General features: G+C 42.2%; 27 protein-coding genes, 3 long non-coding RNA genes and 1 pseudogene across 71 annotated transcripts; 12 read left to right on the top strand and 19 right to left on the bottom strand.

The window, feature by feature from the left end:
• Nucleotides 1-3,961: 3,961 nt before the first annotated feature.
• Nucleotides 3,962-46,976, top strand: LOC105283486 (phospholipid-transporting ATPase ID). 8 transcript variants are annotated; one of them, XM_011346286.3, is made up of 15 exons: nucleotides 3,962-5,482; nucleotides 16,910-17,819; nucleotides 35,390-35,448; nucleotides 35,579-35,791; nucleotides 36,454-36,659; nucleotides 36,759-36,914; nucleotides 37,096-37,738; nucleotides 39,109-39,288; nucleotides 40,075-40,816; nucleotides 41,500-41,692; nucleotides 42,786-42,937; nucleotides 43,007-43,359; nucleotides 43,625-43,850; nucleotides 44,000-44,235; nucleotides 44,329-46,976. In XM_011346286.3, the coding sequence occupies exons 2-15, from the start codon at nucleotides 17,786-17,788 to the stop codon at nucleotides 44,746-44,748; spliced, it is 3,813 nt and encodes a 1,270-aa protein (XP_011344588.1). In that variant the 5' UTR covers nucleotides 3,962-5,482; nucleotides 16,910-17,785; the 3' UTR covers nucleotides 44,749-46,976. The 8 variants fall into 8 exon arrangements, with proteins under 8 accessions (XP_011344588.1, XP_026827316.1, XP_011344584.1 ...); XM_026971515.1 differs by lacking the exon at nucleotides 3,962-5,482 and adding an exon at nucleotides 32,205-32,868 and having other exon boundaries at nucleotides 17,801-17,819; XM_011346282.3 differs by lacking the exons at nucleotides 3,962-5,482; nucleotides 16,910-17,819 and adding exons at nucleotides 19,773-21,135; nucleotides 32,205-32,868.
• A 2,544-nt stretch (nucleotides 46,977-49,520) lies between these two features.
• LOC105283487 (cyclin-dependent kinase 7) lies at nucleotides 49,521-51,648 on the bottom strand. Its single transcript, XM_011346287.3, has 5 exons — nucleotides 51,423-51,648; nucleotides 51,093-51,152; nucleotides 50,909-51,017; nucleotides 50,282-50,727; nucleotides 49,521-50,222 (listed from the first exon to the last, which is right to left on the bottom strand). The coding sequence occupies exons 1-5, from the start codon at nucleotides 51,474-51,476 to the stop codon at nucleotides 49,875-49,877; spliced, it is 1,017 nt and encodes a 338-aa protein (XP_011344589.1). The 5' UTR covers nucleotides 51,477-51,648; the 3' UTR covers nucleotides 49,521-49,874.
• A 171-nt stretch (nucleotides 51,649-51,819) lies between these two features.
• LOC105283489 (pre-mRNA-splicing factor CWC22 homolog) lies at nucleotides 51,820-55,046 on the bottom strand. Its single transcript, XM_026971592.1, is given in 4 exon segments — nucleotides 51,820-52,069; nucleotides 52,071-52,313; nucleotides 52,315-54,203; nucleotides 54,285-55,046. Coding segments are annotated over 3 exon segments (2,082 nt in total). The 5' UTR covers nucleotides 54,129-54,203; nucleotides 54,285-55,046; the 3' UTR covers nucleotides 51,820-52,044.
• A 212-nt stretch (nucleotides 55,047-55,258) lies between these two features.
• LOC105283488 lies at nucleotides 55,259-56,816 on the bottom strand. The gene is made up of 2 exons (XM_011346289.3): nucleotides 56,075-56,816; nucleotides 55,259-55,962 (listed from the first exon to the last, which is right to left on the bottom strand). The coding sequence occupies exons 1-2, from the start codon at nucleotides 56,326-56,328 to the stop codon at nucleotides 55,812-55,814; spliced, it is 405 nt and encodes a 134-aa protein (XP_011344591.2). The 5' UTR covers nucleotides 56,329-56,816; the 3' UTR covers nucleotides 55,259-55,811.
• A 9,195-nt stretch (nucleotides 56,817-66,011) lies between these two features.
• LOC105283491 (endoribonuclease Dcr-1) lies at nucleotides 66,012-77,283 on the top strand. Of its 2 annotated transcripts, none has more exons than XM_011346293.3 (25): nucleotides 66,012-66,196; nucleotides 66,944-67,082; nucleotides 67,301-67,376; nucleotides 67,507-67,622; nucleotides 67,766-67,925; nucleotides 67,998-68,293; nucleotides 68,369-68,731; nucleotides 68,819-68,973; nucleotides 69,057-69,298; nucleotides 69,494-69,677; nucleotides 70,232-70,410; nucleotides 70,661-70,812; nucleotides 70,923-71,064; nucleotides 71,228-71,458; nucleotides 71,530-71,709; nucleotides 71,787-72,000; nucleotides 72,300-72,475; nucleotides 72,561-72,739; nucleotides 72,818-73,071; nucleotides 73,174-74,375; nucleotides 74,460-75,032; nucleotides 75,279-75,510; nucleotides 75,601-75,821; nucleotides 75,908-76,073; nucleotides 76,166-77,283. In XM_011346293.3, the coding sequence occupies exons 3-25, from the start codon at nucleotides 67,317-67,319 to the stop codon at nucleotides 76,414-76,416; spliced, it is 5,928 nt and encodes a 1,975-aa protein (XP_011344595.1). In that variant the 5' UTR covers nucleotides 66,012-66,196; nucleotides 66,944-67,082; nucleotides 67,301-67,316; the 3' UTR covers nucleotides 76,417-77,283. The 2 variants fall into 2 exon arrangements, with proteins under 2 accessions (XP_011344595.1, XP_011344594.1); XM_011346292.3 differs by lacking the exon at nucleotides 66,012-66,196 and adding an exon at nucleotides 66,210-66,613.
• On the bottom strand, nucleotides 76,972-80,063 carry LOC105283490 (GATOR complex protein NPRL3). The gene is made up of 7 exons (XM_011346291.3): nucleotides 79,565-80,063; nucleotides 79,193-79,464; nucleotides 79,029-79,124; nucleotides 78,730-78,948; nucleotides 78,321-78,654; nucleotides 77,960-78,136; nucleotides 76,972-77,890 (listed from the first exon to the last, which is right to left on the bottom strand). The coding sequence occupies exons 1-7, from the start codon at nucleotides 79,724-79,726 to the stop codon at nucleotides 77,519-77,521; spliced, it is 1,632 nt and encodes a 543-aa protein (XP_011344593.1). The 5' UTR covers nucleotides 79,727-80,063; the 3' UTR covers nucleotides 76,972-77,518.
• A 1,189-nt stretch (nucleotides 80,064-81,252) lies between these two features.
• Nucleotides 81,253-87,969, bottom strand: LOC105283493 (KH domain-containing, RNA-binding, signal transduction-associated protein 2). 6 transcript variants are annotated; one of them, XR_003406868.1, is made up of 11 exons: nucleotides 87,759-87,969; nucleotides 87,007-87,128; nucleotides 86,818-86,934; nucleotides 86,448-86,760; nucleotides 86,092-86,206; nucleotides 85,881-86,006; nucleotides 85,365-85,441; nucleotides 83,843-83,939; nucleotides 83,621-83,747; nucleotides 81,501-81,615; nucleotides 81,253-81,407 (listed from the first exon to the last, which is right to left on the bottom strand). XR_003406868.1 is itself a non-coding variant. In XM_026971604.1 (10 exons), exons 1-9 carry the CDS (start codon nucleotides 87,967-87,969, stop codon nucleotides 83,651-83,653), a joined length of 1,275 nt encoding a protein of 424 aa, XP_026827405.1. In that variant the 3' UTR covers nucleotides 82,195-83,373; nucleotides 83,621-83,650. The 6 variants fall into 6 exon arrangements, 3 of the variants coding, with proteins under 3 accessions (XP_026827405.1, XP_026827401.1, XP_026827408.1); XR_003406870.1 differs by lacking the exon at nucleotides 83,621-83,747; XM_026971604.1 differs by lacking the exons at nucleotides 81,253-81,407; nucleotides 81,501-81,615 and adding an exon at nucleotides 82,195-83,373.
• A 915-nt stretch (nucleotides 87,970-88,884) lies between these two features.
• Nucleotides 88,885-91,542, bottom strand: LOC105283494 (GPI mannosyltransferase 2). Of its 2 annotated transcripts, none has more exons than XM_011346295.3 (2): nucleotides 91,440-91,542; nucleotides 88,885-91,005 (listed from the first exon to the last, which is right to left on the bottom strand). In XM_011346295.3, exon 2 carries the CDS (start codon nucleotides 90,734-90,736, stop codon nucleotides 89,243-89,245), a length of 1,494 nt encoding a protein of 497 aa, XP_011344597.2. In that variant the 5' UTR covers nucleotides 90,737-91,005; nucleotides 91,440-91,542; the 3' UTR covers nucleotides 88,885-89,242. The 2 variants fall into 2 exon arrangements, with proteins under 2 accessions (XP_011344597.2, XP_011344599.2); XM_011346297.3 differs by lacking the exon at nucleotides 91,440-91,542 and adding an exon at nucleotides 91,239-91,382.
• Nucleotides 91,543-91,702: 160 nt separating this feature from the next.
• LOC105283495 (phosphatidylinositol 4-phosphate 3-kinase C2 domain-containing subunit beta) lies at nucleotides 91,703-107,253 on the bottom strand. Of its 4 annotated transcripts, none has more exons than XM_026968938.1 (25): nucleotides 105,698-107,253; nucleotides 104,767-105,008; nucleotides 104,206-104,418; nucleotides 103,853-104,090; nucleotides 103,438-103,699; nucleotides 102,987-103,207; nucleotides 102,810-102,918; nucleotides 102,529-102,690; nucleotides 102,217-102,446; nucleotides 101,985-102,084; nucleotides 101,271-101,690; nucleotides 100,977-101,178; nucleotides 100,718-100,894; nucleotides 100,283-100,543; nucleotides 99,743-99,931; nucleotides 99,416-99,641; nucleotides 99,063-99,209; nucleotides 98,728-98,976; nucleotides 98,160-98,596; nucleotides 97,893-98,049; nucleotides 96,683-96,918; nucleotides 96,267-96,467; nucleotides 93,535-93,731; nucleotides 92,840-93,087; nucleotides 91,703-92,771 (listed from the first exon to the last, which is right to left on the bottom strand). In XM_026968938.1, exons 2-25 carry the CDS (start codon nucleotides 105,006-105,008, stop codon nucleotides 92,598-92,600), a joined length of 5,298 nt encoding a protein of 1,765 aa, XP_026824739.1. In that variant the 5' UTR covers nucleotides 105,698-107,253; the 3' UTR covers nucleotides 91,703-92,597. The 4 variants fall into 4 exon arrangements, with proteins under 4 accessions (XP_026824739.1, XP_026824746.1, XP_011344603.1 ...); XM_026968945.1 differs by lacking the exon at nucleotides 105,698-107,253 and adding an exon at nucleotides 105,608-105,690; XM_011346301.2 differs by lacking the exon at nucleotides 105,698-107,253 and adding an exon at nucleotides 105,437-105,600.
• Nucleotides 107,254-107,382: 129 nt separating this feature from the next.
• On the bottom strand, nucleotides 107,383-112,983 carry LOC105283497 (probable cytochrome P450 6a13). Of its 2 annotated transcripts, XM_011346304.2 has the most exons (7): nucleotides 111,323-112,983; nucleotides 109,702-110,094; nucleotides 108,894-109,467; nucleotides 108,610-108,831; nucleotides 107,929-108,180; nucleotides 107,565-107,735; nucleotides 107,383-107,478 (listed from the first exon to the last, which is right to left on the bottom strand). In XM_011346304.2, the coding sequence occupies exons 2-6, from the start codon at nucleotides 110,047-110,049 to the stop codon at nucleotides 107,569-107,571; spliced, it is 1,563 nt and encodes a 520-aa protein (XP_011344606.1). In that variant the 5' UTR covers nucleotides 110,050-110,094; nucleotides 111,323-112,983; the 3' UTR covers nucleotides 107,383-107,478; nucleotides 107,565-107,568. The 2 variants fall into 2 exon arrangements, with proteins under 2 accessions (XP_011344606.1, XP_011344604.1); XM_011346302.2 differs by having other exon boundaries at nucleotides 107,383-107,735.
• A 1,346-nt stretch (nucleotides 112,984-114,329) lies between these two features.
• LOC105283499 lies at nucleotides 114,330-121,740 on the bottom strand. The gene is made up of 13 exons (XM_011346305.3): nucleotides 120,262-121,740; nucleotides 119,627-119,815; nucleotides 119,114-119,349; nucleotides 118,637-118,848; nucleotides 118,489-118,565; nucleotides 118,167-118,363; nucleotides 117,928-118,088; nucleotides 117,670-117,838; nucleotides 117,420-117,613; nucleotides 117,201-117,330; nucleotides 116,950-117,139; nucleotides 116,730-116,872; nucleotides 114,330-116,572 (listed from the first exon to the last, which is right to left on the bottom strand). Exons 1-13 carry the CDS (start codon nucleotides 121,466-121,468, stop codon nucleotides 114,545-114,547), a joined length of 5,133 nt encoding a protein of 1,710 aa, XP_011344607.2. The 5' UTR covers nucleotides 121,469-121,740; the 3' UTR covers nucleotides 114,330-114,544.
• A 2,884-nt stretch (nucleotides 121,741-124,624) lies between these two features.
• LOC105283500 (probable cytochrome P450 6a13) lies at nucleotides 124,625-128,888 on the top strand. The gene is made up of 7 exons (XM_011346306.3): nucleotides 124,625-124,946; nucleotides 125,346-125,512; nucleotides 126,900-127,154; nucleotides 127,245-127,416; nucleotides 127,559-127,777; nucleotides 127,956-128,207; nucleotides 128,576-128,888. Exons 1-7 carry the CDS (start codon nucleotides 124,646-124,648, stop codon nucleotides 128,761-128,763), a joined length of 1,554 nt encoding a protein of 517 aa, XP_011344608.1. The 5' UTR covers nucleotides 124,625-124,645; the 3' UTR covers nucleotides 128,764-128,888.
• Nucleotides 128,889-137,969: 9,081 nt separating this feature from the next.
• LOC105283501 (2-hydroxyacylsphingosine 1-beta-galactosyltransferase-like) lies at nucleotides 137,970-141,264 on the bottom strand. Its single transcript, XM_011346307.1, has 6 exons — nucleotides 141,129-141,264; nucleotides 140,618-141,017; nucleotides 140,233-140,552; nucleotides 139,671-139,893; nucleotides 139,219-139,438; nucleotides 137,970-139,049 (listed from the first exon to the last, which is right to left on the bottom strand). Exons 1-6 carry the CDS (start codon nucleotides 141,225-141,227, stop codon nucleotides 138,740-138,742), a joined length of 1,572 nt encoding a protein of 523 aa, XP_011344609.1. The 5' UTR covers nucleotides 141,228-141,264; the 3' UTR covers nucleotides 137,970-138,739.
• Nucleotides 141,265-169,824: 28,560 nt separating this feature from the next.
• Nucleotides 169,825-177,767, bottom strand: LOC105283502. The gene is made up of 2 exons (XR_894694.2): nucleotides 175,728-177,767; nucleotides 169,825-175,377 (listed from the first exon to the last, which is right to left on the bottom strand). It is a non-coding gene; the product is annotated as an uncharacterized LOC105283502 (long non-coding RNA).
• A 128,103-nt stretch (nucleotides 177,768-305,870) lies between these two features.
• Nucleotides 305,871-909,371, top strand: LOC105283503 (teneurin-m). 13 transcript variants are annotated; one of them, XM_026972351.1, is made up of 19 exons: nucleotides 374,217-374,320; nucleotides 395,047-395,102; nucleotides 465,564-465,650; nucleotides 602,667-602,978; nucleotides 877,497-877,679; nucleotides 882,733-882,817; nucleotides 884,644-884,807; nucleotides 885,135-885,305; nucleotides 888,524-888,813; nucleotides 888,984-889,230; nucleotides 890,070-890,444; nucleotides 891,313-891,648; nucleotides 891,953-892,160; nucleotides 893,913-893,939; nucleotides 895,696-895,912; nucleotides 896,153-896,988; nucleotides 897,154-899,462; nucleotides 899,740-900,493; nucleotides 900,808-908,896. In XM_026972351.1, exons 3-19 carry the CDS (start codon nucleotides 465,635-465,637, stop codon nucleotides 902,294-902,296), a joined length of 8,019 nt encoding a protein of 2,672 aa, XP_026828152.1. In that variant the 5' UTR covers nucleotides 374,217-374,320; nucleotides 395,047-395,102; nucleotides 465,564-465,634; the 3' UTR covers nucleotides 902,297-908,896. The 13 variants fall into 13 exon arrangements, with proteins under 13 accessions (XP_026828158.1, XP_026828159.1, XP_026828166.1 ...); XM_026972352.1 differs by lacking the exon at nucleotides 395,047-395,102 and adding an exon at nucleotides 426,173-426,200 and having other exon boundaries at nucleotides 374,237-374,320; XM_026972357.1 differs by lacking the exons at nucleotides 374,217-374,320; nucleotides 395,047-395,102 and adding an exon at nucleotides 305,871-306,899.
• On the bottom strand, nucleotides 409,765-415,934 carry LOC105283505 (sialin). Of its 2 annotated transcripts, none has more exons than XM_011346324.3 (7): nucleotides 415,004-415,934; nucleotides 414,397-414,712; nucleotides 413,141-413,423; nucleotides 412,202-412,787; nucleotides 411,746-411,878; nucleotides 410,958-411,199; nucleotides 409,765-410,455 (listed from the first exon to the last, which is right to left on the bottom strand). In XM_011346324.3, the coding sequence occupies exons 2-7, from the start codon at nucleotides 414,398-414,400 to the stop codon at nucleotides 410,267-410,269; spliced, it is 1,437 nt and encodes a 478-aa protein (XP_011344626.1). In that variant the 5' UTR covers nucleotides 414,401-414,712; nucleotides 415,004-415,934; the 3' UTR covers nucleotides 409,765-410,266. The 2 variants fall into 2 exon arrangements, with proteins under 2 accessions (XP_011344626.1, XP_026828208.1); XM_026972407.1 differs by having other exon boundaries at nucleotides 415,495-415,934.
• Nucleotides 416,030-421,990, top strand: LOC105283504 (salivary glue protein Sgs-3). Its single transcript, XM_011346323.2, has 2 exons — nucleotides 416,030-420,907; nucleotides 421,060-421,990. The coding sequence occupies exons 1-2, from the start codon at nucleotides 420,848-420,850 to the stop codon at nucleotides 421,402-421,404; spliced, it is 405 nt and encodes a 134-aa protein (XP_011344625.1). The 5' UTR covers nucleotides 416,030-420,847; the 3' UTR covers nucleotides 421,405-421,990.
• A 949-nt stretch (nucleotides 909,372-910,320) lies between the features above and the next one.
• LOC105283508 (exocyst complex component 5-like) lies at nucleotides 910,321-910,896 on the top strand. Its single transcript, XM_011346326.2, has 2 exons — nucleotides 910,321-910,437; nucleotides 910,531-910,896. Exons 1-2 carry the CDS (start codon nucleotides 910,375-910,377, stop codon nucleotides 910,735-910,737), a joined length of 270 nt encoding a protein of 89 aa, XP_011344628.1. The 5' UTR covers nucleotides 910,321-910,374; the 3' UTR covers nucleotides 910,738-910,896.
• On the bottom strand, nucleotides 910,771-914,222 carry LOC105283506. Its single transcript, XR_894695.3, has 2 exons — nucleotides 913,192-914,222; nucleotides 910,771-913,068 (listed from the first exon to the last, which is right to left on the bottom strand). It is a non-coding gene; the product is annotated as an uncharacterized LOC105283506 (long non-coding RNA).
• A 626-nt stretch (nucleotides 914,223-914,848) lies between these two features.
• On the top strand, nucleotides 914,849-918,625 carry LOC105283509 (zinc finger BED domain-containing protein 1-like). Its single transcript, XM_011346327.3, has 6 exons — nucleotides 914,849-914,994; nucleotides 915,129-916,276; nucleotides 916,749-917,182; nucleotides 917,278-917,435; nucleotides 917,523-917,832; nucleotides 918,262-918,625. Exons 2-6 carry the CDS (start codon nucleotides 915,149-915,151, stop codon nucleotides 918,263-918,265), a joined length of 2,034 nt encoding a protein of 677 aa, XP_011344629.1. The 5' UTR covers nucleotides 914,849-914,994; nucleotides 915,129-915,148; the 3' UTR covers nucleotides 918,266-918,625.
• Nucleotides 918,626-919,159: 534 nt separating this feature from the next.
• Nucleotides 919,160-922,626, top strand: LOC105283517 (annotated as a pseudogene).
• Nucleotides 922,627-923,482: 856 nt separating this feature from the next.
• LOC105278475 (protein kinase C and casein kinase substrate in neurons protein 1) lies at nucleotides 923,483-977,901 on the bottom strand. Of its 5 annotated transcripts, none has more exons than XM_011337587.3 (10): nucleotides 977,602-977,901; nucleotides 933,716-934,107; nucleotides 932,765-932,953; nucleotides 931,227-931,307; nucleotides 929,527-929,753; nucleotides 928,963-929,083; nucleotides 927,637-927,747; nucleotides 925,604-925,767; nucleotides 925,361-925,524; nucleotides 923,483-925,229 (listed from the first exon to the last, which is right to left on the bottom strand). In XM_011337587.3, the coding sequence occupies exons 2-10, from the start codon at nucleotides 934,076-934,078 to the stop codon at nucleotides 925,117-925,119; spliced, it is 1,533 nt and encodes a 510-aa protein (XP_011335889.1). In that variant the 5' UTR covers nucleotides 934,079-934,107; nucleotides 977,602-977,901; the 3' UTR covers nucleotides 923,483-925,116. The 5 variants fall into 5 exon arrangements, with proteins under 5 accessions (XP_011335889.1, XP_011335891.1, XP_011335890.1 ...); XM_011337589.3 differs by lacking the exon at nucleotides 931,227-931,307 and adding an exon at nucleotides 932,012-932,032 and having other exon boundaries at nucleotides 977,602-977,900; XM_011337588.3 differs by lacking the exon at nucleotides 977,602-977,901 and adding an exon at nucleotides 948,905-949,093.
• An 858-nt stretch (nucleotides 977,902-978,759) lies between these two features.
• LOC105278476 (RING finger protein 121) lies at nucleotides 978,760-982,125 on the top strand. The gene is made up of 7 exons (XM_011337592.3): nucleotides 978,760-978,914; nucleotides 979,362-979,396; nucleotides 979,504-979,645; nucleotides 979,721-979,875; nucleotides 979,957-980,185; nucleotides 980,348-980,583; nucleotides 980,669-982,125. Exons 1-7 carry the CDS (start codon nucleotides 978,879-978,881, stop codon nucleotides 980,787-980,789), a joined length of 954 nt encoding a protein of 317 aa, XP_011335894.1. The 5' UTR covers nucleotides 978,760-978,878; the 3' UTR covers nucleotides 980,790-982,125.
• A 952-nt stretch (nucleotides 982,126-983,077) lies between these two features.
• On the bottom strand, nucleotides 983,078-987,836 carry LOC105278477 (zinc finger Y-chromosomal protein 2). 2 transcript variants are annotated; one of them, XM_011337594.3, is made up of 4 exons: nucleotides 987,282-987,836; nucleotides 987,050-987,196; nucleotides 986,874-986,969; nucleotides 983,078-986,613 (listed from the first exon to the last, which is right to left on the bottom strand). In XM_011337594.3, exons 1-4 carry the CDS (start codon nucleotides 987,432-987,434, stop codon nucleotides 983,824-983,826), a joined length of 3,186 nt encoding a protein of 1,061 aa, XP_011335896.1. In that variant the 5' UTR covers nucleotides 987,435-987,836; the 3' UTR covers nucleotides 983,078-983,823. The 2 variants fall into 2 exon arrangements, with proteins under 2 accessions (XP_011335896.1, XP_011335895.1); XM_011337593.3 differs by having other exon boundaries at nucleotides 983,078-986,616; nucleotides 987,282-987,835.
• A 575-nt stretch (nucleotides 987,837-988,411) lies between these two features.
• On the top strand, nucleotides 988,412-991,791 carry LOC105278480 (FK506-binding protein 59). The gene is made up of 6 exons (XM_011337596.3): nucleotides 988,412-988,565; nucleotides 988,772-989,108; nucleotides 989,386-989,506; nucleotides 989,594-989,841; nucleotides 989,942-990,451; nucleotides 990,808-991,791. The coding sequence occupies exons 2-6, from the start codon at nucleotides 988,773-988,775 to the stop codon at nucleotides 990,973-990,975; spliced, it is 1,383 nt and encodes a 460-aa protein (XP_011335898.1). The 5' UTR covers nucleotides 988,412-988,565; nucleotide 988,772; the 3' UTR covers nucleotides 990,976-991,791.
• A 143-nt stretch (nucleotides 991,792-991,934) lies between these two features.
• Nucleotides 991,935-995,588, top strand: LOC105278479 (GMP reductase 1). Its single transcript, XM_011337595.3, has 6 exons — nucleotides 991,935-992,913; nucleotides 993,691-993,810; nucleotides 994,105-994,362; nucleotides 994,504-994,692; nucleotides 994,822-995,024; nucleotides 995,107-995,588. The coding sequence occupies exons 1-6, from the start codon at nucleotides 992,827-992,829 to the stop codon at nucleotides 995,300-995,302; spliced, it is 1,053 nt and encodes a 350-aa protein (XP_011335897.1). The 5' UTR covers nucleotides 991,935-992,826; the 3' UTR covers nucleotides 995,303-995,588.
• Nucleotides 995,589-997,299: 1,711 nt separating this feature from the next.
• On the bottom strand, nucleotides 997,300-1,004,691 carry LOC105278481 (far upstream element-binding protein 3). 5 transcript variants are annotated; one of them, XM_011337599.3, is made up of 14 exons: nucleotides 1,004,409-1,004,691; nucleotides 1,004,022-1,004,100; nucleotides 1,003,721-1,003,900; nucleotides 1,003,226-1,003,355; nucleotides 1,001,873-1,002,127; nucleotides 1,001,542-1,001,716; nucleotides 1,001,205-1,001,411; nucleotides 1,000,903-1,001,086; nucleotides 1,000,519-1,000,676; nucleotides 1,000,279-1,000,426; nucleotides 1,000,082-1,000,228; nucleotides 999,787-1,000,007; nucleotides 999,409-999,695; nucleotides 997,300-998,748 (listed from the first exon to the last, which is right to left on the bottom strand). In XM_011337599.3, exons 1-13 carry the CDS (start codon nucleotides 1,004,490-1,004,492, stop codon nucleotides 999,435-999,437), a joined length of 2,229 nt encoding a protein of 742 aa, XP_011335901.1. In that variant the 5' UTR covers nucleotides 1,004,493-1,004,691; the 3' UTR covers nucleotides 997,300-998,748; nucleotides 999,409-999,434. The 5 variants fall into 5 exon arrangements, with proteins under 5 accessions (XP_011335901.1, XP_011335902.1, XP_011335899.1 ...); XM_011337600.3 differs by having other exon boundaries at nucleotides 997,300-997,921; XM_011337597.3 differs by having other exon boundaries at nucleotides 997,300-998,752; nucleotides 1,004,409-1,004,690.
• Nucleotides 1,004,692-1,006,004: 1,313 nt separating this feature from the next.
• LOC105278491 (transmembrane protein 68) lies at nucleotides 1,006,005-1,009,460 on the bottom strand. Of its 2 annotated transcripts, XM_011337622.2 has the most exons (8): nucleotides 1,009,346-1,009,460; nucleotides 1,008,678-1,008,754; nucleotides 1,008,244-1,008,450; nucleotides 1,007,862-1,008,000; nucleotides 1,007,473-1,007,567; nucleotides 1,006,963-1,007,324; nucleotides 1,006,676-1,006,879; nucleotides 1,006,005-1,006,596 (listed from the first exon to the last, which is right to left on the bottom strand). In XM_011337622.2, exons 3-8 carry the CDS (start codon nucleotides 1,008,290-1,008,292, stop codon nucleotides 1,006,498-1,006,500), a joined length of 948 nt encoding a protein of 315 aa, XP_011335924.1. In that variant the 5' UTR covers nucleotides 1,008,293-1,008,450; nucleotides 1,008,678-1,008,754; nucleotides 1,009,346-1,009,460; the 3' UTR covers nucleotides 1,006,005-1,006,497. The 2 variants fall into 2 exon arrangements, with proteins under 2 accessions (XP_011335924.1, XP_011335926.1); XM_011337624.3 differs by lacking the exon at nucleotides 1,009,346-1,009,460 and having other exon boundaries at nucleotides 1,008,244-1,008,469; nucleotides 1,008,678-1,009,159.
• A 228-nt stretch (nucleotides 1,009,461-1,009,688) lies between these two features.
• LOC105278489 (ATPase family AAA domain-containing protein 2) lies at nucleotides 1,009,689-1,025,453 on the top strand. The gene is made up of 26 exons (XM_026974575.1): nucleotides 1,009,689-1,009,816; nucleotides 1,010,490-1,010,718; nucleotides 1,010,987-1,011,302; nucleotides 1,011,376-1,011,547; nucleotides 1,011,631-1,011,697; nucleotides 1,011,828-1,012,077; nucleotides 1,012,151-1,012,365; nucleotides 1,012,457-1,012,749; nucleotides 1,012,835-1,013,152; nucleotides 1,013,240-1,013,421; nucleotides 1,013,541-1,013,727; nucleotides 1,013,954-1,014,432; nucleotides 1,014,511-1,014,696; nucleotides 1,014,878-1,014,913; nucleotides 1,015,150-1,015,760; nucleotides 1,016,124-1,016,178; nucleotides 1,016,239-1,016,253; nucleotides 1,020,436-1,020,611; nucleotides 1,020,676-1,020,824; nucleotides 1,021,072-1,021,341; nucleotides 1,021,431-1,021,622; nucleotides 1,021,812-1,021,993; nucleotides 1,022,072-1,022,258; nucleotides 1,022,333-1,022,422; nucleotides 1,022,752-1,023,058; nucleotides 1,023,430-1,025,453. Exons 1-26 carry the CDS (start codon nucleotides 1,009,811-1,009,813, stop codon nucleotides 1,023,741-1,023,743), a joined length of 5,484 nt encoding a protein of 1,827 aa, XP_026830376.1. The 5' UTR covers nucleotides 1,009,689-1,009,810; the 3' UTR covers nucleotides 1,023,744-1,025,453.
• LOC113563219 lies at nucleotides 1,013,004-1,014,069 on the bottom strand. The gene is made up of 4 exons (XR_003407363.1): nucleotides 1,013,982-1,014,069; nucleotides 1,013,437-1,013,652; nucleotides 1,013,260-1,013,356; nucleotides 1,013,004-1,013,094 (listed from the first exon to the last, which is right to left on the bottom strand). It is a non-coding gene; the product is annotated as an uncharacterized LOC113563219 (long non-coding RNA).
• A 41-nt stretch (nucleotides 1,025,454-1,025,494) lies between the features above and the next one.
• On the bottom strand, nucleotides 1,025,495-1,027,512 carry LOC113563215. Its single transcript, XM_026974566.1, has one exon. The coding sequence runs from the start codon at nucleotides 1,027,318-1,027,320 to the stop codon at nucleotides 1,025,599-1,025,601; it is 1,722 nt and encodes a 573-aa protein (XP_026830367.1). The 5' UTR covers nucleotides 1,027,321-1,027,512; the 3' UTR covers nucleotides 1,025,495-1,025,598.
• Between the last annotated feature and the right edge of the window lie 3,464 nt (nucleotides 1,027,513-1,030,976).

The following is a 1,030,976-nucleotide window of genomic DNA, read 5'->3' as shown; positions in this document are numbered from 1 at the left end:
TTACGCGATGAGCTTCCAACGATGGTTGACTTACTTGATGATATCAATGAAGGTTCATTGGTGACTAATAATGACAATTGTGTCTGTTCAGACATCTACTATTATGTAACCTCATCGCTGAAGCAGACGTTCATAAAAAACTCGGGTTTCTGTCGTATAACATTAAGCATCCATCTGCAAACTTGGAATTGAATACGTGTGGTCGTATGTCAATGCAATTGACTCCTCTATACTTCGTATGTATCTCATCGATTGACCCGTTGTTACGTATGCGACAGGATAGTGTCTATCCATATTAGTAATGATATTCTGTAAATCCTACAATATAGAATATTCTATAACATAGAATATTAATAATTAATATTAGTAAGTCAGTATTTCGCGATTTCCATCTTATTTTTAAACATTCTGTCAATTAATTAGAAATTATCATGGTATTTATGCTATTTATACGATTAAACAATTGATTAATATCTATATAACTAAGAAAGACAAAATTTTCCTCATGTATGGCAAGTGTTTTTTGTTGTATATTATTTTTGTTGTATATTGTTGTTTAATAATATCCTCTATAGGCTGCGGTCCAGTTGATGTTTTATAAATGCTTCAACACTTTCAAAACACTTTCTATCCTTTTTGTTCTTTCAAATAAAAAGAAGAAAAGAAAATGTTTCAAAGTATTTCGAGCATTGGATCGCAGCCTTAATCATATACCGTTCTTTAAATTGCTTTACGTAAGCATTTACGTTTGCAAAGATATGATTGATCTGATTGAATAATATTTCCGTTGCATTTGCAATTTAATATATGCGATATACTTTATGATTACTTCTTCACTCTAAAAGAAGAACACGATAATGGAAAAATAATAGAATCAAAATTTTCAAGAGTGTTTGAAACATGTATTGATCAATAAAATAATATATAGCATACTTTGAGTGAACTTATTATACATTGGATGTATATTCTACAAAGGTCGCGATGTATACTTTTAATCAATAATTTAAAATGGAGCATATTAACAAAATTGACAATACAGTATAATAATAACTATAATCAATATAATCGAATTTCGGAAATAACTATTTTGTAATTTTGAATTTTACTTGATTTCCCTCAGCAAACTTTTAGAAATACTTTGACAAAGTTATGCTATATAATAGGGTAAGAGGTACAGTTATTGATACATTAACTCTTTTAACTTAAATTTCTCGTCACATGCACGATGCTCGTACGCAAAGTTTATATGCTCGTACAAAGTACCTTTTCGCCAACAGATTTACTGAGTTATTTTAGATTTCTGTCATTGCGTTTCGAAGCGGGCAGCAAAAACATGCACTGATCTATTCGGAGCATCGCTAGGAGTGGGTCAGTGATTGTTTTTGCTACCGCTTCGAAACGCAATGACAGAAATCTAAGACAATTCAGTAAATTTATTGGTGAAGGAGTACTTTGTACGAGCATATGAACGTTTCACACAAGAGCCATGCATGTGTCGAGAAATTTCAATTAAAAAAATTAATGTGTCAATAACTATATCCGTGTCAATGATTGTATCTCTTACCCTACATACGTATGGACACTACTTAAATTACGTGAATTTAATTTAACTTACATATATTACCTGTAAAAATTAAAAATAAAAATTTTGAAAACTTTACAAATGTGAAAAAAGTTTACTAATATTCTACGATAGAACGATACAAAATTTAAAAAAGTGCATATATTGGATCAATACACAAAAAATTTAGGTTTATAATTTATTATATTACGAAAAGTAAATATGTTTTAAAATATTAGATAATTAGATAATTCTATTCCATATAGAGCAGGAATTCCCACTTAAGTTGCAGTATCCATTATATTCTTCCTTGTTTTTTGAGATTTTTTATCTGTTTTATATTTGTATGTATTTTTATTCACCAAATTATGATCCTGAAAAATTCTATAATAAACAACTATAGAATTCTATAGAGACAATTCATATTAAAATCTCTTATTAAATATTTTAAGTTTTAGCTGTCCACTTATTTTTTTAATGTTTTTTTATCTATTAATGTCGGATTTATTTTTTGTTTCTACTGATTTTTTTCTCGGTCGCGTCGATAAATTACAATTTTCAAAGAAATATGAGGTTACAAGGTTCTTCGACTTAATTCAATTAGTGTTGTTCTTCATTGAATAGACGAAACTGTCTCGGTGATGATGTATTGTCACCTCTGATTTAACGTTTATTTTTTGACGTAAGAGTCCGAAATGAGTGTCGCGTGATTGAGCAACTCCATGGTGATGACGAAGACGACATGTTTCGTTGAATTTCCATTAGCTTCCTTTCTTTCCTTCGCCCTTGTCACGCAATTCTCTCTCATATTACTCTGCCTTTAGCGAATTATTTATGAATATTATATACCACCACTGAATAATACAAACTACGCGACGTACTCGTGTGAATATTTCTAAAGATTTAATTATCTAAAATTTGAATGAATTCGATGTTGAGCACGATTATAATATTTCTGTAATGGTTGTCTATTTCTTAGTATACTTGAAAATGAAAAGAAGATGTCAGATACTATTTTAGTTGAATGTATATTTGCTTATAAAAAGAAGAGAGAGAGAAAGAGAGAGAGAAAGGAAGGAGAAAAGAGATACAGCATTGAAAGAGTAGCTAATGCAGAAAATTGTTATTGTGGTAATTTACATATTTATAGTACTTGAGTAAACAAAATAGGCCTAACTTTGTGCACGCTGCTATATAATATTGACATCCTGTAATATTTGGGACAATAGTGAGCAAAATGTCGCGGATTGACATTTCCAGAATGTCAGTAGTGTCAGCGCATATGCTAGATATAAATGATATTTCGACACTTTTCGCTTTGACCTAGTACTGATCTTCCAGGACGCTTTTATGAACTCTAGTAATCTAATACTCTAGTGCTCGATAACTTGTTTATGTTATCGTAATTATTAATTTAATAATGTTAAAATCCTAAATTAATAAAGCAATATATTTATCTTTTACCTTATAATTAGTAACAAAATTTACAACAGTACAAAATATGTTACAATTAACTTGAAAAATAAAAAAATAAAATAAAATTGTTGGCTACTATTTGGAAAACTTAAATTCTCGAAGAACTTTTTTACCTTTAAAAAATCGGAAAATTTCCTAGGAATTCACCTAAGAAATTTTATTATAAATTCATATAAGGGAATTTTTATTAAAACTGTTTCGTTAGATACTTTGTCTCTATTTTGTTAATGGTATTGTTTGTATTGAATATTTTCATATAAAGAAAAGTGAGTTGATGTTATAAAAGTGATATTTTATATTTATTGCACTTTCGTGCATCACAAAATCCTTTAGTTATACAATTTATAAATAAAAATTTAGCTATAATATTTTATGTAACAAAAGATATCTTCTTTTTCTCTAAAGGTCTACTTTTCTGAAAAGTTTTTCATATTTCATATTTGTAATACAGACAGAGCTTTGAATTTTTTATGATTGCAAAGAAAATTCGATATCTTGTTTGTTTTATTCTTATAAATTTATTATTAGTTGATTTTTTAATGAATCTGTTTTTCTTCATAAAAATAAATTCTACGATGGCCCTCCATCAGTTACGGATTGTAATATCTCATAGCAAGGATATTGTTGCAAAAAATAAAAGACGTGGCACAATAATTAAGAGAAGCATATAATTTATACTCGTATAAAATTTAAATGTTGTATTAGATATTATTTTAAATATTGTATATTTTAGATATATTTTAAATATCGGCTACTATGTTACACATATCTACCCAATACTGGGCATCTAAAGAACATCGATTATGGGGATCATATTAAAATTACAAGTGTGTTATTTGAAAATATGATCCGCATAATCGATGATTTTTTCCTTTACAATTTCTACTTTTTATTTTTGTATTTACTTTATTTATATATTTCACATAATCCTTTTCCACTTTAAACAATAACGCATGCTTAATTATTCATATAAGTGATAATGATTATTCATTTCGATCTGATCTATTACAATTTTAATTTCTCTAATCGAATTCGCGAATTCCGACACCATTTCCTGTTGAGCGAAAACATCATACTGTGTCGCGCCGGTGTGATTTCTTCTGGGCCTCACTGTAGAACGCAATATCGCGATGCGCGCCGCCGTGACTTTCCGCATGCTCCACTCGGCTTCGCTTTAATCGCCCGCTTCAGTCGAGTACGACGCGCGCTCCTGAACGGATTGGGTTTTTGTCGCACGCGCGCGCGGCAGAACTCGAAGACTCGGGTCTTCGCCGCCACTGCCGTGTCACGTCACGAGCCGAGCTCAGTCGTGAACGAACACGCCACACGATCGACGTCGTGCGGGCGCGGTATTTACGTGACGGGATACAAGGAACGGCAGTGACAAACATCAAATCTGTGAATATTATTTTTCACAAGAATAATTTAGTCAATTATAACTCAGCGACGCTTTACTAGAAATTTTATGGTAAACGTACATTATATAATTAATATTTTCAAGACAAGAATATCAGTGGTGCATCCGAAATAAATAAATAAATACATTTTGCCGAAGCGTAACATAAATATCGGAGAATCTGTTAAATCGCTATCGACTCTGTATTTCGGGATTATATTTGCGGCACAACGATACAGAAAAAGGAAACGGAGGCCTTGAAGATATTCGAGTGCAGGATCAATTTCTTGATTGACCGGCGCTCCAAGCTCGCTCGTCTACTTTTTCCCGATCGAGCGATCGCCGCGCACGCGCAAACGTCGCGCGCGTTCAAGGTTTTTAATTGGTGCGTCCTGTGAGTAATAATATCGGTAAACTTCCCGCGAGCGTGTATCGATAATCGGCAAACACTCCTTCCTTGGCTCGCTCGATTATTGTTCACGTGAAAAATAAATTTAACAACGCGACTGCATTCGTGGCACTACATTTTGCCACGTGAACGGCGATTCCACACAGTTCGATTGAATTGTCCCCAGTTTGCATTTCATTTATCGTCTTTCCAATCAATGATTCTACTGTGACCTTTGTGATCTTGATCACTGCAAGGGCAGTTTCGATTAGCCGAGTCGAGTCAAGTCCAGAAACGGTGAAAGTTTGCACGAGCATTGGCACATGTACACACATATATCGAAAAAAGAAAGTATCGTAATTCAGACGAGGAGAGCAAGTCAGCACGGCGATATTCGAGGACGTTGAATCGCGAGCAGACGAGTAAAGTTTCTGTTAAAAATTCCAATGCGGTGCGATGCCGCCACGATGACATAGACGGCGAGCGGCGGCTCAGAAAGTCAAATTGATCCAAAACTTTTCTGGTGAATTGTGGTTACCTCTCTGTGTGCGTGCGCGAAGAGCGGGAGGAGGAAGAACGATTCCGACGATCCTCGAAGAACGAGCACGCTAAATGAAAATCTTACTATGCTAAGATATGACGACGGACAACTGTCTTCAAGGTGAGAAGAATCTGCAATCTTGTCCGCAATCTTTCGTTAGCCAGGACTGTTATTTGTTGCGAGATGTTTATTGATTTTAAATTTAACTTGTATGGGAATTGAATATTTTACGTTTCGAAGTAGTGTCAGGCGGTAGATGGATACTTTCCATTCAAATTTTGTGAGAAGCTTTCGATAAGATAAAATGATACACGGATTCTCTGCTAATTTAGGATTTTTTAAATCAAAGTACATTTTGTTATTATTAAAGTTTATATTTTGTAATTATAATTTTGTAATTAATATTAACAATTGTATATTTGGGCATTTAAATTTTCGCTTATCAAATAATTTAATCGATAATTATAATATAATTATAATTGAAATTGAGGAAATTAAAAAATGTCAGAAATTCGAACCCAACTAAAATCACTAAAAGTTTATCTGGTTGTTTAAAATAAAATCGGAAGATGTTTAAAATATCAGCGTTATTTCTTAAATAGTTAAACATTAAAATTGAAAGTATTCGAGTTAGAGAGAAAAATTTTGCGTTTGATATGAGGTGGTTTATTTAAGTAATCTTTTCCCGCGAGAATGACACTTGGAGAATATAAATAGAATAGTAAAATCTTTATCTTTCACATACGCGGTACAAACGAACAATTCGCGGTAGAAACGAAGCAAATAAAATATCGTATTGTGTAAATCGGTAATAAAATTGCAATCAGTAAATCATTAATTTGAGAAATGTTTGTTGTAATTCTCCATTTTGGAATCTTTCAAGAAGCCAATTCAGCGAACTTTTTTGACCCGTTCTACAATAAGTCGGAGTCGGATGTCGCAAATCGTTTGTCATATGTTGAATGTCGGATCAGAAATTCCGAATATGACTTGTCGTTCTACAATTAGTCGCAAGTCGTGGTTATGTATATACTATTATTATATACTATTATGTACTATTTTTAAAACACATCATTAAAATTTGACTTGACCATCTCTTGTTTCGACTGTGACAGTCGACTTGCGACAGCTCTATCCGGCAACGCAATAGGCATGCGCCCGACATCCGACTCCGGCTTGTTGCAGAACGTATTATATACTGACGTAATAACTGATAGCTGTACTGTTTAAAAATTGTCTTTATCTAGCATAATAATCTAGCAAAAATTAACTTTAACAAAATTTTGCTTGAAGCAGCTAAAACACTTAATTTAGAAAAAAAGAATTAAAAAAAGTCCGGAATTATAGGGAGAAAATTATTTGAAAATTAAATGAAGAAAATAGCGTTCCATGCATCGAATACTCCTACTTATTATTCTACACGAAACTGCACTTTTCTTTTAAAAAAACCATGTTTCATAAAGTTTTCAGCAAGACTAACGTTATGTAATAATCGTAGTCAGATCTGTTCGTAGATACGAGCTAATTTTCTCAAAAATGTTTCGCTACTGCTCGACGTAACTTGACATTGCTCTCTGGTCGCTGAACGATCAATGAATGACGTTATACTGTCGTTCGCAACGCGCAATACATCACTCTTTCTTGGACACTCGGGTCTCTTATAGATAGATATACGTATGAGAGGCGCAGGTTTACGTAAGGATCTCGAGACACGAGAGATAGCAGTTTATTAATTAGTTCGTCGTTGTTTTCCTCTTTGGTAATTACTGTGCAAGAATAATAGAGATGAAACTCGCGTGTCACGTTGTCCGTTTTTTTTCTCGAAGAAACTATATATCTGCGTAAAAATACCGATCCCTGCGGGCTGCAATCGATTAATTAACTATCTTCTTTATATCGCTGCTTTATTTATGAATTCTTAGTACACATAAGAAATAACAAAGTAATCGATTCTTTGCCAATTCTTTTAGAAAAAATCTAGATTTCATTAAAATAATTTTATTAATTAAATAACTTAAATTTATGTTATCTAATTTAATATTATAAAATTTTATGATCAAGTTTTTATGATTTAATCATAAGAATTTCGATACGGAACAATACAATACGTTTGTTAATTTTGTAAGCCTGCTGCCGAGAAACAAGATTCTCGATCCGTTCCGTGAAGATCGTACGATCAGAGCTTGGATATTTGGGGAATAGCAATCAACTCAACGAAGAGTCAACAGTGACTGGCTGAACGCCAATCGTGATCTCATCAACGCGTATGCGCATCATACGCTTACTTTTCCGATGAGCAACTTCCGTCATTTACATGATGCGTTTTCATTTTAAAAAATTCATTTAAAAAATGACAATATTAAGAAAACATATATTTTGTATATATAATTCTCCGTTTACGAGATAACTTCCACAAAGCTTCTGCTATTAAGTAGAATCTTGGGTAAATACTTTTAGTCACACACATACACACAACGGATGGTCGCATGGAACATATACTAAATTATATATACACTAATAAGCTTATAACCAATATTTTTCAAATCATCAGTTTTAAAAGTCTTTGTGTTTTGCACGTGCACATTTTTTACTTTAACCATTACCACTGCAACATTAATAAAAAAGTGTTTTAAAAAACTACATGATTGTACGATTTCATTAGCTGATATAGATTAAATTTACGAAATTATAATTTATCTTATCAAAATCACAAATCACCACTTTCACATAATTAATAGGTTTTTCATATTTTACGTTTTTTAAAAGCCGGAAGTATATTATATAATAGTTAAATAGTACGAAATGATGCATTACAATGTGACAATAAGTATATCATATCTATTGCATTATATCAAAATTAACTAAAGCTAGAAAAATCACGATTTGATACAGATCGGGAAGATACTGAATTCGTTATTCAAGATAAGAAAATAATCCAAATCAGTAAGATTAGAACGATCATTTCAAGTGTGATTTGAAATAAATTGATACTATGTTGAACAGTAATTTGTTTTTTGATACCAAAATAGAGAAAATCCAAATTAGGTAAAAAAAGGATAATGTTTCTACTCATGCACTGTCGAAAACTGTTTTCAAAGCAAGTTGGAATTTGCCGTGCGTATTTTTTCTTCGTTGTGTCCCGGGGAAGTTCGATCACGTGTAATTTACTACCGGTTCTGCAACTGGCAATTTCTAAATCCGCCGACTCGTGTTTCAGCATTCTACTTTGCGTGTCGCAGTCCGCCCAACGCGGCGAGCAAGAGTTTTCCTAAGTGTATGCCGTCTCATAGAATAGTTCATAATAATATTCTTTCATGAATATTCGCCTCGACGTGATACAGATGGACGTTGAGGAATCACGAAAATGATAATTTGAGAGCGGGTATCACGATATCCGCTTCGCGACGCCACCTGATGCTTCTTCGTACTCTACTCTCACAAGTATGAACTATTTTTGGTCGATAGTTACATAATCGGACGGCCAATCTTAATCCAGTATCATGGCCATTGCAATCGTCACGTGCATTTATGAGAAGCTGTGAATCAAAACTCATAAAAAAGCTATTTTTCTTATTTGCGATTATCACTTCAAGAAGAGAATTGTTTGCTGTCAACACAATTTCTTTTTTTATTTCGATACAAAACAGATCGACACATAAACGTGACGTATCAAGAAATATGCAGGAATGAAAATATTAATTAATGTTAGATAACGATTAGATTAATTGCCGATAAACATTAGGATGATATAGTGAATGTAATTGCATTTAATAATTTAACAAATAATTGAAAACATGTTTGTTTTGGTGGAATTATTGAAATATTGTTTATGATGTTCTTAAAACAAACTGCTATCTTTTCATAAATTTTCTGTTTATGTAAATGTTAATTCGCATTTTGTTCGGCAATCAACAATACGATTTTATGGATATGAAGAGAGAGAGAGCGAGAGGGAGGAGGGAAGAATTGCATTCGATATACTGAGTTGACCAGAAAATTTGTGTGATTGTTTTTTAGCAAAATTTAAATGTAAAACTTTGCATTAATTTTTAATACAATTCCAATGGAATGTATAATCGGGCTCTGGTTTTCGTCTAACATAAGCGAAAGATATATGAGACATATGACATATTACGTGTATATGTGCGCGCGTGTATGCGTGTGCGCTCGCAATTATTTGTATGCATTGCATGCAATTATGAAAATCACATTTTTATCATTGAGATGTAGTGAATAAATTAAGCGAAACGTGTTTGCATAAAACTGCAATACGTTAGTAAAATGGTGAAATAATATAATACAAACGATCGAAGATATATTAACAATGTTAACGAAGAGATACGTTAATGCCTCGCACAAAGTTTACGTAAGTAAAGAAACGGCGAGACAAACCGTGCATATTTATGTGAGACCTCTAGTTGAGCAAAGGCATGAATATCTTATCACCAAACCAACGGCTGGACCAACTGATTTCTTTGTAAATTCAATCCATACAAAACTTACCTTTAAAAAAAAAGATACCAAGTGCACGCGATAGTTGATTTTATGGAAAAAGTATAATACAATATCGTTTTACCATAAAAAGTGATATCAACATCTTGCCGTTATCTTGCACAATTCCTTTTTACTGGGAAGTTTTCCTCGAATATCTCAAAAATATTAGACAAATAAAAAAATGAATAATTATGCAGAAAAAGTTATATCTTGTGAATCTTTTTCATTTTGTCATATATTATGAAGAATGAAGTAATTTTCATTTAACAACTTCAAGCTTTTGATGTTAAAAACGTCTGCGATAGTAAGTAAAGGTAACAGTTAAACAGAACAGATGTTTATCTATGTATATGACGTACTGTGCGTACATTAACATAAGCACGCAAAATTTCGATTATATGTCATCGTACAATACATATCAACGTACTGACAAAACAAGAGATTTGATATCTCTAAAAAATTATTTTTTCAAAGAAATGTTTAAAAAAACATCAGGTACATGTGCTGCAAGTTATTTAGATCTGTTTTCCCCGAAAAAAAATTATATCAGAAATTTACACCAGTTGTAAAGATGTTTAATGCGAAAAATTTGGCACCGTTAAATCGAATAATATGTTAATTGTTGTTATAATGTAACTTATTAGTTATTTGATATTTTACGTGTAAACTATTTTTTTAAGTCTGGTCTTTCTTCTTTCTTTCCTCTCTCTTCTTCTTTCTATTCAGTTTAAACTAATTAATATTATTCTTGTATTATGTGCGATGAATATTTGAGATTAACAATTGAAAATCTCTTTCATCAATGCCATGATTCTTAAAATTTTCAGAAAGAAGTTGGAGATCAATAAAATTGCTAAGTTTTAATAAGATACTAATACTAATAAGAAGATACTAATTAAACACACTCAGTCATTGCAGTTGTATCATTTGTAGTTAAACAAATGCATTAACGCGTTTGGTTTCGATTATTGATTTTTATAAACAATTAAAATCTAATATCTGTTACTCTAGACTTGCTCACATTTTCTTTCACATAAGCTGATATGATGTAAGCAGCGTGAAACGAGCAGATAATATTATAGATAGAGTTGCCACGTGTATGCGAATTGCATATTGCGAGTAGGGATAAAAAAATTTTCTGCGTAGATTAAGAAGATTAGATAAGACTGTACACATATATTCATTTATATAATTCAATGTTTATATAGATATTTTAGACAAATAATTATTAAAAATTAAAAATTTTTAAAAGAATTGACATTAATGGCTTTAATTGTACAAAATCGTTTGTTTTTCATTGAAAGTTTGGATTGAAACTTTAGTAAACACTAACAGTTTACTAGCTTACTAGTCAGTTATATAACAGTTTATTTAAGGAAATCTGTAATTTTCTATACAAAATTTTGATTTTAAAAGTGATATTATTTACTAATTATTGTCAATGCAATACAATTTAACATGTGATAAAGTGAAGTGCTGCTTCGTTAGTTATTTTTGAATTCAAAAATAAGTAATTACACTCCATAGAGCGTATAAGAAATATGTAAATTTATTACATTCCCTTTCCGCTGATTTATATATCTTACTTTATTTTTTTTTGTAACTTTTCATAAATATTTTTGTATATCTCTCCAAAATCTTATTTCTTTTAAACGATGCATAAAGTTATCGAATAGATTATGCGTTGATACATATGACCTCATATCTATCTTAGTTAATTTCAAATAAGTAAATTAAGCAAATTGAATGTCTTTAAGGAGATAATAAGTAAAATGCATTGCTCTATGTCCAATAGGATAATATCGTCACAATGTATGACGCGTTCCTCATTACGCACGAACTGAACCACGAACCGATGAATAATTTAAATATAAAAAGCACTCTCATTTCTTCGATTAGGAGGAGTTGATAGCGCGCGTACGCGCGACCGAGCACGCAGAATTACTAATTTTGTAATACATCCTCATCGTGCATGTCGCGAGAGAATGGCAAGAAAACGCATTTTGATAATTCTACCAAAAGTTTCTGGCACCGCTGTCAGCAATTTTCAATCTCAGGCAGAACATATCAACTTGCCACTCCTTTTCGAATTTGTTTATTCAAAAAATTTCCGCGTATACTGCATATGTCTATCGCATTGCATCGCTATTTTGTTATTTTCATTATTGAAGAAGTTGTATCGTCATTATTGAATTGTGTCACCTAGTTTTTGGAGTAACTTATACTTACATTCTTATTCTATCTATCGAAATAGTAAACTTGTATTCGTATCTCAAGGATTTACGTTTGCCTTCGCGATAAGACTTATATTCTCAGCCGTTAAAGAATTTCTTCGCTTAAGAGATAAAATTTGTAGTTCACAGGATGACGATTAGGATATTAGCACATTGATTTCATTATCTTGATTATTTTTACGACCGGTACTGTATGTCGCGTTATGACACCTATCTGTTGGCAGACACGTATTCTTATCATCGCAGGAACATTTATGATAAGTTGAGACATGCGTGCGTAAACGCGTTTTCTAAGAATGTAAATAATTATAGCCCCAATAAGTCTCGCCTTTTTTCATACTGGCGAGCACAATTTCACAATATCTAATAACACGAGAATTTATGTATTTTTTATTATTTCGTCATATCACATTTGCATTTATTAATTTATGATGCTATTATGGGATTTCAAAAAGGAAGGTTAAAGAACTTAGGACTTTATGAGACAACGAATCAGCTTCATAACAATAAAATAATTTTCAGAATTCTTAACAATATGAACAACTTGTCTCATATATAAGTGCAAAAGTAATTGCAGTTTTTATTATTAAGTTGATAATTAAAAATTTATTTATTTTTACACTAATCTAACATATTATGTTTAGTACTATCGTTATATATATGCATATAAAACACACGTGTTAATATTGCATATACAATCACGTTTTATATTGTCTGTAGCTGTCTTCGTTCCACTTGTTTGTAAGTTCATAAATTAACAATATCTTTCTAATTTATTTAACTTATACCATGATAGTATGTCACTATTATTTCTCCATTATGATATTGATCGATGGAACCTCTAAATATTCGGCCACTTCAGCAAAGAAATGTTCCAAGTATTGATCCGAGATGGCGTGGTCCCTGCCTATTCACACGTAATGTTGTTACTTTTATTGTTCGTGAGTTGGAAAAACATTTCGTGCTATATTTATGTGTTACATACTATAATTATAGTACAGAGTTTCTTATTAGACTTATTTCACAATGTAGATTGCCAGAGAAATTTATAAATTGGCACAAAATCTACATTATATTTACAATATTTATTATGCAAAAAGTGGAACTGATTTGCGTGTTTTGAAATCCTCTTTGACAATCTTGATAAAATATGCAATTAAATTCATTGTTATGTGACGCATGAAAAAAGAAGCATCAACTTTTTATAAACAAAAAAAGTTTTAGCTTGTTTTAGTTTTAAAGTAAATGACTGATAAATGGTTACAGGTACTGAAAGGGAAGATCGATAGTGTACATTTATTCGAACCTGTTCTCACGTTCTCTTGCGTGAGATTCACGCGCGATACATCGCAAAATTGATTTTTGCCGTGTAGTTTGTTCTTTATTATTAAATCAGCATTAAAGCGGCACGCGGAATTTGTGAGACAAGCTGTATCATTCGTGTTAGCTGATTACGATAATTTCATTATCGTAATGCGAGCCAAGTTCGCACGAGCAGGATGATGAATTAAAGTCATTGATACTCGTGCATTGGCTCGCGCCTCGCAGATTCGCTCCATACGCGCGCGCGCGCATGCGCTGTTAACTCAATTATCATCGCATATGGACGATAAAGCATACGTTAAGGCCTCATTCATGCCAACGGCTAGAATCTTCACAAACGACAACGTCTCACAGATATCTCTGTATCTATCCTGTAACACGAGTGCTGCGTGCAATCAAGGTGATTGGTGCTGCTTCCCCTAAACTAAATAATTACTGAAAAAAAAGAAAGAAAATGGATCATAACAGCAGAAAGCGCTTAGAATAAGCGTATGAAAAGAAAGGAGAGAGAATACAACGCGACGAGCATTAAAATGACAAAATGTCGCGTGATAATCCTTACATGATGTGATGAAATAATCACATAATCCCATATGCTCTTACAATATTTTCGTTTTAATGTTGGATATTTTATTGTTTGCTCTTTGTCTTTCCTTTATTTTTTATTTTCTCTCTTTTTTTAAGAAAATGGATGAATAGATATTCATAATTAGAATTTTATAATATTAATCCTTACTATACTATGTTTCATCATATTCTACTACATTTTCATAATCTCTGATCACGCTGTTATATCCGAAAAAACTTGAAACTCGTGCGAAACACGAATTGTGAATTTACATGATGGACGTCCTGAACTTATACATATCTCCGAAAAGAAGCTTATGGTTCGTACGAATAAATGATTCTTTGTCGTTTTCTCGCGGACACGTCAGGCACGATAGAACTTCGTCATGAATCAAGGATACGTGAATACGTAATGAGGGTGCTAGTAGTTCGCGCGCGACTTTGCTTCGATTGGCCTATGTCATAGAGTTGGTCGTAGAGCGGTCGCTAAGTACACAGTTACGTCGATATGGCCTTGATATACGCAATTGAGAACTGGATTTCACGCGTTCTACATTCATCAGTTCACTCGTTTTTGTTTTCATGACCACTCGTCGTTAACATAATTCTTGTTCATTAAGTGGCATTAAGTTCATTAAGTATGCAATTTGGTCGCACGTGGATATTGACCCGTCTCGATTTTGTTATATTCTGTTTGATGCATGATACTATTTGTACTATTTTGTACTAAAAATAATTTTATACCCCGTGCCATTTAAAAAGAAAAAATAACTTTATATTAAGTTAGCAGCATCACGAGTTTTTCTTAAATGGAGTATAAAATGATTTTTGATAGTACATAATAGTACTAAATGAGTACAATATACAAAATAAGTAATTAAATTAAATTAAATTAAATTAAATAATCAAATTGTAAATTGCATTCGATTTTGCTGATTTAGTTCTGTTAGCTTAAGACAGCTTCTTACTCTCTGACTCTATTTGCTGACGATGACGTCCTGACTGAATTTCTCGCGATGACTACTGTTCGCTTCTCTATTTTGCACACATTCGAACAGACCATAGCCGTGACTCAAAATTGATGAGAGGTCGACTGTGTTCTCCCCTTGTAAAATAAGCCAAGTATTTGAATCCTCTATATATATCTTCCAAAATAATCCATGTTTCATGAAAATTTCAATACATTATATTTTTTGAAATGATGTTAAACAAATAAGCTCTGTATTCTGTAAGAAACGTTTTGCTCTATAAGCTCTGTAACTCTTTAGCTCTTTCTTCTTTTCGCTCGTCGTCTCTCTTGCTCTACAGTGCTACGTAGCTTATAGAGATAAAACGTACGTATTACAGAGCATTTTTACAGAATATACCCCTAAGACTTATTAATTTTTATAATATATCATACAAATCTTGGCTGAATTTACGATAATCGATTCATTTTTCGTGACTCTATTTTTGGACAATAAGAAAAAGACAAAATTATATCCACTAAATCTACACACACCGTACTGTCTAAATTTATTCAACATTCAATAATAAAAATTCGACTTTTCTTTTTTCGAAATATTTTCGAATCACGAGAATCATCTATTGTATCGGTATTTAATCGATCGTTTACTTTATTAATATCGTTTATTAAACATAGTGAAAGTGTTTGTCATAACAAGATACTTTCGATGTAATCTAATACTAGCACTTGATGTTACTCGATAACGAAATTGTTTAACAATAGTAGAGCCTGTATTGTTTATCATGTTGCAAAAAAGATAAAAGCAAACAAGCAAACGCCGGGAAAATGTAATCGAAAGAAATATTCAATAAATAACAAACGAACTCGTAAATGATAATCAATACGATTTCTGTTAATAATCTCATTACGGATGTTACAACATATTGTGATCTCATCGATATCCGGCATATAAACTACTGTGACGATACATGAAGTGTCATTTCGTTTATTAATAAGATTGTTGTAAAAACAAATAATTACATTGCTAATGGACAAAATATTTTACGTAATAATCATAAATTAAGAAGAACAACATTAGTAAAAAACATATACACAATGTAATGATCAGTCCCATCTTTGAGAAAGGAAACATTTATTCTCGATAATTAATTATGTGAATTTTATTCTAATTAGTGCTCGCGTACAAATAACACGACTTTCGTTCGCTTCTTACATATATTATTATAAATTTATGAATATAATTTTCTATATTACATGATATTAGATATTAACACTTCAGTTACTACCTTAAACTTGAATTACTCGAATTACTTTGAAGAAGCCAAAATAAAAGTAAACTTGAAGAATTTTTTTAGAAAAAGAATTATTAAATACTTTAAACTCGACTGTCCACGCAAAGTGAGGACTTGACCGCATTACCCGTCCCACGCAAAGACTATCGACTCATCGGTAGATTCTACATTGGTTCAACGACGTCTATGTTTTCGATTTTTCACGCAAAGCGAAGTCCACACTCCCTCGCCTTTTTCCCCCTCGTGCTTACAGCCCCGACGAGATCTATATTTATTACTCTATTCTGTCAGTATGACAGGTTCTTAACCTAAATAATCACGTATACAACACTGTACACAACGACTGTATATCACGACACGAGTTACTATATATCCCTAAACAAGTACAGAACCGCTGCCGTGTTTAACTGTCAATATGAAATTTTTTGGATCTAGTTTCGTATTTCTTTTTCGCCACACCATATGCCTGCTAAAATATTGGAGCTAAAAATATTACATAATATTTTTGACATATTATATGATGTATTAAATGATATTTTAAGCTCCGATGGCAGGCATGTGGTGTGGCGGAAAAGAAATGCAGATCTAATTAACTCTGCTTAAATCATATCACGTAAAGTGATTTAAACGACCAGAGTTTCAAGTATCCTCGATTCCTTTTTTATTTCAGCCTGCAGTTCCAAAATCTAACAACGCGGGAACTGATCAGTGAGACTTGGCGGCACGCGAAGGTGGTGTCCGCGGGCACCACCGAAAGCTGGGGCATCTCGAGAACGCGGAGGAAGAGGATTTGGCGGAGGAGGAGGTGGCTCACAGGCGGGAGGAAAAGTCGACGGTGACTATTCACCCCACATGGACGCCATCCCCAAAACACCTCCCGTACCCTCAACATCAAAACTGCAGTCTCTTTTGTCGCCATTATCTCGCCGCGGAATATCCGACTTGAACATTGCGGTGCCGTCACCACTGCCACCGCCGCCGTGTCGTGCCTTATGTCAACATCGTCAAGTATTCGCTAGGAGACTATCCTCACGATCCATCGTTCTCGTCGGTGACAATTTTCGCCGAGCGCGGAAAAAACGTCATCTTTACCAACGCCGTCCTTATTGTCACCTACGTGCCTCAATCCCCCTTGTTCTCCACGCTCCGAGGAATTGTCGGCACTTCGTCACTCTTTCAACGTCCTTGGAACGGAGTGTCACCCTGAATTGTCCACCGCTGCTGGCAGTGGGACGATTCTGTGCCTAAGAAGTGATCCCGCACAGCACCAAGAACAACCATCGCACCACTCAAGAGCAACGATAACGTTAACTATCCGCTGGACGGAGGGAGAATTTTTTACGCACCCTGTTTTTACACCGCGTTTTCAACTCACATTTGATACACACCAGGACTTCACGAGGACTGATCAGCGTCACACTGTTAAGGAATCGCGTCGTCGTCCAACGACCGTCATCTTTCGCGTCGGCATCGAACATATCGACAGATTCCGTCCACAAGCGCCTAACTCAGGAATACGGTGTAAGATTATTGAACTACGCAAACAATGTCACGTAGCGCTGCCACACGGCCTATGCAGGGTGAGTGATTACAAATTTTCTTTCTTTACTAAAATATGCGGATGCTTATTGCATCTTGATACACCACAACGCTATTTATTCTTTCTATTAATATTATAATATCTATTGACGTCAATGATTCTCATTATAAAAGTGATGTATAATATGATATAATAATATATCATATATACATATATACAAGGTGTATCACATATAAAATCTTACAAGAAATATTTTCTCTGAAATTATCAAGATATTAATGGTAGTGTCTTCCAAGTATACACGGCAAAACGGATAATATAATATATTTATCTAAGACTTTTAATTCAGTGAAGACACTATCTTATCTTATCATTATAACGGCGCTGCACTAATTGATTTTCTTTATAGTGCATTCAATTGATAATTCGAAGTCCTTTCATGTTATAAAAGCGTTTTCATTTTTATTCGACATACCCTATGAGAAAAATATTTCACCCGATAACAAGTAAAATGCGAAAAAGAGTTTTCACCAAGTATAAGGTTCACCTTACTATGTACATACATGTACTAAAACTTTATTTTTTCTATATATTTCTTATATATATAAATAATACATATATATATATATATATATACAGGGTGTCCCAGACCTACCGTACCACCGGTTAATGGTAGATTCCTGAGGTGATTCTGAGACGAATGTTCCTCTTGCAAAATGTCGAGGGTAGCGTAGTTTCGGCGCTACGAAGGGTTGTAGTTATCCTATCCTTGTGTAGAATTTTCCCGCGTTCAGTGACGGTGGGTCGAAGGGGTCCCTCGCATCGCGCACACTTCAATTTGAACAGCCGCGAAAAATTAAGATCAAATTGAAGTGTGCGCGATGCGAGGGACCCCTTCGACCCACCGTCACTGAACGCGGGAAAATTCTACACAAGGATAGGATAACTACAACCCTTCGTAGCGCCGAAACTACGCCATCCTCGACATTTTGCAAGAGGAACATTCGTTTCAGAATCACCTCAGAAATCTACCATTAACCGGTGGTACGGTAGGTCTGGGACACCCTGTATATAATGAATCTATATGTAAAATATGTAAAGTTTAAAAAATTTGACTAAATTAACTAATTTTACAATCGAATATATAAACAAAAAATTATGAGGCTTTAGCACATGTAATCGGTCTTGAATAATTTATCACTAGTGTGTTATCTTAATCTTATCTTCGTTTGAATCATATCCTTTTAAAGTTAGCCGATAAAATGACTCTTTTACGCAACTTTTAGCTTTCAACCTTTTTCAACCCTTGATCAGAAGGCTATATTTTCACGAGAGAGTTAGGTTTCTCCGCCCACGCATTTATTACGGCATAATCTTTTCCAATATTCAACTGCTCGTTGAATACTATTTCGTTATTTTCTCGTTAAGTGTTCTAGCAGAATGATAGCAGATGCATTAGTCACATTGTTTTATTTATTTAAAAAATAATAGAGTTAATTGCTATTTACTCATGTTTATTATTAAGAAGATAATTATTATTGAGATTAGATGTCTAAACTTTAAATTTTGTTCATCATGTTAACGTTGAGAAACATTTGAAAAAATAATATTGTGTGCCAGTAGAACACAGTGCATTCTATTGCGAAAATACAAAAATCGATCGTCATTGTTTTTGGTCAGACTGCATATTTCTTTTTGTTTTACACGTGAAAATGAAAATAATTTTAAAGAAAATAGCATCAATTTGAAAGAGATAGTCGCTGAGATTTCTCAATTACATTCATTGTAACAATCATTCGAAATCATGCATCTATTCGAAAATGAGGAATATCCGTCAAGCATCAAATTCAATGCAAACCAATCATTCATCTATTCAAACTTTTTCCATAGACTACGTAGAGAGACTAATTTTTACTTCTGTAAAAATTATTTATACACAAAAATATTAATTAATTATAAAAAATTAATTTACATAACATAATAGATAAATATAATTAATTAAATTTGATATAATTAGTATATTCTACGGAATAACTAATAATCAATTTATCACCATTTGTTTCGTTCACAACTATTGCTGTTGCAAAGCAGAATTTTATTTTTACCGACTCGCATATTCCACCGTGCCTTTGAACGGTTCGAATTTGTATTCGTACAAGTTGTGCGCGATGCGCGCAATTGCCGAGAAGTTCGATTGATCGATTTCCCTACAGCCAATCTCTCATCGCTAGCTGCGCTTCACCACCGTCAATGCAGCAGCAACCCTCTTTATCCCTGAAGCAACCATTCGACGCTCGGCATCGTCGTCATCGCCCTCGTCGTCGCCGTCGCCGTCGACATCTCGAATTTTCGCCGCGCCGCCACCGGCGTCGCAGCGTCGTGTGGCGCCGTCGTGTTGGCGACGCCTTAATATCGCGCATCTTGAGACACCGGAGCAACTGGCCTGACAGCCAACCAACAAACCAACCACCCCTGTTTTCATGTGCACCGTACTAAACCGTTCTCTTGCACTGTGTACACCTTCAACCGCCGTGATTTTTTAGCCCGCAACCGAGATGGCTGATTCGTGATCGTGATCACGATCGTTGCTGCGGCTGTCTGTGTCACGGTGGCCCGCGTGTCGTCCCGAATGTGAGTTCGCGTTATGAGTTCTAAGTATCGCCGTTTGGGCAGCCGGCCTAAGGATTGTTGCGATCGCTGATGTGCCCGGTAGTGCTCGGGGGCCGATGACGGCGGTGACAGTAATGATGGTTGATGATGGTGTAACGGTGATAATGGTGATGACAGTTGTGCGCGGATGACGATGTCGAGTGCGCAACGTGAAGTGAAAGAGGACGGAAGTGATCCGCCCAGACGCCGACTGATTTACTTGTAACTTCCCAAGTAAAAGACACCTTTTGCGGTTGGGAGAAAGAAACGAGAGGAAGCATGGGAACGGTACCTCACGAACCCTCTTGATATCAATGCGCAACAATGTAGTCAACCGCAGACACTCGTCCCGACGTGATCCGCGTCGTTGACTATCGTACATGTTTTTAATTAATCGCAGTGGATCGATGGTCGATTGTGGTGAAACGAGTGCGCGGTATGGCGTTAGTGGATACTAAAATGACGAGGATTCGCTGTTACGTTTGCCGACGTTATTGCGCCCTTAATAGTCGATCTTTACTTTAGGAACGCGAGTGGACGAAGGATTATTTCTTAGGCTATGGCTATGCTATGTAACGCTCCTAACGTTTCGGTATGCATTAGTCATGGTCCTTCCCCGCGTATACGCATAAGACAGCCAACGTTGACCTCTACGTGACAGCGATCGATCGCCGTTTAAAAGCCTCTCGGACGTTTGTATATGCTCTGTACGTCGTCGCTATGTGCAGCGAACACACGCGCGTGCGCGGCAAAGGCGCGCGCGCGTGCGTACGTGTGCGTGTGTGTACATAAATTGTCCTCTTGCCTTCTCCTGTTCTCTCTTTTCCTCTTCCTTTGCTTGAAATACTGTTTTTGGAAAATAGTAATGTAGTAGGTAAAGATCAAGCAATTGGAAGATTTATTCGAATAATAAAAATTTGCTCTAGTCGTGAAGAGATGCCGATTGAGATTCTAGTTTTGTAATCTCTGTGGAATTTAATTACAATTGGCGAGTCATTATTAGGTCTTGAAAATGAAAAATTCTTTCATTAATTTAATACGTTAATTAAATTAATAATGTCAAATCTTTATTTTTGTTCTATGTAGGTTAATTAATTCATGAATTTAATTGGAAATAAAAAATTAGGTTTAATTGTTTTAGTCAAGCAAGGAACGCCGATTAAATTTTAACTCTTCTATTATTTAAAGAGATGAAGTTTTCAGCAAAATTTGCCGATGCAAAGAATTAATTTACTTTGGTTAGTTGAGAAATATCGATTAAATCTTTCATTTTTACATCGGAGTTGTGTTTTCCTGAAATTGGAATTCTCTCTCGTCTGATATTTTTGCTTCTTCTCAGTCTCGCTTTTGCTGTTTCCCTTTCTGTATCCGAACGACGATCGTTAAAATCGACAACGTCGACGAGGGAGTATCTTCGTAGTGAAAAACGCGACAGTGAAAGGAAGTTATCTCGCAGGGATAATATAATGACGATGAAAAAAAAAGCACTGACATTGGGTATTGAAATCGAGGATCATCCCTTGTGGTCAAGAAAATCTCGGAATACAGCGAGGAGTTTAGTTTTATTTCGGGAAACGTAAGATCAACGCAATTTTTTTTTCTCGGAGAAGATGAAAAAAAGGCGAAGATAATAATGAGCGCGGGAAAGTTTATTCCATATTTCGGTTGTGCATTTAATGAAATGCAATTATATGATTCTCGACTGAGAATATTATACATGTATATAATATATAGGTCCCTATTCAAAACGCTCTAACATGATTCTGGAAATGGAAAATTAATTTGTTTTGGTTAAGCAAAAAACGCCAATTAAATTTTAACTCCTGTATTGCTTAGAGAGACGGTTTTCGGCAAAATCTATCCATGCCGGAATTAAAAAACTAATTTACTCTAGTTGATTGAGAAATATCGATTAAATCTTTCGTTTTTACATTGGAGTTATATCTTCTTGAAATTGAAATTCTGTGTCCGATTTTTCCTTTCTCTGTTTAGACTTCGCTTTTTTCCTTTTTCTATTCAAACGACGATCGTTAGAATCGGCAATGCTAACATTTGCACTTTTAAGTACGTGAAATATATTTGGTTGATTGGAAAGTCCATGTCAATCTCCTTAGTTCAAAATTCAAACGCAAAACTCTGCATTAAGAATTAATAGTTTTGCGTTATCGGAAGGTACGTGCGAGTTTTTGACAGAATCAGACGCAAAACTTTGTAATATTAATTCTTAATGAAGCGTTTTGTCTTTAAATTTTCCTAAGGAGATCGACATGAACTTTCCGGTCAATCCAATATGTGCGTTTGTCAGAATTCGTATTTAAAACCATGTTAATGAATCTATCTCATGATGAACTTAATGATACGGTATTAACTAAGTATGCGATAATCGACAATAATAGAGAATCAATTTCAAAAATCGTGCAACATACATATAATATCTATTACATGTATTATTTAATACACAGATATAATAGGTAAATAAATCTAAAATATGTTGATAAATGTATAGGGATTGCAATCCCGCGTCATTTTTTCAATCCCACGGAATTATTTTCAATCTCGCGGAATCTCGTGAAACTATATACAATTAGGGAAACAAATTTTATTTACTGGTATAATCATCTTTAATTAATATTCTAAAACAATTAATTAATAAACAATATTATAAACACAATTAATAATACCAAATAACAATTAATAAACAATATTATAAAACAATTTTAATTAACAATTTGTAGAATTTTGAAAATATGATCTCAAAAAGCAGAGTATCTATTAATTATTTCATCCCCCAGGGTGTTCCTCAAATCATTATAAATATGTCCTGCGGCGGAAAAAGCTCGTTCAGCCTCTACACTTGCGGATAATAGTCAATAAATATTCATAAGCCACGTGTAAATAGTTTCCCCTTGTGCCATCGCTTTCGGAGGCACTCATTTCTTTCTTTAAAACCTAGTTTAAAACTTTATCACTATCTTCTGACCAACCTTTTGATTCAATTACTTGAAATAGTCTTTTTGCAATTTGAACTCTAACTCTTCTTGTAAGGATAAATTAGGCTGTTGTTTGTCTTGAATATCTTGATCTTCGGAAGTAGATGCAGTATCGAACTTACTTATTGTTAGATTATTATCCCCGCGTGTATTACTGAGAACTCTTTCTAATAGATTTTTTATTTTTTTGCGTATTACAGTTTTTGTAGGCAGTATCTTTTGAATTTTTCGAATCATGTTCAAATTTATTTGGATTTTGCAAATAAATTAATGCTCCAGTTAAATCGATGCGACGTTGTCCCATCCTCTCACGAAATGCCTGTGGCTAAATGAGTGCTCAGAAGAGTAGATTGCTTATCCAATTTTTCCACTGTAAAACGAAAAGTTGTTTCTGCGCTAATCAGAGTTGAATCTCTTCTGCATATATTACTTCGAAATCCAGCTTAACTGGTTCCAGGCATAACTTTAAATCATTTATTTTGGACCACTCTTCACCGGTGAAATGTATTTCTGATTCTAAGTCAAGCAAACCTTTGCTTATGCACAATCTTAGGCTATGAAAGCGTTTTAACATGTTAAGTAGATGGTTTCAATGAGTCTTACAATTTAAAATCAATTGTCAAGCTTTTGCCGTGTTCTTCCTGCACATATTTCTGTAAATAAATGTCATTTTTTGTCGGCGATTTTTTAAAAATCTTCACAGCTTTTCGCACCTTCGTAATAAGATCTCTATAATTTGTAACTTCTTCTACAGAGGGAGGACTCAAAGTTATTAACAAGCCACCCTCTTCATCGTCGTCCTCATCCTCAGACGTATTGAACTGTATTTGTGTTTCTTTTGGTGGCTCTTAAGAGTTTCATTAGTGTTTCCTTTCTCATCGTCACACATCAATTCTTTACTGGACGACATATTTTGTTTGCACTAGTAATACTTACAATTGAAACAATACATAATATAATATATAATACGTATATTAAATAAATAATACATAAATTGAATACATAATATGCAAATTTTCGCACTTAAACAAACCAGTTGAAATATGCATGCGTTCGTTTTCTTTTTGTGCGTCGATTGTCGAATTGTTGCATCGTTGCACGCGTGAGACAGCCGCTGAAATAGTGTGAAGAGTGCAAGGGTGTGAAACAAAACGATATCACGCGCGTTTTCACTCGCGCAATTTTAGTTAGAAGACGATTAGTTTGAAAGTGTCTACTGAACAAGACACTATACCGCTGTTATCCGCTTGCTTTTATCAAGAGATACGGTAATGTCTCGCGCCTAGTACACACGCGAAGCGCGCACGGCATCAAGGCGCTCGTGGCTATTATACGCGAAGCAACTAGTTGAGCGCATCGTCAATTATGAGATCGTAGTAACGCCTGAATCGATCAAGTTCATAATAGGCTTAATCGATAGCTTAGGGTCAATTTATATAATAAAACTGTTTTTTTTTTTTATTATACCGATTCACAAACACGGCGGTTAGCATATACGTGGGTGGACTTAAGTATGCATTGCAAAACCTTTTTTCCTCTTTGACATGTTTTTGCGAGTAAGAAACATCTACTTAAGTCTGAGAATAGAAATCCGACATTCACTATGCGTGTTGCGTGTCTGACGTAAATTATTATTACGAATCGTTTATGTTTCACAAATTGCGGCTATCATTTCACAATTTACACAGAAATTTCTACTATACATTTCCTAATGATTTAATTACCTTATCTGAATTACTTAATTTACTTATTTTCAATCTTGTAAAATAATTACTTTTGCAAAAATTGCCCATTTATCTTGTTAGAAATCTTACAAGTAGAAATATATAATATATATGGGATAAAATTAAAATTTTTTTCGAAAAATCTTAATATAATTGATATTTATTTATATGAAGTTTAAAGCAACAATAATCAATATACACAATAAAAATATTTAGAACTATATATTGTCTTTAATATGATTCTTCTAAACTGGAAATATCTGATAATAATAAATTCAAACTTCTTATTATTTTATAGAACTTTTTATTAACTATAGAACTTTTAACGAGAAGCACTTTATCTACATTTGTTATTCTGTATTTTAATTTATAAAAAATTAATACAGAATATAAACCGTAATTTAAGTGAAATAAAACTTGTATTTCCAAAAATGTAGATAATAATATTCGTTATATTACTTTTGTATTTTATCAATTTGAATATTTTATTTACACTCAAATAAATTAACGGAATTTATCATAATATTGAATACTATTACGTGTAATGATCAGTGCATTAGTTGATTGTAGCGGGCATTCGCTTCTGACGGTGAGTTATGCTGCTCTTTCCTCTGCCCTTTGTTTCCAACCTTAGATTGGCTGTTTTTGCTATTACAATCCAAAATCTGAAAGCTTCGGGCAAAATTTTATAAGAAAACATTCGTTTTAGAATTTGCTTAGAAATATGACTTTTTAAAGATGAATATTTGTTCAGCCTGTATTACTATATTACTATATATACTATTACGATACATAAAAATAATAATAGTTTGACTAACGATAAAGATTTAAATATATTTAATTGGACGAATGTTTGAAACGGAATAAAAACCGCAATTTTCCTGTATATTTGTCTGATAAAAGGATCAGGAAGGCAAGTTAGATAACTAACTCGCGTGGCTTCGAGCAAACCGCATTACCGCATATAAGTAGATCAACGATAATAGTAATAATAATAATATACCGTGACTTTTGTTTCTCGCACATGGTAGCATCTCATTGTAGGTCTATATTAGTCTACGATTGCAAGATTGCGCGATAATTAAAAGAGTATAATTTGTGAGAGTTAATTTCAATCTATTCGCATTATTTGAAGCTCCAGTTTCTTGGTAGAAATGAACGTTTTTTTCCCGAGGAATACTGTTAGCAATAAATCAAACTTTACGAAATTTCTGTGCAAGATCTTTCATTGTCATGATTAATTTTCATTCGAAAACTGCAAGATTTGACCATAAGGGATGTATTGATCAGGGACGTCGCGATATAACATTGTGAATCATCCAACTGCAATTTTCTTCATCGTCGTTGTCGTCTATATTGTCGTCCATATTACTGCTTTTTTCTACTCGCGATTTCACATTAGATTTCCACGATATCTTACAGAGTGATCTCGCCGACAAGAAAGGTTATTAACACAATGCCGCGAGTTTTTGTCGCCGAAAGAAGAAAATTCACGTTTGTACCCTGGAAAATTTCTGCAAATCAAGATCCTCATAACGTGTCTGGACGAGAGCGAGAAACTGGATTTTCCGAAATCTCTCATCAGAACGGACAATCACGTTTTATCAGGTGAAAAACGCGTGTTTCATTGCAGTGGTGTACCAAGTGGGGGGTGGCGGTGACCGAACACTCGGCCCTCCTACGGAGAGAGGATGTCGATCGGGCCGCAACCGGGTCGCGACCGGAAAACGGAGAAGAAACGGCATCCAAGTGGTGGTGCTGGTGCTGGTGCTGGTGCTGGTGCTGGTGCTGGTGCTGGTGTTGGTGGAGGTGGTGGTGGTGGTGGTGGTGGAGGTGATTGTGGTGGTGGTGGTGTTGGTGGTGGTGGTGGTGGTGGTGGCGGCGGCGGTGGCGGTGGCGGTGGTGGAGGAGAAGGAGGTGGTGGAAGTGGAGGAGCAGGTGGTGAAAGAGGAGGAGGAGGAGGAGGCGGTGACTACGCGGTGGTGACCGAGCATGGTGGAAGAATTAGGATTGCAAGGTGCCAGCCGGTGACCTACTAATGCGGTCCCACAATGATTCGCGAGGACGAGACGAAGATGGGCTCCGAGTGGCAGAACTATATGAGAGGCGAAGCGCGAAACGGATGGAACGAAATCGTCTCGTCGCCGGCGTCAGCGACACGGATCAGGTGCCAGAAGGCAACAGAAGAAGAAGAGGTTGGCCTTATAGAGGATTTATAGTTTGCGTAGGATAGACGATGAGCGTCGAGGTCGACACGCTGGAACTCGAGGTCTTCGAGGTGAGTCCTCAGTCATTCTCGAGGACACGACGAACGGAAGTCTCAGAAGCGAGGTGTCGATGCCACTTTTAATGAGAGATTATGGAGCAGGGGAAAAGAAAAGATGGCTCGACGAAATATTCGGTGATATCGATTATCGAACAATTATCGGCAAGATTTGTCCGATAAGATGATTAATCCTAATCTCTTGATATTGTCATATTTCTGTTTAATGAAACCAAAAATTCTAATGCTTCTCTTTTGAAAAAAATTAAAATGACTAATGCATTGTTAAAATTGTATAATTTTTTCTAGTTTTGTATATCAAACAAATAAACACGCGTGAACATTGTTTTCAGTATTCAATGGATGAAGAAAAAATATGAATTCGTTTTTTAAAGAGATAAATTGCCTCGTACATAATGAAAAGAACCTGTCATGCAAGCGTTATTCTACGCATGATTTCATGCTGATGTAACTACATCTAGCAATAGATGTACCAATCATAGGTATTTAATCAAGGTTTAATCATAATCATACAGAGTGTCCCAGGTTTTTTTGTATAAACTTTACAGTATGTTCTATGAGCTGAAATAAGAAAAAAATGTTACATAAACGCTTTATTGAACAGTTATAGCAAAAATATAAAATATGTAAGAAGCAATTTTTCACTTAAAGTTTCACCTGAGTTATACAATTACCTTCGATCGTTTCAAATAGTAAACAAGAAGAAACAGATAAGATAAACATCATTCAAATAATAAATGCTTTTCCTGTCGAGGACATTATGGAATATGCACTGACGAGAGTACATTTAGAGGCAGCATTTTCAATTTTGTAATAATCATGTATGGTCATATGAAAATCCGTATGCTGTTCGAAAAATATATGCTTTTCAATATCAAATAAACTGTAATGTATAGATGGGCATGTACAATAACATGCTAATTGACTCCAAGTTCTTGCCAGAACGTTTGAGTGCACATACTTTTCCTAACTTTCTCAGCAATGATTTAGCGATTGCTTTGGAAAATGTAAAAATTATTATCTCGCTAACACATGAGGACACAGTTAAATGGATGCCTAGCGCATTACGAAAGACAAGTACGACAATGGACATCATCCCGAAAGGTGGATTGGTTGAGGAGGATCGATACCTTGGTCTCCAAGGTCACCAGATCTTACGCCGTTAGATTTTTATCTATAGAGCACAATGAAAAACAAAGTTTATTGAACACAAGGGATGAACTAATACAACTAATACAAAGAATTATCGATACGACGGCAGAGATGAAGCAAAATCGGAACGAAATTTCTAGGGTGATAAATTCAATATTCAATATTACATTAATATCAAGCTTTTATTGACATGGGAGGATGATACTTTGAAATACAAACTTAGGTGAAAAAGTGTTTCTTACATATTTCATATTTTTGCTATAACTTTTTAATAAAGCGTTTATGGACCTATGTAACTTTTTTTTACGTTAGCTTCTAGAACATACTGTGAAAGTTTAACGGAAAAACCTGGATAGTCTGTGTAGTCTAAAATAAAAATTGAGTATGATGCTTGTCAAATATGTATACAAACTGTGTCTCTTCAAAATTAATTAACTAAACTGTTCATCACAATACTTGTTCGGCCATATTTTTAACCTTTCGCTGTGACACGTTTTAATCAGAAAAGCTCACCAGGTATGACAAATTTTAATAGTCATTTTTAAGTGCAAATGTGCAACTTATAATTTTTAAGATATCGTGTTTTTTATTTAGATAGTTTTTGCACACTACAGCCGTTTATTTCTTTACAATGATTAAATGATTCTCAAACAAAAAATATACAAAAAATTTTAATTGTTTTCCGTATCGAATCGAGAGGAAATAGTTTTACTTTGTGAATATACAACGCCAAGGCTGAAGAATTATGTAATTTCCAACACGATGCAATAGACTTCCGTTCGCTAGCCTGCGTGCCGTTTGGCAAATAATGCGCTTTGAACGTGAACTTGTTATTACCGAACAGAGTACTGTGTTATTGAACACAGATCTTCCACAGATCTCAATTAACAAATAGGCGCGTTTCTTTCCTATCCCTACTATTAATCATGTTTTTTCTATTGCATTCCTTATTTATTCTTATCACGTCATAGTTATTTATATTAAATGGATCATTCATATGTATCCACCTAATTAAATAATCATTGTCCTAGTTAAATAAAAAATGTCCAATTCAGAAATCAATGTCCCCTATGTGTATATATATAAACGTAATTGATATATCTATATATCATATCATACTGTGATATTTACGGCAATATAATTACTCGTTAAGCACCCTCAATTGTGAAAAGCTTGCATATAGAAATCTTCACGCTAGCAAGTATGACATTAACATTATTAAAAATATTCATAACTTAAATGATTAATTATTAAAACTTAAAATATAAAATATAAAATAATGTAATATTTCTTGAGATTAATAAACACAAATTTAAAATATAACCATTTTACAGTTAATTTCTTACGGAAATTTAATTTTTTCAATTCGATTACATGAAACTATATGGAATCGCAATAAGCGTTAATTTGAACGCAACGCCGCGCACGATCGTACTGCTTATAATTCAATGAAGCTCTCGTAGACGTTTCAGTTTACGTCCATCGATGCGAAGTTTTATATAGTGGAGTATACCGGAAAAAGTCTTGATTCTCGCTTCGTCCATGACATGTTTCATACGTGCATGCCGCGATCTATACTCACGTGCGCCGTCGTAGTGCTCTTTCTCGTAACGCGTAATACTGGAGCACCGCAGATCTTCGAGGGAGGCTTATTTTATATTTTATTGATGTGAATTGGATGAAGCTCTATTTGACGAAGCGCGCAATCGATATAATCGAAGCGCGACAGTCGTAACGCGATGGTTCTTTTCTTTTAAGAGTATATCTATTTTCTTTCAAAGTATATGTACTTTCTCGATTACTTTCCTCGCTTTGTTTTATTTGCTGACATTTATTTACTGCGAGGTTGCAATACATACGTTTGTTATCGGAGATTTCGTTAAATTAACATTGATATTGATTAGTTTGGACAAAGCCAATTTAAATCTCTTTTATTAGCGATTTCTCGCTCTTATGCAATTTCATCGTAAAAGTGCGATGTCTCGCAAGATAAGGAGTTGCAGACTTTCGCGAGGCTTCTCAAAGTAGCTGATTTATATATTTAAGTGTAGTTGCAAACAAGATATGCCGAAGCAGACAGCGGCGCTTTAATCCTGTTTTATACGGAGAGCATTAAATTATAAATAGTCGGCATCGATAAATAACAGAGTCGACGTCTCTTGGAACTAATGCTGTAACTGTTTATCTCAACAAAAATTCGATATCGATAATTTTCAGTTCTTGATATACTTTTCGATTATATAAAATGTTTAATACTTTTTCATACCAATTTTTCATTAATAATGAAAAATAAATAAATCCCTTTACATTTCCTCATGAACGCTTTGTGGTCCAAATGAATTTGTCATTTTATTGTAGAACACGTAACTTTGACTCCTAAATCGTGTGTGCGTTTATTTGAATATTTCAATATCCAACTAATGCAACACAGAACGTAAATTTATATGAAGTACATTTGTTACATCATATTAAATAGACATATTGTTGAACTGACTTTGAGAACAACTAAGAGTCATTAATGCTATGTTAAGTCAAATTCAAGACAGGACTGCGAAGAGTTAATTTCCTATTTATTATGATTATTCCTCAATTAATTCCCCATTGCACATGTTAGGGTTGCACGAGACCCAAGACAAGACAATATTCGTGAAAATATTTTATTGGTCTTGAAAATTTTAATCTTGTCTTGATCTTGAGTGAATTTTTGGACCAAAATCTTGTCTTGTCTTGTCTTGTCTCGATTTTAACAATTAATCGAAATTAACAATTTTTATCTAACAATTGTTAATAAATGTTAACAATTGTATACTCAACAATTATTTACAATAATATTTAATATAATCTTTATAATATAATTGAAAATAATTATATATATTTATGTCATTTGTCTACTCTTCTCAAAACAATACATATATATGTATTTATATGTAACGTTACCCACTTGGTAGGAGACAGAAAAATAATATATCTATCCTCTTCTGCTATTCCAAGCTAGCCCAAGAGCCGAGCTCACATGTACGCGATTTTCACTTGTTATATTATACGTGTGAAGTTACAAAAGACTTCCGTTTACATTTTTCAATGACGAATTGACGCAACAGTTTTTTCGAAGAATAAATTCTAATATAAATATGCCTAAAAGAAATACTATGAAAGAGAAAGTAAATTTTCTTTTACAATTGATGGCTGGACTGCGCCAAATTTTGAATCATTACGGAGTTACTATACATTTTATAGATAACAATTGGAAGTTTCAGTCATTAACATTAGATTTTCATTACATTACACCATCAAATGGAAAGCATACTGGGAAAGATATTGCTAACTTTTAATTTAATTTTACCTTTTTTTAAAACCAAGAATCTTGACAAGATCAATAATCTTGACACCTTCGTCTTGGTATTGTCTTGATAATTAATTACAAAGTCTCGTCTTGATCTTGTCTCGGAATGTGTGACAAGACCAAGACAGTACTAAGATTAGTCTTAGTATCTCGTGCAACCCTAGTACATGTACACTCCCCGCATTTCCAATTCTGTTTGAGCGTCTCCACTAACAATCATTGCGCATTTTGAATTCAATTAACAATCGTTAATTTCCGCTAATTGTGATCGTGAAAATCGTAGGTATAACAAAAAAGCGCATTTGCCATGCCAAACGGTGTGTCCTCGACCGATCGTTTCTACCCGTCCTCGAGCTCTCGAGCTCTCAAGTGTAACGCGTGCGCTATGTCGCGCAACAATCGTAAGGTGAAGGACTGCAATGACGAGGACGAATCAGCGGATACGACGACGCATCGTGGTGCCGCGAGGATGACGACGGCAACAGCAACATCCACGAGGAGTAGCAACGAGGCTGCTGGTCGCAAATATTCGACGCAAGAGGCCGAGGAGGACGACGAAGGCGGTGGCAATAACCGCAGGAAGCGGAAAAAACGGCGGAAAACGCAACGTAGCAAGCAATTGCAGCTGCAGCAATCTTCGCAGTTGGAGCTGACGGCTAGCCAACAGCAGCGATCGCACGTAGCGTCGCTCACGCTTGCCTCCTCGTCTGACGAGGTAGTGGAAGCTGGTGAGTGCTCGAAAAGAGACTCATCCAGCAGTTTGGGTGGTGGTAGTCGTCACAACACCCTGCGCGAATCTTTGCTGACGGTGCTGGGCAAGCTGGTGATTTGGCGGGGTACCAGATACCATTCTGCTACTACCGCCACTACATCCTCCTCGTCGGCGCCGCCAAATTCGCCGCCTGCTACCGAATGCATCGGTCGTAGCACATCTTTCTTCTCTAGCGGTGAGTTCCCATGGCGATAACGAGAATCATTGAATGGCTCTGTTGCTCCTCTGATGGAAACCTAAGCGCTAGCACCTCGCATCAAAATCGAGTCGAATCAGTTCTAGCTGGCTGCGATTGTCAGTGTGCATCTCTAAATTGAGGCTTATCAAGAGACACAGTAGTGTCTCGCCCCAAGTTCACGTGCAAGCAAAGAACGACTGGCGAGTCAGATTGTACATTTACGTAATGCATATAGCTAAGCGGAACCACAATTATAATCGTAACAGTTAAATTAATTAAATGGTTAATAGATTCAATCGATAGGCAAAAGTCTTTTGTATCCTTTATGTTAGGAGAGTGTTAGTAATCTTACTGCACGTTTTATGAGAAAAGATGCTCTAAGATGTTCGTAGTAATAACTAAATTATCAATTATATGCTTGATTATATGATATATCACATGCGTGAAGCACGTATTTATTCACGTAAGCATGCAGAATATTAATTATATGTCATTGTACTAAAAAAAGATTTAATATCTTTAAAACATTATTTACAAAAAAAGAAAAGTACAATCGCGCACGCGCGCGCACACACACACACGGGGGGAAATTATAGAAAAAGTAAATGCATATATAAACAAGACCTCTTTTAAAAATGATATAACTTTATTTTATTTCATTTAATATGATTTAATATGATCAAATAAGTATCTAATTTAAACTAGACAAACATGCATATGTATGTCTATATCATTCTACATTTCCGATGACGTTATGGCAAACAATAGTACAAGTTATACGCAATAGATATGACGATCAATACTACCGACTTCGAACGTAATGCAAATTTCAGCAACTTATGTGCTTTACGTTGCTATCAAGGTTTCGCACCTTGGATATGGTCGAATGACTTATTAAAATTTACTAAACAAGAGCGCGTAGTATCCACGTGTTTCTCGCGAATATACAGAATGGTGGATGTATAAGCCTGCTACGTAAACTGATTCGATCGTTCTCGGTACTGACGAACTTCACCTCTTGCTTTGCATGAGAAACCAATGATTAATAGTTTATCCAGTTATGTGGAATTGCAGCAGGAATATAACAAGCAAGTGTAAAGCAATGCATTCGACTATAAGAACCGATTAAATTCAAAAGAGATCATCTATAGAACAAATGTTATACCTTTCATTTTCCAGTTATGAAAATTGATTGACTTGTATTCTTTTCATATGCGAAAAGATAATAAGTGACCAAATTAACATTAATTTTGATATATAAATTTTTTTTGTTTATTATGTATAATTTTTCTTGATTTAAATTCTTTATTAAATGAGACATTTATAATCTTTACATCTTATACGCATGTGCGCACGCATACGTAGAGGATGGGGCGCTTCAAACAATATAATTGAATAATTTAGTTTTAGTGATAACAAAAATACTTCAGACGAATATTGCTTGGCTTCATGACTGACTAATGTCTATATTTTAATTGAGTATTTTACAAAACTTAAAACTAGTACGTAGTTTACAAATGAGATTTCGTTCAACAAAATCTTGATTAAAAACATGTTGTCGTTTTGCTATTTCGGTAGATCTCTATATATTTTTTATTATTATTTTATTTTCTTTATTAGAAAATAAAGAAAAACATATTTTATTGTATTTACATATAAAAATGAAGCTGATCTTTCTATCTTCTTTATTCCATGCCTCCACCTTCAAAAGAATTGTTGACATCAGAATGTGTCATTCATGAAGCTAAACAATTATTCGAAGCATTTTTTTATTATTAAAAGTGAACAGATCAGTCATTTAAATACTCTTTAAGTATTTAAGAAGTCTTTTAAGTACTCTTCTCTTTTTCTCTATCTCACTCCCTTCGTCCCTTTCTGCATGCGTGCATTTATCTGACAAAATTAGTTTAATTTAATTCATCACCAAGCGTATTTTAGCGAATTTTCCATTTACGCCAATTGGATTATTTAAGATTCGTTATTGATTATATGCCTATATAATTATTTTTAAGATTTTAATAAATACAAATATTTAAATTATTTATGAATTACGCTTTGCTTATGCTGTTGTATTATAAATATATTATTATTAAGTAGTAGTCATAATCTTCTAAATTTAAGTAATTGTGTGTTACACACCTTAACACATCCATTGCATGACGGTCACTGATGACATCATAGTAATGAATGTGTGTTACAAATCGTTCACACGATTCGGTCCTTTGACCGATATCGATTATATCGATAATTTTGCCGAATCGGTTGCTAGTGGCGCATATGCCATAGTGGAGGCATTCAGATGATTCGGTTCTTTTATGGTTGAGGCTGATTCAGCAAAATTACCGATACGGTCAAAGAACCGAACCGTGTGAAAGATCTGTTAATCTAGAAAGGGTAAACAAATCAAGAACACCTTTGTATTAAGTGCAATCTAATGAGAATCATTGATTAATCATTTGTTATGTAATTATATAAAGACCGTACGTACTAAATATATTTTATTGTATTATTTTTACAGAAACAGAGAGGCGGATTCGCGCCAACAATCGTGAATACAACTCACAATTTCATTATGCGGTAAAATAGTTTCCTACGCTATTATCTGTTTTTATATACGTAACAACTGAAATGTATCTAAAAATAGATTTTGATATAAATACGTTTATTAGAAAGGGAGTAAAAGTACATAATATATTTTTACTTGTAGAATAATTACATCAAGACGTCCAAGTATTCAGTTCTGACGTTCCTTCCATTAAATTTGTTCGAGCAATTTCAACGACTCGCCAACTTTTATTTCCTATGCCTGTTAGTACTTCAGATGATCCCCGCAATATCCTCCTTGACCCCTATCACCACAGCTATACCGCTTATAGGGGTACTCACGCTCACTGCCGTCAAAGATGCCTACGACGACTTTGTAAGTATTTTATCGTCGATTTTGCTTTTGTTTCTCCTCTTACTACATTTTGAGAAAACATGTAAAAAGAAAAAGAATTACGTATTAAACCTAATATACAATTGCAGAATTTAGGTAAAAATTTTTCACAAAAATATTGTGATATATGTATACTGTAATCTTATATAGTATTTTTCAGAATAATCCCTTAGAAAAATAATACAATGATTTATTCATCCTAAAGTCTTATTACATATTTACTTTACATTCTAATACCTTATCTCTTGTTTTATTCTTAAATTTATATTGATTTTAATCTAACTTTAACTCTTCTTTAATCCTATTTTCTATTTCTTTCTCCTTGTCTACTCGCCTTATATATCCCTCGCTTTTTATGTTCTACTTGTATATATTACATCTCGTCCCGTTCTTCTTTAAATTCCGATTTTTATTCACATTTCCTCTTCTAGCTTTCTTTTTAAAATATATTTTTTTTTATGCTTTAAATACAAAAACTATACAAAAAAGGCTACATTGAAACAGAGAAGGAAGGGACTAGAATGTTATTCGCAAAATAAAACCCAGCAATAATTTAATTTGTTGTATGCAATTACAATAGTAATTAATTTAAATTATAATTAAGTAATACAAGCTATATTTAAACATATAAATTTAATTTGCAGCAACGGCATAGCAGCGATTCTCAAGTAAACAATAGAAAGTCCCGAACATTACGGGGTACTAATTTACGCGAGGAGAGATGGTCGCAGGTACAAGTGGGTGATGTAATTAGAATGGAGAATGATCAGTTTGTGGCGGCAGACGTTCTACTCCTGACAACTAGTGAGCCGAACGGCCTCTGTTACATCGAAACAGCGGAATTGGACGGGTAATAAAAACTGTTTATAAAATTGTTCTAGTTTGTGTTATTATAAACATTATATTTGTCCGATAAACTATTCTAATGACTCAAATAAAATCCCTATAGAGAGACGAATCTGAAATGTCGTCAGTGCCTGCCCGAAACTGCCGAGATGATGGATAATCACGAGTTGATCGGTCAGTTTGATGGGGAGATCGTTTGCGAAGTCCCTAATAATTTATTGAATAAATTCGATGGGACGCTCACGTGGAAAGGACACAAGTAAGATTCAATTGCACATAAGTGGAGCAAGGCGCGAGAACAGACTGCTTTAAATAAAATGCTAAAAATTATTACTAATTTTCACATCACATTATTTATAAATTGTAAATTCAATGAAAAAAACCACACACTACTTACTGTAAATTTATTATTATTACTAATTTTGTTATTATCTTGGCAGGTATCCATTGGATAACGACAAGATAATTTTACGGGGTTGCGTACTGAGGAACACGCAATGGTGCTACGGCATGGTGATCTTTGCGGGCAAGGATACCAAACTAATGCAAAACTCAGGGAAGACGAAATTTAAAAGGACCTCCATAGACAGGCTACTGAATCTTCTCATCATCGGGATCGTGTTCTTCTTGCTCTCCTTGTGCTTGTTCTGCATGGTCGGCTGCGGCATTTGGGAGAGCCTAGTGGGCCGTTATTTTCAAGTGTACCTACCATGGGACTCGCTAGTGCCGAGCGAGCCTATTACCGGCGCTACAGTGAATGCCCTACTCGTATTCTTTTCATACTCAATCGTATTGAACACAGTAGTGCCGATCAGTTTGTACGTGAGTGTCGAAGTGATACGATTCGTACAGTCATTCCTGATTAATTGGGACGAGGAAATGTATCACGCGTCCACGAAAACGCACGCGAAAGCGCGAACTACAACACTGAACGAGGAACTGGGCCAGATAGAGTATATATTCTCCGATAAAACCGGCACATTAACGCAAAATATAATGACTTTCAATAAGTGTTCCGTGGCGGGCAAGTGTTACGGCGATGTCATCGACGAGGTCACTGGCGAAGTCATCGATTTGAGCGAGGTGAGTGAGTCGCTATTCTTCGCCCGCAGCGCAAGGATCCTTGACGCTGATGATCAGGATACGTGTCCCGCTACATTCCACGTTGTCTATTATGAAATTGTGTGCATTATCCGAGACAAGTGCAACACGTTATCTATATTTATATAGTTGTGCTTTTAGCGTGAGAACAGTACTAGTGTGTCACATGCTTTTGCTGAAAATTTTTGTTACTGTAAAAAAAGGACCATATCACATTGTGAATAAAATAATTAAAAATTATATTAGATCGATATATGAAAAATTTATCATTGAATTGAAATGAAATTAGATACCTGGAATTATTTAAATGACGGATTAAAAAATTTCTTAAAATAGATCATAATTCTTGGAGAAAAAGCGTATTAGTACCGATGATGACAGTTTCGCTTCAATTTTATTATAGTGTTCCGTGTTTAATTTCATTTGTCAGTAAATGCGACAAACGTTTCGTATCAACAAAAAATTATATTCACAATATACAATTGGAATATTATGACTCTTTTCGTTACAATCACTATTATTCTAGTCTAAGTTGTATGAAGCACAATGGCTACGCAAAAAGAGAATGTTTACTAGGGAATATTTTTGCAACATTTTGATAATATATATATATAAATGTATTATATTTTGCCAAAATGTTGCAAAGATGTTTTCTAGTAAAAGTTCCTTTTTTGCATGACTATTGTGCTTTATATATATATATATATATATATAAAATAAATGGATAATCGTAATAAATAAAACGTTTTACTATTTGCTTTACTATTTTAATATTATGCGATTAGTGTTTAAATCAGTAATTCTTGCATTTTGCTGTACGCTTTTTATAAGTATAATTTGTAGAAAATATTCTTTTTTTTTGTCTGTGCGTTACGATTCTCTTCAGTAAAAATACAAAGTAATGCAAGATTATTCATACAAACATGATGTCTATTTGTTTCTCGTATATTTGCGCGAGATCTCATGTACGTCACTTACAAAAGAACATCGCAAACCCGAGCTTTTCGATTTATATGAAATTTGTAGATATATGGAGTGACTCAATACATGAATAACGATATGCATCTTTTCTTAAAAAAACCAAATTTTAATTGTGTTTTTATCACTTTGTAGTCCTCAACTTAAATTAAACTTTTCGTTGGAAATATTTTTGCCTATCTCTTGTAAGTTAGGAGTTATACGCGAAAGAGTGAAGGCGTTCTTTTAGCAAATATCTTCAGAGGGCGATAGAACACGAATAATACATACGATTATTCATGTATCGAGTCACTCCGTTAATCTACAAATTTCATCAAACTCGAGGAGTTCGGGTTCGTGGTGTTCCCTTGTTAGCATGTGTGTGCTGCATGTAGACGGACAGAGCTGTCCCAACGCTGACGATGCATTGGAAGAGCGGGCAGGAATTCGTACGCCCAATTTATACGCCATTAAACGATCCGAATGTACGTCTCCTGGAACAGGCGGACAGAGTGTCCAGTTCAACGCCGGAACCTGGCATCAATGGCAGCCCAAATATCCTGCACAAGTCTTCAGTACGCATGTTGATAATTAGCACCTCTCTCATCGTGATTTCTACACGCTATTTGTATACGCTATCGCTTTTTATCTGTTTATCACTGTACTCGCATGTATCACTTACAATGTCCACGTGACTTTACATATTTCCATTATTCCGTTCGTTATTTCATTATTCAATAAATTATTCAATAAAATAAAGCGGTGTGGACCGAGTTACTGTGGTATTGATAATTTATGAATTATATATTTGTGTCGTGTTCTTGCACATTTGTAATTAGATGCTATATAGTATGTATGATAAAGTAGATGTGTATTATGCTATTTTTCTTTCACATTTGTGTCATTACCTATTTTTTTTGCATAACTATTTTCTTATTGTTAGAGAATTTTCCTAATATTATGCAAGTTGTTATAATTAATAAAGTTAATAAGCTATGTTTAACAGTGTTTAACAAGTCCTTCATCTAATCTATTTTTACAAAGGAAAAGAGAGAGAGAGAAAAAGAGAGAACGATATCACTTATATATTGTCTCACCAAACACGGAAGCAAAATAATTATCTCTTTCAGATATTAAAAAAATATTACAAAAACATAATTTAAATGTCTTTGAAAGGCGAATGATACAATAAAAACTTTTCACATGCTCTTTTTTATAATAATAATAGACTTTGCGATCTTCGATACTAATTTAATATTAATTACAAATTAATAAGTAACTAACTCTTTCTTTCATATTAATTCTGCTGTAGCGCATGGATGAAGAACGCAATTTCTAAAAAAAATATCATCGTTTTGTAGACAATGCCACCGTTGGATTTCTCGTTTAATAAGGACTACGAGCCGGAGTTCAAGTTTTACGATCCGGCGTTGCTTGAGGCCGTGAGACGGGACAACCAGGACGTTCACAGTTTCTTCAGGCTGCTGGCAGTTTGTCACACCGTTATGCCAGAGGAGAAACACGGCAAGATCGAATACCAGGCGCAGTCACCTGATGAGGCCGCCTTGGTGTCCGCTGCGAGGAATTTTGGTTTCGTTTTTAAAGAGAGATCTCCCAATAGCATCACGATCGAAGTGATGGGAAAGAAGGAGATATACGAGCTACTCTGTATTTTGGACTTCAATAATGTGCGAAAGAGGATGTCCGTGATATTGCGAAAAGATGGACAGTTACGATTGTATTGCAAGGGCGCGGATAACGTGATCTACGAACGCCTAAAGAAAGGTAGCGAGGAAATAATGGCAAAAACATTGGATCACCTAAACAAGTTCGCAGGTGAAGGCTTGAGAACATTGTGCCTTTCCGTGAGAGATTTGGACGAGAGCTTTTTCAATAACTGGAAACAACGGCATCAGGAGGCAGCGTTGAGCCAAGAGAACAGAGACGACAAGCTGGACGCAATCTACGAAGAAATAGAGAAAGATATGTCGCTATTGGGCGCTACCGCTATCGAAGATAAGTTGCAGGATGGCGTACCACAGACTATCGCCAATCTAAGTATGGCTGGTATCAAGCTTTGGGTGTTAACCGGTGATAAACAAGGTAAACTTGAACAGAGATGCAAGTATTATATGTTTACTGTGAATGTAAAAAATTTAAAAAACGTTAGCAAACGGAGAAAATATTAAAACTATACGAATCCTAGCGTTTTTATATATTAGGAAATAGAGCGGTGATTCCAAGTAGCAAATGGTGATCTTTTGTTGAACTTTTATTGGAATAAAAAAATTTTATCGTAATATTTTAATATATTTAGAGAGGTAGTACAAGTGCTATCGAATTTAATACAGTAATTCTCACACAAGATTTATTTAAAATGACAACATTGAGACAAGACTGTGGAAAATGAGTTATTCAATACAATAAGTAAAATATTTTGAATAAAAATAATAAAATGTTTTAAAGCAAGATTGATAAAATTTTTTAATACATTTAATACATTGGTTTCCTAAGATGCTATCGCACTTATTTAATTCTTTTTTTAATTTTTTATGTTGAATATGTTTTGTTGATTATTTTTCTAATATTTTATACAATTTGATAAAATATTAAATATATTTTCTTGTAAAATACATATTTTAGCCGAGATATTACATAAGCGTTCACGTGATACGATAAAGTTGTTTAGAATTCTTTAATATTCTTTTTTTGACTACAGAAACATGTAAAAGAGCAAAATGTTTGCAGCATAAAATTTTCATCGAGATTTTTTCTCACTTTTACAGAGACTGCTATTAATATCGGGTATTCGTGTCAGTTATTAACTGACGACCTCACAGATGTCTTCGTGATAGATGGTACCACGTACGATAGCGTGGAAACGCAGTTGTTACGATATTTGGAGACCATTAAGACAGCCTCGACTCAAAAGAATCAACCGACTCTCTCCATCGTCACATTCAGGTGGGACAAGAAAAGGTCAGGCACATTGAAAGAGACGGAGTACAATATATCAACTTTCTCTGTTGTTGACTTTAACATATTAAAAAAAAGAAAAATTGTACTGAATGTGATATGCTATGTAATGCTTTCTGTGTTCATATAGCTATGCCTAAGAATCTTCTCGTACACTTAATTGTTAAACGTGTATGCGTCTTCTATCAAAGCTTGCGAATCAGAGCTTGCGAATCTCGTTTAGGCGACATTGCAAATCATTTGAAATTAAAACAAAAGTATTTAAAGGATCGAGGTGCAAAATGAAATGTTTCGAAATATTTATGTTCAGAGAATACTGAGCTAAATTTTGCTAGTAAAACGCTTGATTTGTGGCATTAAAACTTATGAATTCTATTCTTCCATTTTGTCTCTTACGAAGTTTAATTTTTTGCATGCGAGTTCAATAGTATCCATGTTTTTTATATGTAATTTAAAAAGCATTACGAAGCTGTCTGTCGTATTTCTGTCGAACGTATCATCGAGTCGAAAATATCAGAACTGGCTGCGTTCTTCTTCTTGATAGTGTAATCACGATGTGACCACATTTAGAATGTTATGCTAGATTGGCTTTCTTAAGCTACTTCAGATATCACATCGAATTAAATCGAAACTCTCTCCCCTACAATTTATTATTCTATGATTCAGTACTCGTAGCTAACTAAAATTTGATCATGATGCTTGATACTCACTCCTTCTCTTTCTGTATGCTTAATAATTAATATTATTGATAACAATAACAAACTGGTACATTGCTTGTGACACATTCTCGTATTTGCGGATATTTAAATAGAACGCACTATACCGTCTATAATTAACATGTATTATCTTTCTAACAACCAGAAGTAACTAAAGTTACTTTTAGTAAACCTTTTGAGTCTTCTCAGAACACATACACGCACACACAGAGTACAACTCTTGTTATAACTATATACAGCGTGAGCTGAGTAAAGTTTTTTTTAATCTAACAAATCAAGCAAGTATTAGGTCGTTATTTTCGACTTTAAAACCGCATAATTAAAAAACCCGAGTAATCATCAATTTGCTTAAAAGCCTTTCGTTTTCTCTTTCTGCGTAGCAGCGATACAGAGTACAATCCTAGCAGAGAGGAGCAGGACGAACACGAGATGGAAACCCCGACGGAATTCGCGGTGGTTATCAATGGGCATTCTCTGGTTCACGCGTTACATCCGCAGTTGGAACAGCTTTTCCTAGAAGTGTCGAGTCAATGTAAGTCGATATTAAGCTTTAAAGGCTTTGATTTAAATTAGATTACTTCAAACCTTGAATTTCTATCAGGTAAATCTGTAATATGTTGCCGAGTAACGCCGCTGCAAAAGGCAATGGTTGTCGAATTAATCAAGAAAAATAAGTCCGCGGTAACGTTGGCCATCGGCGACGGCGCCAATGATGTCTCGATGATAAAAACTGCTCACATCGGTGTCGGCATCAGCGGACAGGAGGGCCTGCAAGCCGTATTGGCGTCCGATTATTCAATCGGGCAGTTCAGATTTTTGGAGAGACTGCTTCTGGTTCACGGCAGATGGTCGTACTACAGAATGAGTAAATTCCTTAGATATTTTTTCTATAAGAATTTCGCGTTCACTCTCTGCCACATCTGGTTTGCCTTTTTCTGCGGATTCAGCGCACAGGTAAGACTTTCGGTGCTTTACCGATAAATATAGTATATAAAAAATAATAGAGAATGTGAATTACGCGAAAGAAAAAAAACAAATGATGTCTTTAAGGCGAATATGATTCACGATACTCCTTTGTAAGAGCTCTGTGCTCCAAAGTTGAGATTCGGGACAATGAATTGTATCTCTTTTCTGATAACGCACCGCGAATAAATGCTAAATACAACGACGCGAACATTTAAAGCTGCATAAAAAGTCATCGGCATACATTTTCTTGCAGACTGTGTTTGATCCTATGTACATTTCTGTCTACAATCTGTTTTACACTTCACTACCGGTTTTGGCTGTTGGTATTTTTGATCAGGACGTTAACGACAAGAACAGTCTGATGTATCCGAAGCTATACGCACCAGGACTGCAAAATTTACTCTTTAACAAGAAAGAATTCTGTTGGAGCGCTATACATGGGTTTTTCGCTAGTTGTGTATTATTTCTAGTACCTTATGGTAAGTATATTCTGCTTGTTTTATATCTGTTAAAAAATGATAAGAATAAACCACACGCTATAAAAATAAAAACGAAATCGTACATAATATAGAGACTATTGATTCTTTTGTAATAACGGACAAAATTGATATCTGACGTATTTCAACAGGAACGTACAGAGACGGGGTATCACCAAAGGGTTACGTACTTTCCGATCACATGCTACTAGGCAGCGTAGTGGCCACCATATTAGTCATAGTAGTGACCGTACAGATAGCCCTCGACACATCGTACTGGACGATCGTCAACCACATCATGGTGTGGGGTTCACTCATTTGGTACTTTATTCTAGATTACTTCTACAACTTCGTCATAGGCGGTAGTTACGTCGGCAGCCTTACGATGGTACGTGTGTATTTTCGTCTCTCTATTTGTATATTTTCCCATCTGAAATGACGTAAGCTGGCAGCGCTGAAAAAACTTTATTCGTACACGCAGGCGATGTCAGAAGCAACCTTTTGGTTCACGACGGTAATATCCTGTATAATCCTCGTGATACCGGTGCTGTCGTGGCGATTCTTCTTCATTGACGTCAGGCCGACGCTATCGGATAGGGTGAGACTGAAACAGCGACTGGCGCAGCTGCGTTCCCGCCAGAGCCAGGACATCCTACGTACACCGTCCACAAGACGAACGCGCCGATCCCTACGCTCCGGCTACGCGTTTGCCCACCAAGAGGGCTTCGGCAGGCTCATCACGTCCGGCAAGATCATGCGCAAGTTGCCGAACGGTGCTGACTTTAAGTTCTCCATGCCATTCACGAACAACGTTACGAAACAGGTCAATGTCGCCAGTACGTCGCCGAAGGATAATAGTGCAACCAGAAACTCGCACAGTCTGGACACTATTAATTTATAATATCTCGGATATATATGTACATATATATATATATATATATAACGATAATCGATTCAGTGCGCGGATACTGAAGTGCAAGTGTTTTCTAGTAGATTCCCCCCCCCCCCCTCGATTCACTTGATTACGAACATTTCGCTAATATATATATATATATATATATATATATATATATATATATGTATATATGTATATATATATATATTCCGGTGTATCCCATTGAAATCCTGTATACTCTAATAAAAATTGGTTCTTTCGCATTGATCGAGAGACGCAAAGTGATATTGCATACAGTATTTGAGGAGGGTCTCATGATGAGTCGTTATCTGTGATTACGTTACGTTTAATTTTAAACGTTTATTTATTCGTGAACGAACGAACGAATTTTCCCCCAAGTAATTACAATCCTCTATCTCGCGTACACAATCCGCGAACGCAACGATACATTGAAATAGACGCGAAATATAATTCTCCGTTAGAATACAGAATATTCTTAACGCAATGAATTCCAGTGGGATACATTGAGTTACATCACGCTAGAGGTAGCATATGCTATTTACGTCGCTAGGTCGTTAAGCATTTACGGAGATTTGTTACAGATTACGACTTAAATGTTATTTTACGTGTTCAATTACTATTTTTTAATTATACTTTTGCACCATTTCTGAATTACGCATACTTGATTTAACAGTTTGGTGACACTGTAATTGTATATGTAAATAATAGCATATATATATTTTATTATAATCGTATATATATTGTATGGAAAAATAGCTTATGCTACAATATAGATGCGTTTTTAAATCTTGTGAAATTTCATACACGTACAATTCTATGATCCTGTACAATTCTGAACTGTGCATTATAATATTTTGCGGACAGTATTTATTATGTATTGTCCAATGAAATTTGAAGAAATAATTATACGTTTTGGTTCCATCATAGTTTTGTACAAAACAGTATTGTAAGCAATTTCTAATGAAAAATACTACATAAAATATATATTTTTTACTTTAAATTTCTCGAAAATTAATATTATAATTTCGGAATATTTAATAATTAAATTAAGAAATGAGTTGTATTGCACTTATTTATTCATACGTCTTGTGGGTAGAGTATTAATTTATAAAATAAAGAAATTGTGAAAATATGGGATTAATTTACGTAATTTACTTAGCAGGCGTTTTTGCTCTTGTCGCGAGCCTTAAACGATAACAAAAATACATTTTCGGAATTTAGTATCGTTTGTAATTTAACTGAAATAAATTTCCGGCCAATTTTGCTGAAAATGCTGAAAAAAAAACAAAATTTAGAAACAGAGAATTGATGCAATAACAATGAAAAAAAAAAACAACAATTTGCAAGCATAATTATCGTGCACTTCCTGTGTATATAATAGAAATGTCACACATAGAAATATGTCAAAATCTTGTAATATTCTACTTTGTATTATACATAATCCTAGTATAAATATACAATGATTGTAAAAACAAAAAACACATTTATTACATAATAACACTATTAAGATATAAGAATAATAGTTATATTGAATAATTGCCTTGTAAGCCATGAATACAAGAAACGATTTAAAACATTGTATCATAGCATTGATTGTAAATATTTTAAAGAGATATATATATTAAATGTTAAGTATATACATTTTTTAAAAGAAAGTAATATATAGATAGAATGATTTAAAAAGGGAAATGCGAAGATATAATAGCTATATTGTATTACACATTGTCACGGATAAAGTTTGCCTTGGACTGATTATCAAATATATATATATAATGTATTAAAATGAAAAGAAAACCAATATTGACACGATGGAATGTATGTATTTCTACTTTTAATATTATGATAAAATCTAAGGAGAAATAATCTGTGTAAAAGTATGTTCTATACAATGAAATCATGATTTGAACACACGGAGAACACGAAAAGGATTTTTGTTGCTTCATGAATGTTGTGCCTAATCGTTAAAACTTATACGTAGAGTGTCCCGAACTCCTATGCGACTCGTTAGTTTATATACTTCGTTTCTTGTAACGAATGTTTCTTTATAACGCGTGGAATAATCGAATTTAAATAATTAACAACATTATACATGTACGCGCGCGCGCGCGCCACACACATGCACACGACTAATCAATAATTTACACAATAGTTTCTTTTGTATCGTCGTATATGCTCCTCCGAAGTTTGCAATACAAAAATGAATTTTCTCAAAATTTCTGAAGTTTTTCTTTTATTCATGATAAAACGTCGAACTTTTCATAAACAGTAGTATATTCGCAAGGAAAGTAAATTATATTGTTGATCCACAAGACTGCGTTTTTAATTCAAATGCCGATTAAACGAGAGGGTTTTATATGACATTCTATTCGCAATGTAGCCTATCGTACAGAACAGATTATATTCAATCGTTCTCGAGAGATTTTATGTGCTTTTGAAAGCTTTTACAGGCCAAGTATTTAATAAGGAAGACATTATTGAATAAATCACATGGAGAAGAGCTAAGTTTGTATTAATAGTCGCATGAAGGGACTGAAAGGATAATTTAAAGTAATATGTTCGTAAAGTGAAAAGTATTTAGGTATTGCATATTATTTCGTCGATATCAAAACCATATTATCGCTATATCTAAATATTCTACGCGTGAAAAGTAAATGATACACTTATGTAAATGAATGCATAGCTTACACTTTTCGTAAGAGTTACAAGTGCACACATTAGTTTTATATATTTTATATTATTACAAGTAGAATTTTAATTAACAATTTGTAGACGAGATTATTTTTAATGCGAAGTACATCAGTTCACCAACTACATATAGTAAAACATTTTTGCTTGCGAAATTCAATGTCAAGATTCGAAAATGATAAATTTTGTTTACATGAGTTCTGTACAAATTTCGAATATATTAAAATAATGTTTTATATAATTTCTGTTTTAGAATTCTTTTTATTAGGTGTTACACTTAGTTTTGAGGGTTGACATCCCTGATGACGTTAAAATGATGTAAATAAGTAAATTTGATTGCATTTGTTGTATGTCAAAGCACATAAATAAACAGTTGGGGAATTATTGTCATAAAATATTCATTGTTTATAAATTTATTTATAACGCGTAAAAATTATGGAGCGTGGTAAGTGAACAACAATTAATGAAAACAACCGCTGAAGCTCCACTGAACCATTATTGAAACTTTTCCTGATTCTGCTCCATCCATTAAGTGATTAAGGCCCAGTTGCACTAACGTCGCTTAACTCACTCTTCGTCTCTTTTTACAACAAGTATTGCACAATAAACGACCGCAAATAGTGAACAAAAGACGTAAAGGTTCTTTTGCACGACAAAACCAGAACACATGTCGCTAAGTCCGTGAAAGAAAGCAAAGTTATTGGATCTTGGATGGATCTTACTCCACCCCGCGTATTTTCCTGACATTACTCCATCTGATTATCACTTGTTCCTATCAATGCAGCGCACACTTGAAGATACGCACTTTCAAAATGTTGAGCAAGTCAAAAAATGGATTGCTTCAAAAGACAAATCTTTTTTTTATCGTGGAACCCACTTATTATAAGGGCCGTAACTTGCAACTGCATCTTGCATTAAAATTAATTATGCGCTTTACTTTATGAAGAACTGCTTTATTTCTGTCACGTCGAATAGTTTTTCAAACGCACAGTGTGGTGGCTCACGTACTTTCAGTCTATCTTTATTGTCCATTACATGTAGAACAAAGATATACTGAAAGCGCGCAAGCATCCAAAGCAAATCACAGTTTGAAGAAAGAAAATATGCAAAACACGTAAATGTAACGCTGAAATATTTGAACACATCTTATTATATCTCGTTTTAAATTGCACGTATGCAAGGTACGTATCATAATTTCGTCTAATTCTTCGTCATTGTTAAATTTAAGATATTTGTTAAATATAAGACATTGTTACATTTGTTGTACATTAAGGAATGTAGCAACGCATGAATGAAATTCTTTTCCTGTTTCATCGAGTTCGAACATAGCTAATTCATGTTGATATGTGTGTGCGCATTTTTAATAAATTAGTATAATAAATTACAAATTCTCTTGTATGTACCGAAGTGACTGGCTGGCCGATATACGTGTGTTGTGTGCGAAAAAGAGGGGGATGCTGGAGACACAACTTCACTAACGAGTTAGACGTTTTTAATGTAGCACATTCAAATTCGTGTTATTTGCGAAACGTGCATCAATAAGATCGTCGAATGATTGAATAGAAACGTTTTTGGATCAATATTCGATTTTTCGTAAAATATATATCTGGAATACTGTTGTAATATGTTAGTTTTTTTTAAGACAGGTCAACGAGTTTACTAATAATACGATCACGCATTAATGAATTCAAATACGCCAGAAGGAAGCATTGTGTGTGTATGTGTGTGTGCCCATATTTATCGCAAGGATTATTCTTGTGTAAAAGAAGAGACTCGTTCAACGCGAGATTGACTGATTTGCAATGAGATAGTTGCCTTTTTCGTACTACTTCGAATTAGAATAAATGCTCTATGATCTGTACCGTGTGAATATAAAATATTTCATATTAATTTATAAGTTAATAAAGTTAATTAATGCATTATAATATTGTATCTTTCAACACATGTTTTTTCCTAATCCCTACCTATTCTTAATAACTAATCATCAACAATAGTAGGATCCAAAATAGTGGGATGAAAAATGTGATATTATTATACCTTATAGTATATTAATACCAGTAATCATAATATTATTGACACTATTATGTTCATTTATTATATTATCATTATTTCTCGCGAAATTTTTTTATAAACTTGATTTAAGAAACTAAGACTTCTCAAACAATTATACGCTCGATCACACATACTTCTTCCAAGCAAGTACATATATATAATTACTATTGCGAAATTCTCGCAAAACATATGATATTTATATAAAGCAACGCGTGCTTCTCGCAATGCAATAATATCTACATTGCAGTGAACGCAACAGTATCAAAACATGAATTTCCATTTTTCTAGCTGTCTTTTCTCACAAAGTTAATGCTATTACACGCGACTTATATTTTCTAGTTTCAGTTATTTTACTCAAATTTTATCAGTCGCAATTAAAACTGCAATCTTTTCGCTAAAGAGGCACCTTCAATTGATTCTAACAATTTTCTTTTCAAACTAGGTCGTTCTTCAGGTTGACGTTTGATGGACGTGGGTAAGGGCAGCTTCGGCCCAGGTGTCGGTGCAGGTTTGTTATTAAAGTACGGCATCTGCAGCGCTTGATCGCACGTGCATCTTTCCAAGGGATTGACATTTAAGAGACTAGCGATTAAATCTAGAAGATCGTCACCGGCGGCAGTGAATATGTGCTTCAACGGCGTGCCAGGAAAAGGCTTGAACTGAATGAAATCGGGCAATTCAGTCATTCCCGCCCACGTTTCTTCCGTTGGAGTGCCTAGTGTCTAATAAAAGTAATAAAAGATTATTTCACATAGAGACATTGAATTAATATGAAAAATACCTGAAATATTCTAGTGAGCTGATCTAAATCGGATTCGCCAGGTAGAAATGGTACTCGCAGCAGAAGTTCAGCCAATATGCAACCCACTGCCCACATGTCAATCCCGGTTCCATAAAGCCTGGCACCATAGAGTAACTCGGGTGATCTGTACCACCTTGTGACCACTTGATGAGTATTAATACGGTTAGGTGATCCGAAGAATTTCGCCAAGCCGAAATCTCCGATCTTTAAAACACCCTCCGAATTCACCAACAAGTTATTCGGTTTCAAGTCTCTGTGGAGTATCCAATTGAAGTGAAGATAATCTAGACCTTGCAGCGTTTGAATCATGTAAGCTTTGATGTTGGCCGCGGTTAGCACTATATTGTTGTCTTTTATTATCACTTCCAAATCGGTATCCATAAAGTCAAATACCAATGACACGTTAGATTTATGACCAAATACATCTAAAAATCAAGAATTTAACAGTCCATTAATCTGCGATGAACCACAATAATCTTTGATATCGCAATAACTTTATTTAATTATTCCATATATTCTAAGGAAATTAATTTTTCAGTTTTACATTTCTACTTTATTAATTTATAATTTTTTAAATCAAATTTTGAATCCAAACAAAATGTATACCTAACAGTCCTATAACATTGTCGTGCTTTAACTCTTGCAAGAGTTTAATTTCTCTCAAAGCTGTTCTGTTTATACCATCCCTGGCTTCCGCGCGACTTCCTACTTTAATCTAGAGATATAAAAAATTATACATATCACCTTATGAATCATAGGAAACCTTTATATGAAGTAATAAATAACTAACCTTTTTCACAGCTACTATTTTACTTGTCTCCACATCTTTTGCTTTGTAAACTGTGGCAAACTAAAATGTAGCAGTCTATATTTATATGTGTATTCACAATAATGTAATTATAAATTATATATCGTAATCATAAATAATTATAAGCAAACATACTGATTGTGAGTATAATTATTGAATATTGACAAATTAAACATTATATAAAATATATGACACTATAAGTTAATATTTGATAATTGTTGTTAATATATAAAAATAATCACAAAAGAGATACTTTATATATTATTATAAGAAACAAGATATAAGATATTGAAAATAAGAAAAAGTCTTAACCTGTCCTTCACCTAAAAAGTCAATTTTCTCATATCTTCGTAGCTTTTCTGCCATACTGTGAGAACTTATTTAATTATGGTTTATTTCTCTTCACACCCTTTTTTGTACACAATTTCCAAATATTGCATTAATTGTGTACAAAATACAACACTCTTCAATTATACGAACATGAAGTTTGTTTTTTATTGGTGACATTCAGGAGCACATTGGCTGCATAGTGCATTCAGAAGACTCACTAGGACAACGTTACTAGATTTTCTGCTGAATCCATAGGCTTCTATACATTACTAGACTGCTAACTCGATTACCCGGGAATTTCGCAAGAGCATAGTATAACTAGTATGCACACTCTCGGTCTAAGTAAGTAAATAAAGCAATAAATGATGTACACAAAAGATAATAAATATTATATTTATTTTTTATTATTTCTTTCTTGTTGCTGAACATGTAATAAAATATTTCCAGGAAGTATGATAGATTACTTATCATTGAAATAAGAATAAAAAATTCTTTCGACAAGTCGTTAGCTTGGTCACTAATAAAATTTCATAAGAATAAAAACATTGATATACCTATATTATTCATAAATAATAATAATAATAAGTTATAACTTATATCTATCTTATTTGTCCTTTTTTGCCGTTTTACTTCTTTTTCGTTTTTGCTGTTTTCTTATGCTTTTCTTCCTTCTTCTTCTTTAATTTCGATCTCTTCTCTTTCTGTTTACTCTTCTTCTTTGTCGGAACTTTATCCTCCGATGACGATGACGATGATGAAGATTCAGTTGTGGAAGAACTAGATGAACTAGATGAGGAGACAGATTCATCGGAACTTGAAAGCTCATCTTCCTTGCTGTTGCTTAACGCTGGTACAATCGTTGGTTTCGGGTGATTTCAGGTGTTCTTTCAGGTCATCCGTCAAGCCTCCTAAACCGATTGAAGTGAAAAAGTTAATCGCGAAACGTGTATTCTTTGGATCGTCTCTGGGGAACAGACCCTCAAACGCTTTCTGCAACGTCACATCCTTTAATCGTTCATTCAATTTTGCTAAACCCATGTACTCGGATAGTTCCTGGAACAGAATCTTGATGAATATCCTGTTGGAACTAGTAATGTCCTCATTCAATTTTATATACGATAGTACGTTCCACGATATGGAATCTGTAAACAGCAGATGCGCGAAGAATTTCGACACGTTACGCAACTTGTTGGTATTGAGACGGTGTATCGTGTGATAAGAGTCTTTGAAGATCTGCTCGAAAGGCGTCACGTATATCTTGTTGATGGCGCAGAACCGGCCAGCCAGGAGGCCGAAGAACTTCTCGTACGTGCACATCTCCGCGCAACAGTCCAGAAACATGTGGCAGAGCTCGATTTCCTGACCGGGTTTCAGCTGCATCTTCATCAGCTTGTGCGCGCACTCTTCAAAGTCAAGAGACGAATGTATCGTTAGGTATATGATTTGTCGTAGAGCAGTTAGATTTGTTTCTGTGTCATCGGTTATCACGGCTGCCTTTTCTTCAGTCTGTTCTGTGTCGCTGTCTTCGTCTGAACTTTCCTCCTCGCCGTCCTCGTAATCACCCTCAGAGTCACTGTCGTCCGAACCAAGAATTTCTTTGCTCAACTTTTTGTACTTCTCCTCGTTGGCAAGGTAATCCGCCTCGAACTTAAATATGTTTAGTATGTTCTCCGCCTCCAATTTCTTCTCATCCAATCTTATCAAATGAGTAAATTGATTCTCTTCTTCCACGAGATCCAACTCTTCCAGAACAGCCTCGTGGTCCTTGAATCCGTCCTTCCTGATCTGGAACGTGACTTCGATCATGTACTGAACACGCTTGTCCAGTTGCCCTTCGTGCAGGATATTCCTCAGCATCTCGAAGATGGCCTCGATACCCTTCCGTGAGACCTCCGTCAATTTCATGCCACATTCTTTGAGGAACGCTATAGCTACCTCGACGGAATCGTCTGTCGGTGTTTCTAGTAACAGAGTCAAGATCTCCAGAGATATGATCTCGTAGGCCACCCATTGATTGATCAGATGTGCGATAAATGTTCCTGTGGAGATGCAGAGCGACTTGTCATTCCTCTTGAAGCCTCGTTTGAATAGTAAAATCAGACGTTTCAGCACCAGCTCGCCTATGTATGGGAACTTGGAGTTGATTATGGCCGTCAACGCTGCGTAAACTGGTGTGAACGTTGGTGAGGCTGCCTGTGCTTGGATGATGGATCGTGCCAGTAGGCCTTGGCCACGAACAATGTTCTCACGCAGCAGCTCTCTCGTTATGATCCCTATATTGCTGGTGTTAACTTTGTTGATGTAACCGTTGATCGATTTCTTCAGCGCTTCCCATGCGATGCGCTGATACGCCACACCTGACTTGTCCATGATCTCTGCCTGGAACATACATAATTTTGCAGGTGGGGTGTAGGCTCCACCAGTCCTCAAAGTCAGCAGGTCCACCGCTCGCTTCTGCTTGACCTGCAGTGTATCCGGCTCGCCGTAATACCTGATGCCTATCTGTTCCTCTGGTGATTTGCGCGCCTCGTGCTCATCCTCGCTGTCTCTGGAACTCCTGTGCTCGTCGCGCCTCGAACTTCGATCATCGTTGTGCCTGGATTCTCTGAGATCGTCGTCGTGTTTGCGATCTCTGCGCTTGCGAAGTTGTTCCTTGTTCTCTTCATCATCCTTTCGAGATCTCTTCATTTTGTCCTGGTATGTATAACCTCAAAAAGATCTTCAGATTTCATAGTTTCGCGTGCTTACAGCAAAATGTCCACACTGTAATTTACAAATAATTATTGTTAGTATGAAATATGCTTAGTAAGTGACTTAGATCGCAGCGGTTGAAATATTACATACGTCGTAATTATAAAGAAATCGGCTACTTGCGTTAAATCTTAGGTTAGTCTAGAGACCCTCAAGTAAGAGACACGCGAACTGTGATCGTTTGCAAGAATATGGCGGCCTTCATGACGCGCGTGGTTAGAGACCCTCAAGTAACCCTGCGGTCTGAAACTAGAGAAGGTCAAGGGAGAGTGTGGCCGATGTAGGGACTCATCGCTGATTGGCTCCGCCATATTGAGACACTTCCGCTATTTTCATATATATATAGATATACATTTGTATGTGCGCAATGGTTCTCTATGCTATTTGACAGGTAAATATTCGGTTCAATCTATTTAATATTAATGAAATATTAGAAAATTGTTTATTAAAAGATAAACAAATAAAAGGTTAACTGTAAAAGTAAACATAACTTTTATGAAATGGTATTTTATATTATTTTGACAGTTAATATTAATAATAATTATTCTAATAAGACGATGGCAATGCATATCCGTACAAAATAAGAGTTACATATGTTTTGAGAATTATAATCTGTTCGTTCCTTTATGTTACTTAAGTAAAGTACAATTGTATTTGATTTTATATTTGATTTTGTTTTTTATAAGAGTTGTTATAAGAGTTTTTTTTATAAGAGTGCATATATTTTATAAAGTATAATCTGTTACCGTGTTATTTGCATTTGTTGGAAAATATATGTAGCATATTTTAAATTAAATTTCTAAAATCTATATCTATATATATATAAGCCAAATACCACTCACTCACTCACTGACTCATCAACGTGCAGCCCGAACCACTGCACCTATTAACTTGAAATTTTAAGGGTATATTCCTACTATCACGTAAGTGCTCAATAAGGGAGGGTTTTTCGAAATTCCACCCCTAACGGGTGAGAATGTGTAAAATGTATTTTTATTTAATTTTACACATAAATATCGCGGGAAAAGCCGGGACGGGGGATTAGTTAATGAATATTTCTTAATTATAATATTATATTATTACATTATATGCTTATTATAAGTAGCTAACAAATTAACAAATAGTCAATACAAATATATGTAAGTAAAAAGAAGGATGTGAGGTTAGACAAATGTATCGTTACATTTTGATGTTACTAATAAATAAAAATACTTACCTATAGAATTTTAAACCATTCCTAGAGTGGTTCGAACAATTTGGGGCCAAACAGCCAGTCATTTTTACAAAACAATTAAGTTGCCACGTAATAAAAAGTAACATCACAAGTTTACAACCGAACAAAGCTTGGGCTCCAATATGGCGGACAAGTCAGCTATCCTTTATATAGTAGCTATACCTGCTGTGCTCACGCTGCCCATGGTCGAACGGTGGGTCGCCGTGAGCACTGATGTTATAAACGCGGGAAACCTAGCAAATTACGAAAATTAATATAATTGAGAACAATGACTTTAGCCACCGACGAGATATTAGTAACACAGGACGCGGAAATGCTTGCCGCACGGCAAAAAGCTATGCGATAGCCAATGAATTTACTTCACTTTTTCGTAGAAATGAAATAAATCATTTTTTTGTAGAAAGAATAATTGATGTACTTGATGTATTATAGTGTTGCTTTTGTGCCGATATAAGTTTCCTGCCTCCACCTGACTTCGTTGTACTTAATGCAGGTCCTATCAATTCTAACAGGAATTCAAAAGTTGCAGGCAACAATCTGTAAAAAAAGAAATAAAATTTCATAATCTAACCTAACCTAATTTATATAAAATTGCTATAAGTTGAAATTATTATGATTCCATATTTATCGAATTCGAGTAGTAACCAACCTGAAGTGCGTTTTAAATTCTTCTGCGGTGTAGTTTTGAACAATTCTTTCAATATAATTCTTCACGCGAGGTCTTATTTCCACTTTATCTCTTCGTTTATTCAAATGTAACTGTATGACTGATATAACATTTTCCTCTTCACTATCATCACTACTTACACATATATATCTCACAAATTCTATATCACTATCATCGTTTTCACAACACAATTCCGAACATTGGAACAATACAGCTTTTTGCTGAACAGCCTCCATTTTAACGAGATTTATTTCCACTTATAGAACGTGAGCAAGCTTATAGCCGGTCCGAAACAAAAGCATCTACAACGTGCTATTTGAATCGGACCGCCTGTAAGCGCCTTCAGCGTCGTGAGCGCCGTAAGCTTATTTCGGACCGCAGCCTAAAGGTGCTAATTCATGAGACGCTGAAAAGCAGCGTCGAGCGTCGTCACGTGACATTACATTGACGCTAGCGTCAGAGAAAAGAAGTCGAATGATTTCAGCTTCAAGCGTCAAGGTAGCAGAAAAAACAACGTCAATTGATTAAAACGAAAGTGAAAGAAATATGGAAAAGATAAAAAATTTTCATTATTAATTATCAAAAACGATATGTTAATTACGAAAATGATATTATACACAATAATTCAGTTCTAATGAGTGTGTTAAGAAATATACCAGTAAATACTGTAACCTAACATTCACGTGCTAATGTGACGCTGAAAAGCAGCGTTGAACGTCGACACTGGAATAGGGATGGGCGATACAGTATCGATACATCTGTGTATCGATACTTTTGATGTTAAATATCGATATTTTGTATCGATATTCTATGTTCCGATATTTGTGTGTATCGATACACAGCCTACCGGTATCGGACTTCGATACTGATTTTCGAGATTTGAGCTCGACGCTCATTTTTAGCGTCAAAAGAGATCACGTGATCAAAATTAACGCTGGGTAATAGTCAATTTTGATCACGTGATCTGTTTTGACGCTAAAAATGAGCGTCGAGCGTCAGCATGAAAAAGCTTCATTTTGAGAACCATCTAGCTTATTTAAATACGCTTAAGAAACTAATTAGAATATTACTTTGACTATATACCTATGGACTGCTAACGTTGCCATTTAGGTAATGTAAAAGACGCGATCCAAGATTTCAGCGCACCCACGTCCCAACGGCCAAGCCAAAAACTAATAGTCGTTGTACGTATACCTTTGACTGAAGCATTTGTTCTGTGGTTTCATGACGCATGTGAGATGTTATAACGTTATAAGTGACAAAGCGAAGTGCAAACAAATAAAATGGTTCGGTATTGTTGTATCAAATCATGTACGACCACACGATACAAAGCCAAAAGAGGAATACAAAAATCATCTGTGCCGTTATATACGTAAGTTTTTAGTTTTTATTCACCTAACCTTAAAAACCATTGTCTTTTGTCGACTTCCTCACAAATGTAGAATTAATATGTGTGTGTGTTTGCAATATATAATTAATATGTGTTTGGGACTCTAATTTTATATTCATATACAATTTATATGTACTATTATTACAACTGGCAATACTAGTAAACATACATGTTTACAGATTGCCAAGCAATCCTGAAATGCGAGAAAAATGGATGCAAGCCTTAACTTTAAATGGTCAGGAAAGCACTTCAAAGTTGTCAAAAACAGCAGTGATATGTGCGAAACATTTTGGAGAACAGTGTTTTGAAAAAATTGGTTTATCTTGTGTACGTCTAAAGCCACATTCAATTCCAACAATATTTTCACATACAAAAATAGAGTTAACTGACCATTATGATGAAGACAGTATGCAAGAACAATCATTGGAAATGATGGATGTGTTAAGCACACCAAAGTAAGAAAACTATTTTGTGAAGTGTTCATAGAATTAAAAAAGAAAATCATCCTTTATTTAGCTCTAATAAATTACTGAATTTTGTAGCGAATTGCCTGTTGAAACGGTAAATGTATCGCATGACACTATAGTCACGCCTTCATCCGAGATAACCTCTACTCCACAAAAAACGACTATTCGATATTCTGGTGATATTTCCGATGAGTTATTGGAAGTAATGTCCCCAACAAGATTACGAGAAGCAATTCGTTTGCTTGGAGAAGCTTGCAAAAAGAAGGATCGCAAGATCAAGCGATTGCAATCGCTTCAAAACCGACAGAAGAAAAAAATGGAATCGTTGGACGCTCTTTTATCGGATTTACGAAAAAAAGACTTACTTTCTTCGAGTACTTGTGATATTATGCAGGTATAATTGTTTTCCTCATTGAAAAGTAATTGTATGTACAGGGTGGGGAAAAATTATTGGTCAAGCTCTCGCCAGTCGATTCTACTCGTCGAGATCGCCAACATTGCATCATAAACATAGTGCCGCAAAATTAACTTTCAAGATCATTTTCAATGTCAAATTTTTTTATTAGCTTAGTCGATTCTACTCGTCGAGCTGAACAAAAGTCTCAAAGGGACCATATGCCGGAAATCAATATTTCATAGAGAAATCTTCGTTTGAAGTTTTTAGAAGCCAAAAAATTTCGTAAAATTAATTGTGATGAATGTAAAATCTGCTTAATCTACTCTTAACGCTACCTAGGAACAACGAAGTGGGCGTGGTAGATTTTTGTTCCCTTCGGGGTATCTTGGTACCCAGTAACATTTCAACGGCTATTGGTTCCTTAAAGCAACGGTCATTTGCCTCGGAGAGGAATAATATATCGCTCCATAAGACATTCGTTACTTGTGCTTAAGAAGCTTTCCATCCATATCCAGACCTTTTTCGTGATTATTAGAAGACCGCCGCTGATCTTGAATCAATTTTCAGTGTAAAATAAAAAAAACATTGTTTTAATTTTTTACCAAATTTTTTCTAAGAATAACGTTGCTGTAGCATGCCTCGATGTGGTGGCCGTGGTGGTCGTGATCGGGTGCTTCGGGATGGGCGTGACCAACGTCTAATGCTTCGAGCAATTGATCGTGCTCATGGTAATTACACACGAGCACGAGCTCTTTATGCTAGTTGGTTGCGACGCCAAGCTAATGGCAGACCATTACGTCCAGGGTCTGTGCCTGATCGTCGAGAATTTCAACGACTCGATGAACGATTACATGATCAGGAGCAAATGAATTTTACAGGTGCTGGCCATCGTAGGGCAGGTCGTCCTCGTGTGTCTTGGAGAATTGAGGAACGTGTGATTGCTCTAGCTCGAACTTATCCTGTCATGGGATCACGACGCATAGGCGCGCGAGTAGGGGTTGATCATAAAACAGTCTTGCGCATTCTCCGTGAGGAAGGCCTACGACCCTACAAAGTGCAGGTAGTGCATGAGTTACGACCTGGTGATCGCACAGCTCGTCTTCGCTTTTGTCGGTGGATGCTTCGCAAGATCCGAAGATATCGGCACTTTCTGAAAAATATAGTGTTCACTGATGAATCCAGTTTTTCCAGCACTTCCATTTTGAACTGGCAAAATGTTCGCATCTGGTGCAGACGCAATCCACACGCAATGGTCCAAAGAGTTCAGTAGGGCCGTTTTTCAGTCAATGTTTGGGCAGGGATACTCGGGAATGATTATATTGCTCCTGTGTTTCTCTCAAACCGATTGTCAAGCGTTGAGTATTTGCGGTTTCTACGTCATACTCTCCTGAATCGACTGCGACGTATGGTTCCGAGGAATGCCCGTAATCGAATTTTTTTTATGCATGACGGTGCTCCACCGCATTTCGGCAGGCAAGTCCGCGCTTTTTTACAACGAGTTTTTGGAACTCGATGGATCGGTCGTAATCCTGCGCCACACTTATGGCCCACCCATTCACCTGACCTGAACCCTCTGGACTTTTATTTCTGGGGAGCTCTGAAAGCCATTGTTTATGGGTCAAGCAGGGCTTTAAGGACAGCTCAGGATTTACAAGATCGCATTGAAGAGGCGGTTGCTACTTTAGCACGAAATCGAACTGTGCTCCGTAGAGTGCGAGATAATTTGGTGGAGAGACTCCAAGCTTGCATTGATAACGGTGGTGGTCACATTGAAGCTGGCAGACAAGCACAACTGCTCAGAGCTAGTGGGGCCGATGGGTCAGTTCTGTTTGTTCGTAGGTAGCGTCGACGACGATAAAGTGAGAGGCAAGGGGAACTCACTGTAATCAAGTCACCCCGAGGTGAGAGGCAAGGGGAACTCACTGTAATCAAGTCACCCCAAGGTGAGAGGCGAGGGGAACTCACTGTAATCAAGTCACCTCGAGGTGAGAGGCGAGGGGAACTCACTGTAATCAAGTCACCCCGAAGGGAACAGAAATCTACCACGTCCACGTCGTTGTTCCTGGGTAGCGCTAAGAGTAGATTAAGCAGATTTTTTACCTTGAAAACGAATTTTTCAGGATCATTTTTGGGGGGTGATTTTCGCTAATCATGATCAGGATATTCAGAACATGATTTTAAGAACTTTATAAGCATCAGATTTATTTTCTAACTTCATAAAAATCGATTTTTTTTAAATTTCAGGCAAAAAAACTTCAAACGAAGATTTCTCTATGAAATATTGATTTCCGGCATATGGTCCCTTTGAGACTTTTGTTCAGCTCGACGAGTAGAATCGACTAAGCCAATAAAAAATTTGACATTGAAAATGATCTTGAAAGTTAATTTTGCGGCACCATGTTTATGATGCAATGTTGGCGGTCTCGACGAGTAGAATCGACTAGCGAAAGCTTGATCAATAACTTTTCCCCACCCTGTACAGTAGACTTTCTATAATCCGGCCGTGCGCTACTCCGGCCCGTTCAATAATCCAGCGATTTCGGTAATCCAGCACCTGGTCTGATATGTGTCGGATTAGTGAGAGTTTACTGTACTTCTCATTCAATCAATCAGTAATGAAGTGTATATACTTATAATCAATCAATACTTATAATTAATAAATCAATTAATACTTATAATTAATTAAGCAATCAATAATTAATAGTATATAGTTATAATTCAATCAAGTGCAAAACAATTGTCAAATAAATTGTATATACTTAATTCCTAATATTCCTAATAGTATTCCTAATATTCGTAATGGATTTCCAGTGTTTGTCTGAAGAAAAATCAATCATTAAAGAAATCGAGAAGGGAAAAGTTGGCGGACGGTATTCTCCAGAGTTGCGGTCTTTTGCGTTAACGTTAAATTTTTATAGTCCGAAAGCGTACAATTATGTGCGAGAAGTGTATAAAAATAAATTGCCAGCTCCGTCTACGCTGCGATCTTGGTATGCTAACACTAATGGATCACCTGGATTGACACAAGAAGCTATCGATATTTTGAAGAACAAGACTGATGCTGTCGGAGATAAAAAATATATGCTACGTTGATAATGGACGAAATGGCAATAAGGAAGCAGCTTAAATGGAATCATTCCGAAAAAAAGTTTGTTGGCTACGTGGATTGTGGAACTGTAATACGAGAACCTGATGCAATGCCTTTGGCTAAAGAAGCATTGGTATATTTACTAACAGGTATCAATGAAAGGTGGAAAATACCGGTTGCGTACTTTTACGTAAATAGTGTAACTTCACAAGAACGGGCTGAAATTACTCTCCAAGTTCTCAATTTCATAGTTCCGTCAGGAGTTAATGTCATTGCATTAACATTCGATGGACTTTCGGCAAACATTAAAATGTGCACTGAATTTAATGCAGATGTGTACAACAGTAGACGATACTTCCGACATCCATCGCAAGATCACGATGTAGTAATATTTTTGGATGCTGCGCACATGCTTAAGCTGATAAGAACAGCCTGGGCCATTAAACGTGTTCTGTATGACGGCAATGGAAACCCTATAAAATGGGAGTTCATTGAAAACCTCGTCCGTCTACAAGAAAATGGTTATTTTCATTTAGCTAATAAAATAAATAATAAACACCTCCAATGGCAAACAAATAAAATGAGCGTAAAGTTAGCGGCGCAAACATTAAGTCAAAGCTGTGCGACTGCCTTAAAATTATTAATGGAGGAAGGACACCCGTACTTTTTAGAGTGCGCTACGACTGTTAAATTTTTAGAAATAGTTAATAATGCATTCGACTGCTTAAATTCTCGGAGCATGTTTTCTCACGGTTTTAAACGACCATTGAAACCAGACACGGCTTTTGACATGTTCAAGTTTTGTACCGAAGCCATACAATATTTCTCCGATTTAAAAATTCATCCTAATGCAAAACCAATAACAGAAAGTAAATCGAAGACCGGATTTTTAGGATTCATTATTGATTTGAAGAATTTGAAGAAAATATATCAAGATTATGTTGAGACAGGATATTTGAAATATATTTTGTCCTATAAATTTTCTCAAGATCATCTTGAGATATTCTTCTCAGTTATCCGAGCAATGGGGGGATACAATAATAACCCCAATTGTGTCCAATTTTCATCAGCGTACAAGTGTCTTTTACATTATAATGAAGTGAAATCATCAGCAGCAGCAAATTGTCTCCCGCTGGATAATACGCGTTTATTGACGATATCTTCAAAACCAATTAAAAAACACTGTGATTATTTAAAAGAGGAAGAAATTGAAAACGTAATGATCGATGATATACTACTTCACTTTGATGTAAATTCAACAATTCACCACGCCGTACTGAATATATCAGGTTTCGTTGAAAGGCGTGTACTGCAACAACTTTCATGCAATACGTGCATCCAACTCCTTAATAGTTGTAAAGAGGCTACTTCACATTTCATCGATCTCAAGTCTCGGAAATTTGCGTTATCCAAGAGAAGATACTTATACAATAACAAGCACTACTGAAAAAATATTTCATATTTATAGAATAGAAAATAAATTGCAAATAAAACACGCATTTCAAAGAATGACTTTGCACGTACTACGAAATATAAATGTCCAAAATCTTTTTACCAATTTTGACGCGCACGTATTAGATAATGATTTATTAGACATTCACAAATACGAAATGATAAAAACAATAGAATTTTATTTAAAAATAAAGTTATATTGGTTTGGCAAAGAATTGACACGTAACTTACATGTAAAATATGTGCGTAAAGATTTTACAAAACTTATCTTGTTCAAAGGGCAATAAGTGTAATATGTATAATAAACATGTTTTCTAGTCTCTTAAGATTACGTTTTTATTTTCTTCATTTGTTCCTTTCAAATATACTTTATTGTACTACATTCTCATGTACCTAATGCTTTATTGTAAGTAACAAAAGAATTTGAAGTTATTTTGCAATTTAACATGAAAAGAGCAACAATTTTACTGTTCAAAAAACATGTACAAAATCATATTAATAAAATGACCATGAATATTTTGTTTTATATTGTAGTATAAGAGAATGTGAATATTATATTCTTAAAACAATGGTCCATATCTCAGCTCATTTTTATGATAAATGCGTGCATTTAGTATATAGTTCACGTTACATATATTGGGTCATTAAGTATGAAACTTTACAAATAGAACATAACTTTTGCATTTTTTGGCACATGGACATGATTAATTTTCAATCGAAGTATGCGCCCATGTTATCTACACACTTCTGCCATTTTAGTGGTAGTTGGTCTATGCCTCTACTATAGAAACCAGGAGTACGGGAATCGATTAAGTCGCGGAAGGCTGTTTCGACTGCCTGTTGAGAATTGAAGAATTTTCCCACCAAGAAGTTGTCCAAATTCCGGAAGAAGTGATAGTCGGTAGGTGATAGATCTAGTGAATATGGTGGATGACGGAGAGTTTCCAATTCCAACTCCTGTAGCTTTGCCACGGTCAGTCGTGCAGTGTGCGGTCGAGCATTATCATTCAACAGGATTGGCATTGACCGATTGACCAATTTCGGTTGTTTAATAGCAAGTTGTTGCATCATTTCGTCCAGTTGCTTGCAATATACTTCAGCCGTTATCGATGTACCAGGTTTCATAAAGTTGTAGTAGATAACACCTGACCTGGACCACCAAACAGTCACCATAAGCTTCTTCTGTGTAATGTTGGGTTTCGCGTGATGTCTCGGTGGTTCATCAGCGTTCAACCACTGATGTGAGCGTTTACAATTGTCGTAGAGTATCCACTTTTCATCGCAGGTCACAATTCGATTCAAAAAAGATTCATTTTTGTGACGGGAAAGCAAAGAAAGGGAAGCCTCTAGACGTTGCGCCTGCTGCGCATCGGTCGATTCGTGCGGGACCCATTTGTCCAACTTCTTTATCTTACCAATTGCAGCTAAATGAACAATATGGTGGGTATAGAAACATTGAATATCGATGCCAATTCACGTGTACTTTGAGATGGATCGGACTCTACTACGGCTCTCAAGTGATCATTATCCACCTTCGTCTTTGGTCTTCCACGTGGCTCATTAGCGAGGCTGAAATCTCCATGTCTGAAGTTTTTGAATCAATTGCCCACTGTTGCTTTAGTAGTTGAACCTTCACCAAATACAGCGTTGATATTACGAGCTGTCTCCGACACTGTGGTTCCACGGCGGAACTCATTCATAAATCACACGAATTTTGGACTTTTCCATGGTTCTATAAAAAAGAATCCACCAATAAAACTAATGAAGATATTTGAACAAACAAATATGACATTTGAAGAGCGAACATACATCTATCACACTAACCTAACCTGATACTGACGTCTGGCGCCAAATTTGAGATAACAAATGTTAAAGATGGCGCTTTTACATTTGTAAAGTTTCATACTTAATGACCCAATATTATAGAATATCAAAAATAAATACGCGCATTTATTGATAAAAGTGAGCTGAGAATATGGACCAAAGTGCACGAAATATATGATTATTAGTTCTTGGTTTGGCCGTTGGTACCTGATGGCGCTGATATCTTGGATCGCACAATGGCTGCCCATTAGCAGTCCATAGGTATATAGTCAAAGGAATATTAAATTCTATGAATGAAAGTAACGTACATTCTGCAAGGGAAGATTAGACCGATCAGACTTTGGAAATATCACATAGTGATGGTAATAATTTTTTGTCGTTTCATGAAATAGTCGTGAATTATAATAAATCTAAACAATTTGAAATTCAGAATCAAAATGAGATGCCCGAAAATCTACGCTATTATCTGCACCAGGAAGTTATCAAAATGAAAGTCAATCCTATCGCTTTTTGGAATCACTATCCGCAATCCACGTTATCAAAAATTGCAAAGCGATATTTAACTGTTATAGCCACCTCTGTTCCTTCAGAACGTCTTTTTTCGAGAGCAGGCAATATAATGGTTGATTCTAGAAATAAACTCAGTACTTTACACCTGCAGCAACTACTTTTTTTAAATTCTCTATCACTTGAAAAGTGGAGAATCTAAAAAATAATTTCACTAATTGTATTCTTTGTATTGTGTCAGTTCGTTGTGTTTGTTGTATTCGTTCGTTGTATTACGTTTTGTTGTATTTTAATATTAAAATATATATAATAAATATTTATAATAAATATGAAATTTTGTTACTATGCATTTTGTTACTTTGCATTTTATCACTTAAAAGTGTTATACTAAATTCTCAAAATAATTTAAATTATAAAAATTATAGTGTACATAGTTTAAACAAAATAGAATTTTACTGACATCTGGAATGTATCGATACTTAGAGTATCGATATTTTTGATTCGATATTTTAGGTGTATCGATATTTCGGCTTTTGATACGTATCGATACCGTGTATCGATATTTCGGCTTTTGATACATATCGATACTGTGTATCGATATTTTGAGTTGTATCGCCCATCCTTACACTGAAACGTCGACGCTGGAAATTCGACGCTGAATCTATTGGCGCACTATTGGCGCGATTTGATCACGTGACCTGTTTTGACGCTAAAAATGAGCGTCGAGCGTCAGCATGAAAAAGCACCTTAAAAGACATGCGAACCGTTGTCACGTCGGGATTGGTTGAGGGTGCAATGCCACGTAGAGGAAAAGAAGTATAGTGGGGATAACCTATCAGAACGTTTCTCCTTCATTCCGTTCCGCTTTTATATGACTGGGGTCTCTGGCTATTACTCATAAGAGGCGCGTGTTTTTGAATAAGTCTTTGAAAATTTAAGCGTGTTAAATTACTATTTTTCCAATCATAAAGGGGCATAGGTAAGTAAACTTCTATTAACTAAAATCAGTAATCATTTTATTACGGTAAATCAAAACCTCCCGTATCCCCAGTAAACCCGATGAATGCAGGATGACTAAAAAATAAATAGGAGCTAATGTAAATTGTTACATTCATATTGTAGAGGCGTAAATAAACCACTTCTTTTTATTTATAATATTTTTAAATTAATTCATTTAACCTAGATGTAACAGTTGTGGTGTTTTACCCCTCATCTTGCTAACAATAAAGATGTTTTGTTGTTGCGTGAAAAGTTAGGTTAGGATTCAATTGCAGAGTGTGTGCAAGGACTCGAGATCGCATCGTGTTTTATTTAAACCAGTCGTGATTTGTAATACCAAAAACAAACATAGAATGGCGCAAAATAGATTAGAAAGAATCAGGCCAATAAATATTAAGTGAGCATATACATTATAATACATAATCCTCTTTGATGTAAGAATCAAATTAGTAGTAAACAACTACGGGCAAAATTGCCGTGAAATATTTTACTAACGGGAAATTTAAGCCAAATTAAATTGAAAAATTAAATGAAGATTTGAATGTGATTTGTAAACGTTTTTATATTGGTGTTGATATTTGTCTGTCTTTATTTAAGTTCACAAAAAAGAGCCTATAAAATAGATCTATAAAATAGATTTTATATGTTAGAAAATCTTTTGTCTCGTCAATATAGATATTGATTGGCTGTTTAAATTTATTAAATATCTTTCATTTATTTGTTTTAGTACTATTTGTATTTTAATATAAAATGAGTATGTGCTTAGCCTCTAGAGCTAAGAACAGATAAAATAATAAAAACAATAAAAAGATAGCAGGAAGAGAAAAGCAGAAACGTGATATATAAAAAACAAGAAGAAGAAGGAGGTAAACATTTCTATATTAATGTTTTGTTTTTGTCTATCTTAATGCACAGTAATATCTAACCTAAATAGTAAAATAGATGTGTTCTTACAAATATTTTATTGTATTGTAATAAATTAATGTAAATTATGTTTTTATAATCATATTTTCTAATAAATTATTTATATAATCATCAGAAAACTATTGAGTAAAGTAATTGTAACAATAATTCTATAATGTAGAGAAGCAGTAGATTCCATGGCATTTCCACTAAACGATCAGGTCTATACAAAGTCCTTTACTCCCAGGGAGTATCAAGTAAGTTATTTTGATATAACTAAAGTTTTAAAAGTGCAAGAAGCTATATAAAATGGTATATGAATTGTTACATCTCGTAATTATTACATGAATATATCCAGAACTAATCTTTGGGAGCAATTATTTGTAGGTGGAGCTTCTTTATGCAGCAAAGGAAAGAAACATAATTGTATGTCTGGGAAAAAATTCTGAGCAAACTTTTCTCGCTATAAAATTGATTCAAGAATTTGCTACTAACAATAGGAGGTAATTATATAAATATCAGATGTTACGAAATACGTGAGATGTTACAAGATTTGAACTTTCAGATGAAATATGTTAAATTGGTAAATTCAACATTGAAATTGGCATACAACACTTACTACATGTATTTGAATTTGTTTGTACAGATTAATAACCGAGGGTGGAAAGCGGGCAATGTACATATTGAATGATGAAGATAAATGCGTAATAATAGGAACTTACATAAAGCAATTAACTGATCTGAAAGTATTAGCATGTGATTCTGATATACTTAAGGAATTTGTTGACAGCGTCGAAAGTTCTCACGTAAGATAATCATTTACTAAGTATATCTTAAAACAATATTTTTCCCCGCATTTTATTTTATTTTATCCACAGGTATTAGTAGGAACACCAAAAGTTTATGCACAACTAATGACAGAAAGCAAGCTTTTACCGTGTCACATAAATCTAGTCATAGTGGACGAGTGCCATAAGTCTATCGAAGACAGCAATCTAAAGTTTATCCTTCGAACTTTCTTATTGTGTGACAATGTTCCTAGAATAATTGGCTTGGCAGTACCAGTGTTTAATTTGACGCAAGAACCTGGGAGATTAGGCCTAGAAATAGAAAAAGTAGAAGCTGCCTTTCAGTGCGGAGTAGAAACTGCTAATGACATCCTTTCAATAATACGGTAAATTTTATTATTTAGTAACTATAATATAACTGTTTAGTAGTTATTCTTACGCAGTAGGAATTGAAATTACAGATATAGCCCAAAACCAAGAGAATATGTTGTGGAATATGCGAAAGGAGAAAAGGGAAATTTATACGATACGCTCGAAAGTTGCGTACTGCATGCTATTGAATTTTTACGTGACCATCGATATGATCCAATGGAGATTTACACTGAGGAATTTTATGAGGACATTCAGAAAATTCCTGATCCTATACAAAAGCCATTTGAGATGCTGCAAGATTTCTTGCACATATTAGAAACTCTTGGTCCATGGTGCGCAGATCGTGCTGCTCTAGCATTATTAATTTTAACGGAAAAATTGAAAATCAAAACTCCTTATGAAAGACATTATTTATTATTAAATATGATGACAACTGTTTTTATAAAAATTCGGTAAGAATATATACTATAATAAGAATATCCACACTCTTATAATCGGGAATCGAATAATGAAATAAATATTAAACTTATAAATTTCAGTGCTCTTTGTGATAATGAATTTCAACATTTATCTGAAAAGGAGAAGATATATCAATATAGTACGCCAAAAGTTCACCGATTATTACAAATCTTAAAAACTTATACTCCTTTTTATACTAAAGAGATTAACACTCCGGAAAAAAAGATAAATGCTGGTAAAAATCTTTTATATAACGTATCAGATATATAGTAATGTATCTAAATGTGTGTCTCTTTTCAAATATGTTACATCTTGCAGATGTTGATGTTAAAAATTGTGTTACGAAAAGTGACAGAGACGCTTCTTTGTCGAGGATTGAGGAAAAACCAGCGGCACACTCTAAAAAGTTTAGAACTAATTGGAAATTTAATGATGATAATTATAAAAGGACATCTAAATCGCAACGTCATCCATGCAACACTATGGATCCTGATCTACTCTGTGGAGTAATTTTTGTGGATAAAGGATTTACAGCTAAAGTTGTATTTTATTTATTAAATGTACGTGTATATCTACATATATAGAGGATGATTTAGACACTACTCGTGCCGACTCACAAATGTGACGTCACAGGAAAAAATTTTTATTACTATGGGCACGAAAATTAATTATTAGCGATGATTCTGTTTTTCGATAATTATGAAGCATCATTTAGTTATTGATTCTAACATTAATCTTGTGACTTATATGTACAGGAAATAAGTAAGCACGATGAAGATTTGCATTTTCTATCACCTCTTTATACGATCGAAAGAAATACCGATGACATTGGTTATGCAAGAGATTTAGAAATGGAATATAGAAAGCAGGAAGAGGTCTTAAAGCGATTTAGAATTCATGAATGTAATTTATTGATTTCCACTTCGATTTTAGAAGAAGGTTTGTGTAAAAAAATTATCTTTAATATGTTATTAAGTGGTTTTAAAAAATCTACTTCAAAAATAGATTCAAAAGCAAACGAAATAGTAGTAATCTATATGAACATAATTCCATCAATTTACACACGCACATACACACATTCATTGCCATAATGGTCATCGGCAACTAACACCAAGTTTTTAAGAAATTGATTTCCATTTACTGCAATGATCACTGATAAGTGACATATGTTAATATTATAACATTTACAATATAATACTTACAGCAATATTATTTATATTTTATATATTATGCATATACAGATAATGACTTTAATAATAACAGAAAAGCATAACGAAAACAAAGTGCATTTGTATAAAAAATTTAATATTTTTATTTATTAAAATTTTACAAATGATTATGTGAAGATATTACGGTTAATCTTGATAATCTGTTTGGCATTTGGAAAAGTTAGTTAAATTGTGGCGAAAATGTGTTAAAAAATATCGCGTACCACATGTTACAATATTTATTATGTATAAATAATGTTTCTTTTTACCTTATATTTTTCACAGGTATTGACATTCCAAAATGTAATTTTGTAATGAGATATGACTTTCCTAGGAATTATCAGTCATATGTACAATGCAAGAGCAGAGCAAGAGCTATAGATGCATTGCATGTATTATTGGTACCGCAAGAAACGTCTAAGGAATTGATATGGCAATTAGCTCAATATCAGTATATAGAAAAGGTATATAACGTGCAGAACTTCATTTCAGAATTCATCTTGTAAAATTTTGTAGCCTCCTGTGAAGACAGTAATTCATTGCATCTCACTTTGCATTCGGGCTTACCTAAGTCACGATATTCCATACGTTTTATTTATTTTATTCATGAACTTCAGTGTGTACCAGTTTTATTATCAACCTTTAAATGTGGTTCATTATCTGTGCCAACTTCAATTGAAAATTGTAATGGAAGAGCATCAATCTATTTTGTAGACTTTATTATTAAAATGTTCTAATAAAGAGTTAACTGAAGAAGAAGAGAACGAAGCAGATATGTACACTGCGATGATACCACATTACAAGCCACTTGATGGTGCTGATGCTCCTAAAGTAACTTTTAATTCTGCTATCTCGTTGGTTAATAGGTAACGTACCATGATACCATTTATGTTATTAATAAGCAAACGATAAATAAGTAACGTTAGAATACCATTTAATAATTGTTGCTCTGACGAGGACACTTTAAATCGTGCAGGTATTGCGCAAAATTACCAAGTGATACTTTCACGAGATTAACACCAGAGTGGTCTATCAATACGGTAAAGATTAACGATACAGGAATGTATACTTGTTCGTTACGACTTCCCATAAATTCACCATTAAAGTATGTAGTTACGGTAAGTGTCTTTATATTTGTGTTATTATGTATGTTGCATTGCAAAATCATCCAATATCCTTTTAATGACAGTTTTATTGGTCATTGATAGTTTGAAGATAATGTTATATAAATGATTTATTGACAATATCTCATATCTTATTCTCTATTTATTTATGTTCCAGTCATACCCAATGCCAAATAGAGCGATGGCTAGGCGTATGGCTGCTTTGCAAATGTGCATTGACCTACATCAAGAAAACGAAATAGATGATAACTTGTTACCCATTGGGAAGGAAAATTTTAAAGCTAAACCCGAAGATGCTGAAGTACCTGCTCTGCCAGACGAAAGTAGAGTTGATTTTTCAGAAGCCAGACCCGGAACGACAAAGCGCCGACAATATTATTATAAAAAGGTTCTATTTTATTTCCCCAATAATATTCTCTTCTGATATGTCGTGCTTATCATTGATATTATTCTTTCCAGACAGCTGAAGCATTGATGGACTGTAGACCGATAGTTGGCACGCCATCTTATTTGTATCACATTAATATGGTACTAAGTTGCCCTTTGCCTGAGGAACAAAATACACGAGGCAGACGTATTTATCCACCTGAAGAGTCAGCTATCGGATTTGGTATACTTACATTAAAAGAAATACCCAAGGTAACAATTTCTCAGTTTCGTTTTTTAAAATTTCCTATACTTCAACCATGTATTTAATGTTTCACCCTTTTTTACAGTTGTGTCCGTTTCCTATTTATACTAGGTCGGGCGAAGTTCATGTGCAATTAAAGCTTAGTAAAGAAAGTGTAATTTTGAACGAGGTTCAGCTAGAAAAGATTGACACTTTTCTCAATTATACTTTTACAAACGTTTTAAGATTGCAAAAGTATTTAATGCTGTTCGATCCAAATGCTTCAGAAAATTCATATATAATTGTACCAGTAAAGATATGTAAGTATAAATCAATATCGAAAAGCAGATTAACATAAGTAAATTCAAAAGTTCAAACAATTTTTAAAACAAATTTTGCTTTCTTAACACAAAGACGAATATAAATTTAGAGTAAGATCTGTATATAATATATGATATATACAAAACGATATAGATTTTCACAATATTTGTTTAAAACATGTTTATTTAAGTAAGGTAATTACTACATAGAAATTGTAAACTAATATTACGATTTTTTTTATTATTTGAATCGCACTTTTGTAAAACGTAATATGAGATCGAACGTTTTTTACTCGTAGCAGATAAAGGCTCGGACGTTAGCGTAGACTGGGATTTTTTGGAGTGCATTTATCAGAATCGGAATGCAGTACCAACCAAGGTCCCAGAAGAAGAAAGGAAAACTTTTAAATTTGATTCGTCCAAGTATCACGATGCTGTGATTATGCCGTGGTACAGAAGTCAAGATCAACCACAGGTATACATAGATTTATATTTACATACGCAATAGCGTAAATTCTTCTTTATGTTACTCTTGACGAGTACTCTTTCTTTTTTTTCAGTATTTCTATGTAGCGGAAATTTGTACGAACTTGAATCCAAAGTCTTCTTTTCCCGGACACGATTATAGCACTTTCGAAGAATATTACTTGAAGAAGTACGGTATACAGATACAGAATCTAGAGCAATCGTTGTTAGATGTAGATCATACATCGGCTAGATTAAATTTTCTAACGCCTAGGTGAGGTCTGTGAAGAAGCTACGTATTAAAGCATACTTGATTCCTTAGGTAATACTTAATAAATTATTCATATTCTAGATACGTAAATCGCAAGGGTGTCGCGTTGCCAACGAGCAGTGAGGAAACGAAGCGTGCGAAAAGAGAAAACTTGGAACAGAAGCAGATTCTCGTTGCCGAGTTATGTGCTATTCATCCTTTTCCAGCGTCCTTGTGGAGACAGGCGGTCTGCCTGCCCTGTATACTGTACAGAATTAATGCTTTGTTGCTCGCTAATCAAATACGATGTCAAGTCGCACAAATGATAAACTTGGGTCAAGAAAATTTGAATTCAGGTATAATCACAATATAATCGGGATAATTTCAGTGGCAATAAAATTAAGAAAAACAATAATTATGATAAATCTCTCAAATAATTACTCAAGAATATATTTCAGATTTTGAATGGCCGGCATTAGATTTCGGGTGGAGTTTGGCGGAAGTATTAAAGAGATCAAAGGAAACGGAAAAGGCAAAGCAGACTAAAAGTGAAAATGTGCAATGCAACGCGTCTTCGAACAATGTGATCTCTAATAAATGCCAAAATATATTAGATCAGGAGAATAATAAAGAAAAGGCGTCGTTCAATGAAACTGACAAGCCAATTGAATTGGAATCTGACGGTACTGATAAAACTGATGAGGCTAACGAAGAGATCGATCAGAAAAGTAATGAATTAGAGATCGGCACCTGGTCAAATGACATGGCATGGTCAAATGATATAGCGATTGATTCCATAAACTATGATGCAGAAAATCTGAAATCGTTCCCCTTGAATGTAACGGTCTTGCCGCAAGACTTCGGTTGGAACGATATCCGGTACGGTTCACCAACATGCGAATCCGATTTCGACGGTTACGAATCGGATGACATATACAGCGATGGCTTTGCGGATACGTCCGACGAGAGTGAGGACGAAAGTAGAGGTTTAAAGATTTCCTACATGGGGGAAAATGTTGCCGAGGCAGTGGAAGATGAAAAACAGATATGCAAACAAGAGATCAACAAGAAGATCTTGGATCTTTTGGAAACGGAGAAGAACTATGACAATAATTTCTGGATGTACGCGGAAAAGGATGAGGAGGTGTTACTCATGAAGCATAAAGAAGCGCATTATGAGTTTACTAAGAAGAAGGAGCGTGACATAATGAACGATGGCACTTTCATATCTTGTGATTCTGAAATCATGATGAAAAGGAGGAACTCTCTGAGTTGTCAGATCGACAAAGAACAGCCGAACTGTAAGCACGAGGAATACACCAAAACCATTGTAAAGAAATTTATTGACGAAGTATTAAATAAGGAGCCTAGTAAATCTACTCAATCGGTAAAAAAAGAAATTAGTATGCAAAACAAAATCAGTTACTTAGATAACGAATTCTTTAGTTTCGATTATCAACCAGAATTAAAAGGCCATCCAGGGCCAAGTCCTAGTTTAATCTTGCAAGCTTTAACGATGTCTAATGCGAATGACGGCATTAATCTGGAGCGATTGGAAACGATCGGCGACTCGTTCCTTAAGTACGCTATAACGACATATTTGTATTGCACATACGATAACATCCATGAAGGAAAACTTAGTCATTTAAGGTCTAAGCAGGTAAATCAAGACCTGTTTTTTTATCAAAGATTTAAATAACACGGCTGTTTAAATATTTTATTAAATTTTGTTCATGTATTTCAGGTTAGTAATTTAAATCTATACAGACTTGGAAGACAGAAAATGCTTGGTGAGAGTATGATAGCGACTAAATTCGAACCACATGATAACTGGTTGCCTCCGTGCTATTACGTTCCCAAGGAACTTGAGCAAGCGCTAATCGAATCTGGTGTTCCTTCAACCTTGTGGAATCAGGCTGATATTCCCACTTTGCAAGCTGTAAATCCCAGTGAGATAACTCAGCTGGTTAAAGAAACTGAAGAGAAACTTGTTATCATGAAAAGCGAATTGGACAAAAACGAAAGTAGACTGTCAAATACTTTGGATAATCTTCGATGTTTCATACCTTACAATTTAATTACGCAACACAGTATCCCAGATAAAAGTATCGCGGATTGCGTGGAGGCTTTAATAGGAGCATATTTAATTGCATGCGGGCCCCGTGGCGCGCTTCTCTTTATGACTTGGCTGGGAATTCACGTTTTGCCGGCTAAAGAGATTTGCGTGGTAAGCGAAAATGAGCCAGAAGATAGAATACCTGGTAGTACGCCGTACGTTAAGGAATTTGATGAAAGCGACGAGACTACTTGGACTCAAGTGAGTAATTTATTTTTCACAAACTCTAAAAATGAGTACAAAATAGAAAAAAAAACATGGGTGCAAAATATCAAGCTTTAGAATCGCGATTCTATCCAACATGTTTGTTATCTTTCGAGCTGCAGCACATATTGAGAGTAAAAGATATTTTTCAACGTGTTATTTTAAAAACGAACGTTACTACGTTTATTTGTATAGAATGTAATTGATGCATGTACATCGTATTTCAATTGAACTTAATTTCAGATGTATTACGGAAAATTGGAAGAACCACAAAATCCGTTACTCAGATACATTCCTGATCCAGAAAACGAATTGCACATGATGCTCGATGGCTATGAAGAGTTGGAAAAAAATATAGGCTACAAATTTCGTGATAGTAGTTATCTCTTACAAGCATTTACACACGCTTCTTATCAGCCGAACAGATTAACGGATTGTTATCAACGTTTGGAATTTCTCGGTGATGCTGTGTTAGGTAAAATTTTCGTTGATTAAGCCATGAAGGTCTAATCAAGTGAGAGCATAATTTCAATAGATTGTATGAAAATTATATTTTATGTTTTAGACTATTTGATAACCAGACATTTATATGAGGATTCCCGACAGCACTCGCCGGGTGCTTTAACAGATTTAAGATCCGCTTTAGTTAATAATACGATATTCGCTTCTTTAGCCGTGAGATGTGGATTCCATAAATACTTCCGTCATCTCTCTCCTGGTCTAAGTGTGGTGATAAATCGGTTTGTTAGAATACAGGAAGAAAATGGACATTCCATTAGCGAAGAGGTACACACTGATAAACTGATTATTAAACATACGATTAAATTTTCTTCACTTATGTAACATAAGAATGAATATATTATATTTTCTAGTATTATTTAATTGGTGAAGACGAATGCGAGGAAGCTGAAGACGTAGAAGTACCAAAGGCATTGGGCGATGTTTTCGAATCATTAGCTGGTGCTATTTATTTGGACAGCGGAATGTCCCTCGATGCAGTTTGGAGCGTTTATTACGCGATAATGAAATCGGAAATTGGTAATATTATCATATAATTAAAATAACTGTTTACAATATATAATTTATTTTAAACACACATATGTATATATCTATGCATTTTATCATTTTAGAACAATTTAGCACGAATGTTCCCAAGTCACCAATCCGCGAGTTATTAGAATTAGAACCTGAAACAGCGAAATTCGGAAGACCCGAGAAACTAGCCGATGGTCGTAGAGTTCGAGTAACCGTAGATGTGTTCGGTAAAGGTTCCTTTAAAGGAATCGGACGAAATTATAGAATCGCAAAATGTACAGCAGCAAAATGCGCCTTGAAGAAATTGAAAAGCAAAATGCAAAATTATTCAAAGCCGAAACTGTGACAAAGTATGTAGTTAATAAAAAAAAGGAATGTAAGAATATATAGAAACTTTTATTTTATACATACTTCAAAATTGTTGTTTTCATAAGCATATTTATGCATTTACATTTTTTTATCTGAATGCATACTATATGTCAGTGCAACAATATAAATGATCCAGGAAAAAATCTAGGAAGATATAAATCTTAACGATCAAACTTTTATGCGCGATTAATCGCGATTAATTGCGTTGACAGTTAACAAATTGATATAACATGATGTATGATGAATAAATAATCGAACTATATTTACACGTGACTGATGTAAAATATAAAAGAGAGATAACAATGATATGATAACTTAAGATAGTTTTTTTCAGAACATTCAGTACTATACTTTCTTTCTCTTATCTCTTTGACAATAACGTTAATTAATACAATACAATTATGTTACAGAAAACGTTTTCTTTTTTTACTTATTTTTCTGATCTATTTTTCGTACGTGTGTAACATGTAATGTAGCAAAAAAAGAATATATTTTTGTTATCTTAACATGTTAGGATAGAAAAATTTCTTGATAAGTAAATAAACCATTGTTTATATGTCTCATTTTTCTGAAATATTTTACATAACATTGTCGTATCATTAACTGAAACTTCTAGTCATAGATGACTTCTAATGAAAGTCTTGATACATGTGTAATTGAAAATTAATTCAGAGATGATTCTATATAAGACCTTCGCACAAAAATAAAAAAATGGTTTCATAGTTTTGCGATCCTTTTTCGATTGTACAGAGATTGTTCTCTCTCCCTACGAAATAAGCATATTATCTAAGAGTAATCTTGTACCTTTTATGAGTGTTTCGAGAATAAATAAAATATTTTGTAATAATATGCTAACTTAAGACATTTTATTTCAGAACAATCAACGTTATATTTCCTTTGTTTTCTCTCGCGTATAAGTTTTTAATCTTAATAGTTATAAAAACACAGGTAATATTTTTACTAATTGCTTTAGGAACATCTAAACAGTCTTCTATATATCCGTACTTGTTTGCCTTTTATTTGAGAATGTTTTAAATATTTCTGAAGAGAGTTACTTTTTTTAATCATACAATCTCAAATCAAGTATTTAGTGGACTATAAAAGAGCGCTATCGCGGGATCCTCGCTCTCGGAAATAATTAATACATCTCGGAACTTGTCAAGAAGTTGTAACAGTTGCGATCTGCGAATGTTCTCCAAGTACATGATCTCCTCTAAATGATAGCTGCCATTAAAATAGCCAAGGCGACACAACCTGTCGAGTGACTTCCTGTCATCGGAAGGAATCTCGTAATCTTCCGATTGATAGTCATATAGCGCATCCTCTTTGTCCGTGAGTGATAACTCTTCTTTGATTTCGGTAGGTGTTCCTTTTGGTGTGTCATTCAAACTCCATGTACTTTCACTTCCTTCTATCGTGCTCGTGCCATGTGTCTCTTGATCCTTTATATCCTGATATAGAGCATAAAATAGAAGCGTTACATATAAGAAAGCTTAATAACAAGTTACGTTATGACGTACCAGCGATAAACGGCCATACGTTGCTGGTACATATCGCACGTACGTGTGCAACTGTATCAGCAAATGATTTTTCAACAGCCATATTATTATCTTTACTAATTGCGTTTGCTGCTGCGGTTGACTCAATGGATTTAACTTTTGGCTAATAGAAGTTGGTAGCGAGAAATCGCTGATCACCTAAGAGAACGCGAATGCAACATCCATAAAAGTTTTATCAGCCTTCACGTATGTAATCGACAGAATTTTACATGTATTACAAATCGATTATTTTCAATACAGTTATTGCAGAAGCTCTTAATTAATATGTGATATAATAACAGAATTAACAAAACTAAAATAAAAATAATTACTATGCGCATACCTGAAGTAAACAAAGTCCTGGGAATTGTTCAGAGAAAGAGTCTAACAATTGACTGGTCAAAACGGCATCGGGTGAGACAACGTAGATATTGCTCTCACATAATGGGTAAATTATCATAGCTTTTGCCCAATAAATTAAATGACCAGTTAGCTGAAACACCTGCGCGAGCGTCAGATCGGAATCTGCCGCTAAGGTTTGCAGACTTTTTAGTGGATTGTACATCTGAATTAAACGCTTAAGAGCCGGAGAGCAATCTATTTGTAGAGATTCCAATAAGTCTAACGGCTCAGTTAGTAAAAGTATTCCATGATAAGGCCTTAAACTGTTCAGACACCTGTAAACAATATCTAGTTATACATATATATGTATATACACACGCGCGCGCGCGCACATATAATATATGACAAACCTGTCTATGATTTCAGGCTCAATGAGCACACCTTTCTTATGCGATTGGTGCACTTTTTGAGGCAGACAGAAGCGCACTTGAATCCACTTGTTAATCATGATATTCACTATGCCAGTAGAGCTGAGATTACTGAATACAGATTTTAAGCCACGCGCAAGTGAGCTTCTTTGAAGGATTAATTCGTATGACGATTCGTCACAATCACTTTCGCCCTCAGATCTAAATAGATAGTGTACAACGTCTACAATATCATGTGCATTTGCGAAAGAGAACAAGAGAGAGTGATTTTATTTCTTTACCTCCCAGCAATTTCATCGTGCGTAGACACCATGATCTTTATCTCCTCCGTAAGAAAGCCACATCTTTTTTCTTCGTGTCTCAATGCTATGCCTAATCTAAACGTGTCAAAGTATCATCACATATCCCTCCTACAAATACAATATTTCTATAGAAATAGCGTTACCTTTTGCTTAAATCGTAGTAACATCGCACTATCGAATGACTTGCTTGTGCTTGTAGGGCGAACACAATATTGAAAAGCATGGAAGAATTCACTTCCTTTAGGCCCCGTGAAGGGACCAGAGTTGGATGTCCTACGAAACGAACGTCATTCACTTTTAATTCGAATTTCTGTTCACACAACTCTGGCTTTACGGCAAATAAAGTGGACAGAACTTCGTCCATTAAACCGGTCAGATTTCCATTACTTATATTTGATGTTGGAAGTGGTAGAGACTATTGAACAAAAAACAGAATTCGTAATTAAATTAATTGTACAAATAGCAAGACATGTAGATTGTAAGTATGCTGTAAGTGAAATAATAATGCAGATTACCTGCAACAAGTCTTCTGTATTGGTCAATGAATAAGGATTCTTTCGTTTAGTGTACTGATTTGAATCTTTTACATGATCTGTCACATGTGGATATCGAAACAACAATCTGTCACCCTTGCTGTCACTTTTTACTAAAATTATACTCAACGGATTGATTGCCATGTCTTGTTAATCAACTGAATCTTTTAATGAATGACAAGTTAAGATTCATTTAGAACGAACAACACCGATAAACCGATTGTGCCCAACTGTAGCTCATCATATACGGTTAGAACCAATATAGAACAACAAACAACCAAACAAATACATTCATTTTTGAGATAGTACTAAAGATCGTCAATTATGGATAGACTTTGTTAATTATAAAAGAGATCTCGGGATGTTCGAAAGAATCGAGGAGTAATTGCGTTATCGATTGTTTTCTTGTAAACTCGTTTTTTTGAAGCGCATTTGTTGACACTACTTTCACAAAATCGAACTTAAACCAAGCTTCTTCTTCTTCCAATATACTGGCACCGGATAGACTGAGCCCGTCCATACGGCCGTAAACATGAGCGCAAATAGAAGGGCATCTCAACAGCAATTAGGTCGCCATTCGAGTTAGAAGAAAAGGAGGGAAATTCAAATTTAAAGGTTGGATTCAGTATAAAAGGAGCAAAACTATGAAATTTTTTTATTTAATTTATTGTTTTATCATTAGTTTGAATGCACTCTACTTTAAAGTTTAAATGCTTATAACTTTTGGTAGATGCATTTTTTAACGAATGTCCCAGATAAAGTTTACTTGTTTTTTTTTACCATAGAATCCAAATATGTAACATTTTATATTCCATTTGCAATTATGAAGTTACTCTCACCTTCCTTCGAGGGGGTAAAGTTTTGTTTATACAGGGTGTCCCGGGTTTTAACCGACAAACTGCGGGAGCATATTCTACTAGTGGAAATAAGAAAAAATTCTTATATCGAGTTTGCTTAGAAATGCTTTATTACAAAGTTATAAACCAATATTGAAAAGAAATATGAGATAAGTAACAACGGATTTTTTCACAAAAATAAAAATTATGTACGCAATGATTTAGTGACGCATTTCAAAATGTTGTCCTTGCACATCGATACAAGCTAGACATCGACGTAGTACAGAATTTGTTACAGTACGACATTCCTGAAAATTTTGTTGCATCTCAGTAACTGAATTAGTAATTCGTTGCTTTAAATCTATCTGGTACTCTCCTGTTAGGAAATCTACGTTGATACTCTCGTACGGCAGCTCGTGCATTTCCGTCACAGAATCCGTACACGAAATGAATATCAGTGTATTCCTCATTTGAAAACACTTTTGGCATTCTGATAGTAATTGCTAGTTGACACGACGATTGAAATCTAACAGCTACTGTTGTGAAAGTAACAATCATACTGAATCGTTTCAACATAGTGAACATGAATACATGTGAATACACATAACATAAACATCTTCGACCTTCCAAATTCTACACTATGTTCCGTTGTTACTTATCTCATATTTCTTTTCAATATTGGTTTATAACTTTGTAATAAAGCATTTCTAAGCAAACTCGATATAAGAATTTTTTCTTATTTCCACTAGTAGAATATGCTCCCGCAGTTTGTCGGTTAAAACCCGGGACACCCTGTATAGGTAGAAAGAGCCCTGGAATACATGAAACTTTCTCATGAACAACTTTTTGATAAGACAAATATTTTTAGAGTTGTAATACTTTACGTGGGACACCCTCTGTGTGTGCGTGTGTGTGTATAAGTTCATATTCTATAATTATCATCCACAAATTATACTCCCAGGGATATTGCTTATCCATTTCTATGCAACCTAAAAAATAGTTAAAAAATTGTTAATTGTAATTCTACATGTATTTTTAACATTAATATATATAGCAAATTATTAAAAATAAAAAATGCTTACGTTATCATCTTTAAACTTTATTCATGATTAACTCCATCATAATTGGTGGAACCAAAAATATCTCACTCCATGGAACCAAGAACGTGATTCCGAAATATTCATAATCTTTATCTACCTATTTAAAATGTATAAACATCAATTAAAACAATGAAATATAAGGAAACATGATTTATAATATTTCTAAATTTTTATATAACAAATAATTATAATTTTGTAAAAATTGCGTTATATACATATATCACATATTTTATTATATATGTGGGTTTTATTATCCTTGCTATATTTATAAGAAATTATTTTGTAATTGATTTTTTTTATACACTTTTTATTCTATTTATTTTATTATTAATCCATATTCGACTCAAATTTCATTTTATATTTTATCTAATCGCTCAATATAACATGTTGATCTATTGAAGATATTTCAAGCATAACTGTTTTCTTAGGAAAACTTTTTGAAAACAGCGTCCTTATAAATTATTTTAATATATTACATATTATATTCATTATTTAATATGTTACAATAAATCTATGCAATAATTATCCTTATCACGTTATAATCTATCAAAGTTTTCATACGATTTCATTACATAACTGGTGGGATAAAACTGCATATAGAGATATGCAGAATTATGTTGAAGGTTTAACACTTATTGGTTGGGAAATCTATTTTGATATTTTTCTAAACAAAGCATTTCATGTAATATTATGTTATATTTATTTCAATTTACGAGAATTACATGTGTTACACAGGGTAAACATATTAATAATATTTTAATAAAGCGACAAATTAATGACAGATTTTGTTTATGCATTACACATATAATTTCAGTATAATTTTAAATATTTGTATGATTAGAATTATCAATTATAACACTAATTTATCATAATCTTGCATTTACTATGAAGTAAGTATGAATAAAACAAATCATTATTCTTAATATTTTTTTATATCCATATATCTATGTATTATGCATTTTAGTTTAATGAATAAAAATTATACATATTCAGCGGGCGATATATTATTGCGTTATATTATACCATAATAATGTTGCAATAATATAAATTTTCTTACATGACCAATTTATTGCTTAAATTATATTTTTAATTCTATATACCATTTAAAACGTTTAATTAATTGTTTTTCTCAATAAAAAAGTAGTATCAATAATTGAAACAAAATACTACTTCATTATAATATTTTAATACGAGTTTTCCAATTACATTTTGTTTGGAAGACATAAAACTATTATTGATACATTGGTCATAGAATAAAAGATTATTATTATGTGGATATTGTTAGTATTTGAATATTTTATTCAATCTATTTCCAAATATTCGCAAAAACATTTAAGTACATTTCTAAAAGATCGTTGGAAGATTATGAAGATTATGAAGATTCTAATTTATATTTAATTTGTAACATACATTTGTGTATAATATATTGAGTACACAAGTAATTTCATTTTTGATGAAATTTTATATTTTATCATTCCAGTTTTTCGCATTAAATGCGATTTTATTTTACTTCATCTTAGCTGTTCAACTAAGACACTAATTAAATCTCTCTATGGTCTACAAGTTTAAAGAAAAAAAAAAAAGAAACAGAGTTTATAGTTTGCAAAAAATTAGATCGCTAAAAAAATTATATTAAATTATAAATATATGATAAGCATATAAAATTAACAGTTAAAGGATTCAATAGGCGTTTAAATTGTATAATAAAAAAATTATTTTTTATGCATATACTTGATTATGATAGTAGCATTGGTTTCACTTATGTTTTATACGTCAATTATGTTTTAATTACACTGCATTTCTATTTATGTATTTCTGTTTATCCAGTGGCTGATTGCAAAAATTGATCTGAAAACTATCGAATTTATTATAAAAAAAGACTGAAAACGAAATTGGATTAATACGTACCGTTTAAAATTGAAATATATGAATAAAGTAAAAGAGAAAAACAAATAAAAAAGAGAGAAAAAGAATGATTAAACTATACATGGAAAGAAACTGAACAAGAAATGAAGAATTTTCTGATTGTTAAAACATGAAATTTCTATTGACATTAACTTACTCTTGTTAATTATTGTGAAATAATATTCGCGCGTCATTACCGTGATTAGCTTCCGTGCTTCCAAGGACGATTAAGGACGATTTCTTTCATTTAGAGGTTTCTGCATCGCAGGCATCATAGACCGCCGTGCATTAGGAAAGTTACTTGCCAATGGATTAGCGATAACGCTATGAAATAATAATGTAAGAAAAACATTTAGAGAAGAATATGAATATGATTATGATTAAACAAATTTAATTGATGATTTTTTGTAGATGTTTACTTGGAAGGTCGTGTATACGGAGTGGTGCGGTAGCGCGAAACTGTGCCTGACGTCGTTGTAGTCTTGTATGATTTCCAAGCGCGGCTCGACGACTCCTCTGCGAATTTCATGGAGATGCGCTTTAATTATTTTTATTTGAACAAAATATCACGATAATCTCGTGAACAGTCTACGTACTAACATCTAAACATCGCTTATTTAATATTTCGTTTAAGTGATTTTACATTTACATTATTGTTTATTACATTTTATAGTTGCAGGAATAATCAATTGCTAAATCAATTAAGAAACAAAATTTACGTTAAGTAGCATTAAGATCAAAATATTCATTACTTTAATTTGAAATATACTATGTAACAAAATTGCTATTATATATACACGTAGTAATATAATCGTTATAAAATTAAATAATAAAAATTAATAATAAAAAGTACTAATTTTAAAGGTTCTATTATATTTAATCAAAATTTTATGAACAATATAATTGTGCTCATATAATATACAACCTAAAACGCGATTATTTGTGCGCATAACATTTGTTTTATAGTAGATGTATGTAAATGTTTTAATCTTTTTTTTGGTATTTAAACTTCAAGTACATTCTCGTTTTTAAATAGTTTTTAAGAATTGACATTGAAGTTTGTAAAACGTCATACGTTATGATTTAACAATAAACATAACTTTGAAATAGTGAACATGATGAGCAATGAAATGTTATATATGCTTCTCGTATTCATCAATACCTCCACCAACCAATATCTCCAAATATTGATCTTCCCTTTAGGACACTCTATATATATACCGACAACGGCGTTTTAGGTTCTGCTTGCCCATTTATTTATGACTGAATAAATATTAAATTCTTTCATTTATCCATTTTATTCAGCGCATTTTATTCAGTGTAAATTGCCAATTTTTTATTTAATGTTTCTAGCCCCTTTTATTTATTGTACTCAATATGAGGATGTTGAAGACTATTTAGAATAACTATATATAGATTAACACAATAAATAGCACGCACTCACGTACGCGCGCGCACACACACAAATAATAGATGCCTATATAATAAAAATTAAATTAAATTAACTAGTTTAATATTTAATATTTCATTAGAGTTTTTAATACTTTTAAGCATATAAACATTATATATTTAATGCTTTTCCAATAGTCATAACTTCTTTTTAATAACGATGATTATAAGCAACAATAAAAACATGTATAAGAAATTAATTTTTGATAATATTTAAGAAATATATTAAAGTTTCAGGACTATTAATCATAAAATTGAAATATATAATAATCTTAGCATGCAGCAATAAATGCTGCACATGCAGTTTAGTAAAATTATATTACTCCGTAGAAAATAATTTGGAAGTATTCATGTAAATAGATATTTTGTATGAAACTCTCAATCCAAAACTTTATTATTTCTGAAATGAAACCTTTCTATGCCATTTTTATTGTCATAAATTTATCTTCAATCCTATAGTTTATTAAATGTATAATAAACGTAACAGTTTACCTGGATAATCCGAAGATTCGTAATAATCATGCGAGGAATGCGGCGCCGAGTCGTCCTCATATTCATACGTGGTGTACCTTAAAGAATACGTATAGATTTTGTTAAATAGATACAAATCTATTTCGTATAGCAATTAATTTTGATACACATAAATATTGTGAAAAGAAATTTTTATAACTAAATTCTTATAATATGAAATTTTCTATTATATGTATTGCACACATATATACACAACTTCACCATAAAAGAGCAAAATTAGACTTATGCAACGTGTTAAAAAAATAATAGATACAATAAATTAAATAAGTATATTGTAATTATTATATATATTTTTTTAACACATTGCATAAGAGTCCTATGTGTATACACACACACACACACACACACACACACACACACACACACACACACACACACACACACACCACCCCACACCACACCACACACACATATATTATATATATATATATATATTGCCTTCTATTTTTATAATATATTAAACATTACAATACATACCCAGAACTGCCAGATGTATAATGACGATCGCCATATCGAGCAGTACTGGACATTGATCCATGATAATCATAATCATGATGCGATCCAGCACGATTGGTCGGAGGCGGAGGCGTCGGAGTTTCGTAACTAATAAAAGAAATTTAATACTTAACAGTTTTTCCATTTTACATTAATAGAGATTTTGATACACCGATGAATAACATAAGCTCACCCGTAACTTTGATCCATAGCAGCTCTTGCACGATCCAAGATTGAGAATACCTTTGATTTGGGCGGGACAGGTCGAGAAAGTGGCCCGCGGTTTGCGGGTGGTGGTGGAAGAATAGCTGCAAAATACGAAAACGATCAGTGTCTATTGAACACAAGTACATCTCTTTTATATTTATATATTTTTATATACAAATATATTTATAAATATATTTATTTAAATGGAAGAAATATCAATCGCATCTTTTTGTATCTTGACTTGTAGCGATCGATGGTATCAGATAAAATCAATATTACACTCAACATTTTTTAATTCTCTACATTTTTCAGGTTACTTTTAATTTTGCAATTTTGACAAACCTCTAGACGTTCTAGACATCGTCGGTCTCGTAGTGGATCTAAGTATACCACTAGCAGGACCTGTAGCACCCCTCATAGAAGGTCTTCGATCATCTGAAACTGGATCATCAGAGATATTCATCTCCATTTCACGCATTTGCTCTTGACGTATGTTGTCGTTGTTATCGGGAATCAAATATTTCCGCACTTCGGCTAGCGCAAAGGCAATGCGAGCATAGGCCTCTGCTGGCGGTGCTATAGCCGTGATCTCTACATGCAAGTCGTCAGAAAGATGCGCGTATTTTGGATCCAAAGAAGCGCGACACTCTTCTTCCTAGGATTAAAAGCGTTGATTCAATAACCTATTGTTTTTAATAATAAAAGACATTACCTTTTGCCTGTCCTTCATCGACCCTCTACCCAACACTGCCATCTTGCACATTGTTTCTTCTTGCAGACGTTTCATGGAATTGCCTTTTGGCCCCAGCAATTTTCCCACAAAATTAAACTAAATAAAAAAGTTATGTAATTGAAACAATATTTTGTTTAGAATATTGCAGCGAGTCAATTTCAGATCTACCTTGGGATGTTCACGAATAGGTACCAAAACTTTGACAGAAATGCGAACTGGTTTTTCACGATAAATATCCACATATTTTGGATCTCTCAATGGTTTTCCAATAGCTTGTGTTTTTTGAATTTCTATAAAATACATATTTCTTTTTGGCACAATAAAGTAAGTAATAGTTTATTATACATTATACTTTAATTAGATACACATTCTTTATTATTTTAATCACATAGATGCATTATATATAATGCAAATTAATAGAAGCTTTTCTAATAAAAATAATTTTAAGAAAATTAGGTTATGTAAATTAGGTTGTGTAAATTCAACATAAAAAATTTCAATTATTAGAAATAAATAAAGAGATACAAATTAATTTGGATATCTAATATTAATATAAAAAAGATCAATTACAGCAAACAGTTGTTTCTCAAATTATAAATTGTTTTTAAATTATATATATGTATACAAGCAAGTATTAATTTTTTAGTAAAATTATAAAAATATTTAATATGGAAAACTAAAAAAAATAATCTCTTTTTCTATCCCTCTTCCTCTCTACCAATAATAAAAATTATTTTCTAGTAAGATTTAAGTAAAATTTTTTACTTTCTGCAGATTAAATGAAAAAATGAAAATTTTTAATATAATTTAAGTTTTATTATCGATATTCGATGCAACAATGATTCATTATATATCAATATCTTTCCATTCAACCAGTGCCGGTCTATTTTATTATCAAGTGCAATAGAAGCATCTCTTACCTTGATCGAGCAACCGGATTGAATTGGGCCATTTTTGAGTGTCGAGCTCTATTTTTTCCTGTAAAAGCTCACGCACGTATTCTCCGACCTTGTCAATTTGATGTTCCTTTACATCGGATTCCTCCAGCATCCTAGGCTTAACGTCGGCGTCCTCGTCTCTTTGATACTTGTACTCACCGTTACTCGATCTATCCATATCCATGTTCGCCATAAATTCTTATCAACTTAAGCTTTACGTTATTTTATATTTTTAACTTCTTTTCCCGACGTATATTCGTGTTCTCAGAAATTCAGTATGAGTCAAAAGTTATTCTTCAATACACGATACTACAACAATTTATATGCCTCTCCGTAAAAAGCGTCTCTAAAATTTGTAATGGCTGATTCCTGAAACGCACAAACCGCACAAAATAAGAGTTTACGGCACATCCGTGTGATCACAGGGAGATCTCAGCAGGAAACTAGAGACCTTAAGCACAGTATAAGAAAGAAATAGTAGGCTCACTCTGCCAAAAAGCGTACTAACAATTGCTCTCGCGCATGATCGAATCGCAGAACAACATGGCGGCTACATGTGTACGGTATGTACGTTCCACTTGAGGCTCGCACCGACACGAGCGTCATTCTATCTTTATTCAATATTCAGCGAGCAATAAAGACAGAAAATGACGCTCGCGTCGTGTGAGCGCCAAGCGGAACGTACCCATAGTAGCTGTAACATGCATCTGTAACCTTTATTTGTTAAAATTCGATGAATGAATTCAGTATGAACGAAACGGTTTGCGATTGGTTACACCCCAATCACGCTTGAAGCGTAGCCAATCGCGAACCCGAGCTCGCAACCTGTAGTGTAATATGGCCTTTACGAGGATCGCGTGACCGCTTTTATTATCGATAAGTATCGACCGCTTTATCGAGTACATACAATCTGTATAACAAATGATCACAATTTAAACTTATTTATGAATCATGTCTTTTATCTATTATTTTTTATCATTTTGTATTTTTATCTATTATCTTTTTATCGCTGCCCACGCGCAGTGGCAGATTCCGGTTATACAAAGCATTTAATAGCGCTATTCTGGGTTAAATATTCATTCTTTATAGAATTTATGAACACATTTGAAATTATTTAAAAGTATATTTACAGTTACAATAAAAGTATACATACACGTACAATATAACATAATATGTCCGATAGGCAATTCGTTGTCATTATAATTTGTTGTTAAATTATATTTCTTTCGTTTTTTTTTTTATGATGAATGCACGTTTTTATAATTGCGCATATGTATTCTTTTTTTTTCTTTTACAGTTGGAGTTTGAAATTTATTTCTCTCTCATCATATGCTGTCTGCATAACAAATGCTCTTTGTAACAAGTATTCGTTATTAAAACTAGTTCTTTGGATAAAGGACGGTGTAACTCTAAATTTCTTTCAACGCGGAGCACACAAAAGGCGAGCATAACGTAGGAACACAATATTAAGTCCACGGCAAGAAATTTGAAAACATAAAACATCCTACAATTGCATATCCTACAAAATAAAACAGCACAAGCTTATCCCGCAACGTATATCGTTCCTGCGATAAAAAAAATACTTTCCACTTAGAATACATATTTTCTCTGATTTCGTATTGTCGATTGGAATGGTCGATACACTCATGAGACATCGCCGAGGCACAATACCAATATATTAAAGGGCTTGCAGAAGTTAATAAACGTGTACTAACTTGTATGTGCACAAACAATAAGCAAAATATAGTCAAAAATAACCCATGTATCACAAAGACGAACATATTCAATGGGTATTTCTTCATTTTAGTAGAACTTTCACTTCTTGCCTCACTATCGAAAAATCCTAACAAAAACAATTCACTCCTATATTCCGAAACGAATTCCTTCACGTATCGCAACATAATATACAAAATTGGAAATGCTAATATAAAGTTGGGTATCTGTTTGAGCTGGTAATACCGTAGAAACCCGACGTTCCAATACGTCTTTTGGACGTACGAGTATGCCAAAGGCATACTGGCATTACACCATTCCGAGTCCTTCGCGCCTGGCAGAATTAGATTGTTCTCCATAGCGTATTGTAAAACGTGACTTGGCAGTAATGATTTATCGAGGGTGGAAGCGCAAAATTTTACATAGATGTATACTTGCAGAAGAAGAAATGGAAATATCGATATAATTATCGCGCTCAATACGTCGAAACAATTCCTTAATGTAATCAGTTTCAAAATATGTAAAACTAATTGTACACTAGGTTTTCGTCGACATTTCTCTCCCTTCGCCGACGCAAGATCGCATAAATGTTTCAAGCCGAAATATACGGGGAAACCGATATTAACGAGGCCATTTGATCTTGCCAAGGTTGACAGAGCCAATGGGAAGGAAAAGTGTAGGATAGACGTGCGTTTCATGCTTGCGAGTACGGTGTAAAATGTTAAATACGCGAACATGGATTCCGCGTACACAGCTGAGAAGAATATACTAGCCGGGTTTATACAATAAAGCAATGCTGCTTTATACGCTGTCGTGACATCTCGAAATACATATTCGGTGAGATGATAAAAGGTAACAGCTGATTTTACAAAACATACGAAATTAATGAGCACCGCGGCAACGATCATCGTACTTTGAACGTTCAATGCAGGGAGTACCCTTGACAAGATACCAGCAAGAATATGAATTGTGGCCGGATATAATGGATAAAAAGCAAGAGTATTCTCGTAGGTGTACCCATATCTCGCAACATGTAAAAAGTATTCTCCATCCCAGCGTGTGAAACCGTTAAATGAGAAAAGAATTATTCGATCCCAAAGGGAGACTTTTTCCATGGGATCCAAAACTCTTCTGAACGCGTCTGCATGATGATCAGGAGTTAACGCATTAAAAATAACTTGCAACATTAAGATTGCGAGTCTACTGACGATCGCAAACCAAAAAATCTTCGTGCTCGGAGTGTACATTGCACGTTTGTGCGTGTACGTTTACTTCCTAAAGCGCAATCTTATGAAATATATATGTACATGTCCTCCGTCGTAAGCATTTTGGAATAATCTTGCAATCATTTTGTTCACGTATATACTAGTAGTACGAGTGATTGTGATTCATATTTTTAGCTTCCTGTAGGCTCTCTTTGGGAAAGAAATACTCATCAGGATCCAAATCGGTCCTATCAATAATATCCCTTTCCAGAATGATTGTGTGGCATCATTAGTGAACGAACAGCGTAACACTGGAACAAATAATTTTTACGTGATACATATGTTTCCCATATACGCGATAATTATTAAATACAAGATACGTTTTATAATAAATTTGTGTTCTTTATTCTAATTGATTTGTTATTTAAAAAATTACTATTACTAAGAATAAAATATTACTATTACTGCAAACCTCCATTGAAATAGAATAGATATACGTATTATATAAATTTAATAAGTGTGTGTGAATTAGTTTTTAAGTTACTTTTATTTTCTACTTGAGAGAGCGATGATCAGCATAGACAAGGTTAGGACTCACAGGTTAGGAATTTTCAGGAATAAAATATTTCACACTCGTGTAACTTGCGAACAAACAATCGAATTCTGCAAGTTGTGTATATATTAATGTGAATAATAATGAAATGTATTGTAAAGTAAATATAAAATTGCAAACCAATTAACGCACACAGTGTTTAAGGATCTGATACCGGCATTCAGTTCACACCCAACCGCCGTCCAATTCATTCCGATTCACTAAACACTGCGTTAATTCAGTTTCGTAACATAAACAAAATGAACATAAACAAGATGGAAAAGATTTAAATAATAATCTGCATACATGTATAGATATGTATTTTAATTTAGGTATATATAATATATAATATAATTTCGCAATTATAATATATTGCTGTGGGAGGTATTTAAAAAATAATTTATTATACAACTTCATTAATATATTTACATAATTTTATTATTATTATGTTCATTTATCATAAGTGAGGCCATTACATAGATAGACAATTATATAAATTTTTTTCTAATAATAAAGTTATACCTTAAAAGTCCGCAAAGCATGTTCTTGCAGTATGTATTTAGTATATAAAGATTAGCTTTTAGCTAGAGGCAATTAATTGCAAACTTTTATTCGTCTTATAAAATGTTGTAAAAGAGTAACTCGATAGTTACTTACAAATGATCTTGTCACGTTCATACAATATATAAAATACATTTAGTCTATTTACAATTGGTGATTAATATAATCGATAAAAAGTGATATAAATAAATATGTATAAAATTTCTGTAAAAAAAGAGTAAATTTCCAATATAAATCTATGATGTTACATTCGTGCGGAATTTTTCTATCTTTCGTGATATTTTCGAAAATATAATTAGGTAAATATATATATAACCGTAGTATACAATTTTTAAGTTTTGTAACTCTCCAATTGTCTCCATTCCTCATGACTTATTATGCCGATTTACGGCATAGTTGGATACTCGTTAGAGTTAGGTGTATTATTTTTCTCAGCGACAGTTTTGAAAGTTTTATAGAGATTAATCCTGCTTCCTTATATATAACTTTTAGATATCACATAGTTTATATCATACCGATATTACTTCGTAAAGATACAACGTTTTGCAACGGAAATGCGCAAAACTATATAAATAATTATAATTAATTTATCATGATTAAACACGGCAATTATTGCACTTGGCCGTGCGTAATAAAGAAGATTTAATGTTGTGCGATAGCATATACTACGTTTTTTCATATTTGGGTTACTCTAATAATATGTATATGAGCATTAAGAGACTTCATTCCAGGGCAGTCTTTATACTCGTTTCATCGTACGCTACCTAATGGAAACCACTCAATCGTTTCGTTCTTCAAATCAAGACGTCCAAGTGGTAAACTTATACCACCGAGAAACTCATTTTCTTGCAAAGTATCATGATTCCATATCGTAGCTTCAAGTGTCCTCTCTCTAATTACCTCTAGAGGCATTCTATATTCCAACTAAGGCAATAAAAAATTGATTATAATATATCTTAATTATTAAGTGATTAAAACACACAAACACTCACCATTTCCATAAACGACGGATGACAATTCTTTTTTACCACTTTTGTTTTTCGTTTTGTTGCCTTTGGGGGATCAGGTTTAAGATACACCTTCACGTATGTATTTGGCTCTTGAGCGTTAGCTACTTTTGGGAGACCTCGAGCGTGATAAATCATGACTGACAAAGTGCCACGAGTGTAATGAAGAGATAACTTGATTTGACCACTTTGCACATTATCTCTAATTCTCTTTTCGGCCCACCAATTTCCAACTATTACATAAAAATAACAGCTTATTTAATGTTACTTCATATATGATAAATTTATTTACAACAATGGAGTTTGAACACTTGCTATTAAAAAATTAAATAATATATTTAATATATAATATATTGTTGTAATATTTGGAATATCATAAGTATCGAATAAAATTCTTAGTATTATAATTATTATATTAGAAAATTTATTCAGTGTCTAATTTTATTTATTCATTGATTTCATCAAATTAAAACCTTTATGCGAATAAAATTAGAAAATTATATCAAGAAGTAGTTCAAAATTATAAAAAATAATGGAGATTATTTTGAGAATTAAAGTTGTATAACTTTTTATACATAAAATTTGAATTTTGTAAGAAAAGGCATCAAATTAATATACGTGTCTAATAGATAATTACGTATAAATTTGAATATATATTGAATAAATGTAGAAACATATACCTTTAACTTTACGTAAACGAATGTCGGCATTTTGTTGATCTCGTAGCAACGGATGGAAGAAAGTATAAACCAAATCGCTTTGTGATATTTCCGGTGCCATTTTAAACAGGCTTACAAGGAATTTTTCTATATCCGCTCGTCGTTTGTCGGCCACTTGTTTGATGTTGGAACGTCCCACGCTTATACCACTTGGCAGACTATGAAACAAGCAGAAGGGATCAGACTTATTCAAAACTCGTCGATATACATCTAATAACATTTCTATTCATAAACATCTCTATTCACACCTCACTGGTGAGGGATCAATGTACATAGGGTGTCTCAGAACTCTCCAACCGCCGGTTAACAGCGTATAGTTCGGACTTAGCTGAGTAGAAAAGTCCTGTACCATTTTGTGATCTTCGCAATATTAACCGAGTTATCAATGATATTAACGAATGAGAGCGCGACTCTTTGTTAGGTGGGATGGAGAGCGCACCAGTACATAAACAGAAACGTGTGACACTGCACGAGCCGCGCTCTCATTCGTTAATATCAATCGTTAATAACTCGGTTAATATTTTGCGAAAGTCGCAAAATGGTACAGGACTTTTCTGATCAGCTATAAGTCCGAACTATACGCCATTAACTGGCGGTCGGGGAGTTCTGAGACACCCTGTATATATATATCATAGGACAGTATCATTTCATAAGTAAACAACGTAGCGTAGAGGCCAAACGACAAATAGTCGTAGTGAAACGTTAAATAGACCCATATCGCGATACCTTTACATTACAGTAGGATAACGGAGTTAAATAATATTGTCACATTTTAATTAAATTGTTTCTTTTGATATTTGCATTCAAGAAACTTGACGTGTCTTAGACTTGTCAATTAATCATTGTGTGACTAAGGCAATTGAATGCGAGATATGTCTGACTAATATTGGATAATCTGAAGATAACACATATCAAAAGGTGTGACATTGTCAGTCAAGTATTTTTCGCGTTTAAGATATTATCCAGCGCTTTGTGACACATCGCCTTTTGTTTTTGCCATATTCTTGATACACGAGAAGTTTCTTTCTGTAATAAGCTGCTCATTAGTGATTTAATCTCTTGCTCCAACTGCAATATAGCTGTGAATATATATATAATAATATAATTTAATTTTCATAAATTTAACACATTTCTCATCTGAAACAAATACGAGCGATGACATTTTCTTCGATGCTTCTCAACTGTAAGTACATTCTTTTTTGACAATAATACTTGGAAGAAAAGCAATTTATTATTTCGTAAAATATTATTTTACTTAGATTGCTTCGTACTTTGTAAGAAATATTAATATTGCGAAACAATAAAATAAAGAAATGTATTAATTTCAGGATATAAAGATTGTGCTGAACAGACATATCACGTTTTCAAAGTAGATCTAGCAAATCATAAAAAATATTCATAAGAAATTTATAATATATAAGATTAAGTTTTCATAAGAGAAGATACGAGTAAGTAATATTATATAATATATATGTTAATATTTTTATAATATGCAGAATACAATATTTTTAATATTATTAGTAAAACACAAAGTTATTATTTGTAAGTAATTTAACGTAAATAATTTCACTCTCAAACATATTGTAATTAACTTTCCGTTTACGCCCACTGGAATATTAAGATTCACCATAATACAATAATAAGCTCAGTGTCGGTCATCAGTGACCGTCATGGTAGTGAATGTATTAAGAATTCCATTAAAGACACTATTTGCGAGTTTTCACGTTACAAATTATTAATATTTTCAAAAATTATGGATTTTAAAAAATTTTGTATTAAATTTCAGCAAAAATGGGTCTAAAATGGTTTCGAGCACGTTTATCGATGGAGAAAGAAGCGTCTAAAATTCCAAAAATGACGGGTTTATATCGAAGGGTTTTATATTTTGAACCGGATGTATCAATGACACAGACAAATAAGACATCTGCTGTTCAGTCTTCAAGTATTACTGATTCAATAAGTACAAATAATGAAGGAGTACAATATAATCAATCAAGAGCAGACCTTACGAGCCAATCATCATCCTTACCAATTATTAATTCGGAAAAACATAATAATCGTGTAACTGAAAATATAGAATCATCTACATCTAGCAAAGATACAAATATAAAAGAGCAGCTGGTACCCAATGAACAATTAAATAAGACAAATAAAAATCAAAATGATAGTCCAGATATGAAATCTGCTATTTATTCGGATAACGAGATAGTGATTTAATTACGAGAAATATATGTATATATACATATACATTTATATAAAGAATTATATATCAAAATGTGTCAATGAAACATCGATTTTTTTTCTCGATTTAAATATTTTCGTTTATATATATCTGCTATCAATTAAAAATTATATATGAGAAATTAGATTTAACCTTTTAATTATACAATGTTAGATATAAATATATGTATGTGTGTGCGTGCGCACGTGTTTGCGTTTATGCAATATATGCAGTGTATATTAATAATGTACATTTTTTGTTAAACTGCGTGCATATAATAATAATAGTAGTATTATTATTACAATAATATAATTATAATTATTAATAATTTATATTATATTTACGTTAAAGTGTAAGAAAAAATTTAATTGTGAGAAAAAAATTAATAACAAAGATGAAACAAGAATAGAATTACTAACTAAATGTAACTAAAATATACATGATAGCGTATAGATGCATGTCAAATTTTTACCTGGTTACTTTGGCAAGTGGAAAATGGATGCACAATTTCTGATAAAATTCACAAAACTCTTTGTATGATCGGAATAGATATGTTGGATCTGGTTGGCTTTTCCGTTGTATTCGCAAAATATACATATAATATTTCTCTGGATCATAACGCTTTTGATATCCATGAACTTGTACACTTGTCAATTGGCCCTCCTGTTGCATCCTGTTGCAATAATTATAAATATAAAACTTATTAATCATATATGTATGTATGTATGTATGTATGTGTGCGCGCGCGCATTGCATAGTTGCTGTATTCGATATTCCATTTTTGTTAATTTATTACTATTAATAAAAAAAACTAAAGAAATTAGCGGGTTTCTTGATTTATTGTGAATTATAATTATATTCAACTATAGCATTTAATAAAAGACTTACGTGTAGGTACGCGGAATAAAAGACAACAATTCTCCGTCACTATGATCTCCGGAGAATCTGAGTTGCGCTAGATTATGCAGGAAGAAATTGAATTGCGTGAACCAACTTTTCAGTGAACTTTCTATCATACGAGCGAATGTTGCCGCCGCCTCGGGATTGGTTTGTCCAGGAAGCAGAGCTTTCTGCACATAATTAACTGCATCCATGGTCACTCCCGGAATACCAGACGAAGTCATCTGCGAAGTAGTATACTCGTTCATCCTCGCTTTTTCTAAGTGATCTTTTATCTCGATATCATGGAGTTTTCGTGCTATGACACTCTGTTTATGCAGATGACTGAGAAGATTCTTTTCAGATATTAAGTTATCCATTGCGATTTATTTTTGAATACTATAAAATTGGTAAAAATTAATCCTCGTGCTTTCCAACGCGTTACTCTACGATTAACTTTTTAATATCTGTTTATTCCCAATGTAGTAGTTCACTCTTAACATGATTGACTCAGACTGCTGCAGGACACAATATTATAAGAGCGCGAACGATAAATACTAATTAGCTACATCGTGTACGGCTAGTGCGATAGTGGTCCGCCTTGTGATAAAGTCTGTGGATAAGTTCTTCCGTTGCGGTTTTATTGTTTTCATGACTAAGTAGACCACAAAACTTCTTTTTTATTCAAATGCACAGAATTGATGTACAGTAACGCTTGCAAGATTTACTATAATATTCTAACACTTATTAATAATTATAACAATCTAAGATATATTTTACACAATTGATCTCATCTGTTAAAAACAAACAACTTTCTCAAAATAATTTATTCTTTCTATTTCATATAACATTTCGATTAAGTTAATATTATATATGTAAAATTTAAATATATTATTTTAATATAATCTCTCTCTCTTTCTTTTCTTATTTGATAAATATTTCATATATGTATCAATGTATAATATATTTTATTAGAAACAAAAACGAAAGTAATATTTTATACTTGATTTTATAATTCATTATTTTAAACAAAATTCTATAAAATATAAGCATAAAAAATACGTCATATAAAAGTTTGAGTTATTTTATGAAAATATATAAGATACACACACATGTATTGCATATGTATTTCATTAAAGTCATTAATCATGAATTGTTTTTATATGTAATGATAATCAATTAGTTTATCATGCAAATATTATATAAAAATAAAACGTACCAATCCAAAAAGATGAAGAATAAGATTTCCATGTTTTCGCACTATATTGAAAGCTTGACAGCACAGATCCACAAAGTGATGAAACTTTGCTGAAGGTTTGTCTCCTCCATTTATAACATATGCCATATCCGACGTCAGTACAAACGGTGTCCTATCTCTAATGAAGAATATAACAAACGGGATTATAAATACACTCGTATTGTTAATCAGAATAAAAGCATAGAAGTACATAACGAAATAAACTGTAATAAATAAATTGAGACTCGCCTCTTGAAGTTTCCGAACATTTGTGCGTCACCAAGGAATTTTCCAAAATCGATATGGAATAAGTGACCAGACGTTTTCAGCATAATATTGTCATTGTGTCTATCGCAGATTCCTAATATGTAAGTGGCTACGCTGTAACCGGCGCAGGATGCAGTGAAATTTTCCACTGCTCTCTCGTACTCCAGTTCCGAAGGATTATGCTTCGCTAACCACTCCGCGATCGGTCGGTCTTTGAACGATCCAGTTAATCCGAACTCAACTTGGATTTTCCGTAGTGTCTCTGCATTCGTTACCATTTCTATCATCCCACGCTTGTGGCCAGTTGGCACGCAAGCGAAAGTGACCATTTTCAGATCGAGACCTTCCTTCAACCATAATTTATCCATAATGCGCACCATTTGCAAGGTCAACATGTCCTGTTGCAAATCATCACCAACCTAGGAAAGACAAGTGCGGCAATATTACTGGAGTCTAAAGGATGTGAAAAATTTGGATTTATATAAAGGTGTAATGCAACGTATAAAAATAATTGTGCGGAATAACTCTTGCAAATTACTCGGACACATACCTTGAAGATTGCCGGATTTATGACACTGTCACAGGTAATAAAGTTAATTTTCAACGGAAGTGTGAATGACGGGAAATAGGCACATGTTTGTACATTGATACCGAATACTAACTTACTGGGGGAAAGCGGTAAACATGTGCCATCATCTTCCATTAACTGGCAATGTATATTTTGTAAGCCAGTTTTAAGTGTTTCCATTCGTAACGATTCCTTCGTAACTTTAATATTTTCAGCCACCTCATGTAAGTTCTATGTATTGTATATATAAATTATAAATGTACTATTTTATATAAAGTTATTTAAAATAAGAATTAAGATATAAAATTAGGACGTGCCTTAACCAGCAATTGTTGAGTGAGAAAACTGTTTCTCAACGCATCTCCAATAACTGCCAATAATGCTCTTAACATTAACTGCAATCTTCGGTGGTAACGGGCACAGCTGATAGCTTTGTCGTCTTCCGCGGCGGTTTCAGCAGAATTCTAAAGAACAAATGCGCTCTGTTATTTATAAGATTAATATAATTAATATTAAGTAGATAACATTAAGTAAACGTTACTTTAAATAGAGCTTTCTACTTATATAATCCATAATGCAGTTAAAATTTTTTATAATTAGCATTTATACAATATATACATAGGAATTTGTACGAATGATAATGTTATCAATATTAATAATCCACCTGTACCTGAGGACTCTGTCCCGGCAGCGTTTGATTTAGCAGCCAGTAAACGTGATGCGCTACCCTCGGTGAAAGTAAGGCACGTTCTAACAAAAATCTGGCCAATGGTGAAGCTTCATATGTCTCATGCTTCATCGCTTGTAGTAACTGAGGCAAATAGTCCACGAGCTCGTCGTTACTTAGCTCACGAATCCACCCAACTGCCATTTCTCTGACTTTCATATCTGGGAAACTAAAAATAGAAAATATATATAGTACACTTTACAAGAGTTTTCTTGAAGAAGAACGAAATAAAACATAGAGTTTTATTTATAGTTTTCCATAAAATTATACCATGGTAAGAGTAATTGTAAAGCTTGTACTGGAGGCAATGGACTCCAAACTCTGAGCGACGCGTGTAAGTCTGGTAAGCACGCCCAATCCCAGCTGTGCGCAGCTAATAATATTTTAGGTAAAGCTTCCGGTCTATCGTGCAAATAATGCCTTTTTTCCCATAAAATTTCTCTTTCGTCAATGGGCGGTCTAGAAACAATTGATTTTTGTGAAACACATATTAAATATTTCCTGCTCTACATGTCGTTTTCTTATTCCACGTTAAATCTTTTTTATAATTTAAAATTATTGGATTCACCGAAAAGTACCATACCGACTTTCTTAGCAAAATTCAAACGCACAACTCTGTATTAAGAATCGATACGAAGTTTTGCGTTATTGGAAAATTTGGCGAATTGTTTTGCAAGTGTTCAGACGCAAAATAACTTATAATATTAATTCTTAATGCAGTTTTGCACTTGAATTGTGCTAAGGAGGTCGGCATGGGATTTCCGATCGACCCAATATATATATACGGCAATGCTCGGATAATGGAGGTACCTCGAAAACGTATCTTGTTGCGTAATATCTGTTAGTAGTTCTTGCGTATTCTGATCCAGCGAATTGAAATCTAGCGATTCCACATCGTAGTCTCTTAATTCCGTTGGGAACAACACTTTTCCTCCGTAATCGGGTAATTCCAGCCCTATAATAGGATGAATATCGCCATGTGGATGAATTCCAGGCGCCGGCGCCGGACCCAATCTCTTATCCGCGATGGCTGGCCAAAGAGACAGAAAAAAACTTCCTTGGCTCATAACGCTATAAGTAAAATCAAAATACTGTAATTAAAAAATAAACGTGTGCATGTAACGTAAAGAAATGTAAAAGAACACGCGACGTAATATTTTATGAAATATCAAAGGAATAAAAAAAATATAGAAAACCAGATAAGCTGTAACGTTGTAGCAAATTACTAATCGCACATGTGCTTACCCGTCATAATCGAAGAATTGTATAGCGCCCCATCCGAGGTCTTCCTTCTGCATTGCGCTCTCCGAACTGGACGAATTGGACTCGTGCTCCGTAGGTTGCAGAGTACGACCGTAAAGAACTAGCACGAGTCTAGCCTCCCTTGGTACTTGACAAATACTTATCCCGCGAAACTCCAACCTTGCATAAATTACGCAATTTGTTTTATATTTATTTGACATTGGGGGGGGGGGATTCTTATGGACATTCTCATCATGCTCACCACGAATTAAATAAAATCCTTGGATAAAAATTCGTGCTGACCGTCATCGGCTCTGATATGACTGCATTTCCTACTGGTCTGGTTCCATGAAAGATCTGGGCTGCCACTATGTAATCGTCGTGTTTCCACGTGGTCGGTAATCTATGTAAAGCTCCAATACGCACCAAAATCGTATCGATTACTTCTGATGAGGCCAGCGTATCTATTGAGTGGAAATGTATCATGGTTAAGAGAAATCTTATGTATGCGATAGTATATAGAAGTATTTTAGATAAAGAAATTAGTCCTTTTTACTTGTCGGGAATTCTCCTTTGCTGTTTAATTGGAAATCAACTCTGAATGCATGGCAATACGTCTCGACGAGTTCTTGAACAGCATCGCGAATTTTGTGGCAATGCGAGGCGATGACGTCGGGAAACTTTTTTCTCAAGGTAACCACAGCGTAATCACCGTCCTCGTGTATGATCTCGGGTTTCTTGCAATCTATATTAGCTGTATGGGCTTGCGGCAGGAATTGGCAGCAAGCATTAACGAAATTGTCAACGGCCTCCGTGATCTCGAACGTCTCGATGTTCCCCATTAAGGCACAAACTGCTTTCACCGCTTGCACTACGCCACGCGGCTGAAGTTGAGGTAATAAGCTAGAACCGTGATTCGTCGTTGCCAATTGTAACGCCGTGTTCTCCACGCGTTCCATTTCCTTTTCGACCGTTTCTATATATGGATAAAAAAAAGATGTGCTGATATCTTATTATTTATAACGTGCCGTGTTATCAGTAATAAATTTTTCCCGGGTTGTAACAAAAGTTCATAGTGTATTTTTATATGTATATGCGTATAAATATTTACTCAACTACATTTTATTCAATTTGCCAGCCTTGCAGTAACTTTATAATTCCGTTTCCCTAGAACTTCTCATCTTTCAATCATAAAAAAAAATTAAACGAAGCCATGAACTTTTGTAACAACTCAATATATATTAGTCGATACGCGTGCGAGTAAGCGTACCTAGTAAGATAATTAATGTATCGTACGAAATGGGTTGCAAGGGTTCATTTGGTAAAATATCTTCCAATTTTAGACACTGATCACGATTATCATCCTGCAGCTGGAAAAGAAAGGATAATATATAATGAGTATTCAAGTATTAAAGGTTTATACACGCAGATTTATGCACGCATGCGCACGTATCACGTACACATGCTCGCATAAGGTAATAAAATTATTCGTGATCACTTACTGTTCGAGCAATCGATTGTTTAATTTGTGCCTTGCTCATTATAGCTAATTCGATATCTTTTTCCAGTTTAATGCACTGATGTATATACTCGTACTGTGCTAACGTTGTATTAGGCGCGAAATATTCCGCTAATCCCCATACTCTTAAACAATACTTTTCTACATTCACTGTATCTTCCTCATCTAAGGAACAAGCGACATTCAAAATAACATGCTCGACGCTGCAGCTCACTGAAACATGATATTGAAAACGATATCTGTATAATACGAAAAAATACGCAATTTTGCTTGAAAATAAATCCTGTTAATTTACCGTTGCAAGTGAAAGTGATAGATAGCGCAGGATCCTTATCATTATTAATTAATTGCGGATGTACTACTAATTTTACACTTGTACCATCCGGGTACAAGTTTTCCATTATCGGACTGATAACATATCCGATATTTGTATTAGGATCATTAAATGGAAACTCACCTAAAAAAAATTTTTAATTAATTAATACCAATGCTATTAATACGGGTATTATTAATAATTTATTAATACCGATGTACTGATTAATATATAGAAATGACAAAACGTTTCATCTCACTCACTTCGTATGGACTTTATCATTTTATGAAACGCCTTCAGATCACAATCGTGTAGGGACGATCTAGTTTTGATAACTGTCACATTTTCATACAATCGCGTTTGACGTTTTTGCTGGAAATGACAATGTGTAACGATATTATTTTATTCAAAGCGAACAGACGAATTTCTTCAAAACTTACTCGACGGTCTAACGAAGTTTTCCGCCTTTCAATAGTGTTCCATGCTGACGAGTTGCGAGGTGGTAATGGGGGCGGTGCAGCTGGCGATATAGCCGGCGATTTTGCCGATTTCTCCACCGCGGCATAAACTGGATCCGAATTGGCGCTTTCATTTGTACTATACATGTAATCAAATGGATCGAATGGATCGTATACACTGTCACCAACTGGCGATCGTGGATCTGTAAAAACGTTAATAAAAGAGGAGGCAATTTATAAAAATAAGAAAAGTAAATTTATCAGAGGAAATATTCTATCTCTATCTAAATAGAAACGCAATCTACACACACGCACGCATACACGCGCGCAAGCACACACGTACGTACGTATGCACATGAAAGAAACATTCCTAATTGTTATTACTAATTTATTAAAAACACATTAAAAACACGTTAAAACTTAATCAAGTTACCATCTTTGCGTTCTTGTATGAAATCGCTTCCACCGTCAGTCTTAATGAGTAATGGATCAAATGCCTCCAAGACACTAACTCGTACGTTTGTTTTATCGTCCATTTGCTCAAAATTACTCAAATCTATAAGATTGCTATTTGGTTTTTTCTCTATTACTTTTAACACGTTTAACTGTTCGTCGTCTACACTGAACGTCGGTATTGGTGGAGCACATATGGCAGGGGCAACGGTTGGTCTATAATTCATAGGCAAAGGAGGAATCTAAAAAAAATACAATCTTCAATATAAATTCCTCCGTGAATGTTCTCTGATGGAAAGCAGCAACATGAGTATACGTAATACAAATATATGTAATTTTAGAAAAAATTAGAATATTTAGAAAAAAGGTATTCTTTACAGAAATTGTTTTACCACCTGTGGTGCAATATCAGGTACATTGTTGCTAACGCTACTGGCTCTTGACATAATGGGACTAATCCCTGGTGTTCCCGGTGTGCATGGTGCTGTAGAGGATTGCGGTCCTGGAGAGAGAGAATGATATCTGAAATCCCTGGAATGATACGCTCCAACTGAACTGTTACTTCGAGATATTCTTGACTCTTTCTTCAACAACGATGGATGGGTCTCCCATTTAGGTTCTACCGGCACTTTTCTGCAATAGAAAATAAGATTGCAAAAGATAAAATACATTGGTAACTATATGTACGTTTTATGAAAACGTTTTCTCTTTTCTAAGTAAAATATATATGTATATTTATATATATTACGGTGGAGGTGGAGGCGGTGCTGAACAATATTCTGTTAAATTATCCTGCTTTACTGGACTGGTAAAATTGATTAAATCAGTAGAAAAATCTTGACTCGCTGCAGTAGTCGTCGAATTTCTTCTACATGGTATTGGAGGTGGCGGTGCTAATATTGCAGCATTATTTTGATTTGTATTAATGGACCCTGGTCTTGGTCGACTTCTACATTGTGACCTGCATACATACATATCATATCATAGTAAATTTTCATAAAACTAGACTTTTGTTTAAAAATTATCCCATGATTCATAATAATTATATTTATTAATATGTTCGCTATTGTCGTTAGATGAAAATCTCTATCATGGACCATGATCTTTTTTTTATTTTTGAGACTGATAAGATGGACTTTATGGAAAGGGAATAAGAGATAATCCCTGTCGTACATATGTGACGTTAGCTTCTCAAGAAATTGGCGAGGCAATGCAATTGACTCATAAGCAAATTCAAGCAATGCATGGTATCAAATATGCCATATTAAAATACAAAAAAGAAACGTGAAATAATTCAAGAAGCATTTACCTTTCTTCCTGTGAACCATTTGTCTCCGATGTGGCACTAATTGTATTGCACACATTGTTTTGTGTAAAGCCGGATTGTTGTACATTGCTAGTTTCAGAACGCAACTTCTGCAATCTAAATTTTTCTAACGCCAGGCTTTCTAAACTAAGAGCTTGGGCTCGCTCCAAGTCTTCTTGAAACTGTTTCTCATGGTCGATCACTGCAGTTCTTTGATCACAAGTATCTTTACTGTGGTGTGACATCTAGGACAAAATAACAGAACGAGCATATAATGTCAAGATTTGCCGTTATATGCAAGGGTGATGCGTCACGATTATATTAAATGAACAATACTCCAAAAGTATACAAGATGCCAGACACATACATGTACATCCAATATCCAAACTAGGAGCAGTGACAGTATGTCACAAGCGCATTCTAACCTATACTAAAGAGAGATGCGATAGAGTGAGAACGGATGAGAGGCCTATAGTCGTTCGTTGTAAGATGGGGAACCGCACAATCTCGAGGACGGCTCCGAAAGCGTGTATCGATTATCGTGAATTCGTTTACGCTACGTTCCATAAACGGACATGTGAATTATCGGACGGAATCAGGACGGATTCTCTTTCTCCCTCTTTCTCTCGGAATACAAAGGCTCTAGGACACTATAATCGTTGTATATACGTACGCCACTAACCGCGAAGCGTAACTTAACGCGCATGCAGTGATAAGAGCAGGAGCTGGCGATAACGTGCGGCGAACGCGTTTAAAGGGACGCGTTATCGCGCTTCCGCGCAGGGGATAATTCAGGGACGCGGATGCAGGATATCCAGGAGGACTTTAATCCGGCGGCTCTCACCGTGGTACCGTTTCGATGAGAATGCGTCTTAATGACGGTGCTTTCGAAACGTTACACACGCCGTTTCTCTCTCTCTCCCTCTCCCTCTACCGTTTTCCCTTCCTCCGCTTTCTTCTCTTTCGTTTTCGATTAGCGAGCGATCCACCGACGCAGCACGATGACGTACGTATCAGGAAATCAACATCCTCGCCATCATTTTCATTGGTTCTACGTGGGAAATTGCGAGCGGTATGTAATAACGTTGAGCTCAATTTCCCCTGCCGCGTGCACGGCGACGGGAAAAGGGACACGCTAAGAGAATCGACGGCTCTTACGAACGGCAGTGCACTGACAGCGTGGTCGTTGCCGCTGACCGTCGACGCACGGAACGCGCGACGAGGAAACGGCCAAAGAAACAACGCGTGAAGGCACGGCGGGGCACTGCGGCAATGCGCGCAATAGCGCGCATTGTGCCGTTGACGACGCGCCGTCAAGCGAAAAAGGCATAGCGGCCGTCGTAGATGGAAGTGCCTCAACGAGCGAGTGCGCGGAGTCCGACGCGCGGTCGTATGTACGCTGCGGTGCGTTCGTGCCGCGCTCTCCAATCAGCCGCGCTCCGGCAACGAGCCTTATTTGATTATGACCGATTCAATTTATAGTCTGCGTGGGATTATGAACAGTTAGGAGTTCCGCGCGCTTTTGTATCGTGCCATGTCGCGACGGAATACCCGTCGGCAGCGCCTTTGAGTCGTTATTATTGCTTATGGATAATTTATTTGTTCACGCTGGGAGACGATAGCGACTTGTGTTGATAGGCTTGTTAGCTTGTGTTGAGATATTGTTACAATATGATAAAAGAGTTGTTACAAAGCTTCGAAGTATAGGTACAATAAAGGAAGTAGTATGGTAATTAGTTAGGTAAATGATGAACAATATAAATTGATTTTTAAGATATAGTGTCAGCGTACTATCAAAACAATTTTCTAGTACATGTTCAGAGAACTTTGTTTTCCACTTTTTCCTTTCCTTCACCGAAAATAAATAATTTCATAATTTTTCGTACGTTTTTCGCTCCATAAAATCATAGTAGCTACTATTAAAAAAATGTCACAATTTTTTGTTGAATAAAGATTTGAGAAAAGTAAAATTAAAAAATATTTTGTTCTACATAATTTTTTGTGTGTCTGAATTATTCTACACAATTGTTTCTGGATCTGAATAGAAAAGTAAAACATCGCGAATTTTATATTATCTTCACGCATTTGTATTATAACACGTTTCGAAGTTTTTTAAAAAACAATAGCAATTATATTGATTGAGATATTGATAAAGTACAAAGTTTCAACTTTAATAATCCATTTCTTGAAGCTTTGTATGATGATCATTAACAAAGTTAAGAGCAATTAAAGTCAAAATGCTCGTTTCTTCTTCGATAGTATCTCTCGATAACTCAATAAACAATTGTAGAGAAATTGCGTTACAAGATAAATTGTAGGAAAAACTTCAAGCTGTCACTTGGAGAAGTCGAAAATGTTTTTAAATATTTTAAATACGTAACACGCCAACAAAGTAACAGGAAAATTTCTCATTTCATCCAACGCATTATTTTCTGTATATAAAAATTGCTAAAATTAAAAGAACTTGAAACAATTAAAATTAGAAATTGCTAAAATTAAAAGAACTTGAAACAATTAAAATTAGAAGTTGCTAAAATTAAAAGAAGTTGAAACTGAAAATTAATTAAAATACATATACTTACATACTTTACATATTTTCAGAGTAAAATACAAAAATTGAAATAAATTGTCGCTTGTTTTCCAAATATTTCAAGTAGAGAAATGAAAAGTTACTCCGCCTTGTGTGTGTGTGTTGTTTATACACCTCTAGCTAGACTGTACCATGCGTATTATGTGAAAATCATTAAATTAATCAACAATTTCTTGAAGAAGAGCTTGAAGAAGAATTTAAAAATATCTACATGCTTAGGGAATTCGAGTAATATTTAACCAAAAGCCCGTCTCACTTGTTGTTACAAGACTTCGTCTGCTAAACTTTATCGGCACTATCGATTTGTCACATATGTCAACTTGGTGATTCTTGAGGAACGATATTATTCCCATCTTGATTTGTAATAACGCAAAACGCATTCCTACAAGATTGCAAAAAGATATTAATATACTGGTAAAATTCGACTTATGATAATACGCCATAATTAAAAAGATTTTCTTTTCTTAACACTTTACGTACGAACAATTAAGATAAAATACAACTTATGATAATACGTTATAATTAAAAAAAGATGCGAAAAATGTTAAATATATTAAATAAGTAACGATGGATACCTATACAATTTCGCGGTCCTTCTCCAAATGGAAGATACGTGTAAGGATGCCTCGTGCGTCTATTTTCCTCTGTGAATCTCTCGGGGTTGAAAGTCGCTGGGTCGGGATAATAATTTGGATCGTGATGAAGGCCATAAATCGGTATGATCACCCGCATACCAGCTGGTAGTTCCACTTTGCTATCCGGTATCTGGTACTTGTACTCGCACTTTCGAGAAAGTAACGGAGCTGATGGATACTTCCTCAGGGTCTCTACAAATTTTATTATGCATGTTTCTACAAATCTATATATTTCTATAATTATATTATATTTAAAATGTTTACTGTTATTTTCTCATGTATTATTTTTATATAGTTACCGCTTGCAATGAAAGACACATTTCAGGAATTACGTAAGCATGCCTTTTGTAAGAAACTATTGATTAGTATAAAAGAACATGTGCGTAAAATCAAAGTGCGTAAAAACAAATACATTCTATTAAAGAGATAGTACACTTACTGTATTAATTTATACGTTCAAATCGAGGAACCACAAATCGATTATATCGATCATGTGTTCTCTGGAGCTTTTATTGTACGCGATGAATACAAGATATAATGAAAACTTAAGTTGATGTAAATTGATTTCATACTGCGTTCGGATTTCTTTCTTACCTGGTCTAACTACTACTAGACTCGTACCTAATATTACCATATCAAGATATTTCATTTCCTGCACTGCATCATAAGTTAATTTCCCATTTTGTGCATTAATGACATCATAGATCTCTTGCCTGGTCTTTTCTTGAATCTCTTGGTTCAGAGCTAATTCATAAAGGCAGAACGCGATTGTATTCGAGGACGTTTCGTAACCAGCGACGAAGAAAACAAATGCTTGTGCCGCAATAGTGTTTTCGTCCAATACTATAAATAACAGATTATTTAGCGATTAACACAAAAGGCTTTTCTTTGTCTAACTTACTTACTCTTATCTTTTGCCGCTTGCGCATCTTTATTGCTACCGATTTGCACCTTTCTAGCGTCATTATCTAAAGCGCCCTTGTTCTTCAGCTCGATCAGTAGATCCATGAAATCGTGTCGCCTAATGCAATTATTCTCCCTCTGACTGATCATTTGCGACACGACACCCTTGAAGAATCTGGTTACGCTCGGATCGATGACCTGCACGCCCAGCAATTTGTATAATTTCGGTACAGCCGTTCGCAGCATCCTCCAAAGAGTGGCCTTGTAACTTGGCTTCGAGAGCCTCTTCACCATCCTGTGAAACTCACATTCCTCGTCGGTGAGTGCGTTTATCTGTATGCCGAAGGCGCAACTGCCGATGACGTCGATAGTGAATTTCGTTGCCAGTTCCCGTACTTCGATTGCCCGATCTATGCTGCAACTCGTGTCGATGAGCTTCTGGAACTCCATGCAGCACTCCACCAGCAGGTAGAACATTCGCTTCAGCTTACCCGACGAAAACGCAGGCGTTAATTTCGATCTGAGGCTTTTCCATTCGTGCCCTTCGAGATTAAACAGATTTCCGAAAAGTGGATCCTGTGCGTGCATGATTATGGGATTAAAATGGGATTAGAATGGAATAACAAGATTTATTATATAATACGTAAAGTATATTATATATATATATTTAAATTCCAATGTTTATATTTAAAGTGATTACTTTAGGAATGGATAAGATTAGACACGGATTTAATTTTTATATTTGATACAAAATTGATATCTGAAAGAAAGAAAGTAAGAGAGAAATAAGAGGATATCACTATTCTTTACCTGAGTGTTATTCGGAATCCCACGGTTCATAAAGCATGCGAAATCTTTCACGCATATATTCTTCACCAAGTTGGGGTCCCGTAAGATCAACACAGGTGATCTCACGCGAAACACTCCAAAATATCTTTCGTTTTTAAACCACTCATACATCTCTTTAACGCCTTCTGGTTGCGACTTTCGGAACAGCAGCATGGAACCAAAGTTACCAACGAGTATAGCTGGTTTTTTGAATGGCACGCCACGGCATTTCCAAAAATCAAAAGTTCCGGTAAGATAAAAGTATAAACTTCCAAGGAAGAGCACAATCAACAAGAAAGGATCGAGAAATAGCCTTATGATGTCAAGCATTTTCAACCTCTATTTGGTGTACTATTATCTCAAAAAGCAGTTTTCCTGAAAAATAATTTATAATATAATCAATTATTTACAATTTGTTATTGTGACTATATTATTATATTATTATATTATGATTTGTTATATTGACTACATTATATTATATATTGATTATATTATATTATATTAATTAGTTATCTTTTTCCAAGCCACAAAATTACAGAATCTTTAATTAATAATATCGTAAGTTTTTATTTTTATAATTATAATTCCTAATTCCTAAATTTACTAAAATTTTAAAAACATGAATTTCAAGATGAAAGCAAAATTATTTAATTCTTGTCCTAAATTGTTTGAGTATCAAATACCGATTTAATGTTCTTGGTTTTTTATTTTAATACAAGACAGGTATGTACGTTTGGAATTTCTCTTACCGAAGTCTATTTTTAAATTTGTTTTACAAACGTGTATTTAACTATATAAAAGAACATTTAAAGGAAAGATTATACTCATGCAGTATTTGCAGCTGACAGATCTCATCACATGTGAGCTACAGTCGTATGTACACAAATGTCTGTATACTTTTAAGTTAAGTACATTTTTGAACTTGTTTCTTTTTCTTCGAGCAGAAAAGCATTTTCCACCAATCATTTACACTTTTTACTGTACATATATTTATTATGAACACACCTTGCGATAACTGTAGAAACTATATTTTATATATTTTTTTATATTTTATAGATAAATAGGATTACTTTTCTTAGAAAATAAATTAATTTTCTAATAATCTTATATAATAGTTATATACTTTTATATTCTCTTTTATTGCATCTCCAGTTTATATTTTACTTGTATTTGCTATCTTTTATTTTATTCCTTATATTTGTGCTTTTATAAAATATATAAAGCCGCTCTTTTTTGTTAAAAAATATTATATTACTTGTAATAATATATACATATGCCTTATTCTAGTTTTTATATATCAATGCAATGTTGCAAGATTTGTCACATTTAGGTAAAGTTTAGTTAAAGACAAATTTTCGCTTATTCTACTATATTCTACTATATGTATGTATAATTGAATCTGTGCTTGGGCAGTACCAATTAATTATCGGTGCACTGCATTTCTTCACTGAAAACATGTACACTTATTCACTGGTCGATCGTGTCAAAATAACTGATCGTCGCAAAATAACAAACTTTACTGTTCAAACTGGGTTGATGTAAAACACTGCAAAAGTGTCATCGAACGTGTAAGTCGAAAGTGTATACGAAGAAAGTAGCTTACATTCCGCAGCATAAGCTTGTTTGCATTGTTCACGGACTTCTAGCAGCATGCAACGATATGATGTGTAATCGTCGTCATGATCAAGGCTTCAATAAATGTCAAGAAGGTGGTGGATGGAAAAGACGGAGAATAATATGGAGAAAAAAACGACGTATATTCTACGCGCATGTCATGACGTATCGTTCTCGTCAAAAGGCCGATCTCCTACTGACTGGAAGTCATAAACGAACGCAACGCATTTATAAAGACTTTGCGTTCGCGCCAGCTTCGAGAGCCACTCGGTTTACGGCCGAATGTATAGCCGAATTGTTACCTCTTCCGCCGAGGTGTAGGATATCTTGATAAAATTTTTGTTTTTTTCTCTTTCTTTCTTCCTCTTCTCTGTCTCTTTTTCTCTCTCTTTCGTAGATAATAATTGGATAGAACAGAACTATGGTTCTTCCATATTTATTTTTACTAGTAGAGTAGCTTTTGTTTTTTCGTGAGTAATCTAACTGTCTAATATGAGCGTCATCTAAAATTGTGTGATCTAAATATGAACGTAGATTAATTGACTATTAACAGAAAGTAAGAACAGGAAAGTTTTGCTTTCATTTAGATATAATGCTAAAATTCTAAATCTAAAATGTACTAATATATGATAACAACCTTTACAGTGAGGCATAAATATAACATATAAAATTGTTCTGATTATTTATACGTCTAGCATATGACTTTTACGAAGCAATATAATGGCGTGATCTGTTAATCTAATCTTCATGAAATCAAAATTCCTTGGATATCTATAGAACATGATTAATTATATGCGAATCGCTATCTGTAAAATACGCAAGATTGGGATTATGCGCAAATAAGCACATAAGCACACACACGCACACGCGCGCGCGCGCGCGCGCACACACACACACACACATATTTCAGACTATATCATAATATAAGATTTAATAAAGTATTTACGTATTCAGCACAAGTAAATCTTGAAGTTGCATTAAGATCTAGGTACTACCACTACTCAATCTAATCCATGGATAACTTTGATTGAAATAATTAACGGTAATTTACGGAGTTGCTTACGATTGTTTCGAATATTTATTTAATTTGTATGTATAAAACTTTTGGCGAATGCTATTTTCGTTTTTAGTTTTAGTATGAAGAATCAAATACAAATGTGTATCACGCATACCATATAACGTACAAACTTCAAATAATTCATTTTTTCATGCATTTTTAAATAAAAATATGATTTTACAAAATATGTCGTACGAAATCGAAATAAAAACTTCATTTTATCTAAAGATTTAAAATATATCATACAATACAGATTCTTATAATAATTCTTTTTATAAGTGATAGTATATTTCGTGATATACCAAAAATTATAAGCTTATCTTTCTCATGCGAAAATAAAATATTACTTTATAATCTCTAATATCGTAAGATAAATACGAATCATAAATGATAAGCTATAAGTCACTGTAAAACGCTATCATGTAGTTAAACTTATATGCAAATATTGTACTATATACAAAAAACATTTATTATATGTATATGTATATGTGTATATGCAGTTGCACTTGCGTTAAGCAATATGGTATAATATTTTAACTTGATTATATAAAATTATAAATCATTTACAGATAAAATTATCTGCAGGTAAAATTGTATTATATTTTGGATAACATTTCGTAAAAATTCTTCATAATTTGTTTAAAGCAGCATACAGTTGAGAGCTATATAAAAATATCTTATCAATTATGTAATTACATACTTGATTATATTCGTAATAGCTGATAAGTAATATTAATACGTTGTATGACAATTTCGAATTAATACGAGCGCGTGCGTGCACAATCTCACAAAATTTACATTACAGACAAAATTACAGAAGAAATATATTATTACAGAAAGGGCGCTGTAGAATATTAATAATTTTATTAATATATTTTATATAATATAATTAATAATCGGTGAAGAAAGAAAAAAATAAGTAATTGTTTGCGCAATGTTATATATATCGAAGTCAAGCTTATCGTGCAAGCATCCCGTGACACAGTGGTCGATAAGTAAAGAAATCGATAAATAATTAGTCTCAATGAACTTCCGACATAAATAAAACCGAACATTTAAGAAGGATCATAAGCATAAAATACGATCGGCAGCGTGTCATTTTTTCATCGGTTTACGCAGCACGTGTACGGATTTACACGCGTGATTCAGGATGTAGAGAATGTATGAAGCCTTCGTTTACTTCCGTGTCTTGTGATAGGCATAAACGAAATAAACTACCGTAGCGGCGGTAAAAAGTAACAACAGCGTTGTAAGAAAGCACTGGAAACTACCAACATCGCCATGGCCGTAAGCGGTGATCACCACCTACAGTTCACAAATATGGTGAACGGAAGTAATCCCCATGGTGCCATAAACGCAAACATATATCACCTATCAACCTAAGCAGGCGAGCGTGCGAATAGTAAATATTATGAGCATGCACATGAGCTCTTTACAAGATTTTCTCTTGTAAGGTATTGTTACGTCCAGATACATCTCTTCGAAAAACATGTGTGTGTGTGAGGCCTACAAGATCTATCTTGTACCCAGGACAAATTAATTGTATAAATATGAATAACAATAAGAAAAAAACAACTGACATTTGTTTTATCTTAATCGTACACTGTGTCTCAAGTAACAAAGTGACGTCAGAAAACGACATAATGATGACGTCTGTGACGATGTAATGACATCATTATGTCGACTCCTGACATTATTTTGCTGCTTGGGATGTTATGTGATATGAAATTAAATATTGGAGATTCTTGATATTATAAATTATAAAATTATATAATTATAAAAATTAATATTATAATAAAATATAATATTGAAAAAAATATATATGTTCCTTTCAGAAAAGCAAATGTAAAATGTAAAAATATAGTTCCAACGAAATCTCGAATTTGTAATGTACAGAATGCAGTTTTTATAAAAAGAAAGCGGAATGAGAGAGCATGTAGAAGTATTTTCTTTAGAATTTATTAACTTATAATATATAGCGATTAATATAAATCTAATTTATTCCTTTAGATGTCTTCGTCTTCGTATCTTTCTTCTCGCAAATCAGACATTTCGTTTGAGCGCTGCAATCTGGTCATTGTCCTCCTCTATGTTTGCCTTCAAGCTTGAAGGTACCGATAATCACTCTCATACAAACGTTTAAAATAATTTTCGTCAAGTTTCCTCCTGCTCCCAGTTCCAATCTGCTTCTTCCGACTTTCGCCTGTGACCGGTTCTGTAAGTCTCGTCTTCCTCTTCTTCATCGGGCCAATTAAATTTCGCGGAATCTTCATCGGTTTCAGATTTTGAATTCTGCCTATGGTCTCCCTCAAACGTAGCTCTACTGTTTTCTATCGAAATTGAATCCATGTCGAAATCAGTGCTAGATTTCGAACTGATCTTACTATCTTCCGTATCGGAGCTTCTGCTTTGTAACATTACAATAGCTTCAACCTCCTCGGCAAACGATTGCATATCTTCAGACTGTTCGCCATTACGCTTGTGCGGCAACTCTTGCTCCTTCGATTTTGTTTCGCATTGTTGCTCCTTAGGTTCCTTTATGGTGTACGCTGACGAACCTTCCTCTTCTGACCTGGACTTCTGCATTTGCCAAGCTTTCTTAAACGGATGCTCACGTTCCTGTTGAATTAGTTTGGGCCTTTCTGGAAGGAGATACTCGGGATCCTCCTCGCTGGCTTGACTCTTCACGATAGATTCTCGCTTGAACAATCCAGCCGATGTTGGTTTGGTCAGAAGATCACCTTCTCTTTTTATGACGTTCCATCCGCTAATCGCCAATTCTTCCGGTAGCAATTTTGAGAGATCCTGTAATGATTCTCTTTTACTTTCTTTCGTTAGAATGAAGTTATAACTGTTTACGTCGTCATCTTCTTCTAGAGACGTTTTTTGACTACCACTAGTTTGAGACTGCCTTTTTGAAGTGTCCTGACTGCTATCTTCCTCGCTTTGACTATCTTCTCTAGAAGGTGGACCCTGCTCGCGGTACTCTCTTCGTCGCATGTAAATACCGTCTTCTTCAGGCTCACTAGGTTCCTGGGAGGATCCGAGTAGCGTAATCCGTGGTCCTACACTGACAGTCCACGAGTCCATATTGTCTTCACCTGAAAGATCGTCTCGCAGTAAGGCTATCCTGCCCTCCGCAGATGATCTGCGCTTCAAAGACTCTGCATCGGTTTCGCGGTTATCCGTTTCGACCAACGATTCGCGCTGCTGGGCAATTAGCTTTTCCATAAATTCTTTTCTTCGTATCCTTAACTCGTGTTCCCATTCCTCTTCGTCGCTCGTTCTTGCATCAGAACTTGAAATGCGCTCCGGCTTTAATTTTTGTTGAGGCGATAGCTCCTCCTCGCTCTCGGAAGAGATTCTTTTGGTAGCATTCATTGATCTTATGAAGGATCGTGGAGTTGCATCATATTGTTCGCTTTCCTTTTTGACAAACTCCCAAGAAGGATAATCGTCCGTTTCCTTAGCCAACGTTCTTCCTCTAGACTCCGATTTTCTAAACTGTTTTGAACCATCCTCATTTTCTCTTCGATGTCGCCATTCTTCTTCATCTTCGCTTTCTTTCGACGATAATCTCTTGTTCTCTTTAGTTTTTGACAGGGAACGCCTGTTGCGTTGAGAGGTGACATTGTATTCACGTTGACTTCTCAAAAATTCAATAGCTTCTTCTTCGGAGTCATCTGTCATATATCTCTGACTATTTATGTTTCTTCTACCGCGCTCCGTGTAATCTTTCGTATCTTTGGATAATTTTCTACCCACTATTTCGTTTCGATTTTTGCTGGAAATTTCCTCGGAATCATACGTTTCGTGATCGATGAATGACGTTCGTCTTCCATTCACTTTCTTCAATGGCATGTCCATTATCTCTTCTTCCGTATCGTGTCCCTCCAAAATAATTGCACCGTGAGTTATATCCCTCTGCCAGTCCCAGCCGGTGGACGCAACTTCATCGTCTTCGAAAACATTATTCGTTTGATTACCTGTTATTTTCACAGGGTCTGTCAGTTCAACGCTTTTACTCTCGTTTGCATTTATCTTTTTTTCTTCGAAAGTTTCGAGCGTCGAACCGTCTGTGCTTTCCATTATAACGCTCTTTATCTCCTGCATCGGAAAATCAAGAAATAATGTCAAAACGACTGACGCAACTATCACTACCATTACTTCCAGAGGATCAATCTGCGAACACAAGAATAACGTACTTATACATGAATTTATATGTTGTTATTAAAAAGATTTAGACGTATCTGATTATTTTTACTTATTATCTATTTATATCTCAAATATAATGATTTCTAATAAAAAGAGATCTTAAAAATATCTCAGCATAACTTACCGCTCTATGAAGCTGAAATTCTGTGGAATATCTTGTGGTCGCGACATTATAGAAAAATACTGCAAATTGCGATAAGTACACAGCGTATGATATCCTGCTGAAGATCACCAGCCAATGGTTGGAGAGAAATCTGTTAATCACACCTGTGGAGTAAGCAATTATTAATTACATTCGTTTCTCTTATTTGCACTTTCTAATTGTCGTTATTACTACAACAGACCTCCATGTTCTGTAAAGCAGGCAAATATTAACCAGCAAAGAGCTGCTGCCCATGACACCGGCCCGATCACTGCATAGTGAGCAGCCTCTTCAGCATCATACACGTAGTCCCGTCTGGCTTGACGCCAAGGTGAAAATAACGACCATGAACCCAAGGCCGTCGCAATCAACCAACCCAAGATCACTAACATCTGAAGTTAGGATATTGACACGATCAGACATGAAGATATAAACCAAATAGGAATTAATTACCTTGTGAATCTTGACGTTTTTCCCGGTGTAATGCAGCAATACACCGAGGCCAACACCGGAAATATATGGCGTAGCCCTGTGTAGCGGCAATGCGTAAGATAAATTAGCAGTTTTGTAAAGGCGCTTTAATCTGCAATCCAGAAGGTGTTGCTAAAGTAAGATCGCAGAATCACGAGTAGTCGAAATCTACATATTCGAAATGTACATATATGTACTCACGATATTCCGTGAAAGATGACGAAAGACAGGTAGTTGTTCACCGTCGCTATGTAACGAAGAGTAGCGGATAATAGAATGAAGAAGACCATCAAGAGGATACCAATAAGAGGTTTATATTGCAAAAAGAATACCAGCATAGGAGCCAAAAGCGATAACTGCATGTCCAAGGCCAGCTGATGCGTGTGCGTGGCGCACTGGAAAAGATTCATCATCAATCGTCTTTCTTTAAACATCACTCATGTTCACTCACCATCTCCTCAAACGGGAAGAAATTCTGCACGTACAAAAGATTCGTCCACGCATTGCACTTACAGAGTTCTGCGTTTGGTATGATAATACTGTTCCACAGCGGGCCTGAGCCGAGATGTTCCATGACGAAAGCGTACCAAAACACCACCGCGAGCAACGCTGGTGTAAGCCTGGATGTGAATAAAGAATTAAAGTCAGCTTGTTTAACTTAAAACGAGCGAAATAATAAAAAAAAGTTCTTTTTCATGAAACCACGCACCTAATAAATCTAGCGATAAAACGACAGAACCAGCGAATCTCACCGCGAGTTTTCAATTCCTGTGCCATATTGTAAGCGGTCAGAACGCCGCTTAGTAGCAAAAAGGCATCCGTATAAACTAACGATACCCGCAAAATAGAGGTGACTGGATTGTTGGCGATCTGTTGAAACAGAATTTAACCGATGGAATGGTATGTCAGAATGTTATAATCCAAAGGCAAATTTTGCTCAAGGATTACCTCAGTGAAAGAAGTGCGATTACTAAACGGTATTCGGGAAATTACTATAAGCTGATGGCCGATATAAAGAGCGATTGTAGCGAGCACTCTTATTCCGTGGATACACGTAATATCCGTAGCGCTCGCCGTTCTCTTCAATAAAGCTTTAATCGTTCTTCGCAAGGAAAATGACATGATTATTCTTTCCGAATAATTTCCTGCGAAAGAGACGCTTGTATCAGATCATTATAACTGTTGTACTACTATATCAAAATAGTCCTGCATATATATAATATAATTGGAGCTCCTTGGAGGATTAATTGAAATTTATTCAAATTATTACCTTTTCCTCGCATATCCACGAAGTAATCCCTTATAGTTGCTACGATAACGAGACAGATGATCATAGCATAAAAGTACCTACAAAATAAAATGATGATAAATATATCGATCACATTGTTTTAAATGTACGATAATAAAAAGTTACATACAAAACGCCGATCGTCTCTTTCGAGTAGATCTGAGACTTCTGTTTGACATAACACATATCAGGATCAACATTCACTGTGAATGTAATTCCAACAGTTTCATTATAATCTTTTAAAGCATTTTCTAATGTATGTTTAGCGTCCTTAGCAGAACACGCTGCGGGTAGACACAATGCCCAATTTACTGTAGTAAATTTTGGAATTAAATGACCTGGCTGAAACATTCAGTAGGTTGCTGAAAAATTTTTAATTGCGGACATTTAAATTGAAAAATATGTGATATCTTGTTAAATGTTTTAAGAAATCAGTTTATCAATACGACTTTAACAAATTTCTGATTTAAAGATTCGAAACAGATTCAGATTTAAAGATTTTTGCCTACATTTATTAATCTATCATTTACTATTTAACATTTTTGCGAAATATAGATAATGCATTATTTTCAAAAATTTTTTTCGCGACTTGAACAAAACTCCTTACGTCGTGCATATTTCCTCGTATAAAAGCGCGAGCTTGCATCAGATTAACCGGTAACTTCATGTCTGGATGAGAAGCATGCATGTCCACGGCAGCCAAGCAATATTTCCCTTGAATTCTTATCGGTTTTTTATCTACTTTAACGTGTGCCAACACACCCAAACATTGATCATAATCCCCAAGCTGATTCACGTTTCCTCGCAACAAGTTAGATGGAATCTTTGCGCTGGAGTCTAACACTGGAAACAAAATAAGTTCTTAGTTTGATAATGTCACTTTTTTAAAATTATAATCATTTAGTATACTTATAAGTATAAACAGAATATTTGATCAAAAATTTTCAGTATTTAAATAATATTTATTATTTACAAAAATTTTTAATTCTCTCTCTTTCTCTCTTTGCGTATGCGTATACGATCAATGGAATGGAAAAACATGGAATATCTCTTGATTATCCATTCTATAATATTTTTGCATTGACAAGTCAATGATAATTATATCTCTCGATCGACTCACTTTGTAGCGCCCAGAACTTGTAACCCCTCAATTGTCGCAGAAATATCTTGCCATGCTGCTGACATTCAAGACTTTCAACGTTCGTAAAATTTGGCACGAAGGTCGATACACGTAGAATTGCATCATTCAGTTCGGACAATGTAACAGACACGTCTGTACGTTTCATCGGTTTCGGCTTTGTCTCTTGCTCTAAAAAATATTTTATAATTAATTATTTTTAATATTTTCTGACGCAAATTCTATTTCGGAAATGCATTTATGCCTGCTTTCATCACACGAAAATACATATAGAATAAATAAAATATATACAACATTTACTATTAAACATTTACTATTAAACATTTACTATTAAAATATTATTTTTTAAATAAAGCTATTGAAAAAGAAGAAGAGTTTTCTTTACAAAAATAAAAAACAATTATCTATAAAAGTTATTCGAAGAAAGATAATAAGAAATCCGATAGAAATTCGGTAAAGAAGAAAAGAATTATATGGCTGTTAAATATTTTTTTAGCTGAAGTATTAGTTAATGTACTATCGCATAATATATTATCACAATATAACATTTAATTACATAGATGCACTAAAGATTTTTAGACAAATCCTTTTTATATTAATTTTCACATAATACTCACTCTCCACTTGCGAAACTGTTTTCAATGATTTTGGAATTGATTTTGTTACTTTTTTAACATCCACTTTTTCTGTTTTTGGCTGTTTTGATTGGTCCTTGGTTTTCAATGCAGGTGTTGAAGCTTCCAGTTTCATGCTCGTTTTCGATTTTTCATCTGATTTTGTTACTACTTTAGTCGCTTCAGTTTTAGATTTAGTAGTAGTTTTAATAGATTCAACTTTTGTCGCTTCAGTTTTAGATTTAGCAGTAGGTTTAATAGATTCAACTGTTTTTGTACTTTCAGATAATTTTTTGACATCTTCAACTGGTTTTTTCGTATCTGCGGTCGACTTTTTCGTAATCTCGATCGGTTGTTTCGTACTTACAATTGATTGCTTCACGCTCTCGACTGCTGGCTTTGTATCAGCTAATTTTTTATCATCTTGTTCTGATTTTTCTATGTTGTGTTTACTAAATGAAATCTTAGCTTTATCTTTATCAGCAAGTCTTACTTTCTCCAATGTTTTAGATAAACTGAGTTTCCTTACATCGTCTTCTTTATCTCCATTTTCGTCTTTTTCTTCATTATCATCCTCGTCAATTTGCAAATTCTTAATTTTATCATGTTTTTTATGTAGATCTGGTACTTTTTGTTGATCTGCCTTAATTGGAGCTTTCATTTCCTCCTCATCATCATCAACAACTTCATCTGATATCGCAGTCTTGGCTGCTTCTTTTTGTTCATAGCGCTCTTTTACTCTATCCACTTCTTCTTGAAAATCCCCTACCAATTCTCTATCTTCTTCTACCTCTTCCCCGTCTTCCATCTCTACCACCGCTTCCTCTTCGTCATCATCCACTTCTATCCTGGAACTCTTTTGCATAGATCCAGTTGCACTCTTATCTCTCCCATATTTGGTAGTCCTTTCGTTCCGAGTTCTCTCCATTCGTGTAGCTGTCGTCAGCTCAGCAGGTGGCTTCCGGCCAGCAGCGATAGTCCGCAATACTGTGTTCTCGTGCCATTTCCGGGCCAAGTACATCGGTCCCCCGGTCGCTGTAGTGGTCGTCGCCGTCTTGTCCGCGGGGCAGGTTCTGCCGTGCGCGGGGATGCAGACGGCCGGATGTGTTTGTGGCAGGACGTCGCGTATTCGGAAGCCATAGCAGGTAGCGTAGAACAGCACGACGAGTCCCAGCAGTGCGACACACTTGCCCAGAAGGGCAACAGCCATGACAGAGCAGTTTTCACATGGAAGGATCGTACACTGTACGTGGACTTGGCCCACTGTCTGTCGATGATGCTGTATTGGCCGACTGGCGCGCAGCAGTGAAAACGGCTTCTTCCACGAAGGCTACTTCAAGCGTTACCGACCCGAGGTGATCTTCCCACAACTTCTCCACTACCGGTTGTTCGAACAATTCGACTAGTCTCTTTCTCTAACACAATCACGAAAAATAGTTAGATCTATTGGCAATGTATTGCGCTGGTCGCCCTTCGACGTGGCAGACCCCGGGCCACCACGTCCACAGCCGGTCGTGCCTTCGAGGAAATTAGAACGTATGGCATCGGCCCAAGTAGCTAGGAGTTTTATTTAGCATCAGCATTTCGAGGCGGTCGAGACTATCAGCGGCCTCTTCCAAGCGCTGCTGCGACTGCTACCGAAGTCACCACGCAGTCCGGCTAATACAAATATATTATGCAAGACGTCAAGGAATACGGCGGATTCAATTTTAGGTGTGTGCGTATGTATGTATGTACAATCAACCACGTTGTATTCTTGCAAGAATAAGTTTTATTAGCACCGATATAATTTCCAGAATTTGAGATTTAGAAAATAAGGCGTAATTAAAGAAGAGTTTACGCCATTACAACTTCGCTGCGTTTCAAAATCATAACTTTATATCAATGGCAAGTTGTGATAAACGTTACTGAAAGACGTTTAAGTTGGCAATAATATCTAAGTTTTATAAATATATTTATGAGTATTGTCTGTAAAAAAGATACGTATTATATGACATGCTTGAAGATATGATAGGATATTTATGACAATATAAATCGCTTTATCTTGGCACAGATATCAGAGAAACATTTTCCAAACATTTAATCGAAAAGACTTACGTCTAAGTTTTTACTTTACATCTAAGTTTTGGTAAATTACAATCATCCCAAGTTGCAAAGTGATGTTATTTTGTCTTCTAATGTCACTTTATTACTTGGGATATACATAATATAATCTAACCGTATAAATCTTATCAATACATATTATAATAAAAACACATGTTAGTACTGATGGCTTCCGCATAGATACCGCGTTTCATGACAGCTTGGTGCCGATGTTCGAAAAAATTAATGAAATTTATTGTGTTAATGTGTTATACCTATATCTTATATTTACTTGTATCAATTCGTGCGAATTACAATATGTGTATGTGTGTATTAATATTATTATAAGAAAAATCATTACATATCCGATAAGTATCTAACATTCATAACATAACATTTATAATATATAATATAATATATAATATTCATAACATAACATTTATAATATATAATATTTCGTGTTTAATATTAAATTATACAATATTTATTATATACAATATTTATTATTCATTATATTTATCCATACTTCGATAGAATATAATTTGTTACATATGTTTTGTTATATATCTGTGTTACTCATAGAAAACATACATGTACGTAAACACATATATACAGGGTGGCCCATTTTAATTTATACAGTCGATTTTTTAAAACACTAAAAGAGATACGAAAAAATGTTTCAGACAGACATGTCACGATTTCGAGGGGGACATAAGATAATACCATTGGTTTGACCTTGAATAGTCGTTTGAAGGTCACGCGAAGATCACCTTCAATTTCTTAAATTGAAACCCCAACTTTTTATTGCAGATTCTTATTCTCCATCGAAAAGTAAGTAACTTTTGTCTGAAACATTTTTCCGAAAAATGTCATCTTATGTCCTTAAAATGTCCTCAAAACTCATCTTGAAGATCATTTTAAGGACATAAGATGACATTTTTCGGAAAAATGTTTCAGACAAAAGTTGCATGTTTTCTCGCGTAGAATCCGAATCCGTAATAAAAAAAATACCATGTCTCATTAAAAAAAATTTCAGACCGGAAGTTAGAATTTCGATAAACAATGACCCGTCTAGTTGTATCCACATTCTCTGTCGTGTATGGAGATCAACGTTCGAACAGTGTATTGTCGAATACCGATTTACGTAATCACGTTTGACATTGTCGATATTCGACAATACACTGTTCGAACGTTGATCTCCATACACGACAGAGAATGTGGATACAACTAGACGGGTCATTGTTTATCGAAATTCTAACTTCCGGTCTGAAATTTTTTTTAATGAGACATGGTATTTTTTTTATTACGGATTCGGATTCTACGCGAGAAAACATGCAACTTTTGTCTGAAACATTTTTCCGAAAAATGTTATCTTATGTCCTTAAAATGATCTTCAAGATGAGTTTTGAGGACATTTTAAGGACATAAGATGACATTTTTCGGAAAAATGTTTCAGACAAAAGTTACTTACTTTTCGATGGAGAATAAGAATCTGCAATAAAAAGTTGGGGTTTCAATTTAAGAAATTGAAGGTGATCTTTGCGTGACCTTCAAACGACTATTCAAGGTCAAACCAATGGTATCATCTTATGTCCCCCTCGAAATCGTGACATGTCTGTCTGAAACATTTTTTCGTATCTCTTTTAGTTTTTTAAAAAATCGACTGTATAAATTAAAATGGGCCACCCTGTATGTACACAATACCTTAAATGTTTCTGAAACATCCATAAACAATCCAAATATGTTGGTTGTGTGATATTATATTGTTTATTTATGTAATATAATAAGTATTACAATACTTACATATTTATTCATATGTTAATGCTATGAAAAAGTAAAAGGGACAACAGCTTTATTATTCGATTAAAAGAAAGTAGTTGTTTGAGTCCTTGACCCAAAACCCAGTTTGCATATATCGGTTATGCAAGAACATATAATTCTGCGCTTCTCGCTGCAGCCTGCAGTCATGTGCACGTATTTCGGGTATCAGGACATTTCTGGAAGAGACACACACATAACCAGGTAATATTTATTTTAATATTTTATGAAAAAAATATAAAATGAAGTATATATAATAAGTAAAGTATAATGCAATTCCAAATCTATAAAAACTTTCTATCTATATAATAATATAATAATCTATAAAAATCTATACAATAATCTACAAAACGTTATGTAATAATATAATAAAATTAGCTTCTTTTAGTAATAATTATACATGCAAATATATAATTACTAATAAAATTTTAAAAACCAATTGTTTATGTACATTTTAGATATTTCACTTCACCTGCTATTACAAAAAATGCTTTTATTGTCGCTGTTCGTCTTATTATGCATCCTATTGCTATACTACTACATGACGAGACGTTATACCTATTGGTTAGAAAGAAATGTGCCTTATCCCAAACCTTCATTGTTTTTTGGGAATAACAGAAATGTAGCAATGTTAAAGATCACTGTCGGTGAAAATCTGCAAAGAATATATAAAATGTACGAAGGCTATCCATTTGTTGGCATGTATGAGCTCGTGACACCAGTTCTTTTATTAAGAGATCTAAAATTAATTAAACATATTTTGGTGAAAGACTTCGTCTATTTCCAAAGTAAGTAGCTAAGAAATACTTTTCTTTTAATTTTTAATATTTTCCATTTTTTTTCTAGTTTTTTATGTGAAAATTTTTGTTTAAGATATTTTTTGTCATCTTTTTATTTGTATACTAAGTACATAGTGTATTAATAACTTTTTTATTAATTTATATTAATATTAATTTTTTATATTAATATTAATATTAATCAATTTATATTAATTAATTTGGCGTTCATTTACATCTATTTAATTTACTTTGCTTTCGAATGTGTACGTCTATACATATATAAATAATCTAAAGTTTTTAAGTCACGAATAATGAATTTATAAATTGTATGTTTCGTAGTAGTGATTGTATTCAAATGAATACGATTACACTTGGTGATTGCAATTATTTATTCATAGTTCTATTTAGGTCGTGGAATTGCAGCAAATGAACACGTTGATCCGCTCACTGCGAATTTAATCAATCTCAGCGGGCCACGATGGCGAAATTTGCGTACAAAACTCACACCAGCCTTTACATCTGGTAAAATTCGACATATATTTGGATTGTTTACGGATGTTTCAGAAAAATTTAAGGTATTGTGTGTATATATATATATGTTTACGTATATATATGTTTTCTATGAGTAACACAGATAGATAACAAAACATATGTAACAAAATATATTCTATCAAAGTATGGATAAATATGATATTGTATAATTTAATATTTAAAAAACGAAAGATTGAATATTAGATTCTTATCGGATTTTTAACGCACAAAATATTTACCATATTTGTTATTTATCACTTTCTCTACCTAACTGCCTGATTCCGCTTTTATAAAGCGACTATTTTTTGGAATAATAACCCAGATAGCCAAACCTGCACGAACAAATTCTGAGCAGTGTCTGCAGTAAATTTTTGATGTCAGAAAGGCAACAGAGTTTATACAGAAGTTGCTCTTTCAGATGATGTTATCAAACTGTTATCAGAAATGCAATAGTGTCTGCTGACAGGCAATGTGAGCAGATTGGCAGCAGAAACCGAGCAGAATCTGCAGCTTTTGACACAATTCAAATTTAAACAGATAGGAATATGCGGTTTCGCTCCGCACCGCTATGCGGTGCACACGTCGAGTTCTTACTCGACGTTAAGATTTAGCCTGACAGTTATATAAGTTAATATACGCGCCTTGGCATGATAATATTAATTTTTCTGAAAATTTTTGTACTTGCGGCACAGAGGCTCCCATGGACAACGTCCACGCACACCGCAAGCAATCTGAAGTTCGAAAACAAAATTCGGACTTCAGATTAGAATAAATTAACAATAAGAGAGAGATTATGCAACGAACTGTCAGAAAAACACATCAAGCCAAATGTACTTTAATTTAACCATATTGCTCACATTGTTTTTACTGGATATATATTTCATTCTTATTATTGTGTATTTCTTTTCAATTTTGCATTTCTTTCCCATTGAAAATAAAGAAAAATAGCAATTTAAATAGCAGTATGGATTAGGGATCATTTTAACAGCTGATTATGTACAGAACCTACTCAATTTCTGCTGCCAAACTGCTCTCAAGTTATATGCGCAGGCTCTGCTCTCAATCTGCTGACAATCTGCTACCAGGTTATGTGTACAGACTCTGCGCGATTTCTGTTGCCAATCTGCTCACATTACCTGTCCAGCAGGCTCTGTCGGCAGAACCCGAGCTTAATGCAGACACAAATGGCTACGGTTTTGGTTTGGGATTCTGATCGAATTTGTTACCAATCTGCGGGCATGCTGGTATCATTTTGCTATCTGGGAAGTTATACATGATACAATAAATTTTTAAGATTAATTTAATTTTTTTAATATGACAATCCTTAACATTGTAAATAATATAAATATATTTTTGTGGATTTATTTTGCTAATTCTTTATCGTTCTCAAGTTATACAGTTTACATTAAATTAATATAGCTACTGTTTTAGCAATTTGTAAATCAATGTGCGGACACTGGAGAGCCCGTTGATATTCGTGATCTTTCTGTCAAGTTTACCACTGAAGTCATAGCTACCTGTTTTTTTGGACTTGAAACTAACACGATACAAAATGGTAATTCCGAATTTCGAAAAATGTGTAAAACGGTCTTGGATCCGTCGTTAATATTGGCAATAAAGAGATGTGTGCGTGATTACATGCCCGGAGTCTTCAAATGGTTGTCAATATCTCTAAATCCTTCAGACGTAACGTATTAATACTAATATTATATTTAAATAATATGAAAGATATTTATTCAATGTATTTATAATTTATATTTGCTGTATTTTACGAAGGTAATTATCTACTTCATGAGAATAGTGAATGAAATGATTACACACAGACAGATGAACAACATAACGCGGAATGATATTATGCAAGTCTTGATGGATTTAAGATATAAGAAAATTCAGCAAGATACATTTGCAGCCCAATCGCAGGATATTTCATCTGAAGCGAATGACATAGGTATCAGAAATAATTAGATGTAAATGTGTGTCGTACTTTGCTCAAAATGTTCTTATTCTATGCAATTTTTATATCTCTCTAAATTACATTTTTACTTTGAACAATAAAGCAATTGATATTAAAATTTGAGTTGATATTTCAGTTATCGATGATAAGCTCATTGCAGCTCAGGTTTATATATTCTTCTTGGCTGGCTTCGAAACTTCATCGACAACAATGAGCTTCGCCATGTACGAATTGGCTGCTAATCCTGAAATACAAAAGAAATTATACGACGAGATACAAAGCGTTTTTGAGAAACACCGTTGCATTTCTTATGATGCTATATGCGAAATGGAATATCTTGATCGCGTTATTCGCGGTAAGTTTTGCATTAAAATACAATGTTAATAATTAAAACACAAGAGATGTTAATATTATAATTAACGAAGCCTATGCATTTTAACGAATGTTTGCAAGCATCTAACATACTTTATCGCGCATTTATAAAATAGTATAATAAAAAGACTCAACAGTCTCTAAGAATATTAAATTTTTAGAAACTCTTAGAAAATATCCGCCTGTTGCAATGACACAAAGAGTTTGCGAAGAACGGTATCAAATTCCTGACACAGATGTTATCATAGAAAAGGGTACAAAAGTTCTCGTACCTATTTATGCAATCCATCATGACCCACTTTATTACGAGAATCCAAATATATTCGATCCAGATCGATTTCTTGATGAAAACAAGAAACTTCGTAATAATTATACGTTTCTACCTTTTGGCGATGGACCACGAATTTGTATTGGTAATTCACGGATTAATTTATCTTTTTGATATTGTGTAATTCTTTCAGAAAAAAATATGCTATACTCACGCTTTATATTGGATTGTTACAAAAGTTCGTAGTGCTGTTTTATTTTTTTAATAAAAAAGAAAGAGAGTTAAGAAATTCCGGAAGGATGGATTCATGAAGTTATTGTAAAGATAGCAAATAGCAGTGGAACAGAATAGCGCGTATGTGATTGAATAAATATTTATACACATATATAACATTATCTTGGAATTTCAAGAAAAGCTACGAATTTTTGTTACAATCCGATATTATTGAAAATTTCTAAAAATAGTTTTGTACATATCTCTTACAATGTTTTATTTTTTTTTTTCATTGGACAGGAATGAGATTTGCCTATATGCAAACAAAAATAGGTCTCGTTACTCTTATAGCAAATTTTGAAGCAGAATTAAGTGAGAAAACAGTTACGCCACTACAGTTTGAACCGACCACTTTTACATTAACAAGTAAATATGATATATGGTTGAAGATTCGCCGTCGTTTACAAGATCAAGCAGGAAAATCGTAATGCATGTCGCATTAAAGATTACGTTTTGATATTTGATAAGTTAAAACAACTTCATCTCTGTATTTTAATAATCAATTTATATATAGATATTTTGTATAAATAATATTCAATAAAAAAGTATTGAAGTTTTAAATTAAAATATGATAAATATAATAAAAGTTTCAAATTAAAATATAATAAATTTTATATAGGTACTTATTTTATATATTTTATATATTATAGTTTTTAATATATCTTAATATATATACAGGGTGAGGCACCTAAAACAGGCCACCTGAATATCTCGGCTGTTATTGGTGATAGAAAAAATGTGTCAGACCAAACTTGCATGGTTTCGAGGGACACATAATTTGTTCTAAATAGTTTTTTATTAGGTGAACGCGTAGAGGTCATATGAAGGTCAACTTCGTTTTTTTAAATGGTATGATATGTTTTTTTACGTATACCATCTAGTAGAGCGTTTGAAGATGCGCACATTGATCTACAGGTTAAAATCATTCAAGGTCACTGAAGGCTAAAATTTCTAAGTGCTACAACTTTTTCATTTCTGAGTTTACAGTATTTTTAATAACAGAGAACTCTAGGCAATATAAAGTAAATTATTTTCCCTTGCAGTTTCCCTTCAGTGACCTTGAATGATTTTGACCCGTAGATCAATGTGCGCATCTTCAAACGCTCTACTAGATGGTACGTAAAAAAACATATCATACCATTTAAAAAAACGAAGTTGACCTTCATATGTCCCCTACACGTCCACCTAATAAAAAACTATTTAGAACAAATTATGTGTCCCTCGAAACCATGCAAGTTTGGTCTGACACATTTTTTTCTATCACCAATAACAGCCGAGATATTCAGGTGGCCTGTTTTAGGTGCCTCACCGTATATAATATATATGATAATAAATTTTTAAATATATATTGTATGTGCGTACGTGTGTGTGTGTGTGTGTGTGTGTGTGTGTGTGTGTGTGTGTGTGTGTGTGCGCGCATGCTAAACATATTTTTATATTTTGTGATGCAAAATAAAATAAATTATTTATATATAGTACATAACTAATATAAGGAAAGATACAACTAAATTATGTAATACTTATATGGATTTACTAATTTATAATATTTGAGAAAGATCAAAGAGAATATAAGGGAATATAATATCAAGGGAATCAATTTAAGATGGATAATTAACCACTTTAATGGCAGAAGTAAGTCATTTTGAATAAAATTAATTCATTGGTCTCTAAATTGAGATTGACTTGATGCGATTTATTATTAATTAATGCATATGAAAATGAAACTGTGATGGTAATCTATCGACTAGGAACACTAAATCTATTCTAACATTGTTGGCACTTTCTGCCACGGAAAAATCGATTAGGATTCAACTTGAAAGTTGATTCTTCATAACGCTGCTAAAAGATCGTCTTGTCAAAAAATAGCTCGGTATCAACATCGATAAATTGTTCGTATCGTTAGTAAGTAAGAGAAAATTTATTGAAAATTTAAATATGTCTTGATTAGACAGAGTAGAACTATAGCTGTGAACTGTGGCTGCGAAAGTGTATACACATCTGTGCGATTTGAAGACAAATTAATACTTTGAAATTATATCGTTAACTCTAATAGAGATATTAAGCAGCGTGAAATTATCTTAAGAAATTTAAAAAGGAAAGAAAGAGAAGATAGTATTAAAAAATAAAACTTTAATTTTATACAAGTTGCAGTTATTTTAAGATAAAAAAGTTATTTTAAGCTATTTTAGTTCAGTTTTGATAGTTATATAATAGAAGTATATAAAGGAGAGTACGAAAAAGGCAGTTTTGCCTTTACGTGAAATACGTGGCGGTTAAGATAAGTTAAAATAAAGTTAACTTACTCGAAATAAAGGATCATAAAATTAAAACTTAACTAAATGAAACACCATAATATTACACGATAAAAAATTTTACATTATTGAAGAAAAAACAAGCTGATTTATGCTTTCTTCTTTTAATTCCGTTGTGCCTATGTGACGAGTTATCTTCCGTTCCACACAAGAAACACAGTGGACACACTCGACACAAACCGCGACGAAATAACGTGCATCTCGTCGTAGAATACCTCGAGGGGAACGCAAACGTATCCTGGAAATCGGGAGTCTTCGGCAGCGGTAGTCAGGACACGTCTCGCGAGATAGAGGGAGGCTCTGTTGTCACCGTGCAGAATGTGCACTCGTGTGGACACGCATCGTCCTCGTCATCGTCGTCGCCGTCGTCGTCGTCATCATGTGCACGCGCGTGCATGGACCGGGCCGAAATCAACGACAATAGAGAAACGCGCTGGCATTCACGTTGCGCCAGGGGACGAGAAAAGCAGATAAGCAGCCATACTAACGAGACGATGCACAGAGAGATCACGTCCGGCGTGCGGCGGCCCGTTCCCGAAGAAGAAGAAGAAGGACTGCGCTTCGTAAGCGAGTGCAGAAAGGATGGAAAAGAGTTAGCTACGGGGGTGTAGCTGGGGAGGAAAGGAACGTGGAAATCGTACCACTGGAGGCGCCGCGCGCGATTCGCTTTCTCGATAAAGTAAATAAGAACGTACCGACACGTACGTCCCGTGTACGTGCGACGCAATAACAGGCGAAATATTTTCTATTGTATTCCCGTTCTGTGTTACCTCTCTTCAACTTCCCAACATCGCTTCTTTGTCGCGCGCGCCGCGTCACCGGTCGCTTCATCAACATCGACTCGCGATATCGTTGCGCGGGCCAACTGTATTACGAATTGAGAGCACGAGCAGACTACGTGCGCCAACAAGATTTTGGCTTTGTTCTCCCCACTTCAGGCAGAACATGTTCGACATTGTATTTTACGTGCGCGACTTTTGCTACACGTTTGTTTCATCAGATCATTAACTCAGTAATCCGGGTCGCATTTAGATGGCGATACAAATATTGTAGCGGTTTTATTTTTTTTGAGAATTTTATTTTTTGTTTTCAAAGGCTTCCTGCTATAAAATTAATATAGCTATGTTGTGCTATCATAAGTATGTATTTATAGTAAATATGTAGTTTGATTAATAATTATCAAGATTATGTGATCTGGCAGTGAAAATTTGCGGGATTGTGCTAAATTGTTTAAATTAAGAGATAGTTTATGAAAATAGATGATGTAGATGGATCAAGAATTATGTTCTTTAAATCTATTCGCAAAAGTTCCGATAATTATCATTCTGTAAAAGAACGCGAGAGAAAATATATTCTATTTGTTAAAGATCTATAATATTAATTTGATTTACAATAGGAGTACGTAGATGCTTTTACAAGAGGTTGTAATTCTTGCATTAATATATTCTTGCGTTTTTAATAAAATTTGTGTTTATATATAAATTTAAGGGAACTTTGAAATAAAACTGTACGTACGTTAAAATTGTCAAAAACTCATGACGTCTCGCTTATAAAGATTTATCCTTAGTATGGCAGAGACCAGTAAAGATTCGTTCGAGAGAGACATCAAAGAACGTGGAACAGTTGTAATTTGGAACCGCTGTCAAATTCTTGGCTTTATGAATGTCCGCGTAGTACAAAGCTCTTGAAGCTTAGAATTTCAAGAGGCCCGTTCCAGGCTTTCACTCATGGCTATGGTCTCGCGAAGCATCATAGTCTAAATTGGTACGAAGTGATTCGTGGTAGGTCGTACCACGAGCGTTTCAACCGTTTTGGATTCCTCGGACGTTCGAGATCACGTTGACTATGCAATTTTGTGGCTTCATACCCTAGAAAGCGCGAGAGCTGGAAACACTCGTCGAAGTCCCTGGATATTCGTACCAAGAGACACGGTGATACCTCGCGCCAAATATACGCATGAATGTTATACAAGCGACAAGACAGATCATGTATGTACCTTTACGCGAACTGATTTGAAATAAGTGAGAAAGGAGCCTTTATGTTGCCAGTAAATTAATGAGTATTAAATCCTCTTTATTTTTGACTAAGCTGGCAATTACAAATAAAATGAGTAACACTACGTTTCGACCATAAATTCAGGTTCTTTTCAAGTATTATATAAGCAGTGTCAATAAGTTATCTTCTGAAATTATAACACAAAGGAAGATAAATATTAATTAACTTAACAATCAATAGATTAAAACAATAACTTAACTTACTGGCAGAAGATGACCTATATCTTAAATTGTCACTTCAAGAATCATATTCGCACTCCATAACAGCAGCCAATCCGACATGAAGCAAATACATTTTTTTCAAATTTTTGTTAATTGTTATTATTTATTCCTTACAAGATATAAAGGTTACAAATATGCAAAATGCAATATGCAATATGCAAAAACTTTAATATAATTTATATTGGTTTATATACCACATACATGTATATATGTGAGTATGTATGTTTTTTAATTAAATGAAGATAAGGCGCCACATATTAGTTTTTAATTCCTTGTAGGATCTAGATAATGCAGAGGCGCTGCAAACATAGGTAATGAAAAACGCACGGTAGTTGATTAGCTTTGCTAATTGACGCTCGTTGAAAAAACACTATGAAACGAAGAGCCAATTAAATTTTGTTTTAAGCTAGGCAAAACAATTTGCGAAATGTACAAAATGATGAAAAATATATAGTGACTGTTTGTTCTTACTCTGTCTACAACTAGTCTCCCGAAACTTTTTCCACTTTTGCACGAGTCTTGTTTATTTAAAATTTTGTTGCTTTTTTGAAGAACCTTCCTGGATATCTTTTATAATTAATTGTCGGATTTCTGTATAAGTTTGTTTGTTAACTATCTTTACCGCAAAGTTGCTCAGTTGAGAAACAATCAGCGAATGAACCACTACACGATCATACAACAAACTAAACAAAACACAGTATAACTTCGTTCAGTAAAAAGATAGAATATCTGAATCAACAAGTGTCATTTTTAACTGAGTCAGTTGTTTCTTTTTCTGTCCCAGTCTTAAGCGAAATATTTTTGAAAAAATATATTTGAAATATAAATCTAAAGAAAATAAAAAGAGAAATCTTTTCCAAAATTGAGCCACTGAAAAATTATCTCAGTAAAAAAATATAGAATTCTTTTTATTTTTTTATTTGGAACACAAAATAGAAATGATCTCTTTTTTGTCAGTCACTGTATATAATGACCTTATATTTCATTATCTATATGCCATTCAAACATTTTTATTTAAAATTTGATTATTTAAAATTTACCTCATTTCACAAATCACGTACAGCAGATAGTAAAACATTTAATTGAATTTAGACATATCCTATATTCAAAATTGACAAAACATTGTAAATCTAAATCATATTAATGCTAAAAAAATCGCATAATAACAAGAATTATCTTTACAATAACTATCAGTATGACTCTTCGCAATTGACTGTGTTATTGATCGAGATTAATCGCTAAGTGAGATAGTCGCTGAAGTCAACCACATACATATTATTCGAGCAAGACAATTTGTGATTTATGGCACATTTATTTTTTTCACCAATGCATACGCGATTAGCGCAGCATTGTAAGCAAGTTTGAGCAACGGGATGCCGTGCAGTTGCTCGAAGGTGAGTACCGACAGCAAGAACTCTCGAGTGATGCTCGAAGGCGAGGAGCAACGTCTAACGGAGACATTTGCATACTTGGGTATTCATGCAGGGAAAGCTTTCGTCGGCACATTACAGGATCCGGGATTGTTGCACGTGAATACGCGACACTGTCTGGAAAGCGACTGTGAGAACAGCAAAGAGACGGTGGAGAGGGACATTGTTAATACGAATAGGTGATACACGTCGAATACTCGCGACTATGCGCCGCGATAGGGATTTCATGTAAGTAAATAATAATACGCATTATTTAACAATAATAGTATTAAATAATAATACGATATAATTCGAATCTTGTTTAATCTTGCATGCTATTTCGTGCGCTAAATATTTTCTCACGAATCGTACGCGGATCATGTCATGTGAACAACATTTCGAACAAGATCAAATTTGTAAGTCAATAACTTTTTGCTGCTTGACATCTTCATCTAGCATTTGATCCTCGCTCAAACATCTTCAAAGCCACTTGTTTCAACTTGATCACACGACATATTATTAATCGATTCGTCGTTGTGCTCAATGAGATGAGATGTCTTCCTTTTCTCCTCCATCGCACAGAAAAGTTGCGTCGGTCCCTTTACAGGATCGTCCTCGTCTTCGTGCCACCGAGCCGAATAATTGCTTCGATTATTTACAAGATTTCCTCGTGGCAGATTAAAGTGATATCACTCCCGTCTTCCATGACGCGATACTCCCCAGCTTTGAGAAATTTCCCGATTCCTTTTTCACGCGACCCGTTCACCGTATCTTCCTTTCTTGCGCGCTCCTTCCGCGCTCCTATAAAGCCTAATCCGATCACGGTAAAACGAGATGTCCGTTCGAGCGTAATTCCGCGATAATGGATATCGCTATTCAAAGTATCTCTCGCATTAAATGACAAGTTCTCATTTCGCGACTTTGTCAATGATAAGGATTTCGAACGCGGTCGCTACACGCTACACGCAAAAACTGGATTTAGCCAATGTTGTCTTTGATTCAGCTGAATTAGCTCAGTGCATCAATAAAAAGAGAGTGAATCAAGAGTGTCAGGAAAGTATGAATTAACTACGGAAAATATGACATCATAAAAAGCATAATGGACAAGATTTTCATGTAATTATAAGATATATGTGTCAATTCCCTTCCTCTCCCTCATTTTTCTCATCTCAATTGCATTATCCATTTTATTAATCTCAATTGCATTATCTATTTTATTAATACAAAATGCATTAATAAAATTCGATAATAAAAAAGTTATTAAAAAGTCAATAACAAAATCATTATTATTATTATTAGATTAACTTTTATTGTAAAATATAATGCACACTTTACAAAGTATTAAATACAAAACACTTAATATTACTTAATCATTACCGTAATATACAATTACAGAAATATTCTTATAATTTATTTATGTCTCATTTTTGTCAAAATTTTCAGAGTTGTTCAGTCTAATTGCCCTCGTATTCTATAATAAATAAGGATAAGAAAGTTTTATGCCCAATGAATAAATCGGATCCGTACGTAATTTTGCAGGCTTTATCGCGACTCAATGAGAGACATTGAATTATGAATGCGTCAAGCGCATGATGGGGAGACGATGCGATGAGCCGATGGTGTCAATGGAACTGTAGGATGGGCTTGTCGAAACGTGCCGCAGCGGATCCCACATCGTAGGTATTATAAGTTCAGTCGAATCCTTCGTGGGAATGAGCGGCTTGCGCCCGCGAGACTCACCTCTGCATTACTACTAGCTCGTCCTCCCCAAGTGTAATCTCTAAGCTCCTAAAAGGTATTCGCCCCTTTCAGCCCGACGACTACTCTCTCTGCTCCCTTACACTCTCTGTCTGTACTTTCTCTTCCTCTTAACACAGATCTCAGATCACTTGACGTTATCGAAGGAAACAGCGATAAGATGCTTGTAAGAAAATGCAAAATTTTTTATCATATGGGATGCGTGATCTGCAATGTTGTATTTTTATGTTCTAAGAAGTAGCTTAATCCCGCTCGATTGTAAAGGAGTCGAGAATTATATATCGAATGTAATATTTTCGTTATATGTTACAGGTATTTTTTTGACAATTCAAAGTTTGGTGCTAAAACATTACTGACATTAAAACATTAAAACATTCACTTCATCTGAAATATCTATAAATTATATAGGATATTGTACATACTACTTTATTCAAAATAAATTAGCTGTTCATGTAAATATTTTCTAATAACAAATTAATCAATAATCTGACGATATTTTTGAACAAATTGATTATTGATAAATAACTATTAAGCAGTGCGTATTGAGTTTTAGTCTACTACGCCAGTCGTGCGTTACTTCTTTATCTCTTATCGTCACATGACTGTCATTTTGTACAGATTGCATTTTGACAGTTCATATCGTATTTATATGTTGAAAAGTATCGGTTATTTTATGTAAATGTCTGTGACTTACATATATTATGATAATATATTGTCGTGAGTACAAAACACTAAAAGACTTTTTTAAATTGTAATAATAAATTAATATTATTAATTAATAAATAAATACTTGTAAATGTGTGTGTGTGAGAGAGAGAGAGAGATATTTTATGAAATATTGAAAAAGTTTTAGGTAGAGAAGTCCTTAGTTTCCAAATAGTTCTTCTAATCTATTTTTGTTACGTGTAAAAATGTCTTCCTCGTGATACGAAGATAAACGATGAAGGCACGCACAATGATTAATTTTCTTTGATAACAGCACGAACTAAAATGTGTTGATAAAACGCACGCAAAATAAATTTGAGAACGATGACTTTCAAATACTTATTTTGGTGGAAAGCTTGTGAAATCAATATTTAGTTATTCCTGATACGTTCTATGTAAGAAAGGCTGTTATTTGTTACATGTAGCTATCTCTCTTTGACATATGTTATTATTAAGTAATTACTGTTAGTTATTCGTGTATATAACGTGTCTAATAAATTATAGTAGAACTAGATGATAACACTTCGTATTATTACATGGAGAGAAGTGTAGAATGAAATTCATGTTTAATAAAAAACTTTGTTCGAAAAAGAAGATTTATTCTGGAATTTACTATAATGTTGATAAATACCATGAAATTTCAATTATCTTCGTAGTCATTGCTCGTTGATCCGCTTCTTTGATTCGCATAGAAACGTTGTACGTGGTGAACGTGTGTTCGCGCGTAAGTATGCACGCGATTCGCGTATTCGTGCATGCATATGCGGTCGCGTTTTATTACATAGAAAGGGCCGCGCTGGAACCATCAATAGTTGCGCGATCGGCGCGCAATCAAACGCGCTCGGCGATGCACATTGAATAATATTCGTATCATATCAAACGGCGAGTCATTCGCGGATACGCGGCAAAATTTTCAAGCAAATAATAGCCGATTGCGTAAAGCAATTTCGCGGCTCATTGCTATTGAAACGTACGCCTATCTCCCTTCCTCCATTCTACCGCCGTCGAAATGGACGTACCAGTAGGAATGAACAATTTTTCTGACGAATATTTTTGGATTCGAATGCAATTGTTTTCATAGCGGAAATAAATATATATTTATGTTAAAATCAGTGGATATTATTTTTATATACATTTTTATATATGTACATTGGAACCACAAAATATACTTTTATATATATACACACTAATTTTTATTAATTTATTACATGAATTATGATGCTTTAATGTATGTAATAACACATTTATATAATTGATTGTTGTAAAGAAAGCATTAATTATATATTATGCTATTGGACACTTCATAATTTCAAATAAAACGATTTTACATTACACTTTCCACTTTATTAATGTTTTTATACAAATACGCGATTAACAAGATTAGTAGAATTTTGCTAATAATTATATAAAAATGCGAAACAATGATATGGCTATATAAATTTACTTCCATTTACAAAACTTTGAAAGAGCAAGGTAATGAAATATCTAAATTAAATTTTATTATTATTAATTTCGATAGTTTTTCATTTTGATCATAGAATATTCCTATTGTCTATGAGTATATATAAAAATGAATAACATTTTTCTAAATATTATAAATTTGGTTACAGCAAATTGAGAATGAGAGATCAATAATTATAAGGTAATGAAAGAAAAGAGCTGTATTATTTGAAACAATTTGATGGATCGTATGGATACTTTAGCACATGCATACGTAACAGTATTATCATTTAAGTAGTATATATTGATTTATTAGTTGTTCAACATTGATTGCGTTATTACGAGTTCTCAATTCTATTATAAGATCATTACGTACGTTTCAGCGCCAATGTGTGAATATTCACGAGCATGAATCACAGTGCGCACCTATATATACAACATTATATTATGGAGAACTATGCTTCTTATTCAACTGTGGAATGAAAGTCTCATCTGAGTTGTGTATTATTGTTGTTTCTTTACGTTATTTATTAATTTCGTTTTTATTTTCAGCATGAGTTGCTTGCTCATTTTAAAAAATACATAACGCTTAACTGCTATAATAATGCGTATAGCGAGAATTGCTATTACGATTATAATAGCCATTATGTCTAATAATTCAACCTGATACCAGGGCATATCTCGCGACTTGTTTCGGAGGTGCGGTGCCCCTTTGTGACGTATTACATGCTCAACCCACCAAATGGCATTGTCCATCGGGTTATATGGCAGATCTTGCAACAGGTACCGCAGTTTCCGCATGTTTTCCTTGTAACTGAAGGCAAAGAGAGATTAAATTGATTAACTACACCTTCACAATTAGTATTTAATAATACGATGAAAGAATATAATACATATTTTTTGAAAGACGTCCATAAATAGAAACTCTTCGATAAAGAGTCTTTATCGCAGAGTTCTCACTCTGCGAATACATTTGAATTTACCTAGAATTTGTAATGATCTCAAATATAGTTTCTTTCAATGTCTTTCCACTGACTTCGGTGAGTTGTAACATCTTTCCTGTCCCGTAGGATTGCAGTCTTTTTATGTTTAACATTTGATCGCAGTACACAGGGAAACTAATCACGGGTACTGCGTGTTCTATCGCTTCCCCCGTACTTTGTAGTCCTCCTTGATAAATAAAAAGCCGTATATTCGGATGTGCTAAAAAATTAATTATATTCTTTTAATTCTTCATACAAAAATTCCAATTATTATTCTTGTTACTCATATTTTCGCAAACATACGTAACTTTGCTCGCGTTGAAGAATTATTATATTAATTACAATTTAATCATTATTACTTAAATTCTCGTTTGAATTTCTGTTTTATTTTTCTTCCTCTGTTACACAGAGTATCATATATAGATAAAAACTGGTATGATGATAATACGAACCTAAGATTGCCTCCTGTGGTAACCACTTCCTTATGATGACGTTGTCGGGCTTGTCCGGAAGATAATCTGATTCAAATTTCCATAATACTTTATAAGGCAATTCCGCGAAAGTTCTCAGCAGCATGTTACGTGTCTCAGCGGGCAATTGATTACTCTTTACGTTCGAACCCAGACTGAAATATATGAATCCCTCCTTCGCATCGTTCAATATATTTTCTAAGTCCTATAGAAACGTTTAACTTCATTAAAATTTACTTAGATTTAATTCAATATTGCAGCCGAAATAATAAGAGACAAAGTATATGCATAGAGAATTAATACAACAATGTATAGGGTCCCCGACCTACCGTATAACCCGAAAAGATTTAAAGTTCATTAATCAGCTTGTCAAAATTTTACGCGTTCATCAGGGACATCGCATATCAAAATGGTCGTCCACAATACTTCACTCAACTCAATAGGAATCTACCATTAACGGGTTATGCGATAGGTCTAGGACATCCTGTATAATAATAGCTACCATTTCTAGTGCTACCATTGTTAATATTATTACTATTCTTACCTGTGGCAACTGTGTTTTCTGGGCACTTAAATGACATCCTCCTATGTACACGATCCCAGGAACATTTGCGCGGGGATACAAAAAAAAAGGGTTGGCGCTTACCAAGAGTAGACTAATTTTTGAGGAAAACTGGTGGACAGGTGGCATACTATCTCCAAAGTATTTCCTGCTAATCTTCTCCTGCGAAGGAATAACCATAATTTCATATTCAATAAATTGACGAAGATAATAGTACATATTGAGGAAACGTTGCCACATGTTCATATTTCCGTCCACGCCCAAGAACAGGTCCGGTGCATAAGCCGCTGACATAGGATTCCCTGCGTCATGAGAAAGATTTAATAAAAATCCGCACATACATGTCAAAACTGGAAATTTTATTTACCAAGCTTGTAATGATGAATGGCCAATGGCGGATTCGGCGTAATTGCGATTAGTGGAGCATCAAGGCGGAACGATATCCCATAAAGTGCATCAAGATAGAGTGACTGCATGATGATCAAGTCAAACTTTTCGGTACTATTCGGCGATAAAAGTCGCTGCATGACAGGATGGGATAGCGTCCAGTCGGTGAGTTTATTATTAGTCTTATATACCTCCGATAGAACTGTCCAAATTCCGAATGTATGTTTCGAATAGAAGTTGACAGCATAAGAATCATAATAGTAATGTAAATCTATTTCAGTGTAGTTCTGAAGAGTAGAATCATTTATAGGATCCGTTGTAAAAATCATCAACTCATGACCTCTGCGCGCTAGTTCTGTGGTTAACGATCTGAAGATTATCTACAAATTCATAAATGTTAATAAAAATAAACTTTGACTACGGCAAGCAGAAATTTGTAAAGAACTTTTCTTATAGTAATTTTTGGTAATATATTTTATATATTGAAAAACCTGATGGCTGTAAGATGGATAGGGAAAAACTCCAAGAATGCGAGCAGCATCGGCAACAATCCACAGAATTGGCACTATTAGAACTAGCTTCAGCAACATTTCACCAAAATAATTCGATGTCCACTGCGGTAGTTATTTTTTAGAAATGAGAGTTTTTCAAAAGAATGTCGTCTTTAATAGTTCTCGTAGTTTATCGTCGATAAGTAGCTTTCGCATTATAATAGATAATATGAATAAATGACATGATGACATTCATTGGATATATATCATAATTTCTTGCTCATCTGTATTCATATAAGATAAGAAATAAAACACTTTATGTAAAATGGAATAGATATTCAGTAATATCAATTTCATCATTATTAACGAAAAAAGAAACCGTAATATTACAAATATGTGAAAGAGTGTGATATGTGAAATATAAATCTAAATTTTAAAATTCTATTCAATATGTGAAATTGAACTTAAATTTTAAAATTCTATTTTAGCAACACATACACATACACACATAGATGCGTGTGCGTGAAGCAAATAATGTACATAACTTTGCGTACATTTCTCATTTCTTTACTTTGAAATTTATTGAGGAATCTGATTTAATTTTGAGGGTTTTGCAAGAAATGGCTCTAGTATCAGTGTTTTCGAAGACATTCCAATGACAGCTGGTGTTTCTTAAAGTTTTGATATTAATCCATGACATTTAATCATTTACTAGCAATAGACGCAATAAAAGTCGTGTTTATATCGTCGTAAAAATGGAGCTTCCAAAAGAGCGATTTTCGACAATCGCTGCTTTTGTTTCTTAATCAGAGAAAAAGTGCGGCTGAGGATTATAGAATTCTTGTGGAAACTTATGGTGATGCTGCCCCAATTAAGACATGTAAATACTGGTTTAGACGATTCAAAATGATGATTTCGATGTGAACGACAAAGAATGTTCGAAACCAAAAAAGCTTAAAAATGCAGACTTGTAAGCATTATTGGACGAAAATCCAACACAATCCACTTCAGAACTTTTCATAGCAATAATGTTGATCGTATAATAGTTACCAAACATTTACATGATATGGGAATGAAAATCCCAAAAAATCCTCAAAATTGAATCACACTAATTGAATCTAATATGTTAGCTTTACGTAACGCATTAAGATTCAAATTTTTCTGGGACCGAGCTGTAAAACTGCTTGAAGATAGTCATTTGCATCTCAAACAAACGATATTGTGCTTTTCATGAGACAAATTCGATGAGTTCTTCCAGAACGTAACGTTTCACGTTGCCGTGATTGGCAATGACCACGTTCCTAGCTGCCCCTTTGGCATCTCATTGCCGACTGTATACAGGTTGAATCGGAAGGGTGGTAGCGAACGTTACCATTATCATAGGTGGCACGAAGCGTCATTGGCCTAATTGGCGTCGGTCGGCCGAACGTTTTGCATTCGGTGTAGCCGTGCAGTTGTGCGCAGCCACGCGTGATTTCCCTATGCACGACCATCTGCACGCATCACAAACCCCGAAAGGGTGCTCTTTCACCGGGGCCACCGCCGCCGCCACCGCCATCGATGAGGTGGGGGTCACATATCGGACGGACGATGGGTGGCGGTGGATGATAGCGGCGACGACGCCACTACCACTGGTCAGGGGGAGGGAGCGACTATACATACGATGCGACAGTAAAGAGAGGAGGGTTGGGGCACACATTGCGGCTGCTCCAAAACAAACATACGACTTGGACAGGCCGAATCGTTTCCTGGTTGGAAGCTTGCCTGGAAATCGGTTACCTAGTTCATACGCGAATGGTGCGAGTTATTGTCAGTGTTTCGCCCGACCGATGCCGCCGATCGACCGGTACCCCGTAAATTTGTGACCGGCGCAGCATTGTTAGCTGCCTGTCGCAACAACAATCGACGATCAGTCGACGACACTCAGTCTTCTACGGAAAGTCGTACATTCCAAGAGTTGGAATCTTAAATGACAATAACATAAGCTGCGTATGGCAGCTGACGCTTGACTCATAATACCAGAGTCCTAAGTTCGATCCCTGCCGGATTCGCAATCCACACTAGTGGATTTTTCCCTCTCGAAAGAGAATCACCTTGTCGCGGTGAGAGGGCCCAGCTTCGGTTGCCAAGAATTCTCCATCTATTTTTCAGGTAACCCGTTGTCACTGTGCGGATATTGCAAGTGCGAATGTGCGCCCATCTCCTTCGAGATACACCCCTATCATGGATAGAATGATCAAGATACTTCAATCTTGATCAAAGGAATTCTTTAGTACATGCATAAACGCGCGCAGTGCCCATGAGATATTGAAATTAGATTTGACTAGCTGATCGATCAGCCGATTTGCGGGATGCTACGAAGGGACATCGAGCGGACACATCGAGCCCGGCGGACGACGGTTTGGTATGTTCAGGGCTTCCCTTCCGGGCTTCAGCGAGGAGAGTTCTTCGCTCGCTCTGCGGAGGAAAGATAGCGGGCATTATCGGGGAACTAATTAAACTGGAGTATAAGAAATAAAACAAAAGGAACTGCGAGAAGGAATTCCCGTCTTCTCCGCGTAAGTAGATGGTCTCCCCCGAGCTGGCCAGGTGCTCAACCTGGATACGTCGTGCCTATCTACTTACCCTTACCTATCTTACGCCGTGTTAGGTCGAAGATGGCTCGCTGGATGGGTCGATGGAGGTGGCCTTACTATGCTTTACCTTCACTGCCTCGGCGTTGCTGACGCCGCGGCGGCCGCCGTCGCCGCCGCCGGAGGCCGGAAAGTAATTAGGCTGGAAGCGAGAGATGTGGCGGATATTGTACCACGGTGGCTGTTTCCCTCCTTGCGCCGTGCGCCTGCAGGATGGCTATGGAGTCGTTGTTATCTAACTTAAATGAACCGCGTAATAATATCGTTAGAAGCGTTTCGGTATCGCCGGCGTCCGGGCTTCTTCGTGAGAGATGGAAAGGAGGAGGGAAGGGGGGGGGGCTTCGAGATATCACAATCAAGCCATGAACGACGCTCTTTATTTTATAATGAGCGATTACAGACAACGCCTGCGATATTTAAACTCGAACGAAGTGCTGCCAGTTGCCGTATAATGATCAAGTTATTGTCGGGGAGTAGGTATGTAAATGACCGTTTCGCGACAGTTTAAACAGTGTAGACTTTGAGTTACCTCGTTCTCGATCTCTTGGTAATTCCATCGTTGCGTTTCGTATTTTCGTTTGTGTTGCCCTCTTTTTTTACGATACTGTAATTAATGTATGATGGAGACATGCATAAGATATGTAATATAAACTGATCCCTTGGACCGGAAGCGAAGATGAGCATGAAGAGTTCACGAGGAGTGCAAAAGGAGATATATTTTCAAGGAAAGGACGTTTCTGACGTTATCGAGGACGGTCTCGAGAGTGGAAATTAAACGGGACTCGGCAGGAGCAGATGAAACAATTTTTCGATGAAGGGGTGCTTCGTACGGGAGCGGAGGGGAATAAGAGGAGGAAAAGGAGGAGCAGGCTAGGAGGAGCGAAAAAGCGAGTGGGTGAGATTTCAGGAGAGGGAGAGAGGGTCGCTATCTCGACTTATTTTCACGGATCGGATTTCTCCGGGCCGGGGAGAGAGGGGGTAACGGTATCAGCGGTTTTCACGTCCCGCGGCAATTACATTAAAAGTTTCTGTAAGGGGCGCGAGAATTGAGTAGGAAGACGAAAGCAAAGAGAGAAAATGGTGAGAGCGTAGCGAGAGAAGGACGATCGGCAGTAGGAAGGAGGAGAGGAGAGAAAGGAGTGGAAATATTCGACGAGGAGCGAAGGAGTCCATTTCGCATAGAACGGCGGAGAAGAAAAGAGATGCGGATAGATCGAGCGGAGAGAGAATAAGAAATGGCCGGGACGCTCTTGCTAACGATCCACGAAGGTTTTTATCTCGTCATTCCTTAACGGTCGCCGCTGTTATTTAGTGCCTCGTCATTATAACCCCGGCCGCTACCTCGCGTTTCGCCGCCCCAATCCTCATCCCACCCGCTATAGCGTTCACCGGCACATTGAGTTCACCCCACCTACATCCACTATTAATTGTTCATTCACCCTCATCGAAGTCAACGCGCCCTTTTTTAATTCTGTCGTCGCATTCGCGCGAGCCCTGAAGTAAATTCGATATCAGAAGAATCGCACAGAGAGAAAGAGATTATGGCTTGCCTGAATATTCGACGAATCGGCGAACGTTAATTATTAAGCGGAAATAACGCTGCTTCTATTTATATCTTGAATCATCCCGATACAATCAAATTAATAATGAAAAAATTTTCGTATAATAAAAGAAAATATATAAATGATAAACATTCTCTACCCGACAGATTAAGTAAGAGAGATTTGAATAGAACAATTATACGCCTTAATTATACGTTTTTTTATATCGCAGTTATCAAATATTTTTGTGTTTAGTTGAAAACAGCCAAGCCAACTTGATATTTGCTACGATTCCATTTCAACTACTGCTCGTCGATTCTCGTTTATTCGATTTATAAAAACTTAAAAGAAAAGATAAAAAGATATATTAATACCAAGTATAGGCGTAAGTCGTTTTTTATAAAAGTTGTAATTTCAGAAGAAACTTTCTATTGCTAGTAAGGAAAATATAATAATGCTAATTACGAAAAAAGTATAGAAAAGCATTATATCCATCATAATAAAAAAGAACAGAAGCAAAAAAGTAATCAATAAATATGCGATATGAAAAGAGTTATTGTAATTACTAATTACATTATAATTCTTCATAATTATTATTTAATTATAAAAAGTATATTTTTGAAATATAATAAATAATTTTTTATTATTTAATAAATAATAGAAAAAAATTGGCGCTACTGGATTTCAAAATATAAAACAATATCAACTTATATATTATATCGGATAAAAACAAACATATACATACTAATAACTGCAATGTAAATTCTACAATTTAATATTATATTACCATATTATATTTTATATGATATAATATTACACACATTGCTACTCCATATAATGTGTTTCTCATTTAACATGTTTTTGCTATTTCCTACGATTTCAAATAGCATAAAACAACGTGTAAAATTAACAATTGTAGTACTCAATTTATTTAGTTAATAACGACGCGAGACACTGCCATGTCTCTTAATAATGAAATTGGCTTGGTCTAGCGACTCCGATTCCGATCGGAAGAGACCGCTAAGTAGAGATAAGATGTCTGGATGAGACAGCTTCCGCGACGAGTCCACGATAATCCGAGTGCTCGGGATATTTTAATCAGGCCGATATCGCGAGACAAGGATTTCACCTTGTATTTACATATCAAAATTATTGGAGCTCTCTGGGGAATTACCATCGGTGTTCCCGGAACAAAAGCAGTTCGTCGAGAATCGTCTGCGATTCTCTAATGTCCAATACGAGGTGTTCCCGGAGATATCCCGGTAGTTGGCCGATATCGGCAAGAGGAATGGGGAAATCGCTGTCAAAGGAGACGGTCTTTGCGTTTCCGTAGTGTCTCGTTCCTCGAGCTACTTTAATTACTTGGCTGTGGTGCTTTTTACCTCACGGTTTCTTTCCATTGAGTATATCTGTCGACATGGTAAATCGAACGCGACTGAATTCTAATTACACTTGGATTACAACGCGCGATTCACGAGTCCGTCAAACTCCGTGTGAGTACTCGCCGAAAATTGAAGAAAAGCCAAAACTGAGAGCGCAGATTTCGCTGTATCCATATCCGTTTCGATGGATCATCGATAATCAAGATCAAAGATTCGTCTGATAGCATCTCTTCTCCCTTCTTGCCTCGTACTCGTGGCGATTCCCCTCGATTTCCCATTGCGTTGCCACACAACTCTTTTAACCATGGTCCCTCCCTTTCCAGACCGATTAATACAACGGAACGAGGAGCGGTAATATCGCGTGGATATGAAAAATGCATTCCTTGCGGTGTAGTCGATGGCAGCAACGTTGGGAAGGGGCCAAACTTTCGAGACTTCGGTTTCAGAGCGCGAGCACGGCTTCCATGAAACGAGACGGTGTTGGCGGCGGTTGTCGGGGGTTGGCGGCATAGAAAAGAGTCGGCGGGAGGATTGGAGACGGCGGAAGACGCCGACGGACAGGGGGATGAACGTGGAACGGAGACTGTACCGCGCTGCACGACACGTCTCGTTCTTCCTCATAATAATATTTAATCCGATCCATTGCATGGTACAGCAGTTCGCTCTTACCCCAACCTCCGAAATCCTTCAAGGTTTTCTATCCGATGAAAGTCCGCGACGGTGGATTCGTCCCTTCCGTTAATACTTAGACGCTTGCCACTGTTCGAGCCGCATACATTTTGCGATTACGCGCCAACACACGCCTTATAATTTCTTCAGATTTAATAATCTACATCGTGGAACATTCAAGTAATTATTTCTCTTTGCGTTTGTGACAATGCGACTCGCACATTAACTGAATTTTACATAATTATGTTAAGCTCATCTCTTCATTTGCATTCGCATTATCACATGTTTATATGTGCCATCACGGGCAATGTACGAGATGCTAATCTCTTTTTGTATATGCAGAAACATTGCCCTAGTTTCACGAATATTTCACATCTCGAAAACGCAATTTATAAACAAATAATTTACCATGTAATATAATGTTATACATGTATATCTAATAAAATAATCCTTGAAAAGAATTAATCTTTTCTTTATTACATTAAAAGAAAATTAGATGTAAATTGTGATAAAAATATTACCGCGTAATATCTGAATATTTGGTGCTCAGTCTTGAACATTTTTCGAGACAAGATTTGAAGCTTGTATATCGTTTCAGACTTCAGAACTGGCTACACGGACTGGAAGCTCGGTGTCGCTTTACGGACCGGCGATTTCGCTTTGCTGGCTGCCTGTTGAATTCTCTACCAATTATGCAGTGTTTGTGATACGCATTTGGGTTGCATCTTTGCCTCTCAAACATGGAACACTGTCTCGGACAAAGTTGTGGCCGCGAAAGTTAGAATAGCACATGAAACACGCTCATTGTAATTGCAATTACGTCTGCAGAGACGCAACGCGAAAGACATTTGATGAATAGTTTTTCAATGTTTCAATTGTTTACGGGAAGTCAATGCACGAAATATAAATTTTTTAAAATTAAATACGCGAAGAGTCTAGCGAATATAAAGGGACGCCGAAAGTCACTTTCGTTCGATCTCGATCCAATTTGGTTCACGGATGCCTCACCTTCCGCAGACTTATCAGTAATAAATAACGATTCCAAACGTCAACCAAGAATTCGCCGTGGCCAAATTGATACCATAGATCAAGCTATGGAAAAATGGCTTTGGCGTACCAGGCTGACTTTCTCCGTTCAATAAGAGACTTTCTCGGACGCTCCCTACGACGGCGGGAACGGCCTGGAGAGCTCGATTCTTGAAATTGATACTGTCTTCTAAATTTTCAGATGATAGATTTTCTTTCCGCTGGATATTTTGCGATCGCTTTCGCGAGAAAATCTATTTTTTTTAAAACGTTATTATTTTAAAAAATTATCGCATCGTCTCCGCTATGAAATAATAATAAATCATAAATTTTTCAAATTCATAAGAGATAAGATCCACTGTATGTTTACAATTGAAAAATTATATTATTGAGATCAATATAATTATCAAGCATTAAACGATTTTTTAAATTTAATTAATTAAGCAAATTTTTATTTCAATAATAAAACTGGTTGAAATTAATTAAATTGGTACTTTTGCCTTTATGTTCTCTAAAAATTACTTTAAATTTAAATATTGCTTTGAAGCGCTATCATCAATGTTTGTAAAATCCCATACGATATGACGGAATCGATCTATATCTGTTTTTATACTATCACAATCTAAATTTTATAACAAAAGTCAATTATGATTTTTGTTGAAACACCATCAAATTAATCCGCATATCCAATAACTTTTTGAAAAAAAGATAAAAGCATGCATGAAAAATAGGGAGAAAATACTACACGCCGTTACGTCTTTTGTCTCGTGGCCAAAATTGCCAGAACGTGTGCAATTAAAACATTTCGCGATAGCGATTACATTAGTAGCCGACATCAACGTTATCGTTCGTCTCAATACAATACGAACGAACGCGGCATCGTGCGAAATAGCACCTCTGGCACTCGATGCAGCGCCGGTGTCCCGGTAAAAGCGAATTTGGGAACTCGTCCAAATGTTAGCTCATCGGTTAAATCCATGCAACGGGAGGAGGAGCAGGGGGAGGGAGGAGGAGTATTTGATATTGTGGCGCTGCATGGAGGGCGGTCGTGTTATAGGCAGAGCCGTGAGCTACCAGCAGCCAACCCCTCTGTTTACCATATAGATGACTCGTTAGCGAATGTTAAATCACTGTATTTGCCTAGTCGAGATTTATCATTCATACTGCGGGTCAATCTACCCGCTCCTCGCGATAATAAGTCAGCTTGCATTTACGTTTCCTCACTATCTGTTCTAGTTGCTTAAGATCCTTCGTAAAGTTAGATCCATGTAATGAATTGGTTTGTTAGCTTCTCGGCACTCGATTCCTGCACTTTGTCGTCTCGTGATTCGATGACGTATATTATAATAATAATATCTGATGGAATTATAGTCTAACGTGTGCGATATTCTGTATGTGTGTGTGTGTGTATAGCAAATAAATGTTAAATTCATTACATATTCGACACGTTAAACGATATGTGTGTTAAAAGAAAGTAATTTAAAACTTAATCAGATACGGGTTGTTCGGTAGATCTGTGCACAATAGTATGACGATAACGCGCAATACAGATGCACCGAACGAGCGCACGTCGGACGAACTTAAGCAGTTCAGTGAATCTGCAATGTGCGCTATCGTTGCAGCTCATTGTACTCGGCGATTGTACAGACGCCGCACCGCGTCTCTTGATTATCTTAGCCCGGCGTCTCTATCTCGATTATAAATGACCTGTTTTGTGTCTACGGCGAAATAAAAGCATGACGATAGTCAGGGTGAAGTAGCGAGGAATAAAAATTCACTGTGATTAACGTACGACGCAATTAGTCCGTGAAGTAAAAGCGAGAGCGCCTTTTTTTTCTTTTGCTTTCTCTCTTTCCGTTAGCCCCCATAAAACTGGAACTGGCTTCTGCCTGAAATTGAAATGTCGGCGTGAGTGAGCACTTATAGCTACTTCGGGCGCAAACGTCGAAGGGGGGATGAAAATGTACGTATTTGCACTGTCAGTCATATCTTTCTTTCTGCTTCTCAGATGTGTGAATAGTCTTTTTTAAAATTTTATATCCATTATAAGAAAAATTTCAATGAAATTGATGAGAATTTGCAGAGTTTATAAAAATAAAACTACCTGGCATTTAAAGAAATGTTACAGAATAAAATTGAATTGACGAGATACAGAATAGGAATGAGCAAAAAGTGAAATTCGAAGATATAATATAAACTACAACGTACATGTATTTTAAGCCAGATGGTAATACAGGTGCCAAGTACTCTTCGATAGGGTACAAACAGCATCTTGGCGGAGTAGCTTTACTCTGTCTGCATCTGCATGTTCCGTTTCTCGCCTGCTCTTGTCCATAGACGTAGTAAACAAAGCTCTAATGAAACTTCTAACGAGTCAAATCTTATTATCATTCAGAATGGAGCGAACGGGCGGAAGAGGAGATGTGCCGAGAGGTGGAGGAGTGCCCGTTTCTGCTGAAGAAAGCTAGGTTCGTTCGTTTGAGGAGTAGATAAGTTTAGTTACTTCGCGTGCATAAACACACCCCATTACTTGGAATAACAGCAGCCTCAGGTTTGGTTCAAGAGTCTCTCTCAAACCAGAGCCTCCTAGAAATATTTTGCGACGCGTCGTGTTCCCTGTTTTCAGTTGATGAAAGTCATTTTCGTAATGGCTATGAAAAGAGTTTCAATGTGGAATTATCGACAAAAAGATGAATAATCCATAAATTCCAGAGAAAAATTAAGTTTTATTAATTCCTAATTGTTAACAGTAATGTAATTATAATTATGATATTATATAATAAATATAATAATTTATATATTAATCTTTATCAATTATAATTAATAATAATTAAAATTTCTTGCTCAATTAGAAAAAACGTTTTATTTCTATTTCATCTATTTTTATAGTCACGTACCACATAGAAGAACCACGTTTTGGAGCGAGAAATCTCGAGAGGAAAATATTTATGACATACCTAACTTTTTATGCTCCACAAGGGTCCAAGGAGAACAATAGCTGAGATAGTACAAAAAGGTGAAGCTAAGAGGCAAATTGGAAAAAGTTATAGCATGAAAACCTCCCGCAAGACAGGGACAGCGCGAATCTGGTTGAGGCAAATTCGGATTACTCTCAATTAATTAAATACCAACCGACGATGGGGGAGATCATTCCTTAAAGCTATTCTCGATCTTATTGAAAGATTTCGGTTCCGCGAGATAGATTAATTAATTCCACCGATACAATGGAGTTATAACATGTTGACACCAAGCTTGACGACAATTCTATCACTCAAACACGAATATTACTTGCAAACTTTCGCATATTTCGTGTACTGATTCTAATTTATATCTAACATTACATTTGCAATCATAGCCGATGTTTACTTACAAACATGCCGATATGCAGTCTAGTATATTTTCGGACTACTTGCATATAAAAGTTAGAATGAATCAAAATAGCGAAAGCCAATAGGACAGCGAAACTGCTCAAGTTTGCCGATACACCCTCGCCAATTCCACCCATATTCCCGCTGCCGTGACTGCACGAATCACTATTGGAAAGTTACCTTACAAATTAGAGTAAATGAAATTAAAAGAAGTTTCCTCCCTGCAGCCTGAATTTTCAAGGAAGTTTGCCGTTGGAAGCAGGCTCTTGCTTTCGTCCGAGTTCTATGTATAATGAGAGGAGGGCGACAATCGTGTCGTTCTCGGCTTCTTTCGCTTCCTCCATCGTTTCTCCATGGAGTAGTATTCTTCTCCTCTTTCTTTAGCTTACTTTATCAGTTGATAAAGCAACATTAACACGATTGTGTGCATAAAGCGTAATTAAATCTAACACAAATTCTTTCGGAAAGTACAATATTTTTGATGGTCAGAATGTATTCGAAATACATATTTCTTATATATGAAATAAGATAAACACGTTTATTCTATTTCATATGTTACAATTGCACTCATTGCTAAATTATAATAATTGTTCCTATAATCCCTATAAGAAAACATTTTTAAACAAGATTGTCAATTATTTTCCAAATTTTAATGTCTACTCGAAATCTTTTTGCTTTCATGCACTTAAAAAAAATAGATATACATTAATATCAAAATAAAATAAAATTTTATAATATCAACGCCTTTATAAGAAATTTTTTTTATCGGCACAGATATTTGACATCTTCTTTTTTACTCTTTTTAAAAAATTTTTATAATAATTTCTATAATATATGCTACTCAGTCGTGAATTCCATGCAAAATTTTTGTGGAATGGATATTTCGTCGCACTTGGTGCAAGAATTCACCCGAAAAATTTCGCACGTAATTTAATCGCCGTCGATATTTTCACAGAATCAGGACAACAGTTCACGTGTCGTTATCAGCATGTGTTTCGTTTCCTAAAGCACATAACTTTGCAGCTACGTGATGCAGGAAGCAAACATGCGAGTGAACATCCTGTTTGCAAAATAAAAAAAAATGAAGAAAACAAAGCGTACGCTCGATATACACTTTCGTCGAAAATATGGTACGCAAACACGACGGAATAAAATGTAATTCCTGAGGCGCGGATATTAATTTACATGAATTTAATTAAATCTCGATTAATTTAAATGCACTCGTGTCGCGGGCGTGTCGAGATTGAACGCGGCTTTCCCAGCATTTAAAGTATTTAACGTTGACGTCAAGCGCTAATTAATATTATTTACAGGTAATTATTACGGGCACGTGAGATAATACGGATAAGTCGCTTGAATTATAATGGAGATTTGTAGGCATGACAATTGTTTTGAAAAACAAGTATCGATTTTCTACTGAGCAAATGTTATGATTCCTGACACTCAAACTACGAATTATCTATAATTAAGAACATGTCAATTATTTTATAAACACGCATGTTGCTAATGATGATAACATATAATTAAATTAATGTTCTATATTAAATTTGTGCTATATTATATGTGTGTATGGCAAATTTTTGGGAAATTATAAATTAACATTAGATTAAATGAAATAATATAAATATATATTTTTTCTATATATAAAACTCACATTTTTCTTAAATTTATACAAAAGCTATTTTATTTAAAAGATTTTAAAGATTGCTGTATATTTTGCTGTGTATTGCTGTCGTATAAAAAGGATAAAAACTTTAATATTTATTAAGATCAGATGGAATCGCCGTCGTGTTTGTATCTAATCTCCGATTGACAAAATGTGTTTCGAAAGAATGAGCATTCTATCTCACAGACTCTATCGCTTGACTTTTTAATTACGTGTCATAAATTGGTCGACACGCTCGGCCTGTTCTAGGACACTCCATTTTCTGGGTGGCCGCAAGTTCGATCTACCACCTCCGTGCTTTGAGATGAGCTCCATGGCGGTTCCTTCGTAAATTGTCTCGCTTGATAAATCGATCGACTAACGGGGCATCTCTCGTACGTGTACGTAATACCAGTCCAGAGAGCGGCGCCCGAAAGCTCCAGGGAGAACTAAGGCCCATCGTAAAAGACGCCACGTGCATAGTTGAAATTGCCCGAACGAATCTCTTTGCAAATAAAATTTTCTTCAGCGATCATTCCGCGTACGGCGCAATCTTTTATCCATGCACATAAAAAATCAAAAAGCTGAACCGCAAAAATATTTTAAAAAATTTAGTTCTAAAAATCAATAAGAGAGATATTACGATACATCTTCAATGTGTGCTTTTTCTCTTTTTGCACTTTTCATCAATCGGTTCCCTCTTTTCAAAAAAAGAGTAATTCCACGTTTGTGCTCGGAAAAGAAAGCTTTTTACAGAAATACACCTAGCTGCAAATTGTGTTAACAAATAAAACTTGTTCTTTACAAGTATCGCTAGCGGATCCGTGCGAAGCCTGTCCGACAGAAGATGATGATGCTACTTGGACCACTGGACGCGATTTCTGATGTTTGCGGTATCGCGTGGTCGGAACCATCCACAAGAATGATTCACGGGGTTTGTTTCTTGGAACAAGTGTTCGTGGCGACATCGATACTGCCGAGAGACCGACCGGAGAGAGGAGGAGCGCAGTTAGAGAGGAATGGCCCGGTGTACGCGATTGACAAATCCGGGAACTCATATGCAATAAATCGTTTGGGAGCGGCTGACTGCACGGGTTTTTTGTATTTATGGCTGTTGCCTGAGATGCAACGCGGTGGGCTTGCGAGGGGTGGAAAAAGACGGTCTCGGCCGGCGGTTGCGGAGGCAAGAAGGTTGCCAACTTTTCCTATGCATCGATATGAATATAAATAACCGGGGCTTGGCCACGTGGGGACAGGCCTGCCGTCGCACTCAATCTGCTTGGCAGTCCTCTTTGCACCCTTATATATAAATTATATCCTCTACACGTGTATGCACGTTCAGCTTCTTGCGCATCATAAGATGATTACATGCGACGTGCGACTTTAGCGAGAAGAGGATCGAGTTTTCTTTGAGTTGCACAAGTTTTTATTTATCACTATTTGCATAATATCAACTAAACTTTTTTTAGTGAAGAGAATTACTTCGAAACTTTTTGATGCGTGGAAAGATTCTATAAATAAAAATGTGTGACATTTTCTGGATTTATTATTATCGAAATAAAATTCTCTCTTTATCCTCACGATGATGGATGTTCCTTGACGATTCTAAATTTTCGACACACAATAGGCATTTTAAATCCCTGCCACTTGTGTGTGCGACGTAAGGCGACTGTTACATACCTGGTGTAATTGTCATTCGTATCTCATTGCAAACAGCCGAGACGTAGAGAATGAGAAGGGGGTTGGCGGAATGAGTAAGGGAGCCGTGGGTATCGTACCTTGGAAGCAAACACCGTCTCGCTACAATGAAACGCAATTTCCTGCTGTTGGTGCCGAGACTGAGTCGGTCGTCTCATTCGTCTTGGCTAAAAGCTTCACTCCTCACGCTTGCTGCGTTAAACAATCGTACCTGCGTAGCATTCGTTAACGAAGGCTGAGATAGGAAGGGATTTCGCCGCCGATGCCGAAGATTCAGGCTTCTGCAGTTCGTGCCTTCCATCCTCCACTTCCTCAACGTTGTAGAAGCTTAAACGAGAAAAAAAAGAAGAAACGATCATATATCGTTTCCGAAAGAGCGGAAGAGGTATCGTCGTTGCCGGACGAGAAACGACTTTGGACAAAGAGAGACCTCGGAAACGGAAAGATTTTTGAATGGAGGGCGGTTTTTCTTCGTTAAGACAGCGGTACGGAAGAGCAGTGAGATCCGGGGAGGGGCGAGACGAGGGACGAGAGAAGGCGAGAGAACCGCACGAGTAGCAGAAAGACAGGCGGTATTATTGCTTTAATCGATCAGCCCGATAATTCTATTAGCATTTGCGTTATTCAAATGGTATTTAATTTTCCACAACGTTACCTTTATTCCTCGATTTACATTTCATTCGTTCGGAATTGTCTCGTTCCTCCACCCCCCCTCCCCTTCTCCCCCAACCACTCTCCATGGTTTGACTTTTTTTTTGAGTCATTTAAAAACTGCGGCCTTTCATATCTGCATGTCGTTAACTTCTCCTCTAAACTGTGTCTGTCTTCATCCGATCGAACCGTCAAATGCGCCGATATTAAATGTATGTGTACGTAACTGGATTATTCGACATTAAGCGCCCGTCTTTTGTTGGAATATCTAATATTTTAATAACCGTCCTCTGCAAGATTTATGCAGATCGCATAAATTATTCAGACGGCGCAAACAATACGTTTTAATTGGTCTTCTTTCTTCAATGTCTTAGAAGAGAATGTCATTGTTAACTATTAAAAAGAATTAATAATATAATAGAGGTGTAAGTGTTACATGTATATAAAGACAACGCAAGAAATTTGGCGCTAGATCAACTAACATGTTAATTAACTGTCTCTTTTTCTCCTCTATATTATCTATATCTAAATTTAATTAATTAATATTTTATTTGTACTTACTGTATGATACTGATAACTGTATGACTTTTTGCATAAAATGTTGGATTGTAATATACTTATATATTCTCCCCGTTTTTTTAGTGTTTTTTAATAATAACTGTAACATGTATTCGTTATTAAAAGCACGGAACGAATATATGTTACAACTCAATACTTATTTTATTGGCTCAAATTTCTGATATCATCGTTCTGTCAAAACCAGATTCATATTATTTGCAATGCATGTACTTGGTATCCCTTTTTGCCTTTTTTAAATAAAAAAATGTAGTTTTTCCGAGATATAATAGACTTTTTAGTACATTGCGATATGCAATGACAAACATTTGATTTCTTTAGCTGTTACTTGCTATCATTAACTTTTCTATCGTCACAAGCTTGGAATGAACATCCTGCGACAACATTTCTGCATTTCGTGAAATTTGATTATTTTGACAAAATAGTTTTTTTATAGGGCATATATATAGCAAAACGATAGAAACATTTTTTTTATATATAAGAATTTCTCTCTGACTTTAAGGCTTTCACGGCTATTACTTACGTCAGTACTGATGTTTTCCGGATAGATATCGCGTTCCATGACAGCTTGGTGACTATAACGTTTCGCAGACATTGCAGTCCGCATCATCAGGACTGAGCTCCGATACTAAGCTCCCTTAGTTTGCAATAGTCCTTATATATCCACATTAATTAATCAATTAATCGATTCGATCAACATTTCTCTCTTTCGAGTTCGAGGAAAGATTCTTCTCTGAATTTTCGTTAAATTTCGGACTATCGATTAAATGCACTAAGAAATCGTTTTGCCAGTAAAACGATGCATTTTGCGTAAATATACATGATTTGTCCCGCCACTTTTTTTCTTGTGTGTAAATTTGACGCAAGTACTATACCGTGTCTCCTAATATTATTAATACTTATTATGGGAAATTATAATATGGAAAATTCTGCATATTAATTGATATTAAAAAATTATAAGGGATATTACAAAAATAACTTGCTAGATCTCATGTAGAAGACTTCAAGAATCAGGATACTCTTGCAAATTGCCTAATATCAGAGGTATCACGATCGTGGCATTTCGCACAAATCGTTTCTCTTAGCTCAAGAGACGTAACGGGGGCGAGTGAACAACGCCGGAGCCGTAGATTAATTTCGTTAAACCGCCGCGGAGATCGCGGTGGAATATCCGTCGTGAGAACGAACGTTCGGCGAAGAAGGGAAAACAGCCGGGTAGACTTCCGGCTCGCTTCGAAAAACTTTTGAGTTTAGCACGAAGGGAAAAAGGACGGGACGGCATCAGCATGGGCCGAGGGTGGATTGGGGAGACGTGGAAATTTCTAGTACCTTACCTTATCCAATCACCACGACCGGGACGTCGGTTTTCTCGCGGAGTAGCTATCGAAAACTTTCTTTAATCAAGTGTTTGATCAGCATCTCCCTTTCCCCTTTTCGCTCTCATTATCTTCGTTGGGCTGGCAATCTAGCCGCAGCGGAGCCACCCTCCGACTTGCACAGACGCGCGCCAATACACCGATTAATATTGTATTAGGCTGCTATCTGTTTGTGTGGGAACGAGCTTTTCCGTTTCCCCTAACGTACGTTCCTGTACGCGTCCGTGGCAGGAAAAGAAGAGATAGCGCAAAACGTTAGGAAGACTTCACGGGCCACATAGCGGCCCGTATTAAAGGCGGGCTCTAAAAACGACGATATAATTACATGAGGTTGCGCCTGAGCCATGATTTAGAGCGGTATAATGTATAATTCCTAGCTCGACGGTTTGCAGGCCGGGCCATCTCCCGCGTTCACGACAGCGCGGCGCCGTTAGTGTAAAGTGCAGGTGCTTTCGCTAAAGTATCGCGCCTATAAAATGAAATTAAACTTCCGGCGAATTTATCGGCCACCGCGGTATTGCGGCATACTCTTCTCTCCCTCCCGTCCTTATGTTCCCTGGCCGATTAATTCGTCTCTCGTCGTTTCCGGGAATCAAATCTTTCCTACCTGCGGTATCGCAAAGTCTGATGCTTATTCACCGGTTATCTCTCTTCGACCTCAGCTGTTCAAATAATCTTACGACCTACGAACAGACTCCGCCGCTCTGGCTGGGTCAGAGTTTAATTGGACTGGCAGATACTCTTCCCTTTATTTATTTCTCTGTATTATCATTTCGATCTTTTATCATCAATTTTAGAGTTCAACTGTGTAACGGCTACAAGGAAGTTGGTGAGCAGCAATGAGGTATACTGATCCCCCGGCGTTCATTGGAACATTTTGTTAAGTAACTCTGGCGAAATTCGATTTATTCGATAACAAAAGTTGTTCATTCCGGGCGCGGGGGCGTCCAGATCAATAGATCTGATCTACAGTGATCGTATCTTTAGAAACCGGCAGGAAGTACTATGAGATGATACAGGAAAGAGAAGGGAAACGAAAGAATGGACTGATAGAGCAGTTGCAGAATTATACGCACACTTGCGAAGGCCTTAAGCCGGTCTCTCGCCTTATCGATAATGCGTCCCTGGAAGCGGCCTGGGTTTTGTAATAAATCGAGCTCGAGGACGCAGTTAGGGGGATCAAACCGACGTCCCGGGTACTCAGGCCAGGTCCCTGTCTTTCGCCGTACCGTCGACACAAGTCGGTATAAATTTTCGAGGATTGTAACCGGCAATTCACAGGATACACATTTCTCGCGCGCTTTCTGGGGAAGTATCTCGATCAAGACATACGTTTATGCGTTTCTCAGCGGGACACATGTCTTTTATAGACGCCCATCCGAGCGGTCAATCTTATAAAGTGAATATACGGATCGCAACTTCTTCACGCGTGAGCATCGCAATTGTGGGGATATACGTTTTTCGTGCTTGATCCATTCTAAAAATTTTTGGAGAAAATCCTGGAATTTTCTTCTGAGGGAAAGAAGCTCGATAGAAAGGAACGAAGAGACTATCTTCGAGAAAATTTGAAGCTGAAAAGCGCACTATGGGGATAAAGTAAATTAGCGGAATCAAGAGCTTCTCACAAAATGCCTCGCAATAGATGATATGCTCATACGTACTTACAGAGGAGTCCGAACTCGGGAAGACTTCATTAGAATATATCGGTGTTTAGCTTTGTTCGTCTCGCTAACAAGAACCACGTCTCATGTAAGCAGGAAGTCGTACGACAGATGAATTTCCGGGACATTACATTTCATGAACAACGCCTCGATTTGGCGCATTTAACCCTGGAATCTGCTTTAGCCGAGTGAAACTTCCTCGCACGCTTCTGCTTCTATTTCCACTACAAGGCAAAACACTTGGGGAATTAGTACAATTGTTTAATGTCATGTAAAATGTTCTTAAAGTCTCATAAATTTTATCTTCTATTAAATGCAACGTCGGTAATTCGAATGTGTAATTTTGTAAAGTATATCTAAACTGTCAAACTAAAATTTTGAGAAACTGGCAGGTTTAACGTGAAGCATCCTATTTAAAATGAAATATTGTCTAAAGTATACGTAAAAGAATAAAATTATTAATGTTCAAGTTTTTTCTTTTTTGTTAGTTTCGTTCAATTAAATCGATTATCGTTGTAGATAAAGATCGTTTAAGATGTCGCGGATCCCTTGATCAGATCGCTTTTGGTGGCGATGAGTGAACTAGTTACATTTCAATACGTGCTCCTTTGGCTTGTATCATACATGTGCCGCACGAAGCGGGGATCCTCACGTGCACGTGCAGCACGTCATAATTAAATTTTGAAAACGCGCTGTGCAGCGCACCGCCGCGTTACCGTCCACTGCGGCTAACTTCGACGCTTTTCACGCCGGACCGGCTTCGTAATTCGATTTCGTCGAATTATCACTCATTCCGCAAAAAGGATAAATGCGTACGTGAGCCGAATTCAGCGTTGGCTCTCTCGCCTCTCGCTGCCTTTATCCGCAAAACGCAACGTGCATCGCGGAATGGAAAATATTGTATGTGAGCGCTATGACGCTGCGGTAAACGCTTCCGTTCTGTCGAAAATTTTCCTAGAACAAAAAACAATTATTAATCACGCGAATTTGGACAATTTAAAGTTTTATCTTGCATGCACACGCACACATACACGCATGTGTGTTGGATCAAACTGATCCAGTTTCGAGCAAATATTGAAAATCGTATGCAAAGTTCTTGCTTGAAGCAAATCTCTTCCTTTTTCCCTTAATAATTCGTGTCACTTTGATCCGTAATGGAGTCATAGTTGGCAATCAATCTTGGTACAACCGTTGTTCTCGACGCCTCGTACCTCACGAACGAAACAGGCGAGACGATTCATATTAAACGATATGAAGAAACGGCTCGGTGATTTATGCGCACAAATTGTTCTGTCACTGTGCCGCTGCGCTGGAATTTCCCCTCGGGGATGTCCGTTGTTCTTCCCTCGCCGACATCTTATTGGGTGCTCCCGCTCTCTCCAATATCCAGTGCATTAAATCGCAGTTTTTCGGGTTCCGTGCGCCGTAAGATAGTGTCGTGCGAGTCATACAAGATGTCCGTGTAACGAGATTTGCGAGCGGAGAGAAATCGCTTGCGATAAATTCTTATTTGCCGTGCGTCAATGCTTGGTTCTGCAGTCCGTCCGGTGAATGCAGATGGTAACTATGAATCGTTAATGGCATCTACCTGAATCTCCTTCTTTTCTTTGACAAGTTTCTTGTCAGCTCTGCGGTTGCCACCCACTAAGAACAGCGTTATTCGGTTTCCTCCCGAAGCACCTGCTTTTGATTCATTCAAAGACTTTGTCTCAAGTGAGTTAAAGTTTTACAAAGGACACGCAGGTAGAGTTCCTCCTTAAGAACCTCTTGTACCTCGTTCCTCCAATTCCTCCCTCTCTCGCGCTGAAAAGAAAGACGGACGATAAATCCTTATTGCTCAAAGAAAACATGTTGTTTTCGAACGTTTCTCCCCGCAGCAAAAGTCGGCGCGCAGGTCGGCAGATAATTTAATGTAATCTTATTAGGAGCGCCAAGGGTGGACTGTTTTACTTTAAATTATTTCTCGCTGCACATAAAAAATACGCTGGTTTCCCACGCGACGATTTTTTCAAGACCATCATCCCCATGGTGACATTGGAATATAGTGCCAAGTGTGGGGGTGCGCGCGACGCGAAATATCGAATATAGGAAGCACTCCTTGGTAACATCTGCGGAAACACAGGGACTGACAGGTCTCAGCCATTTAAAATGAAATTTAATATCCGCTATCTCCGCTCCTTACCTCGCGTCCATAACTCCCTTATATCGTGCGCCGACCAACGGCGCGTGCTTGCCAAATGTTTTATGCAGTTTTATGGCAAACCGAGCGCGTATTTATCGATGCGAAATCAGCCGTTGCACTTTAGCCCACTCTAAAACCGACGGATCCTCTCGAACTTTTACAAGCCTTTCTACTTAGGGGAAGTTTAAGTGGCGTTCGCGGCAATCGGACTTATAACGTAACTTAAACAGTACTTACAGAAATGAGCTTTCCCTCCCATTCGTACTTGTACAACGTATCAGCCAGTTCGCTCGCGAGATAAAATTGGTCTATCCGTTTCGAATCTCTTAAATGTAATATATGTTATAATATTATATCATTATACGTTTATAATACCTAATTCGAACCTTTGTGCTTTAGATAGACATTTAACGACACAACATTGAAAAATTTCACAAATATAACAGCATCATGTAACTTAGATAAATGTTGCGTGTCCGTGTGCACGCTTGCACGCATAGGGGTGGCTGTGCATGCGTGGACGGCCGGAAAGAAAAAAAATAAAAACGAGCTCGTTCACCGATGGATTCGGCGACGGCGGAACGGTGCGAAATCGTCGCCGATCTCGAGTAATTCAGTCGCCCGCTCCCCGCACCGCCTTCCACCCTGCGTTCCAGAATGGAGGTAATTACAGGATTTCGGCGAAATCCATGGAGCGTGGGACATTTAGAGCTGTTATAGTTTCGACGACTCGGCAGTGCGAACTGGCTGGTCGGTCCGTCAAAATGAAACACCGACGAAGGGTAGCGACGAGAGAGAAACAGCGTGACTGGTCGGGGAGAAGTGAGGGGATCGACGTGAGGGAGGGTGGCAGCGGGGACGAACAACGATGAACGAATGGCGTTATAACAAGGGCTAGTTAGCGGCAGCGCCGTATTACCCTCGCGTAGTTCTGTCGTTGCACAATGGCGACAAATTTCACGCGCTATATCATCCCCGTAGCTTCGCGCTACCCGTGGCCGCAGGAAAGACGGGTGACGGGGTGCAAAACGGAGAAGGGTGATGTCGCCGTGTTGATGGTGGTCCACATCGAGACGCGCCACTGCTTGGTTCTTGGTTCCTTGGATATTCATAATAACTGCCAATTTACGAGGCTTATTTCGGTATCTCGTCTCGCGCACAATCACGTCGGATAATCGTTGATCATCTCGGCGATGGCGATCTTATTGCTTCAACTCTGTCTTCCCGTGAATCTTACGTCGGACGTCAGGCTCAGGAATTCGCTAAATTGTTATTATAGATTCGCAGAGAATAAATGTGCAAGATAATAAAAATTTATAAGTTAATTATATGCAACACTTAATCTATTCTGCTCATGCTTTCATTGATTTGATTCTCGTCATTCAATTTCCATTGCTGTCCTTTTCTTCATGCGATTACTCTTATTGATGATTACACAATTAGCTTTAATTACCCCAGAATATACATATCAAAGCATGTCTGGAATTTATGTAGAGTTCTGTGCTCACTTCTCATATCGCATTTGAATTTGTGCCGTTCTGTCAATTACATCGATAGTCATTTTCCCAATTTTCTACTTTTGCAGCACGCGCTCGGGCTGGTGATGTAAGAACCCAGGAAGCTGACGCTCAGTCAGCCAGAAGAGGGATATTCGTCGACGACGATTTCCCAACAAGGCCCTTTTGATCGACAGGTTTGATTTCCGCGTCTGGTCGCGGCAGTTCGCGTTAACATCCGCCGCATTCGTGCCGCAGAAGTGACTCCGTTTCAGCCCGACGGGCCGAGGCCACCTCCATCTCCGTTTCCGCAGCGAGTTCGAATATCTGGCAAGGTGGCCGTGGCACGTGGCCGGCGGGAATTCGCAATTCCTCGACGTCACCGCGTTTCTTCATGGTGTACGGCCGTCAACGCGGCGGGTAATGTATTTTGTATTCAATGAGGCGGGTGGAGAACCTGTCAAGCCAATAGCGACACAACCCTCCGCCGGTTGGTACCTGCGAACCTGTATCGCGACGCGTTGCGTCTGTATATGTACCCGCGTACGCTCTCTCTCTCTCTTTCTCTTCTTGTGTATAAAACGAATGTATATCAGCTTCAGATGCTAGACGACAGAGTCCTCATCGTGTCGCGGCGCGACATGCAGTAATAACGTTTATTGATGTGTAAATACGCCTCTCAGAATTTCTGATGCCTCCATCCGCTCTCCCCATCGACCGACGAGCGATCGCGTCCGCTTCCTTTCGTGTCACGACGCGTGAGCGCGCACACGTATCGCGAAGGGACACGCGGAACACGCAACAGGCCGACGTTCGATCCATCAAGTCGCCGTCGACGGGAAGCGAGGAGATCCTCTCTTTTCTCTCTTATCTTGTCTCGGAGATTCAGCATATCTCTCATCTCCGGCGCGACGAGAAAACCGTTCGCGATCCGAGCATGGGAGTGTTATTAGGAGCCTGGAGTGTTTCAGACACTCGCGAGAAAGCGCTTTGGCATGTCTGCGCGATATGCGAAAGGTGCAAGGCGCATCTGTAACAGACCGGCGGATCCTGGAATATTTTTTATTCGTTTGGAAATTCTTGCAAGATGCGTCGCGTAAAGTAAAGAGAGAATCGGTTGAGAAGCAAAGAGATGTATTTCTTGAAGAACACCATCTTGCTAAGAAATCTAATTGAACGCGTGTGAGAGGTACGAGAGCAGAAGATATTGCCTTTCGATTCATTGCTATTCTTGATTTGCATTCAAAGAGATTTGCAACGAGGAATACAAATGTAGTCTTTCTAACTTTCATATGTATTAATCTCGTTTAAATTCTTATAAATTAATATAAAGTAATTCCGGAATACATGGCTATCGTATATATGTATATATGCATTTTTTTGATAGATGAAAACATGCCCCGTTAAATAAAAAGAGTTTAGGAAAATAGGCTAGTGTATTAGTTTAATGTTTTCTTTCATGAAACGTTGGTTTTAGAATAAAAGAAAATATATATAATCTTCACAAGAATTTGTTTAGAAATGTTAAGACCTTAGTCATCTCTCTCATATATTTGGAAGGAATGACCATAGAGTACTATTAGTTGGGCACCTTTAAAATTAATGTATAAGTAAATAAAAGGGAGAGAAGAAATGATTCTAGAGTACAAACAGATCTAAGTACATTTCTTATATTTTTTAAAAACAAATTTTGATAAAAGTTGTTAATAACGTCTTTTAGATTCTTTACTTTCTGCCTTTCACGAATAAAAAAGTTCCTTCTACTATCCGCTTTAGGTATGTATTTGTTCGGAATCTGAAAAGAAAAAGGAAATTTTGTAGAAAAATATAATAATAATAATGCCACAGATGACCAACTATTCCGGAATTGCTATGACCACCTCTCTCCCGATTATCCAAGAAGGATGACTATAGCACTTCGTAAAACATGACGAATGAAAACTGTACGATGTCAAAAAGAGTTCTACATAAATCTAAAATCTTGATTTCTGTCAGTTCAAGCCAGATATTTCTGATGCTTATGCGGAAATAGTAACGTACGAAAAAGTTTTCAGCAGGCAATAAAGTTTAAAATGGAAATATTTTCACAATTTTGATACCTTCCTGCAAAACGTTAAATCTCCGTTACAACATGACTAAAGTTGAGGGATGACACACATCTGTGTGGCCAGTAGGAAAATTAGAGCAATTGGTCATCTCTCTCGTGTAGCCATCTTTCCGAAATCTCTACAGTAAAACATTATACTAATAATGGTTTAAGAAAATAGCGTGTAGCAAGAATAATCGTCCGTAAAAAGGTATTTTTACGTTAACCCTTGCTTGAAATTTACATGTACGGGTCGTTCGCGTGAGTCTCACGGAGGTACGTTAATTATGCTTCGCGTTTCTTAGGGCTTGACTCTTGAGGGGCCGATGGTTAATACTCGAGACGAGACGGGCGGTGTTAATGCCTTATCTAGCCGCGAGGTTAATAATGTTGTAGTCGTGTGATAAATCAAGCGACGGCGAAAAGACCGCAGGGACGGGGGAATAAGGGCGAGCCCGGCCACTGTTCGCGTAAACGCGTACTTCAGGTACGTAGCTTAGCGCGGACCGACGGAAGAAGGCCCGAGACGGCGGGCAGAGTTTGTAATCTACGGCCTCGTGGGGCCAGGGGCGAATTCAGAGTATCCTGACAATTATCACCCCTCAACCTTCCTTCGTTACTTATGTTGGCCCTAGGCTGCGAGCAACGTTCTAGGTATCTTTGTGATGTCGCACTCGTCACGCTTGTGCAGTTTTCTCAAATTTTCTATATTGGTGTTGATAACAATAATTATTACGTGTCTTTAAATTATACATCGCGTTATCATTTATGTCGCAGCAAATAAATATATCCTGGAAAATCTCCGTTTCTAAACAAATCGGAATGGACTAAACGTTCGCTTTTGGATATTACATATGTGTACTCAAACGCATGTTACATCATTAATTGAAGTAAAGAAAGTAAGTGGATATTTTGCTGATAAATATATTCTAATACTTTCCGTTGCTTTTTATAGACGAGTTTCGCAACGAGTTTCTCCCGACTCGATATTATCTGTTTGTACTACGGGAATGTCAGGTGTGCTTAACTACCGACCACCAAAGGGGTGGTATAGTGGCGCGTGAAACAGCGTGGAGAAGGTCGAAACTTACCTCCCAGAGAACACCGAGAGGATATCTCGTAGGTCCCACTAGTGCATTTAGAATAACTTACGGCATCATGAGATTACAGGTCTGCAGCATAAACTCTCCTTACCCCCCCCGCCGCGTTGGAGGGCTCGCGTTGGCGTGCCGGTGCCATTAATTAAGGGCTTCTAAGGACTGGAAAGGGTGCAATCTTCCGTACGAAGACGCCGCGACGCGTTCGGGTACCGTCGACGGAAAAATTTAATCCGACGTCAACGTTCGTGCAGAAACGCGCCAATCAACCGCACGTGTTTCTGTGCTTTCGTACATCCGTGATGCAATTTTTATATCAGATTTACTCGAACGATCACGATCACTTACCCGCATTTGCGTAATCGTTTCCGGAGTGAAGGAAAAATTTAAGAGTACAGTGTGCACCGCTCACAGTCAGGATGAAAATTTTTCCCGCGGCCTCGCCCATACGTCCTCAGACGAAATATACGCCGCTGGGCTGCCGGGCTACGGACCCTTCAGTATTCAGTACACTCGATCACACAACAGTTATCAAAGGAACTCATTTGAGCGGTTGAATGGATAGAAAGGAAGTCAATCTCGGTGCGCGGAGATAAGGCAGCAGCCGGTTTCCACCCTGCGTCACCAGCCATCCGCACGTAGTGCCGCTCTCTCACGGACGATTCCCACCCCTTCGGTGGCAAGTCTGACGCCGTGAGCGGCGACCTCGCGTAGCAGCGAGTCTTATGGCGCCTTCTACACACGATCTTCCGAATCTATGGGTACGTGTCAATCCTCCCCGTATGCCATCCTCGTAGTAATCCGATGAGTTACGAGTATTTCCTTTTTTTTCCTCTGGATTACTCCTCTTTCCTCTCTCGATTGATTCACGCGCGTATTTTCCGGTTGAAGACATTTTCCTCTTGCTTGAGGAGAATGCGAGGACTTGAACAACTTGAAGAACTTGAGCGTGATCCAAAATTAGGTGCTAGTGATCACAAGTCCTCGTCGTGCACGCGAGATTTCATAGTGATTTAGTGGCATGTGACTTAGTTGAACGACATATGCTCACGTGAAACTTCGAAGAAAGCGAGCTTACATAAAGTTAAGAAAATTTTCGAATCATGTTTGCACAAAAAGAAATCACTGGATGAATTAAGTCGAATCATGATTCCCCCAAACATAGGATTACTCGAAGAGATATATAATATTTTTCTACTCTGTCCATGTCCTCAAGAAGTCGTACGCGCGTTGTCATAAATAAATTACGATGGCGGCGCCGGCTGTTACCCGAGTTGGAACCCTCGCGCGCGCGTACATGTTTATTAGATCTCTAGAACTCGACGAGACGCGGGGGTGTAACGTAATTACATGTAAATAAATGTATGGATCTAGATAGTTGCCGGTAGGAGTTTGCAGTGTACGAACTGAACATATAGGATAGGCGTAGAACCGGTCTGCGGGAACTACTTTGACTCCTTCCGGAGTCCTCTTTCTGCCTCGATAGACTTCTTCTTTCCCTGAAAGAGAGAGAGAGACAGAGACAACACCTTCCTCCCTCCATAGGGCATCGTCTTCGGCTGGATCTCTGACAACACCGCGCCGCTTCTCGAGATGGTATAATTTTCAGAAGTACGTCTCAGGGCACGGCGCAAAGTTTTTCTTTAATATATTCTTACATGCGCCCGCAGATTAGATTAAAACGGTGAATGCATAAACCCCCGCGGGTCCTGTGCCCCATGCCCTTCCGCCGCCTGTTGGTCGCGCGGAAGATGGCGAACGCGCGCGGTCGTATTTATATGATTTATTTAAGTGGCGTGAGGCTGAGAACTCGGAGCCGAAATGGAACGGGCGGGAAAAGCGGCGCGGAAGCGGAATTGGGTTGGAGGGCGACAGGTTGTATCCCGGTGCGTGGATGGGACGGAGATGGCGGCGAAACCAGCTCACTCGGAGAGGCAAATAAAAGATTATCCCACCGGTCGGTTATGATAATACCAGCGCGAAGAAGAGACGCGAAAAGAATTAAGACACGACTCTTATTGGTCCGGGAGCATCGCTGCGCGCGAGTGTACGCGGCTCAAGGGAGACCTTCATCTTCTCCGTTATCACCGTTAGCCGTTGTCCCTGTTCTCGGTATGCTTTCGTGCTAGCGATCATCGTCTTAATTTGCGGATGATAATCTCGTAATTGCAAGTTTCTTCGCAGCCTGTTCAACAACAAACCTGACTGCGCGGATCGCAAATGTTCAGGCGAATGTAATCGCGAATGTAATCGCGAATGTAATCGCTATGCAAGCTATGGAAATTATGGGAGAAGAACTGAGTTCATGATGTACGCTTTTCTGTATAGTTGTATACTGAAAATTGTCATGTCACGGGCTTTTAACAAAGAAGAGACGAGCGTCGAATGATCTTTCAGGAAAATGTCCGTTAGAGCAGAAAGCACGGGTGATCGCGATTACTCGCGCTGTCACCCAGCACGCGGCAAAATGTACTCTTTGGCACCTCCCGGCTGCAGGGACGTGTTCGCGGCTGAAATTATGCGCTCGTTTACTTCGCGCCCTGGGTATCATGCAAACAGTTACGACGCCGCGAGCCACGGCTGGGTGGTAAAATTACATTTCCAATTCATGAAACGTCAGTTATACAGGGATGGAAGGGCAGCGCTGCTCTCCCGCCTGCAAAAGAGCACACGCGTTTTCTCTCCTCTCACCATCACACACGCTTGCATAGTTGCGCGTGCTCGAAGCAAGAAAAGCCTAATCGAACGGGAAAATCGAAATTGCGAGTGACTACTGTTTTTTATCCTATAACGAAAAAGTAAGTGATTAATGCTAAAAAAACAGTTACCTACATGATATTGAATATTATTTATAAATCCTCTTAATCATTAAGAAGAACTATCAATTACATTATAGTCAAAACTATTGAGAGAGAAAGAGAGAGAGAGAGAGATGTTACGTTTAAATAAATTTAATATTTAATACTTCATTTTATTAATATTTCTATGTTATAGTTCAATTCAACTTGTAAAGTCATTATATTAAATATTAAAATTTTTAATATTAATATTTAATAGTAAAACCAAAATCGGAAAATACATATTGAGAAATTTGGAAATTATTTTTAAAAAATATACAAATATTTTAAAAATATCTGGAAATGATTTTTTATAAACAAAAATCACTGTAATTCTATATGAAATATAGTAGAATAATAATAATAAATAATATATCCATGCCAAATCGATTGATCTAACATGTCGATTCCACTCTGTAAACATATTACAAAATTAATACGAAGAAAATTATACGATATAATGAGATGATTGTCATTTTTAACATAAAAAGATCAAGAATACAAAGATGCTGATAATAATTTGCCGAGAGAAGCGATCGATTCTGTCAAATAATAAGAAACAAGCTTTCATTGTCATTTGCATTTCAAGTTCTTTATTCAAATTTTATTAAAATTCCAACAATTCTGAACAGTTTATTTATTAATTCATGAGCGTAAGATTAAAATTGCGATCATGAGACCCGCAATAATCGGATATTTTTATTGAGAAAGAAAAGAAAGATAATAAATTGTCGATAAAATGTGCAATGGATTTCTTTCTTTTTTCTTTTTTTTTAGATAAGAATACGGATTGTTTTAATAAGTCTTTAGATCGCTGTATAGGGAGTTCCAGAGAATCTCGTATCTATATCGATAACTGTCTCAGAGTAATATCGATAACTTTCACCGAAAGTAAATTATTGTCCCATCTTTCGCGTGGCCAAACGCTCTTTAATGTGAATGTTATCTCGTGTAGAAAAATAAGGGTGATCTTTTTCTTAAAGATCTCCCATTGGTATTGATAAGAACTCTGTTCATAATCAATATTCAGAGTGAGTTGAAGCGAGATAAGATTATTGTGTAAAAACAAAATATACAAGAACTCGTTATCCATAGAAATCCGTAAAAGTAGTGGAGGTAAATCGATGTTGGAGGAGAGTTCTTTCTTTAAAAGCTTTTAATAAAAAATAAATAAACTATAGCCACAATAATTGAAAGTATTGGGTCAATCAAAAAGTTTCGATTTTTGCGTCAAATTTTATTAGGTGTATATAAAACTTCCAGTCTTTTTTTCAGCGCTTGAGTATTATTATTTAAACTTCAAATAAATGTTCGCTTTTTATGTTTTTTGAAGAGTTGGCAGCGAAATTTCTAAAACGTCATATCTTATGATTTAATGATAAACATAACTTTAAAAACCAATAGTGAGCGTGCTGAAAAAAAGACTAAAAGTTTGCATACACTTAATATTTTATTGCATTCAGTGAAAATAAATTCACTTAACCAAGTAATCATCATCGTTGTCTATAATACATAAATTATTTCACAAACCAAATTTTAAATGCTATACACATCGAAGAAAAGTAACCGCAATTTGAACAAATAAATTAAACGCAATGTATCCGATTATTATTTGATTGCCTCTTTAACGTTCGATGGAATTTACGGAGTAAATCCATCGAGAGAAAAAGGGCACTAATCACGGGATCATCCAACCCAATCAACGCCAATTTGTCGCCCTACTGCGAGATTAAGTCCCCGTAAGAGAACGCAGTGTCAACCGTCCCGTGTACTGAGAAACGTCGGCCGTCGGTAGAGAGCTTGCGAACCGTTGTAATCCGTAATACAAACAAATCCTCCACGATGTCCGATGAACGTCCGGTAAATAGCCAGGCTGTACGACGACGTCCGTGATCCGTACCTACGTTTGATCGTGTCCTCACCATTAAGCGCATGTAGTAGGTGTTCGTATGGCATAATCACTGCTGCCCAGGTTAATTATAACTCCTTCTAATTGCCACTAGGTAAATTCCTCTACAAACACACCCCTCTAGTCGTCCTCGGTCTGCGGAAAAGCTGCACTCTGGCAAATCGAGCGCCTGATTAAGGCTTCCGGACTATTTCCGTGTATCGGTGGTCGACGCCGTAAAAGTTGCTCGACCATGAGATTATCGAACGTCTCGGTGATTATCCGCTATTAATTGCTACCAGAACCAGTTTTCTTTTTATATTTTGTTGTGTCAAATGTTGCTTTAGCGCGCGCATCGAGAATTTTTCGATATGTATCCAAAAACCATGTTACACACACGTGATATGCGCGCGCGTGGAGTGACACGGGGTAATTGTATTTTTCCAAAAAGTGGAACGCATTTAGGAAAAGTCGATTACAGGCTAGGTCAACTGGCGATGTTCTCGTAAAAGTAGTTTCAACTGCGGAGAGTGAGGATTAAACGGTGCGACGGAAATTTGCGAACATGTCAAACTTTTCACGGGAGTTTCAGATGTGTTTCTGCGTTCAATGTTTCTTACGTATGAAAAGGAGATACTGTATGATCTATATATCTCTCTTGACAGTATTTTGTGAAATATTAATTGCTTTCCTCAAGTAATCCAAGTCGCATCTAGATGAATCAAACTAAAACGCATACTTGTGACAGCACAATATAACTTGTCGTATATTAATTTTATAGTAGAATAGACAATCTTTAAAAAACAAAAGACGAAATTCTCCAAAACATCGAGTTATATCACCATCTAGACGCGATCCAGATTAGTTAATAATCTAATTAATGTAATTAATCTCGAAAAGGAATCTCATTTTCTATCATTACTAGATAACTAAAAGATTTCTCTTATTAGTGATCAAAATGTAACAGAAATCTTGAAAATTATGAACCTTGACATTTCGCAAATTACGAAAAGTTCGTCTAAATTTCTCTACAAGACTCTTCCAAGTTTTTGGAAAAGTACAAGACTGTAGTTAGACTAGAAGCATTAATTGTTAAACACTCTTTTTCGAACTTGCAGATATCATTGTATTCTACTAACCAAACAACCTTTTCCTTCTTTCTTTGATGATGAGAAATTGAACAACTTAACAAGATCTCGCGAAAGCTGGAAAGATGGTTTTTTTCGCTCGAAGAATTTAGCGTCGCGCTGGGATTTGCGTGCACGTAACTGTCGCCGCACGGCCGACGGCACTTGGTAAAACTGCAACGAGGTTGGCTTCACCTGCATGTCGAGAAAACGTATTGCATTCGCGTGTAACGCGTCCGGTCTGATTTATCGTGGGATGACCGTCCGGGGCCCATCGAACCGACGAACCCTTCGACGTCAGGGTAGCGTAACGCCGCCGCGACGTGCGTCCGAAATCGTCCCGTTTCCCGGCGGACAATCGTATAAGCGGTAGGGTGCCTTCCCTAATTTATGGGATCGCCGATAGAAGGAAAAGAGGGAAGAGAACGTAGAGCGTAGAGCCAGTCAACTATAAAAACGATGCGGTTTGAGTGTTTTCGGTGTTTTGCCACGTGAAACGTGACAGAACGTTGCAGAAATAAAGCAAAGTCTGCTTCGTCGAATGACAATGCTAAAATATCTCACGTCAAGGTAGCTTAATTTTGAAATTAAATACCTTGTCCTTTTAGATAATTATCGATTAAATTGATGATAAAATTACAAATACGTTAAACTATTAAATATTATAGCCATTACATTGAGTGAATCCTGGAAATGTAGATGTGGCAGTTATGAGAGAAAAAAGAGAGACAATGGACTATCACATTTAATGCAGAATCAACGCAATATTTTTCAATAAGGAACCCCAAAACGCATTAACGGCATTCCCCGTATATATATCACGGTGGTAATGATGCGCTTCGTGGCATTACCACCCCAGTGCCTGGGACGGGTTCGACGGTGGAACTTACTTGCCAACTCGAGCAAACCTTATAAATGCCATCGTAGAACCATAAACCTATGATGCACGAGTGTTGCCAACCACCATAGGGTCGAATCCTGCCGACTTTCAAAGTCTGCTCCACTCACCCCTTTCGTATTTCATGAACATATTTCATTAACAATTGGTGTAACTGAAGTAAGAAAAGACTATCAAGTTGAATTTATGAAAACTTTTCCTCATGCAGAGAAAGAAAGGAAAAAAATCTAATTGATTCAGTATTAATAAATAAATTGTGTATAAGGTATTTGTAGATAAATTCAGTATTAATAATTAATTGTGAACACGACGAAACATGTCGAAACACATCGAAATAGAGGAAGCGATCCTGTTTTAATAAATACTTTATTATTTGGACCTTTTGCCAAACGCGCAAACGTAGAGACCGTAAAATAAATTATCACTCCGAAACGGAAAGTTTTCCAGAAAAAAATCAACGGGGAAAGCGGCGCTTCCGGCAGCAGCGTAAAACCAACTGCAGGCATTCGAAAACCCATCAGTTATTTCCACGGTATTCGAAGGCACGGCAAAGTTGTGCGGCCGATTATCCGAGTTGGTGTAAAAATATCGATTCGGTGGCAAAGCGATCGTCCATCCATCGGCTACGTGCAATCGCGCGCGCGTACTCGCGTGAACACGCAACGCGACGTGTGTGCATGTGTATGTGTGTGCGCGCGCGCGCGCTCGTTGGCACGGTGAGTTCGGTATTCGCGCACAGCCAGCAGTAGAGCCCAGCCAGTAGCGCGGTTACCGCTTTGACAGTTCGCACAGTTCGAAATCCAATAAAAAGCTAATTGAATCTGTGACGCCACCTGACTTCACTAATGAAATTTCAAAGTACCAATTTCACGTTACACTGTTCCTAGCCTACCTGGCTGTGCTGGCTGTTGGCGCGCGGGACCATCGGCTGCCTGTTCAGGTACTCGATCGCCTCGCGGAAAATCCTAAATTGGAACAAAATGAGCTACGGACTAAACTCGCGCGAACGGTTTAATTATAATTCGAAGCTGATTTGCTGTTTACCGGACCGGCACGGTCTCGGATAATACTGGCACGCGATAGAACGGCGAACGATTAATCTGATTTGTGGGCAAAAATGGAGAGGCAGTCGGAGAGAATCAGTAGCAGAAACGATGGAACCGACAAATAAATGTGAAAAGCACGCTAACAGCACAAGTTAGAAGTAAAAATATCTGTTTTGAAAGGAAAGGATCGTATTATTCTTTGAAGCTGCATCAACCAGAATAGAAATTGCTGAATCAGTAGAAACCTATATATATATATATGTATTATAGTTCATTGAGATCCTTGACGATTTTCAATAAACTACTGAGAAGCAGTGAGATCTTCGTTGATAATGAGTTTCAATAAAGACACAGCGATATTTCTTTTACTTTTTATCAATATCATTCTTCTTTTATCCTATCGATTTCAAATGCATTTGTCGTTTTTCGATTAATTTGATTGCTATGCTATATTTATGATTGAGTTTGCTGTTTTTTAGTAAAGCACACTGACCCTATTTATAAGAAAATTCTTCAGCGAAAGCACCAAAAGAGCGCATTCTCTCTCTCTCTTTCTGTATATATCACATAACTGCTCTTTTATTCAAGAATATTTAATTCTCAAAAAGCCCGAATTGTTCATTGCTCTGATTTAGTAGTTAACCGTTTCTTACTCCGTGCAGAGATTTAAAGTTACCCCTCCCGTATTTAGAGTCGCGACTATGGATGGCCACCAACACCCTCGAGTATAGCAAGCGGCGCACTCGTAAAATCCAACACGTAGCGCAACTTTGTCGCGCGAGCCTTTTAACTCGTTGCATAAGCCAGTCGTCTAGAGATGCACCTCCTCCAACGCGACATAATTTTTCGAAAGTTTCGCGAATCTCGCGTTCGCATAGTACCCCCGGACTCTCTTTCCGACTCTCGCCCCGCTCGTATTTCATTCCCCGCGCGTCGCATTCGTTCGTTGTCTTCGGGGGAGGACACGGGAATAGGAAAAACTACGGGGCGTTTCGTATCGCGGGCACGTGCAGGCCGGGGTTAATTTCGGGAGACGAATGTCACTTCTTAAACTCGCCGTGTACCACCGAAAAAAAGTTTTTCAAGCATAATTGCGCCCGCTCCTCGCGCGCGACGCGACCCCGCCGCCACTGCCACCACCACCACCACCGCCGCCATCGCTTCCGCTGTCGCATAATTTCGGTCCATGCTAAAAATATCGTGACTACATGGTGTTTCTGGCGCCTCGGCGAAATGGCGCACACAATCTCCTGACTTTATGTCGTAAGAATTTTTTTTCAGAAAGAATTCTGTCTCTAGCCGTTGCAGCATTCCCGAGGGAGCAGTCGATGGATCCTTCCCTCGTGTCGCGGCGAAGAATACGTTTCTATAACGAAAAAATACAATGTGTCCTATCATAATGACGATTATTATGATGCCTTATATTTATTATATGGCTATATTTATTTATTAATGTATTTTCAGCTTTATGCGACCGTAAAATTATTTTCAATTTAGATGTTCTCTCACTATTTTGCAATCAACGCAATAGTTTATTGTTATTGATGTGTATAAAACGTTACATTAATAATTGAAAACTGACATTGTATTATTTTTCTGTAAATAATTCTCTAAATAAATTTATAAATAAATTTTACAAAAGCATCGATTTAATAGACCGGTGTAATCCATTTCACAAAGGTATCGACTTAATCAATGAGCGCAATGCATAATTACTTTTAGTCGCTGAGATTTTGAGACTGGTTGTGCATTTTGCCTGGTCTCTGCTGGATTCTTCACTCATCCATCGTGCAACGCTTACCGCTTACTATTCTTGACACGTGAATCCTTGTTTCGCGTTACCCTCTCATCCTTTGTATTAAACGCTGTGTTCTCGTGGGATATTAGGTACTGTCGTAATTGTATTAAAACCGGAACAGAGGAACCGGAAAGTTGCGGGGTACCGCTAGCCAAAACATTTCCGCTGCCATTAGATGATGAATGTAATGCTCGACCGAGCGTGCCACTTATGGTCAAGGTCCTCGTTCCTTGATCCAAGTTTCTTGCGAGTGTTTCCATTAGAACTTACTTAATTGCTTGTAAATTCTCGTTAATCTGCAGATAAAGAATAAACGCAGCGATATCTATTGTTCCTAATTCTACGAAGCGCATTTGGAAATATATTCTCTTGAATTATTGACAGCTCTTCTCAAGAGTAAATCGCTGATCCACTCTTTTAAACACAAAAGGATAAAAATTATTTCTTTTACTCAATAAGATTCATATGTAAAATATACTTTTTTTGTTAAATTTAATACAACATTCTCATAATAATTAGTGATGTGAAGTGTGTGTATCAAAGTAGTACAAAGAGCGTTTCATTAAAGAAATTAAAATCCAGATTTGTTAAAGAGAAAATCGACGTTTTTAATGACGCTATGTGGAATAGTTTAGTTGTTCTTAATATCCTAAGATTAATACCATTAAGAGCGATTATGGTTGCATTGACGTTCGCTTAACTTACTGCGCAACGATGCCCGAGACACGCTGAAGGATTCATTTGTAGCCGGGCGCCGGCGCGACGTGGACTGCGAGCGTGGAGGATGTCAAATGGCATCCCTTCAGCATCGCGGATCGTCTAAATCACCGGTAAATGAAATTAATTTATCCCAGCCAATCTGTCGCGTCGGCGTTACGCTCGTCGGTCCCAGGGTCGTATACGCGCGTACGCGATGCGTGCGACAGACAATATATTTGGCGTCCCTTCGCCCACGCCGACCTGTGGACTACGTGACACTATAATCTGGCGCCATTCGGAGGTTCATCCTGCGAGACCCTTGGATAAAGGGGCGCCGTCGTTTTCCGCGACTCGGGGATTCGATCACGCGATCCGCCAAATCGACGCGAAAAAGATCGACGCGCGGGCGAAGCCCCCGAATTTTCTTGATCCGCGAGCAAGTCTTATCGGAGCGGTGAAATGGCTAGGAAAAATTAGGCACGCAGCTACGACGTGGAATCAGTACCGAAAATTCTGCGATTCCGCGGGATTAAAAAGGAAGAGGAGTGGAGATTCATTTACACTTTGTCCGAAAATGGGGATTAGAAGGGCACGATCGGAATTTGATAGCGAACGCAACTCAATGCAGAGAGTTCTATACACGGCGGAATGGAAAGGAAAACGGATGAACGATGATAACCATCGATGAATTTAGCGTGTGAGAGGCAAAAACTGGCGACGAGCCGCGAAGCGAAACCGAGAGAACGCGGTGGCGTATACGAGGGGGATGCGTAATGAAAATTTCGCTCTGCCGCCCACGATTTGCATGTTTATAAGCAAACGACGAGCCATTTTTTTCCTGCGTATTTTTTCCCTGCAAAATACGCTCCCGCGCGTCGTCTCGCGAATAATCAATTTTGCATGCCGGAATATCCCGCAACGCTTTAATCAATCGGAATAGGCACTCGAGTCGTTTGCTGTTATTTCTAGGATTGTATTATCATACGCACAAACACTCTTGCGAATTCCTATACAATCGCTGCACAAATCATTCAATCAAATAACGCACATGTAATGAATTATCGAGTCGTGATATTAAATGCAGATTTACAACACTAACTTTTACGTTACTGCATATATATTTTTCAGATTTCTATTAACGTTTAGTTTCTGTGAAAACTTCAACCAATCATAGATTGTAATTAAAGTAGTCTAATTAAGTACGATTATAAATACGCGCACGCACACAACACACACGCACACGCACACGCACACACACACACACACACACACACACACAATGCTTTTTCTTCATTTTCTTTTTAAGATACTAGTACAACACAGGCGCACGTTATGCGCGCGCTATTTTATTTTTCACTGTTAATAATGGTTTCGAATAATAACATTCTATTATTTATTAAAAATTTTTTTCTTTTTCCGAGGAGTTCTGAAATGTTTATATTATTAATTGGCATATTGCCTAGAGTTCTCTGCTATTGAAAATACCGTAAATTCAGAAATGAAAAAGTTCTCGAGTTAAAAATTTTTGTCTTCTCAGAGGAGTTCTGAGTTGATGATATCATTATTTTTTATATTGCCTAGAGTTCTCTGCTATTGAAAATACCGTAAACTCGGAAATGAAAAAGTTCTACCCTTAGAAATTTTTTCTTTTTCCGAGCAGTTCTGAGTTGTTGAAATTATTATTTTTTATATTGCCTAGAGTTCTCTGCTATTGAAAATACCGTAAACTCAGAAACGGAAATGAAAAAGTTCTAGCCCGTAGAAAATTTTTCTTTTCCGAGAAGTTCTGAGTTGTTGAAATCATTATTTTTTATATTGTCTAGAGTTCTCTGCTATTGAAAATACCGTAAACTCGGAAATGAAAAACTTCTAACCCGTAGCCGTATTCTAAAAAAGGCGTTAAAGGTGTTATTTATTTCATCATGTTTTACCAATACAAATTTGACAGAATTGACAGCTGCCGTTTTCACGTTCCTAAGAAATAATAAATTAATATAACCGCACTGACAGCCACTATGACATTCTGACATTCGTACACAGGCGCGCGCTACGCGCGCTATAAATAAAATAAAAAAAACAATAAAAAAAAATATAATAAATAAAATTGTCAATATAACCACACTGACAGCCACTTTGACATTCGCAACACGAAGTTCAAGCCACATGAAGTTCGAGCCAAGCGAGAGAACCAATCAACATCGCGGAAAAGAGGCCTCAATATTCGATAAAAAAGAACTTCACTAAGTTAACACGCCTTTTTTAGAATAGAAGGATTCATCATTTTAATTTATACTGTCATCGTTACGTTACTTTAATTATTTAAAATTTCTGCAACACTTTTAGTAACGTGATCGAGTCTAATTTAGTTGGCAGGTTCCAAAAGATTGATCTCCGTAGCGTACATGTATTGCGTGAGGCAAGGCACTTGATCCAGATGCACGCGATCATCGACGCGGAATCGGTGGAATACTCGCGGCATAAAAATGCTCGTTCAACTAGCGGCTACAATCGTTTCTCCCCGGCGCAATCGGCCGCATTTTAGCGGTTTCGAGGTAAACATCGAGCTAAGCGATTTAATGGCCGTCATTTACATCGCTGGTCGAGAGCTGAGTAATTAAAGCCATCCAAATCCGTTTTATACCGGCGGCGGTTCTATTGAATGACCCGCGGTGGTTTGAGGCAAAGAGTGTTTGAGTTTATAGGCGGATCGTGAAGGGATTAGTAAACCGAATCCTTTTAAGGACCTTTACCATTATCTACGAAAGGTACGTCTGCCCGTTCTGACCGATCGCTGCCGATGAGCACGTTGAAGCGTGCGACTCTTTTCATCGCAAATGCGGGAATATTTACGCGTATTTGGCTTACCGAACGATTGCCGTTAAAGCGTTAATACCCTAGCAATAGAAATTACAGCTTATAGATATCATCTCTGCAACGTAAATGGTGAAAGATAAAGTAAAATTGTTTTTTTATTTTACTTCTCATTTTATTTTTTGCGACTTTTTTGCGATATAAGCAGTTTTATGTGAAAAAGTAATATTTTTAGTATTCAATAATAAAATTGCGCTCATATCGTTATGCACAATAGATAAGATAAATGTTAGAATAAATCTTTCTCTCAACATTGTAAAAAGAATTGCGTGTTAGCTTAATGTTATCTTAAATATTTTTTAAATTTTCGTAGTCTTTCAAAAAATTGTCATCTATTAAGAAAAGCTTGTTTATTATCTTCTTAAATATTATAGAACATCCAAGTCCTTTTTGCAAACTTATCTATAACAACGCAATCATACGTATTTTATCTACTTGTATTATTACTCAGGCACACGCGCGTAGTAACACGAGATTCCCTTGAAGTCCTTTAATCTGCCATGTATTCCAAACAGGTCTTTCTTTTGGATTAACTCGTCAAGATATCCAGTGGATTGTCGGAGGGTCTGCACGGGCGTTAATGGACAAATACATAACATCTCTTTCTGGGGATTCTCCGGCCGAATAGGGGGGCCAGAAGAAAGTTAAAGTTTCCTGCCCACCCTGTGCGCCGGAGGGCTTCTGGGTAACGCAGGGTGGAAGTGGTTCGAGTACGGTTTAGGAGAGAAGATAGGACTGCGTTGCCTATCTCACGGGTCATGAATAAAAACACAATGGATTCGCTGCTCGGGCAAGTGTTTCCGAATGAAACTGCACAACTAATTAAAAGTTCACACCATTACCGCGGCTAATGATGCTAAGATTGTATTATTAAGCTGACTCACCGCCGTTTCCCCGCTCCCTTCTTGCACCGGCTTGCCATCGAGCGCCCCTTCTCGTTTGATTCCGGGATTCCCGCGCGAGTTGAAAATTCATTCGCTACTTTTTTACGGCGTCGTAATTCAGCAGATACGCGATCAGATATGGATAAGCTTTTCAATTAGCGAGTATTCGCCATTTTGTGTTGAAAAGCGCCAGATCTGCATTACGTCGAATCATGTAAAAGCAAGCATTTGATACATACATTTCCGAAAAAATGTATTTACTGATCCAATTAATCAAATTTAGATTATTTTTCTTAGTCAATGTTAACATATTATTGGATTGTATTTGTCTCGTTTTGTGATGTTTTTAATATATGTTACAATCCATATTATATATTAAAACCCAAAAAATAGGACGAATATATGTTAAAACATGATTTACTGATTACTCAATTTATGCTTAACGCTTAAAGTATATGCATATGTATATATTATATTTTACAACTTAAAATCGATTTGGCAATAAAACAGATGTTCTTCTATAAAAGATTGTACAGGTGTATCCGGGACAAGAAAAATTCTTTTCAGAGAACAAAGTCAAGGTATGGAATAGAGAAACCTAGCTGTCGGATAATTTAAAAATGAAGAAATCAATCTGATCAAATTGATTTTCCTGTGATCGATTTATGTGAGCCTCAAAGTAACAATATTCAAATAAATGCACAGTATTAACACACTGGCGTAAATGTGTGTAGAGACACAATTCCGTTAGTATTAGAAATAAATCCATCCTTTCTCGCTCAAGGTGCGGAAGGGCGGCTGTGTAGACGGAGATATTGATAAATTAAAATTTAATTAAACTTTAAGAACTCGGATAAAAAGACGAGCCGTCCATCGCGCGGGTCTTTCTGCCAAGCGACTTTCTCGCGCGGTCGAAGATTATGAAAATTAGTTATCCGACGGGACGCGATGAAAATGACGCCTTACGCTAAAAGCGGTGCGACGAGAACGACGTCGACGACGGGCGGCGTCAAACGCTTCGCGACGAAAAAGAGGCGAATGTCCGGCGTCGTGAGGCTGCCGTACTTAAAAAGGAAGATTCGCGTTTAGCCGTGAGGAGGACGGGGCGCAGGGACGATGGGGGGTGAGAGCGGACGCTCGGGGGCGGAGAGGAGACGAGTCGCTTCTTAAAACAGCAAATTATTTTCCCAATTTACGAGGACGCTCGCGAGAAGGCGCGGCAAGTGCGGGATGAACGGGACAAACTTACCGAGGGGGATGAAGGTGAAAGAGGTTGGTGGAGAGAAGGCGGAGGAGGATAGAATGCTGAAGGGTAACGAACGAAGGCGCGCTTGCTAGGCATTTCGCGGTAAGAGGGCCGATTATAACGAGTGCATTAAAACTCGCAAGTCCGGATCCGTCGTTGTCGTCCTCTCCGGTGGGGGTGTGTCGTCAACTTTTAATAGAATCTTTCTCCCGCCTCTCGCGGACAATTGAACTGCAATGGCGGCCCTGGCAAAGGGCTGGGCCATGGGAAAAGGACAAAGAGAAGCGAGAGAAAAGGAAGAAGGGAGTGAGAAAAAAAGGGACAGATCGGGCGGATGAAACCGGAGGGACCGGGGGGATATGTATCTAATGTAGTTGAGACGTTTTATTAACTTGCATTTATCTTTCTCTTGCGCGCAACGCGGAGACTTGCTGGGCTGTTATTATACGCGAAAATGAGCATTGTCCGTCGGGGAAATGAAAAAGCGTTTAGAAGGGATTCTTCATAATAGGCACTGGTGAAAAATGAGAGATCGCATGCCTCTCTAGTCATATATAATTGAATGTAATTGTGGATAAACCTTGCATTGTGAGCCTTAAGGTACATAGATATTGAATGGAATAGAAAATCGAGGATGAATCAAGTAACGATGTGGGCATCGTAATTTTGGTAACAGTTTTTTTAATCGTTCGATTTGGACGAGGTCGATGAAGAAAAGGCAATACCTTTCGTTAGCTCGCAAATAAGTTTTCTCATTGAATGCGCGATCTCCGCTCAACAACTTTCGTGAATGCCCGATCGACGAATGAAAGTTTTCCCTTCGGAGTTAAAGCAACTTTGGTCTGTAACTTGTACATTGACCAAAGTCTATTTGGTAATTATATTAAACATTCGTTTAATTCGATTAATTCGTTCGCTACGAATTACCGTAATAGTTCCAATTATCAAACGCGACTGTCTTTTGTGTCGACTGTAACCCCAAATGTTAAAGCTTTCTTCTCTTATTTCGGGCAGTGCTATTAATTTCTGTTTTTGTATTATTGTATTTTGTATTATTAATTGGTTGAAATGATATAATGGCGGAGATACTAATACTATCTAGTCGTTAAAATGACATAGAACAATGTAAGTTTTATAATTGATAGTCTAGCAATAATCGCAGAATTAATTGCAGACTACTCTGCATCTCATAATTTCAATGATAATCGAGTTTTTCATTATAGAATATCGTTTCAATAGAATATTAACGTAAGAAATCGATATGACTGAATCCCTTTCTAATACTTATTAACGAAAATTAATCATCCCTCGAGGAGAAGACCGATGCATCTGTTATCGTTGAAAAGAATCGGTCGCAGCGATAAAAAATCGATACCGAGTTCCTGCGCCGTAATCAATGCAAAATCTTACCATGGAAGATCCACTCTAATTTTAACGAGACACTCGGCCTCTCATCGGACGATCTTGGTGAATTACGGAAGTAAGCATCTCGAAGAAACCAATAACTTCGCGATGGCGAACGACTGCGGAAGACGATAGCATTCTCAGGCCAGACTTCCTCCCTTCGTCCTTCGTCCCACTCATGGCCTCTTTTTTACCGCTGCGCGAAGAATCGAACTGCCTCATTACGTTAATTTCCCCGGAGATGCCTGCATTTTTCTGATTCCTTTCGTTTCGTTCGTCGTGCACTGTTGCTCTACTTTCTCCGTTCTTCTCCAACACGCTGGCAAGTATCCAAGGGAGAGATTTTTATATCGGGATGTAGAGTCGAGAATGAAACCATTTATGGCGGCTCGAAGACCCGTAGGAGGCAAGGGTCGCGGCTGTCTTTACCCGAGGGAACGTTAGGACGAACTGCCGGCGGGGGTTTCGAGAGTAGAGATGTGTTCCGGAAGAAATCGAGATAGAGATAGAGATAGGAAGATAGAGATAGGAAGATAGAGAGAGAGAGAGACAGAGGACGAAAGAGATAGTCCGGAAGAACGACGCCGGTGAGTGAAAACGAGAGACACGAAGCCCCTTAAAACGTCACAACGACGTGCTATCGGCGCGATCGAGCTAGACGAGGATTAAAGTGTTACTGCAGATTCAATCAATTTGGAAATTTTCTCACATACAACACACGCACAAAAAGTATAGCATGAAAAGATGCTTTATAATTTAATTTATTCGCTCATCTAATGTTTCATTTAATTTAAGAATGTTAATACGTAGACAATTTGTATTTTTCCATATATGCCTCTGTACTTTTGCTTGTAACAAAACAACGATTTCGCATCACAAATGAGATATGAATTATATAATTCATGTTAGCATCACCGAATATCATGGTGATCGGACAATCGACGTATTAAAAGTCTTTCTCGCCTTATTTAATAACGTCTCGGCTATGTCGAGGCAATAATTCACGGCGGATTCGCCCGAGTTCTTTTCGAGATGGAGGCGCGGGAAATTCGCTACCAAATATCCCAAGATCGCCGAGGGTCCTCTGCTCCCGAGTCTGAGTAGTGGAGAAATATTTCGGAGTGCCTTTCTTCGACGGTTAATTAATGCAGCTACATTAAGAAGGAAAGGGTGCGCCAGAGAGAGAGAGAGAGAGAGAGAGAGAGAGAGAGAGAGAGAGAGAGAGAGAACTCTCCTTCTCCCGCAGCAACTTACTCTTCCGCTAGTCGCTCCGTTCGCCGGTGCAAGGAACCCTCGGGCTATGTTATTGTGCTCAAACTGTCTAAATGCGGGGGTTAATTGGAAGCCCCCGCGTATAGTTACCCGCCAACCCTGCGATCCGTTTGGACCACTGCACAACCGTAGCCGTCCATTGGTTGCTGTTGCTGTCGTTGGACCAGCATAGCTGTAACTTCGGTTTCTTACCTACTATGAGCGTGCAAGAGCACGTGCACGAGCCAGCTAGTATCTTAGTACTTTAATACCGCGCGAGCCTCACATTCGAATATCTGTGTTCGTAATGCACCAGAACGGTGTCCTGGGAGAAAAGAATGAGGATACCGCGGGTAGAAGAGAAGGAAGAGAAGCAAACATCGTTAAGAAGGCAAATAGGCATAAGCCTTGGCTGAGGAAATTAATTGCAGCGAAGCGTTGTCTGATAGAAGTCACTTGCGCGGAATATTCGCCCACCAGGATATCGCCATGAATTCAGACATTACGTCGACGATTGTGTACGCAAATTCGATATTTCCTGCTGTAGACATTCCGCAATCTCATAACGTTTTCAATGGGAGTAACATCGTTTACGCCATGTTAAGTGATAATAAGTAATGAGCTTATACAGAGTAAATTCCAAACATTTTTCTCGCAACATCCACCTAATCGGCCTCGATCGAATTTCCAACCCCTTCTTTCTGGACCCAATTTGTCGTTTAACATCCAGTCCGCGTGCTAGCTCTACGCTGGCAATCGCACAAGATTCGCTCGCCACTTTACCCGTCCGCCACCTCGTTTAATCCCGCCATTCCGCTTCATCCCTCTCTTCTCGTTGCTGTCTGTATCCTCGATTCTCCCCTGTTTCGCCTCTTCCTCCTCTACATTTCGTACTCACCGTCCACTTCACCATCCCCGTCTCCTTCGGCCGTAGGCCGGATGCATAGCACGACACCGTCGCGCGCATGTGCTGCAGGAAGAGCGGTACGCATTGCGGTTGTAATATCGCCAAGGACGACCGTTTTGCTGGTGCAAGGATATTATACCCTAAGTTACTCCTCCCTCGTTCCGCGGTCGTCCTCCGCGTTTTCCTTTGCCCGGTGCCCTTCGTCGTTTCCTTAGGGGGAAACCGTTCGCCACGTTACGAGAAGACGAACAGCGGTCGAGAGGCGCGAAGCATTCTCCTTTTTGGCGCGGAACGGTCTTTAACGAAGGGCTCCCGGCGTCGCGACGCATCCGGGAAGGGCACGCACCGTCCCACGACGCACCGGACCGGCGACGCGAGCCGTCGATGTCGCGTGTATTGCGTGTTTGTCGTCATCCCGTGTCCCTACGTGCCCTCCTCCCATCCTTGTAAATTCATGCACGTGCAGGCCGCCGTGCGGGCCGTCGCCTCGTATTTTCGCGCTCAAGTACACGCACACGTGCGCCCAAGTACGACGACTACGAATTCCGGCTGGAATTCGGCGACGATCCTCGGTAATTTATGAGGGAGACAATTGGTACCGGGGAGGGCACCGCCGCCGGGGGTTAATGCACCGGGAGGACACCGCTGGGGCTGCGTGTATATCAGGCGACTCGTAAGGATAACGATGAGAGAGAAGAGGGAGAGGGTGTGTGTATGTGGCACGATAATACGCTCCGGGAAGATTCCACTCTTTGGCGTACGGTGAAGGGACATGGTGTAAACTTAACGGGCAATGCTTTCCATTATTTTGCAAACTGGAAGCGCGAGTCGCGCAAAATAACGGGAGCGCAACAAAGTAAATCAATTTGCAGCTGCTGCAGGCAAAATAATATAATGCAGAATTTGAATAATAATAATAATAATGAATAGAACTATAATTGGCTATTAAAAATGATCGTCAGTTGATTAAATTTGTGTACATTGTTTCACGCATGCATTATTGAAAGCGGTAAATGTATTCATTTATTATATCAATATATCAACATGTGACGTTATTAATAGTTTACATGTTTATCCTTTAAATATTGAAACTCGCGTACATGGCAAGTCGGGTCATAAAAAAATCTCTGTCTACAGTTTTATCGGTTGTTTAATATGCGAATAATAAAAATCGGTAAAAAATATCACGAGGTATCACCAATGTCCTCATTATAATCGTCGCAATTTACAGGTACCATTATAATAGCAAAGAACTCGAGAAGTGTATTCAGCATAGAATTCTGAGATTTTCTCCCTTTCTTTCTTGCTCTCTCTCTCTTCCTCTCTCCCTCTCTCTTTCTCTCTCAGAAATGTCCTGGTAGTTGAAGTTGAAATAAATTTCAAGTCCGCACCCGGTAGCTTGCAAATTTATGGTAATGTCGGATCACGAATCTCCCAAATGAATTTTATTTAAAGTTTCCTACATCCGACCGTGCTGTGGTTTGCCGGAAAAACTTTAGAATTCATAAATACAATTTGAATGATTCCCGCTATTCGGCCCAGACATTTCCGTCACAAGCGAATAGACGAGTGTAATGATGGTTAGACGCTAAGTATAAAGTGCCAGAAATTTAATAAAAAAAGTTCTGATCTAACCGTGGCGATTTTCGGATTACTCACCAAAAGTATGTTGACGGATAATGAGATGATTGATCGAGAGACGGTGTTCTTGATAATACGTTAAACTATACCTATATACAGTCCTCGCGTGGCAGAATAGAGAAAATCGATTGCAATCAAAATTTTCCTCTAATAATCGAGCGATATTATCGTGTTACCAGCATGCAATATCAATCGCATAACTATACGGTGGTTCAAGTTAGTTGGTTCGCTTCCTCTAACTTCCTAAGTTAGCTGAGGTACTTGAAACTGCGACCGACCGAAAGCGGATAATATATCGATCGGATCTTCATTGAGTTCGGGAATTTTGTGAAATCGAGACCATGTTCGAAAACATGATTTACGTTTATGGAAAATTGTTCGTGAATTTCCATGTATTTTGCGGGCTTCAAGTACCGCATGTAGCATTTTTCCACGGCGGTCGAGAGGAAAGGGGCTCGCAAAGTTCGCGTTGGCGGTCCGTCATAGCGAGAGAAACGCATACATCCGATTTCCGTCATATTCGCGCTGGACGCGCTCATATTTCGCCGACGGCCTCTCGTTGAATGCTTTTTGGGTCGAGTGGTTCCTCCTACCTGGCTGTTTTTCAGACGGCCAACTTTCTTCTTGCGTCGAAGCCTTTGACTGCGAGGGAAGCGGCCACAGTTCGTCGAGAATCCTTTTCATGCTGCTCCTCGCATAGTGGTACTCAAAAAGAAGAGATGCGCTGCATAAGTTTTCTAACGATTCGACGTTGCCTCGTTTCGTCTTTTGGTGAGGAATTCTCGCTATCCTATCAAGTGATGATTTTGCAATTCCTGAGAGGAAGAGGAAGTGCTTTTGGATGCAAATAGGAAAAAAAGGCAAGTCATGTCAGACACTCGTATACTAACCAGCCCAAAGTTTATTGAACGGATTACAGTAGTACAATATACAATAGTATAATACAGTAGTATAATACAATATATATGTAAGCTTGATTTTTAAACTAAATGCGCAAAAGATCGGTTTAAACATATTTTGTACTCACTTATGTTGACGCACATTTAATAATTGATAAAAAGTTAGAATTTTTATTTGAAATTAATTTATATACAATACATTATTTGTTATTACCTATTATTAATTATTTTTTTATGTCATAATATCTAAATATTTTAAAGAGCGAACTAGATATTCAATTTTAATATTTTATATTTTCATCTCGAGAGCTACTTTTTAAATATATTTATGTATTTTCATATATATATATATATTAATATTTCGTAGCTCGTACCTTGAGACATGATTTTGCTAGAATCGTCGACGCCAACACATGGGAACGTATTCGAACTAAAATTTCTCGCCCTGGCACGCGGCGCGCGCGCACCAAGTTCCTTGAGAGTGTCCTCAAGGGGAATAGAGGAAGACGAGAGGAGACTTGCGGGGATCTCTTATTGGGGCTGAGAAATATATGGGCGGAAATAAGCCCCCGGTATCGTCAAGATGAAAGGACGATAAAGGCAGGCCGAGTGACCGGAGGCATGCAAATTGATAGTAATAGCTAGCCTTCTCTGTCTCAGCTCTCCACACCCACCACTGCTTCCCTTCCTTTCTCCTACGTTCCTTAGAGGATTCGCCACCCTCCATCCTACTATCCCGGAATCCTCGCATGCACCGCGAATGACATTGATCATCTTGATTTACCGTCGTTTGCGTTATTATCCGCTGGAATCAAAAGCAGGCCGAAGTATTCCCTTAATCCGAATTATGGGGCTTATTTGTATTCGCGTTGCGTCGCGAGCAAAGACTGAGTAGTGGCGAAACTTGCCCTATAAATATTGCAGTCTTATGTTTATAGTGTCGCTTTTTTATGGGAAAAAATAATTTAACAGATAAGACTTAAAACATTTGTGATATAAATATCAGCAGCATTTTGCAAGTTGTTATTGCAATATTCACAATTGTAGTGGGATGTAACATACATTCGCACCGTTTTTTGGTGCTTCTAATAATATGGGTTGTAACATATATTCCTTATTAAAAATACTAAAAAAACGTGATGAATAGGTATATGTTACGATCCAATATATTAACAAGTCAGTGGATAAGTTCTTTGTTGAATTTTTGCAATTTTTTCTTTCTCGAAATAAAACAATCGATACAGCATAAATCAATTAAAATCAATTTTTCATCATTTTGTACGACTTTTTCCCATCTTTCCGGCAACATGCGAGTAGGTATCACATCGAAAAGAGTCATCCAATTTATTCATCGATAAGAACTTCTGTATCGACCTAATAATATATATGTATTTATATATTGTATATTGATCACGTATATTTCTAATACAAAGATTAACATTTTTTCTCTTAATTTATATATCTTTTGTCGTTTCCATATTGCTTCATTATAGTGCTAAAAATTTCTATGCGCTTGTTATCTACCAACCATGCAATTTTCTTCAGAAAATTTATCTTTTTCCGAGACGGGACTCGTTTAAATTCATTTTATTGCTTTTACTTGCTTTTCTTGAGATGGATCTGATTGGCCAACCAACGATGAGAAGCGTGCGAAAAGGCGAGCTACGATTGTTGACTTTGCAGTCGGCAGGAACCACGTGGGAGCAATGCGTCGAGCCTCGAAAAGAGGTTGGCAGGGGACGGTTGGCTCCCTGATTTACACCGGCAGCGGGTTTCTTCTGAATATTTAACGCGACGAGACTGAACATCACCGGTTGCGTCGCGCGGCTGATCCCGATTAAGGGAAAGTGATAAGTTACTCCGAGTTTCGTATGCGAGGGACTTTTACTCCGCCGGTTGTTTATACCCTCGCATCTCCTCCCGCACGTCGTCCGGCTTTCCCCTGGCGACGATTTCTTATTCTACGATTTTGTCGAAATCTCGGATCTTCCACGTGTCTCTTTTCACGCGACACTCCGTTGAATCTACGTAACTCTAAAAGTTTTGGAAAAATATTGCAGTAACTGTCGGGATCTTTCATTACAAATGTATTGTCTGATTTTAATAAATAACGTTTCGTGAAAACGTTCGTGAAAACATTGCACGTGACGTGTAAAAATAAAAGAAATATGCTAGCGATTGTGTTTATTATCTTTATTATCTCCATAAAGTGATCGTTACAAGAAATAAGTGCGTCGAGCGGCACTCTCGAAGATTAGAAAGAACTAACGATGCTTCGAAGTTTCCAAGAAGATGAACCCGTGAGACACTCTCTTCGTCACATACATCCATTTCGATTTACGAAAAGATACTACCGCCAGCACGTTTGTTGATCCGTGAAACTCTATAGGACGCTGATATATCGCGCTACATTGTACCCCTTGGATCGTAGCAAAGACCGTTAATCAGAGCGCCGTAATACAATCAAGCTACCGGCGCGTAATTCCGTTAGCGTGGCGCTTCATTTAAGTAAATTAAATAACGCACTTGCGCACAAACATGCCGTGCATATAATATAATGTAAAAAATGCTTATAATTGTTGCCATCGACGCGATTAATAGTATCCCAGTAGAAAATTCGCTATTGACAGAAATAAAACAAGATATACATATTTCATCGTTTGGAATAAGATGAAATCGCATGAAGAATACTAAACAGAGTCCGAGCGTAACTTGCGCTGTCCAATACATCGTCCGAAACAATTGTCCACATTCTCACACAAAACCAAGTGAAATTGTCATAAAACGATAATAGAGGCACACAGCGCCGAGCGGTTATGAATTTATAGTTTCAGTAATCACATCCTATCACTCGGCAATGTTTTGAGCAAATAGAACGTGCGGTACAATGCGCATAAGTCGTTCGTTAAACGGGCGGAGTAACGGCGCGGCGGCGTTCATTTTACCAGAATCGCGGCAAATATCAATAATTAAACGTTCCGCCGGTGGAAACAAAGCATAACGAACCGAGTTGTTTGTGAACGTTAATATTGTGCGCATATTATTTACTCATTAGCGTCATTCAATGGTACGTTACATACGTCCGACATTATCGCGATTTACATACAGTCGCAGGCGCGCTTATACGGATGCGCCGACGTTAACGAGGACGTGCTCGCGCTCACCCTCGATCCCAATCGTTCTCGCGTTCGCACCAATCAACGCGACGGCGGCGCACATCGAGGTGCAGAATAAAAACGTGGAATCACGATTAAAATCGCCGGCACAGAAAATTATGCGCGGTCCGATTCTCCCCTTATCCCACCCTGCAACCGACCCCGATGCACCGGCGCGGCACCCGTTCAAACGGACAAACGGCCAAAACCAGGCGCGTTTCGGGTACCGTTAATTTGCATAAATTCGCTGATAAAGATAACAGTCATTGTCCGTCGCGGCTAATCGATCGTTTCACGTTTCCATCGAACCGTTCGTGCTCCGTATCAAACGGATCGCCCTCCTCTCATCTACATCCCGAATCCACGAAGGGGGTTGGTAGCGCGGCTGATCGGTGGGTCGGCGAAAGAGAGAGAGAGAGAGAGACAGAGAGAGAGAGAGAGAGAGAGAGAGAGAAGGTTGGTGGTAATGCGATGCGCCCTCGCACTTGGACATAAATATTACAGCGTGTATGCTAGCAGAGAGAAAATTACGGCGCTCCGCCGGTGCGAAAATATTCGGGACCGTCCCGTGGCGAGTCGATGATTAATAAATCAAACCGTCGCACATGTCAAATAGACACGATTGTAATTTGCTGGAATTTCCGTGAATTTGCGTGTGTGTGTGTACGTACAACCAGCCAAAGAGGACGGAGCGTAGGAGAACGACGATGGCCAATGGCAAACGCACGCGCACAAATTAAAATGCGCATAATTATGTGGCAATTACGACGTTTGCCTTTCGTCACGAGATTTCCGGCGCGTTCGTTGACTAATAGAATCTGTCGGTACCTAATTTGTCAATAACATCTCCTCCTCAGTAATACAGCGAATGGAAAAGAGTGTTATCTTACCGTACGAGGTGATTGAATATCTCGATAAACTCCTTTTTTCGCCAATTTCGAATTTTACGACAGGAGATTTCAAGATTCATCTAAACAAAAAATTATAAATGCCTAAAAAGTTGTCCGATTCTTACATACATGCTGCATACATTTCGCGTATTAATATTTTATAATTTGAAAGTATTAATATTTTAAAATATTAATAATACTTGAAATTATATATCAGTGTAGTCTTAGTATTATGTTTGAAAGTATTTGTATACTTGCCGCATCATTTTAGCAAAGATTTGCCATTATCCACTCCAGCTCATTATTAAAAGTGTCACATTTGAACTTTGTCTTACATATGGCATGTACAAGCAGATTTCCGTTGCATTGAGCCTCGCGTTATGACACGCAATTGCTACCGTGCGACCGCGGATATTGTTGCATTGTTCGGTCACTGTGATTGGAATTTAAATTTTATTCATAGGCTCGTTTATATCCGGCCAGTTACGTATTCAAATCGGACGGTCTGCATTTCGGGGCTTCCGCGCGCCCATACGTACGTACCGTAGCTATAACCACCTGGCTGCCATACTCCTGATAATTTCGCCGATTTCCATCGTGATCATCTGACTGGACTGAATTCGGAAGGTGCAATTCCCGTCGATTTTACAGCGGGAATGTCTCGTCGAAAAATAACGTGCTTCGAATTGACGTGTCACGTAACCATCGAATTCTATATCGAAGCTTGCCTCGACTGATTTCTTCCGACAGTCGGGCAGAATGTTTAAGCAAAATCATACAATAATAATGAAATTTTGCTCAGATATGAAATTAAGGCTTCTATCTTTGCAGACCTGTGCTGAAACTTTTGTCATCTGATTGTCATTGCGACGAACGTACCGTGTCTAGTCGTGGGGCTGTCCCTTCGATTTTAAATTCGGCACGGAATCAGCGGAATACGCGCACGACTTACGTTCGCGAATTCGGCGGGAATCGAAAGCGGAATTATGATTATTATGGACGAACGTTTAATGATGACTATTTCGTTCCAATAGAATGGATGTGCACGTAAGATACAATACGTCGTCAGAGAGATTCTGGACATTCGTATTACCGGCTGTTCCTTTTCTTCCTTCCGATCGGCCGTTTGCTACCGTCGCCTATTGCGGCGTCGCCCGTTGCCTTATTCCAGACGAGTAAGGGTAAGTATTTGGCATGACGTCAAAGGTAGATATTAGGATTCCCGGGAGTGGCCGGCTGAAGGGGCCAAAAGAGAAGAAACGGCGGATGTAAAGAAGGAGGAGGCGGAGGAAGAGGAAGAAGAAGAAGAAGGAAAGAAGAACGGCTGTGCGGTACCCGCTCGTGCGTCACATTCGTGACCAGCCTACGGGCACCCTGATGCTTGCCATCGTCATTCTCCGTTTCTCCTCGAAGGAACTTTTATTTTTGGCACACGTTACGAGTCCTTTGTTCTATTTCCGCCGTCTATTCCAGATACAGAAACGGTGCCCCTCGATATTCCTGCATTTAGTTCGATCGGTTTGATGTCTCCTGCAGTTTTAAGTAAAAATTAAAGTTTAAATGGAGATTATTATCATTATATATATATGGATTGCTAAAATAGCGCGCGACTTATTGAAATTTAATATTGCTCGTATAATTTGTATTCGTATCATATATCGCTACATATTTAACTCTGCTTCCAAATATCTAACGCAACACGAATTAAACAGATACAAGACCTTGCCAATATTCTTTTCTTAAACTGTGCATATATATATTTCCGTGTTATTTAACGGATAATCCTGTGGTTCCCGAGCTTAAAACAAAGTCGTTATTTCGACGTCTTCGTTGTCTCGCCGTCCTCGCTCCGAGTGGCAAGCTCCGAGGGCTCCGTCGTTCCCCCGCACTCTTTACGAATTGCAAATTTTCGGCAAGTTTTCGTTAGGGAAATTCAGCCGACAGCGTTCGCCGTATACAAAGTGGCACTAGAGGATAGAGTGGATAGCTAAGAGCAGGATGGTGGAGGAAGAGAGGGGCTTCGGATACGGCGCTCCACGGTAAAAGCACAAATATTTGACGGGTAAATAGAGTGATACTTGATGCGGCGCGCTGGTTGGTGCAGGGTGCTGCTGCTATCGCTGCTACTGCTACTGCTGCCGCTACCGCCGCCGCCGCCGCTGCTGCTGTTGCTGTTGCTGCTGCTACTGCTGCCATCGCTGCTGCTGTCGCCATCGCCATTGCTGTTGCTACTGCTGCTGCTACTACTGTTACCATCATACTATGCTGCGCTGTCTATTATCGCTACTGTTGCTGCGACTTGCCAGAGCGGCGGCGGTAGCTGGAGATAGTGCTCACCGTGCTTCCTGGGGATGCTTTGGGAACCCTTCCGCATCGGCCGCCCAGTTTGCTCGCCGGCGAGATCCACCACGCCTGGGTAAATTGCAAACATTAGCTCGCAACTTGTAACTCTTGGGCGCGTTGTGGCGACCGATGCGCTGCATCCCCGACGAACGCGGAATGTCGTAGTATTTGGCGTCAACGAGTGTACGTGATCTACGCGATCGATCGACAAACCGTACGAGAACGGGGTAAATTATCGGCGCGCCTTGTGCCGCCTGAGCGGATACCGCTGAAGCGGATTTTAACTTGTGCTTTTGATTGGCGTTTTAATTAAATTTTCTAACAATCGCAAGAGATTTTAGGTATTTGAATGTAAAGACTTATATATACTGTATAAAAGTACTCTCAGACATAAATACTTACGTACTGCCACACGCGATAAATTTATATAATTCTTTTCGCTTATACATTAGCGAAATGGTATATATGAATAATCTTTCTTCTTTTGGAAAGAATATTTTAACACAATTTTACATCGATATTTTCTTACAATGATCGTTTATTATTCTATTGATACCATTATGGAGATTACAAAGCATGTTGGATATAATAACGCATTATGTTGTAAAGGATGTGCAGCGTATATAGTCATTAATCCATGATGATGTAAAAAATCCTCTCTTGAGTGATTATCCAGTATATATACGTTCACAGATCTCTGTCGCGGAGGATCTCAACCCCCGTTGTTGGAGCTTGAACTTGTCCAGGGGACGAAAGTTCGAAAAGAAATCCTCTTTGAAAGGATGGGAACGCGAATCTTGCGTGGCTCCTCTCCCGTGAGGAAAAATGACGCTCAGGGTTAGGGTAAAAAGGGCCATCACCGGAGAGCATAATGCGTTTATAATAAATCGCGGATAAGCTCTTATGGAAATTCGCTGGGAATTATTCGAACCGAGAGAATTTGTGATGGTGTAGAAGACGCGGGAATGTACTGACGAAGGTTTGTGTGGGAGCGCCAAGGATATTTGTTTTGAGATGTCGGAGCATTAAAGCACTGAGTCACACCCCTTAGAAACGCTTGTCACCCTCCTTTGCTCTTGATCTTCTGCTTTTTTTAATCGCACACGCTATAATGGCATTCTCACGCACATTGCCGTATCTGTTAATTTTTTATGATACTCTTTCTCCCTCGCATCAATATAATCGAACTTTAAATTTAAATTCAAGTAGCTTGCGCATTACAATTATTAGATTAATTTTGTAGTTTTATATATATTTAAGCAGTACGAGAAATATAAAATATTTTCAAAATATAAAATTAACTTTACGCTATTTCTGAGTAATTAGAATTAAATGTTGCATTCCATGTTGTCGACATATTAATTGTTTATTACGTGTAACTGTTTCTCTATAAAAATCCAGAGTTAGGATTTTTGTGCCATCAATTTGACTCATTATCTGCCTTTCTCGTCAGGACTACGATACCAAGACTTTGCGAGGCGGAAGAGCAACCTGCAGGGTCGACTCGACATGACTATTCGTCACCGAGGAACCCTAACGCCTACCACCTACGATAAACCGGAGCTTCGATTCCCTCCGTAGAATACCCTAGCCATTAAGCGCACAATGCCGTTGCTATTACTCTTCGCGATGTTATTGAGCGGTCCCCATTATCATCGTATAATATCGCGATATCTTTTCGCCCCGACACGGATGCTCACGCAGAACGGAAGAACTGCCAAATCGCATCGGTCCTCGTTCAGAACTCCACCTTGGAATACAGCCTGAAATACTTTTGGCAACCGGTACACCCGGGAGGTAATAGTTTTTGAAACTATTCTCACGCTTTTCTGTCGCTCCTTAATATCACTCGCCTCATTTGAGCGGTCTTTGATCCGAGATATTCGAATTAATAATCCTCACAAAAACATATTAAACTTTTACATTCAAAACATAATTCAAGATCATATCATGTATCTGAAAAGTATTGCGAAATTGTTATAAAAGGAATATATAACACTTCATAAAATTATAAAATAAAATATATAAAACTACGAAAGCAGATCAGCGATAAATTATAATACATTGCTACAATCGATTCCGTCTTGTCAAAAATCATTTTTAAATCATTCACACATCAAAATAACGAAAGGATGCTCTAGTTATGCAATTCAGTTGGTAGTAATGACAAGAGAAACCGTAAAGCTTGGAGATTCATCTCGTTTGGGAAAGTCGCGTTGGCTGCATCGCGTCGATTCGTTTGCGTGCCGGTTTAACCGGCAGACTAACGAGCCAACCTGGTTGAGGCTATCTTTTCCTCGGCTCGTCGTAGTTACAGCGGTAGTTCCACCGGTATAAGATAAACATTGCCCAATTATAAATTCCTCGCATGCAAATGCCGAACCTGCCAGCTGCGAAGCGCCTACGAGCGGAGTTCTTGCTTCCTTCCATGAGCGAGCGCTCAAGAAGCGGAAAGAGCGTGGTGGCGTGGTGAGGGACGTCGAGAAACGCCAGGCTAAACGAGAGAACGACGGAGTAAGGGTTGAGAGGGGAGGGTTGAAACGCGGAGGAGGCACGATGAGTCAAACGGAGGAACAAAGAAGGATGGACACGCGGAGAGACGGACGATAGGCGGGGGTGGATAAAGAGAACCGCCGGCAGAGACAGAGAGCGAGCGGAGAGGCAGACAGCGCGAGTTAGGGTTGCAGGACGAAAGGATGAAAAGGGAGGAGATTGGAGGCGGGTCTGATTGGCGGCGGCGTTAACTGGGAAAGCTAAGCCCCGGAGTCAGCTCGGCTGCGCTGCGTCGTCATCCGTGTGACAACTTATAATTTGATAGAAACCCGTTTCGTACCCGTGTCTGTACCGATGGTCTACCGGCTCCGCCCGTCTCCGCTTCACTTTCCGCTTTCGCCCCTTTTCCCGCGCACCTTGGCCCTCTCTCATCACTCCTCTCGCGCTCTTCTATAACACGTCCACACGTATCCACATCCGTACCCGTTATCCCGTGGCAGAGTCATCGTCCTCGTCCTCGTCCTCACCTTTATCCTCGTTGTCGTCGTCGTCGAGTGCTTACCTGTCCAAGGTGTCTACGGTTTTGTGGTGGTGGCGGGTCTTTTCCGGCAGTGAGACTGTCTCCGCCGTTGAGGACCGTCAGATTCGCTTGGATTTACGAGGAATAGTTTAATTTCGTTGATTATATCGCGATGTTTGCGCTGCGATTCAGTCAGCCCCGCAGAGTTAGCTGGTTGGCTGCCTCCGCGACGTTCACGCAATTTCACCGTCCACCATCAGCGCTGTATGCGCGCGTGCGAGAAATTATTACATAGATACAACTTCCGCGAGGCGTTATTTGCGATCGCGCGGTTTGGAATTGCGCGCGGTCGCCCGGAAAGCACGCAAAATCGTTCATTTTCGCGGAAACTTGGCGAACGCACGTGATCCACTCTTGGTTAGCTATCGCGCTAACAATTTGTGGCTACGTTGTTGTTTATATGCATTGCGTTGGCAACTGGTTCGAATATTCTTTAGCTTGAGCTGAGTGCATTGAAGGCACACTGCATTTGTCGACCCGTAAATCGCGGGTAAATGGCTTAATCGATACCCTCTCTCGTATATGAATACTCTCGCGCGCGCATTATGCGAAGCCTCGGCTGATCCGCATCCGAGCGTTTTAGCACGTGTTCCATCCTTCCGTGATAGCGAGATTTTAGCCGACGAAAGAGATGGCGAGCGAGGGAACGAGCGAGCAAGAGGGAGGTATACAGAGTGGCCGAGCTTGCTCAGCAGATTGGTATCAATGGAGACAAATTGAGTTGGCCGGTGATCGATGAAGCTCACCGGCCGTGACGCGAAGTTACGGCAGTGTGCACAATGTTTTCCCTCACTCCTCGCGCTCGCCGTCGTGTTTCCACCTCGATACGTCGCTCCTCTTTCTACATAGATATCCGTTCGGAATCGTATCTTCTGTGCCGCTGCACGCTGCAATCGTAACTATTCCCCGTCCGCTGCATTTACACGCTCCTTTGTGAATGCGACAGGCCGTAACTGTCCGCCGGAAGTCGATTATCTTTTAACGCTCGTTCGGCGATTTTTCATCCATTTGCGAATTGCGAGCGAATTGCTGACGCTATTACGCGTATGGCGAACCTAAGGGTGCGCGACGCATATGTATGTGTCTTAATCGCGTTGGTGAATTATGCGAAATTTTGCGGGACAATTGTATGCGCGAATAAAATGTTAATTTAATGCTACGCAGTAACACGCAGAGAAAATTTCTTCACTGCTCGATTCCCGTGAAAAGTTCTGCGAATATAATTCCAGCTGCAGAGGGATAATTGTCACGCGTTATCACAGCGAGACGACAAATCGCGAGTGCGACCGGATCGCGAAGTCTGCCGCGCCGGATGCGAGTCGACCGAATCGTGTCGCGCGGCGTGTGACGTGCAAGGGTGCCATCGTCTGGAATCCGGGATGATCGATGGCACGTAATAAGTAAATATGGGCTATCAGTCAACGCGGGCTGATTACAGAATGCGAGTCGAATGCACGCGCGCGCGCACACACGCACGCACGCTTACGCGTTTATGTATGCACCTCGTCTCTCCAGTTGGAGTTATCGGTATGCGAGGTAGACGATAGTGGCTATTGAGACGCGGTGTGTAAACCCAGACTACCGGCTTTTAGTTGATTAACGCACGCCCCAAACCGTGACTCCCCGCGAATCTGGAGTACAATGAAAATAGCTTTCGCCGGAAAGACGGATTACTTGAAGATTATTGACTTTCGACTCGCCCCCTCTCTCCTCCCCCTCAGCCAGCCCGTCCATCGCCCTCGCGTCCCGTCACGAGACAAGCCGGATGAAGAGAAGAAGGGATAAGACGGGGAATTTCAGATTCCTCGTCCTGGATCCGTCCAAATTCTGTGCACGGCGTTATATATTGGGTCGTCCGGAAAGTTCGTGCCGATTTTGAAGGAAAATTCAAAGGCAACATTTTTTTATGTCGATAAATATTTATTGACTTATGTATGCACCGTTTTGTTTCATAACCTTTGTCCATCTTTCACGCAACTGGAAGATTTCATTCTCCCAGAACTTCTTAGGTTTCTCGGCGAAAAACTCCTCAAGGTGGTTTTTTATGTCGATCAAAGAGTTGAAGTTCTTGCCGCTAAGAGAATTTTGCAAAGACCTAAATAAGTGAAAGTCTGAAGGTGCAATGTCTGGTGAATACGGTGGGTGAGGTAGTACATCCCAGCCAAACTTCAACAATTTTTGTCGGGTAGTCAAAGAAACATGAGGTCTGGCATTGTCCTGATGGAACACGACGCCCTTCCTATTAGCTAATTCTGGACGTTTTTCCTGAATCGCTGTCTTTAATTCGTCCAGTTGCGAGCAGTACTTATCTGCATTTATCGTTTGGTTGTGTGGTAGGAGCTCATAATATAGGATTCCTTTCCAATCCCACCAGACACAGAGCATGACTTTTTTTTGGATGAAGGCCGGCTTTCGGAGTAGTTAATGCTGGTTCATTTCGCTTACCCCAGGATCTTTTTCGTTCTACATTGTTGTAAATGATCCATTTTTCGTCACCCGTCACTAATTGCTTCAAAAATGGTACGTTTTCGTTGCGCTTGTACAGCGAGTCGCAGATGGAAATGCGATCCATTAAATTTTTTTCGGCCAAATTATGCGGAACCCATACATCATAGCGACTTACGTAACCAAGCTTCACTACATGATCGTGGACAGTGGTTTTCGATATTTTCAGTATCTCTGCTAATTCACGTGTCGTGTAGCGCGGATTATTCTCGATCAGTGTCTTGATTTGGTCATCATCAGTAGTAGAGGGTCTGCCCGAGCGTTCTTGGTCTTTAAGGTTAAAATCACCAGCTCTAAACTTAGCGAACCACTTACGTACGGTTCTTTCAGCTAAAGCGCCTTCTCCGTAAACAGAACATATCGAATTTGTTGCTTGTGAGGCATTTTTGCCTTTCCGGTAATAGAAAAGCATCAAGTGTCTAAAATGTTCTTTGTTTTCTTCCATCTTCAAAAGAGTACAAAACTGATACGAATCAATTTATCTGAAACAACTTTTTTCCTAAAGATGCGTTAAAATGTCACCTTTAAGCATATGTATATAAATCGTATGTTTTCAATAACATTGATATATTCAGACATGTTCCAACGCCATCTATTAAAAATCGGCACGAACTTTCCGGACGACCCAATATATGTATATAGTTCTTAGTAGTAGTAACGTGGAGGTTTGGAGGTACGGTCCTTTGTCTGTCGAGCAAGTGGTGTCTCCTCGACGCGAGCTCAGTCTTCGAAATCTTTTATTTCTTCGCAAACGGAGTATCGCTGACGGCCAGCTTAGTCAGCTTAGGCAAGTACGTCCGTGTAAAGGTGTACGAAATTTTGCGATATCGCACAATGCAGTATGCTCTGCGATGCAGAAGTACCTTTGGTTACATGAAATGGAATTTATTTATTGAGACATCGTCACGCGTATTAATCAGAGCAACGCTGGATCGTTAAGTCACAGAAACTCTATTCTCGCGTGCGAATTAATATCTGGTGTCACGTAAAAGTTCGTATTAGCTGTGCTATGCTGCGCGCAAAGAAGCGGTTAAGAAGGGTTCCGCGAATATTTTAAAACCGATTTCCCTTTAGGTTGTAGCACAGATTTGCTTAGCTGCGTTTATAGTGCTACGTGCATGCTGTCCGGCTATGCGAAGGCAAACAGTCATGGCACGTGTTGGTTTAATTATGGCCTGATGGCTCGATACATATCCTCTCGGTTCCGATACTTCCTGTGTGTGCATACGATGAGGAGCATCCTCCGTGTGCGTACATAGGGCGTCAATCAACATTAACTAGATCGTACAAACGTGGTATTGGCGATTACTATATGTTGTCATCGATGTCATAATGACAAGACACGCGTGATGAGCATGGCAAATCTTGAATTATAGTCATCGGAGACGAATTAATTGTGGAATCACGAGCATGCCGTTACCATCGTCAATCTTGCGTGACAGCAATTTCGAGAGAGAGAGAGAGAGAGAGAGAAGGAGAGAGAGAGGGGCAGCCATTACAGGAAAGCAGGAGAAAAGATTTTAAATCCGTGATAAAATAATAAAATGATTTATACAAGAATATGTAACGCCAAAATACTGCTTTAGAGTTTCCTGTAGATCAAATATAATTTAATTTCTTAACAAGAAATTTATCGCTGAAAACACGGTAAAAGTGCGAAGCGCGCGACTGTATCATTTTCAAAATTCGTTATGTACCGGCGATATCGCGAGCGAAAAAAAGGGAGCAGCGGGCTATCAGACCGTTTCTCCAATTGTCAATGGAGATTCCGTATTTACGAGGCATGAATTTTACAACTCGTTCACTGTAACATGATTATCCGAATTCCGGGCTCCGGCTGAGCCACCCCCGACACACGCGCAGGTCGATACGCGTATGTGCAGGTCGCTCTACTCGTTCTATTTCCCGGCATGCATAATGCACGTAGAGGCGAGTTTACATTGCCAATGGCGAATCGGAAAAGTTCCGCCAATATCAGACAGGAGACATTTTTCAGGCCGGGGCGTTTGTCGCCGTTTCTTGAAAAATGTGTTGACGAGAGCCCATTGTACCGGCTCTCAGGGAATCGCGAAAATTCTTTACGCAGCCGGTGCAACATATTTATTTATTTCGGAAAATATTTGCGGATGACGTTTCAATTGCCCGCTTGGATATAAAATAAGATTGATTCGGGCTGTAGCCGACAATTTTTACGGAACGCCTGTGCTCGCAACGCACACCCTCCAGAACTGATCTGGCCGATGAACACTGTCCAATACCATCACCCTCCGTTCGCGTGCGATCGCTTGTTTTAATTTAGTCATAAAGAATCGACTCGGCTAAACGATATATGCCAACACCTGTACCTGCCTCTCTCCCAGCTAAATCTCCCTCGACGTTATCACCCCCGCCTATATGTACCACCCTGATGCTCGCAAATACCAGAACTCCCATACCGGGATTATTGTATTCCGAGCGTGCAAAGGCGAGAACACGAGAAAAAAGAGCAAAAAACGAGCGGCAGCAGCAGAGGCTGAGGAGAAGGAAGAAGAGGAGGAGGAGATGGCGGGAGCAAGGGAACGAATAGAAACGTATTGCTGGCAGGAAATGAATTTTTACGATATTTACTTTAAAAGTTTTTTCCACCGCGGTCGTTATCCACTTCCGCGCCGCGTATTCCCGGCAACGAACCAAGATCCCTCGTCGCTCCTCACGAATACCCGGATGTTGAAACGGTTCCCAGGACAAATTGCTCGCGATCGATTGGCCCTGCTGTCTAGACAAAATAATTTACATATCAGCTCTCTGTTTCTCTCTCTGTAGCATCCACGCGTCGGAAAATAGTAATAATTTTAATATTATAAATAATTAAGATCTTATTTTATTAATAAAGTATATATTAATGTGCTTACATAACAACCTGAAAACGCAGTTAGCGACACTTGGCATTTTCTCGTCAATTAAAATTGAAATTGCTTTTCATTATTTCCACTTAAAAAAAATTAATTTCATCTTGTAACGTTAAAAAATCGGCAAACAAAGTAAAATGCAGAAAATTACGTTGAGAACCTTGAATCATAATCTGCGCGAGTGGCTCCTTCATTTATGCGGCTAATGATCGATTAAATCTTGACCAGGGTTGCAGCGCACAGTACTATTGACCATACGAATTATCCTTCACAGCGCGTATGGTCTCTGCGATGACCAGCGGAATAGCGCTGTGGAACCCGCCGTCTAATTATCGTACGTGCCTAATTTCAAGGCACCACGTTGAAATGTACTAACCGTAACTAACGTGGATCGGTAAATGCTATTAATCCGCAGCTTGACTTCTGCTAATCAGCGGTTCGCCGCACCTCGCTGAACCATCGCTTCACCGATCCTGTTCCACGACACAGAACGGAACGGCTGAAAATTTCCCCGTAGCGATCGCTAACGCGTTTTCGTTGAAGCCCGTGGATTTACCTGCGAATAATATCGATTTGCGATCAACGTGTCTGAGCAAAAGGGCGGATGACGCGTGTAATGATTTCGCGCGTACGAGTGAGGTGACGCGTACACATGAGCGTTTCTCTAAGCTTTGGGTACGAATAGCCGATAAATGAATAACGTCGTAGAACGTTAATAGCTTAACCCTTACGCGTGGTTGTACGTGACACTGACGAGATTTTCGTTCAATCGAGTTGTCATCAAAGATTTATCAATAGCGCTCCCGGTCTTGTGCCAATAACATTGCGTTCTCTCCCTCTATTGATATTGCTTCACGAATAATCATACCTTGGCGTCAATCGATTAGTAATTACCTGGATGTAATTAGGCTTGTCTAAACGCCGTTAATTTGGTGACGAGGGTCTCGTGCATAACATCCACGTTAATCTCGCATCTTGGAGTACGCGAGCAAGAGGGATAAGATCCCCCTAAACATATAACAAGAACCGCATAGACTAAGGATAATAGGACAAAACTCTATCGTGCATTATTAATTTTTTCTTTTACCCAGAAATGATAGTGAAAGATTTCGCAGGTTTAATTTGCGTGACGCGGGTTTTAATTTTCCAATGGCGGGGATGCGTAAATCTCCTCGACACAAGTTGCGAGGCTTGGCAATCCGGAAATTCGTTGGTTTCCGCCTCGTCACACGTAATTATGCGCAAGTGCTCAAAGCGCCGCCATAACTTGGTTTCTATACGCTCGTGGATTACAGAGACGCGAATTCAAACAGGAATGCAGCCGCGATGCCGTGACGCGACGAGACGGGATCAGCCTCCCGACATGCCGATAATCACCCGTGCAAGTAATGTCAATCCATGGTGCGCGCAGCGCGAGTTTCCACTTATAAACAATATCCGTTAATTTTCGCTGAATTCAATCTCGGCTCTCTCGGGTTCATCCGCTCGCTCCTATTCGGTAGCTTACCCTGTACGGCGGAACTGGAAGGTGCTTCGAGAAACGAGAAACTTCGTAACGAGGCCGGCTGCAGGTTCCAGTATATTTGACCTTCGAGAGTTTCGTCAGTTTCGAGAAGATACGATCGCTCGTAACGGCGTGGCAGCGTTTCGGTTGAGAATTTTCTACATTATTGTATCGATGAACTGTCGGTGAGAAAAAGATGTCTCCGTGCAAGTTACATGCGCGGAATCGATGGAAAATTGTGCAAGGTAGGGACGTGACGTTAATTCACGTCGATTCTGCGATAACATATGTTTCCGCTTTTATTATACCAAGAAATGCCCGTGTTTCTTGTGTCAAACTAATACTGCTATGGAATATGCTTAGCATGTTGATATTAGGTCATTAATCCGTGTCGCGTCCAGGTGGCGATTAATCATACTAAACACATATAATACTTGATATGATAGGACAATATAACTTGTATATTAATTTGATAGTTGGCAATCTTTAAGAAACAAAAACCAAAATCTCCAAAACATCGCTATAATATTTGTATCATCATCTAGACACAACCCAGATTACTTAGTTAACGACCTAATGTTTTTTCGTGTTTTAAATCTGATGACAATTTGAGGAATAAAGATTTGGAGAAATCACGAAGAATCTTTAAATAAAAGAAGAGTAAATGGATACAATTTTTCGCAGTTGCACCGTTCTTTGCAATTTATGCATCTTCTCGTAAACTTTATTTATTGCCTCATTATTTAGTATAAATGCCATTTAAACAATTCTCGAGCATTTTCGACGCAGTTTGTCACGCGAAAAATAATTACAATTTAATACGCTAGGTCATTTTACTCTCGTTAATATCCAATTCCAATCACGAGTAGAATTAATGGCGAATTAGACACGCCGGTATGTGGCGTGATCGAAATAAAGCGACGCATATATCACATCGGCATTGATGCACGATATTCACGTTGTTGTTCCTATGAAGGTAACGTGCTGGCATACATACGTGCAGCATCGCTCAGCGAAGCGCGAAATCAGTACGCTGCGCAACGATTCGTTCGCAAATTTTCATCCGTGCCAGCTCGTCGTCGTCGTCGGCGAAATATTCGTCCGCCCTGTGATTGCCGTGTCGATGATCGGTGTCCATGGTGGGCACCACCTGACGCAAAAGAATTCCAGTTATATTACCATGATAAAATACGTGGCACTTAGCCCCGCGATTCGGTTTACACTTTTGGTCTAACTCGCTGCATTACGGAGCAGGAAGCGCGGGTATCAGCTACGGGACGACAGGTTGAAAGAGCAAGGGAGAAAGAGAGCGCAAGAGAGGGTGCATGTCAGCCGTGTCAGTTCACCAGCCCCGGTATATAGAGCGGCATTACCAACTGGCCGAGTCTGATTCTCCCGGTGCACCGTCAGCGATGCATCGCCGGCTGGAAACCTCCCTAACGAACCGCATTTACATCTGAAAGGTGCGCCAATTACCCCGACTGCGTTTTACTTCATCGACATTGTACGAGTCGCCGCGCCGGGGTGAAACTACCTACTACCCTTCGACGCCGCCCTTTCCCACGTTACTCAACTATTTTCGTCTGATCGCGCTGGTTCTCTTCGATATTGTACCGGCTTTTTCTCACTCTCTCAATCCTCTTCCCATCGCTCTTCCTCTCTTTTTTCTCTTTCTCTCTCACATTTCGAGCGCCGCCGCGAGGCATCCACGTCGTGATCTGTCGACGCAATTTTGTCGCTTTCGATCAAGCGATACTAACAATAAGCAATAGACTATTTTCTATCAGCTACTACGAGCAGTAGCACAGATATGTCAAACAAGCTGCTCTCTATATAGGATAATATAGGATAAATATTGGGTTGTGTAACAAATAATTTTGGATTTTGCAATAGATGCTTTTTTAAATCAAAACAATCGCTTTCGTTCGCACAATACTAACAATAGACTATTTCCTATCAGCTACTACTGAGCGGTGGCACAGATACGTCAGACAATTTGTGACGGCTTTCTATGTAGGATGGTATAGTCTGAAATTAGATATTAGGTTGAGGTAATTTTGAATTTTGCAATAGATGCTTTTTCCAAACCAAAGTATTAATCCAGAATAACCAACACGCGACAAGTCGAGAGATAGCAGACATTGAAAATGTCAAATACAATTGTTGCATTGAATTATCCAAGCTAAATTGAATGCAACAACTATATTTGATATTTTCTGCTATTTCTCGATTTCTTGAGCGTTGCTTATTTTGGATTAATACTTTGCTTATGCCGATGCGATTTTATCAGAAAAATTCGACATTATTTATATTTTATAATATCTGAAAATTTGAAAAACCGATATTACCTAATCTAATGTATTTGTCCTGTTTAACACATTCGCGACCGGCAAAAATTAGTTCTATGTCATTTTAAAATCTATAGCTGGTTGCCGTTGTGTGTGACGTAGTTCTACGATAATTTACGAGTTATGTGCATTTACAATGACTAGAACTTTATTATTTGTTATTACATCTTTACATCTTTAGCTCTTTCAATTTTGATATTTCTATATTTATAAATTTCCAATTTTTTTAACTTGCTTCTAACATCTAAATTTTTTTGAATGTTAATTAACAAGCAGTTATAAGCATGATATGATAAAGCAATACTTTTCATATTCACTCCCATTTTAATACTAGAACCCTATGGCGTTCAGTTATAAACTTTTGGCAATTGTATGCGGCGTTCAGCTAAAACTCTCTTGTCAGAACTGCCGCGGTATGCCGGTCGCGAATGTGTTAATATGTTTAACATGATATATATCAAAAAGTTCGGTTCGATTTTCAAATCCATTTATATGTAATACAGGTTACAATGCTGATAATGTCTATATCATAGGCAATAATGCCTGATCATAGACAACGATGGTGATTATTTGGTTCATGAATCATTTATTTCTATTGAATGTAATAAAGTAAAATTTGATGCAAAAATGGGACCGAACTTTTTGAGTTCTCTCAATTTTGGAGAGAGAAACTTGATAAATCAACGAGTAACTCGAATTTATATACAAATCTTTTTTTGCTTAAAATCTTTCTGAGCATTTATCTTTGAATTTCCCTTGCTTCAGTAAATAGTGATTTTTTTTTATAAAACGACGTCATATTCCGGTTGGGTAGTTTCAACGTTCCGGTTAATTGTGATACTTCGCGTGCATGGGGTCATCGTTCTTCCATTTTCAATCTCTTTCCCAGTTGCAGGCCGACGCGAGGGTGCGGTATTCGCGGTTCTCTGCTTTCGACTTCGCGGCCTTTTTCGGGTCGGCGTGTAATTAAATTCTTTCGCGTCGCCAGGTCGTTTGACCGTTCGCTCAAACGTCGTAATTAAAGGTGCGTTCAACGATGTCGTCGAACGCGGCGATCTTGGTGCTAAAGCCTCTCAAGATACGCGACATCAATGCGGCGTGAAACCTTGAAGTATGTTGGATTAAACAAACATAATAATCACGTGTAACGGTTATGCAACAGTTATAAATTTCTCTGTATATATTTCTTTAACAGCTTGTACTATTATTTATATCTTTGGATTTGAGATCAATGTGCAGTAATAGCACATTTATTTTATTTTGTTTTATATTTATGTGTCCTCGTAGTTACATACCCCTGTAAAAATATTTCCTACAAAACTCAGTCAAAAGAAATAATGCATAATTTTATTTTGTATGTCCTCGGAATATTAATAATACATGTCTGAAATTTTTACGTATTTTTGCCGCACGTGTTATTGTCATATTATATTTATGCTCGAAAGCGTTATCATCGCGAATTGCACGGCTACCTTTGCTTCCACTCTCGACTTTAAAAAGATCTCCGGAAAACCGAGTTTTCTCGTAAAGTCATGCCAGCGACATTGATCCGCGGTGTACAATGCGTTCGTTCGGACTAGTTTGAAGAATCCCTTTGATCCCGGCACTCTTTAAATTTCTGAGCGCAGACAATACGCTCGCGTGCATATTATTAAAAGCGGACACCGCATATTCAAAGGTGCGCCTCATTTAGCGACCATTTCCCACAACGAACGCCAGTAGTTCAGCTTTACTTCTAACATTTACAACTTTTTATGCACCTCCACGTCTCCCTGTCAGGTAAAACGTGCGGTTTAGCTGTGATGCTAAAAAACCGTTTGTTATGAAAATAGGAAAATATCGAAACAGCTACTTTCTCTTCAAATGTGCCTAATCATAAGAAGTGTCCATATTTATGTGTGAATGAACACTTAGAAAATAAATATAAGAGAGAGAAAGAGAGAAAGGGAGAGAGAGAGCGAAAGAGAGAGTCTCGCTTATAAATAATATCATTATCGCATACCACACTTCGTACATTTTTACTTGCTAGTAATATATTTTCAATTCTTGCAGAAAAATAAATAAAAAATATGTAGGTAACGTCTTTAGATTCTCTAATTGCTACTTAATTTAATTTAAAATAACAGTTTGCAGTGGAATGCACTTACGCTCTCTTCTCTACGTTCGTGATGCATGTGCGAGAGTTTACGAACTACCGCACTATGTACATCGCTCTCCAGCAGAGCAATAGACACGCTCAAACGCGACAAAGAAACACAACGCGACCGCCATTGCGTCGAGCTGTGTTCCTGTGAGGAGTCAGCAATTTAGCTATTTTTGGCAGACCACAGCCTCGAGGGCACGCTTTGAACTTTGGCATGCCCTGTAATTTTCACGAGCGCAAGGCAACCGATTGGAGAACGTCGCGCGCGAAACCCACACACGTCGCGTTCGCGCGAGTTCCGTTTTCCGCAATGTGTCGTGTGAGATAATAAAAAGAATTGCACTACTTTGAGTCCCGAATCATCGAGCCAGCTGCCCAAATTTATCTCACCCATCCTCGATCAAAAACATATGGTAATCTCTCGGAATCCAAAATTTGTAACTTTCTCTCTCTCTAATCGACGTGATTTACAGCTTTCAAAAATTGAAAAGAATTTTTGAAGAAAATTATTTTGTCACAAAGTTTCAAAGCTCAAGTTAAAGTTTTATTTGGTTTTACGTAAATTCATTTTGATCATTTTTCCAACGCACGTATACGGGCGCATGCGCGTGTGAAAATCGGAAGTGCGACGAACGGACGGACATACGGATGAAACTTTTACCAGATGGCAAACAGCAACGTTGTGCGTTTACACTTTTGACGCGTTACACGCGCGCTTGCACGATGCCCGCGTGCGCGTGCTCTCCTATAACAAGGGTTGAAGAGGGTGATATTAATTTTCGCCACCGCGTCTCCCGTTCTCTTTGCGCCGTCGTGCTTCAGCGCTGCCCCTTTGTCGTTTGCTCGTTAACCGCGTCGGAGCATTTTTAATTTACGTTTGTGCGTCGGCAGGGAATGCAATCGGCAAGAGTCGCGCTTCCGCAAGGCGATATGCCGCGAAACAACTCGAGCGTTTCACCAGCTTTGCGACAAAGTCCGATGCTTGGAACGAGAAATTGCTCTTTAAATTTTGGTGAGCAGTACGTGATCATCGGCACGTCTAATATTGATATCAGACTGTGCACGAGTCAAATTGAGTTTAAAACCGTTCTAAAACTCTTTTTTATAAGATACATGTAACTAAATATTTTTTTGCAACGTGCACATACTCTAAAGCCTGCAGTATTATATGTATATAAAAACTTTTCCATTAAAAGCGCAATTATTATTATATTATATTATTACAAGACACACAATTATATACGATTATACAGAATTAAATACATTTAATGTTGTGACACATATACTCTAATTTATTTTTGTCAACCATGTCGATTTGTTGATCGGGCAAATCGCATTATCGAAAAGCAAGTTCTTTTCTTCATCCTCTCGCTCTTACTTTCGACAACGAGCTGCTTCGTTAACCCACCGCCAAGCCTGAAAATAATTTCAGCAGAGAATTTCATCAGGCGGAGGGTAAAGTAGCCCTTGTAACGTCTGGCAAGCGGCTTAACACTCGTTTAGATGTGCACGTATACGTACGGATGAACAGTTTAGTGGTTGTCGTTGACGAAATATATTACTTTCGTTATTGTCTGTCTCGAAGCAATACCAACAACGAGTATGAAGGTTGCATTCCCCTGTGAACTGTTTTAATTAATCCACAACGAATTAACAATTAAAACAGCTCTGCTGCGACGTACTGCGTTATGTATTATCCTAATTTATTTGGCTTTCGTATCTTATACCAATCGCTATCTCACAAGTTTTCAAGCCACTACGTCCTAAATATCTCTCGCTTTTCTATTCGAATATAGACGACATTCATATCTTTTTATTGTCCCGCGGGATATACTCGTATTCGATTAACGGCAATGATAATACTGCAGCGTATGGTACAAGCATGTGTAGACGCTGAATCGATACCAATAATAGCATTGTTGAAAAAAAGGGAACGATCGGACAGAATACGCCTTTTCTGCGGATTGTACAACAATGCGAATGGTCATAGGCGCGGCACATTCTTGATTTTATGGCTCTCCGTAAGCTGCAGTTTACGTGCCGCCGTTATCGAACAACGAGATCCGGCTCCGATCGTTTTACCCTCTGTTAAAGTCGATGCGGAACCTTAATATCGGCAAAATGGGATTGCTCTATCTGGCACTCTTATCTCGGCTAAGGGCATTGCGTTTTGATAATAGAACATTTGTAGTATACGACACAACAGTCCATAGATTATATTGTAAATTTGCTCGTAAGCAATGTATATTTCTTATATTGGCAGTTTCATCATGCAATCTTTTTATTGAAGAAATAATACAGAGAATTTTGTGGCAGTGCACTTGTATCTATTAAAAGTTTGCAAATGTTTATCGGACCTTTTTGTCTGTAATTCTTTAGCTGCGAAAGATGGGTAGCTCCAACCAAGTTGAATCCATTTTTTGTTAAGGAGGTTCAATATCATCGATAATAATTTCAAATGTAATGTTTGATGTAGTTTCCTACTACAATGTTGTCATGACAACAACAATCAAAATCGACAATTAATTATAATATTTTTATTCTCTGCAGCAACCGTATTATAAATACCGCGTCATGTACATTATAACTAAAGAATTAATAATAATAAAATAACACCACATCAATCAAAAGTATTTACCATTGTTATCTAGCATTTTCTATCATCTTTCAACTAACTATCCGATTCCATGTTTAAAATTCATCTTTTGAGTCACACGTGATCCGATGAATTCTCGCAAGTCCCTCAATATTTACAAGCGCAGCTTAACGTCATTTATGTCTAACAGCTTCAGCATTACCATTTGCAGAAAGAGTGCAATATATTTTTGAGCACAGCGAGCCGGGAGATTACCTCCGTTTGGTAGACCAAAGGCCGAGCGAATTAGGTATCCCGGCGTCGTTTCGCTCGAAGGGCCTGTCGTTACCCCGTCGTTCTTCCAGATCCTTAAGAGGCAACTGTTAATCCCCCACAGCACTTTGCCCTCCGGATTGATGCCTTTTAATTTGTCCTCCGGTTAAATTAAAATCGACTTAGTCTTTTCTGTCCGTCGTCCCTCCTCGCATCCTCTCATCGTCTCGCTGCGTCACTTCGACTCGACGAAACTCGCAATTCGCCGACGTAAAACGTTCTCCATCAACTTCGACGTGTACTGCGTATCGCTTCGTCTGCTTTGATCTGCTCTGATTCTGATTCCCCTATCAGTTGGCGCCGCACCACCGCCACGCCAAGCCGAACCGAGCTGTGTCTCTTCCATTCGCGTGATGAGTCTCATTTCGTTTTATCACCCTTCATCCTCTTCGAGCAAGAACTCGCGGCAACCCCCGACGCACACTTTTACGCAGGCTGTTCGGTTTGTTTGATGCGACTTTGCAGTAGAACACAGCAACTATCAGCAGAGTTGTTAGACCGGAAAAAATAGACTTGCCAATGAGAAACGCATTAGGACAAATGGAGTTCTTATTTTTCTCTGCTTTCTTCTTACGGGATACTTGAAGTTTATTGCCACTACTTTGCTTTGAATTAAAGATACTAAAAAAGAAAACAAAAAGAGAGAGTTCTAGAGTTATCAGCAGAAAAATAAAACATGTCGAATACGATTGTACGATTTAATGATAGAACCTTGTTCTAAACATACGTCAAGAGATTTAACTAGCAGAAGTAGACATTAGGGCTATCAAATAGCAGGTCGATAAAACAAAATCACGCAGAAGGGACGCTATTAGTTAAATATGTATATGTATCGCGATTATCGTTCGAATATAAGGGTGCATTCGCCGGCATCCGTATGAATGCATTTGTCTGCGATCCCGACGAAAGCACGGCAGTTCTGGCCGGCTGGCAGCAACAATAGCATGCATTAACCTTTGTGCAGTTGTAACTGCAGTTGCGAGATAGTGGCTCACTCTTTGATGGCAGGGCGGCGCAGGGTGGCAAGGGCTACTCCGGCCAGCCGGTACTCTCCAGGCATTTACAACCATTTCGCGTAATCTCAACGAATACATCCATCGGCCACTCCGGCGATGCTGAGTGGACGAGCCAATTATTGTCTCGGGTTTTCGCTCACAGCTCGCTTGAATAATGTACAGTCATCCCCACAACGAATCAGTGGATGCTAGCGAAGAATCGTTGCACTTTCTTGCTGGCAATATTTGGCATTATTAAATTGGAAATCAAATTACGTATTCTTATGTCTTATTGTTTTACTGCCGTTCTTAATTAAAAAAAAGAGATTATCTGGAGATACATTATCAGAAAATAAAATTTTATATATGACGGTTCTAAAAAAGAAATCACTTACGTTACGGAACAATTTTTAGGGTTCTGCATATAATATTCAATTGTTTATAAACTCTGCTCTTTATACATGAATCCATAAAGCGATAGAAAATTCTAAAACTTGAAAAGCGCTGTTTTTCCAAGCATTTGAAAGTTTCGAATTAGTTTAATATAATTCTGACGCTTAATTTCGTTATTGCCGTTTTTTGAGTTAACCGCGTTAAAAGTTTCGAACGCGCTTCAAATTTACTCTGCGACTGTAGTCTCACGGGGATGATGTTGCAAGCGAAAATTACAACGCGGCCGTAATCCTAAGTGGGTTTAGCCAGGTCGGAAGACCTAATACACGCGTATCGTGGAAGATCAGTAATATTCTGTAGTTCTCGATTGCGCGGGAGTCTGCGGGTGCGTTCAAGACGAATCTCGCGTAGCTTATTGGGTTAGCTTCAGGATCGATGAGTCGGAATATCGCGAAGATGGCAAATAGGGGTCTACTTTGACACCGTCCCATTAGCGCCGGATAAAAATGGGAATCGCAGATCTTGGTACCCGCGTATATGCGAAGGGTGCACGATTCTGCCGGTAATTGCGTTTCGTCCTTAGATGACGTCGGCAATTTTCAACGTCGACGCCCAACGGACGTTTCGTACCCGCTTCGGCGAAAGCCTTTTGATAGACGAGTAACGGAAATCATGACGTAATACATGGATATAAATCTATTGAAAAATTTCTTTCAATAGAATTGGAAATGAAGCTTGAAATACTGTAAAAACGATATGCAGGTATCGTATTAGATTAGATAATTCTTCGGTATCTATCGTAATAATATTATATAACATAAATTATTAGGAAAACTTGTAGTTTGTTAATTATCAAGAATATATAATAAAATTAATAAAATATAAATGTTCTTTTACGGATAATTTTTGACATAATATGGCAAGAAGAACTGCGAGATTTCCTAATTAATTGCTAATTTCGATGATGTGTCGGAAATTAAATTTCATAGTACTTAACATGGCAACTATAAAACTCTTTGGTAGACTAATCGAAGTACTTGAAGTTTCTGACGTACTCATTAATTAGCGTTGAACAGCTCTGCGTAAGTTAATTGCGAATTATGCGCTTGTGACGAAGGACCCACTTGAGAAACCTTCTGCGTAGCTATACCTTGAATCGATTAAATCCTCGTTTGCGATTATTACGGTAACGTTTGATGGCACGCGACAAAAATGTTTGCAAAATCTATAGTAGAATACGCGGAATTATATGAAATGTAAAACTAACAGTATATAATTAATGATAGCATTTATGATAAACTAAATTCTTACAACAATTTTTACGTTATTCTATTCGAATAAGTGTTCCAACTTACAAGTCGGGGAAAATGATTTATTATTAAAAGACGCGATTAACAAGTGGGGAAGTATCCCGGAAAAATCAAGTGCTGATTCTTGTATGAGACTTATTCGGCGGATGACCGAAGTGAGCCTGGGGTTGTTAAGTGCATTATGCTAACCCCGTGACGGCAGGCGACGCATTAGCGCATTAGAGGTGCCCCCGCTAAAGCGAAACGCAAAGTACGTGCGTCTGGCCGTTTGTCAAGATTGCGAGTAAGTTATTGTGCCTGTCCAACAGAGACGTCCCCGCGACGGTCCCCTCGACCTGGAGGAGAAAGGCGGCAATAAAAATTTCTCTCAGTCTTTAGATTTACTTTTCTGTAGCAAGCGCTTTTTAAACATCACGTCTTATTGCGTTTGGCAAAGTTCGCGCCCTCGTATCCCCGTATCTCCCGCACCCCGCCTTGCGGGCTTTTACGCGGTAATATCTGTTAGCTCGTAATTTTATCGACGCTTATCAGCTCCGCGGATGGTACAGGTAAAGTACATTGCATGACGTAAAAATACCGCATTCGGCGGAGAGAACGTCGAGACCGCCATAGGATCGTTCTCCTTTTTAAATTACTCGGTGGCGAGCCGCGCGCCAGGAAGGAATTCCGCGGATCTTCGAACCGTTCTTCGGGACTACTTCGATCCCGCAAGAAGTCGAGCCCGCGCGCCAAGCCCACGCTTGCAGGGATAGGAAATAAGGTGTCCGTGGAAATCTCATATGGCGGGCTCTCGCATAAAATAGGCTGAATAAATCACGTAGTCGGCGAGTCGGTGGATGCAAACGGGCCGGCGAGGAACGCCGGGGACGAAGGCAAGACAAACTTTCGCCTAGGACGGGTATGCGCTTCCGTTTCTCCTTACCCCCTTCCCACCACCAATGGTCCTCTTTCTTCCTTTGGAGCTCCGCGTAGCATCCTAACCGCCTTCGACGCCCGTAGCCCGTCGTCTGGGCGCGTTTCGCAGTTGAGCGGCGCGCCGCTCTAAGGAAACTGATATTGCCGGCGATATCCAGTTGTTTGCATTGATTCGGTCTGTCTGAGAATCCCGAAGAGCGATTCCTATCCCAGCCAGGCCTCGCATCCGCCGTACGAGAACTCGTCCCACGTTTGCGCCTGCATCCTCCTTCTTCTGAGGCGCGAAGCCCTGGCAATATCCTCCTTTCCCTCCCATCCCTTTCTCACCCTCTTCGCGCACGTGTGCATAGATTATTGAAAAGGCACTCGCTAGGGATTCATGTGATCCCGCACGCATCTTCGTTTAGAATCTTCATGGTGGATCTTCTTCCTTCGGTGGTATCTCCTCTGTCATCTTTATCACACGGAATTCCATGTCTGTAAATACGTTGGTGTCTCGATTCACAACACACAGAAAAATGCGTGCACATAGCTCGATTCTGTGCAATTTTAACAAAAAGATTTATTAATGTATTATTTCACTGTATCAAAGGTATGTGATAAAATAAATAAGACTTATGTTGTAATTCGTTACTTCTTAATTCGAAATCGGTACTTAAGAATAGCGAGTTAACGCGCAACTTGTTACGTTTCGCTAAATGTGAGCAAACGCCCATCAACTTTAACCGCAAAGAATTTGCGAGAGCTAGGTAAGCGTTGCCTCACCCCGCGAAATGGGAGAACTCTTGTGGAAACTGCTTCTGCATCAGGGAGCACCATAGGATGCGCAAGACTAGCGATGCCTATAATTCAGGCGATCTATCACCGCGAGTGACGTCACCTTCGCATAGAAGATGGGGTCGACAGAGGGGTCTTCATGCAAACTACCCTCTGCCGCCGTTCCGATGATATATCCATCGGCACCTGTTAGACGACAGCGTCTGAGCGTGCCTCGACGCCATTCCCCGTAGTCTCGCGTGGATGCGCGACTTAAGCCTCCTTACCATGAATTATCGAGTACCACTTGCTGGAAAGTTGAGGCTACGCTCACGATTGTCGACGTTGAAGCCCTACGGAGTGAGGAGCTGCATCAGATTTTCGCAGCGAGGACTATAAATTTCGGAGGGCGCGTTGTCACGCTAAGGGACATGTAACTCAGTACACTATAACTAAAACATGTCTCTCTATCCTTCTCCTCTCTCTCTCTTTGCAACATTGCTTATTTTTATCACTAATTCTGGAAAATAATTAATAAATTCTGAAATGACAATATAGGTGCATATTGTATGCAAATATATTGTATAAACATATTAAAATATTTCGTCAAACTATTTTCCATTATAATCTATGATTGTATTCTTTGATTATGATCTCTTAATTTGACGCATTGTTTGCACTTGGAGTGGTTCTTGATCCAACTTTTTTATTGAAAGAAAAATAAAAGCTCACATATATTTATAATGTTTGTGTGTAAAATTGAAATATAGAATTCTCCGTATGACAGAAATTATGCTCTAAAGCACAGATATGTAAATTAGATTTTAACGCGCGAACGATGACAAGTCGCTACTCCGATTTGAGACGGGGGATATTCTTCCACAACTTTTAGGAATATATTCATTCCCCATAGACGACGATTTCATTACAAATTCGGCGTCTGCCCCCGGAATCTTATGCGGATCACTGTGCAAAGCGTGCTTGCATGAGATGGTTGGAATATTTCTCGCTCAACTAGAAAACGATAAATTTCTCGAACGTAAGGGTGGCGCGACGCATTAGCGAACGCCTGAGGGCTCGCGCAAGGGCGGTTATTTACGAACCGCCTTTGAAGCGGAAAGCACTATATCGTAGTTGTCTCAGTGCAATTGGGTTAAGCCTAAAGCTCGGCCTAAACTCGGCTCACACTCACTCGCGACGGTCAGGTTCAAACTTCCTGTACTTTGTGTGTATTGTGTATTGCATTTCCCTTTCGACGATGTATCACAGCTAACCACACTTCCGTTCTGACGATGGACGAGCTCCGACCCTCGTTTCCGCAAGAAGTTAATTTGTTACCGTCACTTGCGGCTGATTTGCGGGCCTCTTTGGCGATCGATGACAACTTAGTTATTCTCTCTCCCTTCCGTCAGCCTTATCATATCTGATCCATGTTACATGTGCCAGCAACGCGCGAACTCCCGACTCTTGCATTTACACAAGAAGCTAATGTGTTACAGTCACTGCACCTGTTCGACTATCTTGCGACTTGCATACATTGTGAGTTGTACGTTATTATCTGTACCAGTGTTACGTTACTACTGATATCACACAGCGAGAATGTTCTCATGAATAATGAGATTTCGCCGACCCCACATTTTGACGTCGTACTTATAATCCTTTATATTTTCATGCAATTACGATAGACGTTTCAGTGAGCGTAAATGATCGAGTGCATACCCTTGTTACAGCCACTTGTACAATGTTACCATGCTAGACGGATAGAAGATATTTGATCGATTACGACGTGGAAACGAGTATCAGTTCAAATGTCACTCCCAGGAGAAGTCACAGATCATTAACCACCCTCTTAGTGGATTTCTTAGTACGGAAGTCGGAGATTCGCGCAAACTCTGACGCGGACGCGTCAAACTAATGCAGCTGTGAAATTAACATACTTTCAACATGTTCTAATATAGAATATATATATATATATATATATATATATATATATATATAATAAAAAGGTTTTATATATAGTTTATAAGTCTTTATACATATTAGGAGTGTGATTTAGTTTTGAGGGTTTTGCAACAGATGGCTGTAGTGTCAGTTTGTTCCAATTGAGCTGTTTCTGATAACTGTTGTTTCTTACAGTGTTGACATTATCCATGACATTTAGTAGCATTATAGCAATAGATGCAATAACAGTTGTGTTTATATCATCGTAAAAATGGAACTTCCGAAAGAGCATTTTCGACATGCGTTGCTTTTGTTTTTTAATCAAAAGAAAACTGCGGCTGAGAGTTATAGAATTCTTGTGGAAACTTATGGTGATTCTTCCCCATCAATTAAGACGTGTGAATACTGGTTTAGACGCTTTAAAAGTGGTGATACTGATGTGAAGGACAAAGAACGCTCGGGACAACCAAGAAAGCTTGAAAATGCAGATTTGCAAGCATTATTGGACGAAAATCCAACACAATCCACTTCAGAACTTGCCAGAGCATTAAATGTTGATCGTACAACAGTTACCAAACAGTTACATGAAATGGGAAAAATTCAGAAAGAAGGGAAATGGGTTCGACATCAATTATCGGAAAGTGCCATTGCGAACCGGTTGAACATTTGCATTTCGTTGATCGCCAGGCAAAAAAAGAAGAGTCTTTTGTCTCGGATTGTTACTGGGGATGAAAAGTGGATCTATTTTGATAACCCGAAACGCAGAAAATCATGGGTGGATCCAGGCCAACTATCAACATCCACTCCGAGACGCAATATTCACGGTTTAAAAGTAATGCTCTGTATTTGGTGGGATAGTGTACTATGAGCTGTTAAATCCGCATGAGACTGTCACGGCTGATCGTTATCGACACCAATTGTACAAGTTGAAGCAAGCATTGGACGAAAAACGACCACCAATTGCGAGTAAACGACGGAAAGTGATTCTTCTTCGTGACAACGCTCGACCTCACGTTGCGTTATCAGTGAAACAAACACTATTAGAGCTTGAATGGCAAGTCTTCTCCGGACATTGCTCCATGCGATTATTATTTGTTCCGGTCGATGCAACACGCTTTAGAGGATACACACTTTCATAATTTGGAAGAAGTGCGAAAATTCGTCGACGAATGGATCAACTGAAAAGAAGAGTGATTTTATCGTGGTGGAATCCATCTCTTGCCAGAAAGATGGGAAAAAGTTATAGAAAACGAAGGAAAATGTTTTGATTAAGGTATTCATTCATTATCATATTTAAATACATGCGTTTTTGAGCAAAAAAAACCCTCAAAACTAAATCACACCCCTAATACATATGTATATTAAATTAATGTATATTAGAAATGTAATGATGACTCTCTTCGCTCTTAAGTAACTTAATTAGGACATGAGACTTCGCAACAATTAAGATATTTAAAAATTCTATAAAAATACTAACACTTTCTATATCCTTTTTTATTTCGATCCTTATCTCATTCCTGTTTTTAATCAGATCTAAATTATAAGAAATTTTACGCGTTTTATAATCATCACTAAATAATAACGCTTTGCATTTCACGAAAATTGAGCTCTTCTATTCCCCAGCAAGTAGACGTGCTAACCGCAGAACCTACATTGAATTTTAGCGTGCGGGAGAGTACGGCTGACACCATACAGTCATTGGGTTTCGGTTAACGCACGAGATCGTGCCTGAATAATTAACGATCGTGCCCGCGCGGATAAAAGTATTCCATTATGCGACTTGTCCGCCATTCCGCACTGCGTCTCTTCGATGGTAATGGCAGTTTCTCGTTGCCAGTTATTTTCGATGCATCGCTTTGGATTTGGCGAGACCGGTAGCCTCTTTGGTCCAGCGCTTCATGCATTAAAGCCATTAAACTATTTTTTTTAATGATGTAATAACCATTGTATCGATTCATCATGCATTTCTGCCCATTTTCTCAAATTTCTTCATATAGCCGCACAAAGGAAGAGAACAGAAAGAAAGGACAAAAAAAGAGAAAGTCTTCTAATCTTATGTGTGAAGTATAGCAAATGTTTTATATTGCATTTGTATGTATACAGAGCTCAACTCATCTCGTTACTAGCATTTTAAAATACACACTTATTAATAATATTTTTTGGATTCCTTAGTAAAAAGAAATTAATTAGGTAAAATACATTCACGACTCTGTAATCGTACGCTGAATCGGAACTTTATCGCAAAAAGTAGCTGATGCCGCATGTTTGGCAGCGCTTGGGAGTGCGAATACGATCGATAACGCGGCCGCCAAAAGTTTCTGTAAACGTGGAAAATGGTTGGGCCAGCGAAGCCACCGTATCCCCCCGTGAGATTTCATTTAAATGCAGATGACCCCGCGTAAGTGCCGCCGCGTCACTCGACTTTAATATCGATGGATATCATTAGTTCGCCCACGCCGTCGACGGGAACCACGCCGCGCCGCCATCGTCCTTCCTTCCTTCCTTCCTTTCTTCCTTCCTTCCTTCCTGCAATGGATCTGCGTTATCTCGGTCCTTGAGTTGACTTTATATACGCGGCGATATTGCGGACACACGTCTACTCTGCGAGGACTTCCACGAAAATCTACTTTTGCTTCTAGACGAACGAATCACAAAAATCTAGAGTTATTAATACATTCAATTAATATATTGACGTAGTATTATCCCTCTTCCTAGTTAAAATTGGAGTTTATTATTATAATACATTCTAACGATGCTTGATTCGAAATCGCTGGTTAATTGTTAGTTTGAGATAGATACTTGGCTCATCTGTATGATGTTCAATATATTACATGTATCCCAAGTGCTATATCTTGGATGACATTCGATAAAGATGCACATGACTGGAACTTGTGACATCTTAAGAAGTAATGGATCTTGCAAAGTCGTGAGCAACGCAGTGAATCAGTCAATTGAGATCTGTCTCCAACTGCAATAGTCTTTACATTGTCACAATTATCGTACATCTATTTTCATAAAGACACATACACATAATTTTGATGTTAAAATCTTGTTTTATTAACTTATAATTTCCTTTGTGTAGAGTTTTAATAAGTGTGTTTTGTTATGATTTCAATAACGTAGAATTTAAAGTATGATAAAACAAATTTTTCAATTTTTATTCTTGTTGCAATTGTAAAACTTTGTACTCCTCAATTTCAGAAAGGATCAAGTCACGAAACCGTAGATAAACGTTATGAAAAACATTAAGAAGACAACTATTGTTGCATTATTATTTGCATAATAATAATGTCAGCATTACATGTTTTGCTGCATCATAAATATGCTTTCAGATTAGAGTACTAGCGTCGCAAGGAAGACTCCGATATTACCTGTTTAAGAAAATTAATTTGTCTCATCGTGCAGACTTATCGCTTAACAAATCATGTAGATTCAATTTGGTGGATCACGCGAGTTACATAAATGACGCAAAATAAATAGATCATAATTTAGCTTTGCACAATCATATTGACATTTTTTTATATTTGTCCGGTAGCTCTGCGGTTCATCGCGAGCGTCAAATTCCCTTAAACGCGATAAATCGCGAACGGCAATGTCACGGTCACAATGACGAAACGTAAACGTGTCTTTTAACGCCTCTCGAGAGACACAATGGTTGTCGTTGCCGGTCGATTGACCGCACTCAGCGGGGACCGGAACGTTTTACGCTGTCGCCATCGAGGTGACGGCAGTGTCATCAACGAAGACCAGACGAAGGAGTCTAGTCTAAGGGAGCGACGGGATGGGGAGTTATGTGCCGGTTAAGGGGATGCTTTCGAATCCTCAGCCTTTCGGAGTGCCCATGGAAAGACACAATAGTTTTAGCTTCGACAATCGGTTGATTGGGAAGAATTACGAGACGATTGTTCGGCACGGTGCCTTCGTTGAGTGAAGTGGATGTGCCTGGAAGCGGAAGAGAGCGCAAACCGGGCGTAGGAGGGTGCTAACGAGGACCAGAAACGTTCTGTACGACGTTCTGCAGTCGCCAGCTCAGCGTAACTCGCGGTCCTGGACCAACGTCATTTAATGCGACAGGCTCTCCTGTAAATCTATAACTCGTTCCTCTGCGGATAACGCTACACATGACTTGAACAGCAATTTGTACGTGTCCATGAAAAAAATGAGGTTTCATTATATATTATAAAATAAAATAAGAAAAAAATGACTAAACTTATGTAAAAATATTAGATGTATGCTTTTCAGGTACATAATATGTACATGCAATACAATTCAGTCATGAAAATATCTGTCTTCGTTTTTTACGATTTTCTACCATCTTTTAGGTAAATTTCGAATTCCTTTGCGAAAACAATTTTATCCCAGTCACATCTCAAAAATACTATCCAATTAAAAAGCACTACATTGATTGAAATAAGTGATAATCCGAAGGCGCCAAGTTGGGTGAATACGTCACGTGCAGAAAAATTTTCCCACTCAAGCACAAAATAATTTTGATGAATACGAAAAGCATACATATATATTTTCATTATTCATCGCGTCACTATTGTTTTTCGAAGTTATCGTTAAATCATGACATATAACATTTTACAAACTTTGATGCCAACTCTTCAAAAAAGTATAAACGTGAGAATCTAATATTTAAAGTTTGAACAATAATACTAGAACTCTAACAAAAGACTAAAACTTTTACATACACTTAATACATTTGGTTTCACGGAGCGAAAATGACAAGAAATGTGATTCCAACGTGGAAGCCAAATCCGATTGTAACTATCTACATCGCGGGTGCCTTTAATCTCAAAGATACACAGTGCCTAACATTCCACCGAATGCGAAATGTAAAGTTCTCCTGCGAAGATTGTGCAAATTTTAACGTGACAACAGCTATAACGATAGTGAGGGAAGAGTCGATTTCCGGCTGAACATCGCGTGTCGGAGGTCGGCGAAGTTATCTCTTCCCTCACTGGAAACACATGGCAGCCTTCTACTTTTATTACGTGACGTGCCTCACGACCTCGCCCATCGCCTTCGGGCGAGACGTATCGCAACGATAGGCAACGGATTTGGCGTTCCACGTGGAACTGAGACTAAGGACAACCCGGTTAGCATTACGGATCACCATAACTTAGCACAGCCGGACAATATGGACAATCAGGCTGCTTTACGCTACGTTGCTCACCGGGTCTGACTGGTTTCGGGATCCGATTCGACGGGACGAGGTGCGGTCAAGACGTGATCCGCAATCCAAGGAGGCTGCGACAGTCTCCGGCCGTCTTTTGTCCAGCGTTACGGAAACCTAGATTAGTCATGGTAAGAGGAAGCAAGCGGCAAGAGAAGAAGAAAGCTACGGTAGGATTCGAACTAAATCACGAGATCGAATCGTTCGATTTGACGAGTGTCGTTGACCCTGGAGGTCAAAAATCTCGGAGCTTAGCAAATCGGATTGAAGTTGGTGCGATCGGATTCTCAGCACGCTCCGTCACCTCAAGTGAATCGCACTTACTTGGTGCTTCGTTACGAGCGTTACGACCACCCGTTGTTCGGCGAGCCAAGTAAACTGCGACCAGCAACTGTGATCGGGAGAACATACGCGTTTATCATGCGGGACCACGCAGTTTTAATTACGCGCGAAAGAGCAGTCTAAGAGTTTTTCTGTTTTCTGCAAAACCACAATCACAAGATTACAAGAGAAAAGAGAACGAGAGTTCTGGAAAAGGTCTTTCACTATAAGCATTTTATTTTTATTTTTATTGTTTTTACCGCAATTTGAAAAATTTAATAAGAGTGTAATCCGTAATCTGACATACTTTATGATGCGCAATATGTGTTTTCATGTATCTTAGAAAACACACTCACATGTATTTATTTATTTAGTTATTTACATGTGTATAGAAATTTATTCACACACACAGAACATGTAAATAAATTTTATTTCAAGCTTTAAGAGATAATCCCCAAAAACAACATGTCGATATTAGTACCTTTCCTCTAATATAAGAGCACCTTTTTCCGCGAAAAGAAATTCCGCAGAAAGTAATAACTGAATAGCTATTTCCAGCAGCAAAGTTTGCGATGCGATAGATTATGTTCTGCTGAAACAAGCAAAAAGGAAAGGAAATGAACAGCCTCTGAGACTCCGTTCGCGGCGACGTTATTGTTAACTCACTCCGGAGGGAAACGCGCCTTGAACGCTTAAAAGAGCGATGCGACGTGTAAACGTTAATTATCGCGCCGTACGCGCGAGGCAAGGGACGAGCAATAATTATTTTCGCAGGGCGCCGCGATTAATTCAGGTGGTTACGGCGGGGACGAGGGAGCGGTCGTGGACAAGCTTAGCATACCGCACATCCCCTCGTACATAAAAGCGAAACGCGGCCTCGAGCACTCAGCTTAAATATTACGTAGCACCTAGCTCGCGGTATGTACCTCACTTATGCCACCTAAATTAATATCTGTTCGTGTCGCCGGATGACTTCTTGAATACGCTTTCAACACGCTCAGGATTAAATTTTGCCGTACGTTGGACCAATGATCGCAGCGTGTAGTAATGGCTTGGGACGAGACACACATTCGATTGCAATAAATTCCTAAAAAATTAAAACGACTCTGTTTTATCGTTGTTTATACAATAATCATGTTAACCTACGGTAACTATTTTTATCTGCAAATATTCCGTTAATTCGGAAAAGTAAGTAGCTACGTAAGACGATCTTCGAATTCGCCAGTTTGTTCGCCAATGTGCTCGGGGATTAACGGAATGGTATTCAATGGACCCGTATAAATAAATTCGAGCTATAATTGGCCCAAGTTTTTCGCATTTTCTAGTTTACGTGTAATCGAGGACACGCTAATTTGATCGTGTCTAACTCCATCGACTCTACACCTTGCATACAAAGAGTCCCGGTACACGCGCGAAACGCGATCACCCAGGCAGCTGCAGTGGGTTGCATAATTTTATTTATCGCGACTGAATATTCATACGGGTGGATAGGATTTTTCTCCCGCATCTGTGCGGTGTCGGAGAGAAAAACTTTGTAGCGTGCGCGCAACGGACGGCAATGTTTCCTTGTACGGCGCGATATATGCAATCGGACGGTCTTGCGCGCGCCCGCGCGGTAATCGTACAAATCAGCCCGCAGAATTAAATTGTCCGACTTCATTCGTGACGAATTCGCGATGCCGGATAAGCCGGTGGAAAAATGCTATCCCATTTCCACCCAACGTTCCACGTCCAACGCGACTGTATCCCTGCGACAGTAATTAATGAGCCGTCTCGTGTGTCGTAATCTGATAAACGCGGAAGAAAGATCATTTTCGCGCGCCCTTAATTAGTAAGCGCGATCGCGAGACTCCGTGTGGCAATTTGCGGAATGTGCAACAATTTGTACGATGGCTGCGCTAGTAAATTTTCGAGAGACGTTCGCCCTCCTGTCTCGAGAGAAGTTAAAACTTGAACAAGGCTACGTTTAGATTTCACCTAGGCGGCCCACGTTCTCCTGTATTTTACCTCGCGTCATTCGAAAGTAATCCATTCGGCTCGAAAGCCGCTTAGTTATATTGAAGTATTTTGTTAGCTCGCGAAAAACGTAGGAAATTCCTCGTGCGCTCGTCGGAAACTTCTCGCGAAAGTTTCCGGCGGGAATAGTTGCGATCACGCCTGGCATTTACCGAGTTTCGTTTCGCTGACGAGAAACGGCGAGCACGCGCGCTTCGGGCCTATAATCGTCCCGATAATTAGATCGACCAATCAGTCTGTTCGGCCGTCAAATAGTTTCGCGCCCATGTCAACGAACTTAAGCCTGATTATCGAGAACGTTGCTATATTGCCGACCATGGAACGGTATGCGTGATGAAGTTTATTAAGCTCGCTCCACCCATTCCGTCCATTCGAGCCGAGTGCTTCGTTTTCACCATCGACCGTTGATCGAAATTGCGTGAAACTTTCGAGTAAATTACTATCAATCAGGATTATATACACACCCACAAATTACGCTTCTCTCCGCGTGGTTTTCGCTTTTCTAATAAAAGCTTCATTCTTGTCGCGTCACACAAATGTGATAAAAATTATTAAACGATAAAATAATTCAGAGAAACATAAAAAATATAAAAGATATGCTAATTAAATAGTAGGATATACAACTGCGAGAATAATAGGACGTTCCATAAATCTGGTGCCAATTTTCTCTTAGAGGGGATTAAACTCGTCTCGCGTCAAGAACCACTAGTCGCCTGACGCGTCTGAGCCTATTTCACGGATCGTTCGTCCGTCTCATTTATTACCGCTAAATCGAATCATCTATGAGAAGGCGCAGAAGGCGTCATAGTGTATCAGCTGGCGTATTAACGCGTACCCCATCGACAACCACGTGCTGGACGATCGACTTTTAATCCCCGCGGATTGGACATTGCGCTCCAATGCGAGATTGTATCTTCATATCTTCCAGCGCTCATTCTGTGCGATTAAACACGGTCTCCGGAGAGTTTAAAGTTTTCGGGGAGGGGTGAACCTGGCATTGGCCGGGGTACCGCTCAAATTGACGGGGTTGGAACGAACAATGGTCTAAGACTCACGCTCCGGCGAGCACTAATATAAATGCAAATCGACTGTTACGTACTTCTGAATGTCTCGTAAAACAAACTTGGTGCACAGGTCAGTGCATGCACGTGAAAGGCTGAAACAATCGCGGACTCATCGAAAAGCTCGTGGCGAAACGAATCGACGTGAGAGCGGCAAAGCGAAGCGGAACTTTACGCCTCTCGATCGCAGCATCCCTAATCGTGCGCGTACTTTTCCGTTCTCAAAAGTAATTTGCAAATATGTACATAAATCGGGAGCCGCTCGATAGCGTCCTTTTGCTAAACTCTCGTGCTAAATTTGCAGGATATTTGTTGAACGAGATGCACAAAGTGGTGATCAATAATACGTATCTCGCAAGAATCTGATGATGCGAGATAGTTACGTATGTTTAGCATGAATGCGAAGGAACAAGTTACTCACGAAATTTCTCTATGATTTACGAGGGTCGATCCTGCAAAAATGAGAACGCGAAAGTCTAGGATAGCTGCTCGTAGATCACACACGCGAAGAACGCGAAAAAGAAAACGAAGAGGGCAAGACGAAAGCTGGATAAAGTGCAAGCTACAGGAAGAAAAAAAATAAGAGTAGGCGACAGCACGCAGGTTGGGGAAGAACGTCAGTTCTTGGAATTGTCTCCCGCAATAAGAAGCTTGTCGGGTTAAAAAGAAAAGTTTGTCGGTTAGGGATGAAATTGTATGGAGCAGGCGTCTATAGAAAAATTTTTCCCTAGCGTTTGTCTTCTCCGCGTTTGTTCCCTCCTGTTGCTATTTCCATTTCACTCGCCGTCGGTGTACCTTAGTTTGTATAAACAAGCGGATTTCAGAGCTTAAACGAGATACGTCAAACAGAGAGGGGTTTCTGCCTCGAAAGGTCCAACGAAAGATAACCGTACGACTAGACGCACCCTCGAGAAGATGTATGGAGTGGAGAAAAGCGCGACGGCCTCGCTGCCATTTCCGCGTGCAAGATTCGGCAAACAATGGCCGCCCGAACTTTATTTCTGCAAATTGGTCGTCGTCTGGGAACTTACATCGGATCCGGCAATCTCCTCGGGGGAGATTCGTTTCCTCATTTTTCTCGGATGTAGGATTGACTCGGAGCTCGATTGATCGACCACCGAGGGTTGCTACAGAGATGCAATATTATTCTAATAACCGAGAGTTCGTTCGTAAAATGACGTTAAGTGTCAGCATCACGTAACACGTTGCATTATTATTAATATTAATAAATATATTTTTATATACACTATGCGTTGATACATGCATCGTGTAATATATACATATTTATACGTGTTCAATATTTGATCCATCATTAGCTAACTAATGTAACGGGTGTCGTTAAGCGTGGTGGAACATTTCCCCGGTCGCCGCGACGCATCGAATTACACGATCCCATTTCCGTGACATTACAGCATGCGGCAGATGTCCGCGTACCTGCATTACGGACCACAGTGCTTTCTGACGCTGGTATTATCCTAAGCAGGCCGTCGTTAACTTCCCAGGAGAAGCACTCGGTGTACGGGACTCGTTGTTTAGGGGTAGGATGATGCGACCAGAGAATGCGACCGCGGGCCAACAATATAAGCAAACGTATGCTCCGGGGGACCGAGTGGGTCCTCCGCGGTGAGATAGTAAACAGTAACGTCTTCTCAGTTTCCACTTGGCAACACCCTCGATTTGCGAGCCGGGGCCCTTAAGGGCGGCAATGCCCGGCGCCGTTACCATTGCGGTGGACCAAATCCCGTAAACCCCATAAATAATGGCACGGCGGTACCCGCGCTCACGTGCCAGCTGCGGCGTTAGCTTTCGGTTTCGCTCTTTCACCTTCGTTCTTGGCACGTTATTTCGTCACTTAGCGGCACCATGCGTGAATTATGGTCGCCATGTACGATCCATAATTCACACACTGCGACGCACTGCTGCGAGAAAAATTAAAGAATCAGAAACACCCCGGAAGATATTGCTGATTATTGTCAAGATAATGGACCCTTCCGAAGATTCACAGAGTCACCGAAATGCCGAGCGCGCGCGCATGACGTCGCCCGTTATAATTATAATATAATATATAATGCGACGTGATCGCTCGCACATGGAAAACTTCAAAAATGGCCGCACGGCCGCGGACAAAGAGACATTTTTCGCCGCACATGGCGGCGCGGTTTAGCGTTAGCGCGACACCTGCACCGGCGATACGTTAATGTGTCAAATTGATGGACCTTTTCGTAATTAATAGGTGCGGCTCGTACGCGAAATGGGCGACAGGGAGGAGGAGCGGAGAAGAGTGGCGGTGAGACCGAGAGAGAGAGATTTGCAACGTGGCATGAACCGATTTAAAACTGGCGACCAACGGCCGGAGTGTAGGCGCCCGCTAATTGATACGAGTCCATTAATTATTACGTCATTTCCGGCGAGCCGTGTTGCGGCGCGCACACGTGCTCGTGACAAGAGTTCACGTTTGGTTCCCACGCGAAGGAGAGTATTACAGAGCGGGAGAGGGATTGAAGAGAGGAAGAGGAAGAGAAAGAGAGAGAGAGAGAGAGGTATGGAGGCGATTGGGAACAGAAAGACGCACGGACGAATCCAGATCTCACGAGGAGAGTGAAGGAAGAAAGGCAAACGAGCGCAAAACGTGGAATCAAAGAAGAACCGACGCAACGCCGAGTGTCACGAGAGACGAGAGTGCGAGAGACATCGGGATAATCCGGCGGGCGGGGAGACGTATGCGTTAATTGCGCGATAAGATTTATTCTTCTGGCGTGGCTTCGCTCTCTTAATTAAATCACTCCATCCCGCGTCTCGCGCGGGAGGCGCAATTTTCTTGTCTTTCTCGCTTGCACGCGCGTTCCACTTGCACTCTGCCTCCTTCTCCTCCTCCTCCACTTCTTCCTCTCTAGGCTACTTGTACTTTACGCACGTGATTAAATATTGATTCGTAACCGATGCGCGTCGCGCCGATGTAAGGGGCTTTACGAGGTTTCCGCCTTCATTTCATTCTCCGCGTATCACCGCAGGATTTTCGAGTATATTCTCGTTCGCCTCTCGGGTTCCCTGTCCTCCCCCCAACTCACCCCTTATCTCCTCTCTTGTCGCTCCGAGAGAGCGGATCGAATCAGAGCCTTGTCTGACGCAGCGACGACGACTATTCGAAATTAATTTTTTTCTCCTTCCTACTTTCGTTCAGAGCCTTTCGTCCGTCTCGTCGCACGAGAGTAGCGTCCTCTCATTTTCCCATCTTTCTTCTTTCCCTTGTTTATCGCTCGCCTCACCCTCTGTTTCTCTGTACTTCTCGCCGGGAAGCTCTCTTCCTATGTCCATCGTAAGTACGACCGTTGAGCGAACGCCGTTAGACATGCCATCCGGCGGATTGTAAATTTCTTTAAAAAACCAATCTCCCTCGTGATTTACGGCTAATGTTTCGCGGAGAATTGCAATTTACGCCCTGGCGCTACAGAGAAAAATATATTTTTTCCCGAAACAAATTATATTTTTTACATTGTGTTTTTGATAATAACGGCGTAACAACATTGTCGCGCCGATTAAAACGCGGAAAGAGGCGCATATCCACGCAAATGCGAACGAAGGCAACAAATAACGTTACCACCTATAATGCAAGCGGGGGAAGATTGCATTTTCGGGAATTACCGGGACAATCGTCAACAAGTTTCAAGTTGACGATGCAACGGCGCACGTGACAAGGGTGCAAATACATTTTTTATTTCGATCGAGAAATTATGCATGGGATCATAATGTATTTTCCAGTGGGCATTCGACCACATCGTGTAAAGCGTTATTATTGTTGGCGGTTTATCATTGGTCTCCCGGGCTCGCAAGTCGCGGCTTAAAACTGCATTATACGGTACTTCGCGACGGTCGTAAAGCGGTCTCCCGTCTCATGAAAGCATAGAATATTAAGCATGAAGTAAATACGCAGTATGGTTAGACGCGGGTAATAAAGTGATGACGCTATGAAAGTAAGCAGAAAATTTATATTAATGTTAGTCTCTCATCTCGAGCGAAATTTCAAGAGTCTCGCTTCGAGGCTGTCTTCCTCCACTGATTAACGTATTTCGATTTTTATTCACAATATTTTGCCTGTACACAATATTTCACTTTAATATTTTTCTCATTGTTAATTTGTCCCGTATCCGTAAATGTCAGAATTACACAAAATATGACAGCATATTGCATCGTAAACTTGTTGTTTTATCAAATATATAGAGATGCAGGCGTTCCTCTCATTCAGTTTTCTGAACCATTATATTTCTGATCGCGTCTCGAATCGAATGCAATCACGGCGCGGTAGCTGTATCAACGCTGTTATTGCCGCAGAATATGATAAGCACGGTAGCTATCGGTTTGTGGGTAATGGTAATTACGCAGAGAGCCCGGAGGCAACGAGGGAGATGGCAACAATACTCCGCGCTCCGGGGTGATGCAGAGCTATTAGCTCCGAATCTGATAGCCATAATTATGCTCGTCTCAGATCTCGTTACGTCCCGACTTGACAATCGTAATTGTTCCCGACATAGTTAATGAATTGCTGCGGATAACGTCGTTTTATTTACGAAGATGTAAAGATGAGACCACAAGACATGGAATGAAACAAATGTTCTTCCGAATTCCAAATTGTTTATCGGGTGTTCCGCAACATTCCATTATCAGTTGTGTACTTATCATTTTATGAATATCTAAAGTGTCAGAGTTAAAAGGTTGTAATGAGAGAATTTATTAAGAATTTAGTTTGATTCTTTATACATGTGTTACATTCAGTTCATGCAGCCAACAAACATTTTTTTATGGTTTTAATGGTTGAATAGTGTGTCCAATAAATAGTAGCTATCTCATCACATGCACCTGATATACATAAAATCAAGTTGGCACAAGTTTCGCGATAGGCGGTCGATTAGATGGAGAAGCAAGTTTTCCGTATCGGTCCAATTACCGGCGAAATTACAGTCGAGGCCGAATCTGCCAACTAAGAACGTTTCCCCGCAACACGACTCATATATCTAATCTAGATTATTAATTAAATCTGGCGCATAAAGCTGTTTCAGCTGGCAAACTCCGAAATATATTACCCTGAATCGCTAAATTAATGTAGCCGCAAGTCGATTGCGGGGAGACATTTCGCCCAAACGGGAATGATGTTGCAACGTCGGGGATAAAATGAGGTGTGAAACCTAACACTCCAATTATTTTGTCAATATTCTCAATATTATCTTGTTAAAAAGTCAAATATCCGTATTGTCATAAGTGCAATGAAGAATTAAAATTATCGCATCTTTTTACTTGAAAAGTTTGATGTTTATTTTTAAGATGTGTCTACATAAAAATATTACACTGCAAGGTACATTATGTGCATCGCGTTTTGTGACTTTGTAATTACCGTTCGCTCGTATTTCGCAGGCTCGCTCGTATTTCCGTATTGATTCGCGCCACGAACACATGATCGCATCTTTAATAAAATCTGCGCGTGTCGGGCGTTCATGCAGCGGCGCAGATTTTGTAGCGACTTTGAAAGGAACGCGACGAGAAGCTTTATGCGGCGGATGATGTTGCAATATGACCTCTTTTTCTCTCCACTCCAACGGGAATTCATGGTATACGAGAAAAGATAGATGCATGTATAACTCCGCACTAGCTATCGGTCTTTCACGAAGGTATCAATTCATCGTACGACCGGCAGCCGCTGCTTGTTGCCGTCATTCAAAGTTGTGTGAATATTTATTCACAGATCATGAATGGCACGTTTGCGTGTGCCGGGCAGAAGTTACGCTTCATAGTTGCGCTATGTAACGAGCTTTTTCTATATCTTGTATGCATATTTGGTATCATAAAAAGATTTATGTAATGAAATCTGTATAAAGGATGCTCGATAATAAGACAAATCCAAAGATGGTGTTGATTTTTATTAAAAATATTAAGTTAACTTTTGCTTTTAGCTTTGCTGTGTTTGCAAATGTGCACAAATAAAAACTATATGACATTAACTATATGTGGAGGATTCTAAATAAACCTAAAATCTTGATTACTGTCAAGTCAAGTATTCTTGATACTTATGCGAGAATAGTAATATGCGAAAAAATTTTCAGCAGGCAGTAAAGTTTAAAACAGAAATATTTTCACAATTATGATATTTTTCTGCAAAATATTAAAACTCCTGTTGCAACTAAAGTTCGTCACAGGCTGATAACATAGTTGTGCGGCAAATAATGAAATTATAGAAATTATAGAGAAATTAAATAGAAAAATTCAGTGGAGAAATTATAGATTGATCATCTCTCCCGTGTGGCCATCTGTCCCGGAATTACCTCAAATGTTTATACGTATTAAACATTTATATACATATAAAAATTCTTGCATTAAGAATATATAAAACCAAAGGCACTGAATTCCTTTGCACTGACAGCACTACTTGCATCACAAGAAGACTTCAGCGGCAACGGTGCACAAAAAATCGTGCAGCTGATCAACGAGCAGCGGACACCAGCTTTTAAATTGAGAGGAGCCAGTTGAATTGATAGGACGAGCAATGACACGGTTCACCTGTAATCCAAACGGGGTAGAGTGGAACGTACCGCGTTCATCTCGTCGCGAAGGGCGGAAGATCACGCAAGACCAAGAATTTCCCGACATCAATCGACCATAATCGATTGATCCTCTCTCCTTCGCTTTTTGTCATTTAACGATTCCCTCGTCCGAGACCTACATTTTTTGCACGTTTTTGCCGCGTAAAGGACGTAAGGGCACCCCACACACAGCTCGCAAGTCTCTCCACGCAACTTTCACTTTGTCTGTCCCTTTACCTTCGACGAAGGGAGGCAAAGGACTCGACAGACAGGGTGGCTATTACAATTAGTGGACATTATGAGAGGATGGGCAGCGTGCAGCGTCGCACCAACACCAATGAACTGGCTGGTACGAGCGACTGGTACGGTCTATCATTGTGGATCAGCGCGTGCGGCTTCAGCGAACCGTTCCGTTACTCCCATCCGGCCAGTTCCACCTACTGCCCTCGCGCCCACCCGCCGTTTGCCCGTTTGCACCCCTTGCTGCCCTCCCTCCTTGCGACCCCCTCGTAATTACAAGCATTCATTTCACACTAAAAGCAGCCTGCGCATAGCCTGACCGTTCGAAACGAGTCCCGCGCGAGTCGCATTTTCGCTACAGATTGCCACCCATTCGCTCTCATCCCGCTCCGCATCCCTCTCGTCCCTTGCCGAGCCGCTCGTTTCACAATGGCCTGCTGCAGCTCTTTTCCAAATTTCCACGATTACAGACTATCGCGGTCGGTCGCGGGCGAGGACGTATCGATGTGGTTATTCAGGGCCGTAGAAAGGGCTTTATCGAGTATCCGAAAAGAGTAAAATGCACGCCAAGACGTCTCTGTAACGATTTCCGATTGCTGCTAGTCTGATAGCCTTCCTAAATATAAATAATGTAGTATTTGGTCTTACTGTTGTTACACATCTTGCACATTATGCATGGTAAATATATTATTTCAACAGTGTGCAAACGTAATTTAATTATAATAACATATACATGTATGTAACATTATCATTCAAGCTGTTTGATGCATGTTAATGTCAATATTAACGTTAATCGCTATGGTACGTGCTTTCAACGCTGCTTTCATTACGTAGTAGCAGTGCTTAAAGCGCCACTGGAGACCACGTAATTTTATTGCTGCATATTATGCGGCCATGAGCGGCTGTAAAACGGTTATCACCAACGTTGCTTAGATCCCGTTTGATTGAAGTGAACTTTACGATACGGATTTTCGCAATGAACCAGCACTTAGTCGCAGCCCAAAGAACGCAGTCTTGAAGTCAAAAACATAATTGACAGTTAATGACGTATAATATTGAATTGTAACATATATTTCTCCCATTTGTTTAGTGTTTTTAACTAATATATGGTTACTACAACCTATATTATTAAAAATTTTAAAAACTAAAAACTAACACTAAAAGAACAAATAAACATATTACAATAAATATGTATCACGAGAACTGTGTTTGCTTGGAAACCTTCAGAAACAGTAGAAATTAATTCTCACAAGGCTTAACTCGATTCATTTCGTTGATTTTTTCCTACAATCAAAGTATCTTTCATACTTCGACCTTCCGTCGTCCATTCCGGCGTTTCGTTGGGTTCTCCACGAAAATAGAACGCCGCAAGAAAGTAAAGAATGAGCCAATCTCGCGTATGATCGAACATTTCGATTCGGCGAACGGAAGCATCGCGTCTATACGTTTCTGGTCCTGCTGGATATCTACGCTTTCGCGGAGAAGTTAAGGGAGGAGGAAAGGACCAGAGAAACAGGGACCAACAGCTGGTGGAAAGGAGAAAAGAGGAGAGGCGACGCGAACGCGAGAGAGCGTGTGGCATGGCGCGCAGCTCCCAACTTTTTTATTCCCTGAATATCGGACCCAATCAGACACCCTCGGCTCTCCGCGCGCGCGAATATAAATGTTCCCCATCTCGCTTATATAATCATGGGAGTGTGAAATTAACCAGCCAATTCTGCAGTCAGCCGCGAAACCCGCTCGCATCGACGGCCGAGCTCTATCTAGAATTTTTACGGCGCGGTGCCGGAATTTAAATTCGTAGCGGCGGTACTTACGGTCGACGAAACTTTCGCGAGCGACGTTGAAAATCCACATCCCGTAACATCGTGGGATAACCGGGCTCGCCTCGGTCTCTCTTTACCTTTGAATTAACGCGATCCCCGCTGGACGTTACACCGACGTAACTCTCGCAAATCTCAGCGCGCCGTCATTAGGAACTTATCGGCAAACCTGCAACTTTCGACGTTTTTGTCTCTGGTTCTCTTTCGGGCGAGTAAACGGTGGAGAGTAATTGGGATCAGCGAGGGGAAGAAGGAGGAGTGGTAAAAGCGGAGCGTGCGGGTAGCGTGCGGAAGTCGGGGTTGCGCGTCACCGTGGCGCCGTTGCGCAACGGTGCGGGGATTAAGCGAAACGGCCGTGTGGGGGGTAGTTTCTGTTTATCGCGTCATATAAATACAGAATTAATTAAAACTGCAAAGTTAATTGAATTTTTATAACCTTTTGCAGGAATACCGCCTCTCGTTGTCCACCGCCTTCGTGTTGCCCGCCATAGCCGCGCTACCGCCGTCGCCACCAACGCGGCAGGCTGCGTTAACCGGGTAGTTACCGGTTACCTCGACGCACCCTTCTCCATTTCGTTAAGTGTAATAGCTTCACGGAAGCGTTGTCCTTTTGTGGCGAGAAAAACGCATCGCGCCGACCGTCGCATACGCCGCGTTTCGCCGCCTCCTGATAAAACTGCCGCGAGTATTTGCGGTGCAACGATGCACAATCTGTAAACAAACGGTCGTTTATGCATTTTTAATAAAGTAATCTGAACGTGGTTGCATCGCGAGGGCCGATGGCACATTATCTTGACTGAATTCAGTATCTTAAGATTCGCATCATCTTCGAGATTTTCAAAATACAAAAGAGTGCACCATATCATCCTGCTATGATGCCACGTATTTGAATTATTCTCAGTGAACATAGAAAAGCTCGAAGTATCTCATCGCTGCGTTTATCGTTGCTCTCATAAGCTCTAAAATTCGTGGGAAATGTCTTTTCGATGAACCTCCTTCGCGCTCTCCTTGGCGCTCGATTTGACATCTCGTTCGCTCGTGGCAGGTCCTTGATTTCGGCAAAATGTCTTTCCCTCGGATGTTACCCGAGGCTCGAGTGTGCGAGGGAGAGGAGCACACGGTGGGAGGCAGCGGAAAGGATGCGGAACGGCGTTTTTCCACGGTGCCTCATAAGTAAACCTCATAAGTAATCTTGCCGGCGGCGCGTCTTCGATTTGAATTACCCTTCTGTTATTTCTTGCCCGTCGCCGGGCGTTATCAGAAATCCGCTCGCTCGTCGGATTAGCATGTCTGAGGTAGCGACCATCAATTTCAATATCCACTCGATAAATATTCCTTTGGATCCAGACTTCTTTCCTCTACTTACTCCGCACCGATCACCCCCCCATCCGGCCGACCTCACCCCGCCATCCCCTGCGTCCTACCCCGCGCCGTCTGGAGATCCGTGAGATTCGATGGAGCACCGAGCGAGACGTACGGCTCGATAGACGGTTGCAGACCGGCTTTAGATAATATCCTCCCTCGGTGCCTCAGCACAGGAGACACAAGACTGCAACGATATTTCGCTTCAAAAGTTCCTGAATATATTTAATATTTATATGTACATGTACATATGTAGAGGGGGAGAGAGAGAGCGAAACTTATCGCGACATATAGAACTGCTTGTTGCTATAATACATTGCATGTTCAAAAGGCGACTCGTTTTCTATCTACAGCATTAAAATTACAGCGAACGAATATAAAAGTCGCAGTCGGGTTCATCGATGAAACGATTAATCGGAAACTGTACTTTTGCACTTACATTTTTTTTAAATTCTGTATTTCTTTTTCGATGCTGCACACGAGACAAATGTGATTATCTTGCCAAGTTACCTGCTCATTGCGTATGATTAAAATGTATAAAAAAACTTTGTACAATTTTGTCTCGCGTTAAGTATAATTGCCATATTTAACATTAAATACGAGAGATCCTAAATAAAAAAATAAAATCCTCCATGTTCCTTTTATCGCATGTCTGTACGACAAGAAAGTACTTGAGAACTTGACGTTACTCGAAAATTCGTGCGTGCTCGAGTTCAAGTTTGCGCGCCGGGATCTACATGCGAAAGTAACTCTGCGGTATCATTAATGAGCGAACTGCGGCACATGGTGAAACTGGAGGTGCATGGGAGTAACGAGGAGGCGGGAGTGTGCAATGCAATGTAAGTAATACGGTAAATAAATACGACGTTACGTCGGCTGCTTACCGTTCCAACTGCGGCTTTGCTGCCGCATTCGTAGTTACATTCGCCTCGATGCACGTTCTCGCAAACAGCCCCTAATGATATACCGTGATCGCTCTCAAAAACTTAATCCGCGTGTACATTTCGCGTGCGATACCATCCTCCCCGCTTTTACTTCTGATCCCAGAAAATAGAAAGAAAACATTTTTCCCTAGCAAAAAGTTTTCATTCGCCGTTCCCGCTCGTTAACGTTCACACGAAATTCACGCTATCTCGCAAATGGATAATTAAATATGAAATTTGATCAACCAAGAGTGTGCCTGCACTAAACTTTTACATTGATTAAATTGAAAAAATTTACATATCGGATTTTGATCTCGCCGGGGCAGAATGCTTACTGTTTGCCACATGTATCGCTTCTCTCTGTCGACTCCCTCTCGACAACGTCCTTTTCTACTTGCTCTCCCTGCTAACTTTGCGGCCGAGCCATAAGTAATGAAGAAATGCTAAAGATTTTTACTCGGGGAGTTGCGCGGGCGGTATACCGGAGAGGGTAAAAAAAAGCGAAGAAAAGATAAAGATGGAAAAGAGAGATGACTCTGGGCCAGGTAATATTAATAAGTAGAAGGAAAAGTTGGTTTGATCGACCGACCCGAACGAGTCCGCCACTAGACCACATCACAGGCCGTTTGAACACCGGTCGAGGCTATTAGCATAATTACAATACTTCCGCTTTAGTCGGCACAACTTTCTGCTTATTTTAAGCCGCCGTCATAATATCGTCTACGATAGCACTGGCGAATTCATTACCTTGATGTAACCGAAAAGCCAAATCATTGCCATGAATGTTGACGTTGAAATCGTCGACTCCCTCTTTGCTCCGAACTGTTGATGTAAACGGTCGGCTTCTCTCTATACGCAAATTAATTTGAAAAAGTGCATTTTATCTGGACGGCTTCTCTATTTGCAATGTTATCGAGGTAGTACAGTGGCAGTAATTACTCGCGTGACTCCCGCATCGATTAATTAACGTTACAAGCTTGTTCAAATTTCTGCGTCCCGATGTTATAAATAATTCCTAGAGTTTACCTAACATGCGACGCGGATCTTCAACGGAGCAAAGGGTAATTGAAATTATTATTATTATCATGAACGAAATTATTATATTATACTATGCTACGCATAATAAATGTTACTTTATGATAAAACAGAAGGTTAATTGAGCGTCGCACACGATTCAATCATGCATGAGAGATTCAACGTCAAGATTTCGAATCCGCACGACCGATGTCTTGGTAGGCACAAATAAAGTTTCGTCTTTCCATTTTCGCCGCGGGAGCCGGATCGACTGCGCGCCCTGGAAATTCGAGGCGGTGGCGCACAGTCGGTGCTAGATTCGTTCCTTCCGGCGAAAAATCGTCTCTGGTTGAGACGCTATTCGCGGTAAAGAGAAGAACCGAGGCGGAGACGCGGATAAAAGTAGACGTGGGCGAAGGGGAAAGAGATGGAACCGATACCGTGCGATCCGCCTCGGAGAGATCCGTCGTTTTACCGCGACAGAGATTGTTTCGTGATCTCGAAAAAAGGATACGGTCGAAATGGATTAAACGAGGGTAACGCATCGGGGTGCAGGAAGGGTACTCGGGCACAGGGGACGCACTGCGGTATCGGTGACAGAGTTACGTTGTCGCGTGTAACGAAGTAGATTACTCAGTGTGACAGAGGACTGCAATTCTCTAAGCAAATGACATGGATCGTATAACGAACATAGCGGTTGGATATAGCACGTTTCCATTCCGGCCATACTACACGTCGCGGTGTCATGTTGCAAATATTTCCATTAAAACGCATATGCTCCACGTGCGCCGTAATTGATCCCGAGTAGCTGATCCGGGATTTAAATTCTGCGCACTTTTGCGTAAAGAAAATTGCGCAAAGCATTTGCTTGTTTAAATTGGAGAGAGAGAGAAGAAAAAGACGTGACGGGGAGGAACGGGCAGGTGCAGATTGCCTTAAATGATTTTCGGCACAACAGGCTTGAGAAGGGACCAGTGTAAATTGCCGCACTCTGATCCCGGGAGCCCGTACGTCGATTGGCCAGAAATGATTACTCGTGATTTAAGGAGCTCTTTGGAGCCGATCCCCCCCGCATTGCTCGACCAGCTACATCTATCTTACTCGGACGGTTCGGGCTATTTTATCTGCGAGAAACAGCAGCCGACGACGCGCCTAAGACGCCGTTTGTTTCCATTTCCGTTTACCTCCTTACATTCGCATGACCTGATATACACTATTTGCAATGAAAAATCCACATATAAATGCTTCGTCATAATTACAATGTATGAAAGTTGCCTTCATAAATATTATATGATATAAATATAATTACGTAACTTGCAGAAAATATTTTCTCCAAATTTTTGTTATTGTGAAATCTGTACAAATATATTTGATAAATAAACATATATTCCGCAAAAGTATATCAACTGAAGATAAAAGATCAGAATAGCTGCACAATACCTTGATTTCTGTCGAAATGACATTACATAAACTTGTTCGAACTGACAAATCAACTTTAAAAGTATTTAAAATAAAATCCCGAAGATAAATGGAAAGCTGTTCGTCGAATTGAGACTCAGTGATGCAATAATAATAATCGATTTTCGCAGGAAAAATTACAACACAAAAAAAGAATAAAAAGCAGAGATACATTTTTCGCATCGCGTCACCGTCGAAACGCGTGTGAATGCATGACATTGTATCTTCTCGGTTCGCTTGTAGCTTCAGAAAAATTTCGAGAGTAACGCAACGAGAAAGTAATTCGCCCATAACGAATCATCGGTGTGCGCTAGTCCAAAGTTAACGGGACGATTGATGGGTTAAATGCGACCAAATGCCCAAGCTGAAATCGTGTCATTCATTCGGGCGAAGCTGAAGCAGGTAGCAGCCTCTCGAGACAAGTGGTACCATCGACATGGTAACGGCCTGGTAACTGCCTCGTAAGCCGCCTAACGGAGCACCAACGGCGGTCCTAACGGCCGATCTCCGCGTGTTGGTCAGACTTAGCGCAATAGCCTCTTCATCAAGCATCACACGCCTAAATCCTTGGATCTGGAGTGACTGTCGTTCTCTCCAACTGACCGAGGCTTCGTGGAAATTCACGGGGATTATACGGCTCGCTTTCACGCGATCCTGAGCTTAGCGTCTCGCTCAACGCGCGGCAATAATCGATCTTTCGTGTCGGGGTACTTCCGCGGTGATTGGGATAATACGGAGCACCAATTATCGGTCGAAATAGCGCCGCTTGTACAGACCGATTTGTTCTGATAACCTCATTAGTCGATGATAACGCGGCTGAGAGAAGGGTACGTGCGTAAATGATGTAATTTGCTGTATTGGCGTAGTAAACGAGCGCTGCGCGATTCACGTTTTACGTTTTACGACCGTAATCCTAATTATAATATGAGCCTGTTTGGTGCGATTTTGTCTAATGAGCGGTTGACATTTAAATCGTGTGAAGAATACGGATAAAAAGTTTTGAACGATTTTGTCTTTATTTCACGTGATTACTCTTCAAGTGTCTGCGCTGCTGTACAGAGCGATAGCAGGACCCCGATATCGATGATGGGCGCGACAATGACGCTAATACATTCATTGATGTTGATGGTTCTTGGATCGGTTGGGATTACCGACGCGTTTCCCGGGTAATGCTGTTTCCTTGTTTCTCTTCCGCCTCGCTGAAGGGTGTATTGTGGTCGGGGCTATCCCATTACGAGGCCACTGTTTGATGCCGGTGGGAGAAGGATGGACATAGGTGAATGGATCACTTGCGATTCCTACGTCGATTAATTTGCATTTCGAACTCAAGTGTTCACCATGTGCTTCTAACGGTCGCAGTTACAGCAAACACTCGCTACTTAATGTATCTACTTAATAAGTGAACGTTACTCTATGCTTATGATTTAGCCACAATTTTGAGACGATTTAAATTTTATCAAATTTGTCATCGGTTTTTTGGCATAAAATTTGTTCTTTACAATAGCTAGATTCTACATTGCTCTTTACATTTATGCCAAGCATGCGTGCATTAAGCAATGATGTAAGCAATTTTAGTCCAGGAACGTGACAATGAAATCTGATTGAAGAAGAAAGCATTTTCGTAGCAAGTCATACACACACGCACGCATATACACACGCACGCATACACACACACACACACACACACACACACACACACACAACGACACCTTTTCTTTCGTCGTTTTCTCACGGGCAAATCTGGCACGGATAATCGCGAGCGTGAATGTTGGTCTCGACCATTAAATTGATATTCCATGAATCGGTGTCAGAAGCACTCGATACTGTCTGAATAGGCTTGTTTCACGTTACATTCGAGGATTGTGAGGAGTTGTCCTGCCAGCGGCGTTCCTCCATTGGATGCGAACAAACTGGCCGTCCTTTTGTCGAGGACAATGCCGGGAGCTTACGTTCGTTCAATATTTTCCGTCAACAGGCTGCACGCGCTCATCTCGTTATAAAGTCTGTTTGATCGGCAAACATCGCGGGCCCCCGATGCATGTACATGGCCTGGATAGTGCAACCAGTGCGCACACAGACACAACGCCGCCATGTGAGAAACATTCGTTTCCTAAAAAATGTTTTTGCGCTACTTCTAGCCGAATGAAACGCTTCGCTTAATTCGATTGAAAACCCTACTCGATTCCCCGCATGAATAATTTTTCGGTGGAGTTCTATTTGATCTTCTTTTTCCAAAAATTGATCTAGTATTTTTGCCTTGTGTATACGTCTTAACTTTGTTTTTCAAGCTACATTCTTCATAAATTGATTGGCTGCTATTGTACATCGAAATGCCTTTAATAAAGGAAAAACGATTAAAATGTAAAATCATGAGAAGTATGATTTGAAAACAATTATTCGTCTCATTTCCGTGAATCGATAGTTCGCGTAGTGACGCCGATACTGCTGACGAATGGAAGAGACGTCATAGCTGGAAGAAGAAATCGTTGACATCGAAATCCATTGTTGGAACGGGACAAAGGGTCCGCGGAGCGCGGATTTAAGCATTTTGGGTATTATCAAGGCCGTAAGTAATCTTGACGGTCCGTGTGCATCTGTGCCCAATATTCCGCCGGCTGTCTTGGAGTTACCCTCTCGTGCCACCCTCGTCGTGCTATCTGCCGCACGACGACAATTCACCTACGCGGAGAGAACCGATGACAAACGTTGCCATCTAAACAAAGGGCCTCGTGGCATACGCGCACCAGACACGCAATTTCCGCGCGACATGTAAATCGCCCGAAATGAATTTCTGCCAATCACGCACGTGCGCCAGCCGCGCACATTCACGGAAGGTCCCTCACTGTGAAGCGTATTTCCGAAAAAATGCATGCCCACCTAACGAAGCCTATAAAGCGATAAAAAAATATCTATATATGTATAACAGAAAAAGAGCGCCGCGTTGTTAAAACAAAATTGTGTCGTTTATGGGTATGAGCTTTTTTTTATACTCTTTCGCTTTTCCCTGGTGTTTTCCGGATTATTGTAAGGAAAAGCGTTTGTGTTGGATTGATACGCTGATCATTTTTGTTGTTACAAGCATGGCGGAGAATCGTGTAATAACCTGCTGCAAATTTTCAACGCGCGCTTTGAATAGATCCGGCAACGGTAACATATGCATCGTTTATTGTATTATTTTTTCAAATAATTGCAAAACGCGATTGCACTGTTCTGATTAAAAATTCAATCAGTCATGAAGCTTCAAATATAGCCGGCAGAGATTAATATTGACATGTGGTCCGCATAAAGATTAAATTTACTCGAACAATCGAATAAATGAGATATCTGTTTTATGCCTCACCGTAATATCCACTTTTCTGTTATATATAATATTTATGTTATACAGGCAATCCAATATTATTCCATGAAAAGAACACTGTGCTCGTTATATTTTACTCTTAACAATACATCGTTCGTATCTTTTTGCCAAATACGCAGATTCAAATATTTACATTTATTAAATATATCGCGTGTTTATATACCTTAAAGCATGAAATTAAATGTAAAAAAGATGAGATCTTCCAGATTTTTATATTAAAGATTTACAGAAATTGCTTCCTCGTATTGTAATGTAACATCTGAATCAAATTTTATTCGTACAAACTCGTATTTTCAAATCGTTTATAATTCAAAAACTGCAAATTTAATATCATACAAAATAGCATTCGTATCCAAAACTTTGCAGATAAAACCGAAAGTTAACAAGTAGAAATGCAGAGAGCAGTTCGGTGAACAGCGCTTCTGCTTATATATAACAATTTCTTCGGTTTCTGCAATTTGCAAAGAAGGAGAAGTTTTGTTCTCTGGTGACAAGGAATTAAGCAGAAGGCGCAAGCCGGGAGTGCGCCAAGGGATGCTAAGACTCTGTCTTCCACGCATTCATCCGGCTTGTCGAATCAGAATCGAGATTCGCACACGTGCCCGCTCGATGGTCCATGCATGCCTCGTCGATACCTTTATTCAGATGATTGATGTTCGCCGTCATTCGACAGACGCGACGACATAAATCAAAAGGCGCCCTTATACGCACGATCTCTTTTCTTCTCGCTTTTTTCTACCAGCTTTCCCGCCGCTCTTCTTTGCGTAAGATGCTGTCAGGCGTTATCAAATCGGCTGACAACAGAGAGAGAGAGAGAGAGAGAGAGAGAGAGAGAGAGAGAGAGAGAGAGAGAGAGAGAGGAGAGGCAGAGGGGATTAAATACCAAACGAGAGAACAGGCTTCGATTGTTGGGGTATGGCGAAAGTGGTATGAGTTGACGAGGGTGCCAGAGAGGAGGTTGTATTACCTCTCTGGAAGCATGTAGGGCTCGGGGATCCGCCTTGTACTCCCTTCGGTAATACGTCCCGTGATAGTCATTGTCGACGTATTATCCGATTATAGGCGGAAAAAGAGCACGGTGCCTTGTTAATATCGCAATCTAATTACGGTAAGAATAATTTGTTTCTTTGTAGAAACGATAATTTGTTTCTTTGCAGAAACACAATAATAGATAACAATCTGCGTGCATTAATTAAGAAAGGTATTTTTCAGCAAAAAAGGATTTTTAGCTCTGGATGGGTAAATGTGCGAATGCGAGTGGAGCCGCATCGTACTGCGTCCTGTATCCTTGTACTGTGCCTGCGGCGTGCTCGCCGAAAATGTCGGATTTGCGACGACGACATTTTCGGAATGTACCGAAAAGCGGTAAGATATGCCGGGGGAGAGCGACAAGGGAAAAAAAGTCGCTCGAACGCACATTTCTGCCTTCGCTAGGCTAGAATTTATTTTCCTACGAAGTGTCGGCAGGAAGGGCCTCCAGCTGCTGGCTGCGACATTTCGCATGTGTTATGCATATACCTACGAATATTTCCATACATAAATTTCATAGGAATGAAAGTATAGACATCCGCTTGGCTGCGTGTCGCCCACGATCGTAACGATATTTGGAAATATGAGCGAAAAATCACTCCGATGACTCGCGATATCCTTTTATTCTCACACAATAATTTCAGGTAACTTGATACACCATAGCGCCATGCGTGAGCGCAGTAGATTAAATATTAAAAACTGGAAGCATCGCGCGCGCGGTTACGAGTTACCGCAACCGAATCCCTCCGAAAATGCTGTTAAAAGCGCTTTTGCAATGCGCTTTTTAGATTACCGATTCTATTTGCACTCGTAAGCGCAGTGCTTAAAAGTGCAAAAAAGTTTTAATACGGCGAAAGCCGGCAGCGTGGTCACGTCAGCTCGGTGGCGTAACCCAATTTCCAGCGATTAAATGCAACGAGCGCGATAATGCTTGTAAATTGAGCGAATTATGCCACCGGTGCTGGCACCCGACGTAGCCTCGTCTGATTAACATGCACGTTACGCCGGGTAATGCCGTTCGACCTGACATTTGCATTGGTACGCGTCGAACAGCCTGAGATTTTAGCACGTGGATCTTGAACGGATGGGATTACATAAAGCGTGTAAACTGCTCGATCATCATCATCATTAATCTCCCTGATGTGAAGTGTAAAAGACAATCTCACTCATTTGACTAGTTATATTTCATTCTCATCAATTTATTAGTTATATTTTATTCATCATTTCGTCATATCGTCGCACTGTCACATCGCCGCCGAGATAAACGATGATTAAAATATCGTTTTACAAGAAAGCATAATAAAACAAATCACTATTGCGGATATTTAACGTGGCCGTTCCTATCCGTTCGATGCAACATATAGAATTCTTCCGGTAGCGATGAAAAGCACCGGGATGAAAGCGCCGAGGACGTCTCTTGACGTCGACGTTCGACAGATTGTTAGCACGCGTGTTCAAGCAGTCGCCCTGTTACCAATTTCCTGTGCGTTACCGGCTATAGAGATCTCGGCCAGGTGAAATCATGGTTACCTCGTGCTTTGCGGCAACGAGAAAAGAAACCAGCTCCCACCTAAGCAGCGCAGAAATCTCTGCTTGCGACAGCTACAGCTTTCCGTTCTTCCGTTTCATTCAAGCCATATTCCCGAGGTGCTCTCTCTCTCTCTCTTTCTCTCTCTGCCTCTCGCTCTCAATTTTTCCCTCTTTCTCTTATTCTCTTTCTCTCTCGTCAGCCAACGCCATAGTCAGGATTTACTATCCGTGTGCGACGTTTTCACTGTTGCGTATCGGATGCAGAGAGCCGGTAGTCTCGCACCCAACCCCTTCGTTTTGGCTCACGAGTGCGAATCCTCGAAATGCGTGGGATGAAAGGATGGGGGATAACGGGAGCGGGTTGGGGAGCGCGCCGATTCGAGGAGGAGGTGGGCAGGCGAGGAGGGATGGCGCGGATCGCAGAGGTCGGACACCACGTAAATTGCATACCCGATTGCGGTCTACTGAAGAGTGGCGCCCTCCACCATGCCACCCCCGCTGTCCCTCCTCAACCCCGGTGCCGCGACCCCAAACTGGATCTAACAAGCCAGCGACCACAGGCTAGGTTCGGCTTGCAACAGGGTCGGCACCTCTGGGGACTGCCGGCGGCTACAGCCAGTGAACTGTCCCTTGCGCCCTGGCTGCACAAACCCTCTACGTGAAAATCTTCGAACCACCCGCCCACTCTTCCTAACAAGCCCGCTTATGTCCATTCGTAAACTGCCGCGATGTACGCGAGAAACGTCGCATTATCGACGTTCTGTGCATGAATCGGAGATCGAGCAAAAATAATATCAAAAATCAGACGAGAATTTGCAGCATAGTAAAGATTCCAACAAATTGATAATATTCTCTTAATAAACCGCAACAATAGCGTCTCTTTGTCACGATGGAAATATAACAATACTAAAATCGATCAAAACTAACGAGAATGTGTGCAATATTTTAGATTTAAGAAATGTATGATTTTCTTATAAAAACTGCCGTTGCGATTGTTATTGCGATTGCAATTATCGCATGAAAATAATCGTAACACCTCTTTGTTACGATAGATGTGTAATGATACTGAAAATGATAGAAATGCCAAGTCGAGTGAGAATTCGCAGATTTCGGATTCTAAAAAATGTATGACATTTGCTTAATAAACTTTTGCTGCAATTGTTATCGCAACAATTATCACGTTCAAATAATCACGGCGTCTCTTTGTCATGATATCGTGTAATGATGTCACAGCGTCACTGCATTAGACAGAAAGTTGCGCCACCCGCTGATCCAAAGAATACGACTAGCGCCCAACGTGCACTCCAACTTCTTACAGATATGAAATAAAAGGGATTCACCGTTTAATAGGCTTCCACGTCAAGTACAAATAATACGTTCAGACAACAAAGTCGAATAAACTCCACCAATTATCACGTGAAACGGCTTGCTGCGGACAAGTTCTTTGTTAAGAAGTCCATTGTTTTCGCTTATCCCTGTCAAAATCAACGTTATACATTTTGACTTTCATATTTTTCATACTACTGCTTGCAAAAGTAATTTCTAAAAATATTGGACAGATATACATGTTAAATATTTTAGATATATTTATAGATTGAAATATTATTTATAAGCTCATGAATCTTTCCCAAGGCTGAGGCTTTGTACTTTTGCAGCATTTGGAAAGTTTTTCACGACTCGATTCGTTAATATGTATTCTATCGCGTCATATCAGGTGAGAATGGCCAAGTGGCATTGCAAACTTTAAACGACATCATTAATGCAAAACGGTAGGCTTCTCCCGATGATTTTTTGAATAGCTCTTGGCACGTTAGAACGAATCTCGTAGCTGCACCTTCGGCACGCAGCAGGGAAGGAAGGAAGTGAGAGTTTGAATAAAGCATAGCGCCGTTTCGCGAAAGCCTCCGCAAACTTTTGATAGCGACGTTAGAAAACTTTGGACGATTGTGCAAGCTGCGAGTACACTCGGAGATGTTTCATCGAATAACGCCAGTAACACGTCAAATGCGGATGCATCAAGGTAGAACAAACCTATAGGCATATTTAGAACGTCGACATTCGCCGCGTCGGTATTAGTCCTAAGACATAGCGAACTCCGATACGCTCTTTCCCGCGGATAAATCTGGTTCAGCCTAAGCTCGCTCGTGGCAATCGCAGACATCTATCCAGATGAAACACTGGCAACCGACGCGGGATAGTCATCTACTGCGGTACTTTGCGCGGGGAGGCTACGAGTTTCGGATATCGAAGAAGGAGACGCGGAGAAGGAAGAGGAGGTGAGAGTTTCTGCTTGGAGGTAAGAGGCTGAAGAGCCCATCTGGCTTCCAATCAGAGCGTTGCCACCAGCACATGTGTTCACGGCACGTTGGAGGTGGCGGCTCAATCAACGAGGGTGCATCCCTCTCCGACCTCCTTCGTCACCCCGCTCACTCCGGCAACTTTATATCACATAATCGAGCCTTGAAGCCGCCGCTCCATACCTCGTTTATCCCCCTTTCCCTTTCCTTCCCCTTCCCCTTCTTCGGTTCCTCTCCTGCTCCTCCGCCCCCGTCTTTCTTTCTTCGTTTCTTTCGGCGGGGCCGCGTCCTCTCATCCTTCAGACCGGCAGCCCTCCGTCCTCGCCACCCGCTTCCGCGTTTACGAGAGCTTTCATCCCTCTTCCTTCCGTCGATCCTTTGCTCAAGTCCGACCATCTCTCTCCTCTCTCTTTCTCTTTCGCTTTTAACGCGCATCAACGACAGTACCTAACGGCGCTAACGGTGGGATAAGTAATTGCGCGCGTCGCGCGGGGGAAAATGCATCGCCCGTTGCGAGAGAAACGGCGCGGTAACGGTGAAAAGTAATCACCTGCCGTGGCCGGGTACAGCTACCTGCATCGCATCGAGGAACACGACAGGGAGTCGGAGCTACTACTATCGACCGGAACAATCTGGCCGGCGATTAGCCTCCTCGAACGAGCCTTGGCGGGGACTATAAATCGTAATGGGGGAGCCTGATGCGTAGTCTTACGTAATTATTGGCGTCCGCCTCACGCCCGCGTTTACATCCTCACGCATTTCTTTCTTTTTTTCTTTTTTCCTTTCCTTTTCTTTTTTTCTCGTTCCTCACTCGTTTTCGGCCTGCAGAGAACTTACGGGCTCTTATTAGCGAAACGAGATATACCAGAAGTGAGAAATAATGTCGAGATGATAGCTCTTCCAGAGGTGTACTTCTTTGTTCAATGATCGCGGAGTGCAAAGAGATGGTAAGATTTTCTGTGATTTTATTTCGCACGGAAATATAATAGCTAACGATGCAAAAGATACTTTTAATTACGTACATACGTTTAGGGGATACGCAAAGCAGGCTGCTGATTCACCTGAGTTGCGCTGAATTATAGAGTTAACTTAAAAGTTACGCTATATTCGTACATAATAGCACGATTAGAGTTATTTTCATTCAGAGATTTATTTGAATGCTTGCAGTTTACGTGCGGCAGAATATCGCATGAAACGCATGGACTTTTGTTGCATCGTTTTACAAAGTCCACGCACGACGCATAACATCTGCGATGCGCGACTCAATGGAATGGAAGAGACGAATTCATGCGTAATATTTCTGAGGCGATTTCGCATGGACATCCTTTTTGAAGCACCGTTTAAGTAAATTGGATCCTCTTTTCTCATGCAGATACGATGCCCCTTTGGCCGGATTGAATTTAAACGGGTCCACTCGTGCCATGCTAATTTGCTCACGTCTGTGCTAACGCATAACGCTCTTATTTCGGGCAGCGTGCAGCGCGTCAACTTTATGGCGGTTAACTGTTTTGCATATTTACTAACGTAACACGTCGCGGGGAAACGTATGGCCAACGACTGTGCGATGCACTTTAACGTTGCTAAATGGACAGAAAATAGGAAAATGCGAACGTACGGATCATTATCGTTTACTGATTCGCTAATTGAGTTATGCGCGCAACGGAATTGCTCCGAGTAAACTTTAGTTAGAGATTAGAGTTTTAGCATTCTAATTAATTCACGCCTCTCATATGTGAGATATCCTTGTTGTTACGACGGTGCCCCATGGAAATGCAAATGATACAGGGTCGCGTGTTTGCCTTTGTAATATCCCATCAGACCACCGCGTCGCGGTGGCTTTGCATTAAGTATGGTAGATGGACGTTATTCCTCGAATGCGTCCCTCGGAAAGAAGACAACAATAGTGGGAAGAAATGCATGGCTCCTCGTTTCAGCTCCGCACAAAGAGAGGAAAGTGATCCACGCCGTTCAGGATCAACAGCTTTCTCTGTGCATGAAACGGGACACTTTGTTTAGCCGATAACGATCTTGGACGTGGCACGATTATTCGTCGCTTTGTGTGTCTCGTGACGGAAGAGGTATCCGGATGCATAATGCGCCACGTGCGTTTGAACTCTCGTAACTTGTGTTATTTCTCGCACGTCGCAAGTAATGGATTCAGCCCTTACAATTCCTTACAATCGCGACGAGCAAAACTGACTTTTTATTTGCTCGCTTCTATCTTTTTCTAAGCAATTATCAGGTTGTGCTCTGTAAATTGAATTATTAATATAGTGTATCATAAATTTAGGCATTCTTATCTTTGCTATTCCACGAATTTTAATTAATAGTTTTAATTGTAATATGCTAGTAACAACTGTAATATGCCAACTTTTACCCAATAAATTACATCCTAAAAGGTCCTTATTAACACGGGAAATTTACATATTGCTGCCCAATAAATCGAAAAGTAAGAAACTCTCTCTCTGTACTTCGCGCGGCAATAAATCTCGTGACTTGTCACAAAAATCGCTTTATCTTCCTCGGTGCGGGCTCTCGCGTCGAATTAAGTGAATGCAGTTTGTTTGCTCGTGTCGTCGGTATTTCAGGGGTGGTACAGGGTGTGAGGTACGGGGTAAAGAGCTGGCCGACGGTACCGGGTGGTGGACGGCGGGGGTGCACTGTGCATGGGCTCGCGAGATACGAGAAATAATGGCAGCACGTATACGCATGCCGCTTGTACACACGAGGCCACATTCGCCGAGAGAAACTGACCGCTGAACAGTTCCAATGGGGCCTGGTCACCACTCCGGCGGTAATAGCCCCGACAATAATCATTTATTGTTCCTCAATGGCGTCGACGCGGTGGTTGGTAGACGCCGGGTCTCGTTGGATACCAAGGAATAAAGAGAATAACTATTCTGCACCGGCAGGTGATCTTTTCCAGTCTTAGCTTTCTCGATGTTTCAAACTTGTAGAAAAATGCTTCTATTATTCGTTAGAAAAGAACATTATATACTGTTTTTTACGATTGCTTTTCGCGTATTGTCTTTATACGTTCAAGTACTTTCATCTTTTGACCTCGGTACATTAAATGTGAATTTTGGCCTCAAATAATCTTAAATAAGAGTAAGCTTTCATTAAGAGTACATTTCTCGAAAAATTGTTTTTGATCGTATCTTGTTGGGGCAATATATTTACCTAAAGAATTACAGTTAATCGTGTAGTAAACTGTATAATTTGATTTGTCATATGATCTTTATCGATGCGAGTTCTGCAACGAGATATCAAGTTCAGATCAAAGATACTGATGTTACCTTTTTATCTATCCATAAGGCTCGTCGCACTGTCGCAGATCGAATTCCGTGAACATTCACAGGATCAACGATAAACTTTAACCCCTTCACTTAATATTCTTTGCGCTTGGAAAACGACCCGTCATATCGAGTTTCTTGCGATAGTATCGTTTTGACCCGCGTTTCTCTTGATAAATAGTCTCTCTCTCTCTCCGATGAACGACCGCTACAGCGAGTATTCTGAAGTTCAAGGTGAGCATGATTCACCAAATATGGTTGAATATTCCACATTAATAATATGAAAAACATTATTAAAAATACGTTAAGTTTATTTCGAAAACTCACTTTGAAAAATAGCGCATGAAATATATTTCGATACAATCATCGATACATCGAGTGTTATAACTGGTAATTCGTTTTGTGTGCAAATAACACGTGATGCGTCTTGAGCAATGTTGATCCGCATTTTTGGTTCGCGCTACACCCCATCCCGGATGATGGATTATTAATGCAACCAAACCATTTACGTGTACATTCCCGCGCAGAAGCAAATCCGTGTGCGTATATGCACAAGGCACGGGCAATAAACACTCGATGTGCAAACGGTGTGCGCTCGACATTTGATTGGGCGAGCGGCGTAATGACGGGGTACTGTCATGCAAATCTTGTCAGCACCCCGACGCTTATGGCTGCGGGCCTATTACGCCCGTAGGCATTCACCCATCATCCTGTTTGGCAACTGTAAATCGATGATTTGAGAATCCTGGAAACTTAACACCGTCTTCGAGTCGTCGATCTATCGACGTTACATCTGCGCGATATCGCACAGAGATGCCGTTGCATCGTATCTCCGAGAGAAAATGAAGAAATCCATCCCGAAATGAGCAGTTCGGTCATCCCAGCAGAAAAGTCGATCTCATTTCATCGAAATTCTCTCCATGAATTGAGTTTCATTCGCTATTAACATATACCGTTATTCTGCAATTATTATTATTATTACCGGCATAATTACGTATAGTAGGGTGAAACGCGTTACCACGATTAAACGAATAACAATGGCTATTTTAGTTCATGGTCGAGCGACCGTCAACGATTCGATGCTTTTGTACCGCGCCGCGCATCGATTCGCTCTTTTTCATCTATTCCCCGCGTGCGCGCGCGCGCGCGCGAATCGACAAAACCCACCGGCCACCTAAAATACTGAACCATGTGGTGACCATGGCCGATGTCCAAAGTAGAGAACGGCAACGCGTTTATAAATTTTTTCCCCTCTTTTTTTCCTCACGCAGTATAGACGCATACAAAAATACACACGCGATATCGCCCCGCCACCGCGGCCGGATAGAATTTATATTTGGCTCGACGCGTTATCGTTGATTTATCGCGAGACCCAGTTTTCCACGTTTTCCTGCACCTAGATGTAACGGTATTTCCACCTGCAACGTTTTCGAAAAGAGGAAAAAATGACGACAAGTTATCGCCGCGCGAAAGCACATGTGCGCGATGATCGTCGGTTTTCAATGTATCGTGAACAATATGTGGCACGATATCGTTCTCAAATACCGTAAAACTGCAACTGGAACGACACAATACTGAGCGATACTTTTAAACCCCGACGAATGCGTCGCGTCTACACGGATTTTCTCGTAAAAATGTATTTTCACATTTACCAAGTGTACCCAATAGAGTTTCTCAAGCTTTTTTTCTTTCTCCGGAGCTCAGCGCAAATCTTGATTAGACTGTATCCCGGAACGTAAGTGAATTTATTGGTACCAGCGCCCATGCGTATCTGCAATAACAGGATCATGAGCTTATAGCTGGAGCTTAAGGGGTTCGATCAATTATTGTTCTCGCCTCCTATCTACGTCACGCCGGACTAGAGCATCGGCCTACTAACAACGGAAGCGTTCCAAACTGCACTCGCACGTGTATTTTTCATTGTTACGTTTCTGTCGATAAGCAAACTTTAGCTTCAAAGCGTAGCCGTCGGCGTTTCGTACCAAAAAAATTATTCGCAAGCAAGAAATTCGATTGTTTTTGCAAGTCTTCAGATTCAGCCATCCCTCGTAAATAAATCTTTCAATCTACTAGGAAAATTGTCGTTTGATCCTGCGTGTGTGAACCACACGAGTAAAATAAAAACGCTGTCGCGTCACAATTTTGTTCGCTTTTAAGCCGCGGTATCGTTCGATTTTGAGAACGATACAGTTTGATTGCAATACCGAGCGCATATTATGCAAGACCGTATCAGCGACAATGGCGCGGATTACCGCGTGTGAAACGTTCTATAGGAGAACCGGAATAGGATGGTTGACTATATCGTCACGACTAGGCCGCTTATCTCGATACTGTGGCATGCTAATCAACGAGCTACTACGCCTACGCTTGTGTATATAGGACAAGCGCGTTCCGGCAGTTATCTCGATTTGTCCAAATAATCCCGGAACAAATCGCCATGGCGGCGATTAACTTCCTCTTCGTTTCTATTTCATGCAGTGTCCTCCCGTCACTTCCCTCTCCTCTCCTTCCCACCCCATCCCCCATTAATTTCTGTTTCCTCCAGCTAGCGCAGCCAGCGGTATCGACAGCACAGCTGACATGAATAAAGCACCCTTTTATAAACGGATCACCCACCGAAATACTTTCATCCGGTAATTAATGCGCTCGCCTCCTCCGCGATTGATTGCGCGTTTATGCGCCACAGAGAACAATTTGCTTCGACGCTCGGGCGCGCGAAGCTGTTTACCCCATCACTTTGATTCTGTCTCAATTTGGATTCAGTAAAATCGTTCGTTCGATTCGATTCGGTTGGCAATTTCGCGTCGCGCTTTAAGACTCAAGCGACGCGGGCGACACGGTAAATCGCGACGTTTAGACGCGCGCGCGCGTGCTATTCCATCAACCGGAAATCCCCGCGAGTTATCTGTGTTCGCGCCCGCGCTGATTACGCGTCAGTCATTTAAGGTCGGGCGAGGCGACGGAAAGAAATGAAGTCGCGACAGCGGGCTGTCTAAAGACAGTGTGGCACCGCGAAAGTCCTTTACAAGAGGTTTTACCTCGCGAGGAAGCGAGCTCGGGGGAAGAGACGCAGGGAAGAGAAGAGGAGCGAGGGAGGGAAAGGGTGGGAAAAGGAATAATATCGTCCCACGACGAGATCCTTCCGGTAAACTCCCTAGTGGCGCACCTCCCGCTGCTTTTCTCGAAACGAAGAGAAAATTGGAAGAGACTGGAGGCGACTGGTTCCAACCGGCGGAGGCTAGAGGAGGCGCCGAGCAGGAAGAGATCTGCTCTCCCTGAAACGCGCGGCTCCTCGGGGACTCGCGAATGAAATTTCATTTCGGGAGCGCCGTAATCCCGGAATTGTTACTTGACTTCGTTCGCGGAACGAGAGCATGAAAGGGATCCTGTAGATTCGTCCTGTAATCGGTGAAATGCCCATCCTCTCCCCCCGTCGCTCTTCCTACTGTGCCGCGCGCTACTTACTCTTCTTCTTTAATCGACACGGGACCCTCATTGTTTCGTGCACCTGTATTTGCAATTGGCCCGGCTCGAGTTCTAAAGGGATCAGCCGTACAGCCTGATAAGGCTTTAAAGGCGTTGTAACGAATCGGAATCGATGTAATCTGTAGAGCAGATACCGATCGATGTCGTAATTTGCTAATCACGAAACAGACGAGTGTTTCACAGATTCGACATGAATAAATCAACGGCTCGAAGATAATGAAAAGTTGTTAAGGTTCTTAAGCCATCGATCTTTGCAATTACCAAACAGAATAAGTGAATGACTGGCTTAATAAGTCCGCAGCCATAAGCGAGAAAGAGATTGTCGATATTGAAAGTAATTTCACAGTTTAAATAATGTAATAACAGATGATATATTATAATTGATATCAATAGAACATTAACAGGATAAGATAATAATAGGTCGAGAGAATGTCTTTGAAAGCAATGATCACTTGAAAAATTATGTAATAATGAACGATATATTATAGATAGACATTATGACACATTATTCAGTCATCAGCACATGCGTCACGATTTTATAAAACAAGTTTCACAAATACATAATAAATCTCGCAAAGTTTACGCCGATTCGCTGCTACGGCTGATAGCGTACGCGACTGATGAAATCAGCGGAAATATACGGTATGACTATTAATTAAGGGAAAATTATAGTCGGAACATTCGGGAACTTCGACTTCTCCACCTCAGCCAATTCCCCCCCGTTAAATTGCGCTTCCTTTCTTCCTTACTGCAGAGCTATCCGAGCATCCGTTGTGATCTCTCACTCTGCTAACCTAATTTTCGGTAAGAGATTAATCGTATAATTCAACGCCGAGTGACGTGCAGACACCGTCGATAGCGCGAATGCGGGCCAAATGGTATTATAGCCGGATTCGAGGGAATCGATTTCCGTCGGTGCTCGATCGTCCCGGAGCTCAGGAAGGGACGGATAAGCGACGAGCATGGAACTTGGATCGCGAGCACCTCAAGGAACATCAATTAATCATCCATATCGCTAATATGTGAGATCGACTCGTATCACCGCGGGCGACTTAATCCATTTATATAAATTACTTCGTGATTCGAGTATTATCGAGATATCCGCGGAGATATCACAAGGATGTAGTTTCCGGCGATAAGGCATCTTCTACGTGTGATGATACTCGCAAGTCACGTGGTATTCCAAAATTCCTGACGCTTTTAGGAGCACGTGAAAAGCTCTGTGTGAAGGTCCGGAGCTTTGCTAAATCATCCGTCGCGTGATTGCCGGCGAAGACGCGGCAGGGGGAGGAATTTTTTGATATACGAGAAAAATGACACGCGCTGGATAGGAAGCAAACGGGAAAAATGAGGATTGCGACTATGGGCAGGACGCGGGAGGGCAAAGGAGAAGAGACTATAGAGTACCCCGACGCGCGATTAGATGACTTGTCAACCTACGAGAAAATTGCGTTTTACAAACTTGTTTCGAGAAAAGAATTGGAGGGAATTGCGGACGCTGGGCGGGCGGGTAGGCAGGTAAGGTAAAGGAGGGTAGAAGAGACGGGTGAGTACCACGCGTTAGGAGAGAGGACCGAGATGAGGACGACGAGGAGGAAAAAGAGAGAGAGACCTCTTCCGCGTCTTAGAACGAGGTAGTCTGAACTGAGCTTCGAGCAATGCAAAGTCGCTACTTCTGTCGCAGCTGTCCTACCCTCGTCCTCCCCCGCTCGATTCCCCCCTCCCTCCCTTGCCGTCGTCTCTACCTTACTCCTTACAAAGAGAGACACAAATTGCCTCGGAACTTAGTTTCGTCGGATATAAAGGACTTTCCGATTACGTTACCCGTATTCTCGTGATTGATTTGAGATGACGATTGCGAGAGCAACTCGACGTGACCTCTTTCCTGACGCGCTCATTCCTCGTAGGTACTGCAGGTCGTCTTACGTCACTCGGAATGGCGTGAGGGAGGTATTACTCGCCGCAACTCTCGGACCACACAAGATACAATTTCCGTCTACGTGTCCACGTACCACGCACGTCAGCGAGCATGTGATAAAACGTCGGTGAGATTTGCGTCTAGCTGGATTTGTGTCGGTTTGACAGCACGTTTGTTCATTAGCCAATTTCAAAGGGCGAAAGTGCACGGTGGATTTACTGTCGCCACATGCGAAAGACCAACTGGACACGCGTCACGAGGAAGGACTACAATATACATATGTCGGTCGGACGTTTATTTAAATAAACGAGTACAAACATCGGCCGAGAATGGCACGAGATCATCGAGGCGGAAGTAATTCGCTCGGACGTAGCAAGTATTCGTATTACGAGACTCAACGATTTCACTGAGACGGTTTCCTGCGTCAAAGTACCGATCGACGGCGATTGGCTGGTCTTTCGCAACCCCCTCGAGCTCAGTTTATATAGTTTACATACGCTGGATGAAGCAAGGCTTTGCGAACGGCGGAGATAAGCTGCGACCCGAGCGTCGCTCGGACCGTCCGCTCTTATCCCCCTTTTTTCGCCTAATATGACGATAAAGTAAGGAAAGTCCCGTGGCACCGGCGAAAAAAATGGATCTCACACGCACTGTGATTCTTTCGGATTTCACGCTTCACGAGGAGCGGGATTGCCCGCGACAGAATTTCCACCCCAATTGCTTTCCACTCTGTTCCGTAATAAATACGGGAGGATCCGCCCGTTCCTGCCGCGTGAATATGCGACAAGCAGTGAGGCAGCATTTACACGCTATTGTTATTTGACGAATAGTCATGGTTTTACATGTAAGAAATTATGGTAATTATGTACTTTAACGGACCCAGCCCCGATGACCTTGACCTTGACATATGTTGTCAAGGTCACCCTTCTGAGTGACCTTGAAGAAGGTTTAGCCGTCGCTCGTTGTTTGTTAAAAAGTTATAAACAAAGAAAGTTTAATGATTTCGCACGAATTTTTAGCTGTCCACGTGAAGCAAGAACATGATACTGACATATATTACAAAAGTTACCTTCCCGAATAACCCGCACTAGATTTTAGTCGTCGAGCGTTGTTTATGAAAAAGTTATTAACAAAAGAAATTTCGAAAATATAGTAGTTATTTTGAAAGAATATTGAATATTGAAAGACATAAACGACGAATATGTATATAAACGAAGAAAGGAAAGTCATTTAAAGCAGTGAATTGTTAATATATAGAATAGTTTCTTTTAATATAAGTACAAAGTATTCTTCACTTTAACCAAAAGCACAAACAGTTAAATACAAAGTATTCTCTGCTTTAACTTAACCTAACCTAACCTAAGCTAAAATTCCATCAAATATACTCTTTCGTAAACGTATATGGTATCGTAAAATTATGCTTTATTCATTAAACATTTTTGTTAATAACTTTTTAACAAACAACGTGCTAAGGGTGAAACCTAGTGCGGGTTATTCAGGAAGGTGACCTTTGTAATATATGTCAAACTCAAGTCCTTGCTTCGCGTGGACAGCTGAAAATTCGTGCAAAATTATTAAACTTCTTTTGTTAATAACTTTTTAATAAACAACGAGCGACGGCTAAAACCTCATCAAGGTCACTCAGGAGGGTGACCTTGACAACATATGTCAAGGTAAAGGTCATCGGGGCTGGGTCCGTTAAAGTACATAATTACCGAAATTATTATCAAATGATGTACTATGTTGTATCGCACGCGACTAGAATGTGTTCAAAGCTACAGATAAAATGTACGTATTTCTATTTTGCAGCAATTGATTGTAACATTTTCTTCGCAGATATCTTTTGAATTTAACAGTATAAAAATTTATCATATGTACAAGAAAATTTTTTATATTTTCTCGTAGTTTTTTTTCAATTTAGCGAGGATTAATTCCTTCAGAAAATTCTCTCCTCGTATACGAAACACGATTTGTTAGTTATGATTACTTAATTGTAGCATGTAGCATATAAAACCAAAGTATATAAAAAATCAATAATTTGGCAATTGTAGTATCTCATTTGGTAGTATGGAACTGTATTGTACAATATAATGTGTTGTACACGTTGATTAAGAGTGAAACGGGGAATGGTGAAGAACTAATGACTACTGATGCCAATCACGTCCTTCTCCGATTCGTTTGACTGATTTTGCCGGTGCTTGCCGGTCGGAGGAAATTTCGGCAAAACCGGCAGAGGCGTTTGATTTCCGCGTGTTTATCGGTGCAAAATGTACATACGGAAACGTCCACATGGGTGTGATAACGAGCAGAAGGCCAAAGGACTGGACGTACGTGTTTTCGAATTTTCCAGTCGACCGCGTCGATCCAAAGGGCGCGTAGCTTAATGATTCGCTCTCTCCCGGTCTTTTCCCCTATTATACTCTCTCTTACGTGTGTGGCGCGCAACATTTTCCCTCCTTCCCCGTGTCCCATGTCGTCTATCCCAATTTACGTACGGAAGTTGACCCGTAGTTTCAGGCCGCGGGATGCGGAGGGGCTGGAAGCCAGCATGGACGGAGAAAGTACCGGGGAAAATCCGAGGGAAAAATTCCTACTGAATGAAATATTTCACAGGGCCGATTGCGAGTTTGGACGTTTTTCGGTTGATCGGACGATGCACCGTGAGCACCGACGTGGAAACCTCTATCCTCTTTCCGACACACCGCGCTGCAGCCGTCACCCCTCGTAATCTCTCTCGCGCTTCCTTCCATTTTCATGGGGGGGGGGGGGGGTGAGGAGAAAAAATTCGTTGATATCGAGCCTTCATCGTATTCCTCATTGATGCCATTGATGGATGGCACTTGGTGTTTGTCTCGTATCACGTCACGTTGCGCTAATTCCATCAGCGTGATTGCAGTTTAATGTACAATCGAATTAAGTGGAGAGAATTCTGTCGATCGAGATCTTTTACCAATTTTGTAGGAAAGCATCGAGGAATCTCCGACGGTTCTTTTGTGAAAAAGAAAATGGGAATAATGGGAGGGAGACGAAGATTTTGATTTTCTGGCCACTCTTCGACGTTCCTCTATTCGCGGACGTCTTGCTCGTGTCTTCAATTGACGAATCCACTTTAATCTCACGTGTAATCACTTGGAAGGATCGCGGGTCGCTTTGCGGTCGCGCGTTTCACCGCGGGTTGATTGCGATGCCGCAAAAAACGATGGTAAGGTGTACATTGACCAAGATGTATCTCGCTTATGAAACGATCATCGATGTCATTGTGTGCGAGTCTACCGCTGGAAAGCGGCGATTCTAGCCAAACTGTTTCAATCATGAAATACCTCTTGGTATAAAGGCAAAAATTACAAGTACCAAAAAGCTTTTGCGTACAATATGTCAATATATTTTGCAACCAAGCAGATTTGTGCATTCTCGTTTATTTTTATCGTTTGGTGAATTGTTTTTTAGAAATTGTGACATCAGTCAGATGATGGATCTGGCAGGAAAAGGCAGGAAAAGAAGAAACCATTATTTGATGAAGCATCTATCACAATGAGACTAGAAGGATTCCAAGTTGTCTGAGCAATCAGACGCCCGCATGTTTGGATTACTAACCCTCTACCTCATTCTTTTCCCTCTTTCTGCTGCCATAGTTTTCTTCTTTAGTCTGAAAGACTTGTCTTCATTGATCTTTCAGGTAAAAAATTTTTACGTAATTAAGGATCGGATAGCATTAGAATTAATCCAATAATTAATTGCCAACAAAAACCTATTATTACGCAATTATGAGTAATGTCTGAACATTCAAAAAATATTTTTGCTTCATCTAGTTTAATTAATTTTCGATCAGATGTGACTCTATTCGCTTTTAGACTTTAGACATTAATAAACAAAATTGTAATCTAATAAAAAAATTTGGTACAAATACATTTTTTTAATAAGCAAATATTTAACGTAAAAATTATAGTGTAACCAAAGAGCCATTATCAATCACATTTATGCAGTTGTCAACAACTGTTAACACGGTACTTTATCAATAGCAGCAGCGTGAGATATGGAAAAAGCCCACGGGAGGGCGAAGTCAGGAGGGACTAACGACGTCCTGTCTCCGCGGGCAAACGTTCGGAATAACGCGAAAACGTGATAACTGCTACCGCGCCGGTAGAACTCGCTCGTCCGAACAAAAGTCTAATTCGCGCGGTGGCATTAGCAACGAGAGAAGCGGCGGGCGTATCTACGTCCGTAAGAGTACCTATAGCGTGCGCGCGTACGTTCTCTGAAACGACCGGGGCTTGGCTGGCCGAGGCAAAATTTACCGTGTGTCGAAGGCAGGAAGTTCCACGATCCTCCCATGCGCGATGACAAAGGACAACGGCCGGGCGATGCGCATTCGTACGGATTCTACGGGCAAAGTTTGTTGAAGCCCAGAACCAGGCTCGCTTGGCGCGATCCACGTCCACACGCGTGTAGACGCTCGCTCGCGCGCTCGCGCGAAACCACCCCCGCTTGAGAATACGCGGATATTCTATTAGGGACTTAGGCGCCGTGAGCGTGCGGATGAGGGGATGGAGAAAGAGAGATAGAGACGGCGAACAAGGGAGGTACCAGGCTGAAACGTAAGTGCGTCCTATGCGGCGGCACGAGAAAGGGATTAGTCGAACTATTCGCACGGAATTGTGGCTCGAGAGCTCGCGCGCATGCTGCTGTCCTATTGGGCTGCTTTGCGTTGCCTTCCTTCAGGAAACATCGTCACTGCAGGACGGCGGGTTCCCTCTCTGTTCGTTACGCCTTTAGTTCCTGATGGAGAGGAGTCGCGCGCGCAAGAGAGAAGAGACCGGGCAAAGTCAGAGTATACCGCGTTTGATTACGCTCCCCGATCCGATTGTACAACGCCGGCGAGTATAGATATAGGTACTTTGTACAAGTTAGCCCCTCGTCGTCCGGCGAACTCTCGATGAGAGTCATCGGGATTGCGCCGCGCCTGCTTTGGAATACATCGCGTTTGAAAAACTGCGCGCAAATAAAGCGGAAGTATATAAAGGCGGCCTTTGCCGCCTTTTCATTCGTGCGCCCGAAAGCATTTCAAAAGCCGCTCGGCGTGTCCGTACCTGAAAAAATTTCAAATAAACTTTCGGCGCGCACGTAGATTCGTGCGCCGGGTAAATTCGTAAGGGTGTAAAACGGGGGATTGATCGGGCGTCGTTCTCCGCCGCTGTAAATACGTTTGCAGATTAAGCCGCTTACACGGGGCAAACGTAATATTAGTCGCCGCTAATCTGATCATCACCACGCCGTCGGATCACAGAGTTTGTCGAGTCTTGCCGATCTGTCGACGCGGCGTGCACGGATAACTCGTGAATACGGAAAAAGTGCGCTGCCCGTTGCCCGTGTCTTCCTTGTAGCGATGTATGTCGATGATACAATCGGATTCTGCCAATAGCAGCCGCGGCAATTGCGCTGATAGCCACGAACGTTATTAGAATATTCTGGACGCGGCCCAGAAGCCGGTCCTGCGGCAAATGGATTTTCATTGAGGGGCATTGTGGGCAGTCGAAGCCGTGGGAAATCGCCAATACTTTAAGAACATTTTCATAACTTTGGTCGATCTGCTCTTGGCATCGGCGATCCAATTAACTGTCGTGCACACGAGGAAAAGAAAACCACGAAGATTATCGAGTGAAATACTCGCTGATGTTGATGGCTACCCACATGACGGCAGATCATATCAATCGAAAAGAGATTTTCCTACTAATTAGTAACAATGATTGATGACTAAGCGATCACTCTTCCCCACATTTCTGACGATTCCATTCAGCGAAATACTCCGCAGCTTTGTACGACTGCAATTACTTTGCTTCATGCGGTGAGTTGAAAGAAATATCCGTGTCTGCTAAAACTTCGCTGAAACCGCGCGATTTTCTTTCATCGAGTGGATTGCCCACGCGCGCGTGCACGTAATTCCCCGGGATTTTGCAGAAATTCGCGAATTCGTTTTCCGCAGGAGGCCGGGAAACCTTTCCGGAGCGGTCTCGAGCTGTTTTAAAATAATAATCGCTCGTTAACGCGCGTCGTGTCGATTCGCGAGCTCAATTAAATCCACGTCGCTCGAATTGACGCAGGTCGTTCGCCAGTACGTAAAACGTGTCACTCCGGCGCCAGATGAGCCGGAATAACGCGCGTCGGTCCGACGATAATTTATGTATCGTAGGGACACCCCCGTCCGCTCGCGCGCGCGCGCGCGCGAGTCCTGATCCTGGCGCAAGAGTTATAGACTAATTAAATCGGTGGCGGAACGTGTTAGCGCTTTCACCGAATGTACGCGGCTAATTACCAGTTTACGACAAACCAATGGCACGACAGGCGATTTGTCGGTTCCCTTCTAATTGCACGCATCAACGTTTGTTGTCAGCTTGTAATTCCGGTCGGCGCAGGCGCAACTGCGATTGATTAAGCGCTAACACCTCAAAACAATACAACTTCTTGCTGGTGGTGGTGAACACCGCGGCGCCCGCCGGAAACCGGTAACGGATCTCGCGATTACATTGCATCCGCACATCTCTCTCTCTGCGCACGTATTGCATGTTTGTTCGTGATAAATATTGCACAAGATCCTGCGACGTCTCGTCGTAGTCGATACATTAGACAAGAGTGGTGTAATTTAATCTTTCCCCTCGCTCCCCTCCGATTTCCGCTCATTTTTCAATTTTTGTCAAGGAATCTTCTCGACGCTACCTTTCTCTTTCAAGTTTTCTTCACCCCCTCTCGCCATTATTCTCCAGATGGGTCCCCATCGTCGATCCGTCGCATCGGCGGAGAAGCTGCGAAGGCGCGGCACAAATAACGCGTCGATTTTTCCAAAGGACAGAATTAGGAGGCACTCGGCTGGCGACGGGCCAGGCAACCAAGTTTCCGATATGCAATTCCGCTTTATTTCCGGATCGTTTGGCGCGCCCGCGCATTCGTGCGAGGGCTAATGTAATGGAAATGCTGTAAGCCCTCTGTGTTCTATGCATATTATTGTGCCACTTCCACGCCGCGTCGCAATGCTAATAATTGTTATGGCCCGATAGAGTCCAATTCTAACGGCGGTTGGCGCGAATCGGTCCCGGCCTCGCCGCGATTTGGCATTGAATAAATTGCAACTGTTTTTCCGCGTCCGTGACTCTTTTCAACTAACCAATTGGCAATACTCGGCTAGGGGATCTAGCCGCGCAATATCGATTTCGACTCGTTCGATGGGACTGGCGACTAAACTGATTCGACTTTGAAGCCCACGTTTGCGCATCGAATCGCGTTCGGTTGCCGTATTGCGATAGCCCCGGTTATCGCTGAAAGACCGATTACAATTGATTTTTTAGCTTATCTCCAACCCGAAAACGCTTTGATCCGCTGCCATTGAATTAATTTGGTTTGTCTACAGTCACATGTTCTCGTGTAATCTATTTCATCTTTTCATATGTCATTAGAGTTTACAGTCTAATTTGGGAAATTACTGTTAAATGCATACAGTGATATACGAACTAACGTTAATGCAATACTATATTACAAATTATCGAAAAGAATGAAGAAATAGATAAATTATAATTGCTTTCATTGTAGATACGCCATTGTACGTTGAGAAAAAAGTGTTTAGTATTTGCGGCTATTCTTACATAATAAAATAATCATAATTAGAAAAGGTATATTTTTATATAATTATATTTTTATATAGTTTTATATTATTAATGTCATTATAATAATAACCATATACTCTTAATGCTGCAAGCACAATATAAATTTTATATTATTGAAAATTATTATATTGAATATTATTATTGAATATTGAAAATTATCATAATTTTGAATATTTAATATAGTAAAAATTGAGATAAAAGATGGTAAAAAAAGTATCCAAAATGAATGTATAGTTGCACGATTGTAATATGTGCATAGACGGCTATAATACGTATAGTTAAAATTGCAATAAAAATTGTTATCAATATAATGAAACTTGCTGCAAATTATAGTATTAAATTATAGTAACTGGAATCATTTTTCCCTCAATGTATACATGCATATATGTGTACAAACGTCATTAATGTGCAATTTTTCAGTAAAGAGATTACGAGAAATGGAACTACTCGATTATCCCGCGAATGGATATTTCGACTGTATCAAATGCTAATTACGCCAGCTAATAACGGACGCCGCGCACGGTGAGATTTTTCGTTGAATCGCGGTACAAAATGGGACGTCTCCCTTTATTATAATCCTGTCGGGACTAACGATAACGTTCCCGTGCGAAGTGTTCTCAAGTTAGGTCGATAGCGTCGTTAGAATCTGAAACGCAAATGAGAAAGTCTCCTCCTCGCCCCGATAACGTCGAAATCCCGACAAAAATCACTCGACGATACGGCGCGGCGCGGCGCGGCATAGCGAAGGCTACGGGTTTTATTTCCACGAGGCAACGGGAGCTGCTGCCTCGCTCGCAGACGTCTCTGTAAAACCCGACCATTTCGCATCTCATGGCACCGCCATGTAAACGAGGATATTCCTCGTCGTAACAAGCTGTAACTAAATGCGTAAGGCGGCAGGCGTACACATCGCGACGTGCTGTCGGCCCGGTTTGAGCTCGGCCATTGGTTTAACGAGCACGTAAAAGTTAAAACAGTAAGTGCCTCTTAAAAGCGCTTTTCCACCGTGGTTTCAAATGGCACACATCACCGTATTTTATATCGTGTTTCCACTCGCACCACCGTTTTACCTTAAGTTTTCCCACAATATTCTATGCACAGCGATGCCTCGCCAAGTTGCGGCCGTTTAGCGTTCTTAACGTCAGTTCCTCGGCCTTCGTTGCGGAAATTAAGGAAAAACTTTCGCAAATTCCCTCCGCGCTACATGAAACGGTCAATATTGGCAAAGTGGCTTTAACGTGCAGTTTCAGCCACGCGCAGGTGGAGCCTTTCTCGCCTCGAAGACTGAATCCAAAATTATTTTATCAATCGATTAATGGATATTTTGCTCCAGTATAATTTTACCCGTGACTCTAAGGATTCCGCGTACGCGAGGCGATTCTTTGTAATTTTACGCTGAAAAATTTACTGCTCTCGGTAAGACCGATATTAGAGTCGCCGCGAGTCGTTGCGTCTGAAGGGGAAAACGAAAGTTACCAAGCGTCATCCTTGGCCTCTCGTCGGTAAATTGCAGTCGGAAAAAGGGAGAAGGTGAAGAAAAATGCTAGGAAAGGCAGGAAGTAAGATCTGGCGATGCGCCATAGCGATTTATTTATTTTTCCCCGTGCAAACTTCCTCCGCGCAAGCTTCTCGGAGAAAGCCGGGGAAAGCGCCTCGACAAACAAGGGGACAAAAACATTTTATTACGCGATTAAGCTCAACGATGACAATATTTTAAGAGGCAATAAAGACTTCGTCAAATGCAGCCTCTGTAGTTGGCGTATTAATCAATCACTGGATTGTCGTTCGCAAACGGACTTTTTAGTTTGCATAAATAACAACAACCGTCGAATTGAAGCGCTTCAACGGTATTGCAGTGTTTTTGAACGTGTTTACATGGTATCGATATAGATATTTTGTATATTTACGTGCACTTATTTTTTCGCCCTTTAAACGCAAATAATTAAAATGCAAACAGTCAGCTTTTCTCGTCTCATTATCGATGTTTCTTAATTCCAAGCAATTTTCAGGCTCGCAACGAAATCGGCGACGATAGGCACGAAACGAGCGAGCTGTAAAGACCCCGGCGTTCATGAAACATTTATGCGATCATAAAGACAGTTCATAAAGTTTATACGTGCCGATGTAGTCGCTAAGCTATCGCACTATCCCGCGACACACTGTACCACAAGGAGGCCGCATCGTATGTTGGTGGTTTTACAACTGGAAAAACTATTATCCTACCGTTTCACCAGCAACACGGACGGGACCGTGTAAGCTGGCGTTGCATTCTTCATATTCCGCTACATGTATTATTCCGAAAGACGTGACACGAGTTCACGCCTCGCACTTTCTACGATGATTAGGATCACACAATTATATCATCTGATATTCTCGCCCATACACACACGCACATACAGACACAAAATGAATGACCGTGTGCTATCTAGACGGAATAGATGTAATCAGTTATTACATCAGTTATGATCAACTCGATTTCTCGTAAAAACGAAATATGAAGAGACAAAGCGACGTTATCGTCGCCGTTTTTAGATGAAGCATGTCAAAGCGAAACAAATTGGCCCCGTAGAGCTGGTCGTTTATAGTCCATAGTATTCCAATAATATAAATCCTCTTCGTTATCGGGGCAAATTTATTGGCGTATATTATCGGACGTCGATTATCACGATAACATCGTAGCGGTACCGGCCGGGGCTTTCGTGCGTGCGAATTGTGTTCATTTGGAGCAAAAGATCCCACGTGGCCACATAATACGACTATTTATTGCAAAAATATTATTTATTGGCTGACGATTCTTTGAACGAACCGTTCGTTACTGTTGCGCCGATCGATTTTAATGGCTTTATCATTAAATTGACATCTCGTCGGGATTGACGGCGTAGAATTAGTTTTTTTCATTGTCGAAAATCAATCTTTTTCAATCTATTCATTATATTTAACCAAAGGAAATATAAATAATTAATTCAAAATATTTATCACAGTTTTCTTATATTGCACTTATTATTTTATTATATTTAGTGAAAACGCTATGTACTTTTAACATTCAGCTTTAATCTTACATCCATGCAGTGGAAAAAGATAGATACGCGCGGACGTCTGTATATCCTTTTTCAACTGCGCGAGTCTAAAAGAGCTACAAACATCGAAATTAAATGGAGCGAAAAAATCATATCGCGAAAGAAAGAAGGCAAGATGGCAGGAACGTGAAAGTATACTTAATAGAAGAGCTTTCGAAATAAATCGTCAAAAGAACTCATTTCGCCGGCGCACTAACGAACTGTGCCGAAGGAAGAGAGAAGCCGGGCAGCAAGAAAGAAATGCAGAAGTACGTGTAAACCGCGTGAAAATAAAGCCAGGGCGAATTCAGTCATTCTCTCTTGTCGCAGGGCGTAATTGGAAACAGGTCCGGAGATCGTCCTATGTATCAACAGCCCGCCGGATAACCGGGCGTTCCCTTTCGCTTATCGGATAATTACGGGGATGGGTTCTTCTAGCTGTGGATTGGAATGAAAGCTGGGTTACTGTCGGAACGGGCTTCGGACGGGGTTGGTGGCGCGGAGCGGCTGAGGAGGGGACAGTAGGGGGTCGGTGTGGGAGGTGGAAGAAGTCGTTACAAAAAGTCAAGTCGGATCAGGCCGAGGGTTGCACGATCGTGCAGGGGATGAAGGCGTTAGATTAGCGTGATCTCCAGTGATAACGTTCTGCCCCATCTTCGCTTCTTCCTGCCCTCCCTCTCACTATCCATCCACTAACTTACCACCACTGTCGGATGCGTCTCTCTCTCTCGCCCTTCTCTCTCTTTCTCTTTCTTTCTCGACATCATCTCGAGGGCGTCTGGCCGATTTCAGCGGACAGCATCTTAGCACGTTGTTACCGTGCAATTACTGACCCCCTAACGAGGAGGGTTGCGGGGATGCAACTTTTGAAAATCTCCTATTAGAAATAACGGCCCCTCAGCGAGCGTACGTGTTCCGAGCACCTTGGCAAATTGGAATCTGCGCGCAAACGCGAGGAGACCCTCGAAATGAATCGTCCGCGAATCTCGGGTTTTATCGAGAGAACAAATATGATATTAATGTTCAACCGAGAAACTACGTTTGCTTGCTTTCATCTCTGGAATTCGTGGATGAAATTATTGGTGTTGGAGAATTTATAGACATTCGTGAACTTGACATTTATGTTACGCGTTTCTAAATGCGATGCGATTTAAAATTTTCAAAATATCCACTTGAGAATATTGTGAAAAAATAAGTAAATTATGGAAAAATGAAGCACAAACATAATACATATAAAGTATAATTATTTTATTATATATTATATATATTATATTTGATTTTATGATATGTTATTATATATCGATGTTGATTGTTACATTACAAGAAAAAACACGTGCTATCAATTGAAATGGTCTTGAGAAAATAGATTGAAAATGACAACGAGACAACTGGCATGCTTTATTGGCTCTAATACAGCTAGAATCATCTACTACCGCGAGATTGCTTTCTAACAATGCAAAGCAGCGAGCAAAACAGCGGCCATGACACCATTAAAGCGTCCATTGTGGTAGGTTAATGCGGCTCGTAATCACTTCGGGATTGTTGCGCGCCTCTACCATCGAAGATCGGTGATAAAGTTTGTTTGTATCTGTCTAATTAACCGCGGCTGCATTGCCGATTACCATTTCGCGTAAAATTACCGCGCTGTGACTTTGCAGCTACCTCTAAACTTTGTTCGACGATCGTATATGTATCAGAGACATACAATAATTGGTTTTCGATACATTCAAAAGTAATCGGATTAACAAAGCTTTATTGAAAAAAGATCCAATCTTTTGGTATTAAAAGGATAACCGTTACTAGTTAAAAAAAATGTGTGATTGTACCGTTTTACGGAAATATCTATTTAATTTTAATACAATATTTTTTAATCCCAATATTCTGCTAACAAAATATCCATACTATATTTATACATATTCATCCCGCGTTTTTTAGTGTTTTTAAATATATTATATTTAAAAAACTAAAAAACTAAAAAACAAGATAGTATAGAATAATACATTTATATAATTATGATTATTGGAATAACATTATTTATAACAGTTTACAATATAAAATATTGCTTCAGTGTTGTAACTATTTTGAGAAAGATGATAATGACTCTTCTCCTCTTGGATTTGTCACAGCATAGGCTGCAACGTGACATCAATAATTCTCGACGACGATCCTTTGGTGATCGTTAAGAGGAGCGAAACCGGGCAACGTGAGGCGCGTAAACGGACGGCCGGAAAAACAGGAGGAAGATCCGGCCGAGAGAAAAATAAGAGTATGATGAGAAAAGATCCTGATAATGGTGGTCGGTTCGACGGTCAATTTAGACTTCAAAGGGTTGTCCGGTATAAAGGATATATAAGGGGAGGAGTATGGCCTCTCGTACATCCCGAAGCGGATTCCGTCCCAGGAAGAGAGGGAGAGAGGGGGAGGAGAGACAGAGACAGAGAGAGGAGAGCGATGCCTACGACCTAGGAAAGAGCAAACGCGGTCCATTATCTCCCAATAAATTTCCAAGGGAACGGCCGTCCGCTTCCTCCCGTCGTTTCACGTGCACGTGCGAATCCGGCCCGAAGTTTTAAAGTGGTTTTAAAGTGTCATCGCACACTCCCGGGAGTGGACAACGCCAGTCCACTCGGCTCATTTTATCCCTTGTATCGGTAAACTATAACGAGACAAATGGATGTAGGAGCCGGCGCTCCTGGACCTCTCTCTTCTCGCCGCCTCCTTCTTCTCGCTATTTCCTCCCCTTTTCTTTTTCTTCTTCTTCTTCTCCCGCTTCTGTCGTTTTCTCTAACACGATCAGTTTTGTCTCTCGCCTGTCTCTCACTGTCTACATAAGCTCCCTTCTCCAAGGCGAGGAGAGAGAATCAAAGTTGTAACTGCATGTGGCCCCTACGACCATTCTCTCTTCTCGCCATCCCTTATTCCCGTCCCCTCATGAACACGTACCCCAGCCGGGGAGTTGCCTCGCCTTCGTCGCGATAGATATAAATGAACTTGGTACTTTCAATCGTTTCAGGTTCTTTCCCCAGGTTTCCGCTGCGGAGTGCAGCGCGTAAAGCCGCTTAGTTCATCTTTCGGTACGCTTGCGATACTCGATACTTTACTCGAATAAATAAGTAAACGTTCCGCCATACGTTACGTTGGATGTAAGATACCCCGATGTTACTCGTACATTCCCTCGAGTGCATAATGCATTAAATGGATTCCACCGCGAGTTAACTCTCGACAAAATTTCGAGTGTCTTCTAATGCACATTTTAATGCACTCGTGGAACAAAGAAGTTTCATGAAATTCTTCAATATCCGCGAGCGTTTTATTTTATTTTCATCACGCAGAAATCCCTTGAATCAAATAATTTTTACTGTGTCCGATTTACGGCTGATGCCGTAAAAATGGCATATTGATATGTACATCGGTGTACATCGGTATATAATGCTCTCCACACGATTTTCCCGATAATATTCTATTGTATAATATAGCTTCAGCCGCGTTCTCGGCTGTCGGGGTCTACAGGTTACGCATGTTACATCGCATTGAATCGCATTGAGTGATCAAAGCAATTAGCGGGGCGACGCTGATTGAACATTCGCATCAATCAAATCACGAAACAAATTTAACGATTTCCCTTTCTGATTTCCATTCTTTGGCATACCGCGCTGGGCGCGATGACAGACCCCGGATAAATAAATGATCGATCAATATCGAAGACAATGCGCTTTTTACAGCGCGCGCCGACGTAATGAACAAACGTAATGCCAGCGTGTCGTTTGCAGCAATAATAAAAAGCAGCGACGAATAAAGCAAGAGAAAGGGATCAAGTAACAGCGATATGGTGCCGGAACGCTCTAAGAGATGGCAGTACGAGTACCGCAGGAAGAGAAACGCACGTTATCTTCAAGATATCATCTTGTAGATGAGCGCTCTCTCATTAATATATCTACAGCCACTACATAATAAATCGACTAATATGCTTTGATTATAAAAAATAACAATAATAAAAATTTTACACCCTCGCTCTGTTCGCAAAGATTCTTCTTTTCTCTTGCATTTTCTTCGGCAGCGTTTTCAGCGGTCACTATGTAAAAGCTATCAATTTTAACGAGACTACGGACCACGGTTTTATAGCTTCGCGGCTTTGAATTTCTTCGCGCGCCTGGAAACGCGCGCGAATCCCCTTTTTCCAGAATGGATCGCGTCCAATCCTATCCCGTTACAATCCTTCGGGAGATAGAACTGTATCCTCACGTATTCGCGTACCCGCGAATGCGGCCATACTGACCCCGTTCCGGGCCCTCGAGACTGACCGGTCTTACATCATCTCGAAATTTCTCGAGCGACGGGAACCGCGTTCTGTATTGCATGGGAAATCGCTCGTTCCCTCGCTCGCTCGCGTATAACATCGTCCTATCGCAGTAAAGATTTTCAATCTGCCGGTACACGTTTCAAGTTGGAAAGCTGCTTTTCCACGACCGCAAATTCTTATTTACTTTCCCGGAAACTTTCCCCGGGAAACTTTCGTCCCTCTCATCCCCGTAATAACAAGTGCTCCTCTGTATCGGGGCAAATCTGTTTACGGAAAATTAATGTCGCTCTTCTAAAGCGTGCAAACAGCGCCGTTGCGTTTAATCCCAAGTGCGAAAATGGAGTAACGCGTCGCGATTTCGCGGATTTCCGGCGCGCAATTCTTGCGCGGTTATCCCGCTGGAAAATCGTTTACTAAACACCCGCGCGCTAACCACACCGCGTGCAATCTCTTTTTTACTAACAAAGCGCGCGCAAATTGCGATAGTTGGGTGTTATTGCCGATACGTGTATATAGTCCGGTAACGGATAACACGGACAAACAGTGTAAATTCTCTCGCGCTTCATCATCGCGTAGCATCGCCCATATGTTACGATACCCAGAAAAAAAAATGAATACATATTTGGCAATTTCCAGCTTGCGGGCTTTACAGTACGAAGCCGAAAATAGCGGTGGGATAGAGAGCAAATATTTTGCTTGCAAAGCGTGAATTTCGCTTTATAGGGGGCCGCGACGGGGGGGAGGGAGGGACCGGAGACTTTTTTTTACAGTCGTATACGGCTCGTCACGGGTGCGGGGGCACATATGCCTACGAGTTTGCTTTTATTAAAAACTGAAGTCGGCCCGGCCGTGTGCGTCTCTATCATTCAAATGGACTTTAACGAATAGTCCCGCCGTCGGCTTTTGATTCGGCTAGTTCGACTAAGGGGAGGATGGAAAGAGGAACCGACGAACATCGGTAGCGCGCGTGAAATGCAAACGGGAAAAATATCACCGCCCTGCCGGGTGTGCCTCGTGCCCTCTCATGCACTCGAGGGTCGTCCTCTACCTTTGCGAGCTTTCGATCGTTCTCCACTCGAGACGAGATAAAAGCCTCCCATGGGCAGTGCAATTACGTATGCGACCGAGCACGGTAAATAATTGGCTTGCCTAACTGAGGGAATCGCCGAGCGATTCTTTGCGTGCTTCCATAAAAGCAAAAGTCCAAAAGGCGAAGGAGATTTTCGGGCACAACGGAGGGACGTTTCGGCTCGCTCCACGACGCGGAGGTCGCGAGGGGAAGGAAGCGCGACAGATGCGTCGTTGCTGCAGGCACCCCCGCGAATCGAGATGAACCTGGGGTTGTTTGCGTCCCGCCCGCACGCGAGTCTCCCTTGTCTCCCTTCGTTTTCCCTTTCTCTCATACGGGTTCGTTTCTCCCTTTCTAATACATGATGCTCTACTTCTATCCCTTCCCTTCTTCTTCCTCCCTCCGTCTCTTTATCTCCCTCATACTTTCTTTCCATCTTCGTCTCGCTTTCCCCGTGGCTGCGCCCTTCCGCAGTTCGCAGCTCCGCCAGAGCCGCGTTCGTATACGGCCGCCTAATATATGGCTCCTTGTAATTGCTCCACGATAAATTAATACGATTTCGCACGCATGTGCCGCACGATATATAGGCCCATTGTTTCGGGTGGCGGCGAGTACCCTCGAGGAACGAAAGGGTACGAGCACTTACGTACGTACCTCTGGCCCTGCCCGGGATATCTTACCCTTACCCGGGGACGCTCCTGCTCTTTTTCGTACGTCGATCTTGAGGAAGAGAAACACCTGCTCTCAGCTGCCGGCCGCGATCCGAATGTAGCGCTGAGAGATGCGGTTCACGAGAACAATGAGGCTCGCCGTGATTTATTGCCAGCTAGTAGACGTACGCCCGCGGTCAGCCGAAATTCTTGCGCGCGGCACGTTAAATAAATTTAAAGGCTTCGAAATCTTTTTCAGCGCGCGAGCGCACGCCGGACGCGCCCGCTATAACTAATATCATCAATTATGCGTTTACCCATTGGCGCGTTTACCAAGAGTCTTACGTGCGAGTGCTTCGCATGATCTCGAAGGGAAGAATCTGGCGGGGAGATATATAGGTCGTACGGGGTGGATAATATAAGATCGACGATACGTTATCCCATCGTTACACGAATACGGTAAACGTGCGCGTTAAACACGCGCGTTAAATTAGTGCCGTGAACGGATAAATAATTTTAACGACGGTTTAAGAGAATTTACATCGACGAACGGAGGGGAAACGGTAGTGCGCGGGTAATAGACAAGATGTGTGAAAATGAGCATCATTACGCGCGATGGGAAAAATGAGGGGGTGCACGTGCGTGAGCAGCGGCGATTACCGACATACGCATAGTTTAATGGTGGGTTTTAACAAAAATTATCGGCCAGATAACTTCATGCGACCAGCCGGGCGAGCATTAATTATTCTGCGCCGCTCTTCGTCGAGCTAGTAAATTGAAGGCATAAATTAAAAAATAACAGTTTAGTTGTTGTGTATCTACCCCATGTAACGTACGGACATGACGTACGCTCAGTGGTTCTATTAATACGATTATACGTACGAATTTGAATCGCGCAAACGCATTAGCGTCAACTCGCAACGAGTGACTAATTATCCTGTTGAAGAAAAGCATGAATTTCGTTATAATGATGATTATATGTATATTACATAACGCAAATTGCAAAATCAAGTATATACAATAGCAATTTTAATCGGACAGCTCACAAACTTTTTTACCTTCCCCTTTTTTTAATATTCTCTTTATTTAAAAATATTTTTTTACTTAAATAAATTTTTAAATAATAATGTGCGAAAATATAGAGAAACTATATAACAATACCATTTAATAAAATGCGTGATACAATTAATGTGTAAAATAGTGTCATTGTAAAATATCTTTATTTAGAAAAATTGCAATCACATTTGCATTTACAACTTTCCAACATTCCGTACTAGAATTCGCAGCACGGACTCTAAAGGCACCTACCCGAATTTTCTTGTCACCGTTTATCGTGGAAACCGAGTAGACGGAGCCAAATATCGTCAAGAACGATTTCGTTGGTTGGAGGATGTATTATATGTTCGCAGAGGCACGATAAAAGTAACGAATACGATAATTTAGTTCGTTAATGAACTTCCAGTTGGCAAGCCTCAGTTCTTACCCGTGAAAGGCTACAGCCAACTGTGAAGATACATTATCCCTGGAAATTGGAATACCACGAACTCCAGGACCATCACGCTGATTCTATACTGTGAAAGAGATAAAGAGATAGAGAGATAAACTCTCACGTAAAGGAGATGAGGCTGTCACGTGATCCAGTAAAGAAAGATAAGCAACAAGGAAATAAAAAGGGGAAGAATCTCTATAAGAGCAAAATCTTTTTACATGAAACACGTGAGAAAATTATTTTTCCAATATTGGAACATTCACAATAAAATAAAAAATCCATTTTCTAATATTGGAACATTTAAAATAAAAAATATAAATTTTTCACGAATTTGGACATATATCTGATTGTTTTTTATCCAATCTAAATATTTAAACGAATTATTTATCGCAATTTATTGCAATTACAGTATTCCCAAAGCAATGTATATACATTAATTATAAATATTTATTAATATACTTGTTATACCTATTTATTCATTTATCTCGAGTACACATTCTTGTACTAATAAATATTTATTAACATAAAACCAACTTAAATTCAATGAAATATTATTATCTGTTTTATAAAATTTTACTAGAAAAATACTGTATCCAGATATCACTTCAAGACAATATCTTTTACATTTTTAAATATTTTTTGCAAAATTCAAAATATATTCTATAAACTATGTTTTATTATAACATAGAAATAGCTTTCATCAATGTTCAATAGACCATGTGCGCGTTTACCACGAACACTCTACAGAAAATTATTGATTTACTCGTGCGAATGTTGTAAGCACGTGTGTACGACTTGCCACCAATAAATATCGATAATACCGCAGCATTATAGCAATAAACGCAAAATATAAATAGAAATTTAGCGCGCGGGACTGTGGTTTGGGCATCGGTGGCGCAGTAAGTGGACACTGTAAAACCGGCTTATTATAAATTGATCTAATCTATATGCATTAAAAGCGTGTTTCGATACGCATACTCGCCCACGTGGCCGCGACCAATATCGCATTTTGATAATGCGGTCGGATATTCAAATTAGGCTAGTTTATCAGATTTAACGGAGTGTCGCCATGAGGTCATCGATACGAGAATATGAAAATCCTAGACCCCCGTAATTTTCACATTTATATATTCTATTTATGTTCGTTATTATTTCTTACAGGTATCAATTTTACGAGCAGTGTTGATCCTTACATTTCTAATTAAAAACCGATGTGACCCGATTTACAAACTATACTTACAGTATTACTACTTTACTCTTGAAGCGTTTAAATTAAACATTTGCCGATGCGCGTAATGAAATCTCTCGATATTCATTGCAGAACATCAACGAAATCAGCTGTCCCTCGAATCTAGAATCTAGCACAACTTCAATTTGCACTTCTCTCGTCGTGTATCCTACGCACGCACACTTACGATGGGATAATCTCCTCTCAACAGCGTTTAACGAATATTTGCGTGAAATGTAATATAGGAATTTAATCAATGATTGCTTCCGATAAAATAAAAACATTCGCCACTTTATTTTACTACATCTCATTCGCGTCGCAATATGAAAAAATGAAAAAGAGTGCATTAATTATAAGATCCACAACAATCAAAATCTGTTAGTGCGCAAACGGTGAAGTTCAAACATATGAAATTCTTATACGCTGCACTATTTTGCCCGAATGGTAAAATTTTATAACAAAACGTCATTTCACAATATTTTCTAATGAACAAGTGTGTAATTATTTTAATGGATGTAATTTAAGTGATCGTACACAGTAGAAAAAACATTTTATATTCTTGTTAAAAATGTAACATATTCATGTGTAAATTCAACAAATTGTCATTGTGCTAATTGAACTCTACTTGTTAATGTATAATCAATTAATTCACACACACATCTAAACTAATATATAACATTATATATTTTATGTATATTTTATAAATAATATTTATAAAAATATTTTATAAATAAAATTTGTAAAAAAATATTTTATATATAATAGTGAGAATTTCATTATATAACAGCTATTATATGTATATTAAATCAATCTTTTTCATATATTAAAGACGATAACGCGCAGTACAACATTGTGAGAATAGTACAAATATAATATTTTCCTTAAGTAAAGTTTAACACATTATAAATATATTCTTACTATATTTTACATAAAATTTTCTTCCAAACATTGAAATTTTTCTATTAATTTTATGTTAAATTATTTACATAATATTGATACCATTGCTCGACATATTCCCATTGTGTTATATTAACACAAATTTTGAGTGGGTGATTTGAGACGTATGAAATATAATGAATTTAACATAAATTTTTTTGCTATGTATCTTGTAATTTTGCATCACAAAATATTAAAAATACAATATCGATAGAAAATCTCTATCTAAAAATCTATCAATGTATACGCGAGCAAAATGTAATTGCGTGGAAATTCTATACTTTTTTAAATAAAAATAACAGATGTAAAGAGTATACAAAAAAGGAAACATATGTATTGAAATCCGGAAATTAGCAAAATTGTATTTACGATTTCCCTTAATAATTTCCTCTTTTATTTTTGTGTATTTTAACCACGACGATAAAAAATGTAAAATATATATAAAAGAATAAACGTCGCAATATTTCATAATTACAATAATTGTATAATTGTATATTATGTGAACAATACATTTGCAAATTAAGCATTATTTTATTAAAATTGTTTTGTAAGTTTAATTGTACTACTTGACAAATATGTGGACAGTCTTATCTGTCACCAGCAGAAGATTACGTCTGTATAAAGTTATAAGTAAATAAAATAATCATTTATATACATTATAGGACATCATTTAATTTATTAATACGAAAATATTAAGTTTGCAGTTATTATCTTCAATTATAATTTTTTAATTATTATTTATCAAAACAGCTGCATTCTGCCATCTAAACCCAGAAGTATTTTATATTTTAGAATTACATTTTTTATAAGTTTATCAGAGAGAGAGAAAGTAATATCAATAAATAAAAAAAAATAAATAAATCTAATAAATTATACAGGGTGAGGCACCTAAAACAGGCCACCTGAATACCTCGGCTGTTATTGGTGATAGAAAAAAATGTGTCAGACCAAACTTGCATGGTTTCGAGGGACACATAATTTGTTCTAAATAATTTTTTATTAGGTGGACGCGTAGAGGTCATATGAAGGTCAACTTCGTTTTTTTAAATAGTATGATATGTTTTTTTACGTACCAACTAGTAGAGCGTTTGAAGATGCGCACATTGATCTATGGGTCAAAATCATTCAAGATCACTAAAGGCTAAAATTTCTAAGTGCTAGAACTTTTTCATTTCTGAGTTTACGGTATTTTCAATAGCAGAGAACTCTAGGCAATATAAAAAATAATGATAACAACAACTCAGAACTTCTCGGAAAAGAAAAAATTTCTAAGGGCTAGAACTTTTTCATTTCTGAATTTACGGTATTTTCAATAGCAGAGAACTTTAGGCAATATAAAAAATAATGATAACAACAACTCAGAACTTCGCGGAAAAAGAAAAAATTTCTAAGGGCTAGAACTTTTTCATTTCTGAGTTTACAGTATTTTTAATAGCAGAGAACTCTAGGTAATATAAAGTAAATTATTTTCCCTTGCAGTTTCCCTTCAGTGACCTTGAATGATTTTGACCCGTAGATCAATGTGCGCATCTTCAAACGCTCTACTAGATGGTACGTAAAAAAACATATACGATTTAAAAAAACAAAGTTGACCTTCATATGACCTCTACGCGTCCACCTAATAAAAAACTATTTAGAACAAATTATGTGTCCCTCAAAACCATGCAAGTTTGGTCTGACGCATGTTTTTCTATTACTAATAACAGCCGAGATATTCAGGTGGCCTGTTTTAGGTACCTCACCCTGTATAAACAAATCTTTTTACACTAATAATTTCTTTAGCCAGCGGACACAAAGAGATAACATCATGATGACAATCGCAAATAGGCTCCTTCCAATCTTGTCACGTCTACCTATCATATAGACCTCATGGTCGCAGGAGAACTGGTAGAGCTTATATGTACAGCGTCCAAATTGATGCGGACGACTTAGTACGCGATTTATACATCAGACGAAAAGTCCGATGAGACTCATTCTTCTTTGTAGGTATTCGTGTATTGTATAGTAAGTGACAGTATCAAACATCTTCAATTCATTCCGTAATAGGGGTATGATTCATCCTTGGTGTCTCAGATAAGATGAATCGTCACCAAAAGGATCGAGTTGACATTAGACGTGATTTTTGCTCGAGACGAAACGATAGCCAACTCTGTAGCTATCTTATTCAGCGTTCATCTCGCTTGATCTACGTTGTGATCGATCGTATTCTGTTCTATTTCCGAAATAGACAGGCTCCGACAATTTGGCAAGTACCGTTGTCCGCTAAATGGGAGATATTAATTTTTTTGGTCGGGAAACTTTATATTATAAGAATAATATTGCTTTTTATAATTAACTCGCAATAGCTATCAAAGCAATAGACATTTATCTCGATTAACACGTCATGTCACGGATAGTTTCAAATGCCACGTGATTATCACATAGTTGATTTGCATAATCAGCACATGTAATTGTAATTGTGTCTTCTCGAGCGCCGGAAGTGTTGTATCTTGTCATGTAAATTGACCATATCTTTGCGGACGAGTGTCAATAGTACTGTATTTCTGCGTGTGAATGCCATGGAGAAGCAGTCATCGATGATCACTAACAATGAGAGGATCAAGAAGAAGGGTCTAACAACCAATATATTAAAAAGATCGAACAGTTAAAAAATATAGTTTCACAAGGTGTTTCATGCGCAATGCCAAACGAACGCGGCAATTTAGGGATTGTTTACCCCCCAAATATTTATATAAAACAAAACAAAAAAATACGTGTTCCTTAATTAGCTTTCCTCTTGAAGTTTTAATAGATTTTACTTCGATCAGATCAAAACTGATTTTTTGCAGCAAGAAATTGGTCACTTTAGGGATAGTTCACCCCCTAATTTTCACTCCCCTTCCAACATACCTAGGCCGATTTTTGTCTTCTATCGAAAGATACTTTCGTACCAAAAATCATTAAAATCGCTTCACTGGTCTCAAAGATATCGCAATTTTTCCATTTTACCCCCCATTTTGGGGGGTCGTTTCACCCCCTAAATATGTTTTTCCGCCGCTAAAAAAAAATACGTGTCCCTTAGTTTTTCATGTATTATAACATATCCAAATTTCAGAAAAATCGGAGAGTGACACTTCCGTAGGTTTACTTGTAAGAGTCATCAGATGACGATTCAACTCGTGCAAGAAGTAATTGGGTGTACAGATAATTATAAATGTATGAATGTACAAATAATATATTAAGTATAAATTATATATTGTGCACATAGAAATGTATAAATGGTAAAAATTGAATTAAAATATAGAAACATTATTGCATTAATAATGTGATAGCTTTGAATTTTCTGTTGTATTTATTATTCTTACAAAAAATATTCGATTTTCTCATAATAATTGTGATTACATTTTTATCGCATATAAGTTTATAGACAATTGTTGCATTTTTCTGCTTTCCATCTTTTGTGTCGTGAAATTACATTCTGAGTACGTTCAGTTATAAATTACGCCCGTTAAATTAAATTATAATATAAATATTTTTTGTGAAGATAAAATTACGGAACGGTCTTTATATATCTTTGCAAAAATACGGTAATGTGCAATATGCAGAAATATTGCGGAATAATCTTTGTAAAGCATTGCAAAACATTGTTTTACTACTCACAAAGCAGTGAGCTGCAGTAAACGTTTTTCAGAGTTGACAATTATGCATCATCGTGCTCGCAGAATATGTCTTGATTAATATCGCGAATGCTGTAAATTTTAGTTCACGATTTTTCATTTCTTCTGTATTTCACATAGACAATGTGCAATAAAATTAAATGCAGCGGTGAAATTTATCGTACCATCAAAAGTAATGATTGAATAAATTTATAAATTACGTGAACATCTAACAAACATGTCAAAAAAGATCGTGTCACGAGTGTGAAGTGCAATTGATGGGAGATATACGACAGAAGAAGTTCAAATCAAAGTAAAGTTGTGCGAGATTTCAGAAGCATGAACTGGCCGATTTTTTGGTAAGTTAGACCGCGATAGACTCCGATGTTCTCCTATAATTTCATTACACATTATTATTGATTACTTTATTTTAATGTCTACAGGCTAAAGTAATGCTTCTGTATAGTTTATTTATACATTTATTTAGAAAGTGCATGTATTAGGATATTCATACTTCGTAAAATTATTTCTATAAAATTTGTATAATTTATTTTCGTCTTGATTAATACATAACAACTATCTTAATAAATTCAAATAATTCTTAAAATTATATCAAGATATTAAGTTTTTAAAGTTTTCTACGTAATAATATTGAAATCTTTTTGTATACGTTAGAAATCACAGAATATAAATTTGAAATGAAAAAATTAAACTTACAAATATAATTTTCGTAATTTTTCTCTAATCTTTGAAAAGCATACTGTTGAGCAGTTCTTGCTAAATTATTGCCAGGCAAGTTTCACGGAAACTTCGTAAGACAAACGAATTCAGAATTTCACGTAGCTCGCAAATACTGTGCTTACCTGCCCGCATTGATTGCAGAACTATTTCAAGTGGTAATAGTTGCTAAATATACATATAGGATTACATTTATATTTTTCTTATAAATTATTGTATATCTTTGTCACAGGCATACTAAATTTGTAAAAATAAAGTAATTAATTTCATATAAAACAAATTTATAAAACAGTTTAATTTCGGTCATTTATTTTATGTCCTAATTATTGCAAATGAAAATCCGTTAACATATTTATTTAATTTCAGCTTCATTGACATATCAAAATAAGAACATACCTAAGAACAGATGTTAAGTTATTTAAAAGAGAATGTTCCTTGTCGTAATTATGGACGACAGAATTGGGTACCTCATTCAATTATTATAATTATAAACACACACAGTCTGCTTGTTCGTACAGAACGGAATTTCAGATCTGCCTTCGGCCGCAAGAACTCAAACATCAATAACTATCAAAGCAAAGAGGAGAAAGGATAACGGGAAAACGTGTATAATATCCAATAGAGGCAGCCGATATTCGCGTAAATGATTCACCGACCGCTATCGTTCGCGCGAATAAATTCATTCGCTTCGTAGCTCAGCTCGGCAGGGGCGAAAGGGGTGGGATAGGTAGCCAGAGAGGCAGAAGAGGCCGCGCGAGAGGAATGAAAGGGATGAAAGGGAGCAGAAGTAAGCGAAAAAGAGAGATAGAGAGCAAGGGAGGAAGGGGGTGAGGCAGAGAGGGAGAGGAATTGCTGGGAAGCTCGCTCGTTTCGAGGGCAAAAGCTAACGCGAGTTACGGCACGGCGAAAAGTTCGGAGCCGAGGCTGCAGCTAAAACGATTCATGCGACGTACCGTCAAGGAATTCGCGATTTCTCGCCCGTGCACGAGGCACGCCTGTAGGGTGCACAAGGGAGAAGGTTCTATTCGGCGGGATATCGCATTAAGATAAATACGTAAGCACGCGGCCGTGTATGCCGGCGATGTGAAATGTGTAATCGTCAAAAGAAAAGTCGGCACTGGCATGCGTGTACGTATATGCATGTGAGTGTATGTGTGTGTGAGGCTCTTTGCTCTGGAGTATTATCCAGACGATTATATGGGTCTCTCTCGTACTGAGCATTTCCTCAAGTTTTCTGACGAATCTTGCAATCGAGCATGTTAACGGCTCAGCGATTCTTGAAACGAGCCGAATACAGGCGGAACGATGTTTTCTCTCATTTGTCGATCTGGCGTAAACGCAGCTCCGTAGATTTTTGAATTTAAAGTATGTGAATACATTTTACACCCGCGCTCAGCGCTTGGCATGATTTGCCTCAGGCATTTTGGATAATACTCTAAAAAAGCCTTATGTGAAACCCGTGCGCACGAAGGATGTATATTAGCCAAAAATGTTAATTAGGTTAAATATATAAACCTACCCATGTATTTAATTAAACATTTATTTTTGCTCAAAGTATAATACAAAGTATAATAATCGCAACGAGGCACAGTTAAGCATAATTCCAGAGTTAACTTCAATATTGAAAGTGAATCGAAAAGAAATTCACTTTTATTGCGTTCTAACATGTATTCGTCCCATTTATTTCTTGTCTTTAATAACGAATATATGTTACAATCCATATTATTAAAAACGCTAAAGAAACAGGACGAATGTATGTTACAACCCAATACTTCGCTCCTACCAGCATGACACAAAAAAGGATGAAAATCCTGCACGTAACGGGAAGGAATTTGTTGAGAGGTAGAGAAGTAACATTTCCCGGAATATTAATACGGTATAATCTCCATAAACACGCGTGAGAACGGAATTTTTTTTATTAACCGTACGTATCTATGAGGCGCGAATTGTGAGGTTCTCAACGGTGGGCGCATGCCTGGTTCACGTATAAGCTTTCAGAAGGGGTATCGAGGGGTTATGCCGACAAGCGACCGGCACGGTGGATTATCCGGCGAGCCGTGGTCGGATAGGATCATAAATTATGATGGGGAATTTGTTCGTTCGCTCTATAATCCCCAGTAGCGAAGTGCATGGCGAAAAAAAGAGAAACGCGTAACCGGGAATCGCGCTTTTGTCACCGTTGCGTCAAGTGGATGGCCTTTACATTTGTCTGCTCATAGTCCCCGCTTTGCGAGTAATTGAGAATCATTTGTTCGATTCATTGATCCACGCAATTTTCGGGGAATCTTTGTGCATCATTTAATCGCGTATTGGCAAGCGCGCATGTATAATACACGTTTCCGCTGTTATAAATATACGTTTTCATATTTTAAAAATCTGAGAAAAAATAGAGATAATTATAAAACGATATTTAATCTTGTTAATCCATAAAATGAAAGATTTATCTTAAATGAAAATAATGTTCAGTACCATTGACACGTAATTTGAAGTTACAAGATAAAAATATGTCGAAAGCATCGTCGCACGAAGAAATTTTTATCTCAATGAGTCACATTGGTACGTGTAAATGTATTGTGATTCGTTAAATATTATGGATTTAAATTGGATATTTCTGGTGTTCTTTTCCGACATATTTCATCACGACATTGATGAATCCGGCTTTATTGTATAATAATGCAAGCCGCGCGGACGAAAGCAATGATATATCGTAAATATTGTTCGGGAACGAATGAATCATTCGGGATTATCGTCTTGAAAATTCGTTTACAGAGTCTCCGCTGTGGAACACCGCGTAGGTAATTTTACAGAGATTGAATTGGCTTTATATCCCGAGGCTGAAATATGAGTCTGCGCTGTGTGAAATAAGAGCCGATTAGATTGAAAGAGTATCTCTTTTGATATCTTCTTATATGCGGCGTCAAAATTTTCTTGCTAACTCTTCTTCTCGACTGGTAGAATGAGTCACGCAAGAGGACGTTCGTTAAACACTTTACAAGTTCCTACACTGATGTCACTGAATGATATTCGAGGAATTTAAATTTTTCTGAAAATAACAATTTCAGTCTCTGTGGACATTTTTATTTTCATTGTCACAACACAATGTCTCATTTTCTAATAATGACTTATTTTCAATCAAAATAATCATGATGTTTGCAGAATCAATAAATAGCTGTACATAATCAAAAGTCATGTAAATATTCACCGTGATACGATTAAATGTATACAGTTCAGTACTGTTATTCATCTAGAGAATTCGAATCATTAATGTCTGAATGTGGCTTTAATAGCTACATGTACCCGAGGGATAGTTGCGTGTATGCCAGGCAAATTGAAAATGCGTGCATCATAGAGGCTTCATTAGAAATCAGAGCAACAATTGATGTTCGTCGTGTTACCGTAGATAGTCATCGATATCAGTCCTTGGTGATGTAGCTTAGTAGTAAATCGTTAATTAACGGCACCATTCGGCGTGACTGAGGGATGTACGTGGCAAAGGAAATACCGGAAATCCCACGACAAGAATCAATAGAAATAAAACAAGTGCGGTAAACTGGCGCCGCACTGTTTTACGCAGTGCCATTTGCGTTCGACATGTTAATTACCGGCACGGCCTCATTAATCCTCCCGGAACCAACGTTTTGTCTCCCTCAAATTGCTTCGCTGAACTTTATTCTACAGCGCTATCCCTGACGTAAACAAATAAAATACTACACAAGATACAAAAACCATTACTGACTATAAAAAAAACCTGGTGGTTATAAAGCTGCAACGGATAAAAGAATAAAGTAGTAACAAAGAGAGTTTGATAAGCCAATGGAGTTTTTCTGCATGTGAAAGCAACGAGAGAATTTATTTTTTAAATATAATACACGTTTACTTGTAAACGTAATTAAATATGTTACGGAATCAGCCTTTATGCGGAAATAAAAAGATTAATATAAATGGACTGATTTCGAATTCAATATCCTCGAATAAAACACAGAGCAAAATATAATTGATACATCGTTTTTCAAAACAACGACGAACGTAAGTGTTAAAAATACATAAATGATGGATACGTGATGATGATGATGATGAGAGTACAATAAATAACAACGGCAGCAAATAACGTTACGGTGATATAAAAACAAATTAAATTACGCAAATGACCATCCATCCAGATACAAAAAGAATATTAATACAAATTATATTAATAAGTGAAATAAAGAATGTTATTTATGCGACTCATATAAATGTATCACATAATATAATATCATATAATATTGCATCGATATATTTCCCTCTTCGTTTTGCACTTTCTTCGACTACGTAGAAATTTCCTTAAAACGAGAAATGTGCATTGGATGTTCACGCCATAGGGTATAATACGTATTATTGATACTTCAACAACGCGCGGGCCATTGAAATGCGTAGAATTTAGCATGAGAAACGGCAAACGAAGGGAAAATGGCGCAGGCATTCCATGTCCGTAGAAGAAAACGAGGTAGTAGTATAGGATAATCTCGATGCGCTCGTTCTCATACATATTTATCCGCGACGTGTGTACACGGTGAGTGCACCGACGATCCATATGCATGGCGCAACGATGGGACCGTGCACATTCGAGGTGCGTGGTGGCCTCGCGCAAAAGGGCCTCTGGAACGAAGCCGGCGAGGAGTGTGGGTGGCCTGTTTTTCCTTTTTTTATTTTCTTTTTCTTTTCCCGTTGGCCAATTTCACGGTTGGAATGTAAGGAAACTGCGAGACGCGACCATGGAGGCCGGTAAGAAGCGACGCGACGGCGGGTTTTGCGCGAGTCAAGGGAGAGGAGCGAATCGAGTGCAATATTAATGATCGTTTTAAAAAGTTATTAACGGTAGAATTGCCCTGGATGAGAGCGCGTTGTCTCGCGACGCCTTAATTAGATAGTTTACTATGGCACGTCTCCCTCGATCCTTTTACCGTCTCCCCATCGAGGAGATCGAGGAATCGAGGGAGGTCTGGGACAATCAAGAGGCATATCGGTCCCGCCTTTGTACGTCTCAATTTGTTCGGTGAACGATGCGCGTGTGCGCCCTGTTTGGATGTATCTTTATGGTGAATACATGAGTCTCGCGATGTTTCCGACCGGCTGCGATTTCGGCAGGGGGAGGCTGGTTACGCGCGGTGATTTCCTACCCCTAATGACTTTTGTTTAGCGCACCCCATATCGTATCACGACGTCGAGCGCAGTATTGCCTATCGGGCTCTCCGTCTTTGTCTCCGGATTTGAATAAATCGCTCATGCAACACGTTCCTTGTCGCCGCTACCAACTTCCCACCGCAGTGTATCAGAAATTGCATGTTGTTTGATGTAATGTATCCGTTACGTGAAATGTGGTCCTCGATACTGCACTAATAATCGCACAAGGAATCAATTTGCGTATTAACACCTGAATATTAATGAGACGAGAATGGAAAACGCGTGCGGTGACGTTCTCCAGTTTCGAACGATACGCGCTTATTCATCGCCGTCAAAGTCGGATTTTGCAATCGGTCCAGCGAATCTCGCCGGGAAATATATCACTGCCGGATTAACAGTGCAAAAATGCAAATAAATTTCGCGCCTGGTACGATCGCCCTTTTCTCTTCCTCCCAGCTCTCCCCTCGCCATGACTGGACAGTACTAAAATCGATCCGAGGGGAGAGAGAGAGAGAGAGAGAGAGAGAGAGAGAGAGAGAGAGAGAGAGAGAAAGAGAAAGATGGTTACTGCACATGGCTTTCGGGCCATTTACCAATTACCGACGATTAGCCGCATAATATCTTCGCTAATAAAATTCTTAATTACAAATTGTGGATATGGGATATCGGCTTCTCTGGTCCTCGTGATACTGATTATCGCTCTAATAATTCGTTGTACCAACTGCAATCTACCAATATCGTTACTGCGTATGTATATCATTAGCCTCATAATTACCTATGGCGCCAAAAAGGGGTAGGGAGTGGGCCGCGTTGCAATTTTCGATTCCGCGTTGCGCCGTGTAACGCGCGCCGCCGTTTTCCGTGTAGTCCAACCCCATGCGATGCATTTCATATATCGCTGCGAACGTTTATTCGTACTTTTTCGTTCGATAATGATATCTGATATATGATTTACCTGTTTTACATTTATGCTTTCCATACATTACGAGTGCTAATCCACTGTAATTCGTAATAAAATATATCTCGTGATTTTTACCGGCGTTATGTTTCATGCGATCCATCATTTTGAATGCTGAACAAAAATGTAATGTAAAATATTTAGGGAAATATACACCCGTATTCCTACTCAATTTTGTGTACGTATTGACGCTTTAAAGTATTGTATAATATTTAACGATCTGCTACTTTGAATAATAGATATAAATAGATATCAATAATAATAACAAATACAGACAGATAGCAGGAAATTTGTTTAATGCGATTATTTATGTCAAAGGGAAATTTAATATTTGTTCCTCCGAGCTTGTTTTTATTGCATATGTATAAATTATAAGGATTTCTTTATGCATTTGCGTAATCGCGCGTGCATGCCTGTATATTAACAATTGAAAAGTGACACTCTTGCGGGAGCAAATGGATAAATTAGAGATAACAATAAACCGTTCTGCAGGTTCCATTCACGTATGAAAGAACTGTATAAAAGAACTGCAAATCTGTCGCCGCACGAATATCGCAATCAAAGGCAGTCACGCATGCTGTAGTAACATCTGGTGTCTCGGACCATTTGCCGATTAGCGACGATCGATTGCATAATATCTTCGTTAACGCTTTCGCTCGCGTCCTACTCAATTATTGCCGTAACTGCCGAGAATATGCGATCGCATTACGCTGAAATCCACGGAAAAGTAAAAGTGCTTCTAACATATTTTATTCAAACGTTTTTTTCAATCGCGACAAACATAACGCGCGTTTATCAGGTTTTAACAAAACATGCTTGCAGTTCAAAATAACGATTCCAAAAATATTCTTTACCGGACGAGATACAAGAATGTCTTTGAAAATATTTATGCATTTATGAGTCATATTTAGCCAGCAAATTTGTGCATCAAGAAATCAAGAGCAAATTTTCGTGCATAGAGTTACATTCGCAAACAGTGGCAGAATAATTATCATTTTTGGAATGAGAGGAAGCTAGTTATCGAAATAGAATCGGCCATACTAGTAAAATACATGATCCAAATCCCTTTAATTAGCCTTTTCATTAGTCTGCTAATTAGTCTGATCAAAATCCTCTTAATACATATAACTTTAATTATTAATTATAATCTCTCTAATATCTCTCGATATTTCAATAAATTAACACACACAACCGCTACTGAAAGTTCGTCTTCACGCGTCGAATTTTTAATATCTCCCTATCGAAAATCAACGTTTCTTACCAGTCTACCCGTTCGCAATTAGTTAGGCCGGTTATTCGAGGCATCTCGTTTTATTGTGTCGGCATAAATACGATTTCGTGTTCTTCGGGCGAGGCCAAAGAATAGAAGGAATGATCTCCTTTGATAATACTTTTTGCTCCAACAATCAATAACGCCGGATCCTTTGGAAACCGATTCACGTGGCGATCGCATGTCGTTCTCGGGGACTGGAATACGGGTCCCCCGGAGTTTGTTGACCGGTCCACGGAGATGACGGCAAGTGGCGCCAATCGATTCCTTCGCCAGCAGCGAATAATTGCGCGCTTTGACGCATCCCATATGTCGAACGTTTCGGCGGCACGATGGACGGACGAACAGTGCAAAATTCAGAGTGCCAGTCCGTCATATTTTTTTTTTCATGCCGAGCGAGACCAGCGCATTGTGCATATCTGCTGAACGGCGAGACCGTGGTTGGCCTGCAATTTCGTAGCGAGCGGCCCGGTCTGACGTTACGGATGCGTTCATACGTGACGCGCACAATACATCCGGAACCGGTTCGAGCGCACGGCCGCGCAACGTTGCGCGCGATCACGGTATTTACAGAAGTCTCGTGAAAACTATTTGTTTAAGGGGGCACCACGGGCTATCGGGCCGGCCTCGTCCGTGAAAAACACACGCGCTCTGCTGGAATCCAAGGGACCCGCGATTATCTTTCATGATAATCGTGACGAAGGATCAATCCCGATCTCGATTAAAAAAGAAATCAGCAGCTACATGTCGTCCTCGCGTGCGCACTTTCACGTTTCCGAGAGACCTTTTCTCCGAATACCGGCAAGAGACGGTCCGCTTGCGAAATCGCCACGCCGCGAACGATTAAATTCGATAGTCCCGATTAAACCCCTTGGAGGCAGGGGAGGAGGGGGAACATATGCGGGCATATAATTAAGAAATTACGTACGCGGCGAAAATCTGGTTCTTACTTAAATCTGGATCCGGGCGCAGCTTCGGCGGTCGAAGGTCCCGCGCGCAATCGGTCCGAAGCGAAACGCCTTTCGAAACGCGGCCTTTTTTTCGGTGTACGAGATTCAACACACAAAGAGGGTGGTCGGGAGGGTCCGAGACGTGAGGGGAGAGGAGACTCTCTGTGATTTCTCAAGTGCGGTGCACGCACCTGCTCCAGGTATCACGGCGTTTCTCTCCGATCGCGGCGCGGATCGTTCCTCGAGATTCTATCGGTGCCGGGCACGCTACCCGTGTTTCCTACGAGCTCCGTACGTATCCGTGAATCAAGGGTCCTTGAGGGCACCTGAATTGGCCGCAATATGCTGCCCGCATGGGCGAGAGCGCGCGTATGCACCGGCCACACGAGAGGACCGATGCGAGCCCACGGGGTGGTTTCCCCGTCCCCCGCGCGCCCCCCGGCTATCGATGACCAGGTGGTTCGCAGGTGTCGGTGAGCCCGACAGAAGGAGATAATCTAAAGGTCCAACGGCGATTACGAAAGTGGCGGGTTAAGGTAAGTAAACTCGTAAGGCATATGCTGCGACTAGCGAAAATCCCATCTCTTCCGTGAAAATGTTGGTTTGCCGGAAGGACGGAGAGCTTGATGGTTTTTTGCAGGAAATATAGTTTTGCGCAGGTATCCTTTGCATTATGAATTATTTGCATATATGTACCTCGTGACGCTTTATTTACCTCTCTCGCAGAGGTAGATTAAATCGCCACGTTAAATCTGTTGACATCGCGGGATTTCTCGCGGCTTTCGTTCGCCCCGTTCATTCTTGCCGGCCGCGCATTATTCGCCCTCGCAATCCCGCGATGCTAATTAATATTTTCCGCTGGTTCCTCGCGACTATTCTCAAATGGTTCGTAAAATAGATTAACGTGCTTCTATCGCGCTTGTTAATTTCGCATTGGCAAAACCGCACTCTTGTCAAATTAAAAACTTTTACGTACACTTGCGCGCTCGACAAAAGGAGCTCATTAGCCGTGGAATTATAAAAAGCGCGCCGAGTTGTTGGCGGTAGTTATTCGAATTCCCCCGCGCGCGTAACGCGGCGTAATGATAATACTCGCTGAAAACGAGTGCCTTACGAGCGACACAGTCACGCAGATGCAATAAACAAGTCAATGTCGTTAACAAAAAGCGCTTCAGCCCGTGGGATCTGCATCGGTTGTAATTGCAGCCAAGGCGCGAAGTATTTCTTTTCTTTCAGAGCCGACGGCGAAATCAATGCAAAATGGGTCAACGTCACGTTCTTTTGAGGTGTTGCGAACCGAGCACTCTGCCTGCTGTAATTGGCGGCACATAGAAACTAGGTTACACGCCTCTGCAACCGAGATATTCACGATGTCCCTATTGGCGCAAGTACCCGATCGCAGTGATGAAGCAGAGTCGTCCCTTTGTAATCGGACACCTTCTTTTTACCGTATAATTTCAATGGAATTTAATGACTTCGCAACAACGACAGAGTCGCGTGTATCGCGCGATAATACGTTATTCCACAGTGAAATCAGTTTGTACAAATATTTTTTTCACGGGAATAATATCACGAATCACAGAATCCAACAAAAAGTCGGCAAATATCGCAATAACGTTCAAGATAAATATTTTTTTCTTTTTTACGAGAAACGCAGTAAGTCTCGTTAAAATTTTTCACGAGATATTCGCATCGATTAAATGTTGATGCCGCAGAGATAAATGAGAGTCAATATTTATGATCAATGAGAGCTAATATTTTTTCTTGGAATACGAGTGAAATGTATTTTGTTGTTGCACACCACACGATGCAATAACCAAATTGATGTAAATTAATTATGCATCCACACATCGCGTTCCATTGCTTTCCCGAGGCGGGCGTGACTGGAGACTATCGATCGAATGCATCTTCGATCTTGCATGGTAACACAACGTATAACATGAAATCACGTAACACCCATCGGGAGAATGTCTCGAGAGATTTGCACGTGTCAATCGGATCACTCGCATTTCATGTCACGCGAGTGATTACGATATTCCGTTAAGCGTCGGAATTTCCGAGGTTCTCGCTTCGTTAGAATTAACGCCAAAAGTTATGCGAATACGATTCTTCCAATTGGCACACGTGCACGTACGTTCGCTAGCAGTTGCCAATTATTTCTGTTAATTACACGTCCGGCTTTACAATACTTCTTGCGATTGCGGTTTTCGCAAACACACGAGATATACGGTAAACGTTTTGTAAGCTTAGAAACCTGTTTAAAACATTTCGCGTCGCGTAACGCAGCAGCAGCAGCAGCAGCAACGTGGCGAATTGCGCAAGCAATTAACGCTTTTTCCATAATTTATTAGTAAAAGTAAAGCGGATGGAGCTAACAAACAAGTAAAACCCTAAGTAAAACATGTAAAATCCTAAGTATATTCAAAATTATTATTATTAATTCTCTTTTCGAAGCTTTTTCGAGCATTTGAAGTGACTGAACACTCTTGAGGACTTTATCGAGGAATTATACACATGAATTTTCTAAGTTTATTATATTTTTCATACTATAATATAATACCATAATAATTACATATCCGAACTATTTCATTAAATTCATCTCAATCTTCGTAAAATTTGAACGAAGCGCACGCCTTGCTGCTCGTTGGTTCTGAAATAACGCACGCGAGCTGCCAGGCAAATTCACATAAAAAATTTCCCCCGCATTCCGCACAATGCGGCCGCACGAATTCGTCGTTATAACACGCAGAATCGTGCTGCTCGAGGCGCAGGTCGTCGCAATTTTATTCTTTTTCCTCGCTATCTCGCTCTTCCCCCTCACACGCCATTACGCTTGATAGCAGAGTCACTCTATGCCTGATCACGTCATGAGAATCGACTCTTCTACCACGGATGCTGCGACGTGCGAAACGCTTGCTTTCCCGGGTCTCGCTATAGCGAAATTCGTGCAGTCTCAAGTTCTCGAGATTCGATAGGTCGCGCGAACCGTTATTGCAGGTTACACCTGTAAATCAGGTCCCCGAGGCGGTTACCACCCACGGGATTCGTGGGCAGAACACGCGCGGTCAGATCTACAGATTACACGGACGACTGGTATCTTGTTCCTCTTCCCTTCCTCCGCCTCGCCTTGTTCTCTCTTTCAACCCCCCGTGCGATCCGCGTCGGACCCGCTGCTTGCCTGTTGGGCATGCACGTTGCACGTATATACATAGATGTATACATATATATATATATATATACATACATATACATACACACATACACACCATTGCGCAGCGTAGGTCCGAATAACGCCGACTATCCTCGACAATTTAGCACAGAATCCCGCATCGACTGTGTTTATCGATAATGCCGAGTTCAATAGCGAACGTACCTATTTGGAGATCCGTTTTCTATTCGTCGAGACCGACGTACCTGTCGCATAACGGACCCCTCGGTGCATCCTGCAATCTCCGTGTGTTTTCCCGTTGTCTTTAACGCGTCTCCCTGATACGTTATCATTTTGATTCCGTGAAGCAGGCAGGGTGTCACGTATTTCTGCTCGGCCAGTGTAAAAATCGTGAAAAAGGAACGACGCGTATTAGAATCTCGCGTTGCACGGAAAGCGCGTTAAATAAGCATTTTTGCGCATCGTAAGCCGGAGATACAGTAGAGAAGTAAAACTATTTGGAGCTCCCGACATGCGCATCCGCTTTAGCGCGCATTGTTATTGGTCCATATTCACGAAGCAATTACGGAAATTACCGAATCTCTACTTTCTTTTCTACCTTGCCACATGGGATACAGCGTATAAAATTGTAGATTACGCAATAGCCCAGGGCGCCATCGCTTACCGCTGCAACGTGGCTTAATTCAGTGACGTTCGTTGCGCGCGATAAAGCGCACTTCGGGCACCGTACAGAGAATACCCTCAGGAATTCGCGGCCAGACTCCTTTCGTGGACGGGTGCGTAGTTGAGGGAGGAAAAAAAGCACCCTTTTCCCGGACAATCTGTTGTGACGTCGTGTAAATGCCCGAGACATCGCACATTGCCTTATGGAAGAAAAATAGCTTTTATCGCTGAACTGTATCGCGCGTTCAGAAATTATATTCGTTTTGGTCTATCACATTTGGTCTATTATTGTATTATGCTGGTGAGAAAATAATTGCGGATTTTGCTATTAAGTTGAATAGCAAATATCGTAATTATTTTTATTTTGTATCAAACCTGTTCTATACCTGACAGAGATGAATATTTTACGCGACAAAATATTCAAGTGTCAAACGCATATACTTGAAAATATTACCTCACCGATCTCTTACGTGTTGAAAATATTTTGCCAATCATCTCGGAACTCTATTTCTTTTGTTACGTCATTTTGTTTTCCTTTTTGCAAAACACCAGTTCTTTACTCCGCAAAGTAAAAGATCTTTCTAAATACGGTAAAATTACTCGTGCACGCATGAGAGTAATTATTGAAAACTAAACCAGCGATTATCCATGCAGTACGTACATACATACGTACCTACGCACGCTCTCCGTTCCTCCTCCGCACAAGAATTACTCGCGGGTATTCGATCGCGCATTCATTCGCGAATGTTAAGCGCGAGCGTTGGCTTATAAAATGAGCAAGCCGAGGGGGTTGAAAGCGGAGTTGCGCACGGGGGTCGAACGTGAGGCACTACGAAGTTACGGACTCGCGAAATAGCGTTCGCGACGGCAACGGCAGCGAGGATAGGGGTGGTCGGTTGGTTGGTCGGTCGGTCGGTCGGTCGGTCGGTTGGTTGGTCGGCCTTGTCGATGCAACACGCCACCGGGACGGGGGTTCATTACCCATGGAAAAATAAACTAAAGGGAATTGCTCCGCCGCGGTGCCGGGCTACGGCGGTCCGACGCAGCATTCAATACCCACTGCGGCCGTCCCTCCCTTCCTCCCTTCCGTCCACCTTCTCTCTGCCGCGTTTCCTCTTTCTCTTTGTGCGCCGCAGCAGGATCCCTCATCGAGAGTACCCTCCGCCTGGGCCCTTATCCTCATTCCGCTTTGCCCCCCGCCCCCTGTCCCCGTTTCCTTTTTACCCGGCCCTCCCCTTCATCCGATCCTGCCGCGGCTGCAATGCCCATATATGAGCCATTTAATGATTTAACCCCTCGCGCTATTAATCATCCTGATCAACTCCCGCGATGCGCACTGGTGAAAAGAATTGGCCGGTGCGTACCGATATATCGTGCTCTTTCTTTTCCCTTTTCATTTTGTGTCGAGTAACGTAGTCGATGCATATCGGTATTAACGGGGTAGTAATGGCTTTCGTTGCGATGATACCGAGGGATGAAGGGGACGAGGCGAAAAATTAGTGCTTTTGAACACCGCGTGAACGTGGTGGATTACGCGTCTCTGATGGAGGAAACGAAGTATTAGATCGGATGCCTTTGAATGTAAAGAGAGAAAGCATGAAAGAGAGAGAGAGAAAGAGAGAGAGAACACATGAGCCTATCAGAATTTATATTAAATAGTCGATAGCCACCGTTTGCTCGTAAATATGCAAGTTACTTTTTATGAAACCTTGTATCCGTTTAAATAACAATAAATTTATTTGCGCACGCAAACGTATGATTACCCTTTAAATGCAATTCGTTTACGTTATTGCAAATAGACACCGTGATTAATTGATCAGACGTTGTAGGACTACGTTCATCATCTATTGATTATTAGATTACAAAATTTTGTGATTTTTCCTGTACATGAAAAAATTGCCACCATCCGCACGCACGCTACGCAATTTTGAGTAATTTTTTATTGCTTCCAGCGGTGGTGTGCGACACGTCGATGTGGCGCGCATGATCGATACCGCCGTTTTATCGATTACAACTATTTGACATTATACTTTCGAGCGAACGTAAGCTCCTCGGGGACGCGGAAATCGTTTATCTCGACAGAGCGATTGGATTGAATGATGAATTACGTACATATGTGTGGCGCTCCGTTTCGCACACGTACATATGTACGTTTACACGAGCACTGCATTTTGCGAAATGTTCGACTGCGCGAAAAAGTCGAGACACGCGCGTTCTCCACGCGCGAGCTGAGAAAACGAGAGGACGAGTGGCCCGCTCGGCCGAAGAAAGAGACGTAGACGAGGGAGCCCGAAACACCGGAGAGAGGAATCGAACAATAATGATGCGTTTCATTGAGTCCATTGTGCGCCCGGCATCCGGAGTTCACTGACACAATCGGCGTGTATCCATTGCCGGCACACCGCGAAGAGAGAGAGAGAGAGAGAGAGAGAGAGAGAGAGAGGCGCGCTATTCAATCGACTTTCAATTTCTGGATGGTGTTGCGTTCGTGTGAGTCCCATGGACCGCGTCTGCCAGCCCGTAGGGCCAGTTAGTAGCTTGCGCCCTGCTGTTTCCAGAGATACATTAGATGTATTGTATCTGTCGATTCGGCCCGAATCCGCGGCGGTAATTTTTGCCCCGTCTTCTTTGTCGGCTCTCCTCCGTCGCTCTCTCTCTCTCTTTCTTTCTCTTTCGTTTTATTTCTCTCTCTTTCTTCTCATTCCCCGCTTCGATTGTCGTCTCTCCTCTCCCCTTATTCCCTGACATTAATTAATTTACCTGTTGTTTTTCTCTCCTCCGACCCCCCGTGTTCTAGTTTTCGACGTTTATTCATTAATTACGTTTAAAGAGCATTGTTTATTCTGTACTGCGATAAAGGACACTCTTGCTCGTAATGACAATATTAAAATGGATTTAATTATCAATGAAAATTAGATACTTTTAGCTGAATATCTTGATAAGCTGTCACGCAAAATGTAGCGATGCGCACTTAGTTTATTTGTGATGTTGGAACTCGTGCTCATGTTGAAGAAAAAGAGAGTGCAGTAGAATGCGAGCATCCATATTCAGCACTCGTATTCAGTGCAGGTACACGCCAATTTTGCAAATCCTCGTTCTTCAATTTTCTTTCCTCTCTACGGCTTATTATCATTTTAATCTGCTATTGTTAGTCTCCCCTCGCGTAATACATATTCTTCTGTTTTTTAATGAGAAAGAAAAGAGACGTTTAAAGTGGTAAGAGGCAGTGCTCGCCCATGCAGTGCCATAATTTTTTCCTCCATCGTATCTGCATAGAATACCATCGAAAATGAACGATCATAAAAATTGGCTCGATTATACAATCGCGAGTTATTACGTGGAACGTCGGCATTTCATCAGATCTGTTATTTGAATGTGAAAAATGCGGGAACAATCGTTACCAATAAATCAACTGACTAAGCTATTATTATTTATAAAAACACGTAATTACATTTTGGTTCACGAAGTACGGCTTGTTACGAGCAATCGATCGTTTACATGACCCGGATACGCGTTACACTTTTTCGTGTCCCTCCTCCACCCCTCTCTCTCTCTCTCTCCCCCCTCTCGTCTCAATTAAATTTCAAACTGGCAGTTATTGCATGCATGTTCCCCGTAAAAGTGAACGATAACTCGGTAAAATGTGATTGTATGATGTTCAGTTATAACGAGTCAATAAGTAAGTTAGTGTGGTACCGGTAATTTTTGACTCCGCGCACGGAGGGGGAGAGGAAAAACGAGTTTCACTGTCGCGGTGAAAATATCATCGCTGTGTGAGAAATCAATCTGCCATCATCAACGTGCACGTACTTTTTGCGAAAACTATTTTTATGAGAGCAAATAAAACTTATCATCTTATTAAATCATGTCGCTTATATAATATTACATATTACACAACTCTCCTCCTATAATACGCGTTATGTAATAACCGACGAAGTTTGCTACGACGGCATGAAATACGCCGTATACCGGCAAACGCTCTTTCTCATGTATGCAAAAGTTTCTGATAGCTACTATCTTTTACTCGTGCATCAAAGTACAAAGTACGTGTATCGAGATTTACCACCAAACTTTTATATATATATATACATAATTTTAAATATTCATTTTACGTACATTTTTTCTCAAATCGCAAAGTCGCAAGTTGCACAGTCACAACATATTGGGCAGCATTTCACGAGATTACAATTAAAAATTGGCAGACTCTGCAACCTGAAATACCTCCATCTGCGCATCTTTCGCGTGTGATAACTCACGCGGACGTCTTTCAGCTAGATTAAACTCGAAAAAACCGGGGCGGGCGCATTTACCGTTATCGTCAAAGCGCCTGCCGAAGATTCGGCTCGTCGTCGTCGTCAGAGACGGGAAGTTGCGATCGCTGAGCGCTTTTTGATCTGGAAAAGCGGGATCGGGAACGCGCTGGGAATTCCGTGGTATTCCGCGTGCCATTGTCACAAGGAGATCACGTGTGTGATGCGTGAGGGTAGAAATGCAGCCGGTCCCGGGATACCGAATAATAGATATTACCACAAAAGCGGCGTGTGCCGTCACGTTGAAAATTGATTGGACATGTACCGGTGTTTGATAAAGCAGCCTCTCGTTACTGGGTAACGATATACGTACTTGACACGCGCGCGGATACGGAGAAACGTAGATTGCAAGTAATTACTTTGCGCGCCTCTTCTGTCCTCCCACCCTTCGCGGGCAGGGATTGACGGCGTGCATGTAGGGCGCAATTGCGTTACTGAGAAGGGTGAGCGCGCGCGCGACTCCACAGAGGTGCCGTTTGCGCGCGTAGCCTCTCGTGCTCGGCGGCGCAATTTCATCGCAATACACCGTGGTCGCATTTGCAAGGATGCCTCGTCAAACGAGGACTGATGGATGGATGAAAGTAAAATCTAGTCTGGCTCGCTCTTATCTCGCGTGTACAAGCTCGCTAGTTGCCGAGATCCGCGAGAAGGAATCGCGATCATCCCCGTGACAGCCAGGAGCGATGGTGCCGGTCTCTCTCCTTTTTCCTAGAAGAATCAGCAAACAGACGTTTACCTGGGCGCAATGTCGTCACTTCTGCGGCACGGACGGCGCGTTTAGCGTCCTCGCTCCATACTGACGCCGACTACGCTTGGCCGTCCAGAGTGCGGATAATCTAATTATCTTGGACGACAAATCTCGTTACCCGTGTCGCGGCTGTTGCCGACGACGCGGCACGGCGACGGGTACAATGTCGTGACGAGCTAAACGCAAAGGCGTAACGCAGTGACTCGCCGCTCTCCCCGTAGCAGTCGGAATGAAATGGGAGGACGCGGGATGAAGCCAGGAGGAAGGGAAAGAAAAGAAGGGACTGGGATATCGTTAACGTAATCACGAATTTCTCCACGAGAATTATTCGTCCGCCTCTGCATGCCAGTCGGCAGCGGCGGCGGTGGCGGTGGTAGTGGTGGCGGAAGGTAGGCAAGGCCGGAGGCTCGAGCTAGGGAAGAAAAGAAAAACGTTTACGGGGGCTTATGTAAATGCGGGTAATTAATTTCGCGAATCCTATTAGCCCTGCACAACGGTCGTAGGTGCAGGAAGGCGGGAATTTAACAGAGGAGGCGCTTCGCGGCACCGGATTTTTTCGAGGGCCTCGTACTTCCCGAACGCGCAACCGGGGGTTAATTTCGCGCACGAGAACAACGCGCTGTATATGCGTGTACCTTCGAAAGTTAATTGGATCGCTCGTCCGGAAGGATCGCGTCGTCGAGTAATCGAATGGCGACTTCCTGGTGCGGAATCCGTAATTACCACTGTGTTGCACGCCGAATTTATCGTTCGCGCCGTAGATTCGCGCCTGGAGAACGGAACGTGTGGGAGGAGAGAAACAATAGCGTAGATTCTCGCGGTGTTTAATCAAAGAAACTGCGGCGTTACGTGGCACGGATGGAAGACAATCTGGTGCCAGCTTGAGCATTGCACTTTCACGAATTGCTACTTCGTATCGCGTAACGTAACATTCTTTTTGCGAGAGTAGTAACATGGAAACAGACACGTATAACGATGGAACGTTATCTTTATTAAGGATGATTGATACCGTTGATAATCTGACGGTAATGCACGATGTCATCTCCGTTCGTATTCCAAAATTTGGATTTCGATGGGAGCATCTCTCTCGCAGCGCAACTTGCATTCGCCATAAATTCGCCCCTGCCACTACGCGACAGTAAATCCAGTTTATCGTCGCGCTCATCCTTTCGCAGTATCGCTCGCATTGTTGTCATAAAGCATCGGGGGCCGCTTTTGCTGACCCGGCCCGGCAACGGTTAATGTGTCCATCGTGAAAAATTCGTTAATTTCACAGTGACTGCATCCGCGCGCGGGCGGTCGCTTCTCGTACACGTCGGGCCGGCTCTTTTGTTCGCACGCGCGTGTATTCGTATGCACGCGCAAAAGCGAATGCACGAGCGAAACAAGCGTCGGGGCTCAGCGTCGTTCGGCTCGGCTGTGTGCGTTTGGGGGATGGTTTCCCCTCTAACGCTGCGCGTATTATTGACGGCTCAAATTCATTAGATTCTCTCGCGACGCCGCCGAGGGGTTGGGATCCCGCGAGGGTGAAGGCGACAGAGCGAGAACCCGAATCCCGCCCCGGATCGCCACGGAAAAAAAGGTCGAATCCCGCAAAAACGCGTATCGGATTATTTTACCGAATCGCATCACTAAATCGCGACTGCATGGGGCGGAAAACAGAGAGAAAGAGAGAAAAAGAGAAAGTGAGAGAGAAAGATTCTATTGATTCTATTGATGTACTTTGAAGTGCACCGATTCTCTTATCAAGCGTGATGCAACGAGATTTGCGATGTTACCTCATACCAAATTTATTCAAGTAACGTGTACCAAGTAAGGTTGCTTGTACGTTAAAGTTTTGAGGTTTCACGGATAATTGGAGTGGCTTCCCACGACGCGAAGGGAAATGAAATTTCATGGTGTCCTTAAGAAGCGACGTAAGTTTCGCGCGGACGGAGAGCTTCGTACGGTTCACCATAAAAATCGTGATTTAAGATTCTGTCGGCAACCCTAGAATTGTATTTCCATCATCCATTTTGTTCCCTCCGATCGCTGGCTTGGTGCAAACGCATTTTTCTTTCGACACCGCGAAGAGGCGGGGGCATAAGTTATTCCTTTGGTTCTACGTTACGAAGGTCCTCGAGGGACGCTACAGCTTGGCGATGCCGCCCTTTCTCATTTTCCCTCTCTCTCTTTCCCTCCCTTGATCTGTCCTAACGTTTACGACGAATCGCACGGAGAGGAAGGGAAATGTCTTTCCCCATTTTTTTGCACTTTTTTACGAAGCGAGTGTCGCTTGATGCATGGCCGCCGTTTAATACCATTATCTGCTCTCTACCTTCCGAATGAACAAATCATTTCGGCTTCTCTAATATCGTCGTCTGTAAATATCCTTAAACGTGAGAGACGCAACACGCGCGTACACGAAGCGGAGCGAGCGCATTATCCGCTGAAAAATATCTCCTAATAAAACGTTTCGAAGACGCATTACGTGCGTTGCATTTTCGCCGCAGGGGAAAGCGTACGGGGGCTCGCGAATCCCGAGAATGCATTTGCATAGGCAACTGTGCGCTCGAATGCTGCACGGCCCTAAATACAAAGTCTCCGTCTCTCAGCGGCGCATTGTCAGTAGTACTGTCTGGTCTGGAGTGATTAACTCCCCTTTCATTATCGCCGCTTCCGTGACCTTCGTCGTATCTCGACGTAGTCTCCTTCCTCCTTCACGTCCTCGCGCGCATTCCTGGCGCATTTTAAAGCGACCCTCGCCCGCGTTGTCGCGCCCCTGCCTCGACGACCTGTCGAGGCACGAGTTGATAATGTTCTCGCAATTAATAATCGCGAAATTAATACCAAGACGTGAGAATAAAGATAGATGGGAATACGGAATTCTTTTGAAATTTCTTCCTTCGCTTCTTTACTCATTTAAGAACGTTTCTCGCGCCTCCCCCTTTTTGTATTATAATATACATTTTCGCATATTTTTTTTATATCATTTCCTCGGCACTGTGCGGAAGAAGAATACATGTTCCTCCAAATGGACGTGGTTATGTAAATCCAACTCCCAATATTACCTTCCAACTATAGTTTAAAAAAAGAAATATTCCATATGAAACTCTATTGTACCATTGTAAAAATATTCATAAAATTCTAATTTAATTATACAATTTTAGGAATGCTTTGTGTAATATAATGCTCGAAATGCAGCGAATTGTGTGGTGCGTACCTAATAAGTATAATAAGTAATAATAATTTCGGATATTTTTTCAATATAGATTTTTCAAATAAAAAAAAGGATTAATCCAAAATAACTAACACGCAACAACCCGAGAAGTAGCAGAAGCCTAATTAATTAACGTAATGAATAAAAGTCTTCACATTATATTTAAAAAAACTTGATTACTTTTAAGCTGCAATTTTATTCGAAAAATTTGAAAGTTTTTGTTACATGACAATAATAATCGATTGTACATTATAAAGCTATTGATTGATTATTAATCGATATTATTATTACATTCCTGTACGGGTACTGTCATGTTATGTTTTATTACATTTCAACACTTTCAAAGGGATGTATTACTGATAGTCGCGCACAATAATCCTTTAAAAATCTTTTTTGTGTTACAAACCGTGTTGAGGGGATAACCGAAAATGCTTCTCGTCAATTCTTTTAATAATGAACTGTACTATATCGAATGTCCATTTCCGAAAAAGCTGTTTCGAGATATTAGTTTCACTCGTTACAACGTAACGGTGTATGTATAGCATCGTAACTCACCGGCAATTCATCGCGATTACAATCGACCGCTGATCGTTGCGCGCTTCGATTTGGAAGCCGCGACGAATTGACGACCTAGCCTATTTTTGAATCAATTGATCGCTATGTGGGAACGTAGATTTCATGAAAAGCCATCCGCGGCGTAGGTCATTCGATGAAATCAAATGTCGAGCTCACCAGATTCGTTTTACCCGAGCATATTCGTGCGGACTGTGTCGTATAGAGAGGCCCGAGAATGTAAAAAACTGCAATCCGAGAAGATTGAATGATCGCGCGCCGGAATAGATTAATTCCCCGGAGGGTCGATTTTGCGGAACTGCGGCATTTTATTACGGCTCGATCCTTGACCCGGCAGATAATGAGTTGACCTGATAACCCGGAAAACCGCAAGCAGGCAAGTTATTCCTGTATTCGATAATGAACCTACTAATCCGCCCGGTTTAATTATTTTTTACCGTACATTTAAACAACGAGCAATGGCGAAACAAAACAGAACACGATTCGTTCTTGATCGTTGGCTATTACTCGCGTATGCGTATCGATAGGCATTGATAAATATTGTACGCGCTCGCTTCGTCGAGCTGCATCGTTATCCTACACGTCCGCGCAAATCCAATGAAGAGAGGCGCGTTAATATAATCGGCAAAAAAGGCAGCACTCCGCGGTGCGCGGCAAGTGCACTTGCGGCAGAGCCCTTTAACCCCCGCGGGGATAGAGAGTGCACCGCCAGTCACGAGCGTAACTAATCGCGGCATCGGCGAACGATTGTACTCGGCTCGGCGATGCAGCGCGGCAGAAACTCACCCCCACGTATTCCCCCATAATAATCCGTAAAATATTTCGCGCGGTTAGACGAAACTTGGCAAAGTTGAGCGCGTGACACCTGCCGCGCGTAATCAACCCGCCGAGTTAACTGGGTTTCTCGTTCTCTTGGCCGCGCGGAAACCGGGCCACCCCCATCACAGCCATGTATGTATGCATACTTCCGGCGACGGTAACCGCAGCGCGACACAGCCGACGCATATTGTCTCAATCTCCGGGGTTATCCGGGGCATCGTCTAAATTCATGCCCGATCGACCAATGGAAACGCCGACGTATGCACCTCCAGCCACCCTCCGGCGGAAGTTAGTGCCGCACGAACGCCGTCGCGGAAGCTGACGCTACTTCTCAGCTTATGCTCGGTAATTGAGATTTCGGCAAGCGAGCGAGCGAGAGAGAGAGAGAGAGAGAGAGAGAGAGCATTAGAAAGTCGTAAGCCAACTAAGAACTCGCGTTGTTTACCCCCATGACCCTGTCGTCGAGATGAAATGGCCGTTCGCAAATTTCGCGACATTCGAAACGCGACAAGAATATGCATCGATGCTGTTTTATTATATCGCGATACATATTCATGTATTTGCAGAAGCCGTTAAATTGTGTAAATTGAAATCAGTAGAACAATTGAAATGATCTCGGTCTAATTATGCTCGGAAAAATAGCACGATGGAACAGTAGAATTATTCAATCTGCAACAGGCTTGGAATTAAAACAATGGCAAGTATTAATATTAGTAGAAATACGTGAGTATTATATGTAACAATATTTTTAAAAATGACATAAAAATGGAGAAACGTTTGTACGTGTGCTAAAATCGTTGGTAATGGTCTATTGACCTACGTGTATGTATCAAATAGCGCAATTTGCGATAAAAGCTCGGGAAAGTACTATTTTTCTTATAAAAATAAAGGATATAGCGCGCGAATTGAATAGAAAAATAATGCATTTTAATATAGACGCAATGTTTTTTTTTTGCGAGGGGGAAAGAGAATTTACGCATGATTTTCTCTGCAGGCCGTCAATTATGCGTTGACCCTTAAAGCCTATTCAGTCGCGCGTACAACTATCTCTATGTCCCTCTTTCTCTCTCGCGTTTCGTGAATAATATCTGCCTCTAAGCCTACTAATTATGGCGCAGCGATACAACGTCCGCATAATGAAATATGTATTACAGAACGTGTAACGTTAATTACGCGAAGCCAACAAGCACAGAAATGCGATACAATTCTGTACTCTACATGTGTGTATTCTCCGTCCGAGACGATATATTTAGACATAAACGATACATAAACAAATAACACGATGCATTTCCGCGAGCTGTCGGATACATATCGGAGAAACGGTTTACTCGTGTTACGACGGCGTGTCTGTATCGAAAAGTTTATGGAGGATTTAATTATTGGAGACTTTATCGCACACGAGTGAAAATCTTGTTAATATCGAATTTCGTTTAACCAGTTTCTTTTTCCAAAAAAAGACTAAAATTTATGACTCCTGCTTCATCCGTAGTAAGAAAAGAATTATAATATTATCGAATTTCTTGAAATAATGAAGGCGCATTACACACTTAAACGTATGACATATTTGCCAGCAATAGTAGTAGAAAGACAACAACAGCAAGAGCAACAAGTGCGCCAGTCGTAATTACCCTCCATTTCGCTTCACGAACTGTTACCTCGTAACAAATAAACGTTTCATGACGACAACCAAATAGGCTGTCAAATTTATGATAATATCTGTTTCAAAAAGACAAGTTGCATAAATTCTCTAGGATATATAATTAAAGTTGCATAGATGCATATCTGCCATTTCGCTTGTCATTATTATCACACAAGCACATTATTACATTAATTATATCAATTACGTTTCACAAAAGAACACGTTTGATTTTACAAATTATTGAACAAACATAAAAAAAGTTTAGAAAAATCTATCCGAGTGCAAACAAATTATTAATACAAGTATAAAAATTTTATTATAAAATTAGTGCAAAAAACATAAAAGAACTCAAACTAAGCATAGTGGGCACCTTTTCCAACTACGTAACACTTTGATCAACACTAATCTCACATGATCAAGGTGACAAAAAAGAATTTGCCATTACACAGCACATACGCTGGTCTAAAAAAACGTATTTTGAAATCTCAAAGCCGACGCGTGTACACGTAAGCGCTTAATAATGCGGGCAGGCGAATAATCAAATCGACGAAGATACGTCGACGGAAAGCGAGACTCAATCGGCACGGCAAAAACGGCGCGAGATAGGCAGGATAGAGAGTGCAGGAACGATGCGGAAGCGAAGGAGAACACGAGGGGTAGCACACATACAGGCACACACAGCACACACACAGCACACGGAAGGAAGACAGGCGTCCCCCAGCAACCCCACCGGTGGTGGCAACCACCTCTCGGTGGTGGATGCACCTCCGCGAGCAGCGGAGGCAGCAGTAGCAGCGGCACCAGCAACAGCGGCGGCAACCTCCCCCCGAAAGCGCAGAACGTGGCGCATGCCCATCCGGGAATCGAACCCGTGGAGGCACAACGTCACCGTCAGACCAGCCGCCGGGTTCCTCAGTACGTTTGGCGAACAGTTCGCGAACGGACGTATTCCTCCTCGTGCGAACCCTGGAGAACGCTCTCGTCCCAGCATATAAACACGAGGGTGTGCTTGGCATCGGAGACGCGGTGGTCACGACCTCGACCCGCGCCGCCCTGCCGCCGGGCCCGACGCCGAATGCGAGGAACCCGCCGATACGCCCGCGGGACGAATCACTTCTCTTCGTCTTCTCCGTAGGCTAAGCTCTCCTTGTCCTCCAAGAGTCCTGCGTCGACTCTCCGGCGTGAACGCCACGGCGTGACGCGGGCGGAACATCCCCCAGCACAGCTCGCCGTCCAGATCAGCGCGTAGCGCTGGCCCCGCGCACGCACTGACCTCGCCGCTGAGGGTTCGCATCGCGGCACACCACCAAGGTCGCCCGCCCGATCAATGAACGTGGCGTCTGCCGCCACGTGACCGGACGACAGCGCGGACAATACAGAAGCCCGCGTTCTCTGGACCGCCTCTCGAGGAACGCTCGAGGAATCCCCGTCTCGGGGTGCTTGAATTCGTAAATCGCTCGCGAGAATCCCGAACTGTCGTAGCCGCACTCGCCGAGAGTGCCGCGAGGGTAATCTTCCGGACGAACGATTCTTCCTGAGACATTCCGCGTCTGCCTCGGCGTTGCTCCGAGCTTTTGCTACGTTTGCACGTTGAACTCGAGAAACCGACGATCGAGAAGCACGTTCGCGCATATCGGAAGTCGTATGACGGATAGTTTTCTTCTTCTTTCTGGACACGTTTGGTAGCACGTGACAAATAGCACGTGACAGCGATTCGGTGCAGAAAATTCGCCGCGAAAATACCGTAGTCTTGCCGATCCGCTATTCGCAGATTCTGCCTGCCGGCCGATTCTGTCCCCCTCGATCACAAATTTGCAGACACTGATTGCGCGATGTGGCAAGGAGAACGTTAATGTCTCGTCGACTCCGCTCACGCTCCGCCGCGCGCGTGCTCTTTGATATATTTGCCGACTGTTAAAGAGTTCGTACGACGGAAGGGGAAGACAGAAAGAGAGAACGACTGTGACGTGCAGTGCAATCTGTGTAAAGTAGACTCCGGGGACGACGGGAAGGCAGTTGGAACGTGACATGACGAGAGAGTTATAGAGGCCGAAGAATACGGACGGAAAAACGGAGGGAGACGGACTTCGTTTAAGCTTCCGAGGTGGGAATTGTCGCGCCAACGTGAGACCGGTGAGTCCTCAGCTTGAGTATCACTATGTTACGTAAGGAATGCGCGTCACGCGGCGTTTTAGCAAGTTGTTGCTAAAAAATACCGTTTAACGTTTGATTCGGAGGAACGAGAAGCGCTGCGGCGAGGCAGCGCGGCCGCGTTCATTGTTTATGATCATCTTCGAATGAGCAACAAGTGTTGCTGGCATTGTGTCAGACAATCTATTCTTGATATCGAACCATAAATAGCTCTCCGCTGTATGAATCACGTACTTTTACCAAGAAAGCGAGAACGGAATTTTTTTCGATATCTATTTTAACGTACACAGTCGTTTATAAAACAATTCGTTGAAACAGTTTTTGTCAAAGAAGCACTGTATGGAGAGATCAAAATATAAATATAATCTATCCCCCTCTATAATCTGCATCTCTTTCTCTCTCAACGCGTATCCTCTACTTACATATACTTGTCACTTGAGTGACAATCAAATAAAGAATAGCTATTTCCGATTTACGAGTTTAACGAGCTTGATAATTTCAGCAAAAAGCAGCAATGCATTAGTATCACCTGATTCGAACGAACAATCAGTCGCGTTTGTGACCTCGATGATAATGATTACGATGAAGCGTATGGCGAGTATTTAGCGCTCGCGAGGTACCATTAGCTCCAAGACGTACCTTAAAATAGTATGGGATAAGGAGGCGAGAGCGGTGGGAAAATGAGGTGGGACGGAGGAAAGCAGGAACAACGGAGTGTGACAAAAAGGACCTGCCGTACGAGCATGAGTGACATTAAGCTGACGTGAGTGGAAGAACCGGCTGAAGTCGTGGGTGGTCTGTAAGCGGGAAAAAGATTTGGAGACAGAGTTGACAAAGCAGAAGCGCAGCAGACGAAGGAGAAACGGCGCGACCGGGATAGTCGACAGGAGAAAAGTTATGGCCTGGCAAGACGGCGAGCAGCTTGCGACCGTCATCCAATTAATATGCGCGACGGTATAATTCCGCGGTTACAATTTCGACGAGCGCGTTCGCCGATATATGCGCATTTAGCTTGGCGGAATCATGAATTCAAATGTTGACTATTCAACCCCCGACCGAACTCGGTTGGTTTATGCATGCGCCGATAAAGTTATTAATTGCCCAAGTTCGTACGCGGCTCTTACAGAACTCCGCCACGACTTACGCGGCTCGTTAATAGCGCGTAAATATTTCACGAAAAACGTGACGTCCCGCTTTCAAGCACGTATGGAATCGACGATTTTTTTCAAGGGACATCCCGTGCGCTAAGTAAGTTGTTAGCTGATTAATTTAACGTGAACCTTTACGGGAGATGAATGAATGAGCAGACAGAAATAACTCGCGACGAAATTAATTGGCTCTTTTGCGGCACGGACAATTAATTTACTTGCGGCGCGCAAACTTTTTCTCCGAGCCATATAGACGTATAGACGCGTGTGTGTGTATGTGTGTGTGTGTGTGTTCACGCGCTTGCACGTACGTAGAAAATTCACCATCGCAGGCGACCTTAATTTTTTCCTTCTTTCGCGTAAACTTAGTTAAGTAAGTAGCCAGAAAAAGATGGGCGCACGTAAATGAGCGTTACGCAGGAATAAAAACTCGTCCAGCCGTCTATTGTGCTCTGTAAAACTGTCTGTCACGGAACGCGCGGCTTGTTAGGCAAATATCACGCAAATATATTTTGATGAATACAAAAAAAAAGGGATCGATCGATCACGATAATTACATGTCGCGGGCGAAGCCGGGGGCGCGGCGTAATTCAACGCGTCGAAAGTTAGTCGTCATTAATTTCCTCGTTTCGCTTAATTAATGCCGAGTCGCGACGCTTTCATTCAAGACCCGATATACGAGATTGGCCCGCGTTATTTCAATCAGTCGCGATGCATAAACTCTATGATTTCATTCATCGATGTGTGTGTGTATGTGTGGCGAGAGATTGGAAATGTTTGTTAACTAGCTCGGCTATCCGATTAATTACAATCTCGCTGAAAAATAAATGGGCAAGCTAGTATCGGACTTGCTGCGTTATATTGCAAGGCAGATTCGAATATAAACTACTGCAAGTGTCGCACGCGAGCAGATTTTTATGTGGTCGCTTATCGGTCGCTGGAACCCGAAGCTGGAAAGTCTGCATTCCTTTTTAGCGTTCTGCTAGATTTTTGCTTGAAATTCCCCGGATCCGTACGCGTGGGGTGTCGCTTCGGCGGCATTGTTAGCTCGCAATCCTTCGCAATATTGTTACGCTTATCGAAATTGTGTTGCCGTACCTGATATCTGTTTCTCGGTGAAGGGAATCAGACTGATTGTCGGAATTAATTAATTGGGTTTGCAGTGCACATTTATATCCCGTGCAAAAATGCAATTTAAATGGAAATTCCGTGACCTCGATTGAATTTGCAATATATCGTAACATTTGTTATCGAAGCCGCTGTTTCCTGCGAACGCTCGCAGTTTTGTTTGCGATAGCATTCCCGCCCGTTGCAATGCGGATAATCTGAGAAATGCGAGTTTGATTATTTTTCTTTGGATTTTTGATAAACACGTGTCTGCGCGTGCCGCAAATGAAACAAAAAAAACAACGGAGAGAAACGGGTAATACAGTCCGAAACGTGGAAGCCGGCAGCCGGTAAACCCCCATCCAGTACGAAAGGGTTTATTCTCGATTGGACAAATTGCCGCCAATCATAAATAATTGACAGACAATCGCGAGGGATTTAGATTTACCGGCTCGGCGCGTCCATAACTTCGATACCGATTTGTACCGACTCTAAACCTTAATTTCGCGTGCGTACGTCCACGTCCATATATAACTGCGCACCGGGCAATACGCGAGGGAAAAACCGATGTGGCGTTTTACTTTATATTCCATGCACGGCGTTCTCATTAGGAATACGTTTAGTTGCAAAATGCTTTACGCGTACAAACACGCGCATTAATACGTTTGCTGATATTATTAATGTGCTCGTTTCCAACGAATTTGCGTAAAATGCGTGCTCGAGTATGCATCGAGTATCGCAGCTTTATAAAATACGTGATGCTTTTTACCGACAATTGAGGTAAACGAGTTCGATGGGCTCGAAAATTATTAAACTTTCAAAGACCAACAATTATTAATCAATTTTAATAATCTTTTTCGCGGACCGACGTTACTCCAAACAAAGTAAAAATATAGGGTAGATGCGGTCGTTGACTTGACAGAATTAACGTTCATCCCGTAAAAACGAGTTGCCGGTTGCAGATTTCTTTGCGAAATCCTGACGTGCAGCTCGCGTGTACCTCGGGAATTTGTACGGATCGCGCGTGATTCGAGGAACAGACGTCACTGACGTATTATCGAGATGGCGAATGCCAAGGGGTGGATGTACCGGCGTGCGCGGGTAACATGCCGGGCCGCGCGATCAGATACCGAAGATTACAAACGAAATACCACTGGGTTACTTTTATTTTCGGAATTCCGTCGTAAAAATGCTGTCTAGACCGACGTGACGTGCTCGTGTGTATCGCCGTAATTTCCCAGATAACGAGCACGCGGTGGTTGGTACCTAATCCGTGCGCGAAGCGTGCAGGAATTTTCAGTTTACACATTTTCCTCCGGCGCGCCAAGACGCGGGAACCAAGATAATCGAATATAAATACGTGAAAAGAAAGAAGCAAAGGCTCGATCGTTCAGCATGTGGCAGACAAGGATCTACGCGAAGGGAAGAAAAGCGAGGAGCAGGCACGAAGAGCACCGAAGAGAGGGTGGACCTCGGTGGAGGAGGAAGATATGGACGGAACACGGTACAATGCGCGAGGGATGGAGGGAGGTAAAGCTGTCCTGAAACGAGGTCGACGTAATTGCAGTCGTACTGGGAAATCGCGAGCGGCCGGTAGGGCAAGGGATGACGGCGCGAGGACGAGGCCTGCAGGGGAGAGTTGGCCGGCGTCCATTGTCTCACGCGGAGACTCGCGACCCCGGCGCTGATTAAATACTTGACACATCCCCGCCGCCGTTCCCGATTCCGACCGGGCATAACTTTGTTCGAATTGTAATTACGGGCCGGATCGGCCGTCGTTCGCGCGAACGAGTTCCAGGCGATCCCCCGTGTCCCTTCGCAAACTTCGGCTTCCATTGCTTTCAGATCGGTCGCGGTCTGCCACCCCCGCGACCGCGGGGCGCTCTGACTTTCTATGCGCGAGCCCGTCTCGATGGTGAACTTTTTGAAACGTTTCCGGGGATTGTGCGCACATGATCTCCTGAATGCCCTTCTGTTCTCCGCGTAACTCGAACTTATTGATTTGCATTGGCGCACTGCGCTCGCGGAAGTAATGACCAAAGAGGCTGGCGCAGCCACTTTGCTCGGAATGTATTCGTGGCTTAATAATTGAGAGCAGCAGTTGTGATTACGAGGGAAAGTTTTTGAGAGATGACTCGTGAAATTGCGACGTACCCGGGAAAAATTCTCGAGTTTCGTTTGTAATTCGCAGCGGCGCTCATTTTGCTCATTAAAATCACGAATTAAATTAATTTTTACACGTGTCCTTTTCAATTTATCGCGGCATTCCCTTTTACAGAAGGCCTGGAATTTTTATTTCCTTTCTGTAATAATCAATCGCAGGATTCATCATAATTTTATTCATTTAAACAACTCTTTTCACGAACGCTGAATAATTTTAGATCGCAATTTCACATTCTTCTGACCCATGGAATTCTTATAAAGAATGGGTTACGCGCGGTTGTTGGAATTAACTAATGTTGGTGAAACCAAGTATTAATAATATTGTTTTTAGTCGAGACTGGTAGGCTATGCGCGAAATTATACATTATCCCGTAATGTACGCTTCGTACGCGTGTTCACGCATTAACCGACTTCGCTCTCTGTTGCAGGAGGGTGCAAGGAACGAGATTGTACGCCGCAGTTTATCGCGGTACCGATTTCTAGTCTCCTCCGCCTCCTTCCTCCCCCAAGCGTGGGGATTATGCAATTTAAAATGAGTTAATTGAAGTGCAATAAGTCGTTAAAACTCTCGAGCAAATTAATTAATATGAAAGCCGGTTAGAATGGGGCAGCGAGCGCGCGCGCGAGGCGTTCGCCCTGCTCGATCCTCTCCGTTCACCCTCGCTCCTTGGTCTCATTCTTGCGACGCTATTACCCCGCCGACGTCGACCATGTCCATGGCACGTTCTCTCTGTGCTGGAACAAGGCGGCCGCGCCGGCTGTAAAGGTAGTGGTAACGATGAGGTCGGAGGTAGAGAACGGCGCAGGTCGATGAGGAAAGCACGGTTAATGAAATAATGTACGCTCGAGGTAGCCCTCGAGCACGCGGCGCGCGCGGATTTAACTTTTGCGCGAAAATGCTCGCGCGTTAGAACGAAAGGAGAGACAGAGAGAAAGAGAGAGAGAAAAAGAGAGACGGAGTTCCCCGCGTTCTCTCAACTTCGAGCTAAGTCGCGGCTTTATTGCCGAGGAAGGGCCGATCGTTGAAATCAAAGGCCCTCGCAAATCGTAGCGTGCTTAATTAAGAATTCTGCGTGCTGGGGGAACGCAATATAGTCGACTTGAATGGTGAGGGTGGAAGGAAACGAGCGGCAGGGCCGAAGGAGCGTTTACGCGTGGAATTTTTGGTGTTTCGGGTGTTCGGTGAATTATGCGCCGCGATCCTTTTATCAGCGTCGAACAATTATCCTTCGCATACGTAGTCGCGTAATTATCAATCGCGAAGACTAAACCTATCGCAAAAACTATTTCAGGACCACCATAATTCACTAAACGTGAAACTATCAAGAATTCTCATAAATTGTTTTTATTAGCATTAACATTAAATGTTGTCTGTAAAAATAAACTCGGGAGTAGAAAGGAGGCGCGCGTAGAAGAGCGAAAAAAAGCATGACTATCATTCGGAAAAGCCTCGATATCTGAGCAAGGGGTGGAAGGTCCCCGAGGAAATAAGCGAGAAAAATGAATTATATCGATAATCCCGCGCACCGTCCGCCTATCTGTGTTTATGAAATAGTTTATGAAGTTTTATTGCTCGCGGCGAGGAACGCGTTCGTTAATACTGACGCTGCAAATGTCCGTTTGACACGTTTTCAGTTTAATTACTTCGACCGCGAACCAACGGACGAACTTTCCGCAGACGTTATTTCCACCCCGTTTAATGGGCCATTTCGTGTGTCAATTCTCCGATTCTCTCGTGCAGAAATTTTCTATTATTTACGTCCGTAGAATAGCGCGGCGGCTAGTCATCGTTTTCATGAAGCCAAATTTCTTTTCGCCCTTTACGTTTACAATACATTGTGAAATAAATGGGTGAATAAAATGTAAAAATTTACATAAAAGTTACATCGAAGAGATATCTTTCTGTCCATCAAACAGAGTTCTCAATGTGTTACTTCAAGCACGACATACAAAAAGCAGAGAATTAAACATGCAAGTGACGTCACATCGTTACCTTGGGGATACGATGTATCGTGCATCCCTCATGCGTCACTATTGCAGGTTGTACGACGAGGTGCGATCTTAATAGGGGTAAGAGAATATAAGTTTTCACGCCGCCGGAATAAACCGTGCTAAATTTCACGGGTTAAACTAGTTACTGCTCCTCGATGTCTCATGTTACGCAATTTCGTTCACTTGGAAACGACCTTGGTTCACTTCCTTCGTTCTGACACGCTTTTCATCCATTCTCCATGCATCTTCGGGCGCGTGTGCGCTTGTATGTGCGCGCGCGCGCGCGTGCACGCATTTGCGCTCCCGTCACTGAAAACATTTAGCGCTCCAAACCGGTTTTAAAGGGTCTAACGAACTGCGAAGCCGGGCTAATTGAGACCGTTGCAAACGCGCCTGTATCTCCGTCGGAACCAGTTTACTGCACGACGACAGGTGTAACATGAGGATGTTTCGTCGCTTTACGAGCGCTAATTCCTTTAAGCCGGAGGTTGAGGAAACGTTATGAGAGAGAAAAGGAAGCCGACGGGAGATAGGGGGGAAAAAGTCGTTCATGAATCTATCAGATCCTACTAATGCCGAACCAACAGCTTAATCAAAGTTGATGTTAACATAATCGCGCGAAAGCACGCGCGCGGTATTTCTTTCCTCTGCGGACATTTGACGCAAAGTCGTGTCACGTAATTAAATCTTTAACGTACGGTATAAGCGTTCCATATTCAAAAGACTCACGTTTTTATGAAAAATCTCCGTAATATAATAAATTGCTGCTTTGCTTTTTTTCTAAGTGTTACAAGTTAAATAAGCGACGTTTCACGGATGAAAAGCGGGCGAATTTGACGGGTTAATAACGTAAAAGTACGCGCGTTAGACGCTCTACGGTTCCGTAAGTAGAGCCGATTTGCGAAACATTTCTCGTGGTTACGAAACGTAGCGTAATATTATTTTCTAGAAGAGTTCCCTCGATACGAACGCGCCGATACGAACATTGGAGCAACGGAATTGGATAACGTCCATCCTATCCTCTTTCTCTCTCTCTTTCTCCTCTTCTCTCTTCATTTCTAGCGAGTAACATACCAAAATCGGTAAAATTGTATTCCGGACTCTGTTACGTGCGAGCACCTTCAATTAGGACCTTCAAAGTGAACGAACGACAGTTTTCCGATGCGTCTAACATTGCAGTTCCAGCGTAAGTGCAGCGGTAATTCATGCGCTGATGCGGGCGTCATTGATCGTCACATCAATTTGCGATTCGGGGATTAAACTCACTCGAGAATCATGCGAGAATTGCGAATTATCAGATATTAGCGAGTACAAAAATCGAGGAACATTTACACAACATTAGAAAAAGCGCTAGAATTCGTGAATCAGACAGCACTCTCAATTGCCGTTCCTCGAATCGCGTTCTCGTAGGTATATGCAAAAGTTTTAGTCTGTTATTGCACATTTTCGCTTTGTAGGTGCATTATATATGCAATACAATGCAATCATCAAAATATTTGTCTTCATTTTTTACGAATTTTTGTCATCTTTCGGGTTAATTTCGAATTTCTTTGTGCAAAAAAGCTTTTTCCGAACCTCGAACTATCCAAAAAAGCATTGCATAACTGGTAAACCGAAGACGCCAAATTGGATGAATACGCCGCGTGCAAAAAAGCTTTCCAGTCCAAGTCCAAAATGGTTTGCTGAATACGAAAAACATACATAGCTTTTCATCGCTCATCGCGTTCACTATTGTTTTTCGAAGTTATATCGTTAAATCATGACATACGATGTTTTACAAACCTCGATGTCCGCTTTTCAAACACGTAAAAAAGCGAGAATGTATTTAAAGTTTAAATAAAAATACCAGAGCGCTGGAAAGAAAGAATAAAACTTTTGCATAGACCTAATACCTGAATCTCTCCTTTATGATCAATCCTAGGCGAATCCGCTCCGCTTATATTCTCGACTACGCCACGCGGCTCACTAATTACGTTATCAGCGCGCTGCATTCCCCGGTATCAGAGCCGCAAGCGCGCCGTTGCTAATCGTTCAAGAATAAACCTATTAACGGACCACTCTAGGATGCGCGCGCGGATCTTCGTTCCGGTCAAACGCAGCTCGGCTCGGCGCGGCCCGACGCGACGCAACGTAATCTTCCCCTGTCGCGCACGATCGTATAATACCGTGTAACGAGGATGCAATGCCCCCTGAAATCCCTGCCACGCAGGACGACTATGCGGAGAGACCCGTTGGATCCGTCGGGATGACGAAACGTATCTATGCGTGGCGCGTCCTACGTGTGTGTGTGCGCGCGCGCGCGTGTGAAACGACACACACACGCGCGCGCACGCAGCAACCGTGCGACACGGAGGCAGCTCGGTCAGGCGCAAACCGGTGGGGACTATAGCTGAATTAGCATGGCTATCTGGATAATATATTGGACTGTATCGTTGGACACGACCAGGCAGAGCCACGTGATATACTGACACCCTCGGCCCTCCTGGCGTCCACCCCCGCGTTTTATTGGCAGTGCGTACCCCCGGCGCGCTGGTACCCCGGCCCTTGACGCCCGGTTTATCCACTTTCGCCGTTAATCCGCATCGCTGCTGGCGCGCGGGAACGGTAAAAAATGTATTCCCTTTCCATTACCCCTTTGTCGTACCCTCCCGCTCATTCCCACCCTCCGCTCCGCTTCCTACCCCAGCGCGCACCTCATTCAGCACTCGGTTGGACTCTCGCATCGCGGCTGATTAACCCCTTCGATGGCTGGATCTTTATTAATTTTGGACGGACGTTAATTGTGTTTGCTCTGCGCTCCTCTTGGAGTTCTTCGAGTGAGCACAGCAGTCTGTCTCTCTAAGCAATCACAAAAATATAAAAGCACGCGATTCTTGTGCAAAGATCTTTTGTAACCTTTGTAACCCTTGTTTCGAACGAGCGAAAGCGATCGAACGGCGCGATTGTATCGCAATGGGTGAAACGGAACACGAATGATTATTAATCGTGATTATTAATCGTGCATCAAGCACAGTCGGTGATGCATATATCGAGCACACGCGGGGGTCCATGACTCGACCGCATCTTCGACGACGGGGAGAACTCCGGTCCAAGAACTCCGGTCCAACCTTCCACGCGGATGGTAGTTCATGACGGCCGACATCGCGGCTCGATGAAGGACGGGTATTGTGGCTAATCGTATTCTGCCTCGTAACCACCTATAATGGATTTCGGAGCCGTCTCGGTTAAATTAATAAATACTCTCGATCTTGTGCACGTCAGTGTGATTTATGACGTTTTATCGAAGCGAAGAGTCGTGGAGTCCCGCGGGATAGCTCGGCAAGATATTTGATTGGCTTGTTTGAACAAGACGTCGTGCTCGATCGTGGAGCTCGGCACGGGCAGGTGTGTGAGTTGGCAGATTAATAATACGATAGATGGAAATTTAATTGAATGACGAGATTGCTGAACATTGTTCGATTACGCGCGCGTTGAATGCACATTGAAAACCCGTTAACATTCGCCGCTCATTAAAAACGCATTTGTTTCGTGACGGCGAAAGTGACACGGGAGAAAGAGAAGGAGCGTGCACGTTCGTACCTCTAATGAATTTTAGTTGAGAATTTAGTTAGAAAAAATTTATTGGCGCTATAAATTAAGAGATTGCAAAGATAGTCATCCAGTAAAACTTTATGTGCATTAATGAATAATTATGAATTTACGGATATAAAGAAGTATATTTAAAAGACTAGCTTGGAACGAGTCCAAGGCAGTTCTGATTTCTGTCGGAACGAGTAAAACTTTCATCGTGAAAAAAATTACAAATATAAAGTACTACGTGTTCGCGCTTGCAACTGTGCACGAAAATTTCGACTGAATCCTAGATAAAAAGTCGCGCTCCTGAGCGTTCGTGCTCGCGCATGTCAATAGAAAATATTGGTAGTAAACTATTTCAACGATCTGCCGGTTCACTACCTAAAAATAAAGTTCATACGGTAGCGTGAAATTGACGCCGTGAAACTTTATCGCCGTTCCCCAATCGCCCATATTCTCGCGACTGAGTGAAGCCCAATCTGCGATGAAAAAGTATAGTAACGGCGAGTGAATGAAATTGAAGGATGGGCTGGATTAAAGTTAAAAGCGCGTTTTCGCAGATCGTATAGAAATTGAACACAAGAGCAACTATATTTCTCTCTTCTCAGGAGACTGGGAGAATAATTGAAATTATTGGCAGTTTGGCATTATTATATAAATATTAAGTCAAGTAGAAAGTTCTTCGGATCGAACATGGCTTCTTTGCGATCAAGGAATCGACGTTTTATTATCGCGGTAATATTCAATTTCTACCAGAAATGGCAGAAGGTTAAAGATAGTGACGGCAATTATTTTGATTAAATTCTTTCGAAGAACTTTCTACTTAACTTAATATATAAAAGCCTTTCGTTAAAAACGAAAGAGGCTTGAAATAATTACACAGCAAATTTAACTTAACAACGATTGTTTATTGAAGACCCTGTACTCTTTTCGTCTGTTCTCGCTGTCTCTCTGTCTAATCTCTTTTCTTCCCTAAACTCTTACGCTTTAAAACTCTCTTGAGCATATTGCTCAAGTGATTACCAACGCAATTTATTTTACAAAATGCGGATCGGAGCGTGACTGCTTAAAAGTCCAGTGGTGATAAAAAAGTATACGAACGATATAAAACGATAGAAAATCGCATCCGCGCGATAAATGTAAAATGGCATTCTAAATGTAGAGAAGTTTTCGCAATTCGGAGCCGATTCAAGAATGTCAATTGTTAATTATAATATATACATATTGAAAATTATTAACGACCATAACGATGCAATCGCTACAGGAGTAAACCTTTTTGAATATATATACATACTAAAATATTTGATTTAACTTTATTCTGCATTACATTCTTTAATAAAACTGAACTTGTCATTACGAAGTACTACAATCGCTTTTCTAAATTATATAATTTCTGTAAAGTATAATTATATAATTTCTGTAAAGTAAGTACATGCACGCAATGAAGCTGCATATATTATATATTCACAAAGGAGCAGAGTCTATTACAGCAACAAACGTGACATTTTTCCTTTTTATACGTATAGTTATCCATAACGCGCAATTACTAGCGAATTAATAAATAAATGACAAACGCGCAATTCGCGCGCGCGCGAGCCCGCTTTACGTCTAAAACGCGAGATTAGGACGATTATTACGGTCCTTTAAATTTATCACGAGCCCTTTTATTACGACCACGGAAATAAGCCGCGCTCGCGCGATACTCAGTGGCGAAATTAGTTGTATCGCGTTGCCGTGATCTCGCTGCTCGCGCCCGCGATGGTGTATCGATCGTGGTTAGTAATTAACGAGCGGCGCGCGCGAGAAAAATCGAAAGCGATCAAGCCTCACTGCGCGTTGCTAACTAATTACGCGCCGAGGATCGTGATTGCGTCGCTTTGTCAATCTCCGTGAGCCAGCCTCACCCGCTCGATTTGCATTCCGACATTCGTTCCACAGTGTCCATTTTTAACTCGTGCTCCGACCGAATTAGGCTCGTTTTATCGTGTGACCGCATTTTCTACCAAGATATCCAGTCGCGATCGGTATTTACATTTTTGCGAACTTCTTTACGAGTTTTGCCGCTGTTTGCATCAACGAAACAGAAACGCGAGACCCAAACGCGAAATCAGAATAAAACTTACACGTCAACCGGTTAGCGCGCACACGTGCTTTCTTATTATTAGTTCCTTTTGCATCGTATCGATTCAGCCGATCGATTTATACCCGAGTTATACCGAGATTTACGACCGCTTTAAAGCGACATGAAATGCTTCGGTATCGGCCGCGCGATAACAGTTCCTCTTGGCCTCTTACGCCAAAGAAGTTTTACGATTCGGAGTTTCCTCGTTCTTCGTTAAAATCGAACGAATTCACCGGCGGGACGACCGAAAAGCGACGGAAAAGCCACTTTTGAGAAACGCAGTCATATTATTTCACCCGTACTTTCGCATGGTCCTCGCGTGTTAAAACTTTACGAGCCACTCGCAATGGACGAAGGAATTCTCCCCTTTCTCATGAGAGTTCCTTCTGTTCCGTAGAGACCGCTTAAAAATTCGCGTGCCTGCAAAAAGGCAGCGCGGACACTGCCAATCGCTCTCCATCTTATCATCTCGCGTTGCTGCTTAATCTTTGACAATCGCGCTCAGCGAGGGAAAGCGTAACGCGTACGAGTACGCGCTACCGAGATGCCATCGAGACGATGAAAAGGAAAGCAGGAATTAAATCCATCGCTGGATCTGAGAAATAAAGCGCTCCGTATAGAAAAGGCGAGATTGCGTGCATCAGGCATTGCCAAGCATAAAATATTATAACATGAGACCCTGTTGCTCAACGCGTTGCTTGCCGTCGCATTTCTGCCATATTTCGCTTATACGCGTGCTTCGCTGATTACATACGCATCTGGCAATCCGTTTCTTTTCTTTCCGTTATTCTTCTCGTTAGCATATGCAGTACTTTTCTACATGTGCCACGGCACCTGTCGCGTGATGCAAGCATCTCGCGCGTGCGTTTCAGATTTACCAGCCGCGTTCGCCGTAAGATTATCGGCGTGAATATGCGTGACCGATAAACGTCACCGAGAACGCGGATTTATTTTAAAAACGCCAGTGAGAAACGCCGGTAATAACCAGTCATTTAAATAATTTCAGATTTTTCGGATAAAATCGAGTCAGTTTACGTAATCAGGCATCTCCGGACGCGACGCAACGGTTTCACTTGATATCTTGAATGCATCTGTTATCTCACGAGTCGCTGCAGGTTGATTTTAGACTAATGCTTCGGGAAATATCATATTTGTAATTGTACCATATACTCAATAAACGAGCGTGATTCTCGAAATTTTCTCTAAGCTAGCGTGCGATTTTGATGCTCGCGTCTGAACGAAACGTGCGTCTGACGGGCGCGAGCTGCACGGAGGCTGCCAACGAGGCACCAAGCGGATTCACGTGCACGCATCTCGAGGCGAGGAGACGAGCGATCAATCCCGTCGATAGCGCGAACTCGGAGCGAGGGTGCAAACTCATTGAGAAGCACTTCGACGCTGCCGTGTCGGCGAAGAACAAGCGAGTTCTTCAATTTATCGAGCGTACGCGAGCTTGAAGTTGGTGTAGCCGCGACGGAAAGCACGGAGAGAACGAAGGGCGACGCGGCGCAAGAAAGCGTTGACAACGGAAGCCAATATGGTGGGTAATGAGAGGGCCGCGTCAACTTTCAACGTCCCGTAACGACCGCGAAAGCAAGAGAGAGAGAGAGACAGAGAGAGACAGAGACAGAGAAAGGATTCCGTCGAGAACGAGAGGGATGCAAGCAGAGACGCGGCGGCGGTATAGAAAAAGGGACGGGTCTGAAGTACACGTCGTGGGGGTGAGATTGTAAAGAGTGTTTACTTAACCCCTGCCCTGCCTCGAGGTGAGTGCAGCTGTCTATAAAGACCGCGGATCTCTATATAACTGAGAAGAAAGGCTAAGTGAACGATAGAGACGAGAAAGAGGCAGGGGAGAGATAGAGATAGAGACAGAGAAAGAGAGAGAGACGGAGGCAAGTAAAAGAGACGGAGGGAAATGTTGGGTCTGTTCAACGAGTACAAGCGGTTTTTACGCGCGGCCTGTTTATACGACAATACCTTCGGCACACTCGACTCCACCGCACGTCGCCACCACGAATCCAAGCAACGTTTCTCTATCCGACCCGCGCATATATTTTCCCTTCGCGTTATATATCTGCTGCTGGTGCTACTGCTGCTGTGTGCATTGTATTCTTCTCGCGCGCACAAGTGTACGGCCACCTATGAAAATGCGTTCTCGAACTTGCAATTCCGCACCACGCTAGGATAGTCGGGCGGCGTTTCGAAACGTTACGAATCGCGCGACGATCGAGCCGTTAACGTTCCGTCGAACGTCCGCTCTTCCTAAAATTTTAGTGTCACGCGCGATATTGGAATCGAGCGCGCTTTCCAAGTCGATAATAATGGCGCGATGTGAATAGGAAGACACTCTCGTTCGGGCATGATGCAGCGCGGCAAGATTCCTGCAGATAACAGTTTGCATATCAGAATGCACGCGAGCACGGTTAAAAGCATTGAAATGATTATTCACGGACCCTTTTCAAGTGCTTTCCTTGAAGCAATAAAAGCCGCGGTACGTCCTCTCTTTGCAAAATACTGCCAACATAATGGAGTGTCCTCGCAGTTATACTGTTTGAGATGAGCCGGCGGTCTGAACGTGACATTTGCATTTGTACAAGCAAAAGCGCGGCAGCAACAGTTTGCGATGGGAACACGCATTTTTCCTAAGGGTGACTTGTTACACGCGTTCCTTTCCGTTCCCTTTTACTCCCGAATCTGTAGCTACACATTTGCGTCAGAAATTATTTCAATTAATTTATTCTTTATCATCACGATACGCTCTCTGTGATATCGGAGCACCAATCAGTCATCAGAGCATCATTCGGGAGGCTCACTTGAACATTCAATGTAATGCGCAATGATAGTAGGTTGATGACTAACGAAAGTAAAATTCAGTAATGCATACGAATATACGAATGTATATTTTGAAGAATTACGTGAATAATCGCAAAAAAAAGAAACGACATTATCGCGTGTATTTGCACAACCTCGATTAGCGCAGTTTACGCTTTGGACGGCGCTGTCTAAACGTGCCGAGTGTTACTATAACAAGCGAAGAAAAAAAGTGCACAATATCGAAATAATGAACTGTCAAGCGACAATCATCCTATGCATTTAGCGGACAAAGGCTCGTTACACAATGTCAGTCGTCGACAAAATCGAACGTACCGGTCGACTCGTCGCGCGCAGGTGCGCGTGCTCCCGCGCTCGCGTTCACGGGGGTGTGTTGGCAAAACGTTAAATGCTGGACAAACATAATTTGTCGCCGCCACTCACAGGCGTTTATTTGCCGACGCTTGGTCTACCGACTGATTTCGGAAGTGTGAAAGGCCAGGCCTTCAGTCGCACCGCTAAAGTGCCGCTAAAGTGCTCGCCGGCCGATGTTTTGCCGTGGCAAAGCCAAGGCGTGCTTTTCCGGGCGACCGCGTGCAACACGAAAGAGAACGAAGCACCACGGGAAGACTAATGAGGAGTAATGAAACACGAGCTGACCGAAAAGAGAGCAGCCTGGACTTTGGGCGCGGCGGACGAGCGCGCGAGATGAAAGTACGCGAAGACAGTGTGACAGCCGGTTATTTTAGTGAATTTGTCGCCGCCATCCGAAGCGTGACACTGACGATAATTGAGTGAACAAAACGACTGGTCGCTGATATCCGAATGATTGGAATATCGTGTGTCTCACAGAACGCCCGGGAATGATGTGACCATTACGCGTATGTAAATGTATCCGATTACTAGCTGAAATATATCCAGTATGATCAATTACGGAGAGATACGTAAAGAATTCTCATATTTGGAATCTATACTTGCTCCGCGACGACGAGATTAGCGTCGGGGAAATATAATACACGCTCGCGCGCGTGCACACCCGACAATGCCAAATCGATTCGGTTCTAAGTTGAAAACCATTTGGGCAGGTTCGATATCTTCCTTGGCGCGCGCTCTCGACACCTCGCGCAGTCGAAACGCAACATCGCGAGCCCATCAATATTTCGCCCTCGGAGAGAACGAGAACGAACGTGGGGCAAAAGTACATTTTTCCGTGGAAACCGAGCTTGTAAACGTGCAGTCGAGCATCAAATATTTCAGCTTGGGAAAACGTGTGCACGCGCGCGCGCGGCCGAGCGATATACAAGCCGGTGCGCACGGAAGCACGGGTAGGAAGGGTGGTACTAAAGGGTGGTCTGTGACATCGAAGCTAGCTTGTCGAGTTTGGCTCGATGTTTGCCGAATACAGTCAAAGTGCATGTGAATTACCGCATTAACCTGGACTCGGCCTGTGTGCCACCGCTGGTGCAGCGCGCGTAATTAAAACATTCTTGTCACCGGACGGATCGTCAACGCAAACAGGAGTGCCCATCATTTCGATTTGAATTCATTTGGCGGTTGAATTAATTAGCGTCGCCGGTTTTCGTTTCACCGACGTGTCGGATGTGAGAATTCCGTGCGCAACGGGTAGCACCTCTATCTGAAATATTGATGCGCGCGATACATCGCTCCAAAAATACACACACACAGAGCCATGTACAGGGAGAATTTCGAAGCAAAACTTTTACCGCGTAAACTGCAGCCAGCTGACACGCGGTGCGCTCTTCCCGCAATGTATCGAAAATAATTCCGCAAGAGCAATGAAAAAGCTCGGCTCGCAATTCCGAAACGTTGCGCCAGTGATCTAGATGATAAACGGGTCTATGTGATTTATGTAGATTAATCAAATTTCCTGATACAAAATTAGTTTTTTTTTAATTACACATCTTCATCAACTTTAATTAATTAAGACAAATTACATTGAATCAAATTATTATTGATTTCGGCATCTACGTGCAATCAAATTGCATATCGAGCTAAGAAGCCGCTCGACGCCGTCGGAATCGATTTTCAGCTTGGTCCGCGTGCACTCTCGCATTTCAAGTACCAATAAATAGCGAGGAAACGACCATCGCGCAAAGAGGTTTCGCATAAATAATCCTGTGACTCTGACAGTAGAGTGTTCCGGCTGCATAGAGATTTTAGAGCGTGCTCTAGCCATGACGAGTGCCATGTTTTATGGAATGTTCAACCGCATTTAAAGCCCGACGCGACAAGTCCGGCACGAGGGTACTTAAAATTCGGCGAGTAGCTCGACCACAGATCTCGTACATTGTTCGAGACCATTTTTTCGTCCTCATATTTATCACTTACACGTGACAATCTTCCGCCATCATTGATAATTTATATATATATCTGTCATCTGTCATATTTCGCGATAATATTAATACAACGCGCTGTGCGATTCTTTCTAATATCTCGAACATTTTTGCCTATTTTTAGTCAAGACTAATATTTGACTTCATTAATCGAATTATTTAATCGTTTCTCTAATTAAGTTCTGCAATTAACATTTACTGAAACATTGTGTATATATTATATATATTTTTCCAGTTTTTGTTTCGAGTTACTCGTTAGACAGGAATACGGGGATATTCAGTTATTTTACTTTTTCACTCAATAAAGCAAACCGGCTTTGTATTTGTAATGTAATTAGAAGCGTGGTAGAATCGGCGTGCTCAATGAAAAGCGGATTGAGAGAGCTGTTTCTTCTGACTTTTGCTGCTTTCTGCTTCTCTCTCACATTCCGGCCGTCCGCTCTCCTATCGCTTTTTCTCATCTACCATTGAATTCCATTGGTTCTTATCTTTGAGAAGTACGAAAAGCCTCGGCACTTCCTTGATTCGTGAAACAAAGGCCAGTAGATTGAAATTCGTTTATTGCAGCCCGGCTGCTTCTATCGAGTTCGACGTTATTCTTTCTATTACAACGATAAGACCGGTCCATTCACGATTTCCGCTCGCCGTTTCTTTCATTCGAGTTTCCTTTTTCCTTTTTTTAACTGTAGCTAATTAGAATTGATGCTGTTGAATTATAGCACTGCTTACCAAGAACGATTACGACGTCTATCATTATTCACAATCAACATTAATTTAAAGATAATTTAAGGATAATGTTTTCATAGATATATTATGGTTGCTAAATAAATATGGTATAAAAATAGTAAAATTCGTATAAAAATGGTAAAACGAATATTGCACATATAATACATTGCAATTGTAGCTATTTTAAACAATTTCTGAGCTTGAGTTAAGATACATAATACGTTTCATCTTAGTGTCAAATGCGACTAACCCGACATTGTCGCCATAATCTTGAAATAATCTTTCGATTTCACAGAATTGTTCAATTCAACTGATATAATAATCGTTACGCGAAGTACAGAGATATCTCGATTTTCTTTTACCGTCGAAATGCCTTTTGCCCGAGGAAAGATGAGCGATCAAGCGATTTCTTCAAAGTATAAAGCAGAGAAAGGGCTGTGTCATTTAAGAGACATCGACGTGTCGTGTTCGCTTGAAATCCTCGGATGCCGTTGGCGGCAGAAAGAGAGAAAGGGAAGATAAATAACGTCAATTTCCGGCGTCGGGAAGATTCGAAATGCAGTGGACGATGACGTTTGTCTATGCAAATTCCTACTATAGAGACTGTATGATTCCGAGGCTCGCGTTCTTCCGCCTTTTCATTTTCTGTCTATCTCAGCCATTTTTCCGGCTGGCGCTGCGCGCGGACCTACCTCTATCTACCTCTAGTCGAATGGTTGACAGTCTTTACCGTCGGCTCACTTTATTATTTTATATGATAGAGGAAAAATTCATCGTCCGACTCTTCCTATTTTAGCACACTTATATCGTTCGGCGACGATGTCACGGCTTATCGCAAAAGTTGAGGAAAGAACACACGTTTCATCATATTTTCGCCTTCTGGATGAAAACCGTAAGAAAAATGCCCGTAAATTTCTACTCGGATCGATAGGCAACAGCACTCGCATTATCTGCGTAATTAGTGTCATACATAAATGAGTAAACGGCACGTTACAAAGGCGCGACGCGATTGCACATTATGAGTGCCTTTAATAATTACGTGAAATGATTAATTATTATCGCGCTCGATACTTTCCGACATCTATCTATATTCGCCCATTCTTTACCTGCGCATGTAAAACGTGCGTGTTGAATGTTTAACGGCCGTCAGAAATCGCGGTCGATGACTGTCCAACGATAACTCACAGTGTGCGGCGCGGCGTTCTCGTCGTTTCTGCAAGCTGAAATTACTTTTACGAATTTCCCCGTTGATATATCCCCTTGATTGTCACCAGCGAAATCGGCAAATGGTTGGCGCAAAACGTTACTGCTTGCCTGGCGCGTCGAAGAGTTTGAAGAAGCCTCAACGTAAATGTCGAGCATTCGGCAAATAATCCACGTTGGCGCAAAGAGATTAAGTACATATTTCGAAAAAGAATGACACGACGCGGAATGCGAGTCGCCTTTACGGTCTGGTGCGCAAGTGAAAGGGACATCCTCGCGATCCTCGAGTCCGCCGCTCGTATTTCTTCGTCCTGGGCGAGAAGGGATCTTCCCGCCCAGGACGTGGACTATTTGCCAAATACAGTGGACACGGCCGATCCGCACAGACGGCTACCATAAAGAAGGATGTCATCACGAATCCAGGAACGTTGGCTGCTTCCACACACACATACACATACGCACGTGTATACGCTGAGCGAATCGTAGAATGTAGGAAATGCAAAGATAACGCATCGCAGTGAAGTTCGCGTTCGAGCGGCTTTGTTTCGAGCCATTTCGCAGCGCAAAGCGTATCCGGCTGTATTCGATGGCGTGTTTTAACGTTGAATCGGATTGGACGTATCGCCATGAGATTACTTGTTGCCTTCATTTTACGTAAGTCGAGGCCTACGAAGACTCATTTAAAATCTATCAAGTACAAATTAGTAGAGCCTCCATTTCCGTAACTATTTTAAATATATAACTATTTTAGATATATGTATATAATATAACTATTTAAATTCTCTCAAATACTATATATCGCGGTTTTAATATAACTTAATATATAATATAACTATTTAAATTCTTTCAAGTACTATGTATCGCAATTTTAAAGCGCTACGTTTATAAAACATTCCAAATTAATTTTACTTTCAAATTAATCCGCACGCCAAATATTTCTTGAATTAACAATTTGTTTTGATTACTCGTTTACACGGAATTTCATATTTATCTCAGTCATATTCTCGACGTAGCAAATACTGAAGATTAAATCCCGAGATCACTACACACGAGGCTCGCTACACACTGTCGAAGGGGTGGAAAACGGGAAGAAGCGCGTCTTACAAGCGCGTCTCGCAGGGTGGATGCTCACAGATCCTGCACGAGGACATTACGTCAAATTTGAATAAACTAGCTGTTGCTCGAGAACGCTTCGCGTCTCTCCGTAAGAAGAACCCACGGTTGCGAGAACTCGATGAGGAAAACGAGGGTGAGACGACTGCGGGGTACAGTTGCTTTGCTCGTTGCGGTAGAGCGTCGACTTTTATGAAATACTGCCTGGCGAAAGTTCGCCGTAGGACCACCGAGCCGCTGACACCTGCAATCTGTGTTCTCTCAGCTGCATTCGAGATGTATGCACCAACGCCCGTCGGCGGTATCCGTATTTCACGATTACTTGCGCGCGAGCGGGGGCGGGCACCCTGTCTGGTGGCAACGCGCGACCCCCATCGTAGGGTGGAAAATGTTACGACGTATCGCCTTTTCCGGCACGTGCCGTCGTCTTACGTATGAATTGTGAAGATTACCCACGTACGCGGGATCCGCCATACGCCATAGTAAAACTGTACATTGAGCACGCGAGAAAATAGCGGAATTTTCTCGTTGCCTCTCCTTCACCAAATATTCCCATCTTCGCGAGAAACTCTTTCCCAATCTCCCGTCTCATAAAATAATTTAGATAAACTCTCGGTGGTCGATTGTCACATCAAGTTCGCAGGCGGTTCCGTTGGAGCGATAGAATGGTACGCGCGCGCGAGATTTAATTTGCGCTTGATATCCGTGGAAGATCCACGTTTTATCGTGTGCGTAATTACGGCACACGTGAGATGCTTCAGATTTAATTATCTCCAAGTTCTCCCCTCGCGGCATCCGCGGCTCCTTATTTGCCGGGACAAATATCAACCGCCGCGCTTCCTGCGCGGCAATCCCGCGCTGCCGATGGTAGAGAGTCCCAAGTTGGGAACGCCGATAAATCAGCTTAGTGCTAGCGGAGAGAGCATTATTTACGTTCGATCCGCCGGCGAGTTTCGAAGTTTTAATAGCTCAGTGACATTTGTTTCCGGACTGGGGCGAAACGTGCGCGGAAGCGCGCGCGAGACGGCGTAACGCATATTGGGAATCTCCGCGCGCTCTGCTCCGTCTTGCCACCTTATCCATAGAAAAGTTTCACAATCGAAGTTTCTTGAGTTGTTTATGACGTCAGTAGCTCGCTGCAATAGTCCATCCTCGGAGAGTTACGACATATACTTTTAGATTATCGCTACTTCAGCGATCCATCCACTTACGGTATACGCGCGTATCTGCCAACTCCTCCAAGGGGCGAACTTGCGTCGTGTTGTGTAAAATCGAATATGCAAGCGTGCGAGTTCGCTGATTACTTTTACGAAGCCGCAACGAGAACGCGCATGCGTTGCGTTTTCTCGCGACCTCCTTGATGCCTTTTCAATTGATTTTTCCCGCGACGCGAGAACGGGAGATCCGGTAATGAGAGTATTTAACGTCGGCAACAAAAAGGACTTTAAATAGCCGATTAAATGTCATTTCTCAGTCAATTGCTGCCGCCGCTTATTTCATCAGAAATCTAATTTGTCGGCCGATTGTCGGTCCGGCATGTAATGTGCCCCCAAACGAGACAATTGCGACGAACGCTGTTCCTCTCACCCTCTCATCCCCTATACCTCATCGCGTTCACGAAAAATCGCGAATTTCAGGCATCGGTTCCCCTCTCTCTGCCGGCCTCTCGCTCGCGGAAAACGTTCACGTATATGCATACGGCTTAATATAAGTTCGCTTATCGATTCTCATCAGGCGTGTCCTGCTACCTGGCTGACTTACACGACTATTTTGTAGTACAAAAGCGCGGCCCGCGTGCCCATCGCGTTATTAATTATTCATCTCGCGCCACGGGAACGGCGACGTAATGAGCGCCCGTATCTGCTCCCCTCGTCATTCTCGCGGCCTCCATCTCTCTTTCTCTCCCGCAGCCTCTCTCCGGCTTCTGGCGCTTCTTCATCCATTCTTGCCTCGCGCGCGCGGCTTTTGCTCGAAAGTCAGGAAAGATTATTAATAGCCCGGCCTCGCGTGAATTATCGTGTGCTCCACGAGATATCGTCGCGAGCACGTGCGATATTCAGCGACTTGACTCGGCATCGCTGCGGCATTAGCGCGCCCGGCGCGGCGGCAGGAAAATACCTGACCCAGTAGAAATTGGGTTGCTCCTCTCGAGATGCTTCGTTGCATTAATATGAGATCAGATGCCTCGCATTCGGTGGCCTACCTTTCGCGTTATCGCGGGGGTTCATCGACCCCCATGCGCTACGCGACCCGCGACTCGGGAATGAGGGACGGAGAGAGATTCAGCACTGTGCTCTTTCCTCTCGAAGACACGGAGTGTACCATGAACAAATCAACGAAGATAGTTATGATGATCCCTCTTAGAGCATGCCAACATGGATATCTACCAGATCCCATTTTTAGTATAAGTCAGACTGACAAATGCGCAGCGCGGGTTAATATCATTTTCGCAATCGCAAGAAAGAGAGGAAGAGAGAGAGAGAGAGAGAGAGAGAGAGTTTTCCGCACTTGGCGGAACACGCGCATAATTTTAACCGGCGGTCCGTACGCGCGCGAATATTATTCAACAAATGCACCACAACGTACGTGTAACACACTGTATACATGCACGCAGCGTAATGTTCCGCAAGTATTTAACCAACTTGCATCTCTCGCTACGTTTAAACGTCATTTGCGGGGGCCTCAAACGCGGTTAATGGCGCAGTACTCGAAAAGGCGGGAGCACCTGCGTAGGAGAAGGTAAGAAAAAGGGAAAAGGATGGAGAAAGAGAGGAAGAAAATTCTCTTTCGTAGCGCGGGAATATAGCGCTCCAATAAAAGCGATACAAACGAGCTCATTATGCTATGATGAGGAGAGAGGAGAGGAACGGGCGGTTTCAGAGCGCTGGTGCAGCCTCCACACGAAAACCAACTCCCGGAGTCGGTTCTCCTTGACAGTCTGGTTCCTCGGCCATTCCCGCGACGATAAAGATAAAGGAACGACGAACCGACCAGGTCGGCGTAAACGCGCCGCTCGTGCTCGCGCGCGCGCGCTCTTTCTCCGCGCCGCGACGCCATAACCATCCCCTATCGCGTATTACGTTCGAACATTAATTTGCATTCGCGTGGCTTCCTGCTGGCTTCGTCCGCTCCGAGGCAACGGAGAACGGAGCCAGATGGCCACGCGATAACCGGTCAAAAAGAACGCCCACTTCGTCGAGCGGGATATAAATTGCATCTGTTTCTTCTTCTTTTTTTCGACAAGATAGGGAAATTAGGAAGGCGACGTGGATTTCGCGATGCAAAATTCGGTCCTTAAAAGCTGCTACTGGTTTCTTCGACGAGCAAAGAAGCTCAAGTAGTAGATCTTCTTGAATGCGATGCAATATTACGCTTGGCGTTGCATGCTTAGTCTAATCGCGCATGAAGGAGAAAAGATAGTTATCTTGCATTAATTTTTTAAAGTTATATAAATTGAAATGGAGAAATCAGTCTCTCATTATCGGCACGTGGCGCAACAATGTCTCCTTCCCACGTGTGTGTCAAAGTAGGTCTCCCGCAGATTCTTCAAGTCACGAGTTCCCGACGTAGTTCCGCGATTGGCCAGCCTTCTGAAGAGTCCCGCGACAAGAGAGTAGCCTTGCTCAAAAGACTAATTAACCTCACGGGGTCGTTAGCATATTCGTCCGTCGACTCGATCTTAATGAAGAGAAACCACTCGAATCTTTATGCGCGCACATGCCTCTCTTCTCTTTCTTTCTCTCTTTCGCGTACCTTGCATCTCGGCGGAGAATAGCGATTGTTGGAGGCAGACCCAAGAAAGAACGTGCAAGTCATTATAATAGCTCTGTGCAGATATTCTACTGCAACTTTTAGAAACGATAAATAATTCCGAGAAGGTTTCAATTATGTATTACAAAACTGGCTTTTTTCGATATTTTAATTTTACAATAGATGGATTGTAATCTTATAAGCTAAAGAAAAATTACACACTGCACTTTCTTACGCGTGTCACGCTTGAGAATTAAATATAACATGTCGAGCAACGTTTCATATCAAATATTACAGAGTACGTTATGCAAGTTCTATAAATAACATTGTTATCTTGTTGCAATTTTCACGTACGCTAAACATTTGAATGGTTGCAATTACAAATTCGAGATATACATTGTTGATGACGTCAAACAAAATCAATAATTACGAACCTGTATGACTGTTATACAGTCGCGGTACGTATGCAGCGTATGCAGCTTGAATTATTCTTAATCATAATAGATTCAATCAAATGTGGTTAACTGATAAATTACAAAATGATTACCTCTAACGAATAAAAAAATAAAAAGGAAATAAATAAAAAATAGATGAATATTTTATATGGAGTTGATTGTTTAAACGGCCTGTTTACATCGAGCAACAAAATATTTCGAGGCAAAATATCGCAATTATTTGCTTTCTAGAGTAACGAATAATCAAGCAGAGTTAAAGAATTTGCAGATATTATTCTCCAAGTTTTGTACATTCGCAACGTAACTCGATAGCAAACAGCACACACGAATATTGCAATACGATCATCATTGGAAGCGACTTCCGAAATTCGATGTCGAGCACCATGTGAATGATTATTCGAGAACGATTTGCGGAATCTCATTAAAGGCCATTTGCATCAAACGTCAATTAACTCATGTTACGCGTTAGGATGCTCAATGCACTTTGTGCTCGATCAGCCTTTAATTAGCGCCAGGAGTTAAGTCATTCAAATTTCATACAAACACCAACAACGCGCGTGTCGCGTACATGTTGCCGCGCAATTCTCCCTTCATGATTAAATAATAGGATCGAAGAGGCACGAACGTCACGATAATTACGAAAACGCTAATCTTCAAGCACAACGTTTCTCAACAAGCAGCTCGTTTGAAATTTATTTTCGACGCCTCACGTCCTTCATGCAAGTTTTAAATGAATACCTGCTCGGCTCATCCGTGTCTCTCCGCTCGGGATCTAAACTTTAATCAAGGCCACTTAGTTCGATGCCTTCTTCCTCTGGTATGTATTATACACGCTCGCTTTCGAAGATACGCGTACGCGTCGGTTTTAGCTGCGCTGGCAGTCCGAGCACGTCGCCACCACCGTCGATCTGCACTGAAATTTCAACTGAATTTGATTTTTTCGTTTTTTCGCAATCCCTTCCACAAAGCGAGCCACCCGTTGCCGTCGATGATTCGTCGATATTCCTACAATGGAATATTCCCCGTAGAATAATTGACTTTATTGGATTATCCCAACCGCCACCTCCAATAGGCGTATATAGCGCACGATGAGCAAAATAAATGCTCGCGCCAGCATGAATTATTCCATCGAGATACCGTCGTCAAGACTCGAAAAGGCATACTTGGCTTTGCACGAGGAATGATGGAGCTGCCGCAAGAAACGTCGTTCACTTCTGTCGTCTATTCTTATGCGTCGTAAGGTAGAGTACTTGAAGTAATTCGCGATATGTCGTGCATTACGATCAATTTTGCGACGCGTTTCCACGCGGACGTGCACACGCATACGCGCTCACGGATATGTGGTTACAATCTTTTTTTTCTTAATCAAGATAAATCTCGATATTTATGAGCGACGATCGACCGGATACGTCAGGCATTGTACTCGCACGAATGCGCCAACGCATCTGCAGCTGCAGCCACGTTTGGATATAACGTCTGAGCTTATTACATGCAATCGCAGTGCAACGCGTACGTCGGCGTGCATTTATGTTTTGCGTTTACGTGCCATGGGTGGATACGGGAAGAAACACGCGAAACATGGCGAGCCGCGCGATACGCAAAAGCAATAATTTGTTGGACTTTGGAGAAATTAAACCACGCCACGTTCGCAAGAACCATAATGCATCGCGAGTTGACACCATTTGCACGTATTAATTAGTCGGCGATTTAATCGTGCCATTTATATTTGTCGGCGATGGCAAGAATGTAACACCCATGCAACACGACTGATCGTGAGACACATTTTCGCTTGTATTTCTAATTTTATTTTCCGACGGAATACATAATAGAAAAGAAGAAAAATCAGAAGAACAATACAACTAAAGAACATAACAAGAGATAAAAACTGCATTCCACGTGTTTAATGATTGCGTGCGCGGTTTCTGGAATTAAACGGTCCGATAGTAGCACTCTCTGATGACGATACGATTTTCCCGGGGATTAGCCGGCAGTACAGCACGCCGGAAGTAGCAGGCGGAATCCCGGACACGGGGATGGGATTGGCGGCAAGGTGTTTCAGGATCTCGTGCCGGGTTTTATGTAGGCCTCGCGATTAGAGCTTTTACGAGACGATTACGTGCCTTGCGTCGCGCCGCTCGTAAACTTGCCGGCGCTACCTAGAAAGCGTAATTTCTGACCGGAGATATGTAAGGCGCGTAGTTTGTACCGCGATTATCTTTACGCTGCGATCTCCCGGTAGATGCGAGCGATTCGTCGAAGACAGATCAAGTGTTTCGTCACGCGATTATGCTCAAACAAATAGTAAAAAAAACAGCAACGACATCTCGGCTATGCAATTGCGAGATCTTGAAATCGCGTGAAAGATCGCGCGACTTTTATCCCACCGCCTGAAATCTTGGTCTCAATCTTGCTATCGTTGTTTCTTACAGCTGAAAACTTTGGGTAATTATTTTTATTAGGATACAGAGCAGAGAGAGAGAGAGAGAGAGAGAGAGAAAGAGAGAGATAGTACAAGTAGAAAGGTTCTTTTTCATTAGCACATAAATTGTACACATAAATTTTAAAACGAATTAAACTTTCTACAATGCGTACAACAACGTAGGCGGAATTTCTATGCTACCTGAAATATCAAGACCCCGGACTATAATTAGAAAAATTCTTAATTATATCTCAGACTTGATATCTCTCTAGCTTGGCCTACAATGCGACGCGTAAATTTGTAGAGACATAAAGGATATAGCTTTTCCTGTGAAAGATAAATTTTATTTATTTAAGAAATTTTATATTTATTTAGGAAATAGCTGTGAATGTCCGCTGATATAAGTCCGCTTGGACTTAATCTGCAGAATTTAACAGCACATTTCCATTTATTGTTGTTCCACATTAAGTTTCCATGTCCGTAAATGCAGGTTTATTACGCGTGCCGTGACCAAACACGCGCACGGTTACGTTAAAACCGACCATATGATCTGCTGCGTGCAATTACTTTTTTTACGAGGTGTTGTACGTGTTGCACGTGTACATGTGTGCGCGTGTCTCCCGCGCGTTTTCCCAGTTTCCTCGGTGCGCTCGTTTCCTCGGTAAAACTTTTCCGCTAAATGAACCCGGGTCAACGAGGCACCGTGACTTAACCCTTCGTATTTAAGTTACAACACCGATAGCCAGCGTAGCACACGGCCACAATCGTAAATCGTGATTACGAAGCTCGCGCTTGTACCTGAAAAATTCTGATACGTGCGAATTTCCGAATTTTTGACAAGGATTTTTGACAAAAACAAAACCATTATTTCTGATTATATTTTTTTGCATGACATAATGCCAATGTGCAGAGTTTCCACATTGGGGTTCAGTTATTTTATTCATTTACTACTCATTCATCCCCTCGTTTCCCGATACCGAATTTTTATCAAAAATTGTTTTCAATTTAGTGCCCGCGTGGCACAGGCTGACGATTCCGAAAATTAATTTTTTTCACTAGAACAGTTCTAACATTTGCAAATTTAGCAAATTTTGTTATCTTTTCAGCAAATTGATTTTAACGGTTACTGATCTAATTAAACTTATGAAAGAAACTAGAATTGTTATTCTTGCGTAATAGAAAATGATTATTTTTTACACAATGATCTGTCGTATATTAAAACCGAAAAATTATCTTTAAGTTGAAGTATTCTGCGTCGCAATTTTTAATTCGCGTACGAATCCGTTTCATCGTATTCTTCATACTTGCGAGAAACGGCACTTTGTCAATGACGGTGGTTGGATCCATGAGTTATAAATGCCAGACATTCGTACGGTGGATGGAGAGCAATCTAGGAGCTACAACGTTCCATCTGTACGTTCGGTACGCGACAGAATCGTGGCCGATTATCTATGGTTTTCGGTACTGATTCCATACGTCAGATGAAGCGTGCCGCCATGAGGAGACGAGAAATGGAGGAAGAGGATGATCTCGCTTTATGGGTTCCGTACGTGTCCACCACAGAGGCGGGAACGATACCGTACGACGTGCGTCGTGTATTGTCCTCGCGCTTATTTATCGTCGCGAATGCGATACAATTCCGAGGGTCTCCGATACTACAGGGCACGAGTGCGAGATAGGCGGAATCTCCCAATGATTCAGATCCCCCTTGCGTCCTTTCAGCCCGTAGCCGGCCGAATAGCGCGTTACATCGATATGAAATCCTGCATGATCCTCGATTCGCAGCTATAGATGCCGAGGAAGTTATAGCTTTGTCCGATATATTTCCGTAAATTTATCTGCGTAGTATTATATTTCACGCGATCACGGCACTCGAACATCTCTATAAACGTGCTTATTTTATATAACAATCCATATGTTATATCGAGAGAAAGAGAGAAAATTTGTTGCAAAAAGCTTTTACGACTTATGTACGTGAAATTTGTGAAACTCCCGTTCGCGAGGCAACGCTGACGTGTTGTGTCAAGAAATCGGCTGGATATTCGGAACACTCACGGAGTTGCGAAATGTTCTCGACAAATCAGCGCCAGGACAAACGTAGAAAATTGCGGATACGTTCGCCAGAATACTTCGCGAGTCGGCCAACCTGTGGCACGGAGCAGACTCGTGACTCGAAGACGTAATTCTCTTCTAATACTCTCCGATCGGAGCGATCGCGGGAGATCGCGAGATGTAGGTCATTGTACGTCCAAAGCCCGGCGCACAGATGACATGACTTTTAATGGACGATCGAGTGGAAAGGGTACCGAAAAAGGGACGGGGGGAAGAGAAGCAGCACAGATGGAACTTTTATCGGTCGGAACGGAGATGATCCGGCTGCCCGAACCGCCATACTCGGCTCTCCATTCTTTTCTCATCGTGCTCGCGCTTGTTGTCGTAGTTGGTGTCGTCGTCGATGTCGTCGTCGTCGTCCTTGTCGTCCTCACCGTAGACGACGCCCGTTGACGACGAGTCTTGTAATCAAAAAGTCATTATCCACGGTCGCCTCCGACTCCGACAACTTTCCCGTTGCCGGGTCCGACCACAATTCCTCGGAGTTCCTGGCATTGGGACGATGCGAAATGAGAGACAATGATACTACTTCGTATTAATTTCCCTCTCTTCGTGCGTCTCTCGGTCCCCTCTTGTTCCTTTCGCCCAGCGGAACATCCACCGTGACTGCTAGCTACCCCTTATCCCCCTCGTCGCCGTCGCCATCGTCGTGTCGGGCGTTCAGGAAGCTACCATTGTTGGAGCGCTTGTTTTCATCTTCCGTTCCCCTCGTCCAATCTTGTACCGTCTACCGGTGCACGCTCACTTTCGGCGCAACGCCGTGGTGACGCGGGAATTTATCCCGGAGCGGTTTAATGGGTACGTGGGATACTTTGATAGATGTATCCGAGGTGCGCGCAACCACGGATCCAACGGAGAATGGGTTGTACGAGACATGGGAGTGAAATTATTACACGCCATGTAATCGCGTCACACCTGCTTTTACATCGCGAACGGGACGTTACTTGCGTCCTGGAACAATGAGTGACTCGAGACGGTACGGATCGAAATCAGACTGCGCGAATCTGTGCGACGAAAGCGACTGATTTGTTGTTAATATCGCGCGCTTGTACGTGTCCCGCGCTATTTTCTGAACGCGTTAAATCTTTTCCCGTCTGCCGCGAGAATCGATATTTCGAATCGGGCGAGAGATTCCGGACCACTAATAAAAGAGCGGCCACCTCGCACCTGTGCAGGACTCTCTGTTTGCCGATACATTATTTAAATCAGCGCTATGCTTGTTTGCTGTCTCTGTGTACGACATGCAAATACACTCCCTGCACTTGCGACCCCGCCTATGCCGCAGCCCTCCCCTGCGTCCAATCATTGAAAAGAGACAACGTACACTGGCACTGATCATACCGTGACAATCCCGATGATGGCGGATCGCGCGGTAGCAATCATCCTGTAAACTAGATTTCGCGTTTGCCTCTGTCTCTCCGAAAATCCGGATCCACGCGATTCGTTGTCGTTCGTCTATAGCGCTAATTAGATGATAATTACCGTGACATGTTTTCCAATGTATTTCGAGTTTTCCGAGTTTTTTAAATTTGAAAGCGCTTGTAAATGCAGCCAACAGTTTCTTTCATGAAGAGAAAAGAAAACATTCTTAGACGTCTTTAAAAAATCGTTTAGGCTTCCGCGGTGCCCGACTATTTTATCGACGTCCGTGATTGCGAGATTGCTCTACCGGCAGAAAAAAAAGCTTCTCATCCGAGAGCTCGTTCGTGTTTTATCTTAATGTCAGTTGAAAATAAATTCCCTAAATTTCTTGCGTTATCTTTGATATTGGAAATTCATGCTGACTATCAGGTATCTGCCAGACATGTTTATGCCAAACGATTTCACAGAATGACTCACTCGGTTGTTCCAGTCTAAAGACGTGGAAGGGAGTCGGCCAAGAAGGAAGCAAAACCGCTCGAAGAGAACGGAGGGATACAAGGGGGAGAATGATATTAAGATAGGTATTGAGATATTCAACTCCATTAGCGTTGCGCGGCGAGAACCTCTGGGAATCGTTAAAGATTCAGCTGACTACGCTAAGAGACACGGTACCAATAGCGAGCATCGATACAAACGACGATATCAAATAATATTAAATGTGTGCAGTACATAAATCACCAAAACGTATTGGGTAACTCCGAGATAGACCATAGTTTCTTGATTATCGAAACATACTCTTTTTTTCGATGAAAAAAAGTTTTAAAAACCAGGTGTTAGTATTATTTCAATGTTTTCTTTCATGAAACATTATGTTTAGAACAAGACATATGTAATCTTCATAAAAATATTTTTAGAAATGCAAGAATCTGGCCATCTCTCTCATATGTCCGGAAAAGATAACACAGGATATAAAGTTAGCTGAATAGCCTCAAAATTAACAAGAGGGAATAAATGATTCTAAACTAAAATTAGTACTAGGATAAGAAAGAGTACATTCATCATACTTTTAGAAAAAGATTTTGACAAAATGTATAAAATGTAATAATAATAATTCCACGGATCCACATTCAACTATTCCGAAGCTACTATGGCTATCCCTCTCGATTATCCGAAAAAAATATATCCGAGAGAAATCTATAGCACTTCATAAAACATGGCGAGCACAAATGGGAATTATACAACGGTAGCTATACGCGGAGAGCTTCAAATAAACTTAGAATCTTGATTTCTGTCAGTTCAAGCCTGATATTTCTGATACTTATGCAAAAATAGTAACGTATTAAAAACCTTTCAGCAGCCAGTAAAGTTTAAAACGGAAATATTTCCACAAGTATGATGATTTATGCAAAACGTTAAACCTGCTGTTGCAAACACAAGTAAAGCTCACTACAGACTGTGTGAGAACATAGTCGTGCGGCCACTAGCGAAATTAGAGCGATTGGTCATGTCTCCCATCTATTCCGGAATTACCCTTCTACATAAATTATTACAATTCTCTGGCTCGTGTGGAAGCTCTGTCCCTCTCCATTTGCCTCGGGAGAAACGTTAAACACCGTTAAAAAATTCCGCAGGCACCTAACCATCTCGTTGAAAAAGACGGAGAACTATTTCGATAACATCGATCTTCTTTACTTCCCGATAGCGTCAACGTACTCCGAGAACGCGAGAAAACGCCGGGCTTATCGTAAATGCAGTTGCTATTGCAATCGCTTTCGTATGCGCGAGCATGCACAGGTGTAAACCGGTAGCTCCGGCGTTTACAACCGCGATACTTCCTCTATCGAGTCACCTCAGATGCGCGTCCCAGGACGCCGGAAGCCCCTCACGATTTTCAAAGTGCTTCGTTATTCGTGCATCGACACTTTCTCTCGGAAAACGTATCCCCGTCGCGAGATGCTCGTACGGGGAAATTTTCGCGACGCTTAGATATTATCGCGTTGCACAGACTCGCGAAACTGTTATTCGCGAATTCCCATCGGCGAGTGTGTGCGAGAGTTTCGCGTCTCCGACTATCAGCCGTCGAGAGTTCCATAAATTGGAAATCTCCCTTCCGTGATCGGTGTCGATTCGACGAATTCCCCGATTTCGGCGATATCCGGGGAGACGATCTGCTCGCGACTGTGAGCGGAATTACGCGTCATAATGCATAATAGCGGCATTCACGGTTGGCGCGTAAGACAGAAAGAGAAACGGAAGGAGAACAGAGGAACTTCAAGAGAGCGAAATCGGATCTCTGTGGAGGTTGGCGATAAATTAGTAGCACATTGCCGTGTCGGTGGTTATATGTAGGCCTACCGTCCCGCGATGATAACATTGTCGTTTGTTCCGCAGCCAACAACGTCGACAATGCACACTTTAGCGTATCGGTCCGCCGTATCTGCGGAAGTGTCCGCCTTTAACGGTCGCGTCTTTCGTGAATTAATGAACGGTATCCTTGAGCTCGCCCGACCCTCTATACGTCGCTTTATCCTCTCTCTTTCCTTCAATTAAATTATTCGTCGAGACCCCATGCCACTTGACCCTGATGACTTATGCATTCCATTCGGCGGACGTAAGTGTGTCCGTCAAATCAACGTTTCTCTTTATTTCATTAGGTCTCCCGAAGCCTTCGTGAGATTCCGTAAGATTGCAAAAACTTTTGGTAGCTCGTTCGATAAAGAAAGTAATCAGCAGAAAGTAGAATCCTTAAAGATCTGCGCTTTTTCTTAAAACAGACACAAGTACAAAACAGGCGAGACATTTCTTGAACGACACATTGCGAAGCATTGTTCTATATAAGTTTCAATTTTGATCCTTTGCAAATAGATCTCGGGCAAGCTCACTCTAACAGAAATCTGTGAGGACACGTTCGTCACGTCGTTGACATTTGAAGTATATCCATCTCCGAAACCACGCAGTGTTTGTAGGAAGCTTTCTTTCGCAAACGTGACCTGGTTATGATCGAAAGGAACTCGTCGTTTCAAAATGCTCCCCTGCAACCCCGATAGTGGCCTATTCTCGGGAAAGATAGAGTCAATCGAGTTTGTTATCCCAGCAAACCCGACAGTGGCTCACGCTCTATTTTCAAGAATCAGGGAAGTGCAAAAACATTCCACGCCATGTGCTAGAGCAGTGTTCTCTTTTCTTAAAAAAAAACTCTCTTTGCCGCCTCTTACGATTATATTTGTTCGTAGTTTATACTGCTCACACGTATAATTCCTTCACAAATTTCGTATTATTGAAAGAACGCGCTAAAAATGTCTTTTCTTCTATATATTCTAAATTCTATCATTTATTTTAGTATATAATAGTATTTCAGTATAGACAAATTTCCTTGATATCAAATAGTATTCTTTTTTTATAAAAACTCTAGATACATAATTTCGATAAATTTATTTGATCCAAACACGTACATAAATTTTTATTAGTCGGCATAAGTTTTAGGGCGGTCTCCTTTCCGCTTACTTGAAGTATGTAAAACATTCCTGTAATTTGGTTGACAAACCAGAAAGCGCACTTGGAGTCGCGCACAATCGTGCCTGGAAATCTTGACGAACTTGACAAACTACCACGATGCATTGCAATGATATCGTGACAGAAACGAGATTGCCTTCGTGGTGACGTCGCCTTTCTATCGCTACAAAGGTGGACGTGTATAGCGATGGAAAGCTTTTCATTAGCATATCGTGAGCGAAACACACTCGCTAGCTTCTAATCGCCGAGCAGCTGGCACTTTCGGCCTTCTGGTGACGTTGATAAACCTTAATGAGGGCCGCACGTAAATTTTCTTAACTCCCAATGGAAAGTTTAAATGATAAAAAAGTGGCAAGTAATTAAACGCGGTGATTGGCACTCCTGACTGGGTAAACGAAGGTTCTTTTAATTAAGGTCCCATCGCGTATCTTTGCTCTCTTCGGTCGCGTCAACCGCCGCTTACTTATCTTTCGGTAGTCTCAACTATGGCTTTCGGTAGTCTCAACTATGGCTTTCGGTATTTCGAGAACGATAGAGCAGTAATTTAGAGTAGCGTACAAGTCATAGAAGAGACCATAGTGTGCATAGTGCAGGATTAATGTAATTAAAAGTACCCGATTTAACTGCATAGGATTACTTAATCTTAATTACATAACGGATATTTTCTGTTCTCTCTTAGCATGAAAGATTGATTTGTTCAACATTTGTCATTTCCGACATATGATTCAATTATTTCTCCGCATTTATTTTTTGTAAATAAATAAAATCTACAATATATTGCGCTAAAAATAGAAAAGAAACCTGATATATAGCCTGACTTGTCACATTGAAAATCGTGATGCACCTTTATTTCTCGGGCGAAGATTGTTGAAGATTGTTTCGCTACTTCAGCCCGATCTGTGCATTTTTACTACGACTTTACTACGATGTAAGTAATGAAATTCTCTGGTTTACGAGGATATTCCTCCGACGTGGCGCTAGAGCGTTTACGAAAACATTCGTTCACTGTTATAACGGCGATCCTTATGTAACATAAGGGGGGGGAGGAGAGGAGGATAGTGGCGCACGAAATAACACGACCCCGCGTGAGAAAGCGGGCGGAAGTGGGTGCACGCGGGTGAAATCGATCGTAGAGGCGGATTAAGCTCAGCGTGGCATCGTAAAAATGTGCTTCTCCACTTTATACATACTTTAGTCTCGCACGCGGCACATCTCCCACGCACTTACTGTCCTTACGCCGCTTTCGGTAATGCAACCATAAATAACAAAACAGGCTCCGCCGGAGCTCCCTCGGAGCTCTCGTTTCGGGACGTTATCGCGAGCTCCCCTTCGAACCACCCCCGTAGCACATCTCAGCAAGGGGTAATCTTCCTCGCAAATGCTTTTCTCCGCGATATGTATGAGAAGCAATCAAACGATCCGTCAGCAGCCGCCAAGACGGATGCGTCGATTTTCCTGGTACGTGTACGCGTTCGCACGCCGCGCCGGTATGTTGTATTTTAAATCGATTTCGCGCTTACGCCTAGCCGTCGCGCGATTCCCGTTGTTTTTATTCCGAACATCGGTAATGGCATTTTTATTTTGCCGCATTCGCGATCGCGACGCACTTTGCCGCTCGGTACACTGCGGCAGAAATCGAAATTTTACGTGGCGGTTCTGCCGAGCGATTGTTATGTAAGATTGAATCACTTGCTGTGACGCGTACACGGCGAACGTTATTGTTGAATAATATAGTAGGAGAAATAATATATACATATATAGGTATACATATACATTTTGTGGCACAACGCTGAGCACTAAATCGGAAAGCTTTATATTATAGGAACTAGCTAGGATAGCTAGAAATTTATTCTGATACTTTTTTGATTCCTTGATATATATGTATAAATTTCTGCATTCGTTTCACATATTTATAATTCCGTTTTGCAATTTATTACTCCTCGTCGCAACTCGACTTTTTAGTTCGCTGTCGATCTTCTATCTATCTACCGGCATCTCGCTTGTCTCGGAATCGACCTCTTGTTTGCTAGTCGTGATAATATCAAAATAACTAGACAATACCACGAAAATATCGTCAATAACTTTGCATATGTGCAAAGAATGTACCTGTCATGTATTAGGTGACTCAGTTATTATCCCTACATTATCATTGATTTATGACTACTAAATATATAAATACATACGAGTATATAAATAAAATAAATAAAATATATAAAAATACGTAACGTATGCATTTATATTATTTTAAAAAACAATTTTGAACAATTCACTCACTCGGATAACACAAAATCTTTCTCTAAATTTTTCCATTCGCGAAATATTATTGTCACGATATTTATAACTCGCCGGTCCCGGCAGCAATTTCAAGTCACACCATTTTCAATTCGTCTTACAATGTCGATAGCGAATATCCAGCGGCAGGACCACCCGCGCGTGTTCGACCGAAATACCGTTACCTCCGAGAATTTCCAAGTGTAGAAACCGTCGGCTTCAGAAATATCGGGTTATGTGCGGTGCGAGCGCGACTATTTTCGGAGCTAAAAGACGTATGCGCGAACGACGACACTGACGACGAGGAGGAGGGCGGTGAAAATCGGCCACCCAACTGGTCTGGTCTTAATGGTCTCAACGAGTGAACGAGAGCGGGAAAAATAAAAACGACGCAAGAACAGGAATCCTTTGAACCCTCGCCGATCTTTCACTCGCCGCTCCATAGCCGTAAAACACCGAGTTTCAAGGAAATATCGGCAGCGCGAACTGACGAATTTCAATTTTTTTTCCTCCCCGCGGTATCAAGTTAAAATAGACACGAGAAACGTAGTATAATAAAAATTATAATTATAATATAATAAAAATTGCGTTTCTCGTAAAAAATGTCATTTTGTTAACTAAAGCTTCGTCACCGTGCCGTGACTCGGCAACGACCGCTCCTCTCCGTTCGCGCGGATATCGCCGAGCATCCGTGACAGCTTTGCAGAAACTGAATCATCAAGTTTATCCTTTGACGCTCTTTGGCATTAGCGGCGTATTAATGGATTAAAGCGTTTTCGTTCTGCGCTCGTACGACGCGAAACGGATGGTGTAAAATGCAATTTATCTGCCTGCGGGCGCACGCGGGGCGCTTAGAATCGCGGAGAATGTTCTTAACGACGTTTCGTAATTAGTCACAGCTCGTTGTGGCACAAAGTATTTCGCGAGCTTAGTAAACGCTCGGATTGTTAAGGGCACTTTGTGAGTGCGGGTGCTTACAGCAACACGAGCAACACATCCGCCGCGCGGCCACACGTAGGAATTGCGGCGGTGCGTGTTGCGTGCAAGCGCAACCATTGCGGCGTCAGCAACGCCTAATTTAATCGCTAAGTAATTGCATAATATCCAATTTGTAATGTAGGCCGCGCGACACTACGCTCCACGTCAAGCCACATCGGCGCACGTCTGAGCATTTGCAAGTTGCGCGAGCCGTAATAATGAAGCGCGCGGACCGCGTAACGCTCCAGAGGTTTGAGTTACAGTTACAATTTTCGCAGTAAATTTTACTCGCGCATTACGCGATTCACGGTAAATTTGTACCCAAGAACGAGGTTATCCTTCGCTATTGTCAACGTCATAGAAGCATCAGCGGAGCTATTACGAGTTTCACGAACAAACTATTATGAATACACAATCGAGTATATTTATCGATCTAAACTTTTTTGGATAAATTAATATAAATACCTGTTGCGTACATCAACGAGAAAATGGCGACGCTGCGGGCGTGTGGCCTCCGCTCGGTACTCTCTGGAATTTTTCTTTCGGGAGCGGCGCGGGCAAGGTTACACTTGTTTACACTTGTTTCACACGCGACACTTTGGCGAACAAACCAGCTAACAAATAGACTTATCCACGCTTACAAAATGACTTTACAAACGTTTAAACGAATCTGACTGTGATCGCACCCGTACAATGGGGCCGCGGCTGCAAATTGGCATCTCTGTTGCTCGCGAGGCTCGTGCGGGAAGAAGCACGGAAAGAAACGAGCGCGGCCGAAAACCAAAACGGTACGGCAATGGCCGAGCGATGACGGAAGCGTTTGAACGGAATATATTATGGCGGGTACATTATAACGGGCGCGAAACTTTTGGCGCGAACGGTGCATTTAAAATACCTAATCGAAAAAATAAAGAACGGATATATCCTTAACAATACCTATAAATTTTTATATTTATATAAATTCAGGTAAATTTAGATAAATTCAGATAAATTAATAATACTGTGAAAATAATGAGTGATATTTCGCGATATTTCTGCGATTAGAAAGTAACGAATTCTTCGCTCAGTTTCTTTGCGTCAAGTTTAACTTGAGGCTGCATCTATTTACTCTCAGGCAGACGTTTTTGTTAAAACCAGTAAATGATCTCTTGAACGTCAGTTTTCTAGACCCAACAATGTTAAGTGGATAATAAGCAAGATTTTATCTAAAGCCTAGAAAAAGAACATACGAGCGGATGTAAATCGAACTACAGGTTTCAGGTATGAGTAGATCGCTAGGATTACACGGTTACGTACGTGTCTGACCCAGTTAACGAAATTGCCATTGTAATTAAGCGAGCAAAACATTCTGCAGGTTAATGCAAGGCGACGTGATAGCGGAGAGATGTGCGTAACGAGTTTTGCATCGGTGGCATATAATTAGGACGAGAAATGCAGTAGAATAGTGCCGACGGAGTTATGCTGGTGAGTCGTGCCATTTTTACAAGCTTTCAGAAACACGTTGCGAACCATAAAAATGGAAAAAAGAAAGAGAGCGCTGGATGTCGGTGATTTTATAATTCTAAAGGATAATACAGATAACATATCACAGTAAAAATTAGTTTATATTTTTGCTGGCGTAACGCAAATAAAGCTCTGCACCTACATCATTAATAAATATCGTTTCACGTGTGATTTTTATTAACATCTGTTTTTGATTCTCGTGATACTAAATGCGTACGTCAGAATATCGTACGTCGTTAATATAAAGTAGAATTTATTTACATGTACAGTAACATGTTATAAATAATAATTTTAGATTAAAAATAAATGTTCTATAATATTTAGAGCAGAAGGGATGTTTAGCATTGTAGGATTTGCAGCATAATATTTAAAACAAATAAAAACTTATGAAATGCCAGTAAGTTTAATCTTAACTCTATTCCTTGACTATAACTGGCAAAAAATTATACAAACGGCACTACGTTTCGACTGCAATTTCTGTCCTTATCAAGTGCGTCAATTTCGTTAACATTCAAAGTTACTTTCTGTAAACCAACACTTTGACAAAGACTTTGTGAGGGTCATGAATTTGACTGGTCTAACGTTAAAGTTGTCCACCAGGCACACAAAAAAGAGAGAAATAGCGGAAATGATTCATATTAAAAAACAAGATAATACTATTAATGTGCAAAAGGATACGGAGAACTTGCCCACTATATATCATGAGATTTTGAAAAATACATAGGAGTTGTTTTGCCCAGACCGGTCAAATTTCCTGGCAAACAGATTCTAGCGCAGAACGTTCTCAGCTCTCATCATGGATGGATGCTGTTCTCGGTGTTTGTGACTTTGTGTGCCTTAATTATATTATTGTAATGTTGCATTGTTCGGTTGCTTTCTGGAAGTAAGTTATTACATTTTATTTTATTTTATTTTATTTAGTCTGTTATCTACAGAAAGCAATTTGTTGATTTACAGAAAGTAACTTTGAATGTTAACGAAATTGACGCACTTGATAAGGACTGAAATCGCAGTCGAAACGTAGTGCCGTTTGTATTAGGAGTGTAATTTAGTTTTGAGGGTTTTGCAACAGATGGCTGTAGTGTCAGTTTGTTCCAATAGCTGTTTCCGATAACTGTTGTTTCTTACAGTGTTGACATTATCCATGACATTTAGTAGCATTATAGCAATAGATGCAATAACAGTCGTGTTTATATCATCGTAAAAATGCAACTTCCGAAAGAGCATTTTCGACATGCGTTGCTTTTGTTTTTTAATCAAAAGAAAACTGCGGCTGAGGGTTATAGAATTCTTGTGGAAACTTATGGTGATTCTGCCCCATCAATTAAGACGTGTGAATACTGGTTTAGACGCTTTAAAAGTGGTGATACTGATGTGAAGGACAAAGAACGCTCGGAACAACCAAGAAAGCTTGAAAATGCAGATTTGCAAGCATTATTGGACGAAAATCCAACAGAATCCACTTCAGAACTTGCCAGAGCATTAAATGTTGATCGTACAACAGTTACCAAACATTTACATAAAATGGGAAAAATTCAGAAAGAAGGGAAATAGGTTCGACATCAATTATCGGAAAGTACCATTGCGAACCGGTTGAACATTTGCATTTCGTTGATCGCCAGGCAAAAAAAGAAGAGTCTTTTGTCTCGGATTGTTATTGGGGATGAAAAGTGGATTTATTTTGATAATCCCAAACGCAGAAAATCATGGGTGGATCCAGGCCAACCATCAACATCCACTCCGAGACGCAATATTCACGGTTCAAAGGTAATGCTCTGTATTTGGTGGGATCAAGAAGGTATAGTGTACTATGAGCTGTTAAATCCGCATGAGACTGTCACGGCTAATCGTTATCGACACCAATTGTACAAGTTGAAACAAGCATTGGACCAAAAACGACCACCAATTGCGAGTAAACGACAGAAAGTGATTCTTCTTCGTGACAACGCTCGACCTTACGTTGCGTTATCAGTGAAACAAACACTATTAGAGCTTGAATGGCAAGTCTTACCACACCCCGCGTATTCTCCGGACATTGCTCCATGCGATTATTATTTGTTCCGGTCGATGCAACACGCTTTAGAGGATACACACTTTCATAATTTCGAAGAAGTGCGAAAATTCGTCGACGAATGGATCAACTGAAAAGAAGAGTGATTTTATCGTGATGGAATCCATCTCTTGCCAGAAAGATGGGAAAAAGTTATAGAAAACGAAGGAAAATATTTTGATTAAGGTATTCATTCATTATCATATTTAAATACATGCGTTTTTGAGCAAAAAAACCCTCAAAACTAAATCACACCCCTAATATAATTTTTTGCCAGTTATGGTCAAGGAATAAATAGAGTTAAGATAATATTTAAAAGTTTAACAATTTTTGTCCACCTGACTTGTATACATAATTTTCTCATTCCTATCAACAATTAAATTAGATAAATAATATGAAAATCGGAGGAAGAGAGAAAGAGAGAGAGAGAGACCGTGTAAGAATGGAAGTCTGGCAGATTAAATGCGAATTACAGTATTGCACGTTTCACGCCCTTTGCGCTAGCTCGTTATATACATACTATATATAGGTGTAACGTTGTATTAATTCATTTATAAGTATTCGCCATTTCACGTATTTACAGATTGAAAATGTGACGTTGCGGCGCGGTTATTGAATAGCGCTCACGATTTTGCGCCACTGTGAGTTTCTATCGCGGCCAATTCATCGCGTTGCATGCACTTTATTCGAATGCACTTGCCTGGCATCCGCATTTATGCGGACGGGCTGATAGTTCCACGGGCGCGCATTTATATCTCATTTTAAAGCTCTCTAATATCTTCGCATGCTTCTGTCAACCAAAATTCTATTTACGAGTCAATTGCAGCGGCGAGATAATTGGGTTTAACACCGGCGTAACTTTCAACAAACGTTTTTCCTCAGTGATGTGCATATTACCATGCCACACGGCGGGAACGTGAAATCCCATTAATGATTTACGCGTTTTCAGTTGCTCATCTGTCAAACTGGCCCCGTGCAACTTATCGCCGCGCTCGTCGATGCTTTCAGTGCAACTCCAACGCTTCACGAGTCATTGTTCGAACGCGTTTCAACGTTCTCCAGGCATGCACTAGAAGCACACAAGACAACGTCAACGACGATTCCCGAGTGGTCCCGCGCGCGACATATCTACGCGCGTACGGAATAAGCAGCAGCGCGCGAGTAATATTTGTCGATGGCCGCGAGCATAGAAAACGTGGACGGTCACTCTTCTCTTCTTCTGCGACCGGTTGTAATGTGGTCATGGCGCGGGGGCGGATAAAACGCGACACGTGCTTTCACATGGTGGAAAAAGGGTGCGGGGGAACTCCTCCGCATCGCCGGAAGGTCTGTTTGCTTAGGAGGCGTCCGAAAAACCGGGGCGTTAAAAGCCGCACGCAAGCGACTACTCTCCCATCCGAAACACTCGCAGCGGTTGTCGACGGCGAATGCCGTCGTAACCGGCACGGGAGTCCCCGGGCCCTGGGAAACGGGATAATGCATCGTCGTTCCCGCGTGGGTCAATATTTTCATTATTTTCCATCGACGACGAGGAGGCGGACGGCGATGTGCGGCGACGGCGGAAAACGCACGCGCGCGGACCGCTCGAATTCCTCGTTTTTTTTTCTTTTCCGCTACACGAGAGTCGTTTGGAGGCATATTCCCGCGGGAATCCGGTTTTTTCCCCTTTTTCCCCGAGGCCTTCGCCTCGCGCACACTCTATTTCTCCGTTCCGTGGCTCAGAGTTCCGTCACGTCAGAACGGGGAAAAAGGCCCCACTCGCGCGGGCGCGCGCGCGTTAAATAGAGAAAAACACGAGGTGCTGAATATTTTTCGAGCCATTGTTTCGGCGCGGAGACAATTCCCGGCCGAGTGCCACATTCTGCTGCGGTAGGACCGCGAATAAAAGCGAAAGAAATATCGGCGCTCCTCCTCGGGCCGGGGTACGTTGCCTCGCATGAATTAAACGTCAACGAATCTTTCGCCGTTGTCCGTTGTTATCATTAAACTGTCAAAAACTCATGCTTCGAGCGTAAAAGTGGCGTAAGGAGTACCTGGACGGTTCAACATGTGATTTATGGATACGTCACGTGCTTGAAACGATCTGTATTTCATTCGAAACCATTATAAACGTGATATCGCATTGTCAGATGCTATAAATATTGAAGCTATCGGGGAATTGAAGTACAAGTGGTCGGCGTGATGGCCGTCATACGTAACGTCATACCGAAATAAACGTTTCAACGTCACGATCCGTTCAGCAAATCGTTTTACCTCGATTAACACGGATAATTAACTGCGTGCTCCAATTCGTGGAACGGATAAATCAACCGGTTGGGAAATATCTTCTGGACGTCTCTTCGCCCCGGTCCCCCTTCGTGCATCCTCTTCCGGTCCTTCGTCACTCGTTGCGAGGTTCCAGATGTGCGTCCGAGCGACTTTACGACTCGCACGTATTAGTAAGGAGATGTTCCAGCTAAATATTTTCGGTTTCCGAGTAATGTTTGACAAATGGCTCGCTTCAACGTCCGTTGCCAGCACACAATGCCCAACAGCATTGATATTTAACTTATTTCTGATTTGTATCCACGTACTTGAATAGATTCACGAAATGTCACTGATCAACAAACCCATTGCGAATGCAAGATCCTTCAGTGAGATAGAAATATTATAATATATAATTATCATATTCTAATCAGGAAAAATAATACATACATGTATATATATATATATATATATATATATATATATATATATATATGCTAAAACGTCTTTTGAGTGACACGCTGATTTATGCGCAGCGCTTCTCTTTCTGGTCGCCTGTAAGGTCGTCCAGTTTCATGAAAATTAAATTCGACGATAGCACGGTACGATACGAGATCCATTTTAAGTGCTGCACGATGACACGACTTATATAGCCATATATATGACATACGTAATTGATTATTTAAGACGTTGGTTATTAAAATTCCGATGGAGGAACAGAGATATCGAGGCTCTCCGCGTCGTCCCACGGACGTAATCTTGACAGCCGGTTTCGCTGGCCGATGGTGCCGCGCGACCAGGAGAAAAATTGCTCCCGATATAAATAACGGGCGATGTCTCGTGTCACGGTTCCGTGGCGAGTGAAAGACACTCGTTCGTTTCGACAGGTGCACGCCGTGCGCTTCCGTGGTTCCCAGGAACCCAGACACGTACGTCCATTAAATGTTTCCTGGACGACATCAGCGTACAGCTCGGTCTTCCCGCGCCTCTAAACGCCGGACGAGACAAGAAGGGTCCCTCTCTTTCTCTCTCTCTTTGTCCCTGCTTTTCTGGAGCACGCACGAAAATATCGTCCAACGATGACACGCCACTTTGTTATTCCCGGACTTTATTATTCCCGTCTAAATTGCTCTTAATGACGCGTGAATGATTTGTGCAAAGAATGCTAATCTCCCGAATGAAATCTTCCGCGCGATGATCGTCGATTTAGCGGGACAATTTGCCGATGGCTCCACACGTGGTCGAACAATGATAGCACGAATTTCCACGGCGAGTGCCGTGGAAACGACAGTGTGATATCGTCACTGTCGCAGTCCGCATGACGAGCCGCTATTCGCGACGGCATTAAGCGCGATTCCAGCTGCGAGGCTCGCTCGCTCGCTCCTATCGTCAACTGCTAATATCAATTGGCATTCATAATCATTAGGCGATTAATATTATATTAACGTTAGCGCGCCCGCGCGCCAGGAGGCTGCCAGGCGCAAGGGAGAGAGCGGGCCGGATAATCCGCAATCTACAGCTTATAGCAATTGAGTGTGGTAATAGTGTTGTTATGCATTTGATATAAAGCCTCGTTTCGCGTCGGGGGTCCGCGTTATGTCGTACCTGTTCCATCCACCTTGTACATTATCCAGCTTTGTACATTATGTGCAGCGCTTGTGTGTGCGTATGTGTGTGACGTGCGTGCGTGCAACGCAAGCAATACGCGCGCGCGCACGCACGCACGCACGCACGCATACACACACACACATACACACATACACACGTGACGATCTATAGGAATGCGTAATCCAATACCGTAGCGTGTACGCTGGGTGGTCGTATCTGTATCGTGCTGCTCGCGCGAAGGCACGCACTTTTCAAGACCACTCGTGAAGATGCAAATTAGCGCGATCGCGTGCGGTCCGCGCGAGAAGCTCGCCCGGCCGATTGATTCGTCAACCATCGCGCTGGAGCAGGAGTCGCGTAATTCAGCTGCACGTCTTGAGGGTGATTAGTAGACGCGTTTCATGGTTGATTCGTCGCGCCGTGGAAGCTGTGAGACGGATTAACGAGACAAATGGGCGTTGATTCGGGCGTTGAACTGGGTAAAGACTGTGAGGAGCCTCTCATCGCGAGAGTATTCGAATTTTTATAGAAAAAAAGGCGATTGGAGAACACGAAGAATCAAGAATATGATTCCGTCCTCGCGGAACGCATAATGCATCTCGTTGTTTCCAGAGCAGATCCCAAACAAGCATGTCTGGCAAACTAGTTGGCAACATACACGCGACACACACACACACACACACACACACACAGAGGGAGAGAGAAACGTATCTCCACCACCGTCACCGTTTACATACGTGTATCTCGAAGTGAAATTCTCGATGCTTCGTTACCAAGCCTCTCTCAGACAGTCGTATCTAGATCCACTCTTACCTTGTTACCGGAGTATAATAAACATAGAAATATATAGTTACGCCGGTCTTATCTTTGCGGATTAACTGGAAACCATGGTCGGGCACGTAAAATCCTCGGACGCGGACTCGTGCACAGCCGAGCAGGGCGGCGTGTATTTTCCCCGCACTTGACCACCCATCGTGAGAACATCTTATTATTGAAACAAAAGAAGCGCGACGGACAGCTATACGCGCGGTACCCTCGCGCCGTATTATACGGAGGAGAGGAGATCGCTTACGGTATCGCAGCTCCGCGTGAATCCCATCGTTATCTGTTACGCGAAAAAAAATGACTTGTCGAGAAAAAGCCTCGTTTCTCACGTCGCATTACGCGAGCAGAAGGCGAACGGAGAACAAGGAAGACGCACCCCCTGCGCGCAAATAATCTAAGAGGAATTTAATCTCCGGTCCAAGCGTTCTGTGGCACACGGGATGTTGCCACGCATTCGTGACTAAATGCAGCGCATCTTGCTCCTCATCTCTGTATCCCTTGCGCGTGTTATTAATAGCGTGCTTATCGCGATAAACGATATAATTGAAACCGTGCCCGGCGACAGCGGTTTCCCTTTAAATCGGGATCTGACGATTTCGCCGGAAACGTGGCGCCTCCATCCGCTTGTTATGTTCATCAAAATGTTAATCGGGGTCTCGGTAATTCTCCTTGGTCCGTCTATTCCGACTCTCCTGTCCCCCTTTTTCCTCCCTTCTCTCGCGAGTTAATAATCGCGCGACGAACTCCGAAGTAATCACGAAACCGTGTTAATTCGTGGACTGCGACGAAAAGATTAGCGAAACTCGCCAGCGATTCTAGAAAATGTAGAAAGTTCTTGATGGATCCGCTCCTTCTTCTACTTCTCCATATTAATTAAGATCAGACGTTTTCTATTCTATTTTTAGTTTCTGCTGTCCTACTGTCCATTTTGTCTACGTTACACGTCGACAGAAATTCGCGCGGATTCATTTCATTATTCCAGAACGCAAGTAAATGAAATATACAGAATTTCCGAAAGTCATGGAAAAACTCACTGGTGAAAATCGTGGATTATCGAGTTCAAATTAAAATGAAGCTTGAGCATTTGCGACCGATTTATCAGGAAGTGGAACAATGTACGTGTGTACATTGGACAGTTGATGTGATCGATGTTCAAAACGATATTGCTCGATGATAATAAGTTTGAAAACAATAAAATAATAGAGTCAATCAAATTCCAGTGGAAAAATTGAAACCTGAGGAAGACCCGAAAGTTTTGCGACGAGGCTTTAGTTGAGATCCTTCCAATATTAATTAACGGAAATCTCTCTCTCTCGCTCTTTCTCTTGTCATTTCGACTATTGTTCTGCCCTACTAAAAATTGACGGGAATGTTCGTCGCCGCTGTGGAGAATGTCGTTGTCTCCCGCTCGTTCGATTACCAAAACTTCGACGAGAATGGTCCGCAAGCCAGCGGAATAATTAAAGCATTCTGCTGATAATTGTTATCGATTACTTCTTCAATCTGCACGACCGCGCGTTTCTGGTCCGGCACCTACAACTTATAAACTCATCGAGGAACAGCTTCAAAATTTGCATAGATAATGAGATTGTTGATCGGCGTTCGGTTCGTGAGATAAAAGTTAATTGGATAAACATTTTTTTCCTCAATTTTAACTTCTTCAAGCAAGCGACTTTGCTTCTCTTCAGAGCGTTACATTAAAAATACAGAATGTAACGATATGTCGCAATATAGTAATATCTTTTCTTTAATTTATCTTTATTTATTACGTGTTGCATTGATCTACATTGTGTCAGTAATACAAATGCGATGAAATAAAACCTTTCAAACTCTCGTTCTACTTCGAGCCGCTTTACTCTGTTTGGAGATATTAATTATGCAATCGATTGTTTTTATGTATTGTGAGTTTTTAGCACTCGTTATGTACATGATTCCGCCCCTCCAACTTGCCGTTAAAGCTACGCGGAGGGGTTCCTCCGCTAATCCACTCTCCCTTTTTGCTCTTGGAATCTATTTACCGACGCTAATTGCTTCGATTGTCTCGACACATCCTCTCACCTTTGAGTCACTAACAGCATTGAGACATCGAATTTACCGATAATCGAACAGTTTTCATCAAATCGTGGACTTTAGCTTCGTCATGGCAACGCGGTTGATTAAAATCAGAGAGGCGGAAACGCGATTCAGGAGACGTCAAATAGTCAGCTATGCAAGCAGAATGGAACCTGTATCGTGATATTATTCCAGCTTCGCCGTCAGCTATATTTTGAGAGGGTGACCGAAGGGTGCAGCTGATTGCGCCAACGAGTATTTTCGAACTTGCGACACCGGAGGAGACGCGGCCCTTCGTCAGCTGACTTATGACCAAACTTTTTGTCAACAAATCTACAATCTATGTGAGTGAGCGCGCAGGACTTCCTAGATTCTCATAGATATTTTCGAGCTGCTTGACAAATGACCGGCGCCAGTGCATCACGCGATATAAATCACGACCCGAACGACGTGATAAAGAATGAAACGCGCGATAGAAACGAGAAGATAATTTAATTTCGGACCGACGCCCTCTTCCGATGGCCGGCCTCGTTTCTTTTTTCGGTATTTATGGAAAAAGCCACGCGAAACAGTCTCACGCCCATCAATTGATTATTGGGGCGGCGACTCGACGATATTTTTCGTTACGTTATTATTGAGTCGATCGGATATCGCGGATCTGCAATTTTCGTGAATCGCCGGTTAGCAGTACCCGCGTTCTCATTACATTAAAGTCAAAATTAAGATACATCTTCATAACATCTTCATAGACGTGTAAATTACATTTGCGGTTTCGCCAGCTTGCGAATTCGAGAACCGGGAGACCTCCGCGTGTGTCACGTGTATTCTCCAATTTAATTCGTTAAAGCGGTTTAACGTCGCAATTACTTCGTGACAAATGGGAATTCTAATCTTTAACCGAGTTACCCGCTGGGAGATCTCGGAAAGTAAATTTTTCATTGAACCAAAAGGAAGAGACACTCGCTGCTTAATTCACTTATTTCCGCCAGTGCTAAGATCTACAACGACAACATCACGAACGCGAGACGAAAACCGGCAGTACGATCCACCAATCGTACATCAAGCATGAATACTATAAGGCCTTGGACGATTTCTCGATTCTATTCCTGAACTGGCCTCATGGTCTTCTGGGAACAATCCATATTTCATCAAACGTATTGATAGAGGCCACTTGTCTCTTGTATAGGCTCTTGTATAGGCGGCTGTAACTCTCTCGTATCGTGACCTATCGATCGCGAGAAAATTATACGGGAGGCGTAGATACGCCTTCGGGATCGTTAACAAAAAGGTCCTGTGCATTCCTCGCTTGTTCGCCAGTACGATTAGGAAGGACACATGCAGGGTACGCGAGACACATCCGGTTATCGCGCGCGGACATCCTCAGACAGATCAAGCCGTCCGAATCGCTGCACGACGAGAAAGATTCTCCCGACAGGCAGCGTCGGGAACTTATAAATCATCGCGCGAGGGTTCGAGCGTCCGTTTTATCATCGTATGGAAATCCAGCGAGTTATATCGAACCGCCGGTTTCTTATTTATGGCCGGGCCGAATCGTAATTCCGGCCGAGAAACTTCTTCCCCGCCTTTTCTCGCGCATCTGTCCGCGTCTCGAGATCCCACGCGCGACGCATCCGCGTTGCTCTCTTATCGTCATGCTCCACCGAGAGGACTCGAAGAATCGTGATGTCAAATACAATGCATCTTTTAAATTCACAGATCATAAGGGCTGTGAATTTAAATGGCAACGGAATCTCGCGGTAAACCGACCAGGGCATTCTTTCTTTCCGCCGACTCGGGCGACGCGCTGAACGGACCATCAGGAAACCATCGACGTCCTCGAATTCTTAGGACTCGGCACGATGGGATGGCCGGGATGGACGAGAGGGACGAGTTAATAATACGCCCGGCGGAGGCTGGATGTTCAGACGTCGTTAATTAAAGTCGCCCGTCAGAAGGCCCGCGCGCAGGATTCGACCTCGGCTCCTCGTGGCTAGCGCGCTCGGTGCTCCAGCACCCTTACCCGCCTAATTCGTACAACAATGTCTATTATTCAAGTTAGCCCGTGTGTACGTGGTACAGCCACGTAACACGGCTGCCGGCGCGCGCTGGCGTTGCGTGCTGGCTCGGGCACAAACCGGGGGAGCAAGTTTGCCGGAGAACGCATAACTCCCCGAGCTTACCAAGTTTGCCGCACCGAAAGTACGAGAAACCCGCGGAGCCGACTCATTGCCCGGCTGTTCCTGGCCTGCTTCTTAGCGCAGTGGAGGATGCGGCCCGCGACACGTTAATTAATCCATCGGATTAACTGTACGTCCTTCCGCTGTCCCCGCCCCATTGCGTGCCGTTAACCGCGACGGATGGTTCGCATCTTCGATGAATGGGACGGAAATCGCGTTAGCGTCTCAGCTGTGAAATCTTATGCGACGGTGCTGTGTGCTGTATGCTCAGGTATGATAGTGTGATCATCCCGCGTATCTCTTACACATGACTAACGCGAGGTGAGAAATTTGCTAATGTTGATCCATCTAGTACGCGGTACGTCTGGATAGGTCTCTCTTCTTGCTCCGTCGTTCTCCACTTCACTTGCTACGTTCGACCTGCTTCGACATCTCTATCTCCGTCTATTCTCTCAAGCGGCGAACAAGTTCCGCGGTTCGTAATCTACAAATATTATTCCAGCTCCATCCAGGAAAAAGATCTTTCTCTCCTGTTCCAGCAGGCAAAACTGCCGCCGCCACCCCTGAAAACTCGTCCAATCGTGGAGCGCAGAGCTGGCCGTGCGAACTTCTACCACCTCGGCGATTTGTGTGAAAGTTGCACCAAAGAGAAAGAGAGGTAGAGAGAAGGAGGAAAAGAAAGGCAGGAAAGATGCACTGACTGAGAAAGAGAGGAAAAGAGAGAATTGCGTCTAGGTTCTGGCTCTCCGGCGAAGGAAATGCGAGAAAGCGGTGAGCAAGTTTGCTCTGTAATTACCGCGTACTGCACAATTAAAATCTTAATCTCCCCCGTGCAAAAATGGGACAAACTCCATAACGTCATCATGCCGCGGGAAATTCCTCAAGCGATGCCGCCGAGCTTCCGTCAGACTTGGCCGCATACACGGCTCACCCGCCAGTGAGATTTCATCCGTCACGAAAGAATCTCATGAATGCGGGCAGCTGCATAAGTGTCTAATGAGATCTATTCAAGACGTTGCGCTGCCACGCTGTATTATACGACTCGACTCTATTCCACGCATAGTTTTATTTCAAACTGTGGAATTAAATGATAATTACGTCATTAGTAAGCGCGGAGTGCTCTCGTAGTTGCGAGTTCAAGCCTCTTACGAATTGCATGGAAAAGCTTCACGAACCTCTATCTGGTTTAATAATAACGGACTTGACGGAATTATAAGAAAAAAAGAGCAGGTCCATTCTTTTAACGTAACGTAACTTCTAACCGGCCGAATCGCTGCGCCGGTCGAAATTCCTTTACCTCGTTCGACTTTCTCGATTTTCTCATTACCGTGGGTTTCAGATCCCGAAGCGGAGAGATTGTGTATATTTATGGGTATCTCGTAAGGTTTTACCGCCTCAACAATCGTCGCGAGTTACCAGACTCGTGAAAGTCAAGAGCGTTGAATTCACGTCGAAGCACGAGGGTTAATAACGTAAAGCTGGCCCTGTAATTAACACGAACGGAGAAAGTCGGAAAATAATATCTCGCCGAATTCCGAGGGGCTCCGCTGGGATATCGTTTCACGGCCGAGCAGTGACCCGAGGCACTTTCGAGGCTGGTTATCGAGACCCGGGGAGTTTCTTAATCTGCTCGTAAGTCAGGAGGGTTCCGAGCCAACGAGCGAGGCGTTGCCCCAGGAGTGCGATTCAGCTTTTCAACTAAGCTCGTATTACGGCTCTGGCTCGTTCGAGCCTGCCGTCTTCGACGCTGACGTGATTTTTCACTGCGTTCCTCGAGATAATTGGGGACTCCTGTACCGTACGTCGTTCCAGCTATGCGCGATCATTTCGCCGGACCCTCGTGTCTCAGGTAGATATTTAAGCTGCACGGCGAATATAATGCGTCATACACCCTCGAATCCACCCTCGAGATCCTCTCCGCGCAAGTATAACAACGATAAGAAACGATGAAGGAGCGTGAAGCTTCCAGAAGATTGCAAATTGCAAAAATACGATTATCCTCTCTTGCAATTAGTGAAGAGAGACGAAGAGATCCGCACGAAAGATTAATATTAGTCATCGTGTCGAATCAAGTTGCAGCAACTTAACGAGCGATGCGACATCCCGGGACCGACAACGACCGTACCTTAGAATAAGCACATCACAAAGTTTTTTTTTTACTACTTTACTTTGCTTATTATTTATTGCACGCACCTGCGACCCCGCAGGAAAACGGCGCAGAAGAATGACTACCGTCTTTCATAAGATTGCCTGCAACTCGCTTGTTCGCCATCTCCACTGACCTCGCTTTTAATCTAGTGTTCGTGCCCGAGTGTTTCTTATTTATAACTTTCTTTCACGGTCCCTTCGTTAAAATGCAAATGCGTCGGCATAGAAAATATCCGCGAGATTAAAAAGCAAAGTTCGCCGAGGCTGCGCGGCCGCACATATCCCGCGGAAGTGAGAAAGCGGTACGTCGCACTCGCGGAAACTGCCTTTTTGCTGTGCACTGTGCATGGTCATCGCACTGTGTAAAAATAGAAGCGAGCAAGTGAGCAAACGAGCGAACGAGCGAGCTCGCGATCGAACGGAGCAAAATCCCGCGGTCTGAAAACGGTGACGATGATTTACAAACGGTACGCGCCGGTGAAACATAAGCTCTTTTCATCCTCTTGCGGGTGCGCTGCTTCTCATTGTACTCCATATTGAGCGCTTTATCGTTCGAATGTACGTGGCGCGAGCGCCAATACAAGGTAGAGTGCCGCGTTTTGCTTTACTCATTCTCTAATCGTACAAACGGCGATATTGATTGCAGCTCCTGGAGAAAGGGGATGATTAACCGGCGAACTGCGGCGCCGAGTGGATAAAAATAATGTTGTGAAATGTAAATTGCATCGCGCCCCTTTGGCCTTTTCATTATCGAGCCTTTTGTATCCTCTCTCCCCATGGGGAGACACGCGCGCCGTGATGACGAATACATTTGTATTACGCGATGCTTTGTAGATTTTTATAAAAGCTATAAATACGCGTCGAGCGAGCCGTCGCTGTTTAACTCGCTTGCGCGGAAAATGCTTTCGCGGACTTCAACGTCCTCGTCGAACGCGTTTGTACCGTCGCTTCTCACGATAGCAGACGTGATCGAGGAGTTCCACAAGTGACTTCACTCGTGCTTCTCTGAGACAGTTCCTCCAGAAAAATGTATTTTTAATTTTGGCCAACTGCGTGCGAGATCAGTTTCGCCGAGCTTCGAAAAGAGCGACTTGGCGTCTTGTTTGTTCGTTGTACGATCGTCACGCTACTCTTCTTCCAACAATTTGCGCTTTTTATTGGCGAAAGGCAGAGAGTACAGCCTTCTCTCTTCTTGATGCAGATGACAAAGCAGACTATTTGCGCGGATCCTTTTAACCCTGTGTAAAGCCAACGTTCAGGTAACAGCAGTACACTGGGCGAGCAAGTCTGTTGTTCTGACGGCGGTTGTTGGCTTGCTAACTGCCCGGGTGACCGCCTCTCTCGCAAATTACCTCCAATTTACCACTAAAGTTACACCGGAGCTCCACTGTCCTCCTTTCGAGGGTTCTGCCGGCCGCTGATGGTGTCGTATTTTACGAACGACTCCACGACTAACGGTTAAAGCGTGCAAATCCGCGCCTTCAAACCGTCTTACCATCGTCGCGGAAAAGCGAGCATCCCGTAAAAGTATTATACATTCGGCATGCCTCGAGCGTGAAACAAAACGGTATTTTCATTATATTCGGGCTTTACGAGAAAGAGAAAGCTGGGGATTGTCCGAGTTTTCCAGGCGAACAAATTCGCGCGCGGATGTCTCTGTAAAAGGTCTCTAAAAGAGAAAAATATAAAAGAGAATCTTCGTGGGAGCGGAGCTCTCGCGTGCGAAATTAATGCGCGAGACCAGCAGGAGAATTAATCGTTTATCGCGATATGTATTTTATTCGATATTTCTGTTCTTTTCACACACCTTACCGCTAGTCGTTGCGCCGCGCGTCTTCGAGGTCTTGAACTGCGCGCATTATCTCATGCACTTGATTGTCAAAAACTTTCTGAAAGTCCGGAGACTCACTTAGCGGCATTAGCACTTCGCTTACAAAAGTGTTTTACTATAACTACGTGCGGTGAAACGAAGGCGGAATCTTGTCTGGTACGGTTACGACGGGACGAACGGATACGATGCCGGTATGCAAATGTCCAGTCTTGGCAATCTGCTTAACTTCTCGTCTCGAAATTTTCCGACTTTCTCCCTGGAGCTTATGTAAAGTCAGCCGTCTATTAATAATGTATTAAGTAATTACAGAGAACAGAAAAAGAGACGGCTCCGCGATGGGGCGCGCGCCGTTCCGACTTTCGTGCTTGCGCACACACAATCTTCCGCGGACGGAGAAACGCGAGGGGGTGGATAAGCTAGTTAAGCGCGTTAACAGTCGACAATCGTGCGCGAGCGAAGGAGTTGAAGAAGATTTCAGCGAACGAGTTTTCAGAGTCGTTGCGCGCCAGTGAAATATAAAATCTAAAAATTCCACGATACACCGTCCTCTCATCTACACTCTTTCTTGAGCCCTTCTTTTAACGGGAACTATTTTTCCCTCCTTCCCCTGCCTCTTTCCTCCTAGCGTGTAATATCCCCCAAAAAAATTCCTCGCCCTTAAAAACCGTACAATTTCGTCTATCTATATTATGTTCTCGGCTATTTGATCACGCGGACACATCATTCTTCCTTGAATTCTCTCGAAAGAAATTAAATTACATTAGATTGAATTGAATTAAACTCTGCTGAAAATTGGGTCGCACGATTTATTCTTGATCGTCGCGCGAGCTCGGTGCGATCGTCGATCGTTGCCGGTAACCGCGTGTACCGAAGAGCAGCGCGCGAGGAACGGGTCTTCTCGAGAAACAAATCCCCGGCGAGGCGCGCTCAAAACTCCTTGCGGAATTACCGGCTCGGATTTACTCCGTGGAGCTTTTAGTCGAACCGAGCTTCCCGTTCTTCCGCGCAGGAGGTGCTCCGCGCAATTCGAGCTAACTTGAACACGAACGAGTGATTCGATATTAATGCCGTTACGAGTTCGCGCCCTACTTACGTTTGGCGAGACGACCGCTTGCGGATCTCCCGGGGAACAGAAAGTTCACGTTTCGCGCGCGTCGAACTCTAATGCTCTTTTCGTAATTAATGGCTCTCTATCTCGCATTGCCGTCCGGAAATCGCGCGATGCCGCTCGCGAAATCGGCTCCGTTCCGCGCGCGCAACCTACCGTACTTCCGCGAGACAACGACGTGCGAAAACGGAAGAGCGAAGGGAACGAAGTGACGTCGCGATGCTGCGCGTTACACGCTCGTTGTCCTCGTTAATGATACAAATAGGACGCCGCGCTTCGTGTTTAGAATAATATGCGCCGTTGCATCGGTACGCTTCGCGTTTGATTCGCGAACGAAGCGAGCGGAACTTGGTGCCAAAGCTGCGACAGTGCTAGCATTACGAGTTGCAATTTGCAAGTGAAAGCGAAAAGATAGCGCAATGCAGATTACTTCGTACCGTTGATGATGGTCCACTGAATGATGGCTAATTACGAGCATCTTTCATAATCGAGATGCAATATTAAGTGTCTCGCCAGATTCGTGCCAGAATTAAGTAAGCCAACGAACGAAGGAAAAGAATAGCGGTTCGTTGGAAGTGATTGTTAAATGACAAGATAATAATTGTAAAGCTGTGTAAAGCTATATCGTTAAAATAAAAACATGTAACAACTACATTACTACATGTTCTTTTCTTTCTCGTTTTTTTCTTTCCTTGAAAATTTCGGTGGCGAAATTGTTCTCACGATGCAACTTTTTTCCATTTTTCCTCGGAGCTTACGGGAGAGAATCGATTTATCCGCCTAAAGTAAAATATCAATTATACGTTTTCTCGAATTTTGTAGATGAAACGCGAGCGCGAAACGAAATGAAAATCCGTGCACTATCCGTCAGCCCATCATATTCCGGTACGTACGTACGTACGTACGTAGGTAGCCAACTCTCGCACATCCTCGCGTCTGCGGACAGCAGTAATATCCAATATCCGGAAACAGTTAGGAGCCCCGGGAATACCGGGTGGCCACCGTGTCTCTCCCTTGCCTACCCCTTTCGGTCCACCCCGTGCTAGTAATAGCGCGGACGTTAACTTTTTTCCCCTCCCCGGGCACCCTCGGTCCTCGCGGTCGAGATTCAATTTGCAAAGGCTATTCCAGTAATTGCATAAGTACGGAACCGCAGTCGCACGTGGTTCAGGCACGCTCGTATCTTCGGGGATCTGTATTTCCGCACGTACACGCCGGAACTCGCTCGCGGTGACCCGCCTCGCGGCCATCGTCGAAGAAAGTTCTTTCGTCGGGGACGCCGCCGGCCGGCAGAAGTGTCCCGATATCGGAAACAGAATTAATACAGTTAACCGTGCTAATTGCGATCGCGATTGCATTAGTCCGGAATGCTCATTGCTTTCCAATTAACCTTCCTCAGCACGGAAGTTTACGTTATCGAAACTTTACGTAATCGCGGTGAATTAAATCATCGATACGGTAATACCCTTTTCCGAACGGTTGCTTCAAGCAAATCGCGGATACTTTGCACGAAAATATGCAGAAATCCCAACGCGTCGCTGTGTCGTCGCGAGGTATTCGTGGGATCGTTAAATTAAAAATGCAATTCTGGCACGAATACATTTTTAAAATCATTAGTCGCTGTAGTATTACTAAAATCAAGATTCTTTAAGCATTCCAAACATTTCCTCACTCTATTTCTCCATCCGCTTTTTTTCTCGAAACTTTTTTTATTCTGAATATGAGAACGGCATATTCCGAGTACGAGCAATACATCGCGCGCAGGTAGAAATAATAAAACCTATAAATAGACAAAAGCGACAAAAGCACATTATGCCAACACGTATGCGGCGCAAGTTACATATCCTAGGGTTAAAATAACTTTTTGTCGAGTCCTGAGCACACAAGCCGCGCGTTGATCAAATCAAATAGATTACTATGTACATTCCCCTTGTACAAGCACTCGTGTAACTGGTCGCCGTACTCCGCACACGATTCGAAAATGTCATCGTTAACCATTGTTCCCCGAACATTCACACGTAGCCGAGAGGGGGAGATGCGCGCGAACATGATATATTCGACTCCCTCATGAATACGTTCGCCGTACGCTTCGGGCTAGATTGCTCTAGTTAACGACAGGTATTTGAGCGCTAACTATCCGACTGACTCGCTGCCATTAGAAATGTTTCAAGAGAAATTGCCCGTACTGCGTTGTATTAACGAGCTCCGCAATTCGCGTGTTGCGTCGCGAGTTGCACGGTGCACGCTGCACCGTTGAAAATTGCACGTCGCGTCCGTTACTTCTTTCGAGTCACATTACCTCGTAACGCTGTGCCAGATAAACATTTCGTCGCTGCGAAGTATCTCGTGGACCACACACGGCTCAAAGAAACGTTACACGCGACTACGTGTCCTAACGTTGTCGTAAACGCTGCGGAAAGTTGTTAAGTCCGGGAAAACGCAATGAAAACTGCGTTCCGAAGGAGTTTCGACGACGCGACGATGCAACCGTGCGTCTCGAATTGAGATGCTCGAATTGCGAGCCCGTTTTAGAGAATTTACGTCGCGTGAATCGATTCCGCTCGCGAGCGATTACTTTAATGAATAGCGGAGCGCAGCAGGGTGGTACGATCCGTAGCGCGCGCGCGCGCGCGAGTCTGTCGAAAATATCCCATAAAATCACAGGATATAAACCGGGATATAACGGGCGACGCGAGAAAGGCGGGATGAAAGGAGAAAACCCGTCGAATCACGGCGTTCGGGCGCGTGTTAAGGAGGAAGTCCCGTCGCGCAGCGATGAGAATTTATGGGCTGTTCTCGAATCGCGAATACAATTTAAGCGCTGTTGATCCCGCTGTGACAAAGTGGCTCGCATGATGGATGCGGCCGCGCGCGCGCGCGAGCACGTTTGTTACGCCATCGAGGCCGAAGCGAGAGCGCTGATATAAGCGAGAAACCAAGAGGGAACGAGAATTGTTACGGCCAGAGGGATGAGAACAGGGAGGGAGAGAAAGAGGGAGCGACGGTGTGCAGGATGAACAAACAAAGAGGAGTTTGAACAGGGACGAGGAGAGAGAATGCCGCGGGGGAGAGAGATAGATTTGCAGTGTAGTGTGCAGGCGAGGACGGGGATGGAAAATGGCAGGAGGGCTGCCGCGTGACATCCTACTTAGTCCGCAATTCGCGGCCCATTCATCTTCATGCGCGGAGTTCGATCGGATGTCTAAAGTTTTCAGCTCGATCTGAAAGCTTTAGTTAACGTCCCGCGGCGCGAGCGGCCGGGAAACCAGGAAAGCGGATGGGAAAAAAAGAGACAAACCGAGTACGGAACGATGTCGTTCACAGGCAGGCCTTTCATTAATGCCGCCTTCCGCGACGATATTAACGGCTTCCCTCGACGTCGGCAATACCAACGCGTCCGATCATTGATTCCTCTGATCATATGTCTATTTTTTCGTGCTGATTTCCATCGCGCTCGCTCGCAGAGCTCTCGGAGAATGACGAGTCCCGGGAACACGGCGCGTCCAGGTGCAATTTTTCGCGGTCTACGCGAGTCAGCCGGAGTTTGCGGATAGCCGGGCGAAGAAATTTAAGAGATCGCGCTTGCTCCACGTCGGACCCGGTTAATTGTATCACGGCAAACGTGGAGCGTATGCTAATTCGAAGGCATGTATAATACACTCCGCAGTATGCGCTCCGTGCCGTCTCCTAGCCGGTATGCAAATGAAAATCCAAGTTTCCTACAATGCGGTGTTTGTATTCCCTCCCAATGGGCTGGATGGTAGAATTTCGCGCTGTTGATACAACCGGGCATGACGATACGCCGCCCGCCGTTTCCACACTGATGACGCCGCAGCTCGCCGATTCGTTACGCGAAGCGATCGCTTCGCAGCGATCAAATCACCGTCGCGGGGGCATTTTGCGGTATCTCCGCGTCGATCGAGCCGCGGCCGGTTATCTTGCGCGCCGCCATTATAAGGGGAATTGAACGGCGTTTGTAAATTTCACCTCCCCCGCCCTCCCCCTCGATCGATACTCTCCCGTGGCCGGTACACGGGGCCCGGCCGGCTTTACCGTGGTAGTTTACGTCGCTCCGAGTACTGGACGTGTTATACAAGGTTCAGGATGATGTCGCGCTAATGCACCGGCTTTGTTGTGATTTGTGTACGGTATCTTCTCGGTGTACGCGGCCGAGATACTTTGACAATGCTTTAGGCACGGTGTACTCGAAGGGAGAAGTTACGAGCGGCGACGGGGGTGTCGGTTAATAAACAGGAAACGATTACCGCACATTACGTTACGCTCCGCGGTGGATGCGAGGGATCGATCGGGGGGGGGGGGGAGGGAGATCGCGGGCAACGTTACGTTTCTTGCGTCTGCGGAAACACTCTGTACCGGAGGATAATCGCGTCGCATTATGTACAATATCTCTCCAATTTCCCGCTAACTTTGTAACTTTACGTTCTTCAGGTATTATGCGCGCCGACGATATCCTGCATATTGCATGTTCTCGCTTTCGCGAGCGCTCATCAGTAAGCCGAATAGCATCGGAGGAGTCTGGACGATTGTTGACGTTGCGCGGGCGGATTATTTCTGAGAAACGTGGCGGATGCAGCGAGAGAGGGAGAGAGAGAGAGTGATTGCAGTACATGAATATTCCATACACGAACGCTTGCGCAATGCGGGCTCAAGGTACCGCTCAAGCGGTACACCACTTCGTATGTCACTGTCCTCTGGGTTGCCCAGGTCAGCCAAGTCTTTCCCGAAGGAAGGAAGAGCTTCCGCGGAGGCGACACGGCCGACTCCAAGAGCGAATCGCGCCGCGCGACGTTTCCTATTTACGGCACTTCCTGGCGAGCTAAATTAACCGGGAACGCGGGGCGATCCTTATCCCCCTGACGTCCTCGCATTTCGCATCGTCGTCGGCAGGAGGACCGCCCGCGACGACGACGTCGACGATGGAGGAAAGGGGCGCCGCCGCCGTTTAAGCCAAAAGAGGAGAGGACGTTCCTCCGCTGCCTCTACGTGACCGAGCAGATAAGAGGGCGAGAACATCGTTAGTCTCTCTTCTTCCGCGAGACCGGAGGAGGAACGTCCTCGTGCACGCGAAAGCCGTGGCCGCCGTCGAGAGATTATCGGGCGCTACTTCGTTTACAAATTTCCCGGGGCACCCTCGCTCGCCTGACACGGCGATGCTCCTTATCGTATTATTTAGCCGTCTCCAGATATCCTCCGGCGCGATTGCCAACGTCGATGGTCGTGTTACCGGTCTTACGTATCTTGGGGTCGTAAGCGTAAGCGGAGTTCGGGAGCCGGAATTATTTTTAATAAGAGTCGTGATGGGGCGTGCGCGCGCGAAACTCCATTTGTTACCAACGCTCGAGAGCTGAGACTGCGAAGGAGGGAGAGTGATATATAAAAAGACCAAAACGTTATCGAGTCTATTCGTAATTTAAATTAATAGCACTTTAGATTGCGTCGGAGGATTTGATGCAGAATTTATATCTGTCCGGCGGAATGTATACGCGCGCGCTTTAAATAATTTCCAATCTAGTTTCAGTTATCCGCTGTGGGTGCGTTCATTACGCGCTGTAACAGAAGAAACTTGTTCCTACATACGTGCAGCGGCAGCGACACGGGATAATCACGTCAGCGATATTAATGACGCGCGTTGTACATGACATATTACCAATGAGACTGCCACTTCCCTCGCCGCGGGCATTATTAACTTGTTGGGCGTTTACATTAGCGGTGTAATTAAACATTCGAGCCCAGCTTATTGCGATCTGTCACGGGGATAATTCACAGAACGGAAGTGCGAACGGAAAAAACGAAATAATGACGCGTAACGCAGTTCCGACGTACTTTCTTTCACTGGCGCGCTTTAGCGGGCACAGATTACATCTGTGGCGTAATTATGTAAATACGAGCGAATGCGACTTGATTCCGCCACTTGATTCATTTAATTTTTACAAGATGATTTTCACGATTTAACTCTTGCGTTGCGCAGCGTCGAATACCGATTAGATAGAGTGCGGTGATGTAGACGATAGCGTTACGTGACTGAGTAATAGAATCACATTCTATACATAGACTTTGACTTGTTATATTAAAGGTACAACTTCCCTAGCATGATAGCGAAATGGAATTGACATACAAATAATATTTATTTAAACTTATACCTAATTCATAAGTCGCTCCTCACGGCTTTAGAGCGAAAGGATGAAACTCGGAAAATCATTAGAACGCTTGGCAGGAAAATTTCGAAGCATTTAGATATTCTCTTATAGCTATAATTTTCCTTTATTTTCTGGCTGAGACACGAACATGCGGAATGTCAATGTATGATACGACTGGCACTGAGAAAAATTGGCGGACAGTTACACTGCTGATATAGCTATACGTACGTCCGCGCCTAGACAATGGTCGATCGTGCGGCCAACTTGGGAAAAGGAGAGAGAGATACGTGAATAAATAATGTGGGAAGTTATTTCATAGCGATGTACAGAGCGCGCCGCTTATAGACTGCTCTTCAACTGCCACGAAACTGCACAAGACGTTTCTATATATAATAAGGCTTTCACGTTACTGATGCTTTCTGGTAGACTCGTGTTTAGCTGCACAATGTAAGATTCGCGGCTTCTTATTTTCTCGATGGTTCAGCGCAATATCTAATGCATACACATATATTTGACGCATACAAGATATATTTAAATTTATTTAAATATCTTGTATATACACACCGAAATATTACGTATATTGATAAATAGAAGTACACGTATACAGGGTGTTCAGTTATACAGGGTTTTCAGAAATAGGTGGACAAACTTTAAGAACATGTTCTACTTACTGTAAGGATGAAAAAAAGTCAATGAACATAAATCCAGAAATGCTTGCTTTCCAAGTTTTAAACACTTTTTATTTACAACAAATTTTGATAAAATTTACGTAAACATTTTATTAAAGTTTCATTAAAGAAATGGCTGGAAATTATTTTCTTCCGCATTAATGCAAGCCTCATATCGATGACTTATGGATTGTTGAAGACAATATATTCGAAGACAATTCAAAAATTCCTAGAGACATATAAAACTTTCGTTTATGATATTCTTGTTGCTACTGTGGACGTACTACGAAATCGTATTATCGCTTCATGTGACAGAATATGAAATACTACAGAAATTTTTGAACGTCTTCGACAATCTATGAGATGCCAATAATAAAAATTACATATAGTCACGTATATATAACTGATATTTTGAGACATTGAGATATTACTTCGTTCAGCAATGTCGCAGAGTTGTCGAAGGTACTTATGCGCGCAGTACGACGTTGGTTGGAAACCGAGTTCCGCGCCGGAACGGAGTTTATAATGTTTATCTCATAATGCGCCGTGTCTTCCATCGTATTTCTTCTTCGTGCAAAATGGCGCGGCTGTTAGTCTTTCACGGAGGCACATTAGCGCCCCCGTCGCGCCGCGCTGCATCCCTACGACCGAGTAGCAGCGGCCACCCCATCTCGAAAAAAACACCAAGACGATGATGCCCTGCCGCGCCGTTACCTTTTGGCTTTATACTCTGCTCTCCACCACGTCGCGGCCATACTTTACGTTTACAACGTAACTTCGTATAGAGTGCCGTCTATAATCTCCCCCGAAAGTGGGTATCAATTCCAATAGATTTAAATCTTGCGGATGCGAGCATCCGCCGGCTCTACTTTCCGGCGACGTTCAGCCGACCTTATGCCTCTCGTAGATAACGTCATTTCTTCTCGTCCTGACGATCTACGTGGAATAAGTTTGCCGCACGTAAGACGAGAATTCGCTGCCCCGCGCAAGGAGGGAGGAAGGGAGACGGGGTAAGCAAGACGTACGAGCCGCCGCCTCGAAGCAGAACTAAAAGGGCGACTTTTAGAATACTCGGCTGGAAAGTTCGCCAGTACGGGATTTGCTGCACCGCGGCCCGCCACCGTGCTACCGTGGTACCGAAGGGCTATATCTGTCGTCTCTGTTCCCTCGCATTTAACTACGCTCGGCAGGACATTGCAAAGGATCTGCTGAAAAAATCCCACCTGGACACGGTAGAAAACATGGGTTTCAAACGGAACAATCCTTGCGATTGGCGCTGACGTGTTTTTTTCACGAACACGTCGGAATCGAGGATTGGCAGACGCCAGGCTACGGCAGCTTTCCGAGCGACGCGGTCCGTTGATTCGCAATGGCGATCAGTGACCTTTCCGAGGCAGGGCGGGTCGGAGATCGTTTCGGAAGGGATCCACAGAGAGACTGGTTAAACGGCATAACGTGCCGCCCTTTAAGGGCGCTTCCACAGGAATGCGACGCCGGGCTGACGACGTGACACGCATCGACGAAGCGCGATGCGCGGCGCATGCTAATGCCGGAAATCTGAAACGTCAACTGGAGCAACGCCGCTGCAATGACGACGACGCGGAACGCCTACCGGGATTTCGTGGAGATTCAATTCGGTCCTGCAGCCTCTGGTGCGTTCGTGACGATTTGCACCGGACGAAAGCGCCATATCCTATCAAGCGAAGCGACGTCCACGCGTTGTCGTTTGCCAGACGTGGCTGGCGTTCCACAGGAACGAGAGCGCGAATTTCTTTTTTAAACGTGTTTTAATTAATGGCACCCCTCCTCCCCCCTCCGCCTCAGTCGGTTATGTAATTTAATTTATTCAATTATCCGCGATCGCACATCTCTCTCTTCACAATCTCAACTCTCTCAGGCAATTTTATTCTTACGCAATAACGCTTCTCCTCATTTATTTATTTACTTGCCCATCATAAAAATTGTAATTACTATCTCTGCACGTGTATGTGTGTATGTGTACAACGTTTAATCGCGTTTAAAGCCCGACCTCGCGAAAGAACGCGAACGCGCGATACGTCGGGCGTAAAAAGAAGCCTCTTCCCTTTAAGGGCCGGTACTTTTCTCCAGGAGCACAATATCGAAAATGCCGTTGAGAAGATTGTTGCTGAGGGTGAAGCGATGCAATAGCTCGAAGGAAAGGGCGGGCTGCGTTGAGTAATCGTCAGAGTCGCATATTGGCAGTTGTCCCGCGTCGCTTATAACAGACTAATCGTTGAAATACGTGCAAATATTTATTTTCCAGCTGTCACGAGCATACCACTTCGCCCGGTTTCCTCCGACGGCAAGGCGGTAGCCTACCTACCTATGAGGGCTTCCGAGAAATACGACTCTTGGATGCATTCGCGAGACGGTGTGTGCACGCCGTGCACTCTCGTGCTGTTACCGCATGGCCTTTATTTATGTTCCCTTGCACAGAGTTGCGCAAAAGCAAATCAAAATGTTTTCTCAAGGCAGGTCGCTCGCCTCCCCGCCTTTCCTCATGGCTGGGATCGGTACGTACAACGCAGCGGTAGTATTAATCGCGAGATTGACTGTTCGCTTGTTCCAATCTCTTATATTCACTGTATTGTATTGTAGTTGAATATTGTTATTACTTGGACAAGACTTCGATCAAATCTGCTACGTGTATGAATATCATGCTGGGACTCAACGAAATGACAAGGTACAAACTTTATCAGTCAATAAAACCCATCTAGCGCGTTGTTATTACTATTTTATTATATTATATTTATGATGGATTAGAAACAATATTTAAAATATATTTTGTATTTTGTCAATTTCCACATGTCTATATATTGGACTGCTTAAACACAATTCACGATTTTAATGCAACCTACTGATAAAAATCATTAATTTCAACATCATTTCCATTGAACACGTGAATGTTCAGTCTTCCCTTTTTATATGCATACACCTGCTAAACATTGGCAAATATTGTCGTTTCCGGCGCAATGCGCGCGCGAACTCTTTAACTAAATTTTAACGAGATTGCGGGAACTCGCACGACCGGTGCCTCGCGAAATCGAGTTAGGAGGCACCACGGTGCAGTCTCCACGGATGCGAATTTCACTTCCGGACACACGGAGGGCCACAATAAAACCAAGACATTTGACGGACTGAGAGCGAGAGACAGGGAGTGAACGAGCAAGCGCGATGATCGCAGCCTCCTCGTCGGTATCATGTGAGGGACCGCGTACCGCGACGTGCAGGAGCAAGGGGCGGCAGTTCGGTGCAGAGCGGGGGAGGGGTGGAGGGAGGACGGGGGTTGGAAAGGCTATGAAATTACGGGTAGGTAAATGAAACTATTCCAGAGTCCCGTGCATGCAGCTGCCGCGCCGGCACCGGTACCCAACCTGACTCAACGGCGCGGAAAGGGCTTTTATTTTTATTTGCCGTCCGCTTTATTTTCGCTTTAATTTCTCCCTTTTCGTCGCGCCGCCTGCTAATGGGGATACCGGCGCGGGACAGGGAGGATGGGAGGGACACGCGAAGTGGATGGGATCGTCGGAGCCATTGGCCGGTACCTTTCCCTTTCTCCGTGGGCCCTCCCGGCTAAATCCTCCTCGGCGAAACTGCAATTCTTCCTCCTTCAATGCCGATAAAATTAATTATCTTGTCCGCCTCCATCTCGTTTCCGCCGTTTTCCTTTGGTGGCTGGTCGTCGCAACACAGTCCCTCCCGAGAAAGCAACGTGTCATAAATTCTCATTTCAGAGTCGCGAACGAGACCGAGATCCTGCTTGATCGTACGGGTACGCAGATTTCATCTCCGCGGGACAATTCGGCAAAGAAGCTCGAATTTCTCTCCCGATTATCCCGTTTGTCTCCCATCGACACGTAGCAGCAGTCGTCTGACCTAATCACGAGCGCTCGTTCGTGTATCGCATCTTTAATCGCGCCGCGCAACCCTCCAACACCGTTGATTTCGAACAGTACACCGGTAAAACATGTTCGCCGAGCGACGTCTCCGGGCGCGGAGACGTTCCCATTTTGACAGATCGAACTTTCGTGTCGCGGAATGTGCGATTTAATGCGAAGAGGGAGACGTGCGTGGGGTGGTCCTCTCGACAAGAAAGGAAAGGGAGAAATTTCGGATATCGAGATACCGCGCGACGAAACGTCCGTGTTTGGCGAACGGGGACCTACAACGATTTCCACTTACTTCCCCGGGAAGAACTCGGGACGGAGGATATAGAGTCGTGCCGCCCTGTCGTCCTCCGTCTTACGTCGAGCGTCCTTCGCCGTGGTGACTTCCTTTCCTTTAGCATACCACCTTCGCTTCCTCGCGACTTTCTCGCGCTGTGGAAGGTAGATATCAACGGAAACAGCATCAAGGCGGCGGCGCGTCCGACACCCGCCCACCCCTCTTGTTCTCTCGCGGCAACCCTCTTTCTCTCCCTCTATCTTGGGGTGGCATTGCGCCCCCAGCCCCTTCGCCCCCTCCGTCCCAACGGCCCTGCCGTGGCCCGCTCGTGCCGTCAGTCGAGTCCAGAGGACTCCGCGATTCGCACTTCGATCTTGGCGAGTTTTCCTCCTGGCGGAACGCTCGTCGAGCCTTTTGCACGATCTCTCGTTCATCGCGTTCATTTCCGCTCGCGTCCGCTCGCGGTGAAGATCGCTTCTCGTGCGAGTCGCCACGCAGAGCTGATGTCTGATACGTCATAAGAGATACTGTGTTCGAATCTCGCTATAGTCGTGCAGAAATCGTGAAATGTACGCGGTGAATTTTACACCTTATTTTCGGAAGGAGTCCTTTGCGGACGCTTTGGGTAATTTCATTGACATGTATCCAATCGGAGTGGAAAGTTTGATGCGTACTATGAACACCAATGCTGTCAACGATCTCGATGATCTTGATGCCTGCAACATTCGTAACGCTTGAACGATTAAAACGGGCGAAAGCGGTTTGCAAAGCCGCACCTCTCGAGGTAATCTGATACTGAATAAACAGTGTACGGGTAAAGTGCATCGTTTCGATGCCATATCGACAGGCGAGCACATGCGGTCTCTCTCCCTCTCTCTCCCTCTCTCTTCTGGCTCTCCGTCTCCATCGCGCGGCACTTTGGTGGATGTCATCGGAGCACTTTGGCTGCAGGTTTGGGAATTTCGCATAAGCAAACCAGAATAACCCATCGTGCCGTGAAAAGCCGAACCGTACGCGTGCTTCAGTCGCAGGGTCAACTTCGAGATGCATTTCTAGAGACGAGGGTGTCTGCCACGAGCGACAAAAAATACGGTGAATCCGTGGCGCGACATCTGTTACGTCCAGAAACGCCAATTGGAGTTGACAAGTTCCACATGAATTTCTCACGTTATTCCAAACTATCAAGCTTGCGGCGACCGCAAGCGCGCTTGACGTATCGCGCTCCCAGATCGGTTGAAGTTTCAGTTAATTCGCTGGCAAGTCCCGTTAACAAATAGTCGCGACTCGCAATCGCTGTGAGCGGTCCACAACTGCGATAAAACTTCGCTCTTCGACAACTGTCGACACATCGACTGTCGAGCTTGCGGCCTTGAAGGATTGCGCAACGTGGAGCTTCAAGTTCCACGTAACTGCAAAAGTTCCGTGAGACTGCATGAGACTCGCGGTGAATTGGACGGATATATACGTGAGTCGCTCGAGGAGAAGTAGCCCTGCGACACGTGCGGCCTTGATTAAACCTGGCAACGAGATCGATTCGCTCGTGAGGAAGTGACAGTTGATTTTCTCTATTCTGCATACTCGATTGGACGCCTTGCGTCTGCCGGGTAACAAATCAATCCTTCAGGAAGGACAACTTCGAACAAAAATTGAGGACCACGCGAGCATCGCGAGGTAAGTTCTCTTGACAGCTGACAAATAAGAGAATCAATAATTGTTTCAAGAATTGTTTTAAGCAACTTTCGCTTTTATTGAATTGTAACATACATTTGTTCTGTGTTTTAAGTGTTTTGAAATATATTATTTTATTTAAAAACACTTAAAAAACGAGATGAATATATGTTACAATGCAATACATAAAATTATAACAATTACATGTCGGAACTGCGCACACACTTTGCAGCGTGCAACGCCACAATATCTTCCCCACCATGCTTTAGTTAGGTTTTCATAAAGATATCGATATATGTGCGTGAACAAGAGGGATTTTTCATCGGTCTCAATGGCTGCCGTGCCAGCAGTAACGAGAATTTGCTTTGCCGCGTAATCGCGCGATTAAATGAGCCGATGAACGCGAAACGTTATGCAGTCTGGCCATGACGTCGGGGATGGAAAGGGAGGCGGGAGGCTTCAGTCTTTAGTCGTAGTGAATTACGTCGGTCGTTTGCGTGTACAGACTTGCACGTCTCACGTTTGCGTGCCATTTTACGGGATGCATATGCCGAGGTACGCCGTGTCACATAATATTGCCTCAATAACGGACGGCAGGAGGGATGATCTGTGACGCCCGAGGGTTTATTACATCCTAACCGACCGATATTGGTCACTGGTCGATCGCGCCAGCATCCAGAGGGTAACCGAGGCACGGGAGGGAGGCAGGCGGACACCGGCATGCGGCGAAAAGCTAAAAAGAGAGGAACGAGCTCTCACATACTGCTATTTTACCGCCGGGTTTTGGCTCGCACTCAGCAACACACGTTCTAGTTTATGGTGACCCATCTCGATAACCGACCGTTTCATTGTGGCTGTCCAAGCTTTCAGTTGTCGGCCAGTTGCCTAACATTCGCCCCTTTCGCCGACGCCGCCGCCTCTGCCGCCGTGTACGGCCAGCGCCTTTCACGATCATAAAGCGATGAAAATTACATCGCTCGTGCTTGTGACGTCGTTGCAATAATCCAACGGTATAATTCAGTCGACAATAGCACGAGAAATAAATTTATCGTTTGATTATCGTCTGAGAGTTCGGAAGCGTGTTGCACCTTCGGGACTGGGATTCGCGAAGTGGGATTTCCGAGTGCTCGGGAGGGTAGCGAATCGAATTCTCTCGCGCGACGAGTCCTCCGTCCTTTTCCAACATCTGGGATTTTCGATAAAGCCGTTGAGAGTTTCCGTTGGAAGCCGGCGGTATACTCGACCGGCTCGACTTCCGGAAGTTCCGTCCCTGAAGTTCACCCTTTCGCGACGAAGAGCTCGGAAGGTCGTATAAGAATCTTTAAAAGGTCAAAGCTGCGAACTCGCCCGGACCTGAATTTGAAAGAGGACGGACGAAGAGATTCGGGGTAAAAAACTTATCGTACCACCATGAGAGGAATGATGCCGTTATGTCATTACTGCGAGCTACTCTGAATCGCTAATGGAATAAGATTGCGAGTAGAGAGAGAAAGAGAAGGAGAGAGAAGGAGAGAGAGAGAGAGGGAGAGAGAGAGAGAGAGAGAAGAAACGATGACAAATAGCATGCGAATGCTAAATCAGCTTTTCGCTTCTTTTATTATTATAATTTTATAGATGGAACGCAGATATACTGACACACATACGCGATTTCTATACTCTCTGAATTTATTCATATACTGCGCGGATTGAAACGTAGAACGAGGCTAAACAAATAATTCAGCTTTCATTTATTATATCATATTTATACGAACGGTTACATCAAGATACGTAAAATTTTAAAGTTTAATAATTTAATAAATGTGATTTAAATTTCATGCAATGTCTCATGATATGAGTAGCGGTGCGCGCGCGTGTATGTCACTTTAGATAATCCTTGCACAATAATGATACTATAATCTTTCGAGTCATAAAATTTTTATCACGCATAAATATACACCTCATTCTATCTCGCGATATTATTTATCGTGAATATTTTTCGCACTAGACGCTAAATCTCGTTGTGTCCCATCAATTTACGTGATCCTCATTTCCGCGTGCAGAGATTCGAGCGTCGAGCGTGTCTGTCGAACGTGTACAAGTCTGATCGGCAGAAATCGTTACGTACATCATCGTAATCACGTCACGGTGCTTTATCGGTCGTTCGACATTTCCCCGAGCTGCTGATGAAAAATTTGAAGCGCTACATACACGAGCTATCTCTCGCACCGGTTATATTTCCCCGATATTGATTCCGTTCTCATACACACTCCATAAATAAGTTTCTCCGCCTTCCATATCTTAAGAACCGGGCGATAAATCTCTCCTTTCTTCTCGCGCTCGCTCGTTCGCTGTACTCGTTTCTTCGCAACAGCTCGCTCGCATCTTCTTACTCTTCGAGCGAGCGATCGCGCGCGGAACGCCCGGCGCTCGAGAGGAAGACTCTCTCTCGTAGAGCCGTGCATCAGATAGCAGCACGTTTGGCTCCGGGTCTTTCGATCATCGAATTACCTGGTAACAACCGTAATTACCATAATCGCCCGAGACGTAGGCGCCCGAAGTGTCAAAGCGATAAATCAGAGGTGTCGCGTCATGCTCGGGCGCGAGCCGGGAGACATTATGTTCCGCGTCCGCTTCTCGTTCCGAAAGGGTCGTTAAGAACCTGTTGAGGACGGGCCGCCATATTGAATTTTAATTTCATAAACGCGACGCGATCGTTTCCTTCTCCTCATGCGTCCAAGTCTCTCGAGAGTTTAGCCGACAAAAGCCACACACGTCGCGCGTAACGTGAGGATTCCTCGGTGTTTGCGCGTTGTGCACATTTTTCTGTGAATTTACAGAATTTTGCGTAAATTTGCATTTAGTAGGAAACGTGCAGCGCGTCTTATATAATTATTTACTCCGCGTTTCGTCGTGAGAAACCTTAAATATTTCCTCCATCGAAGCTGAACAACGGGCAATGGCGACGACGTCTTTCTTCATCGTTATCAAGAGAAGAAAAATACGGCAAATCGTCGATGCATGCATTTCCAAGTGGAGGCTGTCTTCGGTCCCGTCTCGAATATCGATTTATTGCATCGCTCTCGACGACGCAACTATTGTTGTTGGCTCAGTCCGGATTTGCGATGGAGGACGCGCGCGCGCGTTTGCCGGAGGATTCATTAAGTTTCTGCAACCCCGATTATGTCCCGTCAGCGTCTTTCCTCCCGCGCGATTCCTCGGTTTTTCAGTCGGCCACCCATTATTATTTCGTCCCCGTTATAACCGCTTGTCCCGAGACCTTCGACCTTGATCAGTATGCTGCACTACAACGTCGCCGTTTACCGGCAGATTGAAGGCTGCACGAGCATGCCCTAACGATGCCGCAATTTCGCGAGGACCCTGCGATCCTGCTAATAAACCCGCCGCAACACGACGAGCTCGAGATCGCGATTTTTCTCGAGACGCATCCGGTCGCGATCGGGTCGCCGGGGTGGATTGCGGAGGTCATGAAAAATTACGTTGGGGTTCAGTCGAAAATTTTCGACTGCTCATCCGCGTCGTCCCGTGCGCGGATCAACAATCATCCTCCTCGTCAGTGCTCGTCTCGTGAAGCCTCTCGAAGACGTCCGACACCTCGGCCAGCCAGTAAACTACTTAGGTGACGAGCACAAGAAAGACCCGTTGTATCCCTCCGTCGTTTTTACGTGCGATCAATTATGGTGGATGTTAACAGAACTTGATCGCCGCTCGTAAAGCACGCTTTAATGGCAGCGCGGTAATGGGCAACGCACGCGCTTGGTAGCCGACTTGCGCTCCGTAACATGATCCACGGATAATTCATGTCGACGGTACAAGCGACCGTGGCTGCGTTTAACGCGGGACGTTTATTACGGGACATTTCTGTCGGGCGCTCATTTACTACGGATGGGGGATTCGTCTTCCCGGCGGGGCGTAAATCATCGTTACTTTTCAGGAATGCATCCCGAAGCGTGTGCGCGCTGCGTCGAAGCGTTCCTCGTCATTGCCACTCGCGAAAAAATCATGAATGCTTGACGGTCCGTCTTTGCGCGGTGTATCATCCCTTCTCGAAGAATCCTTGGAGAGTCGAAATTATCCCACCGTATTATTCAGTAGAAAGTCGGGAGAATTTACATAAATGCTGCGCCACGACACGTTGGCGCACGAGCTTTCATCTTTGAGACTTCACTGCGTTTCCTTGCTTCGTCTCGATACTTGCATGACAAAGATGCGGCACTTACTCTTGTCGTCAAAGGTATCGCTTTTAGATAGAAAGCATTCTTAAAACTGGCGAAACGCTCCGCTGAATTGTCAGAGGTTCAAATGCGATATAACAAGCAGCTCTGACGCAATAATTCGTGTGATATTGATATCGATTTTTCTGATATTCCGTTGTAATAGACAGATTTTTCTCGATTTATATAATGTATTATTATTTTTGTACATAATATAATTCACTACATATGTACTATTCTTCTGCATAATACAATTGTAAAATTTTATATAATTTATCTCTTTAATATATCTTTACCCCGCATTAACAAGATATGAAAATCAATCGCGATGTAGTAGTAAACAGTCTTAATACAGCTAAAGCTCGTTGTAAATTTAATTTGCATAATGAGAAGCGAGAAGCGAGAAGTTCTGCACGCGAAATGGCCCGCGCGGATTATCCGATAAAGAGCGAAGGAAACTGTCACGGTCGGACGTGGCCAATCGGCGGAACTTCCCGTTTGAATTGATTATTAATTGCTGGCACGTGCGCCACGTGGCTTCTATCTGCATCCCGGATGAAGGACCGAGCGCATCGCGAGCATTTCGGCGGCCGATAAGGTTATGCCCGTCCACTAGCTGCTAATTAGCAGTTGATTGACTTCCTCCCCCTCGCGCATCCCGCCCGTATAGTTGTCACTGGGATTTGAACTCGAAACGGCCATTATCGTGGCCGAGTAGATTCTGAGCGATAGCTATACAGATACACGGATTGTACAGATTGTATATGGATTAGATGATAAAAGATATTTTTTTAAAAAGACGTATCAATTACATCAATTAAAGTGTAAAAATGTCTTTGCAAAGTTTTAGTCACGTCGATGAATAACAAGCGCTAAAGATAATTCGAGGTTTTAATATCGTAAAAATATGTAATTGTAAAAATGATATTTTAATGCCGCGATGGGACTGATAAAATGATAAATTTTTGTTATCGTTCTTCCTCTGCATGACAATATTTTTCACAATACGTACAACGTTACTATTATTTATACGCATCCTTTGTCTCCATTGTCACATATTGAGAACAGGCGGCGTGCTCGATTATTCGTCAACGAATCAATAAACTGTTGAAATAAGTTCAATATATGCAACGCAGGTATTCCATTTTTTTTCGGATACGCGTTTGCATTGATTATTTGACATCGTATAGCTAGTTTCAATACATTTTTAGATTACCCGTTTTAAAGGCAGAAGCTATTCGATCTATTGGAAAACCGCGAATGAAATAAATCTGAAGCAATTATACATACGAGATATATCTCTAGATGTAGTTTATTTTTGACAGAGACTCTATTATCTTGTTTTATTAAAGTCCGCTTTTCCTTTTTCGCAGTCTCTCTTTCTCATCTAACACAACATTTCCCTGTTATGCATTTAAAAATAATATTGTGATTACACAAAAAAAATGGCAAGAGGAAAGTGTGAAAAGAATATATTGCGAGACCAATTATTTATTCTTCATACAACTATTATATATATAAAAAAAAATAATTTTTATCTCGATAAGAAAATATTTGAAAGAAATTTGCTCGATTATTCTGTAATAATTATTCGTGATTTGATAATTTGAGCAATACGCTGAAATAATATTTTGAAAACTTGTTCCCGCGAACGAACGCGTTCAACTATCATTACGGAGACAGATTCGATCCTTCGTTTATCATACCTCCCGCATTGCACGTGCATGGATAGGATTAATGAGGGAAATCGGTTGATCGACAGTTACATTGTAATCAGATTGACCGAGCAGCAATGGTGTGTGACGTGCTCGTTGACTTGTCAGAAAAACAATCGGCCGTTAATCACTTTTCGATTACGCGGAGAACCACCCTGTCGTCACCGGCGAGTGAAGTGCTCGACAATGGATAGTGTAATTCGAAAGTATGGGGATTTACCATCGATCTTTTGCTTTCTATTTTTGCGTCAAACACTTGACCACGCGCGCGTAAAATGCCTCTATTATCCTCGCGGAATATTATCAGTGACGAGAAACAATAATTAATATCGCATTTTCGGTCATCAGTCATGTAAATAAAATATTATTAATCAATTATTAATTAATAGTAAAAATTACTCGATTAATTTAATGGAAGAGTAAATGCCGCAAATTATTATACTCGCGATACGCGTTTAGAAATACGACATTATATTAATAATTATATGATCATAAATCTAGTTTTAGGCAAAATGCGAACATTATTTTAGATATCGGATCGCTAGTTCATAATTCTATGTCTATTTTAATCTATTTTAAGCGCGCACAGAGTTGTCCATTTCCGAATTAAACTCATTTCCGTCAAGAGGCACTCGCTTGATTCGAAATTTTCCTCGTAATAAATTCGTAGAAAACGCAATGTCCTAAGTGCTGATAATTGACGTTGATCCGGTTCAACGTCCTTGTTTCATTAAATCTCATCTTCGAAGGAAGAAGCTCATCGTCGGGATTGAATGCATAGAAAAGAGGGGCGACCCGCGCGGATTGCAGCGTGAGGCTTGGAATAAGTTAATAAACAATTGCTTAAACGAGACTACAATAACGTCACGATATATTGGTTGCCATGTCACTAATGATGACTGACGGCGCTTTTATGAAAATACTTGCACGCGTCCTGGACAGGGTTGACACGTGGAAAGCAAGCGGAATGCTGGTGTAACGAGGCAGCGGCAGGATGATACGCATTTTAATGCATATTAAGATTGAGAAGATTCAATTATGCGTAAAGCCACTACAACTTTTTATATTTTTTCCCTGTCATTATTAATTTTTGATCAAAATTATCAAAATCCGAGTGAAGCGCATGATGAAATTTCGAATACATCACGAATTCAGCTCTTTTTTATAAAAAAATATAAAATCTGGAATAATTCTCTTTTTATTTTCTCTTTTTCTCTTTCTCTTCGCAATCCTGCATTTAATATTCCAATAAATCGCCATGCGCGTCACGTATTTCAAAGCCCATCGACGAGCCTATTCTACGAACACCTGCGATTCACACGCACCCATCCCTGAGTGACTCAGGGGGCGGTTTGCCGCGTCTTTCGTGAATCATCCTTCGCGTCCGGCCTCCTTGAATCAAGCCGAATTAATATGCCGCGATAGCTGCATCGTGTTCGCGGTGGCCACAGAGTGTAACGACATAACGGACGAAGGTGACGACAGCGCGTGTGGGCGTCATCGCGTATGCGTGTCGCTCTTTCGTGAAAAAAGCAACCGTTCACTCGAGAACCACTTCCGCGAGAAAACCATCAGGAGGAGGCTCGACGAGCGCTATAAAGCGGAGGGAATAGCGGGTGGTCGAACCCTCTCTCCGACGGGTGTGACGTAATGGCCCTTTATTCAACGGGTAGATAGGTAAGGATCCATGGAATAAGACGCGCTGGATGGCCGCGAGCAGAAAGATGTTTCCTCGTCCTCGCACGTAACGCACATGATAATAGAGGTGGGCGAGGCCCCTCGTTTCTGTCACCGGATGTCACGTGGTGCCGGCCGACGTGTTTCGTTCGGAGTGACTGCACGCGTCGACGTTTCCTCAGCCGTGACACGATGATGGCGTGATAAACAGAAAAACCGCGAGAATAACGTCGATCGAAAATGCGATAAGTCTCATAATTCTCTTCGGTAATGCATTTCGCTGGAAAACGATAAAGCTTGAACGATGAATTTTGAGATTACGCGAGAAATACGCAACACGCAATGCTCATTGATCAAGTGAAGTAGGTGCAACCGCGAGTCGCACATTTCACGATTTTGTGGAGAAGGGATGGCTCGAAGGACCGGAAGAATTTAACATTCATCTCCCGTTCGCGTCACGGATTTCAAGTGCGCTCGTGTTGTACTTTCTTTTTCCGTGCGGTCGCTCGTTCAAACGCGCTCCCGTTTGGCCGAGTGCAAAAACGTTCTCCGCGACATTGACGCGCGCGATAAATCTTGGATGGGCCGGGAAACAATATTCGCGTGCTTTAACCAGTTCGTCCGGGAAATATTATCTGTTGCCAGCGTCTCTGTGAGTTTTTATCGAAAAAAAGAGGAGTGGTTTAACCGGGTCGGGGAAACTGCGGCGCTTGCACGGTTTGCGGGGGTGCAGCGACGTGGCATAACCGACGAAGGAGTCGTGGCGGGGCCGCGCGGTAGCAGAAAATAAATCTGCGCTTTCCGTGTCGTGCAACGTGCAATTTTAAAGGTTGCAACGGCGGCGTAAAAAGCGTGAAGCGCCGCGTGGCGCGCCGCCCTAAGAGATAAAAGTGTACGTACACAGGGGTGCAGGGTGTACACGAGCCGCGCACTCGTGTATCCTCACCCCTAACTCTTTCCCTCCCTTGTTCTCGACCGTGTGTTTCCTGTGTGCGTTTCGCGTGTCGCGCGCGCGGCGATTCTTTTAGTACATTCTCCGCAGCGGTCATTTTTAGTTTTTGTGTACGCGCGATGTGCGCCCGGCACATCAATATTCATTAATCTGCGGATGAATGTATGTATATTTATTCGCAGATTGGAGCGAGTACGTCGAAGAGGCTCTCGCGTGCGAGAGAGTGAAAGAGAGTGTGTGCGTGTGTGTGAAAGAGAGAGAGAGAGAGAGAGGGAGAGGAGGAAAAAAAAGAAAAGAAAGAAAAAATAAAATGCGCGTCACAGCACAGTTTCGCCAGATGATTACTTGAAAGTGCTACATAATGTACTGGATATATGCATTCGCACATATCGTTTCGCGAGAGTCGAGCGTGCGCTCGCATCGAGGAATCTGATTATGTCACAGAGAACACGTGGCGAACAGCTCCGCATGAATTAAGTAACCTTTTTAGGCACGCTCGAGGTGACCGCGATTCTCACATCGAAACCAGCACAAATTATTCGCAGAAGGAGAGTTTATTTTCAGAGATTTATTCGCTTGTTACAATTGCGATTGTGAGACACGTGACATTACCATAAATGTAATCCATGAACCGACGCATAATCCCATCGTTTAGCTGCAATTGTATTTAGCGTCTACTATTCGCGGTCCAACTGACCTGATTCTTTTTCGTTCCGCCTGAGTCAATGATTGCGATCAGCGGGGAAGAGGGAAGAGTTGCCTCTCTCTCGAACAGCTTTATCCGGTGACTAGCCGCGAAGATATTCCGCGTAAGCGCCGATAAAACGGGGCCAAGGATCGCGGTAATGAACTCATCGGGTATCGGGAAGATGTGTAAACGGCAAGCATGTAAATCACAGGGTGCACGCTAACGGCGCGTCATGATCTCGCCCTCTTCGGCTCTTCTTCTTGCGCACCTCCACCTCCTCTTCTCACTCCGCTCCATCCCCGTGAGATAACGACTAATAATAAAGCTTTATCGTCGCTGTGGGGCATCTCTCGCGAGAGAGCGTACGTGTAGATCGACAACCTTACACACGCAGCCTCTGTGTTCCACCGACTGTTTTTTATCAAAAGAACTCCATTATACCGAACATGCGCGCGTAAAGTAGCTCTTGACCCTTTCCGCGTCTTTCTTCTTCCCTCGCGTCTAATCGCGCCCCGATCTCCTTCTATCTTGCGCCTCTAGCGTGTGTGGAGGATCCGGGGCTCCCTATATTTCTGTTTCATCTCGAGCACCTTTCACGACTGCCGCTCGAGAGAGCGACTTAAGATGACGCCATTAAGCCAAACTTTTTTCCCAGCGGGAGCAAATCAAACGGTTCATGCCCGTGTGTTCCCCAGAGTGTGCGCGCCCGCGCGTTACCATCGATCTCTCATTACCCGTTTGCCCACGGATCCGACGCTCCTTGATATCTCTCACGCAAACAAAGAGGGACGGATGAAATGTTTGATCATACGTTGACCGACTTTTTCAAGTGACTTCGCGAGTGCAGTTTCTCACAAATCCCGTGAGATTTGCTGTACCGAACGTTCCAGTCGACTTTACGGAGTTCTACGATTTTGCTGTTACTATTATTATTATTATTATTATTATTATTATTATTATATCGAGTAAGTGCTCCGCTCGAGTGATTTGCGCTCTGCGAATATTATTCTGCGTACAATCAGCTTGGAGACTGAATGTACGACGTATTCATGCAATTTTCGCTGATTGAACGTGACTTTCGAGAGGAGAGGAGACTAAGCCACGACGAATCGATGTATCATTCCGAATATATTTGATCGACGAGTTTTAATTATCATGCCAAGGCTGTCGCATCTCCTAGGCCACCGAGGAGTCGATGATCGATTTCGTGCAGTGCGTTCCCCGGAAAGTACGCACGCACGGTATCCATTTATAAATACGGAACGATGCGTCCCCCCCCCCTCCGAATGGTTCGCTGAGTCGTCCCTTTGCAGCCGCAAAAGTACGTGACGAGCCATTGAATTGGCTCGTGACATCCTGTCTTACGCGACGATTCCGTGAGCCAGCTAGAATCGCGGACGAGTCACGCTTCGGCAATTCTAGTCGTCGCATCGCCACGAGTGACGCGTGATTCACGATATAAGTGATTCCCGTCGACAATATTGAGCATATTTTCTCGACTAATCACTCTATTAGTGCTCGAGTCATCAAATTAACGCGCCGATAAAGTGGCTGGTAATGTGATCTCGCAACTGTTGACGAGAAATCTGTAGGAAGACCAAGACGCGTTTCGAATGACGAGTGTATTAATTAATCTCATTAAGTCAGCATGATAGAAAAATGTTGCATTAATCTAATTGTAAGTTGCGTAATAAGTTAAATTTTCTGCAGGATGAATGTCGCCACGTTAAACGCTTGTAACCGCAAAATATTATTATAATTATGCGTCTGCATTGTGCTGTATTCTTCCGAACGGAAAGCATCGGCGAGTGCGTGTCGCGAAGAAAGAATACTGCAAATGGATGGTACGTATATCGACATGGACATACGGACGTGTCGCAAGGGAACGTTCGACATCCGGAATGGTGACAAAACCGTGCCGTTCCCGTATCCGCCCGCAATTTAGTGAACAACGATGCTTGGACAATGGAAGGCTCTCATTGTCCGATGAAATAATTGTAAAAAGATAATAGAACTATATGGACCGACTGTTGGTTCTCGGCGATTATTCTGCGAAAGCAATAATTTTCGTACAACTCGAAGGTCTTTTGTCGACAAATTTCCATGTTAAATACTGAAAGCACTATAATTAACTTATCTCCGTTCTATTCTACTTGCAATTAAATATTTACGCACATCAGTGTTTGTTTTAAACTGTTTGATGTAGTTCTTTCCTCACACGAGCTATATCTAGATCTGCGATTCCCGATGCACTTCTTCCGATTTAAAAATCGCGCTATAATTAATTTATCTCCGTTCTATTCTACTTGCAATTAAATATTTACGCACATCTGTGTTTGCTTTCAAATATTGGATGTAGTTCTTTTCTCGCACTAGCGATATCTAAATCTGCGATTCTCGATGTATTTCTTCCGATTTAAAAATCGCGTTATAATTAACTTATTTTCGTTCTATTCTATTTGCAATTAAATATTTACGCACATCCGTGTTTGCTTTAAAATATTTGATATAGTTCTTTCCTCGCACGAGCGATATCTAAATTTGTGATTCCCGACGCAATGCTTCTAGTTTTAAAATCGCTTTTGACATAATATAAAAAGTTTCATTTTGTCAATTTACTTGTTTAATAAACTTTCTAGTTATATATGTCAAGGAGAATTGAAACTTCTCTTTCGCTGATGATTTTTATTACGCTAGACTTTATCGCTCCGTAAATGGGAAAGTTATTCAGTTACTATGTAAACGAAAATGTGTTTGCGCTTGTCATATGTAATAACATTTTCTACCGTTTCACGAGTGCGGCATTTTACCGGTACTTCCCTATTTTTTTCTCTTTTTTTACATCTTTGCGCAACGACATACGCGTCCATTCTTCTGGATTTAGTCAGGATGAAATATATTTGACCATATATTTTTGGTTTCCTTCCGAGTGCCTCTTTTACGTCTATCATCCTGCATATAATATATTTCAGCTCGTAAAACACGTCGTCCTATCCTGGCTCTCTGTCTCTATCCAAAGATTCGTATTCATGGACCGCTTTTTTAGTAGCTGCTGGGTCTATTAACGACGCGCTTATAAGGAGGAGGAAGTTCGTTAAAAGCATGCCGAGAATACGAAATATCGCCTGCAGTGACCTGCGGAGTGACGGCTCATAAATTTCGCGATACTCCTTGCTCTCCTCAAACTTTTATCTCTTTTATCGTCTACGTTATTACGATTTAAGTTCATAACACTTTGCATCTACAAAACATCGGACGAAAGTGTATCACGATATGGATGAGATTATTGATTAAGTTACTGGCAAAAATTTCCAGATCAAAGTTTCGCAAAGTTACAGATCACTTCGCACCTCCGATGGCACATTTTGCGGAGAGAAGCACTTGATATTAAAAAGTAAAAATTAACTGGAAAAATAATCTTTTTAAATGATTGGATGACGAAAGGTTTAACATTTCACGACTCAATAAAACGTACTCAATAAAACTCAGTTAAACGTACTATTTTTGTAAAACGGTACGCAAAATTGAAAATTGTATTTATATTCATCGTCCTTTGAATCAGCCTGATTCTGGGATTTTGCTCGAGGGACCAATGCAGATTTGCATGCACCGCGCGTTATTTGCAAGAGTGGCAAAAGAAAAATATGAGATATCAGGAAGAACACGCACACACACGTACACATACGCATGCAGGCGCGGCGCCGGCAAAGGACGAGCTTGCGGTCTGCAACGCGGGAGCGTAACTTCGCGGGCGCTTTTACGACATTTTTATAGCTCATTTCGTGCAAGGCATATGTCCGCTATCGCAAAGTGATCTTTGTTTTATATTCGGCCGACCGCCGTTACTGTCGTGGCGGTTGCTTGTCGATGTTTTACCCGAGTTTCTCCGCCTGCGCTCGACTTTCGCTTTCGTCGCCGAAGAAAGAGGAAGTATGCATCAGGAACGAAAACAGCCACTTTGAATTCCTTTATATTCTTTGATCCGCCGCGCGTAAACCTGGGATGTATTCGCCGAGATACGCGCATTCGCGAGTTTAACGATTATTCTGCCGAATAACGAGTCGGTTCGCGGCAGGCGATTGCGCCATAATCGAAGCGTCGTCAATTACAGCATGGAACAACGCAAAGATTCGTCTTGAAACATTGAGGCAATTTCCTATTGGAGTCTCGAATCGATGCTCTCGCGTGTTGCGAACGCGTCGCAATCTTGCGCGCGCTCCGGTTACACCGGAAGCCTGAATCACACGTCGGCAGACTAACTGGAGCATTAAACGTCTTGCTTGTGTTTAGCTTCGTCGATACACCAGGGTAAGTGGAAAGCAATTCTAGCCGACTATAGAAGGCCTGCAGAGGATTTGTACTCCCGGAGGGAGGGGGAGCAGTCAGTGTCAGTGTCAGCGTCAGATCTGAGGCAGTCATCCGGTTTCATGGCACCATGAAACGCGTCACGCGCGACGTACCGCTGATTACCCGAAGAATAAGCGTGCGATCCTCTTGCGAGCGACCGATTTCAAGATGCGGCTTCGTGAAACAATTTCTCGAGCTAAAATTCGTCTCGCCGATTTTTCCACGGAACATTCGCAGCCGTCGTTTCCGTGCACAAGATTAATCAAGGTTCACGCGTGCGTGAGAATGATCATAGATTTAATTCGCCGCATCCGGTACGCTACCATGCGAGTAACGACGATTTTGCCCAACAATCTCGCAAATGCACGCATTTCCATTGATTTTCGAACCTTCGCGTTCTAACGTAACTGCTCGCGAACGAGGAGTTACGTGCTGCGCGAAAAGTCCGTGGAGAGATCGAGGAAAGCGGCGGCGTGAGAGCCGCGAGCGTGTATCGCGATACCATATCCCGAATGGCATGAGGGATGGTCATGGCCAAGCGGAAACGTGGGCGGGCAGATTATCTGCGCGAGCAATCAGCATCGAAATGCACGATGGCCTAGATTTTTTCCTGGCGTCTGCTTCACGCACGAAAGGGATACGCGTCACAACGAGGAGGGCTCGGGAGGGCCCTGAAGACAATAATTAAGGATCTCCGCGTGCCGTGACAATTGGCGTCGGCCGTGTCGTGTCGAGTCGCCGGGCCACGCTATCCTCGGCAGTTGCGTGACACATCGTTGCGTGACTCGGCGTGAGCATCGAGCTAACCGAGTGGATACGAGGCCACGACCCCATCATTATCGGTAGATCGTGTTAAACCTGTATAAACCCGTATAACCCGACCACCGAAAACCCGTTGGCGGTAACGCAAAATCCTTCGCTGAAAATCTCAGCTTTTTGACGTACGCTATTTATTCGCGCTAGCATGCGCGCGCATCGCCCGGCGATAATTACGGTTAATTGCGGGAACTCGTATGAAGCAACGAAACATTTTAGTATGATTGATTTCTCGCGAGGGAAGAAAAGTGAGATTCCAGAGTGTGGAACATCGTGAGTCTTCGTCAAAAAATTACCGAGACGATCTGCTCGCGGCGGGAATCATTAGGCTGGCGTTCAGTTTCATGAATTTTTATGCCGGTACCATTGCATCACACCACGAGACTGTTCTATCCTGCAAAATTCATCGAGCGAAAGTGTTCGGAGGGAGCGGAAGTGGAGAAAAAAGGGGACATTAGGAGGAAGATAAACACGAGGGAATCTTCCGTAGAACTTGACAAATCGTGGCGGGGGTGGCCGCGAAAAACGGAAGGTTGGGCGCGGACCCTTCGTCCAAATGCCCGTGTATTATATGCGGCGTCCGCGCCTCCGGTAATGGCTCCTTATGATTTAGCGAGAGTGTTTTCTTAGTTTTCGCGAAAGTGGCGCCCGCGTAATCGTTTGTCAAGCGCCCGGCGAAATAATAGCGACGGTGCCGGGGGCGGTGCCCGTCACCCCCTCGTGTACCATCGCGCCGAAGAAATTCCACGGCGATATTTCACCATCATCGCTATTAAAGGTCATTTCGCAGATGAAGAGTAACGACGCGTCCTTCGCACGAGCGCGCAACGATGAACCTCGTCCCCGAACGATGTTCCTCCGTGAAGAATCTTGAGGGGTGGCGTGGCACGGCTCGTAAAGCTCGTCGACGTTATATGTCCTCGACGGTGAACCTCGTAGGTCAGCGCGGTCCTACGAAGGCGACCGTAAAGCTAAATTCTGTTACGCGCGATTTCAGGAGTTTAGCGTAGCAATATAAGCGCGCGCGCATGGTACAGTCTGCTTATGAATATTTACAAGGCGCAATTTCGCGAGAGAGCAGCAGACAATAATGATCCTTATTTCAGTAATCGTTTCAGTCCATTTTATCTGAATGCCTAATTACAGGCTTAATGAGCGCTGCTTATCGCCGCAAAGTGTGTTTGAGATCAAACATTTATTAAAAATTTACTGATCTCCTAAGAACATTTTCATCATTTCACATTATCATCTCAAACGACCGTCCAGGAAAGAAGTTATGAAGAAACGTTCCGCGTGGTAGCTGCCGATCGGCCGCACAGCGTCTCCGGTATTCATGGGATGTCGACCGATATGGGGAACGACTGACAGTGATCCGAAAGCGAGAGACAAGAGCGATAGACGGAACAAGATTGTGCGGTGAGACATTAACATGCCGCCACCAGGATCTGTGCGGTTATGGTTACCATCCATCGAGTTAACACTGGATTGTTCACCGCGTGTCTCGACTTCCAACGTGGGCCACATTACGTCTTTCCACCCCTTTCTACCCTCACGTCGCACCGCCGCGTCAACGTTGAGTCACTGTTACCGAATCGCAACCCGGTGCTCACACCTTCCACGTTGCAGATTCTTAACCTTCTCACGACGCTCCCTAAGGTTTTACAACACCCGGTTTATTCCCGCGAAAGGCTAGTCCTTTAGGTGAACGCGAACCGCCACCACAATTCCGTCGACGTAGTCCCGGCTTGTCGTCGACCATTCGCGACCTACTTCGTGCCACGTGTTCCTACTAGGATCGCTGCTCCGTTTCTTCCACCACTTTCAGTTCCGTCACGAAACACCCTAAGATTTTAGAACACTCGTAATAGAGCGCGTATTTTAGGTATCTAGAGCAACATTTTCGACAGATATTCGGCGATAGCTATTCTTACATAGGTCTTTCGTTCTTCTCTCCGAATCCTTCTCGAACCGAGAACTAATTTATTGAATATTCTTCTGGCTTCATTAGGTAAAATCGTCATCTCACATGTGCACTTTCGAAACTAGATTTTAAGATTGATCGAATTAACAGACAATAAAGTTACTATTAGCCACCTTTTACGTTATTCTGTAAAGTCTGGATGAGACGTTTTTGGATTCCGTTTTCTGTCAAATTGGAGTCAATTATCGACTCAATTAACTATCGCTGATATCACATCAAGCAATCCGTGTCCGATTTTTTCCCGCACAAGTTATCGAGATCCTCTTCCTCGAGTTTGTATGGCACTTCCAAAGAGCGGCAGCGAATGACCTCGCGCATAAAGAATCTACGTGACTAGAACGATCTTTTCTTTAGGAAACATGAATACGGGTTTCTTCACACATACGCATAACACGAGCTACGCGTTAATCTTGATTTGCAACTAACCATCCCCCATCGTTCTCCCGCGCCTCAGTGCAACGCCGTAAAGCATCGATTTAATCCCTCGAGACCTTTTGTTGCGCTACTTCCGCCTTCTCATTCTTCCGTGAGCGTACGAGCTGTGCACCTTCTGCGAAAATCGTTAAATTTATCGGAATTGATAGCTCCCTTTACGCGCCTCGAGTTTTATACGCGGCATCCCGAATAGCTGCATCAACGTGAACTACGTGCACCACGGCGAAGGTACATGCATGTTCACACTAAAATGTAAAATGTAGCTAGCTGTATTAATCAATTAACACATCCAAAAGTGCCTCTCTATTTCATCAAAGTTGTTTCAGGCTTACGTGCTTTGACACGTTACGTAACGCGCCGAACAGAACAATATATTGGGTCATTCAAAAAGTTCGTTTATCACTTTTTAAATCAATTTGTATCTAATGCAGGCAACAATGTTAATAATATCTATATTATAGACAATAATGTTTAATTATAGACAACGATTATGATTACTTGGTCGATGAATAATTTGTTTTTACTGTAATGTAATAAAGTAAAAAATTTGACGCACACAAAAGTCGAACCGAACTTTTTCACTGATCCAATATATTATTATATATATGTATATTATACGACAGAGCCTCTCGGAAATTCAAGGAGAGCGCAGGCTACGCGCAATCCGCAATCTCGACGTGTATTTGCCAAAAATGAGGCGGAATCCGCGCGGTACCTACTTTACGTCACATCCAAAAATATATAGATATATATGTATATGTATACACACATACACATCCATACGTATAATATAGATATACGTTGGAAGACGTTTTGCGGAGGGTTATCGCCTAGGCTCGCTCTTCTCCGGCTTCTTCCTCTTCCGTTCTATCTTCCTTTTCCTTTTCACCTTGTCCTACATCAGACCTTGGGGAATGAAATAAATTCCGCGTTTCTGAGAAATTGGAGAGCCTCGGGGGTAGAAGACATTTTCCTTGGACCTCCGGAAAACTCCTTATTCCGCGTCATCTGCTTTTCAATCAAGGTCGGGTATCGGCGCGGGCGAGATGAGAAGAAGGTGAGCTTGGCTGCGAAGCCGATGGGAGGTCGGCAACCACCTTACCTTCAGGTTATAGATAAGTTGATATCACCCTTATAGCACCGTCGCTCCATCGACCTTGCGCTTTCAGAGTTCGTTTCTAAGCTTCGGACCAAAAGGAGAAGAGTTACGATGTTGACCGCAACGGAACAGAATTTCCCTTTTTTTTGTATATACTTTTATGACCTTAGATAATAAGGTCGATAACTTTTTATATCATTTTTATGCAAAGATTTCACGGGCGAATTATTGTCATGTTTATACAGTCGTGAGTTTACTTTTTCCCCAAGAAAAAACTAGCTTCTCTCGGAAAAAAGAAGCAATGACCCATAAATGTTGCTGGAGAAGTTTTTCAATTTTTGCAATTTAGAAAGATTTCTCTCTAAGATGTAACTTGATGTTTAAATTTACCGATATTCGTGCGGCAGACCGATATTGAAACTTCCGTTATAACGAAATATTTTTCGCACAACTGTGAAATTGGAGTCGAGCAGAGGATGTTGCAGATTCGTAAACTCCACTACAGCACATGCGGCTTTCCGTGTATGTATGTGTGCAAGCACGCGCGCTTTTGTGTGTGTGTGTGTGTGTGTGTTGCCCGACATGTTCCAAACTAAAGTAAATTATATATTTGAGGCGACACGTATCTCTAACAAGAAAAGGAAACGGAAGATATTATACGGGCGAGAACTGCGCGGCGTTTTGTCACTGAGTTCGCGGGTACAAGTTTCGCGATTTCGTCGGAGGCGCGATAAGTAAAACTTTGTCTTTTTTATTCTTCGCACAAGCGGGAGTTTCTTTCCAAGTTTATACTTACTTTCTCCACCTTCCGCCGCCAGCTGGGTGGCCCTTGTTTCTACCACAATTTTAGTTCAGTTGGCCGCTAGTCACGCATAAGAAATGATACTCTCTTGCTTTCTCGTATCTCTCTCCTTTTGCAAACTTCTTTTTCTTCTTTTTTGATATTGATATATATTACTTTTAATGCTCATTAACTGTAAAAATCGCGGATATAACAGAAGTATTACGCATTATATAATTCTATATAATTAATTGTTTAATTATTTAATATTATGTCAAATGGAAATTTCCAATTACCATTATAATTAAGCAACAAATATTAAGCTTAATATTGCCAGATCATTGAAAGATCATTAAATTCGAAGAGTTTAATGATTAAAAATCGATTAAGGTTTTTTGCATAATGATTATAATTTATATACAATAACGCAATTTTCAGCTACGGATCGTGAGCTTTCGCATTAGGATCGATAGGATTATCGGTAGTGGATCAGCAACTAACCGTATAAGAATTAAGAACCCCCGTCGAATCGAATTCGTCCCCGAGTTCCCGGAAAGGTACGATAAGACGAGATGGTTTACACGACGAAGAAAATCGTTCGCGTCGTCCGTGGTCGTGTGAAGTGTAACCGCGCGCGCGTGCTAGCCCGGTTGTCTATCTTAACAGAAGTCGTGCGAGAGATTAAGCTACTCCTGATAAGACAGGCCAGGTGGTGAGACCAGAACTGGCGGCGACCGAAAGAGGCGAGTACGGGAAGAAGAACTAGAAGAAAGGAGGTGGGAGCCTTGCCTACGGGTCTGAAATCCGGAATACGAACTTCCGGACTGTTCGAGGCTGCGGGCTGTTGGTAGGCGATAGTAAGAAAGGGGACGAAGACGATGGGACGGGAGGAGGGGAGGGGGAGAGGGAAAAAGGGTCGAATGAGAGAGGAGACCGAGAGATAAATCGAGGACCCGGGGCGACCAGATAAAAGTCACTAACAAGTAACAAAGGTTTCGGTGGGTTGGGCGGCAGAAGAAAGAGAGATAGAGAAAGAGAGAAATCGAAGAAGAATGAGAGACGATGTGGCGCACAGGGTGAGACAAAGAAGAAAGGTGCGCTACATATTGGTTCCGTCGCCTTTCCTTACGTGTTGGTCCTTGGAGGCTGCCGTGCTCCTCTCTCGGACTCGGCAAAGTCCTTGCCGGTCTCTCGCTGGGAATCAACATCCGCCAATTTTGAAGTGCGGGTCTTCGCAATTGTTTCTCGTTGTTCGTCGCATCCCGTCGTCCTCGCACGCGACTTGGAAACTTTCAATCAAGCGTTATTCGATTCACGGTCGATTGTTCGTAATTTCTCGCACGATGATTGACAAATTGCATGGGGACAAATCAAGCAATTTGTTACGGCACGCTTTTACGTCTGCTCGCGGTCCCCGGTCGAACGGAGAAAAAATAGTTTCTTGCTACCTTGTCCATCGTCGCTGATAAGTCGTCTGCCGAACAAAGAGGTTGATTTGTAAGAATGGTCTTCGAGATCACTTTTCTTTAGAAAACGCCATGGAAATATTGGAGGTGGTAGCAATCGAAGAATGACCCTATTCGCGCGCCTTTCGTAGCGAAGCCTTAGATAATAAAAGCTCGTTCACGCAAGCATAATGGAAGACTGATCACTCTGTCCGCGTTATCAGCACTTGCCATTGTTCAGCAAGAATCCCTATTCCATCTACCTCGCCCTTAAATGTGCCATTTCTCCGCATGATGGTGTATGTGTTACCCGTTGAAACAAGCTCTAAAATTCTCTCAAATGTAATAATAGTTAAATCGTACAAATTTATGTAGCTTTATGCATTCAACAAAAAAATAATAAGATTTATACAAATTACAATATAAGATTTTTACACATTTATTTCCTTAATAAAGTAACAGTAAATGATAACTTAAAAGAGTATATAAATTACTCAAACGTGCATTAATATCAATTCAAATATGACTCATTAAATATGACATAGTGAGAAACGTTGAACAAAATGCGCTTTTTTGTTTCAGGTAAGTTCGCAGTTGGTACCGTCGACGCACGATTCAATTACGAACCCAGCCATAGTGTGAGTAAATGTCTATTTCGTTTTCTACTGTAGAGTAATTCTAATGATACCGAGAACTTCGCGAGCAAGAAAGGAACTACTATCGTTGATTGTTGCTTAAAGCGGTCGCGCGCGTTTCGTATTCTGTACGACACTGGCCGCAATTAATGCCGAGAAGAAAGTTAGTTAAGGCGACTTTGTAAGAACAATGTTTCCATCCCAGTTCTTATCGAGCTTATTATCATTAGTTGGCTTTTCTATCTTCGTTAAGGAAATATTACGCCGTGTCGAATGCGATGGTGGTGGTGGTGGCGCGGCTCTTTTATATACGATAATTTATAATCTAATGAATTAATCCGTTTCCATTCACCTATTGATTAATTGTTCCTGTATTATTTCTCGAAGAAAAGGTCAGGTCTTTCGGGACAATTTTATCGTACGACGCGCATTATCGTTCATTTATGTATAATCGAGAAGGTTGATGCGCAACAGTGTGGCCTTTGTGCCAACCTTAATGCTCCGTTCCTCGTTTATGTAAATTTCAAAGGTAATTAGTTCGCGGGACATATAACGACGAGAGAGTCATAGAACTTTGCTACAACGAGAGGGTTATGTGTGCATTAAATGCCGGGAAAGTCAAAGGCAATGTCTGAATTCTTGCAATATCCGGCGACCATTCGAGCGAACCGCGTCTCTACGTCAAGTACGAAAGGGAATGTGTCCAACGTGTGCGTATGCCCGTCAATAAAGCATATCTATTTACGCTATGACTAATTTACACTATCGCGATTAAATCTCGACCAGGAAAATTGTAATCGGTATCTGCTCCCTTAACAACCTTCTCAGCAGCGACGTCAAAATGTGTCTCGATACGTTGAATAAATGATCAAAGATTTAATCGGGTAAAATCCTGTAAAATTACATAAAGCTCTACGTTCGACGTAACGGTTTAATTAGCTCCCCGTTGGGTTCCTCATTGGACTCGCGATTATCAGAATCGATCGGATCTCTCGCATCGCGATCGTGGAGACATAGATTCAAGGGATGAACGAGGGTCGTACGAGGGTGCGCGCCGACAAGAAGGGGATCGGCGACAGTCGTGGGATTTTTGGCGCGACCTCCGGGATACGTGGATCGAATTCCACGGAGGTTCGAAGAGACTCCAGAATTCTCGTAATATCCGGCTGACGTCCAAGCGGACCGGCGCGACCGCCGAATTCAAAGATAGATTCCGCGTGAGTATACAAGAGCGTGTCGGGGGGGGGGGGAGGGGAGTTTGCGGAAGCGCGCCGGGATGGGGTGAGGAAAAATTGAGATAAAGCGGGAGATAGAGAGGCATGAGAGGGAGGGAGCGAGGACAACCGGGGACGCGTTCTCACGCTACCGAATGACAAATGGAGACCGCAAGATTGCGCCTCCGACATCCAATTAGCCCGACCTTCCTCTCCTTCCTCTCTTTCCTGACGCTTCTGTACCACCTCCGATCCACCCCTTTTCGTCCACCCTCATGACGTCAGGTGCAGGACACTGTCCTGTAAATGGCCTGAAGAGCAAGAAGACTCCGTACCCTTTGTACGTTTAATCAACGAAGTCTAAACGTCATTTCGACCGAGTTCGCGCGACGCGCGCGTCCCGCAACCCTTTCCACCAGCACCTTTGATCCACCCTAATCCACATCGTCTGATAATGTCGACTATCAACGGCCGGTAATGCGTCAGTGCAATTAGCATTAATCGCATCAATGACGTTAATTATGAAGAATGCTTAATCGTCTGTCTTCCCTCTATTTGTGTGATCGCTGAAATGCAGACCGCGAAAGCGATTGCTAATGAAAATCTCAAAAGATCAGAGATGGTACGTTACGTTTGAGATATTATAATAGATGCGACATTTTTTGCGCTAGTTAAGATTGTATTTCATTTGTCCAGAGGCACGCAATTTTCATTTGCTTCTTTAGTCGGTATCTCTATCTCGGCTCGTCTCGCGGCGTGAATTATTCGTTCGTACTTAATGGAGAATTACTCGACGCTTCGAGTAAAATTGTGCCATGCGCCAGTGAACACGAGGTGGCACGTCCTTGTCATCGTCTTCAGACTGTGCCTTAATATTACGGAACCGAGCGCCGTCGAAGACGACGACGACGACGAACTCAAATCCCGATGTGAAAGGCAGCGCGGCGATGGCGACGGCGGCCGCTTCATAACGTCTAAAGGGCGTCTAGCGTCGCCTCGTCGGAAGACAAAACCGGCAATTACCGTCATTCCTTCCGCACGATAACCCTGCAGCTACAGCAGCGCGTCCGCGTGTTTGCCGAACGATCGATTTTCTTAACCCTTGCTACACAATCTCTGATTTTCCCCGTCCCCGGGCTCACGGAATCGCTTCCTCTCCCGTCCCACAGCCACGGGGTTAAATAAATTGTGAATTTCACGATAAATCGAGCGCGAGAGATCTACGATTATTTCGCGCGGGTGATCGTATTCCTTGATCCCCGCTCGTAACGCCCGGGCTCGAATTTCTCTCGGAATATTCTTGGCTGTTGTAATTCGACGTCGAATAGTCGGGTATTTTACGTGGCCTCACTGTCTCGTGCAGCTGCGCGTGCCCAAATTTATCGGGACGTATCTCTCCGAACGTGTTTGCGAAAAGATTGAAAGAGAATCACATGAGAATAAAGTGGAAAGTGTCGATTTTCTTCGGTTATATACCGCTGCTCGATGTAAAAGATATCGACGCGGCAAGCCACTGCAATTTTTTTCCGCGTTCAATAAAGAGTTCCGCGTACAGAACAAGCATGCTACGCTGTAATAAATTTGTATGTTAATTATCCGAGTCGCAATTACCGTAAATGGCTGTGTAATTTAAGCCACACATTGGCGGTCACAGATATGAAAGCGCCTGTATCACGTAACGTGAACAAGATGCACCAATTAAATCAAATTAACTTTTCAATAATTTTGCATCGTGCACTAGATCACATCGTATGTGATCAAGTAATCAATTAAATGAAACCTTTTGCGTGTACCGTTAACAAGAGGAGAGGAAAATAGAAAAATATAAAAGACAAATATGTGCATTATCATATAATATATCCAACATAATAAAAAAAAAATACAAAATGGATGGGACGAAACTTTCTAACTTAATCAAATATCACATTGATTGTAGAGAGCATCATTGTAAATTGTTCAGTTTAGCAATGACCCTAATAATCGCGTAACAAAACTTTAAGTTGAGTCTTACAAAACTTTGCGTTATCGTACGTGTTCCAGTCAAAGCTCAACGCTTTGGCGAGCGTTTCGAAAGACGTATCGCAGAAAAGGAGGAGCGATTTAGTCAGTTTATAAAAATACACACCAGCGAGGACGCATTCTTGCGGCGACAGACACGCATGTAGTTGGACAATAAATCTTCGACAGTAGGCAGCCGGATGGCACTGTTTAGCGTGAGGCATGTGGCGGCCACGTTCGCTCTGTACCACGTACAGAGGGAACGGCTCTGCTACTAATTGCTCATTAGTTCGGATCACAGGCATTCCGATCTGCGCGTACCCTGTCGTTTATTTCTACTCGGTTGTGCACGCGAACAACGAGTCATCCATCGATTCGCGCCCTGATTAATTAACTTCGATCGGATCCCCGCGAAAATCTGCGCGGGTTCGGAATGAACTATCACCAGATTTCTCGTAATCGAAATCAAGAGTGCTGCTCGTCGGTCTTTGGAAAACTCACCCCGAAGAGCTCGACCAAAGCACGTAGCAACATAAAACTACAGCTGATGCTATTGGGGACTGCTTGCCGGATTTTTTCGAAACAGTACTTGCCACGTCAATCGAGATATTAGATCTTGTTAAAAGCACTTTCTGCCACTTTTCAGATAATTGATCCGATTTTGGATCTGTAAAACGATTTATCTTTTAAATCAATAAAGTTATATGCGCTCCGATTGATGTATTATGCTTCGTAACACATTTACCGTCATGACGGTCACTGGTAACCGACGTGTAATAAATGTGTTAAAACAGGCGAATAATATTACAACATGCAATTATTTATATCTACAAGAGATGATGAGTCTGTTTAATAATAACAGAAAATATAACGGACAAAGTGCATTTGCAAACGATTTAATATCTTTAATTATTAAAATTACAGAAATGGCCATGCATGAACACATTATGGTGAAACTATATCGCGATCCACTTGATCCGTGTGAAAATTAGTAATTAGTAATTAATTAACGAAATTACATCTGGATGAATCTACGAGGAATACATTACTAGACAGTCATTAAACATTAAATATAAACGTAAGATGCCTACAAGTTGTTACTAGTGATCAGTCGTACGTCTGCGACAAACAGATCCGCTTGAAGAACAATGTAAAGCAACGCAGGCGGAAGGGTGCGCTTCGCGGTTGGTTGTCGGAGCGTCGTAGGACGGGTGATCAACCGATGTAACGGTGTTCTCCGGAATGAATCGTCAGGAAGTATAGCGAGCGCGATTTGTTCGACCGAGGGAGCGCTATGGAACGCGAAGGGGTAGCGACGTTTTAAGAGAGCGTTTTGCGTTCGCTCGCTCATCCGCTCGACGCGGCATTATGCGAGCCTGTCTTATCGTTCCGCTTGTAATGCTTGCTCGTTTTCGTGTCTCCTTCAGTTCTGGGCACTTCTCGGATCCGCGTCTCCGGCTTCGCGTGATTAATCACCATAAATAAATATCCCGCCCCGGCGCGAGATACCGTTCCCCGGGAGAAAGAGATTACTTCTTGCCGAGGATTCTGCTACAATCATGGCGAAACGGGTAGAACCCTCCTCTTCCACTCCATCCCTCTCCTACCCGGTTTCGTCTTCCGGCGAGAAGAAGGTGCAACGGGGCGTAGCTCATCTCGTGGAAATAACGCGCTGACCATTAACTTGATTTTTAAATCTAGCGTAAACAATAGTTTTCGCTGCACTCCACGACTGCGCGAAAATTGACTAGCGAAAGACAATCAGATCGTGTGCACGGTACACCTCTTAAAATTATTTTAAAATATTGTAAAACATTCTGTAATAAAATAAACGGTTACGTACTTTTCGGAGTTTCCGAGATAATTCCTCGTATTCCATCAGCACCGGGAATTGGGAACTATACGATTGACGAGTTGTTTCATTTTAGAATAATTTGTGAATAATTAACTGCAGAGAACTGTCTTCCGCACGCGAAATTAACATAGACAAGCGCAGCGTATATCCCCTCATTAGATGATGTACTGAAACGAATAGTTTTCTGCGTGCTCTCGTCTCTCATTTTGCACTTATTTACGACGTCTTCTTGACTCTCGTCTGGCTTTGTTTTTCTACGAGAGCAACCTTTCCGCGTTAATTTCAAAAGTAGTTAATTAAAAGACGATTCTCCGGGGCTCGACCTACATTGAGCGTCGTCGAATGGATGGGAACTTTGCATTCTCAACGACTGTAACTATGTTAGAAGTGGAGAACGACTGCGTCAGAAGCAGACTACGAGAGAGGATAATTTTACGCATGCGAGTTTGATTTGAAATACATTTAAATATGCAAAACATCTCCCACACTGCAACTCATAAAAATAAAGCGATCCGTGAGCAATTCGAAGGAGCAAAATCTTACATTTTCACAGTAAATTAATCGTGCGGATCACGTTTATCCTCGCTTTTCCTGTCGTTCTTTTCGATCCGCAAGCCCTGCTCACTGTCTGGAATTCGTTTAAACGAGACGAAAGGCATACCGTGCGTGTGTGCTCGCAATCGTAATGGGCAAAGCGGTACGATTTCGGTCCGGGAATGTTTTTGACAAATCACGGGGAGGAGGATATCCCCGTATCCGCGGATCCTTTGTCCGGGAGACTTTGTATTCTCTCGAGCACAACGCGGGCACGAAACTTAAACAATTGGATACACCAGACGACGGACAACGGAACGAGATACGACGTGTCTCTAACTGCTTACGTGTTCCGAGCACATGGAATGTACACAGGTTCTTACATCTTTCGATAAACTTCCGGGCGTAACGTTATCGTAAAACAGAATAAAGTCGCTTAAGATCTTCTCTCGGGTTGTCATTACATAAATACGTCAATTATTTTCAAGTAGATTATTGGAATCATCGATTAGAAATTTTCTTGTTTTTCTGAAACAAAATGAATTTTTGAATTTTGCTCTTTAATCGGATATATTGCACTCGAGTTGTTTTCCACGCGCACATACATGTATGTATACATGTGTTTTCTGCAAGCGTTTCTTGCCATGTAACGAGAGATTTGGATTCAATCAATGTGAGAAGTTCCACCAGATATATGAAAATACAAAAATTTAATAAATATTCGAGGAATTAATTAATGAATTTGTTGATGAGCGAAATGCCTTTCTAAATCAAACACAAATTTTCCTTAAATATTGATCGTATCGTTGCTTATAAAGAAAATACAAACACACAAACACACACACACACATAAAGCGCTAAGAAGGTTATTTTAATTTATAAAATTTCCCGATTAGTTTATGCCATAAAAAGATAATTTAGAATTTATTAAGTTTTTTCTCTTCTCTGAAAGAGTTAGTCCGTTCGGTGGCGCCGTTTGCGGAGAAGTTTTGTACTAACCTTTGCATCTCTTCATCCCCGAATATATTCCAAAAGTGAATCTAATATATGAAAGAAAAAACAAAATGTGCTTTAAATAATTTCACACATTGTCTTTTTTCTCGATAAATAAAAAATTTAATAACTGGAATTTGGAGAAGTCTGTAATAATATAATACAAATGTGGAATATAATAATTAATTTAATTAAATTGTTAATTAATTACTCTCTTCATCATGACTATAAATATAAAATAAATTTTGCATCAACATATTAACTGATTATTAAGAGAATCGTCTAAGAAATAAGATTAATCTCTACTTTATTATAGAAACACAGTACACATACATTTACAGTTTTCCGATATATGAATTTTATCCCGCGTTTATGTGTTCACCCGATAACCGGTGGTAAACCGGATATAGGCGACAGCATTGGAATTAGGAAAATATATCTAGTGTGCCGCTGTTATTATGCTGAGTCACAGAATCGATCCCCAACAGCGCTATACGCCAGGGTGCAATAACCAACGCAGGGTCCGCCTACACCCGCCCCCCCCCCCCGCATTTGGCGGCTCCTGTCGCAGATAATCGCCCCGTAATTCATATATCCAGGATCATTATTATTCATACTTCGAGTGAGACCGCGGTATGCAAAGGCAAATTGCCAGCCGGACCGGCGGCTTGCAATACCGCGTAGTGCTTGCATACGCAGATACATATACGTAAAGCTTAGCTTTTCATCGAGCATTACGTAATGTTACATCTATGTACAAAGTGTGCCATGAGAAAAAGAGTGAGTTTACTTTGGAAGTTAATAACGCTTTACTCAACTGTAACGTGAGACACGCGTTAAAGGGGATGGAACCGAGTCACGAACGACGAGTTTATAAGCCGCGCGGATACCGATCGTATCGCACGGGGTAATGTACAATAAATAATTGCACGTTGTTAAGGATTGGGTAATGGATGCGATAAACAGTAATGGGCTTTCTATTTATATCGTACATCTCTAGTTCTGTTTTTGGCTCTATACAGAGTGTCCCAGACCTACCGTACCATCGGTTAATGGTAGATTCCTGAGATGATTCTGAGACGAATGTTCCTCTTGCAAAATGTCGAGGGTGGCGTAGTTTCGGCGCTACAAAGGGTTGTAGTTATCCTATCCTTGTGTAGAATTTTCCCGCGTTTAGTAACGGTGGGTCGAAGGGGTCCCGTGCATCGCGCACACTTCAATTTGATCTTAATTTTTCGCGGCTGTTCAAATTGAAGTGTGCGCGATGCGCGGGACCCCTTGGACCCACCGTCACTGAACGCGAAAAAATTCGACACAAGGATAGGATAACTACAACCCTTCGTAGCGCCGAAACTACGCCACCCTCGACATTTTGCAAGAGGAACAGTCGTCTCAGAATCACCTCAGGAATCTACCATTAACCAGTGGTACGGTAGGTCTGGGACACCCTGTATAGTCTTGCTTATTTCAAGCGAGTCTTTAATTACCATCCCTCGCGTTTATAAGTATATTTATAATTAATACGTACAAAAAATATCAATGTCATTTTTAACAAGTAATTCGCAAACTGTCAATCGAATCGCTTTCAAACATGCTGTTTGCCGTAAAACTTTCTTCTTACGGAAATAGTCGAGAGGCTTAAGTCGAGCCTCGCGCGACGAGATGAATCGAGATGATCGATAAAATTTTTTGTCGCATCACCCTTTGCAAAGAGAGTCGGTGTATTTTCAAGGCTGCCACCAGACGGTCGCTTCCTGCGCCAATTATGTCGCCGGGCACTTCACGATGGTCTTTAAACTAGCATTACGTGCTTATCTCTCAAGCATCTCGTGATAAATCGCGAATTGCGGGTTACGTGCGAGCGGCGCGGGAATTGAACGCTTTAACCGTGGCGTTACATATACATGTATATCGCGACGATTATAAAGGCAGTAAAAGAAAGATTAACAGTCACAGGCGTCATTTGTTCCCGGCTCAAAGGCATAATTACTGTTCGTTCCCCGCGCGCACGTAAAATCCGCGTCTATCTGCACTTTTTCCCATCGATATCTCTCTCGGTGATATATTCGAGACACGGCCGGGTATCGCCAAGATGGTGCGCTTTATTGGCGAGCTTTTTGTCTCCGACGTAACACGCGATCCGAGATGCTCGACGAAGTCGCGCCACCTTTTTATGGCGCACCCCGTACGTCTTTCTGCGGCTAACGGTTCGAAGAGGAAGGGGGTGCTCCGACGATCACGCGACGTCCATAAACGGTTATCGCGTCCGTCGGCCGGAAGTACACTCCTGACAGCCGGAAAAAAATGGTCGGACTGCAATTCTTCAATAATTACGCTCAGTAAAACAGAAGGAACCTTTCTACGCCTTACATCTGCAGATCATCTTCCTTCCACGCAATCAGTCGTGGAAGGAAGTAGTCGGATCGTTATCGATTCGAGTTCTCGCGCGCGCGAATCGTCGGTTCCGCCAGATTCCGGGTTGATTCCAACCTGTGGACTCGTCACTCGTTATCGGGCGCCGTTATTTTTCACGGATTATTTCCGTATATTCACGGTTCGACGTATTTCAACGTGGAAAAAAAAGGGTCGATTGCGCGTAACGCAGATTTGCGGAATTCCTCGGCCGCTAGTCGAGCTCGCGCCGTCTCAGCGTGTCAAATGAAAATATGTCACTGCCAGTCGGTGGCAGTCGAAATCCGGACGCGGTGGCGTTCTCATCAGCATGCGAAAACTTTGTTATTTGTTTGAACACGTTAAATTATGCATGCGCAATATGCCGACGGCTTTCGACGGGGTTCAGGGACAGAGGCAGGGGAAGAGAGAGGGGATGCTGGCGGAGGACGACGCGAGTTTGGGCGCGAGAGAAGGGCGCGATCTGCGCGGGGGTTAGTCAAAAGGACGGATGTGGGGTGCGAAGCGAAACGAGCGAGAAAGACAGGCAGCATCGGCACCACGTGACGAGGAGAGCGCGCGAGTCGAAGGGGTGGCAGCCTTTGCCTCAAACGTAATTGAAACAACAATAAAGTACGAACGTACAACAATGAACGCGCCTAATAACCCCGCTCTTTGCCAGCTCTATGGCTCGGTCTAAAAACCGGGGGTGGCCACGGCGTCGACTTTGTCTGTCGCTCGAGGGGCGTGCGAAGATATGATTAAATTACGAGATACGAGCTGTGTCCCGCGTCCGCCAAGTTCCTGTCCTCAACCGTCCGAAGGCAAGATCGACTTGGATTGCTGGATTGCTGTAAAACGCTTTGCGCATGAAAAAGTAACGTTAAGCCGAATGCTATTGCTAATCGTTGAATAATAGTTGATAACGGAATAATCGTTGAATAATCGCGCTGAATAATCGTTTAATATTACATGCGGGCTTCCGGGATATTGGAACGCAATATTATTACTGCGTTTTATTATGTACGCTGAAAACTTGGCAGAAATCTGCTTATGCAGATCGCGTAGTGATGTTTTACGCGTGAAGGTGACTACGTGAAATGCGAGAGTCTTTTTAGTACACGCGCACATAAGCGTACGCGTAATTCCCGTTTTAAAAATCACGAAACTCGTTTATGTGCAAAGTAGCCGGTTACTTTTAACTAAATATACCTAGATCCGTCAGCAAAAATATAATCCTTGATTGAAGCAGTACAAGAACAAAAAGCAGCGATTAATCAAGCAACGTCACTCGAATAACAAATGCGGCACACATGTTGCGGACAATACTATACTTTTACGTGAACGTGGACGCACAATTATACACATTTCAGTAGCTTTAATGTTATCAGAAATTAAAAGTCACCAAGAGCAATGCAGATTACAGGGTAAGATCGCGTAGAAAATGCTAGACGACTAACAAAGACTTGCGTGCGTGCATATCTGTATACGTGTACGCACGTATGCCCGCGCGCGTACGTGTGCCGCGCAGTCGTGTGCGAGTTAATGCGGCGTGGCGTGGGGTGTGCGATGCATTTTTTTATCCGTCGACAAACGAACGGACGAACGTGACGCGGCCGCGCTAATCAAAATCCGATGCAGCGGCAACGACCGCCGATTAAGCGATCCCTTCTGAAGCCCCTCGTCACGAATCCGCGAAGCTGCAACGTGGCTTGTCCGTCGTTCGCTCGGTCGGTCGGTCGGTCGGTCGATCGGTCGGTTTGACACACAGATCCGCACCCTCTGTGGCCTCATCCCCCGTCTGCCCGCGCACACTTCGCATATACATATTTATACACAGCGCTCCCGCGCGCCATCCCACTTTTGCATCCACGTCGATCGTCCCGGAGCGACACACGGCCGACCACGCCAACCGGTTATAGTCCGTTTAAAACATGAAACGTGGTGACAGCCGAAATCTGCAGAAAGCTTCCGTGTACAATACAACTGCTGGCTATGCCGCGAGAGAGTAAGCCGGTCAATTGGAAACGAGGTGACCGAGTTTCGAGCATTCCCCTCTCTCCATCTCCGCTCTCTGTTTTTCTCCTTCTCTCTCTCTCTCTCTCTTCATCTCCGGAGCACCGCACCGCGTACGTTACGCTCGCGATACTCATTATCCCGCGCGAGCAATGGAGTTCTTTAGCGGAAGCAACCCCGACGCGCGCAATGCACTGCGAGGAAATAATCTCGACTCGCTGCGACGTGCGAGACCACCCTTAGGTGACCGTCCGCAACGACCGCGTGACCCAGCTCACGTCCACAGACGTGCGACCATTTCCCCGCTAATGCCGCATCCCGTTCACGTAAACGAATTTCGATACACCGCCGAACGTAACCGCCAGGTGGACCGAGATCCGACGAAAATACCGTAATCAAGTCCCTCGGCCGACACCGTCCACGGTGGAGTTTTGCTTGCACAAGAAACATGTGACGATAGTGCCTACCTACGGCGAATTCATGGGGAGGAATATTAATCCAGGTTGCGTTTTGTGAAACTGTGCAGTTTGTAAACGGCAACGGATAAGAACGTTGACAACGTCGCGTGCATGCGTTCGGTGCACGAATGGTTACGCTTAATAGCCAAAGTAAGTCGCAACAACAATTAAATTCAAAGGTCTCTGAAATGAGCATGCAGGAGCGCACATGAGCGAAACACTCAGCGCGCGGCACTTTAATAGCTCGCTGTTACAGCACTGAAAGAGAAGCTGAGACTTGACTGTTTGCTAGTATAGCTGTATTTGCCATTTCATTGTTATTCTATATGCGATGTCTTGATTACGAGCACCATTGGAAAGTGTCACACATTCATGTTTACCGACTAGAAATCGTTAAATATAAATTGCTACGAGCAATTGCAGCAACGTTCAAACGTAGCTTGATGATTATACCGGCCGCGTATTACTGAATCACTCGCGCGAATGAAAACATTTGCATAAATGCAAACGGCTTAACATCGCACGTCTCTAAGTGTTCCGAAAACATTTTAACGTGTCGGTAATTGCTTGTTGATATTATAAGATAAAAGTTTGACGTGGCGCAACGTCGATATTGGGGTAGAAGGGATTAAAACGCGGCGCCACGTGAAATACGTTTACTATCTTGTTACAACGTCAATCAAAATGTAGGCAATAAATCATCAGTGTACCATATCCCACGGATCAAACGCCGAAAACTCCATATCACGTTGATAGCGCATAGATAGGCGTTACGATATTATCTTCCAGTAAATGTAATAAATTTTCGTAACGCCGGCAGGGGTATTTTACACGCGAAATATTTATCGCGCGCGGCGAGATATCCGAAATTAAATCGTTCGCGCCATCGGGGTGGCGCATAATAAAGGAACACCACGGTCGGGCATTGCCACGAGGACTCGGTAAAATCGAGCGGATATCGTTTGAATAGAGTGTACTCGGTCCCATCCGCCAACCACCTTAAATTCACCGTCCTTTCGTCGTCGTTGTCGTCGTCGTCGTCGTTTCTGGCTTCCGTCTGGCGTACGTCGCGCGAGCTCTTATTAAAGGTGGCGATTTATCGCTAGTAATAACGGTGCGGTCTGGTGCTGCTTGGCGGCGAATGTCTCCCGCCAAGGTTTCTGCGAGGAGCAAGGGAGCTCGTAGCACGAGGAGGAAGAGGTCAGGGGGTTGAAACTGGAAAGTAAGGGTTTATTCGCGGAAACCTCGTCCGCGAGGGTGGTCCTGCAGAGTCCTGAACCCCTTTCCTCCTCCTCCTCCCCTTCTCCTCTGTCTCCCGATAGTGCGTTAGGCATGTGTGAACGCGCGCGCGCGCTCCCCTTCCCTTCCCCCATGTAGATTAACAATTCCTGACATTTTAGTGGCGCCCCGGATGCGTTAACGCCACTTCAAGTACCGGAGTGCTCGACTGTAACGAGCTCCAGGATTGATTAACCGCCGTAGTCGAGCGACCTGCAGCTACGTGCTTCTCTAAGCAAACGGGACGACGGCCCGACGAAAGATCCTCGGGACTTATAATTACCGCCTGATTAATCGCCATTTTGACAGATAGCTCGGAAACGGTGGGAATTTTTCACTGACCCGTTGCGCCCGAACGGTCTACTGTATGCATCTATTAATCTTCTTAAAATATTGGAGTATGCAAATCGGGTGACGTCCGGCCGACGGCCGGATGGATCGGTAGCTGCTCTAAAAAAAAAGAAAAAAATTGGGATGGAAAATATTCGTCGGATAAGAATACGAAGATACCAGACGCACGTGAAGCTTCGTCATTTCGGATACGTCGACGCGGATGCAGAGATACGCGACTAATGATTCTAAGTTTCATCTCTTTTGTTGTGTAAGCTTAAAATAAAACGCGAAAGATGCGAACGCTCGCGATTTAGTCTGTGTGCAGTCTAATATTTATTGGCAGATATTAATTGTCAATTTCAGACTACTGTATCCTAGAAGAAAATCTAGATCGGTTAACATAGCTAAGCGGGATAGACAGGTGTTTTCCCACGTCAGTAGTGATCGAACGATGGATCACTCGACCGGATTTGGACCGGCGCATGTACATGCATCGATAGACAGAATAGGTCACCTGCACAAGGGGTTAAGAAGACGAATAAGCATTATTCATACCGTGAACGCTTATCCTTAAGTTATTCATCTCATGAATTAGTAAACACGATGAAGAGAAGCTCTGGCTCGCGAGCATCGGCCCATCCCTGGGAGGAAACTTACTAGAATATTAAGTCCAAACGATTTTTGTCTTCCATCTGCCTCATCATCAGAAGATACCAATTTCGAGATTAATAAATGCAAAGTAATCGATATCACGATAATAACTCGGATAATAACAAAACATGTTCACGTTACGTATTTCCTTATTTGATATTAAATTTAAGAAAAAAATTAAGAAAATTAAAGAAAACAAGAGCTGTACGTCAAAATATTAATAACAAAAACTCGAATGTACTCGCGTCTATGATTTAATGATCTAAATCATCAAAATTTCCCGATGATCATTAATGCAACTTCTGGATATAAAGTAAAATCTGACGAAACGTCGAACGCGCGCACAATACGCGTCTCGTCGCCCTCATCTTTCGCATTTCCTACCAATAAAATTTTCAAAGAGTTTCCGTAGGTTTTGGAAGGGTCTCAATATTTCTCTCAGACCCGCGCATCCCCTGTCGCGGTTGTCGGTAACATTTGAAGGAAGGAGGAAATAACTTGGCGGGAAGCAATGGCTCGCGTCTCGTCACGGCATCGTCGACAGCCGAGCGGCTATAGGCTGGAAATAGATTACAAACGTAATATTTCAACCGTCGTAAATATTCCCCGCTGCTGATGCCTTCGTCCCATCGTCTTTTTTCCCGCGTCGGTCTCGCGCCGACTAGCAGACGTACGTTACGATGTCGCGATCTAATTGGGCTAAGTGGAATTTTTGTACCAGGTGGTCCCTAATTAATGGTCCATCATTAAGGGTGGTCTCGCGACTTTAATAAATCATGGCGTAAACTCCGCCACGTGAAACAGTTACGTTGTCGAATTCGCTCGGCAGCGATGCTAGATGATTCATCTGCATCGCGTATCTTTTGCAATTCCGTTTTCCAAGCAAAAGATTCCGTTTCATTTTCGTGATTTTATAAATCAGACATTAAATCAATACAGATAAATGTAGAAAATAATTTGATGCTATATTAAGTTCTTTGCACGATACATCTAGTAAAATTACTGCCCGTATAAGGCAGCAGAAGTTTTGGCACCGACAATATCTCGCAAAGTGTATTCTCACCATAAAGTTCTTCTTCTTCAAGTACAATATAATACAATATTGTAAGATGCTACGTGCATAAAAAAATATATAATATATTCATAACACATAAACTGATAATTAATTTACATTCGCTACTCTAAATAGGCTTATAAAAATTGCTAATAACATATCAAAATGTTACAAAATACGGGTTTTGCGAATATAAAGTATCGACGAAAATTACAAGAATTACAAAATTCTTGACACTTATAATTCTTCGCCGAGAAATTACACGAACGTATTTGTGAGATTTGTTTGCATAACGCGTCTTCATCTACGTAGTAGATAAGATGGATCTTTCGTAAAAGCATGTTCTCTTGGAATTTTAAGAAATTAATACTAGATAAACACGGACTCAATCCTCAAGTCTTTGTTTCTTCTTGTCGTGTCTCCTGTTGCTGCTGTCCGTTGTCCTCCCAATTTTCAACGTCCTCTATCGGATAATTCCATGGTTGAATTTTCGCAGATCCAAAAATTACAAATATCACGAAAGCGAGGACACTGCAGACGATATTAATCCAAAATGCGTATCTCCAACGCAATATAGTGTGCTACAAAAAGTCAATGTTAATTCAAATTATAATCAATGATATTAAAATTAATAATAGTAAAACAATTATATTAAATTAATCTAAAGTAATCAATTATATTACAGATAATAATAATCAATGGTATTAAATTTACATTTATCAAAATTATTAAAAACGATAACAATGAAGTTAATAAATATTATATCTTGAAATATATCACGAAATATAATTTATTACAAGTTTAAGAAATCAATGATCATTGTTCTTAGAAAATGCTTATTGTTACATTAATACTAACGACTAAGTAATTAAGCTAATAAAGATAACAAGAATAAGTAATATTAAATAAATCAAAATTAATAACATTAAAAATGATAATAATGAAATTAAGAAATATTATATCTTGAAATATGTTGTTAAATATAATTTATTCAAAAGTTTAAGAGATCAATGATGTTGTTCTTAAAGAATACTTTTCGCATTATTACATTAATATTAAGAGTTATTAAAAATGTTTACTTACTCCTTCCGCTACGAGAGAACCAACTATCGGTGGCAAGATAAAAGCAGAGATGGTACCCGGGGTATTTGTAATACCCATGAGAATTCCCGCGTAATTTGGAGCCAAATCGTTTTGATTACAGAGGTGGCCAACGAATATAGCACCCGAGAATATTATACTTAAAGTCAGCAACACCGTCGACGTTACACGTGCGCAACCGATGTACGTGATTATGATTAGAAACACACTAGCTGGTATCATACCTGAAAAAAAGTATTTATGCACTTTAAATAATGTATTAAACATATCGGCTATTTTAATTGCAAACGTTTTTAAGCAAACTGTTAATCTTTTTAAATAAACGATATTTTTCCTCTTTTAATTTAACGCTAAGTACACATTTTTAAATATAATATTAATATCTTTGATTATTAATATGTAATATTACTCATCATTATATACATGCTTTTTTTAATACGGATTTTTTTATATGCAGTTTGATATTCTTATAAGAAATACTGTTATTATAGAAATAGCAACTCCAAGGCTACATGCGTTATTCAATATAGCAGTTACAGACGTTACACAAAGAATTTGCAATCAATGCCTCATCTTTATTTTATTAACGTGCAAATGAATCTAAACTCAAGTTATGTCATTATTTCCGCTGATATCGTTAGTTATTGATGAAATGACTAGTACTACTTTTAACTCTGTTACTTATAAAATCGATAATCTGAAATAGTTTTGCCTCATATCTCGTAACATGAATCGATTGTTTAATGAATTTACACTTTTGAAGCACGTACTTATAAATACCGCGCTTTTGCGGGCAGTGGTTTGCGACCAATATCCTTTTCTCCGTCCCCAATCTAAAATCCTGCCCAATAACGGATTGGTGAAGGCATTTACAAGATACGGCGCGCAAACGATAGCTGCATTCTGTAAAACAAATTAAAAATAATTTACAAAAAAATGTTTAATAATTTGCACAGAAAAAATTGAGAAAAAAAGGAAATAATTTACAATGTTAGAAAGTATTTCACGTAAATGAACATGTTGTACACAATTTACAGAATTTCATAGCATTTTGCAGAAATATACAAAATTGGACAGTCACAAATATGCAAAATATAAAACGTTACTTTGTCCGTAATCGAGTTTGAAAAAGTATACAACTTTTACTGAAAAATATACAGTAACTTATCTGTCGAACATAATTGAAACAAATCATTGTTATTTTAACGCACTACGATTGTTCTTACCGATTTGATATCATATCGCAATATCTTGTTCATATAAAGCGGCAGCTGGGTGAGCAGGAAATACCAACAAAAGTTGCCCAAGGTATTGGTAACGATCAAAGACAGGAATGGTACCGACGTAAATATACTTTTCCATGGGACTTTCATTTTTGAGGATATGGGCGCCCGATGGCCATACGAGTTCACGATGAGCGATCTCTCCTCTTCCGTTATGTATTTCTGCTCTTCTGGACTATCGGCGAAGAATATATAGAACACCACGCACCAAATAAATGGTAGCGCTCCGTGGATGTAAAAAATAGCTTCCCAGCCTACGTAATTTAATATCATGCCGGAGCTGAGAATAGATATCACGGTGCCGATCGACGTTCCGGCGAATATGATGCCGATCCACATGGACTTCTCCTCGTACACAACCCATTTCCCCAGAATAACGTTTACAATGGGAAGATTCGCCGCGGTCATGAGGCCGGTTAAAAATCTTACGACGTATAGCGTGTACAATGAGCTCGCTACGACCGGCACCAGAATCGTCAAGATTGCATTTGCCAGCACGCAAGTTAACAGCACGTACTTGGTATTGAATCTGGAAAATAATAGAACGGTGTGTATATGTGTGTGTACATACACATTTCGATTTTGTAAAAATAAACGAGAAGTTGAGCCCTTCAGCAGTCAAACTGACCAACTTCACTTTACGTAAGTAAATTTCTGTTTTGGTCTTTGAGAATCAATCATCTGTGTATACGTTCCGGTTAAATTACAATAAAAAAAGCTTACAGAAAATGAAGTTGATCAGTTTGACTTCTGGGAGACTGATTTTATAAATAAAATACCAGTAATAGATAGAATATAAATGAAATGCTATATAAATAGTATTGATATCTTGCACATAAATGTGAGATATAAATTTAAGCATATAAATCACCTGTCACTTACCTATCTGCCAAATATCCCGATGGGAACATACCAATGAGGTAACCGGCAAAATATATGCTGATGACCAGACCTTGCTCGCTCGCCGTCCAATCGAATGGGCCGTCAATATCGGTGACGGCAGCTTCAGGAGTTTCGTATTCCGGACATTCGTCCGACCAATCTGGCAAACCTGGCTTTTTCTTCACCATGCCAATGATGGCTGTCGCAATGTTCACTTTCAGACCATACAGAATCATGTTCGCTATACACAGCATTATAGCGTACAAATATCGCACGCGTATCTCTAAAAGAGCATTGCGAAAGAGAAAGAGTGTTAGTCACGATTGTTAATGAAGTTTATTATTAAGTCAAGGTTAACATAATTGTCCAACTAATTACGTGTATGTGTACATGTAACAGCATATAACTCTAAATTCTTTTGATAACATAATAACATTTCTTAAAACTGTTATCGCAAACTTGTGCAAAGAAGATATGCAAGAAGGCATTTTTGCTATTCTTCATTTTTCTAAAATAATCAATATTCTGAAATATCATATTTTTGTAGATTGATATAATGCGGTATTACGTGTCGAATTGCGTAGAAATAATGTATATTATTCGTGTCACATATTGTATATACAGCGAGTGGATATACGCTATTATAATATATATATGTGTATTATTATACATATATATAATATATAATTTCAATTATAAATTAATTATCCAGAAAACCAGATAACGTAAAATAACAAGAAAAAAATTAACAGAGTTTATTTATTTAATTGCGATAAAGTAAAGTATAATTTTTGTCAATGATATAATGATTATTGGACATTTAGAAATATAAGAAAGAAAGTAGTATCATCAAGATAGTAATGTATAAATATATACATTACATTTGTATGTACATACATGTCCATACGTAATACGTATACAAACGTATACGTAGACAAACTGCAGGTCTGCCACACACAAATAATAAATATATATTATTGTTGCATTATAATAATCCTGGTAACATTAAAAATAAGTACTTGCAAATAAAGTCCCGCATTGTCACCATGTAAATTAAACCTCTTGCATATACGACAACGAATATTCACGATAACAGAACTATAAAATTTACATACACAGATCTGTAAACGCGTAAAAGGGAATGTGTGTGTGAACCACTCCATAATTGTGCACTAATATTACACCTTTGTCAGCTATCAGATGGCACTAAAACTTATCACATTTTCGCGACAGTAAAGCGAGAACTATTTTCTTACCCATGATTCTGGATATTTAATACAATCTCGGCTAATGATCCAACGACATCGATGACCATCACGTAGCGACGTGTCACTGCGGTTTGTTTTCGTATCGACACGATCACCGACTGTTTTCACGCGATTTCACTGGCTCGCACATTCACCGGCACGACCACGACTATCGAATTATAATTATCGCCGGCGAAGAGACGGGGCATCCGGATTCCTCCTCCACGAGTATCTTTCTGAACTCGTCGGCGCAGCCGACTGCAGTTGTGTGCCTCCCTAGCCACTCGAGATTACAGCCCGTAATGAGAAGCGCACTGTCACTCATCTGTAAAGTCAATAGGTTCCGAGATTTTATTGCCTTGATAAATATGTCATTCGTCGTCGGGCGATAATATTGCCGTTACATTACATACGCGATCGCAATGTTGCTACGCGGAACGAAACAGTATCGTGACAAGCCGAGCGAGCGATATTCAATGCGATAGATGGATGACTTCGTGATAGCTTAATTTTATCATCGTGCTACTTTGAACGACGGATGCCACTTTGCCTCAAGATTTAGCATTTATCGCCTTCGAATAACGCTTTTGTTAAATATATTTGTCCAAGTTCTTACTCAAGTTCCTCCTGTCATAGTCCTGTCATTCTTCAAGATGGTTCTTTGCGGGCTCGCGATATTCTGCACTTATAGCAGCTTTACCACTAATGCACGTATCTTGTTTATATGCCATACTTTATCAAAGTACAAACAAATTTATCGAATCAATGATGCGATGACTGGAGCACAAGTCTATGATGTATGTGTCTATGATGTTTAATATACACAACGAAGAGAAAACGGTAAATCAAAATCTGAACACGAGTAAATCTATGATAATTGTTTCAACTAGTAAGATAGGTCTACATAGACATACCAACGTGCCTGTTTACTTCGAGGCCTATTCAAGACACAATTAAATTGAATATGGAAACACCAGCGTCTATATACTAAGGAGAAACAAGTTTCTAAAAGAGTAAAACTTAAATAAACGACTCTTAGGAAGGAAAGCGAGATAATCGTTTCCTCTTTTTCTCTCCAAACAAACCGGAATGTGTAACGTGACTTACCGACACTTGTTGATATTCGCGTTCACACTCTGAATAAATTCTCTTTTCCTGCTTATTACGTATAGTTAACCTTTTAGTTTTCAATTTAATAAAACTTTGTAAATTAAAATTTAATATTTCTGCTAATTTCGTGAATGTAACATTTTTGCTAAAAATTCCCAAGTTAATGGAAGAATCTCAGAGAATAGACCACGACAATTTCTGACGAGACACTCGGTATAAGTGTTCCATTTCAAGTAACTAAAACATTAGATAATGTCTCAACGCGCACACACATTGTTATAGAACGAGAGAGTAGAAATGATGGCAGACAGACCGATAAGAGAAAAATATTTCAATGACGTATGTGCAGAGCCTGAATAAGCGATAACCGCCAGAACGAGATATGAACGTATGAATCGCGTTGCGAAAGACCGTTTGACACGAGTTGACCAACGGCCACGCACTTACTAAACTATGGAAGCGGTTTTAACTTTCAGTAATTTTCACTTAAGTGATGATTTCACAATGCGGACAACACGCCATTAAATTTACCATGTCATTATGTGGTTTCGAGCTCTTTTACATCCGCTGAAGTCGTCCGCGCGTATCTATGCATGCATGTGAACTACGCTCCTGCATTATATTTTAAAGAAACTTAAGCAATTGCTCAATGAAAACTTTTTATAAACAATTTATTTCTCTTTCTTCTGCTCTCTTATCGAATACACGTCGCTCACAATGTTGTAACCTATGCTAATAGTTACGACTGATTAATTATGCAGTTAATCGGTTGTTTTTTTCTTTTAACACAGTCGTTCGTTTCTATTATTCAAGGCGACTCGTTGTCTCCGACGATTCTTATTTTCAAGGCGATTTCGAATTAGTATTCGTTTTATCGTCTGCAAATGAAGTTTCCAATTTCGATAATGCGGCAGGGTCGCAATTCACGACATCATTTTGCGAAACCGATCTGTGCGCCGGTCACCTCGTGCGCTCATGATGCCGTGTTATTCGCGCGATACTAAAGCGGACTGCGCCTGTTTTGATTACACAAACGCCGACAGATTCATATCTCTCTTTCTCTCTCTTTGCCTCTCTCTTCCCGCTGACATCAGCTCGCAGCGACGGCAAGGTCTCGCTTGATATCCAACCTGAATGTCCCAACCATTAGCTTGGTAGGATGCTTCGACACGAAACTCTCGGTCTCTCTCGATCTCCCACTTCCTCCCCCAGCCACCCTCTTTCTCATATCTTTCGCTGCGATACGGTGGCACACACGACGTGGTATTCTTAACAGATATTCGTCGGCGAGAGACGCCGCTTAATGTTTATGGGCTGAGGATAATGGAGTCTCCCCGGTGAGCCCGGTGTCCGAACGGATGAGAAACGTTCCGGAGCCGCGGCCCGGGGACACCCCGCCGATCACGGCCATGGTCTCGAATATCTGTACGTCTGAACGAACAGTAACGCCCACCAAATTATATTCAGCACGCACGCGTCATCTCCCTCTCTCTCTCCCCCCCAGTCTGCCTTCCCGTCAATTCGAGATAAACTAAATGGATTATGCACATAGTGATGTCGCAGTGCAACAGTCCCTTTCTTTCTTCCTTTCTTTATCCCCCCCCTCTCTCTTTCTCTCTAAATTGCCCGCTGACTATCTTGTTTTCTTTCACAGCTATTGATTTTTAATTAATCAGTAAGAGGGAGGAGGAATTCTGCTCTCTTAGGAGGGATCTCGCATTTGGCGGGTTATCGATCCGCAGGATCTGAGCTGCAGACGGAACAGCTCGCATTTAAATACGGCGCGACCGGGGTATTCCGAGTTAACGCTTATGTGGATCGGTCTATAACGTCTATAGCGATAACTGAAATTTTTCATAACGCATTTGTCGCGAAGTCGAGACTCGACGCAAACAGCGAAATATCACTATCTCGCGCAGCTCAGCTTTCTTGAGACCTTTACGTAATACGTAATGGTTTCTTGTTTGACGACGCGAGCGTCCTTAACGTAACATCGTCAACGTAATATCTCATGCATTTTCCTTTTTTTCTTTTTTTTTTCGGCGGAAACCGCATACGCTTCTCTGCATTCGCTCGCGCTGCCGATGGGCAGCGGCGAACGCGGCATTGGACGGTGGACACAATGACGACGACCATCACAATATTTTTACTCGACCGCGGTCTCTTTCGTGCGGTAAGCATGTGACAAGCGTGACGAAACGTTCATAGAAACGAGAAATGGACGGACGGAAGTGGTTGCTGCAACAGCCTCGTGACGACGACGACGACGACGACGACGACTGCAGCGACGAAGCTTGGAGACGCACATGAGTTACCATCATCCTCGCGTCTCTTCTGAGCTTATTCGGCCCAGCGCACACCTGCATTCGTACCGGGGTGAATGCTCGCGCATATACCAAGAGGAACATGGCAGGTTGAGAAGGGTGCGCGGGGAATCCACTCGAGAAAACGCAGAGCTCCGTGCACCGGCAAAAAATGCATACGTCGTCGCGCTCGAGAAAGGAAGATACAGACCGAGAGAAAGAAAGAAAGAAAGAAAGAGAGAAGAGAGAAGCAAAAAATCAGCACAAAACATCGGAAGATTCGTATTCAAAACGCGGAGAACGTCCACGCTGCGAGACGTCGCGCGTCAATTAACGAACGCGAAGGGCTCTCGAGGGTGCGACAGAACAATCGTGCCGATCGCGGTGGTCGATTAGGGGACTCTCGAGACGGGGATTCAGGTCGCGGAGGATTCCAGGCCACTTCAACATCACGCCAACTCGTCCATGCTGTTCAGGCCCGTTTCGGGCCGGTTGACTTCGGCCGCAGCAGAGTAAACACAGCCCGGATGCGATGCCTTTGGAACGCTGCTACTCGAGACATTCCCGTCAAAGACCGGCATCCCTCACCCCGGTCGAATACCAATTAGCCGCTGCTGCAGGTTGCGGCAGGTTGAAGCAGGTTGACCGTGCTAACGAGCGCGATGCCCCCTTTAACGTTCTTTAATTCTCATTCGTTGTTCGGACCACCTACCACGCGGACACGCCGAGCCGAGCGTGAAACCGCACGCTAACATCCGCTCGGGTCTCTGCCCATGTTGGGTCTACTGTGATTCGTTATCTCTCACAGTCGTTCAGGGTTCAGAAATGGGCGATCACTCGCGCGTGAAAGAGCGGAGCGGGTCAAGGCGGCTAATCTCGCGCGCACGTCATTATCATCCACATTATCAGTCACCGAAGTCATCGACCGAGGAAACGTGCCTCGCGCGCGTTTTCCGCCTCGCATCCCGATGAACCAGACGGTTTCATGCCGAGCAGAGAAGCGCGCGCCTCTAAAGCGTGCGCGCGGCATACATCGCGTCACTTCTCGTCGCACCGCGAGATAAAAAAAGGAGACTACCCTCACACACAGGAGACGAAGGGGTGATATATGCGGGCATTAGTTATACACGAGATGTATGAGGTTTTGTGGCGTCACTCCGCTGCTGTCAGATTCCGGCGCGGTGCTCCTCTACCCGACATAATCGGGACGACCCATATTTCCCCGCCGCAATGCGTCAAGCCCAGCCCCTCCTCCCCCTCTGTGTGATTCCCCGTTTCGTACCTTCATTTTTCACTCCCGCACTCCGTGATCTCCCTCGTCCAAATTCACCTTCCATGTCGTCGCGAGCGTCTCTCCGCCCGTGCCGTCGTCTCTCTCACCCTCTCGCCCGTCGCACGACCCATCGGCGTCGCGACGATTGTACATCGCTTCCGGTAAGATTCTCCTCGCAGGATACCCGAGGAGACCCGATCGAGACGAATCGATTCGCGAGATGCCGCCTGCACGGCGAACGGCAGTCAAAGCGTCGTAGTAAATATTGGCCGAGCATTTTCTATCTATCCCCGAATGCTCCCCGAGCGCTCCTACTTTGATAAGAGAGCCGTTGCGTGAAGTGATGGAACTGAAATTGCCGGCCACCCGTTCAATTTCCCGCGTGGAGGAAGGAAAAATCAAAAGAAAAGTTTCAAATTTTCAGTTTAGGCTCCGAGGAAATTCCCTCATGTTTTGAAGCTCCGGGCGCGAGCCTCGGAAATTTAATTAAACAAATCGTTGCCATTAGACACCATTATTATCGTATTCTCGGCATCAGCAGTGCTGCAACCCCATCAATAACGTGAATGCATGTAGACGTTATAATCAGAACCGCTGGTACCTTTTCCCTGTAAAAGTGTATCGGATTATGCTGGGGAGGAGGAGGCTATTCTGATGAAGATCGTCAATATCGATTTTTCGTTAGAGAATGAAAAATGCGGGCGTTGCTTCGTAAAATATGTGCGCTTTATCTTACGCGTCGGGAAATGTATGCGTCACGACATTTACGGAGACGACAGCGCTATTGAACGACCATAAAACGTTTGTTTGTTCGGCAAGTTTACACAGCTTTCGTAGTCAACGGCAGCCGTCGGTCGACCGACTGTCACTGAATGAAATGCTAACGATGATGGATGACCAAGAAAGATCTCTTTCTTCCGTTTGATCCGTAGGGAAAGAGGGACGTCGGTAATTTGTACGCCCGGCAGTCAAGTTATCAGGAAGCTGCGCCTTCTCGGATTGCACTTAAAATATACCATAATTAAATCGTGATTCGTTATAACTTTGACATCTAAGTCCACTGTGTTACGCAAAGATGTAATCACTGTCATTATATAATCACCATGATTAGTGCATGCGTGCGTGCGACGAGGCATTTATGCGAACGGAAATTGTAGGATGCGTTGATTTATCTCCTCGAGACGCTTCCGTTTCTCGTGTCGCAATCTGACGTTCTTAACCATTTAAATATTTTTGATAACGTAAGATTCATATTAATTTAATATATAGGCTACCGTAATGTAATATCGCAATTAAATCTGCAATATTTTTAATGCCCTTTTTTCTGGACAGAAATGAGAGATATAATTTTCGAAATGAATTGAAACATTCATGCTAGAGTTACTAACACATCTATTCCGATATAGACAACAATTAAAATTTGAAACAAAAGATGTCTTTTGTTTGTAATTTTATAGGTGAAGGGCAGGTATTCTCTTGTCTCGAGTTACACCTTGTACACGTGTGCGTGCTCTTGACTCTGACACCTTTACGAATGTGCGATTTTGTCAGCAACTATGTGCACTTGAAAGAGTGCAGACAGTTTAATAGAATCATTAGTATTTAATTGTCACAAAGAGTAATTGTGCAACACAAATGGCACTAGAAGAACTTATGAGACATCAATGATAAGAACTAGGTCAGCAAAAATAGATATTCATGAGCTCGGTATATAAAAATGCTGTCGCTGCCTCGAAATAACAGAAGTTGAATCGAGTTGTAACCAAATCCAAAAATGCGCTCTGTATTGCTGTATCTCCTCGTTATTACCGCGACTTACGTCGTCAAAGAAGCTGTGAGTATTTTAGAAACTAATCTTTCAATCAGCGCTCTACTTTCATAAATAATCGTGAAAGACCAAAATATTGTACAGAATGAGCGACAGCACGATGCAATTTTACTGATCGCCTCGCGATTTTTCTTCACATTTCTTACTTTTCCTGACAGAATTCCACGCCAGGAATCTTCTCGTTTCTCGAAAACTGTCCGCTACTACAACACTTTTGCCCGAAAGAATGTTGCTGCGACCCGGACTGTACTACATGTAGCTTTAAATGCTGCTTCTTTACTACATCAACATCGACAACATCGACTACATCTACAACCACTACTACTACGACCACTACTCCTGCACCGACAACCACCACTACAACAACCACTACAACTACCACTCCTGCTCCTGCTCCTGCTCCTGCTCCTTTCCGCGCCAGAAGAAAGCGCCGGATTATTACAAATTATGACAATAGTTTGTCATCGAACGTCGCAACACGCAACGTGACAGGGGAGGTTTAATATGTATAAGAAATTCGAATTTAAAATAGATATATCTAAATGTATGTAAGATAATAAATATGTAAAGTGATAGATACATATAAATACACGAGAAATAAATATGTAAAGACGCGTCACGTAATACGTAAAGTGAATCGCAGATTGCAGCTGGAATAAATTTATGAAAACGTAGCACATCGTTATTCTCCTCAAGCGGAACCTATATTGTTCCCGAACCGATTTCACGACTAAAATGAAAGCGATCTCGAGCGGCCAGAAGAAACGAGGGCTACCCGCTCAGACAGGGTTCAACGGGGTAATATACCCCAAGGTATACTCGAACTCGCCTTTATCGCATTAAAAGCGACGGCTGCCGTCTGGACAGACGTACGAGACACCCCGTATCCCTCACCCGTACCCTTTCACTCTCCTCCCCCTTCCGTATCCCCGTGGCTCGCATTCGGCGTGCCCGGTCTCACGGACACGTCATGGGCCCATCGTGTTTCGGATCAAACCGAAACGTCTTACGTATCTTGGACGCGAACGATATGATCCTCTTAATGTGTCCCGGGGCTCACCAGAGTATTATATATATATATATATATATATATATATATATGTGTGTGTGTGATACTCTCTCTTCTCTCTCCTCCCTACCTCTTCTCGAGGCGCCCGTGTCTTCCCTCGATCGTCCGCCCACGGTACGGCCGGGATCACCCTCCGTTTAAGCCGGACGACGAAGCCCCGACGAACATCGGCTTACATACATACTGATGCGTTGTATACGCGGATATACGTATTAATATGTTAATACGGTGCCGCCAGTTACGTGGCTGTTTGATATTACAGCTGCCATTCGTTTGCCTTTGTGATCGAGCGCCGAGTACTTTCGCCTCGCTATAAGCGCACGATGTCGATGGATGGATACATATTTATGAAGATGTTCGATTGATACACAAAGAGGGCGAGACATTTAATTCGGCGCGAATGGAATGGGGAACAGGCGCGTCAGAGATCCTCCGAGGACGATGTAATTACAAAATTATAAATTTGAATCGTTCACGGGACGCTTCCTTCCCTTTGATGCGAGTTCCCGGCATTTGCAGCGGCAGCTTAACGAGGCCAGCCAAGCGAATTGCGATCGAGAAATCGCGGTCACAACTTGAAGAACCAGTTCGTGCTATCTGCTACGGTTTGCCGTCGCTTTTCTGGTACGTTTTCTTAGGATCGTTGTAACTGTCGACTACGAGGAAGACGCCTCGCTGTTGCAAAACGACGTGCACGATTCTGACGCGCCGTGCTCTGCAAGAATGTGGCGCCAGCTAAGCACGTTCGTAAGCCGCGTTATGACATTCCTGCGTCGCGAGCAAGGGCACGAGGGTGGAGAACAGTGAGATGTGACGGTGTCTTGTTAACGGCACACGATGTCCTCATTATCGCGACTAACGGTGATGACGATGCAGGTACCGCGCGATGCGAAGTGGATTCTTCGCTCTTCGAATGATGAAAGCGCGAGGCAAGCAGCGTCGGGGACTACACAGAGGGAAACTGTGGACTCATTAAGATGGTCTGGTATTCGTTGAGGATGAGAGACGTTTAAGTTCCTGAGAGGGGACTGTCCCCCGGGAACTTGGCCACTTGACGAAATGATAAGGTATACATTAAAGATAAAGACGTCTTTCTTTAATTAGATACATGGAGAAACGTTCTCTTAAATACATTAGCACTCGTAAATTGAAAAAGAGTGCCATATATATACACGACAGGGGCAGACTGAAAGGATAGGCAGTAGACACCGTATACTCTCAAGCAATCCTATTCAAAAAAAGGTGTATTAACTTCGTGAAGTTCTTTTTTATCGAATATTGAGGCCTCCTTTCCGCGATGCTGATTGGTTCTTTTGTTTGACTCGAACTTCGTGTGACTTGAACTGTTGCGAATGTCAGAATGTCATAGTGGCTGTCAGTGCGATTATATTGATAAATTTGTGTTTTTATTTGTGTATTTATTTCATCGTGAAAAATAAAATAAAATAGCGCGCACATAGCGTATAATATAAATTTTAATGGCTAGAACTTTTTCATTTATTGTTTTAACGAATTTTAAATAATCGAGAACTCTAGGCAATATGCCAATTAACAATATAAAGAGCACAGAACTCCTCGGAAAAGAAAAAATTTTAATGGCTAGAACTTTTTCATTTATTGTTTTAACGAATTTTAAATCATCGAGAACTCTAGGCAATATGCCAATTAACAATATAAAGAGCACAGAACTCCTCGGAAAAGAAAAAATTTTAATGGCTAGAACTTTTTCATTTCTAAATCTAAAGGATTTTCAATCGTCGAGACCTCTTCGCAATATGCCAAATAACAATATAAATAGCACAGAACTTCTTGGAAAAAGAAAAAAATTTTAATGGCTAGAACTTTTTTATTTCTAAATCTAAAGGATTTTCAATCGTCGAAAACTCTTCGCAATATGCCAAATCCACTCTTAAAAAAGCCGTGTTAAATGTCTTCGGGTGGAGATTAACAATTTGGTAGAGTGTGATAATTGTGCATATATTAAATAATAGATGAATATTATTATTCGAAAACATTATTAATATTGAAAAATAAAATAGCGCGCGTATAGTGCGCGCCTGTGTTGTACTAGTTTAAAAAAAAACAGAATGCGCCGCGTATTCTCAAGAGATCAAAGTGAAAAAAATCGAATTATGCAGGAATTCCATACATTTTAAAGAAACTTATAAATATATTATTATTTCTTATTATTATTCGACATTATTCAGCAAAACTTCTCTTCGTATAAAGTTAGCAATGTAATGGGTTGTTCAAAACGCACACGAGTATACATATACATAAACAGTATCATGTCTCACGCTTGTTACTCAACAAACAAGACTGAGCGAAGTAAGAAAGACACTAGGTGCATATGATATTTCTTACGGGGATTATACTGCATACTGAAGCCCGTGGAAGAGTGTCAGTTACAAGTAGCGATCTACGATGGCTTCGGCTTAACGTCAAAGTCATTTTGCCCGTGAGCGCTGCTTAAAACGCTGATTACCGCATGAGAAAAGAGTTATCACGGTTATTATTAACTCGATGAATTTCCACTTGAATTTTATCTTACGATAAATCGCCCGTAACTTCGACCTGACGACCTTAATCTCGAGTTTTCATCTTATAAGCCGTTGCACGAGCAGCATCGTTATATATCGAAGCGAGTGCATGCGCGAGACGAACAAAACGTCGCTTTTAATATTCCATATCTCTCCCATCTGAAACCTTTGGCGTCCCGCAGGGAGACACGGCTCTGTCTATCGTAAGCGAGGAATGAATTAAAGTTTCTGCGGAGACTTTGTTTCCCGCGACGGCATTCCCGAGTCAAAGGGCTCGCGATCTCCCTGATCGATAATGATCATCCGCCGTTCTCGCATCGCGCGTTTTTCTCCTGCGCTTGTACTCCGGAAATAATAGACAATCCATTTCGGTGGCCGTAAACAACGATCGAATCTTCAATTTCGTTCCTTATTATATTTCGCGAGTCGGTCTCCCTCCCTGCAAACGAGGGAGAGATCGAGCAACATTTTTATACACCGGTATCGAAAGTGATTCGCCGCGGGAAGAATAACTGTTTGTCAGCCGGAGAAATACGAGGCTGTAACGAAGTGCTGGGCACTATCGATCTTCGCCGCGGCTCGTTCCCGCGTCATTAATCCTAAATAAGGTTTATAAGATAAAGTGGAATGGGCTTGCGAAGGTCAATAAATCTGAAGGAAATGGTAAATTTGTTTCGTACGTACTCTAGATTCACGGATAAGCGGTGCTTACCTGTGTACAACGTGATTTTCTTCGCCGTGTATATCCGGTAACGTTTCCCTAAAGATTTTACAACTCGAGTAGTAAACCCGCATTGATTGATTACGTCATCTACGTTTTGCATTCGAGATTTTGTTGTCTTACTTCAAAGACACGTCATACATTTTACTTTCAAAAAAAGAAGTCTGATCACTTAATTATTTAACGGTGAAACGAATGCGTCACGTTCAATCGTTTACCAAGAAATGATATTTGGAAACTTTATAACTTTAATACACGCCTTTCAACAGTTTGATTAATAATGTGGATTCTCATTACTCCAAGTGAAACGCAATACGTTTCGGCCCGACTTATTATACGGCTCGTCCGAAAATTACGAGGCAAGCCTCGACGGGACCATTGAAGGCAATTTCATAGGGAACTACCTCATCGGCGATATGAAATTTCACGGCATCTCTCGTGCTCTGTTACCCTTCTCCAAGTCACGATGTTGGCTTGGAAATATTCAGATGCTGTTTCTGGCTCGCGCCGAAAACAATATCACTCTCTTTTCGATTTTCAAAAAATTGAGCTGCACTGTACGAAACTAAATAATGCATAGTTTGACTCTTTCACTTAATTTTACGCTATATTTATTATCATTATGGATTTTGCGTTGTTTAACCATTTATTATCTAATGCGCTTTTTTTAATTTACTTAATATTTTACCTTTCATTTTTACTATTTTTATATAATTTTTAATATTTTACTATAATCTATTTTTATTTGTCGCTCGCAACTTGTTCTCTTCGGCCGTTTATTTATTATAATAATTATTTTTATATGCAATATCTCGTTCATATGTTTTTTTTACTAGCAATTCATCTAAGATCTGATAATAATTCCGACTTATCCACAATATATTATGACAACAATTACAGTTTTTGGATAAATCTTTAATAGATTTGTTTCCAAATTTCAGCAAAACAGATTTAGAAGAGGCATTGCAGGTACGTCATTAAGTTGATAAGTAAAGAAAACCAAATTCCTGCAGTTTTTTCTTCTTTCTTTTGCGTCAAATTGATTAATATTTATTAATTAATATATTTTTACATGATGAGAATATATACATGTAGCAAAGAATATTAGTATTAGTTGTGTATATGAACATTTTATTTAATCTTTTACATAAATCTTTTCATTGTATTGTATTGATATGTTTTTCCAACTTGCTCCCAATTTGATATTCTCTCGGGAATCGACCATTTTGTAATTCAAGTGGAATTCGTGTACACGCGTAGACTGCGTAAGCGTCTAAATTTCCCGTCCGGCGTAGAGGCCGCCGATAAGGTCTTCGGGGTTCACGGAAGGATCGGAAGAGCCACGCCCTGCTCGCGTTGCTCGTTATTCACGGCGCGGCGGAGCCCCATCTCTCTTGCGCGCCCAGATCTCGTCCATGAATCTTATCCGGGCCGCGGGTCTCCTCGTTAAATCTCGCCAATCAGATATATATCGGGGGAGATGCAAGGCGCGGTTTCGTGGTCGAGCGGTCGCCCGGCCGTTTACACCGGATAAAATACTGCGTCGGCAGATGCTCGCTTCCGCCGCGAGTTCAACCCTCTCTCGATTCTTCAGCGGCCTGCAACGGCGGCGATGGCGACGACAACAGCCTGTATGGTGCACCGTGTTTATGGTGTACGTTGTCCAAGTCTTGTGTACTTTAGGCTCTCCTACGCTTTCGTGTGAACACGAGATAGCCAGCCAGTCAGCCAAACTAGTCCTGCGTTGGTGTGTTTCTGGCGCGTTGTTGGAAGAGCGACCGCGCCGCAACTTCCCGCCTCCGCTCGCTCGTGGTGGCTCCCTCGGGCCACCTTCTCATTATCCGTTGGTGATGGTGGCTGCGGGATGGCAATGGTGATAGTGATGACGACGACGGCGGTGGCGGCGACGACGGTGGTTGAGCTGGTGGTAGTGACGATGTTGAAGACGATGATGGTGGTAGTACACTCGCGCTAGTAGTGGTAGTCGCGTCCGTAATGGCAGTTCCGTCGCAACAAAGGAATCGTTATTAAGCGTCGACCCGCCCGGGGGACGCACCTTCCTGGACAGTCCCCGTGAGAGGAGACGGATACGCTCCATCCAAGCTATTGTGCGTTCTCGTGCGAGCTTCGCGCGGGATAATCTGTAAAGGAACGCGCGATTCCGCACGCGGCTTTCTGCATCCTCTTCGACTCCTCGAGGAGCTCTTCTTCTTTTCTCCTCCTGAGCGCGTGTTCGCGCAGCTCGTTGCGCGAAGCGTCCGCTTCGGATGCGGCGGATGCGAGCACCGAGATGCCAGATACGAGGTGAAGAAAAATGTGCTAGACTGATCTAGTAGACCTTCCTTCCTTCGGTCGGCTATCTGGATGAAAAAACGATTTCCACGTGGATTAAGGCGAGATATCGGGCCGGCGCAATTGCATCCGTAGATCTTGGAGCGGCATTGTTTCCCCGTGATGTATTCTCGTCATTAGGCTTCCAAGAACGTAATCGTATCCATGGGCGTCGTTAACGTTATTACGTTCCAACGTTGGTTGACGTTCTCAATTCCCATCTAATTACTGATCAGATTAAAGCACGTTTGCTCGAACGCCTTATAGATTGCGCGCGTCAAGCAACATCTCGAATTAATTACGAAAGATACCGAAATTCTTGCCCCGAATTCTTCGACGTAAGTCTACGAGTCACAAAAAGGAAAGCGAGAGATCTACAGAATGGAAGGTTCGACTTCTGTTACGCCCTAATACGCGTGTAATGGCCCTTAAACAAGGCTCCTTTCCTAATGTCGACAGCTGTCACGGTAATTATCTTACCCAAGGCACATTTAGATAAGTGAAATGATATACTTTTTAAAATTACGGTAGTTTTGTATGGTATATTACTGTATTTGAAAAATGCTTTTACTACCACTCTCAATCACTTTTACATGTATTTTTGTATAATAGTTTTTTATTTTGACACGAACACTATAGGGTAAGGTTGCCACCATTGGACCGTTGTTTTCATTGAACCACTAAGGTATTTCGAAAACTAAAACGACTGTCGGCAAAAGAAAGAGATAGAACGCACGTGCACGCGTCCCCCCGCTATCCTCCTCACGCTTAAGTTCCATTGCGGCCGCTACTGCAGAGTGATACGCGGCAGTAGGGTTTAAGTACCAAAAAAAAATAAAACGTTTGAAATAACCACTCAGGTATATCTACTAATCGTGATTTTGTCTTATTTTTAATATTCCCTCATGAAAGTATATTGATTTGAGGTGTTATTACATCGTTTAGTTAAATGTTCAGATCTAACTTCAAAATAAAAAATCGTCATCGTAAAATTTATACCTAATTGCTATGATTGAACCACCTAGTGGTTACTATGATTGGACAGGTCCAATGAAGGCTACTAAGTGACTTTGTTTTTTTATTCTTTATTTAGAATGGCACAGTCGTCTCAAAATGAAATAGAGTCACATCGAGTACGAAAAGAGCGTAGTAAGTACTACACATGGAACGAAATTAGTATGAAGCTTGCCATAGAAGCTTTGCGGAAAAAAGAGATCGGTTTAAATGCAGCCAGCAGAATATATTCTGTACCGAAAACAACACTAAGCGACGATTACTAAAGTGTGCTTGTGTGAGCAAAGGTAAAAAAAGATACTTTTGCCCAGCCTGCAAAAAGTAATATAAAGTTACATAATTCTACCTTTCATTGTCGTTTTAAAATTGACAAAGATTTATTTGTGTTATGTTTAAAAAGATTTATGTTTAAAAAAATGATATTTATTTGTTAGTTTGAATTTTTAAATTACGTATAATTAATATAATAACTATCAGTTGTTGATTGATTTTGATTGAAGTTGTTCTTTGTAACAGTTGATCTCTTAAAATATCTCTTATAATTTTAGCGTAATATTTTATAAACAATGTAGGTTAGAAACGTACCTCTAAGGTATCTGTGACTGATTAATAAATATCTATACTAGATTATTTTGATATTTTGTTTTTCTTATTTTTTTGCCTTAATTTCTTTTATTGGACGGATGGTCCAATGAATGAAACCAAGTGGACCAAAGAAGGTGCCAAAGGTCCAATCATTGAAACTTTTAATCTTTTTATATTTTTTATTTCCTTTTTTAAATGTTGATTGATAGATGCTGAGACTTGTTGATTTTAAAGCTTAATAAATGTCACTTCAAATCACATTCTTAGTTTCACTTTATTACTTATAATTTCAAATTAGTAGACCTTCACAAAAAGGGGTTCCAATAGTGGCAACCTTACCCTAATATGTGTATATGAATAAAAGAAAATACATCAAATAACATGAAGAATGAAGATATTAATTGACTGCAACAGCATGAACCGCAATTTTATAGTTTTAAAGTTATTGCTTGCACTTCGAAGGGAAAAAGCGTGCCGCTCCATATTTTGCCTTAATTTTTCTACTTCCGCCAGCCGCCAAACTTCGTTCTCTATGCCTTTCTGGAGGCACTCGGTTTAACCGGATTCTCGATAATTCACTTCCTTGCTCTTCCTCGTAACAGGACATTAACGAAATTAACGTGTGCGCGCTCGAGGTGAGATAAAATTTATATCGTACGTGAGAGATAATGTGCATGATAATCTTCGGGCATTACGCGTTGAATACGAAAATCTGCTCCATGACATCAATGACAGTCACTCAGATGTTATAGAGAGATTCAAATGTTATAAATAAGAGCAAGTTCCATACGTGAAATCAAGAGACACGGTAGTGTCTCGCGCCAAGTGCAGACGCGAAGCGCGCACGGTGGCGAGATTGCTCCGTGGCTATTATAGCCGTGGAAACAACTAGTTGAGCGCGCCGTTAAGTATGAGATCAGTAACGGCTGAACAGATCAAGCTCGTAATAGGCTTAATCGATAGCAAAATTTTTTAATGCAAAAAACTTGGCGCTGCCGGATTAATTGTGATATAAATTTATACAAATCATATAATTTATAAGTTGACATTACTATCTTATATTTTGAAATCCAGCAGCAGCGCCAAGTTTTTTGCATTAATAAATTTTGTATTTATTACATTTTAAAAATATATCTTTCATAAATCTATTACAATTATGAATTTGCGATTCAAGATAACTGATTTCGTGTCAGATGTTTTGTATGAAACTTTCTATTCACAGTTGGCAGCATTATATTATACCTTATCTATAATCGAAGTAATATGTTAATATCACAACTTTTTGTGTTAAAACAATCTTATATTATACTTTTTCCTTAAAATCAATTATCGCGTGCTGCACTTGGTGTCTGTTTTGTACTTTTTTTGAAAAAATAAGTGTTGTATGGATATAAAAATACATTAAAAAATAACGTGCAGACGTCTTCTCATTTTCAGATCCTTAGACAAGATTGTCCAATTTTAGACGCAACTCCATGTAATCCACTGCTGGTATAAAAAATTGACAGTGCTATTGCGAGACCTGTCGACACCTGTCGAACGCGTGTTTTGCCGAGGAATGTTTACAGGTGCTCCTGCCTGCCTGATCGGAAGTCTTGTTAACCGAAGATTTGTGGCCGTTCCGTCTCGTTAGAACGGAACGGCGTCGGCAATTGTTCCCTAAGCTTGGGCAGTGTTTCGGCGTCGCCTAATCGGCGTGAAATTCCACAGTATTAAGAATTTCAACAGGTACTTTAAGCAATGCGTCTGCCGTCCGGTCCCAAGTACCGGTCTCGTTCCTCGTTATTGGACTCTGCTAAGCATAGGTTACTACGAAAACGCAGCCTTCTGGAACTGCGATTACGGCACCGATCGCGTAGCAACGATGCTCGCAAGGCTCGAATTAAAAAAAAACCGGCCAGCTTATAATCGATAACTGGAAACGAAACTCGTTACCGTGAACCATCACGTGATTGGCAAAAAGATATCGCGCGTTTCTGTGCCAATAAGGCATTCTGTCGGCTGGCCAATGAAACGCGATTTCTCGCGCTTAAGCGCTTCTATTGCCAGTATCGTTTCTTCAAATTTCTTTCTGAGAATTTTCGCTTCGATTTTATTACGTATAATGAACAATTCAATCGTCACGCGACGTTGCGAAAGCTGTAACGTCAACGTTTCAACGAGACGAATATATATTTTAGTCTTACAAAATATTTTTGTGAAACGATGAAGAAAAAGACTCATATATTCATCTAATGTGTCGTTTATTTATAGAATAAGTCTGTCAGTCTTGCGCAATAATGGGATTAATTGTTAAATAAATGAATTAAATGAATGAAAATTACGATTCACTCGAATGATCGAGATAAAGTTTAATTTAATAAAACCTTGACGCTATAAAACTCGTCGAGTCACATTTAACAGCTTCACAACATGATAATAATAGATCAAAAATGTGTTAGTTCAGCTTGGTTGCACATTCAAATTGAAATAGCTCATTGCAAGCGTTCGTATATTGTTACTATTATTATCATTTGTAAAATGATCTTTAAACAATCCATGTACGAGAATCTTGCCCTGAATAATATCCCGACACACGAGATATTCACGTGAAACAATATCTCCGTGTAATTATTAATAATTTCGTTATTTGATTTCTCGCGTTCGCGCCGTTCATTGCACGAAACGAGCGTTGCACCCTTTGCGCTACATACGATATCACGCATCGCGGGAAATTGATTGCCTCAACCGTTTTTGAGACTCCACGGTTAAAAAAAAAGCACATAGACGTACACTTGGTACACGGGTGAAACCATCGAAACACGATACGGCGATTAAACGCGGAACAACGACCGGAAATTCGTTGTTTCGTTTCGTTAATACTCGCGCACCCGCGTGAGAGGGAGGAGGTAGCGCGTGAGAGCAGGAAAAGAGGGAAAGGAAATGGCAGAAGAGAGCGGAGTTCGGGGGGGGGGGGGAGACGAGGCGTTATGTCGGCAGAGAGAGAACGGGATTAAAGCCGCATCAAAAGCGGGATGGATATATAATTACATTAGCCCGTACTATCGGGTGGAAATAACAGGTTAGACGCAGCCGAGAGACCGGCGCGTACACGCGGTAATTAGGTTGTATCGGGTTCGTAAGCTACGTTGTCGGCGAGCGGACGACGCGCGAACGTGTCTGCAAACACATTAGAATCTAATGACACGCTATTATATTTCGGGGATCTCTCGAGGAATATCGCATATATCGCATGAGCCGACGCGCCGAGAGTGTCATCGCGCCGTCCTCATCGTGAAAGGGAGTGAACAGAGGGGGTGGTAACAGGCGAGAGGAATCCCGCGATGTGCGACGAGTCGTCGAATCGCGGATGATCTCGCGACGATGGCGAGATGGCAAGAGGAGAGCGGCGACGAAAGAAATTATGGTTATGCTTTCGATAAAATTCTGCGCACTGAGCAAAATTATTTAAGACGAAAGTTCCTCCTCGAGGATCTGCCGTCCTCGTAGACTTTACTAAGGAAATATCGACATACCATTTCTCCCTCCCTCCGTTTCTTAACCGAGTTTCTTAACCGAGTGGCAGTCGTAAAAAGAATGAAAGTCTGTCTTACGATATGGCCAATTTGACTTTCTCGCATTCCGACTCGATGATCCTGGCTATGAAAAAAGAATCAGTTGTTCTATCTTTCCTCTACAATCTGGAGAAGATAATTTGGCGAAAAGAGCCGTTCGAGAATCAAATCGATATTGGTCATGATAGAAGAAGGATCCACTGCACGAATAAAAATAACATAGATAGTATAATTTCGGTGCACTTCGTGTAAATTAGATAAAATTATAATTTTATATTTTATAATTTTAGAACATTATAGAATATAATTGAAAAGTTACCATCGTGAAAAAATACGCTACATTCATGTAAAGTCATTATATTCATTATACAATTTAGATATGCAAACGTATAATCAATTATGCAACTAATCTAATTTTTATAAAATATATGAAATTATGATACTGTTTCTCATGAAATTGAGAAAGAAATTATCTTATATCTGGAGAGAAACCTGCACGCATATCCAGCGACCATGTGGCCTGTAAAAGTTTTCTTCCCGGTTATGAATCGTTTTTTGTGAGAAGCCTTAAACTTTTGCGAGTAAAAATTGCCAATATTTAATCATCAAGACATATTTATTACACGCAATACTTGTATTTTACATATTTTTCTTCATAGACAAAAAAGTATTGTGTGAAAAAGAAAAAAATAATATGCTAAAGACGGAGCACGAATTCACAGTATACCTCCACATCTCTAAACCGCTGCGCTAAGCTGATACTTGATTGACGCTTCACTGTAGTAGCACTAAAATTTACACCGCGATTTTTCATAAACGATTGAGAGTTGCATCGTCTCTGAATAGCATTTGTTACTTCTATACAAATACAGTGGCGAACATTCGGGGCGAACGCTCGCGTAGATAGACCGAGTGTAAGGACTTAATAATTGAGCCTGGTACATGATGAGTATGTCTTTCGCACGTATTATTGTATATTATTATTGACAAGATGTTTTCGTGTTATTGCCTAATTATTTTCATAATCATTACAATACGACTGACGAAACGAGAGATCGATAGACAGACAGGCGAGATGTCGGGATAGAATAGAAGATCGACAGCGAAAGGTCGAATTACGACGGTTACGAATACGTTTTACTTCTGTGATTTTGTTGTTTTATCTCATTTTATACATTTATATAACCATGCCAATATATTTTCAATAATACAATATCTATTACATCAACTCGAGCGTCGTTATTACCAGCCTATTTCTCATATCATTTCCTTACAATACTATATTCTTGCAAAATTTCAGCAAAATCGGTGACCCGTTGGGTTTAAGATTTCCTTGTCATTCCGGATCCCGCAAACAGAATGATGCAGATTATGGGCGTCGCAGCATCGATATTTCTTGGCGATTCACGTTACTTATAAAAAATTCTTTCATTTCAATTCTCATCCCTCTTTTTTTTCTCATTTCACCGTACAAAAATCTGTAAGAAATCCGACAAGCGAAAGATAAACGACGGAAAGCAAAAGGGGAAAAAAGGCTCTCCTTCATCACCATCTTCAAGATCGATGCAAATTTTTCGATGTCAGTCCGGACGCACTTATCGAGGTTCCTTGCATTAGTGTGCAAAAATTCGTCCGTTTGTCCCCTCTTCCCCTCGTCCTCTTCTCAAAAACAAAATGAGACCGTAAAGAGAAGAACCCCCGTGCTTGTCTGTAAATAATTTGAGTGGAGTGCCTCGACTGCGCAGTCGAATCGTCGAGAGGTCCTTCTTTCTCGAATCTGCCCGTTCCTCCACCCTCTCCCCCAGCGTCTCGTTGTCGCTGTCCTTCGGGTTCACCTGTCTATGTACCTGAAACGAGAGAGCCGGCGGAGAGCGAATCTGGCGCAGAGAAGATATTGGTATTCTCCGTCCTATACATATATGTGTGTTTTTCGGTAACAAAAGTAGCAGAAAGACATTTATTTATTTATTCATATTGGATATATGTGCATTTATATGTGCTACTTTCGTTATATGACATTAAGTTACATTATGCCACGCGATTCGCGAACAATATCGTGAATAATATCGCGAGCAACTTTTTGAGCAACGATGACTTCTATCGTTACAATAATTTATATTGCAGGACATGATATCGATATCCGCTTTGAGAACCGGCAGGGGCTTCTAAATGCAATATGGAATTATAATGATGCGTACGCTCGTAATATATTTAAGCAATACGCGAGTTCACATACATTTTTGTTTTTTTACGCGGGAAAGATCTTTGAAAGACACCCTCGTAATATACGTATATATAATATACATGCATACGTGTATGTATGCGTCGTGGCGCAGAATGGGAGCGGACTACGTCGTTTCCGAGAGCGTAGGTACGATAGCTTACGACCGCTTTTTGTACGCAACAAGCTCCAGCTCAATTGTCTCTAAAACCGTCCTCGGCGAAATGCACGCCACTCTTTTCCGAGTTTCACCGGTTGCCGCGCGCCAATCCTCTCCCTCTACCTTTTCCCCGCTGTACTGCTGTACAGCCACCCTACGTCAGCCCCACGAATCCAACCCTTTGCAAACTTCCGCGCTGTTTGGATAGGTACGTGCACCCGCTTCTCCAGAAACACTTGCCGACTCGAATACGCCGAAGCAGACGACGACGACGACGATGGCGTCGCTACACGAAAATGATTTGTGTAATGGCGTCGCGCGAGTGGCAAGAGTTTATATCGTGTCAATGAACGAGCCCGGGAACGAGAACGCTAGGTAGAATAATTCGAGCCTTCCGACGATAAATCCCGGCCGTGGGCTAATGCGCGCTCTAAAACGTTTCTACGGGATAGTTAGTCATTGTAGGTTGTCCTGGATCTTGTTAAAGAAATACCCAAACTTCGGAGTTGACTTATGCCGCGCGGTGAAGAAGAAATCTGAAGTTAATCTGAATTAGAGAACCTCAAGTAAGAGTATGGACATCGTGGATCGAAAATGGCGTTCGTATGGTCACTATCTATGAGGAGTATACAATATAACCTTCCTTACTTTAAGGTTAAAAATATTAATGTGAGAAAAGTAAGCGAAATGACTGGGTGTTGTGTATGAGGTTGTACAAATAAGGATAAAAGAGGATGTTACATGGCAACTTTGCCAACAAATGCAGAAAAACGAGCAGTATGGATATCCTTGGTGGAAAAATTTCTCAGATTTTCTCAGGATGTCTCAGAATGTTTTTTAGAATTGGAACGATTCTTATTCCTCATAACTTAGACAATCAGAAATATTCTCAAAAATTATTACTATTTTACAGAAATGTTCATACTTAGAGATACTGAAATATTCTAAAAATTCTCATCCAGTTATTTCTGAAAAATTCTGAAAAATTATTTTCTCAATATTTTTCAGAAATGACTGGATGAGAATTTTCAGTATCTCTATGTATGAAAATTTATAAAACATAATAAAAAGTAATGATTTTTCAAATTTTTTTAGATTTTCTGATTTATTCTGAGAAACATTCCAATTCTTTTAGAAAATATGATAAATTTTTCCACCAGGAATATTTATTTTATAAAGATATTGTTATTTTCACAATTAATGTTAGGTGCAATTTCTTTTTCTAACAAAGATGTATTTTATTTAGATACACAGAAAAAAAGTGTCACATCAAAACTTATATACTTGTATATACGCAACAATTTATAATCTTCGTAAAAGAATTTAATAATCTTGAATTTCAACTAAAATGAAATAATGAAATTATATCACGTTAAACGAAGAAAACAATTTTTGAATAAAGCAATTTTGTATAGTTCAATCAAGAAAAATATATTTTTATTATTTAAGAATAACTTTCTTGAATAGAAAGGAAACAATGTTAAATAGAAAATAACATATTTTCAAACTGTTTTCGCGTTGTGCGTTATGTTCAGTTTAGATTACCATCGCGCGGCTGTCTTCGCGTGGAGATTAACAATTTAGTAGAGTGTGATAATTATGCATATAATAAATAATAGATATAAGATATAATCCCGTCAACGTGAAAATACGTCTCTTACCTCCACGCCCACGATCTTATTCCGTTATTATTTGACGTATTTTCTAGTCGAGAAAATAATTATATTATATTCTTCAGGTGACAACTATAATATTGAAATAAGATTATAATATAGTTGAAATTCAAGATTATTAAATCCACGATGTCCATACTCTTACTTGAGGTTCTCTAATCTGAATAACAACAGTGTGCGCGTACACGTCCATAAACCATATTTAATATGTTCCATCTATCAAAAAAATCTTACTTATCAGTACAACACACACAAAACAGCAGAAAAATATAAAATAGAAAAACAGAACAAATATATTATTGCGTATGCGTGGAAGTGAAACGGAGGGAGTGGACAATATTCGAACGTAGCCGACGAAAGTATCGACGATCTATTGATCCATCAGCCAAGATCGATCGATGCTGCTCCAGCATTCGTGACGCCATTTCGCATTCATTAGACACGGTCGTAGAAGTTTTTCTGCTAATGCCGGGTTCTCTATATCCGGCAAAGATAATCGAACTCGTTCAAAACTAGTTTCCGGACAAGTGAAATTGGCATTCTCCCCGAGGCCGTCGGGAACGTCGAGATCCGACGTTAGATTTTGTCAGGACATAGGATATTAGGCAACGCCGTAGACGCAAAGAGAAACGCGCAGGAATTCAGTCTGGAAACTCACTCTCCCTCCCTCCTCTCCCCCGCCGCCGCCGTCCTCCCGCTTGCTTGAGCCCTCTCGTGCAATCTTGCTGGTTGCAGATAAGACTAATTACCATTATATCCATGGAGAATAGCTCGTGCACCATCATCCGAGAATCCTAATCTTACCTTTAATAATATCGTCGACAGTCAACAAGCCGCGCGGTATGAGACATTCCAAGCGGATCATAATTAACAAAACACAATGCAGATCTCACATGAGCCGGAAAAACGAAGTCTCGAGTTACGCGGTTACTCCACGAGCACTTTAGTATTTTTTAAGCAGTTAACGCGTTAACGTGGCCAAAGTGGTGAAGTGCGGCTGGTGTAACTTGCGCGCACGCGCGCAAACTCGTTAATATTTACAATTAACAATTTAACAAAGAGCAAAGTTGAGGAGCGAAGTTTCCAAGTCACCGTACGTTCCGTGTACCGCGCACCATGTAACTTTTATTTATGTCGCGGCGCATGGCGGCGCGTTTATGCATGCGCTAGAGTTGACTTTACGCACTCGCTCGACTCGAGCTAAATGAAATCATGTGCGGGCAGAATGTGCACTGGCCTGCATTAACATCATGAGATGCTTGCGCGAACGTATCGGCGTCTTCAGCGACGTGGGCGCGCTTACTAATGGCGAGAGTCGCGCGGAATTCGGGCGACAGGCATTATGAAAATTTACGGATTTTAAATGGCCGTGGATGCAGACGGGCACGCGCGCGCGAGCTACGGCATTACAAGTTTTTACCCGCGCGAAACTTCGCCCTCCTTATCTCCCTTTATGGTCGAGTGCCGTCCTAGAAAATGGGGTAACGCGAGTATCTCGAGGCGGAAGCATCGATCTCTCCGGGGGGTCGTAAAGACGCGGACGGCGCGGCGGGAGGCAAAAACAAAAAAGAGAGAAGCAGAAATGAAAAGAAGAGAAAATCGACGAAGGGGAAGGAAATAATCCCGGAAAGTGAAGTGGACAGGCTCTACCTGCGAGTAATATTTCCATTCTCCGATAAAGAGAAGCGAAGTGGGTCAGCGGGACGTCATTTCGCACGTTCGATCCGAGGAAGAACCAACTGTTTAGTGCTTATTCTCGGGATCAACTTTCGGGGCGATAATGATCCCGCTGCTGCTCGTGTTGCGTTCGGTTTTACAGAACGCGAACGGAACGGAAGGCACGAAAACATGTTACATGAACGCGATTCAAGAAGAATCGGAGTGAGCACATCGCGGGGGAAAAAGTGCCCCGACGGTTTCCGGCGAATCGCCAGCCTTAATTTATTTAGCTCGCTCGTTGTGTATCGCCCGGACACCTCACTTCCGTCCAAGCTGCGCCCGGCGGCGCGGCGGTGACAAGGAGAGGCGGCGTCGGCGAAGTTGGTAACTTTATGCTCCGCTTGTTTAGATTGGACAGGAAAGCGGTCCCTACGGTTCTCGCGCCCATGTTGGTAATTTGGCACCGACTTCGGAGCCAACCAGCCGGCACCGTTGACGGTTTAACCGTAATCACCGGGCACAACGACTTTCCCGCACTCCGAATCCCAAGATTGTCCGTGTCGCCAAAGGCATCCATGGACCGCGCGCGCGCATTTCATCTCTCTCTCTCTTTCTCTCTTATTCTCTCTCTTTGCCAGCATTGTGCCGGATCGATCTCGCGATCGGCCAGGAAAGACGAGTTCCGCCCGTGCCAGCTGCTACATTCGTCGGCCACTTAACCCCGTTGCTCCATCCCTAAGTCACTGACACGGCAAACGTGTTATTACCCGCCCCGTAACCCATGCATCGCCCATCGGTTACGCGATGTTGTTCAAGCTGCTCCGACTGGCAATTAAGCGCACCGAAAGGAAAACGAGGTGTTTCCACTTCGTAGCGGTCTAATGTCGGATAATTGAGAGATAAATAGGGATGATAAATGCCTCGAGGAGGCATCGCGCACGAGTTCTCTGAACGTTACGTACGTCCTTACGTGCCATCACTGTGCGATACAATCAAGTGTGCATTAACGCGTCCCGTGCTTTTCTTTCGTGACAATCATGTGTGCGTAAGTTGTCAGCGCGCGTTGTCGATTGTCACGGCTCGCATCGAGCAAAGACAAATAATAGCGTATAATGGGACGAAACGCCGGCAATTATGTCGTAGCGCGACGTTACGCCAATTCCGCTTCTACATATGGCGCTTGTATCCCAGTTTCGCAGTCTTCGGTTCGTGTAACTCATCGAGCGGTTGGGACCACACGCAGCAAGTTGATGATCCAACTTGTAGGTGTACTCGTCCGGGTATATATTGTCGGTGAAAGCGATTAGCAAGGCGCGACTGTTTGAGACGTAGTCACTCAAACATGGGTTTATCGATTCGCCGCTGCCAGATACTGCCGCGTCATCGACATCATCGTGCACACATCATCGTATCAGCGAAGTTTATTCTTCAACGCGGACCCAGATGAGACGCGCTCAGCATTAGTACCGCATACATGTGTTACCTGTAGCATTGCGATGAAGGGAATACTCGTATCTCTGGGAAAGACTGATTCAAATGTTGAATTCGAAATTTCGCGACAGGGAAATTCGCCTATGAGATATTCAAATGGACTTAAACGAGGATCCAAACGAAGACCGGAAGTGAATTAGCGCGGGCAATAGTCGCTCGCTGCTAACGTCTGATGTAGGACACTTAGGGAACTCCGTTGATTCGGACACGAGAAATCGGGGCGTCTCCGGGAGTTCCGAAATTCATTAGGACACGCTGCATTGGACTCTTGGAGCACATGTAGGTGGCTGTCATTTAACCGACCATTCACTCCACCACCGCTTTCTATCCTCTAATAATTTTCCCGATAGTCGAAACGTCACGAGTTCCAACGAACGACACTGTATACGCTTCCAATAACCGCAGGACAGTTGCCAACTGTCGTATACGTCATTTTCCAGGCTGCTCCCACTTGCGAATTCACTTTGCAGCCTCGCCGTTCGAAGCCGGATGTAGGGCAGCTCAATTTTTCAAATTCTTTAATGCATGTGGCAGGATCGCCAGTTCAGCTGACGTAGAAAACGGCCGAAGGAACAGTCGAAGTAGATTTCTTCGACTGCGAATATTGTAAATGACAGCGCCGTTAAAGCAAACAGACCGCGACTAATAATTGTTCAGCATAACAAGGATTAAGGATAACGACAAAAGAACAAATTAAATTAAAATTATAGACAAGTTTCGAATTGAAAATCAATGTACTTCAAACGTTATCCTGCAATTCTGGCGTTGGCTAATACAATTAGCCGTGAATCCCTTCGTGTTCATCGAGCGAGCACGAGAGCTTTCGCGATAGCAAAGGGAGACGCTCGCTGGCGAGACAACCGGCGGATCCGCGCGGTATCCTTCAGACGACAGCGACGACGGGAAGGTGGAAGTCTCGCAACGGGGTTTCGTAAGATGAGCTATGACGCTACACGGTAAAGTTAGCGGCTTAGCGTCAGCGTTTGACAAATTGTGCGCCTCCGCCTCGCGCTATTCGGCCACGGCAATCTCCATTCTCTCTCTCTGTATCCGCGCTCGGCAATGACGTTCGCCCTTTGTCCCGGCTTGACGCGCATTTTGTTGGATGGCCGTCTTTTCGGGCACCGCGAAACAACGCCGCGGCCCGCGGCTCGTATCACGCAACAAAAGCGTTCCTGGAAGATAGTCCGCGTGATTCGTAATTAATTACCAGCGGGATAAACACGTCACGATGAATCGCGGGCCAGACGTCGCGCTCTTGATTAATCATCACTCTCGAGGGCTGCTTCAATCTGCGCGGAGAAACGTGTACAGTCATTCCGAGACGCTACGCATTGTCCAATCCCTCTTTTCTATAGATGTATTACTCTTTTTATTATTTTCGCGAACACAACGTCGCAAAGTTGGGACGGCCGTGACGCTGTAGACGCGATGTGAGTTACCCGGCGTTTTATGTGCCGCGATTTTAGAGGAGGACGTCTTCTCGGGGCGATTCCACGTCCGGATTCACGTCAGAAGAAGTACGAACAAGTTAACTGTCGGCAGCCGAAGGAGAAATTCACCGCGCGAAACATCCGACTTATCCAATAAAGGTCGTCGCGACTTGATCAGTTGGTCCCCCGCAGCATCCGGTGCGCGCACCTTTCGTCGCGATGACGGACGGGTCTTCATCTCCCCGTCGTCTCGTTAAACCGATGACTGCTCGTGTCACTGCGATTCTCCTCTCCGTGTCGTGATCGCACACGCCGTGTCCGTGTTCGCCGTGCGAGACGCGTTTCGCGGAACGCATGTAAGATTAATCGTGACGTGCGAAACAGCCTGCTACCCGAACACGTCTGCGAACACGTGTTGCCCATTCCCGCGTCTCTCTACTTGGGTGGTTCCACGACCGCCAGAACGCTCGATTAACATCGGTACATCGGCGAGAGTTCTTCATGCTGGTGAACGACGGTTCGACAGAGGCGCGCCTGCGAACCGTTTCGTGGCCGGGGAAGCATCGCAGCGGGAAGCGAATTGACCGAAATTCTCTTTTCGCGTCTTTATGCGTAATTTTATATGCATTAACGCGTTTAATAAATATTGCAGATCTATTAATTCTCGTTTAATGATATTTTGTTGTAAATCTCTAAAGTGTGGTTTCATTTAGATCGATTTTCAAGAGACTTGCGATTTGTATCTTACTTATTTCTCGAGTTAAAACAACGAATAAAAATCAATTTTTATTTTAGTTTCTTAACGAACGTTTGATTTCAATTTTGATCGTTCCTATTTAAACATTCTTATGGTTGCCAGTTCTTAGAAGCTTATCAGAAATTGTGAAAAAGTAAAACAAAGCACCTACAATACGCATCTATATGACGAACGAGTCGTTGTGTGATTTTATTCGCGTGGAAAAAAAGTAAAAGCAAAATTATTCTACGCTTCAAGCGCGGGTCTGTGCGAAGGAACGCGGGGTCGGCGCGGCATCGCTATAGCGTGTATTCATGGTGCAGGTTCGGGGTTCCCGACGCACGCGTCCATCCGCTGTTTCAATAAACCCATGGGAATTGGCGACGCGCGGTCGCAGAGGACGTGTGTCGCCCGAAACCCATGCGCAGCGTCGGTGGCGGCTGCGCTAAAATATTAAACGGGAGAGTGCAGGCCGGCGTACGCGCGCATCCGCGCACGCATTCCTGCGTACATTACACGCATGCACGCACACGCGTATACAAGCCATACGCGTCGCGCATGATACACGTGTACGTACTCGGTATTTCATGGTGTACAAGAGTACACGCGTGTGCGTGTACATTAACCTCCGGTTTCGGGATGGTACGAGCGGGTGTGCTTGAAAACGATGCTCCGGGGTGTGCTGATAAATATTATAATTAGCCGATGCGGTAGCGCAATATAATTCGTTTATGCATTAATTCTTGGTATGCCCAGCGTCATAGACTCCCCTGATAATGCCGAAATGCATGGTGTCAGTTTATCTGATGCCGTCGGACACTTTGTCACGAAAAAGTTAAGCAGTAAATACGTAACAAAATGCGTAATCGAATTATTATAATTACAAGATCGGATACCAACGTGCTGTATTTATCACCGATGGTGAAAAATTTGATATTAAAAATCAAATTGAATAAATCAATATTCGAGATCCGATGATCGCGAGTCGGATTTTAAACTCCGAATATTCCTCCAGACGTTTCCCCTAAAATTATCGTGCGCAGCGTCGCGCTTGATTCTACCACTCTCGGATTGGGAATTGCGGTCTAATAGAATGATCCCCGCTGTCGCTATAGCACAATGCGCGATAAATATTACAACTGCCCGAGTTGTAACGATGTATTAATTCATTTACATGGCGGTCCCTCGCATTCAGACGATGTCGGGTTCCCTTGATGCCGCAGTACCATAGCGAACCTCGTTAGCTCGGGTTTCCTGCGACGGTGACGCGCCGCTGCTGCATTACATGTACCCGGCATTACAGGCAATCGTCCGACGATCGAATCGACTGACTCTCGACTCCCAATGTGTATTCCACGCGCGGCATGTCAGCCCAATTTTCCTCGGAAATACGTGTCGCCGCGCTTCTGCCGTTGCAGAAGCGCGCATCCCACGCCGTACGCCGATACAGCCAGCCAGCCAGTCAGGCCACGGCAGGTTCCGTGCCGCTAGTTAATTAATAAATGGGGATTCGATTCAGCGGGAATAATTCAGGAATTAACATTGCGCGCGATCGACCTATCGCTATCCGCTTCGGCCGCGCGGCTTGGCTGGCAAGGTGACGCGCGATATGCATGCGTGTCAATATTGGCGAAAGAGCGGCAAGTGCTAATAGTCGATAAATAGCAATCTTTTGTTATGTACAGTTTCAGAGTTGGCGTTTGCACAGTTTATATTCGTAACAAAGGCATGTTTAGCCGGTTTGGCGTTCTCAGTATCAAAGTCGCGTGGTTAATTAATCGAATTATTTGTGGTTCATTAATAATTTGAAACTTGTAATTATTTTATTTATAAATCTTTGTGTATTGTCAGAAAAAATGTATGTAATGGGAAACGTTTACCGTTCAGCGACAACGTTACGGCAATGTAACATTCGTCCATTATCACTTATAGCAAACGTGCTAAGCGGTATACTTATCAACCGCAACGGCGCTCTTTACCAGGCAATTTTCATTCGTATGAGAATTGCCAGCTGTCCATTACATCTTCTTGGTGTACACTTGGTGTACGCGTGTACCGTTCGTGGCCGCGTATGCTGGCGTATGCTCTGCGGTAACGCCAGCACGTGGCTGGTCCGAGCCAGAAATCCACTCTCATGCCTGCGGTTTCCTTTGTTTTCTCTGTTTTGTTTCGTATCACTCCATTATACCGCACGGGGAATCCTAAAAGAGAGTAGTACTGGCGCGTGCTCATACCTAGGACACCCGCATGGGCGGAAAGTGAAAGATAAACACGATCATCACTGACGTCTTCGCGAAGCTGCACGACTGTTTTGACTGATTAAAAAGGAATCACGTTAATAACACTAGTTTACAACCAAAAATTATTTTAAAAGTATTTTAAACTTTTTAAGAGAAGGTGTTTCTTATAAATTTTTGAATGCTGAAAACGATGCCGTACCATTTCACCATCAGGTTCCCAAAATAATTGAGGTTTAATGTGTAAAACATGTTTTTTTGCGATATTTGCGATTTTTTTATTAAAAAAAGGTTAATGTTATCTTTTATCAAAATAATTATTGTATCAAAATAACGTTGATCTTTTTTACAAGAAAATTTAAAATGTGCAAATGAAATATTTTTTGCATATTAAATCTCAATTATTTCGGAAACCTGACGTGCTGGTGAAAATGGGCTTGCGGCATCGTTTTTATCAAAACATTTATAAGAAACACCTTATCCAGTTCCAAATAATGAAAAAAATTTGTTTTGTAATTGATAACGGCGATACCAAATCACATTGCCCGTTACTTGACATTTTTATTTTGAACAATTGTCTCTTGTATCGATCCTCAGAGAAGAAATCGATCCTGAAAGAAACAACTTTGTTACTTAAATCAAATACATTTTATGTCATTTTTATTCAAAGATCTGTTTTATTTCACTGAGTAACGTTTAACGTAATCAAACGAAATATTATTTGGTCAAAAAAATTAGTTCAAATAATAGTGTTTTTTGTTCAAATAATACTATTTAATAGAATGAAACAATACTAGTTTTAACCAATAAAAATAATGTTTTATATAACAGAATATTGTTTGAATGAAATAAATTAAACAAATAGAAAAATTTGTATTGATTATAATTTTAAAGTATAGGGTTGAGATTGTATGGAATAGTATTATCGCACACATTTAAGGTACACAAGAGAGCTTTCCTCAAGCATATTTATCACGTTCTTGCGAAAAAATCTCGTTCTCGATATTTATGATAGTGAAGAAAAATGTGCTTTTATGTTAATTCCGTAATGTACAGCAATTTCACGTTGGTTTATACATAGCTATGCGGACGAGTGCGGGTGTTGAAATTCAGTTAAGCCCGACATGGTTATTGTTTGCTCCGGCTTTTCGCGATATTGGTTGCCCAAAAAAATAACACGGGGATGGTTTTATTCCACTATGTTTGTACGAAAATATAGATTACAGTTATTCGCAAATGCATTTCGCAGCTGTATTTAGAAGGCAATACGATCGTGCATCAACACAAACGCAATTCCCTGTAATCTCTGCTATCTCTTGACAATATTAGAAAATGTGTGTCGATCTACCATATATGTAAGATACTTCGCAAATACATATTGTTCGAGACGTTAAAAGAGTACTTCCTCTTACTGATTTATAAGTGTCTATTATATAACTATTTTGAAAACGCGAATGAAAAATTCAACGGAGAGTGCCCCGCCGCGAAGATCAAACTGTATCAAGTGATGTACTCTGGCGAGCTATAAAAGTGCTAGTATAAAATTTTTAAAGCCTATCTTTACCATCCGCCATTGTAACAATGGACTGCAAAAGTTTTATTATCTATACGCTTATTGATTTCCTTTCCAGCCGACTTCAGGAAATGGCGACGATATACACGAGCAATATCGCGAATTGAACCAGTCATGGCAGCGATGCACTGGTGTCACCGATGCACTGGTGTCACCGATGCCACAGACGATATTTTTGGTGTCGCGCACAAAGCGTGCGGTAACGTTTGGCGCGATAAATATGACCGAGAGTTGCGCCGATGTGATGCGATCACGAAACTTCGCGGCGCAGGTGGTCGAGACACCGTTCGGCTTTGCAAAATTGTCCGTAATTTTATGGAAAATGTCAGGGGGAAAAACGCGCGGCAGTACTAACGACAGGTGGCGAATGCTGCGAGTTACAAGTTACGTGAAAGCGCGAGTTAAATTGGAATAACTCGTATAACTGTGTGGAGAATTGTGTGTTCTCTTTCTTTCTCTTTCCACACACATACACACACACACATATCTTTTCTATCTTTGTGAAATAAAGTTTTGAGCCATAAATCAGTTTAATAATCGAATTGAATTTAACTAGTTGATACGTGATACATGTGTGCTCACGCGTGTCGATGAAGACACGACAAAGTCTAATGGTAGGGTAAAAAGGGCCTCTTCTCTCTCTCTCTCTCTCTCTCTCTCTATCTCTCTCCCCTGGGGGTTGAGCCACATTCAGACTGACACGGTAATGCGCACAAATCCATTTAGCGACCGCAACGTCTCCATCCGAGGGAGCAAGTAGAAGAGATTCGGTACGAAGGAGAGAACTAGAGAAATAGGCGCGGGTCACACAAGAAAGACAGAGAGGGAGAAGGAGGCACGCGGTAAGGAAGCGGGAAAATCTCTTGTTCCTAGGAAGAAATCCCCTTGATGCACCCAAGATGCACGTCTTCCGTCATTAATGACTAAGAATACCGCGGCAGGCAAAGTACTAAGGACGCGTTGCGTCTCGCGAAAGTCTCTTCTTCCCTCTACATTTTGCTTAAGGAAGAAGCGCGCACGATCTTGAAATATTCCTGGGGCGACGACGACGCGAATGTCTCTCAGTTAAACTCTTTATATGCCGATTGATGCGCTGCATCAATGAAATAATATTTAACGGAAACGGAATCGGAATAAGACTTTAACATACAGCAACGGTACGCGCGTACGCAAGACGGAAGCTTGTGCTTAATTTGGAACTCGAGACTCCTTGCGATATTGTCGCAATGCGCATTTACGACGTGAGGACTCGTTAAATTCAAAACTTTATTCCCCTCGTTCGTCATCCTCGAGGAAATGTCATCTTCCGAAATCCCATCTTAGAGACGGTGTCGTGATCCTGCCGTTTCGGAGGTGGACCCTCGCCCTTGGCGCCGCGACAACGAAAAAAACGAAAAACGACGGGGGCGTGTCAGAAAGAGAGAAATTGCGCGAATTATGCGAATTAAGTGAGCTCGCTGAGTAGTAACAAAGCTGCGTAATGAAGATACCGTGGAAGGCGCGCGCGTGGCGCGGAGGAGACCGCGGAGGGAAAACGGTGGAAAACTGGAAAACCGAGGCGCACGGAAGCCAGGGAATAAGGAGTAAGGTGAAGGGTATAAGGCGAAATGAAGTCTGCGGGGTGGACGTCGAGGAAAAGAGAGACCCGGTAAAATTCTTGGAGTCATGGGCGACGAAAGAAAGGGAAGACAAGAGGAGGTGAGGCGGGTGGACTAGAGTTGGGGTGGCTGCAGCACGGAAAGTGAAAGAACGAGCGGACGGAAGACGGAGTGTCGAGGACGGTTGTGTACCGCTACTACCGGAGAGGGTGGTATACACGGTGGTGTAGGTGACTCGCGAGAACCGAATGAGAGACAGAGAAGAGCGAGGAGTCGGTGCCGTTACCGCGGTATCGTCCTCGTCGTTGTCCTCCTCTTCGTGTGAGAGAACGTTCTACGTGCGTGGCGTGTGCACGTAGAAATGGCGAACGGTGCGCGCCACATGCTGCTGCCTGCAGCCGATGGAAATGTAAAACCGCGACAAGTCTTGGGGAATAAAGTGGCTGAATAAAATACAACTAAATCCCCCGTCGCTCGCCTGCACGCCGACCGTGGAACTCGGATAGGTTGAGGCGGGATGCGGCGCAATGCCGCGACCATCATGCGTTACCGCGACGGCTGTGCCGCACCGCCAGATGAAACGGCGAGGAAAACTTTCTCGTGGGAATACGTAACGAAACTGTGAACGCGCGGGGAACAGTAACACCTATTTCGTCGTGTTTCGCTGCCGCGCGCCACTCCTCGAACATACGATTTATTCGGACTGATTGTCTTTGCACATGTGTTCTCGCTCGTGCACAGCGGACATACATATTTTATCTTGCACTTTGTAGAGAATTATTATTAAACAGCATTATGTAACAATGCGGATATAAAATATGCGTGATGCGTCACGTATTTGAAAGGTAATTAATTCCTCGCGAATAATTCGGTCGAAGATTTTAAATACTTGCTCGCTGCGAGTAGCGATAAGAAAGAAGCGTTACCTGCTACTCCAATAAATTACTTAATTTATTTCTCACGGATTATCAAAATGTTCGTTTAAAAGTTCGGGGGTGGCTCGGCCTGAACTCGGAAATGATGGAAACGGTTCGCAACGTCGCATGGAAGATCGTCCTTTTCGTTTCTCTCTCCGTAGGTAGCTATTATATATACTCCGGACGCGGCACCTTGGGTGACCGGATGCATTATCTGCCTGTTCGGACAACGTGTAAGTGTAATTAACACACCACCGTTCATAACGAGGACAATGTACGCAGTCACACTAATGAGAGCAAATTAGCTCGTTTGTGCCAGTTTAGCTTCACCTCCTTGCCGCGCCGCTTTGGCGGCCGCGTGTCGGGGTGTTCTCTGTGCGGTCAAGAATGCAAATTTGGCCGTTTCGTGCACGCCCGTCTACTCCTAACACGAATTTCTGCCGAGCTTCGTTGACGAATTCGGTGTTGCAGACAGTTGCCGCGTACAGTTTCAAAATTCATGGTCCACGTAACTGATATCTTAGAAGCCGTCTGGATTTGTGCAACTCTTGGTAATATTGCAACCACGCGACTGTCATCAATTACGGCTTTAATTACCTACGTAATTCTCGGATGATTATAACGCGTGCTTGAATAATTTTCAAAGAAATGTCTGCTAAGTGTCACAAAATTATTTGATTTTACGATAAGAAAATGAAACATTTCTGTGCTACCTGGAATATTACGCGTCGCGCTTTCGCGATACGTCTAATTATTGCACAAACCCAAATGTCTGCCTCATTCGCTTTTTTATCCGCCTCGTCCGACTGTGCAGATAATCTAAATACTCATTTTGTAGTCGCCGGTTTCCTCAAGGTATGTGAGAATGAAGTCGAGAGGCGGGTCGAATCGATTTTAAATAGAACTGTTCACAAGAATGGACGTTTCGACGAGTATTGCGTCTGGTATTTTCTGGATTTGCATGGGATCCGAGCCATAGCAGCTTCTCGAATACGTGGGTACATATATTTCTCCGGGCCGACCGATTTGTTATCCCGGGCCGAACACTCTTCGCGTTCCGAGCAAGATGCATTGACTGGACATATCGGCGAGAGTGGTCTGATTATAAATTACGCTGGGAAAATATTTTATTTCGCTTCTGGTTCACATTCGCGCACACTTGATGCAATTATTCTCGCTCGACACACACGCGCGATTTAATGTAGAGATTTTACACGATATTGTTTGTGCATTTTTAGCCTATATTCTTGCTTTTGATACAATCATTTGTGCTCAACGTGCATTTCATATGCAGATTTATATGATACCGTTCGTGATATGTAAATAAAATTTATTATTCGCATTATCGCATTACACGCGTGTTTTTTCCATCACGTAATTAATCTCCGTTTGAGTTTTATTCGAAATGAGATACATGGTATAGGGAATCTTTTGGAATAAATCACCGACAGTCTCAAAGGACGGTGCAATATCTTAGATGTCGATTCCTTTGCTAGTTGATTTTAGCTCTCTATCGACATTCTTGAAAGGTGAAATCCACATCGGGCAAAGACTTGTCAAAGGAACTTCATAGTGGAAACGGAAACAAAAGCGCGGAGCAAAGGAGAATAAATATTCAGAATATCCGCAAACAAGGAAGGTTTACGATTTTATTTGTAAAAATTGTAGAGTTACCTCGATCGCCATGTTACGAGCGCTCTCGCGTTTCTTTGCTCCAAAATGCCCCGAGGGACGGAGACGCGGCAATGTGTTATAGAGCTCAAAGAAGAAAGACTCAGGAAAAATGTAGAGACACGGTAGTGCAACTATCCAACGGACGCTAAAGATATGAAAAATGGACCGTGTTCAACGACGTTCATAGTGTTATAAACGTCTTTTATTATTCTCGTTTAAACGCCATTATTTCCCCCCGCCCCTTTCCGAAGACGAATAAATTTACCGTCGAATAAATTTCGTCGTGCCGTGGATAAACTTTTGCTTCCGCTGCTCTTTAATATTTCATAAACTGATTTATTGCTTCAAATTCTTAATTTTCTTTGTTGTTACGGTGTGCATGTATATTTCCACGTACAAAGTACACGAAATACAAGAATAAAGCTCGCCTTATACTTGCCCTGCATTCTTGTTCGCGCTGTTTTATTTTCTGCATCGTTCTATTGCTTCTTTCTCTTTTGTCCTGTCCGTAGTGCTGCAAAAAGGGTCGCAGCGTCGCAACGTTAAAGTGCATTTCACCTGGAAGGAACTTAACAGTAATGGCTTGCATCGTTTCGTCGAAACAAGCATTGATCGTCCGGTAAGTAGTTGCCAAAAGCGCCGCAACAAGTCCACGATCGCTGAAACAGGCAGTGCAAGGCATAAAGTTTCGCAAAATGAGAAACTGACAATTCTACAAAATATCTTAGTTTTGGAATTCTATTGATGTTCAAATACAGACATCGAAAGAGGAAAGAAGATGTATTAAATGGATTTATAAATTCATCTGCATTTTCCGAAGCCTCTCGATGCGCAATTCATTACTTCCCATCCATTCGGATTCGATCCACTTCCGTTCTGCATCTCAGCCAGCGCAGTCGCTCTGCGCGAGACTGAAGGTATTGTCCTCGAAAATTCGCTCGAAGGGATACTTGATGCTTGCGTAATGACGCGGTCCGTGGAAGAGGATACCTTCGCGGGAGGCCTGCAGATCTCCGGTCGGGTTTGCAGGCGGTCAAACCGCAGTGTCGGATTACGGCACTCTTGCAGAGACAGACGATAGCGAGGGGAACAAAAAAAATGAAAAGAAGAGACAGAAAGGTTGCAAAGTGAGGACGAATGCGCCGTCTCTTCTCTGAATCTGTCGACGGTGTTCCACGTCGCCGTCACCAGCGAATAAACACCGAGTGCACCATTCTCTTCCTGCTCTCCGTCGTAGGCGTTACCTTTATGCCAATAAAGACGTTAAGCGGGATTGTTTCCCACTTTTCTCTTCTTACGCTCGGCCGGCATGAATGACTCGTTTCCTTGGTCGCTTGGACTCGCAAAGCGTGAAACGAGTCGAACGAGCGTACTCGATAATCGAGCCGGTTGCGCACGCCTCGTCGTCTAGGCGTGTTAATTGCGCTCATTATCGACGTAGATGGAATACGGAAGACCGCTCTCTTCTTTTACCGCCCTCTCTCTCTCCGTTCTTCTCTCTTTCTCGTATACGTGCACGCGCACACACGCAATATTTTTGATTGAGCGATCCTTTTTATATCACAGCTAGCAGAAAAGAACAATGGAATCGATCAGTTTGTCGAACACGTTGGATGCACGCCTTGTAAAAGCACAGCGGATTAATACGCAATTTAGTTTGATGAAAATATCCGCCTCAGATGTAGAACGCGCAGTCCATCAATCGATTAAATATTTTATATCCAAGAAAGCGCGCTACGGACTCGCACTTAACTATAAATACACGTCAAAACTGTCTGTGACTCTTTAATGAATAATTTGCCTGAAGGTAATTCTGTACGTACGAATAAAATGTTTTGTGAGATTTTGTGAGAGGCACGCATATTAAAACCGTTTTATTTGAAATATATATCGCTCGTGATTACTCGTTTAGACGTAATCTACACATAGTCAATGCTCGCGTTACCACAAAACTCTCTCACGATCCCATTTCGAAGCAAATTCAGAATTTTCGGGAACGTCTCGATTCCCAACTCAATTCGACTTCGAGATACCATCGCGTGAGGAGTGCGAAAGGGCGTATTCCATAGTGAATACAAAGAAAAGTATCTATTTATACGCTCCGTCGTGGGTACCGTTTATTTCAGTATTGGCGTGATCAAGGAAACCAGAGTTTTAATTTCCCGCCCCAGCGACTCGCCAGCCGGGAAATCAATGAGAGTTAGAGAGTAGGGTAACGCCCCGGCTTACCCTCCAACGAAAAGGAATACGTTGTTAGATGAACGAACGAATCGTGGAAGGAAGGGTAGAACACGTGGTAATGGAAAGAGTACCCGTCCTTGCCAAACGTCTGTTCAAGTAGATACGTAAATGCGAATCGTGTTTGTTTTATCGGTACAGCCACCTCATCGAAACGAAATAGATGGTAGATCGTGAGTAGATTCTCGCTCGGAAGCATCCCACTTCTCATGGAAACGTTTAACGTGTCAAACGACAGCTGGTCGCGCCCAAGAGATATCTCGTCGATATTTTTATCTCGATACTCGGTCAAAGGATAATCCTTTCTTCAGGAAAGATCGGTCCGCGTCTTGGGACTGTTGGTAACTCAGCAGATCTTCTGGCGCGAGCGAGAAATTTAATCGCGACTCATTCGTACGATTAAATGTCACTGGTGCGCGAGATACACATGAGACCAGGACGCGGGGGAGACGAAGACAACGGCGTCTCGGGAAATGAAAGGGTGCAAGATCGCGCGAGTGGAACGCGTCGCGTACCGAGCGACGATTGTGCGAGAGAGATGAAGGGCAAGAGGAGAAAGGGAAAGAGAGGATGGAGAACGAGAGACGACGGGGACGAAGGGTAGATCAGCAGGGTCCCAGATTTCCCCAGTGATTGTCTCGCAAAGTCTCGCGGAGTCTCGTCAGACCATTCATCGGCGACGTGCCGAGACTTCGAGCCTGGTAGGTAGACTGACGAGCCCTCCGCTAAACCGTCGCCCGTCCTTTTTCGACCTTCGGAGAAAAGAGGAGATGGACCAGATCACCCGACGCAGCTCGCGTGTGTTTTATCCCGTGCGACCCCGTCTCTCTCCTCTCTGCACCTACCTGCCTCTCTTTCTAGCATCCTCTCTCGTCTTCCCTCTCGCTCACGCACCTCCGCGTTCCACTCTCCTCGTCGTTCACCCTTTGATGATGGAATTGCCAACTGGCCGATAACACTGATTGAAAAAAAGGCTCGCACACAAAATCGAATTTCCGGCTACGAGCACCCCCGGTATAGCGGGGACACCGCGATACCGATTGCTTTGATCGTCGCGCGTATACAACCCTCCGTTATGAAACCTCTCGCGACCGTCCTAAAACTTGCCAAAAATTGCAGTCGCCAAGTAGATTTTTCGTGAAGCAATTCCGATAGTGTGCACTCGTAAGTATGATACACTTTGTGATTGCGTTCATATGATCATTCATGATTAACAGTTATAACGAAATGTAATGATTACAGCGTTGTTTCTATAGGACCAGATTATTACGTCATCGACACTAGTCACACACATTTCTCCATAAGTCATCCCCACGAACAACGTTCCTCTTACATTCCCCATCTGATCGCCGTGACGTTTCAAAACTGTTTGCTCTTGACGGATCAAACCGAGCATCCCCTTTTGATTAACGGAGCTGAGCCAAAGAAGCGATTTACATTTTGGCGGAACGCGGCGAGATTTGCGAAACTGGTCGGCGGCCGGCAGCGCGTATTAATTAGAGACTCGACCTTAAAGTACCTGTGCAAGGCTCGGCCTTAAAGTACGGCGGCCGCGGTCTGGCGAATTCAGTGCTCGGATTTCACGTAGTCAGACGCGGGTTTAGTGCGCCGTGGGGGTAATTATTCAAGCGGCATCCCTCGTGGCGAGAGAGTCACGCGAGGGTACGGCGGCGGCGGCAACGGCGGCGGCGGAGGGTGTGAGTGAACCGCCCTGAGAGGGCGCGAGACGGCGTGGCGAGAGGGATGGCAGGCAGGAAGGTTTCCGAGCGCGCGTCATCCATCACTCTGTAACGTACGCATGTACCCGCGAGTGCCCTGAAATAATTGAGCGAGAGCGGCGGAATCGTTTCTTCCTGGTAATGCCAGCGACTGAAATTTCGCGCCATGCTCTCGTGCTATCGTCTGCGAAAAATCCGACAAGTGAAAAACCCGGCAAGTTTTCATCCGGCGGCCCATCTTGGAAATTTTAATGCGTTTATTCGCTTCGACCGTTATAATGTCTGCGAAAGTTAGTATATTTCTCCAATGTTGGATGAACTCAGTTATGACGATCATACGGAAAAGATGGCCCTGGGCTATAATTTCTCTAATAATCGCTAAATAGGACATTAATTGTATTGTACTTCTTTAAAAATAATCCATACTTACAATACTTTATGTACGTGCACTATTCGAAATAACAATTACGAGTACTTATGTTGTGAAAGATATCAAAGTGAGAATGTTTTTACTTTCAACTGTCAAGAATCACTTACGCAGTTAAGGATTGATATTTCGGATGCCTCGTAGAGGATGCTAGCATGTGTGTGTGAGTGTGAGGGAAATGGATATGAGAAAAAAATAGTATAATTTATGCTTGAAACAGTATTTTTTTATTATTGTAAATGGGTTTTACAACAGTTTATCAAACACTAGAGCCAACAGCTCACAATCTATAAGTTGGTTTCCGTTGAAGTAACCACTAGCGGATATTACATTTGACATATCTTTAGTCTCCGTTACAGTGGATGTGATATTCGAGAATTGTACGTACTTTGCGTCGACTCTTTCGACGATACGATCCAATTGATCGAACATTAGATCGATGCATCGCGCTCCACGTGAAGTCCGGTAGAGTAGAATAATATGCCGGATCGAGAACATAACTTTTAACGCAGCTATCGTAAAAATATTCAAAGATGTCAGCTGATAACAACACGTCAGTTTTCGAGTTCAATGTTTTTTCTTTATTCACTAATCCCTACTCAAGCCTAGCGGACCGGCGAGTTTCACATCTTCCTCGCCAGAACAGTCGAGCCAACCCGTTCCACGACCAGAAAAGAGGATCAGTTTGCAACTTCGGAAGTGGAAGCTGACGCCCTTGGATATCCCTACACTATGGACGATAAGGTCGCCCAGACTCTCACTAACTCCCTAGGACATACGAATACGGAGGTACTAGTCCATCTCACTTGCTATCTCACTTGGGTCCCAGAGCTGATCTCGCCGCTTCCGTCTTTATCAGCCCAGCAATTGCGCGAGCGATCTACGTAGACTGCCATACAAACAAAAGAGGAAGCCTGCCAGAGCAAGCCAATGACTATCAGCTACGGGACGCTGACAGGAAGTTGAAGTACGGACAGCGAAGAGAAGCAATCTGTGATACGTTTCTGTGTAGGAACAAAACAACTTCATTAGAACTTAAACAGACAGTCAAAGAGAAAACTATACTTCCAAACTAAGGATGGAGATAGATGAGAAATGCAATCACTGCCTACCGCTCAGGACTGCTGGGGATGAATCTTGGTCACCCTAACGGAGCCTCATATAAGTTATTACGAGGGAAAACTATAATCTCGCAACGCGTTGCAAGATGCCCATTATATCTACATGCCATCCGCGAGAAGAAAACGCATACAAGAGCACCTGCGTTGCAACGTGCCTCACGGCGCACGTTATATTGCTTTCGAGACCTGCCAAGATAAAGCGAATCCTCCGTCAGGGCACGCGAACGCCACAACCACAATTGTACATACCCTGTATATATTGAACTCGAATAAATCACTCTTACAATTAGAGGTGAAAAGCTGAGCACATCATTTTCCTGCGCTGATCACAATAACATATCCTCCACAATTATTATTGTGGATAATGAGCAATAAAAGTAAATATTAGGATTTCTCACTTTAATTTCGTTATGGTTTCAAAAAATATCGTGATATTTCGTAATTGTTTAACTACAAAGAATAAAAATCTCATTGATCATTGACATCAATTTCTCGATATTGCAGTGTTTTTTGAGTTTGTAATCTTAACTTTCTCATCTTCATCTTCATCCCTTCATTCTTATCTGCATTTTTATCCTGAAATCTACTATTTTATGGTATTTATATGCTTTACCTCCTTATTCTTACTTTCTTTACAATTCTTGCATTGTCATTTGTGATCCTACTCGATTGCCTGCTGCTACTATTGAAACTGGAACTTTGACGACACTGGCTGCTTCGGCTCTTCTGTCGCTGTAGATGGTGATGGCTGTCGTGTTGTCATATTGTAGTGATACTTTTGCAAGAGAGGGTCTTTAGTAAAGACGTTACTAAATTAAATAAGGATGAAAGCAAATCGATCTTAATTCAATTCGATTTTGTCGGATGCTCTGCTACATCCAGCACTTGTTTATGTTTCATACATGAAGAAAAAACATAGAGGAACAATGCGATTATAAAGCAAACATAGAGAAGTAATAAGAACGACATAAAAAGATTTTGATTGCAGCGACGAAAGAATCACAGATGCAAAATCGTAAATAAAGAGGGTGGGAGGTAGGAAAGGCGATCGTAATACCAAGTGGTGAACGGTTCGACTTCGGTAGTACTTTGCTAGCTTGATTTTCATTATTCCGCGGTCGTACGATTAGTATTCCGTGAAAAGAAGAGAGAAAACGACGAAAACGAAGGGGTGAGAAAAGGAATGAGCGGAATAACAAAAGCAAAAGAAGCGAAAGGGGCGGGAGATTGAGCGTAATAGCGCGCAGAAAGAAAGCAGAAGAACAGGAAAAAGCGAACGCCAGAGTCCGTTACGTTCTGGTTCGAAAGCGCATGCAGCTACGCTTTATAAAGCTGCCTACGAAATTAAGAACCTGTAAATTTGCGATCCCGAATTAGTATTCCCCCGGACGTGCCTCTTCGCACCGTTTGCGAAATCGCTGCTGAGTGGAAGGCGCCGGCGAAACGATATCGAGTCGAGACGAATACAAAGGCAAAGCATTTGTGTCGGAAAGGCGAATAAGGGGAACGTAAAAGGGGGACGGCAAGCTACCTTGGTGGATCGACCAAAATGGTAAGCGTAATCCTCTTTTTGGGCCCTTTCAACCCTCCGCCGCCTTCTTCTCTCTTTTCGCTCTCCGTTTGCTTTCTCATGTGTGATACGTGCTTATTTTCGGGGAGAGGTAAGTTGCGAGCAAATACATCACAATCGTCGCAAGTATCGGTAATAATCACATGCGAACATTTTGTTATTCAGTAACGATTTCAGAAGCGTATGAATATTCAGTTATATTATATGTAAAGGGAAGACAATGTTTACTTGTTTTCATGGAGCCAGCAAATATCACCAAGTTGTTCAGGCAGACAAACCTATCAGTATCGAAGATCGTATGGTTATGAAGCGTTTCAGGAACTCATTAAAGTTAAGCCAGAATATCAACAGCGTCCCTATAAATTTCGACGAGCGCAACGAGTAAAAAACGAGCCACCCTCCGAGAGATAATCGCCGAGAAAAATATTGCCGATCATTCCCGCGCTCGGCGACGCACCACCGTACTCCATTGCTCAACCGTAGCAATATACTCGGCGCGATATGTCAGTGCTTATTCGGAGGTCCAAACCTGCAATGGACGGAAATAACGTTAATGATGACGGAAGCACGTAATGAGATATTGCAGACGATGATAAGCTCGTATATAACAGATCTAGTGTTAAAATAAGAGCGCATAGATCATTATATTTATGTTGCACCGTACGAAATCTAATCAAAAACATTTTGAGTTAACGATTATTTTGCTACGACCGAAATGACTGACAAGATTAAATGAAGGAGATTAAATAAAAGTCGGAATATCACAAACGTCACTCGATAATGAAAATTAAAGGAACTTTTTCATTCAGAAAAGCCTGATGCTTAATTTTATTAGCTTACTGACATCGTTACATCGTCACAAACGAACTTCCGTTCACCGCAATTCGGGCTGTGATAGAGCGAAAATTATAACAATAAAGGCATTACGTTCCGCGTATCCCGAAATAATTGAATATGCGTTGGAGTGAATTAGCGGTGGCGTTGAATTAAATATAAGACGCGGGTAAGCCTCGGGGGTGGATCGTCGGCGGTACTCGCTATTAATGTCACCAGCCCTAACCACGGGTCATGGACACCGTTGGAAGGGTGCATTCTTAATCAGGTATGCCTTTCGGTACACCCGCGCGCCCTAAACCGAACGAGATAATAAAGCTGCATCCGCGGGAAACCCTAATAACTTTACGAAATCTGGCTCAACTAGTTAACGCGGCGCATCCAATATTAATGATAAAAAGGTAATGCAATGTGGAAACACCAGTCGTCATGCTTAGTGGCACTTAAGTACTGCAAAATAATTTTTGCACGTTTTAGGAAACTATTCTTTAACCTAAGAGAGAGAGAGAGAAAAAGGAAAATAAAAATTGATCAGACTTTATGTGGCATAAGAAACTAACTCCAATTTACTGTTGCTACAAAAAACTCCTTTCGCTAGCATAAATTTTAATAGCGACATAGAAGTAATCTGCCAAAATGTTCCACACTGACATCATTCATAGAAGAAGAAACACTCGCGAAACAGATCTCACCCAGCAATATACCGTTGAGATTTATTATCGAAATATGCATGTCAAATTATATTATCATATAAAAATTTGGTTTCTGGCATTTTTGCAATTAATTCAATATTTAATCTAATTCAATAGAACGTGTTCTCTGAAAAATAATATCACTGCGACAAAATATTATATATTATAATTGGCTCGCGTCTGAGGAATGTATGCGGTCGTCGAATTCGGCGTCCTCGGCGTCGAGTTGGTAATGAGATTCCTTAAGAAATCACCCGTTACTGTGCGAATCGCGATCAGTGCGCTACAAATCGTACCGTGACAAATTTACTTTCTCCCATTCGCGCAATCCGATGGGACAACCGCGTCGGCGGGGCGCGCGCGCGTACACGACACAAAGGGTGAGCGATGATGAATTGGATGCAACTCGCATCCCCTTGGCGCACCCCTGGAGGGTTCGTGACGTGTCCAATGTACGCGCCCGGCCCCGTACGCCACCAATATACATATATATTATATATACATGCATACATATACATATATACATACATACATGCATACGTGACATTTGCTCGCGTACGCGATTTCGTGGGTGCGCGGCTACTTAACGATTCGCCCGGTTTTTGCTCCCGGTAGTGACTCACGTTCGCACATGTGCCGCGCAGCCGCAAGCTAACGGCCACGAGTCGGCGGATTCTGAAATTAAATTACGAATTACGAGTGCGCGGGTATATACGCAAGGCGTCTTCGAAGGGGCGGTTTGCCAGACTTTACGACACGCAGTTACTTCTTGAGCGGCAGCAGCGCAACGTTACAGTTGGGGAAGAGACTTCGAAATGTCTCGCTTACGAGCCGACCTTTGCACCCACCCTAGTTTTTTTATCCATGGTCGAGCCGGCACATGCGGATTTTTCGCTGCGGCAACGCTCTATAACGCTCCACTTTTCTAGAAAGTTTATCGAAACTGGGAGCTTGTATCGAGGGTGTGCAAAAATTTGTTGGATCGCGTGTTTGTTGGCTCACAAAATGAGTCATTTTACAGATATAGAATCGAACAACTTTAACTTTGAAAAATATCGAAACTCAATAAAGATGGTAAATATTATTTCAATTACTATGGCATATATTGTTTCATCGCTGTTAATTAAAAGAATAAATTAAAATTCAATAAATCTTTGCAAACTGTTAATACACCAGTATTTTATTAACACGTTGATCGCCCATCGTAAATCGAATGTGTTTCCTGCGGGGCCCAAATTAAATAGTATTAAATGTTTGTATTACAAATGAAAACTGTTGCAAATTACTCGTAAAACTCCTGCGTAATTGCATGGAAAAAAGCGTCATCCAATTGTGAGTGACGGGGCCCTTGAGGAAACATTGCTATCACCCAGATTTTGGTGACGTGACGATCAACGTGTTAAGGAGTTAGACTACTGTAAAATTTAAAAAAATGAAAAAAAATTTGCTTAAAGAATAGTTTAGAGTCTTATGAAATGAAAAAAGTCTGAGATGTAAATATAAATTAGTTTTTGAATTACAGAGCCTAAAGTAAACTCGTATACCTGTACCGAAGTACATACGCCGGGCGAGCTTTCATGCGTCAACTATGTGTAAAAACGGATGGGTGCATGACTTCGTAAAATGAAAGAAGACACAGAAAGACTTGGCGGGAAAAGAAAATTAACATCACAATTGATAGCCGAATTAAATGTTTATTACATTTATTTATTAGCAGTCAGAAGAAATAAGGATTCAATAGAAGATATGGACAACACCTCAGCATAAATTTTCTACTGACGATAAACCACAATATGAGGACTATCTGTCCAGATAGTTGGTGTACTTAGCAAAGGCCAACAATAAATTGAACACATATACTCACAAATTAGCACTATCTGATAATGGTATAAAAGCAATATGTTATAAAAGCACTTCTATCTACGTAGAACTTAATGTAGATGATTTGTTAGAACGTTATTTGAATGATTTCACTTGAAATTAAAATGAATTAAAAGCTTCAACTCGTTAATTTGATCCTTTGTTCCAAAAAGAACATTTAACTATGTTAAAATCGTATAAATTACTGCATATATTGCAGCTAGCATATTTAATAAGGACTACTCAAGTATCCTATTAATGATGGATACAATGAATATTCATCATAAGACCGATTGCCGTTACCACGTGCGAAAAACTAGAGGAATAAGTTTTCATCGCCGAGAAGCGAACGTCGAAGTATCAAAAGAAAGTCAAATCGCTCGCAGATCTAATAGATCAGTTGCAGAAAAAGCTGCACTTGAAGCAGAGAGTCCGATTTATGAAACAGACATGACAGATTAGTAAGACAGAAAACATACATGATAAAATAGTTCTCTAATTTTAAAAGCGTTTTTCTCGAAATTACATTTTCCAAAATAGTGTGCAAAGTCGAGCTATATTTGTTCAATTGCAATAAAATTTTACAGCTATGATCGTTATAACATATGATTCGAAGAGTCTATTGTAGTTTTCAAGAAAAATATTATAATTTTTTTTCAATCGAATTATCTTAAATAAATAATAAATGTCTTCAAGAGTTATTTGATAGTGTTTGATTATCACGCCTCTTACAGAACAAGCAGTCTCGTTTGACAACGCGATTTTGACAGTTTCTTGTGAATTCGGAGAAATTCTCATATTCACTCGCACATAAACTCTATAAGGGCCGATAATGTACGTTCGCGTAATGCAATGCAGCCCTCAGCGACGCTCGACTTTAATGTCCGTCAGTCGTTAGATTGATGTAGCAGCATCAGTCGAGTATTAACCTGAAATGAGCGTATAATGGCGGTGTCGGGTATTTGATGCCTGCGCTCAGGACGGAACGTATGGCGCCCGCTTGTATGCAGGTTCTAGGATATTGGGCTTACATTATATACGCCGCTCACATGCGGTTAAAATTAAACGATATATCGATATGCTGGCGTATCCGCATGTATATCACGTACCACGCTGCATTAATATATGCAAGAATAATATTCGAATTTCACTCGTCACGGAATACATCTGCGTCAATCATTTCAGATAAAGAATTGTAGTTTGCACAGTGTCTCCACACGTAACGAAAAATGCAAAGAACGAAGCCTTTACATAAAAAAAGGAGTAGGAATTTAATTATAACACGTCGATTTAGCTGATTATTTGGCCAACGATTATAGAGCAATCAAATCAGTTTTGATTTTCGGTTTGAAATCGCATTTTTTGCCAGTTTGGTGCATTTGAAATAATCTTTTGAACTGTTTCATTTCTCGAACATTTTGTTTTAATTGATTGCTCTAATAGATCAATAAATGTTGTCGCGTTTGTAGATGAAGAAGACCGCAGACTTATTAATAGTTTTTAATTGTGGGTAAACTGTATTTCATGAAAACGCTTTTCGTTAACGTGTTAATCCGTTGATATATTATATACCGATTCCCCGAATCTCCAGATCGCTTTTGCCAGGTGCTTGGCCAGACGGAAGTCAAACTGGGTTCAAAATGCGCCCGACTAGATCGACGCACAGTTCGTTTCAACGCGGTTTCTCACAGCTTGTACGTTCTCGTTTCGGAGAACGACGGACAATTGACATCGCGATAAAGATCCGAGGAGAGCGCAAAACGATTTCTCCCTTTCTCCTTCCCAATTCTACCGTTGGTAGTACCTGCCGTAGTGTAAATACGTATAGGATCTCGAGCATGTATTTGTACACGTCCGACGTACCGCAGCCCGGAGAAAGGTCCCGATTCTTAAAATTCCCGACGCGGGTCCCCGGCGCCGCTGCCTGCGGCGATATTGGAAAACCTATTCGGCGCCTTCTCATCTACTCGACGGCATTCAGCGGAAACCGGACGAAATATTCGGACGCAATTTCTTTATGATAATTCAATTTATCCCCATCGAACGCGCGTGGTGCATCGGTCTCGGCACTCCATCGTAACGCTGCGCCATATCGATACATGCCGGACGTACCTGCGTCCCAATGGCCTGCCGAACCTTTTATTCTGCAAATGGCCGAACCTTATTCCGGCTCGTATATTGCCCGCTATATCGTCCAGCAAAGAATCCCACCCGCCTTTCGTGAATTCATTTCGCGAGCTTTCCGCGAGCGGAGCGCTTGCTTGCTTGCTTGCTTGCCGCTCGAACATTCATGAAAATTGATCGATCCGCCCGCGGCAAAATTTCGCGCACGAGATATTCCCTCCTTACCGGGCTTTGAGATGTTTATTCTCAGGCACGCGGCGGTAATGTTTTACTAATGTTCAGGTTAATATTTCAGCTGATATTTGAAAATCCATTACTTTGTGCTCTTCACTTTGCGCTTGCGTTTTCGCGAATCGATGAGGCAGCTTTCAACCCGTAATAGAGTTTCTAAGGTAGACTTTTTTATTTATATTAATTTTGTCATAATCTTCCTTTCTTTTTCATTACGTAAGTTTAATCAGTTATTGGTACATTATAGTGTTTAATAATTATTTACCGCGTTTTTTATTGCGTTATCTTATTACATGTTATTAAAATCGTGATATAAAGTGCGCCTTTTGAATAAACTTCAAAGTAATACTAAACCGATTACTGCTTCAACCGCGTCGGGGAATACATTTCCCTGGGTATAAGCTTGAGGAACTTTCCGGAAACTATATTTCACGAGTATATGTCTCTCGCGGCGGGGCCAGAAACAATCTCCTAACAGCAGTCCGCGCTTCTTTCATCGACTGTTACTTCCAAACGGTTGACCCATTCGTCGAGCTTCAGTGGCGTATATATATTTCGTTCATAATCCATCCCGTATCAATTTATCTTAAGCGTATCGAATCGTATCCGTGAGTGTCTTTCCCTTCTCTTATTTTCCCGTTTCCCCGGCCTCCTCCCCATCTCATCCCGGGGCGTCCTAGAGCGCGAGCGACGTTATCCGATTATTTCCGACCGCCATTTTCCACGGCCCCACAATGCATCCTTCGATTGCGACGAGGCTCGATTGTATTTTCGTAAGTGATATTTGCTGAGAAAACTTTGGCCACTTCTCTCTAATTGTTTCTCTCTCTCCTCCTCTCTTCCTCTATTTCTGCTCCCTTCACCTCTCCTTCCCTGTCTCTCAATGTCTCTTCCCGTGCAGAGAGCGAAATCTGCCACGGTGAATAAATATTCCCGCATAGACGCTGGATAAATTTGCTTCGTCGCCGAAGGATCGTGATATTTTGTTCCACGTTGACATGCATTTTTAACACTTTCATCTTCCATCGGAAACCTCGAGTCCTCGAAGGGAATAATGGTACCTGGGCGCCTCACACTTGCGAAAACTGTTCGTGAAACTTTAAAAAACATTGCCGAGACGTGGAGGGCAGGGGCTGTTGACCTCGCTTTGAATTGTGTTTTATATTTGCCGCGTGTTAATTCGCCGGAAATTTTCCACGGATCAATCCCATGACTAAACTATCGCTCGGCAGCAACGAATATGATTTATCACCGTCTCTAAAGTTTGACGAGACGTCGTAATTAATTCCGCGATACTCGAGAGGCATTCCAGGCACTTCACTGTCGTGCATTGCCGGGATGTTTGCTAATAGGACGCATTCACAGCTCGATGCGCAATTACGGATAATTTGAAAAGTCGTATCAATCGCACGAGCCACTTGCATATTTTCCAGACCGCTACGAGCACCAGTAGAAAGAGTAATACAAGAGGTTTATTATCGGCTGTATAAATCGGTAGCAATTATGTTGGATGTTAGGAGAAGATTACAACAGTTACGGCTTGCCTACACGTCGAATAAAACGCGTCGTATATGTGCCGTTATTAGAGAGCCGGGGTGCCGTTTTGTATCGTAAGTCGCTAATTAGTTCGCCAGATGGACAAACCGTTTGTGGTAATATTGGCTCAGTTAGCTAACAAGTCGTCGTATATTACGGGCTTCTAACGGAATTTAACGAACGTCTGCGAAGTCTTCCGCGTTTATATCTCGGTTCCTAATTTTCAGAAAAGCAAGGACAAAGAAAAAAGGTAATGTTACTTAATCGCTGACAATGTAATTCGCGAGCTTGCCGAGTCTGTTGAACGTACTGTTCATGTATGCAAACGTTCAACTTTATATATACTATGCGATTTGCACGGTTAAGATAATATTGGCCGATTAAATTCTCCATGTTTTCGAACGTCAAATGGATATCGTGTTAGCATTATTATTAAATCATGCGTAGCGATTAACATCTCGTTTAAATTACGTGGCGTTTCGTTCGTTCGTAAAAAAGGGCTGCCTTAGTTACGTCGACATTTTCAGAATGTGCCCGGCAGCGCGATGACGAGGGGAGGTTCCGAGTTTACATATGAGGGATTGCCGGTTATACGTCGGACGTTAAACCGGCTTGGAAATAGTTTCCGGAACTAATTTACTCACGCGGAGGTCAGCGTCGTTTGCCACCGCTGCCGCCAAATATTCTCTTTATTTCACGTTCCGGCTATCGTCCTCGAAATCGCTGCGGTCGCGAGAAGAGCGAACTTTGAACACGGATGTAACACCCGATTCATTCCCTGACTGCAGGCCAATATTATCTTTGATCCGGCATCGTCAACCGCACTAACGCTTGAAATATCCTTCGAATACCGAGAATTCCTTGCTACGGCATGGACCACATGGGAGCAGACGCATGATTCCACGTGATCGAATCAACCAGGCCTGTATGTGTTCCAATAATCGCTAATGAAGTAATTCCTTCATGCTCGCTTTCTTCATACGTGAAATTCTTTTTCAAATAATTCTTGTCATATTTCGATCGTTTAAAAAACATATTTTTTTAAGACGGTCTTAATTTTGTATTTCAATGAACGTCATTCTTGCTTTTCTCTACATTTTAATTCAATTACGATATTTATTCCAGGTGGCGGTTTATCCCTGTGCAACCACATGACTCCGGCAAGGAGTGACTATCGAATTACATGAAAGAAGGACATGAACTACTCGCAAGGTACGTCGATTATTATTATTCTATTAGATTTACAAAGATGTATATTTCTATTTATTCTACTTAATATTGCTGTACATTGCAGTAATACAGTAAACGCGAGTGTTATTTTTTGACAATTGAATAATTTTGCAACAATCGTTGCAAAGTAATCTCTCATAATCATGCAAGTAATTACAGTTCAAAATATTTCAGAAAGAAAATTATATTGCAACAGAGAATCGTTTCAAAATGCAATTACTTTAAAAGTAAAGCATAGCGTACAGCATTACGAATAATAATGAGCAATAATTTTATTAATAGCATTGAAACGTATAATTTTAACGTATTATTTAAACGCATAAGAAGATTCAACAAATTTTCTCGAATAAAAATTAATAATAGACTTTCCTTTTTCTCGACCGATCTGGCAATGTTTATTGGTACTCAGTTACACAACGTTACGACCAAGTCTTCGGTCCTTATCAAGTGAATACAATATAATTCTTAACAAGTCATTTTTGACTGAAAATGACCTCCAAAATAACGAATAGAAAGAGAGATATTCCTGATGAACAACATATCCTCACATCACTGAGGCTAACAAACAAGTCGACTGTTTTTTGGTATTCGAAACTAGCATTTCCGGTGACCGGGATTTTGAGCCAATTCCATCTGAGAGATGATGGTAGGCAGGTGGCTAGCCTAACCCAGAGGATCCCAAGAAATGCCACATAATGGGGAAGGGGGTTAACACAGCGGTTTACCGGCTGTGTGTGGATCAACGTGTGTGACTTAACATCTCTTCCGAAACATGAAGCTCAGTTTTCCATACACGAATCTTTCCAATTACTTAATATATGAAGCGTACAGCTTGAAATAAAATTCCTGTGATTAGCTGGACTTGAATCCTTACAAGTTTGGCTACAAATTTGATGCTCTATCACGCTGCCATGTTTTATTTAATCATCCATAATTATTAATTTGTAAAATGACTCATCTTTCGAATTGATAAAATTATACGGGATTCAATAAACTTTTTTTACTCAATTCCTTGATAAAATATAGTACAAAAACATTTGTATGGAATTGGAAGTGGCAATGGAAGGTTTTGTTCGCGAGAGACGCGTCACCGATATCTCCGTGTATCTATCGAATTCGCCAAAGGTTTGTCCCAGCTCGATCTCTAGCCCAGACCAGGCGCGAGCGGGGAGGTGGTCTGAAACAGTTCGGAAATTCACTCAACTAATCAAATACCGCTAAAACCGCTAAACAAGTTAGGTTAGCAATCTACGTGCTCCGAATGGCAACTCCGAACTGCTGCGGCTGCGAAGCGCGAAAACGCTCGCGACTGCTCCCGCAATCCGCACGCCATCTTCGCCCTCTCATCCACCTACATTCCTTAACGAGGGGAAACGACTTGATGCAGACGTGTACGGATCGCCTAATCGACGGTCCAAGTCTCGCAATTGCGGGTTTTGACTTCGTCCACCGTGTCATCGTTTGGTCGATACAAAAGCAATCGATAGACAAGCACAGACGACCTCGCCGATTTAGACGTTGCAAAATTGCTTGCGCACGCGACCGAAAAGAACGACGAGCGCAACATTTTTGATACGTTAAAAGCGCAGAAAAAGTTATATTAATATTGCATTTTTATAAATAGATTTTTATAAACATCACATTTTCTTTAATGATTGCGTATCCAATTTTTTAAACTTTTCGACTGAACCAAAAATTCGTTGATCTTTCTGACATAAAGCTTACGCTAAAAGACAATAAAGACAATTTAATTCTATTTGTGCTCTCTCTCCTCGTAGTTCCTTTTAATTATGAATGCGTTCCATGTACACATGTATTCACGTCGGGTCAGATAGCCAATCCAAATGTCCCAAGGGTGCGAGGACACGTGCTGCTGTCGCGCAATGGATCAGGATGTTTTCTCCTAATCCTTCTTTGGTGGTCTAATTGTCTTCATATTTGACGTCGCACGTTTCATCTCATCTACCTGGCCGACAGAAAAGCGACGTGAGACTGTACTCGTAATATTTAAGAACCTACCTGGTCATTCATATGCAAATGCACGTCGAGTCGGCCATTAGGTTTTCCACGGTTGAACGGACCGGTTGATCTAGACCGGTGTACAGAGCGGACACTGATCCCAGTTGCATCCTTTGTCCTTGCGACGCCTTTCCAGCATTTTCGTTTCGTTTGCTATTTTATCTTTTCGAATGAAGAAGAGCGTACAAATTAGTCGGATCGTTAGTGAAATCCATATTAACGAGACACGCCGTTCTCTCCCTCAGTGGAAACGCAGTCTGGATCCCATGTTAATTCCAATCCCCCGTCTTCAGCGACGCACAAAGAGGAGAGCCACAGCGACAGCGCCCTGTATCCTTTTGTCGCGGTAATACTCTCCACCAAACAAGTCCTGAATATTTTAAACATATTTCACAGAATGCATAAATACTGGTCGACAGCGAAGAAAAATACGCGCGACTGTCGCGAATGAGGAATAAAGATAAACCATCCGCATGCTTAAACTGCTTGACAATATTCAACGCGAACAAAGGGACTGATTAGCTCGGGTCACTGAAACGTGTAAAAGAATAATAAAACGGGACAACAAGAAAGGGAGGAAGATCGAAAAGAGGATGAGACGCAACGATCTTGCGATATCGATATCTTTTTTATTTGCAATATCTTTTTACACATCAAACAACAGCGCTGATGACGCTGCACTAGCACGCGTTTGCTCGAGTATCGCAACCCGCAACCCCTCGTTTAGCCACCGCGGCATCGCGACTTCCTTTCGAGGGTTGAAAAGGAAATATAGAAAAGCGACGCGCACACCGCCGAATACGGGGCAAATAATGAATTTAGCCCGTTTTAAAAAGGTTATCGGCGGAATCCATTCCCGGTTTCCTGAACGCATGGTCGGTCGAGCGAGAGAGCCAGAATCGGCCGACCCACACGCTTTCTGCCTCCCCTTAACGTAATTACGGATCTCGTTCTCCGTGCACGTAGTCAAAGAGGACTAAACATTTCCCTCTTCGTGACGCTTTTTCTCATCTTCGCGCGCGTCAAGCGAGTCGACATTTGTTCAGGCGTTCGCCCGAATCATTCGTCGAACGGAATGTCCGCCGTAAAGCGACATTAGTATCAAGAGTTATCGCGTAACGTCGATCCCGACCGACAGCGTTATCATTTCATGCAATTTGCGACACCATTTCGAGTGCATCGAGTGGATTGCGCCGCGTTACTGATGTAGATTCACAGAGAAATTCTTCCGCGTAGACCAAAGCGTTACGATAATAAATAGCTCGCGTAAAAACGATTTGTGTCCGACGTGATGTAACGGGATGAGGGAGGCTAATATTCCACAGCGCGATGAATCGAAGCGCGCGCTGCGAGACGTTCTCTCGCAAGAAGCTCTTAGGGAGTCGCTCCAGGAGAGCTCCAGAGAGAGTTAATAATATTTTTCCTCGCAATCTCTTGCGGAGCACATCGAATCGTACTGAAAAGTCTTTATGCGGGCAAGAATTATCTCTCTGTCCGTTTCCCTCTTTCTCTCTTAGCTACGTGAAAAATTGACGATAATCCAGCTCCGTCTTACGAATTAACCCCCGATGCGGCGTCTCGTGGGAGGAGGTGCGGGGTCTGGGGAGGCAGTGAGAAAGAAATGCCACCAAGAGCCCTCTTCATCCGCCAACCATCCGGCTTATATATTGTAAATACCACGTAATCTGATGACCTCCCAGCGACGGTCCCTTCATTACCAGCTCGGGTGCCATTGTTCCGTAGGTATAATTGAATTCCCAAGGCAGCCGCTGCCGCCAGCTAACCCTCATCCTCCTCTCGACATCAGCGATCCGAGAGAACCGCCGATTCCACGTCGGAACTCTACGAGACCCTGATTTACCCCATTCAGTCGGGAATAATGCGATATCTCGTCCCCCCGAAAGCCACGTCGAACCTCACTCGAGAGAGTACGCGCGCGCGGGGGTCATTTCGGTGCGGGGGTGGGTTAGTCTAAGCTCGTGCACGATTCCGAATGTCCATCCGTTCATCGCCAAAGTCTTCCGCTCCGTCTACGCGAACGCGGATGTCGCTTCCACTTTGAGCGCGCGCGCGGGGCCAACAATGGCTTCCCTCTATCGATGCACCCGGGGGATGGTCGATAATTCGAAACTGAACGCGGACCTCCACCGCCGTTGTGTTCCGCGTAATTTCAGCTTCCGAACGTGGATCGTCAGAATTGCTCTCTCAGCCATATAAATTTAATACGATACCAACTCTCTCGCGTAATGTACGTAAGGTCCGCGCATCCCGCGCTTGTATTGGTAGATTAATAAATCATGCAGTTTCGCACTTTCCTGGATGTCTACTGATTACCCCGGACTTTATCCGTGTTCATTTTTCACGGATCAGGTTTTTAATCAGCTTATTTACGCAGTTCTGCTGAACGAAAATTTCATGGCTTATGAGCGGCGATTGATGAGTGATAGCTCGTAAACTGTTTTCGAATGAAGCTGCAAAGGTGAAAATAAATCATATGTTTCACCCCGTTTCTTAATTTCAGATCTTTTTCAAATTTTGCATTTAGAAACTGTAATAGCGTTCGCAGCAATATTCGTCACACTGCATAATACATTTTTATGCATGACGGCTGACAGGTCATATTATATACGTAGAATATCAAGTCTTTAATAAATGTTTAAGTGTCGGAGCGATCATTTTACCAGCTATAATTGCCCGACTCCTTTATAACATGCTAGAATATTCCTACTTCTTTTTCTAAATTTGGTAATGATATAATTCCACTTGAATATCTTTACATTAGAATTCTCACCAATAATCCGCGGTATACAATCCCAATATGTGTATATTTGGATTGTATACCCATTGCAATGTGCGCAATAAATGTTTGACTTTAATATTAACATATTAAAATTATCACATCAAACTCAAAGCACAAGTTTTCAATCCAAAATTACACATGCATAAATATATAAATTACACATGTTCAAAAATAATAAATTGGAAAATGGCGCTCTCTTTTATATCTCGCATTTACAGGAAAAATATTATATATTAAAATAAAAATTCTTTTTCGTTTTGCACCAATCACACACAATTCCCCCTTTTTTTAACAATTCGAATTGATTGAAAAATTAACTTTACCCGGTGGAAATGAACGCGTCCTCGTCGCGACTACATCGTACGTATATCTCATCGATATAACGCGGTCGATCATACTCGCAAATCAGACGATCGATCTCATCGTCATTCATCAGCAAACGCCGACTGTCGGAGATGGTAACAAAGCGTGTAACACACCTAGCCGGTGAAACACTCTGCGGACATCCGCCGAACGTAAGCTGAACGTCAAGAGGAGGTCGCAGCATTCAGAGACAGGATCACCCGCGGCATCCTGGACGTTATGGTCTGTCGCGTCCATCCTTCCAGGATAGACCACCGTCCGTGGTCATGAATAACAATGTCGATAATGCGTCGTCGCCGTCCGTATGCGCTGTCCATAATTAACGCTCGCCGGATGCCCGAGGTGGAAACCCGTTTTTTCTCCGCGTAATTTATGCATCTCCGGCGTAATCTAGACGTCGTGATGCTCTTACGCCATTTCGCGACACCGACCAATATTCCTCCTCGGTTAACGCGATCTCTTGCATGGCTGGCCAACCCCGTGTCCGCATTCGTCTTGGTCTTCATCGCGTCGTGAAAACACAACGGGGAAACGCGACCCAAATCAGGAGCAGTTACGTCGCGGCGTCGTCGTAAAGAGCGTCGTAAATAACGTGATATCACGCGCATATATGCACGTACATTCAGACCTCGATGTGAACTCGGACATCACGATGATCGGCCGCTGTAATTTAATCGCGCGATGTCTCGCGAGAGTCCCGGGCGAACGAGACTTTTATGTTTCACGAGAACGCACTTTAAGGCCTGTCCACTTTAATATCAGAACAAGAAGCGCGCATTAAAATTTACAACCAAGACGAAGTTATATTTCCGCCATTTCGTCGCTGGGCATTACAGACGCGGCACGCAAACGGCGAGACGCAAACTTTCGTCGCAGCGGAAGCGCGGTATCTCTAAGCACAAATCGCCTTTGTACGGAGAAGGCATGCAAATACGCCCGCATAAACGCGTTCCCGTTCACGGCGACGCTGCACCGCTGCAGGTGCCCTGTCACGGTCATGACTGATGACCGACATTACGATTTGTCAATAACAATTGTCCCGGGCATAACCGCTCCGCGCAAACTGCAACTGATAGCCAACATCGATTGTCCACGTCGACGTAACTGTCCGCCACCCGGAGTGACCCATAACGCATCCGCACCAAAAATCTGCCGCGGACAGCCGGGCGCGAAAACGGATTCGCCCGGCAACGTTGTCGCGGCTGGTACGCGACGTCCATGCGAACACACGCGGCCGATCATTTCGCAGCACTGCCAATTTTTCTGTATTTTTTTCGGTTCCTCTTCTCCTTTTTTTTGCTTTGCTTTTCCCCCTTTCCCTCTCCGCTTTTTTTTAACAATCGAGGGTCAATCCGCGCGTCAACTCGCCCGCCGCTCAACTGCGTGGAAACGAAAGCTATTGTTCCGTTGGGAAATAACGGGGGGCTTTTTGTTCATCGCGAGGAGAGACAGTGTGCCCATCTGATAGACTGACGTTTAACATAATTAAAAATTACTCCCGCAAATTACTCCCCTGGAATTTTCGCTTCTCGTTATTTCAGTCCCAATCAGACCTGTGTAAAGTTAGCACCCCATTTTTGAAATTTTTAAATTCTAAAAGTTGTTCCAGGTTGTTCTAGACTTGTTCCAAATTGTTCCAGAAGATGAAATTTATATAATAAAAATTTTCGCGGAAAATTGGAAAAAAACAATTTTTTTACCTGGCACCCCATTTTTCGAAAATCAAACTTTTAAAGGTTGTTTCAGGTTGTTCTAGTTGTTCTAAACATTGTTTCAAAGTATTAGATCGATTGGTCAAAACTTTTACGAGATATCGAAAAAAAAAGAATTTTGGAAAAAATCGTTTTTGGACATTCTTTCCCAAACAAAATAACTTACAATATTGTCGATTTAGAATATATTTATAACCGTGTAGAACAACTCAGAACAAAAATTTCAAGACCATAGCAACAATATAAAGTCCACTTTACTCTTTAATGGAAAATATTATTTTTCTATTTTCTTGGGTAAAAAACTTGTTCCAGGCTTCCTGCTTTAGAACTATCGTCTTCTCGAGTAGAACAACCGGGAACAAAATTTATACGTCCCGATTCGTAACCTTACAAGTTACAAGAGTAAAGTCACCCTTAGGTTTCGAATCGGGGCGTATAAATTTTGTTCCCGGTTGTTCTATTCGAGAAAACAATAGTTCTAAAGCGGGTAGCCTGGAACAAGTTTTATATCCAAGAAAATCGCGAAAAACCAAATTCGTAAAGATTTTGACCAATCGATCTAATACTTTGGAACAATGTTTAGAACAACTAGAACAACCTGAAACAACCTTTAAAAGTTTGATTGTCGAAAAATGGGGTGCCAGGTAAAAAAATTGTTTTTTTCAATTTTCCGCGAAAATTTTTATTATATAAATTTCATCTTCTGGAACAATTTGGAACAAGTCTAGAACAACCTGGAACAACTTTTAGAATTTAAAAATTTCAAAAATGGGGTGCTAACTTCATACAGGTCCCAATCAGTCTAGAAACAAATTATCAACAAAATAGAATAGAAAATAAATTCTGATATATACATCTTAGATACATTAGAAATACATCTTATAATAGACTTTCAGAATATTTATTCTTAGTTATTTATCTTCAACCTCAGTTGAGTCTATTAAAGCACAGTGATTCCAAAACGATCCCTAACTATTTCTTCCTTTGAATATTACGCTTCGTCGTGACGCGGCGAACGTAACAGATCGCGTTTACTCTGTAAATCATACGAGAAAATCACGAATCGAAGGGAAATATTATCGTTAACGTAAAAAATTATGCGAACGGATAACAATCGGCCGTTAACGTCGGCATATTCCGCGAGATCACCGCGTTCTCCGCACGCATCTCGGCTGCGGGAAATCCCGTGAGATTTTTTCCTCGGCCACTCGACCGTCCCGTTCTCAACGAGTAGAAGGAAGTGGATGTAGGAAATTCAATTTGATCGCCGACACGATTTTCGATTGGCAGACAGCTCGAGAACACGTGTGCGTCTGCGAGCGCGACGAAAAAGAGAGGAAGCGAGAGAGAAAATGAACGAGACCGAGTCTGTAACGAGTCGCATTGTGCGACTGAGGAGATCCTTCTCATCTCCCTCGGTACCGTTCTCGTTCTCTCTCTCCCTCTCTCCTTTCTTTTTCTCTTTCGTTTTCGTTTTACTTCCCGTGGTGGATTTATCGTCTGTTCGTTCGCGGATATATGTAGCCGCGCGCGCAAGGCAAGCTCTGAAAGAAACGGTCAGTGTCCTGCCGCGAGCGCTATTTTTCTTTCTCTGTTGGACTCGTTGGCGTTTCGTGGACTCGCGCGCGATTGAATCTTTTATTTAAGAATTGATAGAAAATCAAGAATTTGATATATGTATCATCGAAAGAAAGAAATTGTGTTAAAGAATTCTAGATGATACATTGTAACTTGTAAAAGTTAAACATTTGTAAGCTTAGGGTAAAAGTACTTAAATTTTTCTCCGTTGACCGTTGAAGCGTACACGTGTAAAATTATCGGAGCAAGCGGCAAGCAAGAGAGCGATCCAGAGAACTACTCAACTGAACGGCGAAAAATATGTAACAAAGTTTTTTTTCTATTCTTCATTGTATAAAATTGAACAGTTTTCTGCATCAAGCGTTATAAGAGCGACACTCACATAATTGCAGCCGCACGATTGATCTTTGATTGAATTTCATACTTTCATTGTTTGTCATTTATAAAGTTCATCATTGCATTTGAATCTTTATTATATCTTGCAATTAATTATTTTTATGCATGCGGAAAATGAAATACACTTGCACATTGAATTTCAATATACACGTTGGCAAATTATTTGATTTCTTTAAATATTGGGTCGTCCGGAAAGTTCGTGCCGATTTTTAATAGATGGCGTTGGAACATGTCTGAATATATATGTTATTGAAAACATACGAGTTATATACATATGCTTAAAGGTGACATTTCAACGCATCTTTAGGAAAAAAGTTGTTTCAGATAAATTGATTCGTGTCAGTTTTGTATTCTTTTGAAGATGGAAGAAAACAAAGAACATTTTAGACACTTGATGCTTTTCTATTACCGGAAAGGCAAAAATGCCTCACAAGCAACAAATTCGATATGTTCTGTTTACGGAGAAGGCGCTTTAGCTGAAAGAACCGTACGTAAGTGGTTCGCTAAATTTAGAGCTGGTGATTTTAACTTTAAAGACCAAGAACGCTCGGGCAGACCCTCTACTACTGATGATGACCAAATCAAGACACTGATCGAGAATAACCCGCGCTACACGACACGCGAATTAGCAGAGATACTGAAAATATCGAAAACCACTGTCCACGATCATGTAGTGAAGCTTGGTTACGTAAGTCGCTATGATGTATGGGTTCCTCATAATTTGGCCGAAAAAAATTTAATGGATCGCATTTCCATTTGCGACTCGCTGTACAAGCGCAACGAAAACGTACCATTTTTGAAGCAATTAGTGACGGGTGACGAAAAATGGATCATTTACAACAATGTAGAACGAAAAAGATCCTGGGGTAAGCGAAATGAACCAGCATTAACCACTTCGAAAGCCGGCCTTCATCCAAAAAAAGTCATGCTCTGTGTCTGGTGGGATTGGAAAGGAATCCTATATTATGAGCTCCTACCACACAACCAAACGATAAATGCAGATAAGTACTGCTTGCAACTGGACGAATTAAAGACAGCGATTCAGGAAAAACGTCCAGAATTAGCTAATAGGAAGGGCGTCGTGTTCCATCAGGACAATGCCAGACCTCATGTTTCTTTGACTACCCGACAAAAATTGTTGGAGTTTGGCTGGGATGTGCCACCTCACCCACCGTATTCACCAGACATTGCACCTTCAGACTTTCACTTATTTAGGTCTTTGCAAAATTCTCTTAGCGGCAAGAACTTCAACTCTTTGATCGACATAAAAAACCACCTTGAGGAGTTTTTCGCCGAGAAACCTAAGAAGTTCTGGGAGAATGGAATCTTCCAGTTGCGTGAAAGATGGACAAAGGTTGTGAAACAAAACGGTGCATACATAAGTCAATAAATAGTTATCGACATAAAAAAATGTTGCCTTTGAATTTTCCTTCAAAATCGGCACAAACTTTCCGGACGACCCAATACAACCCCTCCTTATACTTTATTTTGTGTTTTGTCCAAAAATTACTCTCTTGATTGAGTCTAGTCGAGTGAGGGATCTACGGGAGGAAGATCTGAACAGCGGACGTCACGAGAGAAGTGAAGGCCATTCGATGCTGAACCTCGTGAATTCTGGAAGCCTGGGAGGAGTCGAACTACTGCAGTAATTCTTGGATACCGCCGCCGAGGCAGCGGAACTTAGCACACACCACCCCCTGGATACCGATCAGCATTATCGTTATTACGGTGCCGACGTCAGCATGACACCGAGGCGGGCCCGCTACGGCCGGAGCAGGTGGAAGACTCTCTCGCCGCCGAATGCACCCCAGTCTGGGCCAGCCTAGCAGGGACCAGCAGCATAGAGCGACAGAAAGAGTCAGCAGAATTTCAAACGAGTCGAGAAGAATTTCCAAAGAAGAACGCCAAGGGGATATGATATCGATAAGCCAAGGAAGCAAGACAGGTGATCTATCGATACCGTGCGTCAGGTGAGCGGATCGATGCGCGAATTGGTGAGGCCCTTCCAGCGCGCTCCGCGGATCGTCACTGTCAGCTTAGCTGCGAGCGAGACAGAATGCTACCAAATGTACGGAATCTAGCATTACTGGCTAAAAGGCGAGAAGGCCCCGAAGAACAGCCACTACGAGGGACGAGCTACGAATTGTAAGACCTTCACTCGGCGACTCTCGTAGATTGTACCGAGTAAGACGGCACCTCGAAACTCCAATAGTATAGTATCGGGACACATCTCACGATCGAAAGACTCTTACGTTTCTTTTCGAATCCTACCGGAAGCGACCGGAAGTGCGAGGCCCGTCGGCCCCAGATACCGAGATTCCGCGATCATCCCGCTCGGGGTTTGACCGAATCCAGTCAATTGTAATGAATAATAATAATCACTGTCGTAATTCGCGCGTTACCAGAGCTGATTTCTGTAATTACGAGTATCGGGAAGTTAGACATTGGATTTATTGCGGGATTGGACAAATAAAGGGGAGTACGGGATTGAGCGACGCTGCGGGACTCCGCGAGATTTCAATACCGCTCGGTTGCGTACAGCGATCGTTTCTCCATGAAAATTTGTAACGGATTCGCGGTAATCTCCATCTCTCCCGATTACCGTGAGTGTTGACTCCTTTCCGATACCGTTTTCGTCAGATCGACGCACGCGGCGCGTGAAGAAATACCGAGATTCCGGGATTTCGTTAACCACCATTGGTCCATTCGATGGACCAGCCAAGCTACCGTATTAAGTACGTTCTTGCGTAATTGGTGGTGTGACTAATCGCACCTGGCGCCCATTAATTCCGGATTGAGAATACGAAGAGCTACCGCTTTGATATCGAGTGTTAGCACTCGCGGATCAGTCTTATTGCGTATATTCGCCCTGTAGATATTAATTGTACGTCACTCCCCACGATTGCGGCGGATCGTGATCTGTGCGATCGCAAGAAATGGTGCCCAACATATTTTTTCACTCTCATATTGCCTTTATACTTATACTGCCTCCCACAAAGGGTGGAACAATGAAAGTAAAGATAACAGAGATGACATTATTGCTAAAAAAACTTAGGAGAGGATTTGAAGAAGTGGTGGAGCAAAAAAAGAAGGAATTGCTGAGAACAGCATTGCTAGAAGAAATAGCAAAAGTACAGGCACGACAACACCCAGAGGATAGGGGACTCCCAGTGACAGGGTAGTCGGAGCACCTTATTATATCTCGACGTTTATAGCTAATATCCTTTTCTAATGCTTATATATTTGAAAAGCAGTTTGATGAAAAGTATCACTGAGAGAGGTGATGCATGTTAGGAGAAAACAAACAGTGTAATCGAGATATAAATATCGCTCTTCATTATCAAATTATATGCAGCCTTCGTGCAGAATCTCGCATCACATATTTACTCCTCAGCACAAAATTCGTATTTTAAACTCGTTTGGATCCCGAGATTCGTCCGTCGTCACAACGCGCACGTTCAATAGAGCCAGACCGGTTGGCTGGTCGGCACATGGCGAAGGAAAAAAATACATTGCAAGCAGAAGCCGTTGCGGTTAAATGGGCACTTCTTCTTGCCCGGAGTCGGTCCCGATTCAAGCCGCGTGAGGTTTAAACGAACGTGCGAGCGAACGCCGCGATTCGTAATGTCGGTCGGAGCGAAACGGACAGGCATCGTGGAGGAGAGCTGTATCTGGCGGAGGTTAACGTTCACCAGACGCTGAAGAGGGCCTCCTGAGTACCGGAGGCGTGCTCGAGGGCCTCTATTGAATTAACTCCATTCACCAAATTGCTCTCGCATTATGCTGGATCACGCCTGAGCTAGCCCCGCCGTGCGCCTCCACGGTCTCTCTGTCACAAACGGCGTCGCGCCGAAGACGCGTACTCCTCGTCGACAATTGTGATTCGCATTCCACCACGTAGTAATGCGCGAATGCACTCTCCTTTGTGACTCAAAGTCCGCGAGTTTTCTTCGTCGTAACTCTCCCGTCGCGTCCGACCTCGCGGCGCGTCTTTTAAACACCACCCTCTCAAGTTTCGGTTCGACCGTCCTGTCCCGCTCGTTATCGGCAAAGATATCGAGATATCGGAAAAATTTAATTGTATCGACGTATCGGATGTATTCGACGACAGAGAGGAAGACAGCAACGTTTATTGGTCACGCGAGGTAAATTCAGGAGAGGTGCACCCGGTTTCTTTTGTCGACCGACCCACTCGTATGCGCTTCGAGAAACTCGACGAGTGGCAACAAGTATCGATTGTCAGTGAAATAATTGGCTAGTAACGTCAAATGATCGGCGCTTCTTTTTTTTTCTAAATCGAGGCGGAAGAGCAAAAGTACAAGCGGCGTTTTGTCCGCAACGTGCGGGAACGCTCGTAGAAGTTTCCTCTCGCAAATGATCCCTTCCGTCGTGTTTCCGTTCGCGGATGGCATCTTCGAGATGACGCTTTCGAGAGAGTTTCCGCAAAATACTGCCGTGTTGGCCAGAAGAATCCTTCGAGGGTTTTCTCGACGAAAGCTGACGAGAAGTTAGTGTTATTACCGTCATTGGGGGTGTCCGGAGGCGTCTCTTACGTGCGGCCCTTAATTTACCCGAAAGTCCGTCCGACAATTCCCCGCGAATTTAGAGCTTTCCGTCCACAAACTTACGATGACGTTTCGAGCGCGCCGCGCGAATCTTTTCCTTTATCGGGGTGCTATCATAACCGCTGCACAAGATATCCCGCCGCCACTGTAATTTTGATACTGTCGGCAGTTGTATAAATCTCAATGAAGTCGGCAAAACGCATCGAGACGTACGTGCTTTATTAAACAGCAAGCGTATAGGGTGGCGGGTCTTATATTTATCTGCCGGTTCGTAAATAGCGCGCAGTTAAGGTTCGTAATGAAATCTAAATGGCGAGCGCGCCCGGGGGGTAACGGCAATTGTAACGGTAGCGGCGGCCACTCGGCAAGGTAACGTTACGAGAGCTCTTATCGAGCGCATGCCCTGAGTGCAGGTGACTAATCCATCCTTTCTGCCCGCTCACTGGTGCAGCAACGCGCCCCACGGACTCGGAAATTAATCTTCCATACCGAATGGAGTCAAGGACGGGTGTAATTAATGAACGCAATTAGACGGATAATGTGACATGGCGTTTGATCATGGAAGAAACGAAAGGAAAAATCGGAAAGCGAAAATAGCAGAATGTTTATCAGAATGTAAAACGAATCGAGCAAATCGATATTTGCAAGTTGATGAATGACGACGTAAAAGCGTTGCGTATATTATATAATAACGAGAAAATGGAAGATGTTAATATGAAATGTTGCGCGATAATTAATTTGTATTTGTATCACTTGTAATTTAAATTAAATAAACTTCTCTTATTTTTCCCTTTTCCTCACTACTCTTTCTCGCACACACACTTTGTTTGCGAATTTTTTAAATTTTCAGCTTTGTCGATTCTATGCATTTTCTCCGGTTCTTACGCCAGTGCGGCTTTAGCACTCATTACACTCTGGCGCTGCCTTAATTTCTCTTTGCCACGTACCCTTTCTCGCGGAAGCCGGCCTTTCTGGCCGCTTGACCATTATTTACACCTACTACCGCTCCCCCTTCCTCAAGCTCGATTGTATCCCCTGAGCAAATGACCTCGTGATTTTTAATTGGACCTAGCCGCAAAATTGGGGGGCCTACTTGGGTAATAAACGACCAATTGAACGAATAAGACCACTGCAAAAAGTTAATGAGAATCATTAATTTTTGTAGCAAGATCAATTGTCACTCTACCTAAACCTTGTGATAAATCTTTGACAAACATTTATTAATTCGCCAATTAATCGCATTTCATTACACACACACACACACACACACGCGCGCGCGCGCGCACGCGCATATAATATAAAAATTTCTAATTAACCGTGCATAAATCGATAATCATACAAGCAGTAAGTAAATATTTATTTCTCTAACGATCAAACCGCGGAATAATGAGAATAAAGGCAGATATTAAATAAAGATATCAAGCATGCCGGTATAATATCCTTGTAAGAAAGCGTTGTATTCCGTTCGGTATGCGTCTAGGCCATTAAATCCTTACGCAGACATGTCCGGAAATATTCACGTAAGAGCAGCACATAAAACGGACTCATAACTCGCATTTTTTATAATCTACCAATGGAACTATTCAAAGCGCATTTGGCGAGACTCCCGGCGTGTCTGAATCATCGCAATAAAATCGAACGTGACGGGGCGGCGCGCGGCGCCACGGCATGAACATGAAGAGTAAAGCTGTAACGAAATGAAGACGATCTTCAACATTGAAACGAGATACTTATATGGATCATTTTGTCATTAGTGTAAAATGTTTCCATAATAAATTCCGTCCTGCGCTATTACTTCAGGAGAAAGTTGCAAAGGTTCTCGATGTATTTTTCAGACAATCTATTGTAATCACACTCCCGAAAACCGCTCTAGAAAATAATAAAAGTCGAAATGATCCGTTTCGAAATGATTACAAGACTCGGGCTTTCGTCTTTAATGGAGGAGTTTAAGCAAGCTTCCATAATGGAAATAGGGGTGGATACATGTCGGCTCCAACCCTTCCAACGAAAAGGTGTACGCGCGAGTTATTCGATCCGCCATTGGGTCCCGACGTTGGGTCAATGAGGAATGTTAAATGCACATCTCGCACAATTACGCCACGGCGAGCAAGTAGTCTGACCCAGTTTCGCCATCGGAAAGAGCGTGCTATTCTATGCGTACGCAAGCATGTTTTGTGTGCACCTGTGCGACGATTCAACAAATCCTGAATATATATTCCCGTGATACTTTATCGATATTCGAAATGATGGGGCCATTCGGAAATACGACATTCCTATTCCACCTATTCTCTTGGTATATATTTCAATAGAAATCACAGAGATAATTATTCGTATATAATACATCTGTTAATTCAGGGATCGGCAAAAGTCTGAAATTGGGCACGGGCGCCCGCGGGCGCCCGCGAGTGCCCAGCTGCTGGGCATATCGACAAATGAATAATGAGACTGCGATAGAAATATATGGATGGTAACTAATAAACAATCAGAGGTTCGCGTTTTCGGTGCCAGTCGTTAGAAGTATAGTAAAACAGATTTCTATCGAATCTTTCCCGCTTTTAATATTCACTCCTGCACATGGATAATCAAAGTACGAAAAGAGCTTCAAATTCTGAAAGTTCTGAAAGTTGGGAAGAAAGATGGTTTATAATAAAACTTAATAATCAAGCACAATGAAAAATCGCGGTTACACGAACAATTAACAGATTCACATTTAAACGCAATTCTTCGTTTAAGTTGTGCTAGAGCACTAACACCCGATATATCACAAATAATATTAAATAGTACTGTAGGATAATTGAGTGGCCAAGGTTTTGGGATATAAAGATACTGTATTTCATACGGTGTGAATCGTAGCTCGGTCGAAGAGAGACTGCCTAATACGCCCGGTTTCTTTATAAAAACGGCGGAATTACAATCCGTCGCCGATTCGGTGGCTCGTCTGATATTCGAGCAAAGCTATGCCGCGCTGGCCGGTATCGTTTGTTATTATATCGGCGGCGTTCGAATTCTTTTTATCGCTTACATCAAACGCCACGGCGTCTTAAACTCTCACAGTACCTAATTGTGAATCAAATATAAATTAAGTATTTGTTATGTATTACATTTAAAATTTTAATTAATGTGTTACTTTTTAAATTATATTAATTAAATGTATTAAAAATTGTGTTACTATGTTATATGTTATATGTTGTTGTTTAATTTAGTGCGATATATTTGTAGGCGCTGCGAGTGCGTATCTCCGCCCCTGTTTCAATCTCTCTTTTTTTTTGTCGCGGGCAGTGCCCACTTGCCGATCCCTGTGTTAATTAACACTAGATTTATGGAACCCGTCAATTTGACGAATTGAGAATTCATGCTTAAAGATATAGAAATCACAAGGATTATTTTTTAGAAACCGAAAATTTAAAAGCGAAAGCTAAAAACCGAAAACCGAAGTTTAATATACTCGTAAATATGACAGATTTTAGTAAAACTAGGTATAAGGCAGTCCGATATTTCTTGAGAAATACAAATGTACATATGTGCATTAAAAGATTGTTTTTAGTTAAACAAATTCTATAACTTTCCTACAGTATGCACAGGAAACGAATGGTTAGTTCTTAGTTATCTTTTATCATGTAGTCGCAGCACACGTGATATCCAGGGATATTTCTTTGTCAACATATTCCGATATCTGTGGTCAAATTTAGTTTGAAAACCTGCAGAAGTAAGGGGCAAGATTTTACTGACGTAAGAACATATACACACATATTATGGAAACGCAACCGAAGCATTTATACCTCCCTCCAGCTCCGTAGTATTCTACTACTTACGAACACGCTAATTACCCCAAGGAATTTGCTGGCGTTCGTTCCTTCCGCGTATCTAAAGACCCTCTTTAAGCGTTATCAGCTTTCGCGAATTTAGTAGCCGCATTCCGCGAGACTGGAGCTCTATCACGATGTTAATGCGATAATATAAAAAGGGTGGATGTTATCACCTACGTTTCTCAAATTATTAAAACTTTGAGGCGCCCACGATCACGAATACGCAAAATAAATATGATTTACAAGAGAGAACGAGGCATATAGAACAAGAGAATCGATTGCATTTGCGTTCATTCTTCATTGTAATCAATATTTGTGTTTATTATGAAAATAAGAGAAACAAATCTTGCATTCTTGATAGAGTGTACATTTTCATAATGTCTTATGTAACATGATCAATATATCAGTACTCGCAAATATGGAAGAGCGATATTTGCGCAGAATACAAGAGATATTTTGTGGCTTATCCATTAAAAGCATCTATTTGTACAGGTTCTAGAGAGAATACATTGATGCAAATATAAAATCTGTTATAAATTTCATTTGGATCGATATTCCCTGACACAGAATCTATAAAGCCGATTAATGTTCGATAGCCGATTGGTCACGCGCAGCTCCCAGCACGCGTTTCTCGTTTTGGCAATTTAAATTTCCGAAACTGAATACAATGAAGACAGCGAAAAAAAAATATATCTGCGCAGATTGCAACTGTTTGCCAAGCTCAAATTACGGAAGACAAATCAGGCCGATCGCAAATTTCTGTTTCGTTATTTACCCACGGCGATTTTCCAAATGAACCGGTCCAAATCGATCTACAAAAGCGTTTCATTTTAGTCCGCCTCGATAATGACACTTTGGTTTCGCTGCATCAACTACGATTAATTGATTCGTGCTAGTCGAGCCATCTATTATTGCCGCAGATACACGCACGTGGATTTTCTGTAAATTGGGTCACGTTTGGTATCCCACTGCGCGATTTAATTATATGGATGAATAAAAAAGGAGAGAGAGAGAGAGAGAGAGAGAAAGGGATAAAGAAGAGGGCGAGAAAAAGAAGAAACAGCTTGATACGATAAAGTTCAATTCTTTCTCATTGGGTTCGCTAGATTCTACTCGTTTCCCAATCGACCATCGAGAGGAAAATCTCGCGTGGAAGTATACGCTTTCCATCGCTGAACGATGGATTACGAGGCCGATAGATTCCATACCACCGCTCGCAAATGTATCAAGCGGCGGAAATTATCAGCGATATTAAATACTCGACGCAAACGGGACTCTAACAATCCACTTTAAAAACACCGAATTTTCCGACTCATGTAACGCGATTTCATAGAAACGTATTATTACGCGCCCTTTTCCGCCGGTATCGCTCTCATCGACTCGAAATTGTATAATTTAGTCATGCAATTCGTGTAATTTTATTATGTTGAACGCGGAGCGGACAGTAATTTCGAACGGATGAAAATCCGGAATTAGCGTATCATTAACAATCTCATTGGTGCTTTCTCATGACATTTTTTCACGATAGTTAGATGAACGTGTTAGCCAGTTACAGTGCTTGGGCAGAACCACTCTCAAAACAGCCAGAAACGAACCGCTGTCAGTTTATACTGTTTTTAATCGCATGCAGAGCAAAGCGGATACTGCGCGCTGGTACGTGATCGTCGAACATGCATACACAATCGCACAGAAACTCGCGTGTGAAACACAGCATAGGTATATCTTACGCAACTCACGATGCATCATCGCGTCGACGAAATCGATGGATGCTGGAAATCCGGCGGATCACGATCACGAGATCGTTCGCTACTTGCAGCGATAGTAAGACAATTCAATTTCACGGGCGCGGATTATGCCGTTTCCTTAAACGCGACGCTCGTTTCTGCTTTTTAGGCAGCGAATCCGCGCGTGTGCGCCGTGGAGGAGAGACCGCTCCGACAAAAACGCCGAAGGGTGATATGAGATTTCCACTGACCCAAATCCGCTCTATCCCGTAGTCGCTGCCGCGTGGCTAAGGCCGAAGATGAGACACGAGAGAGTCGGTACGTCGGTACACTCCGGCAATCTGCATATCGATTTCTCGTAGAAAATGCGTTATTCATGGAAGACGCAGAGTCGTACGTCGCGGAAACAGAGGGTGATCCGCGCGCGATCGCGATACGGCAAGCCCATTTGAATCGAGAGTCGACTGCGACATGTCATCTTCCCCCGGCAGAGCGAGTCAAAAAGAAAAAGAAATTGACGCGGAGAGGAAAGAAGCACAGGAACAAGAAGAAGCAACCGTGGTAAGCTACGATATAACTGGGATAGAACGGGGAGAAAGAGGGAGAGAACGCGGAGATTCCGCTAAGTCGTCGCTGATTTCTTCGCGTTGCTGAAAAAGATGTCGGCTGAGTTATGTCGCACGATCCATCTTGTCGACGGGGCGATACCTCCGAGTATCGAACGCGTGATGTACGCCCGCTATGATAAAAAACCGAGAAACGTCTGCGTCCTCTCCCTTCTATCGATTCTTATTTGCATGCGTTTTGTTTAATAACGAAAGAGGAGATAAAAGCATCACTCGCGCTTCAAGAGACATGGTAGTCTCTCACAAAATAAGTTATCTTAATTCAAAAACTTACAATTGTAATATTAGACAAATATACTTGAACCAGTGATGAATATTCATAAATATTCATTGCTTATTATATCTCATCTTTTATCGTTCATTGTGATCGTTCAAGTATATTCTTTAATTCTTCGATAAGAAAACTGTTGTATGTATCAGTATGATCATTTTGCACACCTCATTTTCACAAACTTCTTCCATATTAGTATTACAAACGCGTTAATGTTTGGACTGTGTTAATGATCGGACCGCGAGCGGAGCGTGAACGGATCAATAGTGTGGATCGAGCTTAAAATCAGACCAAAACGGTTTCGTAGATGGATCGTCGTGCACCATCACGAACAGGAAAGAGCGCGCGGCAAGTGCGCGAGCTCTCCGAGCGTTGAATGCGCTTATTATAAGCATCATTTGTTATCTCTTTAAAAATAGCAACGTCGACGTCGACGTCGACAGTGAACGGTGGCCGCGGGACAATTTATCAGCTCAGGCATGGAGACAGAATCAGTCATCGGCCGCGCGTGTTTGCTCGCTACAGTTAAATCCCGCAGCCTCGTCTGGATGTAGAATCCTTGGACCATACATGGACCCATAAACTGACAGCCTCCTCTTTCCCACCTTTCCTGTGAGTCACCTGTCCCTTGCTCACAGCTCGTCCAGATAACAACCCTGATGAAATTTCATTCGCACTGAGGAGGACAGAGGGAGAGAGAGGAAGGAAAAAAGAGGAAGGGAGGAAAAGAGAGATACCACGCAGAGAAAAGTGGTTACGGACGAACGAGATTATTCCTCTTTTGCTGCTGCCGACACGGAGCCCTGATCTCGAGAGAGCAAACGAGTTTTCGATTCGGCACGGATGATCGCGCGAGTGATGCTGAGATATTAAATTTACGCGTGTGAGACTTGCGCTTGGCGCGCTGGACCAAGTGAACGTAAGTCGTAAACGGCGTTGATGAGGGGCACGCACGACGTGAGATTCGGTACGAGATATACGAATTCTCAGAGAGGCTTTTTTATTTGTTATGTAAATCTGCTACGTTCTGTTATAAATACTCGGGAATGTAAAACAGGATGGCATTTTACCGCGATCGTTACAATAAAGATTTTAACACGCGGGTGATTGTTGAAAATTTAATGCGACAGCCTGCAGGGTTCAGTTATCAAATTAAACTACAACGTAATTAATTTATTGTATCAATCAACTGATAATTACTAACGACAATATCCTACACGCACACGAATGTTTTCACCTAAATCTCTCTACTCATGTGAAAAATGAAGAATATCGGTATATCGAATACAACAAATCTTACATTTACCGTTGTTCTAATCAATACTAGACACATCTCGGAATGTCTATTCGTCTCGACAATATTTTTGTTGGATTCTGTAAGACTTTCGCGATATCTAAACGCGGCGATGTGTTCAACACTCCTTGTAGACGTTCCCGAATCGAGGGAAGATATCTATTAATCAAAATTTCGAGGTATGCAGAACTCATGATAGCCAATTAGTCTGGTACGTTCCTCGGCGTCGAATCGAATCAATTTGATCCCCGTCGCGCTTCCGTGGAGAAGTAGGTACGTCGGCTGCAGCACGCTAGGTGGATATGGCAAAATTTCAGGGGGGTAGCGAAAACCCATTACTACGGAGAGTCGGTACGGTATGGGGTAGGTAAGGAGCATTACGAGATGATATTAGAGCGCCGGTCCATTCCCTACCACTATTCGCCTCTCCTCCGTCCCTAGTCGATCCTATCCGCTTAATAGATTCAGCGATATTATTGAATTAGCGCGGTTGAACGAAGCCTGGCTACTTAGACGCGTTAACGGCGGGATCGACGAGAAAGATGGCCGAGGACGAGAAGGGGCAACGACGGTCCGCGGATCGAAACAGCACTTCGATATTACCCTCGTGGACCGCACTGCCCTCGGAGGCATAACTACTCCAATTTCCACCAGACCACGAAACGCAAATGAGAAATAGAAGAAATAAGAAGTCGCACGAAACATAGACGAAACAAAATAAATTAACGACGAAAAATAATGTCATTTGAGTTTTTGCTTTATGCAGAGCATAACGTAGTTCAACTACGCGACGACAGCATCATTTCCTCTTCAGTCACAAATAAATAGTAGAAATTAGAATAATTATTTACTTTAGGAGAGTCAGTTTCAATGATTTTGACTTCGACATGTGTTGCAGAAGATTATATATATATATATATATATATAATACTCAGGCAGCACTTTTATGTACATACATCACATATACATCACAGGACACACACGCGCGCGCACGCGCGAAGGGTTGAATTAAAATCAGGTTGTTTCTTGGTCTGACTTCTGAACTACAATGGAGATTTAGAAAACAGGGTAGAAAAGTAAAACACGAAAATGGAGATCAAGTGAGCACAGGACACAGAGTGCAGAAGACAGAACGCAGGCTACAGAGAACATTTTTTTATATATTATACAAATAATTATACTTCTTTTTAAATTCAAAACCAACATTCCACTGAGAAGAAAATTTTTCAATAAAAATAGGAGTTTGGGAGAAGATGGGAAGGTTTTGCGCAAAGTTCGCGATTTTTTTCGAACTGTTAGCAAATATGCAAATATCGAATTTAAATAGAACATTTATCTGCACGTACGACTGTCTGGAGCACATACGTGTTTGCGCTCGTACAAAAGCTGTATTTTTTAATCCTTTTTTTTTAATTTTAGAACCGCGGATAATATCGCCGGTTTTAGCGAGAGATATTATTCGGAGAACCGGGATATATATGGAAAGCGTTACGAAAGAGAGAGAGGGAAAGAGCATAAAGTTAGACTAACGTCGGAGGTGCACACGAGTAACGCGAGAAACTATTTTCCGCGCAAGGGGTAAGAAGCAACCCCTAGGCGAGCAGATGAATCTACCTGTACGCGAGGCGCAGAGTGCCACTTCGTCATTGCCTTACGGTAACGGTTATGCTTTGCGAAAGTTTACCAGTTTGCTTCTATCTATCTATCTTGCTCGCACACGCGTGGCGGCGACTCCTTTACTTGCCTCGACGTTATCTTGCACCCGCCTTTTCCACTTTTTCCCTCACTGGCTACTTTTAGCCCTCTCTGTAAAGCGTCATCTTCTTCACTGAGAGTCAACTTGTGCAGGTAAGTATTAGGTTCATCCGCGTGCAGAGGAGATACATGGCAGGAAAAAAGAAAATGCAATCGTTATTCCAAGTTTGTCCAAGAAAACTAGTCTATTGCTATTAAACTGTTTTTTTTTCAGGTAATTGAACTAAGATAGGGATAGTAAGCTAGAGGGAAGTTTATGAGTTTTTTGGCTTAGGATTTTGGCGCACATTCACTATTTTAGGCAGTCCACCAATATATTGAATAATCTTGTTTTCACCGGCATCTTTCAATTCCTTCAAACGAGCTCCAAGGTTGCTCATATTTTAGTGATCGATCAAACCTGGCAATAATCTCGATGTTCAGATAACTGTGTCACCTAGGATGACAGTAATTTATTCATATTTATTTTCGCAGTAATTTATTCATATTTATTCTAATTTAGTGAGATTGCTTTCTGGCAGAAAGAATAATAACTGTGTTTAAGTCTAACAAATCCCGTTGGCGCGCAGTTGCTTCAGTTAGAAAGTTTTATAACATCTCATACAATTATCTGAACATCGAGATTATTGTTTGATCGACTAATCACTAAAATATGAGCAATTTTAATGATTTACTAGCGAATTAATAATTTCTATAGTAATTTAACTCCAAGGTTGTTAAGAAAGTTCATTTGTTTTAACGTTTGGTCACGGTGAATCCTTACTGGGACTGAATATGTCTTAATATTTCACAAAATCGAAAGAGCTTGGCTGTTTAGAGGCAGATGAGACTCGCAGAGGCCTAGGATGTTCTTGCTGATTTTCCTTATTCAATCTTACAATCCCAATGAATGTTACCTCCTTTGATTTCATTGAATATATAATATCTTTTACAAGATCAATATCCTTGATCCAAGGATTTGCTGAACTTTCGGACTCATTAATGTTAAAAAAGATGAAGTTTCAGGATGGATCTTCTCTTTTTTTTAGCTAATTTCTCGATATTTTCTTCACGAAAAGCAAAAGATCCGTTTCATGATGTTGAACTCTCCAACTTGTTAATCCTTTCCGTCAGCTTTTAAATGTCACTATTAATTTTTTTATATCAGCTTTAAAAATTTCCAACAACTCTCTCCAAAAGACTACGAACTTTGACCGAATCATTTCATGGATATTGATAAGTAGAGAGTAATTCGCCACATTAGAAACCTGAGATCCTCAAACACTTCCACAATCCAAGAATTGATCATCTCAATGCGGATGATCCGTGCTGGGACTGCAGTAGAAGAAAGGATGAATTCTGAAAGTAACATCCCTTATCATACGGAAGAGAATGATTCGAAGATGGATAAAACAGAGGATTTTTTTCGAGCAACGATTCCTATGTTCCCTTCGACAGGATCGCGATGTTCTACTCCAATTTCCTTCGACACCTCAAACGCAAACACTTTGGACGATTCCAATATACGAACTATCCGCACCGTATCCCTTCATCTTCAACATTGTTCCTCGGTTTCCGCACACCTTCCTGAATCAATTACATCATGTACATACACCTTCTTCCAACTACGATAGATCTCCCTTTGTTAACGAATGTCCTCCGGAATCAGATATGAACTCAATGAATAATTCAGAGCCAGAAACGATCAACAATTTATTTATCTCCTCTTTTTTAGACTACATTTATTCTCCACTGTCCTTCATGAGTGCCTCCATGAATGCCTCGAGTTCTTCCAAAATAGTTTTTAAATGCTCCTGAGAATTCAATTTACATATGAACAGCGGCAAGTGAAGCGAAAACGCATCGCACAAAGCAGAAGCGACTGATAAGGCGCTATTTTTCGCTATCTCTCGCAGATTACATTTTGATGTTCCGTTTTCAACATATCTCTATATCTTTCCACGAAACGCGTTGCGTTTCATCATGAGTATACCGAAAATTTAATGATACTCCCATAGAGGAGGAGAATATCCTGATTCTCATCACGACGTTTACAAGTCAGTGCGGCCTGAGAGAATCTTACTCGCGTCAACCCGGATTTTCCGGCTGTCCCTTCATTTCGAGTGGTCCCTTTGGCCCGTCACTTAATAATCTTTATTCCTTAATTCCACAGGATACGTAAAGTCGGGCAGTTAAGTCGCCCGGATTAGATCATGATCGAGGAACATGAGGAGACGAGGGTCCGCGTTTCCCGCCAGTTATACGGTACAAAGCAAAAGAAACGAGTTTGTCTGCTGAACGGAGGAGTTATGTAGACTTAAGCCCTTCTCCTGAAGATTCCTCGAGATTAGTAGAACCGGAATGGTTCGATTACAGTTATCTCCACGTAATAATTCTCGTAGCCACGTAACAAATAACAGATTATGAGACATGATCCACAATGACCTTTTTATTCTTACTTTATAAAAGTATTCGCGATAGAGCAATTTCTGTTATAAACAATAATCGTCTAAGAAATTATTAACTAATTTTTTATTCTTTTTGAAAACGCTTTGATAAGTTATGGCGTGTAAATAATAGGCCTGTTAATTTTGATCGAAGTTTGATAGCTTCGAAGCTTCGAAATACTTCGAAGGAACGAAGGAATCTTCGAAGATACGAAGTTTCGAAAGATCGAAAAAGTAACAGTCCTAGTAAATAACACATTAAATCGGTTATAAATTATAAAAACGTTTCAACGTTTCTTAAAATTCTTCTATGTATATAGATTTAAATTCTACAGTTACTATATTTATGTCTATCGTACTATACCTCCTCAGGCATGTAATATCTGTTCGTAAAACGAAACTATCACGATATTCTCCGTTCCAGATATCATCGATATATTGACGTTTCCTTTCTTCCTTTTTCTTTCAAGATTATAGAAACGAAAGTACATAGTAACGGAAAGCCTCGGAAAGAATTTCTCGATCGAGGCGCAATCATAAGAGAGGGATGTTAGATTACCTCCTCGAGCTGAACCGATCTCGTCCGATCGTTCAATGTCGGATTGTCAATCTCCCGTAGTCACAGCCCACCCCGAAGCCGTTCTGGCGAAATAGTTAGCCCGATTTTGCCTGTGGAAAAGACCCCTTCGAGAATCCCTTTAGGCCTCGTGGGCGACATCTGGGCGCGTAAGCTCCGTGCCACGACTCGGAGAATCGGCACCGCTAATAATTACCACCCTCGGAAATTCTCTTGCTCGAAGACACCCCACGGACCATTTCTCGCGTGGCTAAGCACGCGATTTCGAAAGCTGCGCGACCGCCCGTAGTCCCGTAGTACCCGCCGCCACGCCACCACGCTGAAATATTTCGCCTCGAGGCAAGAATGGCACGGTGCCGGAGCGGGAGTGACGTCGAATGAAATCGAGGGGATGAAATCGTTTGTCACGTCATTTCATTTGTTACTTTCGTTTTCGAGTCGCCTCCGTAGATAGCATCCTCGCGCCGTAATTTATGGCATGGGTAAAAAATAGCCGTACGTTTCGCCGGCGTATCGCGTGCGTGATTATTGCTCTCTTCTGTCCGCAGAAATACGTACATAAATATATAAATTCACGTGGGATCAAGTCCTACGATGATATTTTATTGGTTCTCCACCAATTGGTTATTCAAAATATTTGTTCTTAAAATAACTCTCCCTTGCGACTTAAAATTCTTGCGGATATTCTTCTCCGCATATAAAATAATAAGAAGACTACAAGTGTCAGTAAGACTTTAAAAGATCAAGATTATTGTGTAACAACACAATACACTAGTTAAAATTATATTACAAGCTTTACATTACACGGGCGCGGTTTACAGGACATAAGCTTGTAGTGCATTTTCTTAGCCTTTTAAATCCCGGAAGAGTTTATTCGGGAGCAACTTTCATTTTCAGAGGCATCGAGACGGAACAATCCGCTTACGGTATCGTGGAGAGACGTAAGCCTCCCGGTATTCTTGAATTAAAATGTACGTATCGTAGGTTTCTACCCTTGAATGTGTCGTACTGTAAAAGATCGTTTCAGCATCCCCGCAGATTGGCTATTAAAAGCTTCCATATGAAGTGTCTCGAGAACACACACATCCGCCTTCACGAAACTCCCCAACGCCACTGCCGACGACGTGAAGGGTTGTTTCCAATTTTCCTAAATTACGCGCTGCGATATAGTCACGATGCGAATAGGCGAGAAAATTCGTTTTTGACCCTTCCCCTCCGGTTAGCTGCATCGATTCCGGGGCTGTCGTAGATTACGGAAGAATTGGATTGTACCTTCAAAAATATCCATTTTGCACAAACTTCGCTCTTGATGCATCGGCTTCGTGTGCATAAAAGAAATTCTGCAATTCTGTTACCTTCGCTTCAATTGCAGCTATTTGCACAAGATCTGGATTTTTCTTATTTTGTTCTGCATACTGTTAATTGTTTAAAGCAAAATATTGAGTTGCAACAAAAGTTTATAGCATAATTTTAATCTGTTTAATGAAAAAGATGAAAAAGACAGAAGAACGGAATCATGAAGCTAGGGTGACAAATGATAGTGGAACAAAACGGTGCTCATGTTTTGAATAAATATTTATACACGTATGTAATAATTGTCTCTCTATAATAATTTCACTGAACTTTTGTTACAACTCAATATAACGATAATTTCGAAATTCTTCTTGATCCCGCACGCTCTACACGCAATAGATTCTCCTCTCCGTGTTTGCTTAAACTTATCTCGAAACAATCGAGCCAATTTCACGGCCGACTCACTACAAGACCGTTGCATATTTAATCAGTGCTGTCTTCATCGAGAAACTAATTACATTTTTGTTACGACAACGAAGGAACAGGGACTCGATAACTCCGTTGGTTGCTCCAACGTGTGCGCCCGTGCTGTTCGCAGGGGATTCTCATGAATACAATGATAATACTAGGCCAATCCCTCGGGCAATGAGCCGCTACGAGGCGGCTTTTAATGAGAAGTATTGACTGCAAAGGAAGATACCTCTCGCAGAAATTGGGTCGCCAGGTTTCTTAATTGGCTTCAAAGGAATTGCCTTCAAATCGGATTGTTGGATAATAGCGCGAAGATACACATTTCTCGCAAGCGTCGGTTTTTTCAAGATAAATAGCGCGCGATAAATTGCTCGAAAAACGTTGTCGTTTCATCCCCATTTTCCGCGCAATGAAACGCAGACGTCCTTTATTTATGTGCTTACAGATTAGTACATTATTCTGTGCAGTATTATCTATTTCCGAGCTAATTAAATAATTGGTAAAATGGAATAATGCTACGATGCATAGTAGTAATATTGCTCTACTTAATATTCAATAACTCACGCGTTGTGTTAACATTCATGTTGTCGAGCACATAAATATTACACCGCGACAATAATATTTCATTCATTTATCAAATACGATTTTCCACAAAATACCACGTATACATATCCGACATTTTTGATAGATTGTCAAAATTTTGTTACAGTCACATTAGATTTATTAACATAGGAAACGGAATTGGAAAATGGGGAAATTCCATGATATCCATACTTTATCATGGCAGTAATTCGAGGATAACTCGATTTTGACGGCGACGGGGCATTTGATGCTGATGAACTGCCGAACAAAGAACTCTTTTTAACTGAAAGAAAGGAAAGTTGACTGGAAAATGCAATTAGCCCATTACCCATCTTCTCCGCGGTCTTCTCGATGCTGGATCGCGCCTCCTCTCTTTTTCTAAAAGCAGCATAATTAAATTCATCGCTCGAGTAAGTTGTATCTGATTCTGCCGGTATTTCGCTTTCGCTGGCCTTGAAATGAATTTTGGTGAATTCATTGAGGGGTAGATCGCACACTTAGTCGAAAAATAAATAGCATTAGCGCAGCTTGAACTCCTTCGATGTAATATATCTCAACATCTCGAACGGTTATTATCAAACTTCAAGTTACAGATTTCGCATATTCCGCTTGCGCTTTGTGTTAACGTATAACATTTTCTATTTGCTGCAATTGCATTTTCATGTCTAGCTATACCTACATTGCAACATTGAATTTTTTACATGTTCGCGATAAAACGTGGTAGGTCAAAACAGAAACCGAAATGGGGACGAAAGAGACTTCCCCATAAACCGATGGCTCCCACGAATAGCCTATCAGGATCTGCCGCGCAACTTAGTATCAAGTATTCGTTGTTTGCATATTAATTGTTCATTATGTCAGCGCTGGCTCTCGACATCGTTACCCGTAAGCGAGAGGGAGCTTATTTGGTCGAGGTGAGAGCCGTGTAACGATCTCCGACGATCGGCCCGCTCATGATTGTTCATTTCATGTTCCCCATTTGTAGACGCTACGCATAGCCATCTCGGGAGCGATGTATGCAGATTTTTTTAATCGTCTCTATTACTTGGGGCTGTCCGGGATTGACACCATGGAATCTGGATAGAAATCGGGTAGGCTCAATTACGCGACGACTTGCCGGTCGGCGTTTTTCTCCGGCGAGCTGAAAGCAACGAGGAGGGTTGCAATATGGTGATAGCGACGAGGAAGAGAAAGACACGAATCGCTCGGCGAGAAAGAGCAAGAGAGCGCTTGAACCCATACAACATTCATTCGTGATCCGTTGGGAGCGCTTGAGAACAGCGTCATACTTTCCCCGCCATAATTCGTCGGGGGAGAGAATTTTCCACTCGTTCTAACTTGAGCGCGCGCACACGCTGCTGGTAATACCAATTTCGAAATTCCTAACCGAGGAAAGTTCGCGATCGTATAGCGGCGTGACATTTCGCTCGGAACGACGACCGTCCCGTTTTTTTTAATGTCGTGGAAACGACATTTTTAACAAGCATATTCGTTCATCGATCTCTGACGCGCTAATAACGCGAGAAATGGAAATTTGAAAAAAAAGGAAAAACGGTGAAAGTACCGATATTGATAAAATTTATTTGATAAAAACTCGCGAACGCAATGTGGTCAATAACATTGAAAAAGTTTTTTTTGTTTTTTTTTTTCAATAGTGCCACCGTCAGCCACTTTCATTTCCGTTCTCAATTGTTGGCGTAAAACGGGAATATAGGCCAACCGGGGAGTTACAAGTTAATATTTCAGGATATTCCGGTGCGTGGAAATTCTTCCCTGTGAATTTTCACATAGAATCAATCGCGAATGCTCGCTGGATTAACCGCGCCATTGGATTAATTTTCACCCGGAATGCGTTACGTTACATGCATTATGTAAATACGAGAGACACAATCGGCAAAGGGGAAAATTCGTCGTTTAATGGAATAGGAGGCGTTCGTACGGGACAATGAAAAAGCGAGATACTTTCGCATCATAAAGCCTGGCGACAAACATAACAACTTTCTCATTGGAGGAGTTTAGTAGTGTTCTTTGTTCGACACTTCTTTTACGATCGACGTGTATAAAGTTGTCCCGGGTGGTAATAATGTTGCTAACCGTAAAACTTAATGTATTCTCGATATTTCGGGGCGCGGGATCACCGTGCAACGTCATTCCTTCTGCACCGTGCAAGCCCCTGCCTATTTCTTACCGGATGGCATATGAAATTTCCATAACTGTAAACCCAGCGCGGGCAATCCGGCCCCCCGATTTTAGTTACCGTGACTCTGCAAAGCGTATTTTCGCAGGCTGCCACTTCATTAACTTTTTATGATGCGTAAGCAGCATCTTTATATTCGGAGTCAGTAAAAAAGATTATATCCGCGCCGACGAAATACAATATAACGTTTATTATCAAAATAACTGTTCGGATTATTAGATTTACTTGTGAAGCATCTTGTTTCAATCCGAACTCGAAACTGCCAGTTTATGTACAAACGTTTCTCGAATAAACAATTTAGATAATAAATTTCTGTTCCGAACATTTTTTCTCTTAACAGTTGAGAGCCAAGATCAAAACTCTATTGACTCATCGGGCAAACTAGACATACCGTAAAACAGCATTGATGATCATGGAAACGATGTAAACCATCCTTCTGCGGCATTGGGCTCTTTATCACCTCCCGGAACCTCTTCGCGATTATCTTAAAACGCGACGTTTTTTACGATCACATTCACTTCCGACGCAGATCGGTGTTGTTCAATGCCGCACCCACGGTGATAGTACGAGGGGGCTCGTAAAAGTGCGGATCTGCGTCGTACGAGTCACCCGCGAAGCGATCGCGCATTTCAAATTCAAGAATCGACTTTACGAGCCGAATAAAGACGACCAGGCAATCCCCGTTCGACGCGATCGTCGTGATAATGTTGGCCGAAAGGGCAAGGATGCTAGGAAAAAGAATAAATGCAACGAACTCCCACGTGATTTTTTTTGCGCGTTTCGAGCGAATGCAAATTGAAAGAAACAATCGTGCTCGATTGGCGATAAAGACCGAGCGGTTTCGCAACAATGGAAAACATACGGATAAATCCAACAAACAATTGATCAGCGAGATAAAATCTTAGAGCATATACATATATATATATATATATATATATATACACACATGGAGGAATTGGCTACGTTTCTTGTATAAAAAAATATGCACTTGCGCACAAAGAGGAACGCACGAAGAGGAATGAATTAGGTACCGAATTTAATTCCGACTTTTTCTGCTTAAAAAACGCATTTATTTCAATACAAAATGAATGAATACAGTAATCAAAATATTTTCCATCATTTCCTATGATTTTTTCATTTTTCTGGCAAAAGTTGAATTCCGCGTCGATAGAACTTCTTGTCTTTTGAAGCGAACCAATCATTGACCCATTTTTGCACATTTTGGAAATTAGAGAAGTGTGTATTTTCAAGGATGTGTTGCATCAATCAAAACAAGTGATAACTTAGAAAAGTTTAAAAGTGATTTGATGATATGAAAGTGGTGATTTTATCGTGAAAGACAAACAAAACCTTGTTTGAAAACAGTTTATGAAAAAGAGACACAAAAAGGATATGTAGATTTTCAGGAAGTAGTAAAATCACGTGTAAAATGTGGGAACAGATTAAGGTCTTTCCTAACACAGATTAGCAAGAAGTATTATTACTCGCCTTATAAGAACATATCTATATTTTCGCATTCGAACAACGTCCAGATCAGCTAAGAAAGTTTGAAGACACCGAATTGCAAGCATTATTGAATGAAAATCCATCTAAAAAAATCAAAGAATTGTCAAAAACATTAAATGTTACCGACAGAAATATTTCCAAACGTTTACACGCCATGGGAAAGATTCATAAAGAAAGAAAATGAGTGTCACACGAATTAACTGATGCTGCAATCTCTAATCGTCTTTCCATCGTACCATACTTTTTACTTATATAATACTGTGGCGATCATATCGTCACATATCTCACCGCCGAGACGGCCGGGGTCTAGAATTGAATTTATAGAAATCAAACGACAATCTCAGGCTCACAGTACTAGCAGATAAACAGACCTCCGACCAGACAAATAAGTTATTTTCGACACGCGAACAGGCTAATTACAATAGCGATCGCTGTTATTCTCACGACTTGTTTGTCTCAATTTCGAAGATTCGACTGGCAACCGCCGACGTGTGCGGACCTTAGAACATATACTACTGGAAGAGGCATTGCCTATACGTCTTATGGAACGAGCCTGTGTCCAACATGCGTGCAAGAGAGAGAAGTAGAGGAGTCCCATTTGTCTGCAATGCGCATGCGTCGACAGCATCGTTGCTATGACTATCGTTGGGGAAGATATTGCGACAGTGCTACATGCTTTTGCCATATGTTTGTTCTACGTTTTTAACAGCAAAGTCCACTGATTTTTTATCGATAAATTTAAAAAATAGAGGAAAATTAATTTTTCCATCTAAAGATATAATAAAAATAGTTCACGAATGCGAAGCTGTGATTAGAGAAAATAATCACATTATTTTTAAGGAAAACAATATTAAAAATATTTTAACTATAAAAGTATTTAAAGCTATTTGTCATTCCGTTTTTAATGATATGGAAATGACAGAACACATTAAGCAGCAGGATGTTTTAAATAATCACAAAATTGAAGTAATCAAAAGTATTATTACAATTTATATTACTTTACGTTTATTTCATGAAGGCAAAACCGTGACATCAAAGAAAGATAAAGATTACATTCGACATAATTTACAAAATTAATACATTTTAAACACCAATAAACATATACTTTATTATTTTTCCTCAATGTGTGTATTCTTTTGCTGTATACTTGTCAGAATGTAACTATAGCAACGCCGATATTGGCGCATGCGCATTGCAGACAAGTGGGATTTTCTACCTTTCTCTCTCGCACGCATGTTGGACACACCATTGGTGCTCAGTGCCCCTTCCAGTAGTATATGTTCTAAGGTGCGGACGTGACACTTGTACTTTTCGGGCGAACAATAAAACTCGGGCTGTGCTCATATATTAGAACTAAGATCTCATTTTCTTCTCGCACCTCATTCGGCACCTATATCTTCCACCGTTATTCTGACACTAAAATAACCAAAATACATTCTACTAACTTATATGCATAGAATACGTTGGAGTAATGACACACACACACACAAAATAAAAAAACAATGTAAGAACGTAGTCTTTTTTTTATTTTTGTACATTCAAAAATTAGCTAAATACATATCTATAAATTGTAATTACTCTCACAGACGTTTATCCATGGCATACAGAAAAAGTAAAGTCAGAGACAGGTCATTCGTGATCGTGGGCTGGCATACAGAAAGAGGAAAGCCAGAGTCATTCATGATCGTAATTGACCTGGACGTTGTTTATCTTTCACGTTAAAATCCACTTTCAAATTATTTTTAAATCGTTGAAACCATTCTTTACAAGTTGTTTTTAACGGAAAATACAAATTGTGTATTAAAGAATATATATAATATATAAATTGCAGCTTATTATTGATCATCTGCCACGAAGTATGCTATGAAATCTAGAACGACATGGAAAATACAGTTTGTGTATTGTTTCATCTAACAAGTAAATTACATGAGTAAATAAAATTAATTAATTGAAGTGAAACATATAAAAACGTTGTGCATCATTGTAATTACGGAATAGTAAGTCTAACTATATATTTCAAGCGTACTCGCGCGGAGGTTAATAAAAAGGATAGTGATCCTTGAAGAATGATATCGTGATATCTACGTATTGTATATAATTATATAGTGTTTCGGATAGTCGACTATTCCAGGAATCAGTGATCTTTCGCAATTGTATGCTGCCATTGGAACACAAGTACAGCAGCAGCAGCAGCAGCAGCAGTTGTTCAGCAACAGCAATTGCATTAGTCAAACAGAATGCTCTTGTGTGGGCATTAGATCAGTTTACTGATCTTACAGCACAAGAACTTTGTTCTGTAGTAGTGTAGTAGGTATTATAGACACAAGACTATTGTGTACAACACAAGGGCAATCTGATGGAGACTAGTGGAAACAAGTAACTCCACTCAAACCAAATGAACTGCAGAAACAGGTAATTGAGGGAATGGTGAGTAAAGAAAGCATTACAAGAGCAATAACTGTTGTAATTGCTACTAACATAAGACTAACTTCTAATGAACCATCATACTCGGCAGGGCCAAGTGGCAGACTTTTTAGAAAGAAAAACTCGATTTTACCCAAATGTTGTGACAGATCAAGTGGTATTAGCGGCACATAATATAGGACATAGTAACAGCAGCAGCAGTTGTTTTGGCAATTCATTCAAATGGTGAGCGGAGGCTCTGAATTGAGGCTCAACACTACGACAATCCGGACAGGACATTCTTAATTGAAACGCCCCCTTAGGATCAGTCATCAGAGGATCTTCCCAGAAAATCCCTGATCGCAATGATTTCATCGGCACAGACGGTCAATTTATTGTGTCTACAGCATCAGAATATGGCGGCTCAAAAGATGAAGACGTCTTGTGATAGATTGTTTCATGATTCGTGAGCAGACCACAGCAAGAACCGAGTCCTAGGATTTTGCATAAGGAGGGGATTAATTTTGTTGTTAATTTTTGGGATGGAATGAGAGAAGATAGGAAAGACCACTTAAGGTGGTTGATAACCGGACAAAAAGATTGAATTTTAGAGTTCACTTAGGATTAAGTGCGATTGAAGAACACGGCGGAGGATATGGCGGAGGATGCGGCCTTTGTATGCTGAGGCGGCATCGATAACTGTGATAACGCCACTTCCGGCACTTAGTGTCGGGAGTACACGGCTGCGGCAAAAATTTTATTTGTTCAGAGATTTGCAAACTGGCCTAAGTGGCTTTAATCTGGAGAAAATAGTTTTTGCCACAATCGAGTACGTACCATAATTCGTTTAGACGCGCGTAGCGATAGTCATCAGACGCAATATGACGCAACGTCAATAAAGTAATAAAGTAAATCCGAATGAAATAATAAAGCAAAAATCTAGAAATTTTCCAAAAGGAAGGAACCATGGAGTCCGCTGGACGTAACAGTTGTCACAGCTATACATACTATAGCTGTGAGTCAAGAGTCCTTTCGGTCTTACAGCTGAAAAGTTATAAAGTATCGAAAGTACACACGGCGATCATTTTGATCCCGGCGTGTCGACAACGCGGGGTGCGCATCGCCTGGGGCGACGTTCATGACCCGCACAGTGCAAAAACTATCCCGTTTTACGATACTGCCCCCGCGGGCGCCTTGATTCTCGCGCGTTTCGATACCGAAAACGCGGCGTCGTTTGAATCGGGGCTCGGGGTGCGCTTCTCGCGACCGTCCCATTGTGTTTCGGCGTGCCGGGATGTAGGGTGCGCGAAGGGATGGAAATATTAGTGCTGCAAGGGTTGAAATACATGCATGTCAGCACCAGAAAAAGAGAGAGAGAAGAGAGAGAGGGAGGAAAGAGCGCGGGTGAGAAGAGTGCACCGCTCAGTAATATCAGATTTATTTTATGAGTACGAGCGAGGCGAAGCGGTGTACCCGGAACGATCGTCCGCTACATCAATGATTCACCGTAACTCTCACCCTTACCGATCCTCGATGCCATTGTACACCTCCGCGGAACTTTTATTCGCGTCGCTGACTTCGCCTGACTCGCGCCCGCGCGATTTCTTCCCCTTTCCTCACAGTTGCGCTCCTTGAGGGACGACGTGAAGCGAAGAGAGTTGCCAGGCTTTCAAAACATTGAAGCGAGCGATGTTTCCGCTTAACTCCCATTAAGCTCGTGCACTTCCCCGAGATGTTTCCATAAAATTGCTCTGCCCTGCATCGATACGTTTTATACCGTAAAGCGCGGCGTTAACATCATCAGTAATTCCTAAATCCAAAAAGCGAACATCAGAAACCTGCGTAAATTGCAGTCGGCACTTGCAAAACGAGAGATAAACGGAAAAGTTGATTATTGTTGGTAATGGATTTTAACAAATTAATCTCTCTCGCCGTTATGTTTCAAGTTGATTATTTAAGGCCAAACATTTTGATTGAAGATGTTCGTATCATGAATGTGAAAAAAATCGTGTGGGAGTAATTGATTCCTCGCACGTCAAAACAGCATTAAAAAACGCAAATGTCTGATATGGTATTAGATTTTAATGGATAGAAATAAAAAACCTTTATGACATTAAGAATGTTAAGTTATACAGAAGATGTAACTAATTCGAGATCAAATCACGCAATTATTTTTACAACTGATGCAATCATTCTTCCCTTATATGAATAATAATTCATAAGTGCGATATTAAAAGCAGCATTGAAAAGTATGTACCTTGAAGAATCCCTTACTTTCTGCTGTCGGAAAATATACAAGCTATATAAATAGAAAATATATGAGGCTAAAAAAACGCATACGTAGCATAATCAGATAGCGGATGCGGGTCAACCCTTCAACGGCATACAAATTGCATAATTTGTATAAACAGGATTGGCCTTGTCTCTCATTCTGGCCGCGCAAGGAGTGTACAGTTACTTCAAGCTACAAAGATAATATTTTTACTCCGCGCGCGCGCGCGCACCACGCAAATGCTCGCCAGCTCGCGTCACACATTTGAAATTCATTCCGCAAATAGTCAGGAATCGATCGAAGGGAGGTGAGCGAATCGGGAGATAAGGAAAATAACATCCCTCGCAAGCGCAAAGAAGATCACATGCAAAAAACATGCAAGATTAAATTCAGTAAAATTACGCTGAGTTGTAATAATTAATCATCCCTCTCGAAAAGCTAGTTCACATTTTTCGTATTAACGCAGCTGACAATCTTCTCTATTATCGTTCCATATATGAGGCTTATCTACGCAGAACTATCAGACACGCGAGCCGCCAACAAAGCGGCCGCGGCCCGCCCGCTGATGCATTTTGCATTTCTTTTGTGTATAGATTTTAAAATATCGCTGAAAAGTATATCAGCTTACTTTTTAGCGTGTCAAAAGAACGTGCTGGCCTGGACGTAGTGTGAAATCGCTTATGACCCGCTTACGAACTAAAATGGATTTGACACGCCTTGCTTATCAAGCCAGTCTCGTCGACAGGTTTTATAATGCCCCAGAGATCAAACAGCCAAACAGTTAATAATTAAAATCATGTACTCGCAATCGTGCTATAACAATACGAAATATGTAAAATATACAACGAAATATATATATATATATATATATAATATATCTATATATCTGTACGATGCATCTCCGTGAACCAGAATGAAGTTATATGTACGCAGCGCGCGAGTAGCACAACGCCGCGGGTCAATCTGATTACTGATCAATTAGTCACGTGCAAGATAGTCAAGAGTACCGAACAGTTAAGTCCATTATGCAAGTGAATCCTGGCAGTCCTGGCGAACCGTCTCCCCCACACAGAAGTCGTCAAGCGCCTCACCAGATCGGGATGTAATAGACGGGCAGTATGCAAATTGGCCGATCCAGGTAGCATATGCGGGAGGAAGCGAGAAAAAGAGATGGTAGAGCGAGAAGGAGAAAGGGACAAGTTAATACTTAACGCGCAACGAGATGGGAATGACGGATAGTAAAACGATCGCATTTAACCCACATCAGAGTCGATTTAACAATGGATAACGCGATGTTGCATTATTCGTTGTTAAATTGTGTGCAACAGGAGTTAAACAATTTTACCATCGCCGATATTCCTGTCAATTTCGGAACACAAGAATGCAAACAGATCGACAACTTTTAGTAACAGAAACTGAACTCTTCCGTCACGGAAAAATTTTTCTTATTAAAGAAATATTCCTAACAATTACGATGCTGGTTGGAATCGAAATCGATATCCTGACAATACTACAGTCAGGCTTTCAGCATCAGCTGCCATTTGCAACCTGCTCCATCGTTGTCACTAATTAATATTTCATATGCACGCATTCCAAAGCGATGTTAGTATCTCGTATAATTGTTTTAATATTGTGATAGGAATAATTATGTTACGCAAGCACAATGTAAGAAAACACATGTGCACTTGAACTTAATTGTTGCTTGACAGCTTCTTTATCCATTCTCCTTTATTTCTTTCAAGTTTTATGTAGAAGTTTGTTTTCGCGTATCTTTTATCTTGGTGCAATTTTCTGATTTCAATATTAAAAAAAAAACATTTTTATGAAACCAAAATGAGATTAAAGCAGTTTTGTGTAAAAGTTCTTATTACAATACACAATCTATATATATAAGTGCCGTCTGTCTGTCTGTCTGACCGCGAACTACTCCTTGATTAATGAACCGATTTTCTCGAAATTGGTACCAAAAGTTTGCAAATTTTTCAGAAATGGTTACTATGTGGTTTTTTTAAGTTTTACACCCCCTTTCACCCACCTACGCATCCACCCACGCATTCACACATTTATTGACTGATTTTCTCGAAATCTGTTTCGCTCTGTCCAGTTATTAATCGTGATACTTTTAATTTCATCTCCATATTATTTTCATTCACCCCCATCCATCTACCCACGCATCCACCCACGCACTCACATTTATTGACCGATTTTCGCGTAATTGGTACCAAAAGTTTGCAAATTTTTCAGAAATGGTTACTACGTGGTTTTTTTAAGTTTTACACCCCCTTTCACCCACCCACGCATTCACACATTTATTGACTGATTTTCTCGAAATCTGTTTCGCTCTGTCCAGTTATCAATCGTGATACTTTTAATTTCATCTCCATTATTTTCATTCACACCCATCCATCCACGCGCGGAGCGCGGTCCGAAACGCTAGTTATTTTATATTTTTGGATATATATTGAAACATAAATTAAAACAGTTTTGTGTAGAAGTGTGTAATATGGTAAAGATAATTTTGTTGTGATAAAAAATATGTCAACGCGAAAAACCGATATCTTGATTAATCATATTTGTGGGTAGAACTCCGTACATCTTCGAATTTCTACAAATAGTTATAAAAACGATATGTTCCGCATATGAGATCGAGAAAGAGAGATGGAGGCAAAAAGAAAAGAGATGTTTAATCATAATTAAGAGATGTTTAATTATAATTTAACATTTTTCATTATTTAACAAATGCCGCTAGCTAGCCTCGACAATGTCCTGACCGGAGGGAAATTTAATCTTTTTTAAAAAAAGAAAAAATATATACGCCAAGTACATAGTGTGACGTGAAATTCCGGATAAAGCTATGCAGTAGCGCTCAACGTTTATGCAATGAATTTGGCAACGCTTGACGTCTATACAGTGATACTCATTGCTCGGAACCTTGTTTTTTTATGTACTTTGCGTCGCGACGCTACCGCGTCGCTTGATGTTGTGTTAGTCTGAATATAGGACGGATCTACCTTTAACTTTTTTTGCTTGTTTCACTAACGATCGCATTTCATTTTCTGTTTCAGGTATGTTAGCCATCCGTTAGCAATCGTGGGACGTATCTCGGTGAGTGATAAACGCGATGATCAAGCGCGGTCCCTTTATCTTCGCGGTCACGTCGCCGAAACCGTTTACGAACGGGAGGCGGGCTCCGCCGTTCGCCGTTAACCGACACGGGACGGAAGAAAGAATTGCGTCCCGTAGATAAATTCGGCGGGCTCGTCGAGCCGAGTTAGCGACCAAACGACCATGTAGTACTTCGATATCCTTGGGAACTCGTTACGCGGGACGGGGATAAAGAACTCCCGGCTCGTAAATTACACTTCAGGAACCATTTCTCCGCGAGCGGAGCGATCGTTGCTCGTTCTTCTTTCGGTGGATCGATAGAACGGAAGACAGCGGGGCAGAAGGAGAGACAACCGAGAGAAGGGCAGAGGTAGTCGTCGCGTCTTATTGTCCGTAATTAGAAGCAGAGGAGCTTCCTTTAATCGGGAGCAGGTTGATAACGTCCACCGGGGACGGCAAGCCGCATCCGCATCGCGTGGCAATTTATATAAGCGCGCATCGTTACGAACCCATCGATAACGAGAATCCGGATTTATGAAACAATGAAAAAACAACGTCATCAATCACCGTCCGCCTTCCTTCCGCCGTGCTGTTACGCCGCCGCACTACGCGAAACAACCCATGAAAAATGACCCCCCGGCAATTATGATGGTCCGCGAGCGGGACAAAGAACGATAGAGAGAAAGGATTGACTGAACGAGGCAAGAGGGATATCGCGAATCCGCGAGGGCAGGACTCAAGGGGTTGCACGGTGACGCGAACTAATCTGTCTGTTTTCAGATTCAATGCACAATTTTTCAATATATCCTCGCGTGTTAAATACATCTCGCAGTTTATAAAAAGACGCAGAGAGATCGATATCATTATTGAATGTTTATTTTCGATATTCGAGGCGATCATTTTCCAGTCCGCTCGTACGGTTATTAAATTTGTCGCGAACGCGATCAATATGGTGGGCGATGTGATGGTAGATGCATTTTTGATTCTCTCCTTTTTGACTCACCATTCGGCGTTCTGTCGTTGCCGTGATTGAAGAGCGATTCCTCCATGGTAAACATCGAGAAAATGGAGGTATTCAATTTTCGCAAAGTACCCTCGCCGCGCTCCCGAGGTCCTCAGGGCAGCAATGGTGGATCATTCCATGCCCCCGGGAGGGATCCAGAGTGCGTGGAGACGTGAGGTGGAGAGCCAAATGATGTTGCAAACGAATGACGCGGATCAGTCTGGTCTCTCGTGGAACGCACGAAGCGTTTATCGTTTGATGGGCCGGCCCCGATGAAATAAAATTTAGAGGCTGCGCAAGGAGACAAGAGAGCGGAACGCGCGCGGATGATGAAAGTGGGCAGCCAGCTTTGTTCGGTCAGCGTAACGAAAATATCCACCTCGCCGAGAGACCGGCCCATGCCGGATGGACCGGCGTTTCCATCGACGGAAAAATTCCACCGCGATATAGCTTCAGGAGACAGAATCCCCGAGATTGGTCAGTCAGATTTAGCAATTAATTCGACACATGTCTATGGGCGCGACTGCTCGCCCCCTTATTTGAGCCGCGCGGCCGGTATCTCTACCCTCACCACGCATATATTCGCACACGGAGAGAGTTTTTCCTGATCACACGGTTATTTCCAAAACCGCGACCCTTCCATTTACAGCCGGATCATTTTTGCAAGGCGAGCACCGCGCCGTACATTGATCTCGCTTTTGATCAGCCAGCCAGAATATCATCCGGAGAGCACATCGCGGAATAGCGGCCGTGGATACGAATAGCGAATGCGTTACGCTCATAAAAACTGCGGCCGCCGTGCATCATCCGTATCCGCTTCGATCCGCGTGCATCGGCCGCCACTCCGGCCGTTCGATTCGCGATGACCGAATGAGCCGAAAGGATGAAGCGCTTTTCACGCGCGCGTTATTACTGGAGCGGTCGGCGGAGAACGCGCGTTTCACCCTTCACGTTAACTAACGCGCCGTCATTTGCATCGATCAAAAACCCCGGGCGCAATATGACTGCGAGAAATTCGCATTTACGCGTTCGCGTTGTATAGAATGTCGCGTACGCGCGAGCCACGCCGGCGACTCTCGCCGCGATACGCGAGATGTAATCCGCTAATGATCGGACGAGGCGAATGATCGACGGATCGATACTGAAACCGCAATTTTCCAGCACTGGCGTACTGGTCATTTGAATAAGGAAGGTTTGCTTTGCACTCGATGCTACCTGACCCATCGACGCCGACCACCGCCACTCGATCATTCGATCGTACGTCGCTATACAGTCGAATCTCTCGCTCTCGGCTTCTGTCGTTCTCCATTTCTCTCTGATCTCTGTTTCTCCCTATCTCTGTCTGTTTTTCTCTCCCTCTACTCTCGCCGGTCTGCATGTCGGTGTGTACCACGAGCGCGCAGTCGACTTCCTCGTCAATAAACGAGTTCGCCTCTATTTACTCGTTACTTCATCATCCGAATCCCGACTTTCCCGTCTATGCCGGCAATTCAGTCTATACCGAGTCACTGATTTACACGATTCGACAAAAAAATCAAGCCGGGAGATGAATCCGAGTCCGAGAATAGCGCGCTCAACCAGCCGCCGCCGACGTACTTTCATGACGTTATCGTTGCGGTAGAGATAATCCTACGACGCGTTTCGATCGAAGCATTCCGTCTCTATCGCAATTTTCATTTCGCGGTGAGCACGGTATACACGCGCCTCGCTTCTCCCCCGCCTTTTATTCGCATCAGCGATGAAATCAGGCCGAGAGCTTTTTAATGAAATTGACCAGGGTGACGATCAAGATCGACCTGAAATGGATTATGACTGACTCCTACTACAATCACACTTCTTTAATCACACGAGTCGTTTATTTTCAGCGAACGGCAGAAGCTTAAAAATCTTGCTGAAATGAATTATTACTTTACGTGCATATTTGATCGAGATTTATACCAAATATTTTCTGTGTGCAGTATAAGTATTACAATTAAAATATCATAAAGCACAATACAGCATATATAAGTAAATATAATCAAGGAAACACAGTAGTGTCTCACGCCAAAGTGCACACGCGAAACGACGCATGAGCAGAGAGACCGTCCTGGATATTATACGCGAAGCAAGCTTATTTTTTGAAAAAGAATGCTGCAGCACGAGACCACATGTCCATTTTCCTATCAATAGAAAATTTTTTGCAACAGAAAGAAAATGATTTATAGCACAAATATAAGAATCTGTTAATTAAGTGTATACGTTTATACAAAGTATTATAGGATGTTACAGCATATATTTACAGGATGTTAATTTTCCACCGCCCACTAAGTACATAGTGTTATTCCTTATAGAAAGTTGAGTCGAAAAGTTCTGAATTATTTTTCTCTACGATGCTTAATGAAGGAGTTACTGTTAAATAAATACCTGAGAATTAACGCCGATATCCTATAGGATACGCCTATAGGATGGCACTGATCGCTTAAAAAAAAACAAAAAATTTAATATAACTAGACAATGTAAACATAATTAAGAAATTATAATTAAGATATTACAAGTATTGATATATCTCGAAGTAAGCGTATTACCACATATAATTTGGCTCTGCTGGACTACTCAGACGGCACTTGACTTGTCCGCGCGGCACCACGCACAAGCAAACACCGCCTTTCAATTCCGCGGGTCCGGCTGATTGCATTGAACCAAATTTCGTCGGCATTTCGGGTTGCGCGTGTACATATATACCAGTGTACGCGCGTACTCGCGTTCCGGTCGTAAAGGATTTTATCGTTATGAATTTAATTTTCATACAAACAGTCCCGGCTGGCTCTCCCTCTCTTTCTCGCCCTCGCTTTTGCTCTTTTCATTCCTCTCTCTCTCTCTCTCTCTCTCTCTATCTTTCTCTTTTTGGTTTCTCTTCTCTCTCTTTGTCTCTTCCTGTCCCAGCAACACTCGACGAGCCAAGCGTTACGTGCCAATGCAGACGTGGTTTGCAGGGTACTTAGAGAGGAACAAGGGTGGCGAGCTCTCCAGTGTAGCGCCATATCCCAGCGCTGGTTATCCGTAATCCAATAAAACCAGGAGACACAGGCGAAATTTAATATCCAACACCATCAAAAGTCGCTGGGATTGTTCCCAGCTAGTTATAACTCCGACCCATACATCCCACGGATCGCTATTCGCGGCTTGTATTGTCTTGTATTCGGAGCCTCGAGCATCATCATTGTGCCTAAGGGCTACGCGCGATCGCTATCTTAAAATGCCATATTAATCTAACTGCGAACAGACAATTCACTTTGTCGCGAATTTTCCATTTTCAACGATGATTAGAACTTGATGATCACTCGTGCCTCCATTCTTGCACGAAAATGTGTTTCAAATTGACTTCTCATGCTGTCCCCACGTGCAGCAATAATAGTCACTTTTGATTTTCATGCCCCTCGTGAATCAACCTAAATTATTTTACATCGTTTACAATGCTTCAAACGTTGTGCTTCCCTTTTAGATCGCTGTCACATAAATCGTAAACCGTAGATTTCATGATTCAGTAGAAGAATACAAATCTTGCGTTCCCCTGTTTTAAAACGAGAAGTGATAATGATTTATCACGATTCATCACACAAGTAGATCAACAACCATTTTTACATGCAGGTCGTTAAAATTGATGTAATTATTTGATAGTTTTTCAGTATATTTCGCACTATATTTTCACAGAGCACTGGTATCCCTTGATTCGTGGTTGTTTGTTACACTTTTCGATCACAAAATCCATGAGTTATTCCCTCCGCGTGTACTTTTTGCGTGCAGTGATCTGTGATTCTATGTACATGTGATCCTCTTTCTACGTGCGACAAATGAATCAGCGTTGATGACATCGAGTCCAAGTCTCTGTGGCCTCTGCACTGCCGATACTATGAAGCTGTCGCTTCCACAATTCCACCCATATTTATTTCTAGCGACAAAACTGACGGAGACTTTACGAGCGAATTTTTACGATTTTTGCGCGGCTGCGAATTTATGAGATTTCGCGTTGTTGCCTTCGTCAGCGAGTTACAGCGTGCACCGAAAAGTCGAACAACTGAAATGAAGTTTGCTAAAAAGCGGGCGACAGGGGGAACGAGAGGGTGAGAGAGAAATTTACACACACATATATCTGCGTTATCGGCTCAACTCTAGGTCGACGTGTTTGTCTCGCGGGAATCTGGCGAACCGCCGTTTTATCCCTTGCGGTGTAGACGCATTCGTACTTATCGTTATTAATTAGTGGAACGTGTCCACAGAGGTAGGACAGGGGTCGAATTACTACTCCGACAAATCCGCTTTTCGAAGTTCGACCCTTGTTATGAACACCCTCAGCAACCTCGTTTATCTGTTTATCTAGTTTGTACTTCATCGCCGGTCCTGCAGTTACACAGTTACACAACGTGCGTAATTACGATCAAAATTTATCACGGCGTATACAAACGCAAATAACGACTCAGTAATTTCGTATTTTTCTGCGCTGGTATCCTAGTATCCGTTGATATCACGTATCAGTTAATAATTCTCCGATGATTTTGCCCTGACAACTTTTTCGTCACGTGAGAGAACAGTTTCCCGACACGGATCTAATTACCTGCTTTTGTCCTGCCTTTTTTGTCGCATCACTGAGCCACAATCACCATGTACGGCGTCCTAGGTGCGAGGTATAGCGCTTATATCTAAATTATAACGCCCCCGCGTTGAGGATACGTTGGCGCGCCGGTTTATTTCGCTTTGTCGGCAATAACAGTAGATCTGCCTAACGAGCCCCTAAATAAGGGAAAGTAATTTCATGTATTTATGTGTGAATTACGGTACGACCGAGGGTATCTCCGGAGGCAATTAACGCCGACTTCGTAAAACCGGCATCTCTACACGTTACAGGAAACAGGAACAACCTAGTAGAAACGCACGTTCGCCTCTAACGTACATATATACGTGCATAAATACATGTATACGCTAACCGACCCTTAGGAATAGCAACCTTTTGCCATCTGCATGAAACAAACTAATTGCTCGCAAGCAAAAATGAATGTAGCCACGCGCGGCAGCCAGAATCGTGGTCCTCGAAACACTCGAGGAAACTACGAATCCGCTTGAATTACAGCGGGTACTCTAAGTATTTAGAATTCTGTTGGGTGTAACATATTGTACAAATTATACTTCCGTTTCGTTCCGGTAACAAGCTTTTCGAATATTTCAAAGCGCATTACGTAGTAATCATATTGTGGTAAATGTTAACTTTCCATGTTTTGGACAGTTAAAACCGCCTCTTTCGTTATCAGACAATAAGTTTTCTAAAAAAATATTAGCTTTTGGATGAAATATTCATTGGCCTTATTTTGATCTGTAAATATCCGTGGATATAGTAGTGATATATGACAGAATAACCGGACTTTTGCGCAGGTATTGACTAGATGCGGGTATTGCAATAATAGAATATCAATAGGATCCTGAAAAAATAGCTCGCGAGTTATTCGCAATCGAAACTGTGTCAGAACTAATACTATTCAAAGTCGTGATCAGTCGGTCGGAGTCAAGCGGATTCGAAAGTGTGTGTGTGTGTGTTTTTTTAATAAAATCACTTTTTATTACCTGAATGGTGAATTTATTGTGTAAGAAATTTACGGCATGCTTAGGAAGTTCTGTTGCTGTAAATAAGGTCGGAGCATGTCACATGATCGTCGTGTATCACGGATAGGTAACAATGCGCCTTCACCACAGATTCCAGCGCTACTGGCTTTCGGAGCAGCAGAATTGGGCGAAAATCAGAGACAGTGATAAGAGAACCGTGTGACAGTTATTTGGGTCAATTAATGGATCGGAACTCGTGAAGATATGCTCAACGAGTCTTCTTTGTGGACATTCTTCTTTGTTCCGCACAATCTAAACATCAAGATCATTCCGTCTGCATGGACATTGTTCAAAAAAGAAAAATTTCGAAAGAACGCTCAATTCCTCGAACAAAATGGACGTCGCATTAAACTCATATGTCAAATGTCAAGAAGATTCGGATAGCAAATTCGGATAGTTTGATTCGAGAATCAACCCGGCAGCTCTCCTGCGAGGTGCGGGAAAGTTTAATCGTCATAACGGTGGGCGCATTAACCTCTAGACACGTTACCGGAGACGCTTCTCGTAAGCGTCGCGCAATTTAAAGTGACCCTGGCCTGAGAACAAGAACGAGAGAGCTCTCAGCTTTGGCCCAGCGTATAAGCGGCCAACACCGACGACTGCCGTCCTCGTGGATGCGGCGCGTCGTCTAGATTCAAGATCGTGCTGGCTGGTGCTAATGATCATTAACCGAACAATCCACCAGATGTTCGGTTTTATTTATGAGCGGCGCGAAGCGCTAGAGAGATGAATCGTTCGCGGATGCGGAGAAAAAAAAGGGGGTGGACCAGAAGCAATAGCGCATTCGTGCATTCACCTACGACGCGCGATTTATAGGCGCTACAGCGATGATCGTAACGGGCCCCTCAACCATTACCACCCTACGCGGTGGCTTTTAATTACTGTCAGTTGATACATTACGCAGTCCTCCGTCGCGCGTACGCAAGCGACTAGTTATTAGTCACTCGTCTGCCGTGTGCGTTATTGCGTTTGGCGGTAGTAATCGAGTAACGCAGAGCTTGTGTGTACGATATTTAAAACTGAAATGTTGTAAGAAATTTACGGCTCATATAAGAATTTCGGACACTGTAAACAAGATTGGAGCATGTCGGATAGCATAGCACGGATAGGTATCGATGCGTCCTATCAATGACTTCAACGCTGCTTTCGAAGTAGCGGAATTGGGTGATTTTTATAAAATACAGTTTATCCATAATTAAAAACTATTAAATACACTACAATCTTCTTCATTTACGAACGACACCATTTATTGGTCAATTAAAGTAATCAATTGAAGTAAAATATTCGAAAAATGAAAAAGTTGAAAAGATTATTTCAAATGCACTAAACTAATAAAAAATGTGATTTCAAACCGAAAGTCAAAACTGATTTGATTACAGACAAAATGTAGCTGAAATTCATAGCTGAATATTACTTTTATTTTACTTTTAGTTTTAATTGTCTTCAACTTTTGTACATAGCTGCATATTTACATCTTCAATTTTGAAACCAGATAAACTTGCAAAATACATTATTTTTGGTTGTTCCCTTTCCTTTTCGGATCAAGGCATTCTGTACTTACATTATTGTTTTCCGCATCAGAATCATTATTATTGTTTATATAGTCTTCATCAGAACGTAAAATATTTCATTTCCTTATAAAATGTAACGATAATCCGATACCGATCAATTGAATTATCCATCATCCTCCGAAGGTGAAAATTTTTAAATTCTAAAATAATTATTACAGCGCCATCGAAAAGCGTTTTATTCAGTCAAATCTTCCCAAGACCTATCGTCTTTCCTCATGACATTTCCTGAACATACTAATCATCGACATGCGAATCCGCGAAAGCTGCGGAGTGGGATGGCAAAGGGTGCATTGCATTCAAAGCGACAGCAGTTCGCAAAAGCGAGAGACGTGGCCAAAATAATTGGCCGGTTCGCGAGGGGCGCGCGATCGCATTCAACACATTGAATTACGTAATAACCAGCGGGGCTAAGCAGAGGGGGCGGATTAAGGGTAATTTGCCGGGCCAACCTACGTGCAACTAGGTGGAAGTCTTTTAGGGGATTGACAGGGGTCGACTGGCAGTACTCGTCGACTGCCCCTTCGGGCAGCCGGCGGAAGATTTAAAACTACTACCGTGACTCGCTAATGACCTAATGATATATGTATATAATTTTTTTATTTTTCCAGTAATCAGGAAATTATGTTTACAGGAAGTAATGTTTCATGTATGTGCATATATATTTATAAAATAATAATATATACCGATGCCTTTAAACACGTTAAAACAAAAACTAATGTGCATATATTTAAATGTACACTCAGATTTGACCACGGAATATGTTCCTATCCATAACTGTTGATAAGTAGAGTCCAAATGGCAATTTTGCTGGCAATAAAATAGATACGACTACTTAGATGTAAAATGAATGCTACAATCAATGGAATGTCTTTCAAGAAAATGCTCGATTTTGGTTTTTCTCAAATTGTTCTTTGGAATTTTGTTTTTCAAATGCAGATGGCAAGAGCTTTAGTCGCACATTATATCCATCGAAAATACGTAGCACTAAGTAACGTAGCGAACAGTTGTGTGTAAATTATCTGAACGTAACTTTCGCTAAAATACACGGAATAATTTTAATTGTATAGATGACATTTTGTTCTAATACAATAATCTATCGTTAGTATTTGTATTGTGAATATTTGCACAAGTAAACATGTTACTTATAACATTACATACTTACATAGATTCATGTAAACTTCTAGTTATTATGATCAAAAGAGATAAATTGATATTTTTACTAGTTAATACTAGTTGCCCTCTACTCCACCTACCCGCCGATGCGCGTTTGTCGTGCCGTTCTGGGTGCGTGTCACCCTGTGTCACGCGTCTCGTACCCCCGCCATCACAGTGCCTTCCCCCTCAGCAGCCGCCACGTGCAACTCGAGACACCGCGCCGGCAGCTAACTCCCGCGAGATTTATGCACCGGATGTGACTGGGCTCCTATGAGTTTCGAGTGTATGGGTACGTTCGCTCGTGCGTTCGTGTGCACGAGCACACAGAGAGAGAGAGAGAAAAAGAAAAAGGCAGAGAAATGCGGGAAGAGAAACGAGAGATATGCGCGCGAACCGCTATTCGGTTTGTTTTCTTAATGCAAGCACGGGATGGAATCGGAAACGTTATTTTCGTTCTGAACGATTCGCGTTGGTCCCCATAACATAGGCGTACAGGAAAAAACGTTACTTCAAAAAGAAAAATTTACATGGTAACAATGCGAAGCTACCAGGATGCATGTGAAATGCATAACGTTGACGTTACTCCCGAAATAACGCGACAGATGAGTCCCACAACGGCCCGCACGGGTCCCGACGAGAAACCACAAGCAGAGAATCCATTTAAATCCAAACGTGCGTAGCGTTGACAACATTTTCTCTCTCCCTCTTTTTCTCTTCCCCCCCTCTGTCTCTGGATTCGCGACTCCGCGGACGGCAATGTGCTAAATTAAAGTCAAGATGGATTGTTTGAAAAATTTGTTGCTCACATGAATTTGATTCTGAAACATTCCTTGCAGCACGGCCTATCAAAAAATATCAAAAACTGAAGTTGATGCTAAATCCATTGATATAAAATAGATATAAGATATAAAATTTTTAATAGATTTAAGAAAGATATAAAAATTCGCTGCAAGAACTTCTTATTCGCGCGTTCTGTGAATTTATTCGTAACAATTAGAGTCATTTTCCACGAAATTCTCAATCTTCTATCGTGGCTCGATCCACATGCGTTCCTTACCTTCATGCGTATTAAAGTATGCAATTATTTGGTACGAGTGTCGCATTTGTCAGGATATAATATTTCGCAACGTGAAACGGATGTTTCGAAGAGGGGTCACTCCGGGAGCTGATACGCTTCTAAAGAAAAAAGGAACCAGAAGTGGAGGATAGTTGAGGGAAAACTGTGGTGACTCTTGCAATTACCTATTCGAGATGAAATCAGAAGATCCTTACCTTCATCCGTGTTAAAGTATGCAATTATTTGGTATGAGTGCCGCATTTGCCGGCAAAGAACATTTCACGACGTGAAAGACTTCGAAGCTCACATGCAGATTTGCAAATCAGCGATTCGTACTGTACTAAAATGCTATACTAAAAATTTGTAGAAGACAGAATATAAAAATCACCGTTATTTACCGTTGTTTACAATCAAAATTATGTTTATTCATATTTTAGAACATGCATAATAATAAAAATAAAGAGAGCGACATATTTCCTTGACCAAAGGAAACTTCCCGAGCAGCACATGTTGGTTGGCCAACAGTTGGCTTTAAATCGGAAGCATCGGCAGTTGGGAAAACAATGTTAAACCGATATCGTTAAAATACTTTCCTTTTTTTATTATTTTACTCGAATTAAATATATGATAAGACATTGTAAAAGACATTGATAAAATATATTGTTTTGTTTCTTTATAAATTTTAACTGTTTTGAAATAGCCTGTAGTATTTGTAACCATTTTAGTAACATTAACCATTACACATTTAACATTATTAATCGATTGACGACGCAATACCAACCGTCGGGCCAACATGATAACGTTGGGCAATCAACATAAATCCAATATAAGACCAATGATTATGTGCTGCTCGGGTTAAATGGAATATTAGTAGCAACTTAGAATATTAGTAACAACCCAGTTTGCAAGATATGTAAGTATAAGCAATCTAATTTCTTAATATGATTAGAAAATATTTAATATGTACGAAAAATCGTTATCTTGGCTTACAGATCACATTAAATTTGGTAGTAAAAAACTTTTCAAGGTTCATGTAAGAACGAAACATGCAGAGGTTCGGAAACTAAAATTAAAATATAATTATACTTTGCAAAGAGTAACAGTCAGAATTTGGCATCACTGTATTGCGAGGGGGTAAAACGGGATGGATATTTATCCGAAGTCGCGGGAACGTCGTGGCACAAACGCAGCGGCCGAACGTGCATCGGAAAAGAGAGGAGGCGGCAGGTACACCGCAGAGAATCGAGACAATGTACATGTAAGAGGCATCGCGCGCGTGATTCCGATGCAGACCCGTGAGTGCGCCCAAGCTCTGGGCGTGCCCCGTAGCCCCGGGGTGAAACTCCACCTCGACGACTACCAGAGGGACTACGAGAGGGAGGGAACTGTGAGAACGAGGACGAGGACGAGGACGATGACAATAACGCAGGCAGTCGGCAAGCCAGCTCCGGCTTAAGGCCGCTCCCCGAGATCTCTCCCGGGAACGGCGAGGTCGCCGTTCAACGGCCGAGGCTAGCTCGGCGGGACGAAGCGACGAGAGAACGGAGGAGGCTGAGGAAACGAAAGAGAACCGAGGAGAGAAGAGGGACAGAAAGGGAGAAAGAGAGAGAAGAGAGACCGCGCACCCACGTGCGACTATCGTAATATCACAGGCAATTTCCTGGAGGAATTTGATCGGTTCCTATATCGTCTGGAATATTTTTCCCCGTCATTTATTTTTCGAAACATCTCGCGAAGCTGCTACAGCCTTTCCGCCCCCGCGCTTCCGCTTCTATCCATCTCCTACGACGCACGGGTAAACGCACGCACGTACGCGCATACGCACGTGCATCGTATCCGGCCCGATCGAGATTTTCCCCGGCGCAGTAAGGTTACTCTCGGTTTTACGCTCGGCGTGGGGATCCTCTCGCCATATCGCGTAATTACTGGGATGCGTCGCATTTTTCCGATACGCAATATTCACCGTCGCGGTGCATGCACAAGAACGCACGCAGTATCGCAACGAGGGGGTGCGTGCTCGTGCGCTACCGCCTGCAAAGCGCCAAGGGTGCTTTCGCATTCGCGAGCGCGCCGTTTCGCGTGCGCGAATAAATGGCGATATCGAGCGCCCGCGCACTCACCGAGTAACCTTTAGCACTTTCGGAGAATACTTGATCCGAGTGAAACGCGTGCCGGTATCGCGCGCGGAATGCTACCGATTTAAAGGGAATATAACCGATAACGTTAACCGACGAGAAATGAGCCGCGCACTCCGCTCGAATCCGCGTTCTCCGCGTTCAAACGAAGGAAACACGGCGATCTTTGATATGACCTTCTCACCGCCTCGGAACGTCGTTTTCTTTCTTCTCCCTTTTGACGCGAATTTAAGAAAATGTTGCGAGACGTATGCAACGTTTTCGCGGCACGTCGCATCGATCGAGAGATCGTAAATGGGAATCACGCTGAGCGAGCGGGCGTTTTTCCGAGATCTCGAGGAGCGAACGATCGGTGCATTCGATCGGCTCGCGACTTCGTCTTTGGATATCCGTGAGCGTATCAAGATTTCCGGCGACGCGGATACACGCGCCGTGCGATGTGAAAGGTAAAAATAACCGGGCGCGTGATGGCGTTGTTTTAGGAAATGCGCACACGCGAGAATATGCGTGAACGAGAATTTTATGTGCAGTTTTGGGGGGCCGGACCCGCATCTCTTCGTTCCCTTATGTATTTTTGTTTAGTCTGCTGCAGTCACGTACGGTAGGGTTGCTCGCGCGCGTATCACGTCACTTCTTCTCTCTTTTAACGTGTTCCTTCCTCGTGTACGCTGCTTAGCTACGCTGACAAGTCTGAGTTTCTATTTTTCCCGACCAGTGTTTTCTTTCCTTCATTTAGTAATGGATGTTAATGGTGAGGTGCTTAGGTTGATAGTTTGCAATGTTACAGTAAATATATTATTATTATTATTATTATTATTATTGTGTTACAACGCGTATAAATTGTTATATTTTATATATAAGTTATATATTTTATATATAATATAGTTATATTAATTTATAGTGTAGCGCACTAATCTTATCGATCTTCACGTATGTTTTGACAGTTCCTCGTGTATCGCGATTTCGTGCAATATGATTAAGCGATCGGTCTTTTCTCGTCGATCGTATTGCCAATGTCAGAAAATCGAACGGTAACGCGCGAAAATCCCGGCGCACACATACGCACACGCGGAAGTGTGTTTAACGAGACATACGCGGATAAATAGATCGAACGCGGAGAAGCGTGTGAACTGGCCGGCGAGATCTTCGAATTTGATTCTGATCCATGAAATAATGCTTATAGGAACAGAATACAGTGCTTACAGAACATTGTGCAGTGAATAGAAACGCGCAGTCGCGACAAATTAAGATCGCATTGATCGGAATTGTGAAGTTGCGAATTGTGGCAATCATTAAGACATCATCAAATGTTTATTTTCTTCTTCTCATTGGTAAAAAGAAAATTCTATCAAAACAAATATTGTTACCTACTTCTAACTGCAATTTTGGCATTATATGTCACATGAGACTAACAACGTCTTGCACAGCGCCAAAGTTACACCTTGGAAAGGTCTAGTAAGTGGAGTGGAAGTGAGTGTATTCAGGGAGTTAATCAAAAAAGTACACCAACTCCCCCTTAAGCTAATGCAGAAGATAGAATTGCTTCGAATACAGGTGTCCATAAAAGCGATATTAAAAACATTTTGTTTCCTCCGTCCATCGAGACTGCTGCCATGAAATATGAATGGGACATGGAGGAAATTGCAAGAAAGGAGGTTGCTGCAAAGTTAAAAAAGGACATTATACTAAGTGGATTGTTCATTGATTATGAAAATCTAGGCTTGAACGTTTCTCCTGACGATCTTATTGATGAAGGCGGTTCTCTGGAGATTAAATGTCCTTTGTCAGCAGAGAATTTACAGCTGATGAGGTTTTGCAGAAATTACTCACACTTACATAATTACAATTCAAAGCCTCAATTCAAAAAGTGTTTCATAAGAAGAATCCTGATACAATGAATCGAAAGCACTGATTTTCTTATCAGGTTAATTCAAGGTTAATTAAACAGTGCACAGCGAGATCATTGCATCTTTACTGTGTGGACGCCAAAAAGCTTCAAAACAGTGCGTGTTAGCAGAGACGCTGGTTTTTGGAAAAACCAAATGCTACCTTTCCTAACTAGGAAGTAACTTTTCTAACTTCGTTTCTATTACGAATGCATGCTTCAGAAATATTGGACATTTGTCACAATAGATACATACCAATAAGAAATCCGCAATATATCACTGAAATATACAGGCTAAAGATGTATGTAGGAAAAGAAATAAGTTCACGGGTTCAGCGAGAAAATAGAAAAGATGAATCTGCTGAACAGATCAGTTCAGTAACAATATCATCTGTCACTGGTTCTGCTCTTGAGGAGCAAGATAATGATTGCATTATAATCAGTTATTCTAAGTGAAATTTAGTTGATGAAGATGAAGATGAAGATGAAAAGATTTTAAGAAATTCTGGACACAATCCATTCTCTCTCTTTGCTGGAGCAGAATATTTTACCTGCACAGTAAAGAACGACGAATTATTAGATCAATTTTTACACGTCGTCAGAGAGACTTCTCTTTTCGAGACACAAAGCGTGCAGTATCTCGAATTCCTTCAGCTTGATGTTAGTAACAGCGACAAAAGCGTACAAATAATTGGAAGGAATTGTACCAATCTTCTTCCATGTCGTAGTTCGTATCCGAAAGTCGTGACCTTCTCACATACTCATGTGTTGAGCACTAAATTATTCACATGTGTACGGGACCTATAGTTTAACGCCGGTTCCGAACGACTATATGAGAGGTTTTCTTGGCAAGATACCTCGGTGGTTTGCCCTTGCCTTCCGAGAGGAGAACGAGCGTATATCATTTTTCGGCTCTGCCGGAAATCGAACTCGGAACTTTCGGCTTAGTAAACTAGTGTGCTGTCTACTGTGCCACGCTTTGCCCTAACCAATCTTGTACCAATCACTGGCGGTGATTTTCTTCGACGGTTCCAAACTACATGTGTATGCTAATATATCTGGCTGTATATATTATACAATATATTAGCAGTAAAGGAAAAAAATTATATTTGCTTACGTTTCCACAAGTAAGCGTGGGCAATATCAAATAAACATGCGCAATATCAAATGAAGCGGCGTAAATCCAACGTAATTCCAAGCATTTTCACATGGTATTAAATGCGACAAGCAACTATCCTTTGCGGACAGATGGAGAGCATTGCCATTGGCCGACAGCTTCATTTATTTGCGAAAATCTTTGAGAATTACATCAAATATTTTATTGTTTCTATTTTCCTTCATTGTACATATGGAATATGATATATTTTCATGATAAAAATTTAAAAAATTGATATACCTATATTTTGCCGTTTTACTTTTTCGTTTTTTCTGTGTTTTCTTATGCTTTTCTTAGCCAAATTACAGTTATAATGAACAGGAAGGATTACATTGAACAAATGAATGACATGTTGAATGATGACACCACATATTTAAAACTTAATAAAGATCCTAGTAAACGTTTAATGAATAGAGTTAATGATTTGGTTAAATCGTGGATTGGTCATTATAGATTGGTATTATAGACGAACGCACTTACAAACATCTACAGACTACAAATAGCAATATTTCCCGTTGCTACGATCTACCAAAGATACATAAGCCCGGTGTTCCGTTACGGATTATTGTTTCGGTGATTGGTAGTCCCGTTTATAACGTAGCGTTATTCTTCCACCGAATTTTGTCAGAGGCTATTCCGAAACCTGAATCCTATATAAGGGATGGCTGGAGTTTTGTTAATAGTGTGGGTGGTGTTGCCATCCAGTCGCATAAACTAAAGGTTTCCTTCGATGTGGTGTCATTATTCACTAACATACCGAATGAATTGGTGAGGAAAGTTATAGAAAAGAGATGGAGATTGATATCTACCGTAGCCAAATTCAATCTTGATCAATTTCTTTATGCGATTGACCTGATTTTGGACTCTACTAGCTTTGTGTTTCATGGACAATATTATAAACAAATATTTGGCAGTCCCATGGGTTCACCGCTGTCACCAATTTTACCGGATATGGTTTTGAATGACTTGGAGAGTTGTTGCATTGGAAGTCTGGACTTTGAAGTCAAAATCTTTTATAGATATGTCGACGACATTTTTACTATTTTACCAACTGACAAGATACAATACGTTTTAGATATTTTAATAACTACCACCCAAGATTAAAGTTTACTGTGGAACGTGAATGCAATGACTCTCTTAATTTTCTTGACACGACCGTCATCCGTGACAGTGGAATCTTAATTAACAATTGGTATAGGAAGCCGATCTTTTCCGATCGTTATATCAATTTCTTTGCCAGTAACCCGTTGAAACAAGGTTAGTGTTATAACTAGTCCCGTCAACAGAGCAATGTTATTATTTGACAGCAGATTTCACGAAAGTAATTTAGACATTGTAAAATCGATTCTGATTAATAACTGTTATCCCGAAGAATTATTAATCAGAGTCCGAAGACTTTATACATCGACACATCACAAATAAATTGAAAATTATTAAACATAGGAATAAGAACAATAATGACGATGATGTATAATTAAATGATAATAAGCATAAAGGTTTTATTACTATTCCGTATGTTAGAGGAATATGTGATAAACTCGGTAGAATGTTTAGGCGCAGTCAGCTTAATGTCGCTTATACAGTCTCAAACAAATTGGATTGCATAATTAAACGCGGTAAAGATTGTCTTGATAAAGGAAAGAAAACTGGCGTAGTCTATAAGATTAATTGTGTCGACTGCAACGCCTGCTACATCGGACAGACGAAAAGACATCTCGAGACACGTATAAATGAACACAACAAGTCTGATATAAAAAAACATCATGTTTTTTAACAACAATAAACTGCCAGTATTGGTCGACAAATTGATTTTGTGTGTTGAAAAAATAAAGAATATTTCGAAGTATTTTTCATAAATCACGTCTTCCCGACATATCGGTAATGTCATTGATATCGGTAATGTGCATTTATTTATTTTTGGTTCCATTAAATGATGGCGCTTTCGCGACGGAGTTCGCCAACCACTCCAGGATTCTTTTAAATGCTGTTACCTTCGCAGTATATTACAGATCTTTATCATTTTGGGTGATATAAATACACGAAGCGGAAGAGGTATATGTGCATTTCACGCGAATAAGGATCTTACAGAGCAATACGGAGAAACTCCACGAGCGTTGACCTACATACAGTAATAATTTCCCGTTACCGGAGTTCCGCGCGAAATTGTGAGAACTTTTGATTGTTACTCCTAGCAAACACCCGAATAGTTCATTACAGCGTAAGATAATGTAATTATATCGTCTAGCTTATCCAATATCCACGCGGAGAATTAGAGAACTCGATCCTAATTTTGTGCCACGTAAGACGACAACTTCTCAAGTCAATTCTTTATCTTTATGGGATGATCAATATGTTCATAGCGATTTATTAAGAAATTAGTTAAGACATACAAAAACCTTTTTTGGCAACAGAAAGGTTTCGACCAAGATCCGAGGACGCAAATTCATTAGTTGCAGATTTGATCTACTTGGTAATACGAACCGCAATTAGCAATCTCCCGGAACTCGGTTGCAGGAAGCCAATGTGCAATTTGTAATGTTATGCTGGTATAATGCAAAGTCAAACAAGTAGACGGCATGGCCGCCATTGTTGCCAGCTGCAACATTGGGCTGCTTCTAATTACCGTTTACTTCGCGCAATGTATGACTAGAACGGGTTTTACTACCAAAGGAGTGATTGTAAATTGGTGCCTCGAATGCGAAGGTATCAAGTACCTAACTACTTGCGCCGTTCGAAACAGATCAAATATATTACACGGTTCTATCCCTGTCCTTTACGTCTTTAATATGTAATAAGAAGTACAATATTGCTAAACATAAAAAGTACATTTCCTCTAAAGTTTCTAGAAATTGTCTAGATACTAACGTTGCAAAATAAAGACAGAAAATTTCCTTTTCATTCATATTTCATGCATTAGATTCTTAGATTTTTACTTTCCACAATATTTAATCAAAATTTATTAATATCACAAGTTTAATTTCTAAAAAAAAACGAGAAAAACGAAATCTTTAAGTGAGAACTAGTAAAATTCAGATTTTGTTATTTGCGACTAATGGATGCAGTTTCTTGAATAACAAACCTAATTTCGAAACAAAAAAGAAGCTACAGAATCTTAAACGCTTACACGAAAATCTGCTGACTTCCTGTGAAACTGTTCTAGTTATCAGCCAAGTATCGCTTTCTGGACGGAGATGCAGCACTTCTAAGCTTGGAGGTTCTATAATCTGCAGGTAGCGAGCAAGTTGCTGCCAGCTCGGCGTTCCGCGATTCGGCCTCACGTATAAACGCGGATATCAATGTTTGCGGCGGCACTAACTAGCAGAGCATATTTACCATGCGGATCTGTGTTATATTCAGTCCGGCTTGGGTGCATGAGGAGGTACTTGCGCTCGACTGCTGTTCCTCTTCATCTCGGCAGAAGTGTGTCACGCTTGCCAAACTGTTTGAATAGCCGGACGAGGGTGTATCGCACGTAACGTCTGATCCCTGTTCCAACTACGCATCCCCGAGATTTGACTTCCTCTCGTGCACGCGTGTCGTCACATCCGTTGCGTACCGGTACATCACGCGGCGAGCGAGATATCTATCCATGAGGATTTCGTGCTGCGAAAGTATCTGGTTACCGTGTTCACACTGGGAATCGTCGACGCGACGGCGGAATATCGGGTGCGGTGCCTCGCCGAGAGGAATTCTTCGAGTTCTTCGCATGATTCGCGAATACCGCTGGCATATACTCGAACACCTCAATTCGCAGTGGTAATATTTTGACGAGACGGAATTTCGACTCGCCCACATCGCCGGTGACTATGATAGCTATGCTGAAATCATGGGAAACGTCGCAATTACCGTTCGTTCATTTTAACGACCGACAAAGTTGATCCCGGATAGACGACCGACTTTTCTTTCTCGCCTAACATTTCTCGCATCACGCGATGTTTACCGTTAATTTGCTAATTAATTGCCTTGAAGGAATAGGACTATCGTGCCACTTGGGGATTAAAATCACTGTTAATCAGGGATTAGACGCGCGAGGGAGAAAGGCTCTCGCCCGAGCAGCAAATCATACTCGCTAAATACGTTTTATTACCCCGAATTAAGGGCCGACGTGCCGTTACTACCGGATTTATCCTTAGCCTTAGGCTAATTACCAACCTGGTCCTCGCTAAACGCGACCGCTACCTTTCGAGGCCATTATAGCATGCATCGCTGCACGCCGCAAGAGTGTATACACGCTGTTACTAATGCAAGAGATAGAGAGAGGGAAAAAGAAAGATACTTTATCGGCGATTGAATGAGAAAACGATTTCATTTTCATTCAATTCATTTTTCATCTAATATGACTCTGCGCAAGCAACGACGCCGCCAACGGAGAAAGTGAGAAAGTGGTATATGTATACTGCGGTATATGTAGATTGGACAAGCAGTCGCGTTGATGGATTATGGATAACGGGGTGGTCCTTGACTCTCGTGATAATGCATGGCGAGGGTACGGAGGGTACGGGGCTCTGTAACTCGAGGGAGAAGCTAGGAAGGAAATCGAAACGCGAAATAGAAACGCGGATAGATACTTGAACGGGATAACTGATACCGGAGCGTCCATAAGCCTTTTCGAAACACACAAGGCGTACAAACACCCTCACAGATACGTGCGTGCAATTCATCCTCCCCTTTTACTCTTTCTCTCCTTCTCTCTCTCTCTCTCCCTCTCCTTTCGTATCTCTCTGCGTAAATAGCGGCACGTGCAAACCACCGGTGCACCCCTTGCGACTCACTGCCGTCGAACCCTAAGGCCCTTTCGGATCCTGCGCTGTTTACCGGCACAATATTTACCCGCGACTTATAACCATCGACTGTTAAGCCGCGTGTAAAGCGTCTATAGGATGCGCCGAATGAGGGTACACGGGTACGCACGCGCGCGCGTGTACATTTTCCCCGGGTTCTTTGTATTGGGTGCGGGGCGGGAGAAAAGGGGTGGCTTTCCGTCGCCTCCACGCGAAAATAAGTTGTCACTGGCGGGTTCTCCCGGCGCTAAGCGGATTTCCCGTCTCGAGCTGCGATCTGCGAAGCTACTTATTTCTTCATCATACTGAACGTCTCGCGGAAAATTAGTCATAATGAATTCTATTTCGTCCCCTCGACGCAGTCATTCTTGGTTAACGCGTTTCCAGCACGACGCTGCCAGCGCGGTTAACTCATTTTAAATTGTCCGCACATGCTCATTAACCACACGAATTGAAATAATTAACATCGTTAGAGAGCGCGTACCCATTTTTTAATTATCATAGCGATAATGCAGTTTGGCCGTATGATTCGTGTAATTATCAATTCTCTTAATTTCTTAGATACGATGGTCATTCGAGAATGGTACTCTTATCACTAATTGGTACCGAAAGCCAACTTTTTCGGGTTGTTATATCAATTTCTTTGCCAGCAATTCGGTTAAACATAAAGTTAGTACCATAACGAACTGAGTTGACAGAGCGATCTTACTTCCGGACAGTAGATTCCATAAAACTGATATAGACACTGTTGAAACGATTTTGACTAATAATTGTTATCCGCTTAATTTTATACATCGACATATCACTAATAGATTGAAAAGTATTGAACATAGGAATAGTGAAAGTTGTAATAATGAAACACCTCTGTACAATAACAAACAGAATAAGGGTTTTGTTACTATTCCATATGTCAAGGGAATCAGTGATAAAATTGGTAGAATATTGAAGCGTTGTCAATTTAATGTTGCTTACATCATGTCTAATAAGTTAGATAACTTAATGTTGCTTACACTGTGTCTAATAAGTTAGATAACTTAATCAAAAGGGGTAAAGATATTCTTGCGAAGGGTAAAAAACCTTGTGGTTTACAGAATTGACTGCGTGGATTGTAATGATTGTTATATTGGGCAGACTAAGCGTCATTTGGACACACGTGTGGGCGACCATAAGTCGGATATTAAGAAAAACGAGGACAGTTGGTCGGTGGTCAGCAAGCACAGGGTTTCTAGTGGTCATAATTTTGATTGGGACAATGCTAATATTCTCCACCAGGAGAAACATCTTAGAAAGCGGGAGATAACCGAAATGATTTTCATCAAAGGTCACAATAATTCAATCAATCTGAGATACTGAGTGTCGACCGGGTAAATTAAAATCTGTTGCTTCCATTTCTCGTTGCTTCCATATGTATAAACTACAAACTGCGGTGTAGTATCACTTTATTTATACACAAAAGTATCATCTGTTTCGGTGTAGTATACCGAGTCCACTTGCTTGTTGGCTTCCACCAGCTGTAGACGTGCTGTGCCGCAATTCTATCTTGGCCATACAGATTTTTCAAGTCTTTTTTAGGCAGTAAGTTTAATTGTTTTTTATATGTTTTTTAATATTTTTGGTATTATTTTGACAATTCATATGTTACAATCTGGGTTTTAGAAAAAGACTTTGTTACACTCGAAAAGGACCAGATGTGTGGTCGAAACGTCGTGTATTTAATTGTATATCAATAAACTGCCAGGGTTGGTCGAAAAATAACTTTTCTCTGTATTATTCCTGCTGGCTGATTAAACTCTTATCGTTAAATAAAATATCAATTAAAAATATCTTACTTTACTAATAAAAATACGAATATAGGAAGATCGATTGTAAAGACAAAGGAATCAATCCGCGTCGCTGGTTAAAATTCAGTGTAATATGAAATAAAATTGTAATATAAAATAGTATTACCAACAACTGTGGATTGTGAAAGGGAACCGAGGTATACCTGCCCTCGGTTGTAGGTAGTGCAGACTTGGAATAAAATGGAGACTGGGACAAATAATTCAAATAATTTAGTAAGAAAATATAATTGGCACTGAATAAAACTGAACAGAGAATACTGTAGTAATTCTGTTATTACCCATCTTATTCCACATCCTCACGCACGTCACCAGAACAAATCCTCCCGATTATCAAATTCCTCACCCTAGTCTCCTACACCAAATGCGTTCGGGTCGAAATCACCGGATGTTATCATTGCTGCAGAAGCTGACAGTATTTCTCTGCCGATGGTTCCATCACCGGATATCATCATATTTGCAAAAGCTGACAGTACTGTACCTGATTTTTTATGTTGTTCTCTATCTTATTCTTCCAGTTCCGAAAATATGTCATCCTATTCTTCATCCCAGTCTCCACAATATCTATGATTATAATATTAATACATAACATAATACATAAGTATGTAGAATCTGATTCATAGATAAAAATGCAAGAAAAATCTACTAGCTCTTTTTCGAATCACTACTTTTTGCAACCACTACACTGCCGCTAGTTGATTTTTCCCCTTCAATGCTAACCCGCTAACAACGCTGCCCAGAGTAAATGGGAACGTATAAACATAAGCGTTCTATCTTACAACATCCACCCCACTGGATAATATTCGAATGTTGCTTTTGCAAATATCTGTTTCGTAAACCTAAGGAGTTTGTCTCGCTTTTTACAAGAAAATCATATAAAAAGAATCATTTGGATATACAAACAAGCAAAGAACAGAGCGATAGTGATTAAACAAACCGAAGTGGAAAGAAAAACTCAAAAAAGTACAAGCATAAACGTAAAAGATTATTTTGCGACCAATGTGAGTGAACAGACTCACAAGAGCGCGCACCCCCACAACGCAGATAACTGCACTCGCGTGAAAGTGCTACGATATCAACGAAAACAACGATTTCATCGGTGTGCTGCCGATTTGATGAATTTGCCAACGAACGATTTGTGAATATGCTCTTTCATTAAAACAATACGCGCGTTAATCAAATGCCTCTTCGACGTCATTTTATTTTGACGCAATGCAATTCGATTGCCATCGACGCGAGCGATACGTGCGCTCGTTACACGCACCAAACGCGCGCGAAAAATCTTGACGTCTTTCACACTCAACTATAACGACAGCGACTTAACACGTAAAGGAATAAAAAACTGTGTGTCTTTGCACGCTTGCGATCGTTTCGGCAATTAAATTCGCATCCAGGTATGAATATGATACGAATATGAAGGAGCCGACCCTTCTCCTCCTTCTCTTCCACCTCCGCTGCTGCGGCGCGCTTTCCGTGTCGATGCGTGCGCCCAAAGTGGTCACGTTGTATTGCCTTTAATTGTGCGCCGTATTTGCCAATATGATTGCGGGGGTAAACAGAGAGTAGAGCCGGCGAAGAGGAAACGAGCGAGATGGACGCGTACAGGAAGAGGAGCCTTTTCGCAGCTGCCGCAGACTGCGAATCGCGGTCACGTGCCTTCCTCAAATATGACCATCCCCTAAACACGTCGGCTCGGCTTTACTGCTTTTCATTTACTCGCCGTGCCCCCTTCGCGGTCGTCCCTTTTCATTCCTCGTGCTTCCAACTCTCCCGCGATCCTCCTCTCTTTCTCTCTTTGCCCGCGTGGTTCCACCCTCCTTCCTTTCCTAATGTTCTATTCCGCGATCGACAGATGTCACGGAGGGACAAACGCGCCCGGGCGGACCCGTCAGCGTGTTCTGACATGTCGTCCGTAATTGTAATTAGTGTTCTAATCCAAGCGTTTCAGAGAGAAATCCGATCTAACAATGAAAATTCATTTTAAATCCTTAGCTCGGAATTTTGATCACCTAACTGCAAACCTCTAATCGCCTATCTCACTTGGATACCAAAAAAGGAAGATGTTATCTTCGGCAATAAATAATTTCGATTGAATTCAACAATATCCTGTACTCTCCAAAATTTTACGGCAATTCTGGGCGAGAAATACGTTGTGCCTCTACATCTCAATGGTTTGAAAAAATCAAGTCGCTCCAACGGGAGTAAAGAAGAGTCACTCTCCGTAGCCTATATCCGCAAAATAATTTCACCCCCTTCCCCTCCCCAAACTCAGTCGGGAGTAGATTCTCATTTCCGGCGCTATTTTACTTCGTGCTTCCTCTGGTGGATAGGTATATAAAGCGAGATTTAAAAAAGTAGAAGGCGAAGACGCAAGACGGGATATGAGCGGGGCACAACGCGGAGGAGGAGCGCAGATGGAGAACAGAAGCGGAGGGAAGAAGGGGAGGAAAAAAAGGAGAAAGGAAAACAGAGGCACCAAAGCACTGAACTGAAATTAAGAATAAGACGGCAAAAGCGAGAATAGTACGATGTGTAATCTGCAATCCAATCTTAAGTTAAATGAGAGGGGAAGGAGGAGACGGAGGAACGAACGGAAGAAAGAGAGGAACTCGGACGCGAGAAAAGAGAAGGAACATGGCACAGAGGGTAGAATGTAAGGGTGGAGAGTCCTCGGCATCTATACTCTCTCTCTACTCGCGGAATCCCTCCAGGATCTCTCCAAGATCTCTTCTCGCACTGTCTGCAGAAGTACGGAGAGGGCGACAAGGGAAGAGGAAGAAAGGAGAGACAGCACAATGCGCGCGAGGATCGCGAGACATCGTCGCCTTCTCCCCTTTTCCCCGTTGCATCCCTTCACAGACGCCTCCCGAAGCCACCGAAATCTTGGAGGCTCCTCTTTGTTTCTGGCTTCTCGAGCGTGTGAAAATTCCACCGTGCAAGACGCTATCGGAGCGCGAAGGGTCGTTGAAGATGTTCAGGAAGCGTCGTACCGCGCGAATTATTGAGACTAACGACACTTCCGGCAAGAAGTGCTTGGGGTTCCTGCCGTCCGCCGCAAGGGATTCCTCCCGGTAATTTATCCAAAAATTCAGCGATAATTTGATAATTACACTTGCTAATCGTAGTAATCATCATACATATCAGAAACTATAAACACATTTTTCTTTTCATATGAACATTACGATAATAGATATATTATATCATTATTGGTAATAAAATATTTTTGTGATAAATAGTTCTAAACTAAATAGCTAAGTTAATCGAGAGAGATCTACATACAATTAATTGTAATATTTAACACACTCTCAACAATAGTATTCATAATTCAAATATTTTGAAATCAAATCCAACGTAACACTATGGTTCACCGCTTATCCTCAATATATGTGTATGCGCACTCAATTACATATAATTAAATTGTTTTAATAATATTCAGCATCGACAGATCATAACTCATCGTTTATTGTTTGCGAATCTGCACGCGAATCTGCTGTCCCAATTTAATGATACGCGATATAACGCGACACTGCAGAGAAGAGGGGTGCAAAAAATCCGGTCAATTATCGCGATTACGATAAAGAACTCATAATCGAGTGCAGTCACAGTGAAATATAAAACTGGTATTTGAAAAGTGATTGGGGGCTCGCACACGTTTCGTTAATCCGCACTGTGTAATTTGCGTCATTCAAATTAGTTCGACCATCGTTTCGAATTATCGGTCGGGCGAAATTGGCAGGCGTCATATCCACGGCAAGCGACACGCTAATAACAATGTACAATTACTTACGGATCATTAAGTATTACGAGTACTTATATTAACGCCGGGATAATGAGCGTGCAAAGCTGCGCGCAAATGACACCTAAACGCCCATAAACGCACGTGCGATCTCCTGTTTATTTCGTAATGTGATACGGCACGCACAGTGCTCATCCGGATTTACACGTACGTCCCCATCGTGACATAAAGCTTTATGATTAAAAATCTAAGTAAGACGTAGGGTGGATAACACTCTATGAGAACGATAATCGTGAGATCTGTTAACGCGCACGCGAGCCCAGCATTTGCGAGTTTCTGCGAAATTTTGATATATGTTTGCTGCGCGACATGTCTCGCTTTGCAATGTTTTTACGATCTGCTGTACGATGTTTTTTTCGTGGACTGCTCTGTAACACTTCGCATTGAGGATTATTTTCGTGGATTTATTTTAGTAAAATTTGTATTTCTCTCACGGATGGCGTTTTGTCACAAAATACAATTGTCCTTGGTTTTCTCAATGTGAAAATCAATGCAATTTATAAACTACGCAAATACTGCTCTCTCTCTCTCTCTCTCTCTCTCTACTATTCTATAATCGTGCAAATAAAACACTCACCAATATATGATAAAATCTTTCGAAGTTTATCGCGGTCCATCGATGAAATCGACTGTTTCTCGTAAACCTGAAAATCTCATACAGCTTTGATTTACACTTTCCTGCTCATGTATCCCTCGTTTATTGCACTTCACACTACACATTCGTGATGTGATAGTCTCTTCTTAACGATATTTTACAAATTTATGTCGAATTCACGAATTTTGTCAAAATTCACGAATTTATTTATAGGATAGCGTTTAATGTTATGATGAGTTTCAACATTGCATTTCACTTTATTACACTTCACGCATGCCGCGGAACGCGAAAAAAATAAAGAATCTAAAAATCATGAACAACAATTTGCAGTAATTACGAAATTCATCTAATAATTCTCACGTGTGTGATATTTTCACAGGACTGCCTCGCAATTGATAAAGCATATAATGTGAAGCATAATTCCTAAATTAGAATTATTATAATGTTATAATATATCAGTTAGAATGTATTAAATATAGCTCATTATCAGATCGATGCAGCACGGTTTATCAGATTCGAAATACTAGGAAAATGGATATATATCCATGTTGTTGAATGGATCCAACATCATATATTATACTTACGTTCCTTCGTGTTCCCAAAAATTAACAACAAATCCCCTCCTCACCAAGTCCCATCTCTCAAAATTTGAAACCAATCGCTTTTCGCACAAAGTCTCCACCCTCACCCCTGGCGAATCACTTTGTGCGATATCCTCCCATCTAAAAAATGAGAAAAAGCTTCCAGATTTCGTGTTTTCGCTGAAAGAGCCTTTGTGAAAAAAGTAAAGTTCTCAAGTTTTGATAGCGAAAAAAGTGTACTAAGAAATGGCACGAGCTCGATTGGATTACGATGATTTTGAAGACGATGACTTCGAAATGGATGACATCGAAATGGACGAAATAGAGAACCGTAATGCCTTCGAACGCCTCATGGACGATGACAGCGATGAAGAAAGCATATTATCGAACGAGAGCACATATTTTAGCAGTGAAGAAGCGGTCGTAGAAGACGTTGAAAAAATACCCGAGTCCCATCGATTGGCCCTTTCTCCACGCACCAGTGTCTGCGCCATATACTGTTATTATACAACAGGTGGGCCTACAGATTTATGCATGTCATGCACAATCAGCACAGTGAATGTAGACCTCGGACCTGCAGTATACATTAGACGAAGACACGAAAAAGATACATACGATGGAGTACGTGGTCGTTGGTGCACGAATTTTAGTGTTCCAGTATTTGTAATTTTGCCACGCAACGTGTGCCCAATGTACACACAGGTCTCCTTCTTCACTGCTGAAGAAGAAGAAGATATGGAAGACGGAAGACCTATGAAGAAGAAGATGCAGAACGGAGAAGAAGAATTTATATGTAAGTACGATATCATTTATGTATAATATGATAATACTAGCAACACAGGCGCGAAAATTTCTTCCTAACTAATCCGCTGCTACAAGATAAAAGTCCTGCGAAAATACACTGAGAAAAAAATTTAATTGATCTTACGAAATGTTTTGTCACGGGCTGCCAACAAAATATATACTTATTTCAACAAGTTATACAGGGTGTTTCCTAAGTAAGTAGACAAACTTAAGGAGGATATTCCTTGGCTTATTTTAAGAAGAAAAGGTCATATAAACATATGTCCTAAACTGCTTTGTTTTCCAAAAAAAGTACATCACTGTTTTCGTTCACTTTTCGGATAGCGTGCTTTTGCAGTACGAGCAACAGCGGTGGGGATGGAGTGGGGATGGTCTCGCGGCGCCGCAAGTGAACACTCGTTTCAGACTGCGCCGCGCGGCCGCCGCGAGACCATCCCTACTCCATCTCCACCGCTGTTGACTCGTACTGCAAAAGCACGCTATTCGGCATCACTGCTATCACGTTATCTTTGACGCAAACTTTATTAGTTCCTATTAAGTTTAGTAATTTTATTAATTATGGTAAATTACACAAACGCCGAAATGGCAGATATGCATTTCGTATACGGTCTTGCTAATGGAGAGTTGAGGCGTGTATCATGGCTGCAGGTGGACATTTTCAGCAGTTACTGTGATGTTATTATTTTTCTTTTTAGTTACTATTTTCTTTTTCGTTATAATTTTTCTTTTTGGTTACTATTGTTTTTCATTTGTTTCATTTGCAATAACACAAACTGTTCTATAATAAACGAAAAGTGAACGAAAACAGTGATGTACTTTTTTTTGGAAAACAAAGCAGTTTAGGACATATGTTTATATGACCTTTTCTTCTTAAAATAAGTCAAGGAATATCCTCCTTAAGTTTGTCTACTTACTTAGGACACACCCTGTATATTGAATCAAATATATAATTGTTGGATTATAATTCTCATATGTGTGATTACACATCCATATCCATAATCCAAGAACTACATATTTGTTTCAATATATAACTTGTTGAAATAAGTATATATTTTGTTGGCAGCCCGTGACAAAACATTTCGTAAGATCAATTACATTTTTTTCTCAGTGTACACAAGTCACAAGGAAATCTATGAAAAAGCGATAATAAAAGGCAGCTGAGTGATAGAGAAAGTGCAGCACAGTTACACAAATCGGGAAAAGGCGGCGTTTCGTCACTATAGGTTTTAAATTAACTAATATATATATACAGGGTGTCCCGGGTTTTAACCGACAAACTGCGGGAGCATATTCTACTAGTGGAAATAAGAAAAAATTCTTATATCGAGTTTGCTTAGAAATGCTTTATTACAAAGTTATAAACCAATATTGAAAAGAAATATGAGATAAGTAACAACGGAACATAGTGTAGAATTTGGAAGGTCAAAGATGTTTATGTTATGTGTATTCACATGTATTCATGTTCACTATGTTGAAACGATTCAGTATGATTGTTACTTTCACAACAGTAGCTGTTAGATTTCAATCGTCGTGTCAACTAGCAATTACTATCAGAATGCCAAAAGTGTTTTCAAATGAGGAATACACTGATATTCATTTCGTGTACGGATTCTGTGACGGAAATGCACGAGCTGCCGTACGAGAGTATCAACGTAGATTTCCTAACAGGAGAGTACCAGATAGTTCTGTGTTTAGTAATACCCATTTGCAATTACGTAATTTGGGTTCATTTCGACCTATGAATGAATATGATGATGTTCGTTCAGCTCTAAGACACCGACGACGCTCGGAAAGAATCTTAAATCTTCGCCAAAACAGCTGGATACAGTTAGACGGTTGTCCATCGCACTATGCTAGACAAGTTAGAAACTGGTTAGATGAACATTATGCTCATAGGTGAATTGGTCGAGGAGGACCGGTTTTCTGGCCTCCAAGATCGCCCGATTTAACGCCTCTTGATTTTTATTTATGGGGAACTTTAAAAAATAAAGTTTATAGTACAGAAGTAATCTCGCTTGAAGATTTAAAGCAACGAATTACTAATTCAGTTACTGAGATGCAACAAAATTTTCAGGAATGTCGTACTGTAACAAATTCTGTACTACGTCGATGTCTAGCTTGTATCGATGTGCAAGGACAACATTTTGAAATGCGTCACTAAATCATTGCGTACATAATTTTTATTTTTGTGAAAAAATCCGTTGTTACTTATCTCATATTTCTTTTCAATATTGGTTTATAACTTTGTAATAAAGCATTTCTAAGCAAACTCGATATAAGAATTTTTTCTTATTTCCACTAGTAGAATATGCTCCCGTAGTTTGTCGGTTAAAACCCGGGACACCCTGTATATATGTATATATATATATATATATATATATATAATACATTATTATATTTTATACATGCGAAGTATACAAGTCACAAACTCACAAGGAAATCTATGAGGAAGAGATAATGAAAGGCAGCCAAGTGATAGAGAAAGTGCAGCAGTTACAGTCGGGAAAAGGCGACATTGACGTTTTTTCACAAATTTTAGGAGGCATGTTAGGTTCTGCAATACTAAAAGACGACAATCCGCTGCCGTTGCACTACGTGATGTTCATACCGACTATTGTGGGACAGGGCATCATTGAACAACAGGGCAACTGGATATCCAGAGCTTGGAGTTGCTCAATCAACATCGTTCAACGGAAAAAGATACAAATGGTGAACCACCATTCAATATCTCAACTGCGAGAATCTGTTCAACCCACTTTGAAGATGATTTCTTTTTGTGTGTAAATTGTGTGTAACGTAAGACTTTCGGATTGCAATTGTAACGACGTTTTGCGAATACCTTAGAAAGTCTTCGTAGTATTTGCATTAATCAGGATATAATGGACGTTTAACCGAAAAATTCTATATCATCCAGAGAGAACGAGGGACCTGGAGAAACAACAAATGCTGACGTATCTGGCATGAGAATCAATCAGTGGGCTTCGTCTCGTTACGTACTGTAATCCGGTAAGTATTCAGTTTTTATTTATACTCCAAAAATTTATATGTGAATACCGAGTTAACGCGATCGTTGATTCGCGCGTGAATCCAAGTCACTGGAGTAGAGGAACGGAAAGAGCGGTCGCTCGCGAAAACGGAGGAAGAAACTTGATGCTGTAATAAAAAGAAGAGAGAAAGAGAAAGAGAGCAGCACTGCCTTAAGTGTGACCACGATAGAATGGAAAAAAAAGAAAGCGTGGTGGAAAGAAGAAGAAGAAAAGATAAGCCAGGCTCTCGGAACTTAAGAACGAGTTGGCGTTGAGGGAGAAGGCAATGAGCATCGGGGGAAATCTTCCGAAATAAGAGGAACCAGGATCAGAGAGCAAGACAGGGAGCGAAAGAGTAGGAAGAAGAGAGAGAGAGAGAGAGTAGTTCGCATAGCTACCAGGTCCGGTTACACCGCAAACCCGATAGCCCACTGCTCCCATTTGAGCAGGGTGTTTCGTTCTGTACCCTCCGCGCGAAAGAGATTCCTTGCTACTCAGCTTGACTTCGGAAGTACCGAAAGTTTCGCGGGATAACATGCGAGCGAAATACAGGCCACCCGTTTTCTTCATCTGACTCCTATCGCCGAGACTCGCGAGGGCCTACTCATTTGCGCACGCGATAAATTCAACGTTCTTATCGCGAAACGCGGCGCAAACTTGGCCCCCCACCCGGCACGGATGTTTACGATAAAAGGCATTCTCTATGCGGGAGGATGTTCTGACCGTAGAGAAAATGGTGAACAAGTTTCGAATAAATATAAACGTCGATGTCGCCTTTTCCCGACTCGTATAACTGCTGCATCTTCTCTATCACTCGGTTTTCATTATCGCTTCCGAGTAGATTTCCTTGTGAGTTTGTGACTTTTATACTTCGCATGTGTAAAATATTTTAGCGTTTTTTAGTTAATTTGAAACCTATAGACCTATAGTGACGACTTCGCGTATATATGTGGTCGCTCGGCGCCACATGTGACACCGCCATCCAATAAGCGAATATAATCTCACCGTTTTTTCGTATTTATTCGCATTATTCTGTCGTTAGAAGTCATCAAAAATGATGTAAGCTCGTTTTACTTATCAAAAATATTAGTGTAGAGTTGCCATACGAAGTATAAGTAAGTATCGACGAAGCATCAGAGAGCGATGCGTCACGATGTGAACGCGTAGCGTCGCAGCGATTGAGCAATGTAAGATGAGACCGTGAAGGAGTGAGAGAGAAGGAATAAATTCCGAAAAGCGTTTTATCTAATCATGCGAGGCGGTATGCATAAAACGACAAAGGCGTATGAAAAGCGATTTAAACTGTCTAGCTGCAGAGCTTGCGAGAGTGAGTCTAGCGAGGGGCCCCGTGAGAGTCGATTGTTGTGCGACGAGTCTTTTTATTGTATATTAGCACATTCTGTATTGGTTATATCTTTTATCCTATATTTTATATCTTATGTCTAAAACATATATTACTCACAATATATACTGACATCATCATCCTGTAATACACAACATTAGTATTCGATTTTTCTGGCGTTTCGTAAATATTTCGTACCGAGTGAAATTTCAGCTGATGTTCGGTAGTTGACGCATTGAATTAATACCGTTTTAATTAAATAACGCTTATTCGATTTGCTTGATAAAAATGTAATGCTTTTAATCGGTGACGTCAATTTATCACAGTTAAACACTCGTGATGTCCTCGATATTTCTATCAAGTGAAAAACAAATTCGTCAGCTTGCAATAATTGAAAAACTTGATTTTGATAATATCTTGCATGAACATGTATTGGTTTTGATGATTTGTTGCGTGAGATTGCGTCTCCGGCCGAGCAAATATGCTCAGCTCTAGATTAATAAAATTGTTCGATTTAGTGAAATTGTTCTATACTGAATGATTGTAATAAAGAAATTGAAATAAAAAAATTGGTTCAAGAGTTCAAGAGTTTGCATAACGTATATAGGTTGCACGGAAAAAGCGAAAATAATTGAAAAAAATTGATTTTGATAATAATGTGCGATCAGTCCAGGCGATTCTCGCTCCACCAAAATTGCGGGCAACAGGAAAAAAGCCAATGATATCGGTGAAAATTCGCGAATTGTCTTTTTTTCTTCCTGTACGTCATCCACCAAGTCCCGGAGGACGATCAGTTTGGTCGGGGGTCGGAGGAGGAGATCGAGGTGGTTGAGTGAGGTGCCGCGCGGGGTGAGACGCGAAATATCGACACTGTGAAATTCAATGGGTTGATTTATGACGGTCATAAGTCATCAGTGACGTCACGCACTTGCCCCCCGCGCACCGGTTGGTCAGCATGAGCTGGCCAGAACTCGACGTACGGGTCTCCCTTTACAGCCCCCCCCTCCCCTTTACTCCCCATTCGCGTTGGCGTTTCCCGTCTCGCAATGAATACACGCGGCGTTCCGCGCGCGCGAATCTCTCCCTCTTTCTCTTTTTCTCTTTCATCCCCGCGCCGCTTCTTTTTCACCTGGTCGTCGCGCTGCAATCTCCCGCCACCCTACCCCTCACCCCCGGGTCACTTTTCCCTCTTCGGTTTTTATGGGGTTGCTTCGGGGGATAATAAATAGGGAAATTAATTGCCTTTGCGTGGCGCGCGCCGGTCGGTTCGTTTGAACGGTCACGCTTCGCGGACGGGACGCGCGGGCGGGATTTACTTTTCCACGTGGATTGCGAGCCAATCGATCCGTGCGATTGACTGCGGGGACCGTTGACTTCGGACGATACGCGATATTCGATTTGGAGTTACGCGACGGAACAATTCGCGGGCGAGCCGCTTCTCGTGGAAACGCGCCGGAACGTCGATGGACGACGTTCGATTGAACGGCAAATGAAACGCGAGCTATCGTGACCCACAAGGCGTGACTCGCACCGCGTCAACGACGGCCTATCGTGACAGATTGGAGTGATAGGAAACGAGGCGAGGCCCGACACGTGTCAGTTTTTTTGAAAATGCTCCCGACGATCTTGTCTATTACGAGAATGATTATCACTTTTGACGCTTATACGCTCCAGATATTTCCCAACTGATAGTTGAACGTAATAGAAATATTCGATTTAAAAAAGTAGGTTGCCGTGTGACGTCATGTTGGCTTGTTCATACATTAATCGTTTGATTTATTACTAAAGTTACTGTCCGTTTTATTAATAAATGTATAAAGATCTACAATCGTTTCAGTAATTACTAGAAAGGGAAGAACAAAACCTTTTGTAACAAGTCATGCAAGAAGTAACTGATCACGGAAATAGAAGAACTATAATCCAATATTATGAATTACCTGAAAAATAAGAAGAAAAAGTTGAGTTTCTTTTGAGAACTCAAACAAGAAAAATACGAAATAGACCAGATTTATAAAATAATACGTAAAGCTGATCTTACTCTTAAAACCAAAAAATTACATGGTACAACGGTAAAGTTAACACGAGATAAAAGACATCTTTTAAAACATTCCAGGAAAAAGAACATCATAAAAAACAAAAAAGATACTGTCTCTGTTAAAAAGTAAGAACAAAGATAAAACTGACACAATTTAACTTTTCAGAATGAAATAGCGGTCGCGTGTCAATTGTTGAGCATGAAGCATTCATTCGCGCCTGTAACAAAAGACACGTAGCATCGATTCGATAGGAAACGCATGCTTCAATAGATATTCGACACAACAAATTGCAATTGCATTAGGCTCGATCCACACTATCGGTCCGCGCATATTCCGCTCACGATCCGATCATATTCCTAGAGTATTTATACTATCGAATCGTTCACGGTCCGGTAATGCAAATCTTAAAGATTTAATGGAATATTAACATGGTCGAATGCTTCGATGGCGTGCAATAACGTGCGTTAGTAACTAACTAGTATATGAAAAAGCTCGCATGCCATTTTAATTATAATAATAATACAAGATTGTATTATTATTTATTATAATTAACAATTTACTATTACTGACGTCATATAACGGACGAAAGATTTTTACACTGTTGAGACTTCAAGTAAAAATATCATTAAAAGCAGGAGACAGACACACTTTGCCGCGCGTCTAGCATTCCCGGATTAAAGACAAATTCTGCAAGAAAGAGAGAAGAAACGGAACGAAAAGGGAGACCTGAAGAATAAAAATATAGAGAGGATGAGTGAGAACGAAATGATGGAAGAGAGAAAGAGAAGGAGAGGAGCGATCGAGAATATAATTATTGGGTACAGAGAACGCGCGGAAACGCGGGTTTTTCGCACGAGCGCGCGCGGCGACGCGTTCAGTACAGATAGTGTTGAACTTGATAAAAAAAAAACACACCTTTTAAGTGAAAATAAAAAGGAAGATCTTTTATCGATTCAGAAGCGGCTAAGTTTATGGATATAAGTAGACAGATAGATAAATAGACAACGATAGTTTAACACGTTCCGTGCCACGTGGGTCGCATACGCTCCACGCTGAACTGTAACATCTTTTAAAATAATCATCTTTTGTATCGTTCTTTTGAATATAAGAAAATAGCCAACATCTGCGATAAGACAAACATGTTTGTCACAACCAACCGATCAAAACAACCGATCAGCTGTATCGGAGATCGCGCTTCGTACGACACTCTCCGATGAGACAGGGAATAAATCAGACTTATTTTCGGGAGTCATTTCGATTGTATTTTTGTTATCTAATAAAGTTAGTATAGTTGAGTTTTTGTTCAACTTAAACGAACGTGTTTGAATATCTTCCGCTTATCTATTAAAATCTCTTAAAATCAATACCAACCTCGACACAAATTATTACACAGACAATCTTACAGAACTTTCCGTTCAGACCATAAGGAATTTTCGCTGGGAAACGGAAATTCTTGAAAAACTTTGTTGTAAAATCATGTATTGACATTTGAATAATATGTATAGCGCATTTATCATGCCGTGGGTCGTTTACCCCACGCGGCGTGACGATCATTTCTTCCGATTTTCTTTCTTTTTCAAACTGCACATATCAAGATTCGCCAGTCATTTCGTTGCGCGTCGTTGTGGCAACAATTAGCACTTGATTATAGTTGCTGTTTACTCAGTTCAGTTTATATGGTGTGACTATAAAGTTAAATAAATCGGAGCATATAAGGTATGTATATACTTATTTGAATGTTATAGATTTGCATATTTTTACCTCAAATTTCGGTTTTCAGAAAACAAATTATATAATTTTTCTCCTTATAAACAGACATGGCATTGCAAAATGAAAATTTCTCAAGCGATGACTGTGTCACTCTCACAAGTAGTGAAACGCCCTATTTCTTAAATTAATTCGGTAAAATCAAATTTATTGCTTTCTGTAATGCATCTTAAGCTCTACACCTTTTTTGAGACATTATGTCCTACGTTTACCGTACCCGTCACAATACTGTATCGGTTATTTGCAACCAGTAAGTTCGCTTTTCAATTTTATTTTAGTTTAGTTTATTTATATTTATATTTATTTTTATTTAATTTCTTTTGTACAATGTATCCTTTGTCTATTTAAATTATAGAAAATGACTGATTATGTTACTCACTTGAGAAGGACCTAAATTTGAGGTCGAAACGTTGTGAGGTTACCATCAAAATAAAAATTGCCAGTTTGGTTAAAGTTTAAGAATCACTGTTGCATTTCAATTCCTGGCGAACCAAGACTTTTAATCGACTACACCTTTTTCTTGATAATCATGAGTTTTGTTGTATTATATATATTGTAAGGCATACGTCAGCAGCAAATCTATTAAGCATGATACCGTGGGGCGCATACGCTCCATGCGGCCTGAACGGAAAGTCACCAAAAATCGGTCTGGCATGGAACGTGTTAATAGTTGGGATATGAATATTGCCTCTCATCCCCCGTGTCTCTATCTTCTCTTCTATGTTGCCGCTGGCACAGGGGGTACGGGTATGGAGCACCGTTTAGCTTATGTACCTCGCATCCGTCAAGACTGACTGGCTATTTATATTAATTGATATAAATATGTGTGCGTATATATACATATATTCTATGCATATATACATACACACATATATACATGACTATTTGTATAATTGTATAAATAGTAAGAAACTATTTGCTTGCTGCGCACCGCGGGTCAGACCGAATGTGGGCTTCTGTAGGGACTGTAGGTATTCATCGAACTGATGCAGAAACTCGTGAGTTTTTTTCGGCGAAGAATCTTACCGATGTATGTAGGTATAAAGAATGATCGATATCGTATCGAGAAGAGTATCGCGTCATCTCTTATTTATGCATAAAAAATACGTATGTTATAAATAATGGAAGAATATTTTATTAGACCGTGAACGGACCAATAGTGTGGATTGGGCCTTTACGCGCTAGACGATAGCGAAAAAAATACACGGCGCCGTTACATCAAGGTGGATATTGGAATCCTAACTTTCGTCGTTATGCACTTCTCGCAGCAGACACCGCTCACCTAGGTTAACGCTAATTAATTAAACCCGCATATTGCGCCAGCTTGATCATGTCCAATCAACGCGCTAACGAGGAAACTGGAGCGCACAACGACGGCGAACGGGTGCGTCAAGGACTTCGCAAAACTTTTCCCGACACTTGACACGATTGACCGGGACGGCGGCAAGGAGCGAGTCCTTTTCTACTCGGCTCCAGACCGCATAAATGCTCGCGCCAGAGATCAACGGCATACCTCGTAAATTCCATGGAAGCACAGAGAGATGCGCGATCCGTTGAATAAAAATTCCGGGCTTTTATCGGCGCGTGCATCGTCTCGCACCAAACGTACGAGGCCAATCGCGAGACCGTCGACGATATCGACTAGCAAAAAACGGAGTAAGATGTTTAGAACTCTCAAAGCAGGTAATAGAAACGAAAAAGTGAAAATTAGAAGAATTTTAAGAGATCAAGATTCACAATCAAATAAAAATGTCTGCAGTTTCTCGCACTTTAGGTTTGGGGTGCACTTTGGGTACACTTTTTCAAATTGTAGATCCAAGATGCTCTTTCGGAAAAATATTATTCTTTCGAGAAAATTTTTGACTTATTCGTTATACAGAAATCGAGGTGCGTACAGATTTCATAATTTAACTCGGCCTGCTTTTCGGAAAATTCTGTGAGTAAGACGCATAAATAGGGAATCAGTCGAAAAGTGAGAGAACAAGACATTCTGTAGATATCACGTATCAGATATCAGGCGATTTAAAATATTCTAGTATGGATATACCGTTTTCCAGGTTTTTTCGGTGTAGACTGAGTGTTTTATTTTGCCAGATACCTGCACGCAATATAGTATCTAGACATACAGATATAAGTTGATTATCCTCTTGTACTACGACCACACCATTCCTTAGAAAAGCAAGACAGAAGAAATAAGTCAGGAGTACATATTATCAATTTTATATCTACAGATATCTTACAGTACGAAAAATGCCTACGTGAGATCGAATTAGTCCAAAAGCTGACGAAATACGTAAAACAGGAAATTGACATCAAGAAGAAATATATGAACAAGGAATCATCTTTCCTATTCTAAAAAAGGCGTGTTAACTTCGTGAAGTTCTTTTTTATCGAATATTGAGGCCTCTTTTCCGCGACGCTGATTGGTTCTCTCGCTTGGCTCGAACTTCGTGTGACTTGAACTTCGTGTTGCGAATGTCAGAATGTCATAGTGGCTGTCAGTGCGGTTATATTGACAATTTTATTTATTATTTCTTAGGAACGTGAAAACGGCAGCTGTCAATTCTGTCAAATTTGTATTGATGAAACATGATGAAATAAATAACACCTTTAACACCTTTTTTAGAATAGGATTTGTGTTATTTATTATATAATAAATAATAGATGAATATTATTCGAAAACATTATTAATATTGAAAAATAAAATAGCGCGCGCCTGTGGTGCTAGTGTAGTAAATTTCCTCTTTCTATTCTCCGGCAAGCTTGTGTCGCAAGCTTCCGTTCGGCCACAGCGATATGAGTGTTCCTGCGAGATTCTCACATTGATTTTCGCATCGATTTGATATTGGTTTTTGAATTTCCATTTTGCTTTCATTTGCTGCCACAATTTTTCCATACCGCGGCACCGCACGCTTGTCAGATTTCTTTGGCATTTTCAAAGGGAATTTTAAGAGAATCACGCTTTCGTAGGAATTAAGGGAGTCATGCCCGCGAGTGTACCTTCTCCAAAATTCATAAAAATTAATAAAAATCTATAAAATTCGAGCAGTCGTTCGAAACGAAAGGTCGTTGGATTCACTCGTATCGCACGTGCACGTGCATACGCGTTTATGGTGTATGGTGTATTCGCTGCGGCATGCATACGGCCGCATCGTTGTATATTTAGTCGCGCACGCATAGGGAAGGAAGGAAGGCGCGGGTCGCCAGGCTAATTCCGAGCGCACGCAAGCCCAGGGCAACAGTGGCAGTTGAATCGATGCTCGGTTCATTGTCTTGATTTATACTTAACGTGCATGAGGGGACTAATTATCGCTCCGAGCACCCCGGCGACCGTATTTCGTCCGTTTATTCTGGTCACCACGTCGCGTCGTCGACGTGCTGGGCGCGCACAGACCAGAATCGGAGCTCGGTAACATGCAGTAGAGGAGGGAATCGTCTCGTGACACACACAAGCTACAAGCTATCGTATCTATGTGCGCTTGGGACGTTGGGTAACTTCGAACAAAAAAAGAAATTAGAATATATAAGAAATTATAAGAAATTAGAAATTAGTATGTATAAAATTCTGAATATAGGCGAGTAGTGGCTGACGATGATCGATATAGCTTACCAATCATAAATTCTGTCTAATTTGACCAATACGTGACGCAATAATCGTTTGCAAGAGCCACAAGAATAGAAGAAAGATAGGAGAGATCGCGACGGACTACGAAAAAGAGTAGAAACTATAGATCGTGTGAGAGATTATGCTCCGAAAAAGAAAATCGCGGAAGAGCGAGAGACTGCTCGGATGGTGAAAGACAATCATGGAAAGTATATGATGATGTGAACCATACGCGAGTTTCATGAATTTACATGAATATATTACATTACATATTCGGATCGCAGAACAGAGATTTCCAATCGTAATTCTTCGTCGATGCCTTCGGGATGATGAATATAAAAAAAATATTAATCCCAAGAATCGGTTTATGCTATTTGCGTCGAAGTAAACATGTCGTGTAACTATATCGAGTCCAGATGGAAAGTCTAACGAATCATATCGCTACTTATAATTAGAGGAATCGACAGTGCCGAATTGAATGTTTGCGTTCGGAATATATCGCGTTGCCACCCGAGTCTCGAAAATAGCATGATCGATGGAACTTTCATCCGTTATGGTTATATCCGATGGTATGTTATGTCAAGTCAATCTATTAGTCTGCTTTTCGGGATACTTGAAATTTTTCTATTGAAGGATATTATATCCTACATGTATGATTTTCTATCTCTTGCTTTCGTTGACAATGCGAAGTGTCCCCAGCGAGAGTAAGAGGGCAAGATTCTGACATCACAGCGCGACTGAATTCCTCATTCACTTATAAAGGGACTCCTCTGGTACTGATCGCGCGACGCTGATGTTATTTCGATCGTTGCTCGGATACAAAGAACGAAGCGCTAAGAGAAACGCGCGAGGCGCATCTCGAGAGGAATCCCGATCGCATTGTTCGGCTGGAGCAGTTCGGATCGTCCGTCATTTTAACGTGTTGTTCATTGGTGACACCATCGGGTTTCCGGACGCGAGGAATTCTGAACAAGAAGAATTACGTCGCGTCATTAGCCCGCGTGGCTGCACCGCAGGATACACCCCGGTATTAACCGGGTCCGAATGAAGCACTTTGCTCGCTAATAAAGACACATACCAGCGGGGGGAAGAAATGAACCCCATGCTTACTTCCTCGCCATAAAGATCAGCAATGGTCCATATAATTCGGTGACCCCCGTCCGGCGATGGAGTCGTCTTCAGAGAAGAAACCTTAATTGGTAGACGAGGAATTAAGATAGTTCGCGGGAGAGCGATAACTCGGCGAAATAAAAGGGCCGTTTGTTTCTCGTCGAACAGCCGAGAGTGAGTCAGCGGGCCGTCGCCAAAATCGATACGGTGCCATGTCATACCTCTTAAACGTTTTCTCGATGTCTTCCAATGTTTCGGGCGAAGCGGAGCAGATCGATCGAATCAATTCCTCATACATCCCCTGACCGTCCTGTACATTTATTCTCGCGGCGATAATATGTACAATACATGTTTGCGCGACGTTGTGCACTCGCATGATTCTCCGGGGAGTTCGATAAACGGGAAGAGGACATTGGTCACGAACGTTTCGAGCGACTCGTTAATCGAATCCACTAAAACCTGTGCCACCCTTCGCTGACCTGTCAGGGTTAAACGATCACGGACCGAGTCTTTACGGCAACTTAGCACCGTCGTTAACGTAAGCACGAAGGTGACGCTTTAATGTGCAACTACGCGCTTAAAAGACACGTAACGCGCGTAATATATTACCGGACGTGTAACTGTCATTTTGTGCTTAATGACTCTCAGCATGAGAGCTCAAAGCTGCTACCTTTACTTTTCTTCAATACTCATGCACTGTGCATGTAATGTGCTGAATGTTTTTGGTTTGCGCTAAATGTGATAATTCTTCTGTAATTTTAGCATGGAACGCAAAGCTGTTGATATGCGCTGAAGAATCATTAGTTTATAATCTCATTAAAATACATAACATTGTTATATTAAGATATGCTGTATGTTCCTTTTCGAATGATATCTCTTCCTGAAAATAAGCACATAATGTAATACGAAATAAAATATGATAAACGGTGTCGGAAACACATTGTGGGGAATCATTTATAATATCACAAGCATATGAAACGTAGAATAACAATGATATATCTTCTTGTATCTTTAGCAAGTAAGTTGAGTCCGATTTTACGAGTTATCGTATCGTTTCTTTTCAAGTTGGATTCAAACGGTAACAACAGACCTATAACACGCCGCAAATGACTTTACGTCGGGAGGTATAAATCTGCGTTATAGTATAGAGAAACTAATTCGAAACAAATCTTTCCAGACGGCAAGTAATTTGGAGCGAACCGGCATTGGCCGACTCCTAAGAACCAAGTTTGTACGATTTGCGATAACGGTCAGTGTTAACGATGATTACTATCTCGATTACCACTTCGTGGCTGCTCGTTAATTCTAATACTCCCACTAATGCGCGCGTCGCTACAAAACAGGATCGAAAGAGAATGGTATCGATGCTGCGGGATATATTCCCATATCCCACAGCGAAAAGGATATATTCCATCGATGTATCGCTGGGACTCGCAGGATTGCAAATCGATTCACCGACGTAATATTCTGCTGTTAATGCTCCTGCGTACTTAACATCATATCTCGTTTCGCTGACATCGTTACGTCGCTGCATTGTTATCTTATCTACGTAATTAAACGTCGAAAAGATTCAATGGGCTGTTCCGATATTCCGTATATTCAGCCATATTCAATTTGGGAACATCACATTGATGTGTCTTCAGCTTCATCTCGCGAATTTGAGGATTTAAATGTACAAGCAACACTAGATATTATAGTAGTAAATCCTGCTTTGCATCTTTTTTATTGCAACAATATCCATTGCACCAAATCTCCGTGATAAGGAGTTCAAATCAGCTCATTATCAGAATAAAGGGTACAATGCTGGTTTTTTACATTTAATTAAGAACAGAAGAAGAGAAATATAGACGTAGAGAGCTATGAAAATTTCAAGAGTTTGGAATTGTGTCGCCTTATCTACCTCAGTTTCCTCACCCGAGATAATTCTATGGATCAAAATCACACCGTACTATCCATCTATGATGTGGTATCCACGTTCTCCTAATGCTCACTTACGAACGATACATGGAGGAACTCAGATCATATTAGCATTTATACGGAATGATTACTGGATTACTATAATATGCGTGATTACAATGTAGCAGACCCTTTCACGATTTAGTCTTGCGCTAAAGAACAAAAGAAAAAAGAAGAGAGTAATCCCCAAAACTGATCTCATCTACGTAGGAGATATCTCTTTTCACTGGATCGTGCAAAGGAGCAACTGGAGCAAATCGCTTTTTCTCGCGACTTGTGACACTCTTGTCTATTGAATTGATCGAGTTCAAGCCACGAATTCTCAAATTACTTCATCGTACAAACTTCCGACACAAGCGACACAAGAAGTTTAATTAGTTCTTTTAAAGGTGGAAAGTTTTATAACGTCTCACACGATTATTTGAATCTGAACATCGAGATAATTGCCAGAATTGATCGATGAATCACTAAAATATTAGCAATTTTAGTTCTTTGAAGTTCATGAGAAAATATATTTTTATATCCGAGAATTCGCCAACGCAGACACGCACACGGAGAAGAACCATGCGCTTTTTATAAAGAATGTTCTTTATTTTGTTACTATTACAGAGTGCTTGCTCTTCAACATCTTTAGACATGGACCTGACTTCACCTTTCCAGGAAAGTCGAGTCTTCTTTTCGCCTGAACTTGATTTCGTCTCCAGGAGATTATTTTTTCTTTTCATTCCAATCTTTTTTCCGGACTATTGATCCGTCTCGACGACTCGCGATCGAAGACGATCCTCTGTTCGTTACACTGACTCCACTTCACATAACCACCCCAGATATAACAATATGATGGCGCTCTGATCTTATTCATTGACACCCTCCATCTGTGGACGCATTTCTTCTTCCTTGATAGAAAGGGAAAGAAAAAGAGCGAATGAGAGAGACAAAGAGAGAAAGAGGGAACGAGAAACGACGGGCTGGAAAGGGGGGTGCACATTTGCATGCTGAGCCGCAGTCTGACTGCGGTGCGCACCGACAACTCGACGCGTTTTGTTCCTTCATTCCTCAACCGGCGGCATTGGGATTCAGCGCGGAAAGTGAAAACGGATTTCTCCCTCCACCCTTGCCGTACCAATGACGACGAATTTCTCGTCCACTTTTACTGCCCTGCTCCTCCTGCTTCCTTCCATTCCTCACCCGCATCGCAGGTGCTCGCCTTTCCTACTTTTCCTCCTGCCTTAAGTTTCAGCCTTTCCCCGCATTGTGTTTTCTCCTCTCCCTACGCGTCGTTCCAGACTCACCCTCCAGGCGGTACGTTGTCTCTTGCAACTTCCGCTCTGGACTTCCGCTCTTTATTATGCTCCTTAAACCCCCGTGTCGTCTCTTTACACTGTACTCTGAACCCCCTGATTAAATGCGTTTCACGTCTGTGCCGCGAGACGAGCCAATCCTGCGAATTGCGCGCCAATTTTATACACGATTCTGGCGTGCATCGCGACTTCTACTACTTCTGGATGCATGCCGTGTCCGTGTCATTTCGCGAATACACCGGAGAACGAATTATGGAGAAATGTCCTTTTTATAAAATCCAATTAGTTCGACAACTAGTTTCATTGGCACGATCGCAAAGGAAGCTAATTCCATCAGTCGAAAATCACCAGTTTCCTGTTCCGCCGGTCGATCCGTCAAACAAAAGGGACGTGCACAAACGACGAAATTAACATTCGTTTTCGAGATCGCGAGCGCGCGGAGATCTATGAATGGTTGAAAAGCGTCGAGGTAGAGGACGACATAATGGACAACTTTTCATTCTGCGGAAAACGCGAGCTGCCGGTCCCGCGCGCATTGTCCGGTCGGACAATGTGTCTCCGTACTTGCGTGGCTGCGCTCGGATAACGAGGGTTGCCAAAGCGAACGAGCGAATTGTAATAGAGAGTCGATAGCGCGAATGTCCATCCTGCTCGCCGCAATGACTGGACAGTACCGATGGCCACGACCCAAGGCTATGTCCACCCGGTTATCCTCGTTGGGATGACTCTATCGCGGGGAGTTCAACGATCCCAGGCGATTTATTGAATTATCCGTTAGTAGACGCACACGAGCTTTAACGCAACTGCGCTCGCATTGGTTTTGTCAAAGCTAACATACGATAATACGAGTCCGCTTTGAGAAGTTTCCAGCGTGATTATGTAATTTCCTAAATTCATTGTTTGGTAGTCATTTGATGCGCAGACGCATCAATTGCCGAGCATGGTACCTTTGTACATCTTCACGTGGACGGATTGTTGTTGCTCTCGAAACAACGGTATCGTACTTTGTAAAACAATGCGGCGCCTAGGTAAATTTCGTTTGGTCAAACGGAGAGATCGCGGCTGTGGCTCATTGGAGTATTTCACTTCGGCATTAAGTTCCGTCCGGAAGAAGAAACTGCACTTTTTCATTGTTTTACTTTCGCAGACGTTCATTAAACCGCAACAATTGCTTCGTTCATTAGCAGTTTATTCTGAAATCTGATTCGATCGCAATTCGAGCGGCCACACTTGTACGCGAACGCCGCCACGTTGGATTTTAGAAAACGTTGGCGAACGGGGAACATAATTGAAGCGATCGCGAGAGCAGATACGATCGGAAACCTCGATCAACGACACCGGACGCCGGGAATAATGAGAAAAACCGGAATGAGTGGGCACCAGAAAATTCAACGCGTCGCAGCCGGCGCGACGCGCTCGGCGAGCGAGCAAATTTCAACGGTCGAACCATTCGTCTCTCGATTCACTGGCCCAGAAGATGCGAAACGAATTAAACGCGTGCGGTGACGTTTTCTCTTTCTCTCTCTCTCTCTCTGTATCTCTTCCTCCTTCTCCCACTCTCCGTGCCACGTTTCTCGCGTACGTGCACCACCCTCGCCATCAAGCTCTTTCTCTCTCCTCCTCTTTGTCGCACTTACGCCCCACTGCGAACAATGAACATTGGATACTCGAGACAGAAAATATGGGCGACCGGGAGGGAGGGAGGGAGGGATGGAGGAGGGTTCGCGCGCCGCTCGTGGATCAGCAGATGATTACGGGGTCGTAAATCTTCTAGGTTCTAGCGCGCACCGTCGGCGGTCCTCTGCACTGCATCACGCTGACGGCTGAAAAAACTGCGCCCGGTGCTACGTATCTCTCGTTTCACACGGGTTCTCTCGCTCTATGTTTATTAATTAAGGGATTGGTACAGGTGCTCCCCCCGAGCGGTACTCAATTCTCCCCTTCCTCCCGTTCTACTCCTCTTGGTGATCTGTTTGCGTGTCAAAAACGTCGTTCGACTCGAGCAGCTCGCGGGCTCAGCGAATTGACGAGAATCCGTTTATTCTAAAGTGCTGCGCATTTGCGAATCGATATCCAGTCGGTTGCCAAAAACGGCAGAATTGACAAATGGAATCGGCAAGTGACAAGCGTAGACGTAATCCTGCGGATTTCGATTGATTATGCTCGACATCCGTTCAAATTTATTTTTCGCAGCGATATACTGATACAGGTCCGAGCAATGTGCGACATTAACATTGGAATGGAGCGGAATGGAGGCAAATGGAGGCGGCATTTGACGCACCGCGGATCTCGAGATCCGTAACGACGAACATAATCAGTACCGCGATACGATCGTGTCCGTTGACGCTCCGATAGGTGGATGCGTGATACCACGCCGACCGCTCCGACGGGATATTCGATTTGACCGTTGCCCGTGAGTAAGGACATTAAAGGATTAGGGTGAAAATCCCCGAAATTATTAGGCGATATCCAAGTGGAAAATGGAGCGCTACTGGGAAACGCTGACTGATCAGCGAGCGGGGGCGGTGGCGGTGGCGGCGGATTGTCCATCTGTCCCTCGGGATAGCCTGGTTCCTGTCTATGCTAAAGGGCGGACGTGTGTGTGGACGTGTGTGGAAGTGACTGGGATTGGTGGACGGGTGGGCGAAAGGGGATGAAAAGCCGCATTGTGCGTATAATCACGCTAACCACCCGTAAAATGGATAACTTCGTGCGCTCCGTGCGCGCGATCGTCATCATTCTTTCACGGTTAAGTGAAATTGCCATTTCAAAAGTTCACCCCCTTCCCCCTCCAAAGAGTTTCATCGCGCGTGATGAGAAAAAATTCCGCACGGTGTTAATTTATATTTATAGATCTTCAGCAACGGCCGTTGCGTTTTCTTCCGCGTGATTCCCTCGCGCTAGCTTTTTATTTTCCTCGAAATCTTGACCGTCAGCGAGGATTCCGTGTTTGATGGACAAGCAAAGTCGGCGAGAGACGGCGTAATCAATAACGGGAAAATAGTTCCGGTATTTTCTATCTACGTTTGCCGAAAATACGGATGCAAGAGTAAATCGAAGTAAAGAGCGGGATGGTGATTTATATTTCATATCCGGTAGCTTCAAGTATCGAGCGCCTTTATGGCATCTTTAATATCTCTGATACTTGCGCGTATACACGTACGTACGTTGTACGTGTGCACACGCATACACGTGCGTGTTTGCATTTCCTGGCTCGGCGGCGCGTACGATTGCCCTCTTCGACGAGCATTTCTGTCCTGAACAGCCGATGAATCTTTCATCCAACTGTCGTAACAACGGCGATCAGAGGCGTACCTGACAAAAGAGAGCGATCTACCCCGCAAGGTCGCCGAATCAGGCGGTAGAATCTCAAAGGAATCGGCTACAGGATATTACATAAGTCAGTCCATTTTGCGTTATTACGGACGATCGATAACGTTTAAAAACCTCGTTAACTCCGGCATCCACTGCCTCCCCAAATTCGTTCCGCATCAATTTGCGTTGATTCACGGCTTCACATCGTTACTAACGGCAATTAAGCTCTTTCTTGTCCGTCGAGATAATTCCTCTGCGCGTTAACGAAATTCTGCCTCTTAAAATTCACAGTTTAGCTCGGATGGAAAAAGTAAAAATGTTGATATTTAAATACACCGCGTTGTTTTGATAAGTTTGCTCGGTAGACTTTCCGGTAAATCGCAGCACACACGCGATTTCGTCTCTCTCTTTTCGTTTTATAGAAAATCCAGAATAAAATAATATAGATATCGCGGGACGGATCTATTTCTCCGACGTGGTAGATACGTAATGCAGTTATTGCTGGGTATAAGCGGAAAAACCGAAACCAGAAGAGCGCTATAACCGAGCGGGAGAATAAATGGATGCGCATCAACGGCATATCAAGGAAATACGCGTACTTTCGTCCGAGCCAATAGAGACGAGGGATTGCCGGTCCCGAAGGAACAACGGGGAGGAGACAGAAAATCGAACGGAGGGAAAAAACAAAACTGTAAAATAAATTGAGCCAGCAGAAGGACAGTTTCACGATTACCGAAGCGGCGCATTTGTTTTGCCGTAAAATCCGATGGCCATCGGCTCTCCCTCTCGGAGAAAAAAGGAGCGGGAGAACGCGGCGCGGTTTCGAGATTTCAAGGAGATCGACTGTTCAGTAGAACCTCGAATCGACGTTCGATCAACACTCGTTTCATTAAAAACGGACAACTCTCTACTACTTCAACAACAAACTTCAAGAATTTACCGTAATGCATGTAGATCTACTTTCAAAAATCTGTTCGATTTTTATTCGCACGACTTCACAGACTATAAAATAGTCGAAGCACAAGAAGATTCCTGTGCTAAAAGCACGTTGCACACGCAAGGAGAGAAGAAACTATATCGTGGACCTATTTGCAGTAAATCAGTTTGCAACGCACGGCTGGCGAACGCGGGAAGAATCTTAAGGAAATTAACAGCGTGTAAGAAAATAAAGGGAACATAAGGAAATAAAGGGAACATAAATAAAAAACGGAAAAGTATCGAAGAAAGAGATAATCATGATTACAACAATGCCCAAACAAAATCGGAGATAAAGAAAGTTTTAGTCAAGAAAGGTAATCGTAATAATGAAGATGCTGGCGAAATATGAACGTCACTGAGCTCAATATGCGCGTTTAGGATGTTCAACGTACAAAGGTAATATAAAGAGAAACAGAAGAAACTTTTCAAACTAACTCGTAAGTATGACAAAAAGTTAGTACACGAAAGAAGAGTTATTCTTCTATTAGCTTGAATTGAAACGATGAATTATGCGATAAACACAATATTCAGATGTCATTTTTAACTATTTTATAAATTATTATTTTTAATTATTTATTCTCTTACGAAAACAAATGTACATTTTAAATTAGATGGTTATCTCTCGCCATCCCGGCTTCTAATTTTTCAGGTTTCGGCCGGGAGCAGAGCGATCTGATCTTCGAACGCATTAGCCGCGGCGAAAGCCGATCGATCGATTCGACAGCGTCAGGATTCCCATCGTGGCTAACGAACACGCCTCGACGGAGCGGAACTGACGGCCGGTGCGATCGTTTAACGCCTGCGCGGATCGGGACCAATAATTTAATGGTACATTATTCAGACCGAATGAATACTAAAGAGGGGACGGCGCGGCATTGTAATCCTCGCCGTCTGAAGAATTCCCGATGAACCATCTCGGTCTCGGCACCGCGTAATTTAATGCCGCAGCATCAGCGAGCTTAACATTATCCCATCTCCGTCCTCCCTTCACTTTGCTTTGCACACGTGCAAAATGTATCTGTGCATGCTCGCGAGAAGCGTGTATTCAACGGCTCGTAATCGGCCAAGTCGTGACGCCCACAATCGAAAGCAACGCGTTTCGCAATTTCACGCTGCGCATATCGAATGCACCCTGCTATCCGCAAGCGTCTGTGATCAGCATTAAAAGGCTCTATTAGCCTGCAAACGTGTCAGTTGCCTCCACTCTCGAGTGCAAGGTAGATTTTCGCGACGATTAAGCTGAAATCAGATTTGCTGTCGCCGCTGCCAATCGAGGTGATGTTAAAATGATTTGTTAATACGTTTGATCGATTTTATTCGATCTGACGTGCCGTCAGCAACATATTGGCCCGCCTGACTGAATAAAGACTGCGCGACGGTCTTATATTCCAATTTTTATGGGACATTGTGGTCGCTGTTGTTGTTTTCCCGGTTCTTCGCGTGCTAAAGATCACGCAAAAATCTTGGATGGAGGATGCGAGGATAGTATTCCTTAAACTCTATCGTACTTTGATCGCACCGGATGCATAGAAAGTTCCCAAACAATCATTTCTTATTTCTGGAATTTCCTATTGAACAAAGTTGGCTGCTGTGTCCTTGTTTATGGCATTCGATGAAGGTGGAACATCGACACAATCAAAATTGATCTCTGCACAAATTTTTCGGGATTCCTCGGAAAAGAAGGAAACTTCTTGTTACTTTCCCAGTAGTCCCCAGTAGTTTATCTTTGACAGTAGACAACAGTACGTGCATTACATTGTACATTACATAAATATGGTGGCGGCGAGTCATGTGACCAGGGACTCACTACATCAAAGGTTCTGACGCTCAGTGTCACTACTGGATATACTTATAATGTACTTATACTGTGCCGACGCGTCGATCCTCAAAACAAAGCGACGGTTGTGTAATCGATATCTGTATTAAAGCGCGATAGATTATTAATTTGGAACAGGCTGTAATGCCAAGATGAAGTTTGCTAAGTGATGATACCGAATTAGGTGCGCTTGACGGATGAGAAGATAAATACGTGTACGATATCTCTTGATGATAGCCAATCAATCATCTTCAAAACCAGATATCGGTAAAAGGCTTCTTCGTCACGGAACAAAGTCAAGTCAGAAAGAGATGAGTGATTATTACAGTTAAATACAGTTATAAATACAGTTTCTGAAAACTGAATTATATCCGCGTAGTTATTCATTATAAGAGCATCGATACGGGCTCACGTTATTTCGTTGTCGCCGATAATCTCCTTACGATCGAAATAATCTTTCGCTCACCGCGTTTCGCACTTCGCCCACGAGAAATCTGCACGACGCACATCGCGTCGATGCAAGCCATTTCGTGCCGATGGCAAAAACATATAAATCCTCCCAAAAACTGAATTCGTCAGCGAGCGTTAGCCATACTCGCGCCCCGAGGCAAACGCTCAGCGATGCGAGGCTATGAGCCCGGCTCGAACTCGTTTGTCCTAGCAGGTCGACGTATACAATATGTTAGGTAATTCATAGCGGATGATGCTGCCCCATAAACTGTTTGCACCGCGATAAAAGTACTCATCGTCGCCACTTCATCCCTGGGATAATATCCCTGTAGTAATTTCCGCGTATTTGTTATTTATATGTACCTATATCATTATTTTCCTATATATTTACTCTAAGTTTCCGATATTTCTAAATAAATCTAATATGTTTTAAATATGTATTTTTTCCCTATATTATTTCAATGTAACTTGGCACACGGTATTCGCGTGAGTAAATTATCAAGTCCCCGATTTTATTTCACATAGCAGTAACTCGCGCCGGAAACCATGGACGCTCGATGAGCGGTTATGCATCGCACACACCTTCCACGCTCTAATACGTACACGGCGATGCGCGCAGGTAGGCGTTCCTTCTCTTTTCCATCGTCAAAGAGTTCTTCTGGGAAATTGCCAAAGGCGATAGGAGTAAGAGAACCGCGCGGCGAAAGACGTGGAGAAAGGAAGACAGAGGGTCGGCCTAACGAAGCTTGAGCCGCATGCCTGATGCACTCCGGTCCCGTTCCTCATGCCCGTCCTCACTATCCTTCCGCCCCTTTCTTTCGTCTCGCATCTAAATTTACCGATTCCGCCGTGCGAGAGAGAACGAGCTCGCCCTTTTTCGCGCGGATGCGCCCACGCCGAATATTTCTTTCCGCGCGTCTCCACCCTCTATCCTCCACCCTCCAGCCCGGAGATACGGCCGGTCCGGCGGATGTTCTTCTCTTTCTTTCTTTCGTTCTTTTTCTCTCTCTCTCTTCCTCTCGATCGATCGATCATCCTCTCGCGCGCGAGATATGCTGTCAGTGTTTTCCATCGATGTTTTCCGCGTGCGTCAACGTCTCGTCGAGCAACTCGCGCATTCCGCCTCGCCCTCGCGCGAGAACCATGTCCTCTTCTCGGCCTCGGTCTCTTGCACTGAAAGAGCCTCCCTTTCTCTCTTTCTCCGTCGTCTCTCTCTTTCTCGTCGCCACCTCCACCCGGTGAGAAATTCCGACAGTTTTCAAGGCAACGTTTATCCGTGCCGAGAAACGCGACTGAAACGCATCGGCGCGTGCTTTCCGCACCGCGCAAGAACAATTTCCACCCGCATTCTTCAGGTTTACCGCATGACTGCCCCCTATTTGGGCATACACGCATCGATGTAAAGAGGCTTTGCAGCCTCTGAGTCGCAGGCGGCTTGTTGCGCTGACCAATTTAAATGTTTTCCTTCAACAAATTCTAGTCTCGCATGAGAAGATTGCATAATGTAAGATTATTTATTAGAATATTCGCTTAGATTGGTGCGCAGTCTTACGTTGTACATTAAAACCGAAGGAAATCCCTCGCGCATCTCAATTTATTTATTTAACGCTTGTGCAAGTCGAATCTTCTTCTTGAGATACGAACCATAAAATTTTAACAAATGGAAGATAAAGAAAGATTAATGAACAGAGTTACTTCGCAGCTAGGATTGCCGCGGAACTGATGTTTTGTTTAATCCGTTAGCTCGGCGTGAGGACTTATCACACATCATATAATTATAGAAAGGCGCCTAAGAGAGATGATAGATGAATATTGAAGACCGGCGGGGGAACATGTAATTTCGTGTTAACTGATAAATCTGCCAACGATGCAACAACGCTCGTGCAAACGCGCCGCTAGTTGGCGGAAGTGACGCGTGCATTTTGTACCCCAGGGAGAGTGCTGGCACAATCGGATCTCACCATCAGCGACGACCTTTGAACTCTACACGAATTCTTCTGCGTGTCTATATCAGTCCGTTACACAATTTAAGATTAACCAGATGCAGTACGTGACGTGCGCACGACTCCTGACACAACGTAAACCTGACGAAAAGATTTGGGTTTATCAGAAAGTTCAACGCAAAAGTTTCAAAATTAAAACCAGTTATTTATTGGTCAATGTATGCGTCATTATCTCTTGTCATCTTCGAAGCAACCGGAAGATTTTATTCTACCAGAACTTGTCAGGTTTCTGGATAAAGAAGTCGTCGAGGTATCTTCTGCAGTCCTCCAAAGAATGAAAATGTTCATCAAAATTGTGTAGCGACCAAAATGGATGGTAATCCGATGGCGCAATGTCATGTGAATGTCAGGTGAACATGCTGCATGTGACAGGACTTCCCAACCTAGCTTCGATACCTTTTTTCGGGTGGTTAACGAAACGCATGTGGTTACTGGTGAAACGCAACACCCTTCCTGTTTGCAAGTTTTGATCGTTCCTGGTGAATCGCTTCAATTTGTCGAGCTCGGCACACTATTTGTCCGAATTGAGTATTTGGTTACGAAGAAGAGCTCGTAAACAACACTCTTCCAATCATACGATATACTCATCATTTTCTTCGGGTGAAGGCCAGCCTTTGCGACTGTTTGTAGTGGCTTATCTGTCCATACGATCTTTTGCCTTCGACATTACTGCGAACAATCCATTTTTCATCTCTAGTAATCATTCAAAAACGACTCGTTTTCGTTTCATTCAAGCAGTGAGGTGAAGCGGTCCATTAAATTCTTTTTAATCAATTTGTGTGACGTCTCGAATATTGAAACGATTCACGTATTCAAGCTTCACCAACTGGCTGTGAATACTAGTTCATTAATGATATCTTTAGTATTTCTGCAATCATCCGCGTCGGCATATGTAAGTTTGTTTCTATCAATGTCTTGATTTTGTCGTCAACTGCGATTGGTCTTCTAGAGTATTCGCCATTCTTGGATGTCATATCATGCTGACGGAATCTCAAACAAAGATTGGCACGTTCTATCTGTTACTGCATCCTCTCCATAAATGGTACATATCTTTCAGTATCGCTTTTCCGGTAGTAAAAAAGCATGAAATGACGAAAATGTACTTTATTTTGCTTCATATTCAAAACGACGTCCACAAACCTCAACCAGGTTTAATAATATTTTTGTTTAAAAGTGCAGAAAATTGTCAGCTATCAAGAAGCATTCTCTCATCGGATAATGTGTACCAAATACGATTTATAACAATAACATCGTTTGTAACGAATCCATAGGAATTTTCGGAGGAATTCATATTTTCTCGAAGAAGACCAGAAGGGTCCACGTGCATCCACGAGATCATGAGCAAACTCATTCACGACAAAAACGATGGCACGTCGCGAGGGCATCCATCAGACAATTCGGTTTGCGATCCGGCGGAGAAGATGCGGACGATCGATAGCGATAGGTGGTTCCGTCAATTTAAAATCTTCACGCCGCAGGGGACTGGCAGCCCCCGTCCTGACGATCTCAGGAGATTTGCATCGTGGAAGTTGCGGGCGTGACGAGATAAGACAGTGAGTGGGTCGACGGGAGCTTGCGAGAGGGTGAGATTTCCAGGCTGGCAGGGCTAGCGACTAACATGCGGCCCCTCGTGCGAGAAGGGGTTGAAAAAGCCAGCCGGTCGGCTGGTCGACGTGTACGCCAAAGTGAAGGCGGACGAGCGGGGCGAGCACGAAAGAAGCGCGCGAGATAAGTCGCCGGAACCGGAAGCCCGCCACAGCTGATAAGTGTGCCTGTCTACGTGCGCACTCGGTGCACGCTCGGACTCGCAAGTCGAACGTCACGATGGATGGGACAATCCGTTGGCGATATCCACGAGCCGCGATAGGCCATACGAGGAAATTGGCGAGCATCCCTCAAGCGCCCAGGCGCGGAACAAATATGAGATCGCATGAGCGTCCGTGAGGTGTCGATTGTCGCGTGAATCTACGTCTGCCTGCGACTCCGTGAGATATTCGCTGCGTGCTGAAAGCTGAATCTGGATCCTGAGGAGCCATTGGCGTGATTCATGATTCTTCATCGGTTCGTCGCGTCGCGAGGATAAAACATCGCATCCGTCCCACGAATTTGTACGCCCGATCTGGCACGCTTTCATGTCAGGTCGCTCCGCCGCTCACGCGCGAAACAAAGCGTGCGTTGGGGAATATGCGAGAGGATATCTCTTATTCTGATATTCCGAACGGTACGTCTCCGCCGAACGAGCGGATCGCGGGAATAGATTTTTTTGTCAGAATTTTATTTGGTCAGCAGTTCCTAATGACAAATTCGGTTTTTATCCAGAGTGACCGATACCTGCTCCGATTTCGAATGTTCTTTACGCGGCTCTCTTGATCCGAAATTACGAATTGTCAATTTGTCGAACTGCAGCTGGTCGAGCGTTCCCTGGTAATTTATTAGTTGACTGAGCGTTGACTTGTGGATCACGTACGATATTTATTGCGCCGTGAAATTATTTTTGTTACGTTCTTATGCGCAGTGGAACACTTTGCTTTCCTACGCTCCGGTTGTACTTGTTAAATTATACAGTTTCGACGCGCGATTTTAAAAGATATACGTAATGAGCGCTTTGCCGTAGAATGATCAAAGAACAGGTGCACTGCGACGTTAGTCCTGAAATTATAACGAAGGGTGTCGAGCGTTTTTTAACGAAGGCGACCAGCATATTATTTTTGTTTGACGGAACTAGAGAGTTGAGCCAAAGCCACCGTTAATTAACGTAAATTGTTTTCTCCTCCTTTTATGCCACAGTTCTTCCCGTTCTCTTTCGCGGGTTTCTATTTTTTGCTGGTTTTCATCAAACAACTAGGTAATAATCATAATGTCGCGTGCATCAAGACACATATAATTCGCGAAAGCGGAACTTTGAAAGAACAAAAACTCTATCTCATTAAACAAACAAAATGATTCATTAAAGGATCAGTTTATTGCTTCTAAAAATACAAAAGGAATCATATTTTCAATCGCAAAATTAAGATCGTAACTATCACGTTGAATGAATAAAACTCGATGCCGTTGCATTATTTCCTCGTCAAGATCCGAAGCAAAGTTAAAGTTAAAATCCCGCGGATTATTCCATGTTATGAGTACTAAGTAAATATCTCGGCGAAGCGTTTTATGCTTGCAAACAGGGATTAACCGGAAATTTCGGCGGCGGCGTAACACTTAGGCGCGGGTAACGAGCCCGCGAGGCAGAGAACGCCGCCGAGGGCGGAAGGGCTTGTCGAAAAGGCGAACGACGTCGTAGAAAGCACAAGGAGAAAGAAACGGAGAGAAAGGGATAGACGCGAGAAAAAGAGACAGAGACAAAAAGAAAGAGAGAGAGAGAGAGACTGTACGAGAAGATCTCTCTGGGAGCGGGAAGGTCGGCGCTGCCGAGGATAAGAATTTGCATAAACCGCCCATTAAGTCGCGGGTGGTTTATTGAAAGCAGCGGTGGCGTCTGTAGGTGTGAGTCGAGATGGCTCCAGGAGGAAGATCGCTTAAAGGAAAGTAATAACGTTTGTTGGGCGAGAAGGTAGCTTACCCTTGCCCCCGTCGTCTCTTTCCACCCGGTTGTTTCCGCCCAACTGTGAGGGCACGAAGCGCTCGGTTCAGCGGCGAGGTTCGACGGAACCCAGAGAACCCGGCACCGGATACGAGGCGTTATTAGTTCCGTATTCGAAGGTCTTTGCTGGTGCGCGCGAAGCCAGTCAAGGTCTTCTTCCTTTATCGCCGACCCCGCCGTCCCCATCGGTCGCTCAACATCCGACACGATGCAATTAACGCCTCGGAGTGTCGGTCGATCCATCGATTCGCGAGTTTTCGCCGTGAATTGTGGCTCGTTCTTGTAACGCGAACAAGTACAATTAATCTTACGGTGCCCTTAATGCAGATTTCCCTCTTTCGAAGGTTATGCGTGAATCGATGCTGTTCTCATGCGTTTTGAATTTTTCGGTGGCATAATTAATATTTAAATGTATAATTATTAATTCTGCGCGAGTTTCTACTTCTCATATTTTCATTATTAGACTTACGTTTCTTTGTTTCTTAAAGAATTTTATCGAAGTCGGTTATACATCTCGACGAAGAGCATGCAATCTTTATAATTTTTGCATAAAACATTCTCGCTGAGTCTTTTGAAATGATTTTTTTAATTGAAATATGCATCTTTTGTGGATATCAGAAAAATTCATCTGAGATTCATAAGTCTTTGGTTATATGCAGACGCGTGGATCCAAAAATCTGGTCGAGTGAGAGCTACACAACGAGATTGCAATACAGCGAGGCTTTTGGTAAAAGGAGATGGTAGCGGAACGGTGCAGCGTGGTGAATAAAAGAGAACGTGGTAGACGCGAGCTCTCTTTCTCTCCCTCTCCCTCTCTCTCTCTCTCTCTCATTCGCGAGGAAAGTGGACCCATTCCCTATTTTTCCACTCCTCTTTTTCCTCCCGTTTCTCCTCCCTTCTCGGATGGAGGGAAAAAATTGCGAGCGAACGACGGCAGAAGGGCCCTCTCGACCCGAATTTTCCGTATTTCCCGGACGGAAGCATGGTACTTCCGTTGCCGGGCGCAATATTTTCGTAGATTATCCGCGAATCCGTTAATGGAGCCATCTGCAGGGCTACATCGCTTGGCATCCCTCTCTTTTGTCTTTCCCTACCACTTATCACTCGTTTTACCCTTCCTGCTACCATGTGGACCGAGTAAACGGACGACTTCTGGAAAATACGCTGTGGCCGAACTTCTTTTCGCATTTGCGCCCGTAATATCATTCATTAATGCCATATCCTGCAAACAATCTTTTTAGAACTCTGAGAAGCTATTTTCCGCACATTAACTTCTTAAAAATTATTTTCAATCAACTGAATGTTCGATCAATATGTACGAAAATTTTGCATCTTTCAAAACTACTGCAAATTAAATAATCAGAGATCAATTCGATGTTGAAATATACTTGATCAGATCAGATTGATGCGATCAGACGTCAAAACGACTTGTAAATACACAAAAAAGGTATACAGATTGTACTTTCTTGAGGAGCAACCATCTGTCGATCTGAGGATCGAAGCGCAATATAGCGATTGTGCGAGGGCGACAAGTAGTATCGTAAAGCCATTAGGATTTTTGTCACGATACCACGCGACGAATTCTTGACACACGGCATTGCGGTGTACATAGCACGAAGCTCTGATCTAATATTTGTATGTTTGCGCTGCGTGTATGTAACTCTCGCTACTAGCTGGTGCCGTATTTGCGCTACATCCGCTTCTAGCGGGGGCGTCCGTTATCTCTTTAAAAATAACATCGTTCTCCGGCAGCGCAGCGAGGCGCGATTACTGTATCTGCCGTCATCCTGTTTAATTTCACGTTGCCATGTGCCCCGATGTCGCACGTCGTTAGCACGCGCGCGAAGAGATTTTTTCGCCGAGAGATTTCTCGCTCCTCCTCCCTTTCATCCTGCCTTTTTCATTCTCGCTCGTCCACTCTTTCGCCTTCTCCCCTTTCCTATCTTTGACCTTTGACCGCACCGCCGCGAAGTAGTTCTTCACCGGAGCGAGATTATTATTTCCGTTTAAAATGTCGTTCGTCCTTTTCCTCTCCGGCCCCCTCCCGCCACTTCTGACCCGGATAGAGCCGAACGGAACATCGTTAAAAGTATTCCGAAGAGTCCCCGCGGCCCCCTTTGTTTTCTGGGATCGTCTGATCGCTCGTGCGGAAAGTCTAATTTCTCGTTTGATCAGAATTCCTTTCAATCGCGTGCTGACTTGGACTTATCCGAGTACGTGCGAGTATAATCTCCCCTGTAATTTGAGCAACGTATAGATAGATACCATCCGACCATTCGACAGATTTCGAGTCTTTGCGGGTTTCGAGCTTTCCGATTCTCGCTCACAATTAGTAATGCAACGCTGAATTGCAACGGGAAACCGGGTTTTAACACCATCGCTGCATAATTATCCGCGAGTGATAGCATTTAATGTTATTTAGGTCAGCGAATTTGACCGATAATGAATATTTCCATGATTCACGTGATTTTCGAATACGCATGAATATTAATGCGAAGCACCTACAAAATAGTAAAACGTGCTTTTATGCTTCTCCGTGTACACTGCCTATTTTAATGCACTCTCACTTCGAAAGTAATAAATGACTTTTTCCGTATACTTTTATACTGAAAAAAGTTCTTAACTATTAAATTTAGCACTCGTCAATTACAATTTATTATTATTTATCCTCCTGCGAGATATAATTGCCGCAGATGCCGCGATTGCTATTCATTAACAGTCAAGCGGAGGCACCGATAAAACCCAGAAATTTGTTCAAAGATCAAAGGATATCAAGCACGAATCCAAGAAAACGGTGGAACACGGGAGAGATCGATCTCTCGCCGTGATCTAACTGCTATAAACTCCGCTTTTAAGCTCCCTTTCCGCGCTGCCGTCAATAAAGGAAAATTAATTCAAATTAAAATCCAATTTGTGCGCTATCTCCTATTCCTCAGTGGAACGAAGATACTCGTTATCCTTTAGAAGATGTCGAAGCTCGTTAAGTTCTCATCGAACTCGCAAAGTATCCGTCCATGAAATCGTACGGATTAGATCGTCCATCTCCACCTTCTGTCGTCCTACCTCCTAGTTAAATAATCTCCCGGGCTTAGAGTCCGCAGAGGGGAAAAGTGCAGTAAATACAAAAAGTCATTACTTGTCGAAATTAAGGAGGCGTCTTCCCGTAACTTCGGGTTTAATGAGCGATAAGGCCAAAAAAGTTGGTCCACTAATCGCAAATGGCGCGAGCCATGGGAACACTATTATCTTGAACCGATTTCATCGGACGTCCACTCCTCTCTTTTTCTCTCTTTCCCTCACTCTTCTTCTCAGTCTCTCTTTCTCTCTCTCACTCTCCCTATCGGGTACTTGAAATCGGTATCAAATTTCTTCCGAAGAGCTCTCTTCAATGGGTTGCAGGATCGAGTCGTTGCGATTGACTTATCGCCACATTGGAGCTGAAACGAACGACGAACGGAAAATACACAGTGTTGCAGAACTATCATCGGCCCTTTTATCCGCAGGTCCTTTGACCGATTTAGATCCCGTTCCTGCCAAGCGGGGATCCGATTGGACGCCATTTCCCTCGTTTTCTTTTCTTTATCCTTTTCCATTTTTTTTGTTATACGTTGTCTAACCAAGCTTTCCGCGAGCTTTTTGCTGGAAATTTCAGATTTATCACGGGACTCTCGAGTTCGAATTGAAAATAAATGGCAAACGAGCACGCCGCACGAACGTAATCATTACTTCGGGCTTGCGATTGGATAACTCTATTGATCGCTATTACACTTCAATGCAGATATCGAAAGGCGGATATGCAATTCAAGTTGCCCCGGGTTAGGAAACCACCACGACAAGGTGGCAGAGGATACAGACATTAAGGGCGAGGGTGAGGTTATTCCACGAAGATCGTCGGAGATGCCCGAGAACTGAACGTTGCGCGCGGCGCCCCTTCAGGATCAATACGGCAACCCCCGTTGTAATACCGCGTTGCCCGCCGCGAGCAACGGCGGTATAACTTTTTAACGGACTTTCCTTTAGGAATTTCTCGTCCACTCCGGAATATTCTCAAGGATTTCATCTCTTGTATCAAGAGAATCAATACCCTTACTTTGCCTCTAACGACCGATAAGAAGTTTCCGCCGCCACACAGCTGATCTAACTTGAAATAAATCAGCGTAAATCATAAATCATCTTTAATAATGCATTTAAATGTATGAAAATCATAATAGTCGCGCGAAAAGAATTTATTTACCCCGTTTAATAACGTATACTTCTGGCTGCATGGAAGGTCCAAGAGAAAATGCGAAAAAAGAAAGATTTTTGTCATCGCAGAATTTAGAATGAATCTTCCCTGCCAAATTCAAGGATGTAAATGAATTATGGACTGTACCAATTAATAAATAAAAAGAACATGTATGTCTTTTTAATCGGAAACACTTTTAAGTGAGTCATTATTTCTAGCTTTTCCACATTTTAAAAGATTATCAATCATGCTCGACAAATTTATATTGCCAGTTTTATTTATTTATACCATTATCTGCTTTATCACCAGAACACATCTCTTGATTGAATTTTACAGACTAGCAAAGTAATTATAAATATCTTTTCAGTCGATACAAATAATTTACACATAAAGAAGAAAACCTGAGAGCAACATCCGAGCACCTTTCTTGGAAACGAGAGTGTTTCCTTCGTGTGCGGATTCGTAGGCGGACGTGCAAGACGTAAGTCTGGGAAAATTCTTGACCATTTTGTCATATAATTTAAAGGAGCCTATCACGTCGTGGTGTTCTCTCGTCAGATTGAAAAGGATTGTAATTACGTCTGAATTTGATAACGTCGCCGCGGCAGCTACTTACTCGTTAGTGCAGATATAGAGAAGACATAGTGGCCATTCCACGTCTGCTTGGCCAACTTGCGTCGTTCTGATAACAAAAGGATAACGAGGTAATTGCACGGCTCAAGGGCCGTTCAGCTGATTACTTGCCTTTTCTCCTTCCAATACGGTGATCTCTACGATTCGTGTTCGTTTTTCATCGTTTCGAGACATAATGAAAATTTCATGTACAGCGTAACGAAATCTGATATAATAAATGACGTAATAAAAGGGACATGTGACGATTAAGTGACGTGTTCGTTATTGGCTTCCGTTTCTTATTTATCGCGCCATCGATTTTTTTCGGCAGTAGAGTCGCGAGATCGTTTTATTAGCATATTTTTCCGAAGAATAGAGAGATGAATTCCTCGGGCTGAAAGATAAACTCGCGCATACGTGCAGCCGACCGCCTTTCGCGTGGTTCGCGGTGGAATTGTGTCTTCGATATTGTGTGTGAGAAGACGCAGGGTTTCAATAAAAGAACAAATAATTTCCATGTTATTGAGCCATAGGAAGGTGGAAGGGAATTTTTTAATAACAGAGCCCAGGGATGAGGCGATCGTAGAATGGAGACTGGTATGCCGCGAAGACACTGCCTAAGGAATCTCTGACCCACTTCGCGATTCTGAGCTAATATTTTTCTATTCTCGCGAAAATTCCTCAGAATGCACAAAAGATATCTGTAAAAGCCATGAATATTCTCGCTATGAGGTCTGAAATGCGCGCGAGTCAGGAAGGCGAATATTACGCGTACGCCCGTTCGAGATTCAGTTGTTTTTTCACGACAATCATATAACTTGGATTTACGTGATATATTTAAAAATCCTTCGACATGCGATTCTACCAAGCTCGCCGTGAATCACTATTACGCGCATCGTAAACAGCGCGAGCGCGATACATTACGCGATAAATTCGCGACGATATTATCACTCGCGCAGCACGAATAATGTATAACACGAAAAAGCTGGCGGAGGGAACAGCATCCTACAAGATCTCTCGCATTCCCGAGCCAAGAAAACTCTGTCCCGGTTGGAAGGGAAGAAAAAAAGGAAAATTGACGTCACCACTGACGGGACATGCATGCTAACGTCCCGATTGTGCGCCAATTCGGATGCTCGACACATCATCCGTACCGTGAACTTTATATTCCGTTTAACTATCCGACGTAATTATGGCATAAATTGTGAGTACGAACAATTATTTCACGCCAGTACTAATGTTTCAAGGATTTGCTGCCGACGATGCTTTCCTGATTCTCGCGAAGGGGATTTTCAGAGCGGCGCAGGGAGCTGGACGAGTGAGGATGAGGAAAAGTACGACAGAGAGAAAGACGAGAGAGAGAGGCAGAGGGGGAGGGAGAAAGAGAGAAAGAGAAAGTAGAGGGTGGCAATTTCCAGTTATAACGGCTAATCCGTATTTCATCGCCTAAACGGCGCTCGTTCGTCTTCGTTCCTCTGCGGTTGAGAGAGCCGGGATGGAAGTCGGAGTCGAGTCGCAGTAAAATATAATTGGGTTTCGAGGATTATTCCGCGGCCGAGGTAAATCTCCGTGCGACTGGTTCCACTAGGTGTTCCTTTTGCTCCCCTCCCCCTCTCCCCCACCTCTTCGTTCCCGTGGTCTGCTCCTCTGGTCTTCCTCTACCCAGGACCCCCGGGAGCTCATCATCCCGAGAGAGTGCTAAGGGAACATCAGCGCGCACCTATCTGCAGCCTTATTAATCTAAATCACCTGGCGTGGTGCTCGGTATATCGATTCTTCGCGTTCACTCTTGATGTGCCCGCCGACTTCTCCCCGATTAAAATCGTCGTCCACCCCCGCGACGGTTAATCTCATCGCGGTCGCTTTCGTATCGGAATTGATTGTATGCAACGTCTAACGCGCTGTTTTTTTGGTCATAGTAGTCTAATATACTATTAACAGTATTTAAGAATGCCGCAAGATATTAAAATAATAAAATCGCGGTGCTGCCGATATAAAATGTTGAAAACCAATGGTCTAACGTTTCGCGGAGAAAAGTGATTGCGGCAACGCATACGCGTTTCGTCGGCGGGAACAATCTAATGAAAAATGATTTTTCGATATGGGTTAAGAATAAAATTTATGAATTTATATGAGGAAGAAGAAGAGAGAGAGGTTACGTGAAAACTGTTTTTCACTTTTCTTCTCAATTATAATCCGCGATTCTGTTAATGCGATTCGTGAGTTAATGCAATTGAGAATGTCAGAGATAAATGAGACACGAGACAACGTCGTGACGCGACTTACGCGCTTGGTTATAAATTTATTTTGTCACGAAGATATACGCGCTGGGGAATGTTAAAAAATGTTCGGCACACGACGATAACTAGACCGTTAAGAACGTTGGTGCGCCAACGTAATGCGATAACGATAAGGGAGAGAGAGGGAAGCGGGAGATCAATAGGTCCACGGCTTAGGAAGAAGTAAAATAGACTAGACGCCAACTCGGTAAATTGGTTCCATTCATCAGAGTGCTTCCTGTCGCTGCACCGTTGCCCTTCTTCATTAACTACGGCTAATACTGAGAACACTGGAACTCTAACTCTCGATCCCTTCTTGTTAATGCCAAAGTTCGATAACGATTCATTGCCGACGCCATTAAATGTTTACCGGCTTTATTGGTTTTTCGATGCGCAATTGTGAAAATTGTTTCTTCGTGAGAGTATTAACAATAAAATATAACGATAAAAGAATGCGCTTTAATCGCACATCTTGGATCTTCCAGCCATGTAGCGTTAATGTACTCGTTGCGATTTACTTTCGACATTAATTTGTTTCGAGAGATCTGATTTAATAAGAGACGTAGACGTTTCTAATCGACGTATACAGGGCGTGTAAATTAGCGCCACATTCCTCGGCAGCAACAACAGCAGGCGCGCACAGGAATTTAATTAAATCAGCAAATACTCTCGGTGTGTAATAAACAGCGCGCGGTGCGTATAAAAATTAATCGGGGATGCAGCGAAAGCACGCGGCAGAGGAGGCACGCGCGGCGAGGAAAACCGGGCGCCCCCGCGAGGGGGTGGGTGGCTGCACTGGGACAAAATACAAAACGTCAAATTATCCGAGTGACACGAGCCGATACACTGGTAAGTGACGCAAATATTCCCAAAGACAGGCGGACGAGGTGTTTGAGGCGCCCAATAACACTGCCCTTGCGGCGAACGTGTAGTGGCGCGTACAGGTGCACTTGTTAGAAATCTCGGTCTTCTCTGAAAAGGCACGGGGAACAAAGAAACGACGGAATGTGCCGCCGCCGCCGCCACCGCCACGACTGGCTGCATTGTGCATGAAGCTCGGTTAATGAGAACGGTAAGTCGGCTGGAGGAACGGCTGGAGGGAACAGGAAAGAGCGGACGAACGACGTAAGGAAGAGCCAGCCAGCCGCGAGAAGGAAGAAGCCGAAGAAGCCAGGGTGAGGGAGGACTGTGAAGGGGGAGCGTTCTAAGCAGTCGCGGATAAGGATAAGCAGATAAAAGAAATGGCTTCGCTCATCCGCCTCGCTACAGTCGTGCGGAAACTCTCGCTGGGGATCACGGGAAACCGCGTGCGAAAGAGAGACGGAGCACATTGCGGCGGGACAAGGGGGTTTCTCCCTCGGGAGAGGAAAAACGACGCTCCGCTTCCACGCTCGTCGCGACAAAGGGAACGGCACGTCGGACGCGACTAGAAATATACTCGGTGACATCGGCAAGCCGGCCGACGAGGAGCGAAACAGGCGAGGCCGGCCGGCGATGTCTACGCGCAAAGCGTGGGCGAAGCCCCCGCTTGGTATCAAGGGACACGCGCCGGATATCCGGCCTTATCCGCCGACGATTGACCGGCCCGATAAGAATCCGCCGGCTCCTCGCTCCCGGCGAGGCGCTCGAGGACGGAGAACGGACGGCGGACAGAACGAGAGATGAATGGCGTTAATTAATCTGCGGCGTAATTCGTCAGCGTAATTCAGCAGCGGTGCGTTGAATTAAACAGTACGATCGATCGCGATGCATCGCTAATTAATTAACGACGTAATAAATAATTGGTAATTATGCGATGCGTTTGAGATATCCGGCAGTTTATCGGTGTCCGTTTCTTTGAGGCTTGAATCGCGCATTTAACGCGAGAAAACACCGATCGATTTCTAATGCTAAACGATTCCACGATATTTCAAATACTCGTTTTTCGATTCCAACGGCGATTTACACTCCGACGCGTATCTCGTGGTCAAGCATGCGTCTCCACGATATTCCAATTCTGCCTGGTACTTTCAGTTGCACGTGAATCGCAAGCGATCCCTGCGAACTCTCAAGCGGATTAGCCTTCCTCCCTTCGTCTCAGCGATTTGACTCTCGAGTACCGACGCGATCCCGGCATCAAGGATCTCCGGAGTCGGTCTTCGACTTCGACATACGTACGTTAACATGCAGGTGAACGCGAGAGCAGGTGAAGGGGCGCGCAAAGGGGTGCTCGCGCGCGGCTATATGCTGCTGTGTGCGTACGTGTGTGCGTAACTGTGTGCGCGCATGTGAGTAGCTTTAGTAAAGTCGCAGACAGACGTGCCCATGTGCGGGATGCCCGTGGGTGACTTTACTAAAGCGAACCAGGAATGCGATATCTTCGCGGCCGCATTACAATAACAAAGACTCCGCGGAGGGTAACGACGCCCCTCTCTCCGGTCGTAGTGTGCGTGCGTACACGTCGGCTGACGGAATATATACCGGGTGACCCCCGCATTTGCATACCACCTCCGGCCACCCCGCGAAGCCCATGTACGCGTTTTCTTATCTCGCCCCTAACAAACCCTTTCTGCACGTGGATAGCTGCCGTGATGGATACGCTCTGAGCACACTCCCGCGGACGCGCCACCGGCCACCCATCCCCTCGACCTTGTAAATTACTGCCTTTAATTGCGTCCGCGTTGGAGCGACCGTCTGGCACGATGACGGTAATTCCGGTCATCCCACGTAGACATAAAATACCCTTTCGGGGGTGCTTTAAGTACACACGGACGTCGAATACTGCCCGCTTTGGAAAAAGTGTTGCAGCATGACGCGCAGAATTAATCAAGCATTATTTTTTCAACGTAACGACAGAACGATCGCAACAACGGTGAACATGATACGCCCCGATGAAAAGATATTGAGGGAGGAAAACGGGAGTGCGCACCGCGCGCAGTGCGTATGCGTATATGGTAGGAATAATTACTCGGCTCGCTAATTAGACGGTACTTTCATTCGAATGGTCGCTTTGGAGATCGGCCCGTGAAACTTTCGCCGGGAATGCGACGAATCGCGACGGGAGACGCGTGGGAAATAACGGAATGCGATTAAACGGCACGAGCTCAGCCGCGGTTCGCAGTTTCGCCGTGAAATAAAGTTTCCGCGACCCGATGCCGTCGCGATGACGGGCGACTGCAGACAGCCGCGATGTTGATAGACGGATTACGTTTGTGTATCTTCGTGCATTTTCTCGCGAACGACGACGACGGCGAAGACGAGGAGGACAACCGGCGAGCAAGCGCGAGGAGGAACGCCGCGGAAAAGGCTGGTTTTATGCGCATTTTCCGGAAATACCGGAATACTCTCAACGGCTGTCTATCAGCCGCCTCTCTCAGATGACGTTGCCGGTAGCGCGGCGCGAGTCTCTCTTCAGCGAGTTCCTCTCGCTCACGAACATCGGCATAGACAGCATCGGGAAAGTTTCGCGAGCTGCGCGTCGACTGTTCGAAAGTTAAACGAACGACTCCAATTATGCAGCCGGCGCTGCAACGAGCCGCGCTCTCCCAGCCGGGGCTGTTTATTTTACAAATTTATTATTGGCGTGGCGTTACGACGAATTACTGAACTCCCTCGTTCTCTCTCTCCTTCTCTCTCGCCCTTTTGCCATCCTAAGCTACCACCCCTGCGAGCTCCGCAGCACGCTGTTTTATTTCCTCCCCAGCTTTCCAAATGACACCTCTTCGTTCGCGCGTCTCCGCTTCTGTTTCACCGGGCGGCGTTGCAAATTACAAGTAAGAAAGCTGAATTAGGAATGAATCTGCCACGGAAGGAGTAGAAAAATTTCTCACTCCTACTTTCGCTCACGGTGAATACGAGGTGCTCCGGAATAAAACAAAGTAGGGCATACATTCAAATTCCGTGTGGCGTCTCTCCAATTATTTCTGATTATTTTAACAATACATCGGCGCGAAACGCGTCAATCGGCCGAACTGATTCGATTATCTCCTGATTTCCGACGTAAAAGGAACAGACTGAATACGTCGTATAATCGGCATAATTGCGCAAACCTGATAGAGCGATGTATTGATGAAGGCAAAAGCCGCACCGCGCTTTTGTATACCGAAAGCTCGGCGCGCGGAGAAAAGGGGCATTCGGGGAGAATCACTCACTGCCGCTGGCTGGCCGGCCGTTGATGCCGAGCGCGAGTCAATTTTCTGCTCGCCCGACTGCCATAACTCGCCGTAAAAAATTGGCACGTTAAAAAAAAGAGAGAGAAGAAAGAGGGGGAAAAAGAAGGAAGAAAGAAGAGCGCGCCGTCACGAGTTAATGAGAAGCTACCGATCGTCACGCTGTCCATGAATAATTAAACGCCCCCCTCCGACTACCGGGAGGTAATCCTTAAGCGTAGGCCGTAAAAAGAATTATTAAAGCGTGCGCCCTTGTTCGGTAGGATCAGACTGTATTAATCGAACAGTGTGTGTGCGCGCGCGCGCACGTATGGTGCTGTCGACTAAAGCGACTCTGGTTGCTGCCTCGACCACCTGTGTGTGGTCCATGTTACAGGAATTTTTGCATCTGTCGACGGGTCGGTGCATTGCTGGCCGCGCGCGGGCGCGTCCCGGCAAATTGTTGTTTTGACAAAGTAATTTAATTCCGCGCGATAATTAAATTCGTCAACGGCGACCTTGCACGTTGAACTTGTGCCGGCAATGCTTCGAAACTGCAATCTGCAATTGTAAATCGTAAAGCCCGTGCGCGTTCATACGTTCGGCGAATAAATTAATTTCTCATGAATAAAGATTCGGTGATAATCTACATAAAAATTGCCATTAACGCAATCACTCCTCCCCGCCACCAAGCGTATTTCAGTTGACTTTTCGTTCACGCCAAGTGGATTATTTAGATTTACCATAATGTACCCGTATAATCATTCTTGAACTTTGAATCGATCAAGTTACTATTATTTACAAATGTGCTTTATCTATTATTTTGTCTTTTCTATCATTATTAAACAAATATTATCTTGCAAATGTAAATAATTCATATGTATCTTAACACATTCATTTTATGAATGTGTGGTCAGCGGTGACCATCATGACACTAAATTTGTTAAGAACTTTAAAAAGTGTCGACAATTCGACATATTTTAACAATTTGTATTACATATCAGATTAGTCCCCGGGTCTGAGGTGTACGGCCTCGCGTTATCGTGACGGACTTGTGGCACACGTTTTGTTAAGTATACTGTGACGGTTTCAAAAAACCGATTTTTTTGCATTTTCTTAATGCTTGGGATCTTGAAAATATATCCTTAAAAGATTATATTAAAATTAACGGAGTTATAGCAGTTTTTATGGCGTGTCGTCAAAGTGGTTACAGTAAGTACATTTATTAGATTTAATGACAAATCATTGTTATAATTTAGTAGATTGCTTATTTATTTTTATCATCGGGTAACTTTGCAAGCAAGATAATTCTGGAGACACGTTCGACGAAAAGTACGATAGTGAAATGGCGAAAATACACCTTTTTTATCTTCCATCGTTCGAGTAATGCTAACACAGAACATAATCATGCTGAGCTGAAAGTTACAGACGTCAAGTGAAATGTCACCTTTCAAATATTTAGCAAAGTTGCCAAATTGAATGCAATTAGTGTACTTAAATGATATCAATTACATCTATCGACAAAACCAGAACGAACTTAATGACTAATGCAATACTACAATCCATTACTATTACAATCTACAGAGATGCAATTCGATAAAATGATGCGTTTATCTCCACGCGGACGTTTAAGGATGAAATCGCGTTGGGCGAAAACGCGGGAACACCATAGTTTGCTGAATCGGTAGTCGTCAAATTATTGGCAAGCGATTAAAGCAATGTAAAGTCTGCGCGGACTTGTTCGCGCGACGAATAATTTAAGCGTGTGATTGCCGGCAGGCAAATAATACCCGTACGATAAACAACGGACCCGCCAACGCAAGTTAATCGCTCCATTGTCCGATTGTGTCGACGTGCGTGAGCGAATTCCATCGCTCTCTCATGGTAACACGGCCACACACGCCTCCAACACGGACAAAACGATTTGGTTATATCATTGCTTTCCCATGGACGCACTCGCGCACGCGTTCCTGCCCGTTTTCGTGTATTAAACCGCGGATAAATATGTCCCGCGGGAGTAGATTCCTACATCGTCGCCATCGTACACCGCTTGATGTCGAGCGTGGATCCGGTACACGAATTATCAGACCATAAGGGCGTATATAAAGTATTTTCTGAAAAATACATAAATTTGCAGCACAACAATTCGCTTCAATACAGATTAAAAAAGAAAATTGAAACCACTCGAACCAGCAATATACCATATATAACCAGCAATAACCAGAGTGACACTAAAATAGGTGGTCGAACTTTGGTACCGTATTCTATTCTTCCCAAGGATAAAAAAAGGCCATATAAAAGTAGATCCGGAAACTCTTCCTTTTCGAGATATAAACACTTTATGTAGTAATGTAGTAGAGCAAGTCATTTTGACATTGAAGACATTGAAGAAGTAATAAATTCGTCTTAAAGGTCGCTTACTTCGAAATAGTTGTGGCAAGGTGTTCGGAGATGAACTTGCACTTGAAGTGCGTGCCTTGTTTGTCGCGTAAGCGCTCGCGCCAATCACGAACATCCGCGCCGGCTGGCCGCAGAGTCAACAAATTTTTATATTTTAATTCAAAACGTTTGATCATGTAATTCTCTACCTTATGTTTAGGAATATATCAATGTAAGTATCAAAACAAAATAAAATCTGGCTGGTCCTAGTAAAATATAAACGAGAAATATTTTTTAAGTTGAAATACTATTTAATCGCCAGACAATTATATACATTAGATGAAATTTTTCTTTCGATCAACCTGCTTTTCTAACTTCAGGATTTTCTCTCGTAGTAAAGAGAAAAATGGTTGCTGCATTATTTGACTGACAAATCCCGTCGGCGTGCAGTATATCGCGTTTGAAGAAAGAGAAAAATATTGTTAACCATCTAACATAGCCAGGTTGATCGAAAGAAAAATTTCATCTAATGTATATAATTGTCTGGCGATTAAATAGTATTTCAACTTAAGATATTCACACCTTGGATCTAATTATAGGTGTTTGCAATGTGTGCCATGTGGGGGCAGCGTTTGTGAATTTTTCTCGCAAGTACTCTGTACGGCGCCGTTGTAATATATATAGGGTAAGAGATACAATCATTGACACGGATATAGTTATTGACACATTAATTTTTTTAATTGAAATTTCTCGACACATGCATGGCTCTTGTGTGAAACGTTTATATGCTCGTACAAAGTACTCCTTCACCAATAAATTTACTGAGTTATCTTAGATTTCTGTCATTGCGTTTCGAAGCGGTAGCAAAAACAATCACTGACCCACTCCTGACGATGCTCCGAATAGATCAGTGCATGTTTTTGCTGCCCGCTTCGAAACACAATGACAAAAATCTAAGATAACTCAGTAAATCTGTTGGCGAAAAGGTACTTTGTACGAGCATATAAACTTTGCGTACGACCATCGTGTATGTGACGAGAAATTTAAGTTAAAAGAGTTAATGTGTCAATAACTGTATCCCTATCAATAACTGTACCTCTTACCCTACGTTTCTAACATCTTCGTGTATCAGCGTCTAGGGCAAGGGATCATCTGCACAGCCCTACTGATGAGTCTGCAGACGATCTTAAGACGAAACGCTTTTCTAACTTCAAGATTTTCTCTCGTAGTAAAGGGAAAAAACGGTTACTGCATTATTTGACTGACAAATCCCGTCGGCGTGCAGTATATTGCGTTTGAAGAAAGAGAACAATATTGTTAACCATCTAACATAGCCAGGTTGATCGAAAGAAAAATTTCATCTAATGAAAAATATTTTTACTTACATTTAATGCAAATATATATTATGATTTATCTTCTTTTTATAAATGGTAATAAGACAATGCTATCAAAACAAAACAAAATCTGGCTGGACCTATTAAACGAAAAATAATTGTACTTATACCTAATTCTGTATTATAATTTATTTTCTTCTTATAACATGATAATACTTATCATGTATGTGGTGCGCACGTAGATCGTATACGGGTATATACAAGACGATCATTCTCCTTGCCTCTTTTACACTCTCGTCCTCCGAGAGATCCCTCGCCCACCGCATACTCTCTCGCTCCAATTTGGTCCAGAATCTGCCTTTATTCCTACTGAGGCACACAGGCAGTTGTTAAATATAGCGCCGTGCCTCGTGACAGATTTACTCGAATTTTCACCAAATCAATAATAGTGTTATATCCGGGTTGGCCACCTGGTATAACGTGAGCCGGTCAGCTGAGCGTCAAAAGAGTGTTTTGCGAAAATGCGACTAAACTTTATCATGAACAAGAGCGGAATACAACACGTCCGACTTTCACAACGCCACGTCTTATTCTGTCTCTTTATCATTATTTATTATTCCCCCTGGCCATTCGTCGCTAGGAGGCTCGCGTCTTTCCTCGACGGCCGATCCGACGACGCTCAGCTGATCGGCAGTTGACCGGCTCACGTTATACCGGATGGCCAACTCGGATATAACATTCGAGCGCAACACGCCCGGACGCGACAATACTTTTACATAAATGTGAGGATATCAAATTCCAAATTTTTGTTCTTCATTATTATCGATGTTTTTGAGAAATTGCGTTATTCGTGTTACTCTCTGTGCCATGTAAGTAATTTTGTAATTCTATTTACAGTAAAAAGTTACATCGATATGACTATCATCGACTGCGCGAGACATTCTAGTACTTTGACGTCCGGGGTAATCTAATTCCCCCGAGACTCCCTGTACCCTGTACCCATCTACAAAGCGCGCCAGCTGTCGAATCATTATCGTATATCCGTTCGGCTTATCGTAACCTTCTGATCTAAATTGCACGGTGCTCATTGCGCATTGGGCAGCTGTTATCGATGCGAGAATCGGTCTCTCTGATCGGTCGCGGCGCGCCAAGTTTCAATCGTCTGGATTCGGCCACGTAATCCGATAAGGAAAGCCGATGGAAGTTAGCTTTTCGGGAAAATCTCATCTGACGGGCCGACGCGCGATCTCATTCTAGGGCAGGATTATCACGCCCTACCGCACTAACCGATGGGGATCCGTAGGTCCTGCTGCATCGGAGGTAAATAGGAAGGGTCCGTACGAAAAGGCGTTGTGGAACTGTACCTATATGTACATATATAGGTATTTTTATACATATACATATACGGGTACATGGCATGACAGGGTACGCGACAAGGCTACTGCAAGAAGCGAAGTTGGTGTCTAGTTTTTATATTCTTGTCTTACGTATTCGTAATTTCAAATCGACATTTATTTATTACTCTATTTATTATTAGTCTAGCATAAAAACATGACACAGATTTTATAAATTAGTGAGTAATTTTAATTATTCGATACATGCGTTCTATATTGATTGAATCAACCGCCCCCGCCATTGTTTGTATGCGGCTCAACACTAATTCCTATTTGTAGGTCTGATTAAACGGCCGCGTGGGGGATTTTCTACTCATAATCCGCGACGGATCAGCGCGGATCCGTTCGGAACAATTCTCCAAGTCGTGATCGTCTTATGTGACTGCGAGAAAGAAAGAAGATAAAGAAAGAAACAAAAAGAGACAAGAAGATTGTCAAGAAAATAAACGGACAATTTTGCCGAGAGTATTAGATTCACAACGCGATCGCGAATCCGAGAAGATCGTCTCGTTGCACGAGAGACGGATGACGAAAAAGAATGCAAGGGTGGTTTCGGCCATTCCGCCGAAACGTACGTGTGCACGCGTATGTATACGTGCCTCGTCGTGGCAATAATACTTTCACCTAGGATATAAACCCTCCGGCCGGGAGAAAGTGCCAGGGCCCACAGGACGAAGAGGACGACTACACAACCAACCCCCGGTTAGCTGGGATACATATCTACTCCTGGGGAGCCGTTAGCTCGAAGATGGCTCCCACGGGAAACCAACTCTCAGACTCATCGTGGCAAGTAACGACCGCGTTCCCTCTCTTATTCCACTCGATTCAGGCCGGTTCGTCTATCCTCGGACGAAGGTTTCTCTGACCTTTAACAGCTCGTTTCAGTTTCCTCCTAGAATATATCCGCCGTCTCTCTCTCGGCGGAAAATATTTGCGGCCGCGAAAATCACATGAAAATTCGAGCATCTCGACTGTCTGCCTAATAATGATTAATTACAAGTTTTTTCGACTGTTGCTTCTCGCTATTTAATGAGAAGATGCGCGACGACATTTGTCGTTCTCGATTGCGGGACATAACGAGCTCGCAAGCGTGCAACAGCGGTCGAGAGGGAACGAGAACAAGCAGCGACGAAGAACAGTGCAACAAGAACACGATACTAATTTGTCTGACACGATGAGCAACAATGTTTCGGTTCTTCAGCGCGTATAATATACGTACGAATGTCGTGCGCTGCATGTAGCCGATGTCGCGTGTCATCTACGCCCGGCACAATGAACACGATTTTCTTGCTCCCCCCTCGTCCAAGCCCGAGACAATGGTCTTCAGGTTGTAAAGGGCGGACTTGACTTGCTAAGGAAGTTCCTCTCGGCCGGTCTGGTCGCATCGCAGATGCGCCATTGTGCATTGTTAAATTGTCGTCGCATGGAAACAAACCTATCTCTCATATTAATAGGCAGGACTTTCCAGGAGACCATCGGATGTTGCTTCCGCCGAGTAATTTGTAAGATTTGGAGCGAGATTCCTTGACGATGAAATCTTTATGTCAATATACGCGTAAAATTCGTGTTTAACGCACCTTAATATGGCGTTTTTATTGCGTGCTAGATATGATTCACACGATTACACGCATGCCATAATAACAACGCAGTTCGCTTCATTTTATGTCTATTACTCGCATTTCTCTTTCCGGAAACGCACAGAATCGTAATGTACGATAAATCGTGGAAAATAAAAAACGTTTCTTTGACAAATATGATGTTTATACGTGCAGTATAATCCTTTTGCGTTGAAAATAAAATAATTAGAAAAATGCTATTATATGTATATCAAAACCTTGATAAATATTAATATTAATAATATTTAATTTATGTACAACGCGATAAGAGGACGCATTACATGGTTCGTGTGTAAACAAAACATTATCGAAAATTGAATACACAGCCTCTATGAAGTTTTAACGTTTCGATCTGCGTACGGACGTAAAGAGTAATGAAAATTTTTATCGCATCGCGTTTCTCAATTACGATGTCAATGTAAAATTCACACCTACACACCGCATATCGATGCGCGTGCATGTACAGAGTACACACCACTACATCGCCCTCGATGATGGCCGCATTAGTTAAGATTGTTGGCGCTCTCCTCGAGCAAGGACCATCGATAGAATTATCGTTAAACTACCTCGAGTAAGCGAACTGCCTCGTAACGAGATCGTAAGTTATGCTGTCTCGTGCCTCGTGGCGCTATCGCCCGTTAATTCGACGATCTGTCGACGGACGTGGAGGCGAACAAAGCGAGGGACGCAAAGAGGTGGATCCGGAGACCATCCGGGATGCACAACGGAGCCAGTACCCCAGCGTAGTTATCCCGTAAAAGTAATTTTGCGAGACAGACTTCGCGAAGCGGCGGCGAGCAATATTAAAGCGGCAATGCACGGAATATGGTAATGTGCCGGGGAAGAGGGTGGAACAGGGCGGGAGGGAAGAGTAACGAAACCCCGATGCAACGTAGCCGGACACCGGGTACCCAGCTGAAATCCGTCCGAACAAAGGAAACGTCGAGCCAACGCATGTTATTCCGTTCAATTTCACCGCCGCGGGTACCTCTACGTATGCCGCGTGTTGGAACGAGAGCCGGTTCGCGCGCAAACGGCGACGCTAATGGCAGTTCTATTCTCGAGATTTTCGAATTTCTCGCAGTAACGTAAAGCCCTCGGCTTCTCCGAGTCGCTCGAGAGTTTCAGATTTTCCGGGACTTCGAGATTCGCCTCTCTCTTTCTCGCAGTCTCTGTCTTCCGCCGGCTCTTTCTCTCCGACTAAACCCACCGAGAATACCGGAGAATCATGGAAATGGGGAGCGCCGGAAACTCCGTCAAAGTATTAAAATCGTATCGCGCTCGTCCTACGCTGCGAAAATACGAATCGATTTGCATTCGTGCATCATTATCATTTTTTCCTATTTACTTTCCCTTGCAGAAGGTGCTAATAACCGTAATTAGCACGAATCGGAATCGGGATCTCTCGAACATCCATCAATTTCGCAAAGGTTTGCAACGTCTCGTCATATCTTGCGAAAGAAACGCTTGACCTGCAATCCTGAGACCTGCACTTCTGGAATCCCATCATGCCATTACATCATTTATTGATCGAAATGAAAAATACAACGCCGTTAGATTGATTCGCGCAGACGATCTCTCGTTTTCCGCGATGATTCGACGCGATGCCCGAGCGAGCAAGAGGAGCCAAAGAGAACCGCGAAGCGGAGCATGGGACGAAGGGGACCACGGAGGGGGGCCGAAGGAGAGAACGTAAGTCAGACTGTACTTGGACTATCTGCACGGTGGATCTGGCATCTCGAAGAGCAACGCCCACTCACACTTCGCTGCGGGCGCGCCGTGTAGCCTGTGTGGTTCGCCTCATGCATGTACGTACACGTGTACGTATGTACGTATATATACGCACGCGGCACGTGTGAGCGTACGCGCGAGAGTGTGCAGCCACTCGCTCGCTCGTGCAGGCAGGTAGGTCGAGCACACCGGCGCGGTGCACACACTCGTCGGGGGTGGATCGCGCACAATTACCCATTGTCTGATACAGAAATTTATGTGAGGATACCCAGGGCCCACGTAACTAACGGACGGTCAGCTCCGCGAGAGCGAGGAACGGAGGGAGAGATCGACCATGGAAAAGAGAGGAAGACGGAGAGGAAGAGGGAGAGCCAGAGCGAGATCTACTAAATCCAAAGGCTCGCCGCAGCATGCGCCTTAGACTGTGCAGATAACCGAATAGGATACTGGAACTAACACAACGAGAGCTTGCACAGAAGATTGGACGTTCTCAATCAACAATAAAGAAGTGCTTTGTGAACCGGAACCCGCGAGAACCGCTGTGTACGGTAACCCTATATTCCGTATGAGTACGGATACGGGTACGGATACGCGTACAGCTCGTGTGTTTCGTGCGCGTATACTAGCTGGTTGCGGCAAGGGGAGGAGGGTTTCGCTTCTTCCCTGAAGTAAAGTCTTGTAAATATACGAGGGAGGAAAAAGAAAGCTTGCCGACTTCGTGCCTTTCACGGCACGAGTCTCGTGCGCGCGCGTGCAATCGAAGGGAGAGTTATCTGCGATCGAGACTATGATCGCATCGCCACCATCGCAGGAATTTCAACGGTGCGTTGAATCGCGTCGCGAGCCAAGTGGCTCGATACGTTTGCGTGATTCGCGGATGGAAAGAGGCAGAAACGCGTTTTCAGCGGAAAGCCAGAAACGATCTCGATTCATCTCGATGGCTATTTTGCCGCTCGGTCGCTCCGAAAATTCATCGGCGATCGAGCCAAATTGGCAGCCGCCGCTTGCTCTTCGCAGTCATCAAGTATCAAGTTAACGTGTTTATCAATGGTTTGAAGGTATCTATGAACGTTCTAGAGTTCTATAGAACAATCCTGACTCTGTAGCTGATATGTTGTAACGTCTTAGTGTTCTTGCCACTTTCTGAAAAATAGTAACAGTAGAAAAGTACTTTCTAATATATACAAAGTTTATATTTATTAAATATATTTTCCAAGTTATATAAACACTATTAATTTTGGTGTATTAAAAATATGTTAACTTTTATTTGTTGGAAACTTTTAAATATTACACTACCGTTTATCGTTTTTAATGTAATTGGAAAATCAAACTTAGTTGTAATTTGTCTTGCCTATTTGATCTACTTTACTTGTTTCTACTTAAAATCTATCTTAATAATGATACTTTTTGCTGGTTACCATCTTAATAAACTGCGAATCGGACTGCGAGTCACATTCGCGTCAGCGCGGAAACGTGCCAAAGAACGCCCAGTTTAATCCTGAATTACGAACTACGTGGCAACTCTTTCACGTTCGGTACGCCGGACATCTCTATTTACCTGTACAAACGGGAAATTTCAAGTGATCCCATCGAAATCCTAGAAGAATCGCGTAGGGCACGCCACGATATGCGCGTTTATCACCAATGACCATTTCCGGCGCTCGCGGGCCCGTCTCGTTTGCGTGGTAAAGAGGAAAAACTGTTATGGTGGACGCGCTGTCTGTAACGCTGTCCAAACACGGAACCGCGGCCGGCCCCAGCGCATTAAAACGCCGACGGGGGAATGGAAGTCGGGTGTCCCTTATTTACCCACGTGACGAGACGGGCACTTAGTATCGTGATACTACCGGGGCAAATAAAAAGCACGAGTGCGCCAGAGAGAGGGAGGATGAAAATGCTTGCATGAGGAAAAATTTATGAAATCTATGATGCAGATTCTGTTAGAACACAAAATAATTTCTATTACTTCTAAACTAATTCCATTAGTTTATAAATTTACCACTAATAAATAAGTGAAACCGAATCGAGTATATGAAATGGAACGTGTCTATAAAGTTTGTGGACCGACGTATCTTTCAGTAGGCACTAGTACTAGTAGTAGTTTACTTATTGTATAGAGATTTAGATATTGTTAAGGATATATATATATATCCATTTGTTTTGTTTTGATACCGTCCGCGCTAAAAGTTTCGCACCTATTCCCGTGAGTTGCTATGCTCTCGCTATAGAGCTCGTCGTTCCTACGCGCCCATAGCCATTCGGCTAGTTTCGTGCCGCGTCGGCTTATTCGGCCCCTTCCGCGCATCTTTCCGTTCGAGCCGGGCGTGCCGTGCCTCAGATTCGCTGATCGTCTCGATCGCTCAACACGCGCGATCGTGATACCCAGTTACGCTCGATAAATCAATACGTGATACGTTGAGTCCTTCAATCACTCAACGCGGTCATTACGATACCAGTGACTCGCTCGATCGCTCGATACACGCGATCCATGCCGAGAGATTCGTATAGTAAAGTTGCAGCGTGGATTTCTGTAACCCGTTTAATAAAAGTGTCGTCGTGTGCACAGTTATATAGTAATCAAAAGGAGCATTTTCCTTGACCATACCGTTCCCAAGAAAAACGCCGGAGAGCACCGTACGGAGGGCACGAGCCCGCAGTTCGTTCGCCATAATACCCTTGGTGTACGCAACAGATGTCTTACCTAATATCGTAGGATATAGAACTCAAAAACCGATGCAAACATTGAGCAACGCTATGTGACAAATATATTGTTCAGAAAAGAAAGAAGTAGGAGACAAAGGAACATAACAATTTAGACGAGTCTGTAAGATTCGAGCGATAATAGATTATAGATTACCTAGATAATAAGCTTAAGACTGGTGAAACAAACAGCCGAATAATAACCAGCGAGCTCCGACAAACGAAAACACGAAATGCCCGAGAACCTTCGATCAAGGGTACATGCGAATGCGGAAAGAGAGAGACGAGGACTCTCTTACGAGCAGGGAACGAGAACGGAAGTAGTTCCTGGAGAGCCAGTTTGAGAACACTGTACTGATATAAAATATATTATTGTTATAAAATATATTATTGTTATCTAGTTAACTAATTAAGTGATCAAGTATTCATTTATACCGTCTCTGTTCTGAGGAAAATATAATCCTTTCGGTTTTCGGCCTTCTTACAAGTCTTTGTCCGCCATCCAACTGATCGACAAGATTTTCGACTCGAGTCATTTGTCGATAATAAAACGAGTGACATGTCGCGAACGATAAATAATTTTTATAAGATAATTCATTTGTGAGACAATTCTAATAAAAGAACAATTTGATATTAACACAATTAATTAGTGTTAATTCTAATAATACTATTCAATCACGATAATATTCACACACTCATTCTATTGGATTTAAATGTATAACAGACAATAGTAATTTTGTGCAAGTATAGATTCATTCATTCTTTACTGCTTTTTTTGCATTAACCGTTAGAAGTGCTGTTTCATGAAGTTAAGAATTCTATTGTATCGACCTGACTTGCGGCAGGGCGAAATTTCAGCGCGACGGCAGAGCGGCGGTTACGAGTCGCCGGATGTTGCGGGACCGGGTTACGGATCCAGGAGTGGAAAATATCTCCTGCGAGGCAGCTATTACCCTATGTCCGCTTGCACGTCACTTCCCACGCTTCTTGTCACGCTGCATGCTGTTTAATGGCGAGGTAAAGCTGTCTACCTCCCAACTCTCCCCCGTCCATTGCACTTGTCCATTATGTGCGTTGGATTCCTCTTGGCATTTATATTATAAATATCAATTGAGATATACAGTCCACAAAAAAGTGAAGGCTACGGCCCTGGATCTATCGATATAGATTTAGAATAGAGACCGAAACAAACGAGTAACCGAAGGACAGGACGGATAGCCTGGAAAATATTTGCCAGACGAACTCTCCTTCGAGACGTTATCACGAGCAGACGTGATTTCGAGAGTCACTTGTATTCGATGTATAATTTTGATCATTGGAAATATACTCTAGTAGTTTTGTTCATTTACACTATAGTTAATCGAGTTATTGAGATTACCTTAAATCCGATCCTCATCGTATAGATAACAACCGCTCGGTAAATCGGAGAAATTTTACAAAAGTGTACGGCCTTTGTTCAGGCAAGAGAGAATCATAGGCATAGAATACATAGATACGACAAACGCGCGATGGCGCTACAAGCGAGGAAGCGTGGCGCTGACGCCCGTGTACCACGGGACTCCCCGCCGGCGCGCCCTTCTCATAACGATCTACGATCGAACGGTACGGCGCCACCACGGTGGTACGTATATTCGTGTGAGATTTTCTTGTGTGTGGACGTGGCGGGTCTATCTAAAAGGACATCGCAGTTTTCTTCGATGGGTGACCGAACCCATGAGACATCCCAAAACAAATATTCAACCAATACGAGCTGTACGCGATCTTCGAAGACGCCAGAAGGAGAGCCTCGCGACGACAAAAGGAGAATTGAGATACTTCGTCGATCGATCCTACGGATCGATGCCGCCATTGTAGAGGACAGCTACAACAAATAAGTGAAGCGCTTCTAACAGCTTTATTTCGTCTCACGATCGTAGTTTCCATTCATCTCGTCGGCTCTAGTATTAATTCTAGCCGAGAGATCGATCTACAGACACGTCAGAAAGCACTATCTCTGGCTTCTCCGTATACTACGGGGAAGCGGCCATCTTAGTCCTTTGTTCATTCGGATATAACGTAAAAGCGTTTCCGAAACACGTTGCGATTTATATACGCGTTACGATTCAGATATACAGAACTATTTCGAACTGTGTTCGCAAAGCTAATTACCTCACTATTTGAATGCCCGATCGTGATATCCTTTATTTGGATTATTCATCAATTATGCCTTGTCGTTCAGTTTATTAACTTGACGTGATCACTTGTCTCTTTTGTTGTTATTGTACTAATGTACGACCCGATTCTTTGCGTTGCGTGTTGCGTTCAGACAACTTCATTATATAACGTATAAGTATTCTTTTCTCTCTTTCCGTCTACAACGGACAAGATTCACGATTCATATTTTCAGTTCTTTCTCAATCTGCCTCTACGACGCAGACTCGTGACATTTTCTATACGTAGGACTTTCGAGTCACCGTTACAACGTGAACCTTTTCGTTCTTTGATTACCCTTTCGGTAAATGATTCGATATATGATTTATGCGATATATATATATATATATATCGCATATTCATGTCATATCATAGAAAAATAATCATAGAAACCATATAAATCACACATATCATATATCGAATCGGTTATATATATATATATATATAACCGATTCGATATATGATATGTGTGATTTATATGGTTTCTATGATTTATGTGATTCATATTCTATTGTGACTTTATTATATCTCTCTTTGTTTATTGTATTCGAGCTGCTAACCGCTTCTGCGAAACCGTTTATTACTTTGTGTTTGTATCTAGATAAAGTTACTATTACTTTTGGTTAACTGTTAATATTTCTTAGCGAATGATTATCTATTCTTTAGTTTTTTACGATGACAATTGGCTTACGCATTATTAAAATATCCGATTAATTTATTCTTTTATTATTTGCGATTCTGTCTCAAATTACCTCTCCTACATTCTCTGAGATCAGGTTCCCGCGGGAGCTTGTACAGCCTTAATACAAAACGGTTGACCGTAATTCCATCTATTTTATGACGTTAGAAAGTTTGAAGCGTACCTGTTTGAATAGTATATACTGTGACGTGACGTTTCGGGACGTCCGTCACAAGGTGCAGTAGGACTGAGGAAGCACAAATATTCCGTCGGGATCGTTCCTCTCGCATTTTAGAGGGAGCGATACTTTACCGAGCGGCGTGTGAGCGCGTACTTATAGTGTATTAATAGTGTTAAGAATTTCGTAGAGTGTAGACCAATCCAGGGAAGAACTGTATCTCACACCTCGGAGCAAGAACCCGGCGGAAGAGAAGACCGAAGAAGGGAAGCCTGAGGGTCGCGGGAGCGTTGGAGGTTCCGAGCCGTGCAAGGAAACGATCCCGCCGACCGCCGAATCAAGATGCCGAGCAGCGAGGAACGGAGCTGCGGGCGCGGATCGTCAGCGAAGAATTCCGTACCGACCCGAGAAAAGGAGCACAGCCAGCTCGACCGCCTGGGAGGGGGTGCGCAACCCCTCGGCGACCACCTCGAGTCCCCTCGTTTGGGCCTGGCCAGCCCGGCGAGGAAAAGTGGAGACCGGGGAAGGTCGGCGCGGCCAGCAATAAAACGATCCACGGAAGCGCCTGAGGAACGGCTACCCGTCGTGCGAAAGATAGCGGCGATAGGGGCTGCGGCAGCTCGGCGATAAGTCGGTGGTGGATCGATGCGCGGATCGATGCGCGAACGGTGAAGGACCTCGCGACGCGCCCCGCGACTCGTCACTTGGAGTTTGGTGACGCTTGCGGAACGATCCTGGCGAGGGCCCCGAAAACGAGCGAGAGAGCAGCCAGCTACGACAAGAAGGACGAGGGTCTTTATGTAAGGTTGCACTCTGCGATATCTTTGTAATTACACCGGCTACGACGGCGCCTCGAGCTCAGTCGCCAAAATAATTGTTTCGCCCCGTACCTAAGGGGAACAGACTATCGTGTAGTGCCGAGGAGAGCGAGAAACGAGACGAGGCCCGTCCGCCCCGGTGTCGCGAATAAGGGGGGTAGAACTTCCACCTCGAAAGCCAACTCCAGTCAATTGTCGCGTAATCTTGTCGTCTTTGTATCATGATCGGAATTTGTAATCAAGTATTACTGTTATTGTGCGTTGCCAAGTCGTGAAGTATTTCGAGTGTTTCGTCGCGTGTATTGCGTTTCGTGTTCTGTCGTCCGGAGGAGTATAATGGTCGCGTCGTTGCGTCCGAATATCTCGCCGCGCGTCTTACGTTGTTGAGTCCGAATATCGTCGCGCATATTACGTTTATGTACGGATCTGCGTTACTGCCGAGTAGTCTAGTAGCGGAATATCGACTGCCGAGTGGAATACGGTCGAGACTTTCCGAGTAACGCCCGTGAGAGACAGAGCCGGGATTGAGGCGAGATCGCGAGAAGGAAGAGGATTTCGCGCCGAGAATAACGGCCGTTTCCTAACCGGACCGCGGCACCTCGCGGAAATCACCGGGGAGGATCTCGAGAACGGGTGCCGAGAGAGTCCACGCGACATAAAAGGTTGACTCGCGTATCCGTATGTCGCTAGTTCGAAAGGGTGCGGTGACGACCGCATCGCGTATTGCGTCGTGTTTCTCGTAGGTCGTTGTGTTACTGCGTTGTTGGCGTCCATGTGATTCGGAGTGACGAATCCCTGTATCCCCGGAAGTTCTCGAAATACATTATTATTTATTATTTTATACAATTGCGTTGTGTCTTACTGTTCTTCCTTCCAGCGGCCTATAATACCCTAACCCACGACGGCTGACTAGTCGAGCTATCTAGTTTTACGTGCTGATTTCGTGAGCGGCGCAAGTGATTGCGCCTGGCACCCAATTTATCGTTTGCCGTATCGGTGATCGTGACACCGAGACTCAGATCCGCGGTTGAGAGAGAGAAGTTATCGAGAGAGAAAGAAGGTATCGAGAGAGAAGGAATATCAAGAGCGGAGAGACTGCCGAGGAAAATCTGAGTCGTCACGATCCCGCTGTTCGGGAATAATTATTGTTTCAGTAGACTTCGCGTATCCTCTGATTTGCGACGCCGTGCCTACGCGCACGGCGGGCCGTAGGCCAGCAACGGCCGTCGTAATACTTTGTTGTCATTCCGACGTTACGGTGTGGTTAGAGAAAATTTTCAAAATGAGTGCAAAGTATTGTAAGCGTTACGAGGCAGAGTTTTTAGTTTTGCATATAAAAGGACCAAAATTAACGTAAAGCTTCAAAAGTAAAAAATGTTGACTGAAAATAACTTATTAAGAATTATATTGTATACACTTGATAAGGACCGAATACTTGGTCGAAACATCGTGTAATTGAGTACCAATAAACATTGCCAGATCAATTGAGAGAAAGAAAAGTCTATTATTAATTGTTATTTACCCTGGCGATATAAACTTAGCACCTTAAATCTCGATTATATATCTTACAGTTAGGTCTCGCTCCATCGGGCTCGAAAACTTTCCCATGAACTATCCCGACCTCTTCTTATCAGTGAATTTCCTTATCCGAATATTTCTAATGACCTCTCACGCCTTTTTTTCGGGTTAATAGAAAACTCGAGGGTCCTCGTAGTATCGCTCGTCTGTCACTCGCTCTAAATTGGTTCGTTACAGATTCCCGTTGAATCACGACGCGTCCATCGCAGCAGAGAAATCTTATCAGCTGATCCTCGATTTCGCTTTTAACACTCGTGCACATCCGTCACACGGAAACCGAGCGCGCGTTCTTACGAAGCGTCGGTTTTAGCTCAGCGGCGGCGGCGCGACCGATCACAAACGATTCGTAGATAATAGCACCACCCACAGATCGCCAGGCGAATGATTCACAGCACTAATAACGGCGCGCGTTAATATTAATTGAGAATCGACGCCGAGGCCGATCGCATCAATTATGAGAACGACGCGAAAGTAATGCACTGTACAATTCGACGTGGCCGTATAAATTCGTTTCGACCCTTGCATTATATACGTGAGCGTGATAAATAACGCAGTGTGTAATTAACGGAGGACGGAATGAATGTTTATCTGTCTGCGCAGACGCCTTTATCACACTCTGCTCCTGGCACACGCGCACACACGCGGTGCGTATTACGCGTACACACTACGCGCGCGAACGCGTACGCGTACGCGTATGGTGTCACATAAAAGCAACATTATGCGTTTCACAAATTGCGTTACCAATAGTGCAGGAATGTCCTGGCGCGCTATAGCTCTCCTACTCAAACTCGGCGCGCTCGTCCTCGGCGGCTTAATAAATTTATAATGCGCCGCGTCTCTGATGCGTCGGAATCGTATAAAGGAGCGAACGCTCCAAAAAGCTTGGAGCTGTATATTAATTTCGTAATTAAGTATGCCGCGGGAGGAGCGAATCGAGAAACGTCGCGTAGATAACTATCTCGCGGAAATTGCTTCTAATTGTCACTCGAACTCGGGAGAGACAGCCAGAGAAAAAGTGCAGACTCTCTCTTACGGACACTCGCTGCACGTTTACGCGCGAATCGACCGAGATTGCGTCCGATCATCGTGGAATGCAATGTAGAAGCTGTGTCGGTATTACTTACATTTAGATTTTTCAACATTGTTTACAATTCGCGTGGGGGTGCAAACGGTTTACGCGGTTTTAGCTACCGAGTTTGTTTTTTTAATCCCGCACTTGGCGAACAACCGCAGGGGTTGATAGAGAAAGAGAGAGGACGGATGGAATAAAGAGAGAGAGAGAGGGGGGGGGGAGGAAAAAAGCTTGTGCTAAAAAAAACTGTGCAGTCTAAAACAAACGCGCCTGGCCCCGCACGCATCTACGGGCTCATCGATCACCGGTATCCCTACACAGGGAATACATACGGCAATCGACCAAAATTTTACGGCGTAACGCGAAAATCGTACCGCAGTTTGTCAGACGACCGGAGCTACATGAGATGGTTCATTGGTTCACGTGCTGGCCGTGCATAAAATATGCACCGGCCATACGTGAAGAGTCATCGGCGACTTGGCCGAATGACCGAGGTAAGTTGATGTCACGCGCACGAACGTACTTGGAAGGGTGATCGATAAGTTCCCACTTATCTGTAAGGGCACGCTCGCCTACACGGAGTAATACTGTTATCACTGCGATAGGCATACAGAGTGGAAATAATCGAGTTCATAACTGCAGTCCAGTTAACGTTTCAAGTTTTTCAAGATACTTTCTATCCTTTTCCTTCTTTCAAATAAAAAGAAAGAAAGAAATAAATGTCCGCGATGATTATTACTTTGAATTAGAATTACCTGGCGAATAACTATACTTGTTATTGAAAGAAATAAATGTTTTAAAGCATTTGGGTTACAGCCTGAATCGTTCTTTCTTGTTCTCTCTCTTTTGTTTTGCTTAAGACAACGTTTGACAATATTTGTTTGATTGATCATCTAGTCAATTAAAACCGAGAGGGCAGTGTGCCAAATGGAGTTCACCTGATAATCTTTATCACAGTTCAGGTTGTCAGAGTACGGGGGTGGTTTGAAAAGTCCGTGCAAAAATGAAAACTACTTAATTTTTCGGGATAAACCTTTTTTATTTTTCAACGTAGTCTCCTTTTAGGCTTGTACACTTCGTCCAACGCTGCTCCAGTTTATTGATATTGAAAATAGGCATTCGTTTCCGTAATCACCTGTTCGTTTGAATAAAATCTTTCCGCTAGCCATTTCTTCATATTGGGGAACAAGTAGTAGTCCGAGGGAGCCAAATCTGGAGAATAGGGAGCATGCGGAACGAGTTGGAATCTTAATTCCATCAATTTTGCGGCCACAACTCCAGAGGAGTGAGCTGGTGCGTTGTCGTGATGGAAAAGGACCTTTTTGTGAGCCAATCGTGGACGTTTTTCTTGCAGCTCAGTTTTCAAATTCAATAACGATGAATAATATGCACTTGTAGTTTTACCCTTTTCCATATAGTCGATGAGGATTATTCCTTGCGAATCCCAAAAGACAGTCGCCATAATCTTCCCGGCCGAAGGAACGGTCTTTGCCTTCTTTGGTGCAGACTCCTCGCTGGTAACCCATTGTTTGGACTGTTCCTTGGTCTCAGGCGTGTAGTGGTGTATCCATGTTTCGTCCACAGTGACGAAACGACGCCTCAACACACACACGAAATCACACATGAAATTCTCTTCTATCCATTTTTTGGAAATCACTCGACTTCCTCGATTCAAACGAACGCCAAACACAGAGAAATAGACCGATCTGGCTGAAACTTGGTGTATGTTCTTCCAAGAGATGCTACTAACTGAAAATAACCTCGATACGCACCAGTGGTGCCTCTCTCTGACTTTGCACGGACTTTTCAAACCACCCTCGTACTTTAAATACAGGGGACGAACATTGTGTAATGTTCTTGACGAAAGATATGAGAATTGAGAAAGAGAATGAGAGAATAATATCTGTATTAATAGAAGTCTAATTTGACGAATACAAAAACCGTATATAAAATTTCTTGCGTCATTACTTCTTTAATTTTATACTTTTTCCTTATACTTTTATTTCGCGTCAGTAAATTCATTTAATAATCTTTGAGCTGTCAAAGTTTTCACGTTCGAGAGTACTAGCAGCAGCAGCAGCAGCAGCAGTAGCAGCAGATACGGCGATGATAATAAGTACATCCAAGTACGTCGAATTTTTACGGCTCTCTCATTCTCTCTCTCTCTCTCTCTCCTTCCTTCTAACCTTAACTCGATGCGTTCAATTTATTATTCATGAAAACCGTGAAAACTCTTAGCGACAGAACGTCAAGTTAACTCATCTTTTTGTCGTCGCGAGTACTCGGTACATACATACATACGCAAGTAGGATATACCTACGCATCGCATTACCTCTCTCGGATCGTTCACTCTAGATCGATATTCCAAGCACGCCCCGCGTGCGCGGGAGGACGGGGGGGATACACAAGCGAACAAGTAGCAAGAGCACGATCGATGCGCAAAAAGCTCGATAATTTTCTCTTAAACGCCGGACGGCGGCCGGACATCAAATGAACGAGCCCTATTTGGCGGATCCTCGGTGTGCAATCATGACCTGTAGTTTTTCGCGCATCAGGCATTCCCGCGAGCCGCAGAAGCTACTTCGTAACAACCGGCTATTTAACGTTATTACGCGCGCGTGCTCTTGCATTTGCTCGGATTTGCACCAGTTTCAGTCGGTTTGAGAACGTCAGAGTTTAAGAGCGTTTCGACGCGTTCGACCGACACTTTTCTCTTTCAACAATCGATCAAATCTTCGGCGAAATTGCATTTTCCCGCACCCCACGTGAATGAGTGAAAGGGTAACTGATGCGAGGCCCACTATTTGCATTTTCGCCTAATGGTGCTCCGAAAGGGGGTCTCACGGCGCTCCCACTTTGCATAAGCTAATATGCGAACGAGCGGCGTATACTCCTGCACGGCGATGCTTTACGAGAATAATTCCGAATTTAAATAAAAAGCGCCGACGCAAATGAATTCAGCCCGTATACCTTTATCAGGACTGTAAAGTTCCGCGCGCTCATTCGTTCTGAAAGATTTGAAATCAATATAGATTAGGATCGATAGATAGTGCTAGCGCACGGCGTCCTATAAATCAGCGTCGCGGTAATATTAGAAAATGGCGAAAATATGCCGAATCATCGGTGACGGACGGATTCGGTGCTCCGATTCGGTGCTCCGGCTAGCACTCTCTTATCAAACAGGTATCAGGACAGGTGATCCTGAGTTGCCGAGAGGCATCCTGAAATTGTAATTGAGTATTCTAAATTTATGATTATTTTCAAATATACTTGAAATATATTTTGTTGTTAAACATAAAGACAGTTTGGTTCATTTTAGACTTTTGGTTTTTTCCGTTACATATTACAGTTCACTCGAGTATAGCCGTGCGCAGATTCTCCGCGCATCTGCCTATTCAACCGCACGGATCCTTCGCGATATAATGAGATGCGGCTGCTGCGTTTCCATCGCGCGAAAAAGCGACGGCCTTAATTCCCGTGTCTCCGGCATTCGAAATTTTTTTACGGCCCATTTTTACGGGATGCGCGCCTCCTAGTCTCCTAGTCGTCGTCTCCTTCGGGAGCCGGGAGCGCTCCTCCTATTTGTACGCCCGCCTCGCTCTCGCGTCAGTCCGGTAACGATGCCTATATATCTCGCGCCTTCATTGCCACTTTCTTGCGAGATCTCTTACAACAGTTTCATGCAAATTTCGCGCGGGGGCCTCTGCCCCGTTAAGCCCGAACGGCGTAATCTCGAACTTTACGATCCACCAACTTCGCCCTCTTTTTTTTCGCGCAAACATCTCGAAACGAGCCGCGTACCGTAATCCCGAGTTTTACGTCTTCGAGCGGGTACATGGTGAGGTGAGGTGGCGAAGAGGGCGAAGGGAGGTCTCGTTCGTGCGTTTATGCGCTTTCGTTCCTCCGCGCCTCCCCGTGAAAACCAGTTCCGGGGGCGATACGGTGGCGAGGAGCGTCACGCGGCATAATCAGCCGCTGCAATAATACGAGCATCTATGATACCGATAATCTACCAACATCGGCAATATCGTGTTAATACCGCGGCTAAGTAATCAGCGGTCTCCTGCAGTCGCGGTCTATAATCCTATAGTTGGTTGCGTGCACGCACGTGCGTATATAGTTCCATATAGAGAAACAAGACTATTGCAAATTACCGAGAACAATTTCTTGATTTCAGAATCGATTCATAACCGTATAAATCTTTTGCTAAAGATCGTTTTAAAAGAACATCAACAAAAACACAGTCTTCAGCGCATCCCAAATCCTCTTAAATTAACGCATACATACGCACGCGTAAAGATCGTACATTGCGAATTCATTAACCATCTTGTTGAATATCTTCATTACGTAAATTCTGCGCGCGCGGCGCGTTTCGGTACGGTGGAAGCGGCTTGCCGGGATTCGAGGTAAAACACGAGGAACGATTGTGCGATCGTTGGCATCCCCATGCCACCGGTTCTATCGAGTTTAAAAAGCTCACAAAAACAGCCAGTTGCAACCACAAACGGCACGAGTTCTCGATTTTTATCGGCGGCCGCAGTTCGCTTTTCATTAGGAGGCTGTTACTGCGCGAAGAGCTTTCTGCCCGCTTTTCCGTCCGCGTTTCGTCTTCGTTGCCCTTTGTTCTACGCGCCGCTCCGTGCAAATACGACATTAAGCGTAAATAATTGGCCGATACTCCACTCCGGTATATATCAGCAGGCGAGGAAAGGTTGCGCGCGAACACGCGAGGTTCGCAGATCCGTGTATGCATTTACCATGCACACGAAGAACTCACCAAAAAATAAAATTTATGTGCGAAGAACGTATTTTCTACATCCTGAAAAATCAACGATTAAGATTGACAATAAATATATACTTATATTAATTAAATCGTTTATTATAATAAGTAGTACAAAAACATGTATATTTTTCTAACATTTCCAAATGTTACAAAACTTATATTACGCTAATAGATATCTAGTCAAACATTGCTGGCAAGTGCCGCATGACTTCGGGTAAAAAGAAAGCAGTCACTCGCTTGTAGGCAGCGAGCACTTTTGTCACGCCCGCTCTACAGCGAGAGTATTCTAATCTTCATCATTGTCTGTATCAAAGGTTGCTCGCAACGAGATTGCACAGAAAGTTGGATTGTGTTCTATACTGATACTTCTTTACTGATGATAGGAACAGTCCAACCTTCTGTGCAAGCTCTCGTTTTGTTAGGTTTGCTATCAATTCGTCGATCTTTATCCTATATTCCGAGGTATCTAGATCATCTGACTTAAATTTGTTAAACGGGACGACGGGATTTTCATCCGTTATTTTATCCCTTTCGCTTCTCATCCTCGAAATTCGTTTACACGTGAAACACGCGACGAGAGAAAAAGGGACATGTGATTTGTATGATATGTAATTTTTAGTGCGACATAGTTTTTGATGGTAAAAAGTAATTTTTCTGATGTCATGAAAATTTCTACTCTTTCATCGTGCTTTACTCTTGCGAATCTACAAGTGATTTTGATGGGAAATTCGATGCTCTATATGAATCCGATAATTTTTGTATATTTTCAAAATTTTTTATGTTTTTGGAGTTCATCAATCAGAAAGATCGATTAGGCTAATGTTATAAAGGTATTATTGAAAATATTGCCATGTACACACACAAGAGACGTATTAATAATATCAAACATTACATTAAAATGTTCTTTACTTAAATCACTTATTACTATCAGATTGTAATAAAAGTTCGTAGAGTTGTTTAACTTTTCTTATGAAAAAGAGAGAGATGAGAAGTTCTGGAAGCACGGATTTGTCTGAAGATGAAAAGTTCTGAAGGACCAATAATTGTCTTGGAATTTTACTAAAAAAATTAACAACTGAAACGCTACAAAATTTTGCTACGGTATTATGAGAATCAGATATAAAGTGCACTTATGTTAATAATAATAGCTGCAAATCATGAAGTGATTATGCAATCAAACATTATGTGTTACGAAATAGCCAAAATAATGGCCACCGATTTTATTGAAAGCTCCTCAATCGGCGAAGGAAACCGTAAGCCTCGATTCGGCTGATACCGACGTAAGCTCTTTTCATTTAGCGAGCGAATAGAAATCGAGGAAGCGAAACGTACTCTCCGTCTCGTCTCGGGGATGCTATCGCTGGCGCAAATCGATTAATCCGAAGACGATTCCGGCAGTGTGTCCCGGTCAGTGTGTCCAGCCGCCATTATCAGAAAGATCGTGAAACATCGGATCCAATCTCGCAATGGACGCCACTGGTCCCATCGGTGGTGCAATCTTTTTATCTGTGATGTAATCCACGGTAACGGGCTTGCCAGCCGGAGAGAGGAACGGGGGTGAAAACGGAGGACAACGAGGTAGAGCTCTTTTTACCCGGTGACCCGGTGAGTCGCGACGGCCGGTCTTTACTACAGGGACCGGAATCGATATCTCGAACGAGACGACGCCATCGTGTACGGTCGTTTACGGATCCGCGCCTGCAATTCGCGTAAATCTGGCATTACGTAATCGATATATTGACGCCGAATCCTGCACTTTTACACGTCGTGCAAGGCGAGCAACGGCACGCGGACACGCGACGTGCACGCGGCATTAATAACGATTTCGTGTAGTGAATTTAACGAGCGGACGACGCGTAAACGCATAACGCGTGCGCGAGGCCTAGATTCGCAAACATTCGTTGATAAACAGATACGACGTATTCGTCGACAATCAATTTTACATGACTGTTGCATCTATCAAGTTTACGTTAGCGATCGATGTTTAACTGTGCCGTCACTAGTACACACTTCCAAAAGCAGGATTCAAATCCGCAACGGGCTTCCGGCATTAAGACCCACACTATCGATCCGTTCATGCTCTACTCACGATCCGATCATATTACTAGAATATTCACACTATCAAATCATTCACGGTCCAGTAACGCAATTCGCTCTCGGTCCGGTTCGATCCCAGTTTAGTATCATTTCTATTTTCCCATTGTCAAGTCCGTTATAATTTTTTCCCGAAAAAGGAAAATTATTTTTTGTTGAAGAATTAGCCATAATTGCTGTGGCACTGAACAATGAAGATAGAAAAAGTGAAGAGAAAAAAAAAATGAGAAAAATGTGAGTTCATTCTAGTTTGATCAATAGAAAAATTGAAGCAGAATATTTTACATTATATACCCATTTAATAGACAATACTCGATATTGACAAATTGCAAAAGAACTGATGGTGGATTGATCACAAGCTTGTTCACACTATCAGCGCAGGTTCGGTTCGATCACGCTCCGGTAAAATATTCTTTCGAAGGATTGTTACTGGAGCGAGAGCGAAGCGAGACTTGAACGTTATAATATGAATGCGTACGTTATAATAAACAATAGAAGAATATTTGATCGAACCCTGAACGAACTGATAGTATGGATCAGGTTTAACAGTCAAGCGTCTAACGCTCTCGACCACCGTCATGGTCGCGAAAAAATGCTAAGGATGGGACGCGAACCCGCAGCCTCCACCTCTGTAGTCCGACGTCTAGTCTGCTGCGCCTTTGCATCTTCAAAGTTAATTAATCGATAAGTAGATTATGTTGACACGCGAGTAAGCTAGTGAACGAGTACTTTCCGCTCCATTTCCCTATGTTGCGCGATATACAGTTGCCTAATTATCTCTTCCGGGCCAAATGAATAGCCGCTGGCATTATATGGTCCGCATTAATATCAATGCGGACTTGCTGCGCCTGGTGAGCGACAGGAAAGGTGCCTCTGCTTCATAACCAGCACGACAATGAAAGTTCACTATGCTCGTTAGGCGAAAATATTTTCTAACTCCCGTTATCTGTGCGTGTCGGAGCGCCGTAACGTTGTGTCACGTTATTCCAGTGCATAATACCGCATCCACCTGTACCCGCAAATATATAAAACCCGACGATACACCGCGCGCAAAATTGAACCCGCAGAGACAGTCACACAACGCGACGTGATAGTTTTGTATTTTTTTTATGTTCATACGCTCTATACATTCTATAAACAGAAAGACAATTAAGTGCAATTAACTCATTACACGTTAAGCGAGTTAATGGAATTACGGCTGTTTCTTTACGCTCGTTCCTTCGAGCAACGGCGATTTCCTCGCGTCGTATTTGTGAAAATATGCTACATAGATTGCGACGTGTACGCAACACAAGTACGCTCGCGTCCAGTTGCGGTAACATGGGAATTATGATGATATTATAGGGGTTAACCGAATCCGCGTTGAAGATTAGGAAGAAATATACAAGCCTCCAAGTACGGGCGCGGGTGCGCTTCCGCGCGAGTATTCGGTTTACGAACGCGGCAGTCTCTATAGTGGCCACAATGCTCCCCCATGGTAACCCGATCATGTATTATGGATATACGTGAAATTCGAAGAGAATCTCACTCTCCCAGCGCATACCGTGGTGCCGGAAAACAGAAAATGTTTGAGCGAGTGCACGCGCGTATATATTGCAGATACACACAGTGCGGTCCATAAGTTTTGAGACAAAGTTCGTATCACATAAAAAACTCACTAGAATAATATTTAAAATTCTATTTTATTCGAAAAGCTCCATTACAGTCGATATACTATTCAGCTTGCCATTCCCTTTGTTTTTGAGCCGAAAACTGCCGTACAATTGCTGTCGAATAAACGGACATAAAATAAAAAAAATCTTGTGCACAATGAAAAGATCACGTATTGCAAATGCAAAAGGATGACCGTGTTGTATCCGTGTAATAAGACGATATCTTTTTAATATTTTGCATTTATCATGTGGCACAGATTGTTTGCACTACTCTCTGACTGTCGAAAAAAATGGTAAGCTTCGCGTTTTTGCTCGCTTCTGAAACCATCATTTTTTGATCGTGGTAAATTTTCATCAAACCATTTAGCACTTTGCCTTTTTATTTCTGATTCACAGGCGAGACACCAGCTTTCATCGCGTATAATTATTTTATATAAAAAAACATTTTATCCAACAAAATGCCTTGAAATGCAACTCGGTTCTATCGTTGCTCCTGCTTCAATGCATGAGGAATAAAACACACACAAAGTTTTCGTTTCTCAGTTAAAATACTCGTTCGCGTATTCGTGCTGAAACTAGCTCGAAACTGATTATTCCTTGCACGATCCGCAACAATGTCTCGGAATATTATTTTTCAACATACTGGCAACTGTTCTCTCGACGCGTTTTCGAGATGTCGACGTCTACCCCGGCGCGCAGGTATACACCCCCGCGTCCACAACGTGAAAAATTTATTCGCGAAGCACTTTGTGCGCTGTAAAACCCTCAGAGAGCACTGAGGTTCTACCTCGAGCCATACCGTTTTCGTAGTCCCATACTCATAGACATATGGGACACTTACACATGCGAGGGTTTATATATCAGGGTTATTCGGGTGCGCGATTTAATGTTGCGCGTAATATGCAGACGCCATTCGCCGCACGGAGCACGTGTTTACTCGATGTGCAGTAAAACGCATCGGACCTCATCCTCGTAAGCAGCTGAAAAAGAATCCGCGGATCGTGTCGACGAGGATGCCGTCACGTCGACGGGCAAGAGTTTTTACGATTTCCATGCTCGGCGGGGAGGCAGGATGGACTGCCAGTAACCCAATTACAAAATCACTAAGCTTGTTAAGCGTTAAAACCCCGTAAGTTTGTTTAGCCCGGGGCCGTTTGTAGAATGAACGGACAAGGGTAAACAATAGGACGGCGAGCGGGAGGAGAGGGGGCGAGAAAAGGAAGCAACGACGGAAATGGACCGGGGGTGGATGCGAGATAGACGGAGGGTGAGCGGGAGCGGGGGAGTAATTCGGTTAGCGATGAGTCGCGTTGTTGTTACGCGGCCTCGGTATATTGTGTCCATTAACGGTATGCGCGCACAAACCTAATTACAATGGACCCCCTCTGCCTGTAAACCGCGCCCCGTGATTGGTAACGGCGACTTTTTTGCTTTTAACAATACCGCCGCCCGGTGGAGCCTCCTTTATGCGCGTCCATCCCGCGTCAGAAGATTATTTGTACACCCGCGAGGATACACCATAGGGGCGGCGCGCGCGGGTGGATCGCGATGAGCGGAGCAATGCATTATGCCCGATACGACGATGCAGATCATAATTGAATGTTGAATTACGCGCAACTGATAGATACCACTAATAACATTTGCATTTCGCTGTAACTTCATCCATCACGCGAGGCCGACGAGGGTCCTTTCGACGGAGCTGCGTCCTGCTCGGACTCTAGCTCGACAGCTGATTACGACGGCGCGTTCGGCGCGATCGGCTGAGATAATGTTCAATTCATCGAGATACTTGAACCGAGTTACTTGTGTGTGTCTAAGCCACTCTGTTTTTTTTGTCGCTCTCTCTTAATTTCAAATAATTAAAAAGATACACAATCTCGCGATTTGTCGATCGGACGCGCAATCAGATGCGGTTAATGGAATTGCAATTTCCATCCGATCCAGCGTCTATGGATTTGTCGATAATCGATTCCGTAGCCGGGACACTGATACACGTCCACCTATAAACCATTTCGTGTCGGAGGGAGCACGGGGGTTATCGGGGAACGCGATTTCTCATCCCTCCAGCTCTTCAACGAGATGCTAACGAACCTCTGCCTCTTTTCCCTTTTTTTTCTACAGCGTAACTCTTGGCGACAGGTCGATCGATCGGCCGGCGGCGTGTCAAAGACGCCAATTCAGGGAAGAAAACCGACTTGGCGATATCGATGTCCCGATAGCACGGCTCGCTGATGCAAGACCCCGCGCGAGCCGTACGGCGAGATCAGAGGTCAAAGGCGGGAGGCATCGATCAAAGTTTTCGCGCGATTTATCCCGAAGGCATCGCCATAACGAGGTGGATCGTCGCGCCATCAGCTTTTTCCATAACGCGCGCCGGTCGGCCGCGGCGATCCCTCGTTTCGTCTTGTCTCGTCTCTCCAAAAACCGGTTTTTCTTGACTCGCTCGTCGACTCGCGACATCTGGTACCGCGAGGGATCGCGTATCAGAAATGTGTCCCCGACGAAACGATGACAATTGGGACACGCTCTGGGAAGCGATTAGCCGACTCCCTTCAACTCGGTAACCGGAAGTCCGCGCTTACGCGCTATTATTGCTTTGAAAAAAGGAAGAAAAAAGAAAGCAACACGATATCACGCGAGCGTCCCGGCCTCTCGGGAGCGCTTCGAGTGAAACGGTAGCGATAAAATCATAGAGGCCAGTCGCAGGAGCCAAAAGGAAGACGTCTGCACCGGACATTCTCCTCGAACGTTCGTCGTGCAGCCCGAAGGATGCGGAAGTCTCGCGTTCCTCCGCTATTTGTGCAAGTGTGCGTGACGCCAGGATTGTTTTCCAGCTCTTCTGTGACTCCTCCTCCTCTTCCTCCTTCTTCTGTTCCTCTTCCTCGTGAGAGCCTCGGGGTCTCCTAATGCGTTGCACGTTCTTGTGTCTTCGGCGAGTCGACCGTCGTCGCGCCGATCTCTTTTCAATGTCGCGACAGCTTGCACCGAGGTACCTTTTGCGCTTTGTTCTCTTTGCGACAAAGAGCAACCCCGTGTCGGATCTCGTGTCGCGATAGAGCGGACTTTGAAATTCCGCGGCAGTATATTTCGCGAGCGTCCCGCCTTTTTCCCCGCGACACACGTGGGGCTGCAAGATATGCATTGTTTCAAAAAAATCTAGAGCCCTTGGTTTTCAACCAATTTTGACGTTTTTTAAAAATAATCATCTTGAAATTTGCAAGAGAACCATCGTGGCCGATTTTTAAAAATATTTTTAGAAATTAATGATCAATATAAACACAGACATTTAATATAGAATTATTAATTCGTCAGTAAACCATTAATATAAACGAAAATTGCTCATTTTTTAGTCGATCAAAACCTGGCACTAATCTTGATGTTCAGATAATCTTTCTGTGTGAGATGTTTACAAAAAAGTTTCTGCAAATCAATAATTAATGCAAGATTTATTATTATCGTTGAAAGAGGACAATATAAAACTTTGTTAGAAATTGTGTCGAGAGTAGAGATGCAGCAACTAAAGTTGTTTCAATGTTCGTTGCAGGGAAGGGACGGCTCTATCCGGCCTACAGTCTAAGTGGCAGCGAGGGTGAGGATAATACCTCCAGTTTGCGTAGTCGCGCGTATCCGCAAAATAACCATCAAACCAACCAGTCGCATCACAATCATTACAACACCAGTCAGCATAAGCAACGCGCCTATCAACAGCAACAACAGCAGCATCCCCTGTATCACATGCCCGGCAGCGGTGCCGGCCTCAGCGACACTCCGACTTCCGGTAACGCATCCGACGAAACTCTCACCGACAGTGACCTTATCACTGTTGCTCGCGATTCTGCGCTGCTCGTTCATAACGGTGAGTAAATCCGCTTTCCGTTCTCTTGTTCGCGGTGTATGTATTATCTGTTTTATAACTGCAACGAATGCACACCTCTCAATAAGAATAGCTATTGCTGAGTAAATAAAAATCCAATATTCTTTATCCGTTGTCCGGTCTTTCCGCCGTTGCTAATGGAAGAATAAAAAAATCTGGATGATCTGGAGAGAATATAGAACGTGATTTATTTCGGCGCGGAACAACTACTTTCTGTTTGCCGTTCCGCCGCTTACGATCACTCCTCGATCGTGAGATTGAAAGACGACAGTAAGCTATCGACTATCCTGGAGGCGCGATGACATCAGTTCATCGCGTTAACCGAACAAATCTTTCGGAGATAATCCACGGGAAGACAGAATAGTAAAAGGACGCGCGCGCGCGACAGAGTCGGTCATTCGCAATAACGCGAAATCGTTCCCCTACATTACTCAAACATGATGGATGGCCCTTGCGGCGATGAGGTGTGAGGCCACACACGGGGTTTGTCGTAGACGGGGGTTATCGGCACGCCGGCTTGTCAGGGATGACGTATCGCTCCGAAGGTATACACCATATCTCGGAGCCCGTCTAGCCCATCCTGCACCACCTTCACCCCAACGCGTACCACCTCGAAACGAGCTCTCCTACGGCTCCGCACCGACTACGTACTCAACGCAGTGGACACTTGCGCGTGAAAGGTATTTATCACCGCAGCCGTGCTGTAAGATGAGTAAATCAATTGATCGCGCAGCCCGACCACGTCGGCCGACCGGGAGAAAATTTCCGCGTGCAACGTGAAATCTACCCGCGAGCGACGGAACAATATAAGGATGATGATTCCTTGCGATGATGCGGTCTAAATAAATACGCCGCCGCGTGTGCCACGTAAGGGTGTAAAAGCCTCCGCAAATGGATAGGAGCGATATAATGGAGACGTGTTCGGTATCGCGGCGGTAAAGCGACCGCACGTGACGTGGCATCGAATCTCCGGTGCGATTCGTTTCCGGCATGGGGGAAAAAATGCGGCCAGAGGGTCTTCCCTTTTATCGGGCGTAATGCGAGACCGCCGCGGACTCGTAAATGTATATCGCTCCTTCCACCCGCCGCAATTCTCGATACTCCATTAAGATTTCAGCTGAATCATAATGACTGCGGCGACTCGCGGCCGCGCAGCGCCGGGATGAAAAGGAAAGCGGAGAAACTCTTGCGGATTTCAATCTCTGGCATGACGACTCCGCCGGTTCCCTCTTAACGTGACAACACGCCGGCGCCATCCATCATACGTGCGCTTCTATTCTTCCACGAGCAAATAATTCCTGGCCCCATGACAGACCGGGACACATCCTGGACACATAATGCTCGAGGTCAATCCCGCTCTCGAGCGCGCATAAACGCGCAATTACGGGCCGCGCGGATTAGCATGACAGTGGAAATCATCGCGTCATCCGGAGGGCGTATTAGACGATTACATTACCGTTGCATAGTGCGCCACGGAGCGTCACGGATTAATAGTGACGCCTTCGATCATGCCAAGATGACATGTGCCTCCGAATTATGAGAATGCCCCTTGCCCTGACTTTGCAAAAAGTGTGCTTCGATATTAATGTGTCATGCAATATCACGTTAACATTTTCTGAAACATAAGAAACTTAGCAAGGAATGACGTGTCTAACTGATCAACAAACTTGATGAAAGTAGGAATATTTGATAAAATTGTTTTGAGATTTGTATAATGATCACACACTTGTAGGATGTAAAGTTTGAAAAATATTTTGCATGAAAAATTAATTTTCGCACAATGTTCTGTAATGTTTCCCCGTAAACTGATATTTTCATTAACGCGAATTAGATTAGATTGTTAATTACGTGGTAATCCACTCGTTTGTATGAATGCGTGATTACGCGTTACGCGGATTAGCATGTACACACTGGGAGTTATTACCCCGTACGTAGACACCTTGGTCGATCGCGTTACATTGCTCTGTGCGTAACTCAATGTGGCGAATTAATGCTAGCATCTTCGATCATCCCGGTGGACTCGAATTCTCGTCACGGTGGAATTCGCAGCGCGGCAAACAGACACGAGGTGATACATGAGTTATCATTTACAGCGACAAGCGGAGAAAAGAGGGAGGAAGCAGGGGGAACGGGAGGGAGGATAAACCGCGTTATATACATCGTTCCCTGATTAACAGTCGGCGCAATCGTCGCTTTCATCGTCGAGCGCGGAATGAATTAGGATTTTCGCTCGGTGTACGGACGGCGGGCGTGACGAATTTCTCGATTCCGCCGCACGCGGAATCGCGAGCCACGTTAATGAGACGGAAGTAATACTCCCTCCGGGGTATTCATTCGTCCTGGTTGAAAGCCCTCCTGGGTCGGTCATAGTTCCGGCACAGGAATGGATTTCGCCGCGAAATTCCGGTCGTGCACTCTAATCCACATCGTCGTCGTCGTCGTCGTCGTCGTCCTCGCCACCGCCGTCGCTGCTCCGACCTTCGATATCCACACGGAGGAAGAACTCCCGGCCGCCGCTTTATCACAAACGCACACTCGGCTCTGGAATTCCTCGTCTGCGTATTATACATTTTCCGGATAATTAATGCCTCGCTGCCGCCGCCGCCACTGCTACCGCGTGACTTTTTCTCGACAATACGTATTCAAACCGGCGACGGTTATAAATAACCATTCAACTTTGCGCGAACTGAAAGCATGAAACTAAACTGGAGATTTACGTGCGCGTACTTCGCGCCTGATACGCGAACCGTCGATCGCTATCTACCTCGAAACTCTCATCGCGTAATTTTCCGCAATTTTTTAATTGCATCACCAATAAAGGCAAGACATCGCTATCAATGTAGCAGCTTTACCGATTATGTTTGCACCATCAATAATAGCAGCGTGCGACAATTTATCAAATACCCTTGAGTAACGCGGGCTTTTGTCGCCGGTCGGATAATCACGGCTCGTTATACCGAAGAACGCGATGACCGAGCACTTCGATGCACGTAGGAAAAAAAAGGAAAAAAAGAGACAGGAAAAGGGATATCCTTTGTTGCTCACGTAGAATATCGGATTTCGGCTGCGTCGGCTCGCATTAACGAGCGTCTATCATTGCGAAGATCTCAGTAACGATCGGTCCTGCTCCGGTGAGTTAGTCGCTCGTTAACACTTCGTTTGATCCCACGATCGGCGACGTGTTATCGTCGCTCGTCGCCTCGCGTGATAAGCGGCGTACATCGCGACGCGCTGTCCTCCCGTCGACCCAGACTGCATTCCCGCCAGGTAGACAGGCACATAAATAAAAAATCGATACACCCCTTTCGTTCACGCACGTTCCCTCGGCTCCCCTTGCCCGTATTCCTGGTTCCTTCGCGCCCTCTCTCATCGCCTCGTCTCCCGTCATCTCCTCCGCGTTCGAGGTTCCTCTCTCTCGCCTCCGCGTTCTGTTTCGCGCCCAATTTGCGGCCCATCATCGCTACGGAAGAAGCAATTTCTAACTTAAATGAAACTCCCTCTTGCTCGCGCAGTTGCTCGCTCGCTCGCTTGTTCGTTCGCTCGTCTCTCTACCGCTCGATCGACAGGAGACGCCGGTCTTGCGTTTCAGTAAGTAGGGTAGCGCGAACAGGACGCGGGTGAAAGGGAGGATTGACGCTGGGAGCTCTTCCCTATCGCGGCGAACGTGCAACGGCCACCCCGTAGCTACCACTCGCTCCAAGACCGCTCGCACGCAACTCCCCAATGTTCCTGACGAGATTATGACGCGGACTACGAACGCTCTGTAACCGCACGCGCCTTGGTACGCGCCCTTACCAATTGTCTGTAGCATCGAACATGAGAAATGACTGCTTTCGCCTGTAGTAGAAAATTTCATTGAAATTGTAACAGAGAGCAGGAAGCAGGTTAAACACGTAAGGACTGGAGAATATTATAATAATTAAATCTGACCAACAGCCAGAAAATTTGCCCAGTTTTAGTAAATTAATTTTCGCGCAACGAGTACGAGACGAGTTGTCGATTTAATTCAACGCACGTACATGTTTAAATACTTCTCTTTCTGTGACAAGCTTTTTTCGCAATTGCTGAGAGAGAGAGAGAGAGAGAGAGAATTTTCGTAATGTCTCGATCCTCGCACGTTATTTCCGACGGGATAACATATACATAGTTGATGGTATTAACTCGATGCGTGGATTATCTAGTGTTCGCTGAAGTACATTCTACCGGAGTATCACTAAACCGCTTACAGGCTAGATATTACATCGCTGCCAAGATCATCGCGCGCAAACTTGCGGGAAACTGCAGCTGCGAGTACTTCACCCCGCGTCAAATCATTGCAGTGGGTGATCGCCCGGGACGAGCGGCGCATTCCGAACTTTTCTTTCTCCGATCGTGGCGCAGCTACTTGCCACAAGGAGCTAGTTAACAGTTTGTTACGTCCCTGTCACTATCACGATGCAAAACCGGAACTTCTGCTAACTAGCTTCTTGTGGCACCGCTATCGCGATTATCGTTTGTCGTCCATTCAGCGTATCTATTACATCGCCCGCGCCGTAAGCAATTCAGATCGATTCTGACGCTAGTTTTACATTGTTCTCGGCAACTTTCATCACGGTTCACAGCGGCAAATTCGATCAGCGATCGTAGTCCAGTGGAATTCTTCTCTCGTACGTAATATATGAACATGATACGATAACAATTAGCGTGAGTGTTGAATCTCGTTGCCTCCTCGAGTTTCGTGCTGTCTAGACATGTTATCTCAGCTGCGCGAGACAAATTTGCAGAACGGTCGAGAGGATTATCCATCGAAGGTGCGACAAGGGCCTCGCTCGTGCTTGCGTCTTCGGCTTTTTCCTTCGATATCGACGCTGATAACTGCATCGGCTCGCTCGGCGAAGGCGGTAATAAAGCGGGGACTGACAAAGAAGGCTAGCGGCGTTATCGCATGGCTGGAAGTTTGCGAGATTGCCTGGCAGCCTCTCGATATGGCCTGAGTAGAAGCGCGGCGAACTTCGATAATCTTCTCTGCAGCGGGCGGCCCAGGGCCCAAGTTTGGCAATCAATGCGAAGTAACAGTTTAATTAAATACGGGTAACCCTTCGCTGACTCTGCGAGTGAGCGAGCGCGCGCTTCTTCGAAGACAGACTAATCTCGACCGCGTCTCTCTCTCGAAGACTCCAGCTGCTGGATTCAGCAAATGCGAGCATTCGACGGACTCGCAAATCCGATCATCGTTGTTGTCGTCGCCGTTTCTCCTCCTCGTCTCTTCGTCCTTCACTCCTTTGGATCGCGACACGTCGAACTTTGCGGTCGGTAAATAGCAATCGAACGAATACGATTTCCAGCCGAAATCGAGCCGGCGTGGGTTTGGAAGGCCGCATCTCTCCCAGCATCACGAGTTGCGCTGAATCCGCAGATTGCCGTAGATCTGGGTTGCCGATAGCGTTGAATAAACACGATCCCGACTCATCGGTTTGAATACGATCCGTGTGCGTGAGAGGCGGAGTGTAGTCTTTGCTCGCTTATATTGATTATACTTCTTGCGACGAACTTTATATGAGGGCCGCATCGCCAGAGTTTCCAGAATAGTTGGAGGATAAGGATCGCCGGCGCTTATCTTCGTTCTCTTCTCCCGCGAGGAACAATTTGCCGAATTATTCTGCCGTACTGTGCGTCGCTCGATTTCACGTCCAGAGGGAGAATATATCGGTCACGTACCTCCGCGATATGTAGGTGATATTTCATGCGCACACCCACATTCCACACGCACGTGCGGAGTCCATATAGCACCGTAAAATTTCCACGGTGTATGTACCTCTTTGAGCGAAACCTTGGAAGTACAGTTGAACGTGTTTATCGGGAATAGTTGGAATTTAATGCGAGATTAATTTTCTCGCCGAGTATTCGTGGAGCATTACGAATTAAACGAAGCTCCGTGTAACGATGGTAGCAGATGTTACACACTCGGCGGCGCAATATACCCGTGAATTATGGTGGTCAGGTTTTAACGCGCGAGCATTCGAGCCTCCGGACCTTTTAACATGTTGAGCGGATCGCGAGGAGATTCCGCATCGGTGACAAAGTACCCTTACGTGAGTCCATTACCGGAAGCACCTTTCAGGCCAGAATGTTATTGATACGTAGACGTAAGTTCGCTCACGGAGACGATCGGGCGCTCCCTCCAAGAGCATTATGTCCCTATAGCGAGCACGCCTCATCCATTTTCCATTCTCTCCTCCATTTTCCTCCGACTGCTATGTTTATGTATGTCCGGTTGATTACCAAAAGCATGGATACACGGCTGTTTGTCTCCTGTACCCGGCGGCGACAGCGGCCAGCATCGCCAGGGCACCGAGGGTCACACTCGAATACTCGCATCCCTCGGATACTCGTGCCCTCAGCGTGTCCTCCTACCCTCACGCGCTGCGTTCTTCTTATCTTCCTCTCGTGCTCGCTTCCTGGCAGCTTTTTGCCACGCATGACTCTCCAAAAGTGAGAGTAAGAGAAAGAGATGCCGGGACGAGTGGAATTTTATGCCCGGCCGGGGGACATCTCTTACGACTGATTTTGATTCTCGAAACTTTGCCTCTTCTCGACCTTTCGTCCCTCGATCGGTCGCGCTCTTGGTACGTGCTGCGCTGTCTCCTTCGCTCCTTCCGCAGTCTGCCGAAACCCTCGAGTCTCTCTTCTTCGGTTGTTTACGAATTACTGGATCCTCATCTCCATGTCGTCCTCAGCTCGATACGGGCATATCGGCATGGAACAAGCTTGTCCCATGTGTTCCGCAACGAATGCCACGAGGCAAAAGATCCGCGAAGCAGTCGAGCAAAGAAACTTCGTCGTCAGTTTCTTTTACTTTTGTTCTATTTTTAATCTTTACATTGCGGCTCGCAAGAGAATCATTATTGCTATTATTTTCGTGATTTCTTGATGTTTAATAAGACGTGTGTTCAATGAGTGTACATATACAAGTATGATTATTATTCATTAATATAATAGACTCCTATATAACGCGAGGAATACGTTCTGCGTTATATGAATATACGTGATTTTTTTACAAAAATTTTAAGAAAATGCTTTATGCACACCTGGCAAGAATACATATGATATGAATGTGTGTGTGTATTACACACACACACATATATATAAAATATCTGATACAATTCCCAAGAAGGATTCAGAATATATTAAACTTGTTTTTGGGACTGGGTGGATGTTCGGAGCTTGCTCCGGCATTGCAGTATCGTCGGATTTGGCTCAATAATCGAGCATCTTTTAAATCGTCATAACTGTTTTTGACTTTTAATTATAGGTTGTGAATTTTCAGGTTACCCGATCGACTCGTGGCGGAGTCCCCAGTCTCCTATTCTGAATTCTCCCCTTATAAAGTCTTATATCTTCCCCGTGCTGGGACTTAGCCGCACGGGGATTATATCATCAGATAGAGCTCAAAGAGCCTTACAATCTCATATATAATATTGTATAGGTTGAGTGTCTGTCGCAAATTATAGGTGAGAAGCGATCCCGTGTATTTGTCCATTTTCACGATTGTATCAGATATATATACATATATACAAGTAACTATTTCACTGCGAAAAATTTCCATCGGATAAATCATCAACAGATTAAATAGTGTTTCCTATTGTTAGTTTTATTTAAATGATTAAACCGATTAAATAATGGATATATCCGATTACCTTCATCGGATATGTTCGATCATCTTCTTTGTCTTATCTTTATTTTTGTCTTTGTCTTAATACAATTTAATCGGATATATCCGTTTGTTACTATGTAATTGATTATCCGATTAGGTATTTTTCTCAGTGATTTTTTTCTTATCTTAGTTGCATATCATAAAGACTAATTGCGAATCGTTACTTGTATATATATAACGCATGATACACGGCTGATTTACCGCGTTATATGAGCACTGTCGCAAATTTTCTGCATTACACAAATCCGTGTTATATAGGCCGCGTTATACGAGAGTTCACTGTACATGCTCTCTGATGCGTTGTAAAAATATTAAGTATCAAAACCAAAAAGGACATAAACATACTTGTTTATCAGAATTCAATGATATATAATCTAAATATGTACTCAATATTTTTACTATTATCTAATTATGATAAATATAATCCAAATACGTCATATTACATATTTCCATTATAATCGCGCTAACGTGATGCTTTTTACATGCCAATGTTGCGTTTCTGATATCCACATTGTACGTGTAATCCGTCAACAAGAATCGCATCTTACACTGGCGCAGCAGATTATATCGATTATACCGGCGATCGACGCGTTATTAACTTGAATATTGGATACTCGGCATTCTCGCTGAAAAATATTCAGCGTTCGCTCAACAAGATCTATGTCGCACAAGCGGGCGAGCAAAGTATATTCTCGGTAACCATCGCGGACTTTAGTCGGACGGGCACTTGTCTTTCGTTGCACATAGCGTACATTTGAACCGAGAATGGAACGACCCGAATCCCTTTTAATACCGAACTAAGTGGGAAATGATGTTCCGTTCCTGCCCCCCTCCGCTCCCCCACCCTTCTCTCGCCAATGGTCCGAGAGAAGCTCCTTCGTGCCGTTATCAAACCCAAGTTCAACCTATGCATTATTCAGAGAAAGAGTGGACGTGGAGTAGGTGGTGGGGCGGAAAAAAGGGGGCCTATTAGCATGGAACCAAATTACTTTTCCGCGATAACGTCATTCGTATAATTTGCCGGCACGGCGGACGGCGGGAAGCTTTTTTCGAGTACGTCTCTCCCGGCAACGTAATATCCAGCATCGAGTCCTTTCTCTCTTTCTTTCTTTCTCTCTCTCTCTTTTCTTTCCATCGCGATTTTTCCTGATAAGGATTCCTCGTTTGACCGAGATTTCCAATGGAAGGAAATAAAAATACGGCAGAGATCTCGCGACCTCTCGCTCGGCGCTCGCTGGGCGCTTCCTAAGGTTTCGAAACGGTAACACACATTTTCGTTACATCATCGCGAAAAACAAGCACGATGCGTTCGAGCGTACGCGGTGTCCCGAGAAACGGATACGCGAAGTGCTTCCGCGTGCTAAACGGTAAAGCTGAAGGCGGAATACCTTCCGATAAAGTCCAACGTTACGGAAGCTTTACGGACACGTGGAAACTGAAATGTTACTGAACGATCGGTCTCGGGTAAACGCGCGCGATGTAGCGAGTCAACGATAGGAACGAGGATCGGACACGGGGACTCGAACTCGAACATTCGAACCATGAAGAAACGAGAAACGGCGGAGTGCGACGCGAAGAAAATCAGTGGACGAACGTAGCATCGGAATGTAATTTGTTGTCCGTGGGAGACAATCGAGGGATCGGTCGCGGAAGACGGAGGAGGAGACGCGAGTAAGATCTGGACCAGAGGATCCCGGGTCTGGAACGGGTTCGCCGGAAATACGGCGGAGACAGGAGGAGAAGGGTTTCTCTCTCCGCGCGGTGCCGTGGTCGAGGAAACAATTTCAATCATTCCCGTCGTAGCTTTGATGTTTTATGAGGATACCTACGCATTCCTCTGGTCCGTGAAGTCGCAATTCGTTTGGGAAACCGAACTCTTTTCCGTCGTCCGCTCCACGCGATCCGTCTCTACGTCCTCCCCCCGTCTCGTCGCGCTTTCTCCAGCGTTTCTTAACAGTGGAAGAGTCCGACGTGTGCGCGCATGTGTGTGTGCACGATTTTCTTTCGTCTGCGCGTTGTTTGAGGGCCGCAGGAAATACAGAGGACCCGTGAGCGGAAGGAATCGAGACACGGGCGTCAGTTCGATCTGATTGTGTCTCAGAGCCGGAGCAAATAATGGAAGTTCAATGTCTCTCTGTCTTCGACGATGTCTAATGCCACCGTCGAGCTCTCGCCTGCCTTCGGTGACCATGCAAATATTTATTTATCAGTTCTCGCTGAGAGAACAAATAATCCCGCTCAACGGCGCCGTTGCGTCTAAAGAAATACGGGGAGCTGAGGGTTCAGATATGGACCGCGATCCTGATACCTGGCGTTTGCGAGCTTTATCGGCACGACTAATTTCACGAGTTAGAATTAATTTTTACTTCAGCGCTGATTATTTCAAATAATTCACATAGTGAAAAAGTAATCCCGTGATGTACGCTGCGCTGTTTTTTTCTTTCCGACTCTTCTCCGAGCATCTACAGGAACAACGTTTAAAGATTGTTCAAAAGCATCAGCTGCACGAAATTCGGGCCACGTTCCCGAGCAGATACCTCGACTTCCCTGCTATCTCTTTGAAAGCTCGGGGCATCCGGAATCGAGGTATACTTTGTGAATGAAAGCACTTCCTCGCGCGAGCACTCCAGGAGCACACCTGATATCGTGCGACGCGATGCGAGGTAAATCCGAAATCTAATCGCTCTGCCGTGAAATTCCGGGCACGTGCGCGGTATATGCAGCCGGGTACTAGTCGAACCCGAAAAGCCGATGTCGAAGAACGCGACGCGAAGCGAGCGAGCATGAAGGAAATGAAAAAAAAAGGAGAAAGGGAAAGAAAGAGAGACGGAAAAAGGGCACAGAAGGCAAAACTAACGGGGAAGGGCAAGGACGGTCAATTCCAGGAGGGAAGGATATCAATGCGGCCGATTACAATGCCCCTCCCGGGACGTGACAAAAAAATCGTTCCAGATAAAACGCCGGGACGGCGGCGCGGGCGTTTATTACGCCGCTCGTCGCTGGAAGTTCCATTTACATACCGCGCGAAAACGCGGCGGCGGCGGCGGCGGCGGAGGGTGGTTCTCTCTGCGCGGGGGAGAAAAAAGATGCGGATGCGATTTGCAAGACGCCGACCCGGCGGGAGAAGGAAGAGCGACGGTAATAGAGGAAGTGGGTGGGAGAGAAGCGGCGGCGGAGAAGTAAAAGTCGGGAAGGCAAATTTCGTTATTGCCTGCGACGGCCCCGAGGCACGCAGCGTCTAAAGCGCCGCTAAAATAAGAAATTGAGTGCGATGAAAGTGCACGATAATAAGTGTATAAATAACGAAGTTCGATAGTGCGCCGATGGTGATGTAATTCGAGCGATCGCTGCTTGCGCAGTCAACGTTACATTGTTCAACGTGCGTAATTTAAATCCTCCCCCTCGCAGCCGAACTCGCGACGGTCGCAATTATTAATCCGATTACGGCCGTGATTATTAAAGAGCGACGATCGAGCTCGTGTTCTTCGCGGTGGAATCCAATTTTCGGAGTGGTGAAAATTTAGCGTGAAACACGAACGCACCGTGGAACGGACAATTTGCCGGGTTTGCATGATTAATCACCTCGCGTCGATTTGCGAAACTAAAGTTGCGTGCCGCAATTATCCGAATATTATTTCATCCTCACGGCGAGGGGTCGGTCGGTTGCCCGTTTTCTTGCAGCCACACGTGTCTACGCTTATACACGGGGGCACGTACACAGCCCACGCAGTATACCGCTATTCCGACATGGCTCTCGTGAAATTAAACCGGGAGTCCATCGTTTCCCTCTTTCGGTCGGGTCGCTGCTATAAACTTCGCCAGTTTATTGTTTCCCGCGCGCGGAGTAATTTAAAGGACCCACCCAGCGGGCGAAGCCCAGGGCCGCAGCCAGGCAGGGTCGACGATTATCTCTCAAGTCCGCTCATAATTGATTCCCGTGCAAACGTGATCTTCAGTAAAAATGAAACTTGATATGTTCTGCTGTGAGACAAATGCCGTGTCGTGCGCGCGCAAATTCTCATTTGTAATCATCTATTACCTGAATCCATCGTAAGCCAAGCTTGAAGTATACCTCCACGTAAGAATTTTTTTACAAAACGACGATGACGATACAACTTGTTCAAGAACTGTAATTTAATTCCATCGAAAAGATGGTGCCCGTAATTCTTTAAAGTCGTAGCCTTTCTTCTTCTTCTTCTTCTTTATCCATCTCTTCTGATTTTACAGCCTTTTTTTGTACTCTGAATCATTCAATACTCTAGTAATCAACCTCTGCTAGACGCCCGTCTAGCTCGGAGGAATAGCTCGGGTACTTCGGGATCGCTAGTTCCCGTGCTCATATCAACAATCATGAGCCCCTGAGGGGAACTTTTCTTTCGTGTTTTCAAAAAGATATTTAATATTGCTCAATAACAAGTATAGAATCTTTTATTCGCCAGGAAGTTAACTTATCAGATATTGCCAGTGTATCGCGATTTAAAATATGGATTTAAATTTAATATTGCTCGCTTACTAAAATATTCATATTCAAACTTAAGAATGTATTCAAGCAAAATCTACTTAAACATAATTGCAAAACAAGATTTTAATCGCTCGCTCTCTCAATTTGTAATTTGTCAGAACCGTTGGGTTCTTTAAATGTTAGATAATCTAAATGCCCGAGTAAAGAAGACTTTCCTGGAGATTAATGCAAACCTTCTGAAACGGTCTGTACACTGGGGCTCAGGGAGGGAACAACACTCGAAACGATTAAATGTATACATTAGGTGAAGCGAGGCAGAGGGTCCATTTATCCCGTCTTACGTACCGTGCCCCGCTGGGTACACGCCCGATTATTTTAATTCAGGGCCCGCGACGGCGATAATTCATTGCGAGGTACAGGGCAGCGATTTCGGCCTTAGGCTGGTTATTTGTAACCGACAACCATCTTTCTCTTCGCTGACACCCCTTCCCTGTTCCATCTTCGCCGTCTATCCATTCGTGCGACGCCCACACGCATTCGAGCACCACCCTCCAAGATCGCTATCTTGTTTTAGGGATGATTTGGAAACGTGCGCGCCATCCACGAATTCGTAAGCACAAAAGAGAGTCAATCACCTAACCATTTTAACGAGCCAAGAGAAAAAAGAAAAGCGAGCAGCATACAGCGTAACGACCGACTTTTTCGTAATTCGAGGACATCCTGCTATTGACTGCGGTCGATAACGGACCTCTGCCCAGGATGCACTTGCCTGCATCAACCTTTGATGAAGAAACCGAAGACAGAGTAAAGTGAAGACGATTTCATATCGTTTCTTTAAAACCATAACAATGAGACAACACCGATGGAAGAGCAACAGTCGAATTTTTGCAAAACCGATATGTATCGCCTGGATACGACGTAACTACGCTAAATCAGGTGATTCTGCATCAGATTAACCGTTCGGAAAAAACATTCGCAACAGCTGAAGATGTTCGATCTGTACGTCAGCCTGATAATATTTTCCAGAGCTGAAATGCCTAGCACACAGCCTTGCGAAATTGTGAGTTGTATAGTTTATCAGAATATGCCTTTGCGCGCATCGAGATATTCGCATTATCAATATAATTCAGATCTCGATAAGCAACCTATGTTAAACATGACAAGTGTGAAAAAGGATTTGTTGTTTATCAATGGAAAAAAATTCAAGTGTATTACGAAATGGCTGGTTAAAAACACAAAGGAACGTCTAGCGGTATATTCGTCTCGAATCAGCCTTCGTTGAAGAAACTGAAGACAAAGTAAATTGAAGACGATATCATGGCGATTCCATTTCTACAGAACGATGATAACAACGAGACACCACCGATGAAAGAGCAACAATTGAAGATGTTCGATCTGTAGGTCAGCTTGATAATATTTTCCGGAGCTGAAATGCCTAGCACACAGCCTTGCGAAATTGTGAGTTGTATAGTTTATCAGAATATGCCTTTGCGCGCATCGAGATATTCGCATTATCAATATAATTTAGATCTCGATAAGCAACCTATGTTAAACATGACAAGTGTGAAAAAGGATTTGCTGTCTATCAATGGAAAATAAGTCAAGTGTATTACGAGATGGCTGGTTAAAAACACAAACGAACGTCTAGCGGTGTATTCGTCTCGAATCAGCCTTTGTTGAAGAAACCGAAGACAAAGTAAATTGAAGACGATATCATGGCGATTCCATTTCTACAGAACGATGATAACAACGAGACACCACCAATGAAAGAGCAACAATTGAAGATGTTCGATCTGTAGGTCAGCTTGATAATATTTTCCGGAGCTGAAATGCCTAGCACACAGCCTTGCGAAATCGTGAGTTGTATAGTTTATCAGAATATGTCTTTGTGCGCATCGAGATATTCTCATTATCAATATATTAGGAAGTTGCATTGAAAGCCGCTGTTCATGTGTAGATGGCTCTAGTTATGTATGCTGTGAGCAGTGACATATGTCTCTTATGTCATTTTGAAATGTGAACATTTCCCACTAAAAGTCAGTCATCAGATGCCATCCTTTGTTTACACAAGTGCTTTTCTATAACCGAATTAAAATGGAATGCGATAAGTTGTTTTTCCGATGTGTTCTTTTACACTACTTTGATTTGAAAAAAAGTGCAGCTGAAGCTCATCGATTGCTTGCGAAAACTTATGGTGAATCTGCTTCATCGGAAACAGTATGTAGAGATTGGTTTCGACGATTCAAAAGTGGTGATTGTGACGTTCACGACAAACAACGGCCAGGTCAATCGAAAAAGTTCGAAGATGAACAACTGCAAGCTCTATTGGAAGAAAACCCTGCTCAAACACTCAAAGAATTGGCTCAACAGCTCGAAGTCGATAAATCAACGATTTCACGACGTTTACATGCCATGGGAGATCCAGAAAGAAGGGAGTTGGCTGCCACATGAATTGACCGAAAATGCCATTGCTAATCGTTTAAACATCTCGATTTCTTTGCTTGCAAGGCATAAAAAGAAGAGTTTCTTGTGGCGTATCGTAACCAGCGATGAAAAATGGATCTATTTCGACAACCCGAAACGCAAGAAATCATGGGTTGATTCTGGCCAACCATCAACATCGACACCAAAGCGAAACATCCATGGTCACAAAGCAATGCTCTGTGTTTGGTGGGATATGGAGTGTCGTATATTATGAGCTGTTGAAACCGAACGAAACAGTCACCGCCGAACATTATCGACAACAATTGGAGCGTTTGAATGATAATTTGATACAAAAACGACCATCAATTGCATCAAATCGCCGAAAAGTGATTCTTCTCCATGACAACGCTCGGCCCCATGTTGCTATAGCAGTGAAACAAACACTGATGGAGCTCGAATGGGAGGTTCTCTCGCACCCAGCGTATTCTCCGGACCTGGCCCCAAGCAATTACCATCTGTTTCGATCGATGCAACATGCTTCGGAAGATACACATTTTCATAATTACGAAGAAGTCGAAAATTGAGTTGCTGAATGAATTGGCTCAAAAGACAGACCGTTCTTTTGTTGCGGAAGTCAACTTCTGCCAGAAAAGTGGGAAAAAGTCATAGCTTCCGAGGGCAAATACCTTGATTGATGTTATTCACACATTCCGTTATTGAAATAAATGCTCAAAAAATACAAAAAAAACAGCGGCTTTTAATGCAATCTCCTAATAATTCAGATTTCGATAAGCAACCTATGTTAAACATGACATGTGTGAAAAAGGATTTGCTGTCTATCAATGGAAAAAACTTCAAGTGTATTACAAGATGACTAGTTAAAAACACAAACAAACGTCTAGCGTTGTATTTGCCTCGCTGAGGATCGTCGACCCGCCCTGGGGACTCTCGTGCTAAGTAACTATAATAAATTAAAGCGCATGGGTGGCCGCGTGGTATCAGGCTGTGTTCGACTCTCCCACACGGTACTTTATGTAATCGACCTTTGCACCTTCGCATCTCGAATCTTGAACGTAAGCTGATGTAAGAACAGCTTTATCGCATACAAAAATGACCTGGAGCAGATCTTACTATCTTCGCTCACTACTTACTCCGTGTAACAAAGAATATTAATAGATTCCCACTCCTTGCGCGAATGTAATTATAGAATACAATAAGCTTTAATATCGTTTTCCACACACAGCGTACGATTTTCATCAAATCAGATAAAAGATGTCCTTGTAACAATCTGGAACGCTTGACGGAAAGCTCGAAATATGATCGCCGTGGAAATTCCCGACGTAACGTTATCTCCGCTGTCAGCCTCCTTGTCGTGCTACGGATGTTTCTGTTTTACCCGTAATCGATTACGAGAACCTGGACGTCGTTGCGGTCATGCCGAACCCACGGCGTTCCATCTGCGGGCGAATGAAGCAGCATAGAAAGCGGTCGGGAGAGGAGGCAAGAAGGAGCGTGGCGCATGAGGGGATCCATAGATCTCGCGGCGGACTAATTAAACGTCGGGATACCGCCCTATTAGCGGGCAACGTCTTGGGGGGGTGCACGAAACTTCGGTCTCGCCCCCATACAGCGAGCCGGACCAGCTCCCGGCAATTATAAATCGTCAATTAATAAGCGTAACTCTTCGACCCACCTACCGTGGCGTCCCGTTGGAAACTTCAAGTCGCACCGCGGGCGGGGGTGTAAATCAACGCGAGGGCTCGTTGCCTTTTCCGCAAGTGTTTCCACGTACTAGTCAAGGTCACGACACTTTCATGACGTCGACAAAGAGCTCCTGACGAGGACCGAGCGTGCTCACCCTCGTCGCGAAGGCAAAAATTTATTAAGGTAGAGAACGCTGTGGCATTAAAGTCAGGGAAACTGCCGCAAAGGGTACACCAAACGAGAGAAAGGCTCCGGCGAAAGTATTAGTGATTATCGTGTCGGCTCGTACTCACGGCACTCACGAGAATGGCTAACGCCGGGGAGGCATAATAAAAAAGAAAGTTTTGAAAATACGACTCTCACGTTGAGCGGACTTTTTGGGTACTTTAACACCTCCATGATTATTAGCAAGGTCACGATTTATGGCACCACGCAACTTTTTACAAGAGGAGAGGAGAAGATTAGTAATTACTGAATCTGCAAGCGGATCATCGAGAGCGGAGATGTGTATAAACTGCAATGGCATGATAGGAGAAAGTGAGGCAAGTTTATCTGGAGTATCGGAGATTAAATCGAAAAGCTGCGAGGCGTAAAATAATGAAAGTTTGAACCAGTTGATTTGGAAAATTAGTCCCAAAATTATCCCGAGCGGCTGCATAACCGTTGAATTAGCTGCTTTAATAGCATCTGGAATGTTCAACGAAGGAACTAGTATTATTAAAAATATAGTGATTAGTCGATCAAACTTGACAATAATCTCGATGTTCAGATAATATCGTGTGAGATGTTATAAAACCTACTAACTTAACTATAAAATATGAGCAATTTTAATTATTTACTGGCGAATTAATAATTTCTATAGTAATTAACTAAATTTGCTTTACAATTTGATGTCATAGAAATTAGCATCGCTTAGCTTAGTGCTCACCAAGCAAGATGCCTCCAAAAAACGAGTCTTTGAATGCTGTACTGTATTTATATAAATAATTAACAGTTTTATTTAACAAAAATTAAAATAATTATTTTAAAATGTATTCTTTTAAATGCAAAATCCTTTGTTAAAAACAGTACACGCGTTTTTCCAAAAACAATTCCCAAACATACAGAGTTTCTCCGGTCTTGCAAATAGATATAACTCCTTAATTAGAGTCACGCTCATTCAGTATGATCGAATCACTATCAATAAATTTATCGATCAAGTGCAACATACTGGACACTTCTTACCTTGCCATTAATTAGATTAAAGTACTTATATGTATATACTACATTGCGGTGTAGTATCAATTTAATTATAAGCTAAATTATAATTTTCTCTGTACTTATATATATTGTGACGTGACGCCCGTGCGTCCGTCACAAGGGTTCGCCCGATCGAGATAGCACCACCATTGGGTGGGATCGTTCCCTCCAGCGGGGGAGCGTCCGATTGCGATTAATGGAGCGATTACTACGATTATTTGGGCTGCGCGGAAAGCGCGCGCGCGTATGTGTTCGCAGAGTGAGAGATCATCATCTGGACTATGTAATCCACGGGACATCGAGGGAAACTCAGGAGGCTAAGGAGTCTGGAGAAGCTGAGCTCGGATGCCGGGATCGCTGGGAAGGATCCGCGCCGTCAGAACCGACTCCGAAACGCAAACTCTCGCACCAGAAAGGGCCCCAAGGATTGGCACAACAGCAGCTTTACGGGGATTACCCAGCCGTCTGCAAGGCGGAAATAAAACCCGCATCCAGGACCAGGACTCCTGAGCATAACGTCGCCTCTTTCTGCGGCACGGACAAGGGCATGGCCAGCCGGCGTCCGGAGACCGCGGAATCGGGGCGTAACACACGGCAATGGGATCCCGGAGAGTCAAACCTGGCGCCTGCCGCACGGCAAACCGCCGAGCCGGCGATAGCGGCGACGGTGGCGATAACGCGGCGATCGCGAGGGGCGGATCGATGCGTGGATCGATGCGCGAGGGGTTGCGCAGATTGATGCGCGAAGGGCGAGGACCTCCAGGCGAGCCCCGGGAACGAGGACTTAGAGCTTAGCGGCCGAGCTGTGACGACGCCTTGAAGAGAGCGATCCTGCCGTGGGCCCTAGAGACGGACAGCGAGGGACGAGCCGAAGTGTAAGATCTCCACTCTGCGACCTTAGCTCGCGTAACCGGCTAAGCGGACCCTCGCGGCATCTCAACGTTTCGTATTTACGCGGACTTATGCACGATCTGTGAACCACGTGTGGCGACTTTATGCCGTTCTGCCGTTGTCGAGATGTACCGAGGCGAGGTCCGTCGGCCCCGGTTAAATTTGCGTTAACGAGAGACGCTCCTCTCCCTAGTCACAGCCAGCCTTCGTCCGTTTTGTAATCGCGTTTCGTAAAGACTCTTTGTAGATTGTCGAACTATGAGTGTCGCGTTTGTTAATCACGATTTGTCCGATATGGAAGTGTAGTTGTCGCGATCCGGGTCTTGCGGGGACCGACCGTTCTGCCGAGGGTTGCGTCATGCTGTGCTGGATCGTTGTCGTGTAAAGTATCATGGTTCGTCGGGATTCGTCTGCGTCGCGGTTGTAATTGCTAGTCGTACGGTGTCGAGATGAGTGTCGCGATCCGAATTGCGGGCGGGGACCGGGGCCGTTCGGCCGAAGGCGGCGTCCTACCGTGCCGGATCGTTTTCGCGTGATATCGTCGGTATCGTTCTCGCGTAAAGTATCGATTTCGCCGCGTCGCGCGAAGTATCGTTTTCCGGCGTAGTTGTCGGCGTCGCGTTTCGCGTAATTGAGGATTCGTGAATCGGGCGGCGGCGGAGGCCGTTAAGAGTAGACCCGTCCGAACGGGACCAGCGTGAGCAGTAGCTTGATGTGATGCCCGTCGTGAGCCGTTGCCGTGCTGCCGTAACCAACTCCCAGGGAGATCGACTCGTCAAGTTCCGTGTAGTTTATCGTAGCGTATCGTATCGTATCGTGTCGCGGTTGCGGGTTGCGCGCGTCACGGGGCCTGAGCCATATCCCACGGCGATTTAGCGGGTCTCAGAGCTGCGGGCGCGTGTCGACCGGCCGTGGAGCGTATCGGGGCCGGAATCGTATCGAAATCGCGGGACCCCGCAAGATTTCGCCGAGGTGTGGTGTTTCTTCGGAGGTCTCCGGGTTCATCGGGATTTCCGACCCGTTTGCCGAGCGAACGTCGAGGGTCGATCCCGGGTAGTTTCGGGTAGCGGTGCAGCCGCCTAGAGGTATTCGCCTCGCCGACCGTTCCGAGTTACGCGTAATCCGCGCGACCACCTTGAGAATCCCGGCGGGCGAGAATTCGTCCGGCCGATGTACTAGCGAACCAAATATACGAATGATTGGTTATTTACGTGTGTGGAGCCTTATTGTTTCATGATTGCCCTTCCAACGGTCCTCGCTTATTATCCTACGCCCGATTTTGAGAGCTAGTCGTATTTCGTGCCGATTTCGAGTGGTGCGCGGAGACGCACCCGGCGCCCAAAATCCTTCGATCGTACCGATAGGTTCGAGTTTATCGTCACTCCGGGTTTGTGACGTCGATAGCGCGTGCAAGGCGGGCAGCGCTAACAACGATTAATTAAACGACGTCGCAATATATATACACACATAAAATACATTAAAGTACTTATATGTATATATGTACTACTACATTGTGGTGTAACAATTTAATTATAAGCCAACTTATAATCCTTTTCTCTTTGCTCACACACACTAAACAATTAGTATATACAAGACATTAAGCAATTAGATAGCTCATCCTGTAATAAAATTTAAAGTATCACGATCCTAACCACTCTTGGACGTCACGGATGATGTCAAGCGATCTAAAAATATTTTCCCCTTTGGTTTCTTCCACAAATCCTGCCAAGATAAGCGACGTCTGAAGAGACGTCACATTGGTGACACTAAAAACGACGGGCATTCCGGTGATGTAAAATTACAAACGATAGCAGTAAGCACGATTAGCGGCGCGCGAGGGCGAAGCAGAATGGAGCCTGTAGACTCGGCATCTCGTGCCAAGAGTTTTCCTCTGCTCCTCCTCCGCGTATCTCATCCCCTGCCTCTTTAGCCCCCCGGCTTTTCGCCACGCTCATTGTCCCTTCCTGCTCGTGTCTCTCCTTTCTGCCTTTTCTTGTCTCGCTTGTTGCGGATATAAGCGAGGCGTTGACTATAAAATAATGAAAATTTATGGCTCCCCGTCCAAGGCTTCACAGTGAATGGAACGCAAGGGGTACGCAATTTGTAGAGCTTTCAGGGAGCTTTGCCCCTGGCCTGTGATGAAAATGGCGGAGCAACGGTGACAATTACCAGGAACCTTGTCACCCCTCTCGGCTGCTTTCTCTTGTAACCGTGTCTTCTCTCTCTTCCTCCCTCTTCCTTTTTGTGCTTTCGGCACCTCCGTTACAGGTTTCCCGCTTTACCGTTGTAACTGGATAGACACCTCGATCTCCTTGATCGTTTCTTCATTATTTACAGCGTCGAGTCTCGGAAACGAAGCTTCCTACGTGTCGTTTACACGAAATAGAATGATCTTCGACCCGCCAGCGAGCCGGCGACGCAAAACGTGCGGAAAATGTCGTCAGCGTGAACTGAATTGAACACGTAATCACTCGTTGTACTGTGCTCATTCTCTGGAACGTTATTGTTTAAAAGACGTCCCTTAAAGACATTCAAAGAGTTACCTTTCAATCTCTTAAATGTGCTTGACTCCTATTCTAGAATGTCCCGGCATTTCGTCGTGTCGTCTACTTTCGAATGAAGACGTGCACTTTGTCGTAAGGGAAACACGCGCGGCAAGATTGACAAAATCCGCGGGTAAGGAAACGCGATGGAGTTATTTAAGAGACATTTGATTCAAGGAATATCTCGTCCCGAGAAAGTACGAATCGCTCTCGAGTCTGATGAGCGCAAGGGCTGAACGCCAAGTCGATCGAATAAATAGGTACTTTCTGTATTCCGCTCGTATCGTTTGTGAATAGTTTATATTCGTTCGTGGAATAAGGAATAAGCGGTTTGTTCGCACGTGAGTGCTTCAAACATGGCATACGTGGATTTGAATACAAAGTGGGTGAAACGTCGGATTCGCGCGCTCGCGTGCGCGCAAGAAGGTAATTGCATTGAATAAAGAAGGATTTGAAAACGTGAAAGTGTCTACACTTATCGCCATTCAAATATGTGCATTCCGGATTCTCAATATTCACGATCCAAAACGAATTTTCTGCATAATAACGCGAATACGCTCCGCTTCCACCATCTCGCCTTCTGCTTGATCGATTCGCAAACGTGCCTATTTCAGTTCCGCGTTTCAATTTCATTATCAATTATTTTCGGAATCATAACGTCTTTTTGTCAATTTAAGCGCATGGTTCCATGGCTAATGTAATATTAAGCGTACGTGAAATCTTCCGTGTCACTGAGATTCGATAATTGCATCAGTAAACGTGGCGAGACGACAAACTCGGCTCGTGAGTTGAATAATGAAAACATTGGATTTAAGGGATGTCGAAACGGATATAACTTTCCCTTTGCACCCCATAATCCCACTTTTTCCCGTTGCTGCCGCGCAAAAGTTGAAAATTCCAAACTTGGCTGTCCGTACGCCCGGAGTCGATTTCCTCAGGGACACAGGACGGGCATGGCGTTTCCCGACGAAAGAAATGTATTTACAGCCGCGCAGGGAGGCAGGCAGTCGCAAAGGTGGAAGAGAATCTCGGCAGCGTCGTTAACGCTTCTCATGGAAATATTACCGCGCCGACGTTTCAAGATATTGCGTTACGATCGGAAACGCGTGTCACCCATGGGAACGACGTCGCATGTATCACGATCCTGGCGTGGACCACCTAATCGCACGCATCGCGCTTTCCTCTAAAACGCGTGTATCCATCTGGGAGTCGTTCCAGTGATGTTCTCTCTCATTCGACGTTTCGTACTCGCGGACAGCTGCGAAATCGTAAACTTGTACGAATTTAGAGTACTATCGGGAGTTTCCAACTGCAGTACTTGCGCTCAAAGTACAAGCGAATTGTAACGGATTTTGCTTCATGATCTTAGAACGTCGCATATCTGGCATAAAGCGAAAGCGAAACAGCGAAGTAAAATATCCGTTTCCAACCAATTAAATATTAAATTCAGCCTTTTTAAGAGAAAGTTAGACGCTGATTTGAAGATAGATGTATCGGTAATTAAAATTATGACATGCATGTAACGAGAGATGATTATCCAAGTTAACGAGCGTCATCATGTCGGAGCTTAGCAAGGAAGATCGTCCAATAAACCGCGAAATGTGACGAAGCCATGGTTATTATTCTGACGGGCGATGCGATGGTCAGCAAACTCTCGTGCGCACCGGTCAATAGCATATAATCTACGCTACGGGCGCAATAATGCAGTAATGACGTCACCAGAATAAACAACATTTTAAATATTTGCACGACCGATATTATTCGTACGGGTCTTGCGCGAAATATTCGGTCGCAATAGCGTCGAAATATCGGATATCACCCTATTGACGATACGCGACGCATGAAAAACGTAATTTAAATCGTTATATCAAATTTCTGCGCACTTGATTAATGTCAATCACGTGTAATATAACCGAGCGCCGATACCGAGGTTTACTGCGCGTGATTCATTAGTACGGTCATTAACACGTTTGTCGATGACACGATTGCCGCCGGGGGGTCAGCTCAAATACGAGCAATATTTTAATTCCTATTTAAACGCATCGATTATTCCCCGATGTAGTATTTTATATTTTCAGTGCGTGCTTAATCAAACAGATCTTGCGTTGCGCTCATAGCGATGTTACGCGCTACTTTCAAGAAGCACTTTTAATTTGTCCAAAAAATGTCTCTTGCGCTTGTAGCATACACTCAGAGAAATGATTTATTAGATTTAAATAAATTCGTATATTAGAATATTATTTATTTCAATACAATATATTTTTATTTGTGTGAACAAAATTTTTAGATTGCGACTATATGAGAGTTACTTGGTGCAACTGAATAATTTTATTTACGTATAGCTGTTTCACGTAAATACATATTCTTTAAATATAAATAAACGTGATATTTAACATTGAAAAAGGTTTCTTTTGGTCTAATACATAGATACTTAAGTCACAGAAACCGCCAATTTATATAAGACCAGGCGGTAAGCGCGCTTCGATGTTTCGATTTTTGCGCCATTACTTTTTCTTGTTCTTGTCCGATTACAGAGATGCCAGATTCAAGCCGCTGCCAATGGTTGCGGCATGGAAAGGATACAGAGAGGCCATGATAGGCCCTTTGTGTCCCTCCCATGCCGCGACCGCTGGCAACAGTTCGAATGTGGCATTTCTTCCGTGTGATTGCCAACATTTGCCGTGTGTTTTTACCAACATTTTGGTAAAAATGGATGAGATGGAGAAATTTTTACGAAGTTCGGATTTGGAGAGCTACACGGAAATCTTTAAACGTAAGTACATTGCAAATTCCAATTTTTTGCATAAAACATACATGTGAGATGCGACGAATAATCGGCGCACTATTATCACTTATTTTTCGTTACACCAATATTGCGTTCCGTAATGCACATGCATGCATTATCTATAAACTATAGATAAATGAACGTATATGCGTGTTACAGAACGTAGCACTATAATAATCTTTACATACATAACCTATCTATTGTAGGCATTCGACGTTGCGTTGCTCGAATTTGAAATTCTATTTATCACGTTTGTGTCTATCGATCACCTGTTTGCCGTCTTCTGTTGACATCTAACAAGGCCACAGAGGAAAGTATAAATTCGCTTGCTTGCGGAGACATAAAGACATTCGACGTTTAGTAATTTGGTAACATCGGCGAAGAGCAACCGTAACGAGAAGCCCGGAAAGTGATAATAAAGCGAGTGACCGTTCTGACTCCAATCCTCGACACTGTATTCTTCATAATAAAGAACAACGATTATAAACCAATTTGTGTCTTATACTATCAAATGATCCTTTTTTAAAAAACATTATGATTGATCGGGATTAGATAAATATATGAACATTCGAAAAATATATTGATTAGAAATAATAATATGTATAATTATCTGTAATGCATATAATGTGTCGATTATATGATGAATACGAAGCATTTTGTCATCTCCTGTCTTTGTCCTCATCCAAATAAATAATTTATTTCTATCATATTAGGCCATGTTTGACTGAAATAAATTCTGATTAGAATGAAGTAAATGTTCTTCGTTGTTAATAAAACTTTATTTGAATGAACTCGATCATTATTTTTTAGAATATTTTCCTCGTTTCAGTTATAATTGTGTGATCCAATGTGTTAACGTTAATTGCAGAAAACAAAATCGGAATTAATCAGATTACAGAGACCATGGCGGATTATATATTCTCCCCTTATTAATAGCCCCAATTGGTGATCAGCTGCGATACAAGAAGGCTGTTGAAGCTTACAAAGCTAATGTAAGTTTATAATGTTTTTCTTAAACAAATTGTCGTCATTTTTCATCTGATAATATTGAAAACGGTTATGTATTTTTACGATAAGTTTGTAATTAATCCTTTTAATGTAATTAACCCTTTTGTAATTAATCTTAACAGTCGTACGTAGGTAGACTACGTACATAATTTTTTCGTCATTCGACTTTTTGAAGACTGCGATTATCTTTCGCTTATAATCTTTGTATATTAATCACGCGATATTTTCATTTGATACAGATTTCAGTGTTGACTGAATCGGAATTGGACAATTCATCCGTCTGTATCTTGATACATCAGGAGGATGAAAGCTTTGAACATTTTGATAATCAGGACAAAACTACAGAACATCGATAAGCAAGGCGACATAAAATCATGTAGTTTTACAGTTGTTCAAGTCCAAATAAACAAATTTTAAGTAACATTTTTATTTCCATTTTGCATAAAACCAGAAAGTAATAGGCACATACAAAAATAAAATATATTTTTATTCAAAGAAGAAAATATTGTTGCTGTAAATACATATTTTATTTACTACTAATAAATTCATTTAGTTGACAGCCAAATAAATAAATAAGTTTGAAATTAATAAAATGGTATTAGACCCATATATAAATAAGAGAATTTATTCGTCTGAACAATATTTTATTTGTTCCAAATAAATCATTTCTCTGAGTGTATCTTTACTGATGCAGAGAGTGCATCCAGTATCGAAGTAGATGTTGCATCATTTACTCTTATAAAATCTCGAAGGAAATCTAATTAATATTTTTTATATTTTATTTGATGATTTAATGATTTTTCTGGATTAAGAATTTGTAATTTTGTGTCTTTAGTAAATGCTTAATTACTGATTACGGAGTTTTGAATGTAATAAACATCCAATATTTTTTGTCTTTAGTAACAGACAAAAAATAACAGATCTTTATTACGAACAGAAAAAGTTCAATAATCAACTATTCAATTTGAAGTAATAAAATATTTGTCGAACATTTCGATCTTATTTCGGATCTTCTTTAGCGGACAATTAAAGATTAAAGACCTGTATTCTTCTATCAGAAAAAGAAAAGAATCCCGAATTCACTGAACAGAAAGTAGATCTTCTATCAGAACAATTGATATTGTAATATTTTATTATCTTGTATCGCAAGAAATACAGCAGTATTTGAAAGACGGACAAATCTCTTAAGAGACATACGTTAATACAAAAACGTGACATAGTGATGCAGAGACTGAGACAATCCACTGAAAGGTCCGCTTTACAGCGCGCATAAATAACATGATCACGGATGATCCGTGACAAATCCGTAGACATTAAGGAACACCGCGGTGAGAAATTGTACAATACATTGGGGCGGAATCTTTCGCGGAGACGGGGGTTTATAAAGCACCATGCACCGTCTCGCGGACACCGATATTTCATTTATAAATAAGGGGAGCCAATTATACCATACTCGCGTCGTACAGTTAAACGCGCGCGAGTCCTCCGACGAGAGACGCTCGTGGCACTCGCCGTGGATTACGACGGATAAGTTGGAGAGAGCGGCGGAATTTACGTTTATATACCGGCGCAGCACTGACAGAGGAAGAGAGACAGAAAGAGAGAGAGAGATAAATGAATCCTCGTTAGGTCGAGCACGATGAACCCTCGTTTGCATCATTCCCGAGGCTCTCGATCAAAGTGAAACTTCCTGACTTCCCGATGTCAAGAGCGCGGCATATATTGAACCGGCGACCTTCAAAGGGCTGTTTGAAGCATCGGAAGGTGTGCCCTTAATGTTTTACCGTCGATTCCGCCAATGCGATCGCCGAGGTTACCATAACGATCTCCTTCTATTAATTTTTAGTGAATGTAAGAATATAAGAATATAAGAATGTGAGTTGACAAATATTTATAACGGTAGAAACTTTCAACCATATTTAAGGTATTATCATTTAGAAAACGCAGTGCTTGCCGCCGGTCTCGCCGCAATTTATTTCCGAGGTCGGCTCGCTCTAACGAGTGCGGACGCACCGAGCGATAGAAATTTATGTGAAACTGTAACGCAGAGTTGAGAATTATTTACGAAGGCAGATCGACATATAACCGTTGAGATTTACACGTGATCGACCTGGGTTACACGTTATCTTCTGTTAAGGAGTGTGTGAATGTGGTACATATTTCAAGTTGCCTTTGCAATCAAACTATTCAAACTCCATCCATCCTATTATCACGGATGGCAAAGCTCTCATACCGACAAGTTTTGCGATCATTCCAACTGCGAATTTCATTCCAGCCTTCTTTGGTATAAATGTGTACTTTCTATTTGTAGTTTTTACTTTGCATTTCACACCGTTACCATTTACTTTCAACACAATCCTAACGGATAATAGATAAATACAATAAATATATATAATAATATAATAAATCTATATACACACACGCATGTTCGCACTTGCAATATCTTATATAGTGACAGTAGATTGTTTGAGAAATGGATCGAAAATTCTTAATAGCCGAAGCTGAATCCCTTTACCGTAGCAAGATTCTCATTGAAGGAAAGAAATCTACTAGTGATTGAAAAAAGTCCTATTGGAAAATTATCGTCCTGGCAAGAATCTAAAGAATTCAACTTAGACTCTGACAATACTAATGAAGCTCTCGGCATCGGCTACCATTCGCAGCTTACGTCACTATTTTGCCTGACTAGCAGGCAAGCAAGTTGCTTGCGTAAAACTGCGATAACGTGGACTCCCTATTTGTCCGTTCGTTGATTATGGATCGTATACAAAGAGCTCGTTTATCGGGCTCCCCCGAGGTGCATTTGACAGCGGGACTGAATGGCAACGTAATATCGGTGAGGAGCGGTCATAACCGCGTTACTGACCGTAAATGGTTTCGCGCTCTTCCACAGTTTAGGATCTCGCGTTTCGCAATAAGTTGAAGGTCCTATACTCGGCCAAGAGTGCCGACCATAATGCTCAAACGCCGCTTTGCATCATCATTAGGAATGAATGAATCGCAAGCAATGTACGAGTGTCTGAACGCGCACGACTCTTTAATCGTATTCAATCGTTATTTCGAATCAAATTAGCATCAATTTGTGCATCTAGAAATACGAAAAGGTACTTGCAAATATATTAAATAATTTCAATATAATCGTCATCATAAAAAGTACAAACAGCAATTTTCGAAATAATTAATATCCATTTTATGATCCGCGCGATGCTCAATTTTTTTCTCTTTTTTAGTCTTTCAAATATTTTCATAACCATTATGCCAGTGTATTGACGTCCCCTTGAAATGACGAAACGATTTTATAAATGCAGTTTCCCGCGCGCGGTGCAATAAATCATCGAACCCCATGCTCAACACAAATAGCGATATCATCGATACATTTTTCGATTTATGTTTTTCACACACAGTAATTAACCGAGAATTTTTCTCCGACCAGGGGGAAAAATCGCACTCCCTGTCGGAACCGGATGTTTCTATCGTTGGTTGTGTTTTTCTGCCCCCTGCTTGGTATCATACACGTATCTAACTTCGACCATGACTCAGCTGGAATTCGTCAAGAGCCTTTGACCAAGTTGGTTTCTGATATAATGTGCGAGCGGACAAGAGTGATCAACGGATGTCATCCTAAGTCATATATTTGACATCCTAAGTCATATATTTCTCAATTAAAAAAATACTTTTGTTGTGTGAAGTCCGACATCAAAAAATGAGGTCATGTGCATTAGTTTTATACAACAATGGGAAAAAGAAAAGGTTACAATTCACTGATGAAAATGTGGAAATAGATGAATTCCACTACTAACGGGGAAAGACAACAAGAATATATGTATTTATCATTCGTTTTCTTCGTTACGGCTTTTGGGACTCTTCTAAATTCATCCTCCTATCTTCCTTGCTCATTCGTTTCTTGTCTCGTAACTGGCAGTTGTTATTTGGTCGGAGATGCTTGCGGTGGTCTTAATTTTGCTCTTGTAAATTAGTCATTTTCAACCAAAAATGACTATCTAAATATTCACTTGAAAAGGGCCTGAAATTTTGACCGAAACGTAGTGTAATTTTACTTAATAAACTATCAGTTGTGGTCAATCAGGAATACTTGGTTTATTGATTTATTTTTCTGGCGATACTAAAGGATTGTTGTTTCTGATTAGTTTGAAACTTGTTATTATAGTTTTTTAATGCAAATGCTTTACGTAATTTATTTACGAGTTTAAGCACCTCTTTCCGAGTCACCAAACAAAATATAGCATAAATTTGACAGCAATAGTGTAAAATATATAATAAAGAACATAAATGAAGGAGTTCAATATTATCTGTTACAAATATTAAGATACCACCTTCCGGTATTCGAGTATGTTTTTTGACTGCCTTCTGCAAGACCTGTTCCATGTAATTTTATTACATTGTATTACACCGTAGTTCAGACCGCAGCAAAAGGGGAACGGATAATATCGCGTGTTAGCTCCGGTATTCTCCGCATTATCAAACACTGAAATCCTCTTTCATTAACAGAACATTACCGCCAAGACGTTACTGTGCAGGATAACTTGCACGTTCCATTTGGCGATAAAAAAGATCGGTATGTGTCCAACATTTTAAAATTACTTTTCTGATGCATGCAGAAATATTGAGAAAACTTGATAAATATGGAGAAGTGCTAACAACTCCAGTTTTATAGCAATTAACATAATTATTTAAAAAATTAAATTTTATAAAAGTCTTAAGGAGGAGCAAAAGGTTTTGAAGGATAAATTCCCAAATTTTACACTATATAGAAAATTCGATAATTATGTAGAAAAGGTTACACCTCGGATCTTTTTTATTTTGACATACGTAATAGGACATATTATGAAGAGTGAATTCTAAATAATTTTTATTTAACAACTATATGGCGTTCGTGTCTATTAATTTCTGAAATATAATATATCACAAATAATATTAAGGTAATTATACAGATTAGGAGGATTGGATCAGCTCCAATTACTTTGATCTTGACATATATTATAGAGGACACCTCTTAAGTAACTGCAGAAGAAACAAATTCTTGTTGTCTTTCTCCGTTGGTAGTGGAAGTCATCTATTTCTACATTTTCATCAGCGAATTGTAATCTTTTCTCTTTCCCATTGTTGAAACAAAACTGATGCCTTATTTTTCGATCGAATCGGGCGTCACACAACAAAATTTTTTAATTCAACTCATAACTCTTCCTTTCATGTAGACAAAATTTGTACACAGTCATTAGACGTTATTTTTTGTTATATAACTTTTGTTATAATAACTTTATAAACAACTTTTGACTCTCCTTAAAATTTTCATAATTTCAGTTTTAAAAAAATTTTGTTGATTGCTATAAAAAAAACTGTAGTTTTCGTTAGAGTGACATTTCTCCATTTATCAAAATCTTATTCAGAATTGTATGAAATTATTATACGGAATGCAATTACGTCTACGCGCAATTAGGAGGCAATTTAGACGATTTTTCACACAAGAGCAAACGAAGTTAGAAATATACCACCCGCTGGGATAGGGGACGTTACCACCAACGTTGACACCTGGCAGTGACAGTCGTCATTAACACGCGACACCCTTCGGTTGCCGCGTGGCGCATCCTGCACTGAGTATGTGTTCGGGCTTTGGACACGTGCCTAGACACGCGTATGCGAGCAAATTGTCCATCATCATCTAACTGATTGTGAGTCAATTCAAGAAACCTCAGAAGAATCGTCTTATCTCTTTATGTAACCTGAATTTTAGATATTATTTTGTATATCATGTAATTTGTTATCAAAGTATTTTACTTGTTTTGTATTTACCTTGTAATTAATTACATTTATTCTCGTACCAAAAAGTCTGATTTTTCATTTCATAATTACATACGAATAATCTCTTTATTTCTACTTCTAAATATGTAAAGAGCAATCTTATAATCGTGTCTTAATAAAATTGATCAATAAAGATAAGATAAAATAAATATATTTTTTCTATATTATTCTTGGCGATGTCCCGCTGTAATTATTTAAAAAACATTATAATTCATTATTACACAAAGTATCTTGCATACTTCATATTTAATTTGCAGTGTAATTAATTATGTGTGCTCATAGCAAAATTTAAATTTCATGTACTTACGTATGAACGACCTTTTTATTTCTATGAAATATAAAGAGCATTCTCGTAATCGTGCCTCAATAAAATTGATCGTGATCAATAAAGATAAGGTAAACGTATTTCCCCCTGTACTCTTCTCAGCATTATCCCGCCGTAAGCCGAGCCTTTCTACTTTAAATTCAGGTTTTCACGATCGATTGGCCGGCTTTGCAGTCACGATATACCATTACATGCTATACCGCGTTAGGAACTGGACGGCTTACGGTGAGCACGAGCTTTACGGGTTAATGCGACGCGAAAAGCTTTGTAATGCAATAACGACAACGAGCGCGGCAGCATAGCGTGAGACTGTGGGCCCAAGAAATTACGAGCTTTCGAAGTGTGAGCGCGACTTATTCAGATAAGCCTCATAAAAATTACGGCTGGAACTGTATCGCTCCGGCCATAAGACGTGTATGCTCTTTTAGCCACGCGCGTTTTTGTTGCAACACTGTGGTTTTTCGATATATGCAGATATTATTTTACATGCCTGACATTAATCCAAATTTACGTTTCGTCGCACGGCGATAAAAAATCGTTGATAAATTATTATGAGCTTTTAAAGAGAAATGTGTTGAACATTAAACGTGTTAAAGTACGTCTCACGTCGAAGCCCGTCAAACTAGGGTGAGTCGTCGCCTTCCGCCGGAGGGTATGCCGATGCATTAACGAGAGCGGCGCGTGTCTGGAAATCGTTCGCGGCTACGAAAACGCCATACCAAGTTTTATGCGAGAGCAGCGGACGGCATTCCATTAATTCTTGGCGTTTCATCGGGCCAACTTCCGTCCACGGCATTGACTGAAATCGGAACGGCCGTATCACACTAGCGGCTCGCGGCTGCGGCTGTGATTGCATTTGCGACTGCGATTCCTACTCACTAATCAGAAAGCAGCGATCAGCGATTGCGATTGCACCTGCTGTTTTCGTGGGCCGTCTATTTTTTTTCGCAATCGTAGTCGCTGCTAAATATTTCAAATTTTATCAAACATTTGCAGCTCAATATAAATACTGAGACAATCCTTAAAAATGTCAAAGAATTTTACTAAAGAAATTGATTATTATCTCATTGATCTCGTTGAATTCAAAAGCAATCTTGCAGTCGCAGACTCATCATTTTCATCTTGTTGGCGACGCGGCGCATATTTTGCAAACTCCGGAAGTATAAGGCGGAAACGAGGTCGATCGATTAGAAGGGCCTTGTCGAACAAGTTTGAGAAATTATGAGGCCTGATTATGGGTAAAAGCACGGGAATTGCATGGAGATATAAATGCATTGGCGGGAAAGACGCTGCAAGAGGAACGCGCGTTCGGTAGAATGAACGTATGAGAAATGTGCTCACGTAAATTTTATTAAATTAAATTTAATAGCTGGTGTAGTCCCCGGTATTTCTGAGAAAATCTAAATATGACAGAAGTGTGCGTGTACACGTCCATAAACTATTTAATATGTTCCATCAAAGAAAAATCTTATCACCAGACACGCACGCACCACGCGCGCGCAAAGACAGGGAGAGAAACATTATTTAAACTAGGACTAAGTACTCACACATAAAACAGCAAATATTAAATTTAATAGCCGACGTAATAGACGAATTAAAATGCGTTCCGGGAAGAAATACCTAGCGCTTTATCGTGTGTGCGCATTATGTGACATTACATTGTCATGATTACTTCAACAACATTTCTCGAGCAGATTTTCATTGCCCGTAGCGTCGTTATACATTACTGTTAATTAAATCGTGCGCAGATGCGATGAATTTCTTTCGCGAGTGAAACGTATGGAACATTATAGTATGCTCTCGGTTAAAAAGTTAACGTGGCGAGGCCAAATTACTCATTCTATTTACATGGATAATCGAATATTATCGAGTACAGGTTTTAACATGTTTAAACAAGTACACCGATAGTTATTATTTCACGTACGGCTCTCTTTGATATGTAAAATAAACCGTTATTACGCACAAGCCGAATTAATGCATTCGTATCTTTAAATACGCGTCATATGCAAAAATACCGTACAATTTGCAAAAATGCCCGCGAGAACGCAGGGAACTTGAGCGCGAAGTCTACTTCTTTTTTGCCTGATTTCGGTGAAAAAATTTGTGGAATAATTTATCGGGACCGTCAATACATAGATGCACTCCGCCACGTCACCGTCGTGAAACGAGCTTGTTATAAATGTGCTGCACGCGGAAAAGCACTCCACTATTTCGAACGTTTCGGTGCACGTAACTACTAAATAAACTACTAAAGTTTAAACCCCAGTTGTGGTTCGACTTGGCCCTGAGGCGTATCTGGGTTAATCGACGTCGATGAAATTCTGAAACGAAGTTACGAGTGCTGCGGTCGAGCACGATCGTTTCCCCATTGGTAAAATCCATAGACAGTCCGCGTTTATTCCGCCAGAAATAGAATGGCTAGACAATTGGCATTCGAAAGAATTTCACCGGCTATGCGGAACGAGCCAATAACTGCGTAACATTCATAGCCACGGAGGAATAACACGATGTAATACACCAATGGGTCATTAATCTTACAAATTTCATTCGTACTTCAAAAGGGAGCTTTTTTCACGTAGATATGTTTTTACGACACGGAGAGATAATGTAGACGAACGATTCCTTTAGAAGTTTAGAGCATGTATACATATGTGCGTGTGTACATGGAGGGAGAATTATATAATAATAATAATTGTCTCTCTCCTCTATACCAAAAAAGTATGTGCAAAATGTGTAAGAGAGAGAAAGGTTTAGCATGTTGTTGCCAAGAGTTTATTCGAACTCCTCTGGACTATAAAGAAACTATATTTAAAAAATTATCAATTTAATATAAAAATTGTGTATATTACGTTCTGTGCGGCAATCGCACTGAATAAATCAGTTTTCTATTATGCATAAGTAAATATAAATGTAACTTTTTGTGTCTATTTATATTGTAGAGTTTATTATGTGATAAAATTTAAATTAAGATTTATGTCAAGGTAAAAAAATACATTTAAAAATGTATTTTCTTACATTACATAAGTTGTATATATAAAATATATTACTTTTTTTATTAATAGATTTCCAAAAAAGAGGAAACTTGCAACCAAAAACACATAAAAAGATTAACTCAATACGGACATTATTAATTTTGGAGATATAATAATTATTATTCTAAGAGAAAAAAATGAAACATTATCTGTAATTATATCTTTAGTAAATTTCTATATTAGGAGTCTCACCTCCGATAGTTCAAAATTTACATGGAGCTTCCTTTCAGCTTTATATATGATTATCATAGTTAGATTATATATATATATTTATTTCTACACTAATATATATATTCCTACACTATTGTATCCAAATATAATGTCATTTTCAACAGATTACATACTATTATTATTAATTATTATTCATCACAGACACATTACCAGTTTATAACCTGTACTATAGCATTTGATAATTTCAACGCAAACGCACAGAGGACGAATAGAAATATATATCTTTCTCTCTCGCACACATTTTGGACACATTTTAGTGTCTGCATTCCCCCTTCATGTATATATGCTCTAAGATTCCACAACTAAAATTGTGCAATGGATACCTTTTTAAATTACTGCAATGATAAATAAATAAAAACATAGATATTATTTCTCGCAGTACGTCAGATCAATAATGATGCTTCTGTTGTTTCCTGTAAAAAATCATTTTTCGCATGTCGCGATTATCGTCAATTCGTCTGTGCAAACATTTCCGCGGCACTGTCATTGTTGCAAAGCCTGGCAAATCCTGCATCGATCAAACAACCGAACAAAAGGACCTTCAAAATAAATTCCCTACTGAATGCTTTACTCCAAGTTCAATCGAAATCATTTTTGTGGCACGAATTAACAATCGGGGTTTGACTTGGCGGCTGCTAACGCCGCTTGCTCCTATGATCCGTACCATTCGTTCATTTTATAATTTACAGTTTACGATTTTCGGCGTGAAACATTCTGTCGATCAACGACCTCTTGTCGAGTTTATTATCGATTGTCGGGCTGCGTCGACGGGAACAGTGAGAGACGAGTGATTTATCAATTTTCAGGCCGACTGTTCTGCTGTATAAAATATCATCTGCTCGTTTGCTCTTCCCTGTTGGATAGCTCGTGCGATCGCCTAGAGCTATCCGCGAGATAATAATAATTACATATCGTTATAAATCATTATGTTTATTTATTTATTTAATTCTTTGCGTATGAATATCTCAAGTTTGTACGTACATTAATCCATCACATTACTATTATTTTATCCGTACAAAACTTTCCATAAAAAAGGAAAAAAGATGCCAAGTTCACGAGACCCGTTTCTACCAATGTCGCTTAACTTTATTAACTGTAGTTTGATTCACTCTTCGTCTCTTTCTAATCACTTGCCTTAGAAATGTATGTCATATAAAGAACGTGTAAATTCCGACATTTTGATTTTATGTCATAATATTTCTACTTGTAAAGCATGTAAAATGAAACTAAAAACAGTTTTATCATATATAAAGTGACTTTAAGCTATCGATTAAACCTATTATGAATTTGATCTATTCAGCTGTTACTGACAATGAGATCTCATAATTGACGGGGCGCTCAACTAGTTTCACGTATATATAGCCACAGGCGTCTCGTCGCTGGGCGCGCTTCGCGCGTTGCACTTGGCGCGAGACACTATCGTATCTCTTGATTATTATTTCACGTGGTTAACGAACGAATTGTCACGAGCAATGTCCGAACACGTTTCTACTTGTGGGAGAGAGAAAGAGAAGGAGGGAGAACAAGAGAAACAAAAAGAGGGTAGAGGATAGAGAGAAAAAGCGGACGAGCATTGCGAGAGCGAAGAAAGAAAGCTGTGCACTACCTCGTAATTACCGTGGAACGTGAAATTCGAAAATCCTGATTGGCGTGAGTTCCCCTGGAAAGAGTCACGTTTGGCAAATTTTTGCAGCCTGACCGTCGCACGTGCACGCGAACGCGCGATTCTCCATTTTCAATAACCTTTTTCCTTCCAATATAGTCCCCCTTCGCCATCTCGATCCGATGTGCTCGCCGTTATTTATTATCGCGGAACTGAACGACACTCGCGCCAGGTACATGATTTACTAGTCTGACGAGAGAAAAAGCTTCGCGAATCGAGAGATATGGTTCTCGTTGAAACGCCGAGGACTCGAGCGGTTTAATGATCCGCCAGTGAAACTGTCACTCGTTGAATCGGCATCATCGGCATATCAAGCACGACACGACGTTTTCCTACGTTTACTATGTAACGATCGCGTTGCGCGAATTAAACACGCATAAGAGAGAATGAACCGGCACGCAACAAGCAATCGCCGGGCACATCATCGTACTTTTATCGAGTGGAAATGGAATCGTTAATTACATTTACTTGATACAAACCGCCGTGCAAATCCTGGATTAATTATCATTGATCACTAACTCCATGGCAGCCGTCCAATTACTATTTACCGGCAATCGACCGATCCTGAGCGACTGTAAACTAATTACCAATTCGTCAATCGATTCGCTTTGACTTTCCTGAGAGTGTTCGATACCTAATTAATTTTACATTGTACTTCGTCGCGAGTAATAAAGTTTAATGCTTTGATTTGCTAGCGTGATTTAGTTGAGTTATTTCGTGTCGTTTTCCATTATTCATTGCAACTATATAGCTAGATAATTCTAGATTAGTGCTAATTAATTATATATAATTCCCTGCTTTGTATTCGTAGTCGACTTTTTTTAGTTTCTCTCTTGTTTTTTGATTTCATCACACAAGTAAATTTACACTATATTTTTTTATCAAATAAATAAATTACATATAGAAGAAATGTATATTGTTGTATTAACTCTAGATATACTGTTGCATTAACGCAGCACACGAAGAACTGACTAACTACTTATCAAATTGCTTCGGAAAACAGTATGTTGCAAATTGGTGTTGTATCACAGAATAACAACAAGAACGAGCACAGATTGTTAACAATTATTCCGGCGGTCAAGTTCCTTGTTACGTCCGGCAAAGCTCTCGGCAAACAATCGGAAATAAAATTAATAACGACTGTTTGCCGACGTGTTAATATCGAAGGAAAATACAGAGAAGAGTAAATACATGCCGGAATTTCATTCTCTTCGCGCGCCTCCTTGGGAACCCCCGAGACGAGAAGACGAGGTGGAAGATGAAACGAACACTGCGAGACATTGCAAGAAGGAAACAGAGAAGGGGAAGGGTCACCGGCTCACACTGCTTTCACAGCCTTTGTTTATTCTCTTCGGGATGAACGTTTTACAGTCGTCAAGTTGATGAAGGTTGGTCCTGCCTTCAATGAACCCGATTCCTCGTTCGCCTTCCCTTCGCCGGGAAACGACCCGTTTGCCATCGAAGCATCGATGGTCCCGGATGATGAAAGGCATGGATAAGTTTTAATTTATGTGGAGGACGACGAAACTCCTTCTACGAACTCCAAGTTCCGGCTTTTCGACTCGCAGCATGATTCCTCGCTATACACATTCGACATTACTGTGATAAATCTGACAAACGCTCGGATATACGATTCACCGTATTGGTCCAAGCGCGCGCGTAATCGCGCGCTCGTGTCTCATCATCTCACATGAACGAAAGCGGATAAAGAAATAACGGTATACGTTGTCGGATCACTCGATATGAATTTTTATCCCCGTGGCCGATGAATAATCTTGAATTCTCAAAGAGGGGGCGAGGGGCACTCGAGTATCGATCAATCAAGATTAAAGTCCGCACCGACAAGAGAAATTGTTAATTCGTCGGTGCCTAATCTCCGCGCGTAAAAAAGTAGAACTCTCTCTAATACCCAGTAGACGCGGACAAGAATTATAGAAAAGTAGACGGGTCGGATGAAAAAGAGTACCTGTTACGTGGCGTGGGTCCGAAAGTCGGTACCTTTGAGCGCGATGTGGGGTCCGGGGGGCCCCCCGTGGCGCACCCCGGGGCACCACGTGCAACAAGAATGACAACAAACTGAGAAACACGCGTACACGTCATCCCCCTCGCAGGCGCTGCGCGAGAGGGCCGAAAATATGTGCGTCCTGTTTAATAGCCTAAGATCGAGAACGGTCCTCGCCTCCGCCTTCGGTCCCCGAATTCTCGATCTCTCTCGGTTGGGTCTTGTAACAAAAATTAATATATGCAATAAGTCGTGCCTCGTACGGGAATACCAGACGCGTGCCCTCAGGCCCGCGAGATTTACATACTTGTATGGGAAGTACACCTGCTGCTCGGCAGACGACTCATCCTCCGAGCAATGAATCACGACGTTATTATGCGACAAATATGCCGGGGCTATCAAAATACACGCTCGATTATCGTATATATTCTCGATGAAAGCTTTAAATTTCAATATCGTGCCTTACATAATTATGAACTGTGAAAATGCTAACTTTTAAACACACTTTTCTTTATATTTATTTATATTGCTTTATATTATTTTTTTCTCTTTATCTCTTTCTTCTCTTTATATTTTTAACTGTTTAATATAAATGAGAAATCTCTCGGAGCCAGTTTAATAATAGATTCGATATGTACATTTAAATACGTCTGCAAGTTTTTATAATTTATAGCTGAAATGCAGTTAAAAAGGTTTCATAAAGAAGATTAAAAATTTCCTAGTTAAAAAAATTTATTGGATAATCTGTCAGTCTTTACAGAATTTGACAAAACATCGAACATTATATTTGCATGGAATAGTTTAAATGACGTGCACGTGCCTGCATTCACATAAAGAAAGTCGGAAAAGGTGGATCCAGCTGGTCCAACCTTCTCTCGCTGACATGTATACCCTCACGCACACGTGCGCAAGCCGCACATTCGTACACACATACACAAAAATGTGCATTTAAACCAGACAAAACCTACTCAGGCTGACGTTGTCATCCAACACGCCAGATATAATGTTCGCTAATGATGCAACGCGCACAAAGGCATCACGGAATCCTGCGCTGCGAAGGCGAGCCGTGATTTATATCCAATTACTGACGAATTCAGCTCCGTGCCGTGGAAAAAAGGCGAATTCTACGGAAAAGTCGGAAGATTAACGGCCAATCAGTTTCGCTTTCGCAGCCGTTTGGCGGATGTACGCGTGACAGTCCACCCTCCCCTTAAGCTTCGCGAGCTGCCTCGTACTTTCAATGGAAGACCACGCGCGTCATAATGTCCGATAATCATGCAATAATCCACTGAATTATAAATACGCACGACCGCATGCCGCATTTATCCGCGTACAATTTACACCTGGTTTGACGTTTAAACGCGCGTGCGTTCGTAAGCGTATAAAATCCGAATATGAATTAATGGTATAAAATTAATATGTAAAAATATAAGATTGAGATGAGATAGCGCGCTCCGGAATCTTTCGATGATTTGACGATATCAATTAGAATAAATAGAGGAAATGGGGAATGATCTGCGGGGAGAACGGGCAACAAATATTTCAAAGACCTTAACATCGACACTTTAGAACAGCAAAAAAATAATAAGAAAACAAATATATTTCAATTTTAAATCAATTTTAACTTTATCTTTAATTATTTTTCTAATTTTCTATTCTCAATTTTTCTAAAGTGACGAAAGAGGGACTAAAACTCACGCATACACCTAATAGATCAATTCCGATTTTCTATTGGGAATAGATGAATTTTGCACGAGCAAATTTGCAGATTTTTGCGAAAGCGGAACGCGAATAGCGTGAAACCGACGAGAACGGGGTTACGCTGGGCTTCGTTATACGGAATTTTGATGCCACAGGGGTATTACTGCGGTATGCTTGATTTCCTACGACGGCCGTGTGTGTCCCTTCGTACTTCAAAGCGGTTCCATTCCTAGCGGCATGATTTCTCCGTGAAGCGTACCGTGGATCATGCCGACCGAAAAAGACCTCGTGATACGCCGTCGATGATACGGATGACTTGCCGGCAGGTCGATGCACCACGCCGATGCATTCATGCATCGTGTCATCATATTGTTTTGCCCTCGTGCATATTCAACGTGCATGCACTGAGTATTCAAATCGCCTCATCTCGCTCGTGTTCAATTGGGACACTTCGCGTGTCCTTACAATGACGTATCTTGACGCGATTTCTTCACATGTCATTTAGCCGTAATTATGAATAATTGTCAAGATACTTGCGCAATTCGTCCTGCACTTTCTCGCGCATCTTTTTCATAATATTTTTATAAGGTTGTACTTGTATAAAATAAATAAATCCTTTTACTCGTATCACGGCAGGAGGAAATGTGGATAAATTATAAATATATTATACGTTAACAAAACTATTTTGTGATAAATTAATTATATTTAGATATATATATTCTGAAATATAAGCAGTCCGATATTTCTGAGGAAATATAAATATAAGAGTATGCATGTACATGAGTGAAAGTGAGAAAGAGAGAGATGTGTTGCAATAGAAAATAAAAAGGAATATATATATATATATATATATATATGTTGTATGTACATGGGTGGCTCCACGGCGCCATGGCAACATATTCTGAAATATAATAAATACAATAAATCTTAATCATGCAAAGCGCACTGCAGATCTCCTAGTATAGACTATGTTAGACAGAAAAACCGAGATGTTGCGATCTCTGAAGCCTATTCTATCCAGAATATCCGATTTGGTTTGGAAATTTAGATGGAACAGCAACTATATATTGGGATGACAATAACTGTTCGCGAAAATGCTCGCTAGTGATGAAAGGCCATGGATTTATGGTGGTTGGTCACAAATGGTCACATGCTATAGTCACAGGCTATGGTTATTTCGGCTATAGTTATACCTGGCTAAGATTAGCAAGAGGCAGTTGTCAATTGATTCGGCGCATACATTCGAAGACTGGGAAAACGAGTACCCAGACTTGAGATCAAATTCAGGGAGATCTCTCCTTGGAAAACATAGTAAACTACATTCCTCGCTCTGAGAAGAAATGAAGTGCCTTCTCTCTTCTCTCTCGTATACATGTATTGCACACATAGATTATGCACATATATACGGGGCTTACAATTTACACTGATTCCGAACGGCTATAGATTTCTTGGCAAGATACTCTCGGCGGTTTGCCATTACCTTCTGACAGGAAAACGAGCGTATATAATTTTTGATTATACCGAGAATCAAATCTGGAACCTTTGGCTTTGTAGGCCAATGTGCTATCTATTACGTCACGCTTATCATCGTCAACGTTCTTTTTCAACGTGGTATGGACGTTAACCAGAATCATATATATTGAGTAAAACTTTCTATAAATTGTCTCGCACGGGTTGTGATAGAAATGTGTCTAAAAGTGTGTTCCCATCAAACAAATGCAAGATCATTGGCCAGGAGCTTTCAACATCAATGCAGTTTCGGTAAAGGAACATGGAACGTGTATGTATACACGCGCTGCCTCATCACGGGGAGAAAAAAAGTAACGATCTGACCTCGTCTACTTGGCTAGTACTCGTTACGTGCAACTAAATTTTTCAACGTGGTTGCGGTGAATGGGGATACCTTCTATCTCCCTGGCTGGCTCTCGCCACGAAAGTCAGATAGACGGCCACGGTTGCTGTTGCCAGCAATGCTAGTTGTTGAAAAGAAAAACATCTTGCATGCATAGTACATGCACACGTCCTATACACGCGCCGCTTTCGGTTAGATAGGAAAGTCGGTTTCAGTTTGCTGAAACGCCGCGCGGATCCCGGCCTTTTACATCTTTGACCCGTTTTCATATTTCCACGTTCTCCTCTCCTCTTCTTCTTCATTATCTTAAGTTGCTCCCGCCGGCGAAGATGCGGGGATGAATGGCCCAGTTTTTTCATCGTCGAAACATGGGCTCCGTGTATAAATCTTAATAACATTAAATTCCCGGGATCTCGCCGGGGTGGGAGCCAGTCCCCATCCGTGACGTTACTTATTCTGACGATACTCGCGATTCTATCAGCTAAATAAAGCAAAATCGCACAGATATCTTTTATTTTGTTCATTCGTTAATTTAAATAAAGTCTCGAGTTTTACACGCATCGCGTACATAATGTAACAATATAAAGAACGTAAAATTATGAAAAATGCAGTTGCTCCGCGTATCGTTTGGATACTCGCGTTGTAATTGCAGATTACACTGGTATAGTTTTTTCTCACTTGTACACCTTCCTCGTACCTCTCATGATCGTCGGATGGTGTTCAAGCAAACTCGGATGGCAGCGAAGAGGTGTTTGTAAAATTGCTTCGTATAATAATTCCGCACGAAGAATAGCGAAGTGCACGCAGGGAGAGGGTGTAGTTCACGGCAGTATAACCCTCGAAGTAGCCTCTTTAAAAGTAACTGTCGCGACACCTGGTGCAAGCCACCCTCCCACGGTGTCGAGAGACCCCCTTTGTAATTTTCTTCGTGAAACGTCGCGCCGTAACGTCACGAATGCGCAACACCGGGTCAACACCGGCTGAATTATTTTAACTGTACGGTAGATTAAGCCGGCAGATCTGAAATGAAGTGACCTACAACCTGGGTTGTATTCTTCTTTTTCCAAGAGGATAGCGGAGAGGAAGAAGCGAGTGGGAAGCGGTAATATAATACGATGCGAAAAACAAGCCGCGTGATCTCGCGGTATTCCGGAAAGCAATCTCGCGATGAGGGTGCTTCAGCGGGGACCAGAAATTTATCGTCTGTCTGTAAATGGATCGAAATCATTTTTTATAACCGCCGTAAAGTTCAGCAACCAGAGGCTGCGGATAAATAGCGGCGAGAGAGCTTTACGTCAAATTTTACGCGCGCCACTTGAAAAACTGCTACGCGGCGAGCGAATTACAATTTTTACTACTGCTTAAATAATTTTTCACATCGCGCATTTCTCTCACTCTCGCCTTTTCTCGTGCGCGCGTGTGTGTCGGCGTGCACGACGGGGTGAACATTAAATTTTAAATTGACACGTGGCCACACACATTGAAATACATCGGCGGACAGTGATATACGTGCCGCGTCGTGCCTCGTCTACAATTTGTCTTCTCGCGTGTGTCGCGACGTACATCCCAGACACTTTGGTCGTCTTGCGACTTTCGTCTCTCGGAAATGTTTCGCGTAAAACAAATCTTTCCAACGATCACTCTCCTCGCACGAAAATACAAAATTACTCGGAAATATCAAAAGAATTATTTTTCTCTGTTACGAAATTTATGGAAGCTGAATTTCCTCACGCCACGATCACGATCACGATTGCCTGAAATAGAATACTCACGCTATGTATACCATGCGAGTTTGCGTACAAGAGGAAAAATAATTCAACACTCGGAAGAATCTTAAACGAGATTGATGAGAAGAAATTCGTCGCGCTTTGATGGAGAAAGAGAAAAAGAAAGGAAGAGAGAGAGACAAAGATATCCCCGCGGACGTGGAAACGGGAATTTGCGAAGGGAAAAAGCGCCAGCGTACGGTTTGCCTCGTAGTACCCCGTCATTTCCCGTTTATACGGTCGCGTGTAAGCGATACTCGACGAACGAGAGCGAGATTCCGCGTTTACCCGGCGCTGCTTTAACGTTCCACGTAAGACGATACGTATACACGAAGTCGATATAAACCCGGCACTTTGTGTGTGTATATAGTATACGCTCCACCTACATGAAGTTTATCTCTCGCGAGATCCGCAGTTTTCGTGCCGCTACGAGAGGTCGGTCAATCGGTCCTCCGGGAAGCCGGGCAAAGATTTTCCCGGCGTAAATGAAAAGTAAAGCATCCTGATTAAACGTTCCGTCGGTTGCAACTGCATCAGCGTCACCTCGTACGGCTACGGACGTATGTCATCACAGCAATTTGACTTGTGTCTACAACGGCTGATGACACTGCGATGCAACGAGACAATAAGGGAAATTCTTGAATCTGTCGCTACACTTAATAGTTTCACGCACGCACATTTTAATTCAGTTATGAAATTACAGAGATTTCTATATATTCATTTTAAATATCTCGGGGCTTTAAATGTAGCTTTATGAACTGAAGCATTCAAGAGTGACAAGATTATTACGTGACTGATCGTAGAATGAATTTGAATATGAATAAATCTGATGAGATATTTAATCAATGCACCAAAAAATTATTATATTCATAATAATTTATTTCTCTGATTTTCTACCATTGGCAACTACTAGAAGAGACATCTTGATTTCCAAAATTAATTTAGCGAATATAAAAAAGTCTCGCGTAAAAGAGGCACTCTATCTTCTCGCGCTGCGCGTACACTTGGCGCGAGACACTACCATGCCTCTTGAAAATTCTACGAGTTTAATTAATTCCCATGAATAATTCTCATATGCATCAATGTAACATCAATGTGACATATCTATTTACCAAAGTAGATTTTTCGGGAGATTTATTCATTTCAAATAGAAATTAAAGCAACAACAACCATTTCTGTGGATGATAAATTATATTATCGCTCCTTTTTAATTTTTTTAAAAGACTCCACCGACAAATTTAATATTTTGGTACAAAAGTAGAAAAGACAATATTTGCGGCACATTTTTCTTTTAACATCAAAATCAAATAACTTAACGTCATATTATTTTGAGATGTGATTAGTTTATTAAAAAACCTTTATTTTCCAAATGTTATATCAAATCAGTTTTGTTAGATTCATGTTCAAATATAACTGAAAGAATTAACCGATTTAAATCCGGTGCATCGCGTGTATGTGCGCTCAAAGTTCGGTTTATCTCCCGCGAGATCCAGGACTTTCTACGAACGATAGATCGAGCAAGGTTTTCTCACTCTCTTCTTCTCTCCTCTCGTCTCGTAGTAAATATTTTTCAATAGCGCGAAGAGATCTTACCAAGGCGAACGTAAACCGGAAACGATTGCGATCGCCCCAGTTTGTTCCTGATTGATCACGCAGACACCGAAACTCGTACGTAATTTGCAATCCGGGATAACAAGGTGCTTATGTACAGACTGTGCAAAATGTGTACGCCAACATGCATCGCAATATTCCTGATTTGTGTAAACGTAGAGAATTAAATCGTCTCGCATACACATAATAATAATAAAAAATGTATATCTTTTCATGAAGATACTCGCAAACATCCCGTGATTACACGCGATCGACTTGGTCAAGGCGGGGTAGGTAAATACTTCCGGATTTTACCGAGACCGAGTGCACCAGCCCCATCAGAAGAGCTTAACGCGATGTAATACGAGACTCTATGACCGTAACGGCGATGCATCGAGTCGTCACGAACGCAGAGACGTCATCTAATCTCTCGCGGCTCGAATTACGGTCGACGAATATTCAGTGTCGTAAGTTTCAACGATGTAGATTTAAACTTCGACGTGTCGGTTCTCCCTTCCAGCCCTTTTCTCGCGATAACTTCCTGTAAATGACGGCGATAAGTGTCGACGGATGTCTCGCGTTCTTTCTTTCCCTCCAAGGTTTTACGGTTTCGGGCTCGTTTGGCTGCGCGCGGTCAGCCAGAATATCCCATGATTTATAGATTTACCATGGCAGGACCGACATTATCCGAAAAAGCGTCGGACACGGCACGAACTCCGACCTTCGCCGGCCAACCTGGGGCTCTAGCGACTCTGTAAAATGAGAAACTTTTAATAATACATTTACGACGGTCCTCGAGACGCGCGCGCCAGGGAGTTCTCGGGTTCATAAGACGTCACGTAATCCAATGCCGTTTACTCCGCCGCTGGTTTTACGAGCGCGAGTGCTCGTATAACAAGTCCGGATTACCGAATGCCCGCCTCGGAGTCAGTGTCCGCCACGAAAATGCATTACGAGCCGATAGCCGAGCGGAGCGTATTTACCGCCGTAATTACGGCTCCGTCGTAATAATGTCACTCGGCTCGTACATCAAAATAGCGTCATTTACGTGCAATCACACGTTTATTAGTTCAGATCCACTGGTCCACGACAACGCGCAATTCTTTAGAGTTTCTCAGTGACATTCCTTGTTGATATCGCGTCGGATATCTTCTCGAATGAAGTGAATCCCGCAAGAGTAAGATCGCAGGGCATCGCACGTGGCTTATGTTCACTTCGTTAACATAAACTGCGGCAGTTAGTGGAAAGGTATGCGGCTGACAGACTCGTTGATGCACACCCAGAACCGTAAGAAATATCGATATAACATCAAGCACGAGCACCCGATTTGATGGACACGAGCGGGAAGTGCATCGTCGCGGGATATACGTGTGTTTCGTCTCGTAAGGAGTTGGAAAAGGGAGAAGGCAGGAGGAAAAATGAGGAAGAGGGCAAGGGGATACGAGACGATTATCTGCGTTTATGGACGCCTCGGCTGTATATACGTCAGTGGAGGTGATAAAGGAGCAAAAGTAGAACCGGATTGCTCCATTGATGAAGATACATGTTACGCTCTGCAGGTGAGAGTACACGAAATCTCAACCTGGCAATATATCATGCATCTTCACAAACGCATTCCTACTGCTTTTGCATCGGATATTATTTAATGATGCTCTTAAAGTTGCGTCGGACACGCCGGACGAATCTACGGTGCGAAAGGAAGCGTTTGTCATATTCGCGCACGCGTTTACGATGTGCTGTCCAAAGGACTCGAAAATTGAGCAAGCCGAGTCGCGTTAATTTGATGAATAACGGATTACATGAACGTTCTGATTGTTCAAGCTAATGCCGTTTCAATGTTTTAATCAAAGATACGCGTTCGCGCTGCGTCTCGTGTAATGCCGTTCACATTTCGAGGGAAAAAGATAGAGAGAAAGAGAGCTAATTTAAAGGAAGCATTTGAGAAAGGAAGATATATAAAAATTTCCTAATAACCACTCTTTCTCCCTATGTAAAAAAAATTAATTCTCAGTACTGATTCTTAGAGAAGTCAAACTGATCCCACTTTATATGACAATTGTGAAGATGAAATAGAAAGAGCGTCTTGTACAGTAAAAGTTATTCCTCCCAAATGCACGCCTAGCTGGAGAATTAAATGGAGAATCTGCAGAAAAGTTCTTCTGCAAGAAATAAAATACGTTCAATGGACATCGTGCCGCCCGAGGGCGGTATCTGCATTTTATTATTACGACCTGGCTTCTACAAGGACGACCTGTGTACGTTTCAGGTGTCTTGCTCGTCCGTATACGCACTGCTTGAAGACCGCGAAAAGTCCCGGAGCGATCGCATCACCTGCCGCGCGTTAGCTGCACCTGGCCGCAAACATCTAAATAAGTCTGTTAATCCTCGAAAGACCACCTTGAGTGAAATCACATACGCCGTACTAACGTTCGCATCTGCGGATATTCTCACGCTACGTACGAGGACATTTTTCTCCTTTGTTTCAAACATATCTGAATACTTCTCAGTCGCAATTTCTCCTTTTCTGTGAGACTCCATAAAAGGTTTCATTGACACAAATCAAACGATGACAAAAGTACTTAACTTACACAATACATACTTGGTCTCAAATTTGCCCCCTCCCCCTTAAATCCAGTATTTTTCCATCGTTCCCTTCCATTGTTCATAAAATTCCACCGCGCGTACGTGCATGCACTTACGGTCAATGGGATGGCCTTTCTCGGCGATGAAACAGTCATACCGGGTCGCGATCCTGGCGTATCCTCCTTCGACTATCTCCCGGTATATTTGCCGAGAATATCGATACCTATCGGCATTTATGCCAACCGTCTGACACCGGCGAACGTGCCTTTGGCAATCTCGGCAGTACACGACCGGCATTATTGACTCGGATAGGACGTGCACTTCCTCCTCGAAGATCGACCTAATTTGTCGCGTTAGTGCCATGGAGTCCCCGGATACTACTGCACGATGACACTCGCAGAATGCAGCCTAATGATCGTTGCAATCGTGAAATTACGTCGGTGCACTTTGGCTGACGAGCATACCGCGTCCGTGCAAACGGACTCGGTATTCCGTCTCGAGCCTCGTGCTCGTATCGTCGATACGTCAAAGATGAAACATAATTTAACAAATGGCTGCATAATCATCATGCAGCTCATGTAGACATTAAACTGCCTCGTAAACGTGGCAGTCGCTAATTTCGAGCAAGGATCCATGAAATTTTATAATAGAGGATCGAAGCCGTGCGAAGATTGTCAAAGCAGCTTCCACCAGAGATTCGTGCTGAAGCTGCCTGAAGAATCCTCGACACGGAACGCCTTCCGGAACTTCGTAACGTTCGCGCTCGCGCGAGAGATCGGCAGTTATTAACTTTTAATAACGTTTGAGAACACATCAGCGACGTAACGCCGTTCGACTCGCGTGCTCGTAGTTGGAGAACGCTCGTAACAACCTACATCATCCCCGTGTTACCTTACGCACGAGTCACGCGCGTGCGCGCGTGCTGCAGTTGTGTGTATTCTGCGTTATCTTGTGCTCGCGTGTAACACCCACCTGGTGTATCGCTCGGTGTGCGCGCGTGCTAGACTACTTATCTACTTTGATGTATCACGCCGGAAACTCCGCGCGCGAGCTTACCCCGCCTTCGTTCCCTGCCACCTCCTGCCGCCCTGCAACCACCTCGTTTTCCGGTGGTTACAAGAGCCGCGCCAATGGCGGGCGGGAAATTCGCGAAACTTCACTTTCGAAAGTTATGCGTCCGCAGCACTTTGCGGTTCATCGAGTGCCGCAAGTGGAGATAATTCCGGGCGAATTTCTGCGAATTTACGCGGCGGAATTAAAGCGATCCCGCCGAGTAAAACCTGCACGCTTAACACGTCGACTACCGAGCCAGCGCGAGTTCGGGAGCTCCGGAACTCACTGGCGATATTTACGAGAAGAGCGATAAGTCGGACGGAAGTTTATCGTGCGGCGTGGAGCGCGTACGTAACTGCAAAATTATGCTCGAAGCAATCTTTATCAAGCCGTGATACTTTCAACCGCCCGCGCCGCGAACTACGAAGCGCCGCGAACTACGAAGCGCCGCGAACTACGAAGCGCCGCGAGAAAAAGATTGCAAAATCGGTTATATGGAACTTATGTATATAAATTCCATTAATTGATCGTCAATGTTACACATGCATGTACACACACGTGCACGCACACGTATATGTGTAACATTGAGGATCAATTACAATCTTGATCTCCGAATTAAAGTCGCGTTTTCTGTCACTTTGCTTTGTCATGATGTTTCGTGAATACTTCAGGCTACTTTATCAGAGTATGACGTTGGGAATTTAAGATGAATTAAATAGAGTTTCTTCTATTTTTGGGTAAAGTTAAGCAATCTGGAAATGGAGATCAATTTATGAGCATTTCAAGATTTTGTTGGCCGAAAGAAGAATTGAGTAATAATTTGAAAGAGTTAGTTCTAGGGACATTAAAGATGATGAAATTTTCTTGCACAATTTATTTCATAGAAAAACAGCCTCTAGAATATCTCCTTTTGCGATGCACAGCTGTTATATACCGTTAAAGTATATGCCAATGTCGCGTTACATCGAATACCATAACATCGTATCGATACCAAGATCGTTACATCGCCACAGCTGTGTTCAAGCTGCCGTTCTCACATGCGATAAATGAACGGCTTAAACTCGGTCGCGGTCGCGCGTAATACATGCCCATCCGCGCTTATACATACTCGTATACATACCTATGCGGACGTGGATATGCGATCCTTCCGCGAGAGTCACCCTGTCTACCGATCGAGACTAAAACCAGATCACGTTGCACTCTTTCGACAAGCATCGCGCATGCCCTTGACATTTTTAAGGAAATTCTACGCGCTTTCTCGTGATCGGATGACACGGTCGACTTTCCGATCAGGGAAGCATTCGGGAGTAACGGAACGAGTCAGCGGAGTGAATCGCTCGCGAAGAACGGAAAGAAGATGACTAAGGAGAGAGAAGACACTCCTTTGCCTCCTCGGCAACTTATAAATCGTAATTACGGCCGATACGAAAGTTTTCATCTGCCTTTGCCCTCTCACGCTACCCTCCCCGATAACGGAAAAGGCAAACTTGTCAATTAATAATCACCGGAATTCCCTAGACGCTGCGCCGTGATCGACGGCGCGACAAGAGTCTAGTTTGCTGTTGATTCATGTTTTATGTAATTTCATCCGGACGATTACACCGAAACGTCCAGGCGTCGATGTCATTCCCTTCTTGCTCAATCATATTTTGCCGATGACAGCAAATGAATTCGAATAAATAAAAGATTCAGATGATTAAGAGTTAAAGCACCAAGGTTTCAACAATATATCGCAACTATGATTCGAACGAACGTTCAAACTAATTGACCTCGTCATTCCGTTATCCCCTTCCACGCGCAATGATTCATTCGCTCATTCGCGCCGGGGGATGATCGATAAGCGATCCCTCTCTTTGTGCCCTCGCTCGATCGCGCGAGGGTTTCCCTAGACGCCACGGCGCACCTTCGCCGTACAAAGGAAGAAGAAGCGATATCTTCGTAATGCGGTTGCACCCTCACCCCCATTCTGCTCCCTTCGTTCTGTTCCAGCATCATCATTTATTCGAGGTGCCTATTTACGCGTCGAGCCTTCAAAGCCGCTTTCACGAGGCAGCCCCGACTCGCCCGCTCGAGCGAGATAACGTCAAAGTGGTCTTCCGTTGAGGGACGCCGTGGCCGAGAGAGGACCGATTGAAATAGCCACCGTGTATGTGTGTACGCGCGCACACGCGACTATTTTTCGAGGATGAGCGATCAAAACGATCGGATGCGGCGTCAATGAGAAAATAAACGTCAATCTCATGCGAGGCCTGACCACCAACGCACGGAACGGTGCGGAACACTCGGCATCTCCGCCTCGGATCCGCGCGACAAACTCGCTCCAACTTTCATGATACGAAAGCGAAATGAATTTCTCGGCTCCCGCGCGCGAATGACCATACGTCTCGCACGCCGCCTCGTAAAGTGTATTCGCGAACAGCTAGGCAACCACTACCCGAAATGAACAAAGTTTGTTCCAAGGCAAATTGCGAGCAAACTGTGTGCCAATAAAATGTGTTTATTAGTTCAATGGGTTTTTAAATATTCAAGCGTGCGTTGACACAATCAGCTTTCCATTCAGGCCGTTCTGATATTTTTAATATGAACAGAAACAAAATTTGTCATAAAATTATTAAATCTTTATCGTAAAATATTTCATCACATTATCAATTGGTACATTTCAATTATTATTATATATCGTTCATTATCGGTGATACATTCAGTCTAACAATAAATGGAAAATCACAGAAAAGCGAAACATTTTAGAAGAGCAAAACGGAAACCAGAATAAAACGCAGGATGGTGCAAGCGTGCAAAAAAACATGACAAATGCGACAGACGCATCTAATGTGAGTCAGCCACTCACTTTCTCATCGATAGATGCAATGCTTGCCTCTAGGCTGGAGGCCATCAGTTTGAACAAAACATTTAATAATTAAATTTTTATTACTGTAAAGTAATTTTTTACTTTACAGTAATAAAAAGGAAAAACCTGGATTAGTTTAAAATTATTCATTCCTAATAATAGTTCTTGTATCCTTATAACGTTAGTCAATATCACTTGAACGAAACATATAATACTTCCAGGGAAAAATTTTTTACTTTGAGGTCCTAAATTCATATTTCAAGTTTGGCCATTTAACTCGGGAGCACTCTATATAATTTAAATCACAGAGAGTAATAGCGAAAACCGCGAAGATTTCTTAATGCAATATTAAAGAAAATATTTGAATAAACAAATATCACTGGTTACAAAATGGAAACTACGGTGAACATATAAATTAATGCATTAGCTGAGAAACGATATTGATACAAGAACTCGCAGTGACTGTCAAAACTTGCTTCTGCATGGTAACCGTGCAGCGATACTTTGAGGGTTTAAGGAACGCGGGTCTCAAAGGAGGAAGGGCGCGCACGTTCGAGTACGGCTGGGAAACTGTTTTAATGGAAGAACGATCAAAACGAATCGGCGCATCGTAAGCAGCCGTGATGAAAAGGCGAATGTCAAGGCGGAGGAGCCACGACGAATCCCCGAAATTTCTTCGGGGAGCAGGAAGGGTCGACAAGAACTCGGTTCTTACATACTGTTCGGTGGCACGTGAATTTCATTGTGTCTGAAGGGGAGGGATAGGACGCGTCGACGCGACATCACGTTTAGCCGAGCATGTCAAAATGAACATCTGCAAGCAGACTTCGCCAAATTTACGAGCGACTCGTGGATCGTTTCACGACGGCACTAAATAAGGAAGGTCGACGTAATCGATCCGCCCTCCCACGCACGTGTATGTGCATAAGAGACGCGAAGACGCCTTAAGAGGGCGGAGGAATTTTGGACGAAGGGTCCATAAAGAAACGTGATATAATCATAGCGAGAGACAGGAACGAGAGGAGACGATAAATGGATTTCGTCATCGGACGTCGACAGACTTCGTCAGTTGGCCGTAACATTGAAACTGACAGAAGAGGTACTTCAAATTGATTAACGAAGTAATCGGTGCGGTTAACTGATCTTCCTAATAAGCGCCACGAAAACTTATCTCGGTTATAGAAGTTATATGAAACAATAAATAACGTTAAAAACTATAATATAAAATTTAATACTTTCGTTACACGAAATTTGTGGATGCGATAAGTACCACGACGAAATGCCCAAATATACGTGCGTATTTAAATAGAACGCAAGTGAGAGAAATTTTGACGATCATGAGGGCAGAGAGAGATGGAAAGGGCGCGTTGGAAACCATCAACGAGGGTGCGTACGAGGCATAAGGAAAAGAGAGACGAGAAGGGTCTTGGTGCGCGAACACCGAGGGAACTCGCGGAACGGCCGCGCTCGGTAATCCATCACTCGCTGTCTATGCCAGTTCCGTGGCAGGCGCCCCGGGCTAAACCAATCCATGCATTTCATTCCGGTGACTTCACTCGAGCCCGCCATTTTTCATCACACGGCGTGGCTGCATCATCATTTTCTGATACGAAGCGTATACCGACCTATCGCGTCGACCGGCACCTCCTCCGGCGACTCGTCCGCGGAAACGCAGCCATTCCGCTCTCACATCTATCCCGACGATAACGAGGAGGCACAGATTCCGACATAGCGTTGCGCGCGGTGTACCGAGGCCGTTTTCACCTCCGTCCAATTAATCCATCATCGATCGCTCGCGTATAACTCAATCGAGATGAGTTGTGTACGCAATAAGATGCAATTAATTACAAATATTACAAATTAATATTAACAAATTTATGAAAGTATGAATATGTTTAAATCTCTTTGTAAACGCTACTTTTTGGAAACTATCTGAAATAGAAATAAACATTTATCTATATATCTATTCAACACATTTATCCTAATTTTTTTTCTTTTTTTCACATTTTTATGTTATTTTTGTTATGTCAATATGAAGCAATATTGGAAAAAATATATATATATAATTTTTATATTCTACTTATCTTTTTCTACCAGTTTTATTAGTATTGTATATATGAGTCTATATGGGTGTGTGCATGTATAGCCCAATATATGGACACCACAGTGTTCATTATTAACAAGTTTTTTAAGTAACTTCTAAAGATCTTTAAAATATAGTTCTAATATACAGAAAAATTTTAAATGTATGAGTGACATTTTGCACAAGTGAACATGTTGCTTATAATATTACATAGATTTACATTTATGTAAACAGTGCATTACAAGAACCGTTTCTGCTGGAGACTTAGAGTTTCCGAAACCGCGACGAATAGCTGAGAGGGAGGCGCCGTGTAATACCTTAAAGAGTACTTCTTCTTAGGAGTCTCTCTTCCGCGCGGCTCGAGGCCGAACTTTCGCAAGAGCCGCGATCCATCATCGGAATGGCCCCTCGAGGAACCCGTTGCGACGAACTTCCGGTCACTACGCCCGACTCTCTTCATGGAATACGTGTAGTCACCACGAAGAGAAAAGTCGTAGCGCTACCTAACTCTTCCGTGTTTTATCTCGCACGGCTTTGTTTCTCGGTGTAATGCCTACTGGTACGTCTTCGGTTCGTGCTCGTGAAAAGAAAGACTAGAGTAAACGCATCTGGAAAATCGACGTCTGCTACCGTAGCAGTGCTACGTTCCTCGACAGTGGCATGTGTTCAAGTAAACATAAGTAAGAAAAAAATAATTTACCCACAATATTATATAAATAATATGATAAATAATAAAACGAATATAGTGTTGTGTACTGGTACTGAAGTAAAATCTGAAATGTTGCCACAAAACACACTGCAACAAATCGCCGAAATAACGTAGCTGCGTAGCAGAACTAATACGTATACGTAAACGTTCGTGTTCATTTAGAGAATTTAAGAATACAGAGCACGTTCAGAGTTTGCTTGATAGTTCAGTTAAATCAGCAGTAAAATTTCAATTCCCTTCGCTAATTAACTTTGAGTACAGTCGAAAATTTGTAATTTCAACATTCAATATAGTTTGATCATAGAGACTAATTATTCAGGATTCGAAGTTTAGAATCAGTGCAGTTTTGCGATACTCTATTGTAATTCATTTTATTTCATTTTTTATTACAATAGACGTAAATCTTACCGAGTATTGTAAATTCAGCGAATCGAGTGTTCTAAGAAATCCAGACTGCCAGAATCAAAGCGACTATAGCCTATTTTAACAACTGCAAAAATGATTCACTTCATCTGTAAAATTCAGAAGACTTCCTGTCAAATTAAGGTACTATGACTAATTCTTTTCACGTTCTTTTCAGTTATTAGAAATCCAAATCGATTTATCACTCGTAAACAGAATTATCAGACATAATGTTTCCCTTTTTACTAATCGAAATTGTAAAGTTATTACTTTTTGATGATGAAATTATTACACGATGAAGTTATTAATAAAGACATGACAATATCAGACACACATTTGTAAATTGAATATTTTTCGAACCTGTAACAGAGTAAACAATGGTAGTAATCTTTGTATTCGATGCATGTAAATTAAAATTTTGTTACTCGGTTCGTTTATTCATTACATCGTGACTTGTTAGTATTCTCAGGTGCCGAGCAAAAGATCTCTCCCAAAATTGAAGTACTCGCATACGTATAGAATAACACAACCTGTAACAGCATTTCGGGTGTATTTTGCATCCTACAACGAGACACACATGACATATTCGTATTCTCTTTCACGAACTGCTGCGTATCTGAAGTGAAATATGACATGTTGCCACAAAACACACTGCAACAAATCGCTGAAATAGTTACGTAGCTGCGTAGCAGAGCTAATACGTATTTGTCCATTGGTCTTTCATTCCATACAATGGTGTCACAAATGATACTACCATAGTTTTCCCTCCAAAAAATGTTCCTCGAAAACACCTCATTATGACAAACTAGAATTCTAACCACTATTATCCTGATTAGCTCCGCTGTTTCTCCCTAAAGCGAAACGAATCCGAAGCGAGTGAGCCGAATAATTCCTTCGTTATTCGTTCCAGGCGGCGTTTTCGATCCGCGCGCGCCGCGACAGCTGGGCACTGCGAGCAAAATAAATTTTGTCGTTCGAGTCTCACCCGTGGGAACTATAACGCGAACCATCCGTCCCAGCCGTTTCCGCGTCTGTCACGCTCTTCCAAGCGCGCGCGAATCCGCCGCGTCGGATCCAGTAATTAAATCCGAATCCGCGAAGCGAACAGCCAAAGTAAATGAGCGATGTCGGCGCCGCACCGGCTGTCTTTACTGCGCCGGTGTCGCAATTTTCTGGTGGCATTGGCAGTGAACGCAGCCAAAACGGAATTGCAGGAAACGGACGATGATGATGAGAGAGAGACACACAGAGGAAACAGAAACAGCGACCTGCAACGCGCGAGTTGTACCATGTTACGCGGCTGCACAAACGTGCACATCGTGTGAATGTTGCCGCGTCAAGGGCTCAATTAGCGAGCGATAACGAACACTCCAAAGTAAACACGACAACGAAGGGATCGACCGTACCTGCCTCGAACCCTTTCCCGCGTGCACGCCACAGAAAATCACGTAGGTTTGTGTCCCAGAACGCGAAAGCCGAGCGCCAAAAAGCACTCGTCTTATTGCTATTTGCTCGTGGGAGAGCTGGGATTGCGGAGGGATAAACCAACTTTGAGGCAAGACGATCATCAGCGCGACGACGAGCCAAACGAAACGATCCGTTAGAATCCGCAGCAGCAGTGTTCGCCGGTTTGTCGGTTTGTATGTATGTCGACCGTTTGGTAATTAATGCAACTGGAACGATATTGATTCCTCGTCATAGATAAATCAATACCTGCAAGCGCTCCTCTCTCGCTCTCTCGAAAATACACCTCCATTTCTACATTATTTGCAATTTTGATGGACGTATGTAGACGCTGCAGCCATTTTCGAGTGTACAAAAGGTACATACGATTTGTTGCTCGCATCGCTAACGATGAAAACAAGCGAGCGTGGTTGCATGTGCGTTATAATCGTGGCATACCTTGTTTTGTTTCGATTGTTTATTAATTAAAACAAATACGCGCTTCTCCTCTCTCTCTCTCCCTCTTTCTCTCGCTCTCTCGCGCGATCGAAAGTAACCAGTTCATGCACAGCGCGCATTACGTACTACCTGCACCGCAAATAATTTTGAAAATCGAGCCGCTTTTGCACTTTCTAGCTTATCCGTTAATCCCTTTACTATTACCGAACAAATACCTCGCGTTACATGATATCATTATAATAAATTATATCATTATCTTCCGCGAGTATAAAAATCGAAACTCTCTCTTCTTCTCCCTCTCGCGTCCATAAATCCACTTGATGATAAACGCCTCTTTTGTATGTTATTGCGCAATATGTGATCGTTTCAGGATTATATTATTATATCATGCACTAAGTGGATATTCCGGTCGCACGCTTTTATTCGCACATAACTACTTAAACGTCAATTGGACGGACTTAGTCGACTGCGATACGGTCGCTTGCCCGTGGTGCCAGGGAAGTGTTGGAGTGCTTCAACTTCGTACGAAAAGCGACGCGACCGTCTGCACAGGGCATCAATTAATCCGCGAGAACTTCACTGCCGCTTTAGTACGTTTACTAGCCTTGGTCAAGTAGTTGAGCTTGCGTGATAACTCCGTACGACGAAAGCAGGACTTAAGTCCTTAAAGGGATTCAAGCGTAAGCTGATTAAACGTCGACGCGACCTTCGAGCCTTCAAAGTCGATTGAACGTGAATAAGTGAGAAGCAACACAGTCGGTATTTGACACATGCCGTCGATTCGACGATTCCGCTATATCTGTGTCGCGTGTAACACATGCGCTTCATTTAACGCGCTATAATGTCTACATTAATACAATTTGTCTGCACGCTGTTCGTTTGCTGCTCTTCTGTCAGCCTCGCGATTCTGTCAATTCGTTCAATTTCCGGTGCGAAAAAAAGAAAAAGATCCATTGACATGTATCGTTCGCGTATTTTCATGACGTGGTAGCATATTTATGCACGAAAAATGTATTTCGCGCGTATTTCATCCCGTTATTGTTTTCCCCCGCTGCCGCCGCGAGATACGCCGGCGCATCTGTTTCGCGAATTATCCGCAAAACCCTCCCCCGAGTTTAAGGGTACGTATTCAGAGACGCTTTCGAAAGTTCCGCTGCCTCTTTCTGCATAGCCTAGCAGCGGGGACCTGGCAGATGCCGGCAGTGTCTATAAAGGGTAGTTCAGCAGCTTCTCAAGCAGCAGTTCTATGTATATCACACACGCGCGCGCGCGTGCACGCACGCACACACACACACACAGAGTTTTATATATTTCATAGAAAATATAGATTTCATACAAAATTTCGTAGAAAATAGCAAAACAAAAAACGTGTGGTCTAGTGATTAGAGCGCAGATTTGTAACCACGTGAGACCTGATTCATGTCCCACTCGATCAGAAATTTTATTCCAAGCTGTGCCCCTTATATGCCGTGTACATTCGTAATGAACATGCAATAATATCCAATGCCGACCATGGTTATCTGGTTTCTCATTCTTGATCTTGATTATACTGTCATACGATCCCATAATAAAAATATCTTCATCTACACGTACATCTATGAATGGAGAAAAGGAGTTCATCGCGGAGCCGCGTTCTCGTTCGCGAGTCTTTTCTAACGAACGCGAGCGTGAGAGAGTGGTGTGGTGGTCCTTTCTCGGTGCACAGCGGCTCTCGCTTCATAGCAAGCGCGCGTTCTCTTGCAACGCGGAACATTATTAAGCCGCGTCTCTTCTCTCTGGACTTTGAGACGAGCCTGGGCGCGCGTTTACCATTCGCAGCCCATGATAAATTGTGCATGGCGGAACATTTTAACGGCCTCGTTTCTTTCTGCGTTTAAGTACCGCGCAAAAAGAGCGCGGAGAAATCCACGAGAAAAAGAGAAAGGAACGGAGGGAATAGCAGCGGCAGCGGCGGCGAGAGAAGAAGGAGGAGGTGTATAGAGGAACACCCGGTAAAAAGGGGATTGTGTTAAAAGGGGGAGAGCCGCTTACCCCTTTAACTCGTGCGCGCGGCGTAAACGCGGCTCGCGAAGAAAAAGAGAAACGCGGCGAAAATGCCGAAAAGCCAGCGCGCGCGCGCGCGTATCCTACGTACGTACGTACGTATTTTCCGCGATTCCTTCCGCGTGGCAGGCGAGAACTTAAGCTCCGTTTTTTACTTGGCGAATTCAACCGAACGCGTCGCTCGTAACGCGCCGTGCCGCGACGCGTTGCGGCGCGACGGCGATCAGCGTGTGTGCGTGCGCGCGAAAAGCGCCCTGCAAACTCATTAGGGGCTGAAATAAATACTAGACTGCATTTCGCTTCCGCCTCGCCGTTCCTGCCGCCGCCGGTGTTGCAGACTGCGCCTGCAGAGAGAACTTCCGATGAAAGTTTCTCCTAATGAGAGTCGGAGGGAGGAAGAGAGAACGATAGCGAGCGGACGCGTAGGATGGAAAGAGAGGATACGGGCTAAAAAGGCGAGAGGGATACGGGGCGACTGAGCGAAATAGAGGGACTGCGGGAAACGCGGGACTGGGAACGGGGAACGTGGAGAACCTGCCCCGCGTCGCGTTTCACCAAAGTCAAATGCTTTTTTCCAGTTTTCGTGCTCCTACCCCGGAGTCGCGACGTCTACCCCCGACTCAGCCGACTCTCTACTCGTACCGCTCTCAAGTGTTTTGGTCGTTCGAGCAAGCTGGTGCCCCCCGTGTTTCTCCCTGTACTCCTCATTCTTCTTCCCCCTGCTCTCCCGTCTCTCGTCTCTTTCCTCCTGCTTCCCGTCTGCTTCTCGTTCACTATTCTCCGTCCTTCCTTTCTTTATGTTCCTCCGCCCTCTCTCATCTCTCGGCTGTTTCCACATCGATAAGTAAGAAGTCCTCGCGAGAACTCTTCGTAGGAAAATGTCGAGAACCGGCTGTTCTCCGTACGAACTGAAATAGAAGTACGAGGACGGCGAACGAGATAAAGGGAAACGATGTCGAAGGAACGGGAAGAAGTTTGAAGACGAGCTCTTTTTTCCTTCCTTCTTTTTTATTCCTCCGCTCCGCGTATTTTTCTTTCCGTTGCGTTTGCGTCCTTCCGTCCGCGCGCCTTCCTCCACGCTGCGTGGGACATTGGTTCAAACTATTTCCCTGTTTTCCCAATGTGCACACGAAAATTCGCCCGTAACGATCGCTCGTCGAGTCTGAAGTCGGAGATCGATCGCACTACTGAAAAAGCCCCCCACTACGCCCTCGGAATTAATTAAACGTGTCTCGTAGTCGACTCTGATGAGTAATTCGGATCGAAATAAATTTACAATTACGTTAATCTCATTAATAAATCTAATCGACGTACATCCGCGGCGCGCGCGCGTGCAGGGAGGGAGAAACTATACCTCGACGGAAATCGGGGTACTCGCTCTTTCAGCGAACGATCGCGATCTATAAGCGGACGTTGACACTGGTCCTGAAAGAGAGAGAGGCTCGCTTATCGAATAAAAAAGCCAATTATTAATAACAGTTATCGTTAATATCGTCGCGAAATTTTCACCCTCGATGAACACACACGCAATTGCCGTGGGCTCGTGTAACCGGTGAATTTCCACGAAACTGATATTGATTACTCGACTCGGAGAGATATTACGATTTAAAATTAATTTCGCGGAGCAGGAGAAGCGCGCGCGCGAGCGCGTGCACGAACGCTCGCAGACAGTGCTGTAGCCGCCGCGGATTAGCCCCCTCGTCCTCGTGGTGCGCGACCTGCTTCGCTCCCTGCTACCACCCCCCGTTAAGCCAACCTATTCTGTGATCCGCTTTCGCCATTTCAATTTCATTGTCCCCTCCGCCCGTCCGCGCTCATTCCTCCGCGTCTTCCGCATCCTGAGAACGTCTACAGCTGCGACTGCAGCCGCGAGGGTCCGATAGATGCGCGAGCGCGCGAAAAAGCGACCTTTCCGCCGCCACTTTTCAGCCGTTGCCAGCAACCTCCGAGGAAAAGGCCACGCCACGACTCCGAAATAAGCGAAATAATCCGTTTCCCCTCGGATAATCGCACCGCGATGAGTTTCGTCTTGTGTGATCAGTAATCAAAAAGAACGACGGACGGAATTTTCGAGGGAGTGAAAGCTCTCCTTGGACTGGCGAACGCGCAAGAGTCCCACCGCATGGCAATTTGCCGGTCGCGCTTGAAGAAACTACGCTACGAGGTGATGCCGAATCGAGCGGAAATCGATAGGAGACGTTTACGGAGCACGGGCAAACGTGAAAAGAATTGTCATTCTTCTATCTTTATCATAAACCTAAACATAAGTTTTTTGTTCCTCCACACGAACTGCTTTAATACCAACGCGATTGCATAACGTAGATAAAGTGGTATCAATATCGGAAACTGCGAATTTATATGTTTTATGAAACTATGTTTTATCTATTTGTTCTCCAAAATTCCATCGATGTATGGAATGTATGAATAAAAATCAACTGACATAACTGCAAAGCCAAAGTTACTTCTATTTTATTCAAGGACTCTAGCAATCCCGCAGCGTTCGAATAGAAGATCGGCACCCGGATGATTTACGCGACTTCATCCGCTTAAATCATGACAATGTTTCCCAGTTGGGCTGACAGCGAATTTTCGGGCGAGAAACGCGACGGCGAAAAGCACAAATTTGAAATTCGTTACTCGCACAGACCGCGACCGCCGGCGCACAACGGCATGACAGACTTCGTGCCGTTCGTCGCATGATTTGCATCACGAATACGCGGCGTACATGTGTGTTTTAACGCGACGTGCAACCGCGATGAAATAATGGAGCATACACAATCGAGTGCACGCGCTCGGCGTGCACGGACACGCAATCGCATCCCCGCGGCACGAAAGCGTCGCGGTTGTTGGAACACGAATTATTTCACGTGTATAATAAGATGAAGCTATTCCACATATTTCACAAAAATACACGCGCGAAGAAATGGAATGATTACAGGATAAATTATACGTTACATTATTTACACATTTCTTGAATGCACGCTATTCGCTATATTCAACCACTTAAGAATTCCGCACGGGAAAATTACAGAAAATTCTTGAGAACCAAGACGCACCAATACAGCATCTCAAGCAGCGAATGTATCTCTCAACGATTCAGCGACTCCGCAAAAGGAATAAATCTTCACGAAGAAGAATAATCATTATCGTGGTTGCGATTATTATCGATTTTTTCGCGGGCAACTGCCACGGCCAAACCGCGCGGCGATATCAGCCGGGACGTACATAACAATCACCGCCGCAGTCTCCTGCAGCTGCAACTGCCATGGCGAGCAGCAGCAGGTACATCAAAAGTTGGCGTTACGGCCGGAATCGTTATTTCCGCGAAGCCATAAAACCGCCGGTAGGAATGCTCTGCGTGCGGATAGCCGCTACGCTCGACTATCTAACGACGGACCGCCGCTGTGAAAACCGGGAAGAATCCCGTACGAAGTGTATCCACAAGCAATTTCGAAGAGGTATTCTTTCGCGGAGGTACGTACAACTGCCGGAATAATCCTTCCTCGAAATCCACGACCTCTTACGACGAGGAAAGCCCGCGGGAAAAATCGAATACCGATTTTTATTGTGCAAGAGGAACGGATGTCGAGACCGGTATCGAGTGCGTTCTGCGCGCGCGAGCGCAAGCGCGTCTTCCTGTTTCCTCTGCAGGAGAATATATAACATCGTCCAAGACAAGATTCTTTGTGTCCAAGAATCAAGATTCCAGCCAATTAATAACGATCGCAAGCGCGTCATTTTGATTCCTTCGATTAGATATTCTACACAATGTGTAGAAGAAATTAAACTTTACTTTTTCTACCGAAACTAATAGCATTATTCAATATTAGAAGAGTGATATCTCTTCCTCTACTTCATCTATCCTTCCTGTGCCTTTATAAAATGTGAAGAATGTTTGCATCGAGCTGTTTATATGTTTATTTGTTTTTATTAATACTCTGAATCATGCAATATCCTAAACGTGCTAGAAACCCGTTTGTTCGGGGCAACTGGATAGCTCGGGTACCTCGGGATCGCTAATTCCCGTGCTCATGTCAACAATTATGAGCCCCTGAGGAAGCAGAGATATTTAAGAACAGTACGAGGTCTCAAAAGTATCCGACCTCTGCTTATATCGTGAGAAAGAGCTACTCTGGAGTAATATGAACGATGTCGCCTTACGTCCAGTTAGAAGTCACTGACGTAGAAAAAAATTTAGGGTGTCGAATTCGAGAATTTTTGGCAGAAAAACAAATGTGTCATCCATCGTATTCGTCAGATTGATGTCTATTTTCGAAAATGAAAATATCGATGAAATAAATTTGTAACGATGAAACGATGGTTTTTATGTACAATGACATCAAATCCATACAAGCTGTGACGAGGAACACTGAACTACATCTCAAAGATGGACTTACACACAGTGCGATCCATAAGTTTTGAGACAAGATTGAATTATTTTTCAGTACATTGTACGTATGCTACTTGCAATTTGCAAATGACATTCTTGAAAATTACCAACTGCAGTTCTCTACTTTACATCTCGGAAATATGCGCACAGTGCACACTTCTGTTTTTCCTTCTACTTGTACTCTATGCTCGAGCGAAGAAGCGTTCGCATGAACTTCACGAATAAATTCGAGTCGACGAGTAAATCCGTACTACGTGATGCAGTTCCTGCAGCAGAATTTAATCTCGATACGATCGAAATGCAAGATTCAATTAGTTCGCGCATGACTTATAGCAACGCAGTCAAACAGAGAGAGGGAGGGAGGAGGAGAGACGGAGGATTGTCTCGCAGACTAAAGCCGGTGTGAATCGTTGACACACCTGTATGATCACAGATGCAAATGCGGCTCGTCGGCAGAGCGGATCGTCTTATACGAGCAGCATGAATATAAAACAGGTCCACGTGCATTAACCTGCTTCCCAAAGCTCCTCATCGACTGACCGCACCCTCGCAATCAGATCGATATCGAGGTTGATCGGCACCTACACGAAAAAGAGCCACGACTCGTTCTTCAGGGGCGAGAAGGCCGCGTTTCGTCTCTCCTTATGATTCGTATACAAGACGTCTGCCGATAGAATCACCAATTATTCCTGGCGACGGGCCCGGAGCATGGGGCCTGTCAATTATCTACCTGGGGTCTACGTGAACCTCCGACCATGAGAAACGACCCTCGGTCAATCCGCTGAGATGCCTGCGTAGCGCTGATAGACACGTTTATGCGGTCAATCCGATAGCAGCAATCGATGAAATATCCGGAGATCCGATTTTTCTGTGCTCGTGTTTGTTCACCGTGAACGTACCCGTTTCAATTTCCCTCTGCGGTACGTGCAGTGTTTTTAATATCAAACGGTTTCGATTGCTTCCGATACAAGAATCGACGTTGCAACAACGTGCAACGAACACCGCCTGACCTTTTTAATTGATTTTTCTTCGATCGCGATAGCGCGCCTAACATTTCTTATTGATGACTTCGATAGCTTCGCGTACCCTGTAATTCATAAATGTTTTATCAACTATATATACATTGAATGATCGATTAGCACAAATACAGATGAGAGTTACACGAGCAAGAAAAAAATTGTTACGTAAAATGCACGATTATCGGTTTTATTCTCAACATGTGGGCAGCCGGTTATAATTAATAAGCTTCTCGGGCAGTTCGGTCAAGGTTCACGGATAGTTATCTAATCCCGTGGATATCGGTAAACCTCGGCTAGTCAGGATGCCCTTGCATCTCGATGAAGCTGATAAACTTCATGCGAGACTTGGCAAAGTATTCCGACGGCAATCTAGATACCGTCATTCGAGCTGCCGTTCGAGAATGGCTTGCTGAACCAAACGTTTACGTTCCTCGTTATACCCCTGTGCCACGTCGCCGGTTTTCGCTTTGTACGTGTGTGTGTGTGTGGTGTGTGTGTGTGTGTGTGTGTGTGTGTTTGTGTACGAGTGTCTCTATCGCTCCCTTTGCCAGATTCTACCGAAAATACGCCATGAGGATTTATCGAAGCGAATTTGCGAATTAGCATCACGCTGCGTATTTGCCCACACGACATCTAAATATCGGCTCGCGTTTTTACCGTGGAAGCAGCATAACGGACAGATAATTGGAACACACGAACACCGATACGTCTACTACTCACGGACTGACTGAAACGCTGGCACAAGAGCGAGCTTTTAACGCGGAATTAAACGTATCGCGTGCAAGTCAAAGGAGCGCTTCTGCGAGCGACGATTCTCGCTCGGTCATGCAACTGATCAGCCAACAGATTATTACGGAATACATTACTGTGAATAACGGCGCCTATTAAAAACTTATTAACATCATTATATTTAAAATATGTCGTTTATCAAATTTGTAACTTTCGTAATCATTCTACGTCGAGGAAAATATTCAAAAACGCAAAAAAGGGACAAATGCGCGCGTGCGGAACGTCGTGATGATCGATCACACCGATAGCGCACACTTTTATCAAATAAATTGCAATTTCGAGAGCGGGAGCCTAATTCAGGAAAGAGCGAGCGAAATTTCAAACTACATGATAGATAACCCGATCTGCGTCCGAGAAGCGATGGCTCGATTCCCCGTAGCGATTTCACGACTCGTTAGATCAAAAGGGATGGCCGGATAGGCTAGGATTCGGGTAAGGTCGAGACTCGCTTCTCGAATTTGCATGTCTAGTTTGTGTGTGTACACGTGCAATTTGTTACCACCGCCATTGCCGCAGCTACTGCTGATTGCTGATTATTCACAGACGCTAAAATATACACGGCTGAGCCCGACCTGGCCGGAGTTTATGTACACATGCACACGCGCGGCCAAAGCGGAGAGGATTCATATATCCGTGCGAAATCACGTATCAAGCCCATGCGCATTCCTGTGTATCGCTCGCGCAATTAAAGTAGACGCAGTCGACCAAACGGCGGTCGCACAATGATGATTTCGACGTCGCGGAAGCCGAAAAAAAACCGCGTTCGTTTTAAAAACGTCGGGTGTGTAAACGTTCGATTGTGTGCGCGCGGAATAAATTTACAGCGCGATTATTGTTTCGCGGAATTGCTGCTAAATATTTGGAGATGCAGAATTGTCTACGCGCGCGCGTATGTGTATGTGTGTATCGCTGGACATGACGGTGTAGTGCTTGTGTGTTACGGTACTTCGTTTTAAGGTAACGAGCGTCATGCATAAAAGAATCGTCAAATTGAAGCTGCGCGAACGCGATACGAAAGGTTCGTATCGATTTACAATTATCGGGAAGCGATGCGCTTAATTGTCCTCGTTCCGCGTTACGAATTGTTATTTATATAATTGCATCGCAAAAATGACACGCTCCTCTCAATCTGCACATCGACAGGAGGAGTTGGAAATAAATCACTATTTATTACATCGCACACGTAAAGACGCAGTATAAGAAAACAACGGAAATTACTGGTTTATGTGAGCGTTCAGTCGCGTACGACGCGGCGCTTCTCGTCGCGCGAAACAATTTGTCCTGGCGGAAAAGGACGCTTTGCAGATCGTATAAAAATTCCGCAGACGATTTACACACACAAATACAAGAAGCGGTATCATCAAATTGGCAGAGAATGAGGAAGTTTATATCGCCCGGGCGACGGGAAATCGGAGCGCGAGCCGGGTAAAACGACACGCGGAAACGACCGGCAGGGGGATCCTTACGAGGAATTTTCCGTGAGTAATTGCCACCGTTACCGATAATTAACACGAAATACGCTTTCCCGGCCGCGCGTTGCGTAACCCCGTATAACATAAACGAGATACCGTCGCGGCAATTATTGCTGCTTACGACAATTAATAGCAGGATCTCCTTGTGATAACCATGAGCCTCTTTCTTCACCCTCCTATCGACTATACCGGTCGCGTCGCGGTTGAAGCGATAGCGCCTTTCGCAAAGCGCAAAGCCAACCCGGAAAAGGAGCTTTCCACCCCCGGGCGTCTATTGTCCGCGGTAGCCCAATTTACGGCGATTATTTACAGTCGGTGAAATTTATTTTCCCGTCGCCGTACCGCCCTACCCTACTACTCTCCGCTCGTACCCCGCTCGGTTTGTGTCGCGGATGAAGAGAGGGTGGTTGCTCTGGCGGTCGCCAAAACACGGGCGCCTCGTTAGCACCCACGCTAATAATAATTACTCGCCTGGTTTGACTCGCAAAGCGAGGCTGGCCCCCGGCACAGGGACGCAAGGACATTGACATCGTCTCCATAAAAGCTAAAATTTCCACCCCCGTTCTCTGCATTTCCCGGTTGCCAGTCGCCCGGCCATTTCTCCGCTCGACGTCCCTCGCAACTGCCAAAACTCGCAGTTTCGATAAAATTTGCGCTTCTTGTAACGCACGCTATAACACACGTCAAAGAATCAAACAATTCGTCGAAATATTACTCATTCAACACGACAGCGTTGAAAAATCGAAACTGACGCGGGCGCGCCGAGCGCGTTAAACGTTCGCGTTCTTTGAAATCAGGCAATAAATTAACGGCACATTAAACGTTCGTTATTGTGCATTTGCGTAGGGGTACGTAAACATTTATAGCATATTTAATTCGCGCGACTGTACATGTTATCGCGAATCTGCGTCTGCGACACGCAAAAATACAGCGTTTATCAGTTCCTGCTCGTTACGCGACAGTACGCGAGAATGTAGCTTATTATCCCTCTTGTTGGCTAATAGTCGAACCTGAGAAGCTTAAACCGAATACGTTCCCGTCTTTAATCCGAGCCGCCGCCGCCGCTGAGCCTCCGCCAGCTTCTCCAGTATCGCAGAATTATATTTCTCCTGAAAGGAGATCGGATGAACCAATCATAATAACGAAATTTCAACTTCCACCGTCTGGCCGTCGCCTACGTCGCCCGTCGAATGCGTATCGAATTTCTGCTTTAACAAAAGGGAGAAAGGAACGCCGAAAAGGGGAGAAGATGTAATTCGTTTAATGCGGCAAATGCCGGAGGATTACGCGCGGACGAAAGAAAACGTTACAACTCGCTCTCGCGACTTTCTGGAGGAGAACGCATCTCGTCGCGATATTCGGGAAACTTTCCGCGAGAGGCGAAACCCGGCTGAGTCCGAGATAAACCGGAGCGCTGCTCGTAATTGAACCGCAAGCGGTTCTAATCTGGACTGGATGTGTGCTTCTAACGAGAATCTTAAGTACAAAGTAACGGGCACAGTTAGGAGGATACCGCGCACACTACGCGAAACCGTGAACCAGTTAGATATCCCTGGCCACCGTGCGAGCCGTCCGACAAAATTTGTTGGCCACTGATAAAACGACGCGGTTACATCCGTCGCTTTTGTCCCGGGTCTCGATACGAGTCCGTAACGTTCGCGACTGATAACATTGTAAAAGATTCCTGCTCAGTCCCTTTGATCCATTAGCAAAATTCGGACCGGAGGACTGAAGCTAGATACATAATTTGCCGGATATGCTTCGTGTCTAGATCGCCTGCCGGGAGTTACGGCTGACCTGCTTCTGAGCGTGTAAAACGCAACTTGTGAGGTGTAAAACAGAATTTATTTTTTTTTTTTGAAAATGACATATGCATCTTTTGTTCCGGAATTTATTTGCATGCCAATTGCGCGACAAGACAGAACTCTGGTGATAAAATAGCGGTTGTATTGCTTCGAAGTCCGCCATTTTCTCGATGCGGTGATATAAAAAAATATGATTATCCCAACCCGGCACCTACTACGGGCACCCGCGTAACTTTTTTCGAACGACCGCCGTGTTTACTGGCGGGATCGCAGTTCTTCACGATACGTGGTAGTAAAAACTGCTTTATGATGGTAATACGCGATAGCGCCTGATGAAATAATCTTATGCGTGCATTCTCCACTAAGAGAAGTCTGAAATATATTAGCTTCTCTTAGCTTTCCTCGTAGCTTTTCAATACCCTTCAGTCGCTTCGCTCCTCTCGAGATCAAGGGGGACGTAAAAGCGTAACGTGCAGTAACAACGTATCGCTACGAATGACAAAATTGCCTTTCAGACGTTGCCTGTCGCGAACGAAAACGAGAGTGTCTACCGTCGTGTATCTTATAACAAAGGTCCCAGGAATGGGAAGGCGGACGACTTTAAACAAGAACAAGTTTTACGCGCAAACGTTTACATGTAACCTGGCTCTCTTTTCGGACCTGTTGAACTAGTGCTTCGTCGTGTTTTCGGAACGCCCTGACTTTTGTTATTTAAAGAAATTCAAAGACCGTTAAGCAACGATATTTAGATGCACGCTTTGTATTAATTATCTTTTATAAAGAAAGAATACATGTATAAGAGTGTGTCCGCATGACATTTCAGATTTATGTTTCATTTTTTTATATTGAATTTCTTATTAGTGCTATATTTATATTTTATATTGCTATTCAAGCGACATGATAATATTAATAATAAAAATTGTCTTTTTCTCATTGCAGGTGAGTACCATTAATGATGATACCTACGAATAATCTTCATATGGTAAGTTTATTATCCTAATAATCGACACGGGATCAAACTTGCCCGAAAGATGACAAAAGAAAAATAGCAACAGCCAATACTTTGATTAAAATATTACATGCCATCTCATTGTTATTAATAAATAAAACTAGCTTTTATCACATACGAATTTTTGCAAACACTTAATTCTGTAACGAACCAACATTACTATCCAATATAAAATGTATAAATTTTTACGAATGAGTATACAAATAGATAGAAAATGATGAATACATAAATTACAAGAATCACGTTGTCATCGGTCTAATGATGATATATACTAAAATCATCCCGCACATTCGACGGCAAATATAGGATCACATGTGGTAACGAGCGTATATATCAAATTACTAAACAGCAAAGACAAGACTGCATGTGTAACGCATTGTACACCAAGTAACGCGCGCGACGCTGCCGAGAATATAGAAGCCAGAGTGGTGGCAACTCAATGCATTATTCAGCTCGGTCAACCCTAACTCACGCAAGATGCATCCTCGTCTTTCTTCATCCACCTCCTGTACGATATGCTGCAGTGGTCACCCATACATTGTCACGCGTGTACGTGAACGTACACATCGACTCGCGTTTATGAGCCATCGATCAGTACTTCGACGGTCAGCGCTGATAATTATTCAGTTTCAGTCACTTTCGCGCAGCGACTTCCTGTTAACGAAGAAATAATACTCGATGTTCTTTCATTCATTCTGACGAGCGCGATTCCGAATGATAAATAATTCAGAATGATAAGTAACTTTTATCCGACAAAAGTTGCCGTCATTATTTCTCGTATGGTCAGTTACGTGGAGGAGGGGAATGAAATCAAGAATGATGCTGGTTCGAGAGAGAATCTCACTTTCCTGGGAAGTTTCGGAAGTCCCCGGCGCAAGCAGCGGTCCGATTCGAGGGTAGTCAGGCAAGGCAAAATGGGTATTTGGTATTCCGACGAAGTAACCTCGAGCTCTTTCCACTCTCTTCCGCTCGTCGCGCACGCATGCCAACTATCTTCCGGTCGCTAGAGCCGCTCTTCACGGCTTTCGTCTCGGAGACAAGCAAATATTGGCGATCGCTCTTGAAATGAAGCGCCGGGACTGACTATAGCGTAGTTGGAACGGAATCCGCGGGCTCTCTCGTTATAACGTACCACCTTGCGCAGGCAGCATCACCAACGTGAAGGAACGTTTAAAAATGCCAGCGAAGGGTAGTTTCGAATGATGATGACTGCGATAAATATTTCACTGAGTTTCTAAGTGCACTTTCTAAAGTTTCTATACTGCATTCTTTTGCGTGACTTACAACAACCGACGTCGATCACGAAAACAGGAATACTTCGCGACTTCAAGTTTCCCCCGTACAATACGAGAAGACCCATTCATGACGTAAAACGATCGTCAACAGGCAGAAGCCGGTGCCTCGGCGAGTTTTCAATTAGTGTTCCCTGCACAAATTTAGGAAGCTAATTCCTGAACAAGTTAACAAACAGGCCCGGTTCGTCAACGTCGGGAAAAGAAACGCACGGTCCTTGATTCGGAGCGAGTCGTGGTAAACATTCGAGTTCTCTTGCTGAAGTTTCCACGCAGCAATCTCTCCGTCGTACCCTCGACTTACGCAGAGAGACGTTCGCAGCACCAACTCCGTCCCCTCGGCGTCTTCTTCCCTCCTTTCGTATCCTCCGAGTTCCACCCCTTTCCGCCGCTATCTGCCTGTTCGTCGTTCTTTACATTTTCTCTGTCTTTTCCGCATCTCCGCGGCGGAATGTCACAACTTTCGCAAAAGCCTTCGATTTGGACGCAGGTGGGTGGAGACGCGGACGGCGAATCCGCATCAAACGAACCGATTGCAGAAAACTTGTTGAGAGCCCTGGCGAAATCCGCGACTGCCTCCTCTCCTATCCGTCCCTCGTTCTCGTCCTCGTCCTCGTCATCGTCATCGCTGTCGTCGTCGTCGTGCGTTCAGCACCGCAACGGTTTTCTTTCGCAGCCGTTCGTCGTGAGTTCTATCTTGCTCCTCCACGCCCTTCCCTCGTTGCCATCTTTCTTATTTTAGTACTATGCGTTGCTGAACCATCCCTTTTCAGGATATAATGTAGAAAGCGAGTAGAGGATTAGAAAGTAACGACATGCGAAATCATGTCCTCGAAAAATTCGATAAGAAAAATCACATAATGTGATAGATGATAATCATAAAAATAATAATATTAATAGTTAGAAATTCTAATAAAAATTTTAAAAGATCGATTGGGAGAGATAATATCCTTCCTGTTTATTTGTGTATTAAAACAGAATTATGAAATATTACATTTCGATGACATCGAACGATGCATGAAGCAAATTTAGCTTTCTATTATTTATAACTCACGGCAATGCATTTTGGGATGCTGTAAAGCGCGCATCACAGCACAATGTTCATCACGATGACACAACGATCATTTCATCACGAATATAATAAACGAAATATTAGCTGCGCGAAAGCACGATTATCGAATTCATCGAGAATTCCAAGCAAACACGCGTTCGCTAATCCATGGAATGTCATACAATGAGTCTTGCTTGTGCAAAGTGAAAGTTTTACCACATTATTCGCGGTGAACCCCGCCAGGAGAATTAATGGGCGTTACGTCTTTTGTTTAGCCACGTGACTTTATGAAAGGGAAGATCTATTCAAAGATTAGGAAGGGAAGGACCATCATTCGGTCGGGGAGGATTTTCTACGTCGACATTATTTGCTTTGTCAGGACCATAGATATATTAAATATAGATAAAGCTTTATCGCCATCTCTGCCCTAAGTTCACGCACCAAGATAAAGTATTTAAAATCATCTAGATTATCAAATTTTCCTCCCTTATATTGTCTCGTCGATGTAATAAACAATGACAAATCGCCCGCGGTGGCAGAAACGCGCAATTGCGCATGCGCGAAGGAGGAAAATCTACCCCTCTTGCCCCACTTATCTTTGCGCGCGATAAAATAGACAAAGCTCTATCTATATTTAATATATCTATGGTCAGGACCCACAAATTTGCCTTAATATCAAAATTATTCATAAACAACTGAATCCGACAAAATGGCGCGTCACGTTCGTAATGAAATTAATTAATAAACCAATGGAAAACTCTCGGTGCTTCGTATTATATCGTCCGCGATAAAGAGCCCATCGCGTGTAACTAATGACGCTCGTCTTTCCTTCTTCGCAGAGGAAAACTCGATAACTACGGCCGTTCTGCCGTGGAACTCTAATTTCTCGGATTTGGGATGTCACCCGGTTCTATACGCGACAGAGCATTTACTGACCGCGATACTACATGGAAGAGGTCATGACCGGCAAATAAAATAACCGAGGGCTGTTTCTTTTCTCCTTATCCCGACCTGTCAACCGTAACTCCGTAGACATCCTACTCGAGGTCGTGACTCGGTATAGTAGAAACGGTGAAGGCAACATCTCGTGGACGTATCCAGAATTGAAGAATTAAAATCACACGTTATTTAAACGCTAAAAGTAATATTTCGGAACAGCATCGGAGAGTGTAATTTTAATTTTAATTTTACACAGAATTCATTGATTTATCTTGCGTTACTTCCACATTACTCGCGTACTTTCATACGCAGTTAATATCTGCGAAACATTAGCATAAATCCCTCCACGTGAAACCCGTGTCAAAGCGATCGCGCCCTTTCTGCTTTCCAAACGTGTATCAGCGGGTGAGATCCACGAGAAATAAATTCCTCTCGATTGAGAACCCGATCCTGACGATCTAATCACGCGATAACCACGAACGCGATCCTTCTTCGTAGGGATAACATCGTGGAAGGGAAGAGAGATACATCAGGCGGCTCGTTAAGATACAAAAGCGAACCACGTGCGATGTTGCTGCATTTCACGACAGTGTTGGGTATACTCCGTGAAACTTTTCGTTACGATGGCGTTACGCACTAATCAGAATTAATCAAGATAATCCGTGTGAAATCAAGGAACATCATAAATAAGAACACACTATTTGCCAGCGTATCTCAAACAGGAACAGCAATCTCAACCAGATAGCAATATAACCGATGTAATGTTAAATGGGTGTCGTAAATCTAATATAAAAAATTTTAAGAGGGATACAAGCCTCCCTCCCTCCCTCCTCTTCTCGGGCCAGTAATTTTCAAGAAATCGCGCTGTTTCCGAGAGCGTCCTACGAATCTCGCTCCACGTCATCGATAACGTCCTAGCATCCTTCGAATCCGGCAAGGCGAACACGTACGAAACACGACGAGGAAGGAGAGGCCCCGTCGGGCGCCCTCTCACACCGATGCACCCTCCATAGAGAACCGGAGCTATCCATCTTATACACGCGTCTCTGAAGAGGTTTTATTCCGCGCCGCTCCCCGACCTCCACCCCGGGCATCCCGTCTTCTTCCCGCGATAACGCCAGCCTTACAACTGATTGTGTGCGAGGGATGTCGCGCCCTATTCGAAATTTCCTCCTACGTTTCGTTCGGGATCATCCGAGACAACTTGAATCTTCGACACCTTCCTCACGAGTTCACCCAGGCGCCCATCGACCGCTTCCGGCGCAAAGGCCTTTTGTATCGTTTGCGCTTGATCCTGTGCTTTCCGCGCGATTCCGCTTATACTTCGATCTTGGGCAACTTACTTCTCTTAGGCGCAATCTATTTTTGCGCAACGTCCAGATGAACGAATCTGACCCGCGAATCAAAACGAAAAAAAAATGAAAAACGGTCCAAATTGCCGCGTTAATTTCTGCGGAACTTATAAAATTCGTGTGTGAATTTTAATAGATTACTGCGGTAATGCTATGTTTGAAATTGGAGTGAAAATGCACGCACCTTTTACTAATTAAATGATGGAACTTGTTGCTCCTAGATTATTTAGAAAATAATTTCGCAATTGCCCGACAAAATAATTCATGGTCTCCTGTGGTTTAATATTGACAATTCCTAAAGTGACGCGCATTCGTGAGGGAACCGTCGATTGTAATTTTAAATCAGGAAGAATGACGGATGTGGGAGACGGAAACGTCGGTTATGAGACGGTCTTGTGATAAGTTCCATATTTACATATTCGTAAATCACTTCGCTCAGTCCTGAGCTCGATTCTTAAGAATGATAGGATAATGACACTCGCTGATGCATATGTAAATTGAAATGAAACCCCCATCGCCTTCGAGAGACCTCTGGTCTCACCTTGCTACGTTGATCAAAGCGAGATTATGGTTTAGTTGCTACGTAGCATACACAACCGTAATTCTCCAATATAGATACAACGCAATGATTGGAATACGGTTGCAAACGAGCAGTGGTGGTGAGCGGATACGTGAAGGGTTTTCACGGGAAGGGCCAAGGACCAGCTATCGATGGGAAATACGTTTGCAATCGTTTCATCCGCACGATTGAAAGGATGACGCTCGTAGTGCACGCAGAACACGATGATTGATCGGAGCGCGGGATGAAAAGAGATCCGTGTAAGAAAGTTACACCTTGCACAAATAGATTCTCCGACAGAAATCGTCGCTCCTCTCCGCGCACCCCGCGCAGCTCTACTCCCGATATCGCGCCTTGATTTCCATACGCTCTCTGACTTTGCATATTCTGCCTCCCTCCTTTCTTCTCATTCAAAGGTCGTCGTTTTATACATCGGGCCATCTCTGACTCCTTCGCGGATCTGCCTCGCTTTCCGATCCTTCTAGGGTATCTCAAGGAGAGGAGCATGAGGAAGCGAAACGAAGGCCTCGAACTCACGTCTCTTCTCGCCGCTCAATCGCCCCCCGTTTTCCCTCCCCCGAACGAACTATCCGCCTTCTTTGCCCGTGCCTTCCATTCTTTCCTTGACTGCATTTGTCCCTTATTAGATATTCCATTTTATTGAACGAAGCCTAGAAGCCTGGCTCCCAGCCTACTTTCCTTCCTTCCTTCCTGGCATTCCCACTTGCATCCTTTCGCTTTGCCGTCGACTACACACGCGAGGATACGTCCCTCTCTTTCTGCGGGATCCTTGCTTTCTTCGAACCGCCCGTCCTCCCTCGCCGCCACAGACAGCATCCGCCAGAAACGCCCACATCCTTTTTCTTTTTTTCTTTCCTTTCTTCTACCTTTTTCTTTTTTACTTTTTTGACAACGCGCCTCTCGTCCGCGACATCGTTTTATTCCGCGTCTCGAATTTCAAACGTTATTATTCACCCTTCCGCGAACCCCTTCGCGAATCTTGGATCTTCGTCGTCGAATATTTCCGGTTTGATGCGCGCCCGGTAACCATCCGCCGTTCTCTTCCGCCTCTCGACTTTCGCGATGACTTACACATTCGAGCTTACACGTTGATTCTGCTTCTCGCAAGGCAACCGGAGGGGTCGGAAACGACGATGAGGTGGTCACGATGGTCGAGGGAGGATACAGCACGTGAAATAGACGAGAGTGAAAGGAGGAATTTTCTCTCTGTACTTTCAAATGGGATCGAAACTGTATTTTGATGCAACGACCAAAGCTAAATTTGATTCCCGCAAGATTCCATCGAGAAACAATAAGCTTCTGCATTGAATCGAGCGATATGATCGTAGCCTTGTAAATGGTCAAATTAAATTTGGACATGGTTTGATGGTTCGAATTCACACAGTACGAGTTCAACGACAACGGTCACATTGAAAACGGAACTCGATAACTCGAGTTCGATTATTTCGGAATATATATAAATTTCGAGATCACATGTATTCATCACAACTACTACAACTATCTTTTGTGTTCAAATCAACTCAGTAAAACTGGCTATATCACATAAATGTTAAATTAATATTAATATTAAATATTACATTAAATACCTCTCAAATATACTCAAATGATTTTACCGCGTACGATTGTCTGTATTATAAAATTTCAGCGAACTAACACGAGTGTTAATAAAATAAATTACTTCCCATAATAGTACGCCTTTGTAAAATTAAAGTGCGATAATAGTAATTAGAATAATTACCAGAAATTAGTACCAGAAATTCAATAATATCAACGCACATTGAATCCAACAAGTTTACAGCTTGCTCCGCACTAATTCATAAATTAATGCATTTTTGTCGACTAATTGTCATTCAACGTTACATTTTGTAATTATAACATCGAGTTACTTCCAGCTATATTCTTTTCATTATTTTTTGCATGCTCAACCTTTTCTTATAGCCGGCTCTTTTACTAAAATAAGAAAAACGTTCCATGCTGCCCTAGTAATCGGTGTCGAGACAGCGATCTCTCCATTCGGCCCCAGAGTAACTCGCGTTCTTGAAATAACGAGGTTCGAGGGGACGTGCGGCCGTAGAAAAGTGGGTAATCTTCGTCGTCTTTCTCATCGTTGTCGTCCTCGTCGTCATCGTTGCGCGAATGTCACCGCCGCACGTACATGACGGAACAGGGGGGAACAACGTAGAGTCTCGTAATAATATCCACCCAGCCGGGACCCATAGGGCGCACCCTTTTCCTCGTACTTTTTCTGATCCGGACGATCATCATCCCTCTCGTGTCGGCACCATCATCCTTAGATGACCCCTACTGAGCTTCTCTCGTGAATTCGCACGAGCGACAACGAGGCCAATCGCATCTCGACATCTCTGCTCGCGCGTTTGTAACACATGTGATTATCTGCCAAGCACAGATATCGATCTGTCGGAGATAATAATTTTTAATGACGCATGAAAATTATCGAGAAGGATGGAAACTTAAAGAAATTTTTCCTGTTTTAATTTCTGTCAAAAGTTAGAAACGACCCAATTGGCATAGTAATATTGTAGGAATATTCACATTTATAAACATTTATATAAACATTTGACACATGAGCAGACACTGCAATTTTATCAGATTCGCAAACAAACTCGTACCTTCAAGTCTCCTTCTTTCCCTGCCTCATCGTTTGCTCCCATCAACTTGCTCTCTTTCTCTCGTCGCTTCTCCTCCCATCCGAACGGCTGATTATGTCAGACGGAGTTAAGACCGCGTTTGTTTATCTGATTTCACGTTATAACGGCAGCCAGCAAGACAGGCTACCGTAAGGACGTAGTTGCGGTATCTCGTGTAACTAAGATTGAACGGGAGAAAAGGACAGAGAGAGACGGGACAGCCAGTGTGGGCAACAGGAAGCGAAAGAGCGAGGAAGAGAGGAGAGATGAATCCGACGCGTTTCGTTCTGTCGCTGGAGGCGAGGACGGTCCTCCTTCGAAGAACAGTTTAGTTACGATGAATGGACCGAATGAATCACGCGGACCAATTAAGGATTACAGTAGGCGACGCTCCGCACCGACAACGCTGGGACATCGCTTGAGCGTCAGTACCGAAGGTGCGACGAACGAAAGGTACTCTCTTGCCCGAAGATGGGAGCAAACCAGGTTCCTTCACGGCTACTTAACCTTCGTTGGCTCGCACTTAATTGGAACTTCTAAATATACTTCCCGAGTGTGTTCTGTCTCTTTTTAGGATTATATTGAATCCAGAGTTCATGTAGATTAAACCTAAACAAGGAGAATTTTGAACGAGGAGCATTGCGATGTATAATTTTAGGTATTTTATACTATATTGTATACTGTTATATCGGATTTAAAATAGAAATAACAGATAATGTATATTGTAGAAATCGAGAAGTATATATACGTAATCGGAGTTGAAATAATCGTTCTCGCGAATTGGTTTATTTATAGTACAGAATTATTAACTCGGTAACGGTTCAGAGACGATTTTGTTGTCAGATGATCGCTTTTTTATAAAAAAATATTTAACGTCATCAATCAATTTTTATTTTTGACCTTTTTTCCCTTTTTCCTTACTTATTGGGACCTCATTGCTCTTTATAATGTTACTGAATACCAGCCCTAGTCTCTGTTTATACCGTTTTTCCTTCTATTTCTAGTTTTAATATATATTCTTTCCGAAACACAAGTGTCCAGTCTTTAATCGGTATTTTAATTCTATCATCACTTACTTCTTCAGTTTTCTTTTGCCAATTCTGCTATCTCGTTTCCAATGATCGCTTCTTAAAGAGTTAACATACATGTACAGATAACACACATAGACAGACGTGTTTGTTTCAATTTCGAGAGGACTTAGAAAAGTCACGTTACCATAATATATTGTATTATTTAGTATATTATATGTTACGTTAATATACGTCAGGCGACGGATATATATTATATAATATATTATATGTAATATGACGTGTTATATGGATGAGATGGATACCATATACACACAATACGATGCTCAAAAGAAGCAATATGTTCTCATTCAGGACGTTAAAATTCGACTTATGTAAACAATTTAATGATATTACTACAACTGATGCATTATCACTATTTAATCAAATTAATGCGACCGTAAACAAAAGGAAGTTTGTCAATTTACTCTACGATAACGCGTATCGAGCGATGGACTGCAAAACTTCCAACAGTCTCCTCTCTTCGACGGAAATATCCCATCTTCCTATCTTCCGTGAAATGTTCTATCTCCTCTGTTTTCCGGACTGGTCATGGGTATTCCTTATCGAAATGGCCACGCTACATAAGACAGATAAAATATTCCCAACCGAGTATTACCGCGTAAGCTGCGATAATTAATTATCGAGTCTTCTTAGTGGTTGTTCGTACGGATTTTAAGATATTTAACAGCAGAGAAATTACGTTGCGCGCGATTCTCTCTTTCTCTTTCTTTCTCTCTCCTCCTCCGGTGGTGTATAACTTTAGAGATATTGTCTTGGCGAAATTCTTGTTTGTACTTATTGGATTACGCTGCGCGAGCAATGTAAAGGGAGTTGCATTTGCCATTCTAAATTTTATTGCACGGAAGTTTTAGATAAGACGGAGAGGGAGGGAGGAGGAGCAGGAGGATTGGGCGCATCGCGAGGCGAATTAACAACGCGCCTTAATTTAGTAGGTGCTACACGCGCTCACTTTGTACTTCCAGAACCAATCTACCATGTATACGCGAGCGTGTATCTGCACCATCTACTAATTTATCTCCGACAGCGCGCGCACCGAACTATACCGCCACTTTCCTCTATCGTTAACGAGATCATAGACGGCGCGTCACGCTCGCAACGTCGATAGATTCCGCGCGAGATTTTTTTCTTCGTGAATGTCTTAATCAGCCGGTGGATACACACCAGCGTGATTCCAATTTTGCACATATCGGAAAAGCCGGTCGCACTGGCCCAAAGCGCTGGAACGCGTCCAACGAGATCCTGTCCTCCCTCGCAAGATCTGAACGACCGCCCGGATATCTCCGGGTCGCTGCCAAATTCGTTTCGAGACTCGCGATTCAGCTGTGCCTCGTAGCGGTCGTTCGCGATTCGGAGGTAATAGCTAAGACCGCCGGAGGAACGAGCAAAAACGATGCATAGTACGTCGCGGCGCGTCTACAAGCGTATAACTTATTCATGCCGATATGCGCTATATCCGGCGACAATCGTCGCGAAAATTCCCGCTTGTCACACTCGCAAGCTATTCATTTTCAGTTTGCATGTGCGCGTACGGTTATGGCCGAGCTATAAGACTGACTTAATCCTATTTATTAGCGCTCATTTCACTGAGACATATATACTACCGAGAAGAGCGTTACGAAATGTTGTTTTCTGCCTATCTGCGACATTGCGAAATGGTCACTAAAACTAATGATGTTACGATTACTTCGGCCTCTCGCGAGATTACATCGTCGTTGTATGGTTAATTATCGAGTCGTTCCGATAGCAAACGACTCCTGACTTTCTCCGTGAAGAAGTTTGTAAAGAAAAGATAAGGGGAGACTCGTGGATCATTCGTGACACAATGCCGGTAACGCTACGACTCTCATTGTACGTTGTACATTTAAATTACATCTGACTAATTGCCGAAGGATTTATATGCTCTATCAAACCTCTATCATTATTTGTGTCCGTTGTGAATCGAGTTAATCGAGACTTTACCAAACAAATGATATCTTTCGATTTAAATTGAATGGAAATAAATATTTGTCAGTCCAAAGCACCGCGTCCGATTAAAGATAAACTACTAAGAATGGTTCGGTCAAGTAGCGGACCACTGACTAGTCTAACTCATGCGAAACTGAGGAGCTCCCCGGAACGTTCGAGGCAGCGCCGAGGAGAAATTTACATCAGTACGTTGCATAATCGCCGCAGTTAACCCTAATCTCATTCATGACCTATGGGAGTCACGCGTCCGTACGTTACGAGGAACAGTCCATGACTAAGTGCTCGATCATGTGAACTCATTCGACACTCGATAATCGCGCAGAAGGGCGCATGCCGGCGATCGCCCACCGTGCGAACCACCTGCAGCGTTTTCCTGGTCTTATTCTTACACGAGAAGAGTGCGCGAGAGCCGTCGATGCGCCGTTTGCAAGACGGGGGTGCCGCTACCGGGGCAGAGAGAAGCGCCTCTCTCTTCCTCTCTCGCTCGAGGGTGCCGATTTGGGGGATGGAAGCACGACGGCGCGTTCGCGTATACGTGTGTGCGATACTACACGCACGATCGCGCGCGCGAGAAGAGGGAATCACGACGGGAAGAGGGGATCCGGAGCAGGAGCAGGAGCAGGAGCAGGAGCAGGAGCAGGAGCCGGAGGAGGGACGGACGCGACGATGACGATGACGATGACGATGACGACATCGCTGGCAACGACGATGCCAACGACGACGGCGACGATGGCGACGACGACGACGACGACGACGGCGCAACATCGCTACGTCGTGCCACGCATGCGCCGCGTGGGAGTCAGAGCGGCGGACGCTCGGGTCGAAGCGGAGGAGGTTGGAGGAGTCAGTGCACTGCCAGCCCCGGAACCGCGAACGTCGATCCCGCGCGTCCCCCAATAGTGCCACCCTACGTTCGTCCGTAGCACAGCCTGCGCCCCGAGTCGCGTCCCGAGGTGGGTGCAGCCGGGTGGACTCGGTCGACTGACTCCGCCACCCCTAATCGTCTCCCTCGAACACTGCTCGTGCCGCGTGTGGGACCGTGCTACCCCGAGTGCCCGTGGACGTCACTGGAGCGCCTCCGGGAGGCAGACGACCGGTATCGACACGAGCGAGCTGCTGTAAGATAACGAACCAGGGTGCAGTGTAGGAGCGGTTCGGAGCCTTCTACCTGGGATCACCCGTGGATGCGGTACTGCGGTGTTCCCTGTGCGATCGTACAACCGATCAGCCGGAGTATCAGCCGCGCCGCTTGCCGATTGGTCCGTCGGAAAGCTGACCAGCTTCGGGCAGGAGATTGGTTCCTGGCGGGCAGGATCACACAGTGGCGGAGATGATGGTGATTTAAGAGTGTCGTGCAGTGCTCGTGTGCAATGCTACAGGCAACCGTACGACCGATAGGCATAGAGGACCGTAGATGTACCAGCCAGGTGGGTGTTCTTCCGGGGAATACGAAGGGCGCTCCCGATCACCGCAACTGGTGCGCGCACCTCGATTCCCTCTTCAAGATATCTTCCCCTTCCCTTCCTCCTGGAACTTCTTACCTGACCCCATGAAAGACCGGTCGCTTATCCCCCCCCCCTCCCGAGACGTGTGCCGCACGTCTCCCCACCACGCCCAGCGTCTGTGAACGGCCGACTGTATTGGGACGCGAGAGATGCTCCGAAATGTGTAGACAGATTTGCGATTTGTTAATAGATAGAGAGGACCTCGTGCTGTTGTCATTTCGGTCAACGGTATGCAATAGGTAGGGGGTGAAATCTCGCTGCACTTGCAACACACGGTGCAGTGCTCGCGGCGAGAGGGTGAATTTGTCCGGGCAACGATCCGACTTGATAAGCAGAAGGGAAATCGCAGTCTCCGCTTCGCGTTTTCGCGATATTTTTTCTGAAAACGGACGTGTGCCACACGAACGAACGGACGGATGGACGGTCCGAGCCGAGCGCGCGCGCGCACGTATTCGCGCTGCGCCGAAAAATCATCGTTTTATTTCCGCTTTCGCGCGGAATAACGCGCGACGAAACGGGGGGAATGGAGCGTCCCTCGGTCGCTATTGATACGTTGGAATTGCGTCCCGCTATCATACGCGCGCTGATAGCGACGATTTCCAGTGTTCAAGTTTACTCCGGACGAGTTTGCGACGCGATGACTTGGTATCGATACTTTCCACAGGGCTCACTGCGATTAAAATCGGATATTAATTTCGGAGCTCGCGCGAATTGAGAATCCGCGAACGGTTAAAATTCATTTCACGTAATTCCGGCAAAATACAACAGTGCAATACGATATTACCACGTTTCGATCTTTCCTATTTCTAACAAACAACAAATTTATGGAACTATTTATTTCTCTGTAAATACTTAATTAAATTTTATTTTTATATTTCGATGAAAATATGATACCCGAATGTTATCGGGCGAAACAGAAAAATGATTAAAATAACAATGATTCTGGGACATGAATTTCGATATGAAATATCGATCTCTCGCGAGTAACGCTGCCAATTTGAGCCGGCAAGAGTATATATCGCTCACTCCAAAAAAGGCTTCGCATTACTCGTAAATGTCAGACTGATAAGTCCCTACGAATTGCTCAGCCAAAGTTATTCCGTCGTTCGCGTGAGTTCCATACGCGACATGCACGATAATGCTCTAAAACCTTGCCGCGGAATAGAGATTGATTGTCGCGTCTCTTAAGGATAACGAAAGCGTCGTTTTTCTCTTCCATTTCAGGTTTTCAACGAAGGTTCGCCGTGAACGCTTCTTACGCACGCGTTATTAAGAACTCACGTAAACCTCTTTCTAGATTACGCGTGCTGTTATTCTCGAAATGGTTCAACTCGATAAAGAGCATGTCCGTGGTCGGAATGGAAATGCCATTTATCATCTGGAATCGCAGTCACGAGATAACGCTCTCCGTGCTACGAATAATTAGATCCCGACGTGATACGGAATGTACGATGTTTTTCGAAATTTCGATCATTGATCAACCGGAATAACTGCAGTGGGCTTTTTTGGATGAAATATCCTGCGTAAATATTGAAATTCATACATGAAGAACTAACAAGGTACAGCGATATTACGTGAAATCGAAATAGAAGGCACCCCCGCAACGTGCCACGAAAACATTGCCATCCCGCGGCGAAACGTGTTTTTCATTACGCCACAGTGACGCTAATAATACAAACATATTATTACAGCTTGTTTCCAGCGTATAACGACATGAGCATAGAGAAAAACTGGGTTAATGATCACTTCCAAATTACTGTTACGGTATTGGTTACACAATTTGCGTAGAATGCGCACAAGACAACGTAAAAGATATCATCGAGCACAGGTATATCATAATGCTGCCAATTTTTACAGTAAATCGAATAACAATCAGCTAACGATCACAATTATCATTTGATAAAAGTATGCTATCATCTATTTATGCTGTCGCACTGACATAATGTCCTACGAAATTTCATTGTCATCGACGAATTTGCACTTGATGATATATTAACGTTTTAATTTGTCATTCAACTCGTTTAAGTTGCAAATCTGATCGCGGACGCGTGGTAATTTCCAACGCCACTTAATCCCTTACATGCGGTCAAAGCCGGAAAATCCTGAAGCATATAATATATGTAACAGGCCATAGTATTTATGATCTCGATTTTCATATTGAATCGGCATAATTTTCTGGTCGGTTAACAAGTAATTTACCAATTATTACATGATTATTATACGACAATCGATAGTACGAAATCAGCAACGCATGAACATTGACAGTGCGCGATACGGGATTAAAAGTGAAAATATTATGCGGATTAACGAGGATATTGTTATAAACGAGTAAATTGAATCGAATTATAATTAACGATGGTAATATTATCGTGGACACTGCATCGAATGCGCCGGCACAATAAAGATGAATGAATATTTATTACGCGTCGAAATAATAGAGAAAAATCTACCATTCATACGGTAATGAATATTACCACATTTGTTTTCTAGGCGCGTTTGTGCAGATACACCGATATCCCACGACAACCTCCGCCAAAATATTAATTAGTTAATTAATTATTAATATATATGCATCAAGACAAATTAATCGGGTCGCGTTTCGAAGCGGGCAGAGTGGCGGGCGCGGATGGGGGGGAGGACTGATGATTTCCGCTTCAACATTCTCTTTCTTTCTCATTATCTCTCATAGTAAATTTTTATTAATTATCGCGTCCTTTCGAATTCGCGCGGCGGCGTTGCAGCGTCATAGCGTCAACGGCAACCGAGTACTTTGGCATTCATGATAGAGCAACACGTGGCAATAGAAGAGAGAGAACGTTCGTCGACGACGTTCGCGGGAAAACGAGATTATCCCAAACGAGACGGCGCGAATGAAGATTAAAGGGTCGCCATGCTGGGAAGCAGCGTTTTGTCAGCGTTTTAACGAAAACAAATGCAACATGTATTATTCCGGTGGCACGTTCGAGTAGCGGCACGTCGCGCGTGCCGTTCGTAACCGGGAAGAAGACATTGCGCGAAAATAATGAAGCATGTCTCACACGGTGCGGGTCGCATGGAACAGGCAAGCAAATTCGCGTCGCCCACGTCGACGCTGCAAAGGGTGTGTCGACCTCCGGGCGTACCATTAGGGCTGGTGTCACGTAGGGAACTACAAGGGGTTAAGACCGGGCATGGCAGAATCGTCCATAAAGTCTCATTGTCTCTCGAAAGTCGTAATGGACAGTGCACCGAGGAAATTGCGGACAGCGTTGCAGTCACCGCGCGTTTAGAATTTCATCGCTCGATCTCGCTGTCCTGCGTCTCGTTAGAACGATCTCTCGTTAGGAAGAAATCGTCGGGACGACGAAAACTACGGATTTACGATTGTAATAATGCGCCGCGTGTAACGACACTGTTGATTGGACCGATGGATGCGATTCCATCGGGATGCAATTACGATAAAAAATATAATGTTATGCTCTCTCTCTTGCTTTGTGTTGATGGTAACTGCGCGTTTTCATCGACGCGTTTCATCAATCTTTCCGTCTGATCGAGCTAATACACGTGTGTGTAAGATTTTCGTACGCGAATCAACAGTTACGCGAGTCAATGCAAGAGCGCGTTCGATAATCTCAAGATGATTGAAACCCACTTGTCCGTCCCAACGACGAAGAACGACCACGATTAGCTTTTCGGTACAGCGGCAATCAATTGCACTTGACGGACGGTTCAGTGAATGCGAGAGCGGAGCGCTTCTTTGGTCTACGCGGCCGCCTATTAAAAATACTTAACTCATCGTCCCGGTCGATGACCCAATATGGTCGATGCGATCGGCATGCAAATACAGTCAACGATGCGCGATTGTGTGCGTTACGCATTTTTCGTCGAAAGCATCCGCGAGCTTTGTTCCCGTCGGACGGAGCGTTAGATAAAGCGTACTCTTTTCATGTTTCGTTAGACAGAGCAGAACTCCTTCTGCGCGCTCGTTATCGCTCCATGATTGATGCTGGTGTTATCGCGGACCGGATGCGCACTTGCAAATATCTCTGGTATCGCGCCGTGATAATTCGCGCGGACTCGCCGTCGTATTAAGCTCTCGTACGCGTCGCTTGCTTTCTTCGTCACTCGCCATTTACCGCGAGCGATATTATCGCTCGAACGATTTCCATAATTTCCATAAGCCCGTGCTGGTGCCGCGAGAGGACAAAGTCCGCGCATGCAAATGCGAGTTTATCGCGTGGCCGGCGACGCGAACTTATTGCTATTCGCACCTCTTCCTTACGGCTAATCGGCGCGTCAAAGGTAGGGGGTGAGCGCACGTAAATATTCATCCGAGATCGACCAGTCGGCGGGCGAATCTAAGGCCTTTGCTGTGATCTACACTGCGTCGTTGCAGTGACCGACTTTTTCTCGCTGAATCCCGCCTTTTGTCTTGCGCGCCCGGGTGATTTACCGGCGCATTGTGAGCGAGTCTCGACGACGGCACTGGCCGCCGGTTGGCCTTTTAGAAATTCAGATACCCTCATGCCGATGCGCGCACAAAGCTCGATATTTACAAGACTGTTCAGTCTTTCCTGAGGATATCGAGAGGAAGATATATTATTTTGACGATGCACCTCGCTTACCGAACGGAAAAGTTTATAAAAGAATGTTAAGAATGTTGACTTTGTTGAATTCAATTAAACTATTATATAAATTATTATATGTATTATATGTACACAATGATAATATTTAGTAATAATAATATGGACGACGACTCGCCGGGATTTCGTATCATTCACTCGCCCGAATCGCTCGTCTCGTCGCGTCGAGAGTCGCTTTTTACATCGCTCTCGTCCGAGAAAGAAAGATAAAGGATTAAGGCAGAGGGAGGCTTCTCGAGACGTGTCAGCGCAGAGAGAGAACGTCGCAAGTGTCGTGAAATCCGTGGAGACGCGAAAAAATGGATAGGACATGTCGGATCGTGGATGTTGCTGGCGCGCTGAAAGAGAACGAGGGTGGCGAGACGGGGAAGGGGGAGGGAAGGGGGAGGGAAGAGAAGCGCACCCCGGGTAGGCGCATTTGAAAATGTAATCAGTATAATAGCAAGGTGCTTCTATGAAGCCCGCGCGCGAGCGAGAAACGCCTGACGTCTCGACGCTTCTCTTTATGCGCGTCGTCTCTCTTCTTTTCCGTCTGGCGCCATTCCGTTTCGTTCCTCTGCCCTTCCAACAACCCCCGTGTGCCCCGGCGTCCGTACGTACGTCTCTCTTTCTGGCCGCATACGGCTCTTTTAGTCGCGGAAAACGTCTCTCTTCGTCCGTCCGTCCACTTTAATTTGTTAAAAGCGCGAAGAGCAACACCTGTCTCAAGGCGAGATACGCGAGAGAGCTTCAAACGCAACTTCTTGAATGCGCGCGCGTTCCGAAAATTCCGCGGGAAACGATGCGGACAGGAGACAATAACGCGGCGTGGTCATCGCTTTTTCAGATATAATGCTCGGCCATTGCAAAAACGCTATTTTAAACACACGCAAATGCGTGCTCTTTCTCTCCCTCTCCTCTTTCTCTCGCTTTAGTCAGCTTCAATATAAAACATTCAACTGTCAAATGTAGCGTACAGCAAAGCGCAGTAAATGCATTTAAGCACTGTATGCCGTTCTTCCTAATATTAATGGACGTAGTGCTTCTAATTTTAAAAACGCGTCCCATAAATTTCTCACTTGGATTGAATGCTATTGACAGAATCTGACAAATAAGAACGTTTCACCATTTAGAGATTCTGTCATATCGATTGTAAGTCAGTGAGATGCGAATGCAAATGTTCTGTGTCACAAACCTATTTCAGCATCGAATCTTATAGATTATTTATTCGTTCTATTAAATAAAATCGAGTCCTTCGATAATACACTATTATTATTCTTTATTAAATCAGTATATGCACGTGTCCTATGCTCGTACATTACAAATTGAATTAATAATATTTGAATTAAAGAATATCAAGAAATTAAATAGGCTCAGAATATATATATATATATATATTGGGTTGAGTAAAAAGTAATTTCATATTTTTAAAGTCAAATTCAAAGACAGAATTTTCATATTAAAAAATAACTTTATTAAACAATGTATGCACCATTTTTTTCAATAACATTTCGTCATCTTTTAGGCAATATAAAAATTCCATCCTCCCAGAACTTCCCAGTTTTCTGAGCGAAAAACTCTTCAAGGTATTGTTTGCAGGCCTCTAAAGTGAAATTTTTTCCATTAAGCGAATTCTGCAGAGATTTGAATAAGTAGAAATCTGATGGTACTAGGTCAAGTAAATACGATTAATGAGGCAAAACATCCCAGTCAAGCTGCAATAATTTTTGACGGGTTGCCACAGATACATGTGACCTAGCATTGTCTTGATGGAAGATGACACTGATTGCTCAATTCTAGTCGCTTTTCATCGATTGCTGCCTTTAAACAGTTCAATTGGGAACAGTACTTATTGGAATCAATTATTTGGTTTTGTGGAAGCAGCTCATAGTACATGATTCCTTTTCAAACCCACCAAACATACAGTATTTTTTCTGTAGATGTTTTGCTTCGGTGTGGTTTGCGGTTCATCTCGCTTCTCCTAAGATCTTTTGCGCTCAACATTATTGTACACGATCCACTTTTCGTCGCCTGTTATCATTCGTTATAAAAATGGATTATTTTCATTGCATTTGAGCAATGAATCGCAGATGGAGATGCTGTCCATTGCATTTTTTTCGTTTAAATTGTGAGGTACCCAACTACCGAGACACATAGCCAAGTGTGTGCAAGTGGCACAACGGTCTTTTAAGATACATTGACAATCTGTGCGATATATATAAGGTATATTGTATTATATCAGATATCTTATTTCTTCTTAGTAATGAAAAGGGAGGATTACATACATTTCATACATGTAAATGTATGCGTATCGAGTCGTATGCATTTTCATTATCTCTTTCCGATTCCACAATGACAGGCGGCAAAGACCTGCTGCAAACGCCGATGCACAAAAAAAATACGATGCAAATAGGACGCGTAAGAATTATCGATTTGTCACTCATTATCGCGAATACGAGCGCGCTTCATCAAATTGTTACGCGGTTAACTCAGCCAGCGGGTAAGTTCTTTATTCGCGGACTCGTGAAACATTAATTTACCACTTTCCACATCACCGGAACTTTCCATCATTCGGCTTATAGATCGGCACTTATATGTATACCGTCCCGCTATTCGACGTGAACGTCTAACGTAAACGCGCGTTGCAGTGTATCGCCCACGTTTTTGCTCAGCCGTCTCCTCACTCGCCATTCTCAACGGGGCTATTTTTACGCGCGCGCGAAAAGCCGCACTGCTGTAACGTGCCGCACATACGGCGCGCAATAATTGTAATTAGACGTCGCGCGCGCACACGCACGCACGGCTTCTATAAATTGCCCGCTCGTAAAATTGCCGAACACAGGCGGGTTCATCGAGCCGCGCACGTATCGCCCCAGGGCGAATTATGCACGGGGGTGCCCGTGGAAGCACCGGATACGCTTCCGGCCGCGGCGGGTGTATCCGATTTTGAAGAGGCGAGGAGAGCGAGGATCACTGCAGCACGCCGGCGTACATCAGCGCGATCGGACGCAGACGGCGAGATTTCGACGCGCGCGCGGGCACAGTCGGCCGAGCGTCAAAGCGCGCGATACAGAACTGATAGACGTTATCGCCGAGCATTGAGGTCGGGTGTCACGGAGACTACTACACGATCCCGAGAGGGAGAGGCAGAGGGAAAGAGAAGGAGAGGTAGCACAAGCCTGGACTGTCTCGCTCTCTATCGCGCACGAACGCCGTATATTCCCGAGGCGAAGCACACTGTGTGTCTCGCTATGTAGCACGCACACACGCTCACAGCTTCACGCACATCTCGACACGCACTGTTAGAGGTCCAGAGCGGCAGGTACCGATGTACCCGTGTACATGCATATGTATATATATAAGACGTACGTATGTACGTACTTGCATGCATGCATGCGTGCGTGCATACGCGGGTATTGCCGAATCTATCCATGTGGGTGGGATTACGCGCGCTCGCGTGTGCGTACGCTCAAGCACGGCACGCGGGTTTCGCGCCTATATATGTATATAATTTATATATAGATATATGTATATCTATATATTATACATATATGTTTGTGTGTGTGTATATATATGTACGTATGTATGTGTGTGTGTATATATATATAGATGGTCCGGAATGGTGACCGCGACACGGTATATAGCGACGGCTAAACCCTACTAAAGCTCGTAATGTATAGCCTGGCGCAACCCGTGCTACGCCCTCCGGCGAGCCCTCTCTTCTCCACCAGCACCCTCCGCTGTCTCTGACCCATCCTCTCCGATTTGCCACCTACTCTCCGCCGTCTCCTCGTCCTACCGACCCTCGTGTCCCCGGTCCTTCGGACTCCGACAGCGAGCGCGGATCCCGTGGAGCGTTATCGACCTGCGGAGACGGTTTTAACGAATCGCTGATTAATTAGAACGGACCATCACCGATAAACCCCGGGCACTCCTTATCGCCCTTGATGCACCGTGAACATTCCTCGGTTGCAAACATTAAAGCCTTAAAGGTGCTCTCTAGCGACGGTCCGATAGGGAGACAAAGAGAGAGATAGACAGAGAGCTCGCGCTTGAATTTCCATGCACGCGCAGCATCTTGTACGTGCAGGCATCGTCAGTGGGCAGCCACATCGTATTTACGAAAAAAAGAACACAATGCGATGACGCGCAACGATGTGTCAGCATTTGCGAAAAACGCCGTTCGCCATGGAATACTATTCGACTCGACAGAGCACGGTTCACGACGCGTTTTGGGGTGTATTCCATCTTTGTGAGCGAGTTCAACAAATCTGTATTGCGTTGGTCAGCAGTTTACGTTTAAAATAGGCAATGCAGCACGTGCTGCAAATCTGGGATTTATTTTAAAGCGCTAGTTCATTAGAACCGACAATTTATTCGCGAATGTGCAAACCGATAAATTTCATTGTACTCGGCGCGAGGTTTGCTTTAATATAAAAAAATATTCATTTTAATATATAAAGAGGTGCAATTAAAATTTAAAGCATGGTACGAATTTCAATGGTGCAAGGCGAAGTTTTGCATTGAGGCAGATAAAAACCCGCGCGCGCAGCATGTTGAGTAATTGGAATTCGATACACAGTACATTTCGCAGCAGTGATTCGCGACAAACTATTTTTACTCGCGCAGCAGATAGTACAATAAAATTCGTGTCGGCGCAGATATATGCTTTTCATATTTTCGATAGGCACGAAATGCACCAATACGATAATATTGAATTTTTCGAATTTTCTGTTTCGGCACGTTTAAGTGCGCAATAATGGAAATGCACGGCAACAACGAAAGGCGATGGCGCGTTACATCGAGTTGCGCCGTTCGCAATCGATGTTATGCGTTTTCTGTCACATTTCCTGCTGCAAAATATGATACTCGCTACGGAAGTCAGTGCGCAAACGTACGTTCGTTCAAAACCGTTTGAATCATTTTTATGTATGTACTATAAATCATGTCGGTCTGCGTTCCGCAGTACAGTTATAAATATTAAATTATATGAAAATTCAAAAAATGTTATATTTATAAAGGAGACCTGGATACTTTTCATATTCATTAGGCGTATTAATACTTGAAGGTTCGACGCAAGATCCCTTCTTGGCAATAAAGTTGACGCGTTTACATTTTTCATAGACAGTTTCCGTTTTTTATCGGACGACTCCGTTTTACAGTGTATTGGAATTTCCTGACCGACATTTCTGTTCTTTTTCTGCCTCCTCCTTCTCTCCCTTCGTAATGCAAACAGACAGCGTAGCAAAGTGACAAGTAGTTCAAAATGATCGTTTTCGTGTTACAAATCAACTTGAGCTCAACATGAAAAAGGCGACGTCCTCGAATTAAAGCGATCCGCGGTCACTCCCCTTTTAACCATCGTATCCTGTTTTCTTAAACCTGAATTTATTGTTTGCTCGCCGTTCCTCGTTCGGCTCTTTTTCGTCTCTCGAGGGGGAAGTTTAATAAATCTCTGTCGTGTTTTGCAGCGACCGGGAAAACGAGAAAGTTCCTTCCTCCTCGTTGTAGGCGTCACTTCCGGTGGGGCTCTCGGCGCTCATAACACAGAATCAGAATCTCCGAAGGGAGAAACTCCGAAATCGAAACAAATAATCGCACCAGTAATAATTATTCTCATAAAGATATACAATATATTGCGCAGTCTCCAGCATAAATAATTATCTTTGAAAGATGAAAAAATAGGACTATATTAATGTCTGCTTGTTTTATATATATATATATATATATATATATATATATATCGTAAGTTTTCTTCAGAACGATATCTTTACAATTTTCTATGAAAATTTGAAACTCTTCATGCAATGTGCAATATTTATAATCGATTACACTAACCGAATAAAGTATGCTGTTTTAGCCCAGCTTGAGTTTTCGTTTTATTCTCGACTGCGACAGTCGCGTTATCTACATGCCATAAACGTAGAAGAACAACCGAATCCACCCCTATACGCGGCAATTAGAACGACTTTAGCGTCCGATACGTTCGCGTTCAGTCTCGATCGCGCAATTTCGGTCGGCAGTAAAACGAAAAAAAGAAGACGAGCGTACAGGCGAGATGGATGATCTCTCCCTCGATTTACCCCGCGAGACGCGCGCTTCGCTGATGGCTTCGGCAACAATAGCTGGTCACCAACCAGGCGAGAGCCTGATATCGTTTCGTCTCACGCACCCATCGAAATTTAGTATTGCCATAAAACGCGGCGAAAGAATCGGGGGATGTGCACATTCACGTCGGGGAATGTGCCGAGAGAAACAGAGAGTGATAGGGAAAGGGAAAGGGAGACGTGCGTTGGCTTGACCGGGACTGGTACGTCGAGGGTGGCCAGTGCAAAGGCGACGGTGCAAAGAGACAGAAAGAGAACAGAAAGAGAGGGAAAGGGCGATGAAGAGGGATGAGACACACGCGTGTCACGACGGCGGGTCTATTTTCAGCTGGTGCTCGAACGCCATCCCTAAAACAATATTCCGGACCGTGTACGCGGTGCCTGGAGCGAGAGCGAGACTACGGCGGGATGAACTGACGGAAAACAGTTAAAAAAAAAAGAGAGAGAGAGGGAGAGAGAAAAAGAGAAAGGGAGAAGAAGAGGACCGAGCAGAGGGGCAGCAGGCGAGAGCTTTGCGTCGCGGTCACTTTATTTTAGCGTCGAGGGACGATAAAACATGGCTGAAACGCTCGACGCGGGGTTGAAAGTTTTTACAAAGCCTTATCCGGAGCCTTGGACGAAGCCCGGCTCCGTCGCTCCGCGCTTACGTTTCGTGCTGGCGTGAATACTAGTCGGCCCGCAAAATTTTTCCGCCGTTGCCGTCGTCGTGGGGGTGCATCTGGGAATATCCTTTCGCTCAGACACATTTGAAATCTGATATAACGAGGTTAAACGAGACTGCTCGCGCATCGCGAAATACTTTAACACGGTTATTCTGGACGTTGTTGAAAACTTCGTGGCGAGCTTATAGTACAAAGAGAGAGACGACTTTGCGAGCTCAGATAGTTTATTATTTCTCGAGAAAACACGGAACAGAAAGAGATAGAGAATGAAGAGGAAAGAGGGGGAAGGGGAAAAGAAAAAGAGACAGCAAGTAAAACGGACGTAAAATCGTCAAATGATTAACAAAACAAGTGTCTTCGCGGGGAGATACATATGTGCGATGAGAGAGGGCGAGGGCGTGTGCGTGTGCATGTGCGTGTGTGTGTGAGTGAGTGAGTGAGTGAGTGAGTGAGTGAGTGAGTGAGTGAGTGAGTGAGTGAAAGTGAGAGAGAGAGAGAGAGAGAGGGGTTGAAAAGTTTCAAAGTAAACACGTCGTCCTGAGGAGATACGAGAGAGATAAAATTACTTCGGCACGGCTAAAGAGCTTCGTAACGTTGCGGAAGTTATTATAGAAAACACCATAGCGAAAACAGCCGCCGGGCGACCGTCGCGAATTAAGGCGGAATCGCCGCACCGGCTGGGATTTAAGTGACGAAATTAATCGATTATGGTGGGGCGTATTGAATTGAAGATAAGGCCGAGTAATGGGCGAGAGGAGTCAGAATCGTTAACTCGCTGATTTTACTTTCACGAGGTGTTAATCAGGCAACCAGAAAAAGGTGTTTCGTGGGCGTACGGGCGCGAGGAGGGGAAATTTGTTGCGGATTTGCATATTCATGGTGCGCACGTACTTACTCGTCGTGAAAACATTTACCTTGGGTAGTCTTTATTATTCCTGGCTGTTACGAAGCCTCCGAATTCAAGACTTTGTTGCTTCCACGCGAATAAGTTTGGTCGCGCTCGCGGCTCTTATTATCGTTCGAATAGACCACCTAAAGCTTTCGAAGAACTATCTTTCCTGCTTAAGTGTTGGATTACTTCATAATTTCTGCAAAACTTGTGTTTCACTTGTTCCGATTACATTTACAATTTTTCTGCATTAATATTTTCTTTATTTTATTGCTGTTTATATCAATGTGTTACCTGATATAACACGATATTATCAAACATAATAATAAAACGAATTAACTAGCAATTACATTACTTCTGCGACAGAAAATTCAACGTATAAAACTATCCAAATGATAATCTTAAAGCACGTTTTTCTAACAAACTGGTGAATCAATGTTATTGATAAAAGTGGGTATTAAAAGTTTTCCCCGCTAATGAATGGCTCGAACTACCGTGTTTCGAGCCGATGATTCAAACTCGTCTGAAAGTGAGCGAAGGATGCGAACCGGTGGTAACTTTATCGAATCTGCTCAATTGTATGAAAACTCCGTCAAGTACCGGAACGCAGACTCTATCCTTAAAAAAATTCTACTTCAATTTACCGGGAAAGATGTTTTCGTTGTAATCCTTTCAGCCTCGTAATTAAGGTGAAATTATATTGCGCAGTCTTGTAAAGTAAATGACAAATAGAATAAATAACTTGATACCGCTGTCTGAGAAAAAGAAATTTATTCTATTTTGATAAAATCTCAACAACCTGATGACAGAACGATAAACAGACATAGTTATTAAAGTACCATGAAAAGTATTCAGTTCACGAATAGAAATTCTACCAAACATTCTATAACTTGCGAAGCTATTTATAACAATGTTGGTCTCCGTGCCAACAAAACACAAGCTGTTCATGTGCTATAAGTGTTCGAGTAAAGTTTGCGGCAGGTGTATAAACAATCAGAAGCCGCGACTTCAGAATATTACGTGTTACTTAAGCAAGTGATTCAAAGCTGTCACTACTTTGCAACTCAAGTGTCTCAATCTCTAGTTTGCGATTGCGAGTTGTGGAAGGACTCTCGGTTTGTCCGTTGGCCGTAGAGCGATGAGGAAATCGAGAGAGAAAGAGATTAGAGCCAGAGCAAGATGGAAAGGATGCGAGTGCGAGAGTAGGAAAAAGAGAAGAGACGAGAGACAGAAGAGAGAGATTCAGGAAAGAGGATGGACGTGAGAAAGAGGGAGAAAGAGAGAAATTGGATGGCTGTGGGGCGCTTCCTCGGTTCGTTAGTGACTTTATAATAATGAGAACTCGGGCGGTAGTCCAGAGAGTGAACTGGAAAAATGGAATCACCTCTAATCACTGGCCTTCGTTGCCACGAACAAAGCCGCAAGGAGAGAGCATCAACTCAGTGATCGCCCAGGAAAGAGTCCCGCGACTCGATGGTCCGGGGAGAGTGGAAGCTGAGAACGGGAAAACTGAGCTGATAGCATAAAGAAAACTTATCTCGGCACTAGCAGATATCTCTGATAAAATTTCGTTCTCGTTTCAAGCGAGTCTCATCGCCGAGCTGCTATCCCGTCGCGCGCGCGCATACAACTTCATTCGCCCACAATCTCACGTGAAAACCCGAACCAAATGATGCAGGAGCAAATAATCGGCGTTTATTCCGTGATGATTTTAAAACAGGCCTTTATGCACATCTGGGAGATAAATAGTTTTAATTAGCCAATGTTCGCATTTCGACCAGCGGCGGTTGCGAGCGAACATCGGTATGGAAATATTTGCCCGTGTACGTGTCGATCCCTTTTTTAATTCCGTACGTTATTGTACACTCCGCGGCTGTATTCATCGCGTAAATTGTTTGGTCGAACGCGGAGAAATAATAACGGTAATGACTGTGAAATTAAAGCCGCGTACGTCCGAGATAAAAACGATTCGGCCGCGCCTCCCTTCCTCCCCGTCGTTGGGCGCACGCGCGCGGGGGAGGAGAAAAAGCGTTTTTTCATTTTACACTCGTGATGATCACAATATACTCACTCGCGCTCTCTTTTTCCAATTTTTTTTCGCAACGCGCCCGTTAACACTTTCGCGTCTACTATTGACAGCATCCGGCGCACTTTGACGGTCGTTAACGGGGAGACACAGAACACGATATTGAATCGCGCGATCGTGAACAATCGGCGATGCTCGATGAATAGATTGGAAATGGGGCAAAATAACCCACGGCGAGAGATAGTGAACGAAACGAGCGTGGCGGAAGGAACAGTTGACGTTGATCTTTCTCTTGGACGCCCAGTTTCATCAACCACGAATAAAACTCCTATTTACTGAGTGATTGTCCGCGGCATTTTGCAGCCAAAGGCGAGAATAATTGTATAAACTCATACTCGATTAAATGATACGTCCATGAAATATTGCGCGTTGTTCGATAAATCGTGTATCATAATTTGTATTATATTACAGTATATTATATCTTCGATCGCATCTGCTTTTAAGCTGCCTCGAAATTAATGCACAATTTTGTCGATCTTTTCAGAGCGAGCGTACAAACGACATAGAAGTAAATAAAATTCGTAAATGTTCGAGCTTGCATTCTCGCGTTACATGCAGCGATTACAGATACCGTGATAAGCTCGACTATATTGCAACACGCGCGGCAGCGCGTACGACTGCCTAACATCGCAGAACGCTCGCTTCCGAGATATAATAATATTGCATCGCAATGATTGCGTTCGTCGGGCATGGAGTTTGCCGGGCGTCCACATCGCTCAACAATGCGTTTAACCTATTTGCGAAATATCAACGTTGTCCGCGCGCGTACGCATGTTGACCGTGCATACCGGCAAATCGGTGCGCGATTAATTCGCATGGCGCGGCGGCAGCGAGCACGGAAAACATCTGAACCGCAAAGCGTTAAATCTCGACGCCGCGAGAACCAGGATAAAGAAACAAAGAAAGAGAGAAAGGAAGAAAGAGAGAAAGATGAGGAGTACCAAAGGGTTAAATCTCGACGCCGTTTGCAAGAACCAAGATAAAGAAACAGAGAAATACAGAGAGAGAGAGAGAAAAAGAGAGATGAGGAGAACCAAAGGATGCTAAAGGGAGCTGGACCACAGTTGCTTGACGGTCTCTCGCTAAGGGAGGGAAACATACGCGCGTACGGAGTACAGTCACAGAACGGAGGAAACGAATCCGGTGACGCGCCGGATTGGGGGAATGCGCGTAAAAATCCAGAGAATTCCCGAGAAAGCCACAATCTAACCGTAACTTCGCCGACGGGCTCGGCGCAGTTTTCGAAGGACCGCAAGTGCAGCGGAATGAAACGGAGAGAGAAAGCAAATACGGGGGTGGATGAGACGAGAACGTGAGACAGAGACAGACAGACAGACAGAGAGAGACAGAGAGAGCGAGATTCGGGGGACGAGATATACAGCCTACCATCGGCGCGATGCATAAATAACGATATCGGTGTTTTCACAAGCACACACGCTCCCAAGCGTGTACAAGGGGGGTTACTCTACCGTGGCACCGGCCCGCGATATATAACTCACCCCGTCGAGAGTCGTGCACACTGAATAGAGTCAACGGGATCGATACCTATCGGCCTGTACGTAGACACACGCTCGGAGGACACGGGCTTCCACCGCTTTCTCTCCTTGTCTCTCTCCCTCTCCCTCCCCCCCTCTTCCCACTCCTCTCTCTCGATTTTCTCGCGCGCGCGAGATTTGCACCATCGCGCGTAGGCGTACCTCTAGTAGTCAACTGTAGTAATCTCCCTTTTGCGATAAACGTGGTGACACAAACTCCGGCTCTCCTTTCCGGCGAGAGATTACCAGGGCTTATATCCTTTATTTAACTCCAAATGGAATTACATTAAATTTTAATTTAAAACTCATTCATACAGATCTATTGAAATCTGAAAAGTCGTCATGATTTTCATCCCCGTCATTTTCGCTGGATTGAAAATTTTTATAATTTCTTTACACGCATTTATATGTAGCGCACACGCGGCTTGCCACGAAATTACGATATTCTGCTTTTTCACTCGATTATGCATTTCTCCGTTCACGATAGGTCCAACAGTGAACGAAACTGAATTGTACCAACGAAAAACAAATAAATCGCGATAAATACGTGATCGAACAGTATAGAAGGCTAAGAACGAAGCACTAAGCTAAATAACTCACCGATAAAAGAGCCATTAATAATGAAGCGATCAAAAGGATTGAACGTATCGGCGGGCCAGCGCTTGCAATGCAATTTAATCTTCTTCGTAATTAGACAAACGGCTGCTAATGCAAAAGATATTTCAATCGTTATCGCAGTTTAAAGCGATTTTTAAGCGAATTAAAAATCGATACTGCCGTGTTACGGCTAAATGCTATCGCTCCGCTCCGCTCCACGCCATGACTTTGCGCAGCGTAGTATACGCGTCTAGTTTCGGTCGGACGAGCTTTTCCGGGGTATTTAGGGGCTCGGGTGATATATCGGGGGATAAATACAGCGCGTTCCGTGGTACCGGGATACGCCCCGTGCGCTGCTTTACCCCCGAGATCACGCGACACCAAATAATGACCGACTCTGCAACCCCGGATTAGCAAATCCCGCGTGGAATTAGGTGCGCTCTGCAGAGGGTTCCGACTCGTAGCCCCGCGATCTTCGTGTGGCCTTTTGGCCGACGAAACAGATCGATCGTCCCGACAGCGTCATTTGACAAGTCGCAATCCGAGTGGCGAGTTTTCGCTTGGCATTTTCGTCAAAATTGATATGTAGATTTACATAAATAATTGCTCGTTTGCTACGCCTTCTATTTCCGAATTTATATCTTGTGTTATTATAAAATCTTAATATTAGCGAATTGTTAGCTTGAGGTTCGGCCAATAAATTTCTTACGGTGACTACACATCGCTAAAGGATTGAACATTCGAAGAATATAGCATTTAAATATAAACACGATAAACATCATGATACAACGATAAAAAATAAAAAAAAATACATTAATAGAAATTTGAGTTAAAATATTATCGCGCACGGATCACAGTGGAGCGATGTGCAGTATCTAGCTAACTAGGCATAACTCGAGTGATTGCCAAAGTGTTAATATGCCCGGCGAGTATGTCCCGTATGTCGCGCGGATGACGCACATTTTAATTATTTACGAGAACCGACAGATGCGAGCGGCGATTTACTCACGCGCGATTTGTTCCGCTCCACGACGAATCGCCCAGTACCGATGCCAATCCGAGGCACGTTCTCGTCTCGCCCAAGCACAGAGGGAGAGACGAGATGGTGCCACTCTCTCATCAACGGCGTGGCAAGTTCATAAATAATGCAAACCCCATATAGCACTGGCCCCCGTTTGCGACAACTCCATCTGCGTCGATTCGAGAGACGTGCGCTGGCTTCACACGTAACTGGGACGTTCCATCGCGCGGAATCTTTTAACCACCGGATCAACCTCCGTCAAAAATATTGCGCAAAAACGCGCGGAATTCTCTCTAAACGATTGATCAATGAATAATTCTAGTTAAGGGCCGTTAAAGCCAACGAAAAATTGATCCACCATCGCTATGCAGGCATCGCACGCGAATCGATCAATCATTCGGTTTGTTATACCGCTATTGTTGCTATTCCGCGGCTGTTCGCTTTTATCCGACGTCAGTTTTCGAGCGATCCGAAACTCGATTCAACCGAGTATAATTAATGGATGATAAATCAATCCCGGGAATAATCTAAATCCGCGAAGGTCCACGACTATCCACGTTTGGCGAAAATTAGTTTTGTTTCGCTGCCCGGCGCGCTTAACGTTTCCGCGGACTCTATTTCGCACGGTCAAATTCTGAGAGAATATATATTGAATTTCCCAAACACGAGATGTGTGTTGCAGTTGCACCCGACAGCGCGAACGACATTAATCCTTTAATATACAAGACAGTGCATTTACACCATATACAACACTGTTCGCTGTTAAAGAGAGAGATACAAATGGAAATGCAACTGCAATATATTGTCTAAATGCAACGATTACGATCTCTTTCCTTTTTCGAATCAGAATCGCATCGAAGCAGAAAAATGTTTAAATAGACCTGTTACATCCGTCTCGTTTACCGTACTAAAACTCGCTAAAGGAAAAGAAGGGAAAGAATCGCGCCTTCAAGAGTCGCAAATATTACTCGAAGCGTCTCGGGAAGAATTCATGCGAAGAATCTAAAGAACGAGGTGCGTTTACGCTGAAGAACGCGATATTCCTGGGGGATATGTCATCGTTCGCGGGCTGCAAAAGAAGACGAGGTAACGACAAGATTATAGAGTGAATGGTTCCGGTCGGGGAGAAAATGCTAGACCACCTCACGGAAGCGACCGAGCCGCGTATCGAGCAGTACCTAGCCGCTTATAACCGCCGTTATATACATACCTACCGCCTTACGCCTCCGTTCCAATATTAATTCCTTATCACTCCGAGCACACGGAAGGTCTCCACGAATCATTGATAAATTACGATCACGCGCATGATTGTGCGAGAATTTGAAAATTTTTGGATGCAATTGTTACGACACGAAATGCTTGAAAGTCATCGTAGAATAAAATAAAATGTGAGGCTAGCTGGGAAACGTCGTTCAACAGTTGACGGTACAGATTTGTATATACTCCTTCGTCTCTTGTCAGTTACTCGTTGCATCACCAGGGAAGACCACAGCACATTTCAGATGCTGACTGTTACGATAAAGAACACAGAATTCACGGAATTTCTGAAACTTGATAGATGTACATAATTAAATTTGAAAAAAGAAAAGTTCAACAATTATCTTCAACATTAGCATCAAAGTACTAACGCAGCAGATTGTAATCAGCGAAGAAAAACGTTGCGTTTGTCTAAAGGCCATTTAAACAATTATTCGACTGGCGAGTTCCAGCTCTTAATAAAACAAAATACGATATGTAAGACTGCACGGAGAATCTAGGATAAGCGACAGAGCACATAGAAGGTCAGGGAATATGGACACGACAAAACTTCGAATACGTGAACGAGCCGAGACTTCGCCTATGTCACACGAAATCTACTCGGAAGTCCATTATGGATAAAATAGCATATAGAATGATTAAAGATTTGAGTAATAATTTTAAAAAGGAATTATATATTTTTACATAGAATAGTGTCAACACCGAGGTATCACGGATTACCATTTGCCAGATCAAAAAAACAAAACCATTCTTGCCCCGTGTGGAAGATCCAAACGAGGACAGGCACTCGTTGAGCAATAGTAAGTGAGATACATCTTACGAGTACTTGCTCAGCGACAATAATAATGACAACGGAAGCAGTAGCAAAAAATAAAAAGTTTTTTATATCAACATACATAATATAACTACACCCTGATTGTTTTACCAGGGAACCAAGGAAATATTGATAAAGAAGTTCGGAGATATGATATTAAAGAATGAAAAAATATAACAAATGTAACAGATTTTGAACACTTCGCGCGAAAGTTACGTGACACGGAAACAATGCAGAGGATATTACGACAACAAGAGATCGCTAAACTGCATTAATATACATGTTCCCGCTTTGTTTTCTTCTCACAATGCATTCTCCAACGCACAACGCTTTAGCCACACCAATCTTTCATTAAATCATTCTTTCCAAGATTTTACTTATATACGATGACATCGTTATTGGCCTTACTTTCTCTTTAATAGCTTTATCAATAAATATAATCTGATTTTTTCCAATCTAAAAACATATGTGAATTTTCAACACAGAAATTCAAAAAATTCCCAATAATTCCTTTTTGAAATTATTACTCAAATTTGCATAACGTAAAAAACTGGTCTGTATAATCCGCACATCCGTGCTTCTTTTTCTTTTCTCTCGCTTACAATTGTCAATGCTGTAGTGCGTCCTAGTACCGATCCACTTTAGGATGAGTAAAATCGTTTCCTACAGGAAAGAATGAGAATACGCGAATAATAATAAATGGAAGATCATTGATAATTTTTCGGAGCACGTATACGAGGACTTTGCTCTCTTTTGCCGGAGCACGTACCGGAGTTTAGAAGCACATAACGCCTGACGGGAAATCTTGGGATGTAAATACCATACATAGATACGGCTCGGACACGAGAACATGATGAAGGATGTTATGGACAGGGACGTTATCATTGCGAGAGACAGCAAAGCGTGTCTTAGTTAATGCAGTCATCTCTTCTATGGAGCGGGCTTGATAGAAATGATGATACTGTCCGACTGTAGTCTCGATTCGATCGAAGAGTGCGAATTATGAGAATCGGCCTCCCTTAAACTAACTCGAGGGAGAAACATAAGGAAGAGAATGAAGTTAGTAGTACTAAATTTTATTAAATCTGAAACACTTAAAAGTTAACTTATTAAATTTTACAGAGAAACTGATAGGAAGAGCATACTGTGTTCCTGGATGTGGATCTGGGAAAAAATACCATCGCATAGATAGTTAAAACTTTATATTATTCTAAAGATAAATCTTTTAAACAAAGTGGAATATTAGATGCATTAAGTGTTTCGCTACGTAGCGCGGATTGTTTATAATTATTAAGAAATATTGATATAATATTGGGAAGAAATATTTCTTGAGAGGGTACTTTCTTGTATTCGTAATAATTAGTGACTTTTGTCCTACTGAACTGCTTTATCTTTTTCTCAATTTTTGCAGGATCAGGTCTAAGTGTTGAAGTAAATATGTGTTCCACGTAGTTGTTCACTACTTCACAAGTATCCGTAATATTGAATTTTATTAAATCTGAAATCTGAGTGTGTATCTATTTTATAAGAATATTACAATATAAAATAAGAGAAAAACTGTGTCAAAAGAATGTAAAAAAGAGAAGTAGGAATGCTTGTAACGTTTGTATGAAGAATACAGATTTCCTATTTTTAGTCTTCTCTTATCTGGAAACGCTGCGAATGACGTATTGCAAAATTTTTACTCGCACGGACGACGAAGCGCGTGTACTGATCGAAAGTATTTTCGTACTTTCTAATCAGTTTTAAATAGCTCAACCTTCATCCCCCATACGTTGCATCGACACGGGCACATCAACCACGAGGTAATGACTATGAGGCGCACGACATGAAGCAAAGTGTACGCTCGCTCGCTCGTCCGCCCATTCGCTTGCTTGCTTGCTCGCACGAGATAGAGCAAACGGTGGTGCATATACACCCCCGCGAGTCGGGGGTGCGCGGTAACAGCGCGGTGCAAGCACCTCGCGATGAAATATGAACGGCGGTGCTCTCGCGGCACAGATGGCTGAATTTGAGGTCGCTGCTTCCTGCAGCAATAATGCCGTCAGATCGATAGGCCGCGGCTATAGATACGAGCGGAATAGCGCGGATAACCCCTTTTCGAATTCATTTCTTCCGCGGCACGTCTCCCGCCGACCTGGACTTCACTCTTCTTGCCTGCCCCTCCTGCACCACCTTCTCCTCCACCTCTAAAGTCGTCGTCGTCGTCGTCGTCGTCGTCGTCGTCGTCGTCGGCCGCGTTTCCATTCCCCGCGCACGTCTCCATCATCCCTCTCTCGATCTCGCCCCCTCGCAGCTCCCCCGTCCCTCTTTCTTCTCCGCGCGCTCGGGGGTAGAGCAGCCTTCGTTCGTACTCGTCTCCTTATCGATCCGCCTACCGTCTAGCTTACGGCGTGTGTGCTCCGGAGCGCACCTTGTACCGGAAGTGAAAAGGGGCGGGATCGCGGCACCGGTCGTGCTTGGCACGACGACGAGTCTGCCGCACCGCCGACGTGCCCCTGTCGATCGTGACTCGAACCGACTCAAACTCCGTGTCGCAATATATCGTGGGTATCGTTATCGATCGCACGCTCGCGTTTCAGATTAAACACGCGGGATTAATTCGCGGATTATGTGCAACGGCGCGATCAATCATCAAAAAACGATTTTTATCACGTTACAGGATTCGTGGGGATTTTAACAAAGCATACGACGTCGAGCATATCGTATTTTATGTGTCCAACTTTGTTACATCCCTTTCAGATATTGTTTACACGAAAATCACGTTTAAGAGTACGAGTTATGTTTGTCCAAAAATAATTGTTCAATGAATAGAATATATAGGGCGCGGTGCAACCGTGCGATATGTATCGGTTTTGCAAGGATTCCGCGTTTTTTTCGAAATTTTTTAAGAATGGTTTGCGAGATCACCATGGTTAGCGTAGTTACATAGTATCTAAACGTATTCTTAAGTTTTATTTATTTGCCGCATTAAGGGCGAGGAGGTGGAAAATCTGTAAGAGATCAACGAAGGAGCAGGTTCACTTCACCTGCGTTTGTACGTACTCTCTCAATTAAATTTTCTATGTAAATATCAGTGTTCGCTCTTTCGAGGAAATTCGATATCCAATGGTACGATAAGTTGTATTTTCACGTGCTACTTGATGATTAATATTACTCGGAAACGTTCAATCTCTCAAGTCAAATGAAGAAATAAATAAATGAATAGAAACGGAATTATACACGTGTGTGTGTGGAGGGGGATGTGGATGGATGTGGGTGGATGGGTGTATGTATGCGCGTGCGTGCGTGTGCATGTGTATGTGTATGTGTATGTTGTTACCATGTATTTTTCTGCATAGAAATAATATCTCATTTTAGTGACCTTTATTAATCGTTACTTACGAATACAAAAACTAAGTACATTTTTATAACTGCTATTCATTTTTTTATAATATGTAGGACATATTTACTTTATGAAAGAGCTAAGTATATTTTTATAACTGCCATTCTTTTTTTATAATATGTCGGACATGTTTCCTTTAAAACAGCTAAGAGTAAAATAGGAGAATAAAATAAACTGCTATCAAAATTATTTATATATATGAAAAATATAAATATATAACGTATTTTGTGGTATCTAGGCTATGCTAGATATAAACATAATGTTCAAATAGACCATCACGAGATTTCGAAAACAATATAGATGATGCTGCCTATGATTTGTTCTGCTGAACAAATTATGATGAGGAAGAACTGTCGAATTCTAAGCGATCATTCCAAAAACGCGCTTATTAATCCTACCTTTTAACAAATATTTTTGATTTCTTTGGTTTCGCGGAAAACTTCGACATTCTCGTTGAAGTACCCCCCCCCCCCCCCCCCAATGAATTAGATGTGAACAGACGCTAAATGGACCGGCAGAAACGCGCACAACGGGGAGATGAGACCGTAAATTTGATTAGTCTGCGAATGTGGGAGCGTCTGCACTTAGACAACCGCACGTATGCATCGCTAGAGACGAATAGAGGCAGCCTGCGACAGACCACACATGTTTGAGGGAAATTCCCTCAATCCTGATATAACACGCAGCTATATGATATAATGTTGGCGGATTTAAAGGGTGACACTAATCTTTCCTGTGTACGGAGAAGAACAGCTTTGCTTTTAATAATATCAGGATACTTTCAATGAGGCAAAGATTGGAGAACCAAGTTTGATATTAATCGATAAACAACAAATATAAATTTTCAGAGTAACGTGTATTTGTATCCTGAAATTCTGAAATAAACCACAGCGCGCAAATCCTTGAATAAATATTGCAGTGCAAATCCTTAAATAAATAAGTACTTTACTGCGCTGCGATTTTTCATTAAACGAATCAGGCAACTTTTGCGAACGAAATTTTCTCTTGCCCTTTAACAAACATAAGACTGCTGCGGACGCTTTGCGAGAACTTACCATCCTTCTTCCCTTCGAGCATCACGCGGTAACGTACAGATTTGCGGGCCTCCTCCTCGCGATTTATATTTCCCCGGTTTAGAACGATTTATTTAACGTTCGACCTCTCTCGCGCCGAGAGTCGTAGATGCCAGCGAGGCGATACACGATTTTCCCAGAGTTTCGTCCTTTTTTCGCGTGCCGTAACCAGAGTTTCTCGCAGCATACCAGACCGCAAAGGCCATAAATAAATTCACTTTGCTTCTACATCGGCATGTGTGATATAAAACAGGGAAATCTCGGGACGAAACGAAACGCACGCTCGCGGCGAGAAGGTGGGAACGGGAATCGACTCGGGCTCCGCCACCGTTGTGTGCAGGAACGTTGACCAACGGCGACGCGGTAACTGTAATTTTTAGTCACGGAAGTGTCCAGGGGGCCATTAACCCTTTAGCCTACTGGTGCGACCCGATCGACGGCAGCCACGACAGGAAGAGAGTTAGAGCGGAGCAACCCTTATATAACCATACACAAGAGAGAAGAAGAGAATCGTACGAAACGAGTTGGCCAAAAAGAGAGAAAAAGAGACACTCGAGCTCCAAGAAGAGGAAGAGAGAACGAACGAGGAAGAGGTACCAAAAGACCGACGGGGAAACTAGGAGAGACAGAGAAAGAGAAAGTGAGGGAGATGGAGATAGGGCGAGAGTTTGAGAGGACCGGGTAGCGGAGAACTGGATGGCGGATGCCGAGAGGGAAGAAGAGGGTGGTCGAGGTTACCATAGCGACCACTGAGAACCAAATGGACCCACACGCTGTCACGGCATGCTTGCCTTGAGCGAGTGAGGGAGAAAGAGCGAAAGGGAGAACGGGAGGGGACGCATTCACCACCATCGTCACCGTCCTCGCAACCGCCGCCACCTACACCCTCACCCCTACACCCACCGCCCGTCCGTGCGCCCGCGACCGTCTCTCGTCCTACCCCATTTTCCCTCCCCGTGGCACGGGGCGCCCAGCCAACGGAATTATGCTAAATCCTCCACGAGGAAAATTCGCGACACGACGTCGCGACGTGTACCTACGTGCTGTATCGTCATCTCGGGAAATCTGCGCGTACAACCTGCCCGCGTTCTCGAGGCGACAGTTCGATCAAGATCACGAATCTCGAAGCCGCGCCGATGGCTCGCCCGCTCGCTCGCGTTCGTGCCAGCCGCAGAAAATATGCGCAGCGTCGTCTCGCGCGGAAAGAATCAGGCGTCTCGTATAAAAATGTATATATACAGATCCGATACACACCGGCGGCCAACGAGGCAATCACAGGCTGCAACAAATTTGCTTAAAAAAGCATCGTAAGATCATTTTTAAAGAATTCTTAAAAAACTGTTCTCCATTGGTCTACAATGGTTGAGTAAGATTATTATTTACTGACTCATTTGTCCGTTATTGTTACCATGGATTGCCAATTTGAGGAATATGAGACTAGAAATATGATATGCAGGAAAGACCTATGTCAGGCCTGAAATGATACTGAGTCATGGAACATGAACGCTGATGCTGCGAGAAAGGAACATCCTTCGGGCTGGAAACTGGGTATTTAGTGGAATTACGGTAAATCCGTGACGATGTGGAACCTTGCGTAGCGCCGTCATCTAATTATCCGCTGTATTTCTATTTTTAAGGACTATGCAGTATGTTATATCTTTATAAAAGTAACGAAAAGCGTTACGTAATGAGAGATGCAATGAGAGAAAGACAAAGGGAGAGACACTGCAGGAATAATACCATTTCTCCAGATATTTGTCATTCTTAATACAATTGTCGAGGAATGTCATCGTTATTTGCAGACGCTGTGACAAGTACGCGTGCGACTGCAATGACAACGGATCGAGATATTAAGGGAGCCCGCAGCCATATACTTGCCATCGCCATATTCTCCGTGTAAACCCGAGTCCTCGGTCCTCCTCTAGGTTGAACGGAAGATAACAAATCTTGAAATATGTCCAAGCCCCGAGGTGGGGTTCGCGACAATACAGGGAAAATTTCGCAACCCCTCTATATTATCCCCGTGCATATACACACGCTCATTGTCGCGCGCGCGCGCACGTGCTGTACGACGCCACATTTCATCTTCATCGCAGCTACGAGCTCGAATAAAGCTCGCGTGTCCTCGCGAGGCCCTACTGATTTGTGTAAACGGCCGTTTCTAGGGCGTGCACCCTCGTATCATAGAAAATATTTTCCATTTTCGCCCCTGGATACACGGTGGCTTCGAATTACGCGTATGAAAAACGAGACGGGACCCGGAGACGAACTGCGTCCTACAGATGGACGGATATTATTTTTTAGGAAACCGGACAGAGAAAGAAAGAGAGAGAGAGAAGGATGCGTGTGTGCCTGTGTATTCATAAATTCAACGACGGATGAAGTACCACGCCATGGGCATAATATCGTTAGACAAGAAAAGGCTTGGCGGGAGGGTCTGTTTTATGTACGAAAAGTATCCTTGACGTGGCATACACACACACACGCATGCACATATACGCGCGAGAACTCATACACGCGTACCAGCTAGGTCGTCTGGTCGGTATCAAGCGCGCAGAGGACGTTCCTCTCATCGGGAGAGCCGGACTATACTCGAGCCGATCGTTTTAATGGGATTTTTAAGTGGCACGCCCGCCCTTATCTGCATTCAACCCCATGCGGCCCACCCACGAAATTCTTTCCTCGGGAAAAGCATTATGACCCCCCGAGAGCGCTCTATGGCGGTGGCCGTGGCTCCTATAGCGCGTCTTCGTTTCACGAAAATTGTGAGAGGAAGACGAGGCACGGACGAGGATAGTCGTGCCACACCCTAAGGGTTCGTTGGTCAAATAACGCATCTCCCTTGGAAGCAGGTCAAATGCGTACCCGTCGATTTTCTACCTTTCGATAGCGCATCGGTCGGCGGGTGAGTTCATAATTTTTCGATAGAACTGAACAATTCGCTGCATTGCTCGACATGCAGAAACGTCAAAAACAAATAGTAAAAAATAGTAAAAAAATAGCAAAAGTAAAAACTAATTCCAATATTTCATATTACACCCTCGATGCACAATACGAAAGGTAGTACGGCTGATCGGAACGCGTCGAACATTTCGCGCGCTTACGTCCCTCAACGGTTCTGGAAGTAATATTTTACGGAGGGCGGAGCGACATTGCTGCATTCTTCTCGGACTCAAATTTATAGAATGTCGTACCATGATGCTATTATCGTCGTCAGCGCAGTCTCTTAAAACTAGCCGCGTTTCTTCAATTTTTTTTCTCCGTTCCCTTCGAACAAGCGAGCGATTCAGTGAGAATAAGGGTAGTCTCGAATTCGACGCTCCAACACACTCGTACGGATATACAGTTACATATCGGGGAACGTGCGTTCGCTAACAAAATAAGCGGGGCATTGTGGCTCGTCAGGTACGCGCGCATTAACGTAACAAAAAGCCAGGGAATCGTCATGATCGCGATGACGTGCCACCTGGGGCCCCATGAAAAAAGGGGGACTTCTCGCTTTGTGCGGGGCACGGCTAATCCGAGGGATGTTTCGAAAATAAAGCACACCACATTTGGAGGTACGTGGGCGACGAACGTGACGCGCGGAACGAATCGCGTCGGGATAACAGGAGCGATGCGGAAAATAATCGCAGAGTCGCGTTGGCATTGCGGCGCGAATAAAAGTGCATCGCACTCGATGCGCAATGAACTGTGGATGGACTTTTATGCCAGTCGTCCGGCTTTACGACCCCATCGCTTTCCTGGACGCGCGCGAACTCCATATCTATCGCGGGTACTATTGCGAAGTCGATAAATAAAGAATTACGCTCCACCATCCGCTCCATTCAGCGTCCGTTGGTTCGCAGCTCGGTTGCGCCGACTTTAAATATCTATCGATCGGCAGGCGATCAGTTGCGTAGCCCATATCGTTAAACGGATCAGCGAGACTCGCTTGTGCTGTCCGGCCTCGGGATCGTTTCCGTCTGAGAGACCGTCGTTTACGTGAAAAATACGCGCTGCGTGCAAGCGACTTTCATCAGCGTCACTGACGGAAAATTGGAAAATGGAAGCTCCACCAGACCTGACCTTCGTCGTTGGAGCTAATTTTAAAATCCCTTTTCCGCGGGAATATCGCGCGGTATCCAATTTATCAAAATGCGATGTTTATGATCGCGCGGCATGCGAGCTCGCGCGCAACGAGAAGTGCGGAAAATCGAATTTCAGGCTGCTCGAGGATGGTCGCGTTCACCAGAGCTAAAATTGCCCGTCGTTCTTATCGAGCTCGCGGGGAAGAAGGGAGGGAACGGGGAGTATCCGACCGAGTGGCGATCACTTTCAATTCTGTCATCTGCATTCGTGCCCGTCCATCATCCAGTAGTTACCTAGGCAATAAACGAATGAGCGCCCGAAAATGGTGCGGCGATCCGTGGAAATCCATCTGCTACGGCATGTAGCGGAGCGTAAGCTCGGAAATCGTGATACGTGCGTCTACATACGCCGCGATAGTAGGTAGGGTACGGCGGAATTGGTTTGTTCGGGATTATCCATTAAAAAAAAGGAGGGAAAAAAATGTCGACGATTGGAAATTGACCTCCGCCGTTCCGGCAGTCGGCGGTGAGCGCGAGCGTGATCGCGTTCGGCTCGGGCGCGCCACCTCCGCGCGCGGCTCGGCCGACGCGATTTGCTCGCGAGCGGATAATGGAAAACGCATTTCCGATGTATCGCCAGCTTCCACGAGGAGGCCACTGTTCCGACATCCCCCGATGTTTAATGCAGACGCGCGCAGCGCGCTGTCTCTCGCTCGGCTCTCGGATTAAAACACCCGTTTCTGCATGAAAGTCGGAAAAAGTGTCACCGGGCCTGGCCGTTGTCGCGCGCGAATTTGCCCCGGCGAAAATTTCACCCCGGGATCCATAATTCTTTCCCGTGCGATCGATAATCGATGCGTTGCCACCAATAGCGAGCCGAGCTAAACTTTCATTAACGTGTGTTTAAAGCACGCTGGAAAAACATCACAATTTATCATCTCGTTTATTCACGCTCGGGATTCGCCGGGGAGCTTCATAATTCTCAGCATTAAATAACTTTACAATTAAAACTCGTATCAAATTAGCAGTTTGCGCGGACAGTAATATGTCGTGCGCGCCGTAAATATACTTTATGATCCCATATTATTAATTAAAAACTAACACACGTTACGTCCCTGCGAGTTTTTTGTCGAAATAATATTAGTCATGTCAATTATCTCAGAAAAATATTGCAGATGCAACGGTGCTCGTGACTACGTCACTTTGCTGTCCCAACGCGACAGCAACGCGCATCGTCGCGTTATGTCGAGGAGAATCGCCTACAAGAAGTCACGATTTGCGTGAACGCTTCGAATTAATTGCAGAAGCATGTACATGAAAATACTGACGTCCTCTTCCGTTCATTGGATTATACAGACCGGAAAGAATGCAGGGAAAAATAACGGATGGAAGTGGCATTGCCAGTAGTGCAAGGCAAAAACAGTAGAAAATGTGAAATGACTACAAATGGCCCTATAAGCAAAAATACAGCGGCATTAAAGGATGCTGGAGTTGTCTGTTTTGCCAAACGTGTTTTTATTATTCATATATTGTGTGTACATATATAGGGTCTAAATCTAAATTTTGAATAGATCGAATGAAAGATTGGACATTTACCAAATATAATTTAAATATAATTATACACAATTACACAAAGAAGTTGATGTAACACAGTTTTTATACTTAAGTTTCTCAGTTACGTTTCTCATTCTAAAAATGGATTGCATTGTTTTTGCAGAAATTGATCGTAATAATACTGAATATCCTCTAAACATCGTCACATAAAGCGTACATGTTGCATCCACCAAAAATAGTAAATTCTGTAACATTAAAACGCTCATCACTGGCTGTCGAGTCGGTCTGTAAATTAGAAAAAAATCTCTGAAGCAGTACACTCTCTATCTCTCAAATTGCAAATTGCAATGTGTATTGCAATAGATTATAATAAATTAAAGAGACAAAAGAACATATTACTCGAATGTTTTCTGTCTCACAGCCGTCCATATCGGACTCCGATGGCTGGCATTCATTCCAACATGTTATATAATTCCAAAATCAATAAATCAATAAATTGATTATGTCGATGATGTTGATTTGTCAATTTAGATCCAATAATAATGGTGTTTTTACGCTCGAGTGTCACTCCAGGATCCCCTTAATCAAGCTGCAATTGGAGTAAGTCGAAGCAATTAAAAAGTGACTGATATAAAAAAATGTAGGTCGCGCGCGTCGATCAATGCCCGCTTGCCAATGGAAATGTAACAAACATCACTGCCCGGTCGAGCCAGGCCAGGACGGGAGGCGAGAGGTATGAAACTCTACACTCGCTCACGGTAATCCTATACAGAGGAAATTGGTATTTTGTCGTAAATCACGCGATAACCCGTGCGCGCCCGTGCGCTCATTATCAGTTCGATAATTTTCGAACTCGTCGGGATTCTCTCCCGGGGAACGGTACGTGCGTCGGAACAAGCGCGCTCGTTAGCTCGACGCGCGGCGGCGATCTCTTCTTCACAATGCGAGAGCGCAGCGCATTAGAGTCACAAAGATTTCCAAAAAGTCCCTTACGGCGGGAACGAGTAATTTTCGCGCGACTGTCATGCAAATTCCACCATTTCGCGCAGATTAGAGAGAGTTTTGTTAAGTAAACTTTTCTTCGGCGATTTATTTATTTTGTGGTCCATTCAAAATTACCATCTTTGCGAGGTAGCAATGCCCCGAAAAAGCGTAAAAATATACGCTTTAAAAAAATATCCCATCTTTGTACGTGTCATCGAGTAGATACGAGTCCAATCGATCTCATTGCTTAAAAAATAACCGCCGAAAGACAGAGAGGAAAGGAGAGATCACGGAGATAGAGTATCCGAGAAAAGGAGAGATAGTTCCTCTCTCATTGGAGCTCATTCCGCGTCTCATCTTCAGCTTCAATCTAAATTAGAGCTCGGATCGTGGAAGAGGCGAAGTAAGAAGAAGCGGGGGAGAACGCGAAAGGCGGAAGCAACCAAAAGACAGAAATTAGCAAGACGGGCAAACCAGCAACGCACGGAACGCGCGCACGTGTTCACGCACGGCGTGCACGTGTGTGCGTGTGCGTGACGAACACCGTGTCTCTGAGGAACAACCTGGAGGAGGACCACGGAGACGGCTCTAATTACGCGAGTGCGCCTCGGGAGGTGAGATTACGCTAAATGCGCCCTGATAAACACTCTCGTTTTTCAACGGAGGGCTGCATCAAGAGAATGCAGGATGGAGGATAGGGCGAGATGGAGGTGTTGGAGGAGGATGAGACGAGAAAACGGGAAAGCCAGCCACTCGTATCTGTCTGACGGCGCGCGCTCACGCCGTCTTTTTACCGCTCCGTCCACTCTTCGCGCGCTGCACGTGACCCCGTGAAATGATCGCTCGTTAACCACCGCGTTCTTTCTCTCTTCTATCTTGCTTGCTCTCGCTCCCTCTTTTCCCAGTGATAAAGTCGCGTGCGCTAATTATAAGAACAACAGCTTCTGTTAGCTGCCGCGTACGTGGAACCGAGAAGAGGTAGCGAGTTACGCAGTCGAGATTAGGACTCTTCGTTATTTTTATTGTTCCTCACTTATCTAAATTCCCTTCCAGATGGTATCTATATTGCATACATTTCTAAACTTTATCCCTTCCGGACAGGCGCATCGTGCATGCACCCAGAGAAAATATCAGCCAATCGGTGTCTTTATAGACACTCGCTATTCAGAGATGCCAATTTGCAGCCGCGACTCACGGCTCACCAGAGTAGAGAGGATGACGCACACAAGCGAGAACCGCGTACAAACTGCTCAGCGAAGTGCTTTTTTATTCAAAATTGAGCAAGAATTTATTAAAGTTGAATATAATAATAACTTCATTTAAAATACCGTTATATTACTTCACTTTATATCTCACTCACTCACATCTTTCGATAGCGCACTTGTTCAATACAAATTTTATATAAACATGAATCGGTACATTGCGTAATCCGTTGGCGACCGGGAATGCGTGCGAACGCGTCTGCTCGCTGTGCAACGCACAGATGCAGCCCTCGCACGGACGCATCTGCGTGGCACGCGTCACCATTCGGGTTCGATTACCGAATATCGGCTGTTGCAGGGACCGATGTGCGATAAGAGATTAGAAAAGCGCACACGTGGCCTATGGATACGAGGTCTGCCGCCTCTGACAGAAGCACGTGGCTTGTGTCATCGGACAGAGGGAAATAGAAAAGATTAGGACCAGTGAAGAGAGATCGTCGCGCTCTTATCGCTAAACGATAGCCCCCGCTGTAGCAGGGACTGCATAGGATTTGCCAGAGGGTCTAGGGATGATTCGATTAAGACTTTTTTTGCAGTGCGAGAAGAGAAAGAGAAGGAGGGAGAGCGCGCGCACATATGGACGTAATTTTTAATATCTTATATGCGGGCTATTTTTAGCGATTTCGTGAAGTACTACGCAAAAAGTATTTATTTAAAAAAAAGAATTAAATAAAATCTCAATTATTCAATAACGAAATAAATAACTGTTTAAAGGAATGAATCGCATAATTAAGCTACTTTTATGCACATGAAATGTCCTGACTATATGAGTGTAATTTCAGTTAAGCTTAAATTTCTTGAACGGATTTCTTGAAACATAAATTTGCAACAAAATGATGCAGTTTCTGTATTTCGTAAGAAATCGGTGCGTTACGTAAGAACGAGTGCCAAAATAGAGCGAGAATCAGATCGCGGTGACACAATGGCGAAATTTCATCCACAAATTTCGTTCACGATTTTCGCACGACCCGCACGATTTTGTACAAGTGCTTGATGTAATGATCACAAGATCCGCTTGGTCATGCACGAGTTTTGAAATCATCTTGAATGAGAAACGAAACGCCTCGTTTGATGCACGAACGAGGACCGGCGCCTGACTTGCCCGCTTAATTACCGAAAAATGCCTTAATTGTCTCGACGAGCTTCTTGCCAGCCGAGCTCCATCTGCATACAAAGTTCTTCAAAGAGAACTTCGTGAAAATTCCCACAAAGAGAATATCGTCTATTTTAACAGATGATATTTCTTAATCCAATTATATTTCTACGTTGCACCGTTAATTGATAGGTGTATTCAGATTCTTAGATATTCAGAATGGAAATATAAAGCTCGCTCGTGCTATGCGAAACTTTATACGGAAAAATCATCTAAGCATCGTAATCCTTATTATGTTATAAACTTTGATTCTAATGCGTCAAAATATAATATAAAGTTCATAATTAAAACTATTTAATTATAGTACAATAGAATGTTGCAATTTCTCGATGCAGCAAACGCTGGAAACGATCCAGACACGGCGCGTACTACTGAAAGTGCTTAATAAATCATTATTACTTTTATCGTAATTATAGAGTACGTAAACCGATTAAATTTCACGCACCAAGAAAGTTATATGAAAGTTCTGCCGAGCGAGAAAAGCGATTTGTGTTTAATTATAATTCCGAAGGCGGATGCGCAACGTTATTGTTAGTCCGTTTTGTTATTCATACGGCGGCGCGGCGCATGCAGTTCTAATTCCATGTTGCCAATGACACGGCGGCTAATGACTATAACCGCTTTAACGACGAAGCCGCCGCGGTCGTAAACTCGTAGCCAATCATGCCTGGATTTAGATACTAAAAGTCGTTTGTGCTTTTACATTCCCGGCGACCGGACGAGGAGTGCCGGCATAACGACATGCGTTATGCGTTGCACGTGTTCCTTATACTGCACGCCAGTTCACATGTGAATCATCCCGAGGCTACGGGATAACAAGCGAACTATCGTCAAACTGGAATACAAACTTGCCGTGGCGCAGACAATTCCGAAAGAGTCTCCGCCGATAATTAATTAAGTTTCACATCGCGACTGACAATTTTATACCGCCTCAGTAATATTTGATAATAAATTAAGAATATTAAATTCTATGACGGCGCGGCGTAATTTAAATTATAGTTAATGCACACTACGTTTTTAATTTTTTATCTCTCTGTTAAATAAAACGCATTTTCCGTAATTACCAAGGAACTATAGTTCAAGAGATGGTCAGTTTAATTTGAGATCCCTGGCTCTGTCGATACATATTTTCCATTGATTTTTATATTAATATCTGCCGTTATTAATTTTATATTATTGTGTATCCCAGTCGCATGCGCGTTATATGTACGCCTCGTTCGGGACCAATGTACGCGATCACGCAGCACTCCCAAACGCGCAGAGAGCCTCTCTAATTGGGCCAATTGTTTCATTAAAAATAAACTCGCATGGGTGGATGCCGTATATGGCACTGTGTAACGATGCGAAAATCTTACGAGACAATTTAATCCCGCGTAGTATGTAGTGACTCGAATACTGCAACGAGGCAAAGCTGAAGCGGTCAGCACGTGTGATATCAAAATCGATACCAATTTCAGTCGGTTTTTGATAAATCGAGAACGAGCGATGATTAAATTAGCAATAAATGTATTTGTCTAATTCGCGCTTGATTGCAATGCTAGATTTTGACACTGACAAGAGCCAGAATCAAACCACTTCGCACACTTCGCGCTAAAAGTGTGGCGAGAATACGGGCCATCGCGGACGAGTTCTGTGAATCGTAAAAAGTGAATTGAGAATCGATCCAAGTTCCGAGTCCGATCTTACATGGAATTAATATACCCCAGTTCATGCTATTAAAACGTCTGATCGTTGTACTACATTGCAATTAGTCTTAATTGTTCCACCGTCCTCCCAAGCACATCCCGCTTACCACCTTTCGCATTGTCCGGTTGCGATAAGCACGCGAGGGCGGAATCATGACGTGAAGTTTAATTGTGCAAAGCTCTCTCCGGAATTACCATGTGTTTCCGTTTTAGAAAGACAGAGAGAAAGCGAGAGAGAAAGCGCGCACGAGAGAAAGAGAAAGAGAGCGTAGAATGGCGAAGGCCGGAGACGGTGAAGAGAGACGGAAAAGGAAGAGATGTCTACAGGTTGAAAACACTCGAAACCAACAAAAGGGGCGGAAGTAAATTCGCGGCTACGTCACACCGTGGAAACCGTAGAAATTACTCGCGTAGATATTTATGTTACGGTGGTGGAGGCCGCCGGGGCGAGAGAATGTCGGTCGAAATGCCCTCGACCGCCGCACCGAGTTAGCCGTGTTGCATCGTATTTACGTTTTATCCGACGACAGACACCGTCGGAGAGAGAAATCCTGTGGCTCCTCCAGCCGGTCGATCCCTTCGAGAGCGCGGCGCGTCGATGGCCCTTTTTTACTTGTCGCGGCCCACCGGCGAGAGAGCGCGTCCTTTGAGCTCCCTTCATTAACACCTGGATCGCCGGATATTACCTCAACCTCTCTTGATCGTATCCTTTGATCAACCCCCTTTCGGTCTCCGCGACTACGGCGCAAAGTAATCCGCGGCATTGACCGCTTTCAAAGAATTTTCCGCTGGCTTCCTTAGGAGGGAAGAGAAAAAATAGCAACCCTTTTGGATTTTCGTACCTCGCCGGGCGAAAAGGGCTGCCGACCGAGCACCCGTAGAGGATCCCTTTTACCCCCTTTTGCACGGTTGACCGACGAGTCTCGAGGTTCGACCTCTCGCGACGGGTCGGCCTTCACGACTCCCGACGTTCCGACGCGAGAGACGCACATTTCACTGCGTAAGGTCATCGGTCAAGCGGACTTTAACTCGGTCAAATTAGCCGTTCCGTTGTGCGATCAGCTTGAAAAATCGCGACGTATTAAGTCGATCTCTCTCCCGGGTTCTTCGGTGACAAAATAAAAAATACGAAACATTCACATGACATTCCGCGCGTTTCCGTAAAATTTTTATGCGGGACCATTCGGAAAAGATCATTTAGGAGTACCGAGTGACGCGAGAGATCGCGAAATATGATCATCCTCATAGGTTCGTACCCACCCGTGTGCCAAGAAAACGAATCTGACCGTTATTCAATCGCGCAAATATCCTCGTTCGCGCGGTCGATGGTATGGACGGTGTCCAAGCGGGCAGGTCTAATATTAAAACGCGCCAGGTTTCACTCGCAGAGAATCCATCTCTCGAAATAGCTGCTTCCAGTGCATTCTCAATGTTACGTTTCCCGTGCAATCGTGACGGCGTGATATCGAGAACGGTGGGAAGCGGTCCATTGTCTTCTGTATGCCATCCAACTATGCACAAAGACACACATATATGTACACACGCGCGCGCGCGTCCGCACGCGCATATCGCGGAAATTACCGACGTAATTGCCCTTATCTCTAATTGAGAAACTCGGTCACGTGAAACGATATCGCGCGCGTAGAACAATACGGGAAATTCGTCAATTTTTTCTGACATGTTCGGAAAACGATTTCACGGTATCGTTACTAATTTATTACCTCACCGCTGATTACCAATCGTGACATCATCTACCAGATTTTTTATTTAGATTCAGATTTGCCATCCGACGTAACCGTGACGTGCGCTTCGGCTTTCCCGCGATTCTCTCCTCGCTTTTCTTTCTGGCGGAGTGAGACGTTACGGCAGGTTAAAGCCGCGCAAGAGAACGTCGCCGGCGACGAAGGAGTTTTTCCGGATTTTCCTCTCGGGCTCCTTCCTCGGGAGCGTCCGATCGAATAGGATATTGGAAACTTTATTCTCGGTTGTCAGTGAAGAAGGACGAAGAGCGCGCAGGACGAGTTGGAACTCGTCGAATGGCGGCGGCTGTAAACCATGCATCTCGTACCTCCCATTCAATAAGGGGATGCGCAATGATTTAGGCGAGGCCGACCGGCCGAAAAAGGTGCAATAAATAGGAAAAGCTTACGTGCCCGGAATCCGCGCGGACCCGGCCGCCCACACCCTTCGGGATCGCGTCGATCTTCGAAAGGGACGAATCGTCGTCGTCGTCGTCGTCATCGGACATATGCGAGGGAGGCGGATCACCTCCCTCTTAATATTCCTATGAAATAGATTTTCTTCTTTTTACATTCGCGCGCGGATTGCCTGCTCTCGATGGGGTCAAATCGTTCGAGAATACGCGTACAATCCCATTGGACCGCCGGGAAGAGGGGTGGCATAATGCCGACCTGATAAAACACAGATGATCGACGAAAGAACAAACATTTCAAACAGTTCAAATAAGTCATAAAATTTCAAATTATATGGAAAAGAAAGTTTCGATAGCAGATGATGCTTTCATAGAGTTCATAAAAGTACAATTTAACAGTATTCCAGAAGAGGAAAAAAATTTAAGAAGGAAAATATAGATGTCTTATCTGCATCATTATTAGAGAAGTAATAATTGTTTTGTTTAAAGATTTGATGATTCTTTTGTTTATTTCATTTTATGTATTATTTCCTGGTACAATATAGACATAAAGTAGATTGTTTTCTTTATTTTTGTGATAGACTTGTTTTATCTCAAAGATTTAATATGAAAAAGAATTTATTTATTTACTTTTATTTTTTATTAAAGTAGTTCCTCGTCGAGGAACTACTTTCATCGAGCGCGGGGCAAGTATTGCGTTGGTGACAAGATTACGTTAGCGGACTGTTGCCACAGATATTTAACGCGCGAAGATTTCACATCGATCTAAGACTATTCCCTATACTTTTTTCAACTTTGAAAGTGGGATTATTAAATAATTTATTATTTTCATCTCCATTCATTCAATCAACTTTGGTCTTTCATTGTTTTCAGCACATATATATGCAGTAATAAATATTAATTGATTAAATACTAGTAATAAAAGTATTTAAAAGATTTATCAACAGTGTTGCATTCTGAAAATGCATCTATAACATATTTCCAATATAGTATCGTGTCATGAAAATAGTTTCTAATTTCATTCGTTATATATTTATATATACAATTATATACAATCGCTGCCCCTTTTTAATATCTTGTTCCCTTTTACATTAATTATTACGTTATTTATAAATTGTAATCGTGGAATTTCATATACATGTACAACATATCCCATTATTCATTATTCTAACTGTAATAATTATTTTTATCCAAAACTATTTTTCCCATATACTTTTACACTTATATAGATATAACTGTATCTATGAATGAAGGAAAAAGAAGTTATGCACATTTTATAACATTAAATATACATTTGTATAAAGTAAATAACTCTATAGAAAATAAAATGCTGGTATTGAAGCTGAAAGTTTTATATATTTTTATAGATAATGTCACTAGCTAGAAATTTCAATAAAGAAGTAGAATTTACGGTCACTTCTCTGTCAGCCTTAGCCGAACACTGAATGGAGACTGGACACTCCATTTAATACGACAAGACTACAATCCTGGCTCCTTCACAAGGCTACTTTGCCAAAAACCATCGTGAAGATTTAGAAATTTTGAAGCATCCTGACAACCTGAACCGTGATAAAGGTTATCAGGTAAATCCCATTTGGCACGCGGCCCTTCCGATTTTTAATTGAAACCCTCCATCCCGATTCGAATATAAAAAGCACTCTCGCATTAATGCATCGGACAAAAAAGCATTAAAATAAATGAAATTTAAAAATGAACTTCATTATGAAATGTAATGTACAAAATGATTATTATATAAAGATTCTTAATTTACATCAGTACTGTTACCATCACTAAACAGTTCATATAATTATTTTGGCCACCCTAAAAGTCTTTTTCAATGCCTTTTATCGTGACCTTATTGGGATAGAAAATCGACTGGCCGGCTTATTGACGATGCCATTTGAATGCACCGCATCCCGACGATCCCTGTCTGCATGTGCTCGTACATGCGTGCGTACATACATGTGTCTGAATGCGTGTACGTGTATGCGTCGTAGTTCATTTGCGAACGTGCGGGTTTCCAGCGACGGGGCCACCACGCTATGAACACTCGTGCGGAAGCCAGATTAGATTATGGAATTCAATTAATTAAAAGTGAAACTCCCCGGCACGGTCCGAGTTAGCGTCGTCCGAGCTTTTTTCCTCCGCTTGCCGAGAACGTCTGTGGCTAAAAGCCGACCAGAGTCGGAGCCGAGCGGAGCACGCGCGTTGCCACATTGTTCGAGCGAGAAACGAGTGTAGAACCTACTCTTCAGGAGCTTCCATCGATCCGTGTTCCGACGATGCGTCAACCGAAGCTGGTTATCCGGCTCTGGATATTATTACTTGTTAAGATTGCACGAGGCGAGCATCCTTGTCCTCCACGCGGAGCCACGTATCGGGCACGGTTCGGGTTGTCAGTTCGATCATGATAATCTCGTTATCGCGAGATCGTGCTCGCGAGATATCGTGAATTGACGTGTATGAATTGTTTATGGCACGAATGTGAAATAAGCGCGGTTGAACTCCGGCACGTTCCTTCCGGTTAGCGACAATGTAATTAAAGGTAACTGAACTATTTCGTATATAAATATTCGGGCACTGCTCGCGGACGATAGCGCTTGGCCGTCATACGTGATCGCGGAATTTAATTGCGCCAACTAAATCCCGCTCTTGATTCGACCCGTCTCGCGCCGCACATCATTATGAACGGTTCGAAAAACTCGATTGCACGAGTCATTGAGTTATGTGTCAAACTGACGTTATTATTTTTCGCTTCGTTATGTACAGAAATCACTGTCAGTTCTCATTCAGCAAATTTCGAAAAGAATTTCTGAAAAGCAAATCTCAAGTGGAAGCGAATACAGTTCAAATAATACGGGTAAAAAAGGGGAGAAGGAGGCAGAAATAATAAAAGTAGAAAGCTGGGAAGAAAAGCAAAAGTTAATGGGAAGAAAAAAAAGAGGGAACGAACTACTCGCTACTCGAACGTCGCTACTCGATGTTCCCCTCCTGGATCGAACAAACGTAGTTTGCAACTTATTTCTCGAACTTATTAAGAAATATTGTAGAAATTTCAAGCGGTAACGGACTTGCTGGCCCACGCCGTATACAATGGCATCGACTCTACGAAATTGAATAGCAATATTTGTTTTCCACATCGCAACGCGAAACTTCATGCGTCAAGCGGTAATTTTAGAAGTATGATTGATTCCGTAACGTATCAGGTTTCTGCGCACAGCGCGTTCGACTTATCGGAGCACTTCGATCGCCGAGCGATATCGAGGCACGCAATCTCCTACAAATCGGGGAACGAAATTAAATAAATCAAGAGACGGACGGATGGGATGGGATGAGGGGGAGGTTAGCCCGGAGCCACCCTCTGTCCCTTATCTCCTGTCTACCTACGATCGTTTCTAGGGTCCGTCCCTATGGTCGAGGGATCCTTCACGCGTTTACGATTCTAACCCGGACGAATCCCTTAAGCGAGATTTTCAAGACTGCGCGCCCGTAACTCGTAGAAATGGCCCCGCTAGGAAAAGCTTACCCTCGAATGACCCTAAACTCCTCACCGCGTGCAAAATACAAAGTACCCGAGCAGAGGTTATACTTCCTTGTGCATTCGGTCAATCGAAATTTCATGTCGCAATGATTTATCGAATACCGTTTTATCAGGGATAGAGAATGAGATAAACAACTTGTTTCAATAAAGTGATATTGATAGGTAGAAAATTCTTCGATATCTAGAAGAAAACAATTTTGATGCCAGAAAAGACATGAACATTTAACGAGGCCATAGATTTTTTAATTTGAATTAAACTATCCGTTAATCTAAAGCTAACTCGAGGCTGAGTTACTCATACATATTGATAATAAAAATGCGCGACGAGAGAGTGATAGAGGAAGAGAGTGATAGCAAAATGGTATTTCTCAAAGCTTTTGAGAGAAATTGACTGCAAACTTGTCATAAAATCCTAGTACACGTAAGCGATATTCCTGACAAAAATACGCGACGCTGTTTTGAAAGAGGAACGAAATATAACGCGAATCAGTAAAAGTGGTAGAATTATACGGGAGAAGAAGTCACGCAAAATCGACGGATCGGCCGCACTTTTTTGCGTCTCCGTCTGTGGTGCCGCAGAGAATGGCGAATTCAATTATCGATTCGCACGTGCAAATTTTTAGCCATGCATATTCACGCCGGTGACCGGCGGTTATCGTCACTGCGCTTTCAACGGGCGCGTATAAACGCACAGTATGCGTAACGACGCAATCAAAATGATTTCAATTCACGATATTAGCGGCGCCCATTGAATTGCTCACGAAAAATAAATCGCATGAAATAGCACAAATCCTGTTTTGGTCCTTGCAGCGCGCGCCTCGATATACTCGCTGCATCGCGTTCATTTTGCGCGCTCATTCATAAAACCCACGTGGTTTAATCAACGGTCTCCTCGAAAGCCAAAACGTACGATAGATCTTTTTTTCCGCTGAGATTACGTATCCGCTGAATGTATATATGGTAAATCTGGCAAACGCACCACGGCACCGTAAACAGCTTATGCGAATAACTGCGCTTGAAAAATATACGCGAGCCTCGAGCTATTTTTGTAAAAAGACTAAATTTCGAGTTTGCGGTTCCGTTTATCCGGCTGTGCCTCATAACATGACATTTCCAATAGCGCGCGACATCCGCCATTCGGCAATGTGTACGGTTCGTTAAATAAATAATTTGAAACATTAATGACTGCGGCTCAGTTTAAGCGCTGTAATATTTGATCGATGCACCGTATGCGCCGGCAACGATCGTTGTCGCATGCGTTGCGCGCACAGAGCTTTATCGTTTGACGGCATCGTTATTCAAATCGTTACTATTATATGCGGACTCGTAATCACAACATTCTAGCGTGCCTATGTCCAGCGTATCCCTGAAAACCTTCCTTTGACATACGTTTCATGGGTCGCGGGTTTCTGCGCAATGTATGCATATCGCGTAGGCACGTATTCACGCTCGATTAAATGCGTCCATTTACGCGTCATCACATACATAATTCTTCATTACAGTAATCCAATCTCTCGTTCTTTGTGTAAATTCTTATCGAAGAAAGAAATCAATGAGATCGCTCGTCAACTTTACGAATCCATACCGATTTTTGAAAGTTAAAGATGTGCAAAATCTTTGAAATTTCAAATTTAACTGTGTTGGTAATTATAACTGAATTTGATTTCCTGATCGAAATTGCGTTTTTTGTTACTTTGGTTCCGACGATTCCATGAACATTTCAGTTCACTTTATTAAAGAGAAACGCAAATTTATATTGCCAGTTTTATTTATATTATTATCTGCCTTATCACCAGGATACATCACTTGATTGAATATTAATTTTGATTCTATCGCAGGATCAGTAGATACACTTTGTTGCTCCTCTAATAATTTGTCTATAAATGATTCACTTGTATCAATAGGAGCAGCTGGATCTTTATCTGGTCTCTTGGTTTTTCTTTTATGATTAAAATAAAATAACAAAGATGGTTTAATTTGCATACATTAATATATAATAAGAAAAATTACTAATAAATGTTATATAATAAATGTATAAATGTAATAATCTAAATAAATTAGTAAATGTTAAAAAATTAAAAATTCTCACCATACGAGTACTCTCCGAGTAGATTCGAGAATCAAAGAGCACCATCGATGCCTCGACAGAGTTGCGATATCACACCCTTGAAACTCGCTTTTAACGCGGTTCTCGAAAGCCAAGTCGTCGCTCGCATATAACGCACGCGTATCACGTACGTGCAATCAGAAGGGAGCGACCGAGTCGCATCCCGTGGCGAGGCTTCGCATATATACGTATGTACGTGCGTACATACTACATACGTACGTACGTACGCAGACTTACGTCGAGGGTGTTACGTACACGTATGTACGTACCGTCGAGAAAGGGTACACAGCATCCCCGTACATGCTACCACGAAAGCGACTATTCCCAAGGTGGTCATAGAGCCACTCGAATACATTCTGCTTTCGTTCGTGAATGCAAGCCCAGGATGATAGCCAGCTGATAGCGGAGCCGAGTTACAACCGGTCACTTTGACAGAAAGCCACCCTAGCTCTAGCCGAGGCACCCCGCACGAATCATCGCCACTCACCCCGTTCTTCCCTTTGGTCTCCGCTACTAGAATCTACGGCGCGCCGCGGCGGTAGAGACGGCTCGGCCTTTCAAGGGCTGAGCTCGGGATAATTTTCGTGACGAATCGACTTCGTGTGCGGAGTCGGGCGAGGCGAACATGGCATGGAATTAAATGGCGGATTAATCGGTTCCGGTGCACAGCAGCACGTTTTGATTAGTGCTTCCTATAAGGAGATAGGAAACGTGCGCGTACAGAGAACTGCATTAATGCGATGTTCTTTCAAAGCGAGAGAGTAATTTTACAGCCATTGCATTAAGCGCGGAATATAACAGATCCACAGACACGTCTACGTTTACATTTTACTTATACCCGAGGGATAGTCAGGTGTATTTTCAAAACGAACGCATTAATGGAGCAGCGTACGTTAACCGTACGATTTTACATCATTCCCTTGCGACTAGTCGATGTATTTCGCTTGTAATAATGCAAATATTTCATGCATCTGTTAATTGTTGGATTTACTTATTTTTATTTTATTTTATTTATCACGCGCGCGCTCAACTTTTATTTACGTAGTTTTATTTATTGCGCTCAGCTTTAATCGATATTATCCGTCCGCGATGTAAGCAGATTAATCGTCAACTTGGAAACGTACTAATCCGTGCGAAAAGTCTCTTAATAACCATACGTGAAGAAAATCACGGTAATTCGCGGATAATGAGCTACATAATTATTTTTCAATGATGAAATTAATATCTACTGCAAGATGGTTAAAAATTAACAAATATCTATTTATTAATCATCGTAAGGTCATATTATATTATTACTATTAATGTAATATATTAATCATGGTGCTCATAATTAGTTACATATTATATTACAATTATAATCATTAACTTTATTGTTGAAAATTATATCGTCCTATTTATCGTACGCTCCTAATTGGCTCGTTTCATCTACTTGGCTTTAAACCATCGAAAAAACATCGAATTCAGGTGCGCGTTGTATCGCTGTACTTATTTTTTGCGAAAAGCCTTCACCAAACAAGGAGTTAGTGCTTAAAGAAAAATTACACCGTGCTACTTCTTTAAAAAAAAGTATACCAAGAGGAGGGAACTAGTCCCATATCCCCCGGCGAGATCGATTTTTTTGTCAGTGCCCCGTCATCCCTCGACGTTCCTACGAAGATTATGAGCCAGCTGACCGCCCTTAATACGGTCTTGACATATCGTTTTGATAAATCGCAACAATTACTCAACGCAGTTCTACAGTGCATATGTCCCGGGAAATCGGGACTGCCTCAGAACGCAGCTCACCCCTACGTTTGTTTCGTAGTTGGGAATGCTTTTTGTCGTGGGGCGTGGGTACGTCCGATATACCCGAGGATTACCCGAGTAACGTTCTGCCTAATTGTAAATCGGCACCGCTCGGACCCTCGTCAAATTAAATCGTCGCATCGCAATACTGTATATGTACTGTAGTACTGTATATGTATATAATACATTACAAAAGACATGCGGTTTAAAGGAAAATTTCATTATTAATTAATAAGCTAAATTTTATTTATGGATCTGATATGTTTTATTCCATTAATATCAATTACATTAAAAATATATTTTATATTATAAGAAACATAATAGAGAAAGATATATTTCGCCTGGACAAAAAAAAGATACTATTAAAAAGCAAAACACAAAAAACATTCATGCGAATAAGAACGTTAGATTCTGCTAGAGCAGAGACGCTAGCCATGCCAGCAGGCGCGAAATTATAGATGAGTATCAGCCACACGTGATCCAAGCGGATAATGCGCCAAATGAATAGGTCGGCTCGACAATGAGGGACCACCGTGACTCTTTCATACGCTTGATCCGGGCTTAACTCCTCTCCCCTTAATCAGTTTCCGATCCCCTAATGATTTTGGGTGCGGTTATGATTCTCGTGGTGCACCCATTGATCGCCAGTATGATGTGCATCGCAGTTGATACTCGCATGAAGGTAGAAGCCTCGTATCAGTTCTCCATTTATCGTTCATAAACTGATCGTCATTTGATATCAATTTTGAACGCTGTTCAGCGATCACCAACGGATCTCAAACCGCCCCCAAATCCTGTATTCTGTTTTAGTGGTATAGTTTTCACGAAAAATCTTTATCAATCATAAAAATTTTACAAGACTGACAACTTTATAAAGAGTGCAGAAACAATTTTTGATCGACAAGCGATTTCGGGAGAACTAGAATCATGAGAGGCAACGAGACTGCGTATAACAGCAATTGTTTACGCGGTTGAAGGTTCAAATCAGATTCATCAAGCCGGAAGTGGAGAGTAGGCGCGGAATGAAAAACGGATGAAGGAAAAGGATAGAGAAATACTCAATTAAGCTCCGAGGCTTTTCGTCTCTCCTGGGATCTCCGAGATTTATCCTGGATAACCGGCCGGCGCGCCGGTTGCGTATTTAAATCATGGCGCTCGCAGGGGGACGACGAGACTGACAAGGACACAGAGAACGGGAGACAAAAAAACTCTCTTTCCTCCACCAAGTGAGTCCGTAGAAAAAGATAGAAAAAGGAGAGACGCGCGAGACTGTGGCGATCGAGGGTAGTTAAGACCGTTAACTGACGGATCGATTCCTCGTGGATACACTACGAGATCAGGTTACGAAGGTTCAAGAGACGGGGGTTAAGATGTCGAGTGTACCCTTGAAATGCCGATGGCACTAGTGCCGAGGAATTCCTTCTGTCTCCCATCTTCCGCGACCAACAACCATCTTCTTCGACAAGCAAAGTGCTCGTGGATCATCTCTCGCGTGACGCGCAGCGATTATTACAAATTACACCAAATAGGCATTCCGTTTCGATCACGTCTCAACTAAGTTGCTCATCCGAAAGCTGTTCTTCATTGTTCGGTTCTGATCAGTCCTAAAATATAAACCGAGCAATAAAGATCGTCTCTCGCGCGTGAACGAAGAAAATGAAACCGCATCATGAAATGACGATAAACAATGTGCGTGACTGACGCGCGAACTGCATGCATAGGACTTTCAAAATGAACGCCGAACGAGCGACTGCAAACTGCGCAAACGTATATGCGCGTTTCCGAGCGAGCGAGCGATAGAACAACAGTACATTTGCGTCGACGACAGCGAGAGCGGTCGAAAGGATAAGTTGTTATCCGGCTGTGACACCGCGAGATCGAACTTTTTAATTCGATCTAATAACCGACGCGTCGGCAGGATCCGCGAAAAAATTCACCGGCGAGCAGTTTCAAATTGTTCGGCTAGTTTCGCGCCACTTTCCGGCGTAATTAATCCGCCGATCGCCATCCCGCTGGTCTCTCCCGTTATTGCGAGCGGCACAAACGTACGTTGCCCCTTCTGGCATCGATCGCACTGGTCACGAAGCAGACGACGAAAAGAGGCGCGAGAACTCACGTTTGACGTTATAGCCTGCGCTAAATTAGGGTCACGCGGAGATGGACTTTTTTGTTCCTTGCCCGTAGCCTTGGCGAGGCCTCCACCCTCGCGCGATTCGCCCTTGAGCGTCGGAGCGATTGCCGGAACGTCGTCGCCCCGAGTCGGCCACGCCGAGCTTATCGGGGCTTTCCTTCGCCGATCGATACCCTACCTACGTAAGCTCGTTGCGGTAATTAATGACTCGGAAGGATAAACGTAGATACTCAATGAAAATATTAGTCCTATGATATATCGCCATAGTGCACGAGCTACGCGAGCGAGACACGAAATTTATTACCGATATGTGCTTTCGTAACTTACTACGTAAGTATCAAAGTTCCAAGAATATAATCTTGATAGTGAAGACTATATGAGGCAAAAGGAGAACTAAACGAACCGATTTTTTGGGAGGGTAGAGAATTGAGAGAAGAAACTTATAGTATAATCATTTGCGAGAATGACAGATTATATTATATTGAGGAAGGTATAAGATTGTAATATATAAACTGGATTATTCTGCGTTCTGCATATCCACTGTACATAATAACGTGTACTAATGCAAAAATCAATTCATTTTTTTTGTTTTAGCCGATTTATGTAAGGTGGAAAGGTGAAAACCTTTCAATAACAGCACTTTGGGCAAACATTTTTGAGATTCGAGAATAATCATTATATGTATACCAAACGAGATGCTAGTGAGTGACTGTACATTGAATATATTATATTTATCTAACAAATCGTAGTGGCACCTTTTTTTATTGTTATAAGTTTAGCATATCCGTACAAAACTTATCTTTTCCATGAAAAGGGAAAAAGACGCCAAGTCACACGTTGCTTGGATTACTTGATCGAATCGCAAAAGTCAAGGGAATGAGACACGACAATTACGCGCGTGAACTTGGCGCGAGACACTATCGTGTCTCTAGAACTGATTCACAGTTGGACGAAGAAAAATTGATGGACAAAGGAAGTGTTTATGAGAGAGAGATACAGAGATACTGATTCATGCCAATGTCATAATTATCTCATCACAAATTTGAAGTTTTCGCTTGGCGTGCGGATTAGGGTTTTGTCATTTTGTATCAGATTCTTTTCTTGATAATATGGAATGACTGAAATTGTAAACTGAAATATCTACGAAACGTCAGAACAAGTCTACAACTCAGAAGCCAAAACTGATAAATTATCTTATTAATTTAATTTACTATTACATTAATTTAATATATCAGTATTTTCTATACTCATATATATTTAGTAAAAATGAAATCGCATAGAAAAAAGACGAAGAATAAAGTTCGCGAAAATTCGCGGCAAGATAGAGCAATGACGAAAATCCTCTTATCTTTTGGGTATCCTTCGTTTGCCTTTACGCATAACGCCAAACAACACCGAGCGAGGTAGAGCTGACGAAGCGTTGATTAAAATACATTTGTCGAGTTTCCCGGCTGGACGCTTCCTTTCTCGCATACTGACGGTCACCGTGCGCGCGATGCGTCGCGCGCTGCACGCGCGCCGGCCGCGTGTCTGTCGTAATTAACACTAATTTTTTAATTAGAATCTCGGTCGGCAACAGCGTCAAGCGAGGAGAGCAACACTCGCGAGAAGGTTGGAGTACCATCGCAACGGGAAAAGCGGCCGACTACGTGCGGTGAGAGCGAAAGAGAGAGAGAAAGAAGTGAGAAAAGGAGGAGGAACGTGGAAATAATAATATCCGCTTAACAGGAGGTGGGCACGCAGACGTCGGATGAAAAAAATTTCCTGGATTGCGTTATGACGGTGACGAAACGCCGTGGGCACCGCCGTTACCGCGTAATAATCAGTGGCACATACATCTCGACGTAGGCACCTCTATCTTCTTCGTTTCGAGAATGTAATAGCGGTTCTCTCGCAACGTAACAGCGAAATGCTGGCGAAAAATGCGGTGCACGAGCACGTGATAATTACTATTTCCGGCATACGATCGCGCGCGAAGCATACATAATTTACACGCGTGTACGTACACGCTAGTAGGATTTCATCCGCGGTGGCAACAGCGCGATCCGTCTCACTGGAATCACGAAACAAATCGTCTCGCATCGAAACCACTGTTGGACAATAAATCTAGCATTTTAGCAGATACGCACGGGACGTTCACCAAATCTGTCAAAAAAAAAACGAAAAAAAAGGGAAAAAAGAAAAAAGATAAAGAGAAAAAAATTTTCTCCGTTCCGCAAACACGCCAAGTCAGCTATATCAGTTTGACGATCTAATGATTCCGCTTTCATCTTCGTACCGGGCACGCGGCCACCGGAAACAGATAGGCGCGCGCGCGCTGGGCGTTCTGGCTCTAGCATCCTCCTGGTTCAATTTGCACTTGGCTCGGCCCTTTGCTCTCCTCGTGACAGGATGCCTTTCAATTATTCCGTCCACGCCGCTCCGTAATTTGAGCTCCACACAGTGGTCGCTCTTTTCCCCTGCCTCCTCCCTGCTGCCCTTCTCTTTCTCTTTCTCTCTCTTGCTTTCTCTTCCGCCTGTCGGTCGGTTGGTCCGAACAAGCCTCGGCACACCCTTTTCTGTTGTTTTATCTTTTTTTCTTTTTTTTTGCCGTTTTTTCCAGCACGTGAAAACTGCGAAGTGTACCGCGGGGGGGATGGCGCAACGCGAGAATTGCCGTAAAACGATGGCGAAAGTGCGCGAGGGAGCGGAGGGAGGGAAGAAGGAAAAATGGGATTTTCGACGATGGCTCCGCTACCGAGGGCAAATGGGCTTTCGATCGGCTCGAATGACCATGACTTTAATTGCGTACTTTGTTCGGCGCCATAGTGTAATTTCCGACGTTCGCCGGCGGTTTACGTATCACGGCGATGTAACGGAATTTGGCGCACGCCATAAACACACCAAACGCCGTTATTTTATCGGCTATAATCGGATATGTTGCGCTCCGTCATGATCTGTCGAATTAACAACCAGCAGTCACAAATGCGAACGAGTAACGCGCCGGCAAGTCGACGTAACGACATGCTTTCGTATCCTGCGATCCTCCTGATGCGGCACGAGGAGGCACATCACAAGAGAAACGAATTGTTTTGCGATGTCCGTGGGACTTGGATTTGAATTTTACCTGAAAATTGCACCGATAAATACAATAAACTTCCATTTTATGCTGATAATGAACTCTATACGAATTATTCAAAGCATTCATTAAATACAGTGGAACTACATAGTATATAAAATACTTTCGCGAATTTCACAAATTGTTTCGGAATTCTATGAAACCAATCGAATCATTATGATAGTTTAAACAATGTAGATTGTTAAAATTATCTTTAAGTAATTACTAGAAAAATCTAAGAGTCTAAGAGTCTACAAACAGCGATAATATCCAATGAGTGATTACCATTGAGAGTCAGTGATAGTCAAACCATTAACAAAACTTCTGAAAATTTTCGATACCAAGCGGCAGATTTGCAGTTTTTAATTGACTTCTTTTTTTGTTTCAGGTAAGTCCACGAATTGAACGAAGAGCCGATCGGTTACTCGCGCTAGTAAACGTCCGATAGGGATTACAAGTGAGTCATTAACAAGCACCTTATTCATTTACGACGGTTCGATTTGCAAACTGATTGGTGGATTCGCCCTCAGACGTCCCCGACAAATTCAAGACAACCCGCGCGCGAATTCGAGGAATTAATTAGTGAAAATCCGAAGGGGATCGCGGGTAGTCGGGGATTGTAAAGATTGGACGGCGGGCCATACCTAACGGTGGAAGGGATGGTAGACTTTGGTACTCGAGACTTCGAAACCCTCGCAGCAACGGGTCTCTCCCTCGGGAGCTGCTCTTTCCCTTCTCTCCTTCTCTCTCTCTCTCTCTGCTCTTCATTCAACCCTGCTTCTCTCCATTTTCCAAACTTGCTATGTGTTGGTAGATGACTTCCCCTCTGCCTCTTTCTCTCTCTCATCGCTCTTTATTGTCGTGCTCTCTTTCTTCCTCTCTCGTTCCTTCATCGCCGATACTTCATATTAACCGCATCTCTCTGTCGGGCCGTTATCGTTATAATAAAGAAAGAGAAGAATGGGGACGGACAAAAAACGAGAAAAAACCAGCGCCACCGCCGCCGAGACGCAAAAGCTCGATGGCGTCCGATTATCTACGAGCGCCGACAAAACCCATATCGCAGACACTGGCTCGTGCCAGATAATTTCAGAGATGATATTTCTCAATCGCGCGACAGCGGCCGGTTATCCGCGTAATGGCCAGAGACTAAAAAAGCATTTCGAGACGTTAGCGACCGGTTGCGAGTCGCGATTTCATATCTGTGGAAATGGCGATTTGCGCAAGCTCCGGTGACATTAATAACCATAATGCGAACGCATTGCAAGATTATAATACTCAAAGAGAAATACGGCAACTCCGAACTTGTACGATTGTAATGGTTGATGTTCGAATTTCAAATATCGTTAACTAAGCTCAAATATCTCAGGCTCATGGCTTTGTACACGATATCTATCGCTTCAGACTTATAAAAAAAATTATATGACGAATTAAAAATAGAAAAATGATGAATTAAGAAAGAGAAAATATACGGTGCATCTCGTTTGCATAATTGAGATTGGTACAAGCAAAGTTTTATTATATAAATTTCCGAACAAGATTTATGCAGAGATCATTATTTCGTTCATTGATATTCGCTTGATATTTATATAAAGAAATGAAAATCATAATTCCAACCTGTCGCTTGTATAAATGGTATACACGTGCCGAGTTCGCCAACACGAAACGTCGAAGCGGGTAAGTGCACGGTGAACATCAAAACACGATATCCACGTAAAACGCAAGATCCACGCGGTAATTGAATGCCATTGAATAACCATCTCGGAAATAATGGCCCCTTATTTTCCCACCGTTTCCTTCGAGAAATGAGTTCTCGCGAATACCGGAGCGAAATGAACGCCACGTAGTTGTCTGCCGGTCTACTGCTATCTAAATTACGTTTCGAGGGAGAGAAGCCGCGGTTATTTATTTCTTCCGCGGCATCATGCATTTCGCATCCGATGAAGACGTCCGACAAAGACGTCCCCCCGTTGAATCTTTACTAAGGCTCTTTCGTCCTCCGTTGCTTTTTTTATCCGTCCGTGGTAAGATTCAAGACCTCACGATCAGGAGTGGATCTATGTAGAAACTAACGAGCTTTAATTCTTCACAGAGCACACACAACGGAATATTTCAAATTTATCAACTTTGTACACACCTCTTTCTCGTAAATACCGACGGAAAATTCTTTCAACAAGATGTTATTGAAAAAGAGTCGCTTTTAATGAAATTTAGTACGCATATACATACGTAAAAATATCGTGACGCGTTTACGTTACAAAACTTTCTTTGTGCTCTTCGGTGTTAAGCATCACCATTGCGAAACCGAGATGGAAAAATGATTCTCAAAAATCTTCATCGATCTTTCGACATATACGACGCGCGAAGTAAGAGAAGGCAATCTTCCTTTCAATCTCACGTTGCTTCGTTACGCTCCTGTAGATATCACGAAACTTATCGACTTCAGACGCCGGGAAATCACCGTGCGCTCCCGTTCGTGAATTTCACGCCGCTCTCGTCCGATCTTTAATTCCGTATCTTTTCGATCGTCGACAAATTTCGCCTTCACGCTCGAAACACTCTTCGTGCTCTACCGTGGTATACTTGGCGATATTTATCGAGGAATATTTTGTGCAGCTCACCGTGAATGATCGTGTCTAAAATTTCTCTTCGTACGCTCCCGACGTTATTTCCTCACTTAATTGTAATATATTCCCTTCGCTCATCCAAGCTCCACGGCGGAGAGATTTCGTGATACGTTTCCGGCGTCTTTTATGCCCACCCCGTGCGCCTTCACGTGGCCCGAGCCAAATCGGAAACAATTATTTATAATGTGTTTCGTCCAGGATGTCTGATTAACCCCATGGATGAATGGAACTCTCGCCGGCGCGCGTTCAAAACGGGTATTTGATTATTCATCTTCCCCTTTCTTCCTGGGGTTTCTTTTTTTGCGATTCCGCGTCGCGCCCGAGTGAAAAGAGGGTTGTGGAAGGCCTACCAGGGTGGTGCAATCCCTGGGGCTGTGCGGCCCCCGCCTATTCTCGCTCTCCGACCAGCAGAGCGACTCCTTTCACTCTTCTGCATTCGACCACCCCAGGCGGAGGATAAGGTATTCTAATGCCTCCGAGCCCGTCTGCCTTTCACTCCCCCATCCTCACTTTCGTCCTTTTCGTCCTTAACCCCGTCCTCTCTATCGCCTTCCCGCGGTACAACCTCCGTCACTGCTGGTTGCTGGCTCCTCGAACGCGTCTGCACCTCCTCGTCGCTCGTGCTCGCTCTTTTTTTCTTCTTTTTCATATCCACCATCGCCGCCGTGTATTCGTGAATAAAAACCGAAGGGCACGCCAGGCGGTCTGGCTCTCGCGGGAAAATGGAAATTCGATATTGGTACTTCGCCCTTTAAAAGGAGCGTGCGCCCGCGCGCGCGTTCGCGACTACCGATACGAAACGCGCGTAAATTCTACGGTTCCGCGCTTCGCGCGGCAATTTGCCAGATGAAAAATCGCCCCTCGACGGCGCAATGGAGCCCCGTTGAAAAACTCGATCGCTCGTGCCCGCCCGATACATCGAGACTTTTGCACACAAACCGAAGTTCCTCCACCGAAGGTTATTTATAAACGCCATGTATATAAATGCAAAGTGGAGAGTCGCATATTTCATCCGCGATGGTTTACACACGGGCACGGACTCCGGTTAGCTTCAGTTAGTTCGATTTTCGAAGCTATAAATGCGAGGAAAAAACGTTGCTCGCGGTAATTGCCCGATTTTCCATGGCTTGACGCAAGTCGAAAATTCAGCTCGTTTGATTTGAATTAACCGATGCGAAAAATCCTCTTAACTAAAGTCCTTAACTAAATCGGGAAAGTCACGATTGTATCATAAATATTAAACGCCATAGAAGTCTATCGCATAACTCATATAGTTTTCGAGGAAAAAGAAAATGGATACAATTGCCATGTCGACAAGCAGTACAATTCGACGAACGGTGATCGCCGGAAATAAGTTAATTGGAAAATTGTAAAGCGCAAATAGAGCGAGGGGGCGAGAGACACCTGCAAGGGTGGCGGTAAGCGATCGTCGGGGCGCAGAATGGGAAATACGAGGGGGATATGGAGAGGGTGTCAGAGGGTAGGCCGCGAGAAGAACGAGCGGAATTTATTATCACGTCAGCAAGTAGTCGTTATGTTGCCGGGAAAATGGCACGGGGGTTGAAAGCCGGGTATAGGCCATAGACTAAAAGAACAGGAAAAGGAAAGAGAGAGCGGAAGAGTCGAAAGGAAAGAAAAGAAGGAAGCACGGGAGAAAGCGAGAAAAAAGAAAGACGCAGAGTGAGCTCGCCGTAATGCGCCAAGGGAGAGGGTGCGTTCTTGCAGACTCGTGAATAACGGCCAGCTAACCATTTTTATACGTCTCTCAGCCGTCAATTTCGGGAAAGGACGATCGGCAGCACGATCCAGATATTTCGCGCACTCATCCCGGGATCCATTCGGTCCCTGCGATCCCCTACGATCCCCTCGCTACGATTGCGTCGATCAACGCCACCCCCAACGCGCACGCGAATTTACATCGCCGGAGCACATTCTCGCGGTCTGGTTCCTCTCTGGTCTTTTCTGCTTCACTGCGTAACCGGCGCTGAGTGTAACTATTATCGGATCGACCCGTAAGATGAAACGGGGGTTGCATCCCGCCGCGCCCGTAAAGGCACGATCGACCTTATTTGCGAGCAACGGCGGTGCAGAGGAAATGCTTCGGACAGGAATGCGCCTAGGAAATATGAAGCCACGCGCGCGTGTGACGTTTAATGTAAGGATTCCCACCGGTTGTTCCGTAAGCTCCGAAATATCTTCACGTGAAATATTTTTGAAATCGGATTAACCCCCGTGCGCCGCCGTGTCGTTTAAATATTCAATTCCACGTATCCCACCGGCAGACGGTTCCGGCGGATTAAAACATTTCTAAATCTCCATCGCAATCCGCTTTTATCTGTTTAACTCTTAATTCGCGGCCGGAAATTTAAATGGTACGCCGCTTACGCGAGTGTACGCGCGCGCGCACGCGAATTTATCCCCCGTCGCGGAGTAACGTGTTCTATAAGTTAATCCATTAGAGATTCACCGTTTGGATAAACGCGCGCGCTAAGTAGAACAAACGACTGGCCGTTTAAAAATATGTTAGAAACGAGAGATTTCTCCATGCGCCTTGCTTAAATAGTGGTCTCTGGTTAGGCTAGACAGATCCCGCAATATTCACACTTTACCCCTGTTATTTAACATCCAAGAAACTCGGCTGCAATTTCGATACGCAGGAAATTTTCCTACGTTATATTTACCGATTTGTATGTTCAGCGGTATTTGCATGTTTGCGAAACTTATGTTTATAGCGAAGCAAAATTGCTCGTGTGCCCCCTCCGGGCCCTCCTCTCCTTGATGATGATCTAACCCCATTTTACCGTACACCAAATCGGTGCACCAAATGTTTGCTTTCCACGCGGAGTATAGGTACGCATACAGGGTATCGCGTTGCGGAAGATCAATTATCAGATTACATCCACTGTTTGGTTATCTCGCGGGTCAAGGATCAAAAACCGAAAACAGCCCCGGAAAGCGGCCAATAATTCAGTTCGGTAAAACTGCAAGAGCTGACAACAGAATACAATAATAGTACATATCGCGATAAAGTTACGGCGGGCCGTTATATAGAGGATGGAATATCGAGTGAAACCGGTTTGCCGGTTTAAAACGCAAAATTCATCTAGCACATACGATCCTCGGTTCTTTGACGCGGGCTGCATTTTTACTCTCTCTGTCTCTGTCTCTCTTCTCTCGTCCTCTTCCTCTCGTCCCGTCATTCAAATGTATCTATGTGATATTTACCCGATTAAAGATCAACAACGTCGGTTTCGCACGAAATAAGAGACACAAGATTGACGGGAGCGCCGAAGCGCAGCGCGGAAATTCAACGTAACTGACTCTCGATGGAATATATATGGGAAAAATTTACAGCGAATAGTTATTTACCTTAAGTCTAAATTACTCTTTGATAGTAGCGTCTGTCAAAACACATTTCAAATTTCAAAACTACTATACTCTCTAACTACTCTAACTATCGGCAACATAGACTAATAGTCGAGTATCAGAGTCGTAATTAGGAGGAACCGGATTTGATTACTACTTGATTATAGAAATTTTATTCTAAGCCTATAGAGTGTACACTTATACCGAGTAAGTGAAGAAATTCGTGTATAGAAAATTGGATTCTGTCCGTCGAAGAAATGTTAACACATTGTATGCAACGTACAATTACGTTTTTATTTAGTCTGTGTTTTCTGAGAGTTAGGACAATTTCATGTGCATGAAGTTAGCTTAGTTATGTACGACGCATTCCTTAAAACAGTTATTTACTTCGTTATTGAAATTGAGATTTTATTTAATTGATTCTTTTTTTTAATGAATATTTTTTATGGTGTCTAGTTTACTTCACAAAATCGCCAAAAATAGCCCGCATATAAGGTGTTAAGTCATTGTTCCATATAATATCGGTGTATTAACGCCATTAGATGGTATTTCTTGACAATGTAATTAACACTAGATTTACGGACATTGCTTCTATACCTAGTTTTACTGAAACCCGTCATATTGACGGGTACCTTAAAATTCGGTTTTCGGTGTCTTATTGATAAATAATGCTTTTCGGAATAATTTGATTTCTATATCTTTAAGCATGAATTCTCAATTCGTCAAATTGACGGGTTCTGTAAATCTAGTATTAAAATCCATAGCGACTTTAATCTGAATATGTTTAAAAAACTTCTGAGTGCTAATTCGACTCACGAACTCTGTCAAGTTTGACGCCTAAAGAACTACACTTTAATTTAAAAAAAGAAACAAATGCTATCGACATCAACAATTTGTCGATACGCCAATAATTTGATTTCGAAATAATTTCAATTGGAATAATTCGCGCGCGAAGGTAAGCATTTTTCTATCGAATATGCGACTCGATGAAGGCACAGGAACCAGGAGAGATTATCAGGAATTAATGAAAGCGTGAAATACTTGATTAACGATCCGAATAGACGCGGATGAGCGAACAGTTCTCCAACTCTGACTCTCACAGACTCTCCGATAATCGGGGAGAGACAAGCCGGGGAGACTTTGAGCTCGGAACGACATAGCGCCGGGCGCGGACGAGGCTGGCAGGAAGATTGATCAAAAGAAACTGGATCCGCCGGATCCGGATCGCGCGCATTAACGAGGCGGAGGCGCGCCGATTTTCGCCGAGGTTCGCGATTGTCTCTCGCCGTCGTCGCGATATTTTACAGAGTGTCGCGGGATGCGAGGAAAGGCGAGGGAGAGGGCGGGTGGCGGACGGGCGGAAAGAGGGGTGCGGGCGACAGGGGACGGCGAGATTTTCAACTCTTTGCTGATTAAAGCGAATTTCCTATGGCTCTCGCTACCGGGTAATCCGCTTGGCGGATTTAGCAGCGGCGGCAACGGCGGCAGCAGTGGTGGCGGCAGCGACGATGGCGGCAGTAACGGCGGCACCAACCTCCGCGTTTCCCTATCCCACGCTGTGTGCTGCCGCTCTGATTTAAATTTATTTACATTTGTCCCTTTTCTACGGCGCGCTTCCTGCGCGGCGCTATGAACCCGACGGCGCTATTGATTTCGTCCTCACTCACGAGCCACCTACTCCCCCAGTCCACTCCCTTCACCCCTGCCTGCCACCCACACTCTCTCTCTCTCTCTCCCTCGCTTTCTCTCTCAACCCAACCTCCCGAGCAAACCCCCTTGCCACCCCCTGCACCCGCAATGCCGGGCTTTAGCCGCGGAAATTTGCCGTTACGAAATTCATCGATCGTGCCCTTTCCGTACAACACCAAAAGCCCGTGCCGCGCGCAAAGGTGCGAAGAAAGCTTTGAAGGCATCACGAGTAAGGTCGGCTTCGGCGGTACGTGAGAAAAAAGCGTGAATAGTCGCACGATCGACTGATGGGAAATTGTTGTTTTGTGTCAGGACGGAGATCCAACCGTGCACGCGAGCGTGCGAGTTCAGTTCGATCGCTTCGATGAAAACCGAAGAGGCTTGTCGTTGCCTCGAAAGAACAGTCCATTTGTTAGACGAGATTCACGTTATCGTTTCCGCGTCTCCTCATATCGTCGATATTCTCCTAGGTCGTACACTTGGTAAAGCGGCAACGCGGGTCGCACCGCGCGAGTTCCTCTCTTGCTATCCATGCGAACCGTTGCACGTGGACCGCTTCGCGAGGGGAAATTAATATGTCGGAAGTTAAATATGAATATACATGCTAGAGCGCGGCCGCAGAGCGGATGTCGGGATATACACACAGCGTGACGTCAGATGAATCGCGGGATGCAATCGGCTTCCATCCGCGCGTCTATAAGAATTTTACAACGCCGATAAAAATAACCCCTGCCGATATCTCGGAGTCGGCTATGTAGAGCAAAGTTACCGCCGCACGGCGAGTCGTGTTTCTCTCTAAAAAGTCGATCGCGGCCGTACGCTCCACAGTCGTCTCTTATTTTCTTACCATCTCGAGCGTGTGCTAGCACATTTCGATAACCCGCTGCGCCGGCCTAGGTCCGGAATAAGAATCGTTTTCAGATATTTTTATTAGACTCCTTTTTTTCTTGTTAAATCGCTTCGGGCGCGAGGCAACCTCGAAATGGAAGAAAAATTCGAGAAGTCAGAAAAGAGGAAGGTATGGAAGGCAAACATTCGTGCGGGAGTCGCGATAAGGCGGATCGCTGATAATCCCGGCCGGTAGCACTATCAAAGCCGAAAATCTCACTTTATCGCGTCTGCATCGCAAATAACGCTGCACTTTTTTTCGTTTTTTATCAACGACGCACATCGCGCGAATAAAATTCGAGATATTAGGGGGAGGAAAGTTTGTGCTACGTGATACTGCACGACGGCGCGTGCGGCCGCGAGATATTACATTTGTGATTTATCGTGATGGAGTTACCTCGCTGTTCAACGAAATCAGGTTACCAGGAGAAGAAACCTTAATTAAAACTTTATATTTCAGCATCATGTATTATGTATCCAGTTTCGTCCTCGCATTTATCAAAATCCGTTAACTTAAATGAACTAGAAAATGTAATCAAGTGTGTCAAGCCGGTTAAATAAACAGAAGCATCCTCCTTCATAAACTTGGTGCGAATCTGTTTCGTCGAGAGAGAGGGAGGGAGGAAAGAGGGAGGGAAAGAGAGAGAGAGAAACGTGTGGATGAAAGGTGCAATTATACAAAATTCAATCAAACGGAGCAGCGCAGCGCTTTAAATATTAATGAGAGCGCGAGAGGTCGGCGATCGAACCCGGATTTCACAAAAGGGATTTCAGCTCGTTTTTCTGAGGGTATCATCAGAAGAACTGCCGCATCGGGATGAAAATATCCGGTTGGCGCTGTTATCTAAAATTTAGTATCGGAACTCTTCCGAAATTACATTTTATAGAGGCAATTCGTTCTGCGCCGCACCGGGATTGGCTTGCATTAATAATGCCTTTATGGGGCGCACCGGGTGACCCCAAAGTCAGCAGTCTGACTCGATTTTTCGCGTTGCTGGAGGAACGAGCGCCGACGGAAACATGTTCGCGATATATAAGCCAACGCAGTTTAGTCGCGCGGAATGTGTGGTCCGTCCTGGTAGCACGTTGCACCGAAAAATAAAAGGCACGATGTAAAAAACATAAAGTATGCAACAGCTCGCCGCGTTTGAAAGCGTCATCCATAAGTGAAGCGTTTTTAAAATAATCTTCGGTACGCGTATCAATCGCGGCAGAGGGGCCGGCGGGAGGGACGGGGGTTGGGTTGAATTACCGGAACGCGCTTTACGAAGCGACGTAATTTCCTCAGAAAAATTTATTAACGCGCGATTACGCATCTGCGCGCTCGGGATAACTCTCGCGGTCAAAATTTTTTTCAGCAAGCTTCGTGCATAACGAAAGGAAAAGTTACCGTGGATTAGTCCGTAATTCCCACCGAAATTTGAAATTCGGATTAACGCGAATTAACGCGCGTGCGCTCGCGCGCGGCGCAGTTACGGCCAACTTATTATCGCGATAAACAGTCAAGCGACGGCGCGCGCGCGGCCGATCGACCAGCCGCGCAACACAGATACCGCGAAATAAAGTTTCCGACACAAGAGTTTCAGGCTTATGAATGATTCATTAGCAATGAACGGATACGGGCGAGCGGCGAGAAAGTTGCCGGACGCTATCGCGGCGCGGCGAAACGAGACGAGACGACGTAAGACGCGACGCCGCGCCAGAGCAATCTGTTTTTCAGCGATCGAACCGGTCGTCCCGCGAGAGCCACGATACGAACTGTAAGCTTGTCGTTATCCCTCGTAACGGCACCATTATCAACCGGTGAACATAAAGCCCGAGTAAAAAGTCGCTCCCCCGCGCGACGATTTTCCCCGCGTGCCGGTCGTCGCGATCGCTTTATGGCGCGTTCCCGGTTGTGCTCGATTTCGGAATTTCTTTCATGTCCAAAGCCACCGACGATCCAACAACCAGTGATGGGTCAATCTTTATGATATTTTTTTTACCGATCTTAGTTTCGTGTCAATTTCGATTATGCGTCGCTCTCGGTTATTTACTGTTAGGATACCCAGGAAATAAGCGTCACCAGCACCATGCAATCCCATAAAACAGACAGATCGGTAAGGGGATGAAAAAAATGGACGCGACGGCACACCATAGTGCACGTAGTGTGCACGCGCCCAATGTGCTTTGGATCGCGAGCTTGTCGTACTTTGTCTTGCCATTGGCACGCGGTTTCTCGTGGCGGAATACCGTTCCACATCTACCCTCGGTAATACCTGGTCGCGCGAGCACTGTAGCGAACGCGACGATACCATAAAAATTGAGAATAGCATCGTAAAAAGTTGCGCTCACGCACAAACGGCGGATTTTTACAGACGCATCTTCCCTCGCTTCTTCATCCTCTCGTCGGCCTCTTCTGCATAGCAGAGTGTGTCCTGCGCGACATGTGTCCGCGAGTTTACGGGATGTGCATTAAAGTTTAACTACCGCGCGTAAAGTCTTCGTTCTATTTGGGGTCAAGAACTTTTCAAGTACCGCGGTTGTCTTTTGTATTATAAATGCATATGTCGCGCTCACGGCGCGTGTTGAATGGCACTTTGTAAACGAACTTCGGCACGATGGGTGCATAAGTGAAACTTTTAACCCTAGGCTGCTAAACATTTATGCGATGCATTATACCGGTTCACACGAAACGGCTGTTCTGGCGCACTTTACGCGAACAAATTACGCGAACAAATAAAACTATAATTTTATATATAGTTCGTGTCTATAGATTTCAATTTCTTAAAAATCTTTATTCTTGAAATAGAATAAAAGAGTGTTTAAAAGAATGCAATCTAGAGTTGAATCGCACAATAGCCGATCTGATCATAAATTAAACACGACGGATTTAAAAAAAAGGATTAATCATGGGTTCCTCTGCACTTTCCACATCCAACGCAAAAAGAGAATAGAAAAAAATATTAAAGGTTAACATTCTCGTTCAAGGAAAACGCATTGGTTCAAGAACAACAGCTAACGTTGAGGAAGAGAGAGAACGAACGAGCGAGAGAGAGAGAAAGAGAGAGCAAGGATAAATCTACACCTTGCCCCGGAGGCATCACGAACTCCAGCAAACACAAGGCAGGAGAAATTACTCGACACCGCGCGTACACCTTGGCGCGTACACGTAATACATAAATTTAACGTACGCATAAATCCATGCGCGCAGATATTACGAAAGCGTGTCGAAAAGATAATAACTCGCGCGGTTTAAGCGTCCCCCGGAGAGCGCGAGAGCCGGTCTCGCGCGCTTTGCAGAGCACGAGCGCAAACGCGCGCGGTGCCTTCACGTTCAGCTTCAACACGCATATCACGAGGACTGCAGCGGGGTGACAAGGAAGGCCGGCAACAATTACTCTTAATGCCGGTCGCATCCAGGTTCTAAGCTCGTCTTCTAAGCTTTCAAGCGCATCCCGACTTAACACGACGTCGCATCAGGCCGCGTTATACAAGCCCCGATCTCGAGCGCGATTCGCCAGCGGCGATTCCGTCATCGCGCGAGTACTTCGTCGTGGTTTACATCGCAGTGACAAGCTTCAGTCTCTTGCTCCTTTGGCTTTTCCTCATCGTCATCGGCCTCCTCTTCTCACCTCTTTCATCGACATGCTGATGCGCTGCTCCGTATGATGCTCCTTCTCACGATGATCGATCGATAAAAGTCAAAGATTGGTTCTACGTCGCGAATGTGGGTTACTGCGGGAGGAAATGAACGCCGGTACAGTCCGAGTAGTCGCGTCGTTCATTGCACCCCCAGGCGGGAGGCTGGAGGGGTTTCCGTGACGAGTCGATAATCCACTTTTCCCGTTGTGCGCGAGACGATCGTTCCATACTCTTAACGAATTCCCCCGTCTCGTTCCGAGCGAGCCGCAACGATCGAATCGCGCGACCATCGACACTATCGCCGGCGAGGTGCTCTCTCGAATTAAACACGCGTAATTGTTAATTGATAAAGCGCCTCGTGAATGTATACATCTGATATATCAGGTCGCTCGCTGCGGATAAACTTGGACGTGCAAGTTACAATGGAACCCCGACGCGTGTCTTCGATGCTGCGACGAGCATAGCAGTCGCGTTTATAGGTGCACGACGGTGTATTCCGCGCCTCGAAAATGATGATTATATCCATGTATAAATTATATCCGTCGCTATAGATCCCGCGGTCTTACAAAGACCCCGGCTAAAGCGACGACGACAACGGACATCGACGACGACTACGACGATGACGACGACGACGACGACGACAGCGACGACGCACCGGCTAATGAGAATCTACGACGGATGATAAAGTCGACCCCGAAGTTCCGAGATGGGAACCACGAGAAGCAAGAGGAGGGATGGCAACTCTCTACCGCCTAAGCTGACCAAGTTAAGTAATTTGCGCGCCAGGCAGCCACGGCGAATAAGTCATAACTAAGGTAGATTGTGACTAATTGTGCCCCAGGTGAGGGTCACCGCACGTTTCGGGAAACGAGCGACCGCCAAGACGCACGGGAGGTTGCTAATAAGTCGGTTAAACCGAAATTTCGGCCAATCCTGAATCGCTCTGATGAGATTATACGCCACTCGAGATCTGTGCAGCATCGATCTTTCGACTGTTAAAATCGGGTCACCTTCTGTCCTTTTGAGTAACGAAAAGATATAAATTAGATCTTCCCAGGGAATCTTCAAGTTCTTTTCATGTATAAATAATTATAAATTCCAAATATGTGCGCGGGAACGAAAAAAATAATTAGCAGAGAGATAGACAGAAAAAAAAAGAAAACGAAAGAAAGAGAATTATAGTCTGCAAGATTAAATATAAAAACCGTTCTTTTTATCGCAATGCAATTACAGCAATTAAAATTTCAGCGCTGCGTTAAAAAAACGTGCAAATAAAAAGACGAAAGTTCTTTTCCGTGCGCAAAAGCTTCGCTTAACGAACAGATGGCATCGATCCGTGAAGGAAGCACGGATTCGCGTTTGCGGCGCGGACGGTCGCATGTGCATTCTACCGGTGTTTCAAAGTCGCGCTTGAAAGGCAACGCGCGTCGCTCGAAATGCGCCAAATTGAATCTCTCAACCTTGTTAGTATTATGTTAACCACCGGCGTGACTTCGAGTCCGCTTTAGCCCAGTTTTCGTAGCGCATTGTTGAAAAACTCGAGACCTCGACGCTCGCGCGCCGCGCAAAGTCACTTTAGCACAAGACAAGACGCGGGGAACGGGCAAGGAGAAACGGATTTGCGGTGACCTCACACCCCCCGACCGCGTGTCTCCGTCTCTCGAGTTCACCCTTAATAGATTTTCGCCTCTGCCTTTTGTTGCGAACGATGGTAGGAGACGGTGACCCCCAACCCCGTCGGCCATCACCACCCTCTGCGCGTCTCGCTTTCTTCCTTCGTTTCTTCGTTTATTTGTTCGTTCGTTCGTTCATTCTTTCTCCCGTCGTTCTCCATTTACTCTCAGGATCTCGTGAATCGTGTTGCGTTAGCTAGCCGGCCTAGCGTCGGGACGCCGTCCCATTTCGTACTGTCGTCGTGCTACCGTCTCCGACCATCCGGTACCGAACGACTCATCCTCCGTCTTCACGGAGAGAGGAGATCCTCCATCCTCCACCCCGGAAAATAAACTCATGATTTAAGACGTCTGAAAAAGAGATCTTTATTTCGCGCGACGCGTTTATTTCTGCGCCGTCCGGGACAACTAAGGCCTGATTAATGTCCGTTAGTTTTATCACACGCCACAAAACGCTTGAATTCTTCCTTCGGTCGATCTTTTGCCACGTACGTGTTATAAGATTTAATTTTTAAATTTAAGTAAAGAAATTTAATGGAAAAACTTGGCGCTACACTTTATTGTTAAATTATGTTAAATTATGTTTATAAAAAAAAAAACAGAATATGCGCCGCGTACTCTCAAGAAATCAAAGTGAAAAAAAATTGAATCATGCAGGAATTCCATACGTTTTAGAGAAACATAAATCAAAGAATGATGAAATTCTCTTATTAAGCACTTATCTATAGTTGTGATTCGAAATGCTAATGATGAGCGACGAGGAGATATTAATATCGGAGCCAGAAAAGATCGGACTTTGTTTTTTCAAAACTTGTTCAAATGATTCTTTTTATTTTCAAAGATTTGTTGCATATGTATTTTGTAAACTACTGATGAGCTATACTATAAGTATTAAAATACTTCCTTCTAAATTAATAATTTTTTAAAAATAAAAAATAAATGTCATCTTTGCATGGTAGATAACTTGTGGTGTACATGCTCTCCCTCCTCCCTCAAAAATAGGACATTAGTATACTATATGTTGTAAAATTTTTTTCCTCTTCACTTATGGTAGCCAACACTAAAAAATAGTACTCTCAAGAATTTTCTTTAGTCTGTTCTTGTCTATAATATATGTCAAGGTAAAGTCGGAGCTGATCTAGCTCTCCTAATCTGTATAATTATCTTAATATTGTTTGTGATATATCGCAGAAACTAACGAACACGAACGTCACATTGTTGTTAAGTAAAAATTACTTAACACTTCATTTCCATTATAACATGAATAACCCTTTGTCAAGATGAAAAAGATCCGCGAGATATAACCTTTCTGATTATGGCTAAAAATTCGATTCTCCAATAATATTTCATTAAGAGTCTATAACGAATTTTAGGACATCGACGAAGTCGTTCTTTTTTTCTTCCTCGCAAACGTAACAATTCTAATTCTGTAGACACCATCTTCTCCCGGAGCCTTCGTTAATTGTCTCAACTCGCCGGCACGAGCAGATTCGTACTTTAGTCGGCATTCGAATTGGAGCGCAAAGTGCACTGCGGGTGATTGTTTAGATAGAGGGTCTTCTCCTGTCTCGAGAACAATTAAGCTACAACGTTCTTATCTTTCTCTCTATCTCATTCTTTCCCTCGAGAATACGTGACGTTTCGCGAATAAAAGTTTCTAAATAATTACTTGACATAACTAACGGACGTACTAAAAACTTGATTCCTACAAAAGATTCAGAATTCTACGACACATTCTGTCGCGACTGGCACATAAATCTTTATATTGAAACAGAGTAGAACAGAGTAGAAAAACTTATAGAGCGATGTCTCAGATTTTACGGCTTAAAGTCATAGATTTTTCCGCTAGATTAGATCAAACATCGTTTATTTACGGAGCAGCTTCGTAATTAATCCTTCGTAATTACGTCTTTCGTTGAATTAGACAATAAATCTTCGTTATCTCCTTGCAATGTATTGTACTCTAACTCAGTGTCCCTTTAATAAATGGCAAGATATAGAAAGATGTCTACGAAATGGCCAGATTCTATATAAGGTTTATGAGTCACAACAATAAGGCATTGTTCTGTAATTAAAGTGTATTATTATAATTGACATTATTTTCAGATATCGTACTTTTTTGTACTTCTAGTTTCATATAGGTAGTGTTTACTAAGAGATAAATATCTTGCCATTTATTGCTTACGCTGTCTTTAAGTTTTCTGTAATAATAAAAGCTAATTTTTAAGGAATATTTCTAAGGAAACGTCTTTCTACTATTTATAATACATATCTCTACCACAAATATACATTTTGAGGGGCTTTGGCTCCAATGTCCAAATTCTGTATTCTAGGGACACCAGTCTAACTCTCATCGACATCTTTAACCGTCACTCATTTATCTTTCAAATACTAACCACAGTCGCTTCAAGATCTTACATTGACATCGCGGAAATATCTTAATACTGCCTTTACCATCTCCCACTTCGCATCCTGATGGAGCAAACACGATGTTACCTGTCACAGTACTGCCTGCGAATCGAGTAACCGGAAATGCGCTAAGACTACCAGACCACGATGCGTCCGCGAGTGGATTTGGCGGACGCGAGCGTTGACAGCGGGGTGTATAATGCGAGCGTATGGCGGAGAGACGCATTCGTGATATATAAATGGATGCAAGGGAGGTAAAAGCCATGGAGAGAGGTGTACAACAAGGAGAGTCGAAGGAACAGACGGAAAGCGCTGTTGATACAGCACGGAACACCATGGACAAAGTGGCTATCATGTCTCCTCGTTATCTATACACCCCCGTTTCGAGCACGCGTGGGCGCACCTAATTCGCGCGCGTATGTACTGGGTCAAGAGGTGCAGTACGCAAGGTGTAATACGCGAGATGTAATGCAGAACCAGACGTCGCTCGACATCTCCTGACTCATTTCCGCTCGCAAAGTCGAAACGAGAGCCTCCGACTATACGCCCCGTTTTACGCTCTCCTAAAGAGTGAAACTGCGGACCATCCCCCTCGTTGACCCGTGCCGCGTTAAGCTCGCCCGCCAGGCTCTTATTTTCCGGCAGGCCCTTATTTTTCAGACTAACGATCGCAGCGTCGTAATTTTTTCCGGATTCAGCGCCGCATTTTGTCGAGTTTTAGAAAGCCGAGAGGAAACTCTTAGGAAAAGATGACGCTTAAGCATCGCGCGCTTGAAATATTATTCCGTGCCGGCGACGGCAGGAAACTGTGAAAAAATTACGTCAGGCCGCAGCGCAAAGTTAACTTGTGCGATACTAACGAGATATGTTGAGAATTATTTTATTTCTTTACATTTATCAAGTGTCATTATTATGTTACTAATATATTGTAATTTAAACTGGCGCTTCATTAACGATTTAAAAACAGATATCAGAAATTTAGTCTTTGTGTCGCATTCTGCCAATTTTTATCCTTGTTAATTTGTCCAATTTAATGAAAAATACTTATTTTACGAGTCCAAAGCGTTGCGCGTAAACAGAGTCTGCATAGTGTGCACCCGTCTCCGCTCTTCGCAAGTGTATTATTATATAACCAGCCAAACATCATTACTCTCCAGACCAACCCCCATTAGACTCCCGGCAGGAATAATAACGAAAAGTTACAGGGGACCCACGGCCGTTCCCCGGCGCCCATTAAGAATCGGCGCGGGCCTCGAGAAGTAGCCGACGGCGCTGACGTTACGGCCGACCGGCGGGCACCGGTAGTTAATTAAATCAGAATCAACATCGAATTAAATCGAAGCCATGCCTCGCCGCGCGCCGGAATCGTCTCTTATTCCACGTAGCGCTGTTTCCAACGCTACGTGAAAACTTCAAACGAGGGAGGAAAGATAGAGAGACTCGCCAGTGTGGTTGAGGGAATTGCCAAGACGTGGTTGCGAGCATAGAGAAGTGGTGTGGAGAGGGACGTAAGAAGGGAAGCGCGAGAAGAAAACGAGAGAGAAGGAAAAAAGATCTGCGGACACCTACGCTGCATCCGACCGGGCACCTAAGGAACCTAACCGAATCCAGACTGCTCCTGCCTGCCTCGCGCTTCTTCGTTCGCGTCCGTTCCTTCCTTCCTTCCTTCCTTCCTTCTTGCCTTCCTTCCTTCCTTCCTACCTTCCTTCCTTCCTTGCTTCCTTCCATTCCAAGTTTCCAATGTATAATTCCGAACTTTCCGCCGACAATGGCAGTTCTCCGCAGTTCCGCAACACAATTGATCGCTTCGCCGCGATTCGCCTCCTACTTTATACTCTGTTCCAAGGGCAGAGAAGGACCGCGGGATTGAAAGGACTCAAGACTCGGGATGCCGCGCCTAGAGCCGAATGCACGCACGTGCTTGTGGATCGTATCGGATCGGCGCGTACACCAGACGGATCGCCAACTCGACGATTTCGTCTCTATGCACGGGGTATTTAACGTGACGCAAGGCAAAGGATCGGCTGCATATTGGCATGTTTTCGTCGGAATGTTCTCGTGAAATTGCACCGGAATTTCTGTCTCTTGTCTCTTTGAAATGTTCTTAACAGATGCTCGTATTTTCGCAATAGAGATGCGAGAAAATTTCCGGATCAGGAGACTGCAAGGAAGAAGGAATGTCTCGTCAATCCAGACTTTTTTCGTCATTTTCTTATGCTAGCAAATTTTCTTATGCTGCGCTAAAAAATTGTCAAAATCAAGATTAACGATTATTTTGTAATATTTCTGCGCGACGTTCGCGCTATAAAGCGAATATTTTGTGGAAAGGAACGATTATATACTATAAAGATGCGCAAAATCACGTATCTTACTGCTAAACTTACTCACTTCACATTAACACGAATAAATTAATTAAACGTAATACGATCACGTTATTGTGCCTGGCGACTCTCGCTAAATATTCTCCAAAGCTCTTGCAATATAACCCGGCAATTAAGCTTGCGAGTAGTGCCAGGTTGGCGTAAGCCGCGCAAATCCGCCATTAACGCTGCAGAACAACGTAAACGCCGACGTCAGATGCACCGGGAGCACGCGACCGTTCCGGCGCCCCGTCAGACGACGGCGATGCGTCGTGTTCACGGAATGACATCGACCCCTCGACGAGCCACCCCCATACACATCCACGACGCAATCCAGGCTGGATCTCTCCGCGCGATAACGAAAGAAAAAAACTGTCATAAATCATGATCGCTCGCGCGGGATCGGTAGCCGGAATGAAACGAGCCATCACCCCGTGGCGGGGGCGGCAGAGGGCACGGAATCGAGGGTAAAGAAAACGCGAAGCACCGGATTCGTACGGGGGAGGTTCGCGCGGTCGTGAAACGCGAATATATCACTCGGCTATCACGGTGTCTCCCGAAGCGTGGCATAACCGACGTACCGAGATCCTATCTGATCTTGTGAGCGGTGGGATCGGGGGTCGGACGAGTATATTAGACGACGGGTAGGGCCTCCGATTAGAATTCGCCTTGCACTTCGGTCTGACGAATGTAAGCTGGACACGCGCGAGCCGACTTGGTGCATCCGGCTACGAATATTCCTTGTGATAGCAAGCGACCCACCTTGACCTCCCCGTCAACGGCGTTGTGCGGCGTCGCGTTGAATACGCTGAACATTACATCACGGTGAATATTACTCAGGCATTACACTCCTCGGTGTCCGAGCGTCGTGCGCGCACGCGACGACGATTGCGTGCGCGACGCCGAGCGAGTCGATGGATTGACCCCCGACGTTATTACACCATGTGATCCGCCAACGAGATACACGTACGGTAACATGTAATCGAATGTGTCGCACTTGGCGGAATGGCCGGTTCGATTAACGAGAAATTCTTCCGCGTTTCCGTCATCAGAAGGATATTTACGTGGAAGCGGATGGGCGCGCGCGTTTCTCATGTCGATAGGTATGTAAGTATGCGTACGATAAAATGCGAAATGCAAACAAACGCCAGCGTGACGGGCGCTTTCGATGCGCCTCGCCCGTCGAGCATGCAATCACGCATGTACCATACATATGTACGTACATAGGAAAACGCAACATACCACGCGCAATCACACATAAGTGGAAACTGCCGTTGCGTTGAGATTTAGATAAAGTTGAGAAATTGAACGCGGTTATTCTCATTTTACGACAGATTATAATTTCGAGCGAGGTAATTGAGTACCGAGCTCTCTTCCGCTCTTCCGCGTAAACGTGTTGCCTGGCTAGCCTTTTTGGCGGACCACCATGGAATTTTAAGTGGAATTGGGGGATTGTTTAATTCGCGTAGTTGGGGTGGGTTCGCTCCTCTTCCTCTCGTCGCTCGCCGCCGCCGGTGCCGCAGCTCTCGACGCGTTTTAAGCGTTTTCCATAATGCCTACGCGAATTCACCCTCACGTATTAGCATTTTAATTAGAAAGCAGATCTCTAATTCGACGTTCCTATGACAATTTAATTGCTGGGTGTAATTAATATGGGATCCCCATTCGTCTCGGACACCGACATGCCTGCCGCAGGCTATGTTATTTCCTTAAATGTAATATCTGTTAATAAATAGTATTTTTATGTTAATAACTACGTCCTCGCGCGATTGATAAAGATTGATAAAAGATAGCGATCGGCGATTGTCAGCGACGAGCGTTCTTCTTGCCCGCAGAAAATAAACGGTCACTAGCCGCGTAATATCCGTACGAAATACATTAAGGCGCACGGTACTGCGAAAAGCGTGTATTGTAATCCATAAATAAAGTTCAAATCTTAATAAAGTTAAATCTTTTGTGTATTCATATACAACAATATCGCGGCGGAAATTACACAGATCTGTAACTGATATGATAAGAGCCATTAAAATAGTCCGTTCCCCGCCGATTTATCTCAACGCTATTCGATCATCTTTCTCGCATTTCGTTTACTCGCGATGGTACCGTAAGTGCAGCTGTATTACTCTCCTAAATTCGTAATTATTATACGTAGCATATTAATTTGTGTTACGTCAAAAAAATGTTTCAATGTATGTATTAGATTAATCGTAACAGAATAAGTAGAACGCCCTCGTAACTTTGACAATTGCAATTTTTGGCCGCTGTTCCCGTCGCGAGGTATTCGAGGAACATCGTGGCCTCCACTTCCCGCACGTCAAGCCCGGCTTCTGTGGCAATTCCCAGGAAGCTTTTTATCGTTTGTAGGGCGGTACAGAAGCGCTATCGCTGTCCCACGACATACGATCGTAAATTTCTCGCACCAGGCGTGGAAAGGGCACCGCGAAGGGCGGTAATGGGACGGGAGTAAGCAAAAGCGGAGGGCTGAGGGGTAAGAGAAAGAGCAAAAGAGCGGCAGCAGGATAACGAGCAAACATCTACACGCACTTATCGTTGGAAGGGCTAACCGCAAAATAACGGGTTGCAAGCCGCGAACAGTTAATGCGACGAGGAGGAGGGGTGTCGAAAACCCCGGCGCGATACGCTCAATTTTTAAGCCGGCCTATCAACTACCGAACCGCCTGGCTCCTCCGGCTCCCTCGCCCTCCTCCTCTTCCGACGCCGCCACCGGCACCGCCACCCCTTCGCCTTATCTCGTAATGTAAACGTATCGGACGCGCGTAACAACCTGCAATTTTTTTCACGGGGGATGATCAAACGCCGTCGATAAGACCCCGGACTCGCTTGGACGCACACCCTTTCACGGCGAGAGACGATAGTGATCTCCAAACCCGCGTCTGCGGATAACGGTGACGTTAACGTAACGCCACGATAGCACCCGGGCGATATGATAGCTGGCTAAGGGCAGATTTTTCATTAGTCGATGGCGCGCGTGAGGTCTAGTCTCTGCATCGACGCTCTGAATTAATCAATCCTAAACTGGAGATTCACTATCGCTTTCCAGGTTCTTTACAAATTATAACACGGGGAAGGAAATACCGGTCGCTCGAAATGAGTGGTAAATAAATTAGCCCGATGAGAAGTGAGTTTGAAATATTAATCTTGCCATCTTGACATCCCGAGGTCATTGATATAAACCTAATATTGAGGATCTATATCTGAAGATTATATTAGTTACTATTATGCTTGTTTAAGACGAATTAACAAGATAATCTCGAAAACAATTTTGGCATCGCGGTGAGATGTAACTATCAGTAAGAATAAATACAGAAATTATTCGAGAATAGTTTCTGCATTCCGATTTGTCCTGATAAATGCGGCGACTGTATCAGATATCAGACCGTAGAAGATTTTCTACGTTGACGAATATAGGTATTTGCTAATATATATATGTTATGCTCGTTATGCTTCGAAAAATGTCACGTAATAATACGCGCTGAATTGAACTGCCGCGTATTTAAATTACGGTATTAAGTGTATAATTATAGCATTTTATGCAAACGCTGATAGATTCTCATTGATATCGTGGGCTTACTTATAAGATATTGTGTGCTTCTATAATAATTATTCGCTTAATTGTACAACAAAATTACACACTACTTGCAATTATTTACTTATCTCGTTTCACACAGATAAATTATATATTATCGTGTATTGCAATTTTAATTTCATCAATAATTTAATACAGATTCCAGATTTTTCATAATACTTTTAATACTAATTAGAATAAAGAATCAATCTGAAATTAAATAAAAATTATACTATATGCCTAGAATAATTGTTAAAGAAATAATAATGTTAGGCATAATTAATTGTTCAAAAAGAAATTTTTAGAGCAGATCCATCTGTTCTGCCGAAATCCTCGATCGAGGAACACGACACGAGTACCTTACAAGTCGGATGTTTTTACATGAGGATTTTCGATGCAAAAAACGAGCCGATGAAAGAGTGGAGGACATCCTTTACCGTCTATTTATCCGGCCGTCTAGGCCGTCCGCAATAAGGGAATCAGCAGAAACGTGGAATTCGTTCCGGCAGGTGGAGCTGGTCTCTCGTGCGGCGCGAAAAACACCAAAGGAAATTCCAAGAAAAAGGAAAACGGCGAAAGAAAGAGAGAGACAAGGAGAGACGGAGTGGCAGGCCGCGATTGGGGAACGAGAGTGACTGAAGCAAGAGCGTAGCGTCGGAAGATGGATAGATAGAGTAAAGGGGAGAGAGCCGAGAAGACGAAAAGAAGACGGCTCGGGGATGGGCGAATGGGCTTCTCGCGAAATGAGAAGAGACTTTATCCATCGCGGACGGATACCGAGGGAAAAAGTAACCCGCCACCCGTCCCACCCGCCATAGAAGAGAAAGCTTTCGGGGTACCGGATCCGCCAAAGCTTTCTGCTTTCTCCCGGCGTTCGCGGTTGACTTTAATCGCGCCCATTGTCGGAAGATCCTCGCGCCGATTCTCCCACGACTGTGACAGGTTGTTCTCCAGTCCGCACGTAAATTTCGACGTTGCTTGTCAGCTACGATTTCCTAACAATGAGATCCGTTTTTCTATTTTTACATGTTTCGTGCATGAGTTAAGGATTAATTATTTTTACGACAGTAAAAATGTACGTTTACTTTTTATATTCGTTTTTACTTCAAGGAGATGCGAAGTTAATGAAGATAACCGACTCTGATGATCACTAATGATAATCACTACGTAACGTAAGTTTGAAGTAAAGCAGATAATAACACAGAGGAAATAAAAAATGCAAGCGTAAATGCTTCGTGTGCAAACATGCAGTTATTTGAAAAGAGTTTACATAAAAGGTCGAAAAAGAAGGATTAAAAGAAAATTCTTAATTCGTCAATGGAGCTATCCACGCCCTACTTGGAGTGTAACGTTCAAGAATTCTTGAAAATGTTTGCGCAACGTTATTGCCGCTGCCACGATGAAGATGATCATCGACCTCGGGGGAAGCGTCTACCGAAAGTGGGTTAACAATTCTTAAGTGCTTCTGATAGTAGAGCTAGACCAACATTCTAAGGCAAGCATTAGCCTATCAGTCCCTAGAGAAGTCTCGTGTATATATCCCACAGAGAATCGTAACGCAGGCTCGCCTACGACGTCTTCCAAGATAAGGCCATTGTCTAGTCGACTAAGAGAAAAACTCTCGGGGATCGCTCGCCGTCAAAACAGGCACCTGTGAGAATGCATCTACCACGTATCTATTCACGCGCATATGCATAATCTCAAGCGGTGGTGCATCTTAATGGCCACATAATATCCGACGATATCGTTTCGACGAAGACGCCCAGTTGAACCAGCACGATGACGCGTGTCGATATGTCTGGGAATTCGAACAAAAACCCGCCTCCGAATTTCGTCTTCGAACATCCCGACACGATAAGTAAATGCTGTGCTCATCGCTCATGCTGTGTTGGTCATGTCACTTGATCGATACGGCATTTCGAATGCCACTGACTTGAGAATCGTCCAGGCGTGTTCTACCGTCCAGTGTCCTACCGCGATGATTCAGGCTACGAGGGAGTGTGGTTGCGCAAAGCGACTTCCACCGCGCGTTAAAGATCATAATTAGATCTAATTCTAATGTAGGTCGCTATCGTGTATGTACGTGTTCATTCAATATGTATTCAATTGTCGTGTCGCGACGCGCGGCACATTACATCGACTACTCCGCGCGCGGACTCGCTAAAGAGCTCGATCTAAACGAGCGAGCGCAGCCGCGCGCTCCGACCGCTTATCGGATAATGAAAAAGTAATTAGCGCCCTTCACGTAGCGCAGTCACGAAGGATCATTATCTCGCACGGTACAAATTTTGTACGTAACCACCACTATTTATTTAGGATTCGCGTGTGCACCACATAAGGGAAAACACGGTGGAAACGCGACACGTCCGATATGGTCGAGAAGCTAGCGCGGAGGAAACGTATCCCGCCTGAAGGCGGAATTTCGTAACTTCTCTCCGCCGTCGACCACGCGACGCGGAGCCCACTTTCCCGGGACTTTGTTTTTCCGGAGATTGCCACGAGTTCATCCCCCTTGAAGAGGGGAGAATGGAAAGTTAGTCTCTCGTAGCGATTTTTCCAAGTTTCCTTGGGGGATCACATTACTAGATTAAGCCGGGCTCTTTTCAGCGATCCTCTTTGACCCGCTTGTCGGGTCTGTTGCGTCGTTTTCCCTCCGAGCCGAGCGCTTTACCGCGCTCTCTTTCGTTCTCGATCTCTCGAGCTAGATAGGTAGGGTGAAGAAAAAAGACGCCAAGCGACGCGCTCGCCTTCTCGTTTCGATGTCCGGCAGCCTCCATAGTCCGTGTCTTTCTCCTCGTGCCGTTTTCTTTTTCGCGCGGACCGACGAACGGATGGAGGGTAAAGGATAAGAAAGTAGACGAAGGAAGATAAGGCAAAACTGGAGCGCGGAACTTCTGCTTCGAACGCCTGTCCAGATCTACGAAGGGTACAGGGCGGGAGAAATCAGACGTTCGTTCCGAAGCAGTGCTTGAAACATTTATCTAGAGATTCACAGCAAACCCGAGTGCGACTTCTGAAAGTCTCGTTGCACTTTTAAGACCGGTTTAAGACTGACGTTTCACCGATCGCGAAGCAGGTTTAATCGTCCGTAGTTCTCGAGAGTACGATCGAACTGCTGTCTGAACGCAAGTGTAGGGAATTGATATCAAATCGTGCTCGAGCAAGAATTGTGTATACATTTTCCCGATCACTCAGTTTCCAATTATCTCCTTTAATGAATAGTAAAATCCTTTATTATCGACCACAAACCAGCACAAGCTTTTACGAAGCGCAACGTTTCGACCATGGATTATGGTCCTTATCAAGCGCAATAATTACAAAGTCAACATCTGGAACGCAACATTATTAACCGATTGCAGACTGTTAGCCCTTTTCTCTCGCGAACCGTCGAAGCGAGCACACGTGCCGAACGATTAGAGCGGTGAATCCACACAAGCAAGAAAACCGCCATGTCAAATTCAGTAAAACTCACACTCGAACAACGTGCAAACATTAAACTTTGTGCTAAATTAAATATGACGTCGAGAGATACATGCAAATTGATGCAACAAGTTCACGGAATTGACCTCGCAGTGGAAGATAAAACTGTTAGTAACTGGTACACAGTGTTTAATAAGAATCAACAAAATATTTTGTAATTAAGAGATTCTTAAATCATAGACGACATATCAATTCTGTGGACATGTATATTACTCGTGCGTTCAGATCTTGCAAGAGGTTTTTACGTGAAAATGTGGATTTAATGGTCACTAGGGCCGATAAAGGGCAGGTTACGGTCATCATGAATAGATCCACATATATTAATGATGTGAATGCTCTACTTAGTGATCAGAAAACGTATTCAAAACTTCAAACTAATCCATTACGACGGTTAGGCAATAAGATAAATGAATTATTAAAAGCATGGCTTGATAATGGATTGATTGATGACCGTACATACAGACAGCTATATAGCACTGTTCACAATTTGGCGAGATGCTATGGTCTGCCGAAGATACATAAGCCTGGCCATCCGTTGAGAATTATTGTATCTTCCATAGGTTGCCCGACTTATAGTGTTGCGTGTTTTCTTCATGGGATTTTGAAAAAGGCTATTCCTAAGCCGCGGTCTTATGTGCCTGACGGTTGGATTTTTGTGAGGAGTATTACTGACGTCAATGTGAAACCGAATGAAGTGTTAGTGTCTCTTGATGTGGTTTCACTGTTCACGAATGTCCCGTATGAGCTTGTCATTAAGGTGATTGAGAGGAGATGGAATATGATCTCGGAGTTCACGTCTTTCAATCTTGAGCAATTCAAATATTATTAGTTTGGTGATGAAGTCAACGTTTTTTAAATTTAATGAGCAATTTTATGAGCAGACGTATGGTTGTCCAATGGGTTCACCTCTGTCACCTATGCTGGCTGACTTAGTGATGGTTGACTTAGAGACTTACTGTATTAACGCACTTGACTTTGATTTACCTATTTTTTATAGATACGTGGATGACATCTTCACTGTTTTGCCTGGTGACAAGATCTTGCACGTTGTTAATACGTTCAATAGTTATCACCCAAGATTACAATTTACTCACGAATTAGAACATAATAAATCCATCAGTTTCCTTGATACTACGATTATAAAAGACAACGGAAAGCTGATCACAAATTGGTATAGAAAACCGACTTTTTCTGGAAGGTATATCAGTTATTTTTCATGTCACCCTGTTCAGCACAAAATCAGTATAATTGCCAGCTTAGTAAATAGAGCCATTTTACTAGCAGACAGTCGATTTCACGATGAAAATTTAAAAATTGTTAGGAGTATTTTAATAAATAATTCTTATCCGCCAGATTTTATCGATAGACATATTAACAAAAAACTAAGAGATATCAAATACCATGACGACGCAAGAGATAACAACAAAGATGCGAAAAATCATAGATTTTTTGTTAATATCCCCTATGTAAAAAATGTTAGTGAAAGCATTAAACGAATTCTACAACTTGACGGCTTTAATGTTGTGTACAATATCCTGAAAAGTTAGAGTGCGTTATAAAAAGGGGGAAAGATGTTGAGAGCGGTCAACAATCAGGCGTGGTATATGAAATTGACTGTCTGAATTGCGAGGCTTGCTATGTAGGGCAGACCAAAAGACATTTGGAAAAAAGGATTAGCGAACACAAATCGGACATAAAAAAACATGAAAGTAGCCATTCGGTGGTCAGTAGGCACAGATCTATAAATAACCATGAGTTCGATTGGGGAAAAATTTTGCACTCCGAAAAACACTTCAGGAAAAGGGAGATCGCGGAGATGTGTTTCATTAAAAGAAAGAAAAACTCAATAAATCTGCAAAAGGACACGGAGAGCTTGCCGCCTATATACGATGATATTTTGATAAACACCTGATCTGTGTCTGCTGTTAGTTGTTTGGCTGAGGTAGTGAGGTTTAGAGAGAGGTGTCTCTCAAATTTATCAAACTCGTTGGAGGAAAGTCATCATCTGCCAGTATGTATTTAGATATTGAATTATATAACAGTCTACAATCGGTTAATAATGTTGCGTTCCAGATGTTGACTTTGTACTTATTGCGCTTGATAAGGACCATAATCCATGGTCGAAACGTTGCGCTTCTTAAAAGCTTGTGCTGGTTTGTGGTCGATAATAAAGGATTTTACTATTCATTAATTGTACCAGTGACATAGAGTGGTTTATCTCCTTTAATTTGCGGATGTACGTTTCTCGTGCTCGACTGTCCACTGAAAATGTCTCGCGCGCGTTACGCTAGCTTTCCGATATAGAATAATAAAAGTGTAGAGATAAAAACGTTGATCAAAATGATACAGTGTGCATATATATGAATTCATGCGATTGCATTTGACGAAGAACGCCAGGATTACATTTGAACATTCCGATACGTTAGTATGTAGTTGTGTATGTGTCTCCTCGCTAACAAAAGGGTCAAAACGCCGAAACATCTATCACACTGTCCAAGAAATGAAAATAAAGCTGCTTCCGACTACCTGCATTTATCGTTCCATTCTCTCGGCCCAACGGCCCGATGTTTCACGCTAGAAAAATCTCTCCCAACTTATCCGAAATCTCGGCCTTCCATGAATTCAGACGACACGAGCAACAAAAGCGCGCGCGCCGAGATAACCGCCCCGGTTAACTAAGGGGCTCTAAGAACTCCCGGTAAGGGCTGCGGCCTGGGCCTAATCAAATTGTAAATTCGCTAAAAATGCAAATTCGCCGGATCGGACGTCTATCTGAGAGCGGCGAGCGCGCACGCAACCCGCTACGTTTTATACGTTACGAAAGCATCGCGAGGCATCTACTGCTCATTTGCATACACGTTCCGAATGGCAACGATTTCTCTATGTCCTCCACGTGTGTATGTGTATGTGTGTGCTCATTCCTTGTATATATCTCTGGTCGACAATTAATTACCGCGAACTCTCAAACCGTTTTGCGTTGTCCTGCGGATAAATCGCACAATCGTAACGTCGTCGAGCACGATGGAAGTAAAAAAGTGCACGTTAGATGTGTTTCGTTAGATCGTCAATTTGGGTCATTTATACAGTCGCGCGTGACTAAGTAATCCGCGTATAAGGCCAACTGTTCTGCACATTATTTAGAGACAACGAAGCTTGCTCGCGTGACTCCACGCATGATTTAGGTTCCCGATTCTTATTTCGGGCACATATCTCACGCGGAATGGAACCGTTTAGCCTCATGGCTTGCCGCGATTCGCAGCGAAAATGAACCGGAAGCACGATGGAGATGGCGCGATTCCGATGAAATATCGACGCACCCGGCGAGTTATATTGCAGGTTGTTCCATAGAACGGACAGGTCGCAATAGTCAGATAAATTAACAGCATGTTGGACACCGCTAAATATAAAAGGGAAGCGCGACTGCGTTTCCCGTCTGCGTGAACCTCGACGTTACGACTCGGTGGGGTAGGGTCGGTTGACCCTTCAGCCGTGATTAAGGACTTCGATTTATCGAGCGCGCGTCTCGGCATTCCATGCAACACGAGCACGAGCGGAGCAGACGAGGTGAACAAGGTGGAGCCGCGCACCCTCCGGTAGTCCGGCTGATCCTTTATTTATTTCCTCAGCCCCGCTGTAATATTCATCGCGCAGAAATTGATTTGGAATTAGACCTCCTCTTAAACCTCCTCTTAGACCTCTCTCGAGTTTCCGGACTGCTCTCGAGAGTAAGCAAGGTCCCAGGCAAAAGAAATTACGTCTTCAAGTAGTCGCCGGTACCAGTAATACGCGAATGGTGTTTCCAGCTATTTTATGATTTTCTGATTGCTCGTTAATGTTGCCGATAAACGTAATAAAATATGCTTCAAAGTTATCGTGATTACAGTAAAAATTCAGAAATAATCCGAGATTTGTTAAATTGTTTATTTCTAATATGAGAGGAGAAGCTTACACATATCGCATATAGAAATAATCGATTATATTCTCCCTTCGTGTATCTGACGAAATTTCAGTTAGTTTTTCCAGTATAAATAGTGAATTATTTTATTAAAATATTAAAAGTTGAATGAGTAGAAATTGTTGTGCATTTTGCTTGTTAGTATTTATTTAAAATTATTAGAAGGCTGATGAAAATATTTCATCGCACTCTACCTATCCTCACAGAAGCTGGATTTTAGAATTAATCTGAACTAAAATAACGATTAAGCCACGGGCGCCAGTCTCCCGAGTCGTCTCATATTAGCAAAATCATCTATCGATGAACACGCAATGTGCGTCACCCCTTCGATCTGCCGGGTCTCCAGTGCCTGACAATTTAGCCGAAAGCTCCGTCATCGGGAAGGGTGAAGGGGCCAGGAAGGGGTGCACCGAGGCACGTAACGAAGGGACGTGCGGCGGCATGGTCAGCGACCCTCGTTGCCGTCGCGGAGGGTAGGGTCCGAGATTTCTCTTGATAGGACGAGGCATTTTGTCAAGCGGCTAAAGTAATCCAAACCACGCAGCCGATGGGCGGTGGTTTCCGCAGGCGGCCGGCGGACGCGCACGAAGCCGGGCCGCGTCGAGGTCGAAAAGAGAGGTCGAATTTTCCGTCAGGGGGTGGTTCGCGTGCCGGAGCCTCCGACGTTGGCGTGCGCGCTCGCGTACAGCGTTCCTTTTCGGTACGGTCGATGGCGATGGCGATGCCGTGCGCGTAACGGAGCTGGCGAAGCGGACGGGCCAGCGGTTGGCGTGATTCCGAGCCCCGTAGAGACCGGCGCGGCCGGATATGAACCTAACTTTACCGGAGAGCGTGGCACGTCGATGGCCTCGGAGAGCCGGTGGTACACGTCTCGAATTCGATCAAAGTCGAACGAGCCGGAACGCACGGAGGTAAGACTAGGGAAGCGTCGCTGCGAAAGCTGAGACGCACTGATGGCGAAGAGCATCCCATTCTGGCAACGGCGCCGAGACAACAAAAGTGTTAATTGTGGACGGGAAAGGTGCACGTGAAGGTTCCCCCGTGACGCGATGGCAGCCGATAGGCAGCCACTGCGCTTCCAGAAAGGAGAATCAGGACTCCATTAATGAAACAACCCCTTGGTATTTCGAAAGCCTTTCACGATCTTACATGGCACGCGAGGGAGCTCATATACCACCCCGACATCACGGAGACGATCGATCACACGTGCTAAATTCGAGTCCTGGGAACATCAACATCGGTAATGCGTCGGTTCCGACGTGTTATAAGGCTGTTAATGGAAAAGCGCGCGCAGGGAGAAAGATCGGCCCTATCCATATATCATTTCGCCATTAACATATACAGGTCGTTCGCCAACGAGGCAACTCACAAACAAGAAACGCGAGTGCAATATTGCAGCGAAAATGTAATTTCAGTCAAACTTATCCAAAGCCTCGGTGTTGCGAATAGAGCGTACACGAAGAAAACGGGACAGAAATATGGCATATAGTATAAATAAAAACTTCGCATAAAAGCGTATCTCTATACATGGGTTTCAGGTTTAATAATAAATGTTTCATAACTCGCTGCCGTCGTCACGGTGCGATCACGAGAAACGTAAATAATACCGTCCCACGTACGCGGTTATTTAGAGTGGTGGAAGTTTGCGAGGAGCCGCGCTGGAGCCGAGCCGCGGTTTCTCTGTCGAGTTTTTGATTAGGTATGTCTCTTTACGCGGGTACCACCAACGTCGATAAGTACCACTTTCAAGTAACTTTTCCCCAGCCTCCTTCGTCGGCGGCCGTCTATACTTGGCCGTGCGCTTCTCCTCCTTCCATCTTGTCGCTAACTATCCGGCCGACTATCCCCGTCCGTCTCTCTCTCTCTCTCTCTCTCTCTCTCTCTCTCTCTCTCTCTCTCTTCCACTTCCTCTCCCGCGAGGCAAAGCCACGAACTTTCTGGTACCCGCTCATCCCGACTCGTCGGCTCCGCCGTCGCGGATGCCGGCTAACGAGCGACGTTAGACAGGATGCAATTAGCAGAAGTCTCCGCGTCTGAGGTTAGTACATGTCTCTTCTTTCCCGTGCCGCGTCAGCGAAGCTGGCGAGGACAAGGAAAAAGCCGGTACATCCCCAATTGAAAGTCACTTCGAACGTTCGCCTAATTTATTTCCTTCTCCGTCTCGTCCGAATGCAAATGCGGCGCCGCGCCGCGTCCCAACTTTTTCCACCAGCCGCTCGGTCCAGGCTCGGTTCCCGGGGTGGTCCTCGGTTCCTCCGGGAACGTTCGTTCCCACCGCGACGGCACCTTGATGTTCTCTTTTCCTTCGTCCTCTTTCTCTCTTTCTCTCCCTCTCACCTCGCATCAGTATTCCTCTCATTTGTCTCGCACTGATTGTCCGGGTAGCGTAATGGCGCAATCTCCCGAGCCGTCGAACGAGAAGCCGCAGCCACGGCACCGGGCGCCCTACTTGAACCGTTCGCCAAGTCACGTATCACGCCTCGAACGACGAACTGCTATGTACGCGGGAACGGCTAATCAATTTCTTTTCGTGCCACAATCCTCGCGGCAATTAAGGCTCGATAGATAAAAGCGCGGACGTACCTGCGCACCGCGCCACTCGCCCGGAAAAATGTTTAAATCTGTCTATCTCTATCCCCTTTCTGGCACAGACAACGAATTCTCATGCCATTCAAAATATAAAAGCAATTGGTCGACGTCTATTTTTTATGTACAAAGTTTCGTTATTGCACATGTACCTTTAATGCGCGTGCGTGTGTAACATGTAGAATGTACGTAATATGTAGAGAATACCGTAAAATAAAAAAATTAGCAATAGCGACTTATTCCTTTTGAAAATCTACAATTTTTAGAATTTTTTAAATTCCTGAATACGCTCCACTTTTTATCAAAATTGTATGATTTCGAAATAAAGCTTTTATATTTAAAATTTCGTTAAAGGCAAATTGGGTTGTGCTTCATTAAATAAAATACAATTCCGCTGCCACATATTTCGCAGTATACCTTGAACAATGGCGCGTGTATTTTTAACAGTTAAAAACCGCACGTGGATGAATTCAGGGTTGCGAGAAGAGTAACATCACGTATTACTCTGAGAATTTTTAAAAAATAACCGGATAAAGTAATCCGAATAATTTATTCTAAATACAGAACGCCGTCGCGCATTTTACAGAGATTTAGCGTACACATTCGCGCGGGATGCGCGGGACGTGCGGAAAGAAGCGGACACATTCCCGGTAGGTCGAAAATCGTAATTACGGGGTGTAATCCGGTGATAATGACTCTCGATGATTCAACGCGACGAAACTCATCCATTAACGCCCGAGCTCGCTCTCGCCGGTGAAAAGTTTTTCGGCGTGGACGGAAAACACGTCAGCCGGATGTCATCGAGCATGCGTGCGTGAGTGCATGCGTGCGTGCGGGTGCACGCGTGTGGCACACGCCCGCCGATATTTCCCAGGATCGAGATCGCTGGTACACGCTTGTACATGCCGCGACCCGTAATGACGTACCCGAATCAGAACACGGATGACCGAAACGAAACGCGTCGCTCATCACGCTCCGATTCACATAGTTCTGTACACATGCGTCACACGCACACATGCACGCGCGCGCGCGTGTTACGCGTGCACGAGATTGTACGTGTCTACAGGGCATCGCGTTTAACGGTGAGGGGGTCATGGACGACTAGCTCGCGTTAAGGGTCACGCTCGATCGGATCCTACTTGCGCTCGCACGCCGGCCGCCGGTCAATGCACGTCGGCGGAACGGGCAGTAATTTCTGATCCCGGACCACATCGGATCAGCCTGGCGTGTGCGGAGGTGGAGGAGGAGGAGGAGGAGACGGTGATGGAGGAGGTGGAGGAGAACGGCAAACGATGAGGAGAGATGCATCGTGCATCGAGAGTTACACGAGTGGAGGGGACTATGGACGCGTGGGAGCAGAAACAGATTCCTTGACCATAACCGGTTCGCACACGCCGCTCACGATCCTTCGCGCGAGTTTACGTTGCCCCGGGTTAGGTAAGTTAAGTCCGGACATCACTAGGGCGAGTCCCACACTACTCGGCAGGGCGGCCTATGCCTGTGCATAAAGCATTTTCCCCCCCTACGTAAAACAAAAAAAGTCCGAACATGAGGTTAAGTAACCTTCCAGGTCGTACGAGAAAAAGTCATATCGAGAGAGGAAGAAAGAGAGTGCCGTCCTACGCCCCCGCCGTGCCCTCCATCGATTTATCCCTCGACTTTCGCTCTCGAAATTGCGCCTGCCCGTCGTAGCCCGCATAATAAGAGGCATGAGTTATAATGTATGGTCTTTTGTATGCGCAAGTTGCAGCGCGTGAGTTTGAGTACTCGTAAACTCCGTCGATGTTTTCTGCTTTCGATATGAACTCTTCGATATGACTGCGTTTATCGACTTCGTCGATCGACAATTATTCATTATTATATCAGCCACATTGGAAGATAAATATAACATGTATATGTAACTGATATCAAGTATATTTTTAAGAAGCTCAAACATTTTGTTGTCTCAAACTTGAGTTTCGAGGAACGGAGGAACGTCGGAGACGGACGTCGCTCCGTGAACGATTCGTGACTTATTAATAGCGTATGTCGAGCAGGAATCGAGCAGCAGGAGTCGGACAGCAGCGAGTTGTGCTTGTACACAGAAACGCGTATGTACCCAACGATCAGCTCAGCCCCCGTGTACCAAAGTATCGGAATTTCTCCGAGGAGTATCTAGACGGGGAATAAGGGTGGTTTCTGAACGAACTCGATCGCGAACCAACCGATCGACCAACCAACCAACCGATCAACCGATCAACCGACCGACCGTCCGTTCGTTCATTCGTCCGTCTCGCAGGTCGAGCGATATCGAAGCGACGCGTGTGCATCGATGCCGCGTAAGCAATATTGATCGAACGGAGTGCATTATGGGGTGACCCAGGAGGAGGTGGTCGGTGACTACGAGGGCTGCCGCGGTACCGGGGATGGCCAGAGTCGAACTCGCGCGCCCGCTTCATTACGCGACTACTGATTGCGGCGGCTGTGATCTCATCTTGTGTCGCGCGTTGCATTTCTTTTCGCCTCTGCTGATTCCCGTTTCCTCCTCGTTTCTCCGGCTGCCTGTCTCCCTAGCTTCTCTCTCTTCTGGCTCCGATTATTTGCCCGCGTCCTCCTCGCCAGGCTCTTGCCCTCGCCTATCTCTCCCGGCTACGGATTACTCTTTGCCAACTCCGCTCCGACTATCGACGCTTCACGCTTGATCGCCAACCCTCCTTCCATCCATATCTATCTACCTACCTCACCGTCCTTCTGACCCGTGCGGTCAATGAGATCCATACCCAAGATATTAATAGGCATAGTTTGCAAAGTGGGTAGTTTCCCGCGAGCGCGAGACGAAGCATGCTCGCGTTTCGTTTGCGAAATACCTTGGGATCGGCCCCAGGAACTCGCGCGGCGGGACTGAGGTGGAACGCGAGCTTTCGATTAAATTATCAACATGTTATTCCACTTACGATGCCGGCCTGATCCTGAATGCATGGCGATATCGCAACGGTATCTGCCACTTTATCCGCGTAACGCGCGCACGATCGCTTCATCGTGATTGTCAATTATAATATGAAATTTCGATGCGTAAACAGCGCGCCACTTGATACTTCATTACATAATGACCCGATACAATGATCCACTTAATGTCACGGTTTAATGATAACGTCGAAAGGTATCGAGTTTTGCGTAAAGTTACCATTTCACCAAGAGAACCAAGTATCCTGCAAATAATAATGTAATTCTGCAGAACTAGGTGAAGCGTCGATACATACATACGCTGAACAAATCTTTATTATCCTATATCCATCACGAATCAGTACGATTAATTTTTTAATACCGTTATGGAAAGAGCTTGCGGCTTTCAATTGACCAAGATAAATATTGAGCAGGAGCGTCTCCAACTGTCTCTAGTTCACTGGCATGGGCCTAGATAAACGTATCACGAGGCCGCGGAAATCTCTTATCATTTACGACGGAGCACGGTTGAGCCACATACTAATCTCGCTTCCTTCGATACTCCAATCTCGCGATCAATTCAGATTCCGTGCTCGGTGAAGCACGAGTGACTCTCGGCGATGTAGCGCGATCTCGTCTCGTCGTGCGCGATAGCGCACGTCTTAAACACATACTTACCGTACAAATACATGACGTGCGACAAGCGGAAATTCATGCGTAACACTTTTCCGTGCTTTTACATATTTTTCAAGAGGGATTTCTTAATTCTCGTCACGTGGAATTTATGTTGATAACATTTCCAAGTGTAAGCGCAATTTTTACGATAGTTTCATCTTTTGCCAACAATCCGTAACATCTATTTCCACTATCAAGCCTAATCGAGCAAGTCGAATAGTGACGGGTCATTTTGCTCGCAACGATTGATATTCACCTTCGATTCGTCGATTCACGTAATTCCCGATATGGCGGTATCTCCGACCGTCCGACCGTTGGAAGGGGACCTCTCTGTTTTACGTCTCTTTTGTGACGGTAAATCGACGCGACGGAATTACGTCGCGCTTCGTCAGGCATCGGTATGTACACGTATATACACGCGGCGGCGCGTCCCTCATCACTCTGCCTGATTAATTCATTGCGCGAAGTGCGGGGATATGCAACGGAAGGGTGCTCGGCGGGTAGGTGGGGTACAAGAGACGAGCGACACGTAGCAGAGTGGAGCGTACCGATGCAGAGGAGAGAGTAGAGAGAAGAGTACGAGGAGCAGGAGGATGAGGAAGAGGTGGAGGAGGAGGTGGAAATGTTTGATGCACACGGGGTACCGGCTCGGTCGGACGTTTTGATTCAATGCTGCCTCGACGCATTGATTAAATGACTTCAAATTAAAACGGATAGCGCGGCAGGTGCACGAGGATAGTGATATAGACGAAGGGACAGGGAGAAAAGGGAAAAGGGAGCGGATTGCGAACGAGTGCAAAGCCACGAAGTTGTTAACTCCGAAACCTACGCGTTTTCCTCGTACCTTCCCATGGATCTCGCGATAGAAATCCGTGCGAGTGTGTGTGCGCGGAAATCGCGTGGATCGGAAACCCGACGATTCGTTGGAATACGCACATGGCGGAACAGAAGTGTTCACTTTAAATCATGAAGCTTCACCAAAATTGAATGCCTTTCCGTAAGAAAGCTGTTCCGTAAGGAACAACGCCACGATGAGAACTGAAAATCTATCGAGCTATCGAAAACCTATCCAGGAAATGTGCAAACGCATATTTAATCGCACGTTGCGAAGTCAATAAAGTAAGACAGCTGTATTTTCTGTTCGCCGTTACAAATCGCATAATAATTGTGCGCGACACACTTGGCGGCAACGACGTTCTACGTAATGCCGTTCAAACAGAAATGGACGACGGAGCTCCTTGGGGATGCACGTGGCCAAGAGTCAAGGCGGAAACCGCATCCGCTATGCGCGAGTCGAGCATGTGGGGGGCGTTTATTCCATGCGGGGAAAGATCGATCTGTGCCGGCCGTTGCTTCCGAGTCGCCCTCTAGAATTCCGCCCTTCCGAACGCCAATTCCTTTTCTTCCCCAACGTTCTGACGGCGGTGTGTGCGGTGTGCGGTCGGTCGATATTCCACCTTGCGCCTGTCTATCACTCAAAAAGATCCTATCTGCCAGAAACGCGACGACCTACTTCGACCGACGGCGAGTCATGCGATATCGGCTTGTCGGAAGAGGGGAGAGCGATTTGTAGTCGAGCAGCACTTCCACGGTATTACGTCCTGGGGGCTGTAATCACGTCTAGATTCCGGACGATCGGAGTCGATTTCCGGGATTAATTAGGGACGGAGAAACGTCAAAGAGTGAGACGACACCGGGACGAACGACTTGCAAAAACCAACGTATTTTTACCGATCCCGAGATCGAGCCGACGCGTTCCAGCAGCTCGAATGGAATCCTTCTCTTTCGCATGGACATTTCATATTTAGGATTTACATTTACGCCGGATGTGTCTGTTTCAATATTCATGCTGATAATCTGGGAAAACTGTGGAGTGCAAATATTTCTATATTACGTGCGTTATATTATCCCGGCTCTTCCTCAATAAACGCGATGGTAATAGATAAATTTGTATTTCACGCAGAATTATATGTTGGCCAGAGATATACGTTTAATAATACGTTAATTTGCAACAGACAATAAAAAAGAAATACCAGAATAGGTGTACAACTTAATTTGCAGTAACAATTACAGTAATAACTATTGTTTCTATTTATCGTATTAGATGTATAAATTCGGAGTGCCTTTAATCCCTTTTTGTTCTAATTCCTAATAATTATCTTATATTAATATTATAATTAATAAAGTTGTTCCTATGCTCTATTGTTATAATAATAGGAAAGAATGTAGATTATAGCGTTTGTGTGTGTGTGTGTGTGTGTGTGTGTGTGTGTGTGTGTGTGTGTGTGTGTACATGTGTGTACACACATACGTGTGTCGTAAAATTGTTATATACTTATTGTTATATTATTATATACACTTATATTCTTTTCATGTTTCAACTAAAGAAAAACACTGCCGAAGCCACGGATATATTTTACAAGAACATGTTATGACGCATAAAGCTTATGAAAAGTAATATCAGAGATTTCGCAGTGATAATATCGATCTTTTCGATCGTGAAAAAAAAGAATACTATATTAATCTGTACACTTATAAAGGAAAAAAGATAGTACGATAAAACGCAAACTCGCCGGAAGCGCCTGATTATCGCAAAATATCTGTCAGGCTGATGAAATTGATTGTTTCAAGCGTACTATCAAATGGTCGATATTCCTTTCACGTTTTAACAAACGTAAGTCAAGTTCTGCACACACGTTTCGCAAACACAATTCAGATCCATTTGCGAGCACGGCCGCACAGATATTCCCAAAAATCGCTCTCGGCAACGAACTAGCTCGCGCTACACGGATGGAACGGACCGGTGTAATAACGTTAATCTCAAAACTCGGTATTAAGCCCCGAACGATATACCCGCGTCCCCACGTTCGTCGGCAACGCACGGTAATATTCGCACCATTTTATAGAGATATCGAGTTAATCTATCGAGGTAATAATTTTCTGCTCGCCGCGCGCGGACGCGAGCGCGCTCGGCTGCCGTGCGTCGGTACCGCTCGCTAACGAAGCATTAGGATATCAGTTTTGAAAAGCAAAGTTTCCGTATCCGCGAATATCCAATTTCCATCGTCCGTCCTTCGAACGCAACGAATGCGGGCGGCAATGCCGTTCCGACATTATACCCGGCCGCCCGGCGCGTTCGATCATTCGCGTTACGCGTGCCAGATATTAATCCCGTGTAATCGCATTATAGAGCCCGCGGCTACGCTACGCGGGCTGCGTCGACGTAACTTGCGAGAACGTAACCGATCGCCAAGGGTTACAACACACGGCGCAGCGAATGTATTACCGTTAAGACGGGATTAGATTGCACCCGCCAGGCTAACTTTGTGCGACAGTGAATAACGATTGTAATGTCGTTTAACGTTCGCCAAAGTAATTCGTTAGCTGCAATTTCTGTCGAGGCTCTGCGATCTGCACTTTTTGACAAAGCTCGCGCAGTTACACGAAGTTAAGGCTATGACACGTAGAAAAACTGAAGCAGTGAGACGTAGGACTTAAGAGATGCGACCAATTGCAGTCGAGAACTTAAGCAGTCATTTTAAAATTTAGAATTTGAGACGTAATGTTGAAAAATTCCATAAGGATGAAATTTTTATGTTCTTTCATCTGTGCATCTTTATATTCTTTATATCTTTATATTCTGAGGAGCCACGAGCGCCTGAATTAAGTTTTAAATCTCATCGCTTAAGTTTTTCTATGTGTCACAGCCTTTAAATGCGCACGCGTTGAATTTTGCCTAATTTCACTTAAATTTCACACGAGATTATTATTATTACTATTATTATTGCGGGATCGAATTCCTCTTCGACACTACTAGCTGATTTTCGAGCCATCCTTTTGCTCTTTGCGTACCGCTACAAGCTTGCTGACACGGTTCAGCTGCCTTTTACGGTATCGCACCGCGTGTGACGTGAAACAGTAGCACGAAAGTCTCAGTCCGCGAAAACGAATTATTTCGCGCTGAAGGGGATGAAGTAATAACGCTGATGCCGGGTTGCCATGCGGCCGTATGATACAACGTGTGCGGGTAGCTGCGGACGGACGATGAATGGCCTCTTTGATCTGCATTTGCTTTGTATAACGCTAAGAGGGCGCAGAAGCGCGTAGCCGATATGGGCACCGTGTATCCAGCCTCCCCGAGGTTGTCTGATTACACGAGTCTTTTCTACGCAAAGAGACTGTTCATCGGTTCTGCATTACGATTTGTACGATTAACTGACTGCTAACACTATGGCACATCCGTTATCCCGATATCCAAGTCAGAAAGAGCGACGGGAGAAATCAATAGCAATGTAGATGGAAAAAGATGAGAGAGAGATCGGCTAATGTTGATTACTATCGGCGAGGGGTGGACGAAAAGAGGCGCGGCATGTGCAACGCGTAACAAAGTTAATAAATTCAAAAGAAACATTTTTGCAGCGCACGGGTAATTTTTCGATGATGGTATTAAAATACAATATTAACTTGAATTAAAGCGCACGCGCACGTAGTTCAATTACAAAGTGATCGAGTTAAACGCTTTTCAAGAGACACGCCAAAATGAAAAAGTAGAGTCCCAAATTTTTTTAAATGTCTTGTCTAATAATTTTTCAATCATTTGCCTGGATAATTGAACACACCTATCTATTTCCAAAATGAAAATTTTATTACTCATTATCATGAGAAAGAATGCTTCTTTTCTCATCTTTTCCTTATCTTTTTCTCTTCTCTCTGTTTTCTCTCTCTGATAGTAATCAATTACTTGTTAAAAGTGAGAAGCTTATCAGATGTTAACATGTTATTCAGCGTAGCAACCTAAACAGAGAGGTGCGGTTTAACGATAAGCGCGGTAAATTATAGCGTCGCCGCGCTGATGGCACTTATAGGCCATTTCCTCCGGCAAATGGGCAAATTTCTCCGACAACGCGGCCGCCGCGGGCCGCCGCTCGGGCGATCGATTATAGTTAAGGTAACCAAATTATAATATAATCACCCCTTAATCTCTTCGCGTTGGCTGCGCGAGCGGGTCAACCGGCGGTTTATCACCGAGCGCGCGGCGCTGGCGGGACTGAAATCCATCAAGCGCCATTGCGCCGATGGAAACCATTGCCGTTAGTTTCCTAAGCAACCGATAGCACGTCGGGATTAGGTCGAGCGCGGGGTTAATGCTTGAGGGTTCGCGAACGCGCCGCACACGTTGTGTGTATACGATAGAACAAGAGAGATAGAGACACACACATACAAGAGAGAATACGAGAGAGGAAGAGAAAGAGAGAGACAAACAAACAGAGGAAGGAAGAGAAAGGTGGAACATGACCGTGGCAACCGGATGATAGAGATCGATCTCTCGCACGTAAATAATTGGATCGTGGTTACTTTGTACGACGATAACACACGGTTGGCTTAATAACCCGGTGCCCGATATCCAAGACGATCGCTCGAGAGCCGGCCGCGAGCGCGCGCGCACACGCGGGCCCGACCACACGCGTTCGGATTTACGTAATTCGATTGCCCTGCACGTGTTTATTGACTGTGGTTCAGGGATATCACTCTCTAAAAGCCCCGCTTTCAGAGATATTAATTGAAATTAATATAGATTTAAGAGATAAAGCCAGAGGTGGACGGAGTGTCAGGTCACCGTGAGTTTCAGCTTTCCATCCGAACCACAAATCCGAAGCGCGATTAATTTATCCACTGTTGAAAAAGATGCAAGTCGGTCAAGTGCTATTTTTTATACAAGAGAACTATCCAGACTTTTCCAGATTAAAAAAAATTGATAAAAATTTTAGACAGCTGGACATTGAAAATTTTTTAAATTTTGGAAACGATACTTAACTTGGTTTAACAGAATTTCACTTTTTTAAAAATGAACTCGATTCTCCTTGTACATTCACGATTTGCTTAATTGCATATGTCAGGTATTCAAAATGGTCGATTTAGCATCGCGTACCACGTCTTACATCGACCTGCCAGGCTCAAATGCACATTGCTATTCCTGTGATGTCAGGCAACCAAACCCGGCGCAATTACCAATGGTACGCATGGTGCCAATTATTAATTACTCTGATTGACAGACGCGTGCACGTGAAACAACGATCAACCGTACAGACCCTCCGAGAAAGCACAAGCTACAGGCGCATGCATGAGCACGCGACATTTTGAAAATGCCCAGAAACGTCTGCTGCATGACATCCTGTAAGTTACACAGACGCGGCATTCGAACATGGACACATCGGTTGAAACTCGAAATCGAGCTCAACAATGGAAGCGACGCGCCGTGGTAAAAAGCATGCGACCATCTTATTTACGAGCGTGAATGACGCGAGGATCGATAATTAAAAGTGATACGTCGATTATTGGACGGATGTATCGTAATAGCGAATCCGCGGTGTATTAGCCCCGTTATTTGGAATCAGAATGAACGCGAAGTCCGAGACATGAATGTTTCACGTTAGTCCAGCTAATTGAATTTCAAATGTGTGTCTTGCTGTCACGGGATCCGCTCTATCTTTTCCTTCCAAACACACGTTACGGTGAAGTACGTCGACATTGGCAAACGTTGCCGTCGGTTTTTGTTACCTCGTTCCATCGTGTGTCTCTCAACGCAGGCGTGCGCTTGAAAATATACCAGTACTCGTCAAAATGGCCGTCGACCGATCAATCGAGAAGAGGATCATATATCTCTAACCAGTTTCTGGTAGTATCAAGCTTGTCACATGAAGTCAAAGCACGAAGGAATAATTGTGCAAGGAAAAATCGAGGGACGAGAGGAAGAGAGATAGAGATATGCCATATTTGTGACTAATGGCGAATGAGATGAGCTACAGTAATGAGGTAGCAAAAACTGCGGTCGTAAGAGATTTACGTACGTTCAGAATGAATGACCAATTATATCTGCGCACACCGAAGCTTTACTTGAATGGAATTTATTAATGCATCGGTTTTATTTTGCTAAACTATTATAATTAACTAAACATTTCCTGATTTAATATATATAACATCGCGAATCTAATCAAGATCGATAGATAATTATCGACATTGCATGATCCGATACAATCCCATGTCGAAAGTCGAGAGACCGATCGGTGATTATCCATTTTGGTTAAAACATGTGAAACAACATGGATATTCGTTTACGCGCACTGTTAAAAATTTTATCTGAAACGTCGCGTCGCGGGCAAGATGCACCCTTTACTCTCAGTGTCCTTGTTACGATCGGGGTTTCTTTGTCGCGTTAGTCTGCCGAAGAAGCGCGCGGGTTATAAACGTTCCGAAAATCAAAGAAGAACGAGATAACAATGCTTCGTCGCGACAGGAAACGTCAGCCACTAATTAGTCCTACACCGACAGTCGTTTCAAATCGAGTCGACGCGAAGCGTGAGCTCCGGGTTACTCGACTATCGGGCGAGGGCGGGTGTGCCGGAGGTTCCCTAAAAATACGCGGAAAAAAGCGGGAACTCCGCTGAGCGTGTACTCCCTCGAGGGCCCGCGACAAAAAGGGTTTTAATTTCCGGTGAGAAAGACAACCGAGAGAGCCGGTGGCTCAATCGCGCACGAGAGAGCGCGGCCAGCCTCAAACAAAATATTACTACAGCTCGACGCGCTTCACGGCGCAGACTGCGACTTTACTTTCCGTCCTCCATGGCTCCATCACACCTGTTTCGATCTCGTAAGGGGTTCTCATATCGCGACTTTTTTCACGGACGATTATTTGCGCCCCGTTGAAGTTCTCTATCTTTCGAAATCACGACGACGTACAACGACTGCGACTGAAGCAATATATGTGTCAAAGTCCTTTCTTAGTATCTTCCTTAAGGGGTTCCTTTTAGGTCCAAAAAGTCATAAAATCGAATGTTTTTTTACACACACATTGTAAACTATTGTAGTATGTATTAGTGTAGTAGTGTGAAAGTAAGGGGTTGCTTTTGAATAGATGTTCAGTGGTTTGTGCGTCTCTAAAATATACACATAGTAAGTTTAGATATTTTGCAGTAATAAAGAAATAATTCTTTTTAAAATTTGGAATGCATTTTTCTCGAAATCTTTTTGGAATTTTCGGAAAAAGTTTCTTTCGAAACATTAACTCAACTGATTTGAATCTTAAATTTTTAAAAAATGAATACTTTTTATCAAAATTTTAAAATATTGTATTGTAAAGGAGAGAATAATAAATTCCTACTACTACTATTTTTTATTGAATGATGAATTTCAGAATCTGCATTTAACTGCAATTGTTCTTGTTATTCACCTTTATTTTTGTGTCTCGCCAGATTGTTTAATATTAAAAAATATTAAAACTACTCTAAACCGGTTAATTTTGATTTTCCTATAAAAACAACGTTGTTCAAAACTCTGAAAATATTAATAAATACAATGCTTAAAACTACATGTTAATGTCTCTTTCCATCTTTTTAAACAAATTTCCAAAATACATATTGTTTTAGACTCTCTAGAGCAGAACCTGGCCTTAATGTTTTTCTGTAATCAATCTGTTTTAATAATATTTCTCGGTTATAATAAATGTATAATAGATAAAACTTTATTTCACAGTAATGTCAATCTTAACTATGAAAAAGTATCTTAAATTATTTTTTATAAGAGACATGAAGAGATGTGTGTGAAATATTTTCTTAAACGCCTATTTAATGCTCTTTACTTAAAACTTTTTTTATATCTAATAAGTTAATCTATAATTTCAATATTTGCGCACGCGGAAAACATTCTATCTCTCACTTTCTCTCTCTCTCCGTTCTTCAACTGTCACGATCTAATTTTTTGGTGGTGCAATTCAGCTGAGCATCCATCTCATCATGCAGAATTCAAAACGTTAGTACACTCGAATATGAAAAATATCTAGTATTGAATAAATTAAGATATCGCGAGGGGCAGTACGCTTTTTCTCGATACGCTCTCGAGAGGAACGGCGAAACGTGCTTCAGTTTTATTCCGAAGAGAAATTGCGCGGGGGCAAAGGGAGGATTGGGCTGAGTGTGCGTACCGTGGCGAATTTTTAGTGCCAGGATCCCATCCTTTACAACGACGGCTCCATTCAGTGGTCACTGCGGTCGCTTGTCGATCCGGCACTATCCTCAAATACTTTTTACCCGGCTTTTATGATCCGCACTTCGAATAAACTTTCGCCTCGCGCTCTTTCGTAGCTCAGATTCCGTAAGACCACTTAAGTCGCCGTGGAGGGCTGCGCGAGTCCGGAGGGGGTGCAGCGATATGAGAACCACTTTTCCGCGGTTCCAAGATCCCGTCATCCGCTATAACCGGGCATGCCCGTGGCAGGAAGCGTTACGACATCCGGCAGAGAGCACCAGAGAAAGATGAAAAGGTATTGGCACCGAAGTTACAGAGAAGGACGACATAAGAAAAGACTAAGAATACCTGCCTTGATATATTTTGATATATTTGATACATTATCAAGATGGCAAAAAGAAATTCATGAAAACAAACATAAGAAAAACAGTGATGTTCTCGAATTGTTTATGAAGTAAATAGTTGATATGGAAAATCTTAACCAACTTAGTATTAAAAATGAATTGAGAAGATATTAAGTTTTTCTTTCATTTTACATTTTACGTTAACATTTTTTGGTGCCCACTTCCTCCGAGATACACCCCTACTTCCATCATGAATGCAGAAGTCCTGCTGACTCGGCTCGCCTCGAAACGAGTCGACCGGAGAAACCTGGAACTTCGTCTCGCCTATTTTTCTCTTTCCTCCTCGTCCGTGTTCGTTCGCGGATGCTGCTGTCTCTTTCATGGCACTCCGACAACGCTGTACCCTCCCCGTCCCCGTCGACGTCAGGCTTCTCTCCCATGGGATCGACATAATCCTCTTCCATCATTTCGCAGCGATGATATAAAAAGAGTACTTATGTCGATTCAATTATAGAGACCTGCGCCAATAAAAGCACACCCATTCGCCATGCTGTCCGCTGCGATTTTTCCGCTCAATACATTGCGCGAGTCACGAGTGAAACGTTCATTAGGGTACCGATAAAAAACGAGCCAAATTGCATCGAGATGTCCATAACCGCCGTAACTTATTCATCGAAAGCAGAGTTAAACCGATTTTTTCTCTAACAATTTCATTTCCCTCGAGAACTGAACAGCGCCAAGAAATTTGACAAAATATTGTCCGGCAAAATGATAATCTCACCAAAGCACTGTTTTATAATAACGACTTTACGTACAAATGTTGTATGTATATACACGAAATATGATTAATTGCAGTTTTGCTTGTTAAACGCACGTTACTTCACGGTGGTCTGACATCGCTTGGCAAGCTGGACAAGGCGCATCTCGAAAAAATTCGCCTGATTGTTGTAGCTCGTCGTCGGAAGTCTTATCTGCACGCTGGACGAGTCGAGAGGAAACGATAGTCCTTTAATCAGAACGTGATAGAATGATGCTCCGCCATCGAGTGGCCGCATCACGTACGCGAATGCCGTCACGACAGCTGTCATTAATCACTCGGAATATCACCGGACGGAGCATCTATCCGACATTCTCGAGTCCCTGCGTTATTAATAAAGGCAGCAACACAACGACGGAGAGTTACTTTGCGTCGCGTAATTCCGCTGCTAATTACGATCGCTCGTGTAACGTTTGTTGACTCGCTCATTCGTTGACCGGAAACTCGGACTGCAGCTAGTACTAGCCAGCGACGCGCATAATTACATGAAAGAGATTGCTCCTGACAAAATGTCATTCAGCCAACAACGTTCCCTGTCTCTTTAAGGGCTTAATCCTCGAATAGCGCGGCAAAAATAACCCCTTCGAGCATCGAATGAGCGGGGCACAGTTCAATTTAATCTCGCTTTATATTTTATGTCTTGAAAATACTAACTGGTTTTAATCGAATGTAGGTCTCCCGAAACATTACGTAGAGCTTAAACCGTATCAGTATATGTAACTGCATTTTTATCGATTTCGCGTTTGCCGGTGGCTGACACAAATAATAAGCGTGATAATTAACATACTTCTGTGTCCCTTAGTAAATTTAAAATACACGACGTGCACGCACGAATATAAATATATCAATTCTCAACGTAAATTGTGAAACTAGAAACCAGACGATTTAATTTATTTAATTCATTTGGAGGAAGGGGGAGGGAGAGATGTGAGCGAAACGGGATACATGCCACGCGTGTGCATGCCATCACTAAATAGTGATGATAAAAATAGCGGGGACAAAATAGCGCGTAATTTGGCAGACGCGTTCGGCTCGATAAATAATATCGGCACTACGGTAAAACGCGGAACTGGGTAAAAACAATCGATGAACAATTCCGCAACATCTGCGCCACTTCTCTGTGTACGTGACCGCATCAAACCCGATAGCCAGCAAAGCGGGAGAGTGCTCTGTGCGTTTACACGTCTGCTCACAGCCGCCGGCTGTATCGGACGTTCCGTCCTCCCTCTCTCTCTCTCTCTCTCTCTCCCCCCCCCTCTCTCTCTCTTCTATGCGTTTTCCGCCCAAAAGGTACCGCCGAAAAGCCCGCGTCGCGGCGAATTCAGACAATAAGCACGACACTTCCGGTCAGCCTCGGAGCATGTTCTAGTTTCCGGTCCATAATTAGTCGTTATCCGGATGAAAGATAATTAACTGATAAGAGCAACCGGGCGAATCGGGAACAGAGGAGTGCGCGCGATTCGTACGAAAACGGTGATATAGAGAGGCCAGCAGCAGTACCAGCAGCCAGCGACGCTAATGGTATTCAATACCGTTGAAGCAATCTCAATAGCCTCGCCCCGATACTCCGATACTTTGGCATCGACACTTGCCGCCTGATACTTCCAAAGTATCGACAGTCCTTGCCACTATCGCAACATACGTATCGATTACGTACGTATTATCACGGTGGTACAGGGAAATGACAATATAATTTTTTCAAAGTCAAATACATATATTATTATTGCCGTTGATCTTTATGCATCTCGAGGCGTTTCTCACAATCAGTCTAGAAATTAATTTTCAATGAACTTTCGGCTAAGTTCTAATTAAGTTTTTTCCATCATTTCTCTCCATTTTTCTCCGTTGCTGCTCTCCATTATCGTAAAATCTCTACAACTCCGATTTAAAGGTACTGTCGATATTTTCTTTCCACCAGTTGGAAATTAAAGCGGTATTTTCCTTTCGCATTAATATGGAAGATATCAAGTATTGATTAACTGCGTATCATATGAGTTTGGCAGGGGCAAGAGCAACAGAGGCATGGCAATAAAAGGAGAAGAGGCCAGCAAAGAAATCGCAAACTGGCGCCTCTATTAATAGACGCACGTCTGATGCGCTTTGCTGTATGTCATCATTTTATTTTTCCGGCCGCCCTCCCTTGCCAGCAGGGGATCCCTTTCATCTCGCAGCTCGCGGGAACGGCCAAGTCCTCGGTACCGTCTACCCGTTCGGTTCATCGCGACCCCGAAAACGCCGTAAATCGCCCGGAGACACGCCGCGGCACGCATCTTTTGCTTCTATTCACGGATGCAAGAAACTGCAATGGGACGGCGCCTAAAGCTGGCTGGATATTCCTCGAGTCAAAGGCCGGACCGAGCCCGAACGCGATTTGTTCCCGTTATTGCGATTAGCCTTACTCGTGATTTAATGGCAAGCACGACCATGCCCAATGGCACATCTCCAGCCAATTAAAATCGCATCAGCCAAATAATTGCGACTAACCGCCGAGATCGGAAGAATACTTTTGATTGCACAGTTCGAGGTTAATGGTATGAACAGTCCGGGATATATGCATTCTTTAACTGACCAACGCGACGTTATTGCTGCTGCGCATTATTGCCCTCGAGCGCGAACTAAACTTAACTCGCGTCGTTGCGCGGAATAAATTACGGTTTTATACTTAGCTGGGGGAATAGACGAATGTAAACCACCGCCTGTCTGCAAGTTCGCTGATAAACGCAGCCGTTATGGAACTTGCACGCAGTAACAAAGTTTATCCGAGTTTCTACGTATTAATCGGATAGTTCGCCGGGGAGTTGGTTGGTTAATTAGTTAGTCAGTTACTCGATCACCGCGCGTTATCTTTTACGGTACCTTCTTCCTACGTCGGCCAACTTTTATCCGACGTAACGGGTGTTTCGTGTAAAAATATCATATCGCCTGTAAATATTCCGCGGTGTGCTCGATAAACTTCGCGCGCTGGAAATTGCCTATACATTGCAGATTAAAGCATCGCCAAGTTAAATCGCTTTCGCGATGAACTCGCGCTGAGAATCTAACTCGCCGAATTAATCGCCTTGTAGTGAAAATCTTGTGTAATTATATCCCCAGCATCGTGACACACACAAATAGAATATAAACAAACAGATATTTATAACATTAGTCATGAGCACCGCAAGTAATTTCTATTTTAATTCGGTAGTATTTTTAAATGTACCGACATAAACCAATTCTTAATGGATCTTTTTACGTCGTGACGGTTTCCCGAAGTCGATATAACAGGATGCTATTGTTAGAATAACGCCATTTATGCACAACGCTGCAAGTAAGTCTGCATTTTTAGCATCGTGACACACATAGGATATGAGCAACTAGATCACATCATCACATTAGTCATGATTTAATGTAAGTAACAATGTAATGGCAACAGTCACGTGAAATAATAATAGAGATAAATTACGAGATAAGTAATTGCAATAAAACTTGATTCTCATAACGTTGTACTTTTATTATAGTACTTATATATATAATACTCACACCCTTGATCGAAAATAAGGTGTTTATCACGGTCGATTGCGAGAAGTATCTTCACTAGCCCTGGTGGTCGAATTAATACGACGCCTGCCCGGTATGTAGGAGGCTCCAGGTTCGAACCCTGGCTGAGGAGTTATTTTTCGCAATCGGATTTTAACTAATTAATTATTCCGGATGAATTTTATCAATTTAGGGTTGTATTAATATCTGCGTTTTAAGACTAATCCTGTTGGCGCGCAGAAAACTCGGATTTGAAGAAAATGATTCCAAATTAAGACTGACCATCTTGTCTAACTTTGCCAGTTAGATCACCAATAACACTTTCTTACTTAGTTGTACTTTTAAGTTGCTACGCTTTCTCATATATTAAAATTTTTCATGTTTTAACAATTCTCGACCAACTATAAATACATATATAATCACGAAATATACATATCATATAATTTCATACAACTGTCCAGAATTATAATTGGAAACAAAGTTCACAATACTGTTTAATATTGAAATGTAAGGATCTGCAAATTAACAGCAAAATCGAAATAAAAATACCAAACAGAATAATAGAGTAATAGAGAAAAATGCGATGTTTTGCGATATAAATCCAAACGTTTAATACGTCACATTCATTATTTTGCACTTACGGCTACTTGAACCGTCCCCGACGAATATATACACCTCCGCCACGAGATATCGGATGCAATATACTCTTCTTCTACTTCACGGCTAGGCTAAATTTATTTTTAATTAACGTGCAAATGAAATGCGTCGGCTAGTGCTTCTTGCTTATCGGAGGCGCCACTCGCGGCCGTTGATAGCGCGGCCACCGAGATTATTTGCATCCCGTGAGCACGCGCGCAAATCGATTGTCCGAGAAGTGACGTCATCACATCGCGCTGAGAAACGATAAAATCGAACTCGTATCCCCCGGATTTCTCAGATTCGTCACGGGTAAAGATAGAGTCAAGTAAATCGGTGATGGTTGAGGCATTATATCGCTTTAAATTCTTACGAGATATCCTTGAAAAATTTAATAGCATAGACAGAAAGGTCGCATGAAAAATAGATTTTCATAATTCTAAAATTCGCCGTGACATCCTATATGTGCCAGTTTGAAAAGCGGGTAATACTTGCTAAATATATGATTGACCGAATTAAATAGACCTCTTTTGTCAACTTTCACAGAACAATTTCCATATATCCATATTGTTCGATTAAGAAAAAAATCATGTGCACAATACTGGTTTAAATTTTAGATAGGCATTGTTCGAATTGTTTCGTGCTCCGTCAGCTTATCTCGTCTCGTTAGAATAACTGGCGAACAAATTGCACTTTATCAGGCAAATTTGACAGAAACGAAGCGTGCAATGGAAAAAATGAACCCGCGGCAGTAGATTTATTACATCCGGAACGGTTACCGCTGGTCTTCTAAAGAGAGAATATTTTTCGCGTAAAACAGACGCGACAATGCCCGAACCGGCGGCATTTGCAACGAAGGGAGCATCCACGTCGCTGATAAAGCGTTTTACCCGCGAAATTGATTTAGTTAGTCGAAAAACTGGCACCAAATGGCATCCTCGTAGCCGGGGTAATACGGATGCCTATATTACATTAATTAACGCCACTGATACGGTGATACGTGCGAAACGCGTATCCACGCCCGTAACGTTAACGCATTAAATCGACCATTTCCGGTTGATTAATCGACGATTGATGACCCTGCGCAGACTACATGCGTAATAAACTGATTTAGGTCGATGGTACTAACACGTAAAGCAAGTCGGAATAGATATGCATGATGTCCACGATGCTGTCGTGAATTACTAGACGCGCAACTATCCGTGGAATAATAGATCGTTGTTACCGTGTGTTTTACTACCCCTATCCTTCCCTCCGTCTTTCCGGCATTTAACGATGCACGAAAGATAAGAAAGACAAGAGAAACTGAACTTTTAATTAGTAGAAGAGCGCGTTTAAAATCACGCAAATTACATAAAAGAAAATTTTGATCTCTATCTCCTATTAACCCTTTAAGTGTTACGCGTCATTATATTAGCTTTCCGCTCAGCGACGGTTTAGGACGAAAAGTCACTATAGTGGCTCTCTTTTTTATCTCGCATTCAAAACTGTTATTTTATACTAACGTATTATAGATACGATGAAATACATAGTTGAAGATTTCGAAACCGATCACCGTACTAATATCATTCATTTGTACTCCGCGGCAGAGTTCTCTAGTTTCCCGCTACACTTTGATTGATTTCGCCATTTTAAGGGGCCTAAGAACGTCAACCAATGGAAAGATGTCTACGAGATGTCTGATTTTGTCTTCAAGGGACACTTGTCGTTGGCCGAATCAAACTCATTAGGGGATCGAGCACTATTATCATAAGAAAAAGAAAAAGTGCAATTCGGATGGATTTAGGAAACAATATTTCTGAAGTCAATTTAATTGCTTTGTTAATTCCAAGCTACGTTCATAAAGTGGTTCCTTCAAGGAACACTAGAGCTCTCCAGTGGTACAGCTCTATGCCTAGCTCAGCCGTAACGTAAGGGTTAAACAGATAATCCCTCGATAAAATCACGAATGTACGGAGAAAAAATAGAATGACACTTTTTTTTAACCGACAGTTCATATGGAAGGCAATTAAACTTGTTCGCTAAATTAAGCGTAATATGCGTAACACGAAGCTGATACGAACAAAGTTCAATGGTTGTAGATCGCATCAGCTGTTACGTTCGCCTAGTCCTTATTACACAGAGTAATGAATTTTTGGGAGGGGTAGTGCAACGCGCCCGAGAAACGTACTGTAGCTGAGGCTGCAGCGGTGGTAGCTATTTAATGTGCCTGCAGACGACGGGGGTGGGACTTTCTCTCCGTTTTGATCCTCCCCCGCTCTTTCCTACCCTTCTCCCTAGTTCGCCCTCTCTCTCGGCGCTTATGCACCAACCCTTGCCACAGGTCGTAACCTTCCGGCGTGTTGAGGCAAGCAGACCGTAGCAGACGGCTGGATAGCTGCACGTCACTGCCGCTAGCGCCAAACGATTTCCGTTCTGGCGATTAATCCACGACGTAACGTCCGCCAGTTTTATGCCGTGGGAGGGAAGGATCGCAGCCGAGCTGCTCCGCGAAATCCCGACGAAATAACGAGGCATTGTACGCGCCAAGACAATCGACGAGGTCCGCTATACGATGAGATCTGTTAATAAACGCGATCTGTTAATTGCTCTCGCTTTTTCTTGTCTCTTCTAGACGCGATCGAACGTCAAATGTATGAGTAACATTCCTCGCGTACGCTCTTCGTTTAAAGAAATGGGGACCGTAATGCCTTGGTCGATGCTGGAACGCGCGCGAAACTGTGCTGCGCTTTTGTAATATACGCTGGAAAATTCGTGAGAGACTCGATTGTCGAATAAATACACTTTACACGGATTTAATGTGTCGCCCAGCGGCGATGTTACGCGATGACGTAATTTAACTCGTTTAACCGGCTCCGCACGAGCGTAGGGCCATCCCGCTTTTATTATTTCACTTTCTTCCCTCTGTCGTTTTTTATTTTTATCCCGCCATGCGTACGGGCATGGGGAGCGTGCTCACGCGGCTAAAACGCGCGAGAGTTTCCCGCGCGAGTCCCGATGCCGAGGCAGTCTATATACTTTCGAGCAATTAGTGTCACGATCTTTTTCCACTCGCGCGCTTAACTTTGACACGTTCTGTCACTCCGAGCCGCCGGTACCCTTCAATCCCGGTTGTCTGCTATTCGGATGCGAGTAATTACGCGTCACTCATGGCTCTTACGATCGACGAGCGTGCCGGCAAAGTTTTCTCCGCTCGCGAGCGCGCCGAGTCCAAGGAACTTCAGTCGCACGAATCGAGTGTCTGACTTGGCACGATTTCCCATCGCTATCATCACGAGCGTCGATTTGTCGCGTTGTACGCGCGTCGTGGGTGTAAAATTCGCGTCCGGAGGCACTGCGATGTCGCGCGAATGTCTCGCGATGATATCCACTCGCCAAACGGAAATCGTTTGATAAACCTGGCAGCGCGTCGCGATCTGCTTCCAACGACGAGATCAACGATTCATTAACACGTACGATCGAAATAAACAATGTAGATGCGTAACATACGTATTATCTAGCGTCGCACTCTAGATAAAGTACTGAGCAATTATTCGTGAATAAATAGCTCGAGCTGTTTATCGTTGCGGTCGTTCGCCAAGCTGATATCTCGCCACAAACAAACTGCATTTCCGGTCGCGGCGATTCCACGAAAACGATATACGGACTCATGCAAATCCGCAATCTCCAGCAAAGATAACCCCGCGAAAGGGTATTGCGCGCGCGGGGGCGCGAATATAAGGTTTCGCCTCGAGATATGTTACGAAGCATCCGGCGATTCGTCTCGGAGAGCACGCGCATCATGTGCATACGCGCGCTGCAGTTTCACGTCTACTTGCGTGACCGGGGCGCGATGTAACCGCAGCAAAGCCAACGAGAGCACGTAGCTCGCGCAGCCCCCGTAGCTCGTTAGACGGGAACACGGCCGACGTATCGGTTAACAGGCCGCCGCTTACGCTGTTGAGACTTAGCGAAAGCCGCAGACCGTCGCTTATTAAACCACCCCTAATTATATTTCAATATGCGCCCGCGAGGCGGAGTGCCGAGGTAGGAGATTGGTCGAGAAGAGCGGGTGAGAGGAACGCGACGACGGAGGGCGAGAGGGCAACGAGGACGCGCGATGGTTGCGGGGTTGAGGAGAGAGATGAGGAGACGAGAGGGATTGAAACGACGCCAAGGGCTGTGCGAGGACGCAACCCCCGGAACACGCGGCCTCTCTCGACCGCGATACCGCCCGTCCCCACCCTCATCGCCCGCCCGCTCCGCCACTCCGCTCGAGCGCAAAGATGAATTTGCTGCTCCTCGTGGCAATTAATAGTTTCGTCCCCCAATTAAAGGAGGATATTAAAATCGCGTTACGCCGCGCCCGTGCATCCATCGACGAGTTTTCATTAAAGACCGTTTTCGCCGATGTAGCAGAAATTAACGCGAAACCATACGCGCGTAACGTGCGAAAACACTTGCGGCGCCAAGTTTTGATCAAAGCCGCGAACGTCGGACTTGAAACTTCGAATCTGTAACGCTGATTAAAACTCACCGGAAGTGACTCTGCGTTAAGGGTATCGCGGTTACGTATCGCGAAACTCCGAAGCAGCTTATATTGCGTGTCTACACAGTGATCATTTGTTGATCACAGTTTGAGACATTCTAGCGGTTGTAATGTATTGAATGAAATGATACGGCACTGCCGATTATATCATAAACTTTGATTATTATTCTTAATAAATCTGAGTTAAGAGGTATTATATAACTATAAGAGATACAGTCTGTTTAAAACTACTTGTACAATTACTATGAAAATAATACAAAACTTATTATCGAAAATATTAAGATTGTCTTTTCACGCAGTTAGAAAATGCTATCAATGTACTGAACTGGCTTTCATAATCCCTAAATATCAATTCGAAAGAACATGTATGAATAGTTTTGCTTAAAATGACTGATAATCATCTTCGAGAATTTTGATCTTTCCTTCTTTTTAAAGATTGCCTATCCTGCTATAAAATTAATACATGACCAGCTTGTTATGTTATCATAAGTATGTCTTTAGTTTAATTCCATTTAGAAGCGACCTAGATTACTTACAAGTTGATGACCTAATAAATTAATCTAATGAAAACAATCTATCTTTGTATTACAGGTGAGTTGGTTCTCGAATCTATCAGGATGGCCATATAATCGAATCTATAATTCCTCTTCCTAGCGTAAGTACAATAGATTGATGTAACATTGATGCTCCGATAAATAATTAACGTGTGTACCACGATTGGCATCGCGGTAGCTCTCATTTCACCGCAATCCATCGATAACCTCCTCATTTTGCTCATATCGTTCCGTAATCGCTATTACTAAATAATAATATCGCTGTCGTACCACAAAACTTGTGCAGAAGGATTTCCGTGAAAACGGAATCTTTCAAGAAAGATATTATTAAAGTCGCAAAATATAAATCATATTCAATTCCTTATTTGTATTGTGTTGTATATATATCGCGCAATTTTATACCGTAAAAATTATTATACCATCAAAATACGCAAAGCAAGTTGTAAATAGGGTTTCCAATTCCGGGATTCCGGTTCCCGGTTACCGTTCGCGCGTTAGGGCCACCACACAAGCTTTTCCGTAACGCGTTACGTTAAATATTAATCTTAAACTTGGGCCGTACTTAAAATTAAACTTCGGTCAACGCACAAAGAAAAACGTAACGTATCACACTTTTGCTAGGTTCAACTACGTTACGTATTTCTTTGACCAAAGTTTAATTTTAAATATGGGCCTAAGTTTAAAGTCAGTACTTAACGTAACGTAACGCGTTACGGAAAAGCTTGTGCGCGGGTGGCCCTTAGCAACACATCAACAAACGTAATATATACAATATTACATATATTGATAATGAGAAATAATAAGTAATAAAGTAACGTAAAGTAAAGTACGTTTAAAAAAGAAGAAATGTCAACTCATCACCGTTGTCTTCCTTTGAATCGAAAAATTTCAGTTTACAGCATGTCTCTCCAGCTTGCATTATTCCAGAAACATTTCACATGGTAATAGTTACTGTTCTATCCTGTGTACGTTCTCGTCTGAGAAGCTTGCTAGACTACGATACAAGGAAGTTTCCTTTAGAGCCGTTTCTTCTTTAACAATGGAATCAAATCGCCCGGGGAATCGAGAGAAAGGGGTACTGCGCGAATAATGATATTCAGAGGTAGTGCAAACTTTTCGCATAAATGAAGACTAAGAGATGAATAACCCCGGCGGAATTAATGAGGAATTATCGGGAAAATAAAGAGATAGAGTAACGGAACATTTTAAATAAAAGAATTTGCAATTGATAGAATGGCATTAAATACGTAAACAGGAAAGTTCACCAGCAGTCGGAAGGATTTACAACTACACTGGTAAAGCAAGTGTGCACTTGTCCTTAACTTATTCGAGTGCGAGGATTTGCAACTTTCGACCAAATTTGCGAAAATACTTAATTTCAAGTAATGTTTACATATATAATTTTATGATGTTTATATGTTTTTTAACGATATGTAATAAATGAGTGTTTATGTCGAATGTCTCGAAGTCTAATTTTAGCGAAACTCAGTGCCGATTTTACAAGATATAGTTGCTTTTCATTTTCTAGTTGGAAATCAGTGCAATTTATAAACTACGCATGCACTATCACTACTCTACGAACGTTAAAATAAAAACACTCACCAATGCGCGATGAAATCCCTCGGGGTCCATCGCGGTCCACCAACGGAATCAGCCTGGAATCTCTCGCATGTGGAACCTCGTACAGCTCCGATTTATCGTTGCACTTTCCTTGTGGTGCATCCATTGTCCATTGCACATTTCACACACATACACTCGCGACGCGATAATGTCTTTCTAGTGGTGTTTAACATATATTTAAGCGAGACGAAATTTACGAATGTTTTAAATGGATACTTATTACTTTCGATACTACACTGTATTTCACTCGCGGCGCGGAACGCGAGAAGAATATGAAGTTGTGGACCGAGAACTGCAGCAATCCGAAATTTGTTAACACGTATGCGAACATGATTGTCAAAAATATAAAATCTTCACATGCGACGATGGCGAGACGTGCTTCCATAATGCTTTGATGCAATGCGAAGATCCTGGATATTCCTGTAAAGTCTGCTCCGCGATACTTTGAGGAAATCTGATCTGCTTTGCGAAGGTTGATGCGCGATATGTTGGCGGATCTCGTTTAAACAAACGTCTCTATAAAATCTAATCTCGTAAAAATCGTGGAAAATTGAAAATAATTGAACGCGATGATTGTGTGTTGTCTATTAATATACACGCGAACAAAATATAATTATAACTATTGTAAATTGTACTTCTTTGTTGTGATTATAATAAAGACGCAAAAAATTCAAACTATGATAGAAATGGAATACTAAGAATCAAATTGATGAAAATAATTATAAAATTTACTACTACCCGGGTAAAATAACAGCAAAATATAAAATACACGAAATTCTCAAGCTTGAAAATTTATTTTACCAATTTGTTAATGATAACTTTTATAATATTTTCATTAATTAAATTTAATTAAATTTGTATTTATAATTTTCTTTAACTGTGTATTTCTCTAATCTGAAAACTGAATATTGCGCAGCTGAATAATCTATTAGCGCGTTATTAAAGTATTCCGAAATTCAGCGCAGAATTTGACGTAGTTCGCGAGCTTCGAAAGTTCAAGGGTCGTATCAGTTGGTGACATAATCATGCGTACCCATGAGGGAATATTATATTGTTAAGTGAAACAATAAAATAAATCAATATTAAATGTATATTTTGAAAACTGTAATATTTTTCAATCTGTAAATAAACACCAAGTTTTTATCGTTAAATAATTATTGTTTTTACACTCTTTTTTCTTTGCAATTATGAAATTGAAAATAATACATTAAAATGTATAAATGTTTATAATAAAAGTATTGTATTCAAAAAGATGGACACAAATTTTGATGAACACGCAGAATAGAAAATTATGATTTTTGATTTGTTTCACTGTTCACTTAACAATGCACAAACATACAAAAGTGTCTACTAAAAACCAAAATGGTATTGCACTGATTTCAATAAAACAAGCATATCCATCACTTTAAAATTGTTTTTCTTTTATTACTCACCAAAATAACCGTGACTCTCAAACCACATTTTGTTTCTTAAACCTAAAACAGAAATCCTATCCATTAGATTTAATCTAATTTAATTAAAAGTAAATTTAATAAATAGAGATGCATGCAAATTATGTTAATCCTCTTTGATTTTAATCCACACCCTCTTATTTAATTTAAAAAATATGAAATATATAAAATAAACATTGTATCACTTTAACAATATTTATATAATTGTCTGCATATAAAATTATTCACCTCACGATTACTCCATCGCCAGATGCCCTCTAGGCCGCCTCTTCCCCTCAGTAATTCATGATTGACAGCTGTAACTCCTTTATTGGTATTCCCAAATAGGACGCTTGTTTGCAAAAATATGGTTACTTCATGCGACAAAATATGATCAGTATCAAATATCAGGTTATTTTTTTCTCTGATAGAGATTGAAATGTTCACGAAACATCGAAATCAAACTGGCAAAAAACATGACTTCAAATCATCGGAAGTCAAATCAGATAACAAAATATGATATTCCCGATGCAATAACGTTACGAAGACATGATTAATTGCAATCACGCGCGCTGATCATGTTATCAGTAGAATATAACGGTTTTAATAACTTAAATTGTAATGATTTCATTAACTATTTATAGAAATATTAATGCAAAATAAAATAAAATAAAATAATAAGATGTACAATATATATTAATGTAAGAAACAAAATTCCCACGAGCTCACGCTCGAAATTGGCTGGTTAACAAATATTCACTGTTAAATGATACTTGCAATATGCGTCTCTTGCCAGTCAATTTTTCATCGTTACTAAAAAATAATAAATTGACTAATAATTGCCCTTTGTTTTTTGTGCCTCAGTCAAAGAAGGAATATTTATATTTAAATTACTTTTAATCACTAATGTATGCATCACTTTATTCCACAATTTTAAGTCATCTTTTCGATATATCAATTTCATGATATCGCAACCCTCGCAGAACTTTTTCGTTTCTCTGAGCAAACTGTTTTTCAATTTTGAAATGTCACCTTTCGAAAGATATTCTTTCGAAGAAAGATTTACTTCCAAAAATAAAAACATGTTATTGACCAACTCACTATAAAAGTAAAACAAGATTATTTTTATTCATTATTGCTTTGATTTGTACCTCTAATTGCACGAAATATAATGTTCACTTCGACAAAGAACTATATCACGATGTAATTGTTATTGTGTGTGAATAAAGTGATCGCATGCACATTTATAATGATTAATAATTGACTATGCACAATAATCATTTTAATAATGTTAATAACATAATCTAATACTTACTATACTATAGGTAATAATTTGCTGTAATACTTGATATCAGATATCGCAAATATCAGATATCGCAAATATCAGAATTCGCTCAAGAACAAACTGTGATGTTTGCGAGAAACGATTCGTATCCGCGTGAGGTCACGTAAGCTCAAGTTTGTATTCATTGTTGCGGACAATTTCAAAGATAGGAAATATTTGTCGAAATTAGCCGCTGAGGTACTGTACGTTGAACTATTCAAACGAAAATCGAATATTCAATTATCAAAAGTTATAATCAAATGATTGCTTTATATACACAAACTTTATTATTATATAATATATAAAATTTAATTCAAAATGGAAACTCAATAAAGTGGAACGCGTACATGACCGTATTAATTCTTTGTGGTTTTAATCTGGGTATTTGGGACAACCTGATAAATAAATATTTCACAGTTTTCGATGCGTGCGCAAATATACATCAAAATGCATACGCAAACGATCAAATTAGGAAAATTATAGACTTACCTCCGCCCGGCCGCAAGCTCACCTCATAAACACCCGAAAAAAGACAATTTTTCTGATTAGATTTCTCCACAATGTACAACTACGGAATATTGTCCACGCCGTATTCATTATTCACGTTGACTTTACGGTAATACCTGCAACAATCTGTCCATTAAAGTTTAACGCAAAATATGCGTCTATCAATTACATACAGCTTATTATTCTTCTATCCTTTACAAACTGCAAATACCGCGTACGTGATCGCGAGAACGAGAGCTCGAGAACCCGCTGTGAAGGTTAGGAACGCCCGGTCGTACTCGTGCGCTCGTATCTCCGCGATATCCAATCAAATCGTCATACCAGACAGCGCACGATTCGCTCACAAGAGATTCGCGTTATAATTAACACTCGAATAAGTTAAAATATGCATTGAACTTACTACGACACAAGACAATCGACAGCAAAGTTCGTAAAGATGTCCGTGAGCCGCGCGAATCGGTAGCGTAGTGAAGATAGCTGCGAGTATCGTATCGCGAGGGACGGCGACTGCGGCGCGGCCGATTCGCGTCGCGTATTAGCTTGTTCTGTTGTATCCATTATCGCGAACGTTCCTGGATACATTTCTGACGATGCACTCGCGCGTTGTAATATTAGTAATGCGTGTAATGACATCGCGTATGATCGACGCGGCGCGTTATACATTTGGTAGGCGAAGAATTTCGCACGTGTGAAACTGTATCCTTACGCGTTTCAGGGATAGATCGCGACTGATACGCAAGCAGCGAGCGTTTTCTTCCTCTTCCACTCTTTCGGTCGCCCGATCTGTCGTGTATACCAACAGTCCTTGTTGCTATTCTCCGTATGGAAGAGAGATAACATTGTCGAAAGAAAGAAAGATTAGCATGCTTAATCTTCACAGATTAACGGAAAATATTTCTGCGTATCCTGTCGAAATAACGATGATGTAATAAAAGACTCCAACTGAATTATTCGTCACTTTAGTCGTGTGAAACGAGAGTTTTTCACCCTGGCGATTCTTTCGTAAAGATTACTTTGCGGATTTAAGAAAGTCGTGGAGGAGAGAAAGGCAGAAAAAATGAGTGAATATTAAATCGTAAAAGAGCTGAGACAAAAGAAGAAAAGCAAGTAGAAAAGAAGAAGAGAAGCGAATGAAGAGAAGATGAAAATGAGATCTGAATTGAGTAGAATAAAGAGAAGATTAGAGAACGAAGAAAAGTATGAAGGGATAACATAATAATTAACGGCATGGAGCTACAAAATGCAGACGGAGAGAAGAAGATGAGAGAATTGCTAAAAAGGGAATTTGATGTAGAAGACGGAATAGGTCAGATTGCGCTGCGGAAAAGGAGCAAAGAAGATGAGAATAGTAAAAATGAGCTGAGCGAAATGAAAAACAGAAATTAATAGAAGAAGGGAGAAGTTAAAAGAAGAAAACATTTTCATCGAGCACGAGTAGCCAAAGGAGGAGAGCATTCAAGTCTAAAATATACATTCAAGTTTAAAATACAGCAAAAAAAGAAAGAAAAGAAGACAGGCAGAAAGATTGAATAAGAAAAATACTGACAGAAAATCTTTATAAAATAAAGGAAATAAAAAAACAATAAAAAAGCTCCTGAAGAAGAGTGAAAATAGATAAACTAAAGAAAGCAAAAGAAAGGACATGTATCGCGCCGAAAAATATCGTAAGATACAATTCTCTAAACTCGAACATGTTTTCTTTTTTCGTATATTTAATAATGATTTTGAAATTGTCACAACCATATTTTATTTGGTCGCGAAGCTATTTGCTAGCCGAATATTCCCGCCGTAATATGACAATATACGTGTAAATTAATCGATTGCAGATAGTAATACCTGGAAATTTGCATAATCCGACATCCAAATAACCAAGTAACCTAATATGCTGATAAGCGTAGACTGCAACCCCAAAATTCTACAGACTGCAACAATACTAATACAGTTGAATGTTTAAATTCGTATACACGTATAGAGAGATGGAGAGATTTATAAAATATTTCAATCCTGTTTGCAAAAATACATTTCGTCGATTTTGTCATCTTGCGCTAATTCATTAGAAACAACGAAGTAATATTCTATTGGGTCGTCCGGAAAGTTCGTGCCGATTTTTAATAGATGGCGTTGGAACATGTCTGAATATATCAATGTTATTGAAAACATACGATTTATATACATATGCTTAAAGGTGACATTTCAACGCATCTTTAGGAAAAAAGTTGTTTCAGATAAATTGATTCGTGTCAGTTTTGTACTCTTTTGAAGATGGAAGAAAACAAAGAATATTTTAGACACTTGATGCTTTTCTATTACCGGAAAGGCAAAAATGCCTCACAAGCAACAAATTCGATATGTTCTGTTTACGGAGAAGGCGCTTTAGCTGAAAGAACCGTACGTAAGTGGTTCGCTAAGTTTAGAGCTGGTGATTTTAACCTTAAAGACCAAGAACGCTCAGGCAGATCCTCTACTACTGATGATGACCAAATCAAGACACTGATCGAGAATAACCCGCGCTACACGACACGTGAATTAGCAGAGATACTGAAAATATCTAAAACCACTGTCCACGATCATGTAGTGAAGCTTGGTTACGTAAGTCGCTATGATGTATGGGTTCCGCATAATTTGACCGAAAAAATTTAATGGATCGCATTTCCATCTGCGACTCGCTGTACAAGCGCAACGAAAACGTACCATTTTTGAAGCAATTAGTGACGGGTGACGAAAAATGGATCATTTACAACAATGTAGAACGAAAAAGATCCTGGGGTAAGCGAAATGAACCAGCATTAACCACTCCGAAAGCCGGCCTTCATCCAAAAAAAGTCATGCTCTGTGTCTGGTGGGATTGGAAAGGAATCCTATATTATGAGCTCCTACCACACAACCAAACGATAAATGCAGATAAGTACTGCTCGCAACTGGACGAATTAAAGACAGCGATTCAGGAAAAACGTCCAGAATTAGCTAATAGGAAGGGCGTCGTGTTCCATCAGGGCAATGCCAGACCTCATGTTTCTTTGACTATCCGACAAAAATTGTTGGAGTTTGGCTGGGATGTGCTACCTCACCCACCGTATTCACCAGACATTGCACCTTCAGACTTTCACTTATTTAGGTCTTTGCAAAATTCTCTTAGCGGCAAGAACTTCAACTCTTTGATCGACATAAAAAACCACCTTGAGGAGTTTTTCGCCGAGAAACCTAAGAAGTTCTGGGAGAATAGAATCTTCCAGTTGCGTGAAAGATGGACAAAGGTTGTGAAACAAAACGGTGCATACATAAGTCAATAAATATTTATCGACATAAAAAAATGTTGCCTTTGAATTTTCCTTCAAAATCGGCACGAACTTTCCGGACGACCCAATATTATTGCCCCGCGCAGTTCCAATTTCAAAAATTCATGTTATACTGCTATATTAGCTTCTTACTTGTCACTTGAGTAATTGCACGATGTAGTTATAAATAACAATCTTGTATTCATATTTTATAATATTTCACATTGAAAACAAGCTTTTCCGATGGCACATCACAGACGCGGACGCTCCTTGCATCATTATAATAAAACGTTAAAGATGTTTAAAGTATCTTCAATTACCGCTGCGAAACGGCCAGAGGCGCGGGGCGGAGTGATCGTATTACACAAAATATTATCGCATGGGGTGGAGGAGGAAAGAGGGGAGGCCGGGCGACCTGTCGGCACTCCTCCTTCGGCGTTCGATTCGCTCTCATCTTCGGCGCGAACAAAATCTGCCACCCCTCTCACATTATCCGCGAAAACCTTCCACTCACCCTCGGTGCTCGTTTCGCACCTACCCCTTTTCACCTTTACTCACTTCGGATTATCGATTGCCCGGGGCATCGTTTCGTACATGTGCAACGCGCGCCGACACAAGCGCGCTCAAGGTAATAGCTGTGATTACGGAGGGATGATCCCATCAGGGCTTACGAGACTTTTAACGAAACTTTTCGACCGTACGCATTCCGCCGTGCCCCGAGGCGAGGTGTACACGCTCTCTTTCTCTCTCTGTCTTCCCCCCCCCCTCCTCTCTCTCTCTCTCTCGTTGGCAGAAACGTTATTTTCGTGGACCCGTGACGCAACGCGACAATAAAATTGCAATTTCGTGATGTAATCGCGAATGCAATAAACACTTTGTAAATAATGACTCTCACATCGCATCCGCTCGGTGTCCTCCCCGTCCAGCGAACGATAAAAATTAAATAGCCTTTAATAAATTTGATGAATTCATCTTTTCCCACTTTTCGATGCGCTTAATTCCAGTCGTTGAGATTAATAATATTTCACACGGTGGCAGTTAGAATAATGTTACCTACGTGTCTCATTCGTATGTATAAATATAGATAAAACCTAAGCACGTAATGTGACCGAGTTTTTTAATAAAAAATAATTTGCTGAATCTTTTTGTAAAGACGGGAGTCGAACGAATTTGATAAAGATCTTTCAAGACGTCCCTTTCGATTTCATATAGACGTAACGTCGCGTCGTTCGCGTAAAGTACGACACTAATGTTGATCTCCAGTGACGTCAGGATAAAATTAATATTTATAAGAGCGAAACGGCGCGATCATTAATCCTATTTCGTCAGTGCATCGATGCGAGTCGCACGTTTGGACCAAAACACCCGTAGTAGGTATCCGTGCTCGTGACTAGTTTAAACGAGACAAAGGGTTAAGGAGCATTTGACTAAAAGCGTCGGACAGGTGTGAAATCTGGCACGAGCACGAGCAATTGCGCAACTGACGCGGAGGCGTTGTAAAGCGCATACCGTGATCCATCACTCATTAAGCGCAGCTGCGCTCAGCGATTTCCATTGTCGCTGCACCTGCTTGTGCGTGTTTCGTGAATATGCGTTGTTTTCCGCCGTGTTGTTGGCTTGCAACCGCGAAAAAGGTCTGGGAAATTCTAGAAAAGTATTCGGAAAGTCGATTTTTTGCGGCAATGAAAGAGAACCAAGCCGAAAGGACGAATCGTCTCACTTGGATCGATGAATAACATTTATGCAATGTTATGTCGCAACAAATATTATCGCTGCACTGCTACATTTAATGTATTATACTATTTAGCACACGCGTAAATCATATTAATTTTCAATAATTTGAGCAAAATAAACGCGCGGAACGAAGGCGTTCATCAGTTTTACGTAGACACGTCAGGAAAAACGAAAATGTCGAGTATACTTAAGCTGCACGTTACGATTATCCGCGAATCGATGCGATCCTGTGGCGGTGATAAAACAGCCGCTTGACTCGAAAGTTGCCTACAGTACTCGAATCGGGGGAATCGTGAAATCGACGTCGCCGCGAGCACGCGAGGAAGCCGATGCGATAGGCCGACGCGGATAGATAAAAAGATAGTGAAATAATACAGACTAGATAGGCAGATTGGATTGATTGATAGCATTTATTATGGCGTGACTAATGGCTATATATTTCCCTGAGGATAGCAAATCGCGAGAAAACGATGCGCGATTCGTCCGTTCACATGAAACGCGATCGACCGTGCCGCACGCTCTGCGTGTGTGCGAACGTAAAAAAAAAGCGTAATAACGTAAAATTTAAATTGACAAAATCACTCTTGCCGAAATTTCGATTGAACGCGGTTGTAATTAACGCTGATGCCGCAGCGGACCAGATTTTCGCGGGAGTTGCTCTTGATAAATCGATTTTCGCGACACCTTATCTCCAAGACAATGCGGCTTTCAACTTTGACTTAAGTATTGATCGCGCGAAGGAACTCCCGGGATGATAAATTGTTCGACGGCTAAAAAATTAATCTCGGGGTGGAAAACGGTGTATAACATTCCGCGCCATTGTCTCCTCATCCCTGTGCTTCTTTCTTCCCTGTTCCGAACGACAATTCATCGAGGCATTTGCACCTTTGGCACGGCGGATCGCGGCGACCGAGGTGATTAATGAGCGACCGGAGTTTTGATTATGGCAGCCCGAGAGGGTGGCCCGTCATGCAATTAGAAGATGAATCATTCCTAAGCTCAAATCATAGTAATCCGATGAGACAGGCGAGCAGAGAATGGAAGACCTTCACAAAAGCGAAGGTGCGATGAGAGGCCGGCTATTTATAACCGTGTTGATAATGGATATTCGATACCGACGTCTCAATGCATCTCATTAACTGTTAGTAACGCACATTATTAATTTAAGCTTAACAATAGCAATTATGTATAAAATCAATATTTTCAATATTAATTAACAGTAATAATGTTTCTATCCACATTTTTATTATAATGTGTTACAATGTGCGGCATAAAATGAAAGCTGTGAATTATTATTATTACCCGAGTTGATAACATTTTCTCCTTATATTATATGTAAAACCGTTTTAAAGCAAGAATATGTTTTCAGCTTTGACACATTAATTTTTAATATCAAGATAATAATAAATGATAAAGTAATGAAAAGATAATTTCATACTAAGCGCGTTCGCGTTATATCAATAGAATATATCTTTAATATTTCAACATTCTGTTTTATTAATACATCTCTCCATATATTTTTACACAAATTTATTTTCTCGCTGTTTATATGAAGCGTTAATTATTATTAGGCAGATTCACTCAGCGACTTTTCGTACTGCGACGAGTAAATAACCGACGTCGGTAGTCTTTGTTTTAAAGACCATCATTATGAAGCCTTTCAAGGATCCTACGAAATATCTGCGAATGTCATTCAGAGACGCCTCGCGTACGCGTGTCTGCATTCGCGCGAGAACTTGCGGAGTTTCTTCGTGGTAATCACCTCGCGGGCGTGTTAATTGCGACACGTAAGGCTATCAAGCAGGCATTGTCGTTGGCTAATTAAGAGATGACTTGAACGCGCGAGGTCGTTCGCGACGTCTGCCAGCAGCAGGATTAATTAAGCCGAATTGCCGCGCGGAGATAAGCCCCAGAGATCTCATAACTGGATTCAATCCACTCCTTCATATTTCTTTCTCGGTATCATCGTCAGTATCAGTTTGTCTAATCTGAAGGGAATATTAAAAGATGTCCATCCCGCTAAGTATGATGACTCGACGTGTATTTAAGCCATCCGTTTCGAGTTGATTATCGCGCGAGAGATTACATCGTGATCCCGAAGGAAGACCAGATTTCCTGAATACGGATGATTATACGGATGATTACACGCGACGTCACGAAAAATATGTCCCGTATACGTCGTCGTCGTTCAGAGCTCTCGTAATTACGAGACGATAATCACACACGCGCGTTACAATGATCGCAAAAATTCTCAGCGTAACGGAAGGCTCTCTGCGACTGATTTAGCTCGCTGCGAATTAAAACTGGGAACGGTTTAATCACCACGAATCGAATATTATCAAGTGCCGGCGCTTTTATATCACTGTGATCGATATGTCATTACCGTAATCGAACATTAGTCGCTTCCCACTAGGCAGCGCGATGGCGACCGACGCGGGGATGTTTCGCGAGCCAGTTTTCAACGACTCGGCTGGCAACGTTTTAGCTGTCGTTCAGCTCGGAATCAAAACGCGTATGCGCGCGCTCCCGACAATTACGTCAATCTCGTAAATTCATCGTCGCCGTCAATTTGTCCGCGTCAGCCACTCCGCTAGAGTGGCCAGTTTCTCTTTTTTCCTCTTTCTCTCGCTCCCTCTCTCCATCTCTCTTTCTCTCTCTCCGCGAAGGATCAGCAGACCGTTCAATCGCGACCAGCTGGACCGGCACAAGCCAGGCACTGTGCCGATGTGATTCTCGTGAGAGTGCACGAGCGGAGCGCGCAGGCAGAAAGAAGGAAAGAGCAAAGACGCGCACGAGTACACGCGAGGAACGCTGCCGTTGACTCGTATGCGTGTCTCCCCTTTACATACAATGGCGCCGATTGTTTATCTCAAGATCGCCGCATTCATGAAAGCTCGTCGTTCTGCTTCAGCGACGACTCGTATGTACGAGCGGCACACAAGTGCTCCGACATCAACTGCCATCATTGTCCCGGCGTCGTCGCGCTCGTCTTCGTCATCGTCATCTCGAGAGATGGGCGAAGCTTCGCGGAAGAGGCGAGGTCGGAGATCGAGTACTTGCGCGTCTCGTGCAGCTCGTGTAGATCCAATAAACTCGGAGAGGGTTTCGACGGTGCGAGTGTTGCCGTTAGAGGAAGAGGATGTCTTCATCAACGTAATTTTAGAACGAAAGAACTGCTCGTTCAAGTGGATCTCTAATCATTTTTATCAGACGCGAAGTGCCCTGTAGCTCCTCAGCTTTTAATTTCTACTGGCGCCTCAGTATTAGTCCTCGCGTCTGAAGCCTCAAAGTATCTGTGAATACAGATACTCTGATAGTTAATACTGATAAATACTGTTCTAGAAACACTTGTAGAGTTCCGGTTTATGAAGGGAAGCACAAAGTTACATTCTCGGAATCGCGTATTATCAATCTTTAACCCTCCTGAAGACACCCTCATCTCACAAGCGGAAGTCATCTCGGCGTGCACCCGCACGCATGATCGAATACGTGTCTATCTCCATCGGTCCGCGTTTCGTCGCGACCCCTTCGCTTCTGATTCCCGACTCGTTTGCAGCTTTTTGTCAGTCCGCGCGCCGGAAGCTCGCTCGCTCGCTTGCTCGTGCGCTCGCCATCGTGATGCAGCGCGCCCGGAGCCCTGGTCCGTCCGTAGGGATTTTGCGCCGCGCCCGGTCTCGTCGCATAAAGGGCTGCCCACGGATGATGTAGTGCCGTGTTTATTGCGTCCTATTTGCTCCTCCACCATCAGCGTTGCCGCAATAGCGCGGAGCCCTCTCACTCTCTCGTTCTCTCTCTCTCTCTCTCTCTCTCTCTCTCTCTGTCTCTCTCTCTCTCTTCGATGTGTGCACTGCGGCGCGCTCGTGTTCTCGCAATGGCCGACGGGCGCGTGTGTATGCGTCTGTGTGCTGAGCTGGCTCAACTCTCGCTCCGCAGGAACTAATTACAACGAACCCCGGCTTGTTGGCCGAGAGAGTGCAATGTTTTCGTTCTTGTGCCCGGTGGTGTACCGTCCGTTTTACCGCGGCCGCCCTCCGTCATCTCCGTTTCTCCTCTCTCCCTCTTCTCTCTCTTTCTCTCTCTCTCTCTCTCTCTCTCTCTGTTCTGCCAGCTCGATCCTCCTGCCGCATCCCCCGGCACCCTCGTGCACCCCCGTCTCTCCCCGGATGAATCCCAGCGACGATACCCCGACGCGACTGTCCTCCACGCCTCCTCTCCCACGGGATTTGCTTACAATGCGGAATCCGCGCCCGGGGGAGAAAAAAATTTCAGCTTTTTGAAACCGGGACAAAAGGAGCGGCTAGAAAATCTGGGAGAGATGCGTGGCACCGTATTGCGTGTGTGGTTAAGCGTTATATGGCGCGGAGGGTAGCTACACGTGTATATATCTACGCGGGGGATGATCTATGACGAGCATCCATATAGTGTAGGAACGCGCATTATGAGTAACTCTGGGATTGTTACTTGGGATTCGTCCATCCACGACAATCGCGCGCGCCGACGAGTCATTAAAAATCGGGAACGTTGTCGAGACATCGAAAATACCTGGCGATGACACGAGCGAAGCATAAGCATCACGCGCGATTGACAGAAATAGTCGAGAGAGGAAAAAAAACGCTCTTCTATATGAAATACATTTTGTCAGTGATCTTTTTTCTCGTCATCTGCATAATTTTTTGAGTCGTTATGTCATTACATTTTTCCGCTGTACCATAAAGAACATTGCATCGCTCGCAAGAGAGAGAGAGAATGGAATAAAATTCGAGGCAGATTGATACAGAATTTATACGTCGATCTCGCCACTAGCCGCGATATGCATATCTACATATTCCGGAAAGTTATGTTCGATCGATACGAAGTCACGTGGAAACGCTGGACGCGGTACCTTTTTTCCGAGGGGAACCGTCGGAGATTTATGCGTAACAGGTACCATAAACTGTAGGGTGCCTTTCCGAGTGTCAACAAAATAAAATATGAACATTTGTCTCTAAAAAGTCGTAAATTTCTTTATGATGCAGGAGTACGAGTGTGCTGCTATTGCTGCTCGTTGAACAAAGCTCTTGACACAAAATCGTTCAAAATTAAGTCTCATTCAAAATTAACGGATATTATTGGATTGTCGTCCGCTCCTGGAACAATCCCTTTTCCGCTCATCATTCCGACGAGGCCAGTCATCAGTCATGATCTTCGTCTGCTGCGAAACGTCTCACAGCCCGCGCTATCGATCTGATGGGCGACAATCACTAATTACGTCACCGGCGACATGGATACGGGCGGTGCCTGTCCCGCGGACAAAACACAATGGCTCGAAAAAACGGGGAAACGGAAGAAGGGTGAACCGTGCGCGCTCGTTTGTCGCGCGCCGATACGATAAAAACAGCATTGATATGCGCCGCACAGCCTACGTTTTATTTGTACGATGCATTTTCAGAGGGGAACGGGAGGGTAACGCGCAGGGGTGGAAAAGCGGGAGAGTTGACGGAGACGGCGAAAGGGCGCCGTTGCGAGCGATGAAAAAGGAAGGAAAGGGACAAAGGGAGACAGAGAAAGCGAGAACGAGAGAGAAAGAGAAAGAGGGAGGGAGGTGCCGATAACGGAAAAAAAGGAGCGGACACGAGTTTCGATGATTGATAGATGCCAGCCGATTGAAAACCGCGCCGGTGTCTGCCCGCGCGAATGAATTTCACGTACGGATTCGCGCAACGGAAAGTTCGTAGATCTCGCTGGTCGTTGGCCGTTTCATCGTCGCGCCGCGAGTGACGTCGCGTCGATATCGATAACGTATAAGATATGGGAGATTATTGCGTTCACCGGGAGATTATTGCGTTCCGAGCTACGTGGACCACTGATTTCTCTCTCGCTGGCTGGATACGTCGGTCGGGTGGACAAGAATCCCGCCTGACGCGGGATTAAAGACGACTGTCCGCGATATCGGATCCGAGATCGCGCGTGAATTCGGAATCATCGAGTACACTCACCGACGATTATTATTGCATTGCATGCGCCGCGACGAGGGTCGCGGTCAAGCGCGCTCTGCGGATCTCAACGAGGGATAGTGTTAAAATAAAAACGAAAAAAAGGAGAGAAGGGAATGCAAATGTCATGCCGCATATCAGCGCGTCTGTGGCCAATTGGCGGGAGCGACACTCATTGCGAGTGCTCGTCTGCCGGCGAGTATTAAAATCGACATAAAACAAACTATTCCGATATCAGTATCGGTATCATCTAACAAATAAACGGATTGCCCGGCAATTTTCCCCCGGTCAGCAGCGTCGGCGCCGCTTTCACGTGCGACGACATCGTTTCGGTCATCGTTGTCCACCGGTTGGCCTAAATGGGCAACCGATTATAGAAATCTGGCACGGCCGCGCCAACCGTGCTGATCCGAATTGAAAACGTGCGCCCCGTAACAGCGTAGATGGGGATGCAACCCGCCTCGCGATGTAATATCCTCGGGGAGAAAAAAAGCATTCGCGCTTGGTTTCGCTTGCATCGCGCGAGCCGCAATGCAACCGTCATCAAAATGCCAATAACTGACCTCATTGTTTCCGCTCGTAACGCGCCGTAACTCGGCGATACAAATAGGCGTGTGATACACACGAGAAAGCGGGATTATACTCGCGCCTGGCACAAACGGGCCGTTTCATAATTTTACGTCATTTATTTTACAATTAATTATAATATTACACAAAAAACGAAAACGTGATTACGTGAAAACCGATCAAGTTGCGCAATCGGCGCTCACTCGATAGAGGTTTATTATATCTGCAGTGAAGTCATCGGATTCGTCGATTCGTTTTATTATTTTAGGCAAAAATCGCGGGCAAAAGCAACGCAAAATCGTTTATCTTGGTGTTTTTTTTTCTTGTTTTAGAAAACACGTTTCAGAATTGCGCTGTTCCTATGGTAAACCAAGAGCTATTCTGCTGTACATGAATTATTTCTGTCTATATGAATTAATCTTAACGCAGTGTGTGGTTATTCCGGTTAAGCTAAGAATTAACGATTGTTTTCAGATGTACACGAATTTCGTCGATAAAAGTAATTCCTAACTCTCGTAAATTGACATCTGGATGGACATCTTGGATGCCAGGTTACCGTATCACTTCGCGGTTATTAATACTGCTCCGGAAAGTGCAATACGCGAGCTTCTGGAAATACATCTCGATGACTAAACGGGATTATTATTTACGAACTCTGTAAATAAATTTACAGCGCAGCTAATCTCTTTTTAGTGATTCGTAGCGCTTCTAAATACGGCGAAATGTCACGCGTAATTTCGTACCGCGAAACACAAATCAGGAATACCAGGGTTCGACTTTCATTTCTCAGATCTGTATCACGAGATCCTGCGCGACTCTTCACGGTCGGAGGACTGTCGGCATCAGTAAAATGACACGAGCGAGAAACGGCAGCGGCGTGCGCGCGTGCGGGGAAGGCAGACATGATCGTCGCGCGAGTGTATCGCGTCGATGTAATTTCAGCCGGAGCGGAAAATATACTCTCTCTTCCGGATCTCCCACCCTTTCCTAGAACGTTGCAAAAACGCGGAACAGGGGTGCTGGATACGTGTGCTGGTGGGTGGCACCGGGGGCGAGGGGGAGCCAGGCAGACGGGGGAGCGATTAATGCGAGCAACGCGAGAGCGCACGAACGGCCGCAGGGCAGCTCGAGATTTCAGAGTCCGCGCGCGTGTATGTACAGAGCGCGCGAATGCAGAGCGTTCTGACTGGTATACGAGCACCGCGGGTATTGTTATCGCTGCGCCAGCTGCCAACCCCCTGCGCACCCCCACGTGTGTGCTCGCACGCGTGTACTCGCGATCGTGTAGCTGCTACCCCTCCCAGCATCCACCCGCGCGGTGGAAACGCGAGAGAGTAAGCGAATGAACTTCTCGCGTGGCCGTGCTCGCGGAACGCCGCGATACACGAGTATCGATGGTATCACCGATGCACTCCTGCAGCCTCGGGCATTCGGGTGACCGATGGACGCGCTCACGTAACCCAGTAGCACCAATCGAAGGGTGCAAGTTAAATGGCAGCCACGAGCGTCGTGCTCGTGAGTAGCGGGATGTTTTAATTTGCAAGAAGAAGGTCTTCTGTCGGAAATATCGGCGAAGAAATATTTTTTTCTTTTATTGTTTTCCAGTAGATCCAATAGTAATTGCCTTTTAGATATTGTAGTGGTTGATATAGACATTTCTCCAGTTGTTTTTTGTAGTTAATCAGCTATGGTATACGTGTATAAATATATTTACTGTATTGTACACTGAGAAAAAAATGTAATTGATCTTACGAAATGTTTTGTCACGGGCTGCCAACAAAATATATACTTATTTCAAGTTATATATTGAATCAAATATATAATTGTTGGATTATAATTCTCATATGTGTGATTACACATCCATATCCATAATCCAAGAACTACATATTTGTTTCAATATATAACTTGTTGAAATAAGTATATATTTTGTTGGCAGCCCGTGACAAAACATTTCGTAAGATCAATTACATTTTTTCTCAGTGTAAGCGAGAGATATCGTAAATCAGAGAGATGGCAGATCGTTCTTCTCTTTAGGTTGCTCTTCTTGCGAAATCGAAATTTTTCGAGAATTATTGTCAATTCTCGTTATCAGATCTTATGTACGTTATCGTTTATTCGTTTGTACCAGCTCATCTAATTTGTCATCGGGACTCACTAGTTAGGATCACATTCTGTTTGCTATTATTTCGGATCTCGAAAAGATAACATCTTTCCAGAGACCAGAGAAAGCTTCTGATTTACAACAAACGCGGACAACGGAGTCGAGCGATCAGCGTATCGCTCGTTATCGACAATATTCGTTTATATCTATTACATATTACCACTTACATTAGTTATAAAGCACATAGTAGTTGCCGCTTTCCTGGAAGAAAAAGCGAGAATATCAGGCACTTGATGCTTGATCTCCACCCTTCAATTACGGAAAGTCCGACTCATTGATTCGGACACGCTTTTCCGCTTCCGCAGCGCTTCCGAGGCGCACGTTCGTTCTCTCCCAGTCGGGAGAATCCGTAACAAGCGGGATACGAAGTTTCCTTTTCGAAGGGAGAGGCACCTCTTTGCGTATGCGTCGGTGAGTACCCCGGGGACCGACCCTTCGGACCGGACCCTTGCGCGATTCCTGCGGGAGTCTCGGATCAGCCATCGGCCACTTGTGAAGCCAATCAAGCTCACGGAACTTCTTCCACGTTCTCTGGTATCTTCCTTCTGGGGTTCTAGTATCGTTCTTTGATTGCGCGCCGCGCTCGGAAACTCGCGCCGCTCGTTTGCAGCGTCGTCGATATAACGTCAGCTTTAGGGGCGAGATCGGAGCGAACGATCCGCAAGGTTTTTCCTTTCCACCACCGTCACTCGCCTCGATATCGTATTACGCGTTCGGGGTGGAAAGCGATCCCTGCCCTCGGCCGTTCCTCGGGAAAACCGAGAGATAATTCTCCGCTGCAGCGTCATTAACTTTCTTCTTATTGCGCGAGCTGCACACCCCCGAAACGCATCCATTCCGGTTCAGGGGTAACGGAGGGGTCGCTGGCTCGTTCGATCGAACGACCCTCCTATGCCATTTGTAGCTCATCGATCAACGACGCGCCGGCGAAAAGAATACCCGGCACCCGCACCTTCGCGGGCACGGATTTCCTCCGTAATCGAGTTTGTTCTCGATTATCGATGGTCGCACCTCCCGGGAAACATCATCTTCTCGCTTCGGCCCCTTCGCTAGCGCGCAAATAACGACGGGGAATACGCCCAAACTTCGAGCATGCTCTATTCTTATTTTTTTCTCCTCATTCGACAATGCACCGTCAAACGCGCAACAGTATTTACACTGTTCGTTCTGGAACGTGGACTCTAAAATTGAAAAGCTGGAGAGATTCGAGAGTAAACATCCTGGAGGAAGAGAGGGAGAGAGAGAAAAATAAGTATGTACATTTAGCAGATCTGTTTAAGAAGCATACTTGCCATTTGAATATATTTCCCTGTCAATTCTAAAGATTCTCTTCAATTTCAAAGATTTATAGCTCGAAGGGAGAAAAATAAGATCCGATTACCATTGACTTTCTATTTTTCGCAAAACTGTGTAAACCACTCGGCTCAGAGTATTGATCAAAATACGCAACGACGCAAGCGGTTGCGACTGAAACTTAGAAGCTCAAGGCACGATCGAAATCACGCTCGACTGGATCGCTCTCGCCGGCTGAAACGTATTGCCGGAACGCACCGTGAACAATAACGATAAGACCATGGGAACTCGCCGGTATTATGCCCCCGTAAGCCAGCGCCCCTACTAAATTCCCAACCCGACAATACAATCTAATTTCACACGTCGAACTCGAGGTGCACGGAGGCGGGCGGACGCGTTTGCACATATCCGAGATCGACGGCGCGGCATGGTGTGCGCGAGAAATTTGCGGGACTAATCGAGAAAGCGGGGAAACGTGCATTGCCGATCTCCGCTGTTCCTGCCGGCATAGAACTTTATGAAGCGCGCGTGCCTCTCGCCGCCGCGCGACCGATCGATCCGTCATGGCGTCAGCCTGCAATACACCATAAAATATATATCCGATATAATGATATTCATATATATATGCATATAACGCGCCGGCCCGCAAAGAATGATGAATGCCAATGCGCGAAAATGCACATCGTGTCGAGGGAAAAAATGGGGGAGGCTTGAGTCACCGTCCGTTCCCTGCGAGTAAAGGCTCGGGGTAAAACCCTCCTTTTCTGGATGTTCTCCCTGCGCAATGATCAGCGTCTGGGGACACGCGAGGATCTAGGGCTCTCCCCTGCGCCTCCTTTTTGACCACGTCCTAATGAAATATCTCGTATGCGAAATTGACAGCGATGAAATGGAGCGACGACGCGAGCTGCGGTCTTCGGATTTCTTCTCCCTCTGGAGACCGGGAAAACCACAAAGGCTCGCCCGCTTTTGTCGCCGAAACCCTTCAATGATCCGCTCAGATGTGCTTGGAGTCGTATTGTGCAACGTGCGTGATGGTATGACGGATAATCTCTTGCGCACGACTGCGACAAAGAGAATATAACGCAGAGAATTCTGGAATTGGCCGTAATAATTTTATGTAGTGAGTATTAGAAATAATCCGCGACTTTTTGATATTCTTTAAGAAAAACATTTTTCTTGGTTCGACCAAAAAAAAGACAAAATAAGTACAAAGGCGATTCCTAAATATCCATTAGTTAAAAGATTTCGTATTTTGAGATACATCTCTTCGCAGCTTGCGAGAATTCGATGTAATTTACGCTCGGCAGTCGATTGAGGAAGATATCGGCGCGATTAAGTGGAAATTAATTTTCGTCCGGCGCCGCCGAGCAGTCCGTCGAGCGCTATAAAATACGCGATTACGTCGGGGAGGTATCTCGCCACATATACCCGGGGCTTTTATTATTTCCTCGTGTTCCCGTGTGCCGGTTATGCTCGACGTCGACGACGATAGTCGTCGGCGCCGCTGCCGTTGCGCGCGCGGATCTGGAAAAATCTTTAGGCGCGCGTTTCCAGCGGCGAGTTCGTGAGGAACGCGAGCGAGGATATTTCTGCCACGGAATGGCGCTCGTAAAAATATGAGGAACCCGTCGTAAAACGTAATCGCCGATTAGCCGGGGAAGTCCCGACGGCAGTCCTACGGGAGCTCAGGGACGGCTAAAGCGGATGCGGAACCGAGCGGCGCGGCGCGGCACGGCATGACGACGCGCGGCGAAAAGTTTCTCGCGCGCGCATATATACGCGGTGCGAATGGAGCGAGGAATGGACGATAAATGCCTGATCGTAAAAGTAACGGCAAACGGGCCATGCGCTAAGGAAAAGCGGAAGAACTTGCCGCCGGGGACACACACGGGGAAACATTTGAAGTCGGAGGGAGTCGCCGATAATCATAAACTGCGTCCGCGATGCCGCTTTTTCGTTAGGCGAGCGAGGATAATGAATGTTAACGTGCCGCCGAACGCACCGGTCTTTTAAATGTAACATTAAATATATACGAAGCTGCGACGATTTTCAAGCATCATCGCCTGTGCAGAATTAAACCATTGAAATTGAAGTGATCGGTCAGTTTGATATTCTGGTTATGTTATATGTTTAATGACTATGTGTTTAAATATTATTCTATCAATTATTATCCATTGGTAGAACAGGAATCAGTAGAATAGATTAAAATAAAACTCTTTTATGTCCTAATTTCTGCTATTAATTTAATGATAAATGATATGAACGGAAGATGATATTGCTCATACATAAGAAGATATATTAATCGACAAACTGTTCCAATATTAAACTCTAGTAGTATATTATAAACATAACAATCACGACAATAATTAATTATAAATTTTGATCGATAACGGAATGCAAATAGTTTTCACATACATTTCTTACAATTCTCTTCCCGCTTTTCCCTTTTCTTCTTTTTATTACTAAGGATATTAATTTGTAAAGATGAAAATATCCTACATCGTAGCAAAACGTACAGATCACCTCAAGACGAGATTGCGCAATTCCATGATTCCTGTCTGACAATTCGAAATTCTCGCGCAATGCTGCATCCGTCGCTAATTGCGCGGAAGCCATTGATCGGCGATGCGTCGGTTAATGATTAATGACGGCACGTCCGGGCGAGGGCAAGGGTTGAACAGGATCGCGCGTTCTACGGCCCTGTTAACACTGACTGACCCATCCTGGCCTCGGATACCGACCGGGGTGGCTCACGCAAACGGTAGCAATAAACGCCGCCGGACTGGTCGGGTTTACATCGATAAAGACGCAAGCCGACTGTAAAAGTGGATGCGTATTTATAGTTGGAGGTTTCTTGGCCGTTCGTGCGTGCAGTCTCTTCGAACGAGAAGAGGGACGTCTAAGAAAGCTAAATACAAAGAGAGGGACGATGATGGAGCAGTCACTCTCAAAGGAAGCATAGGGCGTTTCGCCCCGCGAACAGGTCTATAAAGAATCTCGTTCAACGCAAAGTGCGCAGTTTAATTAAACGATACAACGTAAAAATGGAATCAACTCACGAGATAAACAATGTGCGACGTGTGTGGATCAGCGATTTGTGAAATTCGCTATTTTTCGTTTAAATTCATTCAAGATAACTGTTACTTGTTTATCCACATTTAATATAATATATATTATAATATACCATACAATGTATCTCTCGTTTACGAGCTAATACCACATGCGAGACTAAAAGCGAACCTTAAGAACCACTCTGAGATGGAAGAGAAGAGACCTCGCGAGGCCGAAAGTATGGCGGTAGCGCAATTGCTGATTGCAAAACGAACGATGAGAGGAATTGGAGGAAGAACAAGTAATAAAGCGAGTAATATCGCGAGGGAAAAAAGGTTGGGGGTGGGACAAGGTACAGTTAATCCTTGTAAATGTTCCGCAGTAATTATTATGCTCGGCGTAACCAAGATTGGCCACCTCCGATAATACAGTACGTCGACAAGCGCCGCTCTACCGAAAATGCACCGCATGCATCGGTGCAGCCAATGATGCTCCTCCATTTTTTTGGCTTTTAATTATCCGACTCGCGAGCCAATTATCCCCCAACTCCCGTCGTAAACGTCGGCGATCCACCGACATTTTTCTGGAAGCTCGGTGACTTCGCGCTCGTTTGAAGAACGTACCGCAATCACGTACTAACGAGCTATCGGCTCTCCGTCAACTCCGGGATTGTTACTCGCGTATTCCATGCATTAATCCAGCTGCCTGTAGAAATGGAACGAGATGCGAGATGTCGCAAACGCACGCGGTACTCGTAATTGGAGCGGAAGCAACGTTTGCTGTTCGCAATGAACAAAGGAGCAGCCGCTAGTCACTAATCTAATGCTGGTCGATCCGGATAATTATTTCTACTTGATCTCGGAATTATTTAACGATGCTGCTTGAAATGGAATGACTCAACTGTCGCGTTAAATTGACAAAACTGAAGAAGATAAAAAAGTTACATTACGGTGATTTATTATATTCATTATTTTTAACATGCATTTCGTACGTTTGACGACACATCTGCATTTCCCTCGATATAGTTGGTGCTCGCACTCTATTTACGACGAAATGATGAGAGCCGATCGTATAATTATACATTGGGATACAGTAATTATCACGTATGGCTACGTTTTGTTTCACGATTATCTATTGATGCCCCCAAATAGCTGATATTTGTGCTGCATAAGCATTACGCACAAAATTAATTATCATTGAACGCGTAAATGAGTAATATCTTGTCGAATTACATTTGCATCGGGTTTCTGGCTTGAAATCGACAAATAATGCTTAATACTGATGCATAAAAAGCCGTTGCAACAAGCGAGTCGCGCGGGATCGGAAATCTCGCGTTTTATTTTTCACTCCGGTCGGTCGACGCATGACGTTAGCATTTAGCGATCACATCGGTTCTGCTTGTGTGCGGATTCAATTTCCTCGACGAGTCGTATAATGAGTCGACCTCGCGATCCAACAACCGCCGCTGCCGTCACGCTCAATTAGATGTCAACGACTTCTTAGGATCGCGATTAATTTCAATAGTTGCTCGTTGGAGCGCTATTGAACGCGACGTTCGTTGCTCTCGTGAACGACGCGAACAGTGCGCGCCTAGCTATCGCATGCAAATCGAACGAATCCAATCATCTTAAGTAGATTAACCAAAAGTAACTTGAACAATCGTTGTCAGAAAACTATACCTGCACGATTTCACGTGAAACACGTAAGGAATCACTTAAAAACCGCGTTTCAATTGGAGAAATGGTAACACACGAGGACGCCGGAATTTACTAGGGGTCATTGTAGAGTATATGATTCAGTCGAGTGGTATGTTATTCTGAGATTAGCTCGGATGCGTTTAACTCGTCGTTAGTTGATGATCACGCGACGTGGACGAGCGACAGCGCAGATGACAGAGCACGACGGAGGAGACGCAGGCCTAAGGAGACGCTAAACCGGAAGACGACAGAGAAGGGCGGAAGGGGAAGCTTAAGGACCCAAAGACCCCATTGACGGACGAGTTCCTCCCGCTCGTCCATTGAAACACGTAACAGTGCGCCGTCACGCTGTTAATCCGCCACCGTCTGCCGCCGTAATGCCCTAATAATATTCGCAGTGACAATGGAGCCGCTAAAAGTAATGCGTCCCCGAAGACCTACCCCCCGGTCGTCATCCTACCCCGCGTGCTGTGAGCACTTTTAAGCGCGCCAATAATGGCGGCTCAGATTTACGCCGGCTGGTACAAAATGATCCGGACCTGGCGACGGAATGCTCGGCAAATCGCTCACAAAGCGCATTAAACGTCTCTGCGCTGGAAATTGGGAACAAACGACGCTCGAGTGTCCCTACCTCGAGGAGAAGACGGCCGTAACGAGATGTGCCGGCATGGAAGGATCGATAGTCGCCGATAATCCACCGGGATTTTCACATTTTCCGAAAATGCTACCTACCTAAAGAGACAGATTGCTTTCCTTTTTCCAAGAGCGCTTAAACTCCAAAAAGACCTGGAACTGGAAACCATGTGCCTGGCGCTGAGCTAACGCGGATATAAATGAAGAGCAAGAGCGGTGAGATTGATTGTGCACGGTACAAAGCTTGTCTCGACTAAACAGAGCAGCACACAACGGAAAGTATATGAATTTATAATTACTTGAACACACAATGAAGAGTCTTCATCATCGCTGGTATTTATCCGAGAGTTTCGCCCGCTTGCGTATAATAAATAAAACGATGCAGCTTGCGGTATCGCCAAATATATCACGGTATTCGCTGCTTAATTATTTCATTATTAACGTTTGAGGAGAGAATCTCAAACAATTTCCCCATGGCAATTTCTCCGTGGTCCGCGCGAGCTTGCGCTCATGTATGTATTATACTTGTACACGAACAGCAGCAACATTTTGCAATCCGTTCCATACAGCACGTGCATTGCTCTTTCATTCGTTTCCCGCGTGTCGGCCCCTTTGCGTCCACCGAAGCAAACGCTCCTTTGCGCTCCGTGCGCGGGAGCGCGAGATAAAAGCGAGTAAAACGCCGGACGGCGGAAATTTCATGCGTGGACAAGCATGCGACGTGTCCGCGACGCTCGGTCCCCTGCGACCTAGGAAACTATGCCAACGTACGTCGCGTCGTTTAAAGAGTAACGCGTGGAGAAACACGCGAACCCCTGGTGGCGTTACCGTACCCTGTCTCAACATCGTGGATTCGACTTCCGCATGCCACGTGCAGGGGGTGTAAATGCACACGTACACGCATACGCACACGTATACGTGTGTACAACCCGTTACACGGAATGTTGCCAGCCGACAAGTCCAAGCCGTCCTCCCTCCGCACTCCCTGTCCCTCATCCTGTGTCGCGCACCCTATGTCCCGCACCCCGTCGAAAATGACGAGAGCCGTCACTCGGGCCGCTTGTAGTGGCGCGTGCGTGAATGGACTCTGACGGGACCGCATACGTAGACACGTACACACGTGTACACGCACGCACGACCGTACACGCACGCAGCTGGACTCGCTAATGACCAGACGCATCCAGGAATCAAATTCAGATGACGGGTCCCGGACGGTGGGACGTAGCCATACACGCATACACACACACAGATACATACACATACAGGTACACACACACGGGGGAAAACCGTCGCACGGCGCCACGACGCGCCGCGCTGCATACGCGCACCGACGCGCAGTCAGCGTCGACGAGGTCGTCGCATTTCTATGCAAGCCGTGCCGTCCATTCATGCTGCCAATTATTACCGAAAACGACGTAACCGTGCGCGCCCGGGAAATTGGCTTCCTCGGCTCGGTTTACATATTCCGCTCGCAAGTCGCTCCCCGGGGGGTAGTTTTTGCCAAGTTGCTCGCTCGCTCGTTCGTTCCCCCCGGTCGCGCGATCGCCTCCCGATTTCAAAGGACAAACCCGCCCTCGTGCGACTGTATCGGAGTATTGTCGAAACCAAGGTTCGCCCGTCCGCGAGCTGTTTATGTCGAGGGAACTGTCGGGTATCATTTTGCACTCCTGAGCGAAACGCTCGCATTGCGGCGGAAACGTGAGGGACTTGTGTGCCGTTTTGCACGTGCTTGGAACGATTAGAAGGAATGAGAGTCGCGAGTATCACTGTCATTATTGTGTAACTATGTCTCTGCGAGCTTCTCGATGCCACGCCACGTTTCACGACGGTAATTCTCAAAGTGGCGTAAATTTCCCGCGTCGGATGCGCGATACTGCAAGCGAGAGGAGCCCGTTTCAGAGTTATGACGTTTCCCTTTGGTTCTCTCGCTTCTAAATTTTTGGAGAAATTTGCGGTGTCCTCTTTCCACGCGAAAATTGAAACGCAAATGGATACGGGATCGGAGCGATACATGCAAAAATATTTCAATGCCTAGAAGCGGAGCGGCTCAAGGATTCATGGATTTTCAGGGGTGAATGAGAAATGGAAGTTACATGTTGTCCCGAAATGAGCGATTCCAAAATCAATTTTCTCGATACCGGTTGCGCTGACAGGTTTCGTTCTTGCGGATGAAACTGACGCTTTTCGGAGAGAAGGGTAATTCGGCCGGGTATACGAAGTTCCTATGAATAATGGAGGGTGTTTCTCAAAATCCGTAACGCACGTCGGACGTTTATTGGTATGCCGGCAGCATTGTGCGCATCGCGAGCCCGCGCGAAAGATCGGTAACGTGAGAAAATTGGCATTTTCGCCGCGGATTCAACCACAAACGATATTTCGTTGGCAATGTATCCACGCATTAATCCGAACGTCAATCAGAATCAGCCGCGAAGTGCATTAAATCATAGAGCGTTGGCAGTATCTATTTTCATCATTGAAAGCTCAGTCAATAGACACAATGTTGGATTATTAGTACGTTCACCGCGATCGCCAAGTAGGCAAAACCAATAAAACAAAATGTAATAATAAACCACGAGATCTCGATCATTGCCCCGCACAGCAATGCCGGTGAACACGAACGTCCGCGACACCGTTGACCTGATTCGGTCAGTCGCGGATTTCATCGACTTCGAAATACGTAAATCTCGGCGGAACGGGTCGGCTTCCGTCGTCGTAAATCTCGCCGGCGCACGTTCATTTAAGTACAGTAACTCGAGAGCACGGTATCCGAAGATTACCAAGGCGCCGCCAATGGAGGTCAAAGGGGCACGGCGACCGCTTGAAAGGAACCACGGGAAGTATTTCGTTCCGAGCCGACAGCGAAGAATTTCGGGCTCTTTGTGATTGGCAATAGACCGAGGAAATTGGTTTGAAATTCGCGGGGCCATGGAATGTATTGGCAATCAGATTTCCTGCCCCCCAGCCACCTCCGACATGGCCCTCCGTGCCCGCCCTCTTCCTTCCGCCAGACCGGCAATGAAGGGTGCGCCAGGGAGAGCTTCCCAGGCATTCTCAGAATGTGACGTAGGCCAGGGATGCTCGGGGCGGTGGTGATGGTAGTGGCGGCGGTGGCGGTTGCTGTATTTTCCATCGCCCCCTTATCTTTCCATCTCCTCGCGATTCACGGAAATTCCACGATCGCAGCAGCGACGATGACGACCACGACCACGACAACTCGATGCGAGAAAGCTCGCATTCAAGTGACGGAACGTTGAATTGGGTCGGTCGTCTGAATGAAGAGCGAGAGAGAGAGGAAATGTCGTACACGCTGAGATCGCGATGTCGAGTGTGATCGGGACATTATCCACGAAGAGTTTATGACTGAATGCGCGCCGCTCCTGGATGCTTGATGCCGTCGTAAAAGTAGGTAACGCGCGCGCCCCATTTGTAACCACTCGCCCCTAAGAACGGGGTACGGCGCGAGCTCTCGTCGTGATATAATCAGCGCAACGACGCATCGTGTGCCGGAAGGACGCGGGGCCAATTTGCCGAAGACATCTCGACGATGTCAGAACGGTGGTTTCGCGAAATATTGTACTTTGAGCAACTCGCCGAATATAGCGCGGTAAGAACCACATCGCAAACTCCCATGAATAATTGAAAGGCAAGAGAAGATTTCTCGCAATCTGAAAAAGAGTTCTTGAATTACGAAAGAATCTAATATTAGATGCAAAGATCTATGTTCTTTCAAAATGATACGTCAAATTATCTGACGCGTCATAAAGTATTCAGTTCGTGAACTGTTTGGATGGTTATTTTAAAAGTTAATTCCAACTAGAACTAGTTTTCTTTACTGAGATCTGAACTCCTCATAGAAATATCATGAAGACATAAGAAATTGTCAATAACAGAATTATCAGCAAAATTTGTTCAAATTTATTTATAATAATTTTAAATCACAAGATTCTTCTCTTCTTTATTTTATCGAAAAGAAATGATGTATCCTATATTCTCTTATTCTGGAAGCAATCACTTTGCGCAAACATTTCTATTATGCTTGCGATATATAGCAGCAGTTTATCGATGAAATGACAAGCTCTGTATATATCAGATATTGGATTTTTTTTATAAGATTCAACGGGAGATTATAACGTGGACCCGAATTTTTTCACAATATCGGCTTTCCAGGCGAGCAGCTTCTCGTGTCGATGTGCGAGTACATGTGACACAATCGCGGCTCTAAGCATATGTCCATTCGGACATGCGTTTTCAATTAAACCGATAAACTTCCGCGCGGTTCAGTTTTCGATTGACTTTATATAGCCGGTTCGAACAACCAATTACCTCAGACAGCAGACCTCAGTCTCGGTTCGGATATAACGTTCCAACACGTTTTTTCAATTTATAATAGCCGTAGCTAAACTGTCCGCGGTACGCGATGGTCTGAAGAATGAAAACCGTTGCAGCAAATTTTCAACTAACCGACATAAACAAGTTCGACTGATTTTAATCAGTTTTCGTACATTCTGATTGATCTACGATTGATATTGCGACGAAATATATAGTTGCAAGCGACATCATTTTTATGAAACAGAGATTTGAGTATTCTACTGTATAGCGACGGAAATCAATAGAGTCAGAATAGAAATAGAATAGAAGAATATGGCATGTAAATATGAGTATATAAGATTACTGGTTTTCTAGCGTTCTGTTTATTTTATAGTTTCTACTTAATAGGAAATGTGAACTTTCTAGCTAATAGGAAGTGAAAATGAATAAAGCGTTACGTGAAATTCAACGCGTTTATTTTCATTTTCATCCTCCTCTATTATTACTGTATAAATAAATTTATATATTTCCGATCGAATTGTTTTTAACATTTATTATCAGCGTTTATGCCATAAGGATTAATGAAACAATGATTTGAAAATTGAAAGTAAATTAAATAAATAATGAAATTCGAATTAATCTCTTTAGCATCTGTTTTATTCACAAGATCGTAGGCGTTAAATTCTGTGAATGCTTGTCTTGTCTCAAAAAAGGAACCGCGTTGCGTAATGCGGATCTCGTAAAATGCAACTCATGAAATTCAATGGATTCCTCGTTCAAGAATCCGGCCAGCAATAATTCCTCGCTTACAGGCTTGCTGTTAAAGCTATCTGGAAATCACGGAGAACTACCCGATTATTGTGTCTCGCGGGCCAATTTCAGTAGAATGGGCCACGAGTATAATTAACAAAGCATTTAATTATCGCTCGACTGATATCGCACGGATTTCGCAAAGACAATTTCTCGCCGGACTATAATGAAATATACCTTAATAAACGAATACTCAGGATATCCGTGTTTTCCTTTCCACACATTTATCACGTCATATTCCTCCGTGATAACTAGATTACGAATCCTATTATCGTTAATCTCTTATTTGACCTGATGAGAATTTATTGTTTGAATTCTCGTGACACTTAAGCATTGTTATAATTAATTCACTATACTTGATTAATCCCATATCAATCGCGAATTTGTCCAGCATGTGATATCCACCGTAAATGTAAAATATGTAGCGATCAAACAGCATAAAACATTTCATTGTTAATTTTATCTTCTCATTTATGACACAACTATCGGACAAACGAATTAACAAAAATTATGCAATAATATATTGCAATAATTATCGTGCAATATAAACTCGCGCAACTCGCAACTCGCAACTCGCAACTCGCTACGACAAATTGTATCAGTTGCCAGACGTTCGCCAGTGTACAGGAACTAAGATGGCGAATCGGCAAAAACTTGGCAAAAACTGCACGCCAATATCCGAAACTTTGCAGCGGCAGCAGGTCAATCACCTGTCAAAGAAGTATGCGAACGTATCGCAGCTTTTTCCATCCGCGCGCTGCGACGTGCTTCACGTCTCCACTTTCGCGTCGATGTTGACGCGTCGCGTCGCGTCTCGTCTCGTCGCGTCTCGTCTCGTCTCGTCCCGTCTCATCTCGTCGCGTCGCTCGCGAATCTGGACGAATGGTACAGGTTGACGGATGCGACGCAACCTCCCCCGCGCCAGAGGGGCTTGGCGGGGTTAAAGCCGGCGATTCAGGACGGATAGCCAAGGTAAAGTTTCCCGGTCCATTGTTCCAGCATTAGTTAGTTTCATTAATGTAATTCCCGTGTACGAGATGAGAGGGCCCTCGTATTTACTTGGTTTCCTTTTTAGCAATCTATTGTCGGCCTTTGTGTCGGCATACGGCGCCACCGGTACTCGCATTGTCCCGGCTATTGTCAACGACCGCCTCCAATGGAAATCCAACGCCCAAACCCACCCCTACGGATCTCTCTAGTACCATCGTCATCGGCCAACGCGCGTATCCGATAGAGTAAATTGATGGTGAACGAGATGGGAGAGGATGGCGGAAGACTGCAACAGTCACCTCTTTCATCATTCGACGAAATACATGAATTCGTATCTGAAAGCGCGCGCGCGCTCCTGTGTGCTGCAACGCGCTGAAAAAAAGCTTCTGAACGCAAACGCGCGCCCGTTTGTCGCACGAGTACCACAGATCGCAGAGAAATACCGGATGTACGCGCCAAGTCCGTATCGTTTTTGCGCTGTAATGTTTAATATAATTCATAATCAATTTATTTAATATTCAATTGCATCGAGAGCTCTCGCGTTTTGCGATTAAATATTGAATTTCCGTTTATGTTTATCTGGTTTGCCATCCTCGTACGTGTATTATTATTTCGCACCGGAGGAAAGACTATTGTGTCCCATATCTATGACATAAAATTTATGTGATATTCTTGTTCAATTATTTCTTTCCATCAAACGCGCTCATGTTTATTCTCCGGTTGTTTGTTACTGGCATTTATGAGAGCGAGAGCGAGATGAACCTCGTGACAAAACCACTTTACGTCAACTTACACACGTAATCGTAATTTATATCAAGCCATTTTCATCATGATTAATTAAAAGATACGGATGCCATGGTATTTTTTGAAACAATTTCGATGGCACTCGAGACATCAAAGAGATTCTCTTGGCTGATTAACTGAACTTTACTTCGCACGTTTAATTAAATTGCCGTACGGTTCCATTTAATAACTGGATAAATATTTTTATTGATCAAGTCGTTGATACTCGTTGTTGTACAAGCTCGCAAGACGCTCTCAGCGGGGAGATATTGCTTCCGTCTCGTTGGTAACTGTCTCTCCTAAGAATCTTTCGACGTAGCACTTTGACAGACGCGTATACGTCATCGCAACATGCCCGGAATACGCCACGTCCGAATATAATCCCTTATCCGGCTTTATGACTTCCGTCGGGTCCTTTTTCGTCTGCCTTCCGTTGACGTCCGACGAAATTAAGAATGTCGCACGTCTGTCACCTCGCCAGGAGATGGCAAGTCTGCGAATCCACCCCCGTGGATTCCCCCGCGAACTTTTTGCCACGCTTGCGGAAACACATCGGACCGGAACCGTCGCCGAACGGGAGGATGACGGCAAGAAACGCCCTTATCCTCCCGGCTGCGCGAACACGATGACGAATATTTTTCTTACCGTCGCACTTCACCGAACCATCGTGGGTTTCCAGTCGCCCTCCAGGAAGACGAGAACGTTCCTGTGAAAAACCCTCGAGAGGGTCGTGGCGGCTCCGCGCACTCGACAGCGGCGGCATGATTAATTCATTGCTGCCGAAAAATTATCGTGCACCGCGCCGATAAATCCAACTCCGTCCCGGAATTTCAGAGTCTCGTCAAATAAGAGGAAATCTGCTAGATAAATCGTAAAGCTCTTTTTTACTATCGATCAAAGATAAAATCATATCCTGTTACGCTACTGTATGATAGCCTGCAGTGTGTATGTATATTTATTTATGTAGAATAAAAGCGTCCGAATTTTATAGTTTTGTTAGATGAGCCCACGGCGCCATCAACATACGATATCTTCGATTTTGTAATTCAAACTGGAATTCTTCTCGTGTTTCAATGTTGACCTAGCGAACGGTATCAATGTTTAATTTTGAGCTGTACTTTTAACTCTGCCGACAAAAGAAGCGCTCGTCGTAAATAGCCGATGGCGGCGTGCGCCACGAATAAAAAGCGTGAAAAATCAGTGACTTCCGGCACCGTTGACAGAGCTGATGACCGCATCCCCGCATGCGGGTGATTCCGGATTTTCGTGAGGGGACGACCGCCGGAAGATTTACGCCGACCGTATTTACGAGCGCGTCGAATCGCCACTTTGAGATCTTTAAATAGCGCACGCGATCGCAAGTGCCTTTCGCCGCTCCGATGCCCCTTCGAGATGTTCCCTTTTTATTCGTTCATTGCGCGATGTACTGTCTCAGATACGTTTGTCCGCCTCCCTTCACTCCACCGAAAGTCTTTCTAATTGGCACATTCATTACGGCAATTAAAGGACGCCGCGATTCGTCATGTTTCGTGGAACACGTAACTGGGGTGAATTTACATACGAATATTGAAGCACAATTATATTATACATATACATGCGAATATCGATGCGTCCATGTACTCGCAGCTTTTATCTTTTAAATGTATAAACATGCGGAGATACATAAAGAAGAATTGGATAAAATAGCAATCCAAAATATCACGTCATATTGTTCACGTAATTTAATTGCCATAATTAATTAGTTGTCGATTCTCATTTGTATGATTATTTAAAAATGTATCGCCCGCAATTCTAGTTTTCCGGCGTTCGCGATGATAAACGCATACGCGTACGCGTCTATGGGCAACCCGTCTGAAATGAATTTTTAATTCACATTCCGTGCGCGCGTCTATTAAACACGCAGAATTTTAATTAACGTCCATATAATTAAAATTTAATTTAGGCCAGCAAAGGCCGCGGCATACTTACCGGAGTGTAAAATTTTGATCCTCTTTTCATTAAAAGAGAGAATGCTGTTCGCACATTCAACCAAAGATAATACGGTTTTGCGTTATTGATGATCAAATACAATCGACCGACGTAAATATTTTCCCTCTATTTCTTTTCCCAATTATAAATTTAAACGAATATGAACGCATCAATATGCATTAAAACAGATGACTCATCATGATATCTTCCTCCTATTTCCGCTCTTGAAGATGATATATTTCTAAAGATAAAGACATGGAATAAAGGAGAGCTGACGTACTAATACTGAAAATGGGGACATAAATTAAAGAAAAAAGGGGAAAATAGAAAAACGGGGTAGCGGAGAAGCGATAAACTGGCGAAAGAGGCGGCGGCGGAGGTAGCAAGGGGGAAGCGGGCAGAAGCGTCAGAAGAGGAGGGCTTAATTTCCTGTCGCACGCTTTATTTCATTAAAAAGTCATTAATAATATTACGTTAACGCACGCGGGTGCGCGCGCGCGCGACTGTGCGACCGGATGGATAATCAGGTATACGAGGATATTTCCTTCTCCGTGTGAGTTCACGTAGATGCATGTTGTATCCGCGCGTGCATACACACGTCTGGTTGAATGTACACGTACGTGCTTCTTTCTCTCTCTCTCTCTCTCTCTCTCTCTCTCTCTCTCTCCCTCTCTTTCTCTTTCCCTTTTTCGTGTACGCCTCTCATCTTCTCGCGCGATATACAATATTAAATCCCGGTAGCTGTTCCATCTTCCTCTCACCCCCTTTGTCTCCCCTTTCCTCCCTCTCCCTCTCCGAACATTGTTCTCCTCGTGCTCTTCGATGCCATCCCCCATCTCTCTCTCCCTTGCCAAACGAGCTGCCGCCGTGAAATATCACGAATGAACTATTTTTACGGCGTCCTCGCGGGGCCGTACCTTCGAGTTATCCATTATCATTTTAGACATCGCCGCACGTATATATTACTATCGAAGCTACCGACGCATTTTTAATTTTTTTTGTGTGTACTTTTTTATGTTATCTTTTTTTATTTTGTCCACCACGCGCTGCTTTTTGTTTTTGAGCGAAAATCCGATGCGAACTCCCGCGAGCTTTTAAATGTATCATCGGGCAAAGCAGCGCTGGTACCCCGGCACCAATACAGTGTCGAGCGAACTCAAAATGAATGAGCCGGACCACGTCCTTTGTGCCTTTCGGTGCGCAAAGTGGTTTTATGTATGTAGGTCGCGAAGTTTTCGATGAAATTGTGGCCCCGGCGCGCAGCAGCAACCCTATCCGCGAATGTGCGCGCGAACGTTTGATCTCCCCGCGGTGTAATAGACTCGCAGAGTGACTCCATTGAAATCGCATTCGGGGTTCGCGAGTATCGTGCGCAATTAGGGCGCAAGGGCCGTCAGGAGGACGTAATAGGCGAGATCGATCCCGATCCCAAACAATGAGATTAATTATCATATCTGTCGTGTCCGACTTTAATTAATTTCTATTATCAAATTTGGTCATTCAAGATTTATAGGTAGTCCTGTGAATATCCCGGCAGTTGTCCCCATTCCACTTACGACGTCCAGTCACGTTCAAAATTAATATAACAAGCGGAATATATTTTGACGAACGTGTTTCGTGTGGCGTTGTGGCAGTTACACAGATGAACGCATTTGTTTCTTTTCAAACAGACAGTGTCGCCGTTTATCTCTTTGTATTATATATTATTGCATCTGTATGTTACACATATAAAACACACGAGAGAAGACAATGACAGTAATCATAACGATAGTTAAATACATCCCTTAACTATATTCGAAAATAGAGAAAGGACACGATCGCTCGAAGAAACGATTGAAACAGGACCTTCTAATGGAATTGACAGGGGGAAGACGCGCACTCTCAATCCATTCGGCGGGCGATCGATCAAATTCCGCGATCGCATCAATCCAAACACGATCGTTCTCATTCCGTCCATCAACGGTACAGGGGGATTGTTTTAACGCGCGCCGATAAAACGCGCGCGCGGAGGTGAGAACGGGTCAGCCCGACGTGAGTGGATATAGATGCCTGTCTCTCGCTCCGATGGTCTGATCAGTACACGATGTTCCAATTTCGGGGCACAAAGGAAGACACACGTATCGCGCCAGAGATCCGCCAGAATTCTTGTCGATCGACATCCCATCCCGCCGGACACTCGTTCGCATCGCGGGGATGTCGATGCCATTAGAAGAGCGTCGATCGCGTCCCCGTTAAAAGAGTAACACGTTCTCCAGCCTTGTGGCACTCGCAGCCACCGATCCTCTTTGATCTCCGCGTAGCATCTGGTGGAGCGGAAGAACACCACATCTCCGTAATAATAACTGGCCTCTGAACCTCGAAAGAACGAATTGGTCGGGGGTGTCGAGGCTTTATCTCCGGTTGCATCTTATTGCGAGATTCGTGTTCCCTTCTCTCCTCTTATGATTCCGTACCGACTCTTTTTTCCCCTCTCTTCGATAGCGGCCGTCCCCCTGCTGCCTCTCCTATCCTTGCCTTTCTCACGGCTGTCTCCGAACACGAACTCGCCAGCTGCCAGTTTCGGATGACCTCGCCGAGCTCTTCACCCTGTCCGCCCTTAAGACGATACGGGTCTTGCAAGACGCTCTCGAATTCGCAAAGGGGAGCTCCAGAGTACAATCGTCGAGGAAACAATGACGAGGAAACGATTGCCCCTTTATCTCTTTTTATATCGCCTCACAGACGTAATCTTCGTTCGTTACTGTAACATTTATTTTATATTTTTTATTTAGAATATACTCGTAGTGCACGTAGAAAGATTAAATATAAATATAAATATAAATATATATATATATGTTGATGTCAAAATTTTTTAAATAGAAATACGATCGATTGTCGCGCGCACATAAATTTGTGCAGGAACGTTCTTCCTGCCCGGGTAGATCCCCCTTTTGAAATTTTCCATTTACAGAATAGTAATCGAAAACGTTCAGGGCGCGCGGCGCGTCCCCAAGCCACTCGGGCGTGCTTGAATACAGTTAATACTTTACACGTTTCTTCGTTCCAAATCCGCGCTGCGGAGTGAAAAGTAGGATTCAAGGAGACGCTGAGTTATGGAACAGCGTGATGCTCCTGAACGCATTCAATCGTCGCGGAACTACACGAGACGAGAGGCGACGCGACGTGAGACGGCGCGAGGAAACACAAACGGAAAATACGTGCACGAGGAAGGAGAGGACATTCTGAGAGAGGGAGAGTCCGTTAGTCCAAGCTTGCCTTTCGGGAAATATGATACCACGTTGGAGGCAGCACTCCGGCCATTAGCTATTTACGGAAACGACCCGGCAAATGGGGCGTGGAGCCGAAGTTGCTTCACGATTTTCGTTCAGCCGAAGAAGAGGAAGAAGTCGATATGCTTTTTTTTCTCTCCCCAAAGGAACGACGACGGGATGGCGGATGGCAGCGCCGAAAGGGTTGTCGCGGAGGGAAGAGAAAGAGAGAGAAAGAGAAAGAAAAAGAGAAAAAGGAGAGAGTAGAAGAGCAGCGTGCTCTCTTTTATTTCGAGCAGGCGGCGCGTCCGTTCAGGCATGCTCCGCTACGTGGAAAATCGTACGCAACATCGACGGCGAGGGAGGCCGAACCGATTTTTACCCTCTTCCCTCGTCGCCCTCGTTTTTACGTCCGCTCCATCACGTTCCATGGGACGCCAACGGCTACCAACAGTTGCCAAACGCCGACGGATGTATGATGGAGGTGATCTCTCGCCGCCAGAGAATGCGCGTTTTTCTGAAGAGGATAGAGACTCGTCGATCGCCGATGTGGCGAAAAACGATCTGTAACAGACGAAGGCAGGGCCGCCTTTAATGAGAATAAATTCAATCATGGCGAACATCTGCTTAAAGTAGTATCTCTAGCAAGCAAGTGTGTCTGTTAAAAAATGTGTGTGCTTTTCAATTTCATGAGGGATTTCTGTACTATCATAATATCTGAACTCTTTACATTCTATTTGTTACATCGTGCATAGTTGCAATGTGAAAAGCGGTGCGAGATTTTATCGAAAATCCTATTAAAAAATACATTTTTTTTAAACTGTGCGATTCACAAAGAAAGCCTGTAATTTAACTGCGTTTTCCAGCTAAACGCTTAAGCCGTCACATCCCGGTAGTGTACGGTAGAGCATATACTATAAATCGACGCATTCCGATACTTATTGATCACACGCTTCTCTCTCGTTTTGCACGTCGGACAGCTCATAAATTTTTCAGAAGCCTGAAAGCTTCGATCGCGTGCACTAATCTCGCGGGTAGATGCCACGCAATGCCTCGCAAAACCGATTACGAGCGAGCGAGAGAGAGAGAGAGAGAGAGAGAAGGGAAAAGTGAGAGAGTAGTAGATCGGTATGTACTGCACGCAGTAAAAGGACCTTCGTACGACGAAAATTGGGGCCGTTAAATCCGTCAAAATGCCTACCCGTGGATAAAACGCGACGGCCCTACTCGCCTTTCTCCACCGAAGGGACACTCATCCACCGGAACTAAACGGATTTCTCTCCTTCTCCTTGAAATTATCGTCATTGTTCGTTCATCCAGCCTTTCCGCTACGTATGGATCCTCGTAATGATGCATCATGGGACGTACACAGCAGTATCTCTCCTTTCTCGGATTCAGCGGGATGCAATTCACGTCGTTCGAGGAACGATAATCGTGAATCCAAAGTTTACACATATGTATATATCACGGACTCTCATGCTGGATTACATTTACTTACGCATAATTTATCACGGAATACTCTTTTCGAATAGAAACACGGTGTCGACGTACGGAATCGATGATTTGCAAACCGAGAGTTCAGCAGCGACACTTTGAGTTAACAAAATTAATCTCGGAAGCTTATTATAATGCTGCAGATAAAACTTCTCAGCGCATAAAAGCGCGTCTTGGGTCCCCATCAGTAGCACAACTTGCAACAGCGAGCGCTCTATCGGGGAACAAAGAGGTCTTTTTCTTCCCCAATGCCATCTCTCTGTTCATCAAGGCGATTGCAAAGGACGCGTCGAATGCTAATTTCGATCGGTAGCCGCGTTCTCGTGGATCGTCACGATCCTCCATTTGCCTAATGGGCGTACTAATCGATGTTAATTCGACGACAGACCGTGCGGAGGCATGTAAGCGTCTCTCAACGAGTCTTATTGACGAGACTCGCGTACGTCGCCGAGCGGCTTGAAGCCTGAATTGAAACAATGGTCTGCCCGTGTGTGGTCCATCCTGGACGAAGGCGACTCTTTGTACTCCGATGGACCGGTCCGTTCTCGAGCACGTTCGCTCGGCGACGAGCGAGTCACGGCCTCGGTGCTGCACGATGCAATTACCCGCCAGGATCCCCGGGGGATGACATTTCTCGCGGGTTATCGCGTAAATATTTGCCAGACAAGATCTTGTAATTCCTCCCCATCCGCGCGCGCTCCCCGCCTCGCGACGTCGGAGGGTGACACCGTCGGGGATGACGAAACGAAGCGAGCTGAAATGAATAAAAAAAGTAAACCGAAGCGGGGCTCATATTTACCGCGGCACCTGTTGAATACACAAACGTGTTTATCCGTCTTGGCACGATCGTCAGTTATCTCACTCTGTTCGCCATCTGCAAATTCGCCATCATCCGGAAGACAAATGTCTGACACCGACACCGTAGAAACCAGCTGCCTTCTTTAGACTCTCCATTCGATCGTTGATCGAGTGAGGCGACGTCTCGATTTTTTTCAGCGTAGCGACGCGATCGCGAATGTCCCGCTTATATCTCGCGTATAATCTAGCGGTCAGCCATTAGCAGGTACTCCTCCGCCTTTCGATCATTATTCACGAGGAGAGGGCATCGGCATGCCGCCAAATAGTGTAACGGCTCCATTTATCCTCGTTGCTCGGCCATCAAGGTCAGGCGTGATCCTGTCACGTCATATATCATCGTTAAGACGTACCGGGAATACCAGTTAAGGGTTAAAAGCAGCCTTTATCAGTCCGTGGCCGAGCCCTCGGGGTCTTTCTCATACGTCTATCGGACCGTTCGCCGGACGTGCATTTCCATTAATTCAACCCAAGCCTGCTATAACCAGACTTTAAACGGCTCCACGGCCAGACGATCGCGCTGTCTTCTGCAGAACTTTCCGCGGGAGAGAAGGCACTATCGCCACCAGCCCCGACATCGACATCTCGAATAATTCGCTCCCGCCGATCCGGGGAATCCAGTCGGAAAGGAAGGAAGACTCGCACTCCCGCAATCGCGGTGTTCGCGATGATGCTGCCGAGGAAACGTCCCCGGCATCTCGTAATCGTTAGGTGGTGATGAGTCATGATGGACGGGCCGAGAGGTCGCGTAGGCGACGAGCGATATTCACGGGCGTTCTTGGCAATTTTCTTCTCGCTGCGGCGTCGGGGTGTCCGGCGGGATACATCGTCTGCGGATGTGCCTCGCAAATCGATCTCTCGCTGCTAGCAGCCCGCCAAACGATCATGATAATTTGCCGAGGTCTCGTTCACCCTCTACCTGCCGGTAATGACAGTCGCCGGGGGCTCGTCGGGAATTCGTGGGAGGCTCAATTTTGTTAAATAGCCGACTACGACTACGGTCGCGGGTATGCGGAGAGAAAAGGGGGAAACCGGTGACGTACCCCTGGCGAATACCGATCGTGGATCGTGGATCGTGGATCATGGATCACTCGATGGACACGTTTCATCTCTGAGCCGCGATGCATCATTCAAGTTTCCGCGAATAGTTTATCCGTCCGCCGCTTTGTTGTTGTGCCAAAACTATTCATCACGATAGCCGACATTCATTAATCCTCGCGCGGCCCCGAAGATGACGTTCGACTGGCCTTGAATGGTGCTCGTATAAATTGTATGGATTTTACGAGTGCCTGGCAGAAAAATTAATTATACACTATAGTCAAGCCGAACCGTTGTTGTGAGAGAAAAAATATGGATCTCCCGAGAAATCGCTGGAGACGGTCACGTAGCGATGCATGAAATATCGCGTCTACCGGCGGCGAAAAAGTCGTGATTCAGATGCGCAACATAACGCGGCATCGGCAGTACGGTGAGATTCTAACGCGTACGCGGAAAAATTTGCAATTTCCTCGCGCGCGGGGGCCGGCTGTATCTCGGGCGAATTCAATTTTGCCGTATATGCAGATACATAACCGACCCGGGTCACTTTAATCCCCCCCAATGGCGCTCATTAATCTTTCAAGACCATTTCCAGGAGGTATTTCAATGCGAATAACTTATGTACGTGCCGGCAGTCACCTGCTACACGATGGAGATGCTCTCGAAGCTCTCCACGCGATGCACGTGCAGGTGCATTGTACCTCGGCAATCACGCGCCCAAGTTGGGATCGCTCGCTCGCTCGCTTGCTCACTCGCGTTTGCGCTCGCGCGCGCGTGGGAGGCTGAGAGGACTCGAGGCGCTCTCCGTGAAGGAGACGCAGCGTTGCGAGATGCAGCCGAGAAGAAGAAGGTTCTTGACTGGCTGCCTCCTAAGGTCAGGTCGGGTTAGGAGGAGGTGGTATTTTGCCGACGGATCATCCGGCTCTGGTCTTCACCCGCGCGCCTTCGAGAGAGCTCTGTCTCCTTTCTCTCCCTCTCTCTCTCTCTGTCTCCCTCTTCCTCCCATTAGTATTCGCCCTGCCTGCGGATAATTACATGGAGTTGTAACTCCGTAACCCCGTCTCCCGCGGAGAGGAAGATAGTGGAAGGACCGAGTATTTGCAATACCGGGCCGATCATTAATATTGACGTGACTGCTCGGATCCGAAAGCGCGGACCGTGCGAAAATTTATACACGATCGAAGCGTTTGATTAAGAGGACGCTCGCATTTTGAGCGCGAACAGTTGAGCGTGCACCGCATTGTGTCGGTCGAAATTAAATTCACTGACGAATTAATGTACGCACATTCAGATGTTCACGTCGATCACGAGTAATGCTCCCCCCCGTTCAACGAATGCTGTAAAGCTATGATTCTCTTTGTATTTTGCGAGCTTGTACTTTCAAACAATGATAAACCTACGTTTGTTTCTGTTAACAGAAAGCAGCGCTGATCACGTCGCGTATTCTCCCATGTTTGTCGTGTCGAAGAAAAGAACTTGCTTACAGTCAAATCCGTGCTTCTAATTTGCCATTTCCGTCACGTGCGTCACGGCGTGAGTAATCGATTGTTCCTCCCTTCGTCATCTTCCCGCTCTTGAGAGACCGCGCCATCTCCTGTGCATTTATCTTTTTATTCAGTCGATGGAATGTCTTTCGCAGCACGCAATAATCGGTAACAGCCGAGGATCGAGTTGATATTAGCGAGGGGGTGCGTTTTAATCAAAAGCATATCGGGTGGTCGGCGTAAAAGTGTTCGTACATACGCACGTCACCTCGCGCGAGTCGGGGGTACTTCAGGCAACTATTCGGCGAGGGTGAGTCGAGAGAGAGAAGAGCCGCAGCACCCCCCGTGCTCGCGCCATACGCCCGCCCCGAAGATTGATGGTGACACCACCAGGGGTGGCGTAAGTCATCCGCATAAGGAAAAAGAAAGTTTAAAGTCGCCCGCCTGTACATGCATCGGCCCTTTAAATACCCTTAAATTTAATGATGTCTGAGATAGAAAGGGTGGCGTGCGCCGCGCCATTCCGAACTTCGCCATTTCAGTCGCCGTAAAGTTTTAAATGTGCGGAAACATGGCGCGCGGCGCGCGCGGCCGCTTAATTACCAAGTGAATTAAAAGAAGCGAAATGGAAGTCGGTGCAGTTTGATGGACAGCGCTCGATTAAAATATAAATCACCGTTTCCACGCGGCCGAGACTGTTAACAAACTATACCGCGACGTGTCCCTTCATCGTAATTCCCCGCGCATCAGATATAACAGGTACTGCTAATTATTATTACCTCGGTATATAACTACGCATTTAACAGTAAATTATTTTAAACGATCCTATTTCTCTGCCTGCTCTAGCGTAACGCGAGCTTGATATTATTGTATATATATGTACATATATATATGTGTGTGCATTTGTTGATAGAGAATTAGTCCCTCGCATTTAATTAATCGTTGTTTGAGCTTTATTGCATTCAGCTTATTATGGGGAAATAGCGAAATTATATTGAACGCAGAATGCGGCATTACACCAAATTTGTGGAGAGCACAAATTCGCTTCTACTAATATCGGTGTGTGTCAACGACGTTACGATTGCAGTAAATTTGTTTGCAATTGAACGCCTTAAAATGCCAAAGTATTTACAAGAATTAACAAACGATCTTGCAACATGTGCAAAGTGCAAGTGATATCCATTAAATAATATTGGTATTTTCAATTTTTTATAATAGAAATTTGCTTATTGATCCGCGTATGATTATTTCACTTAAATTCTAATAATCTTTCTTCTTTGTTTCAGGTACGTAGACGCTTGTAGAGACCAAACACATCAATAGCAATAACATAACCGACATATATCGCGTAAGTGCATTCCATTACATATGAAATTAATTTCTTTAATTTGTTCTAAACTCCAATTTCTAATTTATTGAGGTAACACAAAAGTGTCCGAGAATTGGCGATTACTTAAAGAAACAGTTCTTCGTGCCTTAGTCGTGACTAGAGTCCCTATAATAAGAGTCTTGCCATAAGGCGATCTGGGCAAAATCCTGCGAGAGAGAGGGATACATTGGGTGCTTTCCAATTGCTTACACATCTTAACACAAAAGCATTTTATTGGCTATATATTATTTAAAAAACCTTACAAGATAATATATAGCCAATAAAATGCTTTTGTGTTAAGATGTGTAAGCAATTGGAAAGCACCCAATGTATCCCTCTCTCTCGCAGGATTTTGCCCAGATCGCCTTATGGCAAGACTCTTATTATAGGGACTCTAGTCGTGACCATGAACACGATATCAACTCCCACCTACAAAAAATATTGACTCTGTTCTCACGATTTCTACCACCGATCTTAATCTGTGGCTTATAAAATATAGGTCTCGCGAATGATTAAAGAATACTTAGCGGCCTATAAATCACCCGCTTACTCGTTGTAGTCTTAATCGATTGCCGCGATACGCATCAAGGCTCAGAAACAGGAAACGGGAGACTCGTGTAGCGTGGTAACGACGTGACTAATCTCGTGTTCAACGAGAGAATCGACCGTGCTCGAAATTAAAAGGGAACCGTAAAAAATCTGGCCTGCGAGCGGAAGGGCTCTTGATACGGGCACAGTATAAACACTGCACGGGAATCCCGGTTTTCCAACCCTATACCTGCCGCGACATACGGGAGGCGATGGGTAAACCAGGACAACCGGAGGAGGCGCGCTCGCGCAACCACGAAGGACGAAAATCCTATCGAGCCTACAACCTGTCCCTAGACATCTGTCCCCAATTTCGTCAGCGACCCAGAATCATCCGATCCCCGGTTCTCTCGTTCTGCTTGTTTACAAATTGACTTCATAAGGGGCGGCGATTCCCACCACCAAATGGAATCGGCCGTTGGTATGCGACATACGGTTAACCAAGGCCTCCGGAACATCAAGGAATCGTCGGTTACGGTCCAACCCTTTCCTTGGCGCACGCTTCTACACCATCGCACGACCCTTCGGGACAACAAGCTCAAATGTTAGTAGTTCGAATTTCCTGTTTCCTCATTAACGACTTTTGTATCAAACCGGAACGCGCGGCAATGAGACTCGAGAAAAAAGGCGAGAGTTATTTCTCGTATGGAGCTCGTTGTTTGAAATATTACGGACTTTATTTATGAAATCGATGACTAGCGATTTATAACTAGCCGTATACGAGAGGAGCGTGAAAATAATAGGATGTTCAAATTTTTAAAATGTAGGATAACGCGACGCGCGTCGAAAAAGCGGTGAAACCGCGAGGTGCATAGACAATCGCGCAAAAGCGCAGGCATCAGATGATTGCTATCGATTTGCAGTTAGTGACCGTGGATATCTCGCAGCATCGAAAGAGTCGCCGCGTAAATTACACAGTTTCGCGGACCACCGAGTCGCGGTACGTATCACTTATCTCGATGTGCGCGAGACGCATTTGCAAGAACGACTTCATCGCGACGAGACGGTGTGTATGCAATCACGAAGTCCTGCGAATAATGCGGATAATCGGCCGTATCGTTGAGAAAACGTATCATTACGGCGCCGGATAAAACACGCGCCGAGAGCGATCTCGGAAACGCCGCGACTGCGTGAAGAATCACCGCGCGAACAGCGTCTTTCGCTGACAGAAAAAACGAGACTATCCGTCGAATTAAAAATCACTTAGCGGTTAGAAAGCTCTAGAGATAATTGCGAAACCGGTTTCATACGGCGGCCGGTACTCCTTTCTCACGAGATTCATCCCACGCGCTGCACGCTGGAAGCTCTCTTACGTGAACAATGCGCATTTGTATTAATGCCGCGCGTTGATGCAAACCGGACGTACGTCTTTCCCCGTCTGCCGCGGCATGCCGGGAACCTTGATTAAAGTTTTGACGCTATACTGGACGATATTAATTAATCGACTTATTTCCTCTGACCGAGGTCGTTCAATCAAGAATGAGGTGATTAATGACCAAGAGTCGTACGATATTCTGTAAAATTTTATATCTTCCCATGGATTATATAACCGAGTAAATTCACCAGAAGAGTCCTCTTAGGCGAGACATCAAATGGCATTACCAAGCACGCTGTAAAATTCATATTCGTACCCTCACGCGCGTCCTCGTGCCCGACCTAGGGCCCAGGTCACAGAAATTGATTTCGAACTCGCAGAGAAACTCGAGACACTTTAAGAAACTCGGTACTGCGCACTAGGATTCACTCGATTGAATTGCGAGTAGAGTAGCAGTTCTCGATACGCGGGGGGTGAAATCGCCCGATCATCCCTGTGTAATTTTATTATATCGCGAGATCGAAAGGAGAGCTAGCTTGAGCATGGTGGATTACTTTTCGGCGATAGGACAACGGTATCAAGGATCGAAAATGGACAGAAGGGCGCCGCGACTCTCCATTATTAACCCATACATACATACATACATACATGTAATGTAATACATGTGTGCAAACGCGGGCGGCAAGTCTTCTTCAAGCTGGCTTAATATCCCGCTGGTTCTCTTAAATGGCTCGGCTATTCGCACTTTGTCGATACGTCGAGCGGAAAAAGTCTGGTGTTTATGCAGCCGCCCCAGCATCCGTAGCTGAGTGATCGCCAGTGAAAGACGAGCGGTACAGAACGCCGGAACGGCACCCTGTGTTTATGTAACCAATTTTCCAGCATACGAGACAAATGACGTCCGCAGGATCTACTAACCCGGCGGTCGGGGATCCACGCCGATGTCGCACGGTGCTAAAGTTTGGTCGGTTCTTCGAGAGCAGGTCCTTTCGAGAACTCGAGCCCCGCTGGTGTTTACAATGGCCCTCTTAATGATCGTTCCTCTCCGTTAACATCAACGAGTTCCACGAAACCCCCAAAGAAACCTCCCATAAAGACAGAAAAGGTTTTCAACGATGTCTCTGTATCGCGTAGGATAAAAAATCTAATTTCGATGCGACGTAAGTTGAAACTTTTAGTGAATCATCATAAAAAATAATATAAGAAAAGTGCATTAATTCGAAAATTATCGGATAATAATTTATCAAGAATAAATATTTTAAATTGTTATAAAAATAATAGATAACCATCAGCTTTTCGACAATGAAAACAACTCTTGAGTTTAGAGCACGCGAATACAAGCGAAACGACAATTGCGACGAATCGTCCAACTGTTCATGCTTCCCTGCGGGCAGGTTTCGAGCACCTGAAATCACGGTGGTCGAAGCTCAGCCCATCGGTCGTTGACGATTCAATTCCCCATATAAGTCTGCCTGTCTGTCGCGACTCCATTCTCCATCTAACCAGTTTGTTTTTCCAATTTTCCGTGACCCAGGTAAATACCTAGGCCATGACGGTTCCCCGGACCCATTTCCCGGACCAATAGTGTCATGTTAAAAGGCTAAGAGGGGCTAATTGTTCCCAACGAAGAAGAAATTAGGACCGTTGAGCCGTAGTCCAAACATTCGGCAACGCCGATGTCCTTTTCACCAGCCAGTCGCCCCGGATCCTGTCACGAAGATAAAAAAGAAGAAACCGGTCACCCCAGCGGGATGCTGGATATCCAGGAGCGACCGCGAAGATCGGCCTTTCTGTGGACTCTCTGTCGGAATTGTCGGGCTCGAAATGCAAATAACTCACGAGTGAAATAATGCGTGCGCGAATAGAATGATGCACAGAAGATAAAGTACGGAAGTACATCATGGATGACAGACACCGCTTCGAGCTCGCAAAATTCTTCGTCTGTTCGCTCACAAGCAAACGAGTCGGCGATCAGTTCATGGTGCGCGTAAGGCGCGCCGATGTCGGAGCGGAGCGAATTCGTGGCCGAAACGCGCGGCTGCTAGCTACGTGACGGAGAACAATCGACCGCGCATCTCGGAACAGATGCACCGATAGCGCATGTTGAATCTCCAGATGGAATCTAATGGATACTCGGCACGTTCCAACTTGGAACGAGGAGAAAGAAGAGCGATATTGGGTGGACTCTTTGGTGGATATTTCGGGAAAAATTCGGGCACATCGAGTTGTCCCACTTTCGCGAGGGTTCGATATCGATAAGCCGTTCCGTGTACCGAAAATCGAGAACCCTCCTTGCTAACGACCTCACCATCTGACATGGTTTGCGGACGCGAAAGACACGAATTTGATAAAGCACAATCACGTCGTGCGAGCACGACATCCTGAGAATCTTCACTTGAAAATTAATTGGATGAAATTCCTTTTTTCTTTCTGTTATATGTTAATGTTCATTAAAACGATTTCATTGAATTATCTATTTTTTCATTGCCGTCTATTTCAATCTCGTTTCGCACTTTGGTCCTACTGAAAGCGAAATACGAAGGTGTCTCCATCAAACTCATCGGTTTAAAGAGAAATAGAAATAAAAATGAAAAAGGAACGTCGACTCGCAATGCGCAACTTCCGGGCAGGTTTTTACACAGTCTCTTCCTGCGGTGAGACTGCGCTCGTCGCTCGTCGGGACGGAGAGCGAAACTGATATGTTAAAAGGCGGCAAAAGTAATATACAGAAAACGCGGGATGACCATCGCGTGTCACAATGTGTACACAAGTTGCATATGAGTTACACGTCCCACGGACTTCGGGCATGATCCTCGACCCGGCAGCACTCAGATGGAACGCCGAAACACGACACTTCCTAACACAAACAGTTCCAGATGTGCTTTGAACACACGCGAAGCAGAAAACGTTGTATGCGAGATCTCACGCGTTAAGCGACGTTACACCGGAAAGTTATTTCACCAAACAATGCGGCATTGAGAGAGAATAATTTTATAAATAGATCTTCTATATACAAATCTCCTCTGTGCTCCTATATTTCCTTTAAATTTATATTCATATTTATTTATTCATGTTGCCGTTTTTAATAGCCTTTTAACGCCAGATGATTGATTCGATCAGCGTTAAGAAGCCTTCGACGTCACAACCGATCGTTTATCTCTCTTTTAGATTAGAATTAAAAAGAGATAACGAATCAGTTGCTCTACGGTTTAAAGTTTCACCCAGGCAACGTCGGGAGGGGAAAACTCGATAATCGAACGGCGTCGCATTGGGCCGCTATATATATCTGGAGATATGAACGCGCCGGAAGCACCGAGAAATCGAAAGAGAGATTCCCGTTCCGTGTACGGGAGAAAGGTGATCGATGGCTCGGACGATTGGTATCGCGGGCCAATACGACACCCCAGAGACATTACACAGACGCACTCGGAGAAATTGCTAATCCCCTACATCACGGAGACCCCGGTGCTCCGTTACGCCGTTACTCTTATGCCATCCGGTATACTCGGCTACGTGTCAGGAATTTCTCTTACCACCCCTAAACGGCCATTCTCGCCGCGATAGTTTGGGGTAGTTTATCTGCTACAGTCTGCTCCATCGAACGAAGCACTCCCGCTCGCGCAACGCTCGCCGACTCTATCTCGTCGCAGATATTCCCCGCATCGCGTTAATATCTGATTATGCATAAACAATGATCCAGTTACTGTGCGACGATTACGTTTCGCGCGGGGGCGCGGGGAAATGAGGTGATACAGAAGAGACTTTCTAAACAGAGACTTATCAGCGTCGCGTTCCGTTGAATAAATTCAATCAACGATTCTGTCGATCGAACTCAAGTGATTGCATCCGATCGATTGAAGCCTCCAATCGCTGCGAATTATGTTTTAAATTCCCTCGAAAAAGGCAGTTGAAATTTTCATTTACAGAGTCACAAGAGCGTGTTTGCGCAACAATCGTAGCTCCCGACAGTTCGACGGTGACTCCGACACGTCAACGCGGGACGCGCCCGGATTTTTCACGCGCAACTGCGTTCCCATAAGCACCATGGTGCTTCTTTCTCCAGCCAGAAGGGACGAGCGCATCGCTCCTCCTCGTGAAGCGGCATGGTGTAACTCATCAGCGGCATGTACAAAGCTGCCAATAGACGTGCCGAGATAATACGTACGAGGGGGAACACCGCGGACACTTTTAACCGCGCGTGTTTGAATAAGCGCTCCCCTAATTCCTTCGAGCACCGCGACGACGCTTGAGTGCCTGGAAATATGACAAACACATTTGCGTCGCTCACGCGAAGCGACGTTCAGGCCCGAGTATGGCAGATGTCCGCTTGTATCATGCCTTGCAGCAGCCACATAAGTTCGTTCAGTGTCGCCTTGATTAGACCGATTAGATTAAATAGATAGCTCTGTAGATTTATTTAGCTCGCACATGTCGGCTCGCGTATTTCTTTGCTTTGCAAGATAATTATTTAGGATAAACGTCATAATATTGCGAATATAAAAAAAATTACGATACTAAAAAGTGGCTGAACTGCAAGCGAATGGTATAGTGATAGGAGGTATAATAATTAGAAACTGTTTGCTAATTTTAGATCTCTTTCGAGATAAGAAAGTTTTTAAGAATGCAGCACATGCACGAGAACCATTGATCGAATGACGTCTAGCGTGTATCAGGTACATCGGAATAACGGCAGAGGGGAATTTAGTAACATCGTCTTTGCCGAAAGTTCTTGTTGCTTCATTAAAAGCAAAAGGAAACACGAAGGATGTCGGTTGTTAGTGAGAAAAAAGGGATCCGCGATTACTCGCTTTCCGAAGCGAGAGTAGTCAAGGTGGTCATGTTTTTCGGCAGAATCGCTCCGATCGTATCGCGTATCATTGTCTTGGACTTAATGTAAAAGTATCCACGTTCCCGAATGAATTATTAAAACGTGTCAGCTATATCTTCTTCCGCGCGTTATTTATTGCTTGTCATCGCAATCTGAGGCGGCATCAGCGACGAACTATGAAACATGTTAAACTTTTTCCATCCTCCGCCGGCTGAATTATTTAATTAGATGAAGGAATCTCGGCGAAACTTGAAAGCATGTTTATGTAATGTGTACGAAAATGTATAAGACTTTTATTTCACTTTTTTTTAACCATAATTTATGTATTAGTTCATATACAGATGAAACGTGATATGCTTCCATTTTGATTGTTAAATAAAATATATTACTTTTCTGATAAGAATAAGATTCAAAGAATATAAATCTGATAATAAATATATTTATTATCAGATATATTATTCATAACTTGAAGAAAACAGAAATCTCAATTATGTTAATGACTTCTTAGCTGAAAGAAAATCCGTTTAAATTCAACGTTCACAGCATAAGATATATAATATGGAAAGCTATAGATCCATTGCACTTGAAACGCTAGCTTGAAACGCCTTGAAAAACTAATGATTGATCGTTTAACATCTTGATCGATGCGAAAATACTTATCGCTGAAAACTAACAAGAGGGTTTTATAATTATCTGTGGAGACCATAGAAGAGAAAGAGAAAGAAGGAAACGGATCCGTTCTGACAGACAGAAGCTAATGACAGGCTCGGGATTCGTTTGAGAGGCGTATACATGATTCCAGGTCGTCTCGCTCGTGTCATCGCGTGACAGACGGTCGATCCAGATCACTGGGAAAACGCATTACGGAGGCAAGCTTCTTTGGTTCATAGAAGGGATCGAGATAAGTGTGTCCTTTTTTGAGAGTTCCATTAATCACTTGGGTCTCCAGCTGAGCGCGCGCGATCGAAGCCGCGTGACAAGTTTTGAAGCAATTAGACACCCTTCGAAATTCCTAACCGTGGACTCACCCACCCGCCTCCTCCCCTTCTCAATCGGAATTGCTCCACGAAATCGTCTCGTCCTGGCAATCTAACTGCTCTCAGCACCGATAAAAGAAATGGACGAATCCTTTTCGAGAGTGAGCAACACTCCGATCCGAACGCGGCGAACGATATTACGCCGATCCTCGGCCGAAGAAACTCTTTGAGGTTTTTCGGATAGCAATCAGACCCTTAATCGAATCTTTTCAAGACGCGAACATTAGCGTAATCCATCAAGCGACTTCTCTCTTTTTTCATAAAATAATTGCATCTTTTCGTCGGTCTTATCTCCCGTCGAATAAATCGAATCTGTGTCTACTTCTCGCGCAATCGTTCTTTCCTCTTTGTAATAAAAAATATTCTCGCTGTATTCTAGTCTCGCGTATTCTTCTACCGGAAAAAATATAAACGTTTCAAAGATCGGAGTTCTTCTTACATTTTATATTTAAATAATAATTAATTTTGCTAATGAATGTAATAAATAAATTATAATGTTACTGTTCTTCCGAATATATACTAGAGTTGCATCGAGCATTTTCTTAATCTAGATAAGAATCGTTAGGATAACATATGAATTAAATCCCTTTTAATAACTTTTCCAAATCCCAGGATTTTCCCGTGCGCATCGTGCAGCGAGAATGCCGGCGTTCCGCAAAAGCCGATAAAGGATTAAGCAACATCAATACTCGATTCTTCTCATTGTGCCGTCGTCAGACATTTACTCTCACACCACATAAAGGTATTACGAGCTGTCCACCGAGGACTATCACGACGGAAGACGGAGAGGAAGAAGGATACGGTCAATAAGAGTACCCGTGCGTGTGCTGATACGAGCATATTTCGTCGAGAGGGTAAAGTCTGCGGTCAAAGAAGGATCCAATAATCGGCCGCGGCCGCTCTCTTGCCGCCAGTTAACCATCGGACAAGAGGCAAAGACGAAAAGTTTCGTAAAATGGTAGATAGGTGGAGGATGAGATCGAAGTCGAACGAAGCAAACACGCGAAGGATATTATCGCCGCGCACGAGTTTTTAAATATCAGATTTATTAATGTTTAAAATGTGACACGAGTCGATGTGCGACATGTGTCAACAACAGTGATTATTGTACACGGATTTTTAACGTCAATTAAACGTGTATCAATTCTTTTTACGCCACCCCATGTCGCGCAACGTCATTTCCGTCAAAGGGGTGTTTTTTCGTCTCGATTTGTCGAAATTGTTAATAGCTTGGGTCTTACATTGCTTTTATAATAACAAACTTCGCGCAGTTTTCACGACGACGGCTGTCCGCTTCGATTAGCTCGACGAACGTTATTTCCACGGCTTTTCTTTACGCTCGATGAAATATCCCCGGAGCCCGGGGAAACCGATTCGCAGTTGCCCAAACGGCTCGAAACGGCGAGACGGCAGTGCGAAGTGATTCTGACTTCCGTGCTCGCCGAGCTTAAACTTCGGAGTAATACCTCGGAGTTATCGGGCACGCCTCCAAAGTTCCGCGTCGTTTAACGATAAGTACTTATCAGAACTGATAAAAAATATGGAGCGAGTTTATAACAAAGCGTACATAAGAGGGACGGAATATAATTGGACCATTTCGTACTTCACAAACGTCCAACGCCTCCATTTATAAGAGGTGAAACTTTCGAATCGCACAATCACGTTTCACGAAGCTGTAAATCAAACACATCTGCAAAGAATGTCTCGGCACCGGTAATCCGGTAATAAGCTAAGAAAATCCAGCGATCGTTAAAGAGACCCTCGTAACGTCCACGGCCGATTTCAGCCTGGTTCCTCCAACGTCTTGAGAAAATTCCTCTTTTATCTAGCTACATCTCGCTCCCAAGAGTATGTCGCGTAAGGGAAGACTGCTCGTCATCGAGCAATTAAATCGATCCGGCTATATATTATACCTGATCTGGAGCTGAACGACTTTTCTCGCGTATAGCGCGTGAGAGAGGATCCTCCCTCGACTGCTCAATATCCACTTTGACTCGGCTTTTCACGTTCCACGGATCTCTTCCCAGGACGTTTTATTCGTGGATGCGCGAGCGGGGAGTGCAGGCTGCCGGCGCTTCTTATTCATCGTATTCATCAGTCCCCGTAGCGAGATCTTCGACGAGAAAGGACACGGGGAGCGCCGAAAAGAGTAAACGCACGCGGAATAGATGGAGAACGATCACGCAGCGATCGGCGAAGCGTTCTTGAAAGCCTCTTAAACCTGTCGCTGCCAAGCAAAACCGCCCATATTTATCGTCGATACCGAGGCGGAGCGGGCCTTGCAGCTGGCCGTCCACAAAATCGATACTTCGACCTGCTGTACGTCCTGCTCCAAAATGATCCGATCGCGACGATCGGCCTGGACAGGGTAGTTTGCCCTTCGCCACGCTCTCGTAACTCGTCGACGGGGAAGACAAATGGTCTCGCGGTACGGAGAACACGTCTCAGGAGTGTTCCACGAATTACAAGATTCCTAACGACATCTGTCTCAGAGAGGAATATTAGGATCTATAATTGATTACCGAACGTTCAAGGGCGACTTGTCTCAGGCAGAAAAATGATCCATTATTGCATGATTAATATTTTGCAAGGGAAACCTCACCTCACCTCACGAAATTGGTACGGTTCATTGCCAACTGGGCACTTTCGTGCAAGGTCTTCAAGTGCCGTTCAAGTTCTGAAATGGCGTCTTCAACTGTTACGAGACTCTAATGTGGATTCCTTGCAACGTGTATGCCAAGCATACATTTACGTACGTCCATCCAACATGCGCTCATTTATTCTCTCTCCCTCGCGCTTCCCACGTCAATCATTAATCAATCTACCACACGTGCGCCTGCCTTAATTTACGCAACATTCTCTACCTTCTCCTCTGCTGTTGCAAGGTTGCTACCGCTGCAGTGTCATGCGTCGCGACAGGTGGTGATCGTGCCGTTTTTCGTCCTGCTGTGGCAAGAACGCCACATTGTTGCCTGCCTAAACACCGCGATGCCCCGCGGGGCCCCTCGCCCTGGCCGCCCGGTCGGCGAACCCTTTTCGCGACGACCCAAAGGAAAACGTAACGCGAGAAGGGCCTCCGTTGCACGGTGACAGCAGCGTCGTGCTGACAAATGCCGCGTAATAGGCCCGATTGTTCGCCGTCGGGCCAATTTGAGTGGCAGCCCGGTAATTTCGTTCGCCCCGGAGAAGCCCCACCGGAAAAGGCGATCCCGGGCGTATCCTTTCTCTCCTTGCACGAGTCGGCGCGCGAGTCGCACACAGCGCGCAGTGACAGATTAAAAGGGGTCTACCCCGTCGGTGTGCGTGCGTTTTTTTAAGCCACTGGCCCGCCATTCACCGCGAACGACGCCGGTCCCCGGGTAACCGTATGTCGTTCAGTAGGGACCTCTGCCGCGAGGAGGGGCCAACCAGGGGGAAGGGGCACGAACGAGTTCTCTAGTAGTGTAGCGGTAGCTCAGGGAAGCCCCGAGAAAACCCCTGTAGCCCGAACTCGGTACAGTCACATTTATGGTTTGTACATAAAGTCGTGCCACCCCTCTGTCTCCCCCCGCGCGGCGCCCTGCACACGACGAACGATAGCTCCGGATCCCCTTTCGGCATCGGCGTATTAGATAATCACTGGACCGGGGACGGAAGGGGGCCGCGCGCCAGGGACTTGAAAGGCCCCAACATCCATCATCCATGGCGCGAGGGGAACCCCCTTGTCCACTGGACCGGACCAGGACCTGCGCTCTATTTCTCCCTTCTCTTGGTCACCCCACGTCAACAACGGCTTTAGGTGATGTTTGCGCTCAGCGCTACGTTCGGCAACATCGTTTTAGTGCGAATCCTGTCTCGCCAATTATTTCGGGGGCTTAATACGTGTTGACTTTCGAATGAAGATTTGGAGAATCAAAAGCTCTCAGTCTTCGCGTCTTCCATCCAGAAATTTTTTATTTTGGAGTAAACTGAATAACTTCGTAGTTGAATATAAACTGTCACAAATTGTTAGAACATTTGATGACTATTAAAGAAATATTAATGCTCAATTGTAAAATATAACAAGTTGGAAGTCACAAAAGTAACGAAGAAATATAATGTAGTTTCTCAAAAAGTTATTTAAGTTAAATTAGCTCAACGGAAAAGCACTAAATATCGTCACATGTTTTTGGCACCCTGTACGGCTGCTTGTTTCGATTATCCCTGCGAAACCGGTACCACCCCTCTCGCCCTTTCTCCTTTCTCTCTCTTCTCCCCGGTGTATCCCCCAGCTTGCCTATGTACACGGCGGAGTAAACACGATGTCAGCGAGCACATTAATGTTGTAGCCCCACTCGCGTCGGTGCAGTTCTTTTATGCCGCTCGATCGACCGCTTCGTTCGGATGTCGAATGGTTCGCGAAAATCGTAGTAACAGTCGACCTAATGGAGATTGGATTGCGGATAAGGCGGTCCTTTTCTTCGGCCCGGAGCACACAGGCCGCTGATCTTTTGTGATTGATGAAAATCTTCGATAGTTGACAATTTTGTTTTCAATAAGTGGTAGCCATCGAACTCTGAGCGATGCTGTCTCTTTTTCTCTGTCTGTCTCTCTCTTTCTCTCCCCCTCTCCCTCCCTGTGCAGAGAAAAGCCTTTGTGACCGGTAACTTCTTATTACACGAGGATTCCATTCGCTGAATTGAGTGCATTCTGCGTCTGTATATTTAAAGAGCTCAGTCACGAGGCAGGTGTGTGCGTGTACATGTGTGTGCATGCGTGATGTGTATATGTGTTCGTGCAATATCAGGACCGATATCGCAGCTCCAAGAGAAGATTGAACAGGCTAGCATACGAAGTTCTGCGAAGTTATCTTTGCTCATGGCGCACTACATCCTTATTGATGCATTCTCCGCAGATTGAAAGCGGGATCGATAGAAAAAGCTGCTTACTGCTTTGTGCGCGCGTTACAACGTGACTTCCGCTCTTTACGTTCACTCGTGCAGACCGAAATCCGACAAGAAGACCGCTTGATACGGAGGATGCTTGATATGGTGTTTTCTAATCTAACGATCTTCGCGTAACATCAGCTGCGAGTCGAAACGGCATCTGAACGACTTGATATAAAAAGTTTACGCGCCTCACGCGAATAAAATTGTATTACTTCCGTCTTGAGGGGCCACTCCGCGTTTTATTTCGTATCATCCATCACGTTCCTGCATTTATGTATAGACGCAAGTGGGGCAATCTCGACGACCCACGCCGTAATAGATATGTAAATCCGCGATTTAATTACGTCTTTGAATAATAAGTAATTTAGTCATGTATTAAAACGTTCCCCGGGCGAACTTTTCATAATAGAAAACGTCTCCGTCGCAAAAAGACAGAGAAAAAGAACGGTGATACGTTGAACCCTCGTAGAACGCCACTAATGTGCATGTACCGCTCACTATCTATCCACTTTTCAATCATACATGTCTCACACGCTACATAAATACCCTGCTTAAATAAATGAATTCGTCAAAACTTGAAGCTCGTATTTATAACACATTTATGATTACGTATTTATAAAATCTTCTAGTTAGGTCAGGTAATAACATTTTTATCTGAATATGACCTGTCCCGAAGCGATCGTGTTCGAAACAAAAAATGCGTATTGTTACTAGACGTTAAATAATAAATCAAGAATCGATTGTGCATAAAATTGTTTTGTCGTACCAGCGTTCAGCGACCGCGTTCGAAACAAAGCTAGATATTATCAGAGATTAAATAAAAAAATCAATTATGTACAAGATTACAATGTATTTTAGAGTCGCATTTTTCCTTTCAGCGTTTCCTTTCGCGATTATGGGAACCACTGACAGCTCCGCACGAGTACGCGGCATTCACTTTTCTCGCCTGCAGATGACATAATATCAAAAAAAGGGCACATGGCTCACGTGCGGGAATTGGGAGAAAAGGAAGAGGCAGTCTCCCCCTCCGGTATCGATACCGTCCGTCTCGGTGAAGTCGCACGCTTCGCTTTTTCGTGCGTGCCTATGCATCCGATATGTCACGCACAAAATGCGGAACCGGCCGTTTGCAGTTACGCCCGCCGACCGACCGACTGTTCGCCACACTTTTTCGGGATACAATGCGCCCGGAATAATCGCGCGATGTGTGACGCGCAATGATGAGACACCAGCATTCTAAAGACTACATTGTACGTTACCGCAAAACTGAATTGCACACCGTATTTCCTTGAACTGCACGATGCGCGAGAAGTGCACATCCAATGAAAGAAAGTTTCATACATTATGATATACTCAAATTGTTACTCTGAAATTAATTTCTTTCAGTTAGAAATCGATGCTTTATTGTTGAACCATCGGGTATGTCAAATTGATACCCTGCAATTGCGCTTTGAAATTAACTGAGGAAGGAATAACTTACTAAAAATTCCAAGCTTGTAAGCGGGAGATACGCATCGTTTCGTACAACAGATTTAAATGCGTGTTGTTGCCATGTGCTCGTAGAATGAGAATCGTTCTAAGCAGATTTTCAGCGAGAGGGAACGGCTCGTTCTCTCCACTCGGTTCGTATGGCAGCAAAGAGGGCGACGTGAATCTCGGATGTGGGGGAGTATTAGCATAATTCGGGCCGAAACGCAGACCGGATTCCTTCCTGAAGAGGCCCCGGTGTCAGATGGCGAGCCTATGAAGGAGCCGGCACTCGCAGGTCTCCCGTAGGGCCGAGTTGCGCCGCTCCGAGATTAGCATCGGCGACCGTAAACGCCAGAAAATAAGCGGCCCCACCCGCGCACATTGTCGACCGCCGAAAATTTATTCCAATCCTTTGTTCCGGGACGCTCGTTACTTATCATTAGTACGGCGTGCGCTCGAAGCACTTGTCAGATCGGGGAGGATATCAAGAGTCGCCACCCTGGGAGGTTCTCTCCGCCCGCTGTCTGTCGTAAAGTAGCTCCCCTGCCCCAGCTAAGATATTTATTAATTCTGGAAGGAGTTCTGCAAAAATGACTCTCTCTCTCTTTCTCTCTCGAATCATTCTATTGCAGTAAATGGAAGTCGGAAATTGGAATCTTTTAAAAGAAGGGTTGAGGAGACAGATAGGAATCAATAAACATTAATTTTTAATTCAGGTTTAAACGAAGCGATTACGAAGTTATATTACGAAGGCATATTTATGAAACATAACGTGATGAACGAAATTTTTAAAAATAGATATATGATCGAATATCGGGATATTCGCGTTGACGAAAACATCACTGGAAATAGACATTGGAAAATCTGATGTTACATCAAGGCGCTATTTTAGCGTCATCTTTACGTCATATTTGCGTCATCTGTCACGCGCGAGAAAAGATACCATCCAACTCGTTCATACACATAGTCCAAAAGTGGATGCAACGAACTTTTATTATTGAGCGAAAGTTCAAAGATAAAGATAAATCTGATAATGACGTTTCACATGATTGTATGAAATATGTATATTAGGATGCAGCACATACTGAAGCCTAATTTAGCGGCACGTGGTCGAAATATTTTTGTCCCCTATACCTATATTTTATCCCTATACTGTCACAGAATCTCTGACGTTCAGCGCTCGATGCAACATCAGAGTCAATAAGTCAAGCTGACGTAAAAATCAGTCGGGAAAGAACATTGTTCACATTGTCACGTTCTAAAATAAATTCATGACGTACGACAATGGGTTTCCCAATGCAGCTTTTATTTATAAAGGGCAAGGACGAAGGAAAAGTATCGTTGATTACAACTAACGAAATGTCACAACTGTGGGATGTTTCAGCTTACGAATTTATAAAAGAGATCTATTGATGTCTTATCACACCGGGAGTCGCATATAAATTATATATATTTTCTCAAGAGAATAACTGGTAGCAAAATAATAAAATCGATGAGCGTTCGTTCCTTCTTTATTTGATCTTACTTACTTAAGCAAGTATGTAATAAATCATGCAATTTCGTTCGCATTGAATGTCATCGGGACAGCCGAGTTTAATCCGTCGGAATGCATTTGATACCGCTTGAGCGCAGAAACGGAGTTATCGTGAGCGCGGTATCATCGATCGCGCCGCGATTTCAGCAATCGGATATGCACCCCGCCTGCGTGCGGACGAAGGTGCCCGCAGGAAACCTTAGCGAGAACTTCTCCCCCATTTCCTTACCTCCCAAGGATACCCCCCGCGTGGCCTATGGACACGGGGGGATGGCCGGAACTGGAGCCCAAAGGTCTCGCGAGTAAGGGCTACGAAGCACGAGGGGAGGAAGCGGCGTGAGATACGGCCGAACCTATCCGATAAGATCTTCAGTCTGTCGTAAGAACAGGAAGTGCATTAAGGAAGCGGGTATTCCCACTGTGACTGCTAACTCGACACTGTATTACTCCCGGTTAAAGTAGTAGTCGCCGTCGCAGATATTGCAAGTAGATTACGACCCACGGAAAACTCCCCGCAGGAAGCCACGTATTTTTCAAGATCTTGAAATTGAGCACGCTCACGTGCACATGCATATTATGTGCTGAGAGAGAAAAGTCTCTTGTGGGCTCTCAATTAGTTGAAGGCCCTCAATTAGCTTAGCGAACTGAAAGGGTGAATTCAGATGACGACGCTCGTTTGTCGTCAACATTGTCTAATCGTTTTAGACAAAAGCGGAAACTATTGAATTTAATTAACAATTAAATGATTTACTTATTCGAGTACCGCGACGTTGTTCGATTTCAAATATATATTATAACTGACGAACCAACGAAATTTAAGGAATATTGGCAGCCAAGGATTAAATTTAATCAGACAATTAACATTTCTAGAGCGAGAAATATGCACGAATTTTGGCTGGAAATTTTGGTTTTGGTTAAAACGTTCCCCTTTTAATCCGCACTTTTTTAATTAGTGCATAGTGCAAAGGTAACATTTTACGTGTATTTTAATACTTCAGTGCCAACGAGATTTACAAATATTTATTCGCGCATCAAATCGGGCCCGTGTAACGTTACGAATTCGCGCCGAGGGAAAAGGGGTTTTCTGGCGGATTGAAAGCGCGCGCGGCCGAATCCCGAAGTAAAATACTTGCGTGCAGGATCGAAGCGGTCCGTATGGGTCGACACACCCACCCTCACTTCCGTCCCGGCAAATTCACGCGAAGGGGGTGAAGGTCGAAATCCTGGAATCCCGAATTCGATTTTCGGCACGACCGTGCTCGGTGAATAGGGGAGGCCGGCCGGTCGGACTCGACGGAACGGCAGAGGACGAAGGCTCGAGTTGCTCGTCCGAGATTGGAAAACGTCTGGGATTACGTAAAAAAGAGAAGAAGAGAGAAGAAGAGAGAAAAAAGAAGGAGAGAAAGGCTAAGGCGGATTGCGTATCGGGCAGATGGCAGGCGGCTCTCTCGCGCAAAGCCAACTACGTTTGTGCACGAGAGTACCTTACGCGCGCGCTGCGCTCTTCTGTGCTCCGTGTGAACGCGAGCGTATGTGGTACGTGCGTGGTGGACGTGCGGCGATTGGTCCCGGTTCGATGATGATAGTGGTAGTAACTGTTGCTCGTCGACGAGAGAAAGATAGAGAGAAAGGATGGAGAGAAAAAGGGAGGAAGAGAGAAAGATGCGGGGATACGATAGGAGCACGAACACGTTCATGCGCCACTCGGATTTCGAAAAGGGTGGGACACCCTTTCATCCCGTCCGGTCAATAGTTCTTCTCGGTCTTCCTTTCTTCCCTTCCTTCCTTCCTTCTTTCTTTCTTTCTTTCTTTCGCTCGTTCTTTCTGCCTTTTTCCCATCCCGCTTGTTTTCTTCGTCTTCCTCTCGCTCCGGTGCTTCGTATACGCGCATCCTATTTCATGCGGAATGGCACGACGCCGCCGTTGCCGGTCCTAAAAGTTTCGTGGGACGGTACTCTTCCAAAAGGAAGATCAGATCTGCTCTCGCGTGCAACATTTTTTTCCGTATTATGCGAGAAGACGGAGAGAGTTTCGTGCTGGAGTCCGAAACGTCCCCAATTGTCCTTAAAGTAGATTGTAATAAAAATGAACTAATGCAATTTTTTTACTGATAAATTTTTAAACATTTCTAAAGAACTTTAAAAGAGCAGGATTTAATAATTTTGCTGATAAATGTTATATAAACATAATGCTCTATTTAGGCTTTATGTGGACATAAAATATTACCTTTAAGCGTGTTATACGCCTTTAGGATTTAGCATTTAGGTCTCGCTTAATTCACGGTATTCGATCAGGCGGAAGGCTTGATGATGTTTAGAAGGATCATCATTCAACTTTACCCTACCGCTTCGCGTATGTTTCCTTTTCACACTTCGCGCGTCGGCCGATGAAAGCTCCCACACATCAATTTATAATTTTTACATGTGTCATCGAGCAAACACGTTCTCGCTACTACATCTCGTGGGGAAACAGATTTCAGAGAACAGGTCTAACGTGACTTTGCAAATAGCAGTGCGAAAGGTCCAGCAGTCGGATGGACAAGGTAATCTTTAGATTCATCCTCTCGAGCCAGATGTCCGAACCGAACCGACGGTGTTCATACAGTGCCACGCACATTTACGTTATGACACAGCCAATCTGCTACAGACCTAAATACTGAAGAACGTCAACACAGCTTCACATTGAAATTGGAATTGAAATCTCTTTCGATATTGTATCTGTGATATAATTTCGACGATATCATTATTGACACTATTGACACAGATGACACTAATATTGGAAATTTTTAATACCGTAACTTTCATCTACAATATTCAACTTGGTGACACTTGTGAATAATTCTCTCATTAGATAAATGAAGAATATAAAAGTAATGAGATAATTAATTAATTAAAGAGATTCTCTGTGTGCGTTTTCTGTAGACTGTCGCGTAATCGAATACAGTCGCACTGTGTCGCAAGTATAATACAAACACACACCGCAATCGCACGAAGTTCCTAAGTGACACTAATTTTATGCCAAACACGAGACTTCGCGCTGCCATCCATAAAATCTGCCGCTCGTGTGCGCTTCACGCGCGCAAGTTCCGCGCTAGCGAGGCCGCAACTTATCCCGTTCTTCGTATGAGGAACGCGACAAACGCATGTTTAAACAAACTGACAACGATGAAGCACGACGGCGACGTGCGTGGGAAGTTCTGCTGGTCGTTTGGCGAACTTCCTCCCGTGACTTAGTTGCAGCTGATGGGCGAACATTGCTGTGTGAGTGCCGGGAGATGTGCAAAGTTCACGGAAAAATAAAGGTTGCGGAACTTGGGAGGGATTATGGAAACTACCTTATATTTTCATATTCGGATGAATGATTGGAAAGTGCCGTCATAATGGAACTCTCAACTTTGCCGATTGCAGTAACTCCTGCTTCCTCGAAAAGTCTATTTTGAGAGCGTCGTGATTCTCCTCGCGTGGTATTATGCATCGCTTTAGATCACAAGCGGTACATTATTTCAGGCGCGTCTATTCTACATGCGACATTCAAAAGCGAACTTTTTCCTATCTAAGTGCAAGTGTGAGGTGCGTCGACTTTGTCCGCGCGAAAATTTTGCGTCTAGCGCCCAACGTCTGCCCCGTTACTTCAGATTCGCTTCGTATTCTTCCAGCGTGTTTTGTATAAAAGTCGCGTCTTCGTGGTCGGATGCAAATGATTGCAAATTATCGAGTGAGAAAAATGCGAGCGCGCATCGCACACCTGACGTGTGCGCGGATCGCCGTATGGAGTTACGGCGTTATGTACTCGTTATCCGTCCCAGCGTGGCCGTAAAGTGCCCGTCCTCACACGGAACTCGGAACTCTCCGGTATATCGTCATCGTGTATGCGTGCTTATCCGCGGTGCCGGGGCCGATGAGGTGCACACGCGAGGAGGAGGAAGTTTTCGTGGCAGCTCGGCGCGCCGGTCGTGACCAAGAGCGACGTACGTCTGAGAGTGCAACACGAGTGCGCGAGCGGACGAGCGTGCGGAGCGGAGAGTCATCGCCACGAGCGCCGTAATTTACGAAGCCATCATCCTTGTATGCAGATACGCCATGAGGGATGCCCCCTGTCTCTCCCTTTTCTCTGTAACCCGTCCGGGCGCGTGAACGGGGCCCTTCGAAGGGAGCAACGCGTCGGCACCGCGTGCGGACCTCCCGCGCGCCGGCCGCGCGCGCTTCCCCGCGCTTTTATTGGCTTACCTCTCGGTATATTTTACAACCGATAGTGGATTAAGGGGATTAAGCGCAGTCGTCCGCAGGGCGGGCTTTACCCTCGGCATGGAGACATAAAGTCCATAAGATACGAGGATTACCCTTTTTCTAACGAGCGACCGATCTCTCCTTCTCTCTCTCCCTCTCTCTTTCTCGATGGACCGGCGCGGTCTCTCACGAGTGTGAAACGCCGATATAAAAAGTCGATTTACGCCGAACGCGCACGCCTTGTCGTGCCTTACCGTGCCGTGCCGCCCGCATCCGCGAGCCGATCTCGCTTTCATCCTCGTCCACCTTGAGAGTTCACCGGCGACGTGGGTTTAGCAAGAGGTATCGGGTTACTCGAACATGCACCATCGTCCTGATGGCGAGTACATTCTTTCGAGACAAAGCGGCGGTGTCGAGGCGCGAGCCTGTTGGGGAACATCTGTATCAATATCACTGCATTCAGATCGTGGTTTCTTCCCCAGTGCGATGATTTAGAACTCTCATTGGAGGAACAACGTCTCTGGTCTCACTTTTGAGGAATGTAGCATTTTTCATCATTCAGATGTCGATAGAGTAATGACAATTATTTTTATCATGATTTTTACATGTTCGGTAGGTTTGAACGATCGAAGACCGTAAAGCGCGATAGACGTTTCAGTAATGTTTCAATGCATATAAAATCAGGTCGCTTTGGTGCACACAACGGAAAGTATCATAGACCATTCCCGTTTCTCGCAACCGCAAACAAGGTCGCTGCGGCACTCCCGGTACTCGGATCACAGAAAGCCCCATCTTCTCCGCGAATGTCGAGCACCATTTACGGCCGAAAGCTTTTCTGGGATTTCAATATCGCGGAGCGGAGCGGAGTAACGAAGGAAAGGGGTGGAATTGGGTCGTCCTCGAATGAATATCGAGCCGCGGATCTCTGCATTAGAGAATGGAGATCTTATTTCGATTATCCTCAGCGAGAAATCCACCCTTCGCCGCGTGAACACGTGTGCGATTCGCAGTAAAAATCGCAACCATTTCGTTTTACGTAGCTTCTCATTTTATGCCCTTCATTTTATCGTTCGTGCCGAGGAAACAGTCATTTTTTTCCATAACAACGCGCGCGCGACTTGCAAGCCTTACATAATATATCATTATCGGAACAAAAACAAATATTGCTCTCCTGTAATAATTTCCCGTACGGTTTCGCCCCCCAATTATAATGCAATTACAAACTTCGATACCACACAAGCGGTACGCAAATTAGGAGAGTCCCGGTTAGCCGACGGAGAGAAAGGGAGATGGAGAGAGAGCTCTCTACATTTTAACGATCCAACGGGCGGAACGGCCTTACCGTATAGCAGGTAGCCTTCTCCGAAACGTCATAATTTGCCGCACGGCCACGGCTTCTTATTATCTCGAGTCCGTTAAGCGCGGACGAGGGCTGAAAGGTTTTTATCTGTCCGCCAAGTCCGAGCTGCTCTCGTTCCGCGATAGGTACAAGTTAATCGCACGTCCGTGCCATGGCGCGAGGCTGTCCGAGCGGATGAAGCAGCGCGCTGGGAACGACGACGAGGCAGCCGGGGGTTGCAACGCCGGCGAGAAAGCCGCCCCGCCGAGTCGCGCGCGCGGGACCTACGGAAAAACAAGGGAAACATCCACGTATTAGGTCACGTATATCGCGCGCCGGGTTCGCTCTGTTTCTAGTGTTTCGGGCGCAGCCGAGAATCCGGGTAACCCGGTAAAATGATAGCCGAAACCGGGAAACTCCGAAGCACGCGCATTATTCAGAACAGTCGCGCGAAGGGGAGAAAGGAGCAAACGGATTCCCGGCACACAGCGGCGCATAGACCTCTAAATGAATTTTTTATAACAACCCAGCTGTATGAAATTTCCCGCGAAAAACGATTGCACACACCATGAGAAATTAAATGGATGCTCCGGGGAATTTAGATAATGTAGTTTAATTTATTCTCTCTCTCTCTCTCTTACACACATACGCGCGCGCGCATGCGCGCGGTATAAAGCCGCTGTTAAAATCTATGGCCATTGTCTAAGTTTTCAACATGGTTTTGCACGAATAATTTTATAAATATTTCGAGCAGATTTCCATTGTGCTGACAGTATACATCCACTCTCTCTCCTCGCGGCGGCCGGCCGCGCGGTATTGTGCCGCAGTCTTCTACACAATGCATCGCTTGCGAAGAAATAGCCCGTCCGCTCGGAACAAGTTATGAACGAACAAAGTTGCAAATTGCGAGCGTATCTTCAATCCTTTAACCCAGACTTTTGCTCTCTTATTTTCCTTTATCACTGCCACGTGTGCCGACTCCTTTCCGACTCGTTACGTTATTATTACGTTATCCTTATTTGCGGAGGAAAGTGTACATGCGCATTTTCCGGAGAAATTGCCACAGAATGCAAGAGAGGTGCCGGAGATTTTCGAAATCAGGTCTTCCGGAGAAATTAGCGGAACTGCCAGCAGAAATTTTGAGACAAAAATAGCACGATACACTTGCAGCGGTATGTAAACCCGCGCGGAGGAGGTAAACGTTAATGTAATGGAACGGATCGCCGAGTTCGATGGTATCCGGTCGGCGATGATCGAGCGACGATCGAAAGCAGCCGGTTTTCGACCGGTCGCCGTCGCGTCGACGTCGTCATCGACGATCCCTCAAACCCCCTTGGCAAACATTTGAACGCGAGATGGCACGGCGCTCCGGATACGCGCCCCTGTACCCACTTATCCACCCTCCTGGCCTGTTTCCGTGAACGATGCAATATCTCCCGCTATTTCGCGTCGGAGAAATAGCGGCTGCGCCGCTCACGAGTTTCCCGGCCCATTTAAGTCTCGTTATGCTACTCATTGACGCGTTAACTCGCACTATCGGGCATTAACTCGCCCCGCGGTTTCGCAGCCGCATAGCGGCGGTGGTAAAAATTGCGGGAGCCCGTTGCAGTGGCTGCCGCACTTGCGTTATCGAAGGAAACGCGCGTGATGGGGGTTAATAAGAAGGGTTGTGAAACGCTCGCAATATTCTCGCCGCGTAAACGCCCGCGGAACTTCCACTGGCGGATGCACTTCCGTCAGTGGTGAAGTTTTCGCTGAAGCTGAATGATCTTTTTTTTCTTCTTTCGCTTATTTTGCGGAGAAACGCCGATTGCTGTTAATCCGCTATCTATCTCGCATGAGAGCCTGTTTATCACTCCCGTTTATCACTCGACTCGCAAGCTTGCCGAGAGAGGATCTCTGAAGAGCTTACGCGCGTGTTCGATTTCAATTTTTTCCACAGAACAATCGGATGCGAGTTCGCGTATCTGTCTTTCATTATACAGTTTAAATTTCGTGCTAACAAACGTTTACGTGGACAATTGTTCCATAAAAAAATACATTCAGCATGATGCTTCATTTAATTCTCTATTCTTTCGTAAATCCAGGAAGAGATATAACGCACAATGCATCCCTTGCATTCCTCTCTCGATGCCCATGGGGACGGCCGTTATTGTAATTTGCGTACATTGTTTAGGATGCGGAACAGGCGCGAATTGAGGGTGATCGAAAGGCATTCAGATAACCGTACAAACGGATGACACTGCTGCGCGAACGGTAAATTTTATTATCAACAATGAATCTTTCGCTGTCGAGTATAATGTCGAAGATATTTTCGCCCGCCTCGAAATTAGAGAAAATTAGAAGAAACCCGATGATTTTGCAACGCGCGCTACAGAAAAATTAAAATTTTGTGATTACAATGTTTGTAGAATACCGTTTTTTATCTCGTTTCCTAGTCAGTTTTAGTTTGGGAAAAGGTTGATTAAAACTACTCTGCACATAACAAACACATCGTAAAGTTATCCTACAAGAGAAATTATTCTAAAGTTATACACGGTAATAGCATTAATTATTTCCTATCGTAGTAAAATAGATTTCGATATTTGTGCGGTATTAACCCGCGAATGTCGCAAACAATTTCGTTCTATATACACGGCACGGCAGCAGCACGCGGTGACGTAATATCATTTCTTAATCGCTAATCCGATTAAAAATCCAATATAGATTGTCGCATTTCTTACGATATTAAAGAAGACAATAATAGCAGGAATGTTTCTTGCATTCGCTGCTTATACTTGACGTATTGTTACTATATCAGAGCTACGTCCTACATTCTGTTCTCATGAATATCATTATACATACAATGACATATTGCCACAATAGCCGTGATTACGATCCTTGTAATCACCTTTCCTCCCCTGTTGCATTTCAATCGTCTGCCCGCGCGATGTATCAGAGAAATTCTTCGATTTCCGATCTGCGAACGCCGTGCCCACGTTAATCAACTCCCTCGGCGTCCGTTCCCGCACCAGGCCAATAATAATCAAAGATCGTGGGCGAAGATCGAGAGTACGAATGGCGCAACACCTCGTTATCCCATCCGCAGGTCCCCCTTTCCCTTTCTGCGCTTAATATTCGCGATATACTTTAATCGTTCATCAACCGCCCGAAACCGGTCGTCCCGATAAAACGGACGGGGTGGCAGCAGGGGCGGACAGTGGCTCTTTGAAATCTCAAGCTAATAATTTACGAAGACCCTCGGTGAAAAAAATCTCATAGGAAAACGCGTCCCCTTGGATGATATATTCCATACATCATTCCGAAGAATAACGATTATTCTTCCCAGAATTGGCCACATAAAATATCACTTAAATAATATCGAAAACTGGGATCCGAGTCTTCATTTCCATTTATCCCAATAAACGCTCTCGAAAGAGGGAGAAAGTCGCCACAAGGATTTGGTAGGAGAATTAAGAGGAAGACGCGCGGCAGAGAGGTGGAAATTGCAGAGGAGCTTCGGCTTACTTTAAGCAACGTTTATCGCAACAGCTCTCCACACGATTATTATTTTATTCCGCGGTGCTTCCTGAGAGGAGACCGAAAACTTGAGCCTCGTTAGTTTCCACATCCGCCCCTGGCCGGTGGAGATGGCAGGAAGAAGAGGTGTGAGAACCCGAGGAAGAGCCGACCCAGGCGATAGCAGGCGAGAAAGGGAACGGGTCTCTTCTTTCTCGACGAGATCCACTGCAGCATCAGTAGAGTAGTGGGTGCCGTGATCGTCGAAGACCGGCTGTTGTCCCCCCGACGAGTCCCCTCTCCATCCATCCCTCGCTCCCGTCGCCCCGCCGCCCCCGTGTCTACCGATTCTCACTCTCTCTCTTTCTCTCTCACCGCCACCCTAGCTCCAAAATGCCCCTTACACAAACCCTCTCCGCCGCCGAAGAATCTTCCAGCCCCACTCGCTTACGTTTTCCCCACTACTTCACGTCCACCGTCCTCCACACTGTCGGGAATCATCGGCTGCCTCTCTGTCCTCAGTCTGTCACGGACCGCGCAAGCGTGCGGTTCACCTTCGGCAGTGTGAACCACCAGGAAACGTCTCGTTGACGATCAGCCGGGATACGTCGCGTGACTTTGCCGCAGGTCAGTGCCGATTGTCGTCCGATCCTTGTGATCGAGTGCGAGTGACTGCGAGTAGTGATTGCAAATGTACCGAGGGTGTCCAATCGCTTGGATCTGTCGATACCCGGGGTATTGCGGCACATCCAGGAAATCGTCGGGCATCGCGTGAACCGGTCGCGTGTATCAACCGGCGCGATCGCTTTAGAATTTTCCCGGAATACATTTTCGTATCCGCGTTTCTTTTCGCCGACCGCCGGCGTCGGTCGCACGACAGGACGTCGATCGACCGAATCGTCTCTTTCTCTTTCTCCCCGTCGCGCGCGCTCTCTCCGCTTCGGCGAAGTGACGTGACCGAAGGAACTTCCGGTTGGTTGCAAGAGCTAGCTCTCCCGACGTTGCTGGACATCGTCGGCGACGGAGAGGATCCTACGGTGGCCTGCTATCGATCGATCGAGTACTCCTGCGGCGAGACGGATCGCCGAACCCTCATCAGCGTGGAAGGTCCCTGCTCCGAAATTTTCGGAGCACCCCGAGCAATCCCACGCTGTGCTCCGCTTTCAATTGGTCACGGACGGTCCCGCGCAAGTCACGGGACTGAGAGGATTATTATTAATCTCCGTCGTGATATGCCGCTCGGCTAGTTACTCCGGCAGGCTGCTCGACGTAACGAAGTGATGAACGTGAGTGCTCGTTGGAGTATCGGATCTGCGATTCCGACGAGATACATCCTGATCTCTCGTGCGGGTGCACGTTGACTCTTCACGGTACGCGCACGTGAATCGATCAACGAGCAAACTCAACGAGAGCCTCCACTGGGGAAATTAATTAATTAAAGGTGCAAAGGGTGTCTGTGAAATTCCGTGCGTCGCAAAGTGCAGTGAACGAGCAAGGGGTGCGAGTGCGGATAGAAACGGCGGGGCTGCGCGCAAAGGGAGGAACGCCGACGAGGTTTCCTCGATGATGATGTTTCGCGTTGTCCGCGATGGATGACGGTACTCATCTCGCGTGACTTCAAGAAGAACAAACGCATTTTTCCCCGTCGTGTCACGTCGTCGCGGAGCTTAACGCGGGGACAGGTGCCGACGTTTCCCGTCGCGATACTTTTCTTCGCGTCGTCGTGTTTCAGCACGGCGAGGTTCAATTTGGGATAACGTGGGCTTTCGCGCGCGCTGTGTCGTACGGCGGGCGTGCGCACCATCCATCGACGTCGTCAGGGTTCATCCTTTGAAGTTCAAACCGGAAGGATCGTTTATACGAAGGCGAGTATGCATCCGTGGGCTCGCTCGTCGTCGTCCTCGTCGTCGTTGGTGTCCGCTTCTCATCTTGAGTGACTCGAGACGAGACGAGACGACTGTGTGTGATCGCGCTGTGGCAGTCTCCCTTGTGCGCCCTTTGCGCAACCCAGATCAAGGCGGAATCCAAATCGAGGTGTCCCACGTCCGTTTTTCGCGTCGATGAGAAAGCAAAGTGAACGTTCATCTCGATGTGCGACCCTACCGCATTGCTGGATCTAGTGCCGGGCGAGGGATTACTCAAGAGGCCGTCCATGGATTATAACGAGTACACGTACTGCTACGGTGGTGGTCGAGGTGGGTGGCATTTCTTTACCCGGTGTTCCCTCCGCGATGCCGACCACCGGGAACCAGTTCGCGCCCGCCGCGGAACGAACGGGATTTTCTATCGCTCGGGACTCGATTGTGCGGTCCGGTGCATTCTTTGAACGGTCCACGAACTGGCTCGCGGACCTCGAATATCGTAATTCTGAGGTAAACTCTTGCGTGTGCAGTCTAGATAATAAAAACGAGACGAGAATAAGGAATTCGTCGAAATGAAAATTATGGCGAATGTTACTCTGTGTGGTAACCTAAATAATTAAAGTAGATCATTAAAATTAAAATTATAATTATAATTCCGTGTGCTGTATAGATGGAAAGTACCGATATCGGAACACGTAGTGAAGTTGGTGTACACATTTTCGTGATTTAATCTCTCGCTGGACTTTGCATAATCGCGGATGATCCCGATGCGTGTAACGACGATATTGCTCTTGCTCTACGCGGGATTTAAAAATGAAAGACACCTCTTCCATGAATACAGGAGAGAATATAGCCAATCAATCAAAGGGAACCGGAGTGTAGTTAAATATTTAACAATGCGAAATTGAGTGGCGTTGATAGAGTGGCGTTCCCCCGATAACTCGACTTCTCCGCTGGGAAACACAGTGACTAATATTTTTATTAAAATCGACGTTTATTCATTTTTATTCGCGTGCCACGCTCTCGGCGCTATTGCAAATTATCGGACTCTGATTCGTTTAATGCTCATGATAATGATAATAGAGGACACGGAATTACGTAAAAGTGTCCGTAGAGATAAGTAATATTCGAGAATTCCCACAAAATTGTTACTCTCGGCGATTTTTCGCAACAACGCCAAGTTAAATCATGTTGTAAAGCCAAATAATCCCCCTCACTCTCTCTCTCTCTCTCCCAGTGTTCTCCCGGCAAATGATAATTAAGAATCCTCGAGCCACGCGATCCAGCTACTCTTGCCCGCTGTCGTGATAAAGCTTCTATTTTCGGCGCGAATCGATTGTCCCGAGGCAACGCTTCCCGCGGCGATGAAAAAAAGCAGCAAGACGAAAACATCCCCGTGGGGCGGAGGGTGTCACGCGACTGCATTATCACGCGGGCCCTATTTGTCAAGTCGACGTCGTATCCAAGGCGTGACTCGGAGAAATTTTTTCGCATGTAAAACTACTCGATGGCGTATGTAAATGAAATTTTCTATTATGCGCCTCTTAACTATTCGCAACGATGCAAGTTGAGCGTTTTCAATGGGAAAAAAAGAAAACGCAGGCACCTTACATCGTATCGTTAGTCGCCATCGGATCGCTTGTCATTGCCGTCATGTATCTCCCGCGCGACGCAAAAATAAATCGATCGACGAATCACGGTCGCGCTGATAACAACACGTGATTTTCATTCACATTTCCGAGTATTAACGCTATGAGACAGCAATTGCAAATCTTTCAGAAATTACACAATTGCATATTTCCACCTAATTTTCGCTAATTTCCGCTAATTTTCGCTGGTACGCGAAACCAAGCGAATATTTTTTCGCATCTGTCCCTTTTCTGACATAATGTCACAGGGCGTTACGCCTCACAACTGTCGAACCGTTGTAGATACCATCCGTCCACGAAAATAAGAACTTGTTTCATTTGTGCTCGCGCGCGACACAGTCGCCGAGCGAAATTCTGTTTTAAACTCTATTACGCAAGCACGACATTTCCATTAAGATTTTCCGGCGGAGCGAACGGAAAAACGGGCATAATTATCGTTGCTGAAAAACGGGGCGTTGCAGCGCGACGTTGCTTCTTGCTGCCGTCCCGTCACTCGATATTGCATTCGATACTTCGGATTTCTCCGCGTACAGAATAACCTTCCCTCGAGACTCTCGAGTCAGAACCCGGCCAAAGTGACAGATGATACGTTCCCACGGCCACGCTTGACACCGATAATAATAGATGTGTGTGCGATAAGAAATTACGATTTATTTGTCTTGTAAGTGCCGTGACGTGTAATTATCGTGCAATTACGTCAATTCATTACGCGCGTCAATGTCATTTCCGCTGTATAGTCTTTAATAAAATCAAAGTCCTCCGGAAATAATGACATCTCGAAGTGTAAACTGTTATACTTTGCAACATATGATTTAAGAAAACTGGCGTCTCTCTTGGAGCACTTGCCCGCAGCTGCTCGAAACTTTAAGTTTCGTTAATTTCTGTGAAGATCTCCGCGCAATCAAGAGTCTGACACAGATTGACTGAAAACGGCGGATTGACTAGACTGTGACTTAGAGTCTCTATTTCTCACGATGGGAAACCGCCGTCCCGTGAGGATCCGCCATAGACTCGTTCCGACTTCGCGATAACGCTTCAAGTCGCGATAAAGCCTCCATCCCCAGCGCGAATCGATCGCCCGCGGGCGCAACACTTTCACCGGGTGAGCAGAGGGTGAAGGGAAGAAGGGAGCTCAGGGAAAAGCTGCGGAAGAACGACAACGTGCGAGAGACACGCGGCAAAGGGGAAGGGTTGCCGTAGGGGGAGAGGGTGCGGTTGCATTACCACCACACGGAAACCGTATTTATCACTCTGACATTTCCAAATGTCGCGCGGTTTATCAGGTGTTCCCCAGTGGAAACCTTAAGGTACCTTCGCACGAACGCACGCCCAGTGACGCGTCCGCGGAAAAAGGAAAGAAAGAGAAGGGGCAAGAATAGAGTCAGAGGGGAGGAGTACGAACGCGAATGCATTGCGTCTCTCGGCGGCGTCATTAAATTTACATAATAAGATGTCGCACGGTGGTCGAACCATGTGTGTCGCTAGTCGTGGTCGTCGTAGTTGTTATTGCCATCGTCATCGTCGTCGTAGTCGTCGTCCTTGTTGTCGGAGCTTCTAGTAGGACTCGCGCAGCTGCCGCGCGATCGACGATAATTGAATGGAACGGGTTTAGTTAGCGCCTTAGTGAGGGTCGAGATGGAACCGGACGATGATGATAAAAATGTCGAACGTTCCTGGTTCTGCTCCGCGCTTCGCCGGCGATCTTCGAGGCTGATCGCTGCGCGCCAGGTGCAAACGGTCGATGTCGAAATGCAAGATTGTAGAATGCTGTCTCGAGATTTTTTTCGGAGTGAAGAATGTAACGATGTCACGAGAGAAGATAGAATTAAATTGACCTCAGACGATTGCGCCACGCGATTAAATTGACCTCCATCCGATGCGTTCGTGGGGGTTGCTGTCCGCCATCGTTGCGCCCCTGCGAACGTGACCAATTCGCCCTCAGCGCTCCCCTGCGCCTTCAAGTTATTCACTTCAACTATTTTCAAGTTTTGAGGCGAGACACCTCCGCCCGCTGGGTGTACCAGTCCGCGCTGCGTTCCTGAATGTAACGTAACGATTCCTCGGAACGGCAGCCTGGGGCGCCCATCCCCGCGTCCGCGCTGCTTCCGGTTTCCGGTACATCGCACGGATTTTCGCGGTGCGCTGCACCGTCTTCGGCGAACTTTCGTAACACGCCGGCGGAAATAAAACAGGCCTGAGCTCGCGATCGCTCGGGGGTGGAACGGGGATGACTTTGCGCGCGCATGATCCGTGTCGGCAATCGCGAAAGGATTTCAAATGAAGGAGTGCAACGCGCGACGCGATTACTGGTAGATGCAAAATCCAAATTTCCACATTATTTTTCATTTTTAATATACAATAATATTATAATGCAACGCTGCACTTCGATATTATTATATTTCATACAATTATGTCAAAAATAATCTTAATTTGATATGAAATTAACTTGGATTAGATTTATCTTGAATGATGGAGACCAACATCAGACGATTATAGTCAATTTTAGCTCTTCTTGGCCATCGTACATATCTCCTTTTAGTCTTGCGACTTGTCAGATTAATTTCAAAAGACCCTCACCTTCTTGATGTCATCAGCGTTTGTACAGACTGGATCCGGATTTAGAGAGATCCCGTGCGATCGCACGGATTCGCCTCAGAATCACGCGGGAAACGTCAGTTAGTTTAAAGACACGTGCTTTAAATTCAAATTGAACATCATCTTCCCCCGATGCGCGCTGATAGACCATGCAAAGAAATAAATTAGCTCGCACATGCGTCTCGTGTTTTGCGTGCGTTCAATAAACCGCCCCTTAATGGCGAAACTCTCGACGCGTCTAAAATAATGTTGCATTATAATTGCGCTGATCTTTCGGTGTCTATTAAGCCGCTGAACACGGTGTCCAGAATCACCGACGCATGAGAGCAAGATGGAAGAAGAAGAAGGAGAGAAAGAGCACCAGAATGAGTGGAGAGGGAGCCTTTGTAATAACCTTCCTGGAGCAAGCGCGCGCCTATTACCGCCTCGAGCGCTAAAATACCTATATGACGGGGCCGGCCTTCTTGAATTACGCGGCAGGCTGCTCCGTCGAGATTAACGTCTCGTAATAACAAGCGCGCGCAGGCACGATGGTGATGGCGTAAGGTGGTGCACGCGGGACTCCCTCGTCGAGGTGGAGGCGAAGGGAAGAAACGATTCCAGGCGGAGACGCCAGCTCTCTCTCTCTCTCTCTCTCTCTCTCTCTCTCTTTCTCTCTGTACGCCAACGACACGGCACAGCGGTTTCGATTCCTCGTTAGAGGCACGTGCGTGGTTATCGGTTGCTCGTCTACCACGTCGCTCCGGAGACGTCCGGTTCGCTGGTACACGCAGGGGTCTAATTGCTGCCAAAGTTCACGCAGGATAAAGGAACGCCGTCGCTCCCTCCATGCGTAAGATCCAAGGAACCCGAAGCGGAGGAGAGATACAGGACGAAGGGCACGCCGCGCGCGCGGCCAGGAAGCAATTACCGTCTTCGGATCGATAGGGTCGATCCGCCGCCGGTGTCATTATCGTCAGGTGGACGAAGAAGAGTCGGTCTCCCTCTCTCTGTCTATCTATCTCTACCTCTCGCTCTCTGTCTCCCTCTTCTTCGGTCCTTTATCGAGTAAGACGACCGCAAACTTTGATGCAACCCCGCTGCGGATGTGAAATTGAGTAATCTCGCGGCTTCGTCCCATCGCGATGCGCGAACTTGAACTTTCCGGCATGATCGAGGATGAGGTCGTTTACTAGATTTCTCAGGATCAGACGTGTTCGAGCGACGATGCTCTTCACGGATCGGCGGTGTCACCTTCTATTTTTGCGTCCGCTGGCTGATTATCGAGTAAGAACGGTTCAGGTAACATCGGCCGTGTTTACTGAGGCTTGATTAATGATTCATGTTACTCTACTACTGGTATTTTACATAATAAATATCCTTGCTAATATGACAATAATGGAATTATTGTAAAAAGTTTCATTAATCATGTACTATTAGCAAAAATTAACTTGTTCCATTTCGCGCTTAGAAATGTGCCGCGAACCACGGGAAAATCCCGATTTATGAAAATGGAAAACTTTATGGAATTTATACGAGCCGGGCTGATACCCATTTCCTCAATTTATGAAAATGAAAAACTTTGTGGAATTCATATACCAGCCATCCTATCTATTACGAAAAAAAAATTTAGCATTCCACTCGAGCAGGTCATTCGTTATTTTACAAAGTATACGTACATCGATAGTAGATGGCAATATTTTCAAGATTAAAAATTCGTGCTGCCTATGATATATGTATAAGGATCGCATCGTATACATAATATGTTATATTCATACAATAATGTAAAACGTATTTTTTACACATATATATCTTTCTTAACGCACCTACTGAATTTGTTTGTTTACCTCGCATCTTGTTTTACGGGATCGACGTGGCTGCCATTTTCCTCGAGTAATCGAGGAAGTCATCTCATCTCGACCGAACCGTAAAACGCATCGTACCGTGCCCGGCCAAACTTTAATACATACGCCTCGGCGGATGCCGCACTCGAAATTGAGCAATCTTGCACCCCATGAAGCTATCCTGCATCGCAAACTTGCAACTTTGGTATTCCTAGAGTGCCTCGACCACTGGGCAACTAATTTAGTGGTTTCCTTGCTACGAGACGAACTCGACACTTTTGGTCGTGAAATTGGTATCCCGTTGGCCCACGGACGCCATCACCATTCCTCGCGATCGAATCTTGTCCAGAATCTTATTAAAAGTCTCCCTTTCTTATCACGTTTATTTCATTTATTTCGATACAAGTACCATCAACATTTATACTTGATATTACAGAAGAATGAAGTATTCAGTACTTATTAAGATCCTGCAATTATTATTTTTATGTTAATTCTGCTTCCCAAATGTATTCAATTGCAGACTAAACCAGAAACGAAATTATAAAGGAAAAGGGAGACGAATTATTAAACTTCAATGCAGGATGTATCATGAAATCAATCAATCGAGAGACTAAGGATCATATTTGCCTGACGAAGCATGCTAAAGCTTCTATCGAAAGGTTTTACGGGGATTCCGCGTTACGCAGACGAATGTTCCTGCCGATTTCACAAAATCCCGATTCTCATTAATGGCGCTCGGCTATCGCGCCGGTATCGGTTATCCGTTCGTCCGCGTTCGAGCTGATTCGGAAAACGCGATTGTTCCAGCAAAAGTTGGAGAGTACCAGAATCTCGGCAAAGTAAAGACGACTGGTCCCGGGGACGAACGACCCCTTCTTCCCCCTTCCCCCGCCCAGGATCGTCTTCCGCGACCTCCTCTCGTCGCCGGGCCTCCTTCCAATATCCACGAACTGCCAAACGCAGGCAACCCCCCTTGCGCCCACATCGTCCCACCACCCCCGCAACCGGGTCTCCTACCTACCCTCTCGTTTCGCTCCTCACTCCCCGTGCGCTTCCTTCCTTCGTCCCTCTGGCCCTCCGCCTCTTCCTCCGACGCAAGCTACCTCTCGTCGCTCTATCCTCGCCGAACGGCCGCGCGCGGCATCGATTTTAACCCCGACTTTGCGGATTTATTTCGGCCCCGTGCCTTAACCGACACGAGAGAAAGAAAGAGAAAGAGAAAACTGTGTGCCGGCGTATTTCTCGAAGGAAATCATTTCCTTTCGCGCGATTACGGCGAAGGGATGGTGATGTAGAATCGGGAAAATCATGAGAGGGTAGCGCGGAATGTCGCGCGTACGGCGGTGATAAATTTCCCGCGGCCGCACGATGCACACACGGTTATCGCGCCCCCCATCTCGAAGGCTACTCTCGACTTCCTCCCTTACATGAAGGAAACCCCAGTATAGAAACCGATAAACATTTTACAATTTTCCACACATCCCCATATGCACGAAATAGAGGATCTTCTTCGAGGATGTCACAAAAATTCGCGTAACGGAAAGTTAATAAAAAATCAGACTCACCACTTGAATTGTACATTTAAATAAAACTTAATAGCGATCAAGAACTAGAAATTATATTTGAATCCTCATTTTTGCGTCTGTATCTTGCTGCTTTTTTTACATGTCTGGGAAGACGGAATATTTCAACGCAACGTGCAGGGGCGAAAGAAAGCCTCGCCAAATTGGCGTTAGAGAACCTTATAAATCCCGTCGCGTCGCGGACGCGTAGCGGATATCATTGCGGAGATCGTTGGCAGACATCCCAGAGGTTGTGCGCCGGGGGAAGCGAAAATCTATTGACCTATCGGCACCCCCCCCCCCCGCGCTTAGGAGCGGTCCTATTCATTAGGTACCTACGTGCGCGGGCTCAACTCGGACTCGAAAGTTTCCAGTGGGGTGGGTGGAATCGGAAGGCAGGAGGAATCGGCCGCGCGCGTCCTAAATCACTCCTTTTCTTTTACGTAGGTGTACTAACGACCTCGCCTCCTCCGCGGTCTGTAATTAATAGTCGGACCGCGTACTATACGGATCTTATATCACCGCGGTGAGAGCGGGCTCGAAGAAGGAGGAAGAGGAAAGGAGGGGTTCTCGCGGGCGATATAACCGGCGATCGTACAGGCTCGTAGATCGTAGGTGCCGATAGAGCGAGATACCGGGCGAGAGAGCCGATCGAACGAGAACGATCGTCGGCGATTTCTATCGGCTGTTAATTGCGCCTATTAACGGGGATGCCTGCCTACGTTCCATCGATGTCGGAAGAGCCACCGGTGGTGGAGAGGAGTGAAGAGGAGCGGCCAGAAGGGAAGAGAGGGAGAGCGTCTGGCGATCGGCGGTTCGGCGATCGATTTAGCGCCCGTACGCATCCGTTCGTTACTAATTAATTCCAAGCTCCCTCTCACCTCCCCCCGGTCCTCCCTCTCGATCCTCCCGTCGCACAGGTAAGACCTGCTAACCCGTGTACAGATCGTAGATTTCCAATCGGCCGTGTCGCCCGGTCGTAAAGAGGCCGGGAACGTAACGCGGCCGGAGTAATGCTCGTCGATCTGCGCGAGATACATGGGTAATCGTTAGCGACGCTTTTACGGCCGGCGCTATTACGATAAACGTAAAACTTTATATAGCGGAGCTCTATTAAATGGTCGGTTAATAAATAGCTGCGTAGTGGCCGCGCGAGCGAGCGAGCGAACGACTTCCCTCGCAGAGCTGGTCTGTGTGTTGCTTGATTATGCAAAACTTGGTGCAACTATTAAGAGTCGTGCTTACCATTCAACCTGCAGATTAAACGATAGCACGGCGAATGCCTGGAGGTGTTGTCGAGATACGTTTACACCCGCGGTTGTTCATACTAATTAATTTCGCGAAGCTTGTCTGCTCGCACGTTAAATCGGTTAACCGACATCCGATATTATCGCAAAATCACGCAACAAACGCGCCGCAGGAACGTTCCGTCCCCTGCGAGGAGTCCTCGGAAAATTCGGAAATCGGAAAGTCGAAATCGAAAATCCTCTTACGTTATCTTTCATCGAGCGTGCAATCCACCTTAGCTTTATTTATTGTAATCTACTTGTTCTCGTTGCGCGCCGCGCACGCAATAAATCCGCAGATAAAGGCGAACTAGAAAGAGAGAGTCTCGGATCAACGTAAGCCCGTAATATAGTCCTCGCATTATTGTGTGAGCGGCTCTGATGTGGCGATTCCCGTGAGATGGGAATCGATACCGGTATCGGTGATACTTAGCCATCGTTCCCCCTTGCCGGACCACTCACTTCGTGAAACAATAATGCGACCAGGGCGAGGACGAAGGGTACCGATCGCTCGACCGTTGCGGGCCCTCAACCACCCACGCATTCCAGATCAGTGAGACCCTTTCGGGCCCAAGCGAGCGATTTATCCGCGGCGTGTTGTTTGTGTAATGCGTATACGTGCGCGTGTGCTCGCATAAACGCGCGTAAAAGCGAGATCGAGGCCTAGCTATCGGATCGACGCGGCAATTCGCACGACGAGACCAGCGCGGATATTATGACGTCTGCGCTCGTGAGAATCGCCCACGAGAGATCGTCGGTGCGCGATCATCGATCGATGATAATGCCCGGACACGTGGGCGAATGCTACATGCTCGCCGACTCACGAGCGCAAAAGTTTGCCGATAGCGACTTACGGCGATGTGGAATTTGCGTTGTCTCGATGCAATGCGTTTCCTTGGTACAAAATCGTGGCAATTCTGCGAGCGACTCTGCCTCGCTACGTGACATTCTCAGCTTCGAGATTGCGGATTATTGTACTCGGCCAACAGTATTTGTTAATGTCAAGGATTGATGGAAAAACGTTACGAAAGTGCAAAGAAATCGAATTGCTCTAGATAGTCGCAGCAGCGATTAATTTTTGGCTGAAACTAGAATGTTGCTGAAGATCTGTGCATCTTGCGTACAAACGCTAGCTTTAGCGGGAAGTACATTGGACCGACGGGAAACAGGTATTCGAAAAATTCAAAGTCCAGCTCACGTGTGTCTCCTTAATTGGCGTGAGGGGACGCGAAACCGGTCGCGCGATATACAACTCGCTCAGCGATTGCTCGTGCGAACAAGTACAGCGTTTTCCTCATGTTTCGGCTCGTCAATGCAGACCGTCCAAAAACAAGGTACCAATTATATCGACCCCAGTTCCTGACATCCTGTTGCCTGCTGGCCAACACTGGCGATCGATGTTCGCGATCGACATAAGGCCAAATTTTTGCATGAATGGAAGCAACGGATGATCGGAAGCGAGCTATTATCGTCAAAGCTAAGAGTCCACGTAATTATTAGTTACGTGTTTACATCGATATGAATATAAATATAATAATATGATGCTGTCAAATTTAACGCAACAAAAATTTAATAGAGTTCGCAAAAGTTACATTTGCACGCTAATTTGTTATTTATCATGCAAGTCAAACAAAGGTACATTTATTGAGTGTTATCTAACTCGACTTAAAGAAAACGGATAAAAGCAGCCTTCGTCCTGTTTGATTAATGATAATTTTTACGCAGTATGTCAAGAATACCCCGCGGGCTTTCACGTGAAAGCGGAAGGCAGGGAGTCGAGGGTCGAATTCGCTTGAATACACACGATCCGACGCTTTGACTGGACCTCCCAGTTTCCCGCCTGGAAGAAACCTCCCGCTCTCTCCACACGGTTCAGTCCTTCTTCCTATCGGGAAAAGAGAACCGCCGAGGGTGTCGTATCGAGGCGTGCTTCGTGGAGGTCCACTCGAACATACTAGACACTAGCTCTTACGACTCCGGTCGTAAAGAAGGCAAGAGGAAGAGAAAAGGGAAGAGAGAGAGAAAGAGAGAGCGACTCGCACGGCGGCTTTTCCGGCGGCGCGTGCACGGCACATAAATTCTAATGGGAAACGAATTAAGCCGCCCCGTTTTCTCGCCCCGAGGCCCTTATTTTCGCCGAACGTGAAAAGTTTTCAGCTCAGTACTCTCTTCGCACCGGCGAGAAGATCCTTCCGGATATATCGCGCTTAACCGCAACCACCCTCTCTCAGGCGCGTTCTGCGCTCCTGCGATGGTTTTCTCGGCGGCGCTGGGAAATTTCCCCGAGCATGTATCATTCACGAGGCATTCAGCCTAAATACGGTAGCGTATTTAGAACGAATTATTCATCTGCCAGAATTCGACGTACGATGTCGACACAGTTATTACGAGGTCCGACGACGAAAACGTACGAACACTTTGAATACACGCGAAATTAAAATGGACGCTACTCTATTGGAGCGCGCGGTTTCGCCGGCCAGCAACGAGCGCTCGCCTAATTTCGGTTTTCCTTTATGTGGAGCGGCAAATACGCGACGCGAGTGCGGAAACGTTGTCGGGCAGCGACAACTCTGCTCTTTTCAGAGCCCGACGAGCTCGTTTGTAGGCATTTTCACCACTAATTTCTTCGGGACGCGATCGCGGAATTTTTAAAGAACGAAAGTGCGGACAAGCGCCGTGCACGCGCGTGTTCTCTTTCTCTCTCTCTTTCTCTCTCTTTATCAACTACCATTTATTTCGGCTTCCGTTCCTGTTAACTCCCGCGGACCTGGCCGCCGTGGAAAAGCTAATTTCGATTTTCCAGGACACCGGCGTGCCGTGAAAAATCCAATGGACGAACTCTGGGCGGCGGGAAAGCGTTCCACGAATTCCCGTTGCTCTCCGACTTCGCTCGGGCTCTATCTCGCTCCCTTTATTTTCGAGCCACGTAAATTCTAATGGGAAACGTATTAAGTCTTTTTTTTCCCCCACTCTCCCTTCTTTGCTCCTCTTTTCGGCGTGCCGTTCCTCCTCGTGGAGTTTCCACTTTGTCTGTAGGAAAAACGAGCGCCGCCACCGCCACGCCATTCCGCGCGGTTTAGGGCCACCGAGAGATGCTACGCTCGACTTCGTGGTACAGATGTTGGTGCATTCGAACTCACACGTGCAAGCTCGCTCGAACGCAGGGATCGTTAAAGAGATGATGCCGAGCTACCGTCGGAATCCGTGGAAAATAAAACTCGGAAATTTTTCTATTTTATACGATCTACATTGAGTAAAAAAGAATAATATCGTATCAGATATCATATCAGATTAATTAAAGAGTGATAGTAATGTAAAACGGACGTTGCGAACGTGCAGCGCGAAATATATACACACAAGATATAACGCATATTGGAAAAAAACATCGATATCCGTTTTTATTATATTTACTCGTGTTAATTGTAACATTACAGTCCGATTGGAGGGCGGTTTAAAGAAACGTATGTAGCCGAGTTCAGGTTCCGTGAACTCTCGAGTCGGCCCTGCCCGGATGTGCATGTATGTACATACGCGCGAAAATGTATGTAATGCAAGGGTAAGGGACGGGAGCAGCTCACATAGGGCGTAGAACGAGCGCATGAGGGTAAAGAACCGCCGCTATCGGCCCTCCATCCATCCCCTTTCGTTCTTCGTCCTCATCGTTCCCCTGGCTCACCCCGCGTCGCGCGCGCGTCTCCTCCTCCTCCTCCTCCTCCTTCCAATTAAAACTGTTTCGCCCTACCCGTGCTTTCTCTCCTTCTTTCCCGCGGCGGCCCCGGTCCGCCCCTTCATTTTTCAAGATTTTCCTCTGATGCTAGAAGGAAGCGAGAAAGAGGGTCTCGAGAGGGCTTTTCCTTCGCTCTCGGGTCACTCGACGACGAAAATCTCCTAACGAGACGTAATGCGACGACGACGTCGTCGTACGCGCGCTGGCTCTCGCAAAACGGAGGGATCGGGCTCGATTCGCTCTCGAGGAACGAAAACGCGAGGATTAATAATGATTATTGGCAGACTGTCAGAGAAGCCAGTCGCAACGACTGAAATAATGAAAGTACACGTATCTCGTGTGATTGGAACATAGATTCGCAGGGGGATACGTTCTATTCTGAAATGTTATCGAAATCTGCTGCAGCTATTCGTTACGGAAATAGTGGACAAGCGAGGATAAAGGATATGGATCGCAAGATCAAATCAATTAACGCGAGAGCGATGGGATGGAAGCTCGGCAGTGGATCGCGAATCTCGAGCGGCCGCGATGGATCCAAGGAAAGATCTACGTGGTAACAGGACGCCTCATTTTGCGCAGCGTCCTTAATGAGACTAATCGCGCGCATAGTTAAGCGTTTTATCGTAATTAAATTACGGTAAATTAATACGGGTTCGCGCGGACGCGGGAGGGATGATGTGCAACGCACGCCGGGAAATTTCCGCGGAAACTTCCGGATATCGCGATAAATTGCGAACGCTACCCGATACTGCAGCGACGTAGTGATTCCCGGGGTAAAGTGGTTGTTCCACAAATTCTGGCATGGCTTCCATAAGTTCCGTGATAGTCCCGTGCGGGGCGGCGGAGGAGGAGGAGGAAGAGGAGAAGGAAGAGATGGCAGCCGTGGCGGGAAGGGTGTACGTACGTAAACTCAAGATAGCTCAACCGCTTTAGGATTCGCCGGGAACCGAGAAGCCTGGAGGATCTCCCGGTATATCCGACGTAGTGTGTGATGCGGCTGATGGAAGAACCAAAATAGCGTATATCCGTTCGATAATATTTTTATAAGGTTCTCCTGTTCTCCCTCTCTCTCCCGACCCGCTCTCGTTCATGCCGCGCGCGGCTTCGGATCGTCCGATATAACTCAAGCGATCCGTCAGAAACCCCTCAATTCGGGAGTGACTACGAAGAATCCAGCCGATTATTTTTAACTGCCCGTAAAGTTCCAGTTGCTCCCGATAAATTTAAACAATCTGCTCTCTTCCTTTCCCTTTCTCTCTTGGCATTTTATTCGTCAAATTCATGATAAGGATAGTAATTCACATTGACGTATATTTTGAGAACAGTTTGTCAGATTTGCCGATATTTGCGCTGAGAAATATTTTGGTCTTTAAATTATACCATTTTATTACATATATTTCTGCGAAAAAAGCGTTAAAACTGTACAAGCTATAGTGCAATCAAAATATAACGATATCTTTTTTATAAATATTTCATTCCGAAATAATTTGACACTTCCTATCCTTATAAAAGCTACAAATTGTTTTCGCGATAATCAATTATATGCATTCTACATGACTATAAAAAATTCCTCGCTATACAGAAACCACAGATGGATCATAGATGAGAAAGATTCTTTAGATATTTTTTTGTTCGTTGTAGCGAATTTATAAAAGTACCACTACACGGAGCACGAGCTCGGCTCTCACAGGATCGCCGCTGGCACGTGGAAATATGCGCGGCTTTATCCGACGCGCGATATAGTATTAATTCGTTCCGCTCCGAAAGCTAATCCAGATACGAGACTAACCCTTGTTCATTTTCTTCGCCTAGCACCCCAAAATTCGTCCACTCTGCTCTTTGATACGTGACCAGGCTCCCGAATCGTTTGCCCGCCTCTCTCGCCCCTTCTAAATCTCTGTGGATATTGCTACGATGTTGCTTTATACGGCATTTTATCCCAGAACGGTTTCACACGAGTCTCACATACTCGCGCTCTTTCAGCGAAAAATATCTCGTGGCCACGATCTATCTTTTATCGGAAACAGATATTTCAAATGTAAATAAAAATCCGCCGTACACCGCGAGTCGCCTAATTTAATATCACGCTGGAAAAACGAGTTATCAATCTTTCCTATTTCGCGTTTACGTTCCGCATAGTCGTCATCAGTTTTCTGCAATATATTCAACTATTCCCGATTAAAACTACGAAGAGAATTCCGAGGGGATCGGATTACGTGACAACGTGGCTGCGAGAATCGGCCAATTGCTGTCAAGAACCAACTTTCTTTCCTCATACGGTCGTCCCCGTTAACCTTTCCACGCCGAGGGAACAGATCTCCAATGATCCGAGGACGATCCGACGATCTGGAGAGCCTCTTGATTCCACGGCGAACGCACGGGCGAGCGAACCGATCCGTTCGGGTTTTCGTACCTGGAGAATCCCGAAAAAAGGGAAGTACCTTCTCTAATAAATTCCATTAGGCATGGGCTCTTGCACGCGAGGGCCCCGATATTATGTTACGCGTTTTGACGTGCTCTTTGAATGGGCGCGCATCCATTACGTAGCCGGGTGTGTGCGACAACGGTCTTCGAGGTCAGGGACTCATTCAGCCGGCGACGTGCTCCTGCGACGGTGATGTTCCTTTCTCGAGGGCCCCGCCATCCCTGGGTCCCTTCCCTTGAGAGGACCCAGTCCGCGCAAACCAGGCGAGCATAATTCGATTCACGGATGCCTCGCTTCCTCCTTTACCCGCGTGCGCGTCCTTTGTCGCGCGATGCTCATCCTGGATACCGGATAGCTAGCGGCACGCACAGGACCGGTCCTGTCTTTTGTCGAAACTCTCTTTCTCGTCAGTCCTCGGTCTGTTTTTATTTATCCTCCTCGAGCGACGACAACCACGACGACGAGGAAGGCGACGAGGAGGACGATGAGGTCCTCCTCGCGCTCCTTGTGTCGTTCGTTCGCGCGCAAGCTGTTAAACGAAATGCTGAGAAAAGGAGCGACGACACGCCGGGGTGAGATCCTTCAAGTAACTACCAGGACAATACCTACTCCCGCCGATCTATTAGCAAGAATAACGACGTGCCACAGACTCTTCCACCTCGATGGTTCTGCAAAGATGAATAGACGGTGCGGCTCCTGCTGCCTGAACGCTCGAGTGCTCGAGCCGCGCTTGCGATCCGCTCCGCGCGTAACGAGGAATCTGGGGTTAACAAGTTTCAGTCTTTTGGTAAGAATGATCAACAAGACGCTCCGTCGATTCCGTCGATTGAGGAGTTTTCCTCAATGAAATTTCTATCAGAACAGATATTATCGCAGCTGCTAAACGCTTCATGTTTCGTAACGAGTTCGAGAAAGCGCCGCGCAAATTTAACGCGGCAAGCGTCGTCGACGAAAACCATATATTTAATCATATCACGTCGTTATAATTTGTTGCTTTCGAAGCACGGGAAGCGCGGTTGCGCTGTTAATTAAAATTTAATAATAATCCCCGTTGCAAAATGTAAACGTAAGGTTTCACGCATTTGATCGACCGAGCATTACATGGCGGGCGCGGTTAAAAGTATCTCGCATGCGAGATTGCACGGATATAATTAATGCCAATTACATGTAATGACGTATCAATTTGTCCGTGAATTAGGCGACACGATAATTACTTAGGCTTAACGCTCACGTCGTGCTGCTTAGGAATTTAGTAGTAGACCTGTCCGCTTCGCCTTCCGCACGAGTGCAATAAAAGGGTGCCTGCCTCCTCGAAGTATCCCTTGACTTTCACAAAAGAGATACTCGTGTCCGTTACCTTGAGGCGTTATGCCGGTTTACGCGTCCTCCACCTTTGTCGATGGACCAACGCGCGCACATCGGCAGTAATGCCAAATGATGCTTTTCTAGAAAGGGGAAGTTAGGCGGAGGATGCGAGAGCGAAATGTTGAAACTGGGAAAGTTCGGTCGTAAAAGGGTCGAGTGTTCTTGGTTGAACCTAGTCGAAGGACGGAAGGGAGGGAAGGTCGCATAAGCGAGGCACGGAATCGAAGTTGGTAGCTACAGCGAACGAGTGGAAGGAAGGAAGGACGACGAGGGGAGACGAGCAGGCGATTAGACGAGATTGAGAAAGTCCTTTGTCGTCGCACGGGATAAAACTTTTTTTCTTCCTTTCTATCTCTTTCTATCTCTTTCTCTCTCTCTCTCTCTCACACACACACACATACACTCTCTCTTTTGCTCTCCCTTTCTTTCCTCGCTCTCCGTTCGCTCTCTTTTTTCATCTTCTATTCGTTTTGACGCTCTACCATCCCGTCTTCTTCCGCTCACGCCGCCTCCTGTTGCACCCTTTTTAGGTCCAATAGGATATCAGACGTTCGTTACGATCGTCAGAAAAAAGCTAGGAACGCGAGTCCGCCTCATTGGCTGGTACTCGATGCAGAAGAGAAGCGACTCGAATTTCTTGCCGAAGAATCTCCTTTCCGAATTCTCGAATTTGTCGATACAATGTCCGAAACCGGGTGCTCGAATGGCGCCAACGACCGACCGATATAATCAACTATTAAATACTATTCGTATAAATAAATGAGAAGTTGAGAAATTTAAACGGTTCTTAATATGTATTAATAGAAAAATGTGAGCTGTGTCGTTAATGTTTCAGTAGCATCGAAGATGTGTCGAAAACGAAAATTTATTCCGTGATGAGAGTAGACATAAATGCGTTTCACAGTTCTATTTTCCCTTAACCAAATTTAACTTCACAACCATTCGCATTTACCTCGGCGTGCACGAAGCTCACTGAACGTTGCAATTCGCGTCTAACGATAATCTGTTAATCTGCTATCTGTTTTCGCGGGAACTGCACCGCAAAAACCAAAAAAATAAAAAACCAAACAAAAATGATGCCACAGCCTTTCGCGTCGCGGACCTTTGAATCGCATCGAGCGGCTTTCCATATTTAATATCTCGCGACGATCTTTCCAATCCGCGACACCGGCGACAAATCCGCGCCATTGCCTCCGCATCGGTTTGCCTCACCGCTCAAAAGCGAACTTGGCCGGCTTTGGCTTGGAAAAAAATCCCAGATCACTCGCGGATAGGGTTGCGCGTGTAGTTGATGCTTCCATCCAGCGACTATCCACCCCCGACAGCCGCGGGATGATGGCCGCCGCGTGTGAACCGTGCCTAATCGTGAGATCGGCTCAACCCTTCGCCAGATGAAAACCTCGGGTCGAGACCACCTGCCCTGGATTACTTGGTGCGAGCGTTATAAGCTCGGAACCAGCCGCCCTAGATCTGGCCGAATCCTCATGACGACGTGTCGATCTGACGCTCTTCTCGCCAACGATTCCGATTCAACCCTGTGCCGTGATCCATTTAAATGGATCTCGTACTTGCAATAGCTTGAACTTTTAATTTCCATTTTTATTACTCACCGTTATACATCTCATGACAAACTACAATCGTGAGATATATTTTTTGAAGAGATTGCTTTTTCTCGTACTTAAAATTCTTGAAGATTTCTATTTAATTTCTTTGTTAACTTTCTTGCGGAAAGATGTGCTCAACTCTTGGCATTTTTAAATTGAATGTGCTTCTCTGTTATTGTTGCAGGGTGTTTGTTGGACAGTTCGGCACCGCGGGGCCCGCCTGATGTGCCACCCCGTAACCCCGCAATGAGCCGGCTCAACGGAAGACTGCCAGGAAGTCACGCAGCGAGCGATCACGAACGCGATCCCGATCTCGAGCCATCCTGTCTCGTACGCACCCCATCCGGTAACTTCTACAATATACCAAGTAAGTCCATGAGCGGGGATCGTTAAGTCTGATTTAGTAGAGAGGCGGAGTGAGGAGCCGCGAATACGTGGGAAACGGTTGCCTCCCTTTCATCCGTCTCCGTCTACTTTGGCCAATCCGAAATCGATTCGTCTTTCACGAGACGGAAATTTAAGTAACCATGTCTCCTCTTCACAGTTCTGCGAAAAATCTCAAGTATATATAAAAGTGAGTCTGTGTCATTTATCGAAACTCGTAAAGCTGCATTGAAAGTTCTCTTTTCATCTACTTTTCATCATTCGCGCGACTTTCGGCTGATTACTAACCGAGATCTCTCTAGCATTATTAAGAAACTTATCAATTGCAGATCGGTAGAAAAATCAGCGTAAACGATAACTCTGGTGCCACCCAGTACATCTCTCCTTTCACATCTCTGTCACAAACTCCGTACGCCATTACCTTAATTAAGTAGACGGTATACGAATACAGACACGGAAAAACCGCCTTTTTTCTGTCTTATCTAGTCACGTACTTGCGTCACGAAATGAAAGAGACTATTTCTCGCAGCCATTCACGTTCTCCCTCGTATCTCAAAGAAGCATCGATTCGTTATCTCCGCGCGGACGCAAACGCGAGGCTCTCCAACACTTTAATAATGTCGGACGATCGCCAAACCCAGCTGAAATATTAACGTAAACGGCCATAAATATTCCTCTATCGTCAATTGGATAAAGGAGTGGAAAGAGGGAGAGGAAAGACACGTCTTCACGAGCGTCAGCTGAGGGTATCCAAGAGGGGTGTCCTGGCGGGGTGTGTCCTCCGATAATGTCGGCGATATTTGCGCCGGCTCGTCGAAAGAAGGCTTAGTGAGGGGTCGACGGCGGGTGACATCTTTGACGAGGGTATACGTCGTAATCAGCGGTAACCAATGAGGGGAGGAGGGGTCAGCCAACAGACATCGATAATTTCCAGGGCCTTCGCGAACCTCTCGGCAGTATCTTATCGTTTCGGACTCTTCGAAGGTCCTTCAGAAGCCACGCTTCTGCGGTCCTGAAGTTTCTTCCTTTCTTTTTTCTCGTCTTTTTTTACGAACTTTTCGTGCGCCCCGTGTTTGCCGAAAGATCCCTGGTATCCTTTCGCTTTATCTTGGGAAAGCGAAGCACGTGATGCAGCGCCGACGATGCTCGCATGTTTCGCGTGAGAAAACGCGGCGTCCCGTAAAACGAAAGTTGAAAATAAAAATCCGCACGTTGTCGGAGTAGCTAGCTTGCGGGACTAACTTGACTCTAACAAGCTGAACGATTCTCAAAATTTAGTCGCCGGATCGTGTCGGAGAATGAATCGGTCTGGCTCGGCTCTGCCAACTTGGCCCTCAGCGAGTTCTTCAAACTCTTACCCCACCAACGTAGCATAGCGAATTGATTGCAAATTTAATTTAAAGTATCGTAACGCGAGATAACAGCACCGATGAAAGCAACTTTTCAACGAGGTAAAAAAAACTGTTAGAACTATTTAAGTTCAGAGAAAATAATGAAGAAAGCAGCGGGAGTTACGGATGCTGGAACTGCAGCATAGCTGGTTGTCATTGTCCAGTTTTTTCACAATTTTTCATCTTTTCTGACTAAACCTCCGAGAGAGTTTCGTAGTCATGTGGAACTAATGCGAGGTGCACGAAGATAAATGAGCGATTTCCATATTAAAGCCAACCTTCGGTTGTCTTCTACGTCGAGACGAGGGATGGCATCCCTCGACGCGCTTGTCCTTCGTCATACCGTCGAGCGTACTCGTGGAAAGAAAAGGCGTCTTGCGGCGACATTTTCCGGCAGCACTGCGCTATGGATGGTATCGGCTATAGGCGGAAAACAACAGGGTGAAACCCAAGCTTTTCCACGTACAAAGTGTCCTCCGATCCACTCGGCAACTCGGGAAGTGTCCAGTATAGTAAGTACTCGGACGCCCGATGACAAACTCTTTTCTCTTGTCTGACTTGTCGTAAAGATTTTTCAAATTCTACGGTCAGAAGCCGAGGGTTGAATTGACCGGTCGATGTATGCGTTTCGCGTCTTTCCAAAGGAAATGGTGAATCGCCATGAAAACGCCCGTCAAGGACCGTGGGATGGCTTGGAAGACTATTTACGATCCTCCGACTTATTGACTGACCGGTTATGACACTGCCTAACACTCATACCGCCTGCATATCGTTTAACTACGACTACCTACGGTCGAAATCCCTTTCCTCAAGACACTTTCGAGTCATCTTACTTGTCTAGTCATTTTTTTCAACGAGACCAAAATCGTTTATACTTAGTGTTGTTTTGACTTGTATGATTGATGTCTATGTAGGTTTGTTATGGTTGTCAGTTTTTTTAACGCTTTTATGGTTTGCAACTAATAGATTTCCAAATATTATCGTTTAAAATTACTTCGTTACGCTTACAATAGCTTTAATAAAACAGCAGAGCAAGTTATAAGTTGGTAGATAATTAATTATAAAGGTTCACCAAAAATTATTTTCCACGTAGAGAAAGTTTTTTGATATTTTATTGTTTTCGAATTTCGAGAATAACAACGTCAAAGAATACAAGCGTTTTAATTCTACCATATCCCCTGTCTTATTAAAACTCGCATGAAATATTCATATTTATTTTCTTGAAACACTGAATCTCTCGCATACACTTGACGTAACACGCGCGCACACGCACGTTGGAAAAGCTATTTTGCAGTCCTCGACGGAGGTATTCGGTTGAACATCATCGCGCTACCGGAATTCCAGTCACTCGAGTGATCGGCGGGGTTCCAATTCGATGCGCACTCACGTTCAACCCTTTGCGGAGCCGTCCTTCGCGTGAGGACGCTTCTCGCGAGCGCATCATCGACGGTAAATCACCTGGCGGATCGCCAATTAGAACGAATCCTCGACGGCGAGCCGCCGATTAGCGGATATCCCTCTCTAATTCGATCTCGGGCGCAACGGGGGTCGTCGTCTCGTGCGCTTAAGCGCCCGGTAGAAAAATAAAGGCGCGCGGCACCCTCCGGGGCATACCTTCGAAATCACCGTAATCACGGATATCTGCCTAAATGGCATAATCACCGGATTTCGAGGCCGGCGTGGCAACACCTGCAATTAGCGACCGTGGGGTCAGCAGCTTCGGCCGAGCCGGGCCCTTCGTCTTCCCACGCCCGCGTTTTACCCCCGCACTCACGCCCGGGGTATGTGTGAAGGCGCGGAATGAGCCCGGACGAGTTCCCCCGAGCGAGTGAGGTAAGACAAAGGGCGAACGGAGTAACGAGCACTGCCTGCCTGGTGCTCTTCTGTATCGAGCGCCCCGAAAAAGGGTTCCGTGAGGCGCGAGATGCTCGAAAGGGGCTAAGTGTCAAGAACAACAAGAGAGCCCGTACCCGAATGCCGCTCGCGCGCGTAAACGTGTAAAGTGGCTCATTAATATTCAAAACGCTGAAGCGCACCGCGTTTCAAATGCGCGTCGTGTGCCAGCATGTACATACATCGCCGCGCAAGTGTGTACGTGCGTAGATGCGCGAGTTAAACTTTTAAAATTAATTCGGTGATTGTGTGTGCGTGTATGTGTGCGCGTGTTTCAAATATAAATACGTTTCGGAGCATGCTGGTTCCTATTTTATCAATCATTGTATCCGGAATTGAATATTCAATTTCGCGATTCTTTTCCCGCAATATTTCACGCTGATCATGAATGTTGCACGCCTCGGCAATTTTTGCGGCCGGAGATAAATTTAGAAAAAGCGCGCTCTGCACGCTCGCGTGTACTGTTTCACCGAAACTAACGCCCGCCCGAATGTTTCACCGCGATATCACGGCAGACGTAATAGAATTCGCGCGATCCCGTCATTCCGCATCCGAAACTTGTACCAACCCTCGGTGGAGGATTAATTAACGCGTTGATGCCACTCGAAGCGCATTGTTGCGACTGCGACTTCCCTCGAATTGCCACCAACCATCCATCGCCACAATCGTCAGTATCGTCATCAGCCAAATACGCAGACTGTGCCTGTGATTCTTGAGCCCTGAATCATGTAAATGCCGTGTCTTCAGAGAAGAAAGAGATCCGACAAAAGGGACGGAACTTTTGCTTCACATACGATGAAATTACCTTCGTTTTGGGATGAAAGTTTCTCCTCTCCTGCGGTACTTGTGAAGAGTACGCCGTGTGTTTCGTAGTTTTCCAAGACCCAGGAACGCGCGTGTTCACCCTCCGCGCGTAGTCCCGCAGTCCCGTTTGAAATTCAAGCCGAAACCGCGATGAATCATATACTTATCGATTCAACAGGAGCCCCCGTCTCGCCTCTTCCTTCTGCAGGAACCCGAATGGTAAGAACGTTCGCGTCTGGCATCGTAAAGAACGTCTGGTCGTTCGCACCGAGGAAAAGCCTCGCGCTGAAAATGAAGAATCGACACTGTCGTAATTTATTTAACGGTCGGCCACGCCTCGCGCTCTTTGCCTTCATCTTCGCTCGAGCCTCGCTCGAGCTTCATAATTACACGTTCCACGTAATCGGAAATACTGCGTGAGGATAAATGCAGGGGAGGGGTGTCATTATCCCATCGGGCCGGCGGCGGACATTTTTAGGCCCGTCAGCCTGATAGAGATCCCACGTCAAGGCCGCGTAGTACGTGCTGCCTATTAGAAACTCTAACGATATCATTTGCCGCGGTAAATCAGTTAGCCCGATGCAGCGTGCCGATCTCAATCAGAGCGTGAAACTTTAAAAATTACGGAGCAATCATACTCCTGCGGGAGGCATGGAAAGGGAGGCAAAGAGAGGGGCGAAGAGACTAGGGGGCGAGTTGGAGTTGGCCAAGAAAACTGGCCATCTTAGCGGCAAATTTCGGCGCATTACGATGCATCCCGCATTATGCGGTTTCGTATGCATTACGCAAAATGTAAACTGCACCGCGCGTTGGATCGCATTTACATTTTGGCGCTGGCGGTGGCGAAAAAACCTGACACTCCACGTTTCCCATGAGAAATTTCGCCGATCTGTCAGCCGTGAACAAATAACGGGACCATCTTCATCGTGGCGTTTTCTTCTGTTACAGAGATACCGAAGAATGAATACAACAACAAGAATCAGTCCACGGGGAACAGCCCAATAAAGGTGGAACTGCAGAACAACATGGACAGGTAAGAGAGCGGCGCCGTGAGAGAAACGTGCGCGCATGTTACATCTTTTCCGGTTTTCTGTCGTGCGACAACGAGAACGCGCTACGACGTGTCGCCCATCTGAATGAGTGAACGAAAGAACCGCAGGAACTCGTGTCGGGCAAACCGACGAATGATCGGGAGCGAAACCGTGGCCGACTTCTGTTCCTCGGCTTCTTTCTTCTCGGCGTGGCACTCGAGAGATCCTCATGAATCATCCATTCAGTCGACTCCGTACAATGAGCCAATGTTTGAGCGCGGATTGTCATCCCTCAAGAAAGCGTCCTCCTCGCCTGCACGTGACGCTCGCCGTAGAGAATCGCCGGTCCTTCGGGTCCTCGTGGACTATTCGCCACAGGCCCTCGAGGAGAACGCGCTGTTGAAACTTGCAAAACGCGAACGGTTCGCTACGAGACGGGTATATTTACCGGCTCTGGTAAACGAATTTCTCTCTCTCTCTCTCTTGCAAGCACAACAGAAATTTGATAACGCGCTATCTCGGGAGCGAATCGCGGATTCAAGTTTCTCTGAACTTTCACACCATTAAAGATTTATTATAAGTGACGTTAGATACTGACGTCATCACGCCCGAATGCCAGACGAATTATTTCGAGAAGATGTATAAAACGATATGGTGAAGTAATAATAGGAAATCTGATTTGATAGTGATTAATAGCAAATTATTAATCTCTAGCCGCTATTTCAGAACGCGAAACTCTTTTCATTTTAGTTGTAATTGAGTTACAGTCGATTTCAGAAGATTAACCAGAATTTAGATTAGTTAGAATTTCCGAGGATTAGCAAGAACGTGACGTGTGCGCGATTCCATATTTCTTGTTTCAATTTCGACAAAACTGATAATATAATGAATATTTTACTCATCTGCAGTAAAAATGTTTAAAATATATACATATATTATAAAGATATCAGTGTAGAAGAAGTAGAGAGCTATCGCATAATGTAGAATTTTTCATCGGAAGTTTTGCGATAAATAAATTAAGCGTTCAGTTAGAAATTTCGACATCGGACGGTAAAATAGAAAATCTCGAGACCGAAAGTTTCACCTCGAAGGACTCCGAAACTCGTCCATCCATTCTATTTGGTTTGCGCGATAGAAAAAGAATCCGCGTCCAATCCGCGCGCGTAGAATCAACAGCGCGAGAGAGGATGCGCCTGGTAGACGCCGTCTGGTTCTCGTTTTTTTCATTATCACGCGGTACAACGAAAGCAAACGCGCTTTTCCGCTTCAGAATCCGACGGTTGCGTTTAAATATTTTGGTTAGACATTTGTGAGTTACTTGGTAGCGGCACGGCAGCGTCGGCGGCAGTGGTGGCGGCAACGTTCAGTACAAACACACTCGAGGGCTGCTGCTTTTCCACGGGGGTATGTAACGAGCGGGAATACATTACGAGTTTCTCGAACGCCACCAGAGAGTAGGAGAGAAAGAGAGAGAGAGGGAGCGAGAGAGACGACTGAAACTCCATACTGTACAGAAACTCCATGAGTTCGACCGTGCTTGAAAATTGTACCGAGGTGCCGAATTCCACGACGGTGTTTCTCTAATTACAACGGCGGTGCATCGAGAAATTATGTAACGTCGCGTAACGGGGAATACGGGCGCGCGCGATTCGCGGACACAGCCGTCTCCAACTTTTCGCATAAAACGGGACGGAATAAGGATTAATCTTCCGTCGTCGACGAGCGGACCGATAATCGTTAATGTCCTACAAATCCGCCGCGTGTTGGTCGACCGCTAAAACCGGGATTTAAATGCAGCCGCAACAAATCGACCTTCATCGATTTTCAGAGTACCTCTACCTTACGGGCACGCCCCGTCGATGATCCCGATGAGGAGACAAAGCATCCGCTGTCATTTCCGCAAGGGAATGGATTGGTGCAGCTGGAAAATAAGTGCCATAATACTCATCGCGATCTTGGTCTGCTTGATGACTGCAGTAATTTTCATGGCAGGTAATTATTCGCCTATTGCGTCTGGAATGATTGCATTTTTCTTTTCACTCTAGTAAGCGCCTGTTCTTTACGTCGCACGTATCAAATATAATTTTAAATTTAGACAAGACTACAATATAAATTTAACAATATAAATTTTACATTATTATTAAAGAAAAAAACGTCTGAAAAACTTAAGCTCTCTGGACATATTTTTACGAAGCTCTCAAATTCTCTTACAATTCTTGAGATAATATGATCTTAAAGTAACGTTAAGCAACATTATAAAAATAATAGAATTACCACCAAAATGACGTCACTGCCAATTCTAATTAATTTCTTATTAAGCCTCGAATTTCCTGTACTTGGACCAAGACACGACCAAATCGTGTACGGTCCTGGTGGGCGAGAACACGGACGCGAAGCCATCATCGAGCGAGGCGAACAAGACATCCACGTCGTCCACGTCGACGTCGTCGCAGTCGAGCGGCAGGACGCGGCAGCAATCGTCGTCAGGAGGTAGTATTAGCACGTCGGATAGCATGTTGCTAGATGGTGTCGTGTACAGCCGCAAGCGTAGGGACGCGTTTAACGAGCATGCATTGCACCAAACTGTCTCACCACCTTCGCCCGACCCCGAAGAGCCGCCCTCGAGGCCGACAACCGAGGCCTCAGGCTCCGGGCAACGGTTGGTCCCGTTGCATGATGGGATCCCTGGTAAGATTGTGCATGATCCGGAGCATGATGCGGACGATCGAGGTCCTCCCCCTCCGGCGGAAGAAGCTGTCGACCGCTCGACCGCAGCCGCCGGGGTCGCCGAGGACGCATCGCCGGAGTCGCCGAGATTGACGACTCCGCCGTCGGCGCCGCTTCTTCTTGTGAATGTCTCTGCCACTACTAACTACTCGCACGATCATTCGACTCATACTACTGTCGCTGTTGATCGCCTCACCTCTTCGTCCTCTGTCTCTGTCGACTCTGATCACCCTGACCCCGCGTCACCCTCCGTTCACGAGTCGCTTTATAAAGAAGAGTCCGGCACAATCGCGAGTTCACCCGAAGGCACTCGCGAGCAGCACATCTCTGCGAGATCCAGCGTCGTCGACGATGAAGATGCCGGTAACGCGCGCACATCCGAAAGTTCGGATGCCGAGAGCAGCGACAATATCGAGGCCACGACGTCTGCGTCCGGCATGGAGTCCGCGAAACTTGGAGTAGATAGCAGCGAGTACAAGAACGTGGTCGACGAAACCACGGGAAATGACAGCGGCGTTTTCCCCGTCAATTACACCGGTAATATAGACGTTGCCGATAGTGTTGTAGAATCGAGTACTGTGACACTTTCCGAGAAACACTCGAGTGAACCGACGTCGGATCAGCGATCGAACGTAAGTAACTTAAGTGACGAGTTAGTGCCTGTAGAACTGGACCAGGAGAAAGTAGACGATATCACGGTTCCGCCTAGTGTTGTAGACGTAGATAGCGAAACCGAGTCTGATGCATTACCAGATACGGACGAGAACATTGCAAAGCCGGTGAAAGACGTGAACAAGATCGCAGAGGATCACGGCGGCGTGTCTAAAGAGAAAATTAACGGAACCGAAAGCGGGAACAGATCTGTGGAGGCGAGCGATAGTGTCTCGGAAACGATAGATACGTCCGTGAAATCCAAGTCTCGCACGTCGGGCGTCATGAAGGAAACGCGAGAGCTCCCTCGGGAACATTCGTCGTCCAATATCGTTAAGGCGCCCGAACGGTCCGAGGAGCTCCAGGGAGACTATCCCGTACCGATTTACAGTTACGGGCAGGACGAGGTGGAGATTGTCAATCTCCACCATAAGAAACAGACGATCGCGGACGAGAAAGATCACACGCACGCGAAACCGCCCGTTGATATTAAGATCAATGATAACGCGAAAGCGGACACTGTCTCCCGGAAGGAACGAGACAAGGACAACCTCCGAGTCATCATGAGAGAGAGCAGCGACGAGGAATTCCTTCGCAAGTTCGAGGAGCAGTTCCGCGAGGCGTCGGTCGAGCTGGAGGAATCCGCGGAGGATCCTCCACTTGTCAAAACCGTTCACGATCCACCTCCGGCGAACACCCTGCATGAAACGTTGCATGATTCATCGGGCAACGCGTCACCCAGGTTTCCCTCTAACGCGGACCATCTGTCTAATTCGCCGATGACCCAACGGGTGCAGATCGTGGAGGCACCCGTGTACCACGACGATCATTCGGGCGCGTCGTCCTCATCTTCATCGTCCTCATCATCGTCCTCGTCATCTCACCGAGTGCTCATAAACGTAACGATCGCCACCGGAGATTCCAACGTCGCTTCCTCGAGGCCTCTGTATGTGGTATCGGTGTCGGTGCCGACGGAGGTCGACGCGACCGGCCGTTCGTCCGGGATTAACATCGAGCAGACGCAGGTGCACACGGCCGAATGGCCTGCCGAGCCTCCAGCAAGCATGAAAAAAATCCCAGTTAACGACGGCGAGTCGATGGGTGCAGTCGATACGCGATTGCCGCCACCGCCGCAACCACCTGCCTCGCCACCGGCGCCAATCTGGGCCGGCGGTGAGTGCGAATGCTCCTGCCCGTGTATGGGCTCGTCGTCTGATGAGTGGGACAACTTTTCAGCGATCGACGACAACGAGGAGGACCTCGGTCGCGTTAACTCCACTCTGTTAGCCGAGAAATCTCCAGAGTCGAGAGAGAGCACGGCGACGAAACCAGACGAGGAGGAATCCGCTACGAAAAATTCGGCAAGCATCAACGTGACCTCCACCACTGAGGACTATTATTCCTCGTCGATGGATGACACCGTGGAGACTAATGGAATGACCAACGATACGACCGCCACGCCGACTTACGAGCCGCAAGTAAGCACCGAAATGTGGGCTTGTTCTGGGACCACTCCGCTTCCCCCAGAGCCCACTATACTGATTCTCGAAGGTGAGGCCCCGTTTACGATAGTCTCTCTTTTGATCTTTTTCCGCTCTTCTCTCTTTGACACTTTTATTTTCTCTCTTTCGTCTGTTTGGTGATGCTGATGCCCGGTAATGCTCACTTTTTTGCTTGTTCACTCGCGTGGGCATGGTCCAACGTAAATTTCTCTCGATTTGCTTGTGTGTTGTAGTTGTGTTGTGTTGTTACGTGCTTCGTGGTAGTGGGTAGCATAATTTTGTTGTATCTTAGAGATGACGTAATTTTTTTAAGTCAAAAGGATTTCTTAATTAACTTCTTTTTTTTATACAGAAAATCACGATTGATGATTGTAACTGATATCACACACGAGTGATCGGCGCAATTGGCATTGTTTTTTAAAGAAAATTAATCTTTCTTCTTTTTTTAATCTGTTACGATAATATGACTGACACTAAAAGTATAACTCGGAAATTCATTTAAGGTAATATGAAGAGAAAGAGTTGTAACTCTCATAAAATACTGACAAGCATCCAGATTGGAGAATATTTAATTTTCCAGAGTGAATTTTTATTTTTGTCGGGTGATGCAATCTTGTCTCATTAACGTAAATTAACGCCAATTATTTTTTTAAGAAGCCAGCTGCAACTAATTTCACTTTGAGTGATACAATTATTTCGTTTCGGCTGTAGGTACGTTAATTAATCACGCTGAAGCTGCTATAATGACAATCTGGATTTGCATTACCCGACAGAAATCCATGCTGGATCCACGTGCCGCTCTTCTAATTTACGACTTGCAATTTGCAGGTGCACGAACCTTCCCGGCGAGGTCTTTCCCGCCTGACGGCACGACTTTCGCTCAGGTCAGTTTGGGACAAAAGCTCAGCAAGGAGATACCGCCGTACGGCTACTGGAACATGCAGTTTTACCAATCGGAGGCCGCCTACGTGCGTTTCGACTACAGCATCCCTCGCGGTGCCAGCATCGGCGTGTACGCCAGGAGGAACGCATTGCCCACGCACACGCAATACGATCTTCTGGAAGTGCTCAGCGGTTTCAAGGCGCGGACCACTAGGGCGTCCCATGTTAGTGTCATAGTATGTGCCACTGTCCCATTTTTATTTCTCATGTATAACGCGATAGTCTCGGGTAGACTATTATTTTTTTATTTTTTTTATTCCTCCCCCGACGACACGATCGAGCGTGCGCGAGCAGGCTAACTAACATCGCACGACTGTTGACGAACTAATTCCGCTCGTTTCTGCAGCCTTCGATCAAAAAGGAGGTGACCCAGTACATGGAGCCGGGACATTGGTTCGTTTCGCTTTATAACGACGACGGTGATCCTCATGAAGTCTCATTCATCGCCATCATCGCCGAGGACATGACACACAATTGCCCGAACGGATGTAGCGGCAAGGGCGAGTGTCTCTTAGGACACTGTCAGTGCAATCCTGGCTTCGGCGGCGAGGACTGCAGCGAGAGCGTCTGTCCTGTCCTTTGCAGCCAAAAGGGTGAGTTTTACCGTCAGGAAAATACGTACGCGTTCGTCGATCAAAAATTAATCAATGTTACCGGCTTTTGTCCGTTTTCAATTCAAGCTCGATATCAGGTTTTAAAATAATTTATATGCACTCTTTCACACACGTATGTCATTATATTTGTTTATGTATTATTATGCGCTATTATATCACGTTTGTATAAATATCGAGAAATCTGTGATAATGGGATTTAGCCGTTTTGGCTAAATTAACATTAAATTGAAATCCGTGTTGGAATTTTAATAAACTTCAAAAATCGGTTATCGGTTACGGGTTTAATTAAAATCCCATTGAAATAGAAAGAAATAACGATTGGGAGGGTTTTTTTCAGCGATTAAAAAAAAAGCCAAGCCTAGTTACGGCTTCGTTTTTATTGATTTCTTTTAAATAGAAATCAAAGCCGATTACATTTCACTCGCTTCAGTATTGCACTTTTGCAAACACTCGTGATACATATTAATTTCCTGCTTGGTACTTGGCGTACCGATTTCCCTCTCTCTCTCTCCCTCTTCCTCTCTCACTCTTTCGACGCTCTCGCGAGACGACACTCCCGCATCTGCATATTTATTTACCGAATAAAATAAAACCTTTCAAGTAACTGAATCCAAATAAATTCCAAATAAATTACTCATGATATTAAAATCTAATAAATTAAAACGCAGGGGCATTTTTGATGCAGACCAAACTGCAGACGCAATTGCGTCAAATTTTGCAATTGCTAGTAATGTTTATCCTTAGGAACAATTTTCACGAGTGCGCGCACGTGAATAATTGTGACTCGTCAAATAATCCCGTTTGTCGTCCCGATCTAGGCGAGTACATAAACGGCGAGTGCCAATGCAATCCTGGCTGGAAGGGCAAGGAGTGCTCCCTGCGACACGACGAGTGCGAGGTGCCCGACTGTAACGGCCATGGACACTGCACCAACGGCAAATGCAACTGTGTGCGCGGCTACAAGGGAAAATACTGCGAGGAGGTCGACTGTCCGCATCCGACTTGCTCGGGCCACGGTTTCTGCGCTGAGGGCACGTGCATCTGTAAAAAAGGTTGGAAGGGTGCCGACTGCAGTCAAATGGACAAAGAAGCACTGCAGTGCCTGCCGGACTGCAGCGGCCACGGAAACTTCGATCTTGAAACTCAAACTTGCCTTTGCGAGCCTATGTGGTCCGGTGACGATTGCTCGAAAGGTAAAACAAGGAATTAATATGCATATTATACTTTATATTCTCCGGAAACTTTATGTTAAATGTGAAAGACAAAGATAGCTTATGTACGTGGTTTAACAATTTTTATTTTAAAGGAATATTAAGGGAAATTCGTTATTTTAGCTAAATTTTATAAAATTTATCTTTTATATTATATATATATATATCTTATATATATAAATATATATATAAAATATATATATATAAATATATATAAGATATATATATATATCTTATATATATATTATATTTTATATATTATATATTATATATTATATTATACTTTATATATTATACATATATATATATATATATATATATATAATATAAAAGATAAATTTTATAAATATACTCCTAAGTAAAATATTTTTAAGTGGCAGGAAAAACTTTGTATAATATGAAGCATGTGACCGGATATCGAAATTCTATATTTCAAGAAGTTATATGAGACGCATTAAAAATTAAAATTAGAATTTGCCATTTATAAATAATTCGGCGTCAACTTATGACATCAATTCAGAATTAAAGATCACTACTGGGAGATGACCGTAATTGCGATACGAAATTGGGTTGAGGATATCGATCGCGCGTCCGTGTACTTCGGCAAACTGACGACTCCTGTGTTTCCAGGTCTCCGGACGACGGCGGTAGTTACGAGTAATTGTTCTTACGAGACTCTCGATTAACCATCCACTTTTCTAGACCCCTATTTTCTCACAGCTTCGATCACTTGTCAGACGATCATCGCTTTGCTCCCGGCTTCTGAGTGTGTCGCTTCGAGACTAACATGCATTCTTCTCGAGCATCGCGACGAGCAATTTCTCACCCTTTTCGCTTTGCTGTGTTCCAGAATTGTGCGATCTCGATTGCGGTCCTCACGGTCACTGCGTGGACAACGCTTGTGACTGCTTACCAGGCTGGTCCGGCGAACTATGCAATCTGAAGCAATGTGATCCTCGCTGCAATGAGCACGGACAATGCAAGAATGGCACGTGTCTATGCGTCACCGGATGGAACGGAAAACACTGCACGATGGAGGGATGTCCGAACTCCTGTTCCGGTCACGGACAGTGTAAGGTGTCTCACGATGCTCAGTGGGAGTGCCAGTGCTACGACGGCTGGGACGGCAAGGATTGCAGCGTACTTCTGGAACAGAACTGCAATGACGGACGAGACAACGATAAAGGTACAACATAGATCCTCTTTTAACAATAAACTAGTACGGCATAATTTAAGCATGTAAATTGACAGTAACAAGTCACATTTCGAGGAGATTGATTTTTGTTATTTTTACTGTCGATTAAAACTCTATAAATACCAGATACATATCTTTTTAATTCAAAGACCGAAAAATCTCGATTAAAAAGGAACTGCAATATTAAGCGATTATATTTTAAAGTACGAATTCCTAGAATATTTGCATAAAAAATTAAAGGAATATGTAAAAGTTTTTCCAGCGATTCTAAAAGAAAACAACGTGAATTTTTCAGACGGTCTCATAGATTGCGCCGATCCGGAATGTTGCTCCAATCACATATGTCGCAGCAGCCAACTGTGCGTCTCGGCACCTAAGCCAATCGATATATTGCTACGGAAACAGCCGCCCGCCATCACCGCTTCCTTCTTCGAGAGAATGAAGTTCCTAATCGACGAGGGCAGTCTACAGAACTACGCTCGTCAGGAGACCTTCAACGAGAGGTAAGTTCCCCGTTGTTCGTCGCCAGACTTTCCCCTCTCGTCCTTGCGACCGATGTCGCCGTCATGATCCTCGTCGTGTCCGCGTTGAAATCGTTAACGAAAATTGTCCGTCCCGATGTCGATGTTGCGTCTACAGTCTGCGTGTCTGAGCAAAGAAATAAAATAGGAAACTCTCTCAACACGACCACACGCGATCGCGAATATGAACGACAGCATTAATTAGGAACACATTAGTCATTAACGCTGTACAGGCTGTTCAAGGGCCACCATTCTCCGCTTCCGGTCACGCATGGATTTCTCGAACAATTCGGAGTGCAGTTTTCTTCAGCGCAAGTTTGACAAAACCTTTCTCTTTTCTCTCGTAACAATATTCCATATCTCCGTAATTAAATCTCAAATGAAAATTTCGGAAAATTGAACGTTAAAATTAAAAATTAGGATAATTTTTAAGGACGAAAGATTTCATTATTTCATAAAACTCGCTGCAGCTTACTTCGTTGAGTTTCCTAGGTTCTCGACGGCTTATAAACTCGGGGATCGCCGGTGCCACGGTGTCGTCGTTAGGTCGCACTCCGAATTAGACGCGAAAGGATTCGCGTGACAAAGGAAGCGCATGGGGGACTTGCAAAAGCCCGTGTGTAGCGTGAATCGCGAAGGTCGAGAAAGTTGCATGCTCGACGGGACGACTAAAGGTTATTAATACGAATACGGTCCCTTTGACTCGTGCCGAATCGGTTGAAAGATTAGTCGGGCAAAGCCGATCGATCTCTATTTTTAACTAAGCGGGGGAGAGGAAGCTTGCAGCACACAGAGAGAGAGAGAGAGATACGAGGGTCCCGGCTCTCACGCAGGGACCCGGTAATCTTTAGCTGCCTCTCTGCGCGGGTATATTACAAGATACACGCATATCCCCGTATATACATATATACATATATATATATATCTCTCGCTCTCAGTACACGTGTGTATTGCTGACAATATTGCAGACACGAGGATGCATACATAGATCTCAATATATTATATCTGCGTTGTTGTGACCCGTGTGAAATCACATCCCAACAGTTTTCTACATATGTTTTGTACGTACGTGTGCGCGAGCGTGTGCCCTGCACTGAACCCTCCCTGCCCTGCCCCGCCCTGCCACCCCTGCCCTCGTTTCCATTACTCTTTTTCTCTTTCTCTCTTTTTTTCATTCTCTTTCTGTCTATACGCCCGATCTTTATCGCAGTCCCTTACGATCTATCTATCGGCATCGATCCAGCCCCCCGTTCTTTCGATTTCTCTATCTCTTTTTCTCTTTCTCTCTTTCTCTTTCTCTCTATCTCATGTCCGTCCGAGTGGAGCTTGCGTGAATGTGTGAGTCCATGTTTAAGCCTCGAGCTTTTCGCTCATCATGCCGGCTAAGGGGATGGGAAGGGGATACAATAACCGGACAGTGTCTTTTTTTTTCTCCCCGACGCGTCAGGTCCATCGGAGGGGACCGAGACGGGTGGTTCCGGTAATCCCGAGACGCGACGTATCGAAATTCTTCGCAAAAGCGGAAAGTTTTCCTTAGACTTCTATATTTTCATCCCTCACCACTGGAAATCCTTCGCGATCTCTCTTTTTTTTTTCTCTCCTGCCTCTCTAATTCCCTTTCTCTTCCGTTCCTTCGGATCCCTTGTCCTGTCCTTCCCCTCTCTACCCTTTCTATTTTCGCCTTTAATCGCATCATTTTAACTCGGCTCTGTTTTATCCGTGCTGCCCGGTCAGTATGTTCTGGAATCACTTCAACACAAGGTAAGAACAAAACCAGACGTCGAATGAAACTCGACTTGATCTAAACGAGGATCCATTACGGGATCCGTCGTAGCCGTAACAAAGAATCTGCTGCTGTTTGATAATATTTTCGTGCATTTGGTATATCTCTCACGTATGTGTACATAAATACATCCTGCATCCGATCGCGACGACACGTGCGTGTGTGCGTCCGACTGCGCTCGAGAAGCTTGACCTCTCACGATTCGATTCGAATGGTTCAACTGGTCTCTTCTTGGATCATGTACCTCCCGCGCGTTTGTAGTGTTGGCCGTTTCCGAGATGACGAGGAAAATGGATATCGATAAACGAAGGGGAACCCTTCGTTGGTACCGATGATATATCTATTTCCTCATCAGTTCGAGAACGACGAAACGCTATAAAAATCAGCGGGATGCGCAATTAACGAGGTTCAAGAGTCTCCACGTCGACAGTTGGAACACATCCCCACTGTTGTTCATCGCTCGCACTCCGTCCTCCATCGTTGTTGAACACATTCTCATGTTGCATGGTTCAGTTACCTTTTGATTCCTACGTTGTGTTTCGTGCCTTTTACGTTGAGCTTCCGACTTTGTGTTATTTGTGTATATATCTATAAATATATATATATCTCGACTGTACGTATAAGTAGTGACTTATCCTCGATTATGTATGTGCTCCAGTGCCAAAGAGGCACGATACGTAAAGATTCGGCTGTCGTACGCCCAATTTCGTTTACGGAACGACAACTGTGATCTGACAGAGAGAGATCCGAGAATCGACCGACGTGTCGAAAGAAAGAAGCAAGAGTAACAGCGATTCGCCCGATTACGTTTACTTCGTTCGTGCAGCGGATAATCGAAGAGTATGGTTCCTCTTTAGCACTGAGAAGCGAAATTTGACGAAAGTATGCATCGAATATCCATGACGAATTTACATATTACGATAGCGATCAATGCTCTGGATATCAATATACTTATTAACTGGCGGAAGGATTCTGTTACGTGTAAATGGACGCACATTATCCTCCGATGCAATTTTACCTCATTTGCTCCCGTCTCTTCAAACGGCCGGCAAAAGTGCACTTTTAATTATAGCGATTCTCCCCATCACGGATATCGATCTGTCGATGACAATTACGGATCAATTCTAGGATATATTTTTAAAGCACTTGAGCCTGAGGCAAAATACATTATCCGAGGTCTTTTGCACTCGCACTTTATCATTATCTTCGATAAAAATTTTAATAGAGATAATTAAAAAATAATTTGATTTTAATAAAAATTTTTTAATTGACATATGTATATATTAATAAGATTTTAAAAATATCCATATATAGTACTAGCAATTTATAATTTATAATGGAAATTAAAAATATTCTAGTACGAGAATTAAAAATATTCTAGTAGTAGAATTTATTGTTAATAATGTTAATTTTGCTTCTCTCCATTATCATTTACGAGCGTGCAGAATTAAAGATGTGTTAATTTATTTAATTAACAGCACTTTTAATTTAATGAAAAACTGAAATACCATCACGTTACACGTTACCAAGTGACAGTATTCTTTCATCGGTGTTTGCTCTGAAGAAAATGTCGAAGGAGTGTAAACAGTAAAACGTAGTAGATTGAGATTAGCCTAGAGAATAGCAATTGCTTTGTTGGTAGTATACGACGAGGCACACACGAAAAATTGATTTTGAACTACCGACTCACTCGCGAGCTCCCGTATTGAAATTAAGACGATTGTTGTCTAACAGCCGATCGGCCGTCGTACGTGGCCGCGTCGTCACTCATCTCGGCACGGGATTGATGGGAGTGCGAGTCAGCACCAGCACACCGCTGGAGGGTTTCACCCTCACGAGAGACGACGGCTGGTTCGATCTCCTGGTGAACGGTGGCGGTGCCGTGACTCTGCAATTTGGCAGATCACCCTTCAAGCCGCAAAATCATATCGTCTTTGTGCCTTGGAATGAGGTGAGCGCAAATCTGAGTTAATTAATCAATTATATTCAGCTTTCATATCACAAATTCTATAAATTAGAGTCGAAATTAATGAAATCAGTTAAATCTGGTATAATATATAATAATTGACTCGAATAATAGCTTTTTACAACGTAAAATTGGCTTTATTATTGCTCTCGGAAAATGTCGAAATTTATTTTAGAATTAAAGATAACATTGGAAATGGTAAAAATATAATTTATTTGACTTTAGGTGGTCATAATCGACAAGATCGTCATGAGCACTGCCGAAGAGAAATCGCCCATGCACGTCCCACATGCGTGCGCGGCTCACGATTACGATCTCATGAAGCCAGTAGTGTTGGCGACGTGGAAGCACGGATTTCAGGGTGCCTGTCCGGATAAGAGTGCCATTCTTGCGGAATCACAGGTGATACAGGAGAGCTTGCAGATACCTGGAACAGGCTTGAACCTGGTGTATCACAGTTCCCGAGCAGCTGGTTATCTCTCCACTATCCAGTTACAACTGACACCGGAAGTCATACCAGCTACCCTGAACCTGATACACTTGAGAATCACGATCGAGGGTATACTCTTCGAGAAGATCTTCGAGGCTGACCCTGTAATCAAGTTTACGTACGCATGGAATCGCCTGAACGTTTATCGCCAACGCGTCTATGGAGTTACGACAGCCATGGTGAAGGTCGGCTACGAGTACAGTGATTGCAAGGATATAATCTGGGACGTGCAAACGACTAAATTGAGTGGCCACGACATGTCCATCTCGGAGGTCGGCGGCTGGAATCTGGACATTCATCATCGGTACAACTTCCACGAGGGTATCTTGCAGAAAGGAGATGGCTCGAACATTTATCTGAAACACAAGCCGCGTGTCATTCTTACCACCATGGGAGACGGCCATCAAAGACCGTTGGAATGCTACGATTGCGAAGGTCAGGCTTCGAAACAGCGTCTCTTGGCACCCGTTGCCCTCGCTACTGCTGCGGATGGTTCCATCTTCGTCGGTGACTTCAATCTGGTCAGGAAGATTCTCGTCGATGGAACAGTCAGGACGGTTGTTAGACTAAAGTATGTAACTGCCGTTATTCAATAATATTTGTAATATTCTGGAATTCTTGATTCTTATTGTATTTTAATTAAAATTTTATGTTACTTTTCTTTATTTTCTCTTTCTCTCTAGACAATTTAGGTTTACTCACTACTTCTCGTTAACTCAAGATTTTATTCTTTCAGTGCAACCAGAGTGTCATATCGTTACCACATCGCTCTGAGCCCACTGGACGGCGTTCTCTACATATCCGATCCGGAATCCCATCAGATCATCCGCGTCCGTGACATCAACGACTATACAGACCCTGAGCACAATTGGGAGACAGTAGTTGGCTCTGGCGAACGTTGTCTGCCTGGCGATGAAGCTCACTGTGGCGACGGTGCGCTCGCACGTGATGCTAAGCTTGCTTATCCAAAGGGTGTTGCCGTTTCCGCGGATAACGTCCTGTACTTCGCTGACGGCACAAATATCCGAATGGTCGATAGAGATGGCATCATTACCACTGTGATCGGCAATCACATGCATAAATCACACTGGAAACCCATACCTTGCGAGGGTACACTAAACGTCGAAGAGGTTCATCTACGTTGGCCAACCGAACTGGCGATTAATCCTCTGGACAACTCGCTGCACATGATTGACGATCATATGGTTCTTCAGCTGGCACCAGACGGTCGCGTCAAGGTTGTCGCCGGTCGACCACTTCACTGTGCCTCGCCATCAGCCTCCTTTGACACGGAACTTGCTACTCATGCCACCCTCGTAATGCCACAGAGCATTGCATTCGGGCCATCTGGTGATCTATATATCGCCGAAAGTGACTCACAACGGATCAACCGCGTCCGCGTGATCGGCACCGACGGCAAGATATCACCGTACGCAGGCGCTGAGTCCAAGTGCAATTGCCTGGAGCGTGGCTGCGATTGCTTTGAGGCTGATCACTATCTAGCGTCCACGTCCAAGTTCAACACGATCTCTGCCGTGGCAGTCTCGCCGGATGGCGTGGTCCACATCGGTGACCAAGCGAATTACCGCATTCGCTCAGTGATGGCGAGCATCCCCGATGCGAGCGGTGCACGGGAATACGAGATCTACGCGCCCGACACGCAGGAGATTTACGTGTTCAACCGGTTTGGCCAGCACATTGCGACGAAGAATATTCTGACTGGCGAAACTGTGTATCTCTTTACGTACAACGTCAATACCAGCAATGGTAAACTTAGCACAGTGACGGACGCAGCCGGCAACAAGGTCTTCCTGTTGAGGGACTACAGCAGCCAAGTGAATTCGATTGAGAACACGAAAGGGCAGAAATGCAGACTGAGAATGTCCCGGATGAAGATGCTGCACGAACTGAGTACGCCGGACAACTACAACGTCACCTTCGACTATCACGGACCCACGGGATTGCTGAAGACGAAACTGGACAGCACCGGACGCAGTTACGTCTACAATTACGACGAGTTCGGCAGGCTGACGAGCGCGGTGACTCCTACAGGCAAAGTGATCAGCTTGACGTTCGATCTCAGCTTGAAGGGTGCCGTCGTAAAGGTTGGCCAGAACAACCGAAAGCCCGTGTCGATGTTGATCAAAGGCTCATCCGTCGTTACGAAGGTTGGAGAGGCCGAGCAACGAACAACGGTTCTCGCTGATGGCTCGGTCGGCAGAGTGACACCATGGGCTCATACCGTCAGCACTGACACCATGCCGTACTCGATCCTAGCGGAGATCGAGCCTTTGCTTGGCGAGAGCTATCCTGTGCCAGCTAAGCAGAGGACGGAGATTGCTGGGGATCTGGCCAACCGCTTTGAATGGCGATACTTCCTTCGCAAGGTGCAAGGCAACAAGAACCGCGGTAATTCGAAGGCGGTCGCGCAGGTCGGCCGAAGGCTGCGAGTCAACGGCGAGATGCTGTTGACCCTTGAGTACGACAGGGAAACCAACACCGTGGCCGTGTTCATGGATGAACGTGTAGAGTTGCTGAATGTCACGTATGACAGAACAGCCAGGCCAGTCAAGTGGGGTCCGCGAAACGGCGTCTTCGCCGGTGTTGAGCTCGAGTACGATCGGTTCAGCAGACTGACGAGCTGGACCTGGGGCGACATCAGCGAGACGTACGGATTTGACCGGGCGGGACGACTATACGAGATCAAGTACAGCGACGGCACGTCGATGGTGTATGCATTCAAGGACATGTTCAGCAGCTTACCACTAAAAGTCACCACACCCCGTGGAAGCGATTATCTTCTACAGTACGATGAAGCGGGCGCGTTGCAGTCGCTGACCACACCGAGGGGTCATATTCATACGTTCTCACTTCAGACATCCCTTGGATTTTACAAGTATCAGTACTACTCACCGATGAATCGACATCCGTATGAGATTCTCTACAACGATGACGGTCAGATTCTCGCCAAGGTGTATCCGCATCAAAGCGGCAAGGTCGCTTACGTCTACGATCATGCCGGGAAACTCGAAACTACACTTGCTGGTGAGTGGTTTGAAACATAATCCTTTTAAAAATGAAATGTTAATTAATAACAATATATTATATTATATTAATCATTATTTCATTATATATTAATGACATGATAATCCATATAATAATTTATTTTACAATTTATATTTTTCACTATTTATCAATTTATTCATTATATTTTAATAACTATAATTAAATAAAACTATTTTTTTCTTTCATGTTTAATCTATAAAATATCTCACGAGATTATAAGAGACGCGATTTATCACTAACGGATCTCTTTTTTCAGGACTATCCTTGATACATTACACTTATCAAGAAACAACAAGTCTAGTGCGCAGCATCGACATCAACGAGCCCAACTTCGAAATGCGTATCGAATACAAATATCACGCTGGTATCGTTAAGGACGAGAAGATCAAGTTTGGCAGCAAGAGTGGCATGGATAATGCCCACTATCGTTACCAGTACGACGGCAACGCACGCATATCCGGCATCGAAGTCGATATCAACGGGAAACAGTTACCACAGCTTCGTCTCAAATACAATCAGAATCTCGGAGTGCTGGAGGGCGTCGGAGATCTCAGGATATACAGGAACCTCTTCAACAGATCAGTTATGCAGGACAGCAGCAAACAATTCTTCACAGTGACAGACTACGACGAGCACGGCCGCGTGAAGTCTGTTCTGATGAACATCCGATCGTTTGACGTGTTCCGCATGGAGCTCGAGTACGACAATCGCAATCGGATCAAGATGAGGAGGCTCATGATCGAAAAGGAGTCAATAGAGAAAAAGGAGTTGTCCAGGGTAGAAAAAATTACGTACAATGCGGATGGTCATGTTCTGGAAGTAGCGGATACCGAGAATAACTGGCAATATGCGTATGATGAAAATGGTAACGTGATTGGCGTAACGGAGCACAATGAGAAGATCGTCTTGGGCTACGACAGTGGCGATCGAGTGGTTCAGTATGGTGATGTTGAGTTTAATTCGTATGACGGACGTGGCTTCGTCGTAATTCGCGGAGAGCACAAATATAGGTACGCGTTTGCTTTATGTAATTTATGTAAGAGTATTATTAAAATTTATTTCCTCTTTATAATTAAATGCCACATTATTAATATTCTATAACTGAATATATATATATATATATATATATATATAATATATTCATTATAAATACAAATGAAATTTAAAATATTAAAATTGTTCTATTAAAATCAAATTATGTTGAAAAATTTATATTTCATGGAACAATTGAGTTCTGCAAAATGTCATGATAAAATATATCGTTTTAATAAATGCACGCACGTGATTATTATATTCGATAGTCATTACCAAGTTCCATTTTCAGATACAATTCGCGCGGTCAACTGATTCATGCGTCGGAGCACAAGAAATTCCAGATCTGGTACTTCTACGATGACCGTGGCCGACTGGTGTCCATGAACGACGACCGAGAGAACATCACTCAGTTCTTCTACGCGAATCCAAAGACTCCAGATCTGATAACGCACGTGCACTTCCCGAAGTCGTCCAAAACATTCCGATTCCTGTACGACTCCCGCGACTTCCTGATGACAGTGGAGACGTCAGAGCAACGCTTCTACGTCGCAACGGATCAAAATGGCTCGCCCCTGGCTCTCTTCGACACCAACGGTAATCTGATCAAGGAGATGCGACGCACACCGTTTGGCAAGATCATCAAGGACACCAATCCGGACTTCTATCTGCCCATTGATTTCCATGGTGGTCTCTTTGATCCCAACACCAAGCTGATTTATCTGAACAAGAGGCTGTACGATCCGACCGTCGGTCAGTGGATGACACCAGCTTGGGAACAGATGGCCAACGAGCTCACCACGCCGACCGACATCTTCATCTACCGCTTCCGCAATAATGACCCGATCAACTTCAAGCAGAACGTCGAGTACATGACGGATCTGGCGAGCTGGCTGAAGCTCTACGGCTATGACATCTCGTCGATGCTTGGCTCCGAGTATACGAAGCAGATGGTGTACCAACCGAGCGCCACCGTCACGTCACCGCAATTGACTCCAGACTTTGGCGTGATGTCCGGTCTGCAGTGCATCGTGAATCGCGTGCATGAGAAGTTCTCCGATCTTGGTTTCGTGCCCAAGCCGTTGCTCAAGCTGGAACCGAAGACGAGAAACCTGCTGCCGCGGGTGGCCCATCGTCGGGCAGTCTTCGGCGAGGGTATCCTGGTGTCGCGCGTCGGCGGCCGGGCCCTCGTGAGCGTGGTGGACGGCGTAAACAGTGTGGTGCAGGACGTGGTGACGTCCGTGTTCAACAACTCGTACTTCCTGCCACTGCACTTCAGCGTTCACGACCAGGACGTGTTCTACTTCGTCAAGGACAACGCCCTGAAAATCCGTGACGACATGGAGGAGTTGCATCGGCTCGGCGGCATGTTCAACGTGTCGACTCACGAGACGACGGAGCACGGCGCCGGCACGTGGAAGGAGCTGAGACTCCACAATCCGGACGCGGCGGTGGTGATCAAGTACGGTGCCGATCCGGAGCAGGAACGCCATCGAATCCTGAAGCACGCGCACAAGCGGGCAGTCGAGAGAGCCTGGGAGATCGAGAAGCAGCTGGTGATAGCCGGCTTCCAGGGCCGCGGCGACTGGTCGAAGGAGGAGAAGGACGAGCTCATCAGCCGCGGCACCGTCGATGGCTACGAGGGCGTCGACATCCACAGCGTGCACAGGTATCCGCAGCTCGCCGACGATCCCGGAAACGTCGCGTTCACCCGCGACACGAAGCGGAAGAGGCGGAAGAGCGGCAACAGACGCAGCAGGACTCACAGGCACGACTCGTGATTCGAGGACACGACCGCGCGGGTACGGAGGAGTACCACTTGGGACTTGATACGCGCGTGAATCCGGGAAGCGGGGTACGAGAGGGAGAATGATCGGAGGAAACGAGCAGCGGCGCGTCGAAGGAAGAAAGAAAGGAAAGATCTTGCTGCCGCGTATCGTTGTGCGAACTCGCCATTTCTTGCGTGAATACTCGTCAGCGTCGTCGCTCCTTTCTCTCCTCGATCTTCCTCTCCGCTTCTTCTCCCTGCGCTCGTCGTCGAGAGGGTTGCGATGATCACGAGCGACTACGGATGCACGGCGCGTCCGGCTCCGGCTGCTGCTCCGCCCGTCGATGTGCCATAAGCGCGCTCATGCGAAAGCGATCGAGCCTAGATCCCTGGATCGATCAGTCGTGCGTGCGGAGACGAGGGATGTGAGAGTGGATCGCGAAGTGTCAAAATTAAGCTAGTCGCATTATTAACGAAATGAAGAATATAAAGCTTGTTACATGGTGATTAGTTTATAGAGAAGAGAGAGGGAGAGAGAGAAAGGGAGAGAAAGGGAGAGAGAGAGAGGGAGAGAAAGGCAGCGAGTCGAGGTGCGACGAGAACTGAAAGTGCGTGCGTGAAGTTTCAAGGTGCCGTCCGCGACGAAATACGATAGAGCGTTTTTCACGAGAAAGAGTGTGAATAAGGAGTAGGTCAGGAAGACGCAGGGAAAATTTTGGATACATACTAGTACGTGTATATTCTCGGACTTTCGTCCGTCGGATCGTCGATCGAGCTCGAGCTGACGTTTGTTCACGCAACAGGGTCTACTACGAGACACGCACGCACGCGGTAAACCTCGAGAGCGGCATAGTTGGAAGATGCAAGGCGAGAGAATGACCTCTGACACGAAAAGAAGAATTTCTCGGGCATCCCCGGTATCTTCTGAACGTTAATTGAACTTCTGAAATCTTAGTTGGAACTCTCTCACCTCGTATCTTTAATCGGAACGCACTCGTTCGAGGATGAGTGCGTTTCCCAGGTGGACGTTGCCATAGAAAGCAAGAGAGAGAGAGAGAGAAAGAGAAGAGAGAGAGAGAGAGATTGTGAAAGAGAGAAAGAGAAAGAGAGAATGACAAATGTGGAGAACAGATATATACAGCAGATATTTTTAACATGGCGCAAATTGGTGTACTAGATGCGAGACGAGCAATTGTAAATATAGCTACTCGAACTTAACGGTAAATGTAGATAAAATATCGTAACGTAACGTAACGCGAGGAAATGATCGTAAACTCAAGTGGAACTGTCGATACCGCTTTTTTATATGTGAACAGAAAATAATAAGACACACGCGTGAAGAGATGCAGGGAGCTAACTTTACGTCCCCGTGATACGCGAACGCGAACGCGATCGCGATGGGGTAAATCGTGATTTATCGGACGCGTCGCGATCTTTTGGATGGACAGGTTGATTTTGAGAGATTTCGTTAGGGGAAAATGTGACGTTCACGCGATGGTTCACGCTAATCTCGACCCAGGCCTACGCACGATCGACACGCATTTATCGCTTCAAATCGGCCGGATGCACAGAGATGCACGATCGGCGACGTTGTCACGACGATTCCGTCGGCACGTGCGAACGCGCAATTGGATGTTACAAAGCAAAGTATAATAGCGGCACCTGCAATCGAAATGTGTCAGAAATCCATGAGATCCGTAAAGTTTATCTTAAATACAATATTTTTATATCTAAACAATAAAGAGATGAAGGTATACATAAAAGTAAATATATATAGAATAACGTGTTAATTCTTCAGTGATAAAATTAATAATTAATTATTATTGAACGTTATGAATATTAATTTAATTGTCAGGAAATTATGCGCAGCATTCCGTTTATCTATTCAATTAGTTTATCTAATCATAGACTTTACGGACCTTAAATTTCAGAGGTTTTGATCGTGGGCGCCTGAGATATAAGGAAATCTACCGATTTGTCGTAGACAACGTAGATACGTGTAAATAGCATTGGCATCACGTAAACGAGTATAAAAACTATCACGACGTGACGTGGTCACGCAATAAACGACGTGACACGACGTGACGAGACGAGCGACAGTCGCAACGGGATGCGTCGAAGTAATAATGTCCAGCAGAAATAATAATAATAATAGTAATAATAATATGATACAGAAAGCGTAATAAAAATAATAAAATAGTAATAATAATAATATAATAATATAAATAATAACGGAAAGAAAAATAATGATAATATTACCATTGTACGAGAAATGTCCCGCCTATCTTTCTACTAAAAATGAAAAATTATTTTTTGAATTGTGTCGTCGAAGAAGTCCTATGTAAACCGTGTGTATGTGGGATCGCCCCGTGAAAAGGAACCTCACCCTCCCCCCCTTCTTGTGCGCTCCACCGAAGAGAGCACCCGGTAAAGAATAGGTCGTTTAATAGGAGTCGACACAGAGACGAGTTTCGTTTTTCTATTTCTTTCCAGTTGCATTTATCCACTTTAATTTCTGCTGGAGATGAAAATCAGAAATTTTCCTTACGATCGTATCTTTTATTCAGAATTAGGATTAATACATCGTCATTTAATTATAATGCTGATAATAGCTACAGTATGATGGGAACGCGAAACGTTTAAGTCAATTCTCTGATTTCGGGTCAGGTCAGACATTTAACTTAGAAACGAATTTCTTCTGATTCACCTTAATTCGCCTATTTTTCACAGGGCACGACCTTAAACCCTCCTCTCTGTAACTGATATAGCTGAAAATTCGTCGGTGTTTATCAATATTGGATAAATAAGAAAAAGAAAAGTAAAAAAGCGTAGATCGAGGTCTGTGGTTCGGATCGAATGAAGTAACTGACTAATAGAAAGTAAAGATGCAAAAAATACGAGTATAACGCATAATATATATAGGGGTACACGGTGAGCCAACGTGCGAGCCCACGCAGCTCCACCACGTTGTGTTCTATGCGCGCGTAGGCGATATATAATAAATAAAAAAAATACATAATCATAACTGCAAACGTACGTACTAGCTGACGTTAACGTGGGTTTAGCGAATGATTAAGGGGAGTGTGCTAGTGAACCTTACAAGTAACATCGCTGTACATATCTGTTGTGTATAGTTGACAACACGCCACTGGTAGTTCCGCGAAAGCAGTCGTCACACCCTCGCGTAAAAAGATTTTCTATCATACGAGACCATAAGGAACTTTAGCGGTGTTCGTTATTACTTTATATTTAATTCTCAAGTAGGCAAGTTGTCGTATTTTTGACTTTGCATCGTTCATTACATTTTTACACAACCGGAATTTTATTGCAATATCATGTCTTTTTGGTGGAAATTTATTGATTAAAAGACATTTTGATAATATATACGTCTCGATATATTTATATCAATTTTATATTGCAATTAACGCGAAAACGCCGCTGAGATTTTTATTATCTCGCTAAATATTCCGTCTAAATTTGATAGAAAGATTGTTTTCGTGCGTTAAAAGCGCCTTCTTCGAAGGAAAGCCCGAGGTTGGACAAGGCATATCGATCTGTGATTCATTCCACATGTCGTCGCAGAGATTAAATCTTATTTTCCTCCGTATAAATATAAAACGAGTAAGGTCTGGAACTTAGTAGCTTAATGCGGAAAATTGCTCAGCCATCAAAGCCTCGGGCTCGGCTTTATACGCACGAGTTCATCTGCATTGACTCTTCGAAATCCTAGCGAGATTACTCCAAAGCAGTTTCTTCACGCATTCTTGTTGCAATATCTCGAGTAAATAACTTTCATTATTATACATCCTGAGATGTACATTCGTCAAAGTAACATTCGCGGTAACGAATTATTGAAAATTATTTCCTCAGGATTAAAAAATACGGTTGAATAAATTGCTCGGGGTAGTTTCATCAATCCCTTTAGTAACAGAAGGGTTAAACCTCATCCTATTCAGCCATGATCGAGAATATTAATCAAGGTTGCATTTTGTCTCGCCAGTTATTTCCAAAACTCTGCAATAATTTGTTACAATTTGAGAATTAAGAATACTTTGCCTCTTAATAGAATTTCTTCGTCATTGTCGTCAATTTCAAAAGTGGACATATGATTAACGTCGAACTAATTGGTCTCGATAACGAGACGAGGCATCCTCCTTGATAATGTTCCCGAACGTCGTCTTCAATCGAATCTAACCCACGTCCCTTCGATACTGTGTTCTTAACGATTTCCAAGGAAATGGAATCTCGTAGCGCTTGTTACTGGCAATGAGTTGTCCATTAACACACCATTTATCCTACACGCGCGCATTATCGTAGTTGGTAGATACGCTCAGCACGCGGCAGCGTGCTTCCCGGCACCGAGGAGGCGCGTGGTCGAGCGGAGGCTGCAAGCGGTTTTCTATGTGTACTCGTCTACTTGCAAAACGATACGTAAAAACGGGAGAGAGAAAAAGAAACAGAAAAAAAACGATACGACGTTAAAAAGTCCTGTACTCGAGTTAACTTTACGCTTAGCGCATGTTTCCTTCGAGCGCAAGAGCCGCGGCCGAGTACCGCCTATCGATTTTCCTCGGTGGAAAAAATATCTCTTGCTCCTGATTGATACCTCGAGACGGGGATGTGTCCTAACGGAAATTTCTGCAGTCGAATCTACTCGAAATACCACAATCAATCAGCCATATTACAAATGTACTACTACTCGAAGACAGATGAGATGCAGTTGTAAATCTACGCGAAATTAAATCCGCGATTAAATGGTTCCAATATTTTCGTACGATTTTGTAGAAAGATGTAAGTAAGAACACACGTGTTCTCGCGCGCTACGTTAGCGTAATTTTAATCCTTCGGTCCCCGATGTTCCGAGCAGACCCGAGAGGAGCTTTAGAATCTGCACGGGTTCTCAAAAAACCGTGAGTGCTTATGCATACCTGGGCCGAATAATCCCCGATAATCTGCAAGCGACATTTCGGAGTCGAAGGAACCGGATGAGGAAACGGAAGCGCGGGGTACTTCGACGCGGCTCGTCGCAGGAAGGTGCAAAATTTATTATTGTTATGCCGGATTGCGGTCGACAAGCGCGATCGACACGCGACTAAGAAAAAGCAATACTTCGTAACTATCGTGTATGTCTTGGGTGTCGTTCTGCAAAGATCGACAATAGAACGAGAGACGGTAATATGTCAAAAATGAAGCGCGATGCGTGAGAAAGGATGAGTGAAAAGCTGAAGAGAGCGAACGAGAGAGAATGAGAGAGAGAGAGAGAGAGAGAGAGAGAAAGAGCGAGAGATATTATACATAAAAATTAATATATAAATATATAAATATATAAATATGCGAGAATTGCGTTTAACGATAGTTACTGCGGGGAGAAAGAAAGCCGTGCGCTTTTTTTTCTTTCTTGTACAGACGAGCCGAGACCGAGTTTGTCGGTGAAGCGCTCGTCGCGCTTCTTTCTGTACGCCACTGAGAAAAAACTGCGGCGATCGCGCGTGATATTTCTTTTTGTACATATAGCATACGACCGAAATATAATAAGATATATCGCGTTCCGTTGACGTCACGCGACGCCGGAGCGTCTCTCGAGATCTCGACGAGATCGAGGTACCACGGATTCTTCGCGATACGGTAAACGCCAAAGCTTCTACCAGGCCGATAGAAACGATCGTGAATTGCGGCAATTTTCATATCGCGAACACGCACATTGTATACGTAATTCTTTTTCTGTACACGTGGCTCAACGTGTTACCGTATTCGAAACACGCTGTTACATAACCGAGAGGTCTCGGGCAAAGAATTTTTATTTCGAACACGGTAAACGCTAAATATTCATATCCGACGTAAACCACGCGTGTTACGACACTACTCATTACGTTGGGCTCACGTTATCGTTTGACTTTGGTGTTCACCGTATCAGAGACGCGGTATTTCCGCGCCTCCGTAATCTCGCTCGCGGCCGAGAAGGAGAAAGCTGCCACGTAAAAGAAAAAACGCCACAATCGTACGCGACATTGATGTTGTTAATTAGGGTACGTACAATTACCCGTAGCGATAGTAGTTTCGTACACCCGTGCCCGCAAGAAGAGAAAGAAGAGAATCATCTCACACCGTAGCGACCTTTGTACTTTCACGCATATAAAGACGGCGGTCAATTTATATACGACGAAGAGGGAAAACGAAAGCGTTGAGAAAGAACTACCCTCTTGGCATTCACTCTCGGCATTGGCGTGACGGTGAACGCGGCACGAGTCCTGGTAGCATCGGATCCTCGCGAGGATCCGTTCCGAGTGAATCGGCGATCACCGACGCGGCCGATACACGCCCGTTCGTCTGATATTTCCTTTCGATTTTCGTTTTCGTGAGACTTGTACATACATTAATTGCGATCATTATGTAAATACTCTTGACGAGAGACACACACATACACGTACACATACACGTTGCGTGCATGCCCGCGCGCAAGGTTTATTTTAAAGAAAAGACTACATCATGATATATATAAATATAAATATATATATATATATATATTTACCATGTAATGATATATTTAACAGTAAGGTAACATATATTCTATACTCTTACACGCTAAGTACTCAATAAATATATCTATAAAATCTCCCTGTGTTTGTGAATGTCTGCCCCTGGACCTATCCCGACGATCCCGTCGTATCGTGGCGTCTGAACCATATCCAACAAGCCAAGAAACTACATTCTCAAGTCAACGTTAACACCTCTGTTCGTCGGACTCCGGTTGAAGGAACTAGCATTAAGTGTGTTTTCCCTGGCCCTCTGTTACCACATCCCGCTTGTCCAGCTCCTACATGCCCAGATTCGCCTTGCGCGCGTGACGTAACTCTATTCCACGGATATACACGCGCGAAAGAGACTCTAGATTATAGATATACACGAGCAAATATATATGTATATAAATATATAAAAAAATACGTATATATTATACATACGAATTATATATGACACTCTCGCAACGGGTCCGACAAGTGGTCTGACAAGTACCTATGGATACGTGATGTGATGAAAGTTGTTTTTCTATCGATAATAACGAGAAAGTTAATTAAAGTCTTTTAGTAACATCACTGACAAGTTGTTATCATTGTTCTCTCTCTCTCTCTCTCTCTTTCTCTTTCTCTCTCTTTTTTTTCTCTCCTTCTTTCTATTATTCTGCGCATTCCCATACAGCAAAAATATTGGATTCAAAATGCACATCCAACGCGAGACCACATTTTTCCTTAAAGCTACTATTTTTTATCAAGATAGCAATTACATAAAGGAAGATTTCTCTCTATACTATAAAGAAATCTACATAACAGCATTGTCATGTCGACTTCTTCACGATTTTTCTTTATATTATAGCCGTAAAACTTATAAAAAGAAGATGCTGCTAATAGCAATTGATCCGAAATACTTAAGCAAGCTGTTGGATTGCGCTCAGGGATATATTGCTATGCTTATAGAAAGTAAAAACGCATACAGATTTTACAGTGAGAATTGCGGTATTGCCTTTGAATTTTTTTACGTTTCCATGATCTGTCTAATATATGAATAATATGTCAAGTATAAAATAAATTGAAACAGTGTTGAGAAAAAAATGTCCAGATTTATACCATAATATTTCTTATAATTGTTTAATTTAAGAAAACCAAATCTGAAATAATATACTGATCAGTTTTCAACTCATCCACAATAATTTGATTCTATTTTAAGGAAAGCATACATTTAAAATGCTTAACAAATAATGTCGTTATATTTTTAGTGAAGCCCGCATTGTGTTCCGTAACGTCGCAATATTCGTTCAATCGTTTTGCAACCGTCGTCATTGTTTCCGCATGCATGTGACGATTTAACATCAGCGCGCGTGTCCAATAGAATGCGGAACATCGATCGAAACTTTTGCAAAAAACATTAATTATCCTCATTAGGCAGCATACTCGACATGTGCTACGCAAATGGCAAAACAGTCATGTGTCATTATTCATTGTCAATGTTTAATAAATAGATCGTCACATTCAACAGTATAAATACTGCCGTTACATACATTGCAACGTGAGTAACAAGTTGAGGGTGCAAGATTGCAACATGAGGTTCACGCTGGTATTTCTGATCGTGGCGATCGTGATTTGTACCATGATCCAAGACTCTGTAAGTTTCAATTTGATCTCGCAATCAACTTTCCATTAACCCTTTCCATTAAGTTCCGTAACAAAGACTAACAATCTCTCCTTTCGTGCAAAGGAACAATTTTGGTGGGGGCGCGGGTTTAGAGGCGGTAGAGGACGTGGATGCCATCGTCGTAGAACAACAACAACGACTACAACAACGACTACAACGACAACGCCTTCAACAACTACTACTACCACAACAACACCGCCACCTCCTCCTCCAGGTAGAAGAAGGCGCGAAGTTATGGAGGAACCACTTCTATCACCAACGGTGCAATAAAAGTGAAGAAAGTCAGTCAAATTTCCGTGAAGGCACGAATAAAATGCTAAAACTTGAAAATAGGATTATAGTTTTACTCCATTACCGAAATAAATGATGTTCACTGTTATAGTTTGTGAAATAAATAATTAATGAGCAATAAAAGTATATATATTTGTGTGAAAAGGAGTTCACAGATATGTAGATACAATTATCCATTGATTATTAGAAGAATTTACAAAGAATGACCAATTTCACGAATTTCTAATGATAATACGCGACACCATATAGTGACACCATAAAAATAACCTGCGATAATAACTATAACGTTAGCCAATTCAATAAATAATTGTAAAAGACACACTGCAAGTCCGATAACGAAGTAGAATTACTATAGAATGCACAAGAGAAATAGCCAGGATAAATTCAGCTATAATTAAATAAGATAATTATTAAAATGCATAAAATAATGCTAAAATAAATATACTTTGTAACCCCAAGGAGATTGAAACTACAATGTAGATAATACTTATGTAGATTACTTAGGATAATTATACTCATTAAGTAGCGTGTATACTTATAATATTGTTACGCAAATTGCAAATAGGTTTATATCATCACTCATTGTCAATCTAATCGTTAAATAGATATTTGACAGCATAAATTATGTGACAGTAATTTTTATCCAACCGACTTTTGCAGTAAAAACAAAAAAAAACTTTAGATTCCCATATGAGTACCTATAGAAAATATCATAATTATAATGACATAATAACAGTAGTTATAACAGTTGCAACGCCAGTTCAACAAAGCGATAGACGTTATGAATGTCTGTCATAAATCATTTCTACCTTCTATACAGTATAACAATATCATAAAAGCGAAGAAAATCAGTTAAATCTCCACGAAATAAAAAAGTGGTGTGATTTCATTAAAATGCAATTGTAATTGTAGTTTTCCTCTCTTAATGAGATAAATTCATGTCTAATGTATCTAAAATAAAATGATAATATAAAATAAAAATATTTGAATATATCTCCCGCAACAGTAAAATGTAATAACAATGCAGAAAATATGTATAGATTTATTTGTTTGTAGTTACTAAAAGGATACACGACGAAATCATATGATGCTCTTCGCTGGATTAAAATACCGAAAATATATATGTTTTCCACATAAAATCTAGTAATTTTAATTTCAAGAATGTAGTATTTAATCTAAAGAATCATGAAACACGATAAAAATGCACAAAATATATATAATTACACTTATTTTTATTATTAATGTAGCCTTCAATTAAGTGCAACAAGAAAAGTTACGTTGAAATGGACGAACTAACTGGACGTCGATTCCCGAGAATCTGTGGATTGTTACCTGGATACTCATTAAGGAGGTTAATTATTTCAGCGTTCAATTCCTCCAGTTTAACTTATCTGTTACTTAGCTTCTCGAGCAATAGAAGAACACGATTCCAGAAGATGACATGACTACTCGAATCTTTTTACAAAATGTACCGACTGTTACTTTGAAGCGGTAAAGCGTACTACTATATCGACACTTATCGATAACATCGATAAAACGTTCTACTATATTGACTCTGTTCAAACAGATTCGTTTGCCACCAACTCGTATCATGTTTTCTTGCTATTTGAACTCGAAATGTTCGCATATCTTTTGAATATTTTATTAAACGCAAAAACGATAAAAACCTCCTTACGTATCGTGTTACCCGCGTATTAAACCACGGATTCTCTGGCAATTTCGTCGGTTCATCGAGTTCAGAGACAATCCGTATATTACGAACGTAAACTTTTCTCACATTTGATCTAACTGCACGCTACGTAAATAATGAAATAATGATGCCCGATCGTATCCCCGTAGTGATTCCAAAGGCAAAGTATCCGGCCTGCTTTTTACACCTACATTTAGACAAAAATCAATGCAATAAGTTAGAGTGAGAAAAAATATACTTGTCTCACTCTAACCTATTGCACCAGTTCAGCAGTGCAGCTGAAAAGAACAGACCTATTGATACGCGCATCTCGTATAACAAATAACAACTTATGAAACATTGCATCAAGAAATTTAAATGGCATCAGTCATCTCTTGTAAAATCAAAACAGATCTGAATAATGTCATGTTGACACAAATAACCAGTTGTACTAGTGCTACTATATTAGTGCTATGATAATAGCGCTTAGCGCACTTACCTCGAAAACCTGATAGAAATACGCGATGAGAACGTGATTCGCACTGCGAGTGCATCTCCGCTCCGATTCGGTGAAAAGAGTAACACAACGTGTGCGATGACGATTTTGTTCAACGTTGGATTGACACAGAAGGGGATTATCACTGACATTGAACATAACATGACGTAACCATATAATATTTGATAAAAGATACATTTGCAATCGTTTACAGAAATGTAAAAACAACCGCAGAGACGCAATTAATTATAAAATTACACATACGTACCTAATAATGACACAATGTACTAATTATAATTTCGCCGCAACTTGACGAGAAAATGGCGGCGCGAATTGCGCGAAAAAGATTTCGAGTCTTTGAAATCGTCGCTACCGAAATCGCGATATTGGCGTGCAAACACGCGCGTACATGATACTTGACACTTTGTAACAAATGCCTAGTTTTTTGCACGACACTGGCAACAAGTATTTTTGCAGTAAATTACAGATTTACGCGATAATAAGCGCGGAAAATGCGGAACGATTGGAACCCGCGTTTACTCGTCACGACACTCACGACGCGTATCGTTACTGTCGGTTATTTGAAATTCCTTTACAACGTAAAACGATTATCGCAATATCGATATAATCACTGCAACGAACCAATCACAGCAAAGATTGCACACACGTACAGTCATAAAAGCTGCAACAGTATTCACAATTACAAATGCTCACGTACAACACGGCCGCGCGCTTGTGTTGGTATATGTTGCCGCCTGTTGGCAGCGGCTTAAACCTGGTATTCCTGGACGGCAATAACAACTAGGAGAGCGAGCGAGAGGGATATAATAATAACAACATCAGAAGAACTCGATCCCGATAAACATTTTTTCCACGAAAATGATCGGTGTACGGTTGATGACGCGTGTCAAGAGACACAAAAAAAACAACATTGTGATGGCAGTTGTTGGAGGCGGACGAATCAGTACGGCGCTGCGTGCGCATTTGCCGTGTGAAATTCACAGCCGGGCCGCGATTTTCGGTCATGCGCAGTGGAAATCACGTCAATGACGTATTTAAAGGAGTACAAAAGATATGTCGATAGTCGCCCGTACTAAATATTCTAAAATATTTAAATGTATGAAACATATGATATATATATATATATATATGATATAAAGAATATAATAATATAAATAAAATATAAATAGAATCTTGTTTATTATCAATCAAACTGGCCATACAATAATATCACGTCACAACGTTTCGACCGACGGTTTCGGCCCTTATCAAGTGACAATCAATGCGCGAAATTCGCTTTTGCCAGAAAACTATAAATAAATAAATAAAAAATAAATAATACAATTTAAAACAAATAATTCCGGTATCTTCTGTTTTAAATAAAACATAAAAAAATTGTTGCATCTTACCATGACTGATGTGCATTATCAGATGCCATTTCAATGATGTTTTTTATAGGAATATTATGTTTATGCAACACATTTTTAAATTGTTCCAAAATTTTTATCGCGGAACAATCTGTACTATCTAAAAAGAGTAATTCTAATAATTGAGTTTTAATTCTTTTGTCTGAAGGACAAACGTATCGAATAAGGATGCACATAATTTTGTTATCAGAAATATCCGTACTTTCATCAATTAGAATTAAGAATTTGCGATTTTTCAACATTTCGATTAATTCCTCAGTTTCGCGTTTTGCTATAACGTTTCTTACAATGGTTGCACATTTATTTCGGGACAGTGAAAGATCTTGTACAATTTCAGGGTCTATACAAATATCTTTCGATAAAGGTATTAAATGGCCCGCGGTACGAAAAGCTACATTATAAGCGCGCCAAAACTAGGGGCCGCACCCGTAACATATGCTACATCATACGATGTTGGTTTACGGCCATTTTTACTGCGCATGACCGAAAACCGCGGCCCGGCTGAAACACTGCCCGCGAACACGTGTCGCGCGTATTCGCGGGTAAATTCGTCAGAAGTGGCGAACATGCCGTTTAGGATAGATGTGAGGATAGATTCGTTAAGTGTATCACTGCAAGTATACCAAGGTTAAGGATAAATTCGTGTAAGTGTATCACTGGTATCACATTGCTTGTTCTCGGAATATTAAAATACTTGTGTAAACTCGTGTTCTGCACAGAGGTGCATGCTCGTCTCTTGATGTGCATGCGTGTTTAATTTGTTTTTGTTGTGTTCCAGGCACGCGTCTTCAATCCGTCATGGACAAGCCGGGAGTGCCGGGACCGAGCGGAACGAGATACACCAATCCGGTGTCTGTTGGACATAAAAGCAAATATTGGGTACACTTCCGATTTCTAACAGATGAAAAAGATGAAATAAAGAAAGATGTAGTTATATGCAACTTATGCGAGATGCGACTTGCATACACTCGTCACATAAATACTTTGTCCAATCATCTCAAACATAATCATGTTAAAGAGATGCTCCTGCTAGAAAATTCAGCCGGCAGCCCGAACGTCTACCAGGAGCTAGAGTCGAATCCACCTCACGAGCGCAAGGCTCAGAAGAGATCGCGCGAGGCAAGTTTGAACCCAACGAAACACACCACCAATGTGGACGGCACGGGAGATGGTAACCTACAACTCGTCGCGGATCTTGCATTGTCAATGGACGATATCACTATCCGTCGGCCGTTGAACCTAAGTGATGATTCAGATAACAACACGATGAATCAATTGAACATCGATGGCACCCCGTCGGACGCTGTTATAGAGTTCATCATAATGGATCTGCAATTACCAGAGAGTACAGAGGATCATGGATTTCAGAGGATTGTAGCTAACTTGCGCCCACCCTGTGCAATCCCCAGCGCGAAAACATTAGAGGAGGAGATAATACCAAGGATATACGAGACCTTCCGTGTGTCTGTGAAAGCGTCGTTGTCCTGCATCACGTCCGAACTGGCATTGACGTTTGAAGAATGGATATCAAACAACACTGGCAGTTACGTTACAATATCAGCTTATTATCTGAAAATCGAGGAAGCGAAATTGGAGCGTAAGATTTTGACCACTATTCTCACACAATCGGATTGGAAGGAGAAACATTGGAGAAATATGATAGATATTCTGTTACGCGAGTGGGATCTGAACATCGAGAAGGTAACAGCAGTAGTGGTCAGCAGTTCAAGCACGGAATTAATCAAGGCGTTGATTAATCACAGTTTGACTGTTGTGCCCTGCTTGCTCCATACTCTACAAGTATATGGGCAAGCTTGCTTCGATAATCCAGATGTGGCCCAGATATTGACCAAATGTAGATCTGTGATTAAAACTATTACAAGTCATCAAGGAATATATGCAGCACTGCAGGAACAATCGTCAGCGGTAAGTTATCTTTATGACACAAATTAATATTCCAAAAGAAATATGTAATTTGCCAGTAATTAAATGTTTAAAGTTAGTATGAAGGCTAAATGGCTTCTGAACAGATACAAAAGGCTTTTCGGTCGAAAAACAAGCTAGTGAAAGTTAAGCTAGTGTCAAAATATTATCGTATGTATCAGGCAAGTTTCCCGTGTCTCTCTGCGAATTGATAACATTATTATGAAAAACAAAGCGTGAGATCGCAGAAATGTTTTTTTTCCCTTTAGCCTTCGTGGCACGTTCGCAACGTTTCGACCGTAAACTACGGCTGAAACGTTGCGTTAAATCAATTAATTTGTATTGCCAGCTGGGTCGTTAATAAACTTTAAACAAATTAATATTAATAAATTACTTTTTAGTCCGTACATGCATAATTTAATATGCGTAACAAAAATTATATTTTGTGCTTCATAATTTATCCTTCTTATTACAGTTGAAAGAAAATGCTATATTGGTGGATGATTATCCTGGCGTATGGATCTCTACATACAACATGCTGGAACAAATGGTGCTACATCGCACACTTATCACCTCTATATTAGAAAACATGGAAGGAATGGATCAAGAATTGAATCAAGAATGGATCGAGATTACCAACGACCAGTGGAAAATTATAGACGATCTGATGAGTATTCTTAAACCATTGCAAGACACCATTATGACTCTCAATGAGGAGGAGAGAATACCACAGGTGTCGGTATTGATGCCATTACTTCAGCGACTTGTGTCTTCACATCTCATAGTGCAAGAATCCGACAGCGAGACTGCCAAGTCTTTCAAGGAATCTCTGTCGGATATGTTATATAAGCGATATGAGGACGGCAACGTTACACTATTTCTACAAATTGCAACAACTTTGGATCCCAGGTATATTGGTGAAGAAATCTTTTTAAACATGTTGAATTTCGCGTATCGTATTTGCGTATACTGATTAGACTGTTTATTTCCATTACGCTTTAAAGATTTAAATCAATTTCATACCGTCACCGTCAAGTCACCGAGGAAGAAAGCATAGTTAGTGTTCCACTAAAGAAGATGCTTACGAAAATAATTCAGAAGCAATCTGAGATTACAATAAATATAATGCCACCAGAAGAGGATATGCCACCAAGCACGAAAAGTCGATTATCAATTAAAATTAGTTAAAAATAAAATCAAATTATCCTTTGCGACAACAACCGTGAATAAGTAAATTATTCGATTTCAGGAAGTAAGCTTTTAATTAACGACACCGAGTGCGCTGCAACGAGGGAGATGTCCGCAGAAGCGAAAGCGATTCTCGAACTTCTACTCTATCAATCGGAAGCCATGACTGCTAATAGTTCCCCGTTGCAATGGTGGCTTCAAACGTGCGCGAAATGCCCAAACCTGACTAAGTTGGCGAAGAAATATTCGTGCGTGCCCGCGTGTTGCGCACCGCCAATACGACTTCCGCAAATGCGATACTATGCGAGGCGAGCGGCATTACCGCATCGCTTGATTGACAAGTTACTCTTTTTGCACGGCAATTATACAGTGTAAGTGGCATAGCACTTGAATAGCATTGAGATGTTCAAGAAATATCTCATTCTAATGTACATACAATATTTTTATAAAAAACTGCTTCGGTCTTTTGCGATGCAGTCAGCGCAAAACGCAAATCGCAAAGTGATATGCATGTACATTTCAAATGCAAGTGTATATACATATAATGTACGTACACACACACACGTATATATATAATATTTATATAAAATTAATATTTTTATTTAGTATACCTATACTGTAATGCAAAGCAAATATACATATACATGATACATGGTACATATTTAAATTGTATGAAATAAAACGTAAGTCAATAGATTTCCACATCGTATATATATCTTAATATACGTATCCCATTTTACTTAAAACCAAGTAAACAATATAAGTTTGTTTAAACAATTTGTTTATGTTTATGTTTTTAGGTGAGGCACAAACGACAGATCCTTCCTTGAACTCTGTTAAGAACTTCAACCTTGGACTAGAATGAATTCATGTAGGAGGAGGAACGAGGATGTACTGGCGGAAGTCTTGGATCTGTTTCTCCTGCCGAATTACAGCGTTGTCTCAAACATCTATTTGGATCATCTGTTGAGTCACATTGCGGAGAACACGAAAGATTAATGTAAGAAGATTTGGTCGTCGAGCGCTTTGATGTATCATTTCGTCACACGCTACATCAAACATTGCTTCGTTTATGTAATGTAATCTTATAAATTTGTAAAAATAACAAAGCCGCTGTTCGAAAAAATCACGTAAATTTGAAATACAAATCAATATATATCCTTACTATCTATTTTACTATGTAGCTACAATCATCTTTCACACATTATTCAATTTATAAACACGTGATTACGAGATGCTTAATAGAAGGTTTTTCCACGATAACAACGATATAATAAAAATAATTCACTAAAGAGATTTATGGATAGAAATAAAAATACAAAACACAAATTATACTTTATATACTATTTATTTGTTATTCGTGTTGAAATAAAATTAGTTTTGTTAATTTCTGTCTATCTTTTTTTTTCTTTATTATATGTATTATTTTTCCCAAATGATGAAATCGTATTTTAATATAATATTCTGCAATAGATACAATTAGTTGTTTTTTATCATTATTAAACGGTTCCTGAGAAAGAATATGATTATCCATATTTAAAAATACATAAGGTAATACACGTTGTATAATACTGTTTAAAATTACATTTCATATTTTCATATTTTTTTGAAAATGTCATTTTGATTTTGTTTAATAATTTTTTCTGCCCATGTACAAATGTAATGAACATCTTTTGATGGCTTAATCAACGTACCTCTATGAAAGTTAGTCAACATTTTACACGCATTTAATATAATTCTTTAATTGTGTCATGATTTTTGCAGGTATCCTTCAGCGGCAACCGTGCTTCCGGCACTTACACACCTCTCGTGGTTTCCGGAAGTAGTCCACCGCGAGGTGAACCGATCTCCTTGGCCACTTTGGATCGCGACTGCTTTATCATACCACTTGTTTCTCTCGAGCGTTTTTTACCAGCAGGTGTACCAGTGAGTTATTGAAAAAGTTTACTTAGCTCTTGCTTAACTTGAAAGATACATGTTTCTTAGAAATAAAATATCACAAGATACCACAGAACCTACAAATAATGGATGACAGTTCTTTTCTTTCTTTCTTATGGTATTTACATCAAATTAATTTTTCTTAATTAAAATGTCGGAGTATTTTGATAATATTCGAAATATGAATCACTAATAAGTTATGATTATGACGTACAACAAGCGATTCACGTGTTCTATAAATTTTGCTCTATTTATAACTTGAACTTTTGTTTTCGCAGCATGCTCCTGTCGCGACATGTCGCCGACAAGAAAAGACCGGGAAGTCCGCTGTTGGTTCTCGAGGTCGAAGATCCGAAGCAATGCGTTCTCGCACATTTCATGACGTCGTTGGAGTCTCTGGACCCGGTAGTCGAGTCTCCAGTGTCTCGTCCGCTGGTGCTGCAACGCGATACCGCCGCGGAACTCGTCGCCGAAATAGCACCCTCCGCGTCGCAAAGCATTTTACTCGCGAACATGGAGAAGAATTGTACGTAAAATTAGAACGTTCAAAAAACTAGTACGAAAAAGATCAATCTCTTTAGATCTGTCAAGATTGTTTAACTGAGTTCCCGTGCGTTTCAGCGGATTTCCCATTCATCACGTATTATCTAATAAACAAGCAAAATATGGACCCCGTGGATTTTTACAACGAAGTGCAATGTGTGGCCCTACGTAAGTTCGATCCCCGTGATCTCAGATACGCAGCCAGTCACACGTTGGATCCGTTCAACGAAGTGGCGACCATCGCGAGACCACCGCTCGAACCACCCGGTGGAAGACCACCCATTCCGTCCACCGGCTACATAGTGTCGATTTTCAAAGTTTTCGAGGGCGATGACGGTCTCAAGTTCGAACAAAATTGGCTCTATTGGACAGGTAAGTGTCCACGTGTTTTAGTACTACTTTTCTTTCGTTAGTAATGTTCGATTTATCGAGATGTCTTATAAAATCTGTACGATACGATAAGATTTTTCTTATTCATTCTCCGCAGCAACTTTAGTTATCGAATAGTGATGTAATTGCAGTTGTAAATTTAAATGAGATATTTTGAAATTTAACGAAACAATTTCTTTTTCATTTTCATCGTGTCAAAGCGTCTCGTTTGTTGTGTTGCAGGCGCGCGTATGATGTATCGATATTTGCCGAAATCAGTGGACCTCAGGCACATCACTCTGCACAAGTCAATGTCGCAAGGCGACAAAATGTATTTGCTGATCTGCGAATGCTCGCAGCTACAAGACAATCTATCCGCTGCAGCGATACTTTTGCCGGCGCTTCGTGCACGCCTGTGCGGTTACACCGGGCTTTACAGACCCTCCGTATGTTTCTGATTCCTCACTCAGCTCTTAGAATCTGTGAGGAGGATCGTTTCAAGTCGCGTTATGTGCATCTCCACGGGAAAATCTGGACAAAACGGTACTGTATCGCTCATTTCAATGTACCCTTGATTCCCCGATCTGTTCTCGTTTAAAGATATTGATACTCGATTGCAGGGACGTAATGAAAGTCATAACAGGTGCCAAGAAAGAAAACAGGACATTGATCGTCATATAAATACCGTTAACGAACGAGACACTGTGATTTCCTATCCTACTATTATCTACTATAAGGAACGCAACTTCGTATACGCTTTAGATGAATCTCGTCGATTATCGACGAAATGACGTGCATGCTCGACTAGGAACGCCACTGGACCTGTTTGTATTTTTCGACTTTACTATTTCGTTCATTATGCGAATGAACGTTGTTCCGATAGGGTCGCCAAACGAAACGAAAGTAAAATGCATGAGTAGCAATGAATGAGTAGCAATAAAATAAGATAGAATAAATCGACTACTGAAAGAAGTGTAATATACATAATGTATAACAAGAGTGTCTGCGAAATGATTTATCAAATACAGATGGAAATGCAAAAATTCTTGACTTTTAAAGTCCTGAGAAATGGGAACATTCCATGCACCGACATGGAGCAAATACATGCGACATACATACCGCCGATCAGGGACGTTTAGTCACCCTATGGGCGTTGCGATACACAACCATAACGATACACACATAGTATATTTTTATTACTATCAATACTATCAAAAAATCGCTAACTATATATCATACTCGATAAACTGTGATATTTGTGCGAGCGGCGTATATATATCACAATGGGGTATTCCTTTCGAAACTTTGAAAATGCTACTCTTGAAATCAATTTAGGTAACTTAGGCACGTGCTAATTGAAAATCGACTATGCGGTAACTTTAAATCTTTTATCGATTATCTTCATATTTGATATTATATATCGGTATACTGCTCGTGAATTATTGCTCGCGGAATTTTGATCGGCGGATGCGAATGTGGGTAAATTGCAAATTAATAATTTCAACGAAATGTATTTTATGTTCAGCACTATTTCTTTGCCTTATGAATTGTACAAAACATTGTATCACTTTTAAAGAAGTGAATAACATGAAGGAATAATATATATATAATAAGATGTTTCAATCGTCTATTGAATTATAAAAATTTCTCAACTATAATTTATATAATTTATAATGAATTTATAATGAAAAGGTCTTGTTACATTTACGATATTCAAATTCGCAAGAATTTTACCCACTTTCGACCTAACATTCTCTCTATGCATACATGGAAGAAGGACAAGAATATAGCGAAGGCATGTGCGGGAAAAGCTTATGCATATCCCATCCTTAGGTGCCTATAGCCATTTTAGAGAGTGAAGAAGAGTAGCGTGAGTTGACATTGTAGTACAAAAAAGGATTGTATAGCCAATATACGCTTGTTGCATACAGACAATAGCTAGGACGATTACGCAGGCGTAATCGTCACACCCGATAGATTTGTAATAAAAAGAGCTCGAACCCGTTCAACGGCGTGCTCATACGCCGAATTCGTACTCGCTGAACATAAAGTGGAACAAGATGCTCTTAAATATAAGAAGATAAAGTCGGAATGTAAAGAAAATTCGCGATTTTACTGTGATTATACGCACGTATCAGTTCGATACAAACATGCGTTCGTATGCGCGATTCAGAAGGTTGATAAGAGCGCAATTGTAAAATGAGATACACTTTGCCCATAATGTCCAGTCTATGATACGTGCTATCATTATTTAGAAAGAGGAACATTTATTACAATTAAGCTACGCACCAATAAAACGTTTGGCCATTGCATTCGTATATCTTTTCATTGCCTATTATACTATGCTGAAATACATGTAAAATTTACGCTTGATATTTAGCATTGAACGATCTCAATGTAATACTATTTTAAGATTGGACTTCACCTTCATTCTTTTGATATCAAATTAAATATTTACAACACACGCCTGAAAAATCTTAATTTCATTTTATGTAGCTATATATCAAAACTATTCTTTGTTCTCTCGTCGATTTGACTAATTACATATGCAATTTATTATAAAAGTAAAAAACGATGGAGATATAATTACAGGTTATTTAAAGAAATTAATGAAAATGATTTATGGAAAGGAGCATTGAAAGGATTAATATACAAGATCTGCTTTTGTTCTTCGAGAAACAACTGCATCTCTCGTTTGTCTACAAATAAAACCTTTTGCCTCTATACATGGACGAATACACCTCTTTTCAAAGTAACTATGAGATCGTACAAAGAATCGTACTTTTCAATTAAGTTTGACGATAACTTACCTTATAAGAAAAGTTTCTTTGAAAAATACATTTCATGACATATAAATGAGATTAAAAACTGTTAAGTAACGAATAATAAAAATTTATATAATATATTCCGTATTGAGCATAAAGGCAAGTTTTATTAATTAATGTATTATGCTTTACGATTTCGTACATTAATGATGTAATTCAAATAAAACCAAGATAGTACTTCGAGTTTAATTTAGAATAAATTTAGAATTACATTTATATAGTTATTATATAGTTTTTATTTATTAAAAAATTTATATATATTTTCGGCTTCAACTAAAAGACTGTGTGCGTGACAAACTATAACATAAATTAATATCATAAGTAATAAATATGTAAGACTTGTTATGTATAAGTCATTTATTAAACATACACAATAAATTTTATACACAAACTAGAGTCTACTTAACAATTTTGTGGAGTCACGTGTGAACATTTCACACAAAATAATAATTGAGAAAGTAATAAATGAATGATTATAAAAAGAGGATCAGTCAAACTAAGAATTGAAAATTTCACTATATATTCTATGATATTTACATAAATACTGTGTACACAGACACAATATATTCTTAATCAATACTTTATTTCCTTCAATGTCTATTATAATAATCATAAACGAAGTATGACTTTGCAGCTGACACATCAAATAATTCAAACATGCTTTGCGAAAAAATGGGAAAATTTAAAATAAAATTGTTACTACACGTTGATTTTTTAAATATTTCATATTACGCAGATAATTAACAGATTAAATACGGAAGAAATAAATTTCATTCGCTACATGCACCGTATACATCCCATTTCGTTGATGTTGTTACATTTATTAACGTAATAATAGTTAATATGCTCGTACATATTTTGAAACGGTTCCTACATATTTTTCATGATGTTTTATAGTTAATCTGACAATATACATAAATCGTATATAATTTTAAATAAAAAAAAGAAACTTATAACTCCTTCCGAAAACAACACAATTTTCCACACAATTTTCTAACGTTATCGGACTTACATTAAAACAAGCTATATACACAATGTACCTTAGATGAAAGTGTTCGTCGCAATAAAATATAACATCCATAATTCATATATTCACTTTGCCAAATTATCAACTTTCAACTATAAGACTTAATTAATAAATCGCACCATTCTCTGATTTCTGGGTCCCGAATTTCTTTATTCCGTATATTAATTTCATATGCATTTCAATATTATGCCGTTTTTTATGTTTTCTCTTTATGTTTTCATACTTTAAACACTTTTAACTCTTTAAATTCGTTTAAACGACAAAAATAACTTTACGTATTGCTATGCTCTTACATCTATTATGTACAATGACACCATTTAGATAGACATTAGTTTTTTTAATAGTACTTTTCTTCTTTAATAACAATAAATTAAATAGACCTCTCGTCGCATCAGCCGAAAGATTCTCAATTACAACAATCGTGATGAGTCATGAAACACACGATTGTCCAATTTTCTCGACTTCATCTAAACTCGCTACACGCGTGGTGTACATGTAATCCATTGAGACAACTAACTAGTGAAGGATTTTTGAGGCTGAGCTAGCTATCTAAAAACAGATTTCTCATTTTGAGTAAGGGAATCATCTTTGTCGGGTTTGGAAAGCTGTCCGTTTACATTATTAGCCCCGCTAGTTGCCTCCAACACGTAAAAAGAATCTCGCGAGTCGCGAAAATCGCGTCTCACCATTATTTATGCCATTTATACAACTCGTAAATGCAGTTCGCGCGTCTACGTGTCTCATTCTGCAAGTGTGACTCGCTCCTCGTTCAGATTCATCGTAAATCTAATGCGTCTGTCTCTTCCAATATGCGCGCCGATATTCCCGACGTGAATCTCGACGCGCGGACAACGACGACAAGAAAGAGAAACGAAAACGCAATCATGTTTCACGCGGTGGTTACACATTTAAGTAACTAACGAACTTGCGGATTTGGCTTTACATTAGTCGATCTATTGTGCTACCAGGTCTACGTAATTCGCCGGATAGAGGCCCACCTTGCCTTCCTTTCTGCCTTTACACCATCCTTGTTCGTCCTCGTCCTCCAGTTTCTCGAATACATCACCTGAAAGAAACAATTTTCGATTTAAGAATTCGGTTTGTCATCGCGATTACGGTCGCTCTAATTACAATGATCTCCAAAATATTTGTGAATCGATCCACTCTGAAATTTCATGTAAAACCTTTTGTACGTGCCTTGCTTAAAGCTGAGTTCATCCGCTTCGGCTCCCTCGTAGTCGTACAATGCTCGTACAGGGACTCCCGGTTCTCCGTTGTCGACCAGAGGTTCACCACCGTCCTCGTCCCATTCCTCCTCCTCGAATGGGTTTGACTCTTGCTTGACATTGTTAGTGCCGTTGCTGCAATTATCATATATTTTTTATTTTACATGCCTCTCGCAAAGTTTGAAGAAACGAGAAAGCTTTTCTTGAGACTTACGTAATAGTTGCAGGCCTGTTGACACTATCGCTCTCGTCATTCTTTTCCGAAGGTTGCTTGCCGGTGCTTATTGTGTCGGTTTTGCTATCTGCGTGATTGCCATCCGCTGATATTACTCGAGCGGCGGACTTCGATTTCGATTTGTTGTTCACCGGCGGGAATTCCTGTCCGAACACGAGGAGGTATGTTAAATGTGTTTTCGGTAAGCACGTGGTACGGGTGCACGTGAATATCTCGATGAAAAATGCCATGCGTGCAACCAAGTGTTCCGTGTATGATTCAAATCGCTTGACCCGCAAATATTTCGTGCTTTAACGAGCATGCCGACGATGCTTGTGGGCGATTTCGTCGAAGCCATCGCTACATCCTATCTTTTTCAAGATAGCATCCGCATCCGAGAAAATTTCCGAATTTCTCTTCGAGAAACTTACCGATTTTCCTAAAGCACGTATTTACAAAGCGAACGTCAAGCTTGAACGTTGCGTTCCATGAGACAAATTATAACAATTAATGCGATGAGAAATTCCAATGAACAGATTGTTTGATGAGTTATGTACAGTGATGTTAAAGTAATGTCATTCTTGAATTCTGCGTCGCGACTGTCGTCACTGTTATTGCGTTTCTTATCGAACACGATTTTACAGACATTCCTATGTGAGAAATGGCAGTTTAGCCGATGGCTATATACAAGTAGTTTAATCGTACACCATGCGAGATATTAGCATACGGAATTCGGAACCATCGCATTTTCTACGAAGGCCCTTCTTTCATGAATATTTCATTGAAGGCCAAGTATTATATGTATGCAAATTTTCAACTACTGTTAAATATATACATATAGTTATCTTGAGACCATTGCTTGAAACCATTATCTTGAAACATTGAAACCAAAATCAAAGTACGATGTGAAATTAAAGAGTTCGGAGCAGTTGAAAGAAAATGCGACGGTTTGCATATAGTTTATCGTACAATGTCTTTTATCCGTGAAATAAATTACGTATTATTTTCGTTATTTGGTTCCATAACATGATTCTCATAACATAGTATTTTCAAGCACGTGGAAAATGATAGACCCCTCGCATGTGACTCTTAACAATCAGTTGCAGGCATACATGACTTACTTTTAAGCTCAATGATTTCTGTACATATTTATACATATATATATATATATATATATGAGTAACATATATTATATATTATCCATACCATATACCATGAGCAGGATAATAAAGCAATTCAAAAGAAACTAATTTACAAACTTTTGAGGATCGGAGAGTGTGTAGAAGTTAGTAGAATCTAAACCAAGAACAATTATATGTAACATATTATCTTCACCGATTATTCTAATTGTTATAATAATTATAACGTTATAAGTAACAATATCTTATTAATAGCGTTCAAGTAAAGATAAACTTGCTTGAACAGAAATATTTTATAAATGCGCAACCCTCTTCCCATTTTACGAGAAAACTTATTAATTCATCAGGAAAAGACACAGAAAAAGGAGATATAAAAATATCAAGACGTTATTTCTTTTTCATCAGCGCAATCTTCTACGTCGCACTATGGCTGACCGACACTGTTCCCGTTTCTCCATTACACTGCCTCTCCAGTTTGTAAATTCGTTCTTGTACCTCTTACAGGGGCTGATTCGTGTCCGCTTTCAGGCACAGATCCGTGCGATTACGTGCGAGCACAAGCGCGGAGCAGATTATGGTTAATTCGGTTAAGACAGCTACGAGCCAGAAGCTGAGAAAGGAAACCCATTCTGGATGACCTCGCGGCCGGGCGGCGTCTTGGCGCGGCCAGCTGGGACATCCGTTACAAGCTGTCGCGTGTGTGCCTGACCGACCGGAGACTCCCGCGATCGACCGTCGTGCCGGATCGAGACGACTGGCTCGTCGGTGCAATCGGGGTGAACAACAGGCGGACAGTGCTCGGTAGGGGTGTTTCGCGACAAGGGTGTGCTCGACAGTTAAAGTAGAGATTGCGAGCGGGTGGCGTCGGTGTGTAACGTGTAAACAAAACTTTACATGCAGATCCTCGCCGACCGGGCGTTGATTGATGAGAGTGATGGAGCCTGCCGGGAGCGCCTCCTTCGACTTCGAGCCCTTCGTGATCTCGCGGAACTCCTCTGTGTAGTCCTGCATAATAGCAACGTCCCAAAACAATCACATGCATGCATTCCGGAAAAAAATTTTGCGGGTTCTCTCTACTTTTTTCTTTTTCTCTCCCTTTCTCTCTCTCTCTCTCTTTCTCACTTCTGTTTTTTATCTTTTTCTTTAAATATCAAAAGTACGTGATATGAATGATACATGTTGTCTAAGAGCTCTCTATATCTATTACTTTGATACTGATGAATTAAAAATTAAACTGAGATGAGAGAGCTGGCGGTGTGAGGTGGGGCGATACTCTAGTAACGAATTTAACCCTTGACGAAATAAGGCCGAAATAAAGATGAAATAAAACGAAGGACACAGACACACGTCATTTCGACAAATTTAATGATTGCAGTAGCAAGACACAGCTCTTTGGCATTTCTTGTACATGAGTTTGTTAAGTAAAAAACTGGCTGAAACAAATCGGCGATAACCCATAATCAAGAGGGGACAATCGACTAAGCTCGCGTTATATACAACGATTGTGTAAATTTTAATTGATATTATTAATTTTCGAAAAGGTAAAAATTCCGGTAATATCGCGTTCCCAACCGAGGATGTTGATTACGGGTTTTAAAAGCTATGAAACGTAAGAACAAATATTTTTTCAAGCGGACAATTTTCTTATATGCTATTGTACAAAAGCATAAATCTTATTTAAAGTAATAATAATTACACGACGACAAACACGGAAGTTAAAAACGTTGACTGAGAGTATGCTCGGTTTCATTCGAGTATGTGAGTGTGTTTTACTCATTACTGTAATGCAAATAAAATGTAATTTTTATTAAACCATTTTTCTGAAAAACCAATATATTATTTAATACTTTTATTTTTCAAAAGGACTTTTTTAAATATTATCTATTTTTATATTATATCAATTATATACATTTATCAATTATATGTTATATTATTCATATCAGTATATCCATGTCTCTCTTTGGCATCTCGAGTAACTGCGGCAAATGCCATTGTACTTCTTGTTGGAACGGGTGCCAGGAGCAAAGGAAGAAAATATAGAAATAACGCGCGAAACAATGAGTAACATTATTGTAAAACAGGGGAAGCTATAGAGTAATGTTCAATACACGCTACAGCTATATATGTTGTCTAACAACAGATCTTCAACCACGAGCAGGGCTTTTACATGCGACAGTAGAGCTTTCGTAGCGGACAGCGGCAAGCGTTAAGCGAAATTACCTCGAATTGCGGCCAATTCATGGCCATGTTTACGCCGTGATTGTTAGACCACCACTTGAGATCTTTTTCGTGATCAGCATTATTTATCGTGTGATAGAATTCCTCGTATATTTGTGGAAGCCTGAAAATGGTAATACATACAATCCATGATAATAGTGATGATAATAGTAATGATAATAAAACATGAACGTTACATTTATTAAGTCTGAAAAAAACGGACGAATAAAATTTGAGAATTCCAAGTTTGGCGTATTTGAACTATTGCAAATTGAATTGACTTAATTGAATTAATTAAACAGCGACAATGAAAGCGTGTAACCGATATTGATGAAGACGGACACTAGACAGTCCGCGATGTTATATTTGCGTGTCGATAGATTGATCCTTTGATGAATGCAAAATTAAATTATAATATAGTATGTATACATGCGTATATAAATTTAAATAACTATATATATAAAATTAAAATGTTAACAAATTTAATTAGAATTTTCAATAGCAATTTTTGAAATTTACAATTATGCATTAGACGATAGAATTATGCGATACTGGAAGAAAACTTACACTGGATCCTGTGATACATTGAGACATTTGTGAATGCCGAAGAGAACATCTTTGAAGAACTGTAGCCGCTGCGCCTCCATCTCTTGGCACTTCTCGAATACTTGCGTCATGTCTTCCATGTACTTTGGATTGTACTGATTGATTTCTTGGAGCGCCGCCTCGTATTTCTCCTTTGCCTTCTGCACCTCCTCCTTCGTTTTCTGTACTCGGTCCTGCATTTTCTTTACCTGCCAAAAAAGACGGAAAGATATTTAGAAACCTTACAGAGAGCTCATCTTTAACGTCAAGTTGAAGGTAAAGACTTTGGCATGACTTTAACGAAATACGACTCAGTAACTTTACCGTTCGATCAATTAGTAAATAAACCTGGTACGAAAGTTTTATGACAGCAAAAATTTTGTAAAGGGCATACTTTATAAAAAAAAAATAATTAATGGAAGGCATTTATTTCTCGCATCAATTTTAAGAGAAGCGAATCGCGCGATTCTCCAAATTTAATTCTCAGTTCAAAATCGAAGTTTAAAATATAAATATCAAATAAGAGCGCTCTCAATTGACGTCCCAATTCTTTACCCTCTAGTTCATCACCAAAAAGCTGCGGAAGATGCTTTCTCGCGATGTTAAACGACGATGCTACATTAAGAAAAGGGACAAGAAATTTACGATTTTCATATGTCAAAATGTGCGAAAAAAATAAATAATGTGACTACTTGATGTATCAAAAACTACACATACCGTCCACAAATCTACTAATGCGTGTTCATCTCATCATGCGACTACACGTAAATTACGTACATAATGAGCATTCTAACCGTAACAATTTTAATCGTAACAACAATCTAATTTGAATCTTTTGGATATTTTCGAGTTAATAAATTAAATTAATGATACATCGAGAATTGACAACATTGACTCGCTATCTACGAATACTTTAGAAACACTTGCTCTCTGCTTGGCGCGATACGTGCATTTTACAATCGCGGGCACTCTATATAATAATTTCGCAAATTTGTTAGTGCCTCTAATCTCCGCCGAAATCGGGGGAACCTCACAATGGAGCTTGCACGAATTTCACGGGACTTAAAATGTACGGGTAACACAGTAATTTCGCTGCTTTACATAATTGCATAATTACAGCGCTTACTTTCCGACGCGGCTCGGTTTGCGCGAAGACGCAAGGTTGAGGCCGTTCGTGGCAAAATTTATGTCGTTATTTGATTTTGCAAAAAAAGCGTCGAACGCACCGATCATTAAGTGCCGTGAGTGCTCCAAGATTTGAGCGCAAAGAGGGTTGTTCACGTGTACTGACTCACTAGTTATTCGTATTTCATGCATTTTTTTCTCTACATTAATAATTATATACAGGTGATATGATTATTTAGCAATGATACATATATCTAACAGGAATAAGAAACGTGACTACGTCTAAGATTTAAAAAAGTGGATCGAGATCAGGAGTTAACGAGATGTCGAAACAGGAAAGCGAATATCAGATAGCGGATAGATATTTGCCGGCTGTGCCTTTTTGCGCGGCTTTCTGATTTCGATCCATTAGATTGAGTCAGCTCGAGCGAATACTTCTCGTGCGACAACTGAAAGAACTTTAATTCAGAGTTTCGCTTACCAGCAGAGCCTTCTGTAATAAGAGAAAAGTAAGACGTGAATGAAGAAACATGCAACATGCAACGTCAAATACATACAAACTGAACGTCGCCTATCTTATTATTCCTAAGGATTTTTGGTACTCTCAGCCTCCATGCACCACATCCACAATCTGTCATCTAGAAACGTTGTTAGCCCTCTTTCAGAGATGTCTACCTCCGGATATCGAGAGATCGATTATTGTGCCAATTATGCGTGCTCTTATGCGGCGGTGATAACAATTTATGTTTGAGATAAAAAAAGAATATGAAAAATGAAATTTTTGAATTTCTCTCCTTCCCTTGTGTGATAAATCACGGCGAGATAACAATTTATGTTTAAAATTAAAAGAAAAAAATATGAAATATGGAATTTTAGAATTTCTCTATTTTTCTCTCATAAATCTCACCGCAGGAGTAACAATTTACGTGTAAAATTGGAAAAAGAATATAAATCGCGGAATTTTGAAATTTTCTCTCTCGTATTGTGTTTCGAGCAATAGCGACGAAACTTGGTAACGAAACTCCGATACAATGCCGCAACACGGTTTTTCCCTCACGCTCTCGGATTCGTTTCGTCATTCGGATATCGTTCGCGTAATTGCCAACGAACAAGAAGCGGAATGAAACGTATCTATCCGCGTGACCGATACAAAGTGTCTTTTCCGTTTCGAGCAAGAAACACAGAAACGTGCATGGGGATAATCCGCGCGCACGAGAAAAGCGAGCGAGCTCGCGTGTCGTTAGCCTGCCGCGCGAGGAAACGTCGAGGAAAGCGAGAACAGAGGTAGAACGGCGCATGCAAGAGATAATTCTTATAGGAATATACAAGGTGTATAACGTACGTTTTCAGAGCCTCGGGCCATCTGTAAATAATACTCGCTAGAGAACAACTGTATCTACCTGTAGAGTCGCGTGTGCGTGTGATCGAGATGCAAGACTAATAGTTACACAATATATGATGTCAATATATTAATTATCAATGCGCATTCGTAAATTGTTCATCGTATTAAAAAGGATACTGATAAAGGCGCGATAAAACTATTATTCTTTCTTTTAGAGAATCCTAGCTGAAACTATAGTCTGTTTTTATTTAAATATAGTTTTAACGGTGCAAAGTACGCATTGTTGAAATCTATCGGACGCTTCGACGCGAATTTCTTATGAAACATTACTCGACTTGCCGCTCGCGCAATCGATTTAGTGTCTCTTACGTTTTACTATACCTCTACATCCTACGTTCCTTCAATCTCCTACTAGCTGAATGCTGAACAAGGATATTGAAAGATATTTAACAAAGCGTTTAGAGATCTCTTGACGTATTCTATGTGTGCACGCGCGAAAACGACATCACACGCGCGTGAGAATACTTTACTCTGTCAGAATCATCAAACAGACCCATGCAAGGTTCGTAAGACTGTATCATAGTAACGTGGTTCGCTTGAAGTTCGTCAGCCTTTTAAAAGCGAACGTGGTGACGAAGTGATTCCTATGGTAGTAGTGATACGTCGCGCGTATCGTTAATAACACGTTGCGAGTGACGAGTGATGCGATGTGCGCAACGAGAGATATGAATCGGACTACATAACGGTGCTCACCTGATCCGGCGAGAGAGAACTGTCCGCCGAGGCGTTCCTCTCCATGTTCGCCGCGGTCCGCTCGGTCTTACAACTGTTATGGTACTCGGACTTTGCCTTCTCGACCTTCTGCAAGAGCTTCGCCCATGGCTTCTGCGCCTTCTTGAACGCGTCTTCCATCTCCTTGCGTTCCTTCAGGGTCATCATCGACTGCAATCATGGAACGAAAAACCCGCGCAACGTTAGTTATTATTACAAAAATCTGCATAAAAGAAATTACCGACGATAAACATCAGTATCTGAGCATTTGAAAATGAAGACAAGAATCCTATTCTAAAAAAAATCAAGATGCTCGAGAACTTTTCAATAGCAGAGAACTCTAGGCAATATAAAAAATAATGATATCAACAACTCAGAACTGCTAGGAAAAAGAAAAAATTTCTAAGGGTAGAACTTTTTCATTTCCGAGTTTACGGTATTTTCAATAGCAGAGAACTCTAGGCAATATAAAAAATAATGATATCAACAACTCAGAACTCCTCGGAAAAAGAAAAAAATTTTTTAATAAATAATAGATGAATATTATTATTCGAAAACATTATTAACATTGAAAAATAAAATAGCGCGCGCATAGTGCGCGCCTGTGTTGTACTAGTCATAGTAAAAAATGTGCAGTAATAGATAGAGTAATAGGCTTTTTTAAATCATACTCAAATTTTAATCATTCTAAAATTATTCGACAGTCAATTTAGATGATTTAGAATCGCCAATTCAATTCAATTCGACGTAATTAAATTCGTCGCGCTCGTCGTTTTACCATCGAAAAGTATGTCATCGTTCGGGAAACGTGGAAATAGCTGATCTAGCAATGTCATCGTCCAGCCAACTCTTTTCTACGAGGACATCTCAAACTTGGACTTGGAATCTCAATTTAAAGCAGCCATGTAAGCTGTAACATAGAACCGCTCTCACCTTGTGATACGCATCCTTTTGCCACGTCTTCACCTGCTGGACGATGTCGTTGCAGAGATTCTCTTTGACCCTGAGGTGAAGATCGCAGAGCCTGTCGGATTCCACCAGAACGCCCTTCCACGCCGCCTCAGTCGTGCCATACTCGGGCCCCTTCTCGATCTTGTCGTTCCAATTCTTCGACCAGTTCTTGAGCGCTTTCGCGTAGTTCTTCTCGATCTCTGCTCTTTCCTGGACCAGCGCTATCAGGCTATCGCAGAGCTTGTGACCGTCTTCGATCCTCCTGGTGGTGCGCTTGTAGTTCCCCGGCTCCCAGAAGGAGTCCGATGTCGCTATCAGCATGTTGTCGTCGCTGTGATGTGACATCTTAGCCTAAGTCGAGAAATTCCTTTCACCTGGAAATAAAAGAACAAGCTGGTTAGCTGACTGGTTGGTTGATGGCACTATTGGTCGGCGAGAAAAAAAGGAGATTTTACTGCCGTTCGTAATGTGAAGTTTTATGCGCGCGTTTTTACGGTATGAATAGTCCTTGTTGGTTTAGACTCTTCAATGTTTTAATGGTTCTCGAATTCATAGCGGTAAAAACGTTCTCCTTTGCGGATTATAGTCGTTACGCTTCTACGTCGTTAGCTCGACGAACACAACCATTATATCAAGCGTATTTGTATTTGATAAAGGATATAGCAAACATCGTTAGGAAAACCATTCGCAAGTTGATACATTATTACACAGCTATAAAGAACAGAATCCAATTAGCAGACGAAAAAAATCACGCGTGATGTTCTACAAGTTCAGCATAGTATCACGTGGCACGTGATACTAATATGTAATATCTATTCACATGGCTCAGCGGACCATTTAGCTTAAGTGATATCCTACGATTCTGATCTGAGAAGCAGATTTCTCATAAATATATACGCTGCTTCAAACAAATTTAAATATCAATTTAACTTAACATCGATGTCTTTAGAGGACTATTAAATACGGAGCATTGCTGTCATGTTTTAAAATTAATTATAACTACATGAAAGTAATATTATAAAGAATTATATGTATACTCGTAAATTTATGTGATAATAATTTATACATATATAATTTTATTGTCTATTCATGTATTATATAATTGATTGATAATATTGATAGATTACATTAATGCATAATTAAATAATGCTAATTATAGTATTAATATCTGCGGGTATTTTGAGATGACTAATTCAACGAACAATCGCGTTGAAACCTCCATAATCTTCTCGCTCTATACTTTTGCTAAATGTGCTTCCTGTTTCGCTCGACTTGTCTTATACACGCCAAGGAATTGCGTGTAGTTCTTCAAGTTGTCGACGAGGAATGCACAAGTTGCAACGAGTGTGTGCCCAGCCGTTCCTATGCAGGAATGTTGAATATTTGCTAGAGCGAACACAGCAGTTATTGGATTACGCCTCGGTCGGGATCATCGATCGGCCCAAATCGCAAAGCCATCGCAAATCAGCTTCTACATGTGTGTGCTGACACGTCTCGATCACTCGCTCGCGTGCTCGCGTGCGATGATTCTCCGTTCCGCTCGAGAATGATATCGAGACGCCAGTTCCACGCCAGCAACTTGATCAATCTCTCCGATCAATAAAATATCCGTTCACCATATCGTGACGAATTCGTTTCGCGGCGTCGAGAGCTTTCCATTTCCGATCGAAGCAGGGTGATTAATTAAAAGAACGTTGGGATTCGATACGGGCCGTTCTTCCCGCTTCGCGAGGAACGGGTCTCGCTGAATAAAACCGGTATCGAGAGAATGCCGTCCTTAAATCGTATCTTAAAGTCTCGCGCAAGCCACGGGAGCGATTTTATTGCGAGGCGGTGCGCACCACAGCCGGGAGAATGAAAATCGCGATGTTGCGCGTGCGGCGATTCTCGATTGGGTCAAGCGGACTAACAATTAGGTGCAATGGCTTACCGAGACCGTAGTCCCACCGAGGCTCGTTCGTATGCAAATGCTGCGCATCTAGCCTGCATTCTCCGGCTCCAGTCATCAACGGTTACGGAATTGCTTGATGGGCTTTTACAAGCAACAACATTCGCGCCGCTTGTTGCGCTCTAACAGTGTCAGTTGCAATGGGAAATGGTTTCATCTCGGAGAGTAACGTCTCAAACGGAGAAATGTTTAAAGATCACATCAACGTAATGTTCATTGCAATTTGTTAATAAATAACTTCCAAATCCTGAAGGACAACTCGATTTAAGTGTACTGCGCTTTTTGTTAATTTTATGCAATACATTCTATTTTCATATACTTTAACAAAAGACAGAGTTGAGCTACTCATATTTATAATAAATATTGAGATATATGTATATTTGAATGTACTGCCAGATTTTGTGAAACTCTTTTGTGAGTTTTGTTAGAGAGAGGTTGAGATGGAAACGAGAATCTGGAGTATTCGTGGGTGTGCGCCAAGAAACGTCCTTGCTAAGCCAACGTCTCCGGGGAAAGTGGACGAGAACGAAATCTAGGGTCGAGGGATCCGTTGTTCCGTGGATTATACTTCTTTGTAGAGAAAAGAAAAAGAGTACCCGTTGTGTTTCCCAGGTTCTCGTCCTCTCCATTCGGTGAGAGGGTCAGAGAAAACGAGTGCCGACCGTTCCATGAATCAGCTATCAAACGATTTAATTGCTACATTCAATTTAAAGATTTTACAACGCAAGAGCTGTAATCGATCTCACGAAAGTCAATTATATAATTATGACATTTGCAGCATATTCGGCTATTCCGCGAGCGAGAACTGCAGAATGCGGCAAACAAATATATACGATTCAATTAAATGTCAAATTTATGTCTATAATAAATATTAAAATTATAATTAATATCCATTGCTGCGCTTGATCGATATTTATAAATACTTTCTGCGTTAACGTCCATTTCTCCTACTTCTCTCCGCGTTTTCTTAGTTAATTTCTAAGCTTTGTGGCTAATTGAGCCGCTACCTGCTCAAGTAAATGAATTAAATTGTTAACGTCTTAGATTATATGATAAATCGCCTGAGAATTATCTACTCCAGTCGGCGCTTTGATTTAGTGTATATTCGCGCAGAAATTCGCAGAGAATTATGTGTACTGCGCGAGAGATAGTGGACCAGGATTTAACGATTCTCGACAACGCTAATTTGCATAGGTTTTAATGCAAATGCTTGTGGGGGAATGATATATCCTTGAACATCACTCCGTAGTATATATATAAAATCGTATGTACGTGCTTACGTTTCTTAGACAAGATGTACTGCCGTGTGTCGAATACTGCACACTTTCGTTCAGCTGAATTAGAAATTCGCATACTTCAAATTGGTATGCAATCAAACGTTCTTCATTCAATATTTAATAAAAAGAAATGTATTAACCATAGATCATATATAAACAAAAAACTCAGATATAAACTCTAAACAAAACTTTTGACTTTCCACGAAAAATTCTTCTTGATTTCAATCAGCTATCTGTATTTCTCTACTTTAATTTTATCTTTATTCTAATATCTATATCATTCTACTTTCACTAAAAACCAACAGAAACCAGCACAATTACATATTTATAGATATATTCTTTATTCTAATATCTGATATGATTACACAATTCTTTAAGAAAGCGTTAATGTAGTATCCATGTACGTTAATCAGTAAAGCGGGCTTCAAATAATCCGGCAGCCATAAAGCCTAGGCCAACGGTCGCAGAGCTGTTGAAGAAGGAAGGAAGAGGAAGACCACGAAAGTGACGAAGGACAGTAAGGAGGCGTGGGCCGAGGAATGCCGCCAGGCCGGCACAAGGAACGAACGACCGGCTCGAAAGATCGAGGAGGAAGGTCGCATCAAGGCTCTGCATCAAGGCGGAGTTCGATTTTCGGCATCGTGTCGAGCAGGTGGAAAGCAGGGAAGTACTGTTGCTCCTAACAACACCATAAAACGCGCTGCATCCTTTCCTTCTACTCGACGACGAACCGTTTCTTGCACGGCTTCTATAGGAATGGACACGGTCGCTCCGGATTATGGAATGTCGCTCTGCCAGCCGAACCGAGCGATCTCAGAGGCGCCAATAAGCGGGAACAATTAATCGACTGCGCCCTTCTATTTGCGCGAAACTGAGGGATATATCGCATTGTATAGGGTAGATATATAGGGTGGAGTATCGCGTGTGTTGATATGAAACATGATCGATAAGCCGATGTTCTTGTAATGGGAACAGTGGCAGCAATCGAAAGTTGTTTAAAGACGTCGAAAGGTCAGACTTGGAGGGGCCAGGTTTGAAGAGACAAGTGGAGGATTATATACTGGAGGGGTGTGTTAGGGTAACAAAATATAGCGAGAGCTTGGTGATATCTGTGGTTATTGTTTTGATATGTTTCGTGCATGGAAATTATAGAGAATTAAATTGAATGTCTCGTATTTAGTTATTATAAATTAAATTACACGCTTTAACGTCCGCGCGTTAATGTTAAGACCCATATCGATATTAAATTGCTATGATTAATACCGACGCGAATCATTTTCTATTACATACTTGCCAAACGAGATGCTTTCCAGCACATAGCGGCCCTCGAAAAAAAATAATAACGGAGCTGGTTTACAGCGCGCGACATTGCGATAACGTGCATGCTGACATTTCAAAAGCGTGCTGTAATGTTGGGAAATGCCGCGTATGCATATACCGTAAAACGTGCCAGTCATATTTTCGCAGGTAGCAAGGTCGAGCCACGATAACCACATTCGTGACCACTCAAAAATTTTTGTGCATTCAATAACAGCGAATCAAGGGGAAACCCTTCAAACCAAATATTTTCCGCAAATAACGAAAAGATTTGGAACCTCTCGACGATAACCAGAATCCTCGCACTTGTTTTTTCATTTTGCATCGATGTTTGTGTCGGATTTTCATTTTTTATCGCGGACGATAAATATTGCGAGTTAACACGATTTCTTTGATAAATCATGCTTTCGATTGCGACCTCATTTTGCGCCAATGACGCGTACAGAGGTGCGAACCGCATCGTATGCTGAATCATTATTATCGCGACGTCGTTTTGTTACGTCACTATTATCGCCATCAAGGGTGTCTGGTGTATCGTACGCGTGCTATTATACCTTCCCGGGTATCTCCTCGAGCGTGCACATATGTGTTACTCTCCTTCGGAGTCGCTTTCATACGTGCATCAATGGAAAGATGCAAAGTTGAACGTGCGTCACACAGCGCTCGAAAAGCATATTCATAATAAGATGCAATCCTTCGTATTTTTTAATTATTTCATTTCTGTCTTTGCTATTAATTAAGTAAATTTAATATATTAATTCCTTTATCCATATATTTATTAAATAGATCAATTAAAATTAATTGATATATTATTAATTAGTCAAGATTGAATAACACGCTAACACATTTATCACCAAATGCAATTCGACTGACTTTTCATTTATGTTAATTGGATTATTAAATTAAAATTCATCGTAATATGTTCATATAATCGTTTCTTTTAGTAAATAAAAATATTAGGTTGTTTACAAAAGGCATTTTCTCCATTATACTTTTCTGTTATTATTAAACAGCTATTATCTTGCAAATTCAAATAATTGCATGTTACAATATTTATGTGTTTTGACATATTCATTTGACACGGTCACTGGTGACTGTTATAACGGTGAATGCGTTAAATTCATTTATTTATTAAAAGGAGTTTTTAATATAGGATAAACCCGAGATATAAAGAGATAGATGCGATAAATTTAATTTCTGCTGATCGAGTATTCTGCAAAAATTATACACATGTATGAGACTCCTGATTGCATATTCTCGCAACATATCGGCAAACGGACTTTGCGCGGTCGTTGCGTTTTTTTTTTAAGTGCTTCGATTACGGATGACATCGTGCACATGACGTCTCCGCTCCGAATAAAACGTCTAGTGATCGAGTGTGGAAAGAAACGTCGATAAGATAAAGGGTGTCATGAACAAACGTGAGTAAAGTGTCGGCGCATAATCGCGTGAGGCAACAAGATGTAAACGCTCTTCGCGACCTCGAAATAGCACGGATGCGGTACACACGATGCGCCTCCTAAGCAGAATTATTTATACACCCTCCCCTATTTATCGGTACATAAATAACAACACAACCTATGTGGATAACGTCAATGAACGATTACGTGGCGTTACATCCTCGTGATCATTGGACGTGGCCTGAACGTGACCACACTTTACTCGCAAGAAATGTTTACGTTACGTAAACAATATCGTAAAGGTTTACTGTGTGTGGAAAGATCTCAATCGATCGTCTTCCGGTTGCAGTTTCGTTAATTAATTAAATTTTCGACCGTCCCAGTTTAGAAGTGGAACGAGATACAGCGCAGTCCCGTTATGATAATTTTAATTAACGTTGCGTCGCGTGTTAGGGAAAAACGTTCATTATTTTTCATTGTTTCGTTAGCCGACTTTGTAACCGCCACGAGATGCAGCGTTTTATCGTACCGATTGATCATCGCGTCTAACTTTGTGCGCTGCTATAAACATTTTTCTGCAAATATTGTCTTCAGATGCAGCTGATCGCGAATTAAAATCGCGAGTTAAAGCGAACGAGCCGTAAACATCTCGTTCACTGAATTGAAAGTGGAGAAACTTCAAAATGGGTATTCGTGCCGTGGCACGCTTCGAGGACAATGCCGAGGAGATGGCAGTTAAGGAAATATAAACGGCCTTAAAAGCAACGTCGCGCCACGTTAGGCAAGGAAAACGTCGTTTACGGCGAATTGCAGCGGAAGGATATACACGGGGCATTTATATGCGCCAGGTTCGCTCGGAGATGAGGCATTGTATCCTTTTTACTTTACAGATGAGCCTAACGTGTGTCTACGAGCGATACCTGCCGAGAATGCTGCATCTATTTGGTTTCTATAAAAAATCTCATTATTATCTCATTATTATTACAAGCTTCATACTAAAAAAGATGATCACTCCCACATCAAAAATAATTCTTACACTAGAAATTAAAGCTGAATATAAAGATCTGCTCATCGATCGTCCAATCTGAGACTAACGTTCATTGAATTAATAACAGCAGTTTTCCGATAAATGTTTCTATATTAACGCAAAGAGTATCAAATTTCCGATAAATCGCGTCGGTACATTATACATTTTAATACCATGTTATTAATGAACATACTGTACCCTATAACACCTGTGCATTATAGATATCCACGTCATAAATGTATCAGAAATGTTGCATTTTCGTCGTGTGAATCAGGATATCCACTGAATCACCAATAACATACCTAAAACAAAAATTTGCTCGCTTTCACGTTGAAATCTCGCGTATCTCGTCGCAAACGGGTGCACCTGCCTCAGCAAGCCTGCCGGCTTGCAAGCTGAGAGAAGCGCGGCTTCTTTCGCGAGTTGGTGAACTGGTTTTTGCTGCAAAGCCCTGGACTGGTTCTCTCGAGACCTGCCGGCTGTTTAGGGTACTTTGAAAAGCCGCACGATTGTGCAGGGAAATGAAGCTCCCTCCGCGATTCACGTCCTCGATAAGCGATACACGCCGGGATACGTGACACACGTACTCCGTGTGGACTTGCATGTTTCCCTCGCAGCCACGATGGTGCCTTTGAACCGGCCCTATCACCGGTCAATAGTCGGAGATAGGAGTTGCTTTGAGAATTCTCATTCCTGCGTCGCAAATGAAGATATTCCATCTTGCTTCTCGTAAGATCTCGTCTTCTCGCGGCGCAAGATGACGTACACGGTGTACGTCTTCTATCGATGAACGTTTCCCGGGCTGTTTCGATGCTTGCGTCATCAAATCATCGTAAACCTGCGATCAGCGTCTCCCGCGACTGGTCGTTTGTCCGAAAATAGCACCGTCATAAGTCGACGTGAGATGAAGACGAACGACCATCAGTCAGCTTAGAAAGCCATGGGTTTCGCGCGGAACGTCGCGAAAACGAGGATACTCCGCGGTTCTCGCCTCGCCCCGACATTCGACATGTCAATTTATTCGACTGCGAGCCCCTGCTGCTGCCGTGTATTAGCCATGTTTGCTTGCGTAATCGAATCATCGTGTTTCGCGCACTCGTTCCAATCGCCTAAAATTAGCGCCCTCGGCGCAAATCGAAGTAAAACTGCGTTGTTATCGACGAATGATTCGCAATTCGCGTTTTCCAGTCTCACGGGTGGAGTGTTCGTTTCATATTTCATGTATCCCGAGCATTTTTAGCTCGCGATGATTAAAGATTCCATATCTGAGCGGAATTAGCCTACATAGTCAACTGGCCGTAATATAAACCGGGCGATGAATTAAATAGTTCCACTTTAAGACTCTTGGTTTCGCTGCTGCCGTGACTGCGACGCTGCTGCAGATTTATTTCCAAAGTCGGTCGCCACGCGATGCTCCTTCGGCCGTTATAAGCAGATGGCAAATTAAACGGTCTTGTCTCCGGTCAGTATTGCGCGTTTTCCGATAATCGAACGGGAAACAATTGCGACGCGCCGCGCGGAGATAATGATTCCGTACGTGACGTGGTCTCGGCCTGATGGAGGACGCCTGCATCCGACGGTGAATCATGATGACGATGAGCTGCCGTTTGACAACGGCAGCTTAACCAACGATGCCCAACTGGCCGGCATAGTTACCGTATACAATCACCACCGCGAATTTATGTCCAAAATCTGGGTTAATACGGAGCCCTGTTAGTGGCAAGCGCTTGCTCAAGTGGTGTTCCATTATCGCTACGTTCATGCACACACTGCATATGTACGCGAACGCTTGAATAAACAAATTGCAAACAAATTGCATGTGTTTCGTAAATTGCGCAAGATATTGAAAACGTGCTCTATTCCTGAGCAATTTTTTGTCTGTCGGCATACGCCATGGTTTGTACGTTTCGAGATCTGTTCTTTTTAACTGAACTGTCTGCGCTAATACAAGAAGTATATACATCTGTTCGTTTTAGCTGCCTGTACTAGTGCAAAAACAAAAAGAACAAACTTTTGTTACTTTATGTTATTGTTACGTTATTGTTATTTGTTTACGATTAGTGCAAGGTCATGATAATCGCCTCGTTACTCGCCTCTGTATTATTCGTTTTGTTATATTTATTCCTATTAAACACGTTATTTCTATATAACTGATACGTTCCTCCATATTTTCAGTTTGTACCTAGGTTTGTACATACAAGTTTGCATATACAAGTGCATATTGCGCAAATCTTGTGTTAAATAAAATGTACAGTATAAAGCTCAATACAATTTAACGGCAAGCAATTCTTGCAGCAAAATATTGCTGAAGAAATTGCGTCAAAACTAGCGCAATATATTGCACAGTCGAAAACGGGCTTACACTGTATTCGATGCAAGCAACAAATTTTATTTAAAAAATGGCAATCTATTGGATACTAAGGCATTAAAAATTTTCCAGTTGTAAAATGAAAGAGATTAAAATAAAAGATCGAAAAGAAGAAAACATGTTTTGGTCCAGTAAGTTGAAGCTGTGTCGAGAAACCGCAAACTCGATTTTTATTAATGCGATGTTTATTTGCTGATACGCGATCGATAGTAGCTGTGCTGAATACTTGCAGTGAACGCGCAAGTTTTTAGCTCGGTATTTCGATTTTGAACCTGAAAATCAAGTTTCAAATGTAGGTCACGCCTCGTTCCGATACTTTGTCGGTGTATTAGCAGAGAGACGCCGGGGTCATTTCGCGCTTCAGTAAAAGCAAACTAGTGCAAGTGTCACAAACAGTTCTCCTCTACGTGTTGCGTCATCGTCGACCCTCGTTTTTCTGCAATCACATTTATTTCTCTGAGGGATGCTCTGAAAGATTTAGTACAAAAGTATATTTTTCAGATTGTTTACGTGCAATATCGTCAGATAATTACGGTTTTAATTTACGTGTTTCATAATTTACACGTTTCTCTTATATCGTTACTACATTTTCCATTTGACACAATGGTACTATTCACCAATGTTTTCCGCGAAGCGCATTGTTCTATTCGAAGTACACGATCGATCGCCGGGACGAGGGCGAAGATTAAAAATTTGCTGGCGTATCGCCAACACTCGGAGAGTTGGAAAATTATTTGAGAATCACAATGGAGTTCTTCTGATGCGTCCGATGATCATTTTCATAATTGGAATACAACTGAGCTACAGTGACTGATAAAGCCGCGCTCGAGGCACAGCTGATAATGAGCGTGATGGTCCCTTAAAGGATACGCAACAGAACAGAAGAAGAGTTCAGCAGATTCGCAGTACGCGGTTTTAATCGCTCAATGTTCACGGGCGTTTGTCAGTAATGAAAAAGTGCGAACTTTGCACTTCAGTCATTCATCAAGACTTTTTATGCGTTCAGCATTCTTCGACTTTGTGAATTTTCTTGTAAAGTCGTATTTTACTGTTATCAGAAGATATACCTGGTACACCTGATCAGCCGGTTCTGCGACGCCGCTCGCGAGGACGCGCGTAACGCGATGCGATTGCTGTTGCACCCGGCTTCGCGCGTGTTACGACTGTCAAAGGGGATGTAACAGCGGATAAATTGTGGATAAATCACGGCGCTCATTACACACAGGCCACGGACAAAGCAGAGTCATGTCAGTAACCTCCGGCGTCCTCGCGGCCCACAATTCCGCGCCGAGCACGACGCGCCAACGATGGAACAGCAACGCTGAAGGCTCCACATCATCGCTCGTGCGTGTGCTATTACGTAAAACAAATGATCGATTTCCACCGGTGAGGATGATGCCTACAATGCGATCGGTTTGAGAATGGATGCAATCGAGATGATTGTTTCAAGGAATCGCTTCATTGTTGCATTTAAGCTCCGGGAAGGAGCTGTGCCATTGCATAATGCCTATTAAATTTTATGTGAGCGATTGCCGAGCTCCGTCAGATTTCTATAGATCTAGACGCCCTTCCGCGAAGGGAAGATTTTTCTGACTGCACGAACACAGGAAACGCTGTCGCGAGAAGGAACTTTGTTATCGATCGAATGAAACCCACTTCTTATATTCTTACCCGACGCGCAACCCCTTCCATGACACAATCGCGACACTATCGCATCAGCATTTTTCACAGAATTTTTCACAGAATGCATATCATATTGCACGCCATAGATCCGTGCTTTATCTGGTCTGGACGCCCTTCTGCGAACGGCTTCGAATAAATTGCCTTTACGATATCTGTACCTTATAAAATTGTATCATGAAGATACATCTATTCTCTCACGATGTACCACAGAAAGTTAAAAATGTTGTGTGTGAAGCTGGCGTATCATTTCGCGGAAAATCATTAATTATTGAGAGTTCTGGCTCCCTTTTTAATAGTTCTAGAGTTCCTCATAGGTTAAACACATAGTTCTGGCCATTAAAGCGAAAAAATCGCATAGTGCAAAGTGAGACGCCAACTTCACGCAGCGTCTCACTTTGTCCTGCGACAGTTTCCGCCATAATTCCGGCTAGATTTTAAAAGATCTACAGTTCTACGTGAGTTCTAGAAAGAGTTCTAGCGAAAAACATTTTTTTTTCATCTTTTTATAATTATTAAAGCTAAAAAATGTTTAAGGGAATGACGACTGGTTAATTTCAGAGAGTTCTGTGAAGATTAAAATATTTCTCGTATAGTTCTGAACGTATTTAAGCGTATTCCAAAGAGTTCTGACCGCAAACATTAACAATTATTTAATAAAAAATTTTTATCCTACGAGAAAGACGTATCTAAGGAGATATATGTGAGACGTTGGTCGATTTTCGAGAGTTCTGCTTATTCTAAATCAGTTCTCGTATAATTCCGGACATGTACAATGTCTTTCCAAAGAGTTCTGATAGGAACGAGTAGAAAATTTTTTAAAAACTTATTTCGCCCAAAGAGTGGACGTTTTCGACTTTACCAGTGAGACGCTGGTTGATTTTCGAGAGTTCTGCTTATTCTAAAACAGTTCTCGTATAGTTCGGGACATGTCCGGAATTATGGCGGAAACTGTCGCAGGACAAAGTGAGACGCTGCGTGAAGTTGGCGTCTCACTTTGCACTATGCGATTTTTTCGCTTTAATGGCCAGAACTATGTGTTTAACCTATCAGGAACTCTAGAACTATTAAAAAGGGAGCCAGAACTCTCAATAATTAATGATTTTCCGCGAAATGATACGCCAGCTTCACACACACGTTAAAAATATTTAACAATATATTTTGTAGGTGTATTTTGTCAAAGACATTTTTTGCACACTGTATTATGTCATTATAATACAGGCGAGACTAAAAAAAGACATCATTCTTGTGAGAGTGCTTCTGTCTTTACTTTAATAATTAATGAATTTCTGTAACGAAGAAGAAAATAATAATAATATAAGTATTCTTGTGCTAAGTGATAATTAGCACAGGATATAAGCCTTATGATACATGATCCTTCCCAGTTAAGTGCTTCGCATCTTTCTTAGCTCGATGCCTCGCACAGAACAACGGGGACTCCAGCGAAAGAATGGGAAAATGGATGAGAGCGACAAATAGAGTGACAGAAGAAAGGGTTTTGAAATATGTGGAGCGTAAAGAGGCTGGCAAATTTCAACGTTTGTTCCCATCAGGACAGACATGACAAACTACTGATAGCTGTCGCTATCAGATTATGTCGGCTAGATAATTCACTGAATGCAAATGAACGCGATAGAAATGTCTATTCTCTGTGAGAAAGAAAGAAAGCGAAAAATTTACTTTCGCAATGTGATCCATATACATCCGTAATTGCAATAATTTGATAAAAATCATTGTATAGTGCGTTGCAAATCGAAATCTTGCATCCACGAGAAAGATCAGGCTTGTGGCGCGCAAACTGCATTAGGATCCACTGTGACAATTAATACAACAAAGGTAGGTTGCTAAATTACATTTGGTTGTGCAATTCTCGCAAAGCCCAGTAAAACCCGAGAAAAAAACCCCTCGTTAAATTTACTGTGCGTGGACGTTGATGATTACGCTCTCTCCCCATGCGATAAGCATATTCGGACCCTCGCTAATGCAATTCCACCTTGATCGAATTAGACGAGGCAAGTCAAGGTTAATAATGGCCAAGTACGGGATGTAACGTGACATCGATTAAATCGTGCGACCCAATTTGTGCTAAAAACGTCTCTCCACGCGATATGCAATTTTCAAGCACCAAGTTTCAAGCTGCATGCACACGTAACAGCACGTGATCAAAAATTGATAACTCGCTTTTGCTGAACTTTGTCAAGTGTCATACAAACAGACGTAACAATTCATCCCACAGACACAATTTAATCGTTTAAAATATCAAATTCCATTAGAAAAAAAAACTTTTCCAATAATATAGTATTTCAGAAACGTTTCTTGGGTCGACAAGTTTTGCGAGCGACCAGAGGCGGTTAGGGAGAATTCCGCGTGAGGCTGCGAGTGCTGCAAAAGGGGTCCGCCAGTTTCTAAATAGCGCCAATTGTACCCGCAAGCATAGACAGGTTGTGCAGCAGGTACCTGCGAAGGGATCCTGTCTGGATAGAGAAAAGGGCGAGGTCTCTCGAGTGCGAGTATGCGTGAACGGGCGCACCGGAGCGCATCGTTAACACACGTTCGCACGAGGAAGAACACGGTCCAGCAGCCTTTTTCTGTATTAACGGCGCATTTTAAGGATGCGCGGTTTTGCCGCGGTGGCGACTTAGGAAAAAGGGGACGCACGGGAAGCAACCCCCCAAGATTTTACGCTTGCCGAGCTACGTTAATTAGGAGGCTCCTCTTCGTCTCGTTCATCTGCATTTCATCGTACGTACAGAATGGGAATATATACGACTCTGCTCGTCGATGCTAGTCTCGGCTATCGCGAAAATAATTATAAGTAAATTATAAATCGAACGATGCCAACTGTGTCTGCTGTGTGCTGTGTCTCTAATTAATTCCTCTCAGCTGCGGTGACAAGTCACGTGTAATTGTGCAATCTTGCTGAACGACTCGTGGACTTTTCTCAGTTGTCCCTCTTCATTCTTTAACCGCAGGTTTCTATTATATATTGAGGTTCTTGAGACACACCGAGCGAAATATCTGAACGATATTATCGCGGGATGAAGTTGTTCAACAACAGATACATTAGTCGGAGGGCTTCTTGAATTTTCTCACACTCCACGGTGGCTCGCAAATAAAAATATTCTCTGAAAACAATTTCCCTTTAAATTAAATGCGGAATCACGTCGAACGTGTGTTACGGAAACGAGTTCGTAGCGCAGAAGCGACGCACACAGGCCTACAGGATGTCGCCCGCAGCGAAGCGTGTCCGTGACTGACTCGCACTGATAGATGCGTGCACGAGGACTCCATGTTTAGCGTTCCTTAAGGTCAGCCAATTTAATGTCCGTACACACCACCACTGAGCACTTGCGGCCACATGGGAAATTAATTGCGAGGGAAGCGCGATCCTGGGAGATTGGAGAACGCAGTTTCGACAATGATAGCGTCTCATATACGGATAACAACGTATACCTACGTGGATACGATCAGAAGCGATACGTGAATGATCAAATATAACAAGTCCGCTATCGGCTATCGCCGGCTCTCTCTCTCTCTCTCTTACTCTCACTCTCGCTCTATCTCTGTCTCTGTCTCTATCGCTATTTAAGGAACGACCCGATAAACGACCAGCAGGTACTACGTGATCTCGCGCAGGAGTGTTCTCCAGTAACGCACTTAAACATCGGACCCTCTTGAGATGCGAGCCGCGCTAATGAGCTGCTGCATGTAGCCAGACCGCTTTTTAAATCGATTACATCCCGAGGATGACCTTGCACGTCTGCAATTTTCCGTCCGCGCGGCTTCCAAGTTGCTGTCTCTAGAAACACCGAGCAGCCAATCGAGTTCCGAACAAACCTCTGGGATTCAGTTCACGGATCAATTATCAATCGGCAGTGCTAATGCGGCGGAGACCTCGAGATCTCTCGTTGGAACTCGGGCGGAGCGAGAGCGGTCGACGACGTCCGGATCAGATTAGCCCCGAGCAGACGCGAGATCCCGAGAGCGCCTCGTTGCATTCTACCCGGAACGGATGTCGGGTCGGAAATTGGAATCAGTAAACTTGGCACCCGCGAGATCGTATTGCTATCGGTCGCTCGGATTCTGCGGTTTCAATTTGGCTTGAAACTCGAAATCGGCAATGGGCAAGTGCGCGAGTGCACCAAGCTGCCTACCTTGGTAACGCATGGTTGAGCGATGCGGCGCAATGGGATGCGGAATGCTTTTCGAAATTTCACAGATTCATACAGAAACCACGGATCACGCGTCTCCGCAAAGGATTCACCGATGCCAGCGTTCGTAAAAGAATCCGACCGCGAATTCCACACGGATTTATAAATATCACAGCCCAGCTGCACGTTGGACCACGCGATCCACGTGACACGATGGTCAGGCATGGACTGAAGAGGACTCGGCTGGCGACTGAGCCGATGCGTTCGCGGCGGCACTCGCAGCTGAATGATCGTGAGAAAGAATACCTGTTATTATGCGACACGCCGGTATAACAGGTCACGTTCTCCTCCCTCTGGTCTCTCCCCTACCCCTTTTTGGACGAAAACTCCGTTAATCCTCTCGTCGGCGATTTTGAAGAGGTATAATCGAAAAATTAAGAATTGTAGATATTCATACGTTGATCGAATAGATCACGAAAAATCGAGAGCGATCCTCGACATGTTCCTCGCGAAAGGGGTTACTTTTTTTTTTCCTCGACACGCCCTACTTCTGTCAGCGGCAAAAGCGATCGATCGTGCGAAATCATTCAAGAATCCGCGCGCTATTTATACTTATGATTTCGCTTCATGCCATCAAGCACGAAGATAAAAATGACAAATCAATGCGCGCTTCTCCGCAAAACGAAGACAGCCGTCGCCGAAGGCCGAAACGACGGCGGGACTTACGTAAGGATTCATTCGTCGCAGAAACTTATTTACATATAGTGCTAATTATGCCGTGTCGAGGTGTGCGGCTACCGGAGATGCGTACATACGATGGATTACAACTTCGACCAAGGCTGACGATTCCCGAGGATGTCTCATGCTTGAAGATAACAGCAGAAGAATATTCTGAGTTCGTGTTCGATCGTGTTGATGATCAAGCTCTCGCTGTTGCTTGCACTTCAACTTGTCCGAGCATTTTGCGCCTCTGAAAATTTGGGGAACCACAAGTGTACGGAATTACTTGAAAGATATGTGCACGCACAGTAGATCATGCTCGCATACATGATAGAGAGATTAAAAGATTAAGAAGCGGAGATTGCAATTTCGCTTCTGAGTCTACTGCATCCTTCGTTATCTATTTATGAATGTTTCGAGCGCGATTACGGTTCGAGGCAGAGTGCCTTTAAATTATCTACGAACCGCTGGTATATCTTGCCCTTACGTTTATTTATAGTGTTACTTCCCGGCGAGCATAGAGATATGGTGTGATATTACCTTCGGATATAGATAAAGAGAGAGCGAAAGGGGCAGGGAAGGATAATGAACCCGGCCGATTAATGGAGGTAACAAGCACGACACGGTAATATTGCTTAATTTCACATTCTTATTAGTGCTTTTTTTGCGCGAATCGTCTTACTCGCCGCAAGACTGCTGGTACCCATCAGGCTGTAACCAAGGTCAGTGCTCACGCGTATTATCTAACGGTAGCTTCAATCTGCGACACGTTTAAGAACGCGATGAAACCGAGAGTAAATACAATTTACAACCACACTTATCTAATTTGTTACTTTAACTCCCCCTTCTTGGCAGTTTTCTCATATTTTTATTCTTTCGTATTTTAAAATTTTTACACTATTCGTACACTAAGATTTTTATTTCAATTTATTGTTTTTATATTCATTGTTTCTGGTAAAAATAGTCTAATATAATAAATAATAAAAAATAGTTTTTGGTAAAAATGATAAAAAAATTGAAGACCTTTTTGACAAAAAGAAATCCATAATTTTTCTGATATTGACATGTGCACGCAGCTTGCAGTCTCAATATAAATTACAGCAATTTCTTAGGAACGTTCATGTCATATTTTACTAGTATTTACTCGTGTTCAAAGATCAGCGAATGGCAAAGCAGCGATTCGAAGGCGCGCCTTGCGTTCCTTGCATCTATTGATTAGGCTATCGATCGGAGGGCGTACGTAAAGGGATTGGCTTCCTTGTCGCGTGGAGCGTGATGGGTCGAGAGGCCATATCTGTGTTCAATCCTATTATAAATCCACCGGTGCGATTATATTGCGCGGAAATGCGTCGTCTCTTAGTGGAGTCACCGAGCGACAAAAATGGGCGAAACTTGAGTCAAGTATCGCGATCAATACCACCGCTGTGACGCTTGCAAGACCTCGGAATATTACCGCGCGCTGCTTTCTGAATTTTGCACGTGAAACATTAAAATGTTAAAGTTCGCACGCGTAAGTTTACACAAACTTGCAAGTTCAAACGAGACGTGAGTACATTTCGAAGCTCGATACTCTACGCAAGTCTTATTTTCTCTCGCATATAAAAAAAGGGAGAGACTGCAAGAAAGAAGAACAGAAACGAGGGAAACAAATTCGAAGTATTATTCGTAGTTTTGCGGAAGAGCGGCAATAACGCTATTCGCTCGTACTATAATGTTGACGATGCATTATTCATCCTCGGCTTTATTATTTCGCGGAAACGCCAGCGTCCTGATTGGTTATTCAAGTGCTCCTGGACGTCGCGCACTACCTCCTCTTAACTCGAATGTCCCGTAACGTTCATACGGATAATGCATGCAAACTCAGTCTGATTGGCTTAATGAGGATGTACCCCCGTCCGAATGGCGAGTGCAAATTACGCGCGCGTGGTCTCGGAGCAAAAACCTGCGTTAATACTACATCCATACGTTATACTTCTACACCTCGGTAGAAGATTTTACCGTATTTCCGTAAATACGTAAATATATGAAACGGTACATTACGTACTCGACAGTAATTCGGTGAATGTCCGAATTCGTAAAATATATTCACAATGTTCGCCAGCAATCAGTTAAGTATAATGCGTCAGTTACGAACTCTTGACATCAGCTTTATTATTTCTTTAGTTGTTTTAATTTCCATCTTCAGAAATGTAATATTTCTGACATACATAAGAATAATAAAACAATTATGAATACGATGATAAAATATTCCAGTAAATATTTTTTTGATAAAATAGTTTCGTTTATATATGACTTATATGATTTATATAATTCATATGATTTATATCATCTCACACAATTATTTTCTCTTTCCTCTGCTTGCTACCGAAAATATCTGAAAAAAATACGTGACGCCATCGAGCAAAATAATTCGACCTGTGGAAATATCGAAAATAATTAAAATATCTATTCAAATAAGACCCAGATGTCGTAATGTCTCGATCCATTTTCGCGGTGCCGAAGCTGTTTTCCCTGGCAGACTTAAATAAGATCGCTAATTAACGCATCATCGGGTGTATACGCATTCGACAATCATTAGTATCGAGATTAAGGGAGGCATGACACGAGCAATGAAAGCAGTTCTGGCAGCTTCTACGAAGCTTCGCTTTGGAAATTACGGCACTTGGTGTTCCGGTATTTTTTCCTCTTTTGCTCGCTCATTTTCTGTTCCTCGGTATACGGTGCCGCACACGCGTTGCACAATTAATTGCAATCAGCGTAGCGTTTCTCGTTATTCTCTTGACGCCCGTTCCTCGGCAAGAACTCGGGAATAATAATGTTTCTCGCGGTAAAGTGGAAATTCAAGAGCGCATCGCTTTTAGTATCTTAGTACTCTTGATATTTCATTATCCGTTGTTTCGCACGACAGCGTGAGAAATTCTACAAAGTGCTTGCTATATTAATTAGCAAAGAGTACGGACGAATCTATCGAATCTATCGTTGATAAATATTAAAATATTTGATTAGTGTGCGCGCGCATACACACAAGTAGTACATGTGTCCGTGACGTTCAACATAAAGATTCGTATACATATCATATGCAAATATACGTGACACATAACGTCATAAATGTGTTGTATCAAAAGATTACGCGAACCAAATTGCCATGGAATTGCCATTACAAGCACAAGAGACCGAGATAAAAGATATTAATCGTACGCGACACATTTTTCATACATCCGTCGTTAAGGAGGTTCAGCAAACATGTCAATATTATCGCATGGTGCGAATAATGGTGTCAAGAACGTAAAGATAATTTTGGCGTAACACTGATAAAAGTGCAAAAATTTACTTCAAATTTCCTTGCTAGAGCTGCACTGAATTTCGCACAAAATAATTTCGCTGCGAACGCAGAAAAAATAAACGGACAGTGCGCACGCACACACACACACACGCGCGCGCGCGCGCGTGATTAATCTCGGCGTGCTATTTTGCGAGATAATTTTTTAACGCGTCATTATAGTTTGCATCCGAATGTTACGTGAGTGCGGACTCGCTCCGCGGATTCCGCGATTCGCAGATTCATTTCGTTGCGCGTTGTGTTACTTAATTGCGATTGCTGCATTTAGTTACGTGCGCGCGGGCGAATCTGTTCTGCTCATCGTGCTTTATTCGCGTTGCAACGAAAGCAATTTACGTGGAGATCACATAACGCGGCCGCTAAATGAGCTTGGCCGCCCGTCTGCACAATGTATGCGCAAATGTTACGCGCGATGAGAACACCACGAGGCATTTGATTCATCGACGCGGTAGCGATTAATTAAGTGATCATCACGGCGGCGAACACAGATTGCTCGCTAAAACTCTCACACGTCTCTCTTCGCGTCCCTGGACTCGATCGAGATTCGTTTTCGCGATCACGGACAGCCGGAATCCTTTCAATCAACTTGGAGAGCACGTGCGAATCAAGGACGACTCTAGATTCTAAAATTCTAAATTAAAACGCACTTGCAATCCAACTTTATTAAATTAGAGAGAGATTGCAATATATATTCGTTAATTAAAAACACTAAACAAACTAAACGAATATATGTTACAACTTAATACAATCAATTTCAGTTTCTTTTACCTCCGTGTTGTTTACAACTCGTTCTATGACATTTTATATTAGTTTAGTTTCAATCTTCGGATGAGCATTTATAATAATAATAGTTAGCCAAATGACTAAAAAAATTATTATTACTACTACTACTACTAGTCAGATAATATGTCTTCCTGCATACTGAATTTCAGTCACGTTTCTTGATTTTTGAGAGACTATGATCCTTACACCTTTTTCCTCAAATCCTCCCCTAAACTGAGCATCGCAAAACGAATCTTCTAAGCGTGATCACATCTAAACGGCCTTGGGGATATCATTGGTCGCCGTGTAACGCATGACACCAGATTGCGGAATGATGCCATCGGTTCGATCAAACGACAGTCGACACACACGAAGGCGCACAATAAAGGACTTCACGGAGAGTACAAGCGTCTCCTCTCTACTACGCCGTGACGGGAAGTCGCTCGAATTCACTTCGTGGGAACCGAAGAAAGAGAGTCGCCGTTTGTTTCGCGCACGCCGGAAACCATCGCGACGCGTTAGCTAGAAAACGCCGTAGTGTTACGTAGAAACGGCCGGAGATTTTTCGAGATTGCGGAATCGGGGCGGCGAGATATCGCGGAGCACCGACTAGCTTCTCTTCCGTTTCCGGAAGAAAAAAAACGAGAGGAAAATCAGGGAGGCGACTTCCGTGCACGAGCTTCTGCAGGCCATCAAAGCAATACAATGATCCGATGATGAAAGTTTAATGTAAAGTAGCCTTGCAGCACGTGCGTCGTACGCGCTCAATGAGTCACCGGCGAATTATGCGAAAGACGTTGTGTCATTCGCCACTTATCCGCGTATATAATAATAATGGCCACGATAAGCCCAATGCCGAACAAGCGTGGAACAAGTAGAGGTATCGACTGTCGCGGCCGACTGATAAATTATCGTCGTGCCGTTACTCCTCTTACGCAGGCTCGCGTGCAAATATTGATCCAGTTTTTACACGCACAGATGCAAAAGACATATAATTTTCCCGCGGCCGTTCGCGCCTTTAAGGAAAAAGCCCGCTCGTTTGCGAGTCCGCGAAATTACACGCTGAGAAAATGCCAACTCCGGGACAAAAACAAAAACTGGTATTGCGATTTATTATTATGATACGCGGGATTAATACGGAATTAATGCAGCCGCGTACGTGTACAGGTGGCATCTAGAGATCAGGTCGTTCACTGTCGCTCGAGAAAACTCGTCGCTCGCGCGAAAGCAGGTTCGGAGACCTAAATAAGCAGATAGCGAGGTATCTAGACCTGACAGTTGCCAAGTTCGATCGCGCAACTGACGGTGCTCGACGTAATCGAACGGACGAAGTGTTCCGGTTGCCACAGAATAACCCTCCTCACCACGAGAGGATCGCAAGGACGACTTATGCTGGTGGAATTGCGGTACCTGCGCGCATTTTCATGCGCGCGCGCGGGCGTGCGAGAAGGAACCGTCTCCTATCACAGAGTGTGCGTTTCAGAGCGGTTATCGCGATAGTATCTTCCAGAAGTAGGAAGTATCGTATCGCGACAATATTTTTGAGACTTTATCACGGCGGGTCCCCTCGCGCCGATATTATCATTTTTCGTTTATATTACGGTGCAAAGATCCACGGTAGTAATCCGCATCCGTATCGCGGATACAACAAGCAGATAAACGTGCAGCGTCCACGTGAAGGAAACAGATTACATGATTACGAGTACGTAAGAGATCCACCAGTCCTGCAACACTAATTAAAAGATAAAACGCTTGTAAAGGCATTCCGCTACATAGAAAATAGAAGTATTAACTAAACATAATAGTTATTAAATGTAAACGTAATAACTAAGAAATGAGAATAATACCCGAACCTTCTGCACATAATATAATAAAATATAATATTATAAAAACAGAAACAATCCAGATCTTATATGTCATTCTAAAGATGCGTCGGTTACACAACGCGTCAGCGACTAAAGTCACTCGACAGTCCAGCTGAACGACCTCCTCTCAAACGCGAATGCGAATTCGTACAAAAGAGTCTGATCCTTCTCGGCTTGCGAGAAAAATATTAGCTGCTAAGTACGATCGTCGGCGAAAGGGTCAAGCCGTCGGGAGCGTGACGCAAGCATCGTCTGGCGTCTTAATTGCATTCATAAACGATTCGGACGATGCCGTTGATATGGAGCCGGGTCGGAGTCAACCCGAGCGAACATTATCTTCATCACGTCTCGCACGAGATCCCTGCGAAGGAACAGCTATTGTGGCCGCGTCCGGCTTCACCCACGATTTTTCTCCGACCGACATTCTGCCGAGAATAGCAGCAGCCATCGCACAACGACACGATACGAACTCTCTCTCTCTATCTATCTCCATCTCTCTCTCTTTCGATCTCTCTCAATTCGGATGATGACGCGAACACAGCGTGCATCATGTCTCCGTCCGGGCTTTCTTAAGTCATCGTCGTCCTTCTCATCGCGAGTATCGCCACAAATTTATTAACGGACGCTGTAACTTATATTTCTGGAGCTTAAGATATGTCGGGTGCTTGAGTAAATAAAGCTACATCCTTGATGTGAATGTAAATTCAGTAATCGGTAAATTTAGAAACAAGTTTTAGAAGGATAGAGCCTCGGCTATAAATAGCACGTTTGGTAGTGCAGTCTCGCCTGTTCTTGTTAAGAAATAACAGCTGGAACACTTCTGCAAAATTGTATCAGTCGTTAATTACGTAAAACTGAACGAGTGTGTCATAAACGACACGATAACGGAATGCAACGCTCGCGAAGAAGAATAGCTTCAGCAGAGTGTTCGAGTATATATATCTTTAAGGTTGCGTTTACTTAGCTCAGGAATTTTTTTAATTTTCGCTTATCTCTGTAATCCTTCTTATCGTCTTTATTTTTAGATGTAGCGCGTATATATTATCTTTTCCATATCTTCTTGTTGTAAACGCTGTTGCACGAGACTGGACAGTGTGATAATTATTTGAACGCGCAGTATTGTATTTCAACTCCGCCACGGTATGTTGTGGACAGAGAAGTGGATCATCGATTCGAGATTGGAATCCCAAAATCGAGGTCGACTTCGGTTGATAGCTCCGTTCGCAATTGATAGTTATGCCGTGAGCACCGCAACAGCATTTCGAGTCGAAACATCGTCGCAAATTCGTGCAATATTAACCAGAGAGATTATCATTAAGCTTCATTACGACTCCAACACAGCCGCTTTTATTCTTACTCGAATCAACGTGCCGTTAAGACGAGGATACTTAAGAATGTCGCGGGACATGAGTAAAAGCATCTTTCTCTCCTTAAAGTATCACGAACAGAAATCGGATGCTAATCGCGCGTGTAATTAATTTCGCGCAGCGAGTTAATGGATTAGGTCGATGATGCGGCACACAAGGTACATATGCGTAACGTTTGCGGGTATTTTACGGATCCTGGAGAACATAGAGAAAGCAGCCGCGCGCGCATTATACAGTGCTGAGACAGCAGATCGCACTATTTCAGCGCTAACGCTTAATCGGCGATGAATTTGCGCGAGACGAGTCGGAATCACGATCTCGATCAGAGGGATAAGTGCGCGCACAAGAAAGAAGCGATGTGGTCCCAGCCCGCGCGAGGCACGGCGGCAGCGTGTAATTTTGATCGCGAGACGTTATGATCGCCGCACATTAACTTATTAACTTTAATGATTCGCACGATTTGTTCCCTCTTGGCATCGTTTCACTTCCAAGGCTTGACATTCGGGGCACGAAAGCGTCTGAATAATGTAAAAACATACGAAGAAGGACTATACATTGTAGACGTACCACCTGTCGCAACAGTGAGCACGATTGATTTATGCCCGGCTAATGTGAAGGTGAATCGTTGACGTCTCACCCACTCGGTGCAATATTAAATGTGAGAAATCAGCTGATTCAATCGAAGTTATACGGGCAAGTATAATAGGACTCGAAATGCGGTTGGTAGTGTGTATACTTCAATCAATACAAAGTAGTAAAGTATTAATCAAACGATCCTGATTCCAATCTTCTTTAATAGATAATTAAAGGCTAAAGCTTAATTAAATAGAAAACTTGATTAAAGTTTGATTAAATAGATTGGAACTTGTAGTAAGTGATAATATTTGTTTGAAATTTACAGCTTCTGATCCAATTTAAAAGGTACCTACTTATTTAAGAATAATATGCACAATATATTGGGTTGTTCGGAAAGTAATTTCGTTTTTCACAAAGAGATGTCGTTAGTCGCGTTCCTCGATACTTAACCTTACTCTAAGCGGCAAATTCGTTTTATATTTTGACAACTGACATTTCAGACGTCATTTAGTATCTTATTGTGTTGCGATCTGTCAAGTAATTTTTGTTTGGCATCACATCAAACATGGAAAAGCAAAGTGAGCATTTTCGTAATATTTTGCTTTTTTACTACCGAAAGGGTAAAAATGCAGTGCAAGCGAGAAAAAAATTGTGTGCCGTGTACGGAGAAGATGTATTGAGTGAACGTCAGTGTCAGAATTGGTTTTCGAAATTTCGTACTGGAAATTTCGATTTGAAAGATGCACCACGTTCAAGTCGGCCAATTAAAACTGATGACGAGAAAATAAAGGCTCTGGTGGATGCAAACCGTCGCATAACAACACGCGAAATTGCTGAAAAGTTAAATTTATCGAATTCGATCGTTTACGATCATTTGAAACGTCTTGGATTCGTTTCAAAGCTCGATATTTGGGTTCCACACAATTTAAAGGAAATTGACTTGATTCGACGCATTACCATCTGCGATTCATCGTTGAAACGTGAAGAAAATGAACTATTTTTGAAACGAATCATAACTGGAGATGAAAAATTGATTGTTTACAACAATGTTAAGCAAAAACGATTATGGTCCAGGCAAGATGAACCTGCTCAATCGACATCCAAGGCAGATATTCATCAAAAGAAGATCATGCTTTCTGTATGGTGGGATTGGAAGGGAATCGTATTTTTCGAGCTACTACCAAGCAACCAGACGATTGATTCGAAAGTGTATTGTCGTCAGCTGGATGAATTGGATGCTGCCATCAAGCAGAAGCGACCAGAATTGGCGAATAGGAAAGGTGTCGTATTCCATCACGACAATGCCAGACCACACACAAGTTTGGTTACTCGCCAGAAGCTTTTACAGCTTGGATGGGATGTGCTACCACACCCACCATACTCTCCTGATCTGGCACCATCCGATTACCATTTGTTCCGGTCTCTACAAAATTCTTTGAACAATGTAAACTTCGATTCAAATGAAGGTGTCAAAAATCACTTGCTTCAATTTTTTGTCAATAAGGAGAAGGACTTCTATGAGCGTGGAATCTTAAAGTTGCCAGAAAGATGGCGAAAGGTAGTGGAACAAAATGGCCAATACATCACTGAATAAAATTTATTCTAAATATGAAAAAACCGCCTTTCATTTTTCCTTGAAAAAACGAAATAACTTTCCGAACAACCCAATAGTTAAATATAGTTAGTTACAAATATTAAAATCACATTTCTTCAGATTTATTATATTTCAAGTCGAGGTTTACGCTCACGGAACGTGAATTTTATGGCCGTTTTACTCATTTTCCTTCATGAGCTTCCCATGTAATCAGCTTCACAAGAAGCGGGCAATATACTGGTCCCTTTTCGGGTAATTAGCTTTTTATATCGGGCAACACGCATTAAAAACCTGTCAGCGCATAGCCGGGTTACGGACGCGACTGACAGAGAAGGAAGAGAGATGACCCGGCAGAGAAAAAGAAAGTGCAGGGAGCCATTTCTCCTGCGCGGGGACGTTACCGCGGATACGTGCAGATTTCTCGATGAAAGCAAAAGAGAGTGCACCTACTCTAAAGTGTAACGCGCGCGACGTCGATGGAAACTTAATCCGTAATCGATCCGATCATCGCCCGGATTCACGCCCGCTATGAATACGAGAAAGCTGGGTGAAGAGATCGCCAATTTAGCTAAAATCTAGTAAAGTTTCGATCGATACGCAGAAAAACCACGATTTCTCAGGTTTTCCTGAAAATCGAAAGTTTGTTGTATTATTTTATTTATTTTATTTAACTTGCATCTGTTTCTTAAGTAACGGGAAGGAAGGGGGCCTTTATATTTAGAATAAGAATAAATGTGTATATTGTAAATAAGAAAAGAATACTACATATAAAGCAATGTTTGTATATAATATAAATATAAAATAAAATATAAAATAAAGAGAATTTATTTGGTAAATTGCTCTCATTCCAATTTTCTATAACTTTCTTGGCTTCCAAGAAGCATTTATACGCAGTCGCTATGTTTGCTTTGGGATCTTTTTTATTCCATTACGATTCATTTTCCGATCTAGTTAAGCTGTCCTTACGCTCCTGGCTGATCATAAAACCTGGCTTGAAAATGTGGTTCTGAAAATCAATCTCTACTAGTGCATTTATAAAAGATTGATTCGTTAGAGAAAGGCGACGGCGTACTTGATTGCCAATTTCCAGTCGCTTTAACCCAAATCGTCGACCTAGCACACATTCGCGGTAACTAACACGACGTAAGCAGCATTAATTATTTCTACCTGATTGATTTTCGCTCGATTTGTGTTCAACGTAACGACAATACAACTGAAAGACATAAATCAGATTTTCATTTTCAGATTGTCTTCAATAAAAAATTTTTATTCTCCAAATGCGCGATTGTATGCAGTACCTTTTTCATAATTTACTCGGCCGATTAAATATTCGGTTCACATGCAATTGCTTGATAGTCCACGTTACACGAATGCACGTGTATGCGTATAAACGTCGCTCATTTAAAGCGAGGGACCTTTATATCCGAAGGCGAGGCGGATATCCGTTTGCGCGAGTTAACAAAGGATTAACGGCGCTAGAGAAAGAACAGGAAGGACGTTCGCTATCTCAAAAACGAGACTCTATGCTGACAATTCGGACAAGACAATTGTGAGAGAGACACCGAGCGAGAAAGAGAAAAGGGAAAGAAAGAGAAAGAGACGTTGGCGAATTCGATGAACTTTTTCTCGCCCCGTGCGCAGAGAAATCATTCGCCGACGAAAGTTCCACGATTTTGTAAAGCGAGTCGGTGCGACGAGTTCGCTCTCGAGAGTCCGTGGTAAAAAGCACGCTACGTCGGATATATACGTGCGTGCATCGCGTGCGTCATTATGCACGCGACGTTCGTCAATATCTCCTGTCAGCTTCTGTTCGTAGTCATTCAATGACTCAGACATCCACGTGTAGCACACCGTTCATTCTGACTCCGACGGCGAAACGATCGATTGTCGACGGTGGCACGTGCGTGAAGACATCATTTCGATTTTCCAACGATTACGGATTCAGAGAGAGAAGGATCAGGCGGATTCTTCTTTGGATACTAGGAAGATACTTTTGTTTGATACTCTCGGCATTCCGGAAGTGACGCTTTCTCACGTGTCAGACGTTCTATTAATACTGCGCGCGTCACATCGGCGTGAGGTAACTCGGCGATAAACGAAGACGACGTAAATTGTAATCTCCGCTCGTCTACAGCCTCGGATACCCGTGTAATTTTTCTACGTTTGTAAAGTAAGAAGTATCAGAGCGAGTCGGCAGCACGACAACGAAAGACTCGATTCTTAAAGAATCGAGAAAGGGAGCGTCCAGCTGAGGGCATTGCCTGATAGAAAAGCGCATGAGATATCAGAAATAAATCATCTCATCGCTGTACTTGTATGTCACAGACGTGATCAGAAAATCGATTGACCCGAGCGTGATATTTATAGGAGGTGAGTTCCTCGTTTTACGTTCCACCTGCCAAAGCATTTGATCGCGGTCTTCCTGTATTATTAAAATATAGTACAACAGTAAGACAATAGTACAACAGTAAGAGCGCCTGAAAGAGTGACCTCATATTGAGTTCGTGTGTGCGAAACTGGCGTATCATTTCGCGGAAAATAATTAATTATTGAGAGTTCTGGCTCCCTTTTTAATAGTTCTAGAGTTCCTCATAGGCTAAACACATAGTTCTGGCCATTAAAGCGAAAAAATCGCATAGTGCAAAGTGAGACGCCAACTTCACGCAGCGTCTCACTTTGTCCTGCGACAGTTTCCGCCATAATTCCGGCTAGATTTTAAAAGATCTACAGTTCTACGTGAGTTCTAGAAAGAGTTCTAGCGAAAAACATTTTTTTTCATCTTTTTATAATTATTAAAGCTAAAAAATGTTTAAGGGAATGACGACTGGTTACTTTCAGAGAGTTCTGTGCTTTATGAAATATTTCTCGTGTAGTTCTAAACATATTTAACCATTTTCCAAAGAGTTCTGAATGCAAACATTAACAATTATTTAATAAAAAATTTTTATCGTCCGAGAAAGACGTATCTACGGAGATATATGTGAGACGCTGGTTGATTTTCGAGAGTTCTGCTTATTCTAAAACACTTCTCGTATAGTTCGGTACATGTACAATGCCTTTCCAAAGAGTTCTGACAGGAATAAAGATTAGAAAATTTTTTAAAAAATTATTTTACCCGAAGAGTGGACGTTTTCGACTTTACCAGTGAGACGCTGGCCGAAATGTCGGAGTTCTGGCTTTCCTAAAATACTTTTATAGTTCCACTGTAGGAAAATCATAAGTACGTGTGGAACTATACGAAAAGTATTTTAAGAAAGCCAGAACTCCGACATTTCGGCCAGCGTCTCACTGGTAAACCTGTGTGAAGTTAGCACCCCATTTTTGAAATTTTGAAATTCTAAAAGTTGTTCCAGGTTGTTCTAGACTTGTTCTAAATTGTTCCAGAAGAACAAATTTATGTAATAAAAATTTTCGCGGAAAATTGAAAAAAAAACAAGTTTTTTACCTGGCACCCCATTTTTCGAAAATCAAACTTTTAAAGGTTGTTCCAGGTTGTCCTAGTTGTTCTAAACATTGTTCCAAAGTATTAGATTGATTGGTCAAAACCTTTACGAGATATCGAAACAAAAAGAATTTTGGAAAAAATCGTTTTTGGACATTCTTTCCCAAACAAAATAACTTACAACATTGTCGATTTAGAATATATGTATAACCGTGTAGAACAACACAGAACAAAAATTTCAAGACCATAGCAACAATATAAGGTCCACTTTATACTCTTTAATGGAAAATATTATTTTTCTATTTTCTTGGGTAAAAAACGTGTTCCAGGCTTCCCGCTTTAGAACTATCGTTTTCTCGAGTAGAACAACCGGGAACAAAATTTATACGCCCCGATTCGAAACCTCAGGGTGACTTTACTCTTGTAACCTACTCGAAAAATTTGGTTTTTCGCGATTTTTTTGGATATAAAACTTGTTCCAGGCTTCTTACTTTAGAACTATCGTCTTCTCGAGTAGAACAACCGGGAACAAAATTTATACGTCCCGATTCGTAACCTTACAAGTTACAAGAGTAAAGTCACCCTTAGGTTTCGAATCGGGGCGTATAAATTTTGTTCCCGGTTGATGTACTCGAGAAAACAATAGGTCTAAAGCGGGAAGCCTGGAACAAGTTTTATATCCAAGAAAATCTCGAAAAATCAAATTTTTCGAGTAGGTTACAAGAGTAAAGTCACCCTGAGGTTTCGAATCGGGGCGTATAAATTTTGTTCCCGGTTGTTCTACTCGAGAAAACGATAGTTCTAAAGCGGGAAGCCTGGAACACGTTTTTTACCCAAGAAAATAGAAAAATAATATTTTCCATTAAAGAGTATAAAGTGGACCTTATATTGTTGCTATGGTCTTGAAATTTTTGTTCTGTGTTGTTCTACACGGTTATACATATATTCTAAATCGACAATGTTGTAAGTTATTTTGTTTGGGAAAGAATGTCCAAAAACGATTTTTTCCAAAATTCTTTTTGTTTCGATATCTCGTAAAGGTTTTGACCAATCAATCTAATACTTTGGAACAATGTTTAGAACAACTAGGACAACCTGGAACAACCTTTAAAAGTTTGATTTTCGAAAAATGGGGTGCCAGGTAAAAAACTTGTTTTTTTTTCAATTTTCCGCGAAAATTTTTATTACATAAATTTGTTCTTCTGGAACAATTTAGAACAAGTCTAGAACAACCTGGAACAACTTTTAGAATTTCAAAATTTCAAAAATGGGGTGCTAACTTCACACAGGTCACTGGTAAAGTCGAAAACGTCCACTCTTCGGGGGAAATAATTTTTTAAAACATTTTCTAATCGTTGTTCCTGTCAAAACTCTTTGGAAAGGCATTGCACATGTCCGAAACTATACGAGAACTGTTTTAGAATAAGCAGAACTCTCGATAATCGACCAGCGTCTCACTGGTAAAGTCGAAAACGTCCACTCTTTGGGCGAAATAATTTTTTAAAAAATTTTCTACTCGTTCCTATCAGAACTCTTTGGAAAGGCATTGTACATGTACCGAACTATACGAGAAGTGTTTTAGAATAAGCAGAACTCTCGAAAATCAACCAGCGTCTCACATATATCTCCGTAGATACGTCTTTCTCGGACGATAAAAATTTTTTATTAAATAATTGTTAATGTTTGCATTCAGAACTCTTTGGAAAATGGTTAAATATGTTTAGAACTACACGAGAAATATTTCATAAAGCACAGAACTCTCTGAAAGTAACCAGTCGTCATTCCCTTAAACATTTTTTAGCTTTAATAATTATAAAAAGATGAAAAAAAATGTTTTTCGCTAGAACTCTTTCTAGAACTCACGTAGAACTGTAGATCTTTTAAAATCTAGCCGGAATTATGGCGGAAACTGTCGCAGGACAAAGTGAGACGCTGCGTGAAGTTGGCGTCTCACTTTGCACTATGCGATTTTTTCGCTTTAATGGCCAGAACTATGTGTTTAGCCTATGAGGAACTCTAGAACTATTAAAAAGGGAGCCAGAACTCTCAATAGTTAAGGATTTTCCGCGAAATGATACGCCAGCTTCACACACACATTGAGTTCTTCTATTGATTCGCATCAAACTGTCATTAGGAAAAATAGAATTGTGACATTTGGCATAATTGGCGCAGGAATCATGCGGGTATTCTTTTGACACTAGAGTTTCCAACGGAAACGGAATCTTCGTATTTGCTTAATTAGAATTTATCGAATCACTTGTGTGTAGCTAAAAATTATTTATTAATTAAATAATGTAATTGATGATGTTTTCCAATCATTCTATTAATGAAAAATTGGATCCAAAGTTATCTAGAGATCTAACATTAAAAGGAAATGTGCAAATGTTCACTACACAATACAAATGTATATAAAGCAGATTGTTCATACACAGTGTATATAAACAATCTGCTGTAAAACATTATAGCTAACTTCTCATAACAGTACCTATAATAAAAGATACTTCATTACAACATCAACAATGCTATAAATATAAATTTATCTTTTATCTGAGATCTGCATCATGAAAAATTCATACACAATGCAGGCGAAACTGGATTTCTCGTCCATTTTTACACGCTCGCACGCACACATACGAATATGAACGCCACGTGTGTTACCAGTTTTATAGGGTTTTGTGTAGAGTATGCTTGGTATCACGTATTTTCTTTCGACTCTTTGACGAACTTGTAGTACTTGTAGTCTTCATCAACAAAAATTTTAACAGATATTCTTTCTTTCATACTCAACATTTTAATTATCTCTGCAATTAACTCGTAACTCTTAAGAGATTCTATCAAAGCAAATTTCGCCGAAAATAAAATAAGGAATAAAATTTTCAGCTATTTTTGCCTCCATAGTTTAATACACAAAGAGAAAGCATAACCAAGAGACATTTTCTAATGTTCAATAGAATAGAAAATTTATAATTTAATTTTCTATTATTAATAGAAAATGCTTGGGACATCACGCATTCAACGATCCGAGCTTAGCAGAGTTCTATGAAAGGGTGCACATTTTCAAGCGAGGGTTAGAATAGGAGTAGGGTATTAAATAGGGTGGGTGCTGGGCCTCTCCGTGGGTGGTTGATTGTTACGTATTCACTTGTTACCTTGTGTCCTACAAAAGTCTAGCCGCGGCGCCTGATATCGATTTCTTTCCCAAGGTTGTCCCTTGAAATATCTCTGCTTCCAGAGGAAGAAACATTCGCCTACATTCAGATAAGAAAACGCGTTTCTCAACCGCGTCGTATCGGAATCTTAAAGATAACTCGTCGAGTTGTCGGACAGAAAGTCGTTTTTACACGGTGCGTTCTCTCTCTTGCAACTGTTTATTGTAAGAATTATTCAAACAGCGCACTAAACTTTATTTCTTTATTTTCTCGATTTATTTCTCTTTTTCATAGATTAAATCGTGATATCAAAGTATACTCTTTTTCTCTCTCGAAAACGCATGATATTTACAAGAATCCATTAAATTTATTAAATTGCTGCTGAAACGTTCAAAAAAATAATAAAAAAAATAATGAACGAATAATATGAAACGCCGCTTTCGTGATTTGTATCTGATAAAACGTTCTCGCAATTACGCTTCCCCAGCATCTCTTCTCCTCGTTGTAATCGGCTTGATCTGATAGGCCCTCGTACGTGGCGAAAGGTCGGACAGTATACTTTGGCACTTCGCTGCCGAATAGGACGTTTCATTTCCTCGGTGTTTCTCGAGTCTGAATAGGGAAAGTCACGTTGCACTGACGAACTTTTTAGGGCGTGATATCGACCGTTGAAACACGCCGCAGCTATCCGTCGTCGTAAGTACATCGAAAGATATATCACGAACTGGTAATAAACGGACGTCTACCTACGTAGCGATTACAATCTGGGTCGTTCGAATCACGATAATGTTACTCGGCAAGTGTTCGCTCGAAAGAAACTACATGGATGAACTGCAGAGGTAGATCGTACGTAGTTTTTTAATGCAAAAAGTTTGGAAGCTGAAGATGAAAAAAGACACCACAGGACAAGACGTCGGATTAGAAAATGTGCAAGTTAGTGCAAGGCTCAAAAGTTCAGAGAAAGCCTTCCAGCGACGTATCTCTCGCGATAAAAATGTCGAGGACACGAAGAAGTCTTTGTTAAAGACACGCGCGCTCAACGAGAAAAATATTGGACGCAGCATAAAATAATTGACGAATGTAGGTCGCCGAAGAAACGATGACGCACGTATGTACGCGGCAAAACGTGCGACCAACTCGGTCTGAGAGTGCCGAATTACGAGCAGACACTCACGACATTCCTGACCCTGCGCCGATTATTATCGTCACGAGAGGAAAATGCGGTTGAATACTTACGCGAGGAATTTATGGGGAATCGTAATTATTCGTTACAAACCCTGCGAAAGGGGTCCCTTCTATTATGGCAAACGGCAGCACGAAATTCGTCGTGGCTTGATTTGCTTAATAAAAAGATATACGTCATTGAAAGAATCATTTGATTCTTGTCGGAATCACGCGTCCGATTCTCTTCAGCTTTTGCATCAGAGATGATGATAATTAAATAAATTTAAAAAAGAATTAAATAAATTTCGTGAGTAAGGAAGTTGCTTCTTCAAGAACTGGTTTCTGATCTGCTCGCAGCCCGAAGCGAATTCTCGCGTGGAAATGTCGTCGAGCATCATTCGATTTCGTTCTCCGCGAGTCATTGACTCGTCCAGCCGATCTGCGGATGAACGAACGTTCGCTTGTGGAATGTCACGCATGGAAATGGATCAGAGCGACGGTTAATTATGCTTCGCGGCTAGAAGAAACGTGACTAGCAAGCTCCGAAGAATTCGGGACAAGTTCAATGGGAGCGTCCAAAGTGAATCGTAGAAAAGGTGCCGAAGGCACTCTTGAAGGTCGAAGGTGAGCGAGAGAACCCGTTAAGCTACGAAAGCCTTATCTTCACGAAATCTCCCGTCTCGTTTTACGGTAAAAATTAATGCGGGTAACTTTATTGCGTGATTCATGCGGTTACTTTACCTATTTCTAGGACTGTCAAAAAGAAGAAAAATTGTCAAACAGAGAGAACATTGGAAGCTACGCAAAAGAAACCTCATCAGCAACGTCAGTGAAACTTAAATGTCGAGCTACGATTGGAGAGATGTTTACTTCGCTGATAATGGCGTGGCTGGTGAAGAAATAAAAATCCCAGCTGACTGATGAAACTTTCTTGTCATTTCCGGTCAAAGAGAAATTCCTGTAATAATGCAATCCCAATAACGTGCGCAATTCCAATATCGTTTTCCAGGAACACGAGAATGCATGGTAACGAAACTGCGTATTAACGATGATGCGCGCTGCAACGCTTCGGAAATTATTTTACGGTAAATATTGCGGTACGCTGTTCCCTCGAATCTTTATCAATTTGTACGAATTAGCTACCGTGTCGCGTCGATAGAACTCGATAAAAATATCGTTTGCTGTCGTTCAAGGGGATTTACGTACCTACAGATAGACGCTCGAATAAAAGACCGCAAATTGAAATCTCCTTACGGAACCAATGCTCACTTCGATCGAGCGTCTCCCTCCTTACGGTACTTTGTCTCCGTCTCAACCGCGAGACATGCTCCCATTCATTTCAGACTCCGCGCTTCGTTGCACTCGATGGATCTCTCATTTACCTCTGCATACAGTTACACATTACTCGACAATATATTCCCGTCAGAATTTCCGCCTTGAGATTTGATGGAAATTGCATAATTACGCATTCACTTTACTATTGTTATTGCGATTTCATCACCTTCGTCGATAAAACAATCTTTACCGACTCTTTAAGAAATTCACAGAAAGCTCTCTGCAATAGTTAACAAAGAAATACATCGCTAATGCGCGACATAGTTAAAATATCTTTTATAAAGTACAATTTTTTTCGATTCCCTCCCGTGATCGTTTATTGTTGTTGCAAGTTGCACCAAATTTAATTATAAAAAATATTACCATTTAATAGAACCGAGTTTTCAACTTGCGAAGCTGGCGAGAAATTGCATTATTGTTAAAGCAAGGACTTTCTCTGCGACCGAGAGAGTAAACCCCGTGGGATTGAATTAAAATTGCAGGCAGTATCTGCGAAGCCAAGAAGCGTCGCACTCGAGTACTGGAGACACTTACTAATGAAATGTTGCGACATAAACATTCGCGCTTCAAAGGGATGGAAACGTAAAAGAAAAATTATTTTATAGTATTTCCTAAAAAATTTAAATTTTTCTGTGATCCATTCCAAGTTACTTATGACTCCTACTTCTCCAATATCAGCTTTTGAACCTTGCCTTTCGCGAGGAAAATTCAAAGGACTGAGTACATTACAAAAATAAATATCCGGATTAAAGTAAGAGCGCTTCGCGCGAGAAGGTGAGCTTAAAGAAAATCTGCAGGAATAAAAATTTTCTTTTCAGCTAGAATTCAGTCCATGACAACCGTAAACGGACAAAGGGGAAAAGATACGAGGAAGGAATGCACGTTATCGCATTTTCACCGATTTCATCTAACGTGGCACACAATGAACCGGCTCTCTCGCCCCGTACTTTTATATCACAGTCACAAGACGAGCCCAAGAGCGATATACGGCGGCGGCACGCAAAAGCGGAAATGACGAATAGCACTTTATGCGTCACGTCCGAGGTTGCGCGTAAAAGTGCGAGCCAAGGAATCCTTTCACTCGGCCTGCACGATGTAACTTCTTGTGTTCGTTATGGTGCACGCTGGTCTCGCGCTAACACGTGCCGCCGTGTCTCTCTTTTTTCTGTTTCTCTCTCTTTCTCTCCTGCAGAAATCTCATCCTGCAGAATCTCTTCCTGACGCGATTCCTACGCGTGCTTCAGATCCGGCTTCCTCGACGTCGGTCTCATATGCGATACGCATCAGTGACATCACTGATCGTAACCGAACATACTTTCAAGATTAGATCATGTTATCATCGATTTGTGTTCGCTTGTCGCGTTGCAGAGAGTGTCACACCAAAGTGGATATTGCATGCAGTTCGTGTGCAATTACGTACAAATGATGAGAAAAAGAGAGAGGAAACGAGTAATCAGTTGTATTATGGATCGCGCAAGAAGAGAACAGTGAGGAACTAAGCGCGACCTGTATGTAATCCGGTGTATATCATTTTTCAAATATTTATTTAATATTTCGTAATACATCAAATGATTTGCGAGTCGTGAGAGGTGAGACGTGAGACTAAAGTTTACAGCGTGTAATTTAAGAGATAAATTTGTATACCCAAAAGTATGTCACACCGAGCCTCAAACTTCCGCATTAAGATCTCATGTTTACGGTGCACGTCAATTTGACGTGCGATTAATGCCTCTCAATAATACTTCTCGTTTCAGAGACTTTCTACTCGAAACTTTAACAGAACATCCCAGGAATGTAGCATTAGACAAGGTAGAAGTAGTCGCAAGAACCACTGCATCACTGCATAATTAGGGGATAGCAAACCGAACGCGCCGAGACGGACGCGAAATAATTTCGCGGCGTTTAACGAGATTTAACCGATTAATTAATAACGCCGCCGCGCCGCGACTGCGTGACGTGTGATTTCACGTACATGATAATTATTTCCACGGTTTCGCGCTAAAACCGAGACGCCGCGCGCTTTGCAGAGAGAGTGTAATGAATTAGCAGAAGCGACCGGTAGAGAAAATCGGATACCTATCGCTCGCCGTTCCATTCCATTCGGATAACCCACTTTCGACCACCGTTGCAGACCTCGCGGCATGCACACGGTATCCCTCCGAACGTTGTGTCATCGTGATTCTCCGAGTACCGTGCTTTTGTGCGCGTTTACGACATCCCGCGTGGGATCGTTACGTAACGGTTATCCCAAATTCATTCAAGAACTTGCGCCTCGAATCTTGGTTGATTAATCGCCGGGATATCCCGCAAAAAGACATTTTCTCCTCGCGCATTTGAAGTATTAAATCGTTTATCATTTTACTTGGAAGTTCGATTTTCGTTCCTCCGATTCCGACGTTACGTTTCAACATTTCCATTTTATCGATCCACTTCAAGAGAAGAACCGGTCCACGGCAAGAGAAGCAACCTGATAGTTGCCTATATTAAATTACTTCTACACACGCTGCGATTCTGCGAAGCTTCCTGAAAATAATCATAATTCCAATGTACGCGCGTTACATGTTATACAAGTTACACAGCAACGCCTACTCGTCGTTAGCGAGCGGCATTAGCTTGCATCATATTGTTGCAGTCCGATTTATCGCGATCGAATGCCCGGTATTAGATATTAAACGGGGACGCGACCGGGCAGATAGTGGGTCGACGATTCGCACGTGGGTGCGAGGAGTTCCTCCGCTTTGCACATCAATGACCGAAGAGAACGATAATGGCACGAACTGCGGCCGAAGGGGGCCCAGGGAAGCGAAGAGAGCGGGGATAAGAAATGGGGTGCCAAGGCATCGGAAAATTGCAGCACCGTTGGAGGCGGCAGTTAACCGGCGACGGCCATTCACTGGAGGCTGCATGTAACCCCGTTACAGACTACTACACATCGTGCACACCACCTGTAAACCGCGCGGGCGATCGCGATCGCTCGTGTGTACGCGAGCCCGCCCGTTTGATTTGCATGCGAAAACGATCTGCTCTCAAAATCGCCTCGGAAATCTATAATAATGATCTGAAAGAACCATCGAGGCTTCAAGCAATTGCTGTTTCATGTGCGCGTGTGTATGTGTATCAGAAAATGAGATGTAAGTGTAACTTAAATAGCAACAGTTTCGCATTTTCATAACTTTATAATAATAATAATTTTCTCTAACCAAGATAATATCAATCAAAAATGCGATAGTGTGTGTGTGTGTGTATTCTGTATTTCACTTATATAAAATAATAATTTCTTAATTGTATAAATTTGTGATTCTATAATTAACAATAAAGTTCTTTAATTAATAAATTAATGTTTAAATTTAATTTGATCGATTAGAGTGTTGCCCCTCTCTCCCTCTCCCTCTTTCTCTCTTGTACGTAACCGATCAAATCATCACGCCGTTCTTCTCCCTCGGCAAACGAACTTGCGGGAGCTGAAGAGCCCCCGCCTCTCTCGGCACACTCTCGACGCTAATACACGAATTATCTGGGTTATCGGACTCGTTAGCGCTACCGCTATCTCTGGCGTCATTATGCGCTACTTTATCTGATTGTAAAGCGGCATAATTCGCGGCCGGGGAAAGGCGCGACGCGCCAGCGATAAATCTTCATCGGTCTCGTTACGCAACGGTCTCTCTCCACATGGTTTATTGAAAGGAAAAATAGGTTTCGCCAGTAATTGTACGGTATGTGGAAAGGAAGCCTAAACGCGGACGTCGCGGCACCGCGGTTATCCAATCGACGCGGTCTCTCGTATCGGAAAAATTGGAAAAAAAGCTCGACTTGCCATCGCACGATATTTAATAGCTTCGTAGACGCTTACCGGCAAAACGTTCCGCAGATGCATGTGTACCTTATTACCCGCGCACGTTTTATCGTTTAAATATACGTGCGCATCGCTGATCTCCATCGCGGAATGATTTCTTAATCTTCTTACGTCCTCCTGGACACGTCGCCAGGAAATAATCATTTGCCCGCGAGCTGTCACACAATTTATCACGCGGTGACCGCGTCTCGTCGCTGCATCTCGAATAATCGCGATTAAATCGGTGCTCTCTTTTCTCTCTTTCTTTCCGCGTTTTCATTCCCGCTGTGTTAAAAGCGCTCGAAACATTTTTGTAAAACGATTACGACTAATTGCGTGCGAAACGTGAGACGCGACAACAGAAATGTGGAATAAAATAATGCGTGTGCCGCATGCGTTCGTTAAAGTGCAACTCCATGAATTGCGATCGCGATACGGCGGCACACGCGTGAGTAAATATTGTCCCGTTGATGATTGCGTGACGCGGGGAAAATTTACGAGCGGATTTTTCCGTGATTTCACTTTACACGTCACGTAGCGATCGGCGGATGAGTGGCGACGTCGCTTTCGCGTTACACGTTGCGAAACCGAATTTCCAGCATGTCGATCACATCGAGATGAAAACGGCGATCAAAAGTACAAGATCGATAGGCAACAAGCTGGCGGATGTAGCTCAGAGTGCTGGCGTTTCTCATGCTAATGGAAAATCTTTGAATAAAACCAGCGTATTAAAAGCGCTTGACTGAATAAAGTTAATAATTGACGGTTTTCGCGAATTATTATTTCAATTGCTTATCATCTGTCGTTCTTAACCGTCAATATTTTAATGTTTTGGTAATGAGATCTCGAGCGAAAATTCCATCGAACTAAAATCAAGCCGTAGATAAATGAGAACAGAGATTTCAAGATGGTATCTCTCATCGTTCAATCATGATTCGTTTAAAATGATGATGTAACGTAAAAAAAACAAAGAGATTAATGATGCCTTAGCATTACACGAGTGATTAAACCTGAAGGTTCTCTATCTCGGGAAGCGACAAGACGGAAAGAAACGTGCGCGCGCACAAGTCCAAAACGATGCACCCGACTGCACGGATTACGTGTGAAATGATAGATTACGCGATTTGCAGTACAAGCAAAAGAGCCGCCGCTGTTTACGCGTAACTGCCGATCATTCCATTCACCGTCCCGCTCCACATTACCCACGCAACGTCCTTTCATAGATTTAACGTGCGTTGCGCGACGTGGGCAGGTGCAGAACGAGAGAGGTGCACACCGGCCGCGCCATGAGAGAATTACGGCCACGGCGATTTGCACGTCAGAACCCGGTGGAATTTGCAATCGTCCATGATTTTTCTCGCGTCCGCGTGCCTTCTCGGGGCGGCGGTACACTTTTCTCGAAGCCTTGGCGTACGCGTTGTTTTCTCCTCTCTTACGGTATTCGTGCAGGAAACGCTACCGTCCGTCCGCGGAATGCACGCATCACTGGAAAGCTTTATGGCGGGCCTCATCCTATAGACGCAACCGCCTATAGCATGCATCCGTAATGGCGAAAGTTATTCTCAACAGGTGGATCCCGATAGATATCGGTACGATGAAACACTCGGCAATCGGACTCGGACAACGCGAGAGATGGGACAGAGATGGGAAAAACAACCTTTCACGAAATCTGACTGAATGAAATTTCCATAAACGAAAAACAAACGCGCGCACGTTGAGATGAATATCTCTCCGCGTCTGCGGATTCCAAGTAAACATTTTCGATCGACGATTCCGCGAGAATCGATTCGCAACATTTTGAGAGCGTAACGTTCGAGCGATGATAACGCGTGCGATAGTTATGGTAGCAGAGATTGGCGTAACAATCGCAAAATGATGCAGCAAAACGATGGTGCACCGCAACAGCGATGCTCGTTGCATCGATTCCGGATGCGTTTACTCGTATTTGTTCTTCCTCGTGCTGTTCTGTGGCAAACGGGCTCTCGCGAGACGAACTCTCCGCCGAGCAATCGCCACACATCCTTGGCCTTAAACTTGCAGCGCGGTTTAACGGCGATATATACCTCACGCGAAGCAGCGTGCAATTACGCGAGACGTCAATGATTACAGGCTCCGACGTTTAAGATAGCGCCGCACATACGTTGACCTTTTTAATCATGCGTTTACGACGCATCGCGATGGTGGATTCCCTCTACGCGCCCGGCACGGTAACCCCGTAGCTTTCAACTCGAACCTCCTTTACGAAAATCGTGTACGTGCTTACCTAACGATCGGAGGTTTCGGTATTTCAGCGGTTACGACAGCGTTGCAAAACGCAACGAAGGTAGCTCGGGATCGTTTGTAGAAGCTTTGTAGAGGCGCGTTATCGCGATCACGTGTCCGATCTGCAACTCCATTATCAGTCCGTTTGATAAAATCGTAACGGACGGATCGTCCCCTCCCCCTCTCGACTGATATAAGCGTTTTTATTATGGCGTGATTTCAGCGTTACAGCGATTTTACGGCGTCGTAGTGGGTTTACGAGCAGTTTCTTGTCCTTGTACCGCCTCAACCGACAAAGCCATTGATTCCGCTCGTTGACGGCGCTCCAAATTCGGTGAGTACACCGAGGCAAAGCAAGGCACCATTCCGCCCCAGATTAGATTCCGCTCTGAGTTTGCCCGCGGATCACTTGGTAAAAGAACGAGCGAGAACGAGCGGGTTCTGACTCGCGTAACGATCCGATAACGCGCGGAATAACATTTTCGTCAAACAAGCTCGCTCTGCTTTTTCAGCGGGCATTGTGTTTCCCCGCAAACAAGCCACAAATGAGATGTCTGTGAAAGCAGATTGTAAAATAAACCCTTCTGTTATCCGTTCGCATTTAACCATCACGATGTTCGTACACGCCCCATGCATACATGTATGCATAATTGGCCCGTGTTCAGAACGCGCTTACAACGATAAAAGCGCCTTTAATGTGGCTTCTCAGCCAATCAGGTGATTTTCATAAGCCACTTTTAAGCCCGTTTTACTATGCAATATATTGCGCAAGATTTTTAAAGCAAGAAATTGTTGTAGCTGAACTGTCTACACTATATGTATAATACAAGAAGTATATACCTACATCTGTTTAGCTGCCTGCATTAGTGCAGAAAAAAACATCGAAGAAGAAAAACTTTTTCCACTACTTTTTCTACAAAAGAACTTTTCTTACTTGTTTGTTTATGATTAGGACAAGGTTATGACAATCGCCACGCTTCTCGCCTTTACATTATTCAGTATAAAACACAATACGGCAAGCATTCAACGACAAGCAATTCTTGCAGCAAAAAATTGCGTCAAATCTAGTGCAATATAGCTATTGCATAGTCTAAAACGGGCTTTAGAGGCGCTTTTATTGTCGTAAACGCGTTCTGAATATGGGCCAGTATCTGTACGCATTCCCGAAAATTATCGTCAAGAAAGATCCATTTTTAAGTCGTCTTTTGCAGCATCTCGCGGAACATCACGCGCGATTATGAATGATATGTGATATAAGAAGCATCGTGCATTTGTGCTGACGTGTCCAAGCTGGGTTCTCGAACGGATACACGTGGCGCCTGGGTATTTACTCGCGATGGAAGTGCGGGCGTACTGAACTGAACTGACGCGGAAGCTGACGGAGAGGAACGCGATACTCGCGGAGCGGGTGAGAGCATGGAAACCTGGAGGCCCGCCAATTTGTACGACATCCAAACGACCGTTGTTGCCAGAGGACTTTGCTCCCTCGGAGTTCCCCGACTTTACGCCCGTTCCGCGTGCACCGGCGAGAGAGACCGCATTATCGCGTTCCCGAGGAACGCAAATCACATTAATCGCTCTGTACCACGAGGGCGTAACCATAAATGGGAGCGAGAAAAGTAATTCGGCCTCTTCAGGCACGGGAATGATTTAATTTTCGAAATCTCGTGCGGAAGTAAAACCGAAGATATTAATAATATATGTCACGTCTATATTTCACACGATAAAAAGCTGCTGTGCATTTTTAAATAAGATCACTTTTATGGCGTTGATTAATCAGGGCTTTTAAGCGTGCATTCCATCATATACTACGGAAAGACGGATACATTCCTTTAGCGTGAAGCACGTGCTAGTTTTAATCACCTCGCGTGGCCGATCGCGTCCGATTTTTCATCTAGGTGTGGCAATCGAATGGCAATCACGATTAACGCTAAACGCGGGACAAGAGCAGGAACGGGAAGTTTTGTTACTCACCGATGTGGATATGGACCGTCCATGGCGATGATTCTCACGCGAGCGGGATCGGGCGAAGGAGAAGGAGCGCGTCGATGAATTATTGTAATTGTCGTAATTAATGAGCGGGACGAGACGATAAATCAGGACGATCGATAAATCTCGCGCCATGCGGGGATGCATTTTATCGCGTTGCACCGCACCGCTCGATCGCTCGATTCGGGATACAAATGAGCCACGGCGAACGAACGCGATCCTCGGATCCGATATTGGAGATCCGGAGATCGAACGGCGGCCGATCGATCGGTCGCGAAACTATTGACCTTATCCGCAACGTTTTCCGCATTCCGCGGCGCGTCTTCAGGGTCAGCACTCGCGGCACGGCGACGTGACTTTTTCCGCGATTCCCTGTATACGGTGGTTACCTGTTAAACTGCGTCTTGAGGAAAGCTCGTTTCTTTGCGAGAAACGCGAGAGCTTCCGATCTCGCGGCGAGATAAATGGTGCGTACATTCGCGCGCGTGGGTGTACATGCGTATATCTCCGCATGTGTATGCGTGTGTATGGAACAGACGGATAAAATTCTCGATACGCGGGAAAAAAAGGTGACCGGCAACACACCTCTAATCGCTAGTTAGGACAATCGTGTGAAGTCCTTGAGGGAGTCGTTGGAAAGGATTGAAAGCGGACGCTAACAGCGGAATCTAATTATCATAGTGGCTAATTATCGCTCGCGGAAAACGGACACGGGTTGTGAGAACGTTCGATTGTGCTCCAGCGACTCGAAAACGCGATAATTGTCCCTTTGAGCGAATTGCAATCACACATGCAATGACACGCCGGTGCTTCTGGATACCACTTGGCGAGGAATAAAGCGGTACTGACATTTCTCTCGATTCGGGGAATATTTTTCTGAAGGCGCCGAACACCGCCTCTCGCGTATCTTAACGATACTGACGTGTAACGTACAATAGCAATAATTATCCTCTCGTTTGCAGAGCGCGCACCATCGCACGCAGGGCGTGCACGTTTTTCTCCCGGATTTCGAGAGCCGCTTTTTGCGACAGGACGCGGGAACGGGCGCACAGTGCTCTCGATGCGTGAAAACAATTTTTTGCCCGTCAAAGACGAGTGACACGCAAAGGCAAACGGCAGGAATGCCGGAACGCGGCCGGCTGTCGACGGAGATCCAGATGCGAGTATCGCAAATTGTTCCAGCAGCGTACCGCTGCGCTCTCTCTCTCTCTCTCTCTCTCTCTTTCTCTCACTCACTCTCTCTCTCTCTCTCTTTCTCTCGCACACGCAAGATACAATCCCGGGCAAATTCTACGTCACTCACCGAAAGCTATCCCTCGGCGACCTCGGCGCGACCGGGACCGACGACGACTGGCGGGGTATCCTCCCGAAGATGCGGAGGGTCAAGTCCGACGAGGTCCACGTATCCACGTGTGCGGCGAACGTAACCAGTTCACGACACTCAACACACACCGCGAGCACACTGCGAGGACGGCCGCGCGACCCGCTGACAGGTACGGCGCGCGATTACACGGCGATAGAATTCTGTCACGTCGCGCGTTCCCTCAGCGAACGGTACCGCTGACGTTCATATTGCTACTCAGCGCAGTGAATTGGCAGCTCCGCCGTCCGCGCGCTCGCAGCGCCGGGCGTAGGTTATCGCCGCGGCGCCCCGGCGCGCGCTGATTGGTGGAGCCGCGTGTACGTATCCGCGTATCCCGCTGCGCGCGCACCGTTTGAATTCGATTCGTGCGACGTGTCCCTCCGCCGCGTTCGCCCGTTCGAATTTAAATTCAAATTCAAATCGAAGAGACGAATCGAATGAATGCATATATTCAATTCGAGGGAAATTTAATAATGGAGGATCTTAGAAACGGAGCTTTTCAGTGATTATATTTTATACTTATCGATTGCAAGATTGATGCGACGTGTATGAAATAGTTGAGATTATTTAATGCTGAAATAAATGTATAAATAAATATATAAATGGAATATGTGATATATTCTATGAAATGAGATGAGATCTTGCACAAGAATAAATTAAAATTCTATTAATAACTACGACTTCGGAAATTTTCTTAATATATAGTTACCTCGTAATGAATTTTCGATAATTAATGATTCCAGCTTTATCACGATAACTTAAATTTTATTGCCATGTGATATCTTTATGTTAATTTTACACACGAATATATGTATATATAAATGCGTCTCACAATTCACGTCTTACTTATTATTAATATCGTTAAACTATATTTTAATTTTTTCACGTTCGCGTGTAAAAGCAGAGGTTAACTACAGTTGCGGCGTTTTCAGCGCAAAATATCAGAGGAAAATCTTTGACTCGGCATTGTCTTAAAAAAATCCATGGAATACCAAATAAGTACAAGGGCATGACAAAATTTAGAAATTAGGCTGAAGAGAGAGAATACCATTTGTTCCTTCATTGTTAAAAGACTTCAACACATGATGGATGTAGATGGTTGAATGGCGATTGCTCGGCGCGTACATCATTCTCGTATGTGCGTGTAACGCGTCGGCAGCCTTAATCGTTATATTAACGCATATTTCTTTGCGTATTAATGAGATACAGCATTTACAATGGACATACAGCATTTGCACCAAATGCCAAATAAAGTAGGTGCATAATTTCGCGGATTGGAATTATCTAATAGCATCAAAGTGCTACACATTTACCAAAACATAACCTCTCAAGTCATGTTGCTATTCTGCTGACGTGTTATGATAATTTAACGAACATTAGCAACGTTTTGATTAGAAATGATCATAATAATGGTCGCATTTTTAGGGAAAATTTTTCACCTGCTTTCTTTTGTGTCACGTGCTCATTTGCAGAAAATATTTTTCTATCTAACCTTTTCAAGCCTACATAGGCTTTAACTATTATAATTATCTATTACGAAAGGCATTATTCTACATTTGTAGCTCTAATATTGTTACGATACACCAATATTGATACGATAAACGCTTTGTTAGAAAGTCTTGTATTTACATCAAGTTTATATGTTCCAAGACTTTGCAGAAATTTGTACAACTGCAATTTCTAATGTTTTATATTTCTAGAGCGAAGCAGAGTTATTGCCAGAGGAAAAATGGAGGTACGTTGCAACATTGAGGAAATGAATTCTTTAACTTTCATGTTTTGACTCGACTGAAAAGTTCAAAAGAAGGAAATAAATCAACTTTCATAAAATCTAATTTTCAGAGTAGAGCACATAAAGATGCACGAACAGCATCAAGGGCACGAGTCCATGCACGCAGAGATGCTGTTTGTATTGTTGATAACATTGACGCTGGCGCAAATCATATTATTTGAATGGAAAAAGAGGCACTTTAAATCATATCAAGTAAAGTGATTATTCCTGTCCCATATAAAATCCGGAAGGAAACGTGCGCAGAAATTAAAATATTTCTCCTTGCAGCTTGTAACACTAATAGCACTGTGGATTATCCCGTTTGGGATAAGTTTGAAGAATCACTGGTGGAGATTCATATTTCTATGGCTCCTATCGTCGTGCATAACGAGTCTAGTAGTAAGAAAAGCTATTGAAAGACCAATAGAAGGTACAACACCTAGGTAATACTGAATAGTTATCAACAATAATGCGCGGTGATAACGATATAATATTAAAGTGGGAAATTCTCTTCTCGCTTACAGGCTAGTGTACAAATGGTTTTATTTCATTCATAAGCTCAGCTACGTACTGGGCATAATCGGTTACATGTTAATAATATTCACGTTCATGGGTATAAATATATTGTTCGACGTTAAGCCACACATCTGGATGGACTGGGGCACACTGCTCACATTTTACGGTCTTTACTTCGGACTGTTGGGCAGAGACATCGCCGAGATATGCGCTGACACAATGGCGTCACATATCGGGGTACGGTGTCACATCTGAATATTGTTATTTATATATTTAATTTCCACACTACACAATTTTATTTATAATTGTCAATTGTCGACTTGTCGACGATAATACTGGCAAAATATTCATTTTAATTATTGTCGACTTTTATGGAATAATTTTGTATTCAATCTCCAGTATTACACTCCGGGCAGTATCCCGACGAGAGTTCTGGAGCCGAACGTTTGTGCAGTATGCGGAAACAAGCTCCTGGTATCCGAGCTCGAGGAGGGCGTGATCGAGAACACGTACAAGCTCTCGTGTGAACACGTTTTTCACGAATTTTGCATCAGGGGCTGGTGCATCATAGGAAAGAAACAGACTTGCCCTTACTGCAAGGAAAAGGTCGACTTGAAAAAGATGTTTTGCAATCCGTATCCTTTTTATCGTCGTTAGAAAGATTGTCAAGTTTGATGCCAGTTCTTTCATCGATTGTGCACGCCTTAATGAGCATTGCAGATGGCAACGACCGCACGTGTTGTACGGCCAATTGCTGGATTGGCTGAGGTGGCTAGTCGCTTGGCAGCCTTTAATTTTGTTCATAGTTCAAGGCATCAATTGGTCTCTGGGTCTGGAGTAAGTAGCAACACTGCTGAGAATCCGATTGTTCTCGTCATTGTTGTGTTAATACAACACACTAGGAAGAATAGTTAACTTATTCAAGCGGATGATACTGTGTTCGGTACTTTTGTACATGCTATTATTGTTATTTTTATTATTCGTAAAAGGGAATAATTAAATAGGAAGAAATGTCGATAATCCTACTCGTGTCTAAATTTTAGGCAACATTAATGTAACAATACCATTTATCTTGGGAGATATAGTAGTTACATATTTCCATAAACCTAAACTGTTAGGACAGATGTGTCATAATGAGCGCATAATTGTTTCTTAAGCCGAACGATTGGGAAAGGAGATTCCTTTGCGTAACGTCATCTTCACGATATAGGGGAATACACAAAGTGCACTAAAAGGCTCAAATAAATATAAATAAATAAGTATATTTAGAAGAGCATATATTGCGCGAATCAAATTGAAAGCGACTTAAGACTTAATAAGGTTTGATAAGGACTATGAGGTGGTACGACGATATTTTTCTATTTCCTCGAAAGGTTTGCACGCAAGCAGAAAATGTAATGTCCTACGAATTTCCTAAGTAAATAATCTCTTTACAAGACATGAGAAGGATTAAATTATTATATATGTATATCTTTCTGTACATTGTTTCTTAATTAACATACTTTGAGCAGTTCTATTATTTGAAGAACAAATTTTGGTAGTATATTAAATTACTGGTATATTTTTTTACCTATATGGTATCTTGCACATTGTATGTTCTGCTTTCTACTAATAACGGATACATTCCATCATTCCTGAGCCCATTAGATGGGCGTTGCTTCCAGTATTTGTTTTCAATATCAAATGGATATAGGATTATAAAGAAATTAATAAAGTATGCGTGTATGTATCGTGTGTGATTGCTGTTCACAAAATGTTCATGCGTTACAATCTATGCAGATATGTAAAGAGAGATGTTAAATTATTAAAACTCAGCAGATGCATCAAATGTATATATGTACTACTTTCTTTTAAGTGATGATTCTTGACGAGTGATGTTGCTCTTGAATTATGAAATGCAAATACAAGATATTTTATTAGCCAAACGTGAATAATTTGTGATTAGATAAGTATTTATCTATTACGTGATTTAATTATTTTAATTAGGAAATAGATACCGATAGAAGTATGCATATGAGAAACACACTTGACTTTTTGTAAAAAATAAAGTTACTGTCATAAAAACATTTAACAGTGCGATTATACGTATATAAAGCAATATATATTTAACTGTGATATTCCATTTCCTTCTACATGGTTTTATTAATTAAATAGAAATAAAGTCTTTGTCTGCCGCTATATGCTTTTTTATTTGATAAAAATAGAGACTAATGCTAGTCATTTTTCAGAATTGATTGATCAGGAAATTGAGATAAATCTCACAAATTCTGTGTGTTTGGTATTTATATTTTATCTTAAATTTCTAGAGTTTCGTTGCAAAAAAAGAAAACATAGGTATTTAAAACGTTTTTAAGATATTTTTCTAATATAAAAATGCACTTTGCTTTTTATATTACAATATAAATATACCCAAACGTTTAAACATGGATTTATATTTTATGCACATTTTTTTCACAAAATCCAGTCATTTTTATTTTAAGAATGTATCGTCAGTTTAAAAAATTACTAATAGAACGCAATAAAAGTGCTTAAAATATAATCTTATTATATATAAATTTATACACATTTAAGTTTACAATTAATATAAGTCTTAATGGAGCGGTAGATAGCAATCGCTATCATGTAAAATGAAAATATGCACATTCTTTCCATAGAATGCAGCAGCATTGAATTTAAGAACATAGTGTGTAGTATTTAAACTAAAGAATCATGAAACATAATAAAAGCATAAATTATTTACAATTTAAAATTCAAGGCTACATTCAATATGTCAATACTTAAACTCTCTAATAATGGAGCATGACTGAAGGAATTCAGCACTGTAGCGGTAACCTTCTCACTTTAGCATGCCATCCAGTTAATAATCTATGAATTCTCGAGACTTTTCAACTGGTTATTCAAGCAGTTCTCAGCACAAACATAACTGTTTTCATTTTAATTATACACTACAGTTAACAGAAATAAAATTAAGTTTATATTTTAAATATTATAACACTGAGTATCAAAAACAAAAGAAATGATGAACATTAATATCATTATAGTCGGAAACGTTAGTGAATAAATTTATAAAAATTCTTTTAGAAAGAAGTGACGTACGAGGAGGGGAATAATTGTTTTAAATAAAAATTATATTTTTCTTTTGTTATTCTTATTTCTTGACATTCTGTATATTTATACATTGCGAAAAACATACATGTTCTAGAATACACTAGAAATTATGCAATGAATGCAATATAAAGTTTTCAATCCATATTGCTAAAAGCACTTTTTAACATACAAGATATTTCACTTACTGCAATAAAGTAAACATAACTTTCTTTTCAAATTAACAAACATTATCTCTTAATAACTAAACGATTTAAGATGTAATTTATAAATATCACTTTACTCATTTTACAAATTATATTATATTTTTATATAGGTATTATATGTGTATAGAGGTATAATAGTAACTCTTAAACTGCCAAATTCTTTGTTGAAATGAAATGTGCTAAAACTCTTTTCTCTGCATAACAAAGACGACTTTACGTGCAGAATATACTTATGACAGTTATAGAAGCATATATAAACTGTAAAATGTTAAATTCGAAAAAAAAGAAGCTATCTGTTATTTTTATCGTTATATGAAAATGTTTTACTTTTCCCGATCACTGTCCGAAAGACAATCTTTAAAGTTTTATTTATAGTTATTAAGGATACACATATAATTGTTACATGAAAAATAAAACATTGATAAAGTACTGTACATCAATGAATTTGCCACATGTTGCTGCAGATCCTCCGATGTACGAAACGGTTTTGTCATAATTGATAAATTGTGCATTTCTATTGTACAAATGCACGTGAAAAACAAAACATCCATAATATACTGTACATCAATGAGTTGCCACGTGTTGCTGCAGATCCTCCAATGTACGGAACGGTTTGTCGCATAACTGGCAAACTTGTGCATTTCCGTTGTGCACGTCCAAGTGCTCCGCTAGTTCCGCCTCTGTGTCAAAAAGTTCCTCACACAGCATACACTGATATTGATAGATCTTCATCGTTTGCTTCTCCCATTCCGCTATTGCAACATCCTCTTCGTGTGCCTGCATGTGTATCTCCAGCAACATTTCCGAATCAAACATCTCAGAGCATTGCCCGCAATGATAAGTTTCGACTTCCTTGGCTGTCTTATCGTTATCCTGATTTACGCTGATCAGATTAGGATTATCATCCTCGTCATCGAACAAGTGCTTGCCGACGTGCTCCTCCAACGCTTGATCCGACTCCAACGTATCACCGCAAATGGCACATTGGTACTGCTCCTTGTTGGTGCTCTGCTCATCTTCGCTCAGGTCGTCGCAATGCTTCTGCAAGTGATCTTTCAGCACCTCCTCGTCTGTGAAGATCTTGTCGCACACGAAACAAGTGTACGTTTCTTTGGGCTTCTGCACAGCGTTGCCATCGAGCTTCGCGTTCCCGCCGAATTTGCTCGACTGAACCTGGTCGTTCTTCCCGGCGAAGGCATTCTGCGATTTCGCCGCAGTTTCAGTTCTTTGATCCTCATCTGTCTGCGGCATCGCGGATGTGACCAGCTTCTGCGGACTGTCGGCGTCGGACGACTGCCTCTTGTTGCCGATCGCATTCGTAAGATTAAATTCCGACTGATCGTGGCTGTTCAAGTGACGCGCGAGAAGCTTCTCAGTACGGAACGTAGAGTTGCACACGAAACACTTGTGGAACTCCATCGCCGTCTTGCATACGTGCGCCTTCACGTAACGTGCCTCAACTATCTCGTGGCATCTTTTGCAGCGCATCATTTTCTGCTTGTTCTGCCGTGGCGTCGTAGCATTCTCGCTCTGTAGCACGATCGCTTTGTGCGTGCGAACGTGCGCCTCCACGTTCTTGCGACTGTTAAATGTCAGTCCACACACACCGCAAATGTGATTCTCGGCTATGGCACCCTCTATCTTGTTGGTATCTTCGTGTTCTGATTTCTGTTCTTTTACTGAATCCTGCACGAAGGAAAGGAGCACCGGCGTAACAGTTTTATCCGCGACTTTAACGCTCACACTAGCAGCTTCTGTCCTCTTCACGGCGCTGTTCTGACTGTTGTCCGCTTGTTTCGCCGCCGCGTACGTCCTCGGATTCGTAGCTTTTGGTACGTTTCGGATGATCAAGTCCTCCGAATCAGAATTAGAATCCAAGGCGGATGTGTTGTAGTCGTTGTAACGAATCGGAAGTACGCTTTGGCGTTTACGATAGATAGCACTGAACGGTCCCGCGAGTTTACTCTTCGGCGTGGCTTTCTTCAACGCGTGTGCATTATTGATCTTGTATTGCTTGCCCTCCTTCGCGATGTCCAAGCGTTTCACTACGACCTTCGGCTGGTACACGGGTGAGGTTGCAGCAGACTTCACGGTTGTCGGTGACAACTTCGTAGATGTCTGACTGCATGCTGCGTCAGCCGCATCTCTCAACATAGTGGCCTCAATGTTCTTCTTTATCGCTCTCTCTATTATGCTCTTCAACTTCTGATCGAGTTTCTGGAAAGAGTCTGCGCTGTCGATTCTACCGTCGCCTTTCCCAGTGCCGTCATTCGTACCGAACAGCTTCTGCTTCATTTCTTTCTCGACAAAGTCGGCCAATTCGACTTGCACGCGTTTCAGCACCGCCAATTCATTGCCCTCCACATCGATGTTCAAGCATCTCTCGATGAATTTCTTGTTTTTCACGTTGGACACGACAGGATGTATCCGTCGCAACTGTACCGCGTCGATGATGTCGGTATTCTTCTCCTGACTGCTATCATCAGGATTGAAGCTCTTGGGATCCTTCGTGAGATTGTTCAGCATCTCTTTACTAAAATACGGTGAATCCGCGAGTATCAACGTTGACGTTACGATGTACGTGGTGTCGCCGATCACCAGCTCCGATTTCAGCGACTGCGGCACGAACGCTTCGTCGACGGTCTTCGATTTCTTCGCCTCCTTCGAAATGTTCTTTCCCCTTAATGTAACTGGTGAGTTCTCCTTCTCCATCGAGCTCTCGAGGGTGCTCGATCTGTCTCTCTCAACGCCGTTCTTCTCCTCGTTCTGTTTCAACGAGTTCTTGTTACTCTGTCGCAGAGCGCTCGAGTCCTTGTGCAATCTCGTTTTGCGCGCGTCGGAATCCGTATCTAACTCTGGAATCACCGTGTATTTCTCCGTAAGATTCGTCTCGAGATTTTTCAGCACCTTGGCGATCCTCTTTTGCCTCTCCGCTTCCTTCTCCGCGTTCGTCTTCGCTCGGGCCTTCTGCACGGGCGACAACTGGGCATCATCGGACGCTATGGAATCAGTGTCCGACACCTTTTCCCCCGTCGCAGCCAGCAGCGCCTTCTTCCTTTCTACCCAACGTTTCGTAGATGCCTTTCTTCGCTCGATGTTCCTGCCACGTCTCACTGGCAGCAATCTGGCTCTCATTGGACTCGAGGACAGTTTACCGTCCGTGTGATTAGCACTGCCGTTTTCAGCATTCTTCAGTTTGTCTTTATTAGGAACATTGAGCACGTGTGAGGGATCTTTGGACAACATTGAGTTTTCCTCGTCATCTGATATGCTTATGGTATCCAATATAACATAGTCCGTTTCACATTTGTCGATATTTATCATATCTGAGGAAGGTATATTTACCTTGGATTTCTTCTGCAACAAAATATTCAATTATTTTATAATCGCTCATGTCAAATTTTCATATTTTCACTAGAATTAAATTTAGCTAAGAGTCAAGTGATTCTTCTCTCGAGCATAAAATCCTGAACATCTTATGTAATCTGTTACCGATCAGTGACAAATACGGTAACAAAAATAGACGCACAAGAATAGAAGCGAAATAAAAATTAAATTAATTTGACATTGCATTTCACGATATCGTTCACGGCATTACTCAAGCTACAGTGTACCTTTTCATTATCAGAGACATTACTCCTACTGTCACTCGTACGTTTCCTTTTCGTGTTTTCTGGCAAATGTGTCTCATCTTTCGAAAGTTCCTTGGTCTAAAAGAAAAAAATCCAAGAAATATTATACCAAAGTGGCATCATCTCACACATGAACAACCAACATCAAAGCTGCTTACAGTATTATCAGATGTCTCTACAATCTCCAGTTGCTCCAAAAGGATCTTATTGAATTGTATAAACCGTTCCTTGAATTCGCTCCACATGTCCAGCTTATATAAGCAGACGTGGCACACGACGCTGGGCAAGTTCTCCTCGTGCTTGATCTGCGCGCATAATGAACAAGCGTGAAATCACACGTGACACAAGACTGTTGTGAAACAAAGTGGTAAAGTATCTCGAGAAACTTACGTCGATACACGTGCATTTCGTCAGATCTTTCAACTTGCTCTCCACATGCTCGTCGTGCATGCTCGTCATGCAGCCGTGATTGACCAAGCAGATCCTACAGCGCTCGGCCATGTTCTGCATCGGCTCTTGCGTCCTTGGCACAGCGTCCACCATAGCTCCGCCAGGAGCGTTCGTCGGCCAGGTTAGCCGGAGCTAAATTCGGTTCTGCGATAGAGTACGACTGCGATAGAGCGATGTGACCCCGTGGCACGGCGACGGGTCACATCGCCGCTCGCGAGGCTTATATCAATAACCTTTCTCGGTCTTCACGTGATTCGGATGGCGCGCAACGGCCCAATAAGCGGAACGAACGAAACGCACGAGCCTGCCGACGACGATCGCGACGCTTCGCGACCCGGGATCGCCGCAATGGATCCACTCACGATCGTTTATTCCGTAGTTGAATAAAAGATACACCGCTTTCGCGACGATGATATTTATAATGGCAGAGGCGCGCGAAACGAGAACATGGCGCGCGCGACAAATCGCGCGTTCGCTCAGTACGATCTTTGCCCTCCGTCACATTGGCGCGCTGGCGACGCATCGCGACGGAGGAGGTTTTCTATTGGCGAGATTCGGATTAAGGGCCACTTCACCAAGCTCCGGTTAATTTAATCGTCGATTAACTTACAGGGCGATCAACATAAAAATCTCTAATAATATAATTCTCGTATAAATAATATAAGTTTTATGTTGATCGCCCTGTAAGTTAATCGACGATTAAATTAACCGGAGTTTGGTTGAAGTGGCCCTAAAGTGGCTTCTCAATTAACCGAGGAATTGACGAGGAAAATCTCACGCTTGTATCATCGACGCAGCGAGACGAGCGAAATGGCTTGTGTGATACTGCGTCAAATTATCGATAATTATTCAGATATTTTTCCCAAATTATATTCAATACCAAACTCATATGCTCCGATCCAGTTGTCGGTCGAGGTGATAATAGCGCTCCCGACAAAACCGACGGCAAAATAACGCAAACCTGATCGACGCGGATGCGCGAGGTGACATGAGACGTGACCGAACATCGATCGTCGGTATGCGTCGGCACTGAAGTTTCTAGCAAATTCTACAAAATCGATTTCGCTCCAAAGTCCGAAGCAACGCTTGTTGCCAGGATTGGTTGTCTCGAATCCGCCGGCACACGTATAGCAGCGTACCGTACAGGCAATTGCGCTTATTTTAGACAGGACGAGGTACAGATTCTAACAGGTGCTCGAACGTAATCTGGCAGAACATACACACGTACGTATTCCATTCGCCGTCTCGGCATACGTAATTCTACTCGCATAATCGCGCTCCGCATTTATTCCGCATAATCATTGTCTCGCGTTAGCATTCGAGAAAGTTCCTCAGTCCGAACGTGACTCGCTGTCACGGACTGCCACGACGTTGCGACCGAAAGTTTTTAATTGATAATTTAATTAATAATCTAATTGCTACTCCCGCAGAATGACCGTGATAGATCTGTCTCCCGCGAAGGATAACGGTGTACTGAAGGAGATCATCAAGAAAGGAGTAGGAGATAAGACTCCCACGACTGGTTGCAAGGTGAAGGTGCATTATACCGGCACCCTCTTAGATGGAACAAAATTCGACTCCAGCAAAGACCGGAACGAGCCGTTCAAGTTCGATCTTGGACGTGGTAGTGTCATCAAATCATGGGACATTGGTGTGGCTAGCATGAAGAAGGGCGAGATTGCTATACTGACGTGCGCCCCTGAGTATGCTTACGGCCAGTCTGGTAGCCCACCTTTGATTCCGCCAGATGCTACATTAAAGTTTGAAGTGAGTAAAGGTCAAGATGCCGTCGATTATCATCTGGAGCCAAGTACTCTAGATGTAAAGTACTTTGTTATGAAAGGGTGCTTTAAATATATATAAAAATATACTTTTATACTTTTAGAATACTTTATGTCCAAGGTATGTAGTGTAAGGTGTCCAAAAAATTTATGTTACACAACTTAACATCTATACATACACGACATTATATACATGTTAATTTATTAATTAGAGAATTTGATCGATTGCATATTCTAATACGTATGTACATGTTTCTCTTCAGGTTGAGTTGCTTGACTGGTACGGAGAGGATCTAAGTCCAGGCAAAGATAGGGGCATCGAAAGATTTCAAATCGATGCGGGAAAACCCTATGCTTCTCCAGAGGAGAACAGCCTGATGGATGGTTAATATCTGATCTAATACATTAAACATTATATTTACTCTGTATATTTATTTTATTATTAATTTGATTACTGTATGTTGCTATTAGTACATTTGGTCGGGAGATATAATGGACAAGTGTTTGAAGAAAGGGATGTATCATTTATCCTTGGAGAGGGAGCAGCTGTGGGAGTCATAGAAGGTGTAGAGGTAGCGCTGCAACGTTTCTACAGCGGCGAAAAATCGAGGATTCTAATCAAGAGCAAATATGCGTTTAAAGAACAAGGAAACCCTGAGTTTAATATCCCGCCGAACGCAAACGTGGAGTACGAGGTGACGCTGAAGAGCTTCGAGAAGGTAACCATGATTTTTAAAAAACGCTGTTATTTCTATGGAACAAAATCGTATAACTTTTCTATATAACTTCTTTGACTACCGATTTAATTATTAATTACAGGAAACGAACTTATGGTCGATGGAAGCGCCAGAAAAAATCAAACAAGCAAAGATACAGAAAGAAAAGGGAACGAATTATTTCACGTCTGGTAAATTAGATCTAGCGATTAAAGTATATCAGAAGGTCTTCAAATACATAGAAACCGCATCAGATTTTGAAGATGATCTGAAAAAGGAGAGAGACAATATCGCATTGACGACTCACTTAAATCTCGCTTTATGTTATCTGAAGACCGATCAGAGTCTGTCGGCAAAGGAACAATGTACCAAAGCTTTAGAGCTGGATCCTCAGAACGAGAAAGCATTGTTCAGAAGAGGACAAGCGTATCTGGGACTCGCATCGCCGGAAGTTGCTATCGAGGATTTCCGAGAGGTTGTAAAAGTACAGCCGAAGAATACGGCCGCGTCTAAGCAAATTCTAATCTGTAATAATCTTATTAAGAAGCAGTTAGCTAAAGAGAAGAAACTTTACGCGAACATGTTCGATAAGTTTGCGCAGGAAGATAAACAGGTTTGTGAAAAACAATAATGATGACTATCGTTTCTAATCGATGTAATTTTCTCACGTAACAAGCTTCAAGAAGCACCAGTTATGTTGATCATAAAAAGTTATTATAAATACTTAGTTATTTAAAAACAAATCTGAAAACGTTTACTCTCTCTCTCTCTCTTTACAATATTCAACACGCGATTGGGTGTATTGTCCATTATTTAAATACTTTACGATAAACAGCATGCCTGTAGAAAATGCATTTGTTATATTACGAACGATAATAATATAAAGGTTGATTAATTTAAATCATAAAATAAATCGTGAAAGTAAACGATGTGTTTGCGTCTGACCATAAACCGTGAGTAATGTCACAGAAGGAGGAGCAAAAGCTGAAGGAACTACCGGACGTGATGCACGGAACTTTAGGAGAGTGGGGACAGGAGGAGAGACCCGGCGGTAGAGATGCAACTGCTTTCGAGAAGGAAAATCCTAATATACTTATGCTCAACGCTAACGGTTCCGGCGAATTCAAAAACATGTAAACGGCAGCCTTTCGTTCCTCTTCCTTTTCGCACTGCCCCACGTAACTGCCAATATCCGGGAAGCTCGTCAGTCTTTATTTCCGCTGCCTCTTAAGTAGTGCTATCTCTTACAGAAGTCGAAAATTCGGGTGCGTATCGAAAGCTTGCTAAAAATTGTTAAATATTCTTCTTGTCAGATATGTTCTGCCTTTTTATACATCATTATTGTATGCAAAACTTCTATAAACGCGTCTTCTTTTTCTCAACTTTTCAAAAAGATGAATGAAATTTATCGAATCCTTTAAAGGATGGTGGCGTTAACGTGACATGATTTTTTAGAATATTGTTACACTCTTATTTCTCTTGTTTGATTGTATTCCGGTCTGAGTTATGAGATTTCCGACTTCTGCAAAAATACATGCAAAATGATGAAAGAATAATCGTATCTCAAAACCATACCATTCCACATTGTATAGTGCCATTGCTTAGTATACTAGTATATAATCGGCACATTATATACATTATAATTCGAGAGAAGAATTAATATAAATTTAATATGTTCATATCATAATGTACAAACAGTTCTACAAACTATATTTTCTTCACTGTAGTAACATTTCACCGTAGGTCTCCACGGAAATTATAAATTGAGAGATTAATAGATTAATGTGAAATATTAAGAGAAACAATGCGTAACGTAGATAACACGTGCATGTGACAATTGTATGGAAGTCATTATAGCAATGTACATCTTTCCATTTTATACCTGTGTATCTCGTTTGCATCTCGCTCACGAATTGTGTGTGTAATATTAAGAATGAAGAGAGAAGCAAGAAACGACTTGAAGATTCAATATTATTTTATCCTAATTCATTGATGCATCGTAATGCAGTCTTTCCTCACTCGTAATCTCTGACCCTTGAAATGCGATTTTCTACCATATGACTCGGCATAAAAATTGGTAGTATAATGAGTCCGTCTTATCATTAACCAACTACGTAGAATAATAGCTCTATACTTGAACTAAAACTAAAATAACACGTTTGCGTTATACAAAATTAAACGTGAAATTTTCTTTTAATTTAACTTTGTTTAATTTCGTGTTGGATAATAAAACATGTTCGCGGCCGAAATTTTTATATTCTGATATATATATGATATTTATACGTGATATTGCAATCTTCTTGAGCAACATTCTAAAAATACTTTTCAAATATTTATTTATAAGCAATCTTGCTCCATTTCTTCCATTATCTTTGATTAACGCACCGTTGATCTGTAATCGTAATAGTAGACGTGGATTCCTTCATTCTTTCTAATGTCTCAATTGAGACTTTGTTCATCAATCAAAATTATATCAATGTGATCATGTGATCTTTCCAACAGCACAAAGTACATGAACTGGCGTCGCAATTAAGAGATAATCAGAGTAATCTTTTCGTGTTCCATATTCCAAGTTCTCTGACTGAAACTGAAACGACGTTCTCTCTGATAAAACTGCGCATAGGTTTTCAACAAATTCTACGTACTAGCAAATTCTTCATTTTTTTATAAAGCGACTCGTTTCAGTTTCCGCGAGGAACATCGTCACGAATACCTCTTGGAGTACCCCCAGACCGTACCGCCCTGGTTCAATAAGGAGCGAGGAAGAGGGAGAGAGAAAGAAAGAGAGAGACGAAAATAGCCTTCTCCCTCTCCAGCAAACGTATCAGATAAGGTACGTCTGGGTGTACCAACTACCAGCACCAGCCAGTGCGGGAACGTCGGAGCTCGCGGGTCTGACCGTCGCAGACTGTCCGCGACCGGTGCGTGGATAGTCGTCTGCTAGATCGAGAATCGTTCCTGCAAAGAGGAGAGCAATCACTCGCCGAAATGCCGAACATAATAAATGACATAAAGCTGGACTTTAAGGACGTGCTGCTGCGTCCGAAGCGGAGCACGCTGAAGAGCAGATCTGACGTGAGTATTTATGTAATTGCCGTAAATTAGAGTCGGGACAAGACGTCTGCCTTGCAAGTTTGCTCGACGTGTTCGACATTTCGGAAATGTCGGGGAATTCGTCCGCAGCGTCTTACCCGGTACGGGGTAGCACGAGTGAACGATCGCGTAGCGATTTAAATTCAACGATCAATGCCAGACGTATGGGTATACGTTAGAATTATAGTAACGTAGCCCCTGGCTATTGTTATCTGACGCCGATTGTGCCCAGCAAGACGTTTACACAACAATGACGATTGTTATCTGAGACTTTCGAATCTATTACGGTATGAAATTTTCCTCGTTGGCACATGATCTTTGTGCTTTCCTCGCTGGCTCCGGTTCTTTAACTGACTTTGTACCGATACGGCGAATTATCACTTTTTGTGGTTTTTTATAATATGAAGAAATTAATATAATAATAAATAATCTGTTTCCTTATTACATTTATTGTATTATTGTAATGATGACAATTTGCTTGATGATACTTTTTGTGTCTTGTAATATTGCAACTTGATGTATGAAAAAATGTATATATAACTAATTGCATTATATTAATATCCTCATCATCCCAGAGAAATAAAAATTCCGTGATATATCAGAATATTAATATAATGCAATTAAACTGTCTATACATTTTTTGATACACCAAATTGAGATACATACAGCCTCGTATATTGTACAAATTAAAATTGTTCCTTAATATATTCGTTACATCAGTGGATATTAACACACTAATAATTCTCTCTCACATTTTAGGTAGATCTCTTTAGGGAAATCACTTTTCGCAATTCTAAACAAACATACAGAGGGATTCCTGTAATGGCCTCTAATATGGACACTGTTGGAACATTTGAAATGGCAAAGGCTTTATCAAAGGTATGAAGTAACTTAATGACCTATTTTGAGATATAGCATAATCTAAAACTAAGATAATATCGTCAGTAGTGATGGTTTCCGGATAGATAACATAATATCTTATTACCTTCTTACTAATAACTGCATATCATTCTACTAGGTAATGAATAAGATACAGATTGTACCTTTCAGATTCAATTAACTAATTTTTTTTTATTTCTTTCATGTTAGTGCAAGTATGAAGCAAACCACACGAGCGATACTATTCACGAAATAATGCAAATTAATTCATACTGATGCAATAATTTTTTTTAGCATGGCCTTTTCACCACGGTTCATAAATATTATACTGCAGATGAATGGAAAGACTTCGCTTCGCTAAATCCCGATTGCATAAAAAATGTAGCAGCGAGTTCGGGCACGGGAAACGAGGATTACGAACGGCTCGCGAGCATCCTAGAAGTCGTGCCGGACTTGTCTTTTATATGCCTGGACGTAGCAAATGGCTACTCGCAACACTTTGTCGAATACGTGAGAAAAGTAAGAGCACGGTACCCGAGTCACACGATAATCGTAAGTGCTCCATCAGTTTTCAGTTTTATCAGCTTTGATAGATGCGCAAATATTATAAATAGTCTGATCCGCTTGGCTGCTTAATATTGCCAATCTGTATCCTCTATACTTAAACATAAAGATCAATTACTACCACTACAGGCAGGAAATGTTGTGACAGGAGAAATGGTGGAGGAACTGATACTCTCCGGCGCGGATATAATCAAAGTAGGGATCGGTCCGGGTTCCGTGTGCACCACGCGGATGAAGACCGGCGTGGGCTATCCGCAGTTGAGCGCCGTGATTGAATGCGCGGACGCCGCTCACGGCTTGAAGGGCCACATTATTGCCGTAAATATCCCTTTTAATTACGCTCCTTTGTTTCGCGATTGCCATGCGTACTGGAATGAAATGCAATTACGCATGTCCCGTTTCTCTATTCATGTTCCTATATATACATATTCATCAATTTCTTACTAGGACGGTGGATGTACCTGCCCAGGAGACCTGGCGAAGGCGTTCGGTGCTGGCGCGGACTTCGTCATGGCAGGCGGGATATTTGCGGGTCACGAAGAGTGCGGTGGCGAAATTATAGAGAAGAACGGCAAGAAGTTCAAGCTGTTCTACGGCATGGCTTCCAGTACAGCCATGAAGAAGCACGCTGGCGGCGTCGCGGACTACAGGTAAAGATTAATCCTCAAATTCAATCAAATGATGTACAAAGAAAACGCTGAAACTACTCACATGCTTGTCTTTCACCTGCAGATCTTCCGAAGGGAAAACTGTCGAAGTGCCTTACAAAGGTTTGATCGAGAACACCGTGCTGGACATACTAGGCGGCTTGAGATCCGCGTGCACTTACACGGGGGCCGCACGTTTGCGCGAGCTACCGCGACGGGCGACGTTCATACGCTGCACGCAACAATTAAATCCTATGTACGGTCCGCCGCCAGAGATATAAAGCATCGAGAGATTACATAAGTGTTAAATTATGCTACTTAGTGAAGGCTTTAGGAATGAGGATTTATATTTTACCGCCGATACATTTGCTGATCGCGATTATAATTTGCCGGCGAATAAGATTTGTATGATTATATCTATGGGGATGCAATCTCTTGCTACAAAATGTTTACCAGTCCATGTAATAACGTCGGAGTATTACGAACTAATAGTAAGTACGCTCAAATATGGAAGAATGTTATACATAAATTCTTCGTGCACAAAAATAAAACATTTCGTTACACTAAGCGCCTTATTAATAATTGGTACTATCCTAAAACGATAACGAGAATGATAAAATATCTAAATTATTTCCCCTTTGTGTTTCAACAAACGACATACAACAACGTATTGTTTTATTTTGTCATTAGTTTTTATTAAAAATTTTTATAAATCTTATGTTGAATACACGTGCATTACACCTCTGCCTAGTTATATAGTTTCTATATAGACAACTTTTATGTCACTTTAAAAAAATTTTGTTTATAGGATTTTTTTATACGTATTTGCTATTTGCTTCTCTTGATCAGAGAAAGTGGAAGGCTTTCTGTTGCGCTTGTTCCTGAAACATCGCCAATCTCAATTAATTATGTATAGTATAAAATTACAGAAAATACCTTGAATGGTACATAAGATTGAGAGGTTGAGAATATACATTTTAGAATATATATTCAGAGGAAAGAGGAATATTCTCGTGACAAAACTTAAAAATAGTTAATAAAACTGTAAATTAAATGCTAGAAATTTGGCAACGTAAACATAGAAAACAAAATGATCTATGTAACATTTTCTGTGCATTATAATAATTATAAATTATAAAGTTAATAATCCTTTATAGAAGATATTTAACTTTTCACACAATTTTTCCTATAAAAACAACTTAAAGTAATTAAATTATTTATGAGATGACATAATATGACATGTATATATGACATATATATAATTTCTGATTTACTTACAATATACTTTATACCATCTTCCAATGATCACAATAATTAATCTTACAAACCAATATTATCAAGAATATAATAAAGTGTACAATTAATTTACAAAAAGAGTTCTAAAGCTGCAGTTTTGAACATTTTTAAAAAATATATTTGTGTGTGTGTGTGTAATTATCAGAACTTTAGATATTGGTGTATCAAATAAATCTAATTTTATGTAATTTTTATCATTTATGTTTCTAAAACTGATTGAAATCTAGATTTTATTATTACATATAGTTTATACTATCTCGAGTAATAAAGAAGAATGAGAGTAAACAGTTTTAAATACGTTTTTATCAAATATATTTAGATAAATAAAACATTAAATGAGAACATGAGTTGTTTCATTAATTAATGTTAATTCAACAAAAAATATATAAATAAAGTATTTTTCATGTTACATAAAATACATAAAAGATAATGTTAAATATGATTTTACATCTATTATCGAAACTGTTAATTTTTTCATTTATATTAAAATAACAAAATTTGGAAGATGTTAACTCAAAGCTCTTTATATTACGTTTCTTGAGAGAAAAATATAAATATACAGTTTCATATTGTAATAATAGAACTTTAGCTAAATTAACTTTTTTAACAATGTAACTTTAAATATCATATCAACTGATAATCATTTATGATTAGTTGCTTTTTAATCGTAATGAAACAAAAATATGCTAAGAAATGAAGAATAATAATTAAAGATTATAATTCTCTTTTACATCAAGAATAAGCATATATCTGTAATGTAAAAGCCTATGGATACGTTACTATTTATAAGTAAGATATATTTAGTAAGACATTTCAAGTTTGCCTCTGAATAGATCTGTCCATAGACAGCATGTTACAAAAGTTACGTACTTATTTAAAGATGCCAGATATTAGAAATAATTACATATAAGTAATCATGAGATATACACAATTATTTCAAAGCATCAATTAATATATTTCAAGGTAAAGAATAAAAAATCTATAGAATTAAAAGATTTTATTAATGAAAATGCAGATATGGGACAAAAGATTTTCCTCCCGCTGATATAAATTTTATTTCAATGAAATCTGAAGTTTAAACTTTCAAGATACTCAGTGGTCGAAAATAAACCTTGTGCGTTAACATAGTATTCAGTAACAGTTTTACCAAATGAAAATTTATCACACATTCTGCAGGAATGGAATATCCCACTTTAGATTACATTCTGCATCCATGTTCATAACACATTTAATTCCTTAAGAAACTTGTTATAATAAGAAACTAGAAAAAATCTAATATTACAGGTATAACTAATTAAGTTTTCCGATATTCGAGTACTTTCGAATATGAAATAGCCGATATTTCATTATATATCATATATAGAAAAGCACGTAATACTGGCTAAGCAATATTTAGTATATATACGATGTATATCATTAGTAAACAATATTTCACATTATGTGTTCACATTACGCATATTCCAACTAATCCTCCGTTTGCAGGTCCTGATTCTCCCGACTGTGTACATGTAGATTAATGCTGAATGAAACATTTTAGATTGCAGATCTCCATCCGTGACTTATTGTAGGATGCCTAAGTCTCTCTAACTGGCTGCTCCGAATATCTAAAAATAGTATTGGTATTTCACGAGAGAAAGCGAAAAAAAACCAAAGCAAAGTTGTATTTAATACCAGCGCAGTAGGAACATATGCACATGTAAATTGTCATGTCACACATGTATCTTTCATACATTATCGTGAAAATAACTTTCATGTAGGTAATAAAAAACACAGAGAGAGTGGCAGAGCTGTATCAATTACAGGATTTCGTCAAGTTTCAGGTTTGTGTAACAAAACGAGTGATAGTATCGTCTCAAGCGAGTAAGCGTCTTGGATGTCAAGACGCGAGTAACGATCCAGTAGTGACAAGTAATGCCAACAATATATCGTTCGTAACAACGCAATTTATAAGGATATAGTTTAACAAGTTTAATGAGAGAGGATGCAATAAATTGGGTACAGATGTCGATCCCTCGCTCCTCTTTCTGACCTGCTGCTTTCTGACCTGCCACAGCTTCAACTTATATTACAATTACACGTTATGTAACGAAAATACATACAATAGTGTATAAGTAGAACACAGAGAGACATCATATTGATTACTATATTATAATATTAATTTCAATGAAACTTCTCGATTGATATTCTTTAATTACTTAGAACTATAAACTTAGAACGATGAATATCCTATAGTATATTTTATATATATATATATGTATATGTATATATAAAAAAAACACATGAAACGTATATTATAGTATAAACAGAATATAATCGGTTTCTCATGACATTTTTAAAGATATATGAAGATTATGAAGCAGTCAACTATTTATGATAAAGTTATATGGAGAGGCAGGCATTAAGCGCGTCCCGACGGAAAGCTATCTGAAAACTATCTGAAATAAACAAATAATTACAGTAAAAAGACGTGATCCATGTAGGAGTAACAAGTTTTATTTCAAAGGTGTAGAATGTATATATCGTATTCAAAATCATCGCGCGAAATATCATGGATTTTATATTATTTTGGAATGTTTTGTGTTCAAAGTTTCCCTGAAAGATTCAATATCACAATAATCAAAATGTCAGCAGATGTAGTAACATTCCTTATTCTTACACCATTGATTTATAACACGTCATACGTTAAGCCAGTATAAAAGTGAGCGTTAATACAAAAATATATTGTACAAAAAAGATCTCCAAAACGTACAAATAAGAAATAAACATAAAAATTATACTAAAAACATAAAGTGAAGAATTACAATTACTTTTTATTCCATCGACACGTTGCGCATGTCTAGAGACACTCAGGCTCATACTGGCTTAATATGATAATCGTGGAGCATCAGGAAAATTGTATAAACTCGTACTTATTTATATATGCTGCTGGGAATATTTGTCAGCTGCAATTCAAGCTTTTACGTACAACTGTTATCGAAATAAAAAAACGTACAAATATTAACAATAACAATTGCATTTAAAATATCGCGAAAACGCATGATATATATTATACAATTTCCTGTATACCCGTACCGTATCGAGGTATACTTACAGCTTGCCTTTCTCTCAAATGGAAGTTCAATTCTCAGAAGCCGACTGTGAGTAAGGATAATTTTGATAGCCTGGTGGGAAAGAAGGATTCTGCTGTCCCGTCTGCGGTTGTGAATTGGAGCCAGCATTCGCGGCGTAATAACCAGCTGGAGCAGAACCGGCGTTCATCGCCGGGTAACTGCCGTAAGCTTGAGGAAACGCGTTGGGTGTGGTACCCGGCGGACCAGCTGACTGCCCTTGAAGAGTCTGCATTTGCTGTTGGGCCATTTGGTTCCCTTGTATGCCAAGCTGTTGGACGCAATATAACGTAACGTTAAAACACACAGGCAAACGAGAAAACAATAATCGAGAAGCATTGTAGCTTGGCAGAGAAATATACCTTGCCAGCTTTCATCTGCGCTTCTATCGCTTCAGCTTCCTTTATCTTGCCGATGCTCCTGTAATATTCCGCCCACTGAACGCTGTAATCAGCCTGGCCGCCATTTTGCGCGGCACCCGCCTGTTGCTGCTGCTGAGTTTGCGGCTGTTGCTGAGGCTGTTGCTGCTGGTTCGGGCCGGCGGTGCCCGTCGTCGCTGGATTAGACTGATTTTGCGAATTGCCTGAAACGGTACGGTTTGTGTAATATAAACAATTCAACTTCTCACGCAATATGAAAGCAGAGAGAGATTCCCACCTCCTTGTTGATTGTGATCTTGCTTTCCCTGCTTGGCCTGCTGCTCGATCATGTCGGCCTCTCTGTGCATACCTAGCGATCGGTAATATTCCGCCCACTGAGCGCTATAGTCCGGCTGACCAGTCTGTGGATTGACTTGTACAGGAGCTTGATTAGCGTTGCCTGCAAATTCATTACGTAACAAATATGACACTTACCTCCAGGCATGCTATAAGGAACCATAAAACCATACATACTTCCGTCGTTCGTTTGTGGCTGATTGGGCCATGCTTGGTATCCTGCATTCCAGTTTGGATTGTATCCAACTGCGCCTTGCGTACCGGCATATGAGGAACCAGCTGGACCCTTTGAATAGACAGGCAGCAAAAATTTTAGGTAATTTCTACTAAAAATGCCGCGTAGTGATGAATTTCTCATTGAAATATACCAAAACTTACCATGCCTAGCTTTTCGCTAAATATTCTTTTCGCATGCTCGACTTGTTCGGGGTTCCCCCGAATAATGAAAATCTTCTCGTTCTCATTACTTTGATTCCGTCTGTCTAACTCGCAATGTGCTCCTGTCTGTTGGTTGATCTGTTTGATGGTTTCACCGCCTAAAAATAAGATTAGAACAAAGCTTTCTATTAACTACTGTAATTACTACTTAAATTATAACTTTATCTTTAAAACTACATAAGAGCAAACTTTGTCGCAAGATAATACATAAAGAATCTAAAAATTAAAGCATTATTCATTAATTATGCAATTGTTCTATAGAAATGAGAGTATACAGTTGGAAGTGTTTACAATGCAAATATAGCCAATAAAATAAGATGAAACCTTTGCCAATTATAATTCCGCATTTGGAAGATGGTACAGTGAATGTTGTTTCAATCTTATCTTGCATAGGTCCGCCTTGTCGTCTATCCCAAGTACCAAATTCGTTAGGATTGCGATTGCCACCAAAACCGTTACCCCTCGGACCACCTCTGCCACCCATATTACTTCTACCGTCGTCTCTCCTCTAGAAACACGAGAAATAACTTGAAGTTAATAATCAGTTTCGTGAAATTAATTCTTATATTAGCTAGCAAACGTTGTGTGCATTTAAAAAAATTTGCGAAAACTCGCAAAGTATGTACCATAACGCTATCAATTAGTTCCTGAATTCGTTGACGAGCTTGTTCAACAGCTTGATGCTTCCCTGACAACAAACACTTTCTGTCGCCAGGTCCATCTTCTCTTCCTTGCTGGAATTGGACTTTAGCGCCGCTTTCCGCTTGTATTTTTTTAATCATATCTCCACCTTTACCAATAACGACTCCAACTGCTGCTCTTGGAACGAGTACCTGCATTAAATGATATAAATTTAATGAATCTTAAGATTATAAAGATAGAAAACAGCACAATTAAATTCCAGATTAATGCTCTTTTATTATATTTGCCCGTGATGTAATTAAGAGGAGCATGATTAATAACCTCGACTCCATCAGTATTTGCAGGACCATGATTGAAACCACTATCATTAGAATAATTTCCTGTCCTATCAGTACCTCCTCTTCCTCCTCTGTGAAACATTTGCATCTCTTTTTCAGCTATTAATTCATAAACTAACTGTTTTGCATATTCAACCTTTTGAGGATCTCCTGTTATTCTACAGAGAAAGGATATTGATTTTAAATATTAAGTACGCAATATTATTTTAATACATAAAATTAGGGAGAACAATTATACTTGCACAGAGAAAGAAAGTTCTATCTTACCTTAGTGATTTCTTATTTCTTGCAGAGAGAAAGAAAGTTTATCTTACCTTAGCGGTTTCTCTTGTTCCTGAGACGGTCCTTCCTGAATAACGACCATTTTAGCTCCAGACTTCTCCTGAAGCTGTTTTATGGTTTCTCCTCCCTTGCCGATTATCAAACCAACTTTTGGACCTGGAATCATTATCTCCACAAATCCTGGATGACCCATCATAGCACTGCTGTTGCCGCTCATATTCATATCACCAATTCCTTCACTTCTACTTCTTTGATTCACAATTGACAATACGAGCTCCTTTGCCCGGCTGAAACATATAAGGCACACGTGTACAACATCTCTCGCAGTTAAACGTTTCACACGTGAGAGACTTGAATCGATGTACAGTAATGAAATTTGTTTGCAACACATAAATATGCACTAATATATCTATCATGGGCCAAGATATCATATATCACATTCACAACATTTTTCTTTCAATGATCGATAATGTTCTTATCAATGGTGCGACAAAAGGTTTCAAGGTTTTAAGGTTTTGTATCAAAAAATGCCATGGGTTCAATTATAAGCGGTTTCAAATAAACAAAAGTTTTCAATTTTCTTCGTGTTGTGATTAACACGTCCCCATGCATATCCTATCCTCCTTCCTTCCTTTTCTCCCTCTCTCCATACCCTATTGAAAGCAAAAAAACTATTAGTAAATACAAAATTATCAAATTAAAAAAGATCAACTCATTCGATCAATTTTCAATGGCCAGAAATACTGAAGCATATATAGAAAGTCAAGTTTGAGCCCGCTATTCACATCCAGGAGCTAAACAAAGATTCTGTAAAACACACTTTCATAACTTCAATATGCGAAAGCATATGTCCTACATTTGCGACACGTGTGTTAATATGAAATTACAGCGTACAGAGTATACTAATACATACAAGCTATGTTATCGAAATTAACAGTGTCCCAATCACAAGTAGAGTTACAAAACATAGCGATATTCATGTACATTATTATGTCTAACATCACAGTTTGATACACGAAAAAGATTATTCAGTTGTCTTGCGGGAGTGTCAAGACGGGAGTGCGGTGAGAAGCTTTGCGCTTAAATAAATCGGAATGAAATGTATCCTTGTGTAAATTTAAGGAGGATAGCAGATTTGCTTGGCTCATTTGTGAACAATTTTTTTGGTAAGAAAAATTATTGATTACATCTATGAGTGTAGAACTTGGATCAACGAACCATATTCCACTGCGGTGAAAAATTAAACAGAGTAAAACACATTCGAGATGAACAGATGAAAGTAAACCCTTAATCATTTATCGTGTGTAATAATGTGGAGTCATAGTATTGCATTGCATACAAAATAACGTTAAAATTAACGAAATAAGAAGGGAAAAACAAGTTACTTGACAGCCTCTCGTGAACCAGTTAGCGTGCAAACGCGTTCCGGCAGCCCACCGCTTTCCGGTGCCATCTGTATCTTACATCCTGTTTCGCTTTGCAATCTTGTTATTTGTTCTCCGCCTCTGCCAATTACTGTAAACACATTATCATTACTTGAAAGTAAAAGTAACATATAATGCTCCTATTATTCATGTGTTTCGACTACAAACATGTGTGTCAAATAATTAATGCCAGGAAAATAACATATTCTTAACAGTCTAAGAAATAATGCGACAAGTACCTATAGATATTAACGATAAGATAACGATAATACTTAAACTATCAAATTGATAAGGTTGCATCATTACGCGTGATATATAATAAATAAAGAGTATTATAATTAAACAGCAAATTCTTATTAACTGATATTTGGCATATTATGTGATGTCTCGCATATGAAAGATGTACTTATACAGAGAGCAAAGCAAGTCTCTTCTACTTTGCCATTTTCAACTTACTTAAACCGACCATTTTATCTGGAACTCTGATATCTTCGTTGCAAATACCACCTATACTGGAAGAAACTTGTACTCTGGATCCCTGACTACCCGGATCCCCAATGGAAGTGCCTCCAGGTCCTCCACGAATGCCTATTAAAGGATCTGCCACCAACGATGCCATCTTCTTCGCCTCTGGCTCTGTAAGCACAAGATATAACGTGAGATCAAATAATTACCAGGCACAATCTATCAAATAAGTGTACGCCACTTTGTCATGGAACATAAAGTGCAAAAAGGAAACACTTAGAGCATATGTTACCTGAACTATCTTCGAGAGGACGTTTCAACTTGGAATCTTGATTGTTCTGTGCACCAGCTGGATTTATTTTTGCAGCAATCTAGGAAGATCGATCAAGACGAACTATTAAGTTTGACTGTCCTATTCCACATGCATATGTAAATCATAGCTGAATTTATGCTAGCTGTAATCTCATTTCTACGGGTGTTCGGCATAACGCGAAACGCAGCGACATAAGCGACGTAAGGAACGAGCAGCAGTAACCGTGATTTACGAGGTAGCCGTAAATCGTGCGAAACAATATTATCCTCCTCCGAGGGGAGGAGAGAAAGCTGGAAGACGAGGTCTTGGCGGGCAAACGCGGGCGAGCCGTTATCGCGAATCGCGCCGAGTCGCGTTGCGGTTTACCTGTTTGGCACGTTGCAGTGCCGCGGCAAAAGCGGTGCTTTGGCTGAAATTCTGAGGCGGAGCAACCGCAGAGTAGTCACTCATGTTGGTGCATGAAGTTACAGGACGGCGTGGGATTAATTATGCTAGTCGTCGACCCGCCGGTGTCTGACGATCCGCTTCGTAGCCGCGGACGCGGGCGCGCAGATGGAACGGAAGATTCGCAGGAAAACAGAAACGGCACTTTCACAGCGCGATACGGTGCTCTCGTAGCTAGGAACGGTTTACAGGCGGTTTATACGCGAGCGAGTGAAAGAAACCGTACTTTCTTTCACTTCGGGGAACGGTACGGCGCAAGCGTCGGTCATCGGGTAGGCGGTTATGCTAGAGTGAAAACTCGCTTCCGTCTCGCAACCTATAATCGGCGAGACATACACCGATAGCCGCCGAACTGTGCCGAACCGTACCGAACATGCACACAATCCATACGCACACACGCGTATACCGATTCGCGTGAACGTGAGTCAGAAAATAAATGTTACCTTCACGAAATGATGCGAGATTGATTATTAAGATTGAGGAAAGTAGATTAATAAAAATTCAATCATTCTCTTCGTAGTTTCCGCTTTTCGGCGCGTTCCAAGGAGGTAGAGTGAAAGGAGCCGGTTTTGTACGATCTCTCTCTTGCACGTGGTGTCACACTCGTAGCCATAGGGTAATACACGAATCATGAAATTCATGACATGAATTCTCATTTCTACACGCACACATGCGTACATACATTTGACATTTGTAGCTTATGTATGTACATACATATGCGATGTTAATACAAATAAAATTAAGTTATTTTTCAATATTTTAACACACGAAATATTTTTAATTACATTTACATGAATTATTAATTGTAGAATTAATCGAATTAATTGTATTAATTAATTTGATAGTACGCTAAAAGTTACGTTTGTATTCTGTGAACCGACACAACCGAGTCGAAAATCTCGAAAACTGAACGATCAGAGCAAAGCATTTGAATAAATGTCGGATTATATATTATCGACCAAATACATTATCGATAAAACGTCGCAATAGTTTGCATTACTATCAACAGTGCCCAACGAATATTTATGCCACTTGTCTGGCATGTTACTCTGCTCTCTCTTTGTGATATTCTTTAATTTTCGAGTTTTTCGACCGCTCAGCTGTGCCAATTCGCACAGCACAAACGTAATCTCTCGGAATCGTACTTAATTATACGCTACATTAATAATAAAAATAAATGTAAACATTTGGTGCATTTTTATTGCATCTATATTTTTAAAATCAAAATTGCTAGATTTTATGGGAAGATTAAATACATATATTCTTACATGTTACATCTTGAGCATGTATATAAAATTTTAAATATTAAAGTTTTTATAAAATATTGGCATTTATGTAATAGTAGAAAATGTTACTAAGTTTTAATTGCAATATAGATACAAGATGCACAAAGAAGCACATTTTAAGTCAAATCTATGACAGATTTAGACTGCCTTGATTTTGTAAAATAATTTCATTCGATATTTTTCTCATTTTTATGTGTGCGTATACATACATAAACTTTTGAATGACGAAACATTATTTATTGTAATTTCTCTTTTTATTGTAATATTTTGTACAAAATAAGTTATATATAGTAAAATACATGAAATAAAGGTCATGGTAATAAGGTAACAAGGCAGGAACCCATGTAATATAATGATCACATTTGTACTTTTATACTTAATATAACACTTGAAAAATACATTATTTCACATTTTTATGCTGTATCTGTATCATGACAAGTTGGTTTAGAAATGCACCAAGATGTGTATATACATATTTCTATGAATGTTATAAATAAATCTCTTTATAATAATCAACCATATATAAGTACAAGTATAAAACAAATATAAATATAGAAAAATCGGTTATACTTATCAAATGGAACAACTCTTACTATTTTATTCTTTTTGTATTACCATCTAAAACCGACTAATCCATTATACCAAAATATCTTCTAAGACATACTGTGAACTGCACCATTTGTTAATCATTAAGTACATCAAAAAGAAGGTTATTCTTTACCCTTCTATCTTTCTATATTACGTACTCTTTCTACTAACGCCCATGATATATTGCCTGGTATCCTTTGATGTTTTCTTATTAAATTTTGAAGAGCATCAGCAACCTGGAAGTATATCCAGATATTTGTTAAATATAATTGTAATTTAAATATAACGGTTTCTTCACGCTTTATGTTGATCTACCTTCAGCTGCAACTCTTCAGGTGTGAGATCTCCATCGCATTGGATAGGCTTACCGACGTACGTTACCAACTTTACGGGGAAGCCACCATAAATAGGTGCAAGTGGAAACTTCGTCCTAGCGTATATCCTCAACCACATCCTTTGTCCCCAGCTCACTGTTCTGAACGCTTCTCTGACATTTTTTGTGAAGAATGGAACTATACTCTAGACGAAAAGCAAGTGCAAATCGGAATAAGATTCAACCGCGGTATATGTAAATAATAAGAATAATAATACAAAATTTTTACCACTTTCGCGTCCAGCGCAACTTTCGCAAAACCCATTCTTTTCTGCCACATAAGCTGATAATAGGAATCGCTGAACTGTGCTTCGTACACTCCGCCCGGTGAAATAGCGAGCATATTTCCCTCTTTTAAAATAGCGGAACATGTTTGAATGGTACCAGGTATAACTTTCATGACATCGGAGATTATCGACCATCCAGGAAAGTTGAAGAGAAATCGATCCGCCACTGTGTGAACTAGCTTCGAATTAAATAGGAATATTTTGGATATAAAATAATACAAGTCAATCGGGATAGCTCCATGATAGTATATGAACAGCACTGGCTTGTCCTGCGGGATATTTTCTAAGCCTACGACCTCATATCCTGTTAGAAAAAAATACGTATCTCATTAACACTATTACGAGCAAATTTTCTAAGAAGTAAACTTATATAGACTGATTCAAATACGACAATGAGTCATCGTTACGTCATCGATATATGTATCGATTATATTTATCGAACTAAAATGTACCATGCCAAATCCAACCATGTGCATCCCAGACAGCTGCGACTGTATAACGTGCTGCATTTCGCCAGTCAGTACCATAAGCATTTCTTAATCTAACTCTGAAAAGTATAAAGTATTTCTTTTGTAAATAACCACGGAATTGAAAATGGTTTAAAGTATGAAACGCATTTTGTAAAAAAAGAAAAAAAATACTTTAGAATTTTCAATTTTTATGAGTCAATACATAAAACACACAATTTCTATCATTTTCAAAAGCTAATCATTCCATTGCATAACTCAACAACACGCACTGTAATAATGACTTAACAGATTTACTTATTAAATTGCTTATTAAATGATAATCAGTTCCATTAAACTAATGTAGTCGATAAGTTTCTAGTTTTTTTGCAAACCTGTGCAACTTGTAGACGTATAGTATTAGGGAAGTTAAATATAGCAGCAGCACAATCACAAGCGGGAGCAGAAATGTTACAAGAAGTGGCATTAGAAGCCATGACAGCCACAACGTAAAGTCCACGTCAATGTATTCGACTGAAAAAAATACAAAAAAATTAATCCTCAAAAAATCGATCCTCACAGCATTGAATGTATATTAAATCCTTCCAGCAAGATACACGATTTATTTTCAGTATGAAAAGTATGCAGATTTATGCGTGTAGAAATTACGTCTCGATGCATGCAAATAAATCGTTGTAAAAACAATAAAATTTTTTATTTGACGTTGCATTTAATGGCAGTCATAAATAAACAAGATTTAAAGGTGAATTTTTTTACCTACGATATCCTCTATTGTCGGCCACACGTCATATACGAAGGAAAACATGTTTAGATTAATGTAAAAGTGGAAACGACGCTAATAAATGATTATGTTGTCCCTGCAGGAAGCAGCCACATATTCGCTGTTACTAACTGGGACGGTGATTCCGACACGTCGCATGTACTCCGCATGTTTAGCATTTACTTAAATTCCACAGCCATTTCCTGCGGAAATTAATCCACACTGCATCATTATTGACCGATTGAAACTAATTCGATATACTATTTAAATTTATTCAATAATAATTGAAGCAGAATTAATCTCGTGCCCCTGTCGATGCATTTACAAAGATTACGAATGTTTCTGATCACGAATTAAGTCACAACGTATTTACGTATCGAGACAATTTAATTACAAAATTCATTGACAAAAATAAAACTGCTGCACTTACCAACACATATATCACAACGATGATGATGATGATAATTATATATAGCTCTTGGCTTTAAGCCATGCGTCAGGTTTAGTCTAAAATATGACGACGATTATTGGCCGTTGTCGTTTCCCTCGTTCTAAATTAAAGTCGATTCAACAGAGTGCAAAACCAAATTCAAATTAACCAATCTTATACATGTATAACTTGCGACACCCAACCTCGACCGTTGCGAGTTTGCTCGCCAACTGTCGCCAACTACCTGTCACAACTGTCAATAGTACAGTTACGGCATATATCATTTTAATTCTAGAAGTACTTTCGACTCATGGATTTAGGAATTAAAGGATAGAAAGTGCTAACTGGATTACAGCCTGAAATAGCCATAATGGTGGTGTAGCTAGCGCTGACTGTACTTCCGTTCGTTATTCTGTCTAGATATTCGTACTTCACGGCTGTTAGTTACGAACTCTACATACTTTTACTCCTGAATTCAGATACGTATTACAAAATAATTCAATATCGTGTCGCTCGTATCATCGCTTATTTCTTATTCTAACCTCTCACACGTGTATCGTTCGTTGAAAATATCGAATTGCCAGACACACAATCGCGACGTGCGAATGTCCGAAGACGACTCGCATTCGCAACCCGGAAATGTTCACGCCGGAAGTTGGGAGTCTCACCTATGCTGAGTGAGCGTACGTGGGAGGGGTAGGCCTCTTGATCGTCATTGGTCGAAGTGGCAGTCGACCCGTGACTAACCTCAGCTCGAAGAACGTTACACACGAAAGCACACTGTGTACGTGCACAGCGCCACTCTCACAGAAGTCGTAGTTCGCGTGTGGAGGAGTATACAGATGATACGGATTTTGCAATTGCGGTCGATTCGGGTCGTATCGTCTCGCTTTTTGATGCCGTTTCGCGCGCGTAACGTCGGTTGTACGGCTGGATTCGACGCTTACTGACTGGCAAACTCGAGAACGACTGCGATCGCGGGGACAGCGATTCGCCCATCGTGCATGCGCTGCCACAGGAAAGGACCAGACCCTCGGCAATCGTGAATGCAGTTGTGCACTATGCGACGCATATGAGGGGGACATTGAGGATTTTAACGTTTCCACCGCACATCAGCAACTAGAATAGGCCAAATGAAGGTAATTGTTATTCTGCCCGTTAACTTTGGAACGATATTATTTCTCGGAAATACGCAGGAAGGTTACAAAGCCTGAAAATCGGGAGACACGGATTACGTTCGCATGGCGTTGTTCTGTTTGTTGTTTATCATTGAGACGAGCCTTCTGTCTATTTTTTTCTAGTTCAGGCGTAACTGCAACGTCATTCGGTTTTTAATCACGGATTCAGAGACGTATTAGGATTTGCTTGAATCATTTTACAACACGTTTCATAATATGTTTGCGACATGTTTTTTTTGGTCACCTTATTTATCCCCATTATTTTCAGCGAAAAATAGGTTTCACCTGTGAAGTGTCTTCCTGAAACAATTTAAATCGTAATTGTATTTTATACACTTACAATTACGATAATTGATTGGAATGGATAATTAAAGAAGAGTTTGAATATTTTTTCATAACTCAAACTTCGCGTAGATGGGATGAATTTTATATATGGTGTGTGCAATGGTCTCTTGTTTTTGAATAATTTTCTAACATTCATTTCAATTTTATAATAATTTTATTTTTGGCATTTGTACTAAAGTACATACCGAAACATGTAAATTAAATATAAGTATGCACAATGCTTGATTGTTATACAGGATACAAGCTGTGCGTGCAGTAAATTTATTTGAATATAGTGAATGTCTTATAGATAATGTCGGATGATGACGCTGCATTGGATTCAATGGATACCGAGGAAGATATTTTTGCTCCTCGCAACCGTAGCTTGGAGTCAAATGTCAGACGATCCAAGAGCCTGCGCAAGCTGAGATCGCACTCTAGCTCCAATTCGCATATAACACGAAACAATTTAAGTGTACGACGTAGTACACGTAATAGAATGCAGACTTATGACAACCTTAACACTAGCTGGATTTTAGGTACAATGCTTTCATTGTACTTTACATACAAGTACTTTACGTGTGCATGCTTTATACACAGATGTGTATATGTATATAAATATATATATATATGTATGTATATACATATACACACTGTGTATAAAGCATATATATATATATATATATGTATATATTTATATAAAATATGCTTCTTGTATCAATATGTGTCATAGCAATTGTGGAAGCCTATTCTATCTTGTCTGTTGACGTGATTTTCATTATTTCTAATGTTGCTTAATATCCACAGGAACACAGACATTGAAAGGCTATCCCATGTTTCAACAACATGCTTCCTCCTCAGACAAGGAAATGGTAGACGATGTCCCTGGTAGAAAGCACGATCTCCGAGATCGTATGCCCTTACGATCTCGTGAGAATCATCCACCTAACAAGAACTCGGCGAGACTTAGAGATCTCAGAGATAGAACGGAGCATGATCGACGAAACAGCAGGGAACTTAGGGGTAGACCTGAACGCGATCTTAAAGAAAGAACGGAAGAGGTTAAGCCAGAGAAGGAAGTTAATGAGCAAACTAGGCCGGCGACCGAGGAGAAAGACACCAGGTACATATATCTTGGTGATATATATTTGTACGTCCGGTGCTGGAAAAATTTATTATGTAATTAAAATATTTAGGACAAGAAAATCTGACAGCCCAAACCGATTTCGAGAAGGTCCTGTAACGAGACTATGCGGCAGCATAAACGAGAAGAATGAAAAGCCCAAGACCGAGCAGGACGAGGCGGATGATGATAGCTCGCGAGAAAGTGAAAAGCCAGATAACAACGATAATTCTGAGAATGAAGATGTGAGTAAAACTTTCTCCCAATCTTTTTTATTGAACGATAAAGTTTATCATGTTCTTTATATTTTTCACATCGTTCTTTCTAGGGATATGAGGACATGTACACGCGCATTAAGAGAACAAGACGCACGGCTCAACGACAGCTGCCAAGAGGTAAGATCAATCAAAGATCTGCTAGTGTTACAGATACCGATACAGCGTGTGTTATTGCCAAACATGTTTTTCCCTTTAAATCCTCAAAAAACGATTCATCTAATGTGTTGTGATTTATTCCCGCGTTCAGTAGTGGATAGTGATCTGAGCGAGTCATCGGATTCTCCCGGGCCTAGGAAATACAGTTTACGTCAGAAAAAACCTACTGTAGATAGGTTTCAAGCTAATGTCGAACCGGTTAGACGATCCATTAGAGCTCTCAGAAGCGTTCTTAGCAACTCGATGAGAAGGAGGAAGCATCGGAGTAAGAGCACGAGTTCCAGCGATTCCAGTGACTCTGAGCCACAACGTTATGACAAGAAAAAAGGCAAAAAAGCGAGGTACATCGTAAGATAGCTCTCATTCAGCGTGTAAATTGTTTGTAAATAAACGAGTCGAACGATATTTACGCAGACAATCGGCGATACCGCAAGGTGGCCCACCAGATCGGAAGGCTGACATCAATCCTATCACCTTAGACACTAACATTAGATTTAGCGATGTTGGGGGTTTAGAATCCCATATTCACTGCCTTAAGGAAATGGTCGTTTTTCCTATGATGTATCCAGACGTTTTCGAGAGATATCACATTACCCCACCGAAAGGTGTCTTGTTCCATGGTCCACCAGGTAACCATGTTTAGACGTATCATCTCACAAGAGTGTAAAGTTAAAGCTTGCTCTGGTACATTAACGTTATATGAATTGAAAATCTACTTAGGGACTGGTAAGACACTGATAGCCAGAGCGCTGGCCAACGAATGCAGCCAGGGTAACAAGAAGATGGCGTTCTTCATGAGGAAGGGAGCGGATTGCCTATCCAAGTGGGTCGGAGAATCGGAACGACAGCTGAGATTGTTGTTTGAACAGGCTCAACAGATGAAACCGTCCATAATATTTTTCGACGAGATAGATGGTTTGGCGCCCGTCAGGAGCACCAAACAGGATCAGATTCACGCCAGCATCGTGTCTACGCTCTTGGCGCTGATGGATGGTCTCAGTGACAGAGGGGAGGTGAGAATGATGCAAAGACAATGTTTATTTCAGCTCCTTCTAATCGAGCAATTTTTTCTAATTATCCGTTTCTATTACGTCAAAGGTGATAGTGATTGGTGCGACCAACAGAATTGATGCGATTGATCCAGCTCTACGAAGACCCGGCCGTTTCGATCGCGAACTCTTCTTCCCGCTGCCAGCCATGAAAGAGAGATTAGAGATCCTGAAGATCCATGTCAGCAAGTGGAAAAATCCGCCGTCCGATCAGTTACTGGAACTACTAGCGGAGAAGGCGACCGGTTATTGCGGTTCGGACTTGAGAGCCCTCTGCACCGAAGCAGTGCTGCAAGGATTGAGAAGAACCTATCCGCAAATTTATATGACAAATGATAGGCTGTTATTAGATCCAGCGAAAGTCGAAGTACGCATGCAAAATGATAAGAGTAATCCATATTAAATTGTAATTTTTACATATTTATGAAATACTATCTATTGTATTAATCGACAGGTTAAAAAATGTGATTTTACGCAAGCGAGTTCTATGCTCGTTCCGTCATCGCACAGAGTAGCTCCGTGTGCAGGGAGAAAGCTACAGCTCTTCATGGAACCGTTATTAGGGCCTCCGCTGGAAGAATTAATAAATTTGATAAGAGGGATATTTCCGCAAGGTGTCAATCCTGCTATGGCAAAGTAATTATATTTTACGTTTTACTACTTGGTACAATGATGGTGAAATTCTTGATAAATTTTTCATAAAACTACTTCCATTTCTCTTTTTCAATTATTCATACATTGTACTTTTTCCATAGAATGAAGCACACTAAGGGTATTCATCGTCCGAGACTATTGATTTCCGGCGGCAATTTGTCGGAGGGTCAGGGACCTCATTTAGCCCAAGCGTTACTGTACTGCATGGAACATCTGCCAGTTCAAATTTTGGATGTCAGCACGTTATTTGCGGAAAGCGCTCGATCGCCGGAAGAAACTTGCGTACAGGTCACACAACATTGTTACATAAAGAGATCTCTAATATATTTTTGCTCAAAATCTTTCAAACTTGATTTGAAAAGACTTAATTTCTATAAAATGATTTTTGTAATAATTAAAAGTATAAAACAAAAGTACACTTTCAGCTATCCTCGTATTTTTAAACTCTATATTTTTATTTAATCTTACGTGGAAAAGAGAAAAGTTTGATTCGAATCTTAATTGTTAATCACAGGTATTTAACGAAGCTACTAGGAACGTACCGTCCATAATTTACATTCGGTCGATCGATCAATGGTGGCCTCTCGTACCAGAGACGGTGAAAGCGGTTTTCCTGTGCCGCATCGCAGCACTGGATCCTTCATTGCCGATCTTGATCCTCGCAACGAGCGACGCGACGTATCAGGATCTTCCTAATCAATTGAAAAATCTGTTCAGCGAATTACGTGGGGAGGTGTACTCCATGAAAACTCCCACGACCGAGCAAAGGATGAAGTTCTTCCGACCTATATTCATGGTTCAGAGTCTGAGACAGCCACAGATTAAGAGCAACAAAGTCGAAGTTTTGGAAACACTGCCACTAGCGCCGGATCCGCTGCCAAAGAAACTCACAGAGAAGGAGAAGCAAATCATTTACGAGAAGGACGAAGTGTCACTGAGAGAACTGCGAATTTTCCTGAGAGAAATCTGCGCTAAGCTAGCGAGAAATCGACAGTGAGCATCATCGCGCTTGTCATTTTCAGCCTTCTCTTCATAATGACGGTGATTCCAAACGACCATTTCCTGTTGCAGATTTTTCATGTTCACGAAGCCGGTGGACACGGAGGAGGTACCGGATTACAATCTGATCATAAAGCAACCTATGGACCTGGAGACGATGATGACGAAAATCGACATGAATTGTTATCTGTGCGCGCGCGAATTCCTCGACGACATTGATCTCATATGCAGAAACGCCCTGGAATACAATCCAGACAGGTTGGTAAACCAGACACGTGTCTACGTACGAGTCGAGGAAAACAGTCAATACGAGTTTCGTGCGAACGAATATCTCCGGAAGCAGTTACCATTACTCTGTAATTTAAGGTTCTTCTCTAGCAATACTATTTCTTTTTTTTTTCTATACTGATGACACTCATATTGTGTGTTTTCATGTCAGCTTACGTGATAGGCCTTCCCTCGGAATATTGAAGAGGTAGTTGAGCTTTTTGCTGTTTATCCGTATAATGCTGTTATCGCTCCGTAGATTAACAGTGGTTTTCAATTTAAAGCGCACCATAATCGTTGATGTTCTGCTAGACACCCCACTTATTGACTAATTTACTACGCATCATTGAAGACCACTTCCATTAGTCATCACGCTTTCTGTTGATGGAATGCTAGAACGTAAATCTCGTGCACGTTATTGATTACATGTTTTTCTCCACACAGGGATCCCGCGGATAAATTAATAAGACACCGGGCGTGTTCGTTGCGCGATAATGCTTACGCTTTGATAAAAGCCGAACTGGACTCTGATTTCGAGGACAAGTGCCGCGAAATCTCCAAGAATCGCCGCATCCTAGAGAGCAACTGCAACAACGAGGAGGAGAGTAAGAATGCAAAGTCGGAATCGACTTCGACGAACGAACGAGGCGAGAAAAAGGAGTCCGTGAATTCTAGTCAATCTCTCGTCGTGAATGGGAAGAAATTCGGTAGTTCGCGGAAACGCAAGATACCCGCCTGGGCACGAGGCTACGTAAAGAAGGTCCACAAGAAGAAAAAGATCGCCTTCGATGAAAACGTTACCGAGGTGATCGTGAGTAAGTCGCTGAACAACGAGACTACTACCAGCATCGACCTGGAGAAATTCCAAGAGTTCGAGACGGAGGCGCACAGCGTTTTGAACGGGCACGTGGGGCTGTTCGACAACACCGATTCGGAGAACGATTCGCAGAACGAAAATTCGAAGGAGAGTCACAACGACGCTATGGATCACCGAATGGACAGCCTCGATCAGATGGAGACGTGCTACACAGAGGAGGATAGGTCGGTTAGAAATGGCGATTCCAACTCATCGTCTCGGCGCGAAAGCACGGACGAATTGTCATTCGCCATCGAAAGCGATTCTAGTCGTGATAAGATTGACGAGAATGAGAAAGTCACGATTGATAAATCCGAACTCGAGAATGCCTGGCATTTCACCGTCGAAGCGACGAAAAACTTCCCCGTCGAGGTGTTGTGCGACATTTATGTGCAACTTAGTAGATGCGTTGGAAAGTACGCTCACAAGTACGATAGAAAATCACTGCCAAAGGTAAATATATGCATTAGCTGTTTAAAAGAACATATAAATATCGATTGCTTTTTATTCAATGAGATACGGCATACATGTATACATGTATAATTAATTGTTGTATGTGTAGGACTTGCTCAAAGAAGTGGAGAGGTTTGCGGAGTACAAGTCACAGCGTCACTAGAGTACAACACGCAGAGTTGTGGCGTTGCATAAAAGGAAACGCGGCACATTGCTAACACGAGATACACGAGCTATACGTTACGGCTGTCATAGCGTCTGTTTAGCCACGCGTTTCAGCAGGTTTTTTTTGTATATTTATACAAGTGCAGAGAATCGAATATTATCATTGTATGAGAGAAATTTTTGGAACGGTATATTTCTTAGTTATTATACTGCCAATTCTTACGTAAACAACAGCATCATGCTTGCAATGCAATCGCATTTTTTATGTAAGATAGCGGTCGATTAAATTTAGTTGAATATTTTGTGTTCCACGTATACATAACATCAGATGGTATTTTGTACATACACATGTAAAAGCGCTGTAAATGTCCACGCAAGTGATTTGATATTTCATACGGGAATAAGACAACAATCGTTATTTTCAAGCTACGTGGCTCAAGTAATAAGGGAAAATTCAAGCTACATTATCATCTTGTGGCTCACGGTCACTTTTATAATTCTTAGAAAGCAAATTTGATGATGATTTAAATTTGATTTTGTATACACGCCTCTCTTATATTTTTATCATTATCGTTTTATTAATCATTTCATAAACATTATAATAATAAGTATCTTTCACTTTCGTTCTTATTAGTATTATTTTTATTATTAATATATCTAGTTTTATCTTCGAAATTACGTCACTATGGTAAAGCAAAATAAGGTAAAACAATTAATCGCTAAACGTTCTTGCATAATATATCTTTAGGATAATATGGCTTTTATTCAAGAACGCTAGGAAAGAATTCAAATTGAATGAAGAAAGACTTGAAATTGAGCAATCAGAAAATCAAATTCGTAGAAATTATTTTTCTCTCTTTTGAGTTTCGTTCTTTAAGTTATGTATAATAAATTAGTTGAAATTTTACTGATAATACGAGAAGTAACGAAGATGTAGGAATTGGTACATTGTGTACTTAAGTGTTTCCATTCGAATAATCTTTGTTAAACAAACATATTAACAAGTAATGCAATATCGTTTGTAATCTTAAAGTTGTCGCAGATAATCACACCATAAGTCCAGCATTTTATTACATGGCCAATGGGAAACTATTCCAAACGTCCGTCTCGAACTCGAGTAAGAATTTAGAATGAGCTGCAATACGAAATGCACGAATTCTTTAGATTCTGTTTAGATTCTGTGGTTTTCCTTGTATAACAATGTACCTCGCGCTACAGAATGTATCAATTCAGATTATTATTAGTATAGGATAATACACTTTGCTAAAAAATGGACAAGACCAAAATTGCTGGCGTGAGAGAATATTCACACAACTGAATCTAACTTGTCAAAGAGATTGTTCATTAAGAATTATTACTCGATAAGACTAAACATCCTTATTTTTTTCGTATGAAATAATAAAATAATATCATGTGTTCCAGTTAAATATGATCTTTCTCTCACGACAGCAGCTTCTGATCTATCCTGCATTAGTACGGTTCATACGAAGTAACTTAAGACGTGTCCAAAATACAACTAATAATCTGCAATTTAAATAGACCAAAGTTGTAAAAAGTATAAGGTTTTACTCGTTGAAAAGAGATGAGAAAAACAGGGCACTTAATATACACTCATACACTATTATAAATATGAAATACCTCGACAAAATGTGTTATACAGTGGCGGCTAGTTAGTCACGTTTAGATCAGATTGCAAAGATGAATGAGACTTTAAAACTTGTGAAATCGTGCATTAGATCTCTTAATGGATTATAATAATTAATACGTATTGTGTATTAATGGTCTAGATGAGAATTGAAGGAATTGGCGCAAAAAAAGAATGACTCCATCTTTCAAACTTTTCTAGGAATATATAATAAAATTGGTTTCAAAATTTTTCTGCATTATCAGAGAAAACATTGACTTTCAAAGTCAATCCTGAGGACTCCTGAATATCTGGCCGTCGCTCTACAAAGTATCCCAGGACTGTCGCGCTTTTTTCTGTTCATTCCACTTTATTCCATTTTTTACTTTTTTTTTTCTTTCTTTTATTTGTACACGTTTCATAAAATGTAATAAATATTGCAGTGATCCAGAAGATAAAAATAGCCAGTTAGAGAATTTGTATAAACATGTTTTCAAGTTGTATATTTGTTTTAGTTTTCGCGACACAATTCTTTTTCACGAATAATGGTACACGTTTCGGAATTGATTTATAAAAGAATTAATTTAATTCCAATTATTCATAATTACAGAACTATTAAGATGTCTTTAAAACTTTTTTTTTTTAAACTATTTTTCATCCACGCAAAGTCGAGTAACAATGCTCAAAAAAAATTGTGACGATCCTGAGAGACTTTGATATATACATGTATAAATATTAGTGAAATATCTAGAGTATAACTTGCCTTCCAGATTCGTGTATTGGTTGTGATGCGCTATAATTGTAAACGATTAGTTACCAGATAAAGTCGTACATAATGACAGGAAAACTCGTTTTCACCCAAGCTGCTCCAAGCAGTTCACAAAAAGCAGTTTCTCCAATAATCGATATTCAATAAAAAGACACGTACAATTGTCGAAGGTGACATATAAAACGCGATTCCTTTTATGTCGTTGAAATCACGCGATCAAGCAAAAAATAAACTTTAATAAAGTTTATGTGATCCACGAATAATATCACGTAGCAGAACTCTTCTCTCGTAATAATTACAAACTGTTGTAAAGCGATAAGTGAATCACGCAGATAAGTCACAACCGTGATTAAACAATCCAAAATAATTAGGCACCACAAGCTGATATTTGCGGTTGAAACGTGATTCTCTTAGTTTATACGCGATCGCACGAATCTACAGGTTTTGTCAGTGGCAATTATATCGTTTCTCGCGTCAGGCGATGCATCATTAGCGGAGAAATGTGTAGTTAGAAATGTGTAAGAATTCGTTTCGTTCGGCGATCGGGTAACTCGTCGAAATTCGATTGTCTTGCGAGATTCTCTAGTGAGTAGAATCGAAAAGACTGAGGTGTAGAGGAAGGCTCGCTTTTTAACGTACGTACGTGTTGCGTGAAGAACATACTTCCGGATCGGAAGAAATGAAAAGAAGGAAGAAAGCAGTTTTGTGATGGTCATACGAATCATCAACCGATTCTCTTACTCTTGCAGAGAATCACATAAAAATATCCGTATTTGCCAAAGAAGTGACGGGACAAGCGATACTTGTCTCTCTAGCAGAACTCTTCTCTCTCGTATAATTACAAACTGTTGTAAAGCGATAAGTGAGTCACGCGGAGAAGTCACAACCGTGATTAAACAATCCGAGATAATGAGGCACCGCAAGCGGATGTGACTTTTCCTGTTAAAAGCGATTATAACGATCCGATTACATTCCGCTTCAACGTATCCGGAAAGGAGACTGTTCCGCGATTATGTTTTTTTGGTGCTAACTTTCTGGACATGCTATTCATCTCATTGTACCAACGTGCGTGCATGCATTGTGAATCATGTACGTGCATGGGCGCACATGAACATGATGTATACGCGCTGCTGAATCCGAGGGATTCTCTCGCAAACACTGCCGATCACGAATGAGCGACGAACACACTTATCTCTCTCTTTCTCCCCCAATAATATTCCTTAAGACTACTCTCTACGAAGGAAGTGTCCACGCAGTTTTCAACTCAATATTGTACCATATCAAGTCCGGCAATCTTTTCTACAACAATACACGACATGACGGAAGTAGAGTAGTCTTAAGAATCTGCACCACACACACACACATACACGCGACACAAGTTATAAGAAATACGGACGAAAAGAGCGACGATGCATCCACTGCCTTATTTATTTTACCATATAAGTAATACATTTTATTGTCATACAGTTATAGTGAAATAAAGTTTCGTAATGTAACCGATTACTGGCGATTCTGTAGGATCGCACGAACATTCTATTTTCCTCTATCTATTTTGACAGTCCTACCTTTCTATCTATCCTGTTATGTACGTATGTTGATTTCTGTAATTTCCAAAAACACATGAACGCTAGAGTATCGATACTATGACACTGTCTCCTCGTCAGCTGGCTGTGTCAGAACGCCAGGAATAATGAAATCGAGCAGTAAATTGTAATAACTCTAAATAATCCGCCCGAAAATTCTAAGTAACGATACCGATCGGAAATGTGCGAATAAATAATAAAAACTTAGAACTTGAAATATTTAGTTGAGTATAACGATGACATTTCTGTGTTAATCATTTGCGTTAAAAGTGTGTAGAAGTTTGTTAAGTTTTCGAGGAAAAATGTCTGGTGTAAAGGATTTCTCCTGTATTGGAGGACTGGAGAAACATATCAGGATTGTGAAAGAGATGGTCCTGTTCCCGCTGATGTACGGTGATGTGTATGCAAAATTTAATCTCAGACCACCGCGAGGTTTATTGTTCTACGGTCCACCAGGTACAGCATTTCTTCACGCGAACTCTCGGTTGGATCTTCCTTTCCGTATCTATTTTTCGCTTAGGAACGGGAAAAACACTCGTGGCCAGCGCTCTAGCAACCGAGTGCAGCAATTCCGAACGCAAGGTCTCTTTCATCTCGCGCAAAGGTTCTGATTGTCTCAGCAAATGGGTCGGAGAGAGCGAGAAGAAACTCGAGAAGGTTTTCTCACTGGTTGGTGAAATCTAATCCTTATGATTCACTTTTCATTGTCGCCTGTCGCCTCGATTTTACACCGCACTTCTTTTAAAAAATAAAACATTTTGAACAAGAATCAAACTACGATTCTCTCTTCTATAACGTTTAACCATCGCACAAATAGCAAAGCTCGTGTCCACGCAGCAGATTCGACGTAACTCCAAAAGAGAGAGGAAAAGGAATCTTAATGAAGATTTTGAGGAAATAATTTCTCTTTCCCCAGGCACAACAGTCAAAGCCGTGCATCATCTTCTTCGACGAAGTCGATGGTCTTGCACCCGTGAGGTCTAGTCGACAGGACTTCGTCCATGCTAGCGTGGTGTCTACTCTTTTAGCTCTGATGGATGGTTTGGACAATAATTCGGAGATCATAGTGATAGGTGCAACCAACAGGATCGACGCGATCGATCCCGCTCTGAGAAGACCCGGCAGATTCGATAAAGAGCTATACTTCCCATTGCCTTGCTACAGAGGCAGGAAAGAGATACTTTCGGTACTGTTCTGGTTTCTGATAAGATATTAGAAAAAGAAAGAGTATAAAAGCAAAGAAGTGGAACCGTTAACGTTCTTGCACGGTAACAGGTACACATCAAAAGTTGGAAACAGAAGCCAGCACAGAAATTTTTAGCGTATTTGGCGTCGAAGACCTTGGGATTCTGCGGCAGTGATCTGCAGGCTCTTTGTGCCGAAGCAGTCATGTGTTCCATTCGCCGAAATTACCCGCAGATCTATACCTCCAAGTCCAAGTATCACATCAACGAACGCAATCTCAAAGTAAGATGTCTGATGATGATGAATCGCCTATAACTAATCCAACAAATTAGGCAAAAGCAGTTGTTTTACAAGAAATAGACTTTGTCTTGCTATATAATAGGGACTTTTATAATTTACGAAGAATTGTGAAATATATTATATGCACATTTCCACCTAAAGTAACATTAAAGAACTCAATTTCTCATCAAGGTGGAAAAGGAGGATTTTCTAAAAGCGCGTCAGAATATCGTTCCCGCATCGCATCGCGTCGTCATCGCCCCAATCAAGAGTTTATCCTGCAGGGTCCAACCGTTATTACAGGAGGATCTGGCAGCTATTCTGTCACGGTTACAGGTGCTTTGTCCAACCGGCATGCTGATGTCCGACAACATGTAAGGCTCTCGAGGTGAACGCACGAATATCCAGAGGCACATAGCAATGAAATTAAACTAATCCAAACTGGACCACAGTACAGGCAGAGCAGCATCCAAATCGAGTGGTTGTCCACGACTCCTGTTGTGTGGCGACGACGATTCCCACACTCGTCACTTGGGACCAGCGTTGCTACATACCTTGGAACACTTGCCATGTCATGTCCTGGACGTCACGACGCTGTTCGAAGAAACGGGCAAGGCGACCGAGGAGGCCATAATACAAGTAGGAACCATTTGCTCCGCCGTGACTATTATTTAGACAAATCTCAGAAAATGAGCATTCCGTCGTCATAATAGATGATCAAGACCGCACGTCGTACTCTGCCGGCGGTGCTGTACGTGCCCGGAATTCTGACCTGGTGGAGTCTGGTGAATGAAACAGCAAGAGTGGTCTTCACCTCTCTAATATGTGGCCTCGATCGATCGGTGCATATACTCGTGCTAATGACCGCCCACTGTCAACACGTCGATCTGCCGCTGGAGGTTGACGTCCCTTGAACCTGTCTGATATCGTTTCTCTTTTTTTCTCTCTGTGTCTCTTTTAATCCTGATATTCGATTCATATTTTTATATAGGCGCGTATATTTAGCACGTTCAAATGTAAATTTAAATGTAAATGTAATTTTACTTTCAGAATAGCTCGAGAATCATCGATATGTTGTTCCTCGTATAGAATAAAATCGCGTAATTATTAATCTATTTGTGCCGTATCGCAGATCGCGGAGTTGTACGATGATAATTACGGTGAGGTGTACGAGGTGAGATCACCTTCGCTGTCGAAACGGCGCTCCTTCTTCAGGCAATTGTTTTTCAATGGAGGTTCCGACGATCTCTCCGATCATTCCTCGCAAGGTGATCATCCGTCTAAAATAACCGTACACCGAATAATAATTATGCTAATGAATCCATTTTTCACAAACGTAGCGGATCTACTGCAAATCCTGAGCCCGAAGAAGCTCAAGAACGAAAATAACAAAAGATTAAGAAGCTACGTGCATTCCACCAACTTTAATACGTTACTAGGTACGTTTAAGAGCGTAGATTTCGCAGGTGAAATTTACCGATCGTTAATGTACGTCGCAATAATTTCCTAAGAATTTGGCGTGGCACGATCGGCTAAGAAAGTTAAGGCGGAATCGAAAGCGCGAAATAAGCTCGGAACTGTGCGGTCCTCGCATTCGACGTCTTCCAGATCGCGTAATTATAAATTGAAATCTGAGTCAACTTATATATATTTAATATTCCTCTTTCTTTTAACGAAACTATTTATGAAAATATTAATTTATAAAATTATAATCACATATATAATATAATATTATATCATAATAAAATATTATAATAATAGCTGCAATCTGCAATTTTATGAATTATAAATTTCTGCCGGTCATCGCTAGGAACGAACATGAAGAGAGAATACGCGTCCGGTGAAGGTCCGCAGAAACGGCAGAAGCTAATGTCCGGTGCGTCTTCGGCTCCGTCCAGTACCGAAAAGCTCTTTGGCTCTCAGATCGAGGATCTGATCGAAACGATCGTTCTCTCGACCGACGAATGGCCGAGCCAGCTACTGGAGAGCTTGTTCTCCACCCTCGAGCTCACGATGGAGAGCAACGGAGATTTGTGCGCGACGGTGAACGAGTATGTTGCGCGTTACAAGGAACTGACAGAAGCGAAAATGCGTGCGAAACAGGAAGAGGACTTGTCAGTTTGAATGGAATTTTTCTCGCTTCCTTCGTCAATCGTCGTTGCAATGTCTGTATCCATTGAGTCGCAGCGCGCGATAATCGCGCGCAATCTGTGGCATGTAATATTTCGTGGTGCAATAAACGAAGCACAATAAGGAAGTCTCGTTTTAATTGCGGACCTTGTGCAGTCTTTTACCATGACGAAAGCATATGATACCATTCATCATGCCGACACTTAAGCCGACCTTATTGGAATCTCCTCCATCTAGTTTCTTCCTCAATGCTCAAGGCGAATTGTTCCCCACCTCGTGACAATGTTCCATGTGCCTGTAACGCCTTTGATGCCTGCGCTCTACATGGCAATTCGATGCCACGCGGATGACCTCTCTTCTCTCTTCGTGACTTCATAAGATGGAATCGGTTTCACGTCCTACTAGGAGAGGATCTTCGCGCGTAGAGGGGTCCAAAGCGACCAGGCCCCCACAAGCTTAACAGTTAGCATGCGGCTGTGCTGTGCGATGCTGTGCATCAAGTTGCTGCATCTTGCATCTCCGGTGCAGTGGGATTTAGCGAATCACGTGGCGGAGTGTAACGTGAATTAATGTGTTCCATCTGCAGTATTATAAGGACAACATCAAACGTGCAATAACATACGTGACGATACACGATTGAGAAACGACGGATCACAAGAGCAACAGGGTAACACGTGGACATTGTTTCTATAGACTCGTAACAGTGCACGATTGATTTTTAATACACGCTGGATCATGGCGATTTTTTTTAACTAATACGCCTTGCACTTTATGATTTGGCTCGTTCCAACGCGAGTAGTTGTGAAGCTTGCTAATAAAAATACAAAGGATGCAAACAGAACTTAATATTTTTATCAAATATTTATTACAAAGATGTAAGAAAGGTATATTTATACAAAATTTGAGAAAGAGTATATACTCATAAATATACATTTAACATCACAATTCTTTAGCAACATCTGTATCTTCCTCTCAGGAAGATTGAAACACACATAATATTGCGCGATACTATGACAAAAAATTGATGAAACTAAACGAGAAAGAACCGTATAAACGGAACACATTTTCTCATTTTTACTTTTAACTTATTGTATACACATAGATCGCCATATTCTTTATAACATATAAAATATGAGATAAATAACAATAATGAAATTTTTAATAGCATATATTAGTAGAAATATTAGTGTGAAATTGAATTATGATTGTCAACTTTTAGCACAGATAACCTAACCGACTAATATATATAACCATGTTACCTATAAAATATATTCCGTTATTTAATCATAAAGTAAATCATAAATTAAAAGAAACGAACAGAAAAGATTATGTAACATATTTATATCATTCATTATAATGTTACTGGTATTCAAATAATTGTTGCATTTTACTGTGTATTAATTTACCATAATGGTAATGACAGAAAATTCTATTCTCGAGAGTAAAACTTTTTAATTGTTATATTATTACGTTTTTGTTTTATCGATGTAAGCATTACGCAATGCTTTATTCTGATTCACTTATTTAAATTAAAATAAGATACTATACAACAAAAAATATCTAGTCACCATTTTTAGTTTCGCTTAATGTAATAGCGCTTTATGTACCAAAATAGATACCGTCAAGAAAATTGACAACACGCTTCTTTTAGAAACTTTGAGAAAGAAAAGAAGAATGTTTTAATAACATAAACCGAAAAAAAAACAATAAAAAAGAAAAAGATTCTATACTAGTACTTTCTTTACTTTGGCCTTCAGAATTATTTACGAGACACAGCCTATATCTACCGTAGTTATCAGCAAGCTCCTGCAACATATGCATTTTTGCCTAGTATTTTTGTACGATACGCTTATTCCAGATTAACAGTCGCTTCGATATCATTTGTTTTCAATTCAGCGATATATTGTGAGCCCAGTGCTTGCATCCACGGTTCAACCAGGTAACCTTCATGAGCATACATCGCAAATTCTTCTAAGTTGTTGTTAATTTCCGGTAGATCGTTGTAGGAACTAATTCCATAATGATGCAGATCTTTCAGACAGATGCTCAGTTTCTTGTTGAGTGCATCTGTCAGAAATTGGTAGCCGCTTTCGGTAATCGACGCAAACGATGGATAATCTGAGGGCTCGACATCGCTCGCCATAAGTTCGGCGTTGCGCTTTTCCATACGAACGCTTGACCCACGATGCGTAGAAAATACGCGCATTTCGTTGACGGCATTTTGCACCAGTATTTCTCTTTCTGTGCGATTAGGTGACTCGTGATTGATGTCGTTCTGTACGTTTCCCCTCATGATCCGTAAAACTTCTTGCACGTCGTCGTCAACATTCGTGTTTATCCTTGCCGACTCGGTTTTTTCGTTGAGCCGGAAGGGAGCGGACGAACGTTTCATCGTGAGTCGCACACCGTCGAAGCTATTGTTGTTGTTGTTCTCATTGGCATCTACGTCCATAACATCTACTAAAGAGCTAGGCAGTCCAGGACATAGTTTATCTTTGGCACTTTCGTTTGGCTGTTTGGCAGTGTTGCGAAAGAGACTTTCGCTGGACCCAGAATGTTGTTTACAAATGGGTGGCGTCATGTTATTGGATTTGTCTTGTTGGCAAGCAGAAGATATTTTAAAATCGTCCAGAATGGAGATCTCACTCTGACAATACACGTTTCTTCTCTCTAGCGCGTTTATCGTCCGTGAGTTCTCCTTATCTTGAATATTTATATTATCAACAAGACTCACGATAAGCGCGTCTGTTCTGTCCTCGCGGGATACGAGGCCGCAGGATCTCGTGTTTCCATTTTCTACGTAAGAGCCATTGCCGTCTGAGATCCCGTCTCGGTGCGGCGTATTCGAGATCTCCGCGAGACTTCGCCCCACCGTGACGGTAGAACGCGCCGTAGATGTGAATTTACCTACAATGTATCGATTTGCTGCTTTGTGGTGCCGTACGTCGCATTGTACAGCATTATCCGCAGCATGGCCCGGCAGAAGCGACAAATCGATATTTGCAGCGCAATTATCTTGACGCTTCTCGTTTTCGAGCGATTCCGTTTGTGTACCGATGTCGACGAAGTACCGCAGCACCCTCTGCATCTTGAGATATTTCCGATCCAGCGTCACATCCGTCATCGTTACTCCGTCGAGTTTGAATCTTACTCTCACGGTCCCTCCGCGAGGTCTCTTTCGGTGCCTGTGCTGTTGACGTTTATGTATCCTCAAGTCGGAGATGGTCTCGAGATACATGCCGCATACGTCGCACTTCTGACCGACGTTTTTCGTACATAGCTCGTTTTCCAAGTTGTCGATCAGCGATCCGATGGCGAGGTGCCGCCATCGCTTATGCAACGCAACGTCACTCTCGCATTTGAAGTCCCTGCCGCATATTTTGCACGTACTTCCGATAATGACGACGCTGCACTCCCGCAGGTTCACTCCGGTTGGAATGCGGAAACCTCGTCTGTACGGCTGCGTGTCGGTGAACACTCGCATCTCTCGTCCGAGCTTGAGTCGAAAAGTCCTTCTCGCGATGGATGGTCCTTCTTTCAGCTTCCGTTCTCCGCGACGCCACAGGCGCATTAAGCGCTGCAGCAACCACACCAGCCAGTCGTCAACGATAAACTTCGTCAGTCGGCGATGTAACTTCGCTCGACTTCGTCCTTCGCTCTAATGTGGCGCCACCTCGCGCGTGGCGATCATCGTGGCTGAAATGATTCACAAGGTGGTAGCAAGGAAACAAAGGACAACCGACGTATCGTGGCGACGGCGTGTCGCACGATTTTCCTTTATTCGCGCGATGTTTCTTTATGTACGATCGAATTTGATGTTGCGAGATGTAGATCACATCCTGTTATTGTGCGTTTAAGCTACTGGAAATGACGAAACTGTCTCGTTCCAAAGTGCTATCAAGGCTATCCGTTGGAATTTCTAACGTTCTAATATCAACGTATACTTATCGCTCTTGCGTTTGTGTTTATATTTTGATATGAATGTGATAACGCTTTTGTGTGGCACTGTTTAGAAATTCTGTAAAGCCGAGAGATACATATTGCTTATGGCCTTCCAACAGTTGTTCTACCAAGCCATTAAATTATGATTGTTTATATGTCAATCATGACATGTCAATGACTACACAAAATAATTCTATTTCTTCTACATTACTAATAATTTAACAGCTTTTGTAATTCCAAAATATCAAAGCATATTTATAACATCAACGCAAGGATAGAATAAGTGTAAGAAAGTAAGAAAAGTTAACAATAAATAGTTACATGTTCACAAAATGACAGTGTACACACAGTTTTCTTTACATTATAAACTTACGAAATGAGATGCCAGTTTTCCAGTATTACGAACACTTATACCACGCGTTATTAAGATCCGCAAATCTCGGCTAGTCTCAACTAGTCGGCTCGCGTAAAGATACACGGTCCGTCTCTTGCTGCCATTGCGTTGCGCGTGAACTTGGTATGAGACACTACCGTGTCTCTTGATCTTAGTCAGTGTTAAATATAGTTATCGAAGCAACCAAAATTCACGTTTACAAATAGACTTTCTGTCATCTTGCGCATAAATATCATTCGTATTGCGCAAAATGTAGTCAAGATCTGTGTTTCTTTATTTTATGCATTGCAGCTATTTTAATTCACCTTGATTTTGATCTTGTTATCTGTAATATTGTACTAAGAATTGATTTTGTATATATTTAATTATGGAAATAAACTTTGGAAACATCTATAGCACAATATTATCATCTCATTTTTCCAAAATTTGAATCGTGGAAATACAATATCATGGTTGGATTTGGCATTTTCGGGTTGGGATGAAGGTATATTAAAAAGTTTGACATTTTCGAAAAATGTGAATACACCATTGTAAAGAGTATAAAATATCATAAAACTTTTGTATAAAACATTTTTTCATATACCTTACATTTTCGAAGATATTCGCTAAAAAATAAAAAGATCCGTTATTTTCGAAAGGTTGTTTCAACCCCTAAACGTTGAGATACGCTGCTAAAAAAATATAGGTTTAATATTCTTCGATTCTCTACAACATATACAAAGCCCATCAAAATCGGTAAGGAACAGTTTCGACCGTTCCCTTCTCAGAAGACAGGAGATATCTTCATTGCTCAAGATGTTATTGCTTATGTGTTATCGCTCATGTTATCGTATTACAGTTACATATTCAAATTATAAGTTAATGTAGTTATGTTGTATAAATGTTGTTAAGAATATCTGATTATATTATTCAACTGAATAAACAAATTTTACGCAGTCAGTTTCTTGATATTACAAATTTTCGATAAAATAATTACTAAAAATATATCTGTCTAGTCACTCTTCAGATTAAAAAAATCTGCAAAACAACTATTCATTTTATTTCTGTAAATAACATCAACTATAATAATATATAATTTGCTCCATAAAATATAAAATTTTGAATTTCACAAGGAAATCCACGGAAGTGTTTTCCCTCTAATTTTAATGGTAAAAGTATTGGGTCATTAAGTATGAAACTTTACAAATGTAAAAGCGCCATCTTTAACATTTGTTATCTCAAATTTGGCGCCAGACGTCAGTATCAGGTTAGGTTAGTGTGATAGATGTATGTTCGCTCTTCAAATGTCATATTTGTTTGTTCAAATATCTTCATTAGTTTTATTGGTGGATTCTTTTTTATAGAACTATGGAAAAGTCCAAAATTCGTGTGATTTATGAATATGAGTTCCGCCGTGGAACCACAGTGTCGGAGACAGCTCGTAATATCAACGCTGTATTTGGTGAAGGTTCAACTACTAAAGCAACGGTGAGCAATTGGTTCAAAAACTTCAGAGATGGAGATTTCAGCCTCGCTAATGAGCCACGTGGAAGACCAAAGACGAAGGTGGATAATGATCACTTGAGAGCCGTAGTAGAGTCCGATCCATCTCAAAGTACACGTGAATTGGCATTGATATTCAATGTTTCTATACCCACCATATTGTTCATTTAGCTGCAATTGGTAAGATAAAGAAGTTGAACAAATGGGTCCCGCACGAATTGACCGATGCGCAGCAGGCGCAACGTCTAGAGGCTTCCCTTTCTTTGCTTTCCCGTCACAAAAATTAATCTTTTTTGAATCGAATTGTGACCTGCGATGAAAAGTGGATACTCTACGACAATCGTAAACGCTCACATCAGTGGTTGAACGTTGATGAACCACCGAGACATCACGCGAAACCCAACATTACACAGAAGAAGCTTATGGTGACTGTTTGGTGGTCCAGGTCAGGTGTTATCTACTACAACTTTATGAAACCTGGTACATCGATAACGGCTGAAGTATATTGCAAGCAACTGGACGAAATGATGCAACAACTTGCTATTAAACAACCGAAATTGGTCAATCGGTCAATGCCAATGCTGTTGCATGATAATGCTCGACCGCACACTGCACGACTGACCGTGGCAAATCTACAGGAGTTGGAATTGGAAACTCTCCGTCATCCACCATATTCACCAGATCTATCACCTACCGACTATCACTTCTTCCGGAATTTGGACAACTTCTTGGTAGGAAAATTCTTCAATTCTCAACAGGCAGTCGAAACAGCCTTCCGCGACTTCATCGATTCCCGTACTCCTGGCTTCTATAGTAGAGGCATAGACCAACTACCACTAAAATGGCAGAAGTGTGTAGATAACATGGGCGCATACTTCGATTGAAAATAAATCATGTCCATGTGCCAAAAAATGCAAAAGTTTATGTTCTATTTGTAAAGTTTCATACTTAATGACCCAATAGTATGTTTCTATTTTATTTCTTATTTTTTTCTATTTACTGTCAATTTCATTACAAATCTATCAAGAGCAAGACAAGACAGTTATTAGAATTGCTATAGATGTTTAAAGTCCAGAAAATTTGTTTGCACACTTTGCGCAATGCAAATGCTAATAAGCATAATATAGAGATGTTTATGTATAAGTAATAGTATAAAAACTAAAATATCATTTCATTATGTATTAGTAGTGACTGCGAGTTTATAAATTCAAACTGATATATCACAAAAAATTTTAATATCAACTTAACATATATAAACTCACCGTCACTGCTAATACGTAATAAAATGATGCCAGTTTTATAACTTATAACTTCACTCCATCAATTCGCTTTCTTTTGTAAAATGCAATAATTTTTATTGTCGTATTAATTAAAAATTTGCAAAAAAAAGAAAGTATAAATCTCAGAAT

This window comes from Ooceraea biroi, chromosome 1 (genome assembly GCF_003672135.1).
Source record: "Ooceraea biroi isolate clonal line C1 chromosome 1, Obir_v5.4, whole genome shotgun sequence".
NCBI lineage: Eukaryota > Metazoa > Arthropoda > Insecta > Hymenoptera > Formicidae > Ooceraea > Ooceraea biroi.
Note: the sequence above shows the minus strand (reverse complement) of the source record. Positions and strands in the feature narration are given on the sequence as shown.

Coding starts and splice junctions, on each gene's coding strand:
- LOC105283495 (XM_011346301.2), bottom strand. CDS start 105,469: ATGCGCGTTAAGTTACGCTTCGCGGTTAGTGGC. Junction 100,895..100,976: donor AGGATTTTATTTAATTCGTG/GTGAGCATGATG, acceptor AATTTATGCAAG/GTTGGAGTTTCGCGGGATAA. Junction 92,772..92,839: donor ATCCGTCGTTTATGGAAATG/GTGAGTGTTTGT, acceptor TTATTGCCTTAG/TTGGAATATAGAATGCCTCT.
- LOC105283493 (XM_026971600.1), bottom strand. CDS start 87,969: ATGGCGAACATGGATATGGATAGATCGAGTAACGGTGAGTACAAGTAT. Junction 83,940..85,364: donor CGAATCTTCGGATTATCCAG/GTAAACTGTTAC, acceptor TGAAATTCGCAG/AGGAGTCGTCGAGCCGCGCT. Junction 83,748..83,842: donor CCGTATACACGACCTTCCAA/GTAAACATCTAC, acceptor ATTATTTCATAG/CGTTATCGCTAATCCATTGG.
- LOC105278475 (XM_011337587.3), bottom strand. CDS start 934,078: ATGTCACATCACAGCGACGACAACATGCTGATAGCGACATCGGACTCC. Junction 929,084..929,526: donor AATGTATCACAGGATCCAGT/GTAAGTTTTCTT, acceptor TACCATTTTCAG/GCTTCCACAAATATACGAGG. Junction 925,525..925,603: donor AACAGGCCTGCAACTATTAC/GTAAGTCTCAAG, acceptor TGATAATTGCAG/CAACGGCACTAACAATGTCA.
- LOC105283505 (XM_011346324.3), bottom strand. Junction 412,788..413,140: donor TCGGGATATTTGGCAGATAG/GTAAGTGACAGG, acceptor ATTATTTTCCAG/ATTCAATACCAAGTACGTGC. Junction 411,879..412,201: donor TGCGATATGATATCAAATCG/GTAAGAACAATC, acceptor TTTGTTTTACAG/AATGCAGCTATCGTTTGCGC.
- LOC105283504 (XM_011346323.2), top strand. CDS start 420,848: ATGCGCTCTGTATTGCTGTATCTCCTCGTTATTACCGCGACTTACGTC. Junction 420,908..421,059: donor CTTACGTCGTCAAAGAAGCT/GTGAGTATTTTA, acceptor TTTTCCTGACAG/AATTCCACGCCAGGAATCTT.
- LOC105283501 (XM_011346307.1), bottom strand. CDS start 141,227: ATGTTGCTGAAGCTAGTTCTAATAGTGCCAATTCTGTGGATTGTTGCC. Junction 140,553..140,617: donor CATTCATCATTACAAGCTTG/GTAAATAAAATT, acceptor CTCATGACGCAG/GGAATCCTATGTCAGCGGCT. Junction 139,894..140,232: donor AGAAAACACAGTTGCCACAG/GTAAGAATAGTA, acceptor ACGTTTCTATAG/GACTTAGAAAATATATTGAA.
- LOC105278476 (XM_011337592.3), top strand. CDS start 978,879: ATGGACATACAGCATTTGCACCAAATGCCAAATAAA. Junction 979,646..979,720: donor GGCACTTTAAATCATATCAA/GTAAAGTGATTA, acceptor TTCTCCTTGCAG/CTTGTAACACTAATAGCACT. Junction 980,584..980,668: donor AAAAAGATGTTTTGCAATCC/GTATCCTTTTTA, acceptor TGAGCATTGCAG/ATGGCAACGACCGCACGTGT.
- LOC105283500 (XM_011346306.3), top strand. CDS start 124,646: ATGCTTTTATTGTCGCTGTTCGTCTTATTATGCATCCTATTGCTATAC. Junction 127,778..127,955: donor TCTTGATCGCGTTATTCGCG/GTAAGTTTTGCA, acceptor TTAAATTTTTAG/AAACTCTTAGAAAATATCCG. Junction 128,208..128,575: donor TGGACCACGAATTTGTATTG/GTAATTCACGGA, acceptor TTCATTGGACAG/GAATGAGATTTGCCTATATG.
- LOC105283486 (XM_011346277.3), top strand. CDS start 27,194: ATGATTCGCGAGGACGAGACGAAGATGGGCTCCGAGTGGCAGAACTAT. Junction 39,289..40,074: donor ATATCCTGCACAAGTCTTCA/GTACGCATGTTG, acceptor ATCGTTTTGTAG/ACAATGCCACCGTTGGATTT. Junction 43,851..43,999: donor ATTATTTCTAGTACCTTATG/GTAAGTATATTC, acceptor GTATTTCAACAG/GAACGTACAGAGACGGGGTA.
- LOC105283509 (XM_011346327.3), top strand. CDS start 915,149: ATGGACAAGCCGGGAGTGCCGGGACCGAGCGGAACGAGATACACCAAT. Junction 917,183..917,277: donor GCAACAACTTTGGATCCCAG/GTATATTGGTGA, acceptor TACGCTTTAAAG/ATTTAAATCAATTTCATACC. Junction 917,436..917,522: donor TATGCCACCAAGCACGAAAA/GTCGATTATCAA, acceptor ATTCGATTTCAG/GAAGTAAGCTTTTAATTAAC.
- LOC113563215 (XM_026974566.1), bottom strand. CDS start 1,027,320: ATGCGCCTGTGGCGTCGCGGAGAACGGAAGCTGAAAGAAGGACCATCC.
- LOC105278477 (XM_011337593.3), bottom strand. CDS start 987,434: ATGGTGGACGCTGTGCCAAGGACGCAAGAGCCGATGCAGAACATGGCC. Junction 987,197..987,281: donor CGAAATGCACGTGTATCGAC/GTAAGTTTCTCG, acceptor TTATGCGCGCAG/ATCAAGCACGAGGAGAACTT. Junction 986,970..987,049: donor TAGAGACATCTGATAATACT/GTAAGCAGCTTT, acceptor TTTTTCTTTTAG/ACCAAGGAACTTTCGAAAGA.
- LOC105278480 (XM_011337596.3), top strand. CDS start 988,773: ATGACCGTGATAGATCTGTCTCCCGCGAAGGATAACGGTGTACTGAAG. Junction 989,109..989,385: donor ATGCTACATTAAAGTTTGAA/GTGAGTAAAGGT, acceptor GTTTCTCTTCAG/GTTGAGTTGCTTGACTGGTA. Junction 989,842..989,941: donor CGCTGAAGAGCTTCGAGAAG/GTAACCATGATT, acceptor TATTAATTACAG/GAAACGAACTTATGGTCGAT.
- LOC105283494 (XM_011346295.3), bottom strand. CDS start 90,736: ATGTACACTCCGAGCACGAAGATTTTTTGGTTTGCGATCGTCAGTAGA.
- LOC105278479 (XM_011337595.3), top strand. CDS start 992,827: ATGCCGAACATAATAAATGACATAAAGCTGGACTTTAAGGACGTGCTG. Junction 992,914..993,690: donor CGCTGAAGAGCAGATCTGAC/GTGAGTATTTAT, acceptor CTCACATTTTAG/GTAGATCTCTTTAGGGAAAT. Junction 995,025..995,106: donor GGCGGCGTCGCGGACTACAG/GTAAAGATTAAT, acceptor TTTCACCTGCAG/ATCTTCCGAAGGGAAAACTG.
- LOC105283491 (XM_011346293.3), top strand. CDS start 67,317: ATGGCATTTCCACTAAACGATCAGGTCTATACAAAGTCCTTTACTCCC. Junction 71,065..71,227: donor CATTAAAGTATGTAGTTACG/GTAAGTGTCTTT, acceptor TTTATGTTCCAG/TCATACCCAATGCCAAATAG. Junction 72,740..72,817: donor TTAAATTTTCTAACGCCTAG/GTGAGGTCTGTG, acceptor TTCATATTCTAG/ATACGTAAATCGCAAGGGTG.
- LOC105283497 (XM_011346302.2), bottom strand. CDS start 110,049: ATGCTTGACATCATAAGGCTATTTCTCGATCCTTTCTTGTTGATTGTG. Junction 108,832..108,893: donor GCAAGCGGCAAAAGATAAGA/GTAAGTAAGTTA, acceptor TGTTATTTATAG/TATTGGACGAAAACACTATT. Junction 108,181..108,609: donor TCTTGATATGGTAATATTAG/GTACGAGTCTAG, acceptor TAAAATTTGTAG/AGACCCTGAGGAAGTATCCA.
- LOC105278481 (XM_011337599.3), bottom strand. CDS start 1,004,492: ATGAGTGACTACTCTGCGGTTGCTCCGCCTCAGAATTTCAGCCAAAGC. Junction 1,001,717..1,001,872: donor GAACAAGAGAAACCGCTAAG/GTAAGATAAACT, acceptor CTTTCTCTGTAG/AATAACAGGAGATCCTCAAA. Junction 1,000,008..1,000,081: donor AGATCACAATCAACAAGGAG/GTGGGAATCTCT, acceptor GTACCGTTTCAG/GCAATTCGCAAAATCAGTCT.
- LOC105283487 (XM_011346287.3), bottom strand. CDS start 51,476: ATGGCAGAAAAGCTACGAAGATATGAGAAAATTGACTTTTTAGGTGAA. Junction 51,153..51,422: donor ACTTTTTAGGTGAAGGACAG/GTTAAGACTTTT, acceptor GCTACATTTTAG/TTTGCCACAGTTTACAAAGC. Junction 50,223..50,281: donor AGCTCACTAGAATATTTCAG/GTATTTTTCATA, acceptor TACTTTTATTAG/ACACTAGGCACTCCAACGGA.
- LOC105283490 (XM_011346291.3), bottom strand. CDS start 79,726: ATGGCAATCAATCCGTTGAGTATAATTTTAGTAAAAAGTGACAGCAAG. Junction 78,949..79,028: donor CACGATGAAATTGCTGGGAG/GTAAAGAAATAA, acceptor CTATCTATTTAG/ATCTGAGGGCGAAAGTGATT. Junction 77,891..77,959: donor CGTATGGCCGTTTATCGCTG/GTACGTCATAAC, acceptor GCTCTATATCAG/GATATAAAGGATCAAGAGAC.
- LOC105278491 (XM_011337622.2), bottom strand. CDS start 1,008,292: ATGTTTTCCTTCGTATATGACGTGTGGCCGACAATAGAGGATATCGTA. Junction 1,007,568..1,007,861: donor TACGTCTACAAGTTGCACAG/GTTTGCAAAAAA, acceptor TATACTTTTCAG/AGTTAGATTAAGAAATGCTT. Junction 1,006,880..1,006,962: donor TTGCGCTGGACGCGAAAGTG/GTAAAAATTTTG, acceptor CTTTTCGTCTAG/AGTATAGTTCCATTCTTCAC.
- LOC105283488 (XM_011346289.3), bottom strand. CDS start 56,328: ATGGAGGCTGTTCAGCAAAAAGCTGTATTGTTCCAATGTTCGGAATTG. Junction 55,963..56,074: donor GAATTTAAAACGCACTTCAG/GTTGGTTACTAC, acceptor CTTTTTTTACAG/ATTGTTGCCTGCAACTTTTG.
- LOC105278489 (XM_026974575.1), top strand. Junction 1,014,433..1,014,510: donor AAGCTAGCGAGAAATCGACA/GTGAGCATCATC, acceptor TTCCTGTTGCAG/ATTTTTCATGTTCACGAAGC. Junction 1,021,623..1,021,811: donor TCAACGAACGCAATCTCAAA/GTAAGATGTCTG, acceptor TTTCTCATCAAG/GTGGAAAAGGAGGATTTTCT.
- LOC105283508 (XM_011346326.2), top strand. CDS start 910,375: ATGAGGTTCACGCTGGTATTTCTGATCGTGGCGATCGTGATTTGTACC. Junction 910,438..910,530: donor GTACCATGATCCAAGACTCT/GTAAGTTTCAAT, acceptor TTTCGTGCAAAG/GAACAATTTTGGTGGGGGCG.
- LOC105283503 (XM_026972358.1), top strand. Junction 877,680..882,732: donor TAACTTCTACAATATACCAA/GTAAGTCCATGA, acceptor CTTCTGTTACAG/AGATACCGAAGAATGAATAC. Junction 892,161..893,912: donor CAGGAGACCTTCAACGAGAG/GTAAGTTCCCCG, acceptor CTGCCCGGTCAG/TATGTTCTGGAATCACTTCA.
- LOC105283499 (XM_011346305.3), bottom strand. CDS start 121,468: ATGGCTGTTGCCCTTCTGGGCAAGTGTGTCGCACTGCTGGGACTCGTC. Junction 119,816..120,261: donor AACAGTTTCGCAAGTGGAGA/GTGAGTATTATG, acceptor AATATTTTTTAG/AGCAAGAGACAAAGCCGAAA. Junction 117,839..117,927: donor TTTATCGCTAGATTTATTAG/GTGCGTGGTTTC, acceptor ATTCACATCCAG/GCTTACACCAGCGTTGCTCG.